The following is a 928,965-nucleotide window of genomic DNA, read 5'->3' as shown; positions in this document are numbered from 1 at the left end:
CCGCACGCTAGCACGCCAGCGAGACTGTGTGGCAGATGTTTGACAAGAGTCATGTCCAAAGAAATGGCGTGGTGGTGCGGATAGTTTGGCCAGAGTTGGTTGGGCAACTTGAGGAGGTGCCGGAGCGTCTTGACGACTGCCCAAGAATAGCAGGGGAGCACGCACCTCCGTCGCTTGATGATGAAGTTGAGATGGTTGAGTTGTGTGCTTGCTCCATCGCCTCTGAGTTACGTCCAGCCATCATCATCACCCACCAACTCCTCTCCCACCACTGATGGTGATGGCGTCCTGCACATGGTCTCATCTGACGCGAAAGGCGCTGACCGAACGAGAGCTTGTGGAGGCGTCACCCATCCCCATCATTGCCCTCCAAGGTCTTCATCCTTCGATAACTGTGGGCTGCGCTGCTGGTACTGTACAGCGATCAACACTGGGTGACTGCCTGCGTGTCGACATACAGTAGGTGATGTAGTAGCGTACCGTTGTGCGTACGCGAGCAAAAGCAAAAGCAAAAGCAAAAGCGTCCAACTCTTGGGATGAAGGCCTCCAACGAGCCCCCCTTTCCCTTTCATTGCTTGTTGCTTTGCTGTCGACTTCATTCTGTACCTGGAAGGCGAAGCAACCAAACCAACAGGTCAGCAAGCCAGATGACCCTTAGCCTGGGGGCAAAACTGCATGCGATGCGAGGTTGTCTCAGCGCTTCATCTGCTTGCTTGATTACTACCCCGCAAAAAAAGCAAACCGTCATCTCCAGCGCGCGTGGGTGACGTCGGTGCCCTGGAGGCGTTGCCCGCTGTGGGCACTGTGAGGCGCTGCGAGGACCCTACGAGGCGTCTTGTCCCGTCTGCGATTGGCTTCTCTCGGGGACCCTCTGGCACCCCCGTCCTCCGCAGTCGGGCTTCATTACGCTAGCGATAGCGTGCGTGCGTGCGTGCTTGCGTGGAGCCGTGGGCTCCGGGGAGCAACAGGGGGTCCCACACTGCCCTGAGCCGCCATGAGCGAGGTCCATCTGTTTGTTTCGTAGTCGGGCAGGTAGGCGATGGATGCAGAAGTGCAGAGTGTGTAGGGACCAAGAATGCAGGCGAAGATGCAAGATGCTAAGACGGGCGGCAATCCAAATCGTCAGATGTGCTTTGCACAAGAGGCCTTCTCGCTGGATCCAGGGCGCCACAATACGCACTCTGCAGCAGCTGAGCTTGGAGGTTATCTCAAGGTTATCATGAGGACAACTCAGGCTTGAAGATGGAAATTGGCAGAAAGGGATGACGACGCATTCCACGTGATTATGACAGGTACCATGCAGAAACTCAGAGGAGAGGCAGCAGGCAGGTGCCATGCAGAAAGGGAAGGAGACTTTAGAGGTGGGAGACAACTGTAACCAGGAAGGTGGTACCAGACAACTTAACTCGGAGTCTTTGGTAAGGCGCCCGGGGAATGCTGTTGATTGCCGTGCGTCCCCTCATTTGGGTTTTCTTTGTCTAAGGATACCGATTGCCAGGTACTTTGTTGAGTGATGATTTAACTAGAAGTGGTTAAAATCGTCTCCCGTCAATCGCGGACAGGAACAAAACATTTGACTGTGGAAATAGAGACATGGTGATGCATTGGCGGATGGGAATGGAGGTTAGACGTCAGCCGCATACCTCATGGTCCCTTGGCTGCTCCTTCCACTTCCCCTTCGTTACCTCTTTGGATGATACGAGGAGTGTCTGCATTGGAGGGAGTGCGTGCCTCTCGGGACCATCGGTCCTTCCTCGTGGAAGTAGTTGAAGTACAGCACATGTACACATTTGTCATTGTTTCAACGGCTGCGGGCAACTCCAGAAATCATTCGATACCCTTGGTACCTGCTTCTCTGTCTCGCTTCCTCGTCGGTCTTTTTGCTTCATTTCTCATTCACTCACGTCACCTTGCTCAACAGATTTCACTCTCCCTTGACAAAGAGGAGAGAACAGTCAGGCCATTTCTCTGCTGTTCGAAACGCCTCTTGCGCCTGCATCTTCAGATGCCAAACAAACACATCTTGAGCCACCACCCCAAAACACCATCGACGTCAGATTTGCCGCCCAGGCCAGGACCAGGGTCAGGGATTCGCACCAAGTACCAGCAAAACGGGACCAGTAAAAGCACATGGAAAGACTGCCACAATCCATCACATCCACGGAGACTCGGAGCCGGAAACTCGAGTCGAATTGACAAACCCCGAGATACAACCTCCAGCTGAGCAGCACTCCACCAACTTGCACCCCAGACAGGCCAAGAGTCAGCCTCAAAAAGAGAAGCGAGACAAGACAGAGCCAACACCTAAAAGCGATTGCCATTCCTATGCTACTGGACTGGAGGGCCTCGTCCCACAAGAGCCCTGAACCCTGAAGGCAACCCTCCTCGCAGAAGCAGACGCAGCTGCAGCAGACGCCTACAGGGGATTGACTGCCAGACCGACCAACCCTTGCCCGATCGCGGCGTGAGGTTCCACTCAGCACGAACGACGTCACTCTACCCCCCAGGCCATTTGCCATTCTCCCCATCTTCCCCCCGTCTTGTCCACAATCTTGCCCCATCTCTCCCGCAGGTCTCGCCCACGTCGCCCACCGTCTCAGGCCCCATCTCAGAGGCTAGTCGATACGTACCTACCGCCGTGTAATGCAAGCGCATCTCAGCGCCAGCCGACACGTCCACTGACGACCAAGTTGCAGCGACCAAGTTGAAGCGTTCGCCGGGGCTAACCAAACACCCCTGGTCGAATGGGGGCTTGTCTTTCCCCTCTGGCTCTCGACTTTCATCGACCCCTCGATTTCGGGGAGCTTGGACTGACTCTTACTCTGACGCTGACTCTGATCCGTCGTCTCTGCACCGCCTGCCGGTGTCGCTGCTACTGTATTCGAAATCGCCGCCCACTTGGCTTTGATTCCCCCTCTTCAGAGTTGGGCTTGACCAGAATTGGTAACGGCGATCTCTGATCATTGAACAGGCTGTCTGCTCCCCTGTTTTAGAGTTGATCAGCGTCGTTCACATTGTGTCCTCGTCCCATTCCCATCCCATCCTCTTCGTCTTTATCAACCCCTCGGTGCCCCCATCACCGCCTTGCACGCTTAAACTCTCCCCTTCTTCCCTCTTCTCTTCTCTTCTAGCCCATCTACTCGCTTCTCATCCTCATACATTATTATTTTCACCAGTGTTTCTGTTGCACAAGCAGCGTCCATCAGCCCACATATTTCCCATCACCATCACACAATTGACATTCACGTGTTACGCTGTTGATACCATTCTCGAACCACTCTCGCGCCACTGCCGTAGGCGTCTCCCCATACTACACCGTATCCACGACTATAACTACCGGCGACGGTAGTCTCGAATTTTTACCCATCATGTCTACCGACACAGCTCAAACCACCACCAACAACGGCGAAATGTACACACGCAACAGACGAGGATCAATCACTCAGGCCGCCCTGACCAATCTGTTCCAGCGAGGGAACTCGGTTCCCAATGGCAGCGGCTTTCCCGGCCAAGGCTCTGGCCCAGTCGATACTGGCCGTCGACGCCTCTCAGTCACCACTCTTGGCCTCTCGGGCACCTCGCCCACCAACAACTCGTCCTTCATCCGACGGGGCAGCATGTCGACCAACTCGAACAATTCCGACTCGATTGACGAAAACGCCATTGAAGACGACGATGCGTTCTTTGGGTCCGCTAAGACCGCGCCCACTACGCCTTTCGTCCGACGAATGAGCTTCGGCACTTCCAACATGCGCAGCAACATTCGCCCCAACGGCAGTCCCGGAAATGGTAATAGCCCATCCTCTCCTCCCTCCTCTCAGAATGGGCGAACGGCCCATGGTGGAAGAAGGGCGTCGCTTGCGGCATCACCTGCGCAGGGGTCGAGCATCTCGGCCGTCCTGTCGTCGGCACGCCGTCCAAGCATCGCCTCTTCTCTCCCACAGGCAAGCAACACCAAGTATCCAAGAGCCCCATCTGACAGTTATTCGCGCCCAGACCAGCAAGGTTTCAACTGGTCCGAGCAGCTTAGGTCTCGCGCCGAGAGCTCCGTCACTGGTGCTCGTCCTTCCTTCTCGCTTGCGTCCACCTCTCCACCCCGCGGCAACTCGATCCACGATCGGGCAAAGTCCGTCTCCGAGATGCCCCAGCCACCAGTCCAAGCTGCATCCGTCAAGCATCAGCCAAAGCAGGCTGAGCGGCCCAAGCCGGATGCCTTCCAGGAGAGAATCCTGAAGGGAGACTTTTACATGGACTGAGTGGTGACACACAGGTTCCAGAGTCTCGCGACCAAAATGATGATGATGATACAATGACGACGACCCGCCCACTTGGCCACCACTGTCCGACGCCTATAATAGCCGTCTTGGGCTTGTTTTTTTGTTTTTCACCATGGACCGCACTGGGCAATATCGTTCTTGATTCAGTCTCTGCACATTCAGCCAATTTTCCCTCCAAGGAGATCCCTCTCGCTCAACACATGGCTACTTTCTCTGTGCTTTTGATGTGTTCTGCAAGCAAGGAAAGCTTCTTGGGACATGTCGTCCCTCGGAAAACACTGGAAAACTCGAGCTCAAAATATGCAGCCTACACGGAATCTACGGATGGCGTACAGGAAATGAAGAAGACGGAATGATTTGGCAGAGCATACTCTGATGGAACTGGTGGAGGGTCACACTGACGACAAATACACTACGACAACTAGCGAGCATGGGGAGTTTTGGACTTGGTGATTGGTTGCTGGCGTTTATGATTTCGTGTTTGAGTACCGGTACGTCAAGCACGTGTAGGACCATCAATTATCAACCGGCAATGGGAGGAAATGTTATCAGGGGGGAAATAGTCAAGAAGGGCATTTGCCACTTCAAAACGTCGAGTCAAGGAAGCGGCGGAGTTTAGGCGGCGGCTGTCCATGATAATGGGCTGGTAACTATTTGGAAGGGGGCATCAAGGAGGGATGGAGGATAGCCGAGGCGTTGATCGCGGAGGGCAAGGTCTAGACCAACTAGAATGAATGGGAACTGGTCTTTGATGCCATTTGAATTGTCCAACGGTGATGCAGTGACGAAGAGTGATACCTTGGCCAGCCAAGTAATGATAACGATTACAGTATCTGTTCAGAGCCCTACTTGATAACTATCATGTACATGGTTGATGGGAGATAGAACAACAAAGCTAATACAGCCCTAGACCTGTCAAAAGGGGGGGTAACTAGAACACCATTGATAACCTCAACCCAACTCCATTCCAGACTCCAGCGCCCAAAAAAGCATGTGAAAGCCTTGTCAAAAGATATGCCCGCTTGCGTGTCCTGAGCCCTTGGTTCCCCTTGGGCCAACTCATCCATCCATCAACCTGACCAAGAAAAGAACAACAACCACACACCGCTCTCCCCACGTGCAAGCCCACATGCCGCAGCGAGCGCTAAGACGGAAACTCCGGAGCGTGCAGCTGGCTGCATCGTGCATGGAGGCGACTCGGGAGCGTTCCAGAGGATGGAGGGGGGAGGGGGGCGTTTTGAAGGATTAAAAAAGGTTACAGGAAAAAAGTCTACATCGTTTGATCCAGGCGGCAAAGGCGTCAACCGTTTTTCGCGGCGACGACGACGGGTATCAGAAAAAAAGACCGGGCTAGAAGCTAAAGATGTTGCCAGACCCGGGTAGACCCTGGAACACGTCGTTGAACCACGGCTCGTCGAGGAAGATGCGCATGCCGTCCTCCCACATACCCTGTGAGCCCATGCCCATACCCATGCCCTCGAGGTCCCAGCCGGGCGCGAGGCTAAAGTCCTGCATGTCGGCGGCGTTGAAGCCGTTGCCGACGCCCGACGTGGGAGGTAGGAGGGTGGGCATGACGGGGGCCATAGCCGCGGCCAGATCTGCCGAGAGAGGCGGCTCGAGCTGGGACATGGTGGCCGGGCCCGGGGGCGGGAGGGAGGAACCTGAAGAGCCGGCCGTGTCGGCCGACTGGGTGCTGTCGTGGAAGAATGGCTGCGGGGGCTGCTGCATGGCCGTGCCCCAGCCGAGTACCGAGGGCCTGCCGCCGGAGGGATCACGGTTCCGGGGAGCGGCGCCGGCGCCGGCACCTGTAGCGACTTCGGAGAGGAGTTGCAAAGGGGTGTTTGCGGTTGAAGGGCGCTCTGAAGGCTGCGACGACGAGTTATTAATTGGAGTGGGTGTCTGCTGCTGCTGTTGCGCAGGAGGAACAGAACCCGACTCCTTGGCCTCGGCCTTGGACTGCTTGTAGAACCAGCTACGCAGCATAACAAGGACGACGAGGAACTTTGCAGCGGGGCGGCAACGGTCATCAGCCGCCGTGGCGCGGAACTTGTCGAGCAGGGCATCAAGGTGCCGGCCGACCTGCATGTCGTTCTTGTTAAAGATGCGACCAAGGTCCGATCCCGGCGCCGAGGCCGAGAAGTAGAGCTTGATGAGCATGACAACGGCGTAGGCGACGCGGACAAAGTTGAAGACGGGGAGGCAGCGCACGCTAAATACGTCCATGGAGAGAAAGGCACTGAGAAGGCTGTCGACAGAGCTGAGGCATGTAGAAATTGCGCTAATATGGGCAGCCGTGAGCTTCTCGTTGTTCACGAGGCCATCGCGGAGGGAGTCGGCTGAGAAGGGAGGCCTCAGGGGTTCCACGGCAGTTGAATGCAGGGCCATCTCGTGCATGTACAGACTCAAGACACTGAAGCTCATCTGAAGGGTTGCTAAAGTCTGTCAATCCATGTTCCAGGGGGCTGAACTAGGACATAACTTACATTGTTGGAGGTCTACAGGGATGGATTCACGGTAGTCTTTTAGGTCCTGTTCAAGCCCCTTGAGGGTATACTGGGTCTTTGGGTCGGTGATACTAATGTTGGCCGTGGGATCGTCGAGACCAAACTGAACGCCAACCTCCTCAGACAGACGATGGGTCCAGACGAGATGGCAGAAGTAGGCGTCAGTTGGCGCAGCATCTGGTGAAGACTGAAGAATCTTGACACTCTCAGCCATGAAGGGGTTCCATCGGATGAGATTCGGTCGGTGCAGAGCCATAGACGTGTTGGCCGCCAAGAAGTAGCACGTCAACCATGTCCGACGACTTTCCATTGTCGTTGGATCCGGAGGAGCCCATCTCCGAGTCGGGCCAATAAGGGGACCGGTGCGCCAGCTATCAGGTATCACCTTGCCACGGCGCTGCTTGACCTTTTGGCCGAGACCGATGTCAATGGCCATGACGGCAGCCATGTGCACCAGCTGGTAAAACTTGAGTTCCTCGAAATGCTCCGGAGGCCAGTACCATATGACAGCCACGTTAAGTGCCTGCACCATCTCGAGGCTCTTCTCGCCCGCGAGCATCACCTTTTCAGCAAAGACGAGCATCAGCTCCTTCTGCAGTGTCTTCTGGAGAACGGGCGACTCAGCCGTCGCAGCAGCCATGACGGCCAGAAACAACGTTGGCTTGGTCCTGCGGAGCTCGGCCACCGTGAAGCCCGGCGGGAAGATGACGGCGGGGAGGTGAAAGATCATGTGGTCGTTGTACCGCGCAAACATCTCAGCAGCTTTCTCCATGCTGATGATGCCGCGCTCGACAATGTCGCCTCCCTTTGCTCTCGTCAGGTACGACGCCAATGCCTCTGCTGGCGTCTCCTCTGCACGCTGTTGCTGCTGCTGCTCGTCTGGACCTTGGCGACCTTCAAACTTTCTCTTCTGCCCAGCCGTCGCCGTATTGGATGACCCCATCGGCTGGCTGGGGGATGGTCGGTCCGGCCTCCCACCCTGCTCCGTCGTTGCCGCTGCAGACATGATACTATGTGATGGTGTAGGTATCCCCCAGGCGGGGGACTGGTTGGGGTTCCTCCACGAGATATTGTAGGCGGATGCCGGGGTCGCAGCGGTAGCAGGATCGGGCTTGTGTGGTACGGTCGGCGAGCCCCCAACGCCGTGTCCGTGGCCCCCGGGCGGCGCAGCCCTCGCTTGTAGACTTGCCGTCAGGGCATCAATCTTCTTCTCCAGCTCGGCGACCCTACTATCCGTCTTCTTCTGGCGCTTGCGCGTGGGCATGGTGACCACACAGCTCCTCCCAGCCTTGCGACATCGCTTGCAGGGTCCCTCGTCGTTGGGGTCTGGCTCGCAGCGCACCTTGAGCCCACGACACGCTTCGCATGCCCTTGGCCTCTTGGCGTCCCCTCCATCGGGATCGGTGTCGTGATGCTGCTGCTGTTGTGGTGTCAGACCGGTCGGCGCGTCGGGTGTATCGGCGCCGTCGCCGTTGTTGTCGACGGCGTCATGGCGCGCGTCGTGAGCTGGCGACATCAGGGCGGCGCCACTAAGAGGCTCATGGCGGGACGGCGACGCCTTAGCGATTCGGTCGGCGTTGTTGGTCAATGAAGAGGCTCGTTCGCCGCTGCTTACTCCGAGTCGAGGATCCAATTCCATCGGGGGTTCGTCGATAATGTCGGCCGGTAAAGTCTCGAATTTGGCCGTTCATGACGCTTGCGATGGAGAGCACGGCAATCTTTGGCCCCGTCCTCCGACGTTTCCGGGAGGGACTACCTTGAAAAGGGTGCATGACTAAGCTGCCGTCGGAGCATCGCCTCCTATCCTCCGCTCCCCTTGTTCTACCAAGACAACTTCAATATCATGCATCACTAATCAGTAAAAGATGGTGTGTATATGGAGACATTTCTCATTACTAGTCTGCCGAGAGTATCCAAAACAAACATATTTGCTCGCATAAAGAGTCGTCAATCGTCCCCAAAGTGAATGAATGAATGAACAACGCCCATCCACGACGAGGCCAACTTGACGTGGCTTGCAAACTATCCAAAACGCCATGCTAAGTCGAAATACTTCAACTGTCCTTGTCAACGACGGACAGACAGACAGACCACCCAGCCTCCCCGGCATCCTGAAACTCTTGAAACTCCGCTGCAGGGTCTCGCATGCTGATTATACACGTGCTATCTCCCCAATCTCTCCTCTTTCGAGGCAGCCTCTTCGTGAACTAGCAAAAGCAACCAAGAGTGTCCCCTCAAACCAAAGACAAACAAGGCAAATAGCACTCCGAATTGTAACAATAAAGCCTCTTCAAGGCACCGTTGATTCTGCTCCAGGATGCAAAAAGAATGAGAAAAATATTAATAGTATAGAATCGTCGTAAATTGGTATCATCGCGTGTCAAAACGAGTGGGTATGGTATGTTGCAAATAGCAAAACACAGAAAACACCAGTCACATGTACAGTTTAGAATCGCGTTTCCTCTCGGAGGCGACTCTTTGATCCCTGGTGGTGCGGTCCCACGATGCCACCCATGAAGATGGCGCTCTCGCGGCGTCGGTTAGGAACAAAGCTCTGGTCGTACGCTGCTGAGGCACTGCCGAGATCCTCGTGTGAAGCCTGGTAGATACGCCGGTCATATCCACCGCGGGTATCATGTCCAGAAGGTGGTCGATATCCGCCATCGTAGAGTGGTCGTGAGTCGTAGTGGGCTGAAGGGTCGAAGCCTGGTCTAGAGGCGCTCGATGGAGGAGACGCCCGCACTGCAGGATTGTTCATCAACAGAGGAGGCGTAGGGGTGGATCGCTTCGAGTTCTGGATCGGATCCCTGCGCATTTGTCCATGAGGAGAGGCGCCTCCTGATGTAGACGGTCGAGTAGGGAGCTCGAATCGTGGCGGTGCATCAGGGAAGCCAGCGTGCAGGTCAGGCTCGGAGATGGGTGATGGAAGCTCGTAGACCTCGGGATCAATACCAAAGATGCCCTCATAATTTTGCAGGAACATGGCAAAGACGGGTGCCGGAATGTTGAGCGTGGGTGAAAAGACAATACCGACATTGCGCACAGTCATCTTATTCATGTCCGCATTATTAATGATCTTGATCAGGAAGCCAATCAGATACTTGAGCAGGGTGTTGTTGGCTTGGGGAAGCCGTTGAACCAGCTCATTCATCGCGTCAATCTTTTTGGTGTGATCCGGAATCTCAATCGTTGACAAGAATTCCATGTGAAGCTCTCTTGTCAATATTGTCGTCGGCAATTCTCGCAGGTACAGTTTGAGCAGAGAAGCAACGGCGTGGATGTCGTAGTACTGGGGATCAGTCACCAAGTTGACATCTCCCTCAGTGTTGAACCTCTCCCGGAGCCCTTTGATAACCACGTTGGATCCACTGAGTCGGAAAATTCCTTCTTCGAGCACAGCGTCCTTCGCGTCCAGGTACTGGATACATCGGTAGACGACAGCCGGGACAGGCACGTTGACGTCCGTGGGTGAGTTGAATCTAACAGCCTCTGCCAAGGGAACTCCAAAGGCTTGTCGAACGGGACCTTGATATGCGTTCTGCGGCGGCGTCGCGTTGGAGCCGCCCTCACTGCCGCCGAACAGCGAGTCCTGTCCTTCAGAGGAAGAGCGTGTCTTTGGGCCGAACCCAAAGAAGCTTCGCTTCCTTTGCTTCTTCTCATCATTGGTTGGAAGCGACAGACCTGTCTTGTTGCCCCAAGCACCAGCATCAGAGATAGGTTGTGGGTCTTTGGGGCCCGAGATGAGTTTGCCAGTCTGCGAGGACAGGCTATCAAAACCGTGGTGGTGATGGTGATCAGGCAGACCGCCAGAAGTCTTGGGTCTCGCAGGAGTCGCAGGGGCTGCAAGCTGAGGAGCATCCCCAGCCTGAGTGTCACCGTAGCGAACACCAATCAGGGTATCCGAGTCGGAAGGATGGTGATGAGACTTGTTCGGCCCCTTTCGGACCTTGTTTCCGCCTGCACGTTCACCCAACGATGTCTGTCGGTCATGAACTGGGCCACTTCTTGAAGGAGGGGGCTCAGAGTCGTCTGGGTCGCGGTAATCGATCCACTGCAGAAGCGACTCTACCCAGCGATCTCGCTCCCTGTCACTCTCGGCGCACAGCACATGCTTGACATGGCTACTCAAGTCCTTCTTCTTAGGCTCCAGAATGAGGAACGCGTGACGGAACTGGTTGTCAAGATCGTCGCCAGTGGCTCCGCGAGCCGGGGATTGATTGTCGTTGCTCTGAGATTGCTTGCCAATCTGCGCACCCTGAAGTTTGATGGTTCCCAAGTGAGCGCCACCAGGTACTTCGTAGTACTTCAGATGCGGCCCATCGAGAACAAAGAATCTTGCCTTCCACCCGCCAAAATTCTTGCCCTTCTTGGTCAAGTAACCGCTGCGCCGAGGCCGTCCATCAGCTCCAGTCTTGGAGCCACTGACCTCAGATCCTGAGTCGCCGATAGATCCCGCATCATCAGAATTGGGCGGGAGCACATTCGTCGACAGGTACTTGCAGACTTCAACGGCTGTGTTCGTGTCGAATGGAGTGTTGAGCAGGTCATCCATGAATTGCTCCAGAATCGCCCTCCGAGCATCAAGTTTGGCCGGTGCATGTCCACTGAACAATGAACGTTCCGGCATCCTTGCCTTGTATGAAGAGAATTGCTTCAATCGCTGGTCCAGTTTCATCAGTGACGCCGAGTCCTTCTCGACCCGCCAGAGCTCGCCATTATCGGCGCGTGAAAGGACGGCGAGAGTGAAGACGGGGTCCTCCTCGAGCTGCGTGAGCGATAGCATGCTCGCTCTGGATGGCTTCATTCGCGATGAGGCCACCTTGACCTCGACAGAGGGGAGAGCGTTGGGTGGAAGGAGAAGATCAGGATATTCCTCCGTTACCAAGCCCTTGTAGACTTCTGTTCGATCGGTCGGAGTTGACATTCTCGTCGATGGCTTATCCGCGTAGCCAACACTCTCTTCCTGTGCGGGCTGCTTTTTCGGTGATGTAGGATCCTCGGTAACAGGTGCGGTCGCTGGTGTCCTGGCTGGGGTCGCTCCCGGTGTTGCCAAGGGAGTGTTTGGAGGCAATGGGATAGGCGCCCGAGGGGGTCGCGGTGACAAAGGCGCAGCTTGGAAGGGTGCGGTCCTTGGGGACAAAGGTGGCGAGCTCATGTTGAAAGGGCGAGGGCTGGCAGGCAAGCCAGGGCTCAATAAAGGCGCAGGGATCTCCCTTGCCTTGGGCGCGTTAAGCATCTGTGCCAATGAGGCTGTTTCAGACTCTGACTGAGATGCTTGAGGCACGTCCCTGGGGGATCCAGGTTGGCTAGACTTGCTCTTCTTAGATGCACTGCGTGCCGCCGCTTCCTTAAGGGCTATGATTTCTCGCTCCCGGTCGTCCTCCTCCCGCGTTCTTCGTCGGCCGCGTCGATCATCAACAATCTCGTCAACTTCCAGGATATCATCGTAGTCGGAGTCTGTCTCTTCCTCCTCGGGCGAAGGACTCAACTTTGGTCTCTTATCCTGAACCAACTGAAGGGGCGCAGGCGGGGGTTTTCTCGGCGGGGGCGCTGGGAACTGCGAGAATCCTTCATCAGTCCTGGGCGTCGCCTCGAGAATAGCAACAGTCGGGAGGTGTCCAGTCGGAGGCTTTGGCGGTGGCATCTTCGGAGGGTCGCTAGGCAGGCTTCGCGATGGAGGAATGGAAATATTGAAGGCAATGTCCTTGAGAGGCTCCTCGCTCTTTTCCTTGCGGGCCTGATCGGCGGCCCTCTCCTCTGCCTCGTGGTCGAACTTGTCTAGAGCGTGATCCTGAGGCTTTGGCATCGAGTGTGCAGGATTCAACAGTTCACTCACTGCTGAATGAGGAGCACTGGGCTGGTCAGCTGGTGGTGTAATCGGATATGGTGCCATGCTGATATCAATCGGGGAATTCTTCGGGCTGTCAGATTCGAGAGTTGGTGAATCTGGAGTGACTGCCTGCACCTTCGTTCGCTCGATATCGACTCCGGGGGCGGAGGGCCTAGGAGGTTGAGCTGGGGCCTTTCCAGTCCCACTGGGGGTCTGGGAAACAGCCGGAATAGACATGACCTCCTTCAGCTTCTTCCTGTACTTTTCCTTGTCCTTCAAGGCTCTTTCGAGATCCTTGTTGAGACCGAGGATCATGGCTCGCTGCTTATCGACCAGGCGCCACAGCTGACCATTTTGCTGCGACTGAGAATGCTTCTCCTTGAGCAGGTATTGGATAACTGCCTCGGGGCTTCCCGCCGTCTTGATGAGGTTCGCAATGTCAGAGGCGCCTTGCTGAGCATCCTGGTTGCCATTGGGGCCCGACTTTATTGAGATTGCAGAAATCGCTGAGTCGATGGACGAGTTTCGAGGCATGGACTTTGAGGACTCGGCCTGAGTCGCAGCTACCGGACCAGCCATGGCCGGCCGGGGATTCGAGATTGAGCCTGGGGAAGGCTTCAAAGTCACGGGGTCAGAGACGGTTCGTAACTCATTCGGACTACCTGGATAGCCCAGTCTGTAGAATGGTGTTAGTCTGCGGCGCCCGAGGCCGGATGGTCGTGGTACACTGCACCACTGCCTTTGAGACGAACCTAGGGCTCCGGGGTTCTGGTGATCCTTCGTCGGATGAGTCGCTGTAGAACGAGGTCTGTCGTACAATAGCCGTCTTCTTGGTGGCCTGCTCGGCTAGAGAAGTCGGCGTTGGAGTCTGTCGAAGAGGGAAACTGATGGATCTGGGACTGGGACTCGTGGGCCCGAATGGAAAGTTGAGCGAGGTTGCAAGCGGACTGGAGATGGCCGGCCGAGGGGATCTAGATATCCAGGCGTGTCAGAAAGGCGACAGATGATCTAGCACAGTGAAATGTTGCACGGCAGAGCGCAAGATGGACCCGGGCCTGTGTGGAAAGGCAGGTTGAGTGCGCACGAAGTACAATGTTCGCCTCGCACAACATTCAACCCGGGGTAAAGAAGGACGAGGTAGGGGAGGTAATTGATGGTGAAAGATGACGAAAATCAAAGATGTGTGGCGGAGAGGAGAGATTGTGAGAGGCAACGGCGAAGAGGGCCAGGAGAAGGTCCGGGGTCAGCGACGGCCGGGGGGGGGGGGGGGGGGGGGGGCGTGTGGAGAGGGGACCGAGAGCGGACTTGGGACGAACATGCTCACTCACCTAGGACCCGACGAGGATAACGAGCCGAGGGACGGGACGGCCGGGTTAGAGTGTATGATGCGACCGACGGTTGGACTATCATCGACGGGGACGTCGGAGGGGGAGGCGGCGCGGTTGAGGTTTTGGTGGTGATCGAAACTGAAAGCTGGGGTGGTGGTTTCGACTGGTGTTGTGGTAGCAGCATCGACAGAGTCGGAAGCAGGAGCAGAGGCAGAAGCAGAGGCTTGAGCACTCTGGAGCGCAAGCCGCGACATGGTGCGCTACGTCTTTGTCATGCACCGGGAGGCATGCATCAGCCAATGGGTTACAGGCCGGGACGGTGAGGTTTCGAAGATGCCGGCTGGCGCGCGGTGGGAATAGTCCCGAGCAAGGTTACATGCAACTGTAACCGCGATACAACGGAGCACAACGCAAGCGCAGCGCAGGCGCAGTCTGCACTGGCACTGTACAGCGTAGGTAGTGTAGTAGTAATAGCAGAGACAGGAGTATCAATAGCAGACAGAGGGCCACTGCTGCGTGGTTGACGTGCGGGTTTCGGTGGGTGTGGAGTTTGGTATCTGCTGACTGGGGGTTGAAGCAGGCGAAGAGGACTCGACTGGGATGGAAGCCTTGTCGCAAGGAAGGTCGCGAAGGAAGAAAAAAAGGTGGATTTGGATTTGCCCGGCGACTGGAGACGGGAAGGTGACCTCAGGCGTAACGGGCGGCAACGGGCACTGTAGCGAACGGCGGCAGCGGACGCAGGGCGGACAAGGGCATGGAAGGGACAATACAATACAATGCTCTATCGTCGAGAGCAGCTAGCAGTAGAAGAGAGAGGGAGAGAAAGCCCGCGCTGAAGGGATGTTGGAGGTAAAAGGGAGGTAGGGATTGTCGTCTCTGGAGAGACGACCTAGGGGAGATTTGCTGATTTGGTGGTTTTGCCTATTGCACCTGCCTCCATGACTGGACTGACTACTGCACCCGAACTGCACCAAAAGTGCGGCCACCCAATTCGGAAAGGGGGCAAAAAAAACGGGCAACAGAAACGGCCGCCAAAACGGTAATAGCTGAATGCTTGAATCATTGACTTTCCACGCTTCCTTTTTTTAGCCTTGATAACCTCAAGGCAGGTTTTATCTCTACGTATCATCCCCCGGGGACATGGAACAGGTCCGTCGTCTCACCGTTTTCTACAGCAGATTTTGTGGTGATTCAGGGCAAGCAAACATTCGACCCCAGCAGAGATCGGCTGAGCACGTAGGATGGTTGAGACGATGGAGTCGTTCGTCCACTTGGCTCAACAGCTCTGAGCAACGGGTCAGGTAGGACAAGGGTCAAGGGGGGGGACAGAAGACCCCTTCTCTTCTTTCGCGAGCGAGAGCTGGCGCCAGAGAATGACCCCCCTTCATCGCACAGACAGAAGAGGAGTCTCCCCCCGGGCGCCTAGTCGGAATAGGTAGAGCATCATGTCCTGATGCAGGAAGGATACTTTTGACGGCATTGACAGGAACAATGAAATAAGGGGTAACCCGGCGGCCGGTGGTCCCCAAGAAAGGGCACGAGGAAGTGTTACCACCCCCGGCGCCGAGGTCAGGTTTCCACTAACTGCCACTAACAAGATGAGGAGGCGCCTTTCTTCTGTGAGGAGGGAAAATCGTCGACTGGATGGATTTCGATGTGAGCGCCACCCCAGCTGCGGAACTGTGGATCACAAGCTGTGTGAACCTGTGCCTGGCCTGGCGCTGGGCTTGGGCTTGGGCTTGGCTGACTCGGGTTCCTGGGCTTGGAAGTTGACGCAAGGCGGGCGGCTGCTGCGGGGAACAAACTTGATAAGTTGTTTGATTTCCGCCATCGATTGATTTATCCCGATGGCTTTTTTTTTGCTCTTCTTTCGCAAAGCCCAAGATTACCAAGATTAGACAGTTCTTCCAAGATTAGACCACGCCAGGCGAACGGCTCCCGTCGTTTCAGACAGAAACCGTGGGCTTACCTTACCACACTCCAAGGAGGCTGGGAAGGGGAAGAAAAGCCACAAAGATCTAGAACCTGGGGTGGGAGCTGGAACGGAAACTGCAACATGACTGGAACGCAGACTGCGGCGGGATGACGGGACGTTGCGAGAAGTGTCTCCCGTTACAAAAGGGCAACGCTCGTTCTAGTGCCAAAGGCTGAATCCACGCTCGGCCCAAAGTTGTTGGTCAGGGGGACTGCCATCGAGAGGGCAAAATGTCAAAACGTGTTTCGTTCCGTGTTTTGAAGGGGGTAAGTGAGCAATGCCTCTACGATAGTGTTAGGTAGTGTCAAGATGCATCTCGAGGATCCTCACGTCAGCCACGCGAGTTGCTCCGAGGCTCATTACCATGGACTGCGGAATAATACCTAGCTCAACGACGGGAGATTTTGATGACCCTCTATTAGCGCTGGCACGTTTTCCCAGCCCTTTTCAACGATTTGTCTCGAGCAGCAAAAGTACAAGTCATTTAGCCCAAATATCAAACTGCGGGTGGCCTTAATTTAAAGTGGACTCCCCTGGGCGGGCATGGTCCCCTTGACGTCTCGAAGACCTTACAAATGTTCCCCCCAATCAGAGGCTCCAGGTCCGCTATGACGCCGGACACCAGTGAAGCCCCCAAGCCCAGCTCCTTGCCGGATACAGCGCAGTCAAACGCGCCGGGTGGTCCTCGAGGGTACTCTTGTGATGGGGCAAGGGTCATCGAGCGGAGGATTTTGTGAGGCGTCGTCTCGGTAGAGAAACAGAAGAAGACGCCGCAGGGGAGGGAACAGGATGATGCTGCTATTCTGGGCGGGAGGGATATGGAGACGCAGTGAATGGATTGGACAAGATGGGATGGATCCGTCCATGGATGGAATGGAATGGCCTGAGAATGCACGGCAGACGAGGCCCACTAGACTACATACATTAGCACTGCTACTGTAGAGGTCAACGGTCCATGGACATTGAAGAACAGAGCTCCACGTCTCACAGACTCATGAATCAAACAAGCCAGGCTAGTCAGTCAATCAATCGATCAATCACGGACAGCAGCATCCATGTCTCTAGTCAAAACCCTCACTCGAGTACAGGACGCAGCTGCCAGAAGGCCGCACGTGTCCTACCATCAGTCGGTCACTTCAAGGACAATGGATCAATGTCCACTTGCTGCAGGTACCATCTGTGGTCCCATCTCGAGGTGGCCCGGATCCCGGAGATGCACCCATCCATCCCGTCCCATCAAGAGGCTCCGTCCGGGCTCTTTCTCCCCGTGAGGCCACTCAGGTTAGCCGCCAGGTTGAGCACTGACGTGACATGCAGCAATAACAACAGCTCGGCTTTACTCTTGAGAAACACAGGGCGCTTCAATAGAGTCGGATTATAGAAGTTATTATTAGCAATTTCTGCACCATGTAGGTACTGTAGACGTGCAGTCTGGATCGACCATGTGCAATGAGGCGTCCATTAGGCGCGTATCCAGGGCAAGAAACACGACGGCGCATCTGAATCAACCTGCAAGCCACCTCCAAATCGTCACACTCGGGTAATCGGTTCAAGCCTCATTTGCAGAGACAAAAAGGAACACCAACCGGAAGTCGCATGCATTGGCATTTGCTTTGCTTTCTCGTAGTGGCGCCCTGGGCAATTCACATATTCCCTGCAGCCAGCAAGAGACAGACCTACTTCTCGTCACGAGAAATGTCTCACGCGACTCAGGTTGAATCTCGTCCCCGTGTCGTCCAATTATCGCGTACCATGCACGGCAGAATGTGCCAAGTGAGCCTTGACAAAGAGACTGGGGCATTGTCATTGGTGCCTTTGTGATATCCTTGACCGAGATGTGAGACACCATCTTAAAACTTCTCAAACACGGGTCATGTTGAAATGTTTGAGAGGGCCTATTCGTTCTATTAGCTCCGGAGATAAAAAAAATAGAAGTAGAGGAAAATCTTGGGAGAGCCATGTTCTCAGCCTCTTGACTCGCGTGCCCGGAGACGGCCAGAATTCCTCCAGTTGGTCTCGGATGATGCTGGGCTTCAGCTGTCAACATAGCATCTCCTGAGGGACACGTGGGAATATAGTAAGTAGCACGCATCATTGACAATTGACGAGGTCACGGTCGCCCGGTTCACCCAGTGGAATGGTCGCCCAAATGATAACTTCCATGTAGAGTCGCCGCAAAAGCGGTGTGATGGCCAAGTGTGATGAAGACGAATCGAGCAGGTAGCTCCTCATTTGCCATTGAGCGAGCCAGGCTCTCCATGTTTGCCATGGATGAGCCTCCCCTTTTCCAGTGCCGAGCCATGAATCGGCCGCCTCAACAACGCATCAGCCGGGCCGGATCCAAGGCATGAGTGTGTCCCATCGCCCGTGGTGACTGCTACGTAGCGATATGTAGTTGTGATTTGGATCATCGCCAGCGTGCATCAGAAAGTCGAATTGGTCTTGTTAGATTCCCCACGGTCGCCCTCTAGTGTCCACGTTTTGCTCTTTAGCCCCTGCATTCAAGTGACCTTTTGGGTCCCTGAGGTGCAGTCGATCCCGACCCTTTATTTTCTTTCTTGGTGCGGGTCCGCCCGCAGACACGGTCTAGCGGGCCGTAACGTCGTGGGAATGGGCGCATATCAACTCCGAGGTTGAGATGCCGGCAATTGAATTGAGTTCATATGGGAGTGCCGGTATAACCATTTCCATGGTATTCCGCTTGCAGGCATATTCCTAACTACGGATCATATTTCGGCATTGCAATTGTGATCATTCAAAGTCTAGGTTATCAGTGTTTGGTTACGGAGGTACCTCGAACACTTACAAAGGTACCAGGTTGTTCTCAGAGTTGAAGGTTACTTGCCATAACCTATTAAGTCCCTTTCGATAAAGGTATCAATTATTGCACGGTGATCAAGTTCACTTGCAAGATAACTAGTCATCGTGATGACTTAGCCAACTCAGTCTTGATCCTGCTGCCCAGCTTCTTCGTCAAGTTGCCATCCATATCAACCCACCACATGCTTAATTGCAATGCGCCGTTAGTATATACATTTGAGTTGTGTTTCCTCGTATACTTACTTACAAGACTTGAACTAGAACACAATCATATTTCGGCTAGACTTTTTAGCAAGGAAGCAGCTGTTTAGGTTCGCAACGAAGGAGTCACGCAGCCCGCCTGTCCACACAACGCTTTCATTCAGTAGACGTCCAGCCTCGGAGTGTCCTTTGTCCCGGACGTCCGTCAGATTCCTTTGGCCCGATTTTCCACAGATGCACGTTGCAGTGAATTCACTCCCTTGAGCTTAAGGAATGTCGCCCTGGAACAGGCAGCTCTTCAGCGCCGAGTGTCAACAGGCGAAAGTGTGAACATGCATCTCAATTTTTGCAACCAACTTTCGACGACGGAGATGGAAAGAGTCCGTCTGTGAAGAGGATTTCTAGTCACTGTCATTTTGAGCAGATGGCATGTTGCCTCGGAGTGAGTTGCTTTGAGAGGCTCTCCTGTCTACTGACTGTTAGGCTTCCCACTCTCAGTCACTACGATAGAACGCATCAATCACTATGTTAATATCATTATGCCAATGCAAAATGACTATATGATCTAGTTTCTTGAGACGGCATGGAAACACAGCCAGTCGGGCATTAGTGAGCTCTTATTCCAACTATCCAAGTGCCTGTATCCCTACAAAGCTGTGAATCGATGAAGTCCCGCTCGCTGCTGGTGAAAGTATCCCTTCAACATCAGCCAAAAGCCGTTTCGAAACATGTTCATCGTTAATGGGGGTTGAAACTGAGAAGCCAGCCGCATCTTTCATTGACCAGTCAAGTCGGCCCTGAATCATAGAGGCTTGCATCGCCTCTCCGCTCGGTGGCTGAGAACGAGTGGAGAGTCGGTTCTCAGAAAACTTGATGGGTTTCTAATCACGAGTATAATTTCCAAAAGACTGTGTACAACTACATTTACAATATAGTTTGCACTCCCATGGCGAACGGGCTTCCTCAAGATTGTAGCGCATTTGAGTTGGGATCAAGACACATCGCCAAGAATCAAGGGTCCTCGTCAACAACCGCATCTAGCGCCCGCCTCAGGAGAGATCAGCTCCCCCAAACTCGCCAGCCCAAGACCTTCAGCTACGGATATCATTGGTTCTGTTACTTTGAGTTTCTTTTTCGCGGAGCAACTTTCTTTTTTCGAGGTGCGGCCGACTTGTATCTCTGCACGATTTTACGACAGCTTGATCCTGCTCATTACGGAATATATTTTTTTTTTACTCTGTCCTGGTTCACCGGCCGCACCGCCGTCGTCGGATAACCGAGCAAGGGTCTCCTCATGGCAGGCAATATATTGCTTCGTACCGTCTTGGTCAGCTTCTTGGAGGTTTCACTATCGAGACTCGATGGAAGATCTAGCCAGCCACATCTGCAGATGAGCTCGTATTTGCTTTGCTTGTTTGTCTGTTTGCCTGCTTGCTTGTCTGTTGGGGGAGATAGCCTTTCAAATTGAACCCCCCCGCGCGACCTCCAAATGAAAATCGACCAGGTTTGTGGTTTAGGGCCCCTGTTGGTCGCTTCGATCGGAGCGGTTTCAGGAGGCGGTGGGATGCAGCGATCGTCAGGGTGAACAGGCCTTCCATGGGGTGAGCCCAGGAGAAGGAACACTCGGACTCTGAGTTGATAGAATCTCGGACGAGGTGTCGGAATATTGGAGACTGTCGGGCGGGAGGCGTCGCCGTGTGATACCCCACATCTCCGAAGCCGGCTCCGGCCGTGATTCGGCACGTCCAGCATTCCATCCTATCAAGGTTTTGGGCGTCAAGAAAGAACACTACTCGGTTAACAGGAAAGAATATTGTGTTTTCTTGGCTGAGGGAATTTAAACCTCATGCCACATCATCAAGAGCCCACCGGCATCAGCAACTCTGATTCATCCATGCTTCAATGCCCAAGCAAAACACAACATGAGAATTTTTTCCTTCGTCCCACGGTTGGAATTCCGCATCTCGGAAATTCCCAAAGAGGAGTAAGCTCATGTCGCCATGGGCATCCTTCGGCCAAGATTCTACCACTCGTTCCATAAGCCGCTACCCAACGAAGCCAGCTCAGCCCTGCCAGCGCCATTTTCCCCTCATCCTTTTCGACTTCAGGGTCCAGGATCCAGCTGTTCTTTCTCCAGGCGTGACCACGAAGGAAGCCAGTCACATGGCCCTTCTAAGATCCACAAGCGTTGAAAAAGGTGTGCCAGAGGCAGATGCACCCCTGGTCGCTGTCGGGATGGAAATCTGGTTTGTTAGAGAGCGGGGGGGCTGACGTGCATGCGCATGTGCGACGTCATTTGCCCTGTGACGGCTTGTGACTGGGCAGGAGAGGCACCGATAGAGCTTCAAGTGACAACCTCCAAGTTCGGGATGGCTTGGACTAAGGCATTGGGCCGTGGCCGTCCTCGGTCGGGCCTTGGATGGCACCAACTCACTTTACATGGGATGGCGCGTGCTTCTTTGTCTTTGTTGTTTGTCCCTCCCCCAAACCTCTTACATATAAGATCGTCATCCTTCGTCTTTTCTCCCCGTCCACCATCCACCATCTTCATCACCAGCAGACCCCACCACGACCCGTGTCCATCACTTCAAGGCAAGCAAACCGCCTCCTTTGGCTTTTGCCGCTGCGTCTCAAATCTTTTTATACTACGACTCGTCCCTGTCCATCGAAATGGGTATGTCTCTCCTTCGCTGCACGTCGCCGTGCCGTCCGGCCTCAACCCAACCGTCACTGACGTCATCTCGCACTTCTAGTTACCAGGCACTATGAGAAGAAGCGCCTCTATCTCCAGCACCCTGAGCCCGACTATGGCATTGTCCGTCGAAGGGTAACCACCATCATCCCCGGGCCTCCACCTCCACCTCCTCCGCCTCCGCCCGTCGTCGCACGGCCGCCGCTGCCGCCTCCACCCAAGCAGGAGCCCAAGCCAGAGCCCAAACCCGAACCCAAGCCGGAAGTGAAGCCTGAGCCTAAGCCTGAGATCAAGCCCGCTCCCCCTCCTCCACCTCCTCCTGCGCCCGTCCAGAAACCCAAGCCCCCGCCGCCCCCGCCAGAGGAGCCCATCGAGGTCATTGCCGTCGACGTTGAGCCTCACAAGAAGAAGAAGAAGCCCAAGTCCCGATCCCGCAGCCGACACAGCCACCGGTCTCACGACCATGACCGTGAGCGTATCATCGAGCGCGAGAGGATCGTCCCTATCCCTGTTCCGGTCCCTGTTGAGCCTCGCTACGACACGTACCGTTATGTCGATGGACCCCGGAGGGCTCTGCCCGCTCCTTCACCACCTCGAAGGGTATCACCCCCAAGGAGGATGATAGAGGACGATCGCACTCGCATCTTCATCTCGGACCGAGAGCGTGAATACTACCGATGATAACGAAACAATGTGTGTCATGAGTATAGAATCGGACCTTGATGTTTTTTTACGGCCTTTGTATCATGATTGACGACTTTGGGATTATGGCGAGATGGTTAAATGTATAAGACGGAGTATATATTGCAAAAGGAGTCGAGGTAAATTGAAACTTGAGTTACCAAGCAACGAGTGTTTTGTCAAGACGACCCCTGTGAGCTGACCCCCTTTAGCCAATGGATAGGTTAGGCTTCGGGTTATGGATGGTTAGGATTAGTCTATGGCCATACGCCTAAGTAACAATGCCAAATTGTTTTCTTACTACTTAATATCCTCCCACTCTCCGAGATGGGCGAACCCTTGTCGACGGAGCACGATAGTATACCTGAGTTTGTGTCCTTTGCATTCCAGGGCCCCCTTCATATGGCGACACATACTCCTCTCTTGGAGGAGGTGGAGGAGGAGGCCAAAATGCCGCTGACTCGGCTGTTTGCGACATCATCGAAGGCCCTCCGTACATGCCCTGCCCTCCTTGTCCTGACCGTCTCAAGAACCACCGGGCCAGGTTGCCCAGTTCGCCCATGAACAGCAGGCCGGCCATAATGACCACTACCGTCAGAGGAATCGCAACGACCCAATATAACCATTGTGAATATTCCATATCACGAATGTCTGTTGTATTCATGCCAAAGATGCTGGACACGGCGCTGATGGGCAGGAAGATGATGGTGACGAGTGTAAAGGCATAGATGGCACGCTCCTGTCGGTCACGCGTAAAGTCCATCTTGTATGCGAATCCACGTTCGAGATCCTTGGTAAACTCGGTGAAGCGTCGGAATTCGAACTCACGCTGCTCGATGAGTCTTGAGCATTCAAGAAATAACAGGGCACGCAGACCACCTGCATCTGTGGGCGAGAGCTTCGACGACGTCGTCATGTCGTAGAGAAAGTCATCATCTAGGCCCATGTAGTCATTGGCCGGCTGTGGTGGTGTGACCTCTTGCGTATATGCATACTCAACCCGCGGCGCATAGTCTTCTTCCGGCCCATACGACTGTGGTGGTGGGTTCGGGGGAGAGACCTCTGCATAATGGCGTTTGTTGTACTGCCTCTCCTTGCCCTTCATAAACATGGTCTGCTCAAGCTGGCGGATAACGATTTCCTCCGTGCCGATTGCAGTCAAAGAGTTTCGAACGCGGCAGATGATGTTCTTTTGCTTCCACAGCGTTCGCTTCACTGCTACTAGCTCTTGCTGGACTAGGTCAATGTAGCGTTGGAGTGATCTATCTGACGGCTGTGACGTGATAGAATTGTCCTGCAAGATAGATGTTAGCAACTGGATGTGCCGAAGTTATCGATTGCGCATACAAGAGAGTTGAGGTACTGTGAGTATGTGTCGCAAATATCATCAGACTTTCCAACTTGATCCTGCAACAGGCCCATCGTGACAAGCGATAACACTTCAAGAGGCAACACGGAGGCTCGGTCCAGGAGACTTTTGTTAGAGAGGCCTTGAAGCAGCTTCTTGGACCCCTTTTCAACCAAGTCTTTGGCTCGACTAATCCGGCTATTCCAGGTGAAGTCGTCCTTGGAGCCGTAAATCATACCCATGACAATGTAGAGCCAGGCTGTGGAGAATTCGGGCGGCAGGTCAACTCCAACACGCTCCTCTTCGGTCGAATATGCCATGATTGTCTGAAATGCGAAAAGGTCTTGGGTGAAGCTTCGAAGAGATGTTCGAACATCGTTGAGGGTGTCTTCGAAGCTTGATTGGATGAAGCCAGGTTCCAGTATCGAGAGCTTCGAAAGTTAGCCTGCCAATGTCATCAACCAGCCTCTGGCTTAACTCACCTCGATCATGGTTCGAACAGCACCCCAAAACTTGCCTGCCATCGGGCCCTCGAAGTCCGCAGGGAGGAAGAAGTTGTAGATGACGTCGGCCGCGTTGAAAATGTCAATCTTCTCCTCGTACGCCCGCCGCACTTCGTCACTCCCCTGGGCTTCCACACGATCCGCTAGACCAGCCAAGTACAGGTAGCACTCCATCTTGGTCGACTCTTTGCAGGATGCGTATGTTTTCCGGTTCGAGTAAGTGGTCTCGGCTGTGATGAACTTCTCAGCTGCCTCAAGCTGAGCCTCAAGGGTCGCTGAACCGGCCATGGTAGTGAGACCTCTTGAAGCTAGTGTGAGAACATGGAAGAACTTGTTCACGTTGGGCCTTCCTTTCTTGCCAGAGGAGCTTGACAGAACTTGGGGCTCTGAACGAAGGATTGAACGCGGAGGCGGATCGGGTTGGGAGCTGTACACCGTCAGTTATGTCTTTCATCCATCAGATGCTTCGGCAGCATACCCCAGCTTCATGATAATCTTGATCGATAACGACCGAGCTGTGGACGCCAACTTGAGAATTTTTGGCCATGTCTCGGGTGTAATCACCTGGTCCTTGTGCCAGAATTCAGGAATCTTGGGCCAAAATGCTTGAAAGTTTGACAAGAACGTCTGTTGCTGTTAGTGATATCCCAGCCAGATGGCAGAAACAGACTCACAAACCATGTTTGGCACTCTTCTGCCTCGAGAAGCCACACTACTGACTCGCCATAGGCAACAAGAATCCGCCCCTTGGCCTCAGTGGCTAGCGCACGGGAGGGCTGTTCTTTGATTTCCAAGGCTTGGCCAAGCAGATCATCTCGCGCCATTGTTCCACAAGTGACTAGCAAACCTGTTTGTTTCCATCATGATCAGCAATCGTTCCACGGCATAATAGATTCCAAGCTTACTATTATCGATGACAAGACACCAAAGTTGAGAGATGTGAAAACATTCTCCACGGTCTGCGTTGCCCAACCGACATACAGCCTGTTCCATATCTCTGGGCTCGGCGATTTGAGAGTATTGCACCTGCAGTAGTGTTTGAGGAGGGAAAAGAGACGTGTTCGAAGCCGCTAGCAAACCGGAATACTTCTCGAGAGAGAAGTAAGGGATACAAATCCATCGAGAAGAGCCGGTGACTATGTCGGTTGTCGTGGTCCCTTGCTTCAATGTCTTGAGAGGCACCTCAATGGATTTTGGATCAAGGTACCCGACCCTTGCGCCTTTCGGATTGATTCTTGACTTTGCGCATGTCTTCTTGACATCGGCACGGAGTCTGGTGATGGCCTTCTTTTCTAGCGCTGTGAGGCCAGAAATGCGAGAGATTTCAACCTATAGTTAGAGGATTAGATGCAAACCCTTGCCTAAAGGGCTTAGGAACTCACCCAGAACTTGTCAAAGTTCATCACGTCTTGGGGAATATGACTACTCAAGGGTTAGCTCATAGCAATTAAAATGGCAGTGAGGTGAGCTCAGCCAAGTGAACTCCAGAACATAAAACTCACAGCCATCTAAAGAGAGGGTGTTTCTGGACTGTCGCATCATGCACCACCTTGAGAGTCGCGGTATGGGATCCGCTCATCTCAGCATTGCCGGTGTACAGTGAAGAGTGAACAAGCGTCAACTGGGAACTGGAAGCCGATGCTACTTCGACTTTCGGGGGAGGCTGCTCTTCAGGCTCGGGAGATTCAGCATCAGAGTCCCCGTCTCTTGACGACTCCGTCATGGATAGCGACTGCGATGCGAAACTGAACTTGTCGTATGGATCCCATTCATCACTCGAGAAGCTACCCGCTCTGTATGAACGAAAGTTGTCGCCATCGTATCCAGGGGTGCGCGAAGTCTCTCGAGACCTGTACCTATCACGCCTTGGAGGACTTCCATAGAGGCGGCGGCTTGGTGACCTTGATCGGCTTCTGGAACGGCTGTATGAGCTTCTTCGCCTGGCATCTCTTCGCGTGTCCTCCTCATCCTCAATTGGCCGTGGAGACTCGGTAAACCTTCTGGTGGGCTCGTATTGCCTCCGAGGCGAGGCATCAGGAGGAGGAAAGTCGGTGTAATCATCATACACATCTGCCTCATCTCGAGAGCGCCGTGATGCTCTCACTATCACTTCTTCTCGGAATGTGGCTGGGGGCCCTGGCCTATCCCCACTGTCATTGCGGGCCCGAGGCCTCTCAATGGGTATTTCGACTCTCTCATATGTGCCACGTCTAGACTGAGTTCTAGAGTCCTGCCTATGAGGTCGTCGAGGTCTCTATATAGCATGAGGTGAGCGTGAGAGTCTTGTTGTGTCGGGGTAAACAAACCACATAATACTCTTGATCCGCGAATCGGACGTGGGAAGAGCGTCCCTGGCCTTCGCCTGGATCAGCCATGGTGACTAGGCCAGATCTAATTGACAATAGGCGTTCTTGAGAATAATCAAGGTAGAATGAAGAAATAAATATCGCTCTGCTAAGTCTGCTTACCCGCCTTTATTGATTACTGGGGTGATCGTGCATCCATGTCCAGGCATAGTCGCTAGCGCCACAGCTGAAAGATCGTCGGGCTGCGTGTAGGACACGCTGACGTCGAGCAATCTCACTCACCTGCGTTAAGGAAAAACGAGAGATGATACATATTAGTCTATTCTCATCTAACTATGGTTAATAAAATATCATAACAGCGAGGGGAATCTTTCTAAATTATTATGTTATTTGATGATATTTTTCTAAATTTTGTCATGCTTATGATGAGTTAGTTCGCCTGCGTGTCACATTTACCATCCGTTAACCTCCAAGCCGAGAGCTCTTCTAAGCTCGATGAATCTATGTCTATGTACCTGTCTATGTGTGGGATTTATACAAAGCCTCAATATGTGGACAAGTCTCAAACACACGCTTCCTCGCCTGCGACATTTGTTCCCTTTTCGCTTCCGATGGTCGTTGCCTCCTCTCCGCAAGAACGCATCATGCTCAAAGGAGCATCCATCCATTCGTTTCACATTGAGCCGCGTCTGCCTCGGCTGCCCCCAAATTCAGCTCCCAAAGCTTCCATGTTCCCGTCTTGCAACATCAGGCCGTTCTCTGTGAAGACTCGTCTCTTCTTGGTCTGTATCTTGAACTGCTTCCTCTCCTCTTCCACCTCGTCGAGTATCTTTCTGATTGCCGCCTCGTCAGGGAGGGCACTGTTGGTGAAGGGGTTGGCATCTCTCGTGAGCTGTCGGTACTCAGCAATATCCATCACGCTGGCTCTCAAAACCTTATGCCAGGTCGTCTGAAGAACACTGACAAACAAGGGCTGTCGCATCAACCAAAAAAGGATGGCATCGAGAACGCTCGCCAGGGCCAGTCGCATAGGCCTCATAAGCTTTTTGGACCGCTCCCAGGCGAGAATATCCAGTGCGGCTTGGTAGTACCATGAGAACTGGTTCCATTCGGAGCATCCCAGGGGTCGGTGGAGATACTCTGCTCTGACTACTCTTCCAAGCTGGACTGATGTGTCTTCGACGATTCGAAGTAGGTAGCTGATCATTTTGGGCACTCGCAGATTGACTGCTGCGCAATATCCCAGTACACAACGAGGGAGGTGGATCGTCTTCCAAGGATCATCATGGCTGTATTCGCAGATTTCGATCTCTATCACTTTGTCAGTCTCAGGCTCACCCTGGGGGTTCGACCTGGGAGTGCTCACCCCTTGTGTAGATGAATCGCAAGCAATGTCCGACTGCTTCGGGAGCAAGATCCGTGTGAATCTCAACTGGTGTACCATCCTAGGAACAATCAGTTCGTCATTGTCAACCACCAGAGAAGATCAAGTCATACTGTGTTGGGTGGTGGCAAGTGGTCATGAAACCAGCCAGACTCGGGTGTGACAATGTTGCGATGGACTCGGAACTCCATTTTCCCAGCACGTACAACCACATCGGCTCCAAATGGGGATTTCCAGAGACTGCGGAATGGTCAGTGATTGGCCTAACCAAGTGGTTGTGTTCACTGACTTAGCTGTTGCTCTCGATGCTGCTGCTTCCAGGATGAGCCGGGATGTGCTAGACGTGTTGGATGAGGGAGATCCAGGTACAGCGACCACCGCTGCTTCGTCTCTGGACTGTGGCTCAAATGACGATATTGAGGATTTCCGGGATCTCCCAGTCGTAGATGTCGCGACGGAAGACAGCGCCATCTGCGGCTTCGGGAGAGGTGGGAAATTGTCAGTGGCGGGCTTAGCCGCTCTCTTGTTCGCTACGCTCCATGGGTTGCTCCTTGGAGGCGAGGCCGGCCGGAGCTTGACTGGAGTCTCCCCTTTTCGTGGGCATTTTGCAGATGGAGTCGCAGACTTGGTTCTACGTCTCCCATCGATCGAGGTGCGATCCATGATGACGACTGTCTGCGAATCAAAACAAAGAAGGAGAGACAAAGAAATGAATGTTGAGAAGCTCTTGGTCCAGGAAAATCTCTATTTCGAAGAGCTTCAAGGCTGACAAGAAAGCGAGCGCATGCAAAGGGCGTACCAACCTCGGAGTGACGAAGCCAAGAGTATGCACAATGGTGCTCTTGTGCCGTGTCTGCGTTGCACGGGTTTTATAGGTCAAAAAGTACGCATGATTGTGATTCATTAAACTGTGGGTATTTTCTCCTCTCTCTCTTTTTCACTGATATAATTGAGGTCAACAGCTGCCAGCCGTCGGCCGGTCACCTTGTGAATCACCCTTTCTGGACACTCGAACGGATACCTGCACCAGCCACTGTTTGCGGGCCATTGAAATGCAAGATTGTAATGAGTCTAGCAATGACTTAGGTACAATGGTTTTATTTTCTAATTGTTCCTGTTTGTCGATCTGAATGGGTAGAGTGAGGGTGACAGAGTTACAAACTGGTCAAGGGGAGTGTTGGTCACCAAACTTTGATATCTACTCAATACAACAGCAGCAACATGCGTTTTGCTATCTAAATTGCCTTGTGCCCAGGAAAATAAAATCTAAACATGTGTGCAAGTTTGAGATGGAGTTGCGGATGCACCGCGTGTTCGGCAGCTGTTGACAGCTGCAAAGCAGTGCTCGCCGTGAGTGAATCATTGCCACTTCCTCCCCCCTTTCTACTAAGAAAACAAGACTTCACCTTTTTCACATCCTCTTCATCATCTTGTCATCAGCATTACCATCTTGATCACTTCAGCACCTAAATATCATCATCATCACGGTCAATATGGCCGCCGAGGAAGATGACATGGCGTCTCTCGGCAGAGGTGTCTCTCGGGCATCCCATAGCATTTCCGTTTCTCCCGAGGAACTGGCCTCTCACTCTTCACAAGTGGGCTTTGTTATCACTTCCGAGTTCACATTGACACCTGGTAACAGTATGTGTATCCCGCCGGTTCTCTCCTGTCCGTTAACTAACAAGTCGTGAGCGTCTCAATCGCTGTGCCTACGGACTGAAATCAGAGGGCCCGGCGGACAACCATTTGCTGTCACTTCAACGTATTCGACCGCGACCGCAACCGAAACCCCAGCCTCATCGTTTCCTCAGTTCATTAAGCTCCCTCCAGAGGTGCGAAAAATGATCTGGAAGTACTCTTTTGGAGGGCCAAAGATCTTTCGTCTGGTCCCTTGGACAGATGAGCTTGTCACCTGGACGCCAATGGTCATAAATCACAAGCCGCCATCATCTCGTGCAGCGTGCCGGGAGTCTCTCCAACTATCCCAACAATATGGAGAGCTCTTCTTCGGCGCACGAGGTCTCTCAATCAAGTCCCTCTGGTTCAAGTCGTCTGAGGATATCCTGTACTGTGACCATACGATGTCTGGATATCTTGAACTCCAAGCCTGTTGCACTGACCGCGACTTGGCGAAGATCGAGAACGTAGCCATCAATTGGCGCGGCACGTGTGACGAATTGAACTTGTATTCGCTCAAGGAGATTTTGGACTATTTCCCCAACTGCAAACGGATTATACTGGTCATGTCATATGGGCCCTCATTGGACAAGGGCGATGTTGAATTCCTTCGTATCGAGGAAGACGACAAGCGGGCGGTTTGTGTTTACAAAGGGGGGAACATGGATTGGGCTGGTTTGAAACAGGCCTTGGAGGATGATCATTGGGAAGAAGACTCAGATTCAAGCTCGGAAGATGAACGTGAGTTTCCTCTTCCTCGTCTTGAAGCAGTTGAGGTGGTGCCACGGCGCACCAGGCTCGGTTCACAGTGAATCACTGTCCATAAATCGGGTACGCCAGGTGTTTCCGCCTGCCTTGCAATGCCAGACCAGCCGGGAAGGCACTCAGGCCTCCTCCAGCCTCGAGTTCCTTCCACCTAGGGTACCTAAATTTCTAGATCTACCTAGGTATCCATCTGATTCTAGATCTTTTACCTTTTCATCATCCACGTTGGGTCAGATCCAACATCTGTCTACCTCACTTCGTTCTTGCTGCACTAATCACTCAAGGCATTCGCCTTTTTTCTTCCGTTGCCATGCCGTGGCAATCGCCCCGCCCTCCTCTAGTCTCTTGCGTGTGGAATATCGTTACCTTCCCATTCACAACAGTCCAATGCATTCTGCCTAGAATCGGCTTCGCTTAGGAAGTGAACATCACGACTGGCAACGGTATGCATCACTTTCCCCTCGATATCGATGGATGTCTTCCTCTCTGACACATACACCAGGCTCCAGACTGCTCCATTCTAGAACCGAGATCGGAACCATCAACCCGCATCAAGATGCCGCTGACACAACTTTGACAACGGAACCGACACCTTTGACCTTCCCCCTCTTCAAGAAGCTCCCTCCAGAGATCAGAGCCATCATTTGGGAGTACTCATTCGGAGAAGCAAGAATTTTCAAGACAAGGGCCACTTCGATTGTGCCTGGTGTCATTCCCATGGTGGTCGATCACAAACCGCCACCCTCAACCCAAGCCTGCAAAGAAGCACGGAGGATTTCTAAGAAGATTGGCCGGTTTCTGTTTGGAGCGTACGGAAGTCCCTACAAGAGCCTCTGGTTCAATATATCCAAGGATATTTTCTGGTGGGACAGGCAAACCATCAGATGGCACCAGATCAGAGATAACGGGCATTTCATCCACTGGATTAAGAATGTCGCTCTCGATCTGACTGATCACCCCGAATGGTGCTTCGACATGGTCCATGACATGTGCTGCATCTTCCCATTCTGCGAGACACTCCAGCTGGTTCTCCAACACAGTGACGCGTTGGGCGACAACGTTCGCTTCTTGAAGGTTAGGGATAACTCCCAGGTCAGCTTCATGGGCGAGGAGGATATTATACCTTGGGAGATCATCAAGGAACTTTTCGAAGAAGATTACGCGTCCATGTATGCCGACGAAGACATGAAGATTCCTCAGGGCGCACAGCCGCCTTCCTTGGAGGTAGTTGAGGTTGTCCCAATCCGCAATGGCGGCAACTGAGGGTTGGAAGAGTGTATTATTAGCAGATCTTGATCGACGTCTTTTCATGTCTATCACAACCTAGCAATCCAAGATGGGACACACTATCTAGGGCAAAGCAGATATTGGATGACTTTCTACTGAGCAAAAAAAGACAAAAGGTCGCATATCCTACCTCTGTGTACGAATTGATCAAGTACTACTCGATGATAGTTTGCAAGGAGTTTTGACCCGAGTGATTGGTCAAATGACGCCAGCCCCGATACAGCGATGACCCCTCCAACCGGCTCTGGCGATTGGAGGGATCTCATCAGCATTCACCCCGTTCCTGACTGTCTCTGCCACACCGTCATATTCCCAGTCGCAACCGTCGCAAATCAAGCTCTCATCATGTCAAAGGGTCCCGTTGTGATAGGCTCTACGCAGCAGTTCGATGCGCTCCTCAAGTCGTCGCGCATCGTCGTCGCTGACTGTGAGTAACTGCCTCTGCCTCTCCAGAGATGCCCCGCCATGCCCTTGCGGCAACTTGTCCAACACCGCAACGCGTCTCGCCTTCTGCCTGGAAAGAAGCTAACTAATGCTCCTCCTCTAGTCTACGCCGACTGGTGTGGTCCTTGCAAACAGATCGCCCCCCTTTACGCAACACTCTCGAACGAACTATCCCGCGAAAACATCCTGACCTTTGTCAAGATCAACAGCGAAGAACAGGGAGAGCTGTCTGAGAGATACCAGGTGTCGGCCCTACCAACCTTTCTCCTCTTCCTGGACGGAAAGCAGATCGACAAGGTTCAGGGCGCCAATCCTCCCAAGCTCCAAGCCATGGTTCAGAAGCTGGCGGCCGAGGTGGACTCGCTCGGCGGCGAGAGCGCCGCCTCTGGCAGCGGAGGCAATTGGAAGGGCGCGGAGATCCCGCGAGGCTACAGCGACATCACAGACCAAATAGAGGTTCGAGATCTCGAGGTCCTCAACGCAGATGAGGAGAGCGGTTCCGTCAGGGTTCTGTTTGAGAAGTCCAAGCCCAGCGGACTGAGCAATGGCAAGGGAACAGCCAAGGATTTTGTCCAGAGCGGCGCCGACGACCAGCTTCTTCTGTTCATTCCCTTCCAGTCGACTGTCAAGCTTCACACCCTCCAGGCAAGTTGCGCCGTGTTTTTTACTGGACTACCACTCTAACCAATGCGCAGCTTACTTCGCTTCCCCCCAAAGACGACGAGGATGCGCCAATGCGACCAGGAATCATCCACCTGTACATCAACCGTCCCCACAACCTCGACTTCAGCGAGGCCGACGACACCGAGCCCACACAGATCATTGACATTGATGCCGAGGAATGGAACGACGACGGAACGGTCAATGTTGGACTGCGCTTTGTCAAGTTCACAAAGACGTCAACCCTAATCATCTACGTCCAGCAGGGCGAGGGCGATGGCGAGACTGTCCGGCTTGATCGGGTGAAGCTCATTGGCGAGGCTGGAGCCAAGCGAGAGATGGGTAAGCTGCAGAAGGTTGGAGAAGACGAGTAATGTTATGCATAAAGAATTGGGTTAAGCTTGGCACATTTTTTTTTTTCCTGTGATGATACCAGGACACACCTGAATGCGATTCAGAGTGAAATGGCCATGCGCTTAAGGAGAATGTAATTGGGGTTTCAATAACAAAGAGGCAGCACAAAATGTCGTTGTCCAGGTAGAGAATAGAGGTCAAGACGTCGGTTCGTCAAGCATTCACATCCTCTTCTTCCTGGCCAAGACAACATTGCGATTCTCTAGGTAGTTTAAACATTGCGCATTTCTGCGCGAGGCAATCACAGCTTGACTTCACACGAGAGCATAGGTTTTGGATATGTCCTGCCTCCCAACCACGACTGAGGTGCATCAAAAGCACCAGAACCAAGCGATGGTAGGGCGGGCCTGCAATTATGATTAATCTGGGGCACAACTGACGCTGCGATTTGATCCATTGATGAGGGATTCGAGCAACACGGAGAATATAAATTTCAGGTTATGCCAGCCGCACGAAGAAGAAAAAGAGAAAAGGGAAGCGTAGCTTCAGCTCGCGATCGAGATTTTTATGCGGTTCCGCTTCGCGCGGTTGGAGCTTGCTTAGTCAGGTGGGTTGTCCGGATTAAGTGTATCACCGGTCGGACAAATTTGGTCTAGTATCCGCTCCAGGGTAGGTATGAGACTTTCTAAGTCCGATGTAAGTTGCTGTTGGTTGACGCAACAATCGAGATGTTCCTTGTCGTTTCAAGATCCTCGAATCCATGTTGCTCTTCAAGTCACTCTATTTCGGTCTCTAAGGCTCCGGTGTCGGAATTTCCGAGCCGTGATTCGCGAGACGAGCACCAACCAACACATCGTGGGTTGTTGAATCAGCCCACCATCACTTATCTTGCACCCTCAATCCCATTTACAATGGCACATGGCCCGTCCCGCTGCAAGCCGCCACCAGTTACATCGCAGATCATTGAGGCCAAGAATGCAACTCTCTCTAGCATCCTGCCAAGAACCGGTGTCGCAGCGACAACCTCTATCCAGCGGAAGATATCTGCTCCGTCCAGTATCTATGGACTCATCGGCCTCTACCCGAAACAAGCTTCCCGAGCACCACCAACCTAGCAGCGCGGATGTAAAAGACTCCCCCGCCATTCGTGCAAAAACGTGGTCGTTTACGCAACATTATCCCCCATGGCGTAGTTAGATAGGCATCCATTCGCAGTTACCTCTACTAAGCCGAGGTGAATGACTTGTCCAGCGGGGAGAGCTCGCCTAGAGGATATGGGGACAAATCGTGGGGTGACTGCGGAGGTGAGCAGCCACGCCATTCTGCCGGGATAGTAGGATGGTCCCCTCTCCTTGGCTGGCCTGGCGGGTATTTGTATCATCGTGAGGAGTCAAGGTGAGTCAATTTTGACCTTGATCCTCCATCGTGCGAGGAAGAAATGTCGACGAGCTTCCCGTCCTTTGTCAAATTACCAGGAGAGCTGCGGTCCATGGTATGGGCGTATGCCCTACCAGAGCCGCGGGTTTTTGAAGTCCTCGATACTCCGCACTCCAACTTCAAAACTCCAGCATCGACAGGGCTCACGTTTGCGAATAGTTCCAATGAGCCCCCGCCTGTGCTGGCCGCCATATGCAGAGAGTCGCGGGCATACGTGCTGCACCGCTACAAGAGGCTGACGTTATCTGGAACAACAAAGTACATCGATTCTGTACGGGATGTCGTCCTGCTTGAACCCTACCTACTCATCAGGCGGCTTCTAAGAGCCCTGCACTTTCTTTCACAAGTGGATTTCATGAGAGACAACATGCGCCAAGTGGCCCTCGGGACGTCCTATGGTTTTGCGACGGGAATCTTTCACCCCATGCTCAGCGGAAAGGTATCGAGGAACAATATGACCATGTTTATCAAAAAGCTTCGCCGATTCCCACGACTGAAAAAGGTCCTATTTGTCGTCCATGAGGAGTTTCAGTGCACTCACCCGAACCCTCCCATGGCCGAATGGCCTTACGGACTGCAGCTCTTTCACCACAACTACTCGTTCAAGTTTGACAATGAGCTGGGGATCAACATCCACAACCCGTGGCACTTTCACCAGAATGAGTTCCAGTACTACCCCCTTCAGACGGAGGAGGCTGATGAGGACGATGACGATCTAAGCGAGAGCGGGACCGATAGCGAGGAGGAGGCGGCAGAGTTGAACCGAAAACCTACCAACGAGGATTGGAGACGGTTCAAGAGGCGGTTCCTAAAGGCTGCGCACTCGACGCTGACGAAACGATTACGAGACAAGCCACCAATAGTCGAGACTCTGCAGCTGCAAGTCGAAGGCGCAAGTTTACTGTGGAAGTACCGATCTTTTTAGGGGTGGATGACATGGAAGGCTGGGATCAATATCGAACACGACTCGGACATTATTGAGCTTGGGATGACTGGGCAAGGAAGTTTATGGAGGAACTCGAAACACGACGAATGAGCAATGGCAATTTGGAATTCAGCGAAACCCGGGATCCTGGAAATGTACACCATTTGACGCAAGCACTTGACCCCTGCAGCAATGGATTCCGTAGCCGTCAAGCTTGGCTACGGACGGGGCCAAGGAACGTCGAAACATCTGGAACATGTTCTAGTCGAAAGCTTGGTATCGATGGCGTTGGAAAGGGAGGAGTTTATTTGGCGTTTCGTTGGCGTGGCTGATGGGAGAGTTGGGTCTGGTGTTTTTTTCTGATGGTATGGGGAAATGGAGTATCGAGCGAAACTGGATGATACCATGAATTGAAATTGAAACACATGATCGTGTAGTTTGATCGACGAGCATGTCCCTGAATCGTGTTGGCTGTGACTTGTCGAATTACGAGGGTGTTGGGTCTCGACTTTGATAGTTGGGTGCCAGGTTAGTTTTGGGCTGTGTTTGGGCTATGACAAAAGGTCGTATTTGACTATGTGAGTTGCCGAATGGCTTGTAGATACAGAAAATGGCAAACAATCAGGTCAGAGCTAGTGGCGACCTTTAATCAGGCTTCAAGAACAAATGTTCAATGCACAATCCGAAAACCATCGGAGTCGCTTGTGAGGTCATCGCCATGACCCAAAACGGCTGCTGCATCCGAAGGCTGCGGTTCTAAAGACACCATGTGGGTTGCTCCCGGAAGGTGGGGGAGTCTGGGCTCATCCAGTCGAATTAAAGTTGTGGGCCACGCCCTGACGCTCACGAATGTTCTACTCTTGGAGAGGTTAAAGAGGCGGGAGAATCTATATCGACTTTCACCAAACTTCATCTTCTTTAACACCGGGTCAGTGGCTGGCACCAGGTATGGGCTTGATTCCAGGCCCTAGGGCTGGAAAATAAACTCTGGACCATTACCGCAACTGGACTAGACGATGCTCTTCATGCAGGGAACTATCTCGCCCAATCAGACGAAGCCGGCTCTGAACCCTTCTTAAACGACGTGATGTGCCGGAGCATGAGGCGGAGGAGGAGGCGCCTTTGACAAGTCGAGATCGATCCCGCTCGCCATGCACACACAACGGTCCGGCATGCCGATGCCGATGCCGATGCCGACGCTGCCAACCGGCTCTTGCAACAGCTAGACAGACACCGTACAGCTCATCAACTCCCGCCGTTGTCCATCACGGCCGCCGAGTCTCTTCCCCCTGTCTGGCCGCTTTCATGATCCCATCATGTCCACCACTCTGCCGGTCCTGGCCCCCCGCCTCCCGGGCTGCCCGCCGGCGGTGGACGACAGGACCTACACCAAGGAGCACACCGAGGAGGAGTGGGAGGCCATGCGCGAGGTCATCAAGAGGTTGTACATACGCGACAACCGCAAGCTCAACGAGACCATGGCCATCCTGCAGGCGAGGCACGGCTTTGCAGCGACGTGAGTGCAGCCTTTTAAGACTAAGTAGATGAAATCAAAGACCTGAGCTGATTGACTTTTGCCCCGGGAATAGAGAGCAAATGTTCAAGAAGCGCTTAAAGAAGTGGAATCTCAGGAAGCGCACATATCGCAAGAGCCCCTCGGGTTCCACAGCTTCCACTCCTGCGCAGATTGCCGAGGCATACTGTCAGAGTGCAGTAACAGCAGAGACGGAGACAGTTGACGACCAGACTGCGGCGTCTTCGTCTTCGCCCGAGGAGCAGTCTCCTGAAGAGGTCAATGATACCTCCATGGCCCTCATCCGGCCCTCTAACAATGCAGGGCCCTACGCAAATCTCGAGCAGGTTCTCGGCAGCGTCTTCTCGTGGAGTCAGTCCAAGCTGGACACATACCCCGTTGCGTCGGATCCCATGTCGAGATATCTGGCGAATCCAAATCACCCCCCTATCCAGGACAGCCGGACAATGTACCGGACGTTTGAGCTTGTTTTCGATCTGTGGTACCACGGAAAAGGGAACCTTGCAGGTTTGGCTGCACGGAGAGGCTTCTATGTGCTTGAGTTTGTCCTCAGTGAGGACCACCCGGACCTTGTATGGCACGTCCTGGACACCATCTTTGACATGGTAGATCGTGGACATCTTCAGCTTCTGGGCTTATTCTTGGATCATGCTACTATTCTGGCACAACGACAACTGCCAGCTCAACACCCACTCCTCCGGATTCTACAACAACTACGGGCATGTGATTATCAATCAGATCAAGGGAGGAGTTACTTATGCCATATACTACGTCAGGCCTGGATGCGAAACGTCGACATGCTGGCCGAACACATCGAGTCCTCGGATCCACAACGGCTCTGGCTCTACGAACAACTTATCTGGGATGGACGGACGCGGCTGCGCAAAGGGAGCGAGCTCGCCAAGAGGCAGGACGCCATGTACCACGCCCTCGAAACAATGGCCGAGGCACAAGACCACGGCCCCACGGTGGACGACTCTGACCGGTTACGAATAGAGGCGCTAAGGCTCGAGTTTACGCAGATGGACGTGGGCGACAAAAAGAAGGCCGAGGAGCTGGCGCTCAACCTCCTCAACCATACGAGCTCCGACACGGGGATGGGGTCCAGATCAAGCGATCGGTTCCACGCGTACGCGCGCAAGATGCTCGCCCGGGTCCAGCAGGATCGACAGGAGTGGGACACGGCTGAGCAGAATCTGCAGTACGCCATCTACAAGCGCGAGGCGGCCCACGGCACGCTCAACAACCTGCGCGTGATCCGCGACATGTGGGTGCTCGCCGCGCACTACCAAAAGGCCGGACGGCAGGGGGACGCGGATGCCATCACCTCGGATGCCCTCTCGAGGGCGCAGCTATACCTAGAGCAAGGAACTAGCTGAAGTTTGGATCGTGATACGGTGTCCTTTGGAGTTGGCGGTTCTAGAATGGGTTGGGGGGCTGCATACACACATACCATGCGAGTCGGCGTACGGTTTTTAATGATTTGAGTCAAATCCTCAAACAAACCAACAACAACAACTACTACTTATTAAGCAACAACCTGCCTAGTTCATCTTGGAGGATCAAAATCTGGTTCATGAGGAAGGGTATGGCGGTTCATGGACCTGGGGTTGAAAATGGACCTAGGCTGCAGCCACGTGTGCACCGCCACAATGACGTTGACACTTTTGGCCTTGAGGATAGCGGCCTCTACACCAATACAAATTTACCTACTTCAGTAACAACCTGGCCTCTACCTTGACTCTTTGCCTAGACAAATCACTCGCTAGATCGCTTCTTCGTTCCCTATACTCGTCTACAGTGTCAGAATGGCTACCGGAGCTCCCCCAGACTACTGTGAGCTCTACAGCAACCCCACCATGGAATGCGCCGACAGCTAACACAGCGAATACTTTAGATTCCATCCTTGAGGTCTCTGATACAGCCACTACTCAGCAGATCCGCGATGCCTACAAGCGGTATGTTTTTAAGATAGAGCGCTTAAAGCTTTGCTGACACCCCCACCAGCGCCGCCTTGAAGACGCACCCCGATCGCGTCGCCAGCACCTCCCCAGACCGAGCCGAACGAACCCGCAAGTTTCAGCTCGTCAACGATGCCTACTATACTCTCTCCGATAACACCCGTCGCCGCGAGTACGACGCCCAGCGCAAGCTCTTCAATACGAGCACACCCGCCGACCCCTTCGAGGAGGACATCCCCGAGGGTGAGGAGGGAGCGCCGCCCCAGAGCGCATACTCATGGGCATGGAACTTCTTCACCAACCAGGCCGGCGGCGGGGCTGCCAACGCGCAGGACCGCGAGCAGACGGAGAATGCCCAGTTCAGCGACGTGTTTGAGGAGATGATGCGGGAGGAGGGCATGGCCGAGGGAGGGGATAACCACCCCACGAGCAAGTTCTGGGGCATGCTGGGCGGCGTGAGCGGCGGCGCCCTGGGCTTCATCGTTGCCAACGTGCCGGGAATGGTCGCTGGTGCCGTGGCGGGCAACAGGCTAGGGGCTATTCGGGATGCCAGGGGCAAGAGCGTATATGCCGTGTTCCAGGTATGTTTGCTTATACGCTGTGGTGTAAGTTCAAGCTGACTTTTCTTATCAGGAACTTCCTCAGGATGACAGGGCCAAGCTGTTGAGTCAGTTGGCCATAAGAGTTTTCAGCCATGCTGTTGGTATTTGAGTTGGAGACTCTTGAATAGTTTGTGGTATGATTGGGCGCTGGGAGTTTGTTAGTATGGGCTATTGAAGAACAGGTATTCTCTTTTCTCTGGGTTATGAGGGTTAAGTAACGAGGGCGGTTGATCAGGCGCATTGATTCAATAAACGAGCCTTAGTTAGGAACCTAGAATTCAACATCGTTTGGACATTGAATTTCAAAGACAACAGCACCTCTGAGTCTTGTTTCGTGTGTATTAATTTAGTAAATGGACTTTTTGTGAGTGTTGGTTGTTCCCAATATACCCCTGAGGTAGATCTCGCCTTATACCCGCACTGAGAGAATGCACATGGAAACTCCCTCTCAAAATATGACATGTCAAGTGGACTCTGGCAAGGGTTCTACCCACTCTCCCTCCAATCAGGCTTCAAACTCTTGTGCCACGACTTGGCTCTTGTAAAGTAGCCCCTTATGAAGCTTCCAACACGGGCGAGAACAGCCTTTGACCATACTGAGCAAGAAACTTGCCAGGAAACTTCTCATGCCATAAAAAGTCTGCCAATATCACTTCGAGTTCCAAAGAATTCGAAACGCCTAGTAGGATGAGTGCTTTGGACAAGTTACCAGAAAAGAAGTCCCAGTCTTGGCCAGACTCAAAAGCGGCGGATGCCCCCATCACTAGACACCAGAGCAGCCCAGGTTGAAACACGAGCCGGGTAGCAAGCATCAAATAACCCTCCTGTAACTGGCCTATAAGTCGCCCAAGGATCGCTCGAGGTAGGTGGTGACTTGGGACCAGTTCCCGAATGATCAGGTAGAAAAAGGCGTGTGCTGCCGTCACGAGGATGCGCCCTTCAGACGTGAGGCCATCACCGCCTAGAGTTGTCTGAAGATGGTGGTCAACAACGTTGATAAGTACACGAAAGTCTTGCATGGGCACGTCTTTTGACTTTAATGAATATTGTGCCTGCCGTACAAGTGAGAAGTTGTTTTGAACGGTTGTGTCGTCGAAACTGGACTCGAACACTCCTAAATGCGCCAGGCTCGGGGTATTGGCAGCATCAAGTATACGGAGTGGAAGTGATATCATATCCATGGTAAGGATCATGGGAAGTATGGGTTTCGTGCCCAGCCCAATCGCGGCTTGTATGTCGGACCTATCAACGTCAGAGATGAAGGGATGATCTCTTTAGACGAACCCACCAGTTTATGACACGAGCTACGTTGACATTATCCTTGAGCTCATCATAACCTCGTCTCGCTCGGATCAATAGATCAACAGCTCTCAGGTGCACACAGGCAACCTCATAGTTCCCTTCAGTGCCCTATCAAATAGTCAGCACCATGTAAAGACTGTAGCAAAAAGCCCCGACCTCGATGTTGGCAAGATTGGCGATTGTCCCGATCAGTATCATGTCGTTGACACCCTGAGCAAGTCTCTGTCTCACTCCCTGAATTACCAGTGCCTTTTGCTTACATCCTTCGTTCGCCACTCTCCTGGGATCCGGCAGCAACTGTGACCAAAGAGCTGCTGCGAGGCCCAATGTTGTGTGCATGAGCAGGGGATCCGAAAAAGCGTAGCCTTCCCACCATTGCTTTCGGATGTAGGCAATGGTAGCACGAAGGTCGAATCGAGAAATGACTACCCCTTGTTAATAAAGAGCAACGGTTTGTCCCTGAGTCGACGTACAGAATCTGATCAACTTGTCGTCATTGTCACTTAGAGGAATAGGAAACGCGCTGAAAGGATCTCCGCGGCCTTGGCCGGGAGCTTTGAAAAGATCCCATGGCGTGTTGGGATAAGTACCGGCGTCAAGGTGGTCAGCGGTGACATGCCCTGATGAGTTGGCAAAGTCTTTGGTTGATCGTGACTGGACAGTCTTGAGTTTCGATGCCTTGGCGGCCTGTTTCTCCTTGTTCGAAACCTGTTGAGACTTTCTCGGCCCGTTAGAGACCCTGAATCGACCCTTGAGTGTGTCCTTTTGTCTGATGGTAAGTTGAGAATCTTTGGATCCTCCAGGATCTATTGCTTGACTCTTGTGTTGTAAACCGGTCTTGACTGCGTGGCTTCTGGTGGACGCTGAAGGTCGTTTTGAGGTGCCATCTGAAACTACGAATGTGAAATCGGGCATGATTGTGTTCTAAGATCCGAAAGGTGCATCGAGAATGGTGTCATGAAAATTCACGCTCATGCTGTAAGAGTGATGGATGGAGGCGTTCATACACATAGGTAGTCAAGCATTAGTCAGCACTAGCAAGCTTGACTTGATCGATTTCTCAACGTCTTCACAGGATGTCATATAGGAGGTGTCTCCTGTATTCAAATAATCATCTAGGCGTGTAGCCCGTCACTCATATACTTGATCATCTCATCACCATGAAACGAAACGAAACCTCCCGAGTCCCTTACACCATGAATGCGCCTCATGTGCTCCGTAAAAAGGTCTTGGCAAGTCTTGTTAACATTGATGCCAGGACGGTAGAACTCCATGAGGAAATTTCACATACATTTTTGTATGACCCAAACTCATAATCTCGACATCTCTTCCTGCGCCCACGGTTCTCTGATTCGGAGGGCAAGCCAGACGTTCTTTCGTCCTTGGTGACGGTATCGCAATGTCCGTGTCCGTCCTCTCAGATCATTAAGTTTACCCTAGGTATCCAGCGCCTACATAACCTATCTTCTCGAAGAGGGCTGGAATCCAGGAGGAGGGGGACCGCCAGGGTTGAAGCCGGGAGGCGGGAACTGAGGGTTTCCGGGGAATCCAGCTGGAGGGGGAGGAAAGTTTCCAGGGAATCCGGGAGGGGGTGCTTGGCAATGATTAGAAAATCGTCTTCGATAGCGAGAATTGGCAAACTTACCACCTCGACCACCTGGGAATCCAGGGCCACCGGGGAAGCCAGGGAAGCCAGGAGGGGGAGCACCACCAACGCCGGCAGCAGGGCCCTAAGAAGAGAGTTAGTAACCTGCTAGATAACTTGGATATGGGACAAGGGATGCGTACGGCCAAAGAAGGAGGCGCAGCTCCTCTGCCAGCAGGGCGAGCGACACCAGGGCCAGCCGCCAGAGCTGAAGAGATTCCACCAGGGGCACTCTTTCCAAGTCGAGCGCTAGGGTCGGCGGGGGGAGGCGACTCGACGGAGAGGGAGATGATGTGAGCGCCTCGGACGATGGTGAGACCTAGAGTTCGCTTCTCCTCCGACTCGATGGTTTGCGTCGCGGAACCACTCGCGCCAGGGGCAGCAGGCTTGTTCTGCTTGCGCTTGACGCGTCGGAACTCTTCGGTGTCGGCGAGGACGAGGTTCATGTGCTATGGTATGATTAGCCTTGGTCTAAAGCCGCGGTCAAGTGGTATATCGAACCTTGTCAAAGGCAAGCATCTGACCGGTCATTGCCCTGCCATCGTTAAGGGTAACCCGCATCCGCCAGTTAATCTATATCGAAAGCGTTAGCTTGGAACAAGCAATCGCGGAGCATGAAGCAGTAGAGCATCATGCGCTCGTCGGGGTATACGTACGTAACCGGCCTGGAGAGTAAAGAGGTTAGCATCTGAACAACAAAGAGGACTCGACGCGTGACGAGGGATCAGAGAAACATACCATCTTTCCTTGCTTGTTCGACATCTTGGCGGTTGTTGCGAGGACTAGCTAGCGCAGTGCCTCTTGATTTCAAAAATTGGGGGTTGATCGCGGAGCTCTTGCGCGCGATCGCAACCTTCAATGCCTGGAGCTCTGAAGGTGAGGATGATGTCCAAAATCTGCGGAGCCTGATGGAGAAGGCTGAGAGGTACACCGACAATGTACCGAACTTGCGCTAGGCCACATTTGCAATAGGCGCGCCCCACTTTGGCACACGGCTCGCTTGAGGGCAGAGAAACCCTCAAATTTTTTATAGGTTCACAAAATCTCAAATCCCACTCTCCGCAACCTCGCGATCTTCGACAGACAACTTCATCACCAGGTCCGACTAATCAACCGCAGCAATGGCGTCCGAGAAGACCAGCAACCCCATGCGGGAGCTCAAGATTCAGAAGCTCGTTCTGAACATCTCCGTCGGCGAGTCTGGTGACAGACTTACCCGTGCCGCCAAGGTGCTCGAGCAGCTTTCTGGTCAGACCCCCGTCTACAGTAAGTTTTTGCGCATCACGAACCGAGGCGATGCGATTTTTGTTGACCGAATTTTTCTCCAGGCAAGGCCCGCTACACCGTCCGTACCTTCGGTATCCGACGTAACGAAAAGATTGCTGTCCACGTCACCGTCCGAGGCCCCAAGGTAATTACGAACAATTCAGCAAGACGACAATCGAAACCAGGTGCTAACATGTCCCAAGGCCGAGGAGATTCTCGAGCGTGGCCTCAAGGTCAAGGAGTACGAGCTCCGCAAGCGCAACTTCTCCGAGACCGGCAACTTCGGCTTCGGTATCAGCGAGCACATCGATCTTGGTATCAAGTACGACCCCTCGATCGGTATCTACGGCATGGACTTCTACTGCTGCATGACCCGACCTGGTGAGCGCGTCACCCGCCGACGACGCACCAAGAGCCGCATCGGTGCCGGCCACCGCATCAAGCGCGACGAGACCGTCAAGTGGTTCAAGTCTCGCTTCGACGGTATTGTCCGATAAATGGATTGAATGGTTTATTTGTCTTTAACGGAATGGTCACGGCGAATATTGAGGGGGAAAATCACATGGGGCATGTATTTTGTTGCCTTTTGCTGCTGCATCAGCTCGACCGAATTCAGTCGAGCCACGGCCTGAGAGACCGACCGGCACTCTGCCGGCTTTCCGATATTCACTCTGAATGTGACATATGCCATCATTCTTGCCAGATTATTGGTATTTTGTCTACTTGGCCTATCGTTTTTGCGTCTACGTGAGACGTGTTGAACAATGTCCCTATGGGGCTGGAAGCTCTGCTTCTGGCACATGATGTCTTTGTTGAGAGGCATCATCAGGCCATTGGAAGTATGAATATTGTAGATGGCGTAGGGACCTCGACGAGGAAGCCAGATGTACTCGAGAGTGTCGGCAGATGCGTATGTGATCCTACTCTGGTCGTAATTCACAACTCACCAACCGTCATGTTACAATGGTCTACTTTGCGAACATGAGTTGTCATGGTAAAGTTTCAACAAGAGAGCATCACCGTCATGAAAACAATAACCCCGACAATTTGTAGACCAATTCCACAATGCGGAGGTGCACCCCAGATTCAACATCTGATAACTTTACTTGGGGACATGGGGCACATTTGTTGTAAGACAGCACGGAAATAAACGAGACACCGACAACGACAACGACGGTGAAAAACAGTCTAAAGCCTCTCAAATATTATGTGAAAATTGTTACAATATATACCAAAATGATGCAGAGATGTACTAATAAAAGGCAAAGCTTTAGATCTCTTCCGTACAATTTCTTCCTGGTGTCTCGTTCTTCCTTGATCATCGTGGACGATGCACAACTCTTGATGACAGAGATGAAACAGGTTGAGCCGGAAAAATCACGGACCAAAGGCGGGATTCACGGGCCACGACAACCTCAGCCACCCCAGCTTGCGATTGATTGATCAATGGATGGATGGGGTCAGTTGGCCATGTTGCTTTGTCTTGGCTTGGCTGCTTGTAAGCTTGCGTTGCTGCTATTCTCTCACTGCTCTGTCCTGCTCCGTAGCCGGTCGCCAGGCCAGCACCAGGGTTCCACCGCAAATATGGAAGCTCGTTGGGTCACACAGCTCCTCCGACATCCCCTGGCCCATCTCAGTACCGCATTTCTCAGGCACTAACTGTCTAGGCCTACCCGGGTAATGCCGGTCGGTCGGCGGTACGGGAGTTGCTTGAGATGCGAGTTTCGGCGCGGCGCCAGCAGCCCGCCAGGAGCGACGTGAGGGAGATCTGGGGATCTCAGATCGAGTCAATTGACATGTAGACGAGGCCTCTATCTAATCAATTGACCCCCTAGACCCCCCAGAGCAGCTCTCGACACCTGCAATTGATGTCGGACGTCAGCTCGGCGGACGAAATGAAGCTCCGAAATGGAGCGGCTAGAGGAAAGCGAGCTAAGAAATTGTTAAGGCTGCCTCGGGATTTCCAGGCAAAAACGCGCAGTGGGCCCTGATTGGGCGGTCGGACCAGCTGAGCCCCACCTTATCCCTCAGACAGACTCTGCTCTCCATCACCGTCCTTCCTCAAAAAACTCCATTTGCTCTCCTGCAAAGGCAGCACCGCACTCCCCAATCTCCCCTCCCTCCAATTGCACCTGGCTGCAATTGCTCTCCTTTCATCTCCAAACCTCCCGTACCTCTCTTAATATGTTCCGGAACGCCCTCCGACAGTCGACGCGCGCCGTCGGCGCTGTCTCTGCTGCTGGCAGGGTCGCCGCGGTAAGTCGTGCTCCCCCGAGCCCCGAATCGGCCTCAGAGCCATCGACCAGCGACTCCAAACAGCCTGCACCATCGCCAATCCATCGTGCGAGCTCAATTGGGTCGTCGGACCAAGCTTCCATCGCCCGCAAGAGCTTTTTCTAGCTGTTTTGGCCCGCTGTCGATGCTCATACCGCCGTCCCATTTTCGGGCTTCGGCTAACTTGTTTTTCACCACTCAGGTCCGAAATGCCGCACCCGCCGCCATCAACGCTGCCCGATACTACGCCTCCGACGCCAAGGCTACTCCCACCGAGGTTTCTTCCATCCTCGAGCAGCGAATCCGTGGTGTCCAGGAGGAGTCCGGTCTCGCTGAGACTGGCCGTGTCCTTTCCGTCGGGTATGTGGATCATTAGGAAGCATTCGGAACGAGGCTGTGGGATGGATCCTGTGAGCTCTTTGTAGCGTCACATCGCAACACAACACGACACCATACCACGCCTCCGCCCCTCCGGATGTCCTGGGAAGATGCAATTGGGACTCAATCGATACTAACTATGCATCTACAGTGATGGTATCGCCCGTGTGCACGGCATGGCCAACGTCCAGGCTGAGGAGCTTGTCGAGTAAGTGCCGATCGGACTCCGATCATGGAGCTGCATCTAACAATCAACAATAGGTTCGCCTCTGGCGTCAAGGGCATGTGCATGAACCTCGAGGCCGGCCAGGTCGGTGTTGTGCTTTTCGGTTCCGATCGTCTCGTCAAGGAGGGTGAGACTGTCAAGCGTACCGGCGAGATTGTAAGCACAACCCCACCTCAACCGTTGATATGCGATCATATAGACTTACACAAACCTCTAGGTGGATATCCCCGTCGGCCCTGAGATGCTCGGCCGTGTCGTCGACGCTCTCGGCAACCCCATTGACGGCAAGGGCCCCATCCCCACCAAGGAGCGACGCCGTGCTCAGCTCAAGGCTCCCGGCATTCTGCCCCGAAAGTCTGTCAACGAGCCCGTCCAGACTGGTCTCAAGTCCATCGACGCCATGGTTCCCATCGGCCGTGGCCAGCGTGAGCTGATCATCGGTGACCGTCAGACCGGCAAGACTGCCGTTGGTCTCGACACCATCCTCAACCAGAAGCGCTGGAACAACAGCAACGACGAGAAGAAGAAGCTCTACTGTGTCTACGTTGCTGTCGGCCAGAAGCGATCCACCGTCGCCCAGCTTGTCCAGACCCTTGAGGAGAACGACGCCATGAAGTACTCCATCGTCGTTGCTGCCACTGCCTCCGAGGCCGCTCCTCTTCAGTACCTCGCCCCCTTCACTGGTATGTACCCTGCTACTTCAAACTCGCTCCTGCCCTTTGTTTTGCTTTATGTAATCGTCGAGTGGATACTCTTCCCTGAACATGGACGCTCCTGCCACATGGATCATCCACAAATGAGATATCCTAAACTTCAGAACCACATCTCACAACACATCACAACAACTGTTGTTACGCTTCAGAACAACACTGGAACAACTTGTTAACTGTTTTGCTAGGCGCGTCGATTGGCGAATGGTTCCGTGACAATGGCCGACACTCTCTTGTCATCTACGACGATCTTTCCAAGCAGGCCGTCGCCTACCGACAGATGTCTCTGCTTCTCCGACGTCCCCCTGGACGTGAGGCTTACCCCGGTGACGTTTTCTACCTGCACTCTCGTCTCCTCGAGCGTGCTGCCAAGATGAACGACAAGCTCGGTGGTGGTTCCATGACTGCCCTTCCCATCATTGAGACCCAGGGTGGTGATGTGTCTGCCTACATTCCCACCAACGTCATTTCCATCACCGATGGTCAGATCTTCCTGGAGTCTGAGCTTTTCTACAAGGGTATCCGACCTGCCATCAACGTCGGTCTTTCCGTCTCGCGTGTCGGCTCCTCTGCCCAGCTCAAGGCCATGAAGCAGGTTGCTGGCTCCCTGAAGCTTTTCTTGGCCCAGTACCGTGAGGTCGCTGCTTTCGCCCAGTTCGGTTCCGATCTTGATGCTGCTACCAAGCAGACTCTGAGCCGTGGTGAGCGTGTAAGTTGAACCCATTGATCCAAAGAAAACAGATGCTAATCACTCTACAGCTTACCGAGCTCCTCAAGCAGAAGCAATACTCTCCCATGGCCGTCAACGAGATGGTTCCCCTCATCTTCGCCGGTGTCAACGGTTACCTTGACACCGTTCCCGTCAACAAGATCCTCCAGTGGGAGTCTGACTTCCTTGCCCACCTCAAGACCAACGAGGCCGACCTCATTGCCACCATTGACAAGGAGGGTGCCCTCTCCAAGGAGACTGAGGCCAAGCTCCGTGACGTCGTCCAGACATTCGTCAAGAGCTTCCTGGGTTAAATATAATCAAAAGCATCTTGCGCGGAGAAGAACGGGGGCTTTTGGGGATGTCGCTATCTATACCGAATAACTGTAGTCGTGTTTTCTCTCTTGAGGCGGAGGGAATAGTCGAGGGGTCGCGCCTGATAGGAACGGCGGGATGAGTTGAGGGAGATTCACCCGTCGTATTGCCACTTGTAAAATAGAGCACAAAACTCAATGAACGCCCTCGATTCCTTTTGTTCCAACTTCCTAAATATTGTTCCTACCACCTATTCCCAAGTGAGACTGGCGTTGAATGTGTCTGTCAAGCTGTTGCAGTAGTGGTGTTCTGTGTGGGGGAGCGATCTCGGAGAAAATACTCGTCTAAGGATGATGATGAAGAATGATAAAAACGTAGTAGATTTGATAGATAATCTACATAAGACTATGAAAAAGTTGTCCATTATTTTGGTATTTTTATATAAACTCATTGATTATCAAGTCATAGCCTTAGAGGAGTAAGTGTATGCATCACTTCCTCACACAACAAAACACCGCTGCAACACCCCAACAAGACATCCATTACTGTCGATAGATCCCGCGTACAACTTTGCTGGGAATCCAGGCTTCTCGAAGAGAAGGATACATACTGCCCAAACTTTGGTGATTGGTGCCAGTAGTTAGTAGGTAGGTAGTTCGAGGACATTAAGTAGACTAAGGGTGAATGTGAGCGGTCCATAGGATTAAATCTCATCAAAAAGCTGTGCTTCCCCAATTATGACGTTGGGAATTTGACAAACGTACCTCTCGAGATCTCGGAGCCTTCGGTGGCATCCATCTTACGCGCTTCTAGTGCAAAGAGCTGATGAAGGGGAGGAGCGGAAAGCTCGCATGCCGATAGAGTTCCTTGTGTGAGGGCTGTCCGGACTCCGTGGTCGCTGTTGGTACCAGAGCCAATATACAGCATTGGTGGGCATCCTGGCTTCTCAAAGAGAAGAGCATAAATTGCCCATACTTTCTCGATGGGTGCTGGAACAAGACAGCGAAAGAGGTCAAGTGAAGGGGGTGTGGGTGACTTCAGGATATGGAGTAAGCCGGGGGCAAAGGTCAACGGCGATTGGGAGGAGATCTGGTGAAATGCCTCTTCTTCCCCCAGGATAGCCTTGAAGATTGGGCATACATACCACTCAGGTGCCTCAACGGTGATAGTACTCCAAGTGTAGCCATCCACCAGATCACAGAGCTCCCGAGTGATCTCCATGTTTCGATTGTGGTATCCATTCTCAGAGATCAACGAGAAGAGCGGATTGCTCACGAGCCCAGCCCTTTGATGAAATTGGTGGTGCCTATCCTGAGCTTGCGGTGCCTCAAGAGATAATGAAAGAGGGAAGATGATTCATGATGGAGGGCTTCAAGCTCCCATGCAGGGAAAGAGCGATGGAGGCCGAGCTAACAGCAGAACGACAGAATCTCGGACCCAGTACCTATGTACCTACCCTAGGTACCTACCGTCAGGATGATAAGTTTGATGAAGATGAGATAAAACTTATGAATAATGTATATAAAACCATCAAAAACATGGCCTATTATTTTGGCATTTTCATACAAGTCTGTTCATTATGAAATCCTAACCTGAGACGAGTCAGACGTGTTTTGCCGTTCCTGGGCAGAGTTCTTGATCCACGTGGGAGCTTGTTGAAGCTCTCGCAACAGTGACATCATGAATTGTCAAGTCATTAAAAACAGGCTCAACACCAATTGATCATCACACATTATCACCTTGCCCATTTTTCAAAGAAAGAGTCAATTGATTGCCTTGCAAATCTCAATGGTACCCTCCCTCTCATCCGGCTGCAACTATCCCAATTGGAACATCCCCCACCTTCGGAACGAACGACTCCAACTTGAACTCTCTCCAACACAAATCACCAACTTCTAGATCCTGCAATGTCTACCGAGGACCTCAACATGTCTGCCGCTACGAAAAATGTCTTGGCCAAGGTGCGGCGCATCATCCCGCCGATGCTGGAATCATTTCACAAGGGTTCGTACCTTCGCGGCTCAGCCGGCGTGGACTGACTGATCTGAGCAGGCCAGCTGGGCCGAGTGGCCGTTATAGGAGGTAGCGAGAACTACACGGGTGCGCCGTACTTTTCAGCAATGGCGAGCGCAAGATTAGGATGCGATATGGCGAGTAGCAAGTCCTCAACCCTAGGTTATACAAGTTGGCTAACCAATGTTCCTCGTAGTCCCACGTCATCTGCACGCCCGCCGCAGCGACCGTCATCAAGTCATACTCGCCGAACCTCATGGTCCATCCTCTGATGCGTCAGAGCCCGGCCCCGAACCCGAACCAAGACCCGGCGACCCGGGACACATCCAAGGACCCAGACTCTGACCCAGAGCACATATCGGCGCAGATCATTGACCTGCTCCCGCGGCTGCACGTCCTCGTCGTCGGACCTGGCCTCGGTCGCGATCCATTGATGCATGCTACCGTAGCACGCGTCATCCGCGCAGCGCGCAATCGAGGTACACCCGTCGTGCTAGATGCCGATGCTCTGATACTGGTGCAGAAGGACCCGGGCCTGGTGAGAGGTTACGATGGCGCGGTGCTGACGCCCAACGTCGTCGAGTTTGCCAAGCTGTGCGAGGCGCTCAAGGTCGACGTCAGTGAAGGCGCAAGCGAGACGGCGAGGGTTGAGGCTCTAGCCAAGACGCTCGAGGGCGTAACGGTTATTCAGAAGGGCGCCAAGGACTACATCTCCAATGGCGAGACAACCCTTACGGTCGATCTCCAGGGTGGCAGGAAGAGAAGTGGTGGACAGGGAGATACCCTGACGGGATCCATTGCAACCTTCTTGGGGTGGAGGAAAGCCTACCTCGACCGTCTTTGGGATGTAGGCCAGAATGCTCTCGGCGAGCATGAACTGGTTGGGCTGGCAGCTTTTGGTGGTGCCGCCATCACAAGAGTAGGTGATCTCTTTTTCTTTGTTTCGATGAATGCATCCGTCAGCTCCGCATTGAACAATCACATGCTCACCGTCAATAGGAGTGCTCTCGTCTAGCCTTTGCTAAGAAGGGTCGCAGTCTCCAGGCCAGTGACTTGACTGAAGAGGTGCACGTTGCATTCCTCAACATCTTTGGGGAAGAAGACGAGGAGACAGACTCGTCGAGACTATAGACACACATAAAGGAGCTACGAAGACACGATAAGCAAACATGTCACAGGCTATCCTCGATTTGTCCAAGGCCCAACGGCTTGCTCTTTGATGTGATGTGACGACGAATGGTGACAGCCGACCAACAACAAAGAGAGAGCAAGTAGTCAACCGTCTCTGTTGGCACATGGCCTAGACGACGCCATCTGGTCAAACTCGGCCCATCCGTCTTGTCCACGCCTCTTCCACGCGACAAGGCTCGGCAGATGGTCTTGTACGCTTGGCTTTCTTCACATCTACAACCTATGCCGTGTTGTAAAAGATTCCTCGCTCGGAAACGGCGGTACCTGAGAGAAATTAGAAACGAGCCCAACGGGGGCACCCTTGAAGATCAGCAAAGCCCTATGACATGCACGACTTGGTTGGCCTGCCTGGGTGTGCCAAAAGAGAACAAAGAGGCTTTCCAAAGGCTCCATCCATCGACGAAAACGTAATCGGCATTTGCACTCGATGTGATTCTGTGCTCAAAAGCCCATCGTAGGGCTTGAAGGAGCCGTTGGTCTGCATGCAGATACGGTACTAGGCCAACCAGCCAGCTCTTCCTTGGCTTGGCCTCAATGCGAGTGAGCAAGACGAGACCCACGGGGCCCCATGTAAGATAAAAAACCTCGAGAGAAAAAACCGCAACTCTTGCAGAAGGGGAGGCCAGTCAGGATGGCAGACGAGCCGTTAAACATGACATGATGCGTATAGAGTAGGGTATGCCTCTGCAGTGCAGTCTCTTCTGCAGACACCATCAGTGGCGCTTCGGGTTCCTGCGGCGATGATGCTGCAGACCAGTCGTCTCGACTACCGCTGCGCTGCGCGACAACAACAAGAGACAAGGACCTGCAGCTTGTATGCGAGGCATTGCGTATCCCAATCAACTTGTGGCGGAGAGAGAGAACAAGAAGAGACCACACTACCCATCCAATCCCATACATACACTCCGCGTGGCCATGCGCAGGGCATACAGTAGCAAGCATGAACATGGGCATTGCAAGGGCGTGGCCGTTGCCGTTACGTTGCCGCCTCCGCCTCGCGTGGTCGGTCAATATCGCGTGGCCAACGGCGGCTGGCTTGGCGCGTGGCGTGCAAGCAATAATCATCGGGGGCTGGTTGTGGCCGTCGACGGTGGAGATTGTTGGGTCCAGACAGACGATGACTGCCCTGCCCATGCGAGGGATCAAGACTGAACAAGATACTATACGTCCGACGGCCGTCGACAATTCTGGAAGCATGTGCATGAAGCAAGGGGAACACCGGCAAACCATCTGTCTCTGAACAAGGGCGAGACTTGTTGAGCTTCATGCAGATATCGACTTCCGTCCTGCTTGCTCCCTGCTGCCGTTGACGAGACAAGCTGGATCATCTGCAGACGACAAATTTTTCCACGAGGCGGATCTGAGCACATGGACGCTCACCTCGACAGAAACAACCTTCTCCTTCCTCCAACCAGCTCTCTTCCCCTTCTGCACCTCGCCCTGCCCAATGCAGTCCGTGACGTTCTCAAATCTGATATATCTTGACCCTGTCTGGCACTCTCCGCTCCGCCTGCAGCTGCGCCGACAAGGGTCACTTCGCTCCCGAGGCCAGATCTTGGGCCCTCGATCCGATCTTATCCTCTGACCTATGATCGATTTAGTGCCCGTCCGGATGTTGATCGTCCTCATGCTGATGGGGAAGCCTGTCGCAAGATCCAGCACAATGTCTTTGAGTTGCAGACAGCCCCCGTCGCCCTCGTCAGACACAAGACCACCAATGAGGCACGCCAGAGAGCGAACGAGGTAGCGGTATTCAGCAAGACAGAGCTGAAAGCAGTTGCCAGGATAGTGTCACTCCTGCGGGTTGCCGCAAGGGCCGCCAAAAGTGGTTTGTTTGAAGGTGAACACAAAATAGCAGACTCGATGTGACGTATCGTCAAGGTGAGAGATATCGAGATTGGTCTGTCTCTTCTCGGTCAGTCTCCCCTCGGTAGCAGGATGAGTTCTTGTCGAAAATCTCATTCTGCAGTGACTGACTTAACAAGTGCTCCGTATGCAGCATCAAGTTTCTTTCGCATCCATCGCCCCTCTGTGACATGTCGAGCAAAGCCTGTACCGACGGCTGGGGCAGTAGATGCGTCTGTTCGCAGATGGCAGCTTCCCTTTGACCCATTGAAGCCAGTATCTCGGCTCGGCCTGCTGTACTGGTCATGAGCACATTACGTGCGCCCATCTTCCTACCACCCGTAGCTGAACATTCTCGCAGAAGGCATAGGGAAATGGCGTTTGCTATGTCTTGTGTTCAAGTTCCACGGCAGGCAGCGGCGAGCCTCTGGGTGAGTTTGACAACCGGGAGGAGATGTCAAGTCCCAAGGGGCGCATCCTCGGTGTGACAAGGCGCCAGGTCGGCGAGGATGAAGCATTCTCATTCAGCCAAGAAAAGGTAACCGAAGTCACCTGGCAGCCTCGAGACTGATGAGAAAGATATTGCAATGTCGGTTGATCAAGGGTAACAGGCAGTGCCTTGACCGGTGGCAGCGGGTGGCTGCTCAACAATGTCCAAATACAGCCGGTTCCCCAGTCCGAATGTGACGTGAAAATTCGATTTGACTGCTCGAGATGTCGTTGCATCAACGAGTCCGATACCACTCGGCAATGGCCTTTCCCTGGTGGGCGGAACTAGTCAAGATCAAAGGTAGGGAAGACCAAAAAGGGAACGAGTTGGCCACTCGGATGGATGCTGTGCATATCGCGTCTCCCCTCCCCTGTCGCCACTCGTGGACGAGCAATGCGTAAGCAACAAGCCCTGAAGTGAGACAACGAGCATTTCCTTTCACAGCTGGAGGGCGTCTTTTTTCTTCTTCTTGTGCGTGTGAGCGATTCAGTCGTACGACCAAAAAAGCAAGGGGGAATTCTGTCAGTAAACGATCCGACACAAGATGTCATCGGTGGGGCCGCCAACTTCTTGCCCATCATCTGAGATCTCTGATTGATCAGGACCAACTTTCGGAAGCTGGAAGAGACAGAAGGCAAGGTAGACGTTATGTGAGATCTGACTGCGGATCTGACAGAACAGAGAAACGTGTGAACCTTGACGCCAGAGACCAATAGCACCTTGGCTCGAGAAATGTGCCCTCTTCAGCCGGACATGAACAATGCCCTGGTCAAGTTGTCGGCTAATGACTCTTCATCTCCTGCGTGCCGATGGATGACTTTGGGAGAGACTCGGAGCATGCCGTCAGGAGAAAAACTCACGACCTCTGCATTCCTTCCTGCATCATGAGCTGAGAATACCTGCACAAATCTCGTTATGTCGGCAGCTGCAATATAGTTTGAAGGCCAGTCGGCGGGAAGAGGGCATGGATGGATAGTGATGCCCGCGCAATTGAGAGGGAAAATGCCTGGTCCCAGGTCAAGGTGAGCAGCGGGCGAGCGGGGGAGTCCCATGCACTCTCCCACCGAGGGGAGCCAATGAACAGAGATGAGAGGGACAAAAGAAGCAATATGCTCCCCACCCTCCAAGGGTCCGGTGGAGGGAAGAGACCGGGGCCAAAGGGACTTGTTGCGGAAAGCCCACATCCACCTCATCCCCATGTTGGCCAACACCGCGAGTCGTGCTGGAGGAGTCAAGGTGCTTTTGCGCGTAAGCACCAAGCACCAACCGACGGGCCATGCGCCGTGAACCGTCTCGGTGCGGTACAGCAACTATTCATGACCTCAGTGAGTCGGGAATCGTCTCGGGCTCATTGGCTCATCTGTTCCACTGACTCGGACCCGTGTTTCAATCCAGTTCAGCATCGGATATCCGTACAATGAAATGTACAACAGGAGAGTCGGGAAGAGCAAGAGGTAATCAGACAATAGCCGGTTTGTCTTGTTTTCCGGGAGTTGTGCTCGTATAACATCCAAAACAAGGGCTGTGCCGTCATCACCGAGATTGATACCGGGCAATATTCGGCTTGACTGTAGCTGTAGCTGCAGCGATTGGAGAGTCTGGGGACTGGATGTGTTGAGTTCTCACATTTTGTCTCGATACCAAGTTCGCCGAACCCAAGTTGACAGGTCGCCCTCCCCAGACCAGATATCTCACGGGACGCTCCCTCAAGTCGCCATCGGATACTATAAGTCCTCCTTGAGACACGGGCCGAAGGTGTGTGCGCGATCATGGCGCATCGATACGTGACGGTTCGCAGGAGATAGTGGCAAGCAAGCCGTCATCTGCCCGTGTGTATGGATACAGTAGCTTAGGGACTGTAGCTAAAGCTTCGGGTAGTGCCTGTGCGCCCGGGACGCTGGGACGGCCGGGTTGAATGAGGCAAAGGCGGCGAGTTTGACATGACGAACCAGCAAATGATGTCCATCCCATCACCCTCTTGGCTGCATGAACGCGGCTGCTTGTCTAGCACGAGGTGCAAAGTCCCTGATTTCATGGACTCGACGTTGTGACTGGTATCTTCCGATACGAGGTCAAAGCTGGAAGCTCCATCAAAACCGAGGAACAAGACCACGGTATTCCGGTATACCCAGATCCATCTGATCAAAGTTTTCAAACTCCAGGTGAGTGCTGAAAATGACAGCTCTCTCGCAGTTCAGGTGGGGGGACCTTAAGAGCCGGCGCCTGTTGCAAGACGCGCCGCTGAATTTCGCATCCTGGCACAATCCACTTGGCCTTTGGCACAACCATCAGAGGTCAGATATCTCTCTCGAGGCCCTGCATTATGAGTTTTCCAGCGAGGCCGAATTCTGAACTGAACATTGGTGACTTCTCACTGCCTCACTGTGGCGGAGCTGCTGAGCCAAGGGCCTCCGCCGTCATTAACAGCAATGTCTCGCCAGCAGCGCCTCATGTTTGAGAAAGGTGAGCGACAGCAAACAAGGACCGAGAAGTCAGTCGTCCAGGGTCGCCATGGCCTAGGCAAGGCCCCAGAGCCTCACCCGGCGCCGCCAAAAGCAGACACTACCTAGGGAATCAAGAAAGGAAAGGAACCAACCCATGGGTACAGAGCCCTGGAGAGTTCGTCGTAGCACGCGTCGGGATTGCTTTTTCCCTGAACACGACAGACAAGGTCCTTCTAACAATCTCGGTGGGTTCGAGAGAAACCGAAGACATTGGGAACGGACGGCCCGGCCTTTGAGTTGCGGCCCAGTTGATGTTTGAGGCCAAAGGATCGCCATCTCCTTAAAGGATGGCTCATTCAGAGGCTGCGAGTAATAATGGTAGCCGAATAGGTTGTCAATGAAAGTTAGATTCTGATGGTCAAGTTGAGACGCCCGCTCTCTTGAATCGAATGCTTGGAAGGTTGCAACCTGAACCAGAGGCATGCGAGTGACAGCTGGTCGCGAATGGATCGAATCATGGCACACCCAGGGCTCAGAGGATAACCTGCTAACGGGTGTTCCGAAGGCCAGCTAGCCAGCCCATCCCGAACGCCCACTCCAGCGACCACAGCCACGAGCCGAGATGGTGTAACGGATGCAAAAAGCAAGCCATCCGCCGGTAGCTAGGGGAGGAATCGTGGGGAGAAAACAAGCCACGGGCTGGCCGCTTCGGGGAGGGGCCAGCGAGCCGTACTCCCTGCATCTAAGGGGACGATAGTTGGGTAGCTAGCTGGGCGCCGTCTGTAATATCAGATCCCCATCCGGAGTAGTAAGATCCGATAAGTGATGCATTTGCATGGCAAGGCCCCGATCAACGAGATGGATGGCTCGATGGGTGGTCGCCTTGTTGACTGCGCACATGATTAACTTTGTAGAGGGAGGAATAGAGAGGGAACAAGGGTCAAGGAACCAGGGTTAGAGGGAAACAAAGACGAGAGCGAGCATCAGCGGGCAAACCGGGTCTTGACCTGACAAGAGCTGACTTTCTAACGCGCCGCACAACCCCCCTCTCATCTCCTCCCCCAAAGAGGAGACAGAATGCATGTCGGTTGTTGTTTTGTTTACTCAAGTGCGAGCAAGGTTCCATCGGTTTCCTCACCTGGCCACTGACACAGAGATGCATGTAAAGCCCGGGAGCTATTTACGTAGGTAGCTGGCGTGAGAGTATCCGGTATGGCACTGGGACGCTTGCATGTCTCTTGCGCATGTCTCGCCGTTGCTGTCTCTCTCTCTCTCTCTCCCCAGAAGCAAAAGAAAGAAAGACATCCAAATCAATCCCAGCTGTGACGCATCGTGGGGAGCCAGGGTTGGCTAGACTCGCCAGGGTGTCGTGGAGGGTGCTGGGGGTGTTAGCGTGTCCAGGGAGGAGGTGATCAAGGGAGTGAACCCTCCAGCTCCATCCATTCAGAGAGAGGAGGGGAGTGAGGGCGTTAGCTCTGGGCGTGCTAAACCCGTGCCAAGTGGGACTTACTAGGGCGCCGTTATCCCTGCTCCCGCAGTAAGCCACTGATCCTCCTCCAACGTCTCGGCGCTGGGAGGTGGGCATTCCTGGGTGGGCGATGCTTAAAGTCTCCCTTGAGCCCCAGCATGTTTGAAGGTAATGAATGATGAAAAGAGAGAGAAGGATTTTGGCCTGTAGAGCATACATTGTTCCTTCTCGCTCCTTCCGAAATTCCAGCTTCTCACTTGCTTGACATCGGCAGTTGCAGTGATCCATTAGTGGCACTTGCCTAGCAGTGACAGAACGCCTCCCGATCTGAGCAGCTCCTGCCCCGTGCAACCAAACACCAACCCTCCTTCCCTTCCATTACTCGCCTTCATTGTGCCTGCCGTGCAACCAACTCTCACTCCTCCTCCTCCATTCCTGTGCTTGCACACCTCGCACACATACAATTCACTCCCTTTCTCACTTTCAACTTGGCATCTGAACCTCGATATCGGTTGCAAAGCGGATTGCAAGCACGACTTCGCACACAGCAGAGGACATAGGGCTCAGGGCATTTACACCACACGGCAACTTCGCAGCGGAAGAGGCAAGCGCAAAGCAACACAACCACGACACACCCGCGAGATACTACTCAAAGGAGCAGATCCAGGCCTCTTCGAAGGGCGCCCCTCGAGGCCACCCGTTGCCGTATCGTACAACAAACAGCTCCTCAACACCTCGTCAGGAATCACGCGCATCCCTCCTCGACGCCATCGTGGTGATGAACTGCTCTATCTGGTACTCTTCTTTCACTGCTGTTTGATACAGCCACTCCCGGACTCTGAGATATCTGGTGCGATTTCGTTTGAATTCCAGTCTCGACCATTCTTCCCTGATCTCGCCAAACACCAAATTTCCACCTCGAGTGGTTCTGATTCACTTCAAACGTGGCATTCACATACATCTCACCTTGAACCTCTTTCTCCCACCGCTCACAACACTCTATCGCCTCTCACTGGTACGTTGCAATGCAAAGCCTTTTCTTCGTGCACCTCCAAGCACGAGACTAGCCCTTGGCTCTCATTCACCTCGCTAACACCATCTCACCCAGGCACTCTGCGCAACCTCGTCTTTCTCGTTCATTGAACACAGCGCAATATGGCCAACGGCTTCGACCGCCTTGAGCGGTTTTTCGCCAAGAAGAAGACGCCAGCTGCTTCAGCTGATCAAGCCCAGCCTATGGCTCAAGCTGGTGCCTCTTCCACTATACCTCAGTTCCCCTCACCTTCCTTCATCCGCCCCAAGACGAGTAGAATGGCTGCTCGTGAGGAGGTGAGAAAGCAGCCATCCAGCAGAGTTCCTTCTTTCCCGACTCCCATCTCCCCTCAGCGGATGGATTTCAGCAACGGGCAGAGTCCGACGCGATCTTCAACCTCATCTCAGGCTCAATACTCCCCTCTCAAAACCACATTCATGCCCACGGAAACGGATTACTTTCTGGATGGCTTCGATGTCTATCAGTTCCCCCGTCCTCCCACTCATAGTGGGGAGACATCTACTCTCTCTTCCTGTGAGCCCAAGTCATCTCTCGAGGCACCCAGCGAGCGCAGCTTTCGACCCCGATCTTCGAGCAAGCGCCATGATGGTGTCTCTAGACTCGACACTCCTCCCTCCTCGGACCTCGATGATGATGACATCCGTGGCCCTCGGCATTTCCTCAACAAGGAGCTTCCGGCGCTTCCCCAAAGGAAACCTCCCACCCCGGACACTTCTCCAGAGCTCCGCCCAGTCCCAGACTCACAACTGAGAGTCTCTAAGTCGATTGATTTTCTCAACAAGGCGGTCTACAAGGACATTCGTCGCCAGCTGGCCGAATCCCTGGATCAGCAATCGCTTCGAAGAAGTGTCAGTCAGTCGAGCCTGGCACCTTCAACTAGCCGACTCTCCCTCAGCAGCTCCACATTGCGAGAGCCCGACTTTCACGAGTTTCTGAACTTGAGCGACGATGACATTGCCGAGTCGGGGCCTGAGGGCTTTGAAGACCTAGATAGTCCAACTTCCTCGACGGCCCCTTCTACTATCGATTCTCCTCGTCAATCTCTTCTCACCCTGACACCTCCTTATGCCAGCAAGCCTGCCACAGCTGCCGCATTCGAAGCCGCAAGGATCGCCAACCGCTACAACTTTGACTTCGTCTATGTTGTCAACCTCTGGCCTGGCCACGCTCGATCTCAAACCTCGGACTCGGATCGTGATGCGACTCCCCTTAACCCTTTGTCGTCGGGCAAGCAATCAAAGACCATGACTGGCCGCCTTCTCGCCGCTTATGGTCTGGAGAACGTCAAGTCCCCGTTCCAAATTTGCCCTTCCGCACATGGCAAGATCCTGCGCACTCCAGGCTGGACAGAATACCGACCTACAGAGATCCGGGACGATGAATTCGCCCGCGGGTATGCCTGCGCCTTTTACACGGGCGAGTACTCACGAGCGGGATCCGAAATTTCTCGATACTCAGCCTCTTCAGCACAATCTATGAAGACAGACCGTGGCATCGTCTTCGCCGCATATCGCACACCCCGGGTTGACGGAAGCATGGCCGGCCTCAGTTCCAGCCCTGCTGAGCTCGCGAGCATTCACAAGGATGCTGAAGCACTCGTGGAAATGCTTATCGATACCCACGTCGCGAACCGACTTCGCCAGCCTCAACACAAGTCTTACCACTCGGAAGAGACGGGACCAATGCCGAAGCAGAGGCTGGGGTCTATCTGAAACCAAACATAAATCACGACAGGTTCAACCATTTCGAGCCATGTTTACACGACTATATTTCTTTTGTTTCTTATTCAGGCAGGTGTTGAGTTCACTCAACATTACCCATCAACGGTTGTTTCACTTCATCGTTTATACGCAAGATACCTCAAGGGCGGCCTACAGTCAGTTTCCAATCTAATGATTCACAACAGCCATGGAGGGGCGTCACGGATTGTTTTTGACCGGCTATTTACGATGCCGGATGGGAGGAACGGATATGAGAAAAGTGCAATAGGGCACTACGACGGATATGTTTATGTACCTACTTCAATGGGGATCACCGGCATTGTGTGATTTATGAGCCATCAAGTGGCAATGTATGGATGAACAAATGAGGATGCTCAATGCATCATGGCCGGGGAATAGCCCTCTGTGCCCAACTGAATTGATGATGTCTTTTAAGACAAATATTACGTTGTCCATCTCTTCCGTGGTCAGTTTCATCTCCTTGCTGACGCGGGGACTGCTATTATGCACTAGGCTGGGACCTAGACGAATTATGATGAGTCTCTTCTTAGGATCACTAAAATTAAGATAAGGGATTACTATATTTTGATATGATTTTTGTAGAGGCTTGGATGATACTCTAATAATTGGGATATATACCTATGCTCCGGTAGTCCTCGCGTAAGCAAGGAGATACTGGTTACCAGATCAACATGCGAATCATGTCTTAAACACGACAATGTCCGAGGTTCTCACCAAGATCAGCATGTCTTGACTCAGATGCGGGTTTAAGGTACAGATGAATGATTGTGGGTAAATGACATATGAAATAAAACAGATGGTCCAAGTTTAGAAGCCTATTTGAGTCCGAGCAATCTCCAGAAACGGCCCTTTTCAACCCCGTCCTCTTCCTGAACGTTATTCTCCCTCACAACACTCAGAAACACTCGCTCGAGCGTGGCTCCACCGATGGAATAATACTCAACACCGACTTCGTCCTTGGAACGCTCTAGTAACTCGATAACCCGGGCAACGGGACTTGCGCCGGGAATAGTGAAGCGGACTTGACCGCCGAGCATGTCTCGTTCGAGCTGGGCGCCAGGCAGCGCTGCTAGGACCCAGCTCCGCACATGCTCCATCTCCTCTACGGTCGAGGTTGGTGCCGTCTTCAAGAGGAGACTCACGTAGTAGACGTTGCTGTAGCGCTTCCTCAGAGCCTGGGTGGTGCCGACGGCGAGAAGGCGTCGAGAGATGATGGCGGTGCGGGTGGCCAGGGTATCGGCTTCTTCCATGCTGTGCGTCTGTGCAGGTGTTAGCAAGGTGGACGTCTAAAAGATGCAAGAGTTTTACATACAGTGAGGAGCAAAGATCGGTTAGGGGTAATCTCTTGGATAATCTTCCAAAAGGCTCGCTTGGCAACGGCATCCATTGCAGACGTGGGCTCATCAAGAACAAGAACGGGAGGCTTGCCCATCAACGCAATAGCAAGACTGAGCTTTCTCTTGTTTCCTCCCGAGAGCTTCGAGCCAAGCGTGTGAGCGTGGGGGGTTAGGTTGAGTCGCTTCATGACGTGGTTGACGTTGCCCTTGACATCTCTGATGCCCTTGATACGTGCGTAAAAGGAGAGGTGGTCTTGGGTGCTCATGAGATCAAGGGCATCATACTGCGGGCACACTGTGGTACTAATTAGCTTTGGCTTGATCAAGAGTGATTGATGTGTTTGCTCATACCTCCAAGATACTTCTGTGCAGAACGAGTCCTTGCGTCTTCGCCACGAAGCAGGACCTTTCCAGAATCTGCCGACAGTTCAGACTGAATCAGATTGACAAGAGTTGACTTGCCAGCGCCATTGGGTCCAATCAATGCCATGACATCGCTCTGAGGCAGGCCAAAGCTAACATCGTCGACGGCCTTGTTGGAGCCAAAGGTCTTGCTCAAGTGAAGAGCTCGAAGAAGATCTGAATCGGAACCCTCCACTCGAAGCGCCTCAGCCTTGACTTCATCGCTGACCGCAGAACGAGCATCCTTCTCCGAGTCAAAAGAGGAGGTGGATTGACCCCCTTTTCGACGGAACAGAGCAATGTCACCTTCGATCCAGATAATGACGAGAAGCAGGACAATGATCTGAAGGACAAGATAGAGAATTGGGCCTCCATAGCCGTAGATCGATGCTGGAGGCGTAGGTTCACCATCTTTGCAGCCTACCTCTAGAACGTTGAGACCAATGAGTAGCGCCCTGAAGACGTTTCCGATGGGCAAGATGAGATATACGCCAAATGCGATACCAAGCGTCAGTTTATCCATCTGAGCCGCATCGGAGTATCCGGAGCCGACCTGCTGTCATCAGTATTTGTGTGAGCACTTGGTGTCCAGGAGACTTACAGCAAAGGAGATAGCAGCAATGCCGTACATCAGCACACTCACTCCAGCCATAGCCAGAAAGGATTTGAGCGGCCCAGAAACAAAATGAGAAATAACGTAGCCCAAGAGAATTGCTGCAAGACCATACAGCGCCAGGATGGGCAGCATTATCCATATTGGCCCGTTCCAGGTCAACTGGGTGCTTATAGTAGCTGTGACACCCGCGGATATCGCCAGGACAAATATAAAGTCAAACATGCCGTATGCCACCCAAAGGGGACCTCTTCGGACTCCGTTGGCATATTCAAGAGCTCGAACCTTGCGAGCCTTTTCGATAGCTGGGTAGAGAACAAAGGCGGCGGGGTAGATGGTCTGTAGCAAGGTGAAGAAGACGACGTAGACAACGCCAATATTGTTGGCAGACTGTACCTTGGTTAGCAGTTGTTGATCCAATAATAATGACGCCAAACTTACACGACGAGTCTCAGCAAAGCCTTGTTGAGAAGCAATAATCTCTACGTTGGACGTCATCTGGCTCCAGAGGCTCATCAACATCGGAGCGCTGGGGTTTCCAAAGGTATTTAGCCGATATGCAAGCACAGGAGATTCATTCCCAGATCCCATATACAATCCACCTGGCCCGGCACCTCTATGCTCAGAGATGTAGTCGATGAACGCCTTTCGGTCCTTAAGAAGAACTGGAAATCCTTCGTAGAGATCAGGGTTCACCTGCTCAACCTCGTAAAACCCCTCCTTGACAATATTGTACAACGTGTTATTCGCAGAAGGAGGAGCCAAGGCGAGAGTATCACAGCCGTAGTCGACGCAGTTCTGTGTCCAAGAGAGAGTAGGCGCTTGAGGGGGGTTGAGCTCCGGCTTGATCGTGGCGCAAGAAGGCTGCTTGTACTCTATGAGAAGATTCTTGAACTGAGGCGTGATGATGAGAGGAAGGGCCAGGACATAGAGGTACGGCCACCAGAACCTCCTAAGAACAGTGAATCGTTTCCGGAACAGGATCCTGACCTGAGCCCAGAAGCTGGTGGCCTCTCCAGGGGTCATCTCGAAACCGGATTCGGATGCTGCGGTGCGGTTCTCGGTGAGTTCAAGTTCCGGCTCATCTGCCACGCGAAGGAAGACATCCTCGACTTGGGGGCCGGAGATGGAGACATCTGTGACCCCCCTAGAGTCCAAGAAGGAGCAGAGCTCAGCGGCAGAACGGGAATCAGGGGTTGTGTAGATGATGCGGTCTTGGTGCATCGTCGTGGGATACTGAAGGTCGAGTCTGGGGGCCGAAGACGGCGCGAGAACCCTATATCCACCACCATGAAGGTTCTTCAGCTCTGCGGCAGCTCCCTGGCATCTCACTTTACCCTTGGACAGGATGACAATGTGGTCAGCGAGGACATCGACCTCGTCGAGGAAATGTGTTGTAAAGATGATACTCCGCTTAGACCGTTGCTGAAGTAGAATCTCCCAGATGACTCGGCGTGATAGAGGATCCAAGCCAGAGGTACACTCGTCGATAAGGCATACAGAAGAGTCGCCAACAAACATGCAGGCAAGTTGGAGCTTGCGCTTCTGGCCTCCACTGAGGGTTCCAGCCAAGCTGTTACGCTTGAGATCCAAGTCACAGGCCGTGATAAGTTCGTCGAGCTCCGTCGATGACTCACGTCCTGCCTTGATCTGGTTCCATAATTGCACATGCTCCGCAACAGTGAGCTCCTCCCAGAGAGTGTTCCGCTGGGGGCAGAGACCAATCTGCGAAGGGAGGGCATCAAGTCGAACCGATCCCTCCGTTGGCGTTATGAACCCAGACATCATATGTAACGTGGTCGTCTTTCCAGATCCATTTGGCCCAACAAGGCATAGAATCTGACCCCGGTGCCCCTGAATACTGACTCCATCAACAGCAGTAACAGGGCGTCGCTTTCCGCAGCAAAACATTCGCTCCAGAAAGTTGGGAACGAAGCGTTTCTTGAGGTCAAAGGTTGCAGCGACAACCCCTTCCACGGTTGCGGCGTTCCTAGCAAATGTTCTCTTGCGGAAGTCAATACCGTGCATGAAATGCTCAACCAGTATAGCTCCGATGGGGTACACGATAATGTGTATGGCGAGGAAGCCCAGCATCATCTGCTGTGTGACGTTGTAGGACTGGGAGTTGATACCAGCATCCTCAGGGGGGATCTGGTCAAGTACTGCACTTGTACTATTCAACTCCCAAAGGCACATCTGTTGCGTAAAGAAGACATGGTTCGAGCTGGGAAAGAATAACGAAAGAAGGAGAGCTCCAATAAACTGCGGCTTGGGATGGAGCTGAAAGCTGTATATCTGAGCTGCGACTGACAGGAGGAGAAAGGCACCCATGACATAGATGGCCGAGACTCGGGACTTGGTGAAGAAGGCGGCGGCGAAAACAGTAGAGCTGTTCACGGCCAAACCAAGAAGAATCTGCCATCCAATGATCATACCAAGACTTGAGGTAGGAAACATAAGATGTCCATATAGAGCACCAAAGGCAATGAAACAGGGAAGACACAGCACGTCAAAGACGATTAGCCAACTGAGCACACGAGCAGCAACTGCGCTGCCTCCACCCATGGCATCAACCAACTGTGACATGCCAGACTCTCGCTCCGCAGTAATGAGACCAGTGAAGCGGTATATGATGAAGAAGTAGCACGCAAAGAGGGCAAAGACGTAGACCTGACCGATGAGCTGGACTGAATCCTTCCGGTGCAGAAGGTCCTGCTCTTCCTGTGTCTCGGCCGTGAACATGAACACCTCTGGGACTTCAGTCGAGTTGGTGATAGCATTGTTGATGGCGAGTTGCAGCGGGAGGTAGAGGTTCTCCTGATCGCTCTTGTGCCCCTTGGCGTTGAAGTGTGTATCATCTCGAGCCGGGTCCGCGCGAATCACATACTGCCAGGTATGGTGGTCGCTCTGGCTATCCTTGACGGTGATATTGGTCAGGGGCGAGTCGATAAAGGTGACGGCAGCGTGGCAGTCGCTCACTCCGCGCAGGTTGGCGAGGCACACGGTCGTCAGGTAGGACTCGTCGTCGAGGAACAGCAGCTTATCCCTGTCGATGCCATTGGTGAAGGTGTTGACAACATGATCCACGTCTGGGCCGAGCCGCGGTGGCTTCACGACGACGAGTTTGCCGTGGATAGTTTCAGGGAGGCTCTTGATGGGGGCAGGAGAGGCGACGCCGAAGACATTCGAGGACGAGAGAAACGAAGGGATGGAACAGAGGACGGCGAGAATAGCGAGAGGAATTCCGTAGACGGAGAGGAGGAACCCGATGGGGTGTCTAACAACTGAAACGAGAAGATTCTTGTAAATGAGGGCACGAAGTTGACGAGCAAAGGCTCGTAGGTCAAAAAAGACCATGATGAGTTTACAAGAGACAGAAGAAGTGTGTCTCTTGGCAAAGTAGTTAGGTAACGAGTGAAGTTGCTGAATATGTTCCGATGGATAGAAGAAAGGCCAAGACACGCATCAGAAGATATATGCCAGTGTCCTCGGCGAGTAATTATCGTTGATCAAACAAACACGAACATGATCCCTGCAACCGGCCAAAGAGTGGAAGCATGTGTTGTAGCGAAAGTACGCGCAACACCATAGGCATATTGTCTGAAACGTCTCAGTGGTCGAAACAAACTTGGATCGTCATTATCATCATCTATTCAACGCCATGGATGCGGTTCAGGTCCATGGCCCCAGTCGTAGGTGTCAATCCCTCGTGTCCATCAACTCAGCCTTCTTGTTAGCGGGGAAGATCAAGCTAAGCAGGCGAGTTTATTCAGCCCAAATCGCGTTTCAAAGTTGCTCAGCCTTCCAGTTGACAAGGATGCCAATACGACCGACGCTCCTTTTAGCTTGGAGCGGCCGACTCTATTTCGGCCCACTCAGACGCCCAGACAGTGCCGAATGCCGACCCTCCATTCACGTCGTCTCATATGCGAGCGGCCGCCTCGTGTCGAGTTGTCTGTACATAGGTTAGCATCCATCTTGATCATCCTCAGTCATGCAGGCTCAAATTGCCGTTGGCAGAGCTAAGGCCCGTCCACGCAAGACAGGGCGCCACCACGAGGAACACGAGTGGCACGTAAAATAACATACCTAAAGGGTCGCGTCATGTGAGCTTCTAGAAGTTCGAGACCTTGGCAGTGTGGTCCCAATATACATGGAGATGCCTTTAATCGAAGGGAATTCTCCGCAAGGCTTGGCCTGCGCCTCTCTTCTTCATCTCCTGAGCGGCCGCGAGACTGCTTGGAACTTTGATACCACAGCAGTCGCCCCAACCCGTTCCGTCGTGTGCCACACCAGTGTGACTGTGACCAGAATGATCATGCTCGGCCTCCTCCTCTTCAAAGCCAGCCGCGTCTTCCTCGCTCATGCCGTCGGCCGCTGGCACCAATGACCCAAAGAGGAAATGCTGCATCACGGGCAGCTTGCCTAGTACCTCGGCGACAAACATGCGACGCATTCCTCCGTCGATCTTTGTCCACGACTTTGCCGACGAGATGTCGTCAAGCATGGGGCTGTGCCACCGCAGGCCCTTGACAGTCTTTGTGCTGTTGACAAAGCTGACCTGGCCGAGGTACATGTATTCCTCGCCAAACTCCTCCAATGTGAGGTCCTGGTGGATGGCGCGTGGGGTGATATACGGATGGTGCAGCAGTTGTGACGCACCAAACAGGAATGGGAGGAACTGATAATCATCAAGTCCCCAAACTCCATGAGATCCCGCCGGTTCCAAATAGTAGGTCATCTGAACAATACGCATCACGGCGAGATAGCGTACAAAGACACGCAGGACTAGGGGCTTGAAGTCGGATTTCTGTACCACCCCAAGCTGGTAAAGACAAAGGAGCCATATCATAAAGTTGAGCTCGTGTCCAGAGCCATAGTCGATACGGTTTCCGTTGCCGAAAGACTGGCAGAAATAAGTTGAGAGTTCGGTGATGGCTTCGTCGTTCTCCAGGCCAAGCTGTCGGTGCCATGCCGGGCTGTTCTTCTCCGCAAGGTCGAGGAATCCACGGAACGCCTTGTTTCCGAAACGTGAGCCGCCTTGCTCATTTGGTGGTGACTTGGCTACCAGCTGCTCTGCCTCGTCGAGTATGCTCAAAATGGTCTTGATAGGGCTGCTGAGATCGCTGTCGTGGACGGACGAGTTGGGGACGTCGACCACAGACTCTGCAAGACCAAAGACCCAACCCGTAATGAGCTTGCATGTCGGTGAGGACAAGAAAATATCATGATCTTGTCTTGACAGAATCCTGCGTGATGGCGTCTTGTAGGTCCAGTTGGACGTGTCGGGAGGTGCGGGAAGGGCGGGCGTCTCGGGTATGGGAGTTGGATTCCCTGGCGTTTGACGTCGCCTTCGCGGTTCGAGTTTGGGTAGCCGGTCTTTGAGACTTGGAATCGAGGATGCCGCGCCTTGAGCAGGCGCAGTCGAAGGAGCTTGCGAAGTCATTGCGTAGGCGTTTTCTAGATTGATAGGATAGATGTAGAGATAAAGGTTAGAAGCTTGCAGCTCCAGGGACCTCGAGAGAGGGAGGCTGTATGTCATCAACAGCCACCCCACTAGAAGGTGGCGAAGAAAAAAGCCAGGCATAAGAACATGTGACTTGTGCATTAGAGCTGTGTGAGTGCTCTATCCCGCTCGCCCCACTGTCCAGTTCTTTCTGACACCCTCGCCCACTTCGCACCGCTAACTGCAGCGCGGGGAGCAACTAACGTTAGGTGCCTGGAGCTCATCCAGACAAGGTTCTTGAGAGTGTCAGGAAATTTTCCAAACTCGGTTCTAACTAGGCCGTATCAACACCAACCACAATGGCCCCTTCTGCTGAACCGACAGCAGAGCTGTCACATTTGCCCAAGGCCGATGGATCTGCGACATTTTCTTACGGAGGATACACCATAGTGGCCGCTGTCAATGGCCCCGTTGAAGCTCAGCGACGAGACGAGAATGCCTTTGAGGCTCTCGTGGATGTCATTGTCCGACCCGCCGCTGGTGTAGGAGGTGAGATCCCCGACATGTTTCGGTTTCAAAACAATCCTTTCTCATGCACTTAATCATAGGAACCCGCGAGAGGCAGCTCGAGTCAATCTTACAGGCTGCCCTTAGGCAGCTCATCCCTGTGAGAGACTATCCTCGCTGTGTGATTCAGATCACTCTTCAGGTGGCCGAGACGCCAGAGAACGCATATGTCAACACCAAGCTATCTCAGTCGCAACTGGTAAGAAACAGGCCCTAACTTCATGCTGCAATGTGTCAAGTTGCTGACCCTTACCCTAGAACCTCCCAATCATTCCGGCACTTCTTCACTCGGCCATTCTATCACTCCTAAGCGCCGCCATCTCCCTCAAGGCTATTGGTGCAGCCACTGTCCTTGCCATCCCTGAGGAGGAAGGCAAGGATATTATTGTTGACCCTACTGCGGTTGAGGTTGACCACGCCAAGTCGGTTCATGCTCTCGGTTTCACTTCACACGATGAGCTGCTTCTGGCTGAGAGCGAGGGTTCATTTTCCCCTGACGAGTGGGCCAAAGTCCTCCAGCTTGGGCAGCGCATATGCTGCGAGCACCAACAACCCGGCTTCGATACAAGCATGGCGGGCAACGACCTGGAGTCGAAGAGCATGACGCAATTCATCCGATCCGTTATGGAGGCCAAGGTGGCAGAAGACCTATACTGGAAGTGACCGGCCGCATCTAGTACATAATGATCCGCTGGGTTTTTCCAACTTCTACTTGCCGCCAAGATTTGTACTGGCTAGTCCTAACTTAATAGAAACTCGGATGGCTGCAGCTGGCTGCAGTATGCCTTCAGGTTGATTGGGTCTGATCTGTGAATATCGTGAGAGGAAGCAGACTTTAACTAGTACAGACAAAGCGAGGCCAAGGAAGGAATAATCACCATATTCGAGAAAGTGTTGGCTACGCACAAATGGGATGTGACCTGACAGGAGAAGCCTTTCTTTCTTCTTTTCCACTTACCATCACCATCCAATCGCAAAATTTGCGCCTTTATTCTCTCCACACAGTTTCTTCCCACCCTGTTGGTTTCGTACCAGCCGTCCCAATGAGTGGTTTGTCAAGCTGACCCCCCGACTCCCTTGTGAGCTGATCCCCCTTTGACACATATTAGCCAATGGATAGGTTAGGATGAGGGTTATGGTTAGGGTGGGGTTAGGATAAGGGTTATGGTAGGTTAGGATTAGTCTTTGATTGGCTCAATCAAAGTGCAAAGGGGGTCAGATTGACTGTATACACCGTCGCAATGTCCATCACCCGTAGCAACGCGATTTTGAAGCTCTGCGATGCCGCCTGGGTTGTCTGACATCGTATTGTGGACCCGGTCGAGCTTCTTGAAGTTTGATTGAGCCATAACAAGGGCTTGAGGCTATAGGCTGAAAACTGTTGATCGCAAGTAGAGTTGCGAGAGCGACCCTGAACACCTGGAAGCTGGAGCGAGACCTCGAAGCAACCAAGGCAACGTTGCGATATGTTCGGGGTTGAGCTGGCTCAACAGGAGGAGCTTAATGAATCGCGACTCCAGATATACAAGGATTCCGACGAGATAGAGGACGAGACAGAGGAAGCGTGAGAAGGACGATAGCTAGAGCGTCTATGAGAAGTAGCAATACGCCGCTTGCGACGCTGCGCTTCTTCTTCAGCATTGAGGCCCTCCTTGAGGGCCACCATGGCTTTGTCTTGGGGACGACCTTTAGGCGAATCGATCACTGCTTTTAGAAGCCCGCAGATTTCCTGAATCTCCGCTGGCGGACTGGCCTACGAAATGTTAGACGGGATCAAAACAAAATACCTTTCTCGGTATCCTTCTTGGCCTTGGCCTGAGTTTGCTTCGCCAAAGGTTTGTCCTTAGCCATGGTGTTGTGGGCTTCGGAGCAGACAGTATGTGACGTGCGGCTCGTAGATATTGTCACTTGGGGTGAAACTTTCAAGTCATAACTGAGAAAGAAAATTATCAAGAGGTCGACGCCGCACAGGTTATCTTACAATGGCTTAAGTCATCATCCTTATACCCCCTTGCTTGCACGGGGACTGCTATTATACCATATCAAGTCAGCACATCCGATAGGAACTACGGGTCCTAAATGTCGATTCTTGTTCATTGGCTGGCTGCAAGGCAAGAGGACGAGAGGACTATAGGATGAAACCCAAGACAGGCACTAAAAAGGACTAAGAGCGCACATCCAGTAAAGAGACATAGAAGAGGTCTTGGGGGATCCGCGGTTCTTACCGGATGTGCTGAGTCGATACGGTACACTGAGCTGGGACCTAGATCGATTATGATTAATATCTTCTAAGGCTCATTAAATTAAGATAAGAGATTAATATATTCTTATATGATTTTTAGAGAAATTTAGATAATACTCTGATAGTAGAGATAGGTATGCTCTGGAAGTCCTTACTCAAGCACGGAGATACCTTAATCCAAAATCCATCAGTGATTATGACCGACATCGTCGATAGCCACTCAGAGTTCATGAATGCGTTTTGCACAAGCGTCTTAGAGGCCCTCGGTCTCGTACACGATGTGATCCTCCTGTCCTCGTTTTCATTCCCATCTAAAGCCACTCAAGAAACATGACTTCGCCTCCCTCAAGCATCTTAGTCCATCTCCGAGACATCCTCCATTGCCTCATCATCGTCCTCTTCACCCTCTTCATCCTCATCGTCCTCTTCGCCATTATCATCATCGTTACCATCATCTTCGCCGTTCTTGACTGGCAATCTATGCCAGAAGGCCTTCAGTACCTTCAGTTCGGTTTCGCTGTATGTCACCACGCTTCGAGCGAAAAGATCATGTCGGAAGAAACCCATTTGGAAGAGCTTCACCGCCAGCTCGCGACAATGTACGACATCCCCGGTTGTACGGCATCCTCGGTTGAGTTGATGTCTTGAAGCAGTTTCTCCGGAGAAACAATTTCGGTCGTTTTGCCACCCAACTTCATAGCCACATCTCGTTCAGCTGTCCAATGTTCCTTGATGCGTCGTAGATGTTCTTCCTTGAATTGGATCATGCAATGCAGAAAATCAGGTAGAACGACACGGGTCGGCTCCTGGGTGTCCAAGGGCTGGCCTACCGAGGCTGAAGCCATGTCGTAGGCCTCCTAGATGGCCTCATGCAAGGTTTCGTCGCCCTCAGCACGTCCGGCCGTGTACTCTCTGCATAGCAATGTGATAAATGTCGTAAGCGGTCTAGATATCTGGGCAGAAGTCGAAGGAACCGATACCGAAGGCCACTTGAAGTTGCTCCAGACAATGACCAGGGGCCAGGATGACTTCGACATGAGAGAGGCAAGAGAGGCTCTCAAATTCCGCGAAGTAAGTTGCTTGACTCGCGTAATGAATAAAACTGACAAGAAATTAGGCACTTTGGCCAGCAGCCACGCATGGCCCTGTCAGGATCACCCCAGAGGCCCTCCATCAACTGGCCCGGGGCCTCGCGCTGGCTCACTGTCGGGTAAGCTGATCGATGAGTCGCTTTACCGAGCCTGGCTTCAGCCGGTTGGAGAGCCTCGCTTGCATCTCTCATGTCGAAGTCGTCCTGGCCCGTGATCATTATCTGGAGCAACTTCAAGTGACTTTCGGCATCGGATCGGTTCCTTCGACTTCTGCCCAGTTCAACCTCCCCAGACATTCCATGATGACACTGTAAACCTGTTCAAGGTGCCCGGTCTCTCCTCCATCCTCCCATAGCGAAAGTGCTAGGTGAATATATAAGATGATTGTGTCTCTCGAAGTGAGTGGTTGCAGCACGTCGTCCGGGACGTTCCAAGTGTTTGTAGTTAGAGTATCGCCGGATTGGTCTTGGTGGTCCTCGATGTACTTCTTGGTGAACGCGCAAATGCCTGAGTTGAATTTAGCCTTTCGGGGCTTTTCCTGCGTGTCAGTGGAACCATCTGTCCACTCGCGATAATATACGATTCGATGTTTGAGGTCAGAGTCAGACGGAAGCTGATGCTTGTGGTATACCCTGTCTTGTCTGCTGTGAAGGAGGTGTAGGTGGCATCTGTCGTGGTTCATCTGCTTGACGATGATGCCTGTTGTAGAGGCCGCGTCGACGAAGTCATGGACGTTGGGATCGAAGAGGGCAGAGTACTTTGCCGAATGCATGTTTTCCGGAAAGGCATCTTCCTCGTATTCTTTATATAGGAGCTCGCCGACAACAACAGAAAGCTCATCGCTATCTATATTAGCAATCGTAACCTGAGAGTTGGCCAGTGCGATGCTTACAAGGGAACATCTGTCACTGCGAGCTTTTTCGGTCCAACCTTGCTGTTCTCTAGGTTCGAACGGGAGCAACAGCATCAGTCGCGCGTTCTTGCTATCCTCGGTGGATTTGTGGGTGCGAATGATGGTATTGGGCTCTCTGCTGCCGGTACGGTAGGCTCATCCGTATGAGCTGAAGGCGAAGTCAGGCGTATCGCTCATCGTGAGTGGTGTGACTGCCATATCGCGTATATATACGAGATTTATGCCGAGAGTCGAATGAAGTTGTGAGGGAAACGAAGGTTGAATATAAATGGAAGAATCATCTGATGGGGGAGCTGAGAAGGGAGTTGGCAGCCGTCGGGAACTGGCAGATAACTGCAGTGATTCACTGTCACAATCACAGTGAGTCACAGTAGCCTATGCTTGGTCAGTGTTATTTAGGTAGCAGTAAGAGAAGAAGAAGCAAGCAAACCATGCTTCTACGGGCAATCTACGCACTTCATCCTGGCAAACCTCTGCCTTGTACACCTCCTCCTTATAGACTTCCTCCAAACACAATCCCCCCACTCTCTTCTCACCCAAACCTTAAAGTAAAGAGAAACCACAAGAGAAATTTCTCTCCTTGTACCTACAGCTTCTTCCTCTTCACAAACATCAGCAGCCTCCATCCCACGAGAGAGGTTTCTCTCCTTATGCCTACAACTTCTTCTTCTTCACAAACATCAACATCCTCCATCTCACAAGAGAGATTTCTGTCCCTATGCCTACAGCTTCTTCTTCTTCACCAACACCAACATCCCCCACCAACTTCAACGCTGCTTCACCAACGCCAACACCCACCCACGTTGTCCTTATTATCAAAGCATTATCTTAAGGCTCTATGAAAATAATATAAGAGAAGGTTAATCTCTTATCCTAGTTTAGTGAGTATAGGAAGAGACTCATCATAATTGGCGGCAGAGTCGAAAATATGGCCTGCTAATGCCGTGGCAGTACGTCTCGCAGCTCTGCTTTCATGGAAGTGATCCGAGAACTTGCAGCGAGTTAGTTGCCAGGGACTGCCTTGCTCACCTTTAGCGAAGAAAAGCCACGGGCAAGGTGATCAACTACAGTGAGGAGACATCCACTCCCCCTCGCCCTCGGAGGATCATCAAGATGAAGCGCTCTAACATTATCTCCCTGCATAAGTTCGAAAGATAACTTGTAATAACGCCCAGAAAGAACGCCACCAAGCTCTCGCTCCAGCCAGCCATGCCCCCCACACACAACCCCGATGACGAGCAAGATTCCGATGGCATATCTATACGTTCTGTTGACGACAAACTACCCGATGCCGAGGACCTCGAGCTTCTTAACGACGAGGACAACGAACCTAAGTCTAGAGGATCCGAAGCCTCTTTCGAATCTGGCTAATAAGATATCCCACTATCCGACATATCTGGATCCGATATCTCCTCTCTAGAACCCACTCCCGAAAGAGACCTTGACATTGAGATAGACTTCAATTAAGACATCATGATGGCTCAGTAACCCCCTTTCTACCTAAGTACCTAGATAGAGCAAACATGCTACAAGTGCATTACGCGATACGTCCCATCACATCGATTGGAGAATCTCTCCTTAAAAAAACGCTTTGCGGTGATTCAACTATTCTCAATGTAGGAGTTCGTATCCCATCATTCTACGCAACCACATGATAGATCAACACTCCTTTGTCCTAGCGACATGTACAAAAGACGGCTGCACTTATCAGGAGATTTTCAACTCAGCCATGCTATAGCCGAGCACGTTACAGAGTCCCACGTCTAAAGCAACTGGGATACGCGTACGTGCTCTGGCGACCTGTGAAAAGGAACACACACCTTTCAAATGCCATTCGGCCTAGAGCCCCTACGAAATGTCCACGGTTTCCCTGATTCGCAAGCTGTCCAGTACACTCCTCCTCAGACTCCTCGAGGTTCACCTTTATTACCTCAGCGGCGAACTGCTAAGAAGACCTGTACTGGAAGTGACGTGCCACATCCAGTGCATGATGATGCGCCGGGTTTCTCTAACTCCCACTTACCGCCAAGATGGGCATCAAACCTTGACCGCGCCTAACGAGATATCACTTTTCAGATGTGCATTGATATGGATCTCAGCATCAGGGCGCGGCGAACTGCTAACCGAGCTCTTCTGAGGCCAGCCGCAGATGCTTGGCGGTTTCCGACAATCTGAGATTTGATCCCAGCCTCCAATGGGTCAAGCAGCAACAACCCCAAAGTGCTCGAGGAACCGCCAAGCATAAGCGGCTCGAGCCTCGGCACTCCTAGCCGGGCTGGGCTGGGCTGGTGGCGGACGAAAAATCTATGGTATAGCTCCTCTCTGGTTAAGAACCAGGCGGTGTTTCACCATAGCGTCAAACACCAAAGGGGTAGCCTCGAAACCAACTCCAAGGACCCCGTCTTGCGAATACCGTTGCGATACCGTAGAAAGGAAGAAGGTGAAAGATACATTGAATTTTTACTCGTTTATCTCGCCATGTGATAAAATGTGATGGTTGTTGGGTTGGGTTGGAGTGATTGTGATGATGTACGTGATAGCACAACCACCAGTATCTATTTTCAGCTCGTCTAGTGGATTGTGACGAGAACCAACTATTGCAGATAGCAAAAGGGATAGTGTGTCTCTCATGGCAACTGACTCGCTGCAAGTTCTCGAATCGCTTCCATGAAAGCAACCTAGGGGTCACGCAGAGCGCTTATGAGACGGACTGCCACAGTATTAGCGGGCCGTGTTTTCGAGTCTGCCCTAGACTAGGCATCCTATCAATGTGACATTCACCACATCCTGCCACAGCCTATCAGTTCGGCCATGCGCTTCGATGGGCAAGTGTTGGTTGTGCTTGGCTTTGTGGGTGTTGATCCGCCATGTCACAGCTGCCAAACATCCATGACAGCTGGAGTTGCAGCGGATGGAGGCGAGATGATATGGAACATCTAGTGACTGTTTTGCTCACCGATTTTCAAGGTAAAATCGGCAAGAATAGATGATATTTGTTGGCATTGCAGTGTTGTTAGAATCACGAGCAAGATCATAATGCAAGCGGTCAGAAATTGAATCACAAAGTCGCTCAACCATCACCATCAAAGGACCATGGATACAATGCATAATGCGCATAATGCGCATGATTCAAACCTCTCAGCCACCGCAGCCACAACATCTCCTTGCTTGCGCGGGACTATCAACAGGAGGGGTCTGGACCAAATATGGGGAGTCTCTTTCTATACTCACCAAAATTATGATAACAGATTAACCTACTCTTATATTAATTTCGTAGAGTCTTAGATAGTGCTTTAATGGTGATAAGTGCGCTCTGGTGGAAGCAAGGAGATAGACTCGCTAAACCGAGCGTGGAAATCTGCGACAGCCCCAGACCGTTAGAAACCCATCGCCGATTCGATCCAGGATCCACCCACCGGGAAGGGAGTAACAGGACGACGATGGGATAAGCCCCCTTGACTAAAGATTGCAACGTCGTCGATAATCGACGTCTCAGCCGGCGCCAGACGAAGGAGACGAGCTGTCACAAGGAGGCAAAAGAAGGGGCTTTGTTTTGGTGTCGGGTCGGTTCTTGGAAGGGGGTTGGGATCCATCGCTGTACGTAGCAGCGTATCTCGTCTCTCTAACGCTAGACCCCAGAAAACGGTGAGAGAGGGAAGCTGCGACTCAAACACCCAGCGTTCACGACGACTCAAGGCAAGACCATGGACAGAAAATAGAGTATTAAAGACAGCAGGAGCGCCCTCGAGAAACAGTTGTCTTGGTCCACGGCAGCAGGTCTCACCATTCCATTCAACAACCACCTACTCGGTACCTTTCTTTTACATCTTGTTTTTAATCTCCCTCATTCATACATTCGTTCGATCAATCTGCAGTGAAAGGCTCTGGAGTCTCCTGCATAGCACACCCACTTTCACTTTTCTTGTCTTGTCTTGTCTTGTCTGCTCTGCTTGCTCAGCCGCTCGCTCGCTTACAGATTGATTACTGTCCCTTGACAGGTGGTTGTTGACCGTCAACCCCTTGCTCTATCAAATTGTCTGTGGTCTGGGCGACTTCAGTTGGCGCTGCGCGCTGGCATCCGCTTTGTGAACCGAGAACCCGGCTTCCTTCAAGCCTCTCTCCTCTCCTGTTCTCATTTGTTCGCGTGCTGCGCTTCCCGACGCCTCACGCCTCATCCCCAGACTTCTTCGCTGGTCGTTGAAGGGTTGCTTGCGCCTTTTCTCATCTTGCATCGCATCCATCTTGCGGCCTGCAGCTGAGACTGGTCGCTGCGTCCGTGTTGCATCCTGCACTCTGCAGCCAGGAAGCGGTCCTTGCATTGGATCCTTGGTCCTTGCGCTTCTATCCTGCTTCGGCCGTGGTCCTCGCCTCTTCCTTCCGTGGCCCCGTTAACTGTCGCCTTTACCGTTGTTGGCGTTGACAACCCCTGCACGCCTCCATATCCAGTCCACAGTTTGCTGCTGTAACGACCAACATCGCCAACGTCGCCCGCAACCGACAAAGGTCAAACCAACAAGGGGAAACCAACATTGCGACCCGGCTTCTTGGTGCTCGGTCCCAATTCCTCGCGTCACCCACGTGCACCTTGTGCTTCTGCGGCTTGAGTCGTCTCATCACAACCACCACCAATAGCGGCGAGTCCCTCCCGCTCGGCTCGGCTCTTGTTGTGTGCGTGCCTTGGACGCCATTGCCATCCCTGGCGCATCTCACTGCCCGTGTCTGCCCCCCGCAACCGACGGGGGTTCTGACGAGATTTGACAACGGTCTCTAATTAGTTGTCACGGGGGTCTCGGGAATCAGTTTTCGATTGACGAAGACTACAAGAGTGGGTGAGTTTTTCTGCCCAATTGGGTGTTGCCTGGCAAGCCGCACCGCTCCAAGTCGAGAGGCATTTGCATGGCGGCTATTAATACAATCTGAGTGACCAACAAGCTAATGGGAATGGCCAGGTGATTTGACTCAATCTCCCGTTTACCCTTGTGTTCCGTCTGGGGAATCACAAGGACGCGAGGTGACAAGACGAGATCGAGACGAAACTCGCGCTGCGACGTCATTTGTATCCTCCCTGTCGGGCCGGCCCCTGGTGGGTTTCTACTGCCTGAGCGAGATTGATCGGTTGCGACACACCTACCGGCCGGATTTCCTACTGTACGTGGACGCAGCGCAGCGCAGCGCACCTGTGGTACCCGTACCCGATACGGATACATCGACGGCATTGTTCGCATCTTCCGCTAGACTCCGCTTCTTCTCCGCCCTTTGACCCCCCCGTCGGACTTTGCAGCAGGGAGTTTCTGTTGCTATCGCCAGCTGACAAGGAAACGAGAGAAAGGGGTGACAAGCTGAACAAAAGGCTGGGCCAGCAGACAAAGTGGAAAAGCACGAGACAAAACTGGACGACGGCGAGACACATCGCGTGCTTGCTGCATCAACCCCCCGGTTTATTTGGTTTTTGATCCTTTTGGGGGTCCTTCTTCGCTTCTCTCGACTTCTAACCCACAAAAAGGAAAGACTTGGGCGGCTTCTGTTGATCAAGTCCACCAATTCCTTCGCCCCCCTCCAAGTCTATCCAAGTCTAGTCCACCTCTCCTCCACCAGCACCGGCAAAATGACAGGCGTGCTCTGTGCCGCGTCGCCCACGGCTCTCCACCCACCGCTTGGCAGCCCCCGGGAAGGCGGTTGCTTAACTCCTTCGTCTTCGTCCTGCCCTCTTATCCTTCGCAACCACAGCGCATTCGCCGACGACGTCGACAAGGATAAGATAGCACGGGGTACAGCTGAACAAGCGAATGTTGGCACACCGTTGCCATTGCCCTCCCCTTTGTCCTTGTCGTCGCCAGTTCGTGCAGGCCTGCCCAGGGACAGGGACACTATAAAACCTCACTCTCGGTCGCCCTCTGCCGCCGCTGTAGGAGACTGTGGACCCTCAAGTGCTGCTGCATTGTCATCTCCCCAAAAAGACACGGCTCTGTCAAACATAGCTTCACCATTCTCTCCTCCTTCAACTCTGCCTCCTTCTTCCCTTGCCTCATTTTCATCCTACGCCTCACTTCAGCCCCAGGCTCATCGGGCCAATCCTGCCCCGAAGGTTATGACCTCTTCGGTTTCCCGACAACATAAACCCGACGCTCTCTCGCTCGCGCTACCAGCTTCGCTCAACAACATGCTCTCATCCAGCGAGAAAATAGAATCTCAATCGCAATCTTCTTCAACCTCGTCTGCTACTTCGGCCCTGTCCAGCGCACCAAACGCTACAATGAATGCCTCCCGTGGCACTGCATCCTCGCAGAGCCTGACTGATGCGCTCAACGACCTGGCAAAATCCCGTTCAACCCCCACGACCCTTCCTACGCCCACTACTGCTCGGACTTACACTTCCACCACCAGCGCCGATACCACTTCTTCCGATGTAGCTGCGACAATCCTGGCCTCGACGCTGCAATCGCCATGCTTTTACCATCAGCGATTCGCAGATGCCGTCGACATCGGCAAGGTTCTGGAGGAGATTAAGAACGATGTCTCCATGTCGCATTCCCGTCTCGTCGCTACTGCGACCGGTGTTCGAGAAGTCTCGAAGCAACTTCAGCGTCGTCCTATCAAGCGTGCCGTCCGCAACATCATGATTGTCACCAAGGCGCGCGACAACCAGCTCGTCTACCTCACTCGCGAGCTCGCCGCCTGGCTCCTGCGAACCCCACGCTACGGCTCCGACCTCGGCGTCAACGTCTATGTCGACGCAAAGCTTCGTGGCTCCCGACGCTTCGATGCATCTGGACTGCTCGCCGAGAACCCGCGGTTCCAGCATATGCTCAAGTACTGGACTCCTGATTTGTGTTGGAGCCAACCCGAAAAGTTCGATCTCGTCCTGACCCTCGGCGGCGATGGTACCGTTCTTTTTACCTCTTGGCTGTTCCAGCGAATTGTCCCCCCTGTACTCTCATTCAGTCTCGGCAGCCTCGGCTTCATGACGACTTTTGAGTTTGAAAAGTACAAGGAGCACCTCAACAGAGTAATGGGTGACGATGGCATGAAGATCAACCTCCGCATGCGCTTCACCTGCACTGTTCACCGTAACAATCGTGGGTCTGGTGCCCGCGGCTCGGCACAGCCCGAGGAATCTGAGCAATTTGAGGTGCTCAATGAGCTCGTCATCGATCGAGGTCCTTCCCCTTATGTCTCAAACCTCGAGCTGTACGGCGACGACGAGCTTCTCACCGTTGTCCAGGCCGATGGCTGCATCTTCTCCACCCCTACAGGTTCCACTGCGTATTCTCTCTCCGCTGGTGGTGCTTTGGTGCATCCAGATATTCCTGCCATTCTTCTCACACCCATCTGCCCTCATACCCTTTCCTTCCGACCCATGGTCCTCTCTGATACCATGGCCCTTCGCGTCTCTGTTCCGCGCAACTCTCGCGCAACCGCTTATTGCGCTTTTGACGGCAAGGGTCGTCTTGAGCTTCGCCAGGGCGACCACGTCACCATCACGGCTTCTCAGTACCCGTTCCCCACGGTCACACGTACCGACACAGAGTGGTTCGACAGTGTGAGCCGCACTCTTCGCTGGAACGTGCGTGCCGCTGCACAGAAGCCTTTTGATGCCGACACCGCGGAGAACGACAATGAGGATGACTTTGGTTGGGATATCGATACCGACAGTGCCTGCTATGCGAGCGAAGAGGGCAGCGTCAGCGCAAGTCCCATCCGTCGCCAGATGAGCCTCCTTGGACTTTGAGGAAACACTCGAGCTCTCTGTTTGCCGCTAGCTGGCTTGTCGTATTGTTGGAAAGGGTTGGGCCCTGGCAAGGAGTTGTTGGCGTTTTGGTACATTTTTAATACTCTCTTTTGAGCACCCAGACATAGAGGGTGATGGAAAAACCTCAATCTGGCAGGAGGAAAGCCGGGATAGCAAGAATAAGAAGGATTGGTTTCTTAGACATTTAGATATCTACTACATACCTACCTAGACAATCAAGATATGGGCCCGAGGCCATATCCAACACCAATTTGGTGTCAACTATGCGCCATCAAGACCCCAGCTAAGAACGCGCTCCTAGGCTCCTAGTTATGCTTTTTTTAAGCTTAATAAACTCGGTGATGAACCCCCCTAGCCTCGATTTTCAGGTCTATGAGCCACATTAATCCATTGTGTCTCATCGTAGCGTGCATGTGTAGTCAGATATCACCGCTAGTCAATCCAGCACCAAGCCCAAGTACCAGGCGCTTCATAAGTTGATTATCATGTCAATCTTTGCATTCATTTCCATTCAAGAAGCTGGACCTTGGCTGTACCAAGTCAAGCATTCTCGGGCGAATGTCGATAATATCTACAGACCAAACCATCCGAGTAACCCAACCATCCGTACATAGCCCAGAGCCAATTCCCCACCATCATCAAGCCAGTACACTTAACAAAACACCATCCGTACCCGAACCGTTAAACCGAGACAATAGCAGGTCGTGTAAATGCAAACATTTTCGGTCACCCTTTCTGGGATCGTACTCCAGCAGCCTCCAACATGATATGAAAGTCATTCAGAGGCGTTCCTCCGTCCATTAAGTCCATGAGGTTCAATATAGCACACATCTCATCGCCAGGCACCCTGGCTCAGAGAGAGCAGTCCAGCCACGCAGTCCATGTCGGGCCTCTTGCTAGGGCTGACTGACCCTCGCATAAATCTATCCACTTCGTCTTCTCGGGGTGGCGGCCGCTTAAGCGTATCCTCGAAAATCTCCATGCCTTCCTTGATGATTGATCGAGGGCGAGCGGGCGCGGTATTGGCTCGATTTGCCAAGAGGCTAGGGCTCTTCTGTTCTTGAAGAGCTCGTCCGACTCGACGGGGGTTCTGGCTCTTGGGAGGCGGAGGTGGCAGAGGTCGTCGATAGGCATCCGATGGGTTACCATCCTCGTCCGGGCTCCAGTTCTCCTTATCCGAGTCCCCCGAAGGTGAAACCAGCATCGAGACCTTCACCTTGCCAAACTCCCTGTCGGCCTTCTCGGTGTCCTCGGTGTCCGCTTCAAATCGCGCCACGCTCGATCCGCTACGGTTCAGCTTGGCCTTCTTTGCCTGGTGGGATCGGTGAGGCTTTGGCATGGGAGCATTGCGCTTAGCGTTGCTCGGCTGAAGGATCCCGCTCGACGATCGAAGAAGACTGATTGCAGCGATGGCCGATCCATTCGACTCGTGCTCGGCCTGGGCTGTCAGCTCGTCACGGTTCTCAGCATCCGCACAGGACTCCCAAGCATGCACGTCACGAGACCGACCTCGCATAAGCCTTGGAGGCAGGGAGTTGGTAAGAGTTGTGATGGGAGGAAGAGTGATGGCTGGAATTGCGCTGTGGCTGCGTTGCAGGCTTCGTTGCCGCACCTGTGGCAGGCTTGGTGTGGTGGAAGACGGTCGAGGAGGGAGATCACGAGTGGGAGAGCCTTGGTTGGAAACCAGCTCTGCCTTGCCCTCTAGGGAGAGTGATAGGCGGACTTTGGACTGGGACTGGGGTTGGCTCATAGGCTGAGAGCCCTCGGATGTACACGAAGATGGCGGGAAAGGTTCAAATCTGCACCTGTTAGCTTCGAGTGCCGTGCAGAATAGCAAAGATGGCGTACCTGAAGGAGTCATCACCGCCACGGCCGAACGCGGGCGGGGTGGAAAAGGAGCTACCAACGTTGTTCCAACGGTTGGAGAGATATCCGATTTGGGAACTGGACATGGAACTGGACAGGGAACCATCATGGGATTCGTGAGAGAGGGCAGGGTCAATGCGGCTTGGGGTGATGTCGGGGAGCCGAGGGGTGCTCTCGTGGCGGTTAGAGATGGGAGTGCTATTCACAAGGTCTGAGTGGGAGCGCGGCATGGAAGGAGTCTGGGTGAGAGTTCGGGGAGAGGCTGAGATGGGATCCGTGACTCGAGAACTGGCGGGGTCGGATGCTGGGAAGGTCTTTTCAGGTTTACTCGGGGTAGTGTTCGTGATTGGGTCGGAGGAGATGACGTGCATGGCCCCATATCGAAGGGCAGCAACTTCTTGAGGAGAGAGAGGGCGAGATTTCCTTCTATCATTTTGTCTTCGGTTCTGGAACCAGATCTAGAAGGGATCATGTCAGTTGGGTGTTCTAAAGACCATTGAATGACGCGTGGTGAGTGTGGACACGAAATGCAGGCATTGCCATTGGAGCCATCAAGGAGGGACGATCGGAGGGTCCGCCATACCTGAACTTCTTTCTCATTTAATGACACGCGCTGGACGATCTCCAGACGCGCCTGCTTGTCGGGCTTGGGGTTGTTGCTGTATGCCTCTTCGAGAATCATTTTGTCTTTGGCCCTGCATGCGATTGATGCAAAATTAGCTCAGTCCAACGTCGAGGAGGGTGGCCGCAGAAACGGCTGTGGCTTGGCGGGCATCGTCGACATACGCAGTACGTTTTCGCTTTCCCTTGGGATGCTTCTCAGTCTCTGGTGCAGGCCGGGGTACTGCTGCATCGACCAGAGGGGGGAGGCTCTGGGGCGTGACGACGGGCTCATGGTGGTTGGGAGCCGAAACAGCGTGCTTGTCGGGCGTGGCGGCGACGAAGGGGGAGTTTGCGGAAGTGGCCATGATCGCGGGCGGGAAGAGGGTGATGGAAATGGCCTTATTGGAGAGGAATATGCATCCCTAGGAGGGCGGTCAAAGAGGAGGCGATTCGAGATTGATGGATGGGAGGATGATGTCGTGGCGAGGTGAGGTGAGCGAGCGCGAGGCAGATGCGGGCGTAGAGATGGAAGGTGGGTTTGAGTAATGAAGAATGGGAGGAAGAATGAAAAGGGAAAGGAAGGGAAAAGAGAAAGAATAGAGAAGAGGTTGTCGTCAAGTCAAGTCGTTGGTGCGTGCAGCTGGGCTGGAGCGACGTGTGGGCGTGGGACGTACGTGAGGCGTGGACGTGGAACCGCGGAGAGGAGGAATGTCAAATGGGCATGCTTCAAAACGAGGCGGCCCCAGCCCATCCCATCGTCCCTTCCCTTTTTTCCAAGGCCCTTGTGTGGCTCCAGGCTCCCTGTGGCTCCCCCTCCCCTACCCCCCTCCCCCTCCAGGAAAAAAGCACCTGGGTCCCTCTGTCTTGGGCGCTTCTCTGCTCCGCGTTTTTTTCCCTAGCCCTGTTTCTGACCAATCCCGCCACGCGCCTGGCGCTACTGTATCCCAATCGGGCAACCCTGTAAACACGCGTTGCACGTGCCCCCCTGTCACCTCTTGTATTTATCGCTGCAGCTTCAGTGGGTTGGCCGCTGAAAGTATTCGCTGAGAGAAAAAAACAGAACAACAAAGGTTCTCGTCCCAACCTCCCAGCCTTCGACATTTTCTGCTCGGCTCTTTTCTTTACGAATCGTCTAGTCTTTCCCGCCATTTCAGTTTACTAAACAAGATGTTTGACCGTCTTTTTGAAGAGACGCGATGAATGATGTATATATATGTGGGCTTGTGTACCGAGGAGTCTTGTGTGTCGCGCCTCGTATTGTTTTTTCCTCTTGTTGTTTGTTGTGCATTGGCTTGTTTTGAGGTAGATACGAGAGGAGCTGACTCGTCCCCATACAAAGTACATCAAATCATCACAAATGGATGTTTTTCAGATGCATCTCCCCCGCAACGACCATAAAAAGACGCGCTTTTCCACCAACAACGCGTGCACACATTGAGACATAACTCTATTTTGCTGAGATGATCCATTAAAAGTCGTATACACGCTTGTTGTCCACATCCATCTTGAATCCACTGGTGTGCTGTCTGTACATCCCATCGGAGAGCCCTCCTCATTCTTCTTCTCGTCCGAGTCATTCCCCTCTTTGAGCTGAAAAGGACACGGCGCCAAAGGATCATTCAACTCGTTGCAGGTGATCATTACTTGCATCTCAGTCCATCCCACATGTCCAATCTTGTTGACAGCAATAAAAAACAATGACAACCGCCATGCAGTCCACTCATCTGGGTCTGTTTAAATCACACCCATTCCCATCATCCATGATTGATCCATCCGTCCTTGCTTTGCTCCCCATCTTTGCCCCACGCGTCAGTGAACGGCTTTAATGATCCCGGGGGCCATCTCATGGCCGTGTTCATTGACACCCCTGCTTCATTAAGTGGCTGCATACGCCGTCTCCAGGGGTGCTGCTGCGCGCCATCCCATCCATGGATCCCATCCATTTAACTAAATCACGGCGCCAAGGCTAATCTCGAATTCATTCTTCCATCAACACGGATCCCTGCCTCGTCGGTCCTGGCCATCTAATTCTTTTACAAGTCGCGTTCCAGAATGTATTTGCCATGTTTGAGACGACAAGATGAAGGTGCTACTATCTGCCTCAAAGTCGCCGCCCATCTCATGACAGCGCCGTATAGCCACCCACCCTGACTCTGTTTTGATGGGGCACTCTAGGCGCGTCTCAGCTCTGCCTGCTGCATCAAAAAGTAAATAACAAGAGCTGAGGATGTTTTCGGAACACCCTCAACGGCGATCCCCGAGCCACCACTCAACGTTGCCGTTATGAATAACGCAATCACGTCAGTGTGGCTGCATCGAATGCAGAGAAGCATCCATTGCATTGCCTGGCGTCTGGTGCCAAGTTGTGAAGCTGGATATTGTTTGCCGTAGGGTAGATACCACAGATGGGCTATCGAGTTTTCTTCCAGTCCCATCAATCAACAATGAATATCTGCAGACGATATATTAGGTCAACATTGAACAACAAGCTCGGACATGTTTTCATGCTTCTCGAAACGCAAGTCTTGTTTAGGCATTCATTGTCCAATCATCCACAAGATGCAGACCGCCTGGTCCGTTGGTGACACCAGGTCTGCATCAAGCTCCGCCCTCACAAGCTCTGGTCCATGTATATCTGCACAGAGCTGCAGGACAGTCCTCTTCGGTGCATTAAACATCACCCTGATCAAACAGTGGCCCGATCTAGAGCCCAACTGCCAGCAATCCTTCCAAATTGCTCAAGGGATAGAAAGCCTCGAGACTGCCCTCGGTGAAACACCTACTCACTTTGCCCCGGACAACCAGGTCTCACTCATCACTTAAGTACCAAGCCTCTTAAATGCTCAATGGTCTTTGTCTTAGCCAAGCCACGCAAACTTGGCCCTGGGTGCTGTTTTGAAGGAAGTCTAGCTAAACTAAATAGGACACTGCTCTCTGCAGTGGCACTGTCCCTTCTGCCTCATCAAAGAGAGGCATAGCGGCCAATCTTTTGTGCCGCCCCATAATCACGCTGCTGTAAACTCCAGGACTTTCGCCCCGTTCCTCATAAATGGTCATTCCGGCTGCCAATGTGCCATCCTCAAACACTGCCCGCGTGCCGTTCCTTTGGCACCCGGCAGCATCCTCCTCAACAAAGTATCCCGTGACCGCACGAGTCATTTACAGATCATCGTCGGAAAGCTCGCCAGGCAGAGGCATGGCGGCGGCCTCGTCCATCTCCTTGCGGTACTCCTCCAGGAGCTTCTCGTCGACCTGAGCAGTGGGGGGAGCAAGGGCGGGAGCAGCAACGAACTCCTGCAAACTTGATTAGTATCTGAGCTCCACACCACGTGAGCAAGAAAAAAAGCAAAAGGACTTACAAGCTGAGGGTTGCCGACAAGCTTGCGAGCGAGCCAGAGGAAGGGCTTCTCGAAGTTGTAGTTGGACTTGGCGGAAATGTCGTAGTACTGGAGGTTCTTCTTTCGGTGGAAGGTGATGGTCTTGGCCTTGACCTTTCGCTCCTTCACATCGACCTTGTTACCGCAGAGAACGATGGGGATGTTCTCACAGACACGGACGAGATCGCCTATCATGAAATCGTTAGCGAGGCCCTTGATAGTGCGGACAGGGTCGACTTACGGTGCCAGTTGGGGACGTTCTTGTAGGTAATGCGGGAGGTGACATCGAACATGATGATACCGCACTGGCCGTTGATGTAGTAACCGTCACGGAGACCACCGAACTTCTCCTGACCGGCGGTATCCCAAACGTCGAACTGGATCTGGCCGAAGTTCTGGTACATGGGTTAGCGCCCCGCACAGGTCCAACGTGGGGTTCAAGCAAAGACTTACGGTGGTGAAGCCCAGAGGGTGAACCTCGACACCGAGGGTGGCCATGTACTTCTTCTCGAATTCACCAGTCAAGTGGCGCTTGACGAAGGTGGTCTATCGTCAGAAGGTATGGTTAGTCGCTGTTGATGGCATGGGTTGCAAGGGATCGCTCCACGTCTCTCGGGATTCGACTAGGGCGGAGGGGAAAGCTCGGCGACCGTCGACGATATCGCGAAAGAGGCGCTGCGTCATGGAATCCTACACACCTTTCCGGTACCACCATCGCCGACAAGCACGAGCTTGAAGGTGGGGGTCTGCTGCTCAGCCATCTTGATGGTCGGGCCTGTGGTGTTGTAGCGACAGGTAGGAGAGGATGTAAACAAGCGGGGTGCTGCGATGATGCGGGAGTTAGCTGGGTGCAAAGCGGGCGGCACGGCGCAAGAGAGTGTCGTTCGAGGTGATGAACTGGAAGAGAGTCCAAGGGAAGCGAGGAGATGGGGACTCTAAATACCTGGAGAGCGTCGCTGGGGGTGGGTACGAGGTTGATTGACGAACTTTCAAAGAGAGCTGGTCAACCTGATGTTTTGAAGGCGGCGGGGAACTCTTTGGGCAGGGGAAGGGCCTCAAAGCGAAAAATTCAGTCGCCCCAGGGTGGGCTGCCTGCACGTGATATTGCAGCACGGATCCATGACGGCGGAAAAGGCTGCCCACTCACTGCCAGCGATTCAGCGTCACCATGGCCTGCTATCGCCGTCACCGCCTGGAACATTCCACTCTTGCCATTGGGCACCGCCGAGTTGACTCGGTCGCGCGCCTTCTCCTGTTCGCTGCGGCTTGCTCCGCGGGCGGTGCGCCGGGCTGCCTGCTGGTGCCTTGGGTTTGGCTACAGTACCTGGGTACCTGCTGCCCTGAGTTGGGCTGCCCAGGCCTTGCTCGCTCCCAACAAAGAAATCCATCCATGTAAGGTGACATTTCAAGCGGTCTATCGGCAGCTTTACCCAGCTCGTCTTTCCTTTTGTCATCGTAGATCGGTCCAGCGGCGGCCTGCTCTCGGGACACTGCCATGTTGACTTGCTTGCATGTGTTTAGTCAGCCCTTTCCCAGTAAGGGTCCAGGCAGCCTTTAGGTAGCAATGGTAGAGGCAATCTCGAGAGTCTGATTCGAAGATCTCGTGCTCGGCCGCAATCATCACCTTATCGGAAACAAGAGCGTCCTCCTTGCCAGCGAGCTCACTCTTCTCTGCTTACATGGGTTCCACTCCTGTGATCAACAGGAAGATAAAATCAGATTCTTTAATCCGTCGATCTACGCTTGCACGCGTTCGCAGAAAAACACAACATACTGAGTCAATGATCTCTATTTTCTAAGGCAAATAAAGGTCCCTAAATATAATACATAAAACACTCAAAGATTTATGATACTATTACTTAGTTTTATCTCTTATTTAGCACATAATTAGATTGTTATGTGAGTACTCTTTGTTGAGTGCAAACGTTCGAACATTTGATAAACTGCACGTTACTTGATCGATTGCTACTTGTCCTTAGCTACCTTGTTTATGTTTGTCATGTTTAACACATTAATATTGGCATTATGATGCGAATGCTAAGCATCCCTTAACCTCTCCGTTAATGTCTAAAGTCCCAAGTGCTTTGTAATCATGAACTGCGCCGCGCCGCGATGCGATACCTTATGTAAGGCACCTAGATTGGCTGTTGACTTGGCATCAAATCACTGGGACATCAAAGTCAAAGTAGACAACACATTAGGCTCCCAATGTTGGGTCAAATGATGCTCATGGATGGACTTCCTTTTGCATTGTTGCTGTCATGATACCTTATCGTACATTATGTGAGCAAATCTTCAAGGTCATATTTCGCCTTGCAAATTTCCTTGGATACGCCTTGGCCTGTCCTTGCGTACATTGCCTGCTCATGCCTACAGAGGCAAGATATGACAGCCCAACATTCCTCGACCACCCCAATCCTTTCTCGGGGTGAGAGTCAAGCGTAGCTCTTGTTGCTCTGCCACGCCTGTCAAGCGGGATACCTTGATAAAAATGTTGCTCTGACGCAAGATTAGCTGGCATGCTCGGGTTGCTACGGCATCATGACCACTCACTCCTTCATTCCCTTGTACACACTCTGCTACCTTCTTGAGGTTGTCATGATTGGCCCGATTAACGTAGCCAAAGTTTCGAATCTCGTCACCTGGCTTAAGACCTGCGCTCTCTGCTGGACTTCCCGCGGCGACGGTATTGACTTTGGCGAACGGAGGATCCAAGGGTGCGGAATAAGAGTCTGGCAAAATGGGTTGGGTGCCAGAGCTCGGAGCTGGCTCGGCATCGTTTTCATCAAGGCTGGCGAAATGCTCATGCAGGAACTTTTCGATCCGGGTCATGAGAGCCGTGTAGTCGTTCCTCAAACGGATTATTCTGGCCCTTGTGGTTCGAACTATGGAACGATTAGTTGGGAGATGCTAAGCATGACTTGGAAGCCATACTCTGTGCAACATCAAGGTCTGCACGAGGGAATCCATCTCTGGTCAAGAGAGGTGTGTTCATGTCCACTCCATGCTGAGTTTCTTGTTAGCACATGATACCGCAGGCTCAAGTGTTGAACATAGGTACCGAGTCAAGCACTCCGCCGAGCGCCTTGAGTTCGGCCTCAATATCATCCTTCTTTCGCTCCAACTCAGCGAAGCTCAGATGCCCCGCATCGCCGTTGGTAATAGAAGCGCTGGTTTCCCCAGAGGGCACGGTCGGGGCGTGTAGAGTATTCATCTTGAGATAGTCCTTGACTCGGACAGACAATCAGCGACAAACGAGATGGATGTTGAATAAGAAACGGATTTCATCCCAGGCTGCGATTGGTGACGCGCCTTTGCTGAGGCTTCAGTGGTTGCACAGCGCAAGCTCCCCTAGAAAGCCTGCGGGGCAGGCCCTTCGTTTGAAGCTCAGCTGCTCAGGGAGCTCCTGCTGTGAAAGTGAACAAAGGTGGTCCGTGCACCACCCGACCACGGCGCTGCCTCCGCTGCTTGTCTCGTGGACTCGAGCCTGTGCTCAGCGACGTCACTTTTTCATCCCAGCAGCAGCTTTTTTCCCAACAACGCGCCCCCTTTCGACACAGAAATTGACATTGCGATTCGACCCAACATGGCTACCGGAGTGGATGCGCGGCTTTTGAAGTCGACCAAGTTCCCGCCCGAGTTTAGCCAGAAGGTTGATATGCAAAAGGTCAATCTCCAGGTCATGAAGAAGTGAGTGCTCCTGGGTCCATCGCGCTTCTGATCCCCGTGCTAACGTGTCTGGCTAGATGGATCGCGGGCAAGATATCCGATATCCTTGGGAACGAAGACGACGTGGTGATTGAGCTTTGCTTTAATCTGATCGAAGGCCCGCGATACGTACGGCTAACCTCTCCTGACCTTCCTTGAACACATGCTGATGGTTTCGCCGATAGCCAGACATCAAGTCACTCCAGATCCAACTCACGGGCTTCCTCGATAAAGATACAGCGTCTTTCTGCAAAGACCTATGGAAATTACTGTTGAGCGCCCAGGCCAGTCCTCAAGGCGTGCCTAAGGAGCTCCTCGAAGCTAAAAAGCTGGAGCTCATCCAGGAAAAGGTACGTTGAGACAGCAGCCACCTGCGTATCTCCAATCTAAACCAAATCTTCTACAGATTGAAGCCGATCGTGCCGCAGAGAGCGCCAAGAAGAGGCGAGATGACTGGGATCGCCGTGATCGCGAAGTAGCCGACCTCAAAGATCGCGATCGTCGAGATCGAGCATCGGCTCGTGGTGATACCTGGCAAGGGCGACGAGGCGACCGCGAATTCGATAATCGAGGAAGAGGAGGCTTCAGGAGAGGAGGTGGGAGGTCTCGATCTCCGGGTCCCCGCTTCCGTGACTCGAGGGACTCCTACGGTCGCGACAGTTACGTCCCTCGTGGGAGGCGCGGCGGCGGTAGAGCTGGACCTGGTCGGCGAAGGTCTCCTGCTCGATCGCCTTCAGCATCTGGCTCATCTCGATCGAACTCGCGCGGCCGTAGTGCGTCGCGCAGTACCAACAAATCTGACAGCCGGCGACGACCCTCATCACCCGGAAGACGCAGAGACGGGCGAAAGAGATCACGATCACCCGGAGGCGATACCTACCGAGGTCGAGCAAACCGTCGAAATGATGGAGGGCGTAGAGCTGCTGCATCTCGCTCTGTATCTTCTGAGCGACGTTCTCCTTCGCCAAAGCGAAGACGATACTCTTCTTCAAGAAGCCGATCGGTAGATCGCCGGAGACGTCGTTCAAGATCCGCGTCTTCTTCAAGGTCCAGGGGTACTTCTTTGTCTCGTAGCCGAAGTCGGGGCCGAGGTCGCAGTCCCAGTGACAGTCGCAGCCGCAGCCGTTCCAGCAGTGCGGCACACGACCGAAGGTCAAAAGGCAAGGGCCGAAGAGACGACTCTTCAGACAGGGAGGACGACCGACGCCGGCAAAGGCAACCCAGCCCTGGGCGACGTGGCCAACGTCAAGCAAAGAGACGGGAATCGCCCAGCGGTCGACGACGCAATAGTTCTTCAGCTTCTTCACGCTCAAGGACCAGAGACAAGTTAGCTGATGTTTCCGAAGATGAATCTCGTGCCCCACCAACCAAGCCCGAGGCAGAGCCCGCGACATCTACTTGACGAGAGGTTAGTCTGGGCATGAAAATGTTGGGGGGCAAGGTGCTGATTCTTGTCGATAACCAGCGGTAGAGTCTTGGCCAACTACAGCCATCCATGAATCCATGCCTATGGCAGGAAAGATGAGAACCATCCGAGAGCGTCTCTTCAGGGATCGAAGCTAACAACAACGCAAGTGCTGCGCAGTGGCATCCTTCACACCGATTGCTCGTGGCTAGGTATATATAGTGTTTGGGGTTGGGGCGTGAAAAGGGGGAATTGGGTCAAAAGCAGAATGGGGTTTATCTAGAGTAATAAATAAAAGAACATGATTTTGGAACGTTGTGATAATCACTGACTGGAGGAGATGGTTGTTTGCCTTTCACGATGGCAGCATCTCCAGGTCTGTTGGAGAGGTTATAGACACCATTCCGAAGTCCACGTGACACCGAACTCGCTACAATGGTTGCTCACAACCATCATCTTCCGTAGTATAGTGGTCAGTATGCAAGCTTGTCATATACAACGCGCTTGAGACCCGGGTTCAATTCCCGGCGGGAGAGTACGCCCCATGTGTAACACATGAATTTATCTTTTTGGTGCTTGGAGGAAGAATGGGATGGTTGAGATGCCTCCATGTCTTTTTGGTGATGGTGTTTGGGCTTTGCGCCTGTGGTTCAAACATAAGCGCGAAGATCCACTTTACATTTGACGCGCATGACGCGGAAGTTAAGCGCCTCTAGCCGCGCCCCGCGATTTCAACCGGAGGCAGCCTAACTTGATTTCCTTTGCTGAACACGACTTCGACCTTTGTCGCATTTCACCAGCGCGTTGCGATACCGATCCGAACGATTTGAGACCATCTTATAGATTGAGTGGATGGCAGAAAGGAAGGCTGGAAACGCTGTTGGATCGGGGGCCGGGCAGGTGACCATGTCCGAGTACAAGAAGGCGCAAGCCCGCGTGCGGGATCTTGTTGAGAAGCGCAGGCTTCTTGAGAGGCGCTTGGTGAGTTCAAATCGCAGATGGCTGCGAAAAGTGCTTGTTTTGACTCTCTGATAGACGCAGGTTGAAGACGGCATCGCTCAGAAGGAGACTGCCTACCTCGACAGCACACCGAGCGGCAACATCATCACGGGCTTCGACAACTACATGAAGGGAACCAGTGGCGCGGCAGCACAGCGACGCAAGGCTGGAACTATGGAGCAGAACCGAGTGTTTTCAAGATCATCCATCTCGTACCGACCGAACAACCTGGAAGGCATCGCTCCTGGATCAGGAGGTTCAACGCCAGCTTCAGGCGTGACACCCTCGTCAGCCGCGTTCCGAGACGGAGCCTCGAACCACCCGACGCCGACATCGGCAACTGCTGGTAAGAACGCGAACAAGTCGAAGAAGAAGACGGTGGACCACGAGGATAGCGAGAACGACACGGCAGCGAGCAAGAAGCGAACAAACTTTGGAGCCCAACGGAGGTAAAGCATCAATGGAAATGTGTTTGTAAGAATGGACTGGGCCTGGCGTTTTGGACTTGAATTAGAATTACGGCTTTGAAGCGGCGTTTGGGAGGGTAGTTGTTTGGTAGCTAGATGTCCAACAGAGGCCTTTGAACGAGCTGCCTCTTATGGATAGTGTCACGCGACACTTATTCGTCCTTCTAATGCTCTGAAAGAGTGTAACCCTGGCATCAGATGTGCATTGTTTACTGGAACTGAAGAGGGTAATTCGCAACAGAGAGATTTGATTGACGCGAACCTGAAGCCGTGATGGCACTAGCAGGGACATGATGGGCAATTGAGTCTACTGGAGGCGGTCAGAGTGAAGTTACCGAGGCCTACTTTATCAAGAGAATGCTTGATGCTTTGAGGCTATCCCGTGCTCCCTTGGAGGTTGGGAATGGAACCGACGTGGTACCAACCACCTGGCAACAGGGTTATCGAGAGCTAGAGATGGAGCTAACGAGCTCCAAACTGGGGGAGAGGGACCTAGTTCTAGAAGCAACGCCACCCGGATCAAGGAAAAAACGAGACATAAGGACGAATCTATTACTAAATCCCCCTCTAAATATAATCAATAAATTATAATAAATATATATAAAAATCGCCTAATTATCATATTATTTTATAATATCTTTTATAAATTACTTAACTATATTTATGAGGACTAATCTAAATGCTCTGTCGTCTTATTTATTTCTTTGCCCGCGTGAACGCGTATCATGATAGCAGTGGTAACGCCACCCCGCTCCCCAGAGCTTGAACCTTGCTGGTTACAGGCCAAATCGTCGAGAGGCTGCCGGATGCAATGCGGGGTCTTGGAGAAGGAGAGAAAGATATAATAATATTACCTCGTAGGCACCTGAGGATAATTAGAGGTACAGATAAGAATAATGAGGAATATCTGTAAAAGTAAACAATACCAAAGTGACCGGTTGATGCTGAAACAAAACACGAGATCTCACGTTACCGGGCAAATGCTGGTATGGACGGAAGAGAGGGGCCGAGCGGGCGGTGGTGATGAGGAGTAGGCACGGTAGGTAAGGTAAGAGAGGGGGCAAGGTACCTCTTACCTACCTATGATGGATGTTTCAACGGGGCACAGTTCCAACAACATCTCTCATCACTCAGCCTCGTATTCTTCTTTCTTTCTTGCATACACTTCAGTTGTATGCTCCATCTCCCCATAACCATCTCATCACCTCCTCTCTCTCAATAGTTCTCCATGATGACGAGACAGGCCACCCGGTTCACCCCCGAGGTGCTGCTGTCGGCCCCGCGCCGCTCCACCGGCGTCCCCAACTCCACCGGCGAGCTGGTGCTCTATACGGTGCGTTAGCCTTGACGATGGCTTCAATTCCGCCGTTCCGCAGTCGCTCTTTTTGCTGACGCGTCCAGGTCTCGTCCTACTCGTTCGACAAGCACGCCAAGTCTTCTCAGATTCGCGTTCTTAGCATCAATGATGGCTCTTCTCACCTCATCTCTGAGGACACGGCTGCCAGCGACCCCATCTGGATTGGCAAGCATGAGATTGCCTTTATCAAGACTAGTGACAATGGGTGCTCTATGCTGTACTCTCAGCACGTCTTTGACAAGTCGCCGTAAGGATCTCTCCACCAAACTATTGTAGTAAACCAGACTAACACCACTTCAAGCCCACACATGATCCATTGTTTTGCTGGTAGCATCGCAAACCCAAAGGCCAAGCCCATCTCTCATCATGAGGTTGCGTTCTGTTGCTCCGCCTTGACTACACCCCGGGGAGACATGTACTGGCCTGCGGCTGAGACTAAGACGTACACCTCGGCCAAGATCTACACCGGCCTCTTTGTCCGTCACTGGGATGCCTGGAACAGTGAGAATCAGAACTCTCTCTGGTATGGTGTACTGTCCAAGAAGGACAGCAAATGGGCTCTCGAGCAGTCCGGCCTTACCAACCTCCTGGCCGGCACCAGCCTAAGCTGTCCCGTGCCTCCTTTTGGTGGCGCTGGTGACTTTGATATCTCGGCCTCGGGCATTGCTTTTGTGTCTAAGGACCCCGAGCTGAACCCCGCGAGGAACACAAAGACTGATCTCTACTATGTGCCTCTTAAGTCTTGGCTTGAGAAGCCTCCCGTTCCTCAAGTCGTTCACACTGGGACTCTACGGGGCTACAGCGTGGCCCCCTCCTTTTCCAACGATGGCAAGAAGCTTGTATTTGCCAGAATGAGGCACCAGCAGTACGAGTCTGATAAAACGAGGCTGTTGGTGATCCCTGATGTCACTGACCTGAGCAACGTGCAAGAGTTCTACCAGACGGATGATGACGAGGGTGGCTGGGATCTCAGACCAGACTGGGCAGTCTGGAGGAAAGACGACAAGGTGCTGTATGTCGCCGCCGAGAAGCACGGAAGAATGGTGCTTTGGAAGCTACCTTCTGATCCCCTCAAGGCTCGGGAGCTCCCAGAGCCTATCCACGAGGATGGATCTGTTGTCGAGGCCCATCTTTTGGGAGATGGAGATTCTCTCCTCATCACATCCAAGTCTCGGATTGAGAGCTCAAGCTACGGTGTACTTGACCCAGACACCAAGTCGGTCAAGGTGGTTTCGGCTAGCTCTAAGAACGGAAAGTCTTTTGGCCTGTCCAAGTCCCAGTGTACCGAGATCTGGTATCCTGGATCGACTGGCTACAACAATCACGCCTTGGTCATGCTGCCGTCGAGCTTTGATTCATCCAAGAAGTATCCTCTGGCCTTTTTGATCCACGGAGGACCACAGTCGGCCTGGACTGATGACTGGAGCACTCGCTGGAACCCGGCCATCTTTGCTGAGCAGGGATACGTGGTGGTGTGCCCCAACCCGACAGGCAGCACAGGCTACGGACAAGCCCACATTGATGCTATTGCCAACCACTGGGGAGGTGCTCCATACGATGACCTCGTCAAGTGTTTCGAGTATATCGAAAACCAGATGGGCTATGTCGACACGGACCGAGCTGTTGCTCTTGGAGCGTCATACGGCGGATACATGATCAGTGAGTTGTAGTGTCCATGGAGATGTTGAAGTGCTAACACAAATTCAGACTGGGTGCAGGGCCACGACCTCGGACGCAAGTTCAAGGCCCTGGTATGCCACGATGGTGTATTTTCTACGCAGAACCAGTGGTCTACTGAGGAGCTGTTCTTCCCTGAGCATGACTTTGGTGGAACGCTCTGGGAGAACCGAGCTGGATATGCAAAGTGGGATCCTTCTCTGCACACTGGAGAATGGGCGACTCCCATGCTGGTGAGTATTTCCCTCATAGTTTCTTGAATATACTCACTCTATGATAGGTGATCCATAACGAACTCGACTATCGTCTTCCCATCTCGGAGGGACTGGCCATGTTCAACGTGCTCCAGGCGCGAGGTATTCCCAGCAAGTTTGTCATGTTTCCCGATGAGAACCACGTAAGTATCTATATGATAGAGAAGTTTGATTTTAGTTGCTGATTCTCGTGCAGTGGGTGCTAAAGCCCGAAAACTCGTTGGTTTGGCATAGAGAGGTGTTGGATTGGATCAACAAGTACAGTGGTGTTGCGGATGAGTCCAAGCTGGAGAAGGAGACGGGCAAGTTGACCATGTAAGACTTTGTAGGAGTTGCCCGGTCGCGTGATTGTAAGATGAAAAATGATTGAGATTGAAATTGAACGAGGTTGCATAATAGGAGGTTGTTTGTTTGAATACCTAACTACAATACCTGCATCAATGTCACCAAAACTGTTCCTTCAATAACAGCACATTTCTCAGGTGAGGGTCCCCACTTTTTCCCTAGCTAGGCTGAGCCAGGCTGAACCTCGTTGGGATCCATGAGATGGAAGCTCTTCTCTCCCCAAGCTCAAGCACGTGCGACACCAACATCAACAAGAAGCTTCACCGCGAATAGCTTCACAATCGCTAGAGCAGGAGCGATCCCACAGCGCTTGGAGCTCGGACATGCGCTGCTGCTGCGAGACTCCAGATTTGAACCCGATGAAGGCGCAGACTCAGACTCAGACACGGCGAAAACGAGGCGACGACGAGTAGAGCACCACCACTCAAGCTTTTTCCTTTTGCTTCCTCGCGACGAATTACAATTACCGCTCAAGACGAACATCCTTAATCATGACGACGCCTCCTTCTCTCTTCCACGCGCTCCTCCGCCCTTCTATCCTTCAGATCCTCCGCTCGACGGGCTACCACTCGACGCGCCCGGCAGTGCTCGACTCACTGACGGACCTCGCCGCCCGATACCTCTCCCTGCTCTGCCAGAGCACAGCCGACCACGCGGCGCACAACCAAGGCGACAGCGCAGATTTTACTATCGTCGACATCCGCATGGCCCTGCAGGACGCGGGCGCCCTCATGCCTGAGCGACTACCCGCCGAGGAGCTGTTCCACGACAAGGAGGACCTGCGCGGCCTTGAAGAGTTTATCGCTTGGTTTGCGGGACAGCGCATGAAGGAGATGATGGATGTTGGCAGCGGTGACGGAGAGATGGATGCGACTGATTATCTCAATGGTGAGTTTAGCTGCATTGGGGTTTCTACGGACGACGTGCTAATGTTCGTGGTGTAGCTCTTAAGAAGAAGCACAGCAAGACGGGCGAAGACGCCAAATACCACGGAACGATTCTAGGCAGGGGTCACGACGCAGGAGAAGTACAAGTCGAAGGAGGACCAGAAACGAGCATCTCGGAATGGATCTCCAAACGCAGAGCATCCGCCTCACTCAGTCCCGAGCCTGAACAGCAGCAGCAACCACAGCTTAACCAGCAAAAGGCTCAGCAAAACGGACACGCCAGCGATGACGAGTCGGGGTTGAGCTCTGTGGGAGACAGGCTGGATCACGAGATGGACTTGTCATAAGAAGATGGACGGTTTGTGTTTTTTTGCATAGCGATGGAGTTTTCGGAGAGGACGGATAGTGGAATGGGAATCAGGGTCCAAAAGACAAGACCTCTTTGTGTCTCTGTTTTTCTAGGTTGCTTTTAAAAGTCTTTTGAGATGGGCTTGTAGATATATACATCTTGAACTAATATTGACATCTCACTCGAGTTGAGCTGTTTGCATCATCCATCTTGAATTCATTTCCAAACGCTTCTCATGAGCGCATTATGCGTAGTGATAGTATGCAACATGCGACGACCTCATCGCTCTATTTGAATTGGAGAGATGTCATATGATTTTCCCCCAAGCGCCGATACATGCCCTCCTTTTTTTTATTTACCGCTTCCCTTTGCCCCCTTTTTCATCATATCGTACACTCCCATCTCTTTCGCTGCCTCCCTAAACGCCTTTCCCTGTTCGTTCTCCTCGGGCCAGTACTGCTTCTGCAGATACTCAAAGAGGGCCTCGCCACGGCGATCGCCCTGAAGCCTTGACTCGTCTCCCTCAGCCCAGTCAAGCATGGCGCGGTCGAGGTTCCGCTTGGCGTGTACGAGGCGACGACGATGTGTTGGTGTCTCCCATGCTAGCTTCGTGGTGCCCATGACCATCTCAAGGACAAGCGTCTCGGGTGGTAAGAAGTTGAAGATATCGCGGAGGGCGGCAAGTGCGACGACGAGCCCAGCGTTGTCGCCGACTCGTCGGAATGTGTGGAGGATCTTGCGAGCGAGCTGTCCATCCATACCGCCGTCAGCCGCAAAAACATGCCGGAACTTGGCCGTCTCAGCAAAGAGGTCTCTCGTCGATGAGACCATGCCGGGGATATGCCCAGCTGAGGGCATATGAAGTCGGTTGACGGCGAGTGTCTTCCAGAGCGCGCTAAATGTATACGGATCAGGCTCGACGCCCTTTTCTGTTACGAGTGTCTCGTACAGCTCGAGCGCCTCCTTGGACTGGCCCGCCTGGATATACGACTCGAGGAGCTGGTTGATGACGAACGAGTCAGCCTTCATCTCGGCCTCTCGGAAGGCTTCCCATAGCGTCAGGAGACGCTCGTGGAGGTCGCGAAGACGATAGTTCTCTGCCAAGAGGGAGAACGTCTCTAGCGTGGCTCGAGGGAATGGGTTCATGCCAGCAGCCTCTTCTGCTTTGTCCTTGGAGGAACCACCACTTCCCCGAGCCTTGACAAAGTCAATTCGCGAGTCAATCATGCCCCAAGCCATCTGGTCCGCCTTATCCAGATCCTCAGCACCTCCTGACCGCTGCCAAGCACCGATGAGGCCGTTCAGCTGAATGGGCGATGCCTCGATGCCCCTCTTCCTCATAAACTCGACGACGCTCTGCGCACCCGAGAGATCACCTGCTCCGATGAGTCTCTTGAGCCACTTGCCAAAGAAGAACTTGTTGGCCACGACCGAAGGCATGTACTTTTGCTTCTTCAGGTCGATCTTGCCGTCGCTCATCATGTCGACGAATGCGTAGAGGGCGTTTTCGGTCTGGTTGGTGGTTAGGAAGTAGGATATCACTTGGTCGTAGTCGGTGAGCTTCATGTCATGTCCTAGGAGCTCGCGGAGCTGCCGGTACGCCAACCATGCCTTTTCCTGGCCCTCCTCCGTACCAAGCTCCGACCATGTCCGGATTAGAGGCATCAGGATGCGGGCATCCTTTTGCTTCTCAATGAGCTTGTTGACGGCTCGCTGCGCCTGGTCCAGATCGCCAACGCGACAGAACATCCTCACGCCCAGCTCCCAGAACTCTTGGAACGTCACGGCGTTCTCGTCACCTAGAGAGCTGATGCATCGCTTCCAGTTCTCGATGGCCTTTGTCTCCCATCCATCGACGAATACGGCCTCGATGGTCAATAGCTGCTGTGCAGGGTTCAGCGTGACCTTGGCCTCGCTCATGTCTCGCGACAAGAGAGCAAGATGTGACAACCGATGGATGTTGACAGATTCTTCCACTGAAAAGACCTTCCAAAGCAGATCCCAGACTTCAAGGGGAACGTGACTCCAGCCATGGGCCAGGGAAAGCCGTGCAGCATGGTAGGCCTTGAACAACACCTGCACAGCCTTGGTGGTGAGCTTCGTCCCTCGGCGCATGTCCCTCGCTGTACGAGCTAGCGTAGTGTTGAGGCGAGCGACCTTTTTCCGTTGATTGATTGTCCACGGCTTCTCTGGGACCTGAGGTAGGGCTATTCGAGAACCAAGGGTTCCCATCTCGGGCAGCCCTGGTAGCTCCAAGTCCAGCTCTTCCAGTATCTCCTTCGGAAGGTCTGCGCCGGTCTTGTCAATCTCTTCATCGATTGCCGCCGTGTAGGCGTCTAGCTTGGCAATAATCCTCTCCAGGTCGTCGGCCGTCTTCATCTTGTCCCAGTCATGGCCCAGTTGATCGACAACCTCTTGGAAGGCTGCCTTTTCATCCTGCCCACCCATTTCATTCTTGATCTCTATCAAGGCATCTTTGAGCCCTGAAGTATCGACCTCGTGTAGTGATGCGCCAAAAGCTTCCTCACTGGGCAGCTCTGTTCTCTTATTGCCCTCCTGGTCGAAGAATCGAACGCTGAACATCTCGTCTGTGCCCTTGTTTGGATTTCGAAGCGCCTTGATACGATCGAGATATTGCTTCAGCTCGAATCTGCTCGGTTTTCGGGATACGGCGTCATTAGCCGGTCGTTGCGCCGTAGCTTTCGAACTGTATGCAGCTGCTGATATCCATGGCTGCTGTGGCCGGTGTCGGATCGCTAATCGACATGAACGACATATTGTCTCATTCCGGCATCGTAACTCGAATAAAAGCGGTCGACCCGCCATCCTCAATGGCTGAAGTGCGCAATGGCAGTCTCGAGACCTCGTTGACGTGAGGATCTCGAACTTTTCGAGCAGTTGGCGGGCACAATTCAATCATTGGTCCGTTATCGATAAGGCATTGAAGACGCTGAAGTCTTGCTCTTTTCAGTGGGTGGGGAGTTCACCGCCTTCCTTATTAGGCGACCCTTGCAACTTTTCTAGCGGCAGAAAGATATTTTTTTGCTCTGTCGCTGGCGAAGCTGCAATATTGCGACTTCAAGATACCCCAACCACAGCAAAATGTCGAACCCTTCGCCAGAGTTCCTCCGGTTCACAGGCCACCGGCACTTTACCCAGAGGTTGATTCTATCAACTCTGACCGGCCGACCTGTTCACATCTCCAAGATTCGAAGCACGTCGCCTACGAATCCCGGTCTCGCCCCTCATGAGATTTCCTTCTTGCGCATGCTCGAGGCTGTCACCAATGGCAGCTCGATGCAGATCTCGTACTCGGGTACGACAATCACATATCATCCTGGCTTGATCACAGGAACTATTGCCGGCTTTGGAGCTTCAGACGGAGACGTCATCGAGCACAACATCTCCATGAACAACACCCGAGGCGTCACCTACTACCTCATGCCTCTCTGTCTTCTGGCGCCCTTCTCGAAAGCCCACATGAACGTCCGTATCTCGGGCCCTGGCGTCATCACATCCTCCACCGAGACGGGCGACATCTCCGTCGACTCCTTCCGAACCTCCATCCTTCCCCTCTTCGGCCTCTTTGGCATCCCTCCCGCGCGGATAGAGCTGAGGGTGCTTCAGCGATCCTGCGCAGGACCAGGCGGACGAGGCGGTGGTGGATGCGTCGAGCTGCGATTCGCGAGTCAAGTGCGACTACCCAAGACCCTACATCTCAACCGAAGCCCCGGCCGAATAAAAAGGATTCGAGGTGTCGCATACTGCACTGGAGTGTCTGCCTCAAACAATGCCCGAATGATCCACTCGGCGCGCGAGATCCTCAACCCCCTGGTGTCCGATATCCATGTTGCTGCCCAGTACGACCAGGCGCCGCTCGTGCCCACCGGCGACAAGGCAGGAAGCAAGAGGCGGTTGGGAATTGGTTTTGGTCTGAGCTTGGTCGCCGAGTCGAGCGCAGTTGGTGTACTCTACTCAGCCGACGTGGTCGTTCCGCCTTCAGGTGGTGTGGTTCCTGAGGACATTGGCAGGCGATGCGCCTTCCAGCTACTTGAGACCATCTCACAGGGCGGATGCGTTACTCAGACCTCTGCCAAATCGGTCCTCATTCTCATGGCCATGGGATCAGAAGATGTCGGTCGTCTTAGGATCGGCCGCGAGGTAATTGGAACTGAAGAGATGGTTGGACTGGCTAGGGATCTAAGGACATTTGGCGCGAGCAGCTGGGGCTTGAGAGATGTCGAGGACGACACCAATGATATTATTGTTTCTGTTAAGGGTACTGGCGTTGGCAATGTTGGAAGGAAGATAGCGTAAAGCAAGGAAGCAATTCATTTCTGAAGCAATTCATACTTAGTTCATGCAGCATTCGGAACAATCGATGGCACAGTCGCTGACAATCATCTCTTGCATCTCATTGCCGTCTATCAGTCTGCCCCTGGCGAGCTGGTACGGTGACACCCCGCCTGCGGGCTTCAATGGCTGCCATGGTCGCCCCGTAGCTAATGGTACGTAGGGAGTGTGCTGCCGTCCTCTCGAGATCCATTGCCGCATTGCGCATAGAATGCAGGACATGATACTCGCCAATGACTGCATTTCCAGAGCTCAGCACGTCCGAAAGGTAGGTCCTTGTCGGCTCGTCTGCTGGCGACTCCCTTGCAGGCGGATCTGGTTCTCCCGACTGCGAACTGCCCTCTTCTGCTTCATTGATAGGCCTAAGCGGTTGCAACTCGATGTCCTCAGTCTCATTTGGTGGTAACGACCCAGGCATGTCCCGAGATACGCCACGCTCTTCTGCATCTAGGTCTTCTAGGGTGGGTCCCATCTCCTGGGCGACGTCTGGTATTAGAGGGCGGAATGTCTTGAGGGTCAGGCGAAGCCTTTCCCGTTCCGTATGTGCCGTCAACATCAGACATTGGATGGCCAGGATCGCAAAATCGGCAAGTAGGTAGTAAATCCGTGACGTTGGCGGCTTCTGACCTATAAAGTCAATGACCAAGCCGCCATGCATATATCCTCGATGGTAGTCTGGTCCAGTCGGGAGCGAAGCAAATAGATGGAGGAGCATGCAGATGAGGTTGGGGATGACGACTAACACGACATGTATGCGACTGGCGGGCGTGAGGAAGGGAAATGACTCATCCTTAGGTGTCAAATACATGTACTGGCCGACAGATCGTAGGATAAATCGAAACATGGAGCATCTAGAGGTAGACATTTGTAAGCGCAAGCCGGGCAAGTAAACAAGGGCGGATGAGAACATACTCCATATAATACAGCGCGCTTAACTCCGCAAACACCAGGGTATCAAGACTCTTGAGCAAATGTGTAATGAATTCCAACTTTCTCGCTAGGCCCGGATTGCGCCGCTTCCTGCTCTTCTTCTTCTTGCGGCGCTGCGAGTGCGACTGGGCGCGCGACCGGGACCTGGGCTGCTCAGGCGATAGTAGATCCCGGGTGACACGGTTGGCAGAGGACGCGGGGAGAGGCTCGACGGGAGGAGCATCGGTTCGCGCCGTAGAGCTCGGCGAGGCATCATGGCTCATTCTCGGGGCTCGTCATCTGTTCTCGGGTTCGCGGACGAGCCAGTTCTGCATATGAGCAGGGCGATAGCTCAGGAAGAGCACGTGCAGATCATGGGCGACTCTTGTGGGTGATGTGTGATTGATGGAAGCTCAGAAGATCGAATCAAAGACAAAAATGAGAAAGCGACAGGCTGAAATTAGGAAAATTCAAGATACAAGTTCTTATGGGAGCCTGGAGAGGTGGGAACGGAGTTGTTGGAGCTTGGGAGAGGCCATGATAGGATTGGCAGGGATCATATGTGACTGACACTTACGAGTACCGACAGGCCAACGGCCAAGGAGGTCGGATATCGGAGAAAGGGTAACCCCGAAAAACGCGGGACACACTGAAGCTGGCCAAAGTACCTCCGTACCCCGCCATCGGATGTGCAGTGGTGGGTGGTGCAGCACCGGCCCAAATAATTTCTGCCGTGACTCAGACGAACAACGACGAAGAAGAAGAAGAGCAAACTCGTCTCAGACTCATCATACACAGAGACAAGCGCCCATCATGACAACCTCAAGCTCTGCCCCTGCGGGGGATCTCACTTCTCAAATCCTCCAGGCCCTCTCGGCCCAGAGCCCCCTCCTCTCCGCTGAGGCCTTCCCCACCATCGCCTTCCAGGACATCAAGGCCGCACTCGATCGTCTGGCCTCGCGATCCATGATCACCTACGAGACAATTGACCGAGAAGAGGCTGGTCTGGAGCCAGAGGCCGAGAAGATTGCCGAGCATGGCAGCCATGAGGCGCGTGTATTTGAGGCTCTGCGCAGCGCTGTTGAGGGTTTGACCATTCAGGAGCTGGAGCAGGCGATTGGCGACAAGACTGTCACCAAGGTTGGCCAGGGCAAGGCTTTTAAGGAAAAGTGGATTTCCAAGAGCAAGGACGGAAAGCTTGTGGCTACTGTAAGTGCCGTAACACTTGAAGCAAGTGGTGTCCTTGAATAATAGCTAACCTCTTATCTCAGGCCGAGTCGATCGAGGATGTCACCCGAGCCCAGCTCCTGCAGATCAAGGAGACCCGAACCCACGAGCCCAAGATCTTGACCGACCTGCGAAAGCGAAAACTGATCAAGATGCAAAAGGTCATCAGCTTCAAGATGGCCCAGGGCCCCAAGTTCGCCCTCGAGATCCAGAAGGAGGAGACGGATTTGACGGCTGACATGATCATGTCGGGCTCGTGGAAGACGGCCAACTTCAAGCCCTACAACTTCAAGGCCCTGGGAGCCGACCAGAACGCCGGTGCCCTCCACCCCCTGAACAAGGTGCGACACGAGTTCAGACAAATCTTCTTCGAGATGGGCTTCGAGGAGATGCCCACCAACAAGTTCGTCGAGACCGGATTCTGGAACTTTGACGCCCTCTTCGTGCCCCAGCAGCACCCTGCCCGTGATCTGCAGGACACCTTCTACATCTCGGACCCCAAGGTGGGCGACAAGCCGCGGACAGAGCAGGAGGGACAGAACACAGAGGAGTACTGGGAGAACATCAAGGAGGTGCACCAGGACGGCAAGTTTGGATCGATCGGCTACAGATACCCCTGGTCGGCCGATGAGTCGACAAGACTGGTCCTTCGAACACACACTACTGCCATTTCAACGGCGATGCTGTACAAGCTGGCGGCTCAGAAGGGTCCCGATGGACGACCACCCCCTGCCCGATACTTCTCCATCGACAGAGTGTTCCGTAACGAGACTGTGGATGCGACTCACTTGGCCGAGTTCCACCAGGTGGAGGGTGTCATTGCCGACTACGGACTGACCCTGGGAGGTCTGATGGAGTTTATGGAGGTCTTCTTCGCCAAGATGGGCATCACCAACCTCAAATTCAAGCCGGCGTACAACCCCTACACCGAGCCTAGCATGGAGATCTTTAGCTACCACGAGGGTCTGGGCAAGCTGGTGGAGATTGGCAACAGTGGCATGTTCCGACCTGAGATGCTGGAGCCCATGGGTCTTCCCAAGGATATGCGGGTGTTTGGCTGGGGTCTGAGCTTGGAGCGGCCGACCATGATCAAGTACAAGATCTCCAACATCCGAGAGCTGCTAGGCCACAAGGTGGATCTCAACTTTATCGAGAGGAACCCGGCGGTGAGATTAGAGAAGGAGTAGGCCAGGGGTTGATTGTATACAAGACCAAAAAAGACGAGAGTGTTAGAGGTGGACTTTGTGGCATCTAGACGGGGTGCAGGAAAGGGAGGGGCGTGATTTTGTCGTACAGTATCATGACTAGACGAAAGGAACATTTTCAAAATAAAAAATAAACAAGCTCGGATGGTTCCAATACCGACGATGGAAAGCCCCTGATGAGGAAGGACCCTGACTAGACACGGGAATCGAGGATCTAGAGACGGGTCATATCGTCAGTTAAAGTCCAAGACGAGGATCTGCCCCACATCTACCGAAGCCATTCACGTCGTCGACTTTTGAAAGGTTACGCACACGACATGACCGTTTGGAGGACCCTGAAATCTTTACTGCAAGATTATCATCCAATGTCTGTTAGTCACCATCTTTCATGTGACCCTGTCTTCTCTTGCATGCATTGGAGTCATTTGCTTAACAATTCAATTACTCGCCAAGTCACTCTCCCCCGCTTCCGGCACTTGCCCTCTCTCGCTTGGAGAGGAGCGAACCCAAGAACAGCCCCACAAGGCCCCGAACCGGCCGGCCCCACCGGACCTCGAGCCCCGTCGACGCCAGGTGAAGTGCCCCGCTTCTACTGAACGCACCCCAATTCCCACTTCAACGTCGTCATTGAGGATAGAGAAAGGTATGTCAATCCCTTCTTGACGGTTGTGGTATCATGATCAATCTCTAGCTAGAAGAGGGGGAATTGCATCCCTCCAACCTGCAACCGCGGACAACTGGACCCCTCCGACCTCCGCAAAATGCAACGCTGCAGCTTCTGTGGCTGGCCTGGACTCTTGTCTTGTGTGTGTTAGTAATTCCCCTGCCGAGTGTGGTGGTGTGACCTGCTTTGACAAGCCCTCTCCGCGTCTGGGTCTGGGGAAAACGGGTCAAGATCAGCGCCTCTCAGGGAAAAGCGAAAAGCCATGATGCTCACAGGCGAGGGCGGACATTCCACCCTCCCCGCTTCCAAGCACCCCCCTTTGCTGCTGGGGCAGGTGATGATTCAAAGGGTCCCTCTTTTTGCATCAGATTCACAGTGAAGGAGAGACCCAGCTCCTCAGTGTCTGGCGATCGAAGAGACCTGGTTGGCAGACGGCGAGCTCTCCTCTGCTGGAGCACGGCAGAAAGAAGGGGACCAGAGGCGAAAGAGGAACGCCACCTCGGTCATGGTCTCGTTTGGCCCATTCCTCCAAAGGAAGCATGGCCCAGCATGTGGGATGGCGGATGGAGGGCCCCGGGCGCAAAGCTTACGGATGCGCCCAGCCTATCGCCGTCACTTACATGCATGGTTGACACGGGGCGAGCTAGTAGCGTGTGGTTGTCTCCTTGTGCTACACTCAGAGGCAAGTGGTGATGATGGCGTTGCCCTTTTGCAGTGGTGCAGCAGGGACGCCCGCGGGAAGCTTTGTCTACGTACCTCGTTTCTTCCTGACCTGAAGATCGACGGCGAGTTGTCTGATCGCCTTGTCACATATAAGCTGAGCTTCCTCCCCTCCTTTTCAAGCTCTTCTTGTCTTCATACTTCAACCTCCATTGGATTCTTGTCCTAAACAACCATTGACCACGACTGTGTCCTCCATATAAGCACACTTGATAACCCACATATCATCAACTTCACAACCGCAATCATGGACTCTGGTGCTCCCCAAAACAACCAAACCACCAACGCTAGCGGTCGCCGCCGAGTAACGTCCCTGTCCCCTTCCTCAATGGCCTGATACTAATAGTCATACCAGAGCTCTGGCTTCATGCCTGCCTTCGCAAGCCTCCAACAGCAAAAGCGAGGCTCCGACGCCAACGCCGCCCGTCGCGCGAGCATGTCGGACCAACAAGCAAAGGGCGGCATCTTCAGCCAGTTCTTCCATAAGTACGTTGTCATCACCACATCACAATGTTACTTTATGATAAAGAGCTAACATGGCTGCAGCAACTTTGGCAAGAACGCGGAGAAATAAATGATCGAAAAACTCACAAAGCAAACGATCAAACTCGCGAGGCAACGATCGATGTATTAATAGTGTTGGGGTTGAGTGCTCTTGTTTTGTTGTAATGAGCTGGTAATTTGGCCATGGAGACGAATGCTGAGAGCGAGTTCAGCTATAGGAGCAGTAAATAAATGAAGTAAATGATCTGCATCAAAATTCGCTATGCTTCCCTCCTTCTGTGTTTCCTTGGGTGTGATCATCAGGCACACCTTGACTACTCTCTTCCATGATTCGATGTTGAAACCAAGCCAAGTCTTAGGCTTGAGATTGGCGAATTTCCCGCGACTCCAAGAGATGTGACGAACCCTTCTAGCTGTGTATCTGTGACACCGACCCAGCGCTGGCCTTTCAAACAGCGTCTCGTACACTCCCGTACCTTGGTCTATGGTTACTCCCCATTCAAACACTTTTGTTTTCCAGTTCCAGATAAAAGAAAAACTGATTTAAGCCTTGACCATGAAAATCTGCTTCTCGTTAACGAAATAGTCCAGCAAGATGGCAACAGCTGGGTTGTACGAACCTGGTTCAGCGCCTTGGTATCCAACACAGCCTGTCTCTTCTGCGCAATAAATCGAGACCGCACAAAGTTCCTGCTTCCCCGAGGAGTTGATGTTCCGGATGGTGTCGTCACCCCGGTTCCTGGGATAGACGGCACAGGCGTTGACTCTTGCGTGGCGACGGTGCTGCTTGACTCAGACGCAGCCTCCTCCTTCTTGCGCTTCTTGTCTTTCTTTTCCTTCTTCTCCTTCTTAGACTTCTTCTCTTTTACCTTGTCTTCCTCCGAGTCTTCGGGAGACCGGCTCTTATCCTTGGACTTGGATTTCCGCTTCTTGGAGCGCTCCTCTGACTCCTCTTCCGAGGCATCTGCAGACTTCTTGCGCGACTTGTCCTTCTTGGACTTCTTATCCTTCTTCTTGGCCTTGGCATCGTCCGTGTCGGCGCTGCTGTCGTTCTCCTTCAGCTTGCGTTCCTCCTTGCGTCTCTTCTTGCTCTTGGAGTCAGAATCTCGGCTGGAAGAGTCTTCGTCGTCTTCGCTAGCCTTCCGCTTCTTTGACTTCTTCTCTTTCTTAGATTCCTTCGGTGCCGGGGCGGATTCCATAATCACGTCTTCGTCCTCGTCCTTGGGTGTCTTGGCTTCCTCATCGTCCTTCTCCTTCATCTCATCGCCCACCAGAAGACCACCGTAAACGAATCGCATCGGTCCGTATCGTTGTTCGACAAAGTGATGGGTCTTGACAGCGAGGCGCGCCTGCTGGTCCACCACAACTTCATCCTCTGTCTTTCCGTTGAGTCTGCTGAGCAGGTCCTGGAAGACATCGAGTCCTGTAATCTCGTCCTCCTTGGACCTGCTGAAACCCAGTCCCTTCATGTCATCCTTGAGAACGACGCGGATGTATGAGGCGTTTGCAGCTGTGTGCAGCTCCGAGTGCGGCGCATTCTCAGCTCCGAGGAACTGGCCCGGTTGCCAGCCCTGGGCACGAAGGATCTTCTGCCCAAAGGTGTTGGTGTCTCGAGTCCATTTGGTGTTGTTGGGATCCTTGTTGATCTTTCGTCGGCTGTAGTCAACAGATTAGCAAACAGTCACAGAGGAGCCTAGCCAATGCGACAGTCTTACATCTTATTCTCTGCAAGGAGTCCCATCTTTGCGACTGTAAGGCTTGAAGAAGGCAATCGCTGGCTTGAACAGGTGCACGTTGGAGAGTTCACTACAGAAAAAAGAGGTGGGCGGTGGGGATGTGCGTCGCGAAAATATCTTATCGCAGACCTTTATTGGTCGATAAGAATGTGCATGGCCCCACCAGATCCGCTAGCTCACCTTTCACCGAGGCTCACCGATGGAAGTATCCATTCATTCAAAAAGACAGACTCTATTTCAAGAAAGCAATGAGATTAGAATGGGAATATGATGCAATTTCATGGCCTATCGAAGCTCAAAAATCGACTTCGAAACCAGCAAGTAGTAACAATAGCATAATCTACACGGAGTATCGCGAGATACTCGTCTCCACGACACCTGAATCCAGTTGCCCAGGAACCCAATATGAAAGCAACCAACTCCAGCTCCTCCTCATGAGCTTGTACTGTAAGCAATATGTCAGTCTAGTAGTTGAGCTCGCCACCTCCACCACCAGAAACCTGGTCCAAGTCTTCGTAGCTCTTCAGGCTTCGTCCCTGTACCGCCTCACGGGGGCCTCCAGCAGCACCGCCGGCACCATCTCCCCATCGAGAGCCGCCCATACGGTTGCGGCCACCTTCGTAACGGTTTCCGCCACGGCGGTCATACGGACCAGATCGATACTGGCCGCGGCCACCACCCATACCTCCTCGGCGAATGGGTCCTCCAGAACGGTCGTCACCCATGGGGTTCCAGCCACCAGACTGCATATTCGCAAACATAGGGGTAAATCCGCCAGGGGGCATAGGGAATCCAGGCATACCCATCATGCCATTCATGGCAAAGTTCTGGAGATTGAAACCACGGGGTGTGCCCGTGTTCGACTGGCCATTAGCAGGTGGGAAATGACCATTCGAGTTGGCATCCGTCCTTGATGGTGCAATGTGTGCAGGATCGATGACATATGCGTTGATTAGGTCAAACTAAAAACTCAGTTAGTCGATGTTGTTTAGGTATGAGAAGGGAAGACAAACCTCTTGCTTGATGCTATCGAGCCAGTCAGAATGGCGCTTCTCGACGTGCTTGCGCCAGAAATGCTCCTCCTTGAACAGCTTGGAACATTCCGGTGCCTTGCAGCGCCACTTGTGTTCATCCTCTTGCTTGACATGCTTGGAAAGCTCCTCATCAACAGCCTCGTCCACAGGACGACCGCCAAGCTTCCGGATGTCAACAGAGTGAGGGTCCAGGATCTGGGTCAACTTGTCTTCAAACGTCTTGACCCAGTTAAAGGCCCGGAGAAGCTGCTGCTCCGTCTTGTTAGACGCGTTTCGGAACTTCTTGTCCCCCTCTGTAGGTTCATTCTCTGGCTCCTCTGCTCCTTCTCCTCGCTTCTTGCCAGGGAAGGGCTCGCCATTAGCGCTGGCCCGGGCCACCGCCTTGGCTGAAGAAGACAATGTGCTGCGTGGTCGGCGTAAGTGACCACCTGGGCACTTTCGCGTAAGCTCGTGAATCGAGTCACTCTCAAAGACACAGAAGAAGCAGAAGTTGAAAACTCGGCGCAGGTACTCGATCAAGAGATCGAGCTGTTTCTTCTTGACTAGGAGATCTTCGTCATCAACCTCGTCGTCGTCCACGGCACCCTCTTCCTCCTCTTCTTCAACTTCAATCACGCCGTCTTCTTCTTCATCCATAGCTTCATCCATGCCCACCTCGCGCGTCTTCTTGACCTTCTTGACCGGAGTTGGGGGAACGGCCGGCTGAAGCTGACCAGCATTCCTCAGGTCCTCGACCTTTTCTTCAATCTTCAGAGTGGCCTGGAAATCAGAGCCAAACTCTTCCTCAAACTTGTTGACAATTCGCTGAACAAGAAGCAGATCCTTTTCAATGCGTTCAGGTGCAGAGAAAAGATCCCAAAGAGCCTTCTTGCGAGGGTGGACAGGCGGGTTGTGAACTCCAACATGGCAAACAAAATCACCCCGGACCTCGTCCTTGACCGTTTTTCCGTTGATGGCTTCCAGAGCCTTGTCAGCGGTTGATACTGGCTGAGGCGACGTGATCTGCTCATCACCGTCTTCATCCTTAGGGTCAATACGGTCAACTGGCATTGCCGTCTCTGAAGAAGGGTGAAGCATGACCCATCCAATCCGGTGATAGCGCTTGCTGGGGTTGGGGTCAGAAAGAGAGAGCCACTTGAAGCCTCCCTCCTCCTCTCCGAGATGTTCCTTGCAGAAGGCTTCAAGGTTCTGACGGCTGACGTGAGGGGCGATAGTCTTGATCAAAAGAGTAGGCTGAAACTGATTCTCGTCTCGAATGTCAGCACCGTTCACTGGTACGAGATCGCCAACACCAAGGATCTCATTAGTGGCCGTTGCCTCGCCCTCTTCCTTCTCAACAACACCCCCGCTACCATTGCTTTCACTCTTAGGAAGACCTTCCAAAGAGAAATCATCAAAGGTGCCAGACTCGAGGTCTTGCTCCCACTGGCTGTAAGCGCCACGTCGGTGCTCGTTCAGTTTCGCCCGGAAATCATCACGGATTTCGGGGGCATATCGCTCCTTGAACCACTGCTCTCTCTTGTGCTCTGAGACAAACGCCCGAGCCATCTTGGCCTGCAACTCCTCCTTATACGCGTCATAAGCCGCCTGAATCTTGGCCTTTTCCTTTTCACGGTCCTCTGGGCCACGGGCTCTCTCGGGTTCACGCCGGCGACCAGTGCGAATTCGCTCCTTTTCTTCCTTGATCTTCTCATTCATTCTCCACCATTCACCAAAGTATGAGAAGCCAACCTGGTACGGGAGCTTGACAGGATCGGCCAGTGGGTTGACTGTGACATTGCCGGAGGAGCTAGCCTCCTGGCCAGGAACATATCGATCAATATTGGCGGGGGGTGAAGTAATACGACGTCGGTCGTCACGGTCGCCACGATCCCCACGGTCGCGATCGTCTCGACGAGATCGCGGTTCATAGCGATCAACTGTGGCGGGTGAGCGAGATCGGCGGCGGTCGCGACGTTCATGACCTGGGAATGGTGAGCGGTGCTGTTCAGTGTGATACGAGTCAAGTCCAAAACTCGAGGTTGCACGACGAACCTGGTGACCTTCCACGATAAAAGGAATCGCCTCGCTCGGGGCGATCATCTCGGTTGCGCGAGTCATCGCGACTCCAGCTTCTCTCAACGGGAGAGCGAGCCGAGGCATCTCGAAAAGAGGTGTACGAGTCCATTGTTGGTTTCGGTAAGGAGGACGCGACGTGGCATGGGAGTAGGTAGCTCTTTAATGCAGAGAAAGTCAATTCGTTGGGGCGCGGATGTTTGAAAGTGAATTGCGGGCTTTGCCGAGGTAGTGCCTATTATTTGGCAACATGATTGCGGTTAGAGAGACGATCCTGAAGAATGTTTGGACAAGGAATAGAGCCAGAAGCAAGAAAACAAGTAGGGATGCCAAAGAGGCGCCATGAAGAAGGTGGCTCTAGGGCGACGCGCCCTGAACGAATGACAAGAGATGAGAAGAAGAATGAAAAGAGAATGAATATGGCATCATGATGGTGGCAGGAGGATAGGGGCGGCTGAGGGGACAACGCGAGGCTGCGAATGCGGCTGGATCGATGGTTGAAACGTTGTAGAGGTAGAGGGAGAAGGGAAAGAGAGAGAAGGATACTCAAAGAGTATTGGGGGAGACAAACTAATTGAATGAGCGCGACTTTGGCAATGAAGATGGCGCTGAGCTGGAGAAAGTTGCGCTCCAACAGGCCTCACCTCGGGGCGATAAACCGATACGAGGAAGTGAGGTCAAGTGAAGTTGAAGAAACTAAGTTTACGTTGGTTGGCTGGGAGCGAGTTGGAGGTTTGGTTTGCTGAGCTGGCCCGGCGCGCGCGCGAGCGATTTGAGTGGGGCCTTGATTGTTTGACAAGGGGGGCGGCTCCTGCTCCTCCGATGGATGGACGTTTGCGACCAGCTGCGGGCCCTGATGCAGCCGTTCCGGGGAAGGTGTCGGCAGGTACGTACCTGCTTTCACCAGTCCCGTGCCAGTCCCGTGCCAGTCCCGTCTTGGGCGCATCGCGGCATTGGGGCAATCACTGATTGCCTGGTCGCCGCTTCCCTGGGAATCTCCGGCCAGTCTCGGGCCAATTATCCTCTGGTATCGGTCGGTAACCGGCGAGTGTGCCTGGGAAGGAGCGTGGCGATCTCCGCCTGCACCTAACAAACAATCCGGGGGTGATTTCTTACATCATGTCCAAGCAAAACCTCTCCCACTCTTGCAAACAAGAGGCAAACAATAATGCAGCTGACCGCCATCAGAAGTGACTCTGCTTCGACTTGTCACATCAATGCGATTTTCTAATACTCTTGAATAATTACCACATCCACTTGCGCATCAAAGCTCTTTCAATACTCCGCATCATCTTCTGTCTTTCATCCTCGGCTTGGTGCAGATAGCTCCTCCCCCACGACCGCCCCACTCTTGCTCGCCCATGATACAGCCCGCCTTCATCCACGCATGATAAGAGGCGGTGCAGCATATGAAACCCTTGGATAGCCCATCGCTATTAGAAGAATAACTCTTCGAAGCATTCAAAGACTCTCGACATCTTTCTTCTTCATACTTTAGGGTTTCTACCGTCAGATATGGCAAAAATGGACACGGATAGCGGCGGCACCAACGGTTACCGCTATAACGTGGCGGTAGAGCACTTCAGAGCAAGAGAGTACCCTATGCTACAGGGTTCGTGTCTTGAAATAAACGTTTCCATATTAAACACTAACTTGTTTAGACTCTGTGTACCTCGACCATGCCGGCACAACGTTATGCTCCAAGTCCTTGATGGACGCTTTCACATCCTCAATGATGGAAACGATATATGGCAACCCCCACTCTGCCTCCCCATCCTCTCAGAACTCAACCTCCCGAATCGAAGATGCTCGCATGAATTTGTTAAACTTCTTCGGAGCGGACCCAGCAGAGTACGATGTGGTGTTTGTTGCCAATGCCACCGCTGGTGTGAAACTGGTAGTTGACGCCATGAGAACTCTGCCCCAAGGCTTCCTTTATGCCTACCATGAGGCTTGTCATACCAGCTTAGTCGGGGCTCGAGAGGAAGCTATCGACAGTTCATTGATCGATGATGAAAACCTTCAATCTTGGTTAAAGGGGAACTCTCCCTTCATGGATACCACCTACGCTTCACCACCCTCGACACTCTTCTCATATTCGGCTCAGTCTCACATGGATGGGAAAAGATACCCTTTAACATGGAGTAGAGATCTAAGAGAGGCTAATCGAAATCCAAAATCTCGCCTACTCACACTGTTGGACGCATCCTCGTTTGCCGCCACCTCCCGTCTCGATCTAAGCGATCCTACCATTACACCCGACTTCATTGTCGTCAGTCTATACAAAATATTTGGATTTCCCGACCTTGGTGCTTTGCTTGTTCGGCGGTCTGCGGAATGGGTATTTGATCACCGAAAGTATTTCGGCGGCGGTACTGTCGACATGGTTGTGTGCGGAAAGGAGAAATGGCATGCACCAAAGTCACATTCTCTCCACGAACGATTGGAGGACGGCACGCTTCCTTTTCATAGCATAATTGCTCTCGATATTGCTATGGAAGTACACGAGCGACTGTTTGGTACCATGGACGAAATCAAATCCCATACCTCGTACCTCAGCCGGCGACTGTTAAGGGAACTGAGCGAGTTACGCCACGCTAATGGCGAGCCCGTCTGCGCCCTCTATACCAAGGCCTCTTCTGGAGTCGAATCATTAGGAACTGGCCCTGTTGTTTCCTTTAATCTAAGGAATAGCCGTGGTGCCTGGGTTAGCCTGACTGAATTCGAGAAGCTTGCAAATCTGAAAAAGATGCACATTCGAACAGGCGGATTATGCAGCCCGGGGGGTATTGCTTCAGCTCTTGGTTTACAACCTTGGGAGATGAAGAAAAACTTTTCTGCAGGCTTCAGATGCGGAGCGGACAACGATATCATGTCAGGTAAACCCACGGGCGTCATTCGGGCAAGCTTGGGTGCTATGAGTACCAAGGCAGATGTAGATCGCTTCGTCGACTTCATCAAAGAGTTTTATCTGGAAACCACGTTACCGACGATCGAACCTATCATCAGCACTACGAGTCCAACAGCTATATCCGAGTTCCCTCGGCTCCAGGTGAAAACCATCACCATATACCCAATCAAGAGTTGCGCTGGCTTTTCGATCCCACCTCGAGTTTCTTGGGAGATTCGACCTGAAGGATTGGCCTGGGATCGCGAATGGTGCTTAGTACACCACGGTTCCGGACACGCGCTTAACCAGAAAAGATGTCCCAGAATGGCTCTGTTACGACCACGCATTGACTTCGACAAGGGAGAATTGGTGGTATCATATCATGGGAAGCGGCGTGACAACCAGCCGCATCAAATTTCTATACCTTTATCGGCCGATCCCTCAGTCATCGACTCAACACTCGACCGACAACGATCAAGAGTATGCGGAGAAGAGGTATCTACGCAGCTCTACACCTCAGAAAGCATCAACGGCTTCTTCTCAAGCGTTTTAGGGGTCCCGTGTGTTCTGGCACGTTTCCCTCCAGGTGGTCTCGGTTTGAAGAGTCGCCTCTCCAAGGCACGGGTACAACGATATCAGCAGCCCAGCAGGATTCGGACTCTTCCAGGGGCATTTCCGGACGTTCCGTCGCCACCCGACTCTGACTCGGAACAGAAGAAGCCAGCAAAGATCCTACTCTCGAACGAGAGCCCCATTCTTATGATACACAGCTCAAGTGTGGATGAGCTGAATAGGGAAATCATGAACAGAGGTGGCAGCCCTGTCGAAGAGCGAGCATTCCGGGCCAATATTGTTCTGGAACATGCTCCTGGCACAAAGGCTTATACAGCCTTTGCCGAAGATGACTGGGGCTCTGTACACATTGGGCGCCAAAACTTTAAGCTCTTGGGTGCGTGTCACAGATGCCAGATGGTCTGCATTGATCAAGAGACAGGTGAGAAGAGGGAAGAGCCGTTTGTCACGTTAGCGAAGACAAGGCGTTTCGATGGCAAGGTCTACTTTGGGGTTCATATGCGGCATGACTCTTTTGCTCAGGGTGACTGCACTACGAAGGAGACGCAGTACCCTACGATTGAAGTTGGAGATTCTGTGTCGGTGGAGCCGAGAGACTAGGTAGTTGGATGATTTGAGAAGAGACTGATTTATGCAGTTGATACATGTGAATACGTCAATGAGATACTCTGATGCATTCATTACTCAAGGCAACGATGATACAGTGCGCAATTAACAGGACAGGGTCATTCTTGTACAGGTGAAAGTGCCCCTTCACGGCTCACTGCTCTGAACCACAGATCCCGCATCACTTGAGCCCCTTCTCGGCCACGCGGTCTAGGTTGAACGCAGCACTGATCAAGGCGAGATGACTGAAAGCCTGGGGCGTGTTGCCCAGCTGCTCGCCGCTGCGCGCAATCTCCTCGGAGAACATGCACAGGTGGTTGGAGAAGCCCAGCATGTTCTCAAAGAGGTTGACCGCCCGAACCAAGTACTTGGGCTCGTAGACGGATGCGCGGGTCATGGCTTCGACGAGCCAGAAGGTGCACATGCTGAATGCGCCCTCGTGTCCGCCTACTCCTAAATACATTCCCGCTACATTAGCTACTCTTCTGTCAAGGGGGGGTTTTATATCAGGGGACCTAACCGTCGTCGGAGAGCTCGGTGTCGTAGCGGTATACCAAGCCGGTGCTTGTCAGGCCGCCCTTTTCAGGGGGTAGGAGGATACGGTCGAGAGTGTTGAGGAAACGCGGGTCACAGGGTGAGATGAAGAACACCAGGGGTGCAATGAGGATAGAAGAGTCGAGCATGGTGTTGTTCTGGAAGCTCTGCACGAAAGACTTCATCTTTTCATTGTATCCTGACCAACTGTCAGCTCATCAACCATGATTGTGAGACGGAGGATGTTACCCTTCTCCATGACGCGTTCGTAGAGATTGTCTCTTGCTTCCATCCACTTGGCGCGGTTGGGACAGGGGAAGCATCTCTTTTCTGAGAGACGCAGGCCACGGTCAAATGCAACCCAGAGCATGATCTGTGAGTAAGTAAAGTGCTGCTTGTTGTTACGGACTTCCCAGATGGACATGTCGGGATCTGTATTGTTAGAACAACCCTTGTTTCATGTTGTCCATTACTCACCGTCAAGAATTGTCAAGACGTAATCTACGATTAGTTAGTATAGTCTGATAAGACGGTTGCTCAACTTACCAAGAATGTCACGTACAGCCCTCCAGACATCCCAGGGAACTGGCTTTCCGTACTTGTTGTACAGGTAGATGGCATCCATCAGCTCACCGTAGATATCAAACTGCTGGTGAAAAGCTGCGCCGTTACCAATACGAACAGGGCTGCTGCCACGATATCCCTCGAGATGGTCCAGGGTGAGCTCGGGAATATCGGTGTCGCCGCGAATGGTGAACATGATGGGCAGGCCGCCATCTGGGCCCCGTGAGTGAACGAAACGCTCCATGATGAACTCCATGTAGGCATCAGCTTCAGCCTTGAAACCGAGACGGAGAAGAATGTAGATGGTGAAGCTCGAGTCTCGGATCCAGGAGTAGCGATAGTCCCAGTTTCTCACACCTCCGATGGCTTCAGGGACGGAGAATGTGGGTGAGGCGATGATGGCACCGGTAGGTTCTGCAAAAAAATCAGTATGAAGACAAAAGAAAGATAAAAGCTATCAGCATCTGTACCGTATGTCATCATCTTGAGAATCATCAAGCTTCTCGACACAACCTCTCTCCATCGGCCCTTGTACTTGGACTGCGAGATGAAGTTGTACCAGAAAGTCTGAGTATCGTGCTGCTGAGCATCCAGAACCTCGGTGGAGATATGCTCAGTGATGTGATTGTTGATATCATTTCGAAGGACAAAGGAGATGGCCTGGCCTTCCTGGATCTGGATGCGAGCAACAAGACCCTCACCGAGAGTTCCGGGGCGCTTCTCCTTCTTGAAGGTGATGGCAGGGCAGCTGTTCTCATCCTCTCCCTTCTCGAGTGCGACATCGAGCTGGAGTTTGTAGTCTTTGCTGTGGAAAGCGGCGACCTTACTCTTGGTATCAGATGATATGTGACGCTCCTGGTAGAGGATGGTTTCATGCGGATCCCTTCCGTAGTTGAACGAGGGGAAGATTTCAACATCTGGCTATGTCAGTTCCATGTTTCTCTGAAAATAGTAGAGATATTACCCAGAGTTAGACTGCCTCGAATGCATTCCACCCGACGAACCAGCCACTTCTTGAGCTCTTCCTGGACCTTGGTGGCCTCCCGATAAGAGTTTAGCTTGGTGCCCCTAGTCATGACCTGGGCACTCTTTGGGCGAGGGAAGAAGTCCACCAAGTCCACGACGCCATCTTCATGAATGGATCTCGTCTGCAGGATGCAAGACGATGGCAGGTACTGCTGCTTTGTAGTACAGTTGAAGTCATCAGGGGGGGAGATGGAGAAGTGACCGCCCTTGTCCTTGTCCAACAACCGACAGAACACAGATGGAGAGTCAAAGTCGGGCCTGGAGAACAAGTTTAGCTGAGGGATCTGAGATTGAAGGTCAAATGTCACGCCTACCAGCACATAAAGTCGACGCTCCCATCGATTCCCACGAGGGCACAAGTGTGCATGTTGCCAATCATTCCATAGTCCTCAATTGGAAGGTATCCTCCCGTCTGAGCACGACGGGAGCCCCCTGGGTGCGCCGCAGAGCATTGAGAAGCCATTTTTGATGAGATGTTGCAAGTTGATGGACAGCTGAGGTTCTGAAGCTGGGTAGCTCGGGGATGATGTAATGGACTGTGTAAGTGCTTCCGCAGTGGAATCGTGCAGCCCCGAGAGTCCCGACGAAGCAAAAAACTGGATCTGCGGATATACGGGAAGGAGTGAGCAGTATTGGTGTCTCAATCCCTTGAAAGGTTCCAGAATGATCGTGAAATGGAGCTGAAAGAGCATGCGGGGGGTGGAGCTTATAAGCTTTCACGATGCTTGGCTCGCCTGGTGCAGCTCAAAGCTTGGTGTGGGTGATCATCACAGCGACTATTGCCAAAAGCAGCACCCAACTTCTTGACCACGTGCAACTCGATGAACTAATAAGAGCTGACCAACAAATTGAGTCCTTTCTTCTTTCCAGTCTGACAAGCAGGAGCGCATGCCGAGACTTGGGGGACTGAGACGTGACTTCCAGTGGCCATGGTTTGCTGGGAGAGCGCCACTGATGGTTTAGTCAGTATGCAGGTATCGCGCTTTGGGCATTATAAAGACTTGGAGAAGTTATTACATGAATTTTACTAAGGTATTTATCAGAAAGCAAGATGGCGCACCTTTTCACCATTTATGTTCTAGGCTATTTGGCCTGGATGCTTAAAAGCGTCTCCTCTTCTGCTTCCATTGCTCATGATGAAATGGAACCATGACTACCTACATCGCATTGTCTCCTGCTTCAATCCATCTAGGTGCCTAGGGTAAGAGATGTGAACACAGCAGTAAAGTCAGGCAAGACTTAGCAAGGGAGTGCTCATCCAATGGGGCTCATATAGTGAGCACCATGGCTGGCTACCCGGTATGTGTGTGGAGGTCTGACCTGGCAGTCAACGACCCGACCTCAACTTGAGCGAAAGTCGGTAGGTATTAAAGCTACAGCCATCGAAGCAAGGGGCCTTTTGACTAATTCACTGAAACGCTACTTTCATACAACGTTCCATGGAGGTAAGCCGGTTTTATCCAGCGCACTTTTACCATGTTGTGGCACATACCTCGACTCAGATGGGCGACTCAGGTGAGTTGTAGAGCCCGTCTTCTTGGGGATGAAGATGAATATTGAAGAAAGGAATTGCCGACAACTATGCTTAATCAACCCAATCGGTTCTTTACCAGGATAGTTATTGCTCGTGGCAGACGCTTCTATTCTGCGCACATCGTTAGATAACCTGGTTGACATCCGCATATTATCACAACGACAATCGATAAAGACACAGTTTCTATGACCACAAGTTCCAAGCACTGTTGCACACGGGCATGGAAGGTCGGCCATTGTCGTGCCAAGTATACGCCATGGCGCAAAAAAAGGGTCTCGGAGTCAATACGGCAAGTTTCCGATGGTTGAGACATGAGCTCGTTGGCGTTGGGTAGATGAAAGGAGCACTATCCGAGCTGGTCGAAACTTGCCTGGCAATTAACTCTGAAAATGGGTCAAATTCATGATTGTCGTACACTTTGCAAAATCCCATAGAAAGCCTGCATGATGACTGACAAGGATCTAGGACCCCGGCTGGCCCGGAGCTACAGTAGCTAGCTTGTCTCCTGGCCGTTGAGCTGAACGGTTTACAAACGCAAAAGAGGCTGGGAGGTTAGGTCAGGAACTTTCCATTCATCAATCAAGATGGTGCCTGGTTTTATGCAGGGTCTAACATGGCCGTTCCGATATCCGTATACGAGCCGGGGTGGTTCTGTTGTCCACCCCTGAAAGGGACGGGACCCGCTGGCTGCCTCAGAACTGAAGCATTTCGCATGAGAAGAGAGCTCAAGTGCCGAGAATTTGATGGCAAGGATAGGGGTGGTGACGGATGATGAACGCAAAGGGATAGGAAGCCCGAAGTCCAGTTCTTGATGCGAGAGAGAGAAAAAGTACACGGACGGACACAACGGCATGCATTAACGCCATCACATGAACTATTGCTGTTGTAGCGTCCACACGTGCGGAGGTGATCAGCAGCCTGGCTTATTGAAGATCGTTGATGCAATGTTTCTCCTCTTCAGGTCAAGACAGACACAAGACCGACAGCCCTAGCCGTTCAAACCCCGCATAGGAGATCGAACTGTGTGCGACTTGAAGGTCATATGGCGATCGCTATTCTCTGGCTGGCCTTGGTGTGGCTGCAATCTGGAGGCGTCTAGTTTGTTTGCTGCCCAAGTTGTCTTTAGCAAGAGTCTTGCTATTGACCAAGCTCGCGTACCTCATTCACCGCTCAATGATTTCGACGGCACAACATGCATATTAAAGACCTCTTTTTCATCGATCAAGTCAATAATCAAGTAAAAAAACATGGTCCTACCCAAAAGGCGGCGAACCCATGCACTTTGTGCAAGCTCTCCTCGGACCAAGAACATGACCCCCGGCCAATAATGGCTCTTCCAACCGCCTGGATACCGTGTCGCGTGCGGACGGACGGTGCGCCACGGGGTTCCGCGTAGCTCCACTCGACGGGCAGCGGACTCGACGGGCTCCTTGCAAGAGAACGAAAGAGAGGTGAGCATCCAGCTGACGTTATGAAGGAGGCCGAATACGCAGAGAGCCCAGAGCAGATACATTACCACCCATGGAAGACATGCTACCCCCATGTCTCATCCTCCCGGTGTTCCAGTGTCTAGTGATCAAATTCCCGGCAAGGCGAGGTGTGACTGACAGACAGTCAGTTCCAACCTGGGGCTTGAAGGCTACAGCTGGGTATGCGCTCCGGCCCCCTACAAACCGCCCCGCGACCCCAGCGACCGCAGCTCTATGACTACTCCAATCGTACTAGCTCCGCCCTTTGCATACGCTAGACCTGGCCTCCTCTTGGCTAACACACCCACAAACCAGCCAGCATCAGCCAGCCAGCTCAGCCGAGTCCAGATCGCCCGTACCGTACAGTCCGTCTTCCCTCCCCATCCACTCCAACAGGTCCAGTCGCTCGCATATGAAAGCCCCGTCCCCGTCTCCATTTCTTGGGTCTCCATCATGACCGCTCCCCCTTCACGATCCGACAATCTCCTACCCTCACCACCTCCCCCAACCGACTCCCGTTCTCCCTCCGCCTCCCCCGAACCTCTTGTCCTCGTCGACGCATCTCTCCCTGTGTCAGCCACCAACAGGGCCCCTGGCCATAACTCCACGGACCTCGATCCTTCAGCACAAACATTATCACCATCAACATCAACAAACCCAGCTTCAAGAGGAAGATCAGCAAAACTGAGGTCCAGAGGAGGAGGCGAAGCAGTGGCCGGTCCGTCTCGCTCTCCGGCCACCCGGTCTCACACTGGCGAAGACTACGACAGTGACACCGACGACCACGACATCGAGATGGAGCCCCTCGCCGAACACCGTCGCCGTCGAAGCAGCCAGATCAGCTCTGGTGGTCGCCCCGTAGGCTCACCTAGCAGATCCCGCGCCACCTCTGGTCGCGGTCCAGTGTCAAACGGTTTATCTGACGAACCTAAGATCTCGGAGGAAGATCTCGACGCCAATGGCTTTGCGATTCGCAAACACGACTCGGGGGATGAGAGCTACAGCGATGAGGACCTGCAGGACGACGAGGAGACGGGTTTGACTCGTAAGGACCGGCACAGGAGGCAGAAGAAGCGCAAGAGGAATACCCAGCTAGACCAGCGCATCGCGAGGGGGGATAACGACATCTCGGCCGAGGAGCGAAAAGAAGCAGACAAGAGCGTTCTCAAGACCCTTCTCATCAATGGCTTTCTAATCCTCTTGTGGTATCTCTTTTCCTTGTCAATATCTATTGTATGTTTCCCCCCTTTTCTCACAACGCCGCCCCCTTCTTTTAAGTTTCAATTGCTGACAATGTGGCTCCAGTACAACAAGTGGATGTTTGACGAGGACCGCCTCAATTTCGCCTTTCCGCTCTTCACCACGTCGATGCACATGGTGGTGCAGTTTATACTCTCCGGCCTCGTGCTGTACTTCATTCCCTCACTGCGGCCGGGTCGCGGCGGGCATCAGTCTGATCTGGGGAGGTCGAGACACGACGAGGAGCCAAAATCTTATGGCATGACCAAGATGTTTTATCTCACGAGAATTGGCCCTTGTGGCGCCGCCACTGGTCTTGATATTGGACTGGGAAACACGTCTCTCAAGTTCATCAGCCTTACTTTTTACAGTATGTGACCAAATTCCTGACTGTTGACCATTTGTGACTAACCATTCTTACAGCCATGTGCAAGTCCTCATCCCTTGCATTCGTCCTTATCTTTGCTTTCCTTTTCCGTCTCGAAACTCCAACATGGCGCCTCGTTGGCATTATTGCTACCATGACTATGGGCGTCATTCTCATGGTTTTCGGTGAAGTCGAGTTCAAGCTGGGTGGCTTCGTTCTCGTCATTTCGGCCGCCTTCTTCTCCGGTTTCCGTTGGGGTCTGACCCAGATCCTCCTCCTCCGCAACCCTGCGACTTCGAATCCCTTTTCTAGCATCTTTTTTCTCACTCCCGTCATGTTTCTCGTGCTCATTTCCCTGGCTATTCCCGTAGAGGGTATTGGAAATCTCATTGAAGGCTTCAAGGTCCTTGCCAACGAATGGGGCTCTGTCATGGCACCCCTGTTCCTCCTCTTCCCTGGATGCATCGCCTTTTGTATGACGGCATCCGAGTTCGCTCTGCTGCAGCGTACGTCTGTCGTCACACTCTCCATTGCCGGCATCTTCAAGGAGGTCGTCACCATCAGCGCGGCTACCGTCGTCTTTCACGACCGCCTTACTCTCATCAACTTTATCGGTTTGCTCACTACTATGGCTGCCATTGTCGCCTATAATTACATAAAGATCAGGAAGATGCGACAAGATGCGCAGGAGGATGTTCACGGTCGTCATCTCGCCGAGCAAGATGAGCCCGACTCTCCATCGAGCCAGAGTAGCGGCATTATAGACCGTGATGGTGACACAGATGGAGAAAACGCCGCCTTTTTGCGAGACAGCATCGACCGACTCGACACGGTCACAGCCGACGGTGACTTTCAGCCTTTGCTACAACCAACGTCAACGGCCAATGACCGTCGGCATGATAGATCCGACTGAGCAATCGTTTAGCGTACCTATTTCTTTTGGATATTATGGCTTGTGTATCACGACTCATCGGGCTGGCTTACTTATCGTTATGAAGCCCCGATCCCGATCCCATCTATTTTGTACTATATAAATAAACAAGTGAGCCACAGGGGTGGCATGGTGATTATCTAGAAAGAAGGGAGTGATCCGTCAGGTAAAGACGGACAGTAGAAGAGAAGGAGACAGGGGCAATGGAGACGCATGCTTGGGAAGATATGGAGAATGCCTGGCACGAGACCAGAGCAGGCCAGGGACCCAAGATACCCCGATACTGATTCTATGAGAACTGGATCATGATCATAGACATTCGTTCACATAATCACACCTTCAAGTTTTCCAATTTCAATCTGGTGATGTCAATCATTTCATCGTATTGAATGTCATGTTTTCAGTACTGTTTCCTAACTGCCGGTGGCCAAGCCTTCGAATTTGCACACTCCACGGCTGGGTATGAGTGAACCCACGCAACGCCAAACACCATTAAATATATATACCAACCAATACCTTGTCCAGATATTGATATCCTAGCCAAGAAGCCTGAGACCATTCTTAGTCTTCTGTCCAGGCTTAACCACGCCGCCGCCGCCAATGGGGCCCAGGCTAGGTTCGTAACCACCACCACCGTTACCACCTCCGTGACCACCCTTCTTGTGGTTCTTATTCTTTCTGTTGTTTCTATCCTTGTCCTTGGCGTTGGCCACCTTGATCTCGGTGTTGGCCTTGCGGACCACGACAGGGTGGCTCTGGATGTACTTGCCGTTCATTTCCTTGGCGGCCTGGAAGAAGTCGTCGGCGTCGCTAAAGCTGACGAAGCCATAGCCCTTGGACTTGGACGTGCGCTTGTCGCGGATGACGCGAGCTTTTTGTACCGAGCGCCAGCGGGAGAAGGCCTTGAGGAGAGCATCGTCTGTCGTCTCACCGGCAAGGTTTCCGACAAAGAGGCGTAGGTGGGAGGGGTCCCATTCAAGCAGTGTATCGTCTGTCCACTTCTTGCCACCGCCCTCGCGCACAACTGTCTTCTTCTTCTCCTGGGCAGCAGAAGCAGCATTCGCGGCACCGGCGGGTTGAATATCAGGCCTGGGTGCGCTAGGGCCCGCAGGCTTGTCGGTCTTGCCTTCAGTCGCGTCGCGACTCACGTAGGCGCTCTGCCACTGAGCGATCTGCGCCGCCATCTCGGGGTCGTAATCGTTACTAGCCGTGCCGGGCGTGGGAAAGGGATTTCGGATCTGCGGAGCTGCGCCGTAGCTTGCCGCACCGTAACTTTGAGGTTCATAGCTCTGAGGTCCGTAGTTTTGAGCGCCGTAACTCTGGGGTCCGTAGCTCTGCTGCTGCTGCTGCGGCTGTTGAGGGTATGAGTAGGAAGTAGGCGCGCCCGAGCTCACCGCGCCGGGAGCAGAGCCGGTCGGATAGGAGGAGTAGGAGGGCGCATATTGGGCAGCCGGAGCAGCGGTGGTGGCCGGGTAGCTCGAAGGGCCGGAATATGTCGGCGGAGCGCTCGAGTACGCTGGTTTCGAAGATTGGGCCGCTGAAGAGAACGCGGGCTTGAAGCCGCCCTTGGAGGCTGGGGGTCTCGGTGGGAGCGAGTTGTTGCTGATGCCTGGAGGGGGAGGGTACGCCATGATGAATACAGCGAAAAAAAAAACGGGAGGCGGTGTGTGTTTGCGTGTCAAAACGTACCTTGAGCCAAGTTCTGCTCAAAGTTCCTCTTTCAAGAAGTCGCCCAGTACCTGCAGCCGGTCGTTGGTGATGTCGAGGTCGTATTGCGATGCTGCAACGTGAAATCGTTGTTGATAATGGTGGCTGGTGTATGGAAGAAAATGGATGATTGATAGCCTTCTACGATTCGCCTCAGCCTCGGCCAGTGCTTGGCATAAAAAATGGGTTCGGTGAAAGGTAACTGTCACGTGATGGAGGTCAAGGTGAACAAGGTGACCCCCACGAACTTCACCTCAACTGGATGCAGGCTTGGTCAGGATGAAAGCTTAGGATTGACAAAAAGTGAGGATTTCTATCATGAACGAGACTGCGACGGATAAGAAAAAGGCTCATTTCCGTTTAAACCGTCCAAATTAGGGGAGGACATTGGTTTCCGTCGCATCCGTTGGAGGTGTAACAGGAGTTTCCGCAGAGCAAGCAATGGGGTGTCCTTTATACTTGGCCGGAGAATGGATCTCCGACCCGTGCACAGCCCGTTGACCTGGCGCCTGCTGCCCCGTATAATGGCACGTCTCCACGGGAGAATTGACTCGGGATGGATGCAAGAACGGTGAGTCCTGTGGCTAAATGGTGCTGTGGACACCTTGACCTTGGGGGTGGGGGTTGGTGAGGCTTCAACGCATCCCAGTTGGGCAGGTTTTGGAGCTCAACTCAAAGATGCGTGTTGGGGAGCATGTGGCTTACTGAATGAGTGTCTAGACTGGCCATCTCGATTGGCCGCCGGGCGATGTTGAAACCGCGAAATTGACCCATCGACGAGTCCTGGGCGGCAGAAGTTGACGGCTAATTGGAGGCATGGAAGAGAAACCTGAATGAATTACCACTTACAGGTTAACGTTGGAGAGGGGTTTCTTTCTGGGCGGCTCCATGAGAAGAGGAGCCGAGTCAATCTGGACTCTGGACTTAAGACTCGAGCCAGTCAGCGTGGGATGAAAGAAACTCGTTTGGCCACTCATATTTGTAAGAGGCCGCCTCGCCTGGACATCGTGGCCTCTGGTTCGTCATGAGCGACTTCGGACATTGATGAGGCTGGCACTGGCACTGGATGGGTGTCAAGTCAAAACTCGGTGCCAATGCCGCACGAACGATGCAACGCCCGCCTGAATCTCCGGATGAAAATCCGCCGGTGGAGTCAATGCTTGGTCAGACGGGAGGAGCATCCATCGCAAAGCAGAACCATGCTGCTGGGCGTGAGGCCTTTTCTGGGCTCCTCCTCCATTCTTCTTTCTTCCTTTTCGGGGCTATCGGTTCAAAATCCTAGGTTAGAGCGTGTTGGGGCTCGGGCTACTGTCCGATGATGGACTCGATTGGCACGGCAGTGGCAAGGACGGCCCCGGAGACGTGGGTCCCAACATTCGGGCGACATGGCTCCGAAGACGTGGGCCATGAGGAGGAAAAAATGAACCTGCCATGGGACGGTGTATCCCAACAAGCCGCGAGCGAGCGAGCAGTCAGAGCAAGGGAGACGCGCCATGCATAAACAACTGAGGAGGTTCTGAGACTGAGGGGGTCAACTGGCCAAACAAGTTCTGAGACGGAACGCGGCAAGCCAAAAGGGTCAGACACATGTATCCGGAGAGATTTGTATGAGATTTGTATTGCTTGTGTCACGGTTTTAAAATTCTTGGTAAGCTCCAGGTGAGTGAGACTGCTGCACCAAGGGGTAACGCCGTGGCAGCACCGCCAAGTCGTCATAACTTTGGAGCTGAGGGGGCCTGGCTGGAGGGGCAATGCTAGAGGGTTTCTGAATGGGGGGAGAGGTCCTGGAACTCGGTGTCCGTGGCTGAATGGACCCCTACAAGGTGCTGACACTGCATCCTTGCAAGGTGAGAGGTAGCTTGGCTATCGCACAGCACTAGGAGGAGGGGGAGGGGCATCAGTCATGATGATTAGGTGGGATGTGATGCTGGATCGAGAAGTGGTATTCTCTGTCAACAGAGAAACGCTCAAATCAGATTGATGCCAGTGAGGAGAAGAGTCAGTGGCTGATAGATAAATGGCGCAAATAATTTGTAATTGCCTATCAAACCAGCCAGGGAGCAAGCATCCATTTGGATCTCGTCTCTCCAATCCTTGATGGTTCAGTCGTCTAAAAGGAAAATGTAAGAAAACACTCGTCCGTCGGCCGCACCGCAGCGACGATGACGATACGCAGTTGGGAAGCCCCGCCAATCAGTGCGGATACCCACCCCATTCTTGGCGCCGCGCCCGGCCAAACTTGACCATGTTTGAGCGAGCTCCCTCAGACGGACGGCCGACAATTGAGCCCTCAGCGTGCGGTAATGCTAAGTTGAGCGAGAGAGCGGAAAGATGTACGGAGACGGCGGGGGCGTTACGGCGCAAGGTACCGAACCGGCGGAGTTCCATGCCATCCATGGGATGCCATGGGGTGTCGCCAGCTTGCTTGTGACAGCATGGCGCATATGTAATAACACGGCCCTGTCGCTCCCTCCCACTTTGATCCACGGTCCTCACTATTTCTCGACAACCTTCTTCCAACTCTCACCTTCTTCTTCCTTTTCTTTTACTCCTCAAACTCTGCATCCGCTCTCAACTCTTCTATACCCCGTCGAGCGTCAATCAAACATCAAAAGTAGCCCATCATGTCTGGCCCTGTGTAAGTCCACTTCACCCCTCCATCGTGTACCTTCACCTTCGTCCCTCACGATTTACCCCACCACCCCGCTCCAGAGTTCCCATGGTGATGCTCTGATGGCCTCATTCCGCGCTCTCCGGGCGATGTGAGTGTGAGGCAATCGCCGCGATGAGCTTGCGCCTGGAGTACCTGAGCGGCCTGGTTCAGCTCTCTCGTCGTGAACTTGGCTCATGGTTCTCGAGGCAGAGCTCGTCTTGCGAACCTCAAGCTTGGCGGCGCTCAACAATCCCCTTCCTCTACCTCACCTTTAAGCTCTGCAGCGGTTCAAAATACCACGAATGCTGACCATGCTCCAAGTGCGGATCTGGGCCTCATCGGCCTCGCTGTTATGTAAGTAAAATCCCCCCAAAATGCCCGGCTCTGCCGGAAATCCCATGTTACTAACACACCTCGCAGGGGACAGAACCTTATTCTGAACATGGCCGACAACGGCTTCACCGTCTGCGCCTTCAACCGAACCGTCTCCAAGGTCGACCGATTCCTGGACAACGAGGCCAAGGGCAAGTCCATTGTCGGCGCCCACAGCGTCGAGGAGTTTGTTGGCAAGCTCAAGTCCCCCCGCCGTATCATGCTCCTCGTCCAGGCCGGCCAGGCTGTCGATGACTGGATTGAGAAGCTCCTGCCTCTCCTTGCTGAGGGCGACATCATCATTGATGGTGGCAACTCTCACTTCCCCGACTCCAACCGCCGCACCAAGTATCTTGCTGGCAAGAACATCCGCTTCGTCGGCTCTGGTGTCTCTGGTGGTGAGGAGGGTGCCCGATATGGCCCCTCCATCATGCCCGGTGGTAACGAGGAGGCCTGGCCTCACATCAAGGACATCTTCCAGGCCATCGCTGCCAAGAGCGATGGTGAGGCCTGCTGTGAGTGGGTCGGCGACGAGGGTGCTGGTCACTACGTCAAGATGGTTCACAACGGTATTGAGTACGGTGACATGCAGCTCATTTGCGAGGTATGGAACTATATCGTACGGACCCAATTGCGCGTGAGACTGACTGGGTGAATACAGGCCTACGACATCATGAAGCGCGGCCTCGGTCTCTCCAGCAAGGAGATTGGCGATGTCTTTGCCAAGTGGAACAAGGGCGTTCTGGACTCTTTCCTCATTGAGATCACCCGTGACATTATGTACTTTAACGACGACGATGGCACTGCTCTCGTTGAGAAGATCCTCGACAAGGCCGGCCAGAAGGGAACTGGCAAGTGGACTGCTGTCAACGCCCTCGACCTCGGCCAGCCCGTGACCCTGATCGCTGAGGCTGTCCTTGCCCGATGCCTGTCTGCCATCAAGGACGAGCGAGCTGTCGCCTCTACCAAGCTTGAGTTTGTCAGCCGCGTGACCAAGTTTGAGGGTGACAAGGAGCAGTTCCTCGAGGATCTCGAGCAGGCTCTCTACGCCTCCAAGATCATCTCGTATGCCCAGGGCTTCATGCTCATGCAGGAGGTAAGCTTGTCAACAAGACATTTGACGGAATCATGACTTACACAAATTCTAGGCCGCCAAGGAGTTTCACTGGAAGCTCAACAAGCCTTCCATCGCCCTCATGTGGCGTGGTGGCTGCATCATCCGATCCGTCTTCCTCAAGGACATCACCTCTGCCTACCGTAACCAGCCTGACCTCCAGAACCTTCTGTTCGATGACTTCTTCCACAAGGCCATCCACAAGGCTCAGCCCGGCTGGCGAGACGTTGTCGCCAAGGCTGCCCTCCTTGGTATCCCTACTCCCGCCTTCTCCACTGCTCTGTCGTGGTTCGACGGCTACCGCACCAAGGACCTCCCCGCGAACCTCCTCCAGGCTCAGCGTGACTACTTCGGTGCCCACACCTTCCACATCAAGCCCGAGAATGCCAGCGACAAGTACCCCGAGGGCAAGGACATCCACGTCAACTGGACTGGCCGTGGTGGTAACGTGTCGGCCTCTACCTACCAGGCATAAGGGATGTTTTGTGAATGGGGTAGCAATGGTTATCTAAGTTAAATAGGGTCGAGTTAAGGGAAGCTCGAAGGCTGCGTCACATCAAAAGCGTCGAATAGGAACGCAGGAACACGCAGGCGCTGCAACGGATAGGTAATGACTGAGCTAGCTATGGATTAGAGGCTCAAGTGATGAATTTTGGGACCATATAAGCTCAAGCAGAACAAAATAAACAAGTTTAAGCATAAGCTGAAGTGAAGATGCTGTGTGTTCATGATAACTGAGTACCAGGGTACAGAATAGCACGCGGTCGTAAAAAACTCGAAGGCACCAGGACGGCTGCGCTTAGTTAAGAGTATTCAGTTTGCAGCCTAACTAATATCATAAGTCTTGGAACATTTTATTTAGTTACCTCTAGGATTTTTCATATCTTTTATGTTGAAGATTCCTCTTTGCCCGGTCATGGTAATTTGGTTGACGCGGTTGAGGGTGGATCCACTTTTTGGCCTCCAAGATCGTAACCTCTGATTGGTCACATGCTCGCAGCCTTGTCGCGAGAAGTTTGGGGCCGTGCAAGGACTCGTCGCTCTCTCTAACACCTCCATCGCATTCTTACTTGCTGCATTGCGCCAGGTCATTTCGTCACCGTTTACTGGCCGATTCAGCTCATCGAACTCTCCCGGCGCCGAATCAATAGCAACGCGCAATTTTGTAAATACTCAATCGCATCATCAGAGGCGTCGACACGCTGTTGCCTCGTCGGCCGCGACGATTCGACTTCCAACATGGCTCAACCGGATCCTAGCCAGGGCGTCCCCCAGGACCTCGTATGTCAACACCACCATGCGCGCGCAGCCTCTGTCGTCGCAATTCCCCTCTAACAGTCTCGTAGATCCAGCATGTCCACCTTATCTCGGCGTTTCGATACCCGGCGATGCCCCGGCTCGACCTCAACGAGGTCGCTAAGTGGCTCATGAGCGCCCCCCAGGTCGCGCGAGACCGAGCTCCCTTCTTCTGGACATATCTCGAAAAGCCCACCGACGGCACCATCCTCTTGACCTGGCAGCCTCTGCAGCGTCTCGGTTCCACGTTTGCGACGGATGGTTATGTCTGGGCTCCCCCGGAGCAGCTGTACAAGCATGACCTGGGCAACGGATTGGTAAGGTCGGATAGCCATTGTCACGATGCGCATGCTAAGACACGTCTAGATGCTCGAGATTTACTACCAAAAGGCCGGCTACGTTCCTGGTGAGCAGTATGCCCTCCACGCCCGTCGTCGATGCCGATTAGTCCCCGTCCCCGGTCATCCCAACCCTCCTCAGCCAGATGTCAGCCTGTTTATCGTGCATTACGGGCCGTCGGAGCCAAACGACAGGATCCCCATCGCCATGATCCCCTACGACGAGCGCGTCAACGCCCTCATTCAGCAGCGACACTTTCTTCAGCGAGCCGGTCAGATTCGGCGCAAGGAGTTCATGCTGTCCGACCGAGTCAACTGGCCCACTCTACCAGACCCTACCCGCCAACAAGTCCCTCCTCAGATGGCCCCCCGAGGTGTCCCTCAGCAGATGGCATACCCTCCACAGGCCACGCCCGGTCCTCCTGCTAAGCGCGCGAGGCACGCGGCGAGCCAAGGTGGTCAGGCTGCCATCCCGGGGATGCCTCAACTGGATGCGGCGTTTGATGACGACGAAGATGTCTCAAGGGGCGACATGTTTGATCATCTTACGCCAAGAGAGATTGCTTTGAGTCGGTATCAGCAGAATCACGAGTGGATGGAGGAAATCCTCTCGTCTCCGTACCGGATAAGCCAAATCACACCAGCCGACCTCGGTCTTGGTTTCAAGGGCGAGCTGGCGTCATTGACAGAGGGAATCTTTCCCACTCAGGGAGACGCCTTTGCAACTGGACCTGATAAGCCTTATATCGGACGACTAGACCCCGAAAAGGCAGACGAGTTCCGCAGGCGAGTCACTGAGCACATCGAGTCGACCAAGGCTGAAATAGAGAGGATGCAAGCGGCTCATGCTGAGGCTCTCGCCAAGTTCAAGGCGAACTCCATCTTTGACTCCAAGGAGAAGGAACTACGGAATGTCGTCGAGGGAACTGGCACTGAGATCTGGCGGGTTGAGGGCAAGGTAGACCCGCTCGACGATGACCCATCTCCCCGTCCTGTTAGCAAGAAGACGGCCGAAGACATAGTATCAGAGGTCGAGAATGCCACGGGAAAGAAGGCTGTAAGCAAGCCAGTAGTGTCGCGTATTCAGGACGGTGGTTATCAGGCACCGGCACCGGAACCTACGCAAGCTGCGGCTCAGCTGTCTCGTCAGGCTTCGCAGTCTGGCTCACAGAACAGTGGTGTCATGATTGGGGAATCTGATGTCGATATGGGTGGCACTGCTGCTGGACTGCTTGACCAGATGCACACGGGCATCTCAGCCACATCAACGCCCATGAACACGTTTGGCACTCCTCAGCCGAACCTGACAGCATCGGGAGCCGGGACTCCTTCGAACCCCAATGTCCCATCGCCTGCTCCCGGACAAGCTGGAGCAACATCAGCACCAGGTGGTGGCGATGTGACGATGGGTGGAACTGAGGCAAGCAAGGACCAAACTACCACAGCGCCTGATCAGGGAACTGGCAGTGGAGAATGGGTTGTCGTGCCTAAGGACGGCGCCACTCCTGATCCAAATGCGCCTGCTAACGCTGCTGCTGGGTCGGGTACAGCATCTGCGAATGCTAACACTCCCAATGCACAAGGCCTCGAGAACAAGCCCGCAGCCCCCAAGACGGCCTCTGCAGGGGCAACGCCAGCTGCCGCGACACCAGGTGGTTCTCTATCATTTGATCAGAACGACTTTAGCTCACTCGGCGATCTGGATACGGCAGGAGACGCCCTTGCTGGCTTTGATGGGCCTACGTTGGACGGATCTGCAGGCGAACTTGGCGAGGGTCTGGATCTCAGTATGGACATGGAGGATTCGGCGTTTGGCGATGCCTTCCACGGCGTCGAAGCCTCGGGGACTCCAGGACAGGGCCCAGACATGTAGGGCTTAGGCATGGGCATGTGACAAGGAGGCCGGTTATACAGACGGCTAGGGCTAGCTACAGTAAAGTGCGGATCGTAGATGGAAGCGCGGCTTAGGCTTGGGGCTGGGGCTCAAACGTCGGAGAATGGAGTGTGTTGTGTCAGGGGGGGCTTAACTGTTTCCTCCTCCTGACAAAGATGACGTTAGGTTCTTTTTTGTTTTTTTGCCATGTAAGAGTCAAGTTTTTGTTGTTATTTTAATACCGTAGCAACTACGGAGTATCAGTAGACACCAAAGGGCAAGGGAAAATGCTAAACAAAGGAGGCTTTTTGGGTTATGCTACGTTTGATCTACAACGACTTTATCCCGAGTTTCAAGTTAAGGTGAGGCGGGTTGTGGGTGTTTGATCGTCACTCAGGGGGAGTTGTATCAGAACTTCTCTTTCTCTGAGGCTGAAACATTATGTCGGTCTCGTAAGGGATCTTGGCCTGGCTTAGATGGCTTGGCAAAGTTTGAGCATCATGTTTTACGACGGAACTCGGTTGACTTGAACCGAGGCGTTGTTTGGTGAAGGAGGGTATATCTACCCTTTGGATGTCCAGTCTCAGTGTTTGGTCTCTTCAAGCGCTGGGCGACTTCTTTCACTTTCTTCTCTGCTGGGCAGTTTCTTTTTCGTCTCTCCTTCTTTTCCCTTTACCAATCGTTTTCATCTCGAAGAACATCTACTCGTTAATCACTAAACTCCTAATCATCCCTTCTCCTAAATCTTCAACATGCTTTCACGGTGTTGCATTGCCCTTGTGGCTCTACGAGTCGCCACGGCACAACTGATTATTGAGCCAGTAAGTGCAACTCTATTTAATATTACTATAAAGTGTAACGGCTAACATCTTCAAGTCCAGCTCAACACTTGTTGGAGGCATTCTCATCGAGACGGTTGCTTCTCAGCCTCCCCCAGCACTCAGTTTCACCGATTCCTTTGATCCGGAAACAACAGACGGAATTGTCCCTGAATCGGAGACGACTGAAGTGCCTACCGCAACTTCTGAAGAGAAGCTGTTGATTGATACAAGCGTCCCACCTATTCTTCCTGGCCTTAGATCGTCTGATGCCGCGGATTCTTCAAGCATCTCAGAGACCGTAAGTAATAGGTGTCTCTTTGGAGAAATAATTTCTAATTTTCCAGGATTCAATTCGTTCACCTACCTCAACTAGCTCACCAAGCTCGTTTACTCCCACAGCCGATGGCAGGATAATCAGCACTCCACGACCAGTCGCAACTCCCACAGCTGTCCTGACACCAGGCAATGGAACATTTACGGGCTTTCGCAACTCTACTAGAACCGAAGCTGGTGCTTCCACAACCGTCTTGCCAAGCTCGGGATCTGGTGGATCAGGGTCAGGATCAGGGGGTAATGTGAAAGAGGGCAGCAAGAACACTGACGAGGACGAAGATGATGAAGTTGAAGATGACGAAGACGAGGATGACGACGACTCGGACGACGAAGACAGCGATGACGAAGATGAGGATGATGACGAGGATGAAGACGAAGAGGAGGAAGAAGAAGAAGGTGGATCTTCAAGCTCCGACTCTGATTCTGCCGACGCCACGACCTTTACAAGCGTCACTCGCGCAGGAGAAACTGCAGTCGCAGAGTCTGCTTCTGCCGACGAGGAACCTTCAGCTGCTCATCATTCAAGCCCAGGGGCCTTGCTGTGTCTATCAGTTCTCGTCATGGGGGCAACTATCCTCGTGTAAGCGAGTAGATGTAGTTTCAAAACAACAAGATTCGGCACAGGAGAATCATGGAAAAGAAACCTGGCCTCTTACATCATCCCATCCAAAGTCTGCAGTATCTCTCATGAATAGTGATACGACGAGGAATAGCTATCGACATCGCTTAAGGATTCAGAGGCTTCATATAAGAGTTACAAAGTGTTGATCATGTTAATCTAAGGCTTTTCGATGCTCTATAAAGTATGCTAAAAGGATATCTCCACAAATGGAACAACAAATGAAGTTAAAAAGAATCCTTAAAACTCCCAACATGCAAAATAGGAAAAAAAAGGAGAACCAACACTCAGGGCATCCCATTACGGATATTGTCGTATACACTCGTCGGGTACCTCAGCAGATTCTGAGAAACCTCCAGGGTCCCAAAACTCTTCTTGACCGCTGATACAACGCTCTTAGCTCCTAGCTTGTCACCGCTGGCCTCCCAGTAAAACGCACCACCAAGGCCCCTTTGGGCGATGTACGCCGCCTTGAGCCTGGCAGAGTCGGCGCTGTCAGTGGTGACAAGCTCACGCTTCGACTTGTCGTAGGTGATGATGGTCATGAGGTTCTTGTCGATGGCAGCCTTTGCGCCGGGACGGGGAAGGTCTTTGAATAGGTAGATGCCGTTCTCGTTGCTGCCGCCGCCGACGCCACTGTAAGTCTGGCCGAGGCCGGCTGTATTGGCGAATGAACGGCCATAAAGAGGGATACCCATGAGAATCTTCTGGGGGGCTACTCCAGCGCTGACATAGTCGTTGATGGCCCTGTCAGTGCTGAACTTGGTTGAAAGGGGGTTGCTGGAAGATAGATAAACGTTGGCTTGGTGGCCAGTAGTGGTATCCCAGCCACCAGCATAATCATAAGCCATGAGATGCCAGCCGTCAAGGTACTGATCCATAGCCTTGAGCTTCATAACGTTGTAGTTGGCAGGACCGGCAGCCGTGGCGACAGTGAGTAAGAAACGATAGTTGAGCTTGCTATCTCTAGAGAACTTGTCAAGAGCCAGACGAATCTCCTTGAGCAGGTCGACATAGTTCTGAGCCTGCTGGGCATTCTGAGGATACTCCCAGTCCACGTCGATGCCGTCAAAGCCCCAGTCGCCGAGTAGCTTGACGGCACTCGCGGCGATCTTTCTCCGCCCGGCTAGTGTGCTCGCGGGTTGGACAAAGTGTGGGCTGAGCGTCCATCCGCCGAGGCTCATGAGGACTTTCATGTTGCGGTACTTTTTCTTGAGGATGTAGAGTTGCTTGACACAGCCGTATACGTTGTTACCCGACTCGTTCCATGAGTCTCCATCGTAGTGCTTGTCGGTATCGGCCCAAGTATCAGTAGATTTGCTAGACAGGATTAGCAATAGTAAACTCATCAGCAAGCCAAGTACTTACACAGTTCCATCTTGGGCGATATCCAGGAACGAGTAGAGAACGTGGGTGACTTCAGAAGCGGGGATGTTTTGAGGTTGAAAGTTGGCTCTGTAGATTCCCCTTATCTCATCAGCATAGTTCCTTATATTATCCAAGCCTCAACGCCATGCGGGGCCACTCACCAGTTGGTAAAGTAAAGAATGTTTCTCCTCCTGACACCCCTAGTCTCCACGATAGTAGTGTTGTCGTTGGCCTGCTCCTCCTCAGAAGAGTCGTCTTCAGGGGCAGGGCTCTCGGCTGTGTCGACGCCAGGAAAGTCCTCGTCAGAGTAGTCAAAGTCGTCGTCAATAATATCAGTCTCATCTTCCTCAACAGCACGGGGCTTCTTCTTGTAGCCGAATGGTGACCTAGGAGGGATGAACTCGGGAACTGTAGACTCCTCAGGGGTGTCCGACGAAGGAGGGCTAGACTTCTGAGGTCCTCGGTAAGGACCCTTGGGCTGGATGAATTCAGGAACCTTTTCTTCGACCTTGACTTCGTCAGAAACGGCGGTAGCAGCAGGCTGGTCTGCCGAGTCTTGGTCGGAGTCCTGAGTCTTCTTCTTTGCGACCTGGAAGAGCTTGGGAGGGATGAACTCGGGGACAGTCGAGTCTTTGGAGCTGGTAGAGTCGCCAACCTGAGGTTTGGTAGGCTTGTTTGACTTGTTGGGCACCTTGACCCACGGCTGCTTCGGGGCGATGAACTCAGGGACGGTCCCGTCCGTGTTGTCTTTGTTGTTGTTTGGTCTCTGAGACTTGGGAGCCTTGACCCATCCCAGCTTGGCCTTGACCCAGCGGGCGTCGATTGTTTGGTCGGCAGAGTGGGCAGTTGTGGTTGGAGTTCCTCGGTTGCCATGGTGTACCTCGTCATGGAGATGTCTGTGTCTTGCCTCTAGTCCGGGAGCAGCGAGAACTGCTTGCACCAGAAGAGGTGCGAACAGAAGGAAATGCTTGAGCATGTCTGAGTATGAAGCTGAAGGAGTGTAAGAAGGGGTGGATGAGTTGATGGTGAAAGGAGTGTTGTTGAATAAGTAGATTCAAGTGAGCGGCAGGGCTTCCTTTTCAAGATTTGTCGATCAATACCCCGGCACAGTCAGAGGATTCCACACGTCAGCTGAAGACTTGAGAGACAAGATGCTGAAGCCGGCTTCTGAAGAATAGAGAGGTTGGTTGAAATCGACGGAGCCGGAAAGTATATAGCTGAACCACTTTAAAGAATGAAACAAGGTGAGGAGTGCCGTGATAGAATAAGAAATAGCTTTAAAAGAGTGAAACCACCTTGTCGAGAGAAAAGTGAGACATGGGGGGACTTGAAGCCCGCCTTAAGAAGGGCTTTGAGTAGTGGACGCCAAGAGGCTTTGGCATGAAGAGTCCAATACATGACCGGACTATGCGATACGTTGGCAGACGCGTGTGCAGCTTAGTCCTCGAAAGGAGCCTAGACGATCAAACTGCGGAAAGCAACGACGCCAGCCCCCCCCGCCTCAGGCGATACTCGTTCTCGACTGGGAGGGCCGGCCGGAAGGGATCTAGAGACACGGTGGGGAATAGGGAAAAACGTGGGTTGGCATGTCTGAAGCTCCCTCGAGGAATGTCCTTTGAAGTCAGGTCCGGCGCTAGTCGAGGCATCTGCGGGAGGGCTGGCCCGTCTAGTGGTGGATATTGACGATAGAGTTCTAAGAGTCTTGCGAGGCCCTTTTCAAGGGAATGTCCCGTGCGTCTTATCGTGGTGTTGATGCCCATCTTGGACGAAGTGGCTTTCCACCAGGGGCAAGCCTTTCAGGGACAGATCTGTTCCTGCGTAAGCCTTTTGCCATCTGATCGATGTTGACTCTTCAGCTTTGAATCTGCTTCTTTGAAGAATCTCTGTATCAAAAATGTGTCCAGAATCGTGAGAGTCGTCACCCCAAGGTCGTCCGATGTAAACGCTTTCGTCAACCACCATCAGATGATGCCGGATTCATATGTCTCACAGAGCACTTAAAGTCCCCTAACCACATGAACCAATGTCTCACTTTTTTCCGCCTCCTCGCCTCTCAAAAACCCATCCTTCACCACGAGGGCAAAGAATATCGTTCAGTGGCGCAGGGGCATTTCGTCAGGCACAAGACACAAAACGAGACTTGGCATCAGCGACGACGGCTTCACCGAAGAAGAAGAAGAAAAAACGACATCGTTTACTAACCAGAAAGTCGAGACCTCAACCGTGGAGTCCGGGGTTCGGCATGGCATCGCCCGTTGCCGTTGACCTGCTGATCCAACGGACAGGAAGCCAGACCCAGCTCTAGAACCAGGAGCGAACAATTCCGGGGCTTCTATTATTTGAAATAGACAGATTCATGGTTCTCTTAGTAGAGGCCTCTAGGTGAATCCCTCGGCGAGGCGTCTGGACGCTATTGAAGCCATCGTCGATAGCCACCGCCTCGAACCCCTTCGAGGAATTCCTCCCTTGTCATGCTGCATTCCAATCAAGGGCGTACCCGACTCAGCCTCCTGGTTTCGTCCAGTATTCTCCGCGTGTCTCGGATATGAGACACGCATGGCCGCCTTTGTGATGAATGCATTGTCACTTCAAGACATTATCTGGAGCCGTTGTCATTGTCACGTCGTCATCATAGCCCTTGGAGACAGCGCCCTATGCAACTTCAAGCTAGTGAGAATCAATGCCCGCAAGAGATGCCCTCTTGTCTCGAATGTGCCGTCCGGCTGTATTGTTCTTGGGGGGCTTCAGCGAGTCTCTTGGTAGAGAGTGTACGTCTCAAGTGAACCTGTGTATTAATCAAACTTGTCATTCTGCGTTCTCGGCTATAAACCCCAGTCAGTCAATCCGTCACTCCTCACACAGATACAGCACCAGCCCTCTGGCTAAGACTCCATTTCCTCGTTGCCAGAATCTGTCGTTGCCTCGCACTGGCTTGACCTTCGTAGCCGTTCTTCCCGGAGTCAATGGTCTCGAGGTCGGCCAGCTCCTCGGTATGTCGGGGTCGCTCGTCCCGCCTCGCCGACAGGTAGAAAAAGTCCCAGAGGAAGCTTCGTTCCAGCTGGCGAGGCTTTCCGTCGGCCGTCCAGTACCGTTCCTCGCTGAGCTCTTGCGAGAGGTGGCGACGAAAGTAGCGGTCCTGAGTCACCCACCAAGCGCGCCAGACGAAGAGGATTACCAGCGTCAGGGGGATCGCCGTGGCCCAGTAGTACCAGAAGTTCTCCCCGAACCGGTTGACCTTCACTGACTGGGCCATAGGTGCCTTTTCGTCTCCATTGTCCTCTTCGTCGGGCCCGAGCCAGTCAAACATAGACATGCCAAAGAGTGTGCCGAGAAACTCGCCGGGAAGGAAGATGGCCGTGATGACAGCCAGAGCCTTCATGGAAGAGCTGTCGCGGGTTGATGCCACTGCCATGCGAGCGTTGAGGATGTTGTCCTCCTGGGCCATCTTACTGTAGATCTATGTCGTGTTAGTAGGCATCTTAGGAGGAGTGTCACAACTTCAACTCACCATGTCAATTTGGGCACGGCATCTGGCCTCGGACATTCGCCTATCCGTCTCAAGGCCCATGCATAGACGCAGCAATCCATCAAGATACTGTCTGATTTCATGCCAATGCGGTCCCAGCGAGTCACCATCGCTATCTTCATCGGGCAGTCGAAGCTTAGGCAGGTTCTTGGGGGGCAGAACTGGGCTCACAGGAGCAGGTCCTCGCTCAGTATCAATGAAGATAGGGCTCAACATGCTGAGATCCTGGCCAAACGGTTGAACAGAACTTCCCATGCGCTCAGTGAGTTCGTCACCGGCGAGAATCAAGACCTTGACGGCACGCTCCATCCAGCGGATTGTGTCCAACAACTTGATGGTGTCCTTGAGAACCTCGTGCGCCCTCTTCATGAGCTTTGTCATGGTCATGGGTCCCCAAGCGATCCTGGCTCCGTCCTTACCGTTGCTAAAGGTCCGGCTGAGGCGTCGACCCCCCGGCAAGTCCTGCTGTTCAAAACCAGCGATGTTGCTGACATCGTACTCAAGATTAGCGACATTAGAGTTGTTCTCGATAACTGCCTCTTCACATCGCATAAATTGCACTTGAAGCAGCACCACTGGCGTGATCAGGGGGTGCGCCCAGTGAGTCCTGCATGACTCGAGGCGGTGGTCGTACTCGTCGAGGTCGTCGAGGCTGTGCCGCCTTGGCTCCCAGGACTGTCGGACTAGGATAGTCGCTGTGCGCTCCTTGACGTTGTAAGTCATGGAGAGAAAGTCGCAGGGCGTCTTGGGCATCTCGGAGAATGCGAGGATAATGCCTATGCTTGTTTAGTTGCCGATACTCTGCATGCACTTGATGCAAGGCTCACTCAGGCGTGATCCGTCCTTGGACCAGAACCTTGACTCTGTAGTCGTACGGGTCGAGTACTGCAGAGTGGCAGGATGCAGGTCCATGGCTGCCAGATCATCGACGGTCATGCTGAGAATGTCGCGGCCACCGTCATAGATGGTCTTGCGCTTAAAGCAGATGCTGCAGGGCGTCAGTGAACACGACTCTCCAAGGCTGGGCTTTGAAAAGACATGCACTCTACGAATACGGCCTTCCATTCCGGCTGATGTAGCTTCATCCTGGTCTGGCTTGCGAAATGTTCCCTACGATTGGTCAGTCAAGTGTCGCTCCATTGCAACTCAGATACACACACATTGCGATCAAGGAGAAACCCGTGACGGAATGCCTTGTCAAATAGGATATTTCCAGGAGCGTCATCACGCGTAAAGTGATGGGCAATATGCTCATCTTCCTCTACTACGTGCTCTCTAAGGGTTGCCGGTCCCGACTCTTCAGGTCGCTTATAGACAACGTACTCGTCGTACTCGATGTTGGAGGGTGTGCCGTTGGCAGTGATCAGAACCTGACTGGAGCAGACGCTCTGATCATAGTTGAAAAGGTCCAAACCATGATGAACCAGCCCCATTATGGCGGTTGAGCTCCACCGCCGGAAATCGACAGCGTAGTCTTGCGAGACTTGAGAAGAACGGCCACCCTCTTGTACGGGGCGGAGAACTCTGGAAACATGGGATCACACGAATGTGGGAAACTAGAAGAAGGGGAAGGGGAAGAAGGACGGTGGATAAAGTGTGTGCGTGTCTATTCAGAAGGATCATCCAGCGGGTCGCGGCGTGTTATAAGCTTGGTTGGGATTGTTTGCCAAGAGGCTTGTCGATCAAGCTGACCGGGGTCACGTCGAGTAAGCCACCACAGTTGGGCGAACTGCACAATGACGAAGGCGTCATGGGGGGAACCACTCGGGCCCAAATCTTCCATAGGAGCGGCGCATAGATAGCAGGTTGGGAGTTGCTCTGCATCTACTCATGTGAGGGTAGCATCGAGGATGCGGCTGAGAACCCCGGCACCCCGGACCCCGTCGACGGCGAATGAGAACGGCCCGGAGCCCCGGAGATTCTCGGACGTGAAGGGGCTGGGGCGGTGGCTTAGATCCGGGGGTTTGATGGAGATGCTTCGCTTTCTAGAATGTGGAGAGAAGAGAGATGACAGATGTCGGGTCAGGTGTTCACGTGGGGGCTGCCTGTTCCTGGTTCCTTCCGTTCTGGGGTCATCTCGGGCACAAACGATGAGGCGAAGTTCAAGGTCTAGAACTCGGGCTATTAATTAATCCCTCGACCCGTGATCGATTCTGCGACGTTATCTCTGATTGAGCCTTGCTGCCCGACTCCTTCTGATAAATACGAGGCTGTCGACAGAGTCTCGTTGGGCTACAATCTTGGCATTGTTGGTGTTTAGCCCTGTAACATGTCGTTATTTATCCAGGATCTGTCACATTTACTCATGCATTTGACTGGAGGAAATTGAACATGGTTTGTATTGGTCAAGATCTTGAGATTGAACTAGATTGGAGGTTGGCTTATACCATGTTGTTGGTCCTCTTCGTTTCTTGGTTCCATTCTCTCTGTTGTCTCTTGACTCTTTTCGCATTGACCAGGGGCATTCTCTTCTTGTTGGTCTTGACTGAGAGCCTCCTTATCTTCCTCGTGACTCTCATCACCTTCGCCGTGATTAACACTCTCCCCCTTCTCCTCTTCCCTTTGCATCTCAACCTCCTCGATTGTCTCTCGGATATTCCCAATTATCCTCCTCGCCTTGTCAATCTTGGCATCTATGACGACGCAGTTTTTGCATTTGCATTGTACCTTCCGTGATGTCCGCAGATAAGGTATTTGGATGCGGCAGTCGCAATTTGTCTTTCCGGCGATGAAATCATCGGCTTCTTTGCAGAGCTTCATTCGGAGACCCCAGCATCTGTGCTTGCAGCTGAAGATGGTTTGTGAATACTGGCACATTGTTGACGACGGCTCAAATGTCTGATAAGATGGTAAAGGTCTTGTCTCGAGAGTTTCTCTTGTGTGAGTTGAAACTTTGGCATCATTGACCATTAGTGATTCAGCGCTGAACCTGTCTCTACTTGAATGATGTCCAACATTTTATAGATTCTTTGTTACTTTAACAGGCTCCTTGTTCTCCTTTCAATGCGCCAATATGCATGAACAAGGCATATATGTGTGTGAGGCAGAACAAGGCATCAGCCCGAGACATTAGTAGAGGTTTCGGCCATCTGGAGGTTTCCTGCTTCACTCACGGAAACTAATAAATGTCAACTTCCAGGATTTGAAGTATCACCGCCGTAAATCATTGCCGTCATATATGTTTTGCTGTACTCTCCTCATAATATTCACCCAACGACAGATGTACACCGCCCGTATCAGGTAACAAAGGAATCGCTGGTTGTTTGGCCTTTGACTTTATTGAGTCAACATTATTTCAAAGCTTCAAAGAACAACACCGTTCAACGAATCCGCCCTATCCGTCCAACAAGCCACTCTTCAGTACCTCCTCAAAGTCCCTTGCCCAAGATACCTTGACGTCAGTAATCTGTTCGCCAACGTGTGGAACAGAAACTCCCACCCTCCGCAGTGTCTTTAACAGAGAAGAATCGTCCTCATCTGAAATCACAACTCCTCCTCTCAGTAGACACTCCATATCCGTCGTCGAATCTCCAAAGTAAACCACCCTACCATCTTTCTCTTTAACCAAATGCTCCAGAGCCTCGCGCTTCTCGCAGGCGTTCGTCATTCGGCCCTTTAGAAACTCTGGACCCGTGATGGAACCATCGGCTGCAGGTTCGTTGGCGACGACGTCAAGGATGTGTGGCCGAAGAGCTCCGCGGATAAAAGCGCGTGACCAATTCACCGACACGACGCTCACGCTCCATCCTCGCTCGTTTGCCAGGCTGATAATCTCTGGAAAGCCTTGCCTGATCTTGATTCTTCCTTCTTTGACTGCGTCGGCACCGGCCTGCGACAATATCTCGGCGTCTAGCCCAGTAAAGATTCGAGACTCTGCGACACGCGCCAGTGAAGTCTCCTCGACGTCCTTCAAGCCCGAAAGGAAGTGAATCTCATCGTCGACGCAAGTTCGAGTGTCTTCCTGAGCGGGGTGACTCTTCTTGTAGCTCCGGTAGTCGTCGACATAAGATTGAACCACTTGGTCCCACGAGGCTTGGAGGTCATCCCCGCTGATCCGTCTCTGCAGCTCTATGGCTGACCGTGCAAGCTCGCCGATTGTATCTTGCTGAGTAATGGTGCCGTCAAAGTCGAATATCAAATGCATCTTTACAGAGGATCTTGATAGCGAGCCAAGTGCCGAATCCAAGTTGTTGTGCGCGCGGTGTTGGTGGTTGAAATTTGGACGGTGATGTTGATTGTGATGGAGAGGTTGCGGGTTACATCCGTCGGTTTGAGGCCAGGTTATAGCTTGACAAGATCTTATAAAGCAACTCTCGCCTCGACTCAACCACGTAAACAACGTAAACCACCTGATCAAGCCATTTTTCATTTTCTCTTAAACCCTCTAGCCAACTTGGAAGCTGTAACTGCGGGGAAGCCCATTACGTAGTTGTGCGCTTCAACTCCTCAGAGGGAGGAGTGGATCTAGATCATGACGAGAAATGAATGGCTTCTTCGCCAAGCAACACAACTTAGTCACCCACTATTGCATCAAGCACTGGCTCTAGTAGTAGCAACAAAACATTCGCTAGGTAGACTTATTACATCCAGCAAGTAACCTGTGAGAAAAAGGGTATCACGCTCTAAAACCCCTGGTCCTGATTTCTTTCCGACACCACCCAAAACTGGTCCCTTCCAATATGACACAACACTTCAACTTGCCCAACTTCGAAAAAGATGTAGACTTGCCTCGGTACTAAGACACAGGCAAGACATCCTCCATCTCCTCGTCATCATCGTCGTCAATGGGCTCGGCAGCCGCCTCCTTGGACTCTGCACCTCCCTTGTCGCGGTAGGCATCGCTCAGACAGTAGTGATTTGCGAATCGCCCACTCTTGTTGAGTACGGCAATCTTCTCGAGCACCTGACGCAAGTACTGGTCGGGCTGTTGCAGCTTCTGACGCAAAGCCTTCATTGACCAATACTGATACTGACGGAAACACTCGAAAATGAGATCCAGAAGCTGGTTCTCGGGGATACGGGCAGCCTTGAAGACTTCTCCCTTCTTGGGCTTGTTGATGGGTGCGGTGTTTTTCTGGATTACCGGTTAGCAATGCCAATACCCACAGAGAGAATAGCAGACTTACGATAAAGTTTCCTCCCCAGCTGGCTGACCCGGTAGCTCCAGGGTTGATGATAGACGAAGCCTTGTTTCTGCTAATAATCTTGAGCTTCGACTTGGACTGCTCTGCATCTTGCAGGCGCTGAGCGAGAAGTCGCTCCTCTTCCCTCACATCACGAGGCTCGACACGAACATCATAGTGAATCTTGCCGAAAACCTTTGTGCGTTCTGCCACCAGTCAGTTTTATGGTTCGAAGATTTGGTTCGGCGTGACTCACTAGGAACAGCCTTGCGGTAATATGGTTGGTATCTGCTCCTTCGATCATAGCTGGGGCGATCCGAGCCTCCGTTATTATTAGGCTTCCTCAGGAGCGAGTTCGGAATGCCCGCGTTGACTGCCTCGTGTCGCGCCTTGTTTTGCGCCTTGTAGCCAGGCAAATCTTCTTCGCTGAAGATGAAATGATTGTTGACGTTGGGTTCGAGGACTTCGAGATCGTATTCGCGCGGCAGCATCTGGTGCTCAGGACATTGATCGGAAAGAAGCATCCTCAGCTTGGTCTATCAATCTGTCAGCACAGCAACTTGGCCGTCGGGAGCGAAATGCATACATTTGCGCTGCCGTCAGGCTTCTGCTCGGTCCAGGTGCGCAAAGTTCCAATCCGGATCTCGTCGTCGTCGCCCAATCGCTCCGTCAGCTTAATCCAGGCATCCCACATGTAGCGAGGCACGCGCGCAAGGTAGAGCGTCTCAAAGGCGCGATTCGCCGCGTTCTTGTCAAAGAATTCGAGATCGCCGGCATCTTCGTAGAGATCATCCTCATCCATCTGAGCTGGTGATCCAGAGCTCTCGGGATCGGGCTTGATGTAGCCCTCGGACTTGATGTAAGGTTCCGTCATGTTGGCTGGTGTGTGAGGATTGGATTGTAGCGAACGGCTGCTGGCTGGAGTGAAAGGAGGAAAAGTTGAGAGAGTGTGTCGGAGGCGTAGAAGTGGTATAAAGGGGAGTCACAAGGCCAACCGAAACCTTGCGAGAGATAAAGAAAATAAAAGGCCAGACGTGAGGGCGGCTGGTGGTGTAGGCAGGAGGACAAAGAAGCTTGTAGGCAATCCAAGTCTCGCAGTGACGAAATGGGCCAGCAGCGGCTCATCCTCGCTGAGGCTGTCGCCTGGGCGCACGAGCCACCAAGCGCCAGTGGAGAAAGCTTCACGGCCTTTAAGCGGCTTAGTCCCAACAGGGTTAGACTCTTCCCCCGTGCTGCAGGTGCTCTTTCACCGGGTACGTACCGTCTTCCCGCACCCGCATCACCTTCCCTGCCTATCACAAACACGACGGCTACGTCGTGGCTCAGCCTTGAAATAAAGGTGCCTTTAAACATCATCTCTCATCCTCCAACCAATTTCATGTCTACAAGTCATCATGGTGTTGTCATTTAAAGTTGCCTAACAACCTTGAAAGGTGTCTTTGTTTGCACCTACTTCCCCTTCTGGATTGACTCAATCCCCTTCTTTCTAATCTCAGACGTTCTCAACGACCGCGTATTCAATCCTTAACCAACCCTGGTTCTCCTGTCAGCGCCATCCAAATTCACATCGCCATCTTAAAGACAGACAAGTCCGACCGATACTCGACCGAGCGCAAGAATTAGAATATCAATATCCCTTCGAAATCGATATACCAAGTCCAAGATGGCTCCCAAATCCCTCATGGAGCTTGCCACCCTGGCATGCATCAAGAACATCCGAGAGCTTGAAGGTGTCGGCTATCTCCCTTATGATACCGTCCGTCCCATCCTCCTCCGCATCGACAATGCGCATCAGCTTCGCAGGATCGAGGAAAACTCGCCCCAGGTCGAGGGGGAGACGGGCGAGGTCTGGCTGAAGATCATCGAGCGCGAGTTCCCCATGGAGGTCAAGGCCAAGGCATACAAACCCCAGAATCCCAAGAGCTGGTTTCGCGTCTGGAAAAAGTACAAGAAGGACCACGATAATGCCCTCCAAGAGAGCGAGGCGAAACTCATGAACGCCCTTGCTGGGCTCAGGCAGGACAAGGAGAAGAATACCAGCAAAATCGTCGACAGGAGACTGCTGCCAGGCCTGGCAGCCAAGATTGGACCCAGGCGGCCATGGGGCCAACGCGATTCCTCCAGCAGCACCCTCACATTCAACAAGGGCAGTCGCACAAAGACAAAGACGGGCGCGCAGACGATGCGCAAGATCCGACGCGAGACACAGGAGATTTCCAACATCCACCGCAAATTGTCTAGGCCAACCGCTGCGTCCAACGCCATCACAGCGCTCAGGAGGGCACCCGCCGCCATGGTTAACGACGAACGGAGAGCTGCTCTACCCTCCTTGGTCAAAGCTCCCAAAGCCTCAGAGCCCTCTGAAGCAATGCTGGCTCATGAGCAGCGAGCTACCTTTATATCCGACTCTGAATCGGATCAGGGCGATGATCTATTCGATGAAGATGAGGAGGATGAGCCCGAACCCGTTCCTCGCAAGCCAGCTCCCAAATCCTTTGCGAAGTCGTCCGCCGCGTCATTGCTCAAGAGACCTAGCTCATCATCAGGTGTTCTCCGGACTTCGGCGACCCCAGCCAAGCGTTCTGGTATCCTTTCAAACAGCTACAAAGGATCCAAGCCGTCAACTACAACATCCTCTGCACCAGCGCCTTCAAAGCCGCGAGCAGAGCCACCCATGCCCTCACAGCGACCCCCTCGAACACAGAGTTCCCCTCCACCGAGTGCCGACCCTGGGCCGTCGTCTTCTCCTCCCGCCCGAGCACCCCTGCCCATGCCTCGCAAGCGCAAGGCGGTGGATGTATTCATGAAGCCAAAGAAGAGGACTTAAAGTGCTTTTTTTTTTGTCAATGGTTTTCGGTGAACCACGGATCAACGGCGTTGTTTGGGATTGAATGGTCAGTTTGCCTGGTTGTATGGCCAGAGACTACAAACGGGTGTAGTATAGAGGAAATGGATATGGGTATAAGCGTTTGATTTATCATCAAGAACAGGAAGTGGATTCGGATCATGGGTTCAGCCCGGTTACTAGAATGGAAATACAGTAAAGGATATGGACACTACCAGGTATCAGATCAAAAGGCAACGTGTGGAAGGGTTAACGGAGGCATGTTGGAGCGAGCGAGTTCTTTAGAGGCATGACTGGAATTGACAGAGAACTACACGCATTGAAACGACAGCAGCTTGCAGGGCGCATTCTCCCAGCGCTTCTCCCCGTGCCCGTGGTGGTGATTCTTGGGTATAAGCAACACACAACTCATGACAGCATGCTGCGCAGTGCCGCGGTTCACCTTGAACGTCACATCACAAGTCATTTCTGATGCTGGCCGGCCTCTTGCGACCATACACACACATACGCAATACATCCACCTGTTCTATGTTGCGCATCGTCCCTCCTTGTCCAACGCCGGTGAAATGCAGCCTCATGTTTGTTGTTCCCATGACCAGCGCAAATAGCCGTGTCAGGAGGGTTCTCGGATTGTCTCTAAGTCGCTGTGGATGATTTGTCTATGCCAGCCATCGTCCTCCCCTAAGGGCGAGGACGAGGTGAAGAGTGTCGCCAGCGACGAGGTTGTATTCAGCGGCCGTCTTGTCGTCCGTCCTGGAGGTCATGTTTGTCAGCATTTCCGTCCTCCATATTCTGTAAGAAAAGCTTACATTTGCTTTCCACCGTGGATCAGACGCTGCTGAACGGGGGGGATACCCTCCTTCTCCTCCACCTTTTCCTTGATCTGGGAGACCTGCAACGGAGCGGTCAGTCCATGCGCTCTTTTTCCCATGAAGCTCAGTGCGCGCGCGGTAGTACCTTGTAGTCCATCTCGATATCAAGCTCGATCTCCTTGCCGGTGAGTGTGCGGACCCTATTTGCAGAGCGGTTAGCTCTCTCGATCGTCATGACGTGGGGGGGTAATGGAAGCTATCAGGAAAGCGGTATCGCGACGTACTTGATCAACATGTTTGCGGTTGTTGGAGTAGAAGAATTTCAAGTCTTGAGGAAAAGATTTGTTTTCGAGATGCGACGAGTCGTCGTGTAAAGTTTGGAAAAAAGTATGCGAGGCTGATGTTAAGAGGAAGCAGAAGGGCAGTTGGGCCGAGTGAGGTGCTGCTGCTGCTGCTGCTGCTGATTGATGGTGGGGTTTTACTAAGTTTGGGCTGGTTGCCTTCCCTTCCCTTCCCGCTAGGTTGGAAGGTTAGCGACTAGGAGGGGCAACCCTGGTAGAGTGGGATGGATGCCTGTTTAGGTGGGCTTTGTTTGCTGCTGGGATCTTTGACGTGCCAGCGATACAGGCTTCAAGCAGTTGGTAATCGTTGTCGTACGATGGATGGTAATGGTGTGTTTATGCAGATGATTAATACATTCGATCTATTCGAACGTCTTGCCATGGTTCACTCACTTAAACTACAGGTATTCGTAGGTTGATACTCAGTCATAACCATCATGAAATCAACAGAAATGTCATGGACGAGAAACAACTAGAGCAGAATAGGTAGTCTCCTTTACTACCTCGTTATTCATAATAATACAGCCCTCGTTGATAGACATACAGTGGAGATTTGCATTAACCCCGGGCACACCTCTCCATGATACACCACCACCACCCGTTCTCTTTCTTTACTGCACTTTAGTTCTTTTCTTTATCGTCAAACACGTTGAGGCCGAGACCCTCCGAGTCGAGCAGCAGCCTGTTCTTGGAGCCAGCCTCCTGGAATTGGGCGGCGATCTGCCGGGCGTTCTCAATCTTCTTGAGCTCCACGTAGGCCTTGCTTTTCTTGATGGCCTCGCCAATCAGCTCGGCGGAGCGTGCCTCACCCTGTGCCTTGACAACCATGGCCTGCTTCTCCTGTCGCGCCTTGTCGACGATGAAGGCTGCTCGCTGGGCCTCTTGCTGGGCAACCTGCTTGGCCTCGACGGCGGCAGTGAATTCGGGGGAGAAGGCGAGATGCTAGTATAGCATTAGCAATGCGCACAAAATCCAATTGCATTGTACATACAGTCAGAGACACATCGTCGAGGAGAATGTTGAACCGGGCAGCTCGTCGGGAAAGGTTCTCTCGCACCAGCCTGGCAACCATCTCTCGCTGAGTAATGAGCTGACTGGCATTGAACTGAGCAACGACGCTCTTGAGAACCTCGTTAACAATCGAAGGCAGCACACGCTCGTCGTAGTCGGCGCCTAGTGTCCGGTAGATCTGGGGCAGGGCGTCGATCTGAGGCCGCGAGAGCACACGGCAGGTGATGTTGACCATCTGCAGGTCCTTGGTGCCCGTCAACGAGGCGACGTTGCGCGGCTTCGCTCGGACATCGTACACAATCGGGGTCTCAAACCAGGGGATGTTGATGTGAGTTCCTGTCCGGTTTTGTCAGCCTCGAGGTCTTGATCACGACTACCGAATCGCCCGAGGATCGTCTCTTACCTTCAGCGTAAATCTCCTTGCTAACACCGCTTACCCTCCGGTACTTGATAGCCCGTTGACCACCATCAACGTTGAACAGCGAGTTGGAGATAACCACGGCACCACCAGCGATGAGCAGACTGGCAAAGACGGCACCGCCGGCTGCTCGAGGCATCTTGGGGCCGCCACCACCACCATAGCCGCCGCGGGCCTGCTGCATCTGCCGAAGACGCCGCATAGCTTCCTCCTGCCAGTTGTTGTTTCCCGACATAATAGAATTGCTTCGGTCGCGAGGGGAATAGAGAGTCGATCCGAGGCTGGGGGTGTCGTTTTTCAATGTGCCGTGGGTAGTCGATGATGGTGATGGAGCTGCTCGAGGGAAGCTGTTGGATGGTGGGTCCGGTTTTTCGCCGGCGTTTCCCGTCTTGAAGGTTGTGAATGGTCAGCAAAATTGAGAGTGCATTTAAATTCGAGTTACCTACCCTACAGTTGAAAGTGCAAAAGGCGGGTTCCTGCAACACGCAGTCAGTCATATACTAAGAGATATTTTCAAGTCAAGATTAATATAGATGTTGGATATTGTACAACATAAATTCAATTGGTTTCATCAAAATTAGCCTGAATAGTCGGATCCTCCAGCCAATTTGGTGTTCTGGCCAGGGATTTAATCTAGATGACTTCAAAATGCCTCCTCAGCCGCCTTGCTACCCCACCACTACCGAGCACAGCTTTTAACACAACTTCAAGTGCAGATATTCATAAACGGAGAAGCGAAAATTAATCACAAGCGCTTAAACTTGAACAACTGCCAGACAAGGCATCGTATTTAGCCATCTGTATCTCGAGATCAGAACCACCACGCCCTGCACTATTAACAATGGTATCTGTAAGTACACAACATGGATGTATCCAAACCCCATTCGCCAAAAGAGGCATGCCCCAAGAACAAGGATATCGCAGCCTATCCCCCCAATTAATCCTGAAGGTATCGTCCACGCATCATCTCATCCCTCATCATGCCTCATCCATTGTATCCCATATCATGCATGTATCCCGTATCCCATATCCCATCCCATGTCCCGTACCCGAAAGCAAACAGTCGTCTATATATAATCTTGTCAAGCGAGGGCATATAACAAAGGAGATCCTCCACGAGTCGTCAAAGACAATTCCTTAATTACCCGCGTAGACCAATCTTGATCTTCTCACCAGCTCTGGGCTTTCGAGCGTAGCCGGTAAGCATGCGGAAGCCTGACTTGCAGTTTCGACCTTCCTCGAATACTGCGGCGACGCCATCCAGACACTTGCCAGCTTCTTCCATGGCAGCACCCGTCGTCACCGTGTCAGCAAGTCGAAGCTCGCCAGAGACCTTTTCCATCTCACAGCGTAGCAGCCACCGCTCCCAGCTCCAACCACCAACAAGACTGCACGCGCTGGCGATGTCGTCGCTGCTACCCATCACCATGGCCTCAAGCGTGCACGTCTTGGCCACCTCGCCATTGATGTTGTCCTTCAAGGGAGGGGTGGGCGGCTTGTACATGCTTCGCCGGGCTCCCATCGGCAAGCACATCCAGATGCGGCGGGTATCCCGGAAGCCGGCGCGAGCCAAGCGGCCAAGCCACAGCTTGGTTGGGTTGGGATCATACCCAAGAGTTTTGAGAGCGAAGCCAAACTCGACGCTCTTGGCCAGACCAACAGGGCCGGCGTTGATAATGTCCGAGTCGAGAAGGGAGAAGTCGAGATAGCCGCCAGGCTTGAGTACACGCATGCACTCCCTGAGACAACCTTCCCACTCGTCTTCACCGTTCTCGCCGACAAACTTGAGGATGCTGTGAAGCTCCCTGGCAGAGATGAGATCGAAGTGATTGTCTGAGAAAGGGAGCCGAGACAATCGTTCGACAGCCACCTGGCGATGGTTGGGGGGTCCGCGCACGTTGCAGTTGGACAACTGGCGGATCGCCTTGGTGGTGACTGTGTAGATCTTGGTAGTCGGGAACTGGAGGGCGCAGTGCCATGCCCAGTCACATGTAGCCTGTCCACCAAGATCCAAGACCCTGGCGCGATCGCGGGTCACACCATTCTCGTTGGGGGCCACCCGAGAGAGGCGAGCGAGTCGCTTCGTCACAGGGGCAGAGATGAGACGACCGCCGTTGAGCATCTTCATGGCAGCGACGTGCCAAGCAGCAACGGTCATCTGGTTCATGGCCTCAGCCTCCTTCTCCCGGCGAAGCTTCTCAGGGTCGTCGATGATGGTGTCATCACCACGAGCGACGTTGGCGCTGAGTCGCTTCTTAGCAGACTGAGGAACCACACTGAGCTGGTACTTTCCGAGCAGCTGGTTGCGGTGAGCATCACGAAGGGAAACACGCTGGGCCTGGATGGCCTCGAAGCGGGCGAGCTGGTGAACAAAGACATCCTGGCGATGGATGCGGACAACATAGTCCTGGAAGGCTCGGTAGTAGGCAGACTCTCGTCGAACAAGCATCGAAGGCAGGCGCTTGGGGTGCTCCGACGTTGAGATGAGGTTGGAGAAGCGGACTGTCTTCCTGTTGGAAGCAACAGGAGGTTCAGGCTGGGCCTGAGGCTTAATCTGGAGTTGAATCTTGGGGCTTCTCGGGGAATCCTCCTCATTTTCCTCAGCAATAGTGTTCAAGCCACCCTCGTCTTCACGGGTATCGTCTTGCACACCGCGGAGGTAGGCTCGCTGGGCACCAAGCCAGAGCTCAGTACGGTCAAGGTGTGCAAGGGCCTCCTTCTGTTGCTTGCGAGCATAGTCGGGATCGTAATCAATGACAATCTCGATAGGGGCGTCTTCGACCATAGGCGAAGGTGGCATATTGGGTGTCTCAACAGTAGAGGCGGTCGTGCTGTGCGCAAAGGCAGGGCGAGCAGTGGGCATATCATCCGAGAAGTCATCCTCCTCCTTCAACTCAATGACTTGCTCAACAATGGCCTCCGAAGGAGCGGCAGGCGTGAACCTGACATTGCGGTAGAACTCCTCAGCAGAGTCTTTACGAACAGGAATGGAAGGCACCGATGTATTCGCGTTTGTCGTGTTCCAGGGACATCGGTAGAACTGCTCAGCGGTTGTCGAGGTTGGAGGAGCCATCTCCTCTGGGGACCTGGAAGGGATATGCCAGGTATTCCGGGACCGGGGAGACAAGCCAGAGAAGAAGTTGCTTGGCGAGGGAATGTCGAGCCTTGTCAGCTCAGCGAGCGACTGCCGGTTACGCCTGGGAGAGAAGTTTCTGCCATCTACCTGCGGCGGGTGGAGGTTTGTCATCAGTTGTGGTCGATGTTGTCGCATCTCGCTGGTAGCCGGTTCATGTTGGGGAACTTCAAGGACTTGAGCGGGTTGCTCGTGAGGATTCTCTCCACTGGAGAGGGCATGGAGAGTAGCCAGAGCACCAGGCTGCAGCTGCACTCCAGACCAAGCATCCTCAGCGGCTGTATCCTCACCTTCCATAACAGGGGTCGGGGGAGCACTCATGGCCGCGAGCTGCTCAGATGTCAAGCTACCGTCGAGAGATGGAGGTGCTGACATAGTTGGCGTTATTGTCATATGCTGCTGGTCCATGAATGTCACCTGGGCTGGTGACATTGGGAGCTTGGCGGAAGGAGTCAGAGGCACTGGGGAGGCCAGTGTCTTCTTGATGCTCTCTACGGCGGACCACGGCTCAACAGAGTTGCCAGGTGTCTGGGGGATGATGAGCCGTGTCGGTTGCTTGGTTGAGGGTTGCTGAGCCGGGGCCTGCCTCGACTTCAGAGAGTCCCTCCGTGGAGGAAAACTCTCTTCATCCTCATCCGTCACATCGTAGAGATCCTCAAACTCGGTGGCCTCGGTCATGACGCTCTGGCGGTTCCAGGGGTTGGTGGACGCCGTCGGGGAGGTATCGGTAACCGAGTTGGTGGAGGGCGAAGATGGGAGAACGGGGGCAGACAGATAATGCATTCCTCTTGGCGTGGGAAAGTGATCGCTTATCGGTGTGAGCCATGCCTCGATCTTGAGTTCATCTGTGCGTCTCGCTCTGCCCCTGTTCTGACCCGTGCCATCGTCGCTGTCCTCCTCAATTATGGGATTAAGTCTTCCCCTGTGTCTTCGAGCCAGCGAAGAGTCCAGGGGGTAATATCGGTTTTGGGCATCAGCCATTGCCGCGTTTCCAAGCCAGCTATCCTCGATATCTGTCTCAAGGCCAAGGGCCAAACGCAAGGCTGATGTGTGTATTAGTCGTGATAGTAACGGTGGAATCGACGGCCGGCGCCGTGGTTAGGGTATTGTGTAAACGACAGGATGCTTCGGTCAACGAAGCTTCTATAAAGTGATCTGCAAACTGACAAAAACGAGAAAGGGCTGAGGCGGAAGAAGGGAATGTGGAGGAATGGGGGCCAGGCCGCTGGCCGGGGGACTTCCATAGTCTTAAGTGGCAAAGGACTGGCCCAGAATTGCCCGAGCCTAACGTAAACTTCTGGGGGCGGCTATTCGGAGGCTGGCTTAGGGCGAAATGAATGGGCGGCAAGAAGCCTGCAGTGGCAGATCCAAGCCGACGAGTCCAGGTCTTCGAAGCGGCCTCAAGTGGGCCGATGCGTCGACAAACCCGGTTGCATGCGGCGGACACGGCGAGGCGGAGGCGGGGACAGGCATCTTCAGCGTCTGTTGGAGGAGCTGACTGGCAAAGAGCGGCGAGGCCATGGTGAGCGTGGTGCTGGCGGTAGACAAGACATAGAAGAGGTTGCGTCAAGGTGGGATCGACTCCCGGTCGCTGGGCTGGATAATCCCCGCTATCGAGCGACTAGCGACTGAGAAGGGCCAATTAGATTCAATATCTTCGACTGCTATTTTGAGATGACAGCGGTTGACAGGGGTCCGGCTTGGTTGCGCGCGCGAAACTGTGATGACTGTGACGGGCGTGAGAGATGATTGGCCTCTTGAATCCATCTATGCAGCCAATGAGAAGTGTAGCGCGTTTCCTCGGCGGCTAATCTCCTTGGCCTGCATCACGTCGACTTCCGAGAACGCCGTACCGGTTTGTGATAGCCCAGCTTGAACGCATGACGGGTGTTCACGACGGGACGATGCGGTCGCTCGATTGATACAAGTCATGCAACAGAGCCGGCCCGAACGGGTGGTCGCCGAACGATATGGCTGCCCTTCAGCATGGGTGGTCTAGACTCTATGCTGTCAAGTGGCTGTGAATTCTCCATGGTGAAATCTAAGAGGCCAACCTAGGCGGCCGTGTTTGATCGATCAAAACATTCATGGATGACCGGAGAGATCAAGCCGCCCGCTGGACAAGAGTTTGATCCGAATGTTTGTCTTGTCAGGCAAGGGTGTCGTAGGCGAAGTGGCGGAGGCAGGCTTCAGCGCAAGATCCAGACCCTGGACCGTAAGATGCCTATTGCAGACGAGCAGGGTTGAAAAGACCAGGGCTGAAGAAACAAATCAGGAAAGCAGGGAAAAAGTGACGAGACCCTCCCGTGTGACTTGGCCTTGGGGATCCAATGGATCCCGGTTCAATGGGGTTCAACGGGTGGTAGATTCTACCCGCTGTGCGTGACAAGAGTGTGATGTTTGTATGCATCGTGGGGGGAGGGGGGGCTCAAGAAGCAATAGTTCCGCGAGGTTGCATGCGCGCATATTGTTCCAATGCGCCCCAGTCTCTAGCGTCATCGATAGCCGTCTCTCTTGGTTGTGACACGCCATGTGAGAGACTTGGCCAGAGCTCTTAAACAGGAAGGGTCGTGCAGAACAAGATCTTGATGCCTCAGACATTCACCAAGATTGAGAAAAATTGTTAAGGACCGTGCTGCCTCAGGCTTGTAAAAGCTGGGCTCCGTCACGGCCCCGCCGTCCCCGGCCCGGCTTCGCACGCTCAGCCCAGCTCAATGCGAGCCCCTCCATGAAATTTACCCCGCCATGGGCCGAAGGTCGTCGTCGATCCAGCACGAGCAACGCGTCTCGCCATACAAACACAGCAAAGCTTTTTTTGCTACCCATACTTTTTGACCCCAACCCACATCTACAATACCCATGGCCGATGTAGAACAGCCCGAGGGCGAGCCTCAAGGCCGTCATGTCACTTACTGCGGTGGTACGCGTCTGCTTTCCCATCTTTGATGCAATCTCGATTCTAAGGAGCTCAATATCTGACCATGTGCCTACAGTTTGCACCCTCCCCCCTGAGGTACACCTCCACCCCTGACGAGCTTCCACGCTTCGAGAGAGACCCCCCCGAGCTGAATGATCCGTCCGAGTAGTATTGCGAGTATGGCGGCACTGTCAAAAAGTGCCAGGAGTGGCTGCAGGAGAACGAGCCCGCCTTGTACGAGCACATTTGGTCCGCAGGTTCGCCTCACCACCCCCAAACACCAACGCCAATGATCACGCGATAACCCCAATGCTAGAGGCCCTCGAGGCTGCCACCGCGTCGCTGTCCGTAGAGGCCCAGAAGCGAGCCGCGAAGGACGCCCAGAAGAAGACTGCCAAGGCTGAGGCCGCCGAGGCTAAGCAGGCCGATAAACTGGCCAAGAGCGTTGTCACCATCAAGCGTATCGAGCGGAACAAGAAGAAATATGTCACAGCCGTGATAGGCCTGGAGGCATTCGGTTTGGAACTTAAGAAGGTGAGTCCGCGAACTCTTTCACATGCCAAGTCTCTGTACTGAACCGGTCCTAGGTTGCAAAGGACCTTGGCAAGAAATTTGCTACTGGCTCTTCGGTAACCAAACTCCCTGGTGGAGGAGAGGAAATTGTGGTGCAAGGTGATGTTAGCATGGAGTTGGAGGAGTTCTTGATTGAAAAGTACAAGGAGATACCAGAGGATCACATCGAGCTTGTCGAGGACAAGAAGAAGAAGAAGGGAGCCGCCTAGATTAGCGCGTGTAAAGCCATTCGTCATTGAAAAGGCCTCAACTGGCTATTGTAATGCTCGCATATCTTATCTCTCTTGGGCGTTTGCAGTTTTCATGTATGCTAACCCGAAACCTTTCCTGTACACCGTATTCCGCCACCCCTTAACGCCTATCCCGAGAAAAACAAATACTCTCAACCCAGTTCATGCTTCATCAAAATTCACACACCTCATGCGCGTTTCCGCAGCACTCTTCCTGTCCCAGTGGTTGCAGTGGATTTCGCAGCAGTCTTTTTGGTAGTTGTTGTTGTGGTCTTACGAACGGAGCTCGCAGCAGTCTTCTTGGCTGCAGCACCCCGAGATGCAGCACCCTTCCTCACCACGGTTCCTGAGCTGGCCTCGCTCGTCTCACTGTTAGCGAGGGATCTGCGAGCAGTTCGCGTAGTCGGCCTGGAAGCAGGCGCCCTAGAAGCTGTCGTTGCTGCCGCGCGCCTGGTTCGAGTGGCGGCCGTGGTGCTGGTTGAACTTGTGCTGGCGGTCGAGGCGGTCGTCACCTTGCGTGCAACTCCTGCTCTCGTGGCCTTTGCCTTTTCCACCATGCTGGAAAGCATACTCGTGGCTGTTGCTGAGCGTGAAGTTCCTGAATTCTTCAGTGGTGAGGCTGGACGTGCAATGCCAGACTTGACGGGGGAGGCTGGCCGAGATCGGTTGGCCAGTCTTGAGTTGGAAGAAGTTGGCGAAAGAATTTGCGCAGGTCGAACGTGAGCAACGTCTGGGTTTTGTGTAGCTCGAACCCTCTTTTTCATATTCTCGTTGTGCTCGATCTCGTTTTCCTTGTCTCCTGAGATGGCATCGCTGGGAAAGATGTATTAGCTGTTGTTCTTTACTCAATTACTTGGATAAACACCCACCTCATACGCTTCTTTGTACGCGTCATTCCCCTTGCGGCGTGTGCAGCGGAATGAAGTTGCTTCTGGGGGCTTGTCCGAGCCACAACCGCTTTCCTTAGAGCCGCAGATCTTGTGGCTCGTTGTTGTTCCTGTTCGAGGAACTTCTGAAGCAGGTCACCCATCTTGACGTTCCTCATGGACATGGGTATTCTGTTGATTCGCATCTCGACACGTGAACGGACGGTGGTTGCCATGAAACTGTACTGAGCTCTCAATCGTCGAGCGCGTTCGGTGACTGGGATGCAGGTCAGTCGCGCGTCTTTGGATGCGATATTGAAATCGCGTACTCTCAAGTTGCATATTATCAATCATGGCTTGCTTCTGCTGCATGGTGATTGTACCCGGGGTTCGTCTCTTGATAGGACTTCGTGGATATGCTGAAGGGCTCCCTGCCCGCGGAGGAACCGTTTCGGCCATGGCCAGCTTTCTCGGTGATGTAAGTGCTTGTTCTGAAGCTTGCTTTTTCGATCGCACGGGTGCCATTTTGTCTTGTCGTTGGGGCGCAATGCGCGTTTGTTGAATGCGTCGGCGTGACAAGAATGATGATGAAGAAGTCGCTAGGTTTGTCTACCCCGGGCGCGTATGTCAAGTTGGTTGAGATCTTGGTGGAGCCTTTCGGGAAGTAAACAAAGCTGAGCGGGTTCTCCGAATTAGGTAAGCATCCAAGCTTCCCTGACGCAAGCATTGAATGCGCGGAGGCTTTCAGGTACTGCTACCCGCCCGCTAGCGCTTATCACTACTGAAGACAGGTAGCTGTACCTCACCCAGACCTAGCTCGAGACACGGCCAGGCTGAACTGCCTTACGACACTGGGGAGCTTCGCTTGCCTCTAGCCTTCTCACCTCCATCCAAGCTCAACACCAACACAGGCGCACCCTCTATCTGTTGTCTTTTCGATCTCCCTTCAATCTCCCTCCTATACTCGCACCACCTGGACATTTCCCACAGCGTCCCGACAGACAGCCAAGATGGTTCTCGAGGCGGTCATGGTTGTCGTTGACAACAGCGAGAGCAGCAGAAATGGCGACTACCAACCCACCCGATTCGATTCGCAAGTAGACGCCGTCAACATCACGTTCCAGACCATCACACAAGGCAACCCCGAGTCCTCTGTGGGCTTGATGAGCATGGGCGGCAAGGGACCAGAGGTGCTGGTCACTCTCACGACCGAGCAGGGCAAGATCCTCGAAGGCTTGCACCGGACAAAGAAGAAGATTGGAGGCTCCTCCCACCTCAAGACAGGCATTCAGGTGGCTGCTGTACGTTGATGTTTGGATGTCGTCTGTCGACTAGCGTTAACCCTGTTGTAGCTTGCTCTGAAGCACCGCCAGAACCGATCGCAGAAGCAGCGAATAATAGTCTTTGTTTGCTCCCCCATCGAGGAATCTGAGAAGGAACTCACCCAGCTGGCGAAGAAGATGAAGAAGGCCAATGTCACTATCGACTTTGTCCTGTTTGGCGATCTCGACGACGATACCACCCAGAAGAAGCTCCAGCTCTTTATCGATACCGTCAAGACCAGCGAAGGCTCCCACCTGGTCGTCATCCCTCCCAGCCCCAAGCTTCTCAGCGACCAGCTGATCTCTACCCCCATCCTCCTGGGTGAGAATGCTGGCGGATCCAGCGGCGCTGGAGGTGCGGGTGGCAGCAACGAGGAGTTTGAGTTTGGATTCGACCCCGCGATGGAGCCGGAGCTCGCCCTCGCCCTGCGCATGAGTATGGAGGAAGAGAAGGCCCGGCAGGAGAAGGCGGCGCGCGAAGAGGAGGAGGCTGCCAAGAAGGCGTCGCTGGAGGGCGTCAAGGAGGAGGACGAATCCGGCGAGGGCAGTGGATCCAATGACAAGAAGGGCCAAGACAAGGGCGATAAGAAAGGCGACGGAGACAAGATGGATACTTCATAGTAGATTGCGATCCAGCTATGTCGACGCCGCGGTACATGTACAATAGACACGGGCTAGGGGTTTAGACGACGACAAGAACATTAAAGCCATAACCACACATTATCCTCTGCTACTCGGTGAATCTGTCTTGCTATTCCCATGTCTATCGATTATTGATCTCCCTGATATAGGACAACAGTTTCCGGTCAAAGATGTCGCAGCGTATAGGCATCTCGAGTGAATAAAAGGGGTTCTTCATGACGTAGTCTGAGTAGAGGTCATAGATCCTGCGGATGGTGACATCGACGTTGGCCTGGGTGGTGTCGGTGAAGAGCAGGAACTTGGTGCCAGTGATGGTGTTAAAGCACTGCATGCGAAAGTTTTCCGTCTCTAGCACCTCCAGGCCTGATGACGGCTCTGGCCTGTTGCCTGGGGGTATCGAGCCTGGCAGGTTCTTGACGGGGTTGAGGCGAGCCGTGATGGCGTGGACTCTGAGGCGTTGTGAGCTGGTGATATACAATGTGAGAGGGGGACTTACCCGTGGAATGTGCCGGCTAGAACTAGATAGTCGTTTGTGCTGATCTGTTGGAGGCCATCTTGGAAGTTCTTGTTGAAGACTAAGCCGCCGGCCTTGTTGATGATGATGAGAGCAAAGACGGTCCTGTTAAGCCTGGATTAATGCTGTGATGACCAAGTGATGAGACATATACTTACATCGTGTTTGATTTGTGCAACGACGTATTAATTGTATAATGTAAAGTACCGCTAGCCCTTGAGGCTCACCAGTCCGTCGATATCATGGGAGACCAGCTATGAGCCAGGGTGAGAGGGAAGGGTGAGACGGAGCTGTGAGATGTTAGCTATTAGCTGTGAATGGGAGTTTGTAGAGGTACACACCCAGTCGCGTAGTTATCGCCGAGGATTTAATCACATAAACAAGATCTCTAGATGGCCTCAGGCTTCGCTGGTTATCGTCTCCTTTCCTCGGGGGTTGATATGATGGACGAGCTGGCTGGGACTGGGACCGCCACGCGACTCCATCCACTGGGACTGAGAGAGAGCCCCACCCATTAAGCTGGGGTACGTACACCAGGAACCAAGGACGCCATCCATCCATCCAATCCATCCTTTCCTTGACCTCAGAAAGCCAACCATCCTCTTTTTCATTCTCGCAACCGCGACACAGCAAACAATCAAACACGTCTTTCTCCGAAAACCACAAGTCGCGCATATCATCGCGCACCGTAAACGATACTCGTCGGCTTCGCGCGATCCGATACAAGCTTCCAATTTAACCACACGTCCAAAAGCTTACCACCATGGAGAACGGCCAGGTTCCCAAGCCAAAGAAGATCAACCATCCTCGAACATCGCGCCCCAAGCCCCCGCCCCCGGGTAACGAGGAGGCATCCACGGTCCTCAACCTCGGCGAGTTCCAAGAGGTCGATACCCTGACCCTCTCGGAAGCTGCCCTGGTCCTGAACGCGCTGGTCGCCAAGCGACGGAACGACCGCAAGAACGTCAACGAGACCGAGTAATGGCGCCTAGTTTTCTTTGCTCACTACCATTGGGGCAGGCTGACATGTGGTTCTATCGGCTAGAATGCTTAACCAGACCCTCACCTACCTCGATCATTTCGCCCGCTTCACGCAAAAGGAGAATGTCGAGGCTGTAGAGCGCCTCCTCAGCGCACACAAGAACCTGGCCAAGTTTGAGCGCGCGCAGCTCGGTACGGAAATTCAACAACAAATATTCGCGGCGCAAAGCATCTGACATTGAATTTAGGCTCACTGTGCTGCGAAAACGCCGACGAAGCAAAGACTCTGATTCCGTCACTGGCCGACAAGATCAAGGACGAGGACCTCCAGGATCTCCTCGACGAGATTTCCAAGCTTCAGAACAGGTGAAGCGTTTAGACAACAGAAGAAGAGGGACGAGATTGATTTACTACGAGAACCGGCGATTAGGACTTTGCTTTTCTGTGGTTTTTTTTTTTCTGGGTGGTTGCTATAAAAAAAAAGAAGATAAAATTCGGGAACGAAACGTGGTCAAGGACGAGAAGCTTCTCTTTTTCTTTTTTTATTATGCATTTCAGGCGCATAGCGGGAAAGGGACAAACCGCATAACTTGACAACTACCTACTCTATTACAACTGACGATTCGCCTCACGGGCATGGTATGGGGATGTGGGAGACTTTGACCATGATCCGTGCTTGGACAGAGCTGTAGGCAATCTCTTTCTTGTATTATCGATATTACGACGCAAAGACTAAATCGATTGCTTTATTGTATCTTGGGGAGGATGCCCTAGTGGTGTTTAGGTGTTGATGGAGCTGCTTTTAACGTTTATATGGGCTACCAGACCTATGGGTAGAGTTCAGAACTTTATGGTTGGCCAGGTAGCCTATGAACAACCATGGAGTACCTCGAGTTGCCTCGGGTAAGTCTTATAATGGTATCACTTTCAAGAGTTAAGCTGACACTTGACTTGAGAGTTGATTAGACAAAGAAGCTCGACATGACTATCTTGTGCTTCACACTACTTAAGCAGCCTTGGCAGCCACACCAACAAACTTGTCAATCTCAGCGATAAACTCCTTCGCGTTACCATTGTCACCCCGATCCTGCTGAGCCACATGCCTCGAGAATGCATCCTCTGCCTTGATGACAAACTCTGGAATCGTGATGCCCCCCTTCTTCCACACGTACGTCTTGCCGTCGGCGGCTCGCTCGAACCCTCGTAGGGCCTTGGGCTTGTAGCTCGAGATCTTGTTCATGCGGTACCGCACAGATGGGTGGATCATCTCGTACGTCTCGCCGAGGTCCCGGCCCTTGTCGTCCTTGCGGTACTGGCCTGGTGTTCTGTCGATGGAGCCGCCTGCAACCATGGCGCCTGTGAAGCTGTCGACGATGGGACCAGTCGCCCAGCCTGTGATGGCCTCCTTGGGGATAGACCGGACGTCTGCCTTTCTGATGCCCGACCTGTCGAGTCCCGCGGTCAGGCGGCTTGTGATGATGCCCTTACCGAAATCCTTCTCCTCGCCCTTCTCAATGTTGTCGAGGAGAGGCTTCAGGAGGTTGTATCGATCTTCAACGGCTGACTGGCCCAGGCCAGCGAGACTGCCATCTTCAATGAACTGAAGATAGGGGGCGACTTGCTCACACATCCAAGCAAAGGAGATGAGTGCAATTTCTGTCATGGTCAGTACAAGGTCTCGCTGTCAAATATGGCACAACTCACGTTCAAAGTCTCCCTTCTTATCCGTCAGGAGATCATCATTGCCTCCTCCAATGTTGATGTGCACACCAGGGAACCAGACCTGCAGCAGCTCCGACTTGTTATCCCGGAGCTGCTTATACATCTCGCCGTCGACGACGGCTGACCAAGTGTCTTGCAGCTGCTTCGGGCTAGCATTTGGGTTCTTGTGAGCCTCCTGCCACTCAGCCCAGAGCTGCTTGAGATCCTTGGCTGGCTCTACTGGGTGCTGGTCCTCTGATGGATAGTGCCAGAGTGAAGGGGAGAATGGGCCTCTGTGCTCGTCAAGAGCCAGTGCGTGGAAAGCATGCTGGACGTCTGCATCACAGTTAGTCAAAGATTTGGCACCAATTGGTTCGTCAACACTTACAGGGGCTGAGGGAGATGTTGTGGAAGCCAGGGTCCTGGATGCCCATCGTCTTCTCGAGAAACTTGAGGTTGAACCTGGTCCAGGGGAGGTCTGGGATACCCAGGCTGCCAACTGTGTCAAAGACACCAACAACCTTGACAACACGAGATGCCTCAGGGGCGTCGTGGTGAGGAGGCCGCTGCCACTTGGTAAGTGCCTGGGCGCTCCCGTTGGCTTGCTGCTTCTCGGGGATGCCATTGACCCAGTCCCTATAAGCCTGGCTCTTTCGAAAGTGGTGGCCGTCAGGGTTCTTCTGGTAGAGGGCATACAGGTCCGGGAAATCTTGGAGATCCTTGGGACAGACGATGCCAATGTCAGTGACGAGGCCCGCCACAGCGCGAGCCGTGTAAGCGCCACGCGAGAAGCCAAAGCAAAAGACCTCGTCACCAACGTTGTAGTTAAGAACGAGGAAGTTGTAAGCCTCAATGACATTGCCAACAAAGCCAACACCGAAGCCACCCTGTCGGTTCTGCTCATCCTGGGCAAGGTCTCCAGTGCCAATGCCAGCATCGTAGTAGACTACCTGCTGCCAGACCTTTCCGTCCTCGTCCTTGCCGCTGCGGGCGACGGAACGGGCGATCCTGGTGACATTGGAGGGGATGTTCTTGAGCCCGGACACGGACGACTGCCAGGTACCGTCACAGCAGATGACGAGACGCTTCGGTGCGGCAGAGGCGTCCTGGTTGGAGTCGTGATGAGACTCGTCTCCCAATGGCAAGAAGCCTTGCGAGGTAGAGACTGGCTCAGAGGGCATTGTGAGAGATGTGTATATGTAAGTGAATTGCTCGTGGATGAGGAAGAAACAGACGCAGTCAAGCTGACAGCAGACACCCTGGGGCTTTTATAGACCCTTATCGTGGACCTGTTCTGGTTTATGTCAGACTCTCGTCGTCAAGGGGCGTCTGCAAGAAACACGGCATACCAGCACCATCAACACAAATACAGAAACATCTCTCACCCAAGACTTTACCACCAACCGTCTGCCTTATTTCGAATGCCCTCTTCTTTCCCCTCTCCCCGCATTGAGGGCTTTTCCCGCTGTCGACTCAGCTCAAGCCCCCCGCGCTGTTGTGTCTCAGTCGGCAGTCCCAGAACGGCTCGATAGTCGTTCGCCCCCTCATCTTGGCAGAGGACTGTGTGTTGGATTGTGATGCCCTGATAGGCCCGAGTCGAGAATGAGGCAAGCTGTGGTGAAACTATCTCGGGGCGGTAACGATGTCGTGTAAACCATCAGATGCAAGAAGTGCACCATAGGAAACACTGAGTGAGCCTTTCCACAGACCGAGGGAACGCCCAACTGGTCAATGGGTAGATGGGATCGATTCAGCCCTCGGCATCGGCGAGTTCACGCAGGCTGACATCCATCCCTGTAAAAGCCCGAATTATCACGGCCTGTAAGACTGTCAGCTTGCGAGCTTGCGAGAGTGATAGTGATACAGCAGATACGGATGCTCACCCGACTCCGCTATAGAGCGGGCCGCAGCGGGAGAGCCGAAGACCCGAGTGCCTATGCATCTCCTCTTGATCCAATCCGAGATGTTGCTTGTCATCAACATGACGAGAGAGGCGCCTTGCAGGGCAGATCTACGCCACATGGGATTTTGTTTCAACCTATTCGCGTTCCATAATACCAAGCCGTATCGTACAGAAAAATGGGGTATTATCGACGACGTGCAACGCCAGCAAATGCTTGTCAAAAGCCACCTTTCAACGCCAAAGCCCCTCAGCTCCCGTTCCCTTTCCATAACCAGTTCCCTGCATTTCCTAACGCTCATCCTGACCCAGAGCCCGATACTGGTTCCAATGGTTGACATATGTGTGCTGCTGCCGTTCTCTCAGCGAGGCATTGAGATTGGCTCGCGGATCGACAGGACCTGCAGGCTGAACGGGATGCCCGTATGAAGAAGGCGTGGCGCTCATGGAGCCTGTTGAGTGAAACTGAGACTGAGACCGTGACTGGGGGCGAGCCTGTGGTTGAGCCCGTGGGTGAAATTGTGGACGAGGATCTTCTCTGGCGTCACTGAACTTGACTGCAGGAAGCTCAACTGGGACGTTGCTGGTCCCATCCATCTCGTATGTGTTGCTCGGTGGCCGGAAAGGATCATCCGTTCGGTCAGCCCGTCCTGCGAAAAGAGTCAACATGGCGTTCAAGACCTTTGTTAATATCGAGACATACCTCCAAAAGGTGCAAAGGGATCGTGATCCTCTCGAGTCCCCGTGGTATGGGGAGAGACGCCATAGCCCAGCCACTGATTCTTTTCGCCATTACTGTCACCACCATCGGCCATGCCAGAGTTGTCCTGGTTGAGTCTTCGACGTCGAAGGAGAGCGAAGACCAGAACGGCCAAGATGGCCAGGGCAGCGGCACCACCAACAGCTGCTCCGACGATGGTACCTGTCGGGAGCGGACTGTCACCCTCATCTCCAGCAAAGGGATCTGACCCGTTCGTCTGAGCCGGGGGACCTATGCCAGTGCTTCCAGATGTTGGCCAGGTGCCTTCGTCGACCCAAGAAGAGGTGCTGGTGCTGACCTCGGGCAAGAAACTCGGTGTCCTGTCGGTAATGATGAGAGTGTGCTTGGTGACGGTGACCTTGTTCGGGTTTGGGATCGTGCGGGTAGTGCCCGAGTCGGTCATGCTCTTTGAAGCTGATTCCTTCATCTCTGTCTCTGTCGCAGTCTCGTCATCTGTCTGTGCCGATTCTTCGATTGAGATGGTCGACCATTCCAAGTCCTCGTCGGCTGTAGTGGTCGGTCGGGTTATGGTACTCGTGATCATGCCGGTTTTGGTTTGATGCTCGCTCTCTGTGATGAACTCGGCGAAGGATGTTTTCATGTTGAGAAAGATGCAGCGGTCACCTGGGATGCACGGGTTGTAATCACAGCAGCCGGACCACTGGCTGCAGTACCAGTACTTTTCGCCAGAATCGCATTTGCTGGTGGTAGAAGCGGCGCTGGTAACACCCATCAGGACAAACAGGGGGAGGAAACACAGACAGAGAGGAAGCAGTCGATTATGGAGAACAATAGAGGAAGAGAGAAGAGGGGAGAAGGGGAAGAAGAGCAAGGGCCCCATGTTTGTGACCTTGAACGACGTGCCCGTTGGCAACCAGTCGGTCAGTTTGCAACAAGCAGGTCGCAGCTGCCGTGAATCTGAGGAGAAACCCGAAGGCGGTTGGTACTTAAAAGGTCGCAGCGCCCAAGGCCGATGATATTCCTTTGGGCTTTTGCATCAGGGCGAAGTGAAAAGCGAGACAATAGATGAAGTCGGAGGAGATGGTCACGTTTGTGTTGATGACGGAGAAAGAAAGGAAGGCAGGCGTTCGTCTGATGTTGGTGCCGTAGGTGTAGCTTCTGTGCCAGGTGTTGACAGCTGCCGGCCAAATCTCGCCGACCGGCCCGTAGAGCACAAAATAGTAGAAAACAGTAGCAAATGATGACGCCTCGAGTAACTGTTTCCCTCCCTTTCCCCTCTTTACAGCAAACGAGTCGTGGGACCGAGTCTCGGCCAAGTGTTTCCTCTAGGGGAGTAGGATAGGAGTACCGAGGCTCTGTGACAGGTAATCAGGACGGATCTTAGGAAATGCAAAGAGGTGCATGTTGAGAAAAAGACTCGGATTGGAATTAAGAACTAGAAGTAGCACAGGCAATATCGACTTGACAGTTGCTCGCCACTGCCTAAGCGTGTAAAAGCAACTCCCGTCGATATCGACTCCCTCATTAACATCAGCAGCATTTCACCCCCAATTTTCTCTCCTTTGCATCAATAGCAACATGAAACGTCTATTCTAGTTACACATTTTCCTCTTCGGGCGTGACAATGTTACACGCATGCACCCAAATAGATCACGATACCCGTCAAAGCTCCTACACTCCTTCTCCTTGTCCTCTCCTCGACTCTACACTATAGAGATACAAAGCACAAAGGCAGCTGCATGAAGCGTGATTCCGATTTGCCCTGCGTTAGGGGCACACACAGCATTAGCGATGGTGAATCACCTCCTAATCGTAGAAGAGATATTCAGAGGCCTGCATAGCTCGGCTGAGTCCACTTCCATTGTTCTTTTATCACATTTACTGAAATCATAGAAAAACAGGACTTGACCAGAAAATATGGAAGATAGTTCTTTGCTCGTTCGTACTACTCTGGTGGTCTGGTTACAGATGTGTGTGACAAGGCTGCCTCTCTATGCGAGACAGCACAGACTGGACCAGCTCAAATCAGGACGCGATCAAGGCAGGATGACATTGTCCGTGATATCATTGTTGAAAACACCTAGTTTTATACGCCAAATGCAAGAAACCTGACTCTAACCTGGTCTACGATACTCGTCCTCCTACAGCTTCTCCAACAACAGCTTGCTACCCGCATTACCAACAGGCTTGTCGCCCTTCTTCTTCCCCTTCTTGCCTCCCTTAGGCGCAGCTTCATGTGCCTCTCGAGCCGCCTTTTGCTCCGCCGTCTCCTCTGTCGCAGCCTTCTCCAAGGCCTTCTTGTTCTTCTTAAGAATCTTCTTGAGCGCATCCGCCTCGCTAAAGTCGCCAGCCTCGAGGAGACCGACGACAACAAACGAGCTGGGACCAGTTGCCCAGTCGAGGATGTGCTCCTTAACGATTGGGTAGAGGATGTTGGAAAACTCCAGGGGCGGGTCGGCAGGGATGATCTTGCCGGCCGCCTTGTCATACTTGCCGCCCTGAATCAGTGATTTGAGCATCCGACCACCGTGAGGCGTTCGAGAGATGTGGACCTGAGGCTGCAAGTCATCTTCAGACGGCTCTTCGCTGGGGTCCCCACTGGCAGACTCTGCGATCGCTTCCAGAGCCTGCTTCTTGTCACCGACACCCGAGAGAAGGACGTCCGTGATGAACTGACAACCAAAAGCGGTCGAAGTCAGTTCTGAAGAAGCCTCTGCAACAGCAGAGACGAGCTGAGACGATACAGCAGCAATCAGTTCGGCACGTCGGGCGTCTTCATCCTTCTTACTTGTCGTCTTGCGAATCTCGTGAACCTCCTTAAGAAGCTCGACATCAAATGAGTGGCTAGGAGGGAATAGAGACTTGGCCAGACCCTCAAACAGATACAGGATGGTTGTTCGGGCAAAGGGGTTGTTGGCTGCGGCAACGACGTTCTGGGCAATGTTCTCGCCCTCGCCCAGGAGCTCAGGGAAGATGGACTTTGCCGTGAGCTTGGTGTCGTCGACAACATCGTACGCCGTCAGGATAACAAGGTGAGCGAAGGGGTCGCCCGACATGAGGAGGTAGGTGTCCTTGTAAGTCTTGAGGATCTGCTTTCGGTCTTTTGAAGATCCGTAAGCAAGCAGCAAGCAGGCGAGCTTGGCACCATTGCGAGTAAAGGCCATGTTCTTGAGCAGATCTCCGCCCTCATCTCCCTTGACCATCTCGATAAACTCGGTGAACTCCTCAGTGCCGGGCTGGGTGTTGGAAAAGTACTGGAACATGGCGTCATGGAGCATTGTGAAGCCCGTCAGCTTCTTCTGAACCAGCGAGTTGATCATCTCGACCAGACTCTTCATGATAGGGCCTCGCTTGCTGGGCTCGGCTTCGATGATGGCCTTCAGATCCGCCGTGGGCTCCGTGTCCTTGGTAAGCTCCTTAAGAGAAAACTCGGGGCCGTACCATTCGCGGAGGAGAATAGCCTTCTGCTCCTTTGTCGCAACGCCTCGGTAGATATCATCGAGAATCCAGGATGCTTCGGAGTGGTTGATCAACTTGCGCACTCTTCCGTAAAACTCGGGGATGATGATGTCGCGAATCTCCTCGTCGTTCTGAACCAGAAGCTTGCCAATCAAGAACTTGGCATATCGGCTCTCAGCAAGCTGGGCGTAGGTTCCCTTGAGCTCTCGGGCAATCTGCTTCTTCTGATCGGGTGTCGCGTACTTGATGGCGGTCTGTACAGCTCGCACGGCGTCGTGCTTGAGAACGAAATCGCGAATGCGCCCGTTGATGATGGTGAACAGCTCGTCGACTAGAGTCTGCCTCTCCTCCTTGGGCACGTGCGATTTCCGTCGCAGGCGCTCCCACAGCTTCTTTGTGCGGTGAACTTCGTCAGCGAGAGGCTTCGCGGCCTTGCGCTCTTGGGCGAGCTGCTTCTGCTTTGCATGGGATTCGCGCGAGGTTTGACCTGTTGGATGGTTAGCAAGCTATACGAGAGCCGTGATTATGATTGTAGACCTGCCTCGCTCGAAGGTCTTTCCATCGGAAGGCTTGGATTCCTTCTTTTCGTTCAGATCGACACCTCCATCCTCAGAGTCCTCCGAACCAGCTTCAGGTTCCTTGGCTGGCGGCGCTCGCTTGGACTTGGTCTTGTCAATCTTGAACTTCTTGGCCCGGTATTCGGGCTTAGCCTTGCCAGCAGGGGCAGACTTTCGCTTGCTGCCAACTTCCGCTGTTTTCGTAGCCATTGTCGTGGTCTTGTCTGGGTCGAGATCGTTGGATGGAGAGTCGCAGTTGAGAGACCCAGCAACTTTTTTTTCTGAACCAGCCGATAAGGACGAGTTCTTGCCGCTTTGGTTGCTGATAAGATAGGATCCACTTTTCGAGTTCAGTGCAAGTGCTCGTCACGTGCACCCCTTGACAGCCTTCTAATAGTCGGCAAGACTATATCTTATATTTTTAACGTTAATCTGTCTGAGACATGTTTCCTTCCTTCATGAATCTGCAATTGGACTCTATGAGTTATGTAAGAAGAGTAGCCCGTTTGGCTGGGTTCCAACTCTCAAACGAACATCTCTGTTAGTTAGTGTATCAGTGCCCCAAGAAAGCTGGTATTCAAAGGAATGGGTAGTCAAGTAACCGAAAGGCTATCATAAAAGACTTCCCTTTGCCTGTTTTGAGCGTGTTAAATCATTTTTAACATTCCGGAACAATTGCATGGACCTAGTATCAGGAAGCAGGGAGACCCATGAAGCAAGTTGTTAGTGGAGCAGTCTATGAGTCTGGCTGTCCATGTTTGAGCAAAGACTCGTTATGCAGTTACCAGATCAGCCTTCCCATAGGCAGTCTTTGTATCTCCGTTAAAAGCTTTGCGTTCTAGATCCCCATTCCATCCATTATGAATCCTTTGCTCCGCACCAGGATGCCCTGACTAAGGACAGAAACTTCCCGTACATCAGTCATGATGTGCATCAAAAGCAAATAAATAAAAAAGAGAGCACATCGAGACATTCTCGCAATGTCTCACTTTCAGTTTGTAGAGAGGACCATTCATCAAGTATTGGCGATGCCGATCAACTCCCAAGCACAAGAGTCAACTCTAGCCGGCAGATCAACTCGCCCCTGAGTCTCGACCGGGTGCCACAATGGACACAGAAAAAAATAAGGCCATTGACAGACAGTCTTGCCTCACGGGAGTCCTGCATGTTGCCACAAAAGACTTTTGCTGCACGTGAGGAGAGCCTGCATGCAAGATGAAACCGCCCAGTCCCTCCCGATCCCGGCCTTGACTCTGGGGGACTTGGGAAACCAGCAATCTTCATCCCAAAGACTCAATTGATCTTTAGACAAGTTGAATTCTCGAAATATGGCTCACATGGACGAATTGGACCCTCCTTCCATCTCCGAGATCGCGCCCAACATCTTTGTGGGCAACGTCGCGAGCTCTTTGAATCGCAATGTCCTCAGACACCACAACATCACGGCCATCGTCTCCCTCCTCGATGGCGGATATGCGAAGTGGAACAGCCCGAGGAACAGACAGATTGTGCCTCAAGAATGCCATCTGTTTGTGCCTTGCCTAGACAACTCGACAATGGACATTCTCACGCTCCTAGACGAGATTTGCGCCTTCATCGACTTACAGCTCAGTCACCAATCTCGACCACGGTCACCCTCGTCTCTTCACTCAGAGGATCTCGACTTTGACTCAGCCCCTTCAACGCCCAGTGAAGCGCCAACCGAGGAGCCCAATATCTTGATCCATTGCCGTTTAGGCATGTCCCGCTCTGCCTCTGTCGCTATAGCATACCTCATGCGCCGCCGCGGCGAAAGCCTGGACGTGATCCTCCCCGAAGTCAGAACTCGACGCAAAGTCAAGCCGCGAGACAATTTCATGGACCAACTCCAGGTCTGGGGAGAAGTCGGCTACGAAGTGTGGGAGGACAAGGAGAGGGGGATCCCCAAGGAGCTGTACCAGGGCTACCTCGACAGGCGGGCCGTGAGACTTGCGGCAAAGGGGTTGACGGGCAATGAGCCCATCTTGCCGGTCTGCTTCGAGGATTGATCGGCCCGGATGGCGTACATGAAAGAGCAAAAAACATGCGATCAGGGTTCGCAATTATTGGTCAGTAATAGATTGCATCGAGTCTCACAGGGATGGTGCCGATGCGGGGAAAGGGACACAGTACATGAGATCTGAGGCATGGCATGAGACAACAAAAGTAATAGCACGGTAGTCAAGTATCAAAATCATGAACCTGGTTGTTTTGACTGAGCCCTTGACATTTCTTGAGTTCCAAATGGTCAGGGAAGATTTGAGTCTTAAAGCAGCAACAACGCTTGGCTGGAAATAGATCTCGTGGTATAGACATCTCAAACTGCCGGGCGGTCAGTACCGCGCTAGTCCTGTTCTGTCGTGCACCCCGCCGCCAGGAAACCTCCCCACTCTCATGAGCACTCACGTTAGGTCGTCATCCCAAGAGCCTCGAGTGCGACAAAGTACGAATAATACTTTAGTTCAAGACCCTTGGGAGATCTCGTCAACATGGGGCGCGAAGACCAAATTGAAGAGCGTGAGGTGCTCGAGTCCATCTTTCCAGATGAGATCACAGGTGCGGCCACACAACCCCCAAATACTATCATCCGTTCTAACAAGACATTTATAGACATTTCTGAAACTGAATTCAGAGTGTCAATCGCTCTGGACATCCTCGATGAAGAAGACGAGGAACCTCCTACGATGCTCCTCCAGGTCCGCTACCCAGACGAGTACCCCGAAAAGCCTCCCCATCTCGACATCCTCGCCCCTCCCAACGCAACTCCCCACGAGCATTTCAATGTCGCCGACGACCGCGACCAACTCCTCTCCAGCCTCGAAGAGACCATCCAGGAGAACCTAGGCATGGCCATGATCTTCACGATTGTCTCCATGCTCAAGGAGACGGCCGAGCAGCTCGTCCAGGACCGCAAGGCCGTTGTCGAAAAGGCCCACGAGGACGCCCTCCTCGCCGCCGAGGCTGAAGAGAACAAGAAGTTTCACGGCACCGCCGTGACTCCCGAGTCGTTCCTCAAGTGGCGCGAGGGCTTTCTCAAGGAGATGGAGGAGCGGAGGCAGCGCGAGGAAGACGAGCGCCTGCAGGAGCTCAAGAAGGCCAGGGTCAAGGAGCCTACTCGCTTGACGGGCAAGCAGCTCTGGGAGAGAGGTCTCGTTGGCAAGGTCGAAGGTGAAGAGGAGGATGACGACATGCCTATCGAGGCTGTCGAGAAGCTCAAGGTCGAGGCGTAGAAAGAGTTGGTGGCGGGGTGCATTACTTGGAGTTTGGGCTTGGATACAATGAAAAAAGCAGATAGCCTGCTATGAGATGACACAAGATACGCAGAGAAGAGGCGGGCAGAGACAAGCTGTCTAGATACAGTTGCCGTAAAGGTGCCCAATACCATGGGTGCTGATATAGATCTCGGGTTGAAACCCTCCGAGTTTCCACTACCTACGTATATACCAGAGGTTACAAGATTTTCCTCCAAACATGACATGTCCATTTATCTTCCCAAACGCCGTCTAAATGCCTTTTATTCATTCCATCCAAGTCCGACACCAGTTTTTTTTTTAACCTTGCATCTCAGCATCCTCATCCTCATTGTCAGTTGCGTCCTCCCACTCGTCCTCCTCGCCCTCTGCAGGCTCACCGAGCTCCTTGTTGATGTTCTTTTGTAGCTCCTTTGCGTGCTCGCCAAGTCGTTCGTCCTCGTAATCCTGAAGTTCAAACAGCTTCAGGCACTTTGTGAGCCACTGCCGCGACGACTTCCAGACCTCCTTCCACTCCTCATCAGCACCGCTGGCGCCATTCGATCGCTTGGCGGCAGCCGCACGGAGCTTCTCTCCAGTAATGTAGAGACACCATCCACCAAGATACCAGGCTTCGACACTGGAATCATCATCTGTAATCAGACGCTCCAGCACACGCAAGGCTTCCTCCTCCAGCTCAGTCTCAAGTAGCAGGCGAGCGAGACCAATTCGGGTTGGGAACTCGGGGACACCAGGGTGCTCGGGAGGAAGATCCTGCCAGAGCTCAAGACTCCTGCGCAGGGCAGTCTGAGCCTCGTTGGCGCGGTTCTGCGAGATACGGACGTTGGCAACCGTCTGCCATGTCTCGGGCGACGCGGGGGCAATGAGCATGGCCTCAGTGATGAGGGCTTCGCAGCGCGACTCGGCGTCGGGCTCCCATGACAGGTCAGTCATGTAAACTTCGGCAACAGCGCAGAGGACTCCGCCGAGCTTCTGCTGCTTTTCGTTGAACGAGAGCTGTTGCTCGGGCGTTTTTCGTGGGATCTCGGTCAGGGCTTGGATCTGCTTTCGGAGGGCAGCAGCTCCGCGCTCAAACCACTGGACAGTGTCGAGGCCGCCCTCCTCGCTGAGCTGGGCGAGAAGGAGGAACTTTTCGGCACCGCCTCCAATCTTTTCATCTGCGGTGCCATCTTGATCGAGGAAAACTGCACGCTCGAAAGCAGCCCGGGCCTCATCGATATCGCCTGACTCGATGAAGATGGTACCGAGAAGGTTCGCGGCGCTGAGCTCAAAGTCGCCGCCCTGGCCGGTAGCATCGAGGGCCTGCTGCGCGAGGGTAGCGGCCTCATCTAGCTTTCCAATCTCGAGCTGAGTCTGAGCATCGACGATGAGCTTGGCAATGTCGGGCTTTGAAGTCTTGTTGTCGGGTCTCGAAGGCGCCATGATTTCGTCGATGGAGCGGGGAGCTTGTGAGAGGTGAGATGGATAGATTAACTGAACCTCTGAATGAGCCGTAGCTCAATAAACAGGGAAACGAGGTTCGCGGAAATATGCGCTCGAGAATTGAAGAGGGTATCTGATGCAAGAAAAACAGACACTGAAAAAGAATGGGAATCACTCTTCTTATCTCGAATGGCTCGAGGTTTGATGTGCTCTATGCAGTCCCGTCAACCTGTGTCTTGCTTGAGTGGGCGACTGAAAAAATTTGGGGCGTTATCGATAACGGCTTTCAACCTCCACCGTCTGCGGGGCAGGCGCGGGGCACAGTGGGACATCACCGGCATCGTCCACCTTGTTTGGTCTTAGTTACTCATTGGAGCATTTGTCATCGCACGGAATACATAGAGGCTTGCTATCTATCTGCATCATACAGTACAGCTTCTGGTTACCGCGGCAAATACCTTGTTATCCATCATGTTTACCGGAATCGTAGAGGAAGTTGGAGGTCAGTCTTGCCCAGTGTCCAGAATCCTAGTACAAGCAATCGCTCACACATCCCACCTAGTTGTCTCCAAGCTCGACACCAATGACTCTACTGGGGGTACCTCTCTGACCATCTCCATCCCTTCTGGGTCACAACTCCTCTCCGACTGCCACGATGGTGACTCTATCTCTGTGAATGGCGTCTGTCTCACAGTCACTTCCTTCACTCCCGAGGCCTTCACCATTGGCGTCGCTCCAGAGACACTGCGCATCACCAACCTCGGTTCTCTTGTCGAGAACAGCAATGTCAACCTCGAGCGTGCTGTCCGTGCTGACACCCGGATGGGCGGTCACTTCGTCCAGGGACATGTTGACACTACGGCTGAGATCTTGTCCGTTGAGCAGGATGGCAATGCCCTCACTTTCCGCTTCCAGCCCGCAAGGAAGGATATGCTGCGGTACATCGTGTACAAGGGCTTCATTGCCATTGATGGCACTAGCTTGACTGTGACCCAGGTCAATGATGAGGAAGCATGGTGGGAGGTGATGCTCATTGCCTACACCCAGGAGAGAGTCGTGGTGGCTCAGAAGAAGAAGGGTGACACAGTCAACGTTGAGGTCGACATGATGGCCAAGTACGCTGAAAAGTCACTGGGTGGTGTTCCCGGTTCAGAGCCTGGTGTTGCCGCCACATTCCCCTTCATCGAGAAGATTGTCGAGAGAATCGTCGCACGGGGACTGGGGGCCAAGTCTTGAAAAGTATTTAATCGTTTCAATATCATATCCTGGGTATCATGATTCCTATCCTTCCAATGTGTCTTCTCATGCATCTCCCCATACTTCAGCAATTTTCTGGCTCAGGGCTTTGGTGAACTTTTTCCGCCCAACAAGATGACTTGTCTGGCCAAGAACCAGGTCCCGCTTGCGCTTCAAGCCCTGCTCACCAGGCCCGCACGCCTCAAAGGCTTTGACAAACTCGTATGGCGTCTTCCAGCGCTTTTGAATCTCGAGCGCCCTCTCTCCCGTGACGCCTCTCGTTGTCATGAGCATCTTTAGGAACACATCTCGTAAAGTCATCGACTCGGACTTGGAAGCCAATGATGAGAAGGCTGGGTAGGTAATGTACCAGCCCGATGACGGCGCCGACTCCCTCAGATGAGACAGTAACGGCATGTAATTCTGAGATGTGAGGACCCGAGTGGGAATAACGTTCAACGGCTTGCTCTCGTATGTCCGTTTCAGCATCTTTGTCATCCGAGCAAGATACCTAATCGTGTCGTCCATCTTGGCTGTCTTCTTGACAAAATAGCCATTGACAACCTGCGTGGAAGCAATTGCTGACCGGACTGCCTCCTCATACCTCTGAATTGATGCCGGATCCACGGTGATCTCTTCGATGATGTAGATGACCTTCTTGACACCAGAACGCTTGAGCCGAAACTTTTGTTCGTGAAATCTGCCGTCCTTGATACTTCCAATCAAGTCATCCAGACGTTTTCTCTCGACAATCCAATCCAAAACAATCTCATCCCCTTCAGCACCTTGGGCCGCAAGGAGGTTGGGATCGTGACATTTTGCAATCCATTGGGCATCGCCAACTTCCATGCTCCGCATGATTGGCTTTGCTCCCTGCTTAGCAAGCTCTTCTTGCATGTAGTCGCGATCTGTCTTTGCTCTAACCTCGCGAACATCGAGCAGCAGATGAACAGAGAAGGAACCCGGCGGGAGGCGGATTGGTGTGAAGCTGGGTAGTGAGCTGTCGTCTGGTATGGCCGGTCCATCGGATACCACATTTTGGTACTCCGAGGGTACTCGTGTGGGCTCGGCAGCCTCGATGGATGGCGATCTTGGCCGGGAAGCAGGCTCAGGTTGGAAGCTGGGGATAGCGGGCTGTGCTGATGTCGGCTCCCTAACTCCTCCGTTCTCAGACTGCCATTGATCGGTTTCCTTGATTCGCTTTGCGACTTCCCAGCCTTCATCCGTTAGAGCGTATCTCCGCAGTGGTCGCCCTCTCTCATACACCAACTCCTTTTGCACCAGAGTTTTCATCGAGTTCCAGGCAGTGTAGAATTTTGTCGGGTCACTAGGCGCTGTAAAGGAGGAGTCGCAATGATTTTGGGCAACCTCAATGAGTTCTGCCTTGGTCATTCCAACAGAGGCATCTTCGTCGAGGCTCGATAGGCCGATCACCAAGGCAAAGGCTCCAGATCGAAAAGCTGGTACATATGCTTTGGGCTTACGGGCCTTTTTCGCGGGTCTTGCAGAGCCCTCACCATCATCGCCTCCAGCAGATGTCATCGCCTTACGAGACTTGGGATGCGGGGGCATCGGGAGGCCATTTTGCTGGCAGTACTTCTTCAGGTTGTCCTCCAAGCGTTCGCAGAGTTTTGGGCCAAATCCCTTGAGCTGCTGCAATTGTGCTGGGTGTTCAAACGTGATTGGGCATGCTTTCAGGGACTCGTAGGCGTTTCTATAGGTGGTGACGCCCTTGGAGTTGCGTTCGCGAGCTAGATCTAGCCATTCTTTAACCCAGGCCAGCAGCTGGGGGTTGGCACAGTCGGCGTCGTCCATAGTGTCAGCTTGAGGCGGGACCAGACGAAAATATCAGGTTCTTGGTGGTTCCATAATCCAGATCCAAAAAGATGTCGGCATGGACATGAGAAAACGCGTGATTCAAGTCGAGACTTGGCACTTCTCGTTCCGTGGATGGATTCAGACGCGCTGAATGCTTCACGATCTGGAACGCGAGGTGAAGGCAGACACGAACACACGTGACCGGTGGGAATGCCGGCCCGCACCGACATTGTGAGGCTCCAGCCAATAAACGTCTTTGCAGCTCCCACCTGCATCAACGATTCAGCTTGCGGCCATTACCACCTGAAGCTGGCTGTCTGATACCCCTCATCAGTATTCTTTTCCTCGTAGTTTTATTCAAAGACCAGCTGCTAGAGACTCAATCAATGTGCATGTAATCCATCATGTTGAAGCAATCGATCTATAGACTAGGTAGCTCCGGAGTGCTGAAAATTGTGGTATCACTCATGACGGGGTCGTTCAACCAGCCACGCCATTCCCTCGTAGTGATGGTTTTCTCTTAATCTAGGTATTAAGAAAACGTGTTTTTATCCCCTCCCCGTCCAAGATGCAAGTAAGATGCCAGCCGCCTTGTACACAGCTCCCGAGATTGCAAATGTATCTACCCCTTCCCGTCATTTTCCTTACCGCTCAGTTCCCCGTGTTTCGTGTCATCGTCAGCGAAAAATATTTTGGCTAAAAAAAAAGCACTTTAGCACATGCGGTACACCATGTGACCCTTGGAAGAACGGTTGCCGTCCTCGGGCACAAAGTCGTAGGCAATCTGAATGTCAAGGTCACGCCTGTTCTTGTCGTTGGGCCTGACATCAAGGTTGCATGTCACCTCCTCGCCCTCCTGAACGGTGAGGACGTCCTCAAAATAGAAGACGGTCTGCTTCCAGTGGGTGTACTTGGTATGGGGGCCAGTGGAGAAGCGGATGGGCTTGTGGCAAGCAGTGAAGTCGATGTCGAACCATGAGACGAGGGCATGGATGAAGTCGTCACGGTTAGCCTTAAGCTTAAAGGGGATCTGGAAGGCCAGGTCGGCAGTGGTGCAGGTGTAGAGGTCCAAAGTGAGCACGGGGGCGGGGTCGGTCACGACAGCCTTGACCTCCACTGTGTCGACAAGGGGCTCAGACAGAGCAGTGGCCTTCAGGGGGGTGTAGTCGAAGCCATAGACATCGTTCCAGACTGGGCAAAGTTAGCTTAGTTGACAAGTCGCGGACCAGGAAAACTCACACTCAATCTTCTCGTCCTTGTAGTCACCATCCTCAATACCAGCAAAGAAGATAGTGGCCTTGTCAGGGAAGATAAGACCATCCTTCTCAAGGTAGGTGTCTCGGGCGTAGAGGACAGTGTCCAGCATGGACTCGTAGAGAAGGAAGTAGCCCATCCACTCCGAGATGATGATGTCGACCTTGGGGAAGGGCAGCTGAACCTCTTCCATCTTGCCCTGGAGGAGGGTGATCTTATCGGAGAGACCGTTGGCCTGGACGATCTCGCGGGCCTTGAAGATGATGGTGGACATGTCAACACCGATAACATGCTTGGCACCGGCCTTAGCGGCAAACCTGCAATGATCCAGTGTTAATATGTATTCCATCCTTTACTCCCATCCCTGTTTGTTCCCCTCCGAACAGCAGTGGGAATCGTCTGTGCGAGCGCGGGGCTCAACGAGGGGCAGGGTCGAAGATTTCCTTCTCGGACGTACATGGAGAGAATAGCGGTACCGCAGCCAACATCGAGAACAACCTTGTCCTTAAAGATGTGCTTGTTCTGGATAATGGCGTTCATGTACGATCGTGTGCGCACTTCGTCTTTCTGTAATCACGGAAACAACCTGGTCAGCGGATGATTGCATCGCGCAACACAGCGCCAGCGCGAGAGCCAGCGCTGGGGTTGCGGGGGAGGGGGAGGGGAAGCTCATACCAACATCTCCTCGTGGATGCCTTTTGCGGTGCAAGAATCGTCGTCAGCAAAGAGGTTCTCTCCCAAAGTTCGGGGGTCTTTTCTATAGCAGAAAAGAGGATTAGGCATTCGTACCATGGTGGTCGTAGCTGTATTGCGAAGCAGTGTTAGCACATAATCAAACTTCTCATCCCAAGCGCAAGGCAAACCAACCTCTTAAAGTAATGCTGCTCGCTGTGCTCCATCGAGTTCATCTTCTGCTCGGCCAGCTCGACCTCCATCTTGTCGCCGCTCATCTTGACTACTTTTTTTCAAGCTCTGGTCGTTTGAACCAGAGAATAGAGAAACTGTTGTTGGGGGAGAGTGGAGGGTATGAAGGAGAGAGAAAAAATAGAATAAAGGACGAGTCGCAAGCAAGGATAACAACTTGAGGCGGGAGGACCACAAAGAGATGGATGCGATTTTCTTAGTTCGGGCAGAAAATAATTTATCGCCGTCACCGCCCGATTACAGAGAAGGCGGCGAAGAAGGAGGGACCCTTTTTCGGCACCACGCACCTTCTCGGTTAGCTCAAATCTGGCAGCCTGAATACAAAGTACAAAGTACCGCTGACCTGAGTCGTTTGTCCCTTTCAGCTCCTGGTGTGGCACCTAACAACTTCTCTTTTCCTTCCACTGCTTCTTTTTGCGACTCGCGGCTTTTCAACCATTGGCTGGATCCTGGGGGCGAGATCGAGACCCTGTGGATCAACCACCGTGGAGACGATGCCAGGATCCAATCTTGCACGGGCCTGAGACTTGCAAGAGCCTTTGGACGGTGCCAAGTAATAAGGAACTGCGAGCTTGTGCATCTGCCCGGGCAACGCGGCTGCAGGTACCTTTTTCAACTCAATTTGGGACAAGTTCACACTGTCTCGGGCATCAAGGCGGATGAATTGGTTGATGTGTGCCAACAGTGACGAACCCAACGTTCAACACCGTTCAAGCACCAATTCTTATATTCGTATCTATCTATGACCTTTGTCATGTCCCGCCAGAAGCAGGATGTGGCCCATAACTCGAGTGCGTCTTCTTCATCGCAACTGGGAATCTTCAGTCGACAACCAACCCGTTTACCAACCACCTGACGCAGCTTTTTTTTTTCGCGTGGTAACCAAAAAACGCCCTGACGCCGTTACATGCAGTCTGAACATCAGTAAATCAACCTCCAGCACACGTCCGTCGGTCGTGCGTCGCATTAGACCAGCAGAACGCTGTTGATGCATCCCTCGTTCTCTGGGTTGTTGGTGACCTGGGCGTATCGACCCCAGACAACCTTTCCACCGGCAGTCACCAGACCCAGCTCGCTGACGTTGACCTCGATGACGGTACCCTTGGTCAGGACGCCCAGCTGGGTGTACAAGGGGTTCTGAGGGTTCTTCTTGACGCTGATGATGGGCAGCTGCACCGTCACGCCGAGCTCGGGGTGAGTGACGTTGGCCTTCTTGTATCGCAGACCCATGGGTCGGATGAAACGCTCGTGCTTGGGGTTGCGTCGCGTAAAGTCGGGTCCGACAAAGGTAGGCTTCGTAACCATTCGCTTCCAGGCCTTCTTCTGTACCTTCTTGCCAGTCTTGACCACCTTGAACATCTCCTCCTCGCTGATACCTCGAACCTTGGGCAGAGGAACCGCAAACTTGGCCGCCTTCTCCGCTCGCTTGTTCTTGATGGCGCTGCTCAGCGCCTTAGCCGTTGAGGGGTTGGTGCGGTCCAGCAGGTACGAGGGCATGGGCGTCGTGGGCTCCTTCTCGTCGGCGGTCTTGACGTTGCGCTCCTCGTGGGCCTTGATGGCTTTCTTCATCTGGATCTTCTCCTTGTGTCGCTTCTGCTGGTAGAGCTTGGCTCGGAGACCGCGCAGGTTCTGAGCATCCTGCGAAGCCTTGTGGCCTTCACGGGCGGCACGCTTTCGAACTCGTTCTTCATGATCGAGGCGGCGGCCGTGCAGCTTACGCCACCTTTCCATATACTCGTTCTGAGGCTACAAGGAGTCAGCAATTGATCCATCTTCAATTTCAATTCGATGCATACCATATTGTCGGTGTCGCCCAGGCAAGGACTTTTATCTTGACTCGCGGGGATGTGATGTTGAAACTTCCCTTGGCGACAAAAAAAAAAGCGGCGGTTTATCGGGAGGCGGCGCTGGCGTCCAAACAGCGGCGCCGGGGCTCGGCGTTACCCTTATCCGGCCGGCCCTTGCAGCAACCGCCATGAACTTTTTCGAGATGGTATCCAACGACCGAACGACAATTCCCGTCAATTGACCAGCAATAGTGCCCACGCCCGAACGGCACTGCGGTCCATCATGAGCAGGGCACTCTTCCGCTCCGCGCTGGAGCTTCGAGCCCCCAGCGCGCGACTCCCCGCCTCGTTTCTGCTGCCAATTCGCTCCCGCGCCTTCAACACCACGGCACCAATCGTCGAGCCCGTTTCCGAGCGTCACATCAAGAATGCCGCCAATCCCACAGCGGGCGAGACCCGGCCTCTTGCCTTGAAGAAGAGCCACCCGGCCCCGCCCCCAAAACCCATGGAAGACTCTGTCAAGACCCTCCTACCGTTCCTCGCCGCACAACCGGACCACTACATCACCGTCCACATCCACGGCTTCCCCTACCTTGTCCGCGAAGGCGACCAGGTCCGTCTGCCCTTCCGCATGCCCGGCGTCGTCCCCGGTGACGTGCTGCGCTTGAACCGCGCGAGCATCCTCGGCAGCAGGGATTACACCATGAAGGGTGCCCCCCACATCGACGAGCGAGTCTTTGAGTGCAGGGCCACTGTCGTGGGCACCGAGTCGGAACCCCTCCGGATCAAGATCAAGAAGAAGCGGAGGCAGCGGAGAAAGAGACAGGCCAAGAGCAAGCACCGATACACCATCCTACGGATCTCGGAGTTGAACATCAACAGTGGGGAGGATATTGAATGAATGCCAGAATTATGTGGGATATGAGACGGGGCAACTGCTGGGAACCTGATTCAACATAAAAGAAGACGTTGGACATGTATAAAATCGGCCAATGCCTCGATACGCTGTATCATTACCAGCACACAGCTGGCTGTACCATAGTAAAGCACCTTTTGCAAAGACAACGAAAGCTCACGAGTACAACGAGGATGAGAATGTCAGAAAATGCTCGATTCAGCCGCTCAATGCGGGGCCAGTTCTGGACGCCATTTCTATCATGAGCCCATTCCTATTACAACAAGACTCCCCAAGTGCGTTCTCAGTACAAAAAGGTATTGTGGTTATGCAGCGAAAGACAAGAAAGGTACTCCCAAACACCCAGCTATAAAATGCCATCTTCCGTTAAGTTCAAATTGGTCATAAAACTCGTTCATCCAGCAGCATACTGCGCCTCGTCGTCAACTTAAACAATATGCTTCGTCCTTGTTACATCCTGCCGGCCATGGCTTTCTTAACGCTGGCCCAATAAGCCTGCGGCCAAACGCTCACGCTCTCGGCTTCTGTTGGCATCCGCTCTCGGCACCTCGTCACCACACTCTGAATGATTCTACCAAGCAGCTCCTCGTCGATGGGAAGAGCCTTGTCGGTAAGCTCAGCAGGATAAAGGAAGGGGTCCGACTCGTGAAGCAGCTCCTCGCATGTTGGTCGCATGTGGTGCTCTCGGTTGAGGCATCGTCTCATGGTGCGGATAAGCGAAGGTGGGACGGACATGCCTCCCATGCCACGCGAAGGGAACTCAATCTCATGATCCCAGTTGATGATGGCCTGGCATCTTGACATTTGGTTGGCAATGTGGCCGAAAGGAGGCAGACCGTACACCATCTGGTAAAGGATACAGCCCAGGGACCAAATATCGCTAGGTTTGCCCAGCTTCATAAGCTTGGGTCGTCCGGGCATGCGGCCTCCTCGGGGGTTGTTGAAGTCCATGAGGGACTCAGGGGACATGTAGTTGGGTGTGCCAACCTGTGTCTCGCGGTGTACGTTGACGGTCTCGTCCGTCTGGATAGCGTTGGCAATACCAAAGTCGATGAGCTTCAACTGACCCTTGACCAGGACGAAATTGGCCGGCTTGAGATCAGAATGAACGATATCGCATTGGTGAACCGCCTGCAAGCATTCGAGCATCTCCTTCCAGTAGAACCGCACAAAAACTGGATCAAACTTGGCGGCTTCGGGGTTGTAACGTTTCCGCAAAAAGGTGTTAAAGTCCAGCTCTCCAATCTCCATAAGCTATATGACACGTTAGCAAGTCTTGTTCCAAATAAGTGAGGATGGGGGGGCTTACCAAAGTAAGAATCTGCTTCTCAGTATTCATTTCGCAATCAAACAGCTTGATAACGCGTTCCACCTCGCCAAGCTTCTTCAATAGGTCGATCTCACCAAGGTAGCCCTTGATGGTGTTATCGTCGGCGTTCTCCAACGAGACTCGCTTGAGGGCGAACATCTTGCCATTCTCGGCCGCGACTCGATACACCTTTCCACTACCACCACGACCAAGACAATCAAGTCGAGTGTAGGCCACTCCATTAACTCGCAGGATGTTGCGTCGCTGCTTCGCCTGGGTAGTTGTGGCAGCACCAGCAGTTGCTGTGGCAGCCTCAAGAACAGACATCTTGGGAGGGGGCGGAGGAGCGTGGCGAAGAGGTGTGTTTCGGGCCATGGATGCCAGTGGTTTGCGTTCTGGTGAAACTGCCCTCATAGCAGCAGGGTCGACACTCGCAGGTCGCTTGGGTATCTTGTCCAGAAGCACATCAACTGAGGGCTTGGTCCGTTTGTAGCTCGGCGGGGCATTGTTCTCTTGGTCGTGACCAGAAGGCAGCTCAGGGCGAGGAAGAGCAGGGAGGCGGTAGTGAATTTCCTCTTCCTCCTCCTCATTCTGCTCTGGCTTGGCCTCTGGCTCAGGAGCAGGTGCTTGCTCTGGTGTGGGCTCTCGGGGAGAAGCTTCTCGTGGAGATGTTCTCGCAGAACCCATGCGCAAGTCGAGATTGGAGGCATTCCTTCGATGAACTGCCCTAGCAGCGCTCACTGGGCTACCCGAGTTAAAGTCCCGGATACCATCACCATAGTAAGACGGGGCGTGCTGATCATCGGCAGGTTGACTCTCGGGCTCCTGGCTCGACATGACCTCGCCATCTCCGTTCACCTCGCCGTCCTCCTCGCTCTGTCGTCGGCGACCTCGCCGGGCTGGTCCGCTAAGAAAGCTACCAGCAACCTTTCCGACACGCTTAATGCGCATCGAGCTCTGTAGGTTGGCGTTATCTTCAGGTCGAGTCCTGGTGATTGTGGATGGATATCGGGAAACACTGCCATGGTGAAAGGGAGGGGGGTTCCGTGCGACGGTGGCAGGCTCTTCAGGCTGATCATTGTCCATATCAAGGGCAGACTTGTCCAGCACAGACCGTTCCATCGACCTCCCTGAAGAAGGACCAGTGGAGCCGACGCGGCTTCGGTTTGAAGGAGACCCAGCATTTATTCGCACGACGCGTCCACCTTGTGCTGGGGTGTTAATCTCCTGCTGAGAGTCATGTCTCTCATCAGAGGACATGTCTCGACTGCCAGGGCGGCTCCGGGGCCGGGATCGTTGTGTCGAACGAGACACCGAGGTTGATCGTCGCTTGGTAGGCTTCATCTGGTTGAGGCTTTGAGGAGTGTTGCTCAAACGGACAACGCGCTTCCTGACGGGACTTATATCCCGACTTGCAGGTGCTGGGCTCGTCGGTCTTGAGGACCTTTGGTCGTGGGCCTGGACGCTTCCGGACCTCAAGTGTCGGCGGGTTTCTGTGGCTGAGGAGGTCGACGCGTTCAGAGCACTGGTGCGTCTTCTTGTTCGAGGGGGTGATGGAGGTCGCTCGACAGACTCGGGGGCACCGTCATTCAGTAGCGCCTTGGTGAGAGCACTGAGCTTCATAGGTACGGGGATCTCGTCTTCAGAGCTATCATCGTGGAATTGCTGAGGCTTTGGGTGGTAACCGTTGGGCGCGGACGAGGTCGCGGGAGCAGAGTAGCTCTCGTTGTGATTCATGGCCTGTCTCGAAGGGAGTCTCCTGAGGCCCTGTCGTTGTGAGGTCCTCCGAACGAGGCCATTCCCCATGGGCGTGGGTGAGGCAGCCGCCATGTTATTGTTGGAGCGACGGTTGGGCGCGTTTGGGCGAAGAAACGATCGAAGCGGTGAGGAATTGGTGATTAGTTGGTGAAGGAGTAAAGAGATGTTTTACGCGACGATTATGTCCATGATCTGGTCCAGGACAAAATTACCAGAAATTTAGTTTATGCGTCGCGTAAGGGAGCATCGTCAGGGAAGATGGATGGAAGAACAATGTTGTATTTTGGTATGGGGAGAGCTTGGCCAATTAGCGAGAGTTTGGTTGCCCAGCAACCGGCGTCGAACAACGCCAGTTTTTAAGCCTTGCAGCGGGTCAAGGAAGCAACAAGCCGTGATTTGTAGGGAAAAGGCATGTTTTTTTTCTCGAGGGAGACGGCATATGCAAAGCGTGTGTCCTCGAAGTAAATTGTTACTCAGGAGCTGTGGTTTTCTGGCATGAAGAATCGAGGAATATGGAGACTCGAGGCTCACAATCCAAGTCACCTCCTAAGCACTGCTATACAGAAGCTATCAGTTTGTAATAAAACGTGCCAGAACAAAGCCACCAATTCCCTGGAGTGGCCAGGACCCAATTCTGATCTGGTTAACGGTCACTCAGAGACATTATAGACAACTCCATCAACATTGCCCCTTGCTTTGGCTGACCTGCCCATCCCTCGAGATGCCAGTCAAATGCAACAAGCCGAGGACTTACACCAGACCCAGCCAATAAAACAGAACAACCAACAAGGTGCTGGAGGCTGGTAAGGTTCTTCCCCACATATTGCCGTCCTCCTGCCAAACTGAAAACTGCCTTTCGGGGCGCTACCGGCCCCCGAGTTAAAGCAGCCCCTGGAGCTGTTGCAGTGGACATCATGATTGGCAGCACTCGGCCAATCATGTCCCTATCGGGTACTGCTGTGTCCCGCGTCCGTCTAGGCCCGTAGTGGAGGTGCAGTAACTTCCACATCACCAACGCCCGGACACAAGCAATCTTCCCTCTCTCACATGCCGTGTCGCATAATTCTTCTTTCCATCGTCTCCTCCGCAAAGAGGTCGATGCTTCTACAATGGCAGCTCAGAGGGGGCGGCCATGGACGCAAGTCCTTTCCCTGACCGTCCTCATTCTCGCTTTTGTTGCTACCGTCGGTGCTTCAACGGGCGACAAGTGGCCAGAGTTCCAGAACTGTCTCAAGGTGAGCATTTCGTCCACACTGCCAAGCTGGCCACCAGAAACTGATTGCGTCGGTGTAGGTCTGCAACTCTCAGAATTGCGCCCCTAATAAACCTCAAACTCCAATCCGTACGTGCCCGCGATCCTGTCTTTTGAGCTTCCTAGACTGATGTCTGTTTCCGCGACCGACAGCTGTCCTCCACCGTTTACTCTTCTGGAATTGCGCCAGCGAATGCGATTATGCCTGTCAGCACATAATTACGAACAAGCGCATGGCAAAGGGTCTCTCTGTCGAGCAGTTCTACGGCAAATGGCCCTTCTATCGATTCCTTGGCATGCAGGAGCCCTTCAGTGTCCTCTTCTCTCTCGGCAACCTGTGGGCGCATTGGGATGGCTGGAACAAGGTCCGAGCCCAGATACCCAAATCGTACTCTATGCTTCCGTTCTATGAGTGGCTAGCGGGTATCGGCGTTGCCTCGTGGGTCTTCAGCTCCATCTTCCATACTCGCGATTTTCCGGTCACCGAGGAACTCGACTACTTTGGCGCTGGCGCCAGCGTGCTGTACGGCTTGTACTACACGACCGTCCGGGTTTTCAGGCTCGACAAGCGCACTCCTAGGAGGCGAACAGTACTTCGATGCTGGACGCTGGTCTGCGTCTTCCTCTACATATGTCACGTCTGTTACCTCAAGTTTATTCATTGGGACTACACGTACAACATGGCGGCGAATGTAGCTGCCGGCATCGGACAGAATGCCCTCTGGACTTGGTTCAGTATTGATAGGTATCGGAAATCAAGGCGTATTTGGGCGGCTTGGCCTGGTTTTGTGGTGGCCTGGGTCATATTCGCCATGAGCATGGAGCTTTTCGATTTTCCCCCTTGGCTGGGTTGCATTGATGCCCACAGCTTGTGGCATCTCATGACAATTGGACCAACCATTCTCTGGTACAAGTAAGTGCTTCTCCGTCAATCTTATTGTTCCTTAGCTAACTCGGCACAGTTTCTTAGTAAAAGATGCTCAGGACGATATATCTAATAACCAACGGCTGAAGGCTTAAGTCGGTAATAGAAATGAAATGGAAATAGCACGAAAAGTAACATTATTCACGTCTTAATACTTGTAGTTTTATCATGCATGAAATGAAGCACCAATGTCCCATCCAAATTGCTTTTATTAATGGTATCCCTAGTTTACTCGGCGCCGATGAACCTTCTCGAGTCCAGCAGTTTACATGAGAGAAAGCCGATAACAAACCCAGCTACGCCAATGACCAGCATTAACGACGCTGTGAGCGATTGGCTCACCTCCCGATCCAGCCATTTCTGACGGAGACGCATCGTGCCCAAGCGCATGAAGAAGATCTCTTCTGCACTCACTTCTCCAGCCCAGTTAGGTTTTAGCTCAGTGGACTTTCGAACGCTCTGCTTCTTTTCTACTCTATTGCCTGGTCGCATTCGTCAGCTCACGGATCCATGTCATCAGGTTGCAATCTGTGATGGTGGCTTACAGTAGAGTCAAGGACACATCGCCCTGGAGGCGCGCCTTGAGCTCAACCTCGACATCCAAGTTGAGTCCCAACTGGAGGCGGACGGGCTTGGTCTCGGCAAGACGGGGCAGAACGGCTCCGGTCTTGATGCCATCCCGGGTGGCGAGCTGCTTGTTGTTGCGGCGGCGGCGGCGTCGGCCCTGAGAGTCGACGCTGGAAACCTCGGAAGCCGAGTCGTCGAGCTGCCGGCGCAGGTCAGCCAGGATGTTATCGGCGGACCGGGCAGGGCTGCCACCAGGGCTAGAGCCCGGAGCACCCTGGCCCGATGGGAGGGCCGTGGTACCGACCTTGGGCATGATGTTCTGAGTGGCCATTTTCTCAAAGTAGGGGGGAGGTGGATCGGGTGATTCAAAGCTCAGCGTCGTCACGGAATTGTACCGAGTGTGCGAGTAGCTCTCCTGATAGCTCGGTGGCGGAGGTTGCTTAGGAGGTCGGCGCTTGCGAGATGCACGAACAAGACGAAGAGGCTTGACCTCGAGGCTGGTTGACCGGCTAGGGTAGTACGGCGGAGGCTGAAGGGTGTAGCCGGAGGGCTTGAGCGGGAGGACTCGGGGGAGACAAGTACCGGCAGAGACGCCGTAGGGTTGATCGGGGAGTGCGGGACCGGAGTAGGTAGGTAGTTCACGGAGAACTGGTTCGCTTTCCCGCGGCCGGCTGCTGGGAAAGCTAGGGATACAAAGACAGAACGAGTCAAGGATTGGATTATCCACGCCTGCGCTGCTGGCAATGGAGGATGAGAGAGTGGATTAGATGGGAAGCAAAAGAGGTAGAATAAAGTTGGGCACCAGGCCGTGAAGAGAAGAGCAGGAAGGAGAGGAGGCTGTGTAGATTGAACTGAGTTGGTGATGGAATTCCTCTCAATGCTGGAGTTGAGGTCGGACTATATACTCGTTCATGCGCATAACGTGAACCTTATCTTGAACCTCTAGATTGACAACCTTTGCGCGCGGATCGCCTACAGTCTATGAAGTGGTCCCAGAAACTCATCAGCTCGTACGATGGCATATACCTGTGAAACGGATGAACCGTCGTGTCGCTGGCAGAGTCCACGTATTGAAACGGCACAGGCAGCATTCCGGCCTCCGTGTAAGCCACAAAACGGACGGGCGGACGGAAGCGTTTGCGGATGAGTGACTAGGAGTAGTTGTCTTTGGGTTTCTAAGCGCCCTGAGTTAAGTCACAGCCGCAGGGGTGTTGTTACAGGTTGGCGTTTGGAGATTGGAGGCGATCAAACGGTAGTTGTCTAGCGAGGTCGGGGTTAAGGGTGAGTATCACCAACGGCGCATCCTGCGACGGTTGAGGGTTGCACTCGCATATCTCCACTCTTAAACTCAGGAGGATATAGACATATTCAATACTAGGATCACAGCTCAGATCATTAAGCATCTGGTCTTACCCGGGAGTAGTTATTTTGTTAGCCTTTAAATGAAGCTTAACTCATAATCTACATGACAAACATTGTTCACATACAAATCATTGAGATATTATAGATACTCAGCTGCATCATATATGTTATTCGTGGCGATGAATTAACGGTGTATCTCGAGATTTGTTCTCAACAGGCGCAGCTCTCACTACCCTTGCACCATTCCCTAGTTCTTCCTTCCTCCTCTATAGGTAATATAAACATCCATGGCAATTGCTGCGAACCCTCTCAATAATCGCACACGCCTTTTCCCTTGTGCGGCGTATGAACATAACAGAACAGGTCATAAGTGAAGTTAGGTAACCAAAAGGGAAGGAACCCAGATCAAACGACGCCCCCACATCTGCTCTTTCCAACTCCATGTGAAAGAAGGACCGACCACCAAGTGAAGGAAAGCGGGCAAAAACTCCGCCTCAATAGTTTCCTCCCTTGTCTTTCATCCCAGGATATCCATCCATCTCTTTTCGTTTCATTCCTTTCTTTCATCCTTTTCTTCAATGCAACTCTCTCAAGCGGCAGAAATGATGAGACTCCAGAGCCTGGAACTTTTCCATACCCTAGTCTCTTTGGAGCGTCAATGCGACACTCCCTAACCCGCTTACTTGGTGCATCAGCCCATTCCAGAAAGCCCTTTCAGCCTTAACGAGACGTCTGTCAGATTGACGTTTCGAGAAGGCTTCATGACAGGCACATTTCCCTACCAGACTCCAAACGCCATGACTCGCCAAGTCCTTTCCTGTCAGCATCTCATGTGCTGAGGAGATCACGCACTGACAGCCCCCGCCCCTTGGAGTCTCGACGATCATTATTCAGCATCAACAAAGCAGCCATGGCCTCTTGGTCAAGCTCGCTCTGGGGGTCAAGTGCTGGGCTCGTCAGGGCTGAGGTTGGCGCCGAAGCATCACCACGGCTGTATGATGGTGCCCCAAACACTTGCGGACCAAATGCCGGCGATGTTCCCGCCGAAACGCTATAGCTGTACCGCCGATGGTCTGTTGATACGGATGAATATGAGTGGTGTCGATGGCGAGAATCCTGAGGGGGTAGGGCTGGTGATATAGATGGATGGCGGGTTTGCTGATCTGGCATGGCAGTCATGGCAGGCGATGTGACATCCGAATCCTCCATCTCGACGTCTTCGTCCACAGAGCCAGCTGGATCGCCTCGAAACGTTGGATGAAATTCGCGGATAGAAGGCAAACGGTCTCGGGCCGTGGGCGTTTGCCTGCCGGATTCGGTTCGGGCGCTCTCTTCCTCCTGCTGTGCCTTTAACTTGGACACACAATCTTCGAGGTACCGGATATACTCGATAGACGCCTGTGTTTGCAAGACCCCTGTCAGTCACTCTATCATCAATATGGGCGTTCAAAGTGGACGAACCTGTAGAATGGAGAGCTTGTGCATATCTCCAGTGCAGGCCGGGATCATATTCTTGAGCACCGCAAACTCCTCGTTCATCTTGCTTCGCCTTCGACGCTCAATCAAACTATGGGCCGTCTTTCTCGCGATTTTTCGTCCTGCTGCGCTCGTGGCACTGGGTTGCTTCTTCTTGCCCTTCTCGTCTGCCGCGACATCTCCAGCTGTCGAACCAGTTGTTTTTGAGTTTGTCGCTGCGGTTGTGTTCTTGGTCCCTGCTGAACCCTTCTTTGATTTCTCCTTACCAGCACCATTGTCGCCACCGGTGTCCTGCGCTCGAGGCTTCATCTGGATGATTTTCCGGGATCGTGTTGGGGGAGGTGGTAGGGCGAACGAGCTCTCCTTCGCTTCCTTGGCAGCGGAAGAGCGGCGGCGCGCCTTTACGGTCTCGGCTGGCTGCATGGGAAATGTTGCCCCGGGGGAGGTGGTGACTAGTGGGTGTGACTTGGTATCGGTGGGTGAGACGCGAGATGATGAGGCTGTGGGGGAGATGCGAGACGCATCATGGATAGCTGGGGGCGGCAACTCGAAGGAGAGCTGGAAGGAGGCGAGTTGTTGAGTGCCGTCCTTGCCCTTGATGTCGGATGAAGAACCTGGTGTGAGTGGGAGGCCCGGTCGAGGCATCTTGGTGGTGATTGTGATCTGGGTTTGCCTCGACGGTCTTGGAATTGGGAGAACTTGAGCCCTTTGGCTCAGACAAGGAGCTCCTGTGAGAAGCAGCTGCCCGGTGAGTATGTGGGCGAGAGCTCTATGGCTATAGGAGAGTGAGGCCTTTCGTGGAAAGGTACTGCTTCTCTCTTGGAAATGGTGGTAGGCTGAGAGTGCGAAACGAGCGAATGGAGAGAACCAGCACCACTGCGACAAGGTCCGTACGGGGCCAAACCCTTTTTCTTGGATATCAGATACGAGGAGAGAAAAGAAGGGAAGATGTGGCCGCCAAATGGAGTGGAGGAGAGAGTTAGGTTCGTCGATCGTCGGCAGACAGGGTGTGTCGGTGTCGTCGTCGCAAGCACAAGCACGAGCATGAGCGAGTAATCAACAAGCTCGAGGCCGGCCGTCTTCGATTAACGACGGTCTAGTTTCAGTCTCAGCGGCGAGGATAAGAAGATACGGGGAAGAGATATTAAATCGGACACCGAGAACGCTGGCCAAGAACCAACCAGCACGGCACACTGACTGCAACATATCCTCCAGCGGATGCAGCTACGGACCCGGTACCGTACACATGCACACACACACACACACACGCAACCACGGCTCCCCAGGTCCCAAAGGCAAAAGAGTTTCAACCCATGAACCCGCTTCTTCCCTCCAATCCAGTGCGGCGAGCTGCAGGTCGTCTTCCCAGAGCGGCCCAGCTTGACCCAGACCGACCCAGGTTGAAGGGATGCGATTTCATGGACCAAGCATCATCGAGGAAATGGTCGCGTGCTCTCTCCGGCGACGGACGAATCAGCGTGGGGTATTCGCCCATGTGGTCGTCGGTGGGCTTTTTGGTGGGCAGGGGTCTGGTCTCAGAAGCAAAAGAAAAAGCTTGGATTGGCGTCCTTCTTTGATGGGGAACGAAGGCCAATCGCCCGGGGAGTGTACAGGAGGGCACGAGGGTTGGTATCGTGCAGCATTGGCACCGTTCGACTCTTGTGTGTGGTTGAGATGGCTGCTCATGATGAAGACGGCCATGGTGTAAGTCGAGTCCACCGAGGCGACTAAGCATAATTCCACGACGAGAGACAAGATGCTCTCTGCGGAATCGGCAGGGCAGGACAAAGAGCAACCTACGAGATAAGCATCGCACAGACCAAGACGTCGACTTATCCAACCATCTCTCTCACTCCTTACGAACCAGAACGTGAACCAGAGGACGAACGGAGCGTGGTCAGGATCTCCAATCTCTCCAATCTTCATGACACACGGTCCCTCGACTTGGGGTCTCTCCACCTCCACCATCTCGAGCATCTCCACCCATCCCAGCACAACACAGCTCCACCAGCCATTGAAAGGACTCTGGCACGAGCAGATCTTGGGAACCCAAAGGGGTAATGGCACACACTTGAGGCTTCAATCATGGCGAAAGGACACAACCAGTGCAGAGGGGCACGTGTCCGCCTCACAGACCCCAGACGCTCACACACAGGCCTAGGGCTTCGGAGACAACGGCAACGGAAACAAGGGTTTGAATGAGCTTCTATCGACTAGGGGGCGGGGAACACAAGGCTTGCAAACTAGAAATCGGGCTTTATTATTCGTCTGTCGACATGGTTGAGCACGTGCGTGTGTCTGCCGGATGTCAACCACCCTCAACAAGGACGCTTCCTCTCTACCATACATCCCGTCATTTTCCCTAATCCCAGGTGAATCCCACCCATCACCGTCTCGAGCCAGCCAACGTGGGGGCAAAGGTTCCGGGGCGGCTCTGATCAGAGCGACCCCTGTTTCGCCACAGACCCATGATTGAGGCTTGTCTCTCACGATTCAACATCCCTGGGTGACCTCCATCTCCTGCTCTGGCTTATACTTGATGGCCGAGCCGAACGCCCAGCGAGCTCGAACATCTGAGTGCGCTGCAAGGTACGTATTCCGTTCCCTTTTGTTTTGTATGGGCAATTTGCCCTATCATCCATCCCAATGCTATCCGGTTGGTTCCGTCACGCTGTTCCAGTCATTCATATCGTGTCATTAGTCTCGGCTTCCACCCGCTCTACCCTCGGTCTTTCATCTCGCCCTGGCATTTAGACCTCGTTGCTGGGGTAAGTGACCTGGGTGGTAGGAGTAAACTCCTCCTTGATGGCGCGGACATTGACGAAGCGGGTCAAGAGGTTCTGGCTACCAGCCTTGTCGTTGGTGCCCGAGGCGCGAGAACCGCCGAAGGGCTGTTGACCGACGACAGCGCCAGTGCTCTTGCAGTTGACGTAGAAGTTGCCGGCGGCGTTGCGGAGCTGCTCCTCAGCGAAGCGAGCGGCCTCACGGTCAGCAGCAAAGACGGCACCGGTGAGACCGTAGTCGGAGGTGGTCTCAATGAGCTTGCAGACGTCGGCGATGGCGTTGGGGGCAGCGTCGTCGTAGATGTGTGTGGTCAGGATGGGGCCGAAGAACTCGGTCGAGAAGAACTTGTGAGAAGGGTTGGTGGTAGCGTAGATGGTAGGGTGAATGAAGTAGCCCTTGGAGGAGTCATACTTGCCGCCGACAACGAGCTCAAGGTCCTTGTCGGTCTTGGCCTCGTCAATGGCTCCAGAGAGCTTCTTGAAGGAAGCCTCGTGGATGACAGGTCCCATGAAGTTGCCGTGCTCAGTGGGATTTCCGATCTTGATCTGCTCGACCTCGGCGATCAGCTTCTCCTTGAACTCGGCCCACTTGGACTTGGGCACGTAGAGTCGAGAAGTAGCACTGCACTTCTGGCCCTGGAACTCAAAGGCACCACGGACAGTCTGCTTGACAGCGTTGTCAATGTCGGCCGAGGGGTGAATCAGGTGGAAGTTCTTGCCACCAGTCTCACCAACGACACGGGGGTAAGAGCGGTAGCGGCCCGAGGCGATACCCTCACCAATAGTGCCATACAGCTTGCGGAAGACGGCGGTGCTACCGGTGTAGTGGAGGGCAGCAAACTCCTTGTGCTCGAGAACAACCTTTGTGACCTCGACGGGGTTGCCAGGGACGAACTGGATAACATCCTTGGGGAGGCCAGCCTCGAGCAGGATCTGGTAGACGAGCCAGTTGGAGGCAATGGCGAAGTCGCTGGGCTTCCAAACGACGACGTTACCGAGGAGAGCGGGAGCACCGGGAAGGTTACCAGCGATGGCGGTAAAGTTGAAGGGGCTCACGGCGTAGACGAAGCCCTCGAGGGCGCGGTACTCGAGGCGGTTCCAGACACCAGGCGAGTTGTGCTCGGGCTGGGTGCTGTAGAGCTGCTCAGCGTAGTGGACGTTGAAGCGGAGGAAGTCAGCCAGCTCGGCGGCGGCGTCGATCTCGGCCTGCCAGGCATTCTTTCCCTGGCCGAGCATGGTGGCGGCCATGATATCGTAGCGGTACTTTGTGGAGATCAGGTCGGCGGCCTTGAGGAAGACGGCAGCTCGGTCGGCGAAGGGGAGGGACTCCCAGGCGGGCTTGGCCGCGAGGGCGGCGTCAATGGCAGCCGAGACATCAGCAGCGGTGGCAGTGTGGTAAGAGGCGACAGTGGTGGCATGGTCAGCGGGGTTCTGCTGCTTGGAGAGAGCAGAAACCTTGATCTGTGAGGTTGTCGTGTTAGAAGCAATGATTCGAGATATCATGGGTCTCTTATCAAGCCCAGCTCATGATAACATGATAGGAGCCATGATAAGGACGGGGAAGATCAAACATACCTCCTTGCCACCGACGACAACAGGGACCTCGACGGGCAGCTTCTTCTGCAGCTTCTCAATGGCAGCAGTCAAACCCTCCCGTTGCTGACTGCCCTTGACGTAGTGCTGGTTGGGCTCGTTAAAGACCTTGGGGGTCTTGAAGGTGGCCAGCGTAGCGGCGGTGCGCATCTGCTGGATCCTCGCCGCGCTGCGGAGACCCTGGGCACCAGCCCGGTTAAGGATCATGGAAGACATTGTTGGATTGTGAATAAGGCGAGGGAGAGTTTGATGATCTTCACTGTCTTTGAGGGTATCACAAGAAAAGAAAAGGAAAAAGAAGACGGTTTGAAGATGAAGAAGAGGATGTAGAAAAAAGAAGAGGAGAGTTAAATCAGTCAGGTGGTTACCTAAAAAAAGGAACGACACAAGTCTCGCCTCGCGTAACATAGACAACCTCCTCACCCAGACAGCCATGATCCCCATTCCCGCCCGCCACGCGAGCTCACTTTTGCAAGACAAGACAAACAGTATGGGTTTTTTTCATAGCTCTTTCGGCTTATCACGGCCTAAAATGCCACCCGTGGGGCGGGGACTCACGAGCTAGCACATGACGTCGCAGCTTCCCCCAAGCAGGGGATCAATCTTGATTGGCCAATGGCTGTCCCCCTTGGCGCCGGTGTCGGCAGGTGGGGCGCATCTCCCGCGAAGAGCCGCAGGCCGGCGGCACCGGGACAGGGACGGTGGCCGGTACGGGATGCAGTCTGGAGTAGTAATACGTGCGATGGAATTGCGTGGTTCAAGGATTTCATATTTCTTGAGCCGGGACTGGATGCCCCGCTGCTCTCTCCACGCTCGGCATGATGGGTCATCCTATGCCGATAAGCAGACAATTCCCTTCGTTAACCATGAATCGCTGATACTCGCGTGCTTAGACATGGCCGCGCTTTGCCGACGTGGGGGCTTTGATGGTCATGTGTGCCCATGTGGATGGCTTGCATAGGTAGGTATCAACTGGGGAAATCAATCGCTTCCATAACATATGGATCCTTCTTATCGCTGAATACCCCATACCAAGTACCCAATTCGATATCTTGACAACCTCGTACATTATGGGTAACCCCATCATCTCCTCCACGCTGTCCTGCCGTCCCTCCACGCTGTCTTGTCGTCTCCTCGTTGAGATATATCCATCCTCCACAAACAATTATACTCTCCCTTCACCAGCTATAACTACAGCCACTTACGAACCCACAAATGTATCGCTGATGTTCGCTTCTTCCGGGTATAAAAAAATCGGCCGCCCAAAGCTCGCTTGTCGTCACTCAAACCAAATGTCAGCGTGCGATTATCATCTGGAGTTCTTCGTTGTCCTCGAGGTCGCAAAAAATCCTGTACTCGTCCCGACGTCGGCGTCTCCGTCTAGCCCTGATCCAAGACATTCCAGTGCTCCTCTAGGACCGATCTCCAGATTCTCTCGGCGTCTTAGGCTCGTCTCTCTGACGGTAGTTGAGCAAAGGCACTGTCAGCCCATACATGTCTGTTCGGCCCTCTGGGTCATGCTGGTTGATTTCCACATTGATGCACACGTCGAGCGTCCCGTCGTTGCCTTTGCCGTGAGTCTGTCTGGACGCCGCCTTGTGCTCTGTGCCAGCCTTGACTTCGCCCTTGTGGAGGAACTTATGGCCGTCATTGCCCACAAAGATTTGCTCGTGCGCCTCGCCACTGGTTCCATCATTGCTTACGGGCGTCCCGTTGTTGACATCGCTCTCTGGACGGTTTGGTGAATTCTCTGTGATTGTCGCAAAGTTACGGCTTGGCATCGTGCAATGGTTGTGGTTGGCCGTCTTGGTTGAATCGCCAGGGTCCTTGTTGAACAAGTCAAGCAGCGTCTCGTCTGTCTTGTGGTTCAAGTGATGGATCTTGTTCCTCCGAGCAAGGAGGTTAGCCACTGCTGTTGGCGGGGGCTTGTTGACAATGGCAGACGAAATGACGTTGACCATATATCGGTGATCCTCCTCGGCAGGAATCTTGAGGCTCGGGTTCGAGTAGAATCGTCCCAGAGCAGCAAGATGCACATCACCTCCAAGAATAGTTATGCGCGCGTGGAAGTCGGCAGCTATCTTCTGAAGGTGCTCCATCAGGTCGAGGCGTTCCTTCTTGTGTGTCCTCGCGGTGTAGTGGTCGTCCAAGTCATCCAGCAAGTCGATACTCCCGTCAAACTGGTTGAACAGGCTCCCACCCACACCAAATCGTCGGTTCAGCATCTTGATGGGGCCCATTACTGGGCTTCGGAAGATGTTTTCGAGCCATGTCAGGCGCTATAAACAGTCAGTCACCTTCATCTCTTCACCAGCTTGGACGATGAGCATACCGGATACGCGATGGGAATACCCAACAGCAGAATCAAATGCTTGATGGGCTCACCAGCCCTTGCGGCGGCTTCAAGCTCTGACCGAAGCCTCTGGAAAACCTTTTCATACGTCTCAGGATAGTTGATCTGATGTCGAGTGCGCTACGCAACTTATTAGCTCCAGAGTACCAACGAAGGACAGGCAGGCAACAAACCTCGACTCGCGCGTCGATCCCTAGCAATGCAATACGAGCACCAAGACGAGCGTATAGGTTGTATGAGCGCTCAGCTACGTAGGGACCTGGTTTGTCGCCCACAATGTACTGCGACTCCTCTCTCATGGGCGCCACATATGTATCAATGAGCTGGTTGGGGTCTGGTCCCTGAGTAGTCTCTTCCAAAGAGGCATGATCTAAGTGCGGTCAGTATGTATAACTATCTGGCGGCTGTATAGACATACCAGTGGTGTAAGTAGATGCGGGAGGTGGCAGATGATGCTGAAACAGCATATAGTACTTGTGTGCGGTTCCGCCAATTCCTCGGAAGACATCGCATCGCATGAAGTGGTCAGTATATGACCCAAATCCATCAATGATCTACTTGGTCAGCAGTGTAGAATTACAAGCGCCTCGCTTAGACTCACGTCATGGTCATCCCAAATGTTGATCTGGGGGATCTGGCCGTTGACTAGGGCAAAGGGTTCCGTGTTGTACCAGCGGATGTAGTTCTTGAGGTAGTAGTCGTCACATTCAGCACGAAGCTTCTCAGGGAAAGGATACTCTCGGCGCTTCTTGGGGTTGCTGATGTCGGTCCACTGGCGCAGGGGGCCGTCAACTCGGATGCCGTCGTTGTAGATCTGATCACCGCCGCCAACCATTACGTGGAAGGGAGCCTCGCGATGCTTCCGTACCACGTCGTTCCACAGCGCCGGACCGCTCCAAGCCGCCTCATCAGTACCTACACTGAAACCGTTGCACGAGTGAAACATGATTCGCATAGACTCCCTTACGGCGGGGACGAAGAAGCTGTTCACCTGTGGCTTATATCCTGTCGAGAAGCGCAGGCCGGGAAGAGCGTATTCATAGCTCGTTTCGGCATCTTGAATGGGAACGTTGATGTCGAAGGCCCAAAACGTGTTGCGGGGGTCTGAATAGAGGCAGCGTCCCTCGACCGTCGTCTCCTCGGCCGTTCCATTAGTAGACTCTGTGCCGATAGCGTCGGTAGGGTTTGAAAAATCGGCCGTTTGTGAACGCGCGGCTTGCTTCAATGTCAGAGAGGGAGTGTGCAGAGGTATCTTGCCTCCACCCTGAACGACGACAAGAACGCTTCCATACCATCGACCTTGTTCCATGCGACGGTAGTTGAGGAGAGGGCCACAAACAATCAGCTTCCCATCGGGCGCCTCTTGTTCTGAGGTGGTCTGCGCAGCATGGCTCTGGGGGACATCATCACCCATGAGGTTGCCATTGGCGTCGCCAGCGGCAGCGGTGATGGGCCTGTGTTTTCCAACGACACGATCGCCGTCCTCGGGTTCCGCGCGAGAGTCATTGAGAAAGTCTGCAAGTTCGCCCGTGTTGCCATTGACATGGTGAGGGTCTCGAGGTGCCCCCTGGCCACTGAGCTGTGCGGCGTGTTGCGCAAAGGCAGACGATTCCTGGTGACGCCAGCGACTCGCTGACGCATGCGGATTCCTTTGCGACTCGCGGGTCACAGGTCTGTCTCCGGCGTCCGCCATCTTTTTGGATCAGTTTCGGTTTAGGACTGAAGAGTAGAGGCGGAGGATGGTATCGTCGACTTTTGGGCGACCAAGAGAGGAGGCCTCCTCGATTTTTTGCTGTGGGCGCAAGAAGTGTAGTGGCTGTAGACAGACAAAAAGGGCAGCAACTAAAACGACGTCACGGCCACACTCGAGTCGTGGGCGCGTCGAGGCAACCTGTGCGACAATGCAGAAAGACTGTGAGTCTGATGCGTCTAGCAGCTACAGGCAGTGGATGCAAAAACAAATGGATGATGATGTCTGCGACAGAAAAGAAAAGTCGAGTGCCAATGTTGATGGGAAAAAGATGCTAATCTCTGGGTGAGACACCGCGACGCAAAAGCACAGCGCAACTGGATGATGACGCAGGTGCAACCAGAACACGTCCCGCTGATACAGGGATCACAAGGTCATCAGCAGGAGACTACGACCAGAAAGGTAACTACCTGCGAGGAATAAGAGTAATGGTACCGGCATTTGGTAGGGAGGGAGCTTCTGTTGCAGTAGTGACCGCCAGCTGCAATCTCGCTCTTCCGTCGTCTTCAGCTACGAGAAGCTCTGCACAAGCAAGCCAGGCAGCCCAGCGACTGAGTAGATCAGGGAAATGTGTGGTGGACGACGCTGCCAAGCGACATAATCAAGCTTGCCATTGGCCCAGTCGGATAAAGTGGCAGCAATCCTTGAGCACATCCAAACACCTCTTGGATGCCAAGCTCCATCTCTCCAGCGTTGGCGTTGGCGGCCGCTCAGCCTTTTTTTTCTTTTAGCTGGGCCTGGACCCTTTCTTATCTGACAGCATCTACAGTATAATCTGACAGCGTTTCTTACATGCAGCCGTTGGACCAGCCATGCACCATTCAACGTTGAAATATGTCACTGGGGTTTTGTTCCTGGCACTCGGAATGGGCATAATACTGCGATGCGTGCTTCTTCCAATGCCATCAAAACATGTGAGGTTCATGAACTCTTGAGAGGGGACGTGAAACAGACCCAACCCACACTGGACGCCGTCCAATTTTAAACCCCACCACGATCTTGGACAGTGCTCGTGCGAAAGCGCGACGATCCATTGGATCATGGATCCCTTTGCGCTGTGACACTGTGACTCTGTTACTGATTTGCCGGCTGCCATCTTCGTGTCCATTGTTTGACGACAGCAGGCTGCGTGTCCTCCCGGCCGAGGCCCCGTGTCAGCGGCGTCCGGTCCGACTCCTTTTCGGGCTCCAGTTGTCCGGGTCTGTCCTTTTATCAATCCCAGCGTGCTACGGCGCGGGTCTTGTCAAGCTTGAAATGACAATTGCCCGGAAGGGTTCCATGTGTGACGTCATCTTGGTCCTTTCAAGATACCCTAGACCAGCTGGGGATTTTGGTTCATAATGTCGCCATGAACATCCATCTCATTGCAACCCTAATTAAGAGGCAATGTGCTTCGTCCGGCATTTGTGGATGGTATGCAGGGCAACTCGTTTATTACTTAGTTTCCATAGAGCGGTGAGGTGAAGTATTCCCTTGGCAATTTAGGTGTAGCGTAACATGGCCAGTATCGATCCTTGAAAGTCGCAACCTTCCTTGAGCTTTACCCATACAAGGGTTGACCAGGATTAAGATAACCCGAAATCAGAAGAAGCGCAGACCAAGGAAGGTCCCGAGACGATATCACATATAGTAACGATACAGGGTAATACCGGGTCGTAATATAGGATGAAAGCTGCAGTCTCTCTATCTACGACCTTAGTACCTTGCACTTCCATCTGTGCCAAGACCAGCCCCCACTTGAGAGCACGATTACATAAGCACCACACCCGCTTTATAGATCCAACGTCGCGTGGAAAATATTTTCAACTTCTCCTCATCAAAGATCCATGAGACTCAAGGGATCATTTGAGCAACGCAAGAATATGTGATGCGCGGCTCACAATGATCATGATTCTGCAAACTGGACCATGCATCATTCTGCAATCCAACGTTCAACGAGACTTGCTCGCAGTCCACGAACCTGGAAGCCGGACTCCGACTCGTCGATCTGTATCCCCTCGAGCATACCCAGCAACGGACAAGATCAGGAATACGAGTCGCCCCGGCAAGAGGTAGGTACCCGGTGATACAGTGACAGTGAGAGCGCAGTCCTCGACTGCAACGGCATATGTGTGTACAGCAAATGAGCTCTTTCAATGCTCGCCTTGCTGAAGGAATATTAACGTGCCAAGATCAAAATGCCCTACTATTACCAAACACCTCTGCTCTTGCAAATCCGAAAGACACTGGTGCATGAAGATAGGGCGACATCCACATCGTACCATTGAATATTTGTATTTCCCACGCAGCTGGGTCCCACGAGACCAAACAGTTCATGTTCACCGTCCAAGTCCACATTCGCCCTGCGCTGTCTGATGCAGGAACACGACGACGACTGGCCATGGTGCTATTGTTTCAAAATTTGTCCCTCGCGTGGCCTGTTTGCGCTCCGCTGTGTTGGTTCTTTGATGTGTTATGCGAGGGGACCAACTGCCAACGCCCTGCAGCCATTACCATTGGACTGTCAATGGCCTCACGTCTCCCTGAGGCGTTGAAGCAATCTCGACATGACCACTGGATGACCACTGAGGTTCAAGGTCGGGCGTTGGCTCCCCCAAGCTTCTAGAATGGATCTCGTGGGCATGACAAAGGAGCTGTCCCAAGCTTCCACCATGGATTGAGCGTCTCAGGTCAAGACAATTCAACGCCAACTGGCGCCCACCAAACTGGCGAGACGCCCACACCACCGACCCGCCTGGCGCGCGAGAGAATTGGCGGTGGAAGAACCGTGTCACATCACGGATGCCATGGGAAAGACCACTGCGTGGTCGGTGCATACGGCCCCCCCTCTAGGCTGGAACTCTGCATCGGTCTCTCAGCCGAACAGGGGACGGGACGACAGGACAGCGGACAGGCCTGGTGGACACCAGAAAAACACCGTCCCTAGGCTGGGGCCAAGGCCAGCGCCTCAGGTCATAGAGCTAGGGACCACATGGCAGCAGTTTGGCGACATCTTGGCGAGGTCAACATCAGGCCGATTCCTACCTCGCGAGTCTAATTGCCTCGAAGGCAAACCTATCCTATCACAAATCAGACGTGGGCAGGCCGAGCTAATGCACGTTTTCAGCGAGCTGAGAAGACTCTCGAGATGGGGTGACAAGGGGAGAGCCCCAGCCGCGTCCCGAGGTTCTACAGCATCATGTATGTAGCTCATGCTGCTCGCTCATGTAGCAAAGACCGAATGGGGGCAGCGACGCCGTGTGACACCATCAGGCACAGAATTACTTTGTAGGCGCAGCCGCAGCCGCAGGAGGGAGTGGCAGAGACGCAGACGCAGACGCGCAGCACCGCCTCTGGAAGAGATCCAGACGTTGTCCCCCGGAATAATTGGCCAATGGCTTCAACACGTGTGGTCGCACTGGGCGCGGCGAATATCACATCAGCATCAAGGTAAAGAATGTTTAGCAGCCTGAGCCACGAGGCTTATCTCTCTGCTGCGACTCCATAGTAATACATCGTCACCGACAGAGATCGGAGACGATTGCAGGACAGGGACCATGGAAAGGAGCGGGCCAGTACCACCACCACTTCCACCATGGACAAAAAGACACCAGATGAACTTTGCAGACCAAGCGAAGCCAACACCAGGGGGCCATCTCCTCTCAGCTCTGAAATTAGCATGTGCCGTTTGTGTCTTTGGGCGCTGGCCCCGGACATTTGAACCAGGGGCTCTAGGCTTGATCGGGCAACACTCTGTAGGGAAACCGACCGAACGTCATCTCCATCGACAAGTGTAGCTGTACCTCTACTTGTGAGGTGCAGTGGGGGCCTCGATAAATAAAATGAGCTGGCTGTGCGTGCGGTGCAGCCGCATGTGCATGAGCGAGCGCGAGAGGTTGAGAGACCCGACGGTCATCCCCATTTGGGCCTCTCTGTTGCCCCTTTGAGCTGTCTTTGTTGATGTTTGGGCGGCTGGGAGGCATTTTATTTTGTTGACGTGACCTGATGGAAGGGAAGCCTGCCTGTCAATCACCTCGGGAGCCTCGCGAGTGAAACAGGAACCGTAAACAGAAGATGACGGTTGGCGATTGGCAGCTGAAGTGAAGGGCCTTGAGTATGCGGCCGCGCCGGTCGGCGGGTATGACGATGGTCCGGGGCGATTGGCTTTCAACTGACCTCAACGGCGGCTCTTTTAGCACATGGACAAGGCTGTTTTTTGGGGGGACTTCTCCCCTCAGCCATACAATCTGCCCATCGTGGAGACATCTGCGAACAGATGGACTATCAAGAAGGGAAAAAGGGAGCTGCCCTGTGCTTGTATTGTTGTCTTTCGAGCGGGTGGGTTCTTTGCTATCCCGCAATCTCGGACAACTCCAGAGATTCACCTCCGTACCTACTCGGCGGTTAACTGATCCGGCAATTCTTGTGACCTCCATCTGCGGAACGGGCTCCGCAGTTTGTGCTTGTGCTTGTGTGTGCAGAAACTCCTCCTGTTGCTGCAGATGATTACCAGCCCCTTGTTCTATCTGCAGAATAAGTAAGATGCTTTTCGAGTTGCCAACTAATAAACAACAAGAAAAAAAAAGAGTCGCGGTGTGGTGTCGTGGCCACAAACACACCCAGGAACCATGACCGCGGACCACGCTGCTGCAGCATTTGTACCCACAAAACTCCAGCCCGGCAAGGGATTAATTGACGATCTCCATCGGCCAAAGCTGGCGGCAGCACCTTTCGACACTAGCGGGTAAGGGGGGTTGGAATGGCGCAAAATCGTCGATCTCGCTTCCAAGACATCAATTCTCATGGGGGACGGGCTGGCGAAGGAATTGGGATTGTGAGAGGAGGAATTGAACATGCGGGGCACGTGTAATCCAGAAATTCACCGAGTACAAAGGAAGCGGGAGGGAGAGAAGAAAGGCGGTCTATCATTGATATCCATCATCGCGGAGGCGGACGGCAGAGGCCGGCTTTCATTGCTTCTCCAGCCCGAGACAACGTTTCGACGGTTGTCAATGAAATGACCCGCTTAGAAAAAAGTCACATTTTCCTCCCCCCCCTTCCTTGTGCGCCTCCTCCGCCGCCACCGAGAGCCTCCATTGGATCTTTTGGGGGAGATGAAAAAAAAGTTGTGAATAAGACGAGTTACGGGGTGACTACAGTCTCCAGCGTGGTATGGATGTTGGACAGAAAAACTCAACCTGACACACAAAAAAAAGTCGGAATCATACCTGGCGAGGGAGGACAGGAACAGGACAATGAGGATATTCCCCGCTGCCGTGCTTGTTTCGTGTCTGTCTCTGGTCCTTTCCGAGTGCTCCGGGCGTCCGGTCAATTACAGATGGACTGCGTCAAACCACAGTCTCACTGCATTGCATCGACGGCTCGAGTTTAGTAGTTGTCGGTCAAGTTGACGTACGTTGCATTGTATGTACAAAGAGTATGTATCTCACTTTTTGTTCTGCTGCAATGATACCTAGTCCTGGTTGACCTCGATTGCTGGGCCTTGGGTTGCGTTGTATCGTGTGCCATGAACGGCATCGGCTCACTTCAGCTCCGCGTGCCGCCAGGCTTTGACCCCCTTGTTCCTTGCGAGTGCCGTAGCTTACTGGAGAATGGACGAATGGTGATTCTGTAGAATGAGATGGTGCGCTAGTCGTTAATGATTTGTGCCTTGATTGCTTTGCTCTTGTTGCAATAGATCCAAGCTGGTGGGAGCACCGTCCTTGGATTTTCATGTAAGCTCTTGTTGCACGGTCGTGGCCATCGAGATCCAATGTCTGTTTCTCAGCTGTGATTCAGTCTTCTAGGCTATTTCCCGAAGAAGGACAATGGTGGGAGAGCCCTGGACGGACCGTCTGACTTGACGCCGTCAATGTCTAGTGGTGACGTCCATTTCTGATTCTCATTTCCCGGGCCGACGCCAGATTGCTAGGTCGTCAGTTTTTGGATCTCTCTCCTTATTTAGTGTTTGATCTTTTTTGTCAGCATTCTTACCCATCTCTCAGTGACCCCAAACACCTGAAGCTCCACCTCCGCTCGCTCTCAGCGACTTGCAGCGCCCAGCACAGCCAGGGCTCCAGCTGTTAGGCAAGTGATCTGATCCAACAGTTTTCAAAGAAAAGCAACCCTGGTCGATTGCCTGCGGAAAAAACAACAATATTCGCCCTGTCTCTTTTTCTTTTTTTCCCGCCCGTTGTCCCGTTTTGACGTCCACCCTACCCCATCAAGGCTAGCCTCATTTCTCTAGCACAACGCCCGCGCTGTACGGATACTTCGGCCTCCCTAAGCCCCTTGTCAATCACTCTCTGCTCTACTCCCCCCCGTCACCTCTTGCACGCCCCCCGGCCAGCCCGTGGCGATCTTGAGTGTGGAGGTCGCAAGGTCGCTCGCTCGCTCGCACGCAGGTCGCACCAGCCAGCAAAGGGACCAGGTACTGTACGAGGAGGAGCCTGGCCTGGCATCATCTCGCCTTGCAGTTTTGTCGATAGAAGCCTTGAGAGAGCATCATTTCTCCCCTTCTCCCCTCCTACAAACCATCCATACCAATTCATCCCCACTGCACTCTTGCTCTCTATACCCTCATCCCTCTGCCGGCCAGAGAAGCGTCGGAGTGATGTTCAACTAAAGACGTACGAATTACTTGCTACTGCTTCCATTCTGTCGTTATACGGTCCGGTCGTCTTTCCACCTGAGGAGCACCGCCCACGCTTCTCGCGCGGAAGGCTCCTTTGATCCCTTCGTTTGGTCATGAGATGGGTGGCTCAACTATGATCATGGCCCCGGCCGTGGATACTTCGTCCTCTTTCCCTCGTTCTCATTCCAGCCCGGACCTACTGTCGCTTTCGACCATCGAGAAGCCTGCCCCGAGCCTGGCCCTCAACAATCCCCAGCGCCAGAGCGTCACCTCTCTTCCGTCTCTACCGAGCCTGCCAACATTCGACCTCCCCTCGTTCGATGTCGACTTCAAGCTCGACACCTCCGTCTTCCTGACGGGCGAAAAAGCCGGCAAGGTTGCGCCCGAGTCGTTCCCCCCGATCGTTCGAACCGAAGAGGTGCCTGATGAGACGCCGCACACCAAGCATGCCCGAAAGAGGACCAGTTCGCTTATAGAGTCGCGCGGATGGCTCTCTGGCTCCAAAAATGCAGCTGACATGCAGCCTGAGGAGCCTCCTCGCCCTACCACATCAGCAGGCGACAGGAGTTTTGGCGGTGGATCCCTGGGCGACCTCAAGCCACTTGAAAGGAGCTCGACAGCGTCAGACTCATTTGCAGGCTTTGCCAAACGATCATGGCGATCCTCTCGCTCCCCTTCGCCTATGGACAAGGTCGACTCCCCTAAAAAAGAAAAATCATCGGGACGTAGCCGAGCTGAGAGCTCAACCTCGATTAAGCTGACCAAGACCCGCAAGCGCCCTGGCTTGACGGTTGACCAAGCGGAAAAGAACAGGTCGACTGATTCACTCAAGGCCGCCCCCAAGGGTCTTTCTCGGGCCAGTGGCTACTTCAGCAAGCTCAAACAGAAGCAGTCCAGCCTGGCAAAGCTCAACACAAACACAGATTCTGACAATAGCTGTGCTTCGTCCGCGACAAGCCTTGCACCTCCCACTAGCACGGACGGCCGCACACCGCAATCATCCACCTACGACACCACCACCACTGCAGCCACCTCGACCGATGAATCCTCCATCGAGATGCCGCCCCAGAACCGAGATGTCCTCTGGTCATCGTTTAAAACTCTTGATGTGGACTTTAAGGGGTTCCTCGCCAAGAGCACCGCCCAGCGAATCGCCCAGATCCAGTCCCAGCTTATCCCCTTTCTTCGAAAAACCATGAACCACGAATCGACCAAGCGCCTCTTCGCCGAAGATGTCGACCGACGAGCCACGATCCTCGACAAGTGGTGGGTTACCATCCTGGAGATGCTGGAGGGACAGGCGCCCCAACCCGTTCCCGGCGTTGATCGCCCTGTTCTCTTTGATGCGGCCACGCTCCTCATGATGCGTCTCGAATGGCGACAGGCTACCTCTTACTTCCTCCCTCTCGCCGACCGGTCTCCAGCTGAGCGGGTGCGAGCGCGATCGTTCACGACTTCGTCAAACTCGTCCATCACCTCCAGTCAGGCCGCCTTCCTCGAGGAGTCCTCCGAGCACAATGTCAGAACTATGTTCGTCTCCAACCTGGTCAAGCAGATGTCGTTCGTTGTCGAGAAGCTATCGCTACGCCACGCCCCTGTAAGCCTCATCAATTTCGCTGGAAAGGCCTGCGCATACGCCTTTTTCTTCGCACCCGGCATCGCAGACATCCTGATTCGACTCTGGGGTCTCTCCCCTGAACTCATTCGACGAGTCGCAGATGAGATTGGCCTCCCGCGCAAAAACCAGGGAGAGAGCGAGGACATTGTGGCCTTGTTCCCGCCAAACATGGGCATGTTTGGCTGGACTTCACCCAAGGGAGTATGGGATAGCCTCAAAAAGGTTCCCAAGCTGCCTATGCTCGTGTCTCGGATCCCCTGGACGGGTCCCTGGGTACCACGCTGGAAGGGCCGCGACACGGACGTCTTCTTCATTTTCTGCAAATACTTCCACATTCTTTCTGAGCAGTTTATGCCTGCGGGCTTGCCCCTGCTCGAGAAGGCGAGGTCTCCTGCGTTTGCTCTGGTCCACGCTCAGCTGCTCTTTGTCTTGGATACAACAATTCACCGTCAGACTCCCATGGATGTTGGGTACAACGCGATGGATTCAATGCCCGGCGCCGATGCTTCGATGACCATGCCGCTTCCCACAAGCAATGTCATGAAGGGCATGTCTGAGAACCGACTCATCATGCTCCTGAAGGATTTCCTCTCAGACGAGTCTCTTGAGCTTGCGGGTGCTCGACATACATTCGCGGAAGCCTTTGCTACGATAATGAAGGCAGCGACGCGGAGGACATCCAAGTTTAATCACAATGCGTGCTTCACCCTGTGTGACTTCCTAGAGGAGGTTTTGGTACTCTACAGCGAGTTTGAGGACCCAGATTGCTCTTCGAGCTACGTCGATTGGCCTTTCTGGTTCGACGTTTGCAAGAAGATCATGAGCTCTTTCAACACCATGTCAGAAGTTCGAATGATGGCCTTTGTCTTTTCCATCTGGGACGCCATCTCCAAGGATCCGATACGCAAATTGACCGTCTGTAAGGACTGGCTTCTCACCGAAGAGACCTTTAATGAGTACTTCAACCACTGGTGCCCCATGGTCCGGGCCTACTACCAGCGTTTGCTGTGTTGGCGAATGTGCCGAGACGCAGGAACGCTGGATGAGGTGGATGGCCAAATCTTTGTGCTCGTGGCCGAAAGACTTCAGACGACGTGGTCACATTATCTCTACCTCAAGCACACTGCGGAACAAGAACAAAGAATCCCGCCTTCGACTGCTCCCGTGCTTCCAGCGCCGGGAAAGCGCTTCATGATTATTCGACAGGAGCTTAACCCTCCCCAGAATGGACTTTACATGGGAGGGTTTGACTCATTCTCCAAGCTTCCCAACAATGACACCGCTGCTACCACCCCCTTGCCAACCGACGTCAGTGCCAAGAACGACAACAAGAAACGATGGTCGCTGCTGGGCAAGGTCCTGTCTCTAGGGGGTACCGGTGGTAACGCGGGAGCAGGTGCTGGATGGGATGACGAATTCCAGACTGTTCGCCGTGAGACGGCTGAGGCGCGAACTTCTCTGGGCAGCGCGCCGACAATCAAGACAAACGGCAACAAGAACCGCGTGTCCGAGGACGATTCTTTGTACTCACAGCCGATCTACGAGGAGCAAAAGTATGTCTTCAAGTTCATCCTCGCATGGCAGCACCAGCAAGCGCCTCTCCGAGAGCGTTTCCTGACCCGACCCCGACTTCCTGGCCCAGCTCAAATGCGAATCAGCGGCCCATTGGCAGTTGGCAACACTGGAATCCCGGCCCCGACACGAAAGTACTCGGGCAGTCCGCAGCAGGGGTTGATCAACAGCGCAAAGAACGCGAGTCCTCTCGCCTCTCCTGTGGATGAGTCACCAAGGCGGCTGTCCCTCAGCCTCAACAGTTCGTCAAGCTGGAAGACGGAGCTCTCCTTCTCAGAATTGGGTAATGGATCGCCTACCGGGTCGGGTATCAGGGGAACACCCAGCCCTGCTCCGTCATCAACCTCGGAGGAGCCCAAGAAGAATGCGAGCTCATTCGGCGATGGCGTCGTAGACCCCGCGAAGCCCACCGGTTTCTACACAAAGAACATGGTCTATTCTGGACGATCCCTCGCCGAGTGGGCTCAGGTCATCTTTGAATGCAACAACTTTGTCGAACGCCGTCGTGACGAGGGCATCGAAGATCTTTCCGATGTAGAAATTCCCCTCCTGTCGGTCGAGGGCTTCCGCAAAATCGGTGGCTAGAAGCCCACAAAGAGCAATCAGTTGCTGAGCTGCTCATACATACGTCTTGCATCATAATGTCGCCTGCACGACTCTTTCCTTGCCTCATATACCCATGCATCAACAACGGTGGGGTTGGAAGCATTTTCTCTTGCACAAACAAACAAACAAAATATCAGGATACCATGCCATGGCTGGGCAATCTTTCATGGTCGTTTTTCTTCGCATCAATGCCACCAGACTCGGGGCTTTAGACAGACATGGAATATGCCACAGTTTTACGAATCACTCGGAGTGATTTGATTTGCTCATGTGTTGGGGATTTTCAACACTATTTGGTTTTGATTTGATTGCAAAGTTTTGGCGTTGGAGAGCAATAACTGGTCTGTTTTTATTTGCTTATTTTCATTCCTTTATATACCAAGCCGTCAAAGGTCATTTTGGACTTGGTCATTACTTCATTCGGCGGAGGGGGAGTGGGCGAACACTAGGACGGTAGGGAGGGATACTGGCAATGTCATGGCCAACGCGGTCTCCGGTCTGGAGTGCTTGGTTAGTTGAGGGTCACCTCTTGTGTATATACTATTAGATTGGATGGGGACGTGGTGGGAGTGGGTGAATACAGAAGGATTTTCTTCTGGCTTTCTTGGAACTGGTTAATGACATGGTGATAATGACAGACTATCTTGTTTATATGAGTTGAGCAAGATATTAATCCAAAACGTGGACCAAGACACTGGACATCGCCTCGCCCCCTCTGCTTCATGATGTTATCAACTCCTCCCAAGAGCAGGCTTCAGCTCAGCCCACATCTCCTGGGCCTTGAGACGGTACGTCTCAAACCTCTTGAGAGCATCCTCCCTGAGCAGCGGCCGACGGTCGGGATAGTATTCTTCAAACGATGGTTTGCCGTCGTTGGCAGCCAACCAGGCCGGACGGCTGCGCGTGTAAATGTGCACGTCAGGCTCAATCTGCCATGGCTGATCCAGCGTACCGACGCGGATATAATAGAGGTGACGACCAGCGTCGGCGTAGTGAGTCCATAGCCCAGTGCGGCATGCCGGACAGCTCGCGATGGTCTGGCCTAAGCCGGACTCACTCGGCAGACAAACGGCTACGGTGTCAGCGGACGGCCTGGGCTCTCGCGTCGGGTCCTCGGCGGCGGTGATGCGCGCGAACGCGGGGGCGACACCAGCCTGTACAGGTTCCGGGCTGGCAGGCAAACCGGCGACGGTAGGGGACGCCGAGGGGAGAATCTCAATGGCAGAGGATTCAATGACGGCGTTGAGAGCGAGGGCGGTGCCAGTCTGACGCTGACAAGCGGTGCAGTAGCAGGCATGGACGATGATGGGGGGGAGGTTGAAACGGTAGCGGATAAGGCCACAGGCACAGCCCCCAGCGAGGGGAAAGATGTCTTTTTCGGAGTAGTGAGTCGACATGGTTGCAGCTTGAGTCTTGAGAAAGCTGGGAGAGGTGAAAGGGGATGAGGGATTGTGTGTTGGTGTGTGAAAGAAAGGGCGCGGTTTACATCAACCCAGGGTGAGCAGCGTGTGTGCGGGAGGGGGGCACAGCCAATATTGCGCAACGATGAGGCACGGACGAGCCTATCATAAAATAATCAGACACCTTGCAAGGATGATTCTCACCATCGTGTTGTCAACATTTTCGTCGTGCCTCTTTGCGTGCGTCGTTTTTTTGACCGTCTGACAGCCCTGGTGCAAAGCGGAGTAACAGGGTGCTGACCAGTGAGAATGGGCTTTGTCGCCTAATTAGGAAGGGGGATGATGGGGCAAGTCGAATTACCACAGAGCCAATGGATTCGACATTTTGGTTTAAATCAATCCGACTGATAATATTTCGTTACTTTCTTCCAAAAGATAGACATGGACATTTGTACAGTGTATGTTTAGAATTGAGCTCTCATCGTCGTCGGCGCCTTATCTAAATCTCTCACTCCAGTGGCTGCTTCGTCGTCGATGCCGCTCCCATGACCAGCTACGGCATTGATTAGGATAATGCTTTGAAATAAGACTAGGAAAATACGGGAAAATACATAGAGGACTGGCAAAGTGCTCCTGTGTAAAGTGGTATTTGTATCTACGGAGCGCCGTAGACTCTGGGATAAATAGCGCCATTATTGTTAGACTCGATGGCTTTTAGATTAAAACCCTGGCCAGAGCCGTTGGTCTCCCCGGATTGAAATGGCACAATGGATGCATATATAGAGTGCGGAACCCCAACTGTAAAGATGGCAAAAGGAGTCAAGAAAGAAAGGATGCAATAGTGTCTTAGTTGATTAGCTACTGCTCAACTGCAGACGATGCGAAGAGGGTACCTAAGTCAGTTAGCGAATTCGCTTGGTATGAACAAAAAGAGCTGATAGACAAGATGAATTAAACAAGCCATGATTCGATCCATGTCCTTAAGAGGATATGAAACAATAAGGGACGCAGGGGAGTCTAGCAGAGGCCCTTGCTGCGGCGAGGAGGCGTGCAACCTTACGGAAGCTGAAAGAGTAAGGACTGGAGCGGCAACATACAAGACATTGCGATAAAAGAACAGAAAATTTTACAGCACAACCGTTTATTTAGTGACCTACTCCCTTAGGCTTATGCTATACATTGTGCAGAGAATGCAGCTCAAAGAGAGGATCATGCTAGATGCGCCCTCCCAGTATTGATCATACCAAACGCCCCTATATCACTTACTATGCAGTGACATCCAATACTCCATCTGTTTCTTAATCTCATTCTCTCACATCACTGGTTCCCAAGCACATGCTCTTCTCCTCCCACGTGATCCCCTGCAAAGCCAGCAATCTCAGCCCTGCGGCAGCGCTAGTCCCAAAACAGGGGTGTGCCAGCGCCAAAGCCAACCACGTCACCGCGTCTAAACGGACCTCGAAAGGATTACCCGTTTGACTCTCCTCTCCATCCATCTCCATCAACGGCTCTGCAGAAACTATCGGTACAGTGCCTGGTCTTTCTGGAGTTATCCGGCCGAGTGCTTGTAATTGATCACCATGCCCAACACGGGCAAGCCGAGCAAGGACTGCCATCTCTGCAGGTCGCGCCGTGTCAAGGTCAGTGCTTGCTTGTGCTTACGCCTCTGCTTATCCCCCACCTACGGATGCAGTTTCTGACTGTCTCGCAGTGCGATCTTGGCAGACCATCTTGTCAGAGATGTATCAAATATGGAGCTGAATGTCCTGGTTATAGAGATGAGCATGAGCTTGTCTTTCGCAATGCCAATCCAACCACTATCAAGAAGCGTAAGAAGAGAACTCAGCAGCAGGCGAGCCGTGGGGTTTCTGTCATATCTTTTTCCGACTCGTCTTCTTCAAGCGGAGACTCTGCCACTCCCGGAACTCTCTTGGATGAGAACTTTGGATTGAGTCCTGTTTCTTCAACTTCGACTGACCTAATTTCCACCGCGGGCTCTGATACAACACTCATCCTACCCCAATCAATGAACGAGCATTGGACCTCTCACTCCATCCCCATCCTTCTCAACGTCTACTCCACTCTAGAGTTCCTACACGACACATATAGGAAAAATGATGTCAACGGGCCCCTTGTTTGGGCTGCCCATCTCTTTTCCCGTACCTATGTCACCAATCTACGATACCCCACTGCCATCGACAATGGATCCATTACCGAAACTGAAAAGGAACTGGGCACATATCTCGGTAAAACTTTGAGCTCTGTTGGAGAGGCATTGAAGTCACCTGGCGGTGCTCTCCGAGATGATGTCCTTGCAACAGTATGGATTCTAACAAATTACGAGGTAAGAGCCTTGCGCCTTGTGCCCTTGGTTCCGGATGCTAAGGTATTCAGCTTCTCATGGGTTCCATCAACCGCATAGAGCCAATGAGTCCGTGGCACCTTCACACACGAGGCCTGTACAGTATTCTCAAAGCGAGAGGCACCGCTTACTTCAAGAGAGAAACTGGTCGAGCTGGCTTTTGGCCAGCATACAACATGGTGGTACGTACCTCAAGAGCCCATTCTCTAGACACTTGGTTGACAACCTAAAGCAAGTGCAATGCCTCTTGACAAGCATCGAGTGCCCTCCAGAGTCTGAGGAATGGTTTTCCGCAGTCAGAGAGACTCTACATCCACAAGAGGGTTGGGCGCTCGAAGTGTCCTCCTACATCACCAAGATTGCCCACGTGCAATGTCGCATGTTAAAGATTCTTCGGGCCCGAGACTTTGATGCTGCCTCGGCTGAATACTACGACTTGATCGGCATCTTGTTCCAAGCCGAGGACAATCTGAAAGCATTTGAAGCATTCAACGTTCATGTGGACCACGACTTTGACCCGTACATGCGCAACATGCTCAACTCGGCCCGAGTCAAAGGTTATCAAGTCGTCTTATCTTTTGCCAACTTTTTAACCCACCACATCGCCTCTCCAATTCCGCTCGACGTCCTCAAATCCATCCGTGCACACTGTATTCGGCTGGTGCGTGGATCAGCACAAGAGATTATGGATGGAGTGTCCCGGAACTTGGACCCAGGGGCATTCCGGAATAATCCATCTCCCAGGACTCTGTTCGATGCCTTGAAACTGATATGGCCTCTCACGGCAGTGTACCTCGTATCTTCGACTCTTCCAGAGCAGCAAGAAAGCGCAGAGAAGACACTACGGTTCATAGGCAGGGAGCTTGGAGTTCGACAGGCTCTAAGGGTGAACCGAGGAGCATCAGTGTTGCCCCCTGAGGCAGAAGCACCGCTGGAGTTGGTTGAAGACGAAACTTTTGACCCATTGCCAAAAAGTGCTGGGTTGATGTGAGACATTTGTGGCTCTGTTGGCAGACAGTCACACTTGGTCACTCTCAACTAGATTGCCTACTCATCTAGACATTGTGAGGGGTCTTCTCGACTGGGAACTCACAACAACTGAGTGTATCTATTGCAGATCTTCAGGGGTATTGCATCTGTCTCAGTGGACCTTTGTTGAGTTGAAACAACAAAACGCTATACAGACGTCACTTGCGGAAATTTGCCGCCCAGGCCCTCATTATTGGGTCTCTCCACAGCCCGAAGTGCACCTCGTGAGGCCTGGGATATTAGGAGAGGCCATGATGCGAGAGGATAATGAGGGGGCAACTCAACCCGCAACAGGGCATAGCTGCCGGACCCATTCCAGCGTCTAATTACACGAGCTGAACTTGGGAGCCTCAAAAATAGGATGTGGAGACAATGATACGAAAGGATCGTCGGGTTCAAGCTGTGGCGACGAATGGCGGAAAGAGGGCTTCCGGAGACACCTTGTGGCGGTGCGAGCAGACAAGGAGAATTCCGCATTCAAACCAGGCCGAAAAGGAGGGACGAAAACGCCAATCAACCGAAAACGCAAGAGGATCTGGTCCAAGGGTAAACGTTCCACGAGAAAGGGGATGATCAACAGGCGGAGCATGGGTCCGGCGGGTGGCGGCAGTGGAGAGACGTGGCTCTTCTCTCTCGTGTTGGGAATTGGCGTCGAATAGCGGTTTCTTGAAATGGAAACAAGGGAGGGGAAACAGAATTTAGCTTTTCGGAGACGGAATTCTGGAGGCCTCGACCGAGTTTTGGGTCAAATTTTGTTGATGGAGATCGTATTCTGATGGTTTGGATGGGTTTTTGGAGGATGGTGTTTTCGGTGAGAGTGTAATCCACACTGTCCACCCACACGAATAGAGTGTAGACGTACAGTGCGCAGAGTCGAGCATGTGATCTGACGTCAAAGCCTGAAACGGGTCGTAGGATGTCCGAACCAACCACGTCTCGTTGGACTGATTCACACTCTCTCTTGTTCAATCACGTCTCAAACCGCTTCTGGAATCTCGATCGTGACGGTGCTTTTCTTGTTGCACGATCCCTGCAGCCTTCTCTAGCGCGTCTTCCTCGCTTCGCTTCCTACCCCGGATTTGCTCACGGCCGTTATCAATTCGAAAGCAGGGCAATGCCAAACACCAGTGCAGCCAGCGCAGCGGTCGGACCGAGTGAAGTCATCCAATCATCACGGTCCTCGATTTGCCAAGGTTTCCCGCTGATGGATTTGGCAGCAGGGAACTGCTGAAGCCGCGCCAAGTCGTCAAGGGTGCCTTTCAGGTTTTTTTGACCTGGTTCGTCCGTGTGCAATCAATGCAATGCGGACTCTCACCCTCACCGCAACCATTCTTGCCTGCCCGCCTGGTTTCGTCTCTCTGACCGAGGGGGGCGTGATGCAGTATTAGCTTGCAGCGTTTGAGAAATACTTGTCTGGTCGAGGTGTACAAGCGACGATACGATACCACGCTGGCATTGCAGCATCCATACCAATGGATATTGTATCCGCACCCTCCACAACAACTTCTCCACGCCCTGCTCGCGTGGGCTGTGTCCCCGTCTCGCCTTGTCTCGCCCTCGGGCAGTCGATGATGTAGTGGGTCAGGGGTCAAGAAACGACGGCGGCTTTGCTGTGCTGTCTGTCGACAATCGGGATGATTTACGGCTTATGTTGACGACCGACGATCCCTTTGATCCTTGGCTTGGTTACCTGAGCCAAACGCATTTAGAGGCGTTGTGTTCCAACATGGATAAAGTCGTGCTCCCCTGTGGCCCTCTTCCCCCTCCTCTCGCAAAAGGAACCTGCAATTGCAAAGGTTGCCATTGAAAAAGCGCAATCCCTCGTGTTCGAGGCCATTCCGCTTACAGTACGGTACAGCACAGGTTATGACCCCCTACAGCGTGCCATTGCTTGAGGGTGGGCTACATCATAGCACTCGCCGATCCGAACCACCATCAGGGAACGCCCATTTCAAGACACTCGTCGCCACCAGCCGTCATCTACTCTACTTTTACTCATCATGTCTATGCTTAAATCTCCCACCCCAGCCAACGCGGCCCTTTTGATGCCGCCAAATTGCGGCTCTCCAGTTCGTCCCCGTTTCAACTCACAACGCACCTCGGATCGTTTGCGAGAGAGTACTACTTTTATCACGCCACCATTCAAGATGGGAGGCAACATCAGAAAGGGAAGAAGATCCGTATTTAAAGAGGTTGGGTTGGACGATGACTTGGAGTATCCGGAACCATCATCAGCACCCACGTTACTACCAAGTCAACATACTACTACTACCCACCATAGCAAAAGAGAGAATACCGACAACTCAGATCCTGTCCAAACATCTCAGTCAAATAAGCGAGACTACGAAGAAGAAAACGACCAGGATCACGACAGCAGCGGAGAAGATTCATCTGGGAGCAAGCGTCAACGCTCACAACCGTTATCATTATCTTCGCCAAAGACCTGGTACGCCAAGCTAGCAAACACAAAGGGTCGACCGAGAATCAAGAGCACCTCGGGTGCATCTCCAGGCGTTTCCGGCCTTCATCGGTTCACCATGATAGCACTGCTCATTGCCATTGTGCTTCCTGCTTTCAGTTGGAGAAATGGGCATTCAGTCGCGGACCTCAATGGCGCCAATGCCGGTGTCATTGCCCGTCGAGATACGAGCCCCACTGATGTCTGCGCCAGATGGGGCCTGCAAGCTGCCCAATTGAACGGCACTCTTTATCTGTATGGCGGTCGAGCCAGATCCAAGGCAGACCAGACGGAGGATACATGGAACAATTACTTTCTAACTTTGGATCTCACCAAAAACTGGGATGTTGACTCACCTGAGCTCACGGGACTCGAGAGGCCTGATGGTCCTCCTGAGGTGTCCATGGGCTATCTTTGGCACGACTACAACAACCTCTACTTATACGGAGGTCAGTTCTCCGATTCGCCATACGTCGAGCCCGGGCCCGAGTCCCTCTGGCGTTACTCCATCGCCGACAGCACATGGACCGAGTTCAAGAACCCCAAAACCTCTACGGGTAATGAGTCTGAGTCTGGCAATCAACCTGTTCACCGCGCCGCTGAGGGTGCAGGTCTTTCTGTTCCCGAGCTCGGTCTCAGTTGGTACTTCGGCGGTCATCTTGACTGGGCCACCACTCCAGGCTGGTCGCGCGACATCGACAGGGTGTACCTCAAAAGCCTACTCGAGTTTACCCACCCAGGCTATGTAAACTCAGGTGTTGACAAGCTCTCCACCGGCTCGGGCGCGCCCGAAAGTGGTACCTTTCGAAACATCACCAAGGCGGGTGTCCAGAGCGGCAACTTCACCGAGAGAGCAGATGGTGTCCTCGTGTTTGTTCCCGGATGGGGAGACATGGGAGTTTTGATTGGACTCGCCGGAGGCACCAACGAGACCTTTACAGAGGATCTCAAGACACTGGATGTTTATGATATTGCCAACTCCAAGTGGTTCCACCAGGAGACATCTGGAGACACACCAAGCGTCCGCGTCAATCCCTGCGCCGTCATCGCCAGTGCTCCAGATGCCTCGAGCTTCCAGATCTACATGTTTGGTGGACAGAACCTACCATTCGTAAGTCCTCGTATTGAATCTCATGACTGCAACCCAACCCGCTTACACATGACAGGGAAGTCAGACGCAATACGACGACATGTACATCCTCACCATTCCCTCTTTCACATGGATCAAGGTCGATCAGAAAGGAAAAAACGTGCCAGCTGCGCGTGCAGGTCATTCATGCGCCATGTACGACGGTCAGATGGTGGTGGTGGGCGGCGTGGGCAAGGACATTGAGTGCGATCCAGGCATGTACGTGTTTGACGCCTCGTCGCTCGAGTGGAAGGACAAGTTCCAGGCCGCGGACCACGGCGGGGATCATCACCCGGAGAATCTCGTCCTTGCCGGGTCCTTTGGATACCAAGTCCCGGACGCCGTGCACCAGGTCGTGGGTGGGGGCAGTGACGGCGGAGCTACGGCGACGACCCCCGCTGTGGGGCCGGCCACCGGCGGTCCGTTTGCCACGGGGAAGGCGCCCGTGTTTACCATCACGCAGGGGGCGACAGCTACGGTCCGAGTTGGAGAGACGGGTACCTCGACGGCATCGCCCGATGATGATGACAAGGACGATGTCAACGGCGGCCTCGTTGCTGCAGGTGTCATTGCTGGCATATTTGGTGCTCTGGCTCTATATCTCGGCTTCTGCGCTTGGCTTTACCGCCGTCAGGTCAGGGCGTATCGACACCATCTTGCTGTAACGAATAGGTACTCGGGAATTTCCAACAGCACATTCGACCCCTCTCCAGCTTCATCCAGAGACAAGGCCGCCGCCACTGCCGCTGCTGCTGCTGCCGCTACTGCCCGCCTAAACCGAAGCTCCTCCCGCGAGAGCCTCTTTGGCTGGGTCGGCCCCAGCCGCGAGCAGGGATGGACCACGGAGCCCAAGTGGCGAACCGATGACGAAGACGACACCACGCCCAGTGCGATGGGCTCCAGCAGCGCACCGAAACCCAACGAGGACATCAGGCCGGGCACAAGCGGCAGCGGAGGTTCAACAGAGGGGTTGCTCGAGGGTCAAGAGCCGAGCTTCTTTAGTGTTGTCATGGGACCAAGGAGGGCGTTGCGGGTGGTCAACGGCGCAGAGTAACAAGTACGGATGACATGTTTTAAAAAGGATACTTGAGGGATACAAAGAATGGTGTTTAATTCCGGCGAGTTTGTAGGCCGGGTGATGATGTTGACGATATATATGAGCTGGTGGCCTTTTCGACGCCGCTACATTCGCTGATACCCCTTATTTCTTCCGCCCTTGCAGTAAGCGGGATACTACCAAGTAACAGAATTTGATCACAATATACATGTAATTTGATCATGATGAAACGAATCTATGAAGCCATTGATCTGTTCATAACGTCGTCTATCTAACCGATCCGTATAAAAGCACACAATCTTGTAACAAAACAGCCAACCCCCCAATACCGATCCGTCCTAGGACAGGAAAGGTCATGGGCAAATTTGTATATCTCGCTGCGCCAAAAACGCCGATTCTCTCTATCCAAGAGATCCATGCCAGTCCGTCCCTTCGCTAAAATGCCAAACATGAAGAATAAGGATTTCTCTAGAAAAGAAAAAAGAAAAAAAAGAGACAACGGAAATCATTTGCGGGACCACTTCTTGAGCTGCTTCTCAGGAATTGTGTTGACAAAAGCCTCCTGGAGGAAGTGCTTCCAGACCTTGTTGCTCTTCTTTCGAGTGGTCTTTTCGCCCTTCTTTCCTCCCTTCTTCTTCCTCCTCCTCCTCGACTGGTCAACGTCGGAGTCAGAGCCATCGGGGATCTCCTCGTCGTCATCATCGTCGTCTTCGAAGTCATCATCAACCTCGCCGACCGACTTGGCCTTTTTCTTCTCCTCTTGCTTTGCGATTCTTTTCGCCAGCCTCAAGTAACTCCTGACCGTCAAGTCGGGGAGCTTGAAGATCTTGTCGGTAAAAGTGCTGTACTCGACCTCATACTTGAACTCGCGCGGCTGAGGGGTGTCGTGGTTGGGCACCTCGTCGCTAAAGTCGCCATCACGCCACTTGGACCCGTCTGCGGGATCCGTCATGTCGTTGTTGATGTAGGTGAGGTTGGCAAAGTACTGCGTGTATCCGGTGAAGGTGAAGGGCTGCATAGAGTACGCAGGGCCAGGGAGCGATTTCTTGGGCGGATCATCTGGAACCACGAGTTGGGGGTCCTTGGGCCTCTTCTTCCCCTTTTTTCCCTTCTTGCCCTTTTTCTTCTTCTTCTTTCGCTCAGCTTCAAGGTCTCTCTTAAGCTCTTGTCGACCTTCGTCCTCAGGCTTATCGAATTCCGGGATTTCAGTGACCTGTTCAGGCACCTTTGCGTTCACGTCAAAGGCATCAGTCCAAATCGGGGTGTTCTCCAGACCGCTGATGTTGTACTCGATGACACGGATGGTGGGGAAGTAGTTGGGAACCACGCTGGGGCTGACCAAAGACACCTGGTATCGCTCGCCGTATTTGCCGCCAATCTTCTTGAGGCCCTTCTTCTTCTTGCCCTTCTTTCCCTTCTTTTTCTTTCCAAGATCGTCTACTTCATCGTCCTGGGCGTCAGAGTCGTCATCTTCGGCATCTGCTTCTAAGTCCTTGATAGCCACGTTAGGCAAGTCGGTCCATGAATCCCTGAGCTCGACGAGGTAATCGCTCTTCGATTCGACAGAAAAGTCGTCCTGGATGGGCTCGCGCTCAATAGCCTGGTCGTAAAGGCTCAGATCAATGTCCTTGGTGTCTTGGAACAGGAAGTGATCGATGTTCATATGGCCATAGACGGAGCCAGTCACGACATCGCGGAACTGCTTTAGCCATAGAGTATACTTTTGCCAGCACGTCTCGTCCCAGTTTTGCTTATTCTCGGTCCTCGCGGGTGGGACGTGACCGACCAGGATGGCCTTCATACCGCGCTCGCGCAGTCGCTGCAGCTGAACGCTCAGCCACTCGAGATGCTTGAAGCCAGGTTCGGAGGTATCGGCACAGCCATCAACACCAGCGTTGCGATCAAAGAAGTACATGGTGTTCAGACTAATGACGGAGAGCTTGTTCGGGATAACCTCAACCTCGAACCAGCCGCCAAAGGCAAACGAATGGCGCTGCTCCTCGGGGATGAAGCGATGCCATATCTCGCTGTAGGCCTTGAGCCACTTGTTGGGGCCAGGGTAAAAGATGTTGTGCGGGAGGAAGTCATTATTGCCAAAGGTTGGAATGACCGGGATGTCGAGCTGGCCATTGTCGGAAAAGGTGTCAATGATCTTCTGGGCTACCTGTCGATTCGTTCCCAGCACATGACCAGAGTTTCGAGGAAGCTTTTCGTCGCTGTCGTGACGCGCAGTATCGCCAGTCCATACAACAAAATCGACGTCATCCTTTACATGGTCGCGTATCCAGTCCAAAGTCGCGTTCACGAGAGCCAAGGGCGAGTCGCAGTCGGTAGTCTCGGCGCCGTAGGTGCCCGCTGGGCCCTGCTTGCGATGGCATGCGACGCCCTCGGCGGTGGAAGAATGGGCCTTGTAGAATTCATCAGGGTGAAAATCTGTAGAGTTTGAGTTCACGTTAGCAATGGCTGTAGGTTTGGCTGCAAGGGGAAGAACACGTTGAGCACACCACCACGTCTCGAGCAAGGCCAATGCCCGTTGAAGGGCACCAACCAGAGGCTGCCAGCGACGCACGCAGGGAAACACGTACCTGTTATGTGGAGAAATTTCCCATTTAGCTTCCTGCTCTGCTGCTGCGCGTTTTTCGGTGTCGCGAGTGAATTCGTGCTGAGAATTCTTTGATCGTCGTTGATAATTGGGGATGGGATGACGGTTTGGAAGAGGAGAGTGGCTGCCACGAGCAGTCGGGCGCCTGTAAGTGGCATCTTGCCTATGCCTTGTCTTGTGTCCACTCGATGAAGTTTGTCTTTATCTCGTATATCGGTCGATCAATGGTTGTTCGATGACTGTTGAAGTCGTCGCGAAAAAGTCGTCAAGTTTGATGGTGTAAGAGGTAAGAAATGTCCAAGGCAGCTGAGGCTGAGATTGAGTAGTAGGGCGAGGCAAGCGTGAGGTCATTCCCTGCAGGGAAATAAGAAAAAAACCATGGGGGCCCCTGTCAGTCTCGGACACGTCCGTTCCAGCGGGTTTGAGTAGGCATCCAATAAGGGACTACCGAGCCTTTTCAGGGCGAGAGGTTGTGTAATTTCACTGGAGAGGAGGGTAGGGGAAATTTTTGTTTGATGAGAGACTCCACCGCTCGGTGAACCGCCACCACATTCGAGAATGGCAGGGTCATTATATCTTGAGGGGGGAATGATACAATATCTATGTTTTGACGAGTGACAGAATAGACACAATAAGAAGATCCAAAACTGCCCCTCCCCCACGTTGTGACGCCTGCACAAGCATCTTCCCCAACCCGCCTGGGCAGCTCGTGCGCCGTGTGTTCACGTCGAAGCGCCCGGTGATGTCGGATCCAGAACCAATCTTGGGCGGCCCGGACTACACGTGTGCTGATGGACTGGATACCGGCTGAATGACAAGCGGAGGAGGGTGAGGGGTCAAGAAGATCGACCATGAAGCACACGACCAGTTTCAGGATGCTGATGTCTTTGTGTGTGCTGATTGTCATTCTTTGACTTGGCTGGTCATCTTTGTCAAGTCTCTTGACTCGAAATACTCCCTCTCCCACACTCGCCTTCAACAGCACAAAGACAGTTTCATTTTCAGGGTCCAAAACTCACCTCAAAGAAACCTCCAATAAACAACATACCTAGCCCAGGGGTGGTCCAACGGCACATACGTAATGTTCATGGGTGAAGGCCCACAACAACCCATCAAGGTTGCTTTGCTCCATCCATCCCTTTCTTCGGCGCTCGAACCGACAACGACAGGACGCATCCACTACGGCTCCCTCTTCTGCGGCAAGTGATTTGTCGAGCGTGGCTGTGGGCGGGCACAGGCAAGTGTTCCATTGTGTGGTACCGCGTGGGCTCTTCATCACGGTTTCTTTTTTGCTCGGAGAGTGAGATGGTTCAGAGTGTGTGGTGTATCCCGGTGTGTCATTGGACACTAGCTTCAGACCCCATCTTCTCAACTCCCCGAACATGTGTGTCCTCGTGATGGCCCCCAAGTCTATGAATGGCTGTCAACGAGAGAAGACTCGCTCATCTGAATCTAAGCGGTCAGCAAGCGGCATATCGCGGCTAGATACTCGGAGGAGCCAAGGCAACTGGATCAGCTCGCGTGAGCAGAGTGGCACGATGCCCGTCAGACAATGCATCTTCTGAACTTATGTGAGCCCCTCATCGTCGAAATGGTCCAGATCATTTGAGCTGGCGACATGTTGGAGAACGTGACCATTTCCAATGCACGACATCCGCTTTCTCTAGGGTAGTCTAGCCCCACACTGCACAGTGCGTGAGACGGTTCGCTAACAGCTCCACGCTAGCATTGACAAATATACCGCCTATTTTTTTTTCCTCTGGTTTTTTTCTTCTCTTTCTTCTTCACGCAACATTGTCTCCTCGACGGCGCCGGCAACATCCAAAGCTGGCGTCTCGATCATCTCTGTCTTCTCCACGGGTGCTCATCTTTTAGAGGAGGCCGTTGCTAGACCATTTCGCCGCTCGTTTGAGGGAGGTCATACGTTTTCGTGTGATGGCTTCCTATGGTTTTTCTGTGGCTACATGACTTTTGCTCGTAGAAAATTCTCGTGATGCTTCCAATGCGTCGGTATGCCTTGTGTTACTACACCTGGTGAAACTGGCCATCAACTCCCCGAGGTGATGTCCTCGCCGTGTATCAACTGCCAGTCTTCTTGTCTGTGCCGAATGTATCCGTGATGGGTGCAAAATAATACCTAGGTTGACTTGACACTTCGCTTCAACACATGGCCTATACTTGCAGAGTCAACACGGACTACGTGACATAAAGCTACCCAAGTAGCTGAGCGAGTGAATTGAGGAATTCATGGCACCACTCTAGACGCTCAAGGTAGTGCAAAAAGCCATGGATTTTGCAAACTGGCTCGCTTGTCTCTATTCCCACAACCGAAACCCACAGCCATCATCTCCAACAGCAACAAAAAGAAACACCAGCAAAAAACATACAACACCGAGGATTCGCTGGTCGTCACCGACCCAACTACTAATTCAGCGCTTCGCAGCTTGACTATGGGGGAGCGAACGGGACCCCGTATTCTCTACGAGCTATGGTCGTATGTGCTTGTTTCATCGTCGGTTGGAGGTTATGAGCTCTCCATTTGCATGACAACAATTCGGAAGCTCACCAAGACCTCCGAATCAATTAGCCCATAGGGCCACACTCGGCAGAGCCTCCGAGCCTCTACCCGTTCCATGGCGCGGTCTAAACTTCCGAACCTATCCACCGGATCGGATCCTCAAAGTAGGACAACAACCCCTTGTTGCTTGTCGAACCATTAAGCTGAGTTTGGGTACCGCTTCAAGCCATACGAACACCTCGCTTAAGCATAGTTCTTTTCCACATAGTCGACACCCAATTGCACTGAAAGCTAATGATCCCAAAAGTACCCCATGTTGAATTGATCCCAGATACCAAATGTTGACTCGCTTCGTACCGTACATTTCAATCATCCATATTAAACCATTCCTCTCTTTTAATTTAAGCCTCGCCCTTCCAGTACTTGGTCGGCACAAAAGGCATCTTGGTCACCACGCCCGGGCGCTTCTTTCCTCGGACAACAACGTCCACCTCGGTGCCGGCCTTGTGTTGTCCGTTCTTGATGTATCCCATGGCAATGTTCTTGCTGAGCGTAGGGCTGGGAACACCACTTGTGATGGTACCAATCTTCTCACCATTCTGGTGGATCTCGGCACCCTCACGAGCAGGTGCTCCCTGGACCACGAGTCCAACTCGTCGTCGAGCCACGCCTGAGCCACCCTTGCTCTTGGGTGTCAACTGGGGAAGGATGACCTCGGCACCGTGGAAGCCACCAGACTGTCGGCGGGCTTGAGGGATGATCCAGCTCAGACCAGCCTCGACAGGGGTCGTGGTGTCGTCGAGGTCGTGACCGTAGAGGCACATACCAGCCTCAAGACGGAGAGAGTCACGGGAGCCCAGACCGGCGAGCTGCAGGCGCTCGGGACCGGCCTTGGCCAGGAGGGCTTCGATGGCGGGAGAAGTAGTCTCAAAGGCGGGATACTCCTTGCCATTGAACGAGATTTCAAAGCCGTCCTCGCCGGTGTAGCCACCACGGCTAATGAGCACGGGGTGAGTCTTGCTACCGTCGGCAAGCTTCAGCTCTCCATAGACAGCGTTGCCAAAGTAGAGCTCCTTGAGGTTGATATCAGTGGCGAGGACCTCGCTCAGAACCTCGGCGCTCTGGGGACCCTGCAGAGCAACCAGACCAGAGTTGTCGAGGCGAGTCCACTGGACGTCACCACCAAACTTGCCAAGCTCCTCGTCAAAGTACTTGGTGTCCTTGTCAAGGCAGGCACCGTTGGTCACGACGTAGTACTCATCCTCGCCGAGCCTGGTGACAACGGAGTCATCAACGATACCACCGGAGCCAGGCCACAAAAAGGTAGTCAGCTTGCTCTGCATGAGACCGTGGTTGGCCCAGTCCGAAGGCGTAACCTTCTCCAGGAAAGCAGCAGCATCCTTGCCCTTGAAGATGTGCTGCACCATGTGGCTCACATCAAAGAGCGAGGCGTGGTTTCGGGTCCAGTGGTGAGACTGGGCGAGCGTGAGGTCAGAATACTGCACGGGGAGCGAGTACCCAGCAAAGGGAACCAGCTTTCCACCCTTGGCGACGTGCAGGTCGTACAGAGGCGTCTTCTTGAGGTCAGAAGAAGCACCGGATGCGCACCGCACGCTCTGCTGCGAGAGCCGGAGGGCAGCGAATGACGTAGGACGGGCAGTGGCAGAGACCAGAAGACGGGGACCAGCCCTCGCAGCCATGTTGAGGCCCTTCATGATGATCCAATTGACGGTATTGGTGGTAAGAAAAGAGTCAATTGATCGATGGAGAGGAAGATGAGGGGATGTAGGAAGCAGGTAAACAAGAGGCCGAGAGGGCGCTCAGCAACTTTTACTCACTGCAAAGTTACTAACCGTACTCCGGGCCGCGCTTGCACCTGCGGTACCACCTTTGACTCTCACTGCACTCTCAGCGGGGCTTCGGATTGCCGCGCGCGCCCTATCAACCATCAACCACGGTCTTTGCTTCCGAAAACCGACCCCGGTCCCCCGGAGCGCCCTCCGAGCTCCGAGAGACGGAAAACCCGCAACTCGGCACTTTTGGACGGAGCAATGTTGTCTCACTTGGCATTGACTGTATCTGCTTCATGTTTGAGTGTTTTTGAACTTTCATTCTCAGCGCGCGATATAGTGGTGCCTCTCAATGAGGCCCAGAGACTACATATAACCAAAAAGTATGCCAATTACAGCTGATGCCCCCGCCGCGGCTCGTCTACCGTGATTCCTCTAAGCGCGCGGACTCTGACCGAGCAACAACCGGACGCCACCTAACAAAATAAGACACCGTAGCAGAGCCTCGCTTGAGTCTGCCGACAGCTTATTGCTGCTCAAAACTATACTTCAGCCAACATCCCAGTGCCTGAAGACTCTCCCATCGCACGTTCTCGTCATCCGACTGCATGAGCTCCATAATCCGTCTCTTGAGTCCCACTCTCTCCAGTTGGTATCGCTTCTCAGGAACCTCCTTCACCAGGTATCCAACGTCGTTGCAGGCGATAGCGAGTACCTGCTTGTCGTTCTCCCATGGCTGTCGCATAATCTCGGCCAGCTTCCGAGGGATCTCTCCATTCTCATACTCGAGGATCTTGCGGGCGTTTTCAGCCCAAAAGACTGTGCTTCGGTGAGGTGGCGACCATCGGAGGTGGCCAGCCTGCACCTCGGCCACATATTCGTCAAATGTGGTCTTGGTCTTGGTGTACTCCTCCAGCATTTCCTTGAGGCTCGAGAGGTCCTCCAGCAAGTCAGGGTCGGTCAGATGGCGGCTACCGATGTTGTCCAGGAGAGCGGGGAGACGAGCGAGAACAGCAGTAGGGAGTAGAGACTTTTGGTTCTTCTCGAGCAGGTTGTAGAGTGTGGACAAGATTAGTCGGGTTGTCTTTTCCTTGGGGGACAGTCGTAGAAGCTGAGTGTAAAGCAGAACAATGTCGTATTCACTGGGAGGGATTAGTAAAATACTGTAGGGGACGACCGGGGGACTTACTCGTTGAGGTCGTCGCCAATGTCCTCGGCCTCGAAGCTTATCTGCCAGATGACAAGGAGAGCATGGTAGAGGAGCTGCAGGCCAACTCCGCCGCCCAACGAACCCTCGAAGCCGGTAGAACGAGTGCTCGCGTTGCCGCTCCAGAGACTGGCAGATGAGTTGCCCCCGTTGCCAATGCCAGCTGCCGTCTGGAGGATCTTGATGAGGGGCTCAACCGTCTCGCTTCGCTGGTTCCAGAACTGCACCCTTGACACATGACCCAGGAGGAGGGCTGAATACTCCTGCACGGCGATATCCTGCAGACCGGCATCGGAGCTCTTGGCCAAGCCAGAAAGGTAAGAGAGCACCACGGGCAGAGCCTGGAGTGTCGCTTGGGACTCGTCTCGAGCGAGAGCCATGAGGGTGGTCAAGGCGTGGGCAGTAAGCAATGGAATAGGGTCCTCAGGGTTGGTGGAGTTGAGCAGAGGCAAAAAATGTCGATAAGGCTCCTTGGTCTTGAATAGGGCTTTGGCTAGGGATGGAACAGCTAGGAGGAGAAGTAGGTTAGGATCAATTGCAGTCTCAATGATGAAAGAGTGGCAACAGAGGTAAAGGGTTCTGGCACCCCTGCCTCTTGTCGCGCGTGGGCAAGTGCGAGATGAACTTACCCTCAAGAAGATCGCCTAGCAAAACGAGGATGTACTGGCTCACGTTGGCATGCTTTCCTGCCGTCTCGAGAACACTGGTCTTTCCCGAATCGCCAACAAACAAGACGCGGTATCCATCGATATCCCCCGAGACAATCTCCTTTCGCTGCTCAGGCTTCTTTGCCTTGTCTACGGCGCGAATCTTGGCATACTGCTCCTCGGTGAGGGTGCCTGCCCTGACGGCGCCGTCCCATGGGATAGGTCGCTGGCGGATGTTGCTCTGGAGAGAGGCCAGGTACGTCGGCGGGTCGAGCGACATGATGACAGCGTCGCGGCTGCGAGCAGCAGAATATACGAGCGGTCGGACGATGGGCCAAGGGAGGAGACCGAGGGGGTTGACGGAAGACGGGGGTTCGAATGGGAAAACGGATGAAAAGAGCGAGCTGAGCTGGTGAGATGAGGTTGCCGGTGATGCAACCAAGCAAGCCGCGCGGAGCGTCACAGCTGCCAACCCAACTGGAACCTGGAAACTCTGGAGCTCAAAAAGGGCGCTAACCTAGCCACAAATCAAGCCACCATCATGTGTGGCTCGAGCTCATGTGGCTGCATGCATTCATTATGTGGCTAGTGCGAGGCAAGCCATGTGGCTTGAGCTGGTTGCCTGACCAAGAGATCCTCCAGGCCCAACTTGGAATCGATCCCTGAAGGTCCTTCTCCCAACCTCCCAGTTTCTTGTCAATGTCGTCGTCTGACGGCCACATCCTTAGCCAAAACCCCGTAAATACCCAATGAGATGGTGGAACCCTCGGTTGCAGGGACGTTGGCCCCTGGATGATTAATTAGAGCATGCATCAGACGCGTTCGCGCTTCCCGCCCTGCAATGAAAACCGCTCGTCTTGATCCATCCCAGGGTGTAAAGTGGTGATGGGGTGTACGTACCCTCGTGTCAGTCTCAAGTTCCCCAGGGCCAAGCTCTGTAGGCGGTCTAGCTTCAGGGCGGCCACGAACAGGTCGCAGGCCCGGCAGGGGGGTTCTCGTCCAGTTGTCGACGCCCGGCCTTGGAAGCTGTCGGCTCTAGAACACCCCCCGGTCCATCCCGCGGGACCAGGCGCTTTTTGCCCTGAGCTACGTTATCGATAGTTGTCCAGTGAGCGAGCACAGGCTTGTTCAGTGGAGGTGTCATGAGCTGGCACCCCGCCATTGTTCGTCGCTGTCCGACACCAACGTCACTCACTCTCAACTCCTGAGCTGCATGTGAAGCTTTTCAACGGAAAAAGACCTGTTTACACCGACAAGAGCAAAAGGACTGAGTCTTCCCCCTGTTCTCCAACGTGGTATTGAATTTCGCTGATTTTTCCCTCGTCAGTGTGGATCCAGGGACCCCTTATTTCGCGCGTGCGTGTCAAAGTGCCTGGTGACAGACACGTCGTGAGAAATCAAAGAGGTTGGGTGTAAGTGGGAGGTTGGGAACCAGAACGAAGCCTTTCCCGCAGCCCACCACCAGCACCAGCCGCCTAGTTAAAACTCTTGCTGCAGCGCCCAGCTTTTGGCACTGCTATTTTCTCGACTTCAATTTTTTCCCTCTCTCTCCATCGTAACTCAAAGAATTCTAACCTCTCTCCCTCCTTCTCCCACCCAGCATCATCCCCGGGGCCTCGCTTCGTCATCCTCACCCTCACATACCGCCTATACGAGCCGCACTTCTACTTCCAGGTTTTGGGCACTAATACCTAATACTACGCACTCGACCTCACCGCCCGCATTCCTCTCTTCACCCCCGCGACACACCCGCTTCTGCCGCATTCCAGAACCGTTTGTGCGAGGACCTGACAGATTAATCTCGCAACGTTTGACTCACACGAGATCCATTTAAAAACCTCGAGTCAATTCGACATCGGTGTGAGCTTGGACTGGAATTGGATTCTACATCATCCACTGCGACAAGGCGCACTGCGCAGGGAAAGAGAAGAAACGAGAGCACCAACCAACCACAGAAAAGAAGCCGCCGTCATGCGCTTGTCGTCAAGGCAGCTGGTGCTCCTCGCCATCGCTGGCTTGGGATCTGCTAAGCCTTTTCCCCGAGATGATCTACACGATTTCGGCTACTCTTATCTCATGCCCCGCGCCTGCGATTCTTACTGCGGCTCTGACAATCAATACTGCTGTGGCTCCAACGAGGTCTGCCAGACTGCTGATGGCGTCGCAAACTGCGTCAAGGGCTACATCGGTGCCTTCACCACCACCTGGACCGAGACCAAGACATACACCAGCACGATCATGACCCGCTGGGAGCCTGCTCCTGAACCTACCGTGGGCGTCGACTGTGTACCCAAGAACGACGAGCAAGAGGCCTGTGGTGAAATTTGCTGCGCTGGATGGCAGACGTGCGCCTACGACGGCCAGTGTTCGGCGAAGCCTGGCTACGACGAGCCTACTGCTGTTATCATCACCAGCGACGGCAAGGTCACCACCCGCTACTCTGCTCCCTACCGAGTCACTGGCACCACCACCATCACTACTAGCGGCGTCCAGAGCACTGAGACTGAGACTATTACTGGGACTGAGACCACTTCCGAGGCCACGGCCACCTCGACCAGCGATGAGGCTGCGGCCGGAGAGGGTTCAACCAGCGGCGGCGGTCTCAGTGCTGGCGCCATCGCCGGTATTGTCATCGGTTCCGTTGCTGGTGTCGCTCTCCTCCTGCTACTCTGCTTCTGCTGCATCGCCCGTGGTCTCTGGCTCGCTCTCTTTGGCAAGAAGGACAAGAAGGATAGTCGTGAGCAAGTCGATATTGTCGAGGAGCGCTACTCCCGTCACGGAAGCCGTCCCCCACCCTCTGCCTACTCTCGCAAGTCTCGCATGAGTGGTGCCCCATCCGCAGCCGGTGACCGCCGCGAGAAGAAGTCGAGCGGTAAGAAGTGGCTCGGCATCGCCGGTCTCGCGGCTACGCTCCTGGCTCTGCTCAACCTCAAGAAGGACAAGCGACCTGCTAGCACCAAGCCCGCGCGGTCATCCCGTGGGTCTTCGCGATACAGCGACTCTTACTACTCATACAGTGATTACACCGGCACCAGCCCCAGTAAGTCCAGCTTCTAAACACAATCAATACATCTCAAGCTAACAACTTAAATAGGCAGCTCAAGCTCTGGTGGAAGAACACACCGCACTCGCCGTACACGAGACAGCCGAGCGAGGTCATACTACTCCCGCTCTCCTCGACCTTGATCTGAGACGACGGCTTCTCACTCGCCCTTCATCACCATCTCCCTCCCACATCTGTACATGTCTCCGCATTTGACATAGGGACTCGAGCTGAAATGGATATACGCTCGACTTGTTGCTTCGCACATTGGGCTACTGGCGTTCCGGTTTCTCGTATATAATTGTCTCCTGTTGATTTTTTCCCTCTTCCTCCTTTTCCATCACCCCCAATCCTCCCGCAACCCCCTTCTCGACACTAAGTTTTCACCACGATTGTTTTTTGCACGCATGGATTATGGTTACGGTTATGTTTTTTTAAGAGATCACGTCACGAGGGAAAGTAGAGATGACTTGCCACGAAAGGTCAAGAAAAATTCACGAGTTTGATATATAAAGATGGATATATCGATGAGGCATGGCATAATGGAATTAAAGAAAGCAAACCTCATTTTCACACCCAACTTTTGCCCACTTTTATCGTCACCTTGCATGTGTCTGTTGTTCATTAATGGATTAGCGAGCGACCTCTTCAATTGCTCGTTTTTTACACGATCCAATATCCAAGATCGCCCTGGCTTCTCAGGTATATAGCTAACTCATCATCATCTTCCAATGACAAGAGGGTGATTGTCTTTTTTTTAACAGGCGGCCAGAACCCTCGTCTAAAATGAATCTTCCCCCGCTTCGCTCCACAAACGTCACAAAACGCACTTTTTGGCGAGATTTCATAGAAGATTGTGCCGGCACCAGAGTCATCATCTCTTTGCTTTTTGAAATTTGTTTCGTAGCCCATTCTTTTTTTGCTACGTGACATGCAACGATGAACCTTCGCCACTCCTGAGACCCAGAAACGCAAAAGAAACAAGATCCGTGTCCGTGTCCGCGTCTATTCATCCTGAACAATGTTGCCCTTCTCGGAAACGTACAGACCGTCCAAGAACTGTAATGTACCGTGTTAGCAAATCGTGGCTCAGAGGCATTGCGTGGATTTGACCGTGTGTCGGCTTGCCCTACCTTTCGGATATCCTTGTTTCGCACTCTGCAGATCTGCTGGATATCGGCGGCGCTTTGGGAGACGTTCTGGAGGTCGTTGCCGGAGAGGACGAGCTCGTCCTTCTGAGCGGTCGAGACGTCGACCTCGACACCGGGCTGCATGACGACGCGGCGGACAAGCTTCTCGCCGACAAAGTTTCGGATCTCAACCTCGAACAGGTCGGTCTCGGCGCTCTTGGAGACGTTGACGTTGATGGGGAAATGGGCGTAGACGTATCGCATCTTGTACTTGAAGCCCTTTGTCACACCGATGATCAGGTTGTTGATGATGGTGCGGACGGTTCGGAGGGTGGCGACGTTCTTGCGGACACCATGGTGGATCTCGATCGAGATGGTGTTCTTCTTGGGAACGGTGAAGTTGACGGCCAGGTGGCTGAGATCCTTGACCAGCTTGCCTCGGGGGCCCTCGACGGTGACAACTCGCGACTTGATGGCAACCTTGACTATAAGACGATAAATGTTAGTGTTCCGAGCTTTTCCTCAATTCTTTCGACGCCGTCCGTGGACAATCCCAACAGTCTGGACCTCTGCGAGGATTTTCTTGAACATGCTGTGCGCAGGCGCAAACAAAACCCCATCGCGAAGAAATTCCAGCCATGTTTGGAAATCCAGGATCGGCGACGTTGTGAATTTCAAGGGGAATGGGCGCAACGTACCCCCCTCGGGGATCTCAAGGAGCTCCTGGGAATGAATGTACTTCATCCTGCCGGCTGTGGGAGGGTTAGTTGAATTGTCGGGGGGTTGAGGGTATCTGGGAGAATCGGCCGCGGATTGATTTCGACTTGGTGCGGGTCGTGGAGGTAAAAAAAAGACGGCAAATTTCGTGTGCGAGGAATCACGTGCCGTGTGCCCCTCGTGTGGGCAGAGAACCTAAAGCTGGCGGATCCCGGGCGTTTTGTTTCTCCGTGGGTAGAGCTCCAGCCAATGAGAGGGTGTAGTGGGTTGAGAAGAGGACGAGAAACAGCTTTGTGAGTTGAAATCAGAATGATGCCGCATTTTTAAACGAAAAATAACTTGAGGAACACTTTTGTATAATATTTTGATTGCTTCCTCTAAATCTCATCGCAATTGAACAAATATTAGACGTCAATATCCTCATCTTTACACTCCAACTCGGTCCTCATGCAACGGAGAGCTCAGGTGGGTCCCCACCGGTCCCCTGCCCAGCCCCGGCCGATACGTCAGCGCCGCCGACCTCCGACGTCCTCACCACCAAAAGCCCAACCCCGTCCGCGCCAGCCTCTCAGCCTCGCAGCCTCATCCCGCGCTTCTTCAAACAAACGGCAGATATAGAGACTCGCCATCATGTCGTACTTTTTCGCGACTCCCGTCGATATCGACATTGTCCTCGACGATGCCGACGACCGATCCATGGTCGATGTCAAGCTCGACAAGAACCGCCGCGAGAAGGCGCCCCTCTTCATGGATGGCGAGTCTGTCAAGGGCGCCGTCACCGTCAGGCCCAAGGATGGCAAGAGGCTTGAACATACCGGTATCAAGGTTCAGTTTATCGGCACGATAGGTACGCGACACATTTGCGCGGGACACGATGGCACCGACGTTGCCGCCTAGCCCCTGAAACCTCACCCCTCGATGCGCCAGCTCTTCTATTCGAACCATCAGATGCTAACACGCCGTGCAGAAATGTTCTTTGATCGCGGAAACCACTACGAGTTCCTCTCCCTCAACCAAGAGCTCGCCGCGCCCGGCGAGCTCCAGCACCCCCAGACCTTTGACTTCAACTTCAAGAACGTCGAGAAGCAGTACGAGTCGTACAACGGCATCAACGTCAAGCTGCGCTACTTTGTGCGCGTCACCGTCTCGCGCCGCATGGCCGACGTCATCCGGGAGAAGGACATTTGGGTCTACAGCTATCGCATCCCACCCGAGATGAACAGCAGCATCAAGATGGACGTGGGTATCGAGGACTGCCTCCACATCGAGTTTGAGTATAGCAAGTCCAAGTACCACCTCAAGGACGTCATCGTCGGCCGCATCTATTTCCTGCTGGTCCGCCTCAAGATCAAGCATATGGAGCTGTCCATCATCCGGAGGGAGACGACGGGCGCCGCCCCCAACCAGTACAACGAGAGCGAGACCCTGGTACGGTTCGAGATCATGGACGGCTCACCGTCGCGCGGCGAGACCATTCCCATCCGACTATTCCTCGGAGGCTTCGACTTGACACCTACGTTCCGCGACGTCAACAAGAAGTTCTCTACCCGCTACTACTTGAGCCTGGTCCTCATCGACGAAGGTAAGCCGGTATTTCCACCCATAGCTCCGAGCAACCTACTAACAGATATCCCAGATGCTCGACGGTATTTTAAGCAATCTGAAATCATCCTTTACCGCCAAGCCCCTGACGCCGCCCCTCTCCCCAACGCGGGCACCCACGCGCTGGCGGCGCACCCAGAGAACAAGCAGATAGGCGCTGCTATTCAGGCATAGTAGTGATACTTACATGTCGTTCTTGTTGAATCCGGTGTATATTCTTGTCAGCTCTCTGCGCGTTTTCTAGCATCGGTTCTGGCGTTTGGTTTCAAAGAATGGGAATAACCGGGTGATGGAAACTGGTGCAGTCCTTTCGTATAAACAAGTCATCCTTTCATATGAAACAATTAATCAATCCGGTATGATCCCATAAACATGTCCTACCTAGGTATCGCGCCCCTGTGAGTCTTTAAAGCAAACACGTTTGTTTAGTTTACATGAACCGCCTCCCGCCTCTCACTCGGCGCTCATACAATTTCCATAACATCATCCGCCTCGAATCCAAATTGGTTGTTGTGAATGGCTGCAATTCGGTCCAGCTCATCCTGATACTGCTTCCGAATATCCGCCAAGGACACCACCTTGCGCTTTGTAACCTCTTCGCCCTTCCGCCCAAATCCTGTCGTCGGTACCGTTGGCTCGTCATAGATCCAAGCCTGCTTGGGTTCCACGCAGCTGAGAGCGTTGATGAGCAAAAGGTACTGTCTCGTGACGGGAGTGTCAAGAATGTCCTCTCCTGTCACCTCATCACCCTCGCCGGCGCCTCGAAGCTTATGAATCCGGTCCAGCACCACCGAGGCCGCACCACGGTAGTTGTTGTGCTTGACCCGCCAAGAGTAGAGCACCTGGTGGTAAGGGAACCCTTCCGTAACATCCAAGGTGGCCTTGGACTTCTGTGCTAGAAGATCATCCACCTGTTGTTGCAAGCCAGGGAAGGGCAGAGCCACAAGCTCGATGGTGTGGTATGTCTCGCACATTCTGGCGACGAGCTTACGGAGACTGGAAGACCTCATAGCCTGATCCTTAATCAACAGCAAGGTGGTGTGGGCGAGTTCAAACTGTGATGTCGCCACCGCGGCGTTGAATAGCCGGCTTTGCATGTCCGTCTTGGTAAAGGTGGCATCCTGTTTGAAGCCCAGGAACTGTATCGCCAGACGGGCAAACTCAACCACGTACGAGTAGGCCTTTTGTTTCTCAAACAGAGCGACGATGTGCGAGTAGTACTTAGCAGGCCCGTGGTTCAAAAGGTTCCACTCTGTGTCGTCAAGGAGGCCGCTGCTGTGGCGGTCACCTTCAGTATTCTCAGCACCTAGTAGACTGTTAGTTAATCCTCAGGACAATGGCAAGTAGGAAACTCACTCATGCCAATGGCTGCCTTTTTGAAGTTGATGGCGGCAGCGTTAAAGTCATTGAGTGCTAGCAGCACACGACCCTGGATGTAGGTGGGAAAGGGGTTCTGGTCACAGAAGGGAGCCAGATCAAGAGCCAAGTCTGCCCTTTCTCTCTTGATGAGAGAGCACTGGATGAGCGATGGCGAGACCTCGATGTCGCTATCTGGCGCGCATAGGTTTGTAACGAGATCGGTGATGCCAATGGCGAGTGACTCGTTCTTGTTGGCGAACCCAAGGAGATGACCCAGGTTGACCTCGAGAGCCGTCACCAACTGGACATCCTCGGCGCTCTTCTTTGATGTAGTGCCAGTTTCGCTCTTCTCCCGGCTGTTGGCTACTGATAGCTCGGTGTGAGCGAGCCACTTGAGAAGTTCTAGCCTTCGCAGAGCTGCCACAAGTTGTCTGAAGACGTGCCCAATGTCGACGCGGTGGTGGAGAGCGTCCGCTTCATTGTCAAACTCGAACTCCATATGCACGAGAAGAATGAGCTGGCTGAAGTATGCCCTCCATTGCAACTCGATGCTGTCCTGAACCGCCTTGACAACCAGTTTTCTTCCAAATTCGGTCAAAGGATGCTTCAGATTTCGGGTCTTGGCTTCTGCTGGTGCGGCGATGAGGTTCATCACATCGGCGTAGAGTTCATCTGTCACTGTCTTGAAGTTCTGACCGAGCGTATCCGTGACCTGATAGGCGTCGTCATCTGTGACTCCCCGCCAGAATCCAGACTTGTCGGAGAAGTATTGAATTCTCTCGAGATCCGTCTTGGATGAATCCTCAAACAGCTCATGTCGTAGCACGGCCTCTGAGACTTGCGTATACTTATCTGCGAGTCCATCCACAAAGCTAAGACCTGAAGCTAGCAAGGCAGCATGAGCGACATGATCCACCTCAGGTGTGGAGAGGTTATAGCACAGTCGCTCCAGGGTGCTGCAGTCTCTGATGGCAGACACAAAGTCTGCGCAGACCACCCAAGTCAAATCTGTGTTGGGATCCAGAGAAAGACCGATAGCCTCTCCTCGTTGCTTATCCATCTCAAGAAGCAGTCGGTAAAACCTCTTCCATTGTGACTCACTCGACGCTCGGAATGCCGCATAGTCCATAGCTCCAGATGAGGCTCGGTCCAAGGTCGAGGCAGCACCAAGGACAGAGCATATCGACTCTGCCAATCCACGGCCTTTGGCAAATTCTCTTGTAGTTCCCAGTCCGCGCTCGTAGATCGTCAAGGCTATTTCGAGTGTAGCCTTTGTGAAACGACCTGGTTTGAGAATGATTCGCAGCCACTTCTCAGTGACGTCGGTTGGATCCCAGGGTCCGGACTCCTCTGCAATTTCAACCGTGGGGTCCGCATAGACACCGTCCCAGCTCTCATCCCAACTTTGCGAGATGTTCTTACGGTCCACCTCGAGTCTCTGCACCCTGTAGGTAATGTTGTTCTTCCAGAGGGTCCAGAGTTGGATAGAGCTCTCGGCAGGGGATGAAAGAATGAAATCAGCAAGAGTCCATACATCAGAGGATGACGGTGTGGCTGGGACCAAGGCGTTGCTGGGAGAAAGGTCTTCGACGATGATAGTGTGAGGGTCCTTGGCGATGATCTTCCAGAACTTGAACTCGCCAGCACCGATAGGTGAAAAGGTCGCGCAGATACGCTGTCCTCGGTTCCGTCCAGTAACTTGGACCAAGTTGGATTGAGAAGGGTCAATGGCCCATTTGCCAATCTCTTGCGGGTTCCTTTCGGCGTTCAGAATGTCGCCCGTATACAGGATCTGACCATCGTTAATGTTCCAGATACGCATCCTGTGATCCAGGCAGACAGTGATGGCAAAGAGAGCATCGTCAAGCCCAAAACTAGTGACCTCGACCGACGTGGCTGAGCTGTATTCCATGTTGACCTTGCCGTGTTTTATCGTGTGTTTCCCCTGGAAGGGCAGTAGGCTTCGGAGGTTCTGTGCCCATCCTTGCACATTGAAGAATGACTCGGTCCAAAGGGGCGCAGATACTATAGATGTCAGTAAAGACGTACTGTTAATGTTTACCGTCGACCTACGTTCGTGGGACTTGTTCTTGTCCAGACGGATCATTCCACCATCGTTGACTGTCACAAGGAGTGTCTCCGCAGTCACAGCCACCATACGGTGAGGGCTCTTGAAGCCTAGGCCTGATGGTGCCTGAACCTTGCCCAGCTCTGAGAGCCCAGCATCAACAGCAGCCCTCTTCCTGAACAGGTCCGGTCGCAGGGTGAAGCTGTAAAGCTGGTATGCCTGGTCGAGGACGAATACGCAGAGCGAATCATGCTCCTCTGGGTCGGAGAACGCCACGCACTCTGGCTGAATAGGCACAGAAAAGTGGAAGTTGAGCACCAGAGGTGCATCAGCGGCCTGGGTCTTTTTGCAGACATCAACAGCCCGGATGCTCAACAGAGTGCCATCCTCAAGGATCCGCCACAGAAAGCTGCGCGGCGTGTCGTGCCATTGCCGATGATAAATGGACGATGATGTCGCCAAGGTCTTTGATCGAAAACTCGTCTCGTCCTCGCCCGAACCGTCTCGTGCTGGTTTGCGATGGCCCCGACCGTGGATCGAATTGGAGGGTACTCGGATGGTGACAACGTTGGAAGGAGCTGGAGGCTCGAGATTCACGCGAGTCTCTTTGAAGAGATACTGCGTCTCGCCTGAGTCCATCTCGCCTCCATAAATCGGCTCGATCGTGTGATGGAGGTGGTGGTTTAGGAGTTTGGATGCGATACCCAAAGTAGGCGCAAATCGATTTCTTGCGAGCGAGATGCGGTCGCGTTGCCTGGCAGAATTTCTGGGTGGAACTTGGGCGTCGCGCCTGCGCTAACCCAAAATGGCAATCAGCTCTACACAAGGCATCACGCAACCATGTTCACCACAGAATCACTCAATAATTCACATAAAAGTCGTGGTTTAAATATATTCCCAGTTTAATAGAGTACAAGAAACTGTTTTACACCATGAGAAAGACTCTTTAGCCACAGATGCACTTCGAAACAAGCCCTGCGATCCTTGCACCCTAGAAATGAGTTCGAAAACACGGCAAACAAGACCTCGAAAATCAACGCCAACAACCCAAAGGACCATGATCACATACTCCGTCGCTCATACAGACTTTAAATTCGACCATTTAATCCTTGTCCACGTCCTTGGGGGCAGGGTCGCCGATGCCCTCCTCACCAATTGCAAACAGGGTGTCGCTCTCTGGAAGACAGGGACTGTCGTAGATCTTCGCAATACGAGTCTCGCCACGGCCCTTCTTCAGGCTGATTCTGGTTGTACTAGCGTGAGCGATAATGTTTCCACCGATCGGCTTCTTTGGATCTGGGTTAAACATGGCACTTGGTCCACCGTCGACCTGAGCCACGACCTGGTTTGTAATGACCACCGCGATACCAAACTCATCTGCCAAACGTTGGAGCGTCCTCATGAACTTGGCAAGGTGAGTCTGTCGGTTTGAGAGCTCGCCACGGCCACAGAAGTCGGTTCGATAGAGTGAGGTTGCACTATCGACGATGAGAAGTGAGAACCGCGTCTCACACATCATAGCGGCGGCCTGGTTGAGTAGTTGAAGCTGATGATCCGAGTTGTATGCGCGGGCGTAGGCAACATTGTCCAGGACCTCCTCTCCGGAGAGGCCAAAGCGATTGGCGACTCCCAGCAGTCTCACAGGGCGGAATGTGCCCTCCGTGTCGATGTACATGCACTTTCCCTCGCCACCGCCCATGTCGAAGGGCAGCTGGCAGGTAACAGCAAGTGTGTGGCAAATTTGACTTTTTCCGGTTCTGAATTCACCAAAGAGCTCAGTGACTGAGCCAGTTTCGATGCCACCGGCGAGGAGAGTGTCCAGGTTCTTGGATCCGGTTGTGATGGAGATAAGTTCGCTACGTCGCTGGTGCATTTCCGTGGCAGTTGTGAAGCCCATAGGAACAAGCTTAGAGGCTACCAAGATGTCAGCTATCATCCCGCCATGAATCTCGCAGTTCTTTTACGTACCCTCAGCCAGAATCTTGGCTGCTTTCTGTTCCGAGATACCCTTGACTTGTTCCAGTACTCGCCGTGGTGTGTAGGCGACCGACTCGACCGTGTTGTAGCCTCCATCGACTACAAGCTGAATATCGCGCTTCGTCAAACCCGCGACTCCCTGGGTAGACAATGGTCAGTGAATGCCACGATCTCCAGATACCAGTTACTTACCTCCAAGGCGGAGAGTGGCGTAGGGGCACCAGGGCCGGGCATGCCGCCATCCTCACCCATCTGGGCCTCATCATATTCCTCGCTCATGTTGATTGACGAGATTTCTTGATACAATTGTTAAGACAAGTGAGACCTCGGGGTGAATTGAAAGTGTGAGGAGAAGGGAGAAAATTGGTAATCAGGCAAAGGAGGAGGGGGATGGTGTTGATGGAAAGCGCGGTGGGACGCGTTAGTGGAAGGCAACAGCGCCAGGCTCGCTACGCCAAGTCACGTGATTTAGATTGCATGCTTCAATGACAGGCTCGATTGCAGGGATCGACATCATATCATCCTCAGCTCAGCTGGAATGAGCTTGGCTACCTAACAAAACATTCTCTTTTTATTTGCTTCATGTGTTGAAGGGGTTTCATTCTCATCCTGAATATCTCATGTCACGATTTGGCACTTGGGACGAATTTGTGATTGACTTTTTTGAATTATTATTCATCTATTGTACAAGAGAGCGAAAGGACCAAGGCAGGCCACTTGTGATTAACAATCATCAAAGAAAACTTGCTAAAACACCTGTCCATGCGAGTAATACAGAGAATGTGAGTCTTTAACAGCCTTGACTCGGAAAAGGAAAGTTGCAAATCAAATCATCTGTGGTGCTAGTCCTCCGCGATTCGTTATCAAGTACACCTCATGATTGCGTAGTGGTGTTGTTGTTTGTGTCGTTTAGTTGACAGTGATGCGTCGAGACTCGTGCTTCTTGGCCTTGGGGACGACGATGCTCAGGATACCATCCTTGAAGGTAGCAGAGACGGTGTCCTGGTCGACGCGGGTGGGGAAGTTGAAGCTGCGAGAGAACTCGCCAAAGCTGCGCTCAGTGAGCCAGTACTTGGCGGAGTCGGCAGGCTTCTTCTGGACCTCCTCCTTGGGCTGCTGAACGACTTCGGCGCCCTTCTCATGGGCGTTGGCCTCAGCTTCATCCTCAACCGTGGCCTGGTGAGAGTGCGTGCTCTTGCCGTCGTCGCTGCCCTCAGTGATGGCGCCGCTCATGGCGGTGTCTTCAACCAGGCCAGCAGGGGGGGTGCCGGCAGTGTAGGTGCGCTCGGTCTTGCCGCGGATGAGCATTGTCTGGGGCTCGGTGAATTCGATGTGGACATCCTCCTTGCTCATTCCAGGGAGCTCGCCGTGGAGCTCATAGGCCTCTGCAGTCTCGCGGACATCAAACTTGGGCTGCCAGTGGCTCAGACCAGTGCGGCGGCCATTCTGTCCCTGTCCCTGGCGAGAGTAGCTGTCAAAGTCGTCGAGGAGACGGAAGAGGGGAGTGAAAGAGGCGTCGGAGTTGTAGAAGTTGCGGGGGAAGAAAGCCATTTTGTTTGGTTGGTAGGTGATAGTGTTGAAGGTGGTTTGCTTCAGGTTGGTTGTTTGAAGAGCTTGAAGAAGGAGTTGATTTGCAAAGTGCAAGAGAGCTTTGAAGTTGTTGCTTGTGTTGTTTGTTTGTGTGTGTTCTGATGAAGAAAGATTCCCAGCTTTGGGGGATGTAAAGCACTGCTTTATACTTGGGGGTGATGTAGGACAGATCGAGATGGCTGTTTCCCAGGCCTTCGTGAATGCTCGCGAAGGATTCCACTTGGAGCTTCTAGAATTGACTCGACCGTCTTAGACAGGCAGAGAAGACGTGACACACGCAGGCTTACGCAGCATCAGGCGTGATGTTGACATCAAATCGTGTGAATGTGTATGCCCGTTGCTGCCGGCAGCTGCGGGCACCTGGTGGACGGTGGTGGAAGCTTCCAGCAAATTCCGCCAGTGCACGGGATAACGAGAGTGTGCTGGACACTCGACCTCGAAAATTTCATGGTCTCGTAATTGCTTCATGATTCTTCCTGCATATTCTATGATTAACTGCGGCTAGCGAAAATAGTAATTAGCATTGCAATCCAATCAATTGGCGTTTTCAAGAGTCTGATAGATTGTTCAAGATGGAAGAGGGTCTTGGTCAGTTTCGGGGCTTGAGATTGATTATGTAATGCAAGACAATGCGAGACTTGGTGAGTACCCTAGACCTGACTCTATCCCAACCCCCAAGCATGTGAAAACAAATAATACAGGTCGAATACATGCATTTTTCATGGTTTCCTTCTACCTGTGAGTCTTTTTATATAAGAAATAAAGTATTTTATGAGTTTTGGTCTTTCTTTTCGGATTATAGTAATCGCAAGCTCTCTAGTACGTACCGACGTAGAGACACTGCAAGCATGATACGCAATCAGATGCGATTAAACCGGATCAGTATAGTAGATTCGACTACAGGCCCGGCAGCTAGGTATGACTCTTCTGCTGCTGCAGAAGTTTAAATAGGCCACTGTGTTAACATCGGGTCATGATGTTATCATGTGTTCAAGATCTGTTCTTTATTATAGTTGCAGCCCGGCCCTTGATGGGTTAACTGAGCCCGAAGATCGACTACAAGCCCGAATTACGAGACGAGGCTAGAACAATTCACACTCTGAAATCGCCTTTAAATAAAAATTTGAAAAAAAATAAAATAATAATAAGATATTCATACTGCATCAACTCGGGAGCCCTCGACAACAGCGTCGGAGGTCTACCACCCAAGCTGTTCTCTGGGCCATCTCAAGAAGTACCACTGAATGCACCATAACAACTGCTCTGATGAAACAAGCCCTAAAATGAGATAGAACTCCTCAGTTCTAGAACAGGAATCCCACATACAGGAGTTCAAGGAGCCCTCCTCCGTGCAACAACAACCTTCAATCAAGGGGCCATGTACTTGCTTTGCCCACCCCTTCCCGACAAGCCCAGTCGGAGAATTTCAGACGCCAGGCGCCGCAAGAAAGACCCCGTTCGGGGAGTTCGAGCCGCACAAGTGCCATCGGAAACTCTAAAACACCCACAGATCAACCCTGGGTTGAAATACTGCCGAGTCACCCAGAACTGACTCGCAGAGTACCGCCAACCCGGAAGACAGCTAGTTATTCCAGCCAACACTGAGTCAACACTGAGCCAACACTGAGCCAACACTGAGCCCTAATCCCTCCACTAGCCCATGTCCAGAGGGTGGTGTTTACACCCCGACAGGGCAACTCACCCCCCTCGGCGTTATGTGGCTTTGGGTTCAACGCCAACCTTGTGTCGAGAACGAGAACTGTGCTCCCCTTTACTGTGACTGAAACCCGCTTATGAACAAATACTAATGGCAACTCATCAGTTCTGTCCTCGCCAAAACCACAACGCAACACAAGTCAGTCCAACCATGGAAGTATGCCACCACTTGCAAGTCCCAAGCAATGGCCACGGTAACCCAAAGAGAAATCGACATAAACCGAGATAGAGATGAAGAGTATGCCCTAACCCAAGAAACCCCAAACTTACCTACCTGCTTGGTCCAGCTCATGTAGACTCCGTCTTTGCCCCCAATTCAGAACACCTGAAAGTAAGATAACCTTATTCCAAAGAAAAATTGCAGTTTCCAACTCCACATTGGCCCGTAGTGATCATGCTGCCGGAACTGTCATTATATCTCTTGACAGGAACCCAACCGAAAGAGGAGCCCCGTACTAGTGAAAACGTGTAATGTCAACAACTCCTCACCCCGAAATATCCTCATTCGCCAATGGCACCGGGGTCGCTATCGGACATCAGGGGGACGCACTATCGAGATATTGGTATGATCCCGAGAAGTAGTTAAGGCTCCGGTGCAGAGTCGCACTTGGAGCAGGTTCTCGTGGCCTCACGGGGCCTACCGCTCGGTAACGACTGTCGGCTGGCAAGATAACGCCGTAAATATCCATGCCGTCTACCGCGAAAGAGACGGACTGACCACCATCGTGTCGAATAGTTCGGATGGCCCCGTTTCAAGGCCGGTTCGGGCTTCGGCTCTGCAGGTTGATATACCAGCGGAATCTGGACATCGCACACGACTCGTGCTAGTACAGGAGCTTAGGCTAGAATGATTAATTGACTTTGTTGTTAGTGCATTGACGAATTTCTTCCTGCTGTGGCATGTGTTGTCTCGTCACGAAGGTATCGTGGTTCAACGAGTTGTGCTGTGCAAAGCTCAACCGGACAAGAAAGGGCCCAGCATGGGGAAACAGGATTTCTGGTCAACTGTTGAAACCTTGTGCCCCTGTTGGTCCCGTTGGTCCCTGCTGGCTGGTTTTGTCGCCTCAGATAACGTCAAGCCGCATCTGGGGTTGTAAGTGCCAGGGTCTTGAAGACAGGATTCCCGGCCCCACAATGCGGAGTTGGCAACTTGGTTATGGTAAACCCGGGTCTGGATTCCAAGAGGAAACTCAATTGACGTCATCGTGATAGGATTCGCAACTTCTGAACCGGCCAAGCAAGCTAACGCAAGTCAAGAGGGGAACTCTGGAAACCCGCCCTAGCAGTGGCCAATTCGACTGTCTTCTGGCATTAATTCTCGTCGTCCAGCTAATAGGAGCCTTCGGATCTCTCCACCGTCCGATTCTGGTCCCCTCAGCCACAATCGTAAGCCACCGCGATCGTCAACCTCGAGCCTGCCATGTCCATCGCCCAGATATGGAGACAGACAAACCAGCATGGCGTTCCCGAAACCTCTCGGACATTGTAATCGCGGCCTGCCAATGCAACATGGTGGCAAGGCTTGCTGGCCGGGCGTTCCGTTGCCACTTTGCCTTGATTAGTGAGCCACCTTATGGCTTGGCCGCTAGCTGTTGGAGCTGGTTCCAAGACCCGTCATTTTCGAAAATTAGCAGTAGCCTGAAAGATGGACAGTTCCTCGGTTGAACAGAAAAATCAAGCCCCGTCACGGGGCAGCGGCGAACCTGTTCTGGAGATTCCAATGTTTTCATCATGAGACGTGAATCGTGTTGTATAGTTACATCGAGAGCCGCCGCCAATGATCCGTGCCTGTGGTGAATATGCCAACTATGTCCAGCATAGAACCGAAACCTGTGTTCCCGCTTCTTTGAATTATCGTAGCCATAAACGCATCTGTAGAGAAGATCCAGTAGACCATTATCGAGAGTAGCATGTCGAGAACCTGTCTCAAATTCGATCGAGCCTTCACTGTCCGTATGGCCGCATCGGGGGGGAGCCCGCCATCATGGCCATAGGCACGCTGATACCCGCATGAGCTGGTCCTGGGCTCTGTACTCGGTTGAAGAGCCCAATCAGTCTTCGACCAACTGAAGGCTCCAGCTCAGTTCCGTCTCGTGCGATTTTCACCTCGCGGTTGGAATTCCAAGGGTTGCGTAACCCTCTCGTGCGGTAAAACGGAAGTCGACTCGTCGAAAGCCACTCAAGCTTGAAGGGCTTGCCCCAAGTTTTGGTACCTGGCTCCTCCGCATTATTACTCTTCCCACTCGACATCTCACTCTCACTCTCGGCATCAGACAATGCCTCTGATCCTTCCCGTTCCGCTTCCCAGAAAATGGTTCCTCTGGCGGAATCGTCAATGATTCGCCCCTTGGGAGCGTGTTCAGTCGCTTCGGTCGGGATAGCTTTTGGGAGGTCGAGGTCGCTTGTCGCCTGGGAAGTCGGCGCAAACTCAATAGCCGCCGCGGGATCCTCGTCAATCTGTGAAGCCATCCTAGCATAACCAAAGTATTCACCCGATTTGTTGGCCGAGAAGACCAAGTAGACGCTATCAGCGCCCTATTTGACCAGTCTTGTTAGTTCACTGCCATGACAGATTCGAAACGATGCGCCACCTACCTTGAAAGCAGTGTTCAAAGCATCTTCGTTGTGTGCCTGGGTGGCCCATATACCAGTTCGGACGCTCAATTCGAGGTCCTCGACCGTTAAACTCTTGAGTATGAAGAACTTGTCCTTCTGCGGTGTCGTCTCTCCAGCAGGCTCGGCCTTGGGAGTTGTCGCCGTCATCGGCTCATCTTCTGGGTTTGGACTCCCAATTTGAATAGGGGTGGCATCCGACACTTGATCCGTCTTGGTAGTTGTCGCCACCGAAGGGCCAGTCGGAGCCGTTACGCCGGTAGCACCCTCCACTGTGCTCTTTCGTAGTCGACTGACAAGACGAACCGACTGGAACTTGGAATCGTGCAGCTTTTGCTGTGCCGCGCTGCAAGTCTCCTCATCTTTGAAGTTGGCAAACGCGCAGTTGCTCTTGGAGATGAGGAACAGCGACTCCAAGCCTGCCGTTTCCTTGCACACATGGTGGACAAGGCTCATGAGATCAGTCTGTGGTGGTAGATTGCCAATCCAAATGGCATGCCCTGAAAATAACCCTTAGCCAGCATTGACTGTTATCGGGGCAAGTTGACTTACCACTCTGTCGCGGCTTTCGCGGTGGGCCACGTACGGCACTCTGGCGCCTCTCAGCTCCATCTGGGCTCTGCTTTAGCTCGCTCCTGACACGAGATTGCTTCCTAGCCCTACCTTGCCCCTGCTTGGGAGGCTGAGGATGACCTCCACCTGCCTCTGCCGGCTGCATCATGACCCGGGGGTCGTTGGTTCCGGGGCTTCCATTCATGTAGTGTCCAGCGACCATGGTATTGGGAACAGGGTGTGTTGCGGGCTGGTATTGAGGAGCAGGGGCGTAGTAGTATGCCGACTGTTGAGGACTCATTATCATCTGGTTAGGGTAGTATGTAATGTTCTGCCTCGGAGTCATTGTCGATCCTGGCTGAGCCTGGGGCATCTGACTCCCGTAGTACTGCGCCATCTGTGGCTGTTGGAGGTAGTATCCCTGGGTAGCCACCGGCATAGATGGATGACCCGAGAATTGGGGCATTTGCTGCATCATGGGTGGTGAGCTCGCGGGGTTGTATCGCTGCTGAGTGCCGTGAGGATACTGCCCTGGCCGATAATTAACGGGTGGAAGTGCGTTTCCCATAGGGCCCATGTTGTAGGGCCCAGGACGTTGGCCTGTGGGAGGTTGGGACATGTCGAACTGAGCTGTAAATGCGTGTTGCGAGGCTATAGGATGCTGTTGAGGCTGGGGAGAGGGGTCATGCTCAGGAAAAGCTCGAGACTCGTCGTGGCTTGGTGGTGGACTGGTAGATGCCCCAGGATCGCCAACCTTTGGAGTGTCCCTGTCAAGTGCTCCCACGTCAGAGGCCTGGGCACGGGGTATATCTCCCATTTGAGTTGTTGAAGATGTGATTTTCTTGACTATGAGCTAGCTAGTCAGCAACCTGTCCCGTTTGGAGTCTAACGAGAGGACGGTTCGCACACCTGAGCCGGGGAATTGTATCTGTGACTTGTCCAAACCTTTCACGCAACGAGTAGCTTGAAGTCCAAAGTCATTCGATCCAGAAGCAGGTCAGGAGTCGAAGCGGGAGCTTGTGTAGTTTCCAAAGAAGCCACAAGTGAACAGGGATGTTTTTTTCCCGGACAAGCAACTACCCAAGCCCTCGCTGGGTGGCTGTGACTGGTTGATGTAAAGGAGCGGTTAGAGAGGGGAAATCTCGAACAATTTTAGGGCCCGAGAATGTGTGTCAGAGCGGGCAGTGCCGCTTGATGCGTGGGGGAGGGGGCGGAAGACAGCTCTGAACGACGGGGACGGTAGTTGTATGACCTTTTTTTTGTCGAGTTATTCACCGGAGAGTTGTGATATTCGAGTACAGGAACAAAGCACAATGGTGGTAAAGACAGTTGTTGAAAGAAGGTGGTTGATGAAAGGCGTGTGATGCCCCACGGAGCTGCTTGAGTCGTCGAAGACCAGTGAACCAAACTCAAGTGGCTAGAGAGTGGACAAGAACTCTGAAAGTGACGACGAGATTGAAGAAGAATGGATTGATGGATGTTGCCGTGTTTCCTTTTGGCGCAACAGGGATACCGGCTCGGCCAGGGACCAGCAAGCAAGACTGGTGCAGTAGAGAATAAATGTGCAATAAATTCTCTCCCCAGACGGCGGTCAGCCACACAAAAAGCTTACCGCACGGGCAGTAATTAGAGAGAGAACGAGATGCACAGATCAGAGGAACGTTGAGGCGCGAAACAAATCCCAAGGAAACAGGCACGATGGGGTGCGTTATGGAGATGACCTGGGGTCGGACCACGTTGGCAGCGCAAGTAAACGGCTGGCTAGTAGCAGAAGGGTCAAGAGGTGCAAACGAAGCAGGTGAATTCAACAGCCCCATGCCCTTCAAAAGAAAGAAAGACGCCAGAGGCTTGTGAGGGTTTGGAACTCTAGAAGGGGCGAGAGAGGGAGGCAAACACCCATGTGGCAGGCCAAGGACAAGAAGAAGAGGCTTCAATAACGGGCATAGCGAGTGGCCAATAGTCAAAGCTTCCGGAGCTAGGGCTCAAGGAAGCCTTGGACGGTAAGGCAGGGTATGCTGCAGGGATGGAGTAGATGATCAGAAAGAGACCAGATGACGGGATGATAGATACAAGGGGGGCGTGAAGAACGACTTGATACGAGAGATGGGGAAATATGGACGACGATCCTCAAGTCACCAGAGCTCTGGGATGGGAATTGCTTGGGTCAACTGGGTGGAGGAGTGAGTGGAGGAAGTAGTGGAGGACGAGGCGGAGGAGCTCGAGCTCGGTGGGGAAAGGGTTCAAGCTAGGTGGGAAGTGACATGGTGAAGGAGAAGGAAGATGAAGTTGATAGTCTCGAATCATGGACCCAGAGGAGGAGAACGAGTTGAGCCACGCGATGCCCCAGGTAGCCAGCCAACGCTGCAGCTTCACCGGGATGGAGGTGCTGTAAGTTGGCGGTACAAGTCGAGGTAAGGCTGCCGTGCTGCAGGTCGTTGGTACCGTACTGCCTGTAGTGATCAAGGCCCCGGTTTCCGATAATCTATTATGTCGCCTGTCCACCCCAAACATAAATACCCTGTCCAGCTGGGCCGCATCCATCATCCATTCGAACACCACCACCCATCAGGCGACGGTGGCTGAAGAGGTAGCAAGAGCTGCCGCCACTGCCCACCCACCATCTCTGAACGGGGCATTCAGGTACCGGGTGCCACTAATTCGGGATGAGTGATGAGGCAAGAGACGATTGGGAATGGGATTGGAGGTGCGTGTAGGAGCCGACAAACGGCGCCGACAGCAAGGAAACGGGGTTCGGGAGGTAAAGCCACAGTAGAACTCGACTTGACCAGCATCAGACAAGGAGAGGGGGTGTGCGCCAGGAAAGGTTGTAGGGGTGGGCGACCGGGAGGATCCAATCCAGCTGTGGAGCGAGCATGGTTGGAGACTATTTTGACGCCGAGTCTGAGCGAGGTGTGGCGCAAGTTGGACTTCCACTTCTGATTTCTGCTGTGGGAATTTGCTTTCTTTGCCTAGGCTGGCTTGTCTCGAAGGCAAAAGGTCCCTTCAGGGTCCCACGGCTCCACGGGGAGCCACCGTTTGCCTCCGAAACGAGAAGGTCTCTTGGTATTCATTAGTAGTGTAAGTACGGCCGACAGGCCAGGCCTGGTGCAGAGGTGCTTGCTATGGGGTGATCTGACTCCTTGTTTCTGCTGACGGTGGCTGAATGCTCTGGGCGTTTAAACGTGGTGTTGAGCGATGGCCATTGAAACATTAAACGGTCATCAACAAGCCCCATCTCGTTGGTGGACGAAGGAGTTTTGCTGGAGATGGTGTCAGAAGGGGAACGTAAGACTCCCCGTCCCGCTCCTGACGAACCGTTTTCGCCACCGTCCCGTGATGCCTCCTCCTTTTGGGGAATGGATGATGTCTCTCGTTCCTGCCCCGGAATTTTAACTCTGCCTATCAGCTTGGTAGGCACGACTCTACTGCCGCCATTCAATTTTGAATTTGGCGTCCGCTCCTACACCCATTTTTATCTTCCCGGCCTCACTTTGCATGGCAATAGTCTGCATGCAGGCATACGCACGCACATCAAGTACAGCCACTTACTCTTCCGTGAGGCCCCAGTTCCTTGGCACATACTCGACATTCCAGGATATGCGCGACGTACATACTGCTTTCGGGGAGTCAATTGTGCCAGCAGACCACAAATAGAAGGCACATCCGCCCGTCGTTCGGGACACGTACGAAGCCGTTGCCACTCGGTGGTTCGAGACAACCACTTGTGAGCTGCAGCAAGCAGGGATCTGCAAGACAGGGAATAGCCGAGGCGGTAGGGTGGAGGTCCCTGAGATCCGATCGACACGCGACAGGCCCGCCTGTGCCCTTGCGAGCGTCCAGAAATCAAAAGTCAATTCGTGTGCCGTCGACGGGCGAGTCGGGCAGCATGGAACACTGTCCGCCCTCCCCCATTCGATGATAGCCACAGCAGTGCTCGACTAGAAGAACCACCCCGGCCAATGCGGCGCTTGCTACCCTGCCCCGGCGTCCTGCGACTGGTGCATCTCGCAGTCCTCGGTCTGGAGGTTGGACCATCTCAACGGGGCTTCGGACCACTTCTGGAGGGTCCAGCCCGGTCCATGACCTTGGGTCACAAATTCCACGCCCGCATTCTCCTGTTGCTGCTAACCCGTCCTTGCGGTCACTCCCCTCCTCCCAGGTACCCGACCCATCCTGCCCAAGTGCTTCAGAGCCTCTTGCTTGGCCCGTGGCCGCGGCACTGACCGTGGGCCAGGCACCTCGATGTCTGCGCGGCATGCTGAGTCCTAGTTGGCAAGATCGACAAGCCTCGTGTCGTTGCGCTGATGGCGTTGGTCGCCCTGCGATGCAACGGGCGGCGTCCAGCTGACTAGAGAGCCGCCGTTTGCCTAGGAGAGCCACTTCAAACCTGGTGCCCTTGTTCTGCATCTCTGAACGGCGTTCCACCAGCAGCAACCAGACGTCCCATCAACACTCGACAATGTCGATCTATCCCGTTTACCTGCCCGTCAATACAGTACCCACCAGCCCACTGCCCTCTTGCTAGTCAATGCGCCCGGGCCATAAGCCTCCCGCTACACTAACGTCTCATTGGAGGTCCTTGCCTCATCATCACGACTTGGGCAACCCTTGGGCTGTTCTGGGGCCTATTTGGGTCATGCTCCGACCGGATGATCGACAATGGGATTCTCCCACTTCACGATGCTGTCTCGACCGCGTTCACCCGCATCTCCATCCCGGTCGAACCCCAGAATCTCTCGTGTCCGTCACCAAAGCCAGTCATCTCTGACGCAGTCACGCAGGCACGCCACTACCGTGTTACAGAGCTCTGCCGCAGCTTGTCCTTGTCCTTCAAGCTCCCATGTACGCTCCCGTCCCAATTGTCGGCCACCGCACCCGGGACCCTGTCGTACGACTGCTATATCCGGACTAACGACATGTGCGTGCCCTACCGCGAGCTGTGCCGTTTGGACCCTTGAAGGGTCCCTGAGACGCCACCAGGCCAATGAAACGCCCATCTAATCTGGGCCGGACAAAAAGCTCCGGGCTGGTTCATAACACAGATACCTAGGGTTTGAATTGCGCGGCCACTTTTGATTGCCAAATCTCCCGGATGGAGCGCCAAAAAGTGGTCAATTGCACACGACGAGGCAGTGCCCAAGGTTGGCACCAGAGTTGAGTGTGGGAAGTGCAAAGGTTGTGGTACAGCGATGACCCTGATTCCAAGCCACTGGACACCTAGATAGAGGGCCACCTCCTTGTCTGGCGCTCTCGCCACCCTGCTGTCAACAGGGGTCCAGACCTTTACCGCCGATCGTCACCGTTTCAGACCCCGTCACGCCTATCTTTTATCCGTCGCACAAGCAAGAATGACGACATAACGACGAATCGCTGCGCTTCCTTGGCTCAGAGGCGCCTTCGGCGATGGCAAAAAAACATTGTTGCATTGGCTGCGACACAGGCTCTTTAGCAAGGGTCTGTGTGGCTTGTGAGGGAAACGTCGTCAAGATTGTCGGCCATCTAACTGGGGGCCGCGGTGTAAGCCGCAGTGACCCCTTTGAGGCTTGAAGGCCCGAAACTCCTGGGCCAATGCAATGCGAATCTCAAGAGCTGCCGGGGTGCGTCCTTGATCATGATATTCGGCTGTCGTCATTATACAGAGCTTCAGCCAACCCCAGTACAGCATTTATCCCAGGGCTTTGGTTATTTAAGCAACTCGGCAGCTTTAACAAAGTGGCGAATGGCGCTACGCCTGCTGGCCTTTGTTTCTAGAATTAGAACGTGTTGCTACACTCCGCCTCGGCCATGTTTCTGGTCCGCTTTCAGCCCTGCGAAAGATGTCACGAACCGTTCACCAAAACGGAGCTTCCTAGCCTTTGCTTTTCATCACATGTTTGACGCCTAATGGGTGGCAAAATCCAACCCAAATGTCTAGGTTGTGCAAGCAGTCCAAGTGCTTACTGTAGTTACTGATCAGTTTCTGGTTAGGGCATGGCAGCTCCCGCAAGTGGCATCTGCCGTCGAGCCAAGTGTTTACGTCGACTCTCACTGTCAAGGCCTCACGATTTTGGTGGTTCAGATCAAAGCCAAGCCTCCGAGCTCCCTGTCACGTCAGGGGCACAAGGATCTGTCGATCATTAATCAAGGGCCCCATTATTAACTTATTACTGACGGAGTACTCCAGGATCCGGGTTGTGGAAAGCACTGCACAGGCTTGGTTGGCGGGTGAGAGACGTGGACCGCCTAGAGACAAGGACGAATCGAAGCAACTCGGAGACGTTCATGGCCCCGAGTGGGAACATGTCGATACCTCCCTGCTTTTAGTATTACCTGCCACGGGTTCTTTGTCCCGGTTAATTGGTTGTGGCACCTTCTCAAGCCCTGGCTGCCTCAGCATAACGTTGCAGGCGATCCGGGCCTGACATGCGTGTCGGCCCTGACATGCGTGTCGGCCCTAGATGACTTTCCACTCCGTCCGCACTGGCTTGGCATACTAGCCCGTCTCTGTGAATCAGCATTGTCATTCTTCAACACGGTGGCAAACGTTTTGCCGAGCTCGACGGCTCGGTTAGCCAAGACGCGTGTTCAAGCGAGCCGTCGTGTGTTTGAGCTCACATTCGACATGGACGAGCTAGGGGTGGAAAGAAAACAGGAGACTATTTTCGCGGGGCTGCCACCAAAATCAGTCTCCTGTATTTTTTCCCCCGCTGGACGAGTAAGCGCCGGGATAGGCTGCAGCAGTTGGCTTCCTACCGTATCGTTTCGTTTCTCCCTGTGTGGTAACGTCCGCCGTTGGAGCCTAGCGGTCGGACGACGGAGTTTACTCTACAAACGGGCATGGTGTTTTGACTGCCGATGCACGCCGAACCCGAATGCAACGTCTTCATTCCCCTGGATGAGAGGCCAAATATGCACAGCTATCTGGAAGATGACAGCTGTGACGATATCACAGTAAGGGGGTGTGTGCCTTTGACCGCCCGCGCTTCCTCCTTTCGTGCCAACCGCTAAGTTTGAACGAGGAGGATGGAATTTCTGTAGGGCAGACTGCCCACAAAGCAAACTCTGAGAAACACGTACTGCATATGCCAGTCCAAGCCAAATGTGATGGCTGCTGCATGATTCTTCATATTAGCACTGGAGTGTCATGTCCGGAGTCATTTCTTAAGCACCAATACCGATTCACGGCAAGGATGGTATGAGTTTGGGGCCCCGGGCAGCCGAAATAGCGCCTGGTAGAGGAGCAACCGATAAGCCCAGAGACATGCTAGATTCATGGGTGCGTTGAATATCGTTGGGGCGGTGTATGGCCGTTGGATACATGGCTCAGGGTGATGGATGCCATGGTCTGATAGGATAGGCCATGATGCTACTGTACGGTACAAAGCACCTATTCTGACGAGTTGATCAGACAGTATCATCAGCCAGTACCTTAGAGAATGGTATGCATCGGTATCCTTGCTCGCATCGGAAAGTGGCCATCCCGAAGATCTTGAAGGGAGCTCAGACTTCTGGAGCTACCAATGATGGGCTAGATCGCCTTACAACTCTGGCCATACCACTTTGCGTTCAGCAGAATCTTGGAGATCTACGAGCCTCAAAGAATCTGGAGTTGGATCCGGAGTACGGCATTCGTTAAGTTATGGCGCAGGCGGTTGGTGTTGGCCCCAATCCGCGGTTGGTCCGGAAGAGAGATGGGCATCGCGGGCCGCACATCTCACACAGGGAGCTTCGGCTCCGGCCGCGCTGGGCTCCCGACCCCCCCCCCCCCGGGGTCAGTATGTAGCAGGCGTTCTAGGCCATTATGAGCTGATATCGACGTAAGTCAACAAGACAATAAACCTTCCGATGGCTCTAGTCGAGCCCTGTATCATGGATCACCGATGATCGAGCTTCAATGAATGTTGGTCCCGTAGCCATGCTCCTTGGCCATGAGGAAAGGCGAGTACAAAGACAGCTGAAAATCAACGAGACGTGTGCTGAGAGATTGTCTTGAATGAAGGTGGTGTTGCCATTTGCCGCGCTTGTGGTGCTATGGAGACGTTCCAGAAGAGTCTAGATGCGGTCTTGGAATACAACTACCGAAATACCTACCGACCGGGAGGGATTGTATCCGTTGCCTGATAACATTAGCTGCCCAAGAATCGAGGCCAATGGAATTTCAACATTGGGTGCTCTGACACTGATGGGAGTGAGACATGACGGGTTTCCAATGTTACCATCCTCAACCGATGGGGCCATCTAACCTTGAATTCCCTTTGCCCATTTGACCCATGATCTCCGAACCTTCTGACCAAATCACTTGCTGTGGTTGACCTTGTTGGCACTGACTGGGCGATGTGCAGGTGCTGATGGGTTGTGTTTGTTGAGTGTCTTCCAACACCAAAACGACGGGTGACGACCGGAAGATGATTAGGGAAACAGGAACACAGACAGAGGTAGAAGATCACGAAGGAGAGGATGCCGATACGTCAAGCCACACTGCACGGCAGATGGTTCTTTATCTATACAGAAAGCAGTCATTGTCGTAGGTAGTCGGGCATTGACAGCCCGTTTGACGCCCATTCTGGTGGCTGTTGAATGCCATAGGAAGGTAGATTTACCCTCACCTGCCGGCCCCTGCATGTGCAGGCTAAGCGATTTAAGCGACGAGACTCATCTTGACGATCCCTTATGGTGGGCGTGTTCTCTCCGCAGAGATGGAGGCTGGAAACGAGAGAACCAACACCCGGTTGCAGTGAACAGGGACCCTGGGCTCGGAAACGGACATTGCATAGAGGTGAATTGTGCGCTGGAATAATCTTGAGCCTGTGCAACACAGCTACGAACCTGGTATTCATAAAATCTGACATATGCTTGTGCTAAAGTCTTCGTCTAGGTAGGTCAGTAGGCGGACTGAGACTGGGATCAACTCCCAGCCTATTTCTTCACGATACGGAGCTCTTTAAACAAGCGTTAGTGGCACAAGACTGTGCACCTAGCGCCATGCATGGCGGAACAGACAATCATATGCTGGAAAAGGCTCGTTGATTCCCTGGCGTCTAAGAAATTCGTGTTATACATCGTGCTCAAACACCCCCAAACACCGTCTAATCCTTCTTCAAGGGAATGAAAGTCTCCTCGATACCGTCTCTGGTGATGATGACCATTTGGAGGTTATCACCGACCTCGATGTGACGCTCCACCGCACCGTCAAAGGCATCCTTGATCAAGGTCTCGACCTCGGTTCGTGTCAGGGGACGTCGCTCCCGCTCCTTGAGCTCGTGGCCCTCTCCGCTTTCTGGGATGTACTGGTTCTTGAAGTTGACCTGGTTATCCAGGAAGGGCATGATCAGACTGCCCGCAGCACCGCCCGCTCGGCACTGCTCCCGCTCGTAGCTGCCGACGGGGTCGTAAGAATACACGGCACCCTTGCCCTCCTCGTCCAGACCGCCGAGCATCGCGTGCGAGTAGTAAGGGAAGAATCGCTTCCCGTAGAGCACTGTAGAGAGGCGCTTGGCGCAGGCGTTGACAGTCATGGGCTTGCCGTGGCGGTAACGGTAGATCTTGCAGATGGTGTCAAGGTGGTCGCGGAGGGCCTCGCCGTCGGCGGCGAAGCCGACAACCGAGAGGACTAGTGTGGCATCGTCCTGGGAAGCTGTGGTGCCGCCGATCTTGAAGACCTTGGGGGACATGCGAGAGTTGATGCTGTATCCGCTGGTGTGGCGGGTGTCGCCGGCCATGATGGTGAAGTCGGCGCCAGAGATGGCGAGGGTCGAACCGCCATTGTCGGTGTAGCTATTGCAGTGTTAGATAGGAGCTTAAAATTCTTGCGGAGGGCGACATACGGGTTGAAGCGATGTTCTCGAAACTCGCCGTTGTTGGTCTTGGGAGCATCGGAGAAGGAGTAGTTGGGCCCGTTCATGAGGGGGTTCTGGCTGAACATGGCAGCCATGATTGCGGGTCTGTTATGGAGGATATGGAGAAATCGAAAAGCAAGAAATTCCGCGATGCGCAGAGTCGATGGGATCGGATTCGGTGGTTGATGTTTGGTGGTTGGTACTGCCTTGTGCCTTAGCTGAGGTGGTCGACGACGCACGCGTCAAGCTTGCAGCCTTGCCGATGCTTGGAGCTGGGGTAGCTAAGATGACTAAGCCGACGTGACAGGGGTTCACCTCCTAACATAGTTCGTCATTTGCGTCCAGCCTCCAATTTGGGAAACGAATTTGTTGACATTGTCGCTGCAAGCTTCAATATTTGTCTCGATTTCATCTGCGGTCATCGCGCCGCTCATACGCCCAGCATGACGGCCGATATCCGCTCTAAGGCGCTGCAGAAGATAGCTTCGCTGTCTGCGACTAGCTCCACGACGTCGTTCGACCGATCCGACCTTGACCGGCTTTGTAGAGCATGCCATGCAGGATCCAAGAGCAAGGACTATGTCAATGGATATCAGAACAAGAGCTCGCTAGGACGGGTTCCTATGGTGGGTTTGCCGTAAATTTTGAGCTGCTATGTCGGAATCTAACCCTTCTATTGTAGTCTATCCGCGAGTTCGAGGTCCTGATCGCATTGTGTAAGACAGCGCCAAAGATCAAGTCCAGCCAGAGCGCGCAGAGGCTCTCATATCAACTGTTCCCGTACATACTCGAAGCGCACATCCAGGTTTTCGTTCCGTCGCCCTTCTTCCGAAAGATCGATCCGTCTCCGACCGAAGCGCTCGCTTTCCATGTGACAGGGGCTCTGTTGGCACTTGGCATCAACTACGATGAGCTCCAGGAGAACGTCGCCGATAAGATCTGGGCATTTGTGAACTCTTGCCGACGAGCGACCGAGAGTATTCTGTCTCCCCAAGCTGGAGACCCTGACAACCCCCACCTCGAGGACGCGATTCGAACTGCGACAATTGCTGTTGCACTGCTTGGATTCCTCGATGCCGCGGCCGCCCAGGCAGATTTCTGGAGGGCTGGAGGTCGACTTGCTCTGATCCAGAAGATCAGAGAGCTTCTTTCAGAACCCTTCCTTGTCGCAGTCGAAACGGCCCTCTCAACTATCCGTAACTGCCATAGCCAGGATCGCGAGGTTAAGGAATGGAAGAGATATCTGCGTCAGTATGCGTCGTCCGGACGACCACTGGGTGCCATGCTCCTGCACCGAAGCTTCGCATGGCTAGTTGTCGCAAGCACCTCGCTGATGTCCGAGGACCCTCGTGCCCTGCGTAAAAAGCATGTTCTGGACATTTACATCTCGAAAGGCGACAAGTTGCGCCCAGACGCACTAGCTCACGAGGCCGACTTCCGGACCGTCGAGGCCTATGCCAGCTTCGCCATTGAAGAGGTCCAGTATATCGAAGCTGGTGCCGACTTCATCCGTATGGGATCGCCTGACCAGCAAAGCCTGGCTTATGCCGTCAAGGCCGCCGCTCTCATCGCCTATTTTAACTGTGCACTCTTGAATGAAGAGGCCGCTGACTCGGAGATCCTCATGACCTGGCTTCAAGAGACTCTAGATGACCCCGTGCAGATGGCGGACCCCACTCTGGCCTCAGTCGCGCTGCGCTGCTTGGCTTTGATCTGCCAGATCTCTCCAACTTTCTCGTCAAACGTGAGCCGAATCCTGCCACGATTCATTGTCCAGGATGCTCCTCAAAGGGAGATTGTCAAGATTGCCTCCAACAGCCTGGCATACGTGCTCAAGATGCTTTCCAAGGATGCTGTCATCAGCACCCTCTATACCTTGGGCAATGTGCTGAGCCCTGGCTCTGAGCAGGCATTCACTAATGGGCAACTTGATGGAACAGCCAGCGATGGGGCCCTCAACCCTATCTATACCAACCGCCAGTCTATCGGCAGCTCGATTTCCCTCCAAATGTATGGCGAGGAGGAAACTGCCGTTGTCTCTGGCAACGTTGTGCAGACCATCTGCGGAATCGCTGCCGCCTTCAAGGACGAGAAGATTACTGCCCTTGCTCAGTCCATGCTGCAACAGAAGCTTGAGAAGGTGAACACTGGTGTAGATGCTCGCATCATCAGCGGAGCAGCTGCTTTGGCCTTGGAGGGTGGACAGCTTGAGTTTCGCTCTCTGCTCAAGTTGTTTACCAGACTTTGCCATACTGGCGTCGTGGAGAACCAGCTGTTCCTTCTAGAAGCCGTAAGTCCGATCTATTCCGTTCATATCAGCTCACTAACAACTTTAGGTGAGGAACGCTCGTACCTTCATCTCTGCCAACCTCCGACGCGACTCTCAGCTCTTTGATATCTACTTTGAGCACTTGCTAGACAGCATCATTGGACTTGGTGATGCTCACTCAACGAGCCATGCCAAGGAATCTGATGTGCAGATGGCTGCCAAGGAGATTGCTGAGCTTCTGCACCCCCTCGCAACCTTCATGGCCAGCAACGACTTTGCTTCTGAGCCTGTGACCGACGATGAGACTTACTCTCTGCTTCGAGATGCCTGGTTCAACATCGTTGTCCATGGATTCACCACCAACACGGACCGTGGGAAGCAGTATCTCAATGAGTTGAGGATCATTTCCATTCACTCCCCACCTCTTGTCGCGGATCAACGAGGCGAGCAAGTTGAAAGTGACATTGAACTCAATACCGTTCTGCGACGAGGCTTTAGCAACGACCGGGAGTCGTTGCAGAAGAAGCTTCTGAGTGACCTCGTTCCTAGTAAGGCCAACGAGATTAAGAGTCTGAGTTACCGCAAGGTCATCTTCTTGCAGGCTGCGTACCTCATGGAATACCTCCGCGCCGACTCGGGTGACTGCACCAAGGTTGTGTCTTATTTCCTGGAACCAAGCATGTCAAAGGGCGACGTCAGCAATGCTATGGAGGGTGTTGGTGCTGCCGTGGTTGACAGATACATTGACAAGACTCTGGCAGGAGGCGAGGCGACCTTCTCTGCTCAGTACGCTGCTGAGCAGCTTGCAACCATCTTTTGCAGCTGCTGCCACCGTATTGAGCGAGTCCAGCAAGCCGCATTTGCCTGCGCAGACCGGATTCTTCAACAGATCCCTGCGGCTCTTTGCCACAGATCGTCTCTGTTTGCTTTGCTAGAACTCCTTTCTCTCATGTGGTCCAGCTGCTTGGAGGCAGAGACGGATCTGTATGATCCCCGGTCCATCTTTGAATCCGAGCTTGGTGGAGTGACCGTCCAACTTTCAGATGACTACGATTTCCGCAGGTGGACGGTGGATGTTCTCAACCGCAAAGCCAGGGTCTGGGTCAACGCTGCCATCAACCTGGCTCCTCTCGACGTTAAGGGGCTTCTGCAGACCTATCTCTCTGAATTCAACGACGAGGGAGCCTATGGTCATGTTTCTCTTGGGCGATCGTTCGCTCTTGAACTTGGCTCTATCATCCCCTCGACGGACAACCGCCTGCAGTCGATGGACAAGATCGGTAACTCGAGCATCAACACGGCATCGGACTTTGTGGCGCAGTACACAACTCGCCAAGAGTACCGATACGGCGAGACTCTTCCGGATCGCGGCTCAGAGCTGATCAGCTTCATGAATCACAACCGCCGCTTGTCCTTTGTGCAGTCATCAGTAAAGGAGAGCGCCAATGCAACCACTGCGCTTGCTCATATCGAGGCTAGAATCCTGAGCAAGAAGAGTGCTGCCATTAATGAGGTCCGAGATATCCTTCGGAGGGCAGCAGCTCTGTTGTGTCGCACCGAGAAGGATGAGGCTGCTATTGCCCATTACCTCGTGAGCATCCCGTTCGCTCTGTTCACTAAACAGTCCATTAAGCTGGGAGTTTCTCTATGGCTTGGTGTGATGAACGAAAATCCAAGACTGGAACCGAAGCTCTTGAACGAGATCGCTCAGCAATGGGAGTTCACACTTGCCAGAAAGGTTGGCTTGTTCAGCCCAACTTTGAACCATATCGACCCCTTCTTCTTGAAGGAGGAATTCGCGCCTAGCGAGCTGGATGCACTGGCAAAGAAGAAGCAACTGGTACATGACATTCTCTCACCTCATGTCCGACTGCTTCAGTTCTTTGCCAGTCACTTCAATGCTACGAGACATGGAAGCCCCGACATCCAGAGAGTGTTTCTGAGAATACTTGATCTTACGCTCGATGCTATCAAGCAGTCCGCAACCCACCCCATGGCCCGAGAGATTCGATTCTCCATCGTCCTGTTTGGTCTCAGAGTTCTGCGAACTAGCAACACTCTCAAACCGGGTGCGCAATGGAGACTCAAGGAAAGACTCTTGTCGGCTGGCCTGGCCTGGTTCAAATATTCGCCCAAGTGGTCGTTTGGAAGCAACATCCTGCAGATGAAGACGGAAATCCGACTCCTCTCGGATGTACTCACGGCTTTGCAGCAGGTCTCTTACATTAGCGCTCCGGCTGCTGGCAACACCAAGTCACTCCAGGCCAAGGAGCAGCTACTTGATCTGTTGGTCAGGAACGAGCAGTCTCGTCTGGCCGTCTGGGTCAACCCTCTCAACACGGCAGCAGGCCAGTCATTGGCTCCGGCAGCTAACAAGACGGCGACAGAGGCTGCGCTTATGCCTCTTGTGCGAACGGCCTGGTGGCAAGATCCTGCTATTGCGCTTGAGCTGGCGGCTAGGTTTCCATCTCCTCGCCTTCAGCGTGATATCAGGTTCCTTCTCCTTACTATGCCGGAGAAGGCTGTCTCTGAGCCTGAAGCTCTCAACCTGATCTTTGGAGGACTCCTCCCCGAAGATGTTGCCCTGCAGCACCTCAAGGTATGTCTTAAACATGGTCATCGTTTTGTCAATGCATATGCCAACTAACTCTGATAGTATCTTCTGTACTGGGAGCCTGTGAACCCTGTCACAGCTGTTACCATGTTCTTGCCGGCCTACGAGGATCATCCTTTCACTATCCAGTACGCTATGCGTGCTCTTGAGAGCCACTCGGTAGATGTCACTTTCTTCTACGTCCCCCAGATTGTCCAGTCGCTTCGATATGATGCCCTGGGCTACGTGCAACGATACATTCTCGAAACTGCCCAGTTCTCTCAGTTGTTTGCCCATCAGATCATCTGGAACATGAAGGCCAATTCGTACAAGGATGATGATGCCCAGATCCCAGATGAGATCAAGCCAACTCTGGACACGGTCATGGGCAAGATGGTTGACAGTTTTGCGATTGAGGACCGAGACTTTTATGAGCGAGAGTTTGCCTTCTTTGACGAGGTGACTGGCATCTCGGGCAAGCTCAAGCCTTACATCAAGCGATCCAAGCCCGAGAAGAAGCAGAAGATCGAGGAGGAGCTGCGCAAGATCAAGGTCGAAGTCGGCGTCTATCTGCCCAGTAACCCCGACGGCGTGGTGATTGGTATCGACCGCAAGTCGGGCAAGCCCCTGCAGAGTCACGCCAAGGCGCCGTACATGGCAACTTTCCGCATCAAGAAGAACAAGGGCGGCGCGACAGAGGTGGACGAGATGATGGAGGAGCAGGACGGAGAGGACCACGAGACCCCTGAGGAGACGGTTGAAGTGTGGCAGTCTGCCATCTTCAAGGTTGGTGATGATTGCCGACAGGATGTGCTGGCTCTCCAGATGATTGCGGCGTTCCGAGGCATCTTCCACGATGTCGGTCTCGACGTCTATGTCTTCCCCTACCGAGTCACGGCCACAGCTCCTGGCTGTGGTGTCATTGACGTGCTACCAAACTCCATCTCGCGAGACATGCTCGGTCGAGAGGCTGTCAACGGTCTGTATGACTACTTCATCTCCAAGTACGGCAACGAGAACTCGCTCCGATTCCAGCGCGCCCGCAGCAACTTTGTCAAGTCGATGGCGGCCTACTCGGTCATCTCGTACCTCCTCCAGTTCAAGGACCGTCACAACGGCAACATCATGATCGACGACGCCGGACACATCCTGCACATTGACTTTGGCTTCTGCTTCGATATTGCCCCCGGTGGCATCAAGTTTGAGCGCGCCCCCTTTAAGCTCACCACCGAGATGGTGGCGGTCATGGGCGGCTCCATGGACCACCAGAGCTTCAAGGCTTTCGAGGAGCTCTGCGTCAAGGCCTTCCTGGCCAGTCGACAGTACTGCGAGAAGCTCAGCCAGATTGTCTGGCTCATGATGGACAGCGGCCTGCCGTGTTTCCGCCCTGAGAGTGTCAAGCACTTCCGGGAGCGCTTCGTGCTGGACAAGAGCGAGCGGGATGCAGCAAACTTTATGAAACACCTCATCAAGACGAGCTACTCGAGTTACAGCACGGGCATCTACGACCAGTTCCAGCTCCTGACCAACGGCATTCCCTATTAAGGATAAGCGACGGGGAGGAGACGCAGGTGGACTGGCTGTGGTGGCGAGATATTGTGGTGATACGCCCTGTCTATCTAGTTCTTTCTGACTCTTGAAGGATGGTCAAATACAAGAACCATCATAGCTCTACCTACTGTAATTAGTCTTGTTTCTTTTCTTTTCTATAATAGTACACAGCCCTTTCACCAATATCCAAAGCAAACAAGACACGATCCACACTATCCTACACACTCGTCCTAGATCCCATTCTATCGAGGGCAGCCCAGCCATGATATGATGACGAGATTAGTTCAGTTGAGTCTACTACTACTACTACAAGGCATCCGGGGAGCCGGCCCCTCTGACCTCCTCGCTTAGACGCAAGGTAAATGAGACGGAGATTCTCCGCTCTCACTCACGGGCGGTGCCGAACCCACCTCATTTCGCCTTTGCAGCGGACCCTTTGAGCATGTGGGTCGGAGCGTTGTAGCTGGTGTAGTCGACATGGACAAAGGCCCTGTCGACGATGGGGACGGACTCGAGGAAGTAGGTGAGAACCTCGCTGAGGTCGTGGCTGTCCTTCAGGGGTGTGGCGGCAGAGAGGACAATGTCAACCTCGACAAAGAGCTTATCTCCGGCGTGATAGGCGCGCAGGTTCTGGATCTGGCGGATAGCCGTCGCGAATCGCATCGTGAGGTACAACAGGAGGTTACGCTCGTCGGGTTGGGCCGAGAAGCCGGAGAGGTTACGGACGTGATGGGCCGAGGTTTCACTCCAGTTGAAGATGACAACCATGGAAAGGAGCAGGCCGCCAACAGCGTCAAGCCACCAGATACGTCCATAGAAACCAACTGAAGGAAACAAGGGTTAGCAGGGGTTCGTTGTGCAGCTCAGGGATGCAGCGGTCCGATCGCGCATCGCGGGCTGCGGCTACTCACTAATCGGGAACAAGATGGATCCCGTGTTGAAGATTACATCCGTCTTGGCGTCTTCGGCCCTGCAGCCATGGTCAGATCTTGGCCGCGCACGTGTGTGATGTAGGCACTGTAACATGAGACTTACAAGGCTCGCACGCTCGAGTTCCTGACGACACGGCACCAGACCCAGCAGGCACCCTTGATGACAATGGTGGAAACCATGATGGCGATGGCGGGGATACCGAGCTCGAGGATGTGGTGCGCAGGGTCCATGAGGCGCTGGATACACTCGAGGCCTACCTGGAAGAAACAGGTGATCATGATGATGGAGAAGACAAGTACACCGAGAGGTTCAAGCCTGGAAGCACGGGTTAGACTTGGGTCTCCGCAGTAACCTAACCACACACGAGGAGGACCTACTTTCGACGACCGACGGGGTAACTGTATTGGTCCTGTTGACTGGCCGAGATGAGACGCGTAGTTATCCAAACGATGACGGTACTGAGAAAGTCAAGCACAGCGTCGACCAAACTAGCCAAGACGGACATGGAGGGAACGGAAACAATGACGGCAAGCTTTCCAGCAAGGAGAATGCCGTTGGCGATAAAGTTGACCCAGATAGCCAGAGTCACAATTGGGTCATCGCTGTCGACTTCAGCGTCCTCCAACCATGGCAAGATGGGCTTGGGGCCTGCGCCGTCTTCCTGGGTAACAGGCGCTGTGGGGGGCTCGTCGTCCTCATCGTCTCCGACCTGACGCTGAAGCATTGGCAGGCTCTCAGAGGAGCGGAAGATGTCCTTGGGCGTGCGAGTTGCGGGCAGCTTTGTGGAAGAGTTGTTCGCCTTGACGGTGCCGTAGGATCCTGGGGTAAAGGACGCCGGGGTCGAGCCGCTCATGGGGGGCGAGTCGGAGGCTGTGGATGGCTCCTCGTTGATGGTGTCCGGTACATCAATGGGCCGGAAGGCCGAGGCCTCTAGCTCGGTCTGGTATTCGTTGAGAAGCTCATGGGGAATGGCCGAGTCGAGGAGAGCATCGATGTAGAGATATTGCTGGATTAGCTCGTTGGTACGTTCGTAGTATTCGCGCCTATCGCGCCTTTGGTCAGCTCCAGCCCGAAACAATGGCCGTCCATTCAATGTGGACTCACAGGGGCTTAGACATGGAGGCCAGCTCTTCCTCTGGTTTCCAGTACTGTTCCCAACGATACCGGGGGTTGCTTCGGCCGATGAGCTTTGCGCTGCGGTTCTGGGGTCCATTGAGCAGCTGGGTGAGGCGGCGCTCGTCGCTGAGCAGCCTGCCAAGCTCGTCGTTGTCGTGAGGGCGAACGTGGAGAAGCGCCGTCTCCTCGTCGTCTGGGCCCATCCAAAACGGCGTTGTCGGATGGGAATGGTGAGAGTGCAGAGAGCCAGTTACGCTCTGCATGCTCTGGGTAGAGCGACTGCGGATGAGGGACTGGAGGTGGCCGCTACGAGTGCCCAGAGGATTGTGGCTCTCATCGTTGGAGAGCAGCGAAGGCCGCCTCAGATGGCTTGGCCTAGAAGGGCTAGGAGAGCTCATGGTCGCGAGCACAATGGTCGCGCCTAGAGGAAAGATGCGCCGAAGGGAGCTGGCGCAAGGAGAGGAGAGGAGTAACAAGATAAGGTTGGAGTTGGCGCGGTGGAAGGATAAATAAAAAAAAAAAAGAGTTGGGGAAGATGAAACTGAAGCTGAAGCAAACCTAAGCTAAGCTAGCAGTGAGGAGAGGAGGAGCTCTTGGTGTTTTTCCGATTCTCCGAGGCTCAAACACAGAAAAAAGGGTCCAAGTGCAAGCGCGTGCAGAGCAAGAGTATAGTGCCAACCAGCGGCAAAAAAGATACAAAACAAGGCTTTTAAGCTTAAGAGCCGGGCCTGGCGAGGAAAAAAAAGAAAAAGAAAAAAAAGGGAAAGGGTTGAGAGATTGATTAGATCCAATCCATGCCCGCGATTTGCCCACATGCTGGTTTACTCCGCCACGCCCTGGCCCATAGGCTCTAGACCGGAAAGCCCTCATGTGAGGGGCTTGCTTTTGATGTTGAGTTGAGTCGCTCTATGATGGAACGCACCGAGGGAGGCCCGGTGGTGGTGGCGATCCTTCTGTAAAGTGGCCGTTGCGGCTGCCGAGATGGTGATATCTAGGGGTACACATTTTGGTGTTTTGGGTGTTTGGCTGCATCTGCATCATGCATCACGCAAAGCAAAGCAAAGCGAGGCGAGCTTCAGCTTCAAACAAACCCAGGTACAGTAGCTTCACCGGGCGATCCACCAGGGGTCTATTTTTCTCCTCTAGCCGGCCGTGCCGGGGGCTCTTGGCGAGTGGGTATGAATGGAGTCATTTACCTTATTCAATCCCCAAGTCAAAAGGTCTTTCAATGGAACTTGGAGATAGACGCAAAGCTTAGTACATGTTGACTAAGAGCGTGCTATGCCCTGAAGAGCAATTTTCATCTCGTTTTTCTTCAATTCAATCGTCAAATCTTTTACCTTATCTCAACTCCATCCCATCCCGCTTCCCGCTTCCCGCTTCCCGCTTCCCGCTTCCATCCCGTCCCGGCCATCCCATACAGGAAGTCGGTGTATTAATGGTCCGGTTCAGCTCGCCTCTTCCCAGTTTCCACCATATATGTCAAGGGTTTTACAGCCAGGGGGTTTAAGCCTGCCAATGATGTAACAAGAAAGGAAGGAGAGAAAAATACGAGGCTGGAATTTTGCGCTCGCAACTTTTGCTGCCAACGGGGAAGCAAGAAGCTAGGAATGGCATCTGGACTTTAATCGGATGTCGCTGGTTGGATCTGACTGGGCGATGATACCGTACCTAAAACTTCCCGCCAGGAGCCGTCGGAGAGCGGACGTGCTGTGCTTGATCGAGAGGGTACGACCGAGAACACGGAGGCAATCAGTCATCCTCCATCATCATCATGCACACATCACTGTGTAGCATCTCGCAGTTAAGCTTCTACGCTGCGTGTTTCAGCGGCCTCCGTGGCTTTGCTGCCATGGACTGCATGTACAAGAGCCAACCAACTCAAAGTTGCAACAGCCGCAAGCGCAGATGCATCATCGGGGTGGTGGGATCATGTCCAATCGCTGATCAAGTTGCCTCTCTACTTGACTCTCAGCTGTTGACCATGCAGCTGCTGAGAGTTGAGTTGCTGTTGAATGGAAGGCTGGTGAGAGCGTTGCTGACTGACCTCACTGACCTGACCGCCCTGGCAAAACAAGTCAACCTTCACATGGGGTTTCCAATCACCATGATCCGACGGCCGGTTTTTGGCTCGTGGGTCTCCGAGATTAGCATTGGACGGTCACATCCATTCCAGCCAAGCCAAGGTGCTGTACGCTGCAAGCCCGCTTACAAACTTACAAACACCATGCGGAATTGTTGATTGAGGCTTTCGCCTCGTTTCTGATGTTTCAGCGCAGCAGCGTCGTGAGGCGTGCTCGAGCTTGAGAGCCTCTCGACGCCCATTCTTCCAGATATGCGGAATGCAAAAACGGCTGCACTCTGTTGTAAACAATCACCCTTGTCCAATCCCTCCAGCACACTGTGCGGCACACATCTAGGTTGTCTCTGTCTTGTCTTGGAACTTGGTGCATCCGGAGGGGCAAAAGATCCACCAAGGCCGCGCAATTCATGTGTTTGACGTGCATCGGCATTGTTCAAGCTGCTGCTCTGTCTCACAACTGAGTCCCCTTCGATATATGGGAACCAACCGGATGCGCACATCGCTTGTCGACGACATCGAGCAGCGATGATCGAACCCGGGTGAGTGGCTAGCACTAGCACAAGCAATGGATTGGATCGAAGAATGCTTCTCAACAAAGTATCCGCGGTGGAGCCTCATGTTTTCCTTTGCCTTGGTTTGGCCCCCAGTTGGTTACCAGGAACATGATCACGATGAACCGTCACCGAGTTCTCCAAAGGAACAGAGTTGGCCGCTTATGACGATGACTGGGTTTGAAGGGGTCAAGGGGGCATAGCCCTTGTTAATAACGGCCGGTGTACAAAAAGAATCGGCAAGGCTCCGTGGCTTGCGGTTTGTCCGCTTGTTCCTAATTGACGTGTTGCAGGGCATCCCCCTTGTTATTGTACATAGGTGCTCCTCAACTCGACGCGCTTGATGACAGCACACACAGCTAGCAACAACAACACACACTCACAGCGATCCTCTTTACTGTACAGTACTGTCTCACCCCTGGCCTGGTGGGGACGGGACCTCCTCTGCACATCCATTACTACCTACTGTACGGGGCCAACCATACGAAATTGTTGCAGGGACCTTGGGGCAGTTGGAGGAAAAGAGAGGGGGTCGCATAAAACTGGAGAAGGGATTTGAAAACAAGCTTCAACCGGCCATGGATCGGGTGACGGGAGCTCGATGCTTGCTTGTGCCTTTAATAGAAGCCAAGTTGAACACGTACCGAAAATCTCCACGTACTGTGTAATGGCGTACCTGCTCCATCCGCTCGTGGCGGCTCTCGCTCGCTCGGGTTGGGAGTGACGTGAGACGAACGAGCCGCGCTCGGCACCGGGGAGCAGGTGAATATGCCGTTTTGCATCGAGGCCAGATGTATGCGAGCGAGCAAGTGAACAAGCCAGGAGGCCCTAAGCGGCACGAAAAATGAATGATGAGCATCAGCGTGACAATAACGTTTACGGACCGTCAGCCAGCCCACAACTGTCAGCTTGCATCTCAGCTGCCTGGCTGGGCCTCTGCTACTTGCTCAGCCATTGTCAAGCCGCTCCAGCCTTATTGCATCCACATTGGATCCCTATACAACACAGCCCTGCCTGTACTCCGTGCAGAAGCGGGAAAAGCAGAGCTGCCGTGGCACGGCACACAACCGTCGGAGAGGGAGGAGGCCTTCTGCGGATAGAAGCGTGGAAATCCAGCGTGACACTTGTCCCAGGACAATATTCCCTTCTGTCGAGGCGACACCGATGATGGAAGGGCGATGTGCGGATAATTAACTTCAGGCACACTTTCATCCCATACGAATCTCACATTTCCCTCTGCACATCACCGATGGAGAACAGACAAAAAGACGGTTTGGGCCCCCTGGATGAAGGCAAGCATTGGCCAAGTCTTTGATCTAAATACGCCGAGCCGGTCCACCTGAAAGACAGGGAGGGGGGAGAAGAGCGAGCTGCTGCAGAAGCCCAGCAAGGAAGAAAAGAAAAAAAAGGAGGGCCCTCGCTCTCTTTTGAGTGAGCGATGATTATCGACTGACGAGACGCGTACCTGACTTGACCCGATCAGGCCTGAGTTTCTTAGAAATATTGGACTCGCTAGCATCGATTCGGGCTGCATGGAGGGGGTGAGTCCATGTGTAAAGAGTGTGTGAGTGGGAAGCCCGGCCAGGCACCTTTCTTCACAGTGCAAGCCGAGATGTGTGAACGGGCGCACATGGTCGCCGTCGTAGCATCGTATTAAAATTTCCCCTTCCCCCTTCACGTTGGTCTCGTCCGTCCGGGTTGGGGGGGGGGGGGGCTCCTGAACCAAGTTTTTCGTGCAGGACAGAGAGGAGGAAAGCACACGCCGTGAAGCCCGAGATTTTCCTTTCTCGTGCTTGGTTGGTGGTGATCGACAACTCCCTCCTGTAGATCGCACCCCGTTGCAAACGTCAGCGGCAGCCAAAAAGTCATACAGTAAGTAGACCAGGGCATGTTTGAAAGAGAGCGAACTCGATCCATGATTCCATGATTCCGGAAGATGGAAGGAAAGTCTCAAGATCCATCGACAGGCCGGGGTCGGTTCCCGCATGGGGGGCCATGGGCTCCTCTCAAGTGGGAACTCTCTGATTCGTGTCTCTTTTTGGTTCAGGGCTTGTCCGTCGTGTTGTCGTTGCTGTGTTGTTGTTTTTTTCATCCACCATGAGCTCCACAAGCTCCATGGATAATTGTCAAATGGTCCCCTGGCTTGGCCTGGCCTGAACCACCCCGGCCAGCCAAAGGGCAAAAAAGAAAAAAAGAGGCCACAGCCGGGAGCCGCGCCCACGTCTTTGAGTTCTTTCAGACAGATCCAATATCCGAAGCCGCCGGGTTGTACCTGGTGTACTTGGCACTTCCGGTGTACCAGAATAATCACCTTCTCTCCCAACGTGTTGGTTCTTTTAACTTGGAATAATATTGGAGGGTCTCTCTTCTTTTCCACAACCTGGCACAGTATGAGGGATCATCATCTTCTGGAACTCTCAACGACCTTGCCCATCAAACTCCACAACAGTCCCCATTCTTTTTTTTTTCTTGACCCTGACGTTATACTGTGCTAGTTAGCTTAGATAATGAGCACTGAAATAGAAACCACAACTCTTTTTTGTCTGAACAAAGTGGATGTATACTGTGCATGTGCATTTTACGGATACCCAGGCACTCCCGTCAACTGGACTCACTCCGTAGAACCTCGGCACTGACTGAAGCCCCCAGGAACTCTTCCGGGGGTGGTGGACATTAAATGAGTGAAACCCAAGTCAGCAACTCGACTCGTCGAACCCAAATATTGAATCATGAAAAAGGAAAAATCTCCACCTGTCCCCCGGGCCTTTGACCACGCCCGTTCCGTTGCTGCATTAATAACGTCTTGCCGAATCAGCCCTAGAGAGCTTTAGGCGCCCGGCAATAATAGTTCGTCAGCCCAAATCTCGTTGTCCTTATCGTTCAGCTGGTGAGAACTTGAAGAGTGAACAGATCTCATTCGTGACGCAACAGGAGCCAGTCGTTAAGAGCAAAAGAGCCGAAGATGGATCAGCAACCCAACAACCGCAATGATGGACGGATGCCGTTGCTCTTTCTGTGAGACATTCAAGTCTCCACATCCACCGGCTCCGGGCAAACCTGGGTCACTCATTCACTCATTCATTCTCATTTATTGACTTACTTGATGCTGTCCCTTGTTCTTTTTGCACTTTGTTGTACTCACTCGTGCTGTGATCAAACTCGCAGCCCATCTGCCGTCCCTCCCCAGAACCGGGAGGCGAGCAAGGAAAAAAAGATGGCAGAGCACGGCACGGGACGCATCCGTACCAGCCAGACAAGGCACGCAGCGCACGCCCAGAGGGACGCTATCGGCAATGTATTGCTTCGCTCCGATGCCACCCAATTTACTGGAGCATGTGGGCGCTGCCTGCTTGCTGCAAAGGTGCAGGCACAGGCACATGCCTGGATCCCCTGGCGGCCCTGGCGTCTCGTCTCGGTGCCCATGGGTGCATTGGGATGGATGTCTTTCTTGGTCTCTCGCGCCTCTTTTTTGCGTCTTTCCGGCCTGTGCTGTATGTAGGTAGCTGGTAATGAAAGACCCCTTATGTCTTGACCCTTCTTGGCCTGGCCAGCGCCTCGCTCAATCTTCCGGTCTCTGTCTCCCACGCTGAAAGTCCATTGAAAAAAATAAAATAAAAAAGACTGTCTCGGGGACGTCTTTGAGACTAGCGTCCCTCTTCCAACCCTCACAAACTCGCCGCCAGTTAAAATAGCAATCATCCCATGTTGCCTTCTGGGGGTGGTTGGCCAGGGAGCCACTCAAGGCTCTAGCTGAACCTGGCCCCTGGGGCTTAGGCTGGCATCTGGGCCGGCTGAGCATCATCCTCTGTACTTAGGGCAGCACATCAGACTCTCTGCCGTGGCCATGCCATTGGCAGCAGGGCAGGGTCATGGCCATGGCCGTGGTTCAGCGGCCGTGACCGTGGTCCCAGCGACATGGGGGGTTTGCTTGCTCTCATCCATGGAGCAACGCCGCTAGCGAGGTGGTAGTCGGGACAGGATACGGACTGGACTGGACTGGTCGTGACGATGGATGGGCCTCCAGCACCGCGCTGCACTCAGCCTGCACCGCACCGCACCGCACCGCTGCTGCACTCCTCAAAGCCAAGAGCCAGAAGGACCCCTTTGGTCAAGCCTCTCCTGCTGGGTCTCCGTCCGTTGGCACCTCGCTCGCTCTGGAGCTGGGGTGGCTTACGAGATCTGACTAGACCTCATGTAGACCCCCCAAGGGGACGCTGCGTTGGCGGCGTCTAGGGAAATAATAACACTTCGCTCCCCCAGCCGATAGCCACTTTTGATCCTCTTGCTCTTGTCCCTCTCAAGTCCAGTCGGCCGCCACCCCTTAACCCTCTGGTCGCCAGCAGCAGCGTCGTCCATCCGTCCGTCTGTTCGCACTCTCGATCGATCGTTCGCCCGCTCGCTCGTTATTATTCCGCCGAACAGTGGTGACCGTCGATACAAACCCGGCAATACACAATCGTCGTATCGACCCGCAAGCGCATTCCTCCTGCTGCCCACATTCGCTGTCTCCGAACGATTTTCTGCAGAGACACCAGGCCGTAGCCACCTAAAGCCACCCACGGGGGAAGGACCCAAGACCCGTACCGCTGACGCCACACTGTGTCCGCGCACTGTGCAACGCCCGGTCCCCGTTGTCGTGCTCCTCGTTCGCCCATCCATCACCTGTCGGGCCACTCGCTTTTGTTCGCCATCTTTCTCTCATTCAAACCTCACCACCACCACTCGCTTTTCCCCCCCTAATCACAGCCGCTGCATCTTCCGACTTTCGACTGTTGCATTTCTTCACGTTGTCGACATTTAGCCGCTGCCTTCGCCCCTTGGACGACTTGTTTGCCGCCTCTGCTTTCACTTTCGCTCTCGCACTTGGCCGCCCGTCCTCTCCCGGCTAGCCAGCCACTTTTTGCTCCTTCTAATACCAACCCAACCGTCCGTCTTTCGTTTCTGGAGATTAATGTGAGTCTCAACTTTCTTTGCCTTCCATGACACATGCCGCCCGCTCTCCGCCAACCACCCAGTTTCATGTCCGCGGCTTTAGCTTCAAGCCTCTCTCGCCGTTGCTTGGCTTGATCCGATAAAGCCTGGTCGCCCCCAACACCACACGGACGGACGCCCGCTCGCTCGTCAGGATTCCCCTTTGATTTTCGGCTCTGTTTCTTGCCTTCTCCTTTTACTTTGCTCTAGAGTAACGGCTACAACTGCGTCGTTACATCCTGTGGTTTCCCCAGCCTTTGCTGACCTGCGATCCTACCACCATGCAGTTACCCGTCTCACTCCGCATATTTGTTCCTTGACACGATCCGCCTCGAATACCCTCGCATCGGACCTTTCTAGGATCTCGTTTTTGGACCGTTTTCTATTTTATTTTCAAACTTTCGACATTTACTCTTCTCGGGCATCAAACACCCAACGTATACGATTGCAAATATCCAGCTCTGTTTGACTGATCTATTTGGGTCTCCCCAGAGTCTGTTTTATGGGTTGCAAGTAATTGAGACCGATTTCTCGATCTACCTTCTACATGCCTAGATTCGGTGTCGCGTTCAACAGGCGGAAGTCAACCGCAACCCCGGAAGATTTACAGCATGGCTCAGTAACACCAGAGCAATCATCTTTCCGAGTCATTGAGCGAAACGACCCCTCTCTCGGCAAGTCGTTTGACGGAGGTGCGAGGATGGCGAGGGCTTCTGGTTCTCACGCTTCCCGGCCCAGCCAGCTGGATCTTGACGGCGAGGATAACATGTTTGCTGATCTAAAGAGTGGCAACCGGTGAGTCCATTTCTTTTTCTCGTGTACGACTCGTTCGCAGGGCTGTTTCACGACTTTCCATTCGCTCTGTCATCAGAGACAAAAATAGTCATGCACCGTGGCGCTGACTCCTTCTCAGGGGAAGTGGGGCGTCCAATACGACCAAGGCCACATCGACTGATACCTCATCAAGGCACAGCAATGCCTCGACTGCTCCCTCTTCGACGAACCTCGAGGGGCAGGACGATCCCAAGCATTATCACAAGAAGGCGCTGCACGACTTTGGTTCTCGAAACGCCCCCAAGTCGAGCGGGTCCGGCTTTCTGAACCGAGCGGGTCGAACTTTTTCTTTTGGCGTCCAGAAAAAACACAGCGCCTCCGCCCCGAAGAACGAGATCCCCGACGTACCGCCTGTTCCTTCGTTCCAGCACGACGACTTCAGTGGAAGATCCAGGGGCATGACCGAATCTACGACCAGCACCGCCACACCGCCCAAGTTGGAAAACGGAGGGATGGATATGGGTGGAGATTTTGGCTCCATGTTCAGCACTTTTGACAAGAGGGCCAGCGTAGCTACCTTGAAGACCGAGGGAACTGTCGCGCCTCGATCCTTGACAGGCAATCGCCCAGCCCAGCCCGCGCCGCTGAGCATCAACAAGACGGCCGATGTTGAACCTGCTCTCGAATCTTGGAACAGCCGAACTTCGGATGACAATCTTCTCGGTTCCACCCCGGCTTCTCCGGAAATCGACGTGCCGCCACCTGTGCCACGCCACCAGAGTTCATTCAAGACCTCGAACCGCCCGTCCGATATTATCGAAGATGAGGATGCCAGACTCTTGCAGGATTCCATCGCTGTAGGACGTATGCTTTCGGATTCCAACCCGCCCTCTGGCCGTTACCGACGAGATGAAGACTCCTTTTCCTCATTCACCAGGAAGCCTCTCACTTCTAGCTTCAAGAAGGGCGATGACAACATGTTCGAAGGAACCCTGGCGCACTCGTCACGCATCGCTAATCGATACACCTCGCGAGCCCCCAGTCCCCCACGGAACAAGGTCATGACTCCTGCTCAGTTTGAGAAGTACCGACAAGACAAGGAGAAGGACTCCAACGAGACCGCTCACCAAGCGACTGTCAATGACGATGATGACGAAGATGAGATCAACTACGACGACGACGAAGATGAAATCGAAAAGTCGAAGCAGCAGGCGAAGCAGAGGAGAAAGCAGGAGGCTCACATGGCTGTTTATCGACAACAGATGATGAAGGTGACCGGCGAGCAGCCCGAGATGCACCCGCCTGACCGCCCTGGATTGGCCGCTTCGATGAGCGCACCGCAGCTGCACCTTATGAAGAAGACCCCATCTCCAGGACCTCCCACCGGCGTTTCTGACGAAGAAGACGATGACGAGGTCCCCTTGGCCATTCTGCAGGCTCACGGTTTCCCTAATAAGAACCGGCCTCCAACCCGGCTAAGCACCATGGGTTCCAATCCAAACCTGCGCGCATCGGCTTCGCTGCAGCCACCGAGACCTGGTTCAGCTATGGGCGAAAACTCGGCCCAGCGACATTCGATGCTTCCTGCCTTTGCACGAAACCTCCCTCAGGATCCGTTTGTTGGTGCCAGCATTGCGAAGCCTGCTGTGCGGGAATCGTTGACCTTCAGTGGCGGTATCCCTGCCTCAGCGGAGCCTCAGCAACAACAACAGGGTCCCCTCCCTCCCGGTGGTCTCGTTGGCGTGATTGCCAACGAGGAGCGAACGAGGGCCATGCGCCGTGGTGGTGCAGCTGCAAATGGCGCCAAACTTATTCCTGGTCTGAATGCGCCACAAGGATCCTATGAGAATCCCAACGGCTTGATAAACAATGTGGGCAACGGTGGTGGAATCGGCGGTGGGATGGGCGGCATGTACAACATGCCCGGTATGGGAATGTCGCAGCCCATGCTTCAGCCAATGCCTCCACCACAGCTCACCGTGGGAGACCAGGCTCAGCTCCAGATGACCCAGCAGATGTCGCAATTCATGCAAATGCAAATGCAGTTCATGCAGATGATGGCAACCAACAACCAGCAGCAGCAGACCGGCATGGCTCAGTTGCAGCCACCATATGGCGGACTGCCCGCCACGCAGTCTATGAACGATCTTTCATCACGGCACTCAATGATGTTCGAACCGGCTCTGGAGCCCCCTCGCCGAATGGACGCTGGCATGCGCACCATGAGCATGGTTCAGCCCAGCTCGGCCTCTTTCATGCAGATGCCACCCCCCGCCGGATATGCTGGCTCGATTGCCGGAGGACTGCCGATGGGCTATACCCCATCGATTGCGCCGTCTGAGCGAAGCAACATCGGTCTTCCTGGCCGCTACCGACCCGTGTCTCAGGCTGTTGATCCCATGATGACCGATCCCCATCGCAGGACCAACACCATGTCTGGGGCACTCGGTCGGTGGGATGAGACCAAGACCAAGTCTACCATCAACGTTGTCAACACTGCCAATGATGGCTCAGATGACGACGACGAGGAGGGCTGGGAAGCCATGAAGGCCAAGCGAGACAAGAAGCGAACGCTCTGGAAGAGCAAGAAGGGATTCGGGAGTGACCTAGGCACGATGATCTAGAGGGGGTCATCTCACGAGGTTTATAAAAGAGAAGGAGGAAAGATTGGATTTATACGCCCTACTTTTGCATCTGGAGATTCCTGGGACTAGCCCAACTCGAGCGTCAGCTGGGAACCCCATACAAACTTTGTATATTCTAGAACTCTGCTTTTCGTTTGGGCGTCGTATGGAAAGAAATGATGGGTACCGGCCTGTGGGATCAGGTCGCGTGCATGATAGATAAACCTTTATGCCGGTAATTGACTAATTGGGAGGTCACTATTAGAATTGTATCATATGATTGTTCATGGCAGTTTGGTGATGTATTCAGCCACCTGGTGTCTATCGTCTCTTTTTTTCAATTGTTACTCAACGCCGATATTCAAGAGTCCCACAGTCATCGCTATTTGCTCCTTTCTTGAGCTTCATTCTGATGTTGCTGGGCTTAACCATCAATGGTTCCGTTGGCCCATTCCCGTCTCTTGACGCCCATCTCAACAGCGGCCAGGCCCCAGTCCTCGCCGTGGTTGTGACCCTTGCCGTCGACACCGGCGCGAGCCTTGGCCTGGTCGTCAGTGAGAACGGTCAGGACACCGAGGATGACGGGGACGCCAGTGTCAAGTTGGACACGCATCAGGCCCTGGCAGGTAGACTCGGCAATGTACTCAAAGTGCATGGTCTCGCCCTTGATGAGAACGCCAACGGCAATGATGGCATCAAAGGGACCCGAAGACGCAGGGAGAGTAGAGAGATCTGGGGTCGACGAGGCGAGAAGGTCGGTCGCTGAGGGACCACCGGTAGCGGTGCCCTGGATCTGGGACGCAGAGAAGAGGCTAGGAGGATATGTCAGCATTGTGATGACAGCGCACAAGAGCGAAGAGGGCCATACCGCTGGACGGCAATAGGAAGCTCCCAGGAGCCGGGGCAAGACTGAATAACAATGTTGGACTCCTTGACGCCACTGGCGAGGAGCTTCTCCTTTGCGCCGGTGACGAGGGGCTCGATGATAGTAGAGTTCCAGCGGGCGTGGACGATGGCGATGCGCAGGTTAGAGCCATCGTGGTGTTGAGGGGAGGGACCCTTGAGTGAAGACATTGTGGGTGTCTAAATATGCGTTCGGCTATGTATGATATGTAGGTGTGTTGTTTCTCGTGTGCAATGGCGATGACTCTATCGTGAACTGCCTCTTGGTGGATGTAGTTGAAAGGAAGGATGGTTTGTCAAGCTTGAGTAATGAATGGATGTGGCCGGTGGTGGGTGCGGGGCCACGCGGCAGCTCATAGCGGGGTTGGCGGACATCACGTCACAGCGCGGGCTCCTCTGCAGCTCCGTCTCAGGGGAGGGTTTGGAATGCAGGGACTGAGGAGGAAGGTCGTCTGGTGGGAGGTACGTACCTACCTACCGTACCTGCCGTGGGCCGTCCATACCAGGAGCGGATCGCGCCTGTCCTGGCTTGGCGATGGTCGGCCCCGGTTCAGGCGGCCTTCGTCTACTTCGCTTGGGAAGGAACTACCTAACCTACGCGAATGCAAATCCACCACGTTCTTTCCCTCTATGAGAAGATTCAATCCCGTGATCCAGGCAGAAAAGATGAATCCCGCCTTGCAACCTCATGTTTTTCCCTCTTCCAGCTGCAACACATCCCCTGCTCATATTGCTTTCATCCATATTAAGCACTCCACCAGCATGTTATCCACATGATCCATGTAGTCCCTCGGGCAACCAGATGCTGTGTTTCAATTTACCATAACCACTCGAGAGATCTCATATCGTTGTTCACAATCTCCAAGCCATCTTCACATCATCATGTCAATATCAGCACTGCCTCCATCTACAGCTCGCCTTTTAGGCTCCTCGACTGCAATCGCAGATCCCCTTTCACTGGTCAAGGAGCTCGTGGACAACAGCATTGACGCAGGTGCCACATCTATTGAAATCACCACAACATCCAACACCGTCGACAAGATCCGGGTCCGGGATAATGGCCGAGGAATCCGACTCGAGGACTACGACTCATTGGGCCGCCGAGCTCACACAAGCAAACTCCGAACCTTTGACGAGCTAGAATTCAAGGGCGGCACTACCCTAGGGTTCCGCGGTGAGGCGCTTGCTAGTGCCAACTCTCTGGCAACTATCAAAGTTTCAACTCGAACTGCTCAAGATCCCGTTGGATCGCTTCTGTTCCTAAAGTTTGGACAGGGCGGGATTGAAAAGCAGCAACCCATATCCAGCACTGTGGGAACGACAGTCCAAGCTTGGAAGCTATTCGACAACATCCCCGTGCGGAAGCAGACTGCCTTGAAAGGGAGTCGCAAAACACTAACCAACATCAAGAAACTCCTGGAAGGCTACGCATTAGCGCTGCCACATCTGAAACTATCTTTCAAAGTTCCTGGCGATCCTTGCCAACCATGGCTGTATTCGCCTTGTGCCTTGATGAACACGCGAGAGGCTATTACACAAGTCTTTGGCCATGCACTCGTCACTCAACTCGATGAGATCTCATCAGGCACAGGTACCGATGGACCGGCGAACTACCTGTCACAAGAGATTGTTCTCACTGCGTTTCTTCCAAGCCGCGGGAGCGATGCCAAGATAGTCAAGAACAAGGGAGCTTTCATCTCGGTGGATTCACGACCCATTTCCTCCACAACTGGGACAGGGAAGAAGATTGTTGCCATTTTCAAGGCGAGCATCTCGCGGACTTTGGCCTCAACTAAGGATTTACGGTCTCTTCCCAACCCTTTCATGCAACTCAGTATCAAGTGCCAACCAGGTTCCTACGACCCCAATGTATCACCACTCAAGGACGAGGTGCTTTTCAAGGACGAACCAGCGATCCTCAGTTGCTTTCAGGCCCTTTGTGACAAGGTTTACAGAGGGAAGGATTCTGTGACCACAGGAGTGGCTCCTGGGCGAGAGGAGCAACGCAATGTGCGCATCACAAGGCAGATGCAGAGAGAAACCTCGCTACCCCAGACGTCAGTGACCCCACGAGGATCAGGAGAGAAGCCAACTGGTGTCAACTGCCAAGGCAACACACAAGAAAGCAGCACGATGAACGATCTAGACCCTATCGAGGCTCTTAACGATGAGCTCGAAAGAGTTCTTGACTTTAGTTCCAACAACTCTCAAGGTGGTAATGGTCCTTCACCTGTTGCTACTCGCGCTTCTCGGTCACTCAGTACTGCCCGCCCTGCCTATCGGAATGAGGCTGCTGATGCCGAAGAACCTCGAACTGTTTCAGCAACAATGAGAACCAAGGCTGTGGTCAACCTCTCCCGGAACGACAGCAACTCAAGCGACCCAGGTGGTACAGAAGGGTTGATCCCGGTACAACTTGCGCGAAGACATGCAGCTTCCTCTCGTCGCCAGGAGTCACCCCCCATCCGCTTTTCTGAAGACATTGGTCGATATTTCCGACCCAAACGTCATGAGCCAATAGAGATTGCAACAGATGAAACAGCTACGGTGGAAAACATGCAAGAGGAACATTTGTCGAATCCCAACACAGCCACGGGTCGCCTTGAGATTCGCCGCCCCCCACTCGTGGAGTTGACAGAGTCAGACCTGAATATGCCCCGAGAGGAGGAGGAGGAAGATTATGAGGAGCACGGAGATGATGAGTCTGTGATTGAGCTCTCTGTTGTTGAGCAAAACGCTACGCCGCTACGCAACATGGCAGGCCAGGCCGCAGCGCCAGGTCATGCAGTTCCTTCAACTTTGGTAAACATCCCATTCAGACCACTCACGAGACCACGACCAGCGCCAAATCCGACGTTGCGTTCGGAAGAGCCTTCTGCTCTTCGGACACCCCCTTCGTCAGATCCTGTGCGTGCCAATCACCTGTATCGTGGCAGTCCATCTGGGAGCCCAATCAATCAAGGCTTGGCCAGAGGCCAAATGTCGCCTCGGAACGCTGCCAGAATGTCGACTGACAGGTTCGCGGATCACGGAAGGCGTCGGTCAGTCTTGGACAACGGCCAGACTGGCTCGCTGAGCAGACGTCAAGTGCAACATGGACGGCACGGGAGCCAGTTGACGGGTAGAAGAAACACCTTGACCCTTGGTCACGATGACGCAGATGCACACCCTAAGGACGTGTTGCACGGCAGCCATGCTCATGCAGAGGATCAGGAAGGCTAGCAGCCTTTCGGCCATGGATTTGTTTCCCCTCAGACCAATGCGCAAGGCGAGAGCGCGGGCCAGGGGACTCAAAGTTTAGGTGCCTTTCCAGAGATTGCAAGAGAATCGGACGAGCAACAGCCTCAGGGAAATGGCCAGTGGGCACACACTCTACAGACATTACTGATGAGGACACCTCCACCGCCCGAGACAAGGCTGGGCAGACAACCCCTGAGTGAGAGACGTGAGGATCTGGGTGTAGCACCAGAAAGCGTCGAGGCCGAGGGCTCGACCAGGGCGGCAAAACGTCGACGAATTCTTTCACGCACTGCATCCTCGCAAGGCGAAGAGGAGCAAGATCACCGACGTTTTCTCATGAAACGACAGCGCTCTTGCACGCAGGGGGGAAGGCTGAAACGCCTCGGCTCAAAGAGACTTCCTTTTGAGACAATACCTCAGGACTACGTCACAACGGGTCTTGTGTTGGGACTCAACGTCGGAATGAGCGACGTGAACAGAATGATCTCGACGCATATGGCCTTTGTACATGGGGAGCAACGAGGTAGAGAGGCAGGCTTGCAGTTCAAGAGCCTGGACGAGGTGGAGGAAGTGGACAAGCTTCTGCGGCAGGTGGTGGGGTCATGGGTGAGAGAGATGCCATCAGTTGAGGTGGAATACACGCTGCGAACTGGAGCAAAGGGGAAATTAAGAACATAGAGTGTTGTTTCGGGTAAAGGCGTAACGATATCTCCTTGAATGGACGCAAGGGGAGTTAATGACGGCGGCTACATATCTTAGAGACGATTTAATTAATGAATTGATGAAGCATCCACGGAAACGGAGAGAGGATGGGAGATTGGCTGGATGACAAGGCAACTAGGTAGCACTGGACTGAACAGTACTGTACAGTTCAGAAGGCTAACAGGCGGTGGAAGAAAGAAACGGGACTCCAAGGGGCAAAAGTACCTAGGTAGCAAAAATTAGTAGGTCACACCTCCCGCAAGTCATATACAAAAAGGCTCGGATATTTCTGTCAGTCTCTCTTGCAGTCCCGATTTTTCCTTCCACCGCCTGGCTAACAAGGTCACTAGTGAATGGAACTAAGTTGACGGCGAGAATGGTTGAATCTAAGACAAGCCCGATCTAGCTAGTGTGGCTGCCGGGAGCCGAGAGAGGGTTGGTCTGGTCTGTAGCTGGGACTTGGCTGGGAGCAAGAATCGGGCAGGTTTCGATTGGAGGTGGTGGGGTGATGTGATGGATGGCGACGGGGAATAACAAGACAAGGGCAGGACAGGGCAGGGATAGTGTATGTAATGTAACTGGAGGCTGGGCTTGAGAAGACAACTCACGCCAAGGAGATAAGAGTGGAGGCAGCTGGAGATGAGATGGAATTGCTGAAGCGAGTGTAGAGGAGGCAATATGGGATTAGATGTCAAGTTTGAAAGAAATTACATGTCTCCTCTGAAGCTGTCAAGGTGCGACCTGAGCTGGGATATGTCTTGGTTGACGAGCACGTGTAGTACATGGGAGAGACAGAGTTTGGGTCTCTGTGCACCGGCCACGCGGCCGGCGGGACCCTAATAATCACTCTTGAACAAAGAAGGGAAAAGGATGGATGGTCCATCTTCAGTGTGGTGGGCGAGTGAATGAAAGCTTCAGCAATGTGTGTGTGTAAGGGTGAGACAGTCCCAGGGCAGAGGGTGTCGTGGGATGGATCTCCCAAGACTCTATGATGATGACGTGACGTTAAGGGAGAAGAGAATATGATGGAAGTTGTTATTGTGCGGATTTATTTCCCCATGTTTTAAAGCCATGAGAGAATCAGACGAAGCACGGGGCATATACGAATGGCTTGACTGAGGAAGCAGGCGAACAAGCAAACAAGGAAGAGGGCGGCGAGTTGATAAGATACGACGTGCAGCGTTAGTCTTGGCCGAATGGATGGATGAATGGATCCTTGATCGAACCAACGGTATGGCATGGTTCGACTCCATCGGACAAGTCGAGATGGATATCCGACGGGACTGCCGTCTCGTTACTTTTTACCGAAGAGAAAAAAAAGGGGGCAGGCCGGCAATGGCAGCTGAAGAGAAACCTCGTACTGTATCCATATGTACGGCAAGTAAACAAACAGACATACAGTAGAAAGAAAGAGATGACCGGAACGGCGGCCGACTGGAGCTGTTTCTCAAAATAGAGCGTCTGGTGCTGTTTTTATTCCTTTCCCTCTTATTTTCGACCCAAGCTTACCAGGCCACCCTCGTCGATGATTCAGCGAGCGAGCGAATGGGGGCACAGGCGAATCCATGGATGGATGGAGGGGGACCCGCCAAGGACTTGGACCCGACCTGAGAGACCAGCACAAGCACAGTAGGGCACCACCTACGGGCAACCCAGTGCCGCCTCGTATCTGCGCTTGCTGCTGCGCTGCTCCTCGTGGGAATTTTTATGGACCACGAGCTGGAGCTGCTGGTTGAGTGGCCGGCGCCCCGACAGAGAAGGGATGAATGATGGATGCTCCGTCGGTGGACGGGATGGGATGGTACAGTATGGCATGAGGCGACGGAGGCGGAGGCGGAGAGAGGGACTTGGCGAATTGTTCAACCGCGGCATGACGGGGAGGTTCATGTTCTACTGTACTGTTCCAGTTTTAGCACAGCATCGTGACTACTACGTAGTAGATCTGTCAGCGCAAACACGTGGTTTGACGCTGATAAATGTCGAGACTGCCAGAGTGAGGTGAGGTTTTGGTGATGGATGGTTGTAATAGGCGAGAGACAGTCAGCAGCAAAAAGCACGTTACGGTGACCCTTTTTACAAACCGTAAGGGGACCATTCCGTACAATATGCCATGCACACCAAGGAAATACAACGTTGTTGCGTGATGGACGAGGACCAGACCTAACGGAGTAGCTGAAGCAGGAAGCGAAAAGGGCTTGGGCACGCGTTTGTTGTGGCTGTGGCTGATGCTGACGATGGATGGGGGAACGGATCCGTGGAGACTATCGGCTCCCTGCATGTTTGGGGTTATGATTTGGAAGAAAAAGAAATTGTGAGCTGAGAAGAGTTTGACAAGGTCGAGTAGATGAAAGAAGATCGATGAATTGACGATTGATGAAACTCTTGTTCAAGTACATCGACGAAAACGTCGCCATCATATCTTTTCTTCCTCAGTTACAGACCGGCCGTTTCCCGTTTAAGCAATCGACAACGACAGTTTTCGGAGTTCTCGCTCGCGCCAGCACAAATCCAAGCCGCACGCCATGACGTACAGGGCCCCGTCGCGGTCTAGCGCTCGGACTTGGGGTGGTGCAGTGGGAGAAAAAAAAAAAACGTTCCAGGATCCCATCCTTTTACGAGAGCTGCAGAACGATGTACCTGGTACTTTCCTCTGGCGCTAAAAAGCTGGACGGGGGGGATGGAGGCTCTTACATCTGACAAGACACAATAAAAAAAAAGAGTTGAGGGTTTCATCGTATGCGGGATGCTCGAGGGAGGATTGTGTGCATGTAGATAATTACAGGAGGGGACCCTTTTATTTATTCAAATTAGATACATAGAATCTGTTCTGTTCTCATCAAGGAGGGAATGCAGTTGTTGGATTTGTTTGAATCAGGGTGACCTGAGATAAAGATAGGACATCCGATCTTTAGCGTCAAACCCAGCCACAACGCCCCAAGCTAGGTACAGGTAGGACGGGGAGGTACCGATAGCTCAATGGAAGATCCAGTCCCTTTTTTTCCTTCCACAAAAAAATATCGTCCCTGGAATTTCATGCAAACGGGGGGATGAAAAGGTCCTGTCATCGGGAATTATAGACGAAGGACCTTGAAACTCGTAATGAACGACTGAACTCGAGCTCACATAATCCGCAGATCCCATCACAGGGGGATCGTCCACCATGGCCGTTCGCAGTACGAGATGGAACCCCCTACCTAAGGTACGCTTACTGTTACTGGGTTCCATCCACTGCCGTCCAGTCCGGGGGGGAGTCTCACAGGGCCGCCTGCGGCTTAATTATAGCGTGTCCTAGCAGCTCCCGTACCTCAGCTCAGCATGGAGTGCGGGCGGGTTTCGTGAAGCACCCTAGGGAAGTCCCCGGCCGCATCCAGCTCCCATCCCACCCACCGCTCTGGAGCCCCATTTCCCCCGTGCTGACACTGGGAATTCCTCTGAAACTGTCCAAAGTACTGGGTACATCCATCCATCATCAACCACCTCACACACACCACACCCCCCCATCCCTCGTCGTTTCTCTCGCCCCCCCAAAAATCCATGGATCCTTTCAATCCCCATCACGGTCTGCGGATCAAGGCACACTCGCAGAACTGACACAACGCACGCAACGCAACGCAACGCACACACCTGCACAGCGAGCACAGCACACGCACTCTGCTGCGGTTGGTCCAACGAGGTCGCTTCCTACCTATCTTTGTTGGACACTTTTTTTTTCTCTCCCTCACACTCTCTTCTCTCACTCGCTCGCTTCCCGTATTGTCGGCCGTTTAGTTCATTCGACACCCAACTCCATCAACCTACTACTCTACTACGAAACATCTTCCCACGCCATCCAGACTTGACCGTTTCCCCCGTCGAGAGATTCCGTCGTTCGCTTCGCTGCAATCATATCCATCTCCCCCCGCGCGCTCTCCTAGGTCTCAAACTACCGCCGGGTCAGGTTCCCTTTCTCGACACCAAGATGACCGTCGTCTGAGCCAACCCCGATCCCCCGATCCCGCCAGCTCGTGTTCCAGCTTCACGCCCCTTGCCTGGGCTTCCTCTTCTCACCTCTGGCAGCCCAATCCTCTCTACTAATCTCAGCACCGCACCTGGGACAAACCTCGAAAGAGCTATGCCGTCTGGTCTGGCCCTTCAACGCCTACCCGACTGCGAGCAGGATTCCCGCCCTCGCGCCCACGATCGCGGCCTCAGCCAGGACCTGCCCCGGAAGCGACATGTAGCACCATTATCGAAGCGTCAAATTTCTGGCTTTGCGCCCACCACACTCGCTACCATGGGCTCTCCTAGCTCTTCGACTCCTTCACATCAACCTTCTTCCTCAATCATGTCACGGATCTATCCTCGACAAAGGGCATGGCCCCCTCGACTTGGCACGATATCACGGCTTACCACCAACCTAATAATCGCAATCCTCTTTGCTCTTCACATATCTTCCGCCGACGCCGTCAGGGTTTCCGTCAGCAACTGCCTCGACGACTCTTATCGCTTCCATGACCCAGCCTTGATGCAGTGGGTTCCTTTGTACGCCGAGGCTTTCTTCGACCTCAAAAACGATACCCACAAGCTCCAGCTCACTGTTTGGGGGAATGTCACGGGAGCCCGAACCACAGGAGAACTCCCTCCAGCTGATGATCCCTACTGGAAAGACCCTAACAAGACGAATGGCAAGATTGTTCAGCTTCCGGAACAGGGTTTTGACACGGCTACCACCTTGATCCGCAAGGTGGAATTCCTCTCGTATCGGCCATTCTACGACAATACGGATTTCTGTGACAAGGGCTTGGTCAATGGCTCTTGTCCGCTCCCTCCCGTTTTCGGGGAGGTCCAGTACAGGTAGGTTATCCGTCCGTTGATTTAACTCATCCAGGTCAACGATTGATCTGGGGATTTTATATGGGCTATTAGCTAACTGGTAACTACAGCGATGCCCGCGGCAAGCTCCCCTCGGTGAACCTTTCCCACGACATGAGTGCTTCCTATGCGTTTTCCTCTCTCGCCTCGACATTGCTCATTATTGATGGTGACCGAAAGGCCACTCACATTGGATGCGCCACTGTTACGCTAACTCCAGACCTGGGTGGTCTTTCTTGGCTTCTCAAGTTTTTGCCTCTAGTTATTTTGCTCTTCACTGGATTCGCAATCTGCTTTGCGGCAATCTTCAGCCCATGGGGCTCATCTGACGTCTTTCACTGGACCTCTAATTATGGCCGCGATGCTGACTTGCTTCGACTGGTCACACCGGGTTTTGGCGATTGTCTTCAGTACATCCAGTTCGTTGCTCTGACCGGTGGCCTCACCCTCGATTACCCCGGCTTCTACCAGCCCATTGTCAGTCAGATGGCGTGGTCGACCCTCATGTTCAACCAGAGCTTCGTTGCAGATGCACCGGCATGGCAGAGTGTCGTTGACGGCATTTACGTCACTAACGGGACCTACGGACTGCAGAGGCTTGGGCAATTGGTCGGCATGTCGGAGGGCAAAGACGCCTGGGCTGGCATGATGGTCTGGCTCTTTGTCTGCATCGGAAGCGTAACGGTTCTGATCCAGGCCGGCTTTCTCGTCCAGTGGCTATATCGAAAGATCAACAACACCCCCGAAGAAGATCTCCGGTCAAAGAATGTCCCCTTTTCCGTCGGCAACGTCGTCCGAATCGTCTTCAACTACTTCCTATTCCCTATTGTCGCCCTATCGTGCTTCCAGCTTGTCATTGCGAGCGGCTCTCCGGTCTACACCATCGCTTTGGCTGTCGTCACCCTCGTTCTTCTCATCATATTTGCATCTTATCTCTTTTGGCTTGTTATCAAGACACGGCCAAAGTCTGTTCTGTACGACGACCTACCGACCGTCCTCCTATATGGCCCGCTCTATAACACATACTCCGACGAGGCCGCCGCGTTTGCTCTCATCCCCGTCTTCATGACTTTCCTGCGGGGCATCGCTGTGGGTGCGGTACAGCCGAGCGGTATTGCACAGGTGGTTATTCTCGCCATTTGCGAAGTCATCCATGTCCTCTCGATCCACGCCTTCCGCCCGTTCCAGCGTGCGACCTCGATGAACGCGTACCACACTTTCTTCTGCTCGCTTCGACTTTTCTCCATCTTACTCATGGTGGCATTTGTGCCTACGCTGGGTGTGGCCGAGGGAGAGAAGGGATGGATTGGCTATGTTATCCTGGCCATCCACGGTGTAGCCCTGATCTTTGGCTTCTTCCTCAACGCTCTGCAAACCATTATCGAGGTTGTGGCTCGCATGCTGGGCGCCGGTGGAGACGATGTGCGAGGACTGACCCGTGGTGGACTCTCCAAGATCTTTGGTATGCGACAACTGTCCCGACGGGTCACACACCGTAATACCGGTCCGTCCAGAGCAAGCCAATTGTCGACAGCAGCCATGTTGGACGCCGACGATGGTGGCAAGTCGGGATACGTGATGCCGAGTGGAAGACTTCGAAGCGAATCTGGTGCAAGCCTGGGTGGAATGATGGCTATCCCTCGACATCGGAGCAGCTCGGCACTCGATAGTATCGACGTCTACTCTGCTATGCCGCAAAACGTTGACAGTGGCAGCTCGTACATGCCAAACACGCCTGGAGAAACGAGCACATTTTCCTTTTTGCCTTCGCCCGGCGTGGTCCGTCATCATCCCTCACAGTCAATGGACGCAGCCGACCCCTATTATCGACCTCCTCGTCGTCGCCAGACCATGAACGAGTCAATCCACTCGGATAAGGCGAACGATTCCCTGACAGCAGAAACCAAACCACCTGCCCCAGGTACTCTGGGCGATCCCGCAGATATTGGTGCGGAAATCTCTCGGGGTGCAACTCCAGCTGTGCCTCCTGCTGCTGGATATTCTCAGCTTAGCTTCCCGCCGAACCGCCCAGATTACGCGACCCGTGAGGTGGACTTTTACTACGGTGTCCGCGGACCGGCCCTGAACTCGGATGGCCCGGGCCGGAAGCTCGGAACCGGACCCGCTGACCCAACGGGACCTGTGGCCACTGCCTCAGGATGGTTCCGAGGCTTCTTTGGTGGCAAGACGAAGGAGAAGGGCAAGGGCTTCGAAGTTGTAAGAAGCTCACGAATGCCGCCGGCGATGATGGCCCGGAACGGTGGTGAATCACCGCCTGAGGGCATCCCTGTGGCTATGGGGGTGCTGCGGAACGGACCTATTGACTCGGACGACGACGACGAACCCGAGCCAAGACGCTCCCCTGGACGCTCCCCTGGCAGACATCAGGAGGGTGACCTGCTTGATGACAACGGTGATCCTCAAGAATCAGAGCCAGAGAGCCCCGTTCTGGAGCGACCTCGACGTACTTTCAGCAACGATGGTGACGGATTCCCAAGGGAGCCGAGCAAGGTGCTGTCTAAGAAACCACAGCACATTGCACTTCGTGAGGCTGCTGAACAGGACGCCCCTGAGATTCCTCGAAAGAGCTCCAAGAGAGCATCTGGCCACTTTGGAGGAAGTGACCACAGCCGGGCACCGTCTCTCAACATCGACATGCCTGGTTCGACACTGTCCTTTGATTCTCAGTTGCGGGATCTCGACGCAGTAAGCCGTACTTCGAGCCATCACCGGGCAACTCTGTCTGCATCATCAAGACTACCGTTCGAGCGCACCAACTCCCAGAAGCGACTCTCGTCCAACTCGTCGATAGAGTTCCCGGGCGAATTCTCTCAGATTGATCTCCACGGAGGGCGTGATGAACGACCAGCCAGCTTTGGAGTGGTATCACAGCACGGTGTCAGCCGAGTTGACCCGTTACACCGCGATGTTGATCTCCTCGGTAGCTCGGCAGAGCTGGTCGATGAAGCCCCACGAAGACCTCGGACCTGATGCTCCTTCTTACATGGCCACGGCCCTTTTACTTAAACACGACCCTCGTTACACACTCTACCACAAGACCTCACAAGAACCCCTTTACGGGACTACACCTTAATATTTCTTTATGATTCGGAGGAGGTCAACTACAATGTAATCCATCCATGTTATAGAACGAGGCGCACAAGCACAAGCACCTTGGACTCGCGCACACACGCGCCGACTCGGTCGTCTCGCTTGGAGACGACGGCACAAGAATCGAATCTCGGGAGGGACCCGGGCCATGAAAGTATAGCGAAACAAGCAGGCGTTTTATCGGTTCAACATCTGTCGATTTGATTCCATCACTTTGTCTTTTTTTTTTTTATTAGTCTTGCCCTTTTCCTTTGTTGTCTTTTGGGAAATGTCATTTTTGAGAATGTCCATACTAGCGTTGGCGTAACAAAAAACCTGGGCCATTAAGGGAAATAACGGGGACAGGATGGGAAACGCACAAATGGAGGGCGAGGCGGAAGGGGGGGATAAAGGAAAGGTTGTAGCACGCACATGTGATGCTTTTTTTTTGTGTGTTTGGCAGGACGGTACGGATACCGGAAAGAGACTTTTGGGAGGGGGTGTGTGTGGCATATATATTGATGTTGTTGCTGTGGTGTTTTTTCGTTCCTGCGAGAGTTTGTTCATTTCCCATCTTTCGAGAGCAAAGAGATGGGAAAGGGAAAATAAGCGGCTCACGTTTGGTTGAATTCTCATGAGAAGTAGTAATGATATGCCTTGTAATCTGTCATGATAGAGCTGCTTTTATCCTTTTCATTCGTCTCTATCGCGGGGCTCTTTGTACCGAGACAAATACCAAGTGTATGTAGGTCAAGACAAGGGAAGTGGCTCTCTTGGACCACTACTCCATATACCCCCTTTTCCCATGTAAACCAGGCCCTTTTGTTTCATTACATGTTGTAGCCTCTACATAATAGACCATCCATTTTAGAATACATGCCCAGATATTCAAATCAAATCCATCATTCATTCACTTGACGCTCACAAAGCCGATGCCGGCCCGGGCCTTGCGAGCTGCCGCCTTGAGAGCCTGCTCCTCCGTGTCGGTCCACTTGACGCTCAGCTCGTCCCACTTCTTGCCGGGCGTGTTGTACTCCTTGCGCCACTGCGACTGAATCTTCTGCAGGCGGGACATCTCTCGCGGGTCACCCGAGCCGCTGTACAGCATGAAGGCGGTGCAGGGGGGGAGGGCCTCGTAGATGCGCCCGAGACGCTCCGTGAGGCGGCCGAGGGCTTGCTCCAACTGGGACTTGGATGAGGACGATGAGGCATCGTCGCTTCCATCTTGTGGTGGACCACCATCGCTGCTGGGGTTGTCGATACGGTTACGGTTCCACCAGCCTTGGAGGGCCTCGAGCTCACGCATCCTGGCCCATACAAAGTCGACGCCTCCACCGCGGATCTCGAGACCGTCTTCGTCTCCTTTGACGGCGCGGATGACGTTGTTGGTCACATCCTCATCATTCTTACAGCCGAGTTGATGTGTCGCACCGCCTCCGGCGCTCTTGGACGGGTCGCCCCAATCTACAGCAGCGCTGGTCTTGCCAACCTCTAAGCCTCCGGCTTCTCCCCCCTGAGCCTTGTACGCGGTACCTGCTCGCGCCAGCCTTCGGAAGAGGTTCTCGCCTTGGGCGTCCGATGTTCCCCAGGCCTTGCCCTTTTCGCACTTTTGCTTGACCAGATCGAGACAGGTCTTGGCATCCTCGATGCTGTCGTGGCCGTTGGCGCCGCCCTTTTGAATCTCCTTGGACAAGTATTTTTGCGCAAGCCACTTGAGGGAGGACTTGAGAGGAGGTCCGCGAGGGTGGGGGAAGATGATGGAGGTGTCGACGATGAAAGGGTGAGAAATCTGGAGGGCCTTGGTGTCAGACTCCAAGGAATGGCCGACCAAGATTGTACGAGGGTGTAGAATCTCCAGGAGCTTCTCCTGAATATCGCGTAGGGTAGTTGTTACAGGTGCGAGCATCTCTTCTGTGATGCCAGAGAACTGGGTGACGTAGTCAACAATGGGCTTGTCGGGCTTGACCAACTCATCAAGTACCACGTCGCCGGTCCAGTTGATTATGCTGATGCGCGTCAGGGAGAACTCGTTCTCACCAGTCATGCACATCTCGCAGTCAAGGGCCAAGACTTCTCGGCCCGCCGTGATGCTGCCCTGCTGGATCTCTTCCTCAGGGAGTTCCCCATCCTTAAGCTTGTCCACCTTGGTCACCACCCAGCCTTCGGGGGCAACAAACCCATCCCTGGCGACACCCTCTGGTAGCAAAGCTGGATGAACTAGATAGCCGTTATCACTCAGCTCATCAGCACTGCATAGGAACTCTGTGATGCGGGTCCTCTGGTTTTTCCAACCCTGAGGCTCTGATGCTGGCTTGACGCCCTTCTTGTTGTTGACCTTGTCCTTGGGAATAGGTGCTGTCAGAAAGGCTGCCATTGGTGAGTGCATCTTTCCATGCTTGTCGTCGCCTGGCGTCTTGACGGGCCACAGATGTGTGAACATGTCCGCAAATGGCTGCAGCACCTCTGGCAAACGTTCCTTCTTTAGCGCCCTAGGATAATAGTCGTCGGGTGATGATCCGATGGAAACCTCTCCTCTTACGACGTCGTTGTACGTCTCAAAGTCCACCGTATCCTTGAACATGGCCTCTTCAAGGCCGGGTATCATAATGGCAACAATCTTGCGAAAGGCAGGACGATGGGTGATGCCGATCCACTGGGGGCCAGGACCGTCGGCGAAGATATATGTTACCAGGTCTCTCAGCTGCGAGATGTTGATCTTGGACTGGAGTCGGGCGTTGGGCGAAAACGCAATGGTGGGATAGTTCTTGCCAGGCTTGGGAATCTTCTTGAGCTTCTTGTTTGCTCGCGAAACAACCTGCCACCCTCCATCGTCATCGTCGGCATCATGGGGCGTCGCGCGCTTGAGACTCCCGTCGCTCTGGGTCGGAGTCTCCTTCTCAACAGTCGGCGCTACATCTCCGGCGTCATTGGGCTTCTCTAGTTGCTGGGTCACATCGTGAGACTCGGCGGAGGATGCCTGTTGACCGGGCTCGAGGTCGGATTCGGCTCCTAGGGCGGCGGTAAGGGTTTTGTCGACGGACCGGTTGGACTTTCTCCTCGTTTTCTTACCCATGCTGTATTTATGCGAGCGCGAAAAGTGCGCGCCGCTTGGATTGGGTATCGTAAAGAAGATGTTGTCAGAGGGAGGAAAGCTACGAAGCTTGGAGTGCAGTGTAGCTGAGATTTCCATGCGAACCAGGGTACGTACTTTTTGCGACTTAATTTTTAGAAGAGGGAAGGTACGATAAGATAAGCGGATCCAAGATCGACCAATCACGTGGGGTCTTTGTCGTGATAGTGCGCGAACTACTTTACGCGTTTCGACGATTAACGCGACATTGCATTCAATTGTTTCAAACGAGTAACGAATAGGAGGCCTTCGAGCAGTGTCCTATTGGGGCCCTGATCTTTCTATACTATTCAAACTCATCGACCAAAGTCCATCTTGAGCATTTCCAACCCAAGGTCTGATAGAGCATCAACTTGCTTCAACACGGCATACTTGAAGAACGCCTGCGCCTGGTCCTGTTCTGGATCCTCTTCCCACAGGCTAATCAAAGACTGTTCTTGACCTCTGCCTGGCAACTGCTTGATCTCGTCCAGCATCTGCTTTGCCGAGATGGAGAGCTCCCACTCTTGGATGTAATCTGCTGGGATCGACTTGAGGACCATGATGAGAAGCATCTGACACAACGATACTTGATCAATGTCCTGGAGGGCCTGTAGTGCTCGTTGGTTAAGGCCCCCTCTTGCTGCGACAGCCGGGGAGTTGCCCAGGGAGGCTGTGTCGGCTGCCGTGTTGGCGAGAAGCTTTGCGACGAGGAAGAGACCCTTTATACGGACCGGGTGAAACGGCGCCACATGTCGATATGGGTCGCAGGCCGTAGCGATATGGCATGCTGTTGCCAGAGCGTACACAAAGTTGCCTTCCTCTGCGTAGAGAATGGATATCTCAGTCAAGAGTTGCGGCAGAGGTGATACCGCCCACATGTTTTCGGAGATCAGCCCTTGGCATTTCTTATACCAGGTTTGTAGAACTGCACGGCGCTCCTCCAGCGAAGCAGACGTTTCCTCTGAATCGATGAGGTCGACTAGCTTCTCACTGTATTCTCTCCCCAACGAAGCTTTGTCCCCGTCTATGCCTGCTGGGTGCTCACGCAGCTTTGAGAGGTCTGAGACGACGCCCTGACGGTTCATGTCGATGACGGGAGATTGGGCGCACACTTGGTAGTTGATCAGATCTTGCCTGCAGCGAGTGCATTCGCAGGTGAAAAAGTAGGGAGCAAGCGCTTCCTTTCGTTTGGATAGGGGGTAGTTGTAGTCTGAGAAACTGTTAGTCGACGCTTTGGGTGCTACCTTATTAAGATGGGAACAGACCTGTATAAGATATCTCGATCTCTTCGTCAGCCTTGATCGGCCTCTCTGCCCTCAGAATAGCTCTCCTGCCGACAAACTGCACTGTGGCATTTGGAATGCACGAGTGGTTTGCCATGGCAAGCCTTGGTTCTAGAAAGATGCCGACTTGACCAATATCAGCATCGTATCTATGAAACGCATTGGTTTGAATCTGCCTCACCATGTTAGTGAATACACACACAATCTTACAATGCTACATTTCATACCTTGCATAGAAGGCTCAAAGCCTTTTTCACAGCCTCTTGAGTAGTCCCCAGGCCAGCAAACGCACTTGCGCCCATGGCCATCATCTCCATGTCGGCCCATTTATCACTTCCCCTCCAGCTCAAGTCATTCCCCTCCAAATCCTCAAGCGCAGCGCCAACTTCTGCCTTGACTAGCGCCTGAACAACAGCTCTCACAGGTGTCGGAAGACCTGGTCGGCCTTGTGCGGAAACCTTTTGCAGTACCTTGCACTCCTTGGAGTGGATGGCCTTCCAGGCCGCTGACTGACACGAGGCGTCGCAGTAGGCGACAGCGTGGCATCGCGAGCAGCTACGGGGCTCGCCGGGCTTGAAGCAGTGACTGCAGACAGTACTTGCGTGAGAGAGTGAGGGGATGAGGATAGTGGGTGTGAATGTGAGGATTGTGTCGCCTGGGGTAAAGGATCTGCTGGCGATGAGGCAGCGGCCTTTGAGATGGCGCTTGACCTGAAAAGGTGGCGAGTCTTGCATTGTGTTTCTTGAGTTTGGTTTTGAGGCAATAGCAATCTTATGTGGGATGAAAGATGGCCCTGTTAAGAATGGTGGTGTAAGTGTAAAGTGAAGAATTCGTGAAATTCTTTACGCACTGGGCAATCAATTGGCCACCTCCACCAAAAATAGGTATCATGACTTTTTCAACAATCACGACAAAACAAAAGTACAAGTCTTAAAGGAACGCATATTTTTATTCATTTAACCATTTCAACTTTGATGACACTCTATAGTTCAACTCGAGGAGGAATCTTTCCACTCTTTCGCAACGCGGCCAGCCGGTCATTCAAATCCCGACTCCAATGGGTGCTATCCCGCTTATTCGCCTTCATGATCCTCGCCACATGATAATCCCAGCACCCCTCCTCGATCTGCGTCTCGCGCACCCGACACTCGGCGTCGGTAGCCCGGGCCGTACGAGGCCACTGGCCCAGCTTGGCGCCCATGTCCTCGTCGAGGAACGTGTCGAGGACCAGCTGGCCGACCTTGCGGTGCGCTGGGGCCCACTCCTTGATGTCCACGGTGAGAAGCTCCAGGAGCCTCCTCATTCCATCGTTGGCGAGAAAGTCTTCTCGGATCAGGTCACTCTTGAGGAGGCCGTTGATGGCTCCGACTCTGGCCTTGACCTTGGACGCCAGGATCTTGTTATTGGTTGGGGACGGGACGTCGTTGGGGATAAAGGTCGAGTAGAAGCCTTCCCTCAAGGGCTTGTTCGTCTTGGGGCAGATTGTCTCCATAAGGTGTGGCCATTCCTTGGTAACCTCCTTCAATGCGGCGGCGTTGTTTTGCAGTGCGCTCCCGAGGATGGCGGCTGCTTGCTGGTCTCGAGGAGTGACACCCGGTGTAAATGGGACATCACGATCAACCATGATGCAAAACAGCGACTTTAGAACAGCCGGCTCCTCGGTGACCTTGAGGCCGTAGTAAATGTCATGGGAAAGCTCCTCCATTCCCGCGAGGGCATCATCAAATTCTTTGCCGCCGTCGGTGACACCGCTCCTCAACAGCTTCATGGCTTCAAAGAAAGGCTTGCCCACGTAGTCGTCGCCCTCTGGCTCCTTAATCTTCCCGATGGCATCATACACTGGTGCACCTTTGGGGATCTGGGGAGCCTCTGGTTGCTCTGGGTCAACTACAATAACGGCTTGGTCAACAGGTAGACCCTCCAGTGCCGGGTCGCTCTCATCGGGTACATTGATCTTGGCTTCCTTCTTGCCAGTTGACATGTTCAACCGGACATGAAGCCCATGGGGGAGTTCCTGATCATCGTGGACGATCTGGAATTCATCTGTGGGTTGGAATACTCGCGGGTAACAGTCCTGGGGGTTGTCGGTGTGGCAGATGAGGTCGACGTCAGCCGAGGGAGATGGTTTTGAGGCGGCTGTTGGTGCAGCGAGGATGCAAGTGAGGATGCCGAATATCAGGGCGAGAGCAAGCGGGAGAGATTTTACTCTGAAGGGTGTCATCTTGACGATATAGATGTCTAAGCACCCGAATCTCTAGGGAGCGGGATGGGTGAAGGTGTTGAAGCGTGCCCAAGGAGTGAGACCAGGGGGTGAAAGGGTGGTAAACCCTTCAGATGGAGGAGAAGGAGAGGTTGGAGGGCGGTAAATGGCGTATTTGGCTTTGGTAAAATCGGCCCGTCGTTGAAGATGCAGAATTAAAGATTGGAGATGGGTATCTACTCGAGGAAATATATTTTAAATAATAAAAACAAGTTGATGATTATGAGTCAATCGTTTCAAAGAGGACACTTATTTTCATCCATAAAATCGAAGTCGCTAGAATTGTACTGGTGGATTTGCTGATTTGCAACTTGGCAACTTCAAAGTGCCACCGTGGAGGTCGCATAGAGCACTTTGGCAACTTTTGATTGGCTCCACAGTTGGCTGTGCTGAGTAAGGACAGCTGCCTTGTAAGTCACCCTCAGAGGGAGAAGAAGGTCAATAATTTCTCGCAAAGGGAAGATTGTCCCAAAGCTAGATTCGAATTATGGCTCTATACATCTACTATCGTGTGATAGAGGCCTAGGGTAGTGTGGAATATTGGGAATGTTTCACAACTGCCAGCCTTCCCTTTGAATGAGGGTCGTCCGACGTTGAGGACGTTTTCAACGACCAGGCATACGGGTGACATCAGGATGAGACATTGCCAAACGTCGATAGTCCAACTTTACATGCCATCCTCCCGGGAACAGGGCGCTCTCGGGCCACCTGATCCGCCTTGTTTGCTGGTGCATTGGCCGCAGGGGCTGGTTCGGGTAAAGCTGGTGCCTCTGTCGAAAGCAGAGGGAGAGACACGATGTCTCGGGGCGGCTCAGGACCCTTTGAATTCCTGCGCTGAAGGGTCACGAGCGACATCTTCAAGGCTGATTGCAGAAAGCAAGGAGTGACTATGGACTTAGTGCTAATGACCTATCTGTCGTCATGGTCCTGATGCAGGAAAGGAAAGGGCTGGAGGCTGAAGGCATATAAAGCATCAAGTCCCATTTCAGCTTTGGAGTCACCGACAAGCACAGAAGCGGCATCAATTCAACAAGCCACTACAATCCTCAATCTACTCGAGCAATTTCGCAGACAAGATGTTTTCTCTCAGACTCTCCATCTTCCTCGCCTTTTTCTTCTGGGCCCTCGGCCTTCAGGCTGCACCAGCCATGCACAACCACAACCACAACCACCGGAGCATACACGCTCGACACATGCATGTCCACCAGCACTTGAGATCTCGTTCTTCTCACGGTGCGCCTCATGTCTTGTTCGAGGCTCCTCAGGCGCCTAGTGAGAGCGCTCGGGCGCGGGACACGAACGTTCCCGAAGTCGACGACATGCAAAGAGTGCGAGCTCGCTTTGTGGATGCGAGTATGACACTGTGAGAAATCATTAGTAAGTGATCTATTTCCGGGAAACACAAGGCTATTATTATTAACCCTGGAAGTAGGGACTGTTGAAGGAGCAAAATGGTTGACGGACTAAAGAACGGATCATGTCAGTGGAGGTTAATCGGTTTGGTTTTTGGGCGCAACTGGATCTTTTTTTTTTATGTCAATACCCTTTCTATCGATATCTATCTAATTACAACATAATTAATTTCTTTATGTTAATCATATAGTGTCTCTTGAGCTTCAAGCTAGGTTGCACAGTTCATGTCACTGTGCGCACAGTCCAAATCAACGACGCGCCATGATTGGCCCAAGGCCCCAATTAAACCCGTCGGGTTGGACACGGTCTGGGGGAGCTATGATCACGTCTCCCTTTCTGGCCTGTCTCTCGTATCCCTCCTCTCTCTCTCTCCCTCTCCCTCACGTCCACGTCGCCTTCTTCTACCAGACTCTGATGAACTAGCCGACTTGTTCCTTGTCGCGCTGTCAACCTTCCCTTCGCTCTCTCTCAACGCTCCTTGACGGCTCGAATGTCGAATTGATCCTGCACGGCCTCACGCGACGCTCCGAAAACCACCCACCAAAGCTCCCTAGCGCATCCACCCTGGTCTCGCCATCGCCCTCCCACTTCCCATCATGCCTTCTCCACGCCGAGTGCGCCTGCTGATCCTGGCGACCCTGGGAACCTTTATATTTATCCTCTTTTACACCTCTGGCTTCGACTCGCACCGCGATGCAGAGGCATACGGCAACCAGGAGTTTATCAAGAAGACGCAGCATGCGATGGGCGGGGACTCGCCGCCTGGGCAGGCCGTGGTAGACTCTCAAACGGGGCAAAAGGCCGGGCACATACCTGCTGATAAGGATGGGGATGGCGATGTTGACGAGGACGACAAGGAGATGGCCGTCCAGATGCAGGAGCGTCTAAAGGCAGCTGAGTTGGAGGCCAAGGATAAGGCCAATGAGAAGGGTGGACTTCGACCTGACCCCCCGCGAAACGTTGTTGGTGTTGGAAGCTCAGCAGAGGGTCAGGACAAGGACAAGGTCGCCAAACCTGCCAGCGGAGGCAAAGATGTTGTTGGTGGTGCTTCCAGCGAGAAGCAGCCCCAGGCCGAGACCAAGACCAAGGAGCAGCTTGAGGCGCGAGATGAGCTCGACTCTATCCTCAAGAAGTCGCCTGGTAAGTGGATATTGGATATAATAACGGCATGAACCTTGACTAACTGTCATCTAGTGATCATCTTTTCCAAGTCTTACTGTCCCTTCTCGAAGAGAGCCAAGGGTCTTTTGCTCGAGAAATACGCCATCACACCTGAGCCGTACGTGGTTGAGCTTGACGAGCACCCTCAGGGTCAAGCTCTGCAAGACCAGCTGCTCGAGACTACAGGACGAAGGACCGTCCCCAACATCATGATCAACGGAGTGAGCATCGGAGGCGCCGATGACATTATCGAGATGGACAATGCGGACAAGCTGGTGGCCAAGATTGTTGACCTCGGAAACAAGAGAGTAGAGGTTTCTGAACGGTTCGTCAAGGGCGGAGCAGCACAATAAGGTAATCAGCATTTTCTCGTTTGTCTTTGTTTCACGGCCTGTGTAATCTTATTGGGCACCCGCACGACGATATACCGTGGGTTCGAATTGGATTGGGCTTGGAGGGTATGGCTGGGAGTTTCGGCGTCTGGGTCTATCACTGCTATATTATAGGGCGAATCATGGTGCTGAACTGGGGATCTTGATGATAGCTGGTCCTCGAGCTGGTGCTGGAAAGCGTTGGTCAAGATGATGTATTTTATTAGCCCAACTAATGAACAAGTTTATGTATCCTTGAGAGCAAAGTTGGTGATCGTCGTTTTGTACCACGGCACTGGTAGCGCCGGTGGACGAAACGTGAATAGGCTTAAATCCTTAGCTTAGCAGGTTCCACTTGAGAAGTCTCTGCGAATGATATTCGGTTATCCTGGCTACTCCCTATCTGAGCAGTAATTGGGTGCAGCAGTTGGGTTCGGTTGTGGAGGGTTGCATCGAGTGCGGCTGGACCAGAGCTGGTTATCAATGGCTTCACTGGTTTGCATGGGTGCATTATCAGTTAGAGCCAGGGACAGTGTCAACAGCACGCAGCGTGTACTGGCGTTGGCAATCGCCAAGATGGATGCGTCCCTAGACAAGATGCGATACCCGTCTTGGCTCTTGGCCGATGAAAGACTTCAAGATGGCTGAACTCTTTATATCATGTCATTACAGGCAGGGCTGAAGATATGGTGGGATTACGCTATGAGCACCTCAGCCAGAACCAGCGCGGGGTACCAACTTTGGGTCAAAAACACTCTAGACCCTTGCTCTCCAAAGTGAGGTACCTCTACCTCCTTCCCAAGATACAAAAAGGGCGGCGCCACCTTTCCCACTTCCCCGTGTTTGCCCTCGACAACGACATTGATCAATATCACGCACTCGAGATTTGAATCTCTCATCAACATCAAAAGTGAACCTCTCGATTACTATTCAATACAATCGTGCACAATTCATCTCAAGAAAACCATGGATCATCGTCCCTCCACAAGCTCCGACGCCGCCTCCACCCTCTCGGGCTCGACCGTCTTCTCCACCTCCAAGGACGCACAGCCGACACCGCCAGCAAAGGTCGAAGCCATCACCGAGACCCTGGCCAAGAATGACCTCCTGCCGAATGACCCCGTCCAGAAGCAGAGGCGGGGCATGCGACAGCGCGTCCGCGACGTCGTGGCAGACCTCGGCCGCCCGCCCACAGCGAGGAGCGACGCCAGCGAGGGGAGGCCCACGCCGAACCACGTCGACGTTGGCCCTGCGCCTCGCACGGTTCTGATGGGCTCGACGACTGTTTGAAAAATTGTTCTGGGAGTCAAAGGCGAAAATGGGGGGGGGCAAAGAGAGATACCTGTTTTGGAGGCGTTGTTTTCTGTTTTTGTGTGCTGGAATTGGAATATGCTGGTCGGGCTATCTGCTGGGTTATGTTATCTAGGTGGAAACTGCAAGCGAAAGGATGGATCAACTTTTATGGAAGCAAACAAGTCGAATGTCTTAATGATACCTTCTTTTACTTATTATTCATCCATGGTTACATATCTACGAAAATGCGCATGCTATACGACGTGGTGGCAAATGCCGCGGCTCATTTCACCAGTTTCAACTCTTAAGAAGCAAAAATTACATCAGCATCAGCCTCATCTGGAAATACCCGAAGCCCTTTGACATAAGCAGTGGCTCCTAAATCCGACTACAGCTTCCAAAGCATGTGCAAGACCCGGTTTCGAGGACCAACTTGAACCAACATGTCTTCGCCTTTGCCCCATTAAAAACGTCAAGGTTCAGTTGCCTCTTTTGGCTTTGCAGGAGTTCCACGGAGTTTGGCCATGACAAATCCTGGACCCTCACGTCACCTCGCGACATGTAGACGAATACTCGTTATAGTAGGTTCATAGTTGATCGCCAGACGAATCGAGAGTATTTAAGAGAGTGATTTTTCCTAGTAGATGTTGTAATGATAATACAGAGCCAGTCTTAAAGGTCAACTGCCTTACACACATCATACCAAAATTTGTTTCTCCCTTACAAGCGCCATGTCGTCTCTTTCTATCCCATCAACTCAACAAGCTGTTGTTCTTCCGGCAAAGCGAACACCTCTCAGCTCCCTCACTGTCCCCGTCTACCCTCCGGCACCTGGTGAAGTACTCGTCCGCGTTCACTGGACGGCCTCCACGCCCCTTGACCTCCACCGTGCAGATGGTGGTCTCCTCATCTCCGAATACCCAGCTCAGATGGGAAATGGCGGCGCTGCAGGCGTCGTCGTCGCTGTTGGTGATGGGGGAGACCTTAAGGGGTTAAAGGTTGGGGACCGAGTGAGTGCTTTTGCTTTCCACGGTGGCAAGGAGTCCAACCACCAGGAGTACATCACCATCCCCGCATACCTGGCTTCCAAGATTCCAGAGAATCTGTCCTTTGAAGAGGCAGTGACGGTGCCAGTTAACCTCGTCACTGTATTCCACTCAGCGACTGCGGACCTCAACCTCGAGTTGCCTTGGCCTATCCCGGAGGGTTACACGCCCAAAAAGGCCGATGAGCCCATCCTCATCTGGGGAGCTGCCAGCAGTGTGGGAATCTTTGCCGTGCAAGTATTTCACCACTGGGGTTACAAGAACGTCCTTGCTGTCGCGAGCGGCAAGCATCATGAGTACCTCCGCGGGATTGGCGCAACTCAGTGCTTCGACTATCGCAAGGAAGATGTCGTGGGTCAGATTCTCGAGTACGCCAGAGGCCGCCCTGAGCCCAAGCTGCCTTACATCCTGGACTGCATCGGGTCTCTTGAGGGCACCCTCAAACCCCTGACCAAGATTGCACAACGCGGTAGCATCGTGGCTGTCATGCTCCCTGTCATCCTCAAGGACGCCACCGTGGAAGAGGAGCCCGAGTATGAGATGGATGCATCCAAGGTCCTTGTCAGAGAATGGGCCGAGGGTGTCAATGTCCGTGGAGTGCGCACCCATTTCTACCTTTCTGTAAGTCAATATCCTCCTACGACTTGATACACGGAGAATGCGAGACTAACAGTAACAGAATGAATTCTTCAAGGAAAAAATGCAGCCTGAGATTATCCCTGCACTTTTGAGGGAAGGTGTAGTTTCTCCAAACAGGTACCGTGTTGTCGAAGGGGCGACGGCTGTCGAGAGAGCTCAGAAGGCAGTCGACATTTTGAGAAACAAGGAGGTCAGTGGTGAGAGACTTGTCTGGAGGATTGCAGACACAGATGCTTAAGAGGAGAGGACGCGTCGGTAGAGAGAACACGATGCTTTGATTGCATGACTCTTTGAGCTGTTGGTTGAACTAGTTATATAGCTGATGTCCCATTCGATACCAAACAAAACGAGTGATTTATCAAAAATCCAACAAGAAATGATCATCTAGAGCTCCTTCGTTTCTTTCCTAGAACCGAAAATCCATGATAAATTATACGGCCTATGCTTCAGTAGCATGTCCCAATCCCTCTTCTGTCGTAGAGCCTCGCAATCCGCTTTGGCACCAGCATCACCCCGAGCTGCCGCTTCCATCTTGGAAAGAGCAAGGTCTGCTTCCCACATTTGAACGAGGAATCGCATGTACCATACACCAAGAAAGGTCCCGATTATGAGCTTGTCGAAAATGACAACGTTTTGAAGAGGGCCTAGCCAGCGGGTGTCGTCGACGCCTAGGAGGAACACCAGAGCCCTTAGGATCACAATTATCAGGCTGAAGACGCTTCCCAACTGCGTCAAGATTCGGTAGCGAATGGGGAGGTAAGGGCTGATGACGGGGATGCGCGGTGTTGTTTGATCCTTGTCTGACTGTGGTTTGTCGGCAGATTCCTCTGGCATTTGCGATGTGCCTTGAGGATTGGAGTATTTAAACTCGGGAAACGATGTATGCGTTTCCTTGTCGTATGAGTTTTCCATTGTGAATGTGTTTAGTCGTAGTTGATATGTTTGTTTGGTTGATAAAGAGTGTCTTCAGTGACGGTGAGTAGATTTTGGATGCGGGAAGTTGTATGAAAGTGGAAGAAAGAGTAACAGAGAATGGAAGAAGAGAGAGCAATAAATAGATTCCATATTGTATTATTTGTTTGTTTTGTTTTGGCTTCAACTTCTATAAACCTTTGGCAACCAAGTTCTTCTGCCTCAACAACCTTCTACCGAAAAGACCAAGGTTCTCATAACGTGCATCAGAAAAGGTTATTAACGCCGTGATGGTTTGTAGATGCAATACTTCTTGAACAGGATCACTGTTAAATGCTCGAATCTATTAAATCAGATTGTGTCAATAATATCCCTTGGACCTCGTCCATCATGAGCCTCTCTATACAGTCATTACTAAAATCAGATATCAACTCCAGGTCTCTCGAACCAATTTAATCCCCCTCAACTCCTTAAACCTAAACTCAAAACAACCTCGTGTTCAAACAGCCACAGAAATGTTTGAAATGTTGCCATGCATAAAGTTATCTATGGCGTCTGGTCCCATTTGCCTGCATCACGGTCAGATTCACATACACTTCTCAACGTCTTTCTTGGCAAAACTTACGCAGTCAGCATCAGCCTCGTAAAGTCATCCACGTCTCCCGGCTGCGCATGCAGCCACACTTCTCCAAAGTCCATGTTTGCCACGCGGAACTGCGGCTTGGTCTGCCATGCCCGGAAAAAGTTCATTGACGAGTCGGCTTCCCAGAGGTACTTGGATGCTGTAAAGGCAAAGGGGGACTCGAAGATTCTGTACGGTGCTGGAGAGGTGTTAGAGGTGAGGCAAACTAGGTAGAGAATCGAATCACTTACGTTCTTGAGACTTCAAGATATATGTCACGCACAAGTAAGAGTAGCCCATCATCAGGCTTCGGCGTATACTTTCGAGAAGCATCCAGCCCTGCATCAACATCAGCAAGAAAACTTTACGCCACGTGCATTTACTGTACTCACCTCCCAAGACGGCGGCGGCTTTTCCCTAGAATAGGAAGAAATCGAATCATCCTTGCCCTCAAGCTCAGCCCTCAACTCCTCCAGCGCGCCCAGCCAAGCCAGGGCCTGCGGCGCTTCTCGCTCGCTCGCCGCCCTCAGCGTAATGTCGCCGTCAAACATGCGGATCGAGTCGAGCACCACCAGAGCCTGCACCCGGGCCAGCTTCTCCAGGGGCGTCGACGCCCGCTCGCCCTCGAGATGGATGTCCTTGGCCACGTCCGTCACGAGCTTGTACACCCACGCCTTGTTCTCGGGCGTGCGTGCTGCGTATGCCGACGCTGCTGAAAAGGCCGCTATCATGGTCCGCGGGAGGCTTGACCCGTAGAGTCGTGGGTGGATAAACGGCAGCGTGCGCGTGCGAGCAAAGTCTTTGTAAAGATGGCTCACTGCGTCAACCACAAAGCCTATCCGGGTGCGTTTATCGTGCACGTCGAGGGGGTTAAAGTCTGTCATGCAGTGCTGCGCCTGCTCCAGCATCGACATGTCCCTCAACACGAGGGGCGCCGGCGCTGGCACCGGTGGGATGTCCATCTTGCTGCTGCCATAGTCGCCGAGGTTCCACAGCTCGGAACCGGCAGTCGAGTCGTTGGCCATGAGGTGGTCGATGATGGAAAAGTCGAGGGGAGAGTCGAGCTGGATGGAAGAAACGTTTGTGCCCAGGCTTTCAGGTGTCGTCGTCGCAGTGCTTGCGCTTGCACTTGATGTTCCTAGGTTGTTGATATCAAAGCCCATATCAAAATCGGGCACCTCGTTCGACAGGTTGCTGGCTGCTGTCGCTCCGCCTCCGATATCCTCGTCGTGAAAGCTCGCCCCCGGTGGCAACCTCTGATAAACGCAGTCCAAGCCCTTGGCAGCGCAGCGTGTGCACCGGGGAATCTTCTTGTCGCACTTGCGCTTTCCTCTGACGCAGGCGTTGCAGCTCTTTTGTCTCGATGCTGCAGCGCGGTCCATCTTCCGCATCGCGAGAGGACTAAAAGAGTCCATCTTTTTTCTTGTTGTCCAGAGAGCAGCGCCTCTTATGTGCAGTAGCAGGGCGGTGACTGTGACCAGGTTTCTCTTCCAACCAAGAGTGTCCAAGAGTCGGAGTTGTCAACGGCGTCGGAGCATGCGGGACCCCCTTCAATAAGAAGGAGCCAAGTTGGCGGACTTTGATGCAAGCAGTAAGCACACGGGCCGGCCCCAATGTTGCCCCGAACCCATCTTGTCTCCGGCCGAATCGGACCAAAAGCGGCCGTCCGTAAACTCCGCAACTCCGCAACTCCGCCATCGCCCACCCCGACCCGAATGCGCATTCTCGCTCCCCCGGAGCAGTCTGGAGACATCCATTGTGTAAGTTAGCATTAGCGCCATGTCAATTGTGAGCTGTCAAATCCTTTCAAGATACGCTACTTAAATATCTTGTCGGATCCTTCCTGGGGAATACCTATAAATACATACGTCATCACAACATGCGACGTCTCGCCTTTCCTTTCGTCTCACGATCCACCAACACACCACGGCAAGAAAGGAGCCTTCAGAGATACTGTAACTCTTAATCACGTCTTATTGAATTCTCGTCTCTCGCGGATTAATCCCTTTCCGAGGTAGAGACACCGACGCCGCACAGCAAGCCCCTTTCCCAGTCATCCCCAATCATCCCATCCCGTCCCGTCCCGTCCCGTCCCCATTCAAACCAGCTTGAACCGACTACTCGGTCCCCTTTAAACGTCCATTCCATAACCTTCCTTACCTTCTTTAAAATGGGTATATACGCCCTATAACACACCCGCGCCATCCCCAATCTCACCTCCCATTCGTCACCCTTCTTAACCAGATGTCCGAACATTTCCCTTCCGGCCAACCCCATTGTACCCGTACGCGATTAATGGCCTCCCTATCCCGAATGAGCAACAAATAAAACTCCCAACAACCTCGCCTGTTGTCGAGGTGGTAGATGTAGAAATAAGACTAAAAATGACTGGACAGGGCATCGACAAAAAGACACACAAAAAAGTTCAAGTCCACAGTCCGTTTGCCGTAAGACACTGGCCGAGAGCAGTGCCGGCCAGAGAGCAGACAAAATAAGGAGAAATCTAATAGCACAGTGAGCTCGAGGCTCCGGGCGTCGGTGACGATGGCGGCAGCGGTTGTGACCGAGTCCAGCGATGGATCCCTGTGCCGCATCTCGCGTGGGTATCTGGTGCCCAAGTATCATAACTTTTTCACCGTCATTCATTCGTTAAGTGGCTGACAAAATAAAATGGTGCACATCGTGTGTCGGCATGAGTGGTTCATCAGCCAAGTGCAGTACAGTCACTTGGCTCAGTACCTCTCCTGGCGGTAACCATTGACACGGGGGGTATCGTACTGAACCCCCGTCATCGAGTCTGGTCCGTTGTTGAGCGAACGGATAGGCGGCAGCTCCGGCCGTGTCGAACTGGCGTAGGGGTCAGAAGGGTATGGTCCAGAGTGAGGTGCCGCGGGCGGGGGTGGAGGAGGGTGACCCGAGGATGTGTTGATATCTCCCCGTAGTTGCACTCCCTCCATCCGCAGAGCGTTGAGCTCTCGACGCAGAATTTCGTTGTCTGCCATTGCTGTGTTGTAGTGTGACTGCAAAAGTCGGTTGTGATCGTTGAGTCTCTGGTGCTCGGCGATGGCTGCCGCCGTGTTAGCGCCCCTATCCCTGAAAGCTAGCAAATACGAAATACTCACCCTTTGTCAAGATTTCCCACTTGGATGCTTTGGAGCCGCGCTCTTGTGGCATTAGATCCCGGAGCTGATCGAACAGCTCCTTCATTTCCGTCCTCCTCTTTCGTTCCGCCAGCTTGTGGCTGACTCTGAGCTCAGGGGTTCTGCTGTAGGGCTGGGAGCCGGTGGGTCCATTGCCTTCCTCTGCTTGGAGATCGCTAAGTTGTTTGTGCTGCATCGAGTGGTGGTGGACTGGAAGGAAATCCGAGGCGTTGGACATGCGTGAGAAATCGCCATCATTCAATCGTCGCTGGCCGGACGGTAGGCGCGACTCGGTTGTGAATTGGCTGCTGGCGACCGACTCGGTGATGCTGCTTCGCCTTGAATCATTGTACGGGGGAGCGCCGACACGTTGGATTTCTTCCTCTGGGAAAGCCCAGGCTTGGCCTTTGGTAGGCTCTGCCGCTCGGGCGATATGCCCTGTCGCGGGACCAGTAATCGCGGGTGCAGTCTTGATCGTCTTGGACTCGGGGTTTCGATCTGCGCTGGGCTGGTAACCGTTCGAGATGCGATGAACGGAAAGGTGATGTGGGTTCCGCTGCGTGTGAAGGGTGTTCTGGATGGATGTGGTTGAAGGGTTGTTGGATGTATAGGGAGAATTGCCAAGTCGCATGTCACTGAAGCCCTGATTAATGCGGCTATCCACGCTTTCCCGTCGCAAGCCACCCATTCCCGGAGCCAGCGTCTCGCCCATCACAGGGCCAGTCCCGTTGGACTCGATCGAGGTGGGCCGGTCCCGACGCGGGTCGAGGTTGCCAGGTGTGCTGGGGGATACCATGGCAGCGACACTCATGTTGGTCGTTGAGGGCGATACGAGCGCATGAGGAACCATGTTGGAGGCGATCGGCGACGGAGTCTTGTCCTGCGATGACGATTGATAGCCAGAGCCGCTTGGGCTCAGACCGTTGACGTTGAACGAGGCTGCAGATGTGTCTAGACGAGTCGGGTCAGTAAAGGAGCTGGGCCATTGGCGCAAACAACGACGAGCAGCGTACGCTTACTGGAGGCGTCTGCATTTGAGTAGAAGCCCGAATCTCGCATATGCGGAGGGCCGTTGGGAGCGGAAGCTGATGCGTGCTCGCTGTTAAGGATGTTGGTGAGTCCGGCTGACTTGGGAGCCGGTGGGCGTTGCTGGCTATGGGCATCCATGGCTGGCCGAGATTGAGGACGGGAATAACAAGGCCAACGCCAGCTTGGAATGAATACGGCAGGCCGATACTCGAATGGGTCGCGTAGAAGACAGGGTCAATCAGGTCGCCAGAAAATCCAAGGGTTGTCTCCTGAATAAAATGGGGGGATCGGTTCGTCGCAGGCACGGCGAGACCGAAGCCGTACGGAGGAGGCGAGCAGGTAGCGGCGGTGCAGCGAGGCGATTGTCGAGAGCTGAGAACTGGTATTCGGGGAGAGGAGCGCGACAGGGCGGCGATTTTAAGATGAGAGCCAGGCGTATCAGCGCAAGAGCCCCAGGACAGGGTCGAAATACGATGATGGTGACAGCAGCCGGCGAAAGGATGCGTAGTAGTAATGGCGGATTGTGAGGAAAGGAAAAGGAAAATTGCACACGAGACGGACCCTAGTGAAGGTGACGGAGGCGGGCGAGGAAGGGGAGGAGGAGGAGACCTAGGGACTTGAGCATGGGTGTGGGTGTGACTTGTGGGAGAACGTGAGAAAAGAGCCACCTCGAGAGAGGGAGAGTGTGCGGTGCGAGTGAGCGAGTGGTTGGGAGGGGTCCCGTCTTGTCTGGTCTTGGGCCACCCGCAGAGAGAAGAGATGGGGAGGGATGGGATGGGATGGATCGAGGATGGGCAGGACGGGACTGATGAATGACAGAGAGACTTGGGAGAGACATGTGTGTGGTACCTGAGAGCAGCGACCATGGTGGTATCGTCAAGGTCCCGTCATTTGAGCCCACGCTGGCTGCCAGTGCGCGATGCCAAACCCCCAGTGGAAGCCGCAGGGGAGCTAGGGCCTGTGCAGCGGGCGGCCGCGGGCAGCCAGACTCCCCAGTGGACTCTGTCCTCAGCAACTGGCCTCTCCAGAAGGTGAGGTGAAGTGCTTCGCCGTGCTGCGCTGTGCTGCGCTGTGCTGCGCTGTGCTGTGCTCAATGTGTACCCCCTGTGTCCTGTACTCGAGGTACCTGTGATAGCGTGGCCAAGTACAGCATCACTTCAGGTTCCCGCCCATGCCGTGCCCGGGGGGGCGGTCCCTGCTGGTCATAGTGCACTCGAATGCGTGGTCCGCGCGCGTGGACTCGCAGCCACAAGTACCTGGGGTCGACAAGCAACCGCTACTGGCGCGAGAAACCTTCAGCTGAAATACCCCCGTCTGCAGTACCCGAAACTCGGCGCGAGTCCAAGGATAGGCGCATCTGAGGGTTCACACGGGCGACCAAGTGCCCTGAACGGCGGTCCAAACGCAGCCCTGAAACGCAGCCATGAGGGACTCGGCCCGTATCGTATACCTATCTTTCTCGTAGCCCCCACAGGGATACGGCTCCATGTGTCAAAGTACCCGGCCACGACTCAATACCCCCGACCGGCAGCACGCTATTCCTGGGAGTGTCGCCAGCTTCAGCGACTGATAGACTACTAGGGGGTGCGGTCCCACGGTCTGTGAAGCCACCCTCCACCTTGTTCATTCCCCTCTGGCTCCCCCCGAAAACCTTGTTCTGCCACGGCCTTCAAGACGTGGAGGTGCGGAGAGCATTGGACGCAAATCGTGGAGGCGCTCCCACCGGGCAGAAGACGGAAGGGGGCACCATCAAGGCGCCGTATTGGCCTCTTCTGACCTCAGCCAGCCTCAAGTACAGTGCGATACGCAGCTGGTCTCTGCTTCCGGCCAAGGTCGCTGCCTCGGACGACATGATGCCCGGCCCAGGAAGAGTGGCGATGGGCGGGTTCTGGCATCATGCTCATCTCAATGCCAAGGCTGAATCTCCGAAACGCTGCACTGAGAGACATATGGTAGTCCCGGTCGGAAGACATGACCGGATACATTAGTGAAAAGATGCAGCTCAGACCCTGTTATTATTCCCTTCGTCCAGCCGCTCAGACGGGAACCTCTGCGAAAGAGGGGAAATCTGCAATTGTTTGCATGCAACGGACCGAGGAGCAGGCTCGATGATGTCTGTGCAATACTGCCTGCAGTAAGCAAGCCAGCTAGTTACAGACCACTTGTCACCTACTGTACATCTTGCGGAGTGAAGTTATTCCCTTGACTTGGGACAATCTCAAAGGTGGTTTGTTCATCGAAACCGCAAGGGTGGCGACATGATCAGTCTTGTCTTGCCTTGTACGTCAGCATATAGATAGCCGCCCAGTTAGAGGCATCGCAGTACAGTAGGCAGCTCACTAATAGCCTGCCAAACTACCTACCACGCGGGATGCCGTCACCCACATGCCACCTTTCGGCTGTGGTCGCCAAAGGCCCGGTACAGTACAGATGGTCAAGATGAGGCACGTTCTTGATGTCGACACGTTGCCGCGGAGGAATAGACATGGACCATTCCAACGCAGTCACCTTCAGAGATGGGACGATGGGCGACTGAAAGCAAGATCCAGCAAATCGAAGGACAAGACAATAGAAAGTGAAAACTCTTCAAAGCCCATGTTCCCAACAACTGGCAACATCCTGTCGGGCCACCACGAGGCCAGTGCCTGCGGGTTGCTGGAGCTTGTGGTCGAGCAAGCTAGGATCCCTAGACCTCGGGAAGTTCGTGTGCTGTCCTGTCTGTTTGCACTGCGTGCGTGGACGATTTCCGGGGTGCGCTGTGCAATGGATGCTGAGATGGATGCTCGTCAGCCCAAGAAACGGGACTGGAAAACGTGTGGGTGTGTGGCTTGCACCGAGCCGGGGCACCTCGTGCGTCGTCGACTAGCGCATCCATGGCCCCATCAAAAAGCATGGACTTGGGGGCCCATGCCGCGAGGTCCAAGAATTGTCTAGGGACCCATGCCCTTCGTCTTGTGCCGGACTGGCTCGTTTGGTGAAGCTTTGTTCCTCCTTCCGTCTCACCCCCAGTCTTTTCCCCCCGGCGCACCCCAGCTGGAACCTTCGCTTGGCTCGACCCCCGTTGTTTGATGAGCGATGGGCGGAGCGACTAAACAACCCAGCACCACATGCGCGATCTTCCGCCGCCACGTGAGGCGCATCTTGTCGAGAGGATAGCGCCGCGAAGCAATTGGTTCCTTCGTTTGCCTGCAGAGTACGTACTGTCTCCATCCCGCCCTCATCTCATGTAAGATGTCGTTGGCATGTGCAAAGGTACAGGTGCCGCGCGGTGTTCGTGAGCTGCCATGTGGCAGCACCGAGGTACTCGATACCTGAAGGATACCTCAAGATGGCTGTCGCCGTACACTTGTTGCTCGCAGCGTGGTGTCGTACCTGATTTCTTGCCAAAGCCATCTATTCAGCTGCTGCCCACTATCAGCTTGAAACAGCACTATGTAGGTTGTGCAAGGGAGACTCTGCCTGTGCAGGCTTCAGTCATGGTCAATCTTTGCTGCTTGCGTCAACTCAGCGTCGGTAACCTTTGACTTTTCCTGCTCCCCGACACGTGCGCGGACGCGGATGGAGGAAGCGCAAGCAAAAGATCTAGCCGCCCTGGTGACCGGCACGACCAGGGAGGGCGTCAATCTCGATGGGCCAAGCCGTCTCGGTGACAAGGATACCCTTCAAGGCTTTATGTGGGTGTGCTGAGGTGGCCAGACGAAGCAGAGGGACAAGAAAAGAGAGGAAACAGGGCCAGGCCAAAGCAAACAATTTGGAAAAAGAAAACACTCAAACAGAAAAACGGTCTGGCGATTGATGAGATCGGCCGACAAGCACGAGGTTGAACTAATTAATCCACGCCGCTCCTTCTCTCTGAGTCCTTGCACAATGCGATGTGCATCTCTTTCCGAAAACTCGGATTGACACTGTACATGGCACAAACTTGTCGCTCTGTTTTACAGTGCGCATTTATCTCTTGACGTTCATAGCAAGAGCGACCCCTGAGTCGCAATCTCACTCTGGACAACAGTCCATCCAAGATCTCCTCTCAATACCAATACCTAGCCATTCACAACTTAGATCCATCTCCCCAACATCCCCCAGCAAAAGAGGATGCAAGAGATTCAGTTGTCTTTCCGCCGAGACAATGTCTCGACCCCCTGTATCGTATCTCGCCAGTCGTCCTACCGCTGATAGCCCAATTGGTTATCAACCAGAGAATAACATGGCGAGAGTCGCTCTTACGGCCGTGGGCAGCTTGCTTTTTGCACAATTTCCAACAAACATTCATCAGAATATCCGCATAGCAACCCCTGAATTTCTCTTCGACGCCAAACCGCCTGGCTGATCATGCATGGCAGCCAACTGTGCCGAGACATGGTGCAAACTCTGAGCATCAGAACAGCCTCCAGCGATCTTGTCGTCGTGCCGCCCACGCGGTGGCAGCAAGCCTGTCCAACCCAACCTCCTCGCTCACACTGGTAAAGAGCCAGTTGGCGCTTCTAGCAATCCCACGACAAGAAACCCCTCGCGTGCTTTTCACGCCGGCCCCAAACCCTTGGACCCATGTGCCTGACTTGTCCCGACGGGGGATTCTTCCCGGGGATCCTCATTACCTCTCTCTCGACTAACACCACCCAAGCGCGCTCCCATCGGCGATCGGCGCCTCTTTCAGATGGCCCGTGGTTGGGTGTCTGAAAATGGGTTTCCGTACAGCAGCGGTGCGATTTACGTCCAAGCGCAATGAGCTTTGTTGCGAATTCCAACACTTTTAACCTGATATGCATGGAGGGCACATCGTTCAGCGAGCCCCTGCATCTCAGCCTCCATAACTGCCGGTGGAGAAGCAACAAATTCCCTTTCCACGTGGTGATGAGGTGACAGCCAGTCAAACCTCACTCGAGCAGTCATGCCGAAACAGGAGGGTGCTCAAGAAACGCGGGTATGGTATGGCATGGTGACCACTACTCTGTACATGGATCCCAAGCTGACCATGATAGTTTTCCTCCGGCTCCCGCCATTAGCACCCGCCGAATATATCTGAAAGCGCAGCATGGGTCGCCCCCCACACACCCGTGCGTTTGCTCTGTGCAACCCGAGCCTCGCCAAAGGAGCGGTTAGATCGCTGTTGCATGAGCATTGCTTGCACAAAAAGCGGGAGAAACATCCCCTTCTCTCCATGACCCGACAGCGCTACCCACTCCGGCTCCATTACGGCTTCTCCCCGGCTTGTCTCGATGACGGACCCATCGGTTGAGCCACTGGCTCGGGCAATCAGCTATCCGCCATGCCTTGGCCCAACTTGCGAGTCTCACACACCCCTTACGGCGATATCTTCACCCTTGCCTTGCTGTCCCATCAATCAATCACCCGTCTATCATATCAGATGAGACAGCCTGTCCAAACTTCCGGTACATACTCGATCCTTCTACCCCCGTAGGACAACACCACGAAGCTCAACTAGACCAACAACCAAGCTCCAAGCTCAAGCTCAAGCTGGTTGGGTTCATAGACACTCAAATTCACCATCTTGTCTGTAGGTCCAGGAATCGAATCGGCCTTCCTTTTGACTTCACAAGCCTCTCAGCCCTATTCTAGATTTTGCTGACCTCAAACTTTGGCCGTGGTTTCCTGAAGCTGGGGTCTGTGTGAGACTCGCAACCCGCAGTTTTCCAAGAGCAACAACCTTGGCGGTTTCTCTCATTCGGTAACCCATACGAGGCCTACCAAGCCTGGGGAGGACGACAATTACGAAGGTCCCAGGAGCATGTTTCATAGGGTGGTTTACAAATGCCACCATCTCCATGGTTGACAGCTACGCTTGCATTGCTGGTCCTTCGAGACCGATACATTGGCCATGGCATGAGTGATCGACATGCACCCGTGTTTGCCAATCCTCGGCCCTTCTGTCGAGCAGTCCCTCATCATGCCAGATGAGCTGAAGCGGGAGATGGCGACCCTCATGTCTCGAAATTCGACTTGTCATGTGGGATTTCAGCAGACACGCGCATTAGGGATGACTCGTTAATCGCTGTCGTCAGGGAGAGTGATGATTCGAGCTGTTGAGCAAGCCACCAGATATTTCACTGAAACTAGCGCAGAGCGGCGCATTGTCACCAGGATACGATTCGACAAAGCACCGCCCAGCAAGGCATTGTCGAGTCCATAGCCGTTGTTCGTTTTATCCTACCATGGATATCTCCAATCCGCAGCGCTGCTCGGCGCCATCTTCCAGATTTGCCCCGTCAACAAGACGCGACAGATCCAGCCAAGCCTTTCCTAATCTCGTTCCATGATTCCTGCATCGGTATTCGAGGTTGAACCGGCCAGCCCTGGCAATCATGGGTCTGGTCGCGTCTACTAGGGCCCATATCTTGAGGCGTCGTGTCACTTCACCATGTTGCACTACTACCAATGCTGTCACAGTGCATACACCGCTCGTGAAACCAGGCAACTCGCACAACAGCAGCACAAACTTGCGTTCTTACACACAGCCTCGCTTGTTGTTGGCTATACATTGCGTTCCCAACGTAACAAACGATTTGTCCGCTCGGGTAGTGATCCAGGCAGCACGTCGACGGGTCTGGGTCCTCCGCCGTGCTATTTCCATGTTCATCATGTGTTGGACTTGCTACTCATCACCTTGGCATCAAATTGGCGCTGCGCACTGACACGGTGGTGGGTACAACCTCGCCAGAACCGGACAGGGAAGGACGGGATGGCTGGAAGCCCAGGCGCCCAGGCAGATGGCCCTTTCTCGATCCTGCGGGACAAGAGACTCGAGATCTGGAGCGTGCTCAGCTTTCCACGGTTGCACAAAGTACCTCCTGTTTGTCTCCATCAGAAGAGGGGGACTTCGGATTCCACCAATCTCGCTCAGCAACCCTCATCCACAGCGGGGAGCCGGCTGCCCGTACAAACTCTCTTTTTGTTGAAGCAATACACCCTGGTCAACGACTATCACGTCTATTCGTTTACGGAAGGCGAAGTAGAGGGTATGTACAGTACAGTACTGACGCACGGTTCCCCGAGTGTGAAGGGTGGAATGGTCTCTTGGATCCAGATGCTCGGGATGCCTGATCTGTGAGTGGACTCGCACTCGGAAGCTCACCCGGGCTTGGGTGAAAGGCGTACCTTAAGGGCTAGCCCGAGGCAGGCACGTACTGAAAGATTTCAACAGGATTTCACCACGGCGAGGTCTCGAGCTTGCTTTGACTTGGCGTCCGTTGAAGAAACGGGATGGAATCTTCCAGTGGTGATGCTATGGAACAGCCGCAGAGAATTAATGAAGGCGCGAGGCCCGACAGGTTTCGGGAGACAAAAGGCATGGTGAAGAATGGACTGTCTACGGTGCTGAAGGGATACTTACCATGCTGCAGGCTGGCCGTCAGTTAGCTAGCCTGCTGTGGAGAGATGTCTCATCGAAAGAACGGCATCTCTAGACTGCTTTGGTCAAGGCAAAGATATGTCGCGGGGCAAGGGGATCAGTATATGGCTACTGTCTCAAGGCGGACCGAGTCTTTGACACAAGCCGCCGAGACAAGAGGACTCGATGGTCTATCGTCATGAGCAAGATCTCCCAGCAGGGCAAGCTTGATAAATTCGATATACCCGCCCACGAAAGGTATGTGTTTCCTTCTCTTGCTTAACCGACGGGCGGCAGTTCTAGTCACCGAGCGAGCATGAATCAACGACACAGCACGAGAACGATGTCGATCGTGCTCGCAGCACAGTATCCTTCCTACCCCGGACTTTCATGGACAGTTTACGCGATGGGCTAGTCAGCATCATATCCGCCACTCAATCAAGCACTTGGGAAGCAAGCCAAGCCCCCCTGGCCCCAAGATGACTAGCTCAACGCCCTCCGTCTCCACCAGCATGCCTCGGAGAGCCGTCTGTTTCTATCCACCTTGTTCCCCTCATGGCGTCAAGATGTCTTGATGGTGCTCTCTTATCCCTCTTCTGTATAGCCGTCAGGTTCGACTTTTTGAAGTTTTGGCCGACCCGAGGACCCGGCCGTTGGGGGATCGCCGTCAACCAAACTCAATCGAAACTTGAAGCGTCTAGATATGCCACCGAGGGGTCTGGTTACAGTACTGTACAGTACCTACTGTATCTGGTGAAGATGGCTTCGAGCAGACACGGATGCGCGCTCCTGGGAGACGTCACGACACCCTCTCGAGTGTATGTGTTCGGTACCTACCTTGTACTGTACTCCATACACCACCAGCATCGACGATGGGGACGGCACTCACCGTTCCAACAAAGCAACATTATGCATCTAGCCTGGTTTGGGAGGATGCAATCCATCCCGTGGTACACCAGATTGTCTCTGGCAAGTTTGATCAGGTCCAATCAAACCAGCCAAGTGCCTGAGATGATTGTGATCTCACTCAAACGATGCCGCAATATCACAACCTAGCCCTAGCCTCGCTGTTCCGCTCTGTTGTCTCACTCACTTTACTTTTCCCAGCTGCTTTCCGTCCTGTTTGTTGCTTTTCACTCGCCTCGTCTCCCTCTCCCCTTGCGTCTCTTCAGCCCCATTACTCCACATCCGAGGGGGGAAGAGAGAGGGGTATTGTGCTCTCAAGCGAGGCCCAGTGTTCACTTTCCCGCGAGACCATCCAGTTTCTATAGCGCCCGCATGGGATGGGCCTCTATTGCGAGACATGCGTCCCCTCTGGCGATGGCGCACGTCGCGGTAGGAAACGGGCCTAGGGCTGGCCAAGGATGGATGCCTTGACGAGATGTGCAAGAGATCATCCGCTACGGGAAGCTCCTTGTCCTCCAAGCACGGCGTACAAGTGCCGTCCCAAGGTGGACGGCGAGACTCTGCGTCTGCTTACTGCCGAGGCAGCTAACTAGCGGGGAGGGGAAAGAAATAAGAGAAAGCCGCCCGAGCTTGCAGGGAATAACGAGGGAATTGCGTTGCGCCATGACACCCTCTTGACTGTGGTCGAGGAGCCAGGGATTCAATCTGCAAGCCTCTCGTCTCAGCAACTGACTCGCGATGCATAGTCGGTCAGCAGTGATACAGACATTATTAAGCTCTCGTCCGAGAGCGACAGGTATCGGGTAACATTTCCCGAATCACTAGAGCAAAGAAGCTGTTGGTGTGTCCCTTAGTCTCGGTGGAAGACAATAACCTATACCCGGGAGGCTTCGGGGTACGCTAGCCGTTTGACTCCTTCTCCGTGTCGATGCTTATTTACAACTGACTCGATCATACAACGCTTATTGTCGCCTCGGACGTGCTATGAGGGGCTCACTCATGTCGATGCCTAACTAGTTGACCGAGAACTAATTACTAGTCACAGGTAATTACGGAGATGTAGAAACTTGGAGACAAGTTTCCGAGGGAGACAACATGGAGACACGAAGCCGACATTCGAGGGGAAACACATCAAGTTACCCGTAACAGGCGCCGCTGCCAGAGACAATGGTCTCCACGTTGCATAATATATTCGTCAATGACCTGCAAGGTCATGTATGTCCCTCATATGTCACATCCCAGCCTGATTCGATACAAGCAAAGTCCCAACAATACATCTCAAGTCAATAGTTAACCCAAAGCAACATCCTCTTTAACATGGACACACTCCTCTTTGATCTCAAATATCCGCTCTAGCCTTAGAACTCAAACTCTGGTCGGAAGACGTCCGGATCTACACCGGCAACTGTCTTCTCGGCCAGATCCCTGCGGCCCATCTGGGTAAAGACACGGCGGAGCGTGTCGTACAGAGTGCTGCTCCTGTTCTGCGCCGACATGCGGTCGAGTGTCTCATCGACGTTGCCAGCATTGTCGCCCAGGATCTCGTAGGCCTTGCTGCGGCCAGACTTCTCAATGGCCTTGTGCATCTCCAGGGCCGCCAGGAAGTGACAGGCGGCCTCGTGGTGGCAGTGAATGTTGATACAGCTGACACCTAGGTTGTAACGAGCACGCACAAAGTTGGGAGCGATAGCCAATGCTTCCTGATATGCTGCGATGGCCTCCTCGGACCGTCCACTGTTGGCGAGCGTAGCACCCAGTCGGTTCCAGAGGAGGTGAAGCTGCTCCTGCTGGTTCGAGCTGCCAAGTTCCGAGGAGTGGAGAGCTGACTGGAAGCAGTCAACGGCCTTGTCATAATCCTCTGCGCCATAGAAGAGGACACCCAGGCCGACTTGCACATCAGGGTCCATATGCTCTCCGTCAGGGCTCAGCTGTGCTGCCTTGATGAACAGGTTCGTCACCTTGTCGTGTAGCTGCTGTCGATCCGTGAAGCCCATCTCGGCAGGGGGGTGCAAGTCCTTGGGGTCCAAGATATTGGGATACTTAACTGACAACCACCGCTCGAGGGTACGATATGCTGTGCTATCGTAGCCCTCGTTGGTGTACGATACGGCGAGACCCATCAGGGCTGCCAGGTTGTTGGGGTCGAGCTTGAGGGCATGCTCAAGTGCCCGGATTGCCGCCGTCTCCTTTTCGTTCTGCGCCTGGGCCGTTCCTAGATACACCCACGCCTCGGTATGGCTGGCGTTCTGCTGGACGGCGGCTTCGAAAGCCAGAGCGGCCAGCGAGAGGTTGCCGCCCTCCTTCATGATGCGCACGCCCTCCTCGAAAGCGTTCTTCTCGTCGCGGAAGAAGTTGTCCTCCTCGAATAGGTAGTTCTCAACGGCCGGATCACCGAGGCGCCCCCAGTCGCCCATGCCCTCGAAGTCGGGCATCATGTTGTTGCTCCACTCGGTATCGAATTGGTCGAACATCTCGTCGTTGACCATGGATCTATTGGCAGCGGTCTCAGCTTGGATTCCTTTCCAAATGGATTCAAAGTCACCGAACTCATTAGTTTCGGACGTCAAGCCCTTGTCCATTTCATTGAGCTCCCGCTCTGCGGCGGTCGCTTCCTCTTGTTCCTTCTCCTTGCCCTTGTCCTGAAGCTCCATCTCGGCGAACTGCTCCTCCCACTTGTGATCGTCGAGCTCTACGAGGCGGCCCTTGCCCTTGACGTCCTGCTGGGGTTGTTGATGCATAGGCTGTTGGTTCTGGTACATGGGCTGAAACATGGGTTGATAACCCATGGGTCGGTTCATCATGCCGCTCATCATGGGTCGTTGTTGGTTCATCTGATTTGGAACGTTGCTCTGCATGGGACTCGCTCTTGAGGAAGAACTTTGTCCGTTTAGCTGCTGGAAACGGGCAAACTCGTCAGTGTTGAAGTGTGCTGCTGCGGCGGGTGGTGGCTGGAAGGCCGACTCCATGGCAGCCTGGCCATTGAAGTCGGGTGCCCAAGTTGGCGATGCTGAGTTGGCGCGCATGTGGCTCTGGGCTGCGCCAAGCGGCATTTGACCTGGCTGCATAGGAAACTCTTGCTGGAGGCTGGGGCCCTGGTTGAGGAAGCCATTCATCATCTATCATACCAAGGATATGTGCATTAGTAATTCGTCCATTGGCCCTTTTCGAGGGCATACCTCGTCTTGAGGAGCGTTTGCGCTCTGGCTTCTGAACCCATTTAATTGACCGCCGGGGCCTCGACCGACGAGCCGGTCTTGCTGAAGGGTTCTGTCATTTTGTGTGTGCTTGTGAAGCTGGCTGAGGGGGTTCGCAGAGGAAGAGCACTCGGCACCACCGCTCAGGAACGACATGGCTCTGGCGATATATAGAATTGGTTTCGGTGGTTCGGACGAATCGGGGAGGAAGGATACGCGATGAAAGAATCGATGGAGACGGTTGGCGACGATGCTCCTGATATGCGCGGAGGGGGAGACGTCGATGCAGGTTGGGTCGTTTACAAATCGAAGTTGATCGAAGTCTTGGGCCTGGAGAAGGTGGCACCGTTTCGCGGGGAAAATGCCGAGGCTCCGCCGGATGCCGTGTTCGGAAAGACAGGCCGATCAGCATGGAAAAAGGTCCCTTCGGCATCGCACGTGACTGCGGGGGAAAGTATTGCCCAAATCGGGCAAGCGGCAGGCGCAGGTTGATTTCACCGAAGTTGGGAAGGACCGCTCCGGTGAGCAGCTGGAGCAGCCTTATCGATAAGGATATTTTTTTTCTTGTCCCGTTCCGCGAGACATCGCAGCCAGCCAACCTCCTCACAGAAAGTCTCATTATAGCAGGACATCTTTCGCCACAACACTTCAAGATGCTCCGTCAAGTGTACGCTCAATCGCACCCTCTTAAGTATCTCGCAAGCTAATTCACTCCTCCAGCAAACCCCGCAATGCCCGCTCCAAGCGGGCCCTCGAGAAGCGCGAGTCCAAGGTCAACGAGAACCCCAAGACATGCCTCTTCCTCCGCGGAACGACGTGCTCGCAGATTGTCCAGGACGCCCTCAACGACCTGCACCAGATGCGCCAGCCGCTGGCAAAAAAGTTCACCAAGAAGAACCCCATCCACCCCTTCGACGACGCCACGTCGCTCGAGTTCTTCTCGGAGAAGAACGACGCAAGTCTGCTCCTCTTTGGCAGCAGCCAGAAGAAGCGCCCGCACACCCTGACCTTTGTCCGCACCTTTGGGTACAAGACCCTCGACATGCTCGAGCTCTACCTCGACCCCGAGAGCTTCCGTACCATCTCCCAGTTCAAGACGAAAAAGTTCGCCATCGGACTGCGCCCCATGCTGCTGTTTGCCGGCACCGCCTTTGAGAGCCCCGTCTCCAACGAGTTCACCCTCGCAAAGAGCATGTTTATCGACTTCTTCAAGGGCGAGCCCAGCGACAAGATTGACGTCGAAGGTCTTCAGTACATCGTCTCCATCAGCGCCGAGGAGAGCACTGGTGAAGGTGACGCCAAGCCTGCCATCCACCTGCGTGTCTACACCATCAGCACCAAGCGAAGCGGTCAGCGCCTGCCGCGCGTCGAGGTCGAGGAGATTGGTCCTCGCATGGATTTCCGCGTTGGTCGTATCCGTGAGGCTGATGAGTCGATGCTCAAGGAGGCCATGAAGAAGCCCCGCGGCCTCGAGGAGCGCACCAAGAAGAACATCACGACCGACGCCATGGGTGACAAGATTGGTCGCGTGCACCTGGGCAAGCAGGATCTGAGCGAGCTGCAGCTCCGCAAAATGAAGGGTCTGAAGCGCAGCCGCAAGGAGAAGGAGGAGGAGGAACGGGATGTAGTCGAGGAGGATGAGGAGGATGCCAAGAGGATAAAGCAATAGATGGTGCGGCATTGCGGGCTCGGAGTTGGGCGTCTGGGAAAAGGTCCTACTTAGGAAGGCCGTATCGATTTATTATGCACGAGCGACAACTCGTCATTACTATTCTTGTCTCTTGTATCTATCATCTAGTTGCGACGACACAAAGATCATGTCTTTCGGCGATTCAACATATTGTTGTCCGACATTTCCAATATCTTGCGTGCCTGTTCCGCTGACAGCAAGTCCTTGCTTGGCAATTGTAGTACAATAAAGTAACAAGAGTAAGCTATCAAGACATTTCATCTTGTGGGCCCAAGACGATGCTGAAAAGGGCCAGCAAGCCCATAAAAGTACTATGCATTATGTCCATGGTATCTCGTCTAGTAACGTGCTATATGACATGACTCGACGATGGGTATGGGATCCGTCTCCGTCTATAGGCATATACATAAATATGTTCGCCCCAGTGTCCCGAGTAAAGAGCTGTTCCATGGCGAGACCTCGGACTCGCCTGGAAGCTCGTAGAGGTCATTATGAGGACGATGAGATGATGAGCTGTGACCTAGGCCTCTCAGCCTTAAAGCCCAACTTACTCCATGAGGTTGACCTAATGCTAACGCACTAAGTCTCTCTCGATAGAGGAAGCATCCTCGTCCTGACGTACCAGAAAAACGCCTTCACCGCACCTGATTAGGAGGATTTTCGAACTCCAGCCTGGAGCGGTATCCGTTCCCAGACGAAGAGGGATATGACCCCAAGAAAGGCCATGACCCAGGTACCGTACACCCCCTCGTTCAGGATTCTGATAAAACTCCAAACCTATGCACCAGTATCCCCATCTAGGGCATAATCCGGGTGTATATAAACGAAAGAATAGATAGCCGTGAGTCGTAAAAACGTTGAATTTGAAGATTTTCCGTCGGCTCCCACCAGAGTTGAAGCCTGGGTAGGCCGCCCAGAACAGTATCCGCTGCGCTCATGATTAAAAGAAAATATGTTGCAAGACTGCCGATCTGATCTGCTGGACGGGGCTCAAGACCAGCTTCAGTCCCCAGAGCCCCTGTCTTGGCCTCGTGAGCATGAGTCCACCCCTCAGTCCGGGGAGTCGGGCACGATAAGATCCTCGTCTGGGATTGGAATAGGAGGCTGCACGTGTGATTGGTTCAGCATCCCGGCAAAAAGTTCGATGTGCTGCACCATGGAGCCAACAACCCCTGACTGATCCGGAGCCTGCTCCTCCAACTCGGTGCCCCAGATGTCCTGCGGTATTGTGCTGCCGTCAAGCAGAGCAATACGAATGGGCCATTCGAGATGGCGCCACCACTTGGAACCAGGTTCGAATAGGCCCACCAGGCCCATCACCTCTCTCCGAGACACATCTTGTAGCCACCAGACATTGTCCATTCTTTTTAGAAGGGCAAAGAAGCAGGCAAGTATGGCGAGGGCTCGTGGCCGCTTGGCATCCACCAGATCGACATATCTCCTCGAAACTGTTGCGGGAAAAGCCAGCGCGGCAGCTGCGTGGTAGTTCTTATGAGCCCAGTTGAGGACGCTGACGGCATGCGAGTATGCCTGAGTGGTAGCAGCAACGTAGCGCGGGTCTTCGTTCATGAGCTCATCTGCCAGCCCTTCAAGCATATGTCCAAAGTAAGAATCGGGTGAGCGCGGATTTAGGTTGAGCTGGAAACTTGGCTGAGAATCGATCACCACCTTGACGATATCGCTGTGGCAAATCCACTGCCAGGAATTTGCGACCACAGTTTTGACGCCCTGGAAGGCATGGAACCAGGAAAGGGGAGGCGTATATCTGCTTATTGAATCACTAGGGTCGGTATCTCCGTCGTCCTTAATGAAGAGGCGAGAAGCACTTGCTTGAAAGGCGATGAGAGTCGCAGTAAGGAAGAGTGCTTCGGCATTGTCGGCGGTGATGCCAGCTTCCAGCGATGCGCAGTAGGCGGAAAGGGAGGATGCTGAGTAGGCGTGTGAGGCGCGCACCAAGCACTTGTCGTCAGGGGCCATGGAGCGCAGGTGAAGTGCAGCGACGGAGAGAATGGCGTCGGCGAGATAGGTCTTGCCATTGCCAGAGAATGCCATCTGAGGCACAGCACGCTGCCAGATATCCTCGGCGGCAGGGGAGTTGGTCAGGAGGGTTTTTGACGTGACGTTTGTATAGTGGTGCATGAGGCGCAACTCGAGCATTCTGTCGCCATGGTTTGGATCCGATGTTACCGAGCTTATTGACGGTTGCGAGTAGACAGAAGTTGGAGGAGAAGGGTTTGGCCTTGGAACCCTGACCGGACTTGAGGGGGCACGTGGACGCGTCAAAGGAGTCCTGGGAGCGTTGATTGTTGCCGAAGGCGAAGGAGTTGGAGCGCCGATGCTGTTCTCAGCGCTCACAGTGGGAGTCGCAGCAGTGAGCTGTTCGAGGACATCGGGATTACTGAAGTCGCAGGGGACGCCATGTTTGGCGCAGTTGCCGCATCGTGGGTGGACTTCATCGCACTATTCCGGCACAAGAGTTTGATGTCAGCCCAGATGTAAACAAGCGGAGCCCGGATGGATACTGGAGGTTTGAGGGATAAGCATGAGTCCAAGAGTCGGCGCCATACCTTGATCTTCCTATTCTTGCACCTGCGACAGCCCGCGCGAGACTTTTTGTGAGAGCGACGAGGCGGCATGGTTGACTATGTTGAAGCGGACGAGTTCAAAGGGGGGTAAGGGAGACGAGATTTTCACGTGTCGTCACCTATCTCTCAGGAAACAACTTGTATACACGGACTGGACCCTGGATGGTGAACTCAGTCGCAGCATGGCCGCAGAGGCAGGAGGCCTCGGGTGCGGTTAGCTGAGGTGAAAGGGGAGGAAGCAATTGTGTGTTGAAATTATTCAAGTGAGAGTTCCATGACGCGCACGCACTCAAATAAAAAAGGTCGAGACAAAAGAGAGAGAGAGAGAAAAAGCGTCGTAGGCGAGAAGGCGTGGTTGAGCACGGTTGTTTCTGCCTGCGTGCGCTGCTGAGCTGAGCGAGCTGCGGTGAAGGGGGAGATCGGGTGTTGGCACTGGTAAAGATGGATTACAAGTTGAGGATGGTACGCATGGATGGGGATGGGATGGGGATGGGATGGGGATGCGCTGCGCAGTGCATGGAGGGGCGGTCGGCAGGGCAGCCAGTGAGGGAGCGAATGGGAGAGAGGCTGCACTGCCACAGCAGGGGTACTCGCAACGCAGAACGGACGAGTCGGTGTCCATAATGTTGACGACTTCGGCGCCGGAGCATCCATGTGGAGCAGTAAATTGATGCTGGTACTGCTTGTGCCCTTGTAAGCCCTTGTGTGTCCGGGTCTGCGTTAACCACGTAGACGGCCAGGTGGACTGATGGGAGCAGCAGGCGGGAGACCGGGCCGACCAGAAGTGTTGAGTATCAGAGCATCAGAGAGAGAGAAACAAAGGGAATAGCAAAAAAGAATGTCGGATATATTGCACGCCAACAATGCGCAGGCCGTCCGGGGGTGGCCCACGGGCGGCTCCTCAAACCATGACATGACAGCTCAAGGGACCCTCGAGCACCGGGTCCCTGCTGCCCAGAGGACGGCAATTGCACACAATGGAGTTGTAGCGATTGGATGAGATGTGTGGATGGATGGACGACAATTGCCACGAGGACAATCGACGTGAAACTGGACTCTCCCCTCCCACATTGAGGCGTTCCATCCCTTTGTCGGATATTGCGTGGTCCGAATCGTATCATGAGGTCTCTCTGTTTGGACGACTCGAAACATCCAATCAGAAGGAGGCATCTCTCCAAATCTGTTACGCCGCCGGGTCCATTGTTGTTCCGATCCTTTCTCTCTGCACCCCCACCTTGAGGTCCTGGTCATCTCGAGCTTACTGTGTAGCACTCCATCGAGCAGGCTCGAGAGGCTCCATACCACGCTGAATCCATCGTAAGCTGTGTCCTCTTCTTCTCACCTTTCTCACACCTCAGCTCTCGATTCATTCACCTCCTTTTACCTTCCTATCTACGCAAGACCTATCTCCGTAGAATGGACGGCAAGATCATCGCTGCTTCTGAGAAGCACCCTATTGTGCCCAACCATACTTACAAGTATGGCACTGCGGGGTTCCGCATGAAGGCTGACCTTCTCGATGGCGTCGCCTTCCGTGTCGGTCTCCTGTCGGGCCTGCGCAGCCGGAAGCTCAATGGCCAGGCCATTGGCGTTATGATCACCGCCAGCCACAACCCGGCCGTTGACAACGGTGTCAAGATTGTCGACCCCATGGGCGAGATGCTTGAGCAGGAGTGGGAAGCCTACGCTACCCGCCTTGTCAACTGCCCCTCCGACCAGGAGCTCCTCGACACCTACAAGGCTCTCGCTGAGCAGCTCAAGATCGATCTCTCTGCCCCTGGTCGCGTCGTCTACGGTCGTGATACTCGTCCCTCGGGTCACTCCCTCGTCGCTGCCCTCGCCGATGCCTTCGAGGCCACCTCGACCGAGTACACCGACTACAAGATCCTCACCACCCCCCAGCTTCACTACCTGACCCGCTGCGTCAACACCGAAGGCACTCCCAAGGCCTACGGAAAGGTCAGCGAGGCTGGTTACTACGAGAAGCTCACCGAGGCCTTTGTTCGCGCTCTTCGCGGCAAGAAGCCCCAGGGCCAGCTCATTGTCGACTGCGCCAATGGCGTCGGAGGCCCCAAGCTTACGGAGCTACTCAAGGTCTTTCCCGACGACGTGATCGACATCAAGGTCGTCAATGACGATGTGCTCCGCCCTGAGGTTCTCAACCTTGATGTAAGTCTGGCTTCAACTCGGGTATAGATCACAATCGCTAACAACGTTTCAGGCCGGTGCCGACTACGTCAAGACCAAGCAGCGAGCTCCTCCCAGCCCCAAGCCTGTCCCTGGTGTCCGATGCTGCTCCCTCGATGGTGATGCCGACCGTCTGATCTACTACTGGATTGACCCTGACACGGGCTTCTTCATGCTCGACGGCGACCGCATCTCGTCCCTCAACGCCTCCTTCATCGGCGACCTCGTCCGCTCTGCTGGTCTCGCCGATGACCTCCGCATCGGCGTCGTCCAGACCGCCTACGCCAACGGTGCCAGCACCAACTACATTGAGAAGCACCTCCAGCTCCCTGTGGTCTGCACTCCCACTGGTGTGAAGCACCTGCACCACGTCGCCTGCCAGTTCGACGTCGGCGTCTACTTTGAGGCTAACGGCCACGGCACCGTTGTCTTTTCCCAGGAGGCCATCCGCGCTTTCCGTGAGACAGAGCCCCAGTCGCCTGCGCAGAAGGATGCCCTTGAGACGCTGGCGGCTGTCAGCGACCTCATCAACCAGACGGTCGGCGATGCCATCTCGGACATGCTCATGGTGGAGGTCATTCTCGCTCACAAGGGATGGACTCTTAAGGATTGGGCCATGACCTACACTGACCTCCCCAACCGTCTCGTCCGCGTCGAGGTCGGCAACAAGGACCTCTTCCAGACCACGGATGCCGAGCGCAAACTCAGCCAGCCTGCCGGTGCCCAGGATGAGATTGACCAGTGTGTTAGGAAGTACACCAATGCCCGTTCCTTTGCCCGCGCCAGTGGCACCGAGAACGCATGCCGTGTGTACGCCGAGGCTGCCACCCGCTCCGAGGCCGACGAGCTTGCCAACAAGGTTGCTCAGATTGTGAAGCAGTTTGGCTCTTGAGCTAACTAGCCTCGCCTCGTAGAGTGGGCATGAATTATGACTGAATTGTTGTAGACGAATAAATGAAGAAAAAGGGTGCAGTTGGGCTCCACGCGCAGACCCAAGTTTCCACACTCACTCTCGGATAAGGCAGAAAAGCAGGAGGATAAGGCATCAAGGCGTCAAACAAGCAAAGGCGCATCGCATAATATCGCATCGCATCATGTCTGAGTGCAAGCAAATCTGGGGAACGTTGGACTTCGCTCCATATGTCTCATCTTGAATCTGTGATAAGGGCCTCATAAAAAAGCAATCTCATTTTAGATAGACCAGCCGCCATGTTTGTTCTAGAATTCATCCGGCCTCCGACTTATCCATTACGGGAAGCCGAGCACCTTCAGATCTGGTGACCCGAGACTATGACGGCGACTCGCCTCTCCCTTGACGACACGAGCAATCACGACATCGATCTGCAAGGAACCGGTGCTCCCTTTTTGGCAGCTACCTCGGGCGTCTGAGTTTTGCGGGGGGAGTCAGCAAGAAAAGAAAAATACTACGTGGTAAAAAAGACGACTCGTTGTTCATCATGCTGGCTTATTTGTACTCCCACACTCTGACGGAGGTTGTTCACACCCATGACATTCCCTGCACCGGGAAGTCGCTCGTGGATTCTATTTGCGGAGGCCCGTATCGCCCATGCCGTCGATGATTTCAAAGCCAATTTCTGCTCGGGCGTGTTTTGAGGCTGTGACGAGAATAAACTCGCAGATCTACAGCAGACGTCAGTGTAGCAGGATAACACAGTTGTAGGGCTACGCAAGGGCGTGAGCTACAATGGAAACCTCCTCCTGGTGTCCGAGTTGCGGTTCAACTGTCCTACGTAGATTTCCATCGTCCATGATACGAGTCACACGCATGGTACATGCCGAATGCTTCTCTCACCGATCACAGCTGGCATACATATTTACCTTGTTCTTACATAACAAGGCCGATCTTAGTAATGCAAGTCCAGCTCTCTCTCTCCTCCAACATTCCCCTCGTGGCTATCCGCCTCTTGCACACAAGATAGATGCATCATTCGGAGGTATCTTGAGGGTACATGCACGCCCCCTCCACCATTAGCCCGAATGAGCCGCTTCTGCCCGCCACCAAACGGATGAGATTCGCGCAGTGTTCAGGTTTGGTTCCGCAAGGACCCTTTGGATGAGGGGAATCAATCAGACTTGAATGTACTCGTGCCCGGCACGGACGGTGAGGCGGTACAAGCCCTGTTTGCTTGGCGTGTACTGTAAAAATAAGCAGCTACAAGATTCCAGTTGCATTTGTCATTGAGTCGAATTGAGCAGACGGACCCGGTACCGCCGTCGCCCATTTTCCCACCTGACGGCGGAAGCATTCACGGTGGATAAATTCCCTCCCTCGGCCGTTTTTCCCTAAATCCGCACCCCCCTCAGGTCATGACGCCAGCAACGAATGACGACTTTTGATCAAGGTGCGCCATCGAGCCGTCCAGACCGTACTCTTACATGTACCTCACCTCTCTAATCTCTGCAGGCAAAGGCAGGGGGAGTGAACCCCGAATGGACGGTGAGATCTTTGTTGAGGTGCGCCGCGGATGGTGACATTGGCTCGGCGCCGAGTCATCAGCCTCTTTTTTTTTTCCCGACTTACAAATTGTAAGGAATGGAAACAATAAAGAAGATAATAGATTCAATTGTGTAATCAATCATACATGAATCGACTATTTAGACACATGATAACCCAGTTAGTTTTTTTTTTCCCTCTCTCGTAGACCCTTGGTAAATGATTCCACAATCTTGAGTTCCCTTCTCAGATCCGTAATCCGATACAACCACCACCATCCAAGGTTGTTCAAGTACTTGGATACACCGAGAGCCGATAACCGACGATAGGACCAGCACCTCATTTTTCAGCGCCTGAGTCGCCAAATAATTTTACTTTTTTCTCTCTTCTCTACACCTGCATTGTCATCTTTCTTTTCTTCTTCTGCACTACTGCTCAATCCCTTGCTGCAAAAGAAAGAAGAAGAAAAAAAGGGTGCTCGTTGACGTGATCGTCAAGGTTTAAGAATTTGAAACCTTTTCCCCGAAACGAAGCAAAACGACCACCCGTGCCTCTGGAACTCGGACCCCTCTCCGTTAACCGCCTTTTGCGCATCATCTCGACCCGGGATCGCGTCAAACCGAGAGAAAAAAACAAAGGAACCGCCGCCCCGAGTTGCAATTTGAAAGGCGTGACTTGACCGCATTAAGAAGCTGCTTCTTGGCCTCAAGCTTCTTGATATCCATTCCCGACAAGGGGGGAAACACGGCATAGCAAATCCATACAAGTTTTCCTTCTGAGCCCCGCTACCTCCTCCACTTGCCCTCGGCGCTCTCACTCTTGTCGAGTTCATATATAACAGTCGGTCCATCAACTCAGCCCTCTGTTCCTGTTCCTATTCCTCCTGCCTCTTCACCTCTTTCTCTCCTCTCCTCTTCAACCGATATACATCTCTCACCTCCCAACAACAACATCATGTCCGCCATCCCTCTCAACTCGGACCCCGTGGCCACCCCGCCTCGCCCGCCGTCCCCCGTCCACGCCTTCGGCACCCTCGCCGTCCACGCCGGCTCCCCACACGACCCCGCTACCGGAGCCGTCATCGAGCCCATCTCCCTCTCCACCACTTTTGCCCAGACTGCCGTTGGCAAGCCCGTCGGCGAGTACGAGTACTCTCGCTCCGCCAACCCCAACCGTACCAACTTTGAGGCCGCCGTCGCCGCTCTTGAGCATGCCAAGTACGCCCTCGCCTTCTCATCTGGCTCTGCCACCACTGCCACCATCCTCCAGAGCTTGGCTGCCGGCAGCCATGTCATCTCTGTCTCTGATGTCTATGGCGGAACCCACCGATACTTCACCCAGGTCGCCAAGGCCCACGGTGTCAAGGTCACTTTTACCCCTGAGATCGAGGTCGACATCAGCGAGCACATCACCGACCAGACCCGCTTGATCTGGATCGAGAGCCCCAGCAACCCGACTCTTCGCCTTGTCGATATCCGTGCCGTCGTCTCCGAGGCCCACAAGCACGGCGTCCTCGTTGTCGTTGACAACACCTTCCTCTCCCCCTATGTCCAGAACCCTCTCGACCTTGGCACCGATATTGTCGTCCACAGCGTGACAAAGTACATCAACGGTCACAGCGATGTCGTCATGGGTGTTGCCGCCTTCAACAGCGACGAGCTCAAGGCCCGTCTGGGCTTCCTCCAGAACGCCATTGGCGCCGTCCCCTCTGCTTTCGACAGCTGGCTCGCCCACCGCGGTCTCAAGACCCTGCACCTGCGAGCTCGCGAGGCCAGCCACAACGCTACCGCTGTTGCCACGGCTCTCGAGGCATCACCCCTTGTCATCGCCGTCAACTACCCCGGCCTCGATTCTCACCCTCACCGACACATCGCCAAGAAGCAGCACCGCGACGGCATGGGCGGTGGTATGCTCTCCTTCCGCATCCAGGGTGGTCACGCTGCCGCCGAGCGCTTCTGCCAGGTGACAAAGATCTTCACACTCGCCGAGAGTCTGGGTGGTGTCGAGAGTCTGGTCGAGGTCCCCAGCAGCATGACCCACGCCGGTATTCCCAGGGATCAGCGTGAGGCGGTGGGCATCTTTGACGACCTCGTCCGCATCAGCTGCGGTGTCGAGGACGCTCAGGATCTCAAGAACGATGTCCTGCAGGCCCTCACCAAGGCTGTCGCGGAGACCAAGACCAATGGTGTCAACGGCGTTAACGGTTCCAACGGGCACTAAGCGTGTGTGCTCGGTATTTCTGGAGTTCTGCTTCTTTAGATGAGCTATGACGACATTTGATGAGATCTGTTTTCTTTTGCTTGAAGATGCCATGAGGCATTGAAACCAAAAAAGAGGGTGATAAAGGACTTTCAATAAAGTCCTAAGAGAGAGAGAGCGGGCATTCATATAGCGACAAGGGTTAAAAAAAAACGGTGCGATTTGCATCATTTCTGGTATTGGTGCTTGATAATGGCAAGCTACCTAATATTATCATTCAACTTGACAATCGTCTATAAGTGCGCCAAGGTATTTGAACTTGCCAACCGTGTAACTCCATGCGATCGATCATTTGTGTGTGTATGAACTATGACTCATCAAATCGTTTCTTCCTGCTCGTCTGTCGCAGGGATGCTGAAAAGGTTCTCAGTGAACTCGTTGGCCATGCTGCTCTCGGTAGACCACTCGTTGCGCCGCTGGTGTATCTCGTTCATGCCTTGACACGCTGTCTCGGCGATGTAGTGTAGTTCGTCGAGTGTATTCGAGTTGCAGTTGGGGAAGACGCCGTCGATGCTCCGCTGCCACTCCGACGTCGGATTTGCAACAGCCGTCTGATACGCATTTGCATCATATTCAACCACCCCAAGTGCACGGGTTCGAACTCGGAGATCATTCGAGAGACTGTCAAAGTGAGCGTCCGCAGGGAGATATTCGACAGGATCCTTAGTAGCTGTCGTGGGCTGGCGGATGCCCATGACAACCTCGACAAAACGCTGAGAGATGCTTCTGCCAAGACCGCAGGGGTCAATGAGGTCAAACTCGGGGTGGGTAGGCATGTCCTCTCTGAGGTAGTGGTCGTAGGCCAGGAAAGATGCTCGACAGACCCTCAACTGTGGTGTAGCGCATCTCAAAGCCATGGCGATCCAATGGCAATCCTCTCCGGGTCGCTGATTCGGCATTCCTACCCAGAGGACCTTCTTAGAGTCCTCGTTCCAATCCCTCGACTGCTCGACTTTGAGGTATACCTCGTTCAGGTATAGTTCTTGAAGCGTAGGTCCAAAGTTCTCTGCTGTCCGAAGGAAAACCTCTGGGCAGACCTCAACTCTCTTGAGCTCCAGACATGTCAAGTTGGAGAGGATGATGTAGGGAGCGGGTAGCGATTTAGCAAGCCACTCTTCGACAGGCATCTGCCAGAACTTGGTCTGCTTCAATCCTCGTGGAGGTCGGTCGTCGTGGTCCATGCCTATCAAGCACAGGCTCTTGAGCTCCTCCGCATTCTCAACCAGGTTCCAGAGGCACGATCCAAATAGTCCTACGCGCTGCGGGTCGTTTTCGTGTCGTCGCAATGTCAGGACGAGATGTTCCAGCACCTCCAATACTCTGATGATGTTCATGACGTCGCTTGGGTTCATCCACAGGTGGCAGATCGCGACATCAGTCACGTTTTCTATGACCAGGGTATTGAGCTTGGCCGAGTCCTCTTCGGGTCGCTGAGCAAACGCCTTGAGAGTGTTGGCCAGGATCATGGTAGCGGCATTGCAGTGGCGGCCGACGAGCTGAAAGGGGAGGTTGAGACGAAGACGGTCGACGTCGCGGCAGTAGAAGAGCATATCCTCCACGGTGCGGTAGTAGTCTATTTCCGTGAATGACGTCTCGTTCATGCAGTACTTCTTGTGTAGCGTTCGACAGAAGTCGGTCATGGACGGGACCCGCGCGAAAACTGTATCAAGGAACTCAACTTCGACTAGCCAATCATCCATGTCAGCAACTGCACATCCAGGGACACGACGGCATGAGCTTACGATCATCTCGCAGGACCATCAAGTCAATGTAGAGACTCTTGCAGTGATATCCGACCGTCTGGAGCGCATCCATCTGTGGATGCTGCACGCCGCTCGTCCTGCTCAGGCGCGAGAAATCCAGGTCGAGTGTTCGGCAGGCAAAGGGCTTGAGGATCTGATCAAAGACGCGACAGACGAGGCGAAGCGAGAGGACTTTGTTCTTTGGGCCGAGGAATACGCATTGTTGGAGGATGGCGTCGATGAGCTCTCGGGGTAGTTGATCCATGATGAAGGCGTCGGTGAGGTTCGCGGAGAGACAGGAGATGCAATGACGACAGGAGAACGGAGGGGGCTAGCGGCAGTCGCAGTGCATTGAGGGCCAGATTATGACGGCGGTGTCATGTGGTTCCGAACGGACGTTGCTCGAGTAGCCGGGTGATCTGAGCTGTTTGACGATGGATGGATGTCGTTGATAAGCAGCACTGGCTACTGGGCGCCGCGTTTGTGGAGTTGTTGGCTTGGAGGTGCTTGACTTAACCATGGATCGTCCCGCTCTTGGATGCAGGGACCTGGTTGTCTTGAGAGCCCCCACCCCCGCTGATCCTGTCCTTTTAGGTGCCGACTTTCACTAGCTACCCTAGAGCTGACCTCGGAGTGCTGAATTTCGGGTGACCATTTTACCACCGACATTGGATCATGGATCCATTGTCATTCTAGACAGTGTTTGGTAGGGTACGTTGGTAATTCCAGTACAAGGAGCTCTAGAAGTGTTGCCTGCTCCCGATTATCACCATGTGGATGAGCACCAAGGTCCGCATTTGAGCTGTCAACCATGCTGTTCGGACCACAACAACCACCAAGCACCTAGACACTGGTCAGCACACAAAGTCCAGCCGGTGGTTATGTCCTAGCTAGAATTCACAATATAATGACGAACGCAGCACTAGAAAACAAGGACTGGGCTCTATTCCCAGGTACACCCGTGATACCCAATGGTGCCAGAAACACATACATCATAGCTGCTCCGACTCACTGCAATATTGTCAAACATATGTCTGTACGTGGCATGATAATGTCAAGGTCTCATATTATAGAACTGCAACAAGAATGGCTGATCATGCTGGATGCCGTATAAGGCTGCCACGTGCCGAGTAAACAAATCTGTGGCAGTAGCCCTTGTCATGGACGACAAGGAAGACACAACAAAGGGACGATATGTCCTCGCTGGGCACTTACAACTAGGACTAATCGCAACTGTTTAGAGACAACGCCATCCCTCCACACGTGGAACAAAAAAGGCAGAGCCCTGCAATATGATGGATACGTCAAGGGCAACAGTGAGACACAATTGAGCCCCTTTTCATAATGACGAGGTCTCACTGCGAGAGGGAGGGGAAGGTTGATAAGAGCTCATAGCCCAAAGACAGTCAACAGAGATCGGAAGACGTTGCCGGGCTAGCGGGGAATGCAACGAGATTGACAACGAATAACGAGCCCAGCAACGGACAAGTCGGCAGCGCTCACTCTCCATAGGCAATGTAAACAGCACCTGACGGAGTATCGGCACGGCAATATGGCAACTTGCACACGATCCAACGCTCAAGTAAACTTGAACTTTGCCGGTCCCGAAGGCCCTCAGATGTGGCCGCGCGGCTTATGGAGGCTCTCTGATCGACACATTTGGGATGAGACGCAAGCGGCTGTTGTGCATCTCGGGAAATTCGAATATGACTATGAAAACGGCGCCTCAAACTTTCTCAGTTGCAAGCTCATCAACGAGACCGAGGACTCGAGTAGATCACAGGGACGAGGCCAAAAGATCGCCAGTCAAACAAAACTTGGACGTCCTAGCATTAGCAAGCCCAATCCGTACCACGCGCTTAACCCATTGCGCGACACTGCTAGAGAACGCACTGTTGTGGCACGAGAGGCAGTCAAACAAGAAAGCCCGAGGGGTTGGGAACCGACCGATCGATCGTCAGTCGGTAGTACGGGTATCGCGCGTGTGGAGGTGCCTCTGCAGCCCTAACTCACAGAAAGCGCTCCGTAGAGGGAATAGACTCGGGTCGCCTAGCCTCCCCGCGTGTCATGGAGAAGAGGCCAAAACTGAGTGGTTGGAGTATTGGAGATTCGAAGCCATACACATGACAGGTGCTCCGCAAGGCGGCTATCATGGCCTCTCACGTTGGCCGATCTGCAAAGCTAAGCATGTGGCGCCGTTGTGTTGCTGTCTCGCTATCCTGGCGACTGAGACGCGCGGTGTTACTCAAGTTCAGACTGGCGTCTCATTCGACCTTCGGTCTGGGGCGCTGATTTGGGGATATGATTGGCGAAAGCTCACAGGAGCTTGTCGCAGCATTGTCGCGATAGCTCCTGGGTCTCGTCGACGGCCTCCTTCGTTTCAAAGCCCATTATCGAGGAAGAGCGAATGGCTCCGAGGCGAGAACCGGTCCAATTTGATTGCCGCTGGCCACAATCAAACTTGATACATGACCAGAAATTGCAATATGGATAATTTGGATGATAGACAAAGCAAGACCAGTCCAGTCTAGTCGGAGTGACGGGGGAATGGGCAGATTAGCTTGGGAGGGGGGATGAAAGTGACGCATTCTGGATGGGACGAGACAAGGAAGATGGGGCCGGGTGGAGACAATCGCGCGGGACAAGCTGGCAGCTGCATGCTAGGTTGGCTTGTACGCTTCCAAAAGGTCATCCACTTGATGTGAAAATTTCTAGATGGCATCTTGAGCGTGGTGAATTCCCGTAGGGCCTGCAGCGGTACAGCGTTGAGATGCGATGACAGCTTTGCATGGATCGCACAGAGTCCAACATGTGTATCTGGCTGTCCGTGACACTACGCACCATGCACATGGGTTAGATTGAGATAACCCAACATGGGCAAAAGGACCGGGCGTTTGATACATCCGAGCTGGGATGCCATCGATGATACCCAGCCTGTTGGAGAAAGATTGACGTCTTGGCGTCCCTGCCTGTGATGAGCCAAATGGACGCGGAAGATGGATGGACTTTTCCCTTTCCACTTTCCGGGTGTCCCGTCTTTTCCGGAGATGGTGCTGTCGAGCAGATCTCTAGCTGCAGCTCCAACCTCGCGCCAAGAACTGAGTGCTCAACGTCGACGTGGAGATGACACCGCCGAGGCCCAACGCGTTGGAGTTTGAGATCAACCCACAAAGACAACACTATGTGGTCGTCATGCCCATTTTGTGAGGAACGGAGCTCTGATGAGGCAATACAGATGGTCGCTAAGGTGGCCCGTGTCAAATATTAGAGACAATGGTGATTCAAGGTGCCCGAGATTATTGGCTCGTCTCAGATATGGGCCCTCGGCATCGGATGGAGTTCTCGCTTGTTGAGCCGGGCATCTCCAGCTGGCAAAAAAACTGGTGCTGGCTAGATTGGGCTCCATGCTGGGGCCTAGGTCCAACACGAGCGAGAGTGACGAGAGGCGACGGTGCTAGCGTGATGCCGAGACTTTGCTACCAGGCCACCGATTGTCTATCGAGGTGCGTCTAATCCTGGTTGTGCGCAACAAGTCGAGTCGTGGGCTGCCGCCTCCCACGGGCCCAACCTCTTTCCCGGACCTCGTGGGCCCGGTTATTTCCCTCGATAGGTTCGAGTGTGGCGGCCCCCGGCCCCGGTCTTGGTCTTGGTCTTGGTCAGCGGCAGAATCTCGATGGCCATTTCAGGCAGTTGCAGCAGTGAATGCCATGGATAATGAATGGATGGGATGGGATGGTTCCTGGCGCGGAGCAATGATGGTGGTGGTAGTCATGACGACTGAACGGAAATGGCGCCGGCAAGGGCGAGCAGGGGCATGTCGTGAGTGGCTGCAAGCGGGCGCCGGGCAAGGGGTGGATACGATTCGATGCGACCTCTAGCTGGCTTGTGCCTGTGCGTCGTTGCCCTTGAGAGTTTGGAGCGAGGAGAGCTGGCGGGCAGCTAGACCCAGCTAGCAGCAGCTCATGCGCAGCTGGACTGATAGGTCCGGAGCTTCATGGGGGCGGCCTCATGGATGTGGGTTTTGTTGGATATGGATCCATGGGCCGCGTGGGTATGTTCTGTGCTCTGCTCTGCTGTAGGTTACGGATTGTGGGTGCGTGCCGGCCGATTTGGACCGACAAGGTCTGGAAGCATCGTCTGTCGCAAAACGTTAATCAAACCGAGGCCACTGGCACTGGCACAGCGCTGCACCGCACCTGCCCAGACCGAATCCGATCATCGCTTCCTTTTTTCCTGCTCCCTCGTTTAAAACCCAACGCACCTGCCCTTGAACCTCCGCGTTTGGTCTGATCCCCTTCCCCTTCCTTCCCGTCCCTGTTTGCATCAAGCTTCCCGTTTCTGGGTAAAGATAAATACCTGGCACTCCGCTCCGCTTGCTTCACCACCCTCAAGCAAAAACAACAACACCACCTCGGAGCATCCATCCATCAACATCATCATACCACCTGGTGATCTTCGACCTTGCCTGTCGCACCGTCTCCTCATCGCACTCTTCGGTATCCGTCTCAATTCATCCATAACTTCAGATATCATCCAAAATGCGATCCACACTCGCCTTTCTCGCCCTGGCCGTTTCGGCTGTCACGGCTCAGACTACTACTGTCCAAGACTACGATAGCTCCCTGAACATGACCATTGACCCAGGCACTGTTGAGTTCGGAACACGAGGTATGTACCAAAACCGCCGTGAAAGGTCAGAAACCCAGAGGAGTGTACTAATCAATATGTTTTATTAGCCGGCTGGTGCAATGCTCAGCAGGACACCTGCGATACCCTTTGCAAGGACGACACCGAGGAGAACGACTGCACTGCGGTACGTACAATTCTCAGCACACCTACCTATTGTATGATCATGGAAGCTAATGCCGCTATCAGGAAACCCTCGTGTGGGAATGTGCCTGCAGTTCCAACAGCTCCACTCCCGGTCTCCAGTACTACACGCAGACCATGCCCACCTTTATCTGCCAGGAGCTCTTCGCCCAGTGCATCTCGCAGAACGCCGGCAGCCAGAGTGGTCAGCGGGACTGCAAGTCCAAGATCCAAGCCCTCTGCGCCACCCAGTCGCCTCCCAAGAACACCGCCAGCGACGACGATGATGACGATGCCACGACCACCCTTACGAGTGCCACCCGATCGGCCACCGGGACGGCTGCCAGCGCCTCTGCTACTGAAGACACGGTAACCTCGACCAGCTCTGATGGCTTTGCTGCCCCTACTATGGCGCCAGCGGGCGGTGCTGCTGCGGCTGCTGCTGCTCTCGGCATGCTGGCCTATCTGCTCTAATGAGCGAATGAGGTTTACGCATGCGGTGCTCGATTGGCAGCGCCACAACACAGGTTCTAGCACAAACACGTGCTGGGCCCATGGGTGCCAGGTGAACGTCGTTTACTCGAACGCCTGTTTTCACTTCTCGTACCCATTTTTGTTACCAAGTACACATTTTTTTCAGACATGCAACGCGATACCTTTGACGAGTAAAGACCCGACGATGGAAGCTTCCCTCGAGGCTTGGACGAGGTAATGACACGCTCAGGCGTATTGGACTGATGGTTGACGGATTGAATGCTTCATGCTGCGGCAGTACGACTTTCTGCTTTGTGCTGCCCTCTGGGTAATACAAAGGGAAAGTCGTACTTTGGGGTGGTGGATGTTTTGTGCTTTATTTTTAGTTTTTTTCCAATTCAATCATAGCAAGAGGCGAAAGGGAGTAGGAAAACTTCATATTGAACAAGGAACAAAGAAACCTTTGGCTTTCAGTCTTCTCTTCCCCCTGATACCCCAGTAGATAAAGGAATTGTTTGTTCAAGGCCAAGGTTGCCCAAACATGATTCAAATTCCGTCTCATCATGACCTGTGTTCATTGAGCGCATGATGGTGAACAAAGCCTACAATGGTTGATGAACGGTTAGGCCAAGTGGAGTGGACAAGCTGCTGGGGAACAGATATCCTAGACAGGCCCGGTGCAAAGGTGGTATATATTCCGAGATGTCCTTCCAGAGAGTCGAGAGTCTTGTACAATTAGACTCGCTCACTCACTCAACAGATATCTTCTGGATATTCTCAACAGCTGACCACCTCTACAGATCCATCAGCAAGCACCCCAGACCAACACTCCGCATCATGACCAACAATCAAGGCGTGGCGTCCAAAAGACCACAGCCTTCATCATCAAAGCAGGACAAGTATACACGCCCTCCACGCGTCAGCTTCGGCGTCGAGCTGGAATTTCTCGTCTTCCATAGAACGAATGGTATGGATGACGAAACTACAACCGGCCTCCCACCCGTACAATCTACCAAGATGCCGGTCCCGGACTTGATAGCCCAGATGCTAAGGGGCATCCGCTTAGATGCGTATACAAAAGACGAAGAGGACGACCGTGATGAATCGAAACCCCCTGGGTGGCTAGTCTGCACTGATGGCTCGGTGTCGGAAAGTGGTGTGCCGGATGCTTGCTTCAATACTGGCTGGGAGTCTGTTGAATTGAACAGCCCGCCGCTATATTCTTGTGATGAAGCATTCCGGCTTCTCGCAGCCGTTGTCAGACTATTGACGACCAACTTCCGGGTTAGGGTCAATCAAAGATGCGGAATGCATGTTCACGTCGGGAATGGTCCTCACCATTTGGACATGAGGGCTGCAAGGAATTATGCTGCTCTCATCTGGGCAACGGACAGTGTTTTGTCCACCCTTCATTGTCCAAGCAGGAGTGTAACAAAGTACTCAAACTCAAACCGCCGCCTTGCCTATACCGATCTTTCAAAAGGTATGGATGCTGAGGAGGCTCACGAGATGATTGCTTACCACGCATCGAGCTGGATTCCTCGATATCTCGGGCGAGCAAGGAAATTGGGTGAAGCCCCCGTTGTGTCGCGTCAAAAGCTTCGCCAACACATCAGGGACCAGGAAAAAAATCATGATGGCGAGTTCATGGCCTTGGATCCCGAGTGTCCCAGTGATGATTCTGACTGGGAGGCTCCCAATAGCAAGCCCTTTTTCCGACCCAAGAAGCCGGATTCCCAGGCACGGAGACACAGACGGCCGATACCAACGAGGGACTTTGAGCTCCTGACACCAGAGGAGGAAGCGCTGCTCGATGGTGAATCCATCACGCGGGACCTACCGCCTCAGGTTAACTTTAATCTTGTCGGCCTGGATCCTTTACCTGCGCCTTCGCCCGGTTCAACGCCGAAACCTTTCTTGGAAGAAGGACGCCATAGGCAGAAACAACTCGAAGTCGAGAAGATTCTGGAGGACCCCAAGATCATGGCCCGGCATGATGAACCGACATGGTACCCAGCCGCAAAGTCGTGGAAGCCCACCTGGCCGGGTGTCAAGGAGCTTCTTTCCTGTGATGCCGGCGTGCATCAAATTGCACAGCTGATGAGCAGAAATGAAGACGATGACCGGTATGCCAGTAGCAACTGGGCGACAAATACGCTCGAAGGCATGACACCCGGCGACCAACGCTCTAGATGCGGTCGACGTACCATCGAGAGCCGTCTTGCGGGTGGTAGCCTGGATGCGGAATGGGTCGTGACTTGGGCAAAGATCCAGTGTCGTCTGCTCGAGTGGGCACGCGACGCAGAGCCTTCGGCGTTTATGGAGGTTCTCTGCAAGCTGGCCAGAGACGATCACTCGGACGAGTGTACGTACGACGTTGTGGACCTGTTGAGAGACCTTGGCATGTACACTGAGATCAAGATTTGCGAGGAGCGTCTTGAAAGGGCCGAGGAGGCCTGGTATCAGTGCATGCTCTTCGAAGATCCTCCCCCAGTTCCCCTAAACATGAACCAGGGGAGTGGCTCCTCTGACACCGGCAGCGAGGGTGATGCTTCTTCTGACGCTGTCAATCAGGGAGATACTTCTGCTAACAATACAGATGATAAGACTTCCTCTGGTGCTGGCATTGAGGACGACCCTGATGATATATATGACGCGAATTGACTCCAGGGGCCTTTCCAGTGCGGTGTTACGGGTTGGGGGCGAGAGCCTCTTGAATAACAACAAGTGCTGGTAAGGCAGCGGTGGGTGTTTGTGATGAGCAAGGGACGTCAAGTGACACTAAGTGCCTTTGATAGAAACTACCATTCATATTTTCTCATTTGTTTTCATTTTATCATGGTTATAGCAAATCCAGTGCTTTGTCTTTGTTACATTTCTATTTCCTAGTTTTGTTAATAGCTGATGTTGAATGCGAGTGCATTTAAACTCGTTACCAAATGACAACTCTCTACTTGTGCTGTGAGCTTGACAGTAGATGGTGCAGCAAGACTGGGTGTAGCTTAGTCACTGTACGGTCCGAATACCGTGTGTTGAAGCAGTACCGTCGCTGGACTTGGGCGAATTGACATCTCTGCTATCGTGCTCGACTCCGTGAGCAGCCAGGGGTAGTTGTCAATGGGTTTCCTTTTCACCAGGTATACTCCTAATGCATCAGCTGAATATGGCGTCCATTCTGTTTTTACGTCTTGTGAGTCTGCGTCTGTTTATCTTTTGCATCATGTCTGACGATATTCAAGCGAGTGTGGGAAAGCTACTGACAGTGGGCCAGTTCTTTCTGAACTCTTGTACGGCCATTTTGGTCAGGTATCAACAAGAAATACATGCCGGAAAGCCAAGTCAAAGCATGTAACACTCGCCTTGATGGTGAGTTGGTCATCTCGTGTGTTGTAGACGGAACTGTGCTTGAGTTGCAATCTGGGGGTGATGGTTCACGTTCCGAGGCATCGTCTTCCTTCATATCTGGGTTGCTATACCTACCTCACCACACGTATTCATCCACACGAATTTAACTTCAGTCTTGGCTTTGAAAAAAACACCGTCACACCCAGTCACTTTCGGTCTTAGCCAACTCCTTTGTTTATTATTGACTTCATAACCTTGGGATTCTGGCAAAGCTGCCTACCCTATGCCTCCACAGGAGTGGAACCAGACAGACCTCACCGCCCTTTGACTCCTCGCGATCCAGTCCTCCCTGAAACGTGACCATGAAGCCTGTTCCAGGGAAAATCACATGCCTTGGCATCACCGACTCTTCGGACCATGCACAGCAATGACACGGCAAAGTGGACTCGAGCCGTTAGCACTCAAGACGGCGAGTCAGGGGGAGTTAATGCGAGGAACTATAGCTTAACACGAGAACCATTAATGCTCTCTGATAGAAGATAACCGGTTTCTTTAGGTCACGTTAGTTCCATCCAACGTTAGTTGCCTGGCAGCTAATTTGAGGTGGTTGGCTCCATGTGTTGGCAGAGACAGGTTTGCTTGCTTGCAGGAACTTGGAGCTGCACGACTGAACTGCAGGACGATACTCGCATTAGTTAGTCTAACGCTTAACAAGTGTTCTCACAATGCTCTCATAATGTAGTATCGCGAGTATCTGCTATATGACCATCTCTATATTACTTGAGTCGGCGTGCAACCCTCCAAGCCAGCTGATACAGAAAGTCGCCACCCAAGATCAAGAAAAAAGACATCATAATGAGTGAATTAACTTTCCAACGGCCAAGGAAATTCCCCGCGCATCCGGAGAAAAAAACTGTTGGATGGCTGGTGACACACGTGTATGGCCGCGAGTCGAAGTGCTGACGGGTAGAAAAAAATCGTGAAACGCGCTTATTTGGAGCCAGAGTGAGAGCTAGCAATTGAAGTGGCTGTCAAAGATACCAAGCTACAATTCGGCTACAATAGTCCCGGCTTGCAATTGATGAACTAGCAAAAGAGTGAAGAGAGAAAAAAAAGAGGCATTTTTTCTTCCGTTGCTATTGATTGGTCTTCAGGAACTTGGTGCCCGAGCAAGCTTGAAGCTATCCGCATGCCACGTTCTATGCGGCCAAATGTGCGACCACCTCTCTTGCTCCCTTTGAGGAACGACAGCCAGCCAACGGATTACACCGTACCTGAAAGTTCGTACATGCGGCCAGTTCTCGAGGCCGCATCATCAGCCTTAAACAAGAAAAGCCAGCAAAGAACCACAAACCCGAGGCCCTGGGAAGGGGGGAGATGACAGGATGGGACGCCTAGAGGGTCGCAGGGCTCTTCCATGCAGTCATACGCTGGCACCACAGGCGGCTTGTAGATGGGGTTTGCTGTTGTGATTTGCTGAGGCATCCTTGCTCTGTCACGACGAGACTGTTACAGAAAGGGAGCCTTTTCATTTCTCACCACCCATCCGGATTAGAAGAGCCGCATCTTGTTGTTAGATGCCGACGGAGCAGAGCCGAACGTGATGGGTGGTAAGAGGAGTCTGAATAGTAAACTCTGCCTCACCTCACAAGTTGGGCGACGGACTCGCCGCTGCTTGTTTGCTGATGACGCATGATGCAGCTGTTGTCGTCTTCTTTTTCGTCTTCACGGTGGATGTTGTGTCTCTGCTGGATTGGACACCTTTGGTGTGCGTGAATGCGAGTCAGATCGTGAATGCCACGAAATGGAGTCGAGAAGCCCGCACGGCAAGCTGGCCCGCCTGAACGGTCTATTCTTGATGTACCTCGCCGCACTTGTTTGTTTTGACTGCGCTGTAGGTATCGAATTGGCCACCGTGAAGGCCCATGTGGAGAGAGGGACAACAAGTCGAGCTGAGTCGAGCGAGGCCTGGTGTATGTACCAAGCTTGCAACGAGAGAAAAAATTGCTCGTGTAACTGTGTCAGTTGGTTCATGGATGGAACAGATTCCGCGAAACAGGTTTTCTCCCCTCCATGAGACGGACAATGCCAGTTCTAGTCCGAAACAACCATCCCATCCATAATCGAGATCCTTCAATGCTGCTCTGCGCGCCTTTTTCCACTGGGAAAAATCTCAAACACAAGCTTTGGACCTTGTTCGCCAATCGATCACTTCCAGGCAGGGATATGCTTGTCTGATGCCCCTGCAAATACAGAATACCACCCCAGCCGCAGAAAACGGTTGAAGGAATGGAGGAGGAGAAGGGAATAAAAAAAGAGCTGCTCTGCCACGCGACAAAAGATGGGTCTCTTGGCTCTCTCTCTTGTTGCGAGGGGGGATAGGTCCGGGGTTGATGAGCAAGCCGGACGCAATAGAGCGCCGTCATGCCGTGTAGCACAGGATAGGCAAAGTTGAGGAGGATTCGCTGTGGAGCGTCGAGTCGTTTGCGAACAACCTCTTGTTTCGAGTCCTGCAATGGTATCTCGGCTTACCGATATACCCTCTTTTTCAAGTCCGGAGCTTCCGTGAGCCATGCCATGGGCAAGCTCGGCTGCTGTCGTAATCAAGTATCCATTGGCATCTCCGATCCCTACAGTACATCTGCGCGTAGTCTCCTTGCTTGCGCTTGACTCGAAGCTGACCAGCAGGCCGCAGCGTCTCATCGCGCAGAGCGGACCGGCCGCAGGCGAGAGGATGATCGTCGTCTCGATGGCAAAGATTAGAAATCCAATACCGTTGCCCGTTGCTGTTGCCCAGAGCCAAGACACCTACGAGGTATTCCGAAGAGTGCGGAACGGAAGACTCCCAAAACGGAGTATGGATCCTGTTCATGGTCATCATTGACGTCGCGGGTCAGTGGAGAAGGCAGCGTTTCAAACGGCGGGGGAAGAGCAAGATGAACGAGCGTTGGGGCCGTTGGAAACATGCAATGCATTGATATCCATTTGGAAAGTGGGTTATATCCGTAAAGTGATATTGAACCCGTGGTTGCTGCTGGACTGTAGCATCACCAACACACGGCCCCACAGATGCAGCGTAGCACGGTAGACGGAGACTGCTGTTGCTGCTCTCTTTTTGTGAGATGTGATGGGCTATGGAACGACAATCGCTGTCGGACGACGAGGCTGTGCAGCTTGGGACGTGTGATCATTTGATGAGATGCGATGGATATGTGGTGTGCATACGCCATCTTGGGTTGGCTGGCAATGGATCTAGGCCGTGATATGCCGCCCCCAATGTCACGTGGGCACCCCCTACTTGACCTCTTGACCACTGTAAGCCATTGTACTGACTTGTGTCTTGGATCCAGTGTTCAAGAGCACTCTGGGCCACCATAAGCCGGGCAGACGGGATCTCCTCGGGCCCTGTATGCAACCACTTTGCTAAATTGCTATCGACGGCTTAATCCACCACGCTGAGGCCATCAATACTGTCTCAACAAGAAAGGAAAAAGAAAAAGGACGCCTCTCATGAGATCATGTCTCTCACCTGCCCCCGCTCACCGGTCAACTCCATGGTTTCATGGTATCATCCATCAGCTGCGGCGGGGGCCGGCAACGACGTTGGATGATGTGCGTCGTGTGTTTGGCGGGGGTGGAAATTGATGTATGCGAGATGGTGGATTTAGGTAACCCAGCTTAGGTAGGGTTTTTGTTGCTCGTTCTGTGCAGTCGAGTGACAAACAGAGACATGAATAATTGCTTCTTCCTGCACGAGGCCGAGTGTAATTAAACTCGTCCATGTCACGGGCTCAGCCTCGTGCCGCTCTGGGACTAGGGGAAGATATTCTCGAGTTCATGTTTGGTTGGGCCTTGGGGGATGCTACGACGGGCGCTGAGCTACTGATGCAAGTCATTCTTTGATGGTGTCGTCACACGAAAAGACACGGGACGATGTTGGTTTCGAGAGAGGAGGGGAAAAAGCCCTCTTCGGTGTAGTTCGGAATGGGGAATTGAGGGGGACCAACCACCAGCCGTTCTGTATGTCCGTCTGACTGTACAAGGACCTTACCCCTCGCAGCTCTCTTGAGATGATGAGGAGGAGGGCTGCGTGCCTTGCAGCAAGAAGCACGCACGCACGATCTTTGAGAGGGAGGTGAGGGGCCAAGGCCAAGGCCAAGGCATGGGTTTCAGTGTCCCACCACCCACGAACTGCCAGTGCCAGCGAGGCCCACCACTGTACTGTAGCCGCAAGAGACGGCAGAGGTCCAGTAACTGCTTAGGTGGAAGTGGTGGTGGTTGGTGTTGGTCCAATGGTGGACCTGCAGTATCGGGGGCGACCGCTCAACTTTCAACTCTCAGAACATCCATCATGCAAGACCCCATCTAAAGAGCAGTCGGATCTCACCGTCAGCTATCTCATGCAGTGTAGACACACAAGGATACATCAATTGGACCCTGAGGATGTGTGAATGGGGTCTTGCAGACGGAGAATCTCATGTTCTGGCAGAAGCGACAATCCCATACCCACGATCATGATCATGATCGTCGCCCGATCTACGTCCGCTCACCGTATCATTCAAAACGCAGACGAAACGGACGGACAAACATCAAGCCCGAGCGTTCCTGGATGACTGAAGCCACCAGAACCGGGGTCGAAACGGGCGGGACGAGCCTATCAACGGGACGGCTCACAGTCCGATCTTTCGTCTAGCTCATCTTTTGTTTGGTCAGCCCGGGCTCTTGTCCACACCCTCTCCTTCGGCCATGGTCCTTTGGTTCTAAGCCTCTTCTTGTCTCGCGCCGGTCTCAGAGGCCATTCCTGCTTCTAGCGCGGCATCTCCAAGCTAAAGGCTGCTTTTTGTCAAGTTCGTGACCAGAAACTCTCGCTTCTTCTTTTTTCCCGCAGGCAGGATCCACCGTCTGCCGAACCATGCATCTCCACTCGTTAATGGCATCTTGGATCCATCTATCGAACTGAGAGGTACGTACAGTAGCAGACACCATGATGGCGCATCCTTCTCGCAAAATTCCCATCGAGGGATCATCCCTGTCGAGGCTGACAAGAAAGACGCGTTAAGTGATTTTAGCCAAGGTCAGGGAGACGAGGTTTGAGGCCTCATGACCCAAAAAGGCTGGCAGACCAGGCTGAGCAAAGCCAACATCTGAACGGGATGAACCAGGGTTGAGGTTGAATGTGGAGAAGGAAGATCAGGGGCCCATGCCCATGTCGTCGTGAACTCTTCCATCTCGTCCCTCTTACACCGCTTCTTTGATGGACGGCAAAGCCCAGCCTCTTCCTCTCAAGGCACTCAACGGCCGACCTGACCAACCACTACCAAGGCACTAACACTAACACCACCACCGCTAGAAGCGAGGAAAAGCCCCCAACCCAAATCCACCATCCACCACCACCACCGTTTTGTAGCTCAGTCGTGTTTGCAGAGGGGAGCTGATAAGAAGAGGACGGACCAGGTCTCAATGTGGAGATGGTGTCTGTCCAAACCGGTGGCGTGACCAAGCCATGGGGGAGCCCAGGCCAGGAACCAGGAACAAGAAAGAGGATCCAGGAACAGGCTCAGGAACAGGAACAGAACAGGAACAGTAGATTCCAGAGATCCCGAAGCCTTCGTCAGCACGTGCCCTCGCTCAGCCTCCCATCAAATCCTCCTCCTGGCCGTGTCGATCATTGCCCTTGAGGGTATTCACGTATTCATCGCGGCTGACATCCCAAGTCTAGCCTCTTGTCTCAAAATCTCACAGCGGCTGACGAGGAACAATATCATAGCGGAGAAGGCGGTGACAGCTGCAACATGTAAAAAGGGCCTGAGCCTGACAAGTCCAGGGCCGACCTGATGTCTCTGGCGTTCCTGACCGGCGCAGTCACCATTGAGAACTAGTAGCATCGACCCCCCGAAGCCAAGAAGAGTTTGAGCGAGAGGAACGCGGGATAAGACCAGGGTATCGCGGCTGAACGTGGTCTTGCGGACTAGAGGATGAAGAAAAAAAAAACCGCACGCGATGCGATAGGCTCGATCGTGAGATCCCCCTGCCCAAAGGGGCAAGTTGAGAGTCGGAGGACGGGATATCCGTTCGGAGGTGGTATTGGATCAAGTTCTAGCCAGAGGGAAACTAATTGATGGCGTCGCCTCTTGACACGGCAGTTATTTCACCGTCTATCTGTCTGTGGCTGAACGGACATATGTATGTAGTTATGCAAGTGCTGAAGTGAGGTCGTCTTGGGAGAGACAGCGTCGACTGCCGCATCGCATCGCATCGTAGCGTATCATGTAGCGTCGACTCAGCCGGTCTACGACAAACAGACAGTTGCAAATGGCTCGCATTGCATCCCGTAGCTTCATCACGTCAAATGGCTCGCATAGATCGTCCCGTCTGATCGACTGCACAGTGACGGCAAAAAGAAAAGGCACCACCACATGTTATCTCATCCCATCCCATCACAGACACGGGTCACAAAAGAAGCAAACAAAAAAATGTCCTGAACCCCTGTGAAAGTATGTATATCGCGATAGCTTGGATTCACGGCGCAACAAATGGGCATATCCTCTGTGACTCCGGTCCTTGGCAGGCACAGCGACAAAGACCCGGGCCGGCCCAGGTGGTTCGTTTTGGGAGAGTGCTCCATGTGACTAGTCACGGTTCTTGACGAACCATGGCGAGAGCTTCAGAGAGATATAGCACCATAAATGGATACGGCATCTGGTACTATCGAAAAATGGCCCAACGGCTCCAGAAATGCACAGCACACGGCAGTCTTGTTGCAGCTGCCACCGAGGCCCAACGTCGACCTGCCGAGCCGTGATTGTCTCCCCTGGTATACGTATTCGTTCAGACGGGGGCTTGGGAGACGGTGGAGAGGTGTTGAGTCGCGATAACCTGATTATCGCGCGCTCATTTCACAGACCGCATCGTAGATAGAGAGAGCAAGACGAGACGAGACAGGGTGAGACAAAGTGCTTCACGTGCGGATCAACGGCAGAGGAACTGCCCAATTTCTTTACATTCCAGGCTAGGTAAGTCAAGCCTGGCCAGGCAAAGCGAGGCCATCATGTAAGTCGCCTTCTCACCGATCCGTCTCCCTTGCAGGGCCTGTCGACCGAAGCGACAGAAGCCTCGCCGTTCTGGACGTTGACGGGCTAGGAACCAACCGAGGGGCCCGAGCCGAGTCGAGCCCAGCGCATCATTCTTTGCTTTTTTGATTGCGAGGTTTCCCTCTTTCGAGGTTGCTTGCTATGTACTTGGTGGCTGGGGGCTCTCTAACTTGATTCTGAGTAGTAATGTCTCTCTCCCTTTCTGGACCAGACCGCACACACATGTCTTGGATGGAGGACCTGGGCCTGGTCCTCTCAGATCAGATCAGGCCGTGTCTTTGACTGTTGCAGCTCAGCGCAGCGCAGCGCAGAGGTGATGCAATGGGATGGGATGGGAAGCGACGCGAGGGGGTGATATGGGCTTGATGGATGAATGGATGGGAATTGGCCAAAGCATGGTCCTTTCATAATTGTACAGATATCAATGGCACATCACATCCATCCATCCATGTCGTGGACAATGTTTGGATCGATCGAGATGACAGCTGGCAGAGGCAATGATGCCCAGCCTGGACGGCACAGCCTGTCACCGTAACCCTTCTCTGCCGTCACCGTTTGAAAGAACCGTCCCTGGCGGTGCCACGTTCCCTCGGCTGCTGCTTCATCATCCATGGCGCCATGGCTTTCAAGTGGAAGATGCCCCTGTCCCCCGCCTGGTGAGAGACGAGGTCCCCTGTGGGAAGTGGCGTGGCGCCCCTCCCAGTCTATGGAGCCCTTGGTCAGGGCTAGTCTTGGTCTCTAACGTGCCCCTAAAACGTTGGACCGTGTGCCGCCCCGCATCCACGTCCAGCGCCGTCGCCGCAGGGGGTCTTGACTTGTTTGTCTGGTGGGAGGTCGATTGGCTCTTGACTCGACACAGCAGCATTCACACACACACACACACACACACACACACACACACACACACACACGCGGCGAGATGCAAGACGCAAGGCACGACTCGGGTTGTATTGGTTCTCTGCGGGAATTATTCTTCCTGGCCAGGCCGGACCAGAGACCAGACCAGAAAACAAGGCCCAAATTGAAAGGGACTTTGGCCTGCGTTTTCCTCCTTGCAGCCCGGTTTGCTCTGGTCGCCTTGCCTGAGCTCGCCGCCTCGCCCAGTTCAACCATATGCAAGGCACATGCAGGAGCAAGCAGGAGCAGGAGCATCTAGAAATATGTACATGTACCTGAACGAAACAGGAACTGGGTGCTGCTAAGCATAGAACAGTTGGTACCCTCTCCGTACTGGACCCCAGCTTGTGGACGGATTTAGTCCACCAAGTATCTTTTATCCATCCGTCTCTCGATGGAGGTCTGTATCAGCTTCCTCCCGCTCTCACACCCTCTCTGGCTCGCTCGCTCGTTTCTCCACACCCCTGCTTCAGAATCCATCCCATCCCATGCTGCTCATGACGATCCAGGTCCATCCATCCCGTCCCTACCCATGACACGCCGCCGCTGTAACCCTGCACACCCTCCCACACCCCAGTTCCGCTCTTCTGCCTCGCTTCTCTTTCTCTAAAAGGCCCCCAGTCCCTATATAGCTTCAACCCATCCCCGACCTGCCGTCCCTCGTCCTGTCTGTGCCATATACAGGGCGTCCAGTTCCTGGCCCGTTACCCCCCTCACCTCTTTACCTTACCGACGTCGATTTGGAAAACGGTGGCCGGATTTACGGGGTTGAACTTGTACCGTCTCATGAGTTGGTCGAATCGATTTGATCCAGCATCATCTCAACTCTCGCCTTGAGTGCCGTCTTCACGTTGGTCTACCCTTTCGCTTTACGAATCATCAGCATTGGATTCGATCCTAGTTACTGGCATGCCTGCGGCTCATCTTTCAGGGACAGCCTTGGCATTGCACTCACTCTTCGCCTCATGCTCATACCCTTGAACAACACAGCAACTGACCGCCTTTACCCTAGTTTACGAGTTGCAAGCATTGTAAAACTCCTGGCTTTCTGATGCCCCGTGGACATTTCCTCGGTAACCGTTGCCGTTGAAAGCACTTCGCTCGCTCATCTTTCACTTCTCAATCAATCTTGGTCTGCGACTTATACGGCAGAGCCTCTTTTCACGACATCTTTTCACCTCTCACCCTCACCCTCACCCTCACCCTCACCACCACCTACCTCATCATACTCGCTCACAGACTCGCGATGACAATGTCATTATGAACGACTCGGAAATCAAGATCATCGTCATCGTCCTTGCGACTGTGGTCCCCTTGACCGCCATCACTGCTGTCGGATGCTTCCTCTACCGCCGAAGTCGTCAACGCCAACGTCGCTTCCTGTTCTTGAAGAGAGGCATCACCCCCATCGACGATGAGGAGATTGAGTCTTGGAGGACCGACAAGTCTCTCGAGAAGACACCGATCATCGAGGCCACTTCCAACCATGGACACAGCCACAGCCTGGAGCAACAGCTGCAGCAGCACCAGCGTCAGAAGAGCACATCCGTGAGCTCGATTCGGAAACCGCCCAGTGTCATCATCTACAACAGCCCGAACCCTCACGAGGAGATTTCTTCACCTCGCTCCCTTCATCACAAGCGCAGCATCGATGTCCCCTCGACTCCGCTCCTCGCCCGTGCCCCTAATTCACGCCCAGGTCTCACCGATGAGACCGTCCAAGGCGACGATGCCTTCGTCTCGCCTTTGAAGCGCCAGCCCTCACGTCTGGCCAAGCTTCCCCCTTCGGCCTCTCGCCATGGTCGCACACGCAGCAGTCGCAGCAGCACCGTGAGTGCCATCTCACCTCGCGATCCTTGGCACGGCCACTACCCCGATTCCGTCTTCGGCCCTCGCAGCTCCAGCGAGTACATTCCGCGAGCAAATCGGTCTCTTGACATCCGACGGCAACACCACCGGATGCACTCCATGATCAGCCCTTCAAGGATGTCATTTGATGACGAGGTATTCATGGGTGGGCTCTCACCCCGGCCGCTGATCCGCAAGTCGGAAATTGGCAGGGCTATCGGATGAACCATAACACGGCAGACTCAATTTCGGTATTCCTACGCCGTACAGTAACCCCGGTCTGGCCTGTATGCCATGCGAGGTGAACAAAAGCAACGGTTTCGGCGCCGGCTCGTTTCAACCCCCGTCGATCACCGTTGTCCCGAGAAAGGCGGGGCCGATCATCTCGGACGGACTGCCTTGAAACCACCAGGGACAAGGGAATCAAAGTGCTATGAACTGATGGATGGATTCTTGCATCAACAATGACGAGCAAGAGAGATTATCTCATTTCATTCGCCGAATCCCACCCGAAACTCTACGTTACAACACTGCCTACCCAAGCAACAAAGCTCATGCCCACGTTCCTTTTTATGAAACAAGCAAGAACCCCAATCTTTTTTTCTTCTTCTTACTCCTAGTCGGCAGAGATCGACTCGTTTAATCCCTTTTCGAAACTTCAAGGGAGGATTACTTTACGTGCTGGCGCTTATGATGGCCGGGACACGGAGGCTTTTTGTGTATTTTTTATGATGGATATACCCCAGAACTTTCCTTTACTTTTTGACCACGTTATGACGAACAAAGCAAGCGGCATGATGGGACTATGAACAGTCCGCACATGAAGCAAAAACTCATGCTGGAGGGTTAGCACCCAGCATTATGAGAAGTATCCTGTATCATCAGGAACCAGAGAGATATACATGTCCATGACGGAAAGGGTACGAGCAGTCAGACGGCTAGCAAGATATATATATATATATACATATCTACTTAAATCAATTGATGAACAGATTGAACTCATACTGTTTCTTTGCATGAAGTGACTTGATTGTTGGGTGAAGCTATATGTCAAGTATAGTAGTCTTACCTTCATTCATTTCCTCTCTGTAGCGGCACATGCATGTGCATGAAGAGGCCAATTGATTCGTGAATTCCAATGTAGTGAATAGCAAAGTATAATCTTATTGTAGTCATAAAACTGATCTAAACTCTTGATATCTCTTTGCATTTTATTTTGACCATGACATTACAATTGCAAGAGCCATTGCTCGTAGTACCTGCCGCAGCCGGACTACCATAACCACTTAACGCGTGCTCGGCCACTCACAGCGGGGCATCGCGTCGCCACCCACAGACGCGCGCTTCTTCAACTTTGACATGACACAGACACCAACACGCAAACGTCGCTTGTCAAGGCTTCTTTCACTCAGCGACGAAATCATTGCCATCACATCCTCTTACTCCTTGGAGGAACCATACACACTCTGAATCTTATCAACGGAACACATCCTTATCGAGGAATGAGATACGGCTCTTGGTGATCTCCCCCGTCGCGTTAGGATCTCAACGGAAAGGAGAGAGAAGAGATCATAGCAAAGGCCAAGTGGTCGCTGTGTCCGGGCTGTATCATTTCCCTCAATAGAGTTGCCCTGTTGAAGTGCTGCTCTCCTGCCGCCTCGTCGCATCTCACCAGGCCTCTTTCTCGTTAAACCTTCACCTCTACACTTCACCACCACTCAGCCTCACCTCCCAATGCCGCCGCGCAAGTCCAACCCGCGCAAGAGCGACACATCCACCGCCCGCTTCGTCCCCATGGACGACGCAACACCCACAGAGCCTAGCCCGGCCCCTACGCCAGCGGCTGCTGTCACTCCTGCTCCCGCCTCGACGCCAGCTCCAGCGAGTGCCGAGGCGGTCGACACCACCTCTCCCTCAACGGATAAGAAGGACAAGGACAAAGATAAGGATAAAGACCATAAGGATGCCGTGACTATCGAGGTAAGATATATCAAGCTAGGGGATGATGAAGTGGAAGGGTGATGATGATTCGAGCTCTAGCTAACTTTGTGATAGGACCTGACACTTCCCAAATCGATAATAACCCGTTTGTCCAAGGGTGTTCTCCCACCCAACACGCAGATTCAGGCCAATGCTATCCTGGCCTTGAGCCAGAGCACTACAGTATTCATCAACTATCTGGCCTCGCAGTATGTCCATCTTCTAACGGGGTCTGTGTACTCAACAACTGACACCTCGCAGTGCCAACGAAAACACCATCAACGCTGGCAAAAAGACCATCGCTCCCGCAGACGTCTTCAAGGCACTAGAGGATACCGAGTTTTCCTTCCTCCGCGCTCCCCTGGAAGCCGAGTTTGCTAGTATGTCCTGTCTCTAACCTTGTTCTCAAGAACACGCTGACACATTGTGACAGAGTTCAACGCCATCCAGACTGAGAAGCGCACATCTTACCGCCAAAAGGTCCGCGCCAAGAAGACTGACGGACCTGACACGGATATGCCCGACACTTCCCACGTCGAGACTGACGTGGATCCTGACACGACTCTCGCCTCTGAGGCATCGGGTCCTCGCACCAAGCGTGCCCGTGTCGACCCCACCAGCGCTGGAGCAGCTGCTGAAGTCGAAGAGGATGCCGAGACGGAGGAAGACGAGCCTGTGCCTGAGGATGATGATGACGATGATGTTGAGGAGGAAGAAGAGGAAGAGGACGAGGCCGAAGCTAGTGGCGACGAGACCCAGGATGCCCTCGAGATTAGAGAAGGAAAGGAAGAAAAGGACGAAGCTTTGGATGGAGACGATAGTGATTAATGTGGCCTATTGGATAAGCCACGCCCTCGGAGCAGTGCTATTACTCTAATCTTTGGCTACCTGTCTAGCCTCCCCATCTTGCAACATATTGTCCCCCTAAGTCTCAGAAGCACATGATAACTTGACAATTCCAGGCGAACCTATTGTTAGCATTTCCGACGCCGTGCAACCCACCTCACCCATCACATCTCGAAACCCTGCCCTCTCACAGACACGCCAGCCTCGTAGGGCGCAGGCACTTGTCCCCGAGACAAACATCCCGACGGGTGCTACCACGCCTGTCCACCTCGTGCGAGCCCCTCCTCCTGTAGGTATCCCGGACAGCCCGATTCGCTGGGTCGTTTTGAGACATTCTGTCAGGTCAGCAGGCGGCAGGAGGGGCGAGGGAATCGGGGGAGAGCAGGTCAAGCAAGGCCTTGTTATACGACATGAGGGAATATATAGCTGAGATGGAGGTGAGTTGGGTTGATGATAATGCTCACTTCACTTATCCTCCACAAGTATAGTCTCACCATCATTCGTCGAGTCAAGAGACAACCAAGTTGCACAAGATCAAAATAAATCAATTCTCATTGCCAGATCCAACGACCCGCCCAATGCCGACCGCACTCGCGATGTACTAACCGGGGTGACAAAGATATATGCTCCCGTCCAGGCAGCAAAAGTTACACGAGTAGAAACCTCCCCCAAGCGAGAAGAAGAGAACTTAATCGACAACATCAAAACTCGGCAAACAAGCCCAGACAGACACGCAGCCAAAGGACAGCAGCAACAACACCATCACCACGCGCCGCATCAAACCCAGGCCGAAAACCTGCCTCAAGCCCTGAATCCTCCTAGATGCAACACTGCATGGTCTGCCCAGGTGACTGCTCGTCGCGTCCGCTCAACAAGAATAAACAATGCGTGTCTGCAGAAGAAGAAGAAGAAGAAGAAGAAGAAGAAGAAGAAGAAGAAATAGATAAAAATGGTGTTGGGAAGAACGAATCGAAGAGGTGACGTGGTATCAAAATGAAAGCCCGATAAAAGTCTGCCTTGCCAACGCAGCAAACGGCTCCTAGGGACGCACAAGCGAACCGCCGATAGAACCTCCCTCGTCCAAAAAGACAAGACAAGACAAGACGCATGGAATCCAAACAAAACAAACTGACTTTCCAAACAGGAAAAACCCGAAAATGCCTCCAAACAAGATCAAAATATGAAACCCATGAGTATCCCAAGACCCCATCAGCGGGAAGGACAAAATGTGTTACGAGCCATGCATGTACCCCAGCCCTTCTGCATCCAATCCAATCCAACCAAACCAAACCGCCCAAGAATAACAAGATAGGAATGCCGTGTTCAGTTCCTGATTCCTCCGACTCCTCTATCCCACCCAGCCCAATCGCTATTTGCAATTCATCGAGCCAAATCAGCCCACAAAAGCACATAGCCTCTCCACCGTGGTGTATGCGTGGTTGTCCAGGAATACTGAAGGAGTTCAGACCGAAGAGAGGATAGAAGTCTCTCCATAAAACATATATCCAAAAAAATAAGAATCCGACACAATACAGCACCGCACCAATTAAGTCGAATCTCCTAGTGAAACCAGGAGTAGGTAGGTCATCGTATGTCAAATCATTCCGTCATGTCGCGTCAGCACATGTCGTCACAGCCCTTATTGTGGCTGCTGTCCAGGAGTCCACCACTGCTGCTGCTGCTGCGCCGGCGAATGCTGACCAGACCAGCCCTGAGTGACCGCCGGCCCTCCGGCTCCACCCTGGGGCATGTATTGCCGAGGCGTCTGATCTGTTGGGTACATGCTCTGACCCGCACCGTACTGCATGCTTGCCATACCGGGGAACTGCATATTGGTCTGCATCTGTCCCGAGCTTGGCTGGCGCAGATGTGACGCAGGCGACTGCGATGGATGGGGCGCTTGCGACTGTGCCGTGTAACTGCCATACGTGTGTTGCTGCGCCTGAGCCTGCGGCCACATGCTCTGGCCCGACTGGTAGTTGTAGCTGGGCGTTCCCTGCGACAGAGAGCTGGTCGAACCTGGGAGAGTAGGTGTTGGCCTTGCGCTCGACTGCGTTGGAGAGTGGGCCATACCTCTCATGGGCGCCTGAGTTAGGTTGCTCTGGGCGCTGATTGATTGAGAATACGGCGCCGTGGTCATCATCATCTGTGGGCTCTGCGTAGAAACCATTCCAGGCTGCTGGGAGATGGCCGTCGCTGTGGTATGCGGTGAATGCGACGGCCTACTGGTAGCAACCGAAGTCGTGTCGGCCGAGGCCACGGGCTGCTGGGTCAGGTTCGAAGACGGTTGTTCATGGGATCGTCGCCACATCCCTGTAAGGTATTCGTTGCGCATATCCCGCTGCTGGTTAACTGACCGGCTGAAGTCGGCGGCATGGTGAGCCTGGGCGTTGAGCTCTCCGAGAGGCGAGGGACGGGTCTGGTCTTGGTAAGCAGGGCCGGTGATCTCCTGTCGAGGTCCGCCTTTGAGGATTCCCGAGTAATCGCGTGGCCGTGAATCGTTCAGTTCTGATCCTAGTGTCAATCCAGGCATTCTGGTGGTGGTTCCGGGTGGTGGTCCGATCATACCTGGTTGGACGAGGTGCGGCTGCGGGGGGCCGGGGAAGGGTCCAGGATTATTGCTGTACACGATCTCTGGGTGCGGGCCAGCCAGCAGGACGTTGTTCTGGGCCTCAGCCGCCTCTCTGGCCTTGGTTGCGCCGGGACGCTTCTCTCCAGCAAGGTCAGCCTCGGTGAAGCCTTGTTTCCGGGCCTTGGTTTCCCAATAGTCATCCCGAACTCTTCGACCGTCGCGAATAACACGGCTTCCAAACTGTCGGAACATGGACCTGGCAGTGACAATGGCGATTTGTCTCGAGCGATACGAGAACGGAAGAATCTCCTGTTGGACCAGATCATCCTTTTCGGCCTGGGTTGCAATCATCTTGAAGAGGGACCTGTTCTTGTTGAACAAGAGGTACGAGTCTCGGTAGCCCAAAACCCTTGCGCACTCGGTGGCAAGCATGAATAGCTTATCCCCTCTGTTAGGGACCAAGAACGTCCGGCACTTGTACTCCCGACCTCCATTTAGTGTGCCATTGGGCTGCACCTTCTTCTCTCCAAATTCGTCGATCTCGCGCGGGAGATATTCATCGCCGGTCGCATTAAGCTGGTCGGTCGTATGATCTCGAACGGTAGGTAGTGCCTTAAGTGTCGACTTCGTCGGAGTGGTCTTGGGGGGCATCTGAGTCGGAGCGGGTGTGTACGCGGGACTGGCTTGCGGCAATGTTGTGTTCTGAGACTGAGGTGTCTGCGGCGGGGGAATCGCCTGGGGGAGCGAGGCCGGAGCCTGTCCGGGAGCCTCGGAAATGCTCCCTGATGTTCTCGACTTCATCGGTCTTCCTCGTTTCCGAAGCGGCCTAGAATCACCTGGAAAGGTAAGATCAGTCAGCATGTTTTCTAACCCCCATCTTTAATATGACATATGAGGCTGTGATGTATGTAGCAAAAAGCACGGTGAAGAGTCCGGAATCACAGCGGAAGCAAGTATCGCGAGCGGATTGCGGCAGGAGGCCGGGCGCGCCAAGAGCAGTGCAGCGCCAAGCTGCTCCTTTCGCTTTATCCGACCCGACATACCGTCATTGCCGGGTTGCGGCGTGTCGTAGAGGTCCGGAGAGTGGCTGCGCTTAAGGTTGCGCAGTGGCGGGTGAGAGATACCTGTAATCAAGGCGAAGGATTAGCATGATGAAGTGATGAGAGCAAAGCGCAAGAGAGAGGCGGCGTTGAGCGCGCGCGCACTCGGTCTATGTCGCAACTGTAGTTATGAAAAGAGTAGGCAGGGGAAGGTGGGGTGTTTCGGCTTTTCAACATGATGTGAAGCACAAGACAGTGATGCTGAACTTGCGCGCGGGCAGGACATGAACAAGAGGGGAAAGGCAGACCGCGGGGTGGTGTGAGGCGACAATTAGTACCAAGTAAATAACTATTAAACTTACCGGGTGAGTTGAGAGCGGCGGGATTGATCGTCGCGTTATCAGCGCCGCCTTGCTGGGCGGAGTACATGACCGAGCGGCTAGGCCAACAGGGAGCGACGAGGATAGCGACCACGGTGATGGCGATGGCAACGTGTCGTGAGATGTTTGGACTGACGAGTGGAAGCGTTGGAGAAGATGCAGAGGAGGGCAACGTCAGTCGCACGTGGTTGGCCGCCTGGAGGAGGCGCGTCGTTGGTTGCGAATGGCGAATCGCAGGTTATAAGCCGGGCCTTGAGGTGGGAAGCCTGCCTGACTGGCCTCGTCTTGTGATGAGACTCGGCCGGCCAGGCCAAGGCCCGGAATCGTGGAGGGGAGGCTCAGGCGCTGGCGGATGCGCAGGCTGGGGCGCAAACTCCCAGAGACAGGCATGGGCTAGCGATCCAAAGCGAGACAAGATAGGAATCCGGGAAACGGGCGCGGTTGCGGCGGCGTCGGCGGCGCGCTCCATCCAGTCCAGATGGGCGTGCAAAGAAAAAGGCGAAGACGAGGCCAGATGACAAGACAGACACAGGATGCAAGGCTGGAAGGGAGGGACGGGGCACAGAGAGGGAACGGAACAGGATGCTGAATTACCTTTGTGTGGTGATGGAACGGGATGCGGACGCGGAGCGCGTTGTGCGACGGCGGCGGCAACGACGTCAACGAGGCTCGCGGTTCAAATGGATGGAAAGGACAAGGGCGGCAGCGCAGCGTAGCGGATGCGAAACAGACCAAACGGTGATCGCGTAACGAAGCGATGAGAAAATGCGCGTGCGTGCCTTGCAAAAAACCTCGAAAAATACGTGTGCTCGTTGATCAAAAGGTGGATGGTTAAACGATGCGATGGAGCGGGTGTATGCGAGCGTGCGTGCGTGTGTGTGTGTGATGGCGGAAGGCGGAGAAAATGGCGATGGAGGTGGTGGAGGTAGTGGTTGTGGTGGGATGGATGATGATGATGGATGGTGGCAGGTGGAGGGGACGGGATGGGATTGCGCTGAACCTATGAATGGGGTGGGAGGGAAGGTGCAGTAGTAGTGGGTGCGCGAGCTAAAGTAGCGAGGGAGCTACCAGGCAAGACAGTTGCAGTTGCAGGCAGTTGCAGTTGCAGTCAGTCGCACTTGCTTGCAGTGAGGTGCAGTGGCCAGTGGCGACTTTGAGACCCGGGAAGGAAGCTAGGCAAAAACCACTCCTCGGGGGGGGGCAGGAGCAAGGCCCTGGGAGGATGGATCCAATCACCCGGTCAGGCAGGTGCGCAAGGATTGGTCCGAGCAGACAAGGCAAGGACCAGGACCCAGAAGTGACGACCGGGATCTGAGGGGACCTAGCAGCAACCAAGCCAAAAAGCCTGGTGAAGGCGGAGGTGGAGGAGGCGGCGGCGGCGCAGCGGGGGCGTCAGCGACGGTGAGTGACTCTGATTGACGGTCCCGACGCGAGTGCGCGCGAGTGATAGCGTCGTATGAGATAATGCGACCGAGGAGGCGCGCGTGAATGTGGAGAAGAGAAACGAGCTTTCTGAAGCGGAGCTTGGCTAGTGCCTTTGTATCAACCGTAGCGCAGCAGCTGGGACCTCTGGTTCAAGGTTGATGATGAATGCGATGCGATGCGATTGCGCAGACAAGCACGGCGCGCCAGTCGCAATCAGTACGTGATGGAGAGAAACGCCAGATAAGATGTGAGTTGCGCGGGGCTGAGCGCAACAGACAGGATCTTTGATGGAAAGGAATGGGTTTCATGAAAAAAAAAAAAGGAACCGAGACTTGGTACGCTTCCCTGATGCTGTACAGGTTTGCGCGTGTTGCGCGCGCGCGGGCTGTGTCCCTCGAGTTCGAGAGACAATGGCAACCAGAGAGGGATGATGATGCGCTTCCGATGATGGGTAACTTCTGTTGCCGAAGATGGTGGTGCTGTTCAATGAAAGATGTGCCGGATAAGGTAGAGGGTATAGAAACTGTTGGTGATGGGTAATACCGATGTTGTTGTTGATGATGCTCCCCGTGTCGTCGGTTGACTCCTTGATAGATGCTTGTGTGTAGATGGTATCCGTCCTCGGTAGATGGAGGAGGGAGGAGTGGGACGAAGAGGCTGCTGGGATAGCAGAGGAGGATGGAGTGGAGGGGGGAAGGGTTTACCGTTTGAAAGGCGGCGCGGATGGAGGGAGACGGATGACGAAGGATGGTTGGTTGAGATGGCGCAAGCCGGGGGAGGAGGGGACGTGGTGGAGATGGAAGCCAAGGCAAAGACAGGAGCAAGGGTGAGTTGATTGAGCAGGGGGGAGAATACCCTGGTTGGTCTCTGGGTGAGGAGAGGCGTGTGTGTATTAGGGGTGAGACAGACAGTCAAAGAGGAGAAGGCCGGCCGAGGCGAGGTGGATATCCGACGGTGGTTGAAGATGGCGATGATGTTGTCTACAGCATTGAACAGATGGAGGAGTCCGGATGAAGAGGAGTGTGGGCGGCTCGGGCGGGAAACAAGGAGGATGCCTTTCCAAGATGGACGGTGAGACGGATGTTGTTGAAGAGGGAAAAGGAAAGTATCCGTAGAATTGCCCAAAAAAGAAGAGCAAGAATGCTGCATCAGCATCAGCAGCATCAGCACCCGCATCAATCATGATCCTCCAATGGAGCAGACCAGGCCAGAGCCCAGTGAGATGTCACCGTGCAAGGTAGGTTCCCATTATTGAAAGGCATGCGCCAAAAAAGAAAGCAGAAACCCAAACCCAAACCCAAACCAGGGAATGGGATAACGGCTGAAGCCTCCCCCGACTTCGTAGGCTAAAGTCAATGAATAGATGTCATCAATTGTCAGCATCTCGTAACGGGTATCGCGGTGTCTCTGACTGCTGCATGTATCTGCTCTGAACCATCAGTAGATATCCGGATAGACAGGCAACTAGCAAGCGACATTGCCAACAACTGCGTCTTTTACAGACTCATCTCAGGCTGGTGTAATCTCCTGTCGTGAATAATAATGCGCACCAATCTCTATCCTCGCTCCACATCCAAAGACCTGGGTTCCAGGAATAGGCAGGCCCAGACCCAAGCCATCAAGCAGGCCGGCTCTAATGGCATACTTCCTCCCGTTGAAAAACGGCACAAAAAGAACGCATTCTTTGCAAAGCACGCAGACAGACGGACAGACAGACACGGCCTGGCCGGGCTGTCAACGTCAACTCCAGCACCAGAGCCTTGTCGCCCCCGATCCGCGTTGCCGGGTCTGACTGTCGCACCGTGCTCAGTTCCTTGTGACGGGGGGTGTGCGTGCGTGTGCCTCCGCTCTGCAAGACTGCGGGCAAGCAACCAAGCGCCTGTATCCGTACTGTCGTTGCAGCTCCAGTTCCAGCCCGTGCTGCGCTGCGCTGCCTGCGTACAGGACATGGCTCTCTCTGCCCTGTGCGCGACCATGCTAACTGCATACAGTCTCCATTACATGGCTAGCTGTTCTTCAACGACATGAAACGTCTGAATCACCGTCTTCATGCGATGCTGCTGTCTGTCGTTGGACCGTCTGTTATGCTGTGCCGTTGGCCTGTTCTATGCGAGGCCTTGGTCCTGTGTCAGAATCTTGCTGCATGCCTTCATGCGATGCGCTCCCCACGTCCGTGAAGCGCATTTGTCACTTACATGCCTCCCTCTCTCGGTCAAGGACTCAGAGCGACGCGACAGTACGGATATCCCATCCATTCATTCACCGAGTTCTCTTCCGCTTCGGGCTAGTGGCATCATCCTTCCGATGCTGCTCGCTCGTATTGAACTGTCTCATGTCTCAGCTTCTCCCGTGATGTCGTGTCTCATGTTTTGGAGTGCCTTCGTCAGGCTGTTGTCTGACACATATCCACGAAGCGCATACCAACCCCAGTTTCACTTCAGCGCCTAGAGAAACCAGCTTGAAGGCTTGGTTGTTAGTTCCCTTGGCCATGTTTTTCGTTGTCTCTCCCAGCCCGCGCTTGCAATGAAAAAACGTCATTCGGACGAACCGTTATCGTACTGTGGTCACTCAGCCGTTGCAGGTCCCCAGTGGGCTGATGAGGCTGGACAAGAACCAACCGACCTATCTGTCATAACATGTTGTGAGTCTCCGCCGGAGATAACAGACGCATCCACTGAACCCCACGGATAGAGTCTTCATGTCTTTGATAGGCTTTCTTTGTCCACTTGTTGTAGAGCTCCAGCGTGACCATGTTGGCGTTTATCTGCCAAGATATGGACTCTCAAGACAAGTTGAACTGAATAATGAAACTTGGAAAAGACCGGTAGACGTTAGGGTCCGCACCACGGCGGCGCGGTGCTTGGGACTGGCGCTAGTTCGTGGTTAGTAGCCATTCAACCTACTTGTCAACCACTGCAAACTACCACCATGCGTCTCCAAAAACTCCGGCCACCATGCGGCGCTTGGAGAGCAGTTCCAGGCTTCCCAGAGACCAGACAACTTGGTTATCAAAATCCCCAGAAGTATTGCTTGAAGCAAGCACAGGGCTCATGATCCGCTCCACCGTCACCCTGAGCCCCCCTTGTCCCTGTCAACCAAGCTCTTGTGATGCAACCTGCTTCCACTTGTTGACGACGCAACCTTGACAGCCTACACAGTAATTAGCAGAGTTCCAACAGAGATCAACCCCCAAGGGAAATGCCAATTTCTCTCCCCAACCCAACGAGGGGCGCACGCAGACCGTGGGAGGGGAGGTGCGGGAGCGATCGCCCCCAAGACCCCAGACCACACCAACTCTGTCGTCTTCCCACCATCCACAACCACGAGCTCAACGATCCCTCACCCGCTGTCGGTCCCCGCCCACGCACAGTTCCCGCTCTTCGGCTCTCTGCAAATCCTGGAGAAGTGTGCGGCAGCAAGAGGCTGCAACTCTGCATGCCATGCCATGCCAAACCATGACCCGCCATGCCATGCCCTGCCTTGCCTTGCGTGCCCTGCCAGCCAGCCAGCCATGCGAGTGTCCCCAAAGATGCTCTAGATCCAGGATCCCCATGCCACATGCCATGCACCATGATCCCGAATCTTCACCCCCAGGCTCACAGACTCCGCCGGCGAGGTGACTAGCAGGCGAGATACGCGAGAAACCATGGTCTGTTTCCCTTCTGCCAGAGACATTTCTGCCCCGCGCAGCGCCTCCTCGTGACGCTCAGCTCATCCACTCCAGGATCGAATCCAGCGACTCACAGACGATGCTTGATGCTCCGACACGCCCATCCACGCCCGCGAACCAACAAGCCACAGTGCCCTTCAGGGCGGGGGCTATCGATCACCGATGCACTCCGCGCCGTTCTTCACGCCCACTAGCTTAGCCCGCCGCGGCTTTAACAGTGCTTGCTAGAGGAGGGTCAGCCATGTCGGCCACCATCTTCCTCCCCCTCCCCCTCACCTTTGCCCAGAACTCCATCTCTGGCCCGCCACCATCCCACCAACCATGGACCCAGCACTTGGGGCCGTTTCGATCTCACTTGGCCTCCTGTCGCCGTTTTTAATCGTCGTCGCTTGGATCTCATCTCATGCAAGCCTATTGGCCTTATCTGTGACCATAGTTCGCTTCCTCTTTTGCTGTCCACTCGATCCGATCCCCAACTCATCTCTGTAGACTCGACCCAACGCGGTGCTTCGAGTACCTGCCTTAACCGTCACGTAGATCTCTCGCTTGCATGTTGGCCAACGTCGTATGAGGTTGCTTTCTCGGCCGGCCCGCACGTGAAACTTTGCCGGCGCCGGTTCCCCCCAGTCTTTGTTCGCCTCGGCTTTATCTCAAAGGGAACATCACCATCAGGTGGCTGCATTTCCCCTCGCCGGTATCCTGGTTCGCTGAACCGGTCGGACATAATCTCCTCTCTCCTGTTTGGCTGTCTCCCTCCGTCTCCTCCTTAAATCTCTCCGTCTTTGAGCAACAGAGTCTTGGTCGTCCTTCTTGACCCGCTGACAATAGATCAGCCTGCTCCATAAATCCGGGCCCGCATTGCATCATACTGATGCATCACCCCTGTCCAGCTTCCCCTCGGCTCCTCGTCTTGTGACGCCTGACCGGCTGGAGGCTTTCCCTTTGGCTGACTTGCGAGTACGGGGCCAATCATATCGGCCCGTGCGGCCGGCTCGTCTGTGGCATCGTTTGCTTGGGGTCCTCTTGGCGAGCAAGAGGCGTTTGTCTCGGCCCTCGATTCCTCCATATCCTCACACCCAAGACCCTTGTTCTGCTGGATCTGCTTGCTTGCTCAGATTGCTCAAGTCCATGGTGTTGGTTTTGGCATCCGCAAGTCTTAACCCGTATCCGTATCCTTTTGTTGGATCAGAACATGCTGTTCCGTTCAACTTTGGCCTCTTGCATAAGCATCGAAGCAAGTGCCCGTGTTCAAGGCCCGGCTATCGTGATAGAGACAGCAGCGTCTACCTGCTCAGGCACTGATACCAGTACCATCAGGGCGGATACGGGTTGTGGCCGGCTCAGCGAGTCACCTCTCAGCAACCGCGCCACACTGACAAGGTACTGGTGTCAAGTAGCAAACCGTCGGCTTGTCGTAAGAGTCGTCGATGCCCAGTCCGCGTTGAAGCCGTCAAAGATGAGGTCAGACTACAGTCAGTCTTGATGCCACGAGAGCCGCGTCTTCCTTCGTCCAGCGTGTCCGTCCTCTCCCACTTGTAAATCCCAGTTGCATGCACATAGCACGCTAAACGCGACCTCGTGAGCTCTTGTCAAGACGCGGCGCGTTATCAGGCTCCTTCGAGGGGAGCTCCGAGAGGGCCACTTTCGCAAACCGCCGGGTCTAGCAGAGTAGCCGGCGTCATGCATTTCCGAATCCAGCAGCTTGCTGCTCCCCCCTTCGCCATCACATGGATCGACGCGCGCCGGGCCAGGGCATCCTCTCACCGGCCGCAGCCACGCTTGGGTGGAATATTACCGATGCTGACATTGCTCGCCATGTGCCGTAGGGATAAAGCTGTGAGAGCCCAAGAGCTTTACAGAATTGACGCGCCCGCATTGTCTCGTCAAGCAAGTCAGGTATGACAAGACCCATCAGAATGCGTCGCTACTGTAAGTCCTAGCACACCGCAGCTCTCCTCTGCTTGAACTAACGCTAGCTCCATCACGACTGGTCGCGCTCGGTCCTGTCAGGCGGGCCCGAGCAGAGAGACAGTCGGAGGTGGCACCGATCTGTCCGTCATTCGTGGTCCGTCGATATATTTGAATGCTGTGAAAGTTGGCCTTGCCTTGACGTGCATGTAATAGGCAAGTCGGGAACTCGCTGTCACGGTGTTTTGTGTGCCTTTCGTCCTCGACTCCTCCAGTCGGACAGGTTTCATGGGTTAGGTTCCGTTGAGTTCGTTCGTCACCAGGCTGTCTGCCATCTCGCTCGCGATGCCCCTCAGTTACAATCCTGGCATTTCCAGTGAATCAGGACCAGGCTGCAGGGATCTTGATGACAATAATGGCGGAGCCAAGCTCTGAATGTTGACCATCCTGCGTGATTGGTCTGCCCTTCGGGATGCTAGCCATCGGTGACATGAATTCCGCCGCCACAGCTGAACTTCGTTCTTTCATGCTATCCCAAAGAGTGAGGATGCCGAGAAAGATGACCAATTCCACCGTTCAGCAGGAAATCATGATCCAGCTTGCGAGCCTTGACTTGCGCTCTGTGCCCGCCGATGTTACTCTTCACCCCAAAGAGTGCCTGTACAGATATTGTGGGTGTGTTGATGTCTCGACAAGGTGGAAACGGATCAGTCGTGAGCGTAATGATTCCGCATAAGCGACTCGGTACTTGTAATTGCAGCAGGACATGCGACGAATAGTGACCGTGGCCATCACGTATATTGTCCACTCTGCCTGTCGGGCTGTGTAACGGCGACCTTGTTAGTTGCTCTTCAGCATGTCAAAGAACAGCTTTGTCTTCTTTGACATGTACATGAATAACGCTGGTCAAGTTGATAGACCTCTGCTCTTGAGCATGCAGGTTATAATCACCTGCTCAAAGATCGATGCTGTCTCCCCTGTCTAGAGTCGAAATGGACTGCTCAGGCCGCAACCGCTTCGTGATGACACTCTGCGTTTGAATGCAGCGTCTATACCTCATACCATCCAGGGATACTTGGTGGCTCATGAAAGGCGCTCACGACGCCATTTCGATTGGTTCTGGCCCTCGCGTGCATGCTGAGGCTGGACGAAGAGCCCACCCATATGCTCCCCACTGCGACAGTGGTCAACATGTCACTGCATGTCTATCCTCTGGTACCTCCGGGCGAGCCGACGTTGTCTAGCTGGGCAGTTCGCTTCGATACCTGGCTGCAATATCGTTGGCTTGTTGATTGAAGACATCTGGCCTCAAAAGAAGCGCATACTCCACCGTCTCGGGGCGCGCGGCTATCTGGAACGGCCTGGTTCGCGTGCTGGAGACATCGATCACGTCGGATATTAAGTCGACTCGTGAGGTGCACTTGGGGGATATGAAAGTTTGTGGTTGACTTGACTGATGGTTGAGTTGTACCGGGCTGTGCTGTCAACTAGGACGCCAACGTCGTGAAGCCATCATCTTTTTAGTGCCAAGATCATCGACATGCTGCTCAAGACCCTGGTCAAGTCTTGCGCGACTCTCATCATACGAGGCCACACTTACACAGCCAAGACTGGTACTTCGGAAGACTTGGCTAGATAATCATGCGGCAGGCATCTTGAGCTCGCTACTGCCATCACTGGCTAACAATACCTAGAAGGGTGGCGAGCCTGACTCTAATCTTGTCTTTCTCTGGAGTTCGCTGGGTCCTCGCCGTCTCCCATCAGAGTTTTTGGCTATGTTGTTGTTCCTTGAGGATATCGTAGTCGGATGCTATTGAGACACCATGGCTTTCCTAACATCCGAACGGTTGGTGTGGTAAGACGACTGGAAGCTGAAGCCGTCCCACCTGATAGCAAACGCACATTTGAAACTCAAAAACAGGATTTTGCGTCCATGCGAGGCCAGTGCGTTTGCATGAGGGCTGGCGAATGTTGCTAATAATTTGGTCTTTGATGAGGGCGGGATATCTGTCCGGACCGGGACGCGTCGTTGATGTGCGACTGAAAGAGAGTATATCAGATGGCTAGTTGCGACTGTCACTCTTGCGTATTGTCTAGAAGCTAGACGCCTCAGTGTAGACCGTGGGTTTCCATGTCCATCAAGCAGTTGGTGATCCTGAACCGTACTCCACGAAGCCGGGGTATCCAGATGATGAAGGCATTCATGGCATTTCGAATTCCAATTCGGGAAGAACGTTGAGAGAGTTTAGTACTCGCATCTCTTGCTTGAAGGTAGAGGACTCCTGGTGACAGGTGGTGATTGCATTGGAGGATGTGTATCTCCTGCTCCTGACAACGAAACAGATGTCGAATAACTCGGGGCTGTTGTTCTAAGATCGACACAAGACAGCAAATTGACCACAGATTATTCTCTCAAATGCCTTGAAGCCGAAGAGATCATCGCACAATAAGGATTCATGATGAAGGGTCAGCCAGGAAGGTAGGCAGGTAGTTGAAGTGGTGGTTCAATCACGTGACATCCACAGTCGCTGTTGCTGGTCATGTGACGACTTCCTCAAAGGCCGAGAACGTATTCCAAGCTGCTTACCAAACGTGGCTCGAAAACTTCGTACCAAGGAGAATGGAAACTTTGGTATCTTTCTAGACCGCTCTAGAGTGTTGGAATGCTGATGTTGAAGCAATTACGCATCCATTACAAAGTCGAGGTTTTGACTGCCACTTTGTTTTGACTGGGCCTTATCGATAACGGCCCCACTATCACTTTCAATTCGCCTGCCAAACTAGATGCTTGCTCAACGACATACTTTTCATCACCAACTCACAATCTGCTTCACCACTTGTGACAAAGTCGAGAAGAGATGGCGAGCTTAAAAAGATCTCAGGAAGGCGATGCCCTAGCATCCAACATCTCCAGCAAGGTCTACGTGCGCTCGACTCGAAGCGGCAAGGTGCAGAAAATTGTTAGAGAAGTCTACTTGCGAACAGACATTCCTTGCTCCTCCAAGCTCTGTAAGGCGTGTCTTCAGTATGCTCCCAGAAATGCCGCTCAGCAGGGTGAGTTCCAGTATCTCTAACTCTTTTTCGATATACTAACAAAGATGCAGCTCAGCCCTTTGTCCTCTCGGACAAGCCAGCAGGCACCAAGGCATTCCCCCAAGGACACTACTTGGTCCCTGATACCAACGCGCTGCTCAACGCCATGGATCTGTTTGAGCAGAGCTCCGCCTTTTACGACGTCATCATCTTGCAGACTGTGCTCGAGGAGCTACGGAATCGGTCATTGCCGCTTTACAACCGGCTAATAGGACTCACCAAGAGCGAGGACAAGAGATTTTATGTCTTCTTCAACGACTTTCGACAGGAAACATTTGTCCACCGCGAGGCAAATGAAACCGTTAATGACCGAAATGATCGGGCTGTGCGACTGGCCGTGAAATGGTACGGCGAGCATCTGGCGCGCACAAAGGCCAAGAAACTCCCTGCAGTGGTGATGCTGAGCGACGACCAAGACAACCTCCGCAAAGCCAAGGCAGATGGGCTTCACGCATCTTCTCTCAAAGACTATGTCAGCGGACTCGAGGATGGCGAGAGGCTGCTCGACATGGTAGCAGAGTCGCAAAGCCAAGGAGGGTTTAAGAAACAGGGGCAGATGCTATATCCCGAGTACTTTACACTCTCAAGGATGATGACTGGTGTCAAGGCCGGCTTGATGCATCAGGGCATCTTCAACGTCTCACCATACAACTATCTGGAGGGCTCTATCAAGGTTCCGGCATTCCCTAAGCCTCTGCTGATTCTGGGTCGCGAGAACATCAACCGTGCTGTCGACGGCGACGTGGTCGTTGTCGAGGTTCTTCCCCAAGACCAGTGGAAGGAGCCTTCGACAAAGATCATCGAGGAGGAAGCCATCACGAAGAACGAGAACGCAGACGTGGAGGAAAGCCAAGACCTTGTGTCTGAAAAGGAGCGCAAGGCTCTGCAGGAGCAGGTGAAGAAGACCCAGAAGGGCTTCTCAGAAGGCCGTCCGCAACCAACTGCCAAGGTTGTTGGCGTAATCAAGCGTAACTGGCGCCAGTATGTTGGCCATATCGACCCTTCGTCTGCGAGCAAAGCGTCTAGCCAGGGCCGCAAGCAGGACAGCGTCTTCCTCATCCCCATGGACAAGAAGATTCCCAAGATTCGACTTCGTACTCGACAAGTTTCAGATCTACTCGGCAAGCGACTTTTGGTAACCATTGATGCTTGGGAGCGCGACTCTAGACACCCCATTGGACACTTTGTACGCTCTTTGGGAGAGTTGGAGACCAAGGCGGCCGAGACTGAGGCTCTGCTGCTCGAATGGGATGTCCAGTACCGACCGTTCCCCAAGACTGTCCTTGACTGTCTCCCTAAGGAAGGCCATGACTGGAAGGTGCCAGCCAGCGTGGAGGATCCCGGCTGGAGACAAAGGGAGGATCTCAGAGGACTTCTCATCTGCAGTATTGATCCTCCCGGCTGTCAGGATATCGATGATGCTCTCCACGCTAGGAAGCTTCCGAACGGCAACTTTGAGGTTGGCGTCCACATCGCCGATGTCTCGCACTTTGTCAAGCCTGCCAACGCCATGGACACTGAGGCCAGCATCCGCGGCACGACTGTTTATCTAGTGGACAAGCGTATTGACATGCTTCCGCCCCTGCTTGGAACAGACCTTTGCTCTCTCAAGCCATATGTGGAACGATATGCCTTTTCGGTGCTCTGGGAGCTGAACGACAATGCCGACATCGTCAGCGCTCGCTTCACAAAGTCTGTTATCAAGTCCCGTGAGGCTTTCAGCTACGAACAGGCTCAACTTAGAATCGATGATGAGTCTCAGCAAGACGACCTCACCAAGGGAATGCGGATGCTCCTCATGCTGTCAAAGAAGCTCAAGCAGAAGCGAATGGACGCTGGTGCTCTGAGCCTCTCCTCGCCCGAGGTCAAGGTCCAGACTGAGTCCGAGACGTCTGATCCCATCGATGTCAAGACGAAGCAGCTCCTCGACACCAACTCGCTGGTCGAAGAGTTCATGTTGTTCGCCAACGTCAGCGTTGCAGCAAAGATTTATGAAGCGTTCCCCCAGACTGCCATCCTCCGTCGTCACGCCGCTCCTCCCAAGACCAACTTTGACGAGCTGGCGAACCAACTGCGCACCAAGCGCGGGTTGGAGCTGCGCACCGATTCCAGCAAGGCCCTCGCCGACTCGTTGGATCAGTGTGTCGATGCCAAGGAACCCTTCTTCAACACTTTGGTGCGTATCATGGCGACACGCTGTATGATGAGTGCAGAGTATTTCTGCTCAGGCACTCAAGCCTACCCCGAGTTCCGTCACTATGGTCTTGCCTCCGAGATCTACACTCACTTCACATCTCCTATCCGCCGATACGCCGATCTCCTCGCTCACCGACAGCTTGCCGCTGCCATCGACTACGAGGCCGTTCACCCCAATGTCCGCAGCCGAGGACGTCTCGAGGCCGTGTGCAAGAACATCAACGTGCGACACCGCAACGCCCAGATGGCTGGTCGCGCCAGTATTTCCTACTACGTCGGCCAGGCCCTCAAGGGCAAGGTCGCTGAGGAGGAAGCGTTTGTCATGAAAATTTTCAGCAACGGCTTCGTCGTCCTCGTCCCGCGCTTCGGTATCGAAGGTTTGATCCGACTCAGGGATCTCGCCGAGCCCGAGCCAGAGGCCGACTTTGACCCGGAGACGTTTACGCTCACTACCAAGGGAAGCCGGGAGGTGCATGTGGAATTATTCCAGAAGGTCAAGGTTAGAGTCCATGACGAAAAGGACGAGATGACTGGCAAGCGGGGTGTCAAGATGGAGTTGCTTGAGGCTTAAGAGGGATTATTTTGTGTAAGGTAGTTAGAGGTACAGGTACATGGCATGATGCACAATCTACAAAGCACAGGGTGAACTACGCAGGAGTTTGGGAAGACAGATTGTTTTTATAAAGGTATATGCACGGTCTAGGTCCGTTCTGCCAGCCAATCCTTGAAACGCCAAACTTTCCAGTCAAGAATTCATGTACCGTCCGTCACGTCTTTTTACTCTCAAGTCCAAACTTCCCCCTCTCTTACTGCTCCATAGCATCGTCGTTGTCAGCGTTGCCGTCGTCGCCCCAGAGACCCTCAAGCTTGAACTCGGCGGCCCACTCGGTGACGATCTGCTTCTGGTCAGCAGCAACCTCATCCTCTCCGGCGTTCTTCAGGGCCGGCTTGGAGGGCGCGGTGCTGGACTCGACAGCCAAAGCAGGAGGCTCAACCCAGCCCTGGATACGACCGTCACGCCAGTCAGTAACGACGGTCATGGCGGCGGCGTTGATGTTGGGGACTCCACCGCGGCCGAGACGGCCTCGCCTGCGGGCGACTTGGACGAGGAAGTCGGTTGTGGTGTCGCCGTCCTTGCGGTCAGGGAGGAGGGCAGGGATGTCGTAAACATCAGTGAGCTTCTGCATGAGCTCGGGAGTCGACGACAGACGTCGCAGGAGGAGTGTGACGGCAGGGACAGGGTCATCGATCTGCTTAGGCGGGACAGCATTAAGCAGGACCAGGTGGGCGTGCGCCTCGGTGGCATTCTTGAGTGAGACGAGGCCGGCAGACTGGGTCGAGGAGGAAGAGGGGAAGACGACACCAGGGGAGTCAAGCAGAGTAAGCTTGCTGTCGATCTTGACAGATCGGATGCTCGTCGTAACACCAGCCTCGGCACCAGCAGGGCACGCCTTTGAAGAGGAGCTACCCTTTCCACTCATCCTCGAGAGGAGAGCGTTGATAACAGAGCTCTTGCCCACATTGGGATAACCAATAACACCAACAGACACGGCACGCTTGAGCTGACGACTAGCAGCAAAGCTCTTGAGGGCCTTGAAAAGTGTGGCGGATGTGCTCTGGACGGTCAGGTCGCGGTGGTTGAAGGTGTGGGCGTTGGGAGCGGCGTTGGAGGCCCGGAGAGGCAGGGTTGGGAAGTAGCGGCGAAGGTAGACGAGCCAGTCTCGGAGGACCTTGGGAGGAATCAAGTCGACCTTGTTGATGACGAGGATGAGGCGCTTGCCGCCAGATGCAGCGGCCATGATGCTGCGCTCAACCTCGCGAGAGCGTGTGCCCTCTGGGTCACGGGCGTCGAGAACATAGAGGACGACGTCGGCCTGCTCAACCACCGACTTGAAGACCTTGTCGTAGGTCTTTCTCGAAGAAGCCTGACCAATTGACATTTCAGGGCCACGCTCGTTGTCGGACTCTTCGCTATCGTCATCCTCGTCCATGTCGTCGTCGGCCAGTTGTCGATCATAGGTAGCGGCAGCAGCGCGAGCGCTGGCAATAAGCGCAGCCATGGGGTTCGACTCGTCAATGTCCTCATCCATACCGTCGTCCTCCATCTCATCAACATCATCGTCGCCATCGTCTTCGACATCGACATCCTCCATCACCTCCTCATCCTTGACGCCCGTCTTTGCAGCCTTGGCCAGCTCTTTTCGCTTCTGCGCCTCCTCGGCCTTCTTCAGGCGCTTCTCCTCAATCTCGGCGAGCAGCTTCTCCTTGTAGGGGAACAGGTTAGGGATGCCGGGGTCCTTCTTGAGCTTCGTTCGCCATTCCGGGTTCTTCTTTGCGAGCTTGCGCTCCTTCTTTTGCTTTGCGACGGATGCCTTTTGGATCTTGTGGCGAAGACGGACGGGCGTCCGCTTGGACTTGGGCTCTGGGAGTTGTTAGGGTTACCGGTCATGAGTATGATTCCACGAGAGGTTATACTGACTCTTGGGCTTGTTGATTGAGCCGGCCATTGTGAATTATCGAATATCTTCGGCTTGGCTTCTTTCTCTTCTCCAGGCAAGACGAGCACCTTCAAAAATTGGGCAAAAAAATTACGTGGGATGTCGATTCTGCCGGCTTTTTTCACACACCGCTTTTCCGCTTCCCCACATAGGTTGGCGGTTGAACGGTACGTACCTCCACTCCACTAGATCCCATCATCCCAGCAGCCCAGATCGATCTGAACACCATGAGGTTGAGGCTGATTAAAGGATCTTGGAATATCTGACTATAGTTACGCTTAATACCTATAGTAAAAGCTTCCATACAAATATCTGAGATCAAATTGACCACATTTGTTTCTAAACGACCATGGTTGCACCCAAACTCGGCCAGCAGTTCATCCAGCTTCAACACTACCAGAACCACCTGAGAAGATGGTCTTCGGAACGATACAAGGCAATCGTAGAAAAAACCGACTATCTGTGTTTGCCGAAGTTGAATTCAATGTTTCCGCCATTATACTCTCCTAAAATCTATCGAGACTTGCAGAGATGCGGCTAACAAGTGCCAAACGCGAAACCCGAGACCCGGTTAATCCAGACTCGGGTATCATGGCTCCGACTTTGGCAAACCCCGGCCCGAAAGGCGATAGGCATCTCATCATGCTCGATGGCGGCCAATGAAGAGTTCTGAATTATCGCAAATGGCCTGAACTCTGCGGGGTCCAGCTAGTTGTTATCTCACTTACGAATAGCATCCTTGGGGCGTCATAAGCGACATCGGATCCAGATCACTCTTCTACCAGTCGAACAAGTATATAACAGAAGCTCACATCTTCAGTTATAACGAAACTATTGCTTCATCTTACAACTACCGCCTTCAATTGATCCTTATTCATCATGGCTACAGAATTGACACAGCTTATCCAGGCCAAGCTTGATGAGGCCACAACTCGATATGTTGCTCGTAACCCACGCTCCAAGGCCCTCTATGAAGAAGCCATCAAGTCAATGCCGGGAGGAAACACTCGCACAGTCCTCTACGCCAGTCCATTTCCGATAGTCATCAAGTCGGGCAAGGGATACCAGGTCACGTCTGAGGATGGACACACGCAAGTCTTAAGCAGGCCGTGCATGTACCGCATCGCTAACAAACTCTTAGATACACAGACTTGACGTGCGAGTTTACTGCAGCTCTCTATGGGCATTCCAACCCCATCATCCTCTCAGCCATAAGGGACGTCCTGGATAACACGGGTTTGAACGTCGGTGGAAACACAGCTCAGGAGCAGATCTTTGCTCGTGAGATATGTCAGCGCTTCAGCATAGAGCAGGTGCGCTTCGCCAATTCTGGCACCGAGGCCAATCTACATGCTCTGGCAGCAGCCCGTGCATTCACCAAGAAGCGCAAGATCGTCACCTTCAGCGGCGGCTATCATGGAGCTGTGATAGGTTTCAAGGGAGGGAAGCCTGAAGACAACAATGTTGACATGGACGACTGGATCGTGGCAAGGTACAATGACCTTGAGAGTGCCCGCAACGCCATCGCGAGTGAGGGTGTTGCTGCGGTTCTGGTGGAGGGAATGCAGGGTTCTGGAGGTGGTCTTCCAGGGAATCCCGAGTTCCTCAAGGGAATTCAAGAAGCTGCAGCAAAGGCAAGTTCTTTTACTTTCTTTGCATCAAGACCACTTAGTTAACAAGATGTAGGCGGGCGTGCTGTTCATCATAGACGAAGTCATGACTTCTCGCATGTCTGGAGGAGGCATCGCCGCACTGCTAGGTCTGAGCCCCGACCTCAAGACATTTGGCAAGTGGCTCGGCGGAGGACTTGCTTTCGGTGCTTTCGGTGGCAGAGCAGATATCATGGCAGCCTTTGATCCCCGACGTCCTGGTGCGCTCGCACACTCTGGTACCTTCAACAACAACACCCTGGTGACACACGCAGGCTATGCAGGTCTGAGCAAGATTTACACGCCTGAAGTTGCTGTTCAGTTCACAAACAAGGGCGATGAGCTGAGAAACAAGCTCAATGAGGTGACCAAGGGCACCAGAGTGGTCTTTACCGGGCTGGGCACTATCATGGGTGTGCACTTCCCCAAGAACGGCACCCGTGTCTTTGAGAGATCTGGAGAAGTCGAGGAGATTGACGCTCTAAGGGACCTCTTCTGGCTGGAGATGATGGAGGAAGGATTTTGGCTAGTGCGGAGAGGCTTCATTGCCCTTGTGCTCGAGACTCCAACATCCGAGTTTGATCGGTTCGTGGAATGTGTCCAGGTGTGGCTTTCCAGGCACGCGGATATTGTGAACTGCACTCCTTAAAACTTATATATTGTAGATTCAAGAAATCCTAGAGTTGTAATAATTCCATTCTTGTATATACTAAAATGTGTAAACTTCATGTCCGTTTTGAGTTGCAACAGCTGTGTCAATGAAGAGCAGAGCTTGATTGGTCAGCCACCTTGACAGCATCCCCATAATTATTTCTCACCTCGGTGAGGCTCCAAGTTCAATGCTTCTCTAACCTTGTCTTTTCGCAAACATTCTTCCTCTCCCATCCTCAGCCTCGCGAAAGCAACCAAATCGCCAAACCCTCGATCGTAACAAGTCGCAACCTCACACATACCAATACACAACCGCGACTCTACGCAATGGACTTTCAGAACCGCGCAGGCTCCAAGTTTGGCGGCGGCGGCGTCGCGTCTCAGTCGGCCACCAACGCGGACCGTCGCGAGCGTCTTCGCAAGCTCGCCCTCGAGACCATCGACCTTGACAAGGACCCTTACTTCTTCAAGAACCACGTCGGCTCCTTTGAGTGCCGTCTCTGTCTCACGGTTCACCAGAATGACGGTTCCTACCTCGCGCATACCCAGGGCAAGAAGCATCAGACCAACCTCGCCCGCCGTGCCGCCCGCGAGCAAAAGGAGGGCCGCCAGGGCGCCGTCGACCCTGCCACAGGGCTTCCCGTCGGCGTTACAGGAGCTGGCTTCGCACAGCGCCGCAACGTTGTCAAGATCGGCCGCCCTGGATACAAGATCACCAAGATCCGAGACCCTGTCACGCGCCAGCAGGGCCTGCTCTTCCAGCTACAATACCCAGACGCCACCCCCGAGACCACACCCAAGTGGCAGGTCATGAACGCCTTCACACAGCACATCGAGGAGCCCGACAAGAACTTCCAGTACCTGCTCGTCGCCGCTGAGCCCTACGAGACGGTCGGCTTCAAGATCCCGGCCCGCGAGCTGGACAAGCGCGAGGACCGACAATTCTGCTTCTGGGATCCTGACGCCAAGGAGTATTGGATCCAGGTCATGTTTATGACGGAGCGTGAGGAGCGCTTCAACGCAGCACCTGGTCTGACAGCGCGGAGATGAATACGGATGTGATCGCAGTTTCTTTTGGGCGGGAGTCATTAAAAGGTTATACGGTTTAGGATATGGCGTTGAAGGATAGTTATTTGGCGCATGACGGCGCAGAGATTGGCTGTCCGCCATGTCAAGGCGCTACACGAGCTCCATCGTCCACAGTTGCTGTTACGGTTGATACGAGCTGAAGCTCAAGCTCGGGCTCTCCATGTACAAGAGTAAGGGACAATCTTGCTTCAACCAAGAGTTTCGCTGACCAAGGCCTTTCCAGTTGTAGTAGAATGCAAATAGTACAATATCAAGGCTCACGGCATGACTACATGTTGTCATGTATCCATCATTAATCAGGTGTTAGCAATCACAAGACACGATGCAAATGCCCCTTCAAGTTTCAACTTGTTTTATTAGTCTTTGACTTCTTCAGCAAGGTCTGAACTACCCTCTTTTGTTACATGCTCAGTACAATGAAATCCATACATGATAAAAAGCTTGCCCGAGCCAGAAGCCTGCTATCTAGACTAGCCCTGCAATTACAGCCTTCAAGGAGGCATCTTGAAAAAGCACAAAGCTCAAGGGCACGTGGTCCCGAGAGCATCCAAGAACCTGATCGGCCGTCAAACCATTGCTGAGTGTTGTAAGGCGTCGTCTCTGCGCTTCCAGAGTGCTGCCCCTTCCCAGCTCGAGTGAAGCAAAGCCCGTTCACAGAACTGGGCCTTCTCCAAGATGAACACTTGCCGGAGTCAAAGATTTCTTGGCGAGAATTACCGGAAGTTGTTATCAAACCGCTTGAAGGTGTAGCCGATGAAGGGCAGGGACATCTCGGGAGATTCCTCCGCCTGTCGGCCGTTCTGGATGGCCTGGGCCTTGAGAACCGTCGCGTTATCGGTCTGGTCGATTTCATCAGTGGGGAAGTAGGTCGTGTCAATGTTGGAGGTCAAGCGAGGCTCGAAAGGTGCGCGGATGCGACGCAGGCTGTCAAACTCGACGCCACGGAAGAAGGCATGGTTCTTGATCTCGTGTGCACCTCCACGACCAAGACGGTTCTCCGTGTTGCAGACCATACTGGTTTACGTTAGCAATCTCGTCCATCATCTCGAAACATTGAATATCTTACCTTCGGATCAGATGCTCAGCATCGGTGCCCAGTGTGATATCATCGGGGAAGTACAGGGTCTGTCTCCAGTTGACAATCTTTCGGTACGTGTCGTGGCTATCTTCAGCACAGAATGGGGGCCATCCAACGAGACATTCGAACATGATGGTTCCCAGCGACCACCAATCGCAGTCAAAGGTGTAACCATGTCCAGTAAAGATTTCAGGGGCGATGTAGTCAGGAGTTCCAACGGTCGAGTACGCCATCAATCTTCGTGATCGTCGCCAGTCGTTAATCTGAGATCGGTTGCTGACAGTGAGGTTGATCTGGTCGATGGCGACCGAGTTACGGTCACGCGGCCGGTTGGATCGCCCCTGAAGCAGCTGCTGATAGTAGTTGTTGTCATGGAGTCTGTGGAAACCCGTCGACAAGCCAAAATCAGTCAGCTTGACATGACCACCACGGTCCAGAAGAATGTTGTCGGGCTTGATGTCACTGTTTCAGAGTCAGTCAAGTTTCAGGGGGATACCGAGGGATACCGAGGGAGAGGGGTGGCGCATACCGATGGATAAAGCCCAACTTGTGTACAGCCTCAATAGCGAGGACAATCTCGGCAATGTAAAACCGTGTAATGTCTTCAGAGAAGATTTCGTACTTGATGAGCATCGTCATCAAATCTCCACCGGGCAAGAACTCCATCAACATGTAGAGGAAGTAAGAATCCTGGAAAGTGGTGTACAGCTTGACGACCCAGGGGCTGTCAGACTCGGCGAGAATGTCACGCTCTGATCGAACGTGAGCGAGCTGATCCTTCTTGAACATTTCCGTCTTGATCAGGGACTTCATGGCATAGACCTTGCCATCTCCCTTCTTCTGAACCAGCTTGACTTCTCCAAAGGCACCCTTTCCGATAATCTTGACTGTGTTGTAGTTCTCGGGCTTATCCTTGGTGCGCAGGAAACGCAGGTACTGGCCTTCTTTTCTTCCAGCGGTAGACCAAAGCTGCTCGCGTCTGCCAGAACCCTGGGAGGGATCCTGGAGTTTCTGCTCCAACTCGCTCTGTCTATAACAGCACTTTTAGCTACGCAGTACTTGAAAGATAACAGAATGTAGACCATACCTTTGGTTACGCTCGCGCGCACGCTTGACACTGTCCTTGAAGAAGTCGGCAGCAAGCTGGGAGCACTTCTTCTGGTTGCTATTGGCATTGGTGCCATATCGGTCGGGATTTCTCTCGGGCGCTCGCTGAAACTCCTCGACAGGAGCAGCAGGTTGGTTGGGCATGGGAGGAGCGTTCATGTACCCGGAATAGGCTGGCTGCCCTGAAGCGCCAGCGGTTCGGGGACGCTGGCCGGGCGAGGGCCCTCGAGCGTAAGCCTGCGCTCGAGCAGCGCCTCCGAGGTTCTGGTGGGAGAACTGATGGGCGAGACCGGTGTTGGGATCGTTGGTGCCCGGGGTATTGGATCGCGGCTGATAGCCAGCGGGTTGGGCATAGTCGTTCAGCGGCTGGCCTTGATACTGGGCGTATTGGTTCTGGTTAAAGTAACCCTGGGGCGCATAACCACCAGCGTAAGCCTGCTGCTGAGCCTGAAGGCCAGGCTGCTGACCAGAAGCGGGAGGGAAGACAGGCTGAGGAAAGGTCGAGGGCGTGGTGGGATAGGCGGCCCGATCCGAGGCGGTCAACCTGTCATTGCTGTTCCCAAAGTTGAGGAACAAGCGGTTGTTGTTGGAATCCATCCTGTCTGATTGCGGCGTCGCGGTCGCCTCGTATCGTGCTATGCGGTGTCGAGCAGTCGGTGACGGACAGAAGACAGCGAGAGAAGAAAAGGATGAGGGCGACGTGGGAGATGGTGGCCAACAACCAGAGTTTCAGGGGAGGACAAAGTCCAGGGGCTTGCTTCCACTTGTGGAGGGGACGGGAGCGAGGGGCGCGGGACTGAGCTAGCAGAGCGGCGGGCTGGAGTCTCTTTGGGCACAAAAGACCTACTCGAGTCCAGAGCGCAACCAGCGATGAACAGCACGCACGAGGCAGCGGACTCGGTGATGAAGAGGAGAAGAGATGGATGCGCAAGAAGGAGAGAGAGCCCCGTCGTGTACTATTAGTTAGGTATGGAGTGCTACCAGGCTGATGACAGATGCAAGTCGGCGCCTCCTCCAGGTCGAAACGCGCAGGGATCGTCCGTGAACGTTTTGGTTTTGGCACACGACGGGAGTGTTTTGGGGGGGGAAGGTTCCGAGGGGTCGAGGGTCCACGGGCGGCGGGCGGCCTGGACCGGGGCAGGTTAGGGAGGTACGTAGCAGCAGTGGGCGGGCTGCTTGTAGTTAGGTGATGCTCTAAGAAGCGGTGGTGGTGACCGCTGTGGCCGCTATAACTTCTCCCCGAGCCGCCAACTGCAACCATCCATCCTTCAATGCCACTGCTCGACCGCTGCCCCTGACGGCTGTTGGGCGGTGATGAAGAGTCTCCCGTCAACCGGCTACTAATCAGGGGCTTGGGTCCAGTTCCCGCCGTGATACGCACACCAGAAATCCGCCTGGGTAACACAGAGGCAGTGCTGGGCCGGAAAATGGACGTTTGTGGGATCTACCCATCGATGGAACTTAGGAATGGATGGATCAGATGCGACGATCGGCTGTACCCAATATAGGTGCTACAGCATGCAAGTATCCTGCAGGTAGAGACGGGATGGAACTTGGAAGGATGATGGGTGCTCGTTCGCTGACGGTCAACTATAATTATCAGCCTCGGTGAGACTTTGCTTGGACACGACAGCCAGAGAGAGGCAAATGGTTCATTCATAGCCAGGCCATCTCCCTCCTCTCATTTGCCGCCTCCTACTCAACCAACACACACACATGCTCCAAAACATGCTCCCTTCACCCATCTCCATCTCTCCAAGCGAATATTATTTGAGAACGGCGGTGTTGGTGGTCAATCAACCGCGGATTGGCCACCCTCTGGCACGGCACCAGCCAGTCTCCTCCTTCGGGCTCTCTACCCATCGGGCAAAAAACGGACTCGATTTCGGGGCGTGTCCTCCAGAGGTAGGTTCCTTGCCTGGGAGATCCCTCAGGGGCTGCACCCCTGCCGCTGTGTTTCCCCAGACACCGTCTTGGCCCTCCACCACGACTCCTGAGCCTCAGGTGAACCTGGCACCTGCACCTGCAGCCAGCCCAGCCTCAGCTCCAGTTGGGCAGACAGAGATGGATTGCATGAGGACTGCGCCTAGCTCCTCTCGCTGTAGGTTGTTTGCGTCTCTGGATGCGGTGACCAACGGGGTTCACGGCTCACCACAATGCCTCAGCACTCTGCCCAGGTCAGACCGTCTTAAGCTGCGAATAATTACAAACCATCCAGTTGAGATGAGCCTCTCTACCTGATGTCTCAAGCTGGGTCGTGCTTTTATTAATACGCTCCCATATGACAAGGCGCCACGCTCGCTTCGGTTCCGGCCCGTGTGGTTGCATCCGCCGCCTGTGCTTCCCACATGGCAATTCCCCAGGGATCCATCCATGGACGAGGAGAGTATCGCCGTTATTGTCAACTGTTGTGAGACTGACGGACGAGTCTGGGCTGTTGTCATGAGCATGGCCTTCTCTGGTTACAGGTCCTACATGGCCATGTATCGCAGACATCAGATCTCGGTCACTTTTCCAGTAAGACAATACTAGACACTCACAACCTTATTAACCATAGACACGAGGTGTCCTACCAGGGGTCCCGACACCTTCCAGAAGCATTGTGGAAGCCTGAGTACCTATCCAGGGAAGAAAGTATCTGACAAAGTTGTCGATTTCAATGCCAACGCCATGCAGCACCCGTTGCAAAGTCAATTAGCAACATAAGAAACCTGAGAAATGAAACCATCTTCAGAGATCAACTCCAGGATTTCAGCTTCCCTTCCGTTTTGGCCTCGCAACGTCAATCTGAATCACACTCCAAAGCAAGTGCCCGGAGCCTGAGTATTTCCATCCCGGCCAGTCCTTATCGCACCGCCGCTTATCGCCATCATTTTTTTCCCTCTAAGCGGTCCGAACTACCACCGCCAGGCCGATATCAAGATCGCCCGCCCGTCGTATAAACGACCCCTCAGACGCCATTGACGAAGCGTTTCGTCCCTCCGCGAGCCTCGTCAGACAATCCCCGCGGCACCGGACTCGCAATGGCCGAGCAGAACCCCCCCGCGCAGCCCGCCGCCGGCGCCGGCACCGGAGCCACCTACAAGGCGCCGACTCCCAAGCCGACCCAGAACCCGGCTCTTCGCATGATGGGCCTGCCGAACCTCCCCCGGAAGCTGCCCTCCCGCAACTGGCTCATCTTCTGGGCTATCACAGGTACCATCTCCGCTGCCATCATCTACGACAAGCGTGAGAAGAAGCGAGCCACAGCAAAGTGGAAGCACGTCGTCGCTCCTCTCGCCAAGGACACTATCAACTCAGCGAGCCAGCTTCCCCGCAAGTTGACCATCTACCTCGAAGCGCCCCCCGGCGACGGTCTGCGTGTTGCCCAGGACCACTTTATTGAGTATGCAAAGCCCGTCCTCGCGGCTTCTGGTCTGGACTGGGAGTTTGTTCAGGGAAGACAACAGGGTGACGTGAGAGCTGCCGTGGCAGAGAAGATTCGCCGGGCGCGGAGAAAGGATGAGCGACCAGATGAAGAAGACCTACAAACAGAAGAAGCTACCATCGAGGCATTGAGGAAAAAGAACAGCGTGCCAGAGTATGAGGGTACAAAGGGTGATATCATCTTTGGACGGCATACATGGAAGGAGTACGTGAGAGGTCTGCACGAGGGTTGGCTTGGGCCTCTTGATGCTCCTGCTAAACCTGAGCTCGAAACGACACCGGCCGCTGGTGAGGGTTCTCCTGAGGGCGTAAAACCGGAGGGAGAGGGAGAGAAGCCAGAGGAGAAGAAGGAGGAGGAGAAGAAAGAAGATGAAAAGAAGCCTGAACGACCACCTCAACCACCCCCTTACAACTCCCCCGACGACTACTCTCTGGCCAGCCTCCCCACCCAGATCCCCTTTGAGTTCTCCCCTTCCAACCCGATCCCCTTCCCTCACCGTCTCGGCTTCCGCCATACCTTTGTCCGCCTCAACCGCTTCTTCAACCGCCGCAAGCTCGCCGACGAGATCGGCCGCGAGATGGCCGCCGTGTGCTTCGCCGCCTCTTCCCGTGAATGGCGCGAGGCTGACGGCCAGTATGAGCAGCAGCTCGTCCTACAGCATGAGGAGAAGGACTGGGTCAAGTCGGTGTGGGAGACTGAAGCTCCCAAGGAGGATGACAACGCTGCTACTGCTGCCGTGCCTGTCAAGGAGAGAATTTGGGCTTCACCCCTTGCTGTGGACTCTCGTCTGATGCAGCGTATGCGTCGGTTCGAGATCAGCCCCGAGGACGAGGCCCGCGCTGCTCAGATTGTCGTCCCTGAGGCGGAAATCGAGGGATGGATCAAGGGCAGCTTCCGCAGTCTTTGGCGCTGGGGAGTCGATTCCTGGAACGCCAAGCCCATGACGCCCAATGTCGGTGATGTGAACAACGACGAGTAAACAGGAGAATATCCTACCATGTGCTAAAGACGCAAAAAAGGAACGTGATGAAGAAAAGGACGCTGCTATGTGGTTTCATGTACAATAACCTGGTGGAGGCGCGACGAGGAAAAAGCTATTCTTGTATATTTAACCATGGATGTCATATCAAGGGCGAAGGGCTTGGTTCCATATCTATGTTGCATCATCTACGATAGAGCGAGGGATGGTATTTTGCGGTACGGCTCACTGTACTTTATAATCCCGAGGCAATTACTCCCCTTCAAGAGTTACGAATCTCTTTATACCTTTGGTTTCTCAATCGTCCGAGTCTGAATCACTCCCGTAACCCACCAACCCGAGGCCCTTCTTCTCGGGCGGTTTCGTACTTGTCTCGGCTTTGCTCTCTACCTTTGCTTCTTCCGGCTGCTTCTTTACTTCAGTCTCTTTTTGCGTTGCCGGCTCCTCATCTTTGTCGTCCTCTTCTGCGGTGCTGACTTTTCTCCTCAGACCCTTGACATCCCTCTCCTTGACGCGCTTTCTTTTCCGTCCAGCCCCCCATGATTCACCTTCCCCTTCTGCAGCAGGCTCATCTTGCGGCTTCTCACCAGCATCACCCCTCTGCCGCTCCCTAAACGCCTTGAGACCTTCCTCCGTCTCGCGCCGCACGCGTTCCTCCTCTGCGCGTTTGTTGGCGCGTATCTCGTCCAGGAACTCTATTTCATCATCATCCAGTGCGCGGAACTGGTTGCGCAGTTTGGTCTGTTCTTCAAACGCAGCTTGCTTTGCCGCTGTTGCAGTTCACGGTCAGCTCTTTACTCTACGGGCAATATCAGGGAGGTGTTGGCTTGCCTTTATTTGCCTGCAAAACGTCATACAGGCTCTGCTCGCCCTCTCCGGTGGCGGCCTTGACGCGCTGCTCCTCGCGCCGACGCCGCTCAGCATCGAGCTCCTTCTGAACCGCCTCCCACTCCTTGTTCTTCGCAGAGTCGTATAGGGGCTGCTCAGTTGGTGCTGCTGAGGTGCCGGTGTCTTTGGACAGCTCCCCTGATGAGCCAATTGTACCCGCCGATACAAACCGGTTAGACATGATTGGAATTGCTCGTGCCTTTCCAGTCTTGAGGCGACGTGTACGTAGTAGAAAACGGGGATGGGGTAGAGTATGAAAGAGTCGTGATGAGCGCGACCAGCACAAGGTGGCGAGAAACAATAGATCCAATTGACAGATGAAGGGCCAATGGCTTCAATCAGAGTCACCAATGATAAAATTAAATAAGTCCACAACTTCTTCTGTCTCAATGCTGAGAAGATGAGGTGAGCACAGCAGATTCGTAAGTATCGAGGAGCTGTTCCTCAAGTCGAGAGTACGAGGCGACATGAGATGACGGAATCATCCGATAATCTACCGACGTGGGTATTCACACCAGAAATCTCACTCATGTCAAACATCATGCATCACACACCAATCACTTCAAGGACAAAAGGCCGAGACAAGTCTCTTTATTTCTTTTTTGTATTTGCTGATCGAGGAAGACCCAAGGCGAGGGATATGCCCTGCCGGTGAACTGAGCAAGACAACGAATGAATCCCGCGTCTTGATGTTCCAGAGTACCTACCTACCTACCTTAGGTGCTTGCTTGCTTGCTTTAACAAACAAAACTCCAAGCCAACTTGAAGTATCACAATCAATATACACCGTCCATTCCATGTTATTCCATGAATACATCCTCGAATCTCGTAAGCGCCAATCGATAAATGGTTCCCGGGCCACTGAGGTCATGGACAAATGAAGCGTGCTTCCAAACCACCTTTTTATTCTGCGCAGCTGTCAAAAGATACTGCGGGCAACTTAAACCCGCCTCGTTGTATCACAGCATCAAGGTTCGAAGCAGCTTGAGCTCGCATGCTTTGTCGTCCTGTGCCTTCGATATCGCCCTCAATGTTCCGTAAGAATCGTCCCAAGTCGTCAAGAGAAGAAAACCCTGATGCCCTCGGTCTCGCAGGACCGCCATCGAAACGAATCCCCATTAAACCGACGGGAAGAAGCAAAAAAAAATCCCCATGTCCCTCTCTACTGAAGACAAAACCAGGAGAAAAGACAGCGCCGGAGTCGTCAAGATGGAAAAAAGAAAACAAAAAAAGCCTCCTAGACTCCACGACCTTTGTCTAGGTAACTGGTATCGAACTGATACTCGAGCCTAGCCAAGCGCCAAGATGGTTAGAGGCAGAGAGAGAGAAAAAACACGGAAGAAGCAAATGTCAAACCCCGTAAACCGTCCCAGATCCGTATTTTACCCGCTGAACGCAATGCATAAAACCCCGTCATATAAACCCATTTCCGTGGTCAAGAGCCATCTGCCACGTACAAGAACAAACAAAGACAAGTTGAAAATATATACCGCCCGCAAGATCGATCGAAGCTTGACTGATGAGACCGCTCGGTGGCCGCGGCATGAAAAGCTGCGGAGCCGTGGTCGGTGCGACCGATGCGAGCCTCGTGGGACAGAGAAGAAGAAAGTGAAATCGAAGTGCGAATCGAATGCCGCACAAATGAGTCCAAGCGAGTGGATGCGATTAATCAATCGCTGTTTCCGCCATCTATAGTGGAGAATACTGTGCCTCGGGCCACTGGTTCGTATCTTGAGCCAGCCCCATCATGGGTATTTTTTTTGGCTCTCGATCCAGGGCGAAACTGCTGTCGTAGAGCAGTAAGTCCAAGGTGATCCCCTAAGCGCATATGCCATCTCAAAAAAGAGAGCGCCAAAGCCGTTTGGAAACCGTAAAACCCGCAAAGTCTATCGGAACCGGACCGTATAATGTGAATGATGAAAAAACCAGAACGCCGAAGATGACCATTACAGAGCGTATACCAGTGAGACAAAAGGAGAATGTCGCGTTATTTTGTCTTGGTCCACGAAAGAGACTGGGACATGGCACATCGCGGGATGTGGCCAAGCTCAGCGATTCGTTTCGTGTTTGCCAATCGCGACGATGTGATAAAAATCCTGAGAATGATCCGCCGAAAGGTCATGTGATGAACAATTTTTTGTCGTGCCTGGGTATCTGAAGATGCGAATGTATCGTTCTCGGGATGCGTGTAAAAGAAAATCGTGGCCGTAAAAAAAAAAATGAAATCCCTAACTTTTTTCTTCTTTCCAAGACCGAACGCCCTCGGTCAGAGAGCCATTAATCCTCCGTCAACGAGGACATATAACTTTTGTGACGTTAACCCATGACCGGCTGGCTGTAGCCGTGAGGAACAAAGTAGGGGACCTGCTGCTTCATCGGGTCGACGCAGCCAGCACAGCTGCATTCAGCAAGGCCATGCTCCCACATGTTCTGGTTGTATGGGTAGTGACCGCCATATGAATTGTGGCGGGAGTTGGGGTAAAACGAGTTGTGAGCGGGAGGCTGAGGGTATCGGCTGGTGTACTGAGCAGCAGCCTGAGAGAACCACTCGTTGTAGCGAGCATTGCTGGACGAGGCGGACATGGCATAGTCGGGTGTGCCATAGCCCGAGTCGGGAGGCGTGAGGGGAGCACTCCATGGGTTGTGTGTCCAAGGAGCCTCGCCACGAGGGCGGTAATTTTGCTGCTGGACCTTCATAGCCTGGTAACGCTCGTACTCGGCCACCTGTTCCTGAAGGTAGCGTGAGTGAGGAGACTGGCGCTGGCCAGAGTACCTGGCGAGCTCGGTGTCGATCGCGGGGACAAGAGAAGCGAGTCTCTCGCGGCTGGCCTGGGCAGCCTGTCGCTTCTTCATGTCCTGCCAGTCACGCCAGTTCTCGAGCCATGCCTGGTAGTCCTTGCTGAGGTCAAGGTTGACATACAGGCGCCAGCCCATAGACTCGACCCACTCAAACTCAAGCGAGTTGAGCTCAGACACGGCAATACCGCTAACCTCGGACCAAGACCGGTTCTGGAAGGTGTTGTCGTCGAGGAACTTGCTGCCCAGCAGAAGCGACACAGTCAGGTATCGCCAGACCTGACCCTCAGAGGCCTTGTAGGGACCCTGGCCCTTCAAGGTGTTGATCCTCTTGGCGAGGTAGTTCATTCCGAGAAGGATCGTGGTGCTCGGGAGCCTCGTCGAAGTGAGGATCTGAGACACGAACTTGCGGAAGGGCGAGGTCAGAGAGGCCTCGGGAGTGACAACTCGCAGCGCCATCTCAGCAACGTACTCGGCCATCATGTCGACCTCGTAATCGAGGACGGCACACACGCCACCGGGCATGATGAAGGTTGGGAGGGGGTCCGACGAAGATCGGAACGCGACCTTTGTCGGAGGAGAGAGCGGTGATGGGACGCGTGAAGGAAAGCTGCGGATGATCACCACAGCTAAAACGTCCCGTGCGTGAGCGTGTGTTTGATGGCGGTAGAGCGAGGATCGACGTGTATCTAGTAGGCTTGACAGGCCATTTAACGGTGCACCTCAATTTCCGATGTCGTGTCGACTGGGGATAAGGGCAAAACGTCTAGATCGAGAGTAATTCGGGATGGATCGGTTTTAACGTAGAAGGATGGTCGACCAACAGCGACCTAAGGAAACTTGCTTTTGTCGTAAACGGGAAGAAAAACAGTGTCGCGGGGAGGATGATAGGAAATCCGGTGAGTTCTGAAAACTAGTACTCTGGGAGATTGGTTAGCAACATGGTGCGGAAATTGCACCGTCCATTGTCATCACATCCACGACCAAGGCCACTACGAGATCGATCTAGCATGCCCCATGTGTTGACGACGACAGGTGGTAGTCGGATGGCGTTGTCGAAGCGATATCGATATGAGTATCGAAATCCAGGTCGTGTAAACAAGCTATCGGATGGCTGATGTCGCGTCGTCCGTTGTAAAGGTAGAGGGGAGAATTCGGCGGCATGCGATCGGATCGAGGTGTGGCCAGGCCAGTGGATGGAACGGCAACAACGGGCGGGAGGCAGGAGAAGCACTCACCGAGGAGAGAAAGGCGGTATGAGGGTGAACAAGGAAATAGAGAGGGAGAGAGAACCCGAAACTGCGATCTCCGAAAGGTGTTGGTGAGGTCTGCACTTGACTTGAGATCAAGCCAAAAGTGGACAGGAACCGTTCGTTGATATACAGCAACCTACGACAGCGGCGGGCTGGGTAGGCGGTCGACGGGGCAAGGAGAGACTCGCGCGAAAAAAGACCTGAATCCTGACGTCGACAAACCGGCGAGGTCTGTGACTAGTATTTGTCGAGGGTTTTGGCGGATTCGGGTTTTGTCGTGGAGGAGAGGAAGAGAGGAGGAAGGATGAGGATGAAGAAGGGGAAAAGAGAGAATGAGAGAGGGAGTGGTGAGAGGATGAAGGATGGAAGAGAATGCTCGAGCAGGGACAGGAGATGGCAAGATGGGGAGATGGGGATGATGCAGTTAGTGTGGAGGAGGGCGTGGCGGGCTCAGGTGTCCACCACTGTTGTAGTGGGCGTGCGCTACTACTACGTACAGGTCTGTAGCAGTGCCCGTCAAGTCCCAGCCAAGTCTCTTCTCACTCGATGCGATGGATGGCCCCAGCCAGCATGATGATGGGGGACCGACGGGACCGACCAGGCAGGCAGGCGGACAGGCATGGGATGGGTCCGTGGATGGTGAGGTGGATTGGATCCAATGGATGGATGGCAAGGTGGGCGGCGCGGCGCACCTCACTCACGCACGGCTACGGGTACATGGCAGACATGGCTAAAGAAGAGCGAGTACGCAGTACCTACCCGCTGTCTGTACTGTAACGGTGGAGGGCGTGGGCGTGGAGCGACGAAAAATAAAATATGGGGTGAGCGAGTCGCCCGCGAGTGAGAGCAGCCCATGGCCCATGGCAAGACTGAGCCAATGGATCATAGACGGCCATGGATGGGGTTGGCTGCCCGCCCGTGGGAACCTGGAAGAAGAGGCCTGGAAGGGGGCAAGACTCGATGGACGGGACGCTAATTATTGCAGGACGGGACTGGGCAGAGGTACATCCTGCGCAGTACCTACAGGCGGAGAATCCATGTACCATCCAGCGGCCATTACCGCCCTGGAGTACCTGCAGGCAGAGGTCACTCCTTGGGCTGACGGCCGGTGACAACGAATGACAGTGGGCGCTGGTGCAGAGGGGATGATGGAAGGGGAGTCAGGGAGTGGGACCTCAGATGGATGCGTGAGAACCCAGCAAGAAAAATATTAAGTGGGGTCGAATCAGCGAACGAGCCATGCAACAGGCTTGTCCTGTCCAGGGCAAGGTGCAAGGTCATGACCACCACTCCCACCGCGGTTGTGCGTCCTCCTTGTCGTGTCGTCCATGTCCATGTGTGTGTACGTACCGGTGACTCGCAGCCCCCCCGTCTCCATGATTACGATGTGAGTTCAGCCGATTGTCAGCAGTCGAATTCCTTCCAGATGGACGACGTGAGGTGCCAAGGTGCGCACGATGGATGCACACACAGACTCCCGAATCTGGCGCGGAGTGGGAGGCAAGGCCACGGAGACCCGGGTATGTTCGCCTCAAAGCAGGACAGTCCTGGAGCAGTTGCAGCAGCAGCAAACCTCCATCACGGGTATCCGTCTCTTCCTCTTCCTCCCAGCCGGGATCTCGGAGTCGTCGGCCTCTGCCCCAGGGTTTGTTCTTGGGTTGGCGTCGCAGTCGTTACAGTGGTTCCACGGCTTGGGCTTGGGCTTGCTTGGGCTTTCTTGGGCTAGCTACCTAGGCTCGCTTCAGATACGGTGGTGCCCACGAAACATCTCAGTCGACCGGCACGCACGAACAAGTGAATGTACTGTGCATCGGCTCAGTGGCTGTCCCGGGGTTTTGTCTAGGTATTCACGCGGTCATGGGGAGAATGGATGGGCGGGCGGGCATTCGGATCATGAGTGATCCATGAGCTCGGCTTGCTATCACAGTGCGTAACCCTATTCATCCGATCCATCCATCCTCGCAAGCAGCGTCAGCCTTCATCTCATCGACGTGTTCAAGTGAGCCAGGGTACCTGTAGAGATCCAGGCTCGAACAACATCCATCAGCAACTTTTTTTCTCGGCTGTCCCCAAGTGGTAAACCCATTTCTTGCCTGCGCTTGCCGATGGGGACAACGGGACCCTCGCTCGGCCTGGTTCACACTCTGCCTTAGCTTCCCTCCCTGGCGCCAACTCCGAGGCGGCTGTGGGCTGTGGACACTATTTCTGGCATGGCTGGCCAGTCATGATCCCTCACCTGATCCGAGCCGTCGGGGGCCATTTCACGGACAGAGGCGAGGTCCTCCACTCACGGGGTCCCCTCGCAACCTCGATGTTCGACGCTCAACGAGCCAGCCAGTAGGCAAAAGGATTCAGAAACCTTTCATCTTGCCATCCACTCAGCGCCGTCCCATCGTGGCCGCATGTGGAGACTTCCATGTGCCTGCCTCGTTTTGGTTCTTGCTCGTCTCTTCCATTCTGCCTTCGATGACACGGGACTTGAACCAGGGCCACAGGGCCTAACCTCCTGATGGCCTTTTTCTCGGGGGCTTGGTCTGCGTCAAAGGGTGCCAGGTGCAATTGTAGCGCCTCGCGGTGCAGTAGCCTGAGGGCTTTTGGGGGTGGTTGGAGAACGTCACTAGCAACCTTCTAACCCGCCCGTCGCCAGCCATGGTCATTCTTTTCTTTGGTCTTTTCTTTGGTGTCGGGTGGCTTGACTTGACCGTCAGGGCAAGAAAAAAAAAAAGGTTGGAAGGAGTGCATCAGAGGTGCCTTCAGGTTCCCACCAGGAGGTTCTGCGTGGCAAGCGATCACCATGCTCCCTTCCTGTTCATTCGTCCAGCGTCAGAGTTCGGACATGACTTTCACCAACAACCAACTTCGTCATCATCAGGTTTCGTTGCCCTCCTCTGCTGATCAACACCACGCAAATCGTTCTTTCATTACCCCTTTCCGTGCCCTACAGTAATGTCCTGTCTGGATCCTCTAACAAGGCGCAGCACAGAGGCCGTCCTCTGAGTGAGATTGCTGTTGCTCCTTCTCAAAACCCTGTGCCAGCATCCCAATCAAATGCAGAGACGCGATATTATCAAATTACAGCAACGACGACAACAATAACAAAGTTCATAGAATAACGCTCATGAGATCATGTCGTCTCGGTGCCTCGGCCAGTCCCCGTTTCAGTGCTCCCCGTCTTCATCCGGCTTCTGGTTGGTCGGCTTTCGACCAAGACTGTCCAGGTAGGGGTGGCCAACCCACTTGTCGAGGCGTGCTTCCAGAACCCCTTCCACTCACCACAAGACGGGGCGGAGGAGGAGATTTGGCATCCAGTTGACCCCGGCACCCAGGTACGAAAATACCGCTGGCTGCAGGGATTCCGACGCCGTCGATCAGACCTCACCGTTCTCGAGGGCGACTAGGATGCAAGACACTGCCCAGCGAGTCACCGGTGCAGAATTTCTCCCAGAGTGGGCCGGGGTTCTTCGACGCTGCCCATTGCCCATCAGCCCTTTGAGCATAGCGGTTCTTGAAGCCCAAGCCCGGTGGAACGACCCTTCCAGGGTTGCCAGAATTGGCCGCACTCCAAGAGGAATTGGATGGCTGAGTCGGTTTCCCTCGATCGACCAAGGTGCAACAGCGCTTGACCACCAACTTGTGAATGGAGCAGTATATCCGCTCCATCTCAACACATCTCTCAAAGTTTGGCCGCATATAGGGGGGCTGGCACGTACAATGCCCAGTCAGCAAAATTCAAAAATAAACCAAAACAACAAACAATCAGCAAGCACAAATCAAGGGGTTCTATTCATGGATCATCTTGAAAACGCCCCCCAGAATCGCAGTCGATTAAACACCCGTTGCGGTGCATGTGAAGCCTACGTCCCCTCTCGCTCATTTGATCACGAAGCCTTCAAAGGCGACTAGCAACCAGCTCCTTAGCATCCTGGACCCGAACATGCGGAGGGAAATGCCTCAGGTCCACCATTGCCGGCGTGTAACTCGATGGTGAAGGGACACTTGGGTCGGACGTGCAGCAACAACCCCTTTCTCCCGCGCAGCAACACTGCGGACCACCGATCAAGCACATCTACAGTACATTGTACTTGCTCGACAACTGCGCCAGGGTGGGTGCGCCGTGATAGAGGCGTACGTAACGCGCTTCATCCCCTCTCTTGTCCACAACTTGTTCACCGCTGTTGTCTTCAACCACTGCCACCAACGATACTGCAGCGACGGTTCCCTGACTGGCCACACAAGCCCTGCTCTGGGAGATTTGGGCCCACAGGTCAGGGCAGGTGTCGCGTTGCAGGCCAGTAGCGCCGTTTCCCCCAGGAGATTACTTGGTCAATCATTTCGAACCGTCCGGGCCAGGTTGCCATGTGAGCGCTGTGGCATTAGCCCATGAGGCGAAACATGTGTTCAACACAGGCGGATTCTCCCTGCTCCCGCAGTTGGTCAACATGGATTGCAGGCTTGCTCGAGATGCGATTTCCTGCAGTTCTATTGTCCTGCACCAGACGGAATGCCGCTCTGCCATGGGGCAGATTGGATCTTGACTTGTCAGGAGGGCTGAGTCCCATCTTGATTTCTATCCAGTGTTTGTGTTCAACATAAATCATGGTGTGGAGTACAGTTTGACATGGACGCATGTCAGTTGTTGATGTGCCTGGGTCTGGCGGGCGAGCTGGTCAGGGCGGCTTCGTGGAGATCTGCAACCTCCGGGCCTGGCGGCAGCGGCTGACATGGACCTGACACCACGTTGGTACTGTGTCTACACCAAGACGCGCTCTTGAAGGCCTCAACTCATTAGAGTTGACTCGTTCAGGGGACAGGTTATCCTGTAACGCCAAATATGGTTATCCCAGGATCACGCTCCGAGTCAGACTCTTTCGGCTGGACAAGTACCGGTGGCTGCTGCCATGCTGCATCGAACAAGCTCGAGACGACAAGTTATGGGTCTAGGGTCCAGCCCATCGACCCAGCGTTGCTGTGCTAGAGCCGCCAAGTCCTAGTTGCCAATTGGGGCCACAGAATTGGCAACCTTTCATTGTCAGGGTCTTTTCCATGTGCACGGCCTCCTGACGGCTCAGTACAGGACATGAATCGACGGGGTGCCTTCTACTTGGGCAAAAATATTTGCCAGTCAGCCGCCGAATCCATATTCTCAGTTGGCCACTGTCTGGTGATGGTTCGGTGCTATTTCATCTTGACCCGAATTTTCGCATTGGACAGTACAAACAACGGTTGGAGCGTTGTATGTGGGACGTTGAGCAGGGACCATTCACAACCCGCAACACACAGACGCAGCTGCGGCGATTGACGGCCAAAGCCACCAGCAGCACGGAGGCTAATCGTGATGGACTCGGTCTCCGCTTTGAAGGGACTGACGCCCTAGTACTAATGCAGTATGGGAACTTGAGGCTTGTCTTTTCTCGGTATCCTCTGTGTTGACGGCTGTCTGCTGTTTGGGATCTCGACTGTTTCTGGATGGCACACTGGGATTTGATTGTCTGCCAACTATCCAAGCAAGCTCTCACTACGAGAGGTGAACCGAATCACATGGGAATACACCGCAATTTTGACCTGGCAGACGGAACACGGTTGGTCTAGGGCCAGCGGAACCAGATCTGAGCACAACACCATCACTAAGTGTCGTTGCCAAAGAGAGGAAATGGGAGCTTCACCTCGCATCTTGATTCGCTCCGGGTCCAGGTCCAACGGCGAATCCTTTAGTCCGCCATCATGTCTGGGCTCGTTTTGGGTGTGTACAGGAACCAGCGGAGCGGAGCGCTGTTGGCGGATCTCGTCTTCACCGCAACAAGCGCCTTCTCACTCGCGTGATGGTACTTGTGTTTTCCAGGGCCCGGCCTCTACCGCTGGATGGCAGCCAAGCATTTGATATTCGTGGGGGCGAACCCATGGGCTTTGCTGCGATGGATCAGAATGGAGTCAACCCCTCATCGCCTAAGCGCCATGCTACTCATCCCCCAGCCGTGACGTGCAGCCGAGTTATTTCTGCCAACTCAACATCCACAACACAGATGAAAGGGTTTGGCTTCCTCTCCCTTTGTTTTGGGGTTAGCGCCGATCGTTGGTCAAGAAAGAGAAAAAAGGAAGGAAAAAAAAGAGGAACATGACCGCACGGTCAACTCTTTCTTCGGCCCTGTTCAAACCCCGTACCACTTGTACGGCATGCAGGGTAGAGATTCTGGCATGTCAGCCGGCCTCACATTTGAGAAGTGTCAGCCGCATCTTGAGGCATGCTGTGGCGGCGACTTTATTGGAAAGAGCTGGTGTATATGGGCAGAGGCGGTGAGAAAGCAGCAGTTCGATGGAACATGGTCATCCGTCCACGATGAACATGTGTGAGCAGAGCCTGCCGGAAACGAGAACACCAGAGTTTTGCTCATCAGCCTCACGAGTTTACACGAGTCGGCCGTCCCACAACCTGACCGGACCCAAATCACACCGGCGTACGGGGTACTGGTGCGCCACCTAACATGATAATCCACTGCCCTCCGGTATTACACGCCGCATCGTCTGTTGAACCAACCCCATAACGACTAACACGGGTCTCTACCCTATACCGCGAGATGAAGCTCGCGGAGCATCGAGCAGTTCGAGCCTAGGCAATATTGAAGATGTAGTCGGCGTCCAAGGCCAACCTGGGTGTGATGGACGATGCATATGACCACGAGCGGGCGCGTATGTATGAGCATCTACTGAGTGCTGCAGGAAGAGTATCAAGTTGCGATCCAGACTGATGCAGTGCAGCTGGGTGTGAAGCGAGGCTAATTGGGTCACCAAATACGTGACCCGGACCTTAGCTTCCAGCCAAAGCTATCCCATGGAACCCAGCCGTGTGGAAGAGCCTGGCCAGGTCCCTACATCGGATGGGCTGGGCGTCATAGTGCATCCCCAGAGAGGGCAACCAGCACAGCGGTTCCACCAGGTGGTTGGCGAGCAGCTGTCTTGACTTGATGAGTCTTTTGATCAGCCAACGACAGGCCACCTCTGGGCTCCTGTGAGGATCCGAACCCCAGGCCCGGAGCAACCCTGTCCGTTGATGGTTGCTACTGCACTGTACGTACCTACTTTCGGGGTACCGTCACTGTTCACCGGCCAGACTGATCCCGTCCCCCGGGAGGCGGAACCCGCCAACCTGTGCATCCAGCATTCAACATCCGGCAGTGAAGATCACTCACAGATGACGATGAAGGAGGCGAATGCGTCCGACTCGTTGCCTAGTCGGGAGCAGCGCATTTACCTTTGCCCTCGGGTGCCTGCCAGGCACAGGAGTTGCCATCCACCCATGATTATCAATACAACGGTCAGTGTGGGTGGTGTTTCGATCCGAGCTCCCCGTGCCCCGACGCCGGTGCTGCGACGCTGCATGCGTGTACTGAACCGTACGCATGTACAGTACTGTACAATATCAGGGCTCGTCGTGTAACTTGGTGCATCTCGGCAGTTCGGGGGTTGCTGTGTCTGGCAAACTCCATGAGGTGGCTGCCGCGTGGGAGGAGTCGGCATCCCATCATGAAAGGCATGGCGGACGACAAGCAAGCAGCGACGTCGACCTCATCTTACTCATGACCTGCCACAGTCGGTTATGTAACCAAGGCAGCAGTCAGACTCGCAGTCACAGTCACAGTCACGAGTGCTTGAGCTGACGTCTTGATGGCAATAATTCTGATACATGGCTCAAGCCAGACGCCCCCCGGAAGAGTCAAGACTTACAGTTTACAGTACGGTAGATGACGACGCGAGTTGGCCTGTCCGGTACTGTACAATTTTCATGACCATGTCGTCGTCGTCACCACCGCACGTTGATCCAGCAGCTTACAGCAGGCATCTGTACGAATACAGACACATGAGATATCATCCATTGATTGCAAGGCGACGTCCGACCGGTCAAGTCAATGTCCCTCATGTAGTCGATGCCAACAAATCAGCACCTGCGTCACAAGCGTCCTCTAGACACGGAGATCGAGACCCTGGTTTCTGGTCGTCTGCCCTCTCATGCCTCTCTCTTCAACATTAGCTCCAACTCTCTCGGCTTGACCTCTCTAGTTTGGCTGGGGTCGCCACCTGCCAACACCCGTATTAGGGAATTGAACATTTTTTTTCTTCTACTTTCTTTCTGCGTGAAATACTTTGGTACCATCAATCTCGCCCTACTGCAACCATCTGTCCATCGGATCCGCGTGGGGTGGGAGGAGGAGAACAGGAAAATGCCAGCCACACAGAATTAAAGAGGGAAAAAAAAGAGGATCAAGTCCAAGCGAAGCGGGGACCACGGAGCAGAGCGAAGTGGTTGGCGACATGGACGATGGAGAATCCACCTGAGACTAGAGAGGCAGGGCAGGATCGTACCTATCACGAGCCTCGGAAAGGGAAGAAGAGACAGAAGAGCAGAGAAAAAGAAGCTAATCATGACGGGGACCGAGAGGAGGGGGCGGGAGAAAAAAAAAAAAAAAGCCTCTTCCCACGCATCGCTTCCCATCTTTGACGGTTGCTCTCGTGTGCCAAGGTCCGTAGCCCGTCGCAAAAGAGGCCGAAGCCGGGGCTCGGAGCTACCGAACTGTCGAGGGCGTTACCGGCGGTTAGAGACTGTCGGCGCGAGTGCAACAGGTTAATGCAAGGCAACCTAGACAAGCTGCAGCTCCTTTGCTCTCAAGCGACGAGTTGAGAAGACCCGACAGGACCGAGGTCTTTGCTGTTTCGATTCTCATCAGGGCACACACGCACGCACACATTGCTTGTCCTCGACAACACATATCGTCTAGACGAGAGGAGAGACCCATGCCCATCACAGATTCGTCAGGAATTACAGCTTATGGTATCCCACTTCGTCTCCGACAGAGACGTCCTCGCTAATGCTCGGTACACACAATGCCCAACAATGCGAGGCCGCACCAGAAATGTGCAGGTAGAAAAAAGAAACACATTCAATATCCATGACACCAAACGCCTGCTTTCCTTCTCCCAAGCCTGCCCGGCATGGCATGGCACACTCAACTCCCCATCCATAACCACCAAAAAGTACACATCAATCGCCGACCGTGACACCAAGGAGCGGCCGTGAGAGTAATAAGGCCAGCGTACAGTTGTATAACAGACATAGATCCACCGGTCGTAAAAGAGAGTCGAGTCCTCGCCCTGCGTTCCCATCAAGTCATGCTGTACGGCACAATGGCCTTGTCGATGACGGGCTGTTGTCGCGACATCTTTTCGCTTTCGGGCCCCCATTGTGACCGCCACGATGCCTCCTTGTCCACGGCGCTATCAAAAGCCTTTCGGCACTCGGGAGGTAGCAGATCCTTGATCTCATCCGATACTGCGCTCAGTCCCTGGAACGAGGCGAGGAAGTCGGCCGAACCGGCCGTATCGTCCACCCCCGAGGCCGAGATGACACCCGCAGACGACGTCTCCAAGTAGGTGTCGGCGACGTAGAAGTTGCGGGCCATCTTTCCGGGAAGAGGAGGGAACACACTGCTGCCCCTGGTAGCCTGCTCGTCCTCTGGGGCGACCTGCTCGATGCGGGCGCGCGTCGGCTGCATCGTTGCTGGGTACTGCACCACGTTGGTGTGGATGTCGTACACGCCGGCATTGTTGAGCTTTCTTATGGCATTAATACCGGCATTGAACGTACTAGGGTGTGACATATTAGTGATGAGTCCTCGACAGAGTGTTGTTATTCGCCAACTTGAGGAACGTACCTGGCCTCGCGGGCATGTTCCAGCATCCAGTTCATGTCATTGACGTTGACCTTGCGCTTCTTGGACTCGACCTTGCCATTGGGGATGGGCACAGTGGGAGCGTTGGTGTGGTAGACGGCGCTGGCTCCATGCCATGCGACGTATTGGTTCTTGTTGTACGGCTCCCCCTCGACAAAGTGATCATCAGGGTCTGCGAGCTGGCCCTCGACGACACCGTCGGCACGAGCCTGAGCAACACCATAGTCGTCGATGATACGCTTGCCACCCACAATGATGCGGGCGCCGAACTCCCGGAATACAGAGCGTGCTGTGACGATACCTATTGAGCGGCCCTTGTACGAGTGAGGGATGATATCTCGCTCAATCATATCCCGCTTCTCATCGTCGTCGACAATGATCTTGTAGAGCTTACGATGCTTGGTGAAGAACAGGTAACTGTCCCTGAAACCGACACATCGCGCCGGTTCTGTCGAAAGCATGTAGAGCCTCTCGCCGCGTCCCGTAACAGTGAATGTGCGACAACGGTAGTCGCGACCGCCCTGGAGGTTGCCCAGCTTGTCGACCTTGGTCTCGCCCTCGGGGTCCTCAGGCAGCACGCACTCGTCATTAGCGATCTCGGCGATAGTACCCTCAGCGTCAATGACCTGTTCAGCCTTGGGCGCTGCTGGACCACCTTTGCGACCGCCGCGCCCTCGCCATCCACCGCGGCCGCGACGTCGCGGGGTGTTGGCCTCGTCGGCGGGCACGGTAATCATGTTGTCCCAGTCCGGGGGCCGATTCTTGGGTGGGCGACCGAGCCTCTTTCTTCGAATGGTTGGCACAGGCGGCGGGGTGGGCTCCTTGGCCGACTCATCGTCCTTGTCGGCAGCATCATCATCGTCGCCAGACTCCTCCTTTGGCTGGTGGTCCTCATCCTTTTCGTCGTCGGGGTCCGGAATCGCCTGAGGCTTCGTATCCTCAGCGGCCTCGTCGGCGTCGGGCATGACTTCGTCCTCGATATCGGCAAACGTCTTTGGCGTGCTCTCTGCGGGTTGGGAACTGCGCGTCAGCTTGAGTCGGATCCTTGGACGGGGTGCCATGATGGAGGAGGATGATGAAGAATGCGACAGTTGCGCAAAAGGAGGTCGAGGCTGCACTTGCAGAGATTTGATTGATTGACCAATTGTTTGTTGGTGGATGGTGTCGGGATCGGAAGGCGAAATCGACGAAACACTTCAAGACTCACCTAGAGCAGCCGCAGCCCGCTTGGCGGCAGCGCGACCTGAACGTCTGCCTGCCATGATTCACTCACTCGCTGCAGTGACGATGCGGCATCCACCCGTCCGTCTATCGAGTGTCACAGGGGGAGGAGCCTTTGTTTGTGTATGTGTGTGTGCGTGCAAGGCGGGAAAAGTGAAGTTGAAGGAGGGAGGGTCGAGCCAAAAATGAGGCTCAAAGGGGGTGGGATTGGAGGTTTGCGTGAGAGTGTCTGTGTTATTTTTGCGCTCCTGCCTTCGTTGGTTCTGCTTTCCGTCGTTCTTTCCAGCAGGAACAAGGCTTGAGCCACGGTCGAGACGCGCCGCGGCTTCGATTGATGTGATTGGTTAAAGGTACTGCCCCCTTACAGTGTGTATATAACAAAACACTGTATAAACACTGTTATGGCATCTCCATCAACCTTTAGACGATTAATACAAGTTGGTCTCAATCGTAGCAATTACCATCACTGATAAACCTTGTAAATGCCTCATCTCTATAGATACTTGAAAGCCCTCTCCATGCTATGTAGGTAGCTAAGATTCGACAAACAAAAAACGCAACCTTACACCATGACCAGACAGTAATCGTAATCCCCGTAAACCCCGTGTCGATGCAAGTTCATAAACGCTACGCTTGAGGTCTTTCCTCCATTCACTACAGAGTATCCCATCCGCCATTGTTGATCTCCGCCTCCAATTTCCGGCTGATCAAGCTCGGTACTCCGTGATTGAGAACCGTGTTGCGTATCATCGAGTCATATCGCTTCTGGTTGAGGAAGAGCTGTCGCCCATGACGCAGCTGCGGATCCGTCTCTCCATACTTGTCGATGTATGGCGCTGGTGTGAAGGACCCCGACAGACGGAAGAGGTACACTATCGAACACTTGCGCACGTTGAGGAAAACTCCAATGTTTCGTTGACACCTGGCATATCTAGTCAGCAATCCTTGCCCTGTAAATCATCAGACCAAGGGATACTCACCTGCGCATATGTTGCTGCGCGCCACCAATCTTGGTGTACTCTATACGGTCAGAAGAGGTGTCTGTCTTTTGGCAGCATGTGCCTTGGCTGCACGAGAGCTCGCCGCAGAAGAGACAGATGACGGGATCCGCGAGTTCCTTGCCCGTGGTCGGGCACTTCCGCCTCGTCGCCTCGTCAATGAGGGCGTCGTAGTTCTTGGGTAGGCCAATAAGCTCAAAGATACCAGGATGGCTCATCATGGCTGACCGAGGCATGTCACTACTATCGCCTGGCCACATGACCTGGTGCTTGACCCATCCCGACACAAGAGATGAGGTCGTCTGGGGCCAGCCGCAAGCAGCCGCGTTGTCTGTGATGGCGGCACACATCTCGTCAAAGCTGGGCACGCGGAGACTCTCGGTCAAGCGCTCTAGTTCATCTGCCTCCGGCGATGGCGAGATGTGGCTGTTGAAGTCCACCCCGTACTTGACGTAGAGGAACATGAGACTCTTCCTCAGGAACGTAAGTGCGTACTTCTTTGCAAACGTGTACCAACTCTCCAGTGTATCCACGCCAGGTTGTTGGAAACCTCGGTTCTCGCCAAACTCGACGCCCTCCGGGAACTGTGCTGCGTGGAACTCGAGGCCACATTTAGTTACGGCGAGGGCAAAGTCGGCAAAGTTGTTGATGGCTGGATCTTGAGTTTGTCTGTTGGTGAGATTGCCAACCCAGCTGGCAACGGGAATGTTTCGGCCCATATGATACACGAGCTTCACAAGCTCCGCTAGGTAGCACAATCGGAGAACGTGCGAGATCTCCGCCTTCTGTGCCGGCACCAGCCCGTACGAACACTCAACCAAGAACAAGAACGAATCCATGCTCAGCAGGGGCGGATATACATCCAATGGCCGTCGAGCATACGGCGTGCCGGTTCCAAAGTATCGCGACATGAAGAGCTGGCAATGTTGCCTCTCACTATCTTTCTTGAACTCGGCGTCGATCTTGCTCTCGGCTCCGCTATTCTGTGCCCCGACCGCAATGTACGACGAAACCGTCTCTGACAAGACTCGCAAGTGTGTGAGAATGTGCTCAGGAATCTTCTCCAAAAGGCTCATGCCCGGTTGGGCTTCCACTCCTCGCTGCTGGACTTCCACAGAAGAGATGGTGAAGCCCACGGCCTTGACTAGCGTATCACTGGCGCAGAGCTCGCCAGCGTTGTCGCCCTTGGAGTCGATGATGTGACTGGTGCGGAGGCCGTTCATGCGAAGAGTGTTTCGCAGTCGACGATATGCTGCTAGCAACTCCACCATCAACTGGCTGCCATCTGTAGCAGCTGGCTGAGCATGGCTCTGCTCAGGCGTATTCAAGTCAGAGAATGCGTAACTGACGGGTGTGCCCACTGCTGATGACTGCGCCTCGGCGTCCTCCCTTCCCCATGAGGTCTCGGCCTGAGTCTGGGCTGGCAGTAGAGACTCAACAAGGCTTCCAGGAAGACTAGGAGTGTACATGTCGGGTAACGATGGCTCATCCTCGCGCGCTTTGCTTCCGCCGATCCAGTAAGCGGAGCCCATCTGCTTCTCCAGGAAGTCCTCAAAGGGACCCTGAGACTGGAGATAACCTGGATACGACTCGTCTATTCCCTTCCAGATGATGGGCACGAATGCGTTTCCGAGCGCCTTGCATAGAGGGCACACAAACTCATTTCGACGGGTGTCCTCAGGATGATGTCTGGCGATCTGATGCGCGTGGCGCCTCACTGTTGCTTCATAGTAGACCTCGAAGCAGCGGTAGTGCATCATATGCCCACAACCACTGGCCACGGGCCCTGGAAGGCAGACGTTGGACGGGAATCCTTTACCAATGGTTTGTCGCTCCGCGAGGAAAGTTTCGCCCTGGACATTGATCTTCTCCACCATCCTCCTGTTTTCATGGGCAATACCGAATGGTCTAACCTCCTCGGCGGATCGGTCAAGGCTGCAAGGCGTTTGTGATGCTTCGCGGACAAAGTCGGGGTCCTGGAAGTCTGTCTGCCGAAGGATCCGGCTCTCGTTGAAAAGGGCAAACGTTCCGTAGAGGTGGCGGTCGTCTGGCTCTTCCTGGCACAATATGCAAGTTCCAACGGGGTATTTCCAGTTGTGTTTCCGCTCTTCTGTCTGCTCTTCTTCCTCCTCCTCGTCTTCGTCCAAGTCAGAACCCCAGTCGAATGCTGCCTGGTTCTCCATGAAGCTCTTCTGTTGCTGCTGGAACTGCGCCATGACCTTGGCCTGACGACTTAGCGCCGCCTTCTTTCGCCTCTCACGCTCCTCCTCAGCAGAAGTGTTTGCTGGCGAGGCCGTGTTGATACGGTCGACTGAGACCCCAAGGTTTACGTACGCTGTGTCGAAGGTACGAGGGCGCTTCTGTCGCAATCGTTTGAGAACGAGCGCAATCTTGGGATGGACCGCCTTGAACTCGTCCTTGGTAGACATCATATTCAAGAGGGACACGATAGTTCTGGAACTATGTGCCTCGGGCATAAAGTTGCTGCGACCAAACTTGGTAAGAGCAATGTAGACAAATGACTTTGTCGACTCCTCGCTCATGTCATCGTCACTCGTCTTGTCCTCCAGAATGGCGATTAGGATGAGATGTAGAACCACCTGTAGGAAAGTCTCAAGCCGGGTGAATGGGACCGAAGGGGTAAACTTGTTGGCCACTAGGGGGTAGAGGAGCGAGTAGTAGATGACCTGGGCAAACATGCCTGTGCTGGTGAAGGCGCCCAGGTTCTCGAACATGCCTGAAGGAACTGTTCGAGCCTTGGGCTCATACACAACCTCCTCGGCTGTCTTTCCTGTCCTCTTGGCCATCTTCTTTCGATACGCCATTTCGGATTCCTCTCGCTGGTTCTTGTTATAATGCGCGATGTAAGGATCGATCTCCTCAATGAACTCGGGACGCAACTCAAATGTGCCAACATCAGAAACACCCTCGGGTGGCTTAAAGGTGGCCATTTCATCCAAGACGCGGTGGAAATCTTCCTGCTCTTGGTACTTCTCGGGGAGCTTGTTGCAGATCTCATTGAATGATAGGGGCTTAAAGCACAGGACGTGAGTGATGTCCCGGCGCATGGCTAGAAGCCTGGACTTGGTCTCGTCTTCGGATGATATCAACGAGGTACGATCACTGAGAAGGACAATCAGGAGGTGGATCATGTCTTCCACCACGTCCAGGTGCTGGGCGTCATCCTGAGCCTCCGACTTTAGCTCAAACAAGCCCTTGACCCAACTCTCCATTCCGAAGCGGTCGATAATTGACGCAAGAACACGGCTGGGGCTGCAGACCACCAAGGCAGTCTGCAGAAGGAATATGTCTCGGTGGTGCGAAACATCTCGTTGACCAACACCGCGGTACGTGCTTGCTTGGTGCCGTAGGCTGATTCCGTTTCTAACCCACATATTGGCCTTGATCTGAGCAAGCCAGGCACATACACGGAGAGGGAAATCGAAGGCTGCAATGAGATAGTCCTCAGAGGTGAAGTCTTTTCTTGGCACCTGAGGCCTACCCATCAACTTGGGCTTGGACTTGAGCTCTTGCTGCGTGAAGCTCATCAGAGTTCTCATCGTAGAGGCAGGAAGCGATCGTCCGCACTCAATGAGCCAAGACAGGGTGTAGTGAAGGGCGTGATGGAAGCTGATGGCATCCTTCTCGACGACAAACTTGACCACATCATAAGAAGCAGCCTCGGTATCGAACTCAAAGTCGCTGAGATTCTTGAACTGAACCTCATCCTTGATTTCACCCTGCTTGAACCGGTGGCGTTCTGCGCCGATCGAGTTGAGGATCACCGTCTTTGCTGTGAAGCGGATGGCTCGTTGGAGGTAATTAATCTCGTCAGATGGGCAGTTGCGGAATGCCTCAGCGAGGTTTCGAGCCTGCAGGTTGATCTGTCTCGTCACAAGAGAGGCAGTGATCCATGAATCAGCCTCGTATTCCACATGCTCGACTACCGCTCGAACATTGGGGCCAATGCACTGGTGAAGCTTGACAAGATCAAGGAACTGCATGAGGTATCGGGGCTCGCATCGTACTCGCTCTTGGACATGAGGCGCACCAAACAAGTACTTCAAGTCCTGATAGAAATGGTACATTCGCCTGTTTGTTACAGAACCACTCTCGAAGGCGAGGACGGCGTCAGGGGACACATCCCAGGGGTGACCGACTTGTCGTGTTGTTAGGAAGGTGTAGAGAATCGCCAGCAAGCTGGTCATAAAGTTTCCGCGTTCAACAACCTCGGCAGTGATTGAGGGAGTCGTGAGCATCTGAAGAGAGAGGTTGATGATGGAGTGGTCCGGTTCTCGGTCTCCAACCAGGTAGAGCTGAGCCAGAATCGTGTACAAGCTCGCGAATCTGAGGGCCAGCACTCGCTTGAACTCGGGAATCTGGACAACAGTGGATATGTACAGGGCCCGAAGATCATTCCTAACTTTCTTCCACATGCGCAGATCGAAAACTAGAAGCCAATCGAGACGGACACGTCGAAAGACATCCTCGGCCGGGGGTACATTCTCACGCTGTGTGTAAATTGTAGGTGTCTCGATCCAGTAGCGTCCAGGTCGAGCTGTCAGTTTCTCGGTCTTGCCAGGTGTCTTTGGAATTTCGACATTTGCTTTGGCGTAGATCGAGGGTGCAACGAGGGGCTCGGCCGTATCCGAGTCGGAGGGTGTTGCTTCTCTATCCCGCGTTGTAGTACGAGTCTGGGTTTGAGCCTGCCCCTGAGTCTGACCCTGGGCCTGAGCAGGGGGAGGTGGAGGAGGGGGAGGATATCCAGCCATGGTGGCCTCGTCTTCTTCCAGAGCTTGGTCGTTGTCTCTCCAGTTAACTCCAAGATCTCCAACTTCCCCTCGATCCACCATCATCACATCGTCATCCTCATCTTCGTCACCTCCAGCCACGGAACTGGACGGGGAATGATGGCCTTGGTCGTCCATGTCGGCGTCGAGATCGTCGTCTTCGTCATCGTCATCATCATCGTCGTCGTCAATTTCTATTTGAAGACCATTGCCTCCAGCAGCAGCTTGCAAGGCCAAGATGAAACGCGCATTCATGCCGTCGAACCGGCGTCGATTCGCAACTGCCTGGTCATCCTCCTCCTCATCGTCGATAAGGCCCAGAGTATGAGTTGCCGCGCTGCCCTGACGCCATGGCTTCATGACTTCCTCACAGACGGTGCGACGAAGAATGTGAGTATCATGGCCGACAGTGCAACCTGAGATGTCGCTCAGCCATTCCACGAGTGTTCCACACATCTGCTCTCGAAAGGTATCTCTTGCAGATCGAATGGTGACCGTTACTCTTATCGCCTCCATTATAGTCGCCATGTGTAGGAGTCGGTCAATCTCGGATGAATATGTCAAGATGCTCCGTCCTATGGCATCTGTCTCCCAAGCATTCTCGGCTGCAGCCCTCCGGCTCTTGCGGCAGGCCCTTGCGACTTGGTCCTGCACCTCCTGAACGGTGTGCTTCTCGTCATTCCATAGGATGAGCGCAAACTCGTTGCACGGCTCGGCGTCTGGGCCATAGTAGTGTGAGGACAGGCGTGAAGACTGCTCATCCTCGAGTATTGACTCCTCAGTCTTGGCTTGGCGTAGCTGCTCCGGTGAGCAAGAGATGACGTCGCAGATGTAGTCAAAGACCCGGCCGATGGTCATCTGTAGGTTCGCCACGAGATCCTCTGGCAGGCCAGCTGCCTCCTTTCCCTTCCCTTTATCGGCGCCCGCCTGCAGGTCGGAGTGGATGGTGCAGAACATGGGATTCCGCCAGGCCTCGTCGTCTCCGCAATCGCAGCAACCGCTGTTTCCAACAGAAATCTGTATCCGAACCATGTGTCCGGTATGATCGGTCGAATCGAAGCAGCGTGCACACAGGCAGCAAGTCTCGTCGGTGCCGCAGGTTCGGCATGTGTAGTTCGCCTCACCAGGCTTGAAGATGTGCCCGCATCGTTTCCCCCGCGCAGCCTCGGTGTATTCGGCACCCTCAACAGCACCCTGGGCGTCACTCAGTTTGAGAGTATCCCCAGGCCTGCCCTCGGGAAAGAGAAGACGCATGTATTCGCTGCTGCCGCCCGCCAGAGACCAGAACAAGCTCCGCAGCAGCTCCCGCGAAGCCTCCTCGGTGTATCGATAGTTGAAGTGGGCGGGCAGCCCCGCCAAGAACTGGCAGAGCTGCTGCTCCTGCGTCGACATGTTGTGATCCATGGTCAGACCAGCTTCATGGTAGGCTTGTTCGGGTTGGTGTGAGGTGAAATGGTGAAGCAAGAAGAGAGGCGGTTTGCGGTGTCGGCGATGTCGTCAGGCAGGCAGATAGATAGTAATAGCAATGGAAGTGGGGGATCCGCAAATATTGGAGAAAGGTCGGTGGAACAGCTGAAAGCTGCCGCAAGCGATAACTAACGGTCGAGTCAGCGCTCAAAATCCGGTGCAGATGCAAAAGACAGCTGTACTGTTCTCAAGATGCGTGCCAAGAGGAGAATGAATCAAATCAATGGATTAAAAATCCTGGTTGATGTTGGAGACGGGCCGGCTGGGCTTATTCAGCTTGGATGGATGGAGTTTAAAGCCCACATTCACAGGCTTGTATCCTGAGGCTCGAGGTGTGATGGAATGGTTGCTTGCCTGCGTGTTTGGCGTGGCAGGTCTTGCCCCTCAGGTGCCGGTTCCAGGTTGCAGGGCTGCCGACGTCAGTTGCGACCTTCTATGCCTCAGAGACTTGCGTGGCCCTCTTTTTCCTGCAACATGGACGGCAGATGAAAGGCGAAGGTAATGATTGCCACAGACGGCATTGATGATGAGTCAGACAAAGCGAGTTTCATTCAATGGATGGGATGCATGTTTTGACACGGGCGGGAGGCGACATTAAAGACGCCGCCCATAACAGCGGCCTGGCCGATCTCTCACGGCCTCCAGGGAATGGAAGCGGGAATGCCATCCAGGACATAGGGAAACGTTGATGTGTGAAATCCTGCCTCTAATTCTCCTCTAATTTGTACACGGCTACTGGCACAGAATCAATCCCTAGCCCGTTGCTCGATGGGTAATCATGTCGTCGGTCGGCCTCTGTTTATTCCTCATCCTCGTCGCCGCCCTCGATGAACTTGTGTCGGATGTCCTTCCATTGTCGCTGCAGCCACGGTTAGCAACCAAAATCTCTCTCATCGTTCCCATGATATCAGACGTACGCCTCGGTTGTGGCTGTCCCAAACCTTGTCCATGACGTTGTTGAAGCCCCTGTATCACAATCAGCATCTCGTTCCCGCTGGCCCGGCGGCGGGCGGAGAGCAGTCCTTACACCTCCCAGGCGAAGCCGGCAGTGAAGATGGTCGCGAGCATGAGGTAGTTGGTGGAGAAAAGGCTCCTGTGAAGCAATTCGTATTAGCATCGGGCGTTGTTGGTGTCGTCGTCTCGTCGTCGTCGGTGGACTTGCCTGTAGAGGGTGCTGGTGATGGCCTGTGAGGGTGCGCGATTAGCCGGTGCATTCGGCGGAGGGGATTCAGGGTGTGCGAGGCACTTACCATCTTGGATATCGAGCGCAATTGAGCGTCTGGGACACGACTTCAAGTGGGTGATGGACGTCTGCGACCGGCAATTTGAGGCTTCGGTTGAAGGTTGGAGAGGGTCTAGAGATTGTCAGGCCAGGAAATTCGCGAAGTTCCGGGGACAGCTTTAGGTCGCTCCTGATTGGCTGCCTGCACCAGCGATTCCGAGCCCCACTTTTCTCTCGGCTCTTGAGCATTCAACCTCAACTCGAAGCTATCGCCATTACATTAACTTGCATTTCAATTCTTCGTCTATGATGAGAATCATAAAACCAATTGACTTGAAATGAGAATTTCTATGTAAGGGGGCTCCTTCTGCCTACCTGGCTTTGCTCGAAACTGCTCCTTGAAGCCAAGAGTTACACATCACCCCAACATGTCACGCTCACTTCAGAATCTAAACAATATCTTTATGGGAAGATTAAACTGATAAATTGTTCCCTTGCGAGAGAAGCTAGTCTAATTAGGGTTTCGAGGCCCTTGCCTTGATCTACTTTTCAGCAACTTCAGACCCAGCTCCTTTCGCCTTGTCCTTCACATCCTTCGCCTTTTCTTTTGTCTCCTGTGCCTTTTCCTGGGTCTTCTCCTTGTATCTACGCATTCTCTCCCGGAAACCAATGTGTTGCTGTACGCGAGGTCCACGGATGGAGCTCATGACACGCAGCGGCGGTCGTGCAAAGTCATCATCGTCAGAATCGAGAGACTTCTCCGAGGCGAGGTCTTCAGCAGGAGGGGCTAGCCACCTCCTGTGGATGAACCCAGGGAGACAAGCCTCAACCCACTCGTCAGGACAAAGTCTGATGAGTGCTCCCCAGGGCAGAGAAATGGCTCCGAGTCCGATCGAAAGTCCCCATTCCCTTCCATTTAGGCGCACAATCTCGAAAGCCTCATCGCCGACAAAGATGATAAGGACTTGACCTCCAACCATGATGATGTTGATAATGATAAAGAAGATGTTGCGATGAAGACCTTCAAAGATGTTCAACTTGTTGTCCAGTCGACGATTGCTATAGGCTTCTGTCAGCGAGTGTCAACCCTCATCCAGGCGTTGGACAACTTACTTGATTTCGTTGAAAATCTGTAACCAAACAAAGGTATTGAAGACGAGTGTCTTCAGAGCCTTGGCATCATTCTCAGAGTCATCGTACCAACCAAGGATCTTCTTCCCACCAAAGTTCAGAACAAAGGTGATGGCAAGCTGGCAAATGGCCTGGCCAATGATCATCTTGGACATTCGCAAGGTGATGAGAGGGGCAGACTTTCGATCAGGCTTCCTGTCTAGAACACTACGAGTGGGAGGATCCGTTGCCAGAGCAAGTGCTGCAAAGGTGTCCATGATGAGATTGACCCAGAGCAGTTGAACAGCATTCAGGACAGACTCTTGCTTGCTGCTTGCCACTGCCGAGACGAAAGTCAAGACCACGGCTGTGACATTGACGGTCAATTGGAACTAGATGTCACTTAGTTAACCAAGTCGAAACTTGTTGAGATATCAAGCTTACCTGGAGGAACTTCTTGACTGAGTCGTTGACGGCACGACCCCACATGAGACCCTTGACGATGGATGCAAAACTAAACATTGTCAGTATCAAAGTCATTGCAAGTCTTCAGAGACGGTTCACTCACTTGTCATCAAGCAGGATGATAGAGGATGCCTCCTTGGCGACCTCAGTGCCAGCAATACCCATGGAGAAACCAATATCAGCCATCTTCAATGCGGGAGCGTCGTTGGTTCCATCACCAGTAACAGCGACAGTCTCTCCAAGCTCCTTGAGGGTGCGGACCAGAATCCTCTTATCCTCAGGACTTGAGCGAGCGAGGACCTGGAGATTCTTGACCTTCTGCTTGAGCTCCTCGGGTGGAAGTCTACGGAAGTCTGGGCCTTCCATTGCAATACCACCCTCGTCGGGGCGGAAGATGCCACATTCGGAAGCGATAGCAGATGCCGTCTGGATATTGTCGCCAGTGACCATTCTCACAAATACGCCGGCACGGCGGCAGTCCTTGAGGGCGTCGATAACGGTCGGTCGCAGAGGGTCTTTGATACCATAGATGCCGATCAGGGTCATGTCCTTGTGAACAGCGTTGAAGTCAGCCTGGCTGGGGTTATCATTGGATACTGCTCCCTCGGGTGGCCAGGACTCAAAGTCTCGGTACGAGGAGGCAATGGTCCGTAGCGTCTGCCCGGCGTAGGAGCTGATGATCAGGTTGAACATGCTTCGATCAGCGTCTGTCAGGGAGGCTGTGGTCGGCTCGCCTTGGGACACGGTTTCTAGGGTACTGGTGCACTTCTCAAGGAGAATCTCAGAGGCACCCTTGGCGTACACTCTGTACTTGCCATTGGCCAGCTTGACAACGACGGCACTGTACTTGTACTTGCTGTCGAAGGGGATGGTCTGAACCACCTGGGCAGAGGTCCTAATCTCTTGAACAGGGCCTGCTCCAAGATGGTCTCGACAGTAGGTCAGGAGAGCAACCTCTGTCTTTGATCCGATAAAGGTCTTGATACCATCCTGCTCGCCTTCGAAGGCAGTCGAGTTGAGCACGTTGGACTGTGTGAGAATTTCCTTGACCTGCTGGCTGAGCCCGTTTGCAAACTCGGATTCCGACACGTTGGGGATGGTGATGGCATCCTGGTCGATCTTCAACGACTTGTCCATAGGAGCATTAGTGCCACCGAAGCTGATGCTCTTGCCAAGAGTAGTGGCAACAACCGTCATCTTGTTCTGGGTGAGAGTTCCCGTCTTGTCAGAGCAGACAGTCGTGGCATTTCCCATGGTCTCGCAGGCCTTGAGGGCACGGACAAGATTGTTATCACGAAGCATCTTGACGGTAGCAAAGCTAAGAGCCAGTGTGACGGCCAAGGGGAGACCTTCGGGGACAGCGACGACGACGACAGTGACAGAAACGATGAAGATCTTCATGAACTCTTGACCCTTCTCGGAGGGATTGCCGTGGTTGTTGGGGAGATGGGCGCAGAACTTGATGAAGAGGGCGATGAAGAGCAACAAGGCAGCGCCAGCACCAAACTTGGCGATCCAGTCCGCGAGAATGTTGAGCTTCTTCTGGAGCGGCGTGTCCTCCTGCTCAGTACGCAATGCCATTGAGATGCGACCATAGCTGGAGTTAACACCAACTGCAGTAACCAGGAATGTTCCGTTGCCCTCGTTGACCTTGCTGCCCGAGATGATGAAAGGATCAAGCTTCTCAGCCTCTGTGGCGTCAAGCTTCTGAATGGCGTGGAATACATCGGCCGCCGGCGACTTCTTGAGCAAATCAGACTCTCCTGTGGCCGAGGACTCGTCACACTTGACGGCACTGCCTTGGATGAAGATGCCGTCGACTGGGACAATGTCTCCAGTGGCGAGATGCATCACATCTCCTACCATGATATCGGAGATGGATATCTCTTGCGATTTTCCCGAGCGGATAACATTTACCATGCGATCATTTGTCTTCTTGGTGAGCCGTGTGAATTGTCGCTGCATATGCCAATCGTTGATGGTACCGACAAGCACGACAATACTGTTCATCATCAGTTAACGCATTCCAGTTCTTGGCAATGGTCTGACTTACACGATGGCAACTATGATAGCCACACCCTCAACCCATTCAACCTTGGGCTCGCCTTCTTTGTGATCACCACCAAAAGTCTGGTACAGGCCCAGAGCCAAGGAGATGACGGCAGCGATAGTGAGGAGAATAAGAACTTTGTCGTTGTATGTTATCCAGGCGATTTCGAGCAAGGACTTTGTCTTTTTCTCGGGGAGACGATTATCACGAAACACCTTCTTGCGGTCGCAAAAGATGCCTGTAGGATGGGGATCCTCTGGGGGAGGAATATGAACTGCAGCCTCTGCGGTGGCTTCTGGGATAGAATCTCCAGCTGTGCCATGTCTTGGAGTCCCCTCAGGCGCAACATCGTGAAAGGCGACCTCACCGTCGAGTGTCGACTCTTCAACACTGAGACCAGCACTTCGATCTGTCCTCAAGCCCTTTTCCAGGCCATCGATACCGCCAAGGGCGTAAAAGGCGTTGAGGCTCTTTGGGTTGAGAAGCTTGGATAATTGACCCGGACTGAAGGCGAATTTGTTGTGCTCAACCTTGAACATGTCCTCGGTGCCTGGATCCGGGGTCAGGGCATCCGAGGTATCCACCAGACTGGTCTTGGTATTGGTATTGGGGGCCGCATGCCCGTGACCGGCCGTCTTGGCTTCTTGCGATGTATCGGGGGCCGTCATTCTTGGCAGCGACGAGGGTGGAGGTATAGAATAGATGGTCGATGATCTCAAAGTGGGAGCTGTGTAACCAACACCAGCTTATAAGCCCATCGGTTCTTCTCGTAAATTGCTTCGTAGCCGAACAACGTGATTCTGAAAGACACTGCTTTTGGATGAAGAGGCCTCCCCGTGTAGTTTGGGGGAGAGTCGGGAGAAATAGAAACAAAGTTGGGAAACGGGCGGTGGGATTCTTGCATCACACGAGGCAGATCCAACGGGGCAGGGTAGGTACTTGTTATGTACTGCACCAGCTGTTCTTAATAAAGCAGGGACGCCCAAAAGCGTCTCTAAATATTACCCGTTAAATGCTGCACCCGGTTCTGACCTGCAAGACGGGCATCAGGCGCACGTTGGCGCACAACAGGGCGTACTCCATCGGTAGGGGCAGCTGGGCCTTAATCTAGGCCGGACTAACAGAGACAGAGATTAAGCTTAATGAGTGTCATCAAGGGGCACGGGAGGCTTGATTGGCCTTTGATTAACTGGGGACAACGCCAACGGAAGGGCATCTCGTGAGGCGGCAGCGGGTTGGTTGCCAGCAGAGACGGACAATCATGGGAGGACATGATGTCACACTATGATTCATTGCCTTGTTTTTGCTCTTGTCGTTTGGTATTTGCTACAAACACGGAGACACGATCCCGTTCCAGAAGAGGGTGATGATCACTGCGTGTGAAGGAGAGTGGCCTCGGCCAAAAACTTGAAATTATTCAAGGGAGTGAGAGTAAGTGGGTGGCTTGAATAAACCTGACGGAATGCCTTGCCCACTGAATGGACAGTAACGTACCAGACCAAGGCTTCCATGTCACCGACTCTAGGGAAGCATTGATCCGCAGTATTCCGCCCTGGATCCATCATCATAACCGAGCCCTTTATTCTCTCTCAAGGCTTGATTCAGGCACATTCTGCGTGGACTGTCGGCCTGCCACGTTCACCAACGCATGAGATGGTGATGGACCATCTCATTCTAATTGGACCATGTGACCTGTGAGTCTCCTCCAGAGTCCAAAGCATTGGCCAGTGCTGGCGATTTCGGGTAGGGGTTGCTCATCAAACACGGCAAGCCATCATCCCACTATGTTGCAGGGATTCAGCCAGCCATGTATCAGCGAGAGTGCTACCTATGGAATACCGTGTAGGGAGGAGGAGGAGAAGGAGTGTGCCGTAATACTATGTACGTATTACACCGCTTAGGGGGGCCCATTGTCATGAATTTTGTTTGCTTGTTTGGTCGGGCTGTCATATATGCCTGACATCCACGCACCTGGAGGCCTTCAGGCTGACCAGAGATACGGATGACACCATTCCTATGCGTTGGCCTGGGTGACCCAACCCAAGAAAAGCCAAAACCAATCTATCAAAAGTCTTTGGTCGCAGAATAACCCCATAATCAATGCAGTGACACTCCAAATAACACAAAGAACGTCCTGCGTAACGTGGACGACGTTTTACGTGAGACGGGGACTTATAAACGGGGCGCCCCAAAGCAAGGAGCTACAGGGAGTAATCATCCAATAAGAAGCTCGGTGGTTTTTACACTTTTGGTCAAACAACCTCAGCTCCCTCGCGTCGAGCCAAAGTCCAATAAGCTCATTTTGAGATCCATTGCCAGGGGTGGTCATGTATTTCCGGCAGATGAGAATAAATATTTCGAGAATAATAAAGGGCAAGCACTTTGTGCAAGACATGTCACATGAAATGTGTAAACATTTGTGTCATTCCCGTCGCATGTGTAACAGTCTATTTTCATTTCCATGGAATGCAGTCATCTTTGCGAGGTGCTCGTTTTTGTGCATCAAACAACAAGTACAATGTCAACTAAGCACACACAAAACCACCCCAGAATCACAATCAAAAGCAAAGCTATGTTCTTTTACGTAGATTTGACAAGTATGCTTCTGACCTTGGTACAAAACCATGCCTAACCATCTGCTTAAGAAAAGTCAGCCTCAACTGGGAAGCAATTGCTCACCAGCCACGGTCAACTCGTGGCTCAGTCGAGCTTCACTCTCAGCCACCATCGACCCCTCCAACCCCTCCAAAACTCCAGGCTTCGAGCGCAAGTTTGCTCTACTTTAGCTTGCCTCGGCACATGCCGAACAAACCCCCCCAGGCCCAACGACGATAATCACGTCCGAGTTTCCATCCTCCTCGATATCCCGCTCCTCGAGAGAGATAAAAAGAAAGAATGCCGTCGCAACCCACGAACTCGGGCATCGTCACCGACGAGGCCAGCGGCGAGCGCGAAATTCCCCAGTCCGTCCGCGCCGATGGCAGCACACGCAAGGCAATCAAGATCCGCCCCGGCTACCGCCCCGCCGAGGATGTCGAGGTGTACAAGAACCGCACCGCCGAGGCCTTCCGCGAGCGCGGCAAGAGGATTGGTATCCCCGGCGCCGCGGGGTTGAAGGAAGAAAAGACTGAGCAGTCGTCAGCCGCCAGCAACAAGAACGCAAAGAGGCGCGAGGCCCGGAAGAAGGCCAAGGCTGCTACAGAAGGCGACGATGCAGCTGCTGCGGCGCAAGAGTCCAAGCCCGATGAAGTCGACCCTGAAGTTGAGCGCGAGAAGAAGGCACGCAATCTTAAGAAGAAGCTGAAGCAGGCCAAGGAGCTCAAGAACAAGAAGGAAGGCGGCGAGGCCTTGCTGCCCGAGCAAATCGCCAAAGTCATCAAGATTAACGAGTTGATCCGAGAGTTGGACGCCCTCGGTTTCGATGCCGAGGGAGAGCCAAAGGCAGCCCCGGATGCTGCTGAGGGTGAGGACGGCGACAAGGAGTGATGGGGCATATCGTCTATTTCGCCATTAGGTGATGAACCTTGGACAAACACCTGAGCCTGGTGGACGCAACCCCTGCCCCAGAGACAGCTTCTTGGAGTTCAATGCACCCACGACAGCTCACATCCGTCTCGAGCCGCCAACTCAGATGAGCTTGGAAACAAACCTGCGACATAGCGCACGCTGTCGTCTACTAGAACTCCAGACTGCAAAGTCTAATGATGCCCGGACCTTTCGTCGAAGCCACCATTGATTATTCTCCGTCATGGAGTTGGGTCCTCGAGGCACAATCCCCCTCCACTGCTTAATTGGACCAGTATGGTGAGCTGTCACCCTAAAGTTGTCACACTCTATGGTGGGAAAACGAGGAGCGGTTTGAATTGGGGGTCTTGTATGGCATGTGTAATGGTTTCGTAGTATGGTCCTCTGCCAAATACTTCGAAAAGGATTGTATATACCTATGTTCAACCAAACATGTGCCTTCTATATGTTCCAAATTCTCATATTCCCGCACCCTCTTTCTCAGTGCCGACAACAAAAACCTGGCAATTTGGAACAAATAATCACTCTAACCCGTGTCTTAAAAGATAAGAATAGATGGCCATTCTTTGGATGCCCTCGAATGCGAAGATTGTTGTACAGGGTAGGCAACTTCACGATTAGATCTGCCCAAAAGCACGGTCCAGGTTCCGAGATTCTGCCGGACCAAGCTGCCCTGTTGACCTGCATGGGTTAGCGGAAGGCTCCAGCTGGTGAGGTAAGCTCTCCATCTGCCATGAGCAACCACCTTGGCCAGCCAAACACAACACCTCCCCATTCATCAAGCAACTAACCTCCCAATACCCAACTCGCGAGCCCCTTTAGCCGTACCCGAAACTCCTCAGCATTAAACCGTCAGATTTACGTTTGCGACCATGACCGCAGAGGAAGAGCGCCAAGCCGCCCTCAACTCGTACAGGGCGAGGCTCCTCGAGTCTCGAGAGTGGGAGGCCAAGCTCAAGAGCCTACGCCTGGAGATCAAGGACATGCAAAGGGAGTTCGACCGGACCGAGGACAACATCAAGGCACTTCAGAGCGTGGGACAGATTATTGGCGAGGTCCTAAAACAGCTCGACGATGAACGATGTGAGACGACGAAGCGAATCAACGAGGGAGACGAAAGCTAATCGTTACTGCAGTCATCGTCAAGGCTTCCTCCGGACCACGATATGTCGTCGGCTGCAGATCAAAGGTCGACAAGGTGAAGCTGAAGCAAGGTACCCGTGTTGCCCTCGATATGACGACACTCACGATCATGCGAATGCTTCCCCGCGAGGTCGATCCCCTGGTGTACAACATGTCGTTGGAGGACCCTGGTCAAGTGAGCTTTGCCGGTATCGGTGGACTGAACGACCAGATCCGAGAGCTGCGAGAGGTCATTGAGCTTCCCCTCAAGAACCCCGAGTTGTTCTTGCGAGTAGGCATCAAGCCTCCCAAGGGTGTCTTGCTGTATGGACCTCCTGGAACAGGCAAGACTCTTTTGGCGCGAGCAGTTGCAAGCAGTCTGGAAACAAACTTCCTGAAAGGTACGGTTTCTACAACCAAATCTCGTGTTGCGCACCCCGAACTAACAATGAGGTAGTCGTCTCCTCCGCCATTGTCGACAAGTACATTGGTGAGTCGGCGCGACTCATCCGCGAGATGTTTGGATATGCCAAGGAGCACGAGCCTTGTATCATCTTCATGGACGAGATTGACGCCATCGGTGGACGACGATTCTCCGAGGGTACGAGTGCCGATCGTGAAATCCAGCGAACACTGATGGAGCTGCTCAACCAGCTTGACGGTTTCGACTACCTGGGCAAGACCAAGATCATCATGGCTACCAACAGACCCGACACGCTGGATCCCGCCCTGCTCCGTGCTGGTCGTCTGGACCGAAAGATTGAGATCCCTCTGCCCAACGAGGTCGGGCGACTTGAGATTCTCAAGATTCACTCCCAAAGTGTCGTGCTTGATGGTGACATTGACTTTGAGAGCGTGGTCAAGATGAGTGACGGACTGAACGGTGCTGACTTGCGAAACGTGGTTACTGAAGCGTAAGCACTCCCTCTTTTCCAACCAGGAGCTCATATGAAACCACGTTGGAACCAATTTGCTGACAGAAAGAACAGTGGACTGTTTGCCATCAAGGATTATCGGGAATCGATCAACCAGGATGACTTCAACAAGGCGGTTCGCAAGGTGGCCGAGGCCAAGAAGCTCGAGGGTAAGCTCGAGTATCAGAAGCTGTAAGCAGGGAAGGGAGTGCGGTACGCCAAGATGAATATGATACTACGGCGAGGAGAAACTCCACGGATGATGGAGGTTGAAGGATACAGGGTCGCTGGGTAATCAATCCACCAATACTGGACTGGACTGGACTGGACTGGACTGTACAATAGAGTCAGGGCCGGCGGCTATAGATTGGCTCAGCCCTAGAAGCAGGAATGCACATGGCGTCTCGGAAGAACAACCGTTGGATAAACGATTACGGTCGGGGATGTGATGTGATAGGACATGGGGAGCGTCAGATCCCCGAGATCCATGTCCGTGTAAGCAGCCAAGCAGCCAGACGTTTCGTCCTGTCAGCGAGCAACGGAGTATCCCCACTCGAGTTCGCAAGGCTGAATTATCGTATGCGAGATTTTCGCCCCCAGTCAGCTCACGGCCGGCCGAGGGTGCTGAACGCGGTTTACTGCTGAGCGCTATGAAAGTGACGGGAGAAAAGGGCGCGCTTCAGGACCCGTCTAGAACACCAAACGAGGAATGTCGATGGCTGTCTTTAGCTTAGGGCTGAGCATCTTTGGCACCGGCTAAGGGTCAAGCCACGCCTGCGAACGGTCTGTGTAAGCTTGGCTCAGTTCATGTGGTGCTTACAGTGCCTGGCGAGTTGTTTCTGTGAGTTGAGAGTGCTGCGGTTTAAGGCTAGCCCAGGACTATTGTGAAAGAGGCATATTGGTAGCGAGCTGTATCATTAGACCGTTATCAACTCTGGTGTTTGGCGTTTGTTTGGGTTCTACAGCCTCCAACTCCTAGACAAGCAACAGCCGCAGCAACGCGCGGGGCCCTGCTCTTGGCTGGGGCTGACACCCACTTGATCATTTGCTTGATGACGGGAGTCAGCTCAGCGGGGACTCGCACACCCCCTTCTTCAGGCAACGTGGCTGATGTCAGAGAGCTGGATGGCTGGCTGGTTGACGGCCCGCTGCTGGCGGCTGAATGGTGAATGGTTCTTTTACTCGCCGTTGTTTCTTTGTGAGGAGGGTGCAATCTAAACCAACGTCAAGGACAAGGCCAAAGAGGATGACGTTGGGTGGTGGCACCACAAGGCGAGACAATTGAGCCAACAATAGCAACGGCAGTAGAATGACAAGGTCTAGAGGCCGGTAGAGAAAAGCAAAGTTCTTCCGAGGAATGCTGGAGATGGAGAATAAGAACCGCATCCGTATACCCATTGCCAACGCCGCCCGCGCTTGCGCTTGGCTTGCTTGAGAAGGGGAGGGAACGCCGAGCCGAACAGGCGCTAGGGATGCTATTCTTGGAGGCTTTTCATTTGTAGGGGAGCCCGGAGGCGGCGATTGAGGCTGTGAGAAGAATAGAGACCCACGACCTGGGGACGATCTCGCGCCATGTCCACCGCCCCAGAGGACGGTTTTGGTGGCTGCCCCTGGGGATCCTGTCTTGTCTCTCTCTGGGTGACGTTTTTGTTTCGGGGGCGAGGGCCAGGGGCCTGCGTCTTGGTCAACGCAGGGGATCTGTCAGTGCCGAGAGAAGATAGTGGGACACTGGTGGTGCTAAGAGGTCCGAGCCTGGAGAAATACGAACGAGAATGACGACGTTTGTGTGTCCAGAGCCGGGGAGGATCGGGCGACACAAATACCGGCTCAAGTCCAGGGTCGAGCTTCGCCACAGGATGCATGCTTTATTTTAGTAGAAGCTATTCCTGTAGTGATAAGGAACACGCGAGGTTGAGAGCTCGTATGGAGGGGGAGATCTTTGGTTCGTGATGGTTGCTGAGATCCGGTTTCTTGGTGGAGAGGCGTCCTGGAGAAGCGAGATGCAAGTTTCCGGTGCGTGCCTGACGGAGGCTCTGCCGTAGCGGCGGGACAAGGGCTCGGGGACCCCGTGCGGCTGGTGGTGATGATGCACCTGGCTGTTGTTGATGATGATAGGTGATAGACTGCATGCGGGCACGCATCGGTAGGGTAGTATTGAGACAAAGCTTGAGGCGACTGTGTCGGTAAACAATTGGGCTCGACTGATGTTTCTTTGCCCCCATGAACCCCGGAGCAAACGTCTAGCAAGTGCCCTTTAGGCATGATTCCGTACAGTACCGTACCGTCAAGCTTTCGAAAGGCACGTCCCGAGAACGAATGGGCAAATTGGGTTTGCCATGACGGGCTACCGTGTGGGCGGCTCGGCGAGATGCGTTGCCGTGACGAAAGCTTTCATGATGTGAAGCTAGAGCATTCTTTTTTTCTGCAGACCCATGAACTCGGCCTGGCACCGCCCACCGGGCCATGATGGAGCTAGCGTCGACGAGGCAAGACCCGAAGCGGTATTCTTAGAAGCATGGAAACATGCTGGCCGCGGCTGGTGGTCTTTTGCGATTACCTACCTGAGTGTAAGAGGTAAGTAATAGAGTGGTGGCCAAGATCGAGCCAGAGCCCCATCTGGACCCTTATGCAACCATGAATGATGGCTGACCTTGGCTTCCATCATCTTCTGACTCACCCTTTGACAACACGGGAGAGCCACGACCACGATAACACTGGGGACATTCTTGTGCTCTGATGAGATGTAGTGCAACAAGGACAACAACGGCCAATGGGCGAGTGATTGTTGGTAGCAACAGCATAGAGTCGACTCAACTCAAAACACCCGATGGCGGAATATCCCTGAGCCATCTCAAACTGGTGAGCCGCCCGGCTTGAGAGGGGGGGGGGGGGCACACCCCCCCTACCCATAGACGGTTATCGCTATGGCTCGAGACAGCTCTAGCTTTCTCTTCCTAGCTTTCTCTTTCTAGCCTGCTTGACCTGTCAGCTTTCAATCATCAAGAGTCAGTAAGATAGGAATGTTTTGGAACCTACTTGCCGGGACCGGTCAACTCCCTCTGTTAGTCGGCCAAGACAAACAAATCAACAATCGAATCGAAGAATCCCTCTTTTTCTCGCCCCTAGAAAGGGTTGCGAAGCCATCTGCAGCCCCTGTCAAGCACACACCCCTCCACTCCCCTCCCACTCTCATCCGCAACCCCACTCTGCCCACTTGCTAAGGGTGAGAGACGCAGGAGCCTGCTCCTCGGGTTTCTGAGGCGGACCAGAAGCTAGAGTCCGAAAGGTGAGAGAGGGAGGGGAGGACATGTTTCGTTGCTGAGGTCCAGGCACTTCCATTGGAGGAGGCAACTGGAAGCAGCAGGCCAGGGCCGTACCTACCTCACCATGGATACTCCACATTGGGAAGCTGGGGCCAAGCCTCTCATGGATACCGCTACTGCTGCCGCTGCTACTGTACAGTACCTACCGCTTTGCCCGCCATTCTCAGTCCCGACCACCAAACGACTACATATACAACAAGCTCTCCCCCGTCAGCTTTCTCTTCTTCCCTTCTCCTCTCCTCTCCTCTCTCCTCTCATACCATACATTCTGCTTCGTGATACCCCCTTTCAACTGATCCTCCTGTTCTCTCGCTCTGCTCTGCGCTTCGCTCCTCACACCGACCGCCCTTTCATCCCGAACCCCATTGCGAACGTCTTCCTCCTGCACAGAGCTCAGTCAAGATGTGGTAAGGGAGTTTCCCCATCACCGCTTTTGTTGCCGCCTAGCTCTATCCCCCCCCTCTCCGCCTTCGCCCGCCGCCTACTGCGTTTCCACCGACTCTTGCCTCCGAGAGATGCAACAAGAGACGGAGGGAATGGTCATGATGGCCATGGGCGAAGCGGAGAGACAGAGATGGAGCTGGCGGTCAATGGAAGGCCCAATTGACAAGAACACAATGGCTAATTGCACTCGACTCGCAGTGGCATTTTTGGATACATCAACTACCTGGTGGAAAAGGACCGCAAGTTCATCCTCGACACTCTGATCAACGGTCAGTGCTCCCACGTTGCCCCCCTTCCCCTCCTCAGCTGCCCCTCTTCACAACGTCAAACGCCCCCTCGGCCGCCCTTTTATCAGCCATGCCCCGTCCCGCCAGTCAATGGTGAGACGACACAAGCTTCGTATTGCTGACATAACTTGTCCAACAGGTCTGTCCCGTCTTGAGTATCGAGGATATGACTCGGCCGGTCTAGCCATCGATGGCGACAAGAAGAAGGAGGTCCTGGCCTTCAAGGAGGTTGGCAAGGTTGCTAAGCTCAAGAAGCTCGTCGACGAGTCCGACATCGACCTCGAGAAGATCTTTGATTCACACGCTGGTATTGCCCACACCCGATGGGCCACCCACGGTCCTCCCTCCACCATCAACTGCCACCCTCACCGGTACGTTTTTAGCCTGCAAATCTTGTCCCGATTCAGATGCAGTGTTGGTTCCCGTTTTCAAAACTTGGAACTGGCTCTGGATCGGGTGCGTTTGGAGACATCTTTTGCTGACCTGTTTCCCCTGAATGCAGATCCGACCCCACCTGGGAGTTCACCGTCGTCCACAACGGTATCATCACCAACTACAAGGAGCTGAAGACCCTCCTCTCCGCCAAGGGCTTCAAGTTCGAGACTGACACCGATACCGAGTGCATTGCCAAGCTCACCAAGTACATCCACGACCAGCACCCCCAGATCGGCTTCACCGACCTGGCCAAGGCTGTCATCCAGGAGCTCGAGGGTGCTTACGGTCTTCTCATCAAGTCCGTCCACTACCCCCATGAGGTCATTGCCGCCCGCAAGGGTTCTCCCCTTGTCATTGGCGTCAAGACCCAGCGCCGCATGAAGGTCGACTTTGTCGATGTCGAGTACTCTGATGAGAACGCTGCCCTCCCCGCTGAGGCTGCCGCCCAGAACGTCGCTATCAAGAAGAACGATCTTCTTGTCCCCGATGCCGGCCTTGGCGCCGCTGACAAGTCTCTTCTGCACCGATCTCAGTCTCGTGCCTTCATGACCGATGATGGCATGCCCATGCCCACTGAGTTCTTCCTCTCCTCCGACCCCTCGGCCATCGTCGAGCACACCAAGAAGGTTATGTACCTTGAGGATGACGATATTGCCCACATCCATGAGGGCTCCCTCAACATTCACCGTCTCAAGAAGGCCGACGGTAGCTCCAACGTCCGAACCATCCAGACCCTGGAGCTCGAGCTTCAGGAGATCATGAAGGGCAAGTTCGACCACTTCATGCAGAAGGAGATTTTCGAGCAGCCCGAGTCGGTGGTCAACACTATGCGTGGTCGCCTCGACATCGCCAACAAGACCGTCACCCTTGGTGGTCTTCGCTCTTACATCTCCACCATCCGCCGATGCCGCCGCATCATTTTCATTGCTTGCGGTACCAGCTACCACTCTTGCATGGCTGTCCGTGGTATCTTTGAGGAGCTTGCTGAGATCCCCATCGCCGTTGAGCTGGCTTCGGATTTCCTTGATCGACAGGCCCCTGTCTTCCGTGACGACACCTGCGTCTTCGTCTCCCAGTCTGGCGAGACTGCTGACTCCCTCATGGCCCTCCGCTACTGCTTGGAGCGTGGTGCCCTGACCGTCGGTATCGTCAACGTCGTCGGTTCCTCCATCTCTCTCCTCACCCACTGCGGTGTCCACGTCAACGCCGGCCCTGAGATCGGTGTCGCTTCCACCAAGGCCTACACATCTCAGTTCATCGCCATGGTCATGTTCGCTCTGTCTCTTAGTGAGGACCGTGCGTCCAAGAAGGCCCGTCGCGAGGAGATCATGGAGGGTCTCGCCAACGTCTCGGATCAGATCAAGTCGATCCTCGAGCTTGACTCGTCCATCAAGACTCTGTGCGAGAAGACCTTCAAGGACCAGAAGTCTCTTCTTCTTCTCGGCCGTGGCAGCCAGTTCTCCACTGCCCTTGAGGGTGCCCTGAAGATCAAGGAAATCTCATACCTCCACTGCGAGGCCGTCATGTCTGGTGAGCTGAAGCACGGTGTGCTGGCTCTCGTCGACGAGAACCTCCCCATCATCATGATCCTCACCCGCGACGACCTCTTCAAGAAGTCGCTCAACGCCTACCAGCAGGTCATTGCTCGTGGTGGCAAGCCCATTGTCATCTGCAACCCCGACGACGAGGAGTTCAAGGCCTCTGAGGCTGAGAAGATCGAGATCCCCAAGACTGTTGACGTCCTCCAGGGTCTCCTCAACGTCATCCCCCTGCAGCTCATCGCCTACTGGCTGGCCGTGCTCGAGGGTCTCAACGTCGACTTCCCTCGCAACCTGGCCAAGTCAGTCACTGTCGAGTAAAGTGCTTGCCGTCAATTGATGAGTTTTGATGGGTGGTATAGAGCAGTGCCGCGCGCGGCTGCTTGGGCACCTAGTTCGTCGCGCTGGTGCGCACGAGGTTTATGATAACATTTGGAGTTGGTTTCCGGACAAAACTGGGCTTGCGTTGACATGGATAATCAAGTCTCTTTTTGCCAGCCTTGCTTGGTTGCATGAGATACATGTTTGACACAATGAATGGAGAAAATGGGAGGAAGGCCAGGGATCCGGCTGGTCATGTTAGATGGGTAAAGACGACAGGCAGTCGACCTGGTTTACGATAAGCTAGCTGTAGGCAACGTAATCATGAAGATATTGAGAATGAAGAAAGATTCAACAAGGCATAAAGTTCCTGTGATTTGTTTTTGTTAAAGAGCACCCATTCATTGTCCTTTAACTCTTTTGTTGGCTTGTTGGTTCTTCAGGCTAAGGATATTCTAATATCTAAGAAGAATGACAGAAATTCATCTTCATACCTTGCTACTTCTTACCTTAACACCTTCATGAGATTTACCTAAAATACGCTTGATTCGGTCATTGTTAGCAGGGTACGACTGCACTCAAGCAAAGAACACAAGTGCACATGGACACGAGAAGCTCTCTATACGTGAATTGTTTGTATTACAACTGTGACTAGGCCTGCGCCACAGATAAACTCCTGCGCCACTCGCCCATCTATTCCTTTGGTTTTAGACGGTCTGTGTACCGTATCCTCTAATCCGTTCAGCGAATGCCCAGCTCTGGGCCTCGAGCTTCAGGTCGTTGGTAATCTCGACACCATCCTTGGTGACGATGGCCAAGGAGTATGAGTCCAGACTGCGGGCGTCGCGGTAAAATAGCACCTTCATACACTCCTTGATAATGTCGACGGCTCCGTCCTTGTCAAGATTCTGAGCAGCCTCCTCATCGGGGACGTGGCGGCGCATGATGGGCTGGGCGAGCATTGCACCGAAGCCGGTGGCCAAACTGGGGGAGCTGTAGGTGCTGCCGAGAAGGTCGGCAGCGGCGAGGAAGGGCTTGTCGTCGTCGTCGAGGCCAGCCACGAGGAGATGGTTCCACAGGGGGTCGAACTTGGAGCGGCGACGGTAGAGAAGCTTGGCGAGGTAGCGGTGGAGGTTGGCGGCGTTGAGGCGCGGGGCGTCAGGGGAGGTGTAGGCCTCATCAAGGGAGAGCTCGATGAGATGGCGGTCGAGGTACTGCATATCGGAGATGTCACCGCTGAAGCCCACGACCGACGAGTCGGCGAAGGAGCGGAGTCGCTTGACGTCGGTGAAGCGGGCGAGAGATCCGTACGAAGCTGTGGAACAATGGTTAGCTATGAATGTTGATGGAGGAGGAGCAATGACGGACCTAGGTTGTCGGCGGCCATGACGACGCCGTCCTTGAACTTGACGGCGATGACGGAGGTACCAGTGACGATGGGCTGCTGGGTGTTTTGCTTGGGGCCGTTATCGCCCATGTAGGAGGCATCATAAGCACCATAGACATCGTCTCTGGGCTGGAGAGTAAGTAGTTAGCACATGGCCTAGAGGAGAGGTACAGTGTGAAAAGACATACACGACCCCAAGCTTGCGGACGGTGATCCATGGTTTCTGTGGTTGAGGATGGAGAGGGAGGAGAGTTGCGTGGTCTTTGTCGAGGAAACAAGATGGAGAAATTAAATGAGATGGCTTGCGACGGGGATCGTTCCGATAGCAAAGCCTGATGCTGTTGGTGATGATGGGAGGTTGTTAGGTGGGGAGGTACTTGCTGGATTGACCTTAACTGTCGCGTCCTACGGCAGCCTGCAACGAAGCAGCGGATGAGGTAGGCGCAGATGGGGGCGGGGGGTTACATAAGCCACAGTGATTGGCTCGGCGGGGGAAGCTGGTCGAGCTGCAGCTCGGTCAGGTCAAAGGTACAAGGCGATGCAGCGGGTGTAAGCGGGGTAGTTTAAGTACATGATACCTATGGAGCTTTTGTGCCCTTGCAGCTTTCCGGGCATTGCAGAAGGGAATGAGCCCAGCCAAAACGTCAACACCATCTCATCCTCTTCAGCCTCATCTTGACCTTTTCAAATTGCTTCCCTCGACACGCGACACCAAATTGTAGCCTCCAATCGCGTCGTCGCCTTCCCGCGATATTGAATTTCATTTTTCAACAAGTTGATCAGTCCCTCTCTTTAGACAAAAATGTTCACCGCCGTCGGTAGGGCCGCTGCCCGCCGCATCCAAGCACCATCTGCCCACCCCGCCGCCGTCGCCCAATTGCTCCTCCGCCAGGCCCCGGCAACCTCTGCGCTTCCCATCCGGACCTTCTCCGCCTCTGCTCCCGCGCACCTGCCCGCCGCGAGCGACAAGAAGTCCAAGGCTACGGCCAAGAAGCCTGCGGCCAAGAAGCCCGCAGCCAAGACGACTGTTGAGAAACCCAAGGCCAAGCCCGTAAAGAAGAACCCTATTGGGAGACCCAAGGGACCCGTCGACCCCGAGGAGGAGAAGAAGGCCGAGATCCGTCAGCTCAAGAAATGGGCTCTCAGGGACACACCCACCCAGCGGCCTATCTCCAAATGGTCCCAGTTCGTCAACGACAACAAGGAAGTGCTGAAGGGCGGCCTTGCTTCTGGAATGCCTGGTCTCGCCACCAAGTTCCAAAGCCTCTCTGCTGCCGAGCTCGACGTGCGCGCCCTCGACTGCCCCCTTGGTATCCGACACTAAGCTAACATATGAATTCCTCTAGAACCTTGAGACCATTGCTATAGCCAACCGTGAGAAGAACGCCGCCGACCTCAAGGCTTGGATCAAGACCCACGAGCCGGCGCGTATTCACATCGCCAACCAGGCCCGTCGCCGTCTCATCAAGCTCACGGACAAGCATTACAAACTCCTTGAGGACGACCGCCTGCCCAAGAAGCCCCTGGGCTCCTACACCCTCTTCACCACCGAGAACTGGCACCGTCTCGGGGGTAAAGACGCTATCGATAGTAGCAAGGACATGAGCGACGCCTGGAAGGCCCTGAGCCCTTCCGAGAAAGCCGGCTACACGGAGCGGAGCGCCGAAGCTTCGGCCAAGTACGAAGCTGAGATGGAGTCCATCCTGGCGCGCGCCGATGAAATCAAGGCCGAGGCGGATCCCAAGAGCAAGAAATAGACGGGATTGTCACTCAATTGAAGAAAGAGAGTGTGTACAATGTCTTTTATTTTGACCGAGGCTGCTACAATAGGTAACGGAAATGCAGGGAGGGCTCTGGGTTCACCGGATAAAGGGAGAGGGATATCTATTTTGCTCGCGCGACTGTATGGAATTAAGTGTACGGTGCTGATGCTGGCTGGTTTTTACGCAGGAAGGTTCTGACACGCACGGTGATGCTCATGATAACATAAAAACACAATGTCAATAGTGTGGTTCATTCATTCAAATGTTGCCTCATGCTCTCGTGTCATCATCGTCAATCCAACCCGCCGTTCCCTATGTATGGATAATCATGATATAGCCCAAAGCCAACCAACGCCTCGCTTCTCATGCTGAAAGCATTCCCAGACCCAACAAAGCGTATATCTCCTAGGAATAGCCATTCTGTAAACCCCAGTTCACCGCCGCAGGTTTCATAATCAGGCCTGCTTCTCGTATGGCGGCACCTCGATAGCCAACTGCCCATCTGCGCCATACCAGCCCGCCCCTGTCGTCTTAAGCTGCCTCCCACTAGCCAAGTATAGGAGAAGATATGTATATTTCGCAACGTGCCCCCAGCAATACAGGCGAATCCAGTCGTGACTTTTGTCTCGACGGCACCATGTACCCCAGCCTGCTAGGCCACTACGTAGGTAATTGCCCAGGAACCCCCACGTCTCGAAACGGATCTCAGCACTCCAGTCTGTGCAGTCAAGAAGCCAGTAGCCCCGTTCGAAGGGGTCTACAGCCCGTTTGGGGTCTGGACGATATCGAGACGACAAATCTCGGGCTAGTTTGGCGAGCTTCGCCGAGATCAGATCGGAAGGGTCCACATCATCTACCCCAACTGGGGGAGAGGGCGGCCGTATCTCGAGGCTGTTGCTGAGTTGTTCCACCTGCGACCCCCTGACTAACAGTGTTGGAACTGTGTCGCTCGAGCTTCGGACTAGATCACCATGCTGCGGGTGGTCCACCCTGGGTCGTTTGGCCGGCGGAGGTTCTGAGCCAGCACGGGGTGATGCAATTGGTGACCGAGAACTGACTATGCTGCTTGATATGTGGGTGATATCAGGGCCCAAATCCCCAAGAAGTGCATTCTCAGTGTTGTCTGAAGCCCCTGGCGCCTCAACGACCTTTGGCACTTGCGGTGTCCTTGGAATGATGGTATTGCGCTTTAGATATCCAGGCTGCTCAAGTGGTAACGATTCATCTTGCAAAGGGATCGGCAAGGAGGACGGTATGTCAATCTTGTCTGAGTCTAACAGGAGAGGCAGTCTTTTCCGAGTAGTCGGAGATGGAGGCGTCGGCGAAGCCTGTGACGACCCAGTCCGGCCGATATAACGCTGTAGCACACGGGAAGGCGAAACGCTCAGCAGCCCGGCATCTGGCATGGGGTACGAGTCACTAATCTGGCTGGGCGGTGCGTACCAGGACTTGACAGAACCACCTCCAGTCTCCTGAGACGACATGGGGACCCCTTTCTCAGCTGGCACCGTGTACCGCATGCAAGGTGACGAGCGATTATCCAAAGCACCTTCAAAGCTCAAATCCTGGGACCCAATCTCAAAGGATTGCCCAAACGATGCGGTAGCCATGTCCTGGCTGGGCGACGGCACTACGGGAGCCTGGAGCTGCTCCTGCTGTGTAACGCGCGCTTGCGCATTCACCCATGACTCCGTCGACGGGAGTGCCGTGCGCGTTTGAGGCTGAAAGGCGAGATATGCCCGTGCGAGCTGGCGGTAGACGACATCATCGGCTGCGCGGCTGGGTGCGGTGATGTGAACGAGGATCTCGGTGTCTTCCGCGCTGCTGCTGCTGGCCATGATTTGAGTGCTGTAGGCAGAAAAGCATGGCGATGGATGCGGGAGCCTGAAAGAAGAAGAAGAACAAAGAAGCGTGGTTCAGGTGGGTTGCCAGTTATATGTTGTTATCCACGTCGTTCCAAGACAGAGCAACCAGAAGCACGAGCCAGTCGCCAGTCATGGGCATGTAAGAATACAAGAGCAACAGGCAACAAAAGATCCAAGTCTGAAGAGACTAGAGAAGAGCCTGAGGTCTACAATCCCTAGGCAAACATATGGAATGTGGTTGATGAATAGTGGAGGAGTGAGGTCTCGTGACGCACGAGATTCACGGTCTGAAGTAGACGCCGCTGAAGATTCAAGCCATGTACCTCTCGACCAAAGCACCTGGCACCTTCCATCTCCAGCGGACTGACGGGTGCCAGGCCCGCTATAGGTCAAGCCACACAACAGCCTAATGGTCAGTGTCATTAGCCTAAGGTCACTCAATCAGCCACACAAGGACCCCTGCTCAACCACCAAAAAAAAGGTACGTATCCACCATCGACGACAGATTAGTACTACCCCAGGATCCATCCATCAAGTGCTCGCTCTCCTCCGAGACACTTGGCTCGATTCCTCGTCCCTCTCCAATTCCCCTCCAACGACCTTCCTCCGCTTAAACTCAGCCATGTCGGAATCCACAGAGTCCAAGTCCAGAGGCCCCCTCGGCCGAGTTGTTGTCATCGGCGGCAACGGCTTCCTTGGACACCACATCGTCAACCAAGCCATCGAGTCGTGGACCACCACCGCCGTCTTCGGCGTCGACCTGCGGTGCGAGCGCAACCGCAACCCCTCCGCCGAGTACCGCGAGTGCGACATCACCGACCCCGAGCGCCTGCTGTCTCTGATTGAGGAGCTCAAGCCCGACGTCGTCATCCACACGGCGTCCCCCGTCGCCAACAACCCCAAGATCGGCAACGACATCTTCAAAAAGGTCAATGTCGACGGAACACAATCTGTGGTTGATGCCTGCGAAAAGGCAGGTGTCAAGGCTCTTGTCTATACCAGCTCTGCCAGTGTCATCAGCGACAATGTCAATGATCTGCTCAACGCAGATGAGCGGTGGCCATTGATCCGTGGAGATCAGCAGACCGAGTACTACTCCGAAACAAAGGTCCGTCGTCGCGCCCTGCCTCGCTGGGAACTCAACTAACATGATATCCGCTATAGGCTGCTGCCGAAGAGCTCGTACTCCAGGCGAATCGCAAGGATGACTCCAAGCTCCTCACTTGCGCCATCCGCCCCGCCGGCATCTTTGGTGAGGGTGACGTCCAGACCCTCGCCGGCATCCTCAACGTCTACAAGCGCGGCAAGCACAACGTCCAGGTCGGCAACAACGAGAACCTCTTTGACTTCACCTATGTTGGCAACGTTGCCCACTCCCATCTCCTCGCCGCCCAGCTCCTTCTCGCCACTGCCGCCTCCCCCACTGTCCCCCTCGACCACGAGCGCGTCGATGGTGAGGCCTTCTTCATCACAAACGACGAGCCCGTCTACTTCTGGGACTTTGCCCGCGCCATCTGGCACGCTGCCGGCCATGACAAGGGAAAGGAGGGTACTTGGACCCTGCCGCGCGAGTTGGGCATCGGTCTCGGCTTCGTCAGCGAGGTGTTTGGCAGCATTCTGGGCAAGACCCCGACTCTCACCCGCAAGGCCATCATTATGAGCTCCATGACCCGCTACTACAACATCACCAAGGCCAAGCGTGTCCTACGCTACAAGCCCCTGTGGACGTTGCAGGAGGGCATCAACCGTGGTGTGGAGTGGTTCGCTGAGCAGGACAGACAGCAGGCTGCTGCTGCCAAGGCATGATTTATGATCAGGGCCAAGCTTAGAACGAACAAATGAGTAAGAGGAGGGCTCTAATGAAAAGGGATCGAGGGAGAAAAAAAATCCATATCCAGCCATGAATGTACATACCTGGCTCTTATATCCACACAGGCCGAGGTTTAATATAACAAAGACGCTTCAATTTTTGACGCACACACCATTTCACAAATGATACAGTAATAAGCGCAAAGGAACCAGCTGGTACTCGATTGTCAAGTCGTGAATACCCAATCGGAACAGATTCTATTGTTCCTATCTCTCTGCCATCCATCCATCCATTCATGCCATGTTCCATCCGTGACCAAAAACCCCTTCTGATCCCGGAATGAAGCCAACATGTTGCATCCTCACATCTGACCCATCATCCACGCACCCGCGAGAGGAATGTTCTGTGCATCCTCATCGCTCTGCTTCCGTGTCTCTCCAGGGAATCAACCCGTTCACATGGTTACTCCATCCAACGCAGGTATAGAAGAAAGAAGACAAGAAAAAAAAAGATGACAACACCCCCTTTTGACCCTTTTTTGGTTTCATGAAAAAGGCATCAACCTCCGGGCCCCCCAAAAAAGAATAAGAACTTAGTCGAGAATCGAAAAGGGTAAAAAAAGAACCAAGCTCTTGCATGCCACCTTGGTGATAGGGGGAGCAAAGGAACGGCATAGAGCAGTGGGTGGGAAGTGAACAAGACACGGAGATAAACATCCATCGTCTTGTGGGGAGATAAAAGTCGAGAAACTACCAGGTCCATCGTGTCGTGCGGGAACAGGGTTAAGTAAGGGGTTGTTGGCGATCTGCTTTTTTTCCTTTTTCAAGGGGGTGATTGATAATAACAGGCGGAGGGGGAAGCGAAGAGGAACGCCGTCGACCATGCAAATGACTCTACTCCCAAATCATGCCTCCTGAACTGAGTAGCGAAACGAAATGAAGCTTAGGATTGGGCATTGCCTGGCCCAGAAGGTGAAGGATATCGTTGGAAAGTATCATGAGTTGCCCGACACACCAAGCCCGCTGCCTTGCCGGGCGAGACCCGAGTTGCGCCATTCCCGTCGCCTGCTGTGCTCGGCGCTATCGAGCTGGCTGTCCGACTGGTTGAACTGGTTGGCAGCGTACGGTGAAGGGTTGGCTAGATCATTCCGACCCCTCCAGCGTGTCGGAGGCGTGCCTGGACCGTTGTTGGCATGGGGCATAGGAGGGTCTTGCATGGGGCGGACGCTGGCTTCGCCCTGCCACAGGGCAGGGTCCGTCTCTACTCGCCGGGCTGGTGGTCGTGTAGAGTTGTCTTGACGGTTGTAGACCTCGTTGACCTCAGTGATCGAGATCTGCCCCCGTCGATCTTGGAACCGCTTGAGAATCTCCTTGGTTGTGATCTCTCCGCTGTTGCTGAAGATGTAGGGGTCGTTGAGGAGGCCAAGGATCTCGTCGGGAACCTATATCCATGTTAGAAAACGCTCCACTGGGCTGAACAACCTAGGCATCTTACCTGGCACATCTCCTCGATATGCGTAATCATCATTTCTACAGCATCAATAACATAAATGGCCTCGCTATCCAGGGCGGGTGCTCTGGATGGGTTCGTAAGGATGTTGGGTGCAATAACAGTCGCAAGGTTTCTGATGTCCATCTTGGAACCAACCTCCTCGTCCAGCTGGTGGAAGGACCCTGCCCACTTAAGGAAGCTGAAGAGAATCTCGAGACTGTCTCGGTGACTCTTGGGGAGAAGGCAGCATGTGAGGTGTAGACACTGCTTCCTCTTCTCTGCGTCTGAGATCTTGGCTGCACTGATCCATAGCCTGTACAGTTTGTGTGTCATCAGGGGGTCCGGCAGATCTCGCAGGTAACGCTTGAGAAGAGCTGCGAGCTGGATGACGGGCTGTTCCATAAAGTTTACCACATCGCATCCTTCGGTGTTGATCTTCTCTACCAGACCTTGCTGTTTCTTGATGTTGCCGTTCTTTCGGAACACACCCTCGACTGAGAGATCCATCTTGCGCATCGAAGATACAATGTCGTCGATAACAGCTGGGATGCGAAGTGTGCCGGGTCCGACGCCGTCTGTAGACTCTGCACCGTCCCTCTCGATGATGATTTCGAGTGGTACACCAAACACACCCTTCTTCTTGACACTCTTGTTCTTGTCGTTCTTGAATGCCTTTCCAAGATTCTTCCAGAAGGTCGCTTGCTTACGCGACTCGATGAAGCTCAGAAGCTCATCCAGTGTGAACTCTTGCTCAATCATGGGTTGCATGGTGAGAACGGCGAGATGGCGGACGTTGAAGTATTCGAGGCCAGAAAGCTCCGAGAAGAACTTGCGGCCGATTCGCTCGGGGAAGCCATCACCACGGAATTCTCGCTCACGATCGGCCGACTGTGATCGCTGATGGCCTGAGCCGCCTGGTGCGTCAAGAGAGCGATCAGAGAAGGGCTGTGGAGTCCTTTGCTGCTGTTCTCGGGACTGCTCAACAGCTACTATCCTCGGAATGTCATCGAGGGTGATGCCGTCGTTCTGCCCAAACATGAGATCGGTAGAACCTTGGGGGCCATGGCCTTGCCCACCGTCTCCAGCTGAGCCAGGGCGTGGTGCCCGACCGTCGGGATCCATTACGCGAGAGGTTCGGGCTTGTCGCACACTAGATGACAAGTGACGATCTAATCGCGTACTTCGGAGTCTGCGTACATCATTCAGAGTGTTCTCATAAGACGACTCACGATGACTGTCCTTGTTATCACCTGGACCCCGTGACCGAGAATCAGCACGCGGCCTTGCATCGTTGTCATGGCCACCAGCTGCGCCATAACCGTTACTGTTGGGGTCTTCGCCGGAGCGCGGAAGGGTTCCATTGGCTCTTAGAATATCCAGCAGGCGAGCCAGAGCAACCCGGAGAAGGAATACGTATTGCTGCAGCTTGGAAATATGCTCAAACTTCATTGCGGATTCGGCGTTGGGGCCAACACAGTTTGTGCAGTAAATCTTGCGGTCGAAGGCGTTGAAACGGGCTTCCTGCAAGGCACGGCCGAGCTCACGCCCACACCTTGTACACTTGACGCAGGTCAGATGCCACCTCATGTCGGCGTTCTTGGCACACTCGTCCTCGACAGATCTATGGCAGAGGGTGCAGTGGTCCGAGTCGTGCGATGATAGTCGCGAACCGTCCGCGTTCACTTGCAGCTGGCCATTGTCGTTCTTGACGGCGTCTAGGTCGCTCAGGTCGTCGAGGAACTGGTAGAGACCGGTGGAGGCGCTGGCTTCACGCTCGAGGCGCAGCGCCCCTTGAAGGCAAATTCGGATGAGGAGTTTGAGGTAGTGGGCGAGACCAGTGACGAGGGACAGCAGTTCCTGTGTGACACCCAGCTTGTGGCCACCACTGTCTTGCGTCTTTGACAGCAAGGAGAAGAAGGACACAATCTTCTTACATAAAAGCTTGGCTTCTCGGCCGTAAGACATACCTGACCAAAGTTAGACTGGCGCACATCATCTCGGGCACATGCAGGGTCTTGTCTTTACCTTTCTCATTCAGGCCCACCATTGTCGCGTCGAGTCGGTCCGCCGATTGGAACAAGATCTCGACGTGCCATATGAAGCGCTTCGCGACCAAAACTCCATCAACATAGGCACCGTTGCTAACGTGGAGGAGCATGTCGGATATACAAGCGGCCGATGATTCCTCAAAAGTCGAGAGTACACTCCATATTCGGAAGACCTTCTCCTCCATGCGCTCCTCCTCCTCGCGGATGAGGTCTCTGCCCGCACGATCATCTGAACTCTTGAGAGCGGGCGGTGAATCTGTGGGCTGCGCCAGGCGCACATTCCAAAACTTGTGAATCATGTAGCACTCGGGGTGCCAATGCTGGTTTTGGCCGTTCCTAAAGATCTCGACAAACTGCTTCAGGATGGCTGTCTGGCAGCCATTGCAACGCTGCGCAAACTGTGTCGAATAGTGATAATGGCAGTAAACATTCCCATCGTGCTCGTAGTAACTATCCTGGGCGCCGAATATCGTCGAACATAATGAGCAGGTAAAATGGTCGACATGGTACTTTCGGTCTAGGGCGGTGATGTATGAGCCACGCAGGGCGCCCCCGCACTGGTAACAGAGGAGGCCCAACCGGCGGAAGTAGTCCGTCTCGCATAGGGGATACTGTCCCTGGCCGTTCTCGTCGTCGGCCGGGAAGAACTTGGATGCTACTATCTCACCGCAGTCCTGTCCCTTGGTTAGTATCGACACAGAACAATACGGGGTGTCTTGGGCGCCGCACCTGACACTTGAAACAGTCGAGATGAAAGGTTCCTTCGAGGGCTCGAACAAACTGGCCCGTTAAGGGCTCACCGCACGCCTGGCAGGTCCTCGTCTGACCGCTGGCAGATCTTCCTCCTCGCCCTCGCGACCTGTTCCGCTCAACACTTTTGCGGGGCGGCTGATCCTCAGCCCATCCGGGGGGAGGAGGATTAGGAGTGCCCGGTGCAGAGGCGGGCGGCCTAGGGCGATAGCTGCTGTCAGGCGTCCTCGTCCGGTGTTGCCCACCGTTCTGCCAGCTTGAATCGGGGTGCGGAGGCACGTCGGAGCCGGTATGGTCGCGGGATTGGTCGCCATGACCAGGTTCGCCCAGCATCGCGTCGTCGTAACCCGACGCCATGATGAGAAGCAATCAGGAACGTCGTCGAGATGCTCAGGCCCCCCTCCAAACTCCAAACTAATCAGTTACGAATGGGTCCTCGGCGCCGAGTGTCCAACAGAAGTCGACGGGCGTTCGCAGCGGTCGGCATCAGCGCCAGCAGTGGTGGGCGGCGGCAGCGGCAGCAGCGACGACGAAGGTATCGATGCCAATTGGCGAAGGCAGGCGTATGATGTGGTACGCAGCAGAAGATAGTCTCGGTCGAGGGAGAGGTGAGAGCGAGTATGGGCTGGTGTTCGCGTGACGGCCCAACGATAAGCCACCCAGTTCGGACTGGGGTGATGGAGGAGGTGGCGGGAGGAGCAAGTCGGTGGCAGTGAAGTGAAGCGGCACAAGACAGCAGGGACCCGGTAGCATGCGAGGCTGGAGCATGTAAACAGCGAGGCTGAAACGAAGAAAAACAGAGACAATGGAAGAAGATGCAGTACGAGACGCGGCGCAGCGCGTCTGCGGCGGCGTGGATGAAGGAGCGTGGGAGTAAAGTCGAAGCCTGTCGTGGGAGAGTAAGGTATGGAGTAGCAGGAGGCGCCTGGTGGTAGGGGAGCTGAAGTCGTGGAAACGATGGGGGGGAGAACGTGGTGGTGGTGGAGGAGCCCAGGTGGAGGAGACTCCCGCTTAGAGGGTACCTTCACCAACAATAGGGGATTGGCACCAAGGACGGGCTACCTAGGGGCCAAGGCAGGTACCTCGAGGTGCTTGGGTACCTACCTAACGGCGGGGGGTTACCTAGCGGTTCTGCGCCGCCAGATCAGGGAGCCAGGTAAGAGATGGCCCCAGGGGAGTCGAGGTAGAGGTACTTTCCTGGGCGATCGGATAGCAGCAGGAGTCCCACCTGGTAGCCCAGGCAGTATAGATTATTTTACAATGAAGCCGGGCAATAAGGCGGATAGATAGCTAGGTTGGTACCAAGAGATGAGAGACGAGGCATACATAAAACCTGATAGCGCAATTTTTTTTCTGGCTCCTGCAAGAGCTGACTTGATGAGAGGAGGCCCATCTAATGCAATGCGAATGGATGAAGGTTAGGTTGCTGCTGCTGACGGGCCGGACCCTGTGCGTGTTTAGGCGTTAGGGGCGTTGGATACTGCAATTTCCAGGCCGGCCACGGGGAGCCACGTCGAGGTAGCGATACTAAAATAAAAATAAACGGTGGAGGTTTCGAAAGTCGCTTCCTTCAGGTGCAGGTCGCCGTCAGCACTGCCTGCCAGGGCGGGTATTATTAGTAGGCAATCACAATAAAGAATACATTTGGATTGGATTGGACCGATCAGATGGGATGGCAGCCCGCCATTTTGCCTTCGAGTCTGCCCTTTCTCTCTCTTGCTCAGGCTGAGCAGGGCTCCAGATGTCTAGGACTGCCGTCAGCATATCGTGGCATCCAATGTCACTGAGATGGAGCCCCCAGAGTCATCTTCTCAGCCCGCCTATTCCCCTTCGAGACCCGACCCGACAGGACCCAGGCAAGGCATTGCTGCAGCAGTGGGAATGTCTCCATCGCATGGATGGGTCTTGAGGCGTTTGAGCCTGAAGTCTGAAGTCTGCCTGAGCCTCTGGACCACAGACGACTGCATCAACCATCCATGGTATGGTCAAAGCTAGGGGCGCACTACCACTGCTATGCTCGCTCCCAAGAGTTACCCATGACAGACCCTGGGCAGAGCCCCCCGGCTTACCTGACACTCGCAGGTTTCTCACCATTCATCATGGGTCGATGAGGTCAGTTCCAGTCCCCAGATTTCCCTCGGACCTGTCAGACATGGAACACGTCCAATGGATCGGCCGCCTTCAAACGAGGTCCGCTTTGGCTCCTTGAGAGAGAGAAAAAAAAAAAGACCCAGAGCCCCCTGGTAGCGCACATAACCTTGCCCTTTCTTGAAATTGCAATGAAGATCTCATCACGTGTGCAGAAGCCTAGGGGGGGTTTTAAGTTGCAAGAGGGTCAAGGCATGTGTCTACTAAAAAGACGGTGCATGAGATGGATGAGAGCAGTCAAAATAAAACATGTCACGGGCCATTGAGTGTACACTGACGAGCAGCGAATATTTATGTCGACGGGTGGCTTTTGTGCTATCTTACCTGTCGCAATTTATGTTGCATCGCTGACTTGGTCTACTTGGAACCTTTTCTTGACTCTTGTCCCCTGCAATCTCTCGTCCATGGATTGGGCCACGGACGGATATGAACAGATGCTAATGATGGATGATTGCACGTCTTTATTACACAAGAATAATAACATTCCGGCTCATCAACCAAATCAGTCAAACTCCCGGAATGTGGTGGCTTCTGGGCTCTGGGATATAGTCACGGCCCTTGCTTGGATCTCGCCAGCAGCAGCATGAATTACAATTACAATGCTATAACGCAGCAACAAGCCTATAGCACAAAAATGTTCTCTCTCACCATCCACCCCCCATCATTCGACGTCATTTTAGAAGACGCGCCAGTAAAGCCAAGAGAAACAAATCATGCACACACGCGCAAACGGGAAATCAAGGTCCCCACACTCTTCCCGTCCCCGTCGTACTGGAGGGGAGGCCCTGCCCTGCCCTGTCCTGCTGCTGATGGATGGTTTGTCCAAAAAATCCAACCCCTGAGAATGCCGAGCTCGTCCATTTCGTCTCGTGTACCCGTCTTATAAGCATCGTCGATGCTCGATCCCGACCAATAACATCCTTTTGGTAACATCTCGGGTGTATCCGATGTCGCTGCGGGAGGAGCTGACCAGATCTTGAAACTCACTCACGTGCGAGATGCTCCCGCGGCTCTGTTTCAACTTTCAACCATGCACCAGCTCCTTCAGCCGCTTCTCAATCTTTTGCCGACCATCAAGAGTCTGCCAAACTTCGTGGGGCGCTCCGTCGACAATGTCCCAGTGCTTCAACTTGTTCGTCAGCTTGGTCAGGTCTCGCTGCTTCTTCTCCCACGTGTGACTTCGCTTGACATGCACTCCAGAACTGATCACCACCAGCGGCGTGTCCTTGTCCTGGATCTGGCGGCTGGTCTGGGCATCCCGTCGTGTGAATGAACCCGCCACGAGACTCTCCTGCAGCTTTGCAAAGATCAGCTTGCCTCCCTGCTGGGCTGATCGCCCATATACTCGGTCTCGGCTCGTTCGTCCTCGGAAAATGGCACCTGACAGTCGGTCGAGACCAAGCGGCGAGAGGACACCCTGAAGCCAGAGCAAGAATCCCCAGCCGGGCGATCCCACTTCGCCGAGAAGGTCCTCGTGGAGCGGATCTATGAGAAGCAAACCCTTGACGTGGTCTCCGTTGCGCGACGAGAATACTCGGGAATAAATCGATCCAATACCCGCACTGGCCAGAACCCACGGGCCTCTCTCTCCTGCACCGATCAAAGCCTCGCTGAGGGTATCGATTATGAAACCTGCCGACGACGGCGAGGGCGCGCTGTCTGACCAGCCGTATCCAGGACGGTCGGTGAAGCAGTATCGTGAAATGGATCCGTTCTTGAGGGCGTTGTCGGCAAAGTCCCAGAACTCGTACTCGACAGGTCGCTCGCCGCCCTCAAACAGGACCGTAGGCAAGTCATTGCCCTTGGTGTCGGTCTTGTTCCCGTGGCAGTACACATGGATACGATACTTGTGATTGTCAACCCAGTACTGCTTTCCTGGAGGCACCACGCCCGCATCGAGTGCCCGAAGAATAATAGTGACAGTGATGAGGAAGACGGCCACCGACATGATGGCATAGGCAATGGTTGAGAGCATCACTCCGGACCATTCGAACAGAGTTCGTCGCGTCTCAGCTCGGCCAGTCAATCGCTCCTCCTCTTCTGCCTTGCCCCATTCCACCATGCGGTCTGTCAAAAGTGTCCAAAGGCTCGTGAGAAGAGCCCAGATGACGCTGACGACACCGACCCACCTCTCTTCGTATCGGATCTTTTGTACGGACAAGATCATAACCATGTCGAGGAACAAGATGGCCTGCGTTTCGGGTTAGATCTGTTCAATGGCGTGTAGAAACCCTGTGGCTCGTAAACTTACCGACATGAAGATGACCAGTATCCTGACAGATTTGGATGGCACCTCGAAGAAGAGGAGGGTGAAGATCAAGTTGGCAAGGGTCCAGGTGGTGTATCCAAAGGCAAACCATACGCTGCCTCGAGTCTGTATGCCAGGCGGCGTCGCAAAGGTAGACACGAGCAGCAAGACCCACCACACCAGAGTGATCAGGGTGAAGAGGATTGAGAGATATCGCAAGGCTCGGATGCTCCATAGGTTGTATGGGGTCACTGCTGGATCGTCGGGGGCAAGCAGGCCTCGGCCAGAGTCAACGCGGTTGGGGAGGAGTCGTGTGTGCTCATCTGGTGCTGAGTGCTCTCCGTCTTCGCGCTCGACGCCATTGGCACCATTGGCACCATTCGTGTGCCTGCCATCCTCGCCATCCTCGCTCGAATCTCTCTTAGCAAAGATAGGCATCGTGGGCGTAGATCAACCTGCGAATAGATGCTTCGCCTGCTCCAATCTGTGTAAGAACCAGTCGCTGCGGTGAATCGATTGATCTGTCTTGGTAGTTGTACAATTATATGCAAGCACCCAGGAAATCCCCATGGATCCCAGCTTCACCCTGTTCCTCCCCAGAGTCTATATACCAAGGCCACCATCAACGATGCCAAAAGTAGAATACGTCATTACCAGCCAACTCAGCTCACCGTGTCACCAATCAATGATGCTGGGGGCGCTCGGTGGGAACACTAGCGGGCGGACGCAAGCCTCCGGGTTCGGGAACTTGGGCTGAGCTAGAGCTCATGTGTGAATGGTTTCGTAACCCCATGAGCATCGGCGCAATCTTGACAGAGCCGCAGAAGGGCTGGATTGCGTGAGGTTGACGATGGAGGGCTTTCGATGACGTGCTGTGTGTGATCCAGATGCTCCTAGCCTGCTGTTAGCGTCGAGCTCCTGTACTGTCAGTACGGTACTTCTTCAGCAGTCCAAGGCTGAAACCGGCTTTCTAGATCACATAAAATAGCTTGCCTGCTTGATTACTTAGACAACAAATTGAAGAGTCGTACGACGAGAAGAAGAAAATATCTTTTTCTCATTCCACCATGAGGCTACAGTCGGTACAGTATTTGCCATTGATCTCCGTCCCATTCTTCAATTCGACATGACTCTCACACAATCATCACCCCGCCTACACAAGCTCCAATGACATGCATTCAGCATCATCACTCACATTCCACGCAAGCAGGAATCTCGCGACACCTTATTTCAACGGCTGCGCCCTTGGCTGTCTCCATTCTTGCTGCCTGCTTATGTAGTTGGTGTACAAATACCACCTTGAACTACAACCCACGTGATCGGACAGCACCATCGCCGCCATGGACCAATGAAGCCTGCCAATGAGTGATGCTGCACCAAAGAAAGCCAAAAAGGACAATGCAAGGAGCAAGATGCGAGTAAAAAAGGACATTTACTTGCAATCAAGCAAAAGAAAAGTCACTATGCGTCATCCGGAATTCGAATCCGAGCCTCAACTTATCTCAATGGAAGAGTTGAATCCTAACCCCTAGACCAATGACGCTTGTTGAATTCCAACTTCATCAGAAGGTTTATAGATGCAGAGGAGCTACGGAGAACAAGGGGATGTGACCGACAGAGGCCATAGAATAATTAAGATGAATGGTAGTGTAAACATCGTCCCTTGAACCCAGGTGTGACGAAATTGAAGTCCTATAGGCTGCGTATGTGGATGGGAGCCAACACGCGGAAACAGATGCGGGACAGAGAGCTCCACACAAAGTACCAGTATGATGAGCAATAATCAGCGAGTTTAGAGACTTACAACTCATCCAAGGCAGTATCTTCCTGACGCTTGAAGCATCGGTGGGTTGAAGAAGTATGAACATGATGTGTTGGCTCTTTACGTTGTATGACTCGGTATGTCTATACCAAAACGCCATGATCCTCGACCAAAGTATCTCGGTCTATTGCCAGCTCAAAGTCGATCATACTCCCAGTATAAAAGAGTCCTAGCTTGGAGCATCTATCAAGGCACAAGAGTCTATGTACGATCCTGCCAAAGAGAGAAACGGACAACATGGGATAAGCGCACACTAGGCCTCGAGGACCAAATCCGAGAAAGAGAAAAGAGCTGCAAAGGAAATTCAGTCGTACATATCACGAATCTTCCAATACTGGCATCAAAGAGCAACATAATCGTTTTCCAAATGGGCACTAGCATGAAATGGGCGCGAGGAAATTGCCAACTAGTTGATCGGGCCAGAGGAACAGGGGACGAGCTGTCCACGCGGATTCTCACCACACCGACCATTCGTCACCGTACAACACCTGACACCCGAGTCAAGGACTCAAGCCATCTAATCAGATAATGTCTCAAGCGGCTTACTACATTCTAAACTGCATGGGCCCAATTCCATTCTCTAGCTATCGTCGCAACTAAACAACATGTAGTGAAACAGAAGCAGTCGGTGTGTATCTCGTCGTGCAATTCCATTGTCAGCTAGGTATTGTTGGGTATATTAAATCCCATCTCCATTGTTCCAGACTCCTTTTCCCCCATTGACTCCGGGCTGTGTTTATGACATAGGAAATAAATCAAGGTAAAGAAATGCTCCCTCCAGGTCCTCATTCATCATTAGGTGTAGATCAAAAGTGGCATTCAAGTGTCCCATGGTGTGACCGGGTTGAATTCCTTGGCACTCGGGACCGAGTAGATACTGCTCGACATCGAGTGCGACGATTGGCTAAGCCCCGAGTAAGACTGTCTCGACTGTTGTTGCTGCTGCTGTGCTCGCTTCAGTGCCTTTTCTGGGCTTGGGCCGCTCGTAGAAGTGATGGCGTTATCGGGGATCTTTCCAATTGGCAAATGCAACTTGGCTGCTGCCCGAGGGTCGTTCATATCAATGCCATGTCGCTTGTACGTGTTCCTCTTCTGCTCCTTCATGGCCTGCGCGGACGGCTCGCTCACAGAAAGCCAGTCCTTAACTTGAGTAAACCACCTTGGCTTCCCGGACTTGGACTTTTGCTTATGTGAGGATTGTAGAGAGCTGCGAAGCCTCTCGTCCCCACTAACAGAAGGGTCATAGTCGGATTGTGAGGGACGTGATGTGAGGACTGATGTGCCTGAGCTGGTAAAAGTGTCGGGCGATGAACCTCCTGGGATGGCCATGGTTGGGATTTTTGGTGTTATTGGATGAAGCTCTCCAAAGTCAATTGATTTCGATGTCGTCTGATAACTGCTTGAGAAAGGACTGCAGTCGGCGTCCGTCTCTCTCGTGTGCAACTTGTGTGCTAAGCGCGGATCATGCAAGGACTGAGAAATTAGAACCTTTGCATCCAGAGATCGTGTATTTTTGTGCCGGACAAGAGTTGCCCGTGGTGATTTCGAAGAACCGGAGGTGTTGATTCTGCTGTTGAAGATGTACGGAGAAGTGGCTGGGCGCGCAGTCTCTGCACTCGCTCTTGCCCAGTCTCCGTCTTGAACTGGTGAAGTCTTGAATGGGTCCGAAAGCGCGAAACGGCCAAAGATAATACTCTTTCGACGTCTCTTTGTCTGGTTCTAACCGACGTATGGCAGAGGCGAAGTCTTTGAGGGCAGTGCAGTTCCTTCAACGTCGTGTGAACCGGATGGGGCCGAGGTCTGGATTTGCCAGTGGGTTGGTGTCTCCTCTGGGTCTTGGGTATGAGATATCAGGACACGACGAGGTAGTCCAAGAGAGGTAGGATATGAGAAATTTCGCACAGGCACTGGTTTAATGGGTGCTGGTGGTCGGGGATGAATCTGAATGGGTGGATAATCGATATCAATAGGCGTATCCGAGGCAGGCATAATCCTTCATCCAAGGAAGGGTGAAAATATTTGCTCCCAACAGAAGCGGAAACAGACCAAAGATATCTGTTGGAATTTCAAGGCCAGAGTGGAAGGGAACAAGCACAGCCAAAGACCGGATGGGAGGGTAGATTCCAATTCTTGACAAATGCAGGAACCGATGTCAAGTCCCTAGCAGCGTAACGTCGATTCGTCAGGTCTTGGCCTTTAGAACAGTGGTAGAAGGGTGAGCGAGGTGCGCGAGTCGTGAACGGTGTAAGTGGCAGGCACTTTGGCTGCAACTAGAAAGACGGCGGAAACTTGGCGGAGGAATGGAAGAAGGAAGCGAAAATGAGGCGCTTCTTTAGTGAAAAGAATTGTCAGGTTAGTGAGGAGGATGTGAATGAATCGGATTTCCAGAGAAGAAGATGAAGCTGGGAAGAAGAGGACAATAAATGAAGGCAGAGGGGGAAGCCTAAGGGAAGGGGCCGAGGGACTGGGGGAGGAACTTGGAAGGAGGGAATGGGAGTTGCGTACCTCCCCCGTTATACCAATCATGAACTTGCTCCCGCCTCACCCTCCTTCAAAGCCCCCGGCGTCATCTTCACACCCACCGTCACAAATCACAATCCTCCACACCCTCGCGGGTAGACTTGCATCGTTACCCACATCTTGGCTTCGCACTTAAGAGCTGGCCCTGCTGGCATCTGCTGGTGGCCCAGGTGGGCAATCCGACAAGTGTGGATGGGTCTGTAATTGGGTCTGGGGACACCAACAAGGGACAACAAGTCGAGGCCTTTTCTTGAGCTGCCCTGTCGAGCTGCAGTGGTGGGCGGAACGGTGCAACGGTGGGTGCCTGTGGCTTCGTTTCTTCACAGCTGAGAATGGACGTCTCGGTAGGTGGCGTCGACGGTGCGTCCAACAACTCAATCTCTCCTGGGCAAAGTGCCTGGACAAAAGTCCGCCTTGGGCCGCCGGGATGCCAGATGCTTCTTGTGAATCCTGGCCCGTCATTTGCCGGAGCTGCCGTTAGCGCATGTGCCACATCTCTGCTCTCGCAGTTTTGCGCACAGCTAATCGAGCTACTGACGTCTAGTCTCGTGTCAACGGTGCCAAGTTGCCCGAAGCTGAATCAACCCCCATATTACGCCCGTGGTCAGTCGACAGTCAAGTGTCAGGCGCCTCGCCCAGCAAGATGTTGTCCCAGGCCGAGCTAAGAAGGTCCATCACCGAGGGAAACGGAATCATCAATGCCGGCCTTTACGGCATCATGGCATCAACGTTTGAGCGACCCTCCCAGGAGCTATACCGTCCCGGTCTAGCGGCGATCCAGCCAGCGACAGGTTCAATAGTCCACTATTGTACCCTGGCAGCCGGGCTGTCGAAAATCTCCTAGTTTACAATTCCCTTGCAAAGGCCGTCCAGGGCCCAAATTTGTCATGGAGACGTGGAGATCCGTCTCGAATCCAGACCTTTCCGGACGCGTGGAACCTGCGGGTCAGCTGGGGAACTCTTGTGTTCTCGAATGACGGTTCCAAGCCTTGTTGGACATGGGACAGCAGGCGAGTTGCTCCGCCGTTAAGATGGGAGATTATCGACGGTGAAGAGTAGAGATGGACGGTGCACAGAGGAGATGGAACTAAACGAGGAGCTGTCAGGACGGAACTCCCAAGGCATGTTGTTCTACAAGGACCTCGGCATTGCGGTATCGAGTCTAACGCGGGTTCAGCATCGGAAAAAGCAATTTGGACTGCAGGCATGGGCAAAAGCAAGATTCCCATTGTCTTACTCTCGTGCAGATAGCCGCCACGGTGAACCAGTTGGAAGCAAGACTGAGGTCATTACTGCAAGACGCAAAACTGCCCACCAATGTCCCGTCACCGACGACGGGTCCTGGACTCCCACCGCAGGGCTGGCTTGCCGTCTATTTCCAGCGCCCCTGGTCCTCGTTGGCTCACGACTGCGCCTAGGCACGGGCCAGATCTAGACCACTCGAGGGCTATAGATTATAGACTGAGAAACAGGACATTACAACCCATCCCAAGATGAAGTTCTTGCCGAGAAGAGAAAACACTGTTGGTTCTGACCAATTCCTTGGTGACAGCTGACTCATTTCCCAGAAAATGTTGTTCAGAGCAGCCATAGCTCCCTTCAAAAGCAGAGTAGTCCAGTGCAGCGCACAGCCGCTAATGCAACGAGTGTGGATGGCCACAGACAAGGCGCTGCAACACCAAGCCAGACAAGCACACAAGCTTTTCTGGGCGCAGGATCTGGGGCCGAGGGATATTATCCCTTTCCAGCAACTTGGTACGATGAGGCTCAAGCTGCCTGTGATCGACGGGTTGCCGGGATCGACGTTGAAATTGTGGCATAATGACTCGGGTAGACATTCGAGAAGGTCCATCATGACGATCCCAGGATCGACAAGCCGTTGGCAACGTCAACCACCATGCCGGTACCTCGGAAGCATTTCTCGATGACAAGAAAGATAACGATGCCTTTGTATTCCTGACAGCTCACTTCCGCGGACCATCACCCCTTGCTTGCGGCCGTGTGATGTCGGGACGGACGCCGGTGCAAACTCTCGTTGCGATGAGAACAGGGAATAGGAGGTGCGCAGACCCCGTACATCCAGTACACAAAAGGTGAAGGGTGTCTTATTCTGGTGGCTTCGTCATTGTGACAGTATGGGTCCTACACACCCATCCCATCCTTTACAGGCTCACAAGACATTTGAGCGTGCTTGTGCCTGGTGGATTGGGGTCTGTCTCCCTGTGTGTGAGTGTTTGTGCGTCAAAACGCAAGGTGGCCCGTGCTCTCTCTTGATCGGAACTAGCGCAAGATCTTGTCCGATCGCCGGGTGTGGGGCCAGGCGATACCACCTTGGCCCACTTTCCCTCCGACTTCACCCCGCCTGAGTCGTCGAAGCCTCATGATGCCTGATGCTTTTTTGACCTCTCCTCATGCGCGCTCATTGATGAACCCTCTTCTCCTTGGCCGGCCCAACCCTCACTAGACTCGACCTGAACCTGAACCTGGAAATAGGCTCCCGCGGTGGCCAAGCGTTGCACTCGGTCCCTCTAGTCTCCGTCTCGAGCCGTCTGCTAGCCTTCCGACCCCGCCAAAAGCTCCCGCTGCGAGGGGGTTGCCTGCTTGCTTGAGACATATCGCATACATCCCAAGTGTCCTCTAGCCTGGTGCAACATTCTCTTTTTTGACCCTGTCTCTCTTCTTGTCCCTCCCTCCCTTGCTTGTTCCCGTCATCGCGTCCTGCAAGCCTCTCCCTTTCGGGTTCCTCACCCACCGCTGCCGCTGTCGTCACCTCTTTCCGAGCTCGGCCTGCCTCTCCGCCTCCGACGCGCAGGCCCGTGCAAACATCCGTCCTACCAGCCTGACCCCTCTCCCCGCGCACCTCGATCATGCCCGCCTTGACAATTTCCACCGACAACCTCCCAAGCGACAGGCCTCCCTCGCCCAACAGGCCACCCGTTTCTCCCCTCACTCCAACGCTGGCTTCCGCGCAGCTCTCCGGGGCTGCTCCAGCCCCCGGCGCCGGCGGTCGCCCGAGTCTCACGCACTCGCAGCCCGACCAGACAGGAGTCCCACCGCCCGCGCCCGTACCGATCGCATTCGACTCCAACCCGGACGTCATCGCGCTCAAGTCTGCCATATCGATCCTTCAAATCCAGCGACAGCGTGCCACCGCCGACATTCAGGCTCTGAACCGCGCAAAGGAAGAGGCCGTCCAGGACCCCGAGGCCTTTGTGAAAGATCTCATAGCGGGAAAGATCAATGCGCCGGCCAACGATGACAGCGACGAAGAGGATGACGATGACGGCGCGGATCAGAAACAAGATAATGCGGGCGAGGGTCCCTCCAAGCAGCGCATCGCCTCTGAGCCGCGGGCATGGGCGAACCTCCCTCAGCCGCAGAACGTGGTCCGCTGCCCACCCATCAACTGGTCGCAATACGCCGTTGTAGGCGACTCTCTAGACAAGCTGCACAACGAGCAGGTTACGCGCCCGAGCCAGGGAACACCGGCCGTCGTGGGAACCAACGGCACGTACGAGTTCAAGGGAGAGGGGAAGCAGGAGAGATATGCAGGTGTCGCTGCACATTTTGCCCCCACGCAGGAACGCCTGAGCAAAAAGTCCAAGTCGAAGAGATGATGAGCAACGATGACACGATCATGACTACAAAGAGGATGATGACCAAGTTCTGCCTACCTTGTTTGAGCGATGTTTCAGGAATGGGTTTCAGTTTGTTGCATCTGTTATATCGGCGTTGATGATTAGACGGGATGGCGCTTCAGAGGGTATTAGCAATATAGCCCCTTGCAATGGGTTTTCTTTTCTTTACAGTAGAATGCCTCTTCGATCCTTCGAGGAGTTTCGTGAGTCCCAAATGTGATATCGAACCTTCACATCACTACAAGCCAACTGGTATGAACAATAGTGAATGCTCTCATGACACTGCTCCTGGCAGGTCAACCTCCCCCGCCCACACCGCGCAGCCTAAATGACCGGTTCACTTCAGGCTAACCACTAATTGAAAGAAGGAGTCCGAATTCCAACCACGCCGAGTTCCCTTGTGTATTGTCACAGACCTAAACGCCATGTGAAATCCGGAAGATGTCTCCCTTATTCGCCTCGTACGCCTCTTCTGAATTCTCAAAGCAAATCCCAGAGCAATCATGGCAAATATGGGTTGCACATCACTCTGGAAAGTCCCTGCGGCAGAGGGTTAGCCACATTCCTACGTAGTAGATATATGGAGACACTGCCAACTTACTCCATGCTCTGCTGGACTGACCGACGAAGCCGTCGGTTGTACTTCTTTTTGTCATCGGCCCCTGCTCCCCAGTACATCTTGCTCGCCTCGGGATTGACGATCTTGCGTGGGTCGTAGGCTGGCTCGTCATCTTCGAGGAAGGAAAAGATGGCCTCGATATGAGATCTCACATCCTCTCTCTTGAGCGGATTGGGTGTGTAGCACGCTGTACCGTCTGACGCAATGTGATGGTGGAAAATCTTGGTCTCAAACTTGACTCGAGGCTGCACTTCGGGGAACCGAGGACTAAAGTTCATCTTGATTCTGAACAGGCCGCCATCAAGATTGGTCATTGGGCGCCCAAAATAGGTAATCACCCATGAAAAGGGGTTGTCGTTCTCGAGGAACACGTTATGGGGCATGTCTCCCCTCTTGAACGCCTCGACGACCTGCTCAAACTGATGCTGAAGGTTGACAGCCACAGTGCTCTCTCGTGCCTTGGAAGCCAGGCCTTCCTCGGCCCATTTCTGAGGCTCTGCGTCAATGGCGGCCTTGATAGTATGAAGGCGACGTTCAAGTTCGGTGTAGTTGAATTTGCCATCCATACTGTTGCTCCCAGGCGACTCGAAAGGCATTCGAGCGAACACCTGGCCGTCCCTTGTTTCAGATTTGCCCTTTTGAACCGCCGCCAAGTACGACTCGAAATACCACAAGAATCGACGCTTGCAGAGATCTTTGAATGGCTCAAATGGCACACTAGACTCGTCGATATCGTCATCGTCGAGATCCCCATCGCTGGCTTCGTCTATGTGTGGGGGGCCGTGGGCGGTCAACCCGAGGTAACCTTCGAGGCGTTGGATGACGGAAATTCGCAACGTTTCGTGGCGGATCTAGCAATGGTTAGGTGATAAGATGGTACGCCTAGACACAGAAGCAAACCTTTTGGACATAATCCTTCTGCGCCTTCTTGTCCGATTCATCATTAGCATCCTCGAAGCCTGGCTCGTTTTCGTATGGGTTCGAGGACAGGAGACTCTGGATGGAGAGTAGAATGGATTCCAGTCCTTGGGCTGACGACCACTCCTCTCCGCGCTCTCCACGCCACGTCCTAGTCTTTATGTCAGTCGTCGCTCGGGGTGGTGAGGAGTTGTCGATTACCCTAGGATAGAACTATGACGGTCAGTTCGGATGTCACCCGCCAGAGAGCAATAACTTACAGGCAGACTTTGCCGCTAGAGTAGATGTTGGGGTTAAACCGACAGCGCCCACCGTTCGTAGTAACGCAGTGGACGGTGGGGGACTTGGAAGGGTAATCTGCAAATGGAGGTGAGAGAGAGCACCAGTGTGAAGCGGGAAGTCCAACCTTTGTGAAATCGGATAGCGAACTGCATGTCTCATTTAGCTACTTCTCACTCGGGCATGTTTATGAATCGTTGGCGACCAACCTCAAAAAGGCCAAACTCGTACGGGGTCTCGTGAGGGCCCATGATGAGAGCCTTGACATTGCGAACATCGATGTCGCGACATGCCACGGCGAGTGCTACGGTCGGTGGCGGCAACGTTAGATAATGAATGCAGAAACTTGATGAGCGTACATACACAAGTCGGAACTCTTCTGAATGTCGCTGAGCTCCTATACGTGATAGTTAGCACCCAGAGGCTCGCGGCGCAAAGACGAGACAAGGGATGGGATGGTGAAGGCGAGTGCGGGGCAAGTAACCTTGGAGATGCGAATGATAGACTGGTCCATGGCGTCTCGTGGGATGCAGATCAGATGAAAGAAGTTGTGGAAATGCTCTTATCTGCAGAGCGCGACGCACATGGACAGGCCGCGACAAAGTTGAGGGCTTTCGATGGTCAACCTGAAGTTGAAATCGTGAGGTGAGGTGAGGTGAGGTGAGGTGCAAGGTGGGAGAATGATTGTTTAAGCCGAGCACGGCAGGAGTGGAGGTGGGCAGGCACTCGCACTTGACTTCAGCTGCTGGCGGGGGCAAGGGTCAGGCTAATGGCGGGGATGGACCGGGCAGGTTGGTTGCTGGCTTGGGCCTAGCCATTTATAGGGCAGGCAACCTACGGACTTCAAAGACGACGTGCAGGTGAGGAGGATAAAGTCTATTCCAGCGTGAATAAAGCCATAAATGCAGGGTAGGGCAAACAAGTGTAATTCATTTCTGTCTGTCTTTTTCATCACACGCAAGCACCTGAAATGACTGTTGGTGCAGAGTACTTACAATAATCTCTGCCAAGCACATAGGGTAGGAGTCACTGACTGGGCGGCTACGTGCGTCCATCAGCCAACACTCGCATGCAAGTTGCCATGATCCATGCAAGGGTTTTGGGCGGTAATACTGGCACCCGCCTGGTGATTGCGAGCCTTTTGGCTGGGTTATGGTCATCATAGGGGATTTAAGCTGAAAACCAGAAGGTCAGTCGCAAGAACCTGCGATCATATACCGTTCACGCAAGCAGACAATATCAATGGGCAAGCTCCACGAGCACACGATGAAGAAACCAGGTTCCTAATGAAATTGTGAAAATGTGTAAACACCCATGGACCTGTACACGCATCAAACTAGCCAGCACATTGAACCCACTGTGAATGGCAGCGCTTGTGGGCATGATACCATGACCAACTTGAACATCCAACCAGGATTTGCCATGTTTATGATCAGCCTAATACCAAGAAAAACATGACTGGTTAAGAACGAGCAAGTAATATTGCATTGATAACATGCACATAGTTATATCTAAGCTTGCTCAATTACTCATTCTGTCATAACTCCCGTCCTCACGGAGGTATGTAGGCAACCATGGAACTCAGTGGGGCTAAAAGCTCCGGCGCTGGGTCCCGTCTCCATGGCAGCTTCCCAAGGTGCTGCAGAACGCGCTTCGCGTCTCCTAACGCGTAAATTGATTTTCTCCAAGCTCACTTCAACACAATTCAACGAACCAATCTATCACCACCTAACCTCGACATCGAAATCCCCTGCGCAAGCTGCCAAGTCTCACCTGTGCTCACAGTACGACGATAATTTGCGCCAATATGGCGAGCTTCTTCGACCTCAAAGCTAGGAAGGCGGCTGCTGCTGCCAATGCGAATGCCGACCAGAAGCAGGACAAGTCCAGCAACCCCCGAACCCAACCTTGGGTCGAGAAATAGTCTGCACTTCCTATTTCCCGTTGCCAGCATCGAGACTGACAGATTTTAAGCCGACCAAAGACCCTCAGCGATGTCACTGCTCAAGATCACACCGTCGATGTTCTCCAAAGGACACTGCAATCCTCCAACGTCCGTCCTCTCACCCTGCCAATCGATCCAGGCCCTGACAACTTCTTAGCTCCCACACATGCTTTTCTATGGCCCCCCAGGTACAGGCAAAACCTCGACTGTCCTTGCGCTGGCGAAGGAACTGTACGGCCCCGAAATGATCAAGTCCCGAGTACTCGAGCTCAACGCCTCCGACGAGCGTGGCATCTCCATCGTCCGAGAAAAGGTCAAGAATTTTGCCCGCATGCAATTGACCAACCCGAGCCCTGGATACAAAGACAAATACCCCTGCCCCCCTTTCAAGATCATCATTCTCGACGAGGCCGACTCCATGACACAAGATGCACAGAGCGCACTGCGAAGAACTATGGAGACATACAGCAAGATCACCCGTTTCTGCTTGATTTGCAACTATGTCACTCGTATCATCGACCCGCTTGCTAGTCGATGCAGCAAGTTTCGATTCAAAAGTCTCGACCAGAGTAATGCGAAGAAGAGGCTCGAGGAGATTGCAGAGAAGGAGGGCGTTCCGCTGGAGGACGGCGCCGTCGACACACTGATCAAGTGCAGCGAGGGAGATCTTCGAAAGGCTATTACCTTCCTGCAGAGTGCTGCTAGACTCGTGGGCGCCGGTACCCCTGAGAAGGACGCCGATGGTGCTGATACCATGGATGTGGATAAGAAGGCAGTGACGGTTAAGATCGTCGAGGACATTGCCGGTGTCATTCCCGAGAGCACCATCGAAGACTTGGTTCAAGCGATACGCCCGAAGAGCTCGGGACCCTCATATCAGAATGTCTCTAAAGTCGTTGAAGACATGGTTGCAGATGGCTGGAGCGCAGGACAAGTTGTTGGCCAGGTAAGTGGTTTGGCTCCCTGACGAGACATTTCTAACAGCTGCCCTTAGTTGTACCAAGCCCTTACATTCGATGAAACTATCCCGGATCCCCAGAAGAACAAGATCGTCCTGATCTTCTCTGAAGTGGATAAACGGTTAGTAGACGGAGCTGATGAGCACCTATCTATCCTTGACTTGGCTATGAGAGTGTCGGCTATCATGGCGGGAAAATAAGCACACGACTTCTCGGACGAGGAACGGAGTTGGGGGTAGATATGGTGTTGGCGTTTGAGCTGGTCATATACCACCAAAATATTAAAATCTTGTACTTTCAAGCATGATTCTACGCTGTGTCTTCCTGGCCGATCAGACCCAGATTGCCGTGCAATCCCGACCATGCATCCCTCGACTGTTCCGAATCCTTTTTTCTCTCAGTATGTTTTCTGGCCTTGCTTGGAGTCTTGGAGCCTGCCAGCCAAAAGTCATCCTCCGTGGTGTCAGCTTGAGGCTCCTCATCCTGTTCCACCTCGCCCTGGTCCAAAAGGAGATCAATCTCTTGCAGGGTTTGCATAGAAGCCTCCAACGCAAGCTGTCCGCTTTCAACCTGTTCCGCCACATTTTCAAGGGTTGCAATCTTGGCCGAGTCCGCTGCGAGGACCCAGGGCTGTACTTTGCCGGTGAATCCAGGTCGTTCGGTAGAGGTTAGGACCTCTCCCAAGCCTGACCTCCTTCGAGTGGTGGGCGCCACGGCATGGGCCGGGAGTAGTTGGCTCTCCTCGGCAAGATGACCAAGCAACTGGCAGGAATCCTTAACTTCCTTGCCCAGTGTCGTATTTATATGGGCTTTTTGCGTGATCATGGCCTTTTGCTTCCTGGAAAGAGAGAGCAGAGATTCGATGTATGGCGTGAGGAGATAGGTGCTCGGCACAGGATCAGCATCGCCTACTTGCTGCTTAGACTCGGGGGGCGCGAGGACAGGTGCCGCAGATGAATCAGATCGCTCGGCAACTGTAGAGAGAAGGGATCGCCTGAAAGCGAGATACTTGGCGTATTTGTCTTTGATGGCATCGAGCTGGGCGTTTATCGAAGCCTGATCTGATGTTGCTCGATCATGACCTCCAGCGTTACCCCCGGCGTCCTCATCACCGTCTTCATCCGTTGACGCCTTTCCGAGCTCCGTTTCGATCCAGTTGATGAGCTCATTGCGAGTCGTATTTAGAGCATGTAGCCTTGTGCCATTACTGATGACATCCGGTATGTTTTGAGCATTGGTCCTTGTTTCGCGGAGGAGCTGCTCCTCCCGCCGCAAGAGTAGCTTTGCCCTCAGAACCGTCTTCTCCAGTTGGGCAACTTGTTCTGTTAGATCAGGCTTCTTTGTACTTTGCTGCGCAACGAGCCCGTTAACCACCTCCTTGGGTACTCTGGGAAGACTGGCTGCCTCATGAAACATGTCTTCAGAATCAAGATACTCGGGGGCGGCAGCGGGTTTCTGCATGAGAAGATCGAGGTGGTTTTGGACCGCCAAAAGCCGATCTTGTTTCGTTTGAAGTTTTAAGAGTGCAACTCGTTCCTCTAGTAAATCGGTGCCGTTGGATGGTGTTTCTTGGGATGAGGATGGTCGGGAGACATTGGTTTGAGCAATGTCGTCGTATTTCCGACGTGCTTCCACATTGGCCTTGAGAGCCTCAACATACTCTCTGTATACTCCCTTAGAGTCGGGGTCGAGGTTCACATCGTGTGCTGTATCTGTCAGGGACACAGGCTGCTTGATTGGGCCATCATGAGAGCAGGACCCAAGGTGAAGAGCCAAGACCCGTCGGATGTAGTTGACTTGCTCCCGAGGCTTTATGAATGGATCAAGAGTGTTTTGAAATGTTTCGGCAGTGTTGGATGAATTCGCCATCTTGGCTTCACATGGTTTGTCGGTGAGAAGCTGTCGAGGATTTGTTTGGGCTCGTTGCTCTGCTCATGGGAGTAAATAGCGGAGCGCCCCTGGTCAACACTCGGCTGCTTCAGGTGTGGCTGGTGCGAATTTCAATGCTGAGATTCGCCTGGAGTGGCCGCGGTGGCGAGTACCCAAAAGCACAATGTCTTTAAAATTCAGGATATTCGTGATAAATACGAACGATGAATTTCTTTGAAAGGCGTACCCATCTGTAAGATCAAGGATGTAAAGGATTAGGCTGTGAGGGTGCAGCCACACCATGTCCCAGCCACAAACGCGCTCCAATGACGCTAGCCCAAACGTGACCTAGCGTCTCAGCCTTCTAGGCTCCGATCTGAAATTTGCGATCGCGACTTCACTCTGAAACTGAGAACGAATACTACCACAACAACAACTGCGAATCAATCGATCGCATACTTCGAGTCATCTAGGCAGCGGCTACACCTCCGAAAAGTCGCGTCGGTGGCAAATCCATGATTATTTAACGGCCCAGTGCCCCGGGCTTTTGTCGAGAACATCGGCGTTCTCCAGCAATAACAAAGCTTCACAACCACCGCCACCATGTCGGAAGCAAATCGAGATGTCTCGCAGTACAAGTACTCGGCCATGTCGAACCTGGTCCTCCAGGCGGACCGTCGATTCGTCACGCGACGAACCGATGAGGCCACTGGTGATCCAGAGTCGCTGGCTGGGCGCTTGAGCATCCGGGACATGGGCGCTCGAGTTGCCCGCGACGACGCGCCGAAGCCGAAGAAACAACCCGGACTCCCAGATATCGAGAGGGGAAATCTGAGAGAAGGCGAAGATATCCTGGCACGGGAACAGCGAAGGCGAAAGGCGGAAGCGCACCAGTCTGCTGGTGTTCTCGGCGCGAACGACCTCCTGGTCGAAGGCATCACATATCGACCGCGCACACCAGCAACACGAGCGACATTCGACCTAATTATAACAATCGTGGCAAACAATCTCGGCGATGTACCCCACGAGGTCGTGCGCAGCGCGGCCGACGCTGTGCTGGAGTATTTGAAGGACGACGATTTGAAGGACCTGGATAAAAAGAAGGAGATCGATGACATCTTGGGCGTGGCTTTGAACCCCAAGCAGTTCAACGAGTTGGTAAATCTAGGAAAGAAGATCACAGACTACGATGCCCAGGATGATGACGACGATGTCGCCATGGGAGGTGCTGATGGTGAAGACGCCGAAATCGACGAGCGTCAAGGTGTTGCTGTGGCCTTTGACGAAGACGAAGACGACGAAGAAGGCGGCATTGTTCACGAAGTTCGCGACGAATCATCGGATGACGAGGAGGAAGAGGAAGAGAAGGACGATAATGCTGAGGACAAGGATGGAGACGCCGTTGTCGATGTCGGTGATGAAATGATCCTTGACTCAGCGCCATCGGGAGGAAAGCAAGCCGAGAAAGAGAAGCACAGCGTGCCTGCACGAGATATTGACGCCTTCTGGTTACAACGCCAAATTGGTATCTTATACCCCGATGCTCACGAGCAGACCGACAAGACCAAGGAAGCGCTTCGCATTCTTTCAGGCGAGCCAGACGAGGCCGATGGCGAGGAAAAGTCACTGCGCGAGATCGAAAACGACCTCATGGAGTTGTTCGACTTTGAACACCACGAATTGGTCCAGAAGCTCGTGGAGAACAGAGAGAAGGTCTTCTGGCTCACCAAGCTATCTCGCGCAGAGACCCCCGAACAACGCGCCGATGTCGAAAGAGAGATGGGATCGGAAGGTCTGCAATGGATTCTCAACGAGTTGAAGGGCCATAGTTCTGGCGAGGGCAAGAAGGGCAAGATGGACATTAAGATGGATATCGACGTCCCAGCCTCTTTCACCGCAGAGGCGCCTAAAACTGAGCGTGCCGAAGGCCAGCTGGTTGGCGGACTCCAGCCCAGGAAACTCATCAACCTCGACAATCTGGTCTTCGATCAAGGAAACCATCTAATGACAAACCCCAAGGTCCGACTACCTGAAGGTTCGACCAAGAGAACATTCAAGGGCTACGAGGAAATTCACATTCCTACCCCCAAGAAGCGCAACGAGCCCGGCGATGTCTTGATCCCCATTACCGATATGCCAGAGTGGTCACGGAACCCCTTCAGCAAGAATCAGTCCCTGAACAAGATCCAGTCCAAGTGCTACCCTTCAGCATTTGAAGACGACGGAAACCTGCTTGTTTGTGCTCCTACCGGTAGTGGAAAGACCAACGTTGGTATGCTCGCTATCCTCCGCGAAATCGGCAAGCACCGCAACCCTGAGACTGGTGATATCGACCTTGATGCATTCAAGATTGTGTGTATCGCCCCTCTCAAGGCCCTGGTACAGGAGCAGGTTGGCAACTTGGGAAACCGACTCGAGCCCTATGGCATTCGAGTTTCAGAGTTGACTGGTGATCGTCAGCTCACCAAGCAGCAAATCGCCGAGACGCAAATCATCGTGACGACTCCTGAAAAATGGGATGTCATCACCAGAAAGTCAAACGATCTGACCTACACAAACCTGGTGCGCCTGATCATCATCGACGAAATCCATTTGTTGCACGATGACCGTGGACCTGTGCTGGAGAGCATCGTTAGCAGAACGATCCGCAAGACCGAGCAGACTGGCGAACCCGTCCGTATCATTGGTCTCTCTGCTACTCTACCCAACTACCGAGATGTTGCTAGCTTCTTGCGGGTGGACACCAAGAAGGGCCTTTTTCACTTTGATGGCTCTTTCCGACCATGCCCCCTGCGTCAGGAGTTTGTTGGAGTCACAGATCGCAAGGCCATTAAGCAGCTCAAGACGATGAACGATGTGTGCTACAACAAAGTCATCGAGCACGTGGGCACAAACAGAAACCAGATGCTCATTTTCGTTCACTCTCGAAAGGAGACTGCCAAGACAGCCCGTTACATTCGAGACAAGGCGCTCGAGATGGATACGATCAACCAGATTCTTCGACATGACGCTGGCAGTCGAGAAGTTCTCAACGAAGCTTCGTCTCAAGCAACCGACAAGGACCTCAAGGACATCCTGCCCTATGGCTTTGGTATCCATCATGCCGGTATGAGCAGAATAGACAGGACAGACGTGGAAGACCTCTTTGCCCGTGGCGCTATCCAGGTTTTGGTGTGTACTGCGACACTGGCTTGGGGTGTGAACTTGCCAGCACACACAGTCGTCATCAAGGGAACACAAGTCTACTCTCCTGAAAAGGGTAGCTGGGTTGAGCTGAGCCCACAGGATGTTCTGCAGATGCTTGGACGTGCAGGTCGACCTCAGTACGACACTTACGGTGAAGGTATCATCATCACGACACAAAGTGAGATGCAATACTACCTCTCCCTTCTGAACCAGCAGCTTCCGATTGAAAGTCAGTTCGTGAGCAAATTGGTCGACAACTTGAACGCCGAGGTCGTTCTTGGCAATGTCAGAACACGCGACGAGGGTGTTGAGTGGTTGGGATACACCTATCTGTTCGTCCGAATGCTCCGCTCGCCTGGTCTGTACCAGGTCGGAGCCGAGTATGAAGATGACGAAGCTCTTGAGCAGAAGCGCGTTGACCTGATTCATTCTGCTGCCATGGTTCTCCGAAAATCCAACCTCATCAAATACGATGAGAAGACAGGAAAGCTCCAGTCAACTGAACTTGGTCGTATCGCTTCTCACTACTACATCACCTTTGGATCCATGGAGACCTACAACAACCTAATTCAACCCTCCATTACCACCATTGAGCTGTTCCGCGTCTTTGCTCTGAGCGCCGAGTTTAAGTTTATCCCTGTTCGACAAGACGAGAAGCTCGAGTTGGCCAAGCTCCTGGGTCGTGTTCCAATTCCTGTCAAGGAGAGCATCGAGGAGCCCCACGCCAAGATCAATGTGCTGTTGCAAGCGTACATCTCGCGCCTCAAGCTTGATGGCCTGGCCCTGATGGCGGATATGGTGTACGTGACCCAGTCTGCCGGCCGTATTCTCCGCGCCATCTTTGAGATCGCGTTGAAGAAGGGCTGGGCCTCTGTTGCAAAGACCGCTCTGGATCTTTGCAAGATGGCCGAGAAGCGCATGTGGCCGACCATGTCTCCTCTTCGTCAATTCCCTTCATGCCCTCGGGATGTCGTTCAAAAGGCAGAGAGAATCGACGTGTCTTGGAGCAGTTACTTCGACCTGGACCCCCCTCGTATGGGTGAACTTCTTGGTATGCCTCGAGCTGGCCGAACTGTTTGCGGCCTCGTCGCCAAGTTCCCTCGTGTTGAAGTTCAGGCTCAAGTGCAGCCCATGACCCGCTCGATGCTGCGTGTTGAGTTGAGTATCACCCCTAACTTTGAATGGGATGATTCTGTCCATGGAGCTGCCGAAAACTTCTGGATCCTGGTCGAAGATTGCGACGGCGAGGACATTCTCTACCACGACACTTTCTTGCTCCGCAAGGAGTATGCCGAGTCTGAGGCGAATGAGCACATCGTCGATTTCACGGTGCCCATTACAGACCCTATGCCTCCCAACTACTTCGTCTCAGTTGTATCTGACCGATGGATGCATTCCGAAACGAGGCTTCCCGTGCCCTTCCACAAGCTGATTCTGCCTGAGAAGTTCCCTCCCCATACCGAACTTCTCGAGCTTCAGCCTCTGCCTGTCTCTGCTCTCAAGGTGGCGAGCTACGTTGACCTCTATCCCGACTGGAAGCAATTCAACAGGATCCAGACACAAACGTTCAACTCTCTGTACAAGACAGACCAGAACGTATTTGTTGGAGCTCCCACAGGTAGTGGCAAGACAGTTTGCGCCGAGTTTGCTCTCCTCCGACATTGGACACAGGCTGACTCTGGCCGAGCCGTGTACATTGCACCTTTCCAGGAGCTTGTCGATTCTCGTCTTCAGGACTGGCAGAAGCGATTGAGTCACCTCAACGGTGGAAAGGAGATTGTGAAGCTCACTGGCGAGACAGCCACCGATCTTAAACTCCTGGAGAAGGGCGACCTGATCCTGGCCACTCCGACTCAATGGGATGTTTTGTCCAGACAATGGAAGCGCCGCAAGAACGTTCAGACCGTGGAGCTGTTCATTGCTGACGAGATTCACTTGTTGGGAGGCTTCCAGGGTTATGTGTACGAGACGATTGTGTCCAGGATGCATTATATCCGCAGCCAGACTGAGCTCCCGATGCGAATAATCGCTCTCAGCGTGTCGCTTGCAAACGCACGAGATATCGGCGAGTGGATTGATGCCAAGAAGCACGACATCTACAACTTCAGCCCCCACGTTCGACCTGTACCTCTTGAGCTTCATCTGCAGTCCTTCACTAACCCTCATTTCCCGTCTCTGATGCTGGCGATGGCTAAGCCTACATACCTGGCTATCACACAAATGTCTGCTGACAAGCCTGCTATGATCTTCGTGCCCAGTCGGAAGCAGACTCGAGCAACCGCCCGCGACCTTCTCGCTGCATGCTTCGCCGACGATGATGAGGATCGCTTCCTCCACGCCGAAGTGAAGCAGATGCAGCCCCTGCTTGAGCGCATCCACGAGGAGGCGTTGGCTGAGGCACTGTCCCATGGTGTTGGTTATTACCATGAGGCTCTCAGTCAGAGTGACAGGCGCATTGTCAAGCATCTTTACGACAACGGCGCCATCCAGGTTCTCGTTGCCTCTCGAGATGTCTGCTGGGAACTGAACAGCACTGCCCATCTCGTCATCGTCATGGGAACACAATACTTTGAGGGTCGTGAGCATCGATATGTTGACTACCCCCTCAGCGAGGTGTTGCACATGTTTGGCAAGGCCCTTCGCCCGTCCAAGGATGGCCGCGGCCGTGGTGTGCTCATGCTTCCCCAAGTGAAGCGTGAGTATTACAAGAAGTTCCTGAATGAGGCTCTTCCAGTAGAGTCTCATCTTCACAACTACCTGCACGACGCGTTTGTCACTGAAATCAGCACTAAGATGATTGAGTCTGGTGATGACGCGATCAACTGGACGACATTCACCTATTTCTACCGCCGACTGCTCGCCAACCCCAGCTACTATAGCTTGACAAGCACAACTCACGAGGGCCTGAGCAACTACATGTCTGATCTGGTCGAGACGACCTTGCGTGAGCTTAGCGAGTCAAAGATTATCGACTTTGACGAGGAGGATGGCTCCGTGTCACCGCAGAATGCTGCCATGATTGCCGCCTACTACAACATCTCGTACATCACCATGCAGACATTCCTGCTTTCGCTCAGCGCTCGTACGAAGCTCAAGGGCATCATGGAAATTGTCACATCTGCGACCGAGTTTGAGTCGATCCAAATTCGACGCCATGAGGATGGTCTCTTACGACGCATCTACGACCGTGTCCCTGTCAAGATGTCTCAACCAGTCTATGACTCACCGCACTTCAAGGCCTTTGTGCTACTCCAGGCTCACTTCTCACGGATGCAGTTGCCAATTGATCTTGCCAAGGATCAGGAGGTGTTGATCTCGAAGGTCCTTAGCCTCCTAAGTGCCATGGTCGATATCCTGTCCTCGGACGGCCATCTCAACGCCATGAATGCCATGGAGATGTCACAAATGATTGTCCAAGGCATGTGGGATCGGGATAGTCCTCTCAAGCAAATTCCTCACTTCACTCCCGAGGTTGTCAAGGTGGCGAACGATTTTGGGTATGTAACACAATTTGATATGGAAATTGACATGGCAGCTAACGAGTCCCATAGAATCAAGGACATTTTCGACTTCATGGAGGCGATGAACCCAGACGAGAATGCCGATTACAACAAGCTTGTCAAGCGACTTGGCCTATCGCAGAAGCAGCTGGCTGAAGCAGCCAACTTTACAAACGACAAGTACCCTGATCTGGAACTCGAGCATGAGATTCTGGATGCGGACGAGATCAGGGCTGGTGAGCCAGCATACTTGAGCATTAAGATTGCTCGCAACCTCGAGGAGGAGGATGGCGATTACGACTCTACGGTGCATGCGCCATTCTACCCCTCCAAGAAGATGGAGAACTGGTGGCTGGTTGTCGGTGATGAAAAGACCAAGAATCTCTTGGCCATCAAGCGAGTGACGATCGGGCGGGAACTGAACGTCCGGCTCGAGTACACTGTGCCATCACCAGGTGAGCACGACCTGAAGCTGTTCCTAATGAGCGATAGTTATGTTGGAGTCGACCAAGAGCGGGAATTCTCGGTGACGGCAGCTGAGGGCATGGATGTGGACGACGATGAGGAGGACTCGGACGAAGACGAGGAGTAGGAGCATAGAGCTCCCTCCAGCAGCGACTCGGTGCCAAGAATGGCTGTGTACACTACCTACCTATTGCAGATGCAGACTACCTACGAACGCGAATAGAAGGTGTTAATTTTCGAACCCTTCAAATGGCACCATGACCCAGGACATTCATTGTGATCGAGATGTGCTCCCTGACACCAGTTATCCGGATACAAGCCAAGTTGTGTGGACATGAAGTGGTGGAACGCGAGTTATGAGGCGCGAGGGGCGAGATGAGCTGTTTGGCAACGCCAGGGACGCGCCTCGCCACGGCTGGAGCCACGGGTAGTGGACGACCACAGCAAGAGTGATGAGGCTTGAAGACGATGAGAGGCAGATGCTTGGAACGCGTCCAGCCGTCGGGTTTGTATCCGAAGGCGCCGAATCAGGGATCAATACGCGCTGGGGCTGGTGTCGTGTGTGCTTGGGGTTGCTGATGACGCCGCCCGACGTGGGCGGCATATACACATCACGTGATTGTTCTCTGGTGACGTTGAAGTGTTTCCCTTGCCAGCCCATCAACTCGCACCAGTGTTTTTTCTCTCGTCACCCCAACCTACATCCCGGCACAACTCGGCGAGGCGCTTCTCATCTTCAATTGCGCATCTCATCGTCACAACCCGATTCTCATCGCGCTACCAATCTTGCGCCCCATTGACGCGCGCCATACACGACCCGCTACGCGTTCGACCATCTTTTCCCCGGCTGGAACCCTGCTTCAGGCACCTGTGACCTCTGACCAGTGAAGCATCGTCACCTCCATCGCCATGGCCGACCAGCCCAACGAGAAGCCCGAGGTCGCCGCCGCTGCTGCTGACGCGCAGGAAGCTCCTGCCACCGAGAATAAGCCTGCCGAGGCCCCATCAGCCAAGGACAAGGCAGAGCCCGCGGGCGAGACAGCCAAGGGAGGCGACGAGAAGGACAAGGCTGCTGAGGGTGAGTTTACATTTTTACGCACTTGACGTCCTTTGCGCATTTGATCGCATCGTTCCTGCTATCGCGCTTCAGTTCGAGGCAATGCCCTGCTGTCGCGGGCGCGTCCTTCCGGTTGCAAGACCTATGCTGACCACATGGCGCGTTCAGAATCCAAGGAACCTGAGAGCTCAGAGAAGCCCGCCGAAGCTCAAGACGCGACCGAGAAGCCCAAGGAGGGCGAAAAACCTGCTGAGGACGAAGACACGGAGATGAAGGACGCGACCGAGACACCAGCTGCCAAGGAGGCCACCGCTGATAGCGCGGCTCCCCCTGCTGATGGCGAGACCACAGCTGCAAACACCGCAGCCGAGACCCCCGCGGCCAAGGGGAGAAACAACCGACGCAAGTCGACGGGCGGGGCTGGAGGCAAGACTCTTAGCAAGAAGGCTTCCAAGGCGCGCCTCACACACCTGGACGCCAAGCCTGGTGACCATTTTCTGGTCAAGCTCAAGGGTTTCCCCGCGTGGCCAGCCATCATCTGCGACGAGTCAATGCTCCCCCAGGCTCTCGTCGTCAATCGTCCCGTAACCGCGGCACGACGCGATGGCACCTACAACGAGGCTTATGCCGATGGCGGCAAGCGCGTCAACGACCGAAGCTTTCCTGTCATGTATCTGTACACCAACGAATTGTATGTCTCCCCTGAGGCCATGCTCATGCTTTTCCTGACTTTTTCACAGCGGATGGGTTCCCAACACATCCCTCACAGAGCTCACCCCCGAAAAGGCCTCCGACTCGATCACGGAGAAGATGCGCAAGGATTTGCGAGAAGCCTTTGAGCTCGCCTCCCAGAACAACCCCATCGATTACTACCAAGACGTCTTGAAGCAATTCCAAGAAGAACTGATTGCCCAGGAGGAGGCAAAGAAGGAGGCCGCTGCGACACCCAAGAAGTCCAAGAAGGGCAAGGCCAAGGCACCAGCTGATGACCTGGAGATGGATGACGTGGATGACGAGGTTCCTGAGAAGCCCAAGTCCAAGAAGCGGAAGGCTGAGGATGACGCCAGCGTGAGTGCAACAGCCCCTCCCCTGAGAATGGCAAATACTGACAAGGCTCACACAGACACCTCAACGACCCGACTCGGTCAAGAAGCCCAAGATCAAGCTCAACACTTCTACCCCCAAGGCAGCCAATGGCACACCCAAGGGCAAGGACGAATCAGTGACCAAGACAAAGCTCAAGGTTAAGAAGTCGTCTGAGAAGAAGGCCGAGGGGCCCAAGGAGCCCAAGATGACAGCTGAGCAGCGTCGGCAGCGTAAGGAGGTAAGATCCCCAGCACCGCGTACGCAGCTTATCTCTAATGCACATATAGAAGGAAGTCCTTTACCTGCGACACAAGCTCCAGCGTGGACTCCTCACTAGAGATCAGGAGCCTCAGGAAGCCGAGATGAAGCAGATGTCCGAGTACGTGACAATGCTGGAGACCTTCAAGGATCTCGAGGTCTCCATCATCCGTTCAACCAAGATCAACAAGGTTCTCAAGGCCATTTTGAAGCTCCAGACCATTCCCCGCGAGGAGGAATTCCATTTCAAGGACCGTTCCCAAGCGCTTTTGGACCAGTGGAATCAGCTGATGGCCAACGAGCCCGCTGCTGCCGCCGCCAACGGAGTTAACGGAAAGTCCGAAGCCAAGCACTCGGAGAAGAAGAGAGAATCGCATAGTGGCAAAGAGGACACTGAGGAGCCTAAGGCGGAGGAGCCTGTCAAGCCCAAGGCCGAGCCTGAGGCAACACCAGAGGCGCCAGCAGCCGTGAAGAGCGAGAAGGATGAGGCAAGCTTTCTTGGCAATTCATCTGAGGAAGCACGAAGCTAACCGTGAACTAGACCGTTGCCCCTCCTGAGCCTATGGAAACCGAGGCTTAGCTGATGAAGATGGTTTGTTATGGTCTGATCGGGCTCGTGGTGTTTTAGATCGACTTTCTTCACGGCGTCAGGGTTTAGGTCTGTCGAATTCCGGTCTTGTGTTTTCTCACTCTTTATTCTGGCAAAAGTGATTTCATCTGTTTTTCTTTTTTCCGCTTCTGTACGAGTATCTGCCATGGACGGAAAGCTGGCGGCAGAAACTCTCGACGGGTTGCCGGGTCACGAAGAGTTCTGCGGGACGTGGATAGGGAAGCGAGATATTTCCGGTTGTACAATGATTATCTGCCATGTCGGAGGGTAGCCGAATCGACATAGGTATCCAAGCATGGCAGAAGGGACAGAGAGCGAGGCAGAGGGTGATAGGCGGAGGAGGCATCTTGCGCTGATTTCATGGGCGGAAGATGATGTTCAAGAATGCGACGGCTTTTGAGAGGGGCGTATGGAAATGAGAATTGGCGAAGTAGCATACAAATGATCAATGGGACAAAGAACTAGAGATTAATTACGATTGAGTGAATACTGTTAATTTGTTGACTTGCTGGTGTCTATGGTGCTCTCAGTGGATGTATGGCTATGGGTGATGGGGTTGATGGCCTCAAGGGGCTTTGTATACAGTGCGCCGTACAGTGTGTATAGACGCGTTTCCCAGCCGAAAACGCGTCAACTCCCTTATTCAATATCCAAGCTTCAGGAGTAACAGACACATTCTCCAACCATCTCAGGACTTGTTAAAATGACCCGAGAAGCTGGAAAGGAGGAGACTTATAGCCAGGAAGACCATCAGGTGACTCATTTCATTACATCTTTCTGGGGTTGGAAACGGACACTAACGTAATAGACAGGTCGCCTACATATTTGATCCCGAAGGAGATGGGACACGCCAGAAGCCAGCCAAGCGCAGAAGGGTATCCAAGCAAGCTCAGGAGGCTTCAGAGGCTGTCGAAAATGCATCGCCATTTGTGCCGCTACTCAATGGAGCCGAGAAGCCTGAGCTCGTGCAGCTGAGGGAGACTCTTTTCCAGGAGAGCTGGGCCAAGATTGGTGATCGCATCGAGGTGAGTCGGTGAAGCTACATGGAATGAATTTCTGCTCATTCAACTCAGGGGATCCTCAAAACCTCAAACTCGGAGACGCTTGATCAAGTCAAGGCTTTTGTGGAGGATGCAAAGACGGATTGGTAACAGGCAGCCTCCCATTTGGTCATCTCGACTGTGACTGACCATGCACAGTGGGGATAGAATCCCTTCAGCGTTCATCATCACAGGCCCCAACATTGCATCACAGGATCTTCTCTTTCAGCAGCTGTCCGATTCCCTCCAGCAGGCAACCCCCAGCAAGTTTGTGAGGTTGCGGTCGTCAGAGGCATCAACACTCAAGGCGACGCTGAAGAAGATTATCCGCGATGTTACAGCAAAGGTCTCGGATGAGGAAGATGACGATCTACATGTTGGAGATGGCGGAAATGTGAGTTTCCAGAGTCACGGTTAGTAGTGCAGGGCTTATTTCGTGACAGGGCCGACGATATCTGGACTATGACCTCGAAGCATTGCATGCATTTGTCAATCCTCAGGGTTGTGAGCATGTCTTTGTGGCATTCCAGGACAGCGAAGGATTTGACAGCAGTCTTCTGTCTGATCTGATCATTCTCTTCAAGTAAGTCAAATTCTGCTACACGAAAACTTCTGCTAACTCTCTCAAAGTTCCTGGCGCCCGCGCATCCCTTTCACTCTACTTTTCGGCATCGCTACATCCGTTGAGCTTCTCCAAGCCCGGTTGCTCAAGTCAGCATGTCAGCTGATATACGGAGCACAATTCGACGTTATCCAGACCTCGGCGATCCTCGAGACCGTCTTTAAAGCTGCCGTAGCTGCGGCTGACGCTCCAATCCTCCTTGGAACGTCTCTTCTCCGCAGCATGTTGGACCGGCAGCATGATCAAGTCTCAGGTATCCAGACATTCACAATGTCGTTAAAGGTGAGCCCTGCACCAGGTCGAGTATTGCCATGCCGTTACTGATGCAAAAACAGTACGCTTATATGTGCCACTTCTACGCCAATCCTCTCAGCGTCCTAGGACATACTTCGTCGTTACAAGCAGAGCACACAGAGGCGTCGCGGCATGTGAGCTCGTTCAGGGAACATGTCGAACAGGCCGTCGAATCTGGCAATCTTGAGCACGTACAATACGCCAAGGATTTGCTTGAAAGTGACGAGTTTCTTACTGCTCGGGTAGAAGAGAGCCTGGCCAGCAGGGAGGAATCGGTCAAAGACTTTTTGCGCGCTCTGTTGATAATACAGGAGACTGATCCCCACGAGGGCGAGTTCTCGAGAGCATATGTTGCGGCCATGGAGGACGGCATCTCAATCTCTGAAGAGTCACGAGCGATCGAGTCTGTGCGGCGGATGGAAATCAATGAATTGATGGCCATGGTACGCAAGGTCATTGATATTCTACGAGACGGAGAAGCCGACCTGTTCCTTGGACCGGCAACGAAACCAGCGCACATCGAACTACAAGATGCCTTGACTAGACATGTTGTCGAACTTGAAGAGCTACACTCGAGGGCGGAGGAGCAAGGCATCACGTTGCGAAGCAAGTACAGCGGTCAGAGCAAAGTGATGCGAACTACGGTTATCGCACAAAGAGTCCAACTGAGCCGCGACTCGGCCGCGCTGACAGAAGAGGGCAAGCAGCTCACTCGGATCGTGGACGACATGACGGCCCTTCTCACGACTCATGTGTATGCACCCAAGCCCAGCTCTCTTCTACTGTCTGAAAGCTGGCTATACGACTCTCGAGCTCCTTCACGAGATGTCTTTGTGCCTCGGCCACGCATCGTCTTGGAGCGCAGTCTCACGAGACCTCACGACTACCTATCATGCTCGTGCTGTAAACCGGGTGAGCAAGACACAGCTGCAATGCTGCCTGCGACGGCGCTTCTTTACCGCCTATACCTCGAAACCGGTAGCCTCATCAACGTGGCAGATTTGTGGGCGGCGTTTGCGGCATTAGTCGGGGACGACGAAGCAGACGAGCGAAAGACACTGGTCAAGTTCTACCGCGGACTGGCCGAGCTGAGGGCTTTAGGATTCGTCAAAGCGAGCAAGAAGAAAGCGGATCACATTGCCAAGCTGAAGTGGCTCTAGAAAGAAAGATGTTTCACCGTCAGCAGCAGAGACAAGGGAACTAGGTGAACAACCGGAAGCAACAAAAAGGCGGTCTTTATGGTTTGTGTTGAAAGGACTCTGGAGTGTTATTCCGAGAACAGGCAGAAAGGAGCTAGAACCGAGGTTGGACGCCCGGATCCGACGGGAGGTCTCAACGGGCAGACTAGGAGTAGAACAGCTACGTAATGTACAGACGGTATCGACCATGTGAGGTCAGGAAGTGAGACACCAGGTGGCTGGGAGGCGAGGTTCGGGCGTGGGATGAAGGGCCAACGCATGGCCCAAGACGAGACACGCAGGAGTTGAAGCAGCGGAGCGTTGCCACAAAGAGATCATGTGAAAGGATTACAGAGTAATAGCAGCAAATGGCGGTAACTAATCGAATGGACTGAATGAAGCCATTATTCCTTGAGAGATTTCGCTTTGAGTCATGACCACCAAGTCACATTCCACGCCAAACACCTTCATGTCTCTCATTTTCAGCGCCTCCGCCCCCAGTCTAAACCCAAGCCCCGAGCCCGTCCAAGGCCAAAGACAGCCTTGTCTCACTCTCACACGGACACTACTACAACACACTATGGGCAAGCCCACACACCAAAATTAAACCCTGGCCGGCTCCGTCCAAAGAGTTTTTTTTTTCACTCTCTTGTCTTGGAGGAGGAGGGGATGGGGCCCATGTTTTTGACGAAAGCTTTAGAGGGGGAGAAAGGAGGGGGAACTCAAAGCGTCCGGTCCGTGACGAACAAAGAAGCCGCTTTTCCTAGAACAGCTCCGTGCGGCGATCCGGGCTTCAGCGGTCGTTCTCATACAAGAAGACGCTTGTTCGCCTGAATGGAGAGTTTATGGTTAATTTGAGATATCACTCTCTACTCTCTGTGTTCTCTCCTTGTTCTCTTCCCCTCCGCTCCAACAAAGACAGTCAAGTCTAGTCACAGAATCGACTACAAAACTGTGTTGCCATTCATTCACATCCAAAAGGAAGAGCCAGTTGATAAGAGACAAATTCACCTACAACTTGGGGAAAAACACACAATCAGCGACTTGACTACAAGAGCCAGTGACCATTGGGTTGGCATACAATACATACAAAAAGACCAAAGGCAACACTTGCCGTAACCTCTTCAACCACCACACACACACCACTACTCTTCACAACCCCTCCAAACTCCAGTCACCATGATGCGAGGCGAGATCCCCTCGAGGCACCGCCAGGCCCTCTGCCAACGACGACTGGCCAAGAACCCGGGCCTCCAGCGAAAGCTGGCGCAGATGGAGCTCCCCCTGGCACCCCTCGTCCAGCTCACCACGGGGGCCATCCACCCAGCGTTTCCCACGACGGTCCTCAAGTTCTGGCTCCTCACCGACGACCAGCTTGAGTCCCTGGCGCACTTTTACCACCAGAGGACACCCAACCCCTGGACGAACCAGTACCCCTGCCCCATCACCTGGAGCTCCGAGCTGCCACTCGAGGAGAAGCGTCGCAAGATGGGCAAGTTTATCGGCCTGCGGGGTTGCGACTCGCCTATTCTGCTCAAGTCGGAGGAGGAGATACTCGCCGAGGCTAGAAGGGCAAGGCTAACTGAGGAGGAGATGTGGAGGCGAAAGTATTATTCTTGACCATCAACAACCTGGGTTTTACAGACAGGCGTCTGAACAGGAGGGGGGGAAATCGTCTTTGTTGCCTTTGGAGTCTTATTGCGTGTCTGCCAATTTTTTACTTTGCCTTTGTGCTCTGCATTTCATCAGAGGGTTTGCATGGTTGGTTGCATCATTGCTGCTGCGGACTGGTCCGCCGCTGGTTTACTTTTTTACCTGGTGTTGTCGCATTTTCAAAGGAGTATCAAGAGCGGAAAGAAACGGGTAATAGGATTCGATAGAAAAGAAGCCCCATGCCATTATTTTCAAGAAATAACCTCAACGCCTATATATGGATGTTGGTCCCCTTTCCCTACTTCTCTTTCCCGTTCAACCTGCCAGAGTGAACATCTGACAAGTCAAGTGTGTTGTACAAACCAAGCAAGGTTCAACTGACTCTGGGTTGTGTTGTCAAAGTTGAAGCTCGGCCCGTCTCTCCCCCGTTCGCATAGTGATATGTGTCTCTCACTCATTTCTTGCCCTTCTTCTTGCCGCTCTTGGTCGGGGTATCGACTAGCACAGCGTCCTCCTCGCTGGCTGTCTTGGCTGAAGAGCTCTGCTCGGAGCCGTCAAGCTCCTTCATAAAGTCGGACTGGATCTGGCTGCGGCGCTTCTCCCACCACTCCTTCTCCGAGTCGGCCTGGGAGAGGAGCTCGTCCAGTTGGGTGCGGATCGCGGCGTTGGCGGCCATTTCGTGGGCGGACTGGAAGATTGACTGACCCCAGTTGGGCGCAAGGGCATTGGCCTAGTAGTTGTTAGCAAGAGTTGCCTAATATGTGTAACGAGGGCCGCGCAGTACCTCTGTGACAACATCCCTCAGCTCCTCCTCCATCTCCTTCTCGGCGCGCTGGAAGCGCTGCCACAGGTCATCACCAACGCTGCCGCGCTGCAGCAGAGAGCTGCAGGCCTGCTTGGCAGACTTGATCTGGATCAGGCGGCGAATATCCTCAACGGCGCGACGCAGCAGCGCAGCGCGGAGGACACTATCGGGGATCTTGGGACCCTTCTCGGAGCCGTCCTCGGGCGTGAGGTGCAGTAGGGACAGGTAGACGTTGCGCTGGAGGTGAGGGCCGAACCACGGGGCGAGGTTAGCGTTCTGGGCTGTGAATAACAGTGTTAGCCAGGTTTCCAACTCGAAATTGAAGCGGTATAGACTTGCCGGCCTTTCGTTTTCGGTAAATGGTCGAGAATGTCATGAGAGCGCTGCCGAGGACGAGGACATAGGCAAAGGGGAGGGCAAGGCCCTTCCAGTCAATGTCAATCATGATGGGCGAAAAGGTAAATAATCAAGGACGAAAAAAATAGCCGTGTATAGTAGAAAAAAGAGCGTAGAGAAGATCTTAGCCGACCGCGAGGGACACGCAAAAGGGTCGAGTACTCGGGCGTCGGGTGGATTAGTCCTTTAAAGTTGCTGCTGCCACTGCATGGATGGATGTTAATCGACACGACACGACTACCACTACCTCTTGGTGGTTGTGGCGCATCAAGATTTCCTTTAGGCCAGATGTCTCTTCCTTTGACTGTCTGTGGCTGGTGGAACCTCAAAGATCCTGTGGCGCAGTCACCTTTAATTGAGGTGCGACGTCACTGAACGTTAGGTAAGCCAGGCACCGCAGGATGACGCTCCATTAACGCGGATGCCGTGGGTAGGCAGGTACGTACCTGCTGCCTTGTCGACGCTGGCGGGAGCTCCATCCATTCCTCTCTCCATTGATTGATTGATTCAATGAGCTTCAACTCCACGCCACGTCTTGAGCTCTTGTTCCTCTTCACTCTTGCACAAACCTTTTTTCCCTTTTCTTCTTCAACCTCGTTCGGATCCTACATCGTCCACTACGTCCCGTCCCCGAAGTAACAACCATCGCGAGAGCCTGAATAAAGAGGCGGAGAAGAATAAGAGCACGCCAGGGAAACCCCACCAAACCAAACAACCAGCGACATCAGGACCGTGGCCTCTACAGATTGCCCGTCATGTTGCTGCGTCTTCGGGGCCCTGACGGCATGGCCCGCCTGACCGTCGAGCCAACAACTACCTTTGGAGATCTGGGGAAGCAGGTTCGTCTCTGCTATCTTGTCATGTCGTCTCATGCTAACGCCGCCATGCAGCTTCTCGATCAGCTCCCCAAGACAGTCGACCCGACCACCATTTCTCTGTCAAACGCACCCAACGGAGGCGACTCGAAGCGGCTGGCCGACATCATCAACTTCAAGGTTGGCCAGATCGGCCTCAAGTATGTCATGTTCCATGTATGCGTCATGACTCTGGAGATCTAACACCTCCATAGGCACGGCGACCTCATCTTCCTCACCTACAAGCATGCCGATGCCACCAACGGCGACGTCTCGGCTTCCAACACCTCAGCCAGACTCAACGGAAAGCCTGTACTTCCCACCGAAGACCTACCCATCAACCCGAAACCCGAGAGAATCGCCAGGCCATGGGAGGTGGTCCGTCAATCGGCCCTCGATGACCGGTTAGATCGATTAGATGGAAAGATTCCCAGGGGTCGTGATCGCATGTGCCGTCATGGCCCCAAGGGCATGTGCGACTACTGTCAACCTCTGGATCCCTTTGACCAGGGCTACCTGGCAGAGAAGAAGATCAAGTACCTGTCCTTCCACTCATACCTCCGAAAGATCAACGCCGCCACAAACAAGCCCGAGCTGGGAGCTTCGTACATTCCTCCCCTCGTCGAACCTTACTATCGAGTCAAGCACGAATGCCCATCCGGTCATCCCGCATGGCCTGAGGGTATCTGCACCAAGTGCCAGCCCAGCGCCATCACTCTACAGCCTCAGCAATTCCGTATGGTCGACCATGTGGAGTTTTCGTCACCTGCCATCATTGACAGCTTCATTGATACTTGGCGGAAAACGGGTTCTCAGCGCTTGGGTTATCTTTATGGGAAGTACGCTGAGTACACCGAGGTTCCCCTTGGCGTCAAGGCCGTTGTGGAGGCCATCTACGAGCCCCCTCAGGTTGATGAGCTTGATGGCATAACTATGAACGCATGGGAGTCGCAGAAGGAGATTGACGCCGTGGCCAAGCACTGCGGACTGGAACCCGTCGGAGTCATCTGGACCGACCTGCTGGATGCTGGCAACGGAGATGGCTCTGTCATCTGCAGACGTCATGCTGACTCGTACTTTCTCTCGTCTCTGGAGATTACCTTTTCGTCGAGGCTACAAGCACAGTATCCCAAGTCCTCCAAGTGGAGTGACACGGGCAGTTTTGGTTCCAACTTTGTGACATGCATCATCACAGGCAACGAGGACGGTGAGATTTCCATCTCATCTTACCAGATGTCCAACGAGTCGGTCGAGATGGTACGCGCCGATATCGTCGAGCCATCCGCTGATCCCAACGTTATGCTCGTGCGAGACGAGGAGGAAGACGATGGTTCTGTCAGCCGCACTCGATACATCCCTGAAGTCTTTTACCGCAGAGTCAACGAATACGGCGCCAACGTTCAGGAGAATGCCAAACCGTCCTTCCCTGTCGAGTATCTCTTCGTCACACTAACCCATGGCTTCCCGGCCGAGCCCAAGCCCATGTTTACCCAGCAAGGATTCCCTATCGAGAACCGAGAGTACATTGGTGAGAGCCAGGAGCACTCGGCGCTGTCCAAGTTCGTCAAGTCATCGCCCGGAAAGCAGCCAACCGGACAGGAGGTGTCCAACTTTCATCTCCTGTGCTTCATTCACCAGATGAGCGTCCTCTCCAAGGTACAGTCTATGAATCATGTTGTTGGAGGCACGACTAACGCATTCCCAGGACGAAGAAGCCCTGCTCTGCCGTGTGGCGAGTCAACACGACCTCGCCGATAGTTTCCAGCTCCGTTCCACCGAAGGATGGCAGACCCTCCAGGCCATCCTGCAATCGACTGGTGAGAGAATCCCCAAACGTCAGCGGGAGTGCGACGATGATCCCCAGCCCTCCTCCTCTTCCACGTCGCCCTTCCCACTCCCTGTTCGCGACTCGGGTGAGCCCCTTGCTAAGCGATTTGCTGCCTTCAGGCTGAACGAGCGCGGTGCCACGTCCGCCCATCCGTCGCCGCCCTAGTCATTAGTCAGGTACAGTGAGGGGGAGACGTTGAGGTTGAGTGAGGGGGGCTAAAAGCAAGGACTATGGGCCGGCAGGTGTTTCGTCAGGTTTTCTCTCGAACGATAAGGATGGACATTATTATTGCCTCTATGGCTGAGGCGGCGTTAGGGATGGGAATCGGAGCATGTGGCATGCATTGGGAAGGCTTGCTTGACTTGATTTGTTCATGTGAGCGAGCTAAACTCGGCTCACGGAGGAGCAGCACGGTCTAATGGACTTATTCATATTTGGACCAGATACCAGGTCGCTCACATGGGTATTACGTAGGGCATATGGCGAGCAAGTAATGGGTAACTATAGACAAGTACGGCTCTACAACTATGAGGCTGGGTGAAGTGGGAGTGCTTAATCTACAACAACGAGCGACAGCCGTAGTCATAAAGTGAAGATCAATATTTTCAAGGTTCCGACATGGAGAAGTAGCCCCAATCAGGGGGCCTATAAAGTCCATGGATAGGGGCATTTTCGAAGGCAAGTACTGATCAAGCGTCATGAATATTGAATCTACCATTAAATGACTTGCCCATGTTCTTGATGAAACAGTCTACAGGATTTACCTAGACAACTTGGAAGTATTAGTCCCCTATTAGGTTATATCTACTTTGAGTTACCTCAAGGCTTGCTTGGTGGTGAAATGCGCCAAGCTGATAATCTCGCCAGCTCTTGTTGTTGGGGTGATCATTTTTCAATAGTGAGTGGCCTTGTTCTAATAGTTCGTCTTCAGGTAGGTGTGTAGATCAGAGCTCTGCCAAACGGTTCTGTTCTGCGCCCTCGACAGTTGAACTGGGTTCCTGGATTGGTGAAGCCATACCTAGCCTACAGGTTCAAGAAAGACACCAAAGCATACACCCCAGCTGGAGCCATCAACGCATACCTATCCAGCATTTTTTCGCCCCCCCCCCCCCCCTAGGTCTCCGGTGCCTGGTGCCTCTATGCGATCGACTACTGGATTCAAGACAATCTGGACGAGAATGTCTTACGAGCCCCGCGATCGAACCATCGTCGCTGAGTGTGACGCCATCACGACAATGAACGCTCAATTGAACTCCGTCACTCCAACATGGGCAGGTCAGTTTTGGGGATACAGCATTGATTTCAGAGCCCAACCCACGAACCAAGACTTCGTCCAGATATTCCCAGGCCTCGCCCGGGCGTACGAGGACGGCGCCTTCCGAGGCGAGGCTGCTGGCCTGGTGGAGTCTCTTCGTTCGGTGCCTTTCGAATGGGCTTTCGTGACCGGCGGCCCCGGCTCGGGAAAGACTACCGCAGCTTTGGCGATAGTCAAGGCCGTCATCTCCCAGCCAGCTCGCTCTTCGGCTCCCCCGGTGGCCATCGACCAGGCTGATACCCCCAAGGCTGAGGGCGACAATGTCAATGATGCTGAGGCTGAGAATTTGGGAGGCCACACGGAAAGCGACGCTCATGGTCAGATTGACGACGGCCTCGAGCACACCAGCCCCGACATTCCGCCCCCTCCTGCTTTGCGTTGGACTGACAACAAGTCTGACAACAAGGCTGACGGTGCCGACTGCGCTGAGGAAGAGACCGCTGGTGACGTCCCATCAACCCGTCCACGTCGACCCCTGACACTCTTTACATGCTTAGGAGAAGCATCTTCCTAAATTTAGATTGCATATATTACTCGTGCTGTCTAATTCTTAGGATGAGTATCGACTAAATTGGCAAGGGGACATGCTCCATGAATGCTTCGTCTTATTCAAGTCGTACATGATGAGATCTGCCTCCCTCTCTGCCCAAGCCTGGTGAACTCTCTCCCAGCCGACCGGGTCCTGAACTGCCATAGCTCGGGCGAACTGTGACAGGGAGCCGAAAACTTGAGACGGGGACTTTTCCTCAAACGATGCCATGCGGAGCGCGTCGGAATAGCGTGCCAAAGCGAGACTGGCAGGAGCAGCAGTCGGTGACGTCGACGTGTCAGTCATGCGCGGAGCGACCTCTCCAGCTCGCTTGACATTGATCATCTCAATGTTCCAAGGCAGGACGCGGACGACTACCTTGTCCGGGCATAGAGCCGTCGCCCGACGAACAGCATCGTCCACAAGTTTGTTCTGGGGAGCCGTCCAAGCCACCCGAGCGCAACGCTGCTCCGAGATGTCCTTCGGGGCCTCATCAAAATGAAGACCTCCGGGTGTCTCGAAGTTCAACTCTTCTTCCGCGTCATCTTTGTCGAATGGGTTATCCGGTCGTGGCTCGTAGAATTCGTCCTGCTCGAGGCGGGATGCTTGGGCGTGCGGCGGTTTGACATTGACTACCACGGGCTCAGGTTGATCCCAGCTGTTGTCGACGGGCTTCATAGATGCCTCCCAGCTGTTGTCGATGGGCTTCGTAGATGCCTCCTAGGCATTGTAGACAGGCTCGGTGGATGCGTCCCGACTGTTGTTCTCAATCGCAGTGGGCTCGTCTTGAATCTGGTCAAGCATCATGAATATTGAATCTACCATCAAATCATTTGCTCATGTTCTTGATGAAATAGTCTAAAACATTCATCTTGACAGCCTAGAAACATCAGTCACCCCTTTTTAGGTTGTATATGCTTTGAGTTGCCTCAAGGTTTGCTCGCGATGGTAGTTCCGCCATCTCTTGTTCTTTGAGTAGTTATTTTTCAATAGTCCGTAGCTTTATTTCGATGATTCATCTTCATCTAGAGGTATAGATCAGAGCTCTACCACATGGTTCTCTTCTATGCCCTCGTCGCTGTGATCAAGTGTCTAATAGGCACAGTCATCTTTATAAAAGGATGTGGATTCCACGACATCCGGGTTCTGCGCAACATCGTCTTCGACTGGGTTTACGCCAAGTACGAGGGCAAGCAAGGTAACGAGCAGCCGGCCACGTCCGTCTTTGGGTCCGGAATCAAGAACACCGCCAAGTCCAACCGTGTTTCCCGTAACTTCAACGATACGCCCATCCCTTTCGACACGCAGCGCGGCCAGAACGGGGCAAGCGGTAATAAGAGAGGTCAAGATGATACTTGCGATAGTGACGAGGACGACGACTTCTCCCGCCTGATCAAGGTTCGGGCGGTCGCTAACGAAGCAGCAGCCGCAGCCCGTGAGCGGAGGTTCCCCGAGGGAACTGTGATCATCGAGGATAGCGTCGAGGAGGACGGCAAGGTATACCAGGTCTTCTGGCTTATCTCTGCGGACCAAGCTATCCTTTTCGGAGACGAGACCTGCGCCGCCGCACTCAGCATTGGACTCAAGCAAGTCCGAGAGGGAGCCAGAAAGTACCTTTCCCTGTCCGACGCGGCCCGCCGCTTGTTGGTAGCTACCTTGGGTTTCGAATGAGCCTCCTCACAACCTCGCCTCCCCGCGTAAGCAAGGAGATGAACGAATCGACTGCCAGAGCGCACTCATCCCAATCATCCAAGCACTATCTAAGAATTTGTAAAGAATAACATAGGAATATGTTGATCTCTCATCTTAATTTTAGTGAGTTTAGGAAGAGACTTATCCCCGTCGCCTCCGCCCTCTTCGTTCTCGTTGCCCGCGCCTCCGTTGTTCTGGCCGACAGTTGCGGCCGCTCTGTAGCTTGGCCACGAGTGCCTTTGCTGGTAGCCGATCGAGAGCGTCTGAGCCGCTTCGACGCCATCGTTCGTGGCGTAGGGAAACCAGAACCGCCCGTTGAGCGAGGCTGCGATGGGAACTGGTATGGCCACTGTGTACAACTCGGACTCGCGCGCGACTATCATGCGGGTCCCGTCGGTGACCTTGTAATCCGCCGCCTTGGCCCGTTTGGCGGCCTTTTGGAACTGCTTCAGCGCGACGCCCGGGTTGTTGAAGATGGGTTTAGTTGCTATGGCGTTGATGAGCGATACCACGGCGGGGTCGGCCCTGAACGGCTTGTTGAGGGGAAGGTCCATGGTCAGCACAAAGTCCTTGTCGACTCCCAGTAGCTTTGAGATTCCCGTACAGGCCGAAAGACAATCGTTGTGCTACCTTTATCCTCCTTCTCCTATTAGATACCTGACTCATTGGGCAAGGCCATCCACTGTTGTAGCAGAAGATAAGGGGGCGGTTCTCGTTCAGCACCCTCTGCCAGTCCCCCAGCATAATGCAGTTAGTATTTCTAAGAGAGATACAAGTCACCACTGTTGGTTCCTGGGACGGGGTTGACGTGGACGCGCTCATGGAGCATATCCCCTTGCCAGTTTAGTCGATATTTATCCTAAGAGTTAGATAGCATAAGTAATATATATAAACTAAGATAAGGAAAATACTTCTCTTAAAGTATATAAAGAGTATTAGGGGTCGACGTAGATGGGTTAATAGGATATATTCCCTTGCTAATTTAGTTAATTATTATTGTAAGAATTAGACAGCATGACTAGTATATGTAAACTAAATTTAGGAAGATACTTCTCCTAAAGTATATAAAGAGTATTATATCGGCGTGGATGGGTTAATGGGACTTATTCCCTTGCCAATTTAGACTGTAATTATCCTAAGAGTTGGACAATATGAACAGTATATATGACTCAAGTTTAGGAAGATGCTTCTACGAAAACAGACCAAGAGTATGAAGAGTCATCATCATAATTTTAAACCATTTTTTTACTATCCTTAACTAATCCCTGACCTAGAGATTGCAAAGAGTGAGAGAAACCTCTAGCTACCTTTTTTTTCCATACCCCCAGATGCTTTTTTAAATTATCCTCGACTAATCCCTGAAATCCAGGGAATGGTATCGATAATGAAACTTCCAGAAACAAAACGCCAGTCATCTTCCCTTACATTCCAGGCGCTTCGCTTGGGGGGTTGTGTATCGTTGTTGATGTTTTTACAGAGGCTTGCCGTGGATGAAATCAGACCATCGGCGGACCTCGGCGGGGATGCCCTCAGGTCGGGGGAGCTTCTCGCTCATGCACTGAGCAAACAGGATGGCGGTCTAATGATGATGTTAGCTAGCTGTTCACGCTTGGTTATGGAGTTGAGAAAAGCGTACCTGGGGCTCCATGAACAGAGGGACGCCAAAGTCGACAGCGTTTCGGCGCATGACGTAGTCGACATCAAGAGTGGTCTTGCCACGGGCCTCGGCGAGGTTAAAGGCACCGCGGATGTCGTACTTCTTGAAGACCTCACGGAGGGCTCGCTTGTCCTCCTTGGGGAACTCAATGACCTCGACCTCGACCTTTTGCTTCGAGTTGGCCTCGATGAACTCCTTGACCTCGGGTCGGGCGGCATAGAGCTTGTAGCCTAGGGGAGCAACATAGTCGATGACCTGGGTGAGCCAGGGCTTGGAGATGGTACCACCGAAGAGGAGACCCTCACCAGGCTCAGGCATGCGGAAGTTCATGGTGGACTGGAGAGAAGTCCAGTAGGCCTCGACAAGATCCTTACCGAAGCAAGCAATCTCACCAGTAGAGGCCATCTCGACGCCGAGGAAAGGATCAGCGCCAGCGAGACGAGTCCAGGAGAACTGGGGAACCTTGGTGGCAAGGTAGTCACGCTTGACAGCCATGAGATCGGTAGGCTCAGGAACATCCTTTCCAACGAGAGCCTTGGTGGCGACGTCGATGAAGTTGGTGCCAAGGACCTTGCTGACGAAGGGGAAAGATCGAGAGGCACGGAGGTTGCACTCAATGACCTTGAGCAGAGGCTCACCACCCTCGGGGTTTTCGGCCTTGATGATCTGCATGTTGAAAGGACCGGTGATCTTCCAGGCCTCGGCAACCTTCTCGGCAATTTCCTTGACGCGCTCCATGGTGGTGCTGTCGAGGGTGGCGGGAGGAAGAACAAGGGTAGCGTCACCAGAGTGAACACCAGCCTGCTCAACATGCTCAGAAACAGCGTGGACGACAAGCTTGCCCTTGGAAGCAACACCGTCGACATCAATCTCCTGGGCACCCTCGATGAACTTGGTGATGACAACGGGGTGGTCAGGGGAAACGTTGCTGGCGGCCTCGAGCTTGTCCTTGAGGTCCTCCTGGCTTCGGATCACAGTCATGGCAGCACCAGACAGGACGTAGCTGGGACGAACCAGAACGGGGTAGCCAACCTCATCAGCAAACTCCTCAGCGGCCTTGACAGAAGTAAGCTCCTTCCAGGCGGGCTGGTCGACGCCAATGCTGTCGAGGATCTCGGAGAACTTCTGACGGTCCTCAGCCTTATCAATGTCCTTAGGGTCGGTACCCAGAACCTTAGCCCCACCTGTCTCCTGCAGTCGGAGAGCGATGTTCTGGGGTAATTGGCCGCCCACCGAAACCACCACACCAGAAGCGTTCTCGAGCTCGTAGATATCCATCACCCTCTCGTAACTCAACTCTTCGAAATAAAGCTTGTCGGCAGTGTCGAAATCAGTGCTATAGGTTTCAGGATTGTACAAATTTGGTTTTAGCTTTTAATTCATATAATAGGGGTTGGTTGAACTCACGTTGATCATCACGGTCTTCTCTCCCATCTGTCGGAGTGCCTGGGTCGCGCTCACAGCACACCAATCGAACTCGACAGAGCTACCAATTCGGTAGACACCGCTTCCGAGAATGACGGTTCCGTTATCCTCAAAAGTGACATCGTGGGAAGAGCCGTTGTAAGTAGTGTAAAGGTAGTTGGTGTCAGCGGGGAACTCGGCGGCGAGTGTGTCAATCTTCTTGACCCAGGGGCGGATGTTGAGCGACAATCGGTGGGCACGGACTTCGTCCTCAGTGCTCTTGACGGCGGTAGCAATCTGTCGGTCAGAGAAACCCATCTTCTTGGCCTTGAGAACCTGATCCTTCTTCAGGTTCTGGAGGCCACCAGAGCCCTCGAGCTCTCGGGTGCAGTCGACAATGTTCTGCAACTTGTACAGGAACCACTTGTCAATCTTGGTCAGGTCATGGACCTTCTCGACAGAGTAGTTCTCGTGGAGCATGGCCTGACCGACGGCGAGCCATCGGCGGTCGGTAGGGTTCTGAAGCTCAAAGTCGAGATCCTCAAACTTGTCGCCCTGGAATCCGACAAATCGGGGGTCAACCTGGCGGATAGCCTTCTGGAAAGACTCCTCAAAGGTTCGGCCAATAGCCATAACCTCGCCAACAGACTTCATGGCACTGCCAATGTCGCGCTTGACGTGCTGGAACTTGGAAAGATCCCATCGAGGAATCTTGGTAACAATGTAGTCCAAAGAGGGCTCAAAGTTGGCGGTAGTGGTCTTGGTGACTGCGTTGGGCAGCTCGGGGAGGGTGTGTCCGAGACCAATCTTGGCGGCGGTGTAAGCCAAGGGGTATCCGGTAGCCTTGGAGGCCAGAGCAGAAGATCGCGAAAGACGGGCGTTGACCTCAATGACTCGGTAGTCAAGACCATCAGGCTGGAGAGCATACTGGACGTTACACTCGCCAACAACACCAAGATGTCGGACAATCTTGATGGCAGCGCTTCGGAGCATGTGGTACTCCTCATCGCTCAGGGTCTGACTGGGGGCAACGACAATCGAGTCACCAGTGTGGATACCAAGAGGATCAAAGTTCTCCATGTTGCACACGGTGATACAGTTGTTGTTGGCATCGCGGACCACCTCGTATTCAACCTCCTTCCAGCCCTTGAGCGACTTCTCGACAAGGATCTGAGGGGAGAGGGTCAGGGATCGAGCGGCCATGTTTCGGAGCTCTTCCTCGTTGTTGGCGAAACCAGAGCCGAGACCTCCCAGAGCATAGGCAGCTCGGACAATAATGGGGTATCCGACCTTTTCGGCAGCGTCGAGAGCCTCCTCGATGGTACCGACAGCGATGGACTTGGCGATAGGAATTTCAATCTCCTCCAGAGCCTTGGCGAAGAGGTCACGATCCTCAGACAGCTCGAGGGTCCTGACACTAGTGCCGAGGACCTTGACTCCGTACTTCTCAAAGAGACCGAGTCGCTGCATCTCGACACCCAAGTTGAGGGCGGTCTGTCCACCAAAGGACAGGAAAATGCCATCGGGCTTCTCCTTCTCGATGACATAGGTGACGTACTCGGGAGTAACGGGGAGGTAGTAGACCTCGTCAGCCAGACTATGGTTGGTCTGGATAGTAGCGATGTTGGGGTTGATGAGAACAGAGGCGACGCCAGCCTCCTTCAGGGCCTTGAGAGCCTGGGATCCTGTAAAGTGGTTCGATAGTTAGCCAGGATACTCATTTACAAGTGAGTCACGGGAATGTCCATGTCAATTGAGTGAGTCGCAATTGATAGTACGAACCTGAGTAGTCAAACTCGCCGGCCTGGCCAATGGCAAGACCACCACTGCCAATGACGAGGACCTTCTTGACATCAACAGCCTGGCTGGGCTTGATGACTCCACTGTCAAGATAGGCCTTGGGGTTCGGGGCGGCCTGGGTGGCAGAGCTGTAGGCGCGCATCACCTTGACGGATCCCAGGCGCTTCGACTGAGCCGGCCTCACAGAGGCCATTGAGACACGGCATGACGCCGCAAGGGTGGCCGAGGAGAAGGAGCGGACGGGCAGAGCTCGCGGGACTCGGCGTCCATGTCGGAGCAGAGCCGGAGCTCGACCGGCGAGTGTGGTTATCAGATTCGCAGGCATGGCGATGGCGATGGCGGCGGTGTCGCAGGCGGATCAATGCGTATATGGCACCGTCCCGCTGGCAAGCTTGCCCTTCTGAGTCCCGGATCCTAAGGTCGTCTGGGAATTTGCGACGTGAAGGAGGTGAGCGCCGGTGACTCTTTTGTGTAGGTTTCTGGCGGGGGGGATGAGAAAGCAGCTGCTGTGGAGGGCGGCTTCGTGAAGAAAAAGGCGGTACTGATAAGATAAGGAGGGGGGCCCTGGGCTGAAAATTATTCTGGTGTGTGACTCCCAGTCTCGGTGACGCATCGCAGGCATCTCGGACGCAGAGTCCTCAGTGGTCGGATATCTGTCGGCGCCCCAACATTTTGGCGTCGGATCGGGTGGCCTTGGTCTTTGCTTGGTCTTTGCTTGGTCTTGCTTTGGCCTCCTCTCTCGAGGGCGGGATGGATGGGGATGAGAGAATTATCCAAAAGCGAAAGGGATCGGCCGTCACTAGTAGCGGCGGTAGGTCCATGTTGGTGCGTAGATAAGTTAGATACACCAGCCAGTGCAGATTCTTCTCCCCTCGGGCAGCTTCGCAATTTGTTTGTGTGCATTTCTTTCATGTCCATTGACTGCTGTGATATCTCCCATGTTTGTTTGGTACTTGGTACCTGCAGCCAGATACCGAATCAGGTATGAGGTGGGAGTTACATTTGCCCTGCAGCTCTCCATTGCTGAGCTCCCCAGATAAAGCTAGCAAGCAGATGGGGCCTGACGATGGCCGATGGTCGGACACAAGCCGGATCCCTGTCTAACGAAGGTCAAATTTTGTTCGCGGCACAACGTCAATGGCTCTGCCGAAGGTAATATGTAATCTTGCTTGTTGTCTACCGAGTCAATGGGGCTTTCTCGACCATCGCACTGGTCCAAACTGGTGTGGTAGCTCCAAGCTTGACTAGCTAGGGCCCGCTGCGAGATCGCAGCTTGCGCAAGCAAACAAGATCCAATGTCCGATTAATCGGCAAGCGGTTGAGCAAAAAGAATGGCTGTCCCACGAGGCAAAAAGCCCACTGAAGGGGAAAGCAGACGCCCGAGGCGAGTCTCGATCTCGCAACCCTTCGATGGTACAGCAACTTCCAGATTAGGAGAGTTGCTTACGTAAAAGTCGAAAGCTCTAACCAATTGAGCTACCCGGGCTTTTTTGTTGCGGAAACTTCTCTAACTGAAACCTATAGACCTAGAGTTTTTTTCTCTGTCAAAGCTCGAAGAAGCACGGGGATAGCTTCCGATCGAACCAACAATAACCGCATCCCGCCCGGAGAAGTCCCCCGAAACTGGAGGCGGCGGGGACAAAACGCCCAGCCCCGCCGCTGCTCGGACCCGTGACGGCCTTGAAAACCCTGCAAGAAGGAATTGAGTCATGTTCAAATGTCCGATTCGGATTTGATGAGTTTTCCATTGACTCAACTAGGTGTATCAAATTTCATTGGGCGCGATAACGGTGTTGTATAAATCGTGCGCAGTCCTTACGTGTCTTCATGCATGTGAAGCCCTTGCTCCTAAGAACAACAATGCTGTGTTACCGCGGCATTAGATTAGCAGCGTAGCATCAACGGCAACATGAATGCCTGTGCGACTAGAAAACTATACTAGGTGAAATCATGGATGCCACCTTTCCACTTCATACCACTGTATCAATTGGATATCAATATCCATACAATTACCCATCTCAAAACAAACTCCTGCACCAGGGTTACCCTACATGATTTATTTATACGCCATTGGCCAATTTTCAAGCCCGGTCCATATTAGTGCGGGTAGCCGCCCAAGAGCCGAAGCCATCGGGAAGGGATTCGGTCCCGGTGATTTCATCACACAGGCACGCGTTCGCAGAAAAACATGAGATACTGAGTCAATGATCTCTATTTTCTGAGGTAAATAAAAGTCCCGAAATATAATAAATAAAATACTTAAAGACTTATGATATTATTACTTATTTTTATCTCTTATTTAGTATATAATTAGGTTATTATGTGAGTACTCTTTGCTGAGTATAAATGCTCTAGTGTCTCAAGTTTTCTTGCGTCCAGGTGGCAGGCAATCTCTCACACGAACTCTCTCCACTGAGATTTTCGTTCACCTGCCCTTGTCGAAAACACAGTGCTGCATGTGATCTCAGCGTTGAAACAACCGCTCCTGCTGTTTCCAAGTGTATGGGTTGGCCAGGTGTCGGCAAATAGTTGATCCCATCTCCGACTACTCTCCCTGCCTACCTACTTAGGAAGGACTTGCTCATTCAACTTCACCCGCATTCCTCGGCCAATACAGAGTCTCCCGCGTTCCAACTACGAGCCGTCCCAAGGGCATCTCTCTCCTTCAGAAACCGTACCCACAAAGCAGCAGAACGACCCCAACATGGATATCATCATCACGAGAAACAAAGCTGTTAGAAGGCTAGGCGCAAGCGCTGCTACCTGTCCGTTCCGAAGCCATCAGCTCACGCGTGCTTGGTCACGGATGATCTCAATTCCGTTCAAGTGAAGGATGGATACCAAGCGGTGTCTGATAGTCGTTTTAGAAACCAGGCCGTTTCTGCTTGGCATTCAAAAGGCAGGACGATCACCGAGAACTTCATGAATGTCCGTAGTCGGCATTCCGTCCTTGATGTCGTTGCAAGGCATACTCCCTCGAAGCTCGCAGAGTAGCCTCTCCCAGGACTAGTCGTGACAGCACCAAACAACGTCCATTACTCTAACCCTGCCGCCCTGGGAAATCCCCCTCCATACCCGCATCCAAAATGTCGCAGACCTTACACCTTCGGTCAATATCGATAGAGCTCTCATTGCTCTCCACCGCTACCCCGTGGTTCATGGCACCGAGAACACACCGAGACAACGGTCTATACTAATTGATTGATGGCCGGATATCTCGAAAGCTGCAGCTATAAGATGACAGCATGCTCGCCTTGAAGACTGAACTTATCATCACTATCACGATCACAACCACTTCAACTACCCTCATCACTACTTCACCTAAAGAGCTTTGGCATTTGCTTCCAAAGTTTCCAGTCTCTCCTTCAATCAACTCATTAGCCTTCTGATCATATCACTCCCTTTTACATCGACACTTTTCAGCAAAATGAAGTCCATCTCTTTCGTCCTCACCCTACTCCTCAGCAGCGCTCTGGCTGCTCCCTTCGAGTCTACCTACTCTAGCCTATCCGCCCGCGAGGAGGCCGGCCTCTTCGACGACTTGAAGGGTGGTAGCCTCGGCCCACGGGCTAGCGATGACACCGTTGCGCGTGCTACGGATGACCTGGACAAGTTCCTTGCATCACTCGGCGGTCAAGGAAAGGGCGACAGCAAGGCGCCTTCCAAGCGTGAGGAAGCCCTCCTCGGTGAGCTCCTAGCTGGTCTTATCCCTGGCCTGACTGGCGGCTCCGGAGCCGTTGGAGGACTCACCAAGGGCGCCACTGACGCTGTGGACGGCGTGACCGGTGGCCTTACCAAGGAGCTCAAGGAAAAGCTTGGTGATGTTACCGGTAGCGCTGGAGGTCTTACCAAGGACGTTACCGACAAGCTTGATGGTCTCACTGGTAAGGGATCTGATAAGCAGAAGCGTGAGGAAGCCCTTCTCGGTGAGCTCCTAGCTGGTTTCATCCCCGGCCTGACTGGCGGCTCCGGAGCTGTTGGAGACCTCACCAAGGGGCTCACCGACACAGTGGGCGGCGCGACTGGTGGCCTTACCAAGGAGCTCAAGGAAAAGCTTGGTGATGTTACCGGCAGCACTGGAGGCCTTACCAAGGACGTTACCGACAAGCTGGATGGTCTCACTGGTAAGGGATCCGACAAGCAGAAGCGTGAGGAGGCCTTTGTTGTCGGCGACCTTCTAGGTTTGATTAGCGGTCTTACCGGCGGCCTGACTGGCGGCGCTGGTGGCAGTGCAGCCGCTGGAGGACTCACCGAGGGGCTCAAGGACAAGCTTGGTGATGTTACCGGTAGCGCTGGAGATCTTCCCAAAGACCTTACCGAAAAGCTGGGTGCCCTGGCTGGCGGAAAGTCTGGCGAAGACGGTGCCGACAAGAAGGGATCCGACAAGCAGAAGCGCGAGGAGGCTCTTGCCGGGCTACCCCTTGAGAAGATTCTTCCTCTTCTGAAGGCGCTCGGGCTCGGAAAGCGTGAAGAGGCTCTTGGTGGACTCCCCGATTCCATCGAAGATCTCCTCAAGCTCCTAGGACTTGACAAGCGAGACGAAGCACTCTCTAAGCGTGAGGAGGCTATTCTGCCCATCCCCCTTGATGACCTCCTTAAGCTTCTAGGCGGACTCACCAAGAGTGGCAAGCAGGGCCTTGGCAAGCGCGAGGAGGCCATTGCTGGACTTCCCATCTCTATCAAAGATCTCCTCAGCATCCTAGGGCTTGGCAAGGGTAGCGAAGAGGGCCTCTCCAAGCGTGAGGAGGCCATTGCTGGACTCCCTTCGCTCGATGATCTCCTTAAAATCCTAGGACTTGACAAGCGTGGCGAAGAGGGTCTCTCCAAGCGTGAGGAGGCTATTCTGCCCATCCCCCTTGGTAACCTCCTTAAGCTTCTAGGTGGACTCACCAAGAGTGGCAAGCAGGGCCTTGGAAAGCGCGAGGAGGCCATTGCCGGACTCCCCGTCGGTGCCATCCTTGACCTCCTTAAGAGTCTTGGACTCAGCAAGAGAGATGGACAGGAGCTATCTGAGCGCGAGGTCGCTGGTATTGGGAGAATTCTCAGCCTCAACCTCCTGCCGCTCACCAAGGGATCAGGAAAGCGAGATGTCGCTGAAGGATCATCCATTGATCGCCGAGACCCCATCGTTCTCACTCCTGAGATCATCGAGTCTCTTATTCGCCAGAAGCTCGAGGCTGCCAAGAAGGGCAAGGGTGAGATCAAGGACAAGGCCAGTGGCAAGGACAAGCGCGAGGTGGCAAACCACCAAGCCGCTGGCGATATCACCGATGAGCTCAAGGAAATTCTTGAGGCTCTCCTGGGTGGTGCCGACAAGCTCCCTGCCGTCGACTCGATCAAGCAGGCCGTGGAGGACAAGGCTGGCGATGCCAAGGATGTGGCTAAGGATGCCTCGGGAAAGACCAAGGAGGCTGTTGCCGCTGTTGACCCTGTCTCTGCTTAGGGACTCGGTTTGTGATGCCTGATGAGGCGATTGGATGTGAGAGGAGGACTTGGACAGAAAAACAATGGCCAGAAAGGGGAGAGAAGGATTCATTCACTATTCTTAGCAAACTTTATTTTCATTCTTAGCCCGCTTGGTAGTCAGTCAGGGTTTATTTCATCAAAATCTCTTATCAGTTGCTTATTCCATTCACTTTGTCTTGGCTGCCTCGTGAGTATTTTTGATAGATGTCTTCACTTGTCATTCGGCATGCGCTTTGGTAGCTCTGGTAGTCCCACCCCAAAGGAACAATTTTGTTGTGCTATATTTATTCACAAGCTTCTTTGTTCTAATGTCATTGGCGAAGAATGATCTACAGCACGCTAGGTGTTCTGTTCATTACCACGGCTTTTTTGGTACTCAAACAAAGGCTTCAGTGTTCCATCAGCCTCCACATCTACATGATGGCATAGCCTCCCGCCACGGTGCATATTAGAGAAGCCCCTTCGGCCTCCGAGAGACCCTTTCATCCTGTCTTCAACTTTTAATATCTGTAGACCTGCATCGGTATCGCCATCTGCTTATTCTACAATAACACAGCAACAAGACAGCACACGTTTGGAACACAGGAGCTCCAAAATGTGCTATCAGATGTCATTATACCATTGTCGTCACATGGGTCGTGAGCGCATACCATGTCAACGGGAACCACCGCGAAGAAACTACTACTGTCTGAGGTTTTTGGTAGATTGGTTATGGCCGCCTGGCTATTGCGACGACTTGCCTAACCCCCTACAGCGGGTGAATAGAGCCTGTGAGAGCTGCAGGGCCAAGCCCATCGAGGACTGGCCGTTACGGAACAAGTTAATCATTCGGCGTCGGGGACGTGTGAAGTAGACTATGGCATAAATAGATAGATAGATGGTGCTTTCTTAAATGCTAACTCGATTATCAAGATCAACTCCGTACACTCCAGGCGGCATTCAAGGTGCCAGCCAACATGACCCCGTCCATTGTACAGGTAGATAGATTCCTTCCCTAAACTGTGCATGCTGAATTTGATTGATAATGTGTGGCTCTCAAAGCAACCTAACAGCCGTGTAAGCAAATGAAAACTGCTATAGTAAACATGAAGCGTGTGAAAAGATGATACGGGTGAGGTCACTAAAACCACCTTGCACTCCAATAGTGGCCTAAAGACCGTCGCAGACTTTTTCCATCCTTAAGATGTGACACTAAAGTCGGCATTTTCATGTGTCGATGGCGGTTCGGCCAAGCTCGTGGGCTCGAATCGCGGTTCGTCTTGGCACTCGAACTGGCATGCATGGCATCCTTGGGTAATTGACCGCATGCCAAGACATGGGGTTCAAAGACGACATTACAAGCCATATCCAGGCATCACCCTTTATTGGGCCTTGCCGTTCTTAGACTTGGCCTTGAACTTCTCAATCTCGACCTGAACCTTCTTGTTCACACGAGCCTGCAGTTCGGGCCTGTAACCAAGCTTGAAGAGCATCTCGAGCCACACAAACATGGGGGCAAGGAAGATGGCTTGGATGAGGTTGTCGAGCAGGGCAGGGGCCCGGCCCTCAAAGGTGCCGTGGCCGATGAACTGAAAGATCCAGCAGACGATGTGGAGGGCCAAGGCGCCCTGGAAGGTCGTCTCAGGACTCTGCTGGCGCAGGTAGTTACCAAAAGCGGCACCACCCATGCAGAAAGCGGCCAGAAGGAATCCGGCAAACGGCTCAAGGAGCAAATACAGCAGGGAGTAGAGGCTGGCGGCGATGGTACCAAGGTTGAGTTCCAGATAGGGGATGGTGAGCCAGGATGGTGTGGGGATGAGAGTGCCAGTATATGTGGCCTGCAAGTACCGGTGAGCATATGTTCGCGGTAAATGAGTGATCAGCAATGAGAGATCAAGGGATAAGACGAACCATGCAAAAGGCCGAGATGAGGATGAGAGGAACGCAGACCATGTGAATGGCGATGTTGATCGAGTTATGGTGGTAAGCACCATACTGGACAGAGCATGGTTAGCGGATTCAAGATATGACATCGATGTGGACTCAAGTGGAATAAAGCTTGTGCTGGGAAGACCGTGTGAGGGACTTACAAAGGTCAAATGCTGCTCCAGGTCTAGAGACATGATGGGCGATGGCTTGGCAGAGAAGACGGCGGCAGTTGAGATAAACCGAAAGGACAGACGCAGGCAGAAAAGGACAAGATCCAACAACTGAGCAATAGAATAGGGATACAGTCAGTTGAGTCGAGTTGAGTCGAGACCTTGGCTGGGACCTAAGCTGGCTGCGGTTGTGGATCTGGCGGTATTAGGAAATTCCGGGGCGGGATAAGGCGGAGGGAGAGGAGACGAAGGAAGGCCTGGTCGATGATGCGATGTTGATATCGTCACAGCCCAGGTTATTAGGAGAAGGTACGGATACGTGAATAAAGACAGCGCAGCGCAGTGCAGTGCAGCCAGGTGACAGACTCTCTTTGAGAATGAGCCGAGGCCTATTGGATGGCACAGTACGGGTGGCGCGTTACGGACAGAGTGAAAAAGGAGAGAGCAGAAGCGAACAAGCCAAAGATGCAGACAGACGAAAGCCAAAAAGAGGAGGGGGAGGGGGAAGATGGAAGAGAAGGGGGTGAAGGAGGTGGAAGAGGCCGAGGTGGAGGTTAGAAGTGAATGGAGTGAGACTGGAGCGTCTGTCGCAGCAGGCAATGAGAGTGAGTGAATGAATGAATGGTTGAATTACTTGCTGTGTTGTCCTGGCGGGCATGTGTTAGGTTTTTTCCCTCTCTCACTCAGTGTCCACTAGCAATGGGACACTTCCAGGTTTGGGGGGCACCTGCGCCTGCACCCGCACCTTCCACAGCGCGCACCTCACCTCACATCTGCACCTTCCCATGTGGGGCAGGGTCGGTGTCCGTGCCTCGGATCAAATGGACCTTCTTTCCTTCCATCCCATGTATTCATCCATGCTCATGCCCATGTTGGACAACAGCCGTAATGGTCGTGTGCCCATTCTCCAAACCCTTCATTTGACTAGAGCAAAGTCGTCAAGGGCACCTGGAATCGTGCCTACTGGTTGCTCACTGCCATTGTTCCTTGTCCCCTTCCCCGGGTTTTTTGGGGTTTCTCTTTGCAAGGGGACAAGGTTTTGGGGAGCGTCGCTTAAAGTCCATCGTACCACTACCGGTCTGCTAGCACCGGGGACTTGATGGGTGCGAGCACTTCGGGGCCTCCACTGACAGCGACAGCTCCCTCGTATTATCCATCCCTCCGTAATGATGAGACGGAGACAGTACCGCCGAACCTCAGATCCCTTCCCTTCATTATTGTAGGTTCTCCGCTCTTTTGCCGTCCACTTCAAACCACCAATTGATTGATACCCACGTTGGAGACCACCATACCTCCCGGTTGTTGATGTCGTCTGTCACTCACTGCCGGCTTACATTCTGCAGCAACTGAATGGTCAGTTTGGGGGGCCTCTTCCGACTTGCATTGCCTGATTCCGGGCCGTCACTATCAAGGCCCGGCCGGCCGTGGTGGAGTAGGGAATTGCCGCACCTGCAGTCCTTCCCGCTCCGCTCGCTGTGCATGCCAGAGCCAAAAAGAAGCATGCGCCACATTTCTTTGTCTGCCACTCCTGTGGCTGATGAATAGTCTCCACAAAGGTGAGGCGCGACAAGCTCGGCCTCTGACTGGGTAAATATTTCTGCTGCGCCAGCAACACATCTCAGCCTCGCCGCCGAATGTCTCCAAACCTTTGCATCTCACCAGGCATCCTTTATCACCTGGCCACTCTTTGCGCCCGTGTCGTTTAGGCTTGCGGCCCTATTTTGACGCGACGACGTGAAGTCTATCTCTGAATTTGTTCCGCCTTCTCCTCCTCCCTCTCCATCTCCCGAAAACCGCGAGCCGTCGTCGCGCGTTATCCGGTTTCCGTTGCTGTTCCTCTACGCCTTTCAACGACGCGCGCGCGCACCTGTCGCTGCCTCTCGAGCGATCGTATAACCGCTTCCAACGATAAATTTCGGCTAGATCTTGTGCTTCTCAATCGTCCCATCTTTGTTGCTTCCATCTCGACTCTCGACTGAGCGCCCTTTGTCGCAAAACTCGTCCCCGATACGATACGATACCACTCTATACCATTCATCATGTTCTTTCTCTACAATCTGGAACGTAGGGTCACCCTGCACCCATCGTTCTTTGGTCGCAACATGCACGATCTCGTGACACACAAGCTCCTGACCGACGTCGAGGGCACATGCGCCGGCAGCTACTTCATCATTTCCATCATGGACACCTTTGACATCTCCGAGGGACGTATTCTCCCTGGAAACGGCCTCGCAGAGTTCACAGTTGGCTATCGCGCCGTCGTATGGCGACCCTTCAAGGGCGAGACGGTAAGGCTGCAGTTGCCGGCTCTTGACGATACCGGAGTCTGACACGACCCAGGTCGATGCAGTCGTGTACTCGATCAACCCACAAGGGTTCTTTGCTCGAGCAGGACCACTGCAACTGTTTGTATCAGCGCATGTATGTTGAGTCTCTCACCGAGGTGAAGCTCCTTCTGACAACAAGCACAGTTGATCCCCAGCGACATCAAGTGGGATCCCAACGCGACACCACCCCAATTCACCAACAATGAGGACACAGTCATTGAGCCCGATACCCACGTTCGCGTAAAAATCATTGGTACCAGAACCGAGGTCGGAGAGATGTGGGCTATTGGCAGCATCAAGGAGGACTACTTGGGGTACGCAAACGACATAGCCTCGGCTCTCTCACTGCTAACTTTGCTCGCAGTTGCCTCCAGGATTAATACCCGAACGTGATGATGAATGAATTCACACAAATACTAGGATGATTGAAGCTTCTGCTGGCTAGTGGACCGCCTTGCACGGCACAACTGACACTGCCAGAACCATCCGCCATATGGACAGCTGCCCTCGACAGATTGTTGGCTAGCTGTACAGAACTCTCGGGCAATTGAATTGGCGCAAGACAGGTTGGGCGCTGGCATTGGATTTCTGACAAAATATGATATTGGTTGAGGGGGCAATGAAAGCAGAGCGTCATACTCACTGATGTTACTAAACGTCAAGATGGCTACAGCAGTAGCAGCAGATGCTTAGTTAGAGATGCCAGACATAGAGCCTGCTGTGAAGGGATTGGCGGCAGTTGTTGCTAATGGATCTATCTGTCTGTCTAGATCTGGCGGCAAGTGGCTAACTAGACGCACTACACGCAAGTTGACGCAGTTACAAATTGAAAAGCAGATACCCCAAGTCATTGACGCCCTATGACAAGCCTTGACAAGCGTTGACACACGAGTCCCACGGCTTTGAAAGCCGAGATGCAGTGTTGGCTGCCGTCTTTGATCGGCTGACAACTCCCCCATAACCCCACACTGATAGCACCCCCCACGCTGTGTGCCTGGGATCTACATCCATGGATACGTATATTATACAGGACTCAAAGGGTTGAATGTTTAACGATTGGAAACCCTACACTTTCTATATTCTTCTGTCGCCTTTACCTCTTGGCGTGTTTGAAATTGCACTCTAATCCTACTGCAAAGAAGAGGTCCAACATGAAGCTCCTGTCATCGACAGCTCTACGAATGAGACCAGCTCTCACTGCTGGCAACTCACTACGGTTGCGGGGGGCAGCTCGACATCTGACCACGATGCAAGCATCGAACCGGTTGCGTACGGCGCTCAAAGAGGGTAGAAAGTCTATGGGCGCCTGGCAGATGCTCCCCGGCGCAAACATATCGCGAGTATTGGCGCGGTCTGGAGTTGACTGGGTCCTGGTTGACTGCGAGCATGGAAACTTGGATGGTGGGGATTCTTGGTCAAGATGATGAAGCAGCACCGCTGATGAACCTTTAGATGGCGCTATGCATGATGCTGTCCCGGCCATTGCAGCATTGGGGGTGTCACCTATTGTGAGATTGCCTGACATCCAAGGCTGGATGGTGAAGCGTAAGACCTCAGAAGATACACTACACTACTTGAATATGAGGCTAACCTTTCTCAGGTGCTCTCGACAGCGGAGCCCATGGTGTAGGTGCCTAACCTGAAGGTATGGCATTCAGGCTGTTGACTTGATCTAGATCGTCGTGCCGTTGCTACGAACTCCCGAAGAGGCTCGACAGCTTGTCCAGTCGTCCAAGTTTCCACCCTTGGGCCAACGAGGCTTCGGCTCCCCAATTGCCCCGGAACGTTTTAAACCTGTCCCTAGCTTCACCGATTACCTCCAGCAGGCCAACGACTCTCTTTTGACCATTGTCCAAATTGAGACCAAGGAGGCGCTTGAGTCCATTGACGAGATTGCCGCTGTCGAGGGTATCGATGTCTTGTTTGTTGGGCCATTCGATCTAGGTCAGTTTCTTTTGAACATTTGCCAGCTTCTTCAAAACATATTGACTCGTAATAGGAAACAACATTGGTCATCCTATTATAAACGGCGTCATGACACAGGAGCTGAAAGACGCCATCGCCAAGGTTCTCTCTGCAGGTCAGAAAGCCGGCAAAAAGACGGGAGTTTACTGCACAGGAGGTGAGCAGGCGAAGCTGTTCGCGGACCAGGGTTTTGATATGATGAATGTCGTGACGGATTACACGGCGTTGGGCGTTGTGGCCAAGGAGCAGCTCAGCCTCGCCGAGGGGAGGCCCTAGATTTGGTTAGAGATGCATAGTATGTGCGATGTTGATAGATAGCATTGCAGTATGAGCGCTCAGTAAACAGGGCGAAACAAGAGCGCAGTCATACCCTCGAGCTCGTTCGGAATAGTTCTGTGATGGTTTATGCCCGGGTAGCGTCCACGCTTGGAGCTTTTCAACTTACATCCTGAAAACCGCGATTGCTAACTACCCTAGATCGAAATTGAAGTGATTCAGGAGACAGGCGTATGTACGTTTCTATCGTCTATCAATGATACTAGCTAGCTCTTCTCGGCCTTGTCCATCTGTGCCTCGACCTGATCAACTGTGAATCTATGCATCAACTTGATGGCCTTCCCGACCTTTGCAGGATCTTCCTCTGGTGCTGTTGCTTTGCTGATATGTATCTGTTGCGGGTGTGAACGGATTGCGTGGCTGTGATTACACTTTGCCTACCACAGGGACGTCAAAGTCATAGAGGTCCCTCCATTTCTTCGACTCGGGCTTTGGAAGGTCAATGTTGACTTCTGTGTAGGCGAATGGCCGCTTGTCCCAGACATCCGAGAGGACGCTTTTTGCCTGGGTACAGAGGCCACAAGTGTCGCGGGTGAAGAAGGTGATTCTGGTGGATTGGAGGAGGCGACGAGTGGCAAACATGATGAGCCGTACTAGATAATGACAATAAAGATGTCTAAACAATAGAGTTTTATTGATTGGAATGTCAATGGCTTGAAAAAGAAATAACAACATGGGTCGATAGCTTCACCTTCAGGTGCACAAACTGCCAACCATCCAGCTCTGACCCCGCACCCAAACAGGCAGGCGGTGGACCCGAAGCTCCCTCTCCCACATCGTCATCGCTGGAATTCTAGAAGCTCCCACCCCACAGACTCGACAACTCCCAAAACCTCTGCTCTCCCCCTTATTCACGGACGGGTTTTGCAATTCATCGAGAGATCATAGAGCTATACCCACTTGAAATCTGCAAGATGGCCCAAAAGTGTGTCCATCAGGGTTGTGGAAAGGAGTTTACCGATCCTGATGAGAAGTGCGAGTACCACCCCGGTCCTCCCATCTTTCACGAGGGGCAGAAAGGTAAGCATTGGATTCATCAAGAAGTAACCTTGATGTTTTGCCCACGCACACGCTAATTCATCATGTAAAGGATGGAAGTGTTGCAAGCCTCGAGTCCTGACCTTTGATGAGTTCATGGATATTCCTCCCTGCACTACAGGGACACACTCGACGACCGACAAGCCTCCCCAGCTCGAGGAGAAGCCCCGGGAGGACGAAACTACCCTCGCACAGAAGATCGACGCCCTCAACGCTGCTGCTCCCTCCCGCACACCCATCCCGACTGCCCAGCACGCACCGACCCCGCCTCCTCCGCCGCCAGAGTCCGAAGATGACGACCCCAGCCTCGAGATCCCCGACGGCGCTGCCTGTAAGCGCAAGACTTGCGGCGCAGTCTATAAGAAGGGCAGTTCGAGAGACGGTGAGGAGTGTGTGCACCACCCCGGTGTGCCCATCTTCCACGAGGGAAGCAAGGGCTACTCCTGCTGCAAGCGCAGGGTGCTGGAGTTTGACCAGTTCATGAAGATTGAGGGCTGCAAGACCAAGACAAAGCACTTGTTCGTGGGCAGTGGAAAGAATGGTAATGGTAACGGCGGCGCTGAGGAGGTTCTAACCACTGTCCGGTAAGTGTTGGATTCTCAAGGGCTTGTCAACCATGTTGCTCACAGTGTACAGCCACGACTTCTACCAGACCCCCGCCAACGTCATCGCCTCCTTTTTCCTCAAGAAGATCAACAAGGAGACGGCCAAGGTAGAACTACAGGCCAAGCAAGTGAACCTCGACCTCACGACAACCGACCCAACCCCCAAGCGATACACAGCCGAGGTACCCCTCTTTGCGACAATTGACACCGAAAAGTCCTCCTTCAAGATCCTCGGTACAAAGCTGGAGCTGGTCCTCGCCAAGTCGGACGGAAGTTCGTGGCCAGTGCTGCGAGGGGATGAGGCGCTGACGGGCGAGATCCTACAGGTTGGCCGGGCTGGGAGGGCATGAGTGCGTGAAGAAATGGCAAGAATTGAGCATGACACGGAGTTTTAGGTGAAGGTTGAAAGGGGCGTTGATAGATGATGGCTACATCTGGCCAAGTGTGTTTACCGGGTTGGAGAGTGAAATTAGCGAGCGGGAGAAGGCCAAGTTATGGATAGGATCAAGAGATTTAGGAAGAACCAAAATGACAAGAATGCATTATGAAACTTGACTGTTGATATGTACTTATATGAGGTCTGAAGAACCTTGGTAGTTGGGTGGCATAACAAGGGAGTTGCTGAGATTTTGACTATTCATGCCTTCCATTGATAGGGTAGACAACCATTTACTCGGCATTTCGCAAGCAAATCAATTTTTATAGAGCATGATGCATGATGATCTCGTTCTAATGCTTGTATGCATCAACACTACCTCAACGAACCTTGTTCAGAACACAATGCTCCTCTTGCGGTCTATGCCCAAAGGAGGTTAGAATTGACTTTCAAGACCTCGTTTTGCAAACTTGCTCGTTATCTTGCTTGGCTATCAATACTCATTCAACAATGCTCTTGTCTCAGTTTAACCAATGTTAAAGTCCGCTGTCTAACGTATGAGTAAACTGCATTGAACGCACGTGTATCGCATGACATGACGATGAATTACTAGTCTATATTTACCTCTGACAGGACGCCCCTTTTGATCCATTGTTAAAGACCCACTGATGAACATGACAGGCGTCATTCGTCGCTTGCCTCGTAAACCCGGCGTATCCGATGGACTAATTGTTTGGTTCTGGAACCAACATATGCGAACTTCTGAAACAACTTGACCCATAAACATACAAGACCCGCAACTTACGACAAAGGCCAAGAGTGTTTCCCATTAGCCCATGTAGGTAATTACATGTACGTGCCAGAGCAGATTCCATGATCCTTGGGGCCGAATCGGCTTATCTATCCACGCGAGATCTGCAGCTCAGCCGCATCGTAGTTTAGTACTTGTTTCCATAATATCCGTCATGACCTTCTTGGGACACGTCTTGTATTGTTACCTTTTTCCATTGTGTGCTCATGTGCCATGCCAGAATGTGGCATCTTGTATGGCTTTGCGTGACCATAGCTCAAGTGATAGTATCCTCAGAGATTCGGGCCAAGCAGGAAACCTTGGTCGTTGGCACGGCCAGTGGCAACTTTTCACATTACGATGTTCTCAACTACACTGCCACTGAGCCAGGCCGGCCGGTGAAGCCGGGGACGAAGCTGCGTATCCTCTGCGCTGGTGACTCCATCACTTCCGGGTGGAAGAGCGAACAGGACGGTGGGGATGGTGATGGCTATCGGCGTCAACTCCAGAAGGACTTGTCGGGTAGGTTGGAGCTTGCCTTTGGTCACGCGTGAATACTGACTCGGTGCCGATAGAGGATGAAGTTGTCTTTGCGGGCAATGTTGAAGGGGGTACAATGAAGGACGGCTACTTTGTAAGTGCTCCTCTTCACGACTGAGACGTTGCGCTCACCCAACTCCATAGGCAGCCTGGCCGGGGAAGACGATACAAGTCATAAGTGACAGGATCGGCCCTTCTCTTGAGCAGAGACCCAACATTATCCTCCTCCACGCCGGGACAAACGACATGAACGCGAGATCTCGGCTCACGCAGGCAGAAACCCCAGCAGACGCGGCAGAGCGCCTGGGCAAGCTCATCGACAAGATGATAAAGGCGTGCCCGGATGCAGTAATCCTGGTCGCAGTCATCATCGGCACATGCGACACAACCAAGATTGCAAAAACACCAGAGTACCAGGCCCTGATCCCGGGTGTCGTTCAGGAGCGGCGACAGGCAGGCCACCATGTGCTGGCGGTCGACTTTTCCACGTTTCCTATCCAAGACCTGCGAGATTGCGTGCACCCGACGAACGAGGGATATCAGTTGTTCGGCGACTACTGGTACGACTTTGTCACGCAGATACCGAGCAACTGGATCAAGGAGCCTGTTGGGGATGATCCGCAGCGCAGCGTTGCAGATGGGACTCGGCGAATTAGCAAGAATGGTGTGCTGCGAACTGGGTTATTCTGGGTATTTTGCTGGGGTGTAACAGACATGTTTCCATGATTGGATTGCTGTTGGATATGTAGGTATTTATATTTATGATGAATGCAGTTTCCCCATAACGGAGTTATGAGTGCTGCCTGAGTGAGTTGAGACATCCTTTGTGCATCATGTATGAGTGGTGTCACTTGAATGTGGAATTGCTCGACAAGAGATAATGAAGCTTGACTTACAATCTCATCACCAACCTCATGTCTGCGACGAAGCAATGAAGCGAAGTGAGCGAGGCACACGCAATTATCCTCCCCGAAACTGCCCGCTCGACTATCTGGGCGCTTGGCCGCCGTAACCGATGAGCAGCTGGCCAAATCAGCGTCAACCTTGAGACGGCCGAGAATGCTGAGCTGGACGTCTAAACGGCAGGGTTCGGAGAAAAGACTGAAGGGGCCCCTGTATTAGCTCATTGCTTGCTTGACCTTGATGGAATTGTTAGCGGTTGCATGGAAATGGGAGAGATTCAGACGCACGTCTGGGGCACTTTAACCTGTCCATTGCTGCCTACATGAGGCCGGAACAAATTGGATGCGTTGAAATACGAAGTAGTCGAGTAAACCATGTAGAAGGACATCTTACATGAATCCTGGACATTGATTAGCGCGTCTCGTGGAATTCGAGTTGCTGTGAGTGATAGCTGTGAGTGATACTTACTACCTCGTCGTGTTCTTATGCCCCCTTGTCATGCTGTATATATATCAACTGCATTCAATTCCTCAAGTGTCGGACTTGGACGTCCGTCACTTGGTGAAGATGCTCAGATGAAATCGTACGGGAAACCATCTCCTTTGCATGCTCGTATTGTTTCGGTAGCGACGCTCGAACAGGGGTCACTCACCTTCTCCCCCAAACTCCACGGACCAACCAACAAGCTCGTGCAACAACTTACGTAGTCCAGGCCAAAAGATCCGAGACGGCACAGACCAGAAGATTGACAGGCTCATCTCCATCTTGCACTGCAAAGTCCCCCCCATGCCTTGCCAGGCAAACTGGGGAATCCCACTTTTCTCCGCCCAATGTCAAAAATGCAAGGTTCCTGATAAGCCCGGAACCCAAGGCCAAGCCAAGACAAGGAGGACGACTCGTGGCCGTGGAGATGGAGATGAGCAGTCCGTCTCACACCCGATATGGGGGTCGAGCTCCATTGAACTCACCAAATTCGGATACGTAACCAGAGACCCAAGCGCGGCCTCTTACTGGCTGCCTCCGACTTCATCACTGCCACACCCTTCTCATCTCTCATGGCTCCTTGCTTGGCGCCTAGCCTCCAGGGCCTCGCACGCGCTGGACCATCCCGCATCTAGTGGCTCCCACTGGGCTCTTAGTGGCTTCAGCCTCTTTGGTGGCAGTCCGGGGGTGCTTGTGACGACTGATAAGAGATAGTGATATCGTTCCGAAGCTGATAGATAACGGGTTTGGTTGTTGCCATGATGCCATGGTTCATCCAATACCAGCCCTTATCAGAGGTTGTACCTGTTCACAGAAAACAAGCTTAACCTGATGGCTGAGCTGCCATTCCCCCGGCCTTCAGCTATAAGTTTGTCGCCATGCCCTGCGCTCGCGCAGCCGTCAACTCTCACGGCACGTCCTTGACAACAAGATATCCGGATCCGAAGCGCAATATTCAACCCATTCATTTTAGCAAATATGACAACTGAAGTCTCTCACGGCCGCGGCGGCGCAGGCAACTTCAAGCCAGACGACACCGAGTATATCGACGGCGAGGTCGTTCGCACAGGTGTCGAGGGTAGCCATGGTGACGGCGCATTCAGCTCTGGCCGAGGTGGTACGTATTGACGACTTTCCTTGGCACTCTCGATCAGAAGTCTGGTCATATGCTGGCGTCAACTCCGCTCAGGCATGGTACACCCTCTGCCTTTGCTTCCATGTTTCCGACGTGCTGTCTCTCAATTGCGCTTTTGACCAAGAAGCATTGTTTCGCGCCGCTGACACGACTAAACTTAATCATAGGCGCCGGAAACATCTCCGACGTTGGCTCCAAGCCTACCGAGCGTAGGGACAAGGACATCATCCCAGAGGCTGCTGTTCGGCCGAGCATGGAGGGCCGAGACTACCACACCGGCCGAGGCGGTGCTGGTAACGCTCAGACGGCTGCCGCTGAGAGAAAGTCGGAGGAGAAGCTAGTGACTGAGAAGCCTGCAATTGTGGCCCCAGTTGGCCTCGCCGACAAGCTCAAGGCCATGATCTTTGGAGGCAAGAAGAAGTAGGGGATCTCTCTTGGTTGGGATGAGTTGTGATTTGCGACGATGAGTACGAAGGAGACAGACTGAGTCCCCCCTGGGCAGTGTTGTGCTGGCCTCGGGCCATGTTGGACTTGAGATACCCCTGATATCATGGTTTCCCGTTGATCAATTTGATTGCCCTTGACGGCGCTGGCGAGTGCGCATAGAAAAGAACAGAACAGGACATTTGCCCTGCGTACTTGGTGTGATCAAGTGCCCAACACCGCCTGGGCCACACGCAGATCATGCGGTTCTCGTGATTCCTTGGCACTGATACCTGACAGCTGCCAACCTTGACGAAGGCATCTTTACCTCGAACATTTCCCCTCATGTCCAGTTCGTCTACAGATGTTTTGCTCGAGTTTCTTGAAGAAGGTATCTTGTCGTGATCTTTTCTTTAATCTGTCTAGCCTCTCAAAACATAACTTTTCCATAGAATGAAGCGCAATTCGTCATGTCCATCCCAAATTCCCTTACTCCGCCCTCATCCTGCACCGGGCCATCAGACCTCTAACCCAAGATAGCATGGAGTTCCTGAATCTGCTGCAGCACGGCTGATCGACTAGTACCGCCCCTGGCCGATTTCGCCTCAACACTCGACTCATATTCGAATGCCTTCACAATGTCTGGCGTGAATCGAGAATCGATGGCTTGCAGTTGCTCTAGGGTTAGCTTGTCCATCGGGGTTTCCGTGTTTTCCGATAATGCAACAACGCGTCCAGAAATGTGATGAGCTTCCCTGAAAGGACATCCGTTTTGCACCAGCCACTCCGCGACATCAGTGGCAAGCATCGTCTTATCCAGGCCAGCCAACATCCGCTCAGGCCGCACGGTCATGGTGGCGATAACCCCGTTGGCGATGCCCAGACTGTCCGAAACAGTTTGGACCGAATCCAGCATGGGTTCCCATCCCTCCTGAAGGTCCTTGTTGTAGCAAGTTGGCAAGCCTTTCACGCTCTATCAGGTATCTGTTAGTGGCTGCTCTTGATCCGCTCCTGATCACTCATGAGCTGATATGTCTGTATTCGAACTCACCATCATCAGCCCAGCCATTTGACCGAAAGCACGGCCTGACTTGCCGCGCAAGAGTTCCAAACTGTCGGCGTTCTTCTTGTTCGGCATTAAACTGGACGTGGATTAGAGTCTTGTGGGATTGTCTGGGAGTCGCGATGGATACAACGAACCTGCTGCCGGTACTATAGGAATCTGCCAAACGACAAAACCCAAACTCGGAAGTCGAGTATAATATGAGATCTTCAGCCCACCTGCTGATATGGCTGGTAAACATCGAGTTCCAGGTCAGGAACTCGATGATGAAGTCACGGTCGCCTGAAGTGTTCATGGAGTTCAGAGTGATTCCGCTGAAACCAAGCTCCGCGGCTATTGCGTCTCGATCGATGCCAAACACATTACCAGCTAATGCGCCACAACCAAGTGGGCTAAGGTTGACCCTTTCGAAGACCTGGCGCAATCGCTCGAGATCCTGCTTGAACGAAGCAGCATGTGACATTATCCACTGACTCCAGCGAACTGGCTGCGCGCGTTGCAAGTGGGTGTAGCCGGGCATGAGGTAGTCGCTGGGGATGTTACTCAGTAAGGGGCTTTGTCCGGATGCAGTACTAAGCTTACATTTCAGCCTCGGCACGTTTGGCGAGGACTTGAAGGAAAGCAACAAGTTGGCTGTCGATTTCACGGATGCGGTCACGTAGCCACATGCGCATATCACAGACGACCTGCTCGTTGCGGCTGCGACCTGTGTGCAGCTTGCCAGCGGTGTCCTTTCCGATGACCTCTCCCAATCGACGCTCGTTTGCAGTATGAATCTGATTCATTGTGTTAGCCTCGGGAGGTTAAGTGGCGTGGGCCAGCGTCTCACGTCTTCGTCATTCGGCATAATAGCAAAGGTTCCCTGCTTCCATTCTTCCATCACTTCAAGCAAACCATGCTCGATCATCTTGAATTCGTCTTCGGTGATAATGCCGACCTTTGAGTTGGCCCTGGCGAAAGCAATCGATCCAAGAATGTCCTCTCTATAGAGAGCCTTGTCGTATCCAATAGAGGCATTATACTTGTGCATAAGCGGATCAATCCCACCTGGGCATCGCAAGGTTAGTATACTGGATCCGAAGCTTGTGTCCGGGGATAATTGAACCTGTAAACCTGCCACCCCAGAGCATATTGGTTGCCGGGGCGTCCGTATTCTTTTCAGCCATGTTGGAGTATTTGTTCTCAGCGCTCGTCGCAATTGACGTTCAAATTGAGGGACGCGAGTCAATTCAAATGATGTTGCTTGATTGAAAAGGTCGAGAACGAGGGCGGGGCTGATCAAGTTCGAAAGCTTTAACGATGATCGAGCTTAAGGGCAGTCAATGGGAAAACTTTGTGGGGCCGACACCGGCAGTGTTAGTCACCTTGCACGTGAGGACCCCTACACGCCCTACTAACGTCAAGTATCTCCACATTTGCCAAGAAGCTCTTATCGATAACACCGGTATAGCATCTAGGTTCACCACCTAATCTGCCCGCGCCTCGCCCTGGGTCGCGCGTCCAGCTGGATCCTGAACCATGGCGATGGTTGCATGAAGTTGATGGAGTACAGTGTAAATTCACAGTTGTGTGGATGGGAGGTGATAGCTCACTGAGCAGGGGTGATTAGACTAAAGCCTGAGCTGAGCAAGAGCGGAAGTGCTGACTAACCAGGCCGGGGCGCGGGCGTCATGGGTTTCGTGGTAGACTACCCGTGACTACCCAAGTAGGTAGGTCGCCATGGCCCCGAACTTACAACCCCAACGCCCGCGTCTTCAAGACCATAGACTCTGGTCGGGTCTCTCGGCAATTTCGAAACGATCATTTAGGAGCTGCACAACATCAGCATTTGAGGCAGACGACGAACGATCTTCGACCGACGGCGACATGAGCTCTCGCAATAGCGAAGCTGACTTTCGCCGGCGGGTGATACCGAGCCACGCGGGCCATGATTCACGCCCGACAAGTCAAAAGGAGCTTCTCGGATGGTACGCATACGCGTTTGCGGCCGAGACGTACGTGATCTGTGGAATCGGTAGGTTATTCTAGAGCCTCTGGACGACGGAGGCTGTATCCCGGCTGCTAACGCGCTTGTCCAGGCTCCTTCATCCCCATCCTGCTCGAGACGCTCGCCCGAGAGAATGGCGTGCTGCTCTCTGACCGAAAGACACCATGCGGCTCAAGCTATAGCAAGGACAAGGATGACGGCCAATGCATTGTCTGGGTGCTGGGCATGGAGATCAACACTGCCAGTTTCGCCATGTACACCTTTTCCGTGAGCGTCCTGATTCAAGCACTGCTTGTCGTCAGTATCAGCTGCGCCGCCGACCATGGCAATTATCGGAAGAAGCTTCTCCTCAGTTTCGCATGGATCGGCAGCTTTGCGGTGATGGCTTACATCTTCATTACCAAGGAAAACTATATCATGGGCGCTCTCTTGACCATCATCTCCAACACATCATTCGGCGCCTCATTCGTGCTGCTCAACTCATTCCTCCCGCTCTTGGTCCGATATCATCCTGAGGTGATCGAGGCCAACGTTGCCAGTACCCCCGACCTGGGCCAATCTGACTATGAGTCTCGCCAACTGCAAGAATCTGTGGATGAATTGGAAGCTTCAATGGTGACAACAACTTCACCTTTGCTGCCGGAGGACGGCGAGCGGCTAAAGCCGACTGCAAGCCATGCAGAGATCACATCAAAAGAGCTCCAGCTCTCCACGCGCATATCGGCCATTGGAATTGGCACTGGGTATATCGCTGCTCTATTCTTGCAGTGCATAGCTATTGGGGTCCTCATCGCGCTGCACAACTCTACCTGGGGCCAGAGAGTCGTTCTGTTCATGGTTGGACTCTGGTGGACCGTCTTCACGATCCCTGCGGCCATGTGGTTGCGGCCCCGACCAGGACCGCCCTTGGCCGATGATGGCCGAAAGGGCTTCATGGCAGGATTCGCATACATCATTTATGCCTGGAAAAGTCTCTTCACCACAATCCAGCTGGCAAGGCGCCTCCTGGATATTGTGCTGTTTCTCGCTGGATGGTTTCTTTTGTCGGATGCCATCGCGACTACTTCATCTACTGCAATTCTATTTGCCAAGACTCAACTCCACATGCGGCCGTGGGCACTCGGGATGATAAATGTCATTTCAACACTGGCAGGGGTGTTCGGCGCTTTCGGGTGGTCCTGGATTTCGCGGCTCTTTAATCTTCAGGCTCATCAGACCATTCTCGTCTGCATCGCCCTGTTTGAGCTGATTCCCATATATGGACTGATGGGATATCTCCCGTTCGTCAAGAACTGGGGGGTCTTTGGCCTGCAGCAACCATGGGAGATGTATCCCCTGGCCGCCGTTTATGGATTTGTTCTCGGTGGTCTCAGCGGATACTGCCGGTCTCTGTACGGCGAACTCATCCCGCCAGGATCCGAGGCAGCATTTTATGCACTGTATGCCATCACGGATAAGGGCTCCAGCGTGTTCGGACCAACGATTGTCGGTGCCATTATCGACAAGACTGGCACAATTCGACCTGCGTTCTGGTTTCTTGCAGCCCTGGTCGGATTGCCGGCGCCACTCATCTGGTTCATCAACGTTGAGCGAGGCAAGCGAGAGGGTGCCAAGCTGGCCGAAACCATCGAAGGCTTTCCAAGTCAGGAAGATGATGGAGTCGACCCTGAGCCTGAGGGCCGGGGAATGCTGGCAGAGTATGAGAGGGAACAAGAGGAGGGAGCTGTTAATGGACGAGCAGCAAACTAACTGGGAAATGACATAGCGGCGGCGTTTTGTGTAGGTCTTCTCTGCTCTTTGGGCAATGATATGGGCTTTAGACGACATGGACGGAAGTTCTTAATGGGTTCGGATATAAATAAAGGATACATAATTGTTTTTGGCCCCTTCTTGATGCTCTGCGATGATGGATAGAGGAAGGATTTGTCGCGAGTTTGCCGGTCTCGCTTCTTGTTTCGAATGCGTGCAACACTCACTGCAATTCCTGTTTTTGGACTCGGTCGTGTTTACAACATTGTCGCAATTTGTACAACTTTTTACCGTCATGAAAGAGTCAGTGTAACTCGGCTTCGCAGCAATTGACCCCAAGAGGGGACAAGACGCGTCGGTTTTCATCTGAGATGAGGTTGGGTGGCCCCGGCCATGTCACGTGACTCAGAGTTTTTGGGCTTTTGGGTCAGTTCTCCCGCGGATTGCGACGTTGCTCCCAGTTAATAAATCGAATACCTCTTGCGCACAGGACATCGCAGGCCGCGGCTTGTCGCTTCAAGACAGCTTGGGCAAGGCTCGGGTCAGACGCGATTATCGCTTTTTGGTATATACCACATTTTTCTATCTTAGGTACTCACAGGTTCCTTTTCTTCTTCCTCTAGGTACCTTGCTCTTTTCCTCGCCCTTGCCGCGACTCGCTCGCTGTTTGTCCTAAACCCCTCCCTCTCTCTCCACTCTCCTCGACGCGGTCATACCCAACCGCCTCAAACTCGCCACCACAATGAGCAATCGAAAGCGATCGCGCTCCATCGCGGAGGAGAATCGCGCAGAATGCCCCTTTACCATCGGGTACGCGAACGGCCCGTCACGCGCCGAGCAGGAGCGACATAAGAATAAGAAGCGGAAGCGCGGCGAAGGTCAAGATGACGACAAGCGGGTTCAAATTCAGATCTCGCCCTTCTCGCCTACCGGCAGCTTCAAGACCCACGACACCATGGATCTCTACTACACCGTCGAGCCTTCGAAGCGATGGCAAGACATGACGCGCTACAATAGTTTCGTCCGTAAGTATCCGAACCGAGGGAATCTGTCCTCAAAAAATGAGGGGCTGACGAATGACTCTTGGCAGTAAATGGCATCAAATACTATAGCGAGGGCTTCGTCTTTGTAGCCAACGAGGCCACTATCGAGCGACAGCGTGCCGCCGGTACCCTGGGAAGCGTCGGTCCTCTCAAGAAATCTGACGATGACTGGGTGGCGCGCATCCTTGAGATCCGAGCTGCCGACGAACACCATGTTTACGCGCGCGTTTACTGGATGTATTGGCCCGACGAGCTTCCTTCCGGGACTCTAGATGGCAAGAAGACGGTCCAAGGTCGCCAGCCCTATCATGGCCAGAACGAACTGATCGCATCAAACCACAGTAAGTGATTAAAGCTTCACGCAACAGACAGCGCGACTGACATACCACCACCAGTGGACGTAATCAATGTTGTTAGTGTTACACAACCCGCAACGGTCAACCAATGGATCGAGTCGGATGATGAGGAGATCCAAGACGCGTTATATTGGCGTCAAGCATACGACTGCCGCAACTCGCAACTCTCGGTACGTCGCGCCATATCCACCTTGCTGAAACTCGCAATGGTCTAACTGTGTCTAGTCTGTTGATCTTATGTGCAAATGCCAAACACCCGCGAACCCCGACAAGACCTTGATAGGATGCACGAGCTCTGAATGTGGAAAGTGGATGCATCGCGAGTGTCTGAGCCATGATGTCCTCATGCAGGTTTTCGAACGCCTGGGTACAACTAAGCCTCACCGAACCGAAGGAACGATTGTCAAGGAAGAAAAGTCTAGCGAGGAGGCCACGCGCCCGCTGTCGCCGACCGACGCCGAAGAGAAAGAGACCCAACCAACAATCGATGTTCGCTCTGGGGAGACTCAAGACAACGTCCACGTGAAAAAGGGGACCCGAGAAACCCCTCGAAACACGGATACACCAACCCCCGGGCCGACGCCATCGAGAACGGTCACTGCATCGGCCAAGGGATCTGCCAAGAAGGGCCGCAAGAAGAAGACCATGGACCTCAAGCCCTACCAAGGACTTTTCGAGGCGACGCTCAAGATGAACGAGGGACCTACAGTCTGGGAAATCCGTGATCTTCGCGAGAACGTCACGGGCGGCGAAAAGTCGTGGACTGAGAAGGCCCACTGTCTCATGTGCGGTGTAGTCATTGACTGAGTCCGCCGCCCAAGAGACGTGAGCGTATGTCGGAGAAGTCCTCCTGCTAGGGCTTATTGGCCTTTCGGGGAGCGATGCAACGTTGAGTAGGTTGGTCGAGATTGTTCTGTTCGGAAGAGCCGGCATGGCATGGCATCCAATGTTGATGCCATCAGCAATCAACACAGACGACCAAGCCGAATTACCTGATCTACAGGGGCTTATTTGAACGGCCGACGTGTTCGATTTCTTTTGTTGTACCGAGGTCAAATTCTTGGCGATTCGCCCACTGATGGATATTCCGGGCGCGGCGTTGGAGGCGAAACAATTGGATGTACTGCGATTTGTTTGGTATAGGGTCTGGCTGTGGGTCTTGTGAGAAGGAGAAGGAATATGTGTGCTTTGGTGTTTTTTATTTTATTTCTCTCTTATCTTTATACACGGGACAGGAGGCAGGGGATGACTGCAAAAGAAGAGGATGTGGGAAGTGAAAATCTTTCGCTGAAACCTTTCGTTGGAAAGCTAGGTTTGGATGGACAGAGAGAGGTGGTCAAGTATTTATCGGGGTTTGGAGAGGTTGAGCATGTTACTAGCTGTCCTGCCTTTGTGATTTGGCCAGTAGTTTTGTCTCGCTATTATTAAGGTTTTCTGCAAGAATGTATCTTTGCCTGTTTTATTTATAATGGATTTCCTTGTTCCCTTCTCGAAGCTGTTTTCATGTATGTAGTTTGATAGTTGATGGCCTATGACGCTTGTTAAACTTGATTTCCCACGGTGTCTATTCCCTACAGCATTCGAGACTACGATCAGATGTAAAATATTTTATACCTGGAATTCAATTTGATATTTCTTAACAACCTCACATGGCCTTTTCTTGACTGAGCGCTAATATTGACACTCAGGACTGAACACAAGGACTTGAGCTTAGACCGGAGGTACGTACTCCACAAGGTGAGGTGAGCTCCGTCCAGCCAACCAACCCCGCTACTCCGTAACGTCCAAGAGCTTCACCTCCAGGACCCAGACATCCATCTATACATCCCCGAGCACCTAATCAACAACCTCTCCCCCCTCTACCCTGCGCAAATTTTCAACTTCAAAGGCCAAGTAACGTCGCAACCATGGCCGTCGATCCCTTTGACTCGGCTCTGTGAGTATCATCCCTTCCCCCCCCCTGCGCAATGACGCAGGCTGATGCGTCCATCTCTCCTCAGCGACCTCCTACGCCGTCTCAATCCCAAGCAGACGACCGACCACCTCAACGCCATCATCTCGCTCGCCCCGGACTTGACCGAAGACCTCCTCTCGTCGGTTGATCAACCCCTCACCATCCGCCGCTGCAAGCAGACCGGCCGCGATTACCTGCTCTGCGACTACAACCGCGATGGCGACAGCTACCGCTCCCCCTGGTCCAACCAGTTCGACCCGCCCCTTGACGAGAGCGGTGCGGGCGGCGTAGGCGCTGGGGGCAGCGAGGGCGCCGGTGAGGGTGCCATCCCGAGTGAGCGCGTCCGCAAGATGGAGGTCAAGGCCAACGAGGCATTCGACCTTTACCGCGAGTTGTACTACGAAGGTGGTGTAAGCAGCGTCTACTTCTGGAACCTCGATGATGGATTCGCAGGTGTGGTGCTTCTGAAGAAAGGTAGGATCCCCCACCGACTGAATAGCCTGTCTTGGTCTGCACTTCTGTTGCATCATCCCTGAACTGGAGCGCGCCCAGGCTAATCCACGTCTTTGTTTCTAGCTTCACCGCAGGGCGGCAGCACCGAGGGAGTCTGGGACTCTATCCACGTTTTCGAGGCCATTGAGCGAGGCCGAAGCACCCACTACAAGCTCACGTCGACCGTGATCCTGACGCTGGCGACCGCGGGCGGAAACCTCGGTGAGATGGATCTGAGCGGCAACATGACACGCCAGGTGGAGCAGGACCTCCCCGTTGAGAACGACGACAGCCACATTGCCAACGTGGGGCGGTTGGTAGAGGACATGGAGCTCAAGATGCGAAATCTCTTGCAGGAGGTGTACTTTGGCAAGGCCAAGGATGTGGTCGGTGACCTGAGGAGCATCGGAAGTCTGAGCGAGGGCGCACGGGATCGCGAGGCACAGCGGGAGCTCATTGGAAGCATGAGGAAATGATGCCTCGGACGTGATATGCTATATTTGGTAAGAGCAAGATGCGTTTGATAGACAGCCCTGGTAGAACAGGTCGATCGCATAACGATCAGACAAGCACGGTCCGGTAGACCGCCACGCAGAGAGACTAGATTAGGCGTGGTGGATGACCGTTGTACAAACCTGGTTCTATCGAGATATTTTCCGAGCATGCCTGCAAACACTCCCCAGTTCAGACGCCTTGCTAATTGCGACATGCCCGGGATCCGCAGCCATGGTCAGCAACCTAGAGAGGGATTCCTGATAACAGTCAGCAAGACGACATCCCAACGCCACTGTCAGTCCGACACTAAAGACGAAACTCGGGTGGGTGAAATCGTAGTCAGGGACATGACTGCTGTATCGGAATCAGGTACAGAGCGCTTGGGCCGGCCCGTCCTCCCGTCGAGTGAGACATGCAAACTCGAGAAATGCCCATGTTTGAAAGCCCGAGATCGCGAGTCGAGACATCGGTCGTGCTAAAACAACGTCGTTTGGGGGCACATGCGGCACTGTTCGTACACACAGACATAGCTGACCCTTGGCGTAGATCGCGTCTTATCACCGGGCGTATTGACGTCCCGGAGTTGCGAACTGGTGGAGTAGACATGGGCCACCAGAGGCCGCCAGCAAGTCCCTTGACATTTGGTCTAAGAAATAACCAAGCGACCTGGTGCTTGGGATATTATTGCTGGAAATACATACATCCTACCCCGTCCCGGATCACATCTTGTTGAAACGGGGCATCGGGACTCTGCTGCGGTGCGGGTCGTGGCTTGTCTGCGATTTGCTGCTAAGCGCCAGGCTGCGCTAATGGATGCAGACTGCACATGTCCTGAGTCAGGCCGATCACAAGTGCTGCGGAATTGCGCGGGTATGACGCTGAGGGATTAGATGGGAGGTCGTGGTGCTGCGAAGTTCAGAGCCGGATGAAGTGCTTGGGAGGATCTTGTCATGGGGTTCCACCCCGGCATGGTGGAGGTGGGCGCGAGCTTGAGGGCGAGTTGACGGAGCTTGTACACGGAAAGGGTTGCGAGGCGCGATAGCCTGCGTCCATGGTGTAAATGTGACAGCCAACGTTGTTGAAGCCAGCGAAACCTTATACTGCAGCTGACGACAACCACCTTGAGGTTAATTATCATGTACTGTGGGTTTTGTCGATCCAGCTGGGAGGTGTGCCGTGAGGAATACTGGAAGGAGAAGAGTTGTGGTTGTCCATTCAGCCACTGACTCGATACCACATCCCAAAAGCATGGGTCACGATCCTCTCGATCACTTACCCACCTGCGAGCACGGATGGGTAGACTGGGAGGGAGGCCTATGGCCTGCAATGCACACGAGAAGCGCGCAAGCGGGTGCGGGTGCGGGTGCAGGCCCCCTTGGCCTTGTTGTCCAGTACCTAGGTAGCTTGAGCGAGGGCTTGATCATTGGCATGGGCGGCCAGCGGCAGGCTTGCAAACAGTCTGCATACAAGTCTGAATAGCTCCAAGCGCGTGCTGTAACGCGCCGCGTGCGCATGCTGCAATGCATCGATAGACGCTCGGACGATGTGGTGGTGTTGGCTCTGGCGATGGCGTCGATATCGCCGGGACTGCCCTGGATTGGTTGGATATCGAAGTGTTTTGGGATCAGATGCATTGGCATGAATGACAAGAAAAGTTGGGAGTTGTTCGTGAATGCCTCGATGGGGGTTCAAGACTGATGATTATCGGAAGGCGCGGCGTTTAGTCGACCCTGCCTGACCCTACCTACCTGCCTTAGTGCTCAGTCGAGACGATATCATGGCAGGCCCAACGTGTTGGGCGGAAAGTGCAGTCCTGACATTGGCATCCATCTACCACGAAGTAGAACAAGGCTGCTGGGCACTCCCCATCATCAACACCTCTCCCATCTAAGCCTTTTCATCATTCAATCATGGCCATTCTTTTGCTTTCCTTTGCTTCTCTCTCATTGGGGGAGCTACATGAGATGGAAGACTTCTAGAAGAGAGCCCCGCACGCGTGCCGTTCCTGTTCCTGTTCCTGCCACCTGCCAAACGCGTGCCGTGCCCCTGAATTCCAGCCCTCTCAGGTACGGAACCCCGTTATCACCAAGTGTGCGCGTGGTGTGGTGTGGCTTCACCACTGAGGCGGAGCGAAATGCTACGGCGGTAGAGTGCTCGCATGAATCACGAGACCGGCAGCAGGTGAGCATGCCAATGTGCAATGCATAGAATGACTGCTTGGCTTACACAGTATTACTCCGTAATTTCAAGGAAATGGAGAGAAACGGAAATGGAAAAGGCCCTGTTGGTGCTGGCGGCCCGGACGGGATCGTTGATCGACGCGCATGCCGGCTTCCAGCGCTAAGCTCGAGGCTCTACCCCTCAAAGCATGCTCCCTGGGTCCCTCCATGTTGCGTTGCGAGTTGGGACAAAGAGCCCTTGTCCATGCCCGACATACATGCTGCAGATATTCCTCCCCCGAACCATAATATAGATGCAGGATTCCTCGACTCTCTTTTCCGAACTGGGCGCTGTGCAGCACGTCAGATTTCGCGGGAGGTCAACGTGACACTCTCCGTGTTGCAGGTGACAGATGAGACGAATAAACGCCTCGCTGGCTTGCTCCCGGACATGCGTTCCGTTTTTGGGGGTGTAATACACGATCTCGGACGCTAGAGTCGGATTGGCGGAGAGACGCCATCACCAATGACCAGTTCCCTTTGGTCACTCTCTTGTCGTATGCCTCTACTAGTTGCTGTTAACAGGGGATGCTCATGTCTTTACAGCACATGGCGGCGTGGGTCTCGGGCCAAGTGAGGCCTCATCTACCTAGCTTGGAGCCATGCCGACACCAACGACTTGCAACACGGAAGAAGGCTCAATAAACTTGAACCCGGCCCGAGAGTATAGAGGGTCTATAACAGCCACAGTCGAAGGCCTCAGAAGTTGGGCTGATGATGCTCGAGCTTCCGAGAGAGCCAGCTGTCGATCCTTCAGTTCTGGTAACCGGTGATGATGAGAGGCACTCAACACCGGACATGCCAAGACGAGTTAGGGCCATACCAGGCCTGGGCGATGATTGTCATCCTCCATGGGCGGGTCGCCTGCCCCCGGTCCCCTGTCGGCATGTCCCTTGTCTTCAATGACAATGACGAACATGGAGGTCCACTGCAGGCTCGGTAGCTAGGTGCTAGTCTGGCGACTAGGCGATATGATGAACGGGGGCATTCTGCAAATCCAACCTGCAGCTCTTGGACCAGCCGCATGGCCCAACCCGCCCCAGATGCCCCTGGCGCCCCTTTGATGATGGTCATGGGCCATCGTCATTAAGAGGCAGACAGATGTTGACGGATGCGCCTGGTCTCGAGCTTGCAGCCATCGGCTCTGACTCGGTCGCTATCGGTTCTCCAACCAGACACCTGGCGTCGAGAGCTATAAGCGTTGCCGGGCGCAAAGAGACAACAAGAGGCCAGTGCTCATCGATTGATGAAGACATCAACCCACCGAGAGGACCGCCATCAAGAACCGGCAGGGGAAGAGAAGCAAGCTCAGGCCAGGATGGAGCGGTCGGGAGCGGACTCCCTTCAGACTTGGTAGTCGTACTTGGTACATGGGAGTTGGAAGAACCCCTCCACAGCCCACACTTGTGCATTCTTAACTCACCTTTCAGGCTCTCTCGCTCCCTTCGGTTCGCTCAGTCATTTCATGGCGACATGGATACGCATCGTTGAGCCCCCCGCTGCTTCGCTATTCTTACGCAGAACGGTGCTTGGTCAAGTCGCTAGACCAGAACAGAGTAGCCCTGAAACCAAGAGTTTCAGAAGTGGCTAAGACATGAACGAGGCATATGAGCGCCTACAACCTACAGTACCTTAGGTTTGGTGCCTGAATGCTTGAAATAGGGCGCAAAGTAAACTTCATGGCACCTAGGTAGGGAAATTTCACACCCACAGAGCTATGTACCTACCCACAGCACACCCCTCATTTCAACCGGCATCAAAGACTCGGACCCCTTTTGCTGGGAGGAGCAGCAGAGTCCACATTGCATCCCACGCACTCTAACACTGGCTCACTGGGCTCCTCTCGCCCCCCCTTCTTGGACCTCCCCAACAGCTGATCCACTCACCTACTCTGTCATTACTGCGCATTAGCTATCAAAATCCACCCCTCACCAAGGCAGCTTGGAAAGGGCCCAAGGGTCTTGTTTCTGCTGGGCTCGTCTTCGGGTCCCCGCCGCCGTGGCCGTGGTGGTAGCCGTGGCCATCGTGTGCTTGCTTGGTCTCTTGGTCTTGCTTGGGTCTTGATTCTTGGTCCTGAGCTGTCTCTCTGGTTGGCTGGCTGCGCTTCTACTCCTGCTTCTGCGTCTGCTTCTGCTTCTACTTCTGCAGCCCACCTGGTCCCAAAGTTCCCATCTCCATCCATTCCCATCAGCCCCCCAGTCCCTCCTCCATCGCTCGTCCCAGAAAGCGGCTGGTGCGCCGCCTCGTGCCTCGCAAGTTCAAATTGGGGCGCCTGTTGATCGTCTTTCCCTCCACTCCCTCCCACCTCCCGTCTATTTGGTCCCGTCTTCCGTCTTCCGTCCTCCCATGGCCTTCCCGCCTTGGATCTTGCTGCTCCCCTTTGCTCCCGCGCACCGCCGCTACGCCGTCGCCACACCAGCACTCTTGGGCTCAGCAGAGTAATTGCCTGCCCGGGTACTCGCTCTACTATACCTTACTGTGTCGTACCGTCGACGGGTCTAATAAGGTGCCTGCTTAACCCACACGCTACCCGTTCTGACGTCCCTGTACTGACTTGCGTGACCCCTTCTTAGGCTGCGGCTCCTCCTCTTGAACCTGGCCTAACCACCTAGACCAAGAGCTACTAAGGTCATTGCCCGTCCACTTCGTCCTCCGCTGGAGAATCCCGAACCGCTTCGCTTCGTCAAACGCTAAACCACACCGATCCTCGCATATACAACCGCGTTGGTCTCCTCGTGGGTCCTCTGCGTTGTACGCACCGTTTCTTGGGCCTCATAACTATCCACCCCCTGAGACCTGACAAAGTCTCCCTGACACCAGTACTTCGACTTCCTCGGAAATCCTTGGGTGCGCACGAGCTTTTTGATCCAAGAAACCGACTGTATTGTACTGTCTGGACTTGTCTTTGACCGGGCCGTTCCACCCCGCGCTCGCATCCTTCCCGTCCTTGCGCCGCCGGCGAACCGTCCACGACCTTCGACCCCACGTTATCTTCTCGCGACTCTCCTACGACTCGACGACTGCTAAAGATACAACGACAATGGCCGAAAAGCCTTCGGTGTTGATCATTGGAGGGCTTGGCTATATCGGCCGCTTCCTGGCCCTCCACATCCACAAAAATGAACTCGCCTCCGAGGTGCGACTTGTCGACAAGGTGCTTCCCCAGCTCGCATGGCTGGCTCCCGAGTTCTCCGAGGCCTGTTCACAGGACAAGTTTATGCAAGCTGATGCCAGCCGACCTGGTAAGTCTCGCGCCACTTATCCTGCGGCCTGTACCCTTTGTAGTTGTCAAGTATGTTTGACCAGTGGCTAACGAGGGACCCTTCTGTCTTTTTGTAGAGGGACTAGCGAGAATCTTTGACCGTCCGGAAGGAAAGCAATGGGACTATGTCTTCAACTGTGGTGGCGAGACGAGACATTCGCAGGAGGACGAGGTTTACAAGCTGAGGTCGCTGAACCTCTCTATCGCGCTAGGCCAGGAGGCGGCCAAGAGAGGCGTCAAGGCCTTTATTGAGCTGAGCTCGGGTATGGTTTACAAGTCGGACTCGTCACCGAGCAAGGAAGGAGACAAGCTGAAGCCTTGGAACCGGATCGCCGTCTTCAAGCTGCAGGCGGAGGAGGCACTCTCCAAGATCGAAGGGTGAGTTGGCTCGTGAAGCTCATGAAGAGTACAAAATTGGGACGTCATTCGCTAACAGTTTGTGGCGTATAGCCTCAACCTCGTCATCGTACGCTTACCACACGTCTACGGGCCATATGCTTCCCAGTGGGTTGCGACAGCTTTGAGCATGGCCCGCACGTATCAACACCTGGAGGAAGAAATGAAGTGGTTATGGACCAAGGACTTGCGCACCAACACGGCACACATTGACGATGTTACTCGTGCCTTGTGGATGCTCGCGGACTGGTACGACGCGGGCAAGGCGGGTTGGGATGAGGGTAGCATGGGTAAGATTCCCATCTTTAACATCGTGGACGACGGCGCGACGAGTCAGGGCACCATCGCAACCATCATTGGGGAGATCTTCAAGATCGAGACGGGATTCCAGGGTCAGCTCATCAGCACGTTTGCGCGACTCAACCTTGACAGCGTTGTGGACGATGTCAATGATGAGCTTCTGGGACCTTGGGCGGATATTCTTGCCGACGCAGGGATTACGAGACCAGGACCGTTGACGCCGTTCATGGAAAAGGAATTGCTCAAGGACACAGACCTCAGCATGGAAGGAAGCCGACTCAAGACGTTGTTGGGTTTCGAGTACAGCAAGCCCAAGATGACCAAGGAACTGTTGGAAGAGGTGATTGAGAGTTATCGGAGGATGAACTGGTGGCCTTGATCAAGTGAGGGAGGGCTCAGTATACCCAGACTGCGAAAAGTGGGAAACGGGGATGACGACGTCGAGACATGTATGGATAACGGCGTGGATTTTTGACTTGTTTCTTGCATGGACTCGGCTTAGCGAAGAGTCCGCCTGGTGTTGGAAGAGACGATACCCCGGAGGATGAGGACAAAGGACCTGAAGAACAGCCGCGAGCAGACGAGGCCGAGGTAAGGCTGCGACTGGACAAGGGTGAAGGAGTTGCAGCCCATCGAGGGAGCGGTGCCCCGGGGTGGGGAGGGGGGACGAGAGGAGAGTGAAGGAGATGACGAGGATAGTGATGTATGACTGGAACATAAGAGTTCTAGGGGAGGCCAAGGCGCCCACATTGATGGGAGGCCAGTTAATAATATGGGCAAATAAATATACTACTATGTTGGATACAAGGCTCGAGAGGTTTACCTTGTAGTGTGATATTGTGGTGGTGGTGACGTGAAGGATACGAGAGGGGTCTGACGATGGATCGAACCGAATATTGGAGGCTGGAGAGACGGACAGAGGGGGGTGGACATGGAAGGTTGCGCAACGGATGAGCCGAGGTGGTTGTATAGACATGAGGCAGAGCAAGACAGACAGAGACATGTGGAAGTGAGAGGGACATGGCGTGGAGATTGCGAATCGCGGGGCCCCAGAATGTTTCGGCCGATTCTGTTGGTTGGGATCCAATGGATTTTGTTAGACCTCGGACGAGCAAGTCAGATCAGTCTTCAAGATGGATGGTTTCTGCAAGGGGCGGTTCGTGATGGATGGTTGCATCAGCGGGTGGGCGGCGCATCTGTTCCAAGCTCAGTTGAACGAAGGGATCCAATTTGGCTTGGCAATGAATGGATTGCGGTTGTGTCCGAGGCTTTTTGGGCTTGGCCTTGGCTGTCTAGGTGGCTGTGGTGAAGAGGAGTGGTGATGGTGTGGTGGTACCTTTGTGGTGTAGATGACCCTTGGATTTGGATATAATGGCAATTCTTTTTTAGTCTATGTAGTATTAGAGGCAGAGAAAGAGATAAAGATGGACAATTATAGAGATAGAGTAAGAGAGAAAGTTTGGTTGTACTCCATCTCTTCCGTCTACAACATCATGACATGGAGGATAAATCATGGGCCTCGTATATTCAGATGCCAGTCCAGTCACGACAATACCAATTCCTGTCCACTTGATCATAACCTAGAAAACACCTCCGCTTTCTTGGCAAGTGGCCCCTACCCATGTTAATCCCCAGTCAAAAAACGGCATCAGCTTCCCTATTCGAATCGAACCCCGTTGAGAGCTTGTTCCAGGCGTCGAACAAGTTTCCTCTTTCAGCCTCCGGTCCAAAAGACATTTCTGTGGGCCAATGTCTTTTCTACGTGTACCCCTGCCTAGAACAAGGGGCACCACCTGTTAGAGACAGCTGAAGCACGAGGGAAAAAAAGTCGAAAGATGAATGTGATTGTTGGCTCTTTTTTTTTCTTGTCCTGCGTCAGTTGACCTCGGCGGCTGCGTCACTTACTCGGCCTTTGCTTGTGATAGAGACACTGAAGCCTCGTCTTGGTTGACGCATATTAGATGCCTTCGCATCCCCCATCTGTCTAGGTATTACTCCAACAAGATCTCACAATTGACCATTCATCTCCAAGATCTGGTGCATTGGTTGTCAGCTTGTGGCTTGCGTGGTTGACCCTTTCAGCTGGGTACTTGCCTTGACTATCGATCGATTGGTTCCATTCAATATTCTTGATAGCGTCATCTCGGTCCACCAGAGCCAGCTCACCTCACCTCTACTTACTTCCTGCATACTTTCTTCTTCTTTACACTCTTCACCACAAACCTCTTTTTGTATTCTTCATATACCAAACACTGCAAACATGGCTGCTCCAGCTGAAAAGACCATCACCGACCTCAACGGTAAATGGCTACTCGTAAGTTAAAGCTCTTGATTAATTACTGCCCCTCCCCCACCTTGAACCAACAAGGCTTCATCCAGATCCAAAGCTGACCACGTCCACGCCCACAGAACAAGACTCTCTCGGATAGCTCTGAGCCCATCCTCGCTCTTCAGGGCATCGGCTACCTCACCCGCAAGGGCATCAACATTGCCACCATCACCCTCGACATCAACCAGTACACTGCCCCGCCCAAGCCTCCCAACACGTCGACCGACGTCTTCACCCACGTCGACATTGTGCAGTCAGCCTCTGGTCTGACGAGCACCAAGGAGAACCGGTGCCTGGACGAGACGTTCCGCGAGCACTCGGACTGGCTGTTTGGCAACGTCAAGGGCAACTCCAAGTTTGTCACGCTCGACGAGGTCGAAGACGACTTCCTCAAGCAAGGGTGGTTGCCCGACCAGCCCAAGTTCATCCGCAGCTACGTCGAGAGCCAGGGCAACGGATGGATCGCTACTCAGATCTGGGGATTTGAGGAGGTCAACGGTGAGAGGAGGTACGTGAGGCATGTGCTGGTGACCAAGGGCAGCGAGAGGGTCACTGCCAAGCTTGTGTACGACTACCTCCCGGAGCAGTAATTACCTCGATACCTACATAGACTTGCGACCTACCTAGAGCAGGAGCCTTGGGACTTGACAGGACACCTAGCAGGATGCCCTAGCTACGACATGAAGGACAATTGATGATCATGAACGACTGACTGTTCGACTGTATGCGTCCATCAAGGTGTATTGCCTCATAAGTACTGCGCTATGTTGAAAGCGGTCCTTTTTCCCAACTGGCTCGACCTTGAGCCTCAATACGATAATCCTCCTGATGTTTAGATCATTAAAAAACCCCCAAACGCCCATCATGATGCTTGAAAAAAAAAAGAGAATTCTGCCTTTGTCGTGTAATTGATTCGAAAAACGTTGCTTCTTTTGGTATGCCCATTTCCCTTTCGCCGTAGAGTGACTCTTACTCTGGTCTCCTCTTGACAAACTCCTCCAGATCCTGTACAGTAGCAACACCCAGGACAAACCTCCTCTTCTCATCGGTAATGACAGCAAACTCCTCCTTCCAAGGTCCGTCGGGTACGCCGGCGCGGAAAAAGTCCTCGAGCTCTTCAAGGGTTGTCTCCATGGTGATGACGCGGTAGGTACGGCCACGACGCTGGAAACGTGTCATGGCGGCCGAGAGCTGGTCGTTGGGCTGGACCTTGCCCGAGTCGAGAAGCGACTGGAGGTGGGGGATGGAGATGTAGCCGAGGAGGGCGCGCGTGTCGGCGTCGACGATGGTTAGGTGGGTGTAGTCGCGCTCAAAGGCCGAGACTAGGGCGAGCGAGATGGCGTCTGAAGGGTTGAGGGAGAGGGCGGCGGGAGGGTCTAGGTCCTCGACGGTGGCCTGTCTTTTGTTAGCTGGACTCTATGAAGGCTGTATGAGAACATACCCCGCGATATCGAGACGACCACTTGGTGACGAGGGGCTGCGTCGAGGTTGTAGCAGTGGCAGTAGCAGTAGCCATGTTGTAGGAGTTTTGTAAGACAAAGAGTCAATGGGGATGATGTAATGGACAAGTTATGCAGCTGATGAGCAACGTTGACAGGTCGGCGGCCGAAGTATGAAGGGATCGCGGGGCAGGCGTTAGGCGGTCACAGAAAAGGTGGTTTGAGTTGGTGGGGGTTGGAAGAAAAAAAAGTTGATGTCCTTTTTTTGGACTCTTTCTTCCACTGTCATGACCAAACAAGGAAGCCCCGCTAGCACGCCAGATGCACATCCACAGGACCCATTGTATGGATGTCAGTCAATTCAGTCAGTTAATTAATCCCTGGGTTAGATCGACCTGGTTTTGCATTGGCGTGTTGATTGCCTAGAAGAGTTACCGCTGTAGATTTAGGGCCTTGGAAGGTAGCATGTCTCGTGCCGTGTTTCATAGCTTCAGCTGTTGATTCATACCGTCCATGCCTGTGCCTAGGTAGGAGCAACCTACCTAAGCAACCAAGCTTGAAGCTCAAAACGACATGTGATGGCCAACTGCAACTGCGTGATGTCACCACCCTCACATCAGAGAAGTACACATACGTGCACCTCGTCCTCAAGCACTGATCTCAAAACCCCTTTGCAAAGAGCTGAAGCGCTCAAAACCAGTAACCCATCAACATGATATAAACAGCATGATTCAACCAAATCACCATCGGAATTCGGGCTGTCCACCTCATAATCTCTCTTCAAAAACATGGGATTCATACATGTCATGATTGAAATCCGTCCATGTACCGCTCACAACCAATCAGAGCTGCCCCCTGGGCGTCATCCCTCGGACTTGGACATCCAGGTCGATATCCAAATCCGTCACACGTCCTGCCTGTCCTTCCTTGTCTTTGATCCTGTTTTCCCATCGTCCATCCCCATCCTATGATAATCTTTCTGCCCGTGCGTGATTTCCCCTCATCATCTCTTTCAAAAGTGTACCCTGGGAGACTTCACAAGGTGACAAGAAACAACCGTTTTGGTCTCTGCGACACCCATCCCTTGTATCTCGAGACATCGTATCGGATATCAGGTACCTAGGTATTCAGGTAAGGTTTCATGTAATCAATCATAGGTCTTTCCTCCCGGGTCGCAGTGCACAAGTCCGGTAACTCCGGCTCATGTCTGCTCGACTCACCTTGTTACTTCACCTTTCCTTTTCCTTCTCCTCCATCACCTCTCCAAGCATCATCTCCTGCCCTGGAGATTGGCCAATTGCCCTGCCTCACCCTTCACCAGCCACTTACACGCGCTTACACCAGAGGCAGACAGAGAGCGGCCACAATGTCGCCGTTACATCCCTCCAGGGACGCCTTCCAGGGCAGCGTATACAGTCCCCTCTCAACCGCCTCGCGCACGCCCTATCAGGCCCGTCCCGAATTATACAGCGCCTACTCCATCGTCGACAATGCCAAGGACAAGGCAAAGCAATTGAGCGCCGAGGCCACCGCCGAATTCGAAAAGGCGAGCTCAAAGGCGAAGCCGAACGGGGGAAAGATTGAGCTGTACTCGGGCAAGTACTATGCCGCCTGCACCTTTGGTGGACTGCTCGCCTGTGTAAGTCTCATACAGCACCAATTGCTTTGTCTCGTCATCTAACAGTTTTCATTCCAGGGCCTCACTCATGCTGCCGTCACTCCCCTTGATCTCGTCAAGACCCGTCGCCAGGTCGACTCCAAGCTCTACACGAGCAACTTCCAGGCCTGGGGCAAGATCTACCGCGCCGAAGGTATCCGCGGCATCTTCACCGGCTGGAGTCCCACCCTCTTTGGATACTCGGCCCAGGGAGCTTTCAAATACGGCTGGTATGAATACTTCAAGAAGACATACTCGGACATGGCCGGCCCCGAGGCCGCTCACAAGTACAAGACGGGTCTGTACCTTGCCGCCTCCGCCTCCGCCGAGTTCCTTGCCGACATCGCCCTCTGCCCCTTTGAGGCTGTCAAGGTCCGTATGCAAGGCACCATTCCCAACCCCTACACCGGTACCTTCAACGGCATCAGCGCCGTCACGGCCAAGGAGGGCGCTGCCGGTCTGTACAAGGGTTTGTATCCTCTCTGGGGCCGTCAGATCCCCTATACCATGATGAAGTTTGCTTCGTTCGAGACCATCGTCGAGATGATCTATGACCGCCTGCCTGGTCAGAAGGAGGACTATGGCAAGGCTGCTCAGACCGGCGTGTCCTTCACTGGTGGCTACCTGGCTGGTATCCTGTGCGCCATCGTATCTCATCCTGCCGATGTCATGGTCAGCAAGCTCAACGCCAACCGCGCACCAGGAGAGGCCTTTGGCGGTGCCGTGAGCAGGATATACAAGGATATTGGCTTCGGCGGCCTCTGGAATGGCCTGCCTGTGCGAATCGTCATGATCGGTACCCTTACAGGACTCCAGTGGATGATCTATGTGAGTATTTCTCGTCACCTGGACCCCGGAAAAGCTTCAAGTCTCGAGTTTCGGCGCTGACACGAATAACAGGACTACTTCAAGATCTTCATGGGTTTCCCAACCACTGGCGGTGCTCCGCCGCCTGCCAAGAAGACGGAATAGACGTGTTAGAATTAGTCCTTTGGTTGTTACCTTGTCCTCAAGTAAACGATGGACTGTCGAGCAGTTGTCTCGGTTGTCCCCAGTTCTCATGTACACTATCAGGGGCCGATAATGACGGGTGAGGGAGAGCAGGGTTAGGGGTCCCATCAACAAGTCATTCCTAAGCAAATAGTTAAACCGCCGGGCGTCACACAATCGTTTCTAGAAGTGATTGCTCATCACGTTAGCCGGGCTCGGCTGTGTCTTGATCTCACTCAGTTGTGAGACTTGGCCACTTCCACAGTTGCCTGTCACGGGAAATAGCAGCGCCCCGCTCATCAGATCGAGAGACGGGGTGCCTTTTTCGTCCTCATTCCGTGCATAACACGAGTTGATCGGACGGGTATCTAGGAAACCTGCAGGGCGCAAGGCGTAATCGACAGTGCAGCGTCTTACTCCGAGCGGGAGCATCGGGATCGCACAAGGGAATATCCATGCGCTACTCGCAGTGCAGACAGGTTTCACCGTGGACCGAGCTCAGACAGGCAGGGATTCTTGCTCCTCTATCATGATCTAGCCATGCCGTGCTGACATGGTCCACTGATAGCAGAGCGTGGGGTGGCAGTTGTGAAGGTTAAGGATAGTGTCGCCTTGATACGACGGTCCCGAGGTGGGTTTTGCTTGACATGCCCTCTCGAGAGAACTGCCGTGCTTGCTTTTCGTGGTCGAGCATGGATCAGCTTGATGTTGGTTCTGAAAGTTCAGTTAGTTGCAGAGTGGTTAGCTGATGGGCGACATCCTGTCAAGCAGATGCATAGCACACAGTGCGACATGGACTCAGCGTGTAAGCGCCACACGGTCCTACGGTCGCCCAAAATGGACGCATTCCGTCATGGTACATGAAGTGGAAAGGATCAAATGGCGGGGAGAACGGCGCGGTTGCGTGTGCGTTGGAAAAGATGGGGACGGCAGCGCGCGATGCGATGGATGCGTGTGTGCGTGCGTGGTTGCGTTGCGAACCCACGCACCCGACGCTAGCGCCAGTGACGTTTGTTCCAGAACAATGCCACCGCAAAGCCGTCACACTGAGACCAGGGTCATGATGGAAAACTCCATCCAAAATTAGCGGCGCGAGGTCCGTTGGCTGCAGCATCACCCCCCCTCTCCAGCTCTGTCGAGCCGAGCCAAGCAAGAAACCGTCCAGAGATTGCTGCACACTCGCAGACGCGGGCCGTCGTAGAACGCCACAGCACGAGGGCCAAGCGGACTATTTCCGAATCGATCCATGTCTTGGAGTCGGTGTAATTCAAAGACCGAGATCGAGAACGAAAGTGCTTCTCTCGTGTTTGTTGGGCAGCAAACCCGAAAGTCGACAGGAACAGGACGTCCCGGATATACTCAGCATCATCGGTGCCGAATACACTGGTGAGACCCGGAATTCGAGGTAACCTTGGTGGAAAGACGCATCATCGGACTTGCGTGCAGTACTTTGGTGTTATGGTTGCACCAGACTCATCCAACGGTCAAGGGACCCTTTTCGAGACGAAAGGGAGGGCATATCGACAGCAACGGACCGACTGGTCGGCGATCAGGATGGGAAGAGAACCAAGGTGATAGGATACCATCGTCGCGGTTGGACACTCTGGGCCGAGTGATTGGTGATGGTTGTCAGTGGATACGGGGATGTGCCGCATGGCAACCCCACACTTGCTTCGTTCGCTTCCACCATCTTGATGCCTCGAATGAGGGGTCGAACAAGAGGACGGGTGATATCTCTAGCTCTGATCTCTTTGTGGCGAGCGGCTGGCAGCCTGGGTAGCGACCTGAGGTCTGCAATATGCCGACGACGCAAGTGTTGAAGGCATACCGGTGAAAACGACTCCAAACACGACCACTGAATCGAGTTGATGATTCCAAAGGGCTGTTTTGTTTGGCCATGTACCGAGCACGCAGGGACCAGGGGGACGATTCCTAGGCTTGCTTCACTGTGCCCTATCTCGTGGTTTTCTACCACCTTGCCCTGCTGTCCCTGGAACCCTTCAGTCGTCCAGTTGATCAAGGCACGTTACCTTGCAGGTGGCGAGACTGACCAAGCTGCACTTGTTCAAGACACGGCCGGTATGTGGAGGAACTGACATTTCCCACCAAGCAGCTCATCGCAAACCAACAACCGACCTGCGAGGGCTGGTAGACTTGCCTCAATATAGCTTTTGTTGGCTTGAAATCCTAGTTCCATCCTTCGTCTAGGTAGTAGTCCATCGAGGAGCTGTTGTTGGTGCCCGCGTCCTCTGTCAAGATTCAGGCGATGCCGTGGGCCGTGGGTCATACGTAGGCAGATTTCGGAACTGTGCCTCAGGCTCATCGATACCTAGGACAGTTTGTTCCTGGGACAAGTCATGCAGTCTAAACATAGGTTTTCTGTGGACACAGGGAGGACGAAGGCTGCTTTTGTCAGCACAACCGTCTTGTCCGAAAAGCTGTTTCCGACTTCTTGGCGGTCGTTGATCCGTCTCGGCGTCCGTTCATAACCAAGGGGAGGTCCGGCTAAAATCCCCCAACAACCCTCGGCAACGAGAAAACCAGCCATCCATCTCTCACCGCACACGATGCCATGATTTGCAGGCAGTCCTGCGCCAGGGGCCGGTAGCCGATGCGTCGTGGCGCCGTTGGCTAGCGCTTGTCGCTGTCATGTTGACTCGTGAGTTGCAGCTAGATTCCCTACTCGGGCTTAGAAATGTCGCCGGTTGGAACAACCATCCTTGGACGGTGGATTTTCCCGGAGGATCTGGACTCTCGAACCGGCGGAGAAGTGTTAAGAGGGCATGTACAGTAGTGCCAGTGCCGCAAAGAAAGCCGATGCTCTTGGTGAGCGTTTTGCGTGGCTTTTTTCCAACCACCTACTCATTGCCAATGTGGACTTTGAAGATGGAAAGAAGAAGAAAATTGGTCTCATTTGCTACCGTTCAGACGGTGTTTCACCCGTCCAGTACTAAGAAATCTGGATGGAACTCACTATCTGCGTCGGACCTGCCGTCGGTCACATCCTGAGATGCATGAGCTAAAGTAGGTACTTGCTTCCCCAAGCAAACCGCCTGGTTTGGGAGCATCCATTCAGGGCGCTGTCCTGTGTGCCTCTAAATCGACGACCCATCATTGATCTTGCACCTAACTTTTCATCAACTGCCATCCCCACAAACCATCGGGATCAGTCAGTGTCAAGCTCTCTATCCATCTTCCGTGCTTCTGAGCTCCGTGCCCACTTGCCTTGCTGCTGCTCATCCATCCTGGCCTCGATAACTGATCACGCCCGACATCTGCGTCTAGCACCCTTGTCGATACCTCGTGGCCCTGTCTTCTAGAGCTTTCATTGCCCTGTCGCAGCAACCAATAGGCCCCTCGCCCGCCTGGGCCTGTATGGGACCACCGTCCGGCGTCTCTCAGCCGCCCACACCACGCCAGCCGGGCCTCGTCCCCCTGGTCCCCTCCACGGATTATCCCCACTAGTCACCTAGTGACAGAGTCTCCTTGTGGTAGACACCGACTGCTTGGGCTAGGGATTACGTGGGTGACGAGCTGTGTACCTTGTGGCCTAACAGCCCAGGACTTTACTCTCCCCCTGCGTGTCCGGTTCTGGGGGTGGTCGCTAGGGGCCCACCAAGGCACCACCATCGAGGCTTGGAGGGGACCATTTGGGGGCTTCGGGGGTCTGGGCAAACTGGGGTCGCGCGACGCCCATTTCGTTCCTCGCTGCAGGAGACTGCAGCGGTTGCAGACCTACTGCGAGCTTGTGGTGGTGGTGCTGCAGCATCTCCGGGCGTCGGATGTTAACGTTTGGTGGATGTGGATGAAGGGCCAGTGAAGGACGGTTCCCCATGGCCAAGACGACCGCTCTCGCCGAGTCGATATATTGCGCATGAGGGGAATTCCGGACTCTAGCAGTTTCGTTGAGGACGTGATGCCTGATGCTGATGGCTGACCAAGACAGCATCCCACGGGTTATGGAATCCATTACCTAGGTACTTGTTGCGTAGCGGCCTGGTCCAGGTAACAACAGAACAGCCTGTTGGATCCAATCCAATCTTGCCTACCTGCCATCGACACCTTACAGCACCTACCTACTTGGGCACGGTACCTCCTCGCCTACTTACGCACCATCCAACGGGGAGTCACTTATCCTCCTCCACTATTCCCTCCCCCGGACATCCAGAAGCAGACCATCCTCCCGCCACCATCAGCCTCGAGGTACCTTACCTGTGCTCGGTTTGTTGGTCCCATCTCTGCCTCTCTTGTCCTCTGTCGGGTTTTCTGCTCCTCGATATCTCTGTCGACTATTACGCGCCTCGCCTCGCCCATCGGATCGTCCTCCCCCCAAGACAACATCCCCAAACGAAGCTTGCCTCGTTTCCAGATCGGCTCTGTCGCTCGCCCAGACCAGTAGTTCAACCCGGCGCTATCAGAGTCCACGCCACACACTCGCGCCTCGCTTTCCCCAGCCCAGCGCCCAGCGCCATCCCTCACCCACGACTCGGCAACTTCGAAATCGGCCCCAGCTTGCGATTCTCTATCCTTCCGCCTCGCGCGCTTCTCTTATCATCCTCTGGTAGTAGAAGCTCCTGCGCATGATCCTTGGCTTCAATTGTGTCTGTTGTCGTTGAGCTGCTGCCGCGCAGCTGAAGCGGTCGGCCGCTCGACCTCGTCCCTCGCTCGTTCGCTCGGCTCACCAAGCCCGCCGTCTGCTACTATTTAGCATCCACAACGACATCACAACGCCGCCATGGCGGGCTTTTTCAACAAGATCAAGGGCTCCAACACGGTACGTCGTCGGCTTGATAACTCCCGCCGTCCCCTTCGGCGTTGGACATATGGAGCTCTCCCACCAGCTTCAGCTATCCACGCGCCCTCCTACCTTGCGCCAAGACCTCCCATGACTGACAAAATGCCTCTCGGCTCATACCCATAGGCCTCTTCCTCCCCATCCCACAAAGATGCCGTCACGAAGAAGAAAGAGGAGCCCATTCTCGACCTCACTCCTCTGGAGAAGATGCTCCAGAATGCCGGGCCCTTACGAGACGATGGTACTGATCGATTCTTCGGCCTCGAGAACGTATGTCCCCGCCGTCTACTCCTACCACCGGACCCTCTTCCGTCTTTCACTCTGTCAAGCTACTTTCCGATTCACTAAGCTAATGTTTGGCACAGTTTGGAAACACATGGTATGCTATCGAGGCATCATCTAACCTAGCCGTGACGCTGACCTCGGAATAGCTATTGTAACTCGATTGTCCAAGCCCTCTTTTACTCCGAATCGTTTCGAAACAATGTCGTCAATTACCCCCCAAGCTCGCCCTCTGACACTCCGAACGGCACTCGGCCTAGAGTTCCCATCACCATCAGACCCCCACCTACCGACCCAGTGGTCAACCTCCCGAAACAAAAGGGGCTCAGCACATCACAAGTGATCAAGCAACGGCAAGCCATGAACCATCAACTGCCCGGGCAGGTTGGTGTTCGGCCCGAGGACAAGCCAGACACCCCCGAATATAAGAAGAAGCAAGCCATGATCAAGGGCCCTATCTTGGAGCTGGCCAAAGAAAACTCGGCCGCCTACGGCATGGACGAATGCACATTCACTGGACTCAAGGACATCTTCCTGGCCTTGCTGGAAAGCAACACACACACTGGCGTTCTCAGCCCGCAGCGATTTCTCGAGATTTTCAAACGCGACAACGAAATGTTCCGAAACTCAATGCATCAGGATGCCCATGAGTTCTACGGTTTGGTGCTGAATGATGTCATTAACAGTGTTGAGGCGACGGCCCGCAAAATGCACCTACAGGCTCCTGCTGACGGCCTCGACGGGCTGGCAAATTCGGTGGGCCATGCCCTTGGGTCTGCCATGGTTAACAACGCGTCAGGGGCTTCCTCCCCGGGAACAGGCTGGGTCCATGACATATTTGAGGGCGTTTTGACATCAGAAACCAAGTGCCTGACGTGCGAGACAGCATCGCAGCGGGATGAGACGTTTCTAGATCTGTCGATTGACCTGGAGGAGCATTCATCCGTCACCTCCTGCTTGCGCAAGTTTTCTGCCGAAGAGATGCTCTGCGAGAGAAACAAGTTCCATTGCGACCACTGTGGCGGTCTTCAGGAAGCTGAGAAGCGAATGAAGGTCAAGCGGTTACCCAAGATCCTGACGCTGCACCTGAAGCGGTTCAAGTACACGGAGGACTACAGCCGCCTGCAGAAACTGTTTCACCGTGTTGTGTATCCCTATCACCTACGCATGTTCAACACAACAGAAGATGCAGGGGACCCCGACCGCCTGTACGAGCTGTACGCTGTCGTGGTTCACATTGGCGGCAACGCCTATCATGGGCATTATGTGTCCATCATCAAGGTTCCTGGCCGAGGCTGGGTTCTTTTCGACGACGAAATGGTTGAGCCCGTGGACAAGAATTTTGTCCGCAACTTTTTTGGCGACAAGCCAGGGATGGCCACAGCATACGTCCTATTCTACCAAGAAACCACATTCGAAAAGGTTCGAGAAGAGATGGAAAAAGAAGGCATGGAAGAGGTCAAGCTTGCCAACGAAGCGGCCAGCCTAGCCCAGGAGAATGGCGAAAAGGCAGAGTCAACACCACTAAAGAGACAAGCCACACAGCCAGTGACTCCAGCTCCGGATCAGGAGGTGCTGGCGAAACTCGCACACTCGAGCACAGCGCCAGTGTTATCCTCGATAGCGCCTACAAAAACTCCAGACCCGACACCCGCGGCGGCTCCGGCAACACCCTTGACGAATGGCATAACCCACACGAACACAAATACCGAAGTCAAGACGAAGGAGGACAAGAAGCGAGAAAAGAAGGAGCGGGAGGCTGCGGAGAAGGCAGAAAAGCAAGCAGAAAAGGAGAGGGAGAAGCAGGCCAAACTTGAAGAGAAGAAACGACGAGAAGAGCAAACCAAGATGATACAAGCACGAAGAAACGAGCAAGACGAACTGCAAAAGGTGCTCGAGGCCAGCAAAAAGACTGCGACGCAGGAAGAGGCAGTGAGGAAGAAGGAGAATGGAACGGTGCTCAGCCACAATCTCCTTGATCGGACCAAACGAGGCAGCAAATCGATGTCGAGGAAGAGCTTCTCTCTCTTCCATCACAAGGATAAGGGCACTGCGCAGGCTCTTCAGGATGCGTCAAACGGCGACGGGAGCGAGAAGCACGACAAACTCAAGGATCGCCTCAGTTTCGGGCTCGGACGCAAGAAGAGCACAAACCTACTTTCACAATCATAAACACATTTACAGTACAGCGTACATATAGGGGGGTACTCGGGTGTTTTTGTCATTATGGTCTTTGGGGATTTGGACGGATGACAGGATACCCATGCACTTTTTGCAACGAAGCTGCCATTACATGGAAGAAAAGCACAAGGAAGGCACCAGAGGCATTGGGCAGTAATGGTTTTCTTCATTTCGACCGTCTCTCAGTGGTAGTCTTGGAGCCCAGCCGACGATGCTCTTGGAGGATTAGACCTGTTGCATGGCCTAGAGCCAGAAGAGGGAACGTGCCCAGGCATGAGCCTCGAGAAAAAGGAAGAAGGCAGGGCGGGGTTGTGGTGAGGAACTGTAGCGATGTTTTTTCTTTTCTGTTTCTGTTCTCGTGGGTAGTTGAAGGGTGTCAAGGTCAAACCTGCGACGCCGTCACCAACGGCTGTATCATATATACATACATATAGCGATAGCCCGGCTTGGACGTTTGTGCGTCTAGCAAGTTGGGTAAAGAAAGAAGAACAAGAAACTCGAGCAGAGCTCGAGCTGACACGGGAATTTTCAAGTACATGTCATAAGTATCATGGCAAAGTGAAGCAAGACAAAACTTTCATATCGAACTCGTGTCCAGTAGACATTATAGCTCCCACACACTCAACTCATACAAGGTTCGCCGTGAGTCGTACAAATATTAATAACTCCAGTTCCAAAGATTTCCCAGACTCCATTTATGCCTCCAGACGTCTACCGTGTCCTCTCGAATTCCACATGCCGGCCGTGTTTCCCCCCTTGGATTAACCCAGGACGAGCTCGTACAGGATAATGACAGAATTGACAAATATCAAGGGCACTAGGCACCGGGTCAGTTTCACGCGGTTTTACACACAAGACTTGACAGTAATGTTGGTTCGACACATGGGGCAGACGTACTCCTCATGATGGTTCGGACGCTGGCGATGAGGTGGATGATCTTGGCCTTGATGCTCGCGTCGGCACCAGAGCCGAATGCGGGATCGTACGAAGCGGGAGAGAGGTTGACTAGAAAATTCTGTTAAAAGAGTTGCTTGTATGCGCTCGAGGCGGGCGACGTACTTCGAGCGAGGAATCGATCTTCAGAAAGGACTGCGACGGCGTTGATGAGGAGGACGCAGACTGCGACAGGTCAGTACGGATGCGCCAGGACGTCACGAGCAAGGCAATCGAGTCTAACCGTAGAGGAAGCTTCCAAAGAACCACATTGTGGGCAGCTGAAGAGGGTGCAGAGGCAGTAGAGGTTGTCGGCGCAGAAACTGGAGGGGGAGGGAGTTGGCGATGATGTGTAACTATCTTAGGTACCTGGGTACCTTTGCCTACCTTGCGGTGCCTGGGTGCCTGGGTGCCACTGCCATGGTGGCTTGAACTCGAGCCTGGGGGAGAGGCTGCGGGGGATCAGTTGGGCCGATCCGACGACCCCCTGAGGTGGAGACCGGCCAATGGTGGCCCAAGCTTGCCCCTTCCTCATTGAGAGAGCTCCCTCTGTGTACTTACGCAAGTATCGTTGGCAACTCAACTTACACCTGGAATTTGAGATTTAACAAACTCGGCCTTGATCTATTCTAATGCTATTGTTGATGTGATATTGAACTAGAGCGCCTAAACAGGCACTTCCTGCTGTCTCTCCATCTGTTTCAAGTCGTTCCTTTCACGCTCGACAGACGTATCAACATTAGCCTTCACATAAGCCTTCACATAAAACCACCTTAAGATGAGGGCCCTTGGTTAGTATTGCATCCATTTCTTCCATACAATCTCCCCCTTCTTCTTCCTAGTGCACTCACCGACTCTTCTAGATATCTCTCTCACTGGTCTCCTCATCTTGGCCCCCTTGGTCCACCTCCTCACCTCTCCCTATACCAAGGTCGAGGAGTCGTTCAACCTGCAGGCAGTTCACGATATTCTCATCTACGGGACCCCAACTCAGGATGTTCACCAGCGTCTCTTGGACTCTTATGATCACTTCACCTTCCCCGGCGCCGTGCCTCGCACCTTCCTTGGTGCTGTGCTCCTCGCCGGCCTAGGCCAGCCCATCATCGCCCTCGTCGGCTTCCAGCATGCCCAGCTCGTTGTCCGCAGTATCCTCGCCGCAGCCAACGTCGCCGCCCTGTTGACTTTCAAGAATGCTCTCAGGAGAGCCTATGGACCTGGCGTGGCGGGGTGGTGGGCTCTCTTTATTGCCAGCCAGTTCCACATCAACTATTACCTCTCGCGGACTTTGCCAAACATGTATGCTTTTGGCCTAAGTAAGTCACCCCCTCTCAGTGATAGCTTTAGCTTCGGTTTGACTTACATGAATCAGCAACTCTTGCTTCGTCATTCCTTCTACCCCAGGCAAACCCGCAGATGGCTTCCATCCGCCAGAAGCAGGCCATTGCCCTCCTCGTCATCTCGGCCGCCATCTTCCGCTCCGAAGTTGCCATTCTCCTCATCACTACTGCCCTCTATCTCCTTGTCACCCATCGCATCTCATTACGCACCCTCATCGTTGTCTTCTTGGGCTCCTTCACCGCTGCACTTGTTGTTTCGGTACCCCTGGACTCTTACTTCTGGCAGAAGCCCCTCTGGCCCGAGCTATGGGGTTTCTACTTCAACGCCATTCTTGGATCTTCTTCAGAGTGGGGGGTTTCCCCCTGGTACTACTACTTCAGCTCGGCGCTGCCAAAGCTTCTGCTTAATCCTATGGTACCGCTGCTCGTGGTTTTGGCTCTTGTTCAGCCAGGTACCTCACGTGCTGCTCGAGACTTGTTGATCCCCAACCTACTCTTCGTTGCCATCTACTCTCTCCAGCCACACAAGGAGGCCCGTTTCATCTTCTACGTTGTTCCGTCTCTGACCGCTACTGCCGCACTTGGCGCCAATTTCATTGCCGTGCGTGCTGTCAAGTCCGCCTTTAACCAAGCGATACTCCTGGTTCTTGGCCTCTCCACCGTGGCTAGTTTCGGCGCCAGTCTTGTCATGCTCCTCTTCTCCTCGCTCAACTATCCCGGCGGCGACGCCTTGAAAGAGGTCTACGCCGTATCTCGCGACGATCCTTCCCCCATCGTCGATGTTCACGCTGACGTGCTGACCTGCATGACAGGGCTCACGCTCTTCGGGCAGAACCCCTCGGGCTACCCCATCGCGTATCCCATCAGCCCAGAACCTGAGGCGACTTCATCTGTGCTGCTGTTTGACAAGACGGAAAAGGGAGACCAGCTCCTTTGGCAATCCTTCTGGGAGCGCTTCGACTACGTTTTGGCCGAAGACCGAGACAAGGTGCTAGGTGAGTGGCAAGTTCTGGGAGTGATAATGGGCTATGATGGCATTGAGATCCTCAAGCCGGGGAGTTCAGCTACTGGAGAAGAGGAAGAAAGGGTCTTGGGCCAAGGTGCTCGTATCGCCGCCATCAGGGACTTTGTCAGAAAGTACACAGGTGGGTGGTGGATCGGACCCCGAATGTCGCCGCGGATCCGAATCTTGAACCAGGGCAAATAGATGCATCACATCATGAAGCTACAGTTATGGAATGGAGACTTGTAAGATATACTACACATCAATGCAAAGCTTTTTTGATACTTGCTATCGTTTCAGATAAAACCAAGGCATACGGCGCGGTTCGTAAAACTCCAAATGAGGCAATGCCTACAGTATAAATCTCACCAACAACCAGAACCAGACCTTGACCCAGACCCAGGTAGGTAGGCAACTCGACAGTTACAAAAAGGGGAGCCATGGCTTTCCCATCCACCAACGCCGTGCACTTCTTCTCCCTCGAATGCCTTTTCCATCCCAAAAACCCCATGAGTTTCTCCCAACACGCATCTGGACCCGAAAGAGCAACCCCCCCCAGAATAGGGGGGCCATGATTCCCATACACAAGCTCGCAACCCAGAAAACAAAAAACACTGCCCATCCATGCCAGGACCCCTTCTCGCCTTTCCCAACTTGAAGCTCCACCTCCCTCTCCTGAGCTCCCTTCCCGGCAAGTGACCTCCCGAGTAAACTATACAGTTGAAGCCTCCCAAGCTCGAAATGCCCATGTCGCGTCCAAGGTGATTATAGCATATATACAAGCGCGAGAAACGTCGCCACGTTGAGTCGGCCGCGAGGACTTACGACTCTTGCTCCGTGTCGCTGCCCTCATCCGTATCGTAGTCATCTTCGTCATCGTCGCTGCTTCCGGGGCTGGGCAGCTTGCCGTATCGCTTCTTGTACCGCTCCAGCTCCTTACGTTGAGCCGTCAGTTCGTCTAGGATATCAGACATGGGCCCTCGGAGCTCGTCGAGCTCCTTGATGACGCCACCGCCAATAGCAAGGTGGCGCATTGCCAATGTTGAGATACACGTCTATCGAGTGTCAGTTGGGCCGTGATGTATGTAGCTTCAGTTCCGACTCACCTCTATCCTGCTCACTTGATGTTCCATAAAGTTGATCAAGAATCGATCCGTCACCTCTCCTCCACGCTGTTTGATCCTTTCGAGCAACTCTGTCTCGGGAGATTGAAGGCCCCCAGGTGCTTCGTCTCGCGGCAGTTCCAACGAGCTGCAGAGCATCTCCAAGCGCAAGCTCACGCGCCATAGAGTCCAGATCATATCTGGGTCGAAGGTGAGCTCGGCTCCTGGAGCGAGGATCGCTGGTTTGTCGCCGCCGCCACCTCCCTCCCGTCTCTCGTGCTGCTGGTGGAACTCGATACGTCCAGCCAGCGCGTGGGGGTAGAGCGAGTAGACAACTTCGGGATTTTCCAGACCCTTCAGCTTCTTCTCGCCCAGCTCCTTAACTTCGAAGCCTTGAGAAGTGAGATGTTTCAGGTCCCTCCTGATGGCGGAGGCATACGTTTCGTCCTCAAACGAATCTTCAGCCTCAAGGGCGTTGCTCCGGTCTGTATCCTGGAAGTTCTCGAGACATCGCTGTATCTCCGAGATGAAATCAGTCGACACAGTGATCTGTCCTCCATCCGCGACAGCCGAGATTCGGGATGCTTTGTTGACCATGGGTCCGAAGTAGTCCATACGTCGGGTGACTGGGTCTGTTTCGCTCACGCAGTCTCCAAAATGGATACCCATTCGCACTGACAAACCCTTGAAGATGAGGCTGTTGTCTTTGTCATACGCCGGCTGGCAGGACACCGAGTTCAAGACTTCGGATGGCCAGGGCACATCGAGGAGCCCCGTCTGGACTGAAAATGTCCATAGCAAAGCAGATGTAGCTGTCGGGAACGACACCATGAAAGCATCACCTTCAGTCTTGACCTCGTATCCACCAATCTTTCTCAACTGTCGACGCATAAACTCGTTGTGGAGCTTGATGGCCGATCTCATGGCGCTAGGATACATCTCCCATAGAGTTGTCGAGTTCTTGATATCCGTAAAGACGATAGACACGTTGCCTGTGGGCGCCGGGATCTCGGCCTCGAGTCGGTTGAGCTGGGAGTCGAGAACATCTCCCTTGCCTCTACGGCCCCTTCTCGTCGAGAGAACTTGAGCCCCGTCGGGGATACCAGATGGATAAAGGGACATGCTGGTAGTTCCGCGATGATTCCTGGACCGCTCCATCCGCCGCTTGAGGTCAGCGACGCTAATCATCATGACCATGATTTTACCAGAGGCGCCATATGCAATGGCGAGGTCGCGGAGCTTCTGGGCCGCTCTCATGAGGTCACCACGCTCTGCTCTGGCAATGTCAGTGACCAGGCCAGGAGACAAGTACTCCCACAGCTCCCTGGTTGCTATCAGGATGATATCGTCCGTCTCCTTGAGAGTCATGTTGCTGACATACGGTGCCGCCTGCACGGCCGGCATCAGATCAACATAACCAAAGGCGCGTGACACCTGGAGAAGGTCGTTCAGCCTGCCATTGCGAGAAACCCACCCACCAGCTTCACGAATGCGGGATCGTTCGCTGGGCTCAGCAGGGTCATGCTTGCGAGTCAGCATCTTGTGGGTGCCATCAGTCTGGATCACCATGGCCTGGGCATCGCCCACGTTCGCAACGTATAGTTCTGTGCTCTGGAGATAGATGACGGTGGCAACACCACCCGAGTTGAGATCCTCCTTGGTCAGAATCACGGGCTGGCCAGAGCCCCTATGCACTTTGAGCGGCCGTTCTTCCGAGTGCTGAATAGCAATCGTGACCAGGTCCTTGTTGAGCGCGAGGAATGCACGCCGAAGAGCGTCAATCGGCGTCTCCTTGGTCTGTGACTTCAGTGACTTCAGCTCCAAGGCAAAAATGTGACCGAAATTCTCGTGGAGATACTTGGCAATCTTGGATCCTCCACTGGAGAGAGCCTGTCCGTCAAACAAACCCAGGAGCATCTCAGTCTCGGAAGCATTGAATCTGGGTACCACCAAGTCGACAGTGGACAGATGCTCATGTTTTCCCAGGGTATCGGCCATACCGTAAGGGAGGTGACCGGCCAGGGATCCTGAGGTGCGTACACGTCTGTCCTCACTCTGATCGGGGATGCTTGGTTGAGTAAGTGTAACATCCATAAGACCCAGGATGCGCAGGTTAAGCAGACGGCTGAAGTCTGTGTACTCCTCACGATCAACAACCCCGGGTCCACTAGGGCCGTATGTTGACTGCTTGATCTCCAGGCGCTTGTTGCCTGACAGGTTCAGGTACCGCAGGTTGGGGTTGAGGTTCCAGTTCCAGTCGTACGGCACGTTGGAAATGTTGTATTTCAAAAAGTTGTTGCCGCAATCAAGCACGGCAAGGTTCTTAGCCCGAGAAATGTCGGCAGGCAGGTTGGTGAACTTGTTGCCGTTGATGTACAGCGCCTGGAGCAGACTGGACTCCTCCAAGTCATCTGCCGGCAATGTTGTGAGTCCATTGCCAGACAGATAGAGCTCGATAAGCTGCGGCCACCTCTTCATTGACCTCTGTGGCATGTCGCTGATTTCATCATTGTATGAGAGGTTGAGCACCTTGAGCTCCGGGAGCAGGCTGATCTGCTCGAAAACATCATCGTCAAGACGGTTGTCGGCCAGGTAGAGATTTCGAAGAGATCCGGCAAAAGTGTTAGTAAACCTAGATGAGGAATCCTTTCTGGGGTTCGCAGTGGACATGGCCACTGACGGTGCAGTCGCTCTCGACACCACCGACGTCTTCCTGCCACCCTTCCCATAGACAGACACTACAGAACTCTTGCGGTCACCAGCCAGGGGAGACGGGCCGACACTGAGAAGTGTGCTCGAGTTTTGACTTGGCCTTCTCTCATCAGAGAGCTCCTCTGAGCTCGGCGTGGCCGACAGCGTCCCGAGAGGTGCGGCTCTCCCATTAACAGGGGGTTTCTCCGGCTGAGTTTCCTCGCCAGGCATCCGCGGCGCCCGGGAGGCCGGCGCGGGAAAGTGTTCGAGGACGTTTGAGGAGGCGTTGAAAGTCTCGAGCCTATTTGCCCACCAGAGCTCCATGGGGAGTTTAGAGATGTTGTTTCCTCGCACATTGAGCACTTTTAGCTCATTCAAACAACCGATCTGGGCCGGCAGTTCTCCCACCGAGTTGTTGGCAATGCTGAAATGCTCAAGTCTGCTAAGAGTGCCGATCTCTTGGGGTAAGGAGACGAAGTAATTTTTATCCAGGATCAAATGCTCAAGATTGATCATGTTTGCAAAGGAGGAATCAATACTGGCCAACTGCGCATTCGAGAGGTTCAGTATCTTGAGCGTTGGGACTGGTGCCGTGATCTCGAACTTGTTCAGAGGGTTCGAGTTCAGCTTCAGCTGGCGAATCGACTCAAACTGTCCCACGAAAGACGAGACGCAGTTGTGGTCGGCGGATAAGATCTCCAATTTCGGGAGTTCGGAGATGGTGTCGATGCTCGTTATGCCATTGTACTTGATGTCAAGCTCGCGCAAACTCGACAGGTTTCGGAACGAAACGGGCACGGCGTGTGTCAGTCTATTGTTGGTTATCAGCAGTTTCTCCAAGTTTTTCAGGCCGCTGATCTCGGGGGGGATCGTTGCAATGCCGTTGAAACTTAGGTCGAGGTCAACAAGGCTCGGGAGCTGGCACAGGAATAGGGGGAATTTGTCGAGGAAATTAGATGAAATGTTGAGAGAGCGAAGTGACATGTATGCTCCAAAGTAAGATGGTATGTGCTTGAGTCGGTTATTGGCGAGGTTCATCTTGAGTATCCCCGTCAAAATATGGAGTTCGGCATGTTCCAACTGCTCCAGACGATTATTGGCAACATCCAAGAAAGTGAGTTTGTTGGCCCGGCTCAAACTTGGCGGTAGCTTCCTCGCTTCGTTGTTGTTGAATTTGATGTCTCGAAGATGCTTGCAAGACTGGATAAAGTCTCGGGGAACATCAAGCGACAAGTTGCGCGAAAGGTTCAGCGAGATGATCTCCCCTGCCTTGGAGTATAACGATATAGGGATAGTGATGAGGTTGCGGCCAGAAAGGTCAACATAGTTGAGCTTCTGTGCTCGAGCTAGACCCATGTCAGTGGTCTTGGCGTGGAAGTCGCTCTCTCGTGCCGACAAGAACATGAAGCGGCAGAGGTAGCTGTTGTCCTCTCGACCAAGATCCTCAATCCTGTCCTTGTCCTCGTAACCAACTTGTTGCAGCAGACGCTTCTGCATCAGCAACGGCCTCTCAGGGGGCGTCAGCACCCGAATGAGATCATGCTTTTTCAAGATGATGTGGTAATTCTCCAAGCCATCAACCACATATGTCTTCTTGATGACCTGCGAGATGACGTCCGTGACGCTCGAGTCCAGAGACATGGAATGTGTTGAGAATGTCCCGTCTGAGCGAAAGATTCGGATGCAGTACGGCGCCGTCTTCTCCTCTGGCCGAGGGGGGCTTCCAATCTCGTCGAGATCAGGCCCGTGATATGAGTTGTCTTCGGTATTACGCCGCACCGCCCAACTGTCCGGGGCGTCCCATCGACCCTTGGGAGCTATCGATACCACCGAGTCGGTGCGATCTGCTTCGACATTGTTCACAAAGCTGATGTCCATGGGTGTGAGAGGCGGAGGCTTCGTCAAGATCCCCTCCATGTCGTTCAGATTCGTGTCAAGGTGGTAAATTTTTTCGGGATCATTTCGATCTGTCGGGCCAATCGATTCGTCGACATAATCGTGTGGCCGGTGAGATCGCCCCTTCTTGGAGAATGGGAACTTGTTGTTAAAGGTCGCAGCGCCCCGCGTCCCAGGTCGCGAATCTGGAACATCGCTCTGGTCTCCAGGGCCAAATGTCCCTGAGAGTGGTAATACTGAAGGTGATAGCTCTGGCCGGTAGAGATCGGGTTTTGAGGATTTAGGTTGCAAGGACTTTGTAGATTGGGGTAGATCGCGGAGCCTGGCGGTATCTTCCTTGTCCTTATGATGTCGTCGAAACCGACCAAGCAATCCACGTTTACCGTGGTGGCCAGGTGAGGTCTGTCCGTCCAACTGGCTAGATTTCGAACCCCATGTCATTCCTCCGCTCCTAGTACTGGGTGTAGGGCTCTGCCCTCTTGACCTCGTCGAATACATGGCAACGCTGCTGCCTCCTCGATCGCGCTGAAGTTGTGTGCCAATGGCTGTGTCGTCCCTGCTCAGAGTTGGTCGCAAAGTCCGGGGATCATCGTTACTCTTGTGGTGTCGGTGGTGGCCGGGCATATGCACTATGGAATGACCGGACCTCGACGACGAGGATGTCTTTGGAGGGACCTGTGAGGATCCGTCGTTTACGTATCGATCTCGATCGGGGCCAGTTAGGATATCTCGTACGGGAGCTTCGCCATATCGCGCAATGTCCTATTCGAGCGAGGTTAACCAGTCAACTCTGGCTAGCAGGAACGCTATCGGGAAAGCATCGGGATCTAGAAATGATGCGAAACAGGTCAAGGGAGGGAGATTGGAGAGGAATGAATCGATCGCGGACCAGGCCAGTGGGGGATATGAGTAGCTAGGGTGATGAGACAGGGAGGCGCATGGCGGACGTACAGTGTTGTCCTGATACAAGAACGGCACCACCTCTGGTGCTGGAACGGGTGTTCTTGGTCTCGATGATGACGGGGAACCATCTCTAGTATGATCAGTGGCATTGGAATAGTTGCGATCTCTGTGTGTGGGGCGACTGTGGCTGTATGAGCGCGACCGCTGGTCCCTGCCTACGAGCGAAGTGGGTAGGCTGCTCTCGGAGCTATCGCGCCCGGGGAATTCCTCGCCAAAGAAGCCCTGCAACTTACGCAAACCGCCACGGGTCACGCTGGTCTTGGAGCCTTGGCTGCTCGCGGTGAGGATGCTGGCGGCGGATGGACGCCTGCCATCAAAGTATGAGGCATCCGGGGGATCGTGAGGCGCGGCGACCTGGCGGTGGTTGGGAGGATGGCCTGGGGAGAGCTGGGAGGCGAGGGACAGATTGTCGCTAGAGTCGTTATAAAAGCTGGTCGGCATGGTGGAGGATGGTGTGGAGGAACCGTTGTGGTTCGTCCACGGAGCAATGTGAGGGTTGGGGCTTGCGGTGGGCGGATTGTGCTGAATCTGAGGTATTCGGGTCTCGAGAACGGCAAGCTCGCGTCGGTAATTGGTGAGGTCGCTCATGCGACGGTCGTTGGATGCGACATTGGCGATGCCGCGGGAGGCGAACGAGGTGGCAGTCGGGGAGACCTGATGCTCATCCTTGAGTGAGGACCTGAGAGACGCAGGAAGCCGTTAGCTGGCAGACGGGAGGCGGCGGGAGCGGGAGGCGAGATGAAGGTCAGACGAGCGCCGACGAACAGGGAGAACGGGGGACGAGGAGGGATGAACACGGGCACGGGAGGCGGCATGGCGGGACGGACGACTCACCACTGGTTCATCAAAGAAGCATTGTCGTCGGCGCTGGAGCGAGCAGGGTGAGAGTGCCAGCGAGATGTGGTGGGGAGGGCCCAGGTTGAAGTGGAAGCTGAGGGAGCTCCTGGAACAGCGGGAGCGGCAGCAGCGGAAGACGGAGCTGGAGTTGGAGTGGCAGTGGTAGTATGGTCCGGATTGGGAGTAGGCGAGTGAGTGGGAATGGGAGTGGAGGTGGCAGAGGCGGGAGCAGTGGATGAGGCGGCAGTGGCAGAAGCAGTGGTGGTGGTGGACGACGACAGCGACGACGAGGGCTTCACGGTGACGGCGGAGTGGGTGCTGCCGTCGGTGCTTGTGCTAGAGCTCGTGATGGAGCTGATGCGATTGCCGGCCTCATTCCTGGTCATGGTCGCCGGGGCGTAGATGGCGTTGATGGCAGGGCCCTAGGCCATAAGGTCCGGATGAGGACAGCACGGGGCAGCTGAGAGCATACGCGGTGGAGAGAGGGCGAGGGCCAAGGTTGGTGGACTGGATGCTGGATGGGGATTGGGATGGGATGGGTTCGGGGTGCGAGTCGAGTCGGCAAGGGCTGGCGGGCGGGGGGTGTCCAGATACGGAGGCAAAGGTAAATGATGCTTGGTTATAGGGCTGCCAGAGCGGAAATGAGAAGCGATGCCTGTTCAAGTCATGTCTTGAAGAGTGGCCAGGCCAAATGGAACGGGGACCGAAAGAGGGAACAGATGATGGTATCTCGAGTTATGCGGTGATAGAGACGGGGAGGCTGAGCTGAGGTTCACGGAGGAGGTAGGTTGTGGTCCTGTAGGTTGATGTGAGGTGAAGTGCGGAGGAAAGCAAGCTCACTTCAAACAAACGGCGGGATTGCAGCAGCCCAGGCAAACGCAAATGCAGCCAGCGAGCGCCTGCTGCTGCTAGGTCCATGGCCCAACATGGAATTAAGCGTCGACGATGCTGGCTGCTTTGGTCTTGGGGGCGCTAGCTAGTTGCTGTACGGCGCTGTACTGTACTGGACGGTGCAGCAAACCCAGCACCTACCACCGCCGCCCGGGGGATGGCGACCGGGGTGTGGGAAGAGAAAAATGATGGACGGGCATGACGATGATGGTTGGTTGGTTGGTCGAGATGGGATGGGATGGGGATCCACGAGGGAGACCTGGAGGGGAGAGGAGCCCAGAGAGTGAGGGGACCGCCCGGGAGGGGGGGCTTGCTTGACTGGTGCCGACAGAGGTACCGCCAGGTGACACCTGAGCAGAGATTCAGGTGTACCTGAGCGACCGAGGAATGGTGCCCCGTCTCTGGAAGCGATATTGTTGATCTTGATCTAAGGGGAGATGCGATGCGCGATGCGGGTTGCAGAGCTTAATTGCTAACCACGCGGCAGCCAGGGGAAGGGTAACTTTCCTCTGACTCGGTGCCGGTCGCCAGGAACGAACCCCAAGCAGCCCAGACAGACGTCGCGGCGCAAAAAGATGCACCGCTGCGAGGTCACAACATGTCGGGGTCAAAGTCAAAAGCATCGAATACCTCGGCTCAGGTATCGCCAAGTAGCGACCTTGCAATCGGGCGACACAGGCGCGGCATGGCACGTACCACTAACTCTGGTACCTTGGGTAGAGCTCCATCTCCATGCCTTGGTCATTGCCGGCAGTAAATTCCACATGGAAGAGAGAGACAGGCAATATGAAGTCTTGGACTATCATATGTTGAGGTCTATCTCTATGGGTAGATAATTGTCATTCTGACTCTCCCAATCTCGCTCGAAGTAGACCGAACCTCCAAGCCCCAGTGTACGAATCCCCCATGTCCACGCCAGCCAGGTACGAGATCAGAGAGAGAAAAATCCAAATTCCATCAAAAAAGACGGCCCAGCTAGCCCATTTGCAGGCTGGCACTGGCAGCGGGCTCCATATCATCATGCACCAAGAGGGGACGGCCCATGCTCCGCCCGGGCTCAGGGTCTCTAGTTGGGAGCTATCGTTGCTTTTTCCGGATAGGTTGGATCCCCATGGGATTTTCAACTTGAGGATTTCTCTCCTTCTTCACTTCCTCTACAGGGGTGTCTTGTCCTCCAGCCTCTTCATTGAGAGGACTCTCACGTGTGTCACAACCTCTGTGCCCCGGTCGGTGACGCTGTAACGTTGAGTCCTCCGTGACAAGGGGGATCCTTTCATGTGGGTAGGTTGTCATGTTAGTCGGCGGCATACCTCCTACAGTATGAAGCTGGTATGGGAATGGATGGACCGCGATAAAGTAGAAATATGCCTGCCTGCCTTGGTGAGCCATTATATGCAACTGGACAAGCGCAAACCCTCCTCCATCCAATCCATCCACATCCACTCTGACCGGGTCCCTCTGATCCCGTTGCAGTCAGCCAGCCCTGTCTGTCTGTGGGCACATCTAAGCACCGAGCCCAGCCCTATCTCCGCCCATCTGTCGAGGGAGAAACACAATGGCGCGACTGTATCGTGTCGTTTGTGTGTGTTTCGTAAGGGCAAGGCCCATCCTTTGATGTGACTCTGGTGGGACCTGGCACCGTCTGTCTCTTGACCCTTCTCCAGTCGTCTCTTCTCTCGTCCTACTGCTCCTCCTCCGCCTTCATGTTCGTCCGGTGCAACAGCTGCATATCCGTTGGTCGTACGGAGACACACCACAAGGTACGGAGTAATATTCGCGTCATGTCCCTTGGGCGATCTGTGCGTCCTCTTCTGCTGGCCCCAGACGGTCAACGGCAGATGGAGGGCTGGCAATACGGATATTCCGTATGTACATGATTGCACGGATCCCAGTGCGGCGTGCAGTAAGATCCTGCATTCGCAACCGGCAGATGGGTTTTATTATTATTAGACGAGCCGTTCAACGGAACGTGGCAGCGGGGGAGGCAATAGACGGGAGATCTGAATCACCTGTCAAAGCTTGCGGGAGGGATACTTGGTTCCGTCGAAAGAGGGTTTCATGTTACCTTGCTCCATATGAAGGGAATAGATGCTGCAGCCCTACCAATTATATACAGCTGGTGGTGGTGGTGGTGTTGTCGACACCGCCACTACAATACCTCAACCACAACTACAGTACATAGTACTCCATCCTAGCCTGCTTCATACGTGGCTTGAGGCCGACTTTGAATCGCTGGCGCATCATCAGCTTCAGGTTGTCGTTTTTGAAACCCGAAACCACGAATAACAATAATCGTGCCAGTCTGCTATATCTGAAGCGCACTGTGTGTTGGCCTAGAGGGCCTCGCTCTACATGAGACCTTGGTGCATTCTGCCCGTCTAATATTACCACACAGCCTCCACGGTCAGCAACTGCAAGCATGCGATAAGTTGATCACGAGAGACGGCTCGGGACCTCGCATAGCTAAGCTCCAATGAATGATTTCAACTTGTCTCTTTTCTGCGAGCAGCTACCGAACAATTTACCCTAGAGGGGCAGGTCGACCCATCGATCTGCATATATTCCCCGGGAAATACTCCGTGACACCCTATTAATTACCACGCAAGATGCCGCCGCTATCCTCCCTCACTCTCTCTCTGTCGTTCCACTGCGAGATACCTGCTGCGAACTCCTCACTGAGCGGGCGAGACGCCGTGTGACGAAGCCACCTCCACTAAGGAAACACCACGATTCCACGGACCCCGCAAGGTTGATGTCACCTGCAGAGGAATGATAAAGGAGCGCCAATTGCAAGTTGAATACCACGTCCTAGAACCAAAATATCAAAGCCAGAAACAAATCTAGATACTGGAATACCAGCAGCGTGTTCGTTTCTGAGTCGTGAGTATCAAGCCCCTTATCAATGGCCCCAACGCAGTAGCTGACGTCTTAACAGGCATATTTGCACGTTGAACAGGTATTTGCATGTTGAGCAAGAATATTTGCAACAAGAGCATCCTCAAACCATCAGACTGAGAACTTGATAAATCAAGACCCCAGCAATCATCATGGGCAGCTCAAACCAGAACCCCCGTGCTTGGTGGAAAGAGAGCTCGGTATACCAGATCTACCCTGCATCCTTCCAAGACTCGACGGGCACCGGAGTGGGTGATCTCAAAGGCATCATTTCCCGTGTCGATTACCTCAAGAACCTGGGCGTCGACATAGTATGGCTTTCACCAATCTTCAAAAGCCCCCAGGTCGACATGGTGCGTTGCTGTCTTGACCCCTGGATACCAATGATGCTAACAACAAAAATAAGGGATATGATGTTAGCGACTACGAGTCTATCGATCCCCCATACGGAGACATCTCGGATGTCGATGTCCTCAAAGATAAGCTACACGAGCGAGGAATGAAGCTAGTCCTCGACCTAGTCGTGAACCATACCAGCGACCAGCACGAATGGTTCAAGGAGTCTCGCAAGTCCAAGGACAACCCGTACCGTGATTGGTATGTCTGGCGACCTGCAAAGTATGATGCAGATGGGAATAGACTACCCCCGAACAACTGGCAGGGCCATTTCCAAGGTGAGGCCACAATATGCTTCGAATCCGCACCCCAAGCTCACATTTGCTCAAAGGAGACACATGGGAGTATGACGAGACAACAGACGAGTACTACCTGCACCTCTTCTGCAAGGAGCAGCCAGACCTCAACTGGGAGAACCCAGCAGTCCGAAAAAAGGTTCACGAGGTCATGCGCTTCTGGCTCGACCGCGGAGCCGACGGCTTCCGCATGGACGTCATCAACTTTGTTAGCAAGGACCAGGCCTTCCCCGACTCGGACCAGACCGTCCTCCGCGGTCACGAGTTCTACGCCTGCGGCCCGAGATGTCACGAGTACCTCAAGGAGATTGGCGAGATTCTGCAAGAATACGATGCCTTTAGCGTCGGCGAGATGCCATGCGTTCATGACGAGCGCGAGTTGATCAAGGCTGTGCGTGCTGACCGTGGGGAGCTGAGTATGATTTTCCACTTTGAGCTGTAAGTCAACACCACTATTCTGTACTATCAACTAGAGGAGCTAAACATGATATAGGATGGATCTCGACCACGGTCCAGGGGGCAAGTTCACACCCAGAACCTGGAAACTGTCAGAACTCAAGGCCACCACCCACAAGTGGCAGAAGTTCATGTACGACAACCAGGGCTGGAACGCCCTGTATCTGGAGAACCACGACCAGCCTCGATCCGTCAGCCGCTTCGTCCACGATGACCCTCAGAATCGTGTCGCAAGCGCCAAGCTGATTGCAGTCTTCCTCGGCTTCCAGTCCGGCACGCCATTCCTCTACCAGGGCCAGGAGATTGGCATGACCAATGTGCCCAAGGACTGGCCCCTGGAGGAGTACAAGGACATTGACTGCCTCAGCCATTGGAAGTAAGTGGAGGAACATAGACAAGAGGCAATTGCTAGCTAACGCTCAGTCAGCACCCACAAGGGCGACGCTAATGCGGCAACTATTGACTCCTACAAGGTCGAGTACCAGCTCAAGTCTCGCGACAACGCCCGAACCCCTATGCAATGGGACGCAACGCCCAACGCGGGCTTCACAGCAGCCGACGTTACGCCCTGGATGCGCGTCAACGACAACTACCGTGAGATCAATGCCGCCTCGCAGACGTCGGACCCGGACTCGGTGTACCACTGCTGGCGCCGAGTGCTCGAGAAGCGCAAGGAGCACGTCGACATCTTCGTCTACGGAGACTTCCAGCTGGTCGACGAGGCGCACGAAAAGGTGTTTGCGTACTCCCGCAAGGCCGACAACGGCGATGCTGCGCTCGTCGTGTGTAACTTTGCGGCCGAGACGGTCTCGTGGACTTTGCCCGCCAAGGCCAGGGAGGTGTTGATCAGTCCTACCGGTAGGACCTTGGAGGGTCTGAATGGCGGAGAGATCCAGCTTGCTCCTTGCGAGGCCTTTGCAGTTCTGCTGTAATTAGAACCTAGAGGAAGCATCAAGAGTAGTCTTGATCTCAAACAACCACTAGATAGTTCAGAAAATGAGCTTGGTATTCATGGAATCGACCACCACGGCTATATCTAGTGACATTAGAACCTCTAAAGCAATCATCGCTGGTGCCCAAGTGCAAACCAGAGTCCAAACCTTGCGCGCCATGCTACACCTCGGTGACAGTTGTTCCCTTACATCCGAAATCGCGTCATACCTCTTCATGTATCATCTCACCCACAGCTTTGCTCTCCTCCATGATCTCCCTCGCCTCTACGGCAGACACGTCCATGTCCTCCATGATCAGTTGAACAGCAAGCTCGGCAACCAATACAGACTGAATGAAAGCCGCCGATCCACGTCCGGCAATGACATGGTCACTCACGGCCTTTTCCATCAACAGCTCGCTAAACTCCTCCACAAGGTAATCCTGCATGAGCTTACCACCCCGCGGACCGTAGTACCCGGGATTCAGGTTGCCTTCCTTCTTGAGTGATCTTCCTTGGCCGGTTTCAATCTTTTCTGCCAGAATGTTACGGAAGTGTGACTTTTTGCCGTCAATGACCCTCGATAGGTAAGCTCGGTGGTCGCCAAAGCGGCGTTCCAGCATTTCCCAGTCAACATGGGGGTAGCCTCGCTCGCGCCATGTATCCATGGCCGTCTCCTTCTTGTGTCTCTCACAGAATCTCTTCTGCATCTGCACATTCAGCAGCTTCTTTCCCTTGGAGTATTCCTTCAGGGCTATTGCTGACACCAAATCTTGACACCATGGACACTTCGTTAGACCGCTTTCAAGAGCCTCTTCCTCCTGCACTGGCTCATCCTTGGCAGATTCCGTGTCACTGGAATCCGTATCCAGGAGAGTTCTTGTGCTTCCATATCCAATGGTGTCATCAATATCGATTGGTACGACGAACGTTGCACGCTCGATCTTGGGTGATGCTTCTTTGGCCTTCTTTCGCGCTTTATTCTCAATTGGTTTCCTACTCCAGATAGATTTCCTTTGTTGTGAGGAGGAAGATCTCTGGCTGAGATCGTCGTTCTGCGAGAGCCTGAGCACCCCGCCCTTTGTTGGCGAGGGAGAAGGCTCGTCTCTGGGAATAGGTTTCATCTTGTTTTCTTGCTCAGGAGAATCGAATGAGTCCCCCGGTGCAATCTTTAGCTTGGCCTTGCTCGATTTCTTTGGGGTACCGAGGGTGTCATCTGGTAGCGCCTTGAACTTGGTCTTGCTCGACTTCTCCGGGCTGCTCCATAGTCCAGAGTCGTCTACATCGCGAATCGTGTTTTTAGAAGCCTTTGTCGAGCCTGATTTCGAGTCAGTGGCATTGTGAAATGTGGTCATCGAGCGCCCAAACCTTTCTTTGCTTGAGTGTCCTGTGATCTCTTTGACACTTGAGATCCCTGGGATGCTTGCGAGCCCCTGCTCTTCGAACTATACGTCGCCCTGGACTTTCTGGTCTTGGTAAAACCGCATTCGTCCTGGAGAAAGCTGGCTGAGCTCGAGGGGCTTGTCTTCGCTGGGGCCGACTCTTTACTGGTGGCTAGCTTTCTTCGCTTGGTGCTGGAGGATGATGCTTCATCGGTATCTTCGCCCACTGGGTGTTTTAGGTCTTGCCGACTAGAGGCCTGCCTACTCTCTTTCCGTGATGTACTGGTTCTTTTGGGAAATTGTGTACGCTTCAAATCACCCCGTGCTGGCTCATCTGACTCAGAATCTTCAGCAGGAGACTGGCGACTGGTGCTTTTCGACACCAGCTTTAGTGAAGCAGCCTCGGGAATGTCATCTTCGTTGTCGGAAGCTAAAGGCGGAGCGGAAACATCTTCGATGACAGGTTCAGGTTTGGACCGGATTCTGCCTGCGACTTGACGGAGAAGTGGCTCAGGTTGTTGGTATTTGCTCAAGCCAACCATCCTGACGCCGGTCTCTCCTGAGCCGCCTTCTTGAGAAGGGCGATGCTTGTGGTGGGAGAAAGCAATGAAAGCTACTTTGGCGTTGCTGCGGCGGATGTGACACTCCTGCCTCGAGGAATGAAGCTGTCGACGTGGGAGTTGATTCTGCGAAATGCACGAGAAGAAATGCGCAGTCTAAAGTCCTTGCAGGAGAGCAAAGATGATATGGGAAAGAGCAAGGCAAGCAGGAAGCAAAGCGAACTGATGGGCGAAGACTTGAATTGCAGGGGGCTCATTCACTCATGGCGTTGAGGTGCATGGTTCATTGACAAGAGAGGTTCAAGTTGGTTTGCCGGCCAAACGCGTACACGCGCGGCCCAGGCAATTCAAACCCCCGCTCCGTACCCGGCAGGTTCCTGCCAGGTGTCAAACGATGAGAAGCTTGGGCACTGTAAGCACCCGCTGAGCAGCTGGCATTAGCGCTGTAGGTGCGCTAAAGCCGCTGGTGGTTTAGGGAGCGGGGAGCCCGCTTCTACAAGCCCGGACCCCGGCCGGGCAGCTCTCAATGATGCAGGTGCTCCAACCTGAAAGGGGGAATTTCCGGGCCGTTTCATTGCCCGTTCGTTGACTGCGCGACCTCCAGCACCTGGCCTTTGACATGACCCTTTGGACCTGGGTCGCATCTTGAAGAAACTGGTCTGCACACCTGTCTTGCCGACAGCTTTGAAGCTGAGAACGTCACTTACGCGCTTCATTCTCTGACAATGGCCTTGAACCGGAAGTATGCGGCCCTTCCAGATTTGGTGAGCTCCTAGACCTACCACCAGCTGCTTCGCTTTCTAACTGCTGGCTAGGATTCCGCTCCAGATATCTACGAAACCCCTGAGCTCACAGACGACAATTCTACGGTTCCCGTGAGCTCGCCCATCTTCTCCCCTGTCTGCTCTTGCCCTTACAAGCTTTAGACCACCGCCGCTCGAACCCACTCTGACGATGAATTCTATGATGTGGAAGACGATACCCCTGGCATCTCGCGATCCCGTTTACGAATAAACGAAGCCCGCTCCCGCTTTCTACCTGCAAACGTTGACGCCAACGGCGTGGACTTTTCGGACCGAGTTGATGGGAAACGAAAGTCATACAAGGCTTCCAGTCGAAGGCAGCGCATTCTCCAGGACGGCACCGAAGAGCTGGGCGACCTTTCCGATGATGATGATGACGAGAGCTTGGAACGGCGCATTGCTCGCCTCAAACGTGAAGTGGAGGAGGCAAAGGACGAATACGCGAAGCGAAAAGCGGGAGCTTCAGCGCAAGCAGATGACGATGCTGCCAAGGGCGACGATAGACTGGCCTCCCTGAGCCAAGTCTTGGATGAGATATCCAAACCTACAGGACGTCGAGTTACTGCCCAAGCCTCCAAGGCAGTTCCACCTACGAGCCAGGAAGAGAAGCCCGACCTACCAGCAGTAGACGACGCCACGTACACTGTGACATACGCACCGACATATGAGCAAAGCCACGCTCTGGCCAAGGCAGCCGACTTTGATCGTCGATTGTTGATGTTGGAAAAGGGCTTGGGGATTAACGCCTCGCTGATGCCAGAAGCTGACGTCAATGGACTTCCCCGAGCCATTCTGCCCACTCTGGACTCTATGAACAAGCAGATTTCTACACTTGCCGAGGCCTCTACAGCCAACCTCGACACTATAAGTCGACGAGTGCGCACCCTGGTTCAGGAACAAGACAAGCTCAACGACTCGAGGGAGAAGGCCAAATCACTAAGAGAAGAGCTTGGCCGGGGCGCCCCCACGGCTCCGGCCGAAGAATCCGAGCAAGAGGCCAAGATCAATGCCCTCTACGGCATCTTGCCCACGATTGAGAATCTAACCCCTATCCTGCCGCCCCTCCTGGACCGATTGCGATCCCTGAGAGCAATTCACGCGGATGCTGCGACAGCAAGTGATACGCTGAGCCGTATCGAACAACAGCAGACAGAGATGGCTGCTGAGTTGAAGCAGTGGAATGAGGGACTTGCCAAGATTGAGGCTGCCATGAAGGAGGGCAGCGTTTCCATTGAGACCAACAAGAAAGTCATGGAGGAGTGGGTGAAGGACCTTGAGGAGAGGATGGAGGATTTATGAATAATGATGCATTGGTCAGATACCCTATTAAACAATCTTGTGATAGATGAGCAGAGTCATATTAATGAAGTTCGTCTAACAATCGCCTAACAGCTGCCTGTGATACTGCGTGTTAACATGGATGTTTATCGTAGAGTCTGTGTAAGATGCTTGGATGCTCCAGAAGGCGGTCAACGCCACAGTGGCTGGTGCAATTGAGCTCAAAGCTCGGAGCTCTCGGATAATAGTTAGTCCCCGTCCCAGAGCCAACCGCTGGCCGCTTCGGCTGCTCTGGTGGGGTAAGGGCTTGAGCACACGAAAACCCTGACAAACTCACCAAAAAAGTTCACCCCCAATCAAGCCCCAATCTCCAGCTCACGTCCGCGACCACAGCCTATCCACCAAATTCCTCACAGTACGGCGACATACCCCCCCTTTCGATCCCACGCGAATCCCTTCAGCTCACATTTCTCCCCCCAGGTCGAAAAAATGGACGCCTCCAAGCAGCCCGTCAAGCTCGTCAAGGTTACCCGAGTCCTCGGCCGAACCGGTGCGTCCCCACGATCTCGAATTTGATGCCAAAAAGACACAACTTCGAAATATCTTACATCGACGGAACTCCCAATCTGACTTGCTGGCTAGGTTCTCGTGGTGGTGTGACTCAGGTCCGCGTCGAGTTCATGGACGACCAGTCCCGATCGATCATCCGAAACGTCAAGGGCCCAGGTACGATATACAACAAAGCACCCTTCTTCCCCGGATGAGGGCGACTTGGAGGAAAACCAGTGAACAGTGTGGTGCTGACATACAAAACCAGTCCGTGAGGACGACATCCTCTGCCTGCTCGAGTCCGAGCGTGAGGCCCGGCGGTTGCGATAAATGTGCGTTCTGGGGAGCAACAAGGGTGGTTTCTTGGACGGACACGACGGATGGATCATGGGTCTTTGCATGCTATGAGGCGGGCGCGCCTTGTACTGGGACATTGCCTGGGGCTGCGTCACCCGCACTCCAGTTTCATTTGTTAGAAGGAGTCACGGATCTGGCATCGCGAAATCCAGAGCAATTCTTCTGCAGCATGGAATCCGACTACTACGAAAAGTGAATTATTTTTGGGCTCTTTCAACGTCCCCGCCCCCCGTCCTCGAGACAAATCAGGCAGCACTTGGTCTTTTCAAATCGACACGTGTTACGACTACGTTTATCGCAATTGTTTCTTATGACTGTTGACATTACCATAGGAACTGCGTCTGCTCGTTATGGGGCCGACATCGTCATTCTTCAATTTCGCTTCACTGTGAGATCTGGTCACGTGAACATCTCCAACCTCAAATTGGGCGGGGCGGCCAAAACATTTTCTTTCTCTTCATCATTCTCAGGGAACGCAAACTTCTTTCTACAACTCCCACAACTCAACTGGTAAGTCAGCTTGTCTTCTTTCACATGCACACCTCTTTGGAATGATGCTTTAATAGCATGTATTACCTGAATACACATTGATGTACCTTTTATCACCAAGATCTCTGACCCAAACTCCTTCCACCCAAACCATTGTCGAACTTCATGCTTCTGACAGTCGGCTAACATATCCAAAGAGTACATAGGCACGCCAACTTCCACAATGGCATCGGCACCCAAGCCTCCGCCTGGCCACTTCAACGTCCTCTACTTTGCGACTGCCAGCTCCTTCACAGGAAAGGACTATGACGCGGTGCCCGCAGCCATGTCACTGAAGCAGCTCTTTGCAGAGCTGGAGTTGAGGTATCCCGGCATCAAGGCCAAGATCCTCGACTCGTGCCTCGTCACGGTCAACCTAGATTATGTAGAACTGTCCAGCGAGGAGGGCGTCGACGACACCGTGATCCAGGAAGCAGACGAAGTGGCCATCATCCCTCCCGTCAGCTCCGGTTGAAGGATATCATGCGCGTCAAATTGCATGGAAGCTCGCCCCGTGCACCCGTATCTGTGACGTGATGATCTGCCAAAGACTTTTGTAGCTGCACGGAAACTCGTCTCGCAGAAGCCATCTTCTAATGACTCTCCTCGCCTGAGTTCCCTGGCCAACTCCCTGGCAGCAAGGGCTCGTACTCGCCGTCTCTCAGTGTCATGATCCTGTACCAGCGATACCTGTGCAGCTGCCGCCACCATCTAGGATGCGTCTTGTGATAGTGGCGGTACCAGAGGACCCCCTTCACGATGAGAAAGACCAACAGGACAAAGACGAGAGTAGATGTGATGGAGACGATAGAGGTGATGCTCGTTATCGACGAGACTTGGCATCCCAAAGGTCGTGTCCGTAGCTCCCATCGCTCGGCCCAGTGTGGACACACATTCTCATCATACGCTGGGGCCAGGAGGGGGATTTTGTGAGAATTTGGAACACAAGACCATGTCTAACAACTTGATGAGTGAGGAGTTCCTGATAGGTCGCCTCGAGACAGACCGGATGAGAATGGAGGACCTACAAAGGGACACCAGCTGCACTGTGAGGCTGCGAGGCAATTGTGGCATGTCTGCTTGGACCAGCAGCGGCGGAAATGGCCATCCTGGTCCTCGGCCTGACTGAAATTGGCACGAAGAGCCTGGATTTCATCAGAGGATAGCCATGGCGCATTCATTTTCAGTCACTGTGATGAAGGATATCGAGCAAAGAAATCAGTTTCCAGGCAGAAATATCATCAGTATCAAGATAAGGCAGAGGTGTCATCGTGGCTGAGTTATCATGAAGGCTGACCTGGTGCGGGGAAGGCGTAAACCCAAACAACCAACCCCTGTAGAGCAGCTCATGGATTAACTAGGCTCAAAGGAAGCATTGCTTATTGATGTGAAGATGCATCATGGTCTATCATCATGATCTATCAAAGCATTGGCATAAAGTAATATACAAGAGTCGTCAACTAATTATACATGGTCAAGTCCTAGCACACGTAACAGCCTCAGCTCCATCGAGCCCACACATGTCCCTCTCTCTCAATTGTCGAGACATCCGTACTCGCCGCTTAGCCAACCTCAACTCTGCCTTTCGCCTTCTCGTCCGCTTTGCTTTGACTTCCCATAGCGGCTCATCGCCTAGGTTCTCGAGAGGCATCAAGTCAGCTAGAAAACGCCGAATGTGTAAGCCAGTTTGTTCGCGAATAAAGGCATCAATCTGCTCATTGCACGCCGCCGAAGCCGCAATATGAAGGCCTCTCAGAACATCACGATCAATAATTTCGCCTTGATCGTACCCCTGATTCGCCATACGGAGGCTTCGCATAGAGGATGTCCTCTGAGGCACGTTTGGTCGAGCAACCCTTTGACTAGCAAACTCCCGAGAGCACAGAGTGACATGGCTTGTGATGACTGGAGAATCGCCGTGCTTTTCCTGGGTTAGTGATGGGCTGGCACATTCCGCATTGGCTTGCCCTTTTGTTGCCTCTGCGAAAGCAGCCCCAACACGCAGCCTGCAGGCATCCCAGAAAGGCGCCAGAGATTCATCTGGTGATGGCAGATCAGGCAGGGGTTTGTATACTCCTGTCATCTGGGATGGCGGCGGTGCGAGAAGCGCAGGAGGAAAGCTTTGATAGCGCCTAGGAGAAGGGTGAACGAGCTTAGGCTGACTTGGCTCTTCAGGAAGTTGACCCATTAAAGGTTGAATCGGTCCAGCACTGGTGCCCTGGTCTTTGGCTAGTTGTTGTGGGAAAGGCTCGACTGGCTGGGCCTTGTTCTTTGGTCCTGAGAAAAAGGCCGGCCTCGGATGTAGCTTCTCCCTCACTGTTTGACCAGCCGCGCTGGTTGGCATCGTTGCCTGCACCCTAGCATTTTTTCGATACTTGAGCACCTTGTCATCTCGAGGTGCTATGCTGCGCCATTCTGGAAGAGCCTTTGCTTGAACCTTGGGCATCTTGGACTTGGGCCCAGTCAAGAGTGGCTGTGTCTTGTTGCTTTGAGCATGGTCCTCAGGCCGTGACTTCGGTTTTTGTGCAAGCTGAAAGCAATTCTAATCTCTCCACTGGCTGCTATCGTTCGGAAGGCAAGGGACACAAGGAGACTCAGGAACCTGCTCATCAGGGGAACTTATTTGTCCTTGCGGCGGAACCTGATCTATCAAAGCATATCTCCAGTCATCCATATTTGGAGCGGCAGTAAACGAGATTTCTGTGCTTGAACTCTGGCACCCTTCGTTCCTATCCAGTTGACCAGGATGCAGCCGCTGGGAGTGAAATCGCGACGGTGGAGTTTTGGCAGCTTGAGTTCTGCCCCTTTTGGTTGGAGAAGAAAACGGCCCCGCCTGGTCTTTGGACGTGACAGCGAGACTAGCAGCTGTGAACTCGGAACGAAAGGGAAGCAGGGCGGATACTGTATGAACCGTTGCACCAGAGTGAGGAGGTGTCGGTGTAAAGACCGGCAACTTGTTCTTGGCCCCAGACTGCTCGGCGTAACGATGAAGTTCCTGAGTGAAACGGTCAAGAGCCTCCCTTTGACTTGGAGTTCTGGACTCATTATCACAACCGTCTGAGACTGGCGACCCGGCTGTTTTCGAGTCATGCTGCTCAAGTTGGTCTTCGTTCTTGATTGATAACATCTGTAATTGCTGTGCAATGTTCCTCGAGATGGCTTCCACCAGCTGGTAGTTTATTTCGAATGGCCTTGGAGTTGAAGCTTCGCATGTTGCATCTCCAGTGGGAAGTTGGGCGGTATCTTTTTTCAGGGGTAACTTGGCGTGGAACTGGCTGTGCGGTTGGTCACTGAAGCTAGGATCGGACGTGTTCGGTTTAGGTGTTGCTGGTGCAGGAGTTGCCCGCTGCATGGGATTTGTAATGTTGGATATCTCTTTGAGCGGTGGGTCAGGTTTTGAAGAGGGTTTGAAAGTTGAAGGAGAGCATTGGACCGAGGAGGAGGTGTGGGAAGAGGGAGACTGATGTTGACGTTCAATGCCAGATTTGGCTATCGGATCGATATTCGAGTTCATGTTCTTCGTGGGTTTGCTAGAATCGTATTTGGATACAGCTTTTTGCATGGTCCCCACGCTTTCAGTGTTGCCATACTGATAAACCAAAGGGGGGATCTGATGAGTAGGCGCAGAGCTAGCTCGATGCCGATTTTGAGGGCCTCGTAGCTGTGTGTGTAGAGGACGCCGTGGTAGTCCTAACACATGAGCTTGAGAACTTGCCGTGTCTAGGGAGCCAAGTCTGAAAGCGCGAACAGCATGTGTACTGGAGGGCGATAAAGAGGTGTACGAGTTGTGGTTAGATGCTGACGTGACCATCTTGGAGCGAGCGGGATAATGTGTTCCAAGGGAGGGTATTCAAAATGGAAAAGAGTCGAAATAGAGTCGAATTTCTGTTTCATGATACAAGCGTGTAGTTGAAGAAGTTGGTGAGAGGAGGGGGAGGGGTGTGAAGCAATGGTTGAACGTGTTCCCGTAGACCTGCTCGGGAAGGTAGATAGAAGATTCCATGGCAGGAGCTTCCTTGCTGAGTCTAGCCACAGTTTCCTAAGTGGACAGGAAGGCGCTGCTTCCTTAAAGGTAGGTAGGTCGGTTAGACAGTTTACCTAACATCCTTGATGCCAGGAGAAGCGTAGACCTCGAGCTGACGTCTTCCCTTTCGCAAGAGAAACTCGATAGCGGCAAAGTCGCGCTTCTCGATTTTCAGATTCCGTTCAAATTCATTTCTAGCAATATTTTTAGACACCCATTGAATATGACTTAATAGAGGCATGGAGTAGACAAACCTGGCAAAGTTCTCGAAGTGTGGTCGAGTGGCCTGCGGCTTCTTGCGGCTCTCCCGGAGGCAGTTACGGTAGAGAGCCAGGACCTCCTTTTGCAATCCTGAGAGACGAGCCATTTGGAATGATTATATCAACTAAGAATTGGTGCACAATTGAAGCTGCCGGTCTTGCAGTTGTCAATGAAGAATGCTGATGTAATTGAGTCAAAGTAGAAAAGTTCCCCGGCCCGACGTTGAAATCATTCCCGTCCCGTCATTGTGGGACCGGGGACTTTCGGCCGAGCGTCAAGTTGCAGCATGTCCAATAGCTTTGCTCTACAACGACGAGAAAAGATATTCTACGGTAGAAACAATAAGGATCTAATAATATCATCAACTTTCAAATTTGGGCCCCAAGCCTAGGAACGGGTTAGGAGAGCGGAATTGGTGCAACGTTTGACGGAATACATAGATACCTCGTTATGGGTGCCATGAGCCCTGTAGAGTCAGTGTGGTGAGCCCCAGGTGCCTCCATTGTTAACCGCTAAACCTCGCTCCACAGGACACCCTCTGTCATCTCATCTTCTTCCATTTCCATCATCAGCACTGCCTCACACACCCGACGATCGCTTCAGACCACGCGCTCCCCCTGCTCGCGCTAGATACAGAGCTGAGACTCCGCCCCAGCTCGTGCCGCTTTGCCCGCTTGTGCGGGAGCTGTCCATGAATGACCAGGCAAATGTGGGCGTGCTACCACATGCGAGATGCCATTGGCCCAGTCCTACCCAGGCCTTGGCATCACACAGGACCAAGCTCCATCCCAAGGCATTCCAGCACCTCGCCGTCATGTCTAGGACATCGCCTCCGGGGCTGATTCTAGGCTTAACATGCTGCCTGGTGTGCTAGTCAACTGCTGTCTGCAGCGTCTCCTCCACTGTCAGGCCTTTGGAGACGCAGATCCGCCTGAGGCTTTGGTGCTCTTACACTGAAGCCAACCAACCTGAGCTCGACCAGACTCGATTTGGACGCCAACAGTCCTGCCAGCTTGACCGAAGGCCTGCAGGGCTAAGGCACTCTTCGACCTTTGCTTCTTTATATAGCTTCCTGTCGCATGAGCAGTTGTTGTTGACACATTTGGTCGCCTCGTACAAGTGGTGCTGTTCCTCCTTGTTATCAGCACCCGCAAACCCTCGCCTTTCTTCTCTATCGCCAAGGCATCCTCTTTGTATGCCTGCGGGGGCACCTCGGTGTTTGCCTCCTTGTGTTGTTGGCCAAACAGGCGCTGACAACCATGATCGGCCTGAGACGTGATCAACAGCTCATGCCAGGGTCCTTTGGGCCTGAAGACTATATTGACTTCTACGACAACCCTTTTGAAACACTTGACGAGATTCAAACTACTTGGAAGGATTGCGAACCGCCTGTTTCCTGGTCGGCAAAGAACCTCTCAGAGATCGACGTCGCTGATATCGTTTGGCATAAATACGACCCTCCAGCTGCACTCAGAAAGACCCCCAATATCACATCTCAAATTCTGCTTGATATTCTTTGGACGTCACTCGAGAATGTCAAGGCTAGTAACCTCGAAGAAGATCGCCAAAAGCAAGAAGCTGAGGAGCAGCGGAGGCTGGCCGAGGAAGACAAAGGCAAGGGCAGGGAGCCATATCTGCCCATCATTATTCCAGCCGACACTTCTGCTCAATCGGACACTCCTCCACTGGTCTCTAGCATATGTCAAAACGGCTCACCTGTGACCACAACCACACCCGAAGCCATCACGAAAGCAAAGGCCAACAAGAAGCGTCTGTTTGCGCTCCGTCGATTATTCCAACGGAGGCATGAGAAGGGTGAAAGCAGTGCCACTGGGGCAGCTCTCGGGACATTACGAGAGCAGGTTGAGTCGCCAGGGCCATTCTCTAGTCGATTCGGTCTCTTGACAAAGCCGAACCCTGAGGAAGAGGTGTAAGTTGGGAGTCTGGTTGTAGTGTCGTCATAACTAACATCCTCCAGCGAGTGCGTGTCCTGCCTCGACGACTTCTACCCCAAGGACGTCATCAGGGTTACATGTCACAGCTACTGCCATGATTGTTTTGTCCGGCTCATTACTGCTGCGTGCCAAAATGAGCAACAATGGCCTCCAAAGTGCTGCTTAAACGAGATCCCTTTCAAGACGATCCTGCGGTTCATCCCGGCCGACCTCAAGAAGACGTTTGACGACCGGTCCAAGGAGTGGGAAATCCCCGTCAGCGAACGTGTTTACTGCAGTAGCCCAAGCTGCAGCCTCTGGATCAGTCCCAAGCGTATCGATGCCGGTAGACGCCAAGGAGTCTGCGATAATTCTCATGTGACGTGCACGATATGCCGTGCTCCCGCTCACGGGGGAGAGGATTGCCCGCAGGACAATGACATGAACCTTACTAATCTCTTGGCCGAGGAGGAAGGCTGGAAAAGATGCTTCAACTGCAACGCCCTGGTAGAGCACAGGGAGGCTTGCCAACACATGACTTGCCGATGCGGTACTCAATTCTGCTATGTCTGCTGCCGGCGATGGCGGACATGCAGCTGCACGATGGAGCAACTCACTGCACACAAGGATGGTGCAGCGGCTCGGCGTGCTGAGAGAAGAGCCAAAGAATTGGCTGAAGCCGAAGAGTTGCGCCAAATTCTACTTCAGATTGAGGAGTTTGAACGAGAGGAAGCCCTCAAGGCCGAACTACTGCGTCAGGAGCAGGAGAGGCTGGAAGAAGAGCGTCGACAACGCGAACTTGAGGAAAGAGTCCGACAAGAGAGTATCCGCCGCAGGAATATTGAACTTAAGTATCAAGAGCTGCGTATTTTGCTTGATGACTTGCACGATTTGCAGCAAGTATTGGTTGATGTCGATCAAGAAAAGGAGGCCGAGGAATTGATCATCGAGACAAGAGCTGCAAAGGACGAGCTCTCAAAGAAGCACGAAGCCGAGCGTTCTGATTTGGAGTCCCTCATGAGAACAAAGATAGCTGAGAAGGAGTACACGCTCAACAAGGACTTTCAGATCCGAGCAGCCGAGGAGAGCAAGATTGAAGAGGCCTACCACGAGCGACTTCAAGAGTACTGGAAGGACAAGAAGGACGGAGAACAGGAGATCGAAGCTTCCATGCTAGCTCTGAAGAAGCGCATGGACCAGAAGCACCACTCGTGGCAGAAGTGGAAAGCTGGGGAGCTGAAGAAGTACGAGGCCTCACTCGAGGATAATAGGACGTTCCGCGAGGAGCTCATGTACAGCGCCAAGCACAGACTGAGCGATTCCTGTAAAGAGAAGGAAGCGGAGATGATGAGACGGATGGCAGCTGAGAAGAAGTGGCTCGAGGTTGTGATTTTGGAAAGGGAGAGGTTGCTGGGTGAGTGGGAGGTTCAGGAGGTTGAAGGGGATGCTGATAGCTTGTTTGGGAGGGAGTCTGAGGAGTTTGTGGATGCGCGTGAGGCTGTGGGCACAGCTTCGTGAACATGTTGAGATATATATGTAAAATAACAACCCTTATTTCATGAAGGTCTATGTTTTTGTTGTTGAAGTTGTGAATTGAACTATCTCTTCGTGAGCTCGTAGCTTATGGTCGATGGTTGGGTCCAATCACGTGGGCCCATTGCTCACAAAAAACCTCTACTTGGTGTGTATAATTCACTGTCCGTCTCAACTCGCCACACCACAAAGCGGGACTCAATAAACCTCATCTAAACAAACGCTTCTCACTACAAATAGCAACATTATACTAAAGTACATTCTTGCAAAATGTCCATAGGCGATGATATGGGGGTCTCTTCCCAGTGAGCTCACACAAAATCACTACATCCAGGGTATGCTTTGCTAATACCTCGACAGCCCCCTCAAGATATTCGATGTCACTCGGAAACAGGATCGTTTTCTATATGCTCTTGCGCCCATGGTACGGTACGGCAAGGTAGACTACAAACAATCACGTCTCTTCCCTCATATACTCACCAGAAATAGCTCGCCTTTAGACAGACGGTTCACAAGTATGGCGTCGACCTCTGCTGGACCCCCATGGTTCTGGCCAAGGAGTTTAACCGAAATAGCTTTGCTCGGGATAGCGGTAACTTTCAATCCACCACATATGGAGATGCGCAGAAGCTAACAAGTGAAACTAGACTTGACCATCTCCAGCAAACCAAACCAGCCTGCAACCATCGTGCAGTTCGGAGCCAACGTCCCCCTCGAGCTAGCTCGAGCATCTGCCCTCGTTGCGCCCGATGTCCAGGGCGTCGACCTTAACTGCGGATGTCCGCAGTCCTGGGCCTGTGCCGAGAAGTTAGGCGCCGCTCTGATGAACCATCGTGAGTTGGTCCGCGACATGGTCGTCGAGACTCGACAGCGTCTGGCTAGTGACGGATGGGGTGTTGGCCTCGAGGCAGATATGGAAAAACCCAAGGGTCGGAGCGTGAGTGTCAAGATTAGGATACATAAAGATCTGAGGCAAGTTCCCCTTTGTTGATACAATATTGTGACTCATATAGGTATAGGCAAACTATGGACTTTCTCGACACCGTGATAGGACATCCTCAGAACCGCTTAGTTGACTGGGTTACTATCCACCCAAGAACAAGATCAACGCCATCCACTGTCCCAATCAGAACCGAGGCCCTCGAGATCCTGACGGAGAAGTATGCTGGCACACTCCCAATCCTCCTGTCAGGAGACGTCTTTGATCTCAGCACGCTCCCTTTCCAACCCACAATCACCACCAACAACGACGCCCCCTTGCCATCCTTGGATAAGCTGGTCCTCAACGATACCAACTCTGCCGTCAACCTGCCAAAGCCAAGCAACACTCACCTCTCCGGCTTCATGTCCGCCCGTGGCCTACTCGCGAACCCAGCCATGTATGCCGGTCACGCAGCCTGCCCTTGGGAAGCCGTCGAGACCTTCATGTGCAACGTTGCCCGCGCCCCGCTCCCCTTCAAGCTGGTGCAGCACCACATCATGGAGATGACTGCACCTGGGATGGGTCCTGACAAGTCGTGCCTCCTGGAGAAAAAGGAGCGTGCGGAGCTCATGAAGTTGACGAATACATGCGAGATCATGGACTTTCTCGATGACAAGATTGATGAGAAGACGGGGAGAACTGGTGGCCTCAGACGAGACCTATGAAGATTCAGAAACGCCCTTCACTATCCTCATGAGTCATTCACGATGGACTGCATCTTTCAAACGACCAAGCATGGTATCTCATGAATGCTACATAAAAGCACACCCTCTACTACAAGGCCACATAGAGCTCCACCTCTTACACTCTCAAACCGACGCTCAAAGACCAGATAGCACGCCCTGGATAGCCACGGTCCCCGAGTCGTCACGCCTCTGGACAAAGGCTCGGAAGTCGGCCCTAGACAGCTTGCCCCTTGTGCCCACCGTGGCCAGCGTACGGTACTTTTCGCGGAGCGCCTCAGGTCCAACGATAAAGAGGGAACCGATCTCGGTGAGCATCTCGACAGTGGAGCCAACCTCCTTGGTCAGTGGCCACTCGCGCATCGTCGAGACGTACTTTGCAATATCCTGCGTCACCATTAGACCGCCAGTCGCGTTGACCTGGAACTTCTTGAAGTGCTCAAAGAGCAGCTTCAGGGTCACCAGGGCCAGCTCGCTAAAGAACTTTTCAGCGTTCTGGCCGTCGATGGCCTGACGGGCGAGCCGCTGAGCGCGGCCCAGGAATGTGCAGATGCTGAGGCAAGTCGCCGTCTGCAGAGAATCCAGCTCGCCGTCCCTGGGCCGGAAGTCCTGCTTCTTCTGGCCGCCCAGCGACTTGGTCACCCAGTTGGCCACGACGTCGATGGTGCCCTTCATGACATTGTTGGTCTTCTTTTCAATGTTATCAATCGCTACCTTCTTTTGCGCTTCCATACTCCTCCTGACTGTTGTGTTTGACTCGGCTAGGCGGATGAGAACCACTGTGATGAACCGATCCATGAGACTCGTGATGGTGACGGCCGGCTGTAGTCCTGGCAAGTAGGATAGGTCAGGCTCGGTCTTTGCGTACTCCAACACCGAAACCTGGTCGAGGGCAGCATCCAGTGCCGTCTCGATGTAGACCTGACCCATGCTGGTCAGGAGCAGGTTAAGGAGAACATTGACGTCCTTGGGAGTCTCGGTCTGGGAGCCAAGCTCCAGTGTGCGTTGGACGCTCTCGGCCAGCCACTTGAGCATACGCTTTGCGTTAGGGATACTCAGGGCACCGTCTTCCTCTGAGACCTCAATCTCATTCTTGTTGTCCTTGTCCTTGTCTTGTACGCCGGCAACACGCAGCATCATGCGCTTCTGTGTGGGCGTGAGCTCCGACGAGTCGAGACGCTCGAGGTAGGCGTCCTTTGCGGATGCAATCAGCTGCGTGCCCTGTTGGGCGAGCGAGGCCATGAAGCCAGTTGGCGCCTTCTTGCGCCGTGAGTGATAAATACTAAACTTGAACAGCAAAGAGCTGTACATTTCCTCGAGACTCTTCCTTTCGCGGTCGATATATGAGTTTCCAACCAGATATGGCACAAATAGTTCCTCCATCTGCTGGTCGAGTGTCTGTGATATTTGGGCCGAACAAGGCTCTGGATGCTCAGTCAAGCCGTGTGACTTGAGGTCCTCGACTAGAGATCCAATGTAACTCCTGGAGGAGTGCAATGCCCTCAGAAACGCCAAAGACGAGATCTTGTCAGTCTCATCCAGCACCATTTCGAGCCTCTGTTGGATTGACTGTTGAAATATTCGCTGGATGAACTTGATGAGAACTGTTTCGTAGTAGGGGAAGGCCAGCTTGATCTGGTTGGATTCGTCCTGCATCACAATCTTGACCTCATCCACCAGGTTCTGTAAGCTGGGCTCAACCGTCGGGGGTTCTGAGTCGGGGTCCGCAAGCTGCTCCCAAGTCTCGCCGTCCATGGCAACCTCATCTGCCAGGAGCTGGTCGCGGTCGAGGAAGAAGGCGTGTTGGTTGACAAAGGTTGCAATGACACTAGCGCCTCCGTTGAAGTCGTAGAGAACCTTTGCGCACTCCATCATGTCTTCGTAGTTGCCTCTCTTGCTGCTGTTCTCAAACTGCTGCAGAAGCTCCTGCTCCAGCGTCTCACAGAACTTCTCGAGAGCCTCCCTGGTATTGTGCGACCTGTTGTTTCCCACGACGCCATTGGTAACGCCGGTCCGGGGGCTGTGGCCGTTGGTCTGACCCCACGATGCCGTGTCGAGTCGCTGGCTGATGCGCATGAGCTGCCGCACGATGACTGCGCAGCGCACCTTGTTCTCGGAGCCGCCCTGCCTCTGCACATCTTGAAGCGAAGTCAACTTCCCAGTCTCACTGACCTCGGTCCAGCAGGTGATCAGGAACATGGCATCGTTGGCGCGTCGTCGCTTCTTGTCCAGATCCTCCAGCTTCTCTCCTATTTGGACGGCAATGTTACCTCCTGTATGACCCCTACCGCGGCGGTGGTCTTGACTGAGGGATAGATCAAGCTGTTCAAAGGCCCGCATGGACTCATCGAGCTTCCGACCTAGTGTGTCGAGGGTTGAATCGTGGGCGACTTCTGCACGGCGCACTTGTGACATGAGCTCCGACTCTTTGTCCTGGAGCTCAGCTCCAAGAGAGCCAAGTTGATCGAGGGCATCTGAGGCACCAGGTCAGCATGGCCGGTTCCCCGAAGACGTATATGTGTGACCCGGCGGCATCTTACTCTCGAATGTACGGATCAGGGGCTTGGGATCGAAAGGTGCCTGGGTGTTGCCGCCAGATCGACGGTTCGTAGGTACGGCGCTCTCCGCAAGGCTATCGACAAAGTCGCGGACGATGAATTCTTTACTGGAGAAGTCGTCGAGGGTGAAGTTCGGCCCCTTGGGGAAGAGACTCTTGGGGCCCGAAGCGGACCGCTCCATGGTGTGAACCTAAGCTGGTGACGCTGAACGAGGCAGAGGCGCTACATGTGGGGAGGGGCAATCGACCGTCGGTTTGTGAGCTCGGCCGAAGGAAGGAAAGGTCGTCGTGATCGCGAAGACGCGTGGTCAATGTCAAAAAAGTTGATCATGGAACATTCATGGTCATGGCGAATAGATGCTTGCCTCGTTGTCTTGAGTTGAGTTGAGCTTGCTTGGCTGGGGCTCATGCGCCAGGTACGTACCCGCCCCAGCCCCGCGCTGGTACTAAGCTCGTGCCTGCCTCCAAACGTTTGAGCTGAGCTGAGCCACAGGTACACCAAGCACATGCTACGACAGCCCTGCGTAATGTGGCTGAGGAACACGCCAAGGAGCTCGGCAAGTGGAGTCAATGCGTAACCCATGGCTGCACCGCCACAATCCATTTATTAATTCCCTGGCAGCTGGAGCTTTTTGATACCAAGACAGAGACACGTCTGCCCACACTCGTTCGCTCGCTCGTCCAAGCTCCTTTATAAGCGGCACCATCCCTCGGTCGCTTCGCAGTCGCAATCCTAGATCCTGAGCCTTTCCTACGACCTCTAGTTCTCTCGTCTATACCTGAGCCTCCAAACACCACAAGCCATCGCCAATCCCGTTAGACAGCCTCTCGAGGCTGCGCCGACTATACCATGCCCATGATGACCGCCCGCGATCGTCAGGCCTACAGGGCTGACGATCAGAAGGACCACACGCTCATGTCTGAGCAGGAGAGGCAGAGGATGCTCAAGGTATGCGCGGCACTTGCGCTCATATGTCTGGTTCTTGTGCTAACTAGACCTAGTCCTATCTCCCAACGCCAAACGATCCCCCGCCTACTATCTCTGCCGGTTCGCGAACACAACGCAGGTCTCGGTTAGGACTCCGTCGCTTTGTCCTTAACCAAATCCACATCCTCATCTTTGCCGTCATGCACGGAATCTTCTCCCTCTACATCAAGACCCGGCAGATGTGGAATGTGGTCTGCTACCAGACCTCGTCCGTTCTCAAGTACCACCACGGCACGCCCCAGTACATCAAGAAGGACGTCATGGCACTCAAGAAGATGCCCAAGCATCTGAGTGTTATTCTCAAGTTGGAGGAGAACCATCGGACAAAGGCCGATCTCGAACGACTCCTTGACGAAGTGGCCGAGATTGCGACGTGGTGCGCATGTGCTGAGATTCCCATGTTCTCAGTCTATGAGAAGACAGGTTTGTATTCACAATTCCAACTTCTCTTCATACATACTTACATTGCGCAGGAATCCTCAAGAAGCACATGCCCCGAGTATATGACGCCGTCAGCCAAAAGTTCACATTCTACTTTGGCCCTGAGCACCCCAGCCTCACTGTTACGTCACCTCACAAGGAAGACTTGCCGACCACTCTTGGCGAAAGCCCCAAGTCGCATCTGCGACTGCACCTCATCTCGCAGCAGGATGGACGCGAGTCCATGGTTGATCTCACCCGAACCCTAGCCGAGATGTCCCAGAAGGGAAAGCTCTCTCCAAGGGACATTTCGATGGAGCTGATCGACGCTGAGCTGTCCGAGGGCATCATGCCCGAACCGGATCTCCTAATCACCTTTGGACCTTACCTTGAGCTCTCGGGCTACCCTCCTTGGCAGATCAGATTGACCGAGATCTTCTGTCTACAGGATAACGAGAGGGTCGGCTACCAGGTGTTCCTCAAGGCGCTGCAACATTACGGCGGAGCCCAGATGCGCCGTGGTAAATAGAGGCTTGACAGTTCATGTTTATTTGTCGTTTTTTATCATAATACATCTTTCTTATTACAAACCAAGACTTATGCTTTCCATACCAGCATCTCGCGAGATTCCCCGTTCCATCTGTACACGGGTCCCGTTCCCACATTGTAGTTGTAGTAATTTTCTGTTCCACCTTTGACCATGGCTCTCCGAAAGGTAATATTGATCCTCCCTCCGTCCTGTTCATTCTTGCCCGTCCGTTTGGGTATCGAGTGCAACCAGTTGGACTGCGTCCTGCCTCTCATGAGCACCATGTCGCCACTACCCAGGGGTAGCTTCAGGGACTTTGCCTCCTGAGGAGGGGCGTCTGGACGCGGCGGCTTGTGCTTCATGAGAAAGTCTCGCCGGGCTCCCAGAGAAAAGGAGGCGATGGCGGGGTCGCGACCTAGGAACTGCTCGTCGTCACTGTGGAAGCTGATGCTGTCCGCGCCTGAGGCGTAGTAGTTGACAAGACAAAAGTTGTACTGACAGCCCGTAGCTGCCTCTGTGCGACGACGGAGCTCATCAAGGCACCCCGGTATAGGCCGAGGTGGATACTTGTCGTATCGCTTGTCCGACGCTCTCAAGCCAGTGCTGGCGTCGATTGGTTCACCCTTGTCGTTGAACTTTGATGTTTCGTCAATGCCAAAGACTGTTGTCCATCTTGAAATACATTAGTCAGTGCGATGTCTTGGGACGGAGGCTGACGCCGTCTTGTTACCTTGGTGTTCGTATTTGCGTCTCTATGCCACCGCGCTTAATCTTGTATTCAACTCTGTAAAACGGCAGTTCTGCGCGAAGGAACTCGAACAATTTCCTATAAATATGACCCGGGATAAACGGCTCAAAGTATAGTAGGTCCAGGTCAGGCTGGTCATTGATCTCCCGTCCGGGTTGAGTTGGTAGAGTGGCCAACTCGTTGCCTATGGAAGTTGGCAAGTTTTTGATGGGATGAGGATAGTGCCGATGTTTTGAGTAAGTGGCCTACCTCGTATGTTAGAACTGATCAATTTGAAATATGGCCTTGGATGTGCCTACTTCTTCGACAGTCTGCTCAATGCTGACATTGGGCTCATTCCGGGGCTTCTTGACTACAGGGCTGAAGAAGGCATCAAGGGTTCGTTTCTTCGACATTGTGCGTCTATGGGTGCAAACTTGAAATGTTGATTCTGCAGTACACGTAGAGCTTATACTTGAATCATCAAGTGACAGAATGGATGTAGTAAGGATACCCTCTTAATCGAATTGATCACACTGAAAGTCGTGACATCACTCCCAGCCTTGCGCCTGTCCATCAACAAATGTGGCGTTTCCTGTGGCGGTGCACAAACCCCCTTCCCCAAACCTAAGCCTTACCCAAGCCCTAAAACTCATCTCAGCCTCAGCACCCTTGTCTCAGTCAGTGCTTTTCGCCCAAACCCAACGATATATATCGATCATGGATGTTAGTACCAACAGAAAAAGCAATCTTTTTGTATAAACATGGCAAAGACTAATCATTTAACAGAAGAACTCGCAGCTGAGAGACATGAACTTGTTCAGAGCCCCCGCCGCACGTGCGGCAAAGACGCTAGACAGGTCGGTCTTTGCAAAGACTCTCAACGCCGCTGCAGCGTCCATCTCGGAGAACCGTCTGCTCTCCAAGTATCGCAAGGAGCTTGAAAAGACCCAAGAGGTCCTGTTCATGGAGAGGTTCAACCCTATCCTCCCTGATCCGGATCCGTCGCTTGCTTCTCAGGGGAGAAAGTGCATTGTGCTGTCTCCTCAGATCAAGCCTGCCTGTGAGTCGAGTTGAACTCCCCCATGTTGGGTGCGGTAACTTACAAGATGATACAGCACCAGAGACTTGGAGTCCGACTCTTCAAGAAGCTTCTAAGCTTGGAGAGCTCAAGGTTGTTCCCTACGATCTTGAGATTACCTATGATTTCTGGAATTACTGTATGTGACTCAGACCTGTGTCACTCAACGGCCAAAGGACTAACACGACAAACAAAGTTGATGTGGTAAAGTCTATCCTCCCAGAGGAACTTCACGGCGAGATTCCAAGTGGTTTTAATACGGTAGGACATGTTGGTAAGTTGATATCTTTCTCAAGGCGTCAAGTCATATCCTAACATCTATAGCGCATCTCAACATCCGGGATCAGTACCTACCGTACAAGAACATCATCGCCCAGGTACTTCTAGACAAGAATCCTCATATCAAGACCGTCATCAACAAGATCGATAATGTCGGCTCGGAGAATGAGTTTCGAACTTTTGCCTACGAGGTCCTCGGCGGGCCCGACAACATGAACGTCGAGGTGAGCGAGGCTGGCTGTATCTTCAGGTTCGACTACTCCAAGGTATACTGGAACAGCAAGCTTGATACAGAGCACAAGAGAATCACAAGCTTTTTCAAGCCTGGGGAGGTTGTGGCAGATGTCATGGCGGGCATTGGACCGTTCGCCGTGCCCGCTGGTAAGAAGGGTGTCTTCGTCTGGGCCAACGACAAGAACCCCGAGAGTCATCGCTATCTCGAAGATGCGATCCAGAAGAACAAGGTAGACACCCTTCCAGTCCTTCTCCCAGGCCTTGATAGTTGATTGCTGACACTTGTTTCCAGGTCTGGGAATTCGTCAAGCCCTTCAACCATGACGGGCATGACTTCATCCGCACATCCGCGGACCTAGTCCTTGAAGCATCCAAACGAGGCGATTGTGCCGTCATCAAGCCACCGAGGCCACCAAGGAAGTCTGCAGCGCCGCCCCCGGAGCCAGTCCGGGTGCCCGTGCCTCCGACCATCTCCCATTTCGTCATGAACCTCCCGGCGTCGGCCATCGAGTTCCTCCACAACTACCGGGGCCTGTACCACGGCCACGAGGACCTCTTTGAGCCTCACACCGAGACCAAGCTCCCTATTGTTCACGTCCATTGCTTCTCGGCCAAGATGGACGATGACACTCCGCTCAAGGACATTTGTGAGCGGATACACAAGGAGATCGGCGTCATGCTCAAGCCGGGCGATGCTGAGAAAGAAGGTGAGGTGCTTATCTACGACGTCCGCGACGTCGCGCCTGCGAAACGCATGTTTTGCGCATCGTTCCGGCTGCCGCGCGAGGTGGCCTTTGCCGCCAGGGCCTAGATAGCCCCGGTTGATCTCGGGTCCCGGCTGGCGGGCGGCCGGAGCGTTCTCGAGACGGTCTCTCCGTGCGTGGGATGAGATGAAACGACATTGAGAAGGGAGACAAAAAGAAAAAGTCAAAACAGGCGAGGCGAGGCGATGCGATGCCAGCCCTGGGCCGATGCGACGCTCGTTGCGTCCCTAGGTAGTGAGCAGGGTCGCATTCCAACGGGGCCGTATTCCGTCAAGACCAAGTGCGTACTGTAGGCGCTTCTTTATCGCTCGATATCTTGCTTCTCGTCTGTCCGGGAGGTTTCTCCCCGCCTCCAGTTCAGGCACGATGACGATTGAATGATAGCCGCGATAACGGCCCGTGGGGCTCTCTCGGGCGACCCCGACCCTGATCCTGTCTGGCCTCGTCTGAGCGACCCAATGCAAAGCAAAGCAAAGCAAAACAGACCAGAGCGCAGGACAAGGCAAGGCAAGGCACTAACTAACAACAGCCTCGCATGCAGCCGGTCAACGCACGTCGAGAAGCCGCCCGGGACTTTCTGGCAGATCGACGATGCGATACGATACGAACAGCAGATGCCAGGTCGCGGCACGCCCCTCCCCTCCATCCATCCCTCCCCCTGCTCGTGGGACGGTTGGTTCGCCCAGGACGTGCTGTGGCCCACGGATGCTCACGGGTGCCCACCACCAGAGATGCAGCCTCGACACCCTCTTCTGAGCTAAAGGCGTGGCCGACCCCGAAGCCCTGGGATGGGGGAGCAATGTCAGTGGATGGACGTCTCGACAAGGACAACTCCCTCCAGGTCCTCATCCACCAACAGATGCAAACAACACCAAGACGAAGCACCGGCCTGGATTCCACGCATGAGCTCGGTCGCACCGCAGCGCCGTTGGACAGTCGGCCTGCTCGACTGCGTCTTGCATGCATTGGAGCTGACGCGCCCTGCCCTGCCATGCTCTCTCCCCTGCTGTGGAACTGGGAAGTAAAACTGTCTGTACCTAAATCAAGTTGGGGATGGCCCATGGGGAATGGGAAAGGTAACCGATTGCTTGAGACAGCGAGACGAGACAATGAGACAAAGGAAAAAGAAATGTTGGCGCCGTTACTGCGCGTGGCTTGCCGATTCTAACGGTAGCGCCCACGAGCTTCTTGATGTGGCTGCATCGTGTCAATGTCGTGCCATGATACTGACGGCTGAGCCCATGACGGGTTTGACTGACGTCCTATGCCGAGATGTCATGTTCGGGATCCTTCTTTCGACGCCTGTTCTGTTCCCATGCTCCCATTTCCCCTGCTCTCCGAGTCCAGGGTTTCTTCAGCCCGGGCAACCTCGGTGTGGTGTCTCGTAACCCTCCACGCAGCAGCCATGGAGAAGAGGGTGCTGCCATCCCACGCAAGTTCCCCTGACCGATCGATGCGCTTCAGCCATTTTGTGACAGCGCGGTGAGAGAACATGCCTCCAACTGCGTGCTTGTGGTGAATAGATGAATGATAAACAATCCTTTCCAGGCCACATGTTCCCACCATCTCTGCCATATCTTGAGGCCCCAGGCAATTACCGTCAATCAAATGAGCACTAATGCTTCCTTCGACAGGTCACGTCGGCTCGGCGGCAGAACAGGACCCTTCAGCCATGGATGCCATGCGATGCCGCTTCCGCAGCTAACGGCCCCGTCCAGCAGGGATATCAACACCCATGCTCAAGGTGGGGGGCCGTTCAGCGTCTCTTTTCGCGGCCGGAGCAAAACTCCAGAGAGAAAGTTGGTCATATTTCACAGGCGCTGAGGCCCGACAGTCGTCCTTCGCGCCAGGTCACTGAACTCATGATCCGTGCCGACATTCATGATAGGTTCCGTCTCGAAGGGAGACGGCGATGGATTGAGAAAACGGTACTCACTCCGAAGACTCAACCCGGTGGCGAGAAGAAGGATGCTCATCTCGGTTGGCAATTGTTTGTTCTCCAAGATCTCGGCGAGGCTCCGGATTCTCGGTGACTGCGAGGCCATCCGAATTCGAGCAACTGACAGGAAAAAGTGCAACCCACCACAAGTCACGTCACCATGACCCCTTGATCCCTCTGCGGCGGGCCGTTGCGGGGCCTCAATCGCTTATGTGAATCAGTATGGACAAGGAAGCCCGATACTGTTCCCTCGAATTGATGTCCGGCTCCAGGGACTGGGATATCAAACACCATGGCCCAAAACAAGACCATAGCAACGGGCTATTCGGGACAGCCACCAGAGGAGGCTGAAGGAGATCATCCGCTGCTTGGTTGACATGCAGCGCACATCACACATCGCATATCTGCACCAGGGGCCATCTCCATTTATGATCTGCTGCAGCACGGCGGAAGCCGGGGCTTAACGCGAATAGGGTGTGGAGGGCCTCTTGAGATGAAGCAAAGTGGATAGTTGAGCAAGAGGCTGAGGATGCAAGTCGATGAGCTAGTAAACACACTCGCAACCGAGAGGGTTGCAGCCCAGCTATTGCAGGCGTAAAGATAGCAACGGGACGGTCGATCAAGATGATAGCAGAGGAGACTAGATGTCGCAAGAAGATGCGTGCTTTGCGCCAAGTCGGGAAAGAGGAAAAATCGTCATGGGCCAGCCACGAGCTTCCACATCTGGAATGCTCATGATAGTCCAACTCGTAAGTTGGCCCCTGCAATTTGGATATGCTGGTGACAGGTTGAAAGTTGATAATTCACATGCCAGAGAACCCGTTCTGTCGATAGACCTGGGTCCGTTGGCTCAACCCCAGCAAGGGAGCCACATTACTAGGAAGAATCGAGAACTGGTTGCAGAAGCTGCAACAGGCAGCACAGGATCCATTGAAGAGCCACGAGTTGCCAAGACTCTCTTTTCTCTCTTGTTGTTGGAGATGCACACATGCAAGTTCCAATAGTCTCGGACCGACGGACTTGCTGCTTGTTGAGTCCTCCGTCTCGGCCGATCCGATGGCTGATTACAAGCAACTCCAGTTGACGGCTGCTGACCAACGAGGGGTGAGGGGTACACACGATTGGCCCGATCGAATCGGCACTGGTCCCTGTGTTTTGAGTTCTTAGTTGGATGTGTTATAGGGCTGGAGGAGGTGAAAGGTGTGAGGGCGACAATGATAGGTAGTCAACGTAAAGAGAAGATGGGGTTGCAGAGAAAAGACCAGAATTCAAGAGAAAAGACCAAGAGCCGGGAGAGAAGTACAATCCAAAAACCAACTGTGATAGGACAGGTAAACAGGAGAAATACACCAGAAAACCTGCTTCATGCCCTTCAACGCAACTTGCTGCAGAGGCTCCCCAGTTTCATGTCATAATGATCAAGACCTCCCCAGGCAGCTGACGAGATAACGGCGAGGGGGCAAAGCAACTGTTCAGTGAGACGCTACATCGCAACTCCAAGCTCAGGTACTGGTTGAGCCAAGATGATGATAGACGACGGATGGAAAGCTTGCCTTGCCTGGCATCCCGAGACTGACATTGGGGGGTAACATTCATCACCGGTCAACCTGAGGACCCTTGTGACATCTTCCACGCCCCCGTTGTTTAAACATGAGGCATCAGAATATCCCTGTATTTGTGCAGGTCGTGGGAGCTCGCGATGCGTTGCCAGTGGGCGGTACGCAAAAGTGCGAAGGCCTGGGTTCGCTGCCAGGTGATGCTACTCTTACGAACCACGAATCTGCCGCCAGCATGCAGCGTAGCAATCGTCGGAGATCCTTTCTCGTTGTGAGCAGGGACGCTCCCGAGTCGTCGCGCCAGTGAAGCTAGCCGAAGCTTACTCTTTGGTGGGGACACGACAAGAGCAACCACGGGCCATATCAGCCGATCTGGATAAGAACTTGGGTCTAGATCTTTGAGTTAGCTCATCGTTATAACGGACGGGTTCCGCGGGAAGGTTGGTGTTGAAAGAGTGGCAAGCAGTAAGCACGAGGTTCAGCCAGCCTCTGCCGCTCCCGTTACGAAACTGCTGTGCATTCAGCAAGCAGCATCTGTGCAATCAGCAGAAACGGGAAGCCTGGGTTGTGTACGACCAGATGGTGTTGAAGTGGGAAGTGACGGAGGTGCGGCATGCCGATCAGGGTCCTTTGTCGTGTACCGGTTTGTGACAAGAAGTGCATCCTGCGCATCAGAGTTTCGAGATGCAGACGGCGAGCAAGATATCCACAGCGGGCATGAGTGGGTTTCGAGGCTCATCCGAGGCGGCTTGCGTGGATGGTGAGCGAGCTTGTGTGCTTGTGTAGACGGCGCGAGATAGGACCGAAACTGACCCATCAATAGGTAATTAGTTCGATCCATAAATATCTCAACACCATGGATACTCATATTTACCTAATAAGTACTGTGCAAATTGTGTGAACGGCAACTCCAGAACTGAGGTAATTAACCTGTACTGATCAATCTTCGATCGCACAGACCCTCATGAAACGACAGCCCCCGGAAAGCCTCGAGCTACAGCGCCCGAGCTATGCCAGCATCTCCACGAAAAGAGAAGCGGATGGCGTCATCCAGAGTTCAGCGAAGAGATGAGAGGCGTGCTTATGGCTAAGCCAAGTCCAACCAAGCCCAAGCAACTGCAACGTTTAGCCCAGAGCAACTGGATACCCAGGCAAACAGGTAGAACAGAGGATGTGTCCATATAAACTCGACGGTGTTTGGATACCATTCATACTTGGCTTATGTGCGTCGTAATCTATGTTGAGATTGATGAGAAGCCCATTGAATCGTGATCGTAGCAGCCGATAAGGCGATTTCCGAGGGCGCAGCCAAGCTCGCACAGCATTAGAGGCGCTCTTCAAGACCGTGTTACCGTACCCAAGAGTTGCATCCAACATCTCGGCTGTCGACAACCGTGGCTGGTGGTCAAACTCCTCGTGCGTGGCAGCCGCCAACACTCGACTCGAGAGGCGCCTGGGTCAACCTTGTTCTTCTCCAGGCAGCTCGTTTGCTGTCAGGCTGCTCCAATTCGAGGTAGCTAACCCTTTGCGAGGGCGGGGATAGGATGGCCCTACAGTAGCCACATCGCATCCGCATCCGCGCCCGCATCCATAGCCGCGTCTGCGGAGACAAATGCAACCTGCGAGACGCAAGCCAGATGCAAGCCACAGTGGCCAATGGGCTGTAGCGAACAAGACATGGAGCAGGCGTCAACGTGGATTGGCCGTCGAGGTCGCCTGCAGGGCGTTTCACAGCAGAGCTTCCCCTCTGAAAACACTGGGGGGCTGTCAGGAAACAGGATGACCGACCCGGAGCTGACCAGGGCGGTCTGATGGCGGCTCATGGCTGGTGCTTGATGGTTCATGGCGCAAGAGGTCCGAGGGCAACCTAAAATGATTCGACTTTGATGCTGAGTGTTCCAGTTGGCTTCCCCGACGTTGCTACTCCTGCGTACATAGGTCTAGGTGCGTGTGTGGCGAGAGAAGCTATCGGAAACCGACCGAGTTACGTTGCAGGGAACGAGACAACACCATGAGCAAGAGCCAAGCCAGGCAGGGAGACGAGAGATGGGGCAAGATGAAGGCGATGGCGGAGACGCCAGAGAAGGTCTGATAAGCGCCTTTGTGTGACTCGTATCGACGTGGGTGGTTGAAGACATGGCGGGTAGTTGGAGAATGAACGACGATGAGATGCTTGATAAGAGAGATAAGCAAGCAAGCAATGGATGGATGGCCCCTTGACCTTGTGTAGAGGTTGCTCAAGACAAGCACGATGAATCCGGGGGTGCGCGAAGATCCCCGGGGGGTGTTTGTGAACCATGGGGAGATGGATCCTGGGGAGAGATTCTGGGGATTGTTTTTTTCATTGTGAGGGGGTGGACTTGGATGGTCTGGAGGTCTGGGCAGGAGCCCCAGTGGGTGGTGGCTGCCAAACTCCAACAAGCCCAGTGTTCACTGCCATCATCTCATCCAATGTCGCCAACAGATCCCACCATTGATTGGATGTTACGTATTCTGGCCTTTGCTTTTTGCTGTTGCTGGGATCGACAGCAACCCTGTCCTTGTCTTCTTCAACATGGCGTAACTGAAACAGGGCAATTGTCGCTATGATAGCTTCTCTTGCCTCACTCAGGAAAGCTCGGGGATCGTCGCCAGCAAGATTGACTGCCGTGGCCGTTGACCCGAACTCGGCTAGCAAGCTGTTGTTGGTGGGAGATACCCCTACAGCATGACACAGTGTGGTCCAGGGGAAGAAACACATGGCGTTGACGAGAGGCAATCTAGACGTCAGCCTGTTGGTTCCTCGATATCTTGTTTGTTTGCTTCGAAGGCATGCCAGGTACGAGTGCAAAAATTCTCAGATCCTGGTAATTCAACGTGCAAATCAAAGGATAGCTGTTGGTGCCACCAACAACACCACGGCAAAAGACTTCCGCCATCCGTCATGGGAATTCGGATCAGGGACAAGCACGGCTTCTCTTGTTATTCCACAGTGCCTTCCAAAGAGCTACCCTGTGGCCACCACCTTGACGATGGCAGCACGCCGGCTTCTCGGAAGATTTGGCCGTGGCAGCCATCATCATATCGGTCCCTGAACGCCCTTCAGACAACCCGTCATCCAGACATGCTCCTTGCCAATTGCCAATGCTCGTGGTCGGCTTGGCCATGGTGGCCGAGTCTCCGACGTGGGATTGAAATCAGGGCAATCGGAATGTCATTATGACGATGAGGTCCGAGTGGAGTGCAAGGAGGACCACACAAGAGCCTCGATTTCTGAAGCGACGGCAAGACGCAATACTGCAGAGCTGGATGGCTACTCGGCCAAGAACGGAAGCCCAGACATTGAATAGATACAGTATCCGCAGTCCAGTCGAGGTGTTTCTCCTCCAGGTTCGGGTTCCCGCTTATGGAGACGGTAGATCATCGAGGCATCAGCCTAGAGGTCGATCATCAAGGTCGCACGGACCGTACCGTTGATAGCAGAGCAGAGGGCAGGACTTGGAATGCCGTAACCCTGGCGGCCCAGTGTCGCAATTCACTGTGGCCACAACACCACGCTCTGGGCGTGCATTCCTGTGATGCAACGAGCACCACCCTGGACCTGGCCGAGGAGGTATGGACGACGCTTGATATCATCTCAAAAACGCCTTTCTTGAGGCTCCTCGGCGGCGGAGGCGGCGGAGGCGGCGGCGTGCTGATAGCGAGACAAGGGCCCAAGCCATCCTCGGAGTTGCTGTTTCGAACTTGCTGCAGGGACCGACGGCCGCGTGGGAGATGAGACGCAGAACATGATGATGATTCAACACCGGCATGTAAATAAGATGGGACGAAGCTCTGAAGCCGTGCCACTGATTGCCACCATTGTATAACACGAAGGGCTTCCCACGCACTCAATTGGCTTTCCTGGCGCACTCGGGGTTTCCCGCGGAGGCGTGATAACCAGGTATCAACCAAGAAACGCCTCATGGGCTCCCTTTACATCTCGTTGCTTGCTCTACCAAGTGCGTGCGAGCGATATCAGAAACCACCCTGCGCGCGCAGCAGCTCGCAGAGATGAGTAACTACTTTTCCGTATTCGTACTGCCTCAGAAACAAAGGCCGCTTTGGCGTCGCAACCCCAATGAATTGAGTTGGCTGGCGCCAGCAAGGTTCCGGCTTGGTTCCCGGGCGCCGCCGAGCAAGTCAGCCTCTAGGCTGCGTCTCTTTGACAACGCGCAATCGATCGACTGAGAGCAGAAGCGAGCGGAGAGAGGGAGGAGGAGCCTCCTCTTGTGCGACATCCACCTCGGAGCTGTCGTCGGCATACCGGCGCCGGAAGACCCAGAGTTACCTTGGGCCGACCCGAACGGAGTTGCTCCATCGCGGATAGTGCTGAAGCCATATCTCCAGAAGTTTTACTTTGGCGATGACAATACTGTAGCGAGTAGTCGACGTACACGACTTGAAGTCTACATTAGAGTTCATGTATAGGACCCTTAATTCTCGCATAATATCTCATACATATTTAGGCATCACAGTTTATCTAACACTTTTGACTCGAAAAAGCCGTTTTTTTATCCAAAGACCCCTGGATTTGTGCACATGTCGACATGGAGGTCAAGGGTAGGGCAAACGCCACCCAACACGCAAAGAAACATTAGCATCAGCCATTCAGGATGCAAAGTCCGCACGCAGTATGACGCCGGGGATTTTTCATACTGTAAAGTGAGACATGCCAATGGCGGGCATCAACTAACAAACGAACCTCTGGCGAAGCAAAGTGTGTGTGTGTGTAGTTGTGGATCGCATCAATCAGGAGGAGGCTCGATTTTTTTTTTCCTCATCGGGGATTTTTTCATGTCGCTTTTCTCCGGCCTCCTTTGTAAGTTGAGCCAATTGATGATGCGATCCAATCCCAATGCCAGCACTAAATTGCTGCCTTTTGAGCATCAGGGATGTTGGTGGGCTCTGAGCGGCTTCTGGAACTTTGAGAACCCCCGCTTCGCCTCTAATTCAAAGGCCAGGCCTGGCAGGCGAGGGCAAAGAAAAAAAAAAAAAGAACCGACAATGTTCCTTGCCCCTCTCTCCTTGAAGAGAATTTGGACGAATCCGCATCGTCGTCTTCTCGGGCTGTGACCCTCTCCCAGTCTTGGGCCCTCGTCTCCTCTACCCTCCCTGCCTCTAAACTCTCCCCACCGTCCAGGGCCGTCTCCAATGCGCTGGACTCGGCTTGGTCGGGGGAACTAAGCGTGGGCCCCGGAGCCCCGGCCTGGCATGGCGGCTTGTCTTGGACCGTTCCGCTGGGCCCGTTCTGGCTACTCCCCCCTGGCCTTGCACCCCCGCCTCGGTTTGTCTCGAATCTGGTACCCGAGCCCATTCCAACGGAGCAGAGGAGGCTGAAATTTTTGGGGGGATTGAGGGAGGAATATGGGCTTGCTCATTCGCAGACGAGATGTGCGATTGATTGCAGAGGCGAAACATGAATGAGAGCAACATGGCGAGTCGAGAAAGGCCGAAATGGGACTGTATCGTGACTCGCCCGGCACCTCGACTGTATGTTGTTGGACCGAGTGTTTTTACTGATTTCGTCGTAATGTCCTCCAATGTCCGAACGTCCTCGGTTAAAACACCTTCATTTCATGTCAGGCATGTTGTGAGGTGGAATCTGGTTCTTGTCGCCCATTGTCCTCGTGCCCAAGAAAAAACAAGTTGCTGCCATGATGGATAATGTATCTGTCATTCCGTTTTGGGCTTCGCACGAGACCTCTTGGTGCTCCGCCCGGGGAGAGGATCCCGGACTTGAACCTGAACCCGAAGAGAAACTAGGGAGACGAGGGTTAAAGAAGAAAGAGAAAAAAAATTCTCTTCAACCTGGCGACAACGCCCGGACCAGGCAGAACCAGGAGAGCGGATGCACGGGGCGACGACACGGAGCGAAATAACCAGACAAGCAAGACCAGACCTGACCCAGTGACCGTCCCGTCGCGTGGGACTCGATGCGATGTCGTGCTTTTTCTGCCCTCCGCTTGTCTTCTAAGTGAGGCTGAAGGGGAAGCCTCGGAGGCTCAGAAGGCCCGTCTCGGCGACTCTTTGGTCACGCGCGCCCTCTTCCCGAAACCCTCACTTACACGGCGCCCTTGTCGGTCAGGAGACTGACTGGTGATTTCTCTGTTCGCGATGCCCTCTTGCTCACTCGCTCGGCCACGTCCGAGACCATAGCCACAGAGCTTTCGTCGCGGCGGTGCGCCCGGAAGGGTTCCCCTGCAACCGCCTCGGGGTGGGGAGAGCTACCTTCGTAGCAAATTGCTTTGCTTTGCTTTGCTTTGGTACTGTTTAGCCGTGGGTTGGGCCTCTCTGACCCCGCAAACAACCTAGTCGCTTCATCCCATATCCATAGACACGGGAGCATTGAGAAGGGGAGAGTCATGGGGGTTGTAGATGGATGATTGATTCAATTGCTGTCACTGTGGGACCCCAAACTCCTACCTGTTTGGGTACTCGGTAAAGGGACGGGACGCTCTTACTCACATGGAGATGCTGTGCGCAATAACCAGAGGGTTGACTTAGTTGCGGTGGAGTTTCAAACACCTAGCTGAGTGTTGTGCAGCGTGCCATCTTGTCCGCATCATATCACACATCACGTCGCATCAAACTCGCATGGCATGGACTAACAGACATTGCCGTCCTTCTGTTTGAGAGCAAGTAATGAAAACATCACTCATCCACCGGCCTATCTAGGTTCGAGCCTTGAGCCTGCGCCGAGAACTTCAATGGGTAAGTCAGGGCGGGCCCAAGGGATATGGCATCTTGTCCGGATTGGCCCTTTCTACGTCGACGCGGCTGGACTGTATGTAGCATCGAGGGAGCTCGAGATATGCAACGGGATGATGAATCTGAGGCTTGATTTTGGTGATTATCACACTCGCCTTGGGATCCAATATCCAGCACATTTCTTGACTTGCTTGGAGAAAGCCGGATATCCCTAGGTTCACTCAGGCGCGCATCATGGCCATGAACTTTGGCCTGTACACACAGACACACACACAGACGCGTGGGCAGCCTACAAATCTCCTCTTTTTTCTCTTGTCAATAAAAATGCCCGTTAACTGTCTCTCACCATCACGACACTCCCACTCGACGCCCCCATGGAGTCCCACGCTGGGACAACCCACGCTTTTCAAAGACACACCCCACGCCCCCTACCTACCTGACGCTCATCCCCCCATTCCCCCCGGAGATAGTTATTGTGTAACCAGAGATATCAGGTCTCGTCTCTCTGCCATGCCATGCCATGGTGCGAGTCCGTGAGCTGCTTTTGCGTGCTGGAATCGCGACATCCAGCCTGGGTTGATACCAACCTTGTTGTCGCCGCCGCCGCCGTTGATCTGCTGCTGCTCCAAAACTTCCTAACCCCACGCCTGACCTTGAAGACGTTGACCAGTCTCGCCCTTATCCTCTCCCTGAATTTGGCCACACTCCATCCATCTCCAGATTTCCCCGTCCATTTCTCCTGATTCTCCAGTATCGAATCCTTACTCATCACCCATCTCCATCTTACACAGTTTCTGCCCACACAAGCGTAGACCGCCGGCGGAACTGGATATCGTAGAGAATTGACCCTACTGCGCGCGCCTATGTACCCCTCTCTCAACTCGGGCTCCGTACAGTATAGGGCTACGTCCGGTGTACGGTACAGACGAGACAGACGCCCTCGTTCCTCAAGTGGCTCCCGTCTCCTGCTCGCAATTCAAGCCGAGCGGCTAGGCCAGTGGGGAAGCACCCAGGATCGAAAAAGCGAGACCTCCACTTTGCGAGACATCCGCCAGGAGGAGCTAAAAGGAACCTACGAGAGAGACCTGGGGTCCCTTGGCTTGGCCTGGCCTGGAAGCATGCCTGGGTACCATCAGCCTCTTCTTTGTCGGTGCTTGTTTGGGACCGTTTGCAGGGAGGTCTTTGAAGACCCCAGCAAGAGGACACAATCCGGACCAAAAAATAGACACCAGAAGGCCTTGAAACTCACTGATCTCAGCACGCTCTACCCCGGCATCTGCACGTCTGCACGCCTTCTGCATTGACCTGCCGGCCATGTACATCGGCCTGGGATGGAAGCTTGAGAGTAAGAATTGCTGAATCCATGGATGGAACCCCAAGAAAGGGCCCCAGGGAAACCGCCAAAAGGAGTGATCCCGTCTTCTTCCGCCTGGGATAGTAGCAGTCACAGACACACGGTTTCTCCTCTTGAATTGCGACACTCCCCCTCTTTCTCTCCCTCAATTACCGTACCGGTAGGTACGTACGTGGGTTACTATCTTGGATTAAACATTCTTTAATTTGACGCCCTCTGGATCCTGCCCTCGGTCCCTCACCTGTATTGACTTTCTGCTATCCTCGGTCGTGTACCTACAGCACAGTACCTTACCATCCATCCATCCATTCGTCTCTGCTGTGAGCACAGTTCAGAGTACTCTCTTCGGCAGTGTGCTTGGTCTCGTTCCTTATCTTTGCCAGTGTCCTCTTTCGCTCTCCCTTCCATCCAGTGTTGGTACTTCCCCGGAGCTGGACTGTACTGGACTGGACGGAGGCTTTATTCTGGCTCTTCCCCCTCCCCTCTTCGTCCCACCCACTCGCTTCTCTTCTTTCTTATTCCTTCTACCTACCGTACCTACTGTACCTACCTCATCTATAATACGCTACGGCCTGTCCCTATCTCTGCCCTCCTTCTCCTCCACTTCCACCTCCAATCCTCGACCAGTTTTCAAACATCCATCATCGAGAGGGTCAATCATCCATCCTTCGTCCACCAACTTAGCACCGCACGCACAGGGCAAACACCCCTAGCACCCTCTGTCGCCAGCCTGCCCAATACCAATACAGCGGGCGCAAGTCTCCGCACCCGGCCTGCGACCGAAGTGCCAACGCCTGCCCCACGAAAGTCGTCACCGCCCTGGGACTGGGGGGGAGCACAATCGCTCCAACGCCACCACGCCTCGACCAGGTTCAGGCCCATCCTTGCCATCACTCGCTCGTCGTCCGTCCACACCCAAGTCCACCAGGCTACTTCGTACACTAGAAGCTAGCCCCAAACGACTTTTTGACCACCTGCCCCCGGGCCCCGGCCGACGCTCGCTCGCTGCGTTGCGCACTGCTCCTGCTCCTGCTCCTGCGCTACTGCTATAAGCCTGCCCCCACCGTCGTCGGCAATCCCCATCCCATCCTCAATACCTCGTACCCACGTCGAATTCTTCTTTCTTGCATCCATCCATCCAAACTACGATCCGCCAGCAACTGCACTCTATATACTCATGAGTCTCTAAACACAAAGAAACCCCTTCACCTCTCCTTCCTGGGTGCTGCGGCGTCAATCAGGTCCCATCCGCGGACCTCACTTCATCTGTCATCATGGCCATCGTTCTACCCTCCGACGACAACGACTATTTCGCCGCGTCCTCCTTGAGGCGCTCGCATTCCCAGTCCAACTTCATGTCATCATCTGCAGCTTTCTCTTCGACCTCTCGTCTTAGCGACCACTACACCTCCGTCTCCAAGTCATACGCCACATCCAACTCGTCCTCTGCTCCCTCCTCTCCCCGTACTATCCACGCCGACTCCGCCGACCTTTCCTACGCATCCACTCCTGCTACCAATCTCTCCATTGCCTCAGATTACGACGATCCCCTTGGCCTTTCGGAATCGCCTGAAGACCACTTCATGTTTCCCACTTTTGGACAAGAAAAGCTCTATGTTCATCCTGAGATCCGCCCGGAGATTCACCATGACGACAACCTAGAGCCACCCCCCAGTCCTCGAACCGGTGATTCGTATACCGTCTCACCGGCGGATCATGAGAACTCGGAAGAGAGCTCTAACGATACCTCAAGACCCGACACTCCTGATCAAGCTGAGCATGCAGAGGATGACACAGCTGTCTCGAGCCGACCTTCTCGCCAAGTCGACTACCTATCCCATGAGTGGAAGGAGGAAGATATCTGGTCATCATGGCGATACGTCGTGACGCGACGTGGAGAATTTGCCAACAGCGCGCGATTAGAAAATGCTTCCTGGAGAACGTGGATGAAGGCCAAGAACAACCTCAAGACCATTTCTCCCGAGTCGCTCAATTGGTTTGTAGCCCTTTAATCCATGCATTGCCGAACGAAAACGCTTACATCTTCAAGGCTCAAGGACTGCGATGTGACTTGGCTCTATGGCCCTCTGCAGTCGGGCCAAAGGGCCCTACACTCTACTCAGACCGAGCCCAACAGTGTGTCATTGTCCAAGACTGACTCATTTGTGAACCTTTCCAAGAAGCCAATCCTGAAGAAGCGGAGCATGTCTGAAGTGATGCTTCAGCGATCATTATCAACAGCTTCTCTGCTTAAGCAAGCCACAGCAGCTGTCAAGGCACAGGAGACTAGAGGAATCCTACGACCTCATCTCGGGCGTTCAACAACCGACTACCTGGCCTACCCATTCTCAGTGAGACGGTTAAGTGGGGAGAGCAGCAGCGTCGCTCCCTCGACTGAGTCATCTGGAATCACATCTCCCAACTCTGAGCGAAAGCACATTCACTTCAATGAGCAAGTCGAGCAATGCATTGCTGTCGAGGCTAAGGGCGACGACGAAGAGGAAGTGGACACGGACCGCTTTGGAGAGGACAGCGACTCAGACGACGGTGTGATGATGAAGCGTATGAAGACGAAGAAGCGACCAATCCTCCGACGCAAGACTATCAAGGCCAAGCCTACCGAGGGAAAGACGATTGCCATGTTGCCGTCGACCACACTCAAGTACCGGGAAGACACACCCGAACCGCGAGAGACGGCTATGAAGCACTCTCGAAGCCCGATCATGTCCCCTTCATCTTCACAAGAGACACTTCGACCCTCGAAGCAGTCTGGCAAGTTCTTCATGGGTGAGGACGATGACGAAGACAGCTTTGACGATGCTCTGCTCAGCAGCCCCAGCCCTGGCTGGTCATCACCCGCAGAGAAGACCAATGGCGGCCTTCACAGGTCGATTTCCTCTGGCAGCCTATGCGAGGAGCCTGCTGGCATGCGACGAACGCCTTCGGGCATGTTCATGCCGTACGAGGAGGGAGAAGCAGCATCAGCTGACGGCATCTTCGGTCGTGTTATCGACACAGTTAACACCGCTCGCGACATCGCCCACGTCATCTGGAACGTTGGCTGGAGGAAGTAATGGGAGGACTCTTGAGCGTTTAGCCGGACAGGCTATTGAACCATGCGTGGTCCATGGTACCCGGCCCTCGTTAGCGACACATCTCGAATTCGACCAAGCTATCAAGCTTGTGACTCACACATACACACTGTGAGATTCAACGACGCCATGAGACAACAAGAAAAGCGCATCACTATATACTGGCACCTCTGAGAGTCATTGGCATTTCTAGCCATGCTTATTACCTGTCCTGGCTTTGGGGACTCTTAACCCTCAGGCCGGCGACCTTACGACTCTTGGAAAAGCGACACTGGATTTCCAGTTGAATTCATCATACACGGTCTGGACGAAACAAAGCGGAGAAAGACGAAACGGTTAAAGAAAAGCAAGGTGCTCAGTGGTGGAAGTCGGGTGACTGACAACAAGGAGGATCCTACGAGGCATCGTGGACCACTCTTCAGGCGGTACTGGGTATCTACAAAGATATCAACAGCTGAGGAGACAGTCAATTGGTCGCCTTGGTTTCTTACCGAGGGACCAGACTGCCCTGTGACACGACAGGCCCGAGCCCCGGCCCTCTGCGTCGGGGCGAAGGAAACGGATATCGACGGCCACGCGGTCATGGGACCGGGGAATACTCGGCGTTATAATTTTTTTTTTCATCCTCTCCTTTGTGGCAGGTTTTTTTTCATGATATCCCATCGGAAAGTGGATACTAGGAACTCGAGGGCGGTACTCGGGCGATTACGGACGGACTCAGGGCAAGGAAAGGAAAGGAACGGTCAGGCAAAGGCAAAGGGATCATCACTGGTTTTTTTTCTGGCGACTACGGCGATTCAACGGTAACGGACGGTCAAGGGGCAAGTTACTGGCTAAAGGCGGAACCGGAGGGGGCAAACGGAAACAGGACCAGGCTCTTGAGTGCGTGCGTTGGGTTGCGTTGGCGTGTTTGTTTGTACATAGGAGGGATGGGATCTACTACCTAGTCGAGTACCTAGGCTCTTTACGCACGCAGGCTCGCCGGACTGGCAAAAACAAAAGCGTTAAAATGGAAACAAGAATAATATCATGAAAGCATTAATATTAGCTATTTGCTACCGAGAGTGGTTATTGTTGCCATTGTTTATTGTGTTGTCAGTGTACCTTGGGCTCCGGTTGCCTATTCGGGGTTACCTTTTTTGACTTTGACTTTGCCACCGCCTAGAGCCAATCAACACCGGGTCAACGTGGATCATTTCAGGACCGACCCCGATTTGCGTGTGGAAAAAATTGTTGGGGAATTTGGACGCAGGCTGGTCTGTTCTTTCAGCGCGCGTGACCTCATTCCACGTGCCCCCCCAAATTACACCAGGCTCCCATGTCCAATTGAGTAAAGAAAGACAAAGCAAAGCTGCAAAAGGTGAGAAGGAAAAGCTCAAGGTGAGATAGAGAGGTACTGAAGAGCCGAGGATGTGAGACTGCTGACCCTTGAAAGTCTGGCGGTGGACGGTGCGGGGGAATCAACGATGGCGAGCTGATGCAAAAGACACTGGACATCGACGTCTGATGTTTGGACCGATTTGTCTCGTCTGTTTCTCTCTTTCTATTTTAAAAAAAGGTGAGGTGATCTACTGTACATTTCGTTTCCATCGTGATTTTCCACAGTCACCATCTGTTCATCGTACACGCATATCGTACATGAGTGACGTATGTCTCTGTCAGGGTCCTTGGTCTGGGAATGTAAATCTTCCACTGAGCTTCCAAGCTCGGATAGGTACTGGGGGAGGGGGAGGAATTTTGTTGAATCATAGTATACAGTGCGGCAGTTTTTCATCCAACCACAAGCTCCCGCATCAGGGTCCGTCGGGCAGTGTCCAACGCCAATGCCAGTCAGTCAAGATGACTGAAAGATTGGCGGTTTGGCGTCTTGGGGAGGCCGACTAGGGGACCATGTCTCTTGACGCAGGGGGGCACGATGTGCAAATGCGGGGGAGGCTCCACGCCCGGTCGGGGCGCTCCACGTTTGACCGTTGGAAAGGGGTGTGTGCTGACGTTGAGGACGAGCCGGAATAAACATTGCTGTGCTGTGCTGACCGTAAAGTCCAGCCCGCCCAAGAAAAGCCCCCCCATCTTGCCCCCCAGGCGGTGACGGCCAGCACCTGGGGAAGAAGCCCTTGCGGCGTAGCTCACGGGGTTGGGTCCGGGGCCGAGGCGGCCGGGGAGTGCGCCGGCTGGCTCTGGCTCTGACCCTGGCCATTGTGCTTGAGCGCTTTGACAAAGATCTGCCGTGAGTGGACGTTGATGTCGCAGAGCTCAACGTCGAACTGATCGCCCACTTTGACATCCTTGACGAGCATGAGCTTATCGATGCCGTCGACCGTCATGATGGCATCCAGGTCAAACAGGTCCAGCTTGCCTAGCACGCCCTGCCGCCACCGGGACTCGACCTTGAAGCGCATCCGTGGTGGTATCGTGCCCTCAAACTTCCAGGCCCGCACGAGCGCCATGAGCATCCACTCCTTGGTGCCCTGCGAGACGGTCCGTGCCATCTTCTCCCGCATGTGTAGCAGGCTGATGGTGTTGGGGAGAGTCTCTGCCGTGAATGGAAGAATGCCGTTCAGGTCGTCCGTCTCGGGATCAATCCGACGCTTCACCTCCCGCTCGTGTGCCAGCGCCGCGTGAACCTGCCAGTGGACCACCAGGTCGGAGAAGCGGCGGAGAGGCGACGTGGCTTTGGCGTACATGTCTAGACCTAACATAAAGTATGGCCCGGGCTCTGTCGACATCTCGACGCCGCCTGTGAGACGTGAGAGTTGCTGACGCTGCGCCAGCGTTGGCTGCACACCCCTCTCGAGGGGAGGATATAGCTCCTTGGTGGCGTAGTTATAGATAGCCTCAAAATTGTCCTTCGAGTGCACATCTCTTCGGTATGGGACCGGGATCTTGCGGTCAGAGCACCACCGAGCCGCGATCTCACCCGCCAGAACCATCGTGTTGGAGACAACCGAGGCGCCATTGAACGAGTCGTAGCCGATCTTGATGTACGGGTCCGGAGGCAGCACCTTTGTCCCCTCAGTTTGGCTCATTGGTACATCCTCAAAGGCGACCGTGACAGAGGCTCCAGGCAGAAACGAGGGCCACGCTCCCTTCTCAAGCCGCTTTCCTCTGATCGCCTCAGCCAAGCGGTAGAGCGTCAGGAGGTCTCCCTTGCTCTTCTCGTCCAAATCTTTTGCCGACATTATGGGCCGGTTTGGCTCCGTCTTTGCCTTGTCTGGCAGTTGTCCAACGACAAGACTCTTGTCGGATGCTGGGGGAGGCGGGGGCTCATTGCAAAACTTGGAAACGTCCTTGGGATCCAAATATGTGACCTTGTGAAGGGTTCCTGGCTCAACCTTGTAGTCAAGGAGATCACCCTTCTTGTTAACCCTGGCGCTGAAGGTGAGGGCTGGTCGGCCGGCAGCCAAGGAGTACTGGTCGACAAGGCTTTCGGATTTGAAATCTCCTGACTGGTCCAGACTGATATCGGCTGGAAGCATGGCCTGGAAGTGTCCTGGAAGGTAAATGTTTTCTGGAATCAGCTCCAGGAACTTGCCCAACTCAGAGTTTGGCTTGATCCCTGATGCTGGGTCGGCTGTATGCACATGAATCCAGAACTCGTCTGGTTTCTCTGTACGCTCTAGCGAGACACCATCGTCGATGAGCATGGTTTCAGGAGCGTCGATGCAAAAGACCATGTCGTCGGTCCACTGTCTCCTTGAGCCTTCTGCAATGTCTGGCCGTGTCGAGTCCTCCAGCTGGGCTGGGATCTCTCTCTGGAGGCCACCTCCGCCCTCAATCTTGACATCTGGGAATCGAACCTTGTAGCGTGACGGGATCTCCCATGGAGGAATCATACCCAATTCCTGAAGAAAAGTCCAGGCGGTTCGCTGATCCAAAGTGACGTTATCGTAGAGGTCAAGAGCCCGGAGAATCAGAGAACCATCCGCATGGAAGCGCGACGAGTCCTCAAAGAGGTCGTAGCTTGCCCACCACTCCAAGAAGCGTATGAAATCCAGCTGTTTCCTTGACCATTCCACAGTCTCGATAGTTACCCCTGACGAAGGGGCGAGGACGCCGTAGGGTGTCCAGGATCGCTTCTCGCGATTGGCGAGAACAACTTCCCTTGCTTTGAGAATAAAGGAACCAAACCCTGTCCATGCGAGTTCTTCGTCAGTAGGAGCCTTCAGGTTCCTACCCCTTGTGACGGTATAGTCGCGGACCATGAGTGAAACACGGTTGATCATCATGAGATCCTGATACGGAAAAATCTCAAAAAGATGATCCCGTCGGTGACAATCCGCAGATGGGCTGAGAGGCCGGAAGATGAAGTCGTTCCGGTAGAGGGCGGTATGTACGGCGTATAGGGCTGCGGGAGAAAATCGTTTGCCTTTCTTGAGGGACTGAGGCAAGAGAATGTCGGCGAGCTCGAATAGGCTCAGGTACTTGGTCCGCTTGCCATCCGACACCAGGGACCTTGCTCTATCCAGGCTATTGAGGCTGGCTTGATATGCCGTGTCAGCTTCCAAAGTGAAAGCCCGCATTTTTTGAATCAGGTCAGCACCGGCTTCACGGCTAGGGCCCCTGTCCTCCCTCCGGAGTTCTTCAAAGTCATCGGGTGTGACATCCTGGGGGATCAAAGCCAGAACTGGCTTCAAGTCGTCCGCGGAGACAAATTTGGAGATGGTGAACAGGGCATTAAATCCCAAGCTGATGACCCATTTGCCCGTGTTTGTGTAGAAGTGATGACGACTGCCAAAGTATCCCAGGTAAATACCAAAGAGGGGAGTTCTAGAACCAGGTTGTCTGCTAATGTGTTAGTTGCTGTTGAACTAGGGTGAAGAGACGGGGGCCATTACTTCATCTCGACGAGATCACCAGGAGTTCTGGTCTTGGTTCCGACAATGGCAAGTTCAACATCCTCATTGTTGAAAGCCTCGTCTGACTCAGTCATACCGGAGCTATCAGACTTGAAGTGATCCATCTCTGTCGAGCCAGTTGACTGGGGACGGGTGTTGCTGTTGGTCACCTTGGACCAAAAGGTCATGTCGGGAACGAGTTGAGTAATCCGTTCATCTTCTTCAGGCACCCAGCCTTGCAATCTTTGTCTAATCGGTCCTTGGCCTGGAATAGAAGACGCCAAAGGCGGTTGGGGATCAGATTTAGGGATGTTGGCTGGTCTAAAGCCATTTTGAAGACGTTGGGTTGTGGTGGAATACTGCAAGAAAAATCAGATTAACTGATGTTGCTATGAGCCGTCAAGAAAGAAACCAACCTTTTTCGCTGCAGTCAATGAGTGCGCCAACAACGGGAGAGAAGACCCCGGCCCATTGCGACTATGGGCAATGCAATTTCGACACACATACCGACGGGTTGATGATCGCAACATCTTTTTCACTATCTCGATGGTCGTCAATGCTTCCCCAGTACCTACGAGGCTGAAAATTTTAGCCACACCGCGTTAAGCAGGTGCTCATGTGTCTCGCGGTGTCACATGACGTGGCGTCTCACAACGGTTTCCGCCACTCCTTCCATTTAGATCCTTGTCAGTGCTTGTTTCGGAAGCTGCACATGATGGCTTGAATATTCAGCGACAACACCTCACAGCCAACGTGTCTTGAGACATCCATCCATCCTTGAATGCATGCAGGAACATCCATTGAAGGGTGCTATTTCGGATGACATGCATGCCAAGTCATTTGTGCTCGCAATAAATACATCGACAACAATGCCAACAAGAGCCATGCCATCCGTATACTTGACAACACCGGAGGGCAATGGCTAATCCTTCAGCAAAAGTCCTCGCTCGTTGGCCCGGAATAGGGGCTTGCATTGGGCAACCTCAGCAGAGCCAAGGGCCAAGAAACGGGCGAAATAACTTTTGATTTGAACAAGAAAGCAAGCAGCCGACAGATCGACATTACCTTGCCCACCTTGAGACCCCAGTCCATCCCGCTACCAGTGAACTGGAGGATTGGCTGGAAAACAAAGACATAGCGGGACAGGGTGACAGCACAACAGACTCGAATCAGTCGGTTTATGAAACCTGCGGGGGCAGTCGGTTGTCTTGGAAAATGCGATGCAATGCGCAAAGCCAGAAAGTTCTAGGGCCCTAGGCCATCAACTGCCGTGCGACCAGACCAGACCAGACAGAATACGAAGAGCAAATTATACGATCTGATCTGAAGGGGGCAGGCAATCTGCGCTCGCGCGCCGACTCATATCGCCTGCACGCCATGGCTCTAGCTGTTTCGGCCAGCCAAAGATCCGATCGACAAGCTTTCGCCCCGGCTTTTGCTGGCTGTTCTCCCCCGCAGAAAAAGAGGGACACCTGCGCCTCACGGGCTGGACCAGTCGATGGATGGGATGGGAATGGCCATGGGCAACAATCCCGGCCCTGTCCTCGAGGGAATCAGCGGTCTACGGAGAGTGACGACACTTACAAAGATGGCCAAAAAGTCGCTAAAACAAACACGAGGGCCCCTCGACCACCGAGAAGCGCCAGCCACTCACACTAAGGCAAATTGGGGGCCGTGTCAGATGCAGGAACAATCTCGCGACCCACAGGCCGATGAGCCGGCTGATTCACCATGGATGCTTCCTTGATGGAAGGGACCTCGATGGGACTCAAGGTTTGGATGCAGCAGCCAGCCGTTGGTCAGCCTGGAGGCCGCTCCATCATGTACGGGGATCCTTTGATGGAGAACCTCCACAGGGCCAGCAACTTGACTTTTACGGCACGGCATGGCAGAGGCACACCGCGATAAACATGAGAGAGGCGAGGCTATTAGGCTCATCTCCCAGCGGGGCCTTCATCAACCACCCATCTGTGGTCATCTCGGAGCCCCCTGGGCTGACCAACCAACCAACCAGCGTCTAGAAGCATTGCCGTTCCATTGACATGATTTCGCTTCACAGCGAATCCCCCAGCGAGGCCAGGCTTGGCTCCTCATTTGCTGGTAGCGCCAGGCTCTCTATGGGCAGCACCCGTGACACCGCCAAGTTCCCCTTTTCGAGCGCTGGAGGATAGTTTCGTTTGGGGGAGGTGTCGGCAACTTGGACAAGCTCATACCCCTTGGCCGGCCGAGGCGACGAAATTACACCTTGCCCATGCTCCACACGGTTCCCCTTTTCGCCCGCGAACCCCGGCTGTATGCTGGGATGTGTGATAGGCGCATAGCACCAACGGTGACCGCGGTGGTCTCTTGTCGGAACTTGGCGACTGACATCCCTGCCATTCTTGAGAGACGGCTTGGGGACGGGTACCTGAGTGTGAGTCTCAGGTACCATCAGAGTGGCTATTCTTGGCTAGATCAGCCTTTTGCCAATGCGACGACTCCTGGAGCCAAGCAAGGCACAACAATCTAGCCGGGTCCTCCCCAACTAAGGCGCAGGAGCAGCAATAACACCAATCTGCTCATAATGCCGCTGTTCTGCTCCTCTTCTTTCCTTCTCCTCCTTCCTTCCTCACGGTTCCGTTCATGTCGAGAATCTAGAGAGCCTCGTTAACTTTTTGTTTTCGCTTTCTCGTTTCCCATCTCCCACTTACCGCTTCACTCTTTTAGCGGGCATTCGTTTCTAACGCCAACTATATAACCGCATATATATCTGTTTGTTGTTTGAGCTTGTTCAATATGAAGGGAGGAATTGCTGCCGCCGCCGTTGCGGCCATGGCCACCGGCGCCCACGCCGCTTACCCTCACCACCGCCGTGCCCACGACCTCTTCCGTCGTGGTGAGGTCTGCGTCCCCAGCTGCACCACCATCTGGACCACCTACTACGGCGAGCCTACTCGTATGAAGCATATCCGATTGAGTTGAGTTTAGTGAGCTGACATGCTGGAACAGTCATCCCCAACCCTCCCCCTCCTGCTCCCAAGACCAAGGAGGTTGTCACCACCAAGGCTCCCGAGGCTCCCAAGCCTACCTACGAGGCTCCCAAGCCCACCTACGAGGCTCCCAAGCCCACGTATGAGGCCCCTAAGCCGACCACCGAGGCTCCTAAGCCTAAGCCTACCTCCACCTCGGTCGTTGAGGTCCCGGTCATCCCTGTTCCTACTCCCCAGGAGTATGACTGCCCGACTCCCGGCACTTACACCTTCCCCGCCACCACCCTGACCGTGACCGAGTCCACCACCGTCTGCGTCGGCGAGTCCACCAAGGTTCCCTCTGGAACTCACACCTTCGGCGGTGTCACCACTGTTGTCGAGCAGCCCACGACCATCACCTGCCCCTACGCCAAGGAGACTGAGCACGAGGGCAAGGTTACCAGCGTCATCGAGACCACCGTCTACGTTTGCCCCTCCGCTGGCACCTACACCATTGCTCCCGTCACCAAGAGCTGCACCGAGGAGACCGTCTTGGTCTACCCCGTCCCCACCAGCTACGCTCCTGGCACTTACACTGCTCCCGAGCAGGTTGTGACCGTCACTGAGACCGGCTACGTCTACGTCTGCCCCTACTCTCAGGTTGGCGTCCCTGCTTCCTCCAAGGCCACTGAGGCTCCTAAGCCTTCCGCTCCCGTCTACGAGGCCCCTAAGCCCAAGCCCACCACGGCTGTTTACGAGGCCCCCAAGGAGAAGCCCTCTACTCCCGTCTACGAGGTTCCTACCGTGAAGGTTTCCACTCCTGCCGAGAAGCCTTCCACCCCTGCCTACACCCAGCCCGCTTATGAGAAGCCCTCTGCTGCTCCCAAGCCCAAGGCCCAGCCCAAGAAGGTTTCCACCGGCGGCTCTCTCCGAGGTGGCAACGACCACTATGGTATCACCTACACCCCCTATGAGTCCTCCAACGGTGACTGCAAGTCCGCCGACAAGGTTGACCAGGACATTGCTGAGCTCAAGGAGGCTGGTTTCCAGATCATCCGATCCTACTCCACTGACTGCGACACCCTCAAGTCTGTTGGCCCTGCCTGCAAGAAACACGGTATTGACATGATCATTGGTGTCTTTGTCAAGGCCTCTGGCTGCTCTTACGAGACCCCCGAGATCAAGGAGCAGGTCGACGCCATCGCCGAGTGGGCTCAGTGGGATCAGGTCAAGCTCTTCGTTGTCGGTAACGAGGCCATCATGAACGGCTTCTGCTCTGCTTCCGAGCTCCGCGAACTCATCACTGTTGTCAAGTCCAAGTGCTCCGGCTACACTGGTCCTTACACCATCGCTGAGACCCTCAACATCTGGGAGCAGCCCGAGACCAAGTCTGCCATCTGCGACGTTGTTGATGTCACTGGTGCTAACATCCACCCCTACTTCAACGCCGAGGTCACCCCCTCCGACGCCGGTACCTTTGTCTCTGGCCAGCTCGATCTCCTCAGCAAGATCTGCGAGGGTAACGACGTGATCAACCTGGAGTGCGGCTGGCCCTCTGAGGGTAACTGCAACGGCTCTGCTTGCCCCGGCAAGTCTGAGCAGGCCGAGGCCATCAAGTCGATCCGCGAGAGCTGCGGCGACAAGACCGTCTTCTTCTCCTACGAGGATGACAAGTGGAAGGAGCCCGGCTCCTGCAACTGTGAGCAGAGCTGGGGCTGCAAGAGCGCTTTCTACTAAGCGACGCTCGAGAAGCTTCAGTTCGGGTTACAGCATGCGGAACGTTCTCTGACCGCGTCAATCCCCGGTATGCTGAATGTACATGAACCACATCCAACACCGCCCGGCCATTCAGTTCCTCCTTTTCCCCAGCAATCCTCTTTCTCTCGGCTGGTCCCATCACATATAATCCATCACCTTTCACCTCAGCAAAAACCTTCAGGGGGAGTCCGAAAGCCGACGGTCCTCTTTCTCTCAGGTCAACTATAGACACAACGCCGCAGGGGGTAGTGTGGTTCGCGCTCGCGCTCGTCCAACACAGAGGGAAACCGAAGCGGGTCGGGCGGTGGAGGACTCTTTTCTTGAATACTTGTTCACTCGACACATGATCTTTTCTTGTCTATTTTGTGTTGTTGCTGTTGTCTTCCCTATGTGGTCTTTGCGATAACACTTCTTACGGTACACGCAACTTATGGCTTCTGAGCTTAAAGAGGATATAAACTATATCTGGGGAGGGACGATCTGTATGCATGATCTATCTTATCTAGCCGGGTTGTCATTCAGCCTCTGCTTCATAATGCTGTAATTTACTAGTGTCTATTCTCAACAAAACATGCCCTTGTGACTTGGCAATTTCGGTGCCTCTTGATTCTTCAATGTGACTTCAATGAACGTGGCACAAGTTATGAAAGACTACTGTTAAGCTACAAGACTATGGCGCCCATGTGCTGAGTGACTGCTTAGCCTGTTTTAGCACACGTTTTCAGTGCTCACAGTGCTCGGCAGTGTCACTCAACACCCCTATATCAACCACTATCTCATGTATCAGAGCATATGACAGGCAATTCTTGGATGCTATGAGCACTACGTAACACTATCCAATCTCCCGGGACTTGGGATAATTAATGACTAAATAGTGAGACTATGATTAAACTTGTCTAAGTAGTCAACACACACTGCCAATCCTTATATGAAGATATGCAAAACATCTTCTAATCTCATGGAAAAAGTGATCAGTGGTTTAGGTAATGTCCATCCCGTCTCCTCCTTGAACCAACTACAACCCTTTGTCTGATCCATGCGAAAACAAGAGCGAAAACAATAAAAAATGGTGAACCACGAGGGGGAGACGGGAACCAAAAGGTGAGACACGCCGAAATCCCCCTCCTCGGCGCTGCCCAAACCCAAGACAAAAAGAGACCATCCCATGTCTTGGGAGGGGGCGAAACGACGGTAAGTCCGATAAACGGAGAGGCAGTGAAATGTGACCAACATCAAAGGCTTTGCAGTTGGGATATGCATGTGGTCGCGTGAACATATCCCGTCGAATTACCTGTCGTCAACATCATCAACCCCCTCACCGTCCTGAGCGGTGAAGACTTTTAAAAAAAAAGGTCAGGCATCTGGAATGGTGACGAAACCGTCATGTCTCGGATCCCGTGTGGCTGGCCCAACCCATGAGAGAAGAGGAGGCTTGTAGTGTCTCAAAACAACACCCTCCCAACAATCTGAGACCTGACCATAGAGATCGGCAGTTTCGAGACTTGCACCATGCGAACTACGGTTAAGAACAGGATGAGAGATGTGACGAGAGAACTTCAAAGTGGTTTTGGATTTGGTTTCATTATTCGGCGTCATCGTTTGATTAAGAATCACAAGAATACTAAGTGCAACATGGCAATATAGATAGATATACAAACGGCTTTGAACCCCCTTTCCAGGTAAACCCCCCAAAAAACTCACCCTTGATGCTTAGACATCCCCGCAGAACGTATAGTTAACACCCCAGCATGATAGCTTCCCGCTTGTCGATGCAAATTCCCAATGAGGAAAGAAAAGCAAATGAAAAAAGGACCCCCAGATTCCCGTTGCCGATGCCCTTGTATCTAGTATCCCCAAGACCGCCTGGGCTTTTCCAAGCCGTCAGGATAACAGTGAGAGAAGAGGGAAGAAATGCCCAAAAATGTGAAATACATGCATAGAGATATGAGTGGAACGCTTTGAAGCTAAGTGGATGGATGGATGGATTGATGCTCTGGCCTCTCCTCTCAAAAATGCCCAAGGTAGTCGCCTATTTGCTGCTGGCGTGCCGTCATAGACCGTATGGTCGCTCCCCGGTTGATGGATGGTGAATAAGCTGATTAAACGATAACAAAAGGGGGTATAATGCTAATCGAGAGAGAGTCGTGCCGTGTGCTTCGAATAATATGAGTGACGAGCAAGGCCAAGCAAGCAAGCAGCAAGCAAGTGTAGAGATATGTCGCGGGTATCATTGACCCCGTTGGGTATCAGCTTGAGAAGACGGGATATGCTTCTCCTTTAAAAGATGGCTACTGTGTCGGTAGAAACAGGCCTTCGGCGGTAAGGCTCATGTTTATGTGCATTCGAATCAGCCCGATAGTGCCACTGGTCAGTATCGGGGTCAGTGAACCTTTGCCACGACTTGTTGAAGAAAGGCTCAGGTCCGGTGCCGCACCGCTCGAGTTGGAGCAGGCCGCCACGGCTCCGGTCGCTCACGAGCACGTTCAAGTCCTGTCCGCCGTTGGTGAAGGCGATGCCCCCGATCTCGCCAAAGACGTCGACCATCTGCTTCGAGTGATACGTCTGGGCGTTGATGATGTTGATAAAGTCAGCTTCCTCGGCTGCCACGAGAACCCTATCACCACTGCCGACTGGCGAGAAACGCAGGTTTCTAACACCCGCCATCTCCGACCGGATAGTGCAGAGAGGTGTACTGATGCCCCTTGAGTCGCACCACCGGCGAGCATCCCAGATCTTGACACCCTTGTCCTGGAAGCCAGTGGCCACCGTCCAGCCGTCATCAGACCAGTCGCAGGAGAAGCCAAAGTCGCGGTGCCCAGCCAGTTCCTGTTGGATCTGGCCAGTGTCGGCGTCCGAGATGATCACCTTGAAGTCGTCACCGACCATAGCCCTCAGCCGGCCATCAGGAGAGATGCTGGAGCAGTTGAGCGCAAACCGATACCGGGTCTGCAGCAGGAACTTCTCCGTTGCGAGATCTATGACACGGAACCCTTCATCGTTGCTTGAAATGGCGGCGACGGGACTACCTGATCGTCGAGGATTGTGGATCTGAATATGGTTGGTGATTCCTCCTAGGTTCGGCGTGATCTGACCGTCAGAGTAGTCCTTCTTGTCCTCGGTGTACAAGTTCTTGAGGTAGTACTCCCCATTGAAGGTGCCCGCCATCAAGACTCCTTTGTTGGCGTCGAGAGTAGAGATGACAGCTCCGAGGCCCGTCACATCGCTGTTGTTGAGGAAGAGCTCGGTCTTGCCCGAGACTGGGTTCATATGGTTGACTCCTCGGCCGCCGGGGTAGTAGGCCTGTGAGCGTGAAGGGCATGCCAGCACGCTGCGTAGTTGAAAGTGAGCCAAGTAGACGTCCCGGCGAACTAGGTACTTCCTGAATCTGACGTAGTTTTCCAATTTGGGGATCCTGACGTCGGTCATGTGAGGCTATCGTCCGTATTAGCTTACCCGTCCATGAACCAGAATTGGGGACTGGTGGACACTTACATTCAACATATCAGACCCCTCCTTGTTGACGTAGTTCTTATAAGTTTCGAGGCGCCTTTTGCGGGCGTGCTCACGAGTAGTGCCCATTGAATCCCAGTCCATGCCCTGGAAATCGTATTCGTCGCCACGGATATCGTCGTACCGAACCTCGTTCATGTGTACCTGCGCCTGCCGGCGGAGGTCCTCGGGACAAGGCGCAAAGGCTCGCATTGAATATGAGTGCGAGATGCGTGCCTCGCGCGACCAATGCCAGAGGAAGTCGATCAAGCCATGGTTTTCGGACCCTAGCATTGTTGGGTTGGGGTTGCTGATCGGGGCAAGACCGATGGGTTCCGTTAGAGTAGGAGGTTGTAGTAGTGGAAGGGGGGCGTTGTTGGGCGTGGAAGCCCATGGCCCAGTAGGCGGAGCGCCGTCCATGACGATGTCGGCGCCTGCTAGGGAGGGTGCGTTGAAGAAAGTGTGTAAGAGGTAATTGACTGGACCAGAGGAGGGAGCCTGGGCATCATCGTCCTCCTGGGGTTGAACGGGATGGGGGTGATGGTCGGCTTGGAGCTGAGGTACGTAGATGCCGTCGTCGTCAAGAGAAGCACCGCCGTCACTGTCGCTCATATCAAGGTCATAATCCTCCGCGTGGTAGTGATGAACGTAGTCGGGGTCGAGGTTGGCGTTGTTGGTGGGGATGTAGAGGTCGTCGAGTATAGGAGGGCGGAAGGACGCGTCCAGGTCTAGCTCAATATCGTCGTCGGGGTTGGATTCGACAGATTGGGAGGTGTTTGCGTATGCGTTGCTGATGGTGGTGGTGACTTGGTCGTCGTCGTCGTCGTCGTCGCCGTCCTGGTGCGGTAGATGGGCGGCGACAGAAGGTGTCAAGTTAGTTGGAGGAGCGGAAGTCGCAATGGCGAAAGAAGTTGTGTTGGTGGCGGCGGTAGCGGCAGCGGTAGCGGAGACGGCGTCAAGTTCGGCGGGGAACGCATCTGTCATGGGCGAGTCCAACGTTGAAGAGGAGACGGCGGCAAGAGACGAATCAGCGACGGAGTGGACGAGGAGCTGCCGACCATGATCCAGCTGCGAGAGCAAGTCGGGGACGGGGACGGCGTCGTGGGCAGTGACGGAGACCGAGGCGGAGACCGGGCCCGGAGGCGCGGGAGCTGGGTTCGGGACGGGGACGGAGGGATCGAGGAGCTCGTGATTGTGAGCCTGAAAGCCCTCATCCCGCAAGAGGGCCTCTACGGCAGACACGGATGAGGCGGCGACGGCGACAGTGGCAGTGGCAGTGGGAGCGGCTGGGAGGTCGTCTCGTGGTCGATCCTTGAGCTTGGCCTTGGACTTGTTGAGTGCAGTGCGGCGCATCGTGAATCAGGCCCTTGGGGGGAGACCCGAACTTTTCTAAAGCCCTGCAGCGAGCAGCGGTGCCTTCTGCATCCGGAAAAGCTCACAAAGGGGTGAGAGAGTGAGAAGGGGGGTGAGGTCGCTCGCGTGCTAGCGGTCTGGCAGTCTGGACGAAGACCTCCTCGTTGCTTTTGGCGAGCGAGACAAGAGGCAGCGAATGTCTTGGATCTTGGGCGCTCGCTGGAGGGGCTTTGGCGCTGGTGACTGGGGCGTGGGCCAGAGACAATAGGTAGGTAGGCACCTCGAGGTAAGCCGGGCTGCAGCTGGCGAGCAGAAGATCGTCGCAGGCTAGCAGGTAATAATAAAACCCGGTCGCTGTGCCTGGCGTAGCTGAGTATCTGATCTAGCCGTTGCGGCAGTGGGCGATGGCAGAACCAAGGGGAAGGGGTTGAAGGTCGGTTTTGTTGTTGGAGACAGGACGAAGTGGATGCCGCTGGAGGTAGGTCTGGACGGGCTGCGGGCCTCGCTGCGGGTATTAGTCGTGATGCGTGATGGCCAGGGTTGCAGCTCACTAACGCTTCTCCCCATGCAGCGCTGCAGCAGGCAAGACAGGGTTCTGCCAGGATCCAATGGAGACGAGAGGCAATCAAGCGGGCAGGCAAGCAGGCAAGCAGAGTGGAAGCTGGAGGCAAAGAGTGAAGCAGGAGGAGCAAGGGTACGGGTGCTATTGGGGGGGAGGAGGCGAAGCAAAAGCCAAAAAGCGGGCGCGGCGAGTGAGCAAGGGGATAGATGCACTTTCAAAAGAAGGCTTTTGTTCCTCGTCACGTCTCGTCGTCCTCGGTCCCGTCGCTGAAGTTGCCGGATAGAGAGATGGCTCTAGGTGAGAAATGATGAAGCCAAGCAAGCGCATCGAATCGAGGATGGGAGGGATCGACTCCGGGGATCGCCGTGGGTTAGGTACTGTCTGGAGGTACCTGTAGGAATGCCCGTTTCAACATCAAACCAGCATGAGCGGGCATGAGCCAGCATCAGCCCAGCATCAGCCCTCTTCTGTCGTCGTTTGTTGTCTTTGGTGTTGGTGGGTGGTGATGTGGTTGACCCAAGATGGCAGTCACTCCCGGTTGTATCTGCTTCTACACGTGCTACCTGAGATACCTTACTTCTGTCCCGCTCTCCCAAGTGGAAGGTGCTACGTGCTTTACTGTGCTCAGGCACTCATTGAGGCCGGGTGTGCCCTGCAGAAAACAGCAGACAGACCTCTATCTGGCGGTTGGCCGCTGTGTGCGTGCCCAAGAGTGCGCCTATGGCATCCGATCCACGATGGGCTCAACCCACGATCAGTGCTGGGGGGGTTAGAGGCAAGCCCCAGGGTCCTGTCCAGAGGAGGGGGAAAATGGGTCGATGTGGTTGCGGTCCAAGACGTGAGCTGGAGTCCAGAAAAGCCTCCGACGGCGCTAGCGAACGATCTGAGCGGCGGGAAGCGTTCAGGGAGCGGGTGAGCGGGTGGAAAGACAGGGGGGTAGAGGTCAGTTGGTGTTGGCTCAGTTGACTTGCTTTGATAGGTACGCAAATCCCGAGTGAATGCCAATGCCTGCGGGCTGTTGCTATTTGATGAACTGTCCTGCAGACGAAGACGGGGTGGATAAGAGAAGATCCCCTGATGATAGCATAACTATGTTGGATGTATGTATGTACATAATATCCCCCTTATGCACCGAGGATCACTCACGTCTCGCAGCGCAGGCGGGCAGGCTAAACCATCTTCATCGCTTGTTGATGCGCTGGACGGCAGGACAGGATCCCTGGCCTTCACCCATCCCCTGACCTCCTCCGTGCCCATCGGCGGTTGGAGGACTCCCCCCGATTGAGAGATGAACATGGATCCGGGGGCGGCTGGAGTCAAGAGATTGTTCGGTTAAATGCTGACTGATGAGGGAGGGTAGGTTTTGTCTCATCAGCTCAGCCCAGCCCAGTCCAGCCTTTATCAATCTCCACGTTGCAGTTTATGTATGTACGTACACACATAGTAGTGTCTGTGCCCTTGACGATGGATGATGATGATGTCCTCTTTTTCTTTCCAATTTGGCACATAGAGATATATGAAATCTGCAAAATACAATAAAAATTACATAGTTGAACCAGGCATTATTGTTGTCATGGCTTGGTGATGAGATCCCCTTTCCCACCCCCATCTACAAAGCAGATCTCATCCATTTCACCCACCCCATCGCCTCCGCCTCCTGGCACCATCTGAGCGACGTGCAGATCTGGCCAATGCCCCAACATCCGCATCTGGAGAGCCTTGCCTTTGCGCAACAACCTGTTTGGCGTGCTGTATTAGATGGATCTCATTCATTCATCGGCCATGATGAAATGCACTGTGACCCCCTAGGCCCGGGCGGACCGCCGCCATCATCATCATCGCGGTCGTAGCCGCGCCCCCCCCCCTTTCGTTTCTCAAGTTTCAACTCACCTCAGCTCACTCACTGTGAGATCCCCTGCTGTTCAAAGTGCTAAAAAAAAAAATCCCTCCCGCTCATGACCAACTCCACCGTTTTCACACCTGGCACAACCTTGTGTCACCCCAGAAAAAAAGAAAAAAAAGGACACGACCAGGCTGCCAGGATCTTGTTGCTCGCTGGTGGTGAGAGAGAGTCTGGATCTAGATTTGAGAATCTCAGGGACCAAAGTGCCAGAGACACGCTAAGCTGCCCGTGGTCGCCGTTAGCACGAGCATAGGTTGGATAAAGGTGTTGGATGACATCTCGTCGGGTCCAAGATATCGTAAGAATCGAACCATGGCTGCTCTGGTCCGAATATCCGTCTCGCCCACTAACGCGATAGTCTATTATGATAGATGACACAGCAACAAAAGAGGCCTTCCACGCAGCCTGATGAAGCTATCTACCAACTTACATACCGGGCTTCTGTTTCAAGCAACGCTCTCTTCCGATACCTCCGCTTTACAGAGTATTTCTTTTTCCTTCTTCTTTGTCTTGCTTGCCTGCCCCTCGTTCGCTGCATCTTGATGTAGCGTTACATGACGCATCGCTTGCCGCGTCCGTCATGCATCGCGCTCTTTGCAGCCGCCATCGACCCACGACGGTTGCGACGCCATCGCCAACCCCCCCCCTCTTCCATCTCCCTCGGAGACAAATGGAATTCCCATGTCTCTCCTCCTTGTGCCACCACACCCTAAGGATGCATTGCTGATGGTTGATGACCGCCCCCGGGTCACGGGTCAGCGTCAGCCCGTCCCCCGATGCACCACGCAACGCAATCAAATCCCACGAACCTGGAACGCAAGAGTTCCCAGTGTTGGGTGCAGGTAAGTAGCACAAGTTGACTTGAACCCTTTGGCCCACCGCGAGTTCGCAACTTGGCTCTATTAATATCGGGGTGGGATGGACCTCGTAACATTCCGAAATAGCAAGTAATACCCCAGTGTGATACCTGGTACTATCCGTGGTATATCGTCATCCATCCACTCTGTATGGATTTCTGTATCCTCTTGTGGGCCGTGCTCATCCTCGGACCAACATGCAGATGGTCCTTTTGGATACATTCTCTACTATTCATGCATTAGATAGTCAGTAAGTAGTACCCAGGCCAGACCAAGAGGCAGCCAGGTTGATGATGGGCAGCTCGTCATGCAAACAGGCTCAGCCATCAAATGTCCAGGTAGCCACCGACCTCGGGCGTGTAACCCCAGGCGAGCAGATCGAGGCAATCCATAGGTTCTCAGCATTTGCACTTTTCACCGTCTGCAGTCTCACCCGCGTCTGCTGCTGATGCTGCCGTTGCCTCGTTCGTTTCTTCTGCCTTGTCTCTGAATAGATGAAATATCACATCCTGAATTTTACCCCGTGCTTTGAGGGCAAGCAAACATTACGAAGAGCAAAAAAACTGATACATCACCTTTTTCACTCTCGCTCTTCTCCGTCCCGCGTTGCATCCCCCTCCTTTCTTTGCCCTATAGAGGACCGAGGGACCCTCAAAAAATGAGACTATCCCTTGAGGGCTGAGGTTGGTTTCCGTGTTTGCTTGTGACTATTTCTTCACCGGTTCCAGTTGTCGGCGCCCATCAGAAACGATACATCATGTCTCTGCCGGCCAGCGAATAAACCACCAGGCCCGGCTATCTTCTCTTGACCGACGCGCATTCCAGTTATGCGCTCTCACACAGTCTCTCTCACTCTGCTTTTGTCTCTTGTTCCAAAACCCATATCCCTGCCCGCCCATCTTGGTAACAACCAACAAAAGAAACAAACTAGGTAGTTAATAAGCGAATGCGGAACCACCACATTGTTTGCCAGCTGCTCATTGAAGGCTGGGGAGGCCAGAAAAAAAAAAGCAACGTCTGGCAGGTCAACGACTCTATTACAAGGGAAAAGAAAGCACAGGGCGAAAAACCCCGCACACCGAGGAGCGGCTCCGACGTGATGAATGGGTCACTCACCATCTTGGCTACTTGGGTCGTGTTACACACACGCACCCACACAGAGACACACAGGCAGGCAAACAAACGTAGACACACAGGACACGGCACAGCTGGATCAGATCTCGACAGGGCTGACAGGCAGACAGGGCATCCCCCTTCATCTCTTGATCGTCATCTCGCATTCTCCCTCCTTGGCTTCACTCAATCTGTTGCTTGTTCACTCTCCAATCTACACGACAGCACAGCACAGCACAGCACAGACTCTACTCCCCCGATCCTCGAGGATCCCCCGTCATCGACTGCATCTCCGCGTCTTTTCGTCGGTGGATCTCTCTCTTCCCGAGTTCGGCCTCCCACATCCCGATCCTCGTCTTCTTCCTCGTCCCTGTCTTGCACCCCCGTCACCGCAAATGCATGGCACCGCACATCCGAATCTCCTCGTGACTATCTGTGATGCATACGAGCTCAATTACTCCTTTCCAATTGCCCACCGTCTTGATGCCCAATTCCATCATCGTGGGGGCCTCTCCTGATTGTTGGCTCCCCATGACACTCTCACTTCAGCCCCATTCTCAGCTTCACCTGAACTAGGCTTCGAGAGAACCATCATTGACTCCCAGTGACAGACATGCTGTTCACGGGTATTCTTCATTGACCGCTCCTTGAAGTCGATCGATACTTCTACATGGCATACATCTACATGTCTCGTTTCAATGTCATTGAATGATGAATCTCAAGTACGCCATCTACTTTTACCCTCGCTCGCCCGCCACCCCCACCCTTGATTTTCTATAATCAGGTCTCTTCTCTTTACATCTTGTTCTCCAGACGTCGCTCAACCTTGAGCTTGACAAGAGACTCGAGGGCCTCGTCGATAGGCACCAGCTCACCCTTGGTCTGGGTAGCCTGGTCGTCTCGGTTGCGGATGTTGACGGTGCGCGACTTGGCCTCCTCAGCACCAACCACTACATCATCGAGTTAGCCATTGACCCATGTTAACCATAGCCTGTTATTGTAAACATACCAAAGATAAAGTTGTACTGCTCCAGCTGGCCAGTACGGATCTTCTTCTGGAAGGTGTTGCTGCTGAGGTCGACGTCAATGTACAATTCCTTCTCCTGGAAGATCTGCTGGATCTCCTTGGCGTAGTCGTTCACCGCAGGCATGACGGGAACAACTAGGATCTGTCGGGGACTGAGCCAGAAAGGCCACTTGCCCGCAAAGTGCTCTGCCAGCACACCAAACATTCGCTCAAAGCTGCCCAGCACAGCACGATGAATCATGACAGGGCGCGAGTATCCAGCGGGGAGATCCTCCGAAGGGTCGCTGCCGTCGCTGACTCCGCTCTCGTCCTTGCCGGCTACATATCGGAGCTTGAATCGTCGGGGAAGATTGAAGTCGAGCTGAATGGTACCGCACTGGTGGTCTCGGCGAAGGGCATCGTATAGAGTGATGTCGATCTTGGGGCCGTAGAAAGCACCATCACCGGGGTTGAACTCCCACTTGGCGTTGGTCTTCTTGGCAAACGACTCCAGAGCCTCCTGAAGCTTCTGCTCGGCGATATCCCAGGTGGCAATGTCACCAACATACTTCTCAGGACGGGTGGAAAGCTTGAGCTTGAAAGAGAAGCCGAACAGGCCGTACACGGCGCTCAGGAAGTCAAAGGCAGACTCGATCTCATCTCGGATCTGTCCAATGTCAGTATTTCGACTCAAAAACGGTTTAGTCTCACGCACCTGGTCCACGGTACAGAAGATGTGGGCATCATCCTGCTGGAAACGACGGACTCGGGTAAGACCAGACAGGGCACCCGAGAACTCGTTGCGGTGCAGCACACCGAAATCGGCCATCCTCCATGGCAGGTCCTTGTAACTGACGTCCGAGTGGGCAAAGATCTTGCAGTGTCCGGGGCAGTTCATGGGCTTCAGGCCATATCGCTCCTTCTCGACGTCAAAGGTGAACATGTTCTCCTCGTAGTGACCCCAGTGACCAGAGATCTTCCACAGATCCGACTTGTACACGTTGGGGGACATGACCTCGGTGAAGCCACGTTTCCGGTACTCGCCCTTGAGGAGGTCCATCAGGGCATTGTAGATGCGCACACCGTGTGGCAGGAAGAAGGTGGATCCAGGAGACACCTCGTCGAAGAAGAAGAGCTTCTGATCTTGGCCAATCTTTCGGTGGTTGCGCTTGGCAGCCTCGGCCAGGAAGTGTTTGTACTCCTCGAGCTGCTTCTTGTCGGGGAATGAGATACCAGCAATTCGCTGGACGGACTCGTTATTGCTGTCACCAAGCCAGTAGGCGGCAGAGTTCTGTCACTGTTAGCTCCCGCGTCCTGTCTAAAAGCTTATAGGTCTAGCACGTACCCTGAGAACGGAAAAGGCCTTGATGTTGCCGGTGGTAGGAACGTGAGGTCCTCGGCACAGATCGATCAGGGGTCCACAGCGGTAGACAGTGCTCTTGGTGCCATCGGGGACACGCTGGTTGATGAAGTACTCCTTGTACTTGCTGTACTTGAACATCTCAAGGAGCTCATCCTTGGTCATCTCGAGACGCTCAAAGGGCTGCTTCTGCTTGATGATGCTGTTGGAGAGCTGCTCCAGAGCCTTCTTATCCTCGTCGGCAATCACTTGCCTGTCATCTTGTTAGTGTGATTGCAAAGAGCAGCACCAACTAAACATACTCTCCCATGTTGGCCATATCATAGTAGAAACCTGGGGGGTCCTCAGTGGGGGGACCGTTGCAGAGGTAGCATCCAAAGCGTCGCTCGGCAGCCTCTCCGAGAATGTGGGCAGACGAGTGCCAGAAGACCTTCTTGCCTATCTCGTGCGTCAGCCGCGCCGTTCCGCACTCGAGTTTACAATACAGTTCTACCTTCGGGGTGCTCAAAGTCGAGGAGCTCGAGCTTGCAGCTCTTCTCGAGGGGTCGGGTCAGATCCCACAGCTCGCCGTCGACGATGGAGATGACGGTGCGCTCGAGGAGCGACTTGGAGATGCCCTTGGCGATGGAGAAGGGGGTGGTCTCCCACGAGGTTCCGGTGTGCTCCTTGCCATTGGGAAGAGAGATGGTGATTTCCTCGCGAGGTTTCTCTGCAGTCGTGGTCAGTCGATTCGATTCGAGACGCGAGTCGTGGCAAAGCCGGATGGGATAGTTTTTTCTTCACTACGCACCCGCGATTTCGGCCTCCTGTCGAGCCTTGATCTGATCGAAGAGGTCGAGTCGGTGCTGGATGAACTCGGGGAGAGCTGGTAGCTACGACATGGGTTAGCAATGGAGTCGCCATGGCCATGATGCCATGTTTCTTCGGCCAGCAGAGGAGGGGCACAAACCTCGAGGCCAGAAGACTTTCCACCCTTGGCGGGCTTCTTCTCCTTAGGCTGCTTGGCGGGGCGAGAGGGCAGGCTCTGCTCGGGAGCGCCCTCGGCCGCTTTCACAGCGTCAACTTGTTCGGACGACATGATGAGGACTTGCAAGATGTTGCAGTTGTGGTGGGAGAAGTTGCGGTCTTGGGTCTGCCTCTGTTGATGGATGGCGGGGCACAGGGGGCATTAAACGCTAGGTGGGGTTGAGTCACTGAACGAGTTTGACAGGGGTCCTGGTGTTGTTATCGGCGGCTCAGTCTTATCGGTAGATCCTCGGTGGCCAATCAATCTGCCCACTCTGTCTCCGTAACCAGTCTGGACTGACAACTATTGACCATCATGGCGCCTTCATCTCGGCCTTGAGCGTCCGTCTGTATGCTATTTTGGGGTTGACTCCTGAGATTAATCTTGCATGTCTGCCGGAGCTTCATATCATTGGCCTCCTGAAAGCATATTGAAGCTTCTCCTACCGTCGTATCGATCTGGTACCGCCATAACGGTATCATTCCACAAATGATCAGTACTTCGAAACATCATGCACAGTCATCATAGACACATTGGATACTCAGACTCAGATCCGAAATCGCAATCTGACTCATGTTCAGTAATTCCCTTGTTCCAAGCTCATCCAGGGGTATCAGGCCATTCTCTAACCCAGTAGCTCCGTAACTCCTTACCGTATCATCGTATCATAAATCCCATACAAAGCACACACAAATGAGCTTTCTGTTACAGCCCATACCGTGTAACGCATTCCTCCTTATGCGCTTCCAGACAGTCCAGCGCGCAGACTCTTGTCCCGCACTTCATACACCTCACACGTCCCCAATACCCGCACACTGAACAAAACACCCTCGTCGGATATTTCGGATCCCAATTGCCCGTGGCTTCACCATATGTCAGAGGCGGGTGAGACAGAAGCTTGCGCAGCTCCTCGTCGGACGGCATTTCGGGGACGCATGACATTAGCAGAGGGTCGTCATCGCCTGCGTGTGATGTCGGGGGAGGTTTTGAGGATTCCGAGAGGACAGGCGGGAGGTTCACGTCGGTCATTGTGATGTCTTCGTCCTGCGCGGGTTGACGAGCCGATGTGGGAGTATCTCTCCTGCTACCCGAGGACCGCTTGTTGTTTGCGCCAGCCGTGTTGGATCGAGAGAGGGCAGGATTCGATTCTGCTAGTGCTTGCATCGCGAGGAAGTCGTCGAGGTGATTGCCAAAGGTCTTTTGCGACTGCAAGATCTTGCGAACATTGGGCGTATGCTTCCCTTGGGCTGTTCAAGTTAGCTCCAGAGCCGACAAGCAAGACCATCACTCGCATACCTCTCCCACTTTTGACCGGCAACGGTATAGTATTGTCTCTTCCACCATCTTTGTCCAATGCCTCGACCTCTTTTCGTATCTTCGTATCTTGGCGCGCCGTCAAATCGCTGAGGGTTAGGCCGGGCGCATTCCGGGCGCGCTTTCTGTTGGTAGGCGCCGTCGAGCGGCTGGCGATAGTGTTGTCGGGGACATAGGCCCAGCCCGGAGCCGATTTTGTCTTGGCGCTGGCGAGCTCGATCACTCCAAAGTTGTTCATTGCGAGTTTGTTGATGATGCCTTGGAAGCTTCTGAAGTTGGCTCGTGAGGATGCTCCAAACGTTTTGTTTCGCGAAAGCGACCCCCCTTGGTTTCCGACACCCTTCAAAGTTATTTGGCCAATAGATAGGCTCAGATAAGAGCTCTGAGAATAGTGGGCCTTCAATCATCCCAAGTCTGGGTTAGCGTCAGACTTCAAGTCTTTTGGTTGGATGATAGCTTTGAAGGTGTGAACTACAAAGGGTGTTCACACATCAAACCCGCATCGGTCGGAAAATCTGCCGGAGCCGTTGCTCCCCTCGCAAGACGTGACGTAGCCAATCACGCGCAAGAATCGTCCAGCGAAGCACAACCGCTCAGAATATTCCGAGCACCCGACGGGTAGCAAGCACCTCTGACGTCCATCGCCCATCACAGCCAGCTTCTCTCGCCTCTCAAACACCGCAATCCCCCGTCGCCGCCTAACCCACGAAAACATGTCCCTGCCGTCAAGAGTCCTCCTCTCTAGCAGCCGCGCGCTCGCTGCGCGGAGCTTCCACACCTCCGCCCGACGAATGGCCGACGCCGCGCCTCTGCCGGCCCGGAAACCCATGGGAGCTTTCCGGGGAGGGTGAGTCGGGATAAGAACCTCCTGCTCGAGGGAATTGGAATTGGCTAACCAGATTACCCGTCAGCCTCTTCGGCTTCCTTCTTGGCAGCTTCCTCTCCGGCAGCGCCGCCTACAGCTACCTCCTCAAGGAGTACAAGACGGCCAACGACCTCTTGACCGAGGACATCTACGTGCGTAACCAAAGGGATGAGGCAATTGATAAGCAACGACCTCGATTCAACCCCGCCCGACCTTGCGATCCGGAAGCTGACCCCACCATCACAGACCCTCCAGGCCTCCGTCACCCGCCTCAGCAACTACGTCCAGGCCCTGGAGACAAAGACGCAGGGCAAGAAGTAATGGATTGATACAACAGCAAGAGAGGTGGAAAAGTGTATAAAAGGGGATTCAGACCAGGGCGAATCTCTCCTCGAAATTGCCGGGTTGACGCGGTGGACTCAGAATGGCCTGGTCACATTTCTTTACATCTCGAGGCAATTGGCAAAGAGGAGGAGAGGTCGAGGGATTTGTACGATTCTGTCCCACGTTGAGGACGTGTTTGTAAGCCCGATTCATAAACATATACGACTTACGCAATCCGATAATACGCTGGCTGCAGTCATGACTCTCATATCCTGGCAGTCAAAGATTGGAAGACGGACCGTGGACTGATAGCCTGATAAGTCTACCGGGCTGGGCAGACAGACTCTGGAACCTCCAAGCCAGTCTCCTGTCTGCTAGATATTCAAGTCGTAGGAGCCGAGCAAATGGTAGACCACGCAGGGTGGTCAAGTTTTATTCACATTCCTCAAGATTGTAACAGATCATGGCACGGTTGGTTCAGGAACAAGCAGTAGTGTATCAAGTGGTAGTCAATCATCATTGTCCAATTTTGCCACGGAAACTAGTAGCAAATCTCATCAGAGGTGCCATCAAACGACAGCACCATCAAATCCCGCGCCCGTGAAATCAGATAAGCCCCTTTTAGTATACTAATATGACATCATGTGTTTACAGCTCATCATGGCCGTCGGCCTCCTTCTCCTTCTCAGCCTCCTTCTTCTCCTCACTGGCGGCGGGGGCAGCCTCCTCAGTACCCTCCTCCTTGGCGGAGACCTCAGCCTTGTACTTGCCGTTCTCCTTGATGAACTCGGCGAGGTCCTCAACAGTGCGGGAGCCCTGGTAGGTGACGGGAGCGTCCTTGGCACCAGCGGGGTACAGCTTGATGGTGGGGAAGCCCTGGATCTCATCGGGAACGTCGTTCTGGGTGGCATCAACCTTGGCGATGACAACCTTGTCCTTGAACTCAGAGGCAGCGAACTGGGAAGCAAGCTCGTCGTACTTGGGGGCGAGAGCCTTGCAGTGACCGCACCAGGGAGCGTAGAACTCAATCAGGACATCCTTGGTGTCGTCGAGGACGATGTCGTTGTAGCTCTTGGCGACGACGACGGTGACGGGACCCTCCTGGGTCTCGGGGATGGGCTCAGACTTGATGCTAGGCTCAATCTTGCCCTCAGAGAAGTCCTCAACGAACTTGGCGATGCTGTCGTGGGTGATCTCCTTCTCCTGGTCAAAGGGGAACTTCTGGTTCTTGGCAATCTCCTGGATGGCGAAAGAGGGGAACTTGTCGGTCTTGAGGTTCAGGTTGCCAGCGTGGGCACCGAAAGCCTTGGCATCGATGGTGGCAAAGTTGATCTTGCCCTTGTACTTCTCAGCAATGGGCTTGATGGCGTCACCGAGCTCCTTGCGCTCCTCAGCGGTCTCGGAGAAGATGTAGGCCAGGGGGATACCAGCAGACATGTAGCCGGCGTAGGTCTCGGGGCCAACCTCGCCAATGAGAGGGGTGGCGGAGGTGGAGATGAAGGACTCGATGGCCTCAGCCTCGAACTTCTCGGTGAAGGTGTTCTTGCCCTCATCGAAGGCCTTGTAGACGACAACGGCGGGGGCCTTGACGCCCTCAGCCTCAGCAACAGCGGCGTCGTTGACGCCACCGAAGAGGTAGGTGTCGCGGAGACCCTCAGCGATCTTGGAGAAGGTCTCGTTGGAGGCCTTGTCGTCGGCGCTGAGGTAGGCGATGACGACGACCTTGTCGGCAGTCTTGAACTCCTCGAGGGTGTCCTTGGTGAGGATGGAGACAGCGGGGAGGGACTGCTTGATCATGTAGGAGGTGATGCTGGAAGATGCCATGTTAGCAGGCGAGCTATTGACAGTCTCTGGGACAGGTCGACTTACCCAGCAGCCTTGCGCTGACCGCTGTAGGGAGTGATGTTGTCAAGGCCACGGAAGACCTTGAGGGTGGGGTAACCCTCGACGCCAAAGTTCTTGCAGAGGTCGGCCTCCTCAGTGCAGTCAACCTTGGCAAGCTTGATGTTCTTCTCCTTGAGGGTAGTGGCAGCCTCCTCGTACTCGGGGGCGAGGGCCTTGCAGTGGCCGCACCAGGGAGCGAAGACTGTTGGGAGATCATGTTAGCAAGCTGCAGAAGGCGGGGAGAGCGGGCGGGGTGTCAATCGAGACTTACACTCGGCAAGGACGAGGTCGTTGGACTTGATGAACTCGTCAAAGGTGTCCTGGGTGAGCTGGTGGACATCCGAGTCGGCGGCGGAGGCATAGGCAGCCAGAGCCGCCATGAAGCCGCAGGCGATGCGCTTGTGATACATGATGGCCGTCTGATGGGTATCCTAGAAAACACAAAGAAGGGCTTCGCTGGGAGACGGGCAAGGGAAAGGTCAATGATATGGGGGGAGGAAGGGAAAGGAGGAGGAGATGTTCGAGTAGAGAAGATGGAGGCGGAGAGTTTTGTACTTGTACTTGAGGACAGGTAATCCAATGGATCAGTCAGTGGTTCAAGCACTCCGGCTCCCACAGGTCAGTCAAGGCTGTACTGCACTGTACCTAAGCTGCTGCTGCTGCTGCGGCTGCGACGTGCGGCTGGGCTGGGGTCTGGGTACATGAGAGGTGGGCTGGGGGGCGATGAATGGATGGATGGAGGGGCTCAATTGAACAAGTGTCCCCTTTGGAGGCTGGATTGGATTGATCATCAAGACCAGGCAGCGCGGGCAGTACCAGCCGGACCTGCCCTGAGCACCTGCAGTTGGCAGCACGGCCCCATGGGCCCCTCCAGCGGGCGGGCTAGTGGGTCTTTCAGCGGGTTGTGGCGCTTCCACAGGGCAGCTCTGGCCTATGAGGGACCCTGCACCGCCTGGAAGGGGACCTGCCCACCCCACCTGCACCTTCACCCCCAGGTGCTGCGATGCTTGTAGGGACCTTGGATCGCTGGGTCCTATTCATGGATGGTATGGTATGGTATGGCATGGCATAGGCATCAGCTGGCGGTAATCCTTATAAATCCGGAGTGCTGACCTCTAGAATTATGTTGAATAGACCGAATTAGTAGCCTTGATGCGCCTCCAGCTCTTGTCTAGCCTCTACATGTCTATCATGGCTGCAACTCCAAGCTCCACGTATTCATTCCCGTCCTCTCTCAAATGCGGAACCTTAATGTGCAAAAACACTTTCCCAATCGAGCCGCAACGGGATATTATCTTCCGAACGAAGGGGTCGCATGGGAAGGCGAACCCTGTCAAACAGAAGCAGGACAAAAAAGACGTTCGAGTTTTTTGGCTGAGTGGTGGCGATTGACTCGTCTCACCGGGAGGGTAAAAAAAGAGAAAAGGCCACGTCTCTAGGTTTACAATCCAATATCTGGACTATCCGTCCAAGCCCAGCCCAGCCCAGGCCGAGGCGCCCCTTTCTCAGTAGGAGTGGGAGCTAGGTCATAACGTTAATTGAGGGGGGTTAGCAAAACTGGAAGTAGGTGGTGTTATCCGTAAAGCCGTTGACCAAGCAATGATTCCAGTTTGCCGCTCTGTTTCCGGAATACTACTGTAATCACTGCCGCTCAGAATATCTGCTTACTGTCAGACACTCCGAGGATTATTAATATCGACATCTCTTCTACCGAGACAAACTGTCTTCTAGCTGGCGTTGTAGTCATGAGGCTGCCCGCGGCGCCGGCAGATAGTGGACGAAACTATTGCCTGCAATATTGGTAGCCCCGTCGGTCATGACGCCTCTCAAAGCCGCCACTCACTATATCAGAGACCGACCTCTCTCTTTTCCCCCCCGTCAGTGGCCGATCTTTCTCATAAACAGTGACTAACTGAAAAGATGTAGCATCCATCGAACAAGACCATTCACCGCCTAACACGGTAGTCCGTGACGGGGGATAACAAGTGAGGCAAACATCCAACATCCATCCCCAGCCTTTTCGCTCGGCTCATCAAGATCCACTCATGACCGTCCGGCCCCACCAAGGACCGTCGGTCTCGCCTGGTCAGCTCCACCGCAGCAGAGAGGTTGAAGAAGCCGGCTCCAGATAAGGTTGTCATGACCCAGTCATGCCTAGTGTGTGAAAGCTTCTAATCCAACCCCTTGCAAGCTGTATCCCATGCTGTCCGAGCTCTGGGAGAAGTCTTCCTTGCGTGGGTGGCTGTTGATGCCTTCAGTGTGTTCCCAGCGGGGCTCCGGAACCACGGGCAGAGATTCCTCAGCATGGATATCTTTGTGCTTCAGGTAATCACACAAATATTAACTGTGCCTCCTTGTAGGATGAGTTTGCTGCACCAATTTCCAAAGTTTAAAGCGGCACAGCCATGAGAATCCTTGAATCCTTCCTAGCAAAGACATAAGGACACGTCGCTTGGATCCTCAGTACCTCTATCAGACTTTCTCATGAAGTGGTTCGCAACCCAAACCTCATGTTGGCCAAGTTGACGAGGAGTGCCTTGCATATCTTGCTTAACCTTCCAGCCCTACGACATCACTATAGGCACTAAAGTATACTCAGGATACAGTTTGAAATCACACTCTATTGTCACCTAGACTTTTATAAACGCCTTCTCCCCCTCAAACGCCTTCATATCTCCAACCTCTACCGTCCACGGGGCTTGGGTCCTGCCCGGTGGTACTGGTTCGGCCACTTGACCTCGACACCCAGCTGCTGCGCGGCGCTGAGCACAAAGTCGGGCTCCCGGAGGAACTGCCTGGCCACGAGGACAAAGTCGGCCTGGGGCTTCTCGTCCTCCTGGACGACGGACCGGGCAAAGGCACCGTCGGCGACGAGGCCCACTGTCGCGATGAGTAGCTCCTTTCCGTCGGCGCGGAGGGCCTCGCGGATCTTGCCTGCCAGGTCCGACTGGAAGGTCTGGTGAACCTTGATCTTCTGGGCCGAGGCGTTGCCGCCGCTGCTCACGTCGAGGACGTCAATGCCGGCGGCTGGGAGCAGCTTGGCCAGGCGGATGCTGCTCTCAAGGTCCCATGAGGGCTCTCCGCTCCACTCCATCCACTCGGTGGCCGAAATGCGCAGCCAGAGGGGCATCTCGGAGGGGATCACGGCGCGAACGGCCTCGATGATCTCGAAGAGGAAGCGGGTTCGGTTCTCGAAGCTACCACCATACTGATCTGTTCGTTTCTGTATCACCAGTCAGCCACTCAACGTCCTTTGTCTCAGCATCATGGTATCAGGAGTCAACTTACGTTGGAAACGGGCGAGAGAAAGTTGGTGATCAAGTATCCATGGGCACCATGAATCTCGATGACATCAAAGCCCGCCTTGACGGCTCTCACAGCAGCATCCTGCCACTTCTGCACGAGCTCCTTGATCTGGTCCACCGTCAACTCGTTCGGCGTGGCATGGTCGTCCGCAAAAGGGACCGCACTTGGTCCAACGACATCCTCAGGCCAGCCTCCCACGCTCTCAGGTGCAAGCGTCTTTGTAGCAGTGCCGCCGATCCAGGGAGCAAGTGTGCTTGCCTTGCGGCCGGCATGAGCGAGTTGAATAGCCGCTCGCGAGTTCTGACTGTGGATGTAGTCTGTAATGCGCTTGAGAGGGGCAATTTGCTCGTCGTCCCAGAGGCCAGAGTCGTTAGGGCTGATGCGGCCTCGGGGCTCAACGCCGGTGGCTTCAACAAAGACAAGGCCGGCACCCTTCAGGGCGAATTGGCCTAGGTGGACGAGATGCCAGTCGGTCAGCTTTCCATCCTGAGCCGAGTAGGTGCACATGGGAGACACTCCGAAGCGGTTATGGAGCTCAATGCCACGGATCCGGAGGGGCTTGAAAACTGTCGGGGCCGAAGCCGGATCAAGCGGGGTACCGGCCGGGGGCTCCTGAGCTGGGGTGAAGTAAGGAACCCCAACAGCGGGCTTGTTCTCGATGTCTTGGTTCGTCATTGTTGCGGGGTGTGTATGACTTGATAGCGTAGGTCCTGTGTTGCTCTAGTTGAGCTGGGGAGTCGAGTGGGATTTATACAAATCTCGTCTTGCTATCAGGCCTGCCTGGGGTAAATAAGGTAGTTATCGTATGAGAAGGAGCCACCAAGTGGAACACTATGCGGGAGTCGTGCTAGAACCGGGGATGATACAATTGGGGTAGAAACTAGGCGTATCCACCACGACAAGAGTGTGTAAGTGAGAGGCTGATTTGATGTTGATGCTGGATTTCTGCCTCAGGTGCAAATGACCAGGTCTATATATACTCGAAACCATCCATCACGGCAACATCTCGGTGAGTTCCCAGATCCTCAGACAAGACGATCTCCTCACAAGGCTAACATTAGTGTCTTGCGCGTATAGCACCCATGGATTTCTAAGCCCAATGACGTGCGAATGGACCCGATCCTCACATTTACCTCGGAGCCTAGTTGAAACCCCTCATGGTCAACAGGGTCGGCCGCCATTCCTACACCCACAGGATTGGCTCGCGACAGTCACACCGCCGTCTTGTTCCCGGTGCATTGGGGTTACGGCGCTGAATAATTCAAACGGCTGACAAATATGAAAAAAAGTCTCTCAAGTTTTCTCGGGGGGTTATTTCCGTGATACTACGTAGTAGACTGGTCCACAGATGGTGGAGAGGAAACAGAGAATTCTACTCCATTCTTGAATATTGGAGATCCGTTGTGGGGGGAAACTTCGGGACTGGATTCCGGAATGCGCTTGTGTGGGCAGATACGATGTTAGTTGAGTTGGTAGACCAATGATAGCAAAGAGATGTGTTTCTTGAGTCGTTGACGACCTTTTACGCATCTCAACTCTCATGATAGATGTCATGATGGGCATTTCCGTACCTGTACAATGTTTCTTCGCACTGTTCCTCGCCACCGTTATCGTCGGCACCACCGCACATGGTTGAACCGTGAATGAACATTCTAGAAGTCAGCTCGCCTTCTTCACCATGATGAGATGTCGTTGTTTCTTTCGCCCGAGATCAGTCAGCAGTTCCACTTCCCCTGCTTAGGATTGACGAGTGAGATTGCCCCCAGGTCAGCAACTCGGCCGAGTTTGCCGGTCATCGTCTGGTCGGGCCCGAATGGTTCACTCATAGCAAAGGTACCTCCCTTGCGCATGCGAACTTGTTAGTTGGGACGCTGTGAAGGCATTCAGTCTCGATCGGCCAGCATGATGTGGTGATTGCTGGTACCCTCTTCCCAGAAACAAGTGAGGAGAGGTGTGCGCAAGTGATCTGCTCTCAAATCAGACACACTAAATAAAGTCGGCTTGCTAATTCACTAAAAGGGCATACCCAAGTATGTATGGTTTGCTGAAAGGGGAACTCAACAACTCACAGTACTTGAGGTTATCTGCATTTGTCCCCAAGTCGCTAGTCCACCAAAGGATCGTTTCAGTAACCAGTATCGTCACCCCCGAAACCTTCCACAGGGCTAGCGGTTGGTGTGGCAGACGCAGGAACAGATCCAATCACCATCAGACGCTTCAATGGCTGGACGTCACGAAGTCGTCATGGCTGCTACCCCGGATCGGCCCGTGATCTTGCACCCTTGTACCTCTCATAAACTCAATATTCAACATCATCGCTTCATCATGGGACAAAAGAAATTCATTTTGCTCTCTACCATACATGATAGACATGATAGCGCCTTCACATGCGGGGATCCAGCCAAGTGGGTGACAAATGGTATGAGTCGGCAGGCTATCCAACCTGCTTCTAATGATTACAAGTCAAAACTCCGGATATCGCTCCTTCAAGTCCATCAACCGACATGATGACCAGATCCAGTTCCGTATAAATCCTACAATACATCTTTTCCTAGATCATTACCCCTTACGAATCGTAAGTGGGCTTGAAGGTCCATCGCTGGTTCTCGGTGCCCTGGGCGAAGGGGACACCAAGCTCGAAGAGTCGGAGAACGACATCCGAAAAGTCCTTGAAGAAGGCATCGTTGTCCTTGGCGTACTTCTCGACGAAGGGCTTGAGCTTCTTGTCCTGGACAAGAGCCATATCGGTGGGAAGCATCATCAGGGTCTTGGTGGACTTGTCCTCATACTATGGAGAGTTTCAGTCAGCAATTGCATCTACATAACTTCGGTGTCTGGTCTCACCTGAGCAGGGCCGTTCCACTTCTTCCACTGCCACTTCTCCTCGATGAGAAGACGGAAGTAGTCGTTGGTCAGGACAGTAGGAGAGAAGGTCCAGGGGCCATCGAAGCCGGATCGGTCAGTGTGGCATCGGCCGAGAGCGTGGGCACCAGAGAGAGCCACGATCTCCTGATCGTTGAATCCCATGCGGTAGAAGATGTCTCGCAGGTGGTTGGAGCTCTTGGTGGCGTCGGGAAGACGGCCATCAGGAGTGCAAGCAGAGACATCACGGTCGCTGCGGCCAGGTCGGTAGGGGATGACAGGACCCTGCATTTCCTGGATGGCGCAAACGCCACCAAGGATCCAAAGATCAGAGTAGGTGATCCAGGGGAACTTGGCTACAGAACTTGTTAGCATGCTACACTTTCAACTAGTGGCCAAAGAACTCACCCTTGACAGGCTCAAGGAAGTTGCGGGCAGCGAGCAGACCAGCATTGGCGCCGTGGTCGGACTCGGGGGCGAAACGCATGGTAGCACCGTTGCTGCCACCGGTGCCAGTCTCCTTGTCGTAGGTGCCGCTGGCGTGCCAGGCAAGTCGGAGGAGGACGGGAGCGTAGCTGCCATCATCATAGTCATCCTTCTCCTCCAGGCGGTTGGCGATCTCGTTGTACACCTTCTGGTAGTCGTCCTTGGTAGGGTTGAAGACCTTGGGGGTGGCGGAAGCACCGTTGGCGTAGAAGTACCAACCAGCACCACCAGCAACAGCGGCACCAGTGAGCCAGATCCAGGCCGAAGAGGACTTCTGGGCAGGCTCAGAGGAGTAGTAGCGGCGGCCGTTCTGACGGAAGACCTGACGAGGAGCAACGGAGAAGCTGCGGGTAGAGGCGCGGGTAGCCGCACGGGCGAACTGTCGAGTAGCGGAGGCCATCTGCAATGCGAAAGAGGTTGTCAGCTTGAGGAAACTGTTATGATTTGGGAGGATAAAGGTTATCCGGAGAGATTGAGCACATGGTGTTATCTTTCCCAGACACCAGAGCAAGCAGAGAGCTCACTGAGCTACGAATGGAAGAGAAACGCAATTAGAGATAAGAACATACCTTGATTGCAAGCGACGGTGAAATGATAGGACGCTGGAAAGATGCTGCTTCGTACAGAGAGGGAGAGAAGAGGAAGAAGGAGGAGAAGTGAAAGAATGAGATCTGAGACGGGAGATGGAAGGGAATGCCGGGTGTTTTGGGGAGAACCTGGGCCAAGCGCGGGGAGGACGGGCAAGACGGGCACCTGCCGTGTTGATTCACACAGAGTCCAGCTGGAGAGTCCCCGGCGCCGAGTCGCCGACGCGCGATCCATAGAAGGCCACGGAAGGAGCTGCCCTGCTCTACTCTGCCCTGCCCAGGCCGGCGATTAGTGTCGAGGTACCTCGGTACCCTCGCGATACCACCCCAGCGCCTGGCCGACAGCTGTCTCGAGACGGTTACGGCCAGCATCACAGGCCGCTGAAGCTTTCACGGCTCCCAGGTACCTCTCCTCCCGATAGAGCAGGTAGAGTACATCCGGGACCAAGAACCGAACGGGTGCATTGAAATTGACTGTCCGTTATTGGACAATTTGGTGTACTCGGCCCAGTCGCTAACGGACCCGCGGCGGGGGAAAACGCCCTTGTGGAGCCGGTGGATATGGTGGAGACGCTTGGTCATGTTGATTTTCTTTCCTCTTAGAGGCTGGCTGGCGAGGAGCATGGAGAAAGGAAAGGGTAGAGCTCGCAGGGAGAGGCAGGGATTGCGACGTTGCACAGAGAGACAAGCGTTATTCCTGACGATGTCCTGAAAGAGGAAGTAGAGGCAGCCCTTTCGTCGTTGGTAAGGCGAGCCACGAGGTGGCAGACCATCAGAGTTCAACTAGTCAGGTCTCGAGAAAATTCTAACCCTCCCACCATGACTTCAATCTTTGACGCGAGGGGGGACCCTGAGAAAGTCTCACCTCCACGACAAGTCAGACACATGAAAACCCCCCGGCGGCGAGGGCGGAGGGGCACCCGACCCGAACGGACGCCCTCCCGCATGAGCCCTACTCTTCTACAATGACTCGAGCTGACCATGATATCACGACATTGTCGATTTTTCAGTCTCCCATTGTTTCTTATCACTGCTCCCCCTTCAAAGATCCCCTCTTCATGGTCCTTCTAGATTATCCACCTCTTACCAATGGACAAAAGCAATGCGAAGGAAAACTCAAATACTCGCGTTCAATCTTACATGCTCCATGTGCATGATTTGTCATGCTCGACTCCAGACACACCAGGAATGATGCTCAACCAGTGGCAATCCCTGCCTGGGCCTTTCTAGGGTTGATTGAATTCCAAATTATGGTATCCTTGCACGACAAGCAATTGTGCCGCCGACTTTCGTCATATCATCTAGTTGAATTTGCCGAGGTCAAGTTCCGAATACTTCAACGGCTCTTATCAATGTTCATCTTTGACCACCAAACATAGAATATATCAGTCATACACTCCCCAAGAGACCGTTCGAGGTCCCTACGGTTTCTACTCAGTCCTTCCCCACTCCTGTCTTCCTCTCTCTTCTGCCTCCCACTCAACCCGCTTAAGCTAGCAGCCAAACAAATGTCCCATCGGATGCAGTCGGTACTCGTCGGAACTTCCGAATACCGTTGGCCACTTGCCGACAATCCTCCGCTGGATGCCGGGCACACCCCGCGTTCGTCCCGTCGTCAAGAGATCTGTATCTGTCCGTAGCTGCACTCCGCATTTCAGGGATGCATCGACTTGGTAAGCGTCGCCGATGACTTCTCCTCAGGAACTAGTCCCAGATTCCCACGTGCTGAACCCCTTCTGCACGAGATCTCATCTTCAAAGCGAGCAAAGTAATCTTGTTCCATGTATTTACTGTGCATATCCTTATCCATTACCTGTTTCAATCCAGAGCATCCAGCCAGGACCAGGGAGCCGAATAGCTACGTCTTCCGCTATTCGAATCCATCCAAACCCCTCTTGCTATTCGCAGGGGCGCCAATTATAATACAACTCAAGAACACCACACTTGATTATATCCTCCTCTCGGTTCTTCGCCTCAAACACCGCTTTTCATCTCCTCCCGTCTTCACTTCAAACCCATATCCTTTCTTTAGTTGAAATCCACGTTGCCTTGAGCATTTTCATCTTGCTCCACATGGGTCTCGTAGAAGTGAGCGTATCGAGCCTCAGCTTTCTGCTTGCTCGTCTCATCTAGCTCAACTCGAGCGGCACCGTTCTCCTTCAGTCCCTCTCCCACGGATAGCTTAGCTACCGAGGATGGTCTATAATGCAGTTAGCAAACAGATCACTGCAATGATTGGTTGACAACTTACCCGAAGATCTCTCGGTCGACTTGCAAGAATACCTTCATGGCATCCTTGTCACCACGCTCAACAAGATAGGTGAGGTATACTTGTGTGAGCTCCTTCTTGACTGCTGGGGAGAGGTGACTTCGCTCTCGGAGCTCGTCAAACACCTGCTTCATCCGCTCTTTGTGTTGCGACTCTGTCTCGACGCTTGTGGGCTGTTCCAGCTCAAACTGGAACCATCGGTCCCAGAACAATCGGCTGTCTGCATACCACTGCACGTTCTTGAGGAAGACGCCACGGGCCTCTTCCACAGAGCCCTTTGCTTTCCAGAGCAAGAGGGCCCACTCCGCAACCAAGGCGGCCTTGGTGTAGATATCCACTGTGGGAGCATCAATCTGGTTCTTGTACACTTGAATGGCCGCATCAATTCCGTTCTGGCGTCGCTCGACGTTGGCCCAGGACACGATGACCTCGACACAATCCGGCAACCTGAGGAGAATCGCCTCATGAATATCGAGAGCGACCTGCACCCTGCCAGAGCTCTCTTCGAAATATGCCCACTGCATCCGGATACCAGGCCTGCTGATGGGCACAAACATGGTTGAGGCGCGCATGTAGATGTTTCGCACCTCCTCTTCCTTTCCTTCTTGGCCAGACATCCATCGAGCGAAACGGAACCAGAACTCGTCGTAGTACGCGCACGTGACGAGACATCGCTCGTACAAGGCGACAATTCGTGAGTAGTCACCTTCGGACTCCTCAAAGTCCAAGTACTTGCGCCAGTTTGCCAATTGCGAGTGCTCCAGTGGGGTGACGTGGAAATAGGGGCGCTTGTTCTCAGACTCGTACGTCCAGCGCTTGGAAACTTCGGTCTGTGTTGCTGTGAACACCTCGTAGTACATGGCATCGATCTTGGCACGGATATCACGCTCAACCTCCAGCTCGGGCTTTGGGGCGCCAAATGCCGCGGCTTCTGCCTCAACCTCGGACTTGAACCGCGCCAAGACATCAGCGGGCACAACCTCAGTCATGGGTCGGCTGTGTGACAGCGATCGGAATCGCTCGTAGTACCTTGCATACTGGTGCATCGGGATGCGGATGATCCTCGCGTGAATCGCATAGATTCTGTCATGAGCCTCTTGGCGCTCCTCGTACTCTATGTACTTGTCCCAGAAGGGATGGGCCAGGAAATCGAGGCCGGCAGCAGTCGAGCCGCGCTCAAACAGTCTAGTTGCTTGGGTTAGACAATGTCAATCTTGTGGGAGGGAGAACTCAGGGGACGGGGCGGAGAGGATTAATACAGAGGGGAAGATGGTTGTGCAAGTGAGTAGCAAAACCGAGATCAGGTTCTCCCGAGCGGGTGACGTGTAACGCAAGGACGACTTTGAGGTTTAGAACGAGCACGGATGAACATCAACAGAGCCTGGCAGAGAGCGTGAGAGAGCATCCCGGCTTAATGGGGCTACTGCAGGCATATCTCACCATCAGACATCTTGACAGTGAAGTGTGAAGCCCTCGCGGATATGTCGACCGAGACCACACGGGTCAAGCGAAATACTGCGCCGAGAGGCAAGTTAAGGGGATGGGGAAGGAAATCATCCAAATGAGACTTACTCTCTGACGAGGTGTGGGTCATGGGTTGTCTCCATCTTGAAGGAGCAGTAATCCGTCCACAAGTCGACAGAATTAGTGATGCTTGCGCATCCTCTCTCGTAGACCTGGCTCCGTGTCAGCGACATGCCTGAGGAGCATGCGAGGCACTCACCATCTCAGCAGACTCGGGGCCCGCAATGTTGAACTCCATGTCGGCATACTTTTTCCAGTATCCAAACAGGAGAGGGAACTTGAGGAGGAATCTGTCGTAGGCATCGCGGAAGGTAGCAAGGGCTTGGGGGCTAGAGTTGCGGTTCAAGCCACCCTCGAGTGTCTCGCAGGCTTTGATGAGGTTTTCCCAGTTCTCGAAGTTGTCGGGGTCGGCTTCCTGTAGACATATGTCGGTTAGCCATCAAGATAAAACATCCAACAGATTATATGTAGTCGAGACTCACCACCTCAGCATTGTGCTTGCGCACAGTCGCGTACTCCTCCTCGGAGCCGCCAAAGTGGCCGAAGTCACTCATGTCGCTCGAACGGCCAAAAATTCGTCTTTTTCGTGTCGCGTGATCTGATTGATGAAGCACACAGAAGGGCGATCGGGTCGAGTTCGCGGGGCGATGTATGGAGCTGAGAAAGTTGGAGACAGGAGATGACGCTCGAGGCTCACGTTCGTCGCGACAGAAAGGTAGGGGCTGGTAGTTCGCGCTGGCCGACGGTCTCTTTTGAGGGAGTACCTGATCACCAAGTCACTTGTCAGCTCCAGCTGCACGTGCCTCGGGAAATTGCCTCACAAATCGGGACGATTTGGGCTAGCGGGGCTCATGCAAGCAACCAAGTGACTTGATCAAAAAGTCATTTCGGCTCATCTGCAGCCTCAAAAGGTTCATCCGGCGCAACAATCTGCCGGTTTCCTGGTGACTAAGCAGGCGCGAGAGATTGCAGATATTTCAATTGCGTGGGGGCCTGAAAGAAGAATCTTCTTTTTTCTATATCCTAAAATGAGCTGGTGATGATTCTCACATAAACATATGATAGGAAGAGAATGAACGCTCTCTTATTAGAGAGCATGATCTCAATTTCGAATCTGAAGCTCGCTTACTGTTGTTTTTTTGTTGTTTATACGTATATACTCGCTTCACAATCCATGGCTGTCAATGCGATCCATGTCTTGACAAGATCTGATGTAGAAGAGAAGCAACTGTTTGTCTTCTGTCTGAGATTTCGCATTAGGAGCAGCTCGACATGTTGCAGAGGCCATGATGTCAGCTACCGCGCTCATGATGGATCCATTGGTTGCGAGGTTTCGCAGGAAGGCATTCGCCGTCTAGTTTGCCATCCATGGATCTTGGATACTGGATCCCAGTCACCGATGTCCACGTCGACTACGAGTTACGCGTCCTCGACCAAATAACTGGAAGCCTGTTAAAGGGGACCAGCCAATTACTCGCATAATGCTTGTATATGCATTTGAGTCGGATCTACATGCATGAAGACTTGGTCTCAGGATGTGATCTATACTTATCCCTGGGCAGTGAGGCTTGTCGCTTGTCGTGGACGGGCTTCCATCCACATGCTTCATATGGGCTGTACTAGAGCTGACCTCCAAGTTTTCACCATGCTTTTATAATCGTGCCAACACACCGCTCTTCCCATATTCATAGCTTGACGCCATCAAAGTAACTTGATCCTTCAAGTAGTGCACACCGTTTGACTTTTTCATCTTTAATTATACTCCTGTCATGGCTGAGCTCCTGCCAAATAGCCTCGTCTACACAGTTCTGTGGAGCCACGTCCACTGAGAGTCCAGCCAGGGGCGTGTTTATTGTAGCACCCCAGCTCAGAAACGTCATTCGCAGTGCATGTCTAAGCGCTTCTACCATCCTCAAGGCCCAAACCTCGATACTTCATCCCAACACCGAGTCAACGCTTCAAGGCCCAACCTGTCTCTCCTACACGTCTTGAGTATTTTTCTGTTCCAACTGTCGGTCATGGGCCAGCGGAGCCTCTGATGCTGCTTCGCAATCGCTTCCTCGGACACGTTCAACCTTGAGGCTGCCCATCTCATGGTCTCCTCCTCTCCTACAAAATGGAATACTCCTCCGCTACCTGGTCTTCCCAGGCTCCCGCCCCCGAGAAATCATGCGAACTCTATATCCGCGACTACCCTCATCGCTCCATCGCCATCGTATCGTCCTCGCATGCCCTAATCCTCCGGTACACAACTTCTACCAGTGAAGCCATCGCCAATGGCTCGCTTACATCCGTCGCCGCCTCTGCGCGGCCCCGCGGGAACAACGGAGAGGCTCTCGTTTCCAAGTGCATGGTCGAGTTTGCGCCCGTGTCGAAGCATATTTTACAAGACTATCGTCGTCTGACCCATCGACCGATTTACGGAACACTTGGCTTGATTGCAGTCAGCGGCGAGGTCTTCATATCTGTCATCACGCACGCAACAAGGGCCGCCACGCTACGGCCCGGCGAGACGGTTGAGCGCATTGGCGGAGTGGCATTCTACTGTCTAAGCAGCGCGGATTACGACGATGTTGTGCCTCTTGGGTCTCTCGAGTCGGAATATTCAGATGCTGCCTCGGTGCAATCCGACCCTTACGGTCAGGGCCTCAGCCGAAGAGAGGTGGCTATGGAACATCCTTGTCATGACCTGCGCAACCTACTCAGCAACGGAACCTTTTACTACAGCACAGATTTCGACCTGACCAACCGAGTGCAGGACAGGTATGTCGGTTGGGACTCGCGACTAGCACAACGCTCACATGGATAGACCTATCAACTCCAACTCGTTTGAAATCGACAACTTTGACGATGCTTTCCTCTGGAACTCGTTCATGATCAGCCCCCTGGTGCAATTTCGGTCACGACTCATGCCTCAGGAGCGGTCAGCTCTTGATTCTTCGCGAATTCTCACTTCTGCAATCAGAGGTTTCTGTAAGACAATGACCATTCCGTTGAGCTCCTCGCCCATAAAGAATGTCAAGACTGGCATGCCCTCTTTCATGACACTCATCTCGCGCCTGTCTTGTCAAAGAGCCGGAACTCGTTTCAACTCACGAGGTATTGACGACGACGGGCATGTTGCCAACTTTGTCGAGACCGAGACGACATTCTGGAGTCCGGCGGGAGTCCTGTTCTCGTATGCCCAAGTCCGTGGTTCCGTGCCAGTATTTTGGGAGCAGGCTGCCGACCTCATCCCAGGACGTCAGAAGATCACAATAACTAGATCTCCGGATGGTACACAGCCCGCATTCAACAAGCATTTTGAGGAGCTTGAACAATCATACGGAGCCGTCCACGTCATTAATCTTCTCAGCGAAACCAAGCCAGGTGAGGTTGAGTTGAGCACGCTCTACCACAACGGTATCAGGCACTGCCCCCTGAGCCGACCAGGGCCAGATGGCTCATGGGATCGTTCCCTCTTGCGGGAAACAAACTACGATTTCCACGCCGAGACCAAGGGGCCTGCCGGGTATGAAGCTGCTCGAGATATCCGCCGCTACATTGAGGATTCGACGGATGGTTTCGCCTATTTCCTTGCAGAGGAGACAAGTGACCCACGGGAAGACCAAGATGGCTCTGGGCATGCACGCATGATAGTTGTGCTTCAGCAGGAGGGTGTTTTCCGAACCAATTGTCTGGATTGCTTGGACCGAACCAACCTCATCCAGACCATGATCTCACAAATGGCAGTCGAAGCCTTCCTTGGACACCGAGGCGAATTCGCAGCCTCTGACTTTTGGATGAGGCACTCCAGTTTATGGGCAGACAATGGTGACTCGTTGTCAAAGACATACGCTGGAACAGGCGCGTTGAAGTCGTCATTTACACGGCATGGAAAGATGTCTCTGTCTGGTGCTGTGGCCGATGTGCGCAAGTCTGTTCAGCGCATCTATCACAACAACTTCCTCGACCCTTCTCGGCAAATCACCATCGACATGCTCCTGGGTCGTCTCGTTGGACAAGCACCGGTTCACTTGTTTGATCCCATCAGCGATTTTGTGTCTTCGGAGTTGGCGAGGCGAGGCGGCGAGTTCACTTCGTACAACGGTATTACAATATGGGTCGGCACGTTTAACCTCAACGGTCGAACAGAAGGCGTCGATCATGACCTCGGTCCTTGGCTATTCCCAGAGTCTATGGGCAACGCCCAGCCAGATATCTATGTTGTCGGTTTCCAGGAAATCGTGGAGCTCAGTCCGCAGCAAATCATGAACAGTGACCCATCTCGGAAGAATCTATGGGAGCAAGCTGTCAAGAGCAACCTCAATGATCGACAGAAGCGATTAGGGGGCGAGAAGTACGTACTACTACGAAGCGGGCAGCTCGTTGGAGCAGCGCTATGCATCTTTGTAAAGACGCCCAGTTTGGCCAACATTAAGAACGTTGAAGGCAGCGTGAAAAAGACTGGCATGTCTGGCATGGCTGGAAACAAGGGGGCTGTTGCGATTCGCTTCGATTACGCCAACACCCACATCTGCTTCGTCACGGCGCATTTGGCAGCGGGTTTCTCAAACTATGAGGATCGCAATCGGGATTATGCAACGATTCATCATGGTCTGCGTTTTCAGAGGAACCGAGGCATCGATGATCACGGTAAGCTTTGCAGAACGGCTGTATAATGGGGAGAGCACATACTAACACGAACAGATGCCGTTATCTGGCTGGGTGACTTCAATTATCGCATCGGCTTGAGCTTGGAAACTGCAAAGGCTCTAGTCAAGAAGCGTGACTTTGAGGCCCTGTACGAGAATGACCAGCTCAACCTCCAGATGGTGGCTGGTCTGTCATTTCCATTCTATTCGGAAGCTCGCATTACGTTTCCGCCCACATACAAGTTTGACATTGGGACTGATGATTACGATACTTCGTATGCTTGCTCAAACCTCCTTTTTAACTGTTTTCGTTTGTACTAACACGATCTTAGTGAAAAAGCTCGCATTCCCGCTTGGACAGATCGCATTCTGAGAAAGGGCCCTAACCTCAGACAAGTCCTGTACAACTCGGCGCCTCTCAAATTTTCAGACCACAGACCGGTCCATGCCGCCTTTGAGTGCAGGGTGAGCATCGTGGATGAATCTCTGCGGGAGTCAATCAGCCAAGAACTCTATCAGCGCCGGAAGGCCGAGGTCGGGGACGCTACAGCGCATCTCGGCACGGGCGAAGACAGCGATGATGAAGACCTGATCGGATACGACTCGATAGAGCCGGGACTGCCACCGGCTAGTTCGGACCGCCAGAAGTGGTGGCTCGACAACGGACAGCCTGCTCGTGCGGCAGTGCCTGTCCCCAAGGCCAGGAATGGGCAGATGGTTTCTCTTAACCCGAGTCGCCCATCGAATCCCTTTGGTCAAGCTGAAGAACCGGACTGGATATCGATCCCGAGATCGTCATCCAAGGCTTCTTTGTCGAGCATGTCGAGCTCGCCGTTCGAAAAGGTCAACTTGCCCCATGCCATGGCATCAGCTTCAAGTATCCCGCCGAGAAAGCTACCCCCGCCATTTGATCCATCAACTTTGCCAGCCAAGGTTGGACGTCTGGCACTGATGGACGATCATGGACCAGCCAGCAGAGGAGAAACGCCGCCTCCGCCTCCACCCCCGCGGCGGCAGACTGCAGGAGTGGGACAGGGAGGCAGCAATGGCTTTGGACTTAATAGGACACAGACACAGCCTCTGCCAACGCCCCTTCGACCTACTTCGGAAGCCTCCCACACTTCACATGCCTCGCAGCAGCACGGTAAGAGTGGGAAGCCGGCGCCTCCAGTAGCAAAGAAGCCAGCACATCTGGCGACGATATCTCCCATATCAAGTCCAGTGGGAAGCCACAGCACCATAGACGATGATTTTCGTCCTCCATTGCCCACCAGGGCGGCCACGGCTAGTTTGGTACCAAACCCTCATCCGCACGGAGCTGGGGCGGCAACCGTGCGAAAGCCCGTGGCAGGCCCAAAGCCCGGGATGAACGGCTCCAGCCCGAAGCCGTCAACTCCGGTCGGAGCAGTGGGTTTGCCCGGGATGATGGGTGGGGATGTCCGGGGTGGACGCCGAGCGGCACCACCCGTGCATCCGAAACCACACCTGCAGCAGCAGCCGCATCAACAACAGCAGGGAACGGTGGACCTGCTGGGCTCTCTTGACGAAGGTCAGGAGGTAGGAGGATGGGAGACTCTGAAGCCGAGTACGAGAGCGTAGCGGGACATGGGAAAGAAAAAGTGGTTTAGCCAAGTTAGATCTTTGGGCTGGGTCTGGTGGGTTTGGCGTTTTAGGGTTTCTGTGGGATTGAAGCGTTTGAGTACATGTAGGTGCAGCAACAGGTTACGCAGCTGATGGGTCCTGGTAGATTTTCTGCAGCTTGGGACTGGGGGGTGTTCAATGTGATGGAGCTCATTGACAGCCTGTGTGTGCCCAATGAATCTCTTCCGTGTAGTGTTCATCCATTATCTCCCATCAGACCTGGCCAGACTGCCCTTGGTGAAACCTGGTGATGGACAGGGTCGGTCTGTCTCACGACTCGTGAACCACACAGTTCTGCATCATGTGCCTCTCTATCCTCCCCATCGATCCAGCCACAGTTTTCTCGTCGAGATAGCGGACCCAAACGTCCCAATCTTTTTTCGCCGTTAGGTTCGTCCCGCTCAGATCGGCCGGTGTGCGCCACCCGCAAGTCGGATGATGTACATTTCGGCCTGTGCCGGGTGGTTTTGTCTTGTCTGGTGAAGTACAGTGGTGGTGTGAGTTTCTTATGGTTGGTTACCCTGTAGAACAACAGCGGTGACCCCCCTCTATCCTATCCCTTGCACCCATGTCTTGCTGGGCTACTTTGACCTCATGACCACCTTGGACAAAAGCCTCGTCCCTCTCTCCCCCGCGCAAGCAAGATCTAACCCTTGAATGAGCCGATGCCGGGCATTGGATACATGCTTAAACTCGGGGGGGCACTCTCTCCCTTCTTTCCCTCCTTCCTTCAACAACGCTTGGAGTATCTTTTGCAACAAACGCCTTTGTCCGACGTTGGATAAAATCACGTCCTGCAGTTAGCCGCAAATCCTACCGTTTTACCTACCTTCCGGAAGAGATAAGCTGCCCTGCAAGGCCAAGCACGGCAGCCCCCCCATCCTCAGCACACGACCTACTACCCCCCAAGTTGAACCGGCAGAGGTCGATCTTGAAGAACGGGCTGGTGATCCCCTCTTATTACTACCTCGTCGTCAATCATCACCAAATCTCACCTTTCCCCAATTCATTCCCCCGACCCAGTAAGAAAATAGTCCAATAAACAAAAAACACAACCGTCCATATTCGGATCCGCAAAACCATCGAAAGCCTTTGGTCCGCCTCCCGCCGCCCGCGCCGCGCAAATAGGTCAACAACTAAAAAGCCCGCTCACCACCCCCCCCCAGATCGGAGACCGGGGGACCTGGCTTCGCTAGCTTCGCGACGGGTTCTCGCCGTGTGCAATTTCTCTCAACGAGGTCATTTCTACAAAATCTTGGGGGGCGCCCCCCAGTTTACCGACTTCTTCCTCCTTTTTTTTACCTTCTCCTGTCTCGCTCCATCCGTTGGAGCGACTGCTTTTTGATACCCCGAGCGAGTCTTTTCCCTCTTTTTTGCTGCACGCCATATACCAAGACGAGGAGATACAGGACATAGCACGATTGGGGCGACGCGAGTCATTCATAGAGACCAAGAGGCGAGACCGAAGTCGAGGCCGTTAAACCGGACACGACCATCAATCGCTGGACGTTTTGAACGCTACTTTATCAAATACGAATATCTCGGAGCAACCGAGTCATCAATCCTTTTACAACACCTCGACTCAAGCCACCTACAAGACCACGAGTGAAATCGCTATAGACCTCAATCATCAACTACTCGATTCATCATCATCAACATCATCCTCACGCCAATAATCCCATCAACAATATCAATCAAATACCGGGCATTGCTCACAAATACGAAAACAAGATGGCTGGTTCACCAGAAGCAAACGCCCCTCCTGTCATCAGGAACAACCCCCTCATGCCTCCCGCAAAGCAGGAGCGTATCCATATCTGGCGCACAGAGGTCGCCTCCGCCCTTTCGCTCCCTACGGCCCCGTCTCTCTCTTCATCTCTCTCCTCGTCCTCGGCCGCCACACCGGATCCCGACCCGGATACCTCCTTTGGCATGTCGCCTCCATCACCAGCTACTTCACGGTCCCGCAGCCTGTGGAAGCGCATCAGCTGGCGGTTCGGCCCCAAGCGACGCGCTGCTGCGAACGCCGCGGCCGCGGCAGCAGAACTACCTGAAGGCCGCACGGCTATGTACCGTGGGCTTGAGACCCGGGGACCGAGGGGACACGACGATATGGAAGAGGGAGGCATTCTGGAGAGAGATAGCGAAGGAGCCAACGGCTTGAGGGAGAAGCAAGAGAGGTTGATGCGGGCTGCGAGATTACTAGGCCACGGCCCCGAGAGGAACTGAGACATCTACAGCATCACGGTGGATTACGACCTACACACCGTTTCTCTTTGTTCACGAAAGGCCCGGCGCTGGTAATATTTCCTAATAGGCAACCGGGGTCATGTCGACATGTGTCATGATATAGCATTTATTCTTCATTAATCAATGTCCTTGCAGACAACAACACTAAACACCGAGACCGGTCCTCCACTGCCGGCTCCAACATTGCCATCTTTAGCCATCCCAGGGTCGCCGACTGATCGAGCCGTAGAGAACTGTCTCACCATTGTTGGTTGGATCGAGAACTTGTGCGAGACGATGGCCGGGTGTTTGTGACATGGGCCGAGGCAAGCAAGCTGAGCCGCCAGAATGATTCTTTTTCGGGCCAGGTCGCAAGAGTTGCGAAACGTTCCGTCGTTCCTCTTCGGTGCCGTGTCAAGTCCGTGAACATGAATGTAGGGGGAATTTTTGGGGTTGCGGAGCATAGAAACATCAGGAAACAAACATCTCCGCTGCCTCTGCTCCGAGGGGACGTTTAGAAACGAGCCAATAGACATGAAGGGGCAAAAATGATACTCGGGGGGAAACAACAACGACGTCAAGAGACAAGGAAACGGGTAACATGAGAAAGCCCTTCTCCATGACGATCCATCGAGATAGATATCGGGTGTGAGGGACACAAATGTAGTTAGGTAAAAGGTGTGGAAAAGAAGCGACGGACGGATGAATGAAAGGGGGAGAGCTTTGCGATTTATCTGCCAGGTAAAAAAATAACCGTCATGGTGTTTGGCGGTCGATTTCCGAGTCCGACGGACGAACGAGATGAAGATTCCACGCCGTGCACTTTACTTTCCCTTTGCCTGAACCAGACCCTATGATCCTCCCTCTCCCTCGCCATGAAAAAAAGCAACGCACTGCGCAAAAAAGAAGCCTCGTACTATCATCCAGCCCGCCCAAGACAGGCCCAGCTATCCGTGTGTCCGGGGGCAGACAAGAGTAGCCGGGGCGAGAATACATCTCGGTTCCTATATGCCGAGACGCACGTGGTATCGAGGGATTTGGAAACAGACTTAAGAGGCGGCAGCGGGCGCAGGCTCCTCGGCCTTGGGCTCCTCAGCCTGCTCGGCGGGCTTGGCAGCCTCACCCTCCTCCTTCTTGGGGGCGTCGGCACCAGCGGCCTCGCCCTCGGCGCTGTCGGACGAGGTCCAGAGGGTGAGGTTGTCGCGGAGGAGCTGCATGATCAGGGTGCTGTCGCGGTAAGACTCCTCAGACAGAGAGTCGAGCTCGGCAATGGCATCGTCGAAGGCCTGCTTCGCGAGGTGGCAAGCACGGTCGGGCGAGTTCAGGATCTCGTAGTAGAAGACGGAGAAGTTGAGAGCAAGACCCAGGCGGATGGGGTGAGTGGGAGTGAGCTCAGTCTGAGCGACGTCGGTAGCGCTCTGTGGTTGGGCACAATCAGTCAGCGGGGGGCACGAGGGGGCCCGGATCTTGCGGCATGTGACGGTGGGGGGAACTTAGCCTCACCTTGTAAGCCTCATGGGCAGCAGTAGCAGCACCCTTGCGCTTCTCACCAGAGGCGAACTCAGCGAGGTAGCGGTGGTAGTCACCCTTCCTGTAGGCGGGGAAAGACCCTGGTCAGCTTTCTGGACGCGAAAAATTGCAGTGTTGAGATATCGGAAGAGTCATGCGGGGAGGGGGGCGATGATGAGTGGTGGTTGATCCAGCACCCAAAAAAAAGGCGGGATGCGAGGGGCCTCAGGCCAGAGGCGGGGAAGATAAAAACGCACATCTTGTGGTAGAAGACCTTGGACTCGCCAGTGGCGGCGTTGGGGATGAGGAACTGATCCAAAACGTCGAGGACATCCTGGCAGACCTTCTCGAGCTCGGTCTCGATCTTGTTGCGGTACTCCTTGATGGTGGAGACGTGCTTGTCGGAGCCCTTGGACTCCTCCTTCTGCTCGATCGAGGAGATGATGCGCCACGAGGCACGGCGGGTGCCGACAACGTTCTTGTAGGCAACGCTGAGGAGGTTGCGCTCGTCGACGGTGAGCTCGCCGCCCAGCTTGGCCACCTCCTTCATGTAGGTGACCATCTCATCGTAGCGCTCGGCCTGCTCGCAGAGGCGGGCCAGGAAGGTCTTGCTGCAAAGTGGTAACACGTACGAGGTCAGCGATACGGCGTCTTTCTTTCGGTGGCATCAACTCGTCCCCGGCCGGACTAGGCGACGAGGGGAGAGCGACGGGAGCGCCCGGGGGAGGCGGCAGAGGGCCATCTGGACAAACCTTTCACGCTGCAGCACCAAAAAGTCAGCATCTTGAAACCGTCTTGACTAGGGAGATGGGAGGGGATGGAGATGGCAAGCAGGGGGGCAACCAGCGCCGCCCGAGACCGCGGCGAAGAATCAGAAGAGGATCGCAAGCTGCATAGCCGATCGCCGCAGGCCAAGGATCGTGGATCGCGGGCTCGAGACGTCGATGTGTTGACAGCGTCGGTGTTTGGGCTCGACTGAGGGGTTGTGCGGGCTGAGGCGAGACCGACCAGGCGGAGAGGGAAAAGGGCACAGCGAGAATAGAGGAGGGGAAGCGGATGTATCGATACTTACCTCGGTGGTCATGGTGAAAAGATTCGGGGGGTATTATTCGTGAAAAAGAGGAAGCGGTCGTGAGAGAGAAAAAGAGAGGGAGAGGTTGAGTGAGAAGATGGGAAATTTTGGAGGTTTGAGATTTGGGGGGTGCGCAAGTAGAATGAGGAGGGAGGGATGAGGATGGGCTGTGGATGTGGATGTGAGAGGTAGCGGGTGAGAAGAGGGACCTTGCCTGGCTGTGGAGGTGGGACGCAGGTCAGGCGTTGAGAACCGGCGCAGGTAAGGCAGGCATGTGCGAGTTTTGTGTGCGCGTCCCTATTTCGCGCATTGATTTTGGCAGCCCTGGCTGGTACCCTGCGGGGGATTCAGGGCTGCATCCGCTAATTTTTGGAGGGCCTGACGCCTGGGCGAGGCGGGGTCCTCTCCGGCGGGTTCTGCGCGCGCAGCCCTTCAGCAAAGGGGGTGTTGGTTTATTTTGGCACCCGGTTTTTCCAGACGGCCAAAAACAACTGTTAGCCTGCATCCTTAGTGCCGTCATAACCCAGTCACCGCTCTCATTCATTCACTACAGGGCGGTGATGTCTGCTGGGAGAAAAGGGGAAACAAGGGACGGACTCGTCTCCCGCTGCAAAATTAACAACAGATGGGACCTGACGGAGTGCGCTAAGTCAAGGCACCTTTTTCACTCTTGGATGGATGGCTTTCATACGCGGTACGGTGCGGTGCGGTGCGGTGCGTGGCTTCGGTTCGGTGCGGCCTGCCAGGTGCCAGACGCCAGGTGCCAGAAGTTGGGTGCCAGGTGCCAGCTCATGTCGGCACCTCACAGCCACGTGAGCGCAAAAAAAAAAGTGACGACGTTTCCATCCAAGTTCCATCTCGTTCACCCCTCTTCCATGGATCAAACAAACACAAACGCTGCCGTCGTGCCCGGGCCACCTGAATCCCTCCAGTTCATTTCTCCTGAGGCCCAGCGCGCCCGCCATCGCACCCGCCTGGCTGGAGATGCGCACGTGTCTGCCACCTCTCTCTGCCTCTTGCCAGCGCCTACAGGAAATCAACAAGTCACTCGGACGGACGTCGATATGCATTCACCCTGACGATGCCGCTTCTGATAGAGGTCCTAGGCCAGCCTCATTGGGGCTGAGGACGTGCTTGATGCCTTAGATTGGGTCTTTTGTCCTCTCGCCGCCACACACGACATCTCGCGCCCGCGCGGATGATGAGATATCCAGGATGGCAGACCCAGTATCCGCCAATGCAGCCCAACACATGGCAACCTGTACCTACTGTACCGTACGCTTGGAGGTCCAAACGAAACAAAACCGCCCAGCATCCTTATTTGGCTCATTTACCTGTGAGCGCACGCGACACATGGTGACTGGCCGGGCTGAGCCTCTGGTAGGTATGAACTCATTTCTCCTCGTCGACAGCCTTGTATTAGCCGCCCACGCCAGTGTCTGAGGGCCAACCAGTCAACGACACTGTCCACTTCTCGTCTCGTCGCTGGGACGACTCGTCTTGATGATTGGGAACCACATCAAGACCCGAGGTCGTTCGGTCATTGCTCGCAGCTTCAAGTCCAGGCATCATGACGGGGATTAGCTCGCTCACGATGCTAGCCTGCCCTGACAGCGGCTACTAGATATCCGTCCTTTTTTTTCTTCTCAAGATTGCTCTGCACCGCATCGAATCTTGAGATCTGCCCATCTCGCTCTCAACTATCCCTGCTGGCGTGTTTATTGACATTGGATGATTTGATTGCCCTTCCCTTGCAACCCCGCCCAGGTCTGGTTGCCTGCCACACGTCTCGCTCGACACGTTTGTCCTTGTCCTTGGCCGGGAAAATCCACGAACCTGGATGCGGGAACTGTGCGTTGCTGGACCACTGGCCTCCATCCTGGTCTCCCATCGTTTCGCCTACCTCCCATCTGTTCTCGTCCGTTTCAAGAGACTCTGGAGCCAGGCTATAGTCGCGCATCTGTCAACTAGTCGCCTTCCATTGGACGCTACTCTCTTTCATCTGGAACGGCCGAGGGTATTCCTCTGGGTTCGCATCTCTTGCCTCTATCCCACCCATGTTGCCTCCGCCTGCCAACAGAACAGAAACGGTTTCGTTTCCTTTTCTCTCTGTCCCCACAGACCCATCTGCAATCATCCGGAGCCACGTTCCACGACGGCCGCAGAAACCGGTTTCGCCTCATCCAGCTCAGACGTGTCTCTCTGCTTCTCGCTGCTCATACCCTCCGACTTGACCCCGTGGCAACCCAAAAGCTCATCTCTCCAAAACACGCCTATCCAAGGCATAACAACGTTGCCGGGTGCTTTTCGGCTCTGCCAGGCTAGACGTCGGGACCCTTATCATGGCATGCCCAGCCCAGCCCAGCTCATGTTCCTTTGGTGGAGCTCTCCGCTCGGTCTAGCCCGCCGGGCGTGGCCGGGGAGTCCAAGTGGGCAGCCAGGCCGAGTTGTGAGTTGGCATTCGGGGACTCGCAGGGTTCCGAACACGGCCCATGATGCCATCTTCCGACCTACATGTACATGCGAGGCCGTGAGGGCGGTAGGTGGTCTCGGGAAAATCCCTCTCCGCTCAAGTGAAAAATCTCTATTCTGTGTACCGTATTCAGGACTCACTGGCCTTTGTAAGTGGACATTCTTAGACAACTTGACGATACCCTTGGGAGTTGAGGTTGTTCAACATAGACCCACTGCCAATGGATGGGCTTATCTCGCTCACCGAGTGACAAGGTTTCCATAACCCCCATGCTCTTTCTGAGAGAGATTCATGCGGTGAAAGGAAGTCAGTCGTTAGCATGAACGATGTTGATGTCTATCTGAAGCTCGTGTAGCCAGGAGTTGCACAACGAGACGTAAGCCAGAGGATGACAGTATTTTTCGACTTCTCTGAAGACCCAGTTGTCAACTCATTCTCTATCCCCTTGATTCAACTCTCCTATTTTTCTCAACCTTGCGGTGTAGACTACCTTTCCCCGCTTGCGAGTCAAGGATGATGGAAAATTCCACTTCAGCCAAGAGTCTCTTGCAGAATATCTGGAAATTCTCCGATTGTCCCGTTGCCCTCCGGTCCCAACAGCACTCGACAACCAACAACAGTTGTATTGTTGTAACAACATCAATTAAGACTATATGATATGATACATGATAGATCAGAGACTTTTTGAATATAATGAATAAACGCTCAGAAACTCCCCCAGTAATGACTCAAAGAAAGCTAGAGCTCCTCCGTATCTGGACCTTGGTATGGTCCTCTACCCCAGTCCGCAGGATCGCCTCCCGGCGCGCAAAGCCCCAGTCTCCAGAAATAGTCCCGGTGGGCAAAGAGGAGCTGCCACAGCTTGAATCTCGAGGGGAAGCCTTCCGCCTGCACCGACTTTTCCGAATCCGCCGGGACGCTTCTGGCGTGGAGCAGACGGCGCAATGCCGACCAGACAGAATCGTCTGCCCCGGCAATGCATGCTGGATCGTTGTCTCCCACGCAGAGGTGGATGTCGGCCTCGGAGGGAGAAAGTTGCTGTTTGGCGATGTATATCTCGCCCGCGTGTGACTTGTAGCCCCATTCGCCTAGGGGAAGTAGAGGGACGGGATCTTCCTTGTGAGTTACCCGTCTATAGTCGCGCTCTTCAAGATTTTCGCGACCGTCTAGTTGGAAAACCTCGTCTACGAAACGAGCGAGCCCGTCATTCCCAACTCGAGGCTCGCCAAACGTTGTAACGATCACATCGTCGAAGCCTAAGGATACCTTGAGCTCCAGCGCCGCAAGACAGGCAACGGCGCCTCCAAGACTATGCCCCACGAGTTGAATCGGGTATGATGGATACTGAGTTTTCAGCTGCCGAAGCTGCGGGAGGACAAGACGCCTGGCGTTCTTCCAAGAGTCGAGGAAGCCCATGTGTACAGTGCAGTTGGTACACTCGTATTCTGGCTTCTTGGGGGGTTCTTCGTCACCGTCGCCGGGAGACGGATACGGTACATACTCTTGCGGCACGGTGCTCAAGTCGACTATGGTGTTTGTGATGCTGTAAGTGCCCCGGAAAGCCACCACAATAGCGGGTTGGCTTGCAGTGTAGGCGTCACTATCCCCTCGCTGCCCCACGCCATGGTCGACAGCTATGTAGCCGCAGCTGTCGCCGAGAAGAGGACCAGTATTCCATGTGGTGATGAGGGACAAACTTGGGAAGTCGCTGCAGCGGGACACGCATTCAAAGGGCTTCCTGACGCCAGTTGTGCCGATACAGTAGGAAATGTCGACAAGGCGAGAGAGGCGCTCCAGTGTTGCAAAGAGAGATACTGATATGCTTTTAGGCGTGGTTGCTTGCGAAGTCGCAGCAGAGCCGTGCTGAGGTGGTATCTGAAGGGAAAGGACCAGGGTTGTGATGGCGAGCTGCAAGGCAAAGAGCCTCGCAGAGGCGATAGATTTCAGCCGCATGGTGAATTGAGGTGTATGACGAGTTGAGCTGTACCAGAGTAAGATGTGGCGCGGCGTTCACTCGGGCATGTCGAGAGTCGAGGTTTTGATCCCAATAGGAAGGCAGTCAAGATTGGATGACGGCGCGTTATCCAGAGATAGGCGTACCCTCAGCAGAGGCTCGTTGAAAGCTGGGATAGAGGAGAGATGCAGGTCGCCTTTTGTTGGGGAGGGCGAAGCTTGAGGCTGGGCCCCAATGGAATGACGATCTAGATCAAGTGAGGTAACTTTCAAGGCTCCAGACGGGAAGTGCCAGGCCTCAAGATCAGGCCTCAATTGTCCCCAAGGTCCCGTGAGGGCGTTTGACTCGTTGAGGTCATACGGCAGACTGTTGGACAAGAGGTACTTGGCCCGGGGCGGCGAATGCGAGCGGCCGAGGAGGTACCCTCCGTCCCTGGTCCTGACAAACGGAGGAGGGAAGAGTGGTCTGGCCCTGCCTGGGGTGCATGATTTCAGCGGCTGGGAGATGATTTGGGCTGCTGTGAGTGGCTGGGAGGCTTCTGCACTACCCCAGATTTCCAGTGGGGACCCACTCTTTCCTAGCGCGTGGACGGCATCTGGAGCTGACGGTCTCTTCTTTGAGGATCGCTCAACTGTCATTCACGGACTTGTTCTGGTCATTGACAGTGGTTGGTGATGGGATTTCTCTCATGAGCTCTATTATTAAACTGGTGAATCTATCGAGTCTTGCCGAGATCGCCAAAAATACTGTTACTGGCCCTTCTTTCTCCCACGTGTTGCTCGTCTTGTTCTGTTCTACTCATGCTCCCTTCAAACATCTTATGCGTTGTACAAATGACACCGTCACTCGCCCTCTTGAACAAACATCAGATCACAAGAGTTCAACTCTCGGAGTACATCGGCTTAGGACGGCGGTGTCTTCCTCACAGGGTTGAGACTGGTGAACAATGCCCGATGGTCCGTCGAGTTGCTTGTGCAGCTGCCTGATCTCCCGCACTTGAGCGAGATGATGGCACTGCCACCGGCCTCCCATTGTGCAGTTCTATGTCCCGGGTTAGCACTCGATACAGGATTCAAAGAGAGACAACTTACCCGTCAGAATCATCGCAGACCTTCTCCATCATCCAGAGCTTCTGGTCATCGTCGTCCCATAGGAACTCGACAGCCGCATTGTCACAGGCATACCGCGGAGAGCCTGGGCTGGGGACGACCTTGGACGACGAGTTTTTGTGGCATGGCGTCTTGACCTTGGTATCCTCGTCCTCAAAGTTAAAGTCAAAGGCCGAGAGCGTCTTGCCGCCGTCCTTGGACTGGCCCTTGAAATTGATGATGTGGTAGGCGTCGGGGAGAACACACGAGTTGGTCTCGTCGGCTTCTAGAAGGACGAGACCTGGCGGGACGGAGTAGGCGTGGGCTGCCCAGGTCGTTGGCAGGGCGGATAGAATGACAAGTCCGAGATGCATGGTTGGTAAGGCAGTTGTATGGTGGTGGTTATGAAGTATTTGGATGGAGGGGCGGGAAGATCGTGATAGCGGCTCAAGTGAGATGGATGGAATAATACAGCAGAGAGAAAGTTGCGAGTCAAGACGAGGTCAATTATAAGTTTGCCGGATTCACAATATGGAGACAACGACGTCAGTCTCCCCTAACCTTACCGAAACACGCGGCCGTGGAAACACGAAAACCGGGCCATAGTTTTACTGGTAAACTCGCGCGCCGTCAAGCAAAAATACCCCCCTCGCTGATCCCGCTACAACCGCCAGGAGTAAACAGTTCCCAGATGTCCACTCGTGAAAAGGGACGGGGCGAGGATCCGAGGGAACGGCCGGCGATGCAGTCATTGGCCGCCGATCCCGTTTCATCTTGTCAAAGGGTTGACGTGTATGTACGTCCATGCGCCGCCGACAGTAAATAGCAACGGATAGATATTCTTGGACTCTTGCGCGAGGTTGTTCCCGTCTTGTGAGACAGGAATAGAAACGTGATTGATCATGCAAGCGGGCTTGACTGTATACCGAGGCCTCCTTTGAAAAAGTGTTTGTTTATCCTTGGTTTCATTCAAGATTGTAATGGACACTGAACCTTGAGGGCTAGAGTGTAGATCGTAATGTGCGCATGATTCTTGCGTTATCCCTTATGCTGGCGGTCCACAGCCACCTTTTAACGGAGGAGCATGAATGTTTTGGAGATGCTGTCACTTCAAGTATTGAGACTGTTTCTTCGTATTCGCCAGGCTTTCCATCTGGAACCTAGAATACTGTAGAGAGGATAGGCAGTTCTAAATGGTCAGTTTAACATGGCGTGAGGAAGTTTGCCTCAATAAAGCCTGATATTGAGAAGCCATGAAGATGCCTGTAAAGGTAACTCATCTCATCACGAATAAGTGTGCTTTACAATCTGAAGCCAACTCGGCCTTGCCCATCATGAGATCCATTGAGATCCACCTCATGAGCTTAGCTGTGGTCCTCTTCCTCTGTGGGTCAAAGGCGCTTCTCGACCGCACACAACACCTCGAACCCTCCAGCACGTGACCCACAAGCGCGAAAATAATCCACCCCAGTCTTTTCGCACAACCACCAAAACTTTTTTTTCTATCGCGAAGATCCCCTCCTTTCTTCCCTTCTCGACAACCACCCTCTTCAGCCTCACTAACCCATCCAGCACAATGGCCGCTGAAGCCCCCGCGAGAACCGGTCTGGCCGTCGGCCTCAACAAGGGCCACGTACGTCGTCTCCCTGTCACAGTCTCACCTCGTGGAGGATCTCTGCTGCTTCGCCACGGATGAGAGATTGTCGACTTCTCTCTTTTGAATTAGCAGACGATGGACGCTGACATTTTGCGCCTTTTGCGGATCTACAGAAAACCACTCCCCGTGTCGTCAAGCCCCGTGTCTCCCGGACCAAGGGTCACCTGAGCAAGCGCACCGCTTTCGTCCGTGAGGTCGTCAAGGAGGTTGCTGGGTAAGTCACTTTTTCTTTGAGGATACGAGGGAAGAGGATTGGGAATGGATGCAAGAGGGGGACAGATGGGAAAGGCATTACTGCCATTGGGAAAATCTTCCATTGGACTGTCTGCTCTGTCTTGGCGATTGGAGACTGGTTCTATACCTCTGACAACAGTTCGCTAACCACCATCTAACAGTCTTGCCCCCTACGAGCGCCGAGTCATTGAGTTGCTCCGAAACAGCAAGGACAAGCGTGCCCGTAAGCTCGCCAAGAAGAGAGTACGTCGACCCGACACATACACACAACATCAGATCCAAACTGACATGACAACAGCTCGGTACCTTCGGCCGTGCCAAGAAGAAGGTCGACGAGCTCCAGCGCGTCATCGCCGAGGCTCGCCGCGCGGGTCACTAAATCGTCTAATCTGATTTTTGGGAATCTGGCACCGAAAGGGGTTCGCATGGATTGGCGTGGTCACGATTTGATCGATTAAAAAATGAAACGGCTTTGATGCTCCGTGGCAGGGATTTAGCTGCGGCTCACCGGAATACCAATACTCTGAAGACATTTTATGGCGTTATGACAATGCCATGCTCCCTATCTGCTACAACGTGACTATGCTCTCCCTTGTGACGCTTTGTTCCATGAGCTCAAATATGTACAACTACATCGCTGTAGCATGGATCAATGCCAAAGAGAATGGCTCGACAAAGCCAATGACTGGATCAGAACAGTCTAACAGAGACAGTAGAGATATAATACGCTTCAGGTTTCGTCCAACCAAACATAAAAAATAATGTTAACCAACGCCGCCCGTGACCCTTGAATGCATGCCATGGAGACTACTCTTCCAGTAACTGCCAAAACCGTCTATTTCTTTCCCAGCTTCAGCCACTTGGGTATCTTCTTGGCGATCTTATCTCCCGTTCCTTCGCCTGCCTCAGCTCTTGATGGCCGAGCCACGGCCGGCCCATCGTCCTTACTATCTTGAGTCTCCACGGGCTCAGGTATCTTGACCTCCTGTCCCTGTTGCGCGACATTGGCTTTGAGGAAGGGCTGCTTCCGCACTGCTGGAGGTACAGCGTTATCCCACACCAAGTTGATGAGAATGCGTCCTGTCAGCTTGTAGGACTTGATGAGCTCATTGCCGGGATTGGAGTTGTCGTTAATAACAGTCTTGGTCCCTGGGAGAACCAAGTGGAAGGGCTGATCATCGTGGGCCATGACATGTCGAACAGCGTCGTACAGGAATCGACCCGTGTCAGCTGGGCCAACCTGCCAGTCACTGCTGGTGTTATCCGGAAAACGGACCTTGACGAGGACGGATTTGATGGCAGCGATCTTGGCCGCCTCAGCCGCGGCCTTGTCCTCAAGTTCTCGATCCGAGGGTAGTCGCCTGTTTCTCGAGTCTTCCTGTAGACGAGCCTGATGAAGTTGAGCATGAGCAACGGTGGGAGTAAAGTCGGTCTCGCTGGATGGGGCGAGAGCTGCCGCAGGAGTTGAGCCTGAAGGCGCAAGGAAGACGTTGACTGGTTCTAGAGGATCTCTTCGTTGAGAGGGTTCCACATCCATCTTGTCCTCTTCTTCAGGTTTCTCGTCTGCGGCGCTGGTTTCCTCTTGCTGGTTACGACTCGACTCCTGATCTGGTTCTGGGTTGGGGTCTGTCATGGGAGTGTCTTCGGTCTCCTGGGGTTGAGGTTCTGCCTCCTTGGATGTCTCTGCTGGTTCCTTTTCATTTCCTGCAGCTCCTGATGCCTCTGGCTCTTTAGCCTCCTCTTCTGTTTCCTTGAAGTACTCGCTTATCTCGGACATGGCATCGAACAAGGTCTGATCCGTCTTCCGATAGGTCAACCTAATAAGAACACTGCCAGAGTTGTATCCAAGCTGTGACAATGTCTTTTGAAAGTCGGCAAACGAAGATAGCTCACGACCCATAATGTTGAGAACGGGAATCTCGTAGTATAGTTGTCCGCCACCGCTTCCTGTACCGCTGGACGTCTGGGCGACGCCACGGGCGGTGATGTTGATGTTCTTGCCATTGCTCGCCTTGCCGCTCTCGAACTGGCGTAGCACCTTCCAGAGGGTGAGGTCGCTGGGAAACTTCTGGATCAATCGGCCGCCGGGGATTTCGCGACCCTCGGGGGGCGGGACCTGGAGACCGACTTGGATGGCGGAGGGTGTTTTGGACTTTAGGACGAGCTCGAGCTTTGCGCCGGGGATGAGACCAGATGTTCGGAAGGGGACAGAAAGGTCCACCTGCTTTTGGCGGTGTCTAGGAGTAGATATGATCAGTATGGCCTCGAAGGAGAAGCGAAACAAGGGAACTCACTTGACAAGATACTTGTCGCTAGAGAGACCGAGCTTCCTGCAGGCCTCCTCTAGGACATCGGTCAAGTACGTGCCAGGGGTGACTTTGACCGTCGCCCGCCGCAAGTCGGTGGCTATCACCACGACGTGGGAGGCCATGGTCTAAAGAGGGGCTTAGGTTGAAGAGGTAGATGTTGATAATATAGGTCTATTGTTCGAGGTCGAGGGCGTGGGGAGAGTTGAGCTTTAGCTGCCAGGCGGTGATGTAAGCAGTTGGTAAAGAGCAAAGGCCAGAGCAATGGCGGGGTACGTGCAGTCTGGGGAGCACAACCGCCTAGGCAGCTGAGCCAGGCAACCACTGGTGATGTATTGGACTATTTCTACCAGCAAGGATTTAGGGGAGGATTCGATTTTGTTCGATTGTATGGACAGTTGACTGGAAGCTTCTATCACTACACTACAGTACAGGTGTGTCAATCGCCCTGGTTGGGGACGTATGCTGTAACCTCTGCCACTAGCAGGGAACGGGAGCTATCAGTGAGGTTGCAGTCATGGACACTATTGAGGTGTGCATACAGAAGGAGATGCTTTCAACAAACTCTATAGGCGCAAATAAATCATATGCATCTTTTTATATACATGCGAGATATTGCATCAACCTGAATGCTTGAGCAAATATCCGTTCAATCTCCTTGAACTGTGTTGTCTCTTGTCTTCTCGCTGTGTTAAGTGAGAGACATTACATAAGCCACAGTTGAGCCTCAGCGCCACACCTCCCAGGCTGCCCCAGCCAACGTGGATTTTCCCGGCCGCGCCAGACGTGTTTGCCTTGCAGCCAGCCAGCCCGCCCAGCCTGGCAAGTGTGTGCAGTACGTACCTTTAGTTACGCCTTTGAAGCTCTGGGGGAGCTTCAACCATCTGCTCTCGCAACTCCATCAACCTCGACGTCGACGATACAACTGGAACCGCGAAATACGCCAGCACCTGTAATTAGCCACTTTTCAGGCCTGCAGCGTCCCCCGAGGAATCTGTTCTTGCGTTCTCTTTGACAAGACCGTCGTGATTGACGCTGCCTTGTCCTGTTGACTTGTCCGACCTCGCATCTCCCATCCATCATCTACAGCGTCAGAAGCCACCATGGTACGTCGATATCGATTGCTCGAGCCTCTATCTGTCCCATCAAGCTAACCATACTCTTCCCATCAGTCGTCTCCCTTCTCGATAAGTTGGTCCATCTCGCTCGCCCTCGAAAGCTCACCCCAACTAACCCTCCCCTCCTAGACGGCGGCGCCTGCGTCGCCATGGTCGGCAAGGACTGTGTCGCCATCGCCTGCGATCTCCGCCTCGGTCTCCAGGCCCTCACCGTCTCCAACAACTTCCCCAAGATCTTCCAGTACGGCGACGTCTTCCTCGGCCTGACCGGCCTGGCCACCGACGTCAACACCGTCAGCGACCTCTTCCGCTACAAGACAAACATGTACCGCCTGCGTGAGGAGCGCGCCATCGCTCCCCGCACCTTTGCCAACCTCGTCTCGTCGTCCCTCTACGAGCGCCGCTTCGGTCCCTACTTTGTCTCTCCCGTCGTCGCCGGCCTCGACCCCAAGACCGGCAAACCATTCATCTGCGGCTTCGACAGCATCGGCTGTATCGACTTTGCCAAGGACTTTATCGTCTCGGGAACCGCTTCAGAGCAGCTCTTTGGCATGTGTGAGGGTCTCTGGGAGCCTGATATGGTGCGTATGACGATGGGACATGTTCCTCGACGATCCCTTGCTATATGCTATGAAACAATGCTGACACCGCTCCTTAGGAACCCGATGCCCTCTTTGAGACCATCTCCCAGTCACTGCTCAACGCCGTTGACCGTGACGCTCTATCCGGTTGGGGCGCACACGTTTACATTATTGAGAAGGACAAGGTCACCAAGCGATTACTAAAGGGCCGACAGGATTAGAGCGGCGTTTTCAGAAAGGAAAGGCCTGGGAATGTAGAGCGGGGGACAGAATGGTGGTTCATGTATCTTGTATGAATAGATACTCGGTCGATACAACCGCTGGGTAATGAGTGCATCAGCACGCCGAGCAAGCAAGCAGCCACTGATCATCCTGTGCAGGCGTCGCTGTGTTATATGGCCGTGCATGCATCTGGACGAATCGTTGCCAATAATCCGAGTTTACGAATTTCTTTATCAAAGGCCATTACGGCCATCTAGGTCTATCTCAGCTTTTTCGAGCTGTTACCATATGGTACACGCAGATTCTAGTAAACTTCTAGCCTGAGCCAGATCCCCAAATCTCTACTGTATCCTTCTCTATTGCTCCTTCTTTTCCTTGAGAGACGTGTCGGTTGTCGTCTGCACAAAGAATTGTCGCTCAATGGCCTTGAGCACTTCATCAAGGAGTCTGGAGATGGTCAGCAACTGCTATGAGACTTCAAGCGGGACTAGATATCAACTTACATAACGGGGGCACTGATGATAACGACCGCCTTCCACTCCAACACGTTCAGGGGGAGGATGGAGAACAGCGACTGGAGGAAGGGGACGTAGAGGAGAGCAAAGTGCAGGGCCATGGACAAGGCAATGGCATACACAAGCATCATGTTCTTCCACAGAGGAAGAGTAAGAAGAGACTCGCTCGATGACAGGGCGTTCATGGCGTTGAACATCTCAATGACGACCAGGATCGACAGGGAAACGGTCGACGCGGCCTTGGCCATGTCGTCGGAGAACATCTGGCATCCAATCTCGGGGAAGTCGGCTGAGCAGTGATGGAAGCGAGACAGCTGGCGGAAGGTAATCTGAGGACCCTCGGGGTTATACATGAACCACCAAGCGTAGCCCGCAACAGTGGCAAGACCAACATAGGTGCCGATGATGAGATACCGGAAGAAGAGCCATCCGCCAATCAGGGCTTCGTCTCGCTTGCGAGGTCGGCGCTTCATGATGTCGTTGTCGGGAGGGTTGAAAGACAGAGCCGTGGCGGGAAGACCATCGGTAACCAGGTTAACCCACAGAAGCTGGACAGGAACAAGAGCCTCGGGCATGCCAAGAGCAGCTGTCAGGAAGATGGAAACCACCTCGCCAATGTTGGAAGAGATCAGGTAGCGGATGAACTGCTGGGTGTTGTTGTAGATGGAGCGGCCTTCCTCGATGGCAACCTCGATAGTAGCAAAGTTGCTGTCAGCGAGGACCATGTCGGCGGCCAGCTTAGCGACATCAGTTCCGGAGCCCATGGCAACACCAATATCGGCCTTCTTGAGGGCAGGGGCATCGTTCACACCATCGCCAGTCATGGCAACAACCTCACCCAGGGACTGAAGCAGGTCAACGAGACGCGACTTGTGACCAGGCTCCACACGAGAGAATAGAGATGCTCGCTTAGCTGCCTCAAGCTGCTCATCGGGAGAAAGCTGATCAAATTCGCGGCCAGTGTAGCTCTTTCCGGTGAGGTCCTCATGTTGAGTAAAGACGCCAATCTGTCGGCAGATGCTCTCGGCAGTGTTGCGGTTATCTCCAGTGATGACAATGACACGAATACCGGCATCCTTGCATCGCTGGACAGCGCGAGGGACCTCCTCTCGAGGAGGATCAAGCATGCCGACAAGTCCAAGGAAGGTCATGTTCTGCTCAAGCTGGGCGTACTGTTCGGTGGTTGTAGCGGACTGAAGAAGAGGAGTCTCAGGGACATTGTCGATGCTGGCCAAGGCAATAACTCGGAGACCATGGTTACCATATCGCACAACCTCGCTCATCAAACGCTCATAAACCTTCTTGCTAAGAGGCGCCTTGTTACCACCAGGTCCAAGAAGAGTCTGTGTGCAACGTTCAATGACGGATTCAGGAGCGCCCTTGACCAGGAGTTTCTTCTCGTTGCCGTTGCGAACCAAGACTGACATGCTCTTTCGATCACGGGAGAATTCGTATGTAGCAAGCCGGGGCAGGGTCTTTTCGTATACCGAGCTGGCGTAGTGAACGCAGTCCTCAGGGCGAGTATCGGCCGGAGCGCAAGGTCCAATCTTCTCAACCAAAACTCTCAGAGCACCCTCAGTGGGTTCACCAATGCTGGCAAAGGTGGCAGTCCGGGAATCATAGGCAAGCTGGGCATCGTTGCAAATAGCGGCAACCTCGGTCATTTGACGAAGAGTGGCAGAAGAGTTGTGGAGGTCTTGAACAACCTCGCCGTTCGACTTGATGGCTCCTCGAGGGGCAAAGGTAGTACCCTCAACATCCAACTCGTTAAGATCGCTGCCGTCCTCGTTGAGGTACACAACCTTGCTGACGCTCATCTGGTTAGTGGTCAGAGTACCAGTCTTGTCGGAGCAGATGACGCTGCAGCTTCCCAGGGTCTCGACAGAAGGAAGACTTCGAACCACGGCATTCTTAGCGGCCATCTTTCTAGTTCCAAGAGCGAGGCAGGTAGTGATGACGACAGCAAGACCCTCAGGAATAGCAGCAACGCCAAGAGAAACAGCAATCTTCAAGTAGTAGATGGCGCCCTTGGTCCAGCTTCCATGGCTGGGGTCGTTGAAGTTGGGGATGTTGATAAGCCAGACCAGAATGCAAATGACGGTAATGACCTTGGCCAGGTTGTCACCAAAGTCGTTGAGCTTCTGCTTCAAGGGAGTCGGCTCCGAGATCTGAGCAGTGATGCTCTCGTGAATATCTCCGATAGCGGTGTTGGAACCCGTCAGAACAACGACGGCTCTCGCGCGACCAGTAACAACGGTGGTTCCAGAGAACAGCATATTTGTCTGATCCTGCAAAACGGCCTTTTCGTCTCCGACAACGGTACTGGCGCGCTTTCCGATACTCTCGCTCTCTCCAGTGAGGATAGCCTGATCAACAGCGAAACTATTGCTCTCGATGGCGACAACTCGGCAGTCGGCAGGAATACGGTCGCCAATGGACACAGTGACAATGTCGCCAGGAACCAGCTCGTCGGCCTTGACTCGGGAGACATGACCACCATTTCGAACAACATTGGCCTCGTTGGCCGAGTATTCTTGCAAAGCAGCAATGGCCTTTTCCGCACTGCTCTCTTGGGAGACTCCGACGACGCCATTGAGAATGAGGATAGTGAGAATCTGACAGTATCAAGTTGGTCAGCGCCATGTCCCGGGCAATATCAGATATCTTGGTGGAGGACTCACAACTACGGGATCAACGAAGGCGCTCCAACCCTCTTCTTGGTCAAAGAGGGCCAAGACGAAGGAGACGGCCGCGGAACCCAATAGGATAATAACAAGCTGATCTTTGAATTGTTCGAGGATAAGCTCCCACAGAGGAGTCGGGGGTTCATCTGGAATAGCTGCACAAAAGTTAGATTACAGTCGAGGCCAGTAGCGGGGCTGTCGCGGGGGGCCAAGAGGTCAACGTACAGTTGCGCCCATGTTTCTTGCGAAGTTCATCAACTTGCGCGTCGCTCAAACCATTGGTCTGATTGACGTCAAAGTTGGCGAGGACTTCGTCGACAGGGCGGGCGAAGGCGCTCTCCATGGTTGAAGGCAGCGCGCGAGGCGAGCGCACGAGACGAGGCTTCACGGAGATGGACGAGCAGATGTCTAGCGGTTTGCGACAAATGAGAGGACTCGATGGGGGTTGGGGGATGAGGCTCTAGAGCGAAAGAAGAGGAAAAAAGAAGAAGCAGAGAAAAGAGCCACCGAAGAAGTCTAGTCAAGGAAAAAGAGAGAAAAGACACGAGGCAGTACCGGAGGTAATCACAGGTGTCATGGCAATGGATGGAACCTAAGGGTAGATTTGTCACGACGGGAAAGGCAGAGAGTAAGGCAAGGCGATCGAGAAAGGACCCACGCACGTGGCAACCACCAAGTACCTCACAAATGGGGGAGGAATAGTATTGGGGATCTGAATCGCGGACATGGAAGGCTACCTTTTCCGCTTTCGTCTCCCCCGAAACTCTTCGCCTGCCAAAAAGTCCAACGTGTTCGTTTGTCCGTCCACGGCCACGGCTTTCGGACAGTCGGCCAGCACAACCCCCCACACCCCCGGCGCACGCTTTCTGCCTAGCCCGGTCCTCGATGATGGATCGCTCGTCCACTGGAGACCCCTGGAAAGCCACTGAGGTTTCCCCTGGAACCCTCAAAGCCCGGTCCTCGCCTCAGGGGTCCATCGACGTCCACTTTGCCCCTCTCCGGCCTAGCTCCTCTTTGCACCGCCACGATGCCGAGCCAGCCTGGCTTACACAAAGACACGAGACTTGGGCTCGAGTCGACGTGTGCCAAGTTGACGATTGCCGGGTAGCCCGTCCTCGCCAATTGATGATGAAGTTGGTGATGGAGAAGAGGGTCAGTGGAGAGGCCAAGAGGAGAAAAGTCCAACAACTGCAATCATTAATCGAGTTCCAGAGAGTATCTCCAGTCATCAAGATTCCACATCTTGTTGTAGGTACCTCGAGATAGCACGGCAATTATGCATGTATCCAAATCACCAGTACCTAGGTACACAGTACGTGCTACTCCTGTTAGCCATGAGCTTGATGAGACATCAACCGTAGTCATGATAACTGCTTTTCAGACCAATGTCCCATCGGAACTTCAAAAGTGGCCCTCTTTGTTTGATTTGGTGTACAAATCACAGCCATATCCCAGTCTAGAGGCAAGACCAATATCAAGTTTGCCCCATCAACAGGAAAGTTCGAACATGAATAAAATAACATGTTCCGAGACAATGGGCAAGCAACGAGGCAGCCCGCCTCATGACGCCAACAGTTTATTTATCCGACCGACGCCTCAAAGCTTCTAGCTATGTTTGCTTGAAACTACATTCTCAGGTATCTCGATAACTTCAAGTTACGCACGTCCCAACAATCATGATATCGACCACCCTTCGAGTTTCATTCCCAGCCTCCTCGATTCCCGACATTCGCGGCTCATAAAAATCGTGATAATGGATGTCTCGGATCAATTGTCATTTGTGGAAAGGACACGGTTTGAGTCAAGCACAAGGCTTCTCAGCCGCCTGTTCACATGGCTTGTCCACCCATGCTCATATGAAAGCCACTGCAAGCCATGAAGCTATGTTTATATTGCCGATCCAGCCTCTATGTAAGACTCTTGCCATTATTTGCGCTCTCACACATGGCATTGGATGTCGTGACTGTGGTTCTTTGATATGGAACTCAGTGGGCATTTGGCTCTTTGATAGCGTCACCTTGCATTATGCCTTCACGCGTTCGTGATGTCAGATTCAGCACGCCCTCACCTTTCATCTGCAAGGCCATCATAGGTGACGCCTTCGTTTCACCGCTCCTAATCGTGATACTTTGGCTTCTTTGCGCCGGCGCTGTGCGAGCCTCAGAAACCTGGAACTCTGGGAAGTGAGTTGCAGCCGGGCCGTCGTTGTTGTGTAAGACATTCTAGCTGCAGAGACTTGACAGTCTCGGACAAGAAGCGCGGTGAAAGATGATCTCGATTTCCGTTCAAAGTCCCTTCCCTGGCTCTTTTGAAGAGGCCAGAGAAGGGGCGTTTTGGAGAGTTCGGCCTCTTTCCACTTTACCACTTCCTTCCCTGGCTAGATATCTACCTGCGGTCGCGACTGCTCCTGTGCGGCTCTAGCAGATCCTACTTTGCGAGCTCGAGCTTCACCGTGACATTTGCGATCATCTACTTGTTTCTCATCATCCATCACTGCAGCTATGATTTGAGAGATTGCCTATGCTCTGCCTTGTTGAGCGCTATTTTGGTTTCTTGGGATCACAACATTGCTCCGTTTCTTGGACTCTACCGCCTAGCCACTCTCCAACATGGCTTCCACCGATCCTCCGAGTTCGCCCTCAGGTATTACTCCAAATATTGACAGTTCTCAACAGCCTAGTTGGCCAACAACCGGTCTTCCGGTCTTGTCACGAGATGAGAGCCCCTGGGAAGAGCTCGGCAAGGCTTTCAACATCGACCTTAGCCCGGATAACATACGCAGCGATGACAGAGACGCTTCTGATGATTTGAATAAGTTCAACACTCGAAATATACCCAAAGAAAAGGCAGCAGATTCGCAACCGATGCGATGTTCAGCGCCCCCTGGTGATTATGATCACCTCTTCGTGAATCCCGCGCCAAAACTACCATTCCGCAAGTGGGTGAGATCTCTCAAGCGACGAAACAGCCTGAGTGAGGGAGGAGAATCATATACCGGTGATGACAGATGCAAATACCCCGAGCCCAATAACCCATTCCGGCGTGTCATCCATCGCAGATTCAGGCATCGATTTTCATCCTCTGGATCCTCCCTAGGCTTTATCACTGCTGTGCAGAGCGCCGGTACGAGCCTTATTACCGCGAGCGTCGCAGCAACCTCACGCCGGCGCCATGGCCGATCGCGTGCAGAGCGCAGCAGTCGAGCTTCTCTTTCTACTCCCCGGGTGTCTAAGGACGTTGGGCCGTTGGAGAGAGCTGAGGAGGATTTGACTGCAACTCAGCGTGCATTCGAACGTCGACAGATCTTGGAGGAGCTCATTAGCACAGAGGAGAATTACATTGGCGACATCCGTTTCCTTATGAATGTGAGCTTTGTATTCTTGAAATGACTGGGGCTAGCTGACCATATGAGACCTACGTCAATATGCTTGCTGCTCTCCCTTCCCTGTCTAAGCAGCTACGATCATCGACTAATCGAAACTTGCACCATATTCTTCAACTACACGACGAAATCTTGGGTGACCTTCACCGTGTGGTCCCCTTCTCCGAGTATTCTCAACTTGAACACCCTGTGCTCAGCAAGAACGGTCGCAATCGATCACGGGGCTTAAACACGCTCCCCGAGTGTGGTGTCAACCTGCAAACACTCCATAGTGTACCTGGGATGCTCACTGACCCCCAGGTTGCGGCGGAGGTTGCCAAGGTTTTCAACAAAAAGGTACAGAACCCATGACCTTGCTCCCAGTGTTTAACTCAGTGTGCTAACTTCACAATAAGACGCACGAGTTTTTCATTTATAAAGAGTACGGGGCAAAGTTCGAGATGATGAGAAGAGACATTGCTGCGGCGCACGTGGGTTTCCCCGAATGGGAGGTTCACCAAAAAGGGGTCGAGGCTTTGGGTTTCTCCGTTGGATCCCCCAAGGGTCAAGAGGGCGGGTCTAACAAGGCCCTCACCGTCAATGACCTTCTTATCAAGGTATGTCAACTCCATTTCAATAAGTCCAAGCACCCTAACCTTTCGACTTCAGCCTATCCAAAGAATCTGCAGATATCCCCTCCTGTTTGCAGAACTTCTCAAGCATACACCAGTACTTGACTGTCCAAACTCCCACATGGAGGTTGAAACAGCCTTGGCGAGACTTCGGGAAGCAACAGTTGAGATCAACAACTCGGCCACGAACGAAGACATGAAAACGACCCTGGAGAAGACTTGGCTACTACAGGATCGCCTGGTTTTTCCTGACAGGGTATGATTTACATAAATCTGTAAAGTGTGGATTCTAATGGTTCGACAGAGGCTTGATGCAGATTCAAAGAATCAGATCCGTGCCTTTGGCCACATACAGTTGTGCGGGGCACTTCATGTTTGTTGGGAGACCGAGGCCGGAGTCGAGGGCCAGTATATGATCTGCTTGTTGTACAAAGATGTCCTCTGCCTTGCTTCAGGGGGCAAGTCCGATCGGATATACACGATTCTGGCCTGCATTGATCTGCACAGCGCAAAGGTTGAGGATGTCGACAAAGGAGGAGGTAAGAACTGCTATGGAGAAACACAGACTGGCATCTGACATATTTGCTTCAGGCTTGCGATGTCACTTGGCTCCTTTCTCTTGGAAGCTAGTCTTTGAAGGTCAGCACGAGTTGTATGAACTGGTCATGACAGCCTGCAGTCCAAAGGAAGAGGCTGAATGGCGAAGTCGATTACAACGGAGTCGAGATGTAGAGCAATCGGAGAAACCATCAGTGCTATACAACTTCCTCACATTTGACATGAAGAGTCTGGGTGCCATCTTTAGACGACCAGGTGCGTTCTCCTGTCTCCTTGCCGTGGGCTACTAACTCATTCCTGCAGGCACAATGGCGCGGAGTGCTTCTGTCAATCGAGCGACCACGGCCATCCCACATTCAGCACAAGTGCATGTCATTCTAAAGAACACAAGTGCCGTCAAGTCGGCAACCAATACCACAGGGCCGGTACCAATTCTTGGCCGCTCGCATTCGTTAGTATCGTCGAAGCCAAGGATCCCAGTACTAGCACCGCCCCGAAGTGAAAGAGCGCGGCTTGAGGTTCTCCTAGAGGACGTCTGGAGTCAAAACATCATTCCATTTCCTGACACGATGAGCATCGCCCGTAATGAGCAGCTGATGCGTCGGTCGGCTTCAACAATGATGAGAAAGCTAAGCATGGCAAACATGGCCAAGAGATCGGGAAGCACCTCACGCAGAGGAAGTGAAGAGGTAGCGAGCGAGGGACTCACCCGACAAACTAGCAAGTCAAGTGCGAGCTCGTTTGGTGTCTTTGATGTGGATGGGAGCTGGCACTCGAATTCTACAAAGTGCTCCACGTTACCTGAGGCTACAGAGATGAACATGGAGGAAAGCAGTGTTTCTGACACCAGATCCTCAATGCAAAAGCTCACAATCTCATCCAGGCCTCGGGATGCAGATTTGATTGAAACGAATTCAGACACTATGGATGATGATCTGAAAAAAGAATCAGCTGTACAACCCTTGACGGCCAGTTACCGGAAAGCAGAAGCATCACCCAGTACAAAGGAGAATACACGTCCACCAGTCAGTATTCCAGTGCGATCCAAAAGCACCCGGTGGACTAGAGGGAGCGGCCAGGACGAAAAGAAAGGGCATGGTCTTCGCAGATTTTTCGGGTGAGGCCTTTATTGTATGGTTTGAACGGGGTTTATGAGCCAAAGTTGAAGAATTATGGCGGTGATTGGTGTGTGGAGAGACGATTCAATTGGATTACTACCGAGTGTATTGACAGAAGCGGCTCTTCAACAGCTATAGTATGTTCAAGAAGCCCAGAGGTTTTATCAAAATGGTAAAGCATACACATACGGTGTGGCATTTGGCATCACAGGTGATATGTTGGAGTTGGATGGATCTGGTGTTTGGGGACGTGATGGGTCATGAATTAGCTATGGAGAACAACCATGTGGACATGATGGCATTGAGGTCTGGGTGACCATGATGTGAGTGTTCAGACATCAGGCACTGGGCTCTGGAGGAGAATGGTGCCATCATCAGGTTGGCATCAGGTTGATACGTAAGCGGGTAGCCAAGGTGAGGTTTGCCAAGGCAACGGAAAGCCACAGGTAACATACGTACCTGGCGTAGAAAGCGGGAGAAGAAAAGGTGAGGAGGCTTGGGAGAGGGGCCCAATGTAGCCAATGCTCACACGCGGGGCACGCGATGGATCGACGAGGTTGAAATGAGGCGCCTCGTCTTGTACTGCACTGTGCGGTGCTACGGTGAGAAAGGACCTTGGTGAACCTGAACTTGAAGCTTCCAAGTTGGCTCAAGACAAGGTGACGTACATGGTGGATTCAGCATGCAGGAACGTCTGAGGAAGACGGGCGAATTCCAACCAGGCAGGCCACGGGAAGGCGCGTGCTGATTGGCTGTGGGGCAGCTCCTCGCGGCTTTTTGCGGGGACTGTGCTCTGTGAATGGCACTGAATGCCCCGCGGCTCGGTACGTACCCGCCCACTGTGATGCTCTGGAGCACGGCTATGACGTAGGAAGCTTCCGAATCAGCAAACGGAGGAAGCTACACTCGTCACTGCTCCTCACACGGAGCTTCTTTTTAAGTCACAACATTCTCCCTCATCCTTCTTCTTCTTCTCTCTTTCTCTTCATCATCCTCACGATTTCTACACTCTTCACTACCAACAACAACAATACCCAATCACCACTAGCGATCTCATCCTTTCGTCACGCGACATCCTACCTTTCCAACCACCAAAGCAAACCACACACATCTATTCAATCACAATGGCTCGCGGCGAGACTCAGCAGACCAAGGTCTACGTCAAGGGCAGCAGCGAGGAGTTCCTCATCTTCATTGATGACGTCGAGGCCTACAAGAAGTGGCAGACCGACAAGAGCGTGCCTCTGGCGCACTTCATCTCCTCATTCAAGATCTTCCTGACCCATGGGTAAGTCATTTGGATCAAGCCACCCCCGCTTTCTTACTCTACCCGGCTCCGTTACTTTCTTGTTGCTTTGGGAGGGCGTGATGGCGAGATGCTCCGATTGCTTGGCATACGCTCGCTTGGACCTATGGCTCCTACCCACCATGTTGGAGCTTGTTCTTTTGTTTCCCTCTCTGCATTGGACGTTACGTCGATTGTCGGCACCAATGGATCTTGTGGACTGTTGCTAACAGCACCTTCAGCCAAGGACTGCAGGGAACCTACGACACCGCCTCCAAGGCGGCCCTTGAGAACGAGTTCGGCACCTCTGTTGATGACGAGGTCATCAAGCAAATCCTAGAGAGGGGCGAGACCCAGACCTCGGAGGTGAGCACCATTCACTCTCGACATATTGGGATAGTATAGCTAACGTATAGCAGATGCCCGAGCGTCAAGGTACCAAGAACGACTCCAAGGGTCCCATGGTTGCCCACTAGAGGAGTGAGAAGCAGGCGTTCCGGAAACGTAGAGGAAATTCTTAGCGGCGATGTATTCGATGACTGGGGCTTGGCTGCGAGAAAGAACCACGGTTCAGAAACGGTTGGTGAAAGGTCGCCGATGGTAGGCGGATATGCATGATGGCGACCATCCTATCAGATCAGCGAGTATCGCTGACGCCCCGAGAGAAGGGGAAGGATTGATGATAGCGTCCCATGAATTAATAAACCAGCCCTCTGATTTGATACAAACAATGACTCTGAATATCGGTGATTTTATTGTTGTTAAGATGTAGGCAAGAAAATATCATTCATTTGTGTGACGCGCTTGTCTTATCAGTGCAGCAGCTGCCTGATCGATCATGGTGCCGTGTCTCGGCTGACATACCGCCTTTGTTGACCTCCGCCGTAATTACAAGCTTGCACTTGATAACAACTATAAGTGCGGGGTTCATAGGTGTTCATGTTTGTTCATTATCATAACAGACAAGCAATTATCACATATTCAAGATGGATTCGCAAGCCAAGTACTTACTCTCTCTCCGGGCCATCCGAGACCGTGCCACGATCGTTGGAGATGTGGCCAAGGCCGGAAAGCTGAGCCACTTTGATCTGCATGAGGAGAAGCTGGACGAGGTTGTCGACTTTGTGGCCTCTGTCATCAAGGTTGTAGCCCAATATTCCCTCTGTCTCAAAAACTAACATATCCTCTCAGCGTGACTTTGGTCCTGACAAGTTTCACACGATTCCCCCTCATGGCCGCTGGCAGCATTTCGAGGTTGGCAATGTGCCGCGCATCACCACCATCATGGACAAGTGGGAGGAGGAGGGATGCGATGTGACTGAAAAGACACGTCGTCTCATCGATCTCTTCTTCGTCTCGGTCCTCTTGGATGCCGGCGCCGGTGATGATTGGCGGTACAAGGAGCCTGGATCTGGTCAGGTCTATGAGAGGAGTGAGGGTATCGCCGTGGCTAGTCTCGACATGTTTAACGAGTTGGCTTTCACGACTGACACTACCCCAACGGTCAATGGTGATGTTTACCATTCTCGACACCGATATGTGTACTAATGGGTTATAGGAAATGGTTTGAAGCAGCTTGATACGGATAAACTCGCCAAGGGCTTTCAGGTGTCTGATAACAACCCCATGCTGGGAGTTGATTCCCGTGCGGCCCTCCTCAGAAGCTTGGGACAGTCACTTCTCGATCATCCAGGTGTATTCGGGGCTGAAGGTCGACCAGGAAACCTCGTTGGTGAGTTTTTTCTTTCTTAATCACTTGATGTCTTGCTCACAATCCTAGACTATCTGGTCAAGACAGCCGGTGAATCCTCCGAGCTTGACATCCTCGTTCTCTGGGATATTCTCCAAACTCTCCTCATTCCCATTTGGCCCAAGGACCGAACTGTTGTTGGTGGGACAGCCATCGGCGACGCATGGCCACTCAGCACTCTCCGAACGGGAGGGCAATCGGATGCCACCGCAGACAACATCCAGCCCTTTCATAAACTCACCCAATGGCTCACCTACTCCCTCATGGTTCCATTCCAGCGTGTACTAGATTTGAAGTGGATCAACGCCGATTCTTTAACCGCCCTGCCCGAGTATCGCAACGGCGGCTTATTCGTCGACTTGGGTGTGTTGACCCTGAAGAAGGAGACGCTCGACCGCGGGTTGGAGGCATCGGGTGGGGAGTTGCCGCTCTTTGAAGCAGGAGATGACACCATTGTCGAGTGGAGGGCCTTGACTCTGGTTCTGATCGACAAGCTGTACACCAAGATTCAATCTCGTATGGGTGATGGTGTTCAGTTGAGCATGGCACAGCTGCTCGAGGCTGGAACTTGGAAGTCTGGACGTGAAGTGGCAGCGCAGCGTCGACCAAAGACAAAGTCTAGCCCCATCATCATCAAGAGTGACGGTACAGTCTTTTAGACCAAGGGATAATAACAAGAAGAGTAGAGTGCAGTTTCTAACATTGGGGCTTGTGGTTAACTCCCAAACAACTTGATGTTGGTTGCCGGGTCCACGTATAGACAAAAAATTCAACTTGCTCTTTTCAACTCCTCAAACATCATCCCCCCTTGGTTCATGCGTTTCTTGGCTTTGGTTTCCTTTATTCCCGTAGAGTGTGTCAAGTCGGCACGCCGTCCCCGTAGAGTCGACTCCGATGTGGATCCCTCAGACCCGGGTCCGACAAGGGGTGTTTCGGAGAGCATCAGCCGCTGCAACCATGGGCAACAAAGCCAAGAAAAATAAAGGCCGAGGTACTGCGTAGTAGTTTCTGGGTCAGAGGAGTTGGTTTCTAAAAACTCAGCCTCTTTTTTGTGGTTCATGTTAAGTTTCTGTTTGTTAGCTCAGGGGAAGTTGAGGCCGGACCGGCTTGGCTCGACAAGGTTGAAACTCGAGGCGAAACGAACAAGAAAATAAGACGCAAGCGAATATGAATGACTGTTTTTTGTTTTCTTGTTTATTAGTTTCTATCTAGTATCGGGTTACATCCAGCAAGGGGGCGCCTTTCGAGAGGCCTGAAGCAAATCATGCGCCGGGGCTTGCCGATCCCGGTGGCCTCTTTGAGAGCCGGTCAGATTGATCATCATGCCTTGGAAACCCCTTGCCTCCCGAATTGCACGCCGTTCACATCCGACACGGAGGCGCAAGAGTTATCCCTTTCCTAGGGCAGCCTAGACCAACTCCTTCACGTTGGTCATACAATATCGTAGAAATGGTAAACATGGCGTTTGAGATCCTCCTACTCGAGATTCATCGGAGATAAGAAAGAACATGGACTGGTATTCGTAAAGAAAAAAGCAAATCATTAAATTGGAAATAGGAAACGCCGTGGATCGTCAGACGTCGTGATCATAAAGACGACGTGACGTGAGGGTATATACGTGAGACGTGCGAGTGTGTGCGCCTTTTGGGGGCGACGAGTAGTTCTAGAGATTGCGTGAATTCATCTAGATGCTTTTCCCAAGTCTGACTTTTGTCCTATATAGGTACAGTCTTTTTTTTTCTCTCTCTCTGCCGTGGTAGGATACAGAGAGGACAAGGGGTGCGGGTGAGGTAGAAAATCTGACTATACACGAGATGCGCCGCCACGCCCACGTTGGGGAAGAGTCCATGGCTTTGCACATATGATCTAGAGCGAGCATGTTAGTGTCGATCACACTCTGAAGAGATGAATAAAGCTTACCTCGCCTTCGCTGTATGCCCAAAAGTAGACAACCATGCCGATGAGGTAGTAGATGGCGGCATTTGTGCCCTGGTAGATGAGGGCTGCGCACAACGCCGTTAAGGGGAGGAGGGCGAGCCGGAATTCGAGCGAGCGGTGGAGTGCCGAGCCGGCGACGAAGCCCAGAGGCCATTCGAGGCCTATCATGAGGAGGCCGAAGAGCAGATTTAATATCTGAAGCACGGGAATCGGTCTCACAGCCCCGTCGAGGCTATGTGTGAGGAAATCCCAAAAGATCTTGGGCCAGATGAATGCCTCGATGGCAGCAGCAATCTGGTCTAGATTGTACATGTTAGTCGGGTTCCGGGGGTGTCTCAAAAGAGTCAACTTACAGGCTGCGGCGCTCAAGATGATGAGACGCGCCCAGTGGTTCTTGATGAGTCTACCCATGATGAAGTCGATAAAGTCCCAATCAAGATTCTCTTTCTCTTTCGTTCCAAGCCTGGCGAGGTTCCTTTTCCTTGCGGATGGCACTTCCAGACACTTGCTTCTCTTGGTCTAATCGAATTCCACTTCCAACACAGCTGTCGAGAGTCGTCCTCGGTGGTAATAGTACAGGCCGGCCAGCGGTGGGAGTCGTAAAGCGAAAAAGAAGCGAAAGACAAAGGGGTATTATAAGATGAACGAATGAAGGGTAAAAAGAAGGGTCCGTCAGGCCAGCAGACAGAAGAAAGAATGTTGAGATTACTGGAACCTGAAGAGGAAGAGAGTAGAGTAGAGTAGAGGTGGGTGAGAGGTCGTTATTATTATGCGAGATGAGGTTGAAGTTATGTGCGTCTGATAATGGCAGCAACCCCCCCGAAGGGATGAGGTCGTGCCGAGAGAGTAGAAGGGTGGAGATGCGGGTGGTTGAGAGTCTGAGGCGTCGGCGTGTCAGACGATTGCGGATGGTTGTGTAGCCGGCGTTGTCGCGGGAGCTGGTTCAGAGATCCACGTTCTAACAATCTGATCTATGATGACAGCGAGCATACGGGCGGCATCTGATAGTGCGGTTTGTATAGGTAGCGTTGCGCAGTCGTGGTTGAGGCAGATGCGAAAGCCCCAAGTTAACTAGACCAAGGCTCGGTTGTCTCAGCGAGGTCGGCTTCTCTGTTGTCCGAAGCTATGGTTGTCGCAAGTGTCGCAAGAGTGTGTAGTGGCTTGTGGCGATGACACACAAGGCAGTTCTGAGACACTGGAACTGAGGAAGCGATTTCAAGATGGACCAGGGATGGTGTCGTATGGTATCCAACGTTACCGAGGGGAGGGGACGAGAACAAGAGGAGGCTTGCTGCATGGCGACCAACAGCAGTTTTAAGAAAAGGCCAAGAAGGGACATCGGGAATGGAGAGAAAATGCACGCAAGCTTGTTGAACCCATTTCACAGGCCAAGCCAATGCAATGCAGCCATCGACTACCAGCATGGGGGTCCCTCGGGTCCCTCGAGCTCCATCGAGCCATGAGCCACGCCATCCTCCAGGCCTTTCCGCTCATTCTCACCTCACGGGCAGCAAGCGCCCTGGGCATTGATTGCACGCGGACTGGGCCGGGCCATACAGACACCATCACGGCAGAGACTGGCGGTGCGGAAAGGCGGAGGAGGAGGGTGACTGTGGTGACTGTGAGGGGGGAACCGTCGGGCAGGGATGCGATGCGGTGCAGTAGCCTTGTCACACGGCAAGGAAGCCCACGATCTTGATGCTAACCCGTCTCCAGGCCTTGTCATTGGCCGCCTCCCAGTCGAGGTTAATTGAAACCTCCATCGACAAGTCTGCCGGTGTGGTGCGGGGGCTGGTGATTGGTGATGACCTCGGCGGCTAGATGCCAGAGCATGGACCAATGGGCGTGCTTAGCAGCCATGTGGACGAGGAGCACGGCGGGTAGACCGACAAGGATCAGAAGCTAAAGCTCAGGGCCAGAGCCAGAACCAGAACATCGAGAACCAAGCTCAATAGCATCGTCGGTCGGCCTTGATCCTGATTGTCCTTGACTTGGTCATCAAGGCATTCCAAAAACTCTTCGCATGAAATGACTCGCACCTCTCTCCTGCCCTCTGTCGCCTCCTGCTTCTGAGACGCCTCACCATACAGCACCAAGTCTCGTGTGCCCCTCTTGAAGCAGAGGCTGGGACAACCGACGTTGCGGTGTTAAGAGAGAGCGGGAAAGCTCAAGACCCCTGACCCCTGGTCCCCTCTCCCGCCTCCAGCCCACACATCCACCTCCGACCATCCATTCACCACCCTTGTCTAGTGAGTGTGTCGACCCCAGTGCTTCTTTTTTTAACTCTGTCGAGGTCCAAAAGACGCACTTTCGCCTTTTGCTTGTCCGAGCCCAGATCCCCCAGCCCAAGAGAAGAAACGAAACTGATCGGCTGCCGGCTGCATGGAGTATTGGTCCCAGCGGAAGGCATGAATATATGTGTTGGAAGCACGGCCAACACATGGTCCAGCTGCGCCCAAAGCCAAGCGCTTGTTGAAACAGCGCATCCTTTAAAGGCCCTCTGAAAGAACTCCAAGTCTCTTCTTTCAGCGCTTACACGCTGCTCAGTCTGCTTCATCTACCGCTCGGGACCGACATGGCCGGACCCGGCATCGCCACGCATCACCTGACACGGCGCCGGCAGGACACGTCCGCTCAGGCAGTTACACGGCGAGCTGGTAGGTTCGGAGTTGGGATTGCTAGCCGTCCAGGTCATGCCCAAGCCAGTAGCTCCCATCCTTCACAGCATGGTTTCTCCCATCGTGCAAGCGAATGTCTTGACTCGTTCGATAGTGCGTGATTACCAGAGCTTGAGGCCGACCACCATCTCTGCTCGTCGCATGGCCGTCGATTCTTGTCCGGCGGCTGCACGCCCGTTGTCATTGGTTCAGCCTCCCGTGACAGGCCCAGCCACATCAACCTCGTCACTCCGCGTTGACCGTTGCCCGGTGGATATCACGACCCTGTCCTTGCAGAACCTGGGCGCCTCTGGCGGGTTTGTTTCTTCCCATCGATCTAGCTGAGGCTGCTTATCCTCATCGTGAATGGCTGGCATGCAGGCAATTAACCTCGCAGCCATCTTGCTCCGGAGCTGTGGACCCACATCGAAGCTTCGTCCCCGGCTCCGGGCTTTGGTAACCCGGCTTTTTGGGCGGATGATCGACTGTAAGCGACGTTATCTAAGAAGCGTCAGTCCAAATCAGTCGATAGCCTCTTCATCTCGTCACCGCCAACAATCAGTGTGTCTAATTCCAATGTCTTGGCTGTGGTGAATCAGTCCATCTTGGTGGGAATGGTAACCCTACATGATCCCATATCACACCTATCTCGCCCGTCAACTCAACTACTGACGCGGGAGGGACCACTAGTCAGAAAAGAAATGACACGTTCACCATCCGCATCACCTAGATACTCCTTGATAAAAGCTGGACCGCTTGGGTGAGTGACGTGGACCGTGAGATCTCTGAACCCGGATGTGATTCCGGTCAATATGTTGGCTTGGTCTCTCGATAGCGCCTTTCCATCTATACATTGGCACACCAATTCTCGAAGAGCATCTCGTCGGGCCTCATTACTGTGTTCTCGATTAACCGTACACTCTCGCCTGAGTGCATCCAGACAACCACGCAGGTCTCGGGTTGATGATATTGGGATAATAGGTGGAACAGAATCCGAGAGCATACTTCATGCCAGTGTTAGAATCATGGGAAAGTATAGTTGAATTAGATCTTACTCGGCTTGGACTCGAGAAAAATCCTCCATTGGCTTTTCTCCGCATAGCAGAAGCACCACGGCGGTATGCTTTCCTCCACTCATGAGCCATAGTCGCTCCACGCGAGCCCTTCCATCGTGAGTCTGCAGTTCTGGCAACGATAGGAGAGTGACCCTGAAAATAGCGGGCGGTGTACCCGAGCTGGTGATGGGAAATGTGATATCACAAGCATCCAGCGTCGCCTCTGCTCATCTAGCATCAGTCCTCCTGCATGGCCTGCCGTGGATCACATTAGACGAACCTTTCCAGGGGTGCGACCCAGCCCTGAGTGACGGGACAGTGGATGCCCACTCTTGTCGCTTCCGCAGGGACGAGGTGAACATGATTCGTTGAGTCTTGGGGGAGGGACGCAAGGTGTGGGTTGTAGAATCGAGTGTTGGGTGGACGGCCCAACATGAAAGTTCGAGGTGCCCGGTAACTTGGTAACTCGCTCCCATTTTGGAAAGAACCATGGAGAGGGCGTGACCCGGACTTACAGAGGGAGAAAGGGCGAGATTGTGAGAGGAACTTCCATGGAGGCAGTCACAGTTTGGAAGCTGCCATCAAAGATAAGGTAGTCAATGCTGCCTGCCTCTCTCTCAATCTAGGGTAGCTAGGTATCAAAGGAGCTGAATGTTAATACTCAAGCCAGAGACATTACACACCTAACCATCCAATGCTACATATTAAAGCGTATATTCTGTGTGACAACCTCATTAACCTAGGCATGGGTGAATTCAACTCTCAATAGCCAAGACAAGTGGGCAAACCCGCTGAATTAACAGGATGTCATATCATGTCCAGCTTCAACCATTGTGGAGATTTGGGTGAAGCCCAGACGACACTGCACCGCCTGAGAGCAGATGCCGTGATCTGGATAGGACAACCCCCTAATTGGAATCTAGACCAAGTTTTAACAACAGCCAACGATCGATGAGAAGGATATAACACATCCATCGTTAAATGACTATTTAAATGGGATCAAGGTGAAGTGTTTAATTCCCAATCTCAAACACTGGGCCAATCGGAGAACTGGAAACTCGAGTGTACGTACCCCTCACTCGCTCACCCTGGAAGGTCAGCGCGGAACATCACGGCGCCGGAAGATACGGCACGGCACTGAGTGCGCCGTTGAAGAATGGCCGGTGACGACGTGCTTACCGTTGGCCCGATCATTCAAGAAATACCATGAACTCAACCCAATCTCTCGATTGACGCCACATGCTTCGTGGTGCGCCATCATTGAGACATTACTCGCCTCCCAGCTCTCTCAATTGACAACAACTCATCTCCGGCACCAAGCCCCACCGACTACGAAACAAATTCGGTGCTTGAGCAACTGACAACCCTGGAGCCAAGACATCCAAAACCCTCTCCGGCCATGGTTCCTCTCCCACTCTTCAAGCTCGGGGCTCTGCTCGTGAGGCATGTTTCCAAGTATGGCGCGGTACGATCCTCCCTCACCAGGGCATCCTCCAAGATCCAGTACTGACTCCCCGCCAGAATCATATAAAAGCTCAGGCTCACGACCACCCCCGATTCCGGGCCTTTGCGGCCCGATATGGCCAACATATACACCAATTGAATATGCGCATGCAAGTAGCGCTACTACGAAACCCAGAAGCGGAACGACGAGCGAAGGAAAAGGCAGAGGCACCGACAGTCAAGACGGAAGAGCAGCAGAAGCGAGACGACGAGATCAAGCTGAAGCAGAAGCAGAGCACGGAGACATCTACGAGGAACATACCATTCCAGAATATCTGGCGGCGCAAATTTCGAGCACTTCCCGAGAATAAGGCGGTCGACCTGTTTGCAGATGTAGTCGGAGACGTATTCATCCTGTCGGTGGCCATTGGCCTCATCGTCTACGAGTCTTGGAAGTCGTCACAGAAGCCCGATGCGAACAAGGTGCGGTTAGAGGAACTCGATCAGAAGCTGGACGAGCTTAAGAAGAGAGAGGAGGAACTCGAAGAAGCCGAGGAGAAGCAGAGGAAACGCTTCGAGACCTTGGAGGAGGCGTTGCGTGGTCTCAAGGACCCAAAGACAAAGCAGCCGCTACTCCCAAGCCTACAATGACCATGAGATGACGAGCATCTGCCAAATTGAAGCGTATCATCGCAGGCAAGAGCCATAAGCATCAAAGACAGTGCGTTGGCTGGGAAATACAGTCGCACTGATCTCGAAGAGCCCTTGAACGAGTTGGGGACATCCATGAACAGAGGTTGGATCTGGTCATGCCGGTGTAGGTACCCCTGCCCGCCCTTCCATGGTCTGGATCTACCCTTGTACACTATTAAATCCCCTCACTTAAGCATAGACAGCCATCACTTACGATGTAAGATAGCCACGCAGAATATCAACTCGAGGCCATGCTAAACATTGGCGACTCATCCAAAGTCATGCATATCAATTGAGCTCCATCGTTGAAGCTAGGTCCTACTGGACCGAGCTTCTCAACCTTAGGCGAGAGGGATCCGATTGGCGGATAACAGCATCAGCGGTGTGTGGTGTAGTATGATTGGCTATTAGCCAAGCCAAAGACCCACCGAGGGTACCTCGTGGTGGTTGCCAGCAGCAACGGCCCGCTGGGAAAGTACACAAACTTCGCGGTTCTAGCTCGTCGCGGCAACTACATCTCTTCCTGCCTGGAACCACACGCCAACTTGGTCTCTTGCATCTACTAACACAGGTCCTGGCGATATTCATCTCAGCTTCAGCATTGCTTAATGCCTTTGCTTTCTTGCTAGCGAACAGGCGACTCTCCTTTCTCGTCTTGCATGTTGTTGTCGCGAGTCCCGTATGTGCATCCCGTCTAATCTCATCAAGTCCCTGACCGACAATCATCGCTTCGAACCTTGCCCTCTACGAACAACGCATCCACTGGCCACATGATTATGTGAATTAACCCTCGATTCTAGATCGACCTTCGCGACTCCTCAAGGCGGTTGTTGACCTTGTTATTTGCTGGCATCGCGCTTCCAGTATCGAGTCACTGCCGATCCCCTCGACCTCCGAAACGTGTTAATCGAGTCGTTCTCTTGTCATGGCCCACAGGCTAGCGCCCAGAGGCGGCCTCGATTTGGAAGCCTTGTCGCCTAGGGACGCCAACGCCCAACGAGCACCCAAGATGACTGATGTCAAGACCAAGACTGTAGCTCAGCTCAGGGCAGCTAAGGACAAGGAGCACCCGCCCCCACCACCAGCGGAAGTGGTCGAACCCCCCAGCGGAAACGACCCCAATGGCGTCACCTACCAAGTTGGAAAGTTGCTCGGCAAGGGTGGTTTTGCCATTTGCTATTATGGAACACACGCCGTGACGAGGCAAAAATTTGCCCTCAAGGTTGTCAAGAGCCACATGCCTCCCAAGATGGAGCAAAAGGTATGTGGTGATGGAATATTTGCAATGGTTGGTTCTAACGTGCTCTCAGTTCCAAACCGAACTTCAGATCCACTCCAAGATGAAGCACAAGAACGTCGTCCAATTCCTACGAGCCTTCTCGCAAGAAAACTGCACTTATCTGGTCCTGGAATTGTGCCCGAATGGTTCGCTGATGGACATGGTGAAGCGAAGGAAAGGCCTCACGGAGCCTGAAGTCCGTTTCTACTCTGTCCAGATCACCGGCGCAATCAAGTACATGCACAACAAGGGCATCATCCACCGCGACTTGAAGATGGGAAACATCTTTCTCGACTCAAGGATGAACGCCAAGATTGGCGACTTTGGTCTGGCGGCATTGTTGGTGACCGGCAGAGATATGCACACGATTCGACGAACGACGCTCTGCGGAACACCAAACTACATCGCCCCTGAGATTCTGGAGAAGGGGAAGAAGGGCCATGATCACATGGTCGACATCTGGAGCTTGGGAATTATCATGTGAGACAAGTCGGTTCTTGGGAATGAAAAATGCTAACGAGTACAGGTTTGCCATGTTCACCTCCAAGCCGCCGTTTCAATCTTCAACCACGGACGAAATCTACCGCCGAGCCAGGGAGAGGGACTACGAATGGCCCGCTGCGGAGACTTCGCAGAGATTCATCAGCCAAGAAGCTAAGGACCTGGTGGCCACGATGCTCCAGGAAGCGGAGCGCCGTCCGGACCCCGATGCCATCATCCAACATCCCTTTTTCACATCTGGCTATATGCCCACAGAAGCGGAGATGAGCTCACGACTAAGGGAGCTCCCACCAGACCGACAAGAATTTTATGCTACACGGATGAACAGCTCTCTGCAAGCGCAGTCGCTGAGAAACTTCAAGGACATGTGCCTAGAGTGTGGCATAGGCCCCTACGCATCGGATAAGGTTGTCTACTCTCAGATCTGGAAGGAGATGGCTGCAGAGGAGAAGGCTGGTCTTACTCCGTTGATTCCGCTCGAGGAGGGAATCTTGTATAGACCATTTGAGGAGTGGGTGAGGGAGCAGCAGCTTAGAAAGTCTCGGCTTGCCATGGCCGTGCCTTCGCACGTATCCTCGCAGGCGAGCGCTTCGACCGAGGATCCGCTGTCGGGCAGCCAAAAGACCAGCGGATCGGCACTCCTTCGTCTGCCACCACAGAGCTTTGCCGCGCAGCAAAGATCGCAACACAGGCCAGCCAGCTCTATGGTACCAAAGCAACGGCCCACCGCTGATCCCACACTGTCTGCATCGCAGAGCGTGCGAGCGAGACCAAGGAGGGAGGGGTCCCGAGAGAATGCCTCAAGGGAAGCCATGGAGTCGTCCAGCAAGAGCCTGCGGAGCTCGAGCAGGACAGCCCTGCCCTCAGTTGGCACAGTCTCTCGTCGATCTGCAGAGCCTCAGACGTCTGAAAGACCAGTGATTGAGCGTCGATCAGCTACACCCCCTGCCCCTGCCCCGGCCGCACCGCCAAAGCGAGACTATGCGGAATCTATGCGACCAGCAACTTTGTTCAGCTCTTCTGAGCGGCAAGACCAAATCTCAGGCACAAGGCCTGACCTGATTCTGGATCGACTACACCGCCTCCAGACAGAGCTGGAACGGGCCCTCAACTCGAGAACCATGGCCATCATCTCATCCAAGATGGTCGCACCCCCCCATCCTCATGTGGTTGTCAAGTGGGTTGATTACACCAACAAGTTTGGTCTGGGCTACATCTTGAACGATGGTAGCGTCGGATGCATTCTTCGAGATATCCCCACGACAGAAAATGGCAAGGGTGCGCTGCTCCCCCCGGCTGGTGTTTTCATTCGCGGTGCAGAGAGACATATTCTACGCAGGGAAGACGAAACATACGAGGACAGAAGCCAGCCTCTCCCGATGACTGAACCCATCAAGTTCTTTGAGAACAACGGAGAGACTGGCCTGTCGGAGGTGATTGTTTCTCCCGAGCAATTCCGCGTGGCTGTGAACGAAGATGGAACGCCTGGCAAGATGCAGCCGGGCAAGGACATCTTCCAGCACCGAAAGCGTGAGAGGATCATTCTTTGGAAGAAGTTTGCCAACTACATGATCGCTTATGGACGAGACGATTTTGTGCCGTCTGAAGAGACCGACCCAGTGGGTTCCATATCTCCAGGCCAGAAGGGCACGGTGGCAGAGTTGGTGACATTCTACCAACGATTCGGAGATGTTGGGTGCTGGGTCTTCTGTGACGGTCACCTTCAAGTAAGTGATTCCATTGTCCTCAGTAACCTTCAACGAGATGCTAACATGGACAGTTCAACTTCCCGGACCACACCAAGATTGTCATCGACGCCACTGGTACCTGGTGCCATTTCTGGCATCTCCCCCAGGATGCTGCAGAGAGACTCGCCAAGACCGGCACCATTGGCGCAGCAGCACTTGACGACCGAGCCATGCTGTCGTATCCCCTTCAGACATTGTTGAACTTTCAAGCCAAGCCTACAGCTCCTCGAGCTGGACGGACGACTACCACTACTCGGAGGCGGCCCGAGATCGCCCCTGACCTTCAGGGCATCCCCGCTGCCAACGATTTCCGACGAAAGATTACCTTTATCAAGGATGTTGTCAAGGAATGGGTGACAAATGGTGGCCTTGGCAACAGCCAAATGAGCCGAGAGGCTCGTCTTCGATGGGGCGGGTATCGTGAGAACATTAGCTCTCACCTGCCGCAGAAGCACGTATGGGTTACAGTGGGCGCTCGATGGGGCGACCAGCGGATATCGACCTATGTTGACGCCCGAAAGCCTTGGGAGTTGGGCGAGGACGTTGATCCCTCCAAGAAGTGAGGTCCATTGAGGAGAGGGCTGGCGTTTGTGTGTTTCTTTTTGACGCAAGCCATGACAAAGAATGATGCATTTGCATGTAGGGAGTATACAAAGGCGGGTTTGGTTGCTGCTACAGTACAGTACTTGTTGGCGTTGCCGGTACATGTTGTATGGCGTATTCGGAGCAGATAGGGCGAGACGGTGTTTGAGCTTTCAATGTCGCTTCAGCTTTAGAGTCCTAGGCACCTCGGTATGAGGGTAATGATAGGCACGAGCTTTTGATTCTGGACTCCGATTGTGTAATTGTAATCCTTTCCTGTGTTTCCAGATGCTTGGGTGAGCATCAACGGTTTTCCTGTCTACCTCCCATGCTTGCCGGGCCATCGGTCTCCCATAGCAAAGTGTGCTAGGTCTTTGCACATTCAGTTCCCAAATATGCTCGCAACATGAACTGGGGGTTATGATTATGGTGATATGCTACGGAGCTCAGAGCAGTCGACCAGCAACATGCCTCTCAAATTAGAAAGCCTATTATTGATACATGTTGGAGTATGTGCTCTCTGAATGGCGTGCCGTACGCCCTTTCCGAGTGATAAAAATATCAAAGGCCTAGTGTTTAATTATAGCCTAGCCCTTGAAAGCTGACTCCCTACCTCAAGATGTTTCCCAGATCGATATTTACATCTTCAAGCCAGGACTACTCTCCAACGTGTTGTCACAGAGGCCATAGGCAAAAATCCATGGACTCTTGTCAAGCTAGTCACGTGGTTTCGTGGTCTAACGGCTATGACTGCGGATTCTGATTCCGCCAGCGAGGGTTCGACTCCCTCCGAGACCTTTCTTTTTACCCTCCTCAAGGAACCCCTATTTTTCTTTTGACCATCGACTCGCTGAAGAACACTCGGGTGTAAGTCAAGATGCTAATGACAGAATCATCAAGGTAGTGCAGGTTATAATAATGTGGTATCGTCATTCAGAACAGTCCAATTACACTATTTACAACAAACAGCAGCTGGAACAACGAACGCCATACCGTCGCCATGTCCAACTAACTCTATACAAGAAGGCGACCTTTGTCCACTGGTCTGATGCCTCCAAAGGGACACCTCAAAAAACAATAAGCAGAACAGCCTGCCTTCAAAAAAGCTACCCCGTATTACATATGCGTCTCTTTGTGCGTGTACGTTGCGTGTGCATTCCCAGGTTATTCGAATAAACTCCCTTCCTTTTGAATCACCATAGCCTTGACCCATTCCTTCTCCGTGGCGCCAAACATTCAAGCATCAGAGTAGTAATCCTCACTGTACTGGTGGTGGCCTGGAGGGCTGATCCAACTTCCTCCGCCGCCGCCTACCACGTTCTCACGGGAACCCCAGTAGCCGCTCTTGGATCGCTTGTCGCGCTCGAACTCGGCCCACCGCTTCATCGTGATCTTACTGCTGTCAAACTCGCCCTCGTATTCGAGACCCGCCTTCTTGGTCTTTTCTCCTGCCGTCTTTCGAGTTTCACCCCATGAGAAGTCGTCAAACTTCCAGAAGGCGTAGCTAGGCAGGACAAAGTTCCAAATCGGTAGGGCCATGAGGTAGATGAGCATCCAGACAATGTACGACCACGAGTGGGCGGTGACGACAACAAGGAGACCCGGCAGACCGAGAATGAGAGCCAGCAGAACCAGGGGAATGATCTGAGGAGGCGAATTGATGATTGACGTAATAACTGCGATGTGGTTAGCTTATGCCCAAACACAACATAACAAGCACTGGATTCACTCACCAACATAAAAGGTAAACGCAATGGCAGCAGGCAATACCAGAGTACCGACAAGCTCGACAAAGATGATGAACTGCATCGAGAAACAGAAGGTACCGCACAGATCACGGACCAGAATGAGCTCCATGAGGTTGTGGATTGTCGAGTTGATCCAGCGACGTCGCTGAGACAGGAGAACCATGAACTCATCGGGCACAGTCGTCTTGCACACAGCCTGTGGAATAAAGACCTGCTTTCGCTTAGGGAACGTCCGCAGCATCAGAGTTGTCAGGAAACGATCTTCTCCCAGGAGGTACAGGTTCTTCTCGTGAAGAGTCTCGACCACGTTCTCCGAGTAGTGCTCGACGATATCGGGGTTGGCAAGAATGGGGACCCAGTAGTTGTGGCCACCTTTGGGGGCCTTGATGCGGTACATGCAGAAACAGCCGGGCAAGCAGGTAACACCACCAAAGACGGACTCGAAAGACTTGGCCAGATGATGCGAGACAAAATACTCAAACACCTGGATCGCCGTCACCCAGCTGTCGCGCTTGTTGGCAATCTTGGTTTCGCCGCAGAGACCCATGATTTCAGGATCTTTGACCATAGCAGAGATCATGTGCGTCAGACTGTCAGGGAACACCTTTGTATCGGCGTCTACCATCAGAATAATCTCATAGTAGTCCGGCGAGATACCAGTCACCTTCCAGAGGCCGTTGAACATTTCGTACTCGAGTTCCGTCATTCGCTCATCAAACATGACCTTTTGAAGGAAAGACATGAGGATGATCTGACTGTCTCGCTTTCCTCGGTTGCCAGGCTTCGAGTTGCTTGCTTCATCCGGAGTTCCACACTTGACGAGCACCATCATGGGTACGCGCTGCTGTCGGTCGACGGGAATTCGAGAGTCCTTGCCATAGTCGTAGAAACCGCAGTAGGCCTTGGCCATGTTGTGTCGCTTGGCTCCGCTGGCAACGGCAACGTAAGAGAATGGCTCAACCATGTCGGGGGGCGTAGAGTGGTCCTTGAGCATGCCCAGGCAGACGTCAGGAGTCGAAACAGCCTCGCCCTTGCCCTTGATGATACCGTCGCAAATAACAACAATAACCTTGTGACTGTTGGGGTAGTCGGTTGTCGCGATCGAGTCTAGAGTAGTTCGAATACCCTCCTCTCCTTCAGAGTAAGCCGTGACCAGGCACATGGTGTGAGCCAAGGGGAAACCAAAGGGCATCCAATCCGAGGGGGGCTGAGGAACAACAGCATCGTGAATGAAGCCCGCGGGTCCGGGGCCTTCGGTAGGGTTGGAGTTGCTAGAGTACGGGTCTGATCGGAGGAAACTGGCGCGGCTGTCATTGCCCTGCTTGAAAATGGATCCAGGTGCGAGCAGTTGGCTCGAAGCAGCCTGGCTGGCCATTGTTGTGGGAACGCGTCGCTGGTTAGCGAGCCTCACATCAGGGCCGCCGACAGTTGAGAATCGAGATGTAGTTGGGAGGAATGATCCACGCTTGGCGGTGCGGTCAGATCCGACCACAGTACTTCCAATATCACCAGGCAGTCTTGCAGGTGCACGGTAAATATCCTCGGACCAGTCTTCAATCTGGCGGTTTCGCTTTCGGCGATCGGAGCTCTGCGATGTCTTGGCTGGCGCATACTTGCGGCAGATGAACCACTGGAAGATGATGGCCAGCAAGAAGCGGACACCGACGACTGAGAGAATGAGGACCAAGGCGCAGTATAGGACAATCTTGGAAGCGATGCAGCCAATCGTCTCGGTATCGACCGATCCAACCTTGATGATTTCCTCAAAACACTGCGCATACTTCTTGTCAGTTGACGACTGGAACATTCGGGTCACATCGCGACCCCGAACAAGCTTGTTGATTTCGGAATCCTTGTCTCGCAGCTGCTCGAAGCGTTCAGGGATCGCCACCTGGCTCTTGTTAAACCAATTCAGAAGGTCCAGATCCAGGACGTTTCCAGAGTAAACCATGAGGTTGCGCGAGCTGTTCTTGATATCGTCCCAGCTAAAGTAGACGTCCGCGGAGCCGCTCAAGTCGAGGTAGAAAAGATCTCGCGATTTAAGCGTCGTATGACAACCGTAACCAAGATAGTACGGGATGGTAAGGTTGGGCTTGGTCGAGCCATCCTGGTTAAACGTAGTGCAGGGGAAATACCAAGCCAGGTCGCCGTCATCGTTGGTCGGAACATCGGAATCCTCTGCGAGCGTGATCAAGCCCTTGCACTTGCCATTGACGTTCTGGAACAGAAAGCTACCATCCTGTCCACCGTGCTTCTCGGGCAAATCGTAGAGAACGTTGGGGCCTAATCCGTCACCTCGAAGAGGCATGCCTTGAGCAGCAGGGTGGTGGGACTTGGATAGATCATAGGCAACGCCGTGAAAGATCATGTTACCACTATCAACCTTGTTAACGCGTAACCGCTCCGCGGGAGCGCCGCAGACAGTCGCCGTGAAACCAAAGGTCAGAAAACCAACGATGGCCATGATGCACAAGATGACACTGATGAGGCCCATCTTCTCTCGCCAGGCCCTCTGCTGCGCCCTTGTTGGCATACCGCAGCACTTCATAATGAAGGCCGGAGCCCAGAAGGTGACAATGGCGCAATAGACGTTCCAAAATGTAGGAGGTCGAAGCTGCTCCTCCACCTGTTTGGTTTTTTGTCTGGAATTACGCTTCGACTTCGACTTCGACTTCGACTTCTTTTGAATCTTTCCCGATTTCGAGCGGCTTGGAGCAGGACGGGAAGAGGCGGCGGCGCTCTTTTCGTGTTCGCCGCTTGCATGTCGTCTCTGTCGAGGAGAGTTATCCGATGCATCCTCGTTGAGATTCGAGCCGGACCGGTCGGTCGACGCCTCGAGGTCCTCGTAAATGGGGTCATTTCCTGTCGACGACGGGAGAACGTTCATGTGCGCAGCATGCTTGTGGTAGTGGTAATTTCGGTGGTCCCTATCAATCCTGTTTCTCTCGGGCCTAATCAAGCTCCTTTTGCGAGATACGGGCTCGTTATTCCTCGAGGCAAGGGCCTCGGGGCTTGATGGTGACAGAGGCATACTCTCTGTGTTTGAATTAGGACCGATGGAATCAGCGAAAGAAGAAATAGATCTCCCACGTTGGTGTTGATTTGTATCTCCTACGGGATGGTAGCCACCGGTTTCGATGTCGACGGGACGCGATCGTCGCGAGGGCGAGTTTCGGTAGACATTGCGCTGATCGTATGCGGGACTCGCGCCCGGCCGTTCAGGAAGAGACATGGCCCTGCGATGGGGGTGTTAAAATCGGCTGTTTCTCAAAAAACATGCGGCAAGAGACGTAACGAGATTGTGCGCTGGGCGCAGGGAGACTCTTCCCTTGTGTCGGTGAGGGGAAACGAGGCAGATGATATCAGGGAGGAAGGTTGATTTCGATCGACGCAGGAAAGGGGAAATGGAACAAGACAAACAGCCGCCAGATGAAGATGCCAAGAGACAGCAAGTCGACGATCTGAGCAGAAGTACAGGACCAAACAAAGAAGGGACGGAATAAGGAAGACTATCTGCTACTCACGGGAAGATTTGTTATGGTTGTTGCTGCAGCCTCAGTACAGGATTGAGTTTGAGTTGGGAAGATCCCTGCACCGGGAGATGGAAGAGTGGGAAGGTTTCTCGGGAGACGGGCACCAGACACGACAGCACCCAAGCGTCGAGGAGGTCGACTTTGTCGTCAGGATTCGGCGTGGAGAAGAGAGAGCATCGAATCGAAATGGCAGATTATGGGTATAATGCCCACACTGAGTGAGGGAGACAGGGCGCCGTCGTTTAGAGTAGATGAATGATGGACAATGGGGCGTGGAGCTGCCCGGGTTGTGCGTTGCTTGCGAGCGAGCGAGCGACGGGGACGACGTGGATTTTCGGTTTCGGCTGCGGCCGTGGAGCAGGAGCAGGCAGGGGATGGACGAGTAAGAGAGCACTTGGCTTGCGTCGTAAAGGCCGAGCGATGATATCAAGACTATGAGCGAGAGTAGGAGCGAGTGTGAGGAAGAAAGGACAATAGATTGTTGGAGCAACAAGGACCGGGCGTCCGAGAGCGAAAGACGACGGACGACGACAGCGACGAGGTTGTCCGGGAGGTGGTGGACGAGAAAGAGTGGGAGAAGAGATCAATCAAGCAAGCAAGCAAGCAAACCAAGCAATCAATGGGTCCTTCCTACAGAAGGGATGCATGTCCACCTTTGGAATAGTCAACCAACGGCCTGGGATGTTTTCGCACCCTCCACAGGAGGAAGGCACGGCCAGCAGCGGCCGTTATCCTTGAAGGGGGAGCGTGCAAAGCACCAATCAGGAGATGCCGTCCCCGAGGCCGCAGAGCGAAAAACCACGACGCTAACTGGAAATAGCCCGAGTCTGTAACCCCGTCCAGCGCCGGAGGGAGCACAAGACCTGGAAAATCGCCTGGAGCGAGAATCTTTGGGTGGGTGCGTGGCATGCGGTTGCCCCGGCAGCTCACAAATTCCAAGGAATTTGTGCATGAGCTCGTACCATCCAAGTCGCCCTCATGTCGTTTGCCCCCCCCGGATGCACTACCAAAGGGGCTAGGCTTGGTCAATGGCGACAGGCTTTTTCTGAAAAGAGGAAGCCCTCATTGGTTTTGGAATCATTAGATCGCTGTGCCCAGTACTCGTGCGGTACCTTTTCATCTCTTTTCATTCGGGTGGGAGTCAGTGCTATTTTCAGCGCGCCACCGTCAACGTTCTGGTCTTGTTGATGTGATGTGATGTGATGTGATGTGATGGGAACCGGTAGTGCATGCTTGCCCAGCCAAGTTTGCTTCCAGTCTCGACAAGGTCATGACTGATTGCCATCTGCCCAAACTCTGTCCTGGCCATGAATGCGAACCACTTCTCATCATCCGCAGGAACAGGTCGTCGTGCAGAGGACAGGGGTAAACCTGCTGCTCCCATCTCGCTTGTCGACTCCATTCCCTCCTAGCTGCTCCACTTTCCCCTGGTTAACCAGACAAAGTGAGCCAGGACCACCAACCAAGGGACGATGAAGGCCCATGTTGTTACTTTTCGATCTCCATGTGTCGTTACATTCCAGCTGCCCTGATACCTCTCTCCAGCCATGTTTGAATTGGACGGTGTTAGGGTTGAGCCTGTTGTCTTGATGTTCATGGCGTACTCAGTTCTCGGCCGGTAAACCCTTCTCATTTACACGCGAGACCATGGTTCGAGATGGCCAGGGATGCTTCAAGCGGTGGAATGGGGCCGGCCTTCAATCTTAATAGACGGAGATGCCGATTGACTCTTGGTTTTCGCTGATCTTATGCCTATTTTCGCTTGTCTCTTATAGGGCCGCCCAATCGCATACTCGCCAATGTCATGTTAAAGGCGTCTGTGTATACGAGACATCAACCCAGTCTAGTACACATCGACTGTGCCACCATCGTTGTGTCAGGCATGGATGACGGCTGCAACCAGTGCATCGTGTCCTTGCAATCAGATAAGCCATTGTACGTAGGGAACTGTTAACAGGCAGTTCAGATTAAGGTATGGATAAGATCCGCGGGTTACAGGGGCACAGTGACGAACAATGCCTCCTGTGAACTGTCCAGCCTGCCCCAGGACCGACCGTCTACTCATCGACAGCGAACAGACTGTCATACCTCCGGATGAGCCGCTTGAATATAGTGGTATGACAAATAGAGGGAGAAAAAAGGTAGGAATACGCCACATCGTGGTCCAGGGTAGCTCAGTTTTGATATATCATTTGCAACACATAGGTACGCGTGGTTGGCGATGAGACAAGATTGAGGAGGTCCGAGCCGCTGGTGCAGTTACTGCAGGTGTCACACGCCCGGGGATTTTCGATGGGGTGACAGACCGCGAGTCGGTGGTACTCTGAAGGGAGTACTTGAGCCATCGGACTTAACACCAGACATGACAGTAACACCGGTGAGAACCCAGAACCATGTATCCATACCTTCACTCAATTATAGCAAATATGGGTTACACGCGGCGAGAACACGTAATAAACCAAGACGCCGCCAGAGAGAATAAGAGGGATGACGGGCACCTGCAAGACATTATCACAACAAAGAGCATCCTCCCGCAACTCCAACCGAGACAGATACGAGCCGGATCGCCAGTAGAAAAACACGTCAGAAATTGGCGGTGACGCCAGCCAGACAAGCACCCACACAGCCTCAATATGGTCACTGCGACGAAAGCTTAGTTAACAGACGCTGTCAGACCTTTGAATGCCGCGGGGTTCCCCAGTGTTCAGAGTGCATGATCCCAGCAACAGTGGGACCACATATGATGGGATGACAGAGGCGGATAGACGTGAATTAAAACACCATGGCGACTTTCTAGCGCAAGTGTGATACAAATCTAGGTTCATCAAAGACAAGGCAAGGAGAGAATCAATCAAAACAGGCCGGCAGATGCCCCTGATTCGACATGGCGGTAGAAACGCCATTACCAGTTGGGGCAGCGGTTAGTCCGGTGTGGAGACGATCGAGGCGCCGGAGCAGAGTTCGGAGCCTGGTCAAGAACAGCGGGGCCGATCGGTAGACGGCCCGCCATGAGCCAAACCACTCGCGCTGGAAGTTCCGTCATCTGTCGCAGAGTCGGCTGACTTCTTTGCCCATTTTTCTTCTCCCTCTCGCCCAGCGATGTTTGCTCCACTAGCCCATATTAGCGGAGAGGGACCACTGGGCCAAGTCAATATAGCCGCCCTGCCAGCCTTGCCTAGGGTCAACCATCATTAAGAAATCTCCCTCGTAGCGGAGCAAGTGAGCTCAGAGCCCTAGAGCCCTGAGGAGGGACCCTCGGAATCCGTTAACTCTCCGAGGAGCCTTCCCCAATTCAGCTGAAGGAAGGGTTGACCATTCGGAACCCTGGCCAGCCGAGCTAATGTACTCGGTAGCCCAAGGCTGAAAATATCCTCAGCCAAAACAATTGATACTTCATTGGTTTGCGGCGTGGCAGGGACTGTGACGTGTAAAGCCTATCGTCCAGGTGGTTGGACAAGATGGATAGCAAGCTCCCAGATGAAGACAACTTTAACCAAGTGCTTCCTCCAGAGTATGAATTCATCACTCTGATCTGAGGGGCAGTTTCAAATTGCTACTTGGCGCCAGAGCCGACGAGCGGCCAACGGCGCGTAGCAACTACAAGGATGAACGCGCGAGCTCGCTAAGAGATGCAGGGTCCTTGGGGCTAAAGAGGAGTCGTTGATGACAAGCACTCCGGATTCTGTAGTTTGCCATTAGGCTGGGCAATACGAGGATGCCTGCTTGAAAGCGAGCCGAAGAGTCCGATATGGATGCTGAAAGAGAATCGAAGCAACGCCAGCACACACGTATGCACACCTTAGATGGCGTTATTGCTTTTTGTCCTGGGTCGAAAGATATACCTATGGCAACTGTTAATTAGCATGGCTGAACGCCAGTAACACAATGCGGGGCCCCCAATAAAGTGAGCCGACAGGTACTCCGTAGGTATGGTCATCAAAGAGGCGCGGGCTCATCAGACGAGATGAGATGCGACCCGCCGAGGAAGCCGACGAACGACGCCAATTATGGAAACCCCCGAGCAATTCTGTCTTATTATGCGGGCGAGAGTTGGGTGCGCCAAGTCGACTCGGGGTTGGCCCCATGCGTCGCCTGCTGCCGATTTATTAGATCTGAGGCCGGGAAGCCGAAGGTTGTTTGTGGTTACGACAATGGTCACGATGGCGGTTGCTCAGCCCTGCTCGGCAAGGGGTCTGCTCTTTTTCATGCATGGACTTGCATCTTGAACAGAAGCCTGAATGAAAGTTGGCGGTGTCCCATTCCGCACGGGCAACAGTTGCAGTTAAACAGGCTTTAGGGATCGTCAACAAGCGAGAGTTGTCGAGAGATCTAACGCTAGATGGAAGGGAGCTGGTCCTTGTATCGTAGGAGTTTGTCGACGATCACGATGACTGATGCGATGCATTGGTGGTGTAAAGTGCCTGTTGCTGTGTTGTGTGGCCTTGGCTGATCTCTCTAATCCCACATCTGCCGCTCATGGACAAAAGGCATGCGGAGCTTCCCGGCTAGAGTTGACACATGCTTGGTTGATAGGGGCTCAGTGTATTGGTACTCGAGGGCAATGACTGGACGCCTGGTTCCTCAAAGCGCTGAAGTGATGGCTGTCTGAAGCAAATGAAACATCGACGGCTTGGCGCCATGCTGAATGGCAAGCGGGCACGATGTCGTCAACTCTGACGGGCCTCATGGAAGGCCCTGGCGGTCAGGACAAGCACTAGCGCAGCCCAGAAAGCAACTCAGCCAGTTTCTTGCAGAGCGTCCCAGTGGCCTGGACTTGGTCTGGACCCTTGATCCAATGCGCTAATCCCAGCAGGCCATGACGGGGGCAACGTACCATCAAGGAAAGTTTGGCCGCCTCCAGCCTGAGAGAGCTCGCACGTTGTGTGCCGTAGTGGTCGTCGTCGTTTCAGTGTTGTTTCCTCTCCGCCTCTCCTTTGAGCTTCTGGAGAAATAAGCGGACCTGTATTGACAGCGCCATTCCCGCACCAAGATTTCGTCATGCCGAACCCTCTATTATTCTGCGGCCCCTTGTCTGGTGGTTGCTGTTTTGACGCGTAGGCTGAAGGGAAAAGGGGGGTGGGCACATATGCGCATGTCGCATGCCCTCTTTGACTTGTAGAAAGGCTCGGATTCGCTTTGTAGACGATACTTGTCATTGTGATGATGTGAAGAGGGCGAGAGTATACTCTCAGTGAGCACAGACTCGCAGTAGCTGAAGTGAATGATGGCGAAGGACCAGGATCATGACTGTTGGTGGCATTGGGGTCCATTGCAAGGAGAATCTGCCTCGTGGGGTTGGGGCGGTGACTTTGTAGGATCCCTGTCCGCTCCTTCCATTTCGCGAGTTCAGCTCCAGGTCCAGGTAGAAGGAACCTGAGGAGGCAGGCAGGTTCCTGGTGATGGACATGAGCCCTGAATATCGTCAATTGAACGATTGGGAACGGTGAGGGATATCTATCGAACTGCCAATAATAACTTGGTATCCTGTCACAGACCGTCCATGGGAATTGCACCGTAGGCATCCGTAGCTTCTTGCGGAGATTTAAAGCTTCCATTAGTTGACGGAGCTGGAGTCATGGCGGTGCAAGCCCAGTAGCAAACCCCACTAAAGCATGTCCATCGTCCTGCGCCGTCTGACGCCTGAACGTCTGCAACGGTAAAGTAACCGCATCCCACAGCGGCTTATTGGATCCTCAAGGAGCCAACGGCTCAATAACAGCCTGGGTACCTATAACCGCTGAACCGGGCGTGCAGCGGGTGGCCCCAGGTCCCCTCTCATCCATTCTTTCAGTGGGCTCCATCCTGTCCTGAGCCATCATCACCACCACCACGGCCTCGATACGGTACGGTGCAGCGCCCAAAAAAAGTCGTCGGCCGTCACCCAACCACACCTTGACCCAAGCCCATCCATTAGTTGGAATTTTTTTCTACTCTCGTCCGACTCTGGGCTTGTCTTGCCTCTCTTCTCCTCCTTCACCCACCAAAAGAAACTCTTCTATCGAGTATCCCATTCCGTCTCCACGCGGCAACCCTTATTTCAGCCTCCCGTTCAGTCCAGTCGTTTTCTCCCGTCTTCAACCACCCCCTGTCGCTCGTTCATATCCATCTCCATCCATCCTCCCAGAGGCAGCTCCCGCCCCCTTGTCCCCGCTGTGTCGCCGCGTTTCGGGTGCCCGGCTCCCGACGAACCACCCAAATATCCTCCACCAGCATCCATCGCTGTTAGGCTACTAAAGTGTCACTGGCCACCCTCTCCTCCACGCTCGCTCTTGTCTTTGCTCTCTTGCTGTCCGTCGTCGATCCGAATATTTGCGCCTTGAACTCCCTACGGCTGATGCTTCGACGACCGTTGGCACTCCAATAACACCCGCCCCGTCTCGACACCGTAATTCTGGGTGCTCCACCATCATCAAGCGCTGCTTCGTCGCAAGGCTGCCGAACCACCCCCTTCACCTCGACACTCGTTTTGACGAAAAGCTCCCAACTTCACGCTTGGCTGCCCCGGCACTGCCAAAGCCTCACTCTCATACGCAACTATGGCTGCAGTCACCACCTCATCGCCCCCAACAGCAGCGTCGCCCACTTCCAACTACCAGGACTCGAGACAAAGCGACGACGCACCTCGAAGCCCCATCCGTGTCCCAAATCTCAACCTCGCCAACGGCCCGCAACTGCGCCAGGCCCCTGTCTCCCCCGTTCGTGTTAATTTTCAAGACGAGAACTGGGCACAGCCCTCGAACGCCGACATCGAACATGCCCAGCGACAGGCCTCGCAACTAGAACTGGCCGACCGCACCCGCCATCCCCTCCCCTCGCCCCCAGATGCCGCTCCTCCACCTCCGCCACATGGCTTCAGTACCGAGTTTGAGGACTCTCAGGACTTCTACGATGGTGCCCAGGGAACCCCCCGAGCTGACAGGACTCCGGCTCTACCACTTGATACATCATTTACTCGCCAGCCTCAACCCCCGGTGTCCAGCCCAACCAGGAGTCCCAATGCCGCGTCAAACTTGTCTCCCACTTATACGGCGAGCCATGAGCGTTACGAGCATAACAAGATAAGTCCTACGGACAGAGTGCGCAACCAAGACCAGTTCCGCAACAGCCGCGAGTCGGACGAAACAGCAAGCACAAACCCGCAGCAAACTTCGATCGAGTCATCTGCAACAACGAGTGCAAGTTCCCTGTCAGGCATCAACGAGAATGCCGAAGCCCGAACAATAGGTGACTCTCCCGAGAGCTCCATCATTGAAGGAAATCTGCCTGGGAACCAGTCTGTCCCCCAGTTTCAGTACCACCACCAGAAGGATTTCCCACCGCGTGTGTCGAGCGTTCCCAATGAGGACTCGAGGAGCTATTCCACCCCCGATCTGGCCGAGAGTGCTTCCACTCTTGGACGTCACTTAACACCGAGTTCGAGTAACCTGAGGAGGACTTCGATGCCTCGACCGCAATCATCCTACTCCATCTACTCGGACGGTCGCGGGCGCTCCCCTGGTTTGATGCCGGGTGGCTCGCAGGCACGTAAATCCCCCGATGTAAGGCTGTCAACGTATGCAGAGCTGCTCAATGCTCCATATCCCCAGCAAGGCCCGGCGCCCCTGACTCCCGACAACTCGAACCTCCGAACAGTCATTGGCAACAATGCCTCTCTCCTGAGCACCCAAAAGACTCTAGACATGTACCGTGCCAATGTCAAGAAGACTAATGATCTGTCGATCCAATACTCGTTTGCTGTCTTCCTGATCTCCACCGCTCAGGAGCAAGGCCTGGATGTCTCGGACCCTAAGATGCGAAAGAACAGCCCGAAACCGCAAAAGGGACACGATAGCCCGACTGTCGAGGGCTCTGTCTCGACCCCTTATGAGCTGGTTCGCGAAGCCCGGCAAATCCTCCAGCGCTTGTCCAGCGCTGGTTATCCTTTTGCTCAGTACTATCTGGCTGACGGCTATGCATCTGGACTCTTCAACAAGGGCAAGGAGGATTACAACTCGGCTTTCCCTCTCTTCGTCCTGGCTGCGAAGCACGGCCATGCCGAATCTGGATATCGAACAGCGCTATGTTACGAATTTGGCTGGGGCTGCCGCAAAGATCCAGCCAAGGCTGTGCAGTTCTTACGCTCAGCGGCTTCGAAGCGTCACCCCGGTGCCATGACACGGCTTGGAAAAGCCTGTCTTTCCGGTGACCTCGGAGAGAAGAGATATCGAGAGGGTATCAAGTGGATGAAGCTTGCCAGCGAGGCTGCGGACATGCAGTACAATTCGGCCCCCTACCAACTCGGTTGCTTGTACGAGAACGGCTATGGTGCAGATATCTTTAAGGACGATAACCACGCTGCGGAGCTCTTTACCCAAGCTGCTGATTTAGGGCATCCCGAGGCGAACTACCGTCTCGGTGATGCCTATGAGCACGGTTTGCTCAACTGTCCTCGCGATCCTGCACTCAGTGTTCACTTTTACACTGGCGCGGCTGAGCGGGGACATGCTGGTGCTATGATGGGATTGTGCGCCTGGTATATGGTTGGCGCTCCTCCAATTTTGGAGAAGGATGAGGAGGAGGCCTACGAGTGGGCGCGTCGATCCGCGGATTTGGGTATGTCGTGAAATCATATATGGAGTCGCTGCAGTAACTAACAAAGTCTTAGGTTTCGTCAAGGCTCAATATGCTGTTGGATACTTTACCGAGATGGGCATTGGATGTCGACGGGACGCCCTGGAAGCCAACGTTTGGTACGTCAAGGCTGCTGATGCCGGAGACGAGCGAGCCAGACAGCGACTGGCGATTATCCAGGCAGCTGTAAGCGGCCAGGGAACCCCAATGGAGGTTGCTCCGCCACGGAATGGCAAGATACAGAAAAACAACAAGGACGACAAGGACTGCGTGGTGATGTAAAGGGAGGGAAGCCGGACGGAAACGAGCCCGCTTAAAGGGGGGCGTGGCCATGCATGATATGGCGGAAACGACTAATTCACAACAAAAACAACTTCGATTCTTTGGCAGCCGGGCTTTACGACACATACCGGCCTACGTTTTCTTTCCTTCCTGTCCGTCCTTGCATCGGCAGCAACAAAGGCATGTTCATTGACGACGACGCTGTTATATCTTCTTTTCATACACTGCATCACTGCATCTGGGGGAGCTTTTGTGTAGGGTTGGATTCCAGGAGTTGTCTTTTCTGGCGCAACTTCTTATCCCCCATTACTCTCCTTGTCTTGTTGGAAATACCGCTTTTAGACTAAAAAAGGGGGAAGAGCATGGGGATTCTGGATACTTTGAGAGGTGGCATAGCAGGGAATTCTAATCTGATTGGGGATGAGAGGTAGTGCTTTGGGCTGTTGAGAGGAGCCAGGTGTCGATGAGAGGACCCTGGTGCGACTGGCATTTTCTGCATGGCGTGCGATGATGGGAACGGGGGAGTCTTGACAGGGCGAAAGATGATGAAGCTCTTGCGTTTGGCGTTTATGGGGGGACGCGGCTTGGATGTAATCACGACGTAATAATATAGTGCCTGTCATGAATGGGAGAATATTGGGTGTATGTCTGGTCTGTGGCTGGTGATGCTTGGAGTGAGATTCGATCTTCTGCATGGGGTTTCGAGGACCATGATGGTTGGTATATGATATCGATGGATGAGTATAGTTGGAGGTGTGGTGAGATGAAGGAATTGTGGTTGCTGAGGTCTCGATCTTGCCTCGAGGATAAACGGAACCTTGGGGTCTCAACATGTACACATACGTCCTATATATATATATATAGTTGAAGCACCATTCAACGCATCTGCCTGGTTCTATACATTGCTGAGGCTGATAGTCCCCCTTCCCTCCTTGCTAAACTTTTCACATATTAACGTTGATATGGTTTAGACTAAACCCGCCTTGCAGGAATCGCGATAGCTTCCACGTAAAGGAGGCTCACAAATTAACCTCCCTCAGCAACGATCCTACGCCCTCCCACCTCCGAGTTCACCGCCTATGCCCCTCCACTTACAAGCTGTGGTCTCCAGCAAAGTCCAGCCCCACGCATTGGTCAGATCCACGACACTGACCCCAACCTCTGGCGGGCCATGTATAGGGTAAGGACCAGAGTGAGAGTGTCCAAAGGGTGGTGACCTACGTGTAAGTCGGTGTGGAACTTGGTTCGTGAAAGCTTTGTAAAGTAGGCGCATTCAGTTACACATGGTCTGTCAATGAAACCGCCACATTGGTCAAGATGGTGTAGGTTGGCAGACACACACAGACTCATCATGTAAGGGGGGAGTTCCAAGGAGTAGAGCCGCCAATGCAAATAGTCAGACTATGCCCGAGGATCGAAACCTAAGGAACCACACACACACACAAGATTTAGTCACGAGACACAAAAAAGATTCAATGTGCCCACTACGTAAAGGCCAGGATTTAGAGCTTCTACCAAGGGCTTACACCAAGGGCGGCTCTTCTGCCCCTGCCCAGACCAAGCCATCCGAGTCGAGTCTACACAATTACGTAGGTGGGATGATCTTGTTCATTCATCTATTAATACCAAATCAAAGCTTGGCTGGATCTTTAAAGAAGAGAGGCGCCGAGTAGAAGCCAGCCGTCTTTCAACAAAAATCCACGAAACCGCCGTTGAAACAGCATCGTCAAAGAATCCAGGGCTTACCCTTGACCGCCGAGCAAAGAACTCGGCCACAAGTGGACCTGAGATTCCCTCATCAAGCTTCCCGCAGCGGGAAAGGCGCTACCTAAGCGTAGATCGATCCCAAGATAGCACGCACAAACCAGGCCCCAATTACCCGAGGGAGACGAAGAGAGAGAGGGAGGCGAACAAAGTGACTGACCCCACGTCTGGAGTCGGCCGAAAGCAGGGAGAAGAAGACCGTCGAGTCGAGACAAAGAGCTGAAAAGAGGGGCATGTTATTTATTATGCCACCGTTTCAGGCGCGTCTTTGTGTTTATGTTTCTCAATATGTGCTTTTTTTCTACTCTTGATGTGGGTTGAGCCGTCAAGGGCAAGGGAGCGGTCCGTGGTGCACGAGGTGGCTTCGCTGCTGAAGGGCGGGGGAGGGATCCATTCTGTCTTGAGGGGTCTCGGAGGGGTAGATACTCGATAGTCGTAGCGAGTCTGTCTATTTATGGCTAAAACTCGGTAGTTTTGCCTTGGTCAAGAGGGAGTGAGTGAAATATTGGGACATATTGGAGTGTGTTGCATCATTTTGAGGGAGTGACAACACATCGAGGGAGCTGGTTGTAAGACGAGATTATGCCGTCCAGTTCGTGTGTACGTGTACGCTCATGAGGACTCCTCAAACTGCCAACGTGGTTCTTATGACGCAATTCTATCGGTGAAGCAAGGACACGACACGATCCAATTCACTTGGATAGTCGAAGAATGGATCCACGCACTCTGTAACATAGGATCAGGCTTAGCCAACCTAGGGCTCCAGTCCGATAACCGCCGTCTTGTTCCAACTTTGGACTGTGAGAAGAAGGGTTCGACGCACTGTATCGACCTGTCACGGCAGGAGCGACAGGTACTTGATGCACGCACAGGCCATGTTCGGAAGTGGTTGCAGACCCTCCCCACATATACCCAGAATTTGGTGTTCTTCTATTGGCCAGAGTCAAACTGATGCATCTTTTCATTAACGCGTCGTACGCGTCTCACACGCGTTTTTCTCAACCTCATGCGCGTCCTTTTCGCGATCTTGAGCGGTAATCGCGCAAAAAAGAGGAGCATGACTTCACAGAAGAGCCAATGGCATCCAGTAGAGCCCGCATGCGCCGTGCCATGTGTGAGCGATGACTTGCAGAGAAGCAGCATGACCGCGACGCTCTTTCCTTTTGCAATGCGAAGACCCAGAGCGAGCGACGTGCAGGTCGGCGGGCGTTGGATGACGAGGGGAACACTCGCCATGTGAATCGAGGTACAACCAAGTCCGACAGCTGAAAATGTTCGCCACGATGAAATTATTCTGCATCATCCATCTCGTAATAAGATGCACTCTTCAGCTTTCATCGAAAGCTGCAAGTGCTCACCTTGATGGAAGCGTCACCTTGGACGCTTCCGGCCCGTCTGGTCGGCGAATCACGCGGGCCTTCTTCCGACGTGAAGGGAGTGTGTGTGTGTGGGAGATGATGAGAACGAGATGGGGGGCACCATGACCTCACCGACTCGGTTGTAATGGAGGTCTCAACTAGAGGTCACACGCCGAACACACTTGCGCCGATACAGTATCTGTACCATCCATCCTGGGATCGAGTGACGGTGAGAGAGGTTCGATCAGGGCCTGAGTTGACGCCGCAGCCGTCCGCCAGTCGCTGTCGTCACTCGACAGACCCAGTCCCTGCAGCGTATCAACGTGGGAGCGGCCGTAGCTCGTCCGCTTCGCGACGGGACGCTCCCACTCCCACTCCGTAGCCCCATAGGCGAGTGTTGCGGTAGCATCCAGCTGCGGAACGTGCGTCGGCGGAGAATTCATCATGAACAGTCTGTCGCACACTGGCTGCTCTGTCCGCTCGATCCGTGAGCTGATGTCTTTGATCAGGAAATAATAAATTGGCTGTGCCTCGTTACGTGAGCCCCGAACAATATCAACCCAAGTCCTTTCCCGGGTGGAGGGACAGACGCAAGAGACTGACACGCCGATAGTGACGGATTAAACGACCCAAGCCGGCGGTCAAGGTCTTAGACTTGAGCATTGGAGTCTGAGACCTCTATGCGCTAGTCACACACAAAAGCCCGTAACTGGTGTGCCTGGCTGTGCTTCAAACCCTTGTCTGCGTGTGATGGTCGCAGGAGTAGCCTGGTTTCTTGAGTCAGTGAGGGGCAGCATCGAGCCCGAAAACGGTGCAGTCTTTTTTGCCAGGGAGGGTCATGGTGGAATAGGCCGAGAAACACTATGAGATGGATGGAGGGATACAAGGCAGAGAGGGAGGACGAACCCCTCCATTTCGGCACTTGGGAGAAAGCGGCTTGATCCATCGTCGATACCTCGCCTCGTTTGTTATTCCCAACAAAAGATCAAGTGCGGCTGTTTGCTCAGCCGGGCGGTTCGGCTGTTGCTACTACCACCGGCCGGAGCCTGGCGATGGCATCAAGACCAACCTTTTGGAATATGGCATATCGACAGGTCAGAAAAAAAAAAAAAAAAAGAAAGATTCATGGGGAAGGGTAATCTACGATGTATTCCGACCAAGACGAGAAGAGGCGGCAGCAAGTCGTATGATGGTGGATGTCTGCTAGATTTGGTCGTTTCTTTTTCCTTATTTCCACCTCGGGTTCCTGACGCTCGCTGGCTTGCGTTGAAGATGAGAAGCGGCGGCGGCCCCAGACACGGGCTCAAGCGTCGCATCGCAGCTGCACATAATCGGACAGAGGGACTCAGATCGGATCTGCATCTGCTTGTCTGGGACCTGCCTGGCCTGGTTCTTTCTTGCATGGTCAGGTAAGGGGGTTCATTAAAGGTTTCGTTTCTTTTCGCCGAGGGAGAAGCAAATAGGGCGGTGGATGACGTAGATGAAGACGTTGAACAAGGCAATAAAGCCTTGTTAGACATGAAAAGAGGGAGAGGGCACAAAGAGGGAGACAATATGAAGAGGGAGAGCAAGCACTGAGGACATCATCAGTGGAGATGGAACTGACGGGAGGGAGTCTAGAAAGAGCCAGGGAAAAGAAAACAAATCAAAATAACCGGGGCAGTTGTCGTGTTGCACCAAGGATGGAGAGACGGGAAATCATGCACACAAGACCTGAGAAAGAAGAAAGGAAAAACAAAAGGCTCTGCTTTGCATTGGATTTTGTCTCGCCGGTTGCGGGTAATTCCTCATGGATGGATGTTGTTGAGGAAGGAAGGACTGAGACGAAGAAAAGAATGTCTCAAGCGTGTCTGTCTGATTGGCCATGACGGAGAAGGGCAGCAGATGTTCTTGGTACAGTGTCCGGCTGCCACAGGGAGTTACCTGCCAGACGTGCATTTTCTCGCTACGGAGAGATGTATCTCACACCCCGGACCCGTGTGAACAAGATCAAATCCAGGGTCGTAGACTGTCCATGAGAAAATCGATACCCGCAAGCGGCTGTCTCTGGTGCCCATGTCCCATGTCCCATGTCCCATGTCTCGAGATGGAGGCCGCGCTTGTCACTGGGGTACGTACACGAGTACGCCCTCTCGTGTGGTCCATCCCCTGCACTTGCACTGATAGATCCCCTGTAAATGGATGGATCCTTAGGCAGGTCATTCATCCACCCCAACGCCCGGGCTCGAGGCATCGACAGCACCATGGACAGAAGCAACCGGGACTGGGAATGGATGGGTCCATCAGACAGACATGTCGGGTCCCAAGGGCAGGGTCGGGCGATCAGGTGGTGCACGGGGTCTCACCCCCCGTCGTGCCCGCTAAAACGCCAACGGCCATGGCGGGTTCACGTATGTCGCTGTCTGCACTGTCTCTGGACGGTGCAGCCGCGCACGCTAGGTGTGCAAGTCACTCACTGTGGGCTTGGGCTTGCACTGGCGCCTGCCTTGGAGGGCCCCGACTGTGCGTACTGTGCCTGCCTTCTGAGGGTCCATCAATCCATATTAGGCCAGTGTCCCCTGCCCTGCCCCTTCCCATCCCATTCCAATTCAATCCCACCCACCTACTCCGTACTTGCACTCACTCGCACTTGCCTGAGGTGACCGACCCCCCCGTTCATTCCAATTCCCACCACCACCACCGCATTTCGCCTGCTCTTCACTCCGACAACCAGACACCAACACTTCCCCCTACAACAAACACAAACATTCTCTTTCTCTCACGAGGAATAACCACGACTCCATTCGCATCGCATTGTATCGCGTCGCATCATCATCGTCTTCATATCAATCTATACTCCATTCGACGCGCGCGCGCATACTCTACATCAAGTCGCTGCCTCTGTTGGTTTTGCGCGCTGTCGCCTACTTTATCCTGGTCGCAATCGCACCACTCGCCAACCACCCGGCTCGACTTTATATTAAAAAACACAACAACTCCAGAAGTCGTCGTCTTTCTCACTCCCACCTCTCGAAAGTCAACAATCGCCACCATGCTTCTCCCGTCCGCTCTGTCGTGCGATGCGTCGCACTCGTCGCACTCCTCCCAGCCTCGACTCCAACCCTCTCTGTTCTCTCCTCCCGCCAGCCCCCCGTCGCACGCTCCATTCGCCAACATCATGACAACTTGCCGCTCTCTTCAGTCTCTGCTCGCCAATCCCGCGCCCATCACCGACTCACGCGCCATGCCATCGCTCGCTCAACTACCCACGCCGCCGCTCGCCCACGCGCCTCCTCCGCTGAAGCTGCGCCTTCGGTCGCGCGACAATCGCCGTGAGCCGGTCGGACCCAAGAAGATCACCAAGCGCGCTCCGCCGCGTGGCGCCAACAAGAGACGCCGCACACCCGAGGACGATGCAGACCGCTATGGTTCCGAAAGTGACTCGGCTAGTGAGGCGCCGTCGTCGCCATGCCCGCCCACCGAACCAGTTGCACCCTCAACACCCAAGCGCACGCGCATCGCTCCTGAACAACTCCCTCTTGGTCTCGAGCGATCCGACTTCCACAGAATGCAGGGCAACACCACCACCGAAAACAACAGCGCCGAAGCGGGAGAAGAAGATTGGACCGCTGAGGATGATCGCATCCTCATCGAACTTGTACTCGAGAAGCTCAAGCTATCCAAGACTGAATGGCAAGATTGCGCCCGAAACCTCGGCCGCGATCGCCATGCCGTAAACCGTCGCTGGAAGAGTCTGATAATGAACGGCGACGTTGGCCTCAAGACGCGATCTGGTCGCCGAAGCAAGCTACACTCAACCTGGTAATGGCGACCAGATCTTTGAGATCACGCTCTTGCACCTTTTCTTGTACATCATCTTTCCATCTTTGATTTCCATTTCTCTATCAGCGCAAGTCTCGGCCAACCCATCGCGATGGCCACGAAGGAAACCACCTTCACATCAAAAGAACAGGATCTACAGGCATGGACATGGGATGTCCTCGGAGTTTTTTTTTGGTTATTATTTATCTGGTTTTGTAATAGTGATATCCTCGCGCACAAGCAACGCGCATCTTCAAGTTTCGTGTTTGATTTTTTGGGGGATCGAGAATAGGTCGGTCGGTCATTGGACATGGTTTTTTTTTTATGCTGCTGGACAGGTAGCGGTTACTATAGAGGTTAGGGAATCTTCCATGAAGAAATCTATCCATCCAATATTCAACTGTCTCATGGTCACATTCCATTCACCGCCGATAACCTCAACGGCTTCCCGTCTCTCCCGTCTCCCGTCTGGCTCATGGACCATGGCTGAAGTGTAAATGCCCTGTAACCAACCACATGGCAATAAGAAGCCATGACGGTTGAAAAAAGATCCAACACTGAACGCAATGTGACCCTCGACCCGGGCTTCCGCGTCAAACCTTGTCACCCCCTCCTATATCCCCGTTCCCGTGGTCAAAAAGGACGGGAGGCGCACGGTCTGACTGAAGGCTCCTCTCACCGCTGCTGGTGTTCGTGTGTGTACACAATCTTTCTTCTTCTTTTATTTGTGTTATTATTGCGCTTGGACTTTTGGTCAGGGTCTAGCGTTGCGCGGGGGGACGACGGACGGATAGTTCAGTTGACGGGCCGGTGCTAAAGGAGGTTGGTGCGTGACCCTGACGAAATGGAATGGACCCTAGTTTTTTCAACTGCCTCTAACTGTAACCTTGATGGTGATAAGGACGAGACATTACGGGTGCAACCGTCAATAACGAGTTCATAAAGGTACCCTTTTTCATATCATGATAAAACTGATTTTGATGCTTCGTGCTCAGTTTCCCTAATGTATCTTCTATAAAACCATGGGCTCCAAAAAGTTGAGAAAAAATACCTATAGCAAATCATAACCATTCCTGTCCCCTGTCCATTGCCCCCCCTCGCCTATCCGTGTATGTTCATTGAGAAAAAAAAAGACAAACCAACATCCATACAAAGTGTTTTCCCCCTTCCATGCTACGCGCAAGACCCTGTAGACTTTTCCGATGCAGATGAGTTTTGAGACGAGACTCGGGCGGGAGACCGACTCAGGAAGACGACACTGGTCATGATAATAAAAGACGGGGAATAAAAACCGTCCAAGGGTCTTGGGATGCAAGTTGATGGAATTTGACACAGCCAACCGCTCTGCTATGCCGTGCAGAGAAATATAAATGTTTCTGACAATGTGTGAATCATGAAGAAATGTGAGAAAAACGACATTGAAGGTGTAAGACGCAATGCCTCGTCGTTCGATGAGACTTGATTAGAAGGGATCCGACGCCTCGTCCTATGGCGGCGTCATCTGCTCCTCCATGAGCATCTTGCGAACCTCAGTCTCAAGGTTCTGCTCGGCCACGGCAGCATCTTCGTCTTCGACAGCGCCTGTGACCTTGTTGGCGAGCTCAATCTTCTTCTGGCAGGCCTTGTAAATAAGCTCTTCGATAGTGTGCGATGCGATGAGTCGGATGATCTCGACGTCGCGCTTCTGACCGAGACGATGGGCTCGGTTCTCGGCTTGGATGTCATCCTGAGGGTTGTCTGACTGGTCAAAGATGATGACCTTGTTGGCGGCTGTGAGATTGATGCCTGTGCCACCGGCTCCAGTGGTGAGGAGGAACACTGGGATCTCGGGGTCATCGTTGAATTCGTCGATGAGAGTCTGACGCTCAGAGACGTTGGTGTTGCCCATCAAGATGCGGTGCTGGATTCCCTTCAGAGAGAGGACTTCCTGCAGGAGCTCAATGACGCGCGAGAACTTGCTAAACACCAAGACCCGGTCCCCATTCTCTTGGTACTGTTGGATCAGCTCAAGCAGCTTCTTGACCTTGCCACTGTCCATCTCGGTTTCCTCAGGAACATCAAATCGTCCGAGAAGCTTGGGATAGTCACGACACCAAAGGTGTAGCTCAAAGTCGGAAGCGTTCTTGAGCTCTTGGATAAGGTGCTTGATATCGGGCTGGTGTAGCTCATCCTGCGACACATGGTCCATCAGGATCTGAGCCATCTTCCCCACCTTGGCGTCATCAAAGTGGCGTCTGAATAGGAGAGGGTGCAGCGCAGCCTTGCGAAGCTGGATCCAGACGTTGTTCAGGTCGTTTTGACGACCACGAGCCTTCTTGGCACGTTGAGATGGCTCTTGTCGGAACACCTCCTCGTACTCGGCATAGACTGCTTTCTGATTCTCGCTCATCTCGCAATGGACGACATTGCAGATCTTTGGAGGCATATCCGACAGGACTTGATCCTTGCGACGCTGGAGAATGAAGGGTTCCAGGATGGTGCGGGCTCGCTTGACACGCTCGCTGTATAGGAAAGCGCCGTTCGAGACGTCCCTGATGGTGACCTTTTGACTGAAGATGTACTGAATATGCTCCATACAGCTGTTGAACATTTCGGGGTTGATGAAGTTGAGTAGAGATGTCATCTCCAAGAGGTTATTTTGAACAGGAGTTCCTACAGTTTATTAGCAGTGTCCATGTTGATCGAGTGAGTAAGTGAGCGACATACCTGTAAGCAGCATCTTCCATTGCGCAGTGATGCGGCGGAGGTCCTTGTAGATCTTGGTCTCGGGATTCTTCATCTTGTGACCCTCATCGAAGATGGCAGCGTTGAGTTCGAATGACTGCATGGCCTCGATATCGGCAATGTTGTTAATCTGAGAGTAGGTCGCAAGGACGACGTGGAACGCCTCTGGCTCTTGTTCAACCTCGTAGGCGATCTCAGCTCGCTCGGTCTGAGAGCCTCGATATCCGATTACTGACAGATCAGGAGCGAACCTTTCAAATTCGGCAAGCCAGTTGTTGTATGTGCTAGGAGGAACGACGATGAGGTTCGGCCAAGGTCGCTTCCGGCTGGGGTTGTCGTTGTACTTCTCGACCAGGTGGCAGATGAGTGAGATGACCTGGCAGGTCTTGCCCAGACCCATCTCGTCGGCCAGGATACACCCAATGTTGAAGTTGTATAGTAGAGACATCCAGTTGAGACCGACAAGCTGGAATGGCTTCATCTCACAGTGTCCATCCATGAAGCGAGGCTGACGAGGGATGGGAGGACGAACATACTTGACAGTGCTGAAACTTGTCGGGGTGGGAGGAAGATTCTCTTCCGAGGTCTGACGTCGTGCCCGCTTGTCATGACCAAAAGTGTCGACATCCCATGTGTCGACCTGACCCTTGATAGCTTTGGCATCGGCCTCGCACTTGGCAACGACCTGGTCAATTGCGGAAACTGCGTCGAGGAAGACTCCAACGGCGTCGACGACGCTATCACCAATGCTGATCTTGGATGCCTTCCGAGCACCTGGCTTCTTTCCAATAGTTACCCTTCTGGCCTTGTCAAGATCGTCGAATGGCCGCTTCTCAATCATGCACTCGAGCTGAGACTCCTTCATGCCCGTCATGGCCGCCAATTCTTGAATTGTGCTCGTGTTGATGTAGTTTAGCACCTTGTCATCAGCGTCGTCGGTCGGCTCTGGTGAAGCCTCTGCCTGGTATGTATCCTCCTTGTCATCGTCAACGAGGTTGATAACCAGTGGATCGTCGCTCGAGGGAAGTTCAGGAAGAGAAACTTGGGAGGAGGGCTCGGGCGGATTTCGTCGACCTTGTATCAATCGTCGTCGAGGTTTCTGAGGGCTTGGAGATGCCGTGCGAGATTGAGAACGGGATGTATCTCGGCTACTAATAGCAACTGACTGTAGAGCACCCTTACTGATAAGACGTCTCTTGGGCTTGAGCGCAGGCTTTTGTCGTTGCTGTGACATTTGTCGCTCCAGGAGAAGGATTGTGTCGTCGATATCGTTGTGGCATGCCTTCAGCGCACTTCTGGCCTTTTCTGAGGGCACTCTGTCCCCGAAAACGTCAAAGATTTGACGGAGCCTGCTTCTAACCTGTCTCTCATCCGCCTCAGGGTCGTATGCAAAGGCCGAGATCTGCGCCTTAAACGTCGTCGGCCGAATGTCTCCACGGGGAGGAGTGAGGTCATCTTCGTCGTCAGAGATGAGGTTGATGGGGTCCATTGCTGGACGCTTGTTGGGCATGGTGGTAGTTGGCCGCTGGGGCGGACGGAATATCGTGCCGACAGGGGCGAGTCGTGTGGTTGCTAGGGGCGTGGACTTTTTGGGTTGTTGAAAAGGCGAGGACGCAGGGACTTCAATGATGCTGCTTGCAGGAGAAGACGATCTCAAAGATGCAAGCATGGGCTTTTGAAGAATCTGAGTTGGTTGTGTTGTTTCACGATCGCGAAGAAAGGCGGAGGGTGAGCAAGGAATGGTTTCTGCTCCTAGTTCGTCGGCATCGTCGATGAGTATCGTGTTGCGAGCGAGCGAGGGCGTTCGTGGTACGGCGTTTGAATGCCTAATTGGTAACGGCGAGGAGCTTCGCGCCATGTTGAATAATTCCCAAAAGGGAAAAAATGACAATAGAGGGAGAATGGGTTGTGTTGTTTGAGGGCGAGGTGAGGCGGGGGCGAGAGAATTGGTTCGTTTTGGTAAGAGAGCGTTTGTTTGAATTAGCGATTATGCCCCAAAGTGGGATGGAAGGCAGAGAATGAGAACAAGAGGGGCCATTTGACGAGAAAGAAAGGAAGCGTCAGGGCGGACACTGCGTTGTCAGTGCTCGTTATTGACAATGGAAACTCCTGCGGTGTCGACGAGCGTGAGAGGGCTCGGTTTCGTTGGTGGCTGACCCCGAGAGAGGGTGGAGTTTTTTTCGAGCCCGTTTGTTCAAGACGAGACGCGCTTCCGCCACACTACACACCAGACTAGCACACGATCGGCATCGCGAAGTCACGTGCTATTGAAGGGAGAATGGGAGCAGGATGGGACATGAAGAAGGTCAAGAATCAGTGCTAGATACTGTTATTAATAGCAAATATTTGATTTAAACTATGTTGGACTCTTTGTGAGGACAAAGAATATTTCTTTATTTCAAATCACATCTTGAGCGTTGGCCATCGCTTGGCAAGTGCTCTCACTAAAACCAACCCTCAGTGCTGGCTAGGTTGCACGTGCAGGTGGGACATGAGCCTCAAGCCTCCCGTGTCTTGCTTGGCTCTCACTGAAACTCATCCAGCTCGACTCCGTTCAATCTGATATTCCCCCAAACCACTTCACATTCATCTGCCATATCAAAAAAAATGGCGACTCGACGTATCATTGCGACTGAAAAGACCATCCTCGATAAGGATGATCCTATTGAGGAAAAGTCCAACATTGCTCCTGCTGTGCCAAAGTGAGTACTGTCCTCTGTGTCCTCATCTCACATTATCCCATCACCACTCATCCCACCGCGTCGAGATGAAAAACAAAACTGACTAAATTTAACAGCGATGTCATCTACAAGCTCTTGGCCTTTACTATCGGCATGATTGTCCTTCCTATCGGATCCTACTTTGTCACTGTTAATACCATCTTCCGGGGTATGCCTCTCTTCTCTTCCGTAAGGTGTCGTCATCATCACGTCTCAGCTAACCATTCACTCCCAGGCAACTCATCCTTCGCTGGTGGCTTTGCTGCTGTCATGGCCAATGTCGTGCTGGTTGCATATATCATCGTCGCAATGAAGGAGGAGAACACTGAGCAGCCAAGTAAACCAAAGTCTGACAGTAAAAAGGATCAATAGTTGGAGCCATGGTCGTTCGCATATTGCCATTACCCCTTCACAACTCATTCTGCTCACACAATGTCACAATCTTTCACTTGATCACTCGCGGGTTTGGTACACTCATAGATATCGGATCGCCATCAAAATTATTTTCTCTCATCGCTTCCATGAACCCGTCCTCTCGACGAGCCATGCCTGAGCGACCTCTGCCTGCAGCCACGTGTATATGCTATATGTACGTTCCAGAGCCTGAGCATGATTAGTCTTGGCCGTGGCGGATAGATCCGTCATCTGCTCTCCCTTCCTCCACTGGATATCCTCAAGGAATGAGTTGCACAAACTTGAATCCGCCAACGCCTCGTACAGTTTCGTGTGCCTATGTACCATCTCCTCAGCCAGATCCCTTCGTATGCCTTGCTTCCATTCCTTAGTCAAGGTCTTGAAACTCATCAACGCGACCCGTCCAAAGTAGCCCAAAAAGTTGCTGTCCTTGCTCCCCCACAGACAATCGCAGTTCATCGCACAGAATATTCCGCGCCCACCAGAGAAGTGGAAAGCGGATTGCTTGAAGTCAAGTGCTGCGCTTGAAGCACAGTTGATCTTCAAGATCAAGAAAACGGGTATCAACAAAGGAGAGTAAGAGCATAAGAATGTGCGTATGCGTATGCACGTGCGTGCACGTGTACATGTACGTGCGGTGTGTGTGTGTGTGTAGTCGTTATAATCGATTAAACCATCGATTTTCTCAAGTGTTTTTGCTGAACCGGCGAGCGAACCAACTCTTACGTTTTTCGCCACTGACAGACTCGGGCCGTTGCAACTGTTGCGACTGTTGGGTCGATGTCCGCCTCAGAAGCGTGTGTTTCGGTTTCTGAGCCGCAGCTGGTGGCTGTTGTGCTGCAGTAGGTCGCGCCTGTGGAGGCGGCGGTCCTTGTGGTTGTTTTCCGTTTCCATTAGCGCCTGGGCCGGAGCCCGGCCAGGGTCGGGGCTGATACGGTTGCTGTGCCATGTTGGGAGCGGAGCCATGCTCATTGAAAGGTTCGCGGCGCTTAGCCGGCATTGTCCGATCGATCGAGCTGTTGTCGCTGCTCGTGGGGTCCGTCTGGTATCCTGCCTGATCCGAGTTGCCGCTGCCCGCTGCAGATGTCACGGTCTCATATGATCGATCCTTGTGAGGCAAAGGGTAAATGTTCTGGTCACGTCCGTGGCTTTGCAACTGTGGCTCCGACTGTAACCTAGACATCCGTTGCCGCGACGGCCCGGTTCCGTAACCGTTGTTGTAAGCCTGCCCATCAAAGTAGCTGCTTCGGGGAGGTCCCGACTCGTAATGTGAGTTTTCGGGCCTCATAGACGTAGGTCGACCATAGTAGCTGTCATGAGGATAACGAGTTTGGTTGGGGCTGGTAAAGGAACTGTTGCGTCGGTTGAAATTGGTTTGTGAGTCTGTCTCTGCCATGGTGTTAGTGGTCTGACCTAGTCCGAGGTCAAATCTTGACTCACCTGCTCGATAGAGCGACTTGCGTGAGTAACCACCGTCAATCGCGGCCTCGAAACTTCGAATTGTGTCCAGCGGGCGTTCCCATCTGTTTCGAGTAGGGTTCGACTTGTCGGGATCGGCTACGAGTTGAATGTTAGTAATGTTGGTGCGATGGTGAATGAGGCGACAAACCGATGGCGTTTCCGAATGTATCCTTGTGTTGTACTGAGCGCAGAGGCGCGTAGGTCGACTCGGTCATCATGGCGGCGACAACAGCTGATTCCGTGTTAGTTGACTCCTGATCGCCTTCATACGGAGTGAATAGCATGACATACATGGCTCTGCTTCGCTGATAGCCAAGGTGGGGTCGGCTTTGCTGTGTAGACGTTTTGCTTCCTTCTCTGCGTGTGTTTCCTGCAAATCCTTGCTCCCAGAGCTCTTATGCGATCGTTGAGAATGAAAACTGAAGGTTCGATGATCGGCGGGTGGGTTCTGTGAGGTCCGGCGCGGCTGGGTCTGGGACTGAGACTGGGGCAGGGTCTGGGAGTTTTGATAGTGCGGCTGCTGCTGTTGTTGTTGCTGCTGCTGCTGCTGATAGGGCTGCTGCTGATATTGCTGGGCCGGATAATTCGACGGCGGTGGGTATTGGCGATACTGGTCCGTGGAGGTCGCCATGGTTGCGGGCGCTTGGGGAGACGACTGTTTTATTTGATATGGTTGCTGGGACTGGATGGATCTCGAAGACGGCCCTTGCGCTTGCGACTAGGGTGATAAGTCAAGCGGAGTGACGCTGGCAATCGACCGATGAGATGGAGATTGTGGACAAGAGGTTGCAAGGAGCAAGGAGCAAGGAGCAACGATGTCGGGGAGAGAGGCCGAAACAAAGCCAAACGGCTACTAGCAAGGAAGAGTAGGAAGCGTCGTGGGCCTGGGAGATGGGATATTTTTGCGAGTGGAGATTTGGGGCCTTGAAGAGTAGCTGGCGCAGGACGACTCTGGAAGAGGTTGGGGCGTGGGAGCGGCAGAGTGGGCTGCTTCCGGCGGAGCTTGGGGGGCTATCAAAGATGAACCTGGTCAGAGACGACAGAGGGTGGATCCGACTCGTGGACAGGCGCCGGCGCCGAGAGAGCTAGGCACGTCTGGGTGTCGCAGTAGGGGTTGCGAGTGGCTCGACAAGCCGCTCCAGATTCCAACGAGGTAACTCGGTACTTTCTTTGTGAGCTGTGCTGTAGGTACTGCAATACAGCTGCAAGTGTGTTTAGCTCCGTACGCTGGACGACGTGATCATTCGTTGATGCCGTGGTCAGCCGGGATTAGCACCTCTGATACTGTCCTGTACTGGACTGTAGGTTGAGCGGCTGGGCAACCAGGTACTGAAATCTTGTTCTTATCGCGGTTGTGAAACAGGCCAATAAACCCGACCGGGATGTGGGCGAGGAGAGTGACCGTGGATAAGAGTAGACTTCCAGTTGGGTTGCAATGCTGAATTTCTTGTTGCTCTAGCGGTGGCTGCGTGATAGTGATGTGAGATCTGCACCGGAAATGCGCTGCCGTTGCTGTATGTACTCCGTACCTACGGTAGGCAGGTACACAGCTTCGAGGTGGAGGTGGCGGTCCTTTTCTTGGTACTCGCAAGGATGTCTCCTTGTATCTTCCTTTCCCTTTCCGTCTCTGCTTGTCTTGCCGTAATTCGGGTTGAATATCCCTTTGTCGGTGATGCTGTTTGAAGCCCACCTTTCTTTGGTGATCGTTCTCGAAACAGCACTTCGCAAGTGCTTGCGTCAGAACCGGTCAACTTTTTTTCTCCTTCTGTCTTTGGCGCTGAGTCCTGACGTCACTATCGACTAGGACGGTCTCCAATCTCGGCCGGAGCGACTAATAACAGGGGGAACTGAGCCGTGCCACGTTCAGTGAGTCGGTCGTCCAGAGTGGCTTGCTGCACTGGCTGCCTTTGATTGCTGGAGCACAGGGGGACGCTCAAACCTGCCAAGGCCTCGTGGGTGCGGAGGTTTTGATGGGTCCGGACTGAGGCGTGGCCACCACTTGCGTGAGTGTGGCGGGGGGCTGGAGATCGGGTTTCGAGTGTTCCGTGGTGCTCGGGGAGGCCAGGCAGGGATACTTCAGCGAATGTCCTTATCTCGAGATGGGCTGGCGCCACGATGGGATTTGATTGATGGCGGCAGACGTGGTATTCACCTTCAAGCAAGGTGCCACCGCAATTAAGGGTAATTAGTTGAAAACCTGGAGTATGTCGGTAATGTCGTGTCGTGGATAGAGCGCTTTGATCGAGGGGAATGGCCCAATAACGGGTGAGAATGCCTTGCTCGTGGGATTGATTGCTCCGAATCACTCGACCAGGATCCAGAAGAGGTGCAGTACCGATAGATGGATGGACTGGAGAAGGATGACTGACTGACACTGACGGCTCGAGCGCGTGAGAGGAAATAATTACAATAACGAAAGACGACGCAGCCGCAGGAATTGAGCGAGAGAGAGGGAAGCCTTCTTCTTTTCCAAACAAAAAATAAGATCACTCGGGGAGTGTGAGGGGGACAGTCGACATATGGATATTTTAAGTGAGGTGATGTGCTGGGTCGGTATGTAAGGTACCTTCCATCCTCGTGTTCTTGCCTTGCTTGTGACTTGGGGTTTACGCGGATTCAGTAGCAATCAGCTTCTCGGGCATCCAATATGGGCAACGGATGGACAGTTGAAATGGGTCCTTTGGAGGCGACACATGCGCGTCCAGGGAGGGCTACAGCGAAGCGCAGCGCATTCAGCTAGTAAACGAGCCTCTCGAGATCCATGGATGGCTCCGACACAGCAGCCAGCGAAGAGCGGCCAGGGGAGCGAACGAACGGAGCAAGATTCGGGAGCATCGAGACACACCAGACCATCCATCTGACCATGACGCGTCTTTTCTCATCCCCCGGCTACTGCGGTGACAGCCACGACGTGCGTCGTTGCCGAACAAGAGCTACGAGGATTCCCACGGGGATCCAATAGAAGGAGGGAATAGCTGTAAAAATGCAACCAGGGCTCGTACCTTGTACCCGGGCCAGTGGGCCAGAAGGAAACCTAAAACGAAGAATCCAGTTGCATCCGAGCAAGATAAAGATAGTCTTGTTTGCTCTCGCATCAGTCAGCGGTGATAGCTGCTGCGCCCCGTACTGTAGTGGACTGTACCATATCGAGTAGTGGCCGCCCGTCAGCGCCATAAAGTCAACTTTTGCTACCCACGAAAAACACCATTGTTACCAACCATCCAACTCTACCCCATGGCACTCTCGGGGGCTGGAAAAAATGTTTAAAAAATCGACCCTCGTCTAAAGAAAAACAACACAGCAAGGGCTTCCTTCTCGGCAGACCTAGTCTCTGTCTGCCACGTCCTCGGCTCCATGCTCATGCATCAAATCGTGCGTTGGGTTGGGTTGGTTGCTGCAGTCTCACGCCTTGCCCTGCCGCGGCCGTCTTCCGTACAGCACGCGCGCGCGTTAAGTGGTGCAAGCAGAGCCCCCCCCCCAGTGGTCGGTCAAGTCAGGGCAGAGGCCGTCTCGGGTCGGTCCAGGGCTGGTCCAGCTGGAGGTGGCTAATCAAGGTCCGCTAGAGGCTTTGCTGAACGGACACTTCCCCAACAGAGGTCATCTTGACGTTGACTTTGGCCGCGGGGGGCTGATCGGTTGCCTCGCCCCTGTTTTTTATCTCGTGTTGGGTGGCTCCCACACACCATCTTTTCTCGTCTCGCAACCTCTCGCAACCTCTTCGTGTGAGAGGACAGGATGGGCCCTTGAGGCGTCTCCTCCCGCTGGATGCACTGCGCTGCGATGTACAGGAAAGACGAAACTCGGAGAGGAGCTCAGCCACGATGAGGGCCACAGTCGAATCTCGATGCTCCCTCGATCGGCCCTTTCTCCAACACTGCACCACCTCCTCTCAGGCGCTGAGGCCCTACGGGCGGGAGAGGCCCCGGTAAATAAGGCGCACATTGGCGAGATCTTGGCCTCTTGGCCGTCCATGCACTCATCTTTGGATGGACTCTGTTCCTTGGAATTGTTGTCTCGAATTGCTCTTTTGCACCTGTGAGATGAAACTGGGTGTCAATGATGGGTAACAACCACCCAAGAACCAAACATTGACAGGCTTGTTGCCCAAATACCGCCAGTTCTACCGAGTTTTGGCTCTCACCTACTTTCCAGAGCTATTCCTCGATCATCGAATTTCCCGTCTGCCAACGTTGAATTGGCTGGTTGCCCCGGTAAGCCCGACGATCAAAGCCCCCGGCCTGCAGGAAGCCCATGTCTTTTCAGGCTAGCAAAAGACTTTCCGAACGATCCTCTCTCCCTGCATTTCTCTTGAAGCTCTCCACCCAGAGCGAGATAGCTCCTGTTGCTGGGCTGAGCTGGCTGGCAGGCAATTTTCAGCTGGCCCAACGCATCGCATCTTTGGGTTCGAGACTGCGCGGGCAAAGCTTGGGTGATGGTGTCGAGCTCTCCACCTGCTGAAACACCCTTACCACGAGGGCGGGATTGGATATGTTCCTCCAATGTTCAATGCCGGTGTCCAAGGCCGAGACATTGGTTCGTTGATTCGACCGGATGAACTCAAATGGCCACATGGAATCCAGCAACACCCGGGTCTTCCGGCTGGTTGCAGCGCAATGCGGCGTCACCCATGCAGAGAGAGGCATGAGCAGGAGAAAGACGACATGGGATAGATACCTCCATGTGAGACGACACGACTTTGCCTCGCCTAGCCTCCCCAAGCTCAAGCTGCATGCTGCATGGCTTGCCAGCCAAGTTTTTCTTTTCTTGCTTGTTCAGAGCCGAGCCGCCTGAGCAGACGTCGAGCAACGGCGGTGACTTGACTTCTCAGATCATGGTGGCCCAAGCGAACCCTCATTTCACGCCCTACTACACATCTCGAATTTGCCCATTACCAAGTCTACAGTACTTGGATCTCTTCAAGGCACCGGCGGCAACGGTAGCCCTGGAGCCAATGCTCGGTAGCACGATTAAACTTGGTTACTGTCGCAGTGGGAAAGCCACAACAGGACTAGCATGGCCCTAGAAGACGAAGAGAATGGTGTTATCAGACCATTTATTGCCCTGGTGCCACTGTGCCTTGGTCGACTCGGGACCTGAAAGTTTACTAGCGGCAGAAATATGCCGTGAGCTTGTTCGTCCCGAATGTGCCTATCAGGCAAGATACGAGATAACATTTTGGGGTGTTGCTCTTGTGAACCGCGTTCCCCGTTCATGATACCTTGCCATGTTTTGTAAATATCATGAATTCTCAGACGAGCATTGGCTGTTCCTTGATCTACCTTTGGGTATGCTATGAGGTTAAATAACTTGAGCATTAGCTGTTCCCCAGAAACTTAGTCTCTCTCCAGCCTTGGGTCTCGAAGCAGCTCAAGAGGGGCAGCTACTCTGACCTCACCCAGACGTCTCATTTATTGAATTATTGAGCAAATACAAAGCTCGGAGTCCTTTGAAGGGTCCTTTAGTAGCCGCTGCAGTGCATTATAGCTCATGGATCTTGGTTGCCGGGACTTGTGAGCCAGTTCCCCTGGAGGTTAACTGGCTTCAGGTCAAGAGCTAAGAGCCAAGAATCAAGCTCCATGTGATAATTGACTTGCATATACCCCTTTGACTAGACTCCTCCCGGATGATCTAGTGTATAAAGCTATCTTGAACACTGGATGCTGTTGGTGAACAGATCCTCGATATCTTATTAGTTCCACCCTTCAACGCCATGTTCCCCACGGGGTTGCGACAACATTGTAAACATAGCCCTAGTTTCAAACCACCTGTGGATTTTAGCATTATTTCAGCTGATCATTAAAATCTGGGTGGAAGGATATCGGGGCGGCGTACAAGTTGTTCCCTGTTTGACTTGGTACAACTTCCATCTTTAGTAGCCATGATACCACACACAAAGAGGGAGCCGAATAGAAATCAGGTCATTGAGACCGCTGACCTTGTAGATGCAATAGCTGAAAGCAACTAGATATGACGGCAGCGATGAAAGCTCCTGTGAGTGTACAGAGCTGGCATAGTCAATGGCCTCTATCGTATGCCCATGAAGCAAGGTAGAAGAGATGTATCCATGATGTGGCTTTGTAGGCCCATGTTGAAGAAGACAGTTGGATCTTGTTTCTAGAAACTAAGCTTATATATCTAGAGAGTGATCATTAACATCGCTTGTGGGCGTTGTCTGGTCTTGTGTTTGATGTCCAGTCCTGTGTAACCATTCTGCCTGGGAAGTCTATCATCAACTTGCGTTGGCAACAACAAGGGCACATGATCTAACAGAGGCGCAGCATGTGGCCATCAACTTTGTTACAGTCTCCTTTAACCCAGAGACAAAGCTAACAAGGAGGGATACGCTATGTCTTGTGCGATATGTGTGTCCCAAGTCGCCATCACGAGCTCCACCAGTTACCTGGACAACCTGAATATTGAACGAGTATTGCGGAAGCGTTTTGTGCGTTAGGATACAAGACATGTTACGAGACATGAGGTTTGCTGAGCAGTTGACAACCAGCAAGACGACGTAAGATGAGTCGGAGGGCGTCATGGCAAGACTATCACACGCTGATGGAACACATATGGAGCATATCAAGGCAACTCGAAGCAAACACCTGGTCTGGAACGCCGTCAAGAGGTAGTGGCCGTGTGTGGTTCAAAAGACATTCCGATTCATCATAAGACGCCGACCATGGCTCAAAATCTCCCATACGAGTCAAATCACAATCCAGCATTCAGGGACGCTTGTGCTGCCGTAATAATAGCCCTGAACCTGGCATTCATCGATGAATCGCTTGTACCCTAGTCACTCGCCGCTGCCGCCGGCGCCGAAGTTCCGGTCTCGAATCCCATCCATAAAACAGTATTCCATCGCTGGTCCTCTGGTGGACTTGACCCTGGTCGAGATCGAATTCTTCGCCAACCGCTGCATGAATGGGTATGGGAATAAGAAAATATCATCAAATGAGAAGCTCAGGTGTGCAGAGCCTTCGGGGTTGGGATTTGACGTCTTTTTGAATTCAATGCCTCAAAGCAAGGCAATTTGCTTTATCCTTGCCTCGACCAATGCAGCCAAATGAGAACCGCCCTCACTACCAACTCCAGCCCGAAGCCCTTTTTTTATATCGAAGATGGGTACAGCATGACGCGAACAGAAGCACCGAAGGACTTGGTGGGGAGAGGGGAGGTGAACTTGGCGCGGACAACGCCGGAGTTGCCTGGTGTCGAGAGTTAGCCAGTGTTTGTACGTGAAGAGTCGAAATGGATTTACCGTGTGGCCGGGTAACCTTGCCCCAGATGACACGGATCTTGGTGCCTCGGATCTCCTTCTGGCCCCGGTAGACGAAAGCGACCTTCTTGCCAAGGTAGAAGCTGGACAGATGGTCAGTATCCAAGCTAACTTGAGAACCCCTCCCCTCATGAAGCAACATACTTGGCGCCCTCGGTGTTGTCAACACCCTCGATCTTGATCAGGCTGGTGGCAGGGCGGGTAGTGTGACGAGAGCGCTGGTAGCTCAGGTGACGTCCCCTATACCATCATCGTCAGTCCAAAATTCTATCGTATCGGTGTAGTGCCGTGGGCTTCGCTAAATTTCGATATCGGAATTTCGAGATCGGTGTGCTGGGCGGATCGAGCACGAAATCTCATCTCGCGCGTGCTAGCAGGCGGATGAAGGAGTGTACTCACTTGACGTATACTGTAGAGCGAGTTAGCAGAGTCCCCAAAACAATATTCAATTCCCAGATTTCAGAGCCGCATCGGCTCCTCGCGGGCGGGCGGGAAAGACTCACGTCGGTGACCGGCTTCCGAAGGCATCGTGACTGTGTTCTGGCTTCCGCAACCTGGGGGTTAGTAGGGAATTGTCTTAACAAAAAGACCGTTCCGTGTTGCTGGTGCGCGTCGTTGGTGATCTTGTGGTCGGGCTGAGGAGGAGTGGATGCGATGTGGTGTGCGCCGTCCCTAGCCCGAAAACTTTGTGCCCTTGGGTCACGTGTGGGATTAGGGTTGGAATTTGTGCCAGCCGCATGAATTTTTTGAAAACGCCACAGTTGGGGAGAAGCCACACCCGATGTCAGCCACAACCCCAAACAGTCGGCCCCGCGCGCCGCTGAGGGCCGGATGAGGCTGTCTCCGGCTTAACGCCGTAGCTGGCCTGCACCACGTCCGTCCGGCGTCCGACTGCCGAGCGGAGCTGCCCCATGCGCCTGGGCGGTTGAACCTGCTGGATAAATGCTGGCTCGCTGGGTAATTATCCCGAGCGAGAGCTATGATGTTGACAAATCAAGAATACTTTGGGGGAATATCTTGAAATGGGTTCATGAACCATGCTCATGCCGCCTTGATATCAATACGTGGCCATTGTGCTTTTAGGCTGGAACCTTGCGAAATACGGGCTCATTGAGGGTCTACGGGGAATATCATGCCGGCAATGGACAATATTAAGCATGAGTGTAGTTGTTTTGATGCCATCATCTTGCCAAAGTATAGGCTCAGCAAATCCGCATCTGTGGAGGCGCACAGTTCCCAACTACCGTAAAAGGAAATTCCCTCAATTCGTTGAATGCTGGGCCCTGATCAGGCGGTTTGTCTTGAACGACTATGGAGTAGTGTCTGCCTTTTCCGCCCCAATAGCTTCTTCGTGAAGATCAAGCCGACACCGGGGAGGGGAGGGGTTGGTGCGGATAACACAACACGATCCTGGGCCGAGTCGGACATCAAAGTCCGACGGATTGGGCGATTCATTCACGTCTCGAGAACCTGAAAGACGGAGAGGGAAGCGTGCCTTTATGTGCCTATCAGATAGCCAGGCCACGTCCCGTCCCAGGGTCTCATCCATGGCAGAGGTTGGGGTTGTTGAGACGTCGCCGCCAGCCAGACGGTCCGCCAAGGTAGGGATCAGGGGCGGCGGTGGGCCTCGACGGGCAAGTCGAACCGCTGCGTGTCACTCCGAGGACCCCTTGTACAAGACTTCGGTACCTATGGAGAGAAGCATCCATGAGAGACCGCGGTTGGGCCGCCGAGGCAGATGCTCATATGCAGATATACCAGCACCGAGGCCAACGGTTTGTTTGGGCTCTGTTCCAGTCCAGCAGCGGCGGTGGCCGTTCCAAGAGTGGGCGCAACCTCCAAAGGCTCAGATGCGTCTCAGACTGGCAAATAGCGAGACAGGGACAGCCCAGGATCGGCCGTCTCGTCCAACGGAAGACTGTCCGCTGGGCAACGGCAACAATACCGACCAAAACGAACAAGAGAGAGACAGCTTGATAATCTACCCCCAGTGCGATTTGGGGTGGACCAGGACTGTTCCGCGTTGGGGTGAACTGCGCGCCAGACACCTCTGGGCGGTGGCGGGCGGCCTATGCCCCTCTCACCCTCGCTCGCCGAAGCGCAGGACTCGGTGAGGAATCGATGTCCGGGCAAGCCGGGCTGGCTGACAAAGAAGTTGGATGGATGCAGTGATGTTTAGTTGCAAAAGCAAGCTGCTTCGTAATGCTCACGGCACACAGCACATTGCACAAGTACCTACGAACATGTGCGGGCATGGACAATCACGAGAGGAAAAGAGGAGAGGGGGAGAAGGAGGAGGAGAGCTGATGATACATGTTCATGATGGCAATGGGTGAGATGAGACAAGCTCCTGGCTTGAAGATGTGGAAACACCATACGTCAACTCCACGACATCCAGTAAGACCTCGAGATGGGTCCATGCCATGCCTTGCCATGCCCCCAAACAACCCGCGGAGACCATTCGACCGCCTGCATGCCCGTGACTGACCAGCAAGGGGGACGATGGAGGTACTGTGCCGTTTCGAAATATCCGTCCGGTCAAAACAGGCAGAAAAGAAATACGCAGACAAAAAATATGGATGCGAGGATCCGGCAATCAAGTCACCGAGCGAGTACAGTATCTTTAAACTTGGCCCGCGCTTGGACAGGCGTGGGATTTGGATTTTTCGGAGCGGGAGGGGGAGGGGATGGACATGGGGCGGACTTCACGGCCTTACCGTATGGAGCCAGGTCAAGCACCTCGAAGGGGAGCTTCAGCCAGTGTGACAGTCGGTCGAGGTACCTGCCCAGCAGCACCCACCTTAGGGACTGCATCATAGGTAGCCCCGTCGCTCACGCAGCCATTATTGTTAGCTCCCCGTCTCTGCATGCTCGTCATAAAACCTTCCAGGCCTGCTGCCCGCAAACCTCAGCGTCACCTCTTCCTCAGATCCATTCTCCTCTGCTGTCTGTCTGTCTGTCTCTCCGCCGAGTTTCCCTCCATCTGCGACTACTCGGCTTGGTCCTCCGTGGCCCATTTCACCCGACTTTTTCTCCTCTTGCTTCTCGTGTTGCTTCCCCTCCCTCAATCCCTCAACATTCCCAACCGCAATCATGGATCCGTAGGTGCTATCTAAACCCCCACCATGATTCTAGCTTGCTCCCTCGCCGACAGCAGCTCGCCCTTGGGTGCGAGTTTGCGCCCTTGGTTCTTCGGCCGTGTCGGAACAGTATCGCTAACTGAATTTTTTCTCTCTCAGGTGTATGGAGCTTAAGCAAAACACCACCATCGTCGTTCTCGGCGCTTCTGGTGATCTTGCGAAAAAGAAGACGGTGGGGAGCTCTCCCATCCTCGCCCCTCATTTGTGCCTTGCGCTAACATGCTTGCCTTTGCTTCATGATAGTACCCTGCGCTCTTCGGTCTGGTAAGCTGCACTTTTCGACACTCGGTAAGATGATTCCTTGGCTAACATTGCCCCCAGTACCGAAACCAGTTCCTCCCTCAAGATGTCAAGATCGTCGGATATGCCCGTACCAAGATGGACCACGAGGAGTACATTCGACGTATCAAGTCATACATGAAGACCCCCACAAAGGAGTCTGAGCAACAACTCGAGGAGTTCTGCAATCTCTGCACCTATGTCTCCGGTCAGTACGACAAGGATGAGTCGTTCCAGGTCCTCGAGCAGCATCTCCAGGACATCGAGAAGGGTCGCGCCGAGGCCCATCGACTCTTTTACATGGCCCTGCCTCCCAGTGTCTTCACCATTGTTTCGCAGCACCTGAAGAAGGTGTGCTATCCCTCAAAGGGTATTGCGCGCGTTATTGTATGTGATTCTCCCTCGCCACCTGCGGGCAGCTCGCTGATATCTTGGATAGGTTGAGAAGCCCTTTGGCAAGGATCTTGCCAGCTCCCGCGAGCTTCAAAAGTCCCTGGAGCCTGACTGGAACGAGCAAGAATTGTTCCGAATTGACCACTACCTGGGCAAGGAAATGGTCAAGAATATCCTGATCCTCCGATTTGGTAACTCATTCCTGGGCGCTACCTGGAACCGTCACCACATCGACAACGTTCAGATTTCCTTCAAGGAGCCCTTCGGCACCGAGGGCCGTGGCGGCTACTTTGACGAGTTCGGCATCATTCGCGATGTCATGCAGAACCATCTTCTCCAGGTCCTTACTCTCCTGGCCATGGAGCGACCCATCTCCTTCAACGCTGAGGATATCCGTGACGAAAAGGTCCGCGTCCTCCGTGCCATTCCCGCCATTGAGCCCAAGAACGTCATCATTGGCCAGTACGGCAAGTCCCTCGACGGCAGCAAGCCCGCCTACCGCGAGGATGACACTGTCCCCAAGGACTCTCGATGCCCTACTTTCTGCGCCATGGTTGCGTACATCAAGAACGAGCGATGGGACGGTGTCCCCTTCATCATCAAGGCCGGCAAGGCGCTCAACGAGCAAAAGACAGAGATTCGAATTCAGTTCAAGGACGTCACTTCGGGTATCTTTAAGGACATTCCCCGAAACGAGCTTGTCATGCGCATCCAGCCCAACGAGAGTGTCTACATCAAGATGAACTCCAAGCTTCCTGGTTTGAGCATGCAGACCGTTGTCACCGAACTCGATCTGACCTACCGCCGACGATTCTCGGATCTCAAGATCCCCGAGGCTTACGAGTCTCTTGTGCTCGACTGCCTGAAGGGCGACCAGTCCAACTTTGTCCGTGATGACGAGCTCGACGCTAGTTGGCGAGTCTTTACTCCTCTCCTCCACTACCTGGACGAGAACAAGGAGATTATCCCCATGGAGTACCCCTATGGTAGGTGACATGCATAGACGGCATTGAAGCGTAACTCACAATTCTCTCTAGGATCTCGCGGCCCTGCTGTCCTCGACGACTTCACGGCCTCGTATGGCTACAAGTTCAGCGACGCTGCCGGTTACCAGTGGCCCACGACTAATGCCACCCCCAACAAGTTGTAAGTGATGAACCAGCATCCTGTATGCTCGATCCAGGTTGAAGGCAAGAAGTCAATTGGACTAATTTGGCTCGTAGTTAATGACGCCTCCCGTGCGACAAGAGTCGCGACCGTCTTCGGACTATGATATCCCGAGCCTTGAAAGGCGAGCAAAAACCAACGGATGATGATCTCTGTAAAATTGGCGAGAACGGGAGGGGTTCTGGCGAGATAATGGACACATGCTTGTTGGGTTTATTAGATGCAACTACGTGGGGCTTGGCTCAGGCTTTGCGTTATGAAAGGGTAGATTAAATTCCAATCTGATCCTTGAACCGACAGTACCGTACAGTGCAGTGAAGTACAAGCAGGCGAGATCTCGACTATCATACATCATGCAATTCTTACGTATCCCAGCGGGGGAGGTTTCCAGAAGTTGGAGATAATCTGGACCCTGAACGCCACAACCGTCACCAAAAGAAAACGAGTGACGGAGTCAATATGCCCGTCGTGGAGTGACTTTGACGGCGATAACGTGCATAACTCCTGTTGGCGCACGTTATGCACTATTTGTACACCTGGCCCTTGTGCTCGCCTCAAATTATGCACGGTCTCCATCTCACATGACCTGGCCTGTTACCCCAGCGCCCTCCGTCTTTTGGTCCCGTCAGGCAAGGCGTGGTAACCGGGGAAAATCGAGAGGCTGCCCTGCGCATCCATTCAATCACTGTCCTTCACCATATCCTTCTTTCATCACCCTTTTCGATCGCGTCGTCTCCTACTCGAACGCCCTCTCGCTTGAACCCCTCAAGACCATCGCGAATATTGAAATATCGACCTATTCTTGACGACTCCTGAATCGCGTTACGTTCGCTTCCCTAAATCGACGACTTTTTCGCCGCGCCTCACCTCTTCATCCTCTCGCGAGACTGCCTAACCCGACGAGCAACCAGCGAAGAGGACAGCGACACACCACCTCAACACCTAGAGCCTCTAATTAATACGAATCTCCCTCGCACACAGCGTCCGCCGCTCGGTGCAGACGATTGCGACTGTCATGCAGCACCGGGGTCGCCGATAAAGAGATCCCGCCTGCCTCTCATGCCACATTGGAGCAGATAAACGACACGACGAGAAAGATTTGCTACACCATCTAGAGACGCCCATCTCTTTTCAGTCTGGCTCGGGGAGCACCTGGACCAGGGACGAGATAGTGGATGCCGGGCGTCATCAGCATGGAGAATGGCGGCCCGAATGGCGCGCGCTCTAACCACGACATAGATTCAACGCTCAATGGCGTGAGCGGCGCGGGCGCTGATGGACATCAGAATGCCTTGGACAAGGGAAAAGCCGCATCTGGCGGCGATGCCAGCGGTGCCATGGTCAATGGGAACGCCACCAGCGGTCCTCTGGTGAACGGCTCTCGACCAAATGCGCCGGCATCAGACCAAGTCCCGAGAATGAACGATCTCCCCGATGAGATCGTCCACATTACCCAGGGATACATCTCCCTTTCGACATTTCTTACACGACTGGCACAATCCACGCACAACAACCTCGAAGATCAGATCACCAAAATGGCCAAGATGCCCCTTCCTGTAGCCGCCATGAATGGGAACTCTTCAATACCGAACAACGACATTGACGACGCATCGAACGAAAACATTATCAAAAAGAAGTCGATCTTGGACTTTGCATACAAGGAGCATCAAAGATGGGTCAAGGCCCTTGTCATCACGGAATGGAGCCGCAAGGCAGAGATGGTCAGCAAACTGATCGACTTGAGAGCCCACATCATGAAGCAGCAGGTCCTCACCGACACGGCCTTTGACACTATGGTTAATGTCAAGAGAGACTTGACATTTGCGAGAATGCCAAGCCCTGATTTGAAAACAGCCCTTCAGGTCCTGTCAACAGGGAAGGCTGCTTGGATGCCTGATGTAAGTGCCGTCCTTGGTACCTAGGGAGAGACTACAAACTGACCTGATGACCAGCTTCAATACATTGAACCACCGCCTTTGACCTTGCAGGAGCAGTCCCAGTGGATGAGTGATGTCAACACCCTGCTTTCACTTAGGCTGAACCTGGAAGACTTTGACAAGATCCCGTACCACTTCAGAAACTACGATATCAAGTCAGGACGAGTCACCTTTAAAGTTCCTGGCGAATTCGAGGTCGATCTCACAATCGCGGATGAGGATTTCGAGAAGCAGTTTTGGTTCATCGACCTGAGATTCACCTTCAAGCCATCGGCAGCAGCGATTCCCGAATCCCTCAAGGACTACTTGGAGCGGCATGTGAACGGAGTTCTCAGCACAGAGGGGTTGCTAGGCTGCTACCAGTTCTTGCATGAGATGGTGCTCACCCACAAGCTCAACGAACTGCGACGTCAAGCCAACCAACTGAGCAAAGGCTCCTGGACCGGCACTCTCAAGGTTGAGCCGCTTAACCGAGCATTGGCAATTCAGTACTGGACGTCTCGAGCACCGCCAACAAGCCCCAAGAGCTGGGTGCTGGTTGCTGTCAACAGTGGCCGAAAGGCAAATGGCGAGGCAAACGCCAAGTCATCGAGTTTCCTGCAAGCAAAGTGGTACCGAGACAACAAAGAAGTCAAGGATGTGGAAGTGCCTTTTGATGCCAACATCCTGTCGGCGGAGGCCCTTTTGAAGACAGTTATCGGCCTTCACATCGATTTCCTCCTCAGCAGCATCCACGACAAGCTCATGGCGACGCCTCGTTTCCGTAATCGCGAAGCTGCTATGGTTCTGCGCAGCTGTCAGGAAGATCCAGCTGCATCCTCCCTGTCCATGCAGGTTGGATACAAGGATAGTATCTCACTACTGATCGAACCGACGACTGGTGTCTTTGCAGTCAAGCCACATTCAAAGTTCATCTATCAGCACGAGCTTCAACTCAACAACGGGAAGAGTCCTGCAGACGATGGCGTGGTATGCCTGGAAAACGTGAGATGCGCCATCATGGAAGAAGAGCTCAACCGCCGAGGAAGCACAATGGGATGGAGCGTTCAGAAGAGCCCACTCAACAACGAGGAGTTGAGGTCTGCTACCAAGAACCGCGAATGGACAAAGACCATCTGGCTCCAGAGAGCTGGATGGAGACCTACATGGTTCATCATGGTCGTGCTGAGTCTAAGCGGTGATGAATGGTGGCTGCTTGAAGTGTAAGTTGAACTTGGGCTGCGCCAAATAGAACCTTGCTAACACGGACAACAGGGACCGCAATACTCCTGGGCCAGTGGTGAAACTAACAGCAAAGCTTCCGTTCAACAAGGGCTATCCTAGCCTTCACAACACTTTCTGGAATAACATGACGGTGTTTGCTACGGGTATGATCGCCCAGGCAATAGACATGCGCGAGCTCCACAAGCAACAGATCAAGTTCAAGCCCAACGAGACAAAGAGCTGGTCTCTCCCGCGACAAGTTCGGCTTCCCTCGATCGAGATTGCCCTCTCGGGCATTTTCCCCTCGATGGTGTTTGACAGCTCCGAGAAGGAGAGCAGCAAAGCCTCGAGCAACAGAGACTTGGAGCAACTAGGACTCGCCTCGATTACACAACCTGCGACTGGACTGAAGCTCTCAACGATAGAACCGTGGGCGAATGACATTGTGTCGATCAGTTTCAAGGGGGCGCAGCTCCCCGAGGCGGAACCCGCAGCTTCAGAGGGTGCCAACCCCCAGGATGTCAAATCAGATACACCCTTGGTGTGTATATCGGACGCCATCATCAAGGTCCGCAGACCAGCCAAGTTCACCTCGATCAAGGGTGCCCTGGTTGGTCAAGATGTCTCGTACAACCTTCTCAAGGGCGAATTTCGTCTGCGGATGCGCCACAGTCTTGGGCAGTCAATACTGGAGAGTTTGAAGTCGCGAGTCAAAGCAGTCGATCGCTTTGTCAGCTTCGTCGAGTCTATGGATAAGGCTAAGGGGTCTATCCAGAGCGAAACAGTGAGCCTTCAAGAAGTCGTCTTCTCTTACAGGGATCAAAGCAATGACTCGCCCAATGACACTACGGCGACAGGACGCAGATGGAGGGTGGCACTTAACCTGTCCAAGGATGTTATCGACATCAAGATGGAGAAGGGCAACCCTCATCTTCGAGTGGTCGATCTGATGCAGAACCTCGTTAACAGCGACGGCGGAATCGAGGCTCTCATGGCCTGGCTACCCACATCCCTACCAGCCCTAGAGGCGATTCAGAAGACGGAAGAACTCTGGGCAGATATTAAGGCGCGGAACCAGGGACAATTCCAGTTCTCGATGAACTCGCTCGAGTGGATGACACTTGATTACTTTATCTCTGGGCCGGGACAAATGCAACGCCGAGTTGCATTCGAGGGCCGGATCAAGAGCCGTCGAGGCGAGCCTTGGTGGCACATATGGCGTGTGCCCGTGGCCAACGACACATCAGTGCCCAATGATGATCTCACCGCGGCTCTCAAGCACGTGTGGGAGGGCAAAGGCGATGACTGGACCGGTCTGGTGACGAGCGCGGTAGGCGGACCGAGCAGGGGCGTCGTGGGCATCTTGAAAGCCATCGACGACGCCATCCGGCCGATGATAGGCCAGGGCAACTCGGAGGTGGTTGTCCTGGAGTAGACGAAGAAGAAGAACAAGAAGAAGAAGAGAACGGTGTCTAAAGCGATGGGTGATGGGTTTTTACACTCTGGACGTTTTGGGGGAGGGGTTTAGAACAGCGGCGAAAAAGGATCAAACAAAGCGGGTGGGTGTGTTTTTTGTGATAGCTTAATGATACCTCCAAATGAAACCAATGGAATGTTACTTGCATGGGCTGCGTTATGTGTTGGGTGGGCTTGGTTGTCATGGCTGTCCTGGGGATCATAGGCAAGGGAGGTAGATAATCGAAACTTCAGGCACTTTGAAGTGTTTATTGACAAAGCTAACAGCCTTTGATCTTGGTGGTTCAAACATGGTCTACTTAAGCTTTCTCCTGGCTTGGTGTGGTGACCCCTGACTAGAGTATCAAGAGCATTCATCTTGATGGTCCCTATAACCCGTTCGTATATACGTCCACACAAGTGATGCTATTATATAGTTCAGGTTTGTCCTTCTATTCATCTATAATAATATACAGCTTTACCTATCCTGACCAACTCTTCATCATATCAACCCCCTTTTTATAAATACTGGTTATTTTCTTATCTCACACAAGACACACCACGCTCACTTGAAGCGCCGCACGGGAATCTTCTCGATAGGTACAACAGCAAAATCCCGCAAATCGTGCAAGTACTCGAGGCCGGTTTTATCTAGCCCGGACTTGGTCGAGAGGGCGGCGTCGTAACCAGCGCGAAGACTGGCGATGGCGCCGATGCGGCTGTATGAGCCTCCCGCTACGGCGAGGCGGCCTTCAAAGTGGGTGCTGAGCTCCTTATGTGCTTCGCGGAGGAGGTCTTGGTGGCCGACGTTGTGCTGAGGGATGCAGTTCTTGGCGAGGCCTGCTATAGCGTGGCATGGTGCATCGCGGGGGATGCCAAGATGGCGCTCGAGGAGGTTGCGGGCTTGGATGATGGCCTCGTCCTCTGTAGGAATATTGACATCAGGTTGGTCATAATAGTGGCCGCCCATGAGGACGAAGAGCTTGGTACCGGCAGGCTCATCAGCGGAGCGGACCTGGACGTCCGAATCGAAGAAGACGCCAAGGGCGTGCTCCGGGTTCGTCTCAGGGGCCACCGAGTTGGGGATCAGGTAGCCTAGGCCAGGGGGCTTGATGTTCTCCTGGGGGAACCAGAGATTGACCCTCATTATGGAGACTGAATGAGTATTTGCCAAAGCCCGGAGCTTGAAAGGGGCGAGGTTGCCCGTGTCCTGACTCGAGAGGGTTGAGATGACCTTGTCGAACAGCTGAGCCTGCTCACTTGGCTTGGAGCTGGCGATCTAAGTGGTGTTTTTTCATGTCAGCACGCTCTCTTGGTTTGTTTGAGATACAAGCCTTGTTACCTCGATCTTCTTAGTCTCCTGATCATAAGTCAGACCCCATACATCCTCGCCCGTCTTGATGGTGACATTTGGCTGACTCCTCAGGGCGTCAGCCATGGCCCGGGGCAACGTCTCCATTCCCGACTCGCCAAAGTCAATCAAAGCATTCTTTGGAGCCAGCGCCAGCTTCTGAATCTCCTTGTCCTTGCCCAACGCCTCGAGAATCTCCTTTTCAGGCATAGGCATGGGACGCGCGTGCAAGCCCGGGTTCGGCAGGTACCAGCCCCAGTACATTCGGTCGAGGACGGAGCGGGCGCTCAGCTTGTTAATATCGCCGCCGTAGATGCCGTGCATCATGGCCGAGGCCATGGTTCCGACCGCCTTGCGGCTGTTTGTGATCTCGTAGAGCCACTCGGCGACCGAGTAGTCCTGGGCGGGGAGCTGCCGCCGGCGAAGCGTGTTGAAGGCGAGGGCGAGGCCTGCGCCGAAGCTCTGGAGGAAGAGAGGTTCACGGAGGAAGTCGGAGAACGGGGCGAAGGGTGGCATGGTGACTAGGTGGTCGGGATAGTAAATGTATCGCGGCTTAGCACCCGGCGAGCTGATCTTGAGACCGAGATCAAGAGCCTGGTAGGGAGGTTAGCGGAGCAATTGCGTGCTGGGGAGCTTCAGGATGCGCACAAGATCGTAGAGGACGAGATCATCGTATCGAAAGGTGTTTCCATTCAGCGAAGTCAGAGATCGTGCGCCGCGCTCGAACAAGACGACGCCCTGCTTGCCCCCAACGTCGACCGGTACTCTATCCGTCTTGATCCATCCTCCAAGGCGGTCGCTAGACTCGTACAATGTGATGTTGGCAGTCGAGGGAAGCTTCTTTGCGAGGTAGTAAGCAGTGGAGAGACCTGTCAAGCCTCCTCCGAGGACAGCAATGTCGGCGTCTTTGGGCTCGGTGGTGTAGGCCCGTCGGCCGTTGATGCTCCGGCGTCGAGCGGCGGTGATGGCGTAGAGGCTGCGATGGCAACAGCCATTGAGGCGGTGGGAGGCGGCGCCGGAGCTCAGGAGAGCAGCCGGGAGGGATCCTGCACGGCAGAGACTCATGACGAGGGCTCAATTGGTCATGGCCAAGGTGTTTGGTCCCGTCACGAGATGGTGGAGTGTTGCGAGCTTACAGTGGGATGGGGTTTTTTGGCGGGGAGGTAGGCAGTTGAAGCTAGGTCCCTGGCATGAGCCGGTATTCATCCGTGCATCGTTGACATCACAATAGAAACATTATAGATTCATATAGATTAATAGATTGGATGATAGACACGGTTTATTTCATCCCATATCAGTATAGGCAAGGCACTTCAAGGATGGGACAGTAAAGAAAACTCCGAGGCATGGCCATGGGCCCTTGTTTGCATTCTTTCCCCCTCGCGCATCTGCTTTGAAGCATCTTCATGATGCGCGACCTGTGGCCATCATTCTCTGGCCTCTATGTACCTATATAAGGAATAAACAAGATATGGCCCTGCCTCGTGCTCATGGCAAATTCGCAAGCAAAAGAAACAAAAACTCCAAAACTCCCTTCCATGCTCTTGCCACCCCGGCCAACGGCATTAGAAAGCAGACCGTAGTAGTACATATCCTTCATTCACCATATCGTCCGTCTCATCCTCCTCTGTTCATCAGCCTTTGTTCTGCTGGTCCCAGTCCTGAGACGGGACTGAACCTTTAACCCCTGGGTATCGTGTGATCTGATCTGCTTGTCGATCATCTCATCCCTCCAAGCCACCCGTTTTTTTTTGTTTTCCTCTAACCAATGATGTCGGTGTCCTCCTTAGGGTCCTCCTCACCCTTGATTAGCTCTTCGCCAGCTTGCTCATCCACAAACTTCCTCTCGCTGACGTGCTCCTCCTTGCCGTCTGCAGTCCAGACCTTATCCTTAAATCCTCCCTGCTGGCCCTCTTCGTGCGCAAAGGCGCAGTGAGGGTTCAGGCACGGGTTGAACTTGCATTTTGTCTTGACGTGCGTGAACTTGCAGTTGGCAGTTGTGCAGTCAGCTCCGTTGCGGCACAGAGGCATCGATGGGTGCTTGAACGGGCATCGCGGGTTCTGGCAGTTGGGGAAGAACTTGCAGTCTTGCTCGCTCTGATGCGCGAGACGAGCCGCTGGTGAGGGGTGTCGAGCAACGCATTTTCGGTTCTTGCACGCGGCTCCAAAGGTGCAAATGTCGTTGACGTCGACCGAGACACCGTGAGGCGCTGCCGGCGACTGGTGGGCAAACTTGCAGTCCTTGTTGGTGCAGTTCAGGTTGTACTTGCACACCGTGTCTTCGGGGTTCGGGGGCTCGCGCTTCTCTCCAGACATGTCCACATCCTCACCTTCGCCCTCGCCCTCAGGCTTGTTGCTGCCTTGCCTGTCGTGGTGGTGGTTCTGACCCCTACGGAAGTTACCCCTGGTCGAGTTCTGGCCTCGCTCGAAACCACCCTTTCCTCCTCGACGATGTTGTCCAAATTGCCCTGGGTTTCCACCATTGGCCATGAGTTGTTGCGTGAGCTGGAACATCATCTGGTTCTGCTGCTCGAGCATGGCTGCGAAGTCCATCTGGTTGGCCCCGTTGGCCGGCATCATCCACTGACCCTGGGGTCCGCCAGCAGCCATGGCGTTCAAGCCTGCTTGGAGGTTGGCGGTGCGGTTGTTGTTGTTACGGCCCATACCACCTCGGCCTGTCCTGGGACCGGTTGGGGGGTTGCGGCCGTGGGTGTTGATGCGTTCACCGCCCGTCTGGCCTCTAACACGATGAAGGGCAGCGTCGCCAGTGCGGTCCATAGCCTTGTTCATCTGGCCAAACATGCGCTTATCCCGTCCACCTCGTTGGTTTCCGTTTCGCATTGAGCGGGGGCCGGTTGGTCTAAGAAGAGTCAGTACATCTACGTCAGGCGCAAGGAAATAAGGGGAACATACGCATTCAACTCTGATACATCTCCGGCATTCATATCGGTATCCATGTCGCCAGCGCCAGCGCCTTCTTGGGAAGCGTCAGGCATTGAGCTACCGCCGTTGGCTGGAGAGCTCAGGGTATCGATCTGTTGGAATAGCCACTGGGAGAAGTCGCGAGTGCTGGGGTCGTCGGGGCCGAGGTTCAGGAGATCGCCAGAAAGCTCAGAGGCGATCTCGTCCTGGGTCTTTCCGTTGACCAGCATCAGGATGATGTACTCGGCCAGGGCGGAATCATCGGCGCCACCGGTTCCCCATCCAACCTCGACGAGCTTGGGCTGGATAGCGGCATTGAGAGCCTCCGCCAGGGGCGTGTTGAGGCTGACTTCGACAGGCATATTGAGTGAATGCGCCGTCACGGGAAGGGAGTAGGGGATTGTGGAAGGCGGGTGCGGGTGCGGGTGGCGGGTGGTTTCGCCGCAGAGTCTAATCGAGACTTGGGCAGTCTTTGAGCGACGCGTTTTTTTCGATGGTCTTTGACAATTCGCGTCGCGTAAAAGGGAAACGGGTCGCAAGGCTACAAAATATGCGTGGGCGCTTGCGCAAAGTTGTGTTTGTCGAGTTGGTGATGCTGCGTCGTCACACCGAGCGGCGATGAAGCAGTCTTTGAGGTTGGTTTGTGTTGGAGTTGGCAAAAGCTCTGCCAGAGTGACGGAGAAGTCGTCGGGAAATGGGTCTGTCTATCACGTGATGTGTCGATCAGTCATTGTTTACCTTGTCGAGTAAGAGCCGTTTGGTTGGTAATAAACGTTTTCTGGTCAAGGGAAAAGCCACATAGTGAAGCCCCTTGATTCGACTATCTCAAAGATTTCTTTTACAATTGATAATATCTATCCAACAAAGCCCAACCAGCTCAAAGATGCGTTTGTCAGTGAACAGGCACACACCTGTGATGTTGCCACCACGGACCAGAAGATTCGGTGAGCAACGAATAGCTGTCAGAGGAGTGATTAGTCAGAAATGTGGCTCACATGTCCTCTTCAAGCCTCTTTATCCTGTACGTATTTTTATGCAGCCTCGACACAATGCAAGCTAGCGACAGGAGGTTGCCGTGAAGCTATTTATGGCATCCATTCATTGATCTTCAAGTTAATCAAAGATCCCCTTGCTCTCTCACAAGATCAAGTCCCAAGACGGCGTCCCGAGATGGCGTTCCTTTGTCCCACCCTCTTTCCATCTCCCCCGCAACTTGTCTAGATTAATGCTCGACCTTCATGTTCCAGTGCGGGGGACGTCCAACACCATCCATGGGTGTTTACATGTTACATTTCTCCTCCTCCTTGCAATCAATCCATCCTGCTGCCATCCATCATGTTTATCTAGGGCTGCATTCTCCTCATTTACCTTACCAGACGATCAATATCCATGAGGCCAGTGGCTCCATCTGGGTGCGTGCATGCAGCAAGATTGGGGGGCTGGGACTGGGAGAAGCCACCGAGACAACGACTCTGAGCTGCAGCAAGATACAATGGAACGTACCAAGTCGGTTCCTTGCTGCGCAGAGACGATACAATGAAGTCGTTCCGACCAGTCTTTTGAACCATCCGAATGCCAAGCGTAAAAGTAACGTGAGAACTCGCCTGGAAACTGCACAGTCGAAACACGTCGAGAAGCATCACATCCAATGAATGTCATCAGCACCACCATGGCAGATGCAGTCCAACGCCAGCCTCGTCCTCGCTGAGTCCAGCCGCTGCGAGTCGCCGACGGGCGCTGACGCCGCTGACTTTGGCGCCGCGGCTCAGCCCATTTTTGGCGCTGTCTGGGCCTCTTTTCCACTGAGTAGAGGCAGGTCGGGTCTCGTCTCAGCTCATCTCCCGTCCGTCGTGCATTTACCTCAAGCACGGCTGTCGCAAATATAGCAATGGGCGCACACATCGGCCTCTAGGATTCGTCTGGTCTCTCTATCTGCCGCAAGCCTCTTTACGTCCAAGCTACCTATTTTCCGGCATCACGGGTCATTGCGAGGTCCTGGTCCTGTCAATCCCCGCCCCCTTCCCTGTCTCCAGTGAATCCTACCTCTACGTCCAATCTCAGCTCAGACGACGCCGTCATCTGTCATCGAAATCAACAACAGCAATAATCATCATCACTTGGTTGTGTCCATTACTACCAAAAGTTCGCTGTTTTTCATCTCGAAAACGGTAATCGCAACCTCTCGGGTGGTCGTGTAACGTTGCGGCTGTGCCACATGGTCGCCCGGGACATCGCAGCCTGGCCGTCCATCACATCGCAATCTACCGCCTCCAAATCAGGCTCGGCACGATTGCTTCAAGCTTATGCCCTTGCTCTGCCCTGCAACTGCAAGGTGCCGGGGAGAAACTAGCGCCAATCCTTTCTGCCCTGCTGTTCTGCCCTGCCCTGCCCTGCCTCCTGCAAACGCCCATAGAAACGAGTGACAAGCCTCTCCCGTGTCTCCAGGCCAGGGGCCCTAGCGGAGGATCGACGTCCCTATTTAACTGATGTCCCCGTATTCCTTTGGACGGCACTCGGCACTTAAATCTCACCTACCGGCCTTGGTTCTTATACCTCTGCGACCACCTCTGCGACCATCTCTTGGATAGCATAGCATCTTGTATTCTGCATCCTTCATTGTCTTTCGCGATGTGGTCCAAGGCCCTCGTCGCCGTGGCGGCCCTCGCCCTTACCCCCGTCAACGCCATATGGCCCATCCCCAGAGAAATCTCCACGGGAGAGAAAGCTCTCTTCATTGACCAGAGCCTCGAGATCACCTACAATGGGGACTTTGTACGCTGGACTTCTCCTCTCCCTGGATTTGTTGAGCATCCGGACACTAAGACCATGTTTGACGAGCAGATGCCCTATACTTACCAGTACTCACCAGCCGCTGGTTCAGACTTTAGCAGCAAGCAGATCGTCCAGGCCGGTGTCTCACGCGCCCTACAGGCCATCTTCAAGGACAACTTTGTCCCCTGGAAGCTCCGTCCGCGCAATTCTGACTTTGAGCCTGCCCTGGGTGACAAGAAGTGGGTTAAGTCGCTCGAGATCACCCAGACTGAGGAAGACGACAAGGCCACCTTCAAGCCGCTAGCCGGCGAGGTCGACGAGTCCTACACGCTCACCCTGTCTGAGAATGGCGAGGCTGTCATCAAGGCCAAGTCTTCCACTGGTTGCCTGCACGGCCTCGAGACCTTTGTCCAGCTCTTCTTCAAGCACAGCTCCGGCACCTCTTGGTACACTCCACACGCCCCCGTCACCATCAAGGATGAGCCCGTCTACCCTCATCGAGGCATCCTTCTCGATACTGCCCGCTGCTTCTTCGAGGTCGAGCACATCAAGCGCACCATTGACGCCATGGCCTGGAACAAGCTGAACCGACTGCACCTCCACATCACTGATTCGCAGTCCTGGCCTCTTGAGATCCCTGCTCTGCCCAAGCTGGCCGAGGAGGGTGCCTACCGCAAGGGCCTTTCTTACTCGCCCAAGGATATTGCTGACATTTACGAGTACGGAATTCACCGTGGAGTCGAGGTGGTGATGGAGATTGACATGCCCGGCCACATTGGCGTCGTCGAGCTAGCCTACAAGGACCTTATTGTTGCGTACAACGAGAAGCCCTACCAGTGGTGGTGCAAGCAGCCTCCTTGCGGCGCGTTCCGCATGAACAGCAGCGATGTGTACGACTTCCTCGACACACTGTTTGGTGATCTCTTCCCCCGCATCTCGCCCTACACGGCCTACTTCCACACTGGTGGAGATGAGCTTAACCACAACGACTCGATGCTCGACCCAGGCGTTCGATCCAACGAGACTGAAGTACTGGCTCCTCTGCTCCAAAAGTTCCTCGACTACGCGCACGGAAAGGTCCGCGACGCTGGCCTCACACCCCTGGTGTGGGAGGAGATGATCACTGAGTGGAACATGACCCTAGGCAAGGACGTCGTTGTTCAGTCCTGGCTGGGCGGTACCGCTGTCAAGGACCTGGTTGCGGCTGGCCACAAGGTTATTGACAGCGATTACAACTTCTGGGTAGGTCAAATCTTGATCATCTAAGGCATGGGTTACTGACATATCCATTAGTACCTCGACTGTGGCCGAGGCCAGTGGCTCAACTTTGACAACGGCCAGTCCTTCCAGACATTCTACCCCTTTAACGACTGGTGCGGCCCCAGCAAGAACTGGCGCCTCATCTACTCGCACGACCCCCGAGCAGGCCTGTCTGAGGAGGAAGCGAAGCTCGTCCTCGGCGGCGAGGTGGCAGTTTGGTCCGAGACTATTGACAGCGTCAACCTCGACTCCCTGGTGTGGCCGCGTGCAGGCGCTGCAGGCGAGGTCCTCTGGTCGGGCCGTACCGACGCCTCTGGCAAGAACCGGACACAGTATGATGCCGCACCACGACTGGCCGAGATGCGAGAGCGCATGGTTGCCCGTGGTGTGGGTGCTTCGCCGGTGCAGATGCCATTCTGCACACAGGGCGGTCCGGAAGAGTGTGCTTATTTCGAGCCCTAGATGCGGTGACGAGAGATTTTGTACATACCATTTTTATTCTATTTCAACAGATTCAGCATTTCTACGTTTCAACCACGAGCATACGCTACCTGGGATTTGACGACTCTAAGTATTGATTCTGTGAGGCTCCGGAGCGGGGCCGGAGTTTCAACACGGAGCGGGGTCCGCGGCGCCGAATCTGTGGGGTAAGTCCGGGGCGAATGTTGCACCGGTCTCCTCCTATGGACGGGCTACCGGGATCATACAAGTTCCCGGCGTCACATAGGGTTACAATGCTAACATGTGACAAGGGACCTGTAGAGTGCGCGTTATGCATCCTCTTTTAGATCCTCTAGTTCGCTTGGCATCGGGATGTCTCTCTTTCGTAATGGGTGGAATGAGATTGGGACGAGGTCAAGTTTCCGCATCGGGCATCCTGATCGTGGGCTCGGCATTCAGCCACAGGAACGAGTTCACGTGCTATTGTTTGTTTGCTGTGAGTCTTGACTGTCAAAGAAGATGTTGGGCAAGTTGTTGGCTGACCATTACGTTGGTTCTCACTGTGATATCAGCAGAAGATGATAGCAATACAGCCTACAACGACTACGCTTTGGGCAAGATCAATAAATGCCATCAAATCCCATTCTACTTTCAAGGTAGAAGCTGTTTACCCCGCCATCTGATCTGATCTCAAACCCTACCGTACACCCATGGTCCATATGCATCCCCATCCCCAACCGAGACCCCTCCTCCCCCTCAGCCAAAAAAGCGCCTCGGCAAAAAGCCAGCCTCTTCCCCCGCAAAGCTCGTGTCCATAGCCAAGAACATCTGAAAAAAAGTGACGTCTTTGCTATTTGCAGCGTTTACGGTGACTCGACGTATCCGATGGAGGGCGGCGTCTCGCGGGGATAGGCTGGGGAATGCTGCAGATCTTGTTACACTGCTTTTTAAGGTCAGGTCAATGATATTTATGTATAGGCTTGGTTCCCACTGTTTGGTTGACTTTCGTTCTTTTCTCAAAGCTTGTTATACATCAACTGGCTCTTGGCTCAATCGAGCTATCGTCTTGTTTCTAAGTGACTTTGTCAAGTAACATCATATCATCATGGGTCTTGTCGAAGCCTTCCTAGAGCAGGCCTCCTTTAAGGCCGTCTTTCTCATTGCCGCCGCCTTCTATACCATCTACTACATCGGATGTCGCATAGACGAGCACATACGGATTCGTCGTCTCGGGCGCTATGGACCATATCTCAGAACCTACGCTCCATGGGGTAAGTGAATCTTCTTACACATTAAATTCTCCTAACCTCACCTCCTAGGTCTCGACCGACTGGTCAAGTTCGTCTACGCGACGGCAAAGCATCGAAACATGGAGGTCTGGCGTGACACCATCTTTGGCGCTCACAACTCATGGACCGTCGAGTCGCGATTCCTGGGCGTTCGCACCATATTCACTGCCGACCCTGCAAACGTCAAGGCCATCCTCGCAACGCAGTTTGGCGACTACGGCAAGGGTGAACCCTTTCACCGCGAGTGGAGCGACTTTCTAGGTGACAGCATCTTCACCACTGATGGCGCCAAGTGGCATGCTAGCCGACATCTCATCCGGCCACAGTTCACCAGGGACCGCGTTAGCGACCTACACTGCTTCGAATCGCACGTTCAGACGCTGTTCAAAGCTATCGCCAATGGAGGGCCGCTACTGGGTGAGGCTCAGGTTGTGGACATGGATAGTGTGGATGGAAAGGTGCTCAATATCAGTGATCTCTTCTTTCGCTTCACTCTTGATGTGACGACCGAGTTTCTCCTAGGTTCAGACATCAAGTCTCTAACGTAAGCACACAACCACCAAAGATACAGTCAACCACTGACGCATGCAGAAATCCAAGACAAGAGTTCGCAGAGGCCTTCAACGAGATCCAACACATCCAAAACATCGTCGCCCGCACCGGCAAGCTCCGCCACTTCTACCCCAAGCCGCGCTTCTGGCACTGCCTCAACGTCGTCGACAACTTTATCAACAAGTACATTGACCGAGCTCTTCGTCTAAGTCCCGAGGAGCTCGCCTCCAACTCCAAGGACGACCACGGGTACACGTTTCTGCACGCCCTGGCCGGCTTCACGCGAGACCGCAAGGTTCTCCGTGATCAGATCATTGCTGTGCTTCTTGCTGGTCGTGATACTACTGCTTCGACTTTGTCGTGGGCTCTCTATGAGCTTGGTCGTTATCCTCATGCTGTCGCTAAGCTGCGTGCTGAGATTCTGTCTACCGTTGGCCCGGATGAGACTCCGACGTATGAGCATCTTAAGAACATGCCTTACCTCAAATCAATCCTCAACGAGACTCTTCGTCTATATCCATCTGTTCCTTTCAACGTTCGTATAGCTCTCAAAGACACAACCCTCCCTCGAGGTGGAGGCCCTGACGGCACCGAACCCCTCCCCGTCCTCAAAGACTCACCCGTGGCATACTCTACGCTCGTAATGCAGCGCCGCTCAGATCTCTATCCCCCCGTTTCGGAAAAGTTTGCCGATCCTCAAATCTTCAGCCCAGAGCGATGGGCGCACTGGTTCCCCAAGCCTCACGACTACATCCCCTTCAACGCGGGCCCGCGCATCTGCATCGGTCAGCAGTTCGCCCTGACCGAGATGAGCTACACACTCTGCCGCATGTTTCAGAGGTACGAGCGCGCCGTGAGCTACATGAAGGAGATCGACGGGGGAAAGCCGCTGCTCAAGGCTGATATTGTGCTGTCGCCGGGGCAGGGTGTCAAGGTGGCTTTCTGGGAGGCGACTCGCGCGTGAGGTTCGAGTTGATTTTTGGAATGATTCAGAGCGAGAGTGTTTTGGGATGGTTCAGTTTTGTCTTGACACTATGTAAACTTGCTAAATACGTCGCCACTGTTACCCCTATTCAATATTCAGTTCAATAACTCCCCAACATAATTCCACTCATCTCTCACCAAGCCCATCTACTTTCTTCCAAAGCTATCTTTCACGGCCTTGCCGAATCTCTCGATAGCCTTGTTCATGTTCTCAGGCGTCGCTGAGGCATAGGTAGCTCGAAAATACAATCCAGGGGGCGGCTTATCCTTCTCGGTCAGGAACCAAGAGCCCCTTGCCACGAGGACGCCACTCTCGATGCAAGAGTTGAAGATTTCCTCCTCGATGTCTATGATGCTGCGTTCTCCAGCTTGAGGGTGCTTGGTGTGATCAACCTTTAACCACATCTACATGTCCTGTTAGTCAAGTCTCACTCAAAGTGATTGTACGTGTACTCAGGGGCACTTACAAACATGCCAGCCGTAGGAGGAGTCCAGCTCACGAGATCGGTTGGTAGATGATCCTCACAAGCGGCAAGCAGAGCATTCCGCTTCTTGGTATACTCCAGCCGCAAGTTCATCAACCACCGGAGATAACCCTCGTGTCCCCACGTCTCGTCCAACAGCTTGTACAGAATAAGCTGGGAGAAACCGCTAGGTCCTTGGCTGGCGACCTCTGCGTGCCGGACGTATCGCTCAACGATCTGCGCTGATGCCGTGATCCATCCGAGTCGTGATCCCGGTACGAGAACCTTGGAAAACGAGTCCATGCGCATGACACGCCCGTCAGCGTCGATGCTCAGCAGCGAGGGGATCAGCGACGAGACAAACTCCTCAACAGTCTTGGGCGGCGGCACATCGGGCTGGTCGCGTCCCGTGTACGGCTGCATCTGGAGGAAGTAATACGGCTCGTCCTCGATGATGTATAGGTCGTGCTTCTGCGCCACGGCGTAGATAGCTTTTCGTCGTTCTGTTCCCTGAGTCGCTCCTGTAGGGTTCTGTCCCGAAGGAACTGTGTAAAGCAAATGAGGCTTCCGCGCTCCTCGCTCCTTGGCATCCCAGTTAGACAGGAGCTCATCCATATGCTCAGGAATGAGGCCCTCTTCGTCAATGGCAACGCCAAAGGCCTTTACACCCAAAGGTCCAACTGTCTCAAGAGCTGTTGAGAAGCTAAAGTCTTCGGTCAGAATAGAGTCGCCTCGGTCCTTGTCACAGAACATGCGAAGCGCCTCCTCCAACGCTCCCGTGCTACCGATAGTCTGGCAGACCTGCCAATCCGCATAAGGAGGCTTATACACAATCTCAGTGTGCTCCGTCAGGTACCGCATCATCTGAGGAGATCCTGTAGCCTGGCCGTAATTGCATGCGATGGACAGGTCATAGGTGCCGTCGCGGTCTCTAACGTCGTATTTTCCAATAGTAACCGTCTGTCCCGACTCTTGTGTTTCCTTTTCGGAGAAATTGGGAGCCACGGGCACTTTGAATCCGAGTTCTGCAAAGGGGAATACCTCACTTGAGGGGAGACCGCCACCGAGTGAGATCATACCGGGCTTCTTCATGTGGCGAGCGGCTTGTTTGAGAGTGCAAGGCCCTCGTATGCTGCTCTCGTGGCTTAAGTGACCTATTATTTTATGTAAGCCAGCGCCTCAGGGGTTGTTTAAGCTGATACATACTATCCCATCGCTTAGACTTGGGCAAGCCGATTGTCTATGATATCGGGATAAGCCTCCGACGTTCAACTCGGTGACACTCATGGCAACTCACCGGCCCCTTAAACATGTCACTATCCGAAGCAGCCGCAACTCCAGCAACTAGCTTCCCAGCCTTGACTCGCCTTGCTTTGACCTCATCGATAGCCGAGAGCTGCTGCGAGTTGTCATAGTGAGCCGGGCGAGCAGCCGGTGCGGCCTCGGCACTCGACAGATGCTGAGACTTGGCGTGGAACAGGCGACTATAACCAGCTACGGACCGAAGCCGCGCCGCTCTCGTGGCCAAGAGCATTGCGCCGAGTGTCGAATCCGGCGGAGGTGATAAGTAGCTGAAGCGAAAAGTAGCTGAAGCGAAAAGTAGCTGAAGCGAAGAGAGGGGGTCGTGTATCGTATAAGTGGAGAGGCTCTCGTCACGTCAACTTAGATATCCCCACCAAGTATTGAAAGAAAGCAGATATCGTCTTCAATGACTGACCAAGTCGAGTTGTTGTAGACGGTCAGTCAAGGTCACCTACAAAGATAGCGTCCTACAAAGAGGATCATCTTAATAATCGTCCATCTACCGGACCCGGGCGCACCTTGATAACAGGCCGGTGCCGGACACAACCTCCGACCGCTCTTAGCCGGCTGTATCCCTGTCGATTTCCCCGGCGGTGGAGCCCCGATCCTCTTGAGTTCGCCTACCCTATACCGGGACCACCGCCCCGAGCGGGGTTTCAAGGTCACTGGGCTTCACCACGTGAGCAGCTGATGCTTTATGGTTGTTTAATTATTACGTACAACTCTTGTCGACCGCCCGCTCGCTCATACAGTCGAGTTGTCGTTGCGAGAGCCCTTGGGATTGGGCGCGCCTTACACCTTGTCAAGCTACGCCCCATGACATATGTCACAACTAACGTCCCCATTCCACAACGACAAGAGCCAATGTCTGACAAGGAGAGCTTTCCCCGCAGAATACAACGATCCACCCGGAAGCACCGAGCTGTCCGGCATCGCAGAGAGAGATAACGAGAACTGGTGGAGATATGAGGACATGCAGGTGGATGGATACTCACTACTGTTCCAAAGATAGGTACTGAGACTTGCGAAATCCTATGTTGGATTGTCTCTGTGAGGGATTGCTAGTTTGGTCGTTGCTCGTATCTCATCAAGCCCTATGTTTTTCCCTTTTGTCCAAGTTTTTGCCAGTTTCTGACCTACATGAGGTCTCCCATGAAAATCGTGATAAATGTATGCAAGAAAATAGGAACAAAGGAAACTCCGCTTTACATGGCTAGGTATGTATTTGTGAGAGTCTGGAGCGACTCAACCCGTCTCTCTCACGGAAGCACACATTGAATACGGAGGCAAATGACACTGGCAATCATGGCCAGACACGTCGCCCACGATACATGAACCAGTAGGATGTAGTCGGCACTTGCCCCGGTGCATTTCCCCAGCACGGCCCCTAGAGACACGCAAGCTGCAAAGATAAAGGGCTGGTAGGGATCTAGAAACCGTCGCCTGTGAAGAAATGAGGCGATCGAACAGCCGTAAACGAGACATGCTGTAAGCGCCAACCACTGTGATGGCTGAGCAAGAACATTGACTGGTGCTGCTTGAGGCCAGGCCTGGCAATATCGACGTCAGTCAGATGGCAACTCTGGGAACGGATAGACATGCATGGCTAACGTCCTATGCCTTGAGGCAAGCTGCCAGGGTATAGATAGCCAATAACCATGCCATTTCCCAGCATAACTTACTATGTATGTTGGATGGAGTTGCCGCATATAGGCAGACATGATCCAGGAACTGAGAGTCGCCGGCACCAGTTCGACCAACTCGGTAACGAGCTGATAGACTGAAACATGCTGGCTAGTCTCTTTGTTGTGGAACACAGGCTGGTCGTTTGGCTGAATGGTCATGAATTCGGACTTGTTGCGTCAGCTGACGTCGAGCACGAGTGACAATGGTGAATTTCCAGACAAGATATCTCGATTTGCTTTTCATCCTCGTAGATTGAAAAGCGTCCATTCCCGAGCCGATATAAATGTTTCTTTCTTTCTTGCGATTGATGCCCGAGTTGTTGAACCTGGCTGACCTAATTGCCTCGTGAATACCTACCTAGAATAACATGCCGAGTCCTAGTGGCGGGCCTCAATTCGTAGCCTCGATGGGTTCGTAACTGGGGAGAAGGGTCAACAGCGTCAATGCAAAAATCTTCGCGAACGGGCCTTGGATGACTGAGACACTGTAAACACCATCACCTAACCGCCTCACGGTAGAGATCTCTGGTGATTTGTTGCATGCATGTGTGCCCAAGCCGTCGGATTGACGGGGTTGAAAATAAACGCCAAGGCGGACTAGGTCTCAACTTTGCTGGTTAACTCATAAGCCAACCATTTCCGCCTCAGCGAATCAGCCCAGTTGCAACTCAACTTCAACTGTGCCTGTCCCAAATGAGTATCGACAGCCTCATAATAGGCACGACCTGCGTTGGGTACTGATCCCGTCAAGGCCCAATTGCCTTGTTATGCGTGTCCAACTCACTCACACCTGTGGTCGGCAGACCGTGAGTGGCGGTCTCAGATGCTTTCCAACCAGTCAATCCGGTGATGCTGTTGCTTGAAGTCATGTCGACAGGTTTGTCGTCTCGTTTCGTAAAGCGGTTAGATAAACTTGCTGGAACTCGCCGGTCAGCCTCCATCCAATCCAAATTTTGGCTGGTGTACCATATAAGACGCCTTAGGCCCTTATGCCGATAAGGGCCTGAATCTTGCCACAGACGCAGCCCATCAGCTCTCCTGGGCCGATATAGGCATGTCAACGAAGGCTCTTTGGTCGCCCTCTTCGCCAACCTCCCCCACGTTTCGAACCATTTGACGCGATGCCAGGCCTCCCCGAAAGGATGGGCCGCAGCCTTTGGGATACCTTGCAGCATTTGTCTGTGATTCTCCCTGCTGGGATACTTTGGGGTGCTGCAATTGCTTTGAGTCTACCCCGGCACAACGATCTCAGTGCAGTGTGAGTAAACGTGAGCTTCATGGTGACTCCTGGAACTGACCGTGTTAGTACCATCATACTCCTGTTCGTCTCAGGAGTAGTCTCTGTGCTCCTGTACAGGAATACGTTTCAACAGTGAGCGTGGTTTCTTGGCTAGAGTTGGAGTTGGGAGCTGACTAGGTTCGCTCAGAGTTCGACTCGGTCGTGTTGCCCCTGCGGTTGTCTTCGCCTTCATCGCCTCTCGATCGCCGCCCCTATTGAAGTCTCTATCGTTGGTGGACGAGTCAATCTCGTTCATTCAATTCTGTGCATTGTGTGTGATCATCATCACCTCTGCAGTTGCCATGAGAAGACAAAATGCGATTCCACAACCACAACAAACTGAGGGCATTGCCAATGAGGAGATGAACTCCCTGACACCAGGTGTCAGGTCACAGCCGGGCACTCCCGAGTTGAGTGTCAATGGTCTTCTTGAAACGAAATCAGACCTCGATTCCCTCCTCTTTGAGCACATGGAAGGACCAAAGTCACAGTCTCCCGGCTCTGCAAGCAGCGAGGTCTCGGCTCTCGCCCCGGATTCTAGGGTTGATCCAGCACGGATCTTCGAGATTATTGGATGGGTCAAAACCGTGGGTGAGGCGAGCTCTGGCCAAGAAGGTGAGGCGACTACCAGGCCTCAAGTGTAAGTCGAACAGGGCCAGCCCAAGTGGGATGTGGTTCTGTAGTATGCCAAATTATGGACAGTCTTGAGCTCCAGCTCGGTATCGGGACGTATCGGGACGAGTCGCGCATGTGAGAGCGACTCTGGTGCCTTCAGGATTATTTGGCCCACGATTTTTCTACCCCAGGACATCTCTGAATATTTTGTGATGGCATACCATTTGGTCGGGTATGTCACCTTTTTGCCCTTGGCTGGATCGTTTCTTTCTCCACATTAGACTGTCGCGGCTCGAAGCTTGAACTTGGATACAGTTTCGGGGTGGTCTCCGTCATTGGGTGCAGCAACATACCTGGAAAGAAGTATACACGGAAAAGGCATATTGGTTTTCTCCTATTGTTCTCACTGCTTCCTTTTTTTCACCAAAAGTTACCAGATGAAAGGGAAACTGGCCCGCCAGAGGAACTGCATTTGTTGCATTTGAACATTCCGTTTTGTTGCGTTTTTAATCTTGCAGGATCTTTGGAGGACGATAAAAATGGTAACACAGGAGGGAGTTTCATTGTATCCGCGGGTATGGGAGATGAAGGACGGTCATTAATAAGAAAAGGACAAGCATCTTGAGGGATAGACGAGCCAAGTAGCAATAACTGTTGATTTATTAAGAATAGTATCGATGATGAGAGAGCAAAGTTTGGTGCCACGCTGCAGTGATGAATCTAGAACTTTGACATACACGGAGCAGGTACAGTAGAGTTTGATGTGTTTTTGTTTTGTCAGGAGCAACCGACATTCATTAATTGACCAGGATAAGAAGGAAGGAACTGACACCTAGGAACAAGGTGCAAGGATCAAGCCAAGCGACTTATGTAATCCACCGGAGACATATCACCGCCAATGAGGCTGTACAATGACAGCACCCCCAGGAGCTGGCCCGCGACACTGAGATAACCTGCTAACCTCCATCCATACCTACGGAACCTCCCTCGTATCCTTTCCCGCGCAAACCTCAAGCCAATGGCCCCGGGAGACTATTCTCGAGCCAGCGTACAGGGTCATGTTTGAGCCCCTGCTGCTGCACGACATTTCAAATCGAAGCGCTGCGCCCTTGAAGCGTTGCGCATCTACACCCAGCTGAGGAGCTAGCTGCCGCCATGTATTGGCCCATTGGAACTCCTCGTATCCATGCTACCAGCAGCAGTCGAGCTCCCGCCTTCAAGCTATTCGTCTCCAACGATGGCCTCACGAGCCCTTCCGAGGACAGTTTGACCGCTTCACCCGGTCTTGCCAGCGCCCAACCCCGCGGCCACACCCTCGATGATCTCGATTCCCTCCCCCCGCCGACGCCTGTAACGCCTGTGACACCAGGAGTCCGACCTGTCGAGCACGATGATTACACGACGAGCCGACCGCAGCCGTCTCTGGAAGGCGCCGATGCCGACGGGATACCGATAAAAGACCCTATTCTCGCTCTTCGGGTCTCTCGCTCTGGGCACTTGTTCGCTGTCATCACAACCACCTCCATCACCATCTGGCAGACAAAGGTGCGACCATGAGGGCATATTTTCTCTAAGCCGGCATGACTGACCCATGTAGCCCGCTGTCATTCTCGCTGTCGTCGTGCGATCCGATTATTCCCTCGAAACATACGGCAAGAATGTCGACCTGTTGCTTCGACCTGACTCGGCCATTCTCGTCATACACACCGACCAGGGCTACCTCATCACCTACTCTCTAGCCACCGATTCTGATTCGCGCGTATACAAACCTCATTTCGCAAACTACCATAATGTTCAGCGACGAAGACAGAGTCTCATCGGAGGCCTCGCTGGGCTGCCTCCTGAGCAGATCTTATGGGGCGCTGGCGAGGGACCAGGGGTCCGCGACCTGAGCGTCCGCTTCAGGATGGTTATCAAGGTCGATGCTGGCATCGAAAGTGCACTGGCCCTCGACGATGAGTTGGTTGTAGCGACCAGAAAACCAGCTGCAGTCCAATGCATTCGCTGGACACCCGATAGTACCGGGAGCCAGACGAGGACCGAGATCATCAGCCGGATGGGTTGGGTTGAGAAGAAGGCCACTATTGTCGAGATGACGCATGATCGCCCTATGAATCTGCTCACCTGGATCACAAGCAGCGGGCGAGCTTATGCTGTTCAGCGCTACAATCACCACGGAGACCCTAATCAGGGAGACGACGCGGATGCTAAACGGTTGTTCAAAGGTCACTGTTTCCATGTCCCGAAAGGTCATAACGACCGTGCTGTTGCAGCCGTCATAAACGCGCGGTTTTCGCTCATTGCCGTGGGATGTTGCGATGGTACAGTGCAAGTCTATTCCGTCCGGGACTATTCTGGCAATATTCCTCACTCGCATACCCACAAGATCCCTGTATCACCATCTTCCTCGGGCCCCTTTACCAGCTTGAGTTACTCCCCCGATGGTTACTGCCTGTTCGCAGGTTTCAAAAAGGGATGGTCAACCTGGAGCATGTTTGGAAAGCTTGGGAGCCATAGCTTCAGCTCAGAAGAGACTGCGTCTCGAGCCAACGGAGAAGAGTGGCTTTCTGGAGTTTCTGGAGCTACATGGGTAGGGGGAGGCTCCGAGATTCTAATGATAGGTCACCGGCATGAAGCCATCTGGTCACTCGAAATGGCTAAGAATGCCGTCACTGGGTGTTACAACGAGGCCAACGTTTTCCGGACAGTACTACAGACGCCGTCAAGCGTCATGGTCTACAGAGGTTACGACGTGCCGGATCTTACTAGTATCTCGGCAGAGCCCTTCCTGTGGCATACAGCAAAAATCCCTGCAACTTATCTCCTGAACCAGTGGCCAATCCGGCAAACCGTCATTTCGTCGGATGGTCGATACGTTGCCGTGGCCGGCCGTCGTGGACTTGCTCATTACAGCGTCAACAGCGGCCGATGGAAGACGTTTGCCAACGAGGCGATGGAGAACGAGTTTCAGGTCAGAGGAGGCATGTGCTGGCATCAACACATCCTCGTGGCCGCAGTCGAGGCTAACAGAACATTTGAACTGCGGCTCTTCTCTCGAGAGACGGGACTCGATTCGTCTCAAATTCTTCATAAGCAAACAATCCCGGCTCCGGTGGTGCTCGTGACCACCTCTGGAGAGGACTCGCTCCTCGTCTACACATATGAGAACCTATTATACCACTTTATCTTTACACCCCATGGTGGTTCGGTACGACTCATTCAAGTGGGTCAGATTGCCTTCCATGGCATTGTTAGATCTCCAGCTCGAGTCCGAGGCTTGAGCTGGATACTACCGGATACCCAGTTGACAGACGGGGATCCTTCCCAAGACGTGGCAGTGGCGTCGGTGATTTTTCTGGTTGACGGGAAGCTCGTGCTGCTGCGGCCCTCATTAAACGACGAGGGCCAGTTGAAGTATGACATGCGGGTGATTGCACAGAATGTGGAATACCATGCCAGCATGCGAGACCAACCACTACGAAACGCCAATCGCCAGTTGGAGGACACTCCTCCGCGGAACGGACCGTCAGCTCTGCGAGATTCTCTTTGGGTGTTTGATGGGATGGAGCTCAAGGCGTGGCCGAACATTAATGACGTGCTTGAAGCCGCAGGGGATAACAACAGGGAGCCGCCGACTCCAGTGTCGGTACCGGTTGATTTTTATCCGCTCTCGGTTCTTCTTGAGAAGGGCATCGTGCTGGGAGTCGAGTCGGATCTGGTCCAACGTCGTGATGTGAACTTTTCCTATTTTCACTTCACAATCAGGGTATGTTTAACTGTTCACCATTGCTGAGCCACAGCTAACCATTCACAGACACACCTCGTACTCCCAGACCTGCTTCGCTTCTATCTTCGCCAAAGTAGATCAGTTGAGGCGGCACATCTTGCCCAGCAGTACCAGGAACTCGAATACTTTGCACACGGCCTCGAGATTCTACTACATCGCGTGTTGGATGAAGAGGTGGACACATCGCCGAAGCCTGCGGACGCCGTCCTACCTCGTGTACTATCACTTCTGTCGTCCTTTAAGGAGTATCTTGACATTGTGCTACAGTGCACACGCAAGACTGAAGTGCGGCAGTGGAAGACGCTCTTTGCGTACCTCCCTCCAGCGCAGGAACTCTTTGAAGAATCCCTTCAAAGGGGCTCACTGAAGACGGCTGGAGGATATCTTATTGTGTTACATACATTGGACGAACTGGGTTCGTCAACCGAACAATCTGTGCGACTATTGTCTCGGGCGATGCGGGAGGGAGACTGGGAACTATGCAAGGAGCTCGCCCGGTTTTTGGCAGCCATGGACGAGACGGGTGAGACGTTGCAAGAGGCCATGAGGATGGTGGAGGTGGTGCTACGACAAGATTCGCCCCAGGACAGCATAGGAAGTCGGCTACAGATTCCATCGACACGGACAGTGAACGGTGGAGGCAGTGGAATGACGAGCGGTGATGAGGACGGCACCTCAGAGTCGGATAGACGCTCAGCCAGCGACGGAGGCAGTATTGCTTCAACGATAAGCGCGCCGTAGATGATGGAACGGCCTTTGGATTATATTTCGGGAATGTTTTTCAGCCATGGGAGTTTGTCATGTTGGGAGCAGGCTGGGTAGGTTTGTATCTGGGAGATTAGGCATGACTTGCATATCGCGATATGTGATGTTACTATTGCCACTACTTTTAGTAGATGCTACAAAAGAGGTAGATGGGTTATTTATAGATGACGATTCTGCTTGCAGCTTCTTTGGTGTCGTGCTTGTAAGTGGTGATGATTCCATGGTGTTTAGGTACGTACCCCTCCCAGTCACGTTACCTCACCTTTCCGTCAAGGTTAAGTCTCGGTGGTGAAGCAGAGCAACCCCACCAAGCCCAGACCCAGACCACGAGCGACGACGGTGACCCAGCCCCAGCCAAAGCCAAAACCAAAACCAGCAGGGAATAGATAACGCCTCTTGATCTTGCTTGACTTGACTACGACGCCTCTCGTTTGACCTGTCCGTGTTTTTGTCAGCGTCGCATATATCGATCGCCTTGCGCCTCCTGCCCGCCGAATCTTGCCTACGCCTTCGACGTCCTAGCCCCGTTCTGTTGTTTCGCTCGCCGCCGAGCGATGGTCGCTCGTTTTTGAGCCTCCTTTGATCAACCTCCTTCTCCTGCTCTCATTCTCTCGAGCCCAATATGATGGATGACTACGTTAGTGAGTCCGATAGCGACTACACGAGCTATTGGCGAGACTGGGTGAGTGATAGGTTGGGATAGTCAATGGCCGTCGTTACCGATTGTGCGGTCTCACGCGCTTCCTCGACGCCGCCAGCCGCGATCCTCGACGACAAAGGATTTGTTTGATGGAAGAAATGCTGTCGAGGATGGCGGGGTCGGAGGAAAAAAAAATACACGACGACGCACGGCTTCTTTTTGTTCTTTGATCCATGGGCTAACCAGGATGTTGTTTGTGCGCAGTTCATCTCTTCGAGGGGCAACGAGTACTTTTGCGAAATCGACGAAGACTACCTCACCGACAGGTTCAACTTGACGGGCCTTAACACGGAAGTCCAGTATTACCAGTATGCTTTGGATCTCGTCACCGATGTTTTTGACCTCGAGTGCGACGATGAGATGCGCGAGGCCATCGAGAAGTCGGCGAGGCACCTGTATGGCCTCGTGCATGCCCGGTACATTGTCACCACAAGAGGCTTGACAAAAATGGTACTACATATTCAACGACCTTTATACAAGACCGACTGCTGACATCTAAAACAGCTCGACAAGTATAAGAAGGCCGAATTTGGAAAATGCCCTCGCGTCATGTGCCACTCGCACCCCCTACTCCCCATGGGTCTCTCGGACGTGTCCAACCTCAAACCAGTCAAGCTCTACTGCGCGCGTTGCGAGGATATCTACAACCCCAAGTCGTCGCGCCACGCCGCTATCGACGGCGCCTACTTTGGCACCTCGTTCCACAACATCCTCTTCCAGGTCTACCCGGCCCTCATCCCCACCAAGAGCGTCGTCCGCTACGTCCCCCGCGTCTACGGCTTCAAGGTCCACGCCTCAGCCGCCCTGATCCGCTGGCAGAGCGTCAAGCGCGACGACATGCGCCGTCGGCTCCGCAAGCTCGAGATCGATACGGGGTTCCGTGATGAGATGGAAGAGGAAGAGGATGATGAGGAAGAGGATGCCGAGTTTGAAGGCATAGATGGCCGGATGGCTGTTGTGGAAGGCCTATAGGAGCGACCGCGCACCGCGGGGTACCTCGGACGCACTTGGCAGGAAGTCGAGAAGTAGTACTCGGACGACTCTGAGGCCATGGATGCTCGCATGACCCTCATGCGGCGCCTCTAGGAACGATGGTGCCCACTGAGGGCCAGGAGGAGAAGGCAACGCATGGCAAGCCGGAACATAGCACGTCTCGCAGCGAGGGCTTGTCTCAAGCGTCTGCTGGCGATAGTAGGCCACGGCGCAAGACGAGCCAGGCTGGTCTAAGAGAGCCTCGTCCATCTGCCTTGTTGACATCCACGTGGATAGATCTCCCTGCTCTCAAGACTCTTCGGTTCCGTCTTGTTATGCTGTTGGTTGGTTCTGGATCGGCGTTTAGCGGCAAGACATGGGGGGCTGGGCTGGGCTGGCTGGTATAAACCAGAGTACGACATAGGTTTTTGAATTATAGCTGTTAAATAAGAAGCGATGTTGATTTCTTCAGCCTGTTTATTACTTGGTTCCATAGCGAGACAATTTCAACTCAACTCAAGTCAACTCTTTCAGGGGATAGGGGTACAAGAATACTCGTTGTTCAGGGGTTACAACACAAGTGAACACAATGTACATCAACACAAGCCTCGAGTTGATTAATCGGTCATTTCATTGTTCGTGCCATGCCTGTCGTACCATAAAAGCAAAAATATTCTAAACTACCCAAAGCTTATCGCTTTCCGTACCACACCCAATGCACACATACACACACAATAGTTTGTTTGCCCTGAATCTAATAAAGATTTCCACTTTTTTGCCCCTTTATCCTAGGGAGGGAAAAGTAAACCGTACGCAGATATACCCTGGAATACGCACAACGCTCATGGTATAAACCTTCATACAATAAAGGAAGAAATTCGCATGCTCTAGACATGAATCCTTTTACACGCGGTTGTCGTGAGGCGAGGGGAACCTGTTCTCTGGGAACCTGTTCTCTGGGAACCTGTTCTCTGGCCGGCCTCTGTCGTCCATCTGTTGGAGCTCAACATCCTGGAAGTTCTGGCTGGGTCGAGGCTCATCTGCCGATTCATCGCGAGGAGGGCGCACATTGCGCTGCGCGAGAGCAGATGTCATGGGATATGAAGTATCAGCCGTGACACCCTGAGTCGGCCGTCGGGATGGCATAGCCAGCTCCTCGTCGGTTCCAGCATAGCCCAAACGACCAACGCCAGCCCAGAAGGCGCGCTCGTCGCTACGGGGACCCCAGGCCCAACCTGCACCGGCTCGGATGGGAAGATGGTAGTAGCGGAAAGCAAATATGGAGGCGATGAGTCCCATGAGATAACCGAAGAGGATATCGAAGCCGTGGTGACGGCGATCGTGCCAACGCGAACCGGCGATGAAGATGGAGACACCAAAGGGCAAAAGTCCCAAGACGAGGAGGTAGACCGGGGGAGCAGCGGCTTGGCGTCGCAGGGATTGGACCTTGGCGTTGTGCTGACCGGCATTTTCAGCAAATGGAGAATCCTTAGCCAGCGAAGCGGAGGCAGAGCCGTCGTCGAAACCGCGACCGCGAGTCGGCTCGAAGGGGTCGATTTCGGAGCGAACAAGGCGCGAGGGGAAGGCGGCGTGTGAAGCAGCCCCAGAAGCTCCAGCGGCAGAAGCAGCCGAGGGCATGACGAAGGGAACGGTGACGGAGAACTTGCTGGCGAGGAAGAGCGAGGCGTAGATGAGACCACCTGCGGCGGTAGAGGCGTGGCCGCTGGGATATGAACGGAAGCCGTCGTTGAGCTTGTACTCGTCCTTCTGCTGGCAAATACCGGCGTCTACGAGCTGGCCGGTCATGCTGCCCCAGCTGAAGCCACCAACAATATGATTCTTGAGGTTATCCCAGTCAGGCTCGCAGCGGGCGAGCATATCGGGACGGGGCTTTCCAAAGAGGTTCTTCATGGTGCTGGTGAAGAACCATGACAGAGTAAGGGAGAGGACGAGACCCAGCAGACCAACGTGAAGCTCCCAGAGCTTGCGCTGCCAGATGAGGGCGGCGGGCGTGCCCTTAGGGACGGTCGGACCGGGGACGAAGATCAAGGAGACGACGGCGACGATGACGATGGGGACGCCGATGGCGAGGGTGAAGAGGAGGTAGGCAGGGACGAGTTCATGTTCCTCGAATGGGTAGCTATTGCACCATGTTAGCTTTGGATGCGAATGTCGATTATGCTTCGAGTACTCACGAGATACTAGGGTCAACAAGAGAAAATGGTCGCTTGGCTGGTGATAGTCTGTCAAAGACGGCGCCGATTCCAGCAAAGACCAAGCAGACGATCCAGTCAAAGAGATATGAAAAGATGAGCCTTAACGGAAGGCGACGGCCTCTGAAGCTTTTCCCTATACCCGTGTCTGCCATCTTGACGTACGAGTGCATGGTTGAGAAAGAAGAAGGAGATCGGATCGGAGGAGGGGGGGCGTGTTAAGGTTATTTGAAAGCTTGGACTTTCGTCTTGTTGCTTCTTTCGCTTCACACCAGTCTTGGCCTCGTCACACACGCACTCCCCGTTTCTATCGGCCCTCAGGGCAATAAAGGTCTCCAACGGTGCGTCTGGGTCTGGGGGGGTGTATGATAGCAAGGGCGTTTGAGAGCGAGCGAGCTGCCAGGGGTAGTAGAGACGGGAAAACGGAGTACGGGGCTCTCGGCGGCTGATCTACCAAACTCAGAGTGTCTGTCGCGCGCGTGCTGTCGCCTCGCGGGTCGGGGATCGGGGCGGTCTCTCTTTTCAGGCTCTTCGTTTTCGCGGTCGCTAGTCGGTGGAGGGATTGGAAACTTGGGGAAGTTAAAGATGGGGCTGCAATTGGGTGGTTACGTGGACTTGGGAGCGGGGGGGGGGGGTCTGTCAGACAGAGACAGAGGTACATGGCTCAGGCTCGGACTAAGGGTGCCAAGAAAAGGGAGGTAGGATTTTATGCTTGGCTTTTTTGTACGAGGAACTGCTTTTTTGCTCTGTGTAAAGTCATGCTTCATCTTATTGGACATTATCCTCTTTTTACTCATTTCAACACCCCTTTTCTCCTCGAATTGTCCCTCTTTTGTTTGAACATGCGCGCGCTTGTGTCGTCAAAGGGTCTCGCATGAGGCCAGGCCCTCCCAAGTACCGCTCCTACCAGGGAGGCTATGACGCTGTGGTGTGGAGCACTAACCAAGCGCTGTGAGTGGCGCAACTCAGCCTTTATTGGGGAACTGATCGCGTGGTGCAGCCCCTGCCGGGCTAAGTCGGTACAACTCTCCTAGTGCTTGTCAGTGCAATTTTTTACTGAGGCAGAGCCCGTTTTGGCACCTGAACGACGCCTCAGCACGCGCCAGCAGTCAACTAGCACTAGTCCAGCTCACCTCATCCATTACCTATGTAGGTAAGCAGTTTTGCGATGGCAAGAGAAATCGCGATGCTCGTCGGCCTTACTCTCGTCCAACATTGAGACCATCGAGGAATGGATTGGCAATGCCAGCGACGATATTTTACCGCACGTGTCCTAGCCCCCAACCATCACACTCCCCGCCCAAGGTACACTACAAGCGCTTGTAGCTCACCCCCGTCACCGGCGCCCCATTATCCCAGGAAGAGCAACAATCTACCACAGAACCACGGAAAACTACTCAATGCTGGCTGACGTTACTCGTCTCTGCCGTGCCGATCCGTCATCTCCGTCTTTCTCTCCTCTAATGCCAAACTGCCCAAGATCTGCGCTCATCTCTCAGTTCCCAGGGCTTCCGAGGCTGAGATGCTTCATCCAGTGATGTGCCGGAAATGACTAATAACCTTAATTTTTGCTGCCCGCCTAGGGCTACGTCAGCGACACCCAATTCAGACATCCATCCCCCAGCGGCTATCCTCTACGAGGCGGCAAATCATTGATGTTTATCATGACCTCGCGACTACTCAGCTTGAGAAGACTCTGCCTCGTCTACGCCACGATATCCTCTGTCAGCCTTTTTCGCTCCCATCAGCCGACTATCTGTGTCTCTCTTCAGGTTGCCAGGGGTTGTTAATGGGCTGTGGAGAGGTAAGCGTTACGTGGCCTGGCGAGGCTGTGCAAACCATCCATCTCAAGTGGCTTTTCGGCGCATGCTTGCCCCTACTAATCACTCCATCGGCGTCTTCTGTCATTCGCTACCTCGTGTGCCGATTTTTTAATTGCCAATACGGAGTACGGATACAGCCCAGGCCCGCTACTTGATGGATTTTTTTTTTATCTGCCCTGTGGAGCGATGCTGATGCTTAACCATGGCCTAGACGGCAAAGGCGGCATCTACTGGAATCATCAGGTTCTCCTTAACCGACTGTTCGTCCTTTCGTAAGGATAAAACGGCACACGTGCAACTTCTTGGTACTATCTGATGCATTGGTGCATGATGGTTTGGCATTCAGAAATCGACGAGTGTTGTTTCAGGCCAACAACAAGCCCACCCCTGGCTGGCCCATGCTGCTTGTCCTGATTGCCCACCGACGGTGGTCCTTGACTACTGAAACGCTGTAACCACGGTGAAGGGGTCTTTGTCGTGTCAGGGGTCGGCATGAATTCGGTTTTGCTGTTCGAATATCTGCCGACAATATCGCAAATACGACTTTTGGACTTGGTTGATCTGCCGTCTTCTGTCCAATTGGGTTGACTGTAATGGATATCTTTCGAGGCACAGCCAAGGTTGTTATCATATCTCTTCCTAGGCTCTCCTCCTCATAATTTATGTCCCCCATTCTTCATTCATCCGATCCTCAACCTTGATGTTCACACTAGACATCACACAGCCTGGCCTTGCGGACTGCTCAGCCTGTGTACATACTGTGACACTTGGAGGCTTTTCTCAAGGAGGCTTCACGAAGAGCTCAGCCTCAACATCTTGAGTCAACTCGGTTCTAAATTTGTGTTTCAGTCGCAATACTTATCTTGATGGATGCAAGTGTACAACAAGGCGGAGGTAACCCATCCTGCCTTGAGGCCACCAATGTCGTTGGAGGTGAACACTGATATCAGCCAAATCATATGCCCCAAACACGATCTTCGTTTCAGTTTTCATAGACTCAACATGTATACATACACCTTCAAATCTTTAGGAAGAGTACGACGTATCCTTCGGGAGACCATGAACCCCTCACGAGGGCCTTCAGAACCTACTCAACTAAGAACGCCTCGATTTAAATCACAGAGCAGTGTTCTCCTCGGAAGCACCATCCCATCACTTAGTGTGATAATATCCCCAAGGCAGCTTAAGTCACCCCAGTTATAAGGCCACAAGCCATCCCGTGACTTGCGCGCCCTTGAGCCAGTATCTCATCGTACCGTCAATAGTACCAAATGGAGAGGTCTGGCATGCTCATTCATCAAACGCACATTGCGCCTTCGTCTATAATGTCACATATGGTACAATGCAGCGTCATAATATACAAAGCACCGGCGCTCATCTCGTCCACAACTCTGCGTGTGCTCTGCTCTCTCTTGCTCGCCTCGCCGCTCTGCGCCTCTCTGGTGCTTATACTCAGTTGGCCTTGTCGCGTCGCTTGCCGTGGTTTCGAGGTCGAGGTACCACAACCCACTTGTTGATGTTGTGCTTGCGTCTAGTCTTGTAACCACTCTTGGTCTGTAAGGCCGTGTCAGTAACGCATGAAACGTCTCGCTATCAGATGGTGATCTTACCGGTACACCCCAAGGGCTGACGGGATGACGGTTACCCTTGGACTTACCTCGACCACCTCCGTGAGGATGGTCGACTGCACATACGTTAGCCTCTGTGCCACAATCGGTGATGCATGTTCCTTACCTTTATTCATGGCAACACCACGAACCGTGGGGCGGATGTTCAGCCATCGGCTTCGTCCAGCCTTACCCAGCTGTCGGTAGTGGTGGTGGATGTTGCTGGCAACACCAATGGTCGCACAGGCATCCTTGCTGACCCGGCGCACTTCGCCACTCTGGAGTCGGACCTCGACGTACTTGCCAGTCATGACCCTGGTTCCATCATCCTTTGTCTCTTCGTTCTTGTTGACAACGACGGCCGATGTTCCAGCACTGCGGCAGAAGACAGCGCCCCGCTTGGCGGCTGAGCCAACGGCAAAGACTGTGGTACCAACTGGAATCATGTGCATGGGGAGACAGTTGCCACGGAAGGCTGTCTTGGCAGCGAGAATACCGGGATCGATAATACCACCCATGCTGTCGAGGAGGTCCTGAGGGATACCGGCACGGTAGCTGTGAACAATGTCTCCAGATCGGAGACCTTCGGCGGCGAGGATATAAGTGTAGCGTTTGGTGGCTTGCTCAGTCACAAGAGCAATGTGCGCACTTCGTCCAGGGTCATACTCGATGCGCTCCACCAAGTGAGGTCCTGGCCGGTTCCGGATGAAGTCGACCGTTCTTATTCTCCTCTTGGCACCGCCACCACGATGTCGTACAGTAATTCTTCCAGACACATTTCGTCCACCCTTGGACTGACCCTTCTTGGGGAAAGTCAATGGCAGAAAAGGACGTCCCTTCCAGAGATGGTCGTTGATTGGCCGCTTCAAATGTCGCACACCAGGTGTTCGGGGTTTGTAGGTCCGTAGAATAGCAGACTGACCGGTAGGTCTCTCTGCAGCATCGGTAGTGGCGGCCGCGGTGGTCTCGTTTAAGCGCTTGATAGTCGCATATGATCGGGGTAGGGACCGATTGAGGGCCAGGCGCAGAGCGCTCTGCCTCGCAGCGGCGAGGGAAAGGCCGGATTGAAGCATCTTCAGTCTCGGTCTAACAGATTATTAGAAAATCCTAACAATATGACCCCATTGGCGCCGAGTTGAGTGGTTTGTGAGGGGTGACTTTGAGTTTTGCTCGGCGGAGAAAGGGAACTAGCTACCTTGAATTGGGTGATGGAGCTCGTTCAAAGAGCAGCCCGGAGGCATTGGCTAACGAAAAGACTCTCCCGAACGGCCAATGTCCCTCAGAGCAATGTCGAGACAAGATTGGAGCTCACGGGCAGACGTCAGGCTCACCAGGTGCGGTTGTCTGTCGTCCAACCGGCAAGGTCCAGACATGGAAATTTCTTCGGATCACCAATAACTTTGATCCGAGGGCTGTCGTCTGTCTTCGGCCGACGTGCACCGCCACTACTCGCCAGACGTGTCTGTGGCGTCGACCTCGCGACTAGCCACCATGGCCTGTGCGCACCGCGAGGAGGCTCCTGCCAATGATAGAAGAGTTGCCCGGCGGTTACCACAGAGACATGTCGCTAGCCCCAGCAGGCACGTCCGTTTTCTGGTGCTCCGCGCCGCGCCCGGGGCAGTCGCGCTATTCTTTCCTGCTCAACCAGCCTCCAGCCCGCCTAATAAAATCAAGGCCGCTTCCTGTCCGTCGCTTGTGGTTTGTGTCTGTCCGTCCATATCCATCCGTCTCTACAACCTACCTAGGTACTCTTTTCGTTTCGCATCATCCTGGCCTGTTGTTCCTTCTTCTTTCTCCCAGTCTGCCACGCAGTTAACATTCACGGTCACGGCCTCCGCCCATCAACCAAATCAAACCAGTCCTCAACGTCCTTTCCCATTTGCATATTGGGCACCAGCAAGCAAATTCCTCGCGCGTCTATCCACCTACGTCTCGTCTCGTCCTCGAAAAGCCTTGACCTATCCCTCTGCATCCAGTGCAAGGTGTGGGTCCTTGGCCTTGGAGCAACCAGCAACCAGCAACGCAACGCGACTAGCAGGTACGTACCTACCCACGCATCGCGCCTGCCCGCGCGAAGGTGGCCCACTTCCCTGTCTGCTCCGCTCCCGTCCGCTCCAAAACAACATCATCCTTCACATCCAACCTTCCTTTGTCTTTTTCAACATAAACATCTCCCCTCGCCCGTTTGTTTTTGCACCCTCCTTGCATCATCTTTGCTTGATCATACAAGCCTTGCGTCGCGGCTCGACTCACACATCTCACAGCTTGCATCAGCCCTACACCCATATCTGCCATCACACCGGGCACACCATTCCTTTCACGGTGCTGCATCGGCCATTCATAGAGGAAGGTCAGTCGCCGAATTCCTCTTCTGACTCGACTGTCTCAGTAAATGGACGCCTGTTTCTATTTACTGTCGACAATTCAGCCATCTTTTTCTTCACCTTCTCTCGTCGACGCGTCAAACTGATAGCTTTTCACAGCACCCACTTCTGCTATTATTTCATCAGTCAACAACAGCTAGACCTTCAAGATGCCTCCGGTATGTGGTGGAACGCGACCAGAAGTGTCTGGTTTGCCTTCAATGGTTCTAACTCAACTTCAGCAGGGTCGTGTTGCTCGTACCCGCCTCGCCGGCACAGAGAACGACGAGAACAGCGGTACGACGCGTCTTACACGGGCGCAGGCCGCCGCTCTCAAAGTCGATGAGCTCGCCACTGCCTCCAAGGCCACTCTCCAAACGAAAAAGTCCACAATTAACGGTGCTGGCACCACCAACACACGGAAACGCGCCGCATTAGGCGATGTCAGCAATGTTGGAAAGGCAGATGGTGTTGCTGGAAAGAAGGCCAAGGCGGGGTTGGTCTCCAAGGCTGCTCAGCCTACCGGTATCGAGAAGAAGACCTCGCGATCCACTCGAACTGCTCTTAACCCCAAGCCTGTCAACGGCAAGACAGAGCGATCTGGCCATGGTACTATCAAGGCTGCTGCGAAGCCCAAGGCCCCCGCATCCCTCGCCACAAAGCCCAAGGCTCCCGTCGACGAGAACAAGCAGCCTTCAGTTCCCGAGCGTGAGAGATCAGAGACGCCCCAAGAGCCTGAGGTCGTAAAGGCCGAGCCCGTTGCTCAGGCTGAGCCCGAGGTTAAGGATGGACAGGTGTACCCTCCTGGTGTCAAGGACTTGGACAGTGAGGATCTTGAGGACCCCCTGATGGTTGCCGAGTACGCCAACGAGATTTTCGAGTACCTGAGAGACCTCGAGGTCAAGTCCATCCCCAACCCTGACTACATGGACCACCAGGACGACCTCGAATGGAAGACGCGCGGTATCTTGGTCGACTGGCTCGTCGAGGTTCACACCCGCTTCCACCTCCTTCCCGAAACTCTCTTCCTGGCTGTCAACATCATTGACCGTTTCCTGTCTGCCAAGGTTGTCCAGCTTGACCGCCTTCAGCTTGTCGGAATCACGGCCATGTTCATTGCCTCCAAGTACGAGGAGGTTCTTTCCCCCCACGTCGAGAACTTTAAGCGCATCGCGGACGATGGTTTTAGCGAGGCTGAGATTCTGAGCGCCGAGCGATTTGTTCTCAGCACCCTCAACTATGACCTCAGCTACCCCAACCCAATGAACTTCCTACGACGAGTCTCGAAGGCGGACAACTATGACATCCAATCTCGCACCATCGGCAAGTACCTCATGGAGATCAGTCTTCTGGACCACCGATTCATGCGTTACCGACCAAGCCACGTTGCCGCCGGTGCTATGTACCTGGCGCGACTCCTCCTTGATCGTGGTGAATGGGTATGTAAACAAACATTGACCCACCTTGATGCATGCAGTTGAGATTAACTCCTTTCCAGGACGAGACCCTTTCATACTACGCTGGCTATACCGAGGATGAGATTGAGCCTGTTGTCAACCTCATGGTTGACTACCTCGCTCGTCCCGTCGTCCACGAAGCATTCTTTAAAAAGTATGCTAGCAAGAAGTTCTTGAAGTGTATGTCTCCTTGATATACCCCTCCCCAATGAAGCTTACTGACATGTTCTTGCAGCGTCCATCCTCTCTCGCCAATGGGCCAAGAAGAACGCTGTTCTTTTCGGCATCGACGACATCGAGCTGACCCTTGATCAAATATCATGAACACCCTCCACACTTGGCAACCTCGATCGCCCCCTCCCCCTCGGGCAACCTGGAAGTTAGGATACATGCTTCTGTCTGGATTATGTCTCATGGGCGGCTTATGACGTTAATACACACCCAACGCCCGCTTGGTCACGGGCCATCACGATACCTCGACACTTACCAATGGGGCGATGAGGGGCGCTAAAGAGCTCCCACTGCCTCTGGATTCACATTCTCGCTGTCTGCTACATGGACAGCATTGCATTTTTCGATTGTCTGGTTATTGAACACTGCTGTTGTAAGGAATTCGGCTTCATACATGGCGCACGGAGTCACGGGCGAAGGAAGTTCAGGGCATGATTTGGCAGGTTGGAGTTGGGCTACGCCTTCTTAGGGCACCTGGCCTGGAGTAATGGAAGCTATCTGTCCGCGACTGGACCGTTGACGAGCTGAGCTGAGCTGCGCTACGCTTGCGCCTGGTGATTGGAGGAAGATTGTCTTGTCAATGGCTCAACTGTGGGACGTCTCTGGATGGCTCTCGTTGCATCTTGGCTGTTTGTTGTCTTGGGAAGTACCCGTGAATGAAAATTGTACATATACCATGACCGGAAGACGGAAGGAGCCGACACAGTCGGAATGAAGTTTACATTTGAGCGATACCTTGCTCTATTACGAAGAATGTTTTGACTCGTGCTGGCCGCTTCAGGCAAAGTGAGGATGTCATTGGGTCTAGACTTGAGGTTCATGAACAATGAAGTGGTTGCCGTTGGATACACCAAAATATGCACGTGCGTCATGTAAACATCGCACGCCAAGGCTTCCCAATGCCGTGCGAGCCCCACCTGATTATGGCCTGTTTCGGGTACTGGCCTGTGCGACGAGCACCACCCACAAGCGGAATGACTACTAGCCAGTAGCTCTGAGCTACCTCGAACCACAGTTCTACGGCATCCTGCATACAACAAAGCTTCTAAGACATCATACCCAAACGTGGCTGCGGGGCCGATGTATTAATTCCGTTCGGATAGACGTTGCTCCCGTATATTTGACAACAATCCAGTGCAATCTGCAGGCTAAACGCGAGGCCCAGCTTAGCACAGAAAGCCATTGGGTGGTTGACACGGTCTTCCAAGATGGCGCCCGTCCTCCGGGCCAGACAGAGTCTGTCCAAGGACAAATTTTCGAGTTACTTTAGTAACCTCCGGAGTCAGCCATACAACGACCCGAACAGCTCGCGAGGCGTGAGTGCAAACAGGTGCGTTCCAGATGGATGACTTTGCGCTAGGCTCCCTTTCCTTTGTGCATCTGCTGACCTTGATGGTAGTCTACGGTGTATCGCGTGGAATCCGCTCGGAACCCTGGTGGCTACAGGGTCGTCAGAGAGGGTCCTAAGAGTGTGTGAGTTGGCCAAATCAATGTCTTTGCTCAGACACAGGGTCAAGATCAATACTAAATGATGCAGGGAACCCTGAGAAGCCCCATGTTAAGTTCTCAACAGAGCTCAAAGGCCACTCGTCTTCTATCGAAAAGGTTGCTTTCAACCCAACCAAGGATGCAGAGCTATGCAGCGTGAGCAGCGATGGCGTAGTCAAGTTCTGGGATGTGCGGACAAAGGCGTGCTTCAACGAAGTTAAGGGTCTTGGAGATGCATTCACGCTTGTCTGGGCTCCTGACGGACAGACACTCCTAGTTGGAAACAAGGTCGGCTGGAGACATCTGAGCAAGCTACAGTGGATGCTAACTATGCTATCAGGCCGACACCATTTATGTCTTGTCGCCTACTCAAGCTACGCCCATCAGCTCCCACCAGCAACATGTGCAAACCAACCAAATCGCCTTCTGCTGGAGCGGTGAGAAGATATTCGCGACGACAGCAGAGGGGCGTATCCGAGTCCTCTCGTACCCAGGTTTCGAGCCTATTCTCCATACCAACCACGGAGATGAGTCTGAGGAATTCCAACTCAATGGGCACACGTCGTCATGCTTGACGGCTGAGTTGCAGCCGACAGGACGGTATCTTGCCACCGGTGGTTCGGATTCGATCATTGCGCTGTGGGATACGACGGATTGGATCTGTCAGAGGACTATCACGAGGATGGTCGGGCCAGTTCGAAGCCTAAGTAGGTCTACCATGTTAACGCCGAGCGTCGCATCTATCTAACTAGTCGACTCTTAGGTTTCACGTTTGATGGAAGCTTCGTGGTGGGAGGAAGTGACGAAGGTAAGGAGCATTTGCCAGTTGACACCACGGAGGATAAGGACTCATGCTAACGTTGCACGATCAACCCAGGTTCTGGCCTCGAGATCTCTCATGTTGAAACTGGGGAACACGTTCACACTTTCAAGACGGCAGGGGCCTGCCCTGTGGTGGCTTGGGCACCGACGCGATATTGCCTTGCTTACAGCGATCTGGGGATTCTTCGGATCGTGGGGGTTGACGTTGACAGGAAATAGAGAGCCTGTTTTCTTGCTTCTCGAGGCTGATTCGAATACATCTGAGTAAGATTTCTAGGAGCCACGAACTTGTCGATCTCGGTAGTGTCACGACTGGGGCAAACATGGCGGCTTCGTGCGAGACCGACGGTGTATGTCTTTTTGAGGTGAATCCTCGAAACAGAGCTGAGCTGGATCTCGTCCATTGCTGGTCAATACAGGCACTTTTCTGGTGTCAGACGGGGTAAAGGGACACCGAGCGACGACATTGGAGGGTGAGCAGTATCTGCATCGCCACCTTGAAAGCGAGATAAACGAGAAATCAGCCGCTCTACTCTGGTTGATGTCTAAATTGTTCAAAACGGTTATTATGAGCTTACTCTCATGTTTCCTACCTTGTACGCGTGAGACACGTTAAAGTGAATGCCAGAGAGTTATTGGATGTGACGTTGAAATTGGGCTCTGGCATGTGCCTATATTTAGAGGATGGCGCCGCCTCAAACAATTGGCATTCTGTCTCTCGACGGGAAATTAACAAGGCATAATTCATGCTCGACCCATACCCAGTCGTGTTGTGCTATTACAGGTCATTATTGTATGAAGCTGCTGTAGGGTGTTTTCCCTTCTGTCAAGGTGGCCTCCTTAAGGGGGACAAGGCCATGTTACTGGAATGGGCAAGATGGGCTTTTCTCAACTTGGATGAGGCAGTGCAAGAATAGTGATTGGTAGATGAGCACTCACTCCAGCAACGAGTTTGCAGGGTTGATAGAGATCCATGAGGGGGAGGGTCATGATCATGTCCGAGCTGAAGGTGAACACACGAGGACGTTGACCGCATTTCCCTTCATACCAGGTTTTTTCTTTCTTTTTTAATTCTGTGATGGATAAAAACAAACAAGAGGGGGAATAACATGCAAGACGTTGTTATTCTGTAATGTTTGTTATGGCCTCGAACATGCGGCCATGTAAAAAGTTCACGAACAATAATCAACAACGAGCACATATCATGACGACAACAAAGGGCTACCTAGTACACTGTAACAGCAAAATCAGTATCGATGAGGGGTTTTCGCTTAACGGGCGGAATTAATTGTAGGTTGTATAAAGGACGCGTCAACAAGGCTGAGTGCCTGATGCGAGTTGTATTAGTAGACGAGATGCCGGGCATCCGGCAAGTCGGAGTCTACCAAGGACCCGTTAAGCATAACCTGGACACGACGTCTATTATGTCGCGTTTCAGCAGAACAGTATGACGGTTATTACTTGATTAAAACGGTGAAAGAATCGTTCGCTGTGTTCTGTCTTAGCTAGGCTCGGCAGTGACCTTGCTGTACCGGGTCCTCGTCACAGCGCCAGGTCTCTCTCTCGCAGCCATTGGTGTCATTTGGCTAGGTGAAAGGTTAATTGAAGCTGCGAGTCGGCCGCCCGGTTGCATCCCTGGGCGCCGCTAGCAAGGTGGGAGCTTCGGAAGCAAGCGACGCGTGTGGCTATGCTGGGGAGATGTAGGGTATCAGCATGTATGAAATCGTACTCGGGATGATTGATTGATAACTTATGCGCGGGTGGACAAGATGAAAACTCGGATGCCGTATTGTTGGGTACTAATAACCGTGCACTTGACTTGTTCGAGGCATCCATTTGTTGAGGGGAGATGGTGTCTTGATCTGCACTGGCCATGGATGATTAATAATTGCTTCATCCCCTCCATACAACCCGCACATCCCCTCAGAACACAGGAAAGTAGCCCGTCAAAAGGACCCCTAGACCCCTGCAGGTGCTGTGATAGCCTTCCGGTAGGGCTGCTCGAGCCTGAATCGACATCCCTCAGCGCCAGGCAGCCAGCGCATCGCGGCACCGCACCCTCTGATCCCCACTGAGAAAATCATACTCTACCTCCGCTAAGCTACAGTTGGGGTTAACCGGCTTTTAGTTATCAAAGCTCCACATGCGACTTTCAGTCTCAAGTTTGGTCGCATTGTTTCGTCTGGTTTCCCCCCCCCCCATTCCTTTTAAACATTCATACTCCGTGATCCGCATCGCCGCCGGTCTTTCTCGGCTTCCCCCCATTTCAACCTGTCCCCTTCCCCGTCCGGCTGGCCCTGAATCACATCCGACTCTTTTCTCGCCGTCTTCGCTTTTTCCCGACCTCCTCCGGAAGGAGCGGGACCCTCGTCGTGCCCGCCCTGCGACTCCCGTCCCCGTCTCGAGTCGAGTCCTCCTCCTGGCCAACCACCCCCACTGGCCTTGCAAGGCTTCTCATTCATAGCCCCTCCATCATCCACCGCCCCTCGAGTCCCGTCTGTTGAAGGAAGCCTACCTATCGTCATGACGGATTCGCCCGACAACGGCACCGGCACTGGCGCCGGCCAGAAGCGCCCCAGGAGCCCCAATACTGACCAAGACGACACCGCGCCTTCCCGAGAGACCGTCCCGGACAACTCAAGCGTCCCCAAGCCAAAGCGATTGGCATGCATGATATGCCGGAAGCGCAAGCTGAAGTGTGATGGTGTTCGTCCCAGTTGCAGCACTTGTTCTCGCCTGGGACACGCCTGCGCCTACGATGAGCAGAGGAGAAAGAGCGGTCCCAAGCGCGGCTATGTCAAGGCCCTCGAGGAGCGACTGAGTGAGCCCTTCTCCCGTCCTGATGCCGACCTGTTCACCTGCTGACCTGCCGCGATCTGTAGAGCAAGTCGAGACACTGCTCAAGACCCAAGAGCCGCCTACCAATGTGCCAAAGACCCTCAACGTTCCCATGCCCGCGCCGCCTCAGACGACGTCGCCCGCTAACCTCAACATTCCGAATGCGACCATGGGCTTGGCGGGTGATCGCGATATGGATCGATGGAACTTCAATGGAGAGTCGCCGCAGACAGGCGCCATCGAGGATTTCAACTTTAATGCCAGCATGAACATGGGCGGCATGAACAATGTCGGCGGCACCTTTACCTGGGAGATGATCGGTCTGGGCCTCGAGGAGCCTCTGCCGCCCCAGGAGACGATTGACGAGCTTCACCAGATCTACTTTGAAAAGGTTCACCCGTCCATCCCCATGATCCACAAGTACCGATACCTCGCCGCCATGAACCTGTACGTTGACCGTTGCGCTGCCCCTCCTCAACACGTTGAGGCGTACTGACCTTGCATGTGCAGCGCGCCGAACCAGCGCCCACCCGTTTGTCTGCGGTATGCCATGTGGACCCTGGCATGCACCATCACAGACAAGTATGCAGATCTGAAAGATCTGTTTTACCGGAGAGCACGCAAGTATGTCGAGGCGGATTACGTCAAGGGCTACGGAGAACACATGATCTCGATCGCTCATTGCCAGACGCATATTCTGCTGTCGTCGTATGAGATGAAGATGATGTACTTCCCCCGAGCCTGGGTGAATACGGGCTCTGCTATTCGTCTCGCTCAGATGTAGGTTCCGGATTCTTTTGATATTGATGACTTGTGCTAAGAAATGATAGGACTGGTCTTCATAGACTAGATGGCACTGGCCTCGACGTCAAGCAATGTCTTGCGCCCCCGAAAGATTGGACTGAGAGAGAAGAGCGTCGTCGAACATTTTGGATGGCATTTTGCCAAGATCGATATGCCAGTATCGGCACCGGCTGGCCAATGACAATCGACGAGCGCGACATCATGACCAACCTTCCCTCGTCAGAAGAAGCTTTCAACATGAGCAGGCCTGAGCAGACACAGTCGTTGAGCGAATGCACCAGTCCGATGGGAGCGGGTAAACTGTCCCCTTATGGAGGCATCGTTCTCATGGCCTGCTTGTTCGGACGAAACTTGGTACATCTGCATCGTCCTGATGTTGACGATCTCGACCACGACCTCAACGGCCCATTCTGGAAGCGTCATCGCCAGATGGACAATATCCTTCTCAACACATCCCTCTGTCTACCCCCTCAACTCAAACTCCCCTCAGGCTTGTCGAACCCCAATATTGTCTTTACAAACATGAGCATCCACACTTCGACCATCTGCCTGCACCAAGCCGCCATCTTCAAGGCGGAAAAGAACAAGCTTCCAGCGTCGGTTAGCGCAGAGAGCAAGGTTCGATGTATTACAGCGGCAAACGAAATTGCCAGTATCATGCGAATGATTTCTCACATGGACCTCTCAACAGTGAGTTTGGACGGCCATGGGTTCTGTTTTGGAGACTGACGAATTAGGTGAACCCCTTTATCTCCTTCTGCCTCTACGTGTCGGCACGAGTGTTTGTGCAGTACCTTAAGAGCCGACCCGACGATAGCCAAACAGCCGACTCGCTCCGATTCCTGCTTTCAGCCATGAATGCACTGAAACGACGGAACCCCCTGACGGAATCCTTCCTCGTCCAGCTCGACGTCGATCTAGAGGCCCTTGCTTTGAGGATCCCCAAGCTCAAGACTGCGTTCCCACGCAACAGCGATAGCGTAGGTTGAAGTCAAGTGTGATGGAGGACGACTTGCTAACTTTCAGTAGCCGTCGGCGAAGAATCCGGGATCTCCTAGTGCGCCTAGGTGCGACAACCCCGAAGGTGTTCAGGGCATTCTCGCGTATCGCAATGAATGCCACTTCATGAAGATGGCCGGCGACGATGGAAATCCAGCAGGAGCCCCCGACATTGTGGAACCCAACATTGGTGGAGATGGACAGAACATGGGGACAGCTGGCGATGGGAGCTTCAGTGGCCAGACATGGATTTCACCTGATCAGCAGTTACCCATTCTCACGCCAAGCTCCGGAGCAACCTATGACAAGAACGGGACTGGAAGCGGTCCAATGTCAGGGTTTGGGGATCTTGGAGGAGACGGCCAGGACGCATCAGGATCACCAGATGGAGTACAACCGAATCGACCGACACCAAACTCGAGCACAGGATCTGACCAACGAGGCCACTTGGCTCCCGGACAGCTGAACGGATCGAACCCCAACTCTTTCAACACGAGCCCAATATCACCGAACCAGACAATGATGAACACTGGCGTGCTTGACGGAAACACACAAGGATTCTTTGCAGACCCATCTGGCTTTACGATACCGGCTGGTCTAGATCAGAACGGAGCGTTTACGATGCCAGACGGATGGGATATTCAAGGACAAACCGGAGTACCGCAAGTGGGCGAGGGCGTTTTAAGGGCTTTGATGAACATGGGACCAATGGATGCCATGGATTTGGGATCATGGGAAACAAGAAACAACTGAGTGACTCTTATAAGAGACACAACAAACGACAGGGCTTTATGGAGCCCAGTAATGAAAATAAAGAGAAGGAAAGAGATGGAACCCGACAAGGGGCACAACAGGGCAGGCGTTTTTCACTGGGGAGGCGAATATGTTGACCATCTTTGTACGATATGGGTTTGGGACTCTCAATGAATGGATGGGTAGGTGGGTGGGTGGGCGGGATGAGTGCATTAAGCAACTGGAGAAATACCCGGGCTCTAACGACAATGAGACATCACTACTTGTACTTGGGGAATTGACTATGGTGTAGTGAAAAGTAGTTGACGCTGTCCGTGAAGTGAAGCCATCGTCACCGTCGTCCTCACAAGGCGACTGGGCTCCTCTTGAAGCATCAACTCGAGCCACGCCCGGTTAGCTCAATCGGTAGAGCGTGAGACTCTTAATATTCCAAAACGAGTACGCGATCTCAAGGTTGCGGGTTCGACCCCCGCATCGGGCTGTTCCTATATGATTCGATTGCGAGCAAATTTGCGAGGCTTTCTTTTTGCCTCTTTTTTTTGATATTTTTATGTGTCAGTTGGTAAAAGTGGGTCTACAATGGTGTTGACGCTAAATGTATGGTCCGTGCATCGGGTTGCCGCCTTGTCGTACCTGCCCATTTGTGACATGCGGCTGAAAAAAAAAGTGTCACCCAACGACCAAAACAAAGCCCCTCTTTCTTACGCCAATTTCTAAGAGACATTGATTGTTAAAGCAGCAATGTAAAAAATAAAGATAAAATAAAAAGCCAACGAACAAACTCCGAAACATCCTTGTCCCCGTCGCACCTGAAAATATCGGCCCCACATGGCCACACCTTCAGCTCCGGGTCCCGGCTCCGGACCGTTTGCGCCCGCCGTTGCGCAGTATCACCGGGTGGCCCTCGGCATTGGACTCGACGGGTATGTCGCGCCGGATCTTGATGAGGCGTATCGACTGCACGCTGCGCAGAGCGGTGCTGCAGTCACGGCCCCGGCTCCACATCATGCGCCGGGTCAGTTTGGTATACTCGCGCCGACGGCGGTGCCTGTGCCTGTTGTCGAGACGCAGCAGATACAGGGTGTATTCGGTGCACAACCGCCACCGCCACCGCCGCCACAGCCTGTTGAGAGGTCGAATGGGCAGTTGAGTAGCAAGATTGTGGTTGATCCTCCGGACCTGGAGGCTTGGCGGGATAAGCTGTTTAACGTTGACGAAATGATTGTCCTCACACATGAACAGTAGCTCTTCCATTGCCCTGGGATGCATTTCCTATAAGAGAACACTGCTGATACTTTGCAGGTTTGAGACATACTTTCCCCATGTCGACAATGTCTACTCGCACCGCTCGACGCAGCGTTATAAGCGAAAACCCTTCGTATCGCACTATTGGGACTGTCGCATGAAGGGCCGGCCTCCAGGTACACCCAAGTCAGACGACCCCAACAAGAAGAAGCGAAAGCGCAACGCCCGCGAACGCGATCTATGTGACGTAAAGATAAAAATCACCGAGTATCTCCCCGGCGCGCAGCTGCAGCTTGAACCTTTAGACCAGGGACAGTCCGGGCCTGCAATATTGGGTGGGTTTGCAGGTGTTGCTGGTCAACAGCGGTTCTGGACGGTTCAGAGGGTTAATGGTAATGGAGGTAATGGAAAGGGGGATGGTGTTGCTGGTCCTCATAAACACACGTTGGAGAAGAGTGATGAGATTAAGAAGAATAGTGTGCAGCGGTATTTGGCCAAGCAAGAGAGGGAGACGAAAAAGGCACAGGTGAGGCGTGAATGCTTGAAAGGCTGAGGGGGAACGATGACTGACTATATTTCAGAAGCCCCCGAGTCGGAAAACTACAGGCGCCGCACTGATAACAGCCAGGAAACACGCCAAAGAGAACACTCTGAAGCTATACGGGGCATGCTTCTGGTAACTCATAGCCCCCTCCAACTTCTGTAACCTTGCTAACATTCAGTCTAGCCCCTTCTCTCAGCGCGTCTGGATAGCCCTCGAGGCAAAGGGCCTGGCCTACCAATACTGCGAGACGGACCCCTTTCGACGTCCGGCTCCAACACACCTCCTCGAGGCGAACCCGCATGGTTGTGTTCCTGCGATAAGACAGGGTGAATGGACCTGTGCAGAAAGCGGCGTGATCCTAGAATATGTAAGTCATCAACTACCTCGAACGGACACAATGTCTAATACTCTAGTAGCTTGAGGATCTGGGTCAGGGCAAGCCTCTGCTTCCCACCGATGCGCAGTCAAAGGCTACTTGTCGATTCTGGATAGACCATGTAAGCATATCTCCAATGTCTAACAAGTAGTAGAAATTGACCAAGGTTTAGATCAATAACCGTATAATACCGCCTCTGTTCACCCTTCTTCAAACACAGGAAATAGCTTTGCAACATGACGCCTCTGCACGACTCCAGACCAGCATTGATAGCCTCGTACAGGCCGCCGACGAGCAGGTATCTTCTCTACCCTGTTGTATACAACACAAGACATGAAAAGCTAACATAGACTCTAGGGCCCCTTCTTCCTCGGTCTGAACCTTAGTCTCGTCGATATCCATCTTGCCCCCTTTGCTATCCGCCTCCCCCGTATCCTCACTTCCCTGCGTGGCTGGTCGCCTCCTCCGCCTGGGTCACGCTGGGCAAAGTGGTTAGATTCCATCGAGGCTGACGAGAGTATAAGGGCAACGACGAGTGATCACGAGTTGTATGCCGACACTGTTGATTTACTGGTTCGGCGGAATGGACTCGGCGGATAAAGGGGAGATGTGAACCTCAACGTGAGGGAGGATTAGAAGCAACAGCACCATTGATAGTAATGAGTATAATAGCAATGGAGACTACATAATGCCCAAAGTATCTAATCGTCATGTTTATAGGGTATCCGTTACTTGTGTATAGATTACAAAAAAAGGCCCGTCGGGGGCTCATGATACAATCAATGATTTATCCGCCCATCCTACATCATCAATCCGAAAAAAAACATGTACAATTATGTAGCCCCATCGGGTATAGAAGGGTCGCTCCTTTGCGAGCCCCTTTTCCTCCTCTTGATTTCATCCCACTTCTCCTCAATAGTGACCAGCTCGCCAGTGAGCCGCGCCTTGACCCTGCCCTCGCCCAGTTCCTCAAGCGTCTTTGACTCGAGGTACTTTTTGCCATCGTACTCGACCCAGCGTTGCGAGTTGGGTAGATATGCCCACGAAAAGATGGCCCCGACCGCCGCCACTGATCCGAATAGGAGGAAGATCAGGCCATGTCGAGTGTCGGCATCGTATGACTGGTTGATGCCGTATACCACGAGCACCGCCACGAGACTGCCGAGCTTGCCCGCTGCTGCTGAGATACCGTGGCACATACATCGATAACAGGTTGGAAAGATCTCGGCGGGAATCATAAACGTCAACGTGTTCGCGCCTAGAAACAACCCTTGTTAACGTGAATCAGACCAGGTTTCGGGTGTCAACTTACCAAAGTTGAACATAAAGTGGCAGATGGCCACAAACACCACTGTAGCAGGTGCACCATCCTTCTGATGGACACCATAATAGACACAGCCGGTAACCACAAAGAAACCGGCCAGGACGAGAAACGAGGCCGTGAGCCACTGCCGCCGGGGGATCCGGCTCGAAAACAAGACAAAGCAAGCACTTCCAGCAATAGATGCAAGCGACACGGTCAGCAAATATTGCTTAGTCTGCTCGATTAGCACGTCGTAGATGGTGTTGCAGGGGTGTGTCGCGTCGGTCGACCAAACCGGAAGTCCGTCGATGGCCCATTGTGGCACTGTAGAGTTGCCCCCTTGGAGGGACGAGTTCCAACACTCAAGTCTGTCGTTGATCGGCGTCGGTTTTGTCGTCGCCCACATTGTCGACAGAGTTCCTCTGTTATCAAGGCTCATTCCATAAAATGATACATCCAAGAAAAACCATGTTGCTGCTGTTCCGAGGAGGTAGGCCCAGTTGCCATCTCGGATAAAGTAGTTGTGCATATCCTCCTTGGAAAACTGGATGGGCATGGCCTGCTGCGAGGTGCTCGTGAGATGCATATTGTTAGGCGGCGCGTTTGTTCGATAAGAAGGCGCCGTGTGATTTCCGTTAGGCGGGTTCATCTGATATGTCGTCGATGGCGGAGGCTGGTTAAGCTGGGTCATCGGGAACGAGCCGTTCATCGGAGGGCGCCCGTTGATACCGCCGGGAAAGGCCTCCGTTCCACCTCCTTGAGGTGCTCCGTAAATCCTCTGTGTGTTCATTAGAGCAATTGCTGGTTTGTTCCGGACCTCGAGACTGTAGATGCCGCAGTCGAATAGGAAGAAACGGAAGATGATGGCCAACAACGCAGGCACCGCGCCGGAACCAATAACAATGCGCCAGATGCCGTCCAAGGCCTTCTTACACTCCTCTTCGTGCAGTGTATCGAGACCACATCGCATTCCTTGAAGGTCATGACTCCTTTGGAAGCCAAGAAGCACAAAGAGACCAACCAACTGGGCCAGGGCCTGACCGATCGGCTGCATCATGAAAACCGAAGACAACATGGTAGCTCGAGACTGAGTGCTGGACCATTCCGATGTAATTACTGCGCTAAGGGGATATTCGGCTCCGATTCCTGTCATGATTGTTAGCATCCCGTCCTTGGTGATGTCGTCGAGCCTTGGTTGATTTGGGTGACGCACCAATCCCCATGACAAAGCGCCACCAGATAAAGAGACCCAAGAAAGAGAGATCATTGTAGCCGTGACTGCTAGTGGCTACACCAATCGTAGAAACAATTACAAGAACTAGTTCGATGCCGTAGAGGCGGGTTCGACCATACCGGTCCGCGAGGTAGCCGAAGAGTAGTTGGCCGATGACGGAGCCAAGGAGAGTAAAGAAGTTGATGAGAAGTCCGGACCATTCTGGACCATTAGGCCAGTAGACAAATGCGATGGAAGCGAGAATGACGTTTGTGGAAAAGAGGTTATATCTGCAAGAGCGTTAGGGGTGGCTGTTGAATCCAAAGCAGGTGATGAAAGCATGTGGAAGCATGTAGATGTCGGTAATGGATGCAGTGGGAGAGAGCTTACGAATCTGTTAAAAAGCCCGATGCGCAAACACCCCAAATGCGAAAGTTCCATGCGTTCAAGTCAAGCTCGTAACGCAGTTGTTGACGATCCTATTTCCAGGAAGTGCTCATTAGCCGGGAGGTCAGGACGACTGGGTTTTCATGACAGGGGATCCATAGGCGATGGTCACCGAGAGCGGACTTGACAGCAAAGATGGGAACTCAATGCGACAAAGACAAAGCATTGGCTGAACTTACTTGGGCATCTTGTGAAGGCAATGCAGAGCTGTCGGAACCTAGGAAACCGCGGTTCTGGCGCATGGAATATCTGGAGAAGAGAGGCATGGCTTGCGACGGGATTGCGACGCGTCGCAGCAGCTCCAAGGAGGACGAATGAATGGCCTGAGCTGTGTCGCGAATTCAAACGAGGCAGACTCAGCTGGAGCTTGCAGCCAGGAGGCCGAAAAACCGGACAGAGTTTGGCGGACAAGAAGTGCCCAGAAAAAAAGACAGAGCGACAAAGATTCTCATGGCCGTGCCTTGCTCAGCAGTGATGGAATGGAAGAGATATGTTACTGCCAGGTTGAAGCAGGCTGCGCAGCATGGTGTGGGAGGGCATCGCAGGACTGTGCGGCAGTTGCGTGAGGACTGTGCTGTGCGCCAAGCAAACGCCGCAATGGATGGCGCCGTACGAAAAAAGCAGCTGGTTCCTTTTAGTTGACCCTTGGCTCGACTTGGCTGCGCTTGGCTGAGTCCTTCGATACCCTTGCTCGAATTTGGTCGGAGCTTGGCTGTTGCGGGTAGGAAATGACAGGCGAAGTAAACTGAACAGGGCGTCCAGGGCGTCGTCTCCGGGGGAGCGGCTTTGGGTGGTTGACCTTTGAAAAAAAGCTCAAATCGAGTCCAGTCAAGTTGAGCAGAGCAGATTAGAATCCGGCCAGGGCGGAATGACCACTGTTGGGTCGGTTCCCCGTTCTCGTCCCCTTGTCCGCTGGGTCCTCGTCGTCCGTATCGGCAGGAAATTGTGAGACTTGCCTGTGACTTGAGCACTTAAGAAACCGGTGAGGGACTCGTTGCCCGAGTCTGGAGCGATTGTGGCTTGCAGTTCTTGCAGGGAATCGACCGTTCAGCCCGTTGAGAAAACTCCCAAGACAGACAGCGGGATGGGGGCTAATAATGCGTGCTGCGAGCTCCGGGGGGAGAGGACGTGCTAATGAGACAGTGCCAATATCTCGGCGAGGGCACGTGGTGTTGAAGCTTGGTTGTCATGAACGGAGACGTGGGGGGGGGGGAGGTTACATAAGCGCACGAGGCGTCTTGGCCCAAGACATGGCACTTTACAGCTGGGGATGTACAATTCTGCAATCTGGGGAAGTTGTGCCACCCACTCGAGTTTGGGGCGGGTTGATAAATGTCATGATTGCCTATTGAAGAAGTAAAGGCTTTGTATTTGAAAAGCAAGGTGCGCAATTGTAAATTCTTGTGCAGCAACTTTTTGGGTGAACCCACATGTGTAAGTCAGTCAGTACTAGCTGACTATGCGTCAACACTATCTCCTAGTCAGACTCCTTTGCCCAGAGTTTCTGAAATTAACGGGAGCAACTATCGAAACTCTTGGTCTCTACCGTATTGGGCTAGGCACTCCCAAGACCGAACAATGGAATCCCAGATCGACGTGATCCGTCGAGATCCAAGTGGATGGATGGATGGTAAGTCGGAGTCTTGTGCTTGGGTATCAAAGGTGTCAGGGTGTTCAAGGTACTTGGCCCAATCCTGGGTCGCCTTCCCTGTTCCTTCACTCCTTCCTTAGGATGCTCGGTACCTACTCAGTACAGGCGCCTTCCATTTATTTGCTTTTCTTTACTTAGGTAGTCGTCCACAACCATCCATCATCGAAAGATGCTACCCTCCTCTTCCTCCTCCTTCATGATTCCATCCCCAACTTTCACTCGATTCACACCAGAGACAAGACTCGCCGCACCAATGGCATTACTCGGATAGAGGATGGTGTTGGACCCGACCATTCCTGAGCCAGGGGTGTTCGAGGCTCCAATGGAAATTACTTACAGTAGGTACTTGGTCAAAAGCTGTACGTACCACATACATAGAAACGTGGGTGACACAACAGTTGGATCCATCCACGGCTCCGAACACGCGCTTTCATCTTTACTCTTTTTGTCGCGCCCAGCGGAACACGTCCTCGCCATGTCAAGTGACTTTGGGACTAAATATCGACTCTCCCCTGTCTACAACACGCGATGTGATGCGAGTGCTGGCGAAAACGGTGAGCCGGCTGTCCAGACAGTCGGGAATTGTCAGCGGAACAGCGACCCGACGGCCTAGTGCGCTCCAAAGCGAGGTCCCCAAGTCCCTTGAGCGACGCAAAAGCAAGCAAGAAGGGTAAGAGGAAGAAAAAAAAACGAGGCCCCGCGAACAAGAGCCCCACGGGACCAGGATCGCTTAGTGTGAGCAAGCCAAGATTCTTCCAACCAAAGGCCACCAAAGACCAAGATGGCTCCAGAAAGACGGGCCCCAAAACGGCTCCAAGACGGATGCACCCCTTGCACCCAGCCCATCAGGATGCCGCATCGACCCCCGTGCGCGATGCTCCCGTCGTCAGTGGACCACCAATCGATGACAAGCTTCTGTCCATGTGGCGCTGGCCCTTGGCTCTCCGTTGCCGAACTAGGATTCTCCCCGTCTCCGAACGACGGCCTCTGTCGATGCGCTTCTCTCTGTTGGCAAACAACTGGCCCTCCTGCGGCTTTGCGACGGGCAGCGTGCGGCGTGCGGCGTGCCTGTCTGTGTGTGGCTAGCCTTGTGGTCTTGGCTGCCGACGGCGTGGGACCTGGCCCTCGGGTCAGAGCGAGACGAAAGAGCCCCTCGTCGACCGTGGAAACCGACCGCGTCTGTCTGCCTCCCAACGATTTGCGATGGATGATGCTGGCCCGCACCTGGTCTAGGAACAAACGAAAGACTTCTTCTAGGATCTGACATTGGACTCTCTGCGCTGGAACTGCTGCAGTACTCTGGATTCCGGCTGTTACATCTCCAGTTTAGGCTGGCTGCTCCGACTGCGCCCACGCCTACAGTACCCATCTCTACGTCAGGTGTCGTTTTGCGCGGTGCAGCTCCCAACTCTGCCTCGTCTGTAAAGTTGGAGACCATCAGCACGTTGCGCCGTCCCAAGTCTGCGATCTGCCTTCCTGTGTGTCTGCGCATACGTGACTGAGAACCGGCCGTATCGGAGGGGTAGGTTAATGCACCAGCAGCATCCGAGCTACCCATGCCGTCAACTACTTGAATCCGCCCTTGCTTGTCTGAGTGTATGCGGTGCCTCTACGTATATCGACTTGTTGAGAGTCCGTCACTTGCGCCAGCCTGGGCATCCGCGAGCCCAGCCTCAGCAGCAGCAGCCAAGAGCACACCTAATCGCTCTTCCTTCTTATTCACACAAGCTTCCACCACACGCAAACATTCTCACACACACACTCAACTCTTTCCCGTCACCGAGAGCTCGAGAGCCAAGAAGTAGTACGGCATCAATCTGGACAAGACGTTCTTGGGGCTGGTAACTGGGATCTTCGAGACGGCGCCGGCAGAGACCACTCGCACCTTCTTTGCCGTTGTGACCGTGTCATGACATGTCCCCACAGCTCGGTCAGTCTGATCGCCCTCGACTGCCACCAGCGACAGCATGTCGTCTTCGGGCTCATCCTTCACATCTTCGTCGCTCGGCCGCCCACCAACATACGGACGAACCTACGTCAGTCCCGTTGACTCGACGTGGACCCCGACCTCCGGCATATCGACCATTTCCGCTCCGACCACCGAGGGGTCGGCCACTGAAACCTCGGCGCTTGATCTGGGGCCTCCGGGCTTCCAGGCAACGATGTACGCTCCCACGAAGCCCGACGATGCCTCTGCCTCTGCCGCTGCATGACGCTGACTTCGGCCTTGCAGAATACTCTTTCAAGATACACCGGACGAGCGAGTCGTCTACCTAGGGCCATGGGAGGTGGTGGGATCTGAGCAACGTCGTGTGCTCTGGCAGGGAAGCTACCAGAATGAGCTTCTCGAGCATTTCCGTGCGTCTCGTCGTCGGCGCTGTGCCAATTGATTGTCAGCTAACCCGTCGCATCGCAGTGCCTTCAGATACACCTTCAGACATCCATCCTCATACCCTCCACTCGCGCCATCGCCCGTACTATGACCCCGCGGACATGGAGCGATACATTACGTTTCAGGAACCCCATCGAGTTCGATACACGACGGATGAGGGCGTGTGCATCCACGACCAATTCATCAAGATCAGATACGAATTCACGACAGTCGAGAGCTCGATCCAATTTCAGGGCGACTTGCGCCGGAAGGACCTGGTTGACTTTTATGACGTCGACGTAGTCTGGACCAATGTGCATGGTCGTACGGATAGCTTTGGGAAAGTAAAGGGCATTGGAGCTATCCAGAGGCTCAAGCTGTGGAGAGATCGCTATACGACATTCCACTCGCTCAGCGTATGGGCGAACAAGACGGATGGGCAATACCGTGAATACGATATCCACTGTTTCGACGGTGAGATTCGAGGACGGGATGACAGGGCAAAGCAACTTCGACTAAATGCCTCTGGTCGGCGTCACAACACGGGTGAGGATCATCATTCGCATCGGCGCTTCTCCCTGGCGCATCGCATGCGACCTCGAACCAGAACGAGCGATTCGTCGGAGCCAAGGTCGATGCAGCCGACGCTGGACATACGATACTTGGCCATCCAGTTTACCGAGCGTCAAGGTGATTAATCGTATCTCGAGGTGGCATTGGTTGCGATCCACGAGATTCCGAACCGGTTTCGAAGCATCAGCTAACGGTCAGCCCAGCATATCGACGATTCCTCGAGACGTGGCTCTATTGCCACAGTTCGGACCGCGAATTCAATGGGATCCCATTCCCACCGAACCACTTTGAGTTGCCCTCACCGCAGATTTTGCCGGGACATTCTCCCGATTTACCGCTATCTGGTTGGCAGAACCACACTCTAGACTCAGTGCCCGAACCCTCGGATGCGGCCGAAGCTACGCCTTGAGGCAGTATCAAAGTGTCAAGTGTCAGATGCAGTAGCGGTAGCCAACCAGTTGCACCACTAGGCCGAACCACATGCGTACGGCGCAGCATGCGGGTGGGGTGACAACCGTTTGCAGGGTCCCAAAAAGCGATAGATCGCTGTTTCGCTTGACCCAAGGACCTGAAAGTGCCGGGGACGGAGTGATTTTCGGCGGTCGTGGGGGGTCAGGTCAGGTTGGCTGACGGCAGAGACAGCGGCTTTACTAGCAAGGACTGGGAGCGGCGCGGCGGCGGACAGCCGTTTGCATATGCCACATGTTGTTCCTCCGTGGGCAGACTGCTCGGGCGTACTCGAGCCCCACCCCGAGCCTACAAACCCCGCGATACCTAGTATCAGACCACAGTCCTTGTGTCGTCATTGCAAAGGGTAAGGCAAGCCCACGCCAGGAGGGGGACAGCTCAGCCATGAGGGGGGGGGTCATAAAACAGAAGCTCCCTTGGCTCGTTGCGGTGCTCCCCCCTCGACATCCATCCATTGGTCTTTTCCAGCTTGATATTGTCGTCATGAAGGTTATTCTCGCCATCAATGCCGGGTCCAGCTCGGTCAAAATCTCAGTTTACACATCGGAGAAGAGCGCGGTGCCCCGCGAGATCGCAGAAGCTCAGATCAGCGGCCTCACTGCCCCACCAGCAGAGCTCACTTACAAACGTCTCGGCGAAAAGGTCATCAAGGCCAAAGAGGTCAGCGATGCTGTCAAGAACCAGGAGGACGCCTTCGATCTGCTTCTCGATACCTTTGTCGACGATCCGGAGCTGAAGGAGATCTCGTCCAAGCAGGACATTGCGATTGCCAGCCATCGCATCGTCCACGGCGGCGACTACGACTGTTCTCAGATCATCACATCAGACACGTATCACCACCTCGAAGAACTCAGCGACCTCGCGCCGCTTCACAATGGTGTCGCCCTGAGCATTGTCGATACATGCATCAAGGCGCTCCCCGAAACAGTCAATGTCGCCTGCTTCGACTCACAGTTCCACACGACTATACCACCCCACATCTACACATATCCCATTAATCCCAAGATCGCAAAGAGCAATCGCTTGCGAAAGTATGGCTTCCACGGCATCAGCTACGCCTTCATTACGCGATTGGTAGCCGAATACCTCAACAAGGACGTCGGCCAGCTGAACATGATCGCCCTCCACCTGGGCAGCGGTGCCAGTGCCTGCGCCATCAAGGGAGGCAAGAGCTGGGATACGAGCATGGGACTGACGCCTCTGGCCGGCCTTCCAGGTGCAACCCGAAGCGGCAGTGTTGATCCAAGGTGAGACAGCCCAGCCAGGCACCCCAGCCCCACCGGATGAAGCGGAATCCTACATTCATCAGATCATCTTTGAGATCCGTCCGGAACCGATGAGGGTTCCCTTCTAAATAAAGTCCCTTGCATGCTAACCCCTTGTCAACCTTACAGTCTTGTCTTCCACTACGCCAGCGATGTGGGGAAGCTGTCCCCTGCCTCCACCAAACACCTTCATATCTCGCGGGCGGAGGAGATTCTTAACAAGGAGAGCGGATGGAAATCCATGACGGGCACCACCAACTTTGGTGTTGTTGCCGAGTCGGATGACCCCACCCACCGCCTCGCTTTTGACATCTTTGTTGACCGCGTCTCTGCCTTTATTGGATCCTACTTTGTGTCTCTGGAAGGCCGCGTTGATGCTCTCGTCTTTGCCGGTGGCATCGGCGAGCACAGCGCCAAGCTCCGGGCCGCCGTGGTTGAGCGAGTCGCTTGTCTAGGTTTTGCGATTGATGGAGCTCGTAACCAGGAGCCCCTCAAGGACGTGGTCCAGGAGCTTGGCAGTCCCGACGCCTCTCAGCGGGTGCTTGTCTGCCAGACGGACGAGCAACTTGAGATGGCCAGACTATGCGCAGAAAAGGAAGATCTGTGGTAACTAACTAACTACAGTAACGACTACGCCCGCTTGACGCGGGTATGATGTGACATGGCTGGAGTAATGATACGGAAACGAACGGAGCAACTCTAGCGATTGAATGAATGATAGACTTGGGAATAGATGAATAAACGAAAATTAGAAAATGACTAGACGAATGCAGGTAGTAGAATGACAAGGGTCGAAAGATCCGGATTCATATCAAGATGGATGAATACAAATTTGCATGTGGTTGTGACAAGGGAATTGGTAGGTTGTTGGTTGAGAGTATCCATCCATTGTCACAACCACCATAACCTTTGGTAGATAAGCAACCGAGCAACTCTATTCTCACGCCATGAGCAAATCAAGTCACTCAGCTCGGGTCACTCGAATCACAATCACCCGCGTTGGTATAAACTGTAGTAATGAAGAGCAAAATGGTATCAATTGCGCACAGCTTCGGGCGTTCCCCTCTAACTCTGCATTGCGCCGAATCAGCGCCCTGGTCGACAACTCGAGAGTGAATATACAGGTATGTGAATAATTCAGTCCAATCCAACAATCATTGGCCGTCTAGTCACGGCGCCCAGCAGCCGTGTACTGTACCGCTGTCAATCCTTTTTGCGCCCCCCTCCCCTTCCAAGCCCAAGCCCGAGCCCGAGCCCCGGAGATGCCCGAAACGGCTCTCGACCTTGAGGCCGCTGCCGCCCCTCCCCCTCCTCGTGTACGTTGCTAAGAGACAACAGAAAAAATCATATCATCAACCAAAAAATCCTGTCAACGCCTTGCGTTTGTTTTCCGCCCCCTGAACTTCGAGGCTCCAATGGGGCGCTTCCTGTCGTTTATCTAATCCGTAGTAGTAGTGTGGGAGAATAACCATGCCGTGACGCCATGTCGTGTACTTGCGACACTGTCCATGTCCCTGAGAACCTTTTTTTAAAAAAGAAGAAAAAAAAAATCAGAAAGAAATCACCGTGATAAAAACGCCGTTGTCCGTTCGGGTTGTTCTTCGTGTACTCATATACAATCCCGTAGGTTGAAACATGTCCGAGCGGGTTTGAAAAAAAATACGCCCTTTGTGTGTGAGGGGCCATTCATAAAATAGTGTCGAGAATTTTTGCGTTGAAGTGGATGAAGAGCGGTGGCGGGGTGTTGATGTTGGTTGGTTGGTGGTGTTTGGGCGTGCGTGGGTGCGAGATTGGAAACGATTAGGATTATCAATAGAGCATATGTGACCATGGTGGTTTGAAAAATGTCAAGGATGCCAGGGCGACAGACATTCAAACACCAGAGTCCTCTTGGCAGGCCACCGCCATGGCCAGAGCATCAAGACCGCTTGGTGTTCTGTCAGCAACAGGGCGGCTGAGAAGCGAGAGGTTGCGGCCTCGAACGTCCCAAGATCCACTGCCAACACTCGGTGAGGCCAGTGGGGGCGAAGGAAGAGGATAAGGGTCGGCGTCGCGACGGCTTCTAGAATCCCGGGACGAAGACGCGCGGCTCGCGGAAGGGCGTCCCGAGGTCGAGTTGCGTCGTCCGTCGGCGAGAGAAGCCCGGTGACCACGTTGAGAGCCAGAGGACCGGCTCTTGTCCTTGTAGTGAGTCTCGAGGTGCTGCTTCATGTTGTCGGCACGTGTAAACTTCTTCTGGCAGCCCGCAAAGGTGCATTGGACAGCCTTCTCGGCGGTGTGGATCTTGGAATGGCGCGAGGCGTGGCCAGAGGTGGTGAATGTCTTTTCGCATCCGTGAGTGTCGCGGTACCGGCAGGGGTACCGCTTTCCGGGTCGCTCGGGCATGGGCGACGACCGAGGCTGGCTAACCATCTCAGCGTCGTAGGAGGCCGAACGGCTGCTGTCGGCGTAGGCAGCCTGCTTGGGGTCGAGGCTGTAGTCATGAGGAATAGTATACACGGATTGATGTCGTGAGTAGTAGTCGACGCTGGGGGTCAGAGGCGACACTGGATCATTGCTCATCTGAGAGTCATAGGAATCGGAGCGCAGCAGCTCAGGCGTGTTGGGTGAAGAAGCGTTGCTGCCAGGGGTGGGGTACGACTGAGCGAGGACATAGCTGGAGTGGAAGCTGACGGGTCGCGGTTGTTGAGGAGCAGAGCTCTCGTCGTTGAGGAGGGATACGACCCGGCCGGCGGAATTGACAGCGTGCATTGTCATGAGAGGCAGAGGCTCAGGCTGAACGAGTTTGAATGTTTGTTCACGTTGAATTGGGGTCCAGAGCACTTGTATTGTAGATCAGAGCGTCTCACGGATACGTAGTACACCAAAAGGTGCCTGGATTCGGTGACAGCGAGGGTGGTGGAGTCGTCCAGGAGCCGAAGCGGAGCTAAAGGGCGGGATGTCTAGCCACGGAGCTTGTCTAGACTCGAGAGGCCGAGGGGGCGACGATGCGATGGATGGCCTCCGCTTTTTTCAGGACACGGGACCGATTGATTTATCGCGGGTGTTTGTTTGCGCCTGAAAGACGACAGGGGGTCGTTCAGAGGCGTTATTGGCGTAAGGTAGGGATGAGAGACGAGCTGAAGGTGGAGATGGAGGCGCTGGTGATAGCGGTGACGGCTCTGCAGGTTCTGGTGGGGAGAGCAAGGAGAGCGTCAGATGTCGAAATCATGAAGCGATGAGACGCGTAAAGTAAATGTCGGTGGTGTGAGAAGCTGTCGCGGTGGTGTTGTAGTTGGTTGTTGTCAACGGCGGCGAGGGCGAGCCGAGAAGTGGTGAGAGGGGACGAGGCGAGACGGATGTGTCGAGGCGTCGAAGGTGTAAGAGCTCCCAGTAAGGTAAGCCAAGCCAGGCACAGAAGAATGCAGCCAAAGAGGATGAATGGCTTTGCTTGTTTGTATATAGGTATGTTACAGCGAAGGTCCGATCAAGAAGACTTGATTCAAGAAGCAATATCAATCAGCCAGAGAGGAGGAACCTTGTTGAAGATGGATAGCAAGAGAAGAAGAGGAGTAAGAAGTCAAACATCAAGCGAAACGAGGCTGGACGGATGGCTGGAGCTTTAAGTTTATAACCTGCACGAAGCGGAGAGAGGAGAAGAGCAGTCAGTCGTAGTGAGCGAGAGAGGTGAGTGGGAAGCAACGGGAACATGGGGAGTGAGCACAGCAAGCAAGCACAGACAAGACAGCAATGGTTTGGTCGGTACACGCCTCCTCAGTCCTGAGTCCTCAGATGGGGAGTGGAGAGGTGGGGATGAAAAGAAGGGATAGAGGGGATGGGATAGGGTGAAGGTCAGCATGGGAATTTTTGCGCAACCCCATCGATCGATGGGATCGAGAAAAAGTCGAGTGAGCGTAGAGAGAGGCCGCAGTTACGATGTACAGCGCAGCCTGTGGTCGGGCCCGGGGCATGCACTGTAGGTCCGTAGCTGGGGCATGAGCCACGGGGATGGGTCCGTCCCTACCGATAGCAGTGGCGTGCGGTTTTCCAAGAAGGAAACCTAAGGTCAGTCCGGGTCTTAGGTGGGGGTGTGGGGTGTGGCGCATGGCGTGCCTCTAGCCCGGGTCAGTACGTACACTTGAGGCTTTGAGTGCTAGCACAACTCACAAGTCACATCTCATTCTCTCTCTCCAAAGAGGCACCTGCCCTGAGGGTCATCATCACTAAGCTCCCGCTCCCCCTCACCACGCCCATCGGCCATCAGCGAGTGCTGCCAGACGGTTTTGGCCGGGGTTGCATAACAAAAGCAGAGCATCCAAGTGGGCCGGAAACTGGTGGTGTGGGGTCGCTTGCCCAGGGACAAGGGGACAAGACGCATGGGTGATGGGCCACCAGGAAAATGTGAGTGACAGGGATTTCGGAAAGCGGGGCTTATTCTGAGATGCTGCCAGGGTCGTGGCAGAGAAGGTGCCAGGGCGCGCCAGGCTTACCTTGCTTGCCTTGCCTTGCCAACCTTGCCAGGGCAGGGAAGGCAAGGCAAGGCAAGGCAAGCAGGGGGTCCAGCGAAGGGCAAGCAGAAGAAAGAAGGGAAAAAAAGAAGGGCAGGGGCTTTTGATACTGACTGGACTGACTGCCCAACACAAGCCATCGCCATCACACCCGGGACGCTAGACCCAAAGGAGAACCTTTTCACAAAGAACGGCCTTGCGCCTGTCGACTCCATCCTTCACGCGAATGAGTCCGGCAGTGTCGATCATTCACTCTTCGCGACTTCATCTTCTCCGCATGGCATGGCAAAGTCTGCCCTGGCCTGCCTGGTCCGGCGCTCTCTGAAGCGATGTGTGTAACACACACAAGCACACGCGCACACTCGACCAGCTGTACCACCCAACGCGCCGCAATTGTTGCTGACCCTGGATGTCCATCATCCATCCCCTCGACCCAAGCTCAAGCTACTGTACGAAGTAGCCCTACTGGCATCGCAATGGCTTTGACAACGCTCCGCCCTACCAGCAGCCACATCCATCCCGCCCTTATCAAATTCAGGCAACACGTTGTGCGCTCTGCAACTCGGGCGAGATTTGCTTACTCGGCCGCATCCAGTCTGCCACGGCGCAACGACGCGTTGCAATCTCAACACCAGACCCGTTGGCCAACACCCACAGCGCAGCTGATAAGGTACATGCGTACATACAGAGAACCTCTCCCACGGAACGGTACTCCGGATCCTGGACCCTGATTTCCCAACCATAATCTCGATCCCCGGATGCCTTCAGCGTCACCATGACGGATAGTGGGATAAAAGCAGCTAGCACGGGAGGTACCCAGGACCCCGAGACCCTGTACACCTAGAATCGCACCATGGTGACGTCAAGCTCAGAGCAGCAAGTCGTCAGCTAGACGTTCGAGACTGCGCGTTCGTCAAAGAAGGTTGAGAACCGCGCTTACGGCAAACTGTCCAATCTACAGCTATCCTCGCGACTCCATGTTCAGGTACCCTCGACCCCAACTAACTGTATCTCTGGGTTCGAGACGGTGCCAGTCGCTTAACACCAGACGAGAAAACACAGGGCTAGGGAGCACAACATAAACTCTCTTCCGTTGCTCATACAGGGCAATCCCGTCGCCTCCAGGATCTCGGTGAGCGTTGGGGAGGACCCTGCACATCCCCAATTGAAACCCCAATGTCTCCTATTGTTTGTTCCAGCTAACGCCGAATGGCTTCCTCGAGGCGGGGGAATAACATGGCTGTGAGGCTCTCTTGGGGAGACGCAAAGGGAAGGCAGCAAGGGAAGTCAAGGCGATCACAGAACAACAATACGAAATGTTTGCCCCCTCTCCTCGCCTACGATGGGCTTATGCAGCGCCAATGGCGATACCAACACGACCAAATACACAGGATATGAGAGGGGCACAGCGTTGAGCAAAGAGCTCCGTCATTCTGACAGCGCCCTGGACTGCGATGTTGGAGGGCCTCGGGGCTGACGGGGAGTCAAGTCGTGTCTTCCTAGCCTTGGCCCTGGGGAACGTACCCCCGTCGCAATCCACTCGGGCCTATCCTTGTCTCAACCCATGGCCCGTCGCCGGTTGCGGGCGCCGAGAGTAGCAAGTGGACCAGCATGCGGTTGGACCAGGGCAGCTCACAAACACCCTACATCTCGTTTGGTCTAGCTTCTCTTCGCCAGCAGCAAAATCTCGGCGAGTGGAGGCGGACGGAGGCGGACGACAGTCCCCTGGGCGCTAACGCTTCCAGGGTCGTTCCCCAAGGGTCCCCATCAAGGCAGGGGATGAGCTTCGACCAATAATCGGGCAGATCGAGAAAAATGCGATCAAGGGAGCGAAAATATGGAAGAGCTGTGGAGCAGGGCCCAATGCCAACTCTTGCACCTGCTTCTGACCAGCATCACCAGCCCCATCGCCCGGCTTTACGCAGTCTTGCAGTCCAGTCCAGTTCAGTCCACAGGGGAGATCGACTTGCAACGGACAGAAACTTGGACGTTTGAGACAGCACCGCCCGTTTCTCTTGGTTAGGGGTGGTGTCAGTAAGCCATTACAGTGCTGCTTTCAACAAGTTCCACCATTATGACAACCAGCTTACTGAATTTCCGCATGCGCCAGTCATCAGAATGGCGTGCCTTGGACGTCTCGCCAAAGCTGTTAAAGGCGCCGAGAACCAATGACAAAGTTCCGGGGGGCCTCCGGAGGGTCGGCTCAGAAACTCTATCTGCAGAGCTCCGTACGCCTGCCCATGCTGGCTTCGGCGCGGAGGAGACCCCCGGGCCCGAAGGGCGTCGCACATGGCTGCCACCAAACCCTTTTATCTCCCAGAAACGGTCACTAGGTTTTCTCGTCTAAAGCTGCTCCCATCAAGAGCGCTGTCGACATTCAAAAAGTTGGTTACATCCAATGACACGAAACCATGGTCATTTGCAATTTGGCGGGATGGGCTTTTTGCTCTCTTCCCGTTCAAGGGCCCATCCATCCTCGGACCCTGGGCTTGTTTTTTTTTCTCTACACCCCTCCCATCGCGTCAAATTGAGTTTCTCTTGCAACCTGCGTCTGCCAGGGTTCAATGTGATGGGCGGATGCGGCTGCGGCTGCGGCTGCAGACGCAGACCTCGTGCACTCAAGAGGCATCATGGTGACCATTTCAGTAAACGCGGGCCTGATCTGGTCGCCTCCCAACAATCTCTCGGTCGTTTTGCTCCGGATTGCCAGCCAGGTTCCACGAGATTCCCGCTGAACCCTGAGGCGGGCATTCAGGGTCCCCCCACCAAGTAGACCACGGTGAAGGGACCGTGGGATAGTGTATGGTGTGCAGATACCTCTAGCCGTCGACGTCATCAAATCTCACGCATGGTTGGTGCTGGATGCGGCAGTCTGTCGGCCATATCCTCATGTTCAAGGCCGTCCCTGGGGTCCCCATGAAGGCCATCTTCGCGGGGGTGTCTATGTACCTCTGGGTCTCAACCCTTAGGCCTTTGCGACTGATCGTCCCGAGAATGCGGCAAGGAATGAGGCTGCACAGGGTCCTTCCAAATCTGTGAGCGGATAATGAGCTATCGGTTTCCCAATATGTGAACTCTCCAAGCGCGTGCCATGACGGGTATTAGCAGCCAAACGAGTGTGGTTTCCCCGGATAACTTCTTCCATGGTTCGTCCTACTGTGCTGTCTAGTCGCCAGGGCACCCGAATCTGGGACAGTGGTACAAAACCTGGCATTGGAGATGCAAGATCATGAGGCCCCGGTGTGCAAGTCTTCGGCATGACCGTTCCTCGCAAAATTGGCCTCTCTGAGCAATGGCCGCCCTGCCTTGGAAATACCGTCTCAAACGGCTTAGGAACAATTCTTGGTTTCTCCGTCTGCACGGCCACGAAGGCGTTTCAAAACTGAGTCGCTGGACAGAGTGGCCGCCAACACGACGGGACTGGATTCCAGGAGCATGGGCGTGCGCAGACTGACGGACGGCAGCCGATCTGAAGTTCGGCAGGAGAGGGAAAGGGGAGAAAAAAACGCAGACGGTCAATGCTCTACGTCAAGTTCCTTGGATGAACAAGAACGCCAGCCAGGGTCCTCTCTACCGGTCAGCGGGGCAGAATGCTGGCGGCAACGGGAAGGGCATCGGAGGGTATTAAGGGTCATCGAGGCATCGAAAGGGATCGAGTCAATGAAGTTCAGTTCAGATCTCAACTTTGGCGGGGGATCGGCTAGTTTTGGGCTCTTTGGGTTGTCCCGTGTGGAGTTGTGCCAGGCAAATGCCCTGGCAGGCCAGCCTCATCGGTCCCGCCCGTGTGGCTCGTGAGGGTCCCGCAGCCTGGCCTGGGGCTGGGGCGCCGAGGAAGGGTGAGGGAGGCGAGAGGTTAAGGGTTTTGGGGCTCCAAGTGGGAAGGGGGAGTGGGAGGGAGTGAAGGCATCGTAGGGCTCGGAGGAGAGGGCCCGGAAGTACACGCAGTTACCAAGGGGAGGGGACCCGCCTTGGCTGGCCTCCCAGAAGCCGGCGATCATTGCGGATCAAGGATGCTCAAGCGACCTCGAACAAGAAAGACATGACCTACACATGGCACACATGGCAAGCAGGGACTACACCATCACCACCAACAACCAAGCCAAACCACACGCCTCGGAAGTGGGGGAGAGGAGGGGCAACGTCCCTTGACGGTGAGAGTGATGATGCGATGGATGCCTCTGTCGCTTCATCTCGCCTCCGCCCCCCCCTCCTCGAGACATGTTCCAAGACCTCCCCTCTTCCATTTGGCATAGATTGTCAGGCACCGGAAATCCAACCGCGCGCCAAACCAGTCGCCCGGCGCCCGGAGCGGGTGGGCATCAGACCCGAGCGAGTCGGTGTCGTGTCGGTTTCCTTTCGTGCCTTTTGGATGAGGCAAAACACCATGTGTTGTATCGCGGCGTTCAGGGACAAGAGAGAGCAGCTGTCTCCTGGGCAACTGACTATTCTTTTTTCTCATCACCGCCTTTCTGCTCGGATGCTCTAAGACTAGAACTCGAGCCAGATCGAACTCTTTTGACATGATGTCATACGTCATTGGCTCCTTGTCCCCTGACAACTCCAGGGAATGGGCTTCGCCAAATCTCGCTACGTACGTATTCTTTTTCTTTTTTGATTTACCTACCACCAAGCCTTGGCCTCGTGGGCGTGTGGGCTATTGCTGTTGAAGAAGCTGCAGGTGAACTGTCACTGTCACTAGGACCCTCCACGGCCGGTCTTTTGGGTAGGTACAGTCCGAGAGTCGAGTCAGTTGGTCTTGTCTTGGTTCCCGGGATCTTTGCTCCGCTACTTCGACTATTGTTCCATCCTTCATCGACGATTCCTTTTCATTCTTCAGCACTCTCGGAATATGTCTACCGATCTCACCTACGCTACAGCGAGGTCCTAGCTTGAGCGCTGTGTTCCCCTGACTGATGACAGCCCCTAGATGGCACGACGACGTCATAGCGTCTTGTCTATTCTGTTTTATTTTTTGATTGCTTTTCTGTCCCGCAGCCGCGTCGTCTTAGCCCAGCCTTCGCTCCTGGTCTTCGTCTGTTGGCGGCGTCGTTTTGACTTGATTGAGCAACGTCATGTAGGAGACATGTCATGCGTCTTTGTCTACTGGCTTCTCTCCTAAGAGACCAAAATACTCGGCGCATGACTGGCGGCTGTTTGATGTGAGGTTGTCGATCTTGGGGCAGAGGACCCTTTTCTTTTCCATCGGCCTTGTCGTGATACGGTACAGTACAGTACAGTACAGCATCCCTACAGGCGTCCCCAATCTCCCCTTTCCCACAATCCACGACCCAGGGGACCAGAAGCAACCCTCCATTGCAGATCTGACCATGTCACATGGCGACGGGAGAGTGACAGATGGGCCCAATGGTTGGGCTGGGGGTTGAGATATGGGATTGCTCGTCCCGTTCCCGCTGAGAGTGTGTGCCTTGCCATGGATATCCTTGCTCTCTCGGGCTTATCATCTGGATGAAGTGGCTCATCCGCCAGGACGGCTCCTGTCTCGTGTTCGCAGACTGTTTAACAGCACTCTGCGCATCTTGATGCTCTGAAACAGCTGTCTTCTGGCGGTGAGGCACACCAAGCATCTCATGTCACAGGCACCATCCTTGCTCGGACGATGGATGAATGGGGTGCAATGGGCAAACACGTATGGATGCAGATTATCCATGGACCAGGAACAAACAGACGGCATGATCCAACAAGCTGGGATTCACGACCGAGATCTGCCAACTACATACCTACCCTAGACGAACCCTAGAATATGCTGCAACCAGCAATACCACCGTCTCGCATGCCGTCGTGCCGCGGAATCTAGGGACTCTGTGCCTAGCGGCAGCGCAGCTGGCAACACAATGCGATGCGCCTCTCGTGATCAAAAGGGCGCTTGATGAATCCTTCTTCTGGGGAGTGAGTGAGAGAAGGGGGAACCAATATCCTGCAGTCATATCTGTCTGACAGGTCACGTTGGCGAAACAGTTGTCGATCTACGTCGATCGATCGAGATTGGTGAATTTATTTTCCCCATTCTTTTCTTTATTGGTTTCGGCGCAACACCCCGGGCGCAGCAACAACCTACAGCTACAGGACAGGACTGCTGCCAACCTCTTGCTACGCCGTTTTGTCGATCCGGAGGAACAGAACCAAGTTTTTTCCATGTTCCCGGGGATGGATTGCAGTACGAGGCTCACATTTCTGCTTAGCATTCCATTCCAGGTTCAGGTTCAGGCTCAGGGTCGCTCTTTGGTGCGATAACTTGATGATCGAATTTGAACTACCTAACCGGGAGTAAACTGTTGATTTCTCCGCCCTTCCTTGGAGATCGCAGATCGTCCCCCGAAACGCCTTGTTCGCCGACAGTTCCCCCGCCACATGCCTGCTTATTCTCTCTGGCTTGATTTGAGGCCCCTTTGCTCGGTGTAGCTGTATTATCGTGCCCACAGCATGCGGCGCGGCGTTACTGTACATGGAGTACAGTGCAGTGCAGGCAGTACAACCCTGTGCTGCACCGCCTCTCTCCAGTACACAAGAAACCATGATCCATGGATGACAGTCCGATACATCATAATGATGCCAATGTTAGTATCTGTCTGATGGGGATTTCGCGCATTCCCATGCGAGCCCCTCTCCCCGTTTACCACAGAGTTACATCAATACCATCCTTGTCTGTTTTTCCCTGATTAATTCCGGAAACCTCATGATTTGCGCGCCGGCGGAGGGCCCATCTTGTTGGCCCCCGTGTCGACCCGCTTGGCGGCCGGTAGGTCCGGCACCTTGAAACCACCACCGCTCGGCGCCCCGCTGACCTGGGTAAAGGTTCCGCCCTTGAACCACCGGTCCTCCTCGGCCTTGCGCTTCTTGCTGAGCTCGGCCTGCATCTTGGGATCCACGAGCTCCAGTCCTTGCACGGGCGTAAAGGCGAGCGATGACGCTGTGCCGGCCGCCGAGCCGACTGTGCTTCCCACGCCCGAGGCGCGCAGACCGCGACCGCGCAAGTCGATGCTGGACGCCTGGCCGAAGCCGCCAATGGACGAGGCCGCGCCTCCCACGGTACTGTTTCCTCCCCAGCCCTTGTTCTTGGCGCTGAGCTTTGCACGTGTGCGCTGGTCGACCTGGATGCCTCGGATGCGCCCATCGTTGGCCGAACCGATCATGCCCATACCGACCGTCGTCTCACCGGTACCATATCCAACTTCCTTCTCTTCCTTGCCAAAGGCCATACGGTTCTGGGCCTTGCGTAGATCTGTCATGGCGAGTGCCTCCTTGGCCTTGCGGGCGCGTCGTCCTCCTCGCTTGCGAGCTGGCTTGTCATCCGGTACGGGAAGTGCGCGTTGTCCCTTGTTGGGTGGTGGTTCCGTAAGCTTTTCTAGACGCTCGAGGCATGCCGACTTGAGTTCCTCTCCCGTAGAGCCATCTGGACTTGAATGGATGCGGTCTACTCGAGCGGCCAGCACCAGCTTGGCTGAAACGATTCTCATGGCCTGCTTCCTTAGGTCGTTGGGGATACCACGAATCATTTCCGAGTTGAAAAGGTAGCCCTGCTGACGGATACCAATGTTCGTAGACAGACCGGCCTGCTTCTTTTTGGAACCCCATGAAGCGATGTTGCATGCCGGGGTTTTGGATAGGCCTGTCAATCCACCTGCGGCATTGAGAAGCTGTGCTGCTGTGAGTGAGCCGATGAGGGCCGTCAGGTTGGGCGCAAAGATGTTCATGCGTGACTGGACGTATTCTGTCAAGGTTTGTTTGGCTTTGTTGAGAGCAATGACCATCTCGCAGGCCTTGAAGATGCGCTGCAGCTCCTCCGGTGTCAACTCGTGACCCTTTGATGTGGTGGCCTCGACGGTCACAATCATGAGTGATGGTCCATCGAGAACTGACTTGAGGGTTATTCCAAGGGGGTTGTCGGTCGAGGTCTGGAGGGCCTTGATGCTCTCCGAGTCCATGGGGCCATTGCCCAGGATGGCCACCACCTTGGCATACTCGAGAGGTGTCGTAACCAGTCGTTCCAGCTCGGGGAATCGAGTCGAGTAGTGATCGCGAATGAACTTGTGAACCAGCACCACCTCACCGTCGATCTGGGTAGAGAGGCTGTTTGACTGGGTCAGGAGGTGATACTCGGGGTGGTCCTCAATGTTGCCCAGGCTCGTGCTCTGGGTGGCAGCTTGTGATCGATAATGTGCGATTTTCTGTAGGGTCCGAGGCAACACGTCAGGGCTGTTCGTCAAAATAACCGATGTAAACGAATCGTCCATCTTCAAGACGCGGCCGTTGTTGAACTGGCCGCGGGGAGTGGTACTAACCTCGAGGACTGGCTCCAGGGTTTGCATCAGGCTGGCGACGCTGCGGACGTCCTTGACGGCGCCGAGCTGCATCTTTTCGACCTTAACTTTTGTCGCCTCGGCGTCATCTCTGTCGTTGGATGGGTCGTTTTCGGATGCATCGTCGTCCTTGGTCGCGGCATCGCCGTCGACGTCCATAGCGTCGCGATCGCCATTTGTCTCTTCGTCCTTGACGAGGCCATCGTTCTCAAGCTCGTCGGCCTCATCTCCGGAACTACCGAAATCGTTGAGCAAGTCTTCTGCGACGGTCGACATGATGGAGGCGCGTTACAGTTGGACAATGCGGATGGATTGGGGTGATTGTCGCGACAAAGGGTCAGTCGGGTCGTGGAGCGAGTTGATGAGTTGTGGCTGGCTATAAATATTCGCCTGAATTAGGCTTCGAGGCTGTAGACGCCACAGTTATATGGTCCGTGCACAGCTGCCTTTTTGCTCCTCAGCCACAGTTCATTTTTTGAGCCTTGCTCCTTGTCGCGTCGTCGTCGTCTTCACTTGAATCATCCATCACGCTCTTTTCTTCTTCTCTGCTTGATTCTATCTCGTACCGACTGCATCGTGTGGCCCTTCTCACCAACTCATCACAGATACGCGTCGCCCACGATGGAGTCATCAAGAGGACCCCCGAGGGTCAAGAACAAGGCGGCCGCGCCTGTCCAGATCAGCGCCGAGCAGCTCCTCCGAGAAGCTGTCGACCGACAAGAGGTCGGGATCCAGGCGCCGACCCAGCGGTTCGCCGATCTGGAAGAGCTTCACGAGTTCCAGGGCAGGAAACGCAAGGAGTTTGAGGACTATGTGCGGCGCAATCGGCTCAACCTCAACAACTGGATGCGATATGCGCAGTGGGAGCTTGAGCAGAAGGAGTTTGCGCGCGCGCGCTCCATCTTTGAGCGCGCCCTCGACGCCCACCCCAACAATGTCCAGCTCTGGACCCGATACGTCGAGGCCGAGATGAAGTCGAGGAACATCAACCATGCCCGGAACATTCTCGACCGCGCCGTGTCGCGGCTGCCGCGAGTCGACAAGCTCTGGTACAAGTACGTTTATATGGAGGAGATGCTGGGCAACGTCCCGGGAACACGCCAGGTCTTTGATCGCTGGATGCAGTGGCGACCGGACGAGGCGGCGTGGAGCGCATACATCAAGTTGGAGAAGCGGTACGGCGAGTTCGACCGGGCACGCGAGATCTTCAAGATCTTCACCATTGTCCATCCCGAGCCCCGGAACTGGATCAAGTGGGCCAAGTTTGAGGAGGAGTTTGGCACCAGCGACCAGGTGCGCGAGGTGTTTGGAGAAGCAGTCGAGTCACTGGGCGACGAGTTTGTTGACGAGAAGCTATTCATTGCGTATGCTCGATTTGAGGCCAAGTTGAAGGAGTACGAGCGAGCCCGTGCCATCTACAAGTATGCTCTCGACCGCCTACCACGATCCAAGTCGGCAATCCTTCACAAGGCATACACAACTTTTGAGAAGCAGTTTGGCGACAGGGACGGTGTGGAAGATGTCGTCTTGTCAAAGCGAAGGGTGCACTACGAGGAGCTCATCAAGGAGAACCCCAAGAACTACGACGCTTGGTTCGACTACGCAAAATTGGAGGAGTCTTCGCAGGACCTGGACCGGATCCGGGATGTTTACGAAAGGGCCGTGGCTCAGGTGCCACCGACACAAGAGAAGCGACACTGGAGACGATACATTTACCTATGGATCTTTTACGCCATATGGGAAGAGATGGAAGGCCAGGATATCGAGAGGACGCGGCAGATCTACAAGACTTGTCTGAAGCTGATCCCGCACAAGAAGTTCACATTCGCCAAGATATGGCTCCTGGCGGCGCAGTTTGAGATCCGACAGGGTGAGCTCACGGCGGCGAGGAAGCTGCTTGGCAATGCCATCGGCATGTGCCCCAAGGACAAGATCTTTGACGGCTACGTGGACCTGGAGCGCAAGCTGTTTGAGTTTGTGAGATGCCGCACGCTGTATGAGAAGCACATTGAGTACAACCCGGCCAACTGCCAGACATGGATCAAGTTTGCCGAGCTGGAGCGTGGCCTTGACGACCTGGACCGCACGCGCGCCATCTTTGAGCTTGCGGTGCAGCAGCCGCAGCTGGACATGCCGGAGCTGCTGTGGAAGGCGTACATCGATTTTGAGGAGGAAGAGGGCGAGTACGAGCGCACACGAGAGCTGTACGAGCGACTGCTGGAGAAGACGGACCACGTCAAGGTCTGGATCAGCTACGCGCACTTTGAGATCAACATCCCCGAAGACGACGAGGAAGAGGGCGACGAGGAGCAGCCCGTCAGCGAAGAGGCCAAGGCGAGGGCTCGCAAGGTGTTTGAGCGTGCACACAAGAGCATGCGCGAGCAGGACCTCAAGGAAGAACGCGTATCGCTCCTCAACGCCTGGCTGTCGTTCGAGCGGACACACGGATCGGCCGAGGACATTGAAGCTGTACAGAAACAGATGCCTCGCAAGACCAAGCGCCGGAGAAAGCTCGACGACGACTCGTGGGAGGAGTACATTGACTATGTGTTTCCTGCCGACGACCAGCAGGCGGCCAATTTGTCGAATATCATGGCCATGGCGCAAAAGTGGAAGCAACAGCAGTCAGGAGAGGCCGCATAAAAATGGACTAAAACGACACTACATACTGGGCTGCTGGCGTTGTGGAGGATATTCAAGGCGGTTATGGGCCTTTTTTGTCAATATACCAAATTTCTGGCCGACACTTGACCGTCACTTTCATCCCGTCTGTATGTTCTATGCCCGCTCTTTCAACAAAAAGAAAGTTGACCTGTAGTTTTCATCCACATGATCAATCCTTCAAAACCGTTACTTTTGAGGCTGAATCGTCAGCGCTTCCAACGACGTCAGGGCGTTGTGGAGAGTGGATACATTGTGATGACGTCATGGCGTCCATGCCATAGTTTGGCGGCGCCAGGGGTGAAAGAACAAGATCCAAGTCCAAGGACACGGCATGGATGGACCCCGTCTTTCTCCTCTTCGATTGGGCGTGTTTCTCTGTGGGTGACCACCAAGTACAGGGGATTCCCTGACCTGGCTCGGTGAGGACCAAATTCTTCAGTTCCATCGTGTGTTTCAGCCCGAGCCCTCGCATTACTGCTGTCCTTTGTGTCTCTACTACGCACAGCCAAGATGGATGATGACGACGCCCGTCTCACAGCACACACGCACGCGCGCACACACATACGCAAAACATGGCAGATAATAATATCATTGTAAAGAAACGGTCGTAATAAGTCGTGATTCGTTACCTTGTTCTAGCAAGATCAAACCCTTCATTCAATATCCCACCTCGTATCATATCCAGAACAAAATCAAGGATAAAGAAAATCCAAATCGTAAACCTCGACGGTTATCTTACCTCTCTTTCCCCGCTGACTCGTTCATATCCGTGCCCATTCCCGTTTCCCGCCAAGTCTGTCCAATCGTCGTGTATCGATCTGCAAGCCCCCATCCATCTCGCAAGCCGTGCTTCCCGAGCCTAGCCTTTTCTCTGCTCCCATCCGTCATCATCGTGCATACCATCACCGCACACGCGCATACCACCCTCCTCCTCTTCCCGGCTCTTACTTCCCGTCCTCTTCCCGTCCGAAACGTTGTTCCAGATCGTGCTCCACTCATCGTCCCATCGTGAGATCGCCCCGAGCAAGGTAAAACCAGTTCGTCCTTGCCAGCTGCATCACGACGTGCCGTTCTGCCGGGAAGCTTGGCCTGCTTCGGTGCAGGTGGATGGGTTCACACCTGTTCCTGCGAGTATCGAGCCACTTGCTCAGTATCGGCGATGATGGTCTAGTGTAAATCATGCTTATTAGTCTCTCTTCTTGAATACACCCATGAAAACGTATCTGAAAATGATTAGGGAGAAAGCACATGCATGGCATGTGCTCCATCTATCTGGTGCGGTGCAGGGGGGGTTAAAGCAGCAAAAGAAACAAGCCGCGCAGCGCAGTAAGCCACATCATCACGAGGTCTTTTCTTCTTCTTCCAGAATCTTTGCCTTTCATTCGTCCTCCTCTTTATCCAACATTGTTGCCGTGTATCGTACTCAAGTTTCTCAAGAGCTTAATCGTCGTGTCGTCATAATTCATGAGCTTCAGTGTCCCCGACACATTTCGTAAAATGAGCGTAGTGGGACATTCTCAAACAGGCACATCAAGGCACTAGCCTCGACATATGCGCCGTATCCAAATTCAAGAGTGCTTGCCGCCCTGGGTCTCAGTTTGAAGGGGCTGGCAACGGGGCACGGCCATAGGGGTCTCTCCTGTAGGAATCTGTCCCATACGGGCTTGCCGGATAGACATTCCCTCTGTAAGGATCACCCCCATAGGCTCGATGATGATACTCTTCATCCTCCGTGTCCGAGTCATACCCGTCACTTCGTCCTCGAGATGATGGTGCCCAGCTGTCAGCCCTCCTCTGCCCGCCTACACTCTGAGCTCGCATGCATCTCTGCAAACGCCTTTCGTGGCGGCGGGCCTTCTCTTGCTTGAACTCCTTGCACTCATGTGTCAAGTGCTTGGCTTCCTTCATCTCTGAGATGGCACCCTTGATTCCCAGGGCGGCAATTCCCACTGACGCGGCATCTTGCATGATTGCCTTGGTCTTGAGCTTCTTCGCTTCACCCTCGCTGAGGCGTCCCTCGTTGACTGCCTTGTGTCTTGCCTTCCTCTTTTCCATACTCGAATAGACCTCGTGTGCTGCATGGATCGTGGCCACGGCTGCAAGGCCCGTGGTGACAAGTTGCTTACCTCTCATCTTTTTAGCCCTCTTCTCGTCTTCATCCGAGTCGCCCAAATCGGAGTCGGATGAAGAATAATCAGATCGGCCGCCTCGTCGGCGTTCTCTTGGCTTGCTCCGGTGGGAGCGGTCATCATCGTAGTAGTCTCGGTTGCTGCCAGATCGTCGGTCGTCCTCCGACATGTCGTCCGAGTATCGGCGAGATCGATGTCCGCCGCGGTCGCTAAAATCATCTTGGTCCCGACGGCGGTAGTCATCGGCAGCGGCAGCGCCGGCACCAGCTCCGGCTCCGAGACCGAGCTTGGCTAGGCTGTTGCGGGCCTTGTCGACAACGCTGCGGCTTCGGCTGCGGTGACGGCGACGATCTGGGGAAGGACTGTAGGATTCACTCCTTCCCCGTCGGCTGCGGCTCCTGGATCGCGAACGGTCGAAAGCCTTCTTGGCGCCGAGTGCACCCAGACCGGCAGTTGCAAGAGCCGCAAGACCGGTTGCTCCACCACCGCCACCGCTTCGAGACTTGGATCGAGCGCGAGAACGAGAGCGGCTGCGGCCAGTCTTGCGGTCCTCCTCAATGTCGTTCCTTGAACCTCGGAGCAGGCGGTTGCCGACCAAACCGCCAATCACCGACTCTGCCAGGCCAAGCTTTCCTCCCTTATCATCGGTCGCTGTATCAACGGCAGCGGCACCAGCAGCTGCGGTGAGAATGCGCTTTGTCTTCTCGCCCTTCCAACCACCAGGTTCCTTGGCAACACGGAAGGCTTCAGTGGCACCTGCGAGAAGCGAGGCCATGGCCGCCTTTTGGATCTTGTTGGTACCACCACCATGAGAACGAGATCGATCGCTGGAAGGACTGCCTCCCCGACGGCTTCTAGTGTCGGATCGGTGGTCATCTCCACTTCCGCCAGTAAGGGCCTTGACGGCAGCGCCGAGGCCAGTGGCGGCAATAGCGTTCTCGAGGAAATTCTTGTGGCCCTTCTTCTCCTTGGGGCCAATGTCGTCGTCTGAGTAGTAATCGTTGGAGTAGCCATCACGGCCATGGTGAAGGATCATGTTGGCCTTTTGGTCCTTCTTGGCCTGCTGCTTGTTGTAGAACTGTGCGCCCTGGTAGGCGGCCAGAGCGCCAACTCCGGCGAGGGCAGCAGTAGAGAGGGCGTTGCGTTGAACCTCGGTGCCATCTTCCTTGGCCTCTCGGCGGTCATAGAGCTCCTTACCAGTGACAGCGAGAGCGGCGCCGGCAACGGCGGCAATGATCTTTTCGTTCTTGGACATGCCCTTGGACTTGTGCTTGCGGTCATCATCGTCATAGTAGGAGCTGGTGGGGCCGCGACGGGAGCGTCGGTCGTCGCGGTCGTAGCGAGGATCATATCCGCGGCGATACTCGTACTCCTCCTCATAATAGTCAGGACCAGCGGATCTAGCACGGCGGATGTCGCGGCCGCTGGGAGGGGGGAAATCGCGGCGAACCTCTTCTACTGACAAATCGCTGTCTTCTCGAGCACGGGGGACGAGCTCGCGAGTAGAGTGCGACTTTGAGTTGAAGGAGTCTCGAGGATCGAGATAGCGGGGGTCATCTCGGCGTTCCTCTCGGCGTTCCTCTCGCACGTAACGGCGAGAGTAGTCCCGATCATACGGGTCGTAGTTTGCCATGGGGGAAATCTGCGTGGTTTCTGTTTGCTTGCAAGTGAGAAGCGGGTATATGTTGTAGCGTTGTATGTTAAGCTGAAGATTGCGTTATGCCTGTCTAGTATAGAACAAAAGGCAAATTGGGTATTGTGCTTGCTTGTTTGTAGGTTGTGAATGATGATGCAAAAAGGAAGAAGGGGAAGGGGAGAGGAGGGGAGAGGCAGATGATGAAAAGAAAAGAAGTGATGCAGGAGCAACCGACCAGCCACAGCTTGCAAAACAGGGTCCTTTGCGAGGTGGACAACAGGGGTGAGGGAAGGAAGGAAAGATGGAAGGAACGGGAAACAAGAGAGGGAAAGTGGGTAGAGGGCGGCGAACCTGCTTGGCTCTGATGGCAGGTGCAGTGCAAGTGCAGGTGGTCAGTGGTGTGTGCCCGTGTTGTGCGCGTTTGCGTGAGTGTGTGTGGTGGATGTGGATGGGCATCAATGAAAAAGTGGAAGGCAGCAATGGAAGCACTGCCTTCCCTGCCTGGTGACTACCTAAACTAACGTGAGTGCAGAGGCCGTAACCGTGGCCGTCACTTTACTAGGCTCGGGCGCTACGCTACGGCTACGCTTCTCTCCACGACGTACGACGTCGAGAGGTACAAACGCTGGAGCTGTTGCTGCTTCTTCCTGCTGCAAGACAGGGCGAGTAGCGGGGCAAGACCAACGACGTAATGATGAGGGGTCCTTAGTAAGGTGGGCACAGCGCTGACGCTATCCGACAGGGGTCAAGACCCACCAGAGCCAATGCCCAGCCTCCCGAACGGCAGTCAAGTCTCCGGGGCATCTGGGCATCAAGCACAGCCCACAGTTCAGCGACAGCTGCGCCACAGCACTTAAGCATCTCCATTAACTGCGATATAACCTAACGACGTCGGTAACCCCGAAAAGAATATTCTTTACGAACGACTATCCACCAGAAAGCGACATCGTGATGTTTTATGCATCCTTGTCAGGCTACTAGTTCGCACGAGATTTCCTTCCAGGGCCCAAACATGGCCGGAGCCCTCCGTGTCTCTCCTCCGAGCCGGGTGTCCCCTGTGAGATCGGGCAAGGCTCTAGTGGGCACAGTCCCAAGTGAGGCTCTTGACACATCCCCCCTTCGTCATAAGCCAGGGGCTTATTCTTCCTCCGGATCTCGCTTCAGAAACGATCATCTCGGTACTGTACTACATATCAAGGTGAGGCTCAGAAACGGGCCCGTGTCGTCTCGACTAGCACATGGACCATCCCACGCGGGCAAAGAAATAAATGAGACGCCAGAGTAGGTATGAAGAGAATTGCCTTATGCCTTCCTTATGAATAAAATTTATAAAAATTAGTATAAAATAATATAACAATTAGGAGATTATATATATATATTATTATTATTTATTGATTGTATTTAGAGTAGGATTAAGTATTGTATTTGTCCTCGTGTCTCGTTTTTTCCTTGACCCAGGTGCATCCCTTGCTTCTCTCCCGGCACAACACGAACCGCCACTTGATGAGTTGTCACTTCAAAACAGTAAACAACGTGTGTCCAAGGAGTGGCCAATTCATTCAATGCCTGCCTGGCAGGTGGCTAATCCCATCCATCCACCCATGCTCGTGTCTCAACATGTGACGCAAGTCCGCTGACTGGAGTTCGTGACCGCCTGCCCTACCAAGCCACACATCTAATTCGCCTCAGCCACGCCGTTTCTCCAGACCACCGACCACCAACCACCTGCACCCCAGAATATCGGGTTCAACATGTCGACTAGCTTTCTGTAACGACGCGCTATGTAGACTGTTTCAAAGTTTCTTGTCCTAGGAAAATGCCTAGGGTTTCTGTGCATTCTGCCTTGCTCTGGTTGTGATAGATTTTGGCACTCTGAGCCTAGGTCACCGTTGTGAACCAGCCAGCACATGCAAGCCTCAAAATGGCAGACATACAATAGGACGCATGTTTTCTTTATCGACATCAGATATCAATTAAAAATTTGTGGAGACTCTAAATATTCCAGTTCAGTCAAGGTCCAACACGTTTCTAGACCCTCTATCGTATTCGTCATCGATGCAAGAAGGACGCAGATACCGGTCAGAGTACACTTTTCTGGCCTTGGAACTTCTTGGCGCACATATCAGAAGCAACCAAACCAGGGTCCAGTGGCAAGATTTGAGGCAGTGAGCAACGCTTACAAGCCTGTCAGCAAGAAGCTGAACTACATCAAACGCCACTTGCGCTTGAAGAAGAAATATAGTCTCTACCGATGGATCAAGTTGAAAACTAGGCAGACTGAGAGGCTGGTTTGACCAATACATCCAGCATCCAGGCTTCGCCCTTTGTCTTTCTGCCCTGAGAATGACCCCTTTTAATTGCAGGATACAGTAGTTTAGTAGAAACTACTCGATGAGTCGACTTTAAACACCAACGAATAACCCCCATCATCCAAAGTGGTCGGGTTAAGTTTAAGCAATGCAAACATTTTAATCGAGATCATCTAAGCTCATCGTTCCCACATCTTGTAGCCGTACAACTCAACTCGCACCAACCTGATCATTCTCCATCCCTTTTTAATAGGTATTCCAAGAAAGCCCAACACCAGCACTTCTTTAATACAGTTCCCAGTATAAACAACCGCCGTCCTAATACTCTACAACAAATCTCGATAACTTCGAGGGCCCCTCATTCTTCAAGTCAATTGCTAGCCGTAGCCCTAGACAGTTCCCCAGCGTGCTGGGTCTCGTCAGGATTGACACCATAGTCTGTAGGATCCGCCTCCTCATCCACCTTCTCCAGCTGGTCGCCATCAACTAGGGCATACTTGCTCTTTTTTCGGATGCGAGAGCCGTATTTGTAGAACACAAAGGGAATGAATGCCAGCAACGTTGCCACCCCTCCAATGAGTGAGCCACCTCCTCCAACACCAAGTGTAGAAAACATCTGATTCGTGAACAAGGGGGCCGCAGCACTACCAGCCGACCTAACCACCGTGTTGGCAGCGATGACGGAGGCTGCATAGTCGGTGTATGTGTCTGTGAGGTAGTTGATGATGGCGACATAGACGAGCATCAGGGAGGTAGAGAGGAATGTCCCAGCCAGGGTCGGCACAATCCACGGAACTTGGCTTTCGGAAGTTAGTTTCTGGTACCTTTTAAGTGAGGATAAAGCCTTACTTGTATTGCGCTGACCACGCCAGCCAGGACATTGTGATAGGAAATCCAACTCCTCCAAGCATGGCCATCAGAAGCCGGTCCTCTGGCAGGAGCTTCTTCCCAGAAGCATCTCTGCTCCTCCTTCGCTCACTGTCGACAAATATAACGATTGCACCGAGGATGGCGCCCACGATCTGTCCGATCAGAGGCAGCTGCGAAACTCCTGCATTCCATCCCCTCATATCGCGGAATACGATAGGGTAGATGCTGAAGAGCATGAACTGTAGTGCAAAGACTATACAGGCGTAGAAAGAGCAGAGTAGTGATATGAGGTCGAACATGAGAATCCACGGTCGCGTGAGAGCCATCTTGTACAACTGGTGCAGCTTGGGTTTGTTTTCTTCGCCCTCGGTCTGGGCGCCAGTGATACCGGACCGCCGCGCACGCTGTGATTTTTGCGCGAGGATCGTCGGACTGTGAGTCTCTGGGATGAGGAACATGAGAGCCATGGTTGGGACGCCGAGCCAGAGGGCTGAGTACACACCCCATCTCCAGTCTCTCTTAAGTTGTACAAACCCTGAGATGACAGAACCGAGAGAAGGACCAACCCAGGACGCTAGACTAAAGATGGCTGTCGCATTGCCTCTCTCAATGGGATCCCATAGATCGACCAGCACACCGGGGGTCGTGCTCAGGGGTGCCGAGATGAAGGTGCCAGCTAGAAATCTCCCAGCAAGCAATCCGCCAAAGCTAGGAGGAAAGGCACAGAGAAATGTAAAGACCATGTAGGCTGCAAAAGTAACGTAGAAGATCCATCGACGGCCGTAAAATTCGGACAGCGGCGCAAAGATAAAGGGTCCTGCGCAGAAGCCCAGGAGGAAGAGGGTCGTGGTAAGGGCTGCGGTAACCTCAGAGACATTGAATTCATTCACGACAGAGTCAAGACTGGCTGCAAATATGCTTGAAGAAAAGTTGCCGTTTAAAGCAAGGAGCACAGCAATCAAGGTGATGATCCATCTTCGCGTGCGAGACCAGTTTCGTGGGTTCTCGGCGTCTCCCGACGTGAAGTCGACGTAGCCCCGTTCGTTGATGCAGGCAGATTCGTGCTTTTGGTTGCCAATGTCAGGCTTGAGGGTGATGATAGACAAGGCTCGTTGTAAAGAAGGCATTTTGAAGTTGTCGATGTAGATGAGCCGATTTCCCTGAGTGCGTTGCTGTCTGGCAAGTATGGCACTCTACGAGGGAGGCATCAAATCATCTATATATATCCGTGACGAGGCAACAACTTCTCGTCATGTATAATTATGATGAAAACCTTTACTCACCATCATTGAGGTCAACCGGACAGTATCGTCCTCTACCATACATTTGCGTCCATGCTTGATAGGAGTTGACGTCAAGTGCTCCAGGAAATAGCATCCCCATATACCCGACTTGGAAAAGGCCTTCCTCTCTCCTCCACTATCTGACTCTCTCCGGAGGTCAGCTCCGTAGCTGGATCCATCTCAGGACGGAGTTAAACTCCGCAGGTTCGCCATGTTGGTAATTTTGGTGTCAAGGATCATGCTGGACGCTCGTTTGCCATATTCTGTCCCCATTGACTATCTGGCTAGCCGAAAACCATTGTTATTGTGGCGGCTTTGTTGATGGAGCTACAGTATAGATCCTTACAAGACGTTAGAAGCCCAAAGCTAAGAGTTCTTTCAAAGGTCCAATGCAATTGCCGCGGAGTGTCAGTCTAGGCAATGTAGTGGCGGAAGAGTTGATCGTCAGGGAACATGCGATACAACCCTGTATCAAGATCTTCACACCAGGACCCACGTGGCCATGGCACGGAGTCCAGGTGCAATGGCGAGTCAAGCGCGGCATATCAGGGTTTTAATTTGAGTCTTGTTTCTAGTTGCCAATGGTAGAAGTTAGAGTGGTGGTGGAGTGGCTACCTCGACGGGGCTACCTACAATACCATTTCCATTGTGTACTATTGCTCAGGCAATGGATTACAGAGAAAATCCACTGTGAATCCTCGACAATTGAATATACTGTCACTGTTCTCGTAGAACTAAAAGGCCAGGTTTCTATACTGGCCACAATTCATATCCCACAAACATTCTAACAAACGCTCTCGCTTTTCCCAGCTCCAATCACTAACCAAAGTACAGTAGTTCTATTTGTGACGGGAGCACACCCTCCGCCGGACCACCGTTGAAATCTCTTCTCTTCAAGGGGCGATTGACGTAATGGCTAGATCATCGACGCTGCGAGTCTTGTCCTGGCATTTCCACTTATGGAAGCTCAGGGTCTTTTCCGGACCTTATATTCCTACAAGACCCAACAGTCTATGCCCAGCCGGTGGTTGATCGTTGGTGACGATCCCGTCAATAGATTCGCTTAGGCTTCAAGCTAGATATTGACTTACCTTCTTGGTTCGGGAGCTCGCGTATCATTTTTCTTCAACTCAATTGCAGCACAATCAGCTATTCGTAAATGCTATATCATCTGCATGTAAAATGAGATCCATCCACCCAGGGTGGCCTGCTGTTGGGTCCCAAGTCTCCAGCCAACGCACTCAACGCCGTAGGACCTACACAGCTGCCTCTTCCAACATGTCACCAAAGAAAAAAGACAACGGCAAAAAAAGAGAGCAAGAGCAAAAAACATACAACAGCGGGGATTCGCTGGTCGTCACCGACCCAACTACTAATCCGCCCCTCACTGGCTTATCTATGGGAGAGCGGACGGGATCCCGAGTTCTCCAGTGGGTATGGTCGTATGTGACAGTCAAGCAAGCACATTCTGATGATAAGCTCACGGTTCATTTGGTCAACCAGTTGCGAATACTCCTCGCATCAATTTGCATCTTCTCCTGGTGATCGCCTCCCAAATGCTTTCAACATCTCAATTTCTCTTCTTAGTCTTCCATGAGAGGGCTAAATCCACTCATTGGCTCGTCGTCCTTGTAGTTGTAGAAATGCTGCTCCACCTGGTCAAGTTCGACATTGTGCTCCCCAAAGTACGATATGATCTTGCCCTTAACTGAGCTGTAGTTCTCAATGTCCCTAAACTCAAGGATCGTGCCATCATCATCCTCGCCCTTTGCATTGTAGAAAGGCTCCGACACTGGCAGAAACAATCCCATTGCCACAATAGGCCAAGGGGGTTTGGGTGCTGTCTTGGATGCAGCGTCCCTTGCAAAGGGGAGGAGGCTTCGAGAGAGAGATTTGATGGAGAGATAGATTGTGCTTTCTCCCAGCCAGAGTATTCCCGTCGAAAGGAAAAAGAGAGAGCCTGTCTTGAGTTAACTAGGATCATGTCAAGGGGATATTGTCCTTACCTTCACCTCTCTCTACGTAGCTGTCCGAGACTGACGTGAGAGCGGCAATACATTTAAACATCAGCACGTCGGTTGGAACAGGCGTCTTGTCCACATACAAAATCACTTTTTTGCTCTGCGGAGCCAGCTGTTCGTTCAATTTGGCCTCGATTATCTTGAAGACAGGCGGTTGCCCTTCTGGAGACTTATGCAGGTGTTTGTCCATATCTGTACAAGGCCAGTCAAGTCGAATAATCTTGGGATACTTCTTGATTACGCCAGAGGCGCCAACGGCTGCAGTGGGAACTACCACCATCGTGAACGGACCGTCTTCGGGTCTTCTGGAGACGATGATGACTTGCTCTACTTCGAATGAGCACGGGTTTCAACTTTTGTGCTATAGAGGGCAAAGATGCTCACCGATATTTTGAAAAGGTACGATAAAGGTATCCGAGTGGCCATCTTTCACCCTGGAAAGTCGGACGGCTCCGCTACCAGGCCCATCTTTTCCAGCGACGACTTCAAAGATGCCCTCTCCTTCAAACGGGGAGGTAAAGTTGACTTGAGTCGTGCCAGACGGAACTGCCTCGGGTTCAAGCTCGGGCAAGTCGTTGACGTCCAGACCTTGGAAGTACTGGTACGTCCATTCGTGCTTTGCCTCGGTGCTCATGATGCGGCTACGGCGTCTATTTGATGCAGCCAATGCTCCCCCGGAAGCTTTCTTTGCCTTGTGGGGACTTGAGAGTCGCCGTGGACGTGTTGACTTGGCCTTGGGCGCTGAGGGCGCTGAGGACGCTTCAGGGTTGGACTCGCGCCCGGATCTTGTGGTAGGCATGTCGAAAACACGGACTTCGAGTTGGGCGAATGTGATTGAATTGGTTTCCTTGGAAGATGAATGTTTCTGTCGATTGTTGAATGTATAAGTGAGGCGGCTAAGGTTCAGCTTATAAAGTACTATTGGTGTTTGCGCAATCATCATCATCGTAGTAGTGCCCCGCATTCAATGACGTAGAAGGCCAATACGGGGTAACAGTCCAGCCACTCAACCCTGTCATTGTCAAAGTATTTCTACTTGGGTATCGTGTCCTCTATGGGTGATGGAATGTGTATAAAATTCTTGCAGCGGAGCACAAAACGTTAAGGCGCCTTAGTGCCAGCCTTATGCAAACGGCAGTTGTGAACTAGGGTGATGTGACAGCTTGGTGCCAAACTTATAACATGTACGGATAACGTTGTGTTATTTCGGCAGTGATGGCACCATCTTTTAAGCATCCCAACCCCTAAATCAATACTAGTCAATACAATGACTATCTCCCGTCTTCAAAAACTCACCGATGCCATAGACCTGAGCAAGATCGCTGCCGCCCTTGCCATCATGGTCAGTGTATTTCCCAATTGGGTCGAGAGCTACCCTAGGCCAAAGCTGCCGGCCGGCCGGCCAGCCCACCCAACTCAACCCCGCAAGCATGATGGATTGCCCCTCATGATGGCATAAACGTCCCCTCCACGCTTCATTTTCTCCTGAAAATCTCAACGGCGGACGGATGCCAAAGTCAAGTAACACAAGTCTCGCTCAGCTTACAAACCGTCAAGACACCCACAACAGACAATAAATGCTTAAAGACATCTTGCCAAGACCAAAATTCACTTCATGTGCCCTTCCCCAAGCATTCCATCCATTCATCCAATCTTGCCCTGCATTAGCTAGCCCTAACAAAATCATCGTGAAACCTAGCCAACCAGCTCAGCATCCTCCTGCACAACTAACCGAGAGCCCAACCAGTTTATCAACCTTTTATTATTTTTTCTTGTGTGTGTTTTTTTTGAAAACTATAGTACAGTGTGCAATTCCCTCTTGTAGCAAAGTTTGGAGTGTCCCATCTAACATCAAAATCCACGACGGGGAAAAAAAAAGTCCATAACAAAAATGACCACAGACCAAAGACCAGAAGACCAAAAACCAAACCCCCTTTGTAACCCCTTCCGAATGCAGTTGAGAAATCCCTGTGCTGTGATGTGATGCGCTTTGCTGTGGCTGAATACCATGCATGCATTTGCTTTTCTGCCCTCACTTGTCTTTTTCTTTCTCTCCCCTGTTCCGAAGACGCCCTAGATCCCTTCCTTGGCTTCCCTGCCACCCGTAACACTCGACCCGTGGCAACAGCTGACCTGACCTGCCAGCTCCGGCCCCCTTGCGTTCCAAGTCGCTCTCTGGAGCACCTCACGCAACTGTCAAAAGACTTGTGAGCCCGAGCTCAAAGGCTCTACTGCACATCTTTCCAACCTGTCACCGACAGCTTTCGCAGTTCCATCCTCGCCAAAAGACCTCCTTCTGGAAACCAATAGACTGGGCCTAAAACCCTCATCGTCACCCCGATCCCCATTACCAGTCCGCCTTAGTTGTCCGTCCTTGATTCATGGGATAGGGTATAGAAGAATTTTTGCCGATCATGTTTGCATCGTCCCTCCGCTCTTTTCATCCCCTTTCCACTCCGTCAGACTCCCGGGATGTTGACTTCGCGTCGAAGGTCAACGCTTTCACACCCGTGCCTTGTCAGATTCAAGCTGGCTTGAAAGCATCGTAACGCTCCCTCTCCGTCGTGCTCAAAACAACCATCGCAAAGTCGTTAATCCTCGAGATTTTCATACATTCGTCCTGACGAAAGAAAGATCTGCGAACCAAGAAATGTGACCGCAACTGATACAACGCCATCGCTCATGACGTTTTTTGTGGCCAGTTCTCAACTTGGCCCTTATCATAAACATGTTTCGAATTCTGGGACGCGTAAAATCATATCGACCCAGATATAGGCCATGACAACATCTCAGTCTCGTCTACGCCTCAAGATGCGAGGCATAGATCCACCACTTGACCAAGCCTCACCGCCGTAAGGACCCCCTCCATTTCTGGAAGGGCTCGTTTACGACTGCGCGGTCTGAGCGTGCTCGGCATGCACGCCGTTTGTGAGGGGCGCGGCAGCCTCGACCTGGCCATTTTGCAACTGTGTCGAGACCTCAGCCTTGCTTGTCGGTGAGACATCTCCATCGAGACCGGTCAGAGGGACGGTGCCTGAGGGCGAAAAGTCGGGCACCTCGGCCGAGAGCTGGCTCACGCCGTTGGTGTTTATAGCTCCGTTGACGCCCTGTGCCGCTTGTGTGTTGTCGACAAAGTGTTGGAACGAAGGGTCGTGGGCGTTCACGGGATAGCCGTGCTGGCCATAAGGCAGACCGTGGAAGCCATTGAAATGGCCGTTGGCATAGTTATAAGATCGGTTCTTGAAAGTCAAGTGCATGGGACCGTCGTTGCGAGCCAGCTCGTCTCGGTCCTCCATGGGCAGGACAAACTTCTGCCAATCCTCCCGGCGACGCAGTCGCTCGCAGTCATCCTCGCCAACAACGTAGTCAACATCGACTGAATCCTCGCAAACAGCACGGATGAGGTTCATATCGGCCGAGAGATCCCGCATGCGCTTGAACGCAGTGATGAAATGCAACGGCACAAAGCCCTGAGAGTCCATGCGCTGTCGCAGGTACATATCCTTGCAAAGGTTCTCAATCGAGAAGTAGTATTCGATTTGGCTCTTGAGCATCGGCATCACCATGTTGTCCCAGTAAGGATGAGGCTGCAGAGGCATACCGGCCATCGGCGCCATCGAGTAGTCGTATGCTGCGAATTGAGCCTGCACGGCAGGCATGCGAGAGCTGCCGTTGGGCAGAGACAAACGGTGGTAGTTACCCGCTCCGTTGCGGCCTCCGCGGCCTCGCTGAGTTGGCGGCGCAAACATACCGCCGTGCGAACCCTGTCGCAGAGGGGGGCTGTAGTGGCCCTGAGCTCGACCAGCGCCAGCGCCTTGGCCGTGGAATCCTGAAGTGGCGGAAGCCGAATGTTGGTGCTGGCTTTGGCCATTGCCATGAGTACCACGGCCGCGGTAGCCACCTCGACCCCTCTCACCACGGCCCTCAGGGCGATCGCGAGGAGTCTGAGTAGTATCCTGAGGAACCAAGTTAGGCTGTTTTCTCTTCTCACGCTCAATAAGCTCAACTTACACTAGACTGAGCGGCAGAATCCTTGGCCTTGTCGGCACCAGCATTTGCCGAGGCCTTCTTCTGGCCGTTGGCGGCATCGAGTGATCCTCGCTTGGCCGCAGCGGGTTGAGATGTAGTACCGTTGGGTCCATCTCGAGGCTTGGCGTCGTTGGACTTATTCACAGGAGCAGACGATGCCTTATCTGTAACACCGTTTGTAGTAGCTCGGGTAGAAGCATCGCGACCGCTTCGGGCTCCCCCACGGGGTTTGGAACCACGCATTTGAGGCAGCTGAGTCTCAAAGCTGACTGTGGGGACGTAGTCATAAGTCACCCACTTCTGTCGGGGCTTGCCCTGGCTGTCGTTCTCCTGAGCGTCCTTGTCGGAGCGATCCGATCGGTCAGATGCCTTGTCGACCGTCTTCTTCTTGTCCTCCTTAATAGCAGTGATGGCGGTCTCGGGGGTAGGCCAGTGAGTGGAATCCTGCACAGATGGGGGCACTTCAGCCTTGCCCTCCTTGTCTGATATCCGAGAACCTCGAGGCCCGTTTCGCTCGGGTCGGCTGACGCTGGCAGCCTTCTGCTGCGGCTTGACGCCATTCGTATAGGGAGCGGGAGTAGACTCCTCGGCCTTGGCCGCTGACTTATCATCGTCCTTCTGGGCGGATGTGCCATTTACCGCAGCCTCAGCGGGAGTGGGCGCGGGCTTAGCCTTTGCCAAATGAGCTTCCTTGCGCTGATGCCAGATGTTGACGCTGGGGATGGGCGCCTCGGCAAGTTCAACCTTTGGCGGTTCGGGAGCTGCTTCCTGCTCCTTATCTGCCGCCTGCTCGCTGGGCTGCTTCTCGGCAGCCTTGCTCTTCTTACCCCTCCGAGCCTTTCGCGAGTCCTGCTCTTCGGTGGAACGGGTGGTGTTGCTCGATGACCTGGGCGTCTTTTCATTTCGTCGCCATGGCCGATCTAACCTTCCAGCATCGTCGTCACGCCTCGACTCAGGCCGCCTTTCTTGTGTGGACTCGGATCGGGCATCGCTCTCAGAGCTGGGAACGCTTTCGAGGTCCTGCTTCTCGGAAGCAACTGCACGGGGCTCGAGGCTTTCGGTGGCTTCCGAGACCTCGGCGGTGGTGGCCTGCTCGGGGGCAGGCGTGGCTGTCTTCAGGTCCCACACGGGGACAGCAACAGGCGCCTGGGTATCCTGAGCAGGAGCGACAGCGTTTGTAGGAGCGCTGTTATTCGAGACGGGGGCCGCGCCCTGTCCCTTCGCAGCTTGTGCGTAAGAAAAAGTCGAAGGAGTGGCCATCTCGTTGGACTCAACGATCGCTGAGGGAGTCATGTCAAAGTGAGCCGTAGAGCACAGGCTGACGGTCTTCTGACAGGACGGTAAATGGTGAGCCGGAGGTGCCTTTTCACCTAGGGCCACCAACTGAGGCAAATGATGTCTTCGGGAAAAGAAGCCCGAAGATGTCTCTACCCCCTCCGCACACGGAGAGAGGCGCAGAGCACCCAATGTGCAAGGAAGTCGCTATTCGGAGACCCCCAACTAATGAGGGCGTCGACAGTCGTAGGTTCTGCGCGCAGAGTCGAAAATCGCGGAGAAGGATTCGAGCGGGAGATGGTGTTTAAAGTGAGAGGGGAGATGTCCGCTGAGCCGAGGGCTTTGGGCTAAAAAGAAAAAAAGAGTCGGATTGTGCGTCAACGTCGGGTACGAATCGAGGCAGAGATTCCAAACGGAAGGAGAGGAACGGCTCTGCTACGTCAGAAAGCGTTTGCTCGATCGGAAAAATGCTACCTGGGGTAAGCAGGCGGCGAAATTTCGACGAAGGGAGGACGGGGAAAGAGAGAGATCAAGCCGGCCAGGGTATCGAGGCAGCAACTTGAAGCGCTCTGCTCTGCTCTGCTCTGCTGTGCTTCAGGTGAGAACGGCAGGCAGCACGGATTGAGGTGGCGAGTCGATTTGCAGGGGACGGGACCGGGAGGCCTGAACCGTAAAACCAGAGCCGGAGTGTCAGGCGTTGCTTGATGCTTCTTGTCGAGGGAGACGGGGAGAAGCGGCGCAAAGCCTAGACAGGGTAACGGAAGAGGTTATAGCAATCGAGGCAACTGCAAATGCAAATGTCAAGGTGAAGCGGGGGAGGGGTAAAAGGGAAAGAAGAAACCAGGAGGAGGAGTCTGTCAACGGCAGCAGCAATTCTGTAGGAATTGGGCTGGCGAAGGGGAGTTGTGGTTGAAGGAAGGGTAAACGGTACGGGGAGAGAGGGCACAGCACGGGACCAGGGAAAGTGAAAATGAAGGTCGGAGGTTATTTTTTGCGTTGTGTGAACAATTAAATTTTTTTTCCTGCGTTTTTCCCCTCTCTACCCAGATCCGATCCGCACTGCACCGCAACAGACAATCAGTTGCTAGCGACGGTGCCGCGGGAGGGAGGTACCAGCGCCTTGTACCGCGACTAACTGATCGAGCAGGTACCTGCCGTACCAGCGCGCCGAGCGGGAATCCTTGGAGCAGGCGCAGGCGCAGGCGTAGGAAATGGGGATGGATGGAAGGATGGATGGAGGGGAGGGGGACCTCTTTCTCCCACTCAACTCTTACACAGAACGCCGAGGAGCGGATACGGGCAGAGCAAGACCCAGACGAGAGTAGCACTGCTTTTTTCGTCTCTTCCGCCTCATTTTTTTCTCTTTCCTCTTGGATGTTTTATAGGCTCTTTTTGTGACTCGTCTGAGGCCAGGCATGGTCAATGTTGAAACCTATGATCCTGGCCCAAGTCAAGGCAAGTCATTCACTGAATCGGCGACCCGACTTTGGACTGTTGCGGCTGCCGCCGCTGAGGGCACAGCACCGCGGCCTCGGGCGGCGCTGACTCGGGAGTCGCCCTGCTGCTGGTACTGGAGTGGAGGCGTCCTCCAGTGGGATTCAGGGCATTTCACCTACAGCTCGTCATGGCCCAGCGCCGAACCGACCAGTAGCGGACTCCACCCCTGGAGGACCCCGTCCGTCATGGGAAACCCGAGACCCCGGACGGCCGTGATGGGGTGGAGATGCGCGAATATAAATCGGCTCTGGCCGCCAGCCCCAGGGCATGCCGACCTGCTAGACTCCATCCAATGTCACTGTTACCCTTGCGCGGTTTTGCTTTGTCGTTCTTGTGTGATTACGCTCGACCTGATTGACCGGCTTCGTTCTTGGGCGGCCATTCACACGCGGCGCGGGGGAAACATTACAGGCACAGTATGGTGTGCAGGCGTCACGGCCCTGTCATGGCCTGGCCGCAAGTTGACGAGACAGCTCCATGGATGATACCTAACCTAGGCTCCTAGGCAGCTGCTCGCTGACCGGGGCTGCTCGTGTGTGCAGTGCGAGCAATTAAATTCACATGGAGGCACGGTTCCCAGGGCTGCGGAACATATCATCTCTCCGAGGAGGCCTGGTCCATGCCCGGGGAGAAGAGCCTGGACGGGCAGGTAGGCTAGGACCTTGGAGGTGGACGCATTCCTCCAGCCTTGGACAAGTCGTTTCCATCCATCCATGTGATATGTTGCTGCCCAGCAGAGCACAGAGCTTTTGTTCATGATACCCATCTGCCTTACTCTCTAGGGGAACAAGACCATGTCTGGTCGACATTAGGTAACAGAGTAACTGTCCCGGGTTGTCACCTCGCCAAGCAAATGGTCAAAAAGCAATCCCGGGTCCTCAGGAAGTTGTCGACGTGGGCTGTGAAATGCACCTCCTCATGTGCCCCGGAAAGAGGGCACAACATGCATTTGCAGTGAGACAATAACCACAACGGCAGATACGGCCGAAAACCCAATCCCGCAGATTATGCCGTAGGCCGGCATCTGTTGAACACCTCGTCCGACAGAGTACGACTCTTGAGAATCAGCAATTGTTGTAGACAGCATGACTGGACCGAACATCCCTCGGCACTTTCATATCGCGACTCCCAAGACAAAGTCTGTCTCTACCCGTCGGGGACGTTGCACAAGGCGGCGGGACGGGGCGGCATTTAAAGATGGACTGACAGCCGAAGCGCCCATCAGTTCTCGAGTTCGCCATGTGCATACATTGCATTCGGTGGGAAGAACAGTTCCGGTCCAGAGGGGAAAAGACAAACGAGAAAAGCCATGTTTTTTTTATTCCATCGATCACTTCCATCCGATGCGAGATGGCCGGGGCCCCTTGCAAGCCGAGGCCGCTCAGCCGGTGGACGCCCATTGGATGCGAGCATGAGAAACTGCCTGTTTGGGGCTAGATCCTCCAGGCGACCGGAAGTGCTGTAGAAACTTGGGATGAATCGCGTTGAAGATTCCCGGATATCGGAGTTGGCGTGAAACCCCGAAGAATATTTACAGACATGATTCATGATGGCTTGAGTAACTCGAGATTTATCGCCTCTCCTCGATCCAAATCCGCACATGCTTACGTGGTCTGTTTACCATCACACAGGTTAAACGCCCAAGAACCACAAACACGCGAGGTTCAAGCACGATTCATGGGCTGTCTATCCTATTAGGTGCTTGCTTCTATCTCCTAGTGGATGCCAACGTTGAACCGACCTCTCCAACGGAGCTGGCTGTCCCTCCCATCCCATAACATCATATTTGAACAGAGCCAGCAAGAACATAGACAACGAATAAAACATGACTTCTCGCCGGTGTTCTAGGGCGCACATTTTGTTCAAGAGAAGCGCCATGTGGCTTATATACTGTAAAACGTGGACGACTATCACACAAAGGCTCTCCCACTTGATATAAACACCATCCCAAAAACCAATACTCATGAACCAAAGGGATAGACACCCCAAAACAATCTATTCTGACCATCATTATCTTGACAAAATTTTCACCCGTTTTCGGTACAGTCCAACGCAGACACCTATTATACAGAAAAAAAGGTACTCTCATAAGAGCATTACAAGTAGTTTTATGTGACTTGAGTAAACAAGAAAGACTGCTTTGGTAGAAGCATAATACTCTCGCCGTGAGCCCACTCAGCCAGTCATCCAAGATGCCGCTTGTCTGGTCCCGTACGAGGCCGCCAAGCGAAGACCAGTACCTCCCATGGGGAAGTAGCTGATGAGATACCAGAGAAGACATGCGATCTGGATGATGGCCGAAAAGAGGGTCAGGATGGTGCTGTGAAGCTGATAAAGATAGTTAGTAAATACGAGGAGCTCATCTGACAAGCATCCCACTCACCTTCAAGGCAAACACAAGGGTCAGGATGATAGAACCAAAGTAGGCTGCAGTAAACGGCAACCGGGGAGTCGAGAGAAGATGGTAGACATAAGCCATAGGTCCCATAACCGCCGCAAACGATGCCAAAAACATCAGCGATCCAACCGACCATCTGTGCAACCGCGAGTCAGCTTCAAACATGGACTTTGAGATTCCTCCATATCAACTCTACGACATCATGACATCGACAATCAAAGTCACGGCATTATGCTGGCCTCACACCATACGAGAACCCGTGACTATGATCGGCAAGGGGAGGGGAGAAGAGGGGGGGAGGGGGCGGTGAAGGAAGTGCAGTTTGGACAGGACAGGACAGCATCTCGACTTACAAGGTAACAAACTTCCGGGGGTTAAACAGCGGGAAGAGAGTAAAGGTGAAGCACACAAAGAAGCATGCCAGGGCAGCAAGGTTGCAAGCCCCAAAGATCAGTAACCGATCCCATCGACTAACTGCCAGTCGGGTTAGTGTCTTGTAACCACGAGGCATGTCATCCGCATCACATGCATGATCTAAGGCATGGCTCAGATGCAATGCGCGTGTCCCGCTGCAGGGGTGCCGGAGGGCGATGGGTTGAGGGCCATCATGTTGACTCACGAACAAACCAGCCTTCCTCCTCTTCGCGTCGACTGGGCGCAGGCAGAGGCGCACCAGCACTCTCGGTGGTGGGGAGCCTCACATAGCCACGGCTGCCTTGGAAGGGGTTGAGGCTCTGGATAGAAGAGAGCAGACCGCTCTGCTGGGATGTGTTTACAGGTTCATCGCGACGGCTCCAGCCGAGGGAGTTGATGGAGTCTCGGAAAGAATTAGAAGCCATGGCGCCGGGAACCAGGGGGGCGGATTCGCAAGGGACGGGCTCGATAGCGACGGGGCGGGTACGGAACGGCAACGTCGATCGTGCGGCGCAGGTTCGGGCTCAGGTTCGTGATCGTGATGGAGGGTGGGAGAAGCGCAAGGCGCGCGACAACGGCGGCTTCGTATTAGACTGATAACAGTTGATACAGTTGCAGAGACCAAGGTCCACTTCCTTGGAGCTGTGGTATTTTGGTCATGGTCAGTCGACAAACGTCCATGATATACGGGCGATCCGGAACGGATGGACAAAACGGCTGCCTACCTGGTCCCAACACCTTGTCTTTGGCTGACGAAGCCGTGTGCGCAAGGCGGCGATGTGAAGGAAAGGCTACGAGTCCTTGGGGGGCTGAGTGGAAGGGGGGTTACAGGCGACCGCGCGTACCGCTCGAAAAGACTGATAAGGGCGCGACCTAACGCGAGTTATCAAGCGACGGCAGCAATGGGCGACAAGCAATGGGCGGCAAGCGGAGCGTTTTGCGCAAGGTCGACAGAGGGACAGAAGGGGGTGAAGCTTGGGACGACGGGAGACTTGAAGTTGGTTCTTGGAGGCGGTAGCGGTAGTGGAGGGCGGCACTAGGCCGAGAAGTCGATGGGTTGGGGTTGGTGTGGTCCCTTCCCTGAATTCCACCCATTCCGGAGCCTTGCCATGTAGTGCGTCGGGGTCATATGATTGGCCGGCTTTAAACGGGGCTATCTTGGGGTAGGCTCCGAGTTTCTTGCACGGCCCTTGCACGGCCCGTCCATCAACCAAGCGTCGAGAGCCCCCCCGGGCCATGACACCCACCGGGAGGGGACGGGATGGATCATGCATGACAGAGAGAGAGGCATATGGCCTAAAAGAGGGGGGGAAGCTTCAGAGCCAGAGCCTGGCCCTGATGCGAGAGAGCCTTGCAGTAAAAGAGTGGAGAGGGAGAGCCTGAGACAGTTGCTGGTGGTTTCAGACACTCAAGGCTGTCTCTTATAGGCGCGGAACCGACCCATCCATGGATGCTGGCCATGTTGCGCAACGACGCGCAGGAAGTTGCAACAGTCAACTCTGAGAGCATCGTCATCATGTTGGAGACGACGATAAGGGCAGCCCAAGCGGGAGAGGAGCGGACGGCGGACGGACGGGGTCCAGCCAGCTGCCTCCCATGCGAGCCCGAGGAGCGGACCGCAACGCTATCCGTAGGGAACTAACACGAAGGACAGCCTCGACTGACACCCTCCATGATGAGAACTACGGAGAAAGGCAGAGGTAGCCTGGTGCCCAGCCTCTCACTCCAGTTTCAGAATCAAGTGGGAGAGGCTGACAGAGTTGAGTCTTACACCGACCAAGAGTCTTTAGAGCCGTTCGCCTTGATTTGATTCTGCAACGAGTCCTGAGTGGCAGTGTCTTTGCCTGGGGGCGCGTGGCCAGGGAGATGGGAGAGGGATGGGGGAAGCTTTCCAGCGCATGACCGAGAACGAGACAGAGGAAGCTCAGGGAGGGGTTACGATTCCATGTAGCAACTCCCGATGAGCCCCAAGAGTCTAGCAGCAGGTTGGCCTTGGTGTCTTAAATCCCGAGTCACGTTCAGCCTGGCGCCCACCCACACACACATCCATTCTCACCCACACCCTCCCTGGGAGTTGTCCGTCTCATGGGAGCCCGTGTAAACCGCCAGAGGGAGCAGAGTCGCGGGCCACCATCACCGCCAACTTTCCAGCTCCAGGACCAACTCCAGGACCCAACAGAAATACCACTGCGAGGGGCCAGTGACCACCGCCTCCAAAGGCCCATCACACTTGGGTCCGGAATACTTGGAGCCAGGCAGGTCAGGAGACGATGGGGAGCCGTACAGATGACTTGACGAGGCATGGCTAGTATTTTTAGCCAGCTGCGGCGAGTATAAAACGGACGACGCTGGTGCCCTTTTGGCATGCGGGCCAAGAGCCGAAGCCAGATCTCATCTTGCAGCTGTGACAGACAGGCGTATCTCTACCTGGCCTCTTGCAGCCGCGAGCGATAACATCATCATCACGGACGGAGAAGACATCGGTCGACCTGCAAAGGAGTAAGCAAGCCGCAGAGGAGACGAGAACCAGGAGAAAGACGTGCAAGAGCGAGGCTAAGAAAGAATAAGACAAGACAACCTAATCAACCTACATTACCATTTCCGAATACGCACTGCCTAACTTTGATCGTCGTTCGAGTGAGAGAAGAGACCCCCTTACGTGGTTAAAGTGTCCTCCCCCTCAGCCTTCAAACACGCACGACGCTCGAGCGTTGGACCCTTGACCATCACCACCTACACCAACACAACACCTACACTTACACCACCCTCTCTCTCTCTCTCTCTCCCTCTCTTCGAGTCGCTCCTCCATACCATACCACCACCATCTCACGCTACCGTATCAATACCTCCCCTCATCTCTAGACCCCCTCCAACCGCGTCGCGCGGCGCCAGGATCGCAATAAAACGTCAGACCGCCTGAGGTGCTCTGGATCAGCAATCACAGACCCTATCCCATCCCATCGTGTTTACCATCTCAACCACCACCCTACCTAACCCACCAAACGGCCGGCCCTGGGTCTGGACCTCAGCTCTGGACACACGGGAAACCTGAACGTTTCGTTTTGTTTCGTCTGTGCGGTCGAATAAATAGCGACTCTCCCCGGCAAAACGCGCAACGTTTGCTCTTGGACTTTTACCCAACGCATCTGTTTCTGCTTCTGTCTCTGGCTCTGTCTGCGCCGCCTCACCTAATCTCAAGAGCGGACCAATATCACATCACAGACCTGAACCCTGCATCTCTTGGTGCCCCGCCATCTAGCGACATCATACCCAAGTCCTAACTACATAGGACGCAGCCCAGGACAGGTACCCTTTGAACTGTTGCTGTTGAGGCATCAGGATAGCTCTTACAGGCGCCATATTCTTCTCACCATCTCATCCATCGCGTCTCGACTCAGCAGCAACAGCCTGCCTGCCTGCACCTTGATCGTCATCATCCTCGTCTTCTATTCTCGGTCGTGCAACCCCGCTATCTATCCGAACTAAAGCGACTGTTTCCATGCCGCCTGCGCATCTCGGTGCCCTTGGAACTCGTGGTGAGTGAGATATCTCCTCCGTCTTCTCCGTCTCGTCGGCCTGCATCCCGCCGTTCCATCTGCAGTGTGCAGCTGGATCCATCTTCTCCTCTCCTCCCGCCTTCTAGTCGCATTTGCCCAGATAATCCCCGACCAACCGTTCATCGTCAAAGTACGAATCGCCCTTGGACCTTGGTGCCTGCCTACCTTACCCAAGCAAGCACGCATCATACCTACTTCCCTTTCCCTTTCCCTTTCCCTACCCCCTCCCTCCACTCACTCCTTCTCTTTTGTTTTACCTCTGTCATTTTCCCAACTCCATCACCAACCTTCTGTCCACTATCGTCATCAGCAACAATAACCTCATTGTTTCTGTCACTTATCCCTTAAAACCCCGAGCTCCTTGTCTGCATACCGCTTTGTTGGCTGCACGGCACAAACCTAGATCCCGTTTGCTGCCTCCCAACACGGGCTTCTATTAACATTCGGGGACCACCACCAACCCACACTCTCACACCCTCACCCCCCAAAAAAGCATCACTCTCACACATCCCATTCTCGCTCCGTCGCTGACTGGTCACCTCACCATTCCAAGAACAGCTACTGCTACTACTACAACCCTGAACACACGGTTGACACCGCCTGCCTTGTCTGCGCTCTCGGCTGCCCTCAATACGACTCAGCCAGAGAGTCCCTCGACCGCTGCTCCGACCGCCGTCGTCCCCGCGCCTGCAAAGGACAGCGTCTCCAGATTGCTACTAATAGCACTGGACTGGGGCTAGCACCCGCCAGAGGTATCGTGGACCTTTTCGCCCGTGCGTTACGAAGTACCCCAAAGCCCAAGCGGCCAAGCCAACACCTTATTCGGTACCTTGGCTCGAGGTACCAACACGCACCCAGTTACTACGCCTCAAGCCCTCCTCGCAGCCCCAGCCCACTGAGTGGGTGGACGCTTGAGGCCCTGTGCTGCGCTGCGCTGCGCTGTCCCGCCATTTCATCCCCCTCCGACTCCGACTCACGACAACTCGCCCACAATCTTTCTGTGCTTCCCTTCCACGTCCTCCGACGTCGCATTCCGTCGTCGCCGTCGCCTTCGCCTTCTTCTTGAACTTTTTTACCTTTGAACTGCCTCAACCTCTGTGTCCTCTTATGGACTGCAGCCTCTAGACACTCTTACCAGTTTCACTCTGATACCCTTCTGCCTGTGAGGTGAGTCAGGACTCGCATGTCTGAACCCCCGGCCTCCCGCCCGCCACTCTCCTGCTGCGACGTCCGCGGCAGCGGGCATTCCATCTGTCCACTTCCCTTCGCCGAGCCACCGAACCGGCCTCCTTCACCTTCTCCCCCCGCTTTGCGCTCCGCGCTGCCTTTGCCAGATGCTGACTCGAGTCTTTGAGTAGGCCTGTTTCAACCCTTCGCATTTACTCCCAGCTGTCGCCCTTAACCGAACCGGCGCACGCCCACAATATTTCACCCACTTCCCCCCCCCTCCTCAAGCTAGGGCACAACATCCGATTCTACAACAGCGCAACATCCAAGGGCAGCACTATTGCCGTTGCCCACGATGGCCCAGCACGGCTTCAATCAATTTGGGAACAACCCCAACGGGGGTAGCATCGACCCTAACGACCTCGCCATGTCGGGCGGCTACTCTCCCTCCTTCAACAACAACTACAACTCAAACTCGGGCAGCGGTGCCAACGGCTACTCGAGCGGTTCCGCCTTGTTTGGCGATGACGAGCTTCTTGATGGCCTTACCGGCCCTCCCGATAATCAGTCCGGAATGTCTGGCCAAGGCCAGGACTATTCAGGACTCAACATGGGCTTCTCCCAGAGCGCCTTTTCCCACCGCAACTCCGGAATGGACCAGTCGCACATGAACGGCTACTCAAATACCCCCGACGGAGATCCCATTCAAAGCCCCTTCAACACAGGCTTCACCCAGTACCGCCAAATGCAAGGCCACTCCCTGGGCACCTCCCTGCACTCGCCCTTGTCCTACTCGGGATCCCCTTTGACCGGCGACATGAACGCTGACGCCAATGATCCCAACTACCTAAACGCCAAGGCCAGGGCCCGGATGAGCCAGCAAATGCAGCGAAAGACATCCAACAGCCGCAGTCCCATGTCTCCGATGACCCCCAAGACCGCCACTCTCCACGGTATGACAATCGGATCGCAAGAGTCGCCAGGTTTCGGAGGTCAGGCCATGAAGTCGCCCAATGGCCAGTGGATCAACACCCCGACTGGAAGCATTCCGGCCTCCTACAACTCCGGCTTCTCCTCTCCCATGCAGCCAGGCATGAACCAGATCAGTGAGGTCATGATGAAGGGTGGAACCTCTATGCCCGCCAAGCTTGGTGTAGCTCCAAACGCAGTCTCGTCGCAAGAGATGAAGAGGAAACGACGCAGAGAGTCTCACAACCTCGTGGAGCGTCGCCGACGAGACAACATCAATGAGAGGATACAGGACCTTAGCAGACTGGTTCCCACACACCGTCTCGAGGATGAGAAGATCCGAAAGCTCATCCAGAATGGTACTCCCCTCTCACCCACGCTCACCGGCATTTCCAGCCCAACTCAAGCTACTTCGGGGCTCGCTGGACCTGGCGCACGAAGGGCCACTGGAACCACGGCTGGCAATATCACAACGGGCCTGCCCATCGAGGAGAAGGACAAGGGCCCCAACAAGGGTGACATTCTCAACGGCGCCGTCAGCTGGACCCGTGATCTTATGTGGATGCTTCATCTCAAGCTTCAACAGCAGGAGGAGATGATGAACACAATCGCCGAGCTTGGCGGTCATTTCCCTTTCGAATTGACCGAGGATGAGCGACGTATGCAGACTGAACTGATGGATGCCATCTCCAAGAGTGAGAATGGTACCTTTTCTTACTCGCGGACAGCGGGATCTGGTCTGCGTGTGCCTCATCACACTGATTACCGAGGCGACTCTCTCTCTGGCTTGGGCGGAGGTGTCGACCCGGTCGGCCTCAGCCCAGACGACAACGCCGACCTGAACGACACCAACCAATTCTGGCATGACCCTGATGACAACGGCAGCGGTCAAGCCTCGATTAACTTCAAGGAGGAGGATGAGTACGACATGGATCTTACGCAGTAGATGGCAGGACGGATGAGTTGAATACGTTTGATCTATTGTCTTGCTCGGTCCTCAAGGACTCGTTATCTTGGCTCAGAGTACAAGAGACCAAGAAGGTGGTCTGTCCCTTTTGGCTTTACATCATGGCTTTCGGCGTTTGAGAATTATCATCATCACTGTCATCATTTTTACCCTGGCATCTCGCACTCTCTCAAAGCTCGGTCTCGCGTGACGGACCTCGCTTCAAGGATATGCGACATTCTCTTGGTGTTTGGGCAGTGGGATTGTTTCTGGGTTACTTGTGGGTGCGTTTCTCACTCTTTGAGGAACGGCCTCGGCGCGTCAAGGCGTGGGCTAAGGTATATAGGCTTATACAGAGCAGGGGCATATCCGGATCGTGTTTCTAATTGTGCTCGCGGGGTTCGTTGCTTACTGGATTATTTGTTTTATGGGTCGTGCTTTAGTTTAGGGGTTCTGTTCATTTCTTTTATGTCGCGATACCTTAGGGGATGGTTTCCTGGGCCAGTTCCGGGATGGGTGGTGAAGGGGAGGCAACGCAAGGCCTGTCATGTCATGTCTCTGGGTTAGGAATCTTCACTTCTCTCTACTCCTATCTTTTCTTCTGCTTCATCTGCTTGCAATCTAATGCGCCATTTGTGGTTCTCCCTTTGGGATCTACTGAGAGGTGATGGGAAAGTAAGGCCTGGTACTCGTCTGAGCGAGCTTTTTGGATGGGAGAAATACTTGGCACCTCTGGGTTACTGTATTCCCACAGTACTATACTTGTTTTATTGCTCTTCATGTCTAGATACCACAACCGAGATACCTATCATTATATATCTACGTCCCATCCGTGGCTGCCGCCAAATGACAAATTACGGTGACTATGTCACCAGTGACGGGTGCAGAGGAGATGCTCACTCATGGCCGTCAGGGTGTTCCAGACTAGCTTGCGCTTCATGTCCTCCTGCAAAGCTATGCGCTCCAGGGCGCAACGGCCATCGAAATACTTGCACATGACTTGCCAGCTGTTTGCCAGCTTCTCGTCATTGAAACGGCGCGCAATAGCTGAAAGGTAGCGCGACTCCTTGCCGGTGGCCTTTTTGGCATCTAGGATGATGTGCGGCGTGAGGCCAGCAAGATGAGGGTGGTCGTTGACTGAGGGGTGAGCCGTGACGACAGGCACGACCTTTCGGGCGTGGGCAGTAGCCTTTTCTGCAGCATCCCGCTGGGCCTTGGAGGCGATACGCTCGAGCCGGGCTTTCTCGGCGGCCTGCTCGGCGACGGTGGGGACATGGGAGCCGTCGGTTCCGGAGTGGTCTTCGGAAGACTCGGAGGTGCGGGGCGCCCCAGTAGCGGCGGTGGAGGAGCCGGATTTCGAATCGATATCGGCGGCGGCACGGATCTCCTCAGCCTCCATCTCGTACTCAACCTCGTAGAGAATCTCAGGCCAGACTACGACGTAGGCAAAAGTGCAGAGCTGGGTGACCCAACCACGACGCATGAGCCAGGCCAGCATGAGGAGGTATGTGGGCCGGTGGGCTTTGCTGGGGGAGAACTGTTTATAGGGACGAGGGGTCTGAGAGAGCTCCGCGAGGAAATTGGGGAGGGGCGGAGCAAGAGGGAATGCTCGCTGCCACTCGAGGGTGTCGAGGGAGAGGCGGGAGAGATCACAATTCGGGGAGAGGATGTACTGGTCCTTGGCGTGTAGAGGGGGGATGGCGATGGCTCGACGCCAAAAGATAAAGTGCTGTGCATATTTACGAACTTGACCCAAGGTGAGGATGTTGCTCTGGCCGACTTGGTAGAAACTGCGATCGAGTGTAAGAGGTGAGATCGTGTGTAGGGATGGGTGAGCACTCACGATTGTGTAGGTTTAGATAGCCGCACAAACTCGACCACGGAGGCCGTTGTAGGATCTGGGTCGGCCTGAAGCTCAGAGATGATCTTTTTTTCGTCATCAGTAAGTAATAGCGCGAAATTCCGATCCAAGAAACCGGGTTCCTCGAGGGCATCCTGGCTGATAAATGTGTTTGCCGTGGTGAGCCATAAGCCGCGCTGAGTCCCTTCTTCGCCTTGGGGAAGATCATCGATGTAGAAGGGAATAGGGACCTGAACTGAAGGGGTGAGGGCACCAGCTGCAGTATCTAGATGGAGAGCCGCGATCTTGTTCTGTGATACTGCCTCGTAGATGTCGTGCATGGCGGCAGCCAGGGATGAGCTCTGTATGATTTCCCTCCATAACACACTCATCTTTTTGCCTAGAAGCCATGTTAATCAACACATCTTCGGGCTTGAGATCATGGCAGACTTACGCTCTTCTCGTGCCTTATCCTTGGCAACGAGGATTCGCTTTGATTCCTTCCAGACAAACTCGCTATGCTGCTGGCTATACTTAAAAACCTTGCTAACTTTTTTGATGATGTGGTCGTAGAGGGTCTCAACAACATCCTTGACCTCATTACTGCTGGGGTTGAGGATAAAGACGAGGTTAAACATGGTCATGGAACTGCGCTTCTCATCGTCCTTGTCCTTTCCCTCCTCTTTCTTGACCTCCTTCTCCTCAACGGGTTGCTCTGGTGCTTTCCCAGGAGCCAAGGGGTCGATTTCATGAGGACCGGTAGGGTCATCGGTGTAGGTGGAGAGCTTCTTGGAGCGAGCTGTCTTCTTGGGCTTCTTCCACTTTCCATTCTCAGGGACGTGGATGGGATAGGAGACGCAGTAGAGGGGATCCAGGGACAGCTGGAAGAGGCGCTTGTGATAGGGACGGGCGGGTGTCAAGATGCCAGCAAGATCACGGGCGGGGAAGCCAGCAACGCGCTCCCAGGGGACAATCTGGGTGCCAGACTCGGTGACAAAGTGGTCATCCGGGTTGCGGGCCTGCTTGGGCAGAGAGGCGTCGTCGTCGGCGACGTCCTGGTAGCCCTGCTGGGAGAGGCGCTCGAGGATGATGTCCTCGAGCTCAGAGCCGGGGGCGGGGCCGGAGCCGGAGGCGGGTTGAACATGGGCAGGGTAGTGGAAGACAAAGGCCGGGCCGTCGCGGGAGCGGTTGACGACGAGGGCGACGGCGAGAAAGTTGTCGCTGGTGACGCTGGGCACGGCCATGGCTGGCGCGGTCACATGATAGGGTCCAATGGATGGATATAGAGGGACAGAGCTTAACTAGCTGATAAGAAGAAAAACATGTGCCGTCTGGCTTTTTTTGCGATGCTGTAAACTGACTGGGCTGGCCCCCTCAAATCTCATGAAGTTGGTCGCGATGGCTCATCCAATGATGGCGCCTGTGGAGATTGAGATGAGTGAGATTGAGACCTGAGCCTCAAGAGCGCCACTCTCGTGAGGGTGGGGGGAGGCTAGAATGTGGCGTCATGGGTTAGTCGAGTCGAGGCATGGCATTCCTTTCTTTGTAGGGGCCCAGATTCGTCAGTGCACGACAAAAGTCGGTGCGCACTTGCATCCGTAGGGCCAACAGAGGGTCCTTTGATCCTAGCGGCAGGCGGTCAAGGAGGAAAAAGTACGAGATCTTTTGGAGTTTTGATCCTCTTGTTGGACTGAACCGATCGACTGGCGGGGGGGCGTCTTGTTGTCACGCACAGAGTTTTAGGGGAGCACGGCACGATAGCGAGACAATCAGTTGTAAAGTCGGTGTGTAGAATAGGCAATCGACAATCAAAACAGAGTTAGATTGGGTAGGTAGGCGTGTCATTTTGCGCAACCAATTTCTTTGTGCCGTGACATTTTTTCTAATAAGGGGGCAATGCTTGTTCTCGTCAGTGGCAAGGGATTGCGAGTAATTGGATTGGATCTTTTTTCTGACAGCTGAAGAAAGAAGCCTGCCCAACAGAATCAGTTCCCAACACAATTTGTTTTTCTCGATCCATAACTGGATATTCGTCGTCTTACAGGCCGGGGTCGCGAGGTGCAGGTAGGCAGGTGCACCGTCGTTAATTTCACTCAGAAGAGGGCCCAGCTCGTAAATCAGGGTCCATTTACCAGCCCTCCGCCGCCTAGACGGCATGCGCATGAGGCATAGCATGAGTGCCCGCGCATACGAATCCATACGCGCAAAATACAGGTGTCCTCTTAAAAGACAGCCACTAATCGAATCGAGGACATGTGATTGTGGATGGGACGGCCAAGACGTTATGGAGGTGCTGTAGGCAGGCAGGCACTAATAGAAGGAGCCATTGGAGTCGAGTCCATCAAGTCAAGAATCAAAGCCCCTATTAATGTCCATTTATCCATCCCATTTCCACTCATTCCCTCCATCTTCATCCCCGGCTATTCTTATCCATCAAACATTGTCCCCCACGGAGAGAGAGCACAATAAGGCCATCTCTTCTATTTTTTGGCAGTTGCAAATCATCAACCGACGTGTGCCTTGGCAAGGAGAGTTTCAAGTAGTACAGCAACCAACCTGCCTACGTCTCAAAAGGATACGAGAAACTTGACTCTTGCAACAGCAGCGGCACAACGTTCAACAACGTCCAACCTAACAAAGGGTCCCTCCCAAGTGACACGCGACCTCTTGACCCATCCATCCATCAATCTAACTACGTTGGATAAAAATTTGCCAGATCCGAAATCCGACTTGTGGCGGACCGGCTTCTCGTCTCCTTCTCTTCACATGGTCTCGACCACCCATTTCACTGGCCCACCTGCTCTCTTCTTCGCCCACAAAACCACCGCCCGTTTTCCCTGCTCCCAATCCCATTTCGCGCTTTCGTCCATCTCCCGACTGGAAGGGTAACAGGTCGTGTGCTTCTCCCTAACTTCATCCCGCGCCCCCCGTTCACCTCCCGACGTCTCCATCTCCATCTCGGCCTCCGCCATCGCCGTCCTTGTCAGCATCGCATATCGACATCCATCCCGCATCTCGGCCCTCCCCGAATTCTCCGCTCCCCGGCCGCTGCCACCCCTCCCGTTCTCCCCCCTCCCCTCCCTCCAGCTCCGTTGTCGAGTCTTGGTTTCCTTCCGGCGCCCCCTTTCTCCACCGTCTGTCACCACCGTCGCCGGCCGTCCTGTCCTGGTCTTGTCCCGCCTCCGGATTCCGCCCCTGAACTGAAGCCCCTGGGACATCAATCTGTCAACGACCTGAGCAACTCTCATCATCAGAGCATCAATTCTCATCGCCTCTAACCTCCCCTCATCTTAATCATCACTTCTGGTCGCATCGTCACCTCGCGACCTGCTGTTGCTTAGCTTCATCTCTTTTTCTCTCACTCGCCGACGCTTGTCTCTGTTCTCGCGTGACCATGACGGCTTCACCGCCCAACGTCGAGTTTGGCCATGTGCCTTTCCTTGACCTGGCCTACGACAATAATGACTCTGATAACTCGGCACGAAAACTCATCCTGACCCTCATGCCCGACTGGGCAAGCGAGGACTCCAATGTTGACTTTGTGCGCTTCACTGACGGCATCACAAACACCCTGCTCAAGGCTGTCAACCGTCGTCCTGGCATGTCCAAGGTCGACGTGGACAAGGACTCCGTCCTGCTCCGCGCCTACGGTCATGGGACTGCCATCCTCATCGACCGCGAACGCGAGGCTGAGAACCATGAGCTGCTCATGAGGCACGGCCTCGCCACGCAGTTGCTCGCCCGCTTCAAGAATGGCATGCTGTACCGCTACATCCTGGGCACAGTTGCCCGTGCCCAGGACCTCAGTGACCCTCTCATCCTGACTGCCATTGCTCGCCGCCTTGCCCAGTGGCATGCCACGGTGCCATGCCTGGCAGACCCCAACCACGCCCGCGACGACAGGCACCTGAACGGCACCGCCAACACCAACGGAGCCTCTAATGGTCAAGTCAACGGCAACAGCAACGGCCACGTAAACGGCAACGGAACCAAGGCCCGGCAGGACATGATTGACAACGCTGCTCCGGGGAAGCCCCCGCCTAACATGTGGACGATCATGCAAAAGTGGATCTTTGCCCTGCCGACTGACACGGATGCTCAGCGCGAGAGGCAAGCCTTGCTTCAGCAGGAGCTGGAGGGCATGATCAAGAAGTTGAGCCAACGGCCTGGCCTTGGCAAGAACGGGGTATGTTGCGAAGCGCCTGATCCCAGGGGTTAACAGATTGGCTAATTAAAGCGAAAAATGCAGCTCGTCTTTGCGCATTGCGATTTGCTATGCGCAAACGTCATCATCCACCGAGACGGGGATGAGGCGCCTACTGTCGACTTTATCGACTATGAGTATGCCACTCCTTCGCCCGCTGCGTTTGATGTGGCCAACCACTTTGCCGAGTGGGCCGGATATGACTGCGACTACTCGGCAGTGCCCAGACAAGACCAGCGGCTAGCATTCGTGAAGGAGTACATCAAGACGTACTTTTCCATGACCGGCGAGGACGTCGACGAGGAGGCCGAGGTGCGCAAGCTCATGGACGAGGTCGACGCATACCGAGGTGTGCCGGGTTTCTACTGGGGCATCTGGTCCCAGATCCAATCCGTCATTTCCAAGATTGACTTTGACTATGCTCAGTACGCTGAGCTCCGGTTGAGTGAGTACTGGGCGTACAAGGCCGAGGATGACGGTAGCCGGAAGGCTGCGGGTGAAGAGATGCCACTAAGGGAGAAGACGTGGTGGAGCAACAACGAATAAGACGATGAACGAGGACCCGCGAGAGACGGCGTGGTCGCGAGATGACCGCAGGGACCGAGCAAGTGATGGAAATTCGCTACTGTAATTCAGTTCAGTAAGCGAGAGGGTAATAGAGCGGTCAATATGGGTGACAGGGTGAGCGAGGAGTGTGGAAAGGGGATACAATGGGAAACGGTTACAGGGAGGGCGTTTTTTCCTTTTACTCGGTTCGGGTTTCTCATTTCTTCAGCAGGCGGCCTCGTTGTTCCCTTTCTTATCAACCCTTACTCACATCCTCCGCCTCATACCTCCCTCCCTCCACGCCTTTGTCCCCGGTGTGGTGACAAACAACAGCCCTACTACCCCTTCTGCCCTTGTTTGGTCTGGGTCAGTTCTTTTTTCGTTTCTTTTCTTTTCTGTCCATGTTTGCGTCTATTGGGTCATGATGATACACAAAAAAAGAAAGCTCAACAGCAGGTTATGGAATGGCACACTGAGGGGGAAAGCCATTCAACATGAGCTACAGCTACGACATGCAAACATGCTGGCATGCCATGAACGAGTTGTCTTGTCTACGCAAACACCGAGTACCATGGAAAGTAGGCTCGGGTATATAAACTACCTATTATCCCTAATACATATTGATTTGATTGCCGAGACGAGTTGAGCCAAGTCGAGTGGATTGGATGGTGGCCGGTTGACGAGCTGAAAGCACGACAAGTCGCCTGACGAGTGCCAGCTTGCTGCATGGACTACATAGGTTCCTCTGGTTGCATGGATTCATCAACCACAGCAGAATTGGCCAACCAGGACTTGTATCACCCTCGATTGCAAGCAAGAGAAGCAAGCAGCCTGCGTCCATCACACCCACACGACCAACCGGGGCTTGGTCCGAGGTTGGCTAGAGCTTCGACAGAAGGACGGACGTGTCTGTGGCTTGTGGGAGGGCGAGAGACGTGGCTGGCTCGGTCCGTAGGTTGGTGTTGCATCAAGCTGGGGCACCCGGCCGACGTAATGCAGCCCGCCGGGCTGGGAAGACGGGACCATTCATCTTCCTTTTTGGGGATGGGCGATGCAGGATTTTCCTCTTCTCCCTTGCTTCCTTTGAGTCGTGGTGGTCATCGAGATTGCGCTGTTTGCTCCGAAGAGTATCGGGATATTATAACCAAAGACACGTACATGGGTTTACGCATGGTCTTGATGTAGGTGCTAACGTTTAGATGCTAGATGCAGGCAGTGTTGCGCAAGGGCTGGCCTCTTTAGCCTCGCACCTCGAACAAAACGAGATGAGGAAGGGTCGACCGGGATTTCGGTGGCTTTCGACCGCGCGGTGAAGAAGCGGGGATGGCCAAAGCGCAACGGTTCTGAGGCAGGTGCCAGGGCCGGCGGAGTGCAGGGCCACGAGGGTAGCGGCTGCCCACTGCGTGCTCTGTCAAGGGTTCCGTCGCTCCCGCCCCTCCCATTGGCTGAGGGCGCCGGTTTCAAACTCTCTGTTCCAGCAGGGAAGGAGCACGGTCCTTTTTCGTCCCCATCCACGCTCCTTCCATCCCAAGTCCAAGCTCGGTGGCCCCCTCCCGTTCTGACAACCTCCATCCAAGCTCCATACTAACTAATTGATCCATGGGAAAGAGAGACCAGGGCAGGGTTGCAGGTGCCTTTTTTCCCTCACCTCCAGCTCCTTCCCGGGCTCAACCATGGACTTGGGTTTGATTGTCCCGGCGGCTGGTACAGTATCATCTGTCTGTTCTCTTTCACTCTTTTTTGCCTCATCTCGGCAAAAACCGCACCCCCAAGGATCCTATTATCCCATACATAATCTAACCAAATTTCCGCTGATCTCGCAACGTCGCAGCCGATCATCCACATGCAGGGAAAGACCGTGTCGTTGGAAGACAGATACAGACAGAAGCACGCTACGAGCTCCAAGTTGCAGTAGCGCCCATAGCAGGGGCAAGCAAGGCGAGACAAGGCGAGACAAGACAGAACCTGGTGCTGGAGCTGGTGGCACCGGTCAGACGCCGCCGTTGCTGCTGGCGCGGCCCTTTGCTGTCACTGTTCACGCGCTGTTGCTCCGGCTTCTGAATCTGGGTTTGCTTAGACGCGTCTGCAGTGACAGACCAGACTAGATGACCCCGAAGGTTTCGGCCGGAACTTTTCGAGTCCTCTTTTCCCTTCTGATCCCACATTGTCCCAGCCGCCAGCCAACTGACTAACCTCTCTCCCTTCCCTTGAGGACTATCCAATCTCACGCCCAGAGGTCTTTGCCGGCTCCTTGCCAAAGGGTTCCATCTCTTACCGCCAGACCGGGCCCCACTGGGAAAACCCTCAGCAAGGAGAGAGAGAGAGAGAGATTGAGGGCCGAGCGCGTGCTGAAGCTATCCACGTTGCGGCGAGACATGGCGGCGAGACTTGACAGGCAGGAAGGGAAGAAAAGAAGCAATATCAAACACCGGCCCAGGACGCACTAGGGACCAACAATGCACCGGGAAAAGAAACATGAACCCCAAGCCACGGCAACGGCTCGAGCTACCACCAGCCCAGCACCACCAAGCTCCGCCTTGTCGGTCCAGTTACCGTTCCTGCAGGCTCTAAAGAGGCGACCCAGGCAAATGTAGCAGACGAAACGGCACGGTGGTGCCAAACGGCGCTCAGCTCTCACCCTCCTCCCGGCTACCTTGGCCACCTTCCGTGACAGGGTTACGGCCGAGACGGGGCTAATACCCCGACGAGGCTACCATGACAGGGTCTCTTGTGACGGAGCCTGCGGGCGAGGGGGCTTGTGAGCTGGGCAAGCAGGGCAAGCAGGGCGAACGGGACGAACAGCTCGCGCAAGCAGGGTTGCTGTTGGGGTGCGGTGCAGCAGTGCAGCGCAGTGCAGTGCTCCATGGATGGTTGCTGGAATCGTGCTCATGCCTGGCTTGACTGGACTGGACTCGTGGCTCTGACCAGGACCCGGTTGGTGGGTGGCTCCCCGCTGTCTGTCATTGGGATTAAGGCCCTTGGATACCTCGACAGAGGATGACATGGCTTGGGATCCGCACTGCCTGTGAACGCAGTCAGCGGCGGGCAACATACTGTGTCAACGTCGGCCAAGAAACACGGCCTCTCACTTTCTTATGCTATGCTCACCCTGCCTGCCCTGCCGCCGATGGCCGATGGATGGATGGCCAGACAGGCGAGGACAGACAGGACAGACAGCTCCTGCGCGCGAATCCAATCCCAATGCCAATGTTGCTGTACCCTGCGGTCCCCTTGCAACTCTGCGGTTTATACCTGGTCGGACGGGGGCCTCCAGACGGATCCAGGCCCAGAGACCGCACCGCATCGTTGTCGGCACTATCTCCAAATCTGCCGCGACGGGGGAGCTCTGCCCCACCTTGCTCACTCTTTGCCCTCACTCCCTCGCTGATTCTCTCACACATGGCCGGGGCCACGGGGGGCCCAGCACAATGTCGTGCGCTCGTGCCCTCTGATAAATCTTGGCTCGTTCATTCGCCTTGATTTTTAGCATCTCCACGAGAGAGAGCCTCCGGATTCAATCCTGATATTGTTCGTCCGGGGGGCAGTGGATTCGAGTCGACTCTTCCTTACTCACCCTTTGCAGTGCTGTGCTGGCCAGTGCAGTACTTGCAGTACATACACCTACTCCTCCTCCTCCTCCTCCTCCTCCCGTCTCCTTGATCGGCCGACGGCTGCCCGCCTTCTGTTGTGTACCAGACCGGCGACAAATGGCTACTGGCAGACTCTCGCAGTAACCATCAGCCAGCGAACTCGTCGCCGAACGAAGGGGGGGAAACGAAACGACACGACCAGCCATGCTCACCAGTTCAGGACAACCCAACAGGACAGCATTGAAAAGTCGAGTCGGGACGAGATGAGATGATCTGGTCCAGAGATGAGCCGGGATGACTGCACTCCGCGGGGCCTATCCGACCCGGAGTCCCATCTTGATCTTGCCGCCGCCCATCGCCAGCAGCCTCAGGTCGACCTTGACGCCGGTCCGAGGTCAGTCGCACCAACTTCAGCACACCAAGGTCAACATGTCACTCTCAATGCCGCTCTCGAGGTCGACATGCTGCGGCACAAACTTCGCTCTCTCGAGACTATTATCGAACGTCACGGTGTGTTTCGTCCCGCCTCCCTGTGCCTAGCTGTCTACCTGCCTACTTGTCTACCTACCTACCGTCAGCATTGGCGCTTTTCTTCGGCATCTCCTCTCCTGCTCCGGCAAATCCTTTGGCGCATATCCTAATCATGGTTTCTCCGCGTAGGCATCGCGTCACGCATTCCCTGTCTCTCTGAAGCTGAAGAGGCGCGGGCGCTCCAGTATCGTTGCGAGTGCCTCGAGGCCGCTTGCATACAACAAAGTGAGTTGGCAACTGGACTTTTGTTCTCGAGCTCTCGTTCGAGTCTAGTTCCTAGTGCGGACGAAACTAACAGCTTAGACATGGACGTCGCTAGTATCTTGACAAACTCACCGCCAGTCCCTTTGCCATCTGGATACCCTTCATGGCTTGAACATCACTTTACACACAATGACCGAGTAACTCACACCTCGGTTTCACAAGGCTCTGCGTCAGCCCTCGACAGGTTGATGCCAGCGCCGTTTAAATGCTGGCACGATCAGTGCATACACTATGTCTACGGCTTCTCAACTCAGCTAGAGCGTGACAACCATCTTCGAATCCACTCAAACAACACAACTCTAGGCGACTCGGAACTATTTAGAAAACCTAGGAGTTCTTTGCAGCCTAACGAGCGACGACCAGAGAACAGCAGTGTCCCCTTGACGCGGGACCGATTACCGCCTATTCAACCACCGACGACTCTCGTAACGACTAACCTACCTCCTCTTCCCTTCCCAACCCCTTCTACGGCTTCGACAAGGAGAGAATCTGGTCTGGGCTTCACATTTCCGGATCCTAAACCTACATTACCGCGAACCGGCGGAGAGTCCGTTCCTGACCCTCAACTGCCTCCGTTGAAACGAGCTCGTGTTGGACATCATCGCCTACAGTCGATTGGGGAACTCAACCTTTTACGGAATAACGAACCTTGTCTGCGATGCCGAGCTGCCAATAGCCAAGTAGGTTCCCTTGACTACTTTGCTAGTTTTGCAAGCTCATGACATCTCTAGTGCGATGCGAACCACCCCTGCTCACGGTGCGTGGGAGCGCCATCATCCGAATCAGAGGCACATTGGCGTGTTCTGGGCTGTTACCGAGGGCCGGTCACCTCACTGACCGATGTTCTATTGCAAGGTATGGGGTTTCTGACAGGGCCAAAGTTGTCTTTTTTTAACTGGTCACTTGCAGGATCTTTTGCTTGGACGCAGCCTCAAACGCCTATAACACCATCTGATCCACGACGAGGGAGCGTCAACGACCTCATCTTGGCTCAGAATCCGACTCTAGTTACGGCACCAAGACCTGTTTCTTGGAGAATTGACTTTCAGGACACGTTTTGGTGGCAGGATGGCGAGTTGGACCTGGACGAACGTCCTACTCGAGCCCTACAACCGAGTCTCCATGATCCAGCATCCATGCCTCCCGTTTTGCGCCTCATCGAATCCAGCTCAAGTTTCCGCGGCGCTGCCTTCGATCTTCTCGAACTCCTGGCGATCAGCGGTCAACTCTCTACGACGCGAGAGGAGGAAAAGGTGAAGCATTCGGCACTCTTTCGGGCAAAACAGTTACTTCGAGAAGTCCTGTTCTACGATGCATCCCAACCGAACCCAACTATCCAGGGAGACAACCTTCCTCCCCGACCTCCGATCGAAGGTGGTCCTTCTGCGGAACGAAATCAGCTTCTCAGGGAATGCACGCGACGCTTTCTGGTCTCGTTTGACTTTGCCACCTCGAACCCGGCAGCCATGGGCTTAAAACAATGGCTTGGAGTCTTCATCTCGCTTTGCATATTCAGCGCCGTGGAGAGAATCTTGGTTGATATTGCGCGCTCTTCTCAAGTTAACAATCAAAGACCAGCAGAGCCCTCTGATCAAGTTGCTCGAACTGTTTACCAGGTTCTAGTATCCCTATTCTCGAACTCGAGCGATGCATTATCGACCAACGCGAAGCTGGAAGAGCCACTTTTCCACCACATAGCACGTGTTGTTCGTCGCGAAGCCTGGCTATCAAAACACATGTACTCGAGTTTCGACTTCCTCCTCAGGCTTGGAACCGGCGACGTTCCGAGCTATGGGTTCAACGGATTCGTTATGCCAGCTAGACGATACTCAGGGCCTTCAGGATCTGGTCTTTTACCCCCGGCTCAACTGGAGCCCCCGTCCAGACCAGTCTTTCCAACCTCGACGCCGTTTATAGGTCCCTCAGGCTCGGGCCTACACTACGTACCGCTTGGTTCGAGACCAGAGCTGCATCCTCCAGGGCAGTTTGTGCCGCCAGTTGAAGTGCCAGGGCGAGCACGCAGACATACAGTAGGGGACGATATATCACCAACCACCGATTCGCGACGACCATCTGGAGAGCCAATATCACCTTCGAGGCTCAGATCCTCCTCTCGTCGAACATCTTTGCGGCGCGTTTACTGCGACAAATGTAACGAACATCCAGACGGTTTCCGAGGTGATCACGAGCTTCGACGACACATGGACGCCAAGCATTCGGCTACGGTCAAACGATGGGTTTGCAGGGAACCCAAGAACCCTATACCTTCATCGCCGCAGCCGATCATTCCTCTGTCACGTTGCAAAGCGTGTCTGGCACAAAAGCGCTACGGCGCATACTACAACGCGGCAGCCCATCTTCGTCGTGCCCACTTTCGACCGCATCGAGTTGGTAAAGCTAGTGGTGATTGGCCATCCATGAGCGTCTTGAAGGACTGGATGCGCGAAGTACGACAATCTGTCGACGTTACCGAGGAACATATATCTAGTGGGGAGGATGACATGGAGGAGTTTCAGACTCCTATTGATTATAGAGACTCTGTCTCTCAACGGGCATCACTTGCCCCTGAAGCGCCGCTACAGGCGGCCTCGGTTTTAGGACCACGCGTCTCGACATCTGTTGAACCATCGATGCCGATCGAACGAGCCAGCCCGTCTCGACGACCTACCGAAAACAGGACCAAGTGTCCTCATCCAGACTGCGGGCGCGAGTTTCGTGATCTCGCCTCCCACATGCTCACGCATCAAGAGGAACGACCCGAGAAGTGCCCTATCGTGACATGCGAATACCATACAAAGGGATTTGCGCGGAAGTACGACAAGAATCGGCATGCCCTGACCCACTACCGGGGTTCGATGGTCTGCCCCTTTTGCCCTGGTGTCGGAAGCCCCTTCGAAAAGGTCTTTACGCGCGCCGATGTCTTCAAACGACATCTGACTGCTGCCCATCAAGTTGACCAAACGGGCCACAGCAGTGGTCATCGGTTACCCAGCGGCGAGGATCCGGCCGGGACGAAAGCGAGGTGTTCTATCTGCAAGATTGGCTTCGGAACGGCACAAGACTTTTACGAACATCTCGACGATTGTGTCTTGAGCGTCATTGTGCCATCTTCCAGTACATCAGGTCAGCAGGGTCGACCGCAGTCACGACAGCAATAACAATATCATATACGAAAAATAAGTTACAGACTAAAAAAGGCAACCCGTTGAGGAATAGAGAGGCATTGGGATCGAGGCCACGGATTTGGCCACCTACCCTTTCTGAGGAAACGGGACAGTGAACGGAGTGGACGACGATTTTATTACTTTTTTCTTGTTTTATTTGTTTATACACACACACACACACACACACACACACACACACACACACACATGAGGATCATAAAGACAAAGTGCCTGGCGCACCGAAACAATGGGATTTGGATTCTAGATACCATGGAAACTTTTTTGGCCAACAACGGCCGCTCTTGATTACTTACTTCTTCTTTCTTCTTCAGTTGTAAGATTATTTTTACATATGTATATCCATATCCATAGTTGGGCATTCAGTGTGTTTGAGTTGAACGAATCAAGGCTCTCTCAGAGCACATCACTTGAGCATCACTGGAACCAAAGCAAGAGACAACATGTATAATTTCAGTGTTGATGTATTAACTCGACGTCAACCATAGTATCTATACTCGTGGTATCTTTTTCAACTCTAACACCACCTACAACGTACTAGTAACTTGTATGCCAAGCCCTTTATGGGCAGGAAAAGGAAAAACAGGAAACAATATGAACCGCAATCAACGCCAATGCCATGCTAAAGACCACTCGCTACCCCGAATATGTGTATATGTATATGTGAGATTTGATGTTTGATGGAGAATGAATGGTATCACTAGAGAAAAGAGGAGGAGACGGTTTACTTGGAACTGGAGTCCTCAGAAGGCAGAGCCGTCTTCTCGTTGATGGAGTCGTCAACCATGAGAGTGTTGTCGCGACGGCCAAGGTTCTTGGGGGCGGAACGCTTGAAGAATTCGTGGATCTCGGGGGAGAACTCGCCATCGTCGGGCATCTCAGCACCCTCGGTGTCCTTGGGACCACGGCTGGCCTGAACAAGCTCCCACTCGGCGCGCATGTCGGCAATCTTGGCACGCCAGTCGGCCTCGGGGTCGTAGGGCTTGGCAAGACCACGCATACGCTCCCAGAGGGACAGATGGGCGGGGTTGACGGCGACACCGTGGTACTCGCTCTCCTTGCCCTCAATGATGTAGTGCCAGCGGCGCTCCTGCTCCTTGAGATCGAGGCCGGTGGTGTCGGGGAGGAAGAGCCAGGTGAGGAGCATACCAGCGAGACCGAACCAGGGGACGACGTAGAACTTGGTCTGATCATCGATGTAGTTGTAAAGGACCGAGGCGAGGAGGGCACCAGACTTGCCGATGCAGGCGGAGAAGCCGTGGGCGGTGGCACGGATGGGAGTGGGGAAGACCTCACCGGCGACGAGGAAGGTGACCGAGTTGGGGCCGAACTGGTTGAAGAAGGACGAGATGAAGTACATGGCCTGGAAGCCGTGGATACCAGCAGGGCTCGTGTAGTAGTCGTACTTGAAGGCGGGGATGACGAACATGAGGAAGCACATGAGGAAGCCAACCTGCTGCATGTTCTTGCGGCCGTACATCTTGTTGTCAATGAGGAGGGAGGCAAGGTAGTATCCGCACATAGAGACAGTAATGTTGACCAGGTTCCAAGTCCAGGTGGTGAAGATGGTGTGGTTGGAGCCAGAGATGACGTTGATGAACTGAGACTGGAAGAGCTTGTTGCCGTAGAAGAAGACATCGTTGCAGAACCAAGTGCCGGCAGTGGCAAAGAGACGGCCACCGAAGTGAGTGAAGCAGTATCGGAGGGCGTTCAGGTCGTAGCCGGTAACGTTGGATCGCTTCTTGGCCTCAGCGAGCTGCTTGGAGGCGTTGGGCATGCGGTAGGTACGGTAGTAGAGAAGCCAGAGAGTGCCGATGGCGGGGAAGGCGAAGGAGAGACGGAAGGTGTACTGAGCAGCAGAGGTGGTGTAAGGGGGCGAGCTCTGACCCTTGTTGAAGATGGCGAGGAGGACAATGAGGACGACCTGGTTGACGAACTGACCCCAACCCTGCATCAGGAAGGCAGTGGTGACACGGCGGCCACGGTGCAGACGATCCTCGCGAGTAGAGAGCTTGCCATCGGTGGAGGCACCCTCGAGGGACGATGTAGCAGTGATGGGATACTCGCCACCGACACCGAAACCGTAGAAGAAGAGAGACCAGGCGTAGCAGATGACCCAGCCCTGAAGGGTGAGACCCCAACTGGCAGTGAGCATGAGAAGACCGATGAACATGATGGCAGCATCCTGGATGAGACCCCAGCGTCGGCCGACCCAATCACCCATGACCTATAAGAGAGTTAATATCAATTGGAAGTGTAAATATGAGTGAGTTGAGACGACTTACACCAACAACAGCCTGGCCAACCATGATACCGATAATCTCGAGGTAGGTGACACTGGCAATCCAGTTGTGAGAGCACTCGGTGGCCTTTTCCTTGTTCCAGCACTGAGGCCAGGCAGCCTTGAAGAGAGGCTCAAGGTTGCCAATGGAGAAGAGGACGTAACCCTCGAGACCGAGACCAGCACCAGGAATGACTGCATGGCGGAAATACCAAGAGAGGGGAGAGAGAGGATCCTCCTTGAACATGCTCCAGGCGGACTTGGCCTCCTCGCTGGCAGCTCGCGTGTCAATCTTGTGGACAAAGCTCATGCGCTGGGACAGAGGCAGATCAGCCCAGTAGACACCATCCTCATTGTAGGAGTCGTCAGGACGGGTAACATGGCTAAAGATGCGGCGCTCATCAGCGGTAGCATAAGCAATGGGCTCGTCCGGGTCGTCGCTGTCTGGAGGACCGTGGGGCACGGGAATCTCGCCAGGGATGGTGGCGGCTTCGTGGCGGTGGTGAACCATTTTGGTAAAAGGCTTGATGTGCCCGTAACAGAGTGTTTAGGCGATTGGCGAAGCTCAATGAGAGTGATCTCTTGGCGGTGGTGGGTTGTGGCTGTTTATATACGAATGTATAAGTGAGAGGTGTTGGAGTCCGAAAACGGAAACACCAAAAGAGGAAGTGTGTGAGAGGTGAATTGGAAGAAGCAATTCACGGCTGATCAAGGTCAAATCAAGGACTCGATGCCTCTGGTTGTCATGTCTTGTGCTCTGGAGAAGGAAGCGAGGAACAAGTCGTGAATTGGGGCGAGGACGGGCAGTATTTGAAGCAGAACCTTGGGCGGCGTCGAGTGCGCCTGGAGCATGGAGATGCTCCAGACGTCGGTCAAACATGACGAGAGAGTGTGAGCCAGTAAGAATGCGTAAATTAACCTCGTGGGAGAACGTGTGGACGAAAGTCGATCTCTGGGGTCGAAAGCTTGGGGGTGGAAGGGAAGGGGGGGCGTGTGGGAAGATTCCCGTGTTTCCATGGTCGTGGGCGTGGCCGCGAACATCGCCGCCTCGCCTTCAGGGACCGAGTTTGAAGCTTGGACGGCGGGAGAAAGAAGTGGATCTGACTAAAAGAGAGCGGAAGAGAAAAAAAAAACACAGACGAGCCAGGGATGATGGAGGGACGGACGTGGGTTGCTGCACGAGAGTGACAGAAAAAAGAGAGACAGAAGAGTGGGATGGGATGGATGGTTGGTGTTGAGAAGGTGATTTGATGGACAGGAAGGGATTGGCGGATGGGTCCTTCCCACCCTGGTCCCTCGCTCCTCCCTCCATCGAACGCCGAGAGATCCAGGCTAGATCCTGACAAGCAGCAGGTGCACGGCAATGAGCGGCGACGTGATGGGCGATGAGAGTCCCAAAAAGATAGACCGAGGAGCGGGATGATGGAAACCTTGACGGGAAGAAGATGCCGTGTTTCTTTTTTTCATGTCAGATTCTAATGTTATTATCCATCCACCACGGGCAGTTGCCGCAAGGTACGTAGAGTTTTATGAGACGGGAGTCATGACGACCAAAAGGCAAGAACGGCTGAACTGCACTGCAAAAGTACAAGTAATGACGTCGGAGCTGTTAAGCCACTAGCACGTGTGGCTACGGGGATGGCTAACAGGCTGGAAGTCTTGGCGTCCAGGCCGGGCAATTGGGCACGCGACTGCGAAGCGACTGAGAGACTCGGGTAGGACGGCACATCTCGACAGTCAAGACCCGCAGGAACCATTCGGCCGACTCCGTTTCCTGGAAGATCATTGCTCGAAAAAACACATCATGGCATTGAGATCCGTCGCCCACAGACCAGAAGGACCCTCTTTACTGCTGAAGGTAACCATTCGGATGCCGTGTCTGCATTGAAATGGCAAGACGCTCACACACCATCACGGCCCGTCTCCCTCTGGTTTTTGTTTCATCCATACATACATAAACCTTCCATATTCCCTCTCTTTTCCTTTTTCCCACCTTCGGTGTCCTAATCCAGACACCGGGACATTGGACACGCACAGGAACGCCCATGGTTTCTTGCATCGAGGCCTTATGCACCCCATTTTCTCGGATCTTCGGGATCGCGATTTCTCACGTCACTCGCCTGTCTCTTGTCACTGTCTGGCGGCTTCTTGCCCAGAACGCCAAGGTCGACCACCGCCATCTCCCGTCTCGGCGCCTCTAGGAGCCGCAACGCCCCCCCCTCTCTCTTGCTTGCACTGCATTGGCTGGACCAGGGGGAAGAATTTTTAGCTGAAGAGAAAAAAAACGGGGGTTCCCTCTGCAAGGCTTCTTCCTGGTGGATCCCTCATGCACGTGCTGCAACGACATTTGGCCCAAAGCGGAAACTTGTCGTGTGACACTTTTTCCTTCGCCCGAGACCTCGACTCAACGACACGAGGACCCTGCAACGACGGCACCACCCTTTTTTTTTTTTCTTCGTCTCTCACACACACGCAACCCAATTCTTGGTGCTAAATTGTTTACTCTAAATCCAGCTCCGTAGTAGATCTTGCCCTAATGTGAACCATGGCTCATCCTGAAGCAACCGTTGTAGAAAAGCTTGTCCTCGCCGTCAAGTCCGCCTCACGATGCCCTCCTTCGTCAACGGTCAACCTCCGTGTCCCACTCGTACAGGTCATCTAGACACGACAATACAAGTAATCCCGCAGTGCTTGCCTGCCTACAGACTCCTACCCTGCAAACTCCATTACGTACCCGTCGCCGATGCAAGCCTCACAAGCCTCGCACTCACTCACGCAAGACGCGCCATGCGACACGCGCGGAATTGACTCGCATGGAGGACAATATTCAGCTTGATCATGCTTGAGCTCGGTGTCCATTTCTGTCAATTGTTCTTTGTTGGTTGCAACACACAGCAATTCACGTCAGATAATACACACACCACCACCGAGCGGGTAATGACTCTGTGGCCTTGGATATCAGCCAACCAGCCCATTCATTCAAGGTTCCCCCCCGCTGCTACTTCAACTCATGGGATCCCCCAGCGCAACTCTCGCTTGCTTATCCCCTCACTCCCTCTCACGAATCAACCTTTGAGACCATCAAAAGGTCCCCCCCCCTTCTCCTCTCCTCTTCATCCCCGCCCCAGCGGCTGACCCTGCTACTTTGGAATAACCATAACACCATGCATGCTTCATCTAACGAATGAAGCCCGCATCTTTCTCTCCACAATTGCTTGTCCTGCTGCCGGCCTCTTTTTCCACCCGGGGTTTGAGTTGCAATTTAGTCACCATCATCCACCTCCTTGAAGTCCGGCCCGGTTCGACAGCAAGACGCCTCGCAGCCACAGCAGCAACAGTGACATTGGATGCGTGGATATTTTTTTTCGTCCCTCGGCTCTTGAGCTCGCTTGCTACGCTACCTACAGTAGCTTGTTAGTCTATCGCCAAGTCTAGGCTTAGTTATACATGGCTTGCCGGTTGTTACTACGGCCAACTTGGCTAGTCTCTACTCTGACCTCTCTCTCTCTCTCTCTCTCTTTCTCTCGGCCGATCTCGTACGTCCGCTCCAACATGAAGATCCATGCCGATTTCTCTCGGCATGTTTTGTTTGATAATCCATCCCACATATACAGTGCTACCTCTTCCAACATGTCCTTGTTTCGTCAGCATCAGACTCGCCCGCCCCCTCCCTTCACCGGCCTCGCCCGACCGGATCCTTCCGGCTACACTCTTCTCCATGTCCAGATTTAGAGATAGATTGGCTCAAGTTTATGCTTACACGACGCCAGCCAAACATGCGTCGTGCCTCTGTATCAGGCTCACTTAGGTTACGACACCAAGTAGGGATCATGCATCGAGGTTTGTATCTTGCTTGTTTGGAATCTCTAGTACAACACAACATGTAATCCATCGCATGTACCTTGGGCAGAGCGAGGCGACCCAACGAGACGTGAATGAGCGGCAACAGTGATACAGCAACGAACAAGGTCGCCGTCAAGGAAACCCTGATGTTGTGCTGATCCGCCGACTCCCTCCTCGTCACTCTGAGCCACCATCGCCATCAAAAGACCCATCAAACCCCTACCACGACAACTCCCATATTCCTTGCAATCACTCTTGATGAAACATATCTGTGTCCCAATGACGTGCCCTTTTTCTTCTTTTTTTTTGTCCCTTTTTTGTTTTGTGAGTTTGATTGTCCAAGTCTTGTTTCTGCCCATACATGCATCATCTTCAACTCTCCCCAGCAATGACGAGACAACTAAAGTCAAGAAACTCCAATGCCCTTCCTTTCCTTTACCGCCAGATGCAATCACTCACTCTTTGAATGTCTTGTGCGAGTTCAGTCTGTTCGCCTGCATCCATGCCCCTGTCCTGCTTTCTCATCTCTCCTCCTCTCGCTTCCCCGCACAATCTCGTGCGCTGAAAATGAGACAGCCTCCATGTCCACTCAGCTCAGCTCTTCTTCAACTTGGCTCAGTTGTCTCCGCTCAAACGCCACGCTGCATTTCGTAGATACAAAGGAAATTTCAAGAAATAATAGGCACAACAACAGAAACATCCATCGTCTTCCATGCCAAAATACTGCAACATGCCCCGTTTCTAACATGTTACAGCTGCTGCGTCGCCTTGCCTTGCCCGACCTTGCTAAGGGAAGAGATCGTCATCTCCCGGCTGGCCTTGGTGTCGCCTCATCGTCTTCACCGCCGTCGCCATCCACCCGCATCGTCGTCAACGGCCGGGGTGTAGCGTCCACGCTGTCAGGCCCGTCCTTGTCGCTTCCGTCTATCTCCCCTTCCTTCTTGGATCCCCCCTCAGGTGGTGTCTGCGCTGTCGCTTCTAGCGCAAGCACTCCACCGTCGAGTAGTCCCATCTCCATCTCCTTGGATGGTGTCGTCACAACTTGTGTTACAGCCTCGGGAGTGCTCTCTGATCCCATCGTCAAGCTATCGTGGCTATTCGCCCGCATCATCTCGATTCCCAGCTTAGAACTGGGGAGGTTTGTCTTGCCCAGGATCTGCTGGCTGTTGCGTGCGAGCGACTTCTCCCTTCCGCTCCCGAGTTCCTCGTCCTCATCATCGGCAGACTCGGTACCATCTAGCACTCTTTGCTCCGATCCGTCCCTCTTTCCCTTAAGCTTATCGCTGGCTCGTGGTCGGTGCTCCATTTGTGCCGGTGCTGACTGCTGCGCTAGAAGTTGAGGCATTGCTTTCCTCGATACCTCAATCATGTCGCCATCCGTTGTGATATTCAGGCCCCCTTCGTCCCATTCGTTCGTTGCCTTGCGGCTGATAACGACTGGCACTTCGTCTGTCGTCACTGATTCCGAGTCGCCAAACAGGGACGAGCTGATCGAATCTTCACGGCTCGACATCATCGCTGTCCCAAGGCGTCCCGCGAAGATGGATGAGCCCGACGTTGGGCTGTCCTCTAAGCGCGCATTGGCTTTCCTGATCCCCATGGGCACCGGTCGGACCATGCCTAGAGATGAACCTTGTCCTGGGGATTCGGGTCGCCATTGGCATAACCCTCGAAGCACTTCCGTCAGCTTCGATGAGCTGATGGGTTTCTCAATCAGTGAGTCAAAGTAGTGAGGCGCCTGAAGCTCCTTCAGATATGCCGTGATGGCCACGATTGGCGTGTGCGAGTTGGCATTCTTTGTCTCCCGGATCATCCGTGCAACGTCGGCTCCGTTGATCTGTGGCAACTGATACTCGAGGAAGATCACATCAAACTTGATCTCGCTCATCGAGTAACGGACTGCCTCAGAGCCGTTTGGTACGGATATAGTTCGGCATCGAAGCTTCTCCAGTAGCTTCTCCATGACCATGCGTGAAACTGGATGATCCTCGCAGATCAAGACATCCAATGGCCGGAAGGTAGGTCCAGCGTCAAAAGCAATCTGAGATAGTCGCCTTGAGCTCTGTCTGCGTCGCTGTACCCTAAGCAGGGCGTTGTGCTTCTCGCCTTCATTGTCTGACGAAGATGGAGACATGTCAAACACCTGGCTTCTGCGGTTGCGGTGATGATGCAAAATATCTGTCGCAACAGGACTGCCGTCTTGGGACTGTGAGCCCACTGTAAGTGACCTCGATCGTCCCGCCGATGAATTGCTCGACTGTCGTGGTGTTGATATGGACATGGACTTCTGGGGCGACAGAGATAGTGGAGGTGGCGCTGTTCCACGGCCCTTGGCAGGGGACGAAGTTGTTGCTGCAACCGTGGTGGCAGCCTTTTGCAAGCTCGGAGGCACCTTGGGAATCTCAAATGCCGAGCCGGCCTGCAGAGATGCCGCTGTCGATTGGTGAGAGAGGCTTGAGGAGTTGCTTGACGCCTTTCTGCGCCCATCCGTCCCTTGTCCAGCCACAAATGAGACGAGCAAGGGGGATGATGGCTGAGAGGCCCTGCTTGGAGAGGCGTTTGTGAAGCCAGATGGCGACTGGGCTCGGGTTGTCGCCTTGGCATTGGATATGGTCCTCGAAATGGGGTTCGACATCACGGGGCTGCCTTCGAGCGAAGGTGAAGGAGATATCACGCTGCTTGCAGCTCCGGGGCTAACGGAGGTTTGCTTGCTCTGCGTGGCGAGAGCTTCGGCTCGCAGCTTTTGGATGACATCCTTGTTGGCCTTCTCTAGCACAGGAAGATTCTTGAATGAAAATGATCCAAAGTCGTCCATCGCTACTGGTTCACTCAGGCGCCTCGACTTGAGGTCACGTACATGAGGAGGGATGTGCAACGGCATGAGCTTCCGACTGATCGAGTTGACCTGCGACCTAACCCGTGACAATGCGTCATGAGGTCGCTCAGCATACTCGGAGCCGGCAGTTGAAGATGGTGGGGATGTCTGGTCCTCCATCTCCTCCGCAAAAGACTGCAGGACCGCACCTCTGGCATCAAAGTACTCCGTATCCTCAGGATTCTCTGGCTGAGGCACAAACTGAGCCTCATCCTCAAGGAGCGTGTCCCAGTTCACTTCATCGAACCAGGGATGCTTCCTGATTTCTTCGCCGCCAGACTGAAATTTGTCCTCGCGATTAGAGCCCAACCGTTGGTGGGGTTCCATACACAACAGCTTGTTGATGAGATCCTTGGCCTCCTCAGACACCAGCTCGCACTCATCCTCGTCCGGCCATTGAATCTTTCGCGCCAAGATGTTCTCAAAGACTTCCTCAGCCTCGCTAGCATGGAAGGGGGGGAAACCGTAAAGAAACTCAAAGAGAATACAACCAACAGACCACCAATCACTAGTTTCGTCCTGTTTGTCACCTTTGATGGTTTCGGGGGCCAGGTAGTCTGGCGTGCCCACGAAGCGTCGGTTGGTATCTTCGGGGTTGAACAAGGCCATTGGAGGGGGCATCATGTTGGATGGTGGGAGGGAATTCCTGGTATGGCTGTCCATGCTAATTCTCGTATTTACGCTCGGTGGCAAATCCGGTGATCCTTGGGCAATGACTTCTTCATCCAGTGGTGACTTAATACTGTTGGGCTGAGAGGCGGTCTCGGCATCGTTCAAGGAGAAGTTGGCAACCATGTGTGCGAGTGTCTCACTACCGCCACTATCACTTCGATGGGTGCCCGACACTCGACGCGGCTCCTGGCTGAGGTTGAAATAGGACGGCTGCCCCAAGCTGCCAACCTCTGGTGTCATCTGGGGTGTTGCGCTGGGCGAATGAGCAGGCCCATGCAAGTCAAGGGAAGTAGATCTTGAGGATGCGATAGACGTAGATCGAGCGAATGGTCCTTGCTTGAGCAAGTCTGGTGTCCCGTCCGAGTTCTCACTATTCAACGCCCGCTTCTGTCGGCCAACCAAACCCATACGAGAAAGGCCAAAGTCTGTAAGCTTGAGGTGGCCCTTCTGGTCAATGAGGAGGTTATCAGGCTTCAAGTCACGATGAATAATGCCGCGACTATGGAGGTGCTCGACACCCAAGACCACCTCACCAAGATATTTCTTCACCCATTCCTCGGGGAGCCCGCCAAGAACTTTGATGAGCGAGGCGCAGTCGCCGCCGTTCAGATATTCCATCACAAGATAGAGATAGTCCTTGCTTGAGAATGTCCAGTAGAGCTTGGCAACAAATTCGCTCTCTCCTTGCCACATCATGATGGCACGTTCGGCTTTGACGTTGCCGACCTGGTTCTTGGCAACCATGTCGGCCTTCTTGAGAACCTTGATTGCAAAGTACTCCCCTGTAGACTTCTTCTTGGAAAGGTAGACGCTGCCGAAAGCGCCCTTGCTGATGGGCTTGATAATCTCAAAGTCCTTGATCGAGGGCTGCGTTGGACGAGGCTGGGGAGGAGCACCGGCGCCCAAACGGGGTGAAGGTGGTGGTTTCATGACAAAGTCGGATATGGCTGCTGAAGACTGTCTTCTGTGATGTCTATGAGGGTGCGTGGCAGGGGAACTGAAATCGCTTCCAGGAAGCATGGGTGAAGCCTCTGGGGATACCATTCCTTCTTGAGACCCGGGGAATCCCCGGGCCTTGATCCGCAAGGGGGAAGATGGTTGAGCTGGTCTGGAAGGGGATTCCTGGCGGTGAGGAGACGAAGTGCCAGGTAGAATGAGACTTCTCCGGTGACGTCTCCGTGTGCTTGCAGCACGCCTAAGGTCCCCAAACTCGGAGATAGGAGACTCGGTCCTGGGGGCGTTACGAGATGCAACCGATGACGATCGGAAACTCCCTTCGCTATCGACAAGTTCGCCTTCTAAGTAAAGAGAGTCTCTGCGCGTGTCTCGCGCCTGAGCCCCTAGGTTGCTTAAGCCACCGAGATGGGACCTTGGGGTAGGGCACTCCTTGGGGCTGCTGGATCTGGTAGACGCAATGAACGAAGTCGGCCGTGAACGATTCTTCCTGTCGGATATATCCATCTGACGGAGGGCTGTAGCCAGTGCAGACGGGCTATTCAACGGCTCGGCGAAGTTCTCATTCTCGCGAGGCTCGGACGCAACAGACTGGGGAGGATTAGACTGAGGGGGTAGAGTCTCGGGTAAAATCTCCTCGTCGTTCTCAACGACGTCTTCATCACACACTTCGCATTGGTCGTACTCTTCTGGGCTCAGTTCTTCTCCCTCCTCTGTGGAATCTGTCAGGTCACCAGCGGCAATACGAGCTGCCTTCCTCAGTGCTTCGTCAATGCAGTCCTGGACGAGACACGCCAGCTCGATTCGAATACGCTCGGCATATTCGATAATCTTCCTGTGACGAAAGACGGCATCGACCTTGTTTCGAGCGACCTTTTCCGTATCAGCACACAGAAGAGCCAGGCCCTGCTCCTGCTCCAACGTGTTTGTGCTTGGGGATTGCCACTGTAGAACCTGTGATATTCGTGATTCCGATTGCGGCGACTGGGTTCGGAACTCGCCGTTGTTGTGCTGTGTCGAAGACTCCTTGATGGCAGGAGTGCTGATTTCAATGGCAGTATCGCAGAGATCCATGAGGAGCTCGACAATTCGGGCCTGGGGTCGGCGGACGGCGAACGAGCGTGCCCTAGTATGCCCGAGTCCACCAGAACGCTCCCTTGATCGAGGCAAGGAGCTGCCAGGTGACGATTGTGTTGAAGGCGGTGGCCCAATAGGCAGGCCCTTGTACTCGGCAATGGGGAGCGAGGATTGGTCGCCAGCCAATGATCGACTCTTGCGAGCCTCCAAGGCGTCGAGGACTTTAACGATAGAGTGCCGATGCTCAGTCAAATTCTCCTGGGCCATCTGTACATCCATCTCAGCTCGATGCTCCTGTAGACAGAGATCGGTATGCTTCTCAAACCACCAACGGGGAATCTGACGCTCGCAAATGCGGCAGAGGACCGGGGGTGGGGGGTCTTGTTGCTCAGGCTCATCAAGGCCACTCTCAGCAAGCTGAGTCAGATAGCTTGCCAAAACCTCAGCCCCAGAGCCTAACGAGTTAACAATGACATTGGGAAGGTCAATCTTGATCTCTCGAGGAGCGATCCAAGGACGCAGCATCCACATAGTCTGTAAGGGATTGTTAGTATGCATGATAGGTAGTATAGGGCCGAGTCCGTCTTACGTGGCTCTCACCACCCGAAACACTGTCATAGACCATGATTCCCTGGGCTTCAAGGTCGACAGTTTGTGGTTGCTGGTTCTCGGTGTCATCTTGGAGGTCGTCGATTGTAAGCAACTTGGAGAGGGGTCCAAGCTGAACGGCAAAACGGACTCGGTGGCTTCGAGAGTCATCCTTCTTCATAGACTCGACAACCTCGGTGAAGACGTTTTTGTTGTCGCTGACTATCAAGTCGGAGATGGGGAGACCGTTGACGGTCTCGAATTGTGTCCCCACAACGTCGGTCCATGACGGGCTGACCCATTTGATGGTGCCATCGAGATTGAGGTCAACGATGGTGTTTAGGGTCTGCTCGGCGGCTTCACGGAGCTCCTCGCGTTCTTCCCGGATGTCCTGGCTCAAAGATCTCTCCATGGCAGTGGTTTGTTGAACCCTCAGAGAGGTGACAGCCGGGGGCGCCAACGAGGCGCCCGATGGAGAGTCCATGGCGTCTCAAAGATGGTAACTGCTCGATTCGTCGGAGGAGGCAGTATTGGGCGTTTCGTGGTTGTCGTCGGCCGTGGGATGTTCGGCCGGGTGCCCGGCGTGAGGGCAGCTGGTGAGCCAGCAAGAAGCACAAGTGGGGAGAGACTCGGGGTCTGGCAAGGGCGCCAGAACTACAGACCCGCGAGACTCGAAGACATGACTGAGGGCCGGCAGCGAGGAGGAACTCGGGCTGACGCTGTGGAAAGGCTTTTGGCCTGGGCCGTTGGAAAAATCGATCGAGCTCGCTGGTGGCAGTCTTTTGAAGCGTCTGGAGCCGAGGAGAGTCTTGGTGTGCGTAGAATGGGGACCCGAGAACGAGCGACGACCAAGCGGACGACGTGGGTACCTTGCTCGGGCACAGGCAGGACGAATTGGCCTCGTTACTCGACGAGACGGTGATGGGGATCGTTCGGGATGGACTTGTCGACTATGGTGTAATCCGCACGAGTCGGTTCGAGTATTTGTTTGTCCGAGACGCTCTTGAGCCTGGGTCAAAGTCGCCGTTAAAGCCTTCGAAGGGGGAGAGAGACAAAGTTCAGACCAAGGCGCCTCACGATGCTCGCGTTCCTTCCCTCATGATACAATAAGCGGGGAAGGAAGGCGCAGAAGCCAATCACCCGCCACCACCACCGGGGGGCTAGCTCCTAGTTGTGCTGAGCTGCAGTGTTGCGGGCACCTTGTTGCAGCGCTTGCCCAGGCTGTGTAAGGTAAGATGCGTGCTTTGTCACTTATCGTTCCAGGCCATGGATCCGTTAGCACTGCTGCACTGCGCCCAGCCAGTTGAGAATTTTTTATTTTTTATTTTTTTTTCGGTCGCTATTTTCGCCAACGCTGGTTTCTGCGGCAGTGTTTCTCCATTGTGTCAACGTTTCAGACAACAAGAGAATGGGCCCAGGACACGACAGACAGGACCCCGATGTTTACCCAACCCCCTCCCCCTTGCCATTTCATGTTTGTTTTTGTATTTTCTGTTATTAACTTCAACGCTTTGCTCGCAACCCTGAATATTCTTCATGATTCTATCATCCAACGCATGAGAGGTTCCATCAGAGGAGAAAGGACAGCGCAGAAGAACGAGACATTGCTTCACACCCCACGTGCCTCACGCACTGTAAAAGGACTCCTTTGTCCGTGACGATCGAGATTCCATGCCCAAATGGTCAACGCCTAGACTCCCTAACCCGTGGATGGAACCATCTCATGTGCAATGTGCTACAGCATACAGTACAGTACATACACCACGGGAAGGAAGCGCAGCCACGATCTGCTCCGTCAAAGGACCTGACAGGAAAAGGTTTTGCCATCAGGTGCCTCGTCGGGGCTGCAGGACGGAAACACGAGGGAGTGCAAAAAACTGATGATCCCTTCTGGTTTCTCCCCCTCCGCCTTCTGTGGCCGCATCTGCACTCTTCCCCACCAATCGACGACCCAATGGCACCAATACTGCAACAGTCTCACCCTACTTGGTGCTTGTACCTTGGGGCTGCTCCTACCGCTGGGTCTGGGTAGGTAGATAACCCCCGGCGCTCGAGCTACAGCAATCCTCAACCCCCAAGTTTACCATCCGTCGCCGACCGCCTCCAATGACCGTTGCCCCGAACTTGGGGCCATGGGTTGAGCCACCGGCCGACGAGCGGGCGTCTCGCGGAGACGGCCCGGGCATGGCGAGACAGGCAGCTATCGTCAAGCCGCATTTGATTTATCCCTAGCTCGCTGCCGGTGGCTTTTGGGTGTGCTGGAGGTAGGTAATGGAGATTCTGTGATGCTCTAATGCTCTAATGCTGGCGAGTTTCAAATGAGTTCTTCATGCCATAACGACGTCAACCTTGAGCTACCAATTGGAACAAGACATTGAACCCGCTCATCAGGGCCCTCTTCTCTCATGCATTTTCCCATCCATTGCCCCCTCGCATTGATTCCCCCTCCATGTCTGGTGTTGCTTGCCTCGTTGCTTGTTTTGCTTTTGGCCTCCGCGGGTTCTTGCTGCCTCCCTCCCTTCCATCTTCGCGTGGTGGTGCAATGAATGCAATGGATGTGCCAGGTTCCAGGTGCCGGTCGATACAACGCAACGCAACCATGGGTATTGTTTTGTTTCCCCCCTCCCCCTCCTCCTCCAAGTGGTTGCTGCATAAGTTGTTTATGCCGTCTCCGTCTCCGTCCCCGTTCCCGGTCGAACGACTGGTTGTCCTGACCTGTCTTGTTATTGGGTACCTACATAGTACCTCTTGAGATCACGGACATGGATGGCTTCGTGAGTCACGCTGTTATTCCTCCTCCAGACTCACCGCCGTCTTGCCTTTGGTCGTGCTTCTCCCCTCTGGTGGTCACCAGCTGCTCAGACTCCCGATCTGGACTATACGCTCGGATCAGAGTGATGGGTTTACTGCAGCAATGAGCTGATCTTGGTGCTGTTTCCCCTCCCGCCCCCAGACTTTGACTGTTTCTTGACTGGCTTTGCTTACTCAGGCGCGCACTTGTCTAGCCCTCCCGCCTGTCGCCTGTCCCCCTGACCAGCCCAGATGCGCAACCATCACCAACATTGCACCACTCTCCACCATCTCTCATCTATCCCAGGCCGGCCTCGGGACCTTGGGTTGGGGCCCGTCTCCAGGGTTGCAGGGTAGCAGAGAGAATCCCTTGCCTTGCATTGCCTTTGGTCTGCTGTACCTTGCCCACCTTGATTTCCATGCATCCATCCACATCAACTGCCGGTCGTCTCCAAACAATGCGCCTCATCACCGGCTTTCTGAAGGGATTACCTCCGTCACATGCCCTGCAGCTCTGGCCACTTCCGACTATAACGCCCGTCTCTTATGGCGCCCCCAATGACGCCCGTCTGCACCCTGTAGCGAATCGACGCCTCTTTGCGGTCAGCCATTCCATTCCCTCCCACCATCCGCTCAAGACATTCATGCAGCAATGATGACAAAAGAGAGAACCGCTCTGTCCGTCTCCCGGGTAGCCAAGTCATGATCCATGTCATTCCAGATCACGTACACTGTGCTCTGGTGTTTGGAAACAAGCTATTGCTTGCATGTGGCATGACAACAGACGATTGAGGTGATGATATTGTTCATGTTGTTCGTATTGATTTACCGGTTCAGCCATTGCTCCTCCTGGGCCTCGAGAATCATTCCCTTCTCCGTCCACAACTCCTCAAGCCATGCAGCCAGCTCCTCGTCCTTTGCCGGCAGCGCCTCAATGGGGAAACGTCGAACATGCACGTGGAACTTGTACCCACCCCGTTCGCTGAGTCCTGGTGTGCTCAACGTCTCCCACATGGAGGGCGCTCTCTGAAAGGTCCCTTGATGCTGATAAGCAATGGTCAAGTCGTAGACAGCCTTGACGTGTGGCGCCTGTCGGAGGTGCTGGACCGTAGCAATGAAGCCCTTGGTGCGTGGGTAGAGCAGATTCCTGGGCTGCCGCCGATTTGCCAGCCTGCAAAAGTCGATCGACTCTTGGTACTTGGCCGGAGTGAAGCGGGTGCCCTCACTGAAACTGATCAGCCCTGGGTTATGGAGTTAGTTTCATCTACGACGATCGACAAGCCGATTCTCGATTCGATGGGCTTACATGTCGGAAAGGCCTTCTGGACCATGTCGGAAAAGACGTGATCAAGCTCGTTCTTGTCTCGGAGCCAGTTGCGGCTCACCAGCGGCATACCCATGGCCCAGAGGCCCCATCCAAGAAAGGGAACAAAGCGCAGCTGAGCCTTGGCAAAGTAGCGACACCGGCCAAGCATGCCTGCCTTCATGGCCAGGGCCTGGATAAGATAGAAGTCGGACCAGGCGACATGGTTGGACACGACAATAGCTGACTCTCCGTGAGGTAGGGCATCACCAGAGATTGAAATGTGCGCTCTGTTGGCGCGTGTGAATATGAGCTGTATCCACGCCCATACAGACCGGGCAACCTGGGACGAGGCGTCGTAGACGAGTCGAGGCGAGAAGAGTTTCAGCGGGAGCAAAAGTGACAAAACGGCATCAGCCAAGAAGAGATACACAACCCATGGGGCTGTCAGGACGATGCCTCGCAGGTGGTTGCGTAAGGTGCTGCTGCTTTGGGCCATTACAGCAATCCAGCCGGAGCCTTCTATCCACACATCGTCGTGGGAAGAATCATTGATTGTAACTACGTAGTGACTCGACGGCGCCTCAGTCTTTTAGAGGTTCTACTTGTCTTGCAAGTGCAAATGGATGACGACATTCATTCCCGAAGAAGCCGTCTCGCAGAGTGTATCATTGGCCGGTTGATGGCCTCAGCTGAAGGGCGAGACGAGACGTCTCTCTGATTGACATTGACATTGACACTGACAGGCACATGTCAACTCAACACGCGATACAGCCTCAGACCTGTCTCATCTGTGTCTTGCACAGCAGTTTGACTGTCTTATCTTGCCAGCCCAGGTCGAGGCGGCAACGTCACAACACGTTCCTGAAGCCCCCCTGGCGCAGCGGCTCCATAAATACCCGGGAGGCGAGCGAGGCCCTACCCTATCACCCAGGAATTCGGCAACGGGGCTTGTACTCAGGTATGGCTTTTTGGAACCCTGTTTCTTTGAACCCGATGCATTTCTTTCGACGCCCAGTGATTCTTCGGTGAAACCCATGATTAGTTTCTGTGAGGGTGGATGCCAATGTCTGTTTTCCGCATTAGGTTTAGGCGTGATAGAAAAGTACCGTATGTACCTACAAGTTGGGCCTGTCGGAGTTGAAGGGCGGAGAATGCGGGGATTTGCATTGATCATCTGAGACGAGCCACAGAACTCGCTCAACCCTTACAACTTGAACAATCTTATTGTAGACTGCCTGTGAAGGCTCTGACCTTTGTGATACCGTCTCCCTTTATCCTGTCGATAAGCACATTTGGCTGCCCGGTTGCGCGCCGTCATCAACGCCTCAGGCACGCCCATCTCAGCCAACTCCGGCTTACCTTGAGTGGAAGCTCCTCCTTGGCGAATCAGACTAGACCTTACTAAGCCATCGATGGCCTTCCATTCCCAAGCGTCTGCCTGAGGTTCTAGAACCTTGTCCGACACAATCATCGGCTCTCCCGAGCAACCAGCATATTTCTCAAATCATTGCATCAACCCAGCCATATACCATTGAACCAGCGCTTCCAGTACCTTGCATCTGTCAACTCCTGCAGCACATACTTTAGGGTTGTCTTCTTAGCTTCCTCCGCACCGGGCTGTGCCCTCGGGGCATATCGCATTTCGGGAATTGGAATTAGTCACCAGTGACGACAGACACAGTCAGTATCTCCGGCTCTGCTCTGACCATCGATGACCAAGCCACGACTCTTTCGTCAGCCGCTGGCTTCACCAGCTCTTCAAAACTGACCAATTCCTCAGCCATCTCAAAGGATTACGAGTCTCATCACTCAGACGTGACCAAGCATGGCGACCTTCAACTCCCATCTTGGAGTAACGGAGCGCGACCTCTCCTCATCCTTGTCACCGGAGCGAGCGGCCCCCAGCTCAGAGGATGACAGGACTGGGGGCTCTACTCTGGATCCAGAGTTTTACAAGAACCTTGCCGACAAGAGGACAACGCGTGGTAAGCATCTGAGTGATTTCATCTGACGTGATCCTTCCCGAGTCTAATAGCACGCCGTCTCAGAGGGGAACCCGCCCAAGAAGCGTGGACCTAAACCGAATAGTAAACCTGCTCTCACAAGACGCCAAGAACTAAACAGGCAGGCTCAGCGGTATGTAGACCGAGCTCAGTGTAGAACTCACACCTGACTTTGTATCTCACCTTCTAGGACTCACCGAGAGAGAAAAGAGCTCTACATCAAAGCACTAGAAGATGAAGTGCTCAGACTCAAAGAGGTCTTTAGCAACGTGTCTCTGGACCGAGAGAGACTAGCCGACGAGAATAAGCGTCTGCGGGACCTCTTGACTCAAGCTGGACTTCACTATGGCAGCCCATACGCTGCAGGGAGCTCTACCAGCCAAGGCCCTGGTTCGTCTACTCCCCTGACCTCTCGGTCAACTGCGCCATCGGTTTCTTCACCGATCCAGCTGCCTTCGGCTGTCAACCAAGGCTATACGCCTGGCCAGCAACAGCATGACACGCATCAAACCCTGAATCGGGGAGGTGCTGATATGGAGCAGGCAGGCATTGATTTCGTTTTAACGTACGATAAGTCCTCTTCGAAGACTTCCCAATGATACTCCCGTATGAGCCCATGCGAGTTTCGTGTACTTTGGCAAGTCACGATACAAGACCAGTTGGCTAACAGTTTGTAGCCTCGAGAGACCTTGCATGACACATATCCAGTACATGGTCGAGAGATCCGCTGAGCATGACGGAGAACCATGCGGCCATGCACTTATGGCATCGTGCCCTCCCGGCCCGTCCCCAGACTCGATGCTTGGCTGTCCGTTTGGGAAAACTCATGTCCCATTGGGCAGTGATTTGAACCAAAAGACATGGGAGGTGCCGAGGGCCGACCTTGCAACCCTGCTAAATCTTAGCAAGAGCTTGGATCTGGATGGCGAAGTGACTCCCATCATGGCGTGGGTTATGGTCATGTCCCACCCCAAGGTGATGGAGCTTGAGGCGGAGGACTTTCGGAAGCTCGGAGAGGAGCTTGTCCGAAAGGTTAGATGCTACGGGTAAGTCGATTGTAGTGTGGTGACTCTTTGGAAGATGCTGACCCGATGATATAGCTTCGGAGCCGTGATGGAGGAGTTTGAGGTGCGAGATGCTATGGATAGTGTGCTCGGAGGTAAGGACACGGTGATGTGTGGATAGATGTGTTGGATAATCTAGTTATGCTCTTGATGTGATTTACGGCGGTGCTTAGGTGCGGTTATACCATGTTAATTTGTCTGAGGATGGGAGGAGATGTAGAAGATTGGTGTTTAAAGATATATATACTCAACTCTTCTGATGCTATTCTCAAAGCCAATTGTGGCTTGACGTGGCTGAAGCGCACACAACGCGGGGCTTGTGATATTTTTTTTGTGCCCCACACTGAAGGCCCTCCACCCCACCACAAATTCATCGTCAAAGTCCAAATTCAAGCATCGCCTCGAACTCCCTCCCCCACCCTCCCTCCGTTCTCGACCTCGACCTCCATCAAAGATAAATCTTTCAAGATGGGCGACTCTCTCGACTACGTCAAGATCTGCGAAAGCTGCCCCGCCGGCGACGGATGGGGTCCCTCGGTCACCACCGAGACCACCCTCAACGGCGTGCCCTATGCGCCCTTCTCCAAGGGTGACAAGCTGGGCCGCATGGCTGACTGGACTGCCGAGGGCAAGGACCGTGAGCGTGGTGGACGAGCACAGTACAACAGGAACTTTAGAGGTAGGCTGTTCTTCTCAGTCTTGGATGGAATCATGGCTTATGTGTCATACAGATCAGCAAGTTTACGGCTCTAGCCACGCCGTCACCTTCAATGCTCCTCCCGCCGAGGACGAATCCACCTTCTCCGTCGTCAGCAACGTCCGAGACTCGACGAAGACAAGATATGGCCGCGGTGCCGTCTTCACCCGTGGCCGTGGCCGTGGCCAAGGCCAGGCCGGCGGTGCCCGAGGCGGACGGACCCAGTTCCAGAGGACCGGCGCCGGTGGTCGACAGGGCTACGGAGGTTACGACCGGGGCGGCCGGTCCAACACTGGCGCTCGTGGTCGTCGCTTCGGCTGGAAGGACTATGACAAGCCTGCTCGCAACCGTGATGCCAGTATCAACGTCAAGGCCGAGTGGAAGCTGCTTGAGGAGATTGACTTTAACCGTCTGGCCAAGCTGAACCTCGACACCGACGACGGCGAGGATATCGACGACTACGGCTTCCTCTACTACTACGACCGCTCCTACGACAAGCCGCCCGTCAAGGGCACCGAGAGGAAGCTCACCCCCATCGACCGAGCCGCCTACAACGTCACCACCTCTTCCGATCCCGTCATCCAGGAGCTCGCCGACAAGGATGAGGCCACCATCTTTGCCACCGACAGCATCCTCTCCATGCTCATGTGCGCGACACGCTCCGTGTACCCCTGGGATATCGTCATTTCTCGACACGGCAACAAGGTCTTCCTGGACAAGCGCGATAATGCCGCTCTTGATATGGTGACGGTTAATGAGAACGCCATCGACGCTCCCCTGGATGCCGCCGACGGCAGCAAGGACACCATCAACCAGCCCAACGCCCTCGCCGAGGAGGCCACCTACATCAACCACAACTTTGCCAACCAGGTCGTCAACGAGAGCGAGTCGGCCAAGGCCACCATGGCCCACGCCAACCCCTTCTACAACTCGTCCGAGGACACCGACCCCCCGGCCAGCAAGGCCTACAAGTACAGGCGGTTCGACCTGTCGACCAACGAGGAGGAGCCTGTTCACCTGATTGTCCGAACCGAGGTGGACGCGGTGCAGAAGAACGCTATCAGCGGCGACGACCAGCTCGTCAGCATCCACGCCCTCAACGAGTTCGACAGCAAGGCTCAGGGCAGCGGCGGCGCCCTCGACTGGCGCAGCAAGCTCGTGACCCAGCGCGGTGCCGTCGTGGCAACCGAGATGAAGAACAACAGCTGCAAGCTCGCCCGATGGACGGTGCAGAGCATCCTGGCCAAGGCCGACTTTATGAAGCTTGGGTATGTTTTACTAGTCTCTTCTTGAATCACTCTTTACTGACATTAATGACAGTTTCGTTTCTCGCCTGAACCCCCGCTCCAACGACAAGCACGTCGTCCTGGGCGTTGTCGGCTGGAAGCCCCGCGACTTTGCCAACCAGATGAACCTGTCCCTCAACAACGGTTGGGGTATCGTGCGCACCATTGTCGACATGTGCCTCAGCAGCTCCGACCAGGAGGCCAAGTTCGTCCTGGTCAAGGACCCCAACAAGTCCATCCTCCGCTTGTACGAGGTTCCTGCCGGCAGCTTCGACGAGGACGACGAGGAAGAGGTGGAGGTGCCTCAGGGCGACGACGAGTAAGAGAGACAGAGAAAGTGAAACCGTGGAGTTGGGTTTTGTGGGTTATTGCTTCATGACAATGATGATGATCATGGTCGGGATGGAACTGGGAACGAAAAGGGAAATGAGATTGCAGCTAGTCCCCATGCTCTTAATGATTTGAAGCAGCGGATGCCATCTCCATTATGTCCTGTATATGGTTTTCTTTTTTTGGGCTGCAGTTGCAGCGCGGTATCAAAAGAATACGTGATTTTACTTTTTACGTGATGACATTTGCTGATGTAGCATGTGAGTTGGTTGAAATGAGTCTATTAGAGTGAGAGTTAAAGTTGACTCCTGGAAGACCCAATCAGAGACAGAGATATGGAAAGTCAACGAGAGATATAGGATACATGTGATGATGCTGGTAATCAGCTGCCTTGACCTGGAGTATCCTGGTCTGAGGTATCCTGCCCCAAACTCGTTATTGGCAACTCAGCCAAACATTTCTGTCTTTTTTTTTATTCTTAGTTTCACGCACTCACGGAAATCGCACCGAGGAGCCAGTGTCATGGCCATCGTCCTCACTCCCCTCGAGTGTATGAATCAACGACAGGCGATAGGCTAGATGGTTCGTGACGAGCTAGTCCGCGCCCTGGCCCTGAGATGATGCCGCTCCAACTTAATGGAGATCAAAATAGTCCTCGTATCGTCGTGGAGGTCCTGATGGGTGGCACCGCAGATCCAGGGACAAAAAGCGTGGCATGATCCTTTCAGGCAAGACTCTTGGAGTAGATTGTACCCGACTAGGGGACCGTGGGAACGCTGCTGGGGCCACAGCTATAGGGACAGGACCATAGTTGAAGAGATCCGAGTAATACATGTTAGATCTCGCGGCAGATGGGTATGGGGCGTCATGTGGTTGCCAGCTGCTGGACAAATCCTGGCGCGACCGCATCAGAAGGTTGGCCGCGGGCTCCTGCTGGCCAGGATACGCTAGTTGGTTGATGTTGTATGCCGAGGAAGATTGAAATGACTGTTGTATTGTTAGCTAGGAGTAACTTGAAGAAAAGATAGGCCAACGTACCTGACGCCATTCGCCATTGTTTGCGGAAGCGGCGCTATTCTGGGAAGTCTGCATTTGATCATGCTGGCGTCTAGTTTGGGGCTGGCCGAACATCATGTTCCACGGGCTTGTGCCCTGGGATAACGTCAGTTGAGAACGCCTTATGCAAGCCAAAGTATCTCAGCAAGTACCTCAAAAGTTGCGGAAGCGGAGAGACGGTAGGCAGAAGAACCCTGATGATCCTGTCGACGTTGGCCGAAAGTATGGTTCCACGAGGATGGGTCCTGAAGCGTTGTTAGTTGGATAGGTCCTGAATACAAGCCAAGGTGCCACTGCAAGTACCTCGCTGCTTGCGAGAGTAGCGCCGTTACTACTGGAAGAACCATCAAGATACTCTCGGTGTCGACCCGGTGGTTGGCTAAAGGTAGAATTCCAATAATTCCCTGACTCTGCCTAGATAATGGTTAGTTAGATGTCACACGAAGACTGGGCGTATCTCTAGCAATACCTGTTCGATGTCAGACGAAGGATGAGGCTCGATAGGGGCGTATCCATTGTTCCCATAGTGATTCCTAACGGTGGCAGTCCCACCAACCTCATACCGGGGAGTGCGATTAAACATCTCTCCGATACTAGGTCTTTCGGGGGTAGAGGGTACAGAGTTGGATGGCGACGCCGTGTCGGGAGGAACAACTCCCCCGAATTGTCTCTCTTGAGAGTGTGGCGATGCTGAGGTTCCTGCTGAGGCAGTTGCCGAAGAACTGTCGAATCTAGGTCTCGCTCTCGAGGCCCTCTTCTTTGACGATCGGCTACTCTTGTTGTGCTGGTTCCAATCAACACTGTCGGCATCGAGTTGGTGATCATGGCTCAGTTTCCCGGCGTCGAAACACTCTTGGCAAATGGTGACAGCACAACGGCGACACTGCTGGAGGGTTCCTCGGCTGCCACGCTCGCAGGTGTCGCACTTGGCCATGGCAGTTGTGTTCGAGGTCCAAGTAGTATGCAGCATAGGAGATGGCGGATCCCTCCGCTCCCACTCTGGATCCGAGAGGCCATCATTGGTAGCTTCTACGGTGTGCGACGATTGTCGGTCGACTTCCATGCTCATGATGATTGTGTCGGCAGGGGAGCTGACGACCTCGATAGTGTCCTCACTCATGGTTGGTGAAGGAGCGATGAGGAGCGAGAGACGATCAATAGCGATGTTAACAACGGAAAGAAGAGAATAGAATAAATCTGGGATGGTAGAAATACCAAAGAATGGTGGGAACGAAATAGGATAGAAGAAGAGGAGCCTGCTAGGTGTAACAGATTTGGAAGCGGCGATGGAGCAAGAGGCTGCTCGCTGGCAGAAGCGATGAAGTGGAGGAGGGAAAGAGAAGATGCTCGATCCTCACAGGAGAAGAAAGCGATGGGAAGCGATAAACAGGTCCCCTTGCGGGGGACTGTTTGTGAAGAAAACCACCGCTGAAAGCCCAAGGAAGTCAGTGCAGGTGAATGGAAGCAAGCAGGGAGTATTGTGATTAGGTGACGGGGGTCTGTGATTCAGAGACCAGGCTGTGAATGTAAGAGGGAGAGAAGTAGAGAGGGAGCGAGGGACGAAATAAAATACCAACAAGACTCGGCACTCGAGAAGCTCCGCGGTTTGTGTCGGATGAATCAGAGGGTTGTGCTCGTTCAACAGAGAAAGCCTGTTCAGAGGAGAAAACGCCAGAAGAGAGCGCAGGACAGAACGCCCAGGTTCTTCTACCGGTGAATGAAGACACAAATTGGACCCGTAGCGCAAGTGAGCTACTTTGCCTCTTGGTGCAGGTACTGCGATTCTACTGCGACTTTACCGCGACTCTGACTTTGGGAGAAGAGGCTGAGCGGATTGACTCTTGGTTGAATATGAATACGTAAGAAGTATAGAGATACATCCAAAGTTGGTACAAAGTTGGTACAATGCAGTGCGCTGCCAGTGTTCGTACCCGTTATTGCGACCATCTTGAGTACAAATTCCTGGTTTCGGGATTATACTGATCTTGGTTCATCTTGCTTCTCGTGCCTATTATTGGATGGAGGGTTGGGTTGGTGTTGAGGCTTATGGCAGTCACGTGACAACAAAGCACCGTTATCACCCAACACGGAATACAATAGAAAGCATGAGGACCGGGTACCAATCTCACCAGGTTAATTCCTTGAAACATGTATTGTCTACCTGGGAGACTTAATTATGCGCATGGCACACCGAAAAGTCAGTCTCATGTGTCGGTGTTTTTAAGTCATTCACTTTGCAGCATTTGTGCAACGACGTTCTGCCATAAACCAATCATTGGCTGACCTCAAACCTTGCATCTCCCCCAAGCTTCACCACGTGTCTGACGAATGGCGGCTCTGGGGAGAAAGATCGGCTAACGGAAATGGGTTGGGGTAGTCTAGTGGGCTTGTTCGGTAAGAACGGCACGGTCAGCCCGAGACTCTCTGGATTTTACTCTTTTGCTTGAAGTTACGCGCCTGACGAGAGAGGCAAAAGAGATTCGTCATGGCCCAGCCAAGCTTTCTATACTGGACCAGCTGGTCGAATGTGGCTGTGGATGTGGAACAGCGGCGTCATGACAAAATTTAGGAATGTGAGAGTCAAAGTAGGCTGCATATTTCAATCGACTTGACTCGGGGGTTCTCGGCGTGCATGCAGAGTAAGTAAATTTTCGTAATAATAGCGAAAAACCGTTATCTGTTTCTGCGCTCTTGTTCTGAGTGCAGTGTGTAGGATCGACTGGAACATCATCATCATGCCAACTGAGACCCAAGCCACAGCATCTCCTCCCTCCTCCTGCCGTCTTATCCATCATGGGTCACAGCCCCGCTAGAGCGTCAGCTCCGGATTGGCCGATGCTAGCTCCAGGCCCCGTCATCGGGGGGGGAAGCTTCCCTCTCCCAGGGTCTGTCTGCGTGTGTGGCCGGATTTATCTCCGCTCGATGAGTGGCCAATGCCTTCCCTTCCATCTTTTGCGCAAGCTGAGGTTTTGCCCGTGACCTCGATTCGAAGCTTTTTAGATCCGGCTGCGCGCCCTTGACCTTCTTTTCTTACGCCTTCTTCTTGTGCTCTTTGTACTTATCGCTTCTTTGCGCATCAGCGTCGCAACAATCTCGCTCCTCCCTCTGGCGCATCGCATTCATCTAAACTATCCTCAGTAAATCGCAATCAACATGTCTGCCCAAGAATACTATGGCGGCGGTGGTGGTGGCGGAGGTGGTTATCCTCAACAGCCCAATCCCGTAAGCGGCCGAACGACAAACACAAACCACCGAGTCGCATCACGCTGACTTGTTCTCTCGCAGTCCTACGGCCCCCCGCAAGGCCAGTACGGCCCTCCCCAGGGCCAGCCTCCCATGCAATACCAACAGGCACCTCCTCCCCAGCAGCAAGGCGGTGGGAAGGGCGGCGGCAATTGCTTGACAGCCTGTCTCGCGGCGCTCTGCTGTTGCTGCGTGTGTGAAGAAGGCTGTGAATGCTGGTGAGTTGTACCCGATGGGTTTGCAGTGACCGCGGCTGCGCCTCTCAACCAATTGCCCCAACGAATAGGCCTCGCTGACCCTTGTCGCTATTGTTTAGTTTTGAATGTTGCGATTGTCTCTTTTAAACACAATTTGCCCACGAGTACAAGTCAAACCAATTGCCCAAGGACTTGTTATTATACGACGCCAATAACTCCATTTAACGTACACAACACGCGCGACTCGTCTTGGAAATGCCGTCACGAATACCCGCTTTGCTTCTTGGTATATACCTTTTGCGACAATGGTGGATTGGATGGGGAAGAGATGGGAGGAGAGAACCACGGGGGACATGCAAGACGCGACACGCAATCGATCCTTGCTTGGTTAATGAAACTAGGAGCCAATCCTGAGAAACGTATCCATCACTGCAGAGCTTATGGAAGCAAGCTCATTTAAATACCAATTGTTCATTTCATGCCCGTTACTTTGCGCACATGGCTCACGTCACTGCATCTTAGCTTGCCATGGGAAAACGGCTCTGGAAATGCCTTGTCGCATGAGAACTGATTTGCTTGCTTATTTTTACCATGTCATCACTACATGCTTTTCCCTCTCCTGATAGTTCTCCCATTGTGTTTGATGACTGCTATACCGCCCACACCAAAAATTTACTGGTCAAGTTGCACGTAGTTGGCGGGGAAGAGACCTGTCTGTCCACCATAGTGTCCAAACCACCAGTCCTCGTCGGGGAACTCCAGGTTGGTAATAGTGGCATCCTCGGGGAAGCTCAGCTCTGTTAAAATTGTTAGTTTATGTCAAAAGTGAAGAATGAGACCACATACCGTTATCTTCCGCGGCCTCATAATCATACAGTGCAGTGGCCGTGGGTCCGGCGGCAGCAGGCGCCGGAGGCTCAGGCTCGGGCTCAGCCGCCGGGGCGGGGGGAGGAGGCGGTGCGGCAGCAGCCGGCTCGTCATCTTCGACCACCTCGACATAATTGCTAGGGAAGAGACCGCTCTCGCCTCGGGAGTTGGTACCCATCCACCAATCATCATCCACCATCTCGATGTTAATCACATATTCTCCCTCAACTAGATCGATCTCGTTGTCCTCGGCCTTCTCGTAGTCGTACTGGATCACAGCACGGTAACCGCCCTGAGCCTCCTCAGCGGGCTGTGCAGGGGCGGGAGCACGAACGGGCTCAGGCTCAGGCTCAGGCTCGGGCTCTGGTGAGGGCTCCCGCTCCAATGCGTGCGCAGCAGCCACAGCGCCGGCGCCGGCTACAGCTCCAACGGCAATGCCACCTGCCACACCACCAGCAATCCGGGCTGTGGAAGAAACCTCCCTGTCACTGGCTAGATCCTCCTCCTTGGGCACATCGATCTGGCTAGGAGGGATAGGTGGAGGCGCACGTTGCTCAGGAGGAGTTCCGACGGGAGGCACTGGTCCACGGCTAACAGGAACAGCGATGCGAGGAGGCGAGGGAGATCGTTCTCGCTCAGCAGCTGTCTGATACGCCGAAGGATCCTCTCGCTCGTCTTCTTGCTCGTCCGCAGGAGCAGGTCGGTTGGGCAGACCTGGAAGGGCAAAGCCGCCAGATGGTCGAGAGTTATCAGGGATAGGTGGCGGCGCGGCCTCCTCCTCTGCAGCACGATGCACAGGAGGAGTGCCAGCGCTGATAGGAGCCGTGTCCTTGAATCGATCTCGCAGAGCAGACACACCGCCTGAAGGAGATCCTGGCGCATTCTCGCCTTGATCCTCACCAGTGTTGTCCTGGCTCACTTGTCCAGGGATGCCACGGCCGTAGTCCCCAGTCTGGACGGGGGCCCAGCTCTTTCCACTGTAGCCGCTCTTCCACTCGCTTCCACTCTTCTGAGGCTGGACGGGTGGTGTGCCGGTGGTTGCGGCGGTTACGCTGGCGACATCAGTTCCCTTCTCCTTGGCCTTTCGCTCAGCCCAAAGCTGAGCGGGGGTCTTGCCTCCCTGGTCCGCAAATGTACGGCTGGCAGCACCAACAGGGGCAGCCTTGGGGGCAGCGGGTGCTCCGTAGCCCAAACCACCAGGCGCGGGAGCCTTGGTGCCCGAGAAGCTCGAGGCTCCTCCGAACTTGTTGGCGACCTTGGGCTTGGGAAGTGATGTCAGACGCTCAGACTGGGCAGGCTGAGAAAAGGCAGACATGCGCTCAGAGACCGGCCGCGACTCTTCTTTCTCGACCTCTGCATCTCCAGCAGCAGGCTTTTGCGCCTTGGCTCGGATGGCGGCAATATCAACCTTTCCAATGGGCTCATAGGCTCCCTTCACAGGAGTCGGGCGGTCGTCCTCCTTCTTTTGAGCCTGGGCACGAATAGCGGCGATATCGACCTTGCCAATCGGTTGGTAACCGCCCTTGACCACATCGGCGGGAGCCTCATTCCTCTTCACGGGGGCGTCGCCGCTGGTCGTTGCTGTAGGCTGCTGGCTGAGGTGGGCCATGTTGACCTTGGTGGGCTTATAAGCCGACTCGACCTTCTCAAGCTGAGTCCTGGTAACAGGGGGGGCATCAGCACCCCAGCCATCGGAATCGACGTTCTCCTCCTTCCTGGACCGAGCAGCGACGAGGGGGTTGACACGGCTCGATGTAGTTGGGGTGAAGACGGGCTTCGACTTGACGGGCGGGGGAGCAGCGGCACGAGGGGCACCAGAGCTTCCTGCCGAGTACTTGGCACCGGATGCATCGGCCACCCTTTGCATGATTGAGTCGATTTCGAGATCGCTCTCGGAGCGAGCTGTGATCTGGACGTGGTATCCGTGGAGGACCTTGGAGACGGCGGCCAGGTGGCTGGTGAAGTAGCCCTTGGTTCGTTCGGGGACGCCTCCTCCACACCAAGCGATCAGGATGCTCTTGGGTAGACCGCTGTTGGGGTCCTTGACCTTGGCGAATGCGAACTGGATGCGACCCTCGCTGAAGTCCTCAATCAGGTCAGCGAGCTCACCGTCTGTAGCTGTGTTAGCGAATGGGCGCTCGGGGAGGTGTCTGTGAAGTGTGCCGTACCGCCGGTGCTTTGGACCTTGAGAATGCTCTCCTTGGCGCCGCTGTCCTGGAAGGCATTCAGGAGAGGGGCTTGGACGGAGAACAGGGCCCAGTGAGCATAGGTGGGAGAATCGGATGAAGGCGGGGGTCCGTTGACGACGCCATTGTAGCTGCTCTTTATGGACGGGCCATTTATCGAGAGGTTCAAGGAAGCCATGGTTGTGAGACTTGAGGGTTAGGTGATGAGAGAAGGTTGAAGCCACGAGCTGACGGAGGGACGAGTTTGGACGACGGGGGTTGGGGGTGACGTTGACACCGTTGCTGCGGCGAACAACTCCACACGGCGAGAGCTGGACAAAGCGGGCGGGAAAGAGGCGGTGGAATTCCGGACACGGAGCAGCCGGAGATGGAGGATGAAGCTTTAAAGAAGAGAGCCCCGAGACACCTGGAGTCGTACAGCGGTGGGGGAATCGCTGAAGGTATGCCAGGAGTCGGGACAGAGTTTCGAAGCTGGATCTGGCACTGGAACTGGAACTCGGTGGGAGAGAGTACAGTCACTCAGAGAGAAGTGGGTTACTGCCAACTCGTGGAGTGCAGCGTGTGGCTGATGATGTAGGTAGCTCCATCTGCCAGGTTCCTTTTTGGCGCCCAACAGCTGGACAGCTGGTGGAGGGGCTTGGCCGAGTACAGGGCAGGTACCTACGCGGTGAGCTGAGGGGGTATTGAAGTAAGCGGGACATGCGGTTAGCCGAGTCCGTTCTCTGGTCCGGCACTCGGTCGGTCGCAGGGGAACACGGCCAGCCAAACGAAATGACGCAAGTGCAGCATGAGAATTCGCACCTCTTCTGCTGGGTGAGGAATTGCCCCTCGGCGCCACTCGAGTCGGTACCCCGCCAAAATTCTACAGTGCCTTAACAACCTGCCTGCCCTTTTGACGTCGCTTGACTCGGGCGTGGATCGACGCCAAAACTCCAACTTCCAACCACATTCCGTCCAATTTTCCTTATCAGATCTAAACCCTGATACACCATCTAATTCCACAGTCCTCAACCGCCGCCATGTCCACAATCACCGAAGTCACCAGTATCCCTCAGTGGGAGCAGCTGCTCGCCTCTGTCCCCTCTACTACTCTGGTTATCGTCTCGTTCCACGCTCCTTGGGCCGCGCCCTGCGCCCAGATGGCCACCGTCCTGTCGACACTCGCCTCCGAATATCCCGTCACCGAGCCTCCTGCCACAAAGTGGGTGTCTATCAATGCCGAGGAGTTGAGCGACCTCAGCGAAACCTATGATGTTACCGCCGTCCCATTCCTTGTCCTGCTGAGGAACGGTCAGGTCGTAGAGACTGTTAGCGGCAGCAGCGCCGTCAAGGTCCGAACTGCCATCGAGACGCAGGCGAAGCAGTCGGGAGAGGGCGCAGCGGCTGCTGATGCCACCAACGGCACGGACGTCGACAACAACGCCGCCGCCGAGGAGGAGGATCCCGAAAAGAAGAAGGAGGAGCTCTTTAAGCGTCTTGGCGACCTTGTCAAGGCCGCGCCTGTGATGCTCTTCATGAAGGGCACTCCCAGTTCGCCTCAATGCGGCTTCTCGCGCCAGATGGTTGGTCTTTTGCGCGACAACTCAGTCAAGTACGGTTTCTTCAACATTCTGGCCGACGACGAGGTTCGACAGGGACTCAAGGAGTTTGCCGACTGGCCAACATACCCCCAGCTCTGGATGGATGGTGAACTCGTCGGCGGATTGGACATTGTAAGTCACTCGCACAAAGTCTCCTGCTTGGCCAAACTAACAGCTCTACAGGTCAAGGAAGAGATTGGCAACGACCCCGAGTTTCTCGGCAAGTACAGCGTGAGCACCACCGCTGGCGCAGCGGCCTGAAAATGGAACATATTGCGAGAACATTTGTGCGCATCTTATTTCCACGACGTGAATGTGGCCCTAGCGAGTCTGCCGGATACTATGCCGCTGAGGTATGAGTAGAATCTCTTACAAGTGAGAGGTTCCGGCGGTAAGATATCATCAAGCCCTATGATGACGAAGTGATGGCATGTGAGGATGATACAAAACTATGCATTCAAGGGATAATGGGAAGGGTAGTCAAGCCAAGGCGGAGGGATAATCATGGGGATTATGTGACCGCGGGGCATTACTGGGCGTATGTTTCTTCGGCCAGCCGTGTAAATCTTCCTTTGGATGGTATCAGGTCGTGTCCAAAAGCTTCACGGGTCGTCGCGTTGGGCAGGGAGGGTTGAGTTGATCATGAGGGAGCCGATATTAACCGTTTCTCGCCCAAGTATTCGGATTAGTTATGAAAGCAAGGAGAGGATGAGCTAATGATATATTCCTCGAGTCAGCAGCAGCGACATAAAAGCATAATCTTGATCATGTTGCTTGATGCGCCCGTTCGTGTCGAAGCTGTGGAATGGCAATGATCGACCTGGCGTCAACCGGGGCCGTGTGGAGTGACAAGCGCTGACAAATCCCGGTGATAATCGACGCCCGTCCTCCGAAATCCGTTTCTCTCTTGGTTTTAGGGCGATGGAGCTTTTAGGAATGACTCACAGCGAGATGAGCTAGCGAGTGAGGAGCGGTCGGGCTTGTCTAGGATCCGATGTGTGCCAGCTGTTGATGGTCTTGGTGGTTCCCTTTGCAGGCATCGTGAGTATGGCTCACCTAAGCCCATGCATGGCATGGCATGGCATTCGCTTGCAGAGCACAACGCCCTTCAACAGGTGTCGCTGTGATTCCATCCAGATTCGACCTCGACCTGAGCAAAGAGTTCGTTAGTACCTGGTACCTGATACCTGGGCGAGATGTAGCTTGTGATTCTGAAAGCCATGACTGATCAAACAAGCAAGCAACCGAAGCAAGCCACGTCGGTCTGTTCGGCCGAGTTGGACCAATTCATAGCACCACCTGTCGAGTTAAACCCTGAAGGCGTCGTCGCAGGCACCGCGAGGCATACGTAGGCTTATAAGTTCCCATGCCAAGCCGGTGTTCACGGCCTGACCTGAACGGACGACGGCGGGATTCCCGTCCGATTCCCGGTCAAGGCCTGGAAGCCACCGAAAGAAACTTGGCTTCAGCAAGGGTTTGACAAGGAGAATTTCCCGCTTCCACTGCCCTCAAGGAGCCAATGTAACCAGGATCGATGCGGCAGCCCCCCTTTGGCGTATCAACCCCACCATTGGGGATGCGTGAGGATGCTACTCGATACGCGCGTAGCCTCTACTCTGGCTGTAGGGGTGCTAACATGATCCAGCTAAAAATTGTTGCCTCCGCTCTAGCCCGTCGCATTTAATAAGGCTGACGCTGACGTCCTTGACAAGATCCGAGAATCCTTTGCGCCTCTTGGGCTCTTTCTTGTTTGCCCCTCCTTCTCCTTGAAGAAGCTCAAGCTTATGTTCATGTGAAAGAGAGGAAATAACAGGGGACGATCGGAAGCAACGACCCCTCCTTACCCTCCTCCATCCATACCTTATCCTTTTTTGATCCATCAACCATCTCGTCTCTTTGGTGGTTGGGCTCTCTTACTGCTTTCGCTTCGTCATCCCTCAGACCGGCGCTCCCACAACGTTTTCGCATTTTTGCTGAGTGAGCGAGCGACCATCCATCCATCCATCGCAAACCGACCTTTCCCGCCTTGCAGCTGCTGTACTTTTGCGTTCTCTTCGCCTTCGCGCCTATCGCCTCGCCTTTTTCTTCATCCCGTCCGAGTCAATCGATGCCGTGGCGTCTGTAGCTCTTCTCGCTGCCTTTAGCACACGCCCGCGACACCGAGCTCACCCGTCCCATTGTTCTTCGACCAATCTTCAGAACTGCCCGCCCATCGGCGATTCGCGCTGCGCTGCGCTCTGCTGCGGACCAGGAGGAGGGCTGTACTGTACACGCTACCTGGACTGTAGTTGTAAGGGCGCGCGGACATCTCGGACCAGAAAGACGCCACTCATCTCTTCCCTGGGCCATTGGAGGCGAAGCGGCTGCCTGGTTGTGACTCGGCATTAGGCGCTTGTGTTCCAATCCCCGACCCATCAGAAGGTCGCCGTGCTTGCAACCGACTCCCGGACCGGTACCTTGAAGGTGTTGTGCCCTATTGACTTCCTGCACGGAGGTCCGGTGCTCTCTAAGCCGGAAGCCCGGAGCTTCAATATATTCATGCCGGTTCCCTGAAGCTGGTCAGCTTCATTCTCACCCTGTTTTCCGCCTTCACGCCGGATCTCACCACCTCATCTGTCGAGATATACCATCTCGCTTCCCTTCTCCACAATGACCCCAACACCCCCCTCGACCAACTCCTCCCAGGGAGGTCGCTCTCCCGAGGAGCAGTTCCGCGTTGTGAGGAAGAGGAATCGTGTACCTCTTAGCTGTTATCCTTGCAGGACACGCAAGTATGTTGTTCCTCACGAGTCTGTTGTGTACATGCTAACCTTGCTGACAGATTGTAAGCCCAAGCCAGAAATGACCACGTCAACTCTTACTAACAATTTTGGTAGAAAATGTGACAGAAATCACCCTTGCAGTAACTGTACTAAGCGTGAGGGCATGGGAACAACGTCATGTTCTTATGCGACGCCAGTTACTCGCAAGAAGAATCAAAGTCAAGGAGACTCAAGTCCAGATGACATGCAGAATCGTATTGACCGTTTAGAAGGCCTAGTTCTCTCTCTGATGCACGGAGGTGCTAATGTAGATGCTGCATCTGCCGCCGCCGCCGCAGCGGCGACATCACAATCTGTCACGGACAGCGCATCCTCTGCCAAGGTCGGACGAGGAGACGAGGCCGTCATGGCCGACGACGACGAGAATAGCGACGAAGAAGAAGAAGGATTGGCGACATCCCTGGGATTCTTAAAGGTGGACACAGATAAGGGCAAGTCATTATACGTCGGACAACAACACTGGCACACCATCCTCGCAGACATTTCCGAGGTGAAAAACTACTTCAACTCTCATAAAAAGGAGCTGGAGTCTAGTTATGAGCGAGTCAAGCAGTCAAAACCTATGGCTGCGCGCGAAGGGCCAACTCTCCTGCTGGGAGCCGTTCCAGCATCAGAGATGGAGATCCGCGCCGAACTTCCACCCAAGTCAGCCGTCCTGGCGCTGTGCGACCGATACTTCAACTCTATGGACAACGCCGTGAACATCATCCACGAGCCGACGTTCAAGGAGCAGATGTTGAGGCACTGGCAAGATCCTTCCAAGACACCAATCATGTGGCTTGGGTTGCTCTATTCGGTTCTCTGCCTCGCCATGCTAAGTTTTCACAAAGTTGGTGACGAGCCTCCGGAGTGGAAGGGCCGGACGCTCGAGATGGCAGCTGAATATCGGCTGCGGACGGTACAATGTCTGATCAAGTCGGACTACACCAAGCCTGTCGAGTACACAGTCGAAACCATGATTCTCTACGTCTTTGGAGAGTACTCCTCTCGCTGGGATGCTGACCTGGGTTTGTGGTTGATTGTGTCGTTGATCACTCGAATTGCCTTCCGCATGGGCTATCATCGAGATTCAAAGTGGTTCCCGTCTGTGTCTCCTTTCCAAGCTGTAGGTTTCTCCTCTTTGACTTTGATGATCTGGCGTTCTTTGACTAACAACTTGCCAGGAAATGAGGCGGCGGACATGGGCACTCGTTCGAATGTCCGATGTTGTCTTCTCACACCAGGTCTCCTTGCCCAGCATGATATATGAGCATGACTGCGACACGCAGTTGCCCAATAACATCCGTGACGAGGAGTTTGGCCCAGACACGAAACAACTACCCCCATCACGACCATCGACAGAACCGACCCCTATCGCCTACATGATTGCCAAGTCACGGCTATGTAACGAGCTAGGAAATATCCTTCAGGCTACGAATCAAGTGGGCAAGCATGTCCCATACGATGAGATCATTCGTTTCGACGCGAAGCTGCGGCAGATCATGCACGAATTACCACCACACCTGAAACTAACCACACTGGAGGGCTCTCATGACCCGGTGACACTAATAATCGCGAGGTTCAACGTGGACATTCTGTATCAGAAGATTCTTTGTCTACTCCACCGGAAATACCTTCCGCGAGCTCGACAAAGCGCAAGATACGCCCACTCTCGAAGGGCCGCCATCGAGGCCTCCTTGACAGCCCTAGATCATCTTGCGGTCCTGTACCGCGAGTCGCAGTCTCGCGGAAGGCTGCGGTCAGTCAGCTGGTTCGTCAAGTCGATTGCCACCAAGGACTTCACGCTTCCCGCGATGCTCGTCATCTTGGACTTGCACTTTGACAACATGGCAGCACAATCTGGGACCCCACAGGACAACGAGGGGGCTTCTATGTGGAACTCGGAGCAGCGGTCCAGGATGATCGGAAGCTTGGAAACAGCAAAAGACATCTGGAAGACGCTTGCGGATACGTCTATGGAGGCATTCAAGGCAAGCAAGATCATCGAGATCATGTTGGCCAAGATAAAGGATCCCTCGACGGGCGGTACTGAGCAGCCCATCCTGCAGTCAGAGCCGATGGCGGGCTTGACTGCGAGCATCGGCGCCGATACGTCACCGGCCATTGCACCGGGTCTTATATCCCCCAACACTCTCCCTGACTTCAATACCGGAATTAATCCCTTCTCAACACCAAACCAGGCTCCGTTCATGGGCATGGACTTTGGCATGACTGCCCCCGAGGGTATTGATTTCCAGACCGATGGGTTTGGCGCCGCAGCCCCAGCTTCTCCGTTTTCATCCATGTTTGCCAACATGGGGACGGGGCAAACAACTTCTGGGATTGATATGGCGGCCAACTTTGACTGGGTAAGTTGAGCTTATTACAAGTCTCCTGCACAGACGTAGCTAACAAGTGTAGAATGCCTTCGAGAACTACACGCAGATGGCCAATTGGGGAGCAGATCAGAGCTTCCAAATATACGGCGCAACAGGAGATCAATCGTCCCCTGAACAGTCCTCCTCGACAGGCGGGCGTAGTGGTAGCGCTTCTCAAGGACGTGGAGGTGGAGGGGGAGGAGGAGGGGATATGAACATGCAATGATAGAGCGAGGATTCTTGTATAGTAATTGGGACTCGCACCTCATGTTGTGTATGTGTATGACGCGACGTTGGACAAAGGAATAAAAAAGCAAACACTCCATTTCTAAACAAGATATTTTGCATCACATGTGATTGATTAAATGCTGCCTCCCGCTGTCAACGGCTTGATGCAGCTGTAGTTGTTGAATGCCTGCTTACGTCATGCAGGAAACCGTGTGGAGGGTGGGTCCTTCCTCAGTCAGAAACGAAGCTTTTCGCAGGTTTGCCGCCATCAAGCATCATCACGCATCAGCGCGTCCTTCTCTTGCATCCCAAACACCAACACATCCATTCCATTGACACATAATCACCGTCGCCCTTTATCGTGCCTATCGCAAGCTAATGGAGTGCAGATATAGAGGAGGCATTTTCCATGCAACTCCTCCTATTTCTTCATTTCATTAGACTGCAACGAAAGTACTCCTTCGTTGCTACGCGCCACCCCTCTGACAAGTGTTAACTGCCGCTCTCACATGCTTGAGGTTTCCCCAAGCCGTTTTTTTCTTCTTCTGTTCTCCGTCAACGTGTTTCTTTCGTCTGGAGCTTCTGGATAGAATGTCTTCTGGGTTGGAAAACATCGGGGCCAATGCCTCAGATGTGACGCTCACTCAAGCAGCCTCAGGCGTCGATCACACCAACCGCGCGGATGTTGACATGACTGACCAACCCGACAATGAGGATTCTGATGCCTCCAGCTACGATCCTGCAGCTGCTCTTTTCGACAAGATCACCCAGTCCAGTGGCACTTCTGGCAACAAGCGCAAATCACCAGGCTCCAAGGATCCCACCCAGCCCGACAACGTGAAGAGGGTAAGGCTTCAGGAAGACGGACCAGGCCATTCGAGAAAGCTTCCAAGCTCTACGACGGACCGGGCAAAACAGCTCCCAGCAGGGATATGGCAACATATCTTCACTCTTGTTTCGCCCAAGACTCTGGGCCGTTTGTTGTCTGTCAACAAACTTTTCCATACTTTTCTCAGTCCATCTTCCTCCACAACTCCCTTTGCGCGTCGCAATGATTTGCCCTCTGTTCTCCCGCACTTGAAGCCTGAAGCAATATGGCAGGCCTCGAGACGCTTGTTTTGTCCTCGTATGCCTGCCCCGTTGAAAGGCAAGTCAGAACTGCACATGTGGCGTCTCATCTGCTCTACAGCGTGTCAGTTTTGTGGTTCAAAGGACGATCTGCAATCTTTCCGTGCTGTCGATGAGTGGCATCGCGGGCCAGGCGCCAAGGGCGTCTCCCCAATTTTTCCGTTTTCTGTCTATACCTGTGGAACTTGCTTGGTGAAGAGAAGCACAAAGGTGAGTATTACCAGCAGCATCATGGCATGCTTCCATCTGACAGTTTTGATAGGAAATCGACGTCCTCCTGTCTTCTACAACCCCCTCACTCCTGCTTCCAGCTCTTCCTCCGATATTCGTGACTGACCAATTGCACGTTCTACCTCCTCGTGTCATGCAAGCTCGAGTTCTCCCCCCAAACACGCAGGTGACAAAGTTCTTTTGGTCAGAACACATTAATCAGATCAAGAATGAGTTTGAACAAGTCAAAGCATTGGGTTCCGCAGCCACTGAAGAATGGGTCAAGGGCTTAGAGATTCGGGGCAAGCAAGCTTTGGCCGACGCCTCGCGCTGGGAGAAGTGGGAGCTGGCTGGAGGGCTCAAACAGGCGCGAGTGTCTCTGAGCGCTACAAAGCTTGGTCCTCCCAGAGCAGGGAACACAGTACCAGTTGCTTCTCTACCCAAGCCTCTCCCTGGCCAGCCTCTATCCGACTTGACTCGCAGCCGTGAGGAGTACCAAGACAGACCTTCCAACCCGAACGAAATACCTAGCCTCGCAGGGAAGCCGGACACGCCTCTTCAACAACCTCGTCCCCAAGGGCTGCAGAAAAGAACCAAGGAAGAGGTGGCTCAGCTTAAGGCGCAGAGACGTGCCGACATTGAGCGTCGTGCGATGCTTCTTGATCCTCCACTAACTGCCAGTGTTCTGGCCCATATTCCGTCCTTCCAGGCAGCTCTCCAACTCATCACTCCACTCGATGATAACGCATGGGAACTACTGAAGCCGCGTCTTCTTGCTCAACGGTCAGATGCCGAACTCAGAGAGAGGGAGAACACCGCGAATGCTCGAGCACTCCAAGACAAGCTCGCGACACAACAAAACGGAAGTAAGCCCGCCAGAGAACCGAGGGAAGTCCCTGACCAGGAGTGGGACGACATCCAGGGACCTGTGAGGGCTCGCATATCAGCATATGCGGACGAAATCATCAAGGGGTGGAACAATGGTGAAAAGGTTAAGAGGAAGAACACCCCGCAATTTGCAGCAGACGTTCTACTCTACGTCCGCAAGCGGTTCTATGCGGAAGTTTCCAAGGATACAGCTGCGGCTATTGCTGCAGGAAAGGAGCCGATCGTCGAGCCACCAGAAGGACCATGGACCCAGAAGCTGACGCTGGAGAACATGAAGTGGGTATTCGACATGAAGGTCAAGCCGCGCACTGAGCAATTTCGAAAGGAGCTATTCCTTTGCAACGGCTGCAACTCCAGCGGCAACCTCAAGTTCTTTGGCTTCGAGGGTGTGATTCAGCATTACGCAGCCAAACACACCGGTGTCCTTAGTCTGGGCAATGTTGTCGTGCATTGGAGGGCGGAATGGCCAACAGTGCCTCCATTCAGTCCTGATCCACGAGCCATAGAACTTGGCCAGTATGGGAAGTCTTCATCGCACTCGCTCCCGCAGACAGGTGACACGGCCCAACAAGGATTTGCTGGCTATCAGCCAGCTCCGCCAGCGGGATATGGTCCTCCTGGCTACAGCGCACCGTTCCCAGCACCTCCGTTGCATTACAGCTCTGCTCTGCCTACCACTGTGCCACCAACAGACTATGGCGGTGTTGGGCCTCATGCTTATGGAGCACCCTACTCGTCTGCGGCCTATCCGGACAGTATGACATATTCTTCCTTTCCTCCACAATTCTCTTCAGGGGCGGCATATGGCTCCCATGGCCAAACAAATGCCTACGTCGAACCGCACACATCAGGGCCCTGTTCGTATGACTTCGGGTCATACCCCGACCACCAAAGCACCTTTGATGCTGGACGGGCAAAAGTTCCGTATAAGACACGGCTGAATGCCATGGCTAAGATTGCTAAGGATACTTGGTTCAAACTGGGGGGTGTCAAGAAGCTACACCCCTCCATCAAGGTCTCTACAGTTATCCATCGTATAGCCAAGAAGTTCCAGAAAGACTACGATGGAGCAGCACCTCTATCAATGTTCGCAGAGGCATTGTCGAGCCACAAGGACATGCGCGCAGTTCGGGTTGCCAACGACATCTCGTGCAAGGCGTGCACCAGCAGACGCGCATTCACCTTGGTCAACCTAGTCACGCATTTCATGCAACAGCACGTTGAGGGCCCCGGAGCTCAGGGACTGGCACCCATGGACTGGCGAGTGGACATGATCTCGCTTCCAGACGAAGCCTGCTTGGCCAAGGTGAAGCGTAAGCTGCAGAATAACCAAGCTGCACATGCGATTGTGGAGGATGCGATTCCATGGGCATTCGAGAAATCGTTTATAGACAGATTCCTCCAGCAAGGCTCTTCGGAGGAGGAGATGGAGACCACCCCAGTCGTGAAGCCGAGCGGTAAGCCCGGCAAGAATTCTGCTGAAGCATCAGGTGGGCATGGTACACAGCAGCGTCAAACCTACAAAGCTCCTGAGGCTAATGCTCAAAAACAACTCGAGCATCGTCCAGTGCCTCAGTCTTCCGCGGAGAAAGCACCTGGCATCAGTCAGCCCCTGCCCCGGGCTCAACCCCAGGCACAAGCGTACGACAAGGCCGGGGAAGGCATTCCACATCTTCGCCCTGCCAGCGAAGTTTACGGTGGCCACAAGAAAAGACGTGCTGTTGCAGCTCAGGAGCAACCTACAACTAGTATCTCCGTACAAGAGAGACCTCGGTCTGATCGTCAACCAGCTTCAGAATCTGAATCTGCCAAGCGAACCGAGCGAAGAGAAGTCAAGGTCAAGACAGAAGATGAGTTAAACAACACACCATCTACATCCACCCGACCCCGGAACCCGACGCATTGGCGCGATGAGCGTTCGCACGACTATCGCGATGCTCGGGAACAGCGCTATTCTGTCGCTGAGCTGTCTGGGCCACGCGATAGGAGCGCTTCAGTTGGAAACCGACCTCAGGAGTATCGGCCCCCTGTTGACGCTCCGGTGAGCGCAGCATCCGGATTCATTGAGGCTCGTAGGGGCAGCAGACAGGATCGGCCTGCCCTCGAGAATCGCGGTCTTGCGATTGAGGAGGAAGTTGTCTACGTCGACGAATCGGGACGCGAAATAGGCCGAGGGATGAGAGCCCGAGATACCCTGCCTCAGGAGACCAGATATGGCGTACCTGATGGTCGTGTCTTTGAGGATCATCGATACGCTCCCTCGGGCTGGTACGAGGGCCATAATCCAGCACGTTTTCGAACACGCAGTCCTCTCCCTCGATACGGGCAACCTGTACATCATTATGAGACAGAGCCTGCACCCCATCGCGTCTACTACGACTATTCTGACTACCGTGCAACGGTAGGCCCTCCTGCTGGGGCCTATGAATTCGTCGAGGTCCGAAGTCAATACGGCGACTACTTCATCAGACGACCTGTTCAACATGATGAGAGAGACTTCTATACCTACGACACTCGACCTCCCATGAGGGAGCAGAGCGCCTACCCAGCACCCCGAGCTGCTGAAGGGCACTTGAACAGCCGTTATGCTGCTGATCCTCGAGCATCTGTTGCTCCAGGTCGTGCTGCGGCTGGGCCCGAGTTTAACGACTACGATCCACGATATCCTTCGCCGGGCAAGGAAGAGGATACGTATCACGGGAATCAGAGATGATGAGCTTAATTGTGTGGGGGGATGAATTACTCAAGGAGGGAAAATGAGGATCACAACTACCTATATGTATAATAACCCAACCACCCTGCATAACTACTGCCAAATACAACATGACTACTATGATTATTCAACATGCGAGTAAAGGTGTAAAGTGGTAAGTTGATTGTATTCTGAGAGGACGACGAGCCGAATTTGTTTTACATAGATACAAGTAACTGGAAGTCTTCCTCCTCTTCTTTCTGCTCGCGCCTTGGAAAGGAAGTTGAGAGACAACAAATCCGAATGCCAGCGGTGGTGTACAAAATAGACAACAAAAAGTGTACAAGACTTCTCTCTCTCCTCTCTTTGCTTTGCTCTGCGTTGCTTCGAATGGAAAGTCGATCAAGAGCTCTTCAGGTGAGTGGCCCAAAGATAGCTGAACGAGGTAGCTGAATCATGAGCCTAACCCTGTCAAACGATCGATCTTGTCCGTCCCCGATAAGAATTCGCCTCCCAAGTCTATCCGCACATGACGTGTTTTTTTCTCCTCATTACTGTCATTTCTCTAAGTCGACGCCTTCTCTCTCCAAGGGCATTCTCTCCAGGGGTTGGCCCGATGAGTGAATCCTTTTACAGCACCTCACCAATAATCTTGGCGGCCTCGCGGTACGTCTGCAGCAGGCGCTCGCACTTCTCGCGCTCCTTCTTGACGCCGTCGTCCTCATACAGCAGCTCCTCAAAGAGAGACTCCTTGTAGAGCTCGCTGACGAGGCGGTTCTGGACAACGTCCTTGCAGTGGTTGACGAGGAGGTGCATGACGGCCTTGGGGACCTGATCGGCAATGGACTCCCGCACAATGTTGAAGTAGGAAGAGATGAGAGCCCGGATGAGCTCCGTCTCCATGGCCTCCCGCTCCGTCATGGCCGGTTCCGCGGATTCTCCCTGTCGGTGGGGGTTAGTTTCGTGGGACCAGAGCAGGCCGTGTATCTCGTCCTTGGAACTCACCATCTGGGACGCCAATCCGTAGTTCTTGCCTGTCCGGTCAAATTCGTCCTCCAGAGGCTGGGGTGTGGCCGTGGATGGACGGTGGGTGATCTCCTTTTCCCGGCGAACGATAGGGAAGCTGGTCTCGGAGTGTTGGCTGATATGTCGTCCGTTGGACAACGTAGGGCTGGGTAGGGGCCCGGTAGCACCGATGGCGGTACCGTCCTTGCCGAAGAAGTAGTTCAAGAAGGAGTCCCGCGCACCTCCGAGGCCCTGCTGGTTAAGTCGAGAAGGCGACGCAGACCGGAGGCCGTTGAGATTTGACGCGTTCATAGCGGCAGCGATACTGGGGTGGGTTCCGTTCTCGAGGACTGGAGGTGAGAGGCTGCGAGGGGGTTTGGTCATCTTGCTTCGGCCCGACTTGGTCTTCTCGGCCTTCTCGTTGGGAGCTGAAACACCGTCCTCGTTCTCGGGGCCATCACCGTCGGCCTCAATCTCCTGTAGGCGTCGTCTTTCCCGACGCTCACGCTCCTCCTGGATCAACTTTTTCCGTTCTCGTTCCTGTTTAGCGGTAACAACATTGCTCATGGCAGCAGCAGCGCCCAAAAAGTTGGGATGGTTGGTGTTGATGTAGGCGCGCTGGATAGAAATAAGAGACTCAACATACGAAGAAGCAGGTCCAAGCCGCTCGCGGAGCAGGTCTGATACCGTCTCGATGAGCTTGGCCTGGAGTCTGGGGTACCGGGAAAGCTCGGTAGAGCCGCAGGTGTGGCAAATCTTGATCAGCTCCTCATAGACAAGCTCCACGCAGCGCTGGCTAGGAATCTCGAGGAGCTTGATCTGAGGCTTCACAAGGAGGTCGAAAGCCATCTCTGGGACAAAAAGACTGGGCCGGGGACCGGTAGAGTTTCGGATGGCCGTCCGGATGTCAAGGGCGGATAGGTTGGAGGTGGGATCGATGGACTCGAGAGAGCTACCAAAGACCGAGTTGAAGATGTAGTAGATGCGGGCACCACCGCAGAGCTCCTTGGTTGAGATCTCGGTAGAGGTTCCATCGATGGAGGAAATGAAAGAGGTGGCGAAGCGAGTCATCTGCTGCAAAATGAGAGAGCCACGGTGCTCCTTTCCGCTAAAGTGCATGTCACCGTAGCTAGCCAGCTCCTGTTGGGTCTGGCCCATGAGGGTGTTGAGACGGGCCTTGATGTCGGGCAATCGCTCACGGATGTGACCCATGAGAGTCGTGTTGAGCGTCTTTGCTAGGTAGTGGGTGCCGCAGCGGTTGGAAATGTTGCGGTAGGCAGGGTGGTGTTTGAAGAATTCGGCCTCGGCATGAAGAGCCTCCTCCATGGGCTTGTTTCCTTGGATGTCCTGCTGTGAGCGGTTGACGACACCAATGAATCCCAACTTCAGAGGGTAGACACGACCCGAGAGGATGTCCAGGGCATTGGTGCCGTGGTCCATAAGGTCGACCTTGGTCAGGACACCGATAGTCCTCCGGCCAAGAGGGTCAACATGGCGGGCAAGCTTGAGAGCCTCCGAGTTGACAATGTCGACGTTGGCAGGAGAGACGGCAAGAATGATACTGTTGGGCTTGGCGATGTATTCTGAAATTAGGTTTCGGGTCTGCTTCTCGATATCGGTAGGTTGGTCACCGATGGGGACCTGAAGACAAAAATGTCAGTGGGGCCCGGTGACAGCGCATGAGGGCATCAAGAAAAGTCGGGGAAAGGCTTCTCACCTTGGTAAGACCGGGAAGATCAACCAGGGTCAGGTTAAGAACGTAGGGGGAGTAGATCTTGAGGTTAATGGGTTGTCGGTTGATGCCCTTGTTGTTGCCGGCGACGCGGGAAGTCTCATTCTCGATCTCGCGCTTGACGTCGCCGAAGTCGTTGAATCTTCGGTTAGGGATGTGATGGAACTCTGCCCACTCGGAACGGCGGGCAGCACCGGGAGATCGGTAAGGATCGAGAGAGGGGTCGGGAGCGCCCTCATCATCGGGGACGTTGATGAGCTGGAGGATCAGGGGCCGACGGGTGACGATGCCGCTTCCTCGCGGTAGAAAGTCGCGGCCGACAATGTTTTCAAGGACGGAGGATTTGCCCGCGGACTGGGAGCCGACGACAACCTGGATAATACGGGTCAGCCTGGGGCGGCAAGAGTCAATTCGTCGCATGAAAGATGCATACAATCTGAGGAAGATCCAGGGAATCACTGCCGATGGTGTTGAAGACCAGATCCTGCAGCTTGTTGACGGTGCTGAGCAGATCCTCGCCGAGGGCAGCCATGGTGACGGAGGGAAAGAGAGGAGACCGGAACAAGCAGACGCAGACGACAGAAGAAACAAAGACTTGAAGCTGGAGCTGAGATCGTCAAGAGTCCAGCAGGCCAGGACACGACACAACACGGACGAGAGGCTCTGAGATTGCGCGCGTCGTCGTCGCTATCAATCAATTCCAAGAATTCATGCGGATTGATGCAGGCGTCGAGTCGGGTTCACGTGTATTTGCATAATGGATGGCAATAAAGCGCTACACTAAGGTAGAGAGAGACCTGGGTCAGGCCTGGGGCCTGGGTGCCTGGCTCCGAGCTCCACAGCCTGGCTTCCAAGGTTCTGAGCACAGGCCTTGTCACTGGCTACAGTCAATGCAATTCCAATAAACAATGCTGTATCGGGGCATCACCGTCGCCACGGGTCGGCTGACTTTTCCACTGATTGTGTGTGGTCTGGACGAAAGGCAGATGTCCACGAAGCTGCCGGATGATTTGGGAGCCTGACAGAAGCCCAATTCAGAAGACATGAGCACATTTGGTAGCCCCGGTGCCCTGCCGGCCACGAAGCCTACACCGTAAGTAAGCTCCCTGCGTTACGTCGGGTGCTATATGCCTGACTAGATTTGTTGTCTGCTAGACCCCAGCGTGGGAGCTTTCCCCTTGACCACGATGGTCGGTAACCTTATCGCGTTGGCGGTGTCCGTCCCCAAAAGATGAGACGAGAAATTGACCAAAAATAGGCGAGTGCAAGACCGTCATGAAGAATTACCTAGCATGCATGAAAAAGGTGCGAGGCGTTAATGAAGACGAATGCCGCGACCTGGCAAAGTCCTACCTCTCGTGCAGAATGGACAGGTGAGAGAGACTGACTCAACTCAATGACGCAACTCGGCGCCGCTGTCGGAACATCGCGGGCTCATGCGTCTGAAACTTCTAGAAACCTCATGGCCAGGGACGAGTTCAAAAACCTGGGCTTTGCAGAACCTCCACCGCCTCCAGCTCCAGCTCCAGCTCCAGCAAAGGAGCCAGAAAAAGGTGTCAAGGGCGAGCTGCGGTGGTAGCTAATGCTGCCAGTGCTAGTGGCGGACGGCACTGCAATGCGCGGCAGCTCTCGCATGTGGAATACATAAAGACATGTGGAATGGCATGAAAGACGAGCAACCGGGCAAATGAGAGGCAGACACATCAAAGACAGCGCTGCCCTCCCCCCCGCTCAAGCAGCTGTGGCAGTAGAGGCAGAAAAAAAAGAGGCCGAAAAGGAGGCCGTGTTCATGTACGATAAAGAGAATACCTTTGGGCAAAAAGAGCTCCCCTTAGCATAACGATATAATGACCTTTATCCTCTTTGATATCCATGAAAGCCTCTTTCACAAGCTTAAAAGGTGCCCTTGTTGCTACTGGTGATCCTCTGACGCAAGCCATCTACCGCAATGGTCCGTTGCCTGGTCAACCCCGCAATAGAGCTCGCCCTTGCGATCGCCTGGACTGCACGGCGGTACAAAAGTGACTCTTCACTCACACCACAACGACCTACCTAGTCTCCTATAGCGTTCGCCCTCTCTCTCCCTCGCCAGTACTTACCTCTCTGCCGGTCAGGAATCCTCTTCTTCTTCAGCATCCCTTAATTCCATACCACGTCTTCCGGCAAAGATGCCAGGCACGGGGAGGTCCACCCCGACCCTGAACAAGTCGCGAAAGGTGACTCCGCCGTCACCTTCGTATATGACCAATGATCAATTTGGTACGACAGTTCACTGGGATCTGTGGTGATTTCTAGCTAATCTTGCTTGTATAAAATAGCAAATTATCTAGCAGAGCTTCGATCAAACCGTGTTGCTAGACCTGGAGGTGCACGCCCTCAGCCTGCGGGGGCTCGTCCAGCTCCCGCCTCTCGCACAAGCTTGCACCGTTCAAGCACCGGTCGATTCAGCCCTGACGCCGCCTCCCAGACCGACAGCCTGCCTGGTGTTGAGCGCGTTCCCTCAAAGAACCCCAGCATTGCTGCCGGCAGCGTTGCCTCCAAGTATTCCACCGTGAGCCGTGGGTCCCATGCGATATCGGCCTCAAAGCCTCTGAGGCCGTCAGAGGTCGTCCCCTCAGCCACATACATTGAGCGCGGCCAAAGATGGATGGAAAAGGAGGAGGCGAGCTCACTGCGCGATGCGATGGAGGAGATGGACATCCGAAAAGGCAACAAGTCACCACCTGTGCAGCCTGTGCAGGAGGAGACGCCCGATGACGATACGCGCATCTACAACGCCGCTCTCGACGAGGCTGCCGAGCTCGTCTGGCAACATCAACACGGCACACCATCACCTCGCCCTGACGGTCCTTACCGTTACCGATCACACTTGAGAAAGAATAGTTATGCGCATGCGCGCACCGCTAGCGTCGGGGGTACCAGATCGTTCTCGGGCAGTTCAACCGATAGTGAGGGTAACAACCCTGGTGGTCGCCCCTCTCTGGAGCACAATCACACAGGGGAGTCTTCCTCAAGTCGCAAGAACAAGTCGTACGGTAGCATTGGCCGTTCTGGAAAGTTCTCCGAGCAGCGCCGGCAAGCGAGCTTAAAGAGGAACATCAGCGGCGAGGTCGAGCGACCCTTCTCTGGGGACCAGATCTGGGAGGAACCAGAGTCATCGACCGCAAAGAATGTCACCACTTCGGGTCGCGCATCACCCGAGAAGCTCAGCAACAAGCCCCAAAACCCCCTGAACCGCGTGCGCTTCGAGTCGCCCAAGCAAGACACGGGCAAGGGCAAGGCCCACGACCCCGTCGAGATTTATCGCAATCCCCCAACGCGTTCACGCAACCCGCTGTACACAAGCAATCCGGCCGGGGAGAATTCTGCCCCTGTTGATGATAGTGTGGAGAGAAAGAATGGCATGGAGGTTCGCAGCCAAGACATCCGTGCGGCCACGAGCATGCGATTGAAGGATCGCAGCCCCAACCTCCCGGAACCCACAGCCGTCAGTGACAGTCCGGGACGGCCCATTGTAAGCTTCGACGCCAATTGGAAAGCCCCGGACGAGTCCACTGATACGAACCCAGACCGGTCGACCCCGGCAGCCCTCGACAGCAGCACCTCCTCAGCATCCTCCTCCTTCAAACCGGAGACAAAACCCATGGAGATACCTAGTATCGTTGTGGCGGAGGAAAGTACGTCGATGTCCCGGCCGTCGTCCCACGCGAACATCCCGTCGATCTGCGTAGCTGGGGCAGACGACAGCCCGAGAGGCCCAGTGCCTTCAATCAACGTTCCCAGCATCGCAGTCGACGAAGCTCCAAGCAACAACCGCAGCCGCAGTAATGGCATCCCCGCCATCGTGACGCCCGATGACCAACCGACCTCGCGCAGTAGCCGTCCGTTGCCGAACCCGGTCCCCAGAGCCAGAGGAGCGCCTCGACATGCCCAGCCGCCCCATGGCCACTGGTCTGCAGCTCCCGGGAGTGCCAGACGAGCAGCTACCATCTGCCATGAGTGTGGTTTTCCCATCGAAGGACGATTTGTGGCGTTGGCGGGGTCCAACGAGCGATTTCATCCCTACTGCTTCAGCTGCTACTCATGCGGCACCAACCTGCAGGCCATGGAGATCAGCCCAGAGCCTGACCACGTCCGCGAGCAACGCCTTGACCGCATCCGTCGTCGCGCGGCTGGCGAGATTTTGCCAGAGGAACGTGGTGAGACCATGGCCGAGGATGGAGATGAGCGTCTCCGGTTTTTCTGCCATCTAGACTGGCACGAACTGTTCGCGCCACGCTGCAAACACTGCAAGACTCCCATCCTAGGAGAGCACATTGTAGCTCTCGGTTCCCACTGGCACTACGGCCACTTCTTCTGCGCTGAATGCGGCGACCCATTCGAGCACGGCATGACGCACATCGAAAAGGACGGGTACGCATGGTGCATCAACTGCCAGACGAAGCGCACCGAGCGGCGGGCTCCCAAGTGCAGGAAGTGCAACATCGCCGTCATCGGGCAGTACATCCAGGCCCTCGGCGGCGAGTGGCACGAGCACTGCTTCCGTTGCGCAGAGTGTCAGAACGGCTTCGACGACGGCCAGATCTTCACCAAGCACGTGCCCGAGGGCACCATCGTGCTCTGCACTGGATGCCGAGCAAAGGAACTCAAAGCATAATGTAATTTGGTCTCGGCGCTTTTGTGTCCAGGCATTGCTATTGTTGTTGTTTTTACTGCATTGACTGGTTTATAGTTTAGCACGCGAGTCTTGTAATTTATTTGGTCGTTCAGGAGGGAAAACAGGGTGTAAAGATAACTTGATCGTGTAGATTGTCTTGGGTTGTTGGTTGTCCGTTCATTCGGTTTGGCAAAGGAGAATTGAGGCGTTGTTTGCGTTGAGTTGTAATTAGGTTTCGCACAAGCCATTTGATTTGATGGATTCTAGAATGGCAAAAAACACACATGGTTTGGTCTGGCATAGTTCGGTTTCCGTCTTGATTTAGGTGTCATCTTAATACGATCTGTTTCGACTCTGCCCAGTTGTGGTCTGATCTGATCTGATATCAACCGTGAAGCCATTCACAGAGGCGCAGTCAGACACCCAGTTCAAGGTAATGGTGCGTATCTTTCGTAAATTATGGGCGAATCTGCTTCCGTATCCCTTTCAGCTGATATACACAAAGCGATTCCAGCCAGTGTTCAAATCCAGCCCGGGAGCCCTTCCTGTGTTGTTTCCTTTGTTTCCTTCATGCTCCTCCAAGGCTACAGTGAACATCCGCCCACCTGCTCCTGGTGCACCTCGAGCGTGTCGCCGTCTTGCATCTCAAGCTACAAAACACATGGTCAGCATCTCTGATCTTTAGAGTACAGTCTGTCCTCTGCCTGGCAGGCATGGGCGGTGGGAAATACATACCGCGTCGGGGGTATCTGTGGGCTGAACACGCGTGCCGTCAAAGAGGAACCGCACCGAGTTGAGGGCCTTGCCCTGTCGCTCGCAAAAGGCGCCCATGAGCTTCTCGAGCTTGGTGGTGCGCTTGATCTTGAAGAAGACCTCGTTGTTGTTGTCGGTGACCTTGATGTTGAGGTGCTCAGTGTTGGCGGGGGCCTCGGCTCGCTCGCCGCCTGGGGTGCCGTTCTCGTTCTCGCCAGACATGGTCGTCGTCGGGATTACAGTGCTGCGCCGGGGATGGGAGTCAGCGCGCGACGGCGGATGGAGGACGTGGCAAGGTATCGGCTTTTACCTGTAGGGTGGATGATGGATGGTGTGTCCGAAGGTGGGGGAGTAGACGATGGCGTCTCGTTTGCGCAGAGGGGCAGCGCGTAAAAGTGTGGGCAGATGGGGAGAGTTGTTGCCAACACTTCGTGTGGGAGGTTGAAGAAGAGAAGTAAGGGCGGAGGGTGGGAAGGAGAGGAGAAGAAAAAAGGTGGTGGTGTTGGTGGGAGGTGGAAAAGACGATGGGTGCGTGATGAGCCTCGACGGGAGTGAAGGCAGCCCCAGGCTCCATGTCCATCCCCCAGCGCCTGAGACGCCCATAACCTCAGGTCAGAGGAAGCGCTCAAGGCGCCCCGGGAGGTGGGGAGCGAGGCTTCCCATTGGTTCCAGGCCTTCACCGAAGACTGTGGAAACCCGGGCGGGCAGACGGCCGGTGCACGGAGGATTGGGATGCCGATAATGGTGCCGGTACCAAGTACAAGTGAAGTGCTGACCTCATCATCTAGAGGTCGGAGATTTATGGTCTGGTCTGGTGAAGAGGGCGAGAGAGACACAGGTAGGGTGTACCCATGACATCAGCCTTCTCCAACCTCTTGTCGCCTTCCCATATCCTGCATTGAGCTGCCATTATCAGACCTTCATTGACAGCTCTACTCAGAGACGGAAGTAGTCAAGACACGACCAAAGAACCAATTTTGCCACCGGGTAGATGCTGCAATAACAGCTGCCTTCCCATCCTAATTCACTCGCCAAGTATCGCATTACATACCAAGACAAGCGACAATGGTTTGTCCCGATTCATACTCCTCACGAGTAATATTCAATCGTACTGACAATTCACACTGAAGGCTCCCAAAGACGACGTCGAGGCCAAGCCTGCCTGTCATCCTCGCGCAGTGAGTTGATACCCTATACAACCACTTTCATCCTAGTTACACAGAACTAACTGTTTGTTGTCCAGTGCGCAATTCAAAGCAAGCATCTCATCTAGGCACAATAACAACGTGGTTGCTAACATGCAGCCAGACTGCCTCACACGCAATGGCTATAACGAGGACAAATGCCAAACCGTCATCAAACAGCTCTACGAGTGCTGCGAAGTCTTCTACGAAAGATACGGCGAAGAAGCCTCAACCGTGAGCTGTCCAAAGCCCTATCTGCTCAAGCTCAAGATGAAGCAACTCCGGGAGGAAGGAAAGTGATATGTAGCGCTCGTCTTATGGTGCGTCAACCGGTCTGGGAAACTCTGGCAACTATTGTGAAAAGCGAACTTCTTCTAGGCGATCGTTGAGCACGCAGGAGGCCTCATGGACCTGAACAAGCATTGAATGTCCTGTTCCGAGACTCTAATACGAATGCCGATGACATTATGATAGAAGAAGAGAAAAAAGAGAGAAAAGATTTTCGAGTGGAGTCGAACATCAAATAAGACAGTGTTTAAGAGTCACGAGAAGCACTGTAGCACACTGTGCCTACGCGCCTCGCGCCTAAACGCGGCAGCGTCTACACCTGCCAACAGCCTGCATTGGATCCAGGCACCAAGGTACGTACCGATGGAGCCAAGCATGGAAAAGCTCCAGGCGCGCCAGTGAAGCAGCAACCAAAACAGACCCAGCATTTCTCTAGTTTTGACCTGAAGCATCAACCAGCGCGAGCTTTTAGAGAAACCCACCGCGATTGCGCCTCCGATTCGACCTTGGCGACCCCGAAAACACGCGATACCATCTCTTGCACCCGGGTCTGGGTATGCGATCTTGAACGAGCGCCTTCTGTGACCCCTGCGGCCAACCAAGCCGAGTAGGGTCGACTACTCAAGCTTCTCATCTCGTTGCGTTGTCTCACTCTCGCCGACGACACGACTATTGATATAGAATCGACATGGAACCCACTCGAGACATCACCATGGACGCACCAGAGGTCGAGAGAATCCTATCCTACGAGGCTGGGCCCGAAGTTGAAGAGTTCGCCAACGCCCTGGACGACTGCCTCGCTCCTCCTCTTGAACCCGCGGACAGACGAGAACGAATCCTTGACCTCCCACGAAGATACTACGAGAGTGCTCTGCGGCGACTGGCACAAGTACGGCCGCGCATGGTGCGCGATGGCGCCCAGGACGATGTTGACATGGACGGGGATGAAGTCGATGCTGCCACCAGCAATCCCGCCTCAGCAGAGCTGATCAAGCGCCTCGAACGGGAGGCACAGACCTGGGACCTTTTGCGCCGGCTGCTTCCGCTGAGATATTCAAGTTCTGATGCGAATCAGATGGATTTCGATCAGAGCACCAAGACCCCACGAAAGGACCTACTCCGTGACTTTTTGGCTACAGATCCATCAGCGCGAGAACGACAGGCAGTTATACAATGGCTTCAGACAAACGCCGCTTCTGGTCCTGATATCGATGAGCTTGCTCGCGAACTTCAACAGAACGCCGATAGAGGTGATATCATCGCTCACGGCTGGCTTCATACACGATCTTCCATCAAGCTCAGAAAAAGCGTCACTGCCTGGCCGCATCTGCTCGACCGTCAGTCACCAGCCGTTGCGACATCATTTCTCAATGCTGATGGCTCACCCCTCGTCACCCAGCTTGATCCCGATGCTGCGACTCGCCAGGGACGGAAGCTTGAGCCTCAGGATGAATACTTTGAGCGTGCCATCTGGCTCGGCTGCTTCGAGCACCTCCGCCGTGGATCTAACCTGGAGACTATTCGCGAGTGGTGTCAGGAAAGGACAGAGATGTGGCGGGCTATCTCTACCTCTGCCGTCCTCCTGTCTACCGATGATAACCAGCAGCTACCTATTACCAACCCAGCATCCTTAGCTCTGTGGCGACGCATGTGCTTCAGCTTGGCTCGATCAGGCGGCTGTGACGACTATGAGCGTGCAGTTTATGGTGTTCTTTCTGGAGACATTGCCAGCGTGGAAAAGGTGGCACTCACTTGGGACGATTTCCTCTTTGCCAACTACAACGCCTTGTTACGCACCCAGTTGGATACCTATGTGCTTGGCCTATGCCCAGCGAGCGTGGCTGCAGGAATGACACAGTCATTCCCTTCGTTTGATGCTGTTCAGTACCACGGTGATCCGGAAACCGTCGACAAGCGCCTCATCCGCTCTCTCGAGACCAACCCACAGATCCGTGACGAAGCACACGAACCCAGCAAAGCGCTTCAAGCATCCCTGATTTCGAAGGAGATTGGGAACTATCTGTATGAGCAAGGACTGGTTATCTCGGCCAGCGCAGACCACCACGAGTCGAAGCTTTACCGTTCAGAGCCCAATGGCCTTGACCTGAACAAGGACAGGTTCTTTCACACAACCCAGCACTACGGACTGCGCATCGTAGCGCACGTCTATCTCCTCATCACTCTGCTCGACAAGCTGAGCTCAAGGGATGACTCTTTGGCTCCCCTGTCTTCACCCCCAGACTGTAGACGCTCCCAGGAAAACCTCATCGCCGGTTATGCCCATTACTTGCGCCTGGCTCAGCTGCAAGAATTAATACCCCTTTACTGCTCGATTCTCGAGGAGCCTCGGTCTTACGAGGTGCTCAGCTACAACCTCATCCCCGAAAAAGACACTAAGCAGCGTCTGATGCAGCTCCGGCTCATCAAGAAGGCAGGCATTGATGTATTCAAGTTTGTCAAGACGCAAGCATGGCTCATGTACGACGATCTTGGCACACCCAAGAGCACGTTCCCTGCCAAGGAGTCTTTCAGCATTATTGCTCCTGGGCCGCCTACTTCGCGACGAGGCCGGCCTATTAAGCCGGACTTTTTCGGCGAGGATGAGACCCAGATCGAGGCGACACACGAGAATTTGATTCGCTCCATCGAATGGCTTCTGCTCGTCCAAGAGACGTGGCCCAATGTGTTTTCCATGGGAACCAAGGTGTACAAGTACTTTTTGCGTAAGTCAGCTTGATGCTTTCTTGATGGTTACGGCTGACCTTCTCACAGGCAATCTTCACCTCAATGCTGCTCGCCAGTTGATGAGGAGAGTATCTTTTGCAGATGTCCTGCAAGCCGCCACTGAAGATGATAGTGCGGAAGCAGGCTGGTTCGAGGACACCCCCGAGTTCTGGGCTAAGCATCTGGACCGGAGAGGTATTCTCGATGTGACCCCTGATCAAGTGGCCTCAGATGCCCGAAAGTTTAGAGAACTGGAGGCTTTGGTACGAGCTCTTGATAGCCTGGAGACGGTCGCTTCTTTCTCTGAGCTCACGAACGAGTATGTTGAATCTTTCGGACGAGCCTTGAGAATCAAGACTAACAAAACAAGTAGGGAGAGTGTCAAGTCCCGTGAGTTCTGGGCTTCGATTGGGGAGGAGGTCAAGAATTCAAAGGAGATGATGCAGCCACTGCTCAACAACTGGCTCCTCGTGGGCATCGAGGGTGAGTCTTGGACGGTATCTGATTGGAAGTGCCCTGTACTAATATCGAAACAGAAGGTGATGAGGAGCTCCGCGACCTCCGCAAGGCCTATCTCCCCGAGACGATCCTGGCCTACATCAGCTCGCTGCACTTTGCTGGCACCGGTTTGTCGCGAGACAACCTGCTGGAGTGTATGGAGCTAGCTGCCATCATTGCGGAGCGCAGCTCTGATCTGTCGATAAGCTTCATGGATGCGGGCCGTATGAAGGAACTAGTTGAGGCTTTCGCGGCGGTCAGCAAGGCCCTGGCCATCAGCACCGGAGAGAAGAGGGCGACTGGCGCGAGCAGCAAGAAGCTTCGCGAGATGGGATGGTCACGGGATCTGTGGTCGGTGAAGCATTGATATCCATCATCAAGACCGTTTCCTTTCTTGAATCACTGCTTATCTCCGAAACTGCTGCGTGGTGGTGGGCTTTTGGGCGTTGAATGTTGATATCTCTCTTAAAAAGTGTATGGTTGTGGACTGTAACATAACATATCTACGGCATTTGGTCTTTGTGTAGAAGACCGGGATGGGAACAACTGACTTAATGAAACTATTCCCTGTTTTTGTTTATTGAATTATTTTGAAGCTATTCTGACGTTGATCTTTCCCCTCAGCCTCCCCCAGATGTGGCGTGCGGCTCTAGCGTCCTCCCCCCCCCACGTTCCGTCGACGACATCCCATTTGGCTCCAACTAAGCTCTCTCCCCCACTTCCAACCTGCATCTTGCAACTCCAACCAAGTCGTCATCTCTTTATACGCCGCGCCTGTGACTATTAAGCCGCAGGTTTATATATCAGAAGGATTCCTCCAACACTCTGGGAATATGGCAACCTACACACCCGAGCTCCAAGGAGAAACGCCTCCAGTCCTGCCCCCGAAACCCGGCAGCCATGAGACCAGTCGCATCGCGACACCGACGTCGATGGCCGGCCCTACATCTTTCGAACCAGGCAGCAACCGTGTGCCGAGCTCTGTGAATGCTCTTCCAGCGCCGATACCTGACCCTGGCGACCAATGGCTTCCTCAGATCCTCCAGGATAAGTCGTACGTCATCATATGGCTCTCCTTGTGTCGCATCCCGCGCTGACGTGCTCTTGTAGAAAACAAGATCTTGCAGAGATACTCGCCAACCCGAAACTGCTTAATGCCCTCGCCCACTCACCCGATTCCATCCATCCATCCCTTCTGGCTTCCCACCAAGCGCTTTCATCAGCGCTCAACGAGAATATAGAACTAGCTGGGCAGCTGACCGATATGGAGGCCCGGCTAGCACATCAACGCGCGTCCACGCAAGCTCAGTTGCTTGCGACGCACGCGCTGGAGAGGCAGTGGCGGCAGAAGCAGTCAGATATGGACCACGTGCTGGCGCCCTTTTCGCCGGCGGCGCTGTACCAGCAGCTTGGACAGGGGGTGCAGGAGCAGGCGCTTGTGTGTCAGGCAATGGAGGAGAGCTTTCTCGAGGGCGAAGGAGAGGGGGCGCCGGCTACAGAGAGAGAGGTTACGGATTGGGTGAGGAGGTACAGGGAAGCCAAGGTGCAGTCATATCTGCGGCAGGAGAGGAAACAAAGATGGGACGAGGGACGGGTTGGAGGATGGCGATGAACAGAGAATGGAGTATAGAATAAGTTATTTGTTGGCGAGTATAATGTTCTTGCTTTGGTTGAGTTTATGTAGTTGCTATATATCGGCTAACCTACACACCAAGACTTACGATTCATGATAGACATTATCCCCTGAAACAATACAAAATCATCACGCCTTGAAATGTCTTCTATAATGGTCGTTCAACTCGTACAAAGACTGCCCCTTTTAAAGGACATATAAGAATACAGTTGGTTTCTCAATCCAACAGCCTCCAACTTTCACGCTAGGTGCTGTCGAAATGAATATGCCATGCCACGCCACAGCCATGAACCGACGCTTGCTCTCTACAACACGGGTATCTCATAAACTCAAAGGCCGCCCAGGTTTTGAATGTCTCTTTTTTCTTCTTCTTTCTTAGAGCCGGCGGGACCAAAACGATACAAAAGATGTCTTCCTCTTTTCATTCCCATGGTCCCCCCTCGCTCACAGCGCGCTAAAGGGACTCTTCTTCATGTCTGGGCTACGTGGGCTCATGGGCAGCGCAAACAAGTCATCCTCTTCGTCCCGTCGGAACCTGACGGGCGCCGAGGCGGCGGCGCCAGCGACGTCTCCCTGCAGCGCGGCATTCAGGGACATCGGAGCTGCGCGTGTGTTGGCGGCCATGGCTTCGTGGGACGAAACGGCAATGTCGGCGCCCAGCGGGTGGAAGGGCCGGGACTGGCTGATTGGGCTTGTGAAGGTGTTTGCTATCGAGTGGTTAGCCTTGAGCACATGTAAAAGAGTGACTTATAGGTACCAGGTGTGTTGGGCGTCAGGTCTGCAGGCGACGTAGCCAGTTTGAGGCCCTTGAGCTTATCTCCCAGCCGGCCCGTAGGTGACCTAGGGGCCGCAGGGCGGGTGGACGGCTCCGTGGGTAAGGCAGGTGGACGAATGAAGGTATCGAGGATCCATTTCCGCTCGGCGAGGGCCATCTCGACACCTACACCCTCTGCATTATTGCGTAGCTCAGCTGCAACCTCACGGTCTATCGCGGCAAGGCGTTGCCGTGCCCATAACGTGTGCAGCACGCCCCGTGGTCCCGGGTCTGCAGCTAGGCCAGGAGGGAAGATGGCCGGCAGAGGCTTGAGGGTCAAGCTCGATGCTCCGGGAGGCGTGATGGTGATGGTGGCAGGGACGGTGGCATCTGCGGGAAGGAGGAAGTAGACTCGGCGCCGGCGGGATGAGTTGCTCGACGCTGAATCTGGATCCGAGTCGGGCTCGGCGGCAGGTAGGTTTGTAGACTTGCCAGGCCACGACACCTGCCAGTAGGTGCTGCTGTTGATAGCATCTGCATCTGCACCAGCGTCTGGACCAGTGTTGGCAGAGGCCGAGGCCGGTTCCGCAGCGGAGACGTCATCGGTGCTCGGAGCGGAGAGAGGGTCGGCGAGATCGGCGGGAGGATCATCGGAGGGAGCGGGGGCATGGACGGCGTCGGGATACCACTCAACCATGAGCACCTTTGTGCCAGCATCACTGAACTCAAACCTGGCCAGATGCTGGGCGGCCGTGGTAGGGACGACGGGGGCCCCGTCGTCAGGCCGAGGAGATTCCGGCTCTAGGTCGGTGGTCATGGTCAGGGTGAGAGATAAGAGAGATGAGGGCTTCTTGTCGCTATCGTCACCGTTCCGTTACCCGTCCGGGTGGGATGGCTTTTCGGTGGTGTCACACAAAGAAGACCAGACCTGACCAGAACAGAACAGGACAGACCAGGGCTGAGATGAGGCTCTGCTGACACGGAGCGTGCTGTGATGGGATGGGCGGGGACCTGAAAGTCTAGGCCTCCAAGCTCAGCCAGGCCAGCTCAGCTCAGCTCAGCAGCCAAGCAAGCTCAGGCCGTGGGGATTGTGTCCCTGTCCCGTTGTTCGCCGTTTCTTGTCGTGGGCTTGTGCTCCCAAGCCCAAGAGCTAGAGGGGACCCGCTCGCTCCTCGTCGGGCCGAGTAGTCTCGATGGTTTGAAACGATAAGCCAAAAGGAAATGGAAAAAGGACAGGTCAAGTCAGGTCCGGCCGGGATAGCGAATTGGACGGCACTTGCTCGGTTGATGCGAGGCCGGAGGAGGGTGACGACGACGACGACGCTCGCTGCAACAGCAGAGAAGAAGGTGGAGGGGCCCCGGTATCAGGAACGTGACGTTGACTACTGAGTGACTGATGGAACTGAAAGACAAGACAGTGCGTTAAGGACAGCACAAGCAACAACAAGTGAGGGACATTGTCTACATAGTAGATACAAAGTGGAGATGGAGAGGACGGCGGATGATGAGAGCGAGGAGGGGAACGGACGGGATGGTGGATTGATTTGATGGATGGAGCTGGGGAAAGCTAGGATCCGGATGGGCACTCGTACGCGAGCGAGAGATGGAGCTAGAATAGAATTTAGAGTGGGCAGGTACTGTCAGTGTCAGTACAGTACAGTAACTACGCGTCTCCAGTCCCGAATTGGATCCCGGCATCTGCTTGGTCAAGGTCCAACAAAAGAGATACGGCAGCCGGTTACAGGCAGTAAGTACAGTACAATACAATACGGACTGCAAAGCAAATCGTCGATGGATGCCCGGGTCCCGGATACTTTCCTCCTTCCATTTATCTATCCAATCTATACAAGCTCAGGCTCGGGTTCGGGAGATGATGGACTTTCTGTGAGTTCGCGGATTGCGCGGGACGACACGAGGAGGGGAGGGGGAGCGTTTCAAGGACCCAACGAGGAAATGACCCAATCATTTGAGGCCATTCAGTGGACAAATACCTAGGGACGATAACGACCAAAAAAAAAAGTCATGAATAGACACGTGGATAACAACATGACGCGACTCCAGAGGCAGTGCTCCGGTATCATCGGAAGAATTTCTCTGTTTGTCGATCGATCGATGTCCTTTTGACCAAGAAATGTCATGGTTGTTGAGACTTGCTTTCAAGCACTGCAACGTTGATGCATCCGAGAGTGCAAACTTATGTGTTGACGTTATTCGCAGTGTGTGAATGTGATGTAACGGGCAGGCTGTATCTTTTTTCTTTTTTTTCTCTCTCGATTTTTTCCTGTTGGTCTGGCAGGATCCGTGTAATAAAAAAAAAGGGACCGCTTCCCGGAGCCGGAGTTTGAGCCTGGAAGGCTACGTAATATTACGGCCGGGGAATTTCCAGACATTCATTGCTACTCTACCTCCTCGACTCTGTTGGGTGCTAACAGTCAGGAATACGTACCTTGCAGATCACTGTGAAAGGCCACGGGGCTAACGGACGCAGACAGAGGTAGAGAGTGAGTGGAGTTGTCAGTGTCTTATGTAGATATTGTCTAATGTCTATGTATGTATGATCTAGGCCTCAGTATCAAGCAGACGACACCATAGAAACAACCAACTCCAACTCCCTTATCTATCACCATCCTTCCTATCCTCACTTCTAATCCCATTCTATTCCAACAGTATGATTTCCGACCAACCAGAGATCCAGAATTTCGGATCGGCGTCGACGAGACATTGGACATTGGCCTGTCGCGGATGGACTCAAGAGCCACCGCAGTAAGGCCGGGGACCACTACGGAGACGCCCCCCCTTTCTCTCACCACCACCAACTCTTCAGCTTTGCCCAAAGACTTTTTTGCCCCCCCCGTCAGAAGTCCCCAGTTTTCGGACCTTTCCTTACTCATGTTCAAGAAAAGGCTTGTTATCAACTTTGTTTCTTTTTGGAGCGCTTCGTCTGTTGCATGTAATGGCCCACGTGTAAGTCAACTGTGTAGTGCCGAGAGAGTGCCTACGGCTTCCAGAAAAGAAACGGGTCTTGGGATTCAAGGGCCCATGAACCCCTCGGTCTCGTCTCGTCAGTCAGAGACATTGATCGAGCAGAGACGGTGCTAGACTCTGCCTGGTAGGAATTAGCGAGCAGGCGGAAATGGGATCCTCGAGGGACTCGGTTATTTCTTTAGGGCCAATGTCGCATTCACAAAAGGGATTCGAGATATGGTTCTGTTCCAGTCCGGCCTCGGGTTTGTTTGCTGTATTCAAACAAAGTCAAAGTGTCGGCGGATGGGATGTGAGCATCAACCGCACGCCACACTGGCCTGTGTCTGTGTCTGGCACATCACATAGGGAGTATTACATGGTTCGGGCATGCAACACGTCGAGCCCGAGTGGCATGGCCTGGCATGTTGCGGCTTCGTGCCCGAGAGGCCTGGAATAGACTCTTTTTGAAGCGCCGCGGGTATGATCCCGCCTCTGTTCCCTGCTGTTCCCTCACCTTACACCTTGCACCTTGATCCAGCATGACCCCCGTGCGCCATCACGACCTTCTCGGCCGGGCAGGGTTTCGGCCTCACTCGACGGGATGGGGGTCCGGTCTCCATCTTAGCCGGGGAGCCGAGAAGGGGAAGCAAGGTCAGGTCAGGTCAGGACTGGTAGATGAGATGATGATGGGGCGCGGCGGTTCTTGTTTTGTGATAACGACGGGGTCGGGTCAGGGCACCGAATAGAAAACCCGCCTTGGTCTCGTGAGTCGATCCATGTTCCGAGTAAGCATGCGATCGGAGATACTCCATATGGTCGGGTCCCCTCTTTATCCTCATCCCATCCGTTGCCCTCGTCCAGATGTAGCCGTAGTTTTCCAGATGCGAGCCTTGACCTGCATTGGCCGTCTCCCACGTAACTCCAGCATGTATGTCTGAATGTGTGTCTGAGCCCGGAGCAGAGCACCATTCATCGGCCGAACAGGGGCAGATCGAGCGAGGTTGAGGTCTTCTCCCTGGTGATAGATCATAAACCTACAAAGCTTTTTCTGTTACACCTTTGCCTGGTGCCGGTGGGTGCCTGTCCGTCCATCCCCAGAGCCATCATCACTGCCGTGCTTGTCGTCATCGCCCAGTGTCATCATCAGTGTAGTGTCCATTCTCCCATTGTCGGCCTCTTGCTCGGTCAAAGACTCGGCCGGGGCTGCCCGGGTGGCTGTTGGTCCCGAAGGATTTTCTTGTCATTTCACCGCAATCATTTGACTTGCCTTTCTCACTACTGAACTGTCGGTATTATTCCAACAGAACAGCGCAGTAAAGAATCGGCTAGACCTTCTTCTCGGCTAAATAAAAATCTTGAGGTGAGAGAGACACCGAGATACGGACGGCCGAGCCGGCCAAGCTCCGGAGGATATCCAGAAAGGAGCAGGAGTTAAAAGGAAGCCAAGAACAAGAACGCTCCAGCCCCAAGCCTCAAAAGAAGAGCCCCCAGTTCCAGGGGCCCTCTCTCTGGAAAGATAACCTGACTCCCCAGAGAGGGCCAGAGCTGGGCGACGGGACACACGCACACGCACACACCCCAGCTACCGTGCGGCGCCACACCCGGGCCTACTGTGTCATGATGTCCCGGCGCAAGGAAAGCTTCCTGTAAGAGGGATGGGTGCGTGCTTCACTGCTGCTGCAACGTCGTTGATAAGCTTCTGCTGTGCTGTGAATTAAACGGGAGAGCGTCGCCCGCACTGCAGGGCCGGTAGACTCCGCTGGATGATCAATTCGAATAAGGCCGGCCAATTGGGCCGAGTCCGGCATGGGGTTTCGCACTGTACGGCGCGGCGGGCCATCTACAATCGCGTGGCAGAGCAGCAGGCCCCCGGTGCATTCTGTGCTTGATGAGCGCAGTGGAGGGCACCACCAAAGTCAGGTGGTCACTCAATGTACCCGGGCAGTCCCTTTCCTCGGGGCATATTTCCTTCAAGTTGTGGGGAGATTCGAAGAGAAGCGGCTTCATCAGCTGCTCGTCCTTGGGGTTCTCGAAGCCGGAGTTTCCTCTCGAGGAATAAAGTCTCCCACGAGGGGACTGTCCCCCCAAATCTTCTCCAGGCCACCCCGTCTCGTCATGGGTGAAAGATGGATCCATGGGATCTATCTCAAGGTCTCAATCCTGTGAGTCTCTCCCCTGGGTCGTCCACCCTCCCCACAGCGACAGCGCCTTCCCAGGGCCTCTCCACAGTTCGGCCGGTCAAACGCCGCCTGGAGCGAACCAACGTTTGCGCTGCTCGGCCTTGTGGTTTTGTCCGCTGCGGCGCTAGGCCACGCCATGTTCCCCCCATGTCGGTCGGTCCGTCCCCCATCCACGGTTTCTTTTCTTATTTCGTTCGTTCGTTTGTTCGTTCTGTCGTCCCAAGAGAAGGGCCCGGCGTCTTTTTGAGGGATCTCCATCCTCCACTTGCACATTGATCATCGTGTCGGTGGTCTTGCGGAATGTGTGTATATCGATCACAGATGCTTGACTGTGCTGCGTATTCAATGTCTGAGTCAACTCGCGGGTGTTTGTCCTAATGCAGGAGAACGAGAACTTGATGCTGTCTCTCAATGTCTTGATGTTGTCTGCATGTCTGTCTGTTCGCTGACGGAATTATCGCCTGGCTTCCTTCTTTCTCTGCCTTCCAAGTTCTTGTGGGGACGCTACGCTCACTCCTTCCTTCCACCCTCCACTCACTGAAGAACATGACCCTGGTCTCGCGCCCCTCCACGCCCCCTCCGCGCCTTCCCTTCCCTCCCCCGGATTTGTACCGCATGTACCTCCGTACCCTTGTTAGTACCTGAAAGTCCTCTAGTCGCCCAGCCAGTCATCACTCCCTCTCTCGCTCTTTCCTGTACCATCCCATCATCCTATCCTTCCCACTCTCCCGTTCCGTTACCTCACCTGCCTTACTTCACCCATCCCATCCTCATCCCATTCTATCCCCGTCCAATCCAAACCAACTCGAAACACCACGGCTTCTCTTCTCACGATATCGACCGACCGCGACCCGACGTCTTATTCTTTTATTTCTTCTCCATCCATCCGTCTAAGCGAAGCGCGCGCCTTGTTCTGTCGATCGTCATCGCCACTCGCGTCAACTTGGCAAGCATCTGACTACATACATACTGCTCCCAGCCCTCGACAATCCCGATTTCTCCGCCTTATCTTCTCGTCGCCTGCCTTCTCGCCATGCCGAGCATGCTCTCGTTCGCTGCACAATAGAGACGGACGTCTATAGCCATCTGGGCTGGCCCGAAGGAGGCTCACTTCGTCCTGTCTTGCCACAACATACGCACCTACATACACCATAGCATCGTCTGCCGCTCGTTTTTGCTTCAGCACCCGTCATCATGGCCAACTCTCCACCGCACGCCATGGCGATGGACCCGCCTCACATCACCGAGTTTGCTTCAGAGCGATATTTCGAGAAGCTTAACCAGCTCAACGCTCAGCAACAACACCAACATCACCATCATGTACCCCCGACTCACGACTCTCTCGACGCCTCGACCTCTGCCGCGCAGCCCTCAAGATTCATCCTCCCTCTGCGAGATTCAAGAGCTGCCGAAGTCGAGGCTATCCAACCAAACCAGAGACGGGATAACAAGAGTCGATTTCACAAACTCCGCCATAAGGTTTCGATCCTGCATTCCAAATCCACACATGCTGGGTTTAATGCATCCCCTTTCGCTCCTCGTTCCTCGGTCGAATCGCCACAAAAGAGGTAGCTAATTAGATTCTCGACGCCACTGAACTCTCTTCACATGCTGACTTGGATATCCAGTGCCGGCTTTGATCAGCTCTTTCTCGCATTGCCAAACGAGTTGCAGATTCAAATCATATCCTCTCTTCCCTTGACCGATGTCCTCAACCTCCGACTTGCCTCTAAATCATGGCATACTCTCATCACCCTTAACGAAACCACCATCGCCCGATACCATCTCGAACACCACATCCCCGCCTATGCATCTCGCCTTTACCCCGTATCAGATATCAACGAAATCAACTTTCACCATTTGTGTGGCATCTGGCATCGACTACATGTTGCTGCCAAGCTTGCCTTCCTCATTTGCGAATGGGTCACTAAAGATATCTTCCTCCGTCAAACCGAAGCTCAACGACTCGCCTTTGCTCCCCAGCATGAGCGCATGCGCCGACGTTTGATACCTCTACTATTTACTATTTTCCACTTTTTCGAAACCTACCGAAAACTGCACCTGGAGCGCCTGGCCGAGAACGGTGGCCAAGGAATGAAGCTGGAGCCCTACACCATCAACCCCATCGAGGCCGAAATCATGAGCATGTACGACGACAAGACGTTATTACGGGTCCACGAAGTATTTCCGCTGGTTATATCCTCGTTTTGCCGACGTCTACGACCTCCGACGTACGTGGGAAGGGTCGAGCGATCACTACGTGGTTACATCCGAGAGAAGCCGTCTGATGAAATTCACTCCGCCATATTATGTATTGGTGGACTACGACAAGTGGAGAGGCTGTGGGAGATCAAGGGATACAATTCACGCCGCGGTGCCGTCGACACGTGGGTTAATGGTCTGGTCAAGGAGCAGCCCCGGTCAGAAGGTGGATCAAAGGGGAAGCGAGGATTGTTTGGGCGCAAGAAGTCTTTGAGTCACGATGCTCGATCTTCGGGTAATGGCCTAAGTAGGGTCCGGAGCTCCGGTTCGATGGACGACGCCATGGACATCGACGTCAACTATATCTTCAACACAAGCCTTGCCGCCGGCGCCCCCATGTCACCCCTCAGCTCAGAGCAGGCACAGGCTATGCTCAGCGACCTGCCAGTGCTACAGCAAATATGGCTTCCGACGGCTGAGGCCATCATCCTCCAACGCCGGGTTGTCGACCGACCACAGGACATCAAGCGCAACCAGCAGGTGATGCTTGATTTGATCCAAGAGGACGGAATGGACGACGAGGACGAGTGGTGGTACGGCCGCAGCATCCCCGATTCCGTGCGGCCTCCCATGGGTGTAACCGATGACGATGCCGACTAGAGGGCGTTTGCTCGACCAGACGTGTGTCGACGTTTTCCTTGGCTGATTCTTCTTTGTTTGCTACGGGTGTACTTGGTTGAAAGTACGCAACAACTACTACTACTGGTGCCTGGGTGTATGCGTGTGTCAAGAACGGGATCATGAGCATTTACACGGCGTTTTTGATGGGCTGCGGAGAAAAGGGTTACCGCGTTGTCTTGCGTGACACCGGAAAGGAGCACTGGCCAGGGTTTTTCTTTTTTTTCTCTTCCATTTTCTTTTCTACACTTATCGTCTCTACGCGAGTCTTTCCTATCTGTCATCTTTTTCTACTCATGTCATGTTTGGAGCGAGCTCCGTATTGGATGGACAGGAGAAGGGCTTCTTCTGTATGTGGGCGGGTAAAAAGGAAAGGGACGGGGATTACGTTTGTTTGGCATTCATCTCAACCAGCCTCGCGCGGATAGATATTGCGGGCGTGCAGTGCATTCTTGGTTTCCTTTGTATCTTCCCCTCATCCCATTCCTCTGAAGGATGGCACCGGGAACAAATATCCTTCTACCTATCCCATGCATCTTATATCCAAGGCATGAGGACCATCTACATCTATCTACCTAGGTACCGACTAGTCAAAGTCAAAAAGAGAACGGATATAATTATTCTGGGTATCTAAAGTTTTTGTGTCGAGTTCCATCTACCTTTCCGTGTCATTCGCTCCATAGGTTGTCATGATTACATCCATCCATCCATCCATCCATCCCTTTTCGTCAGGTATCCTATACTATACTGGCAATAAGAAAGAGATCCCACGTGCCGTTTCAACGCCTTATTATCCATATACATCCATCCATTCATCCATTCATCCATTCATCCATTCATCCATGCCCAAGTCCAAATATGCCTGTCAGACCCCCTTTTTGTGCCGTGTCCGCCCATCATCATATGAAAGCAGACGTCCTGTTTCCCCGCTGCGAATTGTATCACATATCGTACCGAACCTATTGTTCCCTAGAATCTAATTGGACCGAAAGTAGAAAGTGACGACAACACCCTTTCCCCGGATCTTGTGGTGGTGTCGGTCTGATACCCCCCTACCTGCCAATGGCGTGGTATATCCGGTCGCGCATGTCGGGCTCAGCAAGCGCAGCCTCGAGCTGGGTATGGCTATCAAACCCCACAGCTGTGCCCGTGTTCATGGAGTAGTCCATGTCGAGGTAACCCTGACCGTTAAAGTCCTGAAACTGCGCCATGTTGGGCGCACCTGGGGACTCATCGGGCTGAGTCTGCGGGTGTTGTTGATGTGGCTGTTGTTGTGGGTGTTGGTGTTGAGAGAGAGATGGGCGACCGCTGTAGCCGAGAGCTGCGTTTGTCGGGTGTTGCTGCTGTTGGAACTGTGTCGGAGAGTTTGACCCCATGGTGCGCGAGAAGGGTGGGCCATTAGCTTGGCCAAAGTGATTGGCCATCTGTCGTTGCTGCTGCTGCTGTTGTTGTCTTTGTTGGTAATGCTGCTTGTACACAGCCTGGGCTGCCATGTTGGACATGTGAGCTTGTGTTCCGGGCAGACGATTCCGTGGTCTGTTGGCAGCAGCAGGAGCCATTTGTTGGGTCTGATTCGGCTGTTCCAAGCCCATATCTGGAGATTGTTGCGGTTGCGGTTGCGGTTGTTGATTTTGGTCGAACTGGTGAAGGTTCAAGTTCTGACGTTGCTGTTGGTGCTGCTGTTGCTGTTGCAACTGCTGACGCTGATGAGGCAGAAGCTGTTGTGGTCGATGGTTTACGCCACTTCCAAGCTGGTTGATCTGCCCCTGAGAGTCGAAACTACTCGAGGCAGACGAAGGCTGCCCGTTGGGTACCATGGTAGGCGAGTCTGACGCCTCCGCGCCGGTTGAGTGAGACTCGGTTCCGCTCAAGACCACATTCTGTCCCATCTCTTCAGACACTCGGCGGCGCTTTGCGTTTTGTGTTCGAGGCGAGTTTCCTGATCGGGGCACAGCATCAGGGACCTGAAGAGTATTTGGCGTAGTCATGGCCTGTACATTTGTTTGGGGGGTTTGTTGTAAAGGCTTTCGCTTCCTGGAAGTAGCAATGGGAGTGGTTTGGGTACTGATTGGAGTTGGCAGTGGTGGTTGGTCGACATTATTGTCTGCATCTGATGCTACGATAGCTTCCTGAACAAGAACCGAACCATTGGGCTCTGGTTCCACGGAATTCGTCGTCATGCCGTTTTGGCCTGCACCCGTGTTTCCCACATTGGCCGACGGGTTCGCATCTTGTTGGTTTGATGCTGTTTTGTGAGAAAGAGGGGAATCAACCACGGAGTTTGCAGCCATGGCATACGAGGCATAGACGCCATTCTGTGTTCCCGACTGAGACTTGGGCTTGTTCTTGGATCCTTTCGGACGCCCTCGTTTCTTTCCGACATGAGGTGTCGTGGGTTGCACTATTGAGTTGGAATTCGCCTGTGCGACTGCTGTTGTTGCCGCTTGTCCCTGGTTACCCGTGGTGGTGGGCGGCTGAGATGCTTCTGGTTCTTGCTCCGCTGGCGTCGACTGCGTAGCGGTGGCGTCGTTCGTCTGGGTGGTTTCCGAGCCAGTAACAACCTTCTTCTTGATCCCCTTGTCCTTCCGGACCTTACTACTCTTACTACCCTTTGGCCGCCCCCTGGAGCGCTTAACCGTGACGGGGGCGGCGTTCGCGGCAGAAGAGTTTGCGATGGACGCTGCCCCTGGGGCACCGACTGGGGGAATAGCGGGAGGGGTCTGGGTGACAGCAGCTTTGTCAGCACTGTCTAGTTGTGGGAAGATCTCAGAAATCCAAGCAACAAACAAAGAGCCTGGCCCATTTGTTCCAGCGCTTCGTGGGAAGACGCCGTCCGCGGGAGGAGGCGCGCCTGGAATACCACCAAAGTAAGCCAAGGCTTTACACAACTGATCCACAACCAAAATCGGATGAAGGCTTCTTAGAAGCGTGAGGAGACGAGCCTGCTCAGTCTTGGTATCATGCGCAGATAGCCCAGAGGGACCTGTCGGTGGAGGGTCGGTTTCCTGTGCCTGTGGAGGAGGGCTGATCTCCTGGATAGAGGGGCTCGTGGCCTGCGTCGGAGGATTTGAAGTGGATGGTATTTCTGCCGATGCCCTGTCTGCCGGTGCTCTCTCAACAGGCGCCTTCTCAATAGGGATGGCTGGGGCAAGTGGAGGTGGTTGAGGAATGGGCCGAGGAGGCGCTGGAAGCACGGGAGTAGGATAAGGACGGAATCGTACAGGAGGCGCTGGTGTAGTGACATTCGGTCTAGGTCTCTTGGGGTGGCGGTATCCCTGGCTGTTCGCAAGTCGGGCAGCGGCGGCGGTTCCCTCACTTGTGCGCTTCGCAGCAAGGTCTCGCTCCGTCATCTCTGGCCTTGGAACGTCGATCTGCATGACACTAAAGTTTCCTTGTCGTCCATCGGTTTTGCCCTTGAGTTTGCTTGGGACTGGGTTCCTGATGCGCCCATCATGATATGGACTCAGTCCGACATTTGGGGTGAGAGTAGGCATTTGAAGTCGCGCTGGTATGACCTGGGGGTTCGTTTCTGGTGGCAGGTGGGGATATTTAAGATGATATGGATTCATTCGAATATCAAACAATCGCGAGCCGTCTTTCAGGCTGCGCATCGACGGCGACGCCGCTGCCGTGGTGGTTGACGGCGGAGCAGAGGAGGCATTAGTCGTCGTGGGCTGAGGACCACTGGCCGCTGGAGGACTCGTCGGGGTCGTCGCGGCGGCTGCTAGAATATCACCCGAGTTAACCATCCGCCCTTGCTCAGATCCGACGGCATCATGGTCATGCCTGCGAGGGAAAACACGTACGCGCCGTCGAGGCCATGGCGATGGCGTCGGGAAGAGTCCGGGTCCCGATGCGCCGAAGAGGCTACGAAGAACATGCCCCAAAGTCGAGCCCGCGACGAGTCTTACAGCTCGAGGGCTGGCGCGCGAGAGTCATGCGACGTATGAATCGAGCGGTCCAATGGCTCGCGGGTGGTTGAAGGACCAGTCGCCTCGAGCAAACCTCGATGTTGTTGGATGACAGTTGAATCCGATCCGTGTTAGTGAGTGACAAGCTCCTTCCTAGCCTCGTACCGCTCCGTGAGGGGTGGGGCTGATCTCTTAAGTGGAAACCATTGTTGAGGGTGTGGCTTCCTTTTTTCTCGGAGGGGAACAGCCACGCGTTCGTCATTCCCACTAGCCACAACCAGCCACAGCCACCTCATGCCAAGCAAGTTCAACGCTGCTGCTGGTGCCCAGCCAGCATGAATGAGGCTTGAGCTCCTGCTGCTGTTGGAGCTAGACTTGAACTTGACTTGGACTTGGACATCAGCATCAGCATCCATATCCATTCACGACGCAGCCTCGACTCGTCCTCTTTTCTTCGAGTTGCTCATCGATGAGCTTGTGATTTCAACCCTGTCATCAAAGGACACAGCTCTTGGGGCTGCTCAAGTCCCTCTCCATCGGCGGCGTCACTCCGACCTACTCCGCCCGCAGTCCGCCTTGTTCATATCCTCGACCTGACGTACCCGATCATTCATCCATTCACCGCCCAAGTCCAACATCATGTCGACAAAGTACGCGCTCTTGTCGCTTCCGCTCGGCGTCTTCGACTCCAGCGATAGAGAGGAAGCCATTTCGTCCCTGCGCGGCACCATCTCCTCCGACAATGGCTCCGTTCTGCCGTTCAGCATCCCCGACTTCAAGATCGGTACCCTCGACGCTCTCGTCCAACAGGCGGATGACTTGGCCAAGCTCGAGGCTTCGTGCCAAGCTGTCGTGACCAAGGTTGGCGACTCACTAAAGAACGTCCTCGAGGGTGACGAAGACCGCATCGCCCAGTACAAGATGGTCAACGATAGTAAGATGCGCCCGTGTCTATCTCGCTGGCTCATCGCTAATTCTTGCTGGCAGAGCCCACCGACCAGTATCTCGGTACTTTTAGCTGGAATAGGATCCGATACCGAGCTGACAAGTCCCTGGGCGAGCTCATCAGCACCCTCCAGAAGGCAGGCTTGTACTTGTTATTATCTGGCACTCAACTAGCTAACCGATACTCTTAGGAGCTTGCGACCGTTGACAACGACGTGAAAACAAAGTTCAATCAGTACAACTCTGTCAAGACAAATCTCGCGACCCTTCAGCGTCGCCAGACGTGAGTTGACCTGCAGCCTAGCTTTCATCTTGCTCTAGCTAATAATTGGATAGTGGTAACCTGTCTACCAAGTCCCTCACCCCTATCGTCGACCCGTCTCTCCTCATTCAGGACTCCGAGTACATCGAGACGCACCTCATTGTCGTGCCGGCCAACTCGAAGAAGGATTTCATCAAGAGTTACGAAACACTATCCCCCATGGTGGTCCCTCGATCATCGGTTCAAGTCGCTCAGGACGAGGAATTCGTCCTGTTTGCCGTCGCAACTTTCAAGAAGCACAGCGCCGAGTTCCTGGCAAAGTGTCGAGAGCAGAAGTGGACACCCCGCCAGTACAAGCACGTTCAGGGCGGCCGAGAAGAGGAGCAGCGAGAGCTCGACCGAGTCACCAACGAGGAGCGCAAGGTGTGCGGAGAGGCTCTGCGCATGGGACGCACGGGATGGAGCGAGAGTGTCATGATCTGGGTTCACGTCCTGACATTGCGCGTCTTTGTCGAGGCTGTTCTCCGCTATGGACTTCCCCTGGATTACGTGACCGCCCTGGTCAAGGTGGGTTACCCGACCTAGAGGTTACTAACTTTGGCTAACATGGGTTTCAGACGACAACTAAGCTTGCGCCCAAGGTTAAGACGGCGCTCGACTCCAACTACTCATACCTTGGAGGTAACGCATTCGGCAGGGACAAGCGTGGTAAGATCACCAAGGACGACGCTGCGTTGAGCTCGGAGATGGCAGCGGCGGGATTCCAGACTGGAGAGGGCCACGAGTACACGGCGTACGTCTACTACGAAGTCGAGTTTCCTTGATGACGGCAACGACTAGGAGGAGAAGGAACAAGAAGAGCACGGGGGACAATAGAACGAGTCGCATGCATGCAAGAACGCCTGTATTCTACCCTATCATCATGCCCAGGAGTGACGACAATTGTGGTCGCCATGGCAGTAATATCCGATCTATATTTTGAAATGCAAAAAGCACGACCGCTCGCTAGGGATCTAGTGCTTGGTGAGGTAGCCCTTCTCGTTGAGCCACTCAACAATCTGTGCGACACACTCCTCGACCGACTTCTCGTGGGTCTTGATGGTGATCTCGGGGTTCTCGGGGGCCTCGTAAGGGGCAGAGATGCCAGTAAACTCCTTGATCTCACCGGCGCGGGCCTTCTTGTAGAGACCCTTGGGGTCACGCTGCTCAGCGACCTCGAGAGGCACGTCAACGTAGACCTCGACAAAGGGGATGGCCTCGTCGCCGCCCTGGGTGGCCTGGGCGTGAAGCTCACGGGCGACCTGGCGATCGGCCTTGTAGGGGGAGATGAAGGAGGTGATGGCGATGGTGGAGGCGTCGGCGAAGAGCTTGGCGACCTCGGAGATGCGGCGGATGTTCTCGTTGCGGTCAGCCTCGGAGAAGCCAAGGTCCTTGTTGAGGCCGAAGCGGACGTTGTCACCGTCGAGACGGTAGGCGGCGACGCCCAGGTGGAGGAGGTGCTGCTCGAGAGCAGTGGCGACGGTGGACTTGCCCGAGGCAGATAGACCGGTCAGCCAGATGGTGAGACCTCGCTGGCCGCGGAGCTGGTTGCGCTCACGGCGGGAGAGAGAAGGGTGCCAGGTGATGTTGCTAGAGGATGTTAATGTCAATTGAAGTTGGTGATGGCGGGGTAATGGAGAGTTTTTTGGAGGGGCAAGTAAACAAAATTGAGAGATGAACAGGGGATCACTTACGTAGCCATTGTGAATGTAGGGAATTGAGGGTATAGAACGACAAGCAGAAGAAGAGTAAGACGAAGAGGAATGAAAGAAATCTATAAGGAGAAGAATGGAGAAGAAGAGACGGGAAGTGTTTGTTTCAGAGGAAAGAGATGGAGACTTGTACTTGAGAAAATTATCTCCAACAGTTCCGATGCCGGCTTTATTATTTCCCTCTTGAGAGTTTACACCAAGGATCTACGCGTCGTCTTGCGTCGGACAATAAAACTCGTACGGCGACTACGCAATGTCGTGATCGGGCCATCGGTCCCCCGTTGCCGCATCGTCGGCGAGCGTCCAACCTATTAGAGACCAGACTTCAGGATGGCGTCTTCGATGGCTCGCATGGCATTTTTTCACTCTCCCCACGCTTATTGCGTACAAGCTCCAGAGCGCGACGGGTCCTGAGTGGCTGCGCGGGGGGCTCTTGTCCGTGGATGGCTTGTCCCTTATTCCACGCGCCCGGAAGTCGGCCCCGCAGACGAAACACACGCTCCCACTTGACGACGGACAAGACAGCATGAGTTAAAAATGGCAAGTTAAAAGTCTCATTTAATAATGTCTCACTCCTCTATGGAGTGATGACTCAAGAGATCCTTCGCTCTATAATTACAAGAACTATTTGTAAATGTTCCGCCTCTTGCTTCTATGATAGTCGTTCCCTTATCCCGGGTTCTAACGTTAGTTGTTGGTATCCATTCATGGCCATATATGCGCCATTGTATAATTCCCAATATCTGTCGCTCGCTCGCTCGCTCAATCGTCATCACATGATCATGTCGCGGTTTCTAACCAATCTTGGGCATCACCTGTACCATCTGTCAGTAAAAGGCATATCAAGCAAGAGAAGATCATCCACATACCGCAGCGTACTTGGGCGAAACGAACAATCCTTCAGCCTCGGCCAGGATGGTTGGCTTCTCGCCCGGCTCTGCCAGCAGCTCGATATGGCCCCTGACCCAGGCCTTGCGGCCCTCCACCTTGTATGTCTCTGCTCTCAAGACCAGGAAGCTCCCTGCGGGTGTCGGCTTGCGGTAGTCAACGTTGAGGTTGGCTGTCACGGCGATGTTATGAGGCAGTGCGCCAAACGAGCATCGTCCAAGACCCTCATCTAGCATCGTAGCCAGGAAACCACCGTGGACGATGCCAGGGTGACCACAGAGATCCTCTCCCACGTATGCCACCGACACGAGCTTCTTTCCCTCGGGAGCGATCCATGCGTACGGCGGCACGGGCATCTTGCCCTCGCCGATGAGCGCCCCGCCCGTCAGGCTCCGGCTGCGATATGAACCGGGCATCTTCATATGTGGTCGTGACTCGGTGAGGTTGGGGTCGGCTCGGAGCTCTGCGATGAGCGGGTGCTTGTTGATGGTCTCCTCCACCATGCGCGCCTCCTCGGCGTCGGCGACAAACCGTCGCAGGCTCTCCTCGTCCGAGTGGAAGCCCATGCCGTTGGAGTGCATCGTGTACCATGTTCCGAAACCTCCAGCCGTGCTGGCTCCTAGGCCGGCCACCAGCATGGCCGCTGCTCTCTTGAATGCGCCTCCGGCTACTGCTGCCGCCGCTGTGATTAACGTGTCCCGTCAGTATCCATATGTCGTATACTTTTTTTTTTTTTTTTGCGCCGTGTAAGTGCCCTGGCAAACTTACCTGGTGTCGCATAACTCCGTGTCTGTTGACCAGCACGAGCGAACCGCCTAGCCGCCTGGCCAGCGAGACGACCGTTACGAGCAAACTGTTGAGAAAACATGTCGACCTTTTTTTTTTTTTTAATGATTTTCTTTGCCTGTTCTGGCGGTTGCAAAAGGGGAAAATGCGAAAAAAAGAGCGGCAAAAGAATTGCTTCGCCGCCCCTCGGCCTTTGATAAGATTTATCGGTCTTCGCCCCTGCCGAGGCGGGTACGGATAAAGGCGCATGACCTCGGCATGCATTTAAACGATACAGTTCCTTCCCTCTCTGTAACGTCGTAAAGAGGAAAAATGACGCTTATCCCAAACGGTCACCCGGGGTAAACCAAGGAGAGGCAGGCACGGGCAGGTGCCTTATCCCGGTCACTCCAGGTCCCAGGTGACGTGGGTTCCGCCCAACCAGATTCGCTGCTCAAGCTTGTGAGACCTTGTCTGTAAGAGATGATCATGGCCGCTGACGACATGCGTGCTTGCGTTTGTTTGTCTTCTGTTCCCTGTTAATTTGTAACAAGGCTTGAAATGTGATATGTTAAAAGGCATTGAGCTTCCCCTGATTGAGCTGCAAAAGTTTCCCCTCCAATACACTCAACTTTTGACTACCTAAACACTCACAATGGTATGATTTGTGTGAATGCGCCGTTTTGGCAAGCTAGGTATTGACCAAGTGTAGGCTACCGCTGAGACCGTCGATCTGGGCCCTGCCCATCCTCCCAAGGAGGACGCCATTTCTGCCTTTGAGCAGTTTCTCCCAGAGCTCAAGAAGAACCTCATTCACCTTCGCCATGAGTACTCGAGTGAGTTGATGAGCTTTGCAGTTGAAAACACACTCTGACCGTCTCTAGAGCATGAGACAGAGTACTTTGAAGCCACCGTGAGTCTACAGAGTCACATAAAAACATGAGCATAGCTGATTAGAAAAAGAAACACCTCTCCGATCACGACCTCGCTGGCTTCGGCCCCAACAATTTCGAGTCTGTCCGCGTCGCTACGTCGGCCTACGGCATCCATCTCTTCGGCAAGATCCGCATCCCCGCCCTGCCCGAAGACGGCCCCGCCTATCTTCACTTCCGCGCCTTCATCGGCGGCAGCGACGAGCCCGCCAAGCTTCACAGCATCCACACCGAGGAGCGGGATGACCCCAACGGCGGCAAGACGTACCGCGCCATATTCACAAAGGACGATGAGCTCGAGTGGTTTGATACCTGAGAAATGAGAATTTTGGTCTTGTCTTTGTAGCAGTGTGGGCATGCCACGGCGCATTTGCCTCTTTTTACTCCTGAGCCCGAATCTATAGCTGCTGAATGAAAAATAATCGCCTTGCTTTTGCTTAAGTCCAACTTGTATGTGCCTCTTACATGTCCTCCTCTCCCGCCAGGAGCTCGGCGTAATCGTCCACCGACGCGAACATGGGGAGATCCTTGAGCTGCCTGCGCCTCGACTTGGGCTTCTCGCTCTTGGCCTCCTTGACTTCGAATCCTTCCTCGTCCTCGCTGAGCATGGCTCCACCCATTTCATCGTCAGAGCCCTCAATGTCGACACTCATGTCGTCATCGTCCTCACCCATGTCGCTACCAAGAGAAAGAGCCGGCGAAGATCCGTCGTCAGAAGCCATATCCGAGTCGTCCAAGTCAAAACCAACATCCGAGCCTTCGTCATCAGGATCGACACCAGGCTGTGTCGACACCAGGGCCTTCCAGATCTCGTCTTCTTGCTCGTCATTCTCCTCACCATCAGCCTCTGCCTGTGCCTTCTTCTTGGTATCCCTAGACTCCTTGTCAACCTGCTGGAAGTACTCGTGGAAGAAGATATCCTCGGCAGCAACGTCTTCCGCCTTCTTCTTCCAGAATGCGGCAGAGTTGACAGAAGGTGCAGCTGCCGCAGGTCCTCGGCTTCCCAGCCAGATATCGCCAAGATCCTTGGCAGCCCGCAGAGGCTGCATGATGGACACACCCTTGGAAGCGTCGGCTGCCTTGGGGTTGCGGTAGACAAACTTGTCTAGGAATCGGATGAGCGAGTGGCTGTCCAGATCAGGCTTCTGCGCCTTCTCATTTGGTGATACAATAGATGATGCATAGAGTGTGACCGAAGGGTGATAGTGACCTTGGAGTGGGATCACTTCCCACAAGCAACTCTGGTTGGCGTTGCTATACTCCGGGTCTCGCTTTCGGCCATCGTACACGGGTCGCTCGCTTCCAGGCTTGTCATCCAAGCTGGGCTCCTCTGGCTCATCCAACAAAGTAGAAAGGTCAGGGAATGTCTCTCGCAGGTGACTAACAACATAGAGGAGGCCACATGTGAAGGCAGGCTGGTGCACGCCCGCAATCTGAACCATGCGCTTGGCAAAGGCCTTGACTCGGCGGCTGTCGACGTCGTTCTTGAGTGCGCGGAGGAGTAGGTTCAGGTAGAGAGCCTGCTTCGACGAGGTAACCAGTCTTGGGTCCAGAAGAGATTCGTAAAGAGTCTTGTAGAATCTGTCGTTGGCAATGCTTTTTGAAGATGAGATCTGCTGGATCAGGAGGAGGGCCTGGATGCCCGTGTTGAAGTTGGCCGAGTGGGCAATCTTGAAAAGTGTATCAAGGTGTGACTCCATGCTGTTGCACTGTTAGCTATACTTCCACGTTACGCGTGTATCAGTTCAGGGGGACATACGCAGCTTCGTTGCCAACCATGAAGGGGGCTGCACGGTTAACACCAGTCAGAATTGCTGACACAAGCTTATCAGCTGCCTCTGTCTCGGGCTCCGTGGCCTCGGGCTTGTTGGGCTTGCCACGCGACGACTTGCGTCTCCTGGCCAACTTCTTCTTTATCGCTCCCTCATCCTCCGGCTCGTCGGCCGGCTTCGATTCGGTAGGAGGAGCAATGCCCAGGGTTCCGGTCTTGAGGATAACGGTGAAGAGCTCAAAGTAGATGCGCATCAATGTTTCGGCGAGCGCAGGCTCCTTGGTGCCCAAAATGGTCTGGTTGAGAGTGTTGATGGCGTAGTACTTGGATCGGTGGTCCTGGGAAGGATGGAGAAGAATCTCCTGTTCAATTGTTCGCACAATGATTGGCTTCATGCCGGGATGGGAGTTCTGCATTTGAAGCAAGAGATATGACGCTCGGGAAGAGATCTTGCGATCCCGATCACCAAGCTTATTAACCAGAAGTCGGAGAAGGTTGGCCTCCTGCTCGGGCTTTTCCTTGAGAAGACCATAGACAAAGTCGAGGGCACGAGTACGGGAATAATCAATCTCATCCGAGCACCAAGACTCAAGAAGTTGAATGATGCGGAAATATGTCTCCTTGAGCCAATCTTCGTAGATCCAAGCAATTAGGTGAGCAGATGTGATCTTGCCAGGCAAAGGCTTGTCGCTGGTCCAAGTCGCCGCAGGACTTCGCTGCAGAGTGCCGACCAAGCCCGGCTGAGTTTGAAAGGTACGAAGACGACGATCCGCAGGCAACAAAGTACCGGGACCAAGCAAATCGACAAGAGCACCGATAGCGCCAAGGGCTTGACCTCGGCTCTTCTTGGATGCCAAGCTCATGAGAGCATCGAAGGCTCGGATGTTGTGAATAGGAGATTCTTGGACGGCGAGGGTGAGAGCCGAGACCTTGTCGGTAAGCGTACCCGAAGACATGATTGTCGACAAGAACTTATGAGAAGACGACGCAAAGACGCTGGTCCTGTACTTGGCGGCATCCTCCTCCAAAAGCTGCTGTGCATACTGCTTCAAAGCCTCGACGGATCCCTTGAATGAGCTGGGCCCATCAGAGCTTGGTCCAGGTAGCTTTCGCAGCTCAGCGGCATGCCAGTCTGCCCTGGGCTCAAAAGCCTGCATCACTGTTAGTCGTCAGAGACATCACCAACCTGGTGTGTCAACTTACCAGGTTGCCAACTTTTTTAGGGATGACGTCTTTCGTCTCCTCCTCCTCCTCTTCGTCCTCAAACCCATCCTCGTCCTCATCGCCCTCCTCTTCATCATCATCCTCCTCCTCATCCTCTTCCTCGTCGTCGCTTGCTTCGCTCACTTCAACCTCTTCGAAGCCGAGCTGCTTGGAAAATGCGGCGAGCTCATCCTTCAAGCTCTTGTCGACGGCCTTGGAATCCTGGACGAAAGCTTCATCCTCAGAATCAATGTCCTGGATGAGCTCCAGATCACGCTCATCACCACCCAGAGACTTGATTTCCTCCAGGAGAGTCTTGTTGTCGATATTGGATCCCTTCTTGTCAGAGGCTGAGCCCTCGGAGTTGCGTTGCCTCTTTTGGTGCTGGTCGCCTGCAGCCTTCGTTGGGGGCTGCTTGCGCTTGTGATCGTTGGAGGTCAGCTTCTTGTCAATTGAAGTCGTCAGCTTGTCCAGGCTCTTCTCGTTCAGGCCTGGGCCGTTCAGCGAGCGTCTAGGGCCCTTGCCCTTCTTGGAAGGTTTGGCCATGGTGTTGAAGTTGGGTGAAGGTCTGAAAATCTCAGATGGAAAATCTCAGTGAGAATGCGACCAGAGCTCGAACTTTTTTTTTTGGCGGTGCAGTTTTTCCAGTCGCGACCCACGTCACTGCGCTTAGCGCGTCTAACCGCGCTAATGCAAGCTGCGGCTTCCAGCGACAGAGCCCCACTAGTCTCCGGTAGACGGAAGCTCTTCCGATCCATCAAGCCTAAATAGCGATTCACCGGCCGCTTCAACCTGACAATGGTAGTATAGGTTGGCTTTGAGGACGAGAAAGTCTACAAGTCATGATTGCCCCGAGGCTATTCCGTCTCAGTGGCACTGTCGCTCGCAGAAGCCAACTGAGCCTTCAACTGAGAGCTCTCTCGGTCTCGAGTGTAGCCAGAGCTAACCTACCTCGCTCCACCCTATCGACGACATGGGTGCCCACTGGCGGAATGACAGCCAGTGATGAGGAGTGTTAGTGGTTTATCTCTAGCTTGGGAGTGATATCTGAGCTAATTGAGTTGTAGTTGGCCATGGAAAACTTATCCGAGGTGGCTTTCTCCGTCAGGTATGACCTGGTCTACCTGGCCTACGAAGAGTGATCAGTTACTAATGCTGCCTCACAGGCTCACTCTGGTATCTTTCAACTACTTCCTATGGGCCTTCGTGTTCAGGACAAGATAGAGAAACTACTTGACAAGCATATGCATTCAGTTGGTTTGTTACCTTTGCTGGTTGAGTCCTGCCCATTGCTCACATGATTCTCTCAAGGGGCCTCACGGTTATCTCTGTCAACCATTTCTTCAGAAGAACTATGGAGAAGGAGTGATAGACTGGATCGCGTTGCACCAGAGGTGAGAATATGAGGTTTCATTGAGTAGCGTTGGCTAATTTACCAAGCTCTTTCGACTCGCCGATCGCAAAGAGGTGCCTCTTATTCTCTCTCCGACACATGAGGAAGAAATCACCACTCTCGTAGCCGGAACTCTCAAGTCATATAAAGACTTACCCATCCGGCTGTACCAAATTAGTTCGACAGTCTCCATTACTCTTCAACTTCCCAGCTAACCACGTTCTAGCCCGGAAGTATCGAGATGAGCGTCGCCCCCGCCACGGTTTACTGCGCTCCCGAGAGTTTCTCATGAAGGATCTGTACACCTTTGACCTAACAACAGCTGCTGCTATTGAAACATACCGCCTAGTATCTGCGGCATACCGTGCCTTCTTCTCAGAGCTCAAGCTACCGTATCTTGTCGCCGAGGCCAGCTCGGGTGACATGGGAGGTGATCTTAGCCATGAGTACCATCTTCCCAGTGCTGTCGGCGAGGACACAGTTGTGAACTGCAACTCTTGCGGATACACTGCCAACGATGAGGTTGCGACGGCACGAGCGCCCTCTGCGAGCAAAGATGCACTTGCGATTCCGGCCTCTGATATTCGTGTCTGGCGGGGTATCTCCCAGGACCGAAAGGTTCTTGTCAACGCTTGGTATCCTCAGTCTTCCGAGGCATTCTCGGAGAGCGGCCTGAACCTACATGCGGTCAAGTCAGCGGTTAGCGAGCTTGACACCAGCATCGATGACCCTCTCCCATTCTGGAGCGAGGCACTCGAAAGCGGGAAGCCGCAGGTTATTAATGTTGTCGATGCCAGGCTCGCGCCAACGTTTGAAAGCCTTCGGGAACAACTCCCTCTATTGCCCAAGACCCTCGAGTCTCATGAGGTTGAGCATTCCACGGTTGGTGGCACAGACTCGACTGAAGCTCTGAACCTGGGCCGTATCACCGATGGCGATGGCTGCCCTCGATGTGAGGAGGGGACTTTGAAGATCCATCGTGCCTTGGAGTGTGGCCATACATTTCACCTCGGGACTCGCTACTCGGTGCCACTCGACGCATGCGTGTTTCTCCCGCAATCAGAACTACCAAAGGTTGCCAAAGAAGAAGGTCTCAAACCGGGAAGCCGTGTGCCTGTTCAGATGGGATGTCATGGCGTTGGAGTATCAAGGATCTTTGGCGCCGTAGCTGAGATCCTCGCTGATGAGCGAGGACTGAACTGGCCACGAGCCATTGCCCCGTTCGAGGTGGCCGTCATCCCAACACCCGGACTTGACAAGGAGTCGATAGAGATTTATGACAATCTCGTGGCCGGAAGCAGCTCACAGCCTGGCCTTGACGTTGTCCTCGATGACAGGAAGCAGTCATTTGGCTGGAAGATGAACGATGCTGACATAGTTGGCTATCCCGTCGTCGTGATTCTTGGCAAAGCTTTCAAGCAGGGCCGCCTTTGCGAGGTCCAGTGTAGGCAACTCTCGGTCAAGGAGAATGTCAAGCTTGAAGAGCTGCCTCGTTTCATCTCGGGTTTGCTGGATCAGCTATAGCGAGCAGATGATTTGTCGCACATTGTAAAGCTCATGTATAGTATCTCATGTATCAAAACAAATGAAACGAATTAAATCATCTACTTAGTCAACTCATATTTTTCGTATTCTTGCTACACTATTAGTCAAGCATCACCAAGCTGTAAATTTGGTGGTGAAGACATCCCCGTTAGTAGAATTGGCAACCCCACGTCACAATATTCATGAAGGCGAAAACTGGAGGGGCATCACGACAAGCAACTCACTCTCCTCCTCCGGCGACCACCTACCACGAACTATCCAGCGACGAGGCACCATGTCTGGAAAACAAGAGATGAGTATGCTTTCTTACAGTATTTGCGACCCTCTGTGACTACCATCGCTGACCTCTGCGCGCACAGTCAACCTCGACACGCTCGAGCCCCAGCAACTCGCCCAGGTTAAGAAGCAATTGGACGAGGAGCTCGAGCACCTGACGACGTCCTTCGCCCAGCTCCACGGAGCCCAGAACAAGTTCAAGGAGTGCCTTCGATGCGTGCAGGCCCGAGCTGCCGCCCCTAAAGGTGCGATTCCTTGATCCCAACAGCTGCCTTTCGCGCCACCGCCCCCATCGCTCGAGCCCCCGCGATCCGCCAACAACCATATAATCTAACATATCTCAGGGTCCAACTCTGTCCTGGTCCCCTTGACCAACTCGCTATACGTCCGTGGAGAGCTTTCTGATGCCGAGACCGTCCTGGTAGATGTCGGAACTGGCTTCTTGGTGGAAAAGGTGGGTGGTCTAGAGCCCACTATCAGGCCGAGTCGCTCACTGACGGCTGTGTAGAAACTCAAGTCCGCCGAAAAGTTTTACGAGGGCAAAGTTGAGGAGCTCGGCAGCAACTTGAAGGATCTAGAAGTTATCGTGCAACGAAAGCAGACTAACGCACGAACGATTGAGGAGGGTATGTCTCACTACTGACAAGTTGATTGCTCATTGCTAACATGGTGAACTAGTTCTGAGGCAAAAGATCATGGCTGCTCAAGGGCAAGGTGACCAACAGCAGGCATGAAGCTCACAACAAGGCTAGCCAATCCTTTGTGACGCAGTAGAAAATAGATAGGATCTCGGGGAACGAGGAGCTCGTCGAGACAACACAGCCAGCAAGGCCAGTCGATGCCTTTTGATGCACGCTACTGCGAAGCGGCACTGGCATCTGCTCTGCTCAAAAGAGCCTGGACCTCCAGGATGACCCGGCAGAAACCTCTGAGCCTCGACTTGAGATCATGGCCCTCATCCGTCCAAATGTTCTCCAATCCTTCACCCCAAACCTTTCGTCCTCCGCTCATGTGGTTGACACTCTCCTCCCAATGAGGCGCGTACAATTCAACACTCCATGTAACCTCGGGCCCTCCTGCTGCGCGAAACCCATTCACAGTCTTGGTGACGCTGATCTCAAGCACATACGAACTGTCCCTGTATGGAAATCTCGCCGAAGATTTGACCCGGATCTGTTTGATCTCATCTTCAAGGGCCGCAAGTTTGGCCGTATTGACAGTTGGGACTGCAAGAAGAGTTTCTTTGTTGACATTTGCGGTCAGGAAAACTTTCTGGGCAAGGTCCTTGAAACCAGCTGCAACATCCACCTTGTCCCAGGCATCGACTCTGAAGTTCCAGTCGTATTGCCTACATAACAAGGCGCGTCAGATCATACGTACGTCTCAGATGTAGAGAACTTACATGTCAGGAGCAACTACCGTCCAGTTCAGACGCCCCCAGGGCTCGGGTCTAGTTGCTCGGACCATGGAAAGCTTCATGTTCTGCCCGGCGATGCAGTTTGCGTTTGCCTTGATTTCCTGGTCCTCAGTGACAACAGTGAACTCGCATGTTCGCTCAACATCCTTAAGGGCTCTGCAAACACGCTGCTCTGGTTTGACGAGGAACTGGAGAACCTTCTCCGCCTTCTCAGCGTTTGGCAGTCTTGTCGAGGTTAGATATGATTGTTAGATGGCAAAATATGGTAGATTGCATACCTGGGCTCGAAACTGGCACCACCACGAACAGAGTACATGTCCATGAGCTTGGTAAAATTGCCAATGCTAACTTCGCCTTCAGATCCTTTCTTCTTCTTTCCGATGATTAGATGGCCAAAGTTGATACGAAATGTCATATTCTTGCTGATCCCCATCAGGCCCTCGGCTGAGATTGCGATATCAGAGGCAAGCTGGGGTAGATGATCATTCATGGACGACACGTTGCTGACCAAGGAAGGGCTAGGGGAGAGAAAGGCAGGTCGTTTCCCAAGCTCGACTGTTATCATGTCACTGATGATGGCGTTAGTTGGTCGTTGGACCAAGAAGCGAACAGGAGCATGTTCATTGGAGAGGCGCATATCGCGAAGGGCCCAGTTGATAGCCCGAAGTGCCTGTTGGAGGCGACCGATGGATTCGCAACGAAGGTCAAGCACGTTGGGCTTCACACGGGTAATGTAGACCCCATACTCCCGGCGAATATCGTCGAGGGCTCCCGGTTCATCCAACTCTGGGGGAAGCAAATGTTCCCCAGGAATAACATGCATCAGCTTGGTGTCCAGGTCAGTGCGATGTGCCAGAATGGGTTATCATCCATGGATACTTGCCTGGATGAGGTGCTTGTCGGCCGGCGCGGGGCCCAGAAATTCATCATGCTCAGCCTGGCGAGCTTGTCTTCCCCAAGTTTGGAAGATAGACTTGGCAGTGGGCATGTGGTCGCCCTTGGTGTTTGCGAAAGAATTCGGCTTTGCAGCCCTGGGGGCGGGAGCCATTCCCGGTCTGAAGCCTCCCCTTCCCTTTCCGAACTCGCCCGGCATGGTGACTTCCTTTGACCAAGTTGAACAATATCGAAGGAGGAAAGTCCAGTGGGAAGAGGCGAAGAGAAACTGACGGAGGGGCCTCGAAAGCTTGGAGTGTTGATGTTGTGATGAGATATGTTGATAGTCAGAAACGAAAGAGGGGGAGAAGTCCTTGGGGATAAGGTCGAATCCTTAGGCAAACATTTTCCTAAAATGTTGGTCACTGAATAAGTGAAGGTCCGCATATTTAGGAAGACAGACAGGAAAATTAGGGAGGCCCATAGCTCCTGCCTGTTTGCAGTTCAGCGCGTGTGTAGGCAGGTTCGCATCCATGTCCCCTGCCTCATGTCAATGGCCGGGTACCTGCAGCTTCCCGTCTTGGGTCTCGAAAGGTCCTTGAATAAGAAGAGCTCAGAAGAATGCAAACATTGAAAAGGCAAAAAAATCTCATGTTGAAAATTACTATGTGCAATCAAATACCATCGTTTGTCCGTTCCGGGGAGTTCGAGGTCAGGGGTAACACTCGATTGGTGCATGAGTGCGTTCGCACAAACCGAAGCCTTGTACAACCTCCCACGACTTCCACCTTCCACAACGGCAATGACATTTATCATGCAAAGAATCGAACAAAAACCAGGCAACGAACATCTCAACCTTCAAACCACCTCTCAAGAACCTAGCCTTCGTCACCAGGCATTCTCACGTCCCCAAAGAAAGGAATTGGCGGTTTCTCGCGGGTGCGCTCGCACGACACTCCTCGATCGATCCATGATATCGCCCTAGGGCAACTTTGTCGACTAGTTGACCTGTACATCGTTAGCTGCTCGACTCAAAAGTCGGGGGGCGGTCGAGTCATGATGACGGGGCCATCATCGTTGTCATCCCAGTCCTTTCGCCACACATTGGATGGCTTCCAGACCTCCTGACGAGCCAGGAGAAGGGCAGTGAGATCAACGCTGGCCGGTTCCTCGGGCGTATTCTGGACATGGCTCACCTTGACAATGTTTCCAGCATTGAGCGAGTCCCGGAAAGAAGGCTGCTTGCGGATGGTTCGGTTGGGGAGGGCTTCGGCAGGAAGACCAAGATGGGTTGAGATCTTCTTTGCGCCATAGTTGATGGCAATGGGCACATACTTGTTGGCCATGTTCTTGGCAGCGTTCAGAACCGTGGGGCCAAGCTTCTGCACGCCAGTCTTGATGAAGTCGATGATGCCCTCGGTCTCGCCGCTGTTGTTGTGCGTGACCTTCAGGCGCTCGAGCTTCTCGCGGGGAAGGGTCATCAAGGCCTGGAGCGCCGTATCTGCCATCAAGGCGCGCTTGAGGAGAATTCGGGTCGCCTCTTCGTTGGGGCTGGCGCTGTCCGACATGGACTCGCTGCTGAACAGTCCCCCCAACGATCCGACAACGCCCGAGAGGGCACCACTGGCCGCTTTGCTAGCAATGGGGACTGCAACCTTGCCCACGGTGCTAATGACAGATCCGAGCCAGCCCCAACCGCCCTCTGCGTCGGCGAGCGGGCGGGTCGGTCCATACATAGCCTGGACAAAGGCAGCTTCTGCACCACCCGCCTCATGGGTCGAAATGCCAAGGTCGCGGCGCTCGGGAAGGAGAGTGCTTTCCTGGCCCTGGCGAGTGGTACCGGTGGTGGCCCTTTCCAGTCGATGAGAGGCAATGTCCAGAGCACACTCTGTGAGACCTGGGGTAAGCACAGGAGCCAAGGCATCAACGTTGGTAGCATTGGTCGACCAGATATCCTTCATCTTCTTGATGACTTCCTCATGCTCGGGGGACTCGTTGGCCGACAGGATGGCCTCAAGGGCAGCTTCGGCAACCAGTGCCCGAGCAGCAATGGAATCGTCATCGCCAGGCACTCCAGCCATGCCACTCTCGGACTGCATACTCTCTCTGGTGAGTTTCCCGAGGAAATGGCCGGCTGCCATGCCGGCGAGTGAACCCATGGGACCAAGCAGAGAGGAGGCGATGGGAAGAACTGCAGAGCCCACTCCCGCTACTGTCCTAAGGATCTGCATGAACTCGGCTTGGTCACCAGAGGGAGCACTGCTTCGGTTCTGGCCACTGGCCACCCTCCCGTTCAAGTCCTTGCTGGAGCCAATGTTGTCGAAGCCACTGCTGTTGAAGCCAGTGTTGAAGCCAGTGTTGTTGAAGCCATTGCCGTTCGACCCAGTACTGGCATAGCCGCGCTTGTCGAGGCCGCTAGCGAGACTGCCGTTCAGACCCGTGCCCGAGGAAGAGTTGCCGTTGGCCTGGCAGTCAATCGACTTGATATTGGCAGCAGTTCCGAACGCTTGCTGACCAATGTTGAACAGGGCAATGAAGGCATCATAGTTGTTTCCGTACACACCACCGATGGCGTTGCCCGAGTTGCTCTTCTGGCCACCGCCACCATAGCAGTGGGTGCCGATGCTGGTAAACTGTCCACGAGACTTGCGCAGGATCGGGGCGCCCGATTGTCCTAGTTGCGAGATTAGAACTAGGTGGATACATATTCAAGGGGGAGGGGAACTTACCTCCAAAGGTAGAGACTCGATACTCGACCATGTTACCGGGGCTGGCAGCCAAGTCGAAGTCGGTCTTTGCGAACTCCTCGTACATCTGGGCACCCTTCTCATCTTCGCCCTCAGTATCCCTGAGAGACTTATCACCAGGATAGCCAACAACGCCGAGGACGATGCCCTGGCCCGAAGGGGGCGTCTTGGTGAAGTTGAAGGTGCGGAGGTTGCCGGTGAATGGGCGGTCGACCTGGATGAAAGCAACGTCGCGGCTTCGGTTGTTGGGCGACTCGATCCACTCGGCCGTAGAGATGACATTGAGGCCATATCGAGCCTGGACAGCCGAGGTCTTGACAGAGTCACGGCCGTTGTAGCCGATGTAGCACTTGATCTGGTCGGCGGGACCATATCGGTATCCATGGTCGTAGACGACGTGTCCGGCAGTGACAAGAAGATCCGGGCGGATCAGCCAACCGGTGCCGATCATCCAAACGGCGCGGCCAGTGGTTCTGTCATTGAACCTGGACTGGATCTTGACGATGGCTGTTGTTGGCTGTCAGCAAAGGCGCATCTTCAAGCGAGTGAACTCGACTCAGGGGTACTTACAGCGGTACTTGCCACCCTCCTGGAGATCGCCATGATCAACCAAAACACGCTCATCCTCTCCGATGATGGATTCAGCGTCCTTGCTTCCATCATCAGGGAGCTTGACCGACTCTGCGGGATGAGACGAGGTGGGAAGATCAAGCTTCCAGGCCGCAGCACGGCTGGGAGAAGTGGTACCATAGTTGGAAGACATGTTGAAAAGATGAAGATGAGGTTGAGACTGAAGTGTCTTTGGAAAGTGTTCAGAAGTTGTGTTTGCTTGGGAGTTTGTGTTTGTGTTGAGGAAAGGGGCAATGTTGAGGAGGACAGCTCGCCCCTTTATACCTTGCGATTTTCTCTTGTCCACGCAATGTTTCCCCTTCAACACTGTTTTCTTGATCATCTCGCTCTTCACCATCTTCCTGTTGGGACTGTACAGGCCTCCAGAGCTCACAAACCTGGCAAAGATGCTCTGACAAGCCTCATACGCACGAGTGGTTTTCTGAAAGCCAACCCCAGCCCAGCTCGCCGGCGGCAAACTGCGAATGGCATCACATCAGCTAGCCACTGTTTCCTCATTCTTCTTTTGGTGAGACAGCATAGAAATCTATTCCGAACAAGGAGATTCTTCCGGCAAAGTGTCATCATCCGGGCTGAGGGAGGGGGGCTTAAAGCAGTTCAGCGAGCATCTTTGAAGATCGAGACTCTTGTGTTTGAGCAGCTGACGAGTTTCGGGTAAGACATGGCCAGTTGAGAGTCGATAGTTTCTCGTCGATCTCGCCGAGGTGATTCTTGGTGTATAGGGGTGTCTGCCTTGATGGGCGGCAAAGTGCAGGTGGAGAGACATATGAGTTGCTAGTCTGGCTTATCATGCAGTGAAGGATCGCGAGTCACAGTCATTGAGGCTTCAGCTCGCCAGTGGCAGCCCAAAGAGGCCAAGATGGTTGCCATCTCCACAGTAGTATCCTATCTCGGTGTAAGTAGGCGGTTGAAGAAGGAGATAGATGAAGTGGGAGTGGCACACTTGACAAATCTGTTTGTAATAATAACCAATCCAGGTCAACACCGAGAAGACTCCGTGTCGACCGAGTTGCTTGTCACTTGTGATTGATTCAGTCATTGTGCGTATTGGGCGGCAGGCTATGATTGCGCTCAGTGAACCATCCAGATACAGCCCCAAGGCGTCAAATAAACTTCACCTGGAGCAGCTGAGCAACGCAGGCCAGGCTGTCACAGGAGTAACCGTCTAAGCCATGGTTGATGTCACATACATCAACCCGCAGCAATCGATTCTGCAGCAAAAGTTACCCGGTACCTGTTGCAGCTGCATCCCCGTAGCCATGCGTCCTGAGAGATCATGTCTCGAGGTGTGTCTAACCCTACAGCAACGCTGCCTTGTGGCTCCGTGGGGGATTTGGTCTTCTCAGCTGCCGCAAATCAGCCACTCTACACCTCTTGGGAGTGATATAGACGGGTATCTGCCCTATACGGCTCATATGGCTGAGACGTGTGGTGGATATAGGCTTGATGCGGGGGACGGGCCGTCATTGGTATTAAAGGGGAGATGTGTCTAGGATGGCAATAGTCATGCTTGGCTGCAGGTACGATATGCAGTTCCTCAGATGGCTGCAGATTCGATGAAGCAGGCTCTGGAAGTGACTTTTTGTGCCTTGCATTCAAGTACCTTTGATGCGCTGCATAAAGTCTGGCTGCACGGCATGTAAACGACTTGGGCTTGGCAGAGGCGTTGGAATTGGGTTCAGCTGGCTTCGATGGGGTCGTTGCAATTGTACAAAAACACAAGAAGCATAAGTCGATACATAGAGGTCAAGAGACATTGTTAAGCGGAATTTCAAGGACCTAGGATGTGCTCGATGTCTGGATCAAGAAAGGGGAGCATGTCGAATGAAGTTATAGATATCATTGCATAACTGCAAACCCCCGGTACGTGCACATCCCATAGCAACCACCTTCTCTATCTCGTCGCGTCTCCCGCGACGCGTGAATCGTCTCGACTACGCCCATCACCAGCAACGACACAAAAAATGGCCCCCGTCAGCTCAGCAAAGCGTCAATTACCGGGCGCATCCCAAAACGACTTTGAAGATGAACTAGCCGGCGACGAACCCTCGTGGGAATGGATCTACAACACCAGCCCGACGACAGAGAGGAGCGACGAGCCCCAGAGCGACCGAAAGCGAAGAAAAGTCACGGGGGACAAGATTGTCGGGGCCAAGATTGGCAAGTTCGAGTGTCGGATCGGTGATGTCGTCATGCTCAAGGCTGACGGGTCTAATGAGGCCTGGGTCGCCTTGATCTGCGAGTTTGTCGAGGATGATGGCGAGGGAGAGAAGGCGGCCAACTTTATGTGGTTTTCTAGCGAAAAGGAGATTCGGAATAAGGATAAGAAGCGGTCCGACTACTACTGGGTAACTCTTGACGATGTTTTTGGTATGGATGTTTCTCTAACGTGGCTTAGAACGAACTCTACATCTCTCCGTCATGGGATATAAACCCCCTGGCTTCGATTAACGGCAAGGCCAGACTTACATCCCTTGACGCCTTCCTCTCCAAATATCCCCAAGGTCGAATTCCCCGAAACAGCCCCGAGTATGGCAAGACGTTTGTTTGCCGGCGAGGCTGCAACACCCGAACGGCTACATACACGGACGAGTTTATCTGGGAGGAGGTTTACCGCGGCGAGGAGGACTTGTTCACCATGATGGACATGATCAAGAATGGCACCAAGGCTACTCGTCGTCGGAGAAAGGCGAGAAGTCCTTCGCCGGTGGATGCCCCCTATCTTCCTCCGCAGACTCCTACCAAGACGGGACGAGGTTCGACAGTGGCTACGCCGACTTCTCGGAGAAGCCAAATTGAGCCTGGCTCCCGTACCAAGAGGTTCGTTAACAAGAAAGGGTTCACTTATAATTATCCTTTTTACTAATTGAGAATAGGAGTACAAGCAAGAGACTTGAGTTCACGCCGCTAGCAACTCGCAGGTTGTCGCCAAGCCAAGTTGAAAACTCGCCATTCCAAATAGCTCGCTCACGTCTACACGTTTCCTCTGTTCCTACAAGTCTCCCCTGTCGAGAGGGAGAGTTCTCGCTTGTGTATTCTCACCTCGAAGCTGCCATCTCAGACGGCACTGGTAACTGTATCTACATCTCAGGTACACCAGGAACAGGCAAGACGGCAACAGTACGTGAGGTCATCTCTCGACTAGAGGAAGCTGTTTGCGCAGACGAGCTCGATGACTTTATCTTTGTCGAGATCAACGGCATGAAGATCACGGATCCTCATCAGTCATATACCCTTCTTTGGGAGGCTCTCAAGGGTCAGCGAGCCAGTCCAGCTCAGTCTCTGGATCTCTTGGAACGAGAGTTCAGCAACCCTAGTCCACGTCGTATCCCTTGTGTGGTGCTCATGGACGAGCTTGATCAGCTGGTTACCAAGAACCAAGCTGTCATGTACAACTTTTTCAACTGGCCGACCTTGCGACATAGCCGTCTTATTGTTCTTGCAGTTGCCAACACCATGGATCTGCCAGAGCGAACACTGAGCAACAAGATCAGCAGTCGTCTAGGTATATCATATACTTGCTATCGACTTGGACGCTATTCACTGACATAATCTAGGCCTCACACGAATCACATTCCCCGGTTATAACCACGAACAACTCATGAAGATTATTCAGTCACGATTAGAAGGAGTCCCTGGAAACATTGTAGACCCCGACGCCATTCAATTTGCTAGTCGCAAGGTTGCTGCAGTCAGCGGTGACGCCCGAAGAGCTCTCGATATTTGCCGTCGAGCAGTCGAACTTGCCGAGGCAGATGCCCCTGGCGATCCAACCACCCCCAGCAAGCGAGAGCGAATGGCAGAGTCCCAGGGCCAGCCAAGGGGCGTTGGGCGTGTCACTATCGCCACTATTAAAAAGGCCATCAACGAGGCCACCTCGAATCCCGTCCAGCAACACCTCCGCAGTCTCCCACTCATGTCCAAACTCCTCATGGCCGCTCTTATGATTCGCATTCGAAGAACAGGCCTCGCCGAGACGACGTTTGGCGAGACTCTGGATGAGATACACAGAGCAAGCCTCCGCGCCCCGTCTGCGCTCCCAGGCGTGGCGGCGGTTCTTAATAACGGCCTCAAGGGTACGCAGACAGGGGCAATGCGCCCTCAAACCAGACCTGGCCACATCCACACGGCGGCGCTCGAGCTGGTAGCAGCTGGTCTGATCAACCTCGAGGCTCAACGCGCGGAACGGTCGAGCAAGTTACGTCTGTCAATTGCAGACGATGAAGTGAAGATGGCCCTTCGCGATGATGGGGATCTGAAAGCATTGGGTATCGGCGTATAATAGATGTAATAATAGAGCCCAGCGAGGGCGTCCCAGGACACACACACAGTCCTTGCATTAGATGTTCCCCCTTTCTCTGCGTCTGTCTGTCTTAATACTTCCTTCGGGCCAAGCTTGGCTTCCAGTCTAGGGGATGTGTCTCCTCTGTCGCAGTCTCATCCTGCTTCCATATTTTGACTATAGTTGTTAGTGGGATGTAATAATTTGGTGAATTATGGCAACTTACTCGTTTTATCGGCTTCACCACAGATCAGACGTAGTCCTGATCTATCAAATGTTGAACTCATGATACCCGCCTCGGCGTCGAGGGAACCAGGTTGGGCAGTTGTGTCAAGTGACTGGAATCTGTGGCCAGTCTTCCAATCCCAGAAGCTCATGGAACCATTGTCACCTGTAATTCAACCATTAGCGATTGGGAGGATATATGAAGCTGTGCACTTGTTACTCACCTCCTGTGAAAAAGACATTCTGCTCATTGACGCTCATGGTGTTGATAATGGCATTATGACCCTCAAAGTTCTGCATGAATGCACCCTCGGGGCACTTCCACTGCTTCACACTTCCCGTGCTGCCACTGGCAAAGGTAAACTCTGAAGGGTGAGTCGCCAGGGCGCGGACGCCCTTCTTGTGGTGGGTGAGAACACCCATTGTCTTTCCAGCGGCGAGATCCCAGAGGCGCACGGTCGAGTCGAGGGAGCCGGTGATGACCTGGGGGTCAGCCTCTTGGCAGACGAGGTCGGCGACGGTCTGGGTGTGGCCAGAGAGGACGTGGATGTTGCTCCTGGTGCGCATATCCCAGACACGGGCGACACCATCGCGACCACCTGTTACGAGCACGTCAAGCGTCGGGTGTAGAGCGAGGGTGTAGACACCGCTCAGATGGCCATGGTAGTGACGAATGACCTTGTTCGTCTCGAGATCCCAGCATTTGACCATCTTGTCCTCGCCGCAAGAGAAGAGGTATGGATGGCGCGGTGACACGGCAAGGCCGCGAACGGTACTGATGTGACCAGTGAGGGTCAACCTCAGAGAGCCCGTAGCCAAGTCCCAGATCTTGATGGTTCGGTCGCCGGCGCCACTGGCGAACCACTTGTTGTTGGGCTCGACAGCCAAACTGCGCACCCAACCCAGATGACCAGAAATGACCCTCATCAACTTCCACGGCGCGTGCCATTCGGGCTTGGGCTGCTGGAAGGCCGTCGCTCCCCTTGTTGTGAGGCTCATATTCTGCGGTGTGCTCTCCGCCCTAGCTGCTGATGATGCACCACCCTTAGAGCCAGGCGCACCTTCAAGAAGCTTCATGGCTGGTCTTGCTGGCGCGCCAGGCTTGGCGACCTTCTTCCCAGGCCCCTTTGTCGGCAACTTGGCGGTAATTGATGGCGGGAGCGTCTCGACTTGGGCGTACTCGGCGCGGAAGCGTCTCTTGGTGATGGGGTCCTCGGACGCGTCGTCGGTCTTTTGTCGCTTCGCGGCCGGCGGCTCGGGGACGTGGGCGTGCGCAAAGAGCGTTCTTGATACTGTGGCATTTTGTGCGGCGAGCGCACTAAGCTGTAGCGCGTCTTGAGGTATCTGTGGCGTCTCCATGATTTTTTGTTGTGGTGTTTTTATGTTGAAGAGAATGGAGGATGGAAAAGTTGATGGCAAAAGTTGCGACTGGGAGTTGTTAATGTTGAAAGGCTGGGCAGCCGCGTGTGGCGCTTAAACGCCACAGTTGAGTCTGTGTGGCTAACAGCTTGTTGTACGTAAGGTGAGCTACAGCCTATGAATGTATGTCGACTTCACCAAAAGCATGATCTCTTCATTCATGATTTTTCTATTGAATCATCTTAATTATTGAATCTACTGCTGTATTTCACTCTGTCGCATTTATTGCAAAGCAAAAATGGCCAGTGAAGACAAGTTCCCTCTGCACACGGCTGCTCGCGAAGGACAGGGTCAGTATCATTTACATCTGTGCACCCGTGGGATCAGCGATCTAATACATACCCAACAGTATCTGTTGCTGAAGGATTACTCAAGGCTAGTATTTCCTCCATGTTTTGATTTTCATATATTAACAAATTCAAAGTCGGACCCGAAACTCTCGCAGCGAAAGGATGATGACGGTCGATATCCCATTCACTGGGCGGCCTCGTCCAACAACTTGGACATTGTCCAGCTGCTGGCCAACCAGCGCAGCTTTGACGCTGATGTTCAGGCAAGTTCACATACACTGACCTATATGATGAAATCAGCCAAGCTGATTTCGAGGATAGGACGAGAGTGGGTGGTCTCCTCTCATGATTGCAGCCAGTGTCCCCGACAGCGAGGCTGTTGTGAAGCTCCTCATCGCCAAGGACGCCGACGTCAACCTCAAGAGTAAGCCTCCATCCTAATATTCCAAGGCCCTTAGAAGCTAACACGACCAACAGATGCTGGCGGACAGGTAAAAACCCATCACTAGACCTTGAAATGCGCCATCTGATTGGTCTTGCCTGCAGACTGCCCTTCACTTTGTAGCCTCAAAGAAGAACCTCGACATCGCCCGCATCCTCATCGACAACAGCGCCTCAACACGCTTCCGCGATCGTCGAGGCCAGTATCCCATCCATCGTGCCGCCGCGGTCGGTTCCGTCCCCATGGTCACACTCCTTCTCAAGAACCGGAGCCCCCTGAATCCCACCGACAATGAGGGATACACTCCTCTACACCACGCCGTCGCAGAGGGTCACGGTACGCAAACCATCACACAACATTCACTCTCAACTCCCACTAACTCAACTGTCCAGGAGACACCGCTGTCGCCCTCCTCAAAGAAGGCGCCGACTTCACCATCAAGAACAGCGCAGAAGCGCTGGCTCTGGATCTTGCCCCAGACAAGGAAGTATGTATAATTAGAGAAATGACCCGTCATTCAGACGCCCCCCGTCTAACTCTTCAACAGGTACGCAATTATATCTTGCGAGGTGCTGAGCGCGAGGGTATTGAGCTGTCGGGGTAGTTAGGTACCTAAGAATACATAGATGTCAGAAAGAATCGCCAGACATTACAACAACCCGTCGTCTATCCATTCAAGCGCCCAGCAGCTTGCTGGCTGCTTATTTCACCGTCCGCTCTACTAGCTCTCTGTACATCTCTTTGACGTCTTGCACGTCAGATTTGAGCTCCTCGACGAGCTCGCTCTTTTCGCCCAGCATCTCCAACGTTGTCTGGTATCGCGCGTTGAGGTCTTCAACCTCGGCCTCGAGCTGAGTCACTCGAGCTGTAGCACTCTTGCCAGTTTCCAACTCTTTCATCAGGCCAACCATATCAGACCGCGCCTCATCTCGCTGGCTGCACACACGAGCCATCTCTTCCTTGGCAGCCACCTTTTCAGCCTCCAGCCGCCGGATCGCGGCGCTCATTCTCTCAACAAGCTGTACCGATGGGCCAGCTCCAACAGTTGACACTGATATCATGTCTTGGGCCACATTCCGAGGGGAGGAAGGGTCACCATCTTCAAGACCGAAATCCCTCTCTGGTGGGGGAGAGACTGCTCGTGGCGATTCGCTAGGCGGTTCAAAGGGGGACAGCGGAGGCATCATAGGTCCTCCAGTTGAAAGCGCACTCGGACGGATAGGGGGCTGGCTCGACATTCTTCGACCGAAAAAGAAACCCTCGCCGACACTATCGGGCTGGCTTCCAGGTGTGGGAACTCGTCGGGGCGCTCTCCCTGGCACAGGCAGGCCAATGAGGTCAGAGCTGAAGGTTCGAGGAACAGAGAGCAACGGCGAGTCAGGACGGCTTTGAGTCCTAGGAGTAGTAACCTCGTCTGCCCATTGTCGTCGCTCGACTTCGACAGAAATCTCCCGGCTCGCAGCCCGCTGCTGCTTCTCGAGGTCGGCCCGGGCTTGTTCGAGTGCCGTCTCGGTTGTCTTATGCTGAGTCCTGAGCGTAGCAAGTTGCTCGCGGCATGTCTCCAGCTCCTGCTGAGCGGTTGTGAGGGCAGGGCTGACGTCTTGCAGCTCATCCTCGAGGCGCTTGCATCGGCTGGCCTAATGATATGTCAGAAGATGCGCTGGTTTCAATGGGTTTCAAGGATGTGAGTCTACTTACCGAGTCTCGAGCCTTCTTCCGCATCTCTGACTCTCGCCGTTGCGCCTCGTCCCTCTCCTTCTCAAGGTTGGCAGCCTTTGTCAAGAGTGACGTTTCGATGCCTTGCCAGTTCTCGCTAGCCGAGGCGTACTGCGACTGGAGGGTCTCAATGTGTCGTATCAACTTGATATCTCCTCCTGAGCCCGAGGACGCTTCCTCAGCAGCTACTCGCATGGCCTCTAGCTTGCTCTCGGCCGCCCTCAGCTCCAGTTTGAGCTCCTCCTCAACGTTGCGACCGCGCTCAACTGCTCGGTCAAGCTTAGCCTGCCAATCTATCTCATCTAGACGCGCCTTCTCGGCCACTGCCTCCTTTTCTGCTCGTAATGTTGCAATTGTCTCCTCAAGCTCCGTCTGCCGCTTCTTTTCAACAGCCAGTGCCTTGTTGAGGGCCTCACTATGGGCGATCTGTGCCTGTTCCGCCTTGGTCTTGGAATCTTGCTCTAGGCGCCTGTAGGCCTCATCTTTAGCCGCCTTTTCCTTCTTGAGTGTGTCAATCTCCTTTTGGAGAGCAGCACTCGCTTTTCGCACTTCCTCATTCCGCTTCTCTTGCTCCTCCTTGCTGTTCACACGGTTACGTAGCGACTCGGCCTCGGACAAGGCTTTCTCCTTGCCCTTCTTGAGCTCATTGACTTGCTTCTCGTTTTCTACGATTTGTGACCGCAGCTTTCGGATCGTGTTTCGGTATTTTTGCTCCGAAGTAGAGAGCTTTCGTCCTTCTTCCAGCAGTAGAGCAATCTTCTCATCTTTTTCGGCGAGTTTGCGTTCTTCGCTCCCTGCAGGAGCATCATTAGCTGCCTTCTTGGCAGCTTCTGCAGCATTCTTTGATAGATATTGTATCTTGGCCTGTAGCGAGTCTATTTGTTCAATGTATTCCTGAATCTCCTCTCGATGGGCATTGGCTTGGTTCGCGTCTTGGTCACTTTGCGCAGTCTCGGTTGGCGTTTCTGTGTTAGGCTTCGGTGTCTCGGCGGGTTTCTCGTCGTGCTGCTCCTGAATGGCGTGTTCGGGCTGAACTGCAGGCTCATCGGGTGCAGGATCGTCTGGTGTATGAATTGTAGGAACAGAGTCGACAGTGGCTTGCTCAGAGGTGACTGGCTTCGGAACTTCTTGGTCGTTTTCATCCTCCTTTGAAGTGGCCGGAGCATCTTCTGTAGGAACGGGAGGCGTTTCGGCAGCGGACGAGGGCTCGGATGGTTGTGGTTGAGGCTCAGCAGGTGTGGGCTCTGGTGTTTCGGGTGGAGGTTTGGTGATCACCGGCTCTGTACTGGCAGGGCGCTCCTTATCCACCGAGCCACGGGCAGTGTCGATGGAGCTTCGGGGGGAGGATTGTGAGGTTCTCGAGGCTATGGCCTTGGCCAGCCTAGCTTGTAGACGATCATTGGCGCGGTTTGGTTTGTGGGCAGGAGCTGTCGTGGAATCAGTAATCAGCGGGTGGACGGAATAATGAGAACGAGTAAGGTCTTCTAGGAGAGAAGAGCAGGAGTAGACAAAGAGAGGGACGTACCAGAGGTGGCAGGCTTGGGGCTTGGTGATGGCTGCGGTACCGTCATTCCCTGTTGCTGATGGTACGCCTGTCCCTGGGACTTTTGATGCTCCTCCTCATCAAGCAAGTTATCGAGGCGATTCTCTACGCCCTCAAAGGCCGAGGAGAGGAAGGCCCCCCATCGCGACCCCTTGCCCGGCGCAGACATGTCGAAGAAGAGGCCAGTTGCTGTAGCTCGTGGATCGTCAACTGGTTGACGTTGGTGCTGAAGGTCACCTCATCGGTCGTGTCTGCTGCGGCGGTAGCGAGCGTCGTGGTCGTATCGAGGCGATCGGGGTTGTAGTCGTGATGGTGGGTAGGCAGAAGCACAAGTAGTGGATGTTGGTGTTGAGGTGTCGTCAGCGTGCGACTGGGGATTGCGTGGGTTGGTAGGTAGGTAGTGGAGTGAGACCGGCAACGGCAACGTGTAGGGATCTACCTCGTGCTATAAATGGATAAATGGAGGCGCCCTTGCATCCACGTCGACTTGAATTATCTAATCGACCAACTACAAAAGGGATAGGAAAATGAGAAAAGGTTGGCTAGTTTCTTCGCAAATGAAGCCCATTTTGACTATTGTCTAGAAAGGAGCTTTTAGTGGTTCAGCTGGTAACTGTCGAGTCCCTCTCTCGGGATGAGGTGTGCCAAGGTGACACTGTACCCTGCCGACAATGAATTCATGTAGCTGGCCATGATTCTTTCTCAAGGGAGGACAAAGATGGGCTAATCACATGACAATGATGGTTTATTCATAGTTGTTTCATATAGTTGTTATTCATTTATTGCTATTAAACTCGAATCAACACTTCAGTTCTGCCCGCTGCTATCATTGTAGCTCCCAAATCATCACCATCACTCGCTCATACAATCCAAACACAACGGTTCTCAGCCATCCCGCGGCTGTACAATGCATCGATACACTCTAAATCTCACACTACTTCACAAACGGGTATAGGTATACATGTTGCCCGGCAGTCATCTTGTCCTCTGGGCCGTCAGGGGAACAAGTGCCTACTCAAGCATCCATGGACCAAGTACAAAGGTATGTCCATCCACATGCGTAAATCCAAATTAACCAAATCAAACACACATATCCTGCAATGCTCCGTTCCAAAACAAACCCAAGAAACCCAGGAAATGCAAAAAGGGAATCTCCACCGCTTTCCCACTGTGATATGATCCTGATGCTAGGCTAAGCTGTCATCCATGTTGAGTTGGCCGTCGTGTCGTGATGTACGTCGTAGATAGGTAGGTAAGGGGGTAGGTAATAGGTAGATGGTCATAGGTAGTAGTCAATCGTGCTTGTCGTAATCAAAAAGGACACTCGGAAACACGCTCGCTCGAAAGGACACTCATGCATCGTTCATCCCTCATCCTGCAATCTTCTTCCACCAAGGTGTTCGCGGTGTTGCTGCTGCCTCCACGAATCCCGAGTTGCGTCGGCTGTGGTGACGCTCATCGCTCCCCTCTGAGCCCTGTAGCCGCCTGTCGCGGTACCGGTCTCGGTCTCTATCGCGATCTCTATCTCTGTCGCCGCGATCTTCTCGCCTTGCCCGCCGTCGACGTTGGTCATCTGTGTCATCTGGCGTCCCGCCTCCGTACTTGGCTCGGTGACGGGCTCGGCGCGCTTCGCGTCGTGCTTGTTCATCGTCCACAAACTCAGGCTCAGGCTCAGGCTCAGGCTCAGGCTCGGGTGCTGCCTCTTCAACAGGTGTTTCGGGTGGAGGAGGCGCATCCGTGTGATCCTTGACCCAAGATGACGTTCCTGAATGTGGCCAGGCAGAACCCCGTCTTTCCTCACGACGTCGAGATCTCCGTTGTCCATACTCATCGGCTGACTGCTCGGCGTGCCTGTGACTTCTTCGACGATATACGTCTTCTTCCTCAGGTACCTCGGGTGCCTCGGGTACCTCGGGTACCTCAACACCACGCGCCGCTCTTCTTGCTTCTCGTCGCCGGCGTCGTTCAGAGTCGTCTTCCGATGCGTAAACTTGGCGCTCACGTCGCCGCTCTCGTCTTGCGGCTCGTCGCATCTCTTCTTCTTCCTGCTCCGCAGCAGCGGCTGCAGCTGCAGCCTCTTGTTCTTTGCGAAGACGTCGACGTTCCGCCCTTCGAGCTTCCCGATCCTCCTCCATTCGCCGCTCTTCTTCGCCTCGTCTTTCCTCCTCCTCACGCTGTTGACGAGCAGCTCGCCTCTCAGCCCGGCGTGCCTCCCTCTCCTCGTGTCTCCGTATTTCATCATCGTCATCGCGTCGACGGTGGCGCTCACGTCGTGCTTCATCCCGAGCACGACGTGCCTCCTCGTCCCCACGCTCAGGGTCACCTGTAGCTTCGCGCTCAGCCCGTCTGGCCCTTCGAGCCGCCCGCCTAGCTTCGCGATCAGCGTCGATCACCACAGCATCTCCATCCATCTTGGCACTGCGCAAGGCCTCATCGTCCGTTGTTACGTAGGTACTGCGGCGACGTAGGGGATCAGGACGCTCGGTTTTTGGTGTCATTAGGCCACCGAACAGGCTGGAAAAGCCTGAGGGCTTCTTCGCGCCGGAAGCACTTCGCTGGAGAGGTGTGTCCGAAGGACCACCCGACTCGACCATGACCACGTCATCTTCGCGGGCGCGCTTGGATCGTCGGCGACGCTCACGCCTGTCTGCCTCGGCGTCGACCATAACGACATCATCATCCTCTCGCGATCGTGACTTGTGCGACCTGCGACGTCTGGTGGGTTCGTCCGCGACCCTGCTTGCCTCGTCGGGAGGTGGCGATGCAAGGCCACGGGCCCCTGTAGAGTGACGGCGACTGCCCAAAACGCTGGGTCTCTTCTCGTACATGGTCGATGAGCGAGTAATTGGCGGCGTACTAAAGAGACCTGTCGTTCGGGACCGTGATGGAGTCTTCTCAACTTTGTCGGAGGATGACCCCTTCGAGGACGACTTCTCTTCACGTCTAGGCTTGCTCGACCTGGACTTGGACGATCTCTCCTTTTCTACTCTTGGCATTGAGGTCCGCTTCCCCCACGAAGTGCCTTCACGGTGGAGCTTGGGTCGTTCTCTTCGGGAATGCTTGATCTCGGGGGGAGGTGTAATCGGCGGATCGGGGACAGGTGGTGGCGGCGGTCCCTCGCCTCGCGTCTTCTTCCGACTTCTCCTAGGCTTCTTCGGCGTCATGTCGACCACTTCAATGACTTCGGGAGCCGCGGCCTCAGGTTCGGGTTCAGGTTCCTTTGGCTCTTCCTCGGCTGCTTCATCGACTTCTCTAGCAGCCTCCTCAGCGACCTCTTCGACGGGCGCTTCTTCAGGGGCTTCTTCCACAGCTTCCACGACAGCTTCCACGACAGCTTCTTCTTCCGCGGATTCTTCACCAGCCCCTCCCTCGGCAGCCTCAGCGGCCTCCTCGTCGACGTCCTTCTCTTCGGCGTCTGAGTCTTTGTCCGAGTCCTCATCTTCATCCTCGTCTTCATCTTCGTCCGAGTCCGCCTCTGCTTCCGCTACCTCTTTCGCCTCTGGATCTTCCTCCTCTGCTGGTGCTGCTTCTGCAGCTGCTTCTGCAGCTGCTTCTACAACCGCCTCTGCTTCCTCTTCCGCCTCAGCTTCTGATTCATCTTCTGATTCATCCTCAGCGGCTTCGCCAGCATCTGCCTTCGATTCTGCTTCCGATTGGTCCTCGGTAGCTTCTCCAGCTTCAGCCTCTACTCCAGCTTCCGCTCCAGCTTCCGCCTCTGCTTCCGCTTCCGCTTCCTCGTCTTCCTCCTCTTCTTCCTCTTCTTCCTCTTCTTCCTCAGACTCAGCGTCAGCAGCCTGGGCTGCAACTTCTGCTGCTGCTGCTGCTGCCGCTGCCGCTGCCTCCTTTGCAGCCAGCTCTTCGGCTCGTTCAGCCGCTCTCTCCTCCAAGACCCTGAACCTCTCAGTATCCTTCCTGCCTAGCCTACCCCTTCTGGCCTTCTTTGCGTTCAGGGCCTCGAGCTCTTCTGCTTCTGCTTCAGCAACTGCAGCGGCTTCAGCCTCAGCGGCCTCCCTTGCTGCGGCTTCTTCAGCTGCAGCAGCTTCGGCGGCGGCGGCTGCTTCTGCTTCTGCGGCTTCGGCGGCTGCAGCCTCTTCAGCTTCAGCAGCAGCAGCTGCTTCTGCTTCGGCAGCCGTAGCAGCTTCCTCCGCACGTCTAGTTGCATTCGCAGCGAGGAGGTCAAATCTTTTGGTATCCTTGCGGTCAAGTCTACCTTTCTTTGCCTTCCTCTTCGCGAGCTTTGCAAGTTCAGCCTCTTCTTCAGCAATCACGGCAGCTTCCGCTTCCGCTTTGGCAGCGGCTTCCGCAGCTTCGGCGGCGGCAGCTGCTTCTGCTTCTGCGTCGACTTCGGCCTCAGCTGCCTCTTCTACAACTTCTCCAGCTTCCCCAGCTGCCTCTTCTTCCTCCTCAGCCACCTCTTCGGCCGCTTCCTCCTCCTCCTCGACTTCTTCACCTTCGTCGGCTTCGGCTTCAGCTTCGGCGGCGGCAGCAGCAGCAGCAGCAGCTTCCTCTGCACGCTTAGCAGCATTGTCGGCAAGAAAGTTAAACCGTTCAGTATCCTTGCGGCCGAGCCTGCCCTTTTTCTCCTTTTTCCTTGCTAATTTTGCGAGTTCGGCTTCTTCTTCAGCAATCGCTGCAGCTTCTGCCTCAGCTCTTGCAGCTGCTTCTTCAGCCTCAGCAGCAGCAGCCGCTTCAGCTTCAGCTTCAGCTTCATCTTCCCCGGCCTCCTCGGCTGCTTCCTCAGCCTCCTCCTCCTCCTCCTCCTCCTCCTCAACCTCCTCGTCAGCCTCTTCGACATCCTCGCCTTCTTCTTCAGCTTCTTCAGCCACCTCCTCTGGTTCCTCGGCAGCCTCTTCAGCTTCAGCGGCGGCAGCAGCAGCCGCAGCTTCGGCCTCCTTCGCAGCCTGTTCCTCCACGCGCTTGGCCATGTTTTCAGTCAGGAGGTCAAACCGTTCAGTATCCTTACGGCCTAGTCTGCCCTTCTTTTCCTTTTTCCTCATCAGCTTTGCGAGCTCGGCTTCTTCCTCTTCAGCGATAGCGGCGGCTTCTGCTTCTGCAGCCTCCCTGGCAGCTTGTTCCTCGGCCTCCTTCGCAGCTTGTTCCTCAGCTTCCTTTGTATCTGCTTCAGCTGCCTCGGCGTCCTCCTCAGCTTCTTCCTCTTCGACTTCCTCTTCAATTTCCTCGGGGGCTTCCTCGGCAGCGTCTTCAGCCACTTCTTCAGCGTCTTCCTCAGCGTCTTCCTCAGCTTCAGCCTCAGCAGCAGCAGCAGCAGCTTCCTCCGCCTCCTTTGCAGCCTGTTCTTCAGCGCGGACAGCGGCGTTTTCGGTCAGGATAGTAAATCTTTCAGTATCCTTACGGCCCAGCTTGCCCTTTTTCGCCTTCTTCTTGGTCAAAGCTGCTAGCTCGGCTTCTTCTTCAGCGATCGCAATAGCTTTGGCTTTAGCCTCGGCGGCTGCTGCTGCTTCTGCCTCGGCTGCTTCAGCAGCAGCGGCTTCCGCTTCCTCAGCCTCATTCGCATCGGCCTCTTCAGCTTCTTCAGCTTCCGCGGCGGCGGCTGCAGCTTCCTCGGCCTCCTTTGCAGCTTGTTCTTCGGCGCGCGCAGTTGCGTTATCGGTCAAGATGTTGAACCTTTCAGTATCCTTGCGACCTAGCTTGCCCTTTTTCGCCTTCTTCTTAGTCAAAGCTGCGAGCTCAGCTTCTTCTTCAGCGATCGCGGCAGCCTTTGCTTCAGCCTCGGCAGCAGCAGCAGCAGCAGCAGCAGCAGCATCGGCATCCTCTTCTTCTTCGAGCTCGGGCTCGGGCTCGGGCTCAGCGGCGTCATCGTCGGCTTCTGGTTCCACCTCGGGGTCGGCTACCTCTTCCTCAGCTACTTCCTCCACCTCGGCATCTTCCCCGGCATCGTCCTCCTCGAGGTCACCTTCTTCAGCATCCACAAAATCGTCAGCATCCACAAACTCATCGTCTTCTTCCTCTTCTGCTGGGGTCGCTTCTTCCGCTGCGGCAGCTTCAGCTTCAGCAGCAGCAGCTTCTTCTGCCTCCTTCGCTGCTTGAGCTTCAGCTCGCTTTTCTGCATTGTCGGTTAAGAGGTTAAAGCGTTCGGTATCCTTGCGGCCTAACTTGCCCTTCTTGGCCTTCTTCTTTGCTAATGCAGCAAGCTCTGCTTCCTCTTCCGCGATGAGGGCATTTGCTTCGGCTTCAGCAGCTTCTCTTGCGGCTGCCTCCTCTGCAGCTGCTGCGGCTGCAGCCTCTTCTGCGGCCGGGTCCTCTGCTTCTTCAGCTGGAGCATCTGCAGGCTCAGCTTCAGCCTCCTCGTCTGGTGTCTCTTCGGGCTCGGGCTCAGCTTCGGGGGCTTCTTCGGCATCATCAGGGGCTGGCTCCTCAGCGTCACCGGCAGCGGCAGCTTCCTCAGCCTCCCTAGCAGCCTGTTCTTCGGCACGCTTTGTTGCATTTTCGGTCAAGTGCTTAAAGCGTTCTGTGTCTTTTCTGCCAAGCTTGCCTCGCCTTTCCCATTTTGCTGACAGATTTGCGAGTTCTTCGTCTTCCGCGGCAGCAATTGCAGCAGCTTCGGCAGCCGCAGCCGCAGCCTCTTCGGCTTCTCTGGCTGCTTGCTCTTCAGCTTCTCTAGCTGCTGCCTCTTCAGCCTCCCTTGCAGCTTGCTCTTCGGCACGTTTCGTGATATTCTCGGTAAGGACACTATACCTCTCAGTATCCTTCCTCCCTAATTTGCCTTTCCGAACTTTCTTTGCCTCTAGTTTCGCAAGTTCGTCTTCTTCGGCAGCAGCAATAGCGGCAGCTTCGGCTTCGGCAGCTTCTCTTGCAGCAGCTTCTTCGGCGGCGGCAGCAGCTTCAGCGGCGGCAGCCTCTTCAGCAGTAGCATCCTCCTCGGGAGCAGCTTCATCAGCAAGCTCATCGGCAACTTCTTCTGCAGCTTCTTCCTCAGCAGCCTCTTCTTCACCGGCCTCTTCCTCAACAGGCTCTTCTTCAATAGGCTCGTCTTCGACAGGGGCTTCCTCTGCAGCAGCTTCGGCGGCAGCTGCTTCCTCTGCTTCCCTGGCAGCTTGCTCTTCGGCACGCTTGGCGATATTTTCAGTGAGAAGAGCATGCCTTTCAGTATCTTTCTTCCCTAGTCTTCCCTTTCGAAGTTTCTTTGCTTCCAGTTTCGCAAGTTCGTCTTCTTCAGCAGCAGCAATGGCAGCAGCTTCAGCCTCAGCGGCTTCTCTTGCGGCAGCTTCTTCGGCGGCGACAGCTTCGGCAGCGGCAGCTTCGGCAGCGGCAGCTTCGGCAGCGGCAGCTTCAGCGGCAGCAGCTTCTTCGGCCTCCTTCGCTGCTTGCTCTTCGGCTTCTCGGGCTGCTTGCTCTTCAGCACGCTTGGCGATGTTGTCGGTGAGGAGGGCCAATCGTTCAGTATCCTTTCTCCCTAATTTCCCCTTTCGAACCTTCTTTGCCTCGAGCGCCATAAGCTCTGCTTCCTCTTCGGCAGCAATAGCAGCGGCCTCGGCTTCGGCGGCTTCCTTAGCAGCTTGCTCCTCGGCTTGTTTTGCCGCCTCTTCGGTTTCGTCGGCATCTGGAACTGGTTCTTCAGGGGATTCTTCTGTCGGCTCGTCTGGGGTATCCTCTACTGGCTCTTCCGTCTCCGGAGCTGGTTCTTCAGCTTCCTCGACCTCCTCAGCCTCCTCAGCCGGGTCTTCCTCTTCCTCTTGAGCAGCTTCCTCGGCCACTGGGTCCTCAGCAGCGACTTCAGCTTCACGAGCTGCTTGTTCCTCCGCGCGTTTTGCAGCATTCTCGGTTAGAATAGCGAGGCGTTCAGTGTCCTTTCGCCCTAACTTACCCTTCCTAACCTTCTTAGCTGAAAGGGTAGCTAATTCTTCTTCCTCGGCGGCGATTGCAACTTCTTCGGCTTCTCTGGCTGCTTCCTCTTCGGCTGCTGTAGCTGCTGCGGCTTCGGCCTCCGCAGCGGCAGCTTCTTCAGCTTCTTTGGCTGCTTGCTCTTCAGCGGCCTTGGCATCCCTAGCAGCCTTATTCTCAGTAAGTTGTGTAAAGCGTACTGTGTCCTTTTTCCCAAGTTTGCCTTTCCTCTCCTTTTTGGCTTCCAGTGAAGCCAACTCCTCTTCTTCCTGTGCAATCACGGCAGCTGCTTCAGCCTCGGCAGCCTCTTTTGCGGCAGCTTCAGCGGCTGCAGCAGCCTCTGCCTCGGCGGCTTCAGCAGCGGCGGCTTCGGCAGCAGCAGCAGCTTCGGCAGCCGCTGCTTCTGCAGCTTCTTCAGCCGCTTGCTTCTCGGCTGCCTCTTCGGCTCGTTTAGCAGCATTTTCAGTAAGGGTCTTGAAACGTTCGGTATCCTTTTTGCCCAGCTTGCCTTTCCTCGCTTTCTTTGCCTCGAGGTCTGCCAGCTCTTGCTCTTCTGCCGCAATCGCAGCCGCGGCTTCCGCTTCAGCAGCTTCGAGAGCTGCAGCCTCCTCAGCAGCGGCAGCATCTTCCGCCTCAGCATCTTCTGGGGTAGGGGCTTCGTCTAGTTCCGGCTCTGCAACCTCCTCTTCCTCTGGCTCTTCCTCTGGCTCTGGCTCTGGAGGCTCTTCTGGGGGTGGCTCCGCAGCTTCTTCTGCCTCATCGGCGTCGGCAGCAACAGCAGCTTCTTCGGCTTCCCTGGCAGCTTGATCTTCAGCTGCCTTTTCAGCCCTTTGATTCGCGTTCTCGGTAAGAAGATTGAATCGATCGGTATCCTTTTTCCCTAGCCTGCCCTTCCTTTCCTTCTTTGCGACTAGAGCAGCCAGCTCGGCTTCTTCTTGCGCAATTTCCGCTGCTTCAGCTTCAGCAGCCTCTGCGGCGGCAGCCTCTTCTGCGGCGGCAGCTTCTGCAGCAGCAGCTTCGGCCGCGGCAGCCTCTTCAGCTTCGGCAAGCGCTGCAGCTTCTTCTGCTGCCTTCTCTGCCCGTTGAGCAGCATTTTTAGTAAGAATATTGAATCTCTCGGTATCCTTCTTTGTAAGCTTGCCCTTCCTTTCCTTCTTAGCTGTCAGGGCAGCAAGCTCTGCTTCTTCTGCAGCAATTACAGCAGCTTCAGCTTCAGCGGCTTCTTGAGCAGCGGTTTCTTCTGCAGCGGCAGCTTCAGCGGCAGCGGCTTCTTCGGCCTCCTTGGCTGCTTGTTCCTCAGCTTCGCGGGCTGCTTGCTCTTCAGCTTCTGCAGCGGCTTGTGCAACGGCTTCTTCCTCTGCTGCCTTTTCCGCCCGTTTGGCTGCGTTTTCAGTGAGAGCGTTGAACCGGTCTGTATCCTTCTTGCCAAGTTTGCCCCTCTTTTCTTTCCTAGATGTCAGAGCAGCCAACTCAGCTTCCTCCTGTGCAGCCACCTCTGCCTCACGAGCTGCAGCCTCGGCTGCTTCCTGGGCAGCGGCTTCATCAGCTTCAGCAGCAGCAGTTTCGTCGGGCTCCTCGACTAGGAGTTCCTCGGCAGGCGGCTCTTCGGCGGGAGGTTCTTCGGGTGCCTCTTCGGGGGGTGGTTCTTCGGCTTCGGGCTCAACTGCTGCAGCATCTTCAGCTTCCTGAGCAGCTTGTGCTTCGGCAGTTTCCTGGGCTCGTTTTTCCACATTCTCAGTCAAGACAGTAAATCGTTCGGTATCCTTCTTGCCCAGTTTGCCTTTCTTGGCCTTCTTGGCAGCCAATGCAGCTAGTTCAGCTTCTTCTTCAGCAATGATAACCGCCTCAGCTTCACGGGCAGCCACTGCTTCAGCCTCTGCTGCTTCCGCTGCAGCTGCCTCTTCTGCCTCCCGTGCTGCTTGCTCCTCGGCTTCCTTAGCAGCTTGTCGTTGTGCAGCATTCTCTGTGAGAATATTGATCCTCTCCGTATCCTTCTTGGTGAGTTTGCCCTTCTTTGCCTTCTTAGCAGCAAGGGCTGCGAGCTCTGCCTCCTCCTCTGCAATAGCAACCGCCTCTGCCTCTTTCGCAGCGGCAGCTTCGGCTTCTGCTGCAGCGGCAGCAGCTTCTTCTGCCTCCTTTGCTGCTTGCTCCTCGGCAGCAGCGGCGGCGGCAGCCTCCTCAGCTTCCTTAGCAGCTTGTCGTTGTGCAGCATTCTCTGTGAGAATATTGAACCTTTCGGTATCCTTCTTGGTGAGTTTGCCCTTCTTAGCCTTCTTTGCAGCAAGGGCTGCGAGCTCTGCCTCTTCTTCTGCGATTGCTATTGCCTCTGCCTCTCTTGCTGCCGCAGCTTCAGCATCTGCAGCTTCCTGTGCAGCTGTATCCTCAGCCTCGGGAACTTCTTCGGATGCTTCCTCAGCGGCTTCCTCGAAAGCTTCCTCGGGAGCCTCCTCGGGTGCTTCTTCAACTGGTTCCTCGAGGGGTTCCTCGGGAGCCGCCTCGGCCGCAGCAGCTTCCTCTGCGGCAGCCTCTTCTGCCTCCTTTGCTGCTTGTTCAGCGCGTTCGAGAGCCCGCTGTGTAAGGAAATTGAAACGCTCGGTGTCTTTCTTTGTCAGCTTGCCATTGCGCTTGACTTTCTTCGCGGTCAAATCGGCAAGTTCCTGTTCCTCTGCAGCGATGGCGGCAGCCTCGGCAGCCTCAGCTTCCTTAGCAGCAGCCTCTTCAGCCTCTCGGGCGGCTTGCTCCTCGGCCTCACGAGCTGCGGTCTCTTCAGCTTCCTTGGCTGCCTGAGCTTCTGCTTCTTGCGCGGCAGCCTCCTCAGCTTCTTTGGCAGCTTTGGCTTGAGCACGTTTGACGGAATTGCCAACCAAGGTAGTGAACCGGACAGTGTCGCTCTTGCTTAGCTTTCCCTTCTTCGCCTTCTTGGCTTTGAGAGTGGCCAGTTCCTCCTCTTCCTTAGCAGCCTCTTCTGCCTCGGCCTCTGCTGCTGCTTGTGCGGCGGCTTCTGCCTGTGCTGCTTCTTGCGCTGCGGCTTCTGCCTCTGCCGCTGCTTGAGCAGCTGCTTCTGCTTCTGCTTCTGCCTCTGCTGCTGCTGCTGCCTCTGCGGCGGCAGCCTCTTCGGCGGCGGCAGCTTCGGCGGCAGCAGCTTCTTCGGCCTCTGCCGCAGCCTGCTCCTCAGCTTTAGCGATGGCTTGCTCGTTTGCTCGCTGCGCAGCGTTCTCGAAAAGGGTATTAAGGCGTTCTTGTTCCCTTTTAAGGAGCTTTCCTCCTCGCTTGTCCTTCTTAACCATGAGCATTTCCATTTCCTCCTCTTCCTTAGCGATCTCGGCGGCAGCCGCAGCTGCAGCCTCTGCTTCTGCAGCCGCTTGAGCAGCCGCTTCGGCCTCGGCTGCTTCTTGGGCGGCTGCTTCCTCTGCTGCTGCTGCGGCCGCAGCCTCAGCCTCCTGAGATGCATGTTCCTCAGCCTCACGGGCTGCTTGGACTTCAGCTCTCCTGGCGACATTCCCTTCGAGTAGCGTAAGTCGTTCCTGTTCCTTCCTGAGCAGCTTGCCTCGCTTCTTCTTTTTCGAAAGTAGGGCTGCGATTTCTTGTTCGTCTTGAGCTGCTTCTGCTGCTTCTGCTTTTCGTAGAGCGACAGCCTCGGCCTCGGCTGCTGCTGCTGCGGCTGCTGCTTCCTCTGCGGCTGCTGCCTCGGCTGCTGCCGCTGCTTCTGCTGCAGCAGCTTCTTCTGCTTCCCTCGCAGCTTGTTCTTCCGCTTCGCGTGCTGCTTTAGCTACGGCTCTGTTGGCAGCGTTCGCTTCCAGGACGACCAAACGTTCTCGATCGACCTTGAGAAGTCGCCCTCCCCTCTTCGCCTTCTTCTCCAGGAGAGCAGCAATCTCCTCCTCCTCGAGAGCCGCCTCGACCTCCTCGGGGTTTTGCTGTGGTACTTCGGGTTCTCCTGCTTGGTCCTCGTGTTTAGTAAACTTCATAGAGGGGGGCGTTGGCGCTGGAGGAGGTAGATCAGTCAAGGCGCCCATCCGATGTTCAGACTTCTTCGTTTTGGATGATATCCAATCCTAGTCGTCGTGTTCCTGGCTGATAACCTTGCTTCCCTTGCCTCTCTCCATATCGCCATATTGGACAATCTTACTGTTAGGTTCATCTAGATAATCATGTGGGTTAGGCTTCTTGACGAGTGACCCCCAGAAACCATCATCGTTGCTCTCGGTGGCGGGTGTCCTAAAAGCAAAGGGATCGACGGTCGGGGTCTTCTTTTTCCTGCCGAAACCCCAAGATTCGAGGAAGCCGCCTTCACTCTCCACGGCCTCGACCGGATCCGGAACCGGGGGCGGAATATCGTCACCGAGCTGGATTAGATCACCGGCTTTCTTCTTTAACTTCTTACCTGTCCCCCATAAGTCCCAGCCATCATCCGCCTTGACCGGCTCAGCTGCACACCATTAGTCACCGTAAAACGCGCACATCCAATTGAACTCATTTGCTTACCCTTCTTTGTCAAACCCCAGCTTGACCAACCATCCGCAGCCGGTTTCTCCTCCACGGGTTTCTTCCCTGAGCCGAACGTTGCCCAAAAGTCATCTCCTTCATTCTTGTCCTCGAACGAAGGGGGATCTGGCGCTGGCGCCGGCACTCCACCAGGCTTCTTACTTGACCAACCACCACCCCATAAATCATCTTGGAGATCTGGTGGTGGTTCGGCGTGTGACGATCCAGCGTCTTCGAGTATGCCCTTCTTTTTTGCCCGGTCCTTTTTGGATATTCCCCATGTATCCCAGATGTCCTTCTTCTCAGAGCCAGCAGCTTCAGAGGCCATATGGACCTCTTCCAGGCCATTGCCCTTTTTCTTGGCGCCGTGGAAGCCCCAACCATCACCGGGCTTGAGTTCTTCTTCAGGTTCCGCACCCCAAAGGGGGCTCTTTTTCTTGTCCTTTTTGGCGCCAAATCCCCAAGGGTCCTCCTTTTCTTGCTTACCACTCTCGGGGGGTCCTTCCAGGCCTTTCGATTTACCCCAGGGGTTTTCGTCGTCTTTGCCATCGCCCGCGATATCATTTCCTCCTCCTCCTCCAGACCAGTCCCAGCCCGCCCCCCCTGTCCCTGCCGTCCCTGCCGTCCCTGCCGTGTTCCATTTCGTTCCCCATTGATCAAACCCCTTTCCTTCTGGAGGCCTCAGGCCTAGGTCCAGTTTGTCGTCCCCCAATTTGATGTCCTGGAATGAATCGGTACCGAAATCGTTCGTCGGTATGGCAGGCAGCCCGTTGTTTCCACCATCGCCACCGCCGGCACCACCTGCAGCATCGCCGCCGTTGGCACCGCCATCACCTCCACCATTGTTATCTTGCTGGCCGTTATCGGCCGGTGGCGCGGAAGGCGGGGGCGGCGCTGGAGGTCCTGGTGCTGCCTTGCCCTTCTTCTTCTTGGCCGTTTGGTAGAAGCCTTCTTGAGAATTCAAGTCGATGAGGAGATCGGATGCGGGGTCGTTCAGAATGTTGTCTTGGGGTCGACGGGGTTCCCGTGGAGCGTCAGGGGGAGGGGGAGAGAAGGCATCGAGCCATTTTGGGATACGTCTGCGAGCGAATTTATCGGCGCGATTGGCATCCATGGTGCTTTCGGTGGCATCGGATGAGTCGTAGGTCTTAGGTATTCGTCGGGACCATCGTGGGGAGCAACTTGGGATCGTTAGAGGTCTCGCGATGGAGTCGGTTCGGTGTGATGACGTAGAAAGGTCCTAGGATGGCATGAGGTTAGATGAGACAGACTTTCAGGAGGTTACAGTTCCGGAGGAGATAGCTTTGCCAGGAATGTGTGGCGCCGGTTCCCCTCATGCCCCGGGCCGTCGATCAAGGGACCGGCCGTTTTGCGCCACCCATAGGGCTCGTTAAGCTTTCTCCGTGCGAAAATGATTCCAAGTGAAATGTGAACTGGAACCGACATGGATAAAGGCACCTTACCTGTTTACAAGACCTCTCGATGAGCCAAGCGCGTGCAATGAGACTCAAACGCAGACGCAAGGAGGTCTCATCCCACGCATTCGGCGAAGGCCGGGTCGTTGGCCAGCCATCTCTGCTTCCTATCCAGGTTTCTGTGAACGCCAAAACATCGGCCGCGGCCATTGTGAGGGATGGAGCTCGTGCGAAGACGGAGCGACGTCACAAACATGGAAGCTGCGCGTTGGAGTGTGCGAATGGGAGGCGGAGAGGTATCGAAGTGAGAGCCAGCACACAAGAGCAATATGGCGCTGGAGCTGAGGTTCGATGCCAAAGATGTCGTCGCCGGTGGTAGAAGATTTTCGTGTAAGTCGCAAAGGAAACGTTTAGGGCGACTAAATGCGGTGCGAGGGAGACAAAGTCGTCGATTGTTTGGGTATATCGAATGCGACGTCGTGCAGAGAAGGGGTATCGTGAATCTGCCCAGAGTTGTCGAAGAATGGTCGACGCGGTGCAGCGAAATGACACCTCGGGAAAAGTAGTGCGATGGGTCGGATTCAAAGGAGCGTTGTCAAAAAGATAGCTCTCAGGGTAATTATCAATATCCTGGGCGACAGACGACCAGACTTAACGCAGCCGCCGTCGCTTTTACCAACCCCCCCAGTCGTCGGGTCGCCTTGTCTCGACTATCGTTAACGGACGGGGTCGATTCCCTGCTTTCTGGGTAAGCTTCAACTCATAAGACCTCTGGCCTCGCTGGGCAGGGTCAGTTCTCCCGGGGTGATATCTCTCAAAAATGCGCAATGCGAAAAATGAGAGAAGGGGAGGGGATTCAAAGGGAGTGAGTGAGTTGAGTTGCAGTGTAAGGGCAGGTTGGTGGTACCTTTGGGCAAGCCGAAAAAATGACCCAAGACAAGCGGTAGTGCCGCGGGCCAATGACGCCGGTGTTGCTTGTTTGGATCGTCGGGCAGGCGAATGCTCAGATGTTGTACTTTGGGGGTATGTCCAGCACAATGCAACAAGGGGACTGGCCGGTGGCAGAATGGACAGGGCGGCGCCCCATTAACAAGCGTCAAGCGTCAAGCGAAGAGGCGGGCGGCGTGGGCGTGGTGGGCGAGCAAGGGGAAGGAAGGGAAGGGATCCTTTCGTGCAGCCAAGGCTTCTTCTCTTGTCCCTAGGACTAGATCTGTTGCGACGTCCGTCTTGCACGCAGTAGCACTGCTTGTCAAGCTGGGCCCTGCTGGGTTAACTGCTGGCTGGGTTCGGTGTTCTAGTCCGTAGTAAACACGCCGCCACCGGGAAGAAACGTGGAAGACCCTAGTCAGTCTAGAAGGACAAGGTGAGATGAGATTGAGATAAGGTGAGGTGCAGCAGAATGTTTGATGTCTAGAAGTCGTCGATGGGAGGCGGATATGAAAAGTGTGAAGGCGGTTTGAGCCCCTTTCCTCTCGTTGGCTCTTTCCTCCTTCCCGTTGTCTTTCCTCAGCATGTGGCAACACCCATCACCTCAGGCAGGAGCAGAGAGAAATGAGATGGGCAGCTTTTTCGGAGAAAGGGCGAATAGAGGACGGCAGTAGGTCCCATCCATACAGGTTCGGCGGATTGGACGTCGTTAAAGGTACCTTGGTCTATACCCGGGACTATATGG

The 928,965-nt window shown here is 53.8% G+C and overlaps 253 protein-coding genes across 253 annotated transcripts; 130 read left to right on the top strand and 123 right to left on the bottom strand.

Annotated features, from left to right (window-relative positions):
• Positions 1-3,368: 3,368 nt before the first annotated feature.
• On the top strand, positions 3,369-4,256 carry NECHADRAFT_74686 (uncharacterized protein; the record flags this gene model as incomplete). The annotated part of the gene is made up of 1 exon (XM_003054158.1): positions 3,369-4,256. The coding sequence occupies one exon, from the start codon at positions 3,369-3,371 to the stop codon at positions 4,254-4,256; it is 888 nt and encodes a 295-aa protein (XP_003054204.1).
• A 1,371-nt stretch (positions 4,257-5,627) lies between these two features.
• NECHADRAFT_31076 (uncharacterized protein) lies at positions 5,628-14,193 on the bottom strand (the record flags this gene model as incomplete). The annotated part of the gene is made up of 6 exons (XM_003053442.1): positions 5,628-6,678; positions 6,757-8,453; positions 8,494-8,537; positions 9,392-13,287; positions 13,364-13,582; positions 13,940-14,193. 6 exons carry the CDS (start codon positions 14,191-14,193, stop codon positions 5,628-5,630), a joined length of 7,161 nt encoding a protein of 2,386 aa, XP_003053488.1.
• A 7,412-nt stretch (positions 14,194-21,605) lies between these two features.
• On the top strand, positions 21,606-22,308 carry NECHADRAFT_74683 (uncharacterized protein; the record flags this gene model as incomplete). Its single annotated transcript, XM_003054157.1, has 2 exons — positions 21,606-21,609; positions 21,689-22,308. The coding sequence occupies 2 exons, from the start codon at positions 21,606-21,608 to the stop codon at positions 22,306-22,308; spliced, it is 624 nt and encodes a 207-aa protein (XP_003054203.1).
• A 304-nt stretch (positions 22,309-22,612) lies between these two features.
• On the bottom strand, positions 22,613-26,401 carry NECHADRAFT_31433 (uncharacterized protein; the record flags this gene model as incomplete). The annotated part of the gene is made up of 8 exons (XM_003053441.1): positions 22,613-23,602; positions 23,656-24,087; positions 24,139-24,586; positions 24,638-24,764; positions 24,830-25,006; positions 25,065-25,488; positions 25,542-25,581; positions 25,662-26,401. Coding segments are annotated over 8 exons (3,378 nt in total), but the record flags the coding sequence as incomplete, so codon positions are not given.
• A 5,525-nt stretch (positions 26,402-31,926) lies between these two features.
• NECHADRAFT_103119 (uncharacterized protein) lies at positions 31,927-33,205 on the top strand (the record flags this gene model as incomplete). Its single annotated transcript, XM_003054156.1, has 3 exons — positions 31,927-32,008; positions 32,129-32,649; positions 32,721-33,205. 3 exons carry the CDS (start codon positions 31,927-31,929, stop codon positions 33,057-33,059), a joined length of 942 nt encoding a protein of 313 aa, XP_003054202.1. The 3' UTR covers positions 33,060-33,205.
• A 1,272-nt stretch (positions 33,206-34,477) lies between these two features.
• Positions 34,478-35,401, top strand: NECHADRAFT_74680 (uncharacterized protein; the record flags this gene model as incomplete). Its single annotated transcript, XM_003054155.1, has 1 exon — positions 34,478-35,401. The coding sequence occupies one exon, from the start codon at positions 34,478-34,480 to the stop codon at positions 35,399-35,401; it is 924 nt and encodes a 307-aa protein (XP_003054201.1).
• Positions 35,402-36,717: 1,316 nt separating this feature from the next.
• NECHADRAFT_74679 (uncharacterized protein) lies at positions 36,718-38,314 on the top strand (the record flags this gene model as incomplete). The annotated part of the gene is made up of 4 exons (XM_003054154.1): positions 36,718-36,917; positions 36,991-37,540; positions 37,617-37,706; positions 37,754-38,314. 4 exons carry the CDS (start codon positions 36,718-36,720, stop codon positions 38,312-38,314), a joined length of 1,401 nt encoding a protein of 466 aa, XP_003054200.1.
• A 423-nt stretch (positions 38,315-38,737) lies between these two features.
• NECHADRAFT_102364 (uncharacterized protein) lies at positions 38,738-39,802 on the top strand. Its single transcript, XM_003054153.1, has 4 exons — positions 38,738-38,771; positions 38,833-38,893; positions 38,943-39,477; positions 39,530-39,802. Exons 1-4 carry the CDS (start codon positions 38,744-38,746, stop codon positions 39,605-39,607), a joined length of 702 nt encoding a protein of 233 aa, XP_003054199.1. The 5' UTR covers positions 38,738-38,743; the 3' UTR covers positions 39,608-39,802.
• Positions 39,803-40,900: 1,098 nt separating this feature from the next.
• Positions 40,901-41,715, bottom strand: NECHADRAFT_74677 (uncharacterized protein; the record flags this gene model as incomplete). The annotated part of the gene is made up of 3 exons (XM_003053440.1): positions 40,901-40,908; positions 41,061-41,225; positions 41,274-41,715. The coding sequence occupies 3 exons, from the start codon at positions 41,713-41,715 to the stop codon at positions 40,901-40,903; spliced, it is 615 nt and encodes a 204-aa protein (XP_003053486.1).
• A 96-nt stretch (positions 41,716-41,811) lies between these two features.
• On the bottom strand, positions 41,812-43,303 carry NECHADRAFT_98762 (uncharacterized protein). Its single transcript, XM_003053439.1, has 7 exons — positions 43,184-43,303; positions 43,102-43,110; positions 42,947-43,018; positions 42,589-42,894; positions 42,446-42,530; positions 42,092-42,394; positions 41,812-42,028 (listed from the first exon to the last, which is right to left on the bottom strand). The coding sequence occupies exons 1-6, from the start codon at positions 43,205-43,207 to the stop codon at positions 42,261-42,263; spliced, it is 630 nt and encodes a 209-aa protein (XP_003053485.1). The 5' UTR covers positions 43,208-43,303; the 3' UTR covers positions 41,812-42,028; positions 42,092-42,260.
• A 240-nt stretch (positions 43,304-43,543) lies between these two features.
• On the top strand, positions 43,544-44,413 carry NECHADRAFT_65572 (60S ribosomal protein L11). The gene is made up of 3 exons (XM_003054152.1): positions 43,544-43,711; positions 43,774-43,856; positions 43,915-44,413. The coding sequence occupies exons 1-3, from the start codon at positions 43,567-43,569 to the stop codon at positions 44,206-44,208; spliced, it is 522 nt and encodes a 173-aa protein (XP_003054198.1). The 5' UTR covers positions 43,544-43,566; the 3' UTR covers positions 44,209-44,413.
• Positions 44,414-45,895: 1,482 nt separating this feature from the next.
• On the top strand, positions 45,896-48,322 carry NECHADRAFT_30907 (uncharacterized protein; the record flags this gene model as incomplete). The annotated part of the gene is made up of 7 exons (XM_003054151.1): positions 45,896-45,967; positions 46,188-46,345; positions 46,515-46,571; positions 46,625-46,745; positions 46,807-47,272; positions 47,488-48,008; positions 48,059-48,322. The coding sequence occupies 7 exons, from the start codon at positions 45,896-45,898 to the stop codon at positions 48,320-48,322; spliced, it is 1,659 nt and encodes a 552-aa protein (XP_003054197.1).
• Positions 48,323-50,211: 1,889 nt separating this feature from the next.
• NECHADRAFT_98759 (uncharacterized protein) lies at positions 50,212-51,532 on the top strand. The gene is made up of 4 exons (XM_003054150.1): positions 50,212-50,327; positions 50,376-50,473; positions 50,533-51,255; positions 51,336-51,532. Exons 1-4 carry the CDS (start codon positions 50,231-50,233, stop codon positions 51,465-51,467), a joined length of 1,050 nt encoding a protein of 349 aa, XP_003054196.1. The 5' UTR covers positions 50,212-50,230; the 3' UTR covers positions 51,468-51,532.
• Positions 51,533-58,929: 7,397 nt separating this feature from the next.
• Positions 58,930-60,540, top strand: NECHADRAFT_74672 (uncharacterized protein; the record flags this gene model as incomplete). Its single annotated transcript, XM_003054149.1, has 1 exon — positions 58,930-60,540. The coding sequence occupies one exon, from the start codon at positions 58,930-58,932 to the stop codon at positions 60,538-60,540; it is 1,611 nt and encodes a 536-aa protein (XP_003054195.1).
• Positions 60,541-61,385: 845 nt separating this feature from the next.
• NECHADRAFT_31723 (uncharacterized protein) lies at positions 61,386-66,279 on the bottom strand (the record flags this gene model as incomplete). Its single annotated transcript, XM_003053438.1, has 6 exons — positions 61,386-61,829; positions 61,883-62,202; positions 62,259-62,862; positions 62,911-63,372; positions 63,409-65,270; positions 65,358-66,279. 6 exons carry the CDS (start codon positions 66,277-66,279, stop codon positions 61,386-61,388), a joined length of 4,614 nt encoding a protein of 1,537 aa, XP_003053484.1.
• Positions 66,280-67,087: 808 nt separating this feature from the next.
• NECHADRAFT_90019 (uncharacterized protein) lies at positions 67,088-68,652 on the bottom strand (the record flags this gene model as incomplete). The annotated part of the gene is made up of 2 exons (XM_003053437.1): positions 67,088-68,331; positions 68,604-68,652. 2 exons carry the CDS (start codon positions 68,650-68,652, stop codon positions 67,088-67,090), a joined length of 1,293 nt encoding a protein of 430 aa, XP_003053483.1.
• A 75-nt stretch (positions 68,653-68,727) lies between these two features.
• Positions 68,728-69,598, top strand: NECHADRAFT_74669 (uncharacterized protein; the record flags this gene model as incomplete). Its single annotated transcript, XM_003054148.1, has 3 exons — positions 68,728-68,917; positions 68,977-69,134; positions 69,194-69,598. The coding sequence occupies 3 exons, from the start codon at positions 68,728-68,730 to the stop codon at positions 69,596-69,598; spliced, it is 753 nt and encodes a 250-aa protein (XP_003054194.1).
• A 10,016-nt stretch (positions 69,599-79,614) lies between these two features.
• Positions 79,615-80,910, top strand: NECHADRAFT_2154 (uncharacterized protein; the record flags this gene model as incomplete). The annotated part of the gene is made up of 1 exon (XM_003054147.2): positions 79,615-80,910. A coding segment is annotated over one exon (1,296 nt), but the record flags the coding sequence as incomplete, so codon positions are not given.
• Positions 80,911-81,763: 853 nt separating this feature from the next.
• Positions 81,764-83,916, bottom strand: NECHADRAFT_98757 (uncharacterized protein; the record flags this gene model as incomplete). The annotated part of the gene is made up of 4 exons (XM_003053436.1): positions 83,584-83,916; positions 83,381-83,492; positions 82,780-83,255; positions 81,764-82,736 (listed from the first exon to the last, which is right to left on the bottom strand). Exons 1-4 carry the CDS (start codon positions 83,763-83,765, stop codon positions 81,764-81,766), a joined length of 1,743 nt encoding a protein of 580 aa, XP_003053482.1. The 5' UTR covers positions 83,766-83,916.
• A 2,321-nt stretch (positions 83,917-86,237) lies between these two features.
• Positions 86,238-87,794, bottom strand: NECHADRAFT_65563 (uncharacterized protein). The gene is made up of 6 exons (XM_003053435.1): positions 87,721-87,794; positions 87,476-87,600; positions 87,231-87,323; positions 87,019-87,172; positions 86,760-86,965; positions 86,238-86,694 (listed from the first exon to the last, which is right to left on the bottom strand). The coding sequence occupies exons 2-6, from the start codon at positions 87,536-87,538 to the stop codon at positions 86,560-86,562; spliced, it is 651 nt and encodes a 216-aa protein (XP_003053481.1). The 5' UTR covers positions 87,539-87,600; positions 87,721-87,794; the 3' UTR covers positions 86,238-86,559.
• A 3,275-nt stretch (positions 87,795-91,069) lies between these two features.
• On the bottom strand, positions 91,070-91,879 carry NECHADRAFT_74665 (uncharacterized protein; the record flags this gene model as incomplete). The annotated part of the gene is made up of 1 exon (XM_003053434.1): positions 91,070-91,879. One exon carries the CDS (start codon positions 91,877-91,879, stop codon positions 91,070-91,072), a length of 810 nt encoding a protein of 269 aa, XP_003053480.1.
• Positions 91,880-92,796: 917 nt separating this feature from the next.
• NECHADRAFT_74664 (uncharacterized protein) lies at positions 92,797-93,342 on the top strand (the record flags this gene model as incomplete). The annotated part of the gene is made up of 2 exons (XM_003054146.1): positions 92,797-92,871; positions 92,926-93,342. The coding sequence occupies 2 exons, from the start codon at positions 92,797-92,799 to the stop codon at positions 93,340-93,342; spliced, it is 492 nt and encodes a 163-aa protein (XP_003054192.1).
• Positions 93,343-94,587: 1,245 nt separating this feature from the next.
• NECHADRAFT_90017 (uncharacterized protein) lies at positions 94,588-96,963 on the top strand (the record flags this gene model as incomplete). The annotated part of the gene is made up of 6 exons (XM_003054145.1): positions 94,588-94,689; positions 94,758-94,960; positions 95,015-96,372; positions 96,421-96,623; positions 96,671-96,787; positions 96,841-96,963. 6 exons carry the CDS (start codon positions 94,588-94,590, stop codon positions 96,961-96,963), a joined length of 2,106 nt encoding a protein of 701 aa, XP_003054191.1.
• A 290-nt stretch (positions 96,964-97,253) lies between these two features.
• Positions 97,254-98,391, top strand: NECHADRAFT_98755 (uncharacterized protein). Its single transcript, XM_003054144.1, has 2 exons — positions 97,254-97,877; positions 97,934-98,391. The coding sequence occupies exons 1-2, from the start codon at positions 97,481-97,483 to the stop codon at positions 98,221-98,223; spliced, it is 687 nt and encodes a 228-aa protein (XP_003054190.1). The 5' UTR covers positions 97,254-97,480; the 3' UTR covers positions 98,224-98,391.
• Positions 98,392-98,576: 185 nt separating this feature from the next.
• NECHADRAFT_90016 (uncharacterized protein) lies at positions 98,577-101,051 on the bottom strand (the record flags this gene model as incomplete). The annotated part of the gene is made up of 1 exon (XM_003053433.1): positions 98,577-101,051. The coding sequence occupies one exon, from the start codon at positions 101,049-101,051 to the stop codon at positions 98,577-98,579; it is 2,475 nt and encodes an 824-aa protein (XP_003053479.1).
• Positions 101,052-101,327: 276 nt separating this feature from the next.
• On the top strand, positions 101,328-102,542 carry NECHADRAFT_31157 (uncharacterized protein; the record flags this gene model as incomplete). The annotated part of the gene is made up of 1 exon (XM_003054143.1): positions 101,328-102,542. One exon carries the CDS (start codon positions 101,328-101,330, stop codon positions 102,540-102,542), a length of 1,215 nt encoding a protein of 404 aa, XP_003054189.1.
• Positions 102,543-102,617: 75 nt separating this feature from the next.
• Positions 102,618-103,771, bottom strand: NECHADRAFT_98754 (uncharacterized protein; the record flags this gene model as incomplete). Its single annotated transcript, XM_003053432.1, has 2 exons — positions 102,618-103,429; positions 103,491-103,771. The coding sequence occupies 2 exons, from the start codon at positions 103,769-103,771 to the stop codon at positions 102,640-102,642; spliced, it is 1,071 nt and encodes a 356-aa protein (XP_003053478.1). The 3' UTR covers positions 102,618-102,639.
• Positions 103,772-104,248: 477 nt separating this feature from the next.
• On the top strand, positions 104,249-106,072 carry NECHADRAFT_57333 (uncharacterized protein). Its single transcript, XM_003054142.1, has 2 exons — positions 104,249-104,696; positions 104,759-106,072. The coding sequence occupies exons 1-2, from the start codon at positions 104,301-104,303 to the stop codon at positions 105,899-105,901; spliced, it is 1,539 nt and encodes a 512-aa protein (XP_003054188.1). The 5' UTR covers positions 104,249-104,300; the 3' UTR covers positions 105,902-106,072.
• A 2,278-nt stretch (positions 106,073-108,350) lies between these two features.
• NECHADRAFT_74657 (uncharacterized protein) lies at positions 108,351-109,548 on the bottom strand (the record flags this gene model as incomplete). Its single annotated transcript, XM_003053431.1, has 3 exons — positions 108,351-108,371; positions 108,428-109,463; positions 109,523-109,548. 3 exons carry the CDS (start codon positions 109,546-109,548, stop codon positions 108,351-108,353), a joined length of 1,083 nt encoding a protein of 360 aa, XP_003053477.1.
• A 459-nt stretch (positions 109,549-110,007) lies between these two features.
• Positions 110,008-112,786, bottom strand: NECHADRAFT_30647 (uncharacterized protein; the record flags this gene model as incomplete). Its single annotated transcript, XM_003053430.1, has 3 exons — positions 110,008-110,505; positions 110,557-112,541; positions 112,612-112,786. Coding segments are annotated over 3 exons (2,658 nt in total), but the record flags the coding sequence as incomplete, so codon positions are not given.
• A 1,370-nt stretch (positions 112,787-114,156) lies between these two features.
• Positions 114,157-116,695, top strand: NECHADRAFT_90012 (uncharacterized protein; the record flags this gene model as incomplete). Its single annotated transcript, XM_003054141.1, has 3 exons — positions 114,157-114,244; positions 114,294-116,002; positions 116,165-116,695. The coding sequence occupies 3 exons, from the start codon at positions 114,157-114,159 to the stop codon at positions 116,693-116,695; spliced, it is 2,328 nt and encodes a 775-aa protein (XP_003054187.1).
• A 136-nt stretch (positions 116,696-116,831) lies between these two features.
• NECHADRAFT_57330 (glycoside hydrolase family 15) lies at positions 116,832-119,192 on the bottom strand (the record flags this gene model as incomplete). Its single annotated transcript, XM_003053429.1, has 8 exons — positions 116,832-117,154; positions 117,222-117,434; positions 117,485-117,667; positions 117,713-117,736; positions 117,782-118,213; positions 118,270-118,716; positions 118,764-119,083; positions 119,140-119,192. 8 exons carry the CDS (start codon positions 119,190-119,192, stop codon positions 116,883-116,885), a joined length of 1,944 nt encoding a protein of 647 aa, XP_003053475.1. The 3' UTR covers positions 116,832-116,882.
• Positions 119,193-122,281: 3,089 nt separating this feature from the next.
• On the top strand, positions 122,282-124,715 carry NECHADRAFT_65553 (uncharacterized protein; the record flags this gene model as incomplete). Its single annotated transcript, XM_003054140.1, has 3 exons — positions 122,282-123,061; positions 123,134-123,437; positions 123,491-124,715. The coding sequence occupies 3 exons, from the start codon at positions 122,282-122,284 to the stop codon at positions 124,345-124,347; spliced, it is 1,941 nt and encodes a 646-aa protein (XP_003054186.1). The 3' UTR covers positions 124,348-124,715.
• A 186-nt stretch (positions 124,716-124,901) lies between these two features.
• NECHADRAFT_74653 (uncharacterized protein) lies at positions 124,902-125,996 on the bottom strand (the record flags this gene model as incomplete). The annotated part of the gene is made up of 1 exon (XM_003053428.1): positions 124,902-125,996. One exon carries the CDS (start codon positions 125,994-125,996, stop codon positions 124,902-124,904), a length of 1,095 nt encoding a protein of 364 aa, XP_003053474.1.
• A 2,700-nt stretch (positions 125,997-128,696) lies between these two features.
• On the top strand, positions 128,697-130,686 carry NECHADRAFT_90010 (uncharacterized protein; the record flags this gene model as incomplete). The annotated part of the gene is made up of 5 exons (XM_003054139.1): positions 128,697-128,710; positions 128,936-129,079; positions 129,146-129,701; positions 129,759-130,193; positions 130,246-130,686. 5 exons carry the CDS (start codon positions 128,697-128,699, stop codon positions 130,684-130,686), a joined length of 1,590 nt encoding a protein of 529 aa, XP_003054185.1.
• Positions 130,687-131,450: 764 nt separating this feature from the next.
• On the top strand, positions 131,451-134,039 carry NECHADRAFT_98748 (uncharacterized protein; the record flags this gene model as incomplete). The annotated part of the gene is made up of 3 exons (XM_003054138.1): positions 131,451-131,492; positions 131,558-131,824; positions 131,874-134,039. The coding sequence occupies 3 exons, from the start codon at positions 131,451-131,453 to the stop codon at positions 133,716-133,718; spliced, it is 2,154 nt and encodes a 717-aa protein (XP_003054184.1). The 3' UTR covers positions 133,719-134,039.
• Positions 134,040-134,470: 431 nt separating this feature from the next.
• Positions 134,471-135,456, top strand: NECHADRAFT_74650 (uncharacterized protein; the record flags this gene model as incomplete). The annotated part of the gene is made up of 3 exons (XM_003054137.1): positions 134,471-134,539; positions 134,595-134,837; positions 134,884-135,456. The coding sequence occupies 3 exons, from the start codon at positions 134,471-134,473 to the stop codon at positions 135,454-135,456; spliced, it is 885 nt and encodes a 294-aa protein (XP_003054183.1).
• A 322-nt stretch (positions 135,457-135,778) lies between these two features.
• NECHADRAFT_31166 (uncharacterized protein) lies at positions 135,779-137,046 on the bottom strand (the record flags this gene model as incomplete). The annotated part of the gene is made up of 3 exons (XM_003053427.1): positions 135,779-136,811; positions 136,860-136,958; positions 137,021-137,046. Coding segments are annotated over 3 exons (1,158 nt in total), but the record flags the coding sequence as incomplete, so codon positions are not given.
• Positions 137,047-139,713: 2,667 nt separating this feature from the next.
• On the bottom strand, positions 139,714-141,818 carry NECHADRAFT_74648 (uncharacterized protein; the record flags this gene model as incomplete). Its single annotated transcript, XM_003053426.1, has 4 exons — positions 139,714-140,316; positions 140,368-141,161; positions 141,213-141,373; positions 141,544-141,818. The coding sequence occupies 4 exons, from the start codon at positions 141,816-141,818 to the stop codon at positions 139,714-139,716; spliced, it is 1,833 nt and encodes a 610-aa protein (XP_003053472.1).
• Positions 141,819-145,120: 3,302 nt separating this feature from the next.
• On the bottom strand, positions 145,121-146,382 carry NECHADRAFT_74647 (uncharacterized protein; the record flags this gene model as incomplete). Its single annotated transcript, XM_003053425.1, has 4 exons — positions 145,121-145,459; positions 145,512-145,714; positions 145,765-146,044; positions 146,095-146,382. The coding sequence occupies 4 exons, from the start codon at positions 146,380-146,382 to the stop codon at positions 145,121-145,123; spliced, it is 1,110 nt and encodes a 369-aa protein (XP_003053471.1).
• Positions 146,383-147,171: 789 nt separating this feature from the next.
• On the top strand, positions 147,172-148,335 carry NECHADRAFT_74646 (uncharacterized protein; the record flags this gene model as incomplete). The annotated part of the gene is made up of 1 exon (XM_003054136.1): positions 147,172-148,335. One exon carries the CDS (start codon positions 147,172-147,174, stop codon positions 148,333-148,335), a length of 1,164 nt encoding a protein of 387 aa, XP_003054182.1.
• Positions 148,336-148,632: 297 nt separating this feature from the next.
• NECHADRAFT_102361 (uncharacterized protein) lies at positions 148,633-149,630 on the bottom strand. Its single transcript, XM_003053424.1, has 4 exons — positions 149,450-149,630; positions 149,311-149,365; positions 149,163-149,245; positions 148,633-149,106 (listed from the first exon to the last, which is right to left on the bottom strand). The coding sequence occupies exons 1-4, from the start codon at positions 149,458-149,460 to the stop codon at positions 149,013-149,015; spliced, it is 243 nt and encodes an 80-aa protein (XP_003053470.1). The 5' UTR covers positions 149,461-149,630; the 3' UTR covers positions 148,633-149,012.
• Positions 149,631-150,127: 497 nt separating this feature from the next.
• On the bottom strand, positions 150,128-151,119 carry NECHADRAFT_90008 (uncharacterized protein; the record flags this gene model as incomplete). The annotated part of the gene is made up of 3 exons (XM_003053423.1): positions 150,128-150,448; positions 150,498-150,853; positions 150,921-151,119. The coding sequence occupies 3 exons, from the start codon at positions 151,117-151,119 to the stop codon at positions 150,128-150,130; spliced, it is 876 nt and encodes a 291-aa protein (XP_003053469.1).
• A 957-nt stretch (positions 151,120-152,076) lies between these two features.
• On the bottom strand, positions 152,077-155,049 carry NECHADRAFT_31462 (uncharacterized protein; the record flags this gene model as incomplete). The annotated part of the gene is made up of 1 exon (XM_003053422.1): positions 152,077-155,049. The coding sequence occupies one exon, from the start codon at positions 155,047-155,049 to the stop codon at positions 152,077-152,079; it is 2,973 nt and encodes a 990-aa protein (XP_003053468.1).
• Positions 155,050-156,666: 1,617 nt separating this feature from the next.
• On the top strand, positions 156,667-157,767 carry NECHADRAFT_98746 (uncharacterized protein; the record flags this gene model as incomplete). Its single annotated transcript, XM_003054135.1, has 5 exons — positions 156,667-156,988; positions 157,062-157,081; positions 157,155-157,242; positions 157,302-157,519; positions 157,573-157,767. The coding sequence occupies exons 1-5, from the start codon at positions 156,928-156,930 to the stop codon at positions 157,765-157,767; spliced, it is 582 nt and encodes a 193-aa protein (XP_003054181.1). The 5' UTR covers positions 156,667-156,927.
• A 1,793-nt stretch (positions 157,768-159,560) lies between these two features.
• Positions 159,561-160,685, top strand: NECHADRAFT_98745 (uncharacterized protein). Its single transcript, XM_003054134.1, has 2 exons — positions 159,561-159,955; positions 160,007-160,685. The coding sequence occupies exons 1-2, from the start codon at positions 159,665-159,667 to the stop codon at positions 160,595-160,597; spliced, it is 882 nt and encodes a 293-aa protein (XP_003054180.1). The 5' UTR covers positions 159,561-159,664; the 3' UTR covers positions 160,598-160,685.
• NECHADRAFT_102360 (uncharacterized protein) lies at positions 160,680-161,558 on the bottom strand. The gene is made up of 4 exons (XM_003053421.1): positions 161,474-161,558; positions 161,291-161,422; positions 161,115-161,237; positions 160,680-161,067 (listed from the first exon to the last, which is right to left on the bottom strand). Coding segments are annotated over exons 2-4 (453 nt in total). The 5' UTR covers positions 161,293-161,422; positions 161,474-161,558; the 3' UTR covers positions 160,680-160,739.
• Positions 161,559-161,895: 337 nt separating this feature from the next.
• On the top strand, positions 161,896-162,483 carry NECHADRAFT_74640 (uncharacterized protein; the record flags this gene model as incomplete). The annotated part of the gene is made up of 3 exons (XM_003054133.1): positions 161,896-162,110; positions 162,178-162,305; positions 162,362-162,483. 3 exons carry the CDS (start codon positions 161,896-161,898, stop codon positions 162,481-162,483), a joined length of 465 nt encoding a protein of 154 aa, XP_003054179.1.
• A 592-nt stretch (positions 162,484-163,075) lies between these two features.
• On the bottom strand, positions 163,076-164,995 carry NECHADRAFT_90006 (uncharacterized protein; the record flags this gene model as incomplete). The annotated part of the gene is made up of 4 exons (XM_003053420.1): positions 163,076-163,149; positions 163,185-163,769; positions 163,818-164,150; positions 164,203-164,995. The coding sequence occupies 4 exons, from the start codon at positions 164,993-164,995 to the stop codon at positions 163,076-163,078; spliced, it is 1,785 nt and encodes a 594-aa protein (XP_003053466.1).
• Positions 164,996-166,005: 1,010 nt separating this feature from the next.
• NECHADRAFT_74638 (uncharacterized protein) lies at positions 166,006-167,315 on the bottom strand (the record flags this gene model as incomplete). Its single annotated transcript, XM_003053419.1, has 2 exons — positions 166,006-166,364; positions 166,418-167,315. 2 exons carry the CDS (start codon positions 167,313-167,315, stop codon positions 166,006-166,008), a joined length of 1,257 nt encoding a protein of 418 aa, XP_003053465.1.
• A 1,192-nt stretch (positions 167,316-168,507) lies between these two features.
• On the bottom strand, positions 168,508-170,680 carry NECHADRAFT_57318 (uncharacterized protein). Its single transcript, XM_003053418.1, has 2 exons — positions 170,436-170,680; positions 168,508-170,381 (listed from the first exon to the last, which is right to left on the bottom strand). The coding sequence occupies exons 1-2, from the start codon at positions 170,659-170,661 to the stop codon at positions 168,577-168,579; spliced, it is 2,031 nt and encodes a 676-aa protein (XP_003053464.1). The 5' UTR covers positions 170,662-170,680; the 3' UTR covers positions 168,508-168,576.
• A 1,099-nt stretch (positions 170,681-171,779) lies between these two features.
• Positions 171,780-172,478, top strand: NECHADRAFT_74636 (uncharacterized protein; the record flags this gene model as incomplete). Its single annotated transcript, XM_003054132.1, has 1 exon — positions 171,780-172,478. The coding sequence occupies one exon, from the start codon at positions 171,780-171,782 to the stop codon at positions 172,476-172,478; it is 699 nt and encodes a 232-aa protein (XP_003054178.1).
• A 480-nt stretch (positions 172,479-172,958) lies between these two features.
• On the top strand, positions 172,959-173,699 carry NECHADRAFT_74635 (uncharacterized protein; the record flags this gene model as incomplete). Its single annotated transcript, XM_003054131.1, has 2 exons — positions 172,959-173,025; positions 173,080-173,699. 2 exons carry the CDS (start codon positions 172,959-172,961, stop codon positions 173,697-173,699), a joined length of 687 nt encoding a protein of 228 aa, XP_003054177.1.
• A 321-nt stretch (positions 173,700-174,020) lies between these two features.
• NECHADRAFT_74634 (uncharacterized protein) lies at positions 174,021-175,142 on the bottom strand (the record flags this gene model as incomplete). The annotated part of the gene is made up of 1 exon (XM_003053417.1): positions 174,021-175,142. The coding sequence occupies one exon, from the start codon at positions 175,140-175,142 to the stop codon at positions 174,021-174,023; it is 1,122 nt and encodes a 373-aa protein (XP_003053463.1).
• A 432-nt stretch (positions 175,143-175,574) lies between these two features.
• On the top strand, positions 175,575-176,417 carry NECHADRAFT_98742 (uncharacterized protein). Its single transcript, XM_003054130.1, has 2 exons — positions 175,575-175,644; positions 175,705-176,417. The coding sequence occupies exons 1-2, from the start codon at positions 175,614-175,616 to the stop codon at positions 176,376-176,378; spliced, it is 705 nt and encodes a 234-aa protein (XP_003054176.1). The 5' UTR covers positions 175,575-175,613; the 3' UTR covers positions 176,379-176,417.
• A 27-nt stretch (positions 176,418-176,444) lies between these two features.
• NECHADRAFT_30846 (uncharacterized protein) lies at positions 176,445-178,193 on the bottom strand (the record flags this gene model as incomplete). Its single annotated transcript, XM_003053416.1, has 1 exon — positions 176,445-178,193. The coding sequence occupies one exon, from the start codon at positions 178,191-178,193 to the stop codon at positions 176,445-176,447; it is 1,749 nt and encodes a 582-aa protein (XP_003053462.1).
• A 392-nt stretch (positions 178,194-178,585) lies between these two features.
• Positions 178,586-180,400, bottom strand: PRMT2101 (protein arginine N-methyltransferase; the record flags this gene model as incomplete). The annotated part of the gene is made up of 6 exons (XM_003053415.1): positions 178,586-179,387; positions 179,436-179,767; positions 179,908-180,017; positions 180,126-180,145; positions 180,240-180,253; positions 180,318-180,400. The coding sequence occupies 6 exons, from the start codon at positions 180,398-180,400 to the stop codon at positions 178,909-178,911; spliced, it is 1,038 nt and encodes a 345-aa protein (XP_003053461.1). The 3' UTR covers positions 178,586-178,908.
• Positions 180,401-181,044: 644 nt separating this feature from the next.
• On the bottom strand, positions 181,045-182,217 carry NECHADRAFT_57314 (ribosome biogenesis protein NSA2). The gene is made up of 2 exons (XM_003053414.1): positions 182,171-182,217; positions 181,045-182,120 (listed from the first exon to the last, which is right to left on the bottom strand). The coding sequence occupies exons 1-2, from the start codon at positions 182,171-182,173 to the stop codon at positions 181,341-181,343; spliced, it is 783 nt and encodes a 260-aa protein (XP_003053460.1). The 5' UTR covers positions 182,174-182,217; the 3' UTR covers positions 181,045-181,340.
• Positions 182,218-182,398: 181 nt separating this feature from the next.
• Positions 182,399-183,222, top strand: NECHADRAFT_102359 (uncharacterized protein). The gene has a single exon (XM_003054129.1). It carries the CDS (start codon positions 182,445-182,447, stop codon positions 183,060-183,062), a length of 618 nt encoding a protein of 205 aa, XP_003054175.1. The 5' UTR covers positions 182,399-182,444; the 3' UTR covers positions 183,063-183,222.
• A 305-nt stretch (positions 183,223-183,527) lies between these two features.
• On the bottom strand, positions 183,528-186,216 carry NECHADRAFT_31352 (uncharacterized protein; the record flags this gene model as incomplete). Its single annotated transcript, XM_003053413.1, has 4 exons — positions 183,528-184,331; positions 184,387-184,982; positions 185,070-185,343; positions 185,404-186,216. The coding sequence occupies 4 exons, from the start codon at positions 186,214-186,216 to the stop codon at positions 183,528-183,530; spliced, it is 2,487 nt and encodes an 828-aa protein (XP_003053459.1).
• A 1,037-nt stretch (positions 186,217-187,253) lies between these two features.
• Positions 187,254-188,313, top strand: NECHADRAFT_74627 (uncharacterized protein; the record flags this gene model as incomplete). Its single annotated transcript, XM_003054128.1, has 3 exons — positions 187,254-187,379; positions 187,438-187,486; positions 187,550-188,313. 3 exons carry the CDS (start codon positions 187,254-187,256, stop codon positions 188,311-188,313), a joined length of 939 nt encoding a protein of 312 aa, XP_003054174.1.
• A 508-nt stretch (positions 188,314-188,821) lies between these two features.
• Positions 188,822-189,979, bottom strand: NECHADRAFT_74626 (uncharacterized protein; the record flags this gene model as incomplete). Its single annotated transcript, XM_003053412.1, has 3 exons — positions 188,822-188,849; positions 188,882-189,571; positions 189,915-189,979. The coding sequence occupies 3 exons, from the start codon at positions 189,977-189,979 to the stop codon at positions 188,822-188,824; spliced, it is 783 nt and encodes a 260-aa protein (XP_003053458.1).
• A 1,099-nt stretch (positions 189,980-191,078) lies between these two features.
• On the bottom strand, positions 191,079-192,371 carry NECHADRAFT_74625 (uncharacterized protein; the record flags this gene model as incomplete). The annotated part of the gene is made up of 2 exons (XM_003053411.1): positions 191,079-191,648; positions 191,712-192,371. The coding sequence occupies 2 exons, from the start codon at positions 192,369-192,371 to the stop codon at positions 191,079-191,081; spliced, it is 1,230 nt and encodes a 409-aa protein (XP_003053457.1).
• Positions 192,372-194,476: 2,105 nt separating this feature from the next.
• NECHADRAFT_98739 (uncharacterized protein) lies at positions 194,477-196,318 on the bottom strand (the record flags this gene model as incomplete). The annotated part of the gene is made up of 2 exons (XM_003053410.1): positions 194,477-195,970; positions 196,085-196,318. 2 exons carry the CDS (start codon positions 196,316-196,318, stop codon positions 194,477-194,479), a joined length of 1,728 nt encoding a protein of 575 aa, XP_003053456.1.
• Positions 196,319-197,514: 1,196 nt separating this feature from the next.
• NECHADRAFT_31190 (uncharacterized protein) lies at positions 197,515-200,148 on the bottom strand (the record flags this gene model as incomplete). The annotated part of the gene is made up of 5 exons (XM_003053409.1): positions 197,515-198,381; positions 198,435-198,575; positions 198,629-198,825; positions 198,874-199,009; positions 199,057-200,148. 5 exons carry the CDS (start codon positions 200,146-200,148, stop codon positions 197,515-197,517), a joined length of 2,433 nt encoding a protein of 810 aa, XP_003053455.1.
• Positions 200,149-206,951: 6,803 nt separating this feature from the next.
• Positions 206,952-210,593, top strand: NECHADRAFT_31438 (uncharacterized protein; the record flags this gene model as incomplete). The annotated part of the gene is made up of 1 exon (XM_003054127.1): positions 206,952-210,593. The coding sequence occupies one exon, from the start codon at positions 206,952-206,954 to the stop codon at positions 210,591-210,593; it is 3,642 nt and encodes a 1,213-aa protein (XP_003054173.1).
• Positions 210,594-211,345: 752 nt separating this feature from the next.
• On the bottom strand, positions 211,346-212,011 carry NECHADRAFT_74621 (uncharacterized protein; the record flags this gene model as incomplete). The annotated part of the gene is made up of 1 exon (XM_003053408.1): positions 211,346-212,011. One exon carries the CDS (start codon positions 212,009-212,011, stop codon positions 211,346-211,348), a length of 666 nt encoding a protein of 221 aa, XP_003053454.1.
• Positions 212,012-213,594: 1,583 nt separating this feature from the next.
• On the top strand, positions 213,595-215,367 carry NECHADRAFT_31630 (uncharacterized protein; the record flags this gene model as incomplete). The annotated part of the gene is made up of 4 exons (XM_003054126.1): positions 213,595-213,654; positions 213,726-214,358; positions 214,409-214,558; positions 214,609-215,367. The coding sequence occupies 4 exons, from the start codon at positions 213,595-213,597 to the stop codon at positions 215,365-215,367; spliced, it is 1,602 nt and encodes a 533-aa protein (XP_003054172.1).
• Positions 215,368-217,405: 2,038 nt separating this feature from the next.
• Positions 217,406-220,271, top strand: NECHADRAFT_65530 (uncharacterized protein; the record flags this gene model as incomplete). The annotated part of the gene is made up of 3 exons (XM_003054125.1): positions 217,406-217,717; positions 217,808-218,974; positions 219,030-220,271. The coding sequence occupies 3 exons, from the start codon at positions 217,406-217,408 to the stop codon at positions 220,044-220,046; spliced, it is 2,496 nt and encodes an 831-aa protein (XP_003054171.1). The 3' UTR covers positions 220,047-220,271.
• Positions 220,272-220,554: 283 nt separating this feature from the next.
• NECHADRAFT_31772 (uncharacterized protein) lies at positions 220,555-222,809 on the bottom strand (the record flags this gene model as incomplete). The annotated part of the gene is made up of 3 exons (XM_003053407.1): positions 220,555-221,499; positions 221,554-222,482; positions 222,629-222,809. The coding sequence occupies 3 exons, from the start codon at positions 222,807-222,809 to the stop codon at positions 220,555-220,557; spliced, it is 2,055 nt and encodes a 684-aa protein (XP_003053453.1).
• Positions 222,810-225,570: 2,761 nt separating this feature from the next.
• On the bottom strand, positions 225,571-226,869 carry NECHADRAFT_31155 (uncharacterized protein; the record flags this gene model as incomplete). Its single annotated transcript, XM_003053406.1, has 1 exon — positions 225,571-226,869. One exon carries the CDS (start codon positions 226,867-226,869, stop codon positions 225,571-225,573), a length of 1,299 nt encoding a protein of 432 aa, XP_003053452.1.
• A 464-nt stretch (positions 226,870-227,333) lies between these two features.
• Positions 227,334-229,167, bottom strand: NECHADRAFT_65526 (uncharacterized protein). Its single transcript, XM_003053405.1, has 3 exons — positions 228,796-229,167; positions 228,149-228,674; positions 227,334-228,101 (listed from the first exon to the last, which is right to left on the bottom strand). The coding sequence occupies exons 1-3, from the start codon at positions 229,091-229,093 to the stop codon at positions 227,486-227,488; spliced, it is 1,440 nt and encodes a 479-aa protein (XP_003053451.1). The 5' UTR covers positions 229,094-229,167; the 3' UTR covers positions 227,334-227,485.
• Positions 229,168-230,442: 1,275 nt separating this feature from the next.
• On the top strand, positions 230,443-232,434 carry NECHADRAFT_98734 (uncharacterized protein). The gene is made up of 2 exons (XM_003054124.1): positions 230,443-231,853; positions 231,908-232,434. Exons 1-2 carry the CDS (start codon positions 230,785-230,787, stop codon positions 231,997-231,999), a joined length of 1,161 nt encoding a protein of 386 aa, XP_003054170.1. The 5' UTR covers positions 230,443-230,784; the 3' UTR covers positions 232,000-232,434.
• Positions 232,435-232,463: 29 nt separating this feature from the next.
• Positions 232,464-233,793, bottom strand: NECHADRAFT_102358 (60S ribosomal protein L9). The gene is made up of 3 exons (XM_003053404.1): positions 233,685-233,793; positions 232,990-233,471; positions 232,464-232,915 (listed from the first exon to the last, which is right to left on the bottom strand). The coding sequence occupies exons 1-3, from the start codon at positions 233,728-233,730 to the stop codon at positions 232,862-232,864; spliced, it is 582 nt and encodes a 193-aa protein (XP_003053450.1). The 5' UTR covers positions 233,731-233,793; the 3' UTR covers positions 232,464-232,861.
• A 535-nt stretch (positions 233,794-234,328) lies between these two features.
• Positions 234,329-235,662, top strand: NECHADRAFT_65523 (uncharacterized protein). Its single transcript, XM_003054123.1, has 3 exons — positions 234,329-234,550; positions 234,671-235,285; positions 235,340-235,662. Exons 1-3 carry the CDS (start codon positions 234,334-234,336, stop codon positions 235,477-235,479), a joined length of 972 nt encoding a protein of 323 aa, XP_003054169.1. The 5' UTR covers positions 234,329-234,333; the 3' UTR covers positions 235,480-235,662.
• Positions 235,663-235,769: 107 nt separating this feature from the next.
• On the bottom strand, positions 235,770-239,371 carry NECHADRAFT_89992 (uncharacterized protein; the record flags this gene model as incomplete). Its single annotated transcript, XM_003053403.1, has 2 exons — positions 235,770-236,611; positions 236,662-239,371. 2 exons carry the CDS (start codon positions 239,369-239,371, stop codon positions 235,770-235,772), a joined length of 3,552 nt encoding a protein of 1,183 aa, XP_003053449.1.
• Positions 239,372-241,359: 1,988 nt separating this feature from the next.
• On the bottom strand, positions 241,360-242,375 carry NECHADRAFT_102357 (uncharacterized protein). Its single transcript, XM_003053402.1, has one exon. It carries the CDS (start codon positions 242,258-242,260, stop codon positions 241,619-241,621), a length of 642 nt encoding a protein of 213 aa, XP_003053448.1. The 5' UTR covers positions 242,261-242,375; the 3' UTR covers positions 241,360-241,618.
• Positions 242,376-245,959: 3,584 nt separating this feature from the next.
• Positions 245,960-247,997, bottom strand: NECHADRAFT_89989 (uncharacterized protein; the record flags this gene model as incomplete). The annotated part of the gene is made up of 3 exons (XM_003053401.1): positions 245,960-246,550; positions 246,611-247,128; positions 247,181-247,997. 3 exons carry the CDS (start codon positions 247,995-247,997, stop codon positions 245,960-245,962), a joined length of 1,926 nt encoding a protein of 641 aa, XP_003053447.1.
• Positions 247,998-256,167: 8,170 nt separating this feature from the next.
• On the bottom strand, positions 256,168-257,160 carry NECHADRAFT_57289 (uncharacterized protein). The gene is made up of 2 exons (XM_003053400.1): positions 256,984-257,160; positions 256,168-256,933 (listed from the first exon to the last, which is right to left on the bottom strand). The coding sequence occupies exons 1-2, from the start codon at positions 257,088-257,090 to the stop codon at positions 256,246-256,248; spliced, it is 795 nt and encodes a 264-aa protein (XP_003053446.1). The 5' UTR covers positions 257,091-257,160; the 3' UTR covers positions 256,168-256,245.
• A 278-nt stretch (positions 257,161-257,438) lies between these two features.
• On the top strand, positions 257,439-263,402 carry NECHADRAFT_74607 (uncharacterized protein; the record flags this gene model as incomplete). Its single annotated transcript, XM_003054122.1, has 4 exons — positions 257,439-257,621; positions 257,678-259,285; positions 259,332-261,863; positions 261,921-263,402. 4 exons carry the CDS (start codon positions 257,439-257,441, stop codon positions 263,400-263,402), a joined length of 5,805 nt encoding a protein of 1,934 aa, XP_003054168.1.
• Positions 263,403-263,819: 417 nt separating this feature from the next.
• On the bottom strand, positions 263,820-266,302 carry NECHADRAFT_89986 (uncharacterized protein; the record flags this gene model as incomplete). Its single annotated transcript, XM_003053399.1, has 6 exons — positions 263,820-264,232; positions 264,320-264,378; positions 264,444-264,656; positions 264,719-265,384; positions 265,446-265,832; positions 266,283-266,302. 6 exons carry the CDS (start codon positions 266,300-266,302, stop codon positions 263,820-263,822), a joined length of 1,758 nt encoding a protein of 585 aa, XP_003053445.1.
• A 7,307-nt stretch (positions 266,303-273,609) lies between these two features.
• On the top strand, positions 273,610-276,717 carry NECHADRAFT_103095 (uncharacterized protein; the record flags this gene model as incomplete). Its single annotated transcript, XM_003054121.1, has 3 exons — positions 273,610-273,857; positions 273,976-275,707; positions 275,780-276,717. The coding sequence occupies 3 exons, from the start codon at positions 273,610-273,612 to the stop codon at positions 276,458-276,460; spliced, it is 2,661 nt and encodes an 886-aa protein (XP_003054167.1). The 3' UTR covers positions 276,461-276,717.
• A 28-nt stretch (positions 276,718-276,745) lies between these two features.
• Positions 276,746-277,626, bottom strand: NECHADRAFT_98726 (uncharacterized protein). The gene is made up of 2 exons (XM_003053398.1): positions 277,329-277,626; positions 276,746-277,272 (listed from the first exon to the last, which is right to left on the bottom strand). Exons 1-2 carry the CDS (start codon positions 277,532-277,534, stop codon positions 276,885-276,887), a joined length of 594 nt encoding a protein of 197 aa, XP_003053444.1. The 5' UTR covers positions 277,535-277,626; the 3' UTR covers positions 276,746-276,884.
• Positions 277,627-278,245: 619 nt separating this feature from the next.
• NECHADRAFT_89983 (uncharacterized protein) lies at positions 278,246-281,281 on the top strand (the record flags this gene model as incomplete). The annotated part of the gene is made up of 3 exons (XM_003054120.1): positions 278,246-280,404; positions 280,444-280,484; positions 280,632-281,281. 3 exons carry the CDS (start codon positions 278,246-278,248, stop codon positions 281,279-281,281), a joined length of 2,850 nt encoding a protein of 949 aa, XP_003054166.1.
• A 4,135-nt stretch (positions 281,282-285,416) lies between these two features.
• On the top strand, positions 285,417-289,147 carry NECHADRAFT_65512 (uncharacterized protein; the record flags this gene model as incomplete). The annotated part of the gene is made up of 2 exons (XM_003054119.1): positions 285,417-286,138; positions 286,228-289,147. The coding sequence occupies 2 exons, from the start codon at positions 285,417-285,419 to the stop codon at positions 289,145-289,147; spliced, it is 3,642 nt and encodes a 1,213-aa protein (XP_003054165.1).
• A 1,009-nt stretch (positions 289,148-290,156) lies between these two features.
• Positions 290,157-292,319, bottom strand: NECHADRAFT_30871 (uncharacterized protein; the record flags this gene model as incomplete). The annotated part of the gene is made up of 1 exon (XM_003053397.1): positions 290,157-292,319. The coding sequence occupies one exon, from the start codon at positions 292,317-292,319 to the stop codon at positions 290,157-290,159; it is 2,163 nt and encodes a 720-aa protein (XP_003053443.1).
• A 353-nt stretch (positions 292,320-292,672) lies between these two features.
• SDG2107 (uncharacterized protein) lies at positions 292,673-294,375 on the bottom strand (the record flags this gene model as incomplete). Its single annotated transcript, XM_003053396.1, has 3 exons — positions 292,673-293,568; positions 293,624-293,813; positions 293,869-294,375. 3 exons carry the CDS (start codon positions 294,373-294,375, stop codon positions 292,673-292,675), a joined length of 1,593 nt encoding a protein of 530 aa, XP_003053442.1.
• A 248-nt stretch (positions 294,376-294,623) lies between these two features.
• NECHADRAFT_74599 (uncharacterized protein) lies at positions 294,624-295,862 on the bottom strand (the record flags this gene model as incomplete). The annotated part of the gene is made up of 1 exon (XM_003053395.1): positions 294,624-295,862. One exon carries the CDS (start codon positions 295,860-295,862, stop codon positions 294,624-294,626), a length of 1,239 nt encoding a protein of 412 aa, XP_003053441.1.
• A 2,048-nt stretch (positions 295,863-297,910) lies between these two features.
• Positions 297,911-298,828, top strand: NECHADRAFT_74598 (uncharacterized protein; the record flags this gene model as incomplete). The annotated part of the gene is made up of 2 exons (XM_003054118.1): positions 297,911-298,454; positions 298,509-298,828. The coding sequence occupies 2 exons, from the start codon at positions 297,911-297,913 to the stop codon at positions 298,826-298,828; spliced, it is 864 nt and encodes a 287-aa protein (XP_003054164.1).
• Positions 298,829-299,812: 984 nt separating this feature from the next.
• On the top strand, positions 299,813-300,136 carry NECHADRAFT_74597 (uncharacterized protein; the record flags this gene model as incomplete). The annotated part of the gene is made up of 1 exon (XM_003054117.1): positions 299,813-300,136. The coding sequence occupies one exon, from the start codon at positions 299,813-299,815 to the stop codon at positions 300,134-300,136; it is 324 nt and encodes a 107-aa protein (XP_003054163.1).
• A 734-nt stretch (positions 300,137-300,870) lies between these two features.
• On the top strand, positions 300,871-302,062 carry NECHADRAFT_89980 (uncharacterized protein; the record flags this gene model as incomplete). The annotated part of the gene is made up of 2 exons (XM_003054116.1): positions 300,871-301,806; positions 301,865-302,062. The coding sequence occupies 2 exons, from the start codon at positions 300,871-300,873 to the stop codon at positions 302,060-302,062; spliced, it is 1,134 nt and encodes a 377-aa protein (XP_003054162.1).
• A 1,173-nt stretch (positions 302,063-303,235) lies between these two features.
• On the bottom strand, positions 303,236-304,740 carry NECHADRAFT_89979 (uncharacterized protein; the record flags this gene model as incomplete). Its single annotated transcript, XM_003053394.1, has 4 exons — positions 303,236-303,305; positions 303,362-303,557; positions 303,610-303,697; positions 303,751-304,740. The coding sequence occupies 4 exons, from the start codon at positions 304,738-304,740 to the stop codon at positions 303,236-303,238; spliced, it is 1,344 nt and encodes a 447-aa protein (XP_003053440.1).
• A 1,350-nt stretch (positions 304,741-306,090) lies between these two features.
• NECHADRAFT_74594 (uncharacterized protein) lies at positions 306,091-307,665 on the bottom strand (the record flags this gene model as incomplete). Its single annotated transcript, XM_003053393.1, has 3 exons — positions 306,091-306,458; positions 306,868-307,437; positions 307,518-307,665. 3 exons carry the CDS (start codon positions 307,663-307,665, stop codon positions 306,091-306,093), a joined length of 1,086 nt encoding a protein of 361 aa, XP_003053439.1.
• Positions 307,666-316,895: 9,230 nt separating this feature from the next.
• On the bottom strand, positions 316,896-319,128 carry NECHADRAFT_57284 (uncharacterized protein; the record flags this gene model as incomplete). The annotated part of the gene is made up of 2 exons (XM_003053392.1): positions 316,896-318,894; positions 318,955-319,128. 2 exons carry the CDS (start codon positions 319,126-319,128, stop codon positions 317,137-317,139), a joined length of 1,932 nt encoding a protein of 643 aa, XP_003053438.1. The 3' UTR covers positions 316,896-317,136.
• Positions 319,129-319,625: 497 nt separating this feature from the next.
• On the top strand, positions 319,626-320,641 carry NECHADRAFT_89977 (uncharacterized protein; the record flags this gene model as incomplete). The annotated part of the gene is made up of 3 exons (XM_003054115.1): positions 319,626-319,639; positions 319,693-320,596; positions 320,627-320,641. 3 exons carry the CDS (start codon positions 319,626-319,628, stop codon positions 320,639-320,641), a joined length of 933 nt encoding a protein of 310 aa, XP_003054161.1.
• Positions 320,642-320,943: 302 nt separating this feature from the next.
• Positions 320,944-323,298, bottom strand: NECHADRAFT_103092 (uncharacterized protein; the record flags this gene model as incomplete). Its single annotated transcript, XM_003053391.1, has 2 exons — positions 320,944-323,122; positions 323,230-323,298. 2 exons carry the CDS (start codon positions 323,296-323,298, stop codon positions 321,713-321,715), a joined length of 1,479 nt encoding a protein of 492 aa, XP_003053437.1. The 3' UTR covers positions 320,944-321,712.
• Positions 323,299-324,663: 1,365 nt separating this feature from the next.
• Positions 324,664-326,512, top strand: NECHADRAFT_98722 (uncharacterized protein; the record flags this gene model as incomplete). The annotated part of the gene is made up of 2 exons (XM_003054114.1): positions 324,664-325,416; positions 325,469-326,512. 2 exons carry the CDS (start codon positions 324,664-324,666, stop codon positions 326,324-326,326), a joined length of 1,611 nt encoding a protein of 536 aa, XP_003054160.1. The 3' UTR covers positions 326,327-326,512.
• A 2,294-nt stretch (positions 326,513-328,806) lies between these two features.
• NECHADRAFT_103090 (uncharacterized protein) lies at positions 328,807-330,380 on the top strand. The gene has a single exon (XM_003054113.1). The coding sequence runs from the start codon at positions 328,844-328,846 to the stop codon at positions 330,107-330,109; it is 1,266 nt and encodes a 421-aa protein (XP_003054159.1). The 5' UTR covers positions 328,807-328,843; the 3' UTR covers positions 330,110-330,380.
• An 85-nt stretch (positions 330,381-330,465) lies between these two features.
• Positions 330,466-332,155, bottom strand: NECHADRAFT_89973 (uncharacterized protein; the record flags this gene model as incomplete). The annotated part of the gene is made up of 2 exons (XM_003053390.1): positions 330,466-331,832; positions 331,891-332,155. 2 exons carry the CDS (start codon positions 332,153-332,155, stop codon positions 330,466-330,468), a joined length of 1,632 nt encoding a protein of 543 aa, XP_003053436.1.
• A 4,034-nt stretch (positions 332,156-336,189) lies between these two features.
• On the top strand, positions 336,190-337,646 carry NECHADRAFT_98720 (uncharacterized protein). The gene is made up of 3 exons (XM_003054112.1): positions 336,190-336,558; positions 336,627-336,703; positions 336,766-337,646. Exons 1-3 carry the CDS (start codon positions 336,429-336,431, stop codon positions 337,171-337,173), a joined length of 615 nt encoding a protein of 204 aa, XP_003054158.1. The 5' UTR covers positions 336,190-336,428; the 3' UTR covers positions 337,174-337,646.
• A 364-nt stretch (positions 337,647-338,010) lies between these two features.
• On the top strand, positions 338,011-339,837 carry NECHADRAFT_74586 (uncharacterized protein; the record flags this gene model as incomplete). The annotated part of the gene is made up of 2 exons (XM_003054111.1): positions 338,011-338,329; positions 338,657-339,837. The coding sequence occupies 2 exons, from the start codon at positions 338,011-338,013 to the stop codon at positions 339,835-339,837; spliced, it is 1,500 nt and encodes a 499-aa protein (XP_003054157.1).
• Positions 339,838-349,766: 9,929 nt separating this feature from the next.
• On the top strand, positions 349,767-350,579 carry NECHADRAFT_98719 (uncharacterized protein; the record flags this gene model as incomplete). The annotated part of the gene is made up of 1 exon (XM_003054110.1): positions 349,767-350,579. One exon carries the CDS (start codon positions 349,767-349,769, stop codon positions 350,577-350,579), a length of 813 nt encoding a protein of 270 aa, XP_003054156.1.
• Positions 350,580-353,704: 3,125 nt separating this feature from the next.
• On the bottom strand, positions 353,705-357,221 carry NECHADRAFT_98717 (uncharacterized protein; the record flags this gene model as incomplete). Its single annotated transcript, XM_003053389.1, has 4 exons — positions 353,705-355,694; positions 355,749-356,588; positions 356,796-356,876; positions 357,155-357,221. The coding sequence occupies 4 exons, from the start codon at positions 357,219-357,221 to the stop codon at positions 354,820-354,822; spliced, it is 1,863 nt and encodes a 620-aa protein (XP_003053435.1). The 3' UTR covers positions 353,705-354,819.
• A 9,812-nt stretch (positions 357,222-367,033) lies between these two features.
• On the top strand, positions 367,034-370,525 carry NECHADRAFT_65498 (uncharacterized protein; the record flags this gene model as incomplete). Its single annotated transcript, XM_003054109.1, has 2 exons — positions 367,034-367,229; positions 367,280-370,525. The coding sequence occupies 2 exons, from the start codon at positions 367,034-367,036 to the stop codon at positions 370,033-370,035; spliced, it is 2,952 nt and encodes a 983-aa protein (XP_003054155.1). The 3' UTR covers positions 370,036-370,525.
• A 2,316-nt stretch (positions 370,526-372,841) lies between these two features.
• NECHADRAFT_89969 (uncharacterized protein) lies at positions 372,842-374,260 on the top strand (the record flags this gene model as incomplete). The annotated part of the gene is made up of 5 exons (XM_003054108.1): positions 372,842-373,077; positions 373,112-373,182; positions 373,223-373,600; positions 373,643-373,644; positions 373,742-374,260. 5 exons carry the CDS (start codon positions 372,842-372,844, stop codon positions 374,258-374,260), a joined length of 1,206 nt encoding a protein of 401 aa, XP_003054154.1.
• A 242-nt stretch (positions 374,261-374,502) lies between these two features.
• On the top strand, positions 374,503-375,645 carry NECHADRAFT_98714 (uncharacterized protein). The gene is made up of 2 exons (XM_003054107.1): positions 374,503-375,521; positions 375,575-375,645. Exon 1 carries the CDS (start codon positions 374,590-374,592, stop codon positions 375,310-375,312), a length of 723 nt encoding a protein of 240 aa, XP_003054153.1. The 5' UTR covers positions 374,503-374,589; the 3' UTR covers positions 375,313-375,521; positions 375,575-375,645.
• Positions 375,646-375,686: 41 nt separating this feature from the next.
• Positions 375,687-378,133, bottom strand: NECHADRAFT_65489 (uncharacterized protein; the record flags this gene model as incomplete). Its single annotated transcript, XM_003053388.1, is given in 6 exon segments — positions 375,687-376,365; positions 376,418-376,891; positions 376,959-377,470; positions 377,512-377,637; positions 377,657-377,907; positions 377,962-378,133. 6 exon segments carry the CDS (start codon positions 378,131-378,133, stop codon positions 376,065-376,067), a joined length of 1,836 nt encoding a protein of 611 aa, XP_003053434.1. The 3' UTR covers positions 375,687-376,064.
• Positions 378,134-380,559: 2,426 nt separating this feature from the next.
• Positions 380,560-381,942, top strand: NECHADRAFT_74578 (uncharacterized protein; the record flags this gene model as incomplete). Its single annotated transcript, XM_003054106.1, has 1 exon — positions 380,560-381,942. The coding sequence occupies one exon, from the start codon at positions 380,560-380,562 to the stop codon at positions 381,940-381,942; it is 1,383 nt and encodes a 460-aa protein (XP_003054152.1).
• Positions 381,943-385,146: 3,204 nt separating this feature from the next.
• On the bottom strand, positions 385,147-387,160 carry NECHADRAFT_98712 (uncharacterized protein; the record flags this gene model as incomplete). Its single annotated transcript, XM_003053387.1, has 2 exons — positions 386,865-387,160; positions 385,147-386,547 (listed from the first exon to the last, which is right to left on the bottom strand). The coding sequence occupies exon 2, from the start codon at positions 386,149-386,151 to the stop codon at positions 385,147-385,149; it is 1,005 nt and encodes a 334-aa protein (XP_003053433.1). The 5' UTR covers positions 386,152-386,547; positions 386,865-387,160.
• An 8,871-nt stretch (positions 387,161-396,031) lies between these two features.
• Positions 396,032-397,659, bottom strand: NECHADRAFT_31683 (uncharacterized protein; the record flags this gene model as incomplete). Its single annotated transcript, XM_003053386.1, has 2 exons — positions 396,032-396,512; positions 396,581-397,659. 2 exons carry the CDS (start codon positions 397,657-397,659, stop codon positions 396,032-396,034), a joined length of 1,560 nt encoding a protein of 519 aa, XP_003053432.1.
• Positions 397,660-398,299: 640 nt separating this feature from the next.
• NECHADRAFT_65487 (uncharacterized protein) lies at positions 398,300-405,011 on the bottom strand (the record flags this gene model as incomplete). Its single annotated transcript, XM_003053385.1, has 2 exons — positions 398,300-398,741; positions 398,800-405,011. 2 exons carry the CDS (start codon positions 405,009-405,011, stop codon positions 398,474-398,476), a joined length of 6,480 nt encoding a protein of 2,159 aa, XP_003053431.1. The 3' UTR covers positions 398,300-398,473.
• Positions 405,012-406,757: 1,746 nt separating this feature from the next.
• NECHADRAFT_98710 (uncharacterized protein) lies at positions 406,758-410,589 on the bottom strand (the record flags this gene model as incomplete). Its single annotated transcript, XM_003053384.1, has 5 exons — positions 406,758-407,355; positions 407,410-407,798; positions 407,851-407,920; positions 407,975-409,873; positions 409,925-410,589. The coding sequence occupies 5 exons, from the start codon at positions 410,587-410,589 to the stop codon at positions 406,839-406,841; spliced, it is 3,540 nt and encodes a 1,179-aa protein (XP_003053430.1). The 3' UTR covers positions 406,758-406,838.
• A 2,227-nt stretch (positions 410,590-412,816) lies between these two features.
• Positions 412,817-413,892, top strand: NECHADRAFT_98709 (uncharacterized protein; the record flags this gene model as incomplete). The annotated part of the gene is made up of 1 exon (XM_003054105.1): positions 412,817-413,892. The coding sequence occupies one exon, from the start codon at positions 412,817-412,819 to the stop codon at positions 413,405-413,407; it is 591 nt and encodes a 196-aa protein (XP_003054151.1). The 3' UTR covers positions 413,408-413,892.
• A 292-nt stretch (positions 413,893-414,184) lies between these two features.
• Positions 414,185-415,892, top strand: PATPA2101 (26S proteasome regulatory complex, ATPase RPT4). The gene is made up of 4 exons (XM_003054104.1): positions 414,185-414,529; positions 414,583-414,969; positions 415,026-415,482; positions 415,558-415,892. Exons 1-4 carry the CDS (start codon positions 414,319-414,321, stop codon positions 415,676-415,678), a joined length of 1,176 nt encoding a protein of 391 aa, XP_003054150.1. The 5' UTR covers positions 414,185-414,318; the 3' UTR covers positions 415,679-415,892.
• Positions 415,893-418,869: 2,977 nt separating this feature from the next.
• NECHADRAFT_98707 (uncharacterized protein) lies at positions 418,870-422,189 on the top strand (the record flags this gene model as incomplete). The annotated part of the gene is made up of 5 exons (XM_003054103.1): positions 418,870-419,212; positions 419,253-419,391; positions 419,448-419,629; positions 419,676-419,907; positions 420,039-422,189. The coding sequence occupies 5 exons, from the start codon at positions 418,870-418,872 to the stop codon at positions 421,828-421,830; spliced, it is 2,688 nt and encodes an 895-aa protein (XP_003054149.1). The 3' UTR covers positions 421,831-422,189.
• A 249-nt stretch (positions 422,190-422,438) lies between these two features.
• NECHADRAFT_98706 (uncharacterized protein) lies at positions 422,439-423,563 on the bottom strand. The gene is made up of 3 exons (XM_003053383.1): positions 423,406-423,563; positions 423,199-423,346; positions 422,439-423,145 (listed from the first exon to the last, which is right to left on the bottom strand). Exons 1-3 carry the CDS (start codon positions 423,433-423,435, stop codon positions 422,538-422,540), a joined length of 786 nt encoding a protein of 261 aa, XP_003053429.1. The 5' UTR covers positions 423,436-423,563; the 3' UTR covers positions 422,439-422,537.
• Positions 423,564-423,891: 328 nt separating this feature from the next.
• NECHADRAFT_98705 (uncharacterized protein) lies at positions 423,892-425,240 on the top strand. Its single transcript, XM_003054102.1, has 2 exons — positions 423,892-424,502; positions 424,564-425,240. Exons 1-2 carry the CDS (start codon positions 424,020-424,022, stop codon positions 424,972-424,974), a joined length of 894 nt encoding a protein of 297 aa, XP_003054148.1. The 5' UTR covers positions 423,892-424,019; the 3' UTR covers positions 424,975-425,240.
• A 997-nt stretch (positions 425,241-426,237) lies between these two features.
• On the bottom strand, positions 426,238-426,818 carry NECHADRAFT_74568 (uncharacterized protein; the record flags this gene model as incomplete). The annotated part of the gene is made up of 2 exons (XM_003053382.1): positions 426,238-426,308; positions 426,350-426,818. The coding sequence occupies 2 exons, from the start codon at positions 426,816-426,818 to the stop codon at positions 426,238-426,240; spliced, it is 540 nt and encodes a 179-aa protein (XP_003053428.1).
• Positions 426,819-427,441: 623 nt separating this feature from the next.
• NECHADRAFT_98704 (uncharacterized protein) lies at positions 427,442-428,811 on the top strand. Its single transcript, XM_003054101.1, has 2 exons — positions 427,442-427,953; positions 428,010-428,811. Exons 1-2 carry the CDS (start codon positions 427,468-427,470, stop codon positions 428,649-428,651), a joined length of 1,128 nt encoding a protein of 375 aa, XP_003054147.1. The 5' UTR covers positions 427,442-427,467; the 3' UTR covers positions 428,652-428,811.
• An 838-nt stretch (positions 428,812-429,649) lies between these two features.
• Positions 429,650-433,301, bottom strand: NECHADRAFT_31749 (uncharacterized protein; the record flags this gene model as incomplete). The annotated part of the gene is made up of 4 exons (XM_003053381.1): positions 429,650-430,096; positions 430,150-432,113; positions 432,172-432,852; positions 433,070-433,301. The coding sequence occupies 4 exons, from the start codon at positions 433,299-433,301 to the stop codon at positions 429,650-429,652; spliced, it is 3,324 nt and encodes a 1,107-aa protein (XP_003053427.1).
• Positions 433,302-435,668: 2,367 nt separating this feature from the next.
• On the bottom strand, positions 435,669-437,778 carry NECHADRAFT_103079 (uncharacterized protein; the record flags this gene model as incomplete). Its single annotated transcript, XM_003053380.1, has 3 exons — positions 435,669-437,283; positions 437,344-437,669; positions 437,709-437,778. 3 exons carry the CDS (start codon positions 437,776-437,778, stop codon positions 436,117-436,119), a joined length of 1,563 nt encoding a protein of 520 aa, XP_003053426.1. The 3' UTR covers positions 435,669-436,116.
• Positions 437,779-439,787: 2,009 nt separating this feature from the next.
• On the bottom strand, positions 439,788-440,606 carry NECHADRAFT_98702 (uncharacterized protein). The gene has a single exon (XM_003053379.1). The coding sequence runs from the start codon at positions 440,489-440,491 to the stop codon at positions 439,982-439,984; it is 510 nt and encodes a 169-aa protein (XP_003053425.1). The 5' UTR covers positions 440,492-440,606; the 3' UTR covers positions 439,788-439,981.
• A 3,489-nt stretch (positions 440,607-444,095) lies between these two features.
• On the top strand, positions 444,096-445,487 carry NECHADRAFT_98701 (uncharacterized protein). The gene has a single exon (XM_003054100.1). It carries the CDS (start codon positions 444,550-444,552, stop codon positions 445,297-445,299), a length of 750 nt encoding a protein of 249 aa, XP_003054146.1. The 5' UTR covers positions 444,096-444,549; the 3' UTR covers positions 445,300-445,487.
• Positions 445,488-445,917: 430 nt separating this feature from the next.
• On the bottom strand, positions 445,918-447,650 carry NECHADRAFT_89958 (uncharacterized protein; the record flags this gene model as incomplete). Its single annotated transcript, XM_003053378.1, has 7 exons — positions 445,918-446,790; positions 446,840-447,008; positions 447,118-447,214; positions 447,264-447,285; positions 447,346-447,440; positions 447,500-447,533; positions 447,621-447,650. The coding sequence occupies 7 exons, from the start codon at positions 447,648-447,650 to the stop codon at positions 445,918-445,920; spliced, it is 1,320 nt and encodes a 439-aa protein (XP_003053424.1).
• Positions 447,651-449,238: 1,588 nt separating this feature from the next.
• On the top strand, positions 449,239-450,359 carry NECHADRAFT_65471 (uncharacterized protein). The gene is made up of 2 exons (XM_003054099.1): positions 449,239-450,027; positions 450,076-450,359. The coding sequence occupies exons 1-2, from the start codon at positions 449,248-449,250 to the stop codon at positions 450,238-450,240; spliced, it is 945 nt and encodes a 314-aa protein (XP_003054145.1). The 5' UTR covers positions 449,239-449,247; the 3' UTR covers positions 450,241-450,359.
• NECHADRAFT_98698 (uncharacterized protein) lies at positions 450,324-451,909 on the bottom strand (the record flags this gene model as incomplete). Its single annotated transcript, XM_003053377.1, has 1 exon — positions 450,324-451,909. One exon carries the CDS (start codon positions 451,907-451,909, stop codon positions 450,350-450,352), a length of 1,560 nt encoding a protein of 519 aa, XP_003053423.1. The 3' UTR covers positions 450,324-450,349.
• Positions 451,910-452,512: 603 nt separating this feature from the next.
• NECHADRAFT_30656 (uncharacterized protein) lies at positions 452,513-459,187 on the top strand (the record flags this gene model as incomplete). The annotated part of the gene is made up of 1 exon (XM_003054098.1): positions 452,513-459,187. The coding sequence occupies one exon, from the start codon at positions 452,513-452,515 to the stop codon at positions 459,185-459,187; it is 6,675 nt and encodes a 2,224-aa protein (XP_003054144.1).
• Positions 459,188-459,969: 782 nt separating this feature from the next.
• NECHADRAFT_74558 (uncharacterized protein) lies at positions 459,970-461,991 on the top strand (the record flags this gene model as incomplete). Its single annotated transcript, XM_003054097.1, has 5 exons — positions 459,970-460,138; positions 460,211-460,808; positions 460,858-461,185; positions 461,241-461,441; positions 461,491-461,991. The coding sequence occupies 5 exons, from the start codon at positions 459,970-459,972 to the stop codon at positions 461,989-461,991; spliced, it is 1,797 nt and encodes a 598-aa protein (XP_003054143.1).
• A 783-nt stretch (positions 461,992-462,774) lies between these two features.
• NECHADRAFT_30596 (uncharacterized protein) lies at positions 462,775-465,187 on the top strand (the record flags this gene model as incomplete). Its single annotated transcript, XM_003054096.1, has 7 exons — positions 462,775-462,825; positions 462,884-463,096; positions 463,145-463,218; positions 463,271-463,505; positions 463,555-463,694; positions 463,742-464,015; positions 464,069-465,187. 7 exons carry the CDS (start codon positions 462,775-462,777, stop codon positions 465,185-465,187), a joined length of 2,106 nt encoding a protein of 701 aa, XP_003054142.1.
• A 1,197-nt stretch (positions 465,188-466,384) lies between these two features.
• On the top strand, positions 466,385-466,825 carry NECHADRAFT_74556 (uncharacterized protein; the record flags this gene model as incomplete). Its single annotated transcript, XM_003054095.1, has 1 exon — positions 466,385-466,825. One exon carries the CDS (start codon positions 466,385-466,387, stop codon positions 466,823-466,825), a length of 441 nt encoding a protein of 146 aa, XP_003054141.1.
• A 487-nt stretch (positions 466,826-467,312) lies between these two features.
• On the bottom strand, positions 467,313-468,108 carry NECHADRAFT_74555 (uncharacterized protein; the record flags this gene model as incomplete). Its single annotated transcript, XM_003053376.1, has 3 exons — positions 467,313-467,588; positions 467,643-467,939; positions 467,977-468,108. 3 exons carry the CDS (start codon positions 468,106-468,108, stop codon positions 467,313-467,315), a joined length of 705 nt encoding a protein of 234 aa, XP_003053422.1.
• A 706-nt stretch (positions 468,109-468,814) lies between these two features.
• NECHADRAFT_89954 (uncharacterized protein) lies at positions 468,815-470,906 on the top strand (the record flags this gene model as incomplete). The annotated part of the gene is made up of 4 exons (XM_003054094.1): positions 468,815-468,898; positions 468,950-469,074; positions 469,129-470,569; positions 470,619-470,906. 4 exons carry the CDS (start codon positions 468,815-468,817, stop codon positions 470,904-470,906), a joined length of 1,938 nt encoding a protein of 645 aa, XP_003054140.1.
• Positions 470,907-472,008: 1,102 nt separating this feature from the next.
• Positions 472,009-472,570, top strand: NECHADRAFT_74553 (uncharacterized protein; the record flags this gene model as incomplete). Its single annotated transcript, XM_003054093.1, has 2 exons — positions 472,009-472,016; positions 472,048-472,570. The coding sequence occupies 2 exons, from the start codon at positions 472,009-472,011 to the stop codon at positions 472,568-472,570; spliced, it is 531 nt and encodes a 176-aa protein (XP_003054139.1).
• Positions 472,571-473,083: 513 nt separating this feature from the next.
• On the top strand, positions 473,084-474,256 carry NECHADRAFT_74552 (uncharacterized protein; the record flags this gene model as incomplete). Its single annotated transcript, XM_003054092.1, has 2 exons — positions 473,084-473,232; positions 473,623-474,256. The coding sequence occupies 2 exons, from the start codon at positions 473,084-473,086 to the stop codon at positions 474,254-474,256; spliced, it is 783 nt and encodes a 260-aa protein (XP_003054138.1).
• A 1,492-nt stretch (positions 474,257-475,748) lies between these two features.
• NECHADRAFT_89953 (uncharacterized protein) lies at positions 475,749-479,463 on the bottom strand (the record flags this gene model as incomplete). The annotated part of the gene is made up of 4 exons (XM_003053375.1): positions 475,749-475,856; positions 475,914-477,305; positions 477,342-479,023; positions 479,121-479,463. 4 exons carry the CDS (start codon positions 479,461-479,463, stop codon positions 475,749-475,751), a joined length of 3,525 nt encoding a protein of 1,174 aa, XP_003053421.1.
• Positions 479,464-482,565: 3,102 nt separating this feature from the next.
• NECHADRAFT_74550 (uncharacterized protein) lies at positions 482,566-484,581 on the top strand (the record flags this gene model as incomplete). The annotated part of the gene is made up of 1 exon (XM_003054091.1): positions 482,566-484,581. The coding sequence occupies one exon, from the start codon at positions 482,566-482,568 to the stop codon at positions 484,579-484,581; it is 2,016 nt and encodes a 671-aa protein (XP_003054137.1).
• An 880-nt stretch (positions 484,582-485,461) lies between these two features.
• NECHADRAFT_98696 (uncharacterized protein) lies at positions 485,462-487,164 on the bottom strand. The gene is made up of 3 exons (XM_003053374.1): positions 486,674-487,164; positions 486,495-486,578; positions 485,462-486,421 (listed from the first exon to the last, which is right to left on the bottom strand). Exons 1-3 carry the CDS (start codon positions 486,704-486,706, stop codon positions 485,966-485,968), a joined length of 573 nt encoding a protein of 190 aa, XP_003053420.1. The 5' UTR covers positions 486,707-487,164; the 3' UTR covers positions 485,462-485,965.
• Positions 487,165-488,721: 1,557 nt separating this feature from the next.
• On the top strand, positions 488,722-489,454 carry NECHADRAFT_74548 (uncharacterized protein; the record flags this gene model as incomplete). The annotated part of the gene is made up of 3 exons (XM_003054090.1): positions 488,722-488,970; positions 489,154-489,323; positions 489,430-489,454. 3 exons carry the CDS (start codon positions 488,722-488,724, stop codon positions 489,452-489,454), a joined length of 444 nt encoding a protein of 147 aa, XP_003054136.1.
• Positions 489,455-490,256: 802 nt separating this feature from the next.
• NECHADRAFT_103075 (uncharacterized protein) lies at positions 490,257-491,349 on the top strand (the record flags this gene model as incomplete). The annotated part of the gene is made up of 5 exons (XM_003054089.1): positions 490,257-490,410; positions 490,462-490,554; positions 490,610-490,635; positions 490,686-490,953; positions 491,009-491,349. The coding sequence occupies 5 exons, from the start codon at positions 490,257-490,259 to the stop codon at positions 491,248-491,250; spliced, it is 783 nt and encodes a 260-aa protein (XP_003054135.1). The 3' UTR covers positions 491,251-491,349.
• An 869-nt stretch (positions 491,350-492,218) lies between these two features.
• On the top strand, positions 492,219-493,507 carry NECHADRAFT_98694 (uncharacterized protein). Its single transcript, XM_003054088.1, has 3 exons — positions 492,219-492,330; positions 492,401-492,932; positions 492,985-493,507. The coding sequence occupies exons 1-3, from the start codon at positions 492,225-492,227 to the stop codon at positions 493,301-493,303; spliced, it is 957 nt and encodes a 318-aa protein (XP_003054134.1). The 5' UTR covers positions 492,219-492,224; the 3' UTR covers positions 493,304-493,507.
• An 854-nt stretch (positions 493,508-494,361) lies between these two features.
• NECHADRAFT_74545 (uncharacterized protein) lies at positions 494,362-495,466 on the top strand (the record flags this gene model as incomplete). The annotated part of the gene is made up of 4 exons (XM_003054087.1): positions 494,362-494,641; positions 494,695-494,753; positions 494,804-495,349; positions 495,434-495,466. The coding sequence occupies 4 exons, from the start codon at positions 494,362-494,364 to the stop codon at positions 495,464-495,466; spliced, it is 918 nt and encodes a 305-aa protein (XP_003054133.1).
• A 1,472-nt stretch (positions 495,467-496,938) lies between these two features.
• NECHADRAFT_98693 (uncharacterized protein) lies at positions 496,939-497,786 on the top strand. The gene is made up of 2 exons (XM_003054086.1): positions 496,939-497,162; positions 497,348-497,786. Exons 1-2 carry the CDS (start codon positions 497,024-497,026, stop codon positions 497,602-497,604), a joined length of 396 nt encoding a protein of 131 aa, XP_003054132.1. The 5' UTR covers positions 496,939-497,023; the 3' UTR covers positions 497,605-497,786.
• Positions 497,787-498,001: 215 nt separating this feature from the next.
• On the bottom strand, positions 498,002-499,949 carry NECHADRAFT_57238 (uncharacterized protein). The gene is made up of 6 exons (XM_003053373.1): positions 499,772-499,949; positions 499,496-499,713; positions 499,249-499,442; positions 498,804-499,196; positions 498,655-498,745; positions 498,002-498,576 (listed from the first exon to the last, which is right to left on the bottom strand). The coding sequence occupies exons 1-6, from the start codon at positions 499,830-499,832 to the stop codon at positions 498,130-498,132; spliced, it is 1,404 nt and encodes a 467-aa protein (XP_003053419.1). The 5' UTR covers positions 499,833-499,949; the 3' UTR covers positions 498,002-498,129.
• Positions 499,950-500,385: 436 nt separating this feature from the next.
• On the top strand, positions 500,386-502,402 carry NECHADRAFT_89949 (uncharacterized protein; the record flags this gene model as incomplete). Its single annotated transcript, XM_003054085.1, has 2 exons — positions 500,386-500,680; positions 500,745-502,402. 2 exons carry the CDS (start codon positions 500,386-500,388, stop codon positions 502,400-502,402), a joined length of 1,953 nt encoding a protein of 650 aa, XP_003054131.1.
• A 742-nt stretch (positions 502,403-503,144) lies between these two features.
• Positions 503,145-504,608, top strand: NECHADRAFT_74541 (uncharacterized protein; the record flags this gene model as incomplete). Its single annotated transcript, XM_003054084.1, has 4 exons — positions 503,145-503,427; positions 503,493-503,786; positions 503,841-503,971; positions 504,027-504,608. The coding sequence occupies 4 exons, from the start codon at positions 503,145-503,147 to the stop codon at positions 504,606-504,608; spliced, it is 1,290 nt and encodes a 429-aa protein (XP_003054130.1).
• A 1,100-nt stretch (positions 504,609-505,708) lies between these two features.
• On the top strand, positions 505,709-506,723 carry NECHADRAFT_89948 (uncharacterized protein; the record flags this gene model as incomplete). Its single annotated transcript, XM_003054083.1, has 4 exons — positions 505,709-505,737; positions 505,802-506,042; positions 506,076-506,229; positions 506,332-506,723. The coding sequence occupies 4 exons, from the start codon at positions 505,709-505,711 to the stop codon at positions 506,721-506,723; spliced, it is 816 nt and encodes a 271-aa protein (XP_003054129.1).
• Positions 506,724-512,001: 5,278 nt separating this feature from the next.
• Positions 512,002-513,298, top strand: NECHADRAFT_74539 (uncharacterized protein; the record flags this gene model as incomplete). Its single annotated transcript, XM_003054082.1, has 3 exons — positions 512,002-512,203; positions 512,301-512,601; positions 512,674-513,298. 3 exons carry the CDS (start codon positions 512,002-512,004, stop codon positions 513,296-513,298), a joined length of 1,128 nt encoding a protein of 375 aa, XP_003054128.1.
• A 1,881-nt stretch (positions 513,299-515,179) lies between these two features.
• On the top strand, positions 515,180-515,838 carry NECHADRAFT_74538 (uncharacterized protein; the record flags this gene model as incomplete). Its single annotated transcript, XM_003054081.1, has 2 exons — positions 515,180-515,233; positions 515,329-515,838. The coding sequence occupies 2 exons, from the start codon at positions 515,180-515,182 to the stop codon at positions 515,836-515,838; spliced, it is 564 nt and encodes a 187-aa protein (XP_003054127.1).
• Positions 515,839-516,018: 180 nt separating this feature from the next.
• Positions 516,019-516,890, bottom strand: NECHADRAFT_98690 (uncharacterized protein). The gene is made up of 2 exons (XM_003053372.1): positions 516,690-516,890; positions 516,019-516,643 (listed from the first exon to the last, which is right to left on the bottom strand). Exons 1-2 carry the CDS (start codon positions 516,762-516,764, stop codon positions 516,218-516,220), a joined length of 501 nt encoding a protein of 166 aa, XP_003053418.1. The 5' UTR covers positions 516,765-516,890; the 3' UTR covers positions 516,019-516,217.
• Positions 516,891-517,662: 772 nt separating this feature from the next.
• Positions 517,663-519,533, top strand: NECHADRAFT_57232 (uncharacterized protein). The gene is made up of 4 exons (XM_003054080.1): positions 517,663-517,818; positions 518,038-518,326; positions 518,384-519,172; positions 519,245-519,533. Exons 2-4 carry the CDS (start codon positions 518,054-518,056, stop codon positions 519,314-519,316), a joined length of 1,134 nt encoding a protein of 377 aa, XP_003054126.1. The 5' UTR covers positions 517,663-517,818; positions 518,038-518,053; the 3' UTR covers positions 519,317-519,533.
• A 4,536-nt stretch (positions 519,534-524,069) lies between these two features.
• Positions 524,070-526,583, top strand: NECHADRAFT_89945 (uncharacterized protein; the record flags this gene model as incomplete). Its single annotated transcript, XM_003054079.1, has 5 exons — positions 524,070-524,108; positions 524,256-524,399; positions 524,495-524,508; positions 524,561-524,565; positions 524,674-526,583. 5 exons carry the CDS (start codon positions 524,070-524,072, stop codon positions 526,581-526,583), a joined length of 2,112 nt encoding a protein of 703 aa, XP_003054125.1.
• Positions 526,584-527,353: 770 nt separating this feature from the next.
• On the bottom strand, positions 527,354-528,060 carry NECHADRAFT_74534 (uncharacterized protein; the record flags this gene model as incomplete). Its single annotated transcript, XM_003053371.1, has 4 exons — positions 527,354-527,409; positions 527,490-527,607; positions 527,652-527,848; positions 527,913-528,060. The coding sequence occupies 4 exons, from the start codon at positions 528,058-528,060 to the stop codon at positions 527,354-527,356; spliced, it is 519 nt and encodes a 172-aa protein (XP_003053417.1).
• Positions 528,061-528,303: 243 nt separating this feature from the next.
• On the top strand, positions 528,304-530,069 carry NECHADRAFT_105807 (uncharacterized protein; the record flags this gene model as incomplete). The annotated part of the gene is made up of 3 exons (XM_003054078.1): positions 528,304-528,316; positions 528,389-528,838; positions 528,895-530,069. The coding sequence occupies 3 exons, from the start codon at positions 528,304-528,306 to the stop codon at positions 530,067-530,069; spliced, it is 1,638 nt and encodes a 545-aa protein (XP_003054124.1).
• Positions 530,070-530,956: 887 nt separating this feature from the next.
• NECHADRAFT_30776 (uncharacterized protein) lies at positions 530,957-535,996 on the bottom strand (the record flags this gene model as incomplete). Its single annotated transcript, XM_003053370.1, has 1 exon — positions 530,957-535,996. One exon carries the CDS (start codon positions 535,994-535,996, stop codon positions 530,957-530,959), a length of 5,040 nt encoding a protein of 1,679 aa, XP_003053416.1.
• Positions 535,997-541,293: 5,297 nt separating this feature from the next.
• NECHADRAFT_74531 (glycoside hydrolase family 13) lies at positions 541,294-543,221 on the top strand (the record flags this gene model as incomplete). The annotated part of the gene is made up of 5 exons (XM_003054077.1): positions 541,294-541,494; positions 541,548-541,815; positions 541,869-542,271; positions 542,327-542,665; positions 542,717-543,221. The coding sequence occupies 5 exons, from the start codon at positions 541,294-541,296 to the stop codon at positions 543,219-543,221; spliced, it is 1,716 nt and encodes a 571-aa protein (XP_003054123.1).
• A 223-nt stretch (positions 543,222-543,444) lies between these two features.
• Positions 543,445-544,575, bottom strand: NECHADRAFT_74530 (uncharacterized protein; the record flags this gene model as incomplete). The annotated part of the gene is made up of 1 exon (XM_003053369.1): positions 543,445-544,575. One exon carries the CDS (start codon positions 544,573-544,575, stop codon positions 543,445-543,447), a length of 1,131 nt encoding a protein of 376 aa, XP_003053415.1.
• A 1,312-nt stretch (positions 544,576-545,887) lies between these two features.
• NECHADRAFT_74529 (uncharacterized protein) lies at positions 545,888-547,264 on the top strand (the record flags this gene model as incomplete). Its single annotated transcript, XM_003054076.1, has 3 exons — positions 545,888-545,926; positions 545,978-546,037; positions 546,089-547,264. The coding sequence occupies 3 exons, from the start codon at positions 545,888-545,890 to the stop codon at positions 547,262-547,264; spliced, it is 1,275 nt and encodes a 424-aa protein (XP_003054122.1).
• A 342-nt stretch (positions 547,265-547,606) lies between these two features.
• NECHADRAFT_98688 (uncharacterized protein) lies at positions 547,607-549,152 on the top strand (the record flags this gene model as incomplete). Its single annotated transcript, XM_003054075.1, has 7 exons — positions 547,607-547,658; positions 547,724-547,793; positions 547,886-547,969; positions 548,061-548,099; positions 548,482-548,537; positions 548,620-548,659; positions 548,845-549,152. Exons 2-7 carry the CDS (start codon positions 547,733-547,735, stop codon positions 549,150-549,152), a joined length of 588 nt encoding a protein of 195 aa, XP_003054121.1. The 5' UTR covers positions 547,607-547,658; positions 547,724-547,732.
• A 5,099-nt stretch (positions 549,153-554,251) lies between these two features.
• Positions 554,252-556,414, top strand: NECHADRAFT_31482 (uncharacterized protein; the record flags this gene model as incomplete). Its single annotated transcript, XM_003054074.1, has 2 exons — positions 554,252-554,892; positions 554,941-556,414. The coding sequence occupies 2 exons, from the start codon at positions 554,252-554,254 to the stop codon at positions 556,412-556,414; spliced, it is 2,115 nt and encodes a 704-aa protein (XP_003054120.1).
• Positions 556,415-556,699: 285 nt separating this feature from the next.
• Positions 556,700-557,448, top strand: NECHADRAFT_74526 (uncharacterized protein; the record flags this gene model as incomplete). Its single annotated transcript, XM_003054073.1, has 5 exons — positions 556,700-556,734; positions 556,790-556,853; positions 556,919-557,021; positions 557,077-557,366; positions 557,443-557,448. 5 exons carry the CDS (start codon positions 556,700-556,702, stop codon positions 557,446-557,448), a joined length of 498 nt encoding a protein of 165 aa, XP_003054119.1.
• A 762-nt stretch (positions 557,449-558,210) lies between these two features.
• NECHADRAFT_57229 (uncharacterized protein) lies at positions 558,211-560,833 on the bottom strand (the record flags this gene model as incomplete). Its single annotated transcript, XM_003053368.1, has 2 exons — positions 558,211-560,568; positions 560,635-560,833. The coding sequence occupies 2 exons, from the start codon at positions 560,831-560,833 to the stop codon at positions 558,233-558,235; spliced, it is 2,535 nt and encodes an 844-aa protein (XP_003053414.1). The 3' UTR covers positions 558,211-558,232.
• A 492-nt stretch (positions 560,834-561,325) lies between these two features.
• NECHADRAFT_98686 (uncharacterized protein) lies at positions 561,326-562,651 on the top strand. The gene is made up of 3 exons (XM_003054072.1): positions 561,326-561,600; positions 561,654-562,062; positions 562,113-562,651. Exons 1-3 carry the CDS (start codon positions 561,502-561,504, stop codon positions 562,586-562,588), a joined length of 984 nt encoding a protein of 327 aa, XP_003054118.1. The 5' UTR covers positions 561,326-561,501; the 3' UTR covers positions 562,589-562,651.
• Positions 562,652-562,656: 5 nt separating this feature from the next.
• Positions 562,657-563,731, bottom strand: NECHADRAFT_74523 (uncharacterized protein; the record flags this gene model as incomplete). The annotated part of the gene is made up of 3 exons (XM_003053367.1): positions 562,657-563,260; positions 563,319-563,581; positions 563,636-563,731. 3 exons carry the CDS (start codon positions 563,729-563,731, stop codon positions 562,657-562,659), a joined length of 963 nt encoding a protein of 320 aa, XP_003053413.1.
• Positions 563,732-564,035: 304 nt separating this feature from the next.
• NECHADRAFT_98685 (uncharacterized protein) lies at positions 564,036-565,820 on the top strand (the record flags this gene model as incomplete). The annotated part of the gene is made up of 6 exons (XM_003054071.1): positions 564,036-564,041; positions 564,105-564,378; positions 564,434-564,535; positions 564,593-564,670; positions 564,721-565,139; positions 565,202-565,820. The coding sequence occupies 6 exons, from the start codon at positions 564,036-564,038 to the stop codon at positions 565,718-565,720; spliced, it is 1,398 nt and encodes a 465-aa protein (XP_003054117.1). The 3' UTR covers positions 565,721-565,820.
• A 12,547-nt stretch (positions 565,821-578,367) lies between these two features.
• NECHADRAFT_98684 (uncharacterized protein) lies at positions 578,368-580,325 on the top strand (the record flags this gene model as incomplete). The annotated part of the gene is made up of 2 exons (XM_003054070.1): positions 578,368-579,247; positions 579,302-580,325. Exons 1-2 carry the CDS (start codon positions 578,526-578,528, stop codon positions 580,323-580,325), a joined length of 1,746 nt encoding a protein of 581 aa, XP_003054116.1. The 5' UTR covers positions 578,368-578,525.
• A 2,144-nt stretch (positions 580,326-582,469) lies between these two features.
• On the bottom strand, positions 582,470-585,708 carry NECHADRAFT_74520 (uncharacterized protein; the record flags this gene model as incomplete). Its single annotated transcript, XM_003053366.1, has 3 exons — positions 582,470-585,110; positions 585,179-585,537; positions 585,682-585,708. The coding sequence occupies 3 exons, from the start codon at positions 585,706-585,708 to the stop codon at positions 582,470-582,472; spliced, it is 3,027 nt and encodes a 1,008-aa protein (XP_003053412.1).
• Positions 585,709-587,953: 2,245 nt separating this feature from the next.
• NECHADRAFT_123075 (uncharacterized protein) lies at positions 587,954-590,454 on the top strand (the record flags this gene model as incomplete). The annotated part of the gene is made up of 2 exons (XM_003054069.1): positions 587,954-588,113; positions 588,167-590,454. The coding sequence occupies 2 exons, from the start codon at positions 587,954-587,956 to the stop codon at positions 589,861-589,863; spliced, it is 1,857 nt and encodes a 618-aa protein (XP_003054115.1). The 3' UTR covers positions 589,864-590,454.
• A 1,015-nt stretch (positions 590,455-591,469) lies between these two features.
• On the bottom strand, positions 591,470-594,726 carry NECHADRAFT_103068 (uncharacterized protein; the record flags this gene model as incomplete). The annotated part of the gene is made up of 3 exons (XM_003053365.1): positions 591,470-593,316; positions 593,377-594,350; positions 594,432-594,726. The coding sequence occupies 3 exons, from the start codon at positions 594,724-594,726 to the stop codon at positions 592,162-592,164; spliced, it is 2,424 nt and encodes an 807-aa protein (XP_003053411.1). The 3' UTR covers positions 591,470-592,161.
• A 5,230-nt stretch (positions 594,727-599,956) lies between these two features.
• On the bottom strand, positions 599,957-602,605 carry NECHADRAFT_74517 (uncharacterized protein; the record flags this gene model as incomplete). Its single annotated transcript, XM_003053364.1, has 8 exons — positions 599,957-600,111; positions 600,171-600,834; positions 600,883-601,458; positions 601,513-601,780; positions 601,830-601,965; positions 602,021-602,236; positions 602,318-602,399; positions 602,477-602,605. The coding sequence occupies 8 exons, from the start codon at positions 602,603-602,605 to the stop codon at positions 599,957-599,959; spliced, it is 2,226 nt and encodes a 741-aa protein (XP_003053410.1).
• A 633-nt stretch (positions 602,606-603,238) lies between these two features.
• On the bottom strand, positions 603,239-604,085 carry NECHADRAFT_74516 (uncharacterized protein; the record flags this gene model as incomplete). The annotated part of the gene is made up of 2 exons (XM_003053363.1): positions 603,239-603,780; positions 603,830-604,085. The coding sequence occupies 2 exons, from the start codon at positions 604,083-604,085 to the stop codon at positions 603,239-603,241; spliced, it is 798 nt and encodes a 265-aa protein (XP_003053409.1).
• Positions 604,086-604,560: 475 nt separating this feature from the next.
• Positions 604,561-605,033, top strand: NECHADRAFT_74515 (uncharacterized protein; the record flags this gene model as incomplete). Its single annotated transcript, XM_003054068.1, has 3 exons — positions 604,561-604,694; positions 604,747-604,864; positions 604,959-605,033. 3 exons carry the CDS (start codon positions 604,561-604,563, stop codon positions 605,031-605,033), a joined length of 327 nt encoding a protein of 108 aa, XP_003054114.1.
• A 239-nt stretch (positions 605,034-605,272) lies between these two features.
• Positions 605,273-610,901, bottom strand: NECHADRAFT_65446 (uncharacterized protein; the record flags this gene model as incomplete). The annotated part of the gene is made up of 7 exons (XM_003053362.1): positions 605,273-606,846; positions 606,906-607,122; positions 607,192-607,339; positions 607,363-607,480; positions 607,596-607,937; positions 609,608-610,143; positions 610,209-610,901. The coding sequence occupies 7 exons, from the start codon at positions 610,899-610,901 to the stop codon at positions 605,685-605,687; spliced, it is 3,216 nt and encodes a 1,071-aa protein (XP_003053408.1). The 3' UTR covers positions 605,273-605,684.
• Positions 610,902-612,792: 1,891 nt separating this feature from the next.
• On the bottom strand, positions 612,793-613,974 carry NECHADRAFT_89932 (uncharacterized protein; the record flags this gene model as incomplete). Its single annotated transcript, XM_003053361.1, has 4 exons — positions 612,793-613,014; positions 613,071-613,444; positions 613,497-613,918; positions 613,955-613,974. The coding sequence occupies 4 exons, from the start codon at positions 613,972-613,974 to the stop codon at positions 612,793-612,795; spliced, it is 1,038 nt and encodes a 345-aa protein (XP_003053407.1).
• A 2,434-nt stretch (positions 613,975-616,408) lies between these two features.
• NECHADRAFT_32074 (uncharacterized protein) lies at positions 616,409-618,508 on the bottom strand (the record flags this gene model as incomplete). Its single annotated transcript, XM_003053360.1, has 4 exons — positions 616,409-617,615; positions 618,003-618,106; positions 618,154-618,365; positions 618,433-618,508. 4 exons carry the CDS (start codon positions 618,506-618,508, stop codon positions 616,409-616,411), a joined length of 1,599 nt encoding a protein of 532 aa, XP_003053406.1.
• Positions 618,509-620,070: 1,562 nt separating this feature from the next.
• On the top strand, positions 620,071-624,187 carry NECHADRAFT_30553 (uncharacterized protein; the record flags this gene model as incomplete). The annotated part of the gene is made up of 4 exons (XM_003054067.1): positions 620,071-620,717; positions 620,764-622,589; positions 622,644-622,863; positions 622,921-624,187. The coding sequence occupies 4 exons, from the start codon at positions 620,071-620,073 to the stop codon at positions 624,185-624,187; spliced, it is 3,960 nt and encodes a 1,319-aa protein (XP_003054113.1).
• Positions 624,188-625,960: 1,773 nt separating this feature from the next.
• NECHADRAFT_74509 (uncharacterized protein) lies at positions 625,961-626,458 on the top strand (the record flags this gene model as incomplete). The annotated part of the gene is made up of 1 exon (XM_003054066.1): positions 625,961-626,458. One exon carries the CDS (start codon positions 625,961-625,963, stop codon positions 626,456-626,458), a length of 498 nt encoding a protein of 165 aa, XP_003054112.1.
• Positions 626,459-626,570: 112 nt separating this feature from the next.
• Positions 626,571-629,194, bottom strand: NECHADRAFT_65440 (uncharacterized protein). The gene is made up of 5 exons (XM_003053359.1): positions 629,040-629,194; positions 628,720-628,727; positions 628,225-628,578; positions 627,962-628,049; positions 626,571-627,876 (listed from the first exon to the last, which is right to left on the bottom strand). Exons 1-5 carry the CDS (start codon positions 629,049-629,051, stop codon positions 627,508-627,510), a joined length of 831 nt encoding a protein of 276 aa, XP_003053405.1. The 5' UTR covers positions 629,052-629,194; the 3' UTR covers positions 626,571-627,507.
• A 3,056-nt stretch (positions 629,195-632,250) lies between these two features.
• Positions 632,251-633,465, bottom strand: NECHADRAFT_30998 (uncharacterized protein; the record flags this gene model as incomplete). Its single annotated transcript, XM_003053358.1, has 1 exon — positions 632,251-633,465. The coding sequence occupies one exon, from the start codon at positions 633,463-633,465 to the stop codon at positions 632,251-632,253; it is 1,215 nt and encodes a 404-aa protein (XP_003053404.1).
• A 903-nt stretch (positions 633,466-634,368) lies between these two features.
• On the bottom strand, positions 634,369-634,928 carry NECHADRAFT_105804 (uncharacterized protein; the record flags this gene model as incomplete). Its single annotated transcript, XM_003053357.1, has 2 exons — positions 634,369-634,507; positions 634,558-634,928. The coding sequence occupies 2 exons, from the start codon at positions 634,926-634,928 to the stop codon at positions 634,369-634,371; spliced, it is 510 nt and encodes a 169-aa protein (XP_003053403.1).
• A 1,202-nt stretch (positions 634,929-636,130) lies between these two features.
• Positions 636,131-636,974, top strand: NECHADRAFT_98677 (60S ribosomal protein L36; the record flags this gene model as incomplete). The annotated part of the gene is made up of 4 exons (XM_003054065.1): positions 636,131-636,187; positions 636,325-636,425; positions 636,607-636,688; positions 636,744-636,974. The coding sequence occupies 4 exons, from the start codon at positions 636,131-636,133 to the stop codon at positions 636,822-636,824; spliced, it is 321 nt and encodes a 106-aa protein (XP_003054111.1). The 3' UTR covers positions 636,825-636,974.
• Positions 636,975-637,280: 306 nt separating this feature from the next.
• Positions 637,281-638,876, bottom strand: NECHADRAFT_74504 (uncharacterized protein; the record flags this gene model as incomplete). The annotated part of the gene is made up of 2 exons (XM_003053356.1): positions 637,281-638,682; positions 638,740-638,876. The coding sequence occupies 2 exons, from the start codon at positions 638,874-638,876 to the stop codon at positions 637,281-637,283; spliced, it is 1,539 nt and encodes a 512-aa protein (XP_003053402.1).
• Positions 638,877-639,628: 752 nt separating this feature from the next.
• NECHADRAFT_57213 (uncharacterized protein) lies at positions 639,629-640,797 on the top strand. The gene is made up of 4 exons (XM_003054064.1): positions 639,629-639,857; positions 639,924-639,942; positions 639,999-640,450; positions 640,528-640,797. Exons 1-4 carry the CDS (start codon positions 639,855-639,857, stop codon positions 640,669-640,671), a joined length of 618 nt encoding a protein of 205 aa, XP_003054110.1. The 5' UTR covers positions 639,629-639,854; the 3' UTR covers positions 640,672-640,797.
• A 78-nt stretch (positions 640,798-640,875) lies between these two features.
• Positions 640,876-644,214, bottom strand: NECHADRAFT_65434 (uncharacterized protein; the record flags this gene model as incomplete). Its single annotated transcript, XM_003053355.1, has 4 exons — positions 640,876-641,119; positions 641,176-643,802; positions 643,869-644,026; positions 644,097-644,214. The coding sequence occupies 4 exons, from the start codon at positions 644,212-644,214 to the stop codon at positions 641,029-641,031; spliced, it is 2,994 nt and encodes a 997-aa protein (XP_003053401.1). The 3' UTR covers positions 640,876-641,028.
• A 2,266-nt stretch (positions 644,215-646,480) lies between these two features.
• Positions 646,481-648,803, top strand: NECHADRAFT_74501 (uncharacterized protein; the record flags this gene model as incomplete). The annotated part of the gene is made up of 7 exons (XM_003054063.1): positions 646,481-647,236; positions 647,284-647,589; positions 647,649-647,849; positions 648,097-648,120; positions 648,169-648,403; positions 648,670-648,677; positions 648,726-648,803. The coding sequence occupies 7 exons, from the start codon at positions 646,481-646,483 to the stop codon at positions 648,801-648,803; spliced, it is 1,608 nt and encodes a 535-aa protein (XP_003054109.1).
• A 1,730-nt stretch (positions 648,804-650,533) lies between these two features.
• Positions 650,534-651,567, top strand: NECHADRAFT_98675 (uncharacterized protein). Its single transcript, XM_003054062.1, has 3 exons — positions 650,534-650,828; positions 651,068-651,191; positions 651,245-651,567. Exons 1-3 carry the CDS (start codon positions 650,665-650,667, stop codon positions 651,299-651,301), a joined length of 345 nt encoding a protein of 114 aa, XP_003054108.1. The 5' UTR covers positions 650,534-650,664; the 3' UTR covers positions 651,302-651,567.
• A 244-nt stretch (positions 651,568-651,811) lies between these two features.
• On the top strand, positions 651,812-653,234 carry NECHADRAFT_89927 (uncharacterized protein; the record flags this gene model as incomplete). The annotated part of the gene is made up of 4 exons (XM_003054061.1): positions 651,812-651,967; positions 652,017-652,335; positions 652,384-652,557; positions 652,606-653,234. The coding sequence occupies 4 exons, from the start codon at positions 651,812-651,814 to the stop codon at positions 653,232-653,234; spliced, it is 1,278 nt and encodes a 425-aa protein (XP_003054107.1).
• A 1,021-nt stretch (positions 653,235-654,255) lies between these two features.
• Positions 654,256-654,924, bottom strand: NECHADRAFT_74498 (uncharacterized protein; the record flags this gene model as incomplete). Its single annotated transcript, XM_003053354.1, has 3 exons — positions 654,256-654,282; positions 654,496-654,812; positions 654,867-654,924. The coding sequence occupies 3 exons, from the start codon at positions 654,922-654,924 to the stop codon at positions 654,256-654,258; spliced, it is 402 nt and encodes a 133-aa protein (XP_003053400.1).
• Positions 654,925-661,370: 6,446 nt separating this feature from the next.
• NECHADRAFT_89926 (uncharacterized protein) lies at positions 661,371-664,452 on the top strand (the record flags this gene model as incomplete). The annotated part of the gene is made up of 4 exons (XM_003054060.1): positions 661,371-661,622; positions 661,672-662,120; positions 662,167-663,868; positions 663,922-664,452. The coding sequence occupies 4 exons, from the start codon at positions 661,371-661,373 to the stop codon at positions 664,450-664,452; spliced, it is 2,934 nt and encodes a 977-aa protein (XP_003054106.1).
• A 952-nt stretch (positions 664,453-665,404) lies between these two features.
• Positions 665,405-669,451, bottom strand: NECHADRAFT_123074 (glycosyltransferase family 2; the record flags this gene model as incomplete). The annotated part of the gene is made up of 3 exons (XM_003053353.1): positions 665,405-665,737; positions 665,786-666,147; positions 666,205-669,451. The coding sequence occupies 3 exons, from the start codon at positions 669,449-669,451 to the stop codon at positions 665,708-665,710; spliced, it is 3,639 nt and encodes a 1,212-aa protein (XP_003053399.1). The 3' UTR covers positions 665,405-665,707.
• A 6,837-nt stretch (positions 669,452-676,288) lies between these two features.
• On the top strand, positions 676,289-678,644 carry NECHADRAFT_31644 (uncharacterized protein; the record flags this gene model as incomplete). Its single annotated transcript, XM_003054059.1, has 3 exons — positions 676,289-676,614; positions 676,744-678,344; positions 678,397-678,644. 3 exons carry the CDS (start codon positions 676,289-676,291, stop codon positions 678,642-678,644), a joined length of 2,175 nt encoding a protein of 724 aa, XP_003054105.1.
• Positions 678,645-684,797: 6,153 nt separating this feature from the next.
• Positions 684,798-685,571, top strand: NECHADRAFT_74494 (uncharacterized protein; the record flags this gene model as incomplete). The annotated part of the gene is made up of 1 exon (XM_003054058.1): positions 684,798-685,571. The coding sequence occupies one exon, from the start codon at positions 684,798-684,800 to the stop codon at positions 685,569-685,571; it is 774 nt and encodes a 257-aa protein (XP_003054104.1).
• Positions 685,572-686,531: 960 nt separating this feature from the next.
• On the bottom strand, positions 686,532-690,149 carry CHR2120 (uncharacterized protein; the record flags this gene model as incomplete). Its single annotated transcript, XM_003053352.1, has 2 exons — positions 686,532-688,219; positions 688,274-690,149. 2 exons carry the CDS (start codon positions 690,147-690,149, stop codon positions 687,054-687,056), a joined length of 3,042 nt encoding a protein of 1,013 aa, XP_003053398.1. The 3' UTR covers positions 686,532-687,053.
• Positions 690,150-690,898: 749 nt separating this feature from the next.
• NECHADRAFT_74492 (uncharacterized protein) lies at positions 690,899-691,383 on the top strand (the record flags this gene model as incomplete). Its single annotated transcript, XM_003054057.1, has 3 exons — positions 690,899-690,993; positions 691,089-691,180; positions 691,247-691,383. 3 exons carry the CDS (start codon positions 690,899-690,901, stop codon positions 691,381-691,383), a joined length of 324 nt encoding a protein of 107 aa, XP_003054103.1.
• A 110-nt stretch (positions 691,384-691,493) lies between these two features.
• On the bottom strand, positions 691,494-694,154 carry NECHADRAFT_98672 (uncharacterized protein). Its single transcript, XM_003053351.1, has 5 exons — positions 693,178-694,154; positions 693,035-693,118; positions 692,866-692,982; positions 692,152-692,814; positions 691,494-691,943 (listed from the first exon to the last, which is right to left on the bottom strand). Exons 1-5 carry the CDS (start codon positions 693,515-693,517, stop codon positions 691,522-691,524), a joined length of 1,626 nt encoding a protein of 541 aa, XP_003053397.1. The 5' UTR covers positions 693,518-694,154; the 3' UTR covers positions 691,494-691,521.
• Positions 694,155-699,522: 5,368 nt separating this feature from the next.
• NECHADRAFT_102349 (60S ribosomal protein L33) lies at positions 699,523-700,794 on the bottom strand. The gene is made up of 5 exons (XM_003053350.1): positions 700,663-700,794; positions 700,559-700,568; positions 700,304-700,399; positions 700,142-700,242; positions 699,523-700,088 (listed from the first exon to the last, which is right to left on the bottom strand). The coding sequence occupies exons 1-5, from the start codon at positions 700,685-700,687 to the stop codon at positions 699,991-699,993; spliced, it is 330 nt and encodes a 109-aa protein (XP_003053396.1). The 5' UTR covers positions 700,688-700,794; the 3' UTR covers positions 699,523-699,990.
• A 2,608-nt stretch (positions 700,795-703,402) lies between these two features.
• On the top strand, positions 703,403-705,121 carry NECHADRAFT_31997 (uncharacterized protein; the record flags this gene model as incomplete). Its single annotated transcript, XM_003054056.1, has 5 exons — positions 703,403-703,471; positions 703,543-703,563; positions 703,621-703,965; positions 704,018-704,957; positions 705,009-705,121. The coding sequence occupies 5 exons, from the start codon at positions 703,403-703,405 to the stop codon at positions 705,119-705,121; spliced, it is 1,488 nt and encodes a 495-aa protein (XP_003054102.1).
• Positions 705,122-706,556: 1,435 nt separating this feature from the next.
• On the top strand, positions 706,557-709,713 carry NECHADRAFT_32076 (uncharacterized protein; the record flags this gene model as incomplete). The annotated part of the gene is made up of 3 exons (XM_003054055.1): positions 706,557-707,036; positions 707,091-708,277; positions 708,330-709,713. 3 exons carry the CDS (start codon positions 706,557-706,559, stop codon positions 709,711-709,713), a joined length of 3,051 nt encoding a protein of 1,016 aa, XP_003054101.1.
• Positions 709,714-710,298: 585 nt separating this feature from the next.
• NECHADRAFT_74487 (uncharacterized protein) lies at positions 710,299-712,149 on the bottom strand (the record flags this gene model as incomplete). The annotated part of the gene is made up of 3 exons (XM_003053349.1): positions 710,299-711,012; positions 711,076-711,678; positions 711,733-712,149. The coding sequence occupies 3 exons, from the start codon at positions 712,147-712,149 to the stop codon at positions 710,299-710,301; spliced, it is 1,734 nt and encodes a 577-aa protein (XP_003053395.1).
• Positions 712,150-712,845: 696 nt separating this feature from the next.
• NECHADRAFT_74486 (uncharacterized protein) lies at positions 712,846-714,368 on the bottom strand (the record flags this gene model as incomplete). The annotated part of the gene is made up of 2 exons (XM_003053348.1): positions 712,846-713,944; positions 713,998-714,368. 2 exons carry the CDS (start codon positions 714,366-714,368, stop codon positions 712,846-712,848), a joined length of 1,470 nt encoding a protein of 489 aa, XP_003053394.1.
• Positions 714,369-716,634: 2,266 nt separating this feature from the next.
• NECHADRAFT_89921 (glycoside hydrolase family 20) lies at positions 716,635-718,500 on the top strand (the record flags this gene model as incomplete). The annotated part of the gene is made up of 3 exons (XM_003054054.1): positions 716,635-718,020; positions 718,072-718,425; positions 718,465-718,500. The coding sequence occupies 3 exons, from the start codon at positions 716,635-716,637 to the stop codon at positions 718,498-718,500; spliced, it is 1,776 nt and encodes a 591-aa protein (XP_003054100.1).
• Positions 718,501-719,584: 1,084 nt separating this feature from the next.
• On the top strand, positions 719,585-721,284 carry NECHADRAFT_31103 (uncharacterized protein; the record flags this gene model as incomplete). Its single annotated transcript, XM_003054053.1, has 3 exons — positions 719,585-719,750; positions 719,799-720,312; positions 720,360-721,284. 3 exons carry the CDS (start codon positions 719,585-719,587, stop codon positions 721,282-721,284), a joined length of 1,605 nt encoding a protein of 534 aa, XP_003054099.1.
• A 167-nt stretch (positions 721,285-721,451) lies between these two features.
• Positions 721,452-723,302, bottom strand: NECHADRAFT_74483 (uncharacterized protein; the record flags this gene model as incomplete). Its single annotated transcript, XM_003053347.1, has 4 exons — positions 721,452-721,709; positions 721,772-722,922; positions 722,975-723,008; positions 723,066-723,302. 4 exons carry the CDS (start codon positions 723,300-723,302, stop codon positions 721,452-721,454), a joined length of 1,680 nt encoding a protein of 559 aa, XP_003053393.1.
• Positions 723,303-725,897: 2,595 nt separating this feature from the next.
• NECHADRAFT_74482 (uncharacterized protein) lies at positions 725,898-726,788 on the top strand (the record flags this gene model as incomplete). The annotated part of the gene is made up of 3 exons (XM_003054052.1): positions 725,898-726,013; positions 726,183-726,674; positions 726,737-726,788. The coding sequence occupies 3 exons, from the start codon at positions 725,898-725,900 to the stop codon at positions 726,786-726,788; spliced, it is 660 nt and encodes a 219-aa protein (XP_003054098.1).
• Positions 726,789-727,804: 1,016 nt separating this feature from the next.
• On the top strand, positions 727,805-731,382 carry NECHADRAFT_57198 (uncharacterized protein; the record flags this gene model as incomplete). The annotated part of the gene is made up of 3 exons (XM_003054051.1): positions 727,805-728,194; positions 728,247-730,415; positions 730,464-731,382. The coding sequence occupies 3 exons, from the start codon at positions 727,805-727,807 to the stop codon at positions 731,175-731,177; spliced, it is 3,273 nt and encodes a 1,090-aa protein (XP_003054097.1). The 3' UTR covers positions 731,178-731,382.
• Positions 731,383-731,823: 441 nt separating this feature from the next.
• NECHADRAFT_74480 (uncharacterized protein) lies at positions 731,824-732,873 on the top strand (the record flags this gene model as incomplete). Its single annotated transcript, XM_003054050.1, has 3 exons — positions 731,824-731,883; positions 732,106-732,351; positions 732,406-732,873. 3 exons carry the CDS (start codon positions 731,824-731,826, stop codon positions 732,871-732,873), a joined length of 774 nt encoding a protein of 257 aa, XP_003054096.1.
• Positions 732,874-733,776: 903 nt separating this feature from the next.
• Positions 733,777-735,241, bottom strand: NECHADRAFT_89917 (uncharacterized protein; the record flags this gene model as incomplete). Its single annotated transcript, XM_003053346.1, has 2 exons — positions 733,777-735,013; positions 735,069-735,241. The coding sequence occupies 2 exons, from the start codon at positions 735,239-735,241 to the stop codon at positions 733,777-733,779; spliced, it is 1,410 nt and encodes a 469-aa protein (XP_003053392.1).
• Positions 735,242-738,361: 3,120 nt separating this feature from the next.
• NECHADRAFT_89916 (mitochondrial 54S ribosomal protein RML2) lies at positions 738,362-739,889 on the bottom strand (the record flags this gene model as incomplete). The annotated part of the gene is made up of 4 exons (XM_003053345.1): positions 738,362-738,463; positions 738,520-738,593; positions 738,644-739,448; positions 739,848-739,889. 4 exons carry the CDS (start codon positions 739,887-739,889, stop codon positions 738,362-738,364), a joined length of 1,023 nt encoding a protein of 340 aa, XP_003053391.1.
• A 916-nt stretch (positions 739,890-740,805) lies between these two features.
• Positions 740,806-743,300, top strand: NECHADRAFT_57194 (uncharacterized protein). Its single transcript, XM_003054049.1, has 5 exons — positions 740,806-740,866; positions 741,000-741,058; positions 741,122-742,318; positions 742,378-742,516; positions 742,572-743,300. The coding sequence occupies exons 2-5, from the start codon at positions 741,050-741,052 to the stop codon at positions 742,658-742,660; spliced, it is 1,434 nt and encodes a 477-aa protein (XP_003054095.1). The 5' UTR covers positions 740,806-740,866; positions 741,000-741,049; the 3' UTR covers positions 742,661-743,300.
• Positions 743,301-743,775: 475 nt separating this feature from the next.
• Positions 743,776-745,096, top strand: NECHADRAFT_89915 (uncharacterized protein; the record flags this gene model as incomplete). The annotated part of the gene is made up of 6 exons (XM_003054048.1): positions 743,776-743,897; positions 743,967-744,040; positions 744,105-744,343; positions 744,396-744,749; positions 744,788-744,863; positions 744,933-745,096. The coding sequence occupies 6 exons, from the start codon at positions 743,776-743,778 to the stop codon at positions 745,094-745,096; spliced, it is 1,029 nt and encodes a 342-aa protein (XP_003054094.1).
• A 2,304-nt stretch (positions 745,097-747,400) lies between these two features.
• NECHADRAFT_31414 (uncharacterized protein) lies at positions 747,401-750,271 on the top strand (the record flags this gene model as incomplete). Its single annotated transcript, XM_003054047.1, has 6 exons — positions 747,401-747,698; positions 747,760-748,162; positions 748,226-748,495; positions 748,546-749,209; positions 749,257-749,499; positions 749,651-750,271. 6 exons carry the CDS (start codon positions 747,401-747,403, stop codon positions 750,269-750,271), a joined length of 2,499 nt encoding a protein of 832 aa, XP_003054093.1.
• An 828-nt stretch (positions 750,272-751,099) lies between these two features.
• Positions 751,100-753,036, top strand: NECHADRAFT_74474 (uncharacterized protein; the record flags this gene model as incomplete). The annotated part of the gene is made up of 7 exons (XM_003054046.1): positions 751,100-751,512; positions 751,574-752,042; positions 752,098-752,192; positions 752,244-752,427; positions 752,477-752,557; positions 752,696-752,734; positions 752,794-753,036. 7 exons carry the CDS (start codon positions 751,100-751,102, stop codon positions 753,034-753,036), a joined length of 1,524 nt encoding a protein of 507 aa, XP_003054092.1.
• Positions 753,037-753,142: 106 nt separating this feature from the next.
• Positions 753,143-755,665, bottom strand: NECHADRAFT_103059 (uncharacterized protein; the record flags this gene model as incomplete). The annotated part of the gene is made up of 5 exons (XM_003053344.1): positions 753,143-753,694; positions 753,749-754,885; positions 754,953-755,242; positions 755,343-755,431; positions 755,579-755,665. The coding sequence occupies 5 exons, from the start codon at positions 755,663-755,665 to the stop codon at positions 753,270-753,272; spliced, it is 2,028 nt and encodes a 675-aa protein (XP_003053390.1). The 3' UTR covers positions 753,143-753,269.
• Positions 755,666-760,916: 5,251 nt separating this feature from the next.
• On the top strand, positions 760,917-762,504 carry NECHADRAFT_98664 (uncharacterized protein; the record flags this gene model as incomplete). Its single annotated transcript, XM_003054045.1, has 3 exons — positions 760,917-761,709; positions 761,857-762,333; positions 762,501-762,504. Exons 1-3 carry the CDS (start codon positions 760,946-760,948, stop codon positions 762,502-762,504), a joined length of 1,245 nt encoding a protein of 414 aa, XP_003054091.1. The 5' UTR covers positions 760,917-760,945.
• Positions 762,505-763,599: 1,095 nt separating this feature from the next.
• NECHADRAFT_103057 (uncharacterized protein) lies at positions 763,600-764,522 on the bottom strand (the record flags this gene model as incomplete). The annotated part of the gene is made up of 1 exon (XM_003053343.1): positions 763,600-764,522. Exon 1 carries the CDS (start codon positions 764,482-764,484, stop codon positions 763,600-763,602), a length of 885 nt encoding a protein of 294 aa, XP_003053389.1. The 5' UTR covers positions 764,485-764,522.
• A 7,934-nt stretch (positions 764,523-772,456) lies between these two features.
• On the bottom strand, positions 772,457-774,837 carry NECHADRAFT_103056 (uncharacterized protein). The gene is made up of 2 exons (XM_003053342.1): positions 774,515-774,837; positions 772,457-774,400 (listed from the first exon to the last, which is right to left on the bottom strand). Exons 1-2 carry the CDS (start codon positions 774,806-774,808, stop codon positions 772,907-772,909), a joined length of 1,788 nt encoding a protein of 595 aa, XP_003053388.1. The 5' UTR covers positions 774,809-774,837; the 3' UTR covers positions 772,457-772,906.
• Positions 774,838-775,153: 316 nt separating this feature from the next.
• On the top strand, positions 775,154-777,175 carry NECHADRAFT_89909 (uncharacterized protein; the record flags this gene model as incomplete). The annotated part of the gene is made up of 1 exon (XM_003054044.1): positions 775,154-777,175. One exon carries the CDS (start codon positions 775,154-775,156, stop codon positions 777,173-777,175), a length of 2,022 nt encoding a protein of 673 aa, XP_003054090.1.
• A 1,614-nt stretch (positions 777,176-778,789) lies between these two features.
• NECHADRAFT_98661 (uncharacterized protein) lies at positions 778,790-780,958 on the bottom strand (the record flags this gene model as incomplete). The annotated part of the gene is made up of 2 exons (XM_003053341.1): positions 778,790-779,292; positions 779,323-780,958. The coding sequence occupies 2 exons, from the start codon at positions 780,956-780,958 to the stop codon at positions 778,790-778,792; spliced, it is 2,139 nt and encodes a 712-aa protein (XP_003053387.1).
• A 2,682-nt stretch (positions 780,959-783,640) lies between these two features.
• On the bottom strand, positions 783,641-785,267 carry NECHADRAFT_31547 (uncharacterized protein; the record flags this gene model as incomplete). Its single annotated transcript, XM_003053340.1, has 2 exons — positions 783,641-784,070; positions 784,120-785,267. The coding sequence occupies 2 exons, from the start codon at positions 785,265-785,267 to the stop codon at positions 783,641-783,643; spliced, it is 1,578 nt and encodes a 525-aa protein (XP_003053386.1).
• Positions 785,268-787,006: 1,739 nt separating this feature from the next.
• Positions 787,007-788,876, bottom strand: NECHADRAFT_74466 (uncharacterized protein; the record flags this gene model as incomplete). Its single annotated transcript, XM_003053339.1, has 4 exons — positions 787,007-787,383; positions 787,430-787,636; positions 787,829-788,362; positions 788,741-788,876. The coding sequence occupies 4 exons, from the start codon at positions 788,874-788,876 to the stop codon at positions 787,007-787,009; spliced, it is 1,254 nt and encodes a 417-aa protein (XP_003053385.1).
• A 1,453-nt stretch (positions 788,877-790,329) lies between these two features.
• Positions 790,330-792,766, bottom strand: NECHADRAFT_74465 (uncharacterized protein; the record flags this gene model as incomplete). The annotated part of the gene is made up of 2 exons (XM_003053338.1): positions 790,330-791,400; positions 791,456-792,766. The coding sequence occupies 2 exons, from the start codon at positions 792,764-792,766 to the stop codon at positions 790,330-790,332; spliced, it is 2,382 nt and encodes a 793-aa protein (XP_003053384.1).
• A 3,654-nt stretch (positions 792,767-796,420) lies between these two features.
• On the bottom strand, positions 796,421-797,482 carry NECHADRAFT_74464 (uncharacterized protein; the record flags this gene model as incomplete). Its single annotated transcript, XM_003053337.1, has 4 exons — positions 796,421-796,573; positions 796,629-796,779; positions 796,997-797,117; positions 797,263-797,482. 4 exons carry the CDS (start codon positions 797,480-797,482, stop codon positions 796,421-796,423), a joined length of 645 nt encoding a protein of 214 aa, XP_003053383.1.
• Positions 797,483-802,136: 4,654 nt separating this feature from the next.
• NECHADRAFT_74463 (uncharacterized protein) lies at positions 802,137-803,696 on the top strand (the record flags this gene model as incomplete). Its single annotated transcript, XM_003054043.1, has 1 exon — positions 802,137-803,696. The coding sequence occupies one exon, from the start codon at positions 802,137-802,139 to the stop codon at positions 803,694-803,696; it is 1,560 nt and encodes a 519-aa protein (XP_003054089.1).
• A 783-nt stretch (positions 803,697-804,479) lies between these two features.
• Positions 804,480-806,780, bottom strand: NECHADRAFT_89906 (uncharacterized protein; the record flags this gene model as incomplete). The annotated part of the gene is made up of 5 exons (XM_003053336.1): positions 804,480-804,515; positions 804,555-804,559; positions 804,597-805,486; positions 805,540-805,936; positions 805,991-806,780. 5 exons carry the CDS (start codon positions 806,778-806,780, stop codon positions 804,480-804,482), a joined length of 2,118 nt encoding a protein of 705 aa, XP_003053382.1.
• A 2,150-nt stretch (positions 806,781-808,930) lies between these two features.
• NECHADRAFT_65412 (uncharacterized protein) lies at positions 808,931-810,923 on the top strand (the record flags this gene model as incomplete). The annotated part of the gene is made up of 3 exons (XM_003054042.1): positions 808,931-809,485; positions 809,540-809,722; positions 809,786-810,923. 3 exons carry the CDS (start codon positions 808,931-808,933, stop codon positions 810,284-810,286), a joined length of 1,239 nt encoding a protein of 412 aa, XP_003054088.1. The 3' UTR covers positions 810,287-810,923.
• Positions 810,924-814,160: 3,237 nt separating this feature from the next.
• NECHADRAFT_31010 (uncharacterized protein) lies at positions 814,161-817,829 on the top strand (the record flags this gene model as incomplete). Its single annotated transcript, XM_003054041.1, has 4 exons — positions 814,161-814,386; positions 814,537-814,636; positions 814,688-815,355; positions 815,581-817,829. The coding sequence occupies 4 exons, from the start codon at positions 814,161-814,163 to the stop codon at positions 817,827-817,829; spliced, it is 3,243 nt and encodes a 1,080-aa protein (XP_003054087.1).
• Positions 817,830-818,300: 471 nt separating this feature from the next.
• NECHADRAFT_103053 (uncharacterized protein) lies at positions 818,301-820,869 on the bottom strand. Its single transcript, XM_003053335.1, has 2 exons — positions 820,139-820,869; positions 818,301-820,080 (listed from the first exon to the last, which is right to left on the bottom strand). The coding sequence occupies exons 1-2, from the start codon at positions 820,643-820,645 to the stop codon at positions 818,578-818,580; spliced, it is 2,010 nt and encodes a 669-aa protein (XP_003053381.1). The 5' UTR covers positions 820,646-820,869; the 3' UTR covers positions 818,301-818,577.
• A 3,101-nt stretch (positions 820,870-823,970) lies between these two features.
• On the bottom strand, positions 823,971-830,627 carry NECHADRAFT_65406 (uncharacterized protein; the record flags this gene model as incomplete). Its single annotated transcript, XM_003053334.1, has 3 exons — positions 823,971-829,069; positions 829,133-830,089; positions 830,145-830,627. 3 exons carry the CDS (start codon positions 830,625-830,627, stop codon positions 824,780-824,782), a joined length of 5,730 nt encoding a protein of 1,909 aa, XP_003053380.1. The 3' UTR covers positions 823,971-824,779.
• A 3,131-nt stretch (positions 830,628-833,758) lies between these two features.
• NECHADRAFT_74458 (uncharacterized protein) lies at positions 833,759-834,735 on the bottom strand (the record flags this gene model as incomplete). Its single annotated transcript, XM_003053333.1, has 2 exons — positions 833,759-834,174; positions 834,240-834,735. 2 exons carry the CDS (start codon positions 834,733-834,735, stop codon positions 833,759-833,761), a joined length of 912 nt encoding a protein of 303 aa, XP_003053379.1.
• Positions 834,736-837,774: 3,039 nt separating this feature from the next.
• NECHADRAFT_89901 (uncharacterized protein) lies at positions 837,775-839,612 on the top strand (the record flags this gene model as incomplete). Its single annotated transcript, XM_003054040.1, has 3 exons — positions 837,775-837,985; positions 838,038-839,271; positions 839,324-839,612. 3 exons carry the CDS (start codon positions 837,775-837,777, stop codon positions 839,610-839,612), a joined length of 1,734 nt encoding a protein of 577 aa, XP_003054086.1.
• A 640-nt stretch (positions 839,613-840,252) lies between these two features.
• Positions 840,253-841,795, bottom strand: NECHADRAFT_74456 (uncharacterized protein; the record flags this gene model as incomplete). The annotated part of the gene is made up of 5 exons (XM_003053332.1): positions 840,253-840,606; positions 840,658-840,771; positions 840,828-840,920; positions 840,979-841,089; positions 841,145-841,795. The coding sequence occupies 5 exons, from the start codon at positions 841,793-841,795 to the stop codon at positions 840,253-840,255; spliced, it is 1,323 nt and encodes a 440-aa protein (XP_003053378.1).
• A 2,861-nt stretch (positions 841,796-844,656) lies between these two features.
• Positions 844,657-847,483, bottom strand: NECHADRAFT_65405 (uncharacterized protein). The gene is made up of 3 exons (XM_003053331.1): positions 847,151-847,483; positions 844,962-847,100; positions 844,657-844,912 (listed from the first exon to the last, which is right to left on the bottom strand). The coding sequence occupies exons 1-3, from the start codon at positions 847,344-847,346 to the stop codon at positions 844,788-844,790; spliced, it is 2,460 nt and encodes an 819-aa protein (XP_003053377.1). The 5' UTR covers positions 847,347-847,483; the 3' UTR covers positions 844,657-844,787.
• A 628-nt stretch (positions 847,484-848,111) lies between these two features.
• On the top strand, positions 848,112-849,483 carry NECHADRAFT_98655 (uncharacterized protein). Its single transcript, XM_003054039.1, has 2 exons — positions 848,112-848,880; positions 848,932-849,483. The coding sequence occupies exons 1-2, from the start codon at positions 848,188-848,190 to the stop codon at positions 849,007-849,009; spliced, it is 771 nt and encodes a 256-aa protein (XP_003054085.1). The 5' UTR covers positions 848,112-848,187; the 3' UTR covers positions 849,010-849,483.
• Positions 849,484-851,397: 1,914 nt separating this feature from the next.
• NECHADRAFT_89899 (uncharacterized protein) lies at positions 851,398-854,175 on the top strand (the record flags this gene model as incomplete). Its single annotated transcript, XM_003054038.1, has 6 exons — positions 851,398-851,519; positions 851,570-851,572; positions 851,625-852,675; positions 852,734-853,918; positions 853,971-854,115; positions 854,159-854,175. 6 exons carry the CDS (start codon positions 851,398-851,400, stop codon positions 854,173-854,175), a joined length of 2,523 nt encoding a protein of 840 aa, XP_003054084.1.
• A 571-nt stretch (positions 854,176-854,746) lies between these two features.
• Positions 854,747-859,094, top strand: NECHADRAFT_31285 (uncharacterized protein; the record flags this gene model as incomplete). Its single annotated transcript, XM_003054037.1, has 2 exons — positions 854,747-855,493; positions 855,546-859,094. 2 exons carry the CDS (start codon positions 854,747-854,749, stop codon positions 859,092-859,094), a joined length of 4,296 nt encoding a protein of 1,431 aa, XP_003054083.1.
• Positions 859,095-859,243: 149 nt separating this feature from the next.
• NECHADRAFT_65401 (uncharacterized protein) lies at positions 859,244-862,342 on the bottom strand (the record flags this gene model as incomplete). The annotated part of the gene is made up of 4 exons (XM_003053330.1): positions 859,244-860,015; positions 860,079-861,719; positions 861,796-862,182; positions 862,244-862,342. The coding sequence occupies 4 exons, from the start codon at positions 862,340-862,342 to the stop codon at positions 859,704-859,706; spliced, it is 2,439 nt and encodes an 812-aa protein (XP_003053376.1). The 3' UTR covers positions 859,244-859,703.
• Positions 862,343-863,978: 1,636 nt separating this feature from the next.
• NECHADRAFT_30860 (uncharacterized protein) lies at positions 863,979-866,467 on the top strand (the record flags this gene model as incomplete). The annotated part of the gene is made up of 2 exons (XM_003054036.1): positions 863,979-864,069; positions 864,144-866,467. The coding sequence occupies 2 exons, from the start codon at positions 863,979-863,981 to the stop codon at positions 866,465-866,467; spliced, it is 2,415 nt and encodes an 804-aa protein (XP_003054082.1).
• A 305-nt stretch (positions 866,468-866,772) lies between these two features.
• Positions 866,773-867,652, bottom strand: NECHADRAFT_102348 (uncharacterized protein). Its single transcript, XM_003053329.1, has 3 exons — positions 867,531-867,652; positions 867,203-867,464; positions 866,773-867,117 (listed from the first exon to the last, which is right to left on the bottom strand). The coding sequence occupies exons 2-3, from the start codon at positions 867,440-867,442 to the stop codon at positions 867,052-867,054; spliced, it is 306 nt and encodes a 101-aa protein (XP_003053375.1). The 5' UTR covers positions 867,443-867,464; positions 867,531-867,652; the 3' UTR covers positions 866,773-867,051.
• Positions 867,653-869,404: 1,752 nt separating this feature from the next.
• On the top strand, positions 869,405-872,281 carry NECHADRAFT_31808 (uncharacterized protein; the record flags this gene model as incomplete). Its single annotated transcript, XM_003054035.1, has 4 exons — positions 869,405-871,415; positions 871,465-871,735; positions 871,790-871,899; positions 871,953-872,281. The coding sequence occupies 4 exons, from the start codon at positions 869,405-869,407 to the stop codon at positions 872,279-872,281; spliced, it is 2,721 nt and encodes a 906-aa protein (XP_003054081.1).
• Positions 872,282-873,991: 1,710 nt separating this feature from the next.
• On the bottom strand, positions 873,992-875,118 carry NECHADRAFT_74447 (uncharacterized protein; the record flags this gene model as incomplete). Its single annotated transcript, XM_003053328.1, has 2 exons — positions 873,992-874,254; positions 874,305-875,118. 2 exons carry the CDS (start codon positions 875,116-875,118, stop codon positions 873,992-873,994), a joined length of 1,077 nt encoding a protein of 358 aa, XP_003053374.1.
• Positions 875,119-880,192: 5,074 nt separating this feature from the next.
• NECHADRAFT_103049 (uncharacterized protein) lies at positions 880,193-882,944 on the top strand. Its single transcript, XM_003054034.1, has 2 exons — positions 880,193-881,013; positions 881,074-882,944. The coding sequence occupies exons 1-2, from the start codon at positions 880,640-880,642 to the stop codon at positions 882,305-882,307; spliced, it is 1,608 nt and encodes a 535-aa protein (XP_003054080.1). The 5' UTR covers positions 880,193-880,639; the 3' UTR covers positions 882,308-882,944.
• NECHADRAFT_98651 (uncharacterized protein) lies at positions 882,924-885,819 on the bottom strand (the record flags this gene model as incomplete). The annotated part of the gene is made up of 1 exon (XM_003053327.1): positions 882,924-885,819. The coding sequence occupies one exon, from the start codon at positions 885,817-885,819 to the stop codon at positions 883,378-883,380; it is 2,442 nt and encodes an 813-aa protein (XP_003053373.1). The 3' UTR covers positions 882,924-883,377.
• Positions 885,820-886,875: 1,056 nt separating this feature from the next.
• Positions 886,876-888,287, top strand: NECHADRAFT_98650 (uncharacterized protein; the record flags this gene model as incomplete). The annotated part of the gene is made up of 4 exons (XM_003054033.1): positions 886,876-887,244; positions 887,373-887,464; positions 887,518-888,010; positions 888,061-888,287. The coding sequence occupies 4 exons, from the start codon at positions 886,876-886,878 to the stop codon at positions 888,265-888,267; spliced, it is 1,161 nt and encodes a 386-aa protein (XP_003054079.1). The 3' UTR covers positions 888,268-888,287.
• A 41-nt stretch (positions 888,288-888,328) lies between these two features.
• NECHADRAFT_98649 (uncharacterized protein) lies at positions 888,329-889,241 on the bottom strand. Its single transcript, XM_003053326.1, has 2 exons — positions 889,177-889,241; positions 888,329-889,072 (listed from the first exon to the last, which is right to left on the bottom strand). Exons 1-2 carry the CDS (start codon positions 889,182-889,184, stop codon positions 888,457-888,459), a joined length of 624 nt encoding a protein of 207 aa, XP_003053372.1. The 5' UTR covers positions 889,185-889,241; the 3' UTR covers positions 888,329-888,456.
• A 747-nt stretch (positions 889,242-889,988) lies between these two features.
• Positions 889,989-890,950, bottom strand: NECHADRAFT_74442 (uncharacterized protein; the record flags this gene model as incomplete). Its single annotated transcript, XM_003053325.1, has 3 exons — positions 889,989-890,009; positions 890,064-890,764; positions 890,851-890,950. The coding sequence occupies 3 exons, from the start codon at positions 890,948-890,950 to the stop codon at positions 889,989-889,991; spliced, it is 822 nt and encodes a 273-aa protein (XP_003053371.1).
• A 952-nt stretch (positions 890,951-891,902) lies between these two features.
• Positions 891,903-895,299, bottom strand: NECHADRAFT_98648 (uncharacterized protein; the record flags this gene model as incomplete). The annotated part of the gene is made up of 3 exons (XM_003053324.1): positions 891,903-893,480; positions 893,539-894,701; positions 894,754-895,299. The coding sequence occupies 3 exons, from the start codon at positions 895,297-895,299 to the stop codon at positions 892,241-892,243; spliced, it is 2,949 nt and encodes a 982-aa protein (XP_003053370.1). The 3' UTR covers positions 891,903-892,240.
• Positions 895,300-895,726: 427 nt separating this feature from the next.
• On the top strand, positions 895,727-897,670 carry NECHADRAFT_89892 (uncharacterized protein; the record flags this gene model as incomplete). The annotated part of the gene is made up of 6 exons (XM_003054032.1): positions 895,727-895,730; positions 895,821-895,861; positions 895,920-896,010; positions 896,065-896,147; positions 896,194-896,323; positions 896,373-897,670. 6 exons carry the CDS (start codon positions 895,727-895,729, stop codon positions 897,668-897,670), a joined length of 1,647 nt encoding a protein of 548 aa, XP_003054078.1.
• A 295-nt stretch (positions 897,671-897,965) lies between these two features.
• NECHADRAFT_74439 (uncharacterized protein) lies at positions 897,966-898,701 on the top strand (the record flags this gene model as incomplete). Its single annotated transcript, XM_003054031.1, has 5 exons — positions 897,966-897,987; positions 898,051-898,212; positions 898,312-898,421; positions 898,476-898,593; positions 898,646-898,701. The coding sequence occupies 5 exons, from the start codon at positions 897,966-897,968 to the stop codon at positions 898,699-898,701; spliced, it is 468 nt and encodes a 155-aa protein (XP_003054077.1).
• Positions 898,702-898,822: 121 nt separating this feature from the next.
• Positions 898,823-900,477, bottom strand: NECHADRAFT_74438 (uncharacterized protein; the record flags this gene model as incomplete). Its single annotated transcript, XM_003053323.1, has 4 exons — positions 898,823-899,315; positions 899,370-899,609; positions 899,663-900,170; positions 900,264-900,477. 4 exons carry the CDS (start codon positions 900,475-900,477, stop codon positions 898,823-898,825), a joined length of 1,455 nt encoding a protein of 484 aa, XP_003053369.1.
• Positions 900,478-901,288: 811 nt separating this feature from the next.
• NECHADRAFT_74437 (uncharacterized protein) lies at positions 901,289-903,767 on the bottom strand (the record flags this gene model as incomplete). The annotated part of the gene is made up of 3 exons (XM_003053322.1): positions 901,289-902,931; positions 902,987-903,511; positions 903,575-903,767. The coding sequence occupies 3 exons, from the start codon at positions 903,765-903,767 to the stop codon at positions 901,289-901,291; spliced, it is 2,361 nt and encodes a 786-aa protein (XP_003053368.1).
• Positions 903,768-905,598: 1,831 nt separating this feature from the next.
• NECHADRAFT_30920 (uncharacterized protein) lies at positions 905,599-907,916 on the top strand (the record flags this gene model as incomplete). The annotated part of the gene is made up of 4 exons (XM_003054030.1): positions 905,599-905,982; positions 906,033-906,472; positions 906,526-907,139; positions 907,192-907,916. 4 exons carry the CDS (start codon positions 905,599-905,601, stop codon positions 907,914-907,916), a joined length of 2,163 nt encoding a protein of 720 aa, XP_003054076.1.
• A 91-nt stretch (positions 907,917-908,007) lies between these two features.
• On the bottom strand, positions 908,008-909,523 carry NECHADRAFT_65387 (uncharacterized protein; the record flags this gene model as incomplete). The annotated part of the gene is made up of 3 exons (XM_003053321.1): positions 908,366-909,523; positions 908,143-908,307; positions 908,008-908,093 (listed from the first exon to the last, which is right to left on the bottom strand). The coding sequence occupies exons 1-3, from the start codon at positions 909,498-909,500 to the stop codon at positions 908,008-908,010; spliced, it is 1,386 nt and encodes a 461-aa protein (XP_003053367.1). The 5' UTR covers positions 909,501-909,523.
• Positions 909,524-910,195: 672 nt separating this feature from the next.
• NECHADRAFT_74434 (uncharacterized protein) lies at positions 910,196-910,828 on the top strand (the record flags this gene model as incomplete). The annotated part of the gene is made up of 4 exons (XM_003054029.1): positions 910,196-910,274; positions 910,416-910,628; positions 910,685-910,779; positions 910,814-910,828. 4 exons carry the CDS (start codon positions 910,196-910,198, stop codon positions 910,826-910,828), a joined length of 402 nt encoding a protein of 133 aa, XP_003054075.1.
• A 3,607-nt stretch (positions 910,829-914,435) lies between these two features.
• On the bottom strand, positions 914,436-926,992 carry NECHADRAFT_98643 (uncharacterized protein; the record flags this gene model as incomplete). Its single annotated transcript, XM_003053320.1, has 5 exons — positions 914,436-915,777; positions 915,821-921,367; positions 921,875-925,378; positions 925,523-925,822; positions 925,879-926,992. The coding sequence occupies 5 exons, from the start codon at positions 926,990-926,992 to the stop codon at positions 914,915-914,917; spliced, it is 11,328 nt and encodes a 3,775-aa protein (XP_003053366.1). The 3' UTR covers positions 914,436-914,914.
• Positions 926,993-928,965: the final 1,973 nt, after the last annotated feature.

The sequence above is a fragment of the Fusarium vanettenii genome, assembly GCF_000151355.1.
Source record: "Fusarium vanettenii 77-13-4 chromosome 1 genomic scaffold NECHAsca_1_chr1_3_0, whole genome shotgun sequence".
NCBI classification, from domain to species: Eukaryota; Fungi; Ascomycota; class Sordariomycetes; order Hypocreales; family Nectriaceae; genus Fusarium; species Fusarium vanettenii.
The sequence above is the reverse complement of the archived record's forward strand: the minus strand, read 5'-3'. Positions and strand labels throughout refer to the sequence as shown.

Excerpts from the sequence above, each read along its gene's own strand:
- NECHADRAFT_98675 (XM_003054062.1), top strand. The coding sequence starts at position 650,665 with ATGGCTCGCGGCGAGACTCAGCAGACCAAGGTCTACGTCAAGGGCAGC. Across the intron at positions 650,829-651,067 it reads AAGATCTTCCTGACCCATGG|CCAAGGACTGCAGGGAACCT; the intron begins GTAAGTCATTTG and ends CAGCACCTTCAG. Across the intron at positions 651,192-651,244 it reads GCGAGACCCAGACCTCGGAG|ATGCCCGAGCGTCAAGGTAC; the intron begins GTGAGCACCATT and ends AACGTATAGCAG.
- NECHADRAFT_102348 (XM_003053329.1), bottom strand. The coding sequence starts at position 867,442 with ATGTCTGGCGAGAACGAGAACGGCACCCCAGGCGGCGAGCGAGCCGAG. Across the intron at positions 867,118-867,202 it reads CCACAGATACCCCCGACGCG|CTTGAGATGCAAGACGGCGA; the intron begins GTATGTATTTCC and ends TGTGTTTTGTAG.
- NECHADRAFT_65572 (XM_003054152.1), top strand. The coding sequence starts at position 43,567 with ATGGCGTCCGAGAAGACCAGCAACCCCATGCGGGAGCTCAAGATTCAG. Across the intron at positions 43,712-43,773 it reads TGGTCAGACCCCCGTCTACA|GCAAGGCCCGCTACACCGTC; the intron begins GTAAGTTTTTGC and ends ATTTTTCTCCAG. Across the intron at positions 43,857-43,914 it reads TCACCGTCCGAGGCCCCAAG|GCCGAGGAGATTCTCGAGCG; the intron begins GTAATTACGAAC and ends ACATGTCCCAAG.
- NECHADRAFT_98705 (XM_003054102.1), top strand. The coding sequence starts at position 424,020 with ATGTTCACCGCCGTCGGTAGGGCCGCTGCCCGCCGCATCCAAGCACCA. Across the intron at positions 424,503-424,563 it reads TCTCTGCTGCCGAGCTCGAC|AACCTTGAGACCATTGCTAT; the intron begins GTGCGCGCCCTC and ends GAATTCCTCTAG.
- NECHADRAFT_98655 (XM_003054039.1), top strand. The coding sequence starts at position 848,188 with ATGTCCACAATCACCGAAGTCACCAGTATCCCTCAGTGGGAGCAGCTG. Across the intron at positions 848,881-848,931 it reads TCGTCGGCGGATTGGACATT|GTCAAGGAAGAGATTGGCAA; the intron begins GTAAGTCACTCG and ends ACAGCTCTACAG.
- NECHADRAFT_102357 (XM_003053402.1), bottom strand. The coding sequence starts at position 242,260 with ATGGCTTTCTTCCCCCGCAACTTCTACAACTCCGACGCCTCTTTCACT.
- NECHADRAFT_57318 (XM_003053418.1), bottom strand. The coding sequence starts at position 170,661 with ATGGCTACGAAAACAGCGGAAGTTGGCAGCAAGCGAAAGTCTGCCCCT. Across the intron at positions 170,382-170,435 it reads TGGAAAGACCTTCGAGCGAG|GTCAAACCTCGCGCGAATCC; the intron begins GCAGGTCTACAA and ends ACCATCCAACAG.
- NECHADRAFT_98693 (XM_003054086.1), top strand. The coding sequence starts at position 497,024 with ATGACAACTGAAGTCTCTCACGGCCGCGGCGGCGCAGGCAACTTCAAG. Across the intron at positions 497,163-497,347 it reads ATTCAGCTCTGGCCGAGGTG|GCGCCGGAAACATCTCCGAC; the intron begins GTACGTATTGAC and ends ACTTAATCATAG.
- NECHADRAFT_98690 (XM_003053372.1), bottom strand. The coding sequence starts at position 516,764 with ATGGCTACTGCTACTGCCACTGCTACAACCTCGACGCAGCCCCTCGTC. Across the intron at positions 516,644-516,689 it reads GGTCGTCTCGATATCGCGGG|GCCACCGTCGAGGACCTAGA; the intron begins GTATGTTCTCAT and ends AACAAAAGACAG.
- NECHADRAFT_57238 (XM_003053373.1), bottom strand. The coding sequence starts at position 499,832 with ATGGCTGAAAAGAATACGGACGCCCCGGCAACCAATATGCTCTGGGGT. Across the intron at positions 499,714-499,771 it reads CTGGGGTGGCAGGTTTACAG|GTGGGATTGATCCGCTTATG; the intron begins GTTCAATTATCC and ends TGCGATGCCCAG. Across the intron at positions 498,746-498,803 it reads TCCTATAGTACCGGCAGCAG|TTTAATGCCGAACAAGAAGA; the intron begins GTTCGTTGTATC and ends ATCCACGTCCAG.
- NECHADRAFT_57333 (XM_003054142.1), top strand. The coding sequence starts at position 104,301 with ATGACAACCTCAAGCTCTGCCCCTGCGGGGGATCTCACTTCTCAAATC. Across the intron at positions 104,697-104,758 it reads ACGGAAAGCTTGTGGCTACT|GCCGAGTCGATCGAGGATGT; the intron begins GTAAGTGCCGTA and ends CTCTTATCTCAG.
- NECHADRAFT_102349 (XM_003053350.1), bottom strand. The coding sequence starts at position 700,687 with ATGCCTTCGGAAGCCGGTCACCGAC. Across the intron at positions 700,243-700,303 it reads GACAACACCGAGGGCGCCAA|CTTCTACCTTGGCAAGAAGG; the intron begins GTATGTTGCTTC and ends CCATCTGTCCAG. Across the intron at positions 700,089-700,141 it reads CAAGGTTACCCGGCCACACG|GCAACTCCGGCGTTGTCCGC; the intron begins GTAAATCCATTT and ends TCTCGACACCAG.
- NECHADRAFT_65523 (XM_003054123.1), top strand. The coding sequence starts at position 234,334 with ATGTCGTACTTTTTCGCGACTCCCGTCGATATCGACATTGTCCTCGAC. Across the intron at positions 234,551-234,670 it reads TCAGTTTATCGGCACGATAG|AAATGTTCTTTGATCGCGGA; the intron begins GTACGCGACACA and ends CACGCCGTGCAG. Across the intron at positions 235,286-235,339 it reads CCTGGTCCTCATCGACGAAG|ATGCTCGACGGTATTTTAAG; the intron begins GTAAGCCGGTAT and ends CAGATATCCCAG.
- NECHADRAFT_98706 (XM_003053383.1), bottom strand. The coding sequence starts at position 423,435 with ATGGATCACCGTCCGCAAGCTTGGGGTCGT. Across the intron at positions 423,347-423,405 it reads GTCCGCAAGCTTGGGGTCGT|CCCAGAGACGATGTCTATGG; the intron begins GTATGTCTTTTC and ends CTTACTCTCCAG. Across the intron at positions 423,146-423,198 it reads CATGGCCGCCGACAACCTAG|CTTCGTACGGATCTCTCGCC; the intron begins GTCCGTCATTGC and ends ATTGTTCCACAG.
- NECHADRAFT_98702 (XM_003053379.1), bottom strand. The coding sequence starts at position 440,491 with ATGGCCATCCCAGGAGGTTCATCGCCCGACACTTTTACCAGCTCAGGC.
- NECHADRAFT_102364 (XM_003054153.1), top strand. The coding sequence starts at position 38,744 with ATGGCTACCGGAGCTCCCCCAGACTACT. Across the intron at positions 38,772-38,832 it reads CGGAGCTCCCCCAGACTACT|ATTCCATCCTTGAGGTCTCT; the intron begins GTGAGCTCTACA and ends CGAATACTTTAG. Across the intron at positions 38,894-38,942 it reads ATCCGCGATGCCTACAAGCG|CGCCGCCTTGAAGACGCACC; the intron begins GTATGTTTTTAA and ends CACCCCCACCAG.
- NECHADRAFT_65471 (XM_003054099.1), top strand. The coding sequence starts at position 449,248 with ATGCTTTTCTATGGCCCCCCAGGTACAGGCAAAACCTCGACTGTCCTT. Across the intron at positions 450,028-450,075 it reads CAGGACAAGTTGTTGGCCAG|TTGTACCAAGCCCTTACATT; the intron begins GTAAGTGGTTTG and ends AGCTGCCCTTAG.
- NECHADRAFT_103090 (XM_003054113.1), top strand. The coding sequence starts at position 328,844 with ATGTCCGCCATCCCTCTCAACTCGGACCCCGTGGCCACCCCGCCTCGC.
- NECHADRAFT_103053 (XM_003053335.1), bottom strand. The coding sequence starts at position 820,645 with ATGGTTCACCACCGCCACGAAGCCGCCACCATCCCTGGCGAGATTCCC. Across the intron at positions 820,081-820,138 it reads TTGGCCAGGCTGTTGTTGGT|GTCATGGGTGATTGGGTCGG; the intron begins GTAAGTCGTCTC and ends ACTCTCTTATAG.
- NECHADRAFT_102360 (XM_003053421.1), bottom strand. Across the intron at positions 161,068-161,114 it reads CTAGCCGGCACATTCCACGG|AGTCCACGCCATCACGGCTC; the intron begins GTAAGTCCCCCT and ends ACAACGCCTCAG.
- NECHADRAFT_57232 (XM_003054080.1), top strand. The coding sequence starts at position 518,054 with ATGTCGCCGTTACATCCCTCCAGGGACGCCTTCCAGGGCAGCGTATAC. Across the intron at positions 518,327-518,383 it reads TTGGTGGACTGCTCGCCTGT|GGCCTCACTCATGCTGCCGT; the intron begins GTAAGTCTCATA and ends TTTTCATTCCAG. Across the intron at positions 519,173-519,244 it reads GACTCCAGTGGATGATCTAT|GACTACTTCAAGATCTTCAT; the intron begins GTGAGTATTTCT and ends CACGAATAACAG.
- NECHADRAFT_57194 (XM_003054049.1), top strand. Across the intron at positions 742,319-742,377 it reads TCCTTGATCGTGGTGAATGG|GACGAGACCCTTTCATACTA; the intron begins GTATGTAAACAA and ends ACTCCTTTCCAG. Across the intron at positions 742,517-742,571 it reads TAGCAAGAAGTTCTTGAAGT|CGTCCATCCTCTCTCGCCAA; the intron begins GTATGTCTCCTT and ends ATGTTCTTGCAG.
- NECHADRAFT_98704 (XM_003054101.1), top strand. The coding sequence starts at position 427,468 with ATGTCGGAATCCACAGAGTCCAAGTCCAGAGGCCCCCTCGGCCGAGTT. Across the intron at positions 427,954-428,009 it reads AGTACTACTCCGAAACAAAG|GCTGCTGCCGAAGAGCTCGT; the intron begins GTCCGTCGTCGC and ends TATCCGCTATAG.
- NECHADRAFT_103049 (XM_003054034.1), top strand. The coding sequence starts at position 880,640 with ATGGCCAACTCTCCACCGCACGCCATGGCGATGGACCCGCCTCACATC. Across the intron at positions 881,014-881,073 it reads GTCGAATCGCCACAAAAGAG|TGCCGGCTTTGATCAGCTCT; the intron begins GTAGCTAATTAG and ends TTGGATATCCAG.
- NECHADRAFT_65440 (XM_003053359.1), bottom strand. Across the intron at positions 628,050-628,224 it reads AAGGTCTTCTACCACAAGAT|GAAGGGTGACTACCACCGCT; the intron begins GTGCGTTTTTAT and ends CCCCGCCTACAG. Across the intron at positions 627,877-627,961 it reads CTGCCCATGAGGCTTACAAG|AGCGCTACCGACGTCGCTCA; the intron begins GTGAGGCTAAGT and ends GCCCAACCACAG.
- NECHADRAFT_98734 (XM_003054124.1), top strand. The coding sequence starts at position 230,785 with ATGCGCTTGTCGTCAAGGCAGCTGGTGCTCCTCGCCATCGCTGGCTTG. Across the intron at positions 231,854-231,907 it reads TTACACCGGCACCAGCCCCA|GCAGCTCAAGCTCTGGTGGA; the intron begins GTAAGTCCAGCT and ends CAACTTAAATAG.
- NECHADRAFT_98694 (XM_003054088.1), top strand. The coding sequence starts at position 492,225 with ATGGCCCAAAAGTGTGTCCATCAGGGTTGTGGAAAGGAGTTTACCGAT. Across the intron at positions 492,331-492,400 it reads CTTTCACGAGGGGCAGAAAG|GATGGAAGTGTTGCAAGCCT; the intron begins GTAAGCATTGGA and ends CATCATGTAAAG. Across the intron at positions 492,933-492,984 it reads GAGGTTCTAACCACTGTCCG|CCACGACTTCTACCAGACCC; the intron begins GTAAGTGTTGGA and ends CACAGTGTACAG.
- NECHADRAFT_98696 (XM_003053374.1), bottom strand. The coding sequence starts at position 486,706 with ATGTCTCTAGACCTGGAGCAGCATTTGACCTTT. Across the intron at positions 486,579-486,673 it reads TGGAGCAGCATTTGACCTTT|TATGGTGCTTACCACCATAA; the intron begins GTAAGTCCCTCA and ends TGCTCTGTCCAG. Across the intron at positions 486,422-486,494 it reads TCATCTCGGCCTTTTGCATG|GCCACATATACTGGCACTCT; the intron begins GTTCGTCTTATC and ends CGGTACTTGCAG.
- NECHADRAFT_98755 (XM_003054144.1), top strand. The coding sequence starts at position 97,481 with ATGACGACGCCTCCTTCTCTCTTCCACGCGCTCCTCCGCCCTTCTATC. Across the intron at positions 97,878-97,933 it reads TGCGACTGATTATCTCAATG|CTCTTAAGAAGAAGCACAGC; the intron begins GTGAGTTTAGCT and ends TTCGTGGTGTAG.
- NECHADRAFT_57289 (XM_003053400.1), bottom strand. The coding sequence starts at position 257,090 with ATGGCTGCCATGTTCAGCCAGAACCCCCTCATGAACGGGCCCAACTAC. Across the intron at positions 256,934-256,983 it reads CGAGAACATCGCTTCAACCC|CTACACCGACAATGGCGGTT; the intron begins GTATGTCGCCCT and ends ACACTGCAATAG.
- NECHADRAFT_102358 (XM_003053404.1), bottom strand. The coding sequence starts at position 233,730 with ATGAAGTACATTCATTCCCAGGAGCTCCTTGAGATCCCCGAGGGGG. Across the intron at positions 233,472-233,684 it reads CCTTGAGATCCCCGAGGGGG|TCAAGGTTGCCATCAAGTCG; the intron begins GTACGTTGCGCC and ends ATCGTCTTATAG. Across the intron at positions 232,916-232,989 it reads GAAACAAGGATATCCGAAAG|TTCTTGGACGGTCTGTACGT; the intron begins GTAGGGCAAGCC and ends GGTACATTACAG.
- NECHADRAFT_65405 (XM_003053331.1), bottom strand. The coding sequence starts at position 847,346 with ATGGCTTCCTTGAACCTCTCGATAAATGGCCCGTCCATAAAGAGCAGC. Across the intron at positions 847,101-847,150 it reads CAAGGTCCAAAGCACCGGCG|CTACAGACGGTGAGCTCGCT; the intron begins GTACGGCACACT and ends TCGCTAACACAG. Across the intron at positions 844,913-844,961 it reads TGAGGCCGCGGAAGATAACG|AGCTGAGCTTCCCCGAGGAT; the intron begins GTATGTGGTCTC and ends CAATTTTAACAG.
- NECHADRAFT_103056 (XM_003053342.1), bottom strand. The coding sequence starts at position 774,808 with ATGTCGACCGTCGCAGAAGACTTGCTCAACGATTTCGGTAGTTCCGGA. Across the intron at positions 774,401-774,514 it reads CCCTGGAGCCAGTCCTCGAG|AAAATCGCACATTATCGATC; the intron begins GTTAGTACCACT and ends CGGACCCTACAG.
- NECHADRAFT_102361 (XM_003053424.1), bottom strand. Across the intron at positions 149,246-149,310 it reads ATATCGAGATGGACTACAAG|GTCTCCCAGATCAAGGAAAA; the intron begins GTACTACCGCGC and ends GCTCCGTTGCAG. Across the intron at positions 149,107-149,162 it reads ATCCACGGTGGAAAGCAAAT|GACGGACGACAAGACGGCCG; the intron begins GTAAGCTTTTCT and ends CATGACCTCCAG.
- NECHADRAFT_102359 (XM_003054129.1), top strand. The coding sequence starts at position 182,445 with ATGAGCAGGGCACTCTTCCGCTCCGCGCTGGAGCTTCGAGCCCCCAGC.
- NECHADRAFT_65563 (XM_003053435.1), bottom strand. The coding sequence starts at position 87,538 with ATGGCTGAGCAGCAGACCCCCACCTTCAAGCTCGTGCTTGTCGGCGAT. Across the intron at positions 87,173-87,230 it reads ACCCTCTGGGCTTCACCACC|AACTTCGGCCAGATCCAGTT; the intron begins GTAAGTCTTTGC and ends CCCATGTACCAG. Across the intron at positions 86,695-86,759 it reads TTGTCGGCAACCCTCAGCTT|GAGTTCGTTGCTGCTCCCGC; the intron begins GTAAGTCCTTTT and ends TCAAGTTTGCAG.
- NECHADRAFT_65526 (XM_003053405.1), bottom strand. The coding sequence starts at position 229,093 with ATGTCGCTCGACCCGCCGACGTACCTGGCCTCTCTCCAGAGCAACATC. Across the intron at positions 228,675-228,795 it reads GCTAGGCGATCTTCTTGAGG|CTGTTCCATCCCTAGCCAAA; the intron begins GTAAGTTCATCT and ends TTCTCCTCCTAG. Across the intron at positions 228,102-228,148 it reads ATTGGCGACGACCTCAACGA|TGAATACGACATTGTTCTGC; the intron begins GTAAGTCCCCCG and ends AATCCCTCCCAG.
- NECHADRAFT_98714 (XM_003054107.1), top strand. The coding sequence starts at position 374,590 with ATGGACTTTCAGAACCGCGCAGGCTCCAAGTTTGGCGGCGGCGGCGTC.
- NECHADRAFT_98720 (XM_003054112.1), top strand. The coding sequence starts at position 336,429 with ATGCGATCCACACTCGCCTTTCTCGCCCTGGCCGTTTCGGCTGTCACG. Across the intron at positions 336,559-336,626 it reads TGTTGAGTTCGGAACACGAG|CCGGCTGGTGCAATGCTCAG; the intron begins GTATGTACCAAA and ends ATGTTTTATTAG. Across the intron at positions 336,704-336,765 it reads AGGAGAACGACTGCACTGCG|GAAACCCTCGTGTGGGAATG; the intron begins GTACGTACAATT and ends TGCCGCTATCAG.
- PATPA2101 (XM_003054104.1), top strand. The coding sequence starts at position 414,319 with ATGACCGCAGAGGAAGAGCGCCAAGCCGCCCTCAACTCGTACAGGGCG. Across the intron at positions 414,530-414,582 it reads ACAGCTCGACGATGAACGAT|TCATCGTCAAGGCTTCCTCC; the intron begins GTGAGACGACGA and ends TCGTTACTGCAG. Across the intron at positions 414,970-415,025 it reads GGAAACAAACTTCCTGAAAG|TCGTCTCCTCCGCCATTGTC; the intron begins GTACGGTTTCTA and ends ACAATGAGGTAG.
- NECHADRAFT_98701 (XM_003054100.1), top strand. The coding sequence starts at position 444,550 with ATGCCCGCCTTGACAATTTCCACCGACAACCTCCCAAGCGACAGGCCT.
- NECHADRAFT_98742 (XM_003054130.1), top strand. The coding sequence starts at position 175,614 with ATGTTTACCGGAATCGTAGAGGAAGTTGGAG. Across the intron at positions 175,645-175,704 it reads AATCGTAGAGGAAGTTGGAG|TTGTCTCCAAGCTCGACACC; the intron begins GTCAGTCTTGCC and ends CATCCCACCTAG.
- NECHADRAFT_98686 (XM_003054072.1), top strand. The coding sequence starts at position 561,502 with ATGCCCATGATGACCGCCCGCGATCGTCAGGCCTACAGGGCTGACGAT. Across the intron at positions 561,601-561,653 it reads AGAGGCAGAGGATGCTCAAG|TCCTATCTCCCAACGCCAAA; the intron begins GTATGCGCGGCA and ends AACTAGACCTAG. Across the intron at positions 562,063-562,112 it reads CTCAGTCTATGAGAAGACAG|GAATCCTCAAGAAGCACATG; the intron begins GTTTGTATTCAC and ends TACATTGCGCAG.
- NECHADRAFT_98759 (XM_003054150.1), top strand. The coding sequence starts at position 50,231 with ATGTCTACCGAGGACCTCAACATGTCTGCCGCTACGAAAAATGTCTTG. Across the intron at positions 50,474-50,532 it reads CAAGATTAGGATGCGATATG|TCCCACGTCATCTGCACGCC; the intron begins GCGAGTAGCAAG and ends TGTTCCTCGTAG. Across the intron at positions 51,256-51,335 it reads GTGGTGCCGCCATCACAAGA|GAGTGCTCTCGTCTAGCCTT; the intron begins GTAGGTGATCTC and ends CACCGTCAATAG.
- NECHADRAFT_98745 (XM_003054134.1), top strand. The coding sequence starts at position 159,665 with ATGGTTCTCGAGGCGGTCATGGTTGTCGTTGACAACAGCGAGAGCAGC. Across the intron at positions 159,956-160,006 it reads CAGGCATTCAGGTGGCTGCT|CTTGCTCTGAAGCACCGCCA; the intron begins GTACGTTGATGT and ends ACCCTGTTGTAG.
- NECHADRAFT_98726 (XM_003053398.1), bottom strand. The coding sequence starts at position 277,534 with ATGTCTTCACTCAAGGGTCCCTCCCCTCAACACCACGATGGCTCTAAC. Across the intron at positions 277,273-277,328 it reads CTTCCTATTGCCGTCCAGCG|CCTCTTCTCTGCGTCCCAGA; the intron begins GTATGGCCCTCT and ends ATATCCTCCTAG.
- NECHADRAFT_57213 (XM_003054064.1), top strand. Across the intron at positions 640,451-640,527 it reads GTCTCTGGGAGCCTGATATG|GAACCCGATGCCCTCTTTGA; the intron begins GTGCGTATGACG and ends ACCGCTCCTTAG.
- NECHADRAFT_98672 (XM_003053351.1), bottom strand. The coding sequence starts at position 693,517 with ATGGCGACCTCCACGGACCAGTATCGCCAATACCCACCGCCGTCGAAT. Across the intron at positions 692,815-692,865 it reads CAAGTCGCTCTATCGAGCAG|AGACAGACTCACAAACCAAT; the intron begins GTGAGTCAAGAT and ends ACACCATGGCAG. Across the intron at positions 691,944-692,151 it reads GTCTGTCAGTGGCGAAAAAC|CACTTGACTTCAAGCAATCC; the intron begins GTAAGAGTTGGT and ends CTTCAAGCGCAG.
- NECHADRAFT_98762 (XM_003053439.1), bottom strand. The coding sequence starts at position 43,207 with ATGTCGAACAAGCAAGGAAAGATG. Across the intron at positions 42,895-42,946 it reads AGATGCTTGCCTTTGACAAG|CACATGAACCTCGTCCTCGC; the intron begins GTTCGATATACC and ends ATCATACCATAG. Across the intron at positions 42,531-42,588 it reads CTGCGCCTCCTTCTTTGGCC|GGCCCTGCTGCCGGCGTTGG; the intron begins GTACGCATCCCT and ends CTCTCTTCTTAG.